Source organism: Ambystoma mexicanum, chromosome 11 (genome assembly GCF_040938575.1).
Source record: "Ambystoma mexicanum isolate Mex_15411 chromosome 11, UKY_AmexF1_1, whole genome shotgun sequence".
Classification (NCBI taxonomy): domain Eukaryota; kingdom Metazoa; phylum Chordata; class Amphibia; order Caudata; family Ambystomatidae; genus Ambystoma; species Ambystoma mexicanum.
The window spans coordinates 874,601,987-875,755,419 of NC_090934.1; the positions used below are offsets into that span (position 1 = coordinate 874,601,987).

At 45.9% G+C, this 1,153,433-nt stretch overlaps 1 protein-coding gene and 1 long non-coding RNA gene across 4 annotated transcripts; one reads left to right on the forward strand and one right to left on the reverse strand.

Annotated features, from left to right (window-relative positions):
- Positions 1-36,284: 36,284 nt before the first annotated feature.
- TSPAN32 (tetraspanin 32) lies at positions 36,285-918,512 on the reverse strand. 3 transcript variants are annotated; one of them, XM_069623936.1, is made up of 9 exons: positions 918,335-918,512; positions 851,239-851,353; positions 758,390-758,487; positions 686,104-686,178; positions 609,728-609,838; positions 278,000-278,101; positions 187,326-187,418; positions 176,522-176,605; positions 36,285-36,725 (listed from the first exon to the last, which is right to left on the reverse strand). In XM_069623936.1, exons 1-9 carry the CDS (start codon positions 918,458-918,460, stop codon positions 36,630-36,632), a joined length of 900 nt encoding a protein of 299 aa, XP_069480037.1. In that variant the 5' UTR covers positions 918,461-918,512; the 3' UTR covers positions 36,285-36,629. The 3 variants fall into 3 exon arrangements, with proteins under 3 accessions (XP_069480037.1, XP_069480038.1, XP_069480039.1); XM_069623937.1 differs by lacking the exon at positions 609,728-609,838 and adding an exon at positions 472,955-473,014 and having other exon boundaries at positions 918,335-918,511; XM_069623938.1 differs by lacking the exon at positions 609,728-609,838 and having other exon boundaries at positions 918,335-918,508.
- A 134,506-nt stretch (positions 918,513-1,053,018) lies between these two features.
- On the forward strand, positions 1,053,019-1,059,427 carry LOC138503874 (uncharacterized). The gene is made up of 2 exons (XR_011279726.1): positions 1,053,019-1,053,466; positions 1,054,463-1,059,427. It is a non-coding gene; the product is annotated as an uncharacterized lncRNA (long non-coding RNA).
- The last annotated feature ends 94,006 nt before the right edge of the window (positions 1,059,428-1,153,433 follow it).

A 1,153,433-nucleotide genomic window follows, 5' to 3' on the forward strand; every position in this document is an offset into this window, starting at 1 on the left:
GTTCGCAGCCATTGCTTTTTGCTCACTGTACCTTCACAGATGGGAAATATCCATTTGCATATCAGTCTTTGTCCCACCCACAAGGGCAGTCCAGCACCGAAATGCTATGGCAATTCCTCTCTGAACAAGAGTACCATCAGCAACCCCATACACGTGTTTCAGCCTTGTTGGGCATCATCAGTGAGGTGAAGCTGAGCCTCTCTAAGCACAGTGAGCAGGGAGTCCACGTCTGGTTGCCCCCAGGTAACCTAGGGTGACCAACCCCAAGTTCCTTTCAAAATTACAAAAAAGGTAGCAGACGCCCCTCTCTCGGAAGAACAAGGCATGATAACCTGTTCAGTGGTTATTAACCACATTGAGAGTTCGCAGCCATTGCTTTTTGCTCACTGTACCTTCACAGATGGGAAATATCCATTTGCATATCAGTCTTTGTCCCACCCACAAGGGCAGTCCAGCACCGAAATGCTATGGCAATTCCTCTCTGAACAAGAGTACCATCAGCAACCCCATACACGTGTTTCAGCAGTATTACTTTTATGCACCTTCTGTGTTATCAGAATAGCAATAGCACAATGCAAGAAGGGAACTAAAAAGGTAATATGGATGAAAATCTTATTAGATGAATAGACAAAGAAGGACGGAGAAACCCAGACTCTTGGCATATTACAATCACACCTGAATCAGTGTACTCTGTTCCAAACAGGCACAAGGTTCTCCTTTCCCCCAGATGCACGCAACTACTGGGGAAAGTGGGTGTGGTGTAAACCTGATGGAGGTTGCAGTTACATGACCTGGAGTTCAGACAAACAAGTAAGGCATGCTGGACACCTAGGAGGAGTAGTGAAGGTATAGATTCTGAAGCCCTACATGATCAGAGAGAGTGATTTGGGGAGTGTGGTTGACCAGTCGACCAGAGGGGGATTGAAGAGAGGCAGCTCAACATCACCCTCATTACACCCATTCCGATCTCAGCCCATCGATATAGAAACAAGAAATGCAAATCGCTCGTAGCCACCTTCTCTCATTCATCATTGATCTATCACAGATGTGAGAGACGTTATTCGCTCAGACAACCATTCAGACCATACCCAAATGATGTTACAGAAGAGACTAGCCTGCAATCAATAGATTGTCGACTGACTATAGCCACAAGAAGCTGATGACGTAATGACTGACTGTTATGACACAAAAGCTCAGTATAGTAGTGGTGGCTTGACACACCGTGATGCAATTTAGGCTTTCTGACAATGTACCCCTCAAGAGTACAAAAGGACAGATTGAGGTGAGTATTTCCCGAAAATAAGGTACACCCTGGTACTCCAACAGCTGGCTGCAAGAAAAATTAATCAGATATTAACATGTGGGTTAAGGCAATGGACTCTCCAAAGCAAGATACTGAACTGATACTCACAAACAAGAAAATCAGACTGGGACTGAATGGTTCCAGGTTAGACTGGTGAGTACCTTGAAAATGAGGAAAATCACTGTTACCAAGAATACAGAAATAACAAGAAAGTAAGAAACGAATAGTCTTGTGCTTACCAAATGAGTGCCCTGGATAGGTGTTGCAGGAGAGTTGGAAATGGAGTGACAGTCCGGGAAACACAATGTTTTGTTTTCCTATACCTGCCGACACGAGGACGCCCAAAGAGTTAATTGATCCGGGCGCCATTGCACTGATGTCCTTTGATCCTTGCGCTGATGTGCCAATGTCCCTTGGTCCTTGTGCCGATGTGCGACAGTCCTGAATGTTCCAAAAGGGACTTTGACAGTTCCAGAAAGAAGATATGACACATGCAAGACTCACGAGATCAGGTGTATGCAGTCCGTGGGTTTTCCGATTGTAACGACGAGCAGGTAAGACTTGTGAAATGAGATAACTGCAGTTCGTGGACGTTCCGGTTCTGGTATGAGCAGGTAAGACTTGAGGGATTAGATGATTGCAGTCCGTGGACGTTCCGGGTCTGGTAAGAGCAGGTAAGACTTGAGGGATTAGACGATTGCAGTCCGTGGACTTTTCGGGTCTGGTATGAGCAGGTAAGACTTGAGGGATTAGACGATTGCAGTCCGTGGACGTTCCAGGTCTGTTATGAGCAGGTAAGACTTGAGGGATTAGACAAATGCAGTCCGTGGACGTTCTGGTTCTGATATGAGCAGGTAAGACGTGAGGGATTAGACGAGAGGAGTCTGTGGATGTTCCGGGTCGGGTTTGAGCAGGTAAGACTTGAGAGCAATGACAAGAAGGAAGCAAGGATGGTCACAAGGCGGGACGGGGATTCAAGGAGCCAAGAAGACAAGGTACAAGGTACGTGGCTTTGAAAATAGACAAATTCAGAAGCGCCGCTGTACGCGGGGGAGCGGCCTAAGTTCAGGTCACCTGACCGTTCCCACAGGACGGTGCCGTAGGCCTGAGTACCTACACGAATACCATGGCCGCCAGCGTTTCCATGGCAACCCATAGCATTTTGTAAAAGTACCCGCCAGAAACGATGCAGCACGGTTCTGAGGCTTAGCAGACCACCTCGGTTTGTAACCAAAAACGTTTGCTCCCCTGGGTTTACTAGGTAGGTTGTTATTGCGCGAGCTCCGTCTATGTTTATCCAATGAGGCATTCAATGGAACCCTGACACTGACCTCACGACATAGATACATTAGACATGAAGTACAACTGCATCCATGCATGTAGCTACAAAGACATTTTAGTTTATTGCAGCTAGACACAAAGGATTTGCTTATGACCCACATAGTTAGAGGACTGACATGCACATATACTCTTCTGCTGAGCACGAAACCGCTAGACACACGAGCATTCATATAAACAGCTTGCTGACGCTTAATGCTTTTAACGTAGACGGCCATGAAAACCAAGATGGAAGCCACAGGTACATTGGAATGAATGGGAAAAGCTTCGAGAGTTTGAGATGCAGGGAGAGCCAACAGGACGATCCAGTCGAGGCTGACAGGACGGACTTCCAGTGCAATCACTGTGCACATATAGCCAAGGATGAAGAGAGAAGGGAAGTTTCCAGTTAAACAGAGGGATGGAGCACCGGCAAGAAACCCATGCTAAAATCCTCAGAATTGCAGACAGTAAGGCTCCATTTCATGCTCCCTACACACATGACTTGCACCTACTAGACAGTGCCTATTCATTTGGCTACATAGAGATGCCTATTCCCATGAAGCTAAAGGCAGTGGGATACGAATGTACACAGGTTCAAAGACAAATGTCCCATTTTACGGCTTAGGAGACCGGAGACGGTAACTTAATGGGAACATTCAGCACCTTTGGAGTCGTTCCCATGAAATAGTTTTGTTGCATTCAACCTGGTATGTGTCCAAGGCTGAGATGACTCTGTCTGTCCAATTACTATTCAACTATTCTGATTAGTTTATACTGTGTTGCAGTAACCAACCACCTTCAACTAACTTGCAACACTACATTTGATACTTTCTGAGCTGGTCTCAGGAGGGGCCATCAGATATGGTTTGTCCAATAAACATACTAACCCATTATATTATCAATATTTATTTTGCCTCACTAACCAGTCCCATCCTCTGTTAGGTTTTTGGGATGCAACTTTGTTTTGAAACATCACTTGCTAACAAAACCGACTGACAACTGCCTAGACACCGAGAGCGTGTGAAGAACGTTACGTTGTTAATGCTGCAATCCCTGTCATTTGGATTTGGTGTCCAGTCATTTGGTCGACTACAAACTGGTCGACTGCAATTTGGTCGACGCAATTTGGTCGAAAACCAAATGGTCGAATGTTTTTTTTATTTATATATTTTTTTTTTGGGTTTTCGTTTTGTAAAAAAAGGGTTTTTTAGAGAAAAAAAGGGGGTGGGGGGACCCCCCCAAAAAAATAAAAAAAAGGGTTAAAATAAAAAAAAAAAATTCGACCATTTGGTTTTCGACCAAATTGGTTCGACCATTTGTCTGGTCGACCAATTTTTTTCGACCAAATGTCTGGTAACCTTTGGATTTATAATAAAACAATTGAACTTTGTCTTATGGCTGGGTCTTCCATTCTTGGTGCAGGGGATTTCCAGGGCCCAGTTCCTTTTGCTTGTAAACCAGAAGGCTGTTATTGAATGCCATTACAGCCATTAAACGTCCAAGACATTATTTAGAATAACATCTGACCTGTGCTATGCTTTTGTGGGGGAGGAGCTGGAATTGATAGCGGCAGCAGAGTTCCTGGAAAAGTCCCTCTCGGGCAACCCACCCTTATTACTGGGGATTTCAGGTAGGGTCTGTATACCTCCCATTCCAAAGTGGAGATTAAACACCAGTATGCTGTTGACTACAGCAATTTAAGTCTTCCCTGGGGGATCAGATTCAGCATTTTTTGGAGATTAACTGGGATCTACTGGGCATAGATTTACTGAATGGGAAGATCTGAAGGTGTTCATTAGAGGGGTATGCATATCTGCAAAGATTGGGGTACGCACAGTCCTGTCGGCCATGTTCCTGATCCTTCCGTGTTCGGTGGCAACTATGGAACAGAGACTGGCTAGAGGGGAGACATAGGGCCTCATTACACGGATGGCGGTGGACCAAGGTGCTATCAGCACCTTGGTCCATGCCGGTAAAATACCGGCACTGCCTTGGTGGAAAGGGGAATTACCGCCCTATTCCAAGGTTGGTGGGGCGGTAATTCCCCCTTCCCCCATTGCCCATCCCCATTCCCATTTTTGCCCCATAGGGCATAATGGGAATGAGGAAGGTGCTAATTACGGCACCGCAAATTGCTGTACCGTAATTAGCTCCCTGGTCCCTTTGCGGTTTGGTTTTTAACGCCTGCAAAAACCAGGTGTTAAATTTCCCAACCCGCAAAGGGACTTCGTAGTAAGGCGGTAAGGGTTTCCTGGTACCGGTAAAATACCGGTACCGGTAAATTCTTACCGCCTACCGTGTAATGAGGCCCAAAGTGCACAGAACTGCCGGTAGCTGTGAATTACCTGCATGGGCGTGGGACAGATTACATACTGATGACTATGCTGGATTTGTAGCAAGACAACATTCAGAGGGGGACAAGGAAGGTAGGCTCTTCACCTGGTTGGTCCGAAAGGAAGGGAGACAACACCTGTGTGGTGGGGTTAGAGATGGGAATGGGTGCCTGGACACAGAGCAGGATGGGAGTAGCGAAGTGTTCCACTGCTTTTATAGTGATTTGTATGCAGTGAAGGAAGTGTTTGACAGAGGAAGGGCAGCATCTTGGCTGGATGAGGCTGCATTGCCTGGAACAGAATGAGTTGTTGGGTGGGATGTTAGGGGTACATGAGGTGGAATGGGCTACAACGAACATATGCCTCGGTAAATCCTCCACAGGGGATGACTTGACCGTGGAAGTGTACAGACAGTACAAGGAGGTACTTGCCCCAAAGTTACTGGAGACCTTCCTGGAAGCACGAAACAGCGTGCACTTCATGGATCTATGTTGGAGGCCTTGGTGGTTGTTCTCCCAAAAGAGGGGAGAGACGGCAGGGGCTTACAAGCCTTTATCTATGATCAATGTCGACATAAAGATCCTGTGTAAGATTTTGGCCTCCCACGTGATGCCGTTGATCCAAGGTCTGGTGCAACCAGATCAGACAGGATTATTCCTGGTGGGAAGGTTATAGGTTATAGTATCGAATCAAAAGGGTCGAATGACAAAAGGGTCAAGTCAATTCAACCGAAAAAAAGGATCGAATTTTTTTTTTCTGGGGGGGGCCCAAAACCCCCGTTTTTGGTGGAAAAACACCTTTTTTAAGCTAAACTAGAGCAACAAAAAAATATATACATTTTAAAAAAAATGTCGATCCTTTTGTTTTCGGTCGAACGCACTCTCACCTTTGGCATTCGATCCTTTTCTTTTCGAAACTTTAACTGGACACCTGGTGGGAATACTACCCATAATTTGAGAAGGTTGTTCTTGATGCTGGACAAATATCGAAAGAATTCCACTGACAAATTCGCAGTGCTCAGCTTAGATTCTTATAAGGCCTGTGGCAGGGCCGCTTATCCAGCCCAGTCAGGGGAGGGAGGAAGCCTGACCCCAACACCCCTGGGTGCCAAAGAATGTGCAGGCAGGCCCCCTCACAGCACCTCCTCACCTGCTAGGACGGCACAATGGCTGGACACCGTAGAGAAGCAGGTGGCCGCACTGCAAAGGAGTGCAGAGGAAAAGAGGCTGCAGAAGCCGGCTCGAACCTGCAGAAAGCAGGCCATGGCAACACACATTGGCCAATTTGATTGAGGAGCATAGACTAGATGTTCTGTTTATTGCTGAAACATGGTTTGTTGATGTCTCACAAGCTATATCCCACAATTTAGTACCAGAGAACTTCTTGACACAACACATTGACTGTGTTGGTAAACGTGGGGGTGGCATTGCAGTTATTCATAAGAACACACTGCACATCTCCCATTTCAATATTCTTGAATGGGATTGTGATTCACAAGTGGGACAATTAACCATTGAATTGTCATAAAACTCAGCTGTTCATACCGTGTTGGGATATACACACCCAGGATCTCACAGAGAGTTCTTAGATAGCCTGGATCTTTTTTTAACTACTTCAGGCAGCAAATATTGAGAAATACTACTGTTGGGAGACTGGAATATCTGGCTAGATGGTTTTATACACCCAGGATCCAAAGAGCTTTGGAATACATTAGAAAGTCATGGCCTATGGCCATTAGGAAATGCACATGCACATATAAAGGCCATTGCTTGGATCTGCTTATGGTGAGAGGTAATCATACCTCTCATAGATCATTTGCTGGTTCATTGGTCAGACCATTATTTGCAGCCATTTTCTTTAGCAGCTACTCTGAGGAGTAACCAAGGGCTCAAAGATGACTCTGGTATAGAAACACAGGAACATAAAGATTTAGGTAATATTTCCGCACTAGAGGTCATGAAACTGCTCGCCTCAGTTGATATCACTTTACCCAGTGAGGACTTTTATATAGCTGGAACCGAGTTTACGGATGCTATATGCACTAGGGTTCACCTAGGAAACCCATGAGAAGGAGGGTTTCAAAACCTTGGTTCACACAGAATTTGACACCTTTACGCAGATTATTTAGCTCTACCAGACGTAAATGGCAAAAACATCAATCTGATGAGAATATTGATAAAGCTAAAATTGCATTAATCAGCTATAAAAAGGCGATTTATGAAGCCATAAGAAAATGTCTTCATATTGAAATCAGGGAGGCAAACAATCAATTGAGGGAACTTTTTTCTATTATATCAAAGTTCCATCAGCCTATGAGTAAGGGCTCTTCTATTATACCATCACTGGCACAAGCTAATGCCTTTAACAGCTTTTTTTAATGAGAAAATTGAATGTATCAAGAGGAACATCATAGCCAAGGGTCAGATTCCAGCTTATATTCCTCGGGAACAGACCACTTATCAATCTCCTGGTGGCCAGGAACCACTCAGAGGTGTCGAGACACTGAAGCAGTTTGATTTTCATCCTGTATCTGAGGACAATATACGTGCATTGGTCAAAGCCCTTAAACCCACCAATGACTCGTTGTTTCCATTGCCTGCACTGGCAGCAAAGCGTATGGCTGAGGAAATGTCACCTTTTATTACCACATTTGTCAATAAATCTCTAGACCAAGGGTCAGTGCCTCAGACACTTAAACATACTATATTAACACCATTACAAAAAAAAAATCTAATTTGGACCCTTTGTTTCTCCAGAACTACCGACCTATTGCCGGCCTCCCTTGGCCTTGGAAGTTTCTTGAAAAATTGGTCACTCAACAACTGCAGGCTTTTGTGGAAGAAGAGTCACTTTTAGATCCCTTTCAATCTGAGTTTCATCCTAAGTTTGGCATGGAGACGGCTTTGTTGGCAGTTTATGACGAACTGCTGAAGGTGGCTGACCAGGGTAAACTCTCACTCGAGGTAATGTTAGACCTGTCAGCCACCTTCGATACGGTCAATCATGCCATTTTGCTGGATCAGCTGAGGTCACTTGGCAGGGTATCAGAGCATGCCATTAGGTGGTTTAGCTCCTTCCTGGAGAATCACCAACAATGTGTCAGACTTGGACTCAGATCCTATTAATATGGGATGTGGCGTGCCACAGGGGTCTTCTCTGTCGCTGCTTCTCTTTAATTTGTATCTTCAGCCCTTGATGGAGATTCTGAGACGTCATCGGATGAGTAATCAATCCTATGCAGATGACACTCAGATTTTCATCACAATCAGCAACATTGAAGAAACCTTTGCTAGGATTAGTAAGTATCTTTAGGAGATTAGTGAGTGGATGTTCTCTAATCAACTTCAACTGAATGCCTCTAAAACAGAGTTTATTCTGCTTGGCCCTGAACACCTACTCACAGCTCTTAAAAAACAGCCAATCCCTAACCTTTTGGGAGTAGAACTGAAATTTGCCTCTAAATTAAAGAGCCTCGGCTGCATCTGGCAGGACCACCTGAGTTGTGAAAGTCACGTTGGAGCCAAGGTGAAAGCAATTTTCTACTCATTGATACTCCTTCATCAGGTCAGGTCTTCCCTTACGTCCCAGAAGATCACTCTCTGGTGGTGGGAGCTCTTATTAACGCCCATCTGGGTTATTGTAATAGTGTTCTGATGGGCATTCCAAATAAACAACTTTATGGACTTTAGAAGGCCCAAAATGCGGCAGTTAGACTGATCTGTGGGCTGCGCAAAACTACCCATGTATCTTTCTCTCGTCGAGCACTCCATTGGCTGGTGGTAGAAGACCGCATTAAGTTTAAGGTGGCATGTCTAGTGTTTAAATGTTTGAACAGCCTAGCAACGGATTATCTGAAGGATAAGATTAGCCATTACCAGCCCTCTAGATGTCTACGCTCACAGGATCAATCTCTTTTGACTATCCCTCCATCTACTTTTGTATCAAGGGGGGGACAGAAGATTTGCTGTTTTTGGCCCAAGGCTTTGGAACAGTATCCCCAGAGAGATTAGGACTCCTGATTCACTTTATCAGTTTCGTAAGGCCCTGAAAACATTTCTGTTTAGATAAAATGTTTATCTTTCTGTCTTTTATGAATACTGCTTAGTTCTGAGGATGAGTTCAATTTAGTCGCGCAATCTATTCCTGTTCTTTTGATGTCATCTGCGCAACTTTACAGTTTGGTCCGTTATGAGCGTGATATCAATTCCTCAAAATCAAATCAAAATCAGACATCCCAACAACAAAGACAGTGGGCCAGCAAAGGAGAGGCGCACGCGCACCAAGAGAAACTCATTAACACGAAAGGCCTGAGTAGAAAAGGGGACGTTGCTTAAAGCCCTTATCAGTCTCTCAATCCCTCCCCTGCCACACACCCCTGAGAGCAAGGTAAGTCGTTGCTAGGGTAAGTAGGCCAATCCAGAGAGGGAGAGTGGCATTTAAGAAGGAGCTTGGGAGTGGTTTAGTGTGGCCCGCAGTTGGGTGAGTACAGGTGGTGGAAAAGGACGTCCGAGAGACCAGAGGAGGTGAGTGTGACAGGAGGGCAGAGACTATTGGAGAGATGGGGTCTGTAGAGTGCTTGTGAGTGAGCAGTAAGCACATTTTTGATAGAACAGCAGTAGAGAGGTGGTAGTAGTAGTTGGGAGTGGAGGTAGTGGTAATAGGAAGTAGAGGTAGTGGCAGTGGGAGTAGCAGAGTAGCAGGGAGAGGTTGTAAGTAGTAGTAACAGTGTGAAGAAAAGATAGGAGTTAGAAGAGGTAGTAGAGTGGTAGTGGTAGTAACAAAGCAGTAGTAACAGTAGACTGGGATCAATGATAGTGAGAGGTAGGAGTGATAGTAGGGAAGGGGAGTATTGAAGTAAAGACATGGGTTAAGAACAGAGAGATAATAGTAGCAGCGGAGGCGAGGAGGAAGGAAGGAGGAAAATATACATCAGAGGTAGCAGACGGTATTAACAGTGGTTAGTGAAGGAATTGGGGAGGATGGGGTGTGGTAACATCAAAGGATGGAGGTAGGAAGGCAAAGTATGAGATCAGTGGGACAGTAGTACGCTGGGAGGAGAACATCTTGGGACGTAGTGTAGGGAAGGGTCAGATGAGATCACATGCACAAGAAGAACAGGTGGAAGTGGGTGGAAGGAGGCACCATCCTATAACACCCCTCGAGTACTAAGCGGGCAAGGTCCGGGACATCTGCAAGACCTCTAGGGAGACAGGTAGCCATCGTCTTAGGGAAAATATCATTAGTCCCAGTAAGAAGACCAGGCAGACAGGTGGTACCATTAAATAGAACTAACATTCCTTTTACAGACGCCTGGGCTAAGGAGGAGGGAGAAGCTGGAGAAGTCGAGCTAGAGAGGGACGGCCCTTGCACCCAAAACCATAAGCCCAGAGAACCCCCAAATTCAGCATCCAGTCTGTCTATTGAAGGTCAATAAACACACTTAGACTTACATCCCGAGTCAGAGTGGTTATTTCTGGTAGGCCACCCATCACAGGTGGTGTCAGCATGGGATACTGTAGACCCTGATACAGAGGTCAACCCACACCAAATATTGTGAATACAGAGAACAACTACTACTGCCCAAGTCCCCACCCAGGCCACTCGAGAAGCAGACGGATGTGATCTGTATGGAAATGAAGATGTTACTATACCCCTGAGGGGTCAAGCCTTGATCCGGACCGGGATAAAGCAGGAACTGCTGGTTCAGACTTATGGCCTTTGACTCACTTCACTGAAAATTCCAAGGGATGGTGCTGGGAGAATGGGATTGGGAGCACAATTCATTGAAAGAGTTAGGCTCCTTTACAAGGGCACAATGTCTCGGGTCCAGGCTAAGAAGGCCATATCCGGTCCTTGGCTGGTACATCGAGGCACACGACAGGGGTGTCCTCTATCGTTGTTGATGTTTACATTGGTTATAGAACCGTTGGCGCAGGTGATCTGCAAGACACACAAAGCGATGGGAGTATCAATGGGCGGGGTGTGGCAGTGTAGTGCATCTCCTTGTATACGAGTGATATTCTTCTGTATGTCCAGGAACCAGTGGCTAATTTGGAAGGGGTTTTGTCGTTGGATGAGGAATTTGGGACACTTTTGGGGCTTGTCGTGAACCACGCCAATTCTGTGATCTACACTATCCTGGCAAGGGTGGGGATGATCTTGTGCATCTACAGATGGATATCCCTGAGGAAGGATTCAAGTATCTCAGTATCTGGGTGAGCGCAGACTTGGAGTTGGTGTATCAGAAGAATATTGAGCATGCTGACCTAGCCCTTGGTAAGGTTGCTGTATTCTGGGCATGGTTCCCGTTATTGGTGATGGGACGGATGGCACTGGTAAAGATGATAGTGTTGCAGTGGTTGTAGTTTGTTTTCCATATGATGCCCATACCCAAACCAGCAAAGTGCTTCCAGGTGCTCTATATGATATTGTCTAAGTTACTGTGGAAGGGGGATGTCTGAGGTTTGCCTTGGCTTCCATGCAGTTGCCTGCTGCTAAAGGTGGAATCAGGGTGCCAGATCTCAGGTCATATGACTGGGCCTCTGTGCTCCAGCACATGTTGGATTGGTTTGTTCACCTGCACGAGGAGTTACTCACCAATTGGGTCGAGATAGAATGCGCTCCACAGCGTTTGTTGGAATTATTTGGCACCTAGATAATAGAACTTAAGTAGCTTTCCCGACCAGTTACTACAATCATGCGAACTTGGTGGCACGCTATGAACCCGTTGGGGTAAAAGCTCCCTTTTTATGCCACAGATGCAACAAACCAGCGGTAGGTTGGGCTGCGTCCTTAAGGGGAAAGGCGTGGATGGGATAGACGTAGTGGGGCGGGGGTGTTGGTAGGTGGCGTCTATAGAGTGCACAGAGCTATTACATTCCAGGAGTTCAGGAGGACACACTCAAGTGTTTGACTTCATTTTTTAGAATTTGCCAAACTGGTGGCAGGAGCTAGAACATTGCAGGATGGGTTTCCTGAGAGACCCGGATACACAGGATCAATGTGACTCCGACCCAATTTGCTGAAGGTGGCAAGCCTGCCTCGCAGATCTACGCTGAAAAGGATGCTGTGGCAATGGTGTTGAAGCAGAAATGGGAGACAGACGTGGGGGAGCAGTTCCCTGACGCGGAATGGTGCAGAGTGCTCCTGCATGCGAAACAGGCCTCCGGAAACGTGCGGTTCCAACTGGATCCAATATAAGCTTGTGATGCGTGCACATGTTGCCCCAGTGACTGCTGCAAAAAAGAAGCTGGGCAGAGATCCCTCTAGCTGGAGGTGTAAGAAGGAAGTCGGGTCATCCCTACACATGTGGTGGGGTTGTGGTTTGGTTAGGTTGCTCTGGGAGAGATTGCTGGAGGAGCTGTTCCAGTTGACAGTGATGCAGTGTCACCTGGGGCACCTTCTTATCAGGAAAGGTAGATGCAATAACATGCGTGGACAGCTCTGAATGGGCCCAGGTTTGCTGATTGGCAGGAGGGACATACTGAAGGGGATCAGGCCGTCACGAACCATGGGGCTGCAGGCTCGCTCTGACTTGAGACCTGCGTAGACCAGGTGTTGAATGATTGGGGAGGCGGGACCTATCAGTATTTGGTTTCAAAATTGTGAAAGACATGTAGTGGGAAAGTATGGGGCTATTCCTAATGTTTGGGGGAGGGGTCGGAGGGAAGTGGTTCACCACATGAACGATGGTGCTCTGTGCTAGCTTTATGTGAAACAGGTCCATGGGTCCGGCCATGAGGGATATCCGACCATGCAGCTGGGATGAGGGGCCGAAGAGGTCGTGCAGGCACTGATTAGCAAATGTGTTTACGGAAAACGGATCGATTTTAACACTGTTGATGTCTAGTTCTCTGAAGGTGGCATGGGAGCCAGTGAAAGTATGTTATTTAATGTGTTGAAAACCTGAATAAAATAAAACGTATAATGAACTAGTACAAATAATGTCGTGTTCTTCATTACGTTTCATTGCAGGTCACTTTTTTGGATACAAGAGGAAGCTTTCAAAGGGCGCACATCTACAAAGAGTTTCAGGGTTTCTCTTTCTCAAACCCAGCAAACAAAACAGACAGGCCCTCATTACGACCCTGGCGGAGAACCATGGTGCAATTAGCACCATGGTCCATGGCGCTAAGTTGCCAACTCCGCCATGGTGGTTGGCGGACTTACCGCCCCATTCCGACCTTGGCGGGCCGGTAAGTCCCCAATCCCCATTTACCCTTCCCCATTCCCATTTTTGCCCCATAGGGCATAATGGGAGTGGGGAAGGCGTTAATTACGCCACCGTAAATTACGGTGGCGTAATTAACAACAAGTCCCTTAGCGCCATGGTTTTTACCGCCTGCAAAAAGCAGGCGTAAAAATCACCATGGCGCTACGGGAACTCGTACTCAGGCGGTAAGGGGCGCCATGGTTTACGCCGGCGTAAACCCCTTACCGCCTGGGTCGTAATGAGGGCCACAGAGAGGGAAGCGGTTTGGAATAGGGCCTTTAAAGGCGCCGCACCACAGAGTGTGCAGGCCATGTGCAAGTTCATGGCACGCTATCATGGCAATTGATCTTTGGAGAGTTATAGTTAATAAATGACTGGGGAAAGCAGCTCATCTGGATGTAAGTCAGTGAATCGGATATCTAAGCCAGGATTCCTGCATTTCACATTGCACAAATTGGAATTTGTAGGATATTTTTACAAATTAAAGTTTCACACTTAAAAATAGGGAACCAAATTGAAATGTAAGGTACTGCTATAGTAAACAATATAGCTAATACAAAATTAAAGTTTTGGAGAACACACATTAAACATTTATCTTTTGGCAAGTAAAAAGAAGGGGCTGTTATTGCACAAATAAAATAGAATACACGTGTTAACCTTGGATTGGCGTAAAGTCTGAGGTTAAACTGAAATCTCTACAGCAGGCACACTAACCACCTGAACCACCAAGCACAAGAGGCAACTATGTATCTCAATAGCCACCGCAGGCATAATGAAACAGTTGGGACAACCCTTGTATCCCTGTACCTTGAATGTTCCAGTCTTCTAAATGAGAGACTCTGTACACCTGAGTCTTCATCCTTAGAAGCAACAAGTGCTGATTCCCCATGCTACTGATATGATAAGATAGGTTATTTATAATGCGCTTAATACCCAGAGGTTTCTAAGCGCAGACCCGGTATCGAACCTGTGTTGCTCTGCATCTTCTTGCTTCCAAGGCGAGCACGTTGCCCCTGAGCTATCCTCCCGAGGCTACTCACCTGAGCAGTGCTGTTGCTAGGTCTGGAAAAGATCCGGGGCTACACTAATGTTGGGACTGTCGGGACTCTGGGCTAGCTAGCCTTTTGGTTGCAGCCCCTGAGCTTCTATTCAGATCTACAACCAAAAGACCTGGGGCTATAGCCCTCCCCCAGTCCCTCTCTAGCAACGCCTCTGCACCTGAGCCAGCCACATGCATCAGTGCTGAATCTGTATCTCCCTGCTTGACCTCTAAACCATCATCCTGCTGTAGAATTAACATATTGTGTATCTCTGTACTGATAATTTAAGCCCAGAACCAGTCCACCCATAAAAGTGGAAGGGTGTTATATCACTATGTCAATACTCAGAATCATTCCGTAATCCAGTTTACTGTCTCTGGGCCTCATTACGGGTTTGGCGGTAACCCTGCCGGTGCTACTGGGGGGTTGCAGCCGGACCCGTAATAATTTACCGGTGCCTGACTTCTTGGTGCCACCGGGCTATTACACGTCCAGCTGCCGGGAAGTCAGGCAGTAGTAAATTTGTTAACCCCCATTCTCTTAGAGTCCTATGGGACTCTATAGGAGTGGGGACACGGGAGCACCGGCACTGTTTAAAATGGTGCCGGTGCACCCGTGACAAGTCTGCCTACCATGGCCGCTGTGCCCTTGGTCATTCACGTGACATTTGCGCCCGGATGGGCACTGGGGTGACTTCAGCACCTTGTAATTCTGCCATGAAGAATCCCCCCCTATATTGATTTTGGGTAAGGTTCCCCTTCTGACAGATTAATTCACTAGTCATCATTTAACTTTGTTTATAGCCTCTGTTTAGGCACCATGACAATTTAGGACAATATATTGAGAATCATACAGAAAGCCCATATGTTAATCATTATTTTTGTTTGGTATTTTTTTGTTTGTCTGCTTCCCTTGCAGGGATTACTACTTCTTACTACTTCTTACTTTCGGCCTGAGGAAGGTGTTGTTTTCTGACATCAACGGCCTAACAGGTGGCCCCGCCGAAACGTAATTCTAGTCTCTCTTCGTTGGAACTTTAACCCTTTCAAACCAGATTTTTATGAGATCATTTTTCTTTTCAACATTAAGTAATGTGAAAAGTTTACGTTGGCAGACCTATTTTAGTGTATTTATACTTTTGCACAAATGTACTTCTTTTCAAAATCTAAATATTCTATTTGTGTCTCATTTAACTATTTAAATTAAGGTGCTCCAACTTTCTTTATGCACCTGGTTGTCACCATTGTAATTGAATGACAAATTGTGACTATGGTTTTATTATGCTCCCTTTTTCTTTGTTAAATAAATCTTTTTTCATAACATTGGCTTTACATTCTGTGAGATTCCCTTAGACTGTCCTTAGCTGTCATTAAGAAAAAATTGAGGATATCTTTGATACCATGACCATGAATCATGCAAATTAAGACTTTAGTCTACTAATTGAATGTTTCACAGCTTTTGTATCTTTTTGTTTGAATACCATGGCCGCTGTGGCCGGCAGGGTCAGACCTGTCGGGTACATCGGCTCTGGCAGGCAGACTTGTAGTTTGCCAATCCGGAAACAAGGGTTCCAGTGAGCTTACCGGCACCCTTGTTTGCCGACCGGCCTCTCTGTCTTATTGAACATCCACCTTTACAAGTGGCATGTCCCATACCAGACAAGCAAATAATTCAAAATGTACACACTATTGCACAATTTATTTAAAACATTTGTTAAATGTTAAATGTTAAAGGTATTTGTACCGCGCACCGTCACCAACAGAATTGGTCCCCAGGCGCTCTGGCGGATCTGTAAATGATAAGGGAGGGATTGGTTAGTAGGGTGAAGAGGGAGTAGGATAGTGAGAGGAGTGGTGTTCTGTTGGCAGCTTCAACTCGGTGTACACCGGGTGCTGAGCTTTGGTGCGGGTATTGGATCGGTGTCGGTCCGCGTGTGCTATTGCTCCGGCTTATGTGTTGTTGCAGTGTTGTGAAGTGCGTGCGGCTTGTTGTGCGAGAGATGGTTGTGTGAGTTTTTTGAGTGAGATAAGTATGCAGAGTTTGAGCTTATATTGGTTAGTGGGTTACATGACCTTTAGCATTCTAACATTCACAGTTTTGTCTAAGTGTGGCACTTGTTGGCCTTCACATGTGGGCATGCCTACATTCACAGTCTTTTCTAGGTACGGCGCAGGCTAGTGTTCAGAAATCTGTCTAGGTGTGGGCATGCTAACATTCCTAACTTAATCTGGATGCGTCGCAGGCTGGTGTTCACGATTCTAAGTGTGGCACCTGCTATCATTCAAGTTTCATCTAGGCGCAGGCATGTTATCCTTCAATTAATCCTATCTAGACGCGACGCAGGCCAATTGTCCACAATTCTAAGTGTGGCCTGTGCTAGTCTTCACGTTTAGCGTAGGTGCGTGCATGCTAATATTCAGAGTTCTATCTAGATGCTACATTTCAGGGCACAACAGCTTCTTGCCCCGATTCCACTTGTGTGGTGTTACTGTGGGCTTTGCCACCAAAAGCGTATATTTCTGGTGTGATGAAGTCAATGGCCTCAACAGAAAAGTGGGACTGGAGAACTCTGGGGGCCATGGAGAGCCATCTGCTCTGTGATATAATACGTGGAGAATCTCTCAGAGCAGAACTCCCAAAGGCACATGTGTATCCTATAGATAGCCCGGTGAAAACTCAGACACACAGACACGAGTAGGTGATAAGAGAAACACAAGCCGCCTAACTTGAATGAGAAATGTGTGTACAGGCGTGGAGCGGAAGACCCAGTGCGGCATTCACCGGAGTGTCCAAACCCGACCTGAGTCACGGACTGGGCTCTGCAAACAAACTGCATAGACAGTATAAACAGGTGCTCTCCAAGGGGGTATGTGATTGCAAGGGGGCATGTGATTGCAAAGCGTGGCATTCTACTAGAGTTCCTCTGCATGATTCTAATATGGCTGACCTGCGCAAAACCGGATCTTAAACGTATTACTACTATGCTCACTTGGAAATAACTAGGAGGAGCGCCTACGTACTAGGGAGGAATTGTGTGCCATGACCCAAGATAAATAACATGTAACGAAATCCAGTCAAGAACAGAATGCTGATCAGAGTCGTTAATGCCCAAATACCTTTATCGCTAAAAGGCAGGAGAGCTCCACTAGTTTTGTGAGGGAGACCATAGCATTCCGGTGTGGAGAGAGTGGTGCGAGGAGAGCAGGATTGGTAGAAGGTGGGGAAGCCAGACTGAGAGCAGGAGGAGTTGGAGGAGCAAGAGGGAGTGGAGAAGCAGGATTAGGTGGTGGACCTGGACTAAGCAAATGAGCAGGAGTAGGTGGAGAATTAAGAGAGGGTGGAAAAGCAACAGGGCTGTAGGTACAGTGGGTGCTGGAGGAGCCTGGCTGTTTAGGACAATGTCCTGAAGGGGCTCAGTATCCTGCTATTTTCAACTCGGCACTATTTGTCTGTCTATTGCTGGGAATACACTCTACTGTTCCACCTATCCTGATGAGGATTATAATGAGGCAATATTAACCTCGGCGGCGGGTCGAGCCTGTCGGTAGCGGGCCGCCCCACAAGTTAAGGGCCTGAAAGTGGCAAAGCGTGGGTCCCTTAACGAGGGCGACTGTGCCATTATCGTCAGGGTCACCCTGCTGCCGAGATCAGAGAGGTCAATGCTATCGTCGCCTCCTCAGCCAACTACTCCAAAATCCTCAACGCCGCCAGACCCTTCCTTGCCCGTCATAATTGCCTCACCATCGCAAGGGCTATTATAGGGTCAAGGCTAGACTACTCCAAATGCCCTTCTCGTGGGGACCTCCAACAAAAACCTGGCCAAATTGCAGCTAGTTCAAAACAATGCATTGAGGGCAGCCACAGGCACTGCAAGAAGAGTCCATATCTCCGAAATCAGAAGGCAAGCACACTGGCTCCTTGTCAAAGAGAGAATTGTCTTCAAAACTCTTGCCCTCACCCACAAATGCCTTCATTAACTCGCACCTCCCTACCTGACTAACAGAATTACCAAGCACACTGCCACCAGACCTTTAAGATCTTGCTATGCCAACATGATTGTCACGCCCATAACCCGAAAGGTGCGCGCTGGTGGCTCCAGCTTCCCCACCCAAGCAGCCATGCACTGGAACGCACTGCCACCTCACCTAAGACTTATCGAGTCACAGCTAGCCTTTCGCAAGGCTATCAAAACCAGACAGTTTGTCTGAACTATGAATCTGTATCAGTAATTTCCTGTATATTTACTTGCTACTGTATAACCATGAAACCACTGGGCACCTGCCTGTCAATCTGAAGTCCGTTCATCTTCTGTAACAGCTCCTCGATGCCTTTTGGGCTGCAAGTGCACTTGACAAATGCAAATAAATAAATAATATAGCCATTAGCACCGTGTAGTGCTATACATGGTTGCTAATCGTGTTTTTTTATTAAAAAGAAAAAATAAACGCACCTTTGTTGTGCGGCTCGGCACTGTGCAGTGCTGCTGGCAATGAAGTCTGTTGTCCATGTTGATTACTTTGACATCATCAGCATTGAAAATTGACTTTGCTGATACTACAATAGCACTGTGTGGTGCCGGGCTGTGGAACAAAGATAAGTTGCTTTTTTTTTCTTTAAAAAAAAGAAGACACCATTAGCATCAGTGCAGAAAACTACACGGGTGCTAATGGGAAAGGGGGAGCTGGGAAGGAAAAGGGAGATGGGACGGAAAAGAAAGGGGATGCTGACTGCCTAGACAGCTCGGAATGCGGGCTTGTACCATACAGTACCACCCACGTTCCAAGCCTCCTGATTGGATGGCGCCCCCTCCCAGGGTGCTAATGTTAGAACATCTCAGATTTTTTCTTCATTTTAAAAACAGCTACAGCTATTATCACTGTACTAAAGGACAGGCAAGCAATAAATCCCAAGCTCTCCATGAAGTGTTTGCCATTGCCGATACCCTCTGTTAGAAGGAAAGGCGTACACTTGAGTTAAATAATCCAGTGATCTCAATGCCATCTTTATTGACAAGATCAAGGAAATAAAAGCTGAAATGCAGATTCATCAAGGGATTCTCTTTATTGTTCCAGATATGCCACATTGAATTTTCCATGTCTGACGCCTCTCTAAACCTACTGATCAGAGTAATTTTGCGTTAGCCATTCAATCATTAAAGGCTATGTCATACATTGACAATATTGTTCCTTCATCTCTTATAAAGGACCTGCAAGATGAGGAATTGTCACCTGTCCTGAGCTTTGTTAATGCCTCTATGAAACAAGGATTGTTTACTTCTTAATTGGAAGTTGGGCGAATATTGCCCTTCCTGAAGAAAGCCAATTTGGAGGCCTCAAATTGAGGTAAGTATAGAACTGTTACCCATTTTCCATTTGTGGGTAAAGTTATTGAAAAGGTTGAAGCACTGCAGGTCGAAAAACACATTGATGATGTAAAATTAGCCTCATCCACCAATTAGGGTTTAACCTAGATGCAGAATTGATACAGTCACTCTCCAGGTGGTGAATGACATATTAAAAGTGCTGGATGGTGGAGACACCTGCCTGCTTGTATTACTGGATCTCTCAGCAGCTTTTGATATGGCTGATAGTGAAACACTGATGCAAACCCTGAAGGGATGGATGGGTCTTGGGAGTAAAGTCCTGGATTGGTTTACAACCTTTTTATCAGATCACTCATAATTTGATCAGTTGGATTATTCCAGATCTACAGCTCCTCTGGTTGTCTGTGGGGTGTCTCAGAGGTCGATCCGGTCTCCATTCTTATTTAATGTTTATATCTAACCCTTGGGAGGTCTGGTAGCACCATGGGGGTTCTCTACGCACCAGTATGCTGACAACACGCAATTATATCTTAGAATGTCATCAGCTGCTGATCTGCTGATGTACTCTGCCTGAAAAGCTGCCTTGCCTGCATCGAATCATGGATGGTCCCGTCAAAAAGACGGAATTAAGATTTTTTCCAACAAGAAAGAATGAATATGTTACCCACGGCTGGTTTGGCGTTATTCACTGTACTCTGTCAGAAGGTAACCATTGTATTGGCTTTCTTTCAGAACCTCCCCTTAATTTTAAGTCTCGTGGAGAGAAGGGGAAAAGCTGTTTTTATCAGCGTCTTATATGACTGGAAAAAAAAAACGTTCCTGCATTGAGAGTATTTTCAGAGTATTTTTTAACAGCGGTCCAGGCACTAGTGCTGGCTCATGTGGATGGGGGGGACCACCCTGTCAATGGGCATCCCAAAAAACACAACGACAGCATCCAAAAATAGTTTACCATTCAGCAGCCAAGCCAGAAAGCTGAGCTTTGATCCAGTAAACCCAATTTTGAAGGTGTTAGCGCTGGAGGCTTCTGTTACTTTTAAGGTTGGCTGCCTCCTCTATAAAGTGTCACACTGGAGTTTACCAATTTATCTGGTAGATTACGTCAAATTAACCTACCAGATTATGTCATAACTGGTGTGACCACCTTTGTCTCAAGCTTTTCCTCGAATATGAGATACTTGTCAATGTCTCGCTGTTTCCTTTAGAGACAGATCATCCAGCCCAGGAATCAAGCAGAAACACCAAGGAGACAAACCAAATCAAGTGCTCCACATTCATGGCGGGAAACTAAAAACCGTCCCAGAGAGAGAGAGAGATGCTGCAACCCTGCAGATGTGCACAACCAGCTTTTCTGTAGAGAGGAGCTGGGAGAAGCCGCACATTTATGCAGTAAAAGGACAACAAACGCTGGGCCGCCCAAGCAACAAGTCATGTGCCTACTAGATCACCTGAGACTAAAGGGTAAGAAATGTCCACCTGTCCCTCGGAAACCTGCCTCAGGGTCGAACAAAACCGAGTCCCATACCATGAACATAAACACTTACCTTGACAGGCAGCCATGGCTGTTCCATGGCACACCCTTGTGAGGAGAGGGGGTGGGGCTAAACCCACAACGTATGAATTTTCACTTCATGTACAGTCCGGGGGTGGGGAAGGCAGGGCCAGATTCACCAGGGAAAGAGGATCAATCAATCTATCAATCCCAATAGGTTAGGGGGAATATATGAGAGGAACAGGAAGCAGGAAGTATGGGTTATTTGGTTGAGGTCAGATGAGGACATCGAGGATGACAAATAGACAAGCAGGAAGGAGGAAGGAGTGGAGGACTGTGGAGGGGATTTTTGGAGCAGGCAAGAGATTGTTTTACTGCAGCGTGAGTGTGAGTCTTTGTGTGGTGAGTGTGCTTAGGGAGATAAGTGTGATCAGTGTTTGTGAAGCGGATGGTACTGAGTGAAAGGTGGGTGTTTCAGTAGTTGTAGTGGAGGGAGGAGAAGTGGTTTGTAGGGAGGAGTAGTGGTTTGGAGGGAGGATTAATGGTTCTAAGGCTGGGTAGTGGTTTGGAGGAAGGAGGAGTGATTTGGATCAAGGAGGAGTGATTTGGAGCAAGGATTAGTGGTTCGTAGCGAGAGGAATTGTGGAGGTGGGATTAGGAACACGAAGAAGGGAGCAGTAGAGTATTGGAAGGAGGAGTAACATCAACGGGTGCATGCAGAAACTTGAAGGAGTGAGAACTTTTGAAAGGAGAGCAGTTTTGAGGACAGAATGAGGCCGAAGAGTAGAAAATGGAGAGAGAAAAAGAGAGTAGGCTTATTAAGTGGAGTCTGAATCAAGCAGGGTATTTGTAAGGCTCAATCCCAAATCCAGGTAGAACAGTAACTACTGGATAGTGTAGAGAAGGTTGGGAAGTCCCACCATGAGTTTAGAGAGGTAAGGCATTCTGCTTTTCGGTCCTCCTACTTAGCTGAAGGCAGAATTGGACAGTAGGGGTCAACCTTCCATAAAAATTAAACTGGGGGTCAGGGATGCTTGGGCTAGGGTGGTGGTATGATGTAAGTTGTGAGGGAGAGGGATGGCCCTTGGGCCCACAAGGATGTTGATAAAACACTTGAACCACCTTTGATGCTTGGAGTGATTCCTGTGCCATCTGTGACACTGGTTAAATGTCAGAGGCACACCCAGAAACAGGTGTGCTTGCATCAGATCTACAAACATCCACTTTCTTAGGGTGTTGGCTGTCCACCTCCCACGAATTGCATAGCATATGCCATCTCCATAGCCTATATCAGTGCAAAATAAGAAATAAAGCCAAAAGAAAAATAGGCAACACAATAGATCATTTTCCCCATAGATACTCTTCTGTGGCCATGTTCCATCGCCACTAAAGTGGGATACAGATTTTGTAAACATTCATTACTAAGGCAAGACTGCATAAATACGTGGTCTCTGATGCCAATAATTACGAGCAGAGTATAAAAGAAGTTGAAAGTTGAAAAGAAGTTTGGATTTTCCATTGGTGGAAAGTGGTATCAACATCAGGAGTCTTGTTTTCTCTGCAGATCAACATTTGATTCTGCCCATGGAGCTGCAGCCTATTAAAATGCAGATATGAAGAGTCCACAAGAAGGAGGCGATTGAGGAGGGTCACAATTTACAAGGAGTGGGGATTAGAGCATCCACACACGTCAAGCATGAAGAATACAAGTGTGTATACCGAATTAAATAAAAGGGAGAGGTTGATAGTTAAAGGGCATGTAAAAGCAAACAGAAGATGCCAAGGGGTATCTCTTAATTACCACGTGGCCTAACTGGTAGAACTAAAGGCCTAGGGTGTGCATGGATCATCTTCCACCTAGAGCCTAAGGTAGACCCGTGCTCTTCCTAGTTCCTATTCTTGGCAAGGCTAGTGTCCCTTGCTTAGGTTTCCCCAAACCTCAGGGTCAATGTAAGGCGAGACTAACTGCTACAGAACCCTGGGAAATAAGAAATCGCTAAAAGTGTTTCATTTATTTATTGGTTTATTAGGACGGAGATGACACAAGAACGTGTCAGGATAGAAGGTTAACTCAAACAACGTGGAGGGTTTATGCCAGAGACCCCAAATGTCCTCGTCCAATGTCCAGGTCCAGTGCCTATTCTAAATTTGGGGTGTCCGCATCAAATAAATCATCCTTCAAACTAATTAAAAATATTCACTCAGAAATACAGGCATGGATGGCTGCACATAGCCTCTGCCTCAATGATGAAAAAACGGAGCTCCTGATTGTCGGCACCCAGGGTCTCCTTAACAAACTGGACCCACGATATATGTCCTTCAACATTGATGGCCACCCAATCAAAGTTGCAAGGGATATAAAAACCCTAGGTGTTTATCTTGATTTCACGCTATCCTTAAATAAACAAGTGAGCTCCATTGCCTCATCGACAGCCTACACCAACAAGTTAATCAATGCCTGTAAATCATACCTGTCCCCCACTAGCTGCATGACGTTAGCTAGAGCGTGAGTGCTCTCTAAATTAGACTACTGTAATACGCTCTGCCTGGGGACCTCTGAACAGAATCTTAACAGACTCCCAAGTCCTACAAAACAACTCCTTAAGAGCAGCACTAAACATTCCCAGATCCAGCCACATTACCAGCATTAGACAGAAAGCCAATTGGCTCCCAGTGCGTGATAGAATCTCTCTTCGCACCCTGGCTACACCCCATACATACCCACAAATGTATGGCCGACTCTGCACCTAAATATCTCTCAGACAAGTTCTCCCTATACCAGCCAGCCCGACCCACCAGATCCTGCCAAACAGACCGACTCTCAATTCCCAGGGTTAATTTGAAAACTGCAGGTGGTGCTAGCTTCCCTGTTCAAGACGCCAACCTCTGGAACTCCTTACCTCCCACCATCAGAACGGAACCTTCCTTCAGTGCCTTCAAAACCAGGGCAAAAACCTGGCTTACTGGCAAGTCCAACATCTGAAGACCCCACTGCAGGTGGCCCTGTTTCTTAACTGCATTTTGCTGTTTGTTTACCCTCAACTGTTTCATAGCTGCATTATTCTGATTGTTATGCCCTGTCTGTATTTATCTGAATACCTGACATCTCTGTAACCTGGTTGACCAATCTATTGCCTATGTATGCATATCGTTGTAAGTTTGTTTCTGCAACATGTTAAGTTTTCCAGCACCCAGTTACCTTTGGGTTACAGCCTTGGGGAGTTTTAAATTCCGGAACAACCTTCTTGACTTGGCGTTCGCAAATGATCGAAGAGACGAGTAGTCCTCCAAGACCCTGTAGCCCTGCTGCCTAGGTGCATTAGCGAGGCAAACCCTTCGTTGTAAGCATTTCCACATTGTGCGCAAATGCTCTCTCTTCTGTCCCTTTCCCTGTAGCTGTTCGATTCTTATCTTAATAGATTCCACTCAGCAATCCATGTCGGGCTTTGTGCACCCAACGCGCATTGGCTGGAGAATCCCGCTCCATCTGTGAATTCCTAATCAGAGTCTGGAGAGAACCCTTAAGTACATCATTCTACAGTAGTGATTGTACACCCTTTCAGTTGCCGATATTCTGGGTTTTATAACTTCTGCATTATTTCCCCCAACTCTTTGATAAAATTGGACACTATATTCTGGCTGTCATAAAGCACATGTCCTGATGGTGCATACTGTGGGTCGGGACTGTTAAGTGGTGATTGTCTGGCATGGAACCGGGCATCACAGGGACGACTCAGGGACTGGTGAGACCACCCCCTAGTATCTTGATATACTGTTGATCTCCCATTCACTCTGCTGGGTCACACTCAGGCAACCAATCATCCAGACGGCATTCAGGCAGTCGGGCAGCCAATCAGGCGCACAGTGCATTCAGGCCATTCTTCTCCATCCAGACACTCACAACACAGAATGTGGATTCCGACAAGTACTCTGCCATTCAACCCTAGACACTGCATTAATACCAATTTCGGGCAGGGCTGTCTCGGTCATTGTGTCAAACACCAGATATTCGACACCCATAACACAGAATGCGTATTCGTCACACACCCCATTTACCCAGGTCACACCCCACGGGCGTACCCACAACATACGGTCGTTGGGAAGGCTCTAGCCAGTCTGGTCGGCACTTCCCCACACTACCATGTATGGAATTTCCACTCAACAGCCAGTCAGGGGGAATGGACAGAGTCAGGGCTTCCTGGGACTTCGGGAATACCAAAGTAACAGGTGATGGATGGCAAGAGGCCACGGGGGCCATCTTGTCTCCATCAGTAATCCACTGATTCCAATGAAAGGGCCTGGGCATCCTAAAATGGAGGGTGCGCAGGGCGCCTGTCAATTCAGCACATGAGTCACACCCGATAGCTGGGGATCCCTCTGGCTCTCAGCGTTGCCTTAGGCCCCTATGGGCATGGCTATGGTGACTTCATCACAGGAGTAATGTCTGATCAGGCATAAAGGAAAGTTGATGGGGAGAGAAGCTTCAGCAAGCAGGAAGTGCAGGCGTCAATTGCCTAGTGCAAAGCAGCGAATATGAAGAAGTTAAGCACAAAGCTACAGGAAAAGTGCATGGCAAGCCTAAAGCCAAGAAAGGGTCAGGAGAAACAAAGCTACCTGGTGGCACTGATGAAGAGCTTATCAACCACCCGAGTGGTAACAGCCTTTCGCCTCCCGTGCCTGTTGCAAATAATCCTGCCACTTGCAGTGTTTCTTTGCATCTCATCTGCAGGTAAAAGAGATGCCTCCAGAGAGTGCAATGTAGTGTAGCTGGCTACTGCTGGTGACAAGTTTCAGCGATTTAAATCATAGCAACAGGGATCTGTGTGCAATCTACAGTCAAAGGTTTGAATACCACGCGGCGTGCCTCTCTTTATCCTCTTCATTTCAATTCCAACCAAACTAAAGTTTGGCCAATGTCACCGAGCCAGAGTGAGACTGTCAAAAATAATTATGTATTCACGGTTCCTTGTGATAATGTCCTTGCAAAAATGTCTGACAAAAATGTCGCCAGAAAATAGCCGTGGTTTGCATGGACATTATCACATTTAGCATGCGGGGGATCCCCCTGCAACCCCTAAAACCTTTTTTTTTTTCCAAGGGGAGCAGGGGACACCCCCTGCGCCCCTGCTCCCCTTGAACTCATATATATGGTCACCATATATAAAGTTGCCACAGCCTTTTCCTGGGGACCATATGTTGGAGACCATATATATGGGAATAATATTACGAGATACCTATTCATTTGCTTCTTAACAAATGCTTCACACATCCCATTTGCAGGACCCAAGCGCCATTGAGAAAGAATGTACCGGCCTGAGATCTTAACTTGGGTCAGATTCATAAATGAAAAAAATCACAAAGATCAGTGGGGTGCAGGAGAAATTCGCTCGGTTTCCTACAGCTTGTTTACAAGCTGAAAGGTCTGACTGTGATTTGGAATATCCCAAGAACATCTCAAAGCGGCATCAGTTCTTCTTGAGGCTTGCTAAGTCAGGAATGAACCTTCAGGCAGTGCTTTGAGTGGGGCAAGAGGGGAGGGGAGACATAGGAAGGATAGTGGGGGACAAGCAAGAGGGGTGGGTCGCTTTGATGTGCCCTCTCCTTTTGTTTAATAATCATTGGCTCAGAGCCCCGCACGCACTCCCTGCGGACCTCTGAGCCGGTGATTAGGAAACAAAGGGAGAGGGCGCACTGCAAGAATTGCGATGCCCGGCCTTTTGTTTCGTTGTAAGAGGTACCAACACCTCAGGCAGCCCTTTAACTCAACATAGCTGGTTAAAGGGCTGCCTGTGAGGTCGTGGCCTCTCAGTTTTTTGTAATCAAAAGCTCTGACCTTTTAACCATGCAGCACTTTTGTGCTAAAGGGCTGTCTGAGGTGTTTGGTGCTCCTAGGGCTAGTCAGGGGAGCCCGGCAGAGCCCCGGGTCAGGAGCACTTTTTAAAAACAGCCAGGGCTAAGCCCGGGCTAGTCCAAGCCCACTTAAAGCCCAGCCTGCAGGGTTTGAGAGTCTAGCATGGCATTTTTGTAGAGAAGCTGCAGGGCTGGTGGCCACACTACTGATAGATGCCAGATGGCTTGGTAGAGTCAGAATTTAGCACGCAAGGGAGAAGATTCCAGTCAGTCAGGAACACCGGAATGGGAGCTGACTCTCATGGTATCACCTGCGTTTGCTTCTGGCAGGCGGCACTTTCCTGGCCGAGCCTCCTACTCTCAGCCATGCACCAGTGTCATGCAAAAGAGGTCTGGGAGTCGCTCTACCGGCATGAACAAAGCCCATTGACCTGTTCTTCGGTGGATGGCCCCAGGAAGAGTCTGAACCACGCTATAGCTCTCTGTGTTTTTCACAGTAACCAGTGTCATGCAGCATTGCCTTCAAACACTCTTCTCCTCAGCCCCCAAATGGTCCTTACCTGCTCGTGTAGCCCCTGCTTCTTGATTGATTTTTGGCATCTTCGCTGGCACCACCACATGCTCTGTTGCATGTCACCCCTCCTGGGAGCATGGTAGCTCCCAGGATTTGTGTAATGGTCACACGGTGCTAACTATGTGATCAACCTCATAAAAGAGATGAGCCAGTTCCGGCTTGTCAGTCAAACAAGACCTGACTACGGTATGCTTCTTGGTAGCACCATGCTGGTGCCACAACACGTGCAGCAGGCCCAATCGTGGGGCCCTGCATCTGGACGGTGCCCCTGCTGGGCAACACCATCCCCACGGAATGGTTGTGCCATGTGACCACAGCTCTTGGTGCAACCCCAGCCTGGGTGCCCCCAGAGCCGGGGCTCCGGTTGGCTGGGTGTCCCCAGCCCATGTGTTCCACTCCTGGTGCTCCGGAGCAAGCAGGGTAATCCCTGCTATGTCCTTCCTGCGTGGCCGCAGCTCCATGGTATATGTCGGGTGATCTCGAATCTGCGGAGGTCCACTCCGGTGAACCGGGAGCAGGCCACAGCACACTCCATGGAAATAGAAGAGGGGTGCCACAACGAGCTCAGTTTCCATTTCCATGACGTGCCGGAGGTGATTTCCTTTTAATTTGTAAACACAATACCACAATAACACCCAATGCCATGCGAGGGGGACTGCATTAATGCTCTCACTTCCCTCAAGTAGCTAACCATCCTTGAAACCCACAGGATACGTATTAATAGTTAAAGAGTAGCTCTCAGGTAGACCTGCAAAGGATCATTCCCCGGCCATGGATTGGCAATAGAGCCTCTTCATCCAGTAACTCTACTCAGAAAAACCACTCTCATTCACGCGCTTTTCCACCACCATGCTCCATAAACTATTCTTATAAAGTTTCTGGCCACTGTTGCTACTATTGCCTTGCTAATGAATTAATCTTTTTGTAACAGGCTTAAATAATAGAGCCGTGTCTCTACGAGCGTTGTTTTGCTTCCAAGACAAATACATTGCCCCTGAGCTATCCTTCCGGCCCAGTTAAGTTAAGTTGCATGTTTGCACCTTGAGCAAAACTGCTTGTCCCAGGTCTCCTGACTTGGGTGATCCCTTTGGTGAGTGTATCGCATCCATTTTGGGTGGTCTTTTTCGTTTGTTGCTGCGCCATCCACGCTCGGAAAACTTTCTAACCCCTTTCTTCCACCTGCCCATCTTCCTGCCCCTCTTCCGCCCTCCCTTTCCCTGATTAGTGCTTCCATCCAGGAAGCTGCAGTGTCCTGAGCGCGCTCGGGAGGCCCTCTCTTTGTGCTTGTATGAACTCGTGAGCAAAGCAGCCTGCCCTAGCTCTCCTGACTTGGGAGATCCCTTTGGCGAGTGTACAGCATCCATTTCGGGTGGCCTTTTTCATTTGTTCATGCGCCGTCCGCGCTCTGTGAGCTTCCTAATTCCTTTCTTCCCCTGGCATATCTCCCCTCCACCCTCCCGCCCCACGTTTCCCCGAGTGTTGCTTCCATCCAGGAAGCCGCCTTAGCGAGTCCCAGGGCAGTCTGAGTTGAATTCAGCTACATTTCAAATATAGTCACTGCGTTGATCTTAGCAGCGCTTTGCATTCGACGCCTCCAACCTAGTTCTATCTGGAGTATATCTAGCCTCTGTGTTAAATTTAACTGCATTTACGTACAGCCACTTCGTGGAATCTAGCTGCACTTTGAATTTTTCAATGTGTTAAATTTAGCTGCATTTTAAGTACAACCGCTGTGTAGAATCTGCTGTGCTTGAATTACGCCACTGCTGCACATTGAAGTTTGCCACTGTGTTAGTTCTAGCCGCTCTTCTGAAGTTTGCCACTGTTTTAAACCCTTCTGCCCTTTGAAGTTTGCCACTGTGCTGAATTTAGCTGGATTGGGAGAGTAGCCACTGTCTGAGGTTTACCACTATGCCAAACCTAGCTGTGCTCTGAAGTTTGCCACTGCTTTATAACCTGCTGCTCTTTGTATTAGGCCACTGTGTTGATTCTAGCCGCACTCCGAAGCTTACTGGTATAAACCCTGCTACCCTTGAAATTGCCCATTGTCTTAAATCCTGCTTCCCTTTACATTTTGACTCTGTGTTGAGCTTAGCTGCGCTCTGAGGTCTGCCACTGTTTAAACCAGGCTGCCCTTCGAATTTAGCCACGCTACAAACGTACTGAGTTGGGCGGCGCTGTTGTTGAATTTAGCCACTCTGGAACTCATATTAGGCTAGATAGCTCTGCTATTGAAGTTTAGCCACTGTGGAATGGAACTGAGTCAGGTGGCGCTGCTGTCGAATTTAGGCACATTGGAATCGTACTGAACCAGGCAACGCTTTGGCAAACTGAATCCATTCTAGAACTGTAATGACCTAGATAATGCTTTTACTGAACCCACAAGAAAGTCACACGAGAACTGTATTACATCAGGTAACTCGACCGCCTGAATTTAGCCACACTAGAACTGTGATGGGTAGATAATGTTGCTACTGAAGTTTGCCAGACTAGAATAGTACAGAATCAGACAACACTGCCTTTGAATTTAGCCACACTAGAATTGTACAGAATTAAGTTAAGCACACTAGAACTGTTATGGTTTTGATAACACTGCCTTGGATCTAGCAACACAAGAATTAGACTGAATCAGCGAGGTAGATGCCACTGCATGTCGCAACACAACTTAACCCAACCACAGTGGAAGCAACCACTCCAGGAGGACACACACCATTGGAATATACCTCACGCCTAAACCTAAGGCCAAGGTGGAAAAGCAAGCCATCACAGCCCCACGACCACAAGGAGGCAGACCCCACTGGGTATCGCAACACACCGATCTATCTCTGAACTCAGGAAAGGAAACAACTGTGTACCACAGCACACCGATCTACGGCTGATCCAAGAAAGTAAGCAACTCAGGAGGGCACCCACCGCTGGAATATATATATCACAAACCCAAAGCCGAGACTGGGACAACTAAGCACGGACAGAAACAAACCACCACAACAACACAGCGAGGCAGACATCACTGTACTACAGCACATCAACCGAACCCAACCCAGGAGGGCACCCACCCCTGATAAAGATCATTAACCGAAACCAGAGGCACAATACAACAACCATAGCATGGCTGACACCATTGTGTGTTGGAACACACAGACCTAACCAGAGGCCAGGAAAGTAACCAACCCAGGAGGGCACTTGCCCCTGGAATTTATTGGAAATTCAAAACAGAGGCACAATAAAACAACAACAGCGAGGCAGACACCTGGGTATACAGGAACACCCTGATTTAACCACAGACTAGGAAAGTGACCTACCTCTGGGCACCCACCCATGGAATATAGAAATATGAATACATCACCAACCCTAATCCAAAACGGAGACACAATATAACAACCACATCGAGGCAATCACCACTACGTGTTGGAGCAAACCGATTTAACCCAAGACCAGGAAAGTAACTAAGCTAGGAAGGCATTCGGCCCTTCGAATATGCATCGAAAGCCTGAATCCAAAACCGAGGCACAAAAAAGCGAGGTAGGCACCGATGTGGGTTGGAGCACAAGGATTTAACCCAAGTCCGGGAAAGTATCCAACCAAGGAGGGCATCCGCTCCTGGAATATACCACAATCCGATCGCAAATCCAAAATGGAGGCCACAACAGACAACCACAACGAGGCAGCCCCAACTACACAATCAGCAAATAACAACCTCATCCAAGCCAAGAGAGAACCTCAAGAAAAGAAAACTTGACAAATACCACCCTAGCCGAGATACATGAAGGGACATGCAACAATAAACAAGGAAAAGCGCACACTCTACAGTGCAGCCTACTCAATATAAGATCCATGGCTAAACACAAAACAGAAATGTACGGTCACCTAAAAGAGGGCGAGACCGATGCACTCTTCTTCACAGAAACATGGCTATTGGACAACTACAAAACAATTGCCCACAAAGCCATAACCGACAACTTCAAACTCATACACTCTAACAGAGAAGGTGGAATCGCATTAGCGTACAAAGACCACATCTGCGCCACACCACCAGGGACATCATTTAGGGGTCGCCAGGCTCTCCCTTGCTACCTCTGTGGTCTGCCTTGCTACTCCTAAAAATAAATAAACCTCTTGTTTTTTAATGCGAGTTCCTGGGCTGTGGCCATCACCATGTGGCTCTTTCCTTCTGGGGTGGCTAGCCTTCTTGTTTAGGCATCTTAAAAACTAAAATAAAAAAATAACAGGGGTTGCACAAGTCTAACACTTTCAGCAGACATAAGAAAGAATAGGAATACCAAATCATTTGTTTTTCTGGAATTCTAAGCAATAATTTCTAAACTCATTAAAGGTTTATTTCAGGCACACTTCAGGGGGTCAGTCACTGATTTAGTCTGTTCTTAAACACCTCAACTCAGCCTTTCATCCTTCTGTCGTCGAAAAATGAGTACCAACACAAGTTGGGTGATATTGTATGTATATTTGCTCTATATAAAGCGCATAAGCGAAAGTGCTATATAATAACACATCACTGTCATTTGTCCATGGATGTCTGCTTGCATTCACAGTAATTTGGTAATATGGGCCTATAAACACTCATCTTAATGATACATATGGCGAGCCATTCTTGTATGAAATGTATATCTTATTATATTGATATCGTAACCATATTTTTTGTAGTGTACTTAGGAACAATGCTATGTGATGCCATTTACTGTTTTATCAAGGAGTGAAAGGTCGTGTCTCATCACTTCTCGTGATATCACTTTGGGGTGGGGTCAAATGACATCACTTTCTGTGATGTCATCAGAGGTCAAGGGTCATGTAATGTCACTTCCTCTGCCCCAGGCATTTTGGTGAAATGACGTCCCTGCACACCATCTCCCCCTAGGACATAGAAAACTGCAAATCACTCCTAATCAACATCAAACTCAATGACCAAGCCAACCTACTGGCCCTCCTGATATACAGACCACCATCCTACAACCCCATCTTTGCAACGAAGTTCACTAACGCCATCGCCAACCTCTCCACTTATCATGAAAACATAATTGTTTTGGGGGACTTCAACATCTGGTTCAAAAAAGAAAACAAAACCATAGCAAATTCTCTCAGTGCACTTCTGGAAACCCTCCACTTCAAAACAAATAGTAAACAGACCCACCAACTGTGCTGGACACACCTGAGATGCAATTTTCTGCAGCGATGGAATGTCGATCACTGCTCCACAGGTACCGATCATATGGAGTGATCACCACTTGATCCCATTCACCATCAAAATCCCAAACTGCATAATGCCTGGAAATGCAATACTCCATACTACCAACAAAAGAAAATGGACACTTGACCAAACCGCAAACTGAATGAACAATGGAGAACCCATTAGAACCCATTGGACAAAAACAAACTTCAACAACTCAGTTTTAAAAGCAAATCAAACATACTACACCACAAGAATCCAATCGGCAACAAACCCACAGTAAGAACTATTGAAAATCCTCAAGGAAATCAACAACCCAACATTGTGTAGCAAATGTATTCTACCATCACAATTCCTGTGACAACATCACAAACCACCTAAAAACTAAAATAGGAGCAAATCAACAGACCATCGGGGCAAGCTGTGAAACAGTAAACACAAATACGGAACAACTAGGAAATAGAGCACCACCAACCACCACAGCACTCGGCCAGTTCAGACCTACAAACAAAGAAACCTTCAACAAACTGATTAAAGACACCAACCTCACCCGATCCCCTAGTGACCCATGCCCACCAGGCATCTTCAAAGAAATTCTCAACCACAGAACACCAGCATTATACTTCCGGCTATTAATGAACCTATCCCTAAACACAGAATAGTACCTAAAACTTTCAAATCAGCATACATCATGCACCTCCTAAAAAACAAAACAGGAAATGTGAAAGACCCCACCAACTACAGACCTATGTTGAACCTACCCTACCTAGCAAAACTACTTGAGCAGCACATCTACAAAATACTATTCGACTATGTAGAAAGCAACAGAACACTCGACCACTCCCAAGTTGGCTTCAGACCCATGAGAGGAACGGAATCAGCACATCTATTGATATGAGGAAAACTAAAAATAAACACAGGCAACAGAACCCCGATTGGCCCTCATACTACTAGACATATCAGCCGCCTTTGACACAATCAGACACACAACACTAATCCAGAGATTGGAGGAAGGTGGCATGAAAGACTCAGTTGTACAATGGCTAAAATCTTTCCCCTCCAACCGAACGGTAACAACATACTTATCACCATTTACATCTAACACCAAAAAGATCACCTGTGGCGAACCACAAGGAGGCAGCCTCTCCTCACTCCTCTTCAACATCTATATTTCCTCCCTAATGAAACTCACTCAAACCCATGGACTGACTGCCTACAACTACGCACACAATACCCAACTTATCTTCAAGATAACCTCAACTCAAGACCCAAACAACACCCTCAACAAATGCCTCACAGACATATACACCTGGACAACAATCAACAATCTCCAACTAAACCCAAACAAAACAGAAATAATGATGTTGCTCCCAGGCGATAATGCAACACACACACATGAGCTGGCCACCATGCAAGGGAACCGAACCGGAGGCATCCGCTGTGATAAAAAACCTGGGAATACATATGGACAACAGACTCTCACTAGACCCACAAATCAATACAATAGCAAAGAAAAGCTTCTACTTCCTGCGACTAATTAAAGGAATACTCCCCTACCTCACCTTCTCACACAGAGCTCTTGTAATCATCTCTGTGGTATTATGGAGACTAGACTATGCTAACAGTCTCTACCCTGGAATGTCAGAACGCCTCACAAAAAAAACTCCAGTGCATCCAAAATACTGCAGCAAGAGACTAAACAGAAGAGACTACTTCACACCAGCTCTGAGAAGCCTACAATGGCTTCCAGTAAAAATATGCATTAACCTCAAAGCCCTCTGCATCGTGCACAAATCACTATACGGACAAGAAGCCGAATTTCTCCAAGCCAAAATGAACCACTACCAACAAGGAAGAAACAACGTCCAAATCAAAACAAAACACTATGAGAAAAGGAAATTCGGAGGAACCGCATTCTCCCGTTTGATAGCCAAATTATGGAACTCGTTAACCAAGGAAATAAGAACGACAGATGATCACCTAACCTTCAAAAAACGCCTGAAAACCTGGCTTTTAAATTCACTGAGACAAACATAAAAACGGGCACATCCCACAACTCATACCCCGGACCGAAGGCAATCATGGGACAGTACAGATCCAGGAACCAACAATAAAACAACTACCAACTATTAACCATCCACTGCTCCTCTCCCGCAAAACTCCCACATACCATGCATGCTAAAACGGCTAGCAATACTACACACAAAACACACAAGCCACACACCCGCCACAAGAAACAACTCAGACACTGAACGTTACGCCTCCGGACACAACAAGCCCAGTGCACACAATCCAAGCATACTCAGAAAAGCCAAAACGCACAGACGCCAATTTCTTTTGGTTCTGTACACATCAACAGAAGGGCACAACCTCTATCCTATCCCTCACTAACCTACCACACTTACTTTCTTGCAGTGTGCGCCCAGAGACCATGCAAATGGTAGCAGTGCACAGTATAAATCAACATAAAATAACAAGACTCAAGTATAATAAAAATCCAGTTTTTATAAACGAAAAACCCTGATGTGTCATCATCTACATTGCATATGACCTAACACTGTAACCTGTTACTTTGCTTGTGTTGTGTACATTTGTTATTTTCCTCCCAGTTCACCTCATTGTTTCTCTATAGGCTGGCTAAGAATAGCAGTCACTGGAAGGTGGAAGAGAGGAAAATGTCAACCACACTTTACAGGTGGTACACTTTGTGGAATTGTGCTACAAGCCTCAATGTGGTTAGACCACAATGGTTGTAGCGAGTGCAGTACAAATAGCCATTTACTTTTATTTCATTTATTGTGCATTTACAGGGTGGGAACATGGGATTGAAAAGCAAATATATGCTGGAGGATAAAAGACGAACCTACTTGGCCTTTTGCATATTCAGAACGTGCAAGTGCAGAGAGAGAAGAGGGGAAGAGGGAGTGGGGCTGGGGTAAGTGCGGGAGTGTCTGTGCTCGTGGATGAGCAGCAGATCTAAGTGCCAAGTATAGCAAGTGCTAGGGAGCACTGAGTTGCAATAAGTGGGTGAGTGCAGGCCTAGAGTGGCGTAGGACAGTTGGTGCCGAGGCAAGTGCTGTGTGTAGGCAGAAGCTGAGGCGATTGGGTGTGGGAGACCAGAGCCCCGAGGACACATAAGGGCCATGGTCACCAATCACTGCGATCAACCACTTACACCATTTTAGAAGCATGGAACCACACTTAGGGTGTACATGGGGAGGCCACATTCCACTTCACAGAACTGAGACCAACCTTTACCCAACCGAAACTGCACAACTTAAATTGGAACCACACTACTCCAAAGAAGAGGTTTGGATTGAGGCATTGGGTGTAGCCAACTCCTCAGAGGGCAACAAAATTGCACCTCACAGAGGTGAGATACAATCAGTTCCACACAGTGGAGCCACAAGCCCCTTACTTGGAGGGGACTCATACTCCACTCTGTATAGGGGAGCTGCTCTCTAGGGCATATGGGGGCACTCACTCCACACAGTCATGAACAGTCCACTGCACAGAAGGGGGCCACATTGCACGGGACAGAGTGGAGCCGCACGCCACTTGCTTAGAGGAGAGCCAGATTCCATTCTCCAGAGGGGAGTTACACTTCACACTATAGAGGCGAGCCACACTCCACTGAAAACAGATGAGCCGGGAGGACTTTAAAGATGTTCTTTTATTCGATGCAAGCACCCGGGCTCAATTACCAAAAGCATGTCTTTGCTGAGTCTTTTAACTGAGTCCATTTACACATGCTACATTTACAGACGTTTGCATTGCACAACTTTATTTTCTAAAAAGAATCAGCCAATAAAAGCCTGGTCCATGCAGCGGAAGCTCTGTGGCGAAGTGGTAAGTCAGAGGAGACTCTCCCGCACCGTGAGGCAGATGGGCACATCCTGCTTCACCCTTCAATCTAAAGTGCGCAACACTCTCACCAGCAGTTGCAGACAGGTGGAAAAAAGCCCCCCACCACCGTACATCACTGGGGATTCGCCCACTTTTACTGCTGTGCTAAAGTGTATTTGCCTTTCCGTTCCCAGGAGATGCCGAGGCGGATGTAGAAGAGGAGGAAGGATGTCAGAGCCATGCCATAGACCTGCAGCGGAGAGAAGAAAGACAGGACAGGGGGATCAGACAAACTCTTTCTGGAAGGGACCATCACAGGGTCTCTGCTGAGGTACTTTTTTAATAGTACTGCTCATCTTGAATATTGCACCCTTTCCAGAGTTTCAAAGCTCCCAATAATGGGCCAGTCTTGATTCCCATATTTCCAGTATTCTGAACAGCAATGCAAAAGTGCATGTATGTGATATACACAGTGGGCCAGATTCTCGAAACTTTTTTGGGCACAAGTAAGGCGATGCTCTAGCGCATCTACTCACTTATACTAAACAAGTAGCAGCCTGATTCATAAAGGGCATCTGAATGAGCACTAGACTTTTTTCCCCATTTGCGCAAATAAGGAAGCGTTTCTGGGCGTATCCCGAATTCACAAATGGGATGTGATTTAAAATGCACAAAAACGAGGATCGTCCGCCTTCCAACCTCCGCGCCTTTTAAAACAGGCGCAGAGGGAGGCGCGAATCATGACAGGGTAATTTCTGACCCTGTCATGATTTTCTTTTGAAGTGGGACATCCCCAGGTGAAACTGCAGCTGTCACTCTAGCATGTCCATCCCCCAAACTAGTCATTTCACCGAGACAGGCCCCTTAACGGCCAATCTTTGTGAAATGCACTCCAAGCAACCACGTGGTTGCTGGGAACCTGTCATACATTAGTGTCGGGAGAGCTCTCGCGACACTAATGCAAAGGGGCAGGACAGCGCATCTTTGTGCTATTGTCCAGACCCTCCAGAAATGCTCAGGTCACCTTTGTGAATAAGGTGGACTGAGCATTTCTCAAAATAGTGCAAATGAAAGAAGCGCATTGCACCGCTCCTTTCATTTGCGTTTTTCTTTTTTTTAGAATCATGCTGCCTCATTACTGTGAGGTATCTGGTCCTAAATTTGTAAACAAAAGTTTAAAAATTTAAGTTGGAAAAACATAATATTGAAATATCAAAATCCGAAAATTAAGCCCCAAGTTTGATGGACCGCCACACAAAAATGGCACCCCGGGCAATATACATTTGTGAAGGAAGAAGTGACGGAAATATTAATCTACACGGAAAACCACAACCAAAAAATCTAAAATAAAAGAGAAGAGCAGAAAATTGAACAGCAGTAAATAAAGGGGAATTGAGGGGGTGACTGAGAGTTGGACTGGCGTAAACCGGGCAAATCAAAGTTTGAAAAAGGGACAAGTAGGGACACAGGTCAGTGGAAATGAATGAAACAGAAATAGATAAGCCAACAAATAATAGTGCAAAACCAATTGAATACAAAATGCGAAATTACAGATTCAACCTGTTGTAGTATTAATACAAAGTTTACTGAAACACTGGATTTTCAAACTTCCATTTTTGATCTTATACCTGCCCCAACCTAACCCACTACTCTGCCAAAAAAAGCGTATTTTCATCCAGGTTCTTATTAGACTGCACTACTGCTCCAGCCTACTCCTTGGTCTCCCCCTCTTCCCTTTCACCCCTGTTAATAAAACACTGAACTTCGAAACCTTTGCGACCTACCCAAATCCTCTCCCACCTTGGGGTATCATTACCATACTAGGTATGGATGACCGTTGGCTAAATGTCCCTTAGTCTATATTAAAAACCAATGAAATTGGTACTCATTCTATGTAATTTGGAAAGATAAAAGGCTGAGTATGCCTTGACTGGGGATCGAACTCTGCTGGGGGTGTCTGCTCGTGCCTCCACCCCTTCTTACTGCTGAACTATACTCATGACCTTCACGGCTTTTCATGCAGAATCAATCCATATTAAGTTTCTGCTCCTTGGATTCAAATCTATCCATGAACTAGCTGGCCACTATCTGATAAAAAATCTTTACTCTTCTACTCGAAAACCCTTAATGTCTCTGTACACTGTCCACCATGTGCTGCCTCCTGTTCACTCCTTTACTCTTCTTGTTCCACCCCTTTACTTTTCTTGTCCCACTCCTTTACTTTTCTTGTCCCGCCCACCATTTGAATTCTCTTCTGCCTGATGAGCAGCCCAGTTTTAATTCCACGTTGACATTCTACATGCTACTAGTCAGTGAAGGTATGTCTTCCACCCTGCTTCCCGCCCCTCGCCCCCTTGGGCCCCGGGACAGCATCAGGGCCTTTCAACATTTTCAAATGTAAGGGGCCCCAAGCCTCAGGTGACCCCCAGCTGCCCCTATGTTGCCAGTCAGCAGTCTTGTAACACAGCAATATATTCACTTCTCTATTTTCGTTCTGGAGCTTAAAATGTGCGCTCTGCAGTGCTCGCATTACAAGCTGCGTGTTTTCTCCCCACGAATATCTAGAAATGTTAGCACCTCATTACTTTTTAACAATGGTTCCTCTACATCAGCCACTTGCTGACGAAGAAAGGTTTAGAACTCTTCAGTGGACATTAGTCTTTACACTCCGTACTGGCTGGCCGCCTCGTGATAATTAACCTCATCTTTGTCGCTGTTGTAATGTATGCACCCCACGGGTGCCTCAGACGGTTTTCCCCTCTAAGCAGGGGGTCCCAAACATCATGTTGAAATGGGCCCTCACACATCTTCAGCCAGGCCTACACCCCACCCCCCACATTTACTCTATCTCCTATAAGAACCTAATATAGACTTGCAATGTCCAAGCTCTGGCATCATTCAGAAATGTAGAAGTATCCATGTATACTAACGAATGTCATCATTTTATCATCCATATATACATTCATTGTTCCTCTATTAAGGCGCCTGGAAATGGAACTGCTTCTGCTGCCTGATGACACTATGTAGGGAATTGTTTTGTTAAACTTTATATCGTTCAAAGACCATAAAAATAATATCACAAACAAATTGCAATCGCAGTGAATGCACCATTAGAACAATTGCAAAACATACCCTTCATAAAATCACAGCAAATACAATTGAAGAATATGAAACATGTTCATAGGAACTCATATCAAACTTTCCAAAACACATACTAGAAAATGTGCATGATATGACTACAAATAATATGCGTGATTAAAATATAGTTCTGCTAAAAATGGCGGGATCATGGGTACAAAAAATAAATAGCCCACAATCCCACCCCCACGTTTGTGCCAAATACGGTATTTAGGTGATGCAATGTAATCTTACTCTCCGTGCCCTCGCCAAAAAATGTACAACTGAGTGCACCGCCAGAACATCTTTTGAATGTACACACAATGCCAGCCAGCGCTTGCTTTGTGATTCTGGCAGCTCTGCACCTCAAAAGTGGCAGGATATATGTTTTCCTGATAACACGATAAAGAGGGCAGAACAAGAGAAAATGCATTTCATTCTCAATTTCATTTTCACATGAAGGCCCTTTATTAAAGACATCACAATTCCATTTGTGCAACAATTCACCATAAGGTAGCATACCAAGGCAAAGCTCAAGATACAATGCCCTGGAGAATTTGGGGATACAATATCCAAGTAGCTTTCCTAACCGAGGCTCTTCTTCAACTCCCAGTATCTCCTGCCACTCCCGTTTTTTGAAATATCTGCGAGGGTGCTGCACACCTCATCATGCAAAAGACCTTTCATGATCCTTTGTTTATGCTCTAGCTAATGAGCTGGGGTTGTAACCAGCACTCACCATGCCACAACAAAGTAAAAGCTTCCTTTTGGAATTTCATCCAGGGTCAGGATCAGCCGCCCTCCTGCGATAAAATGTCTTCCATGGCCAATCTATACATAGCTAGTCCAGGGGCGGAGCAAACCTTAATCCCAATCTAGTAACGGTTCAGACCTACATAGAGTCCCAATGCTCCGGACATCGTCCTCTAGGGAGACCGGGATAGAAGAAGTGCTTCTTGGGAATCCCTATACATTTTTCACAAATGTATTTTTACTGATGGTTAACTGATCGCAATTGGTACTCCCCACAGCTCTGCCCCATAAAGCGCTGCTTGTCTAGCCTGGGCAGAGTACGCTTCTAGGGATACCTTCGACCACCCCATTGCCATAGTCATAGGCAAACTTGGCAATGGCCCCACTGTAGCGATTAAGTGTAATGTGAGCCTTTGAGATTTGGGAGGACCAATTGCAGGTTTCAGTGAACCGGACGCCCAAATAATCATACTCACTGACTTGCTCAACCCCCTCCCTGAGTGGCAGACGTAATTTATCGAGCCCTTTGTTTCTGCTTTTCCTGAAGATCAAGGTTTTATTTTTTTTCAAATTTATGGAAAGCCAATTTGCATCGCAAAACTCTTCAAATGCTTACAATTGTTTTTTTAAGCTAAACAGAGTCAATGATAAAAGCACTGCATCGTCCGCAAACATTAAAATGAGGACATTTTTCTCCAGGAAAATTCAGCGAATCCCATGAAAATTCATTTATTTTAAAATGATGCCATTGATCAAAAGACAGAAGCGTTTGGGAGCCAAAACTCACTCTTGGCGTACTCCTATTTGAATGGGAATTTTCATAGTGACCCTACCATCTGTCCCCCATCTTACTACACCCTCATTTCCTGTGTATAAACTTTGGATTGCCCTATCAGGGCTGTGGGAATGCTCAAGCTTTTTAGGGCACTCCATAGCTTTACCCTCGATACCTTGTCAAAGGTCGTTTTTTTAAATCAGCAAATGTGACATACAACCTAATTTTCCTCAGGCTTACATATTTTTCACACAAAAGTCTCGATCTTAAGCACTGGTGTAAGATATTATTGTCTTCCATCCAGGCCTCCAGGTGAATCAGCAATGCCTTGGTGAAAACCCTCCGACCTGCATCGAGCAGGGACATAGGGTGGTAGTTCCCTGGTTCCTCTCTACTGCCCTATTTCTACAACGGGACAATTTCGGCTTGGGTCCATGTCTAGGGACCGAGGTTTGCTGACAGAACAGCATTAAAACGCTTCATAAGATAAGGGGCCCATATCGTTGGATCTGATTTATAAAAATCAACCAGTACCTTATTTGGGCCATGTGCTTTTTCTGTTTTTTGACTGTTAAGTGATTACTTCACATAGGATTAGGCTAACGGGGACAGTCTTCTTCACTATCAGCCACAGTAGGACTTTTATCCACAACAACTCTAGATTCTGCATACAATAATAACACATGTGAATGCCAGAGTCATTCCGGAATTTTACACTAAATTTGCTTTTAGTTTTCAGTACTTCCCATCCCTGTAAGACTTCTGAATCTCTTTGGGGCTTTCTCTGCGATGGCATTTAGGAGGGCATTTCATATATCTCTATAATGCTCCTCCTTTTTTCTTTTAGAATTATAATTGTTCTTTTATATCGCGCTTAATACCACAGATTGGTTTCTAAGTGCGGGATTAGGATTCAAACCTGTGTTGTGCTGCGTATTCTTGCTTCCAAGACAAAAGCATTGCCCCTGAGCTATCCCACCTCACCAAGCTCTTGTAAAACGATTGTGCTGTTACGACTGCTCCCTCCCCCATCAGTGACATTTTTCACACTCTTGATCAAGGTCTCTTTTGCCTTCCTTCCATCTTGGGATTCATGTTTATTACATTCCTATGATTTGATCTGGCTTTGACAGTAAACAATGGTCTTAAATCATCCACAAGCATTCAGTCTGACGATAATGCACAGAGTGGCGACCCTCCATCGTCCTGCAAAACACTTTCTAGTGCTGGGAGAATGGATTAATAAATGACGGGCAGGATCTTGGTTGCATTAATTTGGACCCACTTGTGACAATCCATCCTCCAAATGAATAGAAAAAAATACAAATTTTTCAAATGTTTCGCCTATAACATTATGTGGCATTCGGAGAAAAAAAAGTCTGCCATTTGTCTGCGAAGCTCTCTGCATTAGTGTGATGAAGTTCGTTGCTTGGAACATCTGGTCACCACAAGCTGGACGATTTAGGGACTCTATGCAAGCTACTCATTTTCCCTAACGCCCCTCAGCAACAGTAACAAAACCCGGACCGGATCTAGGGAGCGGAATTAGGAACTGGGGAGGAGGTGTACCCCGCGAAATATCCAGTCAGCTCACTTAAGCCAGGGAAAGACAACTGGAAACCGTTGTAAGGGCCCAAACACCACAATTACACAAGCAAACCACCCTCAGATGCACTACATCACCCACAATGCCCTTTTTTCCCCAATCAGAAAACCCAGAATGGATCAGGGAAATTAAATTATCCTTTTGTAAACAGGCACTGGAAAGTCCCAGTGCTAGAGGAACAGACTGGCTGGGAAATCCCATGCCCAATACGGAAATAGTCAAGGTAAATGGCAAAGGCCTGTTTAATTAAGAATCCATATAAAACAGGGACAGTAAAAAGCAGGCAATTGTCAAAGCTCTCACACCTCTACAATGCAAAACAGTAGGTCATAAAACATAAATATGTCACAACTGACCTTGCACTGCAATCTTGGTTTCAAATACCTGCCGGTCGGAGGGATTGGTAAGGGGAATTGTTTACGTATAGGATACATAGCGATTAGTATTTTCGTTGATCAGGATTATCTGATGACCACACCTCGGACCACCCCTAAATTGATATAAGTAAGAAAGACATAATTTTAGCAACAGGTAATTGGCCAATGCAACAATGTCTGCACCATTTGGGGTATTTTCATTGGTTGGCATCTTGGACATTTGGCAGGCCCTCCTATCACTATCTTTGCTTATTGCTAATTTGCAATAAGCAAAGATAGTGGTAGGAGGAGTGATATCAAGGAACTGATTATTTTACTTGAATAAGACACCATCCCGGATAGGGTATTCAGCTTTGAACTTGGCTATGTTCTGCGTCTCTCGTTCTGGGAATCCATGGGGAGTCGAGGCAGGAGTCTATCTGTCTGTAGCTTAATAAATGGAAACTGTTCTCCAATCATAGGTCATGTATGAGAAGACCACGTTTTGAATTATTCTGCTTGGCTTTTATTAGGATTTTAGCTCATATTAATATGGGTGCCTTTACCCTCTCTGGCCAATGGAGACTTGTTTGAGCTTTTCTTTCTCCAGTATTAAGCTCCTAATTAATGGGCACCTGGCATTGAAAGGCTGATTATTCTTTTACCTAATCGAAGAGGAGTATGCTTAATGCTTGGGAATTATTATCTTCTGTTCAGTTCAGAGCCACCCAAACCTCCCCTTTTGCAGCAACCTTGGATGGGGCTGTGCAGCTACTGTCTGGCCTGCACAAGTCTGTATTTTAGCTAATTTCAGCAAGTCAAATCTTCTTGCAGCTTCAAGGCTTCTTCGAGGCTTCCCATTCCCTCTAAGGTGGTTTCATCCTCCATTTTCTCCAAAATGGCCACTCATTACCGTTGCATTTCTACGTTTAGCAAACATTATATGTACTTCGTCACAAGCTTCTTATGTACTTTGTTCATCTTGTGTTTCAGCGTATACATTGATTATGTTATGTTGCTAGTGCCTGTATAGTGCAGGTAAAATTCTTCATGTCTAAATGCATGTTTGACCTAGTGTGTCTGTTTCTTCATGGTGAGAGCATATCTACTTCATTGCTAGTGTATCTACATGTGTCATATTAGCAGTGAAGTCACTTACTCTCGTCACCTACAGTTACAACATGCTCATATCTTCTTGAGCTTGCAGATCCATATCTTCTTCTATTGTTCCAAGATATGTTTGGTAGGGTTGTTTTAGTGAATAGCGTCTCTCGCATTTGGGATATAGGGACTGGGAAGGAGCAGTCTTCATAAATTAGGTACTTCTCTCATTTCTATGATATAGAGGCGGGGGAGGGGCTGACATCATGAAAGACACGTTCATGTGCCTCTCGACATTTCCCCCCCTCTCATCAAGTCCTCGACATATCTCTTCTAAGGCCCTCCCCCAAGTAAGGCACTTTAGGGGTCCATATCTTTGTCACTCGACCTCAGGTCACATGAATTCTTTATATGCTCCACACTCCAGGTCATACAGCAGCACACTCCATCTGTTTTGCAGAATAGCCAACGTCCCACGTAATTATGAGCGTTCCTGGGATAACAGAATTTTGATCCGGGAGTGACGATAGGACTTTGTCTCAGGTCCATGTAAGGTAGATCATCTGTCTGTGTGCATTTGTTGATTTTAGTTTCCAGGTTTATGTTAATGTTAAAGGTTTTTATACCGTGCACCGATGCCATTGATGTAGTCTCCAGGCGCTCAGACGGATCTGTAATGCAAGGAGTGAGGGTGGTTAGTAGGATTGAGCGGGAAAAGGGCAAGAGAACTGTGATGTGCTGTTGGCAGCTTCAGTTCGAAAACACTGTTCACTTAGCATAAGTGTGAGTTTCTGAAGTTTGGCCACCATCTGCTGTTGTGCAAGATTGTGTGTGGTTTGTTTTGTTGTTGATGTGTTGTGAAGTACGTACAGACTGTGGTGCTGTGGAGATCTGGTTGCGTTAAGTCCTTAGTTTGAGAGATGTATGCAGAGGAGTGAGTTTATTAGTACAGACTTTTGGTGAAAGTTCTGTAAATCCATCCAAGCGCTCCACACCTCCCATCCCCGAAATCAATCCAAGTGCATCACATCTCCCATCGTAGGAATTCATCCAAGCGCGCCAGACCCCCTCCGCCCCTGAAAATCCACCCAAGTGCACCACTCCCCCCACTCCAGGGATCAGAGTGCATCACACCTCCGCCCCACTGAGAATCTATCCAAGTGCATCATATCTCCCACCCCTCCGAAGTCCACCCAGCTGTGCCACAATTCCCTCCCCGAAATCCATCCAAGCACATCACAACTCCCACCCCAGGAATCAATCTGAGTGTGTCACCCCCCCCAAAATCCATCTAAGTGCATCACATTTCCTACCCTTAAGAGTGTCAGGTTCCCTAACCCTGACATCCATTCAGATGCATCACAATTCCCACCCCTGGAATCTGTCCAAGTGTGACGCGCTTTCTACCATTGAATTTCATCTAATTGCTTCTCCTGTGGCAGGCGTGATATTTGTCTCCCCCCAGTTGACCTTTCTGGGTTTTGCATGAATTGTCACCTCAGCATTCAGGATTCCTAAGCTTTTCCGGAATACGTTCTGCTGTCCGATTTCTTAGTACTAGCCCTATTTCTAGCTTTGTGATCTGTTCACTGGCCTAAGGGGAATCAGCAGGGAACGGTTAGTCTTCTTCCTCGATACCCTACGCGTGTTGTTTTATCTTTTGGGGTGGGTCTGGTGCATTACTCCTCTTAACTTGTTGGTCCTCAGTGAGGGTGCGCCTAGGCTGGGAGTCTCCCTTCCTTGGTATTCCCTCCCCCAGTTTCCCTAGAGCCTTATTCCCTGGCCTAATCGTAATGGGCCTACCAGCTTCTGCGGTTTCTTGGTAGTCCCTCTTTTAGGGGGCAGGGTTGGGGAGGGGAGGTGGGGGGCATCTCTGTTTAAGGTCTCTCTCCCAGTCCTGTCCCTCTTGCTAGTCCTGTCCCTCATTCCTCTATTGATTTTGTGCTATTTTTCCTTTTTCAGTACTTGGCCGGTTACAAGGTGTGCAGGCGCTATTCAGTCGGTTTCATTGTGTTCAAAGCTGAAGAGCCAGGTTTTAAGAATTGTTCTGAATTTTGTATGATCCTCCACAGTTCATATTTCCCTAGGAAGGGAGTTCCATAGTTTCCCAGCTAAGCAGAAGAATGCTGATCCACCCGTATTATTTTTGTGTATTACTATTTTCCTCCCCACTGCCTTTTAGCTGTCTTCTCACATTGGCTATTCTCAGGACGCAGAATCCAAATAGCACTAAAACTAGTATGGCTATCAGTATTTTGAATGCATTAGCCAGCCAGGAGGGGATCCAGGGGAATAAATAAGAGATGATATGATATGGCATTTATAACGCGCCTATACACAAGAGCCAAGCATCAATTTGCACTTCTTCTACTTCCTCTACCATTTTAGTGTGGATGTCTGTGAACAATGTTATGGCCTCTGTGAGAGTCCCATTTTCTTCATCGTGAGCAGGTCCGTATGTATAGCAGGATGGACCTATTTCTGTGCATACGGCACCCTCCGTGGCTTTTATTAAATCAAGGACATACCTATTTAGAAGGGTCATGAGTGTTATTGTTCTCAGCTCCTCCTTTATGGCATTAAAGCCTTTCACTGTTGTGTTAATTGTTTGTAACAGCTTCCAGCGGGTTATTTGCAGCCACTTAGTATTTGTATTGGCTTGCAAACCGGCAATAAAGATCGATGCAGAGAACATGTCTGTCCTTTCGAACAATGTATGTATGTCTGGTATGTCGTCATATGTGTGTTCCATATTGTCTGATAAATAGCTACTTCTCTTTGTTCGTTTGTGGGCAACAACCTTTTTGTTCTCAAATGTGCATCCATTTTGGGGAAATCTGTAATGTGCACATCGCTTTGGGGCACTAAAAGAGTGGGTATGCTTATCAGCACGATGGAACACAGCCCTCCCCAATTTGAGGGCAGTTTCACATATGCTCTGCATTCACAAGCCCAATAGTGGTCCATCAATACAGTGGTACCTATTTTCATACCAGGCACATCAAAAATACGTTTGCACCCTTTGTTTTTGTCATGGGTATCAGGCAGGTAGTTGGGGCAAGCTGGGTGGAGGCTTGGCAGGCCTGGCATAGGCACACAAAGAACCCATAGCAAATCCCTCCTTTAATTCCTTCCTAGTGTTTGTAGTAACTTCCTGGTTACCACTTTCTGTTGCCAAACAGGAAGTGCATGATGATTCATTAGCTCTCTAGTGTTTGGGTGTGGCTCGCTATATAAGCCAGACCCAAGATTCTTCCAGTGCTTCGTGTTGCTTACTGTGAGCTGTATCAGCAACACACTTGCCGTGCTCTGGATCAGCCAGCTTCTGCTTACCTGCTCCAGATCATCCTGCTTCTGCTTACCTGCTCCGGATCATTCTGCTTCAGTTTACCTGCTCCGGAAGAACCTCTGTTCTTACTCCATGCCACAGCTATCTCCAGTCAAGAGGGGACTTCTACACCGGCACCTGTAAGAACAAAGAAGAACTGCGTTAACACGCGCACATCAGTAACGCTGCGCATACTCACTGAATCTTCCCGCGATGCTGCAATACAGGTCAGTTGTACGAGCGCACAAACCCCTGCAAAAGAAAGAAGAGACATTATTGTGCTCGCCCCAATAACGCGGACACTTATTTCACTGTGCTCGCGGTGCATACTCACCAAAAGCCTCCGTGTATACTTACCCAACCACCAAGTCTCCCGTAGCGCTAAATCCTGAACTCGAGGCACTATTACCACATAATTTCTCCTACAAGGGAAATGGAGAGACATTACCAGGCGCGCCAGAATTGAAGGCGCTGCGAAAACCTACCAGCAGCTAGCTTCTACACGCAGCGCTACTCACCCACAAAAATATAGGCAAACAAAGTCTATACGGACAATTTTGGACTCTCAACATTCTCCGTGCAACGTTTACGTGTGGGAATGACTTACTAGCCAGTGAAGAAACTGGCGCCTTGAACACTCGGCCTCGCTGTGAAGGCATAAAACAGCGTTTGGCATCTGAACTCAGTCTACAGACATTGGCACCAATCACATGAGTGAATTTGCACCCCTGCGAATGCAGGCTGAAGTGCACACCCTACTAAAGATCAAGGTAAGCCCATAGGGGGACATCACAGCACACAATAAAGAGAGGGGAAACCCCCAGTGGAATCAGGTGATTTCAGGTCTGAGTGTACGCCTTGTATTTGACAGGTATTCCTCCAGGTGAAACAGGGGAAGTGAAGACTCGCGGTCAAGGGAGGCACGTCCATCGCTCCTGCAGAGACACAGATGAGTGTGACAGAACACAAAGCCATCCTCAATAACTCTGCCCGAGCGATGGAAACCTCCGAGGTAGACCAGCTTTCCCTATTGTTAGGTGAACTACGGGCCGAGGTGCATGCCACCCGCTCTGAGACAAATGCCTTAAGGCGCGAACTGGTAGTCAACAGGGACAAAACAGACGATTTGCCAAGACAGCTCTTACAGACGCAAGCTGGTCTAGCAGCCCTGCCAGGTGGAGTTCCTCAGGGGGAGCCTACTGTGGCACCTGTAGCCACACCCGTTCAGGTATTGCTTCCAGGTAACATCCCTTTAGCACCCCTGGAAGGCTTCTCTGGGGATCCCAAGAAATTTGGAGAGTTCATGAATTAATGCCGGCTACACTTCATATGCAAACCAGACACTTTTCTGACCGACCAAGCTAAAGTAGCTTTCATCCTCTCCTATTTAGGAGGGCACGCGGCGGACTGGTCTGTCCCGTTAGTGCTTAGAGACGACCCTTTACTGAGAAATTACCCAGGTTTTCAGCGTGAACTGGAAAAACTATTTGCCCATCGGACTCGAGGTCAGGCCCTGGATAATGAGCTATGCTCTCTGCGACAGGGTGGTCAGGATCTTATTTCATATGTCGCCACATTCAATCGCTTAATAGCCGAATCAGGTTGGCCAGAGGAGAAACGAATAATGTTATTTTATCGAGGACTGAGAATTAAAAGAGGTCTTGGCGCAAGTAGTTAATCCTCCCGAAGATTGCAGTGAATACATCGACCTAACTATGCAACTAGACCACCGGTTACAGGGTCGCAAGGCCGACCGAACCAGATCAGAACATAGACCAGTGTATGTCCGACCAAAGGAAGCGTCCCATCGACAGGCTTCAGAAACACACTCAGAACCCATGCAATTGGGTGTTCTCAGTGGACCACTCACCAAGGCAGAGAGAGAATGGAGTCGTCAGGAAAAACTTTGCTTATATTGCAGCCAATCTGGTCAGTTCCTCCGGAACTGCATGGTTAAACCCCCACAGAAGACAATGGGGGTACTAGATAACACAGGGGAAGACACAGGTGCGTTAGCAGAAAACTCCAACGCCTGGCAGATGTAGAGGTTGGTCTGTCGAGCCAGGAACGGATCACTCAGATCTCACATTTCAGTATTCCTGTGGTTTTGTTAGACCCTTCACAGCCCACCCGAATGCATGCCCTCAAGGCTTTCATAGACAGTGGGGCTATTGGGAAATACCTGGACATAAACACCGCAAAGACCTTGGGATTGGCATTGCACCGTAAGGGCACCGTAGAAAGCGTGACAGCTGTGGATGGCACACAACTCCTGTAGGGACCAGTAACACAGTGTACTTCCACCATCACCTTAATCTGCCAAGATGGCCACAGGGAAAGTATTAGATTCGACCTTATCGCTGCACCCCAATTCAGCTGATTCTTGGGATACCGTGGCTGGAGACGCACAACCCAAAGATAGATTGGCGAGCTCGAACCTTACTCTTTTCCACGAAATGCGCCTCTTGTTACAACAACAATGGGATCCAAGGAAGCCCATTGTTAGCTTCACAGGAAAATATATCAGGTTTAGGCTTGGTGGGCACTTTACCAGAGGAATACCAGGAGTTCCAGGATGTGTTCGCGAAGGAGCAAGCTAATACACTACCACCACATCCAGTTTACGACTGCCAGATCGACCTGCAACCAGGGACACAAGTACCATGCAGCTGCATTTATGCATTAACCGAGGAAGAAAACGCTCATCTACAGACCTACTTGGATCAATACCTGGCCAATGGCTTCATTAGACCATCTAAGCCACCAGCCGCCTCCCCACTCTTCTTCGTACCGAAGAAAGAGGGGGATTTAAGAACAAGTATTGATTACCGGGTCCTAAATCAAGTCACCATAAAAAAATAAGTACCTGTTACCTCTGATACCAGTACTCATAGACCAGGTGAGACAAGCGAAGATTTTCACCAAGCTAGACTTATGCGACGCATATCAACTGGTACGCATGAAGAAAGGGGACGAGTGGAAGACTGTCTTCCGTACCTGCTATGGGTTGTATGAATACCAGGTCATGCCCTTTGGGCTTTGCAATGCCCCGGCTGCGTTCCGCATTTTATGAATGATGTGTTACGGGAACTCCTCGATGTCTGCGCAGTCGTCTACATCGATTACATTCTGATCTACTCCACCACTCCCCAAGAACACATAACCCACGTGCGACCTGTACTCTGCAAAATGCATGAAAACCAACTGTATGCAAAGCTAGAAAAATGCTCCTTCCACGTCACCGATGTGGAGTTTCTGGGATATGTACTGACACCGCAGGGGATCAAGATGGACAATACAAAAGTGGAGCCAATCCTCACTTGGTCCTCGCCCACGTCTGTAAAGGGAGTACAGAGTTTCCTAGGGTTTCCAAACTTTTATCAACGCTTCATACCAGGATTCTCACATATTGTACATCCAATAACGTCCTTGCTGCGCAAACACCGAAAGTTCGAATGGACACCAGCGGCGGAAGAAGCTTTCCATGCTCTCAAGGAAAAATTCACCTCAGCCCCGATACTGCAACACCCACAGCCCGATTTACTGTACATCGTGGAGACGGACGCTTCAAGCATTGTCATGGGGGCCGTATTGTCTCAACAAAATCCTGAAACCGCATGCCTTCATCCCATTGCCTTTTGGTCAAGGAAATTTTCCCCAGCAGAATTAAACTATGCGATTTCTGAGAAAGAACTCCTAGCAATCAAAAGCACACTGTTTGAATGGTGACATTACTTACTAGGGGCAAAACACACCATCACAATAATAACAGATAATCAGAACTTGCAATATTTACGCTCAGCAAAAGCTCAGTCTTCTAGGCAGCTCCGTTGGGCCTTATCCTTAATGGAATACGACTTTGTAATCACGTACCGCCCCGGAGTTAAAAACGGGAAAGCGGATGCGTTATCCCACATTGGCACAGGAGAGGAAGTCTACAATGCCCCTAACCCGGAGATCATACCCAGTCATAAAATTCTCGGCCTCTGCATCAGCCCATCTCCGTTAAATACACTGCAGGAAGCAATAAAAGAAAATATGTCTGAAGAAGACCTACTGGCTTGGGACACAAAGGGAGATCAGTTCCCCATTCAAGACAAACTACCATACTACCAAAAAAGCCTCTACCTTCAAACAAAGGATCTGCAACAAGCAATCATATCAGACTACCACGACACGCTGTTAGAAGCCCATCCGGGTATAGCCAAAACCATGAAGAAAGTAGGCAAATCTTATTGGTGGCCAACTTGGCGAGAGGATATTGCCACCTACATAGGCACTTGTGAGGTGTGTGCACAATACAAAACATCCAGGCAAAAACCAGCCAGCGTCCTTCAGCCAATCACCATTCCGCCAGCGCCCTGGCACACAGTATCAATGGACTTCGTCACTGACCTACCTCCTAACTCAGGTTATAATACCATCCTTGTAGTAGTGGACCTCGTCTCCAAAATGGCCCATTTCATAGCTCTATAAGGTATTCCCTCAGCTCAGAACCAGGCGCAGGTTTTTCTAGACCGAATCGTCAAGTTACATGGATTCCCTACCATAATCGTTTCTGACAGAGGCAGCCAATTTATATCTCGTTTTTGGAAAATATTTTGTGCCCTGGCAAGAGTAGAAGTCCGTCTGTCTTCTAGTCACCACCCTCAAACGGATGGCCAAACCGAGCGCACGAACCAGATCATGGAACAGTATTTGCACTGTCTATTACACCAAACAAGCCAAAGCTGGACAGAAATTCTATGTATTGCGGAGTATGCCTACAACAACTCAACACATTCATCAAGCCAAGCAACACCCTTCTTTACTATATATGGTTGAAACCCCAGAACGTCGGTCTACGATCCGCCAGAAAACATTGAAATGCCCACAATAAAGAATCTACATGCCAGCATCATGAAAGCAGCCAGAGAAGCCAGCAGGAACTTACAGCAAGCCAAAGAAACACAGAAAAGAAACGCTGATCGCCATTGATGAAAAGCCCCAGATTATCAAGTGGGAGACTCGGTCTGGATGGCAACTAGACACATTGCTTTAAAGGGTCCCAAATAATTTCAGCCTAGATACATCGGCCTGTATACAATTGAAAATGTAATTAATTCAGCAGCCATGAGACTGGCGTTACCTCAACATATGCGTATCCATCCCGTATTTCACGTGTCACTATTAAAAACAGCACACCCAGGAACCCAAACATCCACACCTGCCGCACCCATACAAGTGGGTGAAGAAGCACCAGAATATGAGGTCAAGAACATATTAGATTCCAAACAAGTACGAAAGACCCTGTATTATTTGATTGACTGGAAAGGGTACGGACCCCAGGAAAGATCATGGGAACCCAGCACACACGTGCATGCCCCCCGATTGGTGCGGAAATTCCATCGAGACCATCTTGAGAAACCAAAGCCCTCATACACACCATTGGGAGGGGTCTTGAGGGGGAAGACTGTCATGGGTATCAGGCAGGTACTTGGGGCAAGCTGGGTGGAGCCTTAGCAGGCCTGGCATAGGCACACCAAGAACTCATAGCAAATCCCTCCTTTAATTCCTTCCTAGTGTTTGTAGTAACTTCCTGGTTACCACTTCCTGTTGAAAAACAGGAAGTGCATGATGATTCATGAGCCCTCTAGTGTTTGGGTGTAGCTGGCTATATAAGCCACACCCAAGATTCCTCCAGTGCTTCGAGTTGCATACTGTGAGCTGTATCAGCAACACACTTGCCGTGTTCTGGATCAGCCAGCTTCTGCTTACCTGCTCCGGATCATCCTGCTTCTGCTTACCTGAGCCGGATCATTCTGCTTCAGCTTACCTGCTCCGGAAGAACCTCCGCTCTTACTGCATGCCGCAGCTATCTCCAGTCAAGAGGGGACTTCTACACCGGCACCTGTAAGAACAAAGAAGAACTGTGTTAACACGCGCACATCAGTAACGCTGTGCATACTCACCGAATCTTCCCGCGACACTGCAATCCAGGTCAGTTGTATGAGCGCATAAACCCCTGCAAAAGAAAGAAGAGACATTATTCATTGCGCTCGCCCCAATAACGCGGACACTTATTTCACTGCGCTCGCGGTGCATACTCACCAAAAGCCTCCGTGTATACTTACCCAACCACCAAGTCTCCAGTAGCACTAAACCCGGACTCAAGGCGCTAATACCACATAATTTCTCCTGCAAGGGAAAGGGAGAGACATTACCAGGCACGCCCGAATTGAAGTCGTTGCGCAAACCTACCAGCAGCTAGCTTCTACATGCAGCGTTACTCAGCCACATAAATACTGGCAAATAAAGTCAATACGGACAATTTTGGACACTCAACGTTCTCCGCGCAACATGCACTTGTGGGAAGGACTTTCTAGCCAGTGAAGAAACTGGCGCCTTGAACACTCGGCCTCGCTGTGAAGGCATGAAACAGCGTTTGGCATCTGAACTCAGCCTACAGACATTGGCACCAATCACATGAGTGAATCGTTCCCCTGCGAATGCAGGATGGAGTGCACACCCTACTAAAGATCAAGGTAAGCACATAGGGGGACATCACAGCACACAGTAAAGAGAGGGGTAGGGCCCAGGGGATTCAGGGGAATTCAGGTCTGAGTGTACACCTTGTATTTGACAGGTATTCCTCCGGGTGAAACAGGGGAAGTAAAGACTCGGGGTCAAGGGAGGCACGTCCATCGCTCCTGCAGAGACACAGGTGAGTGTGACAGTTTTCCTCTACTTTCACCGGGCCAGTACTCCTGAAACATAATTTGGCATTTTTCACAGATATCATGGGCACGGGCCTGCTTCATCCTCTACACATGTGAGCAGTTTGGAATGTTTGGTCCCCTCTTTGAGACACCCATCATTTGTACCACCTCCACTGGTACCAACAGGATTGCTTGTGCTTTGCACTCCATCATCCATTCAACCCATCCTGCTGACGTAAATAACTGTCCATATATATGAATAACTTGGGTCTCTCCCAGCACCATAGCACCACAGGTGTCTCTTTTCCCACAACATTTGGACATTGCAATAACTTTTGATCTACTTTTGTAGAGTCTCCTTTCTTTAGGCCTTCTAATACATATTGTATCATCTTATTTTTCATCTTTCAGTCATCCATCATAGTCTTTGTCTTTATATAGCTATCCTCATCGGTGAACATGGTTTTTGACATCCATTGTGAAGTGGTCCATCTTTCTTTAAATTGCCTTCTAGTTGTGCACAGTGGTAGGTGTGTTAGCCAATGTTCATCATGTGGCCACAAATGTCCTAGAAGCACTCCTGGCGTAGGGAATGAGGGAGCACACATAACAGCTCTCATCAGATGTCCCTCTCCCTACCCAGGACATATTATTGGTCAGCTGGGCAGAGTCAGTCATGTATGCATTTATATGTAGGAAGTCATTTTCAGCATTTCTTTTCAGCTTTTCATCTTGTTAGTGCCAATCTAAAACTGTTGGCTGACTTCTTCATCTAGCGTAGGAATGGGGGTCACATTGTTATACACTGACTTGGGTACAATAGATAGGACCAATTCTTGCAAGGCCAAAAGAATAAAGAAATAGAGAGAGCACAATGTGAAAAATGTAACTGCAAGCATTACTGCTAATGAGTCCATGAGTTGCAAAGAGCCACGTCCATTAAGTGGTCTGCATGCCAAAAACATATATCCCAAAAAATTAATAAGGCCCACCTTTTTCTTTTCACCATGTTTTTCACGTTATTTTCAAGATGCTGGGTTCTAAAAGAAAAACTGCACAAAGATAGCTTGAAGAATTATTTCAAGAATAAATTGAGCCTTTGGGTCCACTAAAAGGGAGGCAAGCAGTATGCTGCTTGTTCTAAAAGCAAGATAACTGTCTATTATGTAAGAGAAAATTCCAAATAGTATCACTTTTAATGGCAGAATCGAATGTCTGTATCTTTATCTCCTTGCAAAAAGTGCTGTGCTTTTTATTTATGCAGGTCAATTCCTTGCGGGAAAAAAGTTCATTTAATTCTGTTGTAAAAACTGATAAATGGAGAGGCCTGATTTGTTATCATTGTAGAATCATTAGACTCTTTGGTAGAGAATCATTATCCATCATTCCATCATTGTATTCTGTTTAGTTATCGATCATATATTCTGATTAGTACATGAAGAAGTAGCATCATTATAATATCCACATTACATTATTAAACTGTCATTTTGTATGCATTAGCATTTGCTTTTAGAATGACACACTGTCATATTTGAAAGGCAATGTCGAGCCATTTAAAGACACTGTCATACTTGAAGAGACACATGTTATGTTTTGTAGTTACATGTACACATGTATGCATGTAGAGAGACACACATGTAGAATATGCAAATGAAGTCTGCATATATATATATCGCTTGCCATTGTGAGAGAAAGAGTAAGCACTATTGAAAGCCTGAAGCTATTCCACTGAATGAGACAGAGAAGGGCCACAGTGTGCGAAGATTGTTTTGAATTACACTGAGTACAAGTATTCGTAAACAGTTGCTTGGCAGGCAGAGTGATAATATGACCTTTGCCTTAGTAAAAAGAGGGCCTGGCCTAATCAGCATGGCTTGGTGTTCGCGGAGACAGAAAGGGTGGGGGCCAGGCAGCAGGAGTGCTTTTGGATGGAGAATGGGAGAGGTGGTTTTTGGAGGGAGAGGTCTTGCACACAGGCACGGAGAAAGAGATTTTGTGAAGCCAACAGTGGAGTGAATGGGTATGAATGGAGGAATGGAGGAATAGATGGTGTTTTGCAGGCACCGCACACAGAAGGCCTTGATAGAGATATGATGTCCAATGTCACATTGACACAGAACACGACAAGAACACGAAGTGAAAGAACATGCAAACAAAGACTTTCAGGCATTGTAGAAATGCTGACAGAGAAAGAGCCATCCTTAGCTTAGAGAACGAAGTAACCATAGGGATTTGTATACATCATAGAAAAGTATAACCAGAGGTAAAGAGATTGGAGTTTTTTAGATGTTGATGGAGTTTGTTCGAGCTGGTTCTAGATGGTGCTAGATGTTGATGGAGTTCAATGAGGGAGAGGTGTCTTGGTGCAGCAGAATCCGATGGCTTTGGGGGAGATCGAGAGCTTGGCAAAAGCTTGAGGCAGTTCGAGTGACCAGATCTTGAGACCTGGCCCTGGCAACTGACTGACTGACTGGAAAATAGCGGGAGAGGGGAGACCTGGCCCTGGCACACAGAGCTGGAGACAAAGGGAAGCAAATGGGAAGTATGGTTCATGGCCTAAACTGATTGATTAGAACAGACACTCATACAAAGAGCTTTTGGTTTCGGAAAGGGGAAATCAGACAGGGATTGTCTTAGAGAGTGAGTGTGAAGTATGGTGTGGAATGGAAAGGAATGCTGATGTGACACTTGCCATATGTATATTGCATTAGACACTGATAGCTTGCATTAGAAGCCTTTAAGGCTTATAGTTATCCACTGCATGGTAGATTTACACCATGAGTATAAAAGGTGCAAATTGGATATTGGGTAGAGTTTTAGTATTGTTTGCATCATGCATTGTTATGTATGAATACATGTATTATATTGTTATAATTGAATCGATTCATGTGTTTTCTTTGTGTTTTATGTTATTGTGTCTATAGGGGTATGTTAGGAGTAATCTAGAAGTAACACAGTGCATAAAGGCCCTGAGATACGAAAGCAGGAGGGGGTATAGTGATCCACACCCCCTTAGGGGATTGTCTAAGATTGTCTAAGACAGATGCATGGTCTCCCACACAGGGCTAGACCATGGTAGGATTTGTTTTAGGACTAACACTGTTCATCTGATGATTTGGAGAAGGCCAGTTTATTGTGTTTTTAGTCTGCTGCTTGTTGTCTGCCCCTTGTGGCCAATTGTGTCTGTATCCGGATCACCTCTTCTTCACCTTCAGCTTCTGGGACGGACGGCATCGGGGTCTCTCCTTTGTAGGGCTTGATGTCACCAAGGTGGAGCAATGCTCACCTGTCTTGGACACTTATGGCAGTGGGTGTGAGACCTCCACAATGAGCTAGGGTCCTTCAGAGCATTGCTTGTACCAGCGCCTCACACATTTTTTAATTTAGTTTAGACCCCATCAACAGGATACAGGACAGGGCGCTTGAGAAAAGTCAGGGGATTTATGCCTTTGCTGTCTTCCTCATTCTTCTTTGACCCCCCTTGCCAATCTCGAAGGTGTTGAGACATAAAAGCGACACTCGCGTCATAGCAGCCAGATATTCATGTATTTCAGAACCAAGCACATCAGCAGCATTATGGGCATCAGTTTGCACTCGAGTGGGAGGAGCAAGAGGTATATGCATACAGCGTCCCGTCACCAGCGCGTGAGGGTCAGGTGAACGTCTGAGCTGGGCTGATTGCGTAATGCAAATAGGGTTAAGGGTAGGCAACAGAACCACCCTTTCTTCAGGGTAATTTTCAGTTTAGCAATTTATTCTGTAGACGGCTGTTGAGGCCCTCACAAATTCTGTTTGCCTGCAGGTGATAAGCTGAGGAAATATATGCTTAATACCCAATAGGATTGTGATGTGCTCAAATAATTCATTTACAAAATATGGTTCATTGTCAGACCAAATGTCAGACCAAAGGACTTCGCACACTCCCCATCTTGGGAAGACCTCATATACGAGGAACTTCGCAGCACATGTGGCATCAGGATGTTTGCATGCACTGGCTCCGATTCAGCAGGAAAAGGACATATTATATGATATGTCATTTATAGTGCATCAGTACACGTGTTTCTAGGCACGACAAGACAAGGGAGGGAGGACAAGATATCTCTCTTACTAGGCATTGTGTCATTCTGATCGTGCACATGCAAGTGCAAGAGCGAGAAAGTGAAAGGGGAATGGGGTAGTGCAATGGAGAGGGACAGGGAAACAGGAGAACAATGCTCTGAGTAAGTGCAGCAGAAGACCTAGAGGCAGTGCAGGGGTGACTGATCAAGAGAGCCTGATACCCAGTGAGTGTTAGGTAATAATTGGTGCAGTCACACTGTGTGAGACTACACAACACTTATCTGCTTGGTAGTAGGTAACCCACCTTTTGGTATAGGTCTGTACTACACAGCTTGGTAGTGTGACTGAGCAGCCAGGTCTATCTCAAGAGGGGTAAATGTGAGCTGTAGAGCTGTACAATTCAAACACACTTTAAAATTACTATTCAGAGTCAAATAAAGCCAGAGGATAATCTTTGGATATGCTTCATACACTACTCCTACACCCTGAGGTGACTTCCATCACAAGTATAGTATTTGCATTTATACATCAAACAAATATACTTTTGTAGGCTCTGAGTTGCAGAAAGGAAAGGGTTAGGGAAGTAAAAGGTTAGAACAATTTCTCAGCAATTGTGAGGACAGTTAAATCCTCCAATGAAGTCTAGATAAGCCTTTCCCAGCAGTACCAGTATACAACAAGCTATCACCCATGAGGGACAAACAGTATCAAAGTCAATGGATTTAGAAGAGTGCCTTTAGCGAGCCAGGACAGCCAAAGTCATTTGGACACAGTCTATGGATCTCATGCACTTCTTGGACAAAGGTCTTGCACAAAGTTAGAGAGTTTATAAGAATCACTTGTAGGGTCACGAGTCTTAAACTTGTGAGAAGGGAGTTGAAATCAACTCGAAAAAGGAAAGCCAATGCAATTCCCCAGTGAGAAAGCTTGGCTAAAGGCAATAAGGTAAGTACCCCAAGCCTAAACATTATCTTTGGTTAGAAGAAGAGTGGTTCAGCTGGATTCCGTCTGGTTCCTGAGCCTCAATCGTGGGGACAAGAGGGAGGACGTCTGGAGGGCTTCTGCGGCAGTACTCGAGAAGTAGTCGGCAGCTACAGGCTCTTTTCGTTTCAGTGGCACTTCGTGGTTTCAGCGCTTAGCAAACAGCACTGATGCGGATCTTTCACACCGGTTGAACTTCCTTCACTCACTTGGTCCTGCACTATGGTGAGGGGACTCTGGATCTGGAGGTCCTGCTTCTGGAGGGTCCTTAGCAGACTCCTGGAGCTTACAGCCGGATTCATTCTGCGGCAGACGTTGCACTCGACTACGAACACTCAACCCCTAGCATTGGGCTCTCGCAGCAAGTCGTGGATGGTGGTCCAGTGGAGTTAGTCTTGGGGTTAGTTGGTCCCACTAACTCAAGGGGAGAAGTTGTTCCATCCAGAGCTTCTCTGTCGAGGTGAAAAAGGAGATCAGCACAGCAGCAGTGCTTCACTGGGCAATTCAAGGATCCAAGAGGTTGCAGCAAGCTTCGTTCACAGTTTCTTTGCCAAGTGTTTCTCCCAGTGGTCGACTCTGCCTCTAGTCCCAAAACCCTCGCCTTTTAAGCAGGTTTCTCCTATTCATGCACAGCCTAGGCTGTCAATCATACAGCAGGGTGACTGTCCTAAAACGACAGCCAGCCAGCCAAGCACAATGGTAGGAAAAAGTAAACCACTGCCACCAGCCATTTCAAGTAGTGAGGGTAACAAAAATGTTACGTGCAAATGTAGGGTGAGGGGCTACTAAGTAATCCCTCCAGCAGTCCACATAAGATGGTGTGTGTTGGACCCACAAAGAGAAAAGGTAAGTAAAGTCCATTTCACTTTACTGTTCTTGGGAACTGTAGTTCACCCAAGAAAAGGTATTTAAACCTTAAGAGAAATCTAAAGGATTTTTCAGTGACACTGCACTGACGGTGCTGTGTGTCACTATACAAAAACCAGATGCCTATGGAGTTTGTCAGACTCCAAAAATAGTGAAAACACAAAATCCAAATCAGGTAAAAACACATGAGAGAGTGAGAAAAAAGTCCTAAATCCAGCAAAAGAGCTGGGGGTCTTTAAGGTTGAAGGGAATTAGCCCAGAAATGAACATTCTCCCTAACTGTGAGACTCTAAAGGTAGCCAAGCAACCAGTCGCTGCGGCTGACAGGTAGGTCAGCAGGGGAGGGAGAGAGAGAAAGCAGAGAGGAGGAAAGTTTTGAGCTGCTTCCAGAACTTCAACTGGTCCGGCTCAAGTTTGAGAGGGGAATGGAGGCCATTGCAGAGGGAGGCACCTGCACAGGAGAGCGATCTGCCCCTCACTCTCTGCCTGGAGAAGCATCTGACCCTTAGAGAGTCGGAGGCAGCCGAGCAAAGGGCTCGAGAAGGAAGGTATTTAGAAAGAGAGCGTTGGATGTAGTATGGGCCCGGCCCCAGAAAGCCTTTTGGACAATGCAAAGGGTCTTGAACTTGATTCTAGAAGAGATAGGGAGACAGTGGAGAGATTTCAGGGCTTGAGAATTACATTGTCTTGGCTTGAGGCCAATGATAAGTCTTGCATTCCTGTTCTGCACTAGTTGCAGAGGGCAGAGAGTAGCAGAAGGTAGATTGAGAAAGAGGCTGTTGCAGTTGTCTAGCCTAGAGAGAACCAGGGCTCTGGAGACAGTGAGCTTCTGGGGGACATGCGACTATTGGCATATATCTGTAGCCATTACAAACTTGGAGCATATCTACATAATCGATATGCAAATGCTAAAAGGGTCCAGTATGATGAGGTATCGCTCCTCTCACAGTTCATAGTGTGTGCCCTGCTGTCAACCTCTGACAAACTATACAATCTATATATATTTTTTATAGCTAGCACTACGTGGTGCAGTTACGTTGCTGTGTAGCCCACAGTAAGTGTTGCTATCACAAAAGTATTTATACATGCAAGTTAATCAACCTCAGGCTGAGTCGGCCTTGCTGGAGTTTGGTACTGTGATCTGGCATATGAAAACATATCTCTGTAGCAAATGCTGAACAAACTGAGCTATCTTCTGAGTACTCATGGCACTCAAATTTATCAATATGCATTTCAACTTTCGGTATGGCATGTGATTCATATATTCCCCACACAACGGTGAGAATACTACAGGAGTGTTGCTATACCGAATGGACAAACTGTCTGTACTACAGTAAACATAAAAGGCATTATAGGATTAATCGATCAGAGCAGAATGTGCTTTCCAACAACAACCTCATCAGTGCATCATAAAACATCCTGGTATGTGTTGTTTTAGTTTTGTAAAAAAAACGGGCACTGACATCTTTCAATCAGACAGCCATATGGGTCCCCCGTCTCCCTCAGGGTTGGGGGCCCGGGGTACGTGCCCCTTTTGCACTCCCATAAAGAAGTATCTACCACAGTGTACTACATAATATATAGAATTGTAGAACAGTAGTAACAACAGAAAAAATATTCAACCATGTGGTTCTATGTGACATCAAAGTCTAGTGCAAAGCTTGAGTCGTCTTTGATATTACTCAGAACCTGTGGTTGAATACACTCTTTGCTGATAGGTGGAAGTTACATAACGCGCCCGGCAACATAAAACAAAGTGGCATTAGATAACTTTTGATGTAAAGAATGTCACAGGAAGTTGGGCCTCATTACAAGCCTGGCGGTCCGGAAATAAGGGTGCCAGTAGCAACATACTGGCACCCTTTCCAGACCACCAGACGTCGAGAATGCCTGCAGGGGGCTGGTGCTCCCGGCAGGTCAGGTCCCTGCAGGCATGACTTTCCGTGTCCCCATCCACAGGAATGGGGACTTACACTTTCCGCCGCCTGACATCCCGGGCCGCCGCGACTTGTAATATTCCAGTGGCACAGGGATCTCAGGCGGTGGAACAGTGTTACAAGGTCGGCCACAACACACTGGTAGAACTGGTAGGTTCCCACAGACTTTGTAATGAGGCCTGTTGTTTCATAACCTTGCACCCTGAGAAAAATGACATCACTGATATAATTGAAAAAAACACAATTGAGTGAAACGATTAATTAAATCATTACAGAGGCAATCAAAAGGGCTCTTTAACACAATATTGGGTCATTTATTGCCTTATATGCTGGGTGTAGTTATCAAATGTAAGTTACATCCTCACCTTTTACATTCTGTATTTGTATGAAATAACTTCCTGCTTCAATCAGAGGGACTGTATAGGAGTCGAAAATAGCAGATGGAGCATTTCCATTTCAGGGTGATTTGTAATCAAAGATAAGCATATGTGGATGAACAATAACCAGAAAATGGGTTAGGAAATTTGGTCAAATGAAATGGGAACAAATGCAGACAGCGGTTGTGGTGATGTACCGCCATTAGAACATCTTTAACAGGGGAACAGGGATCGGCAGATTACTGCGCAGCCTATTTGGTCACACGAGAATTAGTCGCAGATTCTTTGACTAATTCTGTTCCATAGATATGTGTGGGTTGGGTTTAAAGAAATAAGTGTTGTGGGGAGGTTAAAGGGGACTTGCGCGTGTTCTCCTCCTGCAAATATATGCAGCAAAATCAACCAGTTAAAAAACAATATACAACCATTTCTCCTACACCAAATAGATTCGATGTAATCACGCTAAACCGGGGAACACAGTCTTTCTACAATGTCTATGACTATCTGACCGGTCCAGCGAAGCTACAGTTACTTTAAATAACAATGGATTTGGGGAGCCATAAAGTTCAGAGAGTGCCGGGAAGGCTGAGTGCAATTTGGGAGTTCTGAATGTCAGGAGACTGGATGTGCCTCAGTTGAGGGTTAAGAACAATGCAGGAACTGACCTTGAGAATGCTAAGCCCATGCAAAGGAGTCGTTCCCAAATTCGGGACTTGCTGCATAAATTACAAACACTGTTTGAGCAAGATTAAAGCAACCCTCAAGTTGCTAACTGACATGGAAATGGTGGAACACCGGAGGGAGAAATGCTGACAGTGAAGAGGTTGCGGAGAGTGTCTGAAAAAAGAGGGCAGAATATAGTTTGCAAAAAGGCACTTAGGGTCTGGCAAACATCGATGAGAGAGGAACCTGCACAGCCAAACCGACAGATCCCAGGCAGAGAATCCAGAGAGCACCCCGGATACCAACATTTTGTCAAGCAGCAGAATCTGACTAGAAAAACCAAGAAGGAAGAGAGAGAAAAACAGGTGGGAGAGGAGGATGTGGCTCAAAAGCCACGAAAGGGTTGAGAAGATGGGCAGGAAGAAAGTATGGTTGAACCCAAGACACTGCCACAAAGCACACAAGGATCACATATAAACTAGTAGTGATATAGGCTTTTCAAAGCCTTTTTATGAGGAGTTTTTACAAGGACAAACTACAGTAATTCCCTCAAGGCCAAGGAAGTGTACAAAAAATAATGCAGGATGGTCATTCACACGGGTGTGATTAAATCCGAGGGTGAACTCAAAGATCAGTGTCTCTCAAAAGTTGTCCATAGGAACCAGTCTTTCAGTTCTCGTTGATTGCAGGTCATGGTCCTTCCCAGCAGTTTACCACAACAAAATAGATGCAAGAGTATGCGCAGAGTGTACCAAATTAAGAAAGAATTTCAATGAAAATGTCTCATGTGGTTCTTTTTGTCTTTTCAGTCCTTAAGCAAGTCTCTTGTATTCATAGCCTCCTTTGTGATGTTCTTGTGCCGCTAGCTTACAGGGGAGTCCTCCTTTTGGGCATCAAATCTACACAAGTACCTGATGGTTAGTTCTGCAGTCAATGGAATCTAGAGGAGGCATTAAACCAAAACATGGAGCCTAAGACAGACTGGAGGCCACTCTAAGGTCTTTATAGGGTAATCTCTAGGCCTCTCGCCACCTTCCTCATGCCTGGCCCTGGTTCTACAGCATCTAAACGAAACTCACACTCCTCCCCAATGCCCTGCCATGAGCTTGTACCTTGGTGACCTACTCTTATTTCTTTCCTCTGTCCTCGTGCTTCTCCTCGGCCTCCTTGACACATTTCATCAGGCTCACTCCACTGCCTGGCCTAGACCTGCCCTTGCATCTAGACTCAGTAACCCCTTACTCTATTATGCTCCTCCTGACCTTCCTTTCTTCCTCAACTCTTCTAGTTCTGGGTTAACCACTTCACCTCTCCACACTGATCAGCCTTTTCTTTCTTTTCTTTAATTGTCGCTTCACTGTTCACCCCCTTCTCTTTAGGCACCGCCTCAGAAATCTCTGTGTTAAGGGATGGTTTGGCAACCCCTCCTCTACGGTCCCTTCCACAAACTCCCACTTAACTTCTCTCATCATCTCCTCAACCTCTCTCTCTGCCTACTCCTCATACATGCCTGTAGCCAGAGCTAACTTCAGTATCTCTCTTTTTTAATAACACATTTTATTGAGTTTTATTCGTACATACAAAACATTCAAAATCCCAACAAACAAAAGAAATATAACTGTGCATACGTGTGAAAGAGCATTATGTATAGTTGGTGTGTGCGTGTATATATACATATACAGAAAGGATTATACATATACAAGGCCTGTTACGGCACATTCTTGATCCTCACGGCTGGGTGTTAACAGGTGGTTGAATTGTGTCCTGGAGTGGTGGCGAGGAGGTGCGCCAAAGCATACTCGCACAATCTTTGCATGCTTATGGTGTCTGTTCCCATTTACCCCATATTTTATCCGCCTTGCCTGGGCAGCCACGTGCTTGGTATATTCGGCGTTCCATTAGGATAATAGCATCTACATCCTTAGTCCATTGGTCATGGTTTGGGGTTGTTTCTGATCCCCACAGTTGTGCGATGTTTCTTTTGGCAATTCCTGTGGACGTTGAGAGTAGCAGCTTTTCGAAACGAGACAGTTCTCCTTCCTCTTCGATCCCCAGGAGGAGGAGTTTGGGGTCAGTTGGTATCGGGTGGCCCATGACCCTCGAGAGCCTTTCACTGCATTGTTGCCAAAAGTGATGTATCTGCGTGCATTGCCATAGGATGTGGTAAAAGGTTCCTTCTTCCTGTTTACAGCGTAAGCAATTGGTTCAGTGGCTTTTCCCCAATTGTACAGTGTTAATCGCGGGTAGTATATTCTGTGAAGGATCTTCAGTTGGATAAGCCTGATTCTGGCCGAGATTGCAATGTCTCTGGGGTACATTAGGGTCGAAATCCATTCTTCGGGTAGTATTGGGCCTACATCTCCTTCCCATTTCAGCTTCAGGCCCAGTTGTTCTGGCGAGGCAAATGAGGAGATGGCGTTATACATGGTGGATGTGACTTTGCTCTCCACACTATCTATGACTATGTTTCTTTCTATTGGTGTGCAATCTGGCATGTCCGCAATTTGGTCTCTTTGTACTGAGAGTGCATGTTGTAGCTGTCCATAGTGGTAGCACTCGGTGGCTGCGAGGCCATATTTGACGGAAATCTCTGCAAATGGTATGAGCTAATTATTCATATGTATTTGTTGTAGAGTTTGTATACTGGCTTCTGCCCAGTTAGGCCATTTGGGGAGTTTACTGAGGCATATGAGATGGGCGTTGTTCCAGATGGGCTGGACTGGGGTCATTCTGTTATCCCAGCCGATATGTTTGTGTGCCTCCTTCCATATTCGGGCTGTCTGCGCCACTATCGAGCACTCGGGAGGGCGATACTTCTTTCCGGAAAGGCTTTCGATTGGGGACATATCGTGTCGTGCAGCTATTTCTGCCTGTATGTGAGGGAGTTTCGGGTTGCCATGAAGAATATCATTAACTGTCGCCATTTGGGCCGCCCAATAGTAGACTTGGATGTTGGGGAGACCTATTCCCCCCTCCCAGACTGAACGTTGGAGGGTTTTGAGAGCTATCCTCGGATGTTTCCCTCCCCACAGCAGTTTACGTGTCGTTTTATCTATTTTACAGAATTCCTCAGTGGGGATGTGGAGAGGGGCATTTTGAAGGATGTACAGGAACTGGGGTAGAGCCAACATCTTGAAGAGCGCTGCTCTGCCTAGTAGTGTCAATGGTAATGCTTCCCAGTGGACCACATCTTGGGCAAATTTCTTGACTAGTGGATGTAGATTTTGGGATATGTAGGTGTCGAGTGTATTGGTGATTATGATGCCTAGATATCGGAACTGTGTGAGTTCGATTTGGTATGGGGAGCCCCGTGATGGTATACAGTCTACACCCTTTACCGGGAAGAGCACAGATTTGTGCCAGTTCACCCTGAGGCTGCTGAAGGCTCTGTATTTTATTAGGATTTCAGTGACTATGGGGTCCGAGATTGCCAGATCACCTAGGTATATTAGGAGGTCATCCGCATATAGGGATATCCTATATTCCCATTCCGAGTGCCAGCGGAAACCTGTCCATGTGGTTACGTCTCGCAGATTGACTGCCATTGGCTCAATTATTAAGGCGAACAGCATTGCCGAGAGAGGACATCCTTGCCTGGTGCCTTTTCCCCAGTTGAAAGATGCACACAGGCCACCCGTTCACTCTCACCTCTACCAGCGGGTTGTTGTAGAGAAGCTGGACCCATTTTATGAATGGTTCACCGAAGTTCATCTTTCTCATAATTGCCCATAAAGCCTCCCAATACATCGAATCAAAGGCTTTTTCAAATTCTATGGTTAACAGCGCTGCTGATTGCTGTAGGGTGGGTGCGCTCTCCAATGCCAGATGCAGTCTGCGGATGTTCATTCTTGTTGATCTTTGGGGCATAAAACCGCATTGGTCCAGCTTGATCAGTGCCGTGATGACCGTTTGAAGTCTATTCGCTAACACTTTGGCCAGTGTTTTCGATTCGCTGTTGATCAATGATATGGGCCTGTAGGAGCTACACTCCTCTGGAGGTTTGCCTTTTTTGGGAATCACTATTATTGCGGCTTTGCGAAGGTCTGGCGGAAGCTTGCCTTTTATTAAGGAATGTTCGAACAGATTGAGTAGGTGGGTGGGTATGTTTAAATGGCTTAATTCTTTCCAAATGTCGATTGGGAAGCCATTGGGGCCTGGGGTCTTGCCTACTTGGAGTTGTGCAATGGCTGTTGAGATCTCTTCTTCTGTTATTTTGCTATCTAGTGCATCGGCTTGTTCCGTGGTAAGGATTGGAAGATTTGTATTATCCAACATGGAGCTGTCTGCCGTGCCAATGGGAGGCGCATAGAGTCCTTCGTAGAAGTCAGCAAAGCTTTCTGCTATTTTTGCATCGGTGGAGACTATTGTTGCATCTCTTGTTTTAATGTTCTTTACTGTACGCTGTCCTTCATCACGTTTTTCTAACCATGCGAGCATCTTGCCTGCTTTTTCCCCTATTTCATATAGTCATGTTTTCGTGCCACTGTGCGCTTTTTTGGCACAATCTAATGACAGATTGTGTAGCTTTTTCTGTGCCAGCATTAAGGCTCTGTGTGTTTGGGGTGTGTCACCGGAGATGTGTTCTGTTTCTTTGATCACAACTTCTTTTTCGGCTTCAGTGATCATTTCACGTTGCTTCTTTTTCTTGGCTGAAGTCCATGATATGATCTCGCCTCGCAGGACTGGTTTGTATGCTTCCCATAGAATAGTGGGGTCATCTGTCGAGTCTGTATTTATCTCGAAATAGTTGGAGGTGGCCTCCGCCAATTTCTCTTGTAGGTCTGGGAATCCCAGGTAGTAGGAGTTAAGACACCAAGTAGGCAGCGGGCGTGGCCTCTCTGTTTCCAGTTCTAGTAAAAGTGGAGAGTGATCGGATATGCCTCGTGGAAGGAAGGATGCGGTACAGGTTTTATGAATGTTCTGAGATGGAAGGAAAAAGTAATCTATTCTAGACATTGAGGCATGCGCTCCTGAGTGGAAGGAGTGCTCGCGGTCCTCTCCATGTAGGTCTCTCCACGTGTCTCGGAGCCCCAGTGCAGACGCAAAGGCAGCAATTCTGATGACAGTTCTGGTCCTCAGATGCGTACGATCTAAGGCGTTGTTCATTACTTAATTGAAGTTCCCTCCTATCACGCATGTGTCTGCCACACTTGTCGCTAGGATGGGGGTAATGTCGGCTAGCAAAATATTGAGGAGGGCTGGTGGAGAGTATATTGCAATAATCGCCAGAGTTTGGTTCCATAGCGTGGCCTGCAGCTGTACGTAACGCCCACCACTGTCTTGTTTTATATGGCTGATCTCAAGTGGTAGTTATCCACAACTAAAGTCACTGGGTTGGCAATCCTGTCTCCACCCATACTCTTGTAACACAAAAAAGACAGAATATCTTTATTCAAAATTATTCCTTAAGCTCAGTTCCCTATAGATAGCTAAATGTCCCTGTAAAGAGCTCTCTCTGTCCCTCCAAGAAGTGTTCTTGCCATAGTGGTGCGCTGCTGCATCGCCTACAAAGGTTAGGGGATAGAGTAGAGCTCGCCCTATCCTCTCTCATTACTTTCCTCTAATGCTAATCCATTTTAATATTGTTGTTTCCATATAGTGTGTCTTATCACAGTGAATTAAAACAAAATGCTCATTAAACTCATATGGAAAATAATGTTTCCATAGATCTCTCAGTGTCCGGTTCTTAATGTTTTAGGCACTGAAAGAATGATAAAATGACTTAGTCGTACTACAGGCCCATTTTATGTTCTATATGGGTTCTGGGGATTGGTGTGTCAGGCCAAGCCTCTTCTTGTCGTCTACCAGTTTCAGCGGATACAGACACGCTCTCTGCTTTCTTCAGGACTTCCCTATAGCTTTTAATAATACAGGGAATGGTTTTTATAAAAAAGACAATCTTGTCAATAGTTGTCTTGTGCTCCTTCAATCACTGTGTGGAGGGCGTCCTAATTCTGACTCTGGGACTGCGAGCTCTTCAGTCTTCTCTTCCCTAGAAGGGAATACATATAAAAGGGGATCTATCAATATACAGTTTGTCTACAAGTTTCATTTCCTCATGGTGTATGTCAATGAAAGGGAGCCGCTTACCTCTTCATATGTCAGGGTATGTGGGTGGCCTATTGCAATATGTTTGTTCTGGTTGCATTCCACCGGTGGGGTCATATCTATGCATAAAAACACATGAATGCTTAGTATCCCATGAGAGATTACTCAAGCAATGCTGTATGATGTCTTAGAAAAGGGACGATTTTTATCTGCTACTCACCCCAGTTGGTGTTCCGGCTGCGTGTTGGCTACCGTGGGTGAACCCAGTTGGATATAGCTCCTGACCACTGCTAGCTCTACAGGTCACTTTTCAACACCTATTTGGGAGAATATATCAGTGAGTGCTCTGGATAAGATGCCGTTTATAAAAGACACCTATATCAAGCACTAATGTGTACATTCACACGTTTTAAAAGTGATCCATTATTCTGCACTTGTAGTGCCTAGTTTCATTATTCATACTAGGATGAGTAATTCCGCCCTCATAGTGCATATCGTTGCTGTGCCGCCCTTTAGCAAAATTAAAGTAAACATTGCATTAGTCGGACGGCAGTCGTAATATTAAACGGGGCTCGGCTTTTCATTTGTGCAGCCATGTTCTAAAGATTAAAGGCTGTTTTCATATATAGCTGCTTGGTAAAGTGCAGGTAATCATTAAATGAGCGAGCGGGCAGCCTCGCCAAATTGCAAAGCGGCCGTGATGTTAGACCGTGCTTGGCTGTTCGTCTGTGCAAACACGCGCTGAACGCTACCAGAACGCATAGTATATCTGTGACTACATCCACGTGTTGGAGATACTCTATCCTAGCATGCCGTAGTATATGAATCCTATCCAACTCACCTCCATGCAAATGGAGTGCATCTTGGTAGCGGGTGTAACCTCTCAATGGCGTATAGGTCGCCATTTTGGTTGTTCTATGTTTTTATAGGGAAGTGCTTGGCGCGTGTGAGCGTCACTTGGTTAGTCCCTTTTTGGTGTTTGTGATTCTTAAAGGTATAGTAATTTTCGGCATCTTATGTACGTGTGTTGGCTCGATACTTGTAATCCAAGCAATCAGCTGCTAATTTACTGTACAGTTGCGCATACCTGCCGAATTCTTAGTGGTCGTGTTTATCATGGTTATTAATGCTATAGGCATTCAGATTTGGTTCAACATAGATAATAAGTCACATTGGTGAACCGCATGCGCTATATTATTACTAATGTCGAAAAAATAGAGGTTGTGTGCTGTACTTTTACTAATGTGACAAAAATGGAAGTAATGCATACATGCTATTTCATGCAAAAACTAAATGGTCTCATTAAAGTTACAAGGATCATTATGTCAGAGATGTATGTCTTTTGCGTTCTCTATCGGATCTAGCCAGATAATCAAGACTTTATTGGACTGCTAAGGTCTGCCAACATATTTCTTCGTTTAATCCGTTTTGGTGACTGTTCAGTCTGAAAATCCATTGTTGTTCACGTCTAAGTAGTATCGCTCCAATATTACCTCCCCGTTTTGGTACTGTTACTATTTCAAGGATGGTCCAGTTTATGTCATTCTCTGAGTGTTTTTTGAGTACATAGTGTTCAACCAGTGGAGCTGTGAGTCTTTTACGTCTAATATTGGATCTGTGTTCACAGATTCTTATTCTTACTGGTCGTGTGGTCATACCTACATATTTTTTGTCACACGGGCATTGGATCAGATATACTACGTGTGTGGTGTTACAATTAGTAAAAGTTGTTTGCTCCCACGGCATCTTCCATCCTATGTCGATGGATGTGGTAGATCTCAAGTGGTAGTCTTTTATGGATCAGTATTAGTACTTCTCTCGCCCCCAGGGAGAAACCTGTATGTATCTGTATGGTAGTTGGATCTTTGGAATAATTTACATGTGGTTCCCGCCAGGTGTGTTTCTGTTAGGAGGGCTATATCTGGGGAGTGCCTGTTTATGTATTGCAGAACGAGTCTTCTTTTGATGCTAGAGCCCAGTCCATTCACATTCCATGTCAGGTCCTTTAGGCGTTTGTTATTTGGAGTCGATGCAGACGCCATCAGGTATTTGTTTGTGAGGTTCCTGGATGCATTCTGCAGGTTGTATTCGTGCCGGAGTCAGCAAGGCCAGTTTTATTGCAGCAATTGTCTCGTACAATATGCTCATGATGTCATTGTATGCTAAACATTGAATAAAAACATTAGTTCCAACTCCCCCCTCCTCATACTTTGCCCACAACTGATGCATATGTCGGCCAAACGTAAATTTATAAACAGTTAAACTTTAGCTCGCATGTGAGAACAAACATAGAGAGGGAAAGGAAGCACTGCATCACGGGCCCAATTCTATGGCTGAGAAACAGAATGTTCCATTACTACACACGGTCCACCAATACAAAGCAGGAAGCACAATGCCCCACTACACAAACTACAACTAAACAACAGTCTCAAGGATGTTCACCCCACGGAAATCTAAGAATCAGTCACGACAGAAGGATACGAACGTCTAATACACACGCTCACCAAGACGGATCCACTAGGACAACACTTCAACATGACCGCAACCCTGAACCACTTAAATACTTAACCGACCAGGGTCACACTAGATCACCTAAGAATAGATATCACCCACCCAGTACCACACCCGAAGATTAGGTTCAGACGCACCCACCGATCCAAACTATACTCAATAGGATACAGTTGGATCAGCGCAACACCACCAAATCGAGTCGGCCACCAGGAACCAGCAACATCCAAACCCACAGGTATACAACTCTAATGGAATCATAAGTACCTGAACCTGGATACAGACCCCACTAACCCAACCCTCAATCTTCTGCATTCTTAAACCCACACAAAACCACACAACCATCTCTCTCCCAGCAATCCGCACGCACTTTACCACACCGCATCAACACAACCTTCACCCACAGCACTCAAGGCCTTCATCCGATCCGATACCAGCACCAAAGCCCAGCACTCGGTGTATACCGAGCTGAAGCTGCCAACAGCACACCACATCTCCCACTCTCCTTCTCCCCTCCTCCCGACTAACCCTACCCCACCCTTCCTGTTTACAGATCCGCCAGAGCACCTGGGGACCAATTCCGTGGGTGACGGTGCGCTATACAAGTACCCATAACATAACATAACATAACATAACATAACATAACATGTGCCCTCTCTGCCGTAGCCAGGCTTCCCAGTCTGGAAACAACTTGAGACTGGGCAGAATAGCGCCTCGTGACGGTGATATGAGTTTGTTCATTGTTTCAACTAAGGGGGTGGTTGCTGGGTGGCCGCCAGCCATTGTGTGCTTCGTGATTGGATTATAGGGCAGAGTGTGGGCTCTTTGGTTTACATTTGCTGCATTCAATTTACTTGGGTGGTATCGGGACTTGTTATTCATTTCTTTGTTGTGGGATCCCAGGCTGTGGGTGCTGCTGGGGTTCCAGCTCTGGTGGTCGCTCAGGGTGTGGTCTATTATGTTCTCTTCTCCTTCTCCCCTCGGCATTCCTGTCATCATCTATGTGTGTCTCAGCCCAGTTCCACGCTTCTTTCGGATCAGTGAAATGTACTGTCGTGCCTTTATAGAAGATTTTAAGCTGGGCAGGGAAGATTAGCCCATATTTGACTCCCAGTGAGTGTAAGCGTCTTTTGAGCGGGTCGAAGGATTTGCGCGCCTTCTGCACCTCTCTGGTGAAGTCAGGGAAGAAAGCGATTTTTGACCCATTGTACGCAATTGACCCCTTTGATCTCGCTAATTGTAGCACAGTGTCCCTATCCCTGTAGTTCAGGAATCTTGCAATTACTGTGCGAGGTGGTTTGCCAGGTGTGACTTTGCCAGTTGGTATGCAGTGTGCCCGCTCGATGGAAAAAAATCTAGAGAAGGATTCTGCGTCATACATGCTCGTCAGCTATTCTTCAAGAAATAATTCCATGCAGTCCCCTTCTGCTTTCTCAGGAAGACCAAGAATGCGAATATTGTTCCACCGGGATCTGCCCTCACTGTCATCTGCTCTCGCTTCCAGGGTTTTGATTCGGGGTAGCATGTTGGACATTTGATGGTTTACCCCTCGCATGTTGTCCTCAGTTTCCAAGATCCGTGCCTCTGCTTCACTTGTGCGTGAAGTTAGCTTTTGTAGATCATGCCTTAGCAGGGACACGTCCACACCAATGCTGTCTATCTTCTTTTCCATCGATGTTCTGGAGATGGCAATGGCACTCATTATGTCTCTGAGGGAAATATCATCTTCCACGCTATCCGCTTCCGTTGACGACAGCCTCTCTGGGGAGAGAGACACGGGCGTTGTTGCATATTGCTCGATCCTACTTTGTGTCGATGTTTTCCTAGGTCTATCCTTCCCCATTTTGCCTATTTGGCAAGGCGATGTTGGAGCTGGAGGCCCTGCCTGGAGGGGGGGGGGGGTAGCGATGGCTCGGATAAGCAGCCACTTCCGTGGCGATGGGGGCAATTACTCCTGGGTCTTACTGCAGTGTACTGTTAAGCTTGTGGATCAAAACCATGCAGAACACCCACGTTCTATCTCCGCTGTGTACGTGGGGTGACCACCAGCCATAGGGCTCCGCCTGGGATTGCAGCGGTTGCAAGTGCGTAGTCACACTTATCTTGCTTATTACAGGTAGGTAGTTAGCTTAGAGGTGTGGTACATTACCCAGTCTGGCTGTGGGGCGCACGTATTGGATCGCCTCTGGTACTGCTGGGCCGCGGTGGACGGAACCGTGTAGAATAGGCTGCAGCGTATTTGGGTTCTTTACTGTCCTCTATTATTAGGGGGAAGGTGGTCTGTGTTGCCAATGTGTATATTTACCGGGAGTTACAACAAAACCAGTAGGCCGAGTCTATACGCTCATAGGTCGATGAGTCTCTGGCATCACATGTGCCTGGTGATGACTGTTTGGGTGGGCTTGTGTGGGTCTGTATGAGCAGTACTGGTGGGCTCTCCTCTTATGTATGGCCCAGATATTACAGCCCTTTCGCCATACTGAGGTAGGTGTCTGCACCTTGGTTGCACACATTCCCCCTCAGATTAGGGCTCAGGGAGTGTTCGCCTCCCGTGGCCCGCCACCAGTGGTCGACTCAATATAAAGGGCTCCTAGGACAACAATGATGAGACCGCCCGCCGATGTCTCGGGCTAATGCATATTTATCAAGTCCACCTCAGCGTGTGGGCCCTTCAGTGGGGGGGCAGGCGGAATCTCAAGACATCGATTCCGGAGCTCAGCGACCCCCCGCTCCTTACCACTGTATTTGGATTCCAATGCAGGCAGGGTCCGTATCTCGAGGTCACAGTGGTTTTTGCAGGCGCTCTACGTGGTGCGGGGTGCCCGCCTCTCGCCGGAGGTCTGGGTGATCTGTATTGGTCCCGGTAGCACAGTTCCTCAATCCTGCGGAAAGCGGGCCGCGGCTTCTTTCACTTTGTATGCGGTATCGCTGCAAGCGCGTCGGGAGGGGCCATTCGTGACCTCCCAGGTCCAAAGGCCCGTCTCCGCAGCGCCTCCCCACAGGGCCGACTCGCGCCCCTCAGCCGGATGACAGCAGCAGGGAGGGAGCGCTGTCACAGTGGCTTGCGCCCGGTCCGGGGACAGGCGGGGGAGTGGATGGTAGTTGTCCCAGGCGGTTACGTGGAATCCTCGGTGGCAGTCAGCCAGGGGCCCCGCAGGCAGAGGTTGGACCTCAATGTAGTAGATGCCATCCGAGTCCGCTCATTCCGCGGCAGGCCCCTCGATGATGAGTTGTGTCCCTGCCTCTCCATCTAAAGCAGGTTCACGGCAGCCATTTTAGGAGCAGCAAGCCGCCTGGGGTCCGTAGCTTTCTAACGCCTTTGCCACGGGGTATCACTCCGATTTTCCTTCGTTTCTACACGGAACAATGCAGCATATATTCATGCGTCCCTGGGGTGAATTAGGACAGATCACAGCAGCTATTTTCGCAGGATGGATGCAGGATCTGGCCGGCGGCTCGGGAGGGATGGAAGTTTACGTCTCCATCGTTCGGCTGCTGGCCACGCCCCCCTTCAGTATCTCTGTTGATCAAATTTCTTGGTACTTCTGCTCCACCAACCCAACTTAGTTTCTCCCCAGCTTCTTGAGTCTCTGTCTACCCAGCTTCTAGGGTCTTCCTCTCCCAATCCTCTTGGGTCTCTCTCCAACTTTCTGCATATCCTTTACTCTCCAACACAGTGGGTTTCTTCCCTCACCTGTCACCCCGACCGCCTATAGGTGGCCGTTATGGCATCATTGGAGGCAGACTCACACAGGGACGTTACATGCTCCTAGAACGTGGCTCAACACTCTAGTGTTTTTCTGCTGTGGCGGATGTCATTTCCTACAGTGCCGCATAAACACATGGATCCTGGGATCGGGCGCTGTGTCGCATACCCTCGTTAGAGGTAAGATGCTGCCTTCCTGTTGTCTCCCTGCTCCTGCCCTTTCCCTTTGCTTATTAATTCCCACGTTCCTCCAGTATCCCTTCTTCCTGTTCCTCTGTTAACTGTGCATTAGTCCCCCTGCCCTTCTGTATCCATTCACTTCTTGTTTCCTGTTGCCTCCTGTGGATCCATCGGGTTGCTGCTCCATCTAGCCTACAAGGAGTTTTTCAGCCTAACGCTTTCCCTTGTCATTGGAGGTGATCTCCCAGGCGCCCCGGGTTGTCCTGTGTCGCTTTAGAGCCTACATGGTGGCATCTGATAGGGATCCTCCCTACTTATTCAACCAGCAACTGCATGACCGCTGCAAGGACACGCTAGTACCAGAGAAGGGCGAATGCTTGAGAAACCGATCCGACAGACAACCAGGAACTCCAGAATCGACTGCAACAACCCCTATAGGTGAGGCCTCCCCACAATCTCCTGTATTTTCCTCTTCCGGACATCCTGGGGTTATTTCTCCCATGAAAAAAGGAGGATGTTCCCAAGATGGGGAAATCCCGTTATTTCTCACCAACCTCTCGCCTCCCGGGTCTTTCTTACCTACTTCCTGTATTTCTCTCTCTCTCTCCTTCTCCCTCTCTTGCTCTTCTGCTATCTACTGGTCCCTTTGTCTCGCTCCCTCTCCAGCCTCCTGGGTGTCTCTGCTACCCCCAGCCTCATGGGGCTCACACCCTCTCCCCCACAGACTCTTTGGTCTTGCTCTGTCTACACCTATCTGGGTCTCTCTCCCCCAGCTTCTGGGGTCTTTCTCTCCCCAGCCTCCTTGGCCTCTCTCTCGCCAGCCCCATGTGTCATTCTTCCTCAGCCAACAAAGGGCATTGGAAAGGAAGTGGATAGCGGATAAAGATGAGGAAAGTAAAAATAATTGGAAAAATAAGGATAGGATATATAGAGAAATGATCAGGATGGCGAAGAAGAATTTCTTCAATGAAGAAATAGAAAAAGCAGCGAACAAAACCAATAAACTCTTCAATATCCTGAAGAGCACTGAAAAACCTGAAAACCTTACACCTCCTCTTCAGCCTACAGAAGATGACTGTAACATGGTACAGAAGGCCTACTCAGCTAAAATAGATAAAGCTAGGCGTAACATAATTAAAGCTAGAGAATCTGCAACGCAGACAACACCTTTAATGGAAGACGCTACTAGACCCGGTGGCGATCTCTTTAAATTTGAGACAGTGTCGGAAGCCGAACTGCTTGAAGCACTGACCCACATGAAACCTACACCATGCGCAGAAAACATTTTGCTATCAATTGTTATTCTGCAGCACAAAGAACTTTTCGCTCCAATTCTTCTAGAATTAGTGAATGCTTCTTTTAGGGAAGCTACACATAGCTACACATAGTACCGAAACAGCGATGCTGGATCTCCAGAACCACATGCTTGGTCTTGTTGATGGAAACAAAATAGGGATGCTGATGCTGCTGGACCTAAGCGCAGCATTTGATCTTGTAGATCATCAGCTCCTCATCAAAGCCCTTAAAGCGAGCGTGGGCTGTTCTGAAGAAGCAATAGAGTAGCTGGTGTCATTTCTTTCAGACCGCCAGGCAAGAGTCCACTGGGGCAATAATTTCTCTGACCCATGCCCCATACTCTTTGGGGTTCCACAGGGTGCAAGTCTGTCCCCTATGCTTTTCAACATATACATGCAGGCCCTGTGCAGCATCCTGGTAAAGGCTGGTGTGTTCTTTACAAATTACGCTGACGACACACAGCTTATTCTTGAGCTAAGTGGAAACCACGATGCTGATAGTGCCACAATAGGGAAAGTATATGGGTTGATTGACGAGTGGATGCAAGCTAATTGGATGTGTCTAAATGACACAAAGACTGAATTGATGACATTTGGTTCAAATCGGCAGCTAGCTAAACTAGGAGGGGAATATAAATCCTTTCAGATTAAGGACGCGAAGATTCTAGTCTCCTAACATGTCAAAACCCTGGGAATGATGGTTAACTCAGAGGTTAACTCTGAGGCGCAGACCAACTACCTCCAAAAGAATACGGCCTACTACCTCAGGCTCATAAAAGCCATAAAGCCCTTCCTGAATGAAAAGAACCTGGCCACAATAGCCAGAGCCATCATTCTGTCAAGGCTGGACTAGGGGAATGCCTTAATGATAGGGGCCACCGCCAAAGACCTGGCTAAATGCCAAGTCATTCAAAACGACGCGGTAAGGCTGGTTAAAAACATGAAAAGAAGGGACCATGTAACAAACCAAAGAAGATCGCATCACTGGCTTAAAGTAGAGGAGCGGATAAAATTTAAAACCCTCACGTTAGTACACAAGTGCCTATATGGCAAAGCCCCCGGTTATTTAAAGAAAAGTATAGTTCCATATGTTCCACAGAGGAGTCTGTGATCAGAAGGTATGGGCCTTCTGGTCATCCCCAAATTTAGACTGAAATCGGGACTGGGCAGATCTTTCGTGGTACTGGCTCCACAACATTGGAATAATCTGCTAGAGGTCCTGAGAACAGAGGAAAATCATCTTGCCTTCAGGAAGCGCCTCAAGATCTTCATCTTTCAGTAAGAAATTTTCCGTTAGGAGTCATATTGACTGTAGCTTAGGATAGGGAGAGACCTTGTCTTCATGTTATGTGTTTTTTGTCCTAAGTGCCCTGATGCCTGCGGGCTTCCGGCGCTATACAAATAAAAATTACAAATACAAATACAATACCTGGCTCTCTCCCTCTCTAGCTACCTGTTTCCTTCTCTCCACAGCCCCCTAGATCATTCTCTCCTTAGGCTCTTTGGTTCTTTCTGTCTCCAGTTCCTTGGGTCTCTCCTCCAGTCTCCTATATCTTCCTTAAACCAATCTCCTGAGTCGTTCTACCCAAACCTCTTGGTTCTCCCCGCTGGTACCCTTTGTCCTGCTGCAGCTCCTTCTACACTCTTCACCTGCCGTCTGAAAATAAGCTTGTTCTTTGGACACCATCCATCATTCATCCAGAGGCCCTTCTTTTTATAGTGCCTTGGCCCTCCCTTCCAGGGCCAAGGCACTATAAACCATACCTTTAAATTCAGGTATGTCTCCCAATGTAGCTGTTATGGAGATTATTTGTTGGACCTTGCCCTTGGGGATGGGGATGCAGTTCTGATGTGAAACGTGGTGAGGCAGTTCCTCCCCACAAGTAGCCCTCACTCTCCTTAGCACCGCCTGGCACCACCTTCAGGGAGCACTCCCTTAACATTACAGGTTTTATGTGAATGTGTGTGGAGACTGTGGCAAAAGAAAAGATTAAACCTTCTTGGGAGCTCAGTTAAGGTTTATTTACTATGACCCAGTGCCCTGCCTACATCTGCCACTCTCACGTCTCCACCAACGCCTTTGCCAACCAGCCACGCTCGCTCTCACTCGCTCTGCTATTCCAAACCCAAACATTCGACACACGTGGATGCAAGGCACAACATGTTAGAACACGGACTGCAAACTCAAGCAGTCCTAATAACATCTAAATATACAACACCACCCCCCATCAAATGACATAAGAAACTGAATGTGGTGATATAACGAAAAACAAGAACAAAAAGAAAACTTGAATGAAACAACCAAATTTGAGAAAACAACAATTTACAGCAACTACAGAATGGAAATTAGTTAATTGCGTAATCTTTTGACCACACTGGAAGCTTCCTGACTCTTCCTCTTTGCAGAGAGGAATCATCATGAAACAGAGTACTAGTGTGTTTCATGATGATTCTTCTCTGGAAAGAGGAAGTGTGAACTGACTGATTCACTTCTTTTGTGTTCAGGCCTGCTCCTTCGCCCTGTGATTTTTTTACATGATTTCTACAAGAAGAAATGAGTCTGCAGTTGCTGCCGACTGTGGGGAGACTGTTCATTATAAACGTATTCCCTTAGAGGGATAGCAACATCCTAGGTGGCAAATTGATGAGTTGATGCCTACCGTGGTGGCATGGTGGGGATAGTTAGGAGATTCCCATTACGCCATACAGCCTAGTATCATTCTGCTTTATTGGTGACGCCACACTTCACCATTAAAATCAGACAAGGGATTTCTTCACAGCATGCAAATGAGTGAAAAAGAAACTAGGAGGAGAGGAGTGAGGTAACATCATGGATACAAGCTGACAGATGAGATGTGCATTGTGCTTACAAATAAGAGTACTGAATAGAGAAATCCTATTAAAGTGCATGTTGGTAGATATTGTCCTGAAGGCCAGCTTTGACATAATGAGAACTGAAAGAAAAAAAAACACTATTTAGGTTACATGCCGATAGGTGTGGTCCTAAGTTGCTAGCTCCATTTTAAAGAGGTGAAACAAGTCATTCATGTCGCATGATGGCTGATGTGGTTCAAGTTACCACGTAGAGTCTTAAAGAGCTGAAGCAAGTCAATCACGTTACGCATTGGTAGATCTGGTTTAGGTTGGCAGCTCAAGTCTAAAAGAACTGAAACAAGTACTTTATGTTACTTGATGGTAGATGTTGTTCAAGGTGCTAACTCAAGTTGATGACAAATGAAACAAGTCTTTTATTATACATACTGGTAGAAGTGAATGAAACACTAGTTTAAGTCATTGCGAAGTGAAACAAGTCACCTTGCGCCACTCCAGGACCGCATCCGACTGGCGCTCCTCAAAGAACTCTGAGCAACCCGCTGACAACTAATCAACACAGCCAATGCCTCCTACTATCAGAATACCATAGCAGAAGCCGACAACAAAAGCAGAGCCCTCTTCAAAGTGTTCAAGTACTGTGCCAACCCACTACCCAACGCTGCCATACCACACTCCATCGAAAAATCCACTGCCATCAACACCTTCTTCATTGACGAAATCAGCAAGATTCTCCAGCACATAGACACCAGCTCTGCATCCACAGACCCACCTCACGTCCCTCCTAAACAAAATACATCTCCACACCCTGAACAACATTCAAGACACTCTCGACAGAGGACATGGTAGAAACCCTGGCCGCCCTCAAAGCCACATTGTATACAGCAAATATCCTCCCAGCATCCATCCTCAAGACCCTTCCTGCAACTCTCCTTCCCTACCCAAAGATCATCAACAGCTCCCTAACTCAAGGCACCTTCTCATCGAGAAAGTGGTAGCTGCACAACTGCAGCAATACATCGATACCAACAATCTCCTCCAAACGTACCAATCTGGATTCAGACCCAGATGCAGCATGGAGATAGAAACCATACAGGTGTTCGACACCCTCAACATCCTTGACGATGGCTAACGCTGCCTCCTGGTTTTACTCAACCTCTTTCTGAATCTGCCTGCCTCTACTCTTCGCCCCCTGGAACTAATCCAGAACAGGAATGCAAGACTTGTCCTTGGCCTCAAGCCTAGGGATCCTATCTCTCCAACTGTTCCCTGTGGTTGCAAGGATCAAGTTCAAGACCCTCTGCATTCCGCACAAGGCTTTCTGGGGCCAGGGACCACACTACATCCAACTCTCTCTTCCCAATCAATTTCCTTCTCGAGCCCTCTGATCATCCATCTCCAAAACTCAGCGGGTCAGATGCTTCTCGATGCAAAGAGCGCGGGGTAGATCTCTCTCCTTAGCTGGCGCCTCCTTCTGGAATAGCCTCCCTGCCTTTCTCAAACTTGAGCAGGACCACCTCTGGTATTCGGAATCAATTCAAGACCTTCCTTTTCGCTTCTGCTTTCTCTCTCTCTCCCCTGCTGATGTTCTTGTCTGCTACACTAAACTGGTTACCTGGCCTCCCTCTGAACCTTATGGGGACCAGGGTCCCCAAATGACCAGGGTTCCCAAATGAATTCATGATGTAGCCTGCATTAAGTACATGCGACCATAACCAATGACATCCCCCTTCTTGTCCCCGACAGGGTCGCATACAGACAGCGAGGGAGCACCCCAGGCACCCCATGTGCAAAAGAAGAAAAGGCCACAGCCCAGCGAGGACGCACCAACAACATCAGGTGGAAAAAGGCCAAGGCCCCTATGCAGCGCCCAAAACAACTCCTGCGCGCCACTGCCAGTGCCACGCAAAACCCTACTGCCCCGCCTCTGGAGGTCCACTCCCCCCCACCAAATCACCGCCACCGAGGGTCCACCCTCAGCTGCTGCCAGTTCGGCAGGGGAGGCAGCAGCCATTGCCCCATTGTCCGACGTGGATGAGCCCACGGAAATCGATCTGCCGATGCACACCCCAAGCCCTGCTGTAACCCCCGAGCAATCACCCCTACACACACCTTGCTCGCACGTCACCGTTCACGAGTCTATGGAGGCCTTCAGTAGCCCTCTGATCATCCATCTCCAACACTCAGCGGGTCAGATGCTTCTCGAGGCAAAGAGCGCAGGGTAGATCTCTCTCCTTAGCTGGCGCCTCCTTCTGGAATAGCCTCCCTGCCTTTCTCAAACTTGAGCAGGACCACCTCTGGTATTCGGAATCAATTCAAGACCTTCCTTTTCGCTTCTGCTTTCTCTCTCTCTCCCCTGCTGATGTTCTTGTCTGCTACACTAAACTGGTTACCTGGCCTCCCTCTGAACCTTATGGGGACCAGGGTCCTTCACGACCAGCAGCCCCATGCACAGCCTCCAGGTCTACCATGCACTACGGACTGTATCTGTAAACCTACAGTCCCCTGCCTCCTTCCGCTTACTTAGAACCGGCCACCCCGGAGGCACTTACTTGAGTTTTGCTTATTGCACTCTCCCTTTCCCTCCCCCTGGCACTTCTCTTCTCCCTCTCTCTTGCACTTGCACAATCTGAATGACACAATGTCTATTAAGATCATTTGTTTTGTTCCCTTTTGTCTTTGCCTTCCTTGCCTTGTCGCTCCTAGAAACACTTTTGTACAGGCACTCTATAAATGATGTATCAAATCATATGTTAATGTTAATGTTAAAGGTATTTATATTGCGCACTATCACCACCGGAATCTAGGCCACTTTCGACACAGTAGACCACCATTCACTTACAGACCACCCTACATCAGCGCATGTGATCAGCAACCTTGTCCTACGCTGTTTCAAGTCCTACCTCGACAACCGCAAGCAGTTTGTTTAGATGGACTCCTCTGGATCGCCAATGCTACCCGCCCCCTGTGGAGTCGCACAGGGTTCCTTCCTCTCCCCAGTGATCTTCAATCTATACCTGGAGCTGCTGGGGGCCCTCCTAGCCACACACAACATCCACATACCAATATGCCGACGACACACAGCTATACCTCGCGATCGACTCTATCAAGGACATCCATAGGCTCAAAACCTGCCTCTCGCTGATCCAGTCTTGGATGTCCAGTGTATATTTGAAGCTGAACCCCTCCAAGACCGAATTCCTAGTCCTCACCAACAACACCGAACACCCAGATATATAGACCTGGCTATCAACCATGAACTCTCAGGGCTTCACACCCGAGCCCACCTCCTGTGCCAAGTCCCTCGGATTCCACATCGACAAACACCTCTCCTTCAAGATACACATAGCTAAGAAAACTCTGACATCTTGGTGTCAGCTCTCCCTAATGCGGAATGTCAAGCCCTTCCTCCCTCCAGACAGCTTCAGATCCACTGTTCAAGCACTGGTCCTATCCCACCTGGATGGGGGCAAAACACTCCTGTCGTCCTCCATTGTGCCCCTGAGAAGTGTTCTACACGCAGCCGCACGGCTCATCAAGGGTCTGCGCAGATATGACCACATCACCCTGGCCCTCATCAACCTTCACTGGCTCCCACTGCATGCACAAATCACCTTCAAGTCTTGTTGCATCATCTATAAGGCAGTCGCCCTCAAGTCGCCCTAATACCTTGTGGAGAATCTCAGCATCTCCTGCAGACAGCGCGCCACCAGAAGCCAGGACACGTGCAGACTTGAAATCCGCTGCTGCAAAAAGGAAAGGACAAGAAAACAAGTCTTCTCTGCCCAAGCCCCAAGACTATGGAACCTCCTCCCCCTTGGCATCTGACTTGCCCCAATGCTCCTACAATTTATAAATGAACTCAAGATCCACCTGTTCAAAGAGTCTCTCCTCAACACCTAGGCCATCACGATGCCCCTCGTGCCACCTGACTCGCTAGAAGCCGCCTGCCCCTTTCCTCCTCCCCGCCACCCGGTACAGCTGTACCCCTCCTCTGTGCCCCTCTGTATCCTACCCTCTGCTGTTTATCTGTTTTGTTGTTACCTCTGAAAAGTGCTACGTTATGAATCTGTAATGTTGTATACCTCTGTAAAGTGCTCCGTTGCTTCTCGAAGCTAGCTCCACGCTCAATAAATACCATAATAACAATGATTTAAAAAAAAGTTGTTTCAAGTCTAATAGAAATTAATGATGTTCAAATCTGACAGAAGCCAAACAAAGCACATACGTTCAATGCTAACAGAAGTGGAAACAATCTTTAATGTTGCACTTTATAAGATGTGAGTTCAATAACAGGCATCAATCATTTATGATGCATGCTCATGGAGGTGACTGAGCCCAAATGAATCAATGATGCCAGTCTGTAAATCAGAACTGAAAGCGATGATAGACATTTAGAATTCATCCTGATAATTGTGGGTTGCATTCCCAAACCCAGGACCTCATTACGACTTTGGTGCTAATTTTGTGGTAAATCTGCCAAATTACTAACAAACCTGTTTGCTGTTACCGCCACTTGGTCCTGTGGGTTTAACAGGGGATTACAAGTGGTGTAGGACAGAGTTAATCCCCATTTTCAGGAGCCCATAGGGCACCATGGGGATTTCAGTCTACTAGAATTTGATCTTGAAGTTGCAGATTTACCGCCTGCAAGATGCTAGGGGAAAATCCATCACCACTAGGTGAAACTTATAGTTTGGCAGTGCAGGAAAAATGGTTGTCCTTCCATTACCATTAAAAACAAAATTGCCACCAGTTTTTTCCCCCAACCAACAAACTTGTTTTGAGGACCTTGTCAGAGAAGGAAATTCTATTGTTGAGAAATCAGCCTTGAATCTAAAGGGATAAATGTTTCAATTAATATTCTGTTAAAACCTGGAGTATTCATTTTTGTTTCAAAGAGGAAATCTCCAAACAAAATAATTTTCGAATGTATTTTAAAAAATATGTACATATGGGAGCAGGGGGCAGGATAAGGGTTCTCATTGGAAATGCGCGTGAGGTAATGTCACTTAAAATCTGTTTGTCCCTTCTAGGGACAGGAGGTGTTTTTCAGCTAAAAAGTAAAACCATGGGCCTCATTATGGGTCCGGCGGTAACCCTGCCAGTGCTACCGGTGGGTTGCCGCCGGATTCGTAATAATTTACTGGTGCCTGACTTCCCGGTGACACTGGGCTATTACAAGTCCGGCAACCGGAAAGTCAGGCGCCGCTACATTTGTTAATCCCCATTCCCATATAGACCTAAAGGACTCTATGGGAGTGGGGACACGGGAGCTCCGGCACTGTTAGGAACAGTGTCAGTGCTCCCGTGACAAGTCTGCCTACCGTGCCCTCTGTGCCCAGCAGGGGTCAGACCTGTCCGGCACAGCGGCTCCGGCAGGCAGACTTGTAGTTTGCCAGACCAGAAACAAGGGTGCTTGTGAGCTTACTACCACCCTTGTTTCCAGACCGGCAAACATGTATTGAAGTCACTTGTGCTGTTATTGTGTTCTTAATTTCAACTGTCAGAGAATTCCAGTGCTAAGGAGTAAGGAGGGTAAGAGAGCGGAATGGGATTCAGCAGAGCGTGGGTTGATGGTGATCACAGAAGTGAGGTAGGGCATAAGATCGCATAGGGCAAGCAAGGGAGTAGCAGGAGATAGAGCTGGCCATGTAGACAGGGTAGTCCATTCATTGTGTTGAAGACTGAGAGTAGTAATTTGAAGAGGGGCTTATGTTTCATGGAAACGGAAAACGATCTCACATGTAAGCAATATGCAGAGATGGGTGAAGAATGTGGAAGCTTGACGAGAGTACTGATGTCATAATTCATATATTTGTAATACATTATTTAACTTCATTTTCTTTTAAAACATTTAACTCTTCTTTCTTGCCAATTTGATTCCATCTCCCCTACTGGAAGCTTTTGCTTAATGCAGCCAGAGCAGAGCTGTACATGGAGGAGGCTGCCTTCACTTCATTTTACGTTTTCGGTGCTCCCCAAGCCCAGGGAAGCACAGAAAACATAAAATGAAAGGCAAAAAGCAAAGGCGCTGCAATTCTAAATACAATGTTGTTGTATTTGTGATTGCTGTGGTTAGAAAACCACAGAAATCATAAATACGGCTTTCACTTTGAGTCTCCTGGGCTCCCCCAGATCGGGGGAGCCCAGGAGACACAAAGCGAAAGTCGCTGCAGTCAGAAATACAACGATGTTGTATTTATAAATACTGTGTTTTTCTTTCCACGTTTCCCAGGCTCCTCCGGCTCGGTGGTGCCAGGAGACTCAAAGCGAAAGCCGTATTTATGATTTCAGTGGTTTTCTAAGGGCATGGCTAACCCCAAACTCTGGTCTGGGTCCAGCAAAAGGTGAGTTACCGGGCCATTCTGACCTTGGTGGGCCCGGTAATTCCCTTTCGCGGGACCCGGACCCGGTACGTCCCCATTCCCATTTGATCCCACATAGGGCTCAATGGGAATGGGGAGGATGGTAACAACGGTCCCGTTAATAACGGGGCAGTTGCTGCCATCCAGTACTGCTCCCGGGTGCCGCTCTGCACGTCTGGTCTGACCAGGCGTTCCAGAGCGGCACCCGCGAGCATAATCGGAATGTTGCGGTGAGGTAACAACGGCGCCGGTAGCACTACCGGTGCCTTTGTTGCCTTACCGCAACACTCCTAATGAGGCCCAATGTCTTTGTGGTACCACACTTAGGCTTTAGATTCCTTTAAAATGCATCAACTGCTGGCAGTTATAATGGAGCATACAAATCATTCAGCAAGGTGTATCAACATAGATAATAAGGAACGAAGGCAGGTTAAGGTTAACCAATGACAGATGTTTTCCTTAGATATAGAGGCACAATTCTGAGTGAGGATTCCCACAACTGGGCAACCTGTAATAAAAGTATTAACAAGCTCAGTCCATAAATGTTTAATGAGTCTTGCTTCCTGGTCAAAAAGTTGCACCACCCAAATGTACCTGCAGTGAAAGAGTTTCTCTGACGGTTCATCGATGGTGCCCCTCGAGGGTAGACTCCCTTTAAAGCAGGAGCCAATGGGCTTTGAGATCCACGAAGAAAAGTGGAACACTTGCGGTGATGCTACAGCTTCGACCTTCGCGCTGTTCTTCGATGATCGGTTGTGGAAGTCCTGGGAAAATGAGGTGTGCGATAAACCTCAATGCAATGTGTTAGGTGCCGCAAATAAGACTCAGTGATGGATGCATGCCCGGCAGCGGGCGTCGGGAGTCGCGTTCGGCGGTCCTCTGGCCTGTCGGTGCTGCAGCCGCAGCACATACCTCGGGATAGCTTTGGCGATCAGGACTGGACCACGGGCTGGACCTCAGATCTTCATTCTGCTGGTAGGGAAATCCCCTGGCAGACTCTCCCCGGTAGCCGGCAACTTCAACTTTCTCCGGCGGGACAAAGTGGTCGACGTTGATGGAGCTTTCTCGGCTACGGGCGTCAAGCAGCATAGCACCAAAGGTGTACCCGCTTCTGGGCAACATGAGATGACTGGCTTCCAGCGGTCGTGGAACTCTTCTGAACCCCGGTCGACGTCAATGGAATTCAATGGCCTCGATGTCCAGACGCTCTCTTCAGGATTCTCGGTGGACAGTTTCTCCGGACGTCAGATTCACAGAGCTGGCTTCCAGGGTGTGTCGATGAAGAACAGCAGTTTTTGCACAAATTTCCCTCTTAGCTCGGGAAGAGGTCTCCCAGCCAGGTGCTCTCTCGGATTGGTCCTCAACGGACTCAACCACTTTTAGATTACTTCAAAGGAATGCAGCAGCAGTCGTCTTCTGTCAGCTGGGCTTCAAGGATGTGCTTCAAGTTTCAACTTCAGCTTCTGAACAAATTGGTGAGAGGTCCCCAGATATACACCTCTGTCCCTCATTCACTCTGGCTGAGCCATGCTCAGTCAGCCAATCACACAGAAGGGCATTCATGCAGGCAGGCAGCCAATCAGGCTCACAGGCATTTTGGCCATTCACTTCCACCCAGACACCCATAACAAGGAATGTAGATTGGGGCAAGCACACAGCCTTTCAGCACGCTACACTGCATTCATGTCAGTTTCAGGCAGGGCTGTCTCATTCGTTTTGTCACACACACAGAAACCAGACACCAATAACATGGAATTCATATTGGTCACACACTCCATTCACTCAGGTCCCTCCCCAAGGGTGTACAAATGACATACAGTCACTGGAAATGCTCCAGCCAGTCTGACCTGGACTTTCCCACAATACCATATTGTCAGAATGTACCAAAGTATTAACTGAAAAGGATACAATACTCAAAAGGATACAGGAGGTAGGGTCTTCCGGATCCCTGTTCACACGATTTGATAGTTGTGAAGTCAATTGAAGACCTTCCAAATGATACAACCCTCTGGCTGATAAAACAGGCAGGGCGATGGATCACTGGAAAGGGCGTGGGTAAGGTATAGAAAGCCAGCCTAGGACAAATTAAAGTATCATGAATAACTGCTCCAACCTGAGTATGATGAATTAGATAATGACAGGAATGTTCACACTGACCTTTAGTTTAGGGTAGAATCCAGAAGTCTCTTGATGGATTTGAATGAAGAACAAACGACAAGGAAGGGAAAATTAGTAAGGGAGACTTATCCCGAACGGAACGAGGCTCACGCTAGATACGGGTTGAATTCACCACAGGATAGCGTCCAAAAGTTCAGTTCAATGTCACCTTCCAATAATCCTTGAAAAGCTTCCTTCCCACTATAGGGATCAATCCTTCTGTTAATTCCACAGATGCAGGAGTTAGAAATAGCGCTCTTTTTAAGGAAAAACAAAGTACACGCGGTTATAAACAGCCGCAAAGAAAATAACGTTTGAAAACAACGTGCGCGTGTGATTTTACACGCGGGCAGGATTTGCGCAGTCTGGTCCAGCCGCGTGTGAAGACAACGTGCGCGTGTGGATTTTACACGCGGGCAGGATTTACGCAGTCTTGGCCAGCCGCACTTGAAGACAGAGAGCGCGTGTGGATATTACACGCGGGCAGGATTCACGCAGTCTGGGCCAGCCGCAAGTGAAGACAACGTGCGCGTGTGGATTTTACACGCGGGCAGGATTTACGCAGCCATGGCCAGCCGCACTTGAAGACAGAGAGCGCGTGTGGATTTTACACGCGGGCAGGATTTACGCAGCCTTGGCCAGCCTTACTTGAAGACAGAGAGCGCGTGTGGATTTTACACGCGGGCAGGATTTACGCAGCCTTGGCCAGGCGCGCTTGAAGACAGAGAGCGCGTGTGGAATTACACGCGTGCGGTGTTCCCGCAGTCCGGAACAGCCGCGTTTAGAGACTACGTGCGCGTGTGGAATTACACGCGGGCAGGATTTACGCAGTCCGGGCCAGCCGCGTATGAAGACAGAGTGTACGTGTGGATGTACACGCGGGCAGGATTCCACCAGTCCGGACCAGCCACGCTTGAAGACAGAGAACGCGTGTGAATATCACGCGAAGGAATAGCTCCAGGAATCAGCGTGTGGCGGAACACACGCTATTGAAGGCCCAAAAGTAGCTGTAGAAATATGCAGGATGCAGATCAGAGGTTCAGCTACACAACGCCAATAGATTCGATCAGAAGCAGCGAGTGAAGTTTCTACGCTGCTTAAATACGTAATACCGTAGTTCACGTGACGAAGCAAAAGTCACGTGAAGTTAGCGACGTGAAAAGTGCAAACGTCGTTTTCCCGGTAACGTATCGAATAACCTCCATTTGGAATGGAACGGTCTAGCTGTTCTACGAGCGTAGCGTCCAGCATGCATGACACATATATGGTTCTTCCACCCACCAGCCGTCAGGGGAAGTGACAGAGTCAGGGCTTCCCAGGACTTTGGGAAAACAACGTAACAGGCAATAGAAACCAACAGGCCCCAGGAGCCATCTTGCCTTCTATCAGGAATCCACTGATTCCTTTGGCAGGGCCTGGGTATCCCAAAATGGAGGATACTCAGAGCACCTCTCATATCAGCAGGAAGCTGCCACTAGCCCATACCCTGCTCTGTGGACAGCACAAAGGTGGCCCAGAACATACACTAGAGGTACAGGGTTGAACCCTTACCCATGGGTGCCATAAGGGTATCCCAAGGGTCTCTGTACACCATGACCAAAAAAGAGGAAGAGCTGCACTGCCAGGGGTCCCAACTGGACTCCTGTGAAGAAAACAACACAGAGCACACATGATAAGGGAGTACAGGACAGGGACATGGAGGCCCTGTCCCCCCGCCCCCCAATGCATTTCCAACATCAGACTGGCGTACTGGATGAGGTATTGGACCCCAATCAGAAGTGGTGGAAGTGGAGGTGGATCCTAAACCAAATTAGTTCCTTTGGGAATAGGGGCATATTTAGATGCTTTAAGATATATGAAAGCCCTTATTGCTTTGGCCTACTGTCATTGCAAAAAGGGACAACTGAATTAAAACAGCAGGTGCAACAGGTCTGACACTAGGATGATAGCTGCTTGCAATAGATACCTGAAAGGATCAAATTTGTAACGGATGGATGGACATGTGACAAAAAATGGGTAGTGTGAGACATGGATGATATCAAGACACAGACTCAAGTGTTATCATTTCAAAACCTTTTTTACTATAATGCTGGAATTGGTGTAATACCTATCTGGCCCTAACTCTTAAGGGATGGTTCCCTCAACTGATGTTTCTAAGCTGTCGATGTCTGAACGTCCAAAACCATAACACGTCTGTGTATGCACCTATGCTTGCCTCACTCTCTGATAAAAGTGGTAGGAAGACTATTTAATCGAAAAAATTGTCATTACAAAATAAATATATATCAAGGCTGTTTTCAGGTGGTCCTCTCACCAGGTGTGGCTGGGTCAGTATCATGAAAGTTCAGCACAAACAAAAGGAGGTTGTTCATTAGCTCTTCTCCACAAAGTTCTTACACTCTGTTCCAACAACTCCCAATGTCTTTAATTCCTTGGGATTCCCATCCCCAAGCTTCAATCCTTCCAAGTTTCAGACAAAACAAAAATATAACACAGTTTCTTCCAGGCTTCTCAGGGTTCCCTTCCCCAATCGTATGCCTCGTTGTTTCATCAAATAAGGGTTAAACTTTGTTAGGCCTCTTAGGGTTCCCTTCCTCAAGCTCAGGCCCCTTCAGTTCCAAACACAAGTTCAGTTCCAAACACAAAATTCAACTTGTCAAGATGTGCCTTTCTCTTATTTACAGTTCCTTTCACACACAACTTTCTCATGGGGTAAAATCAGAGACTTTACAAAAATTCTAGGTTCTTTACTCCTCGTAAGCGCGACCACTCTGATCTTTGGTCCCCTCTCTGTATTTCCTGTACTTGTGTTTCTTCTATCCTTTCCTCTTTCAGTTGCTTCCTGCGACCGTTTGTTATCTTTCACTTTGCTGTGCACACTTGCACCTTCTTTGTCTTTCTCTTCTCTCGCCTTTTCGTGCCTCTGCCCCCTTTCTTTGAGTTCACTTTCTCTCCACTGTGCCTCTTGCACATTCACTTCTTTGCTCTTGTGCCTCTTGCCCATTCACTTCTTTGCTTTCATTCTCTGGTGCTCACTTGCACCTTTTCTTCATTTTCGGGTCACTCGCACCCTTCTTATTTACTTTCAAGCTTTTTGCTTCTTTTCCGCTGTCTTTGGCGCTTCAGTGCCTTCTGCCACCTTTCCTTTACTTTTGGGTAACTCGCACCATTCTTATCTACTTTCACTTCTTTTCTTTCTTTCCGCTCTCTCAGTGCCTTTCTCTTGCTTTCCATTCACTTTCCGTTATCTTTCTTGCTTTCCGCTGTGTTCCGCTTGCAAACTCTGTCTTTCTCCCTTCACGCTCCAGCTAGCGGCACGCTCCTGAGTTTCTCTCACTTTCAGGCTTGAAACTCACCGGGTAATGTTGCGCTGGTGAGCGTTCATCTCCAGGCATATGGGATCGGGGTCAGGGTCTCACCACCTGCCCCTCAAACCCTCCTGGGACCGGCACACATCCCAAAGGAACAAGCACTTTTCCACACGCCGCCAGCAGGACACAGGTTACCGCAATCAGGCTCCATGGAGACACTGCTCCGTAACCACGCTGCAGTTCCTCACAAGCACTGGGCCAGAGTCTCGGCATGCCACTCTCCTCTGGATCCTCCACGTTTCTCTCCCTTCAACCCCCTGCTCCTTGGCTTCTCAGCTTCTTTTCGGATACACGGTTCAATACTTTGTGCAAAACCACAGCTTTTAAACTTAAAGGAAGAGTCAAGTGGAGTCAGGTGTGAGTAGTCAGTGTGAAATGCCTGACCCTGCCTGACCCTATTAATGGGACACCTAATGGTAGTAGGTGGCAGTCTTCCTTTTGTTTCTCAAGGTGTTTCGTGCAGGTAATCCTCACTACCCTTTGTTGCCTCTTCTTCAACCCAGTATTTGTCTGAAATGGGGAGCGGGAGATGAAATGGGATTGCAAATATCCCATGAAAGCTGAGGAAGAGGTTTCTGATGGAAAATAGGAGAGGGGGAATACCATGTCTTGCCCTCAGGTATTCTCTTCCCAATCCCTCGTGACCCTCCACTCAGGTGATTCCCAGCTCACTTGTTCACCCGCAGGGTTGGGATCCAAAAGCGATGGCCATTCCCTGGCCACCTGAATGGAAGATCCTGGGGGAGTAGTTGAGAGAACAGCGTCAGGTTTCTCACAGTAAACATTGGAGAGTTAAGATAGAGGCTCAGGATAGGGAGCAAAACAGATGGGAACATTAAGGATCTCCCTGGCCCCTTGGATTCAAATGATTTAGAAGTGGGGCCAATGGATTGCAAAAGAAAAGGCCAATACTAAACCTGTGACATGGTTGAGAATGAATGTGACATTGAATGTTGGTGGGACCGTTTGATGTCATCTAGAAGAAAGTGGGAAAGTTAACTCATTTAATGTATCTGGGATGTGAGATGTTATTTCAGTGTTTATAAAACCAATGAAAAGACATCTGCAAATCAAAATTACAGAGGTACTAAAATATTCTACGAGTTCATTCCCCTATGCTTGGTACTTTATGTAAGGTACAACATCGCGTGCTGCCATTCTCAATGCCCTCCGTAATTCCACCTTATTCTGGCTAGTGCCTCATTTTCCTGGAATAGTCATCACATGTAAGGTACAGCTACACATGCAGGTGCTGCCAACATATGCCAATTGCAGCCTTAACTACCGCTGTACTGCCATCGTAAGTACTGGGACACCTCTTGGACACCTCTGGATATTTTCTGCCTTTTATGAAAAAATGGAAGATTAAGAGACACTGGGCTATTTCAATATGGATTTGTGAAAAATTATTCAGTAGATGAATTTGAAAGAATAACGTGAATATTTTAACTTGCATTTGGTTGCAACTTTTTAATAGAGCAAAGCGAGAGCCTATGACTAGTTAAGGGGCAATCCTTAACTTTTAGGTGTACAACGTCACTTGCTGCCATTTTATGTCAAGTGCAATCTCATTGGCCTCCGTAATTCCACTTTATTCTGGCTAGTGCCTCATTTGCCTGGAATAGCCATCATATGTAAGCTTCAGCTGCACATGCAGGTGCTGCCAACATATGCCAATTGCAGTCTCAACTACCCCAGTACTGATATCGTATGCCTGTTAATATCCCATATGCTTGATGTAGATATCAGGTGTGATATACAGCCTCACATGTACAGGTAATGCCATCCCATGTCAAGAGCAGACTCAAATGCCCAAGCATTACCATCTCAAGAAAAATCAAGACTCCTATGCCAGGTAGACTCCCCAGATGTGGGGTCAGGCCTTGCATGTCCAGGAGCTGTCAACATATGCCAGTATCAACTTCAAATGTCCAAGCCAGTAATTGCCTTGTGTAACTGGTACAGTAATCACACACAGAAATATAGCCTCAGGTGCTGCACTCCGCCCCCTCTTACCTTTACGATCTCTGTGCCCTTGCTGTACATGGAGGCCAGGATTGCAGAGCCTGCAGCAAGACCTGGTGGTGGCAGGCAAGGGAAAGGGAGAAAGCAGGTTTCCTTCTCCCCTCCAACTTTGCCCCACCCCTCCTGTTTCTCGCTGGGGAGGCAGTAGTTGGGGCGATTCCGGGCAGCAAAGAAAGAAACTTACTGAATGTGGCCCTTATAAATGAAGGCAACGTGATGACACAGCCTTCCCAAGGGCATTGCTAAGTGAGGTTGTGCGAGGTTGCGTGAAATGGCAAGTTAAAGTGTGTTGGGAATCAAATAAAAGTGGATGGAGACTAAGGTCTCTGCTTTTCACCATCTCAATACGTCTATTAGATGGGACAATATAGGATCACTGATCACATTGAATTATTTGTTGCGCAAAATGCAGCTGAGCTGTGCCACTGGAGTGACTTCATAGAAGGGGGATACAGCATTTTGAAAAAAGTATATCTGACAATGGCTTCCTAAGTAATGTATAGGCAACAAACCAATAGCAGGCTACTTGAACCCATAGTGCAGTATGAGGAGTGGGCCCTGTGGTGAGGAAATAGGGTTACTGTTAAAGTGAATTCAAGTTTAGTTTCCCTCATTTAGTGCTTGTGTCTCAGGAAAAAACTAAGTTATTCTGGTCTCACTTTTTACAATCCTCTGTTCTGTACAAATGCATTAGTTGAAATGATTTAGCAATATAGTAAATTCCATTGTCTTGTCTTAAAATCGACCAGACTGCAAAATAATGGTCTGTTGGGCCGCCTTGCTTTTAACTTTTTACATTTTACTTTCAGAACGGACAATATGATGATCTGATGATCTGGGTGCCAACAGTTATTGTGTATCCCCGGCTCGTGTAAGCAGATGGGAAGGAATACGTCGCCTCATCCTTCTGGGGCCATTCTTGGACACTTCCGGTTTCCACCCGTTTGCCTGTCCCTCAGGCTTAGTGTGCTCTTACCATAGAGAGACAAGAGGTGCCGATCAAGCAGGAGGAGGTTGGGCTGAGTGCCCTGGGCATGATAGTGCCATTTTGGTAGACATTAATGATGCACCTAGTTGATGAGGGTTTTATGTGATTTTAACACATGAAATTACAGAGAATAAATTTACAGCGAAACCTTGATAACGAAAAAATATCAAATGCTTTTAAAGCATTTCCCCATGATTTTAATCCCACTCCAACCCCTCCCCACCTGTTTTAACCCGTTACCCACCCCATATATATATTTTTGTATGACTCGATATTTTTTGTTGTAAATGTTTTCGCTGTAAATTCATTCTCTGTTTGCGATTCGTTATAATTACTGGATACCGATGATGAGAAGTATGCCACGAGAACTTCCCATCTGGTTCCACCATTAAAGAGCGAGAAGGAATAAGGGGATAGGACAGAGACCATATGGGGGGAGTCCATAGATCAGGGGAGGGGACAGTGAAGAGGATGTCAGTGATAGTCTGTCTAGAGGAAGCATTGATGTGGGTATCAGAAATGGGGAGGCCTGGGTTGGAGGCTAAGAGTGCTTTCTTAAATCTTTTCCTTCCAGACTTCGTGAGGGAGCTAGGATAGGTGGTGGAGTAACAGTTAGAATACATAGGGGAGGCAGAGATCACCATGCGTACAGGGGGGGGGGTCAGGAGGAGGGACTGCACTGTGCAAAAGGCAATTAGGCACCAGGCGGCCTAGCAGCCAATACAGGGGAGATGAAACAGAAGTACAGTAAGTCAGATGTCAAAGAAAAAGCCTACAGTTACAACAATCAGTAGTATCATCACATGAATGAGATAGGGGTGGGAATAAGGTGAACAAAGGCCTAGATTTTAGCAAAGTCACAGGTACTTTTAACAAGCTTTGACACGGGAGGTTGAATTATAAAAACCCTCATTTGAGTTCAGACCCAGCGTTCGAGGGAAGCAAGTTAAATTCACCCAGGTTAGGAAGCAAGACGCAGGGAAAAGCAGCAATACAGCACTTGCAACAGAAAATTCAGTGCATCCAGATTAGACTTGGAAATCTGTTATCACCAATATGCAAGAGGCAAGATGAATCCTAGCGAGTATGTTATAGAACACTGTTCAGGCAGCAGCACTAGGTAGGGCAGGGGGAGTGGGTTTCCTAACCGGTGAGTAAAACCACACACTTTCTAGATGCAGTGAAGATTCAGGGTGTAAATAGTACATGATGAAAAGTCGAGGGCAGTGTTGCACTAAGGGAGGGGCAAGGCACTGTTAATGAGGTCTAGTTGTAAGACAAAGACCTGCATGGGAGTCACTGTCAAGGGAAAAGTACATCACGCACGGCGGTGCAGGAGGACGATGCAGAGGTGATTGCAGCCCATGTGCATGTATAGGGAGAAGGGGGGAATAGCGAAGGATTCTGAGAGAGCAGTAGAGGAGAACCACCAGGAGTGAAGGGGGAGGAAGTTAAGGAGGTGAGGGCGGCAATTTAGAGTGTTCAGAAATCCAGGCGCGGTCACAACAGGAGAAAGCATCTGCTTGAATGTTGTAGGCATTGCAGGGCCAAGGTGAGGGCTTACATGCGGCACGGAGGGAGATGTGGCTTACTAGCTTAGAGAAGTGCTGTTGGATCCGCAAGTCAGCGTCGTCATGTAGAAAGTTGGGTGTCTCTCCGGGCTCTCCAACCCAGACAGGGAAGGACACTACCCTTAGAGGCGGCCCTTTGAGGGGGCCGGCATTCGCCTGCCGGCTCCCGGGTCTGCTGGGGTATCAATGTGGGCCCAACCAATCAGGTGCTCACTGCGCCAGGAAGGGCAGTTAGGAGGGCTGATGAAGGCGGCCATGATGAAAGGCCTGTTCCGTGGGTGCTTTGTAGGCTGATTCAATGTGGTCTGCAGTCCTCTATATGCAGACACGGCCCCCGATGTGAGGCCCAAGAATCGATGAAAAAGACCCCAACACGGGAAACCAGCCTTTTAAGTGCGACCCCTTGAGGGGGCCGGCATTTGCATTGGGCCAGATTCTCAAAACTTTTTTTGGCGCAAGTAACGAGATGCTCTAGCGCATCTTCTCACTTTCACCAAAAAGGTATCTGCCCAATTCTCAAAGGGCATCTGAATGAGCGCCTCCATGCCAGGGTAATTTCTGACCCTGCCATGATTTGATTTAGAAGTGCGACAGCCTTGTGTTAAACCGTGGCTGTCACATTCGCATTTCTATCCCCCAAACAGGGATTGAAATGCTTGTTTTCCTGATAATTTCACAGAGATGGGCCCTTCTCTGTGAAATGCGCTCCCATTCATACAGTAGAGTCGGGAGCGGGCTCAGGACAATGACGTATGCAATGGGGAAAGACAGCACATCTTTACGGCACTGTCCAGGCCATCCTAAAATGCAGATCACCTTTCAGAATATGGTGACCTGCGCATTTCTTAAAATAGCACAAATGAAACAAGCACATTCTCCGCACTCCTTGCATTTGCGCTACTTTTTCTGAATCTGGCTCAACGAGTTTCACTAACAATACAAATAAAAAGAATGTGGTGCCAAGAAAATGAACAAAGCCCATCCTGTTCATGACAATGTAACTGAGACAAGTGCCAGTGCTGAAAAGTAAGTCCTGGGGTACAGCCCTGGCACACAGCTGCACTGTTTCATTGCTTCTCTCTGTTTTCTTTTTCTCCGGATTCTGCCTTTGCCCACCATCTCTCCCTGTCCTTGCCGACCACTCGTCCCTAGTGCCCTGCCCTTTCTTACATTGTCCTTCCTGATCATGTACTTAGGCTTTCTTCTCGAACGCTCCTTACGGCTCCTCCTGAGATTCGGCCTGCACAATACCAGCAGAGACTGCAGAGTGGCCCCATAATGACTATCTGACACACTGTTCCAGCGGAAAAGAAATCGCCTCATTAAACCTGTGCCAGGAGAAATACGGTCCAACTTAAACACTGTTCCAGGAAATATAACAATCATCACGGTTCCTGTGCCAGTGAATATTCCATCAAAGGTTATATGACTGAAAATAAAATACCAACACAATTGCTGTGCTGCTCTGTCTACCCTTTACTGCATTTGCAATTATTTCACTGCATCAATTCTGTTATTTCTAATTTCCCATTTTCTAACCCTTCCTTTAAGCTCTTCTATCCCTCCTTGCTTTCACTCACTGTCTCAGCATTTAGATTTATGTTCACAGTCTGCCTCTTTTCTCCCCAGCAGTTCCTGCTCCCCTTCCCATTCTCCTGGATGCTTGCCTCTCATTATCTTGACCCTGCAATTATGTTACCTACCTAGCCAATGCTGCTTCGAATGAGTGAATTACACATTTGTGACACTTCAAAACGAAGGGCCTTCGGCAATTTCTTCTAGGACGAATGATGCAAGTAGCTATCAGAAAAGATGTCTTGTGCAGCACCCCTTTGTCGAGATTTAAATAGGGTGTCATAAAAATGGCGCACACCAGTTCTGAAACAAGAGTGTGTATCGTATTCATATGGGAAATGGCCTTTGAGTGCAGCAAATAGATTCGATGGCATGGAACAGAGGCTTCCCATTTTTCGGGTGACCAGATATACCGGTTTGCCCGGGATAGTCCGTGGAAATCTCCCTCCTTCCCGGGATCCCAAGAGTTTGTTAATGTGATAAACCCCGTCCTGGGATTGGATGGGCCGGTGATTGCGGTCCCGGAGTTTTGCCAGGAACCGATTGAAAAAACCCGAAAACAGGAGCCCGGCGCGACTCTTCCTGCGCATGAAGGATTTTCATGCCCCCATTTTCTTCCCCTTCCCCTCCCTGTCCCCTCTCCTCCGATGAGAGGATTGTGCCTGTGAACACACCCCCGCAACAGGCCACAGACATAGATTTAGGAATACAGTGTTATCGTAGTCCTGGTTGTGTTTACTGTAGTCCTACTTCTATCTCTATGACATGTCCCTTTTATTTTAATATGGTCACCCTCCCTATTTTGCATCATTCTCTTTCTTGCATCCACAGCAGTAAGACATTACAAAAGAAACAAAACTACATGCCCCATAAACCTTCAGTAATGTGTAACCCTCCACCAATCTCCATTAGCCCAGTCCCACACATATCCAGCACGTTAGTTGTCCATGATCTTTTCTTACTCTTCCACAGCTACAGCGGCAAAATAAGTTCCATTTAGCTTTTGCCTACCTTAGGGTTTTGGGTTTATTCAATGTGTCTGGGGATTTTCAACCCAGGGGAGTCTGCGTGTATATTAGGTGAAGTATGAGGCTGCACAGTAGGCACAGTTTAAGGATGGAAAATGGCTATGAGAGTTTTCGTTCCGAACATTACTTTTGTTCAAGCACTTGGAAGTCGCGTTGCAGTAAGCACTGTGGTGAGTTAGAGGAAAGGACCCTGCTAAATGGTGCTGCTCATACGCACTGTGAAAACTTGTTAATTACTTGCTTGGCATTCCTGCTGAGCGGCAGGTAGTGAAGGAGGGCAGATTTAGGTTTTGAGATTATGAACCAGAGAGAGGAGTTGGGCGATATCCCCCAGGGGGATTTACTGTCAGAGGATGAAGGAACAGACAAGCTGTGGTAAACTAAGTCACCTCCTTCATAGAACAGGAACCAGCAGAAAGTAAGTTTACATGTAGGTTTATTCTCCAGTTAATAAGTAAAGAAAGCACTGGGATCCATCCAGCCCATTACATTAGGTCCAACTGACACCAATAGAACCCAGCATTCCAAACATCCACCAACAGTCCAAATTCTATGTCAGTGACATCACCACACCATCATACAACACATAGCCCATAATCAGGCCCCAGCACAGATTATGCCACATCTCCCTCCTTACTACTGCCACAACACTAAACCCATAGTAGAGACCCAGCACAAATGTAATATTGCAACAGAAGTTATTAACTACCACTAGCACACCACACTTCGATTGCAAACTGCTCACCAACCACAAAGATGAAGGAACACCCCAATCACCACACAAAAATACATAGCTCATACCAGCTCAGAAACACTTCCCAACTGAGACACTCCGCTACACCACAAAATCTAGCCAAGATCTTAAATGGAAAACACAAGAAAACTAAAACCCAAACTACAGGCCCTCCCCAAAGCCTGAACACCCACTCAGCTATAAACCCGCTGAAGAACAACAACAATGGAAGAAACCAAACAATAAATCCTTCCCCGGTGGAGACCCCGCACACCACAACCAAAACTAACCCACTCGCCTTCTAATCCCCACACAGACATGTGGCCACCAAGTCTATGTCCAACTCAAAAACTCCAACCAAAACTCTGATCCTACCACCAGACCTCACACCAGACCTCACGTCAACACACTATCCCCATAACTTACCTAAGCAGCACCTAACTGCCCCTAACCAAAACATAGACAGCACCTCGCTGCCCCTTATCCACAACATGGAAAGCACCTAACTGCCCCAAAAATCACCAGACAGCACCTCACTGCCCCTTAACCCCCTGGACAGCACCTCACTGCCCCTAACCTCACAGTAGACAGCACCTCACTGCCCTTAAAATCTCCAGACAGCACCTCATTGCCCCAAAAATCACCAAACAGCACCCCACTGCCCCTTAATCAATAGACAGCACCTCACTGTCCCTTAACTGAACCTTAGACAGCACCTCACTGTCCCTTAATCACTAGACAGCACCTCACTGTCCCTTAATCACAACACAGAAAGACAGCATCTCACTGCCCCTTAACCACAACCTAGACAGCACCTCACTGTCACCTAAATCACTAGACAGCACCTCACTTCCCCAAAAATCACCAGACAGCACCTCCCTGCCCCTTAATCACCAGACAGTACCTCACTGCCCTTTATAAATCACTGACTTCACCCAAACATATGACCAGGCGACATGCCCCTACGAACAAACATAAAATACCACAGGACACCATAAAGCCCCACCATAACCAATCCAAAGTGCATGGCGCCAAAATCCCTATGCCAACCCACACCCGCATGTTCATGAAATGCCAGGCAAATAAAATGACATGGCGCTCAAGTCCCTGCGCCAGCCCCGCACCCACACGTCCTAAAAAAAACACTGTAAGAAAAACATTTCAATTGCCCACCGACCCCACACCCACGAGTCCATACTGAAAAACCAGTAGCCATCTAATAAACAGCAGGCCACAGACATACACACAACAGCAGTACACACATGTTAACAGGCCATAAACATTGTAACATTACCCAGGACCCAACCCACAGAGCAAATCCTAACCCCGAGGCCACAACACTAAACAACAAAAGCATTACATAGGCCTCCCCAGACACGTAACATACTTAGTTACATGATAGGTCCTTCAGAGGACCACAAATCCGGATCCAGCGCTCGCCACCTCACTAACCTTCTAGCCAGATCACCTTCTCTTGGCGACTTCCATCTTCTTCCAGCACACACCTGGTATATGGCCTTAATTCCAGTGACAAACCCTGCACCTTCCAATTGTGCCGGAAAATCGCAGTTTCCATGACTGCCTGGTCTAGATTTGGAGCACGCAACCTTAACAGGTGCCCCGATCCTACAGTTGTGCCCCTCCTAAACACAACATCTTCCGCTTCCATTGCCGGCGATGCTCACACAAGGAACGTCACGTTCCAAAAGGATGTGGCGTTCCAGCAAGATACGCTGGGACGCCGGCCCTCCTCCCAGTGACGTCATCATAACTGCTCCCGAGACCAAGAGCAGTGCATCTCGCTCCAGCCCTCTCTGAATGTCCTCTTCGATGCAGCTGGGATACGTCATCAATCTGACTCCAAACTCTGCGGAAGACACATCACCAGCCACCACTACTCTGCTGCCCTCAGCCATGCCCCCCGCGCCTCTGTTACCGTGCCCCCAAGGCAGTCCTATGCTCCGGAGACACGGAAAAGCGCCTCCAACCAGCGCACACACGGAAGTGCAAAAGTCCTTTACTCAGACCAAACCAGGCGAATCCACACCGCTCTTCTGTGCTCTCCTACGTGGCGACCTGGTGAGAGCCAATATACCATCCTCAACCTCTGAGGGAGCCACTGCAGCCCCCTTCAGCACCTCCACAGGACAACCGGACCACTCCGCCAGGGCCCACAACACAGCCCCCCACTCCAAACAGTGGGCCACCGCAGCCCCTGCTCGACGCCCAACCAAACGGTCACAACAGCGCCACTTGGGAGTTCCACCTTATGGACCACCTACCACGTGCTCTGCCGGAAAAGGACCCCACACATGGAACTTCACTTCACCGCCCGGCCTGCAGTTTCCTCCTGCTGGCTGGATGTCTAACTAGAAGGCAGCACTTCTCACCCACTGCCCCTTCCCAGCAGCAGCATCCTCATCGCCAGTGTGGCAAACTAAGTCACCTCCTTCATAGAACAAGAACCAGCAGAAGGTAAGCTTACATCTAGGCTTATTCTCCAGTTAATAAGTAGAGAAAGCCCCGGGACATCCATTCAGCCCTGCACATTAGGTCCAACTGACACCCATTGAACCCAGCACTCCAAACATCCACCAACACTCCAAATTCTATGTCAGTGACATCACCACACCATCATACAAAACATAGCCCATAATCAGGCCCCAGCCCAGATTATGACACAAGGCCTCTCTGGAAAGTAAAGTGTGGCAGAACCAATTTATATCTTGTGTACATTCTTCCCCCTCCCAGGTAGTTGACAAAGCTCTTTATAAGAAACTTGCCTTATTATCCCAGACTATCGGTTCTTGATATCCCAAGCTTTGGGGATTCCCAGCAGTGCACAGGATGGTAAGATTCAAGGGACAGCAGCAGGTGATGGGGGCTAGAGGTTCTGGGTCCAGTGCTAAATCGCCTATGAAGAGGAAACACCCAGAACAGGGGACCAACTGTGGTGGTTTTCCTCTGCCCGGTGACCTCTGGGAGAAGATGACACTGGGATGGTGGGGTAAGTGTTTAAAATGGGTGGGGAGGGGCTGGGGTGGGATTTGTATTGAAGCGAAACAGGGGGCTGTTGGACCCCCAAATTAAAAAAGAAATCGATATTTTTTTCGTTGTAAATGTTTAGACCAAAGTGTTGTTATTTATTTATTGGTTAGTTATAATCACATGTAACCATTACGAGACCCTCGGTCCTGGAGGAAGATCAGATGCAGGCAAAGAGAGACAGGAAATCTGCTTTACACACATCACCTGGGGACCCTGACTTGGGCCCCTCATTTCCCTTTTTAAGAGTTTTACTGGGGTTCCGGTACCACAGGATGGGGACTTTGATCCGCTGGACCTTGCCCATATGGGCTACAGGATAGGTTGGGAAACCCTATTTTCAGTCCAGCCCTCATTTGCCATCCCAGATGGCAGGGGATTATACAGGGACTTTCCTTAGACACGGGATGGAGCCATCAGCCAGAGACAAAATGAAAGCCAAATGCCTTCGACCAATCCTTCCAATTTAAATCGCGTCTACCCCTACAGTTGACCCTAAAATATTCACATTTTTTTAAAGTATAAAAGAGGCATATCTAAAGTGGGAGAGGAGGCATGGATGTCATCCTTAATATGGAAGGCGCACTGGCTAGGAACCTAAACCTAGCGGAGAAGGCTAAAGGTGCAGGAGAGTCACTAGTCCCTATAGAGATCAGCAGTGGAGCTCAGAGGGTGACATGTTATTTGGGGGATGCCAATGCATCCATGTTGCAGGAAAGAAGGAAAAGCATTCTCCTTAATATTAGCACCAAACTTGGAGGCTTAATGGAATCTAAGGGGGCAGAAGATTCAGGATCTTTGATTTTTGGTGATTATTCTGTTAGGGATTAAGAAACAGATGTAAATACTTTTACATCATTAGAAAAACTCAGGTTTCTACTAGAGCCGGCCTTGGCAAGCGTTATTCTGCCAGCAAGGGAATTCATGTCGATGGCTGCCCTGTCTGGATAATAAGAGGCCAACGCTGTCCTGTTTCCCGTAAAGAGCTCAATTGAACAGAGAATGAGGCTTGAGAGGAGGTCATGGAAGAGCAGCCTTCTCCCAAAGTGAGCAAAGTATATATTTTCTTAAGGTCACGTGCAGCTTAACTTTGCATCATTTGAACAAAGTCTAATATTCATTGACAAGATATATTCACTCTCAAGATATATGAAGAAAATAAGTCAATTCTGTTAAGCAAGGGCTTTTAAATCATTCTCATAGAGTATTCAGTTATACTGGTTCAAAATGTGTCCTAACTTAGCCAACATGTGTTTCTACCGGACTGGCCTTTTTCAAGGCTATACAGTAAGCATACATTGTAGGAAAAGAAAACATTAGTCATAATTCCAGCATGAATCAAAACGTGAAATATAAGATAAAGAGTAAGGAGAACAAATAGAGCTATGGGAGGGAGAACAAACAAAAATATGAATGAGTTCTTCAATAGTTGGACAATACATTTTATTAAAAGATTTTTTTTTAAATATCACTCACAAACTCTTACCAAGTTATCAATGAGGTGAGCATTTATAGTTTCTAATGGTGTTGTTTGTTGTTCTTGACTTTAATTAATATATCCTATTAATCTGGAAAGGTAAGGATTATGTCTTATTACTAGACCTTATTGTTACTTGCTATGCTTGATATGATTAAACCAAAGTAGAGTATCAATTGCTTACTTGTAGTTTATGTAACATATGTTGCTTGGTTTAAGATCTTCTTGTTTGTGTCATTCTCATTGGATTTCTCCAATATGTAATCATTAAAAGATCGAGTACAGGCAAAGATTGGTCTCACTATATATATATATATATATATATATATACATGTGATGTGATGTCTAGCTAACAAGATGTATCACATCACAACAATTAAGCGTGCCTGTTTTTAAAGTGAATCGTATAGCATCTGATTTCTGCTCCATTAAGCGTTTTTGGTATCCTGTGTGGCTCTTTCATGGCTGCCATTTTGTTTGTTGATTTATATCTTCTCAGATATCACATGTTTCAAGTGTGACATCATCGGTACCATTTGCTATAGAACAATATCACAGTTGAGTGATTGTTTTAAGAATAATACAAATATCAAATTGTTGTCTCAGCGATGATTAGAAGTTGTATGATTTTGTAAGGCTGGTAAGAATTTTGACATATTGTGATAAAGGTTTGTGTACTTTGTAACTTTTAGGGATAAAATGAGATGTAAAGCGTATTGTTGCTATGCCCCATTCTATATTTCTTATGAAAGAAGTATGCAAAGCCTGAATAAAGGATAAATTGTTATCATGATTTAAATAATATTCCTTGAAACAGGGTAGTCCGTGTGCTACTCTCAGTGATATTTCCCATTACGTGGTGTAATATTGCATACTTTTACAGATAGGATCAAATTAGCAGTACCACTTATGTCTTGATAAGATACCAATTCCACTATGTTGTGACTATTCATATGCCCATTCTAATTAACATATTCTCTGAGTCATATTAAGGAGGATGATCTGTTGTTCAATAGAATCCAAACTGTTGGAAACGTATATATTTAATGCTATCAATTCTTATTGAAGAAAACATGCTAATAATTTCTCCATACCATCAATAGGATTCATGCTATATGAAAAGGTATACATCTTATAGTATCAAAAAATCATATTGTACGAGACAATCTGCTGGAGAATTGAGTCACTTGATTGTGAAACATACATGTGACATGTATATCAAGGTGCATGATTGAGTGACTTGGGTGTGAATTTTACATGTGACATTTATACAGCTGTATAGTATTTGGTGAATAATGTACGAATGACTGTCCAACTCACTCAATAAGAGCCTGTGGTCTATAAAGATACATCCATCTCAAGTTTAATGTTTAAGGCTGCATATGTGGTTCATAGCTTACACATCAACTTGGATTCCATTCGTCTCAACTTAAGTTCTCTGTCTCCTACTCTTGCATAAGGCATTTCTCTGTAGAGTCCAACACATCATATTTTGCTCTGTTTTCATTCTGATGATATTTTTGCCAATCAGATACGAGTGTAACTGCTGGTCCTGGCTTCCAATCATATTTAGGTGCTCCTGGATTCAAGTTCTTTTCTCTCTGTTTGTATTTCTGCATAAATCTTCTCACAGTCACAGACTATTGCCTATACTACAAATTTCGTTTTGCAATTGATGAACTGTTTAATGTCTATTATTTTGTTATTCCTGGTTCGAAATTGCTTGGTATTTGTCCTTGCATAGTCACACATAGAACATTGGCCACATTTATAAAAATCCTTTCAATTTTTCTAGCAACCAAGCTGGCTGTTCATCATAGCCTTCCTGGCTTTTCTTCATGAACGAGGGACACAGTCTTGTGTGTAATGTAGGTGCTCGACTGTATGTCACTAAGGGATTGGAGCTAATAAAGGGCATTAGTTATTGGTCCCACATAAGACTATGCCAGGGCTTGTTTAGTATTCTCAATAGCATGTTATTGTCATTGGAGTATGCAGTAATAAGTCTAACTTCCCTTCCATTGCTGCTATGTTGCTTCAGTTTCGGTGCTAATAGGCCATTTCTGTTTCCAGCATATACCTTATTCTTTGCCATTGCAATAGCATTCATTATGAGTATATCCTGTCTTAAATCTTTGTGTAATCATTTCACACTCTTCAGCAAAATCTGTATTATAACTACAGTTCCTCTTGGCTCTTGGGAATGCAACTGTTGGAATATGTATGTCGGTGGTTTTGCAGTGGCAGCTGGTGTCATGCAACATTGAATAGACTTCAGTTGCTTTCCAATAAATTGTACTCCATAACTTGTTACCAACAACAAAAATGTGAGGGTCAAGGAAATTGATTCCTGTTCTGCGATGTGTGCAACTTAAATTTGATTTGAAAGATATTTTTCTTAAAACATTCTATATGTTCATGCAATTCCAATATGATCAATATTTTAGTGATATGCCACTACATTTTGCGTTCTGTATTTTTGTCTTTTTAGAGTGCTTGACACCTAAGCACTTTACATAGCAAACAACAGTACATAAACATGAGCAAGTAAATAATTAAATAAAAATTAGTTGGAAAGAAGATACACTTTTAGATGAGTTTTGAAAAGAGTGAAAGATGAAATAAAGCGATGGGAGAGGGGTAAAGCATTCCACGTTCTAGGTGCAAGAAGAGAAAAGGAACGGAAGTGAGAGGGGACACAAGGAGGCTGTGGAACAGTTAGAAGAAAAAGAGACTGAGAACGATGAGAGTGTGTAGGAGAATAGAAAGAGATAAGAGAAGAGAGATAAGACGGAGCATGTCCATAAAGGCACTTAAAAACAATACAAAGAACATTAAAAAGTATACAAGATTCAAGGGATAGCCTTTGAAAAGAGTGTAGAGCAGACAAAATAGAGTCACGAGGAGACAGCAAACACAAAGTACGAAAAAAGATGAGTGATAAATAGAATGACAAAGAGGAGCATGATAAGTAGAAGAAAAACCAAAAAGAAGAGAGGAGCAATAAAAAAATGAGAAAAAACAAAGGAAGATATTAGAATCTTAGAAGCAGGAAAATGGAAAAACAAGCAAGCCTTCCGAATGTTGTATAATTGAAATCAACATGAGCATGAAAGAGTAGAAATATGAGCCAGAAAGGAAAGTGAGCAATCAAAGACAACACCTAAGCTACGTGCAGTAATGGAAATAGGCAAAGAAGATGGAGGAAAAGAAAAAGAAAGAGGTGAGAGGGGAGGAGGAATACTATTAACAGGAAAGAAAAGGACCTCAGTCTTAGAATGATTATGGTGAAGAAAACGGGTAGACATCCAAGCTTGTATCGCAAGAAGACAAGCAGATAGAGATAAATGATTAGAATCAGTAAAAGAGGGAAAACGCAGAAAAATCTGAGAATCATCAGCACATAGATGATAAGAAAATCGAAAAGAAGAAATAAGAGACCCAAGGGAGGAAGTGTAAAGAGAAAAAAGGAGAGGTCCAAGGACAGACCCTTAAGGGACACTGTGAGAAAAATGGAAAACTGAAGAGGAGTGACCAGCACAAGAAAGTACGACCGGACAGATAAGAATGAAACAAACTTAGAACCGAACCTTGAAAACCCAGGTTGGAAAGAGAAGAAAGAAAAATAGAATGGTTGACTGTATCACATGCAGCTGACACGTTTAACAGAACAAAAAGAGAGGAATGCTTAGTATAGTGTGACGTGAGGAGCGAATTGGTAACCATGAGAATAGCAGATTCAGTTGAGTGATGGAGGCGTAAATCCAGATTGAACAGGTGGTAGAAGTGGGTGAGAATTAACACAGGAAGAAACTCACAATTCACTCAAGAAGTTTAGTAAGAAAGGGCAGAAGAGAGATTGACCGATAGATAGAAGGCAGATGAGGGTCAAATTATTTATTTTTTTAAATAGGAAGAATAGAAGCATGCTTAAAGGAAGTAAGAATGGTGTCGGAAAAAGAGAATTAAAAAGAGCCATGAGATAAGCAAGAAGAACAGAATAATGTGGCAGAATTATGGAAGACGGAATAGGATCATCCGGAGAGAAGGTAGTGTGCACTTTAGCCAAAGCAGAAGAAACATCTAAGTCAGAAATTGGAGAGAGAGAAGACATAACCACATGGAGTGCAACAGCCTGAGGAGATGAAGAGTGAGTAATAGATGCACGATGAAGAGAAGTAGCAAATTCAGAAGCAGATAGTGAAGATGAAGAAGCAGGGTCAGGAGAAGCAGGTGTAAGAATTAAATTAATATTTGTGAAAAAGCCGACAAGGATGAGAGGCAAGAGAAGAAATAAAAGTTTAAAATAGTGTTGCTTAGCTGACAGAAGCATGAAGTCATGGATGGAGTGAAGAGAGGATAGAGGAGTTAAATCAGTCGCAGCCCTGATTTGCACCATCGTCGTTCAGCCTGGCGTGGAGTGCAGCACATGATATGGAGGCTAAACGACATCGACGGCTGAGAAGGCTTGTGTGACGGAGAAAAGGGAACTGAGGATAAAGAAAGATCAAGACAATCTGTTAAAGTAGTGGAAAAAAGTAGAGAGGTAGAGTCGGAGTAAATAGTGGGAAAAGTAGAAAGAAAAGAAAGAATAGCGGTAATAGCAGAAGATTTTTTTATGTGGAGTAAATGGATTATCCTCTAGTGTGTACATTTTCTCAAACTGGCCCATGAACAGGTTTGCTAGTGATGGGGTACGGTTGGCACCCATCACTACACCCATAATTTGGTTACATAGTATTCCATTAAATAAATGTTATTATTAAGAGTGAAATGTAACAATTCATTGATCATTGCAAATGCATGTAATATGTTGCTGAGGTAACCGTGTATGTATGGTGTATAGTGTTTCCATAGCTAGGTCATGTCTAATCGAGGTATACTATGCTTTAACATCTAAAGATAGCAATATGAACTGCTCTTCCCATGTCACCAGGATTTGCATAATGTGCATGGACTCCCTCAGATAGGATTTGAGTTCATATATGTTGGCTCTACTATCACTGTGTATATATTTTGAAATGTCCTCTGATCATATCTGATTTGTCAAAATACAACCATCCCTACCATCTACTTTTCACGCAAAGTCCAAAAACTCTATGACATACTCCCGGATAGGAGTCCTATGGTTAGTGGGATGGGTTGGATAACAGAGAATATTTCCAAAAATATGGACATATAGACCTTGCTATTGGAGCCAAAGTATATCAACTCAAATCCTATGTGAGGGATTCCATGCACATTTTTCAAATCCTGGAAATGGTGACATGGGAAGAGTAGTACATATTGGTATCTTCATTTGAGAGCATAGAAGCACAAAGGGCCTGGTTCATGGAACGTTTTCCTATGGGATTGCGCCATCATAAAACACTTCCATGTGAATCAGGCCCATACAATCATGATTGGACATGCCTTAGACAATACATTCTTAATACAGCACAACAAGTGAAACTCTCCCTTTTTCTGTTGCAGACCAACTAGAAAAGCTCCCTGACTCGGCTGAAGCCGCTGCCAAATTTCAGAAAATGTGGACTCCAACTTAACGCTCTCATCATCATACACATTAATAAGTCCACTAAAATATATGGGCCTCATTGCGAGTTGGGCAGCATGGTAAAAATGTGGAGGTAATAGCGTTACTGCTGCATGACCGCACCACCCAATTACGAGTTTGGGGGAAAGTTGGAGGAATCACCTCTAGCTCTGAATTTGAGGTAAATCTGCTGACTTTCTGCCCATCTCCGGAGCAATTACTGCAACGCAATTACTGCTGCAATAATTGTGCCGAAAATGCTCATGGGGACGTGCACCGCCACTTGTAATCCGGCGGTAATGCTGCTGATCCAAGTGGCGGTAATGGTTATTGTGTTGGGTGGTATTACCTTGGATTTACCAGTAGGTTACCGCCTAACTGGTTATGAGGCCAATATCCTAAACATCTTACATGTGGATCTAAGATTAGCACATATGCTATTAATGCACTTGCAATTCCACAAACGTAGCATAACAACCGTACAAAGGCAATAACTTTACAGAAGTGACAGCAATATACATGAGTGCAACTAGGAAACTATAGGATTGTTGTACAAAGAATAAGAATGGAAGATTGGAAGAAATAAACGTCCGCAAACGTTAACAGTCTCCTAAAATTAGACTAATTTTATCTGGTCGCATACTCCTATGAACAATTTCTACTACTTCACCAAGTAAACGTCACATATTGTGGGAATCCTGATACAAACCAAAAACAAATCATCTTACAGTGGTCAATTCACAAAAAGATAAGAATGTTTACATGTAAACGCAAGCATGAAAAATTCAATACATCTTCCCCTTAAAAAACAAGGAAATCAGTGGGATTTATTTTGTTAAAGTTAAGGTTACTAGCTATACAAAGTTGAACTCTATAAATGTTGAGTAGGTCACTGGCAAGGTTTAAACTATTATTAAGCATAAAAACAACATTGACACTTAACAGCCCCCGTATATCTTCAGTCACTTGTCACCCCCTATGTACCTAGTAGACCTCTGCACTCAGGAAATCTGGGCCAGATTAATTGTGTTCTCTTTAAAAGATCCAACGGACTGGGCAGATCCTTTCCGCCAGAGCAGCTAAATTGTGGAGCGCCTTGCCGACTGCCCGGAGAATGGAAATAAACAACTTGGCATTGCCTCGAGCTCTGAAAGCTACCCTCTTCACTTAATTTTCCCGCCATCGACTAGCCTGCTCGCTGACTTTGATGTCCTGTTTCAATTATATGTTGTTTCTTATCTTTTTGTTGGCGCTCTGATGGCCGCGGCTGCGCCACCCTATATAAATAAAATAAACAGAATAACCAATAACACCAAACTCAAAGCCAAAATGTTTTAACCTTAACTCTCGCTCACAAATGACAAGTGTGACCAAGTCCCCTGCTAGACCCTAAATGTGGAGAGTGGGGCTGCCAAGGGGTCCAGGTGCGAACACATGACGCTGGGTCGCAGGAAGTGTGGGTTGGAAATCCTGGCTACCCCCACCATGCCACAAGGGAGAGAGACGTGATAGACATATGGAGGGAGCCCTTATGTGGTGAGAAGTGCCTGGCAGGCTCCCATACTAATGAACTCCTCACCCAAACACTCAGGCAGGAGGCAGAGACATAACTGGCTCATTCAGCGTGGACAAGTCAGCAATCAGGAGTAGTCAACCACCTACTTAGATAGAGGGGGACCAATCCGTGGGTGGAAAGAGGGAGATTCAGAGACATTCTGAGACAGCAGCAGGGCAGGCAGTGAGCACTCCGCTCTACACCCAGATGTCGGCAAAGTGGAAAACCAAGTGGACGGCCCAAGGATCTCACTGCCATGTTCCTTTGTCAGAAGTTCCACCCTCATTGCCATCAGATGAGAAATGTGTAGTTCTAAGTACAGTTAACCAATCAAGAATGCTCACAGAAGAACACACACAGGTGAAGCACATACCGCCAATACTGCCCCAATTATCAGCCCTGTCAGAGGATACAAGGGGTTGGCCTAGAATGGGTAGTGTGGGCTTTTGAAGAAGGAACAAGGAGATAGGAGGCTGGAGGAGAAAGTGTGGTGGTGGATAGAGAAGGAGATTGAAGTTGGGAGGAAAGAGCAAAATCAGGAGGAGGTGGTAATGAACAGAGAGAAATAGGTGATACAGAACAGAGAGGAAGAGGTGATAAAGAACAGAGAGAATGAGGTAGGAGAGAATAGAGTACAGGGGATGGAAGAGAATGTAAAGGAAAAGGTTGTAAAGAATGGAGAGGAGGCAGTAGAAGAAGACACATCGAAGTAAAAGCAGAATATTTGAAAGAACATTAATAAGAGAGACAAGGATGCAGAACAGAGGAGTGTAAGGGGGAGGAAGAGGTGACAGGAGAGGAGAAAGTGGAGAAAAAGAGTTTTTGGAAGAACAGAGAGTAAGAAGTGGATTAGAAAGGAGGAGAAGAGGCAAAGCCATGTGGAGGGGAGGAGTGAAAGAAGAGGGCCAAGTAGGAGAGGAGGAACAACCATGATGAGAAAGAGGAGAGTGGTACTAAAGAGGAGGAGATGTGACTTTCAACCCCTAAGGTACTCAAGCTGGAGCAGAGTTAGAAGGGGAGCTCAGGCCAAAAGGGAGATATCAAGGGAACGGCTGAGGAATGAAACCATGGAGGAGGGATGAGGCACAGGTGAAGCCAGAGAGGAGGGTATAGAAGGAGGTCCTGAGGGTATGAAAGTATGGTGAAACGTTAAGGAGGAGAGAGTGAACTGTTGGGCCAGCTACCAGGACCACAGGAAAGAAAGGTGGTAAAAGGCCCGTTAAGGCCCGTTAAAGTTCAGGGTTGGCCTCATGTCGGGCTAATCTTTCCGCACACGTATGAGAGATTGCAGCATGTGACACATGACTCGAGGAACAGAAACGTGTTGGAGAAGAGATAACCCTGGAGAAAGGACTCACCAACGTGCACCAGTCTTCATAAGGAGAGGCCAAGATGGGCCAGAGATTTGAAGAGAGATACCATACCCTTAAGCTGTAGGTGACTGGAGATGCTCTGAGTAATGAGAAGAGACTGGTACACAACTATACAATTAGAGGCCTTTTAAGTCTGTCTACTGTCTAAGCTGATCAAACCCTTCAGGAGGGATCAAAGACTGACACTTGATAAATTCCTGAAAGGCATGTCATTGTTGGTTTTAACTTTTTTGTTTGGATTTCCCAACCTTGAGAGACATTGGTGCTTCCTGAACTACTGAGCGAAAGAGAGGGGAAACTGAATAAGGAGTGGGCAAGGAACATTGCAGAGAATCCTTTGAGAAAGGTAAACAGTATTCTTTTGTTTCTTTCAGTCTCCTGATGAGGCTGTGTAATCTTAAACTCCAAAATAAAAACTAGACAACAGACTGTTGAGTCTGAGCCTTCTTGATCCATGTGCTCTTTAACACAAAAAACATAGCAATATCAGTCAAAAGGTAAATCTTTAAAATGCTCAACAGCAATAAAACAGTAGATTTAGCAAACATACAATAGATACTAAGACAATGCTATATTAACCAGTTAAATAAAAGTGATATACCCCTTATATAACATGACCTCAAACATAAACCCACTCACACCTTATATTAAATTACCTTACCACATACACCCACAATCCCACCTTACAATAAATGGCCTCAACATATATACACACAATTACTAAAGTCACTAGCTCACAAAATATACACTTACTACTATCTTCATCCCACACTTCACACAAACAATAACTACCATTAACATGCCAAGAAAAAACAAGCACACACATAGGGCCTCATTACGACCCTGGCGGTAGCCGTGCCCTTATTAAGGGCACGGCTGCCACCGGTAATCATTTTTTACCGGAGCGCAGAAAAGGGCAATACCCCAGTCATACCAACCTTGGCGGACCCGGTAATTGCCCTTTTCTGGGCACCGGTAAATATTAATCCCCATTCCCATTTGTGCCCTATGGGAATAGGGAGGATGCTAACAGTCGGCCCCGTTAATGCCGGCCCCGTTGTTAGCATCTTGGTCTGCTAGCGGGTCCCGCTAAGGACGCCTGGTCTGACCAGGCGTTCCTTAGGGGGACCCACTGCAGACCTCGTAATGAGGCAGCCCGGAATGAACAGTGCCAGCCCCTTACCGGCACCGGTCATTCCGTGGCCGCCTACCTCCTAATGAGGACCATAATATCATTATGATCTAAAACCATATATACATGGCAGCCTGCAATATCCGTATAAAAGCCTAGAATAGCCTGGAAATAACAGGCTAGTTGAGGCATCACAACTGACAGAAAATGACATCACAACTGCTCCTTAATCAGATGTAACGCTTCAGTTGTAACCTCACAATGCCTGCTGCTTCAGCCAGCACAGAGCAGAACTCCAGCTGTCACTGCACAACATTGCTTTCTGTGACACTTGACAGACCGTAATTGGCAACTGTTTATGATCGATTGTTTCATTTGGGCACGTAGAGCGTTTAACACATGTGAGCAAGAATCAGCATGTTTTTACTGATTTTAAGCCACAAAATGAAAATTCGATTAATTTTATTAAACGGCTCAAACTATTATTCTGCAACACATTGCAAGCTGCATGTTAGCTTTTTTAAATTCAAACACATTTTGCATTAATTATATGGAACAGCAAATGGCAGATTGCTTACATTAGATTATGCAAGAGACCAGGTAGTAAAGCAGATAACAATGTGTGCCCACGTATTATACAGAATAAAATGCCCCTATTGTACGTAAAAATGATTTTTGCAAGTCACCTCAGAGTTCCATGAATTTATAAAGGAGCTTTGCCTTTGCCCACTTTCCTCTATTTGGTCACAGAACTCCTTGGTGACTTGCAATATCCTTATAATGTTATCCCATATTTCACATCAACACAGCGCTACATTAGCAGCAATCCAAAAAAGGGAGTGAGTTAAGATTTCAGAAGCGTTAGTTTCCTTGTATGTATTGTTTATTGTTAATGTTGCTCATCTTTGCCTTATGTTTAAGAATAGGTTAAACCTTAACCTTGACATTCCCATTGGTAATGGACTTCAACTTTGTATGGATACTAACCTTTTTCTAAAAGCTGCAATAGTGTCCTGTAACGCCTAACCCCAGAAGTACTGGGTAGGTGTTCTGTCACAGGGCTGAACGCTGTGCAGTTGGTTCATGCATTTCCAAGGATTCTCAGCTCTTATGATCCAACCTCTTGTCCTGGGCAGAGAGGAATGACTGAACACCAGCTACGTTGCAACACTTTGTGAATGCATACAAGGTAGACATTTCCTAAAATCCGTTCAGATAGTCGCCATTGTCTCTGGCACACATGATTCGAGGGGGACTGTTGAATGCAATCATTCTGACATTTGCCAGAAACGCTGGCAATGTGGATGCAGGCTCACATAGAAAAGGGCCTTCGTTCATCAGTCTCAGTAAGGGTCCTCTGTGGCAAGTGGAACAAAAGGAACACACGTGTAAGAGTGGCCTATAGCAGCAGTCCGTGGACCTTGGAGAGATGAAAAGGGGGGTGTTGATCAGAAATGGATACAACTGTTTCAAAATTCCCTAAGTAAGAGTTGGAACACCTCGATGTGGGTCCCTTGCTTGCTTGCTGTCCCTAGGGGACCAAGCTGCACTTCACTGAGGAGGCCAAAAAAAGTTCAAATATGTCATGGGTTATATGTATTGCAGTCCCGTGCAAAGGCCACATGCCCTAACAATTCGAGATAGACTGCCCCCAATGGGGGCTGGATCAAGCCAGATTTTCATGTTACTGGTCCGCTTCTTTAATGGCACAGATGAGCTAAAGAAACCACAGTTTGGAAGGTTATGATTAAACAAACCCCATCCATCATATTTTCCTTTTACTATCAAAAGTATGAGACATTGATGAGGCCCATACACACGTGGGACTAACAGCTGAGTTCATCTTCCTGATTTGCTGGTCTTCAGGCAGGCAAGCCACACTGCCCTACCTTTGGGCTGCGAGACAGACAGATCTCTGCCTGGATGCACTGGGGAGCACAGGAGAAGGACCGTACTATATTCCACTCCTTTGCTGCAATTCTTTTGTGGGTACGTCAGACCCCAGTGTTGTGTTCCAACTCACAAAGGGGATTCATCTTTCTAATAAAACAGGAACTGTTGTAGTGGGGCACTGAACAGAACCTAGCAAACGATAGCATCTCTTAGTGGGCTATGCCTTTGCATCTCTGGTGACTGATTCGGGCCTCGTATCACCTGCAGTGGCACAAAGGCAGATAACACTTTAGATGCTGGGTTACGACTTCGCGTGTAGGTGCTGGGTCTTCCAGCCAATGGTTTTTGGAAGGTTTGGCATTTTGTGGTTCTTTTTAATTTAGACATTAGGCATAGTGGGCCATGATCTTGCTCAGCCTTGTCCTTGCCTAAAACTAGTGCCAATGCGAATAGTCTGCCAATGGGATAGTAGCCGGGTCTGTGGCTCAGTGGACTAGTGCATGTACTACAGGGGCCTGTGTATGACCTCATGGTCACAGGATGGAAACTTGGCAGGTCCACTCAGCCCTTTCCAAGCTCGAAAGAATACGTACCAATAAGTTGGGTAACAATAAACATCTGCTATCTGCCAATAGCGCCAAGATACCCCTCTGGGGGTGAACGTGTGCTCTATAAATACACCTCTTATGTTATGTCTCTCTTCCACCTTTAGGCCCTCAAATAGGAAGCCAGGAAATTTACAATGACAACTCAAAATGGAATCGCTTAACATGTTTTACTACTGGCTCACATCTACATTCTACCAATGTAGGAGTAGCAGTTTGTAGTTTGTCATATATATATATATAGCACCTTTATCCAATTAGTATGGCCTCAAGGCGCTTGTGGCGGGAGCGCCCTTGGTGGACTGAAGTCTAAGGTATAGGAAAATTGGCTGAATGATTAGAATGCGTGTGTGCATTTGTCCACGGTAGGGAGTTAGGTGGGCTCTATGTGAAGAATGTATTCTTCTTCGGCTGGTGCCACTAAGAAAACATCTGCTCATTTGCTTTGTTCTCTCAGCTGGCACAAGCACATCTGCTCAAAAGATCATTTGCATGAAAAAAAGAGAAATGTTTTTTCTCCTTCACTTCCTCCCTTCCTCCCTCCCTTCCCTCGGATGGTGGGTGTGGACATTACATTGTAGTTGGTTTGTGGGGCGTGGGTCTAGGATTTATACATTGTTATAATTTTAGTGGAGTTTAGTTATATATGTTGAAGTTATTTTGTGTTTACTTGTTTAGTGAACATTTTGAATAAATTGGACAAAAAAATAATTTAAAAAAAAGAGATAGGCAGCCACTTGTGTATTTTCTTGGTTTCATTTTCTTAACGCATTATGTATTTAAACTGTTTTGAGTGTCTCTGTTGAGACTCGCTGTGTATGTTTCTGCATAAATAAAGGCGGACATTGTATTTATAATAATTTTTAAAAAGAGAGAAAGAAACACCATCTGGCAGTGGATAAAAACACTGCATCATGTACACTATTATCAAACCATGGTGCACCTGGGAGAGAAAGCTTAACATTTCAGGTGTATGCCGGAGGCGACCTTCCAAAAAATAACTTTTTCACACCATTAAAATCTATATAGGCTCTAGGATATATTTCCGGTGCTGTGTCAAGACCTCTGTGATATCCCCCCAACCTTTTTCGCACAAACCATTTGGGTATCAGAAATATTCACACCAATGGGCCCTTAAAACAAAGGCCAGTGACACAACCTGCCCTGTGTCCTTGAATCTTTCACACCATTATCAGCAGATAGCTTTTTGGCGGCTGCAATCCTAGCAAAGACCATGGTCAACTGTCCTTTGGCAGAAGGCCTTCCCCTGGTAAAATCAACAAGGTACTATCTGTTAACACACCTTTAAGATTTCAATATACTGAGGAATATGCTGTGACCTCTCCAGGCAGGTTATGGACTGGAGAAAGGAACTGAATCTGATAGCATGTCAAGTTTGAATGATCTGCGGAGAGAGTGGAGACACTCAATCACGACTGTCCTAATGTCATGCACTCCGTCCCTCAGTCTACTTTTGTCCCTGTTGCACGCACACCCACATCTACCTCCAGTTCCCAGTCAGGGCGGCAGCAGTTTGGTGTCCGTTAGCCTCGTTCATGGACTAGAGACAGCTATCATCTGGGGAGAACGATTTCGCATCACACGGGACGTTTCTTTATTGGCAACTTCCCTAGCGTGTAGGTTCAGGCAGGGTCAGGCATCCTCCTGCTAAGCAGCCACGTTCGACTATGAATCACGTGACATGGACGACCCGCTCACGTGACGTAGTCCCCATGGCGAGAGGTTAAAAGCCCTGGCCCCGCGCTTGACAGCTGTTCCTGTTAGCACTGTTTGGCGTACTTTTCGAACCTCGACTACTGACTTCTTCGACCACGGACTACGAACTACGGACTTCCTTTTGCCTTACCCTTTGGATTATTGCCTCTTGAACTGATCTCCTGTTGCCTCGACCTCTGGATTTTGAAACTTGGGTTCCAGTTTATCACCAATGTTGTTTAACATATATATGCGCACACTGTGTAGCTTATTGGTGAAAGCTGGAGTGTCGTTTATAAACTATGCAGACGACACTCAACTCATTTTGGAGTTGGGGGGTAGGAATCACGCCACGGACAGTGAAGTGATCACTAGGGTTTATAAGATAATAGATGACTGGATGAAGGCAAATTGGATGTGCCTGAACGATGCAAAAACCGAACTGATGTTGTTTGACCCCAGTCGTCTGCTGGAAAATCTGGGAGCAGAGTATAATTCGTTCCAAATTAAGAATGCCACTATTCATGTCCCTAAGGTGAAGACTCTGGGTATGATGGTCGACTCTGCAGTCGACTCTCATGCCCAGACCAGTTATCTTCAAAAAAACACGGCATACTATCTCAGGCTTATGAAAGCCATCAAGCCATTGCTTAATGAGGCTAATAGGGCCACGATAGCCAGAGCCATTATCTTATCACGGCTCGACTACGGGAACGTCCTGCTGTTGGGGGCCTCATCTAAGGACCTATCCAGCTGTCAGGTGATCCAGAACAATGCGGTTAGGTTAGTGAAAAATCTGAAGAGGAAAGACCATGTTACCGTAGAGCGGCTTTCTCTGCACTGGCACAGAGTAGAGGAACGTATAAAGTTCAAGTCACGGACTGCGACTGGCTCCTCCCTTTTACCACGACGCTTCAAGGTACTCCTTCCTTCTATCCCGAATGCAACTTCAGGCATCTACAGGTGCTTCCAGTGTTTGGTACGTTCAAATCTGGAGCGGTGACTAGTCATCTACATCCTTCTGCTGTCACCCTTACCATACACTGAGGGTACTACCAATAACGCCTACCACGGTACTTGCCCCAGCAAGTCCTTGGTTTTGTCAAAGCTGCACCCTTCCCACAACTAGGTAAGCTATTTTATATTGGCCTGTATTCAGTTTTCCCTATTGATATTCCCTTACATTGGTGTTCTGTGTTAACTGCTTGTTTGCCTTGCAGCGGCCCGGGGATTTCCGGCGTTCTGGGGTTTCTGGCGTTCCAGTTCCTATCACCTGTGCCCTCAAAGATTGCACAGGGAGTTGTTTGATATGTTCCTGTGTGGTACTTGGGGACGGAGGTCTTTATAATCTTCATGACTATATGGTCTTGACACCTAATTCTCCTAAATTGTCAGCGTCTTTTGATACAGTCGACCGTTGCATTTTGATCAACTGTCATCCGTAACTTGAGATTTGTAACCAGCTCTGAAATTATGTCATTCTTTACGTTCTTCGCCGTTGTCTGTGCCACCTTACTGCTCAGCATTGTCACTAGCCAACTGTGGGTTATGGCAGGGCTCTGGCTGAGCGCTTCAAAGTGTAGAATCGAAAAGATCATAAGCATTAAGAAGTCTCTGCTAACCACTGGATGTAGGAGTGAAAACACTTCATTCATTATAACAAGTTTTTTTGGGTATGAAAAAAATTGGTTCACATGTTTGGGATCTTTGATCTTTCTAGCAGGTTGCACATTTTCAAGGTGAAAGCTTCAAGAGGCAAATCTAAGTCACTTGCCCCATTTGTGAACACAACACACTACCTGGTGTGCATGGAAGCACATTCAACTATTCACCTTTAACAATGTTAGGATTAGCCCACCTCCAGCAAACCATGCTTGCCAAGTACATATTTTAAATCACAAACTCAGTAGAGAAACAGAACAGTAATGAAAGAAATTGTGTAACATCCTGGTCTATTATTAAACAATGAAAGTCATTTTAATGATTTCAACCAACCTGCAATAGACACATTTGGGTGGGAGTGCTGGTATTCAGTTAGTGGGCTCCTGCTTTAGCAATATGTGTTTGTATGAAACTCATTTACAAGAAGGAGATGCATCATTTGCAACAGAAGACAAGGGTTTCAATTTTGGATTCCACAAATCACAAATATCTTGTGAGGATCGCGCCAATCTGGATTCAGACCACAACACGGTACAGAAACGGCTCTAATTGATTTAAAGACACAAATCGACGAGTTGAAGGACAAAGGTAAAACAGCTATTCTACTTCTCCTCAACCTATCAGCAGCCTTTGACCTGGTGGATCATGCAGTGTTATGAAAACACCTAGCGTCAGCTGCCCATTTCTCGAGTGATGCTATAGCCTGGGTACAATCCTTCCTAGCTAACCATACGATGAGAGTGTTTACCCTTCAGCCTCAGCAGACCCAATCCAAATCACCTGTGGTGTTCCACAAGGTTCATGCGTCTCACCGACAATGTATAACATCTTTACTAAGCCACTCTTCGACAAACTTGACAGGCTGGGTGTCACATACACTAACTACGCTGATAACACCCAGATCCTCATGCACATTTCGGGCAACTTCATCGACGACACAGCTCTGCTAAATAGGATATACCTCCTCATTCAGGCATGGATGGCCTCACATGGTCTCTGCTTGAATGACGACAAAACTGAGATTCTTATTCTGGGTTCTGACTCTAACCTAAAAAAACTCAGCCCCAGCTACGCTGCATTCAACATTGATGGCAACGTAATCAAAGTAGTAACTGAGGTAAAAACATTAGGTTTTTACCTTGACTCTACCTTATCACCAAAAAAAACAAGTTAGCTCCATGGCCTCATCAAAAGCTTATACCTGTAAACTGATCAGGGCCTGCAGACCCTTTTTATCCAAAGCTAGCTGCATCACGCTCGCCAATGCACTAATAATGTCTAAGCTAGACTACTGCAATGCCCTATACGTAGGCGCCAACAAAAATATCCTAAACAAAATGCAAATATTACAAAATAATGCCACGAGAGCAGCTCTGAATATACCCCGTAGAGAGCATATATCCAACATCAGAAGAGACCAGCATTGGCTAAAAATAAGCAACAGGATACTCAAAACGGCATCTCTCACTTTCAAATGCCTTAATAATGACACACCTCCCTATCTCTCTGCCAGACTGACCAGAAGAATCTCAACTCACCATACTAGATCATCCAACCATCTCTGTCTAGAAATTCCAAGATTCAGACTCTCCAAAGCTAGTGGAGCTAGTTTCCCAGTCAAAGCTGCTCTTTCTTGGAATGCACTCCCCCCTGCTTTTAGAGTGGAACAGCCATACTCTAGATTTAGACGTAATCTGCTAAATTGGCTTTGAACCAAGGACATCTAACAAGTCGCCCACCCACTCTACCTATCTGTGCTTCTGACCTTTGGACGATTGTCTTGATTGTACATGTATCACACTATCAACCCTATTACTGTATTTATCTTGTACATTGTACCCCCTGTACTCCAAATTGTATGCATTGTAATTACCTTTATGTTGTAACTAAGCTTAAAATATTCTTGTATCTGCTGCGCCCAGCTACCTCTGGGTTTGGTGCGCATTACCAAATAAACAAACAAACAAGTCCTAAGACTGAGGCCTGTGTGCTTAATGGTCGTCGGATCCTTATCTCAGAAAAAGGTTCAGTTAATTACAGTGCCTTCAGGCTGTCCAAGAAAAAGGCTGTAAGTAGAAGTTAAAACATTCCTTGTCAGAAAGAGGAGTCGGTGAATGCATAGATCACTATTTTGTCTATATGGTTGCTAAGGCTTTCATTTTAAAATGTGATGCTTAGTTACAACCTTTAATGCCCCGGGGAAGTGCTCTTGTAGGAACCATGTGTTGGCATACTCTTCATATGGGTTTATTTCTTTTGATAATTGTAGAAGGAAACTGTAATAATTTTGCTTTCTTAGACAGATGTTTGTATTAGGACAGTGTTAAAAATATTGGATTGTAAACCAACTTTTGAAAAATGGATGCTAGAAAGATCAGTCACCAAAAACAATGTGAATTCGCTTTTTTCACAAAAAAGTCTTTGCTTATAATAAAATACACACAATCAACTTAAATATCCAGCAGTAAGTGCAGTTTTCTTAATGCCCATGACTTTGTAGTTTATACATATGTTTGATTGACACAAGGCACAGTGTCCTATCTTGGGCAATTAGGCAGCAACTGTACCAAGGGAAGGCACCCTGAGGGATAACATTTAGGATGCTGGAGTTAGTTGAGGCACGTGGATGGGTATTGGTAGCAGCAGAGGTGGGACTCCAGAGGGGGCCTGCATAGGACTGAGTGGCACTATCAGCCATTGGCAAGATGTTCTTTGAAGAGCAGGGTCCTCCGTTCCTATCAGAAGTGTGGTATGGAGGGGGGCAGTCTTATTTGTGTTGGTAACTTGTTCTAGAGACATGGTGCACAGCAGGAAAAGGCCAGTTTCATGGTTTCCCGCTTGAATATCTTTGTTTACAGCCTGGCGATGTTGTGGCTTCTGGTGGCGTGCTGGCCTCTGGAAATTGTGAGTTTCTCAGTCAAGTAGAGTGGCGTTTTGGTTGTGACTACTTGGTAGGTGATGCAGGCAGTCTATGAGATGATGCATGCTGGAAGGGCTAGCCAGAGTAACCCTTGGAGGATGGGGTGATGTGGCTGAATTTTGTTAGTCCATTGATGATACATGCTTCCACGTGCTGGATGGTTTTCAAGGGGGCCTAAGGTGGCATCTGGAAGTTCTGTGGGAAGGGCACTGTGAGAGTCCAAGTGGGGGCTGTCCAGGGCCTGTTCTGAAGATTGGGGCATGGATGAAAGGCTTGACTTTGCGAAGGATTTCAAGCTCATACCATGATACTTGCTTGGCTCTTCTTGGCTGTGTGTGTTTTAAACGAGGGTCACAGTTATAGGTAATTCTGAGATATTGTGCACTGGGTGAGAGCCTAGACATGAACCTGTCAAGCTTCATGCCAGTCAGCTAATTCTGAAGCTGGGCAACCTTGTTGGCCATTTCATAGCAGAATGAATTTGGTCTTTGTAGGCTTGAGCTTCAAGTAGGCGCTTGACATCCATTATGGATGAGGGACAGACAGTGCTTGAGTCGATGAATGTAATTGATGCAGTTCATCATTTGGTAAAGCTGTGTGTCATCTGTGTATTGGTGAATCTTGATGTTGAATTTGGAGAGGAGTTTCACAAGAGGTCCGAAGAGGTTGAGGAAAACAGGGGACAGGATAGAGCCTTGTGGAACTTCGCAGTTTACCGAATGGTGCAAGGATCTGTTGAGGCCCATCTGGACAAATTCATCTCTGGTGGAGAGGTAGTAGGTATGCCGTCTCAGGACTGTTCCACTGGAGCCCATGTGTGTGGCGAGGATGTTGAGAGGTTGATGGGGATGAGTATTAAGGGGCCTCCTTTTTCCAAGATTTATAGAGCGTCATCGATAACATGGATGGTTGAGGTTTCTGTGCTGCATCATGGTCAGAAACCAGACTTGTAGCAGTTTGTGCTGAGGGATCTTCTTGTGCAATTGGATGGTGATGGTCTTAAGTACTTTTCTGATGAAGGATAGATGCATGATCGGCTGATAGTTGGTCAGGTCAGCTCGGTCAAGTGTGGGTTTCTTTAACAGTGGTAGACTCTGTCTTGTTTTCATTGAATCTCTGGAAGGTGCCTTCCGTGAGAGAGGAATTGATAATGTTGAAAAGTGGTGTGAGTCCTTCACCTTTGATGACCTTCACAATGGAGGAGGGGAGATCCTCTTTGTCATTGGTGGGTGCAAGAGTTGCAAGAGTATTTGTCAGGTTTTCTGAAGTAATTGTCTTGAATTTGGTCCATCTTCTCATATTGCGAGCTGAAATGGATGATCGTGGTATTTTTGGAGATGTCAATGTGTTGTCATATCTGTAAAGAAGATGATGCCATTCCATTAATGAGTGTATTGTGGCATTGCAGCGTCAGGAGGCTGGTTCATGCAGTACTTCACAGCTTGGAATATTGCTCTGCTTTTTTTGATGATTTCATGATGGTCGCTTTTTAGTAGTTTGCTTTGGCTGTGGTGATAGATTTCCTGTTTGGTCATCAGAGGGTTCTCAGGGTGATGAGGTATTCTAGTTGGTGGGATTTTTGCCAGGGCACAAGTCGAGGGAACAGAAGTGGATGGCATGTGCCCACTTTTTTCAGAGGGTGGATCCTGTCCCCCTGTGAGTTTTATAAGGAATTTTAAAAAATAAGTTATTTACTGCATCCACTGGAAGTAAACAATACCACTGCTGGAATTTGAATCCAGGTTCCTTCGCCGTGTGCACAGGCACGTAGCCATAACACCACACAAATCTCTTATTATGAGGCTCTAAAATGTTCTGGATGGACATTCTGCTAAACAGGGCATGTTATGGTACAGATTCTTAGGCATAAAAGATGCACGCCTTTTCTACTTAAACAGCAATTTTATAGGAACATCTGATCTCTGGTAAATGCTTATTTGTCCTGTGCACTTCTTCATTTGGGAAAGACAAACTGAACGAAATGTGCATATTTCACTTTATGATATGTTCATTGCCTGTGATGTCACTTCCCGTTGCATATGTCTGAGTCCTTCCACTTTTTTTAGGACTTGAACCCTGTGCTCTGCAGATGGCATGCTTGCTGTCAATGAGTTCCTTTATTCACCAAGGTGTGAAAGGCTTATGTTTGCTAAGCCTAGGTTGCAATGGTGCATGGTGCTGGTGGTCTCGGTGTGGTTGAGCATGCTGATCTGGGCAGTGATAATTTTTCAAGGGGTCATAAGTAGAGGTCAAGGTGATGAGGTTTGCTTCCAGTGCATCCATTGGGGTGTCTTGGTCAGTTTGGGTTGGCCCCGATTGGGAAGAGGGCTGTGGTGGAGCCAGATGGATATCGTTGCATGGTCTGTCCAGTATGTGGGTAGGGGAGAGGGAAGACAAAAGATGGTTGGGAGACGGTGAATACCAGGTTGAGAGCGTTTGTTGTGGGTTGGTTCTGTGATGACTAGCTTGATGTATATTGTGTCGAGCTGCTTGAGTAGGTGACTTGGGTCCCAGGCAGGTTTATACTTCCCAGGAAGATGTTAATTGTGTTGTTGATGGATGCTGTTGTTATGATATCTGTGATTTCATTAAGAAAGGGAAAGGCCTTGTTGGTATGAGATGGTTGGATGGTATAGATTGTGGATGGTGGCGGTCTGAGTGTGGGTCAGTAGGAAATGGCAAGTGGGGGGGGTTCCATTGATGCAGGGATTTTGTCCTCCTGAAAGGTGCATTTCCATGAAGACTTGTAGATATTAGCGAGCCCTCCACCAGTTTTTCCTTTGCAGATGATGTGGTGGATGCTGCAATCTATAGGGATAAGGACATCCAGGAAGTCTGCAGTGGGGCGGGGTGTGCCATGTGTCTGTGATAAACTACGCATCTAGGTTGTGAGATGTGATGAGGCCAGCAATGCCCCATTATGTTGTACCGTGGAAAAAGAAATGTATGAGCATCGATGAGTATGAGGTTGTGTTTGTGTTTTGGAGGTGGAGTGTGGGTGGTGATTAGAGTAATGTGGATGAGTTTGTATGGTTGGAAGTGTGTAGGAGCACTGTGCAGGCTGGGTGTTTGCATGTGGGGATGAGGGAGAGGAGGAGAAGTGGGGAGTGGGATGTGACGCACATGCAGCTGGGTTACCCGAGTTATTTGGAGCAGGGACAAAGGGGAATCACCCTTTTCGTCATCTGCCCTTTGCTTTCGGAGGCCCGAGTGAAAGACACCCAGAAATCTTAAGAGTTAAGAAGGGAAAGGGGTTGGGCTCAGAAAAAGCACCAAATAGGACAACAAAAGATTACCAACGATTAGAAGGTGAGTGTGGCAGAGGTCATGTGACTTATCTTTATGTATTTATTTTGTTTTATTGGAATTTTTGTTCAGCACTGGCCCTAACAATAGGGTCTTGGAGCACCTTTCAAAGTTCAAAGATTGAAAAGGTGGGAAGTGAAACTGAAGTTACAAAATATTTTTCAGGATAGGATAGGAAGATAAGGATGGACAAGTGGTAGCAGGGGAGATGGAGGGGCAGGGTTATGTGTAGGGAAACAAGTATCTTTTGAGGCTCTTTCTGAAAGTGGTGATGCATGTGCAGTGCGGCTGTCAAGTGTCAATAGGTTGGGTGTTCCAGACTCTGGGTGCCAAGTGAGTAAATGCTTGTGTTTATGTAAATGTTAGTTTGCATAGTTTGCAGAGTGGAATATGTAGGAGGTATTGCCTTGCTTATCTGGTGTTTGTATGGGTAATGGGTCTGTGTTTGTCATGAAGGTAAGATGGAGGTTTGTGGTAGATGGCTTTGAAACAATACAAAAGACTTCATTACGAGTCTGGCGATAGCCATGCCAGTAAACCCGGCAGGCTGCCGCTGGACCAGAAGTGATTTACCGGCACCTGACTTGCCAGAATAACCGGGGCATTACAGCCCCGGCGGTCCGGTAAGTCAGGCATGGGTAAATGTTAAGCCCCATTCCTGTGGAGTCCGATAGAAATGGGGACCATGGAAGCACCGGCACCGTTAATAACAGTGCCAGTGCTTCCTCGAACGTCTGCTGGTGGGTGCCGTTCTGCCCGCCCAGGTCAGACCTGCTGGTCCGGAAACAACGGTGCCTTGTAAGCTTACCAGCACCGTTGTTTCCGGACCAGCAAACTTGTAATGAGGCCCAGAGTCTTTAGAAAGTAATTATCTGGGATACTGGGAGCCAGTGAAGCTGGTTGAGAGTTGAGGTTATGTGTGAGGAGCATTGCAGTATGCCGTACTGGACCAGGTCAGGGTCAGATCGAAAAGGGGGCATGTAGACAAAGTTTTTCCTGTCAGTAAGGAAGGAGGTGAACCAGCCAAGCTCTGTGCCTGTGAGTTTCATCCTGTGGGCTAGGATATCAAGTAGAATGGTGTGGTCAATTGTGTCAAAAGCTGCAGAGAGGTCGAGGAGTGTGAGTAGTATGTATTTTATCAATGATGTTGTGGAGATCATCGAGGAGGTTAAGTGTAGCAGTCTTGGTGCTATGTCCAGGTCGAAAGTCAGATTGTAAGGGGTTGAGTAGGTTGCTTGTGGTGATGTGTTGTTGCAGATGGTTAGTGACAAAGTGTTACATGATTCTGGCGAGTTATAGCAAGATAGTGAGGGGGCAGTCATTTGTGGGTAGCCTGCACTTAAGAGGTGTTTTTTTTAGGGTTAAGATTTGTCCAGTTTTGAGTGGAGGGTGTGAGAAACCTGAAGGCGTCTCCCTAGCTAGTCCCCGGGGATCTGTCATCCATGTGACCAGGACACGGCCATCGGTATTGGATCCAGTTCCTGTGGGTGGACCAGTGAGGGAGGATCACCTAGATGGGGGGTCCTTGGGGAGTGGGAGTGGGAGTGGGACACCAACGGGTGAGACACAGTATCCCCCTTCTTTAAACAACTTTTCCCCATCCTACTATGCAGGATATTCCAAAACACCGGCCTCCGCCCTTTTCCCACACAAACACTTTGGCACAACATGAAAGACAAAAGACTAACACCATAGCCATTTACCTGACATGTCCCAATACAAGGGGCAGGCAAAGTCAGGCAATTGACCAGAATCACACACACCTGACGGCCCTTTCCCTTCGCCAGAGGGACAAAAGGTGGAGCACAAGAGCACTGGACGAGCAAGGCAGACCGCACAAAGTAAGAGCTAACTCAGCACGGCAATTCAAGAGGCGGAGAAAGACAGCGCAGAGCGAGAGGCTAACCAGGAGCGAGTCGACCTTGCCCTTTACGACCAAGGCCTGTGAAGCCTCCGCAGAAGGAAACATAAGACTGCGAACAATAGCCTGCGTGTGTTACAGCAGATGTCAAAAGGTACATGAGACCCTCCTCCGCTGATAACCAAGCCGGGAAGTGACCCTGGTCTCCGTGGGACCAACCTTGACTCCAAGGAGGAAGAAAACACCGCGGTTCATCACAGTCACAGTCGGTGAGTCGAGGGGAGTGTCGATAAGAAACTGAACTGTGTTAAAAGAAAAGTAGCCAACGGCTAATGTGAACTTTGAAAGGCAAAAAGGACACTGTTGAGAAAGAGGGTGGGGGGGTACCAGCTTCAGACAAGTCCGGCACCACATGGGTGCTCACATAGGAAGTGCTGGCGATTACCCAGTTGTTGAAACTATGATAACCAGAAAGCCTTGGAAGAAGGCGAAAAGAGGATCAAAGTGGTCATACAGGGGTCTTGCAAAATCCTCTGTAGTGTTGAAAGTCTTTGACCGACAGATGATTGTGAAGCGAAAGGGAAATGAATCCCGCTTGGTGAAGCGAACACATGAACTGCGTATGGTAAAAGTTGGCAGGAGTGAACACGGAAGAGGGATGCTGACAAGAAGGAGTGAAAGCGTAAGAGCTGTTTTAAAAGACATTAAGATTCTTGAAACAATAAGTATTGCAAGACAAGGAGAAGAGAACTGTCTCGCTTGTCATTTGGGGTCCGCGCCCGGACGAGGGAGGTCCACGGGTGGAAAGTCATCATCCAAAAGTTCATTGAGAAAGGAACTGTTTAGTTGTTTTGTTGAAAGCGACTTGTGGGAGGTCTGCGCCTGGAATAGAGGGACCTAGGGGTGAAGCGATCACCCAAAGCATATGTGCAACAGACCTGTGTGTTTGTTTGTTGAGAATATCAGGCCTCGAAGGCAAGAGACTTTTATTGGAAAAGACTTAACCGTTGAAGAACCTGATAGCTGATATAGAATTGTTGGCTCATGCTGGGAAAGCTCGATAGTGTACTGTGCTCAGGAAGTCCACCTTGTCCCATGCTCAAAACATGGGGAAGGGAGTACCCTGGCAATCACATCCTGACTTATTATTTGTGAACACTTCTTTCTTTATTGGAACCCTATCCATCACTCTTTTTGGTAATTAGCTTTAAAGAATTGGCTATAGGTGTTTTTTTAGTATAGGCCTTTTACTTTCACAAGACACCAGAAGGACTGCCTTATTTTTCATTTGATGGTCGACACCTGCTCCCATCTTAGATTTAGGTTTAGCTTAGGCATTTTTCCACCCTGCATTTACATTTAATAAACACCCTTGAACTGTGATCACTTGTGTCTGTCTTTACTGTTGTCACCATGAGTTTCTTACAAGAGAGGCTAGTGCCATGTGAGAGACAAGAGTTGATGATGTTGAGCCAGTGAGGAGCGAGGGTGGTGTGAGGAATTCGACCATCCGCACAGTGGGTGTGCGCTCGCCTGGGCTTTTTGAAATTTTAAATGAAATTGAATGATGGTAGATCAACCTCTGGAAAATGTGTGGGGCTTATCCACATACATTTTTCTATGCTCACTGCACGACATACACATAGACCCGTGTACTCTGGGTGGACACAGCCTACAGGCACCGTCCCCACTGTCATATTTAGTTGGAATATGACAGCCAAGAGTACATCAAGGCATCTCGAAGGTGGAAGGCAAAACCTTCTGCCTGCCATAGCCAGCCTAATTAACTAACAAAGGCTCCATGGATTCGCCCTGTCCTTTGTTAGCTGCTGGTGGCAGCTTTGCATACTAATCCGAGTTAATTCAAGCAGGCCCACGGGAGGCATGGTTGCATGACTAACAAAAGAGACAAGAAACTCCAACAACCTTTGATATGCGCTGGGTCAACCTGAAGCCTGCTCCTGCCTCTCAGCATCAAGGGCAGTGACCTGTCATGTCTGGGCCTATGTCTTTACAGTAGGCAACCCCCTCACGGGGACCCCATTCAGAAGGTACGAGTATGTGGATTGATGGGAGACAGAATGTCTGTTCCCGCCGCAGCTTCAAGGGAGACCTGCTGCTTTAATCTGGAACCACAGAGAGATAAATTAACCAGAGAGACCCTTTGATCTACAACAGACAGGAAGATGGGTGGAACATAGTATTACATGTTATTCACCCATTTACCTTTTCTGTTGCAAAGCACTCTGGTTATGACCTCAGGCATACAGGAGATTGTTGGTGGGGATTCAGATTGGTTAAGGTAGGCTTAGCCTACACCAATCACTGTGGCCCATTTGGCTTTAAAAGAGGGCTGAGCCCCTCTTTTGGGCAGATCATCTGAAGATTTTGCAAGGAGTAGCAAGAAGAACTCATCATTGGACTCTGGCTGAAGCTACAGTCTGCCTTACATCTTCCGCCAGTGAAGGAAGGCCAGGACATCCAAGATGGAAACCAGATCCCTCCTCCCGCCCCTAAACATCCCAGAGAGAACGGAGGGAGATACTGAATCCACAGGACCCACCAGCAGCACCAGAACCAGTGCCCAGCCAGCACACAGCGTGCCCAGCTATGCTCTGCTGCAAGCTTCCTAGGTGGGAAGTGCCAGAGAGTCTCTGAACCAACCACAGACAAGGCAGTTGCTGCAACACTCTTCGCAGCTTTGGGCCGTCCGCCTTAAAGGACGACACAAGCCCAGTGAAGAAGCTAGGAGTGCATCAACAAGCATCTACAGACGTCTGCCTTAAAGGACATTTTCAAAGCCTAACAAACCCCTCGAGCTGCAACCGACTGCACCGCTGACTGTTGTTACGCTGCAGTCACTAACATTGTCCAAGACGCCTCGACCAGTGCTTCAGACCCACCAACCAGCACTGAGACAACGATTCCTGACCCTGAGCCTTCTGTAGGCCAGCCTGTAGCCGTCCGTCCAGCCTCACTTGCCGAACTGCCTGCCGCCTGATACCCGCAGCTGTCTCCCATCTTGAACTCTTTCGCAGGAGCTTCAAAGCGCCCTCAAACCAACTCGATCCTGTCGAGCACCAAGAAGTTATAGAAGCACAAGGTACATTGTGTTTCTGTCCCCATGGTCCTTCTCCGAAGGCCCCTAGTGAACTTTACAACTCATTGTTCCCTTTGTGCTGAAACCTTGAACTATTGTGATTATTTACTTTATCGATTAGCCTCCTTTCAGTATCCAGAGTGCATCCCTTTTCGTTCTTTGAACTGTCTGTCCTCTGCATTCCTTTACAGGGTGGGTTGTACTTTTTATTGTGCAAGAACTGTCTGTTGAATAATAATAAAGTAGATGTGTTTATAAAACCTTGACTGGACAGTCCCTTTTATCATTGGGTAATAATTGTATTTTCTCTGTGTTGCAACTAACCAACGATCCACGACCATGCAGATATAAGCCTGCTGTTCTGTCCACGTTACCAAAATTGGACAAGGAGGTTTATAATTTGCTTGTGTTTCCAATCTGTTCGGATCCCTTCTGGTGTACTAGAGGTGTGGGGCTGATCGATGGTTTAGAAACCGATATTCATCCCTGGAAGACTGGTGCCTTGGAAGTTGATTCGTCACAGGTGGTGATGCAATTGGATGTGGCTTGAGGTAAGCATGCATCCTCCAGAAAGTGTGCAGGTTTTGCTTTGGCAGAAAGGGTGATGAGGGTGTCTGTGTCAATGGGGTGAAAGGTGTTCCATGTGTTGGAATGTTCAGGAGCAGGGGATGGAGTGGGACAGGCGAGGGGATGGCTTGCTGGATTTTGTGTATTTTGGATTTGATGTAGTGCATAAGGGAGTTGCATACTGCAGTGGATGGGGGTGTGGAAGTTGTGGATGGTGGTTTGGAGAGGGATTTGACAATGTTGAATAGATATCTGTGTACGATTGGTGGCAAAATGGCATTTTATGAGGTAATAGGTGGCATTGGCATTGCGTATGGCTGTTTGGTATTTGTTGTGATAGTGTTTGAGTTGTGTTCTGAGGGCAGGGATGGGTTCCTTTGCCAGACTCTTTCTAGGCATCTGGCTTCTTGCTGGATAAAAAGGAGGGAACTGTTGAACCATGATTGATGGTGGTGGCTGCTGGGTTTTTGTGTTTTGAGAGGGCAATTTTTCACATGCTTGTAGTGTGATGGTGTTGTAATTGTTGAGGAGAGTTAAGGTATATGTGTTTGGGGATGGGATGTGGTATGAGTGCGACTAAGGCTATGTCTGTAATGTGTTTGATATGTCTGGACATGGGTTAGGAGGATGTGTGGCTGGTGGGGGGATCCCGTGTGGTAAAGTGAGTGCAAAGGGGATTGCAAATGGGTCTGACCATGACACCCAGATTCAATTTTCCACAGTGTGACAGTACCCGGGGCTCCGGGGTGCCATCTGTCACTAGCATGCTGTGTGGCAGTGATGCAGCAGGCATACTGCGTGAGGGAAATGCGGCCGGGATGGCCGACGAGGGTCTGAAGCACCACAGGGAAGTCTGGTCGGTTCTGGAGAGCGCAGACGAGGCAGGACATGAGGGGGACAGCCCTGCAGATGGAACGCGGGGAACACACATCCCGATGCCGCGTTCAGCATACAGTGGGTTGTTATACCCGGAATACATATCCTCACCTGCTGGACAGCCTTCACGGGTCCTCTACTCCCTAGTTCCTGACAGGACGGGGCCTGATCCCTTCCATCAGTGGGTGATCAATAGCGGAGCAATGTGGCAAACAGCTGAGAGGGTGAAAGAGGGCAGGGCCTGGAGGGTTTTTTTATGGAAACACAGACGAAAACACTGCTGATTGGCCGATACCGGCTCAACCCCCTATAAAAGTTGAAACTGACTGTGGACTAAGAGAGAATATGTCTGTCTCTTCCAGGATGCATGTAACTTTGAGAGAACAGCACCAAGGGAATACCAGTGGGCATACGAGGACTAGGAAGGAGGACATGAGAGCCCACCCATATTACAGAGGCCAGAGAAAAGACAGACTTTAAGAGACTGAAGCAAGTTCCTTTGATTTCAAGCACATTTATCTTTGTAATTTCTTCAATAAAGCACAGCTTTACGGTTCAGCAACACTGCTTCCCTCATCCTTCCACAAAGTGGTGGCAGGGGTGGGATCGGGAATGCGCCATGCAGAGGGCCAACAACAACTTCAGCAACTTCTCCAAGTGCAGAGACATCAGGCACAAGCCGACTGTCAGGCCCTCCAGCAAGCCATACAGATTCAAGCTGCAACCCAGGAAAAGAACCAAGGAATGCTGCAACAAATCACTGAGGTCATGGTAGCATCAAGAGGGCAGCCCCTGGCACCAACCTCAGTCCTGCAGAAATACCAGCCGGCGAGGACCCCGGATTCTTCTTCACCAACTTTGAAAGTGTTGCTCAAAAAAGTGCAGTGTCCTGTGGATCAGTGGGGTCACTACATAGCCCTACTACTGACAGGTGCCATGCAAGGGGCATACCAAGCCGCTGCTCAATCAGGAGACACCACCTACCCAGAAATTAAAAGAACCATTTTGGAACATCTGGGGATGGAGGACGAGTCCTACCGGTTGCAGCTGAGGGATACACGACTCTGGGCCGGAGAACCTCTGCGCCAACTGTGTAATCGGATACAGGACCTAACGGATAAATGGCTGAAACCGACGAGCAGTACCGTGGCCGAACTTATGAAGAAGATACATCTGGAGCAGTTTGTTGAGGCTTTACCAGGCCCATGCAGCGTTGGGTTAGACTACACCACCGGTCAACCCTGGCAGAAGCCATTGACATTGCGTCTGCCTTTCAGAAGGCTGGCCCCACCAAACAAACCACATGAATCCCCAGTATGGAAATCCCCAAGACAGGGGGTGTATGTAACCCTCCTCTTGAGTCAAAGTCTGCACATGCCGAAGGACGAAGTTCCCTGTGGCCCAGCGCACCAAGGCAACCTCAATGCTTCGACTGGAGAATGGGGTGATATTGCTCGCTTCTATCCCCGAAAACCTATACCAGAACCTATGGAAATTGGACTCTTACAGGGCTGGGAATATCAAAGACTTAAGGCATGGTATCTGGTGAATGTCGTAGTGGACAGAAAACCCAGTTCAGCCCTACTAGATAGCGACAGCCAGCAAACCGCCATCAGATCAGAAGTAAGTGAGGCAAAGAACGATGGGGGTCCACTTATCCCAGTAAAATGTGGGCATGGGGAGGTTAAGAACTATCCCTCTAAGATAGTATATGTGGAAGTGAAAAACACCAGTTGTAATGTAAAGGTTGCCATAATGCCTTTGCTACCATCACCCATGCTTTTGGGGACTGACCTTCCCTCGTTCCAGGAGTGTGTCAAGGGCGTAGACTGGTTTAGTGAAGCCCCCTTTTCTGAGGTCGACCTGACCAATCCCAAGCACAGAGCCCTAAAGAAAAGCTGCCGGGAAGTGAGAACCGCAAAGAAGAAATGGACCGTAGCCAGAACCATCAGGAGTCTCACAGACTGGTTAGATGACCATAAGGAAATGACTTTTAAAAGCGAGACCATCAAGGATCCCACTTAACAGAGAGCCCGCAAACAAGCCCCCCACAATCGGCCCCAGGGGTCCACTGCTCCTTGGTTTAAAATGAAAAGGGGACTTCTTTATCGCTTGATCCTAGACCGGTCAAACAAGGAAACAGAGCAAATTTTGGTCCCAAAGGAGCTCCATAACATAGTTCTTTGGTTAGCCTCAGGGGGGCATTTGGCCAGTGAGACAACCCAAGAGAAACTCCTAAAGAGATTCTTCTGGCCTGGAATATACCGAGATGCAATCAAGTACTGCGAGGGATGCCCTACTTGCCAAAAAGCCAACTCAATTCTCCTGCAGCGAGCTCCTATGCAGCCGGTGCCCCTAATCAAGGAGCCTTTTTTACAGATCGGCATGCACATTGTTGGACCTCTAGAACCCACCAGCCATGGTCATCAATACCTCCTGGTCATAGTCGACTACGCGACTTGGTACCCGGAAGCCTTCCCTATGCGAGGAACCAGTGCAATCTTCTTATACCTTATTTTGCCAGAGTGGGAATCCCTAGTGAGATCGTCACAGACCAAGGGCGGAACTTCGTCTCGACTGTCATGAAAACCGTTTATCAGCAGTTAAAAATCAACCAAATCAGAACTTCAGTGTACCACCCACAGACTGACGGATTGGTGGAATGATACAACAAAACCATAAAGCAAATGCTGAAAAAGGTGACAGCTCCAACTGGAGCGAATTGGGACCGGGTCCTCCCTTGGATCCCATGGTGCTACGGGACACACCACAGTCATCAAAAGGATTCTCCCCGTTTGAGTTGTTGTTTGGCCATAAACCCTGAACCGTACTGGACATCGTCCGTGAAGAGTGGGAAAACCAAGAGGAAGGGATGCCTTTGACCGATTATATTATAGAGTTAAAATGTCATGACCCTTGCCCCTGGCCCTCACTGGCAAGTCAGCCTTCCAGTTAGGGCTAGGTCAAAGGCCTTAAAACCTCATCCAAGACTCTCTTGGAGTCAGTCCTGGCGCCTTTGGTGCCAGGCTCAGAACCATCATGAAGATCAACATTAGAATGGGACTATTTACCTGGGACTATTTAACTTGGGGGGTTCAGCCAACATGGAGGCACACAAAAAGCTCAGTTACAAGGAAATGAGCTATGCGGTCTAGTCTTTTGGGTGTGGCAGGCCTGGGACTACTTTACCTGGACTACTTTGGGTGTGGCAGGCCTGGGACTATTTTACCTGGACTACTTTACCTGAGACTATTTGAACCGCACCCAAACAGCAGAACATGCTTTGCGTTATTCTGCTGTGGGCAGTGTAACGCTCACCGTGTCCAGTTCTTTGATGCCAGTTTACCTGAAACCAAGGACCTCCAGAGAGAGAAAGAACACTACGAAACGTACCTGGAACAGTATCCTGTCTTCAATCCATCGCCGACTTCAGTTCCACTCACCTAAAGGTACGAACTCCATCATCCGGCACTGCATGCATCCTGGAATACAATAACCTGGAAAGGGGAGAAAGAAAGACAGCATTAGTAAGCGTTTGCTCACGTTTCCTCCCGAATGAAGAAAGTCACACAATTCTTACCTGGGTAGTCATCTCCTGGTCAGTATCATTGCTGGAACATTATGGCGCTCGACGAGGAACATCGCAACCTGCAAGGAGAGATAAGACACAGGTTAGCAATATAAAAGGCGAAACAGCGCTGTGCATCGTGCATTACTCACCGGACAGCATTGCGCACACTGCGCTTTCGCCTACTGGCCCATGCTCATCTTCAAACTGCATGACAACACCATAATACCTTTCCATACCTAAAAGGAAAGAAGTAAGACAAATACATTGTTATTCGAACTAAGAGGAACATAAGAACTGCATATAAAGACTGTAAAGCAGCAAACCTACAGAGTCGCAGCAGGTCTGGATTCCCACAGACGGGCTTGCACCAGTGAAGTAACTTGGTCGCTGCTCGCCCCCCACATCTACGCGCCCCTGCCATGAGGAGCAGGACAGAGAATCCACTTTTTACAATATTAAGGTGAGGAGAAGGCCTAAGTGGGAGGAAGGAGTTGAGGCCAAGGGAGGTGGGAAAACATAAAGACAATCTGGTATTGAATCCAGCTCTCCTATATTACAGACCCATCTTTAACCAGAGGCCTTACCAAGGGACCGGGAGAGGGTTCGAGAGTGCAAATCATCCAACCAGGGATGGGTGGCGTCCCAATGGATACCAGGTGAGCGTAACATAAGATCCCAACTGACGAAGCTATGGGAGATGGCGCAAGAAAACCTGGGGTGGCCCCAACGAAGCCAGGAGAAGTATTACAACCGGCGGAGTCAGTTACACACCTTCCACGTTGGGGACAAGGTCTTAGTATTGTTACCGACTAGTCAAAACAAGATGTTAGCCCAATAGAGAGGGCCATATACTATCACTGCTATTCTGGGACCAGTTAACTACCTGGTACATCAACCTGAAAGACGTAACAAGGACAAGAATTATCACGTCAACTTGCTTAAAGAGTGGAAGGAGCCACCCGCTGTTCTTCCTGTTATGTGTATTAACGAGGGGTTTGAAGAACTGTCAGAAGACTAAAAAGTGTCCAGTGGGAAGGGCCATTAAGGACCCAGAAAAAGAAGAACTAATAGCCACACTTAACCCTTGTGCCCATGTCTTCTCCAAATATCCGGGAAGAACTACATTGATTGAACATACGATAGACACCATTCCAAATCGCACCATAGGGGTAAGGCCCTATAGAATACCAGAGGCAAAACGAACAGCATTCCAGAACGAAATCGAAGAAATGCTACGGCTGGGTATCATTGAGCCATCCACCAGCCCTTCGTCTTCCCCGATAGTTCTGGTACCAAAACCTGATGGATCAACCAGATTTTGTATGGACTTCAGACAGCTAAACGCTATTTCCACCTACCCAGCCTATCTTATGCCACGTATAGATGAACTACTGGAGAGGTTAGGTTCTGCTGTGTACTGGAGCACCATCAATCTCACAAAGGGTTACTGCGAATTCCCTCTGCGCAAGGAAGACAAACACAAGACGGCCTTCGCTACTCCCCATGGACTTTACCAGTTTACAGTCCTACCTTTCGAACTACACGACAACATCATCGTTTTCAGCAATAGCTGGACTGAACTTTTAGATCACCTCAGAAGAGTCGTGGGAGCCCTCGACTCTGCTGGACTACGGATCAACCCTAGGAAAACCGCCCTAGCGGCTAGTCAGACCAGATAACTCGGTTATCTGGTGGTGGTGGAATGATCAGGCCTCAGGTCAACAAGGTGGAAGCCATACTGCGGTTACCAATGCCAGACAACAAGAAATGAATCGGAGCATTCCTTGGGTTTGTGGGTTACAACTGATGGTTCATCCCTCTGTTTTCGAGTCTGGCCTCACCTCTTATGGATGCCCTCAAGCTTTGTATTCTGGCAATCTGCTAATGAGCGTCGCAGTTGTCAGCGCTTTTCAGGATCTGAAGACGATTATCTCCGTTCCACCAGCCCTGCAATGTCTGGATTTCACAAAACATGGCTTCCTTTCGAACAATGCCTCCGGAACTGGCCTGGGTGCAGTGTTGTCCTAGGGCACGGAAGACAATCTGTGCCCGGTGGCCTTCATGAGTTGTAAGTTGCTCCTGCACGAGTCGCGCTACTCAACGATCGAAAAGGAATATCTACTGATCAAATGAGCTGTGGAGACCCTGCGGAATTGCCTATTGGGGAGGTCCTTCGCCATTTTCACCGATCATGCACCCCTGCAGTGGTTGGCCATCCAGAAGGACTCTAACCAGCGTGTTTTGAGATGGTTCTTTATGCTCCAACCCTTCCATTTCCGGACTGTTCATAAGCCTACAGCGTTTCAGCCTGTACCGGATTACTTGTCCCGGAGTGTTGATCGGCCCGGACGGCTCGATCCTTCGGGGGAGGAGGGGTGTGGGGGTTTGTGACGGTACCCGTAGCTCCGGGGTGCCATCTGTCACTAGTTTGCCAGTGACGGTGATGCGGCAGGCATAGCTTGTGAGGGAAATGCACCTGGATGGCCGGCGAGGGTCTGAAGCACCACGAGGAAGTCTGGTGGTGTCTGGAGAGCGGATACGAGGTGGGACATGAGGGGGACAACCCTGCAGACGGAACATGGGGAACACACATCCCGCTGCCCCATTCAGCATGCAATGGGTTGTTATACCCGGAATAGATTTCCACACCTGGTGGACTGCCTTCACAGGTCCTCTACTCCCTAGTTCCTGACAGGACGGGCCTGGTCTCTTCTGCCGGTGGATGATCAGTAGCTGGACAATGTGGCAAACAGCTGAGAGGAGGAAAGGGGGCGCGGCCTGGAGGGGTTTTTATGGAAACACAGACGAAAACACTGCTGATTGGCCGATACTGGCTCAACCCCCTATAACAGTGGAAACTTCCAATGGACTAAGAGAGAATATCTCTATCTCTTCCAGGACCGACACAACTTTGAGAGAACCGCACCAAGGGAATATCCGTGGGCATACGAAGACTAGGAAGAAGGACAGGAGAGCCCACCCATATTACAGAGGTCCATAGGAAAAAACGACTTTGAGAGACTGAAGCAAGTTCCTTTGATTTCAAGCACATTTACCTCTGTAATTTCTTCAATAAAGCACAGCTTTTTGGTTCAGGCAACACTGCTTCCCTCATCCTTCCACACGTAGAGACATGATTTTTGCTTGAAATCAGAAGGTCCAGGGTGTTGTCAGCTGTGTGGGTCGGATGTTAGATCCACTTGCACAAGCTGATCAACTGCAAAAGAAAAGAGGCTGGAAGGCAGTTTAAGAAAGGAAAGAAAGCAGTGGGGCTAAGAAAAAGAGCACCAAAATGGGCAGTGAAAGATTAGCAGCGACTAGCATGTGGGTGAGACAGAGGTCAAATGGCCTAGATCCACTTGCACCAGCTGACCACCTACAAAAGAAAAGAGGATAGAAGGCAGCTTAAGAAGTGAAAGAAAAGGGCCCTGTTAGAGTTTGCGCCATTTAGACTTAGTTCAGCCATGTAGGGACTATCTGGGCATTCCGTGCTATTTAGTTTGCCAGCTCCAACATTGTCAAAATTGTGCAGGTCATCCCTTGACACAGCTACAGTGAAACAATAACATCAGGTCAGCCCTATGTTTCCAGTGGACAAGCATTTCAAGTTTAAGACACTCAGCAGAGTGCACAAGACCATGCATGGAAGTGCACACCATGCTTCACTGAGAAAGTGCTACAGTATGCTGCAAGCAGGCCCCTAAGGTCAGCCAGCACCTTTCTTCTGACTGTACCACGCATTAGAAAGGCATGTCTGCATGGAAGATATTTCTGCTTCATTGCTCCTAAGCTCTAGCATACCTTATCAGGGTGCCTTTTCGGTAACCCAGAAATTTGCCTTTTCAAGAAACATTTAAAATGCCTTTATCGCCTGGTTAATATGTGTTCATGATTGCATGGAGCTACATCTAGTACTAAGAAGCCAATTTATGCCATAAATGTGCCTTTAGACTTCGCTAACATAACATTGTGATGGAGTGACATCTGCAAGGGTGGGATTGACCACGGTTTTTCATTTTAATTCAAATAAAATGATGCAGCAATTCTGTTTCTGAAAGAGAGGCCTGCTAATCAGGCCCCCTTTCATGAATTCTGCATCCTGAAATTATAGTGGAAACATTTGCCTTTGAGATAGTATACAAACACCCTTGGCTCCCAGCTCTGCTATGGCACAGGGCAGTTTCAGAGGTCAAATATGCATTCGTAACTGCTGCTGGAACACAAAGTTCCTGCAGATGGAGGTGGCATTTTCATCTTCTGAACCTCTGATAATAATTGTATGTCTGTGTAAGACTGGTGGCGCGTACATCTTTAAATAGAAGAAATGCCTGGTCGTGGTATGGTGAATGAGAAGGGCCCACAATTATACAGCCACAAAAATATGATATCACCCCAGGGTCAGCTCTTTGAGCAGGACTAGCAATTACATGACTAATGTATATTGGTGTCAAGGCTGACTGCCTCCCCACTTGCTACATGGAAGAATAGCCAAGATATGCCGCTTTGATTTGCCTTCAAGAAGGGTAACACCTTCCCCCATGCCATGAAACCCCAGAAGGTCTTATGGGAATGGTGACTTTGAGGCACACTGACATAACAAAGACAGCCTCACACCATTGTTTTGATCACAGGAGTCATTTTCAAGTCAGCAGGCATGGGAAGAATGTGGAGCTAGAGTAGGCAGGAAGAGAATTTAGGCCTACAGATGTGTCCCAAAATCCTGATTCTGTTAGGGCTGTCTTCCTTTTTCCTTTGCCCTCCGTTTCCTGCAGTGCAACGTACTTTGGGTGTAATGTCATAATGTAAAGGACACTTGTTACATCAAGAAGTATTGGACCCCTTACAGCGGACTTGCTTTGGACCAATCCTGTGTGGCATTTTGCATTTACAGCTTAAGGGCACCCCCTCACTCTTTGATTCATCTCTGAACCTCCACATGGACAAGAAGAACTCATGTGGACCTCTGTTGGGCATAAAGTCTATTCCAAAGTCCTCTGCCAGGGAGGTGAATTCAGAAGGCCTCCAAGGCAGAGGAACGCGCTGTCTTCCAACTGTCCCCAGGGAACAGTGGAGGTGACTGCTGTTGCAACAATACCTCTAATCCAAGCTGCACTGGAATAAGGCTCCCGTTCACTGGAGGTGAAGGATTCCTGGTTCGTGCAAGCCAATCTCTGTGGAGTGGGAGTGCAGAAAGGAGTCAGCCTGTCCTGCAGCTCCTGGACTTTGACTCCCAGCAATGGCAGAACCAAGGAATTGGCCACTGGCTCTCCCTGCATGTCAAATCGCATTGATGATGGTTTGGGCTCCCTTAATGTCATCCAAGCTGCAGCATGGGAACCAACGGGGTCCTCTCTGACCTCAATGCCCAGTCTCTTCCCCCTCTCTGAGTTTTGCTCAAGGCCTACCCTGAAGCTCTGCCATCTCCACATCATAGACCTGCTGAGTCTTCTCGCGTCCCTAACTCGACACCGCCGCCAGCTTCTTCGAGCTTCAGCCAAACGCTGCTGCAGTGCCCGGATAACGTGGCGAGCCAGCTTCCCGCTGAAGGCCACTGTCCACTTCTCTGCACCGGAGGCTGACGAGACTTCCAGCACCACCGACCCAACATCACCTGCCATTCACAGTGCTCTCGGCCTGCACTACCAGACAAGGCGAAGGAGGTATACCTTTCGGGATGTGTGTTTTACCTTTATGATTGGGTTCATGCTGGTTTAGGAGTAGTGTGGGGCTGCGTAGGCGGTTTAGCCACTGCTCGCCCTGTACTCTTGCAGAGCAGTAGTCATTTTGTTCCAAACATCTAAAGTGGGTGCTGCCCAGAACCAGATTCAATTGGTTTTAAAGTTGCTACATTTACAGTACTTCCATAGTGTCATTTTTCCAGAATTTTCTGCAGCAATGCCCTTTCTTAGCTTTCACACTCACACTTCAGTAGAAAAGACCCTCAGCGTTCATGCTCTCGTAGAAAATGTGATTTCAGTATTTAAAATTCCTGAAACACATAATTGACACTATTTATGCAATTTAAGAGACTCATAAATAATAATTTAGCATTTATAGAGCGCCACGAACCCTCAGGTGCTTATTATTACCCACGGTGTGTGGTGCTCATCTATCGATTGCCGAAGGATTAAAGACTGAGTTCGGCCCTGCCGGGATTCGAACCTGCATCAGCAGGCTCTGCACAGATGTCAAAGGGAGCGCTCTACTCGCTGTGTTATCGGACGGTTGTTTGGTTTGATTAACTGTGGTTCGGACACAGTAGAATGACGTGTAAGCATTTGTGGGTATGATAGCACTATGAAAGATGTGAGGGGAATCCCACCAGCACTTTAAAGAAACATTTCAGTCTCGATATAGCACTATGACCTGGATACGTACTGTGAAGAGACATAGCTGGACACACCCAACGCTCTGTTATTTGGCAATGGGTGCACATTAAAATTAAGGTCCTGATTTACAAAAGTACTAGGGAAAACCCTATTGAAAAAGCCTTTGCAAATCAATGTGACCTCCTGAGGTGTTCCTGTGGGTTGCACGAGTGATCTTTCCTATAAGGCGAGGCAACTGGTTGTGTTACGTTACTAGTATTTACAACACACACTGCTGACACGCGAATGATCTCAAGGCAACACAGGATGAACGCTCCATAGCCAGGGTCAGTGGTCGAAATGAGCAGGAACGGTCGGAACCGGCTTTCCACTTCTTTTATTTTGTACTGCTAACAGTTCCACTACTTTTTGTAACCATTTTAACTATTCTTTAACTGTTCTTTGTGAAGTTAAATCACACTTCTCTACTTTACCATCCAACAGCAGTTAAGGCTAAACTGAAATCTGTTTCAACATGATTGGCTGTCAAACGGCATGGTCTCAACCAATGAAAAATGTGTTGTATGTTGCTCCCTTCCTACCTACTCTGTCCCCTGACAGGGTCACAGTTCCTCTACTTTTTTGGGTACACCTCTTCCACTGGCCACGGTCTTTGTGCTGCGAAGAGTAATCCTCCTTGTGAGCTGTAGGCTGTTCAGTATCTCTGTAGATGTGTGTTTGACCTTGCTCGCCCCGCCCCCTCCTTCATGGGCCCAGATGTCTGACAAAAAAAAAAAGATGTGCTGCACAGAAGAAAAAAACCCCCACACATTTCCTACACTCCATGTCTGTCTCGTTTCCTCTCAGAAGTTCTTGCTCTCTGTGCCCATCCCGGGCCTTCCCCTCCCCCTCCTCTCAGCCACTCCAGCTCTATAAATAGCTGTTATTGGCCTCTTTGTTCCACTCTCTTCTTCGCCTGTTTTGCAGCTGTTTTTGCTCTCGCTGCTCGTTTCCTTTGCTCCACCCCTTGGTTTTGAACTAATTCCGCTGCTTGCTTGCTTTCGTGCCTGAATGTGTCTTTCCAGATCTGGGAACTGGGCTGCCAACGCTCTCCCCTGCCTCCTTTTCTCCAGTTCTCCCAGTTGTTACTCAATGACGCATTTAGGTGTGTGTTATAAGGAAAGTGTTACTGATCCTGGGAACAGTTAGAGCTAGCACTTCTTCAGTGCACCGGTGCCGCCGCTCTGTCAGTTTACAGGCGATGCTAAACAGTCACTGCAGTACATCTGTCGGGAACTTGAAGGCATTCTTTGCCATTCTCTCTATTTTAAATCCATATCAGTCTTTGGGAATTGTTCAAATGATTGTTTACCATGCATTTCTCGGTACTGTCCATTGATTGTAGAAGGTGCACAATAGTGCAAGTACTTCCGCATCTAGTGGCAGTGCCTGGCGCCTAATACTTATACACCAGCCAAAACGGTTGGCTTTGCTGATGCTTGTTTTTAACAAGACGTCGAAGGACATGCAAAGTGCTTATAAATCGAGTGGCTGCAGGCAGAATTGGGTAAAACATTGTTATTACACTACTAGCAGGTTTACAACTCCAGTTAAAGCATTAATTTTTAGAAGACTCCTTCGAAAAAACACTGGCATGCACTTCGAGCACAACTCGTCCCAACGTGTATTAAGTGAATACTCTGTAACAGTGCCACAATGCCTCGGGCCGCTTGGGCGCTTTAGAAATCCAAATAAATAAATAAATAAATGAACATTTGATGGTAAGGCTCGACTAAAGGGAGTTCAAATAATTCCCATAAGGGGGTGTTTTGGGCGGGGAGGGGCAAGAACTGGTGGGAATGGCCATAGGGATTAGCATGGCCAACAGCAGTCACTCAGTGGGTAAATAGCCAAATAACTCCTACAAGCTCTGTGGCCCTCCTGATATGGCATTTCTCCCTACCTTTAATGCAATCGTTTCGGCTTATAGTTAGAGGTGTTGCAAGCGACACCTAATAGCCCAAACGGAAAAGGGAACAAAACCTGCCCTGTAAAGCAAAGTGTCAATCTGGACTCTTCACTGCTCTACGAGAAGCGATTCATGTGGCGTTGCGACTAAGTGTCTTGCCACCGGACCTGGGTTCGACATCCGGCCGCGGATATCCGGCGGCCGCGCTGCCCACTTCAAGTAAGTACAGCAAATTGGTTGTTTTTGTAATTCCTTAACTCACGGAGGAACGGTGTCTATACGCTCAAAAAAGTGGGCGGACGCCGGGTGGTCCCTCGACTGGTGCCCTGCGGTCGCTCCTCTGCCAGACAGGGAATGACTTTGATGTTTGTATAACCAGGGCTGGATTTATACCACGCAAGACGTGTGGTGCCCCGTAATTTCTATATGTATTGATCTCAATGGACGTGACAACATCACAGAAACTGATATCAAGACTTAAGGGTATCATAAGAAGTTGGCAGAGAAGGGCGAAAGAAAATGGGAAATAGGAAAATGATGAACGTTTAGGGTCTCACTAGTTTGGCACATATGGCACAGTGAGACACAATGGGTTGCCCAGGATTACACGTGTGAGTTAATTAGCCAAGCAAGAGTTTGAACCCTGTCTGCGATTTTGACACGTGACCACATCCCTTTTCAGCCATGGTTGGTGCTCATATGTATTCACGTTTGGCTTAAAAATAATGCTATATAGAATTGAATTGAAAATGAATTAAGTGACATACTATCCAAAACAGACACATCCTTATAGAAGAGGCACGTAACTCAAGACTAGTATTGTAGGTATATTGTTCCAGTCCGGATGGGGAATCCAGTGTGAGCCTTAAACATGCCACACGTTTCAAGACTCTGCTTCTAAGACTTAAGACCCCTCAAGGCAAGCAGTGTGGTATGATTGCCTGCTTGGGCTTGTTACGATGCAAAAGTGAGGATCAATAACACGATATGTGTTTATTCCAACAAGCATACCCCATTGAACTAAAGTATGTGGTCTAAAATGCAGTCCATGGTTTGTGGGGACTCAGTTTAACTATCTCGAGAAATGGAATACTTGAGAGTAGCTAAGTGGGGCTGTGTTGGGCTTTAACACTCAAATTGTACCACTGCTGTGCTTATCACACTTTCGTGGGGTACAACTTGTCTCTATCAGCGAGGCACTTGCCTATCAATTGTCTATGTTTACAGAAGGGCATTTAAATAAAGAGCCAGGGCCTGGCACCGTGGGCTGATAGAGAGTCGGTAGGATCTTGCTGGTTGTCGGGGTAAGAAAGAAAGTTATTGTGGCAGGAAGAAGCCCCCAGCAGCCCGCTCTCAAGACGAGCAGGAGCATCTAAGTGGGGGCCGCTGCTGCTTGTGGGCCCCTCATTAGCACGGTAGCCTTGGCCACGACAAAGACTACCCATGGGTATGGCCAGCAGTGTGTGAAACACTGACCTTACTAGGCACTTTCTACCCGGATTAGCTTCCCAAAGCAGGCAGGCATCCCTGCCCTGTCCCCTCCCGGCAGAGACGCAGGTATTAGCAGAACGTTCTTCACCAGCCAGTAGGGGGAGTACTTGATCCTCCCTGGGAACATTAAACGATTGATGTACCTTTGGCTCCAACACCATTGGCAATGCAATGTAAGTACAACTCAATGCAGTTCATATGCACTGTAGGAAGAACAGGTTAACCATCAATTAATTGAGGTCAATGAAAAATGATCGTTTTTGACTCCAAACAAAGTCATCGTCAAGTTATCTGGCATTCAACAGTGTACAGGTTGTAGAAATCCAGTATTTTCGTGCTTGTGTAGCACACAAGTTGCAGATTTTGATACCTTGGATTAGACTAACTGAAAGATCTATGCAGAGATGTGACAACACATTAGCTTACCAAGTCCCACAGACCTCAATGTTTTGTTCCATTTCTGCACTGATTTGTTCAGTTAGTCCAAAAAAGGTATCAAAATCTGCACCACGTGTGATTTTAAAACTGGACTAACATGGCGTCTAACTTTTCTCCATACTTGGATATAACTATCGCTGAAGCTCTCAAGCTCTAAGCTGAAAACCTCATGTTACATCAGTACTAGAAACGGCGGAGACTTCCGGCAGAAGCATAACCACACAGGTTTGAAAACATAATGGGCCTAAGTCACAGAAGTGTTTTATAATGGCAAAACCCCATTGGGAAACGGTCCAAGAATTAGGCCCAATATAATTTAGCCCCAAGCTGACACTGTTCTCCAGGCCAGGTATTGAAGCCGGAAGGCACATTGTGCAGAGATTTGGGGCCTAGACAAAAATCTCTGCATGCTGGCCATGCGTCATAGAGCCTTTTGGAAGAAGCTCTTGCTTTCGGCCTGAGGGGTTGAGAATGCACAATACAGTGTAAAAAGGCAATCGGGCTCATTATGAGTTTCCAGGTAACCAGTGTTTTAAGTGGGGTAAGAAATTGTGGGGAGGAGGCTCATTTAAAGCCTGGCTTGCACGATGGCCGTGGTCTAGGACTTGATGGGCGTGTTCTAAAGACAAACATGTAAAAATGGTCTGGCCTAAATAACTAAGTGCATATCACAACACAGTCTGCTTGGTACAAACTAAATAAATAAATCAGCATGTGCACCCGGCAGACAATGCATAAATAAATAAACCCAGTCGTGACCCAAGAACTGTTCCCGCTCAGCGCACTCACAGGTTTATTTATTTATGCATTGTTTGTTGGATACACCTGCGAACACCTTCAAAAATTCTCTTGGAAGTAGTTCAGGTAGCCCAGCAAGAGCAACCATGTAGAACCTTGGAAGTGGGCCTCACTTACTGTATAAAAGGGCCACACTGGAGGTAAACAGGAGCCGGTGGCCATGGGGTGGCAGCATGGGCTTCATGACTGAGGATGGCTATGCTGTGTAACACAACTCTCAATGTGTTGCTAGCAATCCCCCTGCCTGGGTGTTGCTCTGTGCCATGAATGCTGTGCGCATCGGAAGAGGAATGACCAGGTGCCACTTTTTGAGGTGATAGACTGTAGAGGAAATGTGTGGCACCAAACACTGCAGCCTATCAAAATACTAACAAGGTTGCAGTGACAATCAAGATTCAAGGAAAACCAAAAAGAAACCGGCATGTAGTTGTTGAGTGCCTTTGCAATGAACTCGGGGGCTGCACACATCTCTTAATTACGCCACAAATGTATTTCAAAGTTTTGGACACTTAGTCATAATAAAAATAAATTTATTGATGGCCCTTATTGATAACACGTGTTTCGGCACACTCCTAGTGCCTTCCTCAGATCAGGGCAATGTCTGTTTACCATCCACTGTTTTGACCGCTACAAATAACGGAATATTCTTAGGAACCCGACGCGTGATGCAGTAATATTGAACTTGTCAGAAAACGTTTGGAGTCTGATGGGACTCAGCCACCAATCACGTTATTTGTAGCGGTCAAAACAGTGGATGGTAAACAGACATTGCCCTGATCCGAGGAAGGCACTAGGAGTGTGCCGAAACACGTGTTATCAATAAGGGCCATCAATAAATTTATTTTTATTATGACTAAGTGTCCAAAACTTTGAAATACATTTGTGGCGCAATTAAGAGATGTGTGCAGCCCCCGAGTTCTTTTTACAATCGGAGTGGGGGAACTCTTTGTCTCCGGTTCTTCTGCACACACCATTGCGACACCACCGAATTTGGTGCATAGATCTTAAGTCGCGGAGGTCCAAGAGTGATTTACCCCAAAAAGTTCCCTACAACAAATTATGCCTTTGCAATGAGTCTATCTATGCCTGTATGAGGTCAGACTGCTGTTAGGTAATTTTACATTATTTCAAGAAGTGTTTTACGATGAGTGTTTTGTCAGTTAACTCTTCTCCAGTTAACTCTTCTCTTCTCACTCTGCTCCCTGTCTTCCCTTTCTTCTTGCCTTTCCTTTTTCCATGCTCTCATTGCATCACTCCTCTGCTCCATTCTCATGTCTTTCCTTTCCTCTCTTTTCAATCCTTCACCCCCTTCACCAGTCTCACCCCTTTATTTCCTCTTCTTCCATCTCTCCTCCTCCTCTTCTCTTCCACTCCTTCACCCCTCTTCAGCATTCTCACCCTTGTCTTTCCTCTCCTTCCGTGGCTCCTCATCCTTCTCTCATTCTTACCCCTGTCTTTCCTCTCCTCTTTTCAATCCTTCGCCCCTCTTCACCAGTCTCACCCCATATTTCCTCTCATTCCATCTCTCCTTTCCACCTTCTCTTCCCCTTCTTTTCTATTCACACTCATCTTTTCTTTCCTCCGCTCCTCTAATATCATTCCTTCTCCCCTCCTCCCCATTCTAACCTTTGACTTTCATCTCCTCCTTTTCTCTCACCTAATTTCTCTCATTCATTTTTTTGTAACATCATCGTTTTCTGTCACTTTCTTATGTTTCTTTCCTCCTTTTCATTCTCTTTCCATAGTTTTCTCCCCAATGTATGCACCCCTTGACTCTGTTCTGTCCCTATCTTTCCTGCCCTTATTTTCTCTCTCACGTTACCCTTTCCCGATTGATTTTATTTGAATATTTCACCACTTTTATTTCTCACTCTCTTGTCCTCTCCTACTTTTCCCTTCAGTTTCACTTGTTACTCTACTTCTTTTCCCACCCGCCCGCTCACCTTAGTTCATCCCTTTGTTCCTTTCTCTGTTCTCATACCTTTTAGTTTCACTCCTTGAACAGACTCGGTTTATTTATTTATTTATTTATGCATTGTTTGTCATGTACACATATCCGACAAATAATGCATAAATAAATAAATGAACCTCGTTTGTGGAGATCGGGAACAGACCACTACCCGGTTTATTTATTTATTTATGAATTGTTTGTCGGATATACATATCCGACAAACAATGTGGGCTCGGTTCTCAAATCTGCCGTGCATAGCCCTAGGGTTCGCAGAGGGTCAAAGATGCCTCAGTGGCCTAGGGAGTGGGCGCAGGCATGATTCTGCCCACATGCAACAAAGGAATTGTAACTTCGTCTCCTGACCCCTCGCGAGGGGTCAGGAGACGAAGTTACAGTTTGGAGATACCGCAGTGTGTTCCCTGTAGGCAGCTGTGACTGACAGAGGTGTCAGCCAGCCACAGCATCAATTAGCGCGACGCTGTGGCTGGCTGGCACTCCTGTCAATCACAGCTGCCTGACTCAATGATAGTGGTGGGCTCATCTCCCGTCGCGGCTGCGGCCGTGGCGGGATAATGATCCGCCATGGCATGGTGGGACCGGGGGGCCCAAGCAGGGCACCGGCTCAGTCTCACTTTTTGGAGACTGCCGGGGGTTTGCCCCGGTAGGCCCCGGCCCACTCAAAGCACTGCCGGTAACCTGCTAGGATATTGGGAGGCAGAGATGCTGGTAATTCCCCTTTCCATTCCATGGAGTTCCATATGACTCCATGGAATGGGTTTACCCGAATCACGTTAGTATAGTAATGGGGCCGGTGATTCAGGTATTTATCTGCCTTTACGGCCAGATCTACCGGCAGGTCAAACCTGCCGGTAGATCAGAGCCCCTACCAGCAGATTTGGAGTTGGTCGGTCCAGAACGGTGCCGGTATATGTTGTTACCAGCACTTTATTTTCGGACCATCCAACTAATAATGAGGGCCATTATCTGTGAAAACAGCCTGTTTTCAAATATGTTGTCTACAAAAAACGAATATTGAAAGGTGGTAAAGTTCATAAACGAATTTAAGACTTGCAAGACATGCACAGTAGCTAGCATAAATACTCCCATGCGGTGAAAAATACACTCAAACACCAAAGGAAAGCCTTGTATACTCGGTATATGCAATGGCTTTAGTTGTGCTCAGTCATTTGTCTCGTCGCACACACAGCTCGGAGCAGAGGCAAAGCAGAACATTATCTAAGCCACAGAAAAAACACTCAATTGACAATTTGCTACGAACTTATAACTCATGTGGCTGGCAAAGAATTCCGACACCATACAATATTTGCAGGGCAGAATATTGGCAACCAAAAAGAGCGTGCCAGAAAACATACCAAAACGAGTTTGAGTACCACTAGATTTAAGTCATCTAGGAGTCAGCGAGGCATGACTCTCATCATTAATGGGCGGGGAGAATAATTGCATCGGAATGGCTGCTCCACAGAGTACTACAATCAGAATTCCAGTGACACCAACCATCAACATTACCTTGCTCTCGGAACACGGTAGTAACACCACTAACTCATAACCAGCCTTATATAGCACAGATGTTCCAGGCACTACTCCGATAAGCAGGGTTGTGGCTAGGTCTGGAAAAGATCCGTGGCTACTGTCGGGACTTGGGCTAGCAAGGGCAAGGGCAAGGGCTGCAATCAAAAGACTCAGGGTTATAACCCCCTCAAACCCACTAGCAACACCTCTGCCATAAGATAGTTCAGAGGGCTGCTTGCTCACTGCTAGGATCTGTGTGTGTGTGTGTGTGTGATGTGCAGGTTCCCGGCCTGAGTATCTATCACCTTTGGTTTGATAAGAATAATTGTATATAAAAATAGTCTACATACAGCACTTTTAAGATTTTTAGGTTGCCAAAATGTTCAGGCCATGGAGAGGGTTCCATGTGTTTTTAGCGTAGACATGTCACCGTATTATTTTTTTACTGCATTTTTATTACCGATTTTTCATTTGATTGCTGGAGCTGTGGGGGGAAGACTACCCTCTCCCACCCGCCCTCCACCCTCTCCCCATCACATATTGCCTCATCCAAACACTGCCCCTTCACTATGTAGCAAAAATATGTTAAAAGAAGCACAGTAAAAAATATCCACTGTGAAATTTCTATGGTAAGGAGACTGGATACCTTGCCGAGTCCCTCCTTGTAGAACAAATGACCCAGATCATGGTTGTGGTGGCTGCCCCTTTAAGTGCGTACACACATGGCGGAGTGACGCAACTCTGCCGCGTGTGCTTTAAATAAAGGGTGTCCAAACTAAGAGTATACATTCCGTGTGTGTTCTGTACAGTGGGGGGCTCACAGGGGTCACGGAGGAGCCCGTGACTACGCAACAGAGGCAACGAGGCAGGGAACTGACCCGGGCAGAGGCGGTGAGGAAAGCAGAGCATATTGTTTTCTCTGTCTTCTGGCTGCCATCTTGCGCACGTGGTGGAGAGGGCGCAGCACCTTCCAGGAGTGCTGGTTCACCCCCCACACGCAATTGTTGGATTCCCTGCATAGGGGACAGCACTGTGGTGTGTATTCTTCATTTTGAAGTGCCTTGGACATTTCTAACACATCAAGTGTGAGGAGAGGAGCTGAGGGCCTACCATCTTATGTTCTTTGTCCCTTGGGCCCACCCCACTCAATGTTTAGAGCCAATATCTATGGAGTAGGAGTTCCTTCTTTGTTATTCCTGGCTGTTTGGACGTTGATGGAAGGGGGCTAATGTGTTTAGTGCCCTAGGGTATTAGAGAGCCAAGTGGCTCTATGCCCACATTTTTGGACAGTTGAAGAAGGTGCCTGGTTGGGCATTGGCTGGCTGTGTGGTGGTGGAGGAAGATCATTAGAAGTATCTACAAGAGGTGTGTCTGACCAACATTATCACATTCCACATCTTTACGCAGTTGTGCCTGGAGCAGCAAGTCAGTGAGTTGCAGCCCCAGTACTCTAGTGGGGTGCCTGTGCGCTCGCTACCATGGATGGCCATGCTGCTACAGCACCTGCTGCTGGCCAAGTACCAGGGCCAGCTGGCCCAGTCGCTGCATATGTGCCGAGACAGCAGGAGGCACTCACACCAATGCCTGAGTTTAATATTTCGGTGGGGGGGGGCATTCAGGTTGGGACCGAGATGGAGACTGTGGATTGACAGGCTTGATATGTACTTCAAGGCCACTGGGGAGACAGATGAAGACAGCAAGGTGGCTATGCTCCTATACTCAGCTGGACCGGTGGAACATGAGGTTTTTCAATCCATGACACCAGCAAATGCGACATATGCTGCAGCTACCGATGCGCGGTGAGAGCATTTCATGCCGCTTGCCAACACAGACTACGAGCGGTTTGTGATGTGCAGCTCCAGGCAAAAGGACGATGAGTCCCTGAACAATTCCTATGGGCGACTGCACCTCATGTCCCTGTCATGTGCCTGGGACAATCCTGATACGATAATTAGGAACCAGCTCATACAGAGATGTTCGTCTGGCAAACTGCATAGGCAGGTGCTGTGAGAGCCGGGACTCACGCTACCTCGCATACTGGAACTCGGACGCTGCCAAGAGGTGTCAGAGGTGCGTGCATCAAGGATGGATGCGGCTGTGCGCCCAGGGAAAGTGGACGATGTGTGTGCTGTGGGCTGCAGTCAAGGTGACAGTGGAGCCAGGCGTCCAAGTGGAGGCCAGCGGGACAGGGGTGCAAGGGCCCTTGATTCGTGTACAAAGTGTGGGTACGACCTACCACACCCCGCTGAATGCCTGGCACAAGGGAAGGCTTGTGGACGTTGCAGAGCGCTTGACCACTATGCCCGCATTTGCAGAGCTCCAGTGCTGGTGGTAATACCTAGGGGGCCTGTGCGCGCAGGGTTCTTCATGTCACAGCACCCGCGCAATGTCTCCCAGATAGACCAGAGGGAGGAGGGTGCCCCTCACAAGGAGGATGACGAAGAGGAGGAAGAAAACATCTTTCTCATCTCGAGCGCCAGTGTGCTGTGGACCACCAACAGGAGACAACCACAGTGTCTGGTGAGAGTAAATTAATCAAAAGTGCCGGTGCTGGTAGACACAGGGGCGTCTGTGAATGTAATGGCGAGGTTGCACTACGACACCATGGTGGTGTCACCCAAATTAAAGAAGCCAAGGGCGTGCATTTTTACATTTGGCGGCAAACAACCGTTCCCGCTGGCTGGAGCATTTGAATCCAATGTAGAGCATGGATGGTCGTCCATCAATGCCTAATTCTATGTTACAACCATCAGCAGCAACACCCTCCTGAGTTGTGCGGCAGCGGAGGCACTCGGCATCGTGAGCTTAACATACTCAGTGTATGTGGAGGATGTGCCGGGGCTGCTGGCAAAATACAGCCAGCTATTAGAAGGAATTGGCCGCATGGCGGGTGACCAGGTGAGGCTCCATATTGATGAGCCGATACAACCCATTGCGCTGAAACACTGCAGTGTCCCATTTCATCTGCGGACTTTGTGGATAAGGAGCTGGGCAGTTTGTGGAGTTGGACATAATCGAGAAAGTGGATGGCAAGACCCCATGGGTGTCTCCGATTGTCATTGCCAGAAAGCCCAAACAACCTGACTCTGTATGGATCTGTGTGGACATGAGGCTTCCAAACAAGGGGATTAAGCGCGAATGACATATCACCCCCAAAATTGATGATATCATTGCAGAACTGCAGGGGTGTACTTCTTCTCAAAACTCAATCTTCGGGGCGGGTACCATCAGGTGGTGTTACACCGGGATTCTCGGTACATAACTTTCACCACGTACTGGGGCCTCTACAGGTTCAAACGCTTGAGTTTTGGTGTCTCATCTGCGGCAGAGGTCTTTCAGAATATCATCCACGGGCCCTCGCTGACTTGGATGGCGTCCTGAATATTAGCAACAACATCCTGATGTTTGCAAGGACAGAGGCGGAGCACCTGGAAGGGCTGGTGAAGACCTTGGAATGGCTGCAAGCACTCAGTCAACTCTGCACAAGGACACGTGCGAGATCCTCAAGAAGACCATTGAATTCTTCGGATTTGTGTTCAAAGAAGGGGGTGTGTCACCAGATCCTCGCGAGGTCAAGGACATTGTGGAGGCACGGTCCTGGAGAATGTATCCGAGGTCCACAGCTTCTTGGGGATGGTCACTTACTGTGGCCGGTTCATCAGAAATCTTGCATCCCAGTCAGAACCTCTGCAGGCCTTAACCAAGAAAGACGCTACGTGGCAGTGGGGACACCTTGAGCAGGCGGCGTTCGAGGACGTCAAGGGAGCGCTGATGGCAGAGGATACAATGGCCTTCTTTGACCCACCTTGTCCTCAGAAATTGTGGTGGATATCAGCCCGTTTTGTCTGCGGGCAGTCCTTACCCAGACGGATGTGAATGTTGACGTCCGCCATTTGCATATGCGAGCAAGGCACTATCGGAAATGGAACAGCAATATTCCCAAATTGAGAGAGAGGCCCTAGCGGTCCTGTGGGGATGTCGCAATCTTTGCCTATATGTGCTGGGATGGCCAGTGACTGTGGGACCACAAGCCCCTGCTGCCGATCATGGCTGGTTCGTCGTACAAGCCTCCAGCCTGCATCTAGAGGTGGATGCTGGCGCTGCTTGAATATGGGGTCTCGTTGGTGTACCGGCCCGGCTGCAACAACATGGCCGACTACTTGCCCAGACACTCCAGGTGCAAACCAGATGGACACGGAAACATCAGTGCCGATGAGGCCGATAAACATGTGAGGCTGGTGGTGGAGGCAGCAACTCCAAACTCTGTGCCCATTCATGAATTGGAACAGGCGGTGGCCGATGATGAGTGTTTCAACATCTTGAAGGTAGCCCTTCAACAGGGTTCATGGAGGTCGGTCGTGGACACGCTGGCACAGAGGACCTAAAAGGCAAGATCGGCATTGGAACAACTGTGGAGGGTCAAGGACAAACTGGTGTTTCTGGAGTCAGGACTGTTACTCTGGGGTGACCGAATAGTAATACCATGGTGCTAGGTCCCCCAGGTCATCGAGTTGGCACACCGGGGACACCAAGGCATTGCCAAAACCAAGGCCCGTCTGCGACAGAAAGTATGGTTCCCAGAACTTGAGAGGCGGGTGGAGGAGTTTGTTGCTGCCTGCGTGTGGTGCCTGGTAGCATCCCCGGCGTAGAAGGAGCCTCTGATCGAGACCATGTCCAGAGGAACGAAGACCTGGGAAAACATCCATGCCGGCTTTGGGTCCACAGGCCGTGACACTCATTTCCTGGTGGTCGTTGACGAATGGTCCCAATATCCGGAGGTTGAGTTTATTGACTTGGTATCATTTGACAAGGAGGCTGTGGCCTTGGGGAGGATCTTTGCTACCCACGGCCTGCCTCAGACCGTGTGTTCTGACAACGGACCACCGTTCCAGGGGGGACAGTTTCACCCAACTGATGGTGGAAAACAGGATACAACATCGCCACATCACCCCTGACTGGCCTTGGGAGAATGGTGAAGTGGAAAGATTCATGAGGAGGTTAAACAAGGACATTGCCTGCAGAGAGCTCTGGATCCGTTTTTAAAGGAGTACAGGGCCACCCGCATGCTTCCACAGGAGTGGCCCTGGCACAAGCCATGTTTTGGTAATGTCGAGAGGTCTGATTCCGGAAGTGAGGGAAAGAGACCCGGCTGCCATTGACAATGCTCAGGTGGAATGGGAGAGGAGTCTCAGGATGCAGGGTGAGAACATCAGGAGAGGACTCCGGCCCCAGCAGCTAGCTCCGAGTTGATGAAGTTCTCAAAAACCAGCACCCTCAAGTCAAGCTGTCGCTCATATACAAGCCTGGTCCAATGGACGTGGTGGCGGTACACGGCTCAATGGTGACTGCTTCTGACGGGACCAGGCTTAAGGCATTTCAAAGAAGGGACTATGGTGATATACCGGACGAGGGCGGTGGCCTGGCCCATCCGCCGAGTTCCCCATGTCGGGGGACACAGGTGAGGAGGGGCTGATCTGGGAGGTGGGCAGGAGGTATCCCCAAAGGGTTGGGAGGGGAAAGCCTGCCCATCTCAATGACTATGTTTTGGACCCCTGAACTGGTGGGCCCAGCCCATGGACTGGGAAGTGACTGATGGGTCTTGGTTGGCATGTGATTAAAGGGGTGTTTATTTTGGGTGCAGTGTATTGTTGTGTGTTGTGTGTAGTTGACCTGTTTTGCTGTTTTCTTATGAAAAAGGTGTGTGGTGGCTGCCCCTTTAAGGGCGTACACCCGCAGCAGAGTGATGCCACTCCGCTGCGTGTGCTTTAAATAAAAGGGGTGTTCCACGGCAGCGCGCAGTGACCGTGGTGCCCGAACTAAGAGCATGCATTCCATGTGTGTTCTGTACAGTGGGGGGTGACGGGGGTGATGGAGGAGTCCGTAACTACGCAACAATGGTCAAGAATGTTAAAAGTGGTATTGGACGGCCATTTTACAAGACCATTGAGAGATGACAGTAACCCCAAACTCAAAGAGAACTTTGAATATAACATACCCTCACCACTCCAGTCCTAATCAATGAGCTGCCCAGAACATGAGATCCTTAAATACAGCAATTGGGACAGGCAATTGTCAGACACAAGGCCCTTCCCTCTCCCGCCACACCCCATTGTACATAGGTGTTGGACATTGCACAGCTTGTCTGCTTTCCAGCTTCTCCTCCCCCACTATCAAACTGATACTACATCATCATTGCCGGTCTTTGCCATGGCTGCATGGTTGTCACGGTGGTCAGCCTTGTCTTCAAACCAGGGAACAGTAACCCGCACTTGTTCAGTCACCTCTTGAGAACAGTGCACGTCTCTGGTGCTCCCTTATCTTGGGTGGGAGGGGGGTAAACAACCTTTAGAAACATAAGGTTGGTTTGGAAAATGACTCCGTGGCATATCAGCTGCCACAGAAACATTTAGTCCTAGAATAACTAACGCCCTGGGCCAATGCTTTCTTACTGAAACTTCACCCTCCTACCGTTCTCGGAAGGCGGCCTTCTTTTCACTTTCGACATTGCCCACAGTCTGCATCTCACTTGACCTCACATCCTGTGAAGCGAAGCATAAACAAATGCAACTCTTGTTCACCCTGCAACCGGAAGCGATCTAGATCCAGTATAAATACCACACATTGTGGATTCTGTCTGTGGTATTGCAGATTGCCTGACACATACCTTTCTTTCTTACCAGAAATGAAAGTAGTTTAAAACCAGTAGTTATCGGATCACAGTGGCAGTGAGCCCTACCAATTTCCTTGTATACACCAACAACAACAGAAGGTGGCTGCATGGTGACAGAAAGACTATGTGGGTCAGCGCAACGTGGTTGATGCTTGACTGGAGAGTATGTTTTGGGGACCCTCCAATCTTCCGAGTCGGATGCCTCAAGGACTCAGGTAAACAATACTGCTGGCTGGTGTGGTAAGCAGGGCATCATTTCGCCAAAATGCCAGGGGTAGCAGAAGTGATGGCACACAGCCTTCAGATGCGTCTAACAACCATGTTTCCAGGTGCTCTGATTTCAGCCAGATATAAGAACCGAGGCACAGAGGGAGGCGAGATTTGTCTACGAACCCATTGGAGCCTGTATGTAAAACATACGTAATGCAGTACTTGTAACAGGGTAACCAAAATCTCTAATACAGGCTACAGCTAGTGTATGAAACAGCTAAAGATCAATGGACACAGAAGTACTCATTATCTGTGGCATTGATGTGTTAAACAAGCCAAAAAAGCACTGAACTCGGGAGGCCTGGATTGTCTGTTTGACCATGAGCAAAATGCTGCATAAGCAAGGCCTGAAAATTAAATCAGTGACCAGGATTTAGGATCAACAAAATTCCCTGATTATAAATGTATCTATGAGTCAGCCACCACTACAATAGAAGAAACCTATTGTGTGGGTGTAAGCTGAGGCCATTTGTCTCTGTGTGAATGTATCTTTAAGTTATGCGACAAACCACATGTTGTCCCCCACAACCCAGGGCCAAATATAACACCTTAAAGTCCTAGGCTTTGATACATGTCTCTTCTGCAGCATTGGATCTTTCATAGATTCTCATGCTGTGAATACTCCCCAGCGTCAAGGTGGGATTCCTTGGTTACCTTTTGGATATTACTTTTAAAAAAAAAGAAAAGTTAGGTCTATTTTGTATGCTGTCACCCTCGTTATGGGTGCTTTAGACCCATTCAATGGGGCATTGAATAGTAAGCTCCTCCTCCCCAGCCCTTCCTCAGATTCTAACTGCGTGTCAAAATGGAAGGAGTCCTTGAGTTCTTCATTATCAAGAGAAATAAAGTTTTGATTCAAGAAAAACCTATTTTCATGTCAAGAAACCAACTTTTAAAACATTTATTTTTCTCCCTTACTAGAAGTCATCTCAGGATTGAAAAGGAATGGATAAGGACATGGCAAAAAAGTGATTGTTCGAGGCCTGCAGCTCCTGCAGCCTCAAGAATGTCTTTGAATGCGACAGGCACAGTGAATGCATTTATTACCTTTATCCCAACCACTCAGCTGAGGTTTGTGAAATATGTATAGGATTTAGCAACAAAAACCCTCAAAGACATACAATAGCGGCTAGTGTGTTGGCTCCAGGAGGGTCATTGCCCATCATCAGAGTCAGAGTCCACTAAAAGCATGGCTGTGCTTAGGGGTAAGAGATCACCATCCAAAGAAAAAGGCATAAGCGTTGTCACAGCCATGAACCGCTGATGACAGGTGCAGGAGATACGAGGGCCTCATCGCCAACGTTTTGGGGATGAGAGGGTCCAGCAAAGAGCATGTCAAGGCCTTTTTCATCATCAGGGAAATACACCCTTCCCACGTCGACCAGGCATTCGTCGACTACGAAAATAGCGACCACAGGTATGGCAACACAATCCTCATCCCCGAGCACATTGACCACACGCCAGTCGACCAAAACACCTGCGGCACGCGCACTCTCGATCATACACAAGTCAACTTGAAGCATATAGTCCATGATCCTGTCGATGACACGCTCAATGACCAAAATCTATTCGGCAGAGAGACGGTCGACTGCACTCTCGTCGACCAGTAACCCCTCGCCCACAAGCTTATCGATGGCACAATCAGCCACAAGCTCAACCAAGCTAAGGGAAAACAACAAACCAACGACTGCGTCCAAGGGTCAGCTGTGAGTAAAAACCTCATGCACGTCATCATCCAGTGCAAGGGAGGAGTCCTCAGCGGTGCCAGCATCGTCGGTGGACACGTCATCGGCCAGGCAATTGGGGAGAAACACGCGCAACAGCGGGAGGGGGGAAATAACCAACCCAGACCAAAGATGCCAGGACAACCCCACAGATGCACAAAACACAGCCAAGCAAGCAGAAGGCCATCCCAAACATCAGCAGGAGGAGGATGATCAGGTACAGGGTACACAAGTAAAAGTATTTACCTCACCAATCTCACCAATCGTCTACTCTGACGTAATGCCAGAAGACATACAGCAGCACTAGATTGATTCAGGTTTCGAGGCCAACAGGCTTCCTATTTGACCAGAGGGTTAAGAAAAGGAAGTGAGTGGTATCCATTCCAATATTGGACCACGTGTGGGAAATAGGATTACACACCCTGAAGCACCCGTTCACAGAACCTGCCTTTAAAGGCAGATGGGAAAAGAAGTTTAAGGCACCAGCCTCCACACCTAAACGCCTTACTTCCCAACCCACGCCGGAATCCATGGTGTCAGCGGCAGCAAGCAGGAAAGCCCATTCGCAGGCACAAAAATGCGCCATGCCACGAGAGAACAAAGGCCACAAATGAGATTCCTTTGGAAAGAAAGGCCTAACAATTGGGGCCACAACAATCAAGGCAGCTAACTCGCTAGCGAAAATGTCACTCTACGACCGGGAAATGTGGCACTGAGTTGCCCTATTGATGGAGCACCTACCAGAAGATATAAAGAAAGAGGCAATGGCAATACTTTATGAGGGGGAAGAAGCGGGCAACCACAACATTGATGTAGCGTTAGATTTGGCCGAAACCGGTTTTAAACAAATCGGAAATGGAGTAGTGATGAGAAGGCAGAGCTGGTTGCGGTGTACGGATTTCACTGACGTGCAGCACAAGGTAATAGACATGCCCTTTGAGGGAGGGATATGTTTGGCTCAAAGATAGATGATGCACTGAAGGCAATAATAGCTGACACTGATACTGCCCGATCGCTCACCAGCCTGAGAAGTAAGAAAACGTTTCGTCCATTTAAAGGAGCTTCAGGAAGGGACAACTCCACCTCCTCATATAGGGGTAGTCAATCTTACTCTAAGGGTACATAATACTCCCAAGGATACAAAAAATAATTCCAAGGATACAACAAATCAAATGATTTTTGACAAGCACAGAGGAGCAAACAAACAACAAACCCTCAAAGAAGAAGACAGGGTAAACAGTTGCAGTGACTATTCCCTCAATACAGGGCAAATGGATATAAATGTGTCCATTTACATTCATCAATGGCATTGCATAACTACAGACTGATGGGTCCTGCCTGCAAGCAATCACCTACAGCCACCTGCTGGAATTCACAAAACTTTCCCCCTAACGGTCTGCCCATTCCATGCACACAAGGACATCTAAAGGTCCTCCTCCAAGGGGTCAAGCAAATGTTACAGAAAAAGGCAATAGAAAAGGTGCCAAAACAAGACAAAGGGCGAGGAGTGCACTCACAGTACTTGGTAGTAAATAAAACGGAAGGCAAGTACTGGACCTGCGTAGTCTCAAGAAATTCATTAAAAGGCAGAGGTTCAAAATGGTAACGCTACAGCAGGTAATCAAGGCCATTCAACAGCACGTCTTCCTAGTGTACTTAGACCAACAAGGTGAGTATTTCCACATATCAATCCACACCACACACAGGAAGTATCTAATATTCGTAGTTCACAGCACGCATTACCAGTTCCGGCAACTGCAGTTCGGCCTAAACTCAGCCCTGTGAACCTTTATCAAATGTCTAGCGCCCATTGCGGCAATCCTTTGCAGAAAAGTTCACCACGTCTAACCGTACATAGACGACTGGCTTGTGAGAGCGCCAACACGCGAAGGCCCATCACACCATGTTGGAAACAGTACGGACACTACAGAATTTAGGATTCTCAATAAACTACAAAAAATCTTCTCTGGAGCCATCCAAGAACTTAGTGTTTCTGGGGGCACACTTTGACACAGAGGAGCAGAGGGTGCGTTCCTCAATTTAGTGGACAAACACGTTAAACTTGTTAATTCCAATGTTCAAACCCAAGCATTATGGCTCGTTGCGCTAATGTGCCTGACAGGCACTATGTTGTTGTGCATTCCGCTCATGCCCAACTGCAGGTTTTACATGCAGACCCTGCAAGAGTTCATAGCCGCGAACTGGTCCCAAGTGGCGGGAACTTGGGAGGACAAAATCCTCATCACCCCAGATATTGTACGCAAACTACAATGGGGGAAGTACAGGAACAACCTTACAAAGGGAAACCCATTCCAGGAACCAATTCACCACAAAACTGTACTCACAGACACTTCAATGGCAGGGTGCGGGGGGGCACATTGATCACTTGCACGTGAGGGGACTCTGGACGATACAAGAGGCCAAGCTGCACATCAATGTACTAGAGCTGAGAGCAGTACGGTGGGCCCTCAAATGCTTTGTACCAGTTCTGAAGGGGCTCACTGCATAAATACTTACAGACAACACAACAACAATGTTTTACATCAGGAAGCAAGGTGGAAAAAGGTCACCAATGTTGTCTAAGGAAGCTCAACTGATTTGGAAATGGGCCCTCTCCAACCAGATTCCAAAACAACATAGCAGACAGCCTCAGCAGGCAGTCCGCTCAATCGCACAAGTGGGAAATCAACCAACAGCAACTAAAGAAAGTGTTCAGGTGGAGGGGTCATCCGTCCATAGACCTGTTTGCCTCAGCCAGCAACAAAAAATGCCAGTGCTTTGCAAACCGAAGTCTGCAGCGGGAGTCCAAAGGGGATGCATTCTCGTTCCCATGGACAAACCTGTTTGCCTACGCCTTTCCCCCCACGCCGGTTGCACATCAGACAATTCAAATTATCATGAGGCACCCTTGCAAAATCATTCTCACTTCACCAAACTGGCCACGGCAAACATGGTACCCAGACGTACTCCAGCTGTCAGCAGATCAGCCGATAAGGCTACCCATTGTGAGAAACCAGGTGGCCAGCACACAGCCATCGCTTTTGGATGCAGTTCCTGGGGGTGGACCAGTGGGGGAGGATCACTTTGGTGAGGGGTCTTTGGGGAGTGGGAGTGGGACACTGAATGGTAAGATGCAGTGTGCCCTTCTCTACAACACATTTTCCCCATCGTACCAAGTAGGATACGTAGGAACTTTAACCCCCCCCCGCTTACAACACAAACACTTTCTCATGGACAGCCCGCTATGAGAGAAAACAGACTAACACTTGAGCCATATACATGGCCTGTACCAATGCAATGGTCAGGGAAGGTCGGGCAATTACTGATAATCACACACACCTGATTTCCATTACACTTCCCCACACGGATAAAAGGCAGAGCATGAGAACACACTGAGCAAGACAAGGCACATGAGGAAACAGTAGTTCCAAGATTGCAGTTTAACGAGAGGAGAAAGATGGCGAAATAGAAAGAGGATGCAAGGAGGGAAGTGCCCTTGACTTTTTCGACAAGGAACCGTTACTTTCACAAAGCCTCGAGAAAAGAAAGTGTAAGACCAGGAAACCAGGCTGAAGAATTCTGCATTGTGTATCGGAGGTACCTGGGGCCCTCCCGCATCAGTAATGAAGGCGGGGAGAATCTCCAGCCACTGTGGTACTGTCCTTGGCTCCAAGAGCAAAGCCGCTTCATTGAAAACAACACAGCCGGTGAGTTGGGGAGACAGATAGACGACCGGTCTGTGTTGAAACCAAGGATGCAAGCAGCAAGATTGTATGGCGAGCGCTGGAACGAACATTGTTAAAACGCCTGTGATAAGAGACACAAATGAAGTTAAACTGTGGATAAAGTGATTGAACTTTAAGGCAAGCTACAATACCTTAGGCGGAGTGGTCCGGTACCACGTGGGTTGCCAATCAAAGGTCTCTGGAAGGTATCCTAATAAGAGTAGATAAAGTTGTTCCGAGCCCAGTGGAGGGAGATCAATTGAATGAGAATGGGTAATTGTGAATGGAAGTGGTCCTGTAACGGGTCAAGTCAAATCCTGCGCAGAGTCGAAAGTCTTCCATTTCGATGAAGTAGAGAAAGTTTACAAAAGTACATGGATTTGGTCCGAGCCAGACAGAGAGAGATCAATTGAAAGCTTTGTGTTAAAGTGGGTCTGAGCCTGGCGGAGGAGAGCGCGGGGTGAATCGAAAATCACCCAAGAATTTGTACATGAGAATCCTGAGTAGAAGGGAGCTTTTGAATGTTTGTTTGTCGCATCAGGCCCTCTGAAGTAAGAGACTTTGAATAGCAAAGAGACTTTGACATAGAAGGCCCTAATACTGAGATTTGAACTCCATCCTCGTGCTAGAGAAACCAGAGACAGTGCTAAGCTTGAGTGTGCAGCCTTGTGCCGTGCTGAAAAAATGGGAAAGGGAGGCCAACGGCTTGAATATCCTGACATATCATTTCTTGAACACTTTTCTTTTGCATAACATTGTTTCCCAATCTATTTTGTATTTAGAGGTAAGGATTGTCAATAGGTTTATTAGTATAGGAACTTTTTAGATTGACAGACTCAACTAGGACAGCGTTATTATTATTTGATGGTCGTAGCTTGCTCCCATCTTTAGATTTAGGTTTAGATAGGCATTTTTAAAACCCAGTTGAAGTTCAATAATCACCCTTGAACTGTGGTCTTACTGTTTGATAAAATGCCTTCCTTACAACAGGCAATCAGACATCATTTCACAAGACCACGGAAAGTGTCCTACACCACAACCCGCAATCCCTGCAGTTAACAGCGTGGCTACTGATTTCATAGAATTTGTCCAGATAGCAATCACACAGGACTGTAAAGACGTCCTAGATGAGGCTAAGGCATCCGCCACAAACCATTTGTATCGCTTTAAGTGGAAGAATTTCTGTAACTGGTGTCAAGGGCAGAAAACAGTAGAACCACTCAACTTGACCCTGGAGCAACATCTCCCTTACCTACTCTTTGTTCAGCGACAGGCTGGTGAAGCATTTCCTAATGGGCTTTTTAGAGTTTTCCCTCCAACTAAAGCCACTTCGCCAGACCGGAGCCTTAATACAGTCCTCACAAAACTGATGAAAAAGCCATTCGAGCCAATGGCCAAGGCCAACATAAAGTACGTCTCCTGGATGGTGGCCTTCCAAGTGGCAATCACGTCAGCCTGAAGCGTGTCGGAACTGCAGGCATTGGCAGTCAACAAATCCTACCTGAACTTCCACAGAGATACAGAGGTGCTACTTATGACCAATTCAAAATTCATTCCAAAGTTCCCACAGAATTTCACAAAAATGAAAACATAGAGTTACCTGTGTTTTTTCCAGAAGCCTCCACGTCTGCGGAAGTGGCCTTTAGATGTAAAAAGAGCCATCAAGTACTAGTTAGACAGAACCAGGTCATTCAGGGCATCCACAAAACTCTTCTTAGTTTTCGGCCTTGCCAATAAAGGTAAAGCTATTTCCAAACAGAGTTTGTTCAGATGGATCACATCGGCTACATGAAAGCAGACAGAACATTCAAAGGCACGCCTCGGGCACATTCCACAGGAGTCACAGCAGTATCGCCGGCTCTATGGGCCGGGGTACCGCTCATTGACATTTGGAAGGCGGCAACCTTGAGAGTGCCCCACACGTTTACCAAGCACTACTGCTTGGATAAACAGCATGCAGTGGATGTTCAGACGGGGAAAGCAGCTATGCAGCATCTGTTCCAATAAAATAGGAGTTCCTTTTACCTGCCTACACCCGCCTAACGGTTCCATGTGTTAATATCCCTGCAGAAATATAGGCATACAAAAATATTGCTATATTTTTGTGGCAATATTAAGGCATGGAAGCTGCAGGGGACACCCCCACAACCCCCATATTATTTTAAAGGGTGCGGGGGTCACCCCTGCAACCCCCGCTCCCAAAAACCCCAAATATTATCCCCACTAAAAATATTGCCTATGGCCGTTCCCAACGACCATATATACAGCGATATTTTTGGTGGGGATAATATTACCTGATACCCGCCTAACACAATACTGCTGTGTAATCTATTCAAAGTGATCTATGTGCTCTATGAAAGATACAGTGCTGGAGAAGGAGTAAGTTGCTTACCTGTAACTCCTGTTCTCCTGCATTTGTATCTTTCATAGATTCAGATTTCCCTCCATCTACCCGGGCCAGGTAAAGGCCCTCAAATGCCAGAAACATGGTCCAGCATGATTGTTCAGAATCTGAGGAAGGGCTGGAGAGGAGGAGCTTACTACTTGATGTCCCACTGAATGGGCCTAAAGCACTCATAACGAGGGTGAGAGCATACAAAATACACCTTACCTTTCCTCTAAAAAAGTAATATCCATAAGGTAACTGAGGATTTCCAGCTTGACATTGGGGAATATTCAGAGCATGTGAATCTATGAAAGATACCAATGCTGGAGAACAGTAGTTACAGGTAAGCAACATACTCCTTCAATCTTTTTTAATGGGGTGAGGTGTGGGGAGCGGGGGGGGGGCTGCACTTCCCTCAAGTGTGGGGCTCAATGCATCTACGATTTTCAGAGCGCTATGTGTGAGGTGTATTATTGAAAGAACCCCCACCCCCTAGGACCGGGCCATGAATGAAGCTTCCACAAAGCCCTTTCCCAGAGGGAGTTTGAGTGGGGAAGTGTGTGTGGGTCACTCCATGGCTCTCTCACTTCTGAGACTCTGTGTCCAACGCTTATTTTCTTAAATAGTGTTGCACCAGAGCAGGGCTCTGGTCGCATTTGTGGCCCCTGTCAACCATTCACATCACACTTGAATGCATTCAAGGTGAGCAGAGCCCAAACAGTGGCATTGCACAACATTTGGGTACCCCTCTGCGAGCCATGCTGAGTACCCCCCACCCAAGCTCCTTACCAAAGCACAGGACATGCCACACTACTCCAAATGAAAGATGTAAATATGTTTTTAATCAAAGCTTAAATGTTTCATCTAGCGCAGAAAGAAGGGGGCGGTGCCTGGTCCCAAAATATACCAGCTACCATTGGTGAGTTGTTTCATTGGAGGGTGTAAAAATGTGCCACAAATATGTGATTGCGACCGAGCATAGAGCGGGGTCCCGAACTAATGAAAACGGGTTTGGGGGGGGAGAGGTTAGGGGGATGAGAAAATGTTTTGAATATTAGGTTAAAATGGTGCATTACACAGCACACTTTCTGTGAAAATTTGGGTAGGAGGACAGTTTGCAATCGGTTTTGTCGGGTACCTCACGGAAAGTCAGCAAAAGTGCACAAGCACATTTCCCAATGCATTGCCATGCCAGTCCCTTCAATATATGCCAGTATAAAACATATTTTCATGCTGGCTGTGACCATACATTTCCATGCTGGCTACACCAACATATGCTAGTATTCCCATTTAAGAACATTCCTCATGTTCGCTTTGAGATGTTTTTTATAGTACCATTACTGGCACTAGGCACACATCTGGCTCTGCCAATATATGCCAGTACTCCTATGTAAGAAAATACTCCTGTTGGTTTGTCCATTAAAAGTGACATGTCACAATAAGAAAACATTTCCAAACTGGTTCCTATGTAAGCCAGTCTAGAGCCATAAGAACACTTATCATCCTTGCTTCATCATAGATGCCAAGTTAATAAAAAGTCAAGGCAGTAAGAAATATATAGGCAGCTGCACCAAAACGGCAGTCTAGGGAGGAATTACTACTTATCATGCCTGCTTTATCAAGGATGTTGAGTAATAAATGTCATGCCACAGTAAGCAATGGCTAGACTGGCTGTACCAAAAGGCCAGTCTAGCCAGGTAATGACACAAATGAACTTGACTTTGCCCAAAAATACCAGTAAAACATGCTAAATCAATAAAGGATGTGTCAAAACTGCTCTAGTGATCCCCAGTTTCGCAGGGCCTTGCACATACACACACATGCAGGCATCCCCTTTCACCCACCCATACATCTCCTCTCATATTAATTCACACTGCATTCACCACACAGGCATGCACACACCCACCCAGAACATTCACACACAGAATCACATTCATACCCATTCACCCACCAATCACTCACTCACCCATAAACCTCTCACGTCCACTTGCACTGCATTCTCTAAACAGAAATGCACCCACCCAGAACATTCTAACACACACTATCACATTCCTACTCATTCACCCATCACTCACTGACTCATACACCTTCTATCGCGTCCACGCACACTGCATTCTCCACACAGACACATACCCCCCAGAACATACAAACACATCACATTTCATCGCATTCACCCACCACTCACTGACCCATATGCACAGCACTAAGGAAATGACATAACACAGCCAATGACTGTCCTGGTAACGTTGGAAATGTTGTACCTTCTAACCCTAACAGTTTCAAATGCTTGGATTATACTCATCCTATAAAACTGATGTTGGCTGTGTACCCTCTTGTAAGCTCTCATCAATCAGTTCCTGTCCACTGTTCTGTTTGATTTGTGTTTTCTTGGCTGCAATAAACACTGCTACTTCTTGCCGGGTGTGTGCTCTTTTTGCTACAATTTTATTTATATGGTGTGGTTAGAGGGCCCCTGTATACAATTACTTCAGCAAGAAGCACTGGTGAGTTGGACTCACTTTGGTGCAGGGAGCCATTTCTACCATCAAAGAAAGTGTTGCTACTGTGGTCCGTTTCCTCTCGGTCAGGCCAGAAGGATAGATCAGAGGGAGTGTGTTTGATTGGAAGCAAGATAACGCATTGCAACACAGGTTTGAATCCCGGTCTCTTGCTTAGAAACTGGTCTCCGATATTAAGCGTGTTATAAAATAACAATTATAATTATAATTCTAATCATTTTACTTCCTCCACTTTTCAGGAGACTATATTACCATAGTTCTTCTCAAGCGTTGCCGCGATATGAGGAGATAGATATTGGTTTACTTAGCAACGTTGTGTTGTCTGCAAATCATACCGCAGTTTTGGAGTTTTAGTGGCTGCGACAAAGGGTGGAAAGGATGCGCAGTAGCCTTGAGCAGATGGATTAGAGCATTTATCTCCCTGGTGCTTTCTTTGGTTTGGATTCCTCTTCCTGCATGCATTCAGGGGAGTTACTTCAGGGCTACGGCGGTAGTAGGGGCTATGATTGCTTGTGCTCCATCAGCTGTATAAATGTATTTGTAGGGGGCCACTCTTGTTTCATCTCACACTTCGGCACATCATGACAGTCTGGGTTTACTGGATCATTTCAACTGCCAATCTGTTTCTGATGTGTTGTGGGCTTGCAGAAAAGAATTATGGTAAGTGATCCAAACAGCACACTTCCGTTCCACACAATGTGAACACAATCTGGACTGTAAATTGCTCAGCTAGGTACTTCGGTTCTAGTGTGGCATACAACACAAGACCCCTCAGCGGCTGTGCATTTTCCCCACCCTACTGGATGTTTCCCTTACCCACTTATTGTACGGGCTATTAGGTTGTCTGTGTAAATTACATTTATAAAGCTCTCACAGATTACTATCTGTTGTTTATTTATGTAATATTATGATAAAATTGCCACATCTTAGCCATGAAAAGCACTTTTGGGCGCCTCCCATAGAAACATATAGTTTTTAATCAAACACTGTCACCTGCTTGAGCTGTTGCCTTCCTGTATCTCTTCACACGGTCCTCAAAGTTCACCTCTTGTTCGTACTGTCAATACACATTTCCCCCACCCACACTTAATTGTGCAATTACACTGTTGAAACCCCACCTGGAATTTTAGGATTTCTTTGTGCCGCTCTTGGTACTTTATACAGATCTTTGGTGAAAGCATGCATCATAAATAAAACAAGCATTGGCAAAGCCAAAATGTTTTTCTGTCACATAGCAAGTGCATCCTCAAATGCACCAATAATAGCATCATATGCCTGCCATAGTCCCCATAGGGTGAGGTATAATACACACCTGAATATGCTGTCACCATATACCATGTACAGACCTTTATGCCCCAATAATGCATCATCAAAAAACGACTTCCAAATAGATAAAATAGATGTCGTCATGCAGGGAATACTTTAGGAAGTTATCAGATACACAAGTTCTCCTTTCTCGGGAAGTCAGCTAGTGCATCTGTGCCTGAAAGGATTTTCTTTATAACCTATGAAGAACCAGACTTTAAAAATATGCCTTTCATTTTTTCTTTTATATAAACATTGTTTACACCAGTAAAGCAGTGGGAAAAAAAACATGTTCTTATCGCCCACTGACCTGCATTTCTGTATTTCATGATTTCACTATTATTGTTTTACATTTCTGTATGTTTACAATGTCATCAAACAGTTTGCATCCACTCAAAAGCTACAGCAGGTTGCCACTATACATAACGAGGAATACGGGAGAGGCAGTCAGTAGGGATGGAAAGAGTGGAGCTTGACGGACACTGCTGATGCTTGGTGTGAGAAACCAAAGGGCGTCTCACTTACTAGTCCCCAGTGATCTCTCTCTCTCAGGTGGCCAGGGCACGGCCATCGCCTTTGGATCCAGACCCTGGGTGTGGACCAGTGCGGGAGGATCATCTGGGTGAGGGGTCTTCAGGGAGTGGGGCTGAGGTGACCGATGGTGAGACGCAGTATTGCCCACTTTCCTGTACCCATGACCCCTCCTATTTTATAGGATTCTCCAATGTCCTAACTCCCCCTCCCTTTTCTACACAAACACTGGGCCGAGGAAGAGGTTGACTGAGAATAACAGGACTAACCCTTACATATCTTATTGGACACGTCCCGCTAATCGGGTCAGGCAAAGTCAGGCACTTGACTTTAATCACATACATCTGATACCCATTAGCTCTCCCCACACAGATAAAAGGCGGAACATAGAGACACAGTCTGAGCAAGGTGGAACACGAGAAGCAGCAGAACTTCTGGGGCGAAGGCAAACCTACTGGAGCAGAGCGACCGACTGAGGGACGAGAACCAAGGGTAAAGGAGCCCAGGAGTTCCCTGCAGGAGGTCGCTGCCTCCAAAGAACTGTAAGAGATACATGGAGAAGGCCAAATCCCAGACAAGAAGACTTCATTGTGTTTCAAAGGCGCCTGCGACCCTCACTGGTGATCAGCAGAGTTGGGGAAGTGAGTCCACGCATGTGGTATTAACCTTGATTTGTGAATTAAAATGACGAAGACAAGAAAGGAATGCACACAGCCGGTGAGTTGGCGAGCAAGATTAAAGACCGGTGTGTGTTAAGGAAAGATTGAAGTGGCAACAATATATCTTACAATTGAAGGCTGCACGCGTGTGGATGAGACGCGAAGAAAGGCAGACCTGTGGTGAACTTTTTACTGAAGTTGAGCGAGTTGAAGGGAAGGTCAAAGTGGTCCAGCGGAGGTCTATAGTAAAAGCCTCGTACATTTGAAAGTCTTCGACAACAAGAGAAGGTCTGAGCCCGAATGAAGGAGACTGGAAGTGTGATAGGTTAGTGGAAGGGAACCGGGGCCAGAGGATAGCTCAGGGGCAATGTACTCACCTTGGAAGCAAGATCACGTGGAGAAACACAATTTCGATACCCAAGTCCACGCTTCGAAACCTCTGAGTATTAAGCGCGTTATAAATAACCAATTACAACCCCTAACGAATGTGAATAACGTTTGGGGAAGGGAACCCTTACAAGTGCTGTGATTGAGAGGTCTGAGCCCGACACAGGGAGAACTACGTGAACTTTTACTTTCATAGGTCCGAGTCTGATCGAGGGAGACCTGCATGAACTTTTGGTTGAACCGTGAACCCTTTTGTTGAACTGTGAAGGAACTTTAGGAACGCTGGAAAAGTGATTTTAACGTGGAAGGCCAGGCAGGCCGCAATCCATGTTTTGAACTGCTTTGTTTTGAGAACCTGAGCCAGATTGTGTCATCCTGTCTGCAGCGACCGCCTTACTTTGTGCTGTCCAACGTGGGGAGGAGAGCTGACTCAGCCACTTTGGTATGATGATATGATATTTATAACGTGCTTAATACCCAGGGGTTTCTAAGCGCGGACCCGGGGATCGAACCTGTGTCGCTCCGTGCCGCCTTGTTTCCAAGGCAAGCACGTTGCTGCTGAGCTATCCTCCTGAGACTTTAGTTCTTTATATTCTAACACTGATTTTCCTTTTCATACATATTCCCCTTTGCACACTTTTTGGATAAGACATAGGGCAGGCATTAGGTTCTTGTTAATATAGTACATTTCGATTTGACAGAGACCGACTAGGACTGTGTTTTCTTTATTATTTGATTTTAGAGATGACTCCCATCTTAGCTATAGGGGAAAGTAGGAGTTTTTCCAAACCCAGAGAATTGAATAAAGGTTTTACAAATTGTACCTTTTGTATCAGTGTCATACTTGTGATACCATGCCTCCCTTACATAGGGCAGGAAGGGGGAGGTGGATACAGAGCACATGGATGGAGAAAAATCACCATGGAAACTGTTGGGGGTGGAGGTCCCAGGCCCCTCAGCGATTTAGGACGATTTGACTGTAGAAGGAGATGTTGTAGGGGAGCTGGAAGAATGGAGCGCGGAGGGGGCTAACCCATAGAAGCTGGATTGTAGTGGAAATGTAGTGAATCCTGGTATTAATATCACATGTGTAGTGAGTTTTCATTTTAGAAGTTAGAAGTTAGACACCATCTTGAAATTGAGGCCTATTGCCATAGCTATGCTAGTACGCCTAATCCCATCCCAAGGCTTAGAAGGGTGTGTGTGTGTGTCTTCTGCTCGCAGTCCTGGCAACGCTGCAGAAGGTTAATTGACTGAAGACACACAGTTCTCCATTGTATATTATCATTAGTGCATGTAACCCAGAAAAGAATGTGCCCTGCAAGACAAAGAGAGGGCCGGAATTGATATTTGGAGAGTCATCCGACGAGAAGGGGGGTGAGGGCTTTAGGCCTTTGCCAGTATAGATCTTTAAGTTATAGCGGCCAGGGACGCCCGAGCCGAGGCCCCAAGCATTTGAGTGCACAGACCAGCCCAATACCCCTGACTATAAACCTGTAAATTGGCCAATCGATCAGGAAGATGGGTGATGGGTTGCCCCCACCATCGGTTCATGTGATTTGTGCTGCAAGGTACCAGGGGAGAAGCTAACAAATTTAGGCTGCGGTTGGGAAAGTGCCGCCATGTCTGGGATGGAGCGGGGGTTCACGTAGAAGTTATCATGACCTAAAAAGTATCTGCCTCGCTCATGTCGTTGGTACCAGGTGCACCGTAGAGCTATGAAATAATGAACCATGGAACTAAATTGCCGATTAGGGTCTTTGTAGCTGATAACGGAAGAAGAAGATCCCCACATGGAAGGAGATGGATAGAAGATGCTGTGACCAATTTCCTGGCATCCTGTATAGAGCAGGCTATATGTGTATAGGGTTGCACCAACCAGCTTCCCGGATTTGTAACCTATGTAATGTATATCGCTTGTGACATGTATCTTTAAAACCCATCGCGTATGTTATTTTTGACTAGACATCTATGATAGATGTCCAGTAAAAAGATATCATCCCTGTCCCCTGGGCCTCACAGCACCAAAAACTCACACACAATCAACATGATTATGTGTGATTGCAAGGTGCTGGGGGACCCAGGACGAAAACATGGTCTTCTTTACTGGACATCTCTGATAGATGTCCAGTAAAAAAATACCAAACATGTCCCCTGGGCTCCACAGCACCTCAGAAGGAGAGCTGATTTTGGCAGGTGGGTGGGGGATTGTGCAACAAAAGCATTTTTAAAATGCCTTTGTTGTACAACCGCCCACCCCCACTCACCAAAATCATCTCCACGGATCAACACAAACGCACATTCACACAGCAAGCACTCTATCATTCACATGAGCACCCATCATCATACACTCACTCATAACAAAAGCATATACGCATAAATAAATAATAAATAAATGAAAATAAACTTACCTTTGAATGGATTGTGTCATCCCACGTATCCCTGATCTTCTGATAATTATCTCTCCAGCTTCAGCTGCTTCAGAATTTCTTTTCGACAGTGGGCACTGTGTGCAGTGTCGTCGAGTCAATGTCCCTCGAGGGCCTTCATTCGACGGTCAATGTCATCATCAGTATAAGTAGCGCACTCAGCGTCCGTGGGTTTCAGTTGCATTTTTCCGAGCTAACGCTTTGAGAAAAGGATGGCACGCTTCAGTGAAATTGTGATTATAATTTGGAAAATGTCTTCTTCGTCAATACCATCAATGGCCAAATTGGGATTTAACGAGTGGCAAGACCGCGGGTCGAAGATGTCGATCACCGCCCCCCACTGCGTATGTCTGTGGTGTCTGGGTTCCGGGCACTGTACCTCCTACTGTGGCTCCTGTCAGGCGATGACCGAGAAGGCTCTCGGGCAGTGTAAACGTAAACAGGCAGTGGGGAGGTTATCTTCGAAGTCACCTTCGAAGAGGTAAAAAAAGACTGGTGAGTCGGGGGATTCTTCCCGACGCAGAAAAATCAAAACGGTCTTGATAGAGAAGTGGATCGCGCCATTCTTTGTCTTCTTCGAAGAAGGCCAGGAATAGGCGTTATAGGTCACCTTCGACCTCCAGTGATTCTTCTACGGAGGTAATTAGGTGTCCTACAAAATCCAGTTGCCCTGCTAAATGGAATGCATTTCGTAGTGAAATGCTTCGAATCTTAGAGTATGCGGCCTGGACCCCCTTGCAGGATAAGCAGAAAAGCCATGCTCCGCACAAGCACGACAAGGGGAAGCCATGGCCGGAGATGACGGTAGTGACAGACGCCTCACTCACGAAGTGGGGAGCGCACACCAGCGATTTGACTATCAGCAGTCGTTGGTCTCCATCGGAGTCCAAACTACATATCAACCTTTTGGCGCTGAGGGCAATCAGACTAGCGCTGTAGGCCTTCCTGCTGTCTGTACGGGAAAAGAATGTCCTGATAATGAAGGACAAGACAGTGGCCATGTGCTACCTCAACAAGAGAGGAGGTGTAGGGTCACTACCGCTGTCCAGAGAGGCAATGCAGCTCTGGTTCTGGGCAATTCAAGAAGGAATCTCTCTATAAGCAGTTCACTTATCCGGAGAGCAGAACACGGTGGGGACGCTCTGAGCAGGCAGAGCACAGTCTCCCACGAGTGGGAAAAAGCTCAGCAAGTCCTTCAAGAGATCTTCACTCTTTGGGGAACCCCTCAAGTGTATCTGTTCGCGACCAGTATCGACCGGAAGTGCAAACTGTTTTGCCCAAGGGAATTTCCTCCAAGAGGAGCTCTGGGGTACCCATTTGTGGTGGACTGGGAGTTTCCACTCCTGTACGTGTTCCCTCCAGTCCCTGCCATTTCTCATGTGATCAGGAGGTTGAGAAAGTTCAGGAAACCCATGATCCTCATTGCCCCGGATTGGGCCAGCAGGGCCTGATACCCAGACATTCTGGACATGTCCATTTGCCCTCCAATACGTCTTCCACAAAGAGAGTATCTTCTCTCACAGGCGGAAGGTCAGGTTCTCCATCCAGAGGTGAAGACACTCAGCCTTGACACATGGTTTCTGAAAGGCTGAGATACAAGGAGTGGGACCTCCCTGATGACGTAACGGAGATCTTGCTTTCAGCCAGAAGGCTGAACAACAAAATCTTTGCATCATTGCCATTGGAACAAGTTCAGCAACTGGCGCAGGGATAAGAATGTGGATCCCTTTCTATGTGACACACCTGCAGCGCTTTCCCTTTTGTTACATTTGGCAAATCTGGGGCTCTAGATTGGAACAATGAAGGGTTACCTAGCGGCGCTTTCCATTTTCAAGCGCTCTTCAGAGGAGGATTCATATTTTAAAATCCCTCTGATTGTTCAATTCTTGGAAGGCCTTACTAATGTATATCCACCAGTCCCATTCAATGTCCCTGTATGGGACCTCAATCTAGTGTTAAAGATGTCTTGTTGTCTCTGTCTTCCCACTGTTCCCCCTCCCTTACCTCGTCTCGCCTTGAAACACTTGTGTATAGGCATGTTATACATTTTATATCATATAATCATATCATTCCTTTTGAGCCTTTACACTCATGCCCTTTAAGGCTCTTGACATTAAAAACCGTTTTGCTTATCGCAATAACGTCAGCCTGCAGGTTAAGCGAGTTGCAGGCCCTTTCCTGCAAACCCCCACATACAGTATTTCATAAAGACATGGTCATTCTCAAGGTCAAAGCTTTCTTTTTTACCGAAGGTAGTCTCTGACTTCCACTTGTCACAAAAAATTACCTTACCAACTTTCTATCCATCCTCCTCATCCAGGTAAGGAGGAGGAAAGTTTACATAGACTGGACCCAACAATGGCTCTCAGTTTTTATATATCCAGAATGGCTAAATTTTGCCAGGATGACCAAATATTAATTGGCTATACTGGTCTCAAATTGGTCCTTGCGGTTACTGAACAAACCATATCCAGATGGATCATCCTGCCTATTGGTGAATGCTACCCGCCGGAAGGCCTAAGGGCACATTCCACAAGGGGCATGGCAACCTCTGCTGCTCTTTAAAGAGGTGTCCCCATCAATGATATTTATTTAGCGGCCACTTGGTCATCTATTCATACCTTTGTAAGACATTACTGCCTGGATTTATCTTCCAGCCAGGGAGGACAGTTTGCAAAAGTGGTCCTTCATTCCGTCCATGATTAGATCTAAATTCAATTGATACTCCCACCTCCAAATTATTACTGCTTTGGGAGTCTATTTTAAGATGAGGAATACGTGCGAGAACACAATCCATTTGAAGAACAAGTTTCTTACCCCTGATAATGTTCTTTCAATTGGATGTTCTTCCCACGTATTCCTCATCACACCTCACCGTCTAACCCACCGTACAATTTACGTGTTATTACACTTTACGCTTTCTGAGATCCTACGGTCTATGGTATGCCTCTTAATTCATCTTCAGGAGGGGGAAAAAAACTGAACTGAAGCCAATAAGCGCTGCGCGCGCTACTTATACTGATGATGACGCCAACCATCGAACGAAGGCCCTCGAGGGACATCGACTCCACGACACTGAACACACCGCCCACTGTCAAAAATTCAAAAAAAATTACGAATCAGCTGAAGCTGGAGAGATAATTATCATAGGATGAGGAATACGTGGGAGGAACATCCAATAGAAAGAACGTTTCCAGGGGTAAGTAACTTGTTCTTCTGCCCTGGTCCTGAGGTTTCCTCCCAGCGCTCCAGCTCCTGCATCATGAAAAGGAATCAGGAAGCAAATGCTTCCTGGTTCCTGCTCATGCGTGCAGGGTCCTGAGTATGGGTGGTAAAACGCCATGCTCCAGCCTGCTTCGCAAGGGCCTGTAACTATGGGCCCTGGGGCATTACCTGAAGTGGTGATGCCCCCCCTTCTCGGGGCCTATTGCTTAAATAAATCTCTTATTGTTTAATGGAAAACCAATGCCTTCAACGCATGAGTGTGGAGAGGATGGGGATATGGCTAATGCACTGGAGTAGCGGCATCCATCCAAAAATGTCATTGCTGCCTCTTCTTACTCAGAATATTCGTTTTTGGACAGACTGTGTGTTGCCACACTAGGGGTTGTATCGGCCACTACCTAAAAGGGTTAAGCTAGAGCAAGATGTAAATTCTACAGTGTGAAATAAGAGAACCAAAGGTATGAGAGAAAAGGTAAAGTGGGAGGCATGAAGTTTACATTTCTTTGAAAATGCACAGCAGAAATGGCAGATGTTACCGTAAATCCCAGGGTCAGGTGCAGCAGGCCGGACACGTACCCAAGGTGCCTGCGCAGGAAGGCTTCTATCGCCCGTAAGCAGTCCTGCAACAGAACACAAAGTGCATTAGACAGATAAGAAAAGAGAGTCAATTTCCTCACCTCAAAGTGCCATTTGTTGCAGTTACGCATGATCTATGCCTGCACAGTTATTGCTGACCAGTGATTGGCCACTTGGGGGTCAAGTGTATGGGCCACATGGATGGAGCCGTAGCACAAGAGCAGGAAGTGTGCACATTTAATTTAGCATCAATCGGAAGCCAAGATGTCTTCTGACCATGTGAGTACCCAATGGTTGTGTTGGATGGCGTACTCCATAATGCCCCGTGATCAAGGCTGCCGAATGTACAAAGTTCAAAAATCGGGATGAAATGAATAGGTTTCAGAAAGGTTGGAGGATGTAAGGGAACAGTAGGTGGTGTGGTCAAGAAAGATAGTGTCCGGAGACAAGGTGTGAGAGGAGGAAGCTATAGGAACAATTGAGAAAGCAGTGGACGGAGGACAAGGAAGAGCTGGATGGGGGAAGCTGCAATGGAGGGGTAGCTAGTGTGGTTATCTGCAGTAATATTGGCTTGGACATCAGAATCCAATGAAGGGAGTGCTGGAAGGAATGAAAAAGAGAAAAAAGGGCGCACAAAGGATAAGGAACGCTGGAATCTAGAGGTGTTGTAGGACAGGTGGGAGTCGGTCCGGCAAGGTGGAAGGGGATACACGTGAGGACGGACTTCTGGACACTAGAAGCGATTGTGGTAAGGCATGTGGCGCTTGATTCACTATGCAGGAAAGGAATGCTAAGAATGCTAGGGTGCCTATTACATCAGCGAAGATGAGAGGTGGAGATGGACATGGGGAGGCTCAGCACAACACTCTTGGCCTAGAGTCCAGAAAGGATACTGGATATAGGGCAGTTCTGCTGCTACATAGGGAAGGGGCTTCCGAGTACGCTCTTAGTGGGCTAAACCTAAGTTGGAGAGGAAGTGAGGGTCGTGACAGGGTGAAAGAGACAGCAAAAGCCCAGCATCCAACAAATAGGACATGGAAGAAGGTGAGATTGACCCGTGTCCGAAAATACTCAGGTCTTTGCAAGGAGGATGAACAAGGATTTTGGAATGAGGTAACAGAGGGGCCGGAGGGGTCACACTGGTTGCCTTGAGTGAGGGGATGAGAGGGGCAGGCTGAGTGGGCATGGTCGGAAGCACCTGAGGCTAAAGGTACACAAATGAACAATGCCAGCAGGAAAGGTCTATGGAGGAGGAAAGTGGGGAAATGGCCAGAGCTGCTGACAGGTCATAACGCATGCCTGGAGAACGAAGGAGCAATGTTGCCACGGAGGCAAGGGCAGCTCGTCCATAAAAGGCAATGGGGCACCTACCTACCACCGTCTCCGCCCATTAAGGACGAGTCCAAACCAGCACAGTGAAATCGCTCCCAAGCGCTCCTCGGCTGGCTTTAACTGTCAAAGGGAAACCGCCTTTCACTCCATTATGGTAATAAAGGGTGGCCCTCACCTTATGGGTTGCTCGGTGCGCATGTTCAGAAGATATTCTGTCTATATCATTAATAAAAGCTAAGGAAGCTCTGTGTCGGACAAGTGAGAGACGTGTGATTCAGAGGGCAGATATGCTCTTTCATGCGAGGAAGGCGGTTAAAACTATAGTTCTTTTTCACTTGCGTGAAAAAAACACTTTGCTATAATGCAAGACCACGACATGTAGGATCCCATGTTGTGAAGATATTCAAGATGACGAGAAACTGCGAATGACAGCGCGTAGGGAGTCTTTAGTGTGCAAAAGTGTGTTATATTAATTGAAAAAAGATCAGGAGCATTACCGAGGGGCTCCCCCTTACTGGTGTGCTAACTGAAGGTGAAGGACTGTTGTCATCTCCCATACTTGTCTTGAGAGGATAGCTCAGGGGCAACGTGCTCGCCTTGGCTACAAAACGACACGAGCTACACAGGTTGGATCCCCGGTCTGCTAAGCGTGTTATAAATAACCTATCATATCATGTCAAAAAGACTTTAGTTTCTAGGCCATTTTTTTTATGTTGGACCTAAAAAAGAATGACAACCGAGGCGCCTACATCTTCCTGAACTTGGGGGTTGGCGTCAAGAGGGCATAATGCTGATCGCTTCCTACTTTCTCTTTCTCGTCCTGCTTGCCCAGATATCTAATCAATAATGGATGGTAGTGATCATCTTCCTATCTGTTAATGAGGTGTTAGTCCTATCTTAATGTCATTAACACTTTTCAGACTTTGTCTACTGAATGTATCGTAGTGAATTAATGCTTACTGCCAGGGCATGTTATGGCTACAAGTCTTTTTTACTGCTTCTAATGACGTTTTTTTAATCCTCTTGTAGGCGCTACGCAGTTCTGAAAAGTGCTATTGCAGTGTAGTGTTTCCTCTACCTCTATTATAGTCCATATTGACTTCCCTCAATGACCTGATATTTTGCGCCACTCTGCAAACTAGTTTTGTTCATAAACATCACTTTTGGCTACAAGAGATGAGGTACTGCCCTCTATTACTCAACAGAGATTTGACTCTTTTATGTGGTTGCTAAGTAATTTTTTGGAGCAGGGACCATTGTATTTCAACCTGATGTGTTCCATGTCCCAAAACGCTTCACCGAGGGCTTCATAATGGTCTTGTTCCAGCTGCAGGTCGGGGCTTCCATGGTTCTGGTGAGCGCCTTTCCGATTTTATTCCCAACATACTGCTACTTGCAGGGATATTTAACAGAACAGAGTACTATTAATCAATCCCAGTGTGTGAATGTTTTTGGAGTCTGTTTGTTTTGCAGGCCTAGGTTGTACACCTTCCGGTGTGAAGGGAATCTGCAGGCACTGCTATTCCCACATGTTTGGTGGCAGGTGACTTCTGGGACACTACACATCTGTGTGGTGGTCTGTTTGCAGTTTGCTCCTGATCACTGAATCCTTGATACTCTTGTTGTCTTTGAACGCATGTAGTGGTTGTTTGAAATTGCTCTTGCTCTGTTCAATATATACCGTTCAATGATGTTTTTATCCTGGAAAAGGAAGTTGTCAAGGTGCTAGGAGAACCCAGCTTGTCTTCCTAGCGTTCACATGTTCTTCCATCGAGGAGAGCCTACCTGATATTACTGGAAACACGTTGATATGCTCTGGTAATCGGTTTCTTGAGGTACCCTTTTTCATCTCATTATTTTGAGAGTTTATTCTGTTGAACGTCATGACGTCTTCTGAAAGTACAGCTTAACTGGATTCACAAGAAGTGACCTAAGGGCGAGTGGTCTGTCACCTGTTTAAGGGGTTGCGAATCACAGCAAAGGAGAGGTACTCTGTCTGTGGGGTTTGCAACGTTTCTAGTGCACAGGTGCCCATCCGCATGAAAGGTAGTGAGATCCAAGGCCCTTATTTCATACTAATCTTAGGTACAGTGCAAATGACTCATCGATGGTGACTGTTCATTGATCCATCATACGAACCCCTCTTCCCCTTCCTTCAGTCACCTCCCATGTGATGATTATATCGTCTCTGTACTTCTACCATCTGGCAATAGGTCATTTGATGGGATCCATGCCTGGGCACACGTTTCTCCTCAATGTATTGAACGTGTGAAGATTGGCCACAATCAGCACCACTATTACACCCAGGACTGTTTCTTCAGTTTCTCTGTCAAATTGTCAGTAGAATTGAAAATAATTCCTGTCGGTGCATCTTAGTGTAACACAATTTTAAATCTCCTGGGTACCTTCAGAGGGGTGTTTTTCTTTTGTTATATTGTTACGCCTTGATTACTATTTGCATAGGGACCCAATGTCCATATTGGTTAGAGCAATCAATGTGTATCGTAAGAGATACCTGCAAAGTGTGTTGCGCGACGGTCTCACATCTTTAAAGATGATTTTATTTTGGCGATCTTAATTTTGAGTAAACAATCTCAAAAAGGACACCAAAACATGAATTTAATGTAGCAGTAAGGGATCAGCCACCCTTTCCAAATCCTTTCCATACGCTCTTTGAACACTAACATTCTCGGTTCCTCTAATTCTTGTGAATCTTCACATCCTCAGTGCACTATGGTCTCTGCATTCACCCCTACCTAAGCTGCGTATGTAAGGAGGTTGAAAGAAAGAATGATTTTAAACCCCCAATCCATCCCTCCCCTTCTAAAGGCACAGCACATGTATCCGCTGGTGCAGTCACACTCTTGCTTGAAACAGAGTTACATTGAGATTTTGCGGAGATATTAGCAGAATAGCCCTAATCAAAACAGACTGAGCGCATCATGGGGTGCTTAAAAGTTGTCACAATCTAAGTATGACAATAGAATTTCTCTACTAAGCTAAAGGGTGGAGAGTAGTGTTTGGCCCCTCCCCCTGTTTTCATCCATCCACATGCTTGACCTCCTTTGGAATGAGCTTCATTCTGAATGAATGGTGTTGGGTTTCTGAGTTCAGATGGGCATTGGTTCAGCAGTGACACCCAGAGTGCAGACAGACAGTATGGCATTACCTGAGGTTCTCAGGGAAGCAAGCAGACACTGATGGGCGCAGCAATGACACCCAGTGGCCAGGCATTGTAAAATATAGGCAGGGTTCGTGGTGGAAGCAGGCCTGGTCAGAAAAGACCTGGTCGATCAGTTAGTTGGTCTCTGGCAGTGCCAATGTTGTTCTGCATTTCTGAAGCTCTGAGTGGTTATACACATGCTGCTGCCCAGCCCAGCGGCCACCGTTCTAAGCACCCCGTCCATAATATCCAAAAGCCTTTACGAATGAATTCCTGCTGAAGTAATATATACCAATTGCTCCCTGGGAGGGTTCTCTTCTGAAGAACGGGTATGGTTAGCCACTACCTCAATCAAATACTTCTTTTCTTCCTGTGAAGCAGACACCAAGTGGCAAGGTAAAGGAACTGCGCTTTCCTTGACTTCTACAATTGCTCAGGCCTGCCTGAAAAATGAATCTACATGTTTGACCAATTGCGCGGGATGAGAAGAGGGAGCTTGCTGGGCCTTCAGCCAAAATGCAAGAGGCAGAAACGTATTTCGCCCATTCAGTCTTGCCAAGGGTATTTTTAAGTTGCTCTTTTGATGACACCCAAGGACTTCAAATGGTAGCTGGCCAAGCTCCTGCCCTGACAGTAGTCACACACTTTAACACTAAAATGAATAGGGCTGTGTCTTAAAATGCTAATATAGTGCAGGTTAGACATACAGGACACAGGTCTTTTGTGGGAAACACCAGCATTGTGCTCTTGCTTAATCGTGGGAAGTTTTCTTTATCTTACACCATGATGTACATGATGTACTATCCTCATTGTCGTTTTTGTTCATGTGTGTGCTGTGCTTGAACTACAGGTTTAGTAGGAGCTCGGGTAATTCTAAATGCTGTGGGGGCTTTGCTTATGTAAAACTAAAAAATGATGTATTGACAACTTTGAATTAATCATAGCTACTGGCAGTTTCTCTGGGCAGCTTTCCATGCCATAGTTTTTTAGACCACTGTGGCATTACAGAAGGGGGAAGCCATGTTCAAATCAGTCTCGGCCCCACCACGGACGGAAGAGTCAGTTCAGTCCGCTCTGCTAGGTCACATCCCTTCTCCATGGGGCAGCAAGCAACCCGAGACATGTTTCAGCTTTGTTGGGCATCATCAGTGATGTGTCGCTAGAGACCCAAGTATGGGAATCAAACTGCACCTCGCTGATGAGGTCCAACAAAGCCAAAACATGCCTGGGGTTGCTCCTGTACTTGTGCTGAGTGGACGAAGGCTAGTATTTTGGGTTGGATTGTTCCAATTGCTGACAGGACCAAATCTGATTTGTGTACGGCTGATTCCCTACTGTAATGGCACAGAGAAGCTGAAAAACAGTGGCATGGAAAGCTGCCTAGAGTGATACCAGTGGTGATGGTCACTTGAAAGTTTTTCATCCATCACTCCTTGATCCCCTGGTTGCTATGCCTCAGCAATAAAGTGTAACCATGCTATTGAGGTTCAGTAAGGCCATGTGTTGCCTTGATGCTTGGAGTTATTGGGGACAAGAGGGAGAGGCACACTGAAAAACCTGAGGTGTTGGTGCATACAGATCAGAATCACAGAATCTCTTTGTGCTTGTCAGATCCTAAATAAGTTGGAATAGGGAATGTGGAGCATGTGTTACCTAAGGAATACCCTGGTGTTGTCATCCTTCTTGATTGCCCTCAAACAAATTCCAGCCAGCAATCATGGTTGGTATACGGTTAACCACTACATCCTCATAAAATGGCTCCACAATATCCTAGGTATCTCAGAGCGGGTACTGGACTGGTTGACTTCCTCCCTCCCAGGTTATCCTGGGCTCGTTCTCCTCCCCCACCTCTATCTCCACCTGCGGCGTCCCCCAGTGCTCCACCCTTTCCCCCTGGCTCTTGAACATCTATCTTGCTCCGCTTGCACACCTAATTTCCACCTTCTCTTACTTCCTTCATCATTCCTGATTGCCTATCTGCCATCCAGTCCTGGTATGCCTCCAATGATCTCTGTCTCAATGCCAGCATGACTGAGATCCTTCCCATTGGGTCTTCGGTTCCCTTTTTCTTCCCTTCACTCTGACCTCCCTCCATGGGCTCTCGGCCGTCTCCTTCATCTGAAGCCAAAAACCTTGGAGTAATCTTCGATTCCTCTCTTTCCTTCCTCCCTCACACCAAGGACCTTGCCAACAAGGCCCACTTTCAACTCCACCTCCTCAAAGAAATCCTTCCTTTACTCACTTTCCCCCAGAAGCTAGAAGCTCAATGTCTCTAGAGCTTTGGTTCGCTTCAGGCTAGACTACTGCAGTAGCCTCTTCCTTAATCTACCCTCTTTCTCTCTACGACCCCTCCAGCTAATCCAAAATAGGGCTGCAAAACGGATCCTTGGCCTCAAGCCCAAGGACCACATCTCTCTAGCCCTAAAATCTCTACAATGGCACCCGGTTCCTGCAAGGATCAAATTTAAATCCCCCTGTATTATCCATAAGGCTGCCTGGGGCCAGGGACCCCACTATCTCCAACTGGCTCTCACTAAATACTCTCCCTCCAGATCTTTACGCACCTCCGGCCCCAACTCTCTGTGTGTCAAGCTCTTCGCTAAACAACGAGCTGGTGGACGATCTCTTTCCTTTACTGGTTCCCTCCTGTGGAACAGCCCCCCCTTCCTCTTGGGCTGGATCTTCTCAAATTCCAGAAGCTCCTCAAGACTTTCTTTTTCACCTCCTCCGTCCCTCCTTTGCTAAACCCCCACAGTCGCTGGGATTGGTGACCGGGGTCCTTATGTGTTCACCTGGATCCTGGCCTCCCAACACAATCGCTTTCATCCTCTGCCCGCTCCGAGCACTTGCCCTGTTGCCCATCGACCTGTGCTAGCACAAGCCTGCGCTTATTATATTGGCAGATGGCCACTCTTACCAAGTGATCTCTGCCAATCACTTAGCTGCGTGCAGCTTGCTCCCTAGCACTTCCCTCCATGGTACTCCTAACACATACTCCCCCGCCCTCATCCCTTCTCTCTCTCTGCACTTGCACTTTCTGAATGCTCACAAGGCCTAGTAGGACTGCATCTCTCTTACATTGTTATATTTGACTTTCATTCCCATGTTGCCTCCCCATTGCCCTGTGGGCGCTTTGAAACACAATTCACTTTATGTATAAGCACCTTACAAATGCACAATAAATAAATAAATAAATACATGTAGGCCTGTGATGTGGTGTTTTGGTGGGCGAGGTGTAGATTTTGTATGCATTTATTATCTGGAGAGATTGAGCAGGTTGTTATCTGGGGTTAGTAACAGGTTTTATTGTCCATGAAAAGGGAGTTATTTCTTGTCTGGTGAAGTGTGCAAATTCGAGTGTCTGTGATAGTGAGCAGAATCTTTGGTCTGGGGAGAGTGAGTGGGTTTTAGTGCCTGGGTAAGTGAGCAGGGTCTAATATCTGGGGATAGTAAGAAGATTTTCGAACCACACGCTAATAACAGGTTCTATTGTCTGAGGATAATGAGTAGGTTCTTGTCTTGGGATAGTGAGCAGGTTCTTGTGTCTGGGATTAGTGAGCAGGTTCCAGTATCTGCGGCTAACGAGGGAGTTCTATTGTCTGAGAATAATGAGTAGATGTGTGTCTTGGAATAATGAACAGCTTGTATTTTCTTGGGAGAGTGGGCATGTTTAGTGCTTGGGGATGGTGAGAAGGTTCTATTGACTGAGGACAGTGCATAGGTTCTAGCGTCTAGGGACAGCATTCAGGATTTAGTGTCTGTGGATAGTGATCAGGCCCCAGTGTCTGGGATTTGCTAGCAGGTTCTTAGGATAGTGAGCACTATAAATATCAGGGAATAGTGAGCAGGTTCTAGTGTCTGGGCAAGGAGACCATGGTTCTAGTATCTGGGGATAGTGAGCAGGTTCTAGTATCTGGGGACAGTAAACAGGTACTTGTATCTGGAATTAGTGAGCAAGTACTACTATCTGGGGATTGTGAGCATGTTCTTGTATCTGGGGCTAGTAAGCTGGTTCTATTATCTGCGGATAGTGAGCAGTTACTTGTGTCTGAGATTAGTGGGTAGGTTCTAGTATCTGAGAATAGTAAGCAGATACTTGTATCTGAGATTAGTGAGCAGGTTTTAGTATCTGGGGATAGCGAGCAGGTTCTAGTATCTGCGGATAGTCAGTAGTTACTTGTGTCTGAGATTAGTGAGCAGGTTCTAGTGTCTGGGTTAGTGTGCAGGTTCTGGTGTGTGGGATAACGAGCAGGTTCTTGTGTCTGAGATTAGTGAGCAGGTTCTAGTATCTGGGGATAGTGAGCAGGTTCTAGTACCTAGGGATGGTGAGCATGTTTAGTGCTTGGGGACAGTGAGCAGCTTCTATTGCCCGAGGACACCCAGTAGGTTCAAGCGTTTAGGAAAGCATGCAGGTTCGAGTGTCTGTGGATTGTGATAAGGCCCCAGTGTCTGAGGATAGTGAGCAGGTTTTAGTGTCTGGGGATAATAAGCAGGTTCTCTTGTCTGGGATTAGTGAGTAGGTCTCAGTATCTGAAGAAAGTGGGCAGGTTCTAGTATCATGGCATAATGAGAGGGTTCTATTGTCTGAGGATAACGAGTAGCCTCTTGTCTTGGGATAGTGAGCAGTACTAGTATCAGTGGATAGTGGGCAGGTTTTAGTGCCTGGGCGTGGTGAGCAGGTTGTATTTTGTGGAGATAAGGGGCATGTTTAGTGCATGGGGATAGTGAGAAGGTTGTATTGTCTCAGGATGGTGTGTGGGTTCTAACCCATAGGGATAACACACGTTCTAGTGTCAGTTGACAGTATTCAGCTCACAGTGTCTGGGGATAGTAAGCAGGTTCTTGAGTCTGGGATAAATGGGCAGATTCTTGGTATAGAGAGCACTATGCGTATTGGAATAGTGGGCAGGTGTTAGTGTCTGGGAAAGGTGAGCAGGATTCTAGTATCTGGGGAAAGGTGAGCAGGTTCTAGCAGGGGTGTTGCTAGGTCTGGAAAAAATCTGGGGCTACACAAATGTAGGGACTGTCGGGACAAAGGGCTAGCTAGCCTTTTGGTCATAGCCCCTGAGCTTCTATCTGGGCCTATAACCAAAAGACTATAACCCCCCCGGCCCCCATACCCCACCCTCCGATCAGGTCCCCTCTAGCAAAGCCTCGTGGTTCTAGTATCTGGGGATAATAAGCAGGCTCTTTTGTCTGAGATTAGTGAGCAGGTTCTAGTGTCTGGGGATAGTAAGCAGGTTATTTTGTCTGAGATTAGTGAGTGGTTCTAGTATCTGAGGTTAGTGAGCAGATTCTAGTATCTTGGGATAGTGAGCAGATTCTAGTGTTTGGAGATAGTAGGCAGGCTATTTTGTCTGAAATTAGTGAGCAGGTCCTAGTATCTAGGGATAGTAAGCAGGTTTTTTTGCCTGAGATTAGTGAGCAGGTTCTAGTATCTGGGGTTAGTGAGCGGGTTCTAGTATCTGGGGATAGTGAGCAGGTTCTAGTATCTAGGGATGGTGAGCAGGTTCTAGTATCTAGGGATGATGAGCAGGTTCTAGTATCTAGGGATGGTGAGAATGTTTAGTGCTTGGGGGCAGTGAACAGCTTCTATTGCCCGAAGACACTAAGTAGGTTCTAGCGTTTATGATAGCACATAGGTTCTAGCGTTTATGATAGCACATAGGCTCTAGTGTTTATGATAGCACATAGGTTCTAGCGTTTATGATAGCACATAGGTTCTAGCGTTTATGATAGCACATAGGTTCTAGCGTTTATGATAGCACATAGGCTCTAGTGTTTATGATAGCACATAGGTTCTAGCGTTTATGATAGCACATAGGTTCTAGCGTTTATGATAGCACATAGGTTCTAGTGTTTGTGGGTAGTGATCAGGTTCTAGTGGCTGTAGATACTGATCATGTGCTGTTGTCCGGCCTGTGACAAAGTCAATTGTTTTGGGCTGTGAGCAGCTTTTATAGCTTTGTGCGCCCCAACAGCTGTCATGAGAGGTAAGTACATCTTCCTAGTTCCTGCGTCATAATCCTTGAGAGCAGTCCGTCAGGCCGGCCAAAAACCACAAAGCTCAAAATGAGCTGTATTTAAACTTCCTCCTGGCCCTTTCCCCATTCCTCACTTACCTACAGGGACCAAACTGAATAACACCGTAAAGACATACATAACAAAGCCGCAGGCATCGATAAATCAAGAACTTAAAATGGGACTAAACCTCAAGTAGGTTTCTTTAGGGCACTGAGAATGACAAATAGTGCATATTGTTCCCTTACCGGGCTGCTGAGCGCTGCATCCTCTGTGGGGCACAGAATCCCATCAAAGCCTTCGCCCCTCTGAAGCGGCGACCTCTTCCCGCAGCAAAGAAACTAGAACAGGAAAAACGTCAAAGCTGTCACAGCCCTCTCTGTCAGCGTGCATGCAACGCGCTTTTCAGCATCCGCCATTCAGCAGAGTAATCAAGCGGGAAGGAGCAGGATCGTTACTTTGTAGTATGGATCTTTCAAAGGAGGCATTCCTGAATCAAAGGGGAACTTCAAACTAAGGGTGGTTCCAGGGGAGTGTGGGGCTGGGGTGGGGGTTTCGAGTAAGGGGGATTCCAGTGGAGTATCCACCATAGCAAGATGAGCCACGCAAAAAGTCCTGCTACTCCCCCCCACCCCCCAAAATGCACCCTGGGAATTAATGCAAAACTGACACACAATCGTTCTTCTGCCCATATGATGACACGTCTCACCCCCCCCCCCCCCCAGACCCCCCTGCAACATTCAGACTACAGTGGGAGATGGAAATGTGTGCTCCTGCTCAGCATCTGGCTCTGCCCCTTATTTGGCCTGCAGTGCCGACACAGAGTGTGCTCCTGCTGTGCCCCCATTATGCATGGAGAGTACAGAGCAGGAACACACACCACTGCTGCCCAGTCCTGCAGGCAGCCAGGGGCATACGGCAATACTGCTGGCCCAGACAGGATGCCCATAAAAAAAGTCATGCCACAGTAAGAAAGGGCTAGACTGGCTGCCCCACAATGCCAGACTAAGCAAGTAATAACACAGACCATGGTTGTTTAATCATGGATGTCCAGCGCTAGACTGGTTGCCCAAAAGCAGGAGAGCTTCCTGGTTTCCTGTCATGCATAGTGGGGCCTGAGTTGGTCAGAAAGTAATGCTCTATTCGCACAGCGGAGCCACGCTGTGATTAGAACGTTACTCACCATGTTCTACCATGAGTCTCATGGGTGCTCATTCTGGAGAAAAGGAGCTGTGCTGCTCTATGCGGAGGGACATCATTTCACCAAAATGCCAGGGGTAGCGGAAGTGACATCACACTACCCTTGACCTCTGACGACATCACAGGAAGTGATGGCATTTGACTCCACCCTGAAATCATATCAAGGGAAGCGATGGAACATGACCTTTCACTCCTTGACAAAACAGGAAGTTGCATCCCATAGCATTGTTCCTAAGTACACTGCGAAAAATATGGTTACGATATCACTGTTATATGATATACATTTATACAAGAATGGATCACCATATGCATCGTTAAGATCCCTGTGTATAGGCCCACATTACCAAATTACTGTCGTTGCAAGCAGACATCCATGGCCAAATGATAATGATGTGTTATTATATAGCACTTACGCTTAAGCACTTTATATAGAACAAATGTACATACAATATCACCCAACCTGTGTTGGTACTCATTTATCGACTTCAGAAGAATGAAAGGCTGAGTTGAGGTGTTCAAGAACAGACTAAATTAGTGACTCACCCCCTGAAGTGTGCCTGAAATAAACCTTTAATGAGTGTAGAAATTATTGTATAGAATTCCAGAAAGAGACATTATTTGGTATTCCTATTCTTTCTTATTTAGGGACAGTGCTGAAAGTGTTAGACTTGTGGAACCCCTGTTTTAAGAGGCCTGAACAATAAAACCAGCCACTCCAGAAGCAAAGAGCCACGTGGTTCTGGCCATAGCCCAGGATCTTGCATTAAACATATTTTTTTTAAAGTTACAATGTTTTTTTTTATGAGTAGCAAGGGAGACCACAGGGGTAGCAAGGGAAACCTCAGGGGTTGCAGCTGTGACCGATGGAGACCCCTAAATGACATCCCAGGCCCTGCACAGAGCTGTGTGAATACCCTTTTACCCACTCCCCAAGCACAGAATGGCCACAAACTGCCTGGTTCTGTAGCAGGAAAGCTGGGTAGAACTACGGACAATCTAAAAAAAAGGTGGGTTTGGTCTGTGGTTGCTCTTGACAGCGCTGCCAGGATATTTTTGAGACCTGTTAGGAGCTTTATGGAGATTTCTATAATGGTGTGCGAGCCGGAGGCTCTTTTTGTCTAAGGCTGGACTCTTAGAGCAAATAGCTGTATAATACAGCCTCTTCCTCCGTTCTCTACCCGGGCTTTAGTTGCCTTTCCTGTTATGGGGGGGTCGGTGGCGGAGTAGCAGGGTAATATTGGGATCCACAGGGGTGCTGAGTCAGCTTACTAAAGGGGAGGGGAAACCGCTTCTATAGTCTGATGAACGACTGAAAAGAAAATGGCACCACTTTTCAAATACAAGACTTGCTGTAGTTTTGGCGATGTTGGCAGTGAGCAAGTCACAATGTTGGTGCAGAGGAATCAAACTGGGACAAGGAATTTAAGGTTCAACATGTCAGGGGTAAAGGGTAACGCGTGGGAGCATGTGTCCAAACAGGGACAAGAGTTTCTATAACGCTATCTCTCACCAATGGTCGAGTGAAGCTCTTTTTTAGAGGACCCAGCACCGAGGCCTTAGTACCTATGTAAAGACAGGTCACAGTTTTGACCTCCCACGTGATTTTTATTTTATTTTTTTTTTTATTTTTATTTTGTTATAGCTGAATAGAATCAACTTTTCAAAATTACATGATAATTCAATAAAAAGATCCCAATACATGGTTAGCATACACTTAAGGACATATAGTAAAAGAAAGCTGAACAGATACCACAGTTTGCAAAATGATACAATTACTTCAGCACAAGAAAAGGAAGAGGATAGAAGACCTTCAAAAGAGAGCCTAACACGCATGGACGTGTCCGTGTGTAGTTGAATGATAATTGACAAGAGAGAAGAAGGGCAACCAAAAGCTTTTAACTTATAAAATAATAAGTTTCTGTTAATGGAATCAAAAGCTGAGCGAAAATCAATGAACGCAAAATATAAAGGTTGCTTCCTGAGTGCATATTTCGACTTCAACATGTTTAATGTGATCATGTTAGGAAGTGTGCCAAGTCCGCTTACAAAACCTGATTGGAAGGGATCTCTCTTAAGGCATTTTTTTGTCCAGTTTTTCAGCTCGCGCAAAATCAGCTGAGAAAAGATCTTACCCGGGACATCCAAAAGAGAGATCGGTCTGTAACTTGTTGGGTTGGCCCGTTCACCTTTCTTATAAATCGGGACGACAATAGATTGCTTCCACGACAGGGGAATTCTCTGTGAGGTATTGACATGATCAAATACGAGACAAAGGATATCCGCCCAGATGTCCGGAAACCGTTTAAGGTGAGCATTGGATAAGCCATCCGGGCCTGGGGCTCTGGAATTGTTGGCTCCCTTGATAAAATACATGATGTCTTCTCTGTCAAAATGTATATAGAAAGGAGGGAGAGTATCAAATGAGAATTTAGAGGAGTGCACCGGAGGTTCAGCAAATAGTTTTGCATAGTGCTGTATCCACCTTGCTTCAGACACATCATTTGCCTGAACCGCCACCTGATGCCCTGCAGTCACTTGATTAATGATGTTCCATGACTGAGCAGTATTTTTTGAAGCCAAGGTTTTTAATATGCTAATTCCATCAGTTTGGTAAAGCTTTGCCCTCCTTCCTCTTGCCCAATTTCTATATTTAGTTTAGATGCGGGACAGAACAGTTTGTCGTATATGCAAGGGGAGCTTAAGGGCTACTCTCCTCTCAGAACGTACCCTAGCTTTCTCAAGTCTAATTTGGTGATCAAATATGTGCAGATGGGGGGTTTGTTTCACTTTCTGTTTGATAGACCCCGGTTGGAAAATCTGCATTAGGTCATAATATGGTGTAACTGGCAGAGAGTTTTGAGATGCTTCATCATTAAGTTGAGCATAGTAATGTGTCCTGAAGGCTCCCAACGAAGACTCGGTCCATATTAATCTATTTCTAGCCGGATTTACAGTATGCGAGCCCATAAGACAGAAAGGTTTTAGTTGGTTAATGCTAACATTTACAGACAGAAGCATACATAGCATATTATGGTCGCTAATGTCTGAATCAATTATTTTGAATGCTGTTACCTTATTAAACATCTGTGCATTAACATACATAAAGTCAATGATGCCCTCACTGTTAGCACGATGCCAATTAGATCTTGGTGGCATGTCTTGCGGGAAGGCACCATTTAACATGAACAAATTTCGAGATTTGACTAAAATTGACCACTTACTCAAGCGATTTTTTTCCAATTTACCTGAAGGGCCTAGGCAATGCAGATTTAAATCACCAGCAAGAATAATAAATTGAGACAAGCCCTCGAGCATCACAATATCGATAGCCTTAACCACAGAATCCAAGAAACACTCATCAGAAATGCGCGACGGGTTCCAGTATACATTGATAGCGGCACCCACAAAGCCCTTGCCACCGATCTTTGTCATCTGTAGGAAAGCGTTTGGAGAAAACCAAGGTTCAATTTTCAGACCCGCAGTCTGTTTCACCCCCATCAATAAGCCAGAAGTAGGACGTCCCCAAAGACCCTTCTCAGCTGGAATCAGAGTGACATCATAATTGCTCCATGTGGGAACACTAGTAAACCATGACTCTTGTATCATGATTACGTCGTGCTCTAATAGCTGTACACTCCCATTATTTAGCAGATGTCTATTCCCTCTCGAATTCCAGCTTACAAATGACAGACAAGATTCTGTAATTTCAGTATGCTAACGTTGATTGATTTTGAACTCACAAGTGCATGCAGGATGAGACAGCGCTTGATTTTTGTTTGGTGTTTGTTTTAAGTTAGCCAATTGTTGTAGATGTACAGAAGAGTCTAATAAATCAGATTTAAGTTGAAGAGAGAAACCCAGATCCAACAATTGTGATTTGACAGACCAAAGTGTATTTACTACAATCCTTGAATTAATCCAAAGAGTTGACGCAGTCCAATTAGAGTTGTTAACAAATTCGACGAGCTCGATGTCAACCGTCCCAATATCATCGAGCTCAGGAATCTCACTAAATATAGCTAGCACCGATGCACGATTCAAGTTATATTGCTTGACAGGTAGAGGCAAACAACTAAGTGTTAAAGCATGGATCGCTGGCCGCTTTGCACAGATGCGCGCACGTTTTGAGGTATCAACCTGAGGCTGCGGATTCAAAATTGGTTGGACTGGTGGACAGACTTTATCTTGGGTCGTGGGAGGAGTCTCAAAGAATTTAATTAACGAAGACTGAATCAACCTTTCGATGTCAGTAGCAGACAAGGGCTCAGGTACCGGGGTGTTTTGTGCGTTAACGGCTGATGCCTGAGACACAACTTGTACTGTGCTCACTTTAATAGGAGCTTGTGAACTTGCTGTTTGAGGGGATTGTATCAACGTCGTAACAGGTTTATGAACAAGAGCCGTTTCACAAGGTGCGAAAGTTAGACTTTTAAGAGCAGGTTTGGCTACCATATAGTCATCGATTGCTTGCCTTAATTCTTTAAGCCGTACATCCCTGACCCCAGTTTCTGACAAAGTAGCAGGTGTAAGAGTAAAGTCACTGGGTGTCCGATTTCTGGAGTTATTTTTAGACATGTCAGTAGCCACACGTATCAGCTCATTTAGGGGACTATGGTCTACAACCGGGGGAACTACCACCGGATTTGATCTCACTTTCTTTGACTGTGCCTGAAGAGCATATTTCTTTGATATTACCTTAGCGGCAGCCAAAGTGGTTGCAGCTAGTATAGACAGGTTCTTCACAAAAGATTTAATTTGTGAAGGACATTTAGTCACAGATTTGATGTTTTTTGTCTTTTTTGGTTGAGAAACAGCTTTATTCAGCCCTGTTTTCACTTGATCAGCTAAACTTGTGTTAACATCAAACAATGGGTATGGTGTTTTTTTTTGCTGTTTAGCTAAAGTTTGGATTATGGGAATAGAAGGGTCAACTATAGGTGCTGGAAAGCTTGGTATGGGTTGATATGTTTGTTGAAAATTCTGGCCATCCAAACTCTGGCATATTGTGTGAGGGTACTTTCCGTGGAGTTGGAGCTAAAAAGGATAGGTTCGCTACAGATTTTGACACACTGATGTTCGTAAACAAGATGGGGGATTTGGAAAGATTTTCAGGTAGAGTGTGATTTAGTAAACCAGAGGCATTTATGTCAAGATCAATTACTGGCACCTCGCCCTCATCCGAAATAAATGTCTTAAAGTTTGATGCATCACTTATAGATATAACAGGACTATAAGCTATCTTATCACACGGCACACTGGCACCAGTCAGTACGTTATTAAGCAAAATGCTATCTGTAAGCGAGACATTTTCTTTGGCAAACTTTACTATAGGTTCAGTTGAAGAGACAGCTTTTGCAACATCTCCCGTCAAAACATCCTCCATTACACTGTTCTTATTTTGTTGTCCATGTGGAGAGTCCTTTTTTATAGCTGCAATAGCTTCAACCAAACAGTCGTTTGCTTTCAAAGTGTTATCCCTGTTATTAGAATCACAGGGGATCTCATAAGTGGATTTAGAACAAAAAGATCGAATGTCCATCCCATCGGATAACACAGCTTTACTTTTGGACATCGCTTTTTCAGTCCTCACACGGGGAGTTGAACTCAATCTCGTTTTGCTCAGAGTTTCCGCAGCCACGTTTGGCACGGCATGAATGCTATTCGTAAAAAGAGCAGCAGTAGCAGGAGGCATTCCTGTTTTTAAAGAGTTGAAGCCTCGTTTCATTTTTACAATGCACAAGCAATCAGGAACAGATGTAATAGCCACAAGTGGCTTCTATGCGATATAGAGCACGGACAACTAGGTACTCACCACACTCTTGCACTACCGACCGAAGCAGAGAAGCGTGATGGTTTTATCTTTACCCATTCACCCTTCAACCGCCCAACAGCCTAACAGAAATGCAGCGCCCTTTTCGCTGCCGGGCTTATCGCCGCGAGGGTAACTCACGGCTCCTGAAATGGTCCTGTGAAGTCACGTGATCCGTCACGTGCTGCGGGCTGGCTCCGCCTCCTCCAGGAAGCGGCAAAGAATGCAAATTTCTCCAGCAAGAGCTATCTATAGCTCGCAATGCTGTGCAGGCAGTAGAACGTTTTGGGAAACAAAACGAAGCTTTTTCCAGCAGCAGTCACCCTGCTCGAGCAACTCACGGCTCCTGAAATGGTCCTGTGAAGTCACGTGATCCGTCACGTGCTGCGGGCTGGCTCCGCCTCCTCCAGGAAGCGGCAAAGAATGCAAATTTCTCCAGCAAGAGCTATCTATAGCTCGCAATGCTGTGCAGGCAGTAGAACGTTTTGGGAAACAAAACGAAGCTTTTTCCAGCAGCAGTCACCCTGCTCGAGCAACTCACGGCTCCTGAAATGGTCCTGTGAAGTCACGTGATCCGTCACGTGCTGCGGGCTGGCTCCGCCTCCTCCAGGAAGCGGCAAAGAATGCTAATTTCTCCAGCAAGAGCTATGTATAGCTCGCAATGCTGTGCAGGCAGTAGAACGTTTTGGGAAACAAAACGAAGCTTTTTCCAGCAGCAGTCACCATACCCCATGCAGTAATTACAACTGTATCCCGAGGTTAAATACATTCTTTTTCAAACTCCAACTCAAAAGCTGGAGGTAGACATTTTAAAAACGTTCCTGAAGTTTTAATGTTTTGTTCCTGACTGAAGGGGAGTGCAGGTGCTTAATTTCAGTGCTGCAAACGACTTACCCATGTGTACATTTAAAACAATCTGATGCACTAGAATGGCGTGCTAATGTATACAGTCCATTTCCAACGGCCAAATGAGGGCCGAAAAGGATTTTTAAAATGCACTATGTCTTGAAGTCGACGTCCACTACTGCCAACCTGGATTACTTGTAATGAGACATATTTGAATAATTACAGCATGTCATAACTGTAATTACTGCATTCAGTAATTCTTTAAACAACTCGCTCTAATTCACATTAGTACCTGGTGGTGACGTGGCTTGACCACCGAGTCAATGAGGAGTCTCAGAACGGGGGCTTTCCACACAGTGAAGTCTCTGCTCGGAGCCACCTCAGTGCTGGGGGCCGCCATTTCCCCCGCCCAATACCAGCTAAGTGAGTGCCCCCCTGCATCCCATTCCCCTTCCACCGGACCCATCCCCCTTTCCACATGTCGTCTCCCACCCCGCTCAACTTACATGGCGCTGCTTGGTCCCTCACCGAGAACAGTAGTGTTCCCAGCATGTCACCGACCCGGAAATGACTGCTGTGGAACGGTAGAAGGGACTACGTGTAGTTCCTTCCCCTCGATCCATGGCGGGGATCTTTTTTCTACCGTTTTTTAAAGTTGAAAAACGGCGAACACTTTGTTTCTCAACTTAAAAAAAAACACTATTAATACCCCGGTACAACATACCAGGGGTATTAATAGCAAGATTACCCTTGCAGTGGGGGCATTACCAGAGTAATGCCTTCTCCCACCCCCGCTAGGGGAATATTGCTTAAATAAAGACATTAGTCTGCCATTTTCTTCTAAGATCTGAAGAACCAAAGGCAGGCCAATTCCTCCTGTCTTCTTATTTAACTATTGACTTCCATCTTGTTGTCACAGAGGTCATTTTCTCCCACAATTTTAAGAATGGAAGTATTTTGACTTCTAAAAGAAACATCGCCGCTTCCAGATTTTTAGGCATGGAATGTTATCAGTTCCTCTCTGCTTAAGTTAACTGAAGCACTGATCCCCATATCTTCCCCTCCACACAGACACCCACAAACTGACCACTTCCTTAAACTATACCTACTCAACTGAGCTACTGAAATGTGGTGGGTTGTGCGGACAGTGCAGCCCTCCTAACACCAACATGAGTGCACTGTCCTGGGCATCCCATCCAAGCGATAATGGGTCCTCACCCCTGGCTTCTCTACCAGACCCTAAAGCGAACCCATGTATTGAATGAAGAGCTGGAGCAAGGCTGCCCTGTCAGCAAGTAAAATAATGAATCCAGCTTTCACTGTTAGATGACATTACAAACAGCATTAACAATACAAAAGGCCCACACTTACAAACAACCGCTCTATTCAAAATGGCAAAGAATGCAAAACAGTGTGTGGGTTCAACCAATTGCCACTTCCAAGTCATGCCATAATCCCATTGCAACTGTTTTTACAAGAGCGACTTCTACGAATTCTGCCAGACAAGACCTATCTTCCATAGGTTGACATTATATTAAGTCTCCCTGCACTGATCTACCGATACTCCACAGTGAAGAAAGACCGGTCTTTCTGATTTCAGCCAAATGAAGAAGGAGAGACAGACAATTATCCAGACCTTCAAACCCCTCAAACTGAAATCTACAATTTGACAATTTGGACAAATGTAACCCTGGCTAGGCAGCTCCAGGTTATTCCACATAGATTAAATTCAATTACACTGTAGGCGTAACCCTACACCAAATGTGAGCACTCTGTACGAAACATGCAATCCCAAGGTAAAGGGGCCATCCTAGACTAAATGCAGAATTATGCACTATAGAGGGAAGCCTACACTAAGTCAGACTCTCTGACACTGTAGGGACTCGTATGTAAAATGATTGTGGGAATGTGTACATTTACTCATGCTTCCCCTAACATAGCTCTGCTTCATTGTCTCTCATTGAAGTCTCATTCTCTTAAAAGTTTCTGGCATAATTTACAAGGCTATTTACTTGTGGAGGCCGATCTATATGGCAAAGAAGTTGCAGTTTGAATGGATTGTGTCCTCTCAGGTATTTCTCTTCTTTAGATAGACATCCCCTGCAGCTTAGCTGCTTCCGAATTTTTGTTTCGGTGGAGGGCGCTGTGTGTCAGTGCGGTCGACTGAATGTGCCTCGAGGGCCTCTGTCTCGAGGTTGATGTCATCACTGGTACATATAGCATGCCCAGTGCCCGTTAGCTTCAGTTCCGTTTTTCTGTGATAGCTGACGCTTTGGGAAATGATGGGACGCTTCGGTTCCAGTGAAAATTGCAACATATTCGAATAAACGAAGGCCTCGTCTTCAACACCATGGGCCCCAAAGACCGAGTTTAAAAAATGCCACGATTGCGGCGCTAAAATGTCTCACAGATTCGCATAGAGTGTGTCTGTGGTGCCTGGACGTGCAACATTGGACGGCAGACTGTGGGTCATGTCAGGCTACGGGGGTCATTACGAGTTTGGAGGTAGCCATGGTGCTAATTGCACCATGGCTGCCTCCAAACCCGTGTCTGGGTCCGTGGTGTCGGGATGGGGACTTACCGGGACAATCCGACCTTTGCGGACCTGGTAAGTCCCCATTCCGAAAACCATTCCCCATTCGAACCCCCATAGGGCTCAATGAGAATGGGGAAGGAGCTAATAACGGGCCTGCAAATAGCGGGCCCGTTATTAGCTCCTTAGTCCCTTAGCGGGTCCCTCTATTGGCGGCTGGTAAAACCAGCCGGCCCTAGTGGGACCTGGGACCCGCTAAGGGACCTCGGAATGCGGTGGTAGGGGGTTAACGGCACCGGCATCCTTACCGGTGCTGTTAACCCCTTACCGCCGCACTCGGAATGAGGCCTTATGTCTGGTAAGGCTTTGAAAGAGCAAAAAGGGAAATTATCTGGGGGTAGGCCCCCTACTAAATCCAGTACAAAAAAGAAGGTGGGTGAGGCGCGCACTCCCGGTCCTGGTCAATTTAACCTGTTGCAAAAAATAAGTAGCTGGGTCACATCCCAAAATGGACAAATATTCACATTATTTGAGATAAGAAAGCGCTAGGAGGAGAACAACTACAGACCACAGAACTGCAGCTGAGGGATCTAACCCTGTTATTACTGAATACCTGATTTGCAGCAAGGGATCTAACCCTGTTAATACTGAGTACCTGATTTGCAGCAGAAGGGATCTAACCCTGTGAATATTTGTCCATTTGAAGGGATCTAACCCTGTGAATATTTGTCCATTTTGGGATGTGACCCAGCTACTTATTTTTTGCAACAGGTTCAATTGACCAGGACCGAGAGTGCGCGCCTCACCCACCTTCTTTTTTGTACTGAATGCTATGGGAGTCCCGGGCTCCAGAGGCAGCGCCACGGGGTGACTGTGCCCCACTTTGGAGAATCATAAAGATGGTTCTCTCCCCTCCCCCAAATTTGGGAAGGACTTGTGCTTTGGAGGGGTGTCGGTTGCTGGTCACCTGAACAGAAAAAAACGTTTTCACTACAGCTACCAGAATCCTTTGAGTCTAATTAGACACACCTGCTCAACAGCCTCCCTGATGATTATTTGAGATAAGAAAGCGCTAGGAGGAGAACAACTACAGACCACAGAACTGCAGCTGAGGGATCTAACCCTGTTATTACTGAATACCTGATTTGCAGCAAGGGATCTAACCCTGTTAATACTGAGTACCTGATTTGCAGCAGAAGGGATCTAACCCTGTGAATATTTGTCCATTTGAAGGGATCTAACCCTGTGAATATTTGTCCATTTTGGGATGTGACCCAGCTACTTATTTTTTGCAACAGGTTCAATTGACCAGGACCGGGAGTGCGCGCCTCACCCACCTTCTTTTTTGTACTTAATGCTATGGGAGTCCCTGGCTCCAGAGGCAGCGCCGTGACTGTGCCCCACTTTGGAGAATCATAAAGATGGTTCTCTCCCCTCCCCCAAATTTGGGAAGGACTTGTGCTTTGGAGGGGTGTTGGTTGCTGGTCACCTGAACAGAAAAAAACGTTTTCACTACAGCTACCAGAATCCTTTGAGTCTAATTAGACACACCTGCTCAACAGCCTCCCTGATGATTATTTGAGATAAGAAAGCGCTAGGAGGAGAACAACTACAGACCACAGAACTGCAGCTGAGGGATCTAACCCTGTTATTACTGAATACCTGATTTGCAGCAAGGGATCTAACCCTGTTAATACTGAGTACCTGATTTGCAGCAGAAGGGATCTAACCCTGTGAATATTTGTCCATTTGAAGGGATCTAACCCTGTGAATATTTGTCCATTTTGGGATGTGACCCAGCTACTTATTTTTTGCAACAGGTTCAATTGACCAGGACCGGGAGTGCGCGCCTCACCCACCTTCTTTTTTGTACTGAATGCTATGGGAGTCCCGGGCTCCAGAGGCATCGCCACGGGGTGACTGTGCCCCACTTTGGAGAATCATAAAGATGGTTCTCTCCCCTCCCCCAAATTTGGGAAGGACTTGTGCTTTGGAGGGGTGTCGGTTGCTGGTCACCTGAACAGAAAAAAACGTTTTCACTACAGCTACCAGAATCCTTTGAGTCTAATTAGACACACCTGCTCAACAGCCTCCCTGATGATTATTTGAGATAAGAAAGCGCTAGGAGGAGAACAACTACAGACCACAGAACTGCAGCTGAGGGATCTAACCCTGTTATTACTGAATACCTGATTTGCAGCAAGGGATCTAACCCTGTTAATACTGAGTACCTGATTTGCAGCAGAAGGGATCTAACCCTGTGAATATTTGTCCATTTGAAGGGATCTAACCCTGTGAATATTTGTCCATTTTGGGATGTGACCCAGCTACTTATTTTTTGCAACAGGTTCAATTGACCAGGACCGGGAGTGTGCGCCTCACCCACCTTCTTTTTTGTACTGAATGCTATGGGAGTCCCGGGCTCCAGAGGCAGCACCACGGGGTGACTGTGCCCCACTTTGGAGAATCATAAAGATGGTTCTCTCCCCTCCCCCAAATTTGGGAAGGACTTGTGCTTTGGAGGGGTGTCGGTTGCTGGTCACCTGAACAGAAAAAAACGTTTTCACTACAGCTACCAGAATCCTTTGAGTCTAATTACACACACCTGCTCAACAGCCTCCCTGATGATTATTTGAGATAAGAAAGCGCTAGGAGGAGAGCAACTACAGACCACTGAACTGCAGCTGAGGGATCTAACCCTGTTATTACTGAATACCTGATTTGCAGCAAGAGATCTAACCCTGTTAATACTGAGTACCTGATTTGCAGCAGAAGGGATCTAACCCTGTGAATATTTGTCCATTTGAAGGGATCTAACCCTGTGAATATTTGTCCATTTTGGGATGTGACCCAGCTACTTATTTTTTGCAACAGGTTCAATTGACCAGGACCGGGAGTGCGCGCCTCACCCACCTTCTTTTTTGTACTGAATGCTATGGGAGTCCCGGGCTCCAGAGGCAGCGCCACGGGGTGACTGTGCCCCACTTTGGAGAATCATAAAGATGGTTCTCTCCCCTCCCCCAAATTTGGGAAGGACTTGTGCTTTGGAGGGGTGTCGGTTGCTGGTCACCTGAACAGAAAAAAACGTTTTCACTACAGCTACCAGAATCCTTTGAGTCTAATTAGACACACCTGCTCAACAGCCTTCCTGATGATTATTTGAGATAAGAAAGCGCTAGGAGGAGAACAACTACAGACCACAGAACTGCAGCTGAGGGATCTAAGCCTGTTATTACTGAATACCTGATTTGCAGCAAGGGATCTAACCCTGTTAATACTGAGTACCTGATTTGCAGCAGAAGGGATCTAACCCTGTGAATATTTGTCCATTTGAAGGGATCTAACCCTGTGAATATTTGTCCATTTTGGGATGTGACCCAGCTACTTATTTTTTGCAACAGGTTCAATTGACCAGGACCGGGAGTGTGCGCCTCACCCACCTTCTTTTTTGTACTGAACCCCTACTAAATCCCCCTCAACGACTCAGTCGAAAAAAGCACTCGTCCGACGAGTCGAGAAGCGACTCTTCTCAAAGGAAAAAATCCCGAAAACGCTCTCGATCCAGGAGTGGATCTCACCACTATTCATCTTTGTCTAAGAAGAAGAAGAAAAGGCGACATGGATCACCTTCCACCCCCTCTTCCGATTCATCTCCTGAGAGGAGTATTACCAAATTATCAACTCCTGCTGAGTGGGAGTCATTCAGACAGGAAATGCTAAAAATCTTCGAGAAGGAGGCGTGGTCCCTCTCGAAAGAGAAAGGTAAAAGCCATGCTCCTGTCGCTCCTGTGACAGCCGACAAGGAAAGTGCTAAGGCAAAATCCCACGCGCCCTCGAGCCCGGGAAGTAAGCCAGAAACCCCACAAGAAACATTGAGGTCTCAACTCGACGAAAAGTCATTGAAGACTCTATTGAGTCAGGGTTCGAGCTCCTCAAGTGCTTCGTCGACACCAAAGTCGTCAAGGACATCAATACCATTTGTGTCAAAACCATTGATGCTATTGGTGTGTCGAAACCATTGACGCCACTGGTGGCAAAACATTCAACATCATCGGGGTCGAAGCCTTCAATGCCTTTTCCCATGAAGTCTTCATTAGCCTCTAAGGAGGTTGAAAATTCATATAAACATTCACGTAGAAAGGATTTTTTCAAATCTTTGTCTTATATTCATGAAGAACACGAGCCTTCGGACCCCGATACTCCTCCTTTTGGTTTACAATTTGGTACACCTAACGTCCCAGAAGCCCTTATCTCTGACAAGTCCAGGTTAAAGCACTTGTACGAAAATCTTCAATCTGCAAGTGGCATTGACATGCCACATACACCTGAATTTGCAAACCGGACCCGGCAGACCACTTAGATGCCACTTATAGGCAGCTTATGATGGTAATAGACTTTTTAGGATGGGGCAGACCCTCACCCCCTTTCAAACAAGATGACTTGAGGGATATATTAGAAGGATCCTGTACTTCCTTTCCATATTGCCCTACAAAAGGGGTAGATGCAAACTGGGAGGCTCCAGAAACGAGCACAGCAGTGAATAGAAACCTCACCAAAAAATACAGACCTTCCAGTGCCGATCCTCAATATTTGTCGAAACATCCTACGTCAAAGAGCCTGGTGGTTCAGACGGCAACATCTACCTCCATACAAGCAGCTTATCCAACCATTCTGTCAGACAGGGATGGGAGCATGGCTCTTAAGTCTACAAATGCCACCAGTGCTTTAGCCAAATTTAAGTTCACCCTCTGGGACTGTATAGCCATGGTGGGGGAGCATTTTCCCGAGAGGAAGAAAGAGACAGCTTCCTGAATATTGTAAGAGACGGAAAGGAGGCTATGTGTGAGTCTCTTCAATCAAGGCTGGACTCCATGGTGGCGAGCACTGTGATGCGCAGATTTGTGTGGTTGAGGAAGTCGGGATTTGTACGGACTTGCAGTCTAGGCTCCTCAAAATGCCCTTTGATGGCACACAGCTGTTTTGCATCAAGGCTGACGAAAGCCTGGAGAAGCTGCAGACCACAAAGGCAGCAGCCAAATCCTTTGCCGCTATCAGACAGCCACAAACCTCTTGCCCCAGTGGAACATCTTGGAGGGGTAGGTCCTTTCGCTTCTACTCCTCAGTTGGAAGAGCAAGAGGACTGGCTAGTCAAAGGGGCCAAAGAGGATTCCCTCGTGGTGGACGAGGGAGGGGTGCTAAATCCGCCCAAGCAACGGCTACCTTACCATCAGCCGCTAATTCAGCAGCCTCAAAACCTATCTGAGGCGTTAACTCACAAGACCCCACTGGGAGGCAGACCCTCACAACATCTGCAAGAAAGGCAGCGTATTACTTCAGATGCCTGGGCATTGGAAACAGTAGCCCAGGGTTACTGCCTTCCCTTTCTAAAAAGGCCTCAGGATCATCCACTGGGGAGCCACTCGTTCACAGTTCCAGATCCGTTCCTTTTGCAGGAAACTTTGAGCTTGCTAGAGAAAGGTGCTATAGAACCAGTACCTGTGTCGGAGGGGAACAAAGGATGGCACTCTTCCTATTTCTTAATCCCCAAGAAGGACAGAGGATTGAGACCCATCTTGGACTTGAGATGCTTGAACAAGTTCCTCTGGAACGACAAGTTGAAGAAGGTTACCCTTCTTAGATCCTTCAGGCCCTCCAGCTTCAGGATTGGTGGTGTCATTGGACCTTCATGAGGCTTTCTTTCATATGCCTATCCATCACAAGCACATAAAAGTACCCGACGTTCACCATTGGTGGTTCTCACTATCAGTTTTGAGTTCTGCCATTCAGGCTGACGTCTGCCCGAGGGTTTTCACCAAGTTAATGGTGGTGGTGGCAGCGAGTCTCAGGAGAGGGGGGTTTCACGCCTACCCCTACCTGGACGATTGGCTGATCAGGGCTCGTTCTCCTGGATAGGCCCTGAATATATCAGCATAACCCGCCACTCCCTCCACAGACCTTGCTTCTCTCTTAATGACAAGAAGTCCCACATGATACCTTTGGAAAGACTCCAATTCATCGGAGCAGTCCTGGATACATCCTTGGGAAAAGCCTTGCCACCAGAGGTGAGGGCTCAGCACATTCTGCAGATGGTCTCTAAATTCCAGAGTGCTCAGCGTCTTCCGGCCTTTGACTTTTTGAGGTTGCTCGGCCTCATTTCGTCCTGCATTATTCTGGTGCCAGCGACTCGCCTGAGAATAAGATCCCTTCAAGGGGCCCTCTGAACACAGTGTTCCCAGTTCTCAGGCAAGATGTCAGATTTAATCCAGGTTCCGAGCAGAGTCGGAAAGGATCTCCTGTGGTGGGCCTTCGAGAACAACATCCTGAAAGGGGAACCCTTTTGGCAACCATAGCCAGAGATAACAGTAGTTACGGATGCCTCAATCATGCGGTGGGGAGCCCATGCCAACGATCAAATGGTAAGCGGTCATTGGTCTTCATTGGAGTCCAAACTACACATCAACAAGGTGGATTCCTCTTCTAAATGTTCCTAAATTGTAGAATCATTAACTAGTGGGGGATGTGATACTAAAGCAGGCAATTAACACTTAGGTTTGCATCATACACTGAAAGGATATATATGCTAATGTATAATCACACACTAAAAGGGAGCATCCTTTACTAAATGGGCCAATCTACACTATAAGGACACCCTACATTAAAAGTGAATCTGTTACTCAAAGGAAGTATCTAGACAAAAGTAGACGCCCTACAAAAATGTAGGATTCTACCTTAAATTGGACATCACAAACTAAGCAGGGCCAGTCTCTATTCAATTCAGATCCATGACCATCTTTTGGCGCAAGGCCCATGATACATAATGACTGCCTGCTCTCTTGCTACCCGATGCCCCACACCACTATGTTTGTAAATTATGTACATTTAGGTTGTCAACTGCGCGGCACAGATACCTTTCACGAGACAACCGGCATCTTGTATATAATATCGTTTATATTGTTTATCGCTGTAACTTATGCCTCTTCGGCGTGTATTGTTTCTTTATGACGCGTCCAGCACTGTAACCACAGCTGGACCTCATACCTCTGTATGTAACCAAGCTTTGCAATCCTCATGATGCTTCTGCGCCTTGCTACCTCTGGGTTAGGTGCGCATTATAAATAAATAAAATACAAATACAAATAAATTGCCATCTTACAATTAAGGGTCCATTCTACTGTAAAAGGCATATCCCACCCACAAGTCAGCACTCTAAGCATTTTACAGTTAAGTGCACTCCAATGAACTAAGTTAGAATCCAACAGCAACTGGATTATCCTAAAATATAAGAGGAAAGCCTAAACTACAAAACTGTTAATATTAAGGGTGCATCTTAAAATAGAGTAAGGCATCTTCAACAAAAGTGGAAATATGCCATGATGATTTTTATATGATAAAAATGTACTTGAACCGCTCTTGCTCCTCTATGAGACTTAAACACTGTTGGTTTTGGGTGATTCAGGTGGGCAAAGGGAGTAGGAGGTTGCTGGTGCACTTCATGAGTACAAAATCACACAATTCATGTTTTGCATAGTTTCCTACATCCTGATTTTCGAATACTGAATAATTCTGTTCCACTAAATTTAATTTGTGGGAATGATATACAGACTGCATTTGTATGATGTCTTTATCTGGTCGAGACAAAACAGCACCCAAAGTGTACCTGGATGCATTAGCTTCAATGGTGTAGGGTACTTCAGGTTTTGCATGTTTTAGGACCATGGCTTTGGTGAACCTGGTTTTCAGGGTGCCAAAGACTTGGCCCTCCTCCCAGACATTACATCTCCCCTTCTTTTGAAGTTACGAGCATGGGGTGATAATAGTGGGGTACACAGATATGAACCACTGATAAAGGTAGTTAAGTCCAAGAACCTGTGAAAGTTCTTTGACTATCCTGAGAATCGACCATTCTAGGGCAGAAATATTTTTTTCAGGGTACAAACTCCTTTAAGAGAATAATGTATATCAGGAAGGTGGCATGGGCCTTAGGGAACTCAGACTTCCAGGAATATGTGAGTTGGGGATGGCAGCAGTCTTTCTAACACTTCCTTGACATGGTGGACATGATGATGGAGGGGATTTGGGAAAACCAGAATGGCATCCAAATATATTATGCTGAACTGATCAATGATGTTGCAAACCACATTAAGGAAGTGTTTAAAAGCTGCTTGAGCCCTGCAGAGCCCATAACATGGTACTCAAAGTGCCCAAAGGAGGTTTTGAAGGCAGTCTTTTGCTCATCTATGGCCTTTATTTGACCAATTTATAGGCTCTCCATAGGTCTAAAGTTTGTTGAGTGAACACTTTTTTAGGTATGAAAAAATGTGGAACACAAACGGAAGATTTGGCGGGTCTGATGAACCCAGGGACTCCAGTGGCCTTCAAAATACTGCTGGCTCATGTTTTCTTGTTCCATTAAAACATCTCCACTTGAGCACTTTCCCAGGCACTTTCCACACTCCTGGCCACAAGCAGGAAACTTGTTGTCATGACTTACCGTCCCAGATCCTTATGACAAGGCTGGAAGTTCCTTTTACGGCTCGCGGGTGCCATTTTTCCTACCAATATGGTCGCCACTGATGTTCCCAGTCAGCACAGAACGTGGTCTAGTGATTCCTCTGACAGCGTTCATAAACGCCCAGACCACAATTGAGCCTCGCGTCTCGAAGCTCGGCTAGTACTTGCCTTGCCCCCATTCAGCTCATACTTTCCCTGCTAAGCACACTCCTCGTCTCCTTTCTTCCCTGTTTCTCCTCCATTCCTGTTCTGCCCCTTGGAATTCTGCTGCTTACGTTCTGTTCTGCACTCTGATGCCCTGCTGTTCCTGTGCTTCCTCTGTGCTTGTTACTTTCCAGTTCCCTTTCTCTGTGCCTGTTGCCTCCTCCTACTTCCTGGTTGCCTTAGCTGTTGCCGCTTGGACTTCTCTTCACTCCGGATCACCTACGGACCATCTACAGTTTTTTTCCCTCATTGAGGGTTTTCCTGGCCTTTGGGCTGTCTCCCCGGGGCCGGGGTCAGTCTGCTTGGTGGTTTACCTCCTAGGCAGGGTGGAATCAGGGGAGGCTTGCCCCTCTCTTCATGAGACTCGAACCAAGAAGAAAAGTCCCAAGGTAAAGGCAGCCAAGAAAGCCACCCAAAAGGCTCCACAGGTGAGCCCTGTTCCAAAACCTAAGCGTTCTATCACCTGTGCTTCAAATGGATTGTGTCCTTCCATGTATTCATCTTATGATAAATATCTTTCCAGCTTCAGCTGCTTCAAAATGTATTTCGACAGGGGGCTCTCTGTACTGTCTCGTCGAGATGATGATGTCCCTGAAGGGCCTCCGTTCGACTGTCGACATCATCTTTAGTATAAGTAGCGCATGCTGCGCACGTTGGCTTCAGTTCTGTTTTTTCAGAGCAATCGCTTCAAAGAATTATGGCACGCTTCGTTCTTTACTGATTTTCATCACCAGTTCTCTGTACCATAATATCTTCATCGTCAAAGGAAATGTCAAGACTGCGGTCAGAAGATGTCAATCACCGACCCCCACTGCATATGCCTGTGGTGTCTCGGGACCACTGTACCTCTGAGTGTAACTCCTGTCAGGCGATGACCCAAAAAGCTCTCAGAGAGCGTAAAGGTAAATTAGTGGAAAAAGAAAATCCAAAGAGTTGAGAGATTCTCTTCAACGGAAAAGGTCTAAAAGATCTTGATCGAGAAGTTGATTGTGCCATTCTTCTTCTTCTTCCGAGAAGGCCAAGAAACGGCATCACAGGTCACCTTCGACCTCTAGTGATTCCTCGGCCAAGGTAATCAAATGTCCAACCAAGTAGGACTCCCCAGCAAAATGGGATGCATTTTGAAAATAATGTTAAAAATCTTCAAGAATGCGGCCCGACCCCTTCAAAGGAGAAGCAGAAAGTCCATGCCCCTAACGATCTGCATCAAGACAGCAAATGGAAGTCGAAGACTAAACCTTATAAATTTTCGAGTCCGAGGCATGAGCTGGAACTACATCGAGAGAAATCTCAATCCGATGAGAGATCGTCGAGGGCTTCGATAAACAAGGAATCCACTCCTTTGAAGGTTCCTTTGAAGAAACGTAGAAAGTCGGCAACTCTGATGGCCTCGTAAATGCCATCAGCGTCGACAAAATCGACACCAACTTTGAAGATGTTATCGACAATTTCTTCAAAGTTGTCAAAGTGCATGGTAACGCAGGAAAAGGTTTTCAAACATTTACCAAAAAAGGATTTTTTAAAATCTTTATCTTCAATTTATGAAGAAATGAACCCTCAGATGACAATACAGCACCATTTGGCCTACAATTTGGTACCCCAAAATGTGCCAGAGGAGTACCTTTCTGAAGAGTCTAGGATAAAAGATGTACAAAAACCTGCAAACAGCCAGTGGAATAGATACCTCTCCAGAATTGTAATTTGGGAAACCAGATCCTTCTGACTACGCTGACTCCTCATGAGCAAGGTGGTTGAATTTTTGAGTTGAATCAGGCTTGCACCTTCTTTCGAGCAGGATGACTTAACCGATATACTGGATCAGGGTGCCCAGAGAGATCCAATTTTTCCCTTTCACATCGCCCGACAAAAAGGGTCTCATCTAATTTGGAAGCCCCAGAAACTGCAGCTGCAGTAAATAAGAACTTTGCAAAAAAGTACAAGCCATCCAGCAGTGACCCAGTATATTTACTCAACACCAGAGAGTTTGGTGGTTCAGGCTATTACGTCTATTAAACAATCGGCATATCCTTCTACCCCTCCTGATAGGGATGAAAAGCAAGTGGATGTCTGGGCTAGACATTTTGTTTACTGCTGCATGTATAGCTTTAAAATCAGCAAACACAACTTGTGCCTTGTCAAAATGTAGTTTTACCCTGTGGGACTGCGTAGCTATGGCAGCTGACCACATCCCCGAAGGAGAAGAAAGGGACGGCTTCCTGGCTATCATCAAGGATGGTAAGGAGGCATTGTGTGAATGCCTCCAGTCAGGTCTGGATACTGCTGATAGCATTCGCAGGTCCATGGCAACTAGCACCATGCTGTGCAGATGTGTGTGATTGAGGAAGTCTGGATTTGCACCGGATGTGCAATCTAGACTGCTCATTATACCCTGTGTCAGCTCAAGGCTGTTTGGAAGCAAGGCTGATGAAAGTCTCGAAAAACTGCAGACCTCAAAAGCAGTGACTAAAGCTTAGTGCCACCATTAGATAGCCCCAACATTCCTACTCGAGTACATCATCTTGGAGGGATAGGTCCTTCCGATTCTACTCCTCAGTTGGAAGAGGGAGAGGACAGACCAGTCATAGAGGTCAGAGAAGATTTCCTTGAGGTGGACGAGAGAGAGGTGCTAAGTCAGCCCAGGCAGCAGCAGTTTTACCCTCAGCCACTGCTTCAACCACCTCAAAACTACTCTGAGGCCTTAACCCATAAGACCCCTCTGGGAGGCAGACTTTCTGACCATCTGAAAGAATGGTAGGGAATTATTTCAGATGCTTGGGCACTGGAAACGGAAGCCCAGGGTTACTGCCTCCCTTTCTAAAAGGCCCCAGGATCATCCACCGGGGAACAGCTCTTTCAAATTTCCAGATCCGCTCCAGATCTGCGCCTTGTGCAGGAAATGTTGACCATGCTCGGGAAAGGTGCTATCGAAGCTGTACCTCTGGCAGGGAGGAACACGGGTTGGTACTCCCTGTACTTTCTAATTCCCACAAAGGATGGAGGATTGAGACCCATCTTGGACTTAAGAAACCTGAACAAATTCCTCAGGAAGGAAAAGTTCAAGATGTTTCCACTTTCTCAGATTCTTCAGTCCCTCCAACTACAGGATTGGATGGTATCATTGGACTTTCAGGATGCTTACTTTCATGTGCCTATCCATCACAAGCACAGAAGGTACCTGAGGTTCGCAGTTGGCGACTCTCATTATCAATATTGAGTTCTGCCATTTGGGCTGACCTGCGCCCCAAAGGTTTTCATCAAGTTGATGGCAGTGGTGGCAACGAGTCTCAGGAGAGGGGGATTCACATCTACCTCTACCTGGATGATTGGCTGATCAAGGCACATTCACCTGAACAAAATCTCAGCGTAATCTGCCACTCTCTCCACAGACTGCACTTCTCCCTCAGTTACAAGAATTCCCATATGATACCAACTCAAAGACGCCAGTTCATTGGAGCAGTCCTGGATGCTTCCTCAGGAAAAGCCTCATCACCCGAAGTGAGGGCTCAATATATTTTACAGATGGACTTTTTGAGGTTGCTCGGCCTTGTGGCATGCTGCATTTTTCTGGTGCCAGGGGCTCACCTGAGAATAAGATGCCTCCAAAGGGCTCTCAGGGCTCAATGGTCCAAATTCTCAGGCATGATGTCAGACCTTCTTCAGGTTCCTATGAGAGTCGTACAGGATCTTCTGTGGTGGGCTTGCGAGGACAACATTGTGAAGGGAATATCCTTTTGGCAGCCATGATTGATCAGAGATAAAAGTAGTGAAGGATGCCTCACTCACGGGGTGGGGAGCCCATGCCAACAATCCGAAAATCAACGGCCTTTGGTCTCCATCGGAGTGCAAACTACACATCAATCATTTGGAGCTGAGGGCAATCATACTAGCGCTGAAGGCCTTTCTGCTCTCTGTCTGGGGAAAGAATGTCCTGATAATGACGGACAACACAGTGGTCATGTACTACCTCAACAAGAGAGGAGGTGTAGGGTCCCTCTCACTGTGCAGAGAGTCAATGCAGTTCTGGTTCTGGGCAATTTTCAAGAAGGAATCTCCTTGTCAGCAGTTCACCTAGCCGGAGAGGAGAACACAGTAGCAGGTGCTCAGAGCAGGCAGAGCACAGTCTCCGACTAGGGAACTAGCTCAGGAAGTCCTTCAAGAGATCTTCGCCCTTTGGGGAACCCCTCAAGTGGATCTGTTTGCGACCAGTGTCAGCAGAAGGTGCAAACTCTACTGCTCCAGGGAATTTCTACCAAGAGGAGCTCTAGGGGACGCATTTGTAGTGGACAGGGAATTTCCACTCCTAAACGCGTTTCCTCCAGTCCCCATCATTTCTCATGTCATCAGAAGGTTCAGAAACTTCAGGAAATCCATGATCCTAATTGCTCCGGATTGGGCCAGGAGGACCTGGTACCCGGACCTTCTGGACATGCCCATCTGCCTTCCAATAGGTCTTACACAAAGAGAGGACCTTCTCTTGTGAGAGGAGGGACAGGTTCTCCACCCAGAGGTCAAGACACTCAACCTTCACACATGGTTTCTGAGAGGTTGAGATGTAAGGATTGGGACCTCCCTGGCGACGTAATGGAGATTTTGCTTTCGGCCAGAAGGCCAGCAACTAAATCCTTGTAGCGCTGCCATTGGAACAAGTTCTGGAGCTGGTGCAGGGACAAGAATGTGGACCCTTTTACATGCAGCACATCTATGATTTTATCTTCTTTGTTAGACCTGGCTAATCTGCGGCCCCAGGTTACCACAATTTCAGGGAATCTGGCAGCGCTGTCTATTATTGGGCGCTCCTCTGAAGAGGTATCTTTCTCCAGAATGCCACTAGTGATACAATTTCTGAAGGGATTGACATATGTGTTCTCTCTGATCCCCTTTCAAGTCCTGGTTAGGATCTGAACTTAGTTTTGGTTGCTCTTACACCTGACGGTATGGTGAGTGAACTATAAGCCTGGTCTTGCAAGCCTCCTTATGCAATTTTCTTCAAGCATAGGTTCTTAAGGTTAAACCCACATTTTTACCAAATGTTGTCTCTGATTTTCATTTTTACTCAGAAAATTATACTACTGTCTTTTTATCCTCCAACTCATCCTGGAAAGGAAGAGGAGAGATTGCACAGGCTTGGCCCAAGGACCGCACTTAGCTCCTACATTTCCAGGATGTCTATGTTAAGTCAGGATGATAAACTTATTTTTGGTTACACATGCCATAAATTGGGCATGGTGGTCACCATACAAACCTTTTCTAGGTGGATTATTTTAGGAATTTCTGAATGCTACTGATTAGCTAGAAAAGATCTTCCTGAGGGTCTAAGGGCTCAATCTACCAGGGACATGGCTACTTCCTCTGCTTTACAGAGAGGAGTCCCAATTACGGATATTTGTTCAGTGGCTATATGGTCCTCCTCTCACACATTTGCAAACCATTACTGCCTGGACTCTTCCAGACCAGAAGATGGATTTGGGAAGGCGGTGTTACATTCTGTACACACAAGCCAATAAGGAACTCCTATATTCGTACTCCCTCCTCCAAAAATGCAACACTGCTTTGGGAGTCTATCAAAAGATGAGGAATACGTGGTAACGTTCTTTGGATTTGAAGTTCCTCCCACGGATTCCTCATCGCCCCTCCCAACCCTCGAGGGACATCGAGTCGACAGGCATCAATGCGCTGCACCCCCTGCTTGAAAAACTTTCTGAAGCAGTTAAAGCTGGATATGGATATATCAAAAGATGAGGAATACATGGGAGGAACATCCAATGAAAGGATGTTACCACGGGTAAGTAACTTGTTCTTTTGCATCAATTATAATAATAACTTACACGAGTTCATTATAAAATGAATTCCTTAAAAGCAGTAAATACTGAGTTTAGATGTCACCACCATTCTCTCCCCGATAATGTTCTACAATTTACAATAAAATTAGCAAAGTTCTCAATGGGGTTAAGCAAAACAAGATCAGATATTTTTTAATGTCTCTTTTTCCAAGGGCAGTTTACAGTGTCTACAGATTGGTGCAATGCCAATCTTAGGTGCTCTAATACATAGCACTTCCAAGGTTGGGAACAAGTTAAAATGCAGACGTAAAAATTGATTTAAAAAAATTAATGAGGGTATTTCTTCAAGTAGGCAGGTAAAGGGTTAAAGGGCTTAATCTCATGGTTCAAATGATAGAATAAAGTATAGACTTTCGAAGCTTCCTGGGTATTAATCCAGAGTTTCAGCTTCACTGACATAGAGTTTTCAACTGGAAGATCTTGAGTCACTTGTTCACAGAGTATTTCTGTGCAATTTACTTTCCACTGTTTTAACTGTAAGTCAGTGTCACTTGTCAAAACTTTTTTCAACATTTTTCGGAGGAATGTCAATCACTTCCAGCGTACCATTGCATAAAGAGAGAACAGGCCCAATTCAAACCGAATAAGTTGAACCAGCGTGTTATTTGGTAACGCTAACACCTTTCCCCAGAAGATGCCTTTTTTTTTTAAAAATTGTTTTTATTAGAGTCTGTTGCATAAAAGATAACAACATTACACAGAAAATTTACTGACATTTGTATTTGTATCGTCGAAAAGGACATTCTTTGATAACCAATCGCACATTTTCAACATTAACCTTATGAACTTTCGGCACAAAATTAACCCCACTGTGACATAGCAGTGTTTTCCGACAATTCTTTCATCTTTTTCCCCCTTCCCCCTTCACTCCCCCCACCCCACAAGACTTTGGGTACTTCCGCTGAGGATGGCATTATACAATGAACAGCGAGTTGTTCGGTAGGTGTTAGAGTCGTTTGAAGCATTTGAGGCGTCTGAGGCCCCCTTGTTGGGGGAACTTTTGTAGTATTTCTCGTTAGTACATTACATGGTTTGCTGGTAAGGGGACCTTCTATGATTCGGGACGTGTGAACTGACCATCTCTTGGCATTAGTGTGTTGTACCTGGCATGTACTTGTTAAGGAAGTCCATCCATAGGATATCGCATTGTGTGGATCTCCCATGTATGGAGGATGTGATCTTTTCCATAATGCACATATTAGAGGCCACATTGACCCACTCTTTTTCGGATGGGACAGTAGGGGATTTCCATTTTGTAGCCATCACAGCCCTGGCAGCTGATAACAAGTTTGCAGCTATATAGGTAACCCTCCTCCATTCATCATCAACTTTCTCAAATCCAAACAGAATAAAATAGGGGTCAGCGGTTCTCTGGATCCTGTCCAGGTCCTTGATCCACCCTAGTACCTAATTCCAATACATTTGAATACGTGGACAGCTCCACCACATGTGCCAATAGTCTGCCACGGACCCACACCCTCGCCAACACAACAGACTAGATGACTGGTACATTTTGGAGAGCCTGTGTGGATCATATTGCCATCTGTTTAACAGCTTGATTGCATGTAACTTATATTGACACGAGATCGAGACTTTGGCTGCTGGTCGACATACCCTGTCCCAGTGTTCTGGGTCGATGTCGTCCCCTATGTCTTTTTCCCATCGCTGCCTGAGGGGTTCCTTGGAGCCCTCACCTGCTTCTATTAGTACCTTATATAGGGCTGCGATTAAACCTTTTGTTTCTGTTCTGGAGTCCAATATAGTTTCAAACGGGGTGAGTTCCCTTCTTAGTTTGTCCTTCCACTCAGGTTTCGTCAAGACACCCTTAATCTGCAGGAAGTGGAACACAGACAGTGTACCCACTCCCAGTGCTTCCTCCAGCTCGGGAAGCGAGATGAATGAATCTTCCTTAAGGAGTTGCCCCACCCTCTCTAGACCTGCTTCGTACCGGGACTGGAATCTCTCCACATTGGGTATCTGATCATTGATGCCGGGGGACCACAGGTGGCTCAGTGGTGACGGCCACGTGGTGATCTTTTCCATGTCTTTGCCTTCCCGCCATATATCCCATATGGTTTCGAACATCGGGTGCGCTTTAGTTCTCTGTAACAGCCTCCTCCTAGGGGACCATAGCCACTCAGAAACTGTTGCCGGGGGCAAGGAGTGGTTGTCCATGGCAATCCACTGGGGCAGTTTTTGGTTGCGGATATGGGGGATGAGCACCCGCAATTGGGTCCCCTCATAATATTTTTGAATGTCAGGGAGGCCTACTCCGCCTTTGACTTTAGGCAGTATCAGGTTAGAGTATGCTATTATAGCCCTCTTCCCCTGCCATAGAAATCTCATAATTGCCCTCTTGACCTCCATGAAAAAATATCGTGGCATCTGGATAGGGCGCATTTGAAAAGGGTATAGGAATCTTGGATGGCAGGTCATTTTTATTGCGGTAAGGCCTCCTAGCCAGGATATGGCCAGTTTGTCCCACCGGGCGAGGTCCGCGTGGAACTTTTCAAGAAGTGCCGGGAAGTTAGCATCATAAAGCTCACGCAATGATCATCTGAGATATATCCCTAGATACTTTAGTTTATGGTGTTCTATCGTGAGGCCTAAGGGCTGATATTTATCATTGTTCGCTTCTACTGACCCCTGGAGAGGGAAAAGTATGGATTTGGATTTATTAACTTTAAACCCCGATATGCGGCCGCATTCATCTAGGAGGTTGAGTGCTCTGGGGATGGATGTGTTAGGGTTAGTCACATGGAGGAGTAAGTCATCGGCGTACAGCGCCACTTTATATTCCACTTGCCCCAGTCGCATGCCTTCTACTTGGGTATCCTCTCTCAACTTTTGGGCCAGGGGTTTGACCGATAGGGCGAAAAGAATGGCCGAGAGTGGGCATCCCTGCCGGGTACCGCGTTTGAGCTTGAACCACCTTGAGTACCCCCCGTTAACGGCTACTGAGGCTTTTGGTGAGGTATATACTGCGTGTATACCCCTTCTGAGTTTTGGTCCTATCCCCACTGTGCGGAGGACTGCGGCTAGGAAGCCCCATTCTACCCTATCAAAGGCTTTTTCAGCATCTATGGAGAGTAAGGCAGGGTCATCGCACCTAGTTTGGGAGGCAGATATTAAATGGAGCGTCTTCCTCATAGTATCCGCTCCTTGTCGCCCAATTATGAATCCGACCTGGTCGGGATGAATAAGGTGGGTCATATGGGTCTCCAATCTGGCGGCTAGTACCCTCGTGTAAATTTTGGCATCCAAGTTAAGTAAGGATATGGGGCGGTATGACCCGCATTGCTTGGGATCTCTGCCTTCCTTGGGGATGACCGTTATAAGTGCGTGGACGAAAGAGTCTGGGACAACCCCCGATTCAAGAATTTCATTGAACAACTCGGCCAGGAATGGAGTGAGGAGGGTGCTGAAGGTTTTATAGAAGCCGGCTGTGTATCCGTCTTGGCCAGGGGATTTACCTAGCGTTAGTCTATTGATCGCTCCTTGTATTTCTTCCTCTGTTATGTGGGACTCGAGGAGGGCCGAGTGCGTGGGCGTAACCCTGGGGAGACAGATGTCGGCCAAGTAATTGTCTATCTCACTTGAGTTAGGATCAATTTCGGAGGTATAAAGGGATTCACAAAAGTCAGCAAATAATTCAGGAATAGAGGGTTTGGGTTGTTCCTGGGTAGGGTCAGCGTGTGTTATCTCTGTTACCCTGTGTTCCGCCCGTTGAAGCCTAAGTCTAGCTGCCAGTAGTGCGTCGGCTTTGTCTCCTTTTTCATAACATATTTGTTTCAGTAGATGCAGTCTGCACACTATCGGTTCATGCTGTAAGTGACGGAGTTCTTCCCGTTTTATTTTGGCCTCCTGAATCTTACTGGGGTCCGAGGTGTCACCTTCTCTGGCCTCTTTATCTAGCTGGCATATTTCATCCCTGAGCCTGTTTTCAATGAGCGCTCTTTCCCGTTTCTTCCTGGCCCCCTCCCGTATGAGGATTCCCCTCCAAGTTGCCTTCGCTGCTTCCCATACCCCCTGTTTAGGGACTTCCCCAGTATTGTTGGTTTTAAAATATTCTCTGATCTCTGTTTCCAATTCATCCTTAAAGACCTGGTCTCTCCACAGGGCCTCGTTACATCTCCATTTCCCCCCCCTAGTTGGCAAATCCTCCCAGTGAATATCAGTTAAAACCATGTCGTGATCGGACCAGGTTATTGGAGCGATTTCTGAGTGCGATGTGGCATTATACAGGTCCTGTGAGAGGTAAATATAATCTATGCGAGTGAAAGTGTTGTGTGGGGCCGAGTAGAAGGTGTATCCCCTTTCCTCGGGGTACAGTTCTCTCCACACACGCATATACTTGCATCATACTAGCATAATCATTGCGATCCCCGCTTGTTTCAGCATCTGCGGTTGGGTTGCCCGCCTTTCGGTCCAAGTCCCGATTCGCCCAGAGGTTAATGTCTCCACCCAGTATAATATGACCAGTAGCCTCCATCATTATTTTCGGGATGGTTCTGGAAAGACACCTGTGCTGACCCAGATTGTGAGAGTAGATTGTGGCCAGCGTTACTTCAACCCCCCCAATAGTCCCAGTCACCAACAGGGCACGACCCTCTTCATCCGACCAGGTTTTAGTGACTTGGAATTCGATTCCCTTTTTGACAAAAATCCCCACACCCCCCTTGTGCAGTACCCCCAACCCCCAGAATTCTATTCCACAATTTCTCCCCAAGACAGGTCTCTCTTCCCCTCTCATATATTTAGTTTCTTGAAGAAACAGAATGTCAATTTATTTTGGCCCTCCGGAATTCCCTGGAAACCAGTGATCTCTTAGTCGGGGAGTTGAGTCCCTTAACGTTAAGTGTCCCCACTTTCAGGGGGCCTCGTGTGTTGCCTTCAGGGTTGGCCATCTATACATAACATGAAGACATTTGCATTAGTAAGCCACCCTACCCGGGCATCACTTCTTCTACCTGCACTAGTGTTTTACCCTTCCCAGCGGTGATTAGGAAATGTGTGTCATATTTTCTCTCCCTTATGTTTTGGAACCCCCCTCCTCCTCCCTTTCTCTCCCCCCCCCATACAACGGCGTCTGTGCGGGTCCAGTTGATCGCACTGAACCGGCCACGAAACACCAGCAGGAACCGTTACCTCATGGTCCCTTTACTTACAATAACTAGCACATGAGTCTGAGCCCTCATTACGCCCCCCCCCCTTCAAACCTTAACTTACAACAGTTGAGCATAAGACTTGCACTGGGTCTAAAGTAGGCCCCTATTGAGGCATTAGCATCATGTAAGGTCTTTTGGTGCATCTCTGGTGTATTTGATTCATATGTGCCCCCCTCTGGGGAAACATTGCCTCTCCGATATTTCCTCGATCCCTTAACTTTCTGCCTCTTGGGGCCTTGGAGCCTCCATTCTCTCCCTTCATTCATCGGTGCGTCTCCATCGTTCCTTTTTTCATTCGCCTCCACTAGTTCAAATATGCATGCCTTTATTTCTCGCTCAGATCGTAGCCTGGTCCTCGCCCCATTGTGTTCAAAGGTGAGGGAGAAGGGGTAACCCCAACTGTACCAAGTGTCTCGTTCCTTTAGCCATTTCGTCAGGGGGCCACACATCCTCCTCAGGGCGAGTGTAATAGCAGACAGGTCCTGATATATCGTTATTTGTGCTCCATTAAGAATGAGGACACCTCCGCGCCTCGCTTTCTCAAGGATCTTGGCCTTGTCCTGGTATCTGTGGAAGCGGGCGAGGACCGACCTCGGACCCCCCGCCGGGCCGCCCGCCCTGTGGATCCGTTCTGTCCTTGGTTTGTCGATCTCGTTGTCAGCAACCAAGATCTTAATAATATCAAGGAGTGTTGACCTTAGGCCTTCCTCTGTCTCCCCGTCTGTTTCCGGGATTCCGAAGAAGCGAAGGTTGTTTCGTCGCTCACGGTTTTCCAAGTCGTCCATCTTCAACCTGTAATCCTCCTCCCTCTGCTCGAGTTCCGTTATCCTATGTTCCAGCTGCGTCTCCATGGTGTCTATCAAGGTTTGGTTGTTTTCCACTCCGTCCAGTCTATCCTCGATCTTGTCCATGTGTTGAGTGATCCTATCGATTTTGCCGCCTATGTTGGCCCCCATGTTCTTTATCTCTGCCAATAAGGCCGCAACATCGTCTTTCGTGGTGGCGGTGTCCCCCTGTGTTGCCGCTTCAGTTGCCATTTCGGGGGTAGCGAGTTTGCCGGAGGGAGGTGCGTAGGCGTATGTAGCTAATTTTTCTCTTGCTTGCATATATTCCGATGTCCCAGCCTTGGGTGTAGTGGGAATGGGGTTTGGACTCACTGGTTATGCCATGTGTGCACCGGTAGCTTGTTCGTGGTGCTCCCTCACAGCGATTCCCGGCCTTAGGGAGCTGGGTGGATGCCGTAGTTCGGTCACGGAAAGTTTTTTACCTGAGGTGGCACACGCCCCTGGTACGGGGGCCCAACCCTCAGTCCTAGTAGCTTTTCCGTGAATTGAGAAGTTTGGTGTGAGATCTCTCGATCTGGCTGAGTAGAGGGACCCTCTGGTCGGAGTTTTTCGGTGGGGGCAGGAGGTCCTCAGTAGTCAGCACCAGCGGCCCCGATGCGACAATGATTGTAGAGCGCGGGAACTGTGTATAAAGTGTCCACCCTACGCCATATGGTGTGCCCTTATTCCAGTAGTATGGGGTTATGCTGGCTGCTCAAAAAGGGGGCCCCACTCCGCGTGGTGTGTCGTGAATCCGTCTGGTTATCATGCACAGGTTCTTCAGGGGCCCTCCTGGGTGCGTGGGCACTCCACTTAACTCGCCGGGGCCTCCCTTCCGGAGGGTGTCGTTTGGGGGCCTCGTGCACAACGCGGCCCTCAGCAGGAGTTGGGGGAGGGGGAGGAGTAGGCCTTGTTGCGCCAGGGATGTGCTGGAGACTTGAAATAATGCTGTCACGGTAGCGCGGAACAGTTTTATGGGGTCCTGTGGACAGAAGGAGAGGGACGGTCGCCTACCTTGTCCAGTTGAAGGGGGCCCATCCGGGTCCAACCCACGCGGCTGTCAGCGCAGAGGCAATTCTCAGCTCGCGGAGCCCGACCAGTCAGACTGGTTGGGGCGGACACGAGTTCTGGAAGGATTATCCTGGGAGCGCAGAGCAGAGGTCCAGGGCAGCCTCTCTCGCCAGGGCCGGTGTTCGCTTCGTCGAGGAGGCCGTGCGGGTCAGCTTACCCCTCGAGCGTAGGATGGCAGGGCTTCACTTCAACCACATAGCTGTGCAGGTCGCAGCCAGGGGCTCCTGACGACTTTGGCTTTTTCTAAGCGAGGGCACCTCCGATTTTAGTCGGGTTTTTTCCTGGGTGGGGGGATCACCTTCACACGCCTTATGCTCTGTCGCTAGCTCCGGGGAGGGGGGGCGCAAAGCGGGGGCTCAGGACCACTTTCAGGACCTCGGGTGCAGAGCTCACACGGAGAGCAGGCTCATCCGTGCGCCCCCTCGTGGCCGATCCCAGAAGATGCCTTTTGATAGTGGCCAGATTCTGTTTGGAAAATACAGTGTAAGCTCAGCACCATACCTCAGAACTGGGACCAGTTTTTGTTTATAAATTGAATAACTGGAAGCAATGAAAAGCGAACGAACCGCTTATTCAAGGCACATGCTTGAGCTGCCAGATTCTTGGCCTTTAGTTTTAGCCTAGCCATGTAAGGTACCTCTCTAAGACTTGAATGTATGCACATGCCTAGGTAATTAAAGGATTCAACCTTGTCCAGGAGTTCCAAACTCAGCTTCCATTTAAAATGTGCTCTTCATTTTCTCTTCAGCAATTGCATCGTCAGCACTGTCGCTTTGGCTACAGTTACTGTAAGGCCATTGCTATACACATATTCTTGGAGCCTGCCAAGCCGGGACGGTGGGCCTATAAGAGTTTGGTCTTTCAGGACCAAACCATTTGCGTACATCATCCAGCTGAAGGGGTTTACTCAAAACCGAGGAGGAAACGATTGTGCATTATTATTAAATGAACGTTTCTCCCAGGTCGGAAATAAACAAATTGAACAATGTCGGCGCCAATGGGCAACCCTGTTTTAATCCTTTATTAGTGCAAATGGAGCGAGAGAGTTTGCCTCCTAAATTCATTCTCGCTCTTAGTGATGTAGCACTGTACAAAGCTTTAGTTATCTCTATCGCATTTGTTAGTTTCTATAATCCAACTGGTCAGGCGATTTTGGACTAGAGAGGCAAAGATTTTTTTCTGGGATCTCTAAGAGTGAGATTGGATGATAGATTTTGGGCTATGTCCTGTTGCCTTTTTTAAAAATAGGGATTATAATTGATGTTTTCCATGAGGGTGGCACATCTTTGGTTTTACTACCTGATGAAAAAGAGCATATAGATATGCGGCCCATCCTTTGGGATTGGCCTTCAGGATCATGTGAGGGCATATGCATCAGGTACCAGAGCAGGTGCAGTATGGGATGAGGTGCTCAATACCCACTAGGAAGCACTGGTTGCAGGGGCCTGTGAAGTGAGGCAAGAGGCAGCCGAGGCGCGACTGGATGTGCTGATGGTCCTTGTATGAGGTCTGATTCCAAGGCTGCCCATGCCAGGCCAGGGCTGATGCAGAGGTGGACCGTGGTGGTACGGAAGCTCAGTGCAGCAAGGCTGGAGCGGCAGGCAAGACAGCCCTGAAACAGGCCTGCAAAACAATTGCGTCCTCTTACAGGCCTCAAGCAGCACTCTGGTTGCTTTGCACATTGTTGCACAGTAACTTCTCCCTCAGATGCTAGATGGTAGGCACCAGTGTCAAACATTCCCAATCACATGCCCCCTTGCCTAGGTTGCTGGTGCACCAGTAGCCGCCCTGCTGTCACATCCTCCTTCACCCACCCCTCTTTCCTCAGCAGTGCAGTGACCCAGAGAAGGATTTACCCACAGTGGTTATGAGCACCTCCCCAGTGCTCCATGGAGAAGTTAGCCTGGAATCGGGATTTACTTTTTCCCCACTGTCACAGTACTCTTTGATTGGTCCCAGCTGCCTCTCACTCAGCATCCTGTGCCTGGGCAATCAATGACTCCCTTAACGTTTGGGAGATCTTCACCTCCTGCTGCACCTGCTCCAGGGCCTGATGTATATGTACAAGTACCTGCCCCACTAAGGTGCGCGTAGCTTCCACATCGCTCCCATTCTGACCCACTTAAACCGGGCCAGAATCCAGGGCTGACAGCCTGCCAAGGATGCACTGCAGCCATAGCCTTGCAGGCCGGCCTGGAGAGCAGAGGTACAGGCAATGCCTGCCTGTGGAAGTGGGACTCTGGCTGCCACCACTTCATATGCCACCTGAAACACTGCGTTTCAGTGCACCTTCTGCAATGGCCTTGGAGAACACTGCTTTAGAGTTGACTTTTCCTTGTTGGCCTTCAGGCACAGCACACACAACATGTCTTATGCCTTAATTGTTCGAGCTCAGATGCACCTTTGATGCAGGTGGACATTTGGGTGGTGATGGCACCATTTATTTATGTATTTATTGTTTATTTGTACAGCGCTTATACACAAGTGAAGTGTTTCAAAGCACTTCAAGGCAGGAAGGGAGCAAGGGAATTCAGTAGTCATTCTTAGGTATTGAAATTTCTAAATTATCTAACAAAAAAGTACTTAGCGTGCTAGGTCTGGCGGCTTTTCTGCTAGTACAAGTGCATGACGTGTTTCAGGTGCAAACAAACAGGCGAGGGGAGACACAGGGGGGACAAGACAGAACTTACTAGTCCTAGTAAATTCGGGTCACGCAAGTGTACAGACGGACGTGGGCCCCTCGCCTTCCCATGATCCCACCACTATGTGCAGCTGTCTCAGGGCTGGGTGTGGGCAGGTAGGGTAGAGGTATGTGTATCTCATGAATGAAATGGGCAGGCTCGCGCATGCTCTACCAATGGTGTCCTCAGCGCACCCTGCCCCGGGGTCCTGAGAAGCACCAGCAGTTGAAAGGATGGTGCCAATATGCATGTTTGCACAGGTGTTCAAATTTCAGACCTTTAGAAACTGACAACTACTTATGGGTACTGTGCACCCCTCGACTTGGAATGTACTTGTTTGTAGGACTCCGGGCACTTCCCATTGTCAGCCACGTCATTGATGATGCAGGACATATTCTCGTTTCACACTGTGCTCCCGGATATGGTTGCCCACTTTCCGATTGAGGCCGATGGAGAGAAACGCACAGAATACATGCTTTGAACTGTGTCTCCTGAATCGGCAGCATTGTGGAATGGATTCACAATGCCCAGCATAGATACCCGTGAGAAATCCATGCTGCGGGGTTTCGGCAGAGAGGAACACCGGGGTGGGTGCCATATGCCTAGTTGTGGGAAAGTCTGGAGGTAATATATTGATGACATATTGATCACTGTAAACAGTCTAATTCATGAATGCATATGTAGTCCAGTGGTGGGAAACCTGTGTCCCAACTGCTGTTTCGGCCTACGACTCCCATGATCACTCGCCAATGACTAAACTGGATCGGGCTGATGGGAGTTATAGGCTTAAACAGTGGTCTACAACCTTTTGCTCGCCAGGTGTTTTGTACAACTCCCATCAGCCCTAGCCAGCATAGTCAGTGGTGAGGGATCATGAAAGTTGTAGTCTAAAACATCTGATGAGCCACAGGTTGCAGGCCCCTGGGCTAAAAGATCTAGAGCCCAGCACCGATAATCTGAAAGAGATCAACCGCTTCATGTCAGTCCCCCCCTTTCCACCCGGAATATGGGAAATGAGTTTCCAGACCTGTCACTACTTTCTGGCGGGATTTAACTTGACTTTCGCTGTAGTGCACGTGGACACCATAAACATGCGTGATGTCATTACTTCTCCTGTCTGTCTTGCCTCTCTCCTGATTCATACAGCTGCAGGCTTCTGATTTTAAAATACAACTTTCTGGATTTTGAGTTATCTACATTTTCCATCTGACGTTCATTCTATTTTTTGAGTCTTTAGCAGTTTTGCTCCTGGACAGCCCCAGTGCCCTCATCCACCCTCATGGGGTTGGCCTTGCTCCACGCAAGCCCCAGATGCCCGATTCACTTTGCTTGATTCTTATATCTTCTGCTTCTTACTGATAGATTTTATCCATCAGTGGTGATTTTTGGATACTGAGGCATGAGCCTCATTACTCCATCTTCTCGGGTTGAGTGTATAGTCATAGATTAGGATTCTTCTTGGTCTGGGTTGACTTGTCACAGTAGGGCTGGTTTCACAGGGTCTTCGCCGTGATGGGCCACGGGTAGCGGTCGATTCTCACCTCCAGCCAAGTTGAAATAGCTCCCATTTGTAACAGACTCCTCACATCTCACACCTGTGGTCCCTTTTGAACCCATGATCTCCACGAACATGGCTGCCACTTGGAGGCTGTCACGTCCCTGTGCGGCCTGCACTGCAGAGTTTAATCTGTGTGTACTGAAGCAACACTTAAGCAGTGACTTCAGAGGACCATGTGCTGCTCGCTCTTCCCTTAGAAAACCAAAAAGTGATGGGTGAAAACGCTTGAGCCAGCCAGAGGCGGCTGGTGAATTCTTAAACGAATGAGGCGTGAATGTTGTCGCTGAGCTGGAGCAAGTAAAGTGAACCCAAACATGTGAGGGGGACGTGGGTAGGCTTTTCGCTCACAGAAATTTATTTTTCAATGTGGCTTAAAAAGTGCATTTTGCAATTGTAGCTCAATTTTGGGTGAAATGTTTTTATTTTGGGGGGGTGAAATGTTTTAAAAGAATCTTTAAGATCCAACAGCAGGGGGACTATAAGAAATATTCCAATACTTCGGATGCCAAAGCAGGTACCACTGCCACCTGGTTTGCCGCATGTCACTCTCACTTCATCCAGATCGGCCCCGATGTGACGACATTCATTGTCCCATGTTCTGCCCCATGTGACTCTCTCTGCCACAATTCAGCTTCAATAGTCCTCTCACTGCCCCAGTTCTTTGTCATGCCATGCTTAATGGCCCATTCATGCCCCATTTCGTTCTCATACTTTCAGTTCTGCCGTAACGTTTCACTGCCCACTTTTTGTGTCATTTTGCTCTTATTGTTCTAGTTGTGTCTCATTGTTAGGAAAGATTTCCAATTATGTGTAATTTTCTCTCCGGTTGTGTACCCCCCCAACTTTGTTGCTGCTGTTCAACACCATAGTCTTAGTTTGCCAGGGGAGCCCAGCCTTATGCTGCACTCCTCTGGGCTTTCGTTCACTTTTTATGAGGAAACGGACATACCCTTAAGACATTCAGTACTGGGAGACTGTTTCCCTTAGTCCTTTTCCAATGTTGCAACTTTTATGCAACATGTAACAAGTGTACAAAGTACCTTCCAGTACAGTGAACTTGGGTCTCTTAGTCATTTCCAATGGCTCTATAGAGCCGACCCGGGTCAGTCCTTATTTGGGCATGCATTTTCCTGAGAAAAACCAAGCTTTTGCGTGCTTCTGCATGCCTTGTGTGTGTGCCTCCAGGATGTGGGTTGGGGTGTCTGCCCCCAATACACATCCTGGTGCCAGAGAGATGCTTCGACCCATTGGAATAGTGGGACCAACTATTATCGGCACCTTCACCAAAACCTGCAAGTAAGCCTTCTCGGAAGTGTCCCTGGGCCAACCAGTGAGCTGACCAGCTTATGCAGGACCTTTGCTGTGTCTCTGCCACCATTTCGAGGAGGCCCTCGAAACTTAGTACACTACTATTTCTGTGTTCACGGCACCCTCACACCGAATCTCGTATACTTGGCGTTCCCAGGTCTGAAGTGCGATGAGTGAGCCAGAACCGGAGCATATGTGGTTACTGTGTTGCCCAGCTGTGGTGATGACCTTTGCAGGTGCGCTGCATTGTGCCACTCTTGCCCCTGAAGCCTGCTGAAGTGAAACTGGCCTGATCCATCTACCAGGAGCGGAGAAATCGCCACTGTCCCGTTTGGGAATCATCGCTGTATCTTAGTTGCTGAAAGCCGCAGAGCTGCCAAATTGCCGCACTTGAACCTGCAATAGAAGTGGACTTGACTGCCGAAGTTTGGTCCGGAGTGGGCCGGGGGTGGAGGAGTAATGGCAACCCTAGCTGGTGGCCCCTAGCGCCTCCATCCATCTTTACGCATAAGTGGCCCCTGGGGGCCCCCTCTCCGTTCCATTGCTAGTGCGAACTAACAAACTATTCCCAACTCTTGGAATCAACTCTGCCCTCAAGTGGAGACCCTCCTTGAATAGTGGGAATCTATTCTTAATTGCTTCACCCACCTTCAAGAGCTGCTAGAGACCCCTGAAGAGACCCATTTTGCCCATTGGAACTACTGTGCGCGCTTGCATTGCCTGTACTTTTGAGCATTAGGCTCCTCTCTTCTTAGTTAGGAGTGTGTTGGATGTAGAAGGGGCTAAAGACTATTTGCACTGCCTGTCCCCACCCCCTTTTAGGTTCTGGACCCATTTGGTGCTTTAACCTTTTGGACCCCGTCTAAATAGTATTACTGTGATTTGATTTATGTGTTTGAAACTCAAAGGCCTTGAAATAAATGTATATGTATTTTAAAAACATCGACACCTGATTGGGAGTAATTTGTAAGTGTCCTTTACTCTGTGTGCTCATTGAGGTCTTTCAGTCACCCTCACCCCCCCTGAGACCTAGTCTTGACCGCCGCCAAGCTACCTTAATTGGTCTGGCTTGTCCAGAAGGTTACCCTGTTCCAAGAAACTAGGCTGGCCTCCTGAACCTCTGCCCACCAGGTCAGAGTTTAGAAATCCATATTACCAAATTGGTGTACAGCGGTGGGATAGGACTGAAAGTATCCAGTGTTGCACAATAGTGAAGGCATTTCGAGTTATTCCTATCCAGGACACATAGTGACTTTGTAGTGATAACTGTAAAAGGCCACAGACCTATCTAATATAATGGAAACAAGTACATTTAAAACCTTAAATGCTTCTAGGTCAGAAACATTGAGAAAGATGTGTACTGAGAGAGGTTTACCTGCTCAAGGTACAAAATTGGAAATGATCCAAAGAGTCATGGAATGGCAAGAGTTGCAACTCAATGCCATAGCCACGGATGGGAGTGCAGAAGGGGGTGGACCTGCTTCCACTGGCAGAACTGACAGTTCTGTGCTCATGATGACAGTGAGGATGCTATGTGTAATGTTTCCTCTGCAAGCTCTGATGCTGAGATCATGCTGGAATTCAAGAAACAAGAACTGCTGTTTAAACAGAAGGAGCTTGAATTTCACATGGATAAACTGAGAATAGAGCAGGCAGTAAACAGAAAGACAGGGATCACCAGTTGTAATTGGCCAAGCTTCAAATGGATCCAAGGGATATGGACATGGGTCTGGGTACTCCGCTCATCCAAGATTTCCTAAAGATTTGCTCAGTGTGTATGATGAGAAGAATGAAATTATGGACTGGTTGAATGCATTTGAGTGTACATCTGAAGTTCAGGAGGTTGTAAATGCTGACAATATTGCATTGTTGCTCAGTGGACTGCTCCATTCTGGCCGCATTGTCATTATGGAAATGTCAAAAGCTGAGAGAGTTGATTTTTCAATGTTGAAGCAAACTCTCATTTTGAAGTTTGGGAAGACTCCTGCCCAATACCTTAAAAGGTTCAGAGAGTATAAAAAGAAAGATGGAAGTACTTGGGTGTCATATGTGACTGATTCTTTAAAAAAAACTTGACTGGCTGGGTTGAAGGCTATAAGGTCTCCACCTTTGAGGGTATGATATGTCTTGTCATGCTTGAACATATTTTTGCATCTTGTTCCCCTGAGCTTAAGCAGCATTTGGCAGATTCAATGGAGTTAGATCCTAAGAAACTGGCATTGCATCAGATTTGTGGGTGTCACATAGAGTGTCCCATAAAGACAAAACTCATTCTGGTAAGCAGGAAGGGGGGAAAAGCCCAAAGATAAGGGGGGGGGCGGGGATCTGATAAAACTTCTTCCCAGAATGGCCAGAAAAAGAAAAATAAGGGTAAGTCACAAGGGAACACACAGCGTAGTGGAGGTTATCCTCCAAAACAGAACTCTGGTTACAGTAGCCTCCCTATATCAACAGACCCAGTGGATGTTGTGTGGCTTGTGGAGCAAGTGACCATGTGAAGGGGGACCCCAGATGTAAGGTCAAAAGCTTGGGGGTCCACTCTGCTAATCTGGCCTTCTCCTCCTATAAGGAAGAAGAGATTACAGGGGCATCCTTCTCCTCAGACAGCGGCATAGATTCTGAGGTAGTTTTAGTTTCCTGGGTTCCTGAGAGCCTAAAGTCTCAGAGGTTTATGCTAGGATCCCAGACAATACCAAGCACTACTTTAAGGACAGTGTGCTGATCAATGGAGTTCATACTTCTGCTCTTAGGGATAGTGGGTACAGTCGAACTGTAGTGGGTTCTACCTTGGTAGACAAAGAGGAAGTTGTCAGAGCTCCTCTGATGTCCACTAAATTGGCTCATGGCCCACCTCTCCAGTTCCCAGTTATACCTGTAAATCTTACTTTAAATGGTACAGTAGACAAGATTTCAGTGAACATGCAGAGACATGTCCCAGGAAAAGTCTTGCTGGGAAATGATCTCAGAGCCTTAGGGCTTGTAGGAGATGCAGCAGAAAGACCCTGCACAAGGTCTCAAATGAGAGCAGCACTGGCTAAGACCACTGCTGTGCCCAAGCCAAAGGGGAAACCCAAGGCTAAAGGAGTCAGAAAAGACAAAAGAGGGAAAGAGAATATTCCCCCTAACTCACCTACCAATGAGGTGGAGGTAGTTGATCAAACACCAGGACCTGACGAGGTAGAGGTGTTGCCTGAAGTATTTGATCCGAATGACCATCCTGAACTAAAAGACTTCTTAGTAGAAGGTGGTCCTGACAGAGAAGAATTAAGTAAAGGCCAACGTGAGTGCCCATCTCTGGAAGGCCTAAGGAGGCAGGCCTGCTCCCAGCTGGAGGGTGAACCTCCTGGGAAGCACAGGATTTATTGGGAACGTGGGGTCCTTTACAGTGAGCCTACAGAGTCTACAGAAGGAGACCATAGGAGGTTGGTGGTTCCCCTTTCTGTAAGACCCTTCCTCCTGCAGCTGGTGCATGAAGTGCCCCTTGCTGGTCACCTTGGTATCAAGAGAACCATGCAAAGGTTATCCATGCTTTTCTACTGTCCCATGGTGGAGGTGCAAGTAGAAAGTCACTGCAGGAGTTGTGCCACCTGCCAGTTGTCTGTTAAGGGTGGCTCAACAATACAAGCTCCACTGGTACCACTCCCAGTTGTGGGAGTACCATTTGACAGGGTAGGGATCGACATTGTTGGTCCCCTTGACCCCGAAACATCCTCAGTCAATAGGTTTATCCTGGTGCTGGTCGACCATGCCACCAGATATCCTGAGGCCATCCCATTGAAGACTGTGACTGCCAAGTCAGTTGCAAAAGGATTAACTGGCATATCTACTAGGGTTGGCTTCCCTAAAGAAGTTGTGTCTGATAGGGGCAGCAACCTTACGTCAAAGTATATGCAGGCCATGTGGAAGGAATGTGGTGTCACCTATAAGTTTTCTTCCGCATATCACCCACAAACAAATGGTCTGCTTAAAAGGTTTAACAGAACCTTAAAAAGAATGATTGGGGCTCTGTAAGAACCCCAAAGAAGAACATTGGATCGTCTGCTACCGTGCTTACTGTTTGCCTGCAGAGAGGTACCACAGGAGGGTGTTGGTTTCAGCCCCTTCGAACTTCTGTTTGGTCACCCTGTTAGAGGACCCTTGGCTATAGTCAATGAGAGATGAGAGATGCCCACTCCCCCCATTACTACCAATGCAGTAGACTTTGTGCTCAGGCTCAGAAAAAGGTTGGTACTCCTGATGGGTCTGGCTAGTGGGAAACCGGAGGCAGGGCAAGCACTGGTGAAACATTGGTATGACCAGAAGGCTTCCCTCAACAATTTTACACCTGGTCAGAAAGTCCTGATCATGAATCGTATAAGGTCTCCAGCTTTACAGGCCAAATGGCCAGGCCCTTACACAGCGGTGGAGTTACTGGGTGAGGTCAACTATTTAGTGGACCTTGGAAGAGCTGGTCAGGCTCCAAAAGTGTTTCATGTGAATAGACTGAAGGCTTTCATCCCAACAGTTGAAATCGCTGCACTGCTGCTGGCTTCAGATATTCAGGAAGAGGAGTCAGAACCTCTCCCTGATCTGTTCCAGAGCAGTCCTTCACACAGCTCCATTGAGGGTGTCCATGTGGCTCCTCATATGACTGCTGATCAGCCAGCAGAGGTGAAAAGTTTGCTGAGCCAATTTTCCCCCTTGTTCTCACAGTCTTCTGGTTTGACAACTTGGTGCAAACATGACATTGACACAGGAGACAGTGTACCTAACAAAAGTAGGGGATACAGGATGTCAGACAAAGTAAGGTCTTACATTAAGATGGAGGTCAACAAAATGTTGGATCGTGAGGTGATTGAACCCTCTATTAGTCCTTGGTCCAGCCCAGTGGTATTGGTTCCAAAGCAGGGACTTCTGAGTTGAGGTTCTGTGTGGATTACAGGGCTCTGAATGCTGTCAACAAGACAGATGCACACCCCTTGCCTAAAACAGATGAGCTGGTGGATACTTTGGGTGCCTCCAAATACCTCAGCACATTTGACCTCACTGCAGGCTATTGGCAAATTGCTCTTGCAGAACATGCAATGAGAAGACCGCTTAATAGGGTAATGCCTTTTAGGTTGAAGAATGCTGCTGCCACTTTCCAGAGGCTTGTGAATCATGTGTTGAATGGGTTGGATGGATTCTGTCTTGCATATCTGGATGATATAGCAGTATTCAGAGCCACCTTGGAAGACCATGTGAAACACCTTAGGATTGTGCTACGGGCTCTTCAGAAGGCCCACTTGACCATAAATGCCAGTAAGTGCCAGATTGGACAAGGATCAGTGGTCTACCTTGGACATGAAGTAGGTGGAGGGAGGATACAGCCTCTACCCAGTCAACTACAAGCAGTACAAGACTGGCCTACCCCCCAATACTCAGACTCAAGTGAGAGCCTTTTTAGAACTCACTAGGTACTATAGAAATTTCATGGCAGACTATGCACCATAGCTCTCTGGCTGCTCTCACCACTCCTAAGAAACCCAAGAAGGTAACTTGGTCTGAAGAGTGTGGGAAGGCCTTCAATTGCTTAAAGGACTCCTGGTCTCAGGGCCCCTGATTACCAAAGGCCTATTGGTGCAGACAGATGCCTCTGACACTGGGATAGGAGCTGTACTATCACAAGTAGATGAGAAGGGTAAGGAACACCCTATTGGCTTCATTAGTCGCCAGCTTAAGGACAGAGAGCTCAGATGGTCCACAGTAGAGATGGTCCACAGTAGAGGAAGAATGTTTCTCTGTTGTGTGGGCCCTAAGGAAGCTGAGGCCCTACCTCTGTGGGACCCACTTCACTGTGCAAACTGACCATAAGTCCTTAAAGTGGATAATGAACATGAAGGGAGAGAATCCAAAGTTGCTCAGGTGGTCCATAAGTCTGCAAGGCTTTGACTTCACTATTGAGCATAGGCCACGTGTCCAACAGAGCAATGCTGATGGGTTGTCCAGAATGTTTAACTGACCTGAACATGAGACTCATCCAGGGGTGGATTAATTCCCCCTGTCCTTGGTCTGGGAGGGCGAGTGTTAGGAAAGATTTCCATTTATGTGTAATTTTCCCTCCAGTTGTTTACGCCCCAACTTTTTTGCTGCTGTTTAACACCATAGTCTGACTTTGCCAGGGGAGCCCAGCCTTATGCTGCACTCCTCTGGGCTTTCGCTCACTTTTTATGGGGAAACTGGGTTATAGGTCATAGTACTGAATCAAAAGGATCGAATGACAAAAGGTTCGAGTCAATTCGACCAAAAAAAAGGATCGCATTTTTTTTATTTTTGGGGTGGTCCCTCCCAAACCCCTGTTTTTGGTGTAAAAACACTCTTTTAATGCTAAACTAGAGCAACAAAAAAAAAAGACATTTACATTTTTTTTTCGATCCTTTGGTTTTCGGTCGAATGCACTCTCACCTTTTGCATTCGATCCTTTTGTTTTCAGAACTTTACCTGGACACCGGGAAACTGACATGCCCTTAAAACAGTCAGCACTGGGAGACTTTGTTTCCCTTAGTCCTTTTCCATTGTTGCAACTTTTCTGCAACATGTAACAAGTGAACAAAGTACCTTCCAGTACAGTGCACTTGGGTCTCTTAGTCATTTCCAAAGGCCCCAGATACTCTTGAATGATTTTTTAGGAGATGTGCAGATGTGTCATGGACAGTGCTGGTGGCAGCTTAACTTTTCATATAATTTTAACCCTTTCCTGCAAGGTAAACCGCGATTACTGCGTTTGGCACAAATAGGTGGCCTGGCTCGAAAATGGCCATGCCACGAGGTTCTTTGTCCTGTTCTTTGGCCATTTTGCCCCTTTGCCTTCTCCAGGTCGAGCCAACCAGGGTCAGTCCTTATTTGGGCATGCATTTTCCCATGAAACGCCAAGCTTTTGTGGGCTTCTACATGCCTTGTGTGTGTGCCTCCAGGATGCAGGCTGGAGTGTCTGTCCCCAATACACATCCTGGGTGCCAGAGAGTCTGTAGTGCTGTGAATGCCTGGGACCACTGTGGTCCGTGATTGGTCCACATATAGTATGCCTGAATGTGAGCAGATCTGCCATTGGGTCCTGTTTGTTTTGGAGCGAAGGAGATTCTGGATAAGAGAAGCCCCCAAACAGCCATATCAGGTCGATCTCTGGAGTTCTCACTGAACGAAGGATAGGATCCAAATATCCTGAAGCTGAGAAGCTGAATCGAGGAACCGCTGGTGACTTGCTGGAAGGTTTGGCACCCTGAGCCCGCTGTCATCCCATTGGACCCATCGGCATGTGGTCGTCCTAGAAGGTCTGCGAAGATGCTTTGACCCATTGGAATAGTGGGACCAACTATTCTTGGCACCTTCACCAAAACCTGCAAGTAAGCCTTCTTGGAAGAGTCCGTAGGCCAACCAGTGATCTGACCAGCTTACGCAGGACATTTGCTCTTCTCCGCCGCCATTTCGAGGAGTCCCTCGAAACCTGGTAGACTGCTAGTCCTGTGTTTAGGGCACCCTCACACCGAATCTCGTACACTTGGTGTTCCCATGTCTGAAGTGAGACAAGTGCACCAGAATCGGAGCATACGCGGTTACTGTGTCGCCCAGCCGTGGTGACAACCTTTGCAGCTGCACTGCATTTGTGTCCCTCTTGCTCCTGAAGCCTGCTGCAGTGAAACTGGCCTGATCATTGCACCAGGAGCTGAGAAATCGCCACTGTCTCATTTGGGAATCATCACGGTATCTTTGTCACTGAGAGCCGCAGAGTCGCCAAATTGCCGTACTTGAACCTGCAGCCAAAGTGGACTTGACTGCCGAAGTTTGGTCTGGAGTGTGCTGGGAATCAGTGAGTAATCGCAACCCTAGCCGGTGGCCCCTAGCGCCTCCATCCATTTTTACACATCCATCTCCTTTCCACTGCTACTGGGAACTAGTGAACTATTCCCAACTATTGGAATCGACTCTGCCCTCAAGTGGAGACCCTCTTCGAATAGTGGGAATCTGTTCTTCATCACCTCACCCACCTTCCTGAGCTGCTAGAGACCCCTGAAGAGACCCCGTTTTGGCCATTGGAACTACAGTGTGCGCTTGCATTGGCTGTACTTTTGAGCATTAGGCTCCTCTCTTCTTACAGATCGGACTGCCACATATTTAGGAGTGTGTTGGATGTAGAAGGGGCTAAAGACTATTTGCACTGCCCATTTACCCCCGCCCCCTTTAAGGTTGTGGACCCATTTGGGGCTTTAACCCTTTTGACCACAATGGTCTTATATATATGTATTTGGATAGTATTGTGTTGGTCTAAATAGTATTACTGTGATTTGATTTATGTGTTTGAAACTCAAAGGCCTTGAAATAAATGTATATACATTTTCAATATATCTACACCTGACTGAGAGTGATTTGTAAGTGTCCTTTACTCTGTGCTCATTGAGGTCTTTCAGTCACCCTCACCCCTCCTGAGACCTAGTGTTGACCGCCGCCAAGCTACCTTGATTGGTCTGGCTTGTCCAGAAGGTTACCCTGTTCCAAGAAACTAGGCTGGCCTCCTGAACCTCTGCCCACAAGGTCAGAGTTCAGAAATCCATCTTAACACTCATGTTGCACTTAGTGTCCGAGTTCTGCTCAAATGTCACTTGCATTGTCCCATTCTTGACCTATCTCTACTCGCACTGCCTCTGTTCTGGCCCATTTCTTTCTCTCTCACATCCATACACGAGTGCACACACACACACACACACACACACATTTTGTGTAATTTGCCTGTTTTACCCATGTAAACAGGAAGTCCTGCCTTCGAGATTATCCAATAGGAGGTCATGCGTGCAGAGGGTGTGAGATTTCGAGCCCCACCATACGATGTTGATGCATGCCAGAGCTCTCAATCAGATGACACCCGTAGCCTAGCATGGACAGGACCCTGCTAGGGCCAACCTTTGCCCCCAGTGGGGCTGGCTGGGGTGTGGCTCACTGTATACTTCAATCTCCTCCCTGCTCAGCCCATAGTCGGGAGGATAGCTCACGGGCAACGTGCTTGTCTTGGAAGCAAGACGACACTGGTTCGATCCTGGTCCGTGTTTAGAAAACTCTGGGTTTTAAGCACCTTATAAATAACCTGTCATATCATAATGGGAGGTGGGTCATTGCCACATTGCCCGTTATGGATCGGGCCAATGCTTGAGTTCTAGGAATTGCAGGTTAAATTTCATCCTCTTTTAGTGCATCTAAACCACTACAAAAGGGAAACTATCTTATGAAATTCAATCTTGACCACACCCCAAAGGGTGAAGTCCACTTTAAACGTCTAGGACACGTTCTGTGTGCAGAGGAACACAAGTAATCCAAGATATGTTTCAACCTGATGGGGTCGGCCTCCTCAGTAAGGCATAGACTGAATCCATAGAGAGAAGGCTGGCATATATATCTGGGCATGCTCGTGCTACAGTGCAGAAGGGATGCAGCCCAGCAGATGGGGCTCGACTGATCTCTCTGGGGCAGGTCGGTTTCCTAATTCCATGGAGTAAGCATATGGCGCATGGAAAGAACCATTTCTACTACTAAAGGGAAAACCGCACCTGAGTGGGTGGCCCACAGACGTACACGATCCAAGTTATATTCATTGAGTACAGTCCGAAAGAAAGGAGCCAAACCACAAAAGGACTTTGCCTGTCATTCCCATACAGACCAACAGTTTAAGGTAGCCCACAGTCAGCCCTATAAATAAGTGTGTATCAGCCACTTTTACTGCCTAAAAATAGGCTAATAATCCCCCCCAAAAAATGCAAAGTAAAAATACTCCCAACAAAAAAAATAGGAAACAGACACATAGGACCATATGTTCCTGTTTTCACATACAAAACTCCATGGATATGTTTGGTCCAGTAGTGCACATAGTACCAAGGGAAAGAACTACTATTATTACTGCCTGATTGGAAGAAGTAAACCTGTATCTTTTTTAATGTGTATGAATAACTAGATGCAAAGGAATAATTATTACAAAAAGATTTCCATTTTCCAGGTAAAACATTTTTACTCATTTATTAAATACTCCCATTGGGAATTGGACTTACATTTTGACTCCCCAAAGAATCATTTTACTCCCAAAACTAAAAAATAGGGAGTAGAATTCTCCCACTTCAAAATCTTTTCTGGAGCACTACCTACAGTATTAAAGCATGCAGTCCTGTAACAGTGCTGTAGTCCGATTCGAGGCAGAAATCATAGAGAGCAGATCAAAGACAGATTGAATTCCTCTCACAGCTTGAAGCTTGTCTGAAAAGGGTCCAACTTGCACAAGAAAGGAGTTGTGAGCAATCTGACCATCTGCATGGTGCGTGGGTGCTCACCTGAGCTTTTACATTTTTTTTAATGAAATTGAATGATGGTAGATCAACCTCCGGAAAATGTGTGGAGCTAATCTGCACACATGTTCTTATGCTGACAGCACAACATATGCATAGACCTGTGTACTCTGGGTGGACACAGCATACAGGCACAGCCCCCCATGCCATATTTAGTTGGGATATGACAGGAGGAGTCCATGATGCATCTCCAGAAGGAGGTGGACCAAATCTTTCCCCTGCCATGGCCAGCTTGATTAACTAACAAAGGCTCCATGGATCTGCCCTGTCCTTCTGTTGGGCCCTGCAGCAGGTGGCAGTGATTCGCATACCATTCATAGGGTAATTCAAACAGGCCCACATGGGGGCAAAGGATAACAAAGGAGACAGGAAACCTCAAAAACCTATCATATGCAACTGTGACAACTTGAAGGCAGCTCCCACCCTCAGTATCGATTGACAGGGAATGGGACTGTGTGTTTACAATAATCCTCCCGCAAGGGCACCTCATTCATAAGGTACGAGAATGTGGTTTGCAGGAGCCAGAGAGTCTGGTCTCGACACAGCTTCAACAGAGACCTGCTGCTTTAGTCAGGAACCACAGAGACCCTTTGATCCACAACAGATAGGAAGATGGGTGGGACTTAGTATTACATGTTTTCACCCAATTACATTTTCTGTTGCAAAGCACTCTGGCTATGACCTCATTCATACAGGAGAATGTTGGTGGGGACCCAGGATTGGTTCATTAAGATAGGCTTAGCCTACACCCATTTTTGTGGTCCATTTGGCTTTAAAAGAGGGCTGAACCCCTCTTTTGGCAGATCATCTGAAGACTTTGCAAGGAGTAGCAAGAATAACTCATAATTGGACCCTGGCTGAAGGTACAGTCTTCATTACATCTTCTGCCAGTGAAGGAAGCCAGGGCCTCCAAAAGGGAAGCCCAATCCCTCCCCTAAACATCTCCCAGGGAACAGAGGGAGATACTGAAATCAGAGGACCCTCCAGTAGCTCCATAACCAGTACCCAGCCTTCACAAAGCATGCCCTGCTAGGCTTTCTAGCAAGCTTCCTAGGTGGGATGTGCCAGAGAGTCTCTGAACCCCAAACCAAGGACAAGGCAGCTGCCTGCAACAAACTCTCTGTCACAGGTTTCCCCCTTTCTCACCTGTCTTCATTGTTTACTGGAATTCTTTGAAGGAGTCTTCTTGCGTACTGTTCGGGTTTTGCACAACCCTGTGCGAGCGTCCTCGGGTTCCAGCGTGCGTTCAGCGTTCCGAATCCTGGGATGCTTAGAATGTCCGGGAAATCCAGGAAGTGAAGGATGGTGTACTCGGAGATGGGTACACTGAAGTCCGGGATACAAGATAGGATATAGAGGAAGGGAATGATTGAGGAAGGAAAATTAGGGTCCAGGAATCAAACGAATTCAGCAAAGGCGAACTACGGAGCACACGTCTAGCCACTGCAAGCGGTAGCGTTGAGATGCGCTGGGCCACGGGGGGGCGTAACTTCTTCTCTGTTAGACGGCCATGTTGGAAATACTACAGAGTGTAAGCCCTGATGTGTCAGGGACCAGGAAGTCCAAAAGGGACGCGTCCTACGGTTCATGACAGCATGCCTCCTCCGAAAACCTGTCCCACTGGGTTTGCCCGGATGTATGAGATGATACCTTCTGAGTAATCTGAGGGTATTTAGGTTTGAGGTTGGTTCCCAAGTGCGTTCACTAGGAGGGTATCCTTCCCACTCAACCAGGTATTGAAGCTGACCACGTTTGTACCTGAAGTCGCAAATTCTGGATACTTCATATTCCAGTTGGTCATTGACAATTACGGGGTTAGGTCTAAGGGTAGTCCGGGAGGACTGGATGTATGGTTTTATTAAAGACGTGTGAAAAACTGGATGGATCCTCTTCCAGGAGTCTGGTAGTTTGAGTCGGAAGGCCACTGGGTTTATGATTTCTTTTATGAAAAAGAGGCCATAATACCGGGGAGCCAATTTATTCGGTCGTAGATGTCGGGGCAGTAGTTTCAAGGATAGCCAAACTTTATCACCTACTGCGCAGGAAGGTCCTGGTCTTCTTTTGGAGTCTGCATAATGCTTGGTGCGATTTTGGGCTCTTTCTAAGTGCTCTTTGGCTTCCTTCTGTACATTGATGAGGGTCTCGATCCAGGAATCAACTGTAGGATCAGGTGTAGGATGTGGGAGAACGGAAGGTAGCACTGAAGGGTGAAATCCTTGATTACAGAAAAAAGGGCTAGTCTTGGCAGCCGAGTGATCCGAATTGTTGTAGGCGAACACAGCCACAGGTATTAAGAGTGACCAATCGTCCTGGACCTTGGTAGTGAAGCAACGAAGATATTGTTCTATGGTTTGATTCACACGTTCAGTAGCCCCATTAGTCTCTGGATGATATCCTGAGGAGAGAGCGCGTTGGATCCCTAGTATTCGGCAAAGGTGTTTCCAAAACTGAGAAATGTATTGAGGCCCTCTGTCTGATATGATCTTGGAAGGAAGTCCATGAAGTCGGAATATGTGTTCCAGGAAGATTCCAGCAAGTTCTGAGGAGAATGGTAGTTTATATAAGGGCGTAAAATGAGCCATATGAGTGAATAAATCAATGGTGACCATGATAGTCGTGTATCCCCTGGAAGGTGGCAATTCCACAATGAAGTCCGCAGCAATAATTTCCCAAGGCCTTGTTGGTAACGTGGGCTGCAGTAAGAGACCCGCCGGTCTTTTGTTATCATGTTTGTTTTGACTGCAGACTGCGCAGGCTTGGATGTACAGTTGTACGTCAGTTTTCATTCTTGGCAACCAAAATTGTCTTTGTATTAGACGGAGGGTGTTGGTGATGCCACAATGTCCGGAATGAAGGGTATTGTCGCAGAGGTTTATTATCTTTTGCTGCAGTTTCTGTGTGGGGATGACTAGACCATTATCCTTGAATAGATATCTGTCCTTTGTTCTCAGCTTCCATCGATTCTTCCCTGAAAATTCCTTCCAGAGCTCAGAGGACTGTGTTTGTATTTGAACTTCTTCCAGGAGGCTGATTGCTTGAGCTATGAAAATCGTATGGGGAAACATCTTAGGGAATGACCGATCTTCAAGAGTTTCATAGTCGGGACGTCAGGATAAGGCGTCAGCAATTATATTCTGTGTCCCAGGGACATGATGGATCTGGAACTGGTACTGGGCAAAGAAGAAGGCCCATCGGGCTTGACGGCTATTTCTACATTCCAGAGCCTGTAAAACTTGAAGATTCTGATGGTCCGTGCGGACCTGGACAGGATGTTTCGCTCCTAGAAGTAGATGATGCCACTCTATGAAGGCTTGGCGGATGGCTAGCAGTTCCTTTTCCAAAACGCAATAATGGGTTTCACTGGGAGTTATTGTCCGTGAAAGATAAGCAATGGGATGTTGCAGATTGTCCTCGAATTCCTGTTTTAGAACTGCTCCAATGGCGTAATTAGAAGCGTCTGTTTCCACTAGAAACGGACGATTGATGTCAGGTTGAGCCAGGATGGGAGCTTGTGTAAACTCTGTCTTTAGCCGTTGGTATGCTTTGTCTTGGGCTGTTGTCCAATGAAAGGGAGTATCTTTTTTCAACAACGCAATGATTGGTTGAACTATCTCCAAAAAGGAAGGTATGAATTTTCGGTAAAGGTTAGCAAGTCCCAGGAAGGATTGGATTTGTTTCACTGTAGTCGGAATGGGCCAGGATAGTATGGCTTTTACCTTTGCCTGGTCCATTCCGATTCCTTCAGGGCTAAGGACAAATCATAGATTGTGAACAGTAGAGACATGGAAGAGGCACTTCTCGGGTTTAGCCTGGAGCTTGTGTTCACGTAGCCGCTGTAACCCTGCCTTAACATGCTCTTCATGCTTAAGATGGTTCTTGGAGAAAATTAAGATATCGTCCAGGTATACTATGACGAAGAGGAACAGCATATCAGAAAACACCCGATCCATGAAGTGTTGGAAGACCGCTGGGGCATTAGCAAATCCGAAGGGCATGACCAGGTATTCAAAGTGACCAAAGGGTGTTCTAAAGGCTGTTTTCCATTTGTCTCCTTCCCTGATACAGATCAGGTGGTAGGCACCTCTGAGATCCGATTTCGTGAAGACTACAGCTCCTCTTACTGCTTCCAGGATATCTGAGATCAAGGGTAATGGATAGCGATCCTTCAGGGTGCATTGATTTAAACCACGATAATCTAGACAAGGTCTAAGCTCATTAGTATCTTTTTTAGGAACAAAAAACAATGAGGCTCCAGCTGGTGATTTGGATGGTCGTATGGTGCCATTTTCAATGTTGGTATCCAAGTATTCACGGAGGTTTTTTTTCTCAGGTTCAGATAAAATGAACATTCTTCCAAAAAGAATCACAGCTGAGGGTTCCGTATCAATAGCACAGTCTTCAGGTCTGTGAGGAGGTAGGGCCTGAACAATGGCAGTTGAGAACACATCGGCGTAGTCCTGATAGGCTCTGGGAACCTGGATGATATTTGAGACTGTGAATGGGCCCTGCTGGTCTGTCGGTGTACCTCCAGAAGATGTCGGCGAGGATTGCAGGAATAGACAATGAGACATACAATGTTCGGAACCCAGGAACAAGGATCCTGCCGCCCAGTCGATGTATGGGTTGTGCCTTTGTAACCAAGGCATACCCAAGACCATTGGGTAATGAGCACACTTTATGATGTCAAATTTGATCATCTCTCGATGGTGGTTTATTGAGAGCTGTATCTCCTTGGTGTGAAGGGTTATGGGTCCTGAAGAGAGGGGTCTTCCGTCAATTGCCTCTACAGGTTGCGTGATGTCTCAGGTTTCATATGGAATGTGTTGGTTAGTGACCCAATCTTGATCTATAAAAATCCCCATGGCTCCACAATCCACCATTGCCAAAATGGGGTAGGTTTCGTTCTTGGATGGCGATAGAAAGGCCTGTAAAATCACTAGATTGTTTTGTCCAGGAGAGTTCAAGGAAGGAATAGATGTGGAGCAAACATCTCTCTTCCGAAGCTGCGCTCCTTCTAGGATCGGGAGCTGGCATTTCCCGAACGCCGTGGGGGAGCTAAAGGACATTCTCTTACTAGATGTTTATCTGAGGCACAATACATACATAACCCCGTGTAGATCCATCGCATTCTTTCTTGCGGGGATATGGGTCCACGGAAGGCCCTAGTTGCATGGGTTCTGGTTCATTGGCAGGGGCAGGAGTGGGCTAGGCCTTTGAGGAAGTCTCTATAGGATTTTTCTGGAAAGGCATTCTAGTCTTCTTCTTCTCTGCCTTCCTTTCCTCGATACGGAAGTCTATCTGTAGAGAGAGATCCATTAGAGCCTGGAATGAACCCAGGCGAGCCACTCTGGCTAGTTCGTCCTTGATATCTTCATTTAGCCCTCTTCGAAAAAAAGTAAAGCGGGCTTCTGAGGACCAATCCGCTTCTTTAGCCAATTGCTTAAAGCATGTTACATACGTAAGCATGTCTTGGGAACCTTGTTGGAAATCAAGTAGGCGTTCCTGGGCACTATAGACCTGTTCTGGGTGGTCAAACATGGTCTTTAGAGCCTGTATGAATCCGTCGTAGTCATCCAGGAGGGCATCTCCAGAATTAACTAAAGGCGTAGCCCAAGTTAATGCATTCTCGGAAAGATGCAAAATCATAAAGCCCACCTTAGCCCTGGGGGTAGAAAAGTAGTAGGGCTTAAAAGTAAAGTGGACTAAACACGAGTCAAGGAATCCGCGAAGGGTTTTTGCAGAGCCATCGTATTTATCAACTACACCGCCCAACAATACGCTTTCCTTGGTAGCGGAATCACGGGACAAGACTAATTGTTTTAATGCAGCATTCTCGGCTTTCAGATTCTGCACTTCAGTTGTTAATTCCTGAATGACACGCATTAGGTCTTGAACAGCCACCTCCATGTCTATATCGACTTCAGTTAGTTGGCGTCTCAATCTGTTACAGGTTTCCCCCTTTCTCACCTGTCTTCGTTGTTTACTGGAATTCTTTGAAGGAGTCTCCTTGCGTACAATTCGGGTTTTGTACAACCCTGTGCGAGCATCTTCGGGTTCCAGCGTGCATTCAGCGTTCCACATCCTGGAATACTTAGAATGTCCGGGAAATCCAGGAAGTGAAGGATGGTGTACTCCGAGACGGGTACACTGAAGTCCGGGATACAAGATAGGATATAGAGGAAGGGAATGATTGAGGAAGGAAAGCAAGGGCCCAGGAACCAGGAATCAAACGAATTCAGCGAAGGCGAACTACGGAGCACACGTCTAGCCACTGCAAGCGGTAGCGTTGAGACACGCGGGGCCACGGGGGCGTGGCTTCTTTATAGAACGTGCTACGTCTGACGTGGAGGCTGGTGGACAGCGTTCTCTGTTAGACGGCCATGTTGGAAGTACTACAGAGTGTAAGTCCAATGTGTCAGGGACCAGGAAGTCCAAAAGGGACGCATCCTACGGTTCATGACACTCTCCAGCTTTGGGCCGTCTGCCTTAAAGGACGGCACAAGCCCAAGCGCTTTGAAGCACTTCACTTGTGTATAAGCGCTTTACAAATAAGCAATTACAATTACAGTTACAGTGAAGAAGCTGGGAGAAGTGCCTCGACAAGCATCTACCGACGTCCGCCTTAAAGGACATTTTGGGCCAGTCAAGTTCTTCGAGCTGCAACCGACAGCAATGCTGATGGTTGTCAAGCCGTAGTCACTTATAGACATCTGACACATCTCGACCAATGCTTCAGAACTGTTGACCAGCACTGAGACAACGATTCCTGACCCTGAGCGGCCATGTAGGCCAGTCTGCAGCCGTCCGCCCGAACTGTTTGCCGCCTGATACACGCAGCTGTCTCCCATCTTGAACTCGCAGATGCAAAGCGCCCTGAAACAGACTCAACCCTGTTGAGCGCCAAGAACACCTAAAAGCACCAGGTACATTGTCAATCAGTCCCCCTGGTCCATCTCTGATGGCCCCTGGAGACGTTTTAAGACCCACTTCTCCTTTTGTGCTGAAACCAAGTATTTTTGAACTGTTGCAAATATTTACTATGCCGACTACCCTCCTGTCAGTATCCAGAGTGTATTCCTTTTCCTTCTTTGAAACTGTCCATCCTCTGCATTCCTTTACAGGGTGTGTTGCATTTCGTAGTGTGCTAGAACTTTCTGTTGTGATAATAGTAAAGTAGATATGTTTAAACAACCATGACTGGACAGTCCCCTTTATCATTGATTAATAATTGTATTTTCGCTGTGTTGCAACTAACCAACGATCCACAACCTTTTGAAGATAAACCTGCCGTTCCGTCCACGTTACCAAAATTGGACAAGGAGGTTTATAATTTGCTTGTGTTTCCAATCTGTTTGGATGCCTTCTGGTGCATTAGAGGTGTGGGGCTGATTGATGGTTTAGAAACTGATATTCATCCATGGACCACTATGAGTAACTGCGAATTCCAGATCTTTGGCAACAGTCATAAGAAGAAAGATTCGTCAGAATTGGCAGGAATCTGAAGGGCAAGGAAAGCCTTCTTTAGTAAGGGAAGCAATGCTGTTGATTTAAGTTCAGCAGGAGCAAGGTCATCATGAAGAGAAGATATGAACAAGACAGTCCGAGTCGGAGCAAGGATTTATGAACGATCCTTGCTTGGATGGGATCTCTAAGTGAGCCTGACTTGAGGAGCAGTAGAAGGAAGCTTAGCTTATTACAGAACAGTACTGGGTAGAAGGACTGAGCCCTGAGTCAGTGATAGGTAGTAGGGCCAGTATCTGTAACTGGACAAAGAATGAAGTGTGCTGGATGTTTAGAGATGCCGTCATGTACATGAAACCTATTGCATTATCAAAAAAAGAAGAGAAAATATTGACTAGTCCCCATGAGAGGGTAGTTTTAGAAGTGGAGGCAATCAGAAAGACATTTCTTTAAGAACAGAAAATAATTGTAATGCATGTTCGGGCTAGATGAATTGTGATTTCTATAGTAGGAGCACTTAACTTTAAAATGGATTGGTGATAAGTGATAATGGCTATGAAATCTGCAATTATTTTCAGAGCAGTAAGATCCATGCCAATGGCGCTCCAAGCGCAGAACCTCAGGCTCGATTTTTTGTAGTCCCACAGTAAGTCAAGTGGTTGAGGCTTTTCACCAGGGACACCTTTTCCCCGGAAAGGGGCTATACACTGGCAGTATCCTTCTGCCAGTGAGATAAAGATAAACAGTGGGTAAGGATTTTGTAGACAAATCAGGAGCGGGTCCGGGAGTCAGAGATAGTGCGGTTGAAACCCTATTCCATATGTTTAGTCCACTTCTTTTATACCACTGTCGGGCTAAAAAAACAGATAATTATAGGCTGGCTATAGCAATGAGCAGTGGGTACTGTGGCTCAAGCCTCATTGTTTGGCATTTCATTCATGTTCTGCCCAACATGTGTTGATCAATGCCCTTGTAATTTCATAATGCACAGTGAGTTCTTGAAACTACAGGCTGAAAGGTGGGTCTGCTTTTGGCCCAGGCAGATCAGAACGTCATGAGGGATATGGGTAGAGACAGTGCAAATCTACCGAAAATGCAGATTTCGTATGGGCACAGACTTTCAAAATCCTCCACAGATTTGAGAAATCACGTGCAGATTTGGAAATGTTTGGGTAGTTCCAGCAGATTTTCCCTGTGTAACTATGGCATTTCTGACTCAGCAGAAGTATGAAAAATATGTCTGCAGATTTTCACCCATTTTTCCATAGATTTGGACTGCCTCTAGATAAGGGTGGGTTACGTGACCAGCCGGTGACTGACGACATGAGGCATGATTGACTCAGACGGATTGATGGCGAGGGAGAGGTGCCAAACTTCCCCAGTGGGCATCACAAGGGCCTTAAGTATGGAAGAAGTGCGAGTGAAGAACGCGATAATAGATACTAAAAGATTCATGGGGCAAATCATCGGAGGGGGCCATGGCGTCTCCGCTCGCTTTACAAGAAGAGCTTTATTTAGGATCAGATCAATGTTGGCCTGAGTTGGACTGCGATGTACTGTAATCCAATTCAATTCTTTATTGTGTGACCTAGCTTCAACAAGTGAAAATTTACACACAGCGAAAAAAAAAACAATTAATGTATACATATATAAAACAGAATAAAAGACGTTACAAAATCAAATATACAGATTCCTAGCAATTTCATTGCGTTAAAATAAACTCATTTACTCAATTACTATCATTCGTTCTGTAACAAGGAGATTTTCTGACAGGCCCGTGGCCCTGAAAGTTCTAAAGGGCCAGGCTGGCCCAACATGCAACTGGCTCTACCCCAGCTCTGGTAGGGTTTCAGAGGAACCAGCAAGATCCCCAATTTCACCATAGATTAGCGCGTCTCCTGTGGCGGGTCCATGCACTGCATGATGAAGAGACTGTTGCAGCAGGACGACTGCTCCAGATGTGAACACGGCCCTGTGTTTGCACGTGGATTGCCAAAACAAAGGTCAGCCATGCAGGAGCCTGAGACCTGCCAAAAAAAGTCACTGAGCATGCTCTGCTGCGTCAGCATTCTGCACACGGTTGCTTTCAAGCTGCGCTGCAGGCGTGGCATAGGATTTTAGTTGCGGCGACAGCATTGCCCTCGAAACCAGCCCTTGAACAATATAGCACAGAACTGCAGTCTCGCTGCAGCATTGCCACGCACATTCCCAGCGCAGGAAACCAAAGACAGAGGGAGCAATTGGCTAGGGACTTTGAACGTGCCCCAAAGAAGGAATGCACCATGTACTGGAGGGGTAAGCTAGGACAAGACCAGCATGCTAGAATGCTACACAGGACTGGGGAGAACATTAAACTAGCCAAGTACTTAACTTTGGGGGGAGGGGGAACAAGGCACAGGGAAACACCAAATAGAGACTGAGTGACCACAAACATGAGGTAGAGAGAGGCTGACAACAGTTCAAACAAGAAGCTCAGCAAGGACAGAACCTGTCCACCTTGTGATTTAGGAGAACTGGGATTGAGAGACACTGCCCGCTGGAGTGGCATGCATGCAAGGCATTCGGGCACTTGTTTCCCCACAACCCCCAAGAATTGAGAAGTCTTGGCAAGTAAAAGAGCACAAGAGCAACTCTGCGTCCTTCTCCCTCGGACAAGCACCCGATTTAGGAGCGAGGACAGTGTATGCCTTAAGTTTCACCAGAGAAGATGCAGTGAATAAAACCATGGGAAAAGATGAGAACCGAAACGATGTAACAATACCACTTTTTCAGTACCCTATGTATTTATTTAGGCAGTGTTCGTCTAACTTGTGCCAATAAAGTATAAGGAGGTACATAACTCTGCAGCTGGGGCGGGGGGAGGGGAGGGAGGAGCAGCAGGACACTCACTTGGCAATGGCATTCTGTTTTCAGTGCGTGTGCCGGAACAGGCTTTATAAATGTCAGTTTCACTTGGCACCTCGGGTGCTCTACAACTCTACTACCGCTGCCAGGGACTGTGGAATAGTGTTCTGCCTATGTTTAGATGCTGCCAGGTGTTTGATGTTTTGTGGTTTGGCCTGCCGCCTGCACGCCAACGGTGTAAAGTTTCATGGGATGTATTCGCCAGCAATGCTCTTTGCAGGATACACACATGTGATCGCACGCAGGCAACATTGCATTGTAGATGTGATGATACCAAGAACAGCGTCCTGAAAATGAAGGGAATGTCGCACTGCGCAGCGCCGTGATTGGGTTCCAGGTGGCACACAGCCTTGGGGAGGTGCAGTCAGTGCCTTAAGTGGCATGGGAAAATGAGCCGGGGCTCGTGAAGGGGGCAGGGCCTAACGGCAGTGGTAGACTGCAGCCCGTTAAGTCACGCCCCTTTCACGAGCCCGGCTTAATGGGCTGCCGGTGACGCCCGCCAAGCAGCCCTTTGCAGTGATCATCACTGAGGGAGCGGGTGCTAATCCTTGCATCTCTTAACTAAAGGGATGCCAGCAGGTGTCAACACCACCCCTTTTCTTCCTTAATGATGGGGCCGACCCCTGCCAGGCATCCCTTTGCAGGGGATTATCACCTCACGCCACACCCCAGGGTGCGAGTGTGATGATACCTTAATTTCTGATATATAGGCATGTCTGGCCGGAGACATCGCCACATGTTTTCAGCCTTGATGGTGGCACTGCCCCTCAGCAGGCATCCCTTTAACGAAGAGATGCAGCGATTATCCTCAGGCGATCGCTACATCTCTTATTTATTTATCAATTTATTTATTTACTGTGCATCTTTTAGGCGCTTATACAGTATGTTGATTCTGTTTCAAAGCGCCAACAGGGAGGGAACATGCAATTGAAAACATTAATTATAAGAGGAACCTACTATGCCTTGTGAGTATTCAGAACGTGCAAGTGCAGCGAGAGGAGGGGAAGTGGGGATGGGGGTAAGTGCTGGAATGTCCGTGCTCATGGGTGAGCTTCAGATGAAGTGCAGAGTATGGTAAGTGCTATGGAGCCGGGAGCCGCATTAGGTAGAAAGTGCAGGCCTACAGGATTGAGGCTGGTGGGTGCTGAGGCAAGTGCTGCAGAGGCTGGGGCGATTGGTTATGGGAGGTCAGGTTCCTGAGGGATACATAAGGGCCCTGGCCACCAATCACAGCGACTGTGGGATTAGCAGAGGAGGGAAGAAGGAAAGGAGGAGGTGAAGAGGAAAGTCTTGAGAAGCTTCCGGAATTTGAGGAGGACCTGCTCAAGACAAAGAGGAAGGGGGAGGCTGTTCGATAAGAGGGAGCCAGATGAAGAAAGTGATCAGCATCCGGCGCTCTGTTTAGAGAAACGCTTTACACACAGAGAGTTGGTGCCAGAGGACCGCAGAGGTCTGGAGGGATGAAAAGGCAAGGCTGCTAGAAGCCGAGGCCTTTTTTCCTAAAGCCTGAAGCTCGTGCGAATGAGCAAGAGCTTGAGGCCTTAGGAAAAAAGTCCTTTGGTTTCCAGCAGCATCAACCTTTCTTCCATAATGGTGGCGCAGGCCCACGGCCATCTCTTGCCAAGCACCGGCATTATGGAGAAGAGCCCTTTTTTTCTAAAGCCTGAAGCTCTCGCACATGAGCGTAAGGTTCAGGCTTTAGAAAAAAAAGCCTTGGCCTCCAGCGCCCTCCTCGGTTGGGGCTGCCAGGGGACATTTGGGAGCTCGGCAGGACCCAGTCTCAGAACCATGTCGCTCCAACTTGCCCTGGCCCACTTAATGCCCTGTGTGCAGTTCTCACCAGGCAGCTGCTGAGCATACAAGTCCTCAACTCAAAGGAGCGAGGTAGTGTGGCTCTCATTGACAGCCCAGTATCGAGTGGCTGCAAGGTGCGACTAGTGGCTCCACGAAGAGTGGTTGCCTGATTACTGGTGCCATTTTGTATGCACCACACCCTCAGGGGCTCTGGGGCCTATGTCAGTCCACTGTGAACACTTTTAACTAATACACTCCCGCCAGGAACCCACCAAATCCTTGGGTGCTTACTGAGCATTTTGCTACCATTAGTGTTCATGTGCACTTTAATTGATTAGGAGAGAGGTGAGGGTGTAGTTGATCCAATGATGCATCAGGGTGCATCTATGGCATCAGGTCTTATGGGACCTGGGTAGCACCTTGCAGAGGATTCTGGAACTGGATTCCTCCCTCAAACTCGCAGAATCAATGCCGACCCAATGGAAAACGCTCTATGAACAATCCAAGTGGAAGACGTGCAGGTGATTAAAGGTGGCCCCAAATTTCGGGCAAAGAGTATCCTGCACCCACTGGCGTAACTAGGGCCCCCGCACCGCCTGCGGTGTGGGGGCCCAGACCATGTCATGGGAGGGGCCCCTCAGACTAAAAAAATATTTCTTTATTAAACAAATGTAAAAACAGAAAAAAATAAAGTTTCTTTTTGAAGTCACTCTGCCTTCATAAAGAATTCTTTTACAGAAATAATTTTTTTATGAAGGCAGAGTGACTAAAAACAGATTCTATTTCTTTATGAAGTCCGAGGGCTCCCCCACCTCATGACATGGAAGCCTAAAGGCTAGTGGCCTCCAAGGCATGGGGCGGGGACCCCTATGACTTCAAAAAGAAATAGGGCCTCATTACGAGGCCGCCGACAGCGTAACAATAGCTTCATGGTGCTACCGGGACATTGCAAGTTCCGGTGGATCGGGAAGCTAGGTGCCAGAAAATCTCCCCATGGTTTCACGGAAGCACCAGCACCGTCACTAATGGTGCCGGTGCTTCCGTGATGAGTCTGCCTGCTGGGTGCGCTGTGTCTGCCAGGGTCAGACCTGTCGGGCGCAGTGGCCCCAGCAGGCAGACTCTGAGTGTGGCGGTCCGGAAACAAGGGTGCCGGTAAGCTTACCGGCACCCTTTTTTTCTGGACCGCCACACTCATAATGAGGCCCATCGTTTCTGTTTGTAGTCACTCTGCCGGTTTGGTCCTTTAGTGAAAATAATTTCTTTATGAAGTCAGAGTGACTTCAAAAAGAAACCATTTCTTTTTGAAGCAATGGGACTCACCTCCACCCCATGACACGTGGTGCACCCAATTCTCTGCATATGACGGGAACAAGCATTCCTGGCTACTGCAGGGAGCTGAAGGTCTCATTCCCTGAACCAATGGATTAAAGGTAAGAAAATGTATTTTCTTTAAATGTGTGCGTGCATGTCAGTGTGTATATATGTATGTACATAATGTAATATGCCTTAATGAGTGAGTGCTTGATGCAGCCTGGATATGCCTGAGTGAGTGTATGGTGATATGGTGATAATGTGCACACTCAAATGTATGGGTGGCTGTGTGTGCGTGTGTCAGTGTATGATGAAAAGGTGCTCACTTAAATGTCTGGGTGGCTGCCTGGGTGTGTCTGTATGGTGAATGGGTACACACTCAAATGTATGGGTGACTGGCTGTGCGTGTATCTGTGTGCATGTGCATGGTGAATGGTGTGTGTGCTTGTGTTCAGGGGCTCAGCAAAATCTAACTTTCGGGAGACTGCTAATCCTTCAAATGTTGGGAGAGGCGCTAACTTCACGAGTGGTGTGGGAGGGGCAAACTTATTTGTGTGGGGGCATCTATCTTCTGTACGCATTCTAATGAGACTATTCTAGTGCCACTTCAATGTTACAAGCAGTTAACTCTCTCCGTTAAGTCTGAAAGCATGCACTTATGGACAGCTGTGAAAATGAGCGGTCTCCTGTCTCCTCTCTACTCTTCCAATCATTCCCCTGGCATGCAAGTACTAAACCCACATCAACTGCCTAAAAAACTGACCAAAGAAAACCTTCTACCTCACCTCCTGGTACTGGCACTCAAGCCCCCGTTCCCTAATGATCCTGTCCTCTTAGCAAGTGCCTTTAATCAGGTCATAACTCTTGCAGTAGACACCATTGTGCCTCTCACCATCAAAAAAGCCAAGAAAGCCAAGCACTCCAATGCCTGGTTTTCGCAAGAACTAATGGACCTTCGTTCCAAAAAAAGGGCTTCACTTGCCAATTGGAAGAAAAAATCCACTGATGCCTACGTAGCAGCCTTTAAGGCCAATGCGAGAGACTATAAAGCAGCCATTACTCAGGCCAAAGCTGCATCATTCAACATGAGGATTAGCAACGCTAACTCTGGGACGAAGGAAATCTTTGCTATCTTCAGAGAACTGGAGACTCCTTCAGCCCCACCGTCCACCCTCGTTAAGGATGAGTCCTGGTGCAACAAAATTCAAGCTGCCATGCTGGACAAACTTGACACCCTGCACTCCAAAATTTTAGCTCACCAAAAGGCTCTATCCTCTCTTCTAGCTACCTGTCACACGGCACCCCCCGCAGCAGCTGCTACCAGACAGACTCCGATGTTTGAATTCTTTGACATGAGCGAAGGTGAAGTCATTACCCTCATCAAGTCTATCAAGCCATCCAAATGTAAAGGGGATGCTTGCCCGGCACATATCATCAAGCATTGTGCCCCAGCCCTCGCCCCATTCCTCACTGCCTTCATTAATTCATCATTCCACTCGGCCCAGGTCCTGACTGCCCTCAAGGAGGCTTGGGTCCGACCGCTCCTAAAAAAAAACTCCCTTGACCCACTGGTCCCAGGGAACTACAGACCCATCACCACTGTCCCCTTCCTCTTTAAGATATTGGACAAAGCAGCCTACCTGCAAGTTAAAAAATTCCTTGAAGATAACCACCTCCTTGGACTACACCAGTCTGGCTTCCGGCCACGGCATGGCACCGAAACGGCACTGCTTGACTTAAAAAATCAAATGAATGACCTAAGAGACGCAGGCAAAACTGCGCTCCTCCTTCTCCTAGACCTCTCAGTGGCCTTTGATCTGGTAGATCATAAAACCCTTTGCCATCATCTCACCTCCACAGCCAACTTCTCCCCTAAGGCCTGTGAGTGGATAACCTCATTCCTTAGGGAAAGAGTGATAAAGGTTTTTTGTGACACCTCTAGTGCCAACCCCAGTCCAATCAAATGCAGAGTCCCACAGGGCTACTGCATTGCCCCCACTCTCTATAACCTCTTCACCAGTCCTCTGTTCAGAATCCTGGATGCCCTGGGCATCTCATATACCAATTATGCAGATGACACCTAGGTGCTCATCCCTTTGTCGGGTGACTATCCAACTGATACGAACACCCTCAACTCAATCTACCCCACAATTCAATCCTGGATGGCAGAAAACTGGTTATGTCTCAATAGTGAGAAAACCGAACTTCTGCTAATTGGCCCCCCTTCCACCTTAAGCAAATTGTATAAGCAGTACTGTTCATTTACTGTTGACAACATTCCCATCACAGTGTCTGGGCGTGTATCTCGAACCTAGCCTTACCATGGATAGGCAGGACAATGCCATCGCATCCTCGGCAGCTTATCACTCTAAATTGATCAATGCAGTTAGGCCCTTCCTCTCCCATCAGAACTGCATCACCATCTAAAGGACCATCATTGGTTCAAGGCTGGACTATTGCAATGCCCTCTTTGTTGGGACTTCCCAGAAGAATCTAGCCAAACTCCAAATAGCTCAGAACAATGCCTTAAGGCCCGCTACAGACATCGCACGCAGGGACTATATCACGCAGGGACTATATTTCTGAGGTCAGGAGGCAGGTACACTGGCTACCTGCCAAGGAAAGGATTGTCTTCAAAACACTGGTCCTCACACATAAATGTCTTCATGGCCTGGCACCCCCCTATTTAGCACACAGGATCTCCAAACAGACCTGCTCCAGACCATCTAGGTCTGCATACGCCAACCGTATCACTGTTCCTCCCACACATAGAGTGCGTGCTGGTGGTTCCAGTTTCCCAGCCATGGCCCCAACATTTTGGAACACCCTCCCTGCCACGACCAGGATGATTGATTCTCATGCAGCCTTCAGGAAGGCCATCAAAACCAGGCTATTTGTCTGAATGGCCCTTTCACATCATGCTATGCATTCCTGTATCTGTGTTCTTCCTGTCACTCACTTACTGTTTGTTCTGTAAAGTAACTTATGAGCCTGCAACCAAGCATTTTGTAACCATTCAAATTGTATTAAGCATTTCTTCATGGGCTGCACTCCTGTAACCCTCAAGCAAGCTATCGTAGATATCCTTGTAGCGCATTGATGCGGTGGGCTGTAGCGCGCTCTACAAATCCAAAATAAATACAATTTAAATTAAAAGGAACAGTGAAATGCTTTATGTTAGTATTTGCTGGGCCTTAATGACGAAACACAGGTGCCGTTTAACATCTGTGTCCTGTTCTGTCCGGCACTGGCTTTGTAGGTCAACCAGGTTGAGTCAGCATAGCCCAAAATTTCAGGGGTTGGGGGAGAGGAGCTAAGCCCAGTCAGATCAATGATGTTGTGCCACTGCTTGTGTTTAATGCCATGATTACCTATTGGTAATCCTCATTACTCGTATCTCCATTCTTCCTCATCCCAGTACTTGTGTATGAGGCATCCGAGTACTTGTGTATGAGGCAGTTTGTCTCATACCAAGTACTGGGATGAGGTAGCGGGACATGGAGGTAATGTCTGGCTTAGTTACCTGTAATCTTCATTACTTCTAGCCCCACTCTTCCTCATCTTTGTACTTACTTATGAGACAAGGTGCCTCACATGTCAGCACTGGGACAAGGAAGAGGGACGTGGAGGTAATTCTGGGCTGATATGCTGATTCTGGGGGTTGGAGCAGGGGGTTGGAGGGAGAGGGGTTGTGTGGGAGGCAGGGATTGTAGGATAAAACGCAATGGCAATTCATCTCCAGGCTAAGCAGGCATGATATGTGGTATTAGTGACTAGAGAGGCATTTTGGTGCAGCCAATCTAATCATTTCTTAGTTTGCCTTGACTTTCTTTAACTGGGCTTCTCTGATAAAGCAGTTCTGCTAAGTGTAATTACCTGGCTTGGCTAGCATTTGGTTACTGCCAGTCTAGACATTTCTTACTGTGGCATTGTATATTTTTCTGGACATCTGTGATAAAACAACAATAATTGCTATTGCTTCGACTGCCATTTTGGTGCAACCAGTCTAGGTATCTCTAAATATGGCCTGGCATGCTTTACTGTAATATGTTATTATGCGGCTAGACTGGTCTACATTGTACAGCCAGTTGGACATGTTTTCATTGTGGCATGGCATTTTTAATAGCAAAGTATTCAATTAATGAAAGCATTAATGCTCCTTTGAACTGTTGGTGCCTTGCAAGTATTGGATTTTTTGGACTGTTGTTACCCTACAAAACAATTGCAAATGCTCTGGCTTTTTAGCCAATTTTTATCAGAAAGTGTGCTGTATAATGCATTAAAACACACACACATATGTATATTATATTATATTATATTATTTATTATATGATATATTCAATTATATATTGAAACATTCTGATTTGTTTCAAGGACCTGTAAGAATGTAACTTTATTTTCCATTGTTCCCTCCCTCCTTGAAGCACTTTGAAACACATTGTGTATAGGCGCTATACAAATAATCAATCTATATATAAATATATATATATATATATATGCTGCTAGTACAGTGTACGGCATACCTTGAAGCAGCACGCTCGTGTGTATTACGCAAGAGTGGTAATTTAGGCCGACACAGAGTGCGGCGCGGCCCGTGATTTGTTACCAAACTGGAAGGGGCTCTCAGCATGGCTCGCAGGGGGCCCCCAAATGTTGTGTTACGCCACTGCTTGCACCCATCCCACCAGAATATTTCCGTGCCTTCTCCTGGAGCCTGTGATGTCTGCAGAGGATCTGTTCTTCACCATGAACGCTGTTATGCCAAGAGGCAAACATGGACCACATATAGCAAATCACAGAGGGTGGCCCAGGTAGAGCATGCAGCGGTGGCAGAAGATGAAGATCGCAGTGACGAAGAGGAGGAAGTGTGTTTCATTTCCACCGCCATGGGATCAGGTTCACACAAGCGACAGCAGCCAAGGTACACTGGCACCATTGGGGGTAAAGAGGTCAAAGTGATGACATAGGCACACTTCATTTAAGTTTATTCTGAGAACGAACTTAATAACACCATCCTTACATTTGGAGGCTCTGTCATTGGAAGTGGCATTTGAGACCATTATAGACTGCTGTACCTCACTGGACAAACACATTTCTTTAGAAAAGGAAGATCCGATTTAAGTCCTGGTGTAGGTAGTTTTGCGTGCTTTTCTCAGTCCCTATATGTTTGGGAACTATGTTGTATAAGTTATCACATTACTTATTGGCACTCTTCATCTTGAAGTTGAAGCACAATTCCCCCAAGAATTCATAAGTGGTGGCCCCAAGCCTATCAAGGCAGTTAGACCTATGTTTTTGGTCAGACTTATTTTTCAGATTAGCATAGACTGTACTCTGGGCCTCATTACGAGGAAAAGTGGAGGCAATTCCGTTGCCTCTATTTGTCCCGCACTGTCAAACTACATGTTTGGCAGTACTTCCGCTGGCGGAATTACCGGGGTGATAATTCTGGCAATTTTTGGAAGTAGATCCTGCAGTTTACCTCCAAAAAACCAGTGGAATTACTACCCAGTAATTCCACCGTAGGTGATATTGCCAAAATTCCCCATTGGGATATACATGGGATATACATGTCCTACCGCCACTAATAATCCTGTGTTAAACCCATGGGACCAAGTGGCGGTAATGGTAATACCGTCTGGTGGTAATTCTGTCTTCCTGCTACACTCGGTGGGTGCGGCGTCTGGTTAGGGAAATAAACCAGTGCAGATCCACAGTCTTTGCCGTTGGACTCCTTTGATTGGAGGGCCTGAGGGCACATTTCTGAAGGCAGAGGAGCCCAATCCCATACCCTAAACCTGATCCACCAGACCTAAACATTTGAGCGTCCCACTTTGCATGAGAGGAGGTACTTTGGTGTATAGAAATTTGGGACTTCCTACTTTTTTTATTCCGGGGGACCAGTTCCAAGTCAATGAGCACAAAATATAATAGGCAACTCGTTACCCCTACCTTTACTTCTCACACAGTTTGTACTTACACCACTTTTATGCTACAATTCCTTTCAACTGTATGTCAACAGAGAGTTTTTCCTTCAAGAAATATAAATGTATTCATTAATATTAAAGGTTTCTGTTATTTATAATAACATTCATGGTTCAAAACCATTGTACAAAATAGACATATTTAATACAAATATTCAGACAAACAACAACATTCTGAAATGTGCCTGCGGATTAGTAAAGTGTGACTTAATCTGTTATAACACACCACATCTGCGATAAAATTTGTCAGGTCCAATCAATGTTCCCACTTTTGAGCATGGGGATCAATTTTGACCACTTCAATATCTGTACTTAAATATTTTCTATAGACCTGAGGTTGTTATGGTGCCAAGACAGAGATATTCATATGTCCTTTATGGAAAAGGAGAATTTTGAAGAAAAAAAACCCTCTAATGACTAAATGCTGAAAGCAATTGAAGCATAAAAGTGGTGTAAGTGCAAACTGTGTGAGAAGTAAAGGGAGGGGTAACCAGCTTCCTATTCTATTTTATGGATGTGCTTTGGGACTTGTGTGAGAAGAACGCTGGTTGTCTCCAGTGGCATAACATATACCCACCTACTAGCAGCCACTACCACAGACAAGATTTGGCTAGACGGCTAAGGCGTCAGCCCTACTTAATATCATATCATAGTCGCTGGAGGGTTCACGTTTCTACTCCCGATTCACTAAAGTTAACTGTTCACCGACCACTTTGTGTATATATTGCTAATAAAGAAAAATAAATAACTACAAATATTTTCAGTGACACCTGAATAACGAAATAAATGTCGACATTTTTAATACACGTACATGTGGAGGGTGGGGTAAGGGATAAAAAGGGTTGGGGTTTGGGGGGTTAGTAAAGTGGGGGAAATGGGAGTCTTGGGGGGACCCCCAAATTAAGAAAATAATAATAATTCGAAATGTTCTCGTTATTTAGGTGTCACTAAAAATGTATGTCGTTATTTATGGTGTCGTTTTAAACACATGGAGCCCATTGCAGCTGCTTTGGCAAGTGTTACATATGAATTACAGCAGTAAACCACTGGCAACTCTCACCTATTCCAATATGAAATCCTTCTACTGATACACTTACTAAATATTCATTTTCTGTGGAATTTCTTTTTGATCATAAATACAGATTTTAAAACGTTTTAAGCTTCATGAAATATTTCTATAATATGCCTGATTGATCATAGTAGAAAGCATGTCAGTGGAAGTAGGCCTGCTCCAAAATCATTGGCATAGAATCACTCATCATCATATGCTTCAGCACCCTAATGCATGAATTCCAGTTCCCGAGATGGCTTCCACTTTCCAAGATGGCAGCTGCCGTGTGAGCCCAACACCAGTGATCTCTTTTCAAACGCCTTAAAGTTTTCCACATATAATGCTTGATTGCTGGTTAAGGAGAAATTGTGTCAAAGATGACAACTTCCATGAAAAAACATTTGGAATGGATTTAGAGGATGGAAACGAGGCTGTAAGGAGGGGGATTTTAAGAGAGGACAGAGATTTTGACTTTGAAAAGAGTTTGCTGGTTTCTTGATAAACCAAAACTGTCACAGGTTTCCTTTTTTCTCACCTGTTTTTGCTGCCTTGCGGGATCCTTCGCCGGGGTTTTCTTCGGTGCTGTTCGGGTCTTGTATAAGCCCGCTCGGCCGTCGTCGGATTCCAGGATTCGTTCAGCTTCTTCGTCCGGGACCACGGAACTCCAGGAAGACCAGGAAGGAAGACGGCACACGAGATCGGTCTGCGCGGAACGCGGATGGCATACAGGTACAAGGGTAAGGAGAAGGAGAAGGAATGGGACCGGGAAATTCGAGTAGCACCTCAGTTCCAGGAGCACGAACTGCGACGCACATCTAGCCTCAGCTAACGATAGCATTGAGATGCGCGGAGCCGCAGGGGCGTGGTTCCTTTATGGAACGTGCAGTATGGACATAAAGGTCGATAGACCGCGTTCTGTGAATTCGGCCATGTTGGGTGTACTACAGCGAGTAACCCCCGACGTGCCAGGGACCAGGAGGACCAAAAGGGTTGTGATCGATGGATCATGACAGCATGCCCCCTTCTAAAACTCGTTCCACCGGGTTTGCCTGGATGTATTAGATGGAACCTTCTGAGTAATCTGGGGGAGTTCAGGTTTGAGACGGGTACCCAGGTATGTTCACTGGGTGGATAGCCCTTCCATTCCACCAGGTATTGAAGTTGTCCTCGCCTATATCTGGAGTCACATATTCGAGAAACTTCATATTCTAACTGGTCATTGACAATCACAGGACTGGGTCTAAGGTTAGTCCCGGTGGTTTGGATGTAAGGCTTCAATAGAGATTTGTGAAAAACTGGATGGATTTTCTTCCAGGAGTCTGGTAATTTAAGTCGAAAGGCCACACAAAGGGTTAATTACTTCTTTTATAGGAAAAGGGCCATAATATCGAGGAGCCAACTTATTCGGTCTGAGATGTCGGGGCAGTAGCTTCGAGGATAACCATACTTTATCCCCTATGGAGTAAGAAGGCCCTGGTCTTCTCCTTGAATCTGCATAGTGCTTAGTTTGGATCTGTGCCCTTTCTAGATGTTCCTTGGCTTATTTCTGTATATTAATGAGTGTTTCAATCCAGGAGTCGACTGTTGGAACTGGAGTAGGATGTGGAAGGACTGAAGGTAATACCGCAGGGTGGAATCCATGGCTGCAAAAAAAGGGCTGGTTATAACAGACGAATGGTTCGAATTGTTGTAGGCGAATTCTGCCACTGGTATTAGAAGCGACCAATCCGCCTGGACCTTAGTAGAGAAACAACAAAGGTATTGTTCAAGGGTTTGATTTACTCGTTCTGTGACTCCATTGGTTTGGGGATGATATCCTGAGGAGAGGGCACGTTGGATTCCTAGAATCCTGCAGAGGTGCTTCCAAAATTGAGAGATATACTGTGGTCCTCTGTCCGATATGATCTTGGAAGGAAGTCCATGCAGTCGGAAGATGTGTTCCAGGAAGATTCCAGCAAGTTCTGACGAGTATGGTAACTTATACAGAGGTGTAAAATGAGCCATATGATTGAACAAGTCAATAGTGACCATGATAGTGGTGTACCCTCTAGATGGTGGTAATTCTACAATAAAGTCTGTAGCGATGACTTCCCAAGGTCTCGTTGGTGGAGTAGGCTGTAATAAGAGTCCTGCTGGTTTCTGGTTGTCATGTTTGTTTTGATTACAGACGGAACAAGATTGAACATACAGTTGAACGTCAGCCTTCTTTCTGGGCCACCAGAATTGTCTTTGTATTAGACGGAGGGTGTTGGAAATGCCACGATGAGCGGATTGAAGGGTATCATGGCAGAGGTTTCTAATCTTTTGTTGTAGTTTCTGTGTGGGAATGACCAGGTTGGTATTCTTAAACAAGTATCCGTCCTTGGTTCTCAGATCCCATTGATTCCTTTTTGAAAGACCATTCCAGAATTCCGAAGTCTGAGTTTGTATGCGAATATCTTCCAGGAGATTGTTTGTTTGAGCTATAAATATTGTGTGAGGAAACATCTTGGGATATGCCCGATCTCCGGAGGTTCGTAGTCTGGACGTCGAGAGAGGGCATCAGCTATTAGATTTTCTGTTTCGGGAACGTGGTGGATCTGGAACTGATATTGGGCAAAGAAGAAGGCCCACCAAGCTTGACGGCTAATCCTACATTCCAAGGCCTGCAGTACTTGTAGGTTTTGATGGTCTGTGCGGACCTGGACAGGATGTTTTGCTCCGAGGAGTAGATGACGCCACTCGGTGAAGACTTGACGAATGGCTAGCAGTTCCTTTTACAAGACTGAGTAATGGGTTTCACTGGGAGTTAATGTCAGTGAAAGGTAAGCAATGGGGTGCTCCATCCTTTCCCCGAATAGCTGTTTGAGAACGGCTCCAATAGCGTAGCTGGAGTCATCTGTCTCCACTATGAATGGTTGGTTGACATCAGGTTGAGTCAGAATGGGGGCTTGTGTAAACTCAGTCTTCAACCGTTCGAAGGCTTCCTCTTGAGCTGTGGGCCAAAGGAAGGGAATAGCTTTCTTTAACAGGGCAATGATTGGTTGGACTATCTATGAAAAGGAAGGTATGAATTTCCTGTAGAAATTAGCCAAGCCCAGGAAAGACTGGATTTGTTTCACAGAGGTGGGACTTGGCCAGCATAATACAGCCTTAACCTTGGATTGATCCATTCCGATGCCTTCTGGACTAAGGACAAATCCTAGGTAGTGTATTGTAGAAGCGTGGAAGATGCATTTCTCGGGCTTTGCCAGGAGTTTGTTTTCGCGTAGTCGTTGTAACACTGCCTTTACACGTTCTTCGTGTTTGGAAATGTCCTTGGAAAATATTAGGATGTCGTCCAAATAGACAATCACAAAAAGAAACAGCATGTCTGAGAACACCCTATCCATGAAGCGTTGGAATACCGCCGGGGCATTAGCAAGTCCAAAGGGCATGACCAAGTATTCATAATGACCGAAGGGTGTTCTAAAGGCTGTTTTCCACTCGTCCCCTGCCCTAATACGAATCAGATGGTAGGCACCCCTGAGATCCAACTTGGTGAAAACAACTGCTCTCCTTACTGCCTCCAGAATGTCCGAGATCAAGGGTAACGGATAGCGATCCTTAAGAGTTCATTGATTTAGACCTCGATAATCCAGACACGGTCTGAGTTCCTTGGTATCTTTCTTGGGGACAAAAAACAGTGAGGCCCCTGCTGGGATTTAGAGGGTCGTATGGTGCCATTTGCAAGATTAATATCCAAGTATTCTCGAAGGGCTTTCTTTTTAGGTTCGGACAAAATGAACATCCTTCCAAAGGGAATCACAGCGGAAGGGTCCGTTTCTATAGGACAGTCTTCTGGTCTATGGGGAGGTAACGCCTGGACAATGGCAGAAGAGAAGACATCAGAATATTCCTGGTATATCTCCGGGACCCGGATAATGTTTGAGACTGAGATTGTACCTTGGTGATTCGTAGGAGGTACTTCTGGTGGTGTCGGAGCGAGGTCTGACATTATGCAGTGGGACATACAAAATTCTGAGCCCAGGAACAAGGAACCCGCTGTCCAATTTATGTACGGATTGTGTTTTTGAAGCCAGGGCATTCCCAATACCATTGGGTAATGGGCCGACTTGATGATGTCAAATTATATCCTTTCTCGATGATGGTTTATGGCAAGTTCGACGTCCTTGGTCTGAAGGGTTATGGGTCCTGAAGAAAGAGGCCTTTCATCAATAGCTTCTACAGGTTGCATAATAGTCCGGGATTCGTAAGGAATATGGTGTTTAAGAACCCATTCTTGGTCTATGAAAATCCCCATAGCTCCACAGTCCACCAGTGCCAGGATGGGATACGTTTCCTTCTTGGATGGTGATAAAAAGGCCTGTAAGATCACCAAAGAATTTTGTCCAGGAGAGTTCAAGGATGGAATTGATGTGGAGCAGGCATCTCTCTCCCAAACCTGTGCTCCATCTAGGATCGGGAGCTGGCGTTTCCCGAGTGCCGTGGGGGTTCTATTGGGCACTCTCTTACTAAATGTTTGTCTGATGCACAATACATACACAACCCGGTATGGATCCTACGCATTCTTTCTTGGAAGGATATGGGTCCATGGAATGACCCTAGCTGCATAGGTTCAGGCTCGTTACTCTAAGTGGAAATACCTTCAGGGCTCGAGGTTATTCCAATGGGGTTCTTCTGGAATGGTAGCTTGCTTTTCTTTTTCTCTGCCTTTCTCTGCTGAATGCGAAAGTCAATCTGTAGAGCAAGATCCATCAGGGCCCGATAAGAACTTGGGCGCGCCACTCTGGCTAGTTCATCCTTGATGTCTTCATTTAGCACCCTTCGAAATAGGGTAAAACAAGCTTCAGAGGACCAATCCGCTTCTTTAGCCAACTGTTTGAAGCGTGTGACATACGTGAGCATATCCTGGGACCCTTGTTGAAAGTTGAGTAGACGTTCCTGGGCACTGTAGACCTGCTCTGGGCGGTCAAACATGGTCTTAAGGGCCTGTATGACGCCATCGTAATCATCCAGGAGAGAATCCCCAGAGTTAACCAGTGGGGTGGCCCAGGTCAAGGCATTGCCGGAAAGATGCAAAATAATAAAGCCCACCTTAGCCCTGGGCGTAGAAAAATAATAAGGCTTGAAAGTAAAGTGGACCAAACATGAGTCAAGGAATCCACAAAGGCTCTTTGCGGAACCATCATATTTATCAACAACGCCGCCCAGGATTACACTCTCTTTCGTAGCAGATTCACGGGACAATACCAATTGCTTTAAGGCGGCGTTCTCTGCCTTTCAATTTTGCACTTCGTTCGTCAGCTCTTGCATGCCACGCATAAGGTCCTGGATGGCCCCTTCCATGTCTGTGTCGAATTCAATCAGGTCACAGTTTTCCTTTTTTCTCACCTGTTTTTGCTGCCTTGCGGGATCCTTCGTCGGGGTTTTCTTCCGTGCTGTTCGGGTCTTGTATAAGCCCGCTTGGCCGTCATCGGATTCCAGGATTCGTTCAGCTTCTTCGTCCGGGACCACGGAACTCCAGGAAGGAAGACCGCACACGAGAGCGGTCTGCACGGAACGCGGATGGAATACAGGTACAAGGGGGAGGAAGGAGAAGGAGAAGGAATGGGTCCGGGAAATTCGAGTAGCAACTCAGTTCCAGGAGCACGAAATGCAATGCACGTCTAGCCTCAGCTAACGATAGCGTTGAGACGCGCAGAGCCGCAGGGGCGTGGTTCCTTTATGGAACGGACAGCATGGACGTAAAGGTCGATAGACCGTGTTCTGTGAATTCGGCCATGTTGGATGTACTACAGCGAGTAACCCCTCACGTGCCAGGGACCAGGAGGACCAAAAGGGGCGTGATCGATGGATCATGACAGAAACATTGCTGAAATTTGTTTCATTAATACTTTTTGGATCCAGTATTGGAAATTCCTACAGAACTTACAGAAGCATCGATACATTGTACATTGATTGGGGATGATTTTAACTTATATAGTGAACAGAAACCACCAGTATGACAATACCCAATTGAAAGGTAGCTAATGTTACAAATATTATTACTATGAATCCAGGACTTTTTATAGTTGGGCAGTTCATCATTTGGAATAGGGTGCTCAACCAAAAAAATGTCAATTTGAGAAATCAAAACTCAAACACATAGGGGGTCATTACGACCCAGGCGGTAAGTACGCCAACTTTACCACCATGGTGTAAACTATGTTTACACCATGGTGGATGGCGGATTTACCGCCCCATTCCAAGGTGAGTGGGGCGGTAAATCCCCATTTCCCATTTACCCTTCCCCATTCCCATTTTTGCCCCATAGGACATAATGGGAGTGGGGAAGGCGCTAATTACGCCACCGTAAATTACGGTGGCGTAATTAGCACCAAGGCGGTTTAGCGCCATGGATTTTAACGGCTGCTAAAAGCAGCCGTTAAAATCGGAATCAGGCGTTAAGGGTTAACGACGGCGTTAACCCTTAACGCCTGAGTTGTAATGAGGCCCATAGAGTTAATGACGCCTTTCATTTGGGGATCTAAGTTTGAAGAATACCATTTTGTATGCACGACTGTTATGTTGGAAAAACAATCAGACCTTTGGTTTACCAAATAGACATTTATTTTGTTCTGAAAAGATAATGGCCATGCTTCTCTGCTTAAATGATATGGTATATATAGGGCGACTTCTGGTGTTAGGTGAGGTGACCGAACTACAACTAAGGAGACTTCCATCAAAATGGCTTTTGAGACTATCAACTAAGGCTCCACTCATGCTCTCCTTGTTGAGGTACTAATAACCTCTTTATGATATGCCATGCTATGTGCCATGCCTTATTGTCATTGTGATGGTTTTGGTGCGTCTTTGGTGGTCTGGGGGCTTGTCAGACCATTACATCGGAAAAACAGTGTATTGCGTTACATGAAAACAATTTACCATGTAAATTGTACTTTAGATTGTAGGAACAGGGCAATAGCTTTGGGGGTGAGGACGAGTTATGCAACATTATCTTTAGCAGGTTTTATGTTTTGGCTTTGGGGTGCTGTGTGTTTCACTACGTCTGTAAATAAGTAACTGCTGGTAGGATAACTGACCTCGGTCCACTATTATGGGGACACAGCACTAAAAGGTGGGGTGACCAATGAGTCAATGAGGCAGCTATTCATCTCTGAGGCAACTGATTGCAGCTGTGGGCTCAGCAATTACATGATAAACTGTGTATTACATTATAAAAAAAAGTCATTGTGCCTCATTACGAATGTGGCGGAAAGGCAACAATGGCGCCGGTAGTGCTACCGGCGCCGTTGTTACCTCTCTGCCACATTACGAGTTCTCCTTGCTGGTGCCGGACTGCACACATGGTCTGACCAGGCGTGCAGACCGGCACCCGCGAGCAGAACTCGTGATTGCACCGGCACCGTTAATTATCAGTGCCGGTGCAACCATGCTCCCGGCCCCCGTTGTGCCCTATGGGGCAGAATGGGGATCAGGAGGCCGGTCATACCGGCACTCGCGAATGGGCAATTACCGGCCCACTCATCTCGTAATGGGCCGGTAATGGCCCATTTGCGGGTGCCGGGGCCGGTAGCGAGTTTGGCGGTACCCATTAACTTTCGTAAGGGCACGGCTACTGCCAAACACGTAATGAGGCCTATTATACTCTATTCTTGACATTACATTGTTAAACAGTGGGCCTCATTACGAGTTTGGAGGTAGCCATGCCGTCATTACCGGCATGGCTACCTCCAAACACGTGTCTGGGTCCCGAAAAAAGGGAATTACCGGGCCATTCCTTTTGCAGGCCCGGTAATTCCTATTTTCAGTGCCCGGACCCGGTACTTCCCATTCCCATTTGAGCCCCCATAGGGCTCAATGGGAATGGGGGGGATGCTAACAACGGACCCGTTAATGACGGGTCTGTTGTTAGCATCCTGGTCTGCTCGCGGGTGGCGGTATGCACGTCTGGCCAGACCAGATGTGCATACCGCCACCCGCGAGCAAACTCTTAATGTAGCGGCCCGGAATGAACGGTGCCTTTACCTTACCAGCACCGTTCATACCGCGACCGCTTGGGTCGTAATGAGGCCCAGTATATTCCATTGTTGGAAAAATACATTGCAGGATTAACTGTCACTACCATCGCATGAAAATGACAATTGCTTTGGTAGCGGGGACCAGCACTGTTCATCTTATCTTTTACAGTTTGTATGTGTGGGTGCAGGATGCTATTTGTTTCGCCAAGTCAGTGAATAATTGAAGATAAAGTATCTAAATAGCTACAGAGTATATTTACACGAGAAGGACAACATAAATAAGGGAGTATGATTTTGCAAATTGAGAATTTACTCTGGACTATAATTTGGGACGCTTGACTTTGGGCTGTTTGATTGAAATCAGCCAATTATTGCGTTTCATGGATGTTCTATGACACTTAATAAGGAAATCAATTTGTTTTGCGAGAAGAATAACATTCCAAAATATTTTAGAGAGCTTTCATTTAGATGATTTATGTAAGATTGGAACTTTTCATGTTGCTTTAAACTTTACTAGGATTTCATGCTTTTCCTAATTAAGATTAAATGTTGCAAAGTATTCAAATTTAGAATGAGAACATTTTTAAAAAGAAAGTACTTTGCTTTTTCACAAGCCCTGGAAGGCTCTCCTATGTATACCTAGAGAAAGATCACTTGAGAAAGAAATGAATGTGTGAACCAGAGTGTCAGGCAAATTATAGCATGACCAGACACCAACAAATAATGGTACCGAAATGCATAAAAGGAACATTCTTATTAGCTGTGACTTTTTTAATGTTTGTTACCAGTGTGCATCATTTCTTGCTTTATGCAACTGAATATATGGTGCTAAACCCAGATGATGGGAAAAAGAGAATAGGAAGTGCCGACGAGGAAACGCCTGGGGATTAAGCCTTGTTTTTACCAGCCTATAAAATGTAAGTACATCCTCAGACAGGTGGACATCCTCTCAAATGGAGTCCTAGAGGTGGAAACTTCTTTGCCACTTCTGTAGATTTGCATGGCTTTAGGAACTGATAAAGGACGAGAGGAGGAGGACGGCAATGCTTTATTAGAACAATATCATGAACATCTGATCAATGGAATTGAAGATTGATGAGCAAAACCGCATTGTGGGTACACCAGAGAACCGTGTGTTGAACTTGCTACTCAATGGGCAACCGGTACGAGGCAAGGAGGCGAAGGTCAATGTAATCAGGGGTGGACTGGGAACCAAAAGAGGCCATGGAAATAATTTGCAAAGTGGCCTCATACTACACATTTTCCGCAAGCCCAAACATTTTCCTATGGGAACCGTTGGAAATACCACACTAAAGAGATCCAGGGTGCAGAGGCCTACCGGGAAATCTCCAGAGTTCCCTATAGGCCAGTCCACCCCTGAATGTAATATGGTTCCTTAGACCCAGATGAAAAAGAAGACTGGCTGCTGGATTCTGAACATGCTGACGATTTTAAAGCATCATCTTCGGTAGACTGATGTATAAGGAATTACAGAACTGCAGTGTAGTTAAAATAAGGCTGTTTACAATATGGGCGTGGGCAAAGAATGGGAAGAAATATGCACTCTATCGGGGGTGTAAGGCTCAGCATATGATCTAGTATTGCCACAAGGTGTTTAAAGTTTTTCCTGTCTTGGAACAGTGTCCCATACAGAGTGACCATATATGAGGTGCCCAGCAGGCGGGATTTATATATGGGACAGGAACTCTGTCTTCTGGGCTTAAGCTTCAGCTGGTTGACAACCTTCTAGTGGTGCTTCTACAGCAAGCAATCCTGAAAGTCATAAGCCACCAAACTGAGATCCCCCGCAATCAGAGGAGGATCTGGGTGTCATCTGCATACATATAGAACGAAAAGCCAAATTATTAAATACAATGTTCATGAAGGGAAGTATGTAAGGAAGGGCTTACAGGGTTGAGCCCGTTGGCACTCTGTGCTCCACTGGGCCAGGTTAGCTCTCAATAGGAGCTAATGGAATAGATTGAGGTTGTTGTGTCAGATAGGACTTCAGCCAATTCCAAGGGTAGCCAACCTCACCCATACCACAGAGGCTTTTCGAGGAGATGCTGATTGTCCAAATTGCCAAAGGCAGCTCATTGATGCAGTAAAGCGTACCAAAAACACCCCCTAACCCCTAGCCATTCCATTCCCCTCAGAGCAACACCACAACAGGACAGCCTTAGTCCCCATTCTGGGTCTTCAAAGCAGCCTGCTGGTAATGCAGTACATAGTTTTCCTCTGCAGATGGCTGGAGCTGTTTTGCTACAAGTCATTTGCAGAGTTTGGCTGGATAGGGATGCAGAGAATAAGACCTAAAGTAACTGGTTGGAGCAGGTTGATGTTATTTTTGTCAAAATATGTGCACATGCGGTGTGTTTCAGCACATAGTGAATCAGCTTAGTTAGAAGAGACTGGTTGACGAGATGAGGCCTAGCTTATGCAATGAGTGGGAGAAGATTTTTCACAAGTTTGGTGGATCTCGAATCGCAGGGAGAGCCTTAATGAACTGTGTTTGTTTCTTTGCCTGATTGGCAGGAAACTGTGGAGAAAGTTGGGACAGATGTAGCCTAAGCAAGGGGAATTGGAGGAGTGGTGAGTAGAGTGATTTCACACAGGGTCATACTAGTTATACGGGTGGAAATTTGGCCAGTAAAGAAAAGACAAGAGATGTTAATGCGGTTCTGGTGATGGCACTGCAGCTGCATACCTCTGCAGGAAACCCTGCCGCCCTTCCTCCCATATGTTGGAGACATGAGACTGTGCCGTGTTTGACACCAGCCGTTGTGCCAATACTGCAACGTGTGTGCGTAAGAAGATACCCATTAAGGCAACCCTACCTAATGTATCCACAAAGTGATGCCAATTTAAGGGAGGAACTCCCTGAAGAAAAATGAGCAGGAGCAAAGAAAAGAAGCTAGTGACGTCACAAAAAGTATGCATGACGTCCCAAGTTACTGACTGAAGAGGGTGTATAGATCCTAAAGAAACTAATGACGAAGTAAAGAATCAATTGAACTTTTAAATATGAAAAAGAAGATTACATGTGCACAAAGTGCTGCAGAAAATCAACCGTTCAATGAATGTACAGATGCTGAAACGCAAGGTAGACCAAGTCATCATAGAAGCTGGCTATGCGTAGTGACTAGAATGCAGGCAAAGCTGCCATTATATAGAAGCTGGACATCGGTATCATGAATTTAGTAAGCTACGACCCATGAAGCAGGAAGGGAAAACTGTGTCACACAAAGAATAAGGAGAATCGTGGAGATGCGAGACGAGACTGTCTGGCCTGAAATCAAAACTAAAGCAGCCGAGGCCAGCTATCTATTCTGGAAATGAGTGAACATTCGGAGGATGAATCATCCATTGTCAAGGTGCAAAGAAAGAACACCAAGAGTGCCAAGTTTAATTCATTTAGAGCATTTCAAACCTGCAAAATTAACCAAATCGTGGTCTCATGTCACGTGAGCCAAGGATGAAAAAAGAGTTTGAACTTGTAGTCCCAGAACACGGTAGTGAGTGTTCTCACTCCCCTGAAAAGGATACTTTGCAAGGCCAAGTTCAAAGACAATCTTCATGGCAGAAGGCATGGGCGATGAGAGATACTAGGCCAATTGGGTGGTGGGGTAACGTTATGCCCCATCTCCTTGCACCTGGGTCTGGGCTTATGTGCCCAGACCCAGTCCTGGACTGGCCTACCGGGACACCGGGACTTTCCCCGGTGGGCCTTGGGGTCATAGGGCCTCTTTTGGGGGAAGGATACATAAATAAATGACTGGGAATGAACATCCAGGCCAGCCAGAATAGTTCGCTATCCACTGGCTGCAGCATTTCTTTTCTGCCCTGTGGCTTGCGCCTGTGGCTTGCGCCTGTTCCTTTGTGAGGGGAATCGACTGCACGTGCCCTCTGCTGCGCTCGTATCACATGAGCAGGTGCAGCGCAGTCCGGGCCGACCTGACCTCAGTGCTGATTCAGTGCCTCTGCTGCTGGTGAGTGTTGCATGCTCCGCCCGCCAGCCCACGAGGGAGGGGAGCAGTAAGCGACATTAGGCGCTGCCATTTCAGGTGCGATTACTATTAGAAAATGTTTTTATTTTTTTATTTTGGGCTAATCTTCAGAACAGTCGATCACTCACGCACGTTAACAATCTTTCCAGAAGTCCATAACGCCGAACGTGCATCACCTAGTCCTCGCTTGCGCAAATTAGGGCCCTCTTTATGTTGCTCAGCCATGTAAATAACGTTTAGCTGTTGTCAAGACTAGGGGGATGTACCGTGTAGGGGTAACTGTCAAAGGTGCGCAACATGTGCTGGCCTGAAATGGATCACAGTGGCTGTGACACTCTGCGTGCTCTCCAGTTCCCCCTTTTCAAAATGACTTGTACAAAGTGGGAGCCACAAGTAACACATGCAGCAGGGCGCGCTGCATCCAGGGGCACAGGGAAATGAAGCGTGTTCCTCAATCTGGATTTCTATCTTCAGAACTATTATTACTTTAGGAGTTGTGCATGTCTGCATACTCTCAGTGAGTGTTCAATTCTGTTTGCTTAAGTGACTTTCTCATGGCTTGTTGGCGATGCATCATGGAATGGGTCATTTTGTGCCATAAAACGGTATTTTTGCAGGATTTTGGTTGCACATCGTTCATGGAGTCGATGATGCGATAGTGAGCCAGGGTGAAAGAGAGAGGGGGGCAGTGTGCGAGAAAAAGAGGGTGCACAAAGGTAGGAGAGAGCCAGGGTGCAACAAAGAGGGTGTGTGTGCAAAGGTGCAAGAGAGCCAAGGTGCAAGAGGGAAAGACAGGGTGTGAGAAAAAGAGTGTGTGCTAAAAAAAAGTGTGTGCATAAAGGTGGTAGAGAGCCAGGGTGCAGCAAAGAGGGTGTGTGCTAAGGTGCAAGAGAGCCGGGGAGCAAGAGAGAAAGACAGGGCGCAAGGAAAAGAGTGTGTCCACGAAGGTGCAAGAGAGCCAGGGGCCAACAAAGAGGGTGTGTGTGCAAAGGTGCAAGAGAGCCAGAGTGCAAGAGAGAAAGACAGGGCACAAGGAAAAGAGTGTGTGCATGAAGGTGGAAGAGAGCCATGGTGCAACAGAGAGGGTGTGTGTGCAAAGGTGCAAGAGAGCCAAGGTGCAAGAGAGGAAGACAGGGCGTGAGGAAAATAGTGTGTGCATGAAGGTGGAAGAGAGCCAGGGTGCAACAAAGAGGGTGTGTGTGCAAAGGTGCAAGAGAGCCAGGGTGCAAGAGAGAAAGACAGGGCACAAGGAAAAAAGGGTGTGCACGAAGGTGGAAGAGAGCCAGGGTGCAACAAAGAGGGTGTGTGTGCAAAGGTGCAAGAGAGCCAGGGTGCAAGAGAGAAAGACAGGGCGCAAGGAAAAGAGGGTGTGCATGAAGGTAGAAGAGAGCCAGGGTGCAACAAAGAGGGTGTGAGACAAATGTGCAAGAGAGCCAGGGAGCAAGAGAGAAAGACAGGGTGCAAGGAAAAGAGTGTGTCCATGAAGGTGCAAGAGAGCCAGGGTGCAACAAAGAGGGTATGTGTGCAAAGGTGCAAGAGAGCCAAGGTTCAAGAGAGAAAGACAGGGCGTGAGAAAAAGAGTGTGTGCATGAAGGTGCAAGAGAGCCAGGGGCCAACAAAGAGGGTGTGTGTGCAAAGGTGCAAGAGAGCCAGAGTGCAAGAGAGAAAGACAGGGCACAAGGAAAAGAGTGTGTGCATGAAGGTGGAAGAGAGCCAGGGTGCAACAGAGAGGGTGTGTGTGCAAAGGTGCAAGAGAGCCAAGGTGCAAGAGAGGAAGACAGGGCGTGAGGAAAATAGTGTGTGCATGAAGGTGGAAGAGAGCCAGGGTGCAACAAAGAGGGTGTGTGTGCAAAGGTGCAAGAGAGCCAGGGTGCAAGAGAGAAAGACAGGGCACAAGGAAAAAAGGGTGTGCACGAAGGTGGAAGAGAGCCAGGGTGCAACAAAGAGGGTGTGTGTGCAAAGGTGCAAGAGAGCCAGGGTGCAAGAGAGAAAGACAGGGCGCAAGGAAAAGAGGGTGTGCATGAAGGTAGAAGAGAGCCAGGGTGCAACAAAGAGGGTGTGAGACAAATGTGCAAGAGAGCCAGGGAGCAAGAGAGAAAGACAGGGTGCAAGGAAAAGAGTGTGTCCATGAAGGTGCAAGAGAGCCAGGGTGCAACAAAGAGGGTATGTGTGCAAAGGTGCAAGAGAGCCAAGGTTCAAGAGAGAAAGACAGGGCGTGAGAAAAAGAGTGTGTGCATGAAGGTGGAAGAGAGCCAGGGTGCAACAAAGAGGGTGTGTGTGCAAAGGTACAAGAGAGCCAGGGTGCAAGATAGAGAAAGACAGCGGGCAAGGAAAAGAGGGTGTGCACGAAGGTGGAAGAGAGCCAGGGTGCAACAAAGAGGGTGTGTGTGCAAAGGTGCAAGAGAGCCAGGATGCAAGAGAGAAAGACAGGGCGCAAGGAAAAGAGGGTGTGCACGAAGGTGGAAGAGGGCCAGGGTGCAACAAAGAGGGTGTGTGTGCAAAGGTGCAATAGAGCCAGAGTGCAAGAGAGAAAGACAGGGCACAAGGAAAAGAGTGTGTGCATGAAGGTGGAAGAGAGCCAGGGTGCAACAGAGAGGGTGTGTGTGCAAAGGTGCAAGAGAGCCAAGGTGCAAGAGAGGAAGACAGGGCGTGCGGAAAATAGTGTGTGCATGAAGGTGGAAGAGAGCCAGGGTGCAACAAAGAGGGTGTGTGTGCAAAGGTGCAAGAGAGCCAGGGTGCAAGAGAGAAAGACAGGGCACAAGGAAAAAAGGGTGTGCACGAAGGTGGAAGAGAGCCAGGGTGCAACAAAGAGGGTGTGTATGCAAAGGTGCAAGAGAGCCAGAGTGCAAGAGAGAAAGACAGGGCGCAAGGAAAAGAGGGTGTGCACGAAGGTGGAAGAGAGCCAGGGTGCAACAAAGAAGGTGTGTGTGCAAAGGTGCAATAGAGCCAGGGTGCAAGAGAGGAAGACGGGGCACAAGTAAAAGAGGGTGTGCACGAAGGTGGAAGAGAGCCAGGGTGCAACATAGATGGTGTGTGCGCAAAGGTGCAAGAGAGCTAGGGTGCAAGAGAGAAAGACAAGGCGTGAGAAAAATAGTGCATCCATGAAGGTTCAAGAGAACCCTTGTGCAAGAAAGAGTGAAAGTGTGCGAGGGTACGACAGAGCCAGGGTGCTATCGAGTGAGAGGCTGTGTCCAAGCAAAGGCACAAACAGGAGAGCAAGGGTGCAGGACGGGGATGGTGCACAAGATGGAGAGGGGGCTGTAGGTGATGAAGATAGGGCTGTCTTGAGAGGGACAGGGGCTGCGTGAGCGGAAGCAAGGGATACGTGAGGAAGAGGGGGCTGGACGCAAAGGGAAGATAGTGCATGAGAAGGAGAGTATGTGCATTAAAGGGGGAGTGCGCAGATGGAAATGAAATACATTGACCCAAGGCCCTGAGCTGCCATCACCCATGTTCTATTTCGCTCACATTGTGCTCCCTCTCCTCCGAGCCTTTGTGTGTTAACTCCCCTTTTTGCTATGCCCTTCAGAGACTCTCTGCAATCTTACACCCATTTTCACATTCATAAAAAGGGTGTTTTTTTTGGTGCTTTTTTAAAAGAAAACATTCGCTTTAACATTTTATGTTGAGAAAAAATAATGATAATCATAATCTGTCAGTGTCCCTTTATCACAAAATGTGCACAGCATTTACCTTTGTGTTGTTTAATGTTCCCTTTTCATACATTGTGTCGGGTGGAGGGAGCTTTTCAAAAATGCTTGCTGCTAACCATTGTTCTTGCTCTAGCTTGAATGCCAGCAAGGCCGACTCAAACTCCCATCCTTCTAATGTTGATAAATGTAGTACTATTATGTTGGAAAACAGTAAGATGGGATTTTACAGTGCTAAGAAGCAGTTGCAAGCACTAGATACAAAACAAGTGAATGAATCAGTCTCCTTTCAACCAACAGTTTTTCTTAATGTTTTATGATGTCGGTTTATTTAGCATGTGAGTTTGTGCTCTGCAAATCAGCCTTATTAAACACACAGCCATGATTTCTAGTCTTGACAGATAACAATGAAGACATTAATATATGTTGATGCACATTTCATGGACGGATGGGAGGTAATGTGCATAGCTGTATAACATTGGAGACTGAGTTACCCACACACCGTGTATACAATTCCAGGTTCCAGACTTGGCTAAATTGTCAGATTAATTTTACCCAAATGGACCAATTTTCCTAACGGCTAAAGATGGATCACTGAGAAGTGATTAATTTCAGTTTTCAATATAAAAAACCCTAAACCCTTTATTGCTAAATTCACCATTGTCACGCCCCAGATCACTGAAATTCTGCACGCCCTAAACACACTCCTATCAACTCCACGCCCTTTACGCCCAGGCCATTTTTACAATGTTTGCCTATGGTGCCCTTTATCTTGCTTATGCTAGTGATGTTGAACCATGGTAGACCCACTAGCACAGCTGCATAGGCAAATATGGCTACACTTGCCATATGATGGCAGCATCAAGGCACGAGAGGGTACCCTGTACCCTGTAAAAGATGACTATAAACTGGCACTCCCCGAGGCTAAACTTGGCATATTATGAAAGCAGCTGGGCAAGTGAAGCTGTATTTAGCATTTTATGACTATAACTGGCATCTGAGGTTTTAACTGACATAACCTGATAGTAACTGGGCACAGCGGCAGGACTAGCATATGGTATGATTGCTCGCCTAGGTGTGCCCTAGGTGTGCCCTTGGCATATCTTGACAGCACTCATGGGATATCGCTATAGCATCTTATTTAACATCTATCTGCCAACTAAAATACCCTTTTTTCTGCTTTAGATACATTTGCTGTTAATTGTGCACACATATTTTAGGCGCTTTTACTTTTGTCACATCACTTCCTGTAGGGTCATCAGGAGTGGGTGGGGTGGTCAAGGGGCACCAGATGGCCCTTCCAGTGAAGTCATCAGGTGTAAGATGTTATTTTCACTCCCCCTTGTATTCTGGTAAATTGACGTCCTTAATTCCACGAACCCGGTGTTCATTTTTTATTTTGCATTTTTAAAGCTCTCACACAGCCCGGGGGCATCGAGGTGAAGTTACAGGAGTTGTTTATCTTAGTTGCGTAGTTGTTTGTCTTAGTTGTGTATTTATAATGCGCCTAAATACCCAGAGGTTTCCAAGCGCGGACCGGGGGATCGAACCTGTGTTGCTCCGTGTCGTCTTGCTTCCAAGGCGAGCACGTTGCCGCTGAGATATTATCCCGGGACGACGGTTCATGTTATAATGGTGAAGCTGGTGGTGGTGACAGGGGGGCGGGGGGCGGGGGCGGGGGAGGGGGTGTTTTGGTATGCCATGCTTCAGTACCTCGTATCCGCTATGTGCACCATGGCGGTTACATTTTCAGCTGAAAGCTGTACTTTTTAATCAACAGTGATGCCCAAAATGCCACAGAAATGTAACACAGTTCCATAAAAGTTTGCTCTTTGTGATACATGGCGCAATTCCCTGGATGTCTGGTATAAATGAGAACCGACTGAATCATCAGTCTCTTTTTTTCCAGCCTAACTTCTTTCATCGCTGACACGCTAATTCCAGCAATTACACAACAGGGTCTGTCAAGCATAATAAACAATGAAGTTAAACAGGAAATAAAAATTGTCTAGAGGTTTAGGTGGAATTAGAAAAACAAAATCTTAGAATTAAAAAAACGTCTTGTCCTTGCTGTAGGTTGAAATGACCATTAACCCCTTTATACCAGGGAAGTGTTTTTATTGTGGGTTAATGCCTAACACCAAGTTATTGCCGCAGGCATAGCAGAGGGCAATATTTTGGGCAAGAGCATTATCCTAGTTGATAAGGGTATTAGCACTTTGTGGTAAACTAAAACAAAACAGTGTATTTAATGTTAGTTGTTAGGCTTCTGCTGAAGTCAACATATGTGCAAGGAGGTCAATAATTAAGCAATATGCCCTGAGCGGCGGGGGCATTACCGAGTCAGGTAATGCCTCGGGGACCATAGTTATAGGCCTGAGCGAAGCAAGGGCGTTATTGAAGGCCTGGGGCATTACCGGACTCGGTAATGACCCCGCCGTGAGGGGTCTATTGATATTAGTAACCCGGCCCACAAGACTGGGGTACTAAAAGCATTTTATTATGTCCTGAAACGCTGCAGTGTTTCCGAACGGAAAAGAAAAAAAATGATGACTAAAATGGCTGCCGGCAAAGGGAAAACGAAGTCCGTTTTCCCCTTCCATGGCGGCCTTCGGGAGCGGATGGGCTGGGAACAGAAGTGTTCCCAGCGCGTTCACTCCTGAAAAAGAGAAATCAGAAGGTAAGTGGGGTTGGTGGGGGGGTTGGGAGGGATGGTACGGGTGGGGAGGGGTGAGGAAAGGGAAAAAAAACATACTTGAGTCCCCGGCGGGGGACGATGGCAGCTTCTCAGCAGTGTAGAGGCTTGGTGCGGGGATAGCCCCGCCTTGAGCCTCCTCATTGGCTGAGGGGCAGCACGGCCCCCCTTTGGGAACAATGGCCATGGAATCCTAGCTGAGGGTTTCCCACCCGGTAATGACCCGGCGAGAGCCAATCAGAATGTGTTTTACCTTCTGGTTGACTCTTGCCGGGTACTAATAGAGATTATTGACAGTCAATAATGTCTTACGGATGCTGACAGGTTCCAAACCTCCAATGAGTGTTATCAGCCAGCTCCCAAATTAAGCGCCTGAGGCAAATCATATGGCCACTTAACGAGGGTCAAAGAGCTGAGAACTGTCCATCCAGCCAAGCCATAGTGGGCTAGAATGTCACTGTGATATTGGGAAATACTAGCCACATGGCCAAAAAATGGAGAGGATGAAAAGAAATCTAAGTTAGCAGCATTAAATGTGTCCAAAGTAAAGCAGCACTAGCCTGTGCTCTGGATGCATGCCACTGATTGCAATGGTGGGAGGCTGGATAGCGGAGAATGAGTCGGACAGGAGACCGGTGGACTACGGAGTTGGGTGAAATAGAAGGCCGTGTCTGGGAGATAGAGAAAAGGTAAGGGGTGCCAGAACACAGAGCAGTCACTGGAGTAAGTGTTTAAAGCCAGGAGGAAAGCACAGGAAAAGAAGAACCAAGGTTATGGTGCGGGTGAGGATGAGGCAGGGAGATGAATTGAGATGAAGACGAAATGGCACAGTGTGAGAGTGGGGAGCAGAGATTTGATCAGGCAGCTATGATAAGTGAAGATAATTGCAGAGGAGAATGCACTGGGATCGAGTATACCAACAGGGACCGAGCAACCGCAGAAAGGCACATGAGGGGAGAGATAAGCAAGGAAACAGGAGCCAGCAAAAGGCACCAGTGTTGTCACACAGGGGGAGAGGAACATTCACTGTGGTGGAGAAGAGAGGCCTATATAAGAGGTTAATCCCTTCTCCTGCCCCATTGTTGCCAGGACTGGACTGGACTATAGGTAACTCTGGAGATTTCCCTGTGGCCCTCTGCCCTATGGGCCTCTTTTGTGTGGTAACCTATTTTATTTCCAAATGTTCGCATTGTAAATGGGTTGGGGTTGCTGAAAATGTGTAATATGGGGCCACTTTGAACATTTTTCCAGGGCCTCTTTTGGTTCCCAGTCCACCCCTGCCCAGACCCAGGTGCAAGGTCTGGAACCAAATGTTCCAGACCTGGCACAAGCGTGCCAACCAATTATATTAGTCCATATAACAAAGGACCTTATAGTTTGAAGACCAATGGGAAACTGCGTATCTAATGTTTCTGAAGATGACATGTTTTAGAGGTAGGCATATGTTGTTCACCTGATAGTGGGCATCCAATCACAATCCTAGTCCTTATAGAAAACTATACTTAGATGTACCCCTTAGCCAAGAAGGGACATCATTTAGGGGTCACCAGGGGTCGCTACCTTGCTACCCCTAAAAAAAACAGAAAAAAACTTAAAAAATAAAAAATATTTACATGCAAGTGGCCAGTGCCATGTGGCTCTTTGCTTCTGGAGTGGCAGGTTTTCTTGTTCATGCCGCTTAAAAAATAAATGACAAAACAGAACTGGGGTTCGACAAGACTAACACTTTCAGCAGTGTCCCTAAATGAGAAAGAATAGGAATACCAAATAACTTGTCTTTCTGGAATTCAATACAATAATTGCTAAACTCATTAAAGGTTTATTTCAGGCACACTTCAGGGGTGAGTAACTGCTTTAGTCTATTCTTAAACACCTCAACTCAGCCTTTCATCCTTCTGAGTTTGATAAATGAGTACCAACACAAGTTGAGTGATATTGTATGTATATTTGTTCTATATAAAGTGTTTAAGCGTAAGTGCTATATAATGACACATTATCATTTGGCCATGGACGCCTGCTTGCATTCACAGTAATTTGGTAATATGGGCCTATACACACTCTTCTTAACGCTACATATGGTGATCCATTCTTGTATGAAATGTATATCACATTATAGTGATTTTGTAACCATATGTTTCGTACTGTACTTAGGAACAATGCTATGTGATACCTCTTCCTGTTTGGTCAAGGGGTGCAATGGGTGAAAGGTCGTGTTACATCACTTACTGTGATATCACTTTGGCGTGGGGTCAAACAACATCACTCCCTGTGATGTCATCAGAGGGCAAGGGTCATATGATGTCACTTCCGCTACCCCTGGCATTTTGGTGAAATGACGTCCCTGTAGCCAATCCCGTCCCTTGATAGGGTTTTCATTATTGCCACATAGTATGACGTCACCTTTGATGTTTTTGTGGTATAAAAGACTATAGGCCTCATTACGACCCTGGCGGTAGCCGTGCCTGTAACACAGGCACGGCTGCCGACGGAGTCGTATTTTTCCCAGCGCCCTAGAATGGGCAATTACCGGGGTATTACAACCCCGGCGGACCCATAGGGCTCAATGTGAATGGGGAAGCCGGATGCACAGGCACCATCAGTGAATGGTGCCGGTGCATACAACGTGTTGTGTTTGCGGGTACCTGCGTGCCCACCAGTTCTGACCTGGCTGGCACACAGGTACCCGCGAGCACAACTCATACTCTGCCGGTCTGGGAACTACAGTACCGGCAAGCTTACCGGTACCGTAGTTCCCGGACCGGCAGACTCGTAATGAGGCCCTATATTTTTTTAAAAGATCTCTGAGGGACTGAGAGTACGTCCGTTGATGTTCATTGTAAACTCCCTATTTTAAATCATTGTTAATAAAACAGTACTTTGCCATCTTCCTGAGTTGGTTTGGTTATTTGGACTCTGAATTATTCTGCATGATCCCATCCATTACATATGCAAGTTCCTAAAGGGCCCTAAGCCCAGCACTATGTTCATTGCAGAAGCCAATGGACTGGCGAAATCCTGAAGAATTGAAAGAAAATTCACTTGGAGATCATGCGGAAGGCTAAGGGCCTCATTACGACCCAGGCAGAGGACCATGGTGTCCACCATGGCGGAATGGGGGGTTACCACCCCATTCCGAGGTTGGTGGGGCGGTAATTCCCCATGCCGCCATGGCCCTTCCCCATTCCCATTTTTGTCCCATAGGGCTCAATGGGAATGGGGAAGGCGCTAATAACGGTACCGCAAATTGCGGTACCGTTATTAGCACCAAAGTCCCTTTGCGGCACCCTACTTTAACGGCTGGTAAAACCAGCCGTTAAGGTCGGGTCCCGCAAAGGGACCTCGTAATCAGGCGTTAAGGGTTTAACGGCGACGACACCTTTTACGGCGCCGTTAAACCCTTAACGCCAGGGTCGTAATGAGGCCCTTTAAAATCTGGCATATAAAAGATGCCATTTCAGTATTTCTATTTAAAGCTGTACATTTTCTTAGGGAGAGAGCGAGAATGTTTATTCTTCTCATTTTGGGATTAAGAATGACGCTATCTGCCGTACGAATTTTCCTGTGGGCCATTTGTTTTTATTTGGTCTCACAGAGGGTGACAGATGTATCATAGGGCTGAGACACAGCTTCCGGCGGCCAGACAGCTTTGAGACCCAGCTGATGTTTTGGAATGGAACTCAGGGTAGCGATTATCAATTTTTTCCAGGCACTTGCCTGAATTTGGGTTATTTTCATCCCGAATTTCTGGTTGGGCAGGAAAAGTATGCCAGTCAGCTGCCATTTTTTCCTGAGTTTCTACCAGGTAGAACTAAAATTAGTTTAAGCTAAAACTAAGTACTTTGCTAAATCTATCTTGTTGGAATAAGAAGCTTATTAATGTGCTTTCTATCCACAGGTCCACGGAAAGGTCAGTGCATTTTTGGATGGGATATTTAAGCAGGCAGTGACTCTGTGAATACCTCAGAGGAGCCAGGTTCAGTTTCCTCTGTGCGCTGGCCACCTACCGTAGTGAAGGTTTGGGTGAGTATGCTGAAGGGATAGGAGCATGCCAACAGAAAACCTCATTACATGGATGATTCCGAGGTTCACCTGGGATCCCCACACATACATTCCCACAGGAAGTCATAACCCTGCAGGTCATCTTCATGATTCTATACAAGGCGACTCACCGTTTTATGAATATCCAGAATCTCCTTCCGCCAGGACCCAGAAGAGTTCCTACGCACCTCCTCGTACACAGAATCATAGATGTCGAGGACTGCACCCTCAACCTGCAAATAGAAGACCTCACATATTAATTTTATTTTCCGCATAAACCCAATAGTTTTTTTTGCACCACTTAGCACTTCCCTCAGGGCAATGAATGGAGCCCTCATCAGCCTCCTTCAATCATCTGCCAGTTTCCCTGATCTTTGTTGCACACAGTGTATAATGTGGCTATAAGAGAGAAAAAGAAGCATAGAGAAAGAGAGAGAGCGACAGAGATAGAGATAACGAGAGAGAAAGAGAGAGAGAGTGAGGGAGGGCGACAGGCAGCGCCCTGGGGTATGTTGATGACAACCTCACTGGCTCGGTGGATCATGAGAGGAGTATTAGGGTGTAAGCCCTGGCATTCATGCATGCTAAATGGAATGGCGGTTCCCCCTGATTATTACGTAATGTACTCTTTAAAATGTTACCAGACCCCCAAGGAGGCTGGTTGGGCTGGTAGCTTGCCCATCTCCTAACACAACAGTACCAAGTGCAAGTTGCTAGCCCTCAGCTACCATGTGTGGGGGAAGGTGACCGAACCAAGGATGGGCCTTTGGGCCATGAAGCATGCATGCACACCCGCACAGTGATGTGACCATGCTACCATGCACAGATCCATCATGACACTTCCATGTCCAGAGCCTTTATCTGGGCTCTCCAAGGTTTCCACATGCGCCACGGCTGTTTTTCACTCCCACCACCCTTAGGTTAAGTTTAGTATTTGCTGTAAATGATCGAATCCAGTAGGAGGGCAGCAGCAATAGGGGACTCCCTTGGTTGCTCCAAATCGCCCAGTAAATCGAATTGCTCGGTAAGCAAGATCAGCAGAATGTCAAAGGTGAAAAGGTCGAGGTAATGGGTCCTCTCACTATCCAGAAGTGAGGTGAGGCTGGTCAATTATGGACTGCAAGTCCGTAGGGGTTTCAGTGAGGACATTGCTAATTAAGTAGAGCAGGCTGGGATTAAAGGGACTCAATCCCTTTGGCAAGTTCAGGCAAATTAGGTATGTCCAGTATAATGGACCTACTCGCCAATTGATTCATTTTCAATGCTTTTTCCAAAAGTTTCAACGTAGCCCTTGCAAAACTTTCTAAAAATCAAGACAATCCTTAGCATCTTTTTGTCTCCACGTCAATTATTTGGTGCATCAGTTTCTTTTGTGTACATGATGTGTACGTTACAATGTTACCAAGCCCAAGGCGGGCAACAGCTTTTGGTCACTGAGGGGAATTGTTGTGTGATGTGAGAGCTAATTAAGCATTTATAATGATGCCTACATTTCTTAGTGTGAGAACCGGATCCAGGCAAGGGACAAAGGTCTCTGACCAAAAGATGGTGATGTGGCGGGCTGCCTTTTTATGTACTATCCACACCACCAACTTATTAGGATTGATTTTGAGTGGGCTATTGTTCATCCAAGTCTCAATTGGTGATGAGCACTCTCTTACTCATGTAACATCTCTGCTCCCCGTCAGCTTTATCAGAGTCTGGATGTCATCCATGTGACGTGATACAGCAACATAAGTCCATCCTTTTTGAAAGAGGTCTCCCAATGAGTGGACACAGAGATTGAAAAATGAGGCGACAATGGAAATCCCTCTGGGACCCTAAAGTCAAGGGTCTGAACTAACTAAATATAATCAGTTAAAAAAGGGTGTGATCCACCTCAACACCATAGCCTGTAACTCCACCCAGTTTAACCTGTTTAAGAAGATTTAGTGCTGTAGAGTGATCTAAAAGGATCAAGGCCCCACCTCCACCGCTTCCTCTCTCAGCTAAGCTAGTATATGCTAGGGGTCTGCTCAGTGCTGCGGCCAGGCTGGAACCTGGCTGGGCAGGGTCAAGTAGGTCATGTTGTTCCCTATTTGCGTCATTTGTTTTTTCAAGAAAAGACAGCTGAGAAACTGGGTGGAAATGATCAGGATCATTAGGATCTAAAGACCAGTTCCTGAGGAATGGGTGAACTACATCCTTTCTTGAAGTATCTGAGACTATTCCAAGATTTGGAGTTGAATTAAATAGATCAATAATCGTGTTGTTAAAAAAGGGGACAATATCTCCATTGGTATTGTTGGAGAAAGATACCCATGCAGGTAACTGGAACACCTAAGCGTGCCAAATATTAGTACTGTTTCTTCTAAACTGCATGGTGCGTTGGCAGAACTCTCCATCCTAATATGTGATGGGAGCGAGCAGCAGGAGAATGGGTTGGCCCGGCTGCTACCCGATGGGCCTCCCAGAGGGTGGATGCAGTGGGATCCAACAGGTTTGCAACCCCCTCCTAGAGGCAGTATTCACCCACCGAGGATAACTAGCATCCCAACTGGTATCTGGGGATCTACCACACAGGCTATCTCAGGCCTAGCGAACTCCATTCTAGACGGGAGACGAATAGTAAAAGGAATACCATTCAAAACAGTGAGTGGGAAACCACCAGGAGAATGAACTTCAGCCCAGAAAACAAGCAGGAAAAAGCCAAGCCAAGCAACCTTTCACCTTCCCGATCCGCAAACTATTATCAGAATTACTGTTATGAACTTCAGATCATGCCCCTTTTGGACCTCCTGGTCCTTGTCTCAACGGGGCTTACATTCCGTACTACTTCCAACATGGCCGTCCAGAGCTAAAGCCCTTGCTTGCTCAATGCGCTGAACGCGGCGTGATCTATTTATAGACCACGCCTTCCGCGGCTGCGCGCGTCTCAATGCTATTGCAAAGTAGCCCTCAGACGTGTGTTCATAGTTCGCTGTATTGTTTCCTTTGTCCTAGTGCTATTACCCACTCCTGACCCTTTCCCCCTTCCTGATTCCGAGCCTTACTAGCATTTCCCAGACTCCCGGATTCCTGGACTCCGCATTCCCAGAACTAAACGCAACCTGGAACCAGACGAGACTCGAGCAGCACTGTTCAAGACCAGGTCCGTTCGCAAGAAGGCAGCGTTCGAAGACACCGGCAAACAACGGACCCAGGTGAGAAGGGGGGAACTCCTTGACAGTTTCAGACACCACCTGATCGAATCTAAAAACGAGATGGAAGACGCCGTGCAGGACCTGATGCGACGCATGCAAGAATTATCAACCGAGGTCCAAAATCTTAAGGCGGAAAACGCCGCGCTGAAACAATTGGTCTTATCCCGGGATTCTGCCACAAAGGAGGGTGTCCTGTTGGGCGGTATTGTTGACAAGTATGATGGTTCGGCAAAAACACTTTGGGGATTCCTGGATTCATGCTTGGTCCACTTTACCTTTACGCCTTATTATTTCTCGACTCCTAGGGCTAAGGTGGGTTTCATCATATCCCACCTTTCCGGCAACGCCTTAACTTGGGCAACACCCTTTGTTAACTCCGGCGATGCCCTCCTAGATGACTATGATGGGTTCATACAGGCCCTTAAAAGCATGTTTGACCGTCCAGAGCAGGTCTATACTGCCCAAGAACGATTGCTGGACTTTCAACAGGGCTCCCAAGATATGCTCACTTATGCGACCAGATTTAAACAATTGGCTAAGGAAGCAGACTGGTGCTCTGAGGCTAGTTTTAGCCTGTTCAGGGGAGGCCTGAACTATGAGATCAAGGATGAACTGGCCAGGGTGGCTCGACCAAATTCATTCCAAGCACTAATGGACCTTGCCATGCAAATAGACTTTCGCATCCAGGAAAGGAAGGCTGAAAAGAAGAAATCCAGGGGTAACCCACCCAAGACGTCCTTTGAGAGCACAGTCAGAACGGTCGCAAACCCAAGCCCAGCCCCAGAACCAGAACCCATGCAAATTGGAGCCTTTCGTGGACCCATATCACCTCAGGAAAGGTTGAGAAGGATTCATACGGGTTTGTGTATATATTGCGCTTCAGACAAACATTTGGTCAGGGAATGTCCTCTGGCACCTCCTCGGCGTTCGGGAAACGCCAGCTCCCGATCTTAAATGGAGCAGAGATTCGGGAGAGAGATGTTTGCTCCACATCAATTCCATCCTTGAACTCTCCTGGACAAAACAAACTGGTCATTCTCCAGGCATTTCTTTCACCCTCGAAGAGTAAGATCTGTCCCATTCTGGCCTTGGTTGACTGCAGAGCTATGGGAATCTTCATAGATCAGGAATGGGTTGTCAGTCATCAAATCCCATATGAGGCACGAAGCACCATGCAGCCTGTGGAAGCCATCGATGGCATACCCCTCAGTTCAGAGCCCATAAGCCTACAGACCAAGGAAATCCAGCTCTCAGTAAACCACCATCAAGAGCTAATCAGATTCGATATCATTAAGTCCGCCCACTACCCCATGGTATTGGGTATGCCCTGGTTACAAAAACACAATCTGTATATAAACTGGACAGCCGGATCACTATTCCTACTCTCGGAGTTTTGTATGTCTCATTGTCTATCCCTGGAACCTCCTTTAACACCCCCTGAGGAACCACCTAAGGAGCAAGAAACTCCACTCATGGTTTCCAATATAATACAGGTTCCAGAGGCCTACCAAGGATTCGCCAATGTATTTTCAACTGCCATAGTCCAGGCCTTACCTCCACACAGACCCGAAGACTGCGCAATTGAAATGGAACCCTCGGCAGTGATCCCTTTCGGTAGGATGTTTATACTTTCCGAACCCGAGAAAAAGGCCCTCAAAGAATATCTGGATACAAACCTTGAAAACGGTACCATAAGACCTTCAAAATCACCAGCAGGCACATTGTTGTTCTTTGTTCCTAAGAAAGATACCCAGGAACTCAGACCTTGCCTCGATTATCGTGGCCTAAATCAATGCACTCTTAAGGACCGATACTCACTACCCTTGATATCGGATATCATGGAAGCCATGAGAGGTGCAGTAATATTCACCAAATTGGATCTCAGGGGTGCCTACCATTTGATCCGTATCCGGGAAGGAGACGAGTGGAAGATCGCCTTTAGAACACCCTTTGGCCATTACGAGTACCTGGTCATGCCCTTTGGACTAGCCAACGCCCCAGCAGTATTCCAATGTTTTATGGATAGGGTGTTCTCTGACATGTTGTTTCTCTTCGTCATTGTCTATCTGGACGACATATTGATTTTTTCCAAGGATCCTCTGAAGCATGAAGGACATGTAAAGGCAGTTCTACAAAGACTCCGGCAACATCACCTCTTAGCCAAGTCTGAAAAATGTTTGTTTCACGTTACCTCTGTGCACTATCTGGGATTTATCCTTAGGCCAGAGGGGATTGGCATGGATCCTTCAAAAGTAAAGGCCATTCTCGCATGGCCTACTCCCATGTCCGTGAAACAAGTCCAATCCTTCCTAGGACTAGCCAATTTCTACCGAAAGTTCATAGCCACCTTTTACGAGATTGTACAACCTATAGTGGCTCTGCTAAAGAAGGATACCCCTTTTGTCTGGTCAACATTACAAGAAACTGCATTCCAGCATTTGAAGACCGAGTTTACACAAGCTCCTATTTTGGCTCAACCCGATACAAGTCGATCCTTTTTAGTGGAAACAGATACCTCTAATTACGCTATAGGAGCAGTGTTGAAGCAGAAAATGGAGGACGACTTGGAACACCCCGTTGCTTATCTTTCAAGAACCTTAACTCCGAGTGAAACACACTACTCCGTCCTGGAAAAGGAACTGTTAGCCATTCGCCAAGCCTTCACTGAGTGGCGACACCTACCTCTGGGAGCTAGATATCCTGTCCAAGTCCGTACTGATCATCGAAACCTTCAGATTCTGCAGTCACTGGAGTGCAGGAACAGTCGTCAGGCACGTTGGGCCTACTTTTTTGCCCAGTATCAGTTCCACATCACTCATGTCCCTGGATCACAGAACCTGATCGCTGACGCCTTGTCTCGCCGTCCTGACTACGTGACCACTAAAGATAAGGCATATCCTACGATCTTCGTAGCCCAAGCAGTTAACCTCCTAGAAGAAGTCCGATCGCAAACCCAATCCTCTGAAATATGGAAGGACATTTCGAGAAGAAACCAGTGGAAATTAAGAGCCAAGGAAGGCTACTTATTCAAGGACAATGCACTGCTCATTCCTACACAGAAGTTACAGCAGAAAATAAAAAAACCTTTGTCATGACACACTCCATTCCGGGCACCGAGGTATCACCAACACCCTCCGTCTTATACAGAGACAGTTCTGGTGGCCTAAAATGAAGTCTGACGTACAGCAATACATCCAGGCTTGTGTGATCTGTGCCCAAAATAAACATGATAACAAAAGACTAGCGGGTCTTCTTCTGCAGCCCACTCTACCCACTAAACCATGGGAAATCATCGCTACAGACTTCATAGTGGAGTTACCACCTTCCCGAGGATATACTACCATCATGGTCACCATAGATTTGTTCACCCATATGGCCCATTTTACGCCACTGATGAAACTACCCTCCTCTTCAGAGCTAGCTGGAATATTTCTGGAACACATATTCCGACTACATGGGCTTCCTTCCAAGATCATATCTGCCCGGGGTCCCCAATACATTGCACAATTCTGGAAACACCTCTGTCGGATTTTAGGAATCCAACGTGCCCTTTCTTCAGGATATCATCCCCAAACCAACAGAGCCACAGAACGTGCAAATCAGACCCTGGAACAATATCTCCGATGTTTCGTCACCAAGGTCCAGGATGACTGGTCTCTTCTGATACACGTTGCGGAATTCGCTTACAACAATTCTGAACACTCAGCGCTACAGACCAGCCCTTTTTATTGTAGTCAGGGGTTCCATCCATCGGTTTTACCCTTGGTTCTTCCTTACCCTACACCAGTACCTACTGTTGACTCCTGGATCAAAACTCTTATCAACATTCACCGGGAGGCTAAAGAACACTTAGAGAAAGCCAGATTACAGACCAAGAGGTATGCGAATTCCAAGAGAAGACCAGGTCCTTCCCATATGGTCGGTGACCGAGTGTGATTGTCATCAAAAATACTCCCCCGACACTTGCGACCAAACAAGCTGGCTCCCCGCTACTATGGTGCATTTCCCATCTAGGAGATTATCAATCTTGTCTCATATCGAATCAAGCTACCTGACCCATGGAAAAGAATTCATCCAGTTTTTCACACATCCGTATTGAAGCCCTACATCCAATCCTCTCGAAAATCCAGTAGACCTCCTCCTCTACTGGTTGACAACCAACTGGAATATGAGGTGTCCCGGATTTGTGACTCCAGGCATAACCGGGGCCATCTTCAATACCTAGTGGAGTGGAAAGGATATCCTTCTAGCGAAAGGACCTGGGAACCTGTTTCAAATATCAAGGCTCCTCGGTTGCTCAGAAGATTTCACCTAATACACCCGGGCAAACCTGGAGGAAAAGGCCTTCGGAGGAGGCATGCTGTCATGAACTTCAGATCATGCCCCTTTTGGACCTCCTGGTCCTTGTCTCAATGGGGATTACATTCCGTACTACTTCCAACATGGCCGTCCAGAGCTGAAGCCCTTGCTTGCTCCATGCGCTGAACGCGGCGTGATCTATTTATAGAGCACGCCTTCCGCGGCTCCACGCGTCTCAATGCTATTTCAAAGTAGCCCTCAGACGTGTGTTCGTAGCTCGCGGTATTGATTCCTTTGTCCCAGTGCTATTACCCACTCCTGACCTTTTCCCCCTTCCTGATTCCAAGCCTTACTAGCATTTCCCAGACTCCCAGATTCCTGGACTCCGCATTCCCAGAACTAAACGCAACCTGGAACCAGACGAGACTCGAGCAGCACTGTTCAAGACCAGGTCCGTTCGCAAGAATTCATCGATCGAAGACACCGGCAAACAATGGACCCAGGTGAGAAGGGGGGAACTCCTTGACACTTACCTTCAAGAGAAAGCCCTGGATTACAGTGAACTGCGCATTTGAGCTAAGGTTTGCAGACTGCTTGCTCCTCAAGCTGCAGAGGATGACGAAAACCTCTGACCAAGTGTGGCTGTAGTGGTGGATAGAATATGGAGGAGATGCTGTGCCGTGCATTTATAGATGTGGATCCGGCAGGTGAAGTTAATTGTGTAATGCAGAGAGGGTCTGTTAGGGAAAACGTTAAGAAATAAACAATCTAAAACCCCTAAACATAACCTGAGTGGCTCTGCATATCACAAGGGCTGGCTCAAGAGCCCATACCTGGCAGGTACTATAGAAGAGGCTGGCAGAGGCCAGTAAAGGAGGAGATGGGGCAGGCTTAGCAGAGGCAGCAGTATATGGGGGAGCAAAAGGCCGTGTTTGCTGTCAGACCCAGTGGAGACAGGGAGACGACCACTTAATGTAAGGTGGTCACACTGATGCAGCAGTTGATTTTTACATGGGGCCTGAGACCAAGCCATGAAGCCCACCAGAGGTCCATGAGGGACATACAGAGTGTTTTGCTAAGAGAAAAAGGGTCCAGAAGAGACCTCGTCTCCCTGGAGTTCTGAGAAGCCAGATGAGTATCAGAGGCTTACAAAGTGGCATGTTGAGAAACCATGAGAAATCTGAGCAGTGAAATAGAGAGACCAGAGGCCTACAAGGCTGAAAGACCAGTCGAGGCCTGCACAGGAAGTTTCCAAGAAATCAGAAACTATGAAAAACGTGTACCTTTGATTGCTGAGAGTACTGAGGTCACTGAGAGGCCTGTCCTATGGAATACTGGGAACAATAGGTATATGTGGGACCTACGCAAGGGAGTAGTAAGAGATCAAAGATCCATGCAAGAGCTACCCACTGGAGTGCTAGAAAAACAGAGGTCTACAAGAGACTAGAACAATGAATGTGGAGAAACCAGAGGTCTAGGAGAGACCTTGAAGGAGAACCTGAGAAACTAAACATTTTGGAGAAAGCGATACAATGGATTGCCTGAACCAAGAGTTCTGTTAGAGACGTGACAAAGTGGATGCCATAACCGCAGATCAGTCAGGGACTTATTCAAGTGAATGTTGTGAACCTGAAGGTTTTGGATTGACCTGAAAGAGTAAATACGGAAAACCCACAAGATGCCAAAAAAGAGAAAAAGAGCTTTCTGAAAAACCGAGATCTAGGAGGGGTCCAGGGAGATGTGTGAAAGCAAGGATACCAGAAGGGGTTCCAGACTCTGACTAAACCTGGAAGGAACCGTCCCAAGAAACCATTCCTTTTCATGCTATAGGTCGGAGCGGCGCAATATAAAACAGGTTGTGAACTTTTCATTGGCCAATAATTGGAACATTTGTGTTTTAGTTTGGGACTAGTCTGGAGGCTAAGGACTCATTAAGAATAGGATTTGGCAATTTCTGCTGGGCATATCGTTGGACATCGTTTTGTAGAGTAGGGAGTACTTGGAGGAGCAAGGACTTGCAAGACTAGGGTTGGAGCTTTATGATTTGACAATCAGTCTGGACACCTGAACTTTGTGTGGTCCGTTCCTGACATACTTTTCTTTAGAAACGTCCTAATTATTTGTAGATATTTCCCCAGTTTCTATACCGTGTTTGGTCCCCTCCATTCCCTGTCTGAATACTAAATAAAGGTTCTTTTTTTAACCACATTTATCTGGCTCAGGCGTGTCAAGTCTTGACCTACTCCAAGCTGACATTACAAAAGATGTTTCTTGAGGCTGGTGAATAGAACAATTAATGTCCTCATCAGACTGCTTACAGCTAAGGCCCATGCAGATACTTTCAATATCAGAAAAATATTTAGAGACATTGCCGCTCAACAGATGTAATGAAATACACTGGTAGCAGGAACAGCAGGAGCATTCAGATACTTAACCACAGTAAATAACTTCTTGGAGGAGTTAGAGGGTAAATGAATCATATTACTGAGAAAGTCCTTTTTTTACTCTCAAGATCACACAGTAATAAGTCTGGCTTTGTCTCCTAAGCTGGAGTCTAAGTGTAGGAACATAGAAACCGTCCATTTCCATTCAAGCGTTCTTAGGGAGTTTCATTGTAAGATCTAGATCAGGTGCAAACCATTTCTGTCTATTTTAATTCCATTTTGTTTTTATTGATTTAAGCAGAGGCAATAGAATCAACAATCCCCACTGTCAGGTTCTTTAGAGAAGCCAGATTATTGCTAGGATCAGACAGTGTATGAGTTAACGGGGGTCCTAGTCCTGAGTTCTCACTTAACTGCTTCCTTTGGGTTTCCATGGTCAGCAGCTAGTAAGGGGCTTATTTATTACACTGCACATACCATTCCACTTGCAAAGGGGAAAAAGGTCAACCAAAGTGATCCAACCAAGGGACTATCATAGGGAATAAAACTGTGGTCTCGGAGATGAAGGTGGCTGAGTTACGAACAGCTTCTGTTTATGTATAATTGCCATACCACTGCAAATTCTATCCTGATGGCAATTGGGCAGTGTTATATATTTGGGACCCGATTCATGGAATTATATGCCAGAAAATAGGGAATTTGGGCGCCAAACTGCGTGCGTAATCCCATTCGTTGACCCATGGAATGGAATGCGTGGGATTTTGCTTGGACTAGTGTGGATTTCGCGTTGGCCCGGCACGACCCTGCGAGCAGCCGAGTACTTTGCGCAAGACACCACGCAGGTGCATGGGCATGGCTTGCACAGTGGGTAGGGCAGGGGGCGAAACACTGAAAATGGGGAACAACATGCAAAAAAGTGGCTGTTATGATGGACGGCCCACAGGCAGTCCATTACACACCCACTAATGCGCGGAACAATACATATTCAGGGATCCTACCGCGCAACCTCCCAGCAGGGAAATGGCCACGCAAAGCCCTCATAGTTTGCCACCCAAAGGCAGGTGTACAGACACTTGCACATAGGAATCACTGCAGTAAGATCGGGTGTCAGATTTATGGGTGAGTGCACGCAGCCAGGGTTCTGATCTAACTTAAGGGTGCTTGTACACAGTGTAGCGGGGCGTGGGAACGGTTTACAGGGGTTCACACACAGATTTTCTGAGTTTTACCTGAGTTACGATAAATTGTACGCATGTTGTTGGGATGCCGGTAAAACATACGGGGGACCACAAAGGTGGCTGTTTCTAGATGTTTTTGATTCACGTGGGGGTGTCTTGAGGGCGTTCCGGCCGTGACTTGCATATACGGTTACTTTGCGTGAAGAATTCCATTAATACGCGGAAAAACTTCTGCACGCAGGCTCGCGTTCTCGGCGTGTGGGCGTTGCAGGATTTCTGCACACTTTTCCATAAATCGGGCCCTTCAGTGGGAGTTTATCCCTCTTGGCAGAAAGAATACACGTTCCTGCAAGACATGTCAGATCAAAATCCTCATCTACTATGAAGTACTGCTTGAAGACACGATTTTTCACTGCTAATTGTACAGTCGTCGGCAGTGAAACCCAGGTGGCATCAAAGTGCTGGAAATAGAAGGTGTTTTATGTGTACTCATTTTCACAGCATTGGGGATATTTGAAACAGGTTTACTTTCTCAGAGCAATAGAATGAAACACATATTCAGCTTTCAAAGTACAGATTCTCTTCAAGATCAATTGATAATCAGTTGAAAGTACTCTGACATTTCCTCTAACAAGGCCTCCCCTAGATGGATGAACAGACAGCGGTTCTCCAGGTTCTGGGCCTGGGCCCTGGTCCGGTGCGGACAGGTGAACTAGCTTGAATTTGGTAGACCAATGGAGGCTTAAGTACACTCTCTAATAAGCTTGCAAATAGAGAGCAACGACAGACTCTAGAAGGCCCTTATGTTCAGAAAGAGCTTGCACCTGAAGGTCTTTGTGCTCGCTGGTTGAGAGTTTTAAATTAAGCGCAAACTGACCCTTGCTCACTAAATTCCGAGAACGCTAATCTTAAAACCCCTTAATATTCAATATTGCACCTGTGGGCGATTTTAAAATAATGTGTGTATTAACATAACTGGCCATCTGCGCCACAGCCACATAGAATTCTTTTGGCTCTAATAATAACAGAGCTGCTACTCCTGATTAAACACTTTATATTGTATTGCACATTCTTTGTACAGCCAGCCAACCCGTGTCTCGACCTTTAAAAGGTCTTCCTCAGGGCTGTTTAATCTACAATCTTGCAACTGCCTCTAATGGTTTTCACCTCAATGTCAATATCAGCCATGGTTATCTTAATCAAAGTGATCTCTCTTGTCTTTTTCTACTTATATTCCCATCAAATTAGTTTATCTCTGACATACATTTAAACTATATCTAGGTGCTGTTCAGATACTGGAACTGAAGTGACTCCATTGTGTCAGCGTTTTCCGACGATCTTGTGCAGTGCAGGAGTCCCCCGACGTCTTCCCTCTTGTCCCCACGACAGAAGCTCGGGAACGGTGAGATCTGCAGGAACTGCCGGGAACCAACGTCTTCAGCTGCATCTTGTTCTTCATATAAAGGTACTGCACCAACCCGATTGAGAGAACTTACCTCTTGCGGTGAAAGTTTGTGGAACTTTCCCAACTTGCAGGCCTAATCAGCTTGTGACCCAACATATGATTCTTTTTCATACAAAATACTTCAGAGAACGTTTGAAAAGACTTTAACGTTTACTCCAAGAACTGCTCTTTCCTTTCCAAGACACTAGTCCATTGACTTTGGCCTAGCCCTATTGAACTGAATGGACTCCTCTAGTGAACTGAAACAATTTGCACTGACTAAAAGTATTTGTGATCTATTTCTATTCACTTGTGCCTTTTACTCCCATTTAAAGTACCTTAATTGCCATCTTGCTCCTATTTCAGGGGAGCCTAATTTACTCAGAAACGTATTGGTTCAGTACTGAAGTGTGTTTGTGTTTAATATTAAGTTGCCTCCTTCTAGTGAATGTTTTCTAAATGATTGTGTAATAAATTAATACGTTTTTTACCAAGAAACCTTGAGTTTAAGTGTCTATTTGAACCACTGTGATTGTAAGACCTCAGTGTAACATCCTTGTACTGCTCACATTCCCTCTTGAGATAAGCCTGGCTGATCAGCTCGCTACCAAAAACTGTGTAGTACAGACCTATACCAAAGGTTGGTTTTTCTTACACCTGTAGTCCTAATTGTATGTGGTGGTCCCAGAGGGTACTGCATGCAATTCTGCCTAACACTGGTGGCAAGCGGTGGCGATAAAGTATAGTTGTTACATTGGGAGTGCTGCTCTTACTTTTGTTCAAATAACCTTCACAAGGCAAAGCACCACTAGAAAAGCAATTGTTTTATAATGCCAAATATGGATAACTTCAAACAGGAAGCCCTGATCATTCTAACAGTAGATCAACTGAAAGATATGTGTAAAGTCAGGTCTCTATCTGTTAAAGGCAAGAAAAATTAATTGATTGAGAAATTGTTGAATCATCAAAGACTGGGAAGTAGAGCTAAAACCCATACCCCCCCAGCAAAAGTGGATAGTGTTGATGAGGATGATAATGATTCAGAGTCTAACTCTAATGTTATTGATGAGCTAGAAGAGTCAGAGGAGTCTCAGGATGTGAGCCCCGCTGCACCTCTACCTGCTTTAGGCCCTCAACCTGTAGCCACAGGGACCCTACCTGGTCCAGTAATGAGTCCAGAATTTGTCTCTCTTGAAAAAATGAGACTTTAGTTAGAGTTCAAAAGAATCCAAATGCAAACTGAAAGTAAACATCAAGAAATCAGACTCAGAGAAATGGAACTGCATCATGCTAGCAATGCCGCACTTAGCTAGAATTGTGAACATTAGCCTGCCCCAGACCCAGATAGGAATGTGATTGTTAGCAATGCCACACTTAGATAGAATTGTGAACATTTGCCGGCGTCACATCCAGATAGGATTGCGATTGTTAGCAGTGCCACACTTAGCTGGAATTGTGAACTAGCCTGCCCAGACCCATACTAGATCGCCGAGTGTTAGCAATGCTGCAAATGGTTAGATTTGTGAACATTGGCCTACGCCAGACCCGGGTAGGATTGTGATTGATAGCAATGCCGCTCATAGCTAGAATTGTAAACAAGTACCCTGCATCACTTATAGATAGGATTGTGAATGTTAGCAGTGTCACACTTCGTTACAATTGTGTACACTTGCCTGCGCCAGACCTGGACGGGAGTGTGAATGTTGGCAATGTATCCTACACCTAGTTGGAATTATGAATATTGGCCTGGCCAGACCCTTACTGGATTGTGAGTGTTAGCAATGCCGCACTTGGTTGAAATTGCAAACATTAGCCTGGCCTAGACCCATACTAGATTGTGAATGTTGGCAACGCACTTGGTTGGATTTGTGAGTATTATCCTGCGTCACTTCTTGATGGGATTAAGATTGCTAGCAATGCCGCACTATTCGATTTGTGAACATTAGCCTGCCCAGACCCATACTAAATTGTGAGTGTTAGCACTACCATGTTAGCAATACCGCACTTGGTCAGAATTGTGAATATTAGCCTGCGTGACCCATACTATAATGAATGTTAGCAATGCAACACCTGGTTGGATTTGTGGACAGTAGCTCGACCCAGAGGGGATTGTGAATGTTTGCAATGCCACACTTCCGCACTTGGTTAGAATTGTGAACACTGGCCTACCCAGACTCATACTGATTGCGAATGTTAGCAATGCCGCACTTGGTTAGTTTTGTGAACAGTATTCTGCGTTGTTTCTGGATGGGATTGTGAATGTTGACAATGCTGCACCCGGTTAGAATTGTGAACATTAGCCTGCGCCTGACCCTGACAAGATTGTGAACGTTAGCCTGAGTCGCTTCTAAATGGAAATGAAAATGTTGGCATGCCCCACACTTGGGTGGAGCTGTGAACATTAGCCTGAACTGCATCTGGATAGAAATGCAAATGTAAATGTTAATATGACCCACAAGTGTATCACTGTGTACCCTGCTTTCCTGTTCCCCTTGCTGTTGCTATATATCTGTATGCGGAATGCGGCAGAATAGAATGAATGGAACCTGTTGAAATTTTCCCCACACGTTGTATCAGTGTGCACCAGTTCCTCATGGTGTTGCCATTTATCTGTATCGCCCTATATATGCTATCTGCATCCCCATATATACCTGTATCGACCCCTGTCGCTATATATGTATGTCGCTATGTATGTCCCCACAATGCTGTTCACATGCCTGGTCTCAGGCGCCTTACAAATAACCACCATATCTCACCACTATGCTTACTCTCCACTATACACCATCATCCAACTAGAACACAGCTATACCCCTGATAATTCGGTCTAGCTGTTCACATACGAAGACACCACCCCACGAACACCTCATCACCCTAATAAAACGCAGCTAGCTGAGCACATTCCGGCCTAGCTGCTCATATAGGCGTTCCTCAGTTCCTCAGGCCTGATATAGCCAGAACCCAGTCTGGGTGTCAACCCACCAGACTGGACACATCCAACTGATATCTTCAGCACCACACCTATCGCTAGGAAGCAGCTATCATCCGACAACTAGACCAGCTGCACACATATCCGGTGCACCCATTCACCATATGGCACTATCTCTCTCTACTGACCTGAACTACGGTTCCCAAGGGCGTTCAACCTACTAGCGCTTTGAGGTCATACTAATTATATATAAATTCTATATATATGCCAAATAACATAACATAACAGATACAGCTGTGGGACCCAGTGAATTGGGTTATTTAGGCCAAGCTCCTCATTAGGATTGTCCGCAGTGTGTAAAAGCGTGTTTAATCAGGAGTAGCAGCTCTGTGATTATTAGAGCAAGAATAATTGTATGTGGTTGTGGCACAGGTGTTCAGTTATCTTAATACACCATTTGTTTTTTGAAGGCGTTGGGTCTGAGCCTTATAGTAACATGGGCCTCTGCTTGCTCGTCGATGTTTAGTAAGTAGATTGTGCAGTTTTTTCAGAACAAATATATGTATACATACATAATCAATGTGTGGCAGATAGCTCAACTAGGTTTCAGCCTCAACATAGTGCGATTTTAAAATAAGACAAAAGAAATATATGTTTTAGAATAATTATACATATTACCTTCAACAACTTAGTTGCGAGATGAAACCAAGCTTACTATTTTAAACCGTATACAAAGCTGTTTTTTTGACAAGAAAAAAAATGCAAAACCACACCCATTTTTCATAACATACATATTAAAACAAGATATGTGTCTGCTTTATACATTGATAAAAGTAGGTGGCGTTTTCTGAATAATACAACCCTGAGGAGACTTTAGGGGCAGCTCAAGTTACCCGATGTCACTTATGAGCAGTCTCTCCAGCCCAGAGTCTCTTGTTTATTTGCCTTTCGGTACCTCTAATGCCATGCTTGAAGTATGGGTCGAAGAATGCAAAGACTCACAGAAGGCAGGATGAACCACCCACAACAGACATGGCTTAAGAGAACATGTATCTGCTTCACAAGGGCCACACAGCTCATGTAGGTAGTGATAGGAAAACAGCGGCCAAGTGGAGAGTCTTTTCTTTTGCGCCAACAACACTTTGCACTTGGTGATTTCTGGGCCCAGTTGTATGGGAAAAGCCAAACAGCCAGTCCAAGGATTTAAAACCTATTGGCCCTCATTACGACCCTGGCGGAGGACCATGGTGCAATTTGCACCATGGTCCATGGCGCAGAGCTGCCAACTCCGCCATGGGGGTTGGTGGACTTACCGCCCCATTCCGACCTTGGCGGAGCGGTAATTCCCCAATCCCCATTTACCCTTCCCCATTCCCATTTTTGCCCCATAGGGTATAATGGGAGCGGGGAAGGCGTTAATTACGCCACCGTAAATTACGGTGGCGTAATTAACAACAGGTCCCGTAGCGCCATGGATTTTTCCGCCCGGAAAAACCAGGCGTAAAAATCGCCATGGCGCCACGGAATCTCGTAGTATGGCGGAGAGGTACGCCATGCACTACGCTGGCGTAATACCCTCTCCGCCAGAGACGTAATGAGGCCCATTGACTGCAAAGCCAGTGCTAAATAGTGATCCGAAATGTCATGCGACAACGTTGCAATAGTTAAAGCCTTATTGGAAATGAATCCCCTCTCAGTAGACCAGGCGTCTGCACTCTGCGGCTTTCCAGATGTATTGGACTATGACTCCATTGATTCTTCACCATTGAAAATGCTGGTTAGGGCTGATGGGAGCTGTAGTCCAAAATATCTGGAGGACCAGCGGCTGCAGACCCTCTCAGTAGATCGTTCAGACCATCTAGCTTCACACTTTTCAATCTCTAAAAGATCAAAGGAAATATGGCTACTTTCACTAATTGTGTCAAACTCACAAATAGTTACGGTAAATCGGCAGAGTTCTCTGATTTCAACATATAATTATGTATTTAGTGATTTGCTACAATAAACCTCATATTTGACATTGGGCCTCATTACAACCCAGGCGGACTTCGCGGTGCTAAATGCACCGCGAAGCATGGCGGAAAGCCGCCGATAGCGCCATGGGGGTTGGCGGATTTACCGCCCCATTCCGACCTCGGCGGAGCGGTAAATCCCCAATCCCCATTCTGCCCTTCCCCATTCCCATTTTTGCCCCATAGGGTATAATGGGAGTGGGGAAGGAGTTAATTACGCCACCGTAAAATACGGTGGCGTAATTAACAACGAGGTCCCGTAGCGCCATGGTTTTCTCCGGCTGGTAAAACCAGGCGGAGAAAACCTCCATGGCGCTACGGGAACTCGTAGTATGGCGGAGAGGTACGCCATGCACTACGCTGGCGTAATACCCTCTCCGCCAGGGTCCTAATGAGGCCCATTGTACTGTAGTAAAAGACAAACGTCCTTTTTTATCCACATACTTTGCTTGATTGCCTTGGAGTAATTTCGCAGATGCGTGCTCTTTTGCACTTTTTGAATGATGAATGAATAATACTACTTATTTCTGACACGTTTTGATACATGTTTGTTGTATATTGTAGAGTTCAATTATCATGTGGTTTGGTGCTTTTCAAGTGAGCTTCATTAAACACAGAGTACTAGCTTATCTTTTGAAAAGATAGCTTTTGTGTACTGGTGTAATTGTGGCATAGGAGGCGATTCAGCCTATTGCCTCTATTGCAAACTGTACAATCAGAAGACAGAATTCTCAACTACTAGCAGCTCCACTTGACCAAGCTTTATGATCTTTACATGACAGTGCCTTATTTCCTTAGCTGTCAAATCGTTTTCTAGCTCACTCTTCACAACATGAATAGTGAGCAACAGTTATCCTACTAAAATGCGTGAAAGAAATGATTCTAGAATGCTTGATTAAAGGGTGGCAGTCAATTGGAGTGCGCCAGGCCTCATTCTGGGTATGAGGCATTAAAGGATGTGATTATGACAATGAGATATATTAGAATGAGACACATCCTGCCAATCTAGTTCAATAAAGTGGACGATATGAAGGCACAATAATCACAGTGAGACATATTCTAGTTGCCTTTAAAATTATAAGTGCTGGTTCCCAAATCGTAGTGCTTTTCTTAATAATGGGGGGATTAAATTGCTTGGTGGGGAGATCATCAGAATCACCCCAATATTACTGACAAAGCTACGCAACTGGATTTCAGTTTCCATTTTGGACAGCGGGATTAAACCCCGTTGGCATGTAATCTCCGTAAATCGCCCCTTCGACAGGAGGTGTGTCAGAGAAGATACCATCCAATCCCATTGGCAGGTTTGAATTTGAACTTATTAGTGCTCATGTAGAGTTTCATCTGCTAGGAGACCCATAAGGGGGCTTTGTGAAGGGACGCTCATGGGATTTTGTGGGTTTGCTAGCTGGCCAGTATGGCCCTACACCTATCTTGCTAGAAGGGGGATGTCTGAGGCAGTTCTTTCCCAGAGGTGTGAGGCAAAGAGGTACATGCTCACCGGAGGACTTCCTCTGCTTGGCCTGTCCCAGCTGAGATGCCACTGTGACTTAACTAGACTTGAACCTGCTCTACAACTGCTCATCTGTTGTAGACCGGTTGAACCCTTTGTGCCTGTAGTTGCTAGGCAGCGGGGCGCTGATATTTCTGTAGTGACTGTGTGTACGGAGACAGTGCCTCAAGATGAACTCTGCCATCAAGCATCAAGGGCAGCTTCACCCATACACTCTATCCTAGTACGTTCACAGCATTAAGGCCAGCTACACCCATACACTCCATCCTAGTAGATCACAGGACCAAACACAGATACACCCATACACTCCATCCTAGTAGATTCACAGCACCGTGCACAGATACACCCACCCGCTCTATCCTAGCAGATTCACAGCACTGGGCACAGATCCACCCATACACTCTATCCTGGTAGATTCGCAGCACCATGTGCAGAAACATCCACACACTCCATCCTAGTAGATTCCCAGCACTGAGCACAGATCCACCCATACACTCTATCCTGGTAGATTCCCAGCACTGTGCACAGATCCACTCATACACTCTATCCTGGTAGATTCCCAGCACTGAGCACAGATCCACCCATACACTCTATCCTGGTAGATTCACAGCACCGTGCACAGATACACCCACCCACTCTATCCTAGCAGATTCACAGCACTGGGCACAGATCCACCCATACACTCTATCCTGGTAGATTCGCAGCACCATGTGCAGAAACATCCACACACTCCATCCTAGTAGATTCACAGCACTGTGCACAAATATAGCCATACAGATACACCCATACACTCCATCCTAGTAGATCACAGGACCAAACAATGATATATTTTTCCTGCTGCCTGTATATAGGGTTCCAAGGGACAGAGCTCCTGCAGTCCCTGTTTTAGAATTGTTTTGTGTGGGGAGTTGTCTGATAATCTGTACACTGAGATGTATGTCACAACGTGATAAATACTACCTAACCAAAAAACGTGCAATTGACCCACTGGCAAAAATAAACACCATGGGCCTCATTACAAGTATGGCGGTAAAGCAACAACGGTGGCACTAGCGCTACAGGCACCATTGCTACCATACCGCCATACTACTAGTTCTGCTTGCGGGTGCCTTTTCAGCCACTAGGTCTGACCTGGAGGCCGTACCGGCACCCGCGAGCAAAACAGGACTCTAGCACCGGTATCATTATTAACAGTACCGGTGCTACCACCTTCCCCATTCCCATTTGAGCCCTATGGGGCTCAATTGGGAATGGGGAAGAATTTTTTCTGGCGCACAGAAAAGGGCAATTACCGGGTCCGGCATGGTTGTATTGACGCGGTAATTGCCCTTTTTTGGGCGCCGGAAAAAAATGAATACCGGCAGCAGCCATGCCTGTACGTCAGGCATGGCTACCGCCAGCCTCGTAATGAGGCCCCATGTGTTTACATACATCAAACTGGTATCAGTGATCATTGAAGAAAGGAACGTAAATGGGTTAATTGAAACAGGTGAATACTGGATCCAGCGCTGCAGTACAATAGAGTTCCAACTCCCCACACAAAATTTAAAAAAAACATGTTAACTAAACAAGGTACTCCCCCTAAGGGGATACATTCACCTTTCTACTTATGTGGGATATGTACATAGTCTGATTATCATAAAGGAAGGTTAATTTCAATTAATTCAACTTCTTTGCCAGGAAAACACACAAACTGTGGTTAGATAGTCCTGAAAAAATAGACCTAACCTCTAGTCAATATATATTCAAAATGTCAATACTCTATTAAGAAATTAATAAAAAAATCTTAAGATGTAATAAAACACAACATCAACACATAATTTACAGAGATATGTGTAAGTAAAACAATACAGTTCTTATTTTAAACTCCAAACACATAACAATAAAAATGTCAGAGCTGACCCTACTCATCAATATTAGCTCTGTACACTTCTTCCAAGCCCTACATGCACATGCTTCTGTCCTAGTGGCCTACAAAATGCCGAACATGCCTCAGGGGCTGCACTAATGATCTTGCATGTAGAAGATGAACTAAAAACAAGTTGTTATTTCTTTCTGTCCTCAAAATCTTCCTGATAATTTCCTAAACAAAAATAGAGAAACATTTCTTAGTTTCTAAATAATTTCTTAACCCTCTTCTTATATAGATATATACAGCGTTGCATATATCTATTACGGGTGTACCTGGATATGATTTCTCTGGTCACCATCTGCTTTTAATGCTATCCGAAAATGACCATCATTACTCTATGTGATTTGATGCTTCACCAAACTGGTACTCTGAAACAATAAAACACACACAATCCAAAAGAAGGCCTTTAGTAAGGCAATATTTATAAAAGGCCAAAATCTATTGGTATATAGATTGTTTTTTCTTACCTCTTGTGCTCATTTAAACATTTGGTAAGGCTGCTCATGTAATTTAGGCATCTTATTTCTGTCCCTTTCGTCCTATAATTTTTAGGGATTATGCCCAGAATGTTCTGCACCCCTAAAATATAATGCACAGTAGATGTAATGACCTTCCCAAACTCTATCTTAATATGATGATCCCTATTCAAGTTAGGGACTTACTTGGAATCACTAGATGATAATCATTCTTTGGAGGAATATTGGTGCCCCATAAAAGGTTGCTTGTCACCTGGCTCTCCTGCAGATCACAAGGTGATTGTGGATTACTCTCACATCAATACCTGTATTTTGAATCTCATACACATTTTGATGTTAATTACATAGACAGGTACTGGAGTAGGTCTACTTACTCATTAAGTGAACAGCAGCAGCATGTGTGGCCGCATCACGCTACTAGCTGCGAGACAAAATGTCTGCCTTTATCTATCCAGCATGCCAATGTGATGACGTCATCACGATGCAGCGCAACGTGACACGAAAAAGATTTTTTAAGTAAACATGTACACAGATGCTGTATGGCATGTGTCCATAAAATACTTCTAAATACATACACTATTATTGCATAATATGGAGACATATTCATGTAGTAACACTTCACTGATACTGGTGTTATTCTTCAAAGTCGCCACATAATATTCTAAATATTCTACATATATATATCACAAAAAAGTGGCTTATATCAATTCCACCATACAGATAGAATATACCACATCCTTCATGAGTATAGTCATTACAAACATGTCTAAAAAGGGCACTAGATTTGCATGATATGGTGTCTGCCTAATCAGTAAAAGGTCATGTAAATAAAGTTAAATGTTTCTACTGTCAGCCTAGACCCCTAGAGTGGAGCCACATTATTATACATTATTATCACGTAATGGAAAATAGGCTTGGGTCAATTGAACAACGCGGAAAGAGGAAAATATCCTTCCTGATTAAAGCCACTGCACATAGGACGCTGGAGGCCTATAGACAAGCAACACAGGGGCTTATAAATGATGTATATCCCATATTAATATGATAGTCAGTAATGTACGGGTGGAATATACTAGGATATTCTGGGTTGTGCCCTATTAGACCTATCCTCAGACTAGGCGAGGGGAGCCATCCTGTGTTATCATGTGCATGCTCCTGTCAATGTAGATCTCACACATTAGTAGTCTAGCTTTTCAAGATGGCTGTATGGCTAGTATTGACACACACAGTAATGTACTCCAACTAATACATATATAGATTTATCAACAAAATTGTGATACAATACTGCATTTCTAAATATTCAATCTCTATGTAGTTGAACTTGACAATTAAATATGATACAACCCATCGATCACTGGAGTTGTATAGGCACATTATTAAGATGGCTGTTTGGCTAGTATTGACACACACAGCAATGTATTCCAACTTATACAAATGTAGATGTTTGAACAAGGTTGCCATTCAGTACTCCATTTCCATGTATGTTATCTCCATATAGTTGCACCTACAGTGGAACATGACAGAACCCATTGATCACTGAAGTTGTATAGACACATTATTATGAAACATTATACCATTCCACATTTTCATTCAAACCTATGATGTAACTTCTGGTTTTGAATGTAAGTTTATGTTCCAAGTTAAGAAGCTTACGGTTAACATCTTCCTGATTTTTCCCTTCTACCTTTTTAAGGGTTAAAGATCTCCAAACTGATGATTTGCTACCATACAATGTTTGACCAGTGGAGCTTGTTCTATCTTATTTTTGATACAACTCCTATGTTTTATAAGTCATGTCTTACTCTTCCAGTTGGTCTTTCCAACATAGTGGTGGTTGCAAGAACAAGTATTCAAAAAAGTTACATTTTCTGTGTGGCAATTTGTTTGTTCATTGATTTTCCATTCTTGTTGTAGACCAATATCCACATTCAATGTTTTACCTGTAAAAGGACACATCACACATTTACAGCACAGGTGGTGGCCGTTCACACGAGGAAGGCCCCATAATGTCATCTGTGATAGGCTTGCTTCTTTTTTCATGGTAATGTCATTTCTCATGATCATATTCCTAATGCTGGTGGTCTTTTTGAAAGCAATCAGAGGTGCTGTCAGTGATTTAGGAAAACACTTTTTCTAATTTTTTGTAACTATGTTTTTAATCTTGTATGACAGGTTACTGAACGATTTCACAACACCAAAGTATCATCCTTACTCTTTATCCCTATTATTGTTAAATACCCTTTTGGCAGAGGTTTTCACCAATTTAGAATGATATCCTCTTGCTTCAAGTTAGTTTGTTGGTGAGACTATTAGCCCCATTTTCATAGGTTTCCCTTGTGGAACTTTTCCTTTTGATACGTAAAAACTGTCCAAAAGGAAGTTTATCTTTGACATGCTTAGCCTGATTGCTACTGTAATGTAGTAGAGTATTCTTATCAATACTCTTTGTATATGGTTTCACCAGCAGCCCGCCTTCTGCATGGTATATGGTGATGTCCAAATAGTTCACTTCTTCTGTACTCATAGTTTCAGTGAATTTTAAATATCTGCGTTGGGTGTTCATCCAGTATATGAAATTGTTACCTTCTTCTTTTGTTCCTTTCCATAAAACAAAGATATTCTCAATATACCTAAGCCCTCGTACAAGATGTTTACTAAATGGATTACACTCTATACACATGTTTTTCATCAAACACGTTCACGTATAAATTGGCAAGATTGGGTGCCATTGCTGCACCGATTGTCATACCCTCCGTCTGTATAAAGAACTGCCCATTAAATTGGAAAGAAATATTAACAAGTGCTAACTCAGCGCACCATTTTATAAAGGCATTGCTAATTGGATGGTGATCATTCCTTTTCAATAGGGTATCTTCCACCACCTCCAAGGTCGCCTGTTGTGGGATTTTTGTATGAAAGGATTAGATATCTAAACACATCAGCTTGTTATTAGCCGGATAAAAGTGAAGACCTTCAATTTGATTGATGGCATGTTTGGTGTCCTGGACATAGCTCCTCATCTGGGGAATAAATGGTCTTAAATAGAAATCTACAAACTTAGAGATTATAGTTCTAAAATTGAGCATACACCGGACACAATAGGCCTCCCTGGAGGTTTTTCTCGATTTTTATGAATTTTTGGTAAGATAAGGGTACTTTGCCATTGTATTTTATCAAGTATTCTGCTTCCTGTTTGCTTATCATGTGTGTTTCTAATTATCTAGTAGGTAAGGTATGTGTTGATGTTGTCTTTTATTGCATTTTAAGATTTTTTAATGATGAACTTCTTAATAAAATATTGACATTTTGAATGTATGTTGACTAGAGATTAGGTCTATTTTTTCAGGACTACCTAACCGCATGTTGTGTGTTTTCCTGGCAAATAAGTTGAATTAATTGAGATTAACCTTCTTTTATGATCATCATAATATAATAAAAACAAGCAAACAGGGAAACAAACAGGGGAATAAAGATGGCTACCGGGTGCAGATCAGCCTGATGCTAGGCACTCATCCACCCGGTTCCAAAAATAGCATGGAAACAATAAATATCCCTTCCCCAGGTGAGGAAACAAGCAATGTTATGGTAAAAACCAATTCGTAGAAGCGAGCAGGTTGGCAGACCTGTGCAGCACCCCTGTGAAGCAGCTTAACATAGGGGCCAGGAGCCATGAGGACAAAGAGCAGGGAGGAAGACGAGCTGGGCTCTGCAGTGGAGGCACTGCAGTCGGCAGCTGGAGGTGAGGCAGTGCGAGGAAGATGCGCAGGAGAGAGGGGAAGATCAGCGAGGACACCCCCGGAGACACGCCCCCTGACATCAGAGTAGCTGACGTGAGCCTTGTGCGATATAGGGCGGCCAAGGCAGAAGAAGCGGCAACTCCGGAGAGGCACGAGGCAGCCCTGGACCTCCCCCCGGCCAGTAGGGAGAAGCTGGGGAGGGCGGCCCGGCCTGCGAAATGAAGAGGAGCAGTCCCTCTTCTTGACCTGCCCCGGAGAACTGCAACAGACGTAAGCAGGGAAGAGAGGTGGCTGGAGCATCAGCACCATTCAGAGAAGTCGCTCAGAGGGCGAGGGGCGGGCAGAAGCGGCACCCCTCCGGGGCTGCTTTAGTAAAGGCCGATCAAATCCAGCCGAAGATCCTCCCTGAAACGCTTAGTGGGAGCTGGTCTGGGCCCCCCAAAAAAACAACACTATGACACCAAGAGGGGGCCCAGCAAGACTGTGGTGAAGGGTCCAGTGGATAGCTGCAAGGATCTGAGGGCCCTCTGGGGCACGGAGGAAGAAGAGGTGGGGGCAGGCAGAAGCTGGCTAAAGCAGGTCTGGTAAGCACCAGGGAAAGCTAAGCCCCAGTTAACAGTCACGCACGGTCCTGGGTAGATGAGACATAGTGGAGACAAAGAATGAAGGCCCTGTGGAAAGAGGCAAGGGAAGGCTAGGCAGCGTGGCAGGGAACCACAAGAGGGGAGGGTTATTAACCCTTGCTTGCAGAAAAAATAAATACCAATGTCCAAAAGGTTTGGCGGAAGAAGTAGCAGACAATGACTTCTGTGAAATGGTGCAACACGTCTTTGCAGATCTGCTGGAAGTAGAGGACTGGGCCAGGATTCAACTGGACTGCATTCACAGAGTGGGCCCGAGGAGTGGAGATTCGTGGGTCAGGCACCAGCAGGTGGTAATTGCCCTGCATTAATACTGCCAAAAGGAGAGGGTACTATCAGCCGCCAGGAAGGCCAGGTCGATCATATACAATGGTTCAGAGCAACAGCATTTTTAGGACCTGGCACAGACAACCCTGGTGAAGCGGCAGCTGATGGGCTCAATGTTGCGGGCACTGACAAGAGCAGAGGTGAGATACAAGTGAACCTTTCCCTTCTGCCTCTTATTCGAATGGGAAGAGAGGCAGCACTGGATCACATCATGTGAGGAAGGACTGAGGGTACTAAAGATCGAAGAGGAGGAGAACGACCAGCAGGAACGACGCTCGGTCAGAGAAGCCATGAAACGGAAGGTATGGGAGTGGACAAAGGTCCTGCCAAAAGGCCTCAAAAAGCAAGCCCCAAGGGGCCTGACCAGAGCCCTGGTCTTGGGGAGTGCTCCTGAGTCTCGCCTTCAGAGGCAAACACATCTCTGGCTACCTGAGGGGGCGGGGGCCTCACTTAATCTAGTGCAATTATCCACCTGGGGAGGGGGGGTGGTTTGGAGGAAGCACTAGGGTGGGGGAGAAGGCTATTACCATTTTGGTTACTCAGGTGGGTATGGGGAGACCCATAAGGGTTGACTTTGGTTTATTAACAGGGCTCAACACCCAGGAATGAAGGATGGGGGACTGGAGACTGGTTGAGCCCGACCAGAGGGGAGGTGGGGATGGTGGTCTAGGGAAGGTGGTGGGTGGGAGGGGCTGGGAGGGTGGAGAGGGGTGGGGGAGGCGTGGGGGGCCAAAGGGGGCATGTTCCGGGGTGATCACCTACAGGGCTTCATCGGGCTGGTGAGGCATTTCCCATTACACAGACTATGGATAGAGAGGTGAAGTTCTGCATCCTCACCCTCAAAGTTAGGGGGCTTAAATCCCCCATTTAGAGGGAGAAGGTAGAGAAGTTCCTGGGGAGAGAGAAACCCGAATTGTGGCCTTCCAGGAAACACACATTCAGAGGAGGGATAGGCACAAAGTAAAAATAAATGGCTATAGCCACTTATACCAAGCTAATGGCCAGGGTAAAACGGAGGGAGTACTAATAGCAGCCCGGGATATCTGGGCTTCAAGGTGATGGCCACGGAGTGGGACAACATAGGTAGATGTCTAGCAGTGGCTTTTCAGTGGGAGGGAGGGTCCCACACTATAGTAACTGTATCGCCACTAACACAGGTCAAGATGGGTTTTTGCGGTCAGCACTGACTAAAATAGAGAGTTCTTACCGGGGGGCAGGTTATCTTACTAGGGGAAATTAACTTGGCATGGTACCCGAGGGTTGACAGGAGCACAAGGGTGTAGCATAACTAGGGAAGGCGGTCAGGAATGTTAAAGAAACGTATGGTCCAAATAGCTGGATTGATGGAGGAAATTAAGAGGGGAGGACAAAGGCTCACATTCTACTTCCATGTCCATCGAACCTTCTCAAGGATCGATTATGTTTGGATGTCTAAATCACTCCAGCGGCAGGTCACGGAAATGGAGCTGGGGGCAACAGCGCTCTCGGATCATGCACCCATTACGCTGCTCCAGCAAATGGGGAAAAGTGAGTCAGGTCTGTTGAGGGGGAAATTCCCAAGTCTTCTGCTGAAGGACAGGGTTATCTGTGAGGAGGAAAAGGGTAAACTCAAGGATTTTTTTTATGTTGAATACTAGAGAGGGGGTCAAGGAGCACATACTCTGGGATGCCTTCAAAGCAGCTATAAGGGGGGAGCTGATTGCTGGAAAATCCCTGACAGACAAATAGATGGGTCAGTTGCAGAAAGATCTGGAAACCAGACTTAAACAAGAAATGGGGAGAATGGTAGACAACACGGGAAGTGAGCTGAGGAAAGAATACAGGCAGTTAAGAGCTGCGCTTGATGTCCTACAGACCAGAGAGGCAGAATGGACATTACTATACCTACAACAGTGGTATTGCGTAAAGGCAAACAAGGCAGACCACCTCCTGGCACGTCAAGTTAGAAAGAAAAAGGAGGTGAGAATTATAATTAAGAAGGCATCAGGGGAATATAGTGCAGCTACACCTGATATACTTTCAGAGTTCTCAGAGTACTATTCCGCCTTTCACTCCTCAGACTCCCTTTCTGAGGAAAGTCTGTCTGCTTACTTGTCCGACTGCCCCATCTTGAAGATCAGGCAGCAAGAAAGGGAAGAACTGCACAGGGACATCTTGTCAGAAGAAATTAGGACGGCAGTAGCCTCCCTACTATTGGGGAAAGCCCAGAGACTGAATGGTTTCCCAGCAAACTTCTATAGGACCTTCCTGGAGGTGCTGATCACACGATTGATCACTTTGTTTAATTCCTTTGGTAGCTCTGGGCGAATTGCTCCATCCACAGAAGAAGCTAAGGTTATTCTCCTTCCAAAGCTGGGTAAGGAGCCTACTCTATGTGGCTCATATCACCCCATAGCACTCATCAACTTAGATGCGAAAATCTACACTTAAGCATTAGCAGCCTGAGGCAGGTAACTGGTCCATCATCCACACGTTCACAAAACATTGTTTAAAAACCTCTAACAATGAGGGGAGATTTGTAAAGGCAGTTCTATGCTCCATTCTTGAAATATTACCTCTTAAATGTCTACTCCCTCCTCCAAAAGAAGTCAGTACTGCTTTGGGAGTCTATCTTAAGATGAGGAATACGTGGGAGGACACAATCCATTTGAAAAACAAGTTACTTACCCCTGGTAACATTCTTTCGACTGGATGCTCCTGGCATGTTTTCCTCATCATCTTCCCAACCTACCCCACTGTCGAATTTCCAAGCTTTGGACTTTACGCTCTTTTAAGGTCTGATAAATGAAAGGCACTTATGATTGCCAGTAATTCTGCATATGGGTGGCGAAAAAACAGAACTGACACCAGCGGGCGCAGTGCGTGGTATATGTACTCGATGATGATGTCAGCTGAGATGGAGACCCTCGAGGGACATCGGGTCAACCGTCTCGACGCACAGTGCCCTCTGTCGAGAAGAAAAAAAGAATCTGAAGCAGCTGAAGCTGGAAAAGAAGATATTATAAGATGAGGAATACATGGGAGGAACATGCAGTCGAAAGAACATTACCATGGGTAAGTAACTTATTTATCTCAATGTTTAAGAATGGTTCTGAGGCTCCAAAACTGGAAGTTATATTTTAAGCACAATGCAATCTATGAACATGCTTTGGCTTTATGGCTCCTATTTTGAGACTTTTTTGCCTTTGTGCTTGGAACACTCAGTAAGGTTTAACTAAAGCACTCAATAGAGGAAAAGGTTTGGTCCTGTCATCAATGCTATATAGCCTTTTTATGCCCTTCCCAAGCCAACATGCTGAAGTGCTACCATGTATTCCGATAATGCTCAGATACACTGTTAGTTGCCAGAAGGCTCCGGGCAAGGTCATGAAATCAGACTGCCTGACCTGTATATAGACATGGATGCATGACTACCGTCTGTTTCATTGCTTGCTAGTAGGGCTGGGTCATTGTCACTCCCATGTAAGGCACACATGATTTGAGATTGCCCCTCAACAGCCTGAATATGTAAAAGAAATGTGCTGTATGTGAATAAGGATTTTCTTTTTTTTTTTAAAGGGCTGCTGCTGTTGTTGGGTCCATAGGGCTGTTCATTGTTAGTCACTAGTCATCCAGGGATTATGGAGAAGTCCAAAGAGGCACTGAATTGATAGTACTATGAGCTTAGGAGTTCCACAGCAATTCATGTATATATTGGTAAACATTACATACACTCAGTTATGAGGAGTGTTTAGACACTGGGCCTCATTATAAGTGTTGCGTTAAGGCAACAACGGCGCCGGTAGTGCTACCAGCGCCTTTGTTACCTCGCCGCAAAATAACGAGTCTGTTCACGGGTGTCGCTCTGGACGCCTGGTCAGACCTAAGGGGGCTCAAATGGGAATGGGGACGTACCGGGTCCCGCGAATGGGAATTACCGTGCTCGCAAAGGTCGGAATGTCCGGTAATTCCCATTTTTCGGGACCCAGACCCGATTTTGGGGGTAGCCATGCCGGTAAAAACGGCATGGCTACCTCCACTCGTAATGAGGCCCTCTGTACCAATTCACTTATTTGGCTCACTGCTGATACTTCTCTAACAAATACAGGTATTGTACCATTAGAACCATAGCACCTTTTCTCAAAAGTGTGGATTGTGTTCTAAGTTTGCATTATGTCTGCCCAGGGACAAAATTGTAAAACGGAATACTGAGTCCTCACTGCCAAAACTAACCCCTAGTGCTTATAGACATATACACCCACTCACACACTGTTTAAAAACAATAGACACAACACAAACTCCTATTCAAAATGCCATTATAAACTATGCCATAGATCACACTGCTTTCAGGGAGGACGCCACACATCGTCCACTCATCGAAAATCTCAAGCCATTAAATAATTTGTATTTGATTCTGAATCACGAACGTAAAATTAAATGCTCTTGCAAATGTACTGCTAAACAAAGTGCCTGAATCAAGAAAGAAACAATGAACAATAATAATAATTTAGCATTTATATAGCACTACAACCCCTCAGGTGTGTGAGGGCTGCTTATTATTACCCATGGTGTGTGGTGCTAATTTTTCGACCTCGGAAGGATGAAAGGCTGAGTTCGGCCCCGCCGGGATTCGAACCAGCGTCAACAGGCTCTGAAGGATGTCAGAGCGAGTGCTCTACTCGCTGTGCTATCAGACCGGCTAAAATTAGAAAAGGAAAACAAAAATCAGCCACAGCCAACACATAATTTAACAAAATACAACTATGGTCTTGAACATGGAGCCCGCTGCTGATAAATGAAAGAAAGTGAGGCTTTAGCAACTCCTGGAGATAAGCCTGTCATCTGAAGTTCCTTCCAGAATGTATGGGGGGTGCTGTAGCACCTTCAGCACCCCTACTTCCAGCACCACTGGATGCACTGGGAGAAACGAAACTTCTAAATACCAACCAAAGGAACTGTATACTAGCATTGTGTTGTCTGCCTCTCCTTTGTGTGTGTTTAAAGTTATTACAACCCAGTGTTTCTTCCCTAGCGGATTGGGGGATCCTCATCTTTGCCTTTTCATCCCACATTAATTTCCCAGAAAGAGGCACCAAGGTGATCTAGAACTCAGGTAAGCAGGGGTTGCTATAACAGGTATGAGGCCGGTGGAGTGTTTAAAATAAAGAGAATAGTGTCAGAAAAGTATTTAGGGGTGCCCGTCTACACCTGTCTCCCATTCAGTACCTTAGGACCATCCCCTGCTGCAGTAAGGTCACCTGTTTCTTTCAGACTCTTGCCCCTTTGCCTCGCTAGCCTCAAGCCCCCAGGATACCATTTAGAATGCTGGGGACATGGGATTCCAGGAAGTCTGGTGTAGCAATTGGTGGTTCAGAGAGAACCTGACCCACGCCTTCTTCTGGGGGTCAGTGTGAACCCTGGATGTTACCTGCTGAACTGGGAAGATAATAGAGAAATTCATGAAACAGTGACCGAGGTGAATGATTATGGTTTATTTGGTGTAATAACAATTCCACCTGCTGTTGGCCAGACATTTACCACCCATTTAGATGCATCATGTCCGGGGCCCGCTCTGAAGGTTTTTGAACATAGGGCAAGTAATTGCACAGGACATCCCCGGGTTTTAGTGACACTATCCACCCCATTTTGAAAAAGCGCCTGTATCACTGCTATGTGCCCAGGCACACGCAACCTTGTTCAGTAATGTTCAGTAATGGCAGTCACTGTGCATAAAACATGATAGCCATCATTAACCGGGATGTTTCTGTGCTCTGCTTGTTTCATGTAAAAGAGTGTGCCTAGGGATCCCAACCTCACCCCCCCTCATACCCCCCACTCACATCCAAATGTAAAGTGGTGGAGACTCAGACAGATTCCCTGCACAAATAATGAAACGCAGAATTAATTTCCCACTCTGTGCAGAGGATTTACATCAAAATATCCGCCAAGGCGCACAAATACATGGGGCCTCATTAGGACCCTGGCGGTATGGGGTTAACGGCGCCGGTAGAGCTGCCGGCGCCGTTAACCCCATACTGCCTCATTACGAGGTCCGCTCGCTGGACCCACTCTGGACGCCTGGTTTTACCAGACGTCCTTAGTGGGTCCCTGGAGCAGCCTAGCATTAACGGGCCCGTTGTTAGCATGCTCCCCATTCCCATTGAGCACTATGGGGGCTCGAATGGGGATGTACCGGGTCCGAGTCCCCTGGATGGGAAAATACTGGGCCTTCTAAGGTCGGAATGGCCCGGTATTTCCCCATTCAGGGAACCCGGACCCGAGTTTGGAGGCAGCCATGCCCACCTCCAAACTCGTAATGAGGCCCATAGAGTAGTTGTCACTGGCTCTTGGCTGTTTAATGTGCCCATCATTTTACCACTGCAAGCACTGGTTACCACGCCTCCTATCCCTTGGCTTGCACCCACTGCACCACTGCCACTATCCAGTGACAGAAATACGTTTGTACAGCGCACACTTAATGATGTCAGAACAATTTACTGTGTTGATCTAGAGCAGAGTAATGGCATAGACAGGAGCACAGTCGGTAAAATAGCACAGGGTGTTAAAAGCTTACCGCTGAAGTGTGTGTGTGTGTGATCTGCAGATTAGGTGTTGCAGTCTTGCGAGGCAAAGACATGTATAGAAATTTCGATTGGGTTATAGCCATTGATGTATATCTAAATGTTCTATGGAAAGCGCTTTGTAAGTAACAGATTAATGTCACGCACTCGACGCATTAGGTGCGGCGAAGTGGTAGCTCTAAAAGAGTTGTGGTCAGGGGTGTTGCTAGGTCTGGAAAAGACCCGGGGCTAAGCTGATGTCGGTACTGTTGGGACTGGGGGCCAGCTAGCCTTTTGGCTGTAGCATCTGAGATTCTATCCGGGGCTACGACCAAAAGATCAGGGGCTACAGCCCCCTTAGCCCCCCCCCTAGCAACGCCCCTGGTTGTGGTATATCTACGCTTTACAGGGTGCACACATTTTCGAGATAGCACGTACAGTTTGCTGCTAGGTAGCACCACCCAACCTGGTGGCGAGGCTTAGAAAGCGGTGGTGCTGGAAAATGCCGCCTAGTGTCTGGGATAGATTATGTGTTTCTTAATCACGGGGAGATCTGTTACTTGAAGGGGGAGGGGAGGCAGAAGTGTGTTCTTTCTGCTCCTTTCAGTCTATCGATTGAGGAAGCTCTTACAGAAAATCAATACGGAGAAGGCAGCAGGCCTGAAAGAAGAGAGAGTAGAGGGGGAAGACGGCACACAGCGGCTGATTGTGTGGAAGTGGGGAAGCTCTCGCCCTTAAAATCTATGGGTAGTTCTTGTCCCTCTCCCTCTGTGCATCAGCCACAATAAATTGCAAGGCAGTTCCATCAGTGAGACCTGAGGACAAGTGACCTGCAGAGGGCTGTCATATCATGGCTGTCATATCATGTGGCAATAAGCCCTGAGACTGCGGGCCATAACTGCCTAAGGTAATGCCCCCGGGGCCCATAGTTACATTACAGGGGCATTGCAGTAGGCGGAAATGGCCCACAATCGAGAGGCTTATTGCCATTAGTACCCAGCCCATTAGACCAGGGTACTAATTATTTTTTTTCTCCTGGCTACGAGTCGCGATGCGTTTCGCAGCTGGAAAAATAAAAGTTAAACATTTCTTTTTAAATGCCCACCGCAGACAGAAAACATAGTCTGTTTTCTCTTTCCGCGGCGGCCATAGTAAACAAAGAAAATGGCCATGATGGAAGGGGAGAAGGGACTACCTGTAGTCCCTTCTCCCTTTCCATGGCCGACATTGAAGTAAGTTGAAAAAAAGTAAACACAAAAAATGGCCACCATGGAACAGGGAGAAGGAAGTACATGTTGTCCCTTCTCCCTTTCCATGACGGCCTGTCGCAGATCGGGAGCAGACGCGAGAGTGGATGTGTTCCCAGCACATCTACTCTCAAAATAGAAAAAAAAATAAGGTAAGTGGGGTTGGGAGGGCAGGAAGGGAATTCGGTGGGGTGAGGTGTGGTGGGGAAGAAGACTTACCTGATTCCCCGGCGAGGGAAGATGGCGGCCACCGGCCATGAGGAGGCTCAGGGCAGCGGGATTACCATGTGGTAATGCCCACATTCATGAGTCTCCCCATTGGCTGGGTGGCCGCCACACCCGCTTACCAGATACTAATCTACAGTAAAACTAGAGGACTTGTGTGTTATGTTATTGGCCTATGTTCAACACTCTGCTGCCATGTCGATGTCTCTTGGACTTGGTACTATGGCAACTGGGTTGTGGATACATGGACAATGCAAGATACCTATGCTGCTGTGTTGATGTGTGCAGTTTAGAAGTACCTGATTACTTTGTGCAGGTCTGTCTCTAGGTGGCTTGAGTCAAAAGCACATTCAACCTGCTTCTGTTAGATTGGTTTCCAGAGCACGGAAGTCCTCCACCGTCTCGGCTTTTCGTCAATTCCTTCATTGGTTGTCCGTGGGGGATAGAATTGATTTCAGGGTTGCTTGCTTGATATGCAAATGCTTGAACGGCCTTGCCCCTTCCTCCCTGGTGGACAAAATCATTAGTTATCAACCCACGAAAACTCTCTGTTCGGGAGATCAACTGCTGTTGACAATCCCACCTTGTTCTTGTGTGTCTAGGGCGCGGCTCGTCCATAATGGGTCAGAGGGCGTCGACCCACTGGGTCTTGGCCCCCCTCTCACCCATTATGGAGGAGCCCGCCTAGTGAAATACGAGCACTCCCTCATTGTTTCCCTTTGACATTTACAGTTGTTTCCCTTATGTAATATAAGTGTGCAATAGAAATGCCATACTTCAGGGTTGAACTGTCAAGGTAGCCCGGAATGTGCTTTCTTTGCGAAACAGTCTCTTTTGTAGCCCATCAGCATGGAATACAATTGAGGCATGGCCTGAACACGTCCATCAAGGTTTAGGTATTCCGGGTGTTGCCTGCCTTCAACCAACAAAATCATCTCGGATCCGTAGCTATTGAATGATGATTGCAATAGGAAGTACGTCATCTGTGTTTGTGGCAATGTGATGAAAAACTCTCCCAGGAAAGATCACCCACTTTTTGCGGGCCTGTCTTGGCTCGTACGCATTCTGACACCTACTCCATGAATAAGGCACTTAACCATAAGAGTGCACATAGGCCTGTCACATGAAGGATTTCATTAATAGGCATCCATTTTTTTTTTAACAAAAGTTAGCACTAGGTTATATTTCTTTACATACATAAACAATAGCCCCAATGTGTTTGAGGCAGAGAAGGACGTTTTAGGGAAGTCATTGGTAGTCCCAGTGCATTATACACTGCACATGAGTACATGTGAGGAGGGGATGCCCCCTCCCTGGGTGTTTGGGGGCGGGCGGGGTATATGGATAGAAATAGTAGCAGATGGGGCAGCTTAATTGAGGCCAGGAAAGCCAACAACGTTATTTGAAGTGCAGTTAAACTCGAGTGAGTGAGTGCATATGTATGAAGATTCAATATTATTCCACATGTAATAAATTGGGACGGGGTCCAATCCAATTGTAATATCAACAACCTACACGTGTTTCGCGCCTGAGAGTAAATCTCTTCTTCAGGAATGGAGGGCGCCAGTGTTTACAGATCCTTGCATGTCCACGTGCATTGTGTCCAGAGGTGAGTGTGAGTCTTTGTGGAGTAGACACTCCCAGGAGGTATAAAGATAATTCCGAAATAATGCAGTTAAATAAGTTTTATGACTTGGCCGTGTGGCCACACCATAAATGGGAAGAGCGTAGCATGCATGTCTTAGAAACACTCAATTTACACCCAGGTAGCATCAAACATCCATGCAAGATTTTTTCAATAGAAATGTGGGGCCAGCCCCTGGCCTGGAACTAGAGACCTACATGGACATCACCTGAAGCTCAGACACTAAAGCTGTCACTCAGAAGGTCACTGTGGAGGCACTCATCTGGACAGAGCAGGTGTCACACTCGCCAGAGTGGAGACACTTTGTTGATCATAGATAATCTGCAAAGACACTACCAGGCTACAGATTGGTACAGTGCCAAGAAACCACCCTACCTGCAAACTCTCCCATCGCACAGGTGCCTTACTTGCTTCCATTGATATGGTATATGGCATTTATAACGCACCTGTGCATAAGTGTTTCTAGGCGCGACAAGACAAGGGGGGACACAGAGGACAAAACAACGATGTTACTAGGCCTTTTGTCATTCAGATCGTGCAAGTGCGGGGAAGTGGATGGGGAGAGGTGCCAAAGGTGGGGCGGGTGGGGGGGCAGAGTGCAGCCAGCTGGTGGCTCAGTGCAGATAAGGAAAGTGCAGCCAACTGGTGGCTCTAAGTGCAGAGATGAGGGACTGTAGGCTTTTGCTTTGGCTGCTATGTCTGGGGAAGGCAAATAACTCAAATGTTGGGATAACTCTTGTGATCCCCCATGTCAGATCCTACCGCTCTTCTGGATTTGAACACTGCTGCTGCTCTGGGGATTGACAGCTTTTAAGATGCAAATGGATGCTCTTTTGTATGCCAAGGCCCTGGGCTGAAAGGCAGAAGGACACCACCCCGCTCACCCTTCCTACATTCTGCCCATGGGCAAATTGATATTTCCTTTCATTAAGAGATGCAATTCCTCCTTTATTAAAGAGGTTTTAACCCTCCTGACCAGACGAAGGAACACATGGAGCCTTTTTAGCAAGTGGGTCATGGCTCATTCTGACACAAATGGTGGCTTCCATAAAGGGGGTTTGGTTTCTTTCGTATTTATTATTTTCTTATTTCTTATTTGAATATGTGTGTGTTCTCAACCTGTCAGTGGGGTAAATTATATATTTGTGTCATGGTTTTTAGTGCTTTAAAAACATGTGTTTGTGGTTTACTGATGGGCACTTGTTTCCTGTCAGCTGTACAGTGGGCCTCATTACGAGGTTGCCGGTTCGGATACAACGGTACCGGTAAGCTTGCCGGTACTGTTGTATGCAGACCGGGAAACTCCGAGTTGTGCTCGCGGGTGTCTTTCATTCCTCCAGGCCTGGCCTGGCGGTATGAAAGGCACCCGCAAGCACAGCAAGCCGTAGCTCCGGCAGCATAATGAACCGTGACGGTGCTACAGGCATCCCAATTCCCATTGCTCAGATGGGAATGGGGATTTACCGGCACCCGCAAAAGGGCAATTACCGGGTCTGGCAGGGCTGGAATACCCCGGTAATTGCCCATTCACGGGTGTCAGATTTTCTTGCCAGTTTGGAGGTAGCCTTGCCGGAATTACCGGCAAGTCTCCCTCCAACCTCGTAATGAGGCCCACAGTGAATACTAAATAAAGATATTGCATTTGGAGAGCCACTGGTATTACCTGGAGGGGGACTTGTTTTGCATGTCATTTGTCTGGTTTTATGTTTGGCAATATGAACATTTCCTGGGTGCTTTTCTCTACCCAAACCAATATCGCTCAGCAGAGATATTTATCCAGCTCGTCTGCGTCATATGTCCCAGCGCTTTGGCGTAAAGCTCTATATACATTTCAGATACATGCACGTATCTCGTTCCTATCCCTTGCAGATATTTATGGACGCATCACTTCTGCTTTCAGGTGGAGTGGGCAGTTCTTTGGAGCACAATACCTTCTTATAAGTGGGTTTTCTGTTTCCCATTAAACTAGCTCGCTTGAAGAAAGTGAGCCTGTTGCATTCTGCAGTTCTATGTGAGCCCGGTGTGGCAATCAAGGGGGGTGGCACTTCCACGCTCGTTTGTCAGTTGTGCATATGCATGCCATCCTATGTGGACGCATGTCTGTCCGTCCAGCAGATCAGGCAGATGGCCTGGTACCTGGCAGGAGTTTTATTTAAAGTGTATATTGTCCATATGTGGCACAAATATACATTCACATATTTGGGCGATGCTTTTAGCCCAAGGGTGTCTGCAGGGTTTCAAACGAAATATAGTTTTATATTTTATATGTGAATGCTTTTATGTAGAATACACTACAGTTAGTCGAGATAGAACTGGTTCGAGCAAACTGTGAATCACCTTTCAGTTGCTCTGAAGTACTATGAATCCTAAAATATTTTGGAATCGTACCATTTCCGCGACTTAACAATGTCACCCGGTTTGAAAACGGCGCATTTGCGCAGTCCCAAAATCCGACCCCCATTACGCCCACTCAGGGGAGCGGTGGGGGTGCTGGGGTGTCCCCCACTCCTTTCAGTCAGTATAATGGGGATCAGGTGTTGCAGAGGTATCCCCTGCTTCCGTTATATGGAGAGGGGTGACAGTTTAAGAAAGAAAGAAAAACAAAAAAAGGACCAACGGCACCAGCTCCGACCCATGTAAGTGGGTGGCAACTGAGGCTGCCGGGGCTCATGGCGAGCCGGTGGCACACTTCTGTGCCGCTGAGATGGTAAGTGCGGTGGGCGGAACTGGTAGTGGGATGCAGGAGACGAGTGATCTATGTGAGCACTGCGCTGCGCCATAATGGAGGTCGACATATACGTGGTCGACGTTACGGGTGGCGCAGTGATCACATAGATCCAACATTTTCAGTCATTTGACTAAATGAATTTTGAGCAGGTGGGTCCTCTAAGGCAAGTTAATCTGCTATCCCCCATAGGGCCCTAAAATATGGCCAATGCCATGTCCATCCCACAGGACAAATGTGCATGGTATTCCAGCAGACCCCTTTCTATGTGCCTGAAACAGAACTGCTATTTTTTTTCTATTTCTGGCACGATGGGGAAAACCCTACCTATCCTTTGGTAGAAATAGAAAAAAATACTATACCCAGTGACATGTGCAACCACGCAAGTATTCTACTGCAGGCAGGACATGTGCTATGCATAGAAAAACACTGTGGTCTCATTACGAGTTTGGAGGTATGGTAAAATTCAGTTGTAATGCATTACCACACCACCGAACTACAGATTTGGAGGACTAACACTGCCTACCACCATTTGTAATCCTGTGGTAATACCTCCAGACTAAGTTGTGGTAACAATAATACCGTGTAGTGGTATCTCAGTGCTATTACCGCTGAGATACCACCAAACTCGTAGTGAGACGGTAGGTTTTCCGTTACTAGTGTGATGCGGCCCAGCATTACAAAGATGTGTATTCCTAATCATGGCACCAGCAGGTAACCAGTTATCCAGTGGCCTGCTCACAAAAAAGATGCTTTTTTAAATTTCTCCTACAGGTGTTTTCCTACATCCTGCATTTAGCTTGGCTGCGCTAGACATGTGTTTCTATTTCTAGGGTGGCTGGCCTCATGGTGGAAATAGAGAAGATATTTTGTTATTTTCCAGAGTGATGCCCAACTCTGCTAGAAACATGTGCTTCTCTATTTCTAGTGCAGCATCACCCTAGAAATAGAACAATTACCGTTTCTACCACAAGCAGTCCAAGCAGATGTTTCTTCAGACAGAACAGCTAAGTGCTCTTCAAGGAGGGATTGCACACACTGCTGCTAATTCCTTTCTCATAACACAGGGGAAAGCAAAGGAGTGGATGTCAATTTTCCACACCCTCAAACAACACATCTGTTGCAATCCCTGATGCCGAAACCAAATACATTTGTTTACGTGGCTTTATATCGAGGTAATTTATAACAAATACCCCTATATCGAATCTTTTATCTTGAAAACCTTTATAGTGAATGCATTTTTTTTGGGAGGGTGCCCCCTGACAAGCCCCCGTTTCCCACACCTAAAAACCCATCCCGCCCGTTTAAAAAAACTATCTAATCCTTTACCCCACCCTAAATACATTCACTATAAAGGTTTTCCATCATGGCGCTGTTTATCAGCGTGGGGACCCTCATGGGCTCCGTGGAAGCAGCGAGGCTTCCTGCTCTCTTGTCCCGCCTCCCGAGCCCTCCCCCAGGCCCTTATTGGCCATTTGAACCAGTCTGCCTTTGCCAGACTCATCTGTCAGCTTGCACGCTCCCTGTGCCATTTCCCACCCAGGCAGGCAGGTGAGCATGTGTGCATGGCCCCCCATCCCCCATTTCCATCATGGCGCTGTTTATCAGCGTGGGGACCCTCATGGGCTCCCTGGAAGCAGCGAGACTTCCTGCTCTCTTGTCCCACCTCTCTGGTCCTTGGGGAAATATTCATTCTTGTTGCTGCAGTATGTCAGGGTCTTAAAGGGGATGACCAGACCACCCAGAGGTAGGCACAGTGGAGGAGGACAACAGCCAGGAACAAAGGAGCAAGGAAGTGTCCCCATGGCCTGACTGATCAACATAGGCTTTTCACATACATGTTGAATATGGCAGCCACACATGTCATCTCGGGGACCATCTAGGACAATCGTAAGTGAAATGCCGCAGTATGCCCCAATATCAGGGCCCTAAACCAGTCACTAGTGGTGCCCTATTTTAGTGCCTGTGACTTTATTCAGAGAACCGTAGCCATAGTCATGTACTCATCCCGGTCCTATTTACAATGATGCATGGGGTAGACACCTGCATCCATGTCTGAACAGGCCAATAATATTTGACACCTCACAAGACCATTTGCTATGGCGGGATTCTTCAACATCGTTGTGGCTCCGTAGCGTCAAAGCCCAGACGGCATGCTTCCACAACAGAAAGATGTGGCATCACATCAGAATCCAGATGGTCTGTGATGCAGATGCCGTTTTTATGCAGGATTTCCTGGCTTGACACATGGCATCATGGTCTTGAGGAACATCTGCCTTCCGAGCATAATAGAGAATCACGGGCCATGCAGGGACTGGCTCCTAGGTAAGGCACTTGCATGCCAAACACAAGCACATTGGCAGACCATGTACACAGCAGACACACAGTCACAGAGCTGTGGGTGATCCAAAAGGGGAGTCAAGCAAGTAGAGAGAGACCAGATTTGCCAGAGAACTGCTCAATCATGGCAGGGAGGAAGAGCATTTCTGAGCTGTGTTAAAACCGTTCAAGGGCTGTGTGTTTGCAGCCAGGAGGGGAAATGCTGTGTGAGTTTTGCAGCAGGTTCCATACATGCACGACTCAATGTGAGATGGAGAGATATCAAGTGTGGAACTGCTACCCAGGTGGAGGATGTGAATGGAACAACTGGCAAGACTGAGGCCAGAAAGAGAGTCATTTTGGCTGAGGAGTTTCAGAGCATAAGTGCTCACAAGACCAAGCCACTGAAAACAAGTCATACCAGTGAGACCCGAGAAGGTACCATGAGGAAAGCATCTGGCAAAGAGATTGTGTCAATCACATCAATCAATGGAGATACGTAGAACGAGGAGGAGTAAGTGGAACACAATCAGGAGGTGTTGGGTCGGAGACAGTACAGAGGGGTGCTGCCTGAGAGGGAAAGAAAACAAAGGGCATTGCAACTTGAAGTGGTTGGGGACAACTGGGATGAGTTTGGCACCCAGACGGAGAATATGGTAATGGGCACATACCTGGGGATGTACATAGGTGAGGCCTTACGTGAGGAGGGGCTCACTGCACTTTAGTGCCCTAATGTGATAATTAAATTTGTACAGGGTTGATGCTACTGTCACCTCTACTTCCAATGAGGTTGTGTCTTTGTTTACTATTTTTCTCTTTTGTAGATAGGATTTCTATTAGTGGAAAGGAAGGCTATTCTCAAATATTGTGTTTCATGTATTCAGAAGTCTTTTTTTCCTTTTGTTTCCCAGGATTTCTGTTAGTGGAAAGGAAGGGTATTTATATTTCACAAATATTTTGTTTCATGTATTCAAAGGTCTGTTTTTCCTTTTGTCTCCCTCATGTCCCTCCCATCCTGCAGGAGGAGCTCAAGGCGTTACACTGGCTGAGTATGGAATGTGAATTGGAATATCTGTTGCTACTTGGAGACGTACTCTCATTCAGGCTGCCTTGCATTGTGGATCTGGTCATTTGAGGCTGTGAATTGTTGCGGTCATTTGGGAGTTTTTTCAGGTTAATGATCCCCTTGTGAATTCGGTTAGGGCCCCTGGCAAGACTGTCAGAGGCTCTCATATTGGGCCTGTTGGACAAGGGGATGGTTAAAGGGATAAAGCTATTTTCCGGGAATGCCAAAGGATTGAATAGTCCAGTGAAGCATACATGGGTTTTAATAGAAAAACTGAGTGCAAGAATGGTCTTTCAGCAGAAACACATTTGCTGTTATAAATGTTATTATGTATAATCTCTCTATATATAAAGAAGAACATCTGTTCGTTTGTTCCTTATACAATTCCAGAGTATTCCACCAATCCACACCAAATTTGGCATAGTTACCTGTTGGTGCTCTCTGGGTATTACTAGCTACCTGACTTTTGGACACCCCACTCCTTTCAGCCCCTTTACAAATGAGACGGTTACTGGAAATTGGTGAAACATCAATGTGGTCGTAGAAAAACTGGATAAATCTCACTTTAAGCGTCTTGACACGAGGAACAACAGATTTTGAAGGGCCTAGCATGCACCGTTTCCGAGATATTTGCACTACAGCACACTGCACCGCACAAGATACATTTTGATGTTGTGTAATTTCTATGCTTTCCTCTTTCCAGGTGCCTCCCAAAAAGCGAAAATCTATTGAACAAATGAATCCATAATCAAAGAAAGTGAGATTATTATGAGCCAGTCTACAGAACCTGTGCAGAGTACGGGTACTTTCTGCTAGTATTATGTATTGCTGGAATATATTCTTAAATAAAAAAATATAATGTCGAGAGATAAGCCTGTACAACATCTACATGTAGAAGGGTGGATATACTATGTGAGAAGTCCATGCGCTATTAAGTGGGTTGGACTTTTGTTGATGAATGGGTTTGTTTTGCACTTGCAGAAATCTTTGTTGAAGGGCCACTCTGGATAGTGGTTCACTCCACAATCTGGCAATGCTTTGGGCTGACTTTAATACTGTCCAAGACCCTACAATTGATAAACTGGGTAGAATATCAGCCTCACACCATCGGGCCGTGAGGAAATGTTAACATTTAAGCTTAGGCATTTCCTGAACTTAGAAGTTCAATGGTGAGTCAGCAATCGGTTAGAGAGGGACTACACCTTCTTTTCCAACCCACACAGCTGCCATTTCAAAGTCGATTATTTCTTAATGTTGTGTCAAGCAATGGATTCTGTTATCGAGGAAGGTGGTGGTGCGAGTGTATTTTCAGAACAAGCTCAGATTTTTCTAGAGTTGATTAATCTTCAGCAGAACAGCTAGGAACATTTTGTCATGCTCAGAGTTGATGCTGAAAAGCTATTTGATCAGGTGGGATGGAAACATCACTTGTATACCTTGTCTGTATTTGGTTTCGGATCCGTCTTCCTCCCATTATTCAGAGCCCCTTATGCAAATCCATCAGCGCAAGTGACTGTCAATGGCTTGTGTGAAGAATCCTATGGATCTCTCACTAAAACCCTGCTTTGGACTCCTCCTATGTGGCCAGGCAAAGGTAGACGCTTCCTGATCCTAACCCTGGGGGTGGTGTACTGCAGGAGGATAACCTGGGAGAAGGCAGGACCAAGGGTGGTGAGGAGATCCCGTGGGATGAGACACAGTATTTGTCCATTGAAAGGAAATACCTTTCTGGGTTGCCAAAACAGGTAATGGCATATTGCCATTATTATGTCCCTGATCCACATGTAAGACCTGTGATCCAGAGTACACACTCTGTTAAATCATAGAAAATCTCTAGAACAGAAGGATCTTTCAAAGTATCCCAAACTAAACACCATCCTTACTCCCAAGGGTATAGTGTAAAGGTATATGGAAATGCAGTTCTAAATAAATCACTTTCCTCTGTAACAACTAGTTCTAACAGTCCACCTTTTAGTGAGTCCAGGGAAAATAAATCTACCCTTTAAATGAACTCAAATTCTAGAAGAAACATATTTGTAGAAAGGTACTACAAGTCCCAGAATCCCTGAAGTACTGGGACGAAGAAGAGGGCTGAAGAGTCATAAAGTTGCACAAGTCAGGTAATTGAGCCTAACAAACCTCCCCTGAAGGAACCCGGGAGGCATAAAAGGCACCACCATCAGGTGCAGGCAATAGGAGGAAGGAGAGGAGGGTGCTAGGGCTGTAACTGGAATGCAAGTCATAGCAGTAGTAGCAGAAGAAAGAATGCATAAGGATGGCAAACCAAGCAGAAGTGGGAGAACCAGAAGGATGTGGATTGTGGAAACAGCAGATTTCACCTGCATGTTCTGAGAGGGTCCTGTTCCCCCAAACTCTGAAGTGCAGAGGCTGCGCAGCGGAAGGCATTCAGGATAGCTGTCGTTTCCCATGTGAGCCTGATTGCCGTGATTGCCGCATTCTGAATGTGCTGGAGACCGAGGCAAGGAGCTGTTACCAAGCAGTGTATATCAGGAGCGAGAGGGGCTCCAGAAACATGTGGCCAGACCAGAGACATCTTCACGGAGGAAGAGTGTAGATCCTTAAGCAGCCAGAAGCAGCAGAAGGCGAGGTTGTAGAAGCAGTGCGATCCTCAGAGCAACCGTTGACGAAGCCGGTGAGTGAAGCTCAGCGTTCTAATACCTTTTCCGGCAATAGTATCCATTTCCCCCTTCACTCTTGTATGAGTAAAACAAGTAGAAATTGTCTATTTGTAATGTGTGTGCCGTTCCACGGCCATTTTGGACATTCACTTTCAAACCTCAATGGAAGTCTATGTTTCTGAGAGCTCACTTAGCAGACATGAGTTCTGCCAATACTGTGATATGTACATTTGGAAGCAGATGAGCTCATTATGGAGGATAGCTGGCATATTGTTCCATCAGGGACAAGCCAAGAAGGGAGTCAGAGTTGTGCAGGTGCAGTGACAAGGGGTGCTGGGAACGAGCGTGCGGGAGACAAACAGGGTTTTTCCACTATTAAACTGATTTTTCCGCTCTGTGCTCCCATGCTTGCTGTCTGTCCTTCGGCAGGGGACGGTTGGCAACCTGAGGTGGGTGGGGATCTTTTCCCCATAAGAGAAGAGGTATTTGGGTAGTAGATCGAGTTGGAACCCCGGGTGATGAAGTCTCACTGAGAGGGAGGACGCTCCGCTCCAGACCCCGTTAGCACGTGCGATCTCTCGGCCCACCTCTCTTGAGACTGGTTAGTGTCGTAGTGGCTGAGATGATGTTGTCTCCTTCAACTGCACTAACGGTGATGTAAACTTTCCATCTTTGTCTATGTGTGTGTCTATGTATAACCAACTCTATTTACTCCCAGAGTCATTTGTATGCCTATATTGTGTATGAATATAGGGCCTGTAAATAGCTGATTATATTCCAACTATTGGTTTAAGTGTGTGTTATTGCCTCCCTGAGTTCAAGAACTTTTAGTCTGTGCAATAAGGTAAGTGGTTCTGGGTCATTACATGTGACAGAAAAACAAAACATTTTGGTGCTGTGAGCAGGATCTTTGTGCTGTTATTGATGCCAAAGAGCCCAGCGAATTTGGAGCTTGGAGTAAGAAAGGCAATTTTCTTTGTGTCTTTGGGAAGAAAGTGGGTGTGCTTTGAGGTATTAGTGATAGGGACGTGAAACATTCATCAACACCATGATTGCCCTATTTAGGAAAAAGGAATCTCCGCAGGCGGAGACTGTCCTGAGGTAACCATCCCAGGGTGGACAAAGAGTCCATATGATAACTGGCACAGACTTGAGCGTGTGGCGCAGGTTTGAGTGAGACCTAGGATACGGGTTTAGGAGAGGCGAGTCCGACAGAGGTGGCGGGTTGCCTGCAACAGGTACCTGTGGAAAAGGGAAAGCAGTGTTCTGCTTTAGGTAGACGAGGGTGGATTTTGTTGCATGCAATCAGAAGGGTGCATCAACAGAATGAGGAGTTGTAAGCGAGTGTCCTCCGACTGGAAAAAGAGCTGGCTGCTGAGAAGCAAATTGCGTTAATGCAGCAGCTTCAAATAAAATTGTATCATGACAAGGCGGATAAATATCAAGTGGTAGCCAAGCGAGCTGCTGTGAGAGTCGCCCGATACAAATATCAGAAGAGAAGGGGAAGGTGAATGCCGAAAGGTAGCAACAGTAATCGCTTCTGCAGGGGTTGATAGGGACCCCGACCAAAGGGACAGAGATGTATTCGACAGTACCAGTTCAGAAAGTGGGTCAAAAAGGGAAGTGCTGTCCAAACCAGACCCTGGTCGGAGGGAGGTGACTGTCAAACCAGTCATGCGTAGGCGAGCTGGGCCAAATCCGAATAATCCAGGAGGTTGCTTAGTGGATTTGACAACATTAGAGGATTACTCTCAACAGGAGGTTGGGGAAATAATTAACCGATTGAGTGGTGAGTCTCTGTTGGCATGGATGGTCTGATTCATTGATAGAGGTGCGCCGGGTCTTCTTGTGGACGTGACAGATGCTGCAAGGTTTCTGCCATTGTCACAGGAAACTCATATTCAGGAGGTGTTACGTGCAGGACTACCTCATCACCAGCTGGCCGCAGTTTTTATTTATTGTTTATTTATTTGACTGTTTATCCTATGTACTGCACTGCCCCCTTCCCTTCCCCCAGCACTTATCCCCCTCCCTCTTCCCCTGCACATTCGCAATCTCAATGTCACCTGGCCTAGTAAGATCGTTGTCTCTGTCTTCCCTCTGTTCCCCCTCCCTTGCCTTGTCGCGCCTTGAAACACTTGTGCATAGGCACATTATAAATGCCATATCGTATCATATCATATCATGATGAGGATGGGAGAGAACCGCAAGTGTTTGCTATTACAGTTAGCTGCACAAGGGTGTAATTGCAAGTATCCGATAACATCGGATTGGCCTAGTGAGATAAGAAGTGGTACACATTGCAAGAGGTAATTCAGAGGCTTAGAGAGCATGCTGTGAAAGAAGCCATCCATGTTGAGACTCCCGAACATATGGGGGTAGTCGCATTATCAGTCTCAGCCCGGAATACAATTATTCAAACTGCTCCTCCGGCATACACAAATGTCATTATGACCCTGCTGGTGTGGATGACCGGTAAAATAACGGAAGAGTTGGTGGATGCTATCAGGCATTTGGCTGACCTAGGAGAATGGGATAAGACAGAAGAGAGACCCTGTGAGTGCGAGAGAGGGGGCACAGTGACCGACAAGCCCCTGGAAGGAGGTTTGACAGCCGAGATTCTCATGTTTCCAGAAAGGATATGTTTTGCCGCTATTAAAAGATGAAGTGCCACGGGAAGACATTGATGGAATCGAGACCTGAGAAATGTATCAGCCATATAAAAAGAGAGGGTTAGAAGGAAAGGAGCGGTACAAACAAGTGAAAAGGCAAGATGTGAATAAATCCAATGGGTGGAAAGGTTCCTTCTGCACCGCCTGAGTAGGAGACGGATGAGAAGTCCATGGGGACGCCTTTACCATATCAACCGACCTATGCTGAGTTACGGAAAGTTGTGAGCTCAATGTTGGGGACGGAGTCCAAATACGTGCATTCAAAATCTGAATAGGATTGTGGTCAAACTCCGGTAGCGGCTGCCCGAATTAAGGTAGACAGATGACCTCATGTGAATGCGAAGTTATTCTGGCAATCAGGAAATACGCAAGAGGTTTGTGCCTTAATTGGTACCGGGGCAGAGGCCCCATTGATTCATTGGGAATCCTTCAAAGTTCAATGGCAAGCATTTCACCATTACGGGATTGGAAAGTAAAGAGACCCTGCAGTCCAAACCAGAGTTGACATGAAAATTGGCAATCTAAAAAGGAACAAATACAAAGTGTTGATTATTCCCATACCAGAGTACATTGTTGGCTTCGATATTCTGGAGGGATTGACACTAGGGTTGGAAGGTAAAACCTATCAATTTGTGGTGAGTATATTGACATGTACTCCCATCCTTGTTGGAACATTGAAAATGTGCCCCCTGCAGGTTCCGTTAGCTACAAAACAGGTATCTGTGAAACAATATCGGTTTCCTGGGGGGCAGAAGTAGATTTCAGACACCATTAAAGGATATGTTGAAGCAGCCAAGTTACGACCTGTCACCACGGCTTGGAACAATCCGGTCTGGCCAGTTAAAAAGCTGGATGGAAGCTATAGGATGACCGTGAATTATCGTGAGTTGAATAAGTACACTCAGCCGATGATCCCCCCAGTACCAGATGCGGTTACTTTGATTGAAAATGTGCAAAGGTTCAAAGGAATTTGGTATGCGGTAATCACAGTACTGATTGCAGAAGAATGCCAAGAGCAGTTTGCATTCTCCTGGAATGGGAGGCAGTATATGTTTCAACGTTGGCCCATAGTTTACATGCACAGTCCGGCATTAGTGGTGTCTATCATTACCGGCATCTCACTGCCTTATTACTAATTCTACCTCAGAATGAATTCTTAAGCAAATTGTCAATTGCATTTATAGTACGAGTACTATTAAAATACAATTGGCTTATTGTTAGTAATCCTATCCTGTCATGTGTGATTTCATGTGTCTAAAACTTAAAAATAAAACTAAATTCCACTCTGCTGCTATATTTTCCTGCTACTTTATAAGTACCTTTGTGAAAATCTGGGGCCACAAAGTGCTTATGCAAAAATCCCTCCAGTTTGCCACATAACATTTTCTGCCTTTTTCCATATACATGACATGACATCAATTCTGGGTCAAGAAAGGATTGGAAAGTTCGACATGGGATGATTTTCTCAGGACATAACACACATCTGATTGTCGCTGTACACTGGACAGTTTTACCATCTTCTTTTGGTTTGCCTTCACATTCATGATCAATCATGCTCAGTGTTTCATCCAACAAGTACACCACTTCCAAGACATGCATCTTCATCAGTGATCATAAAGATGCCTAGTGGCATGGCACAACAATGTTGTAGTATTATACGGCCTGCGGTAGCAGCTGTGTAGTTATGGTTAAGTTGCTAAACCCATAGGAAGAGCACTTTTTGGGCAGCTTATAGCTTTGCCCCGTCTGCACGAATCCTCACCAAACCTTGCAAGAAAAGTATATGGCCCACTCAGAATATCTTTATCTTTGGCAAATTTGGTGAGGTTTCGTCGGGGGGGGGGGCAAAGTTATAGGGGGGTCCCACATTTTCTTTTTCTTCCATAGACTGAACGGAAAAAAAGTTTGCTCACGCCTACAGCCCAACCCGCTCGATGGATTTTAAAACAGGCAAAATGTAGGTAAAAATAAATGTGTGATAACTGGCTCCGCCCCGCAGATCCATTTCACTGTTCTCCCGGTGGACAGGCATACGATTGGCCTAGAGGGTGACGTGATGTCCACGGACATCGGACGCGCCCCCTGATTGGATGGTGAAAAGCATGAAGTGCATCAGATTATTTGAAACGCCCGCCATATTGGATCTGTTTACATTCGCCGGTGTCCATTGCCCTTGTCAAACTTATCAAACAATCTCTGGGGAGGTGAGGGGTGATGATGGGATGGGATATGGCCATAAGAAGCCCACAAACAACAGGCGTTTTTCATCCCCGAAGTCCGCGAACAGTCCGGATGTTCGGGGGCAGTCCTATGATGTTCGCAAACACTTCAGATGTTCAGGGACATCTGTGCCAATTTCTGCATTACAGGATTGGTGAAAAGCAGTTCTTGGATGGCTTATAACTTTGGCGCTACTCAATGAAACTGCATGAAATTTTGGAATGTTATTTTAGACTTGATTCTGAATGGTTTTGGAAAGTGTGGAGCTGTTTTGTCAAGAGGGAACACATTTAGTGGGGGGTCCTAACATATTGTAAAGGCTTATAAATGTGGTGCCATTAGACAAATCTACACAAATGTTTGCAAAAAGATTTTAGATCTAGATATACATGTTTTTGTATAGTTTGGTGGGATTTTGTCAGGAAAGGGCTAAATTAGAGGGGGTCTCAACATTTTTAGATGGCTTACAACTTTGTTTCCGTTTGATGAATGTGGACAAACGTTTTCAGAAAGATTATAGACCTAAGCTCCAATGTTTGTGTATAGTCTGAATGGATTTTGTGAAGTGGGGGCTAATTTATATGACTATTGTGTGTACATACATTTTGACACCTTTTAACAAATGAAACATGGGCTGATTTCAAGCAAACTCGTGTAAGGAGCATTGGCAAGGACCTTAAAGAATGGCTTTGCAAACGTGCCCATGTTTTATTTTTGACAAGTGTCATAATGTAGGTACAATAAATAGTGATATACCTTTGGTAACTGTGGCATGGGCAGTGCCAGATTGTCCGGGTCATGGTATAAGGTAGGGAGAGTGGCGGTAGGGTGGGTGGGTGGGGGTAGAGAGAGTGGCGGTAGGGTGGATGGGTGGGGGTAGAGAGAGTGGCAGTAGGGTGGGTTTGTGGGGGTAGAGAGAGTGGCGGCAGGGTGGACATGACCGCGAGAGACGAAAAATGGGATTAAAGTGGCCATGACCACCTTGGACCGGCTATGTCGTAAAGTTATTCGAACGTGGCGTAGGTTGAAAGGGGAAAAATGTGCTTGTGGTAACATGGTCATAGGGTTCTGTCTTCGCCTTTTGCAGGCTGCCATGGAAAGAGAAGAGGTGCTCTGTACGGAGCCCTGTCTTCCCTTTTCATGGTGGCCATCTTGGAAAAGGATTTTCCTTCCTAAAGCGGGACACCACAGGCATCCCGCTGTAGGAAGAAAAATCTATTTTTTAGCACCCCGGGTTCCCGCTTTGGGGTGCTAATGGCCTTTATCCCCCATGCAAATATAAAATGCTAATGGAAATGTTGGAAAAACGTATTGAGTCTATGCACTTTACTGAGAAATGTAAAGTAGATGGAGTCTATAAGATTTTTCTTTTAGTTCTATTTTTTAACTGTGAAAGGTGGTGAAAGGTGGTTTCTAAAGGAACCTGACTTTTGTTGTTTTAAAAAAATTAATGTGCAGGAGAGGTTTGAAAGTAAAGTCAGGAGGGAAATGAAGGAAGAGGCACCAAGCACTAATATGGAGGCGCAGGTGGACAGGGGAAGTGTTACTTCTAAGGTAGTGGGCAGTGTTTCTCATGCTGCTTGATTACAGCTTCAAACACACTTTGAAATTGATTCCCCCTGCAGAGTGGTGTGTTGCAGTATATACAGAGGACTGTTGTCTTCCAAAGGTATGGATCAACAGACTATTTTATTAATTGCAAGGTAGCTGGTGGGAGTTTGTGTCCCACAGAAGTAGGCTGTGTGGTTACAGTATTGGTTGAGTAAGATGATGTGGAGGAAGACAGCCTACTACTTGCTAAGAGAGGAACAATCTTTCTGAGAGCATTGCAGTAGTTGGATTTGGTGTGGCGGCACATGGAGAAGGTCCCATCAGAGTAATGTGTCGGTATATTCCGTGACTGAGTACAAAGTTGCACACTCAGTGCATTTCACTTTTGTAGCTTTAGCCTTTGGTGCATTCCCTACAGTGGTAAAGAACTTTCACACCCATGATTCTCTCTGGGTTGCTAGAGGTAGGCACTTCCTCTACCTAAACTTCTTGGTCCTCTTCGTTGTCTTTGGAAATACTACACTTTTTTGTTGTGTGGGTCCTCCAGCTGGTGGTGGTGGTGGCTCTTGGGGAAGAGGGATGGAAATAACTGGTGCCATTTTCAAGATAAATAGCAGTTCAGCTATGATCCTTCCAAGAATGTGCTTTGTACTAGATTGTGAATGGATAATGAGTAAGAATAGGAGCTGTGCAAGGGTTCATTTTGAGCTTGAAAGTTCGCAGATCAGTAGAAAATGCAGTTCCGAAATGTCCTCGAAAGCAAGGACCCAAACGCGAAGTGCAAATGCACTCATGGACACGTAATAATGTTACGCGCGTACCAAAGTTACGTGGCACTGTCCGGAAGGTACACAATGACATCAGATGTTCGCAGACGTCAACGGAAGCAAAAACAGTGGAAAAGTATAGAACTGTTAAAAATTATGCTACAAGGTGGGAAATGGCAGAGCTTTACGGTGAAACTTTGTAAATTGGACAATAATGTTGCTATATCGGGGTAAGTATGATATTGGGAAGTTGTAGGAAAATAGCATGCACTGGTAAATATCCATGAAATTCTCTGAAAAAACGTTGTTAGAGGGACGTTATGGTTAAGTTGCACTAATAACGTTATGGTTACAAGTAAAATCAAAAAACCTCTGAAATTCACCAGTTATGGTAAGCTAAACAACCATGACTCATGCCACCACCGTGCACTGCTAAGACTAGCACCCAGGACATCAAAGATGACATCACAAATGTCATTGATGACATCACATGTGAAATAAATTTTGATGAAAAGTCCCTACAAGGGGTTGTGTTTATTATATTGGTAACAAGATGTCAGGGGTGATTGTGAAATGTTGCGTAATAACTAGCTAACAATTCAAGACTTACTACACACTTGTGCTAGTACAAACAATACATTTGAAGACCCACAATGCATACAAATCAGAGGCACATGCAGGGAAACTAAAGTAAGGAAGAAAGAAACAGCATCATCAGAAAATGTTAATAGCATTAGAGTTTATCATCATGTTTACAAATGAATTGTGTGTTTGAGGCCTGCCTATTGCCCCATGTACGTGCACCATGAGCTGGGACCAAACCCTAAGGAAAGTACTTTAAGAACATAGGACAAGGTTAACATCTAGATATACAGCACCTTTTGAACTTAATATTCTGACTGTCAGTGAACAAAACCACCTGGCCTAGATATGTCAATGATCAAAAACAAGTGGCCCAGATATGCAATGTCATCTGTGATGTCATCTTTGATGTCCTTGGTGTTAGTCTTAGCAGTGCATGGTGGTGGTGCGAGTTATGGTTGCTTAGCTCACCATAACTGCTGAATTTCTGAGGTTTTTTGGTTTTACTTGTAACCATAACATACCTTTAACAACGTTTTTTCATGGAATTGCATAGGTTTTTATCAGTGCAACTTAACCATAAAGTTCCGTTAACAAAGTTTTTTCATTGAATTTAATCATGTGCCACTAATCAGACTTTCTGGAAAGAACCTGAAACCCAGCATGAGCATGCTGGGTTTCTAAGAAACTTAGCATGCTCATTCTGCTATGTCACCATGCGAGTGGTGGCAAATTCAATGATAGTTGATGCTGGAGCAGGTCTTTCTGCTTCAGAAATGATTAAGGTGCCTGGAGAGCCTTCTGGGATTGGATCAAATCAAAGCATATGATCTTCGCATTGAGCAGATTCAAGACTCATGTCACGATCCTGCTCACATTCACTTTTTACTTTAATCCCTGCCGAGTCTGTCTGCCTGAGTAGTTTACCTTAAATCAGGGACACAAGTCTCTTCCCAGCTGTTTGGTTTAATGTTGTCGTATGTGTGTCTGAATCTGGCTCTTTTCGGAGTAGTATCCAGTGGTCCCTTGCTCTATGTAGTGTTCATACTCAGAAACAAAATCATTCACTGTAATGGAGCTTTTATTTCATCCAATGACTGAAGTACAGTAGAAGACACATTTCTGTCATACAGTTTATACATTTTTATTTTTTTAGGCAACTCTATGTTATGGGTATTTTGGGGTTTTCTTAGCCAATGATCTCCTCAAATGTAACTGGTGTGCACTTTGTGTATGCAAGCTCAACTGATTGCTATGACGTATTCATACTAAACTCATTTTTTCCCCAGAATAATCAGAGGATAAAAGAGAATTTGCTAATTAAAGTAACTTTGAATTCGGACTAATGATAAAAATCTCAGGTCTCATTAAATTCCCCTTGGGCATTTCACACTGCCTGAATATGTGCTCCAGTTTCAAAGTAGACCCCAGCGCTCCCTGAAAATAGTGTGTCCACATGCTTCTCTTCTGCTCGTATTCCACAGCAATCCTCAAGTATGCAATCAAGCAACTAGTGAAGATCCCGACACATAGTGACATACCATGCTGTTCTTAAGCTTATATCCCCTTTTACACACATCTACAGAATGTGTAATGTAAAGGATAAATACTATACTTTGAAAAAAGAGAGCAACTCTGTACCTTTAGAAAGAATCTTGTGGTACAGGCCTGAATGTGTCTTCAATTAATACCTTTAAAATATCGGGGGAAAGTGCTACATTATCCTTGGATACTGATAATAAAATATGAAGTGATGTACGCCTTGCTATTTGCCTTCCACCAAATCACATATCTTACAAAAAGTGATAAAAGATCATTGATTTTTCTTTAATGGCATGTTGCTGGGGTTGTGACCTGCTCCCATGTAGAATATGTGTATCATGCCAAGATAGTCTTGGTATTCCTTTGTGTTAATATTAATGGTTCACATCAAATCAAACAGACTTTTACAGCTAGCACCCATGAAGCATGGAGAACAATCAGTGAAAATAGGTCAAATTATTTAACTGCACAAAACATCAAATATAGTGTTCCACAGGGATCTGAACTTTACCAAACTTCAATCATGCAGATACATAGCTGTAGGAACAGGTATTTTCATTTTTTATCTGGAGTTTGAGTTTCTACCAGAATTGACTTTAATATTTTACCCCCAAATGGGAAAAAATGAAAATGCGAATAAGAGTGGAATGTTGTTCTAACGGTGGTTTGGTGACTACTAACCTTACCTTATGATGAAAAAATCAACAATGCTCTCAAAGAAAGCAGCGCACCCAGTTCCTACATCCAACTCTTGTGGTGCTCAACAGACCTTGTGGGTAACATGGTGAACTTGGGTGCATTGTTTGACCAGGGGATGCCTGTCAGGTCATAGAGAATGTGGTAGAAACATCTTATCACCATCTGAGACCAACACACAACTACTAGAAGCTCCATTGCTGAATAATGACAAATCTGTATCTAATGCAGGTTCCAGATTGGATTGTTGTAATGAAGTCTTTTTTATGGACTGCCAGTCATGATTGTTAAACTTTTACAGAAAATAAAAAATCAAGCAGCAAAGTTGTTAGTCTGTGCAAAACTTGCAAACCAAATGAGTTCAGTGGACACGTTGCTGTAAAAGCGTCCAATACAGGAAGGAACATGTTTAAATGCCTCTGTTCTTAGGTACCCAATCAGCCGAGTGCTCAGAAGCTGGTGATTCAGAAGTAATCTACGTTGCAGGTAAGTAGCTGATCTTACCTAACACATTTGTACAAATGAACCTGTAACAGCAAACACAATAAATACATTTGTATGAAATAAACATGTATACTGTCTTTTCCCCCCAACCTCAGGAGTTGCCTTGTCGTGGTGGTCGGGCATATCTGCAGTTTCAGCTTTGAAACAGCAGAACCAAAGACTCCTTTTGTAACAAGCAAACGATTTGTGGGAAAAGGGAGTCCTTGAGAAGGCAATGTGGCATTTAGTTGGTGATGGCAAAGCTGAAGCTTTTAGATACATTCAGGCAGAAACGCTTTACTTTATAGAAATTCCCTTTATGCTATCCTGGAGACATGTGAGGACATTCCTCATTTCTTGGGCCTGAATCAGTTGTTCCTTCTGGTAAGGTGAGAATGTCAATCTTTTCTGTTTTGGACTTATGACTTTAGAAGTCAACAACTTTTTACACAGCTGAGTATTTCCTCAGCTGTTTCCGTCGATACTCCCATTTCCTGTATGGGAATTCTTCCCTATTGTCAACTTTTGTTTATTTATTTAAGTATTCTAAAAGCCTTATATTCTAATTTAGTGTTCTCTGGCCATCAGGGACCAATGATTTATACAGATTACAAATTCTATACCTCTGTCCAAGGGGAATCCTTCTGCAAGTTATTATTTGTCTTTCCTGGTAGAACGGGCAATACTGACTGTAGCCATGGCATGGTGGTTAATCATGTGCCCCCCTGAAAGTTCCAAGAAACAAAACTTAAATTCCTCTTTGTAATGTGCCGAAGTACCCTGTCTAACGTTGGGTGTCGATGGTTGGATGGCTATAGGGGAGGCATCTGCTATGCGTAAGCGGATTCTGGAACTGGTGTTGGTATACATGGGATCCCCAGACCACCACATCTTTTTCCCTAAACTAAGAGGTGCAGTGATGGTGCATTCTTACCCTCAAAAACAATAATGACCACCAGGGAAAGAGGGTTGATTCAAAGGCTATTGAGGGTACCCCTCATCAGATTTTTGGTGCTCTTAAAGAGGCCTTTCAGCTCGCTAGCCAGACCAAAACACTGAGCGTAGGAAATAAGGTTCACGGGCCAGGAAGAACCCAACCCAGGAACTTTGTAAGAGATTTTTTCTCTGATCACAATTCCTTATTTTGGGTTTTTAACATTTTAGTTTATTTGCTGGGAATTGTTGGATTGTTTTCTCTACCTCTGTATGAAATTGTGAATGCCCGAAAAAGACATTAACTATGCTGATCTCAAGCAGACTAGTTTCCTATTCCCTCACTTTTCAGTTACAGTTATCCCCTTCACTTACGACAACCACCGGAACCACGTTATTCTTTGTGTTACAAATAAAATAATTAGCTTGTCCTGTGTTGTGTTCATACTGCCACCCCCTGTGACTTTAATAAAACAGAATTTATTTTCACTGCTCAGCCAGACATGGCTGCATGAGTGCATGTGAATTCTATTTTGTTGCAACTTCAATGATCAGTAGAAATTAACATAAAGCATGGAGAGCGCTCAAAGGACAGGTGAACTGAAAGGATATATCAGGTTTGATGTGAAGTGGTGGCTTGCCGTTAGGGGTGCTAGGGCACTTGTCTCCATTTGTTTGTGGCTCGAAAAGTTGCTTGAAGCAAATATTTGTTCTCGCGCCATACTGCAAATGTAGCACTAGACACAATTAGTTATGAATTCAGCCATGTGTGCTGCCAAATTGGCACAGGACCAATACTCTCCGATATGAGCAGCAAGCACCTCCTTTCCTATGTGGGTAGGATGGTGTAATTGTGTCAGTGCAGTGTGCAATAATCAGAATGGCATTACTACCTTTCCTGGGTTGTTTTGCCACCATCAGGTGTCTGTCGCAGACACTGTACAGCCCCTCTTTATGCACAATTCCTTTTCTTACCTGGGTGCATCTCCCTGCAATTCCATAATCTGAGTAGCTGATAATGTGTCATATCCTTCCTTTAGTATCACTGGTCGCACATAATTGCGCGCTAGGGCCCAAGCATCCATTTCTAAAATGTCCCCAAAATAGGCAGTGTGTTTTGCTTCTGCATCGTTACCCCTAGAGATGGGGTCCTCCCCTCTCCCTCCTCGTGTGTTCTTGGCACTTAGACACTGCCATGCGCAGTGGGTAGTGGATTACCTCTATCACTCTGCCCAATAGGAGTGCGTGCTGCACCAGTGATCAGTGACCCATCAGCACGTCTGAAGCCCCTTCTCAGCCAAAGTGACAGCCCAGAATGCACGTAGGCTGAATCTGAATACACTGTTACGTCCTTTCCTTTGCTGTGCTCTAGTGCTAATATTAAAGCTACTCATTCTGCTGCTTGTGCTGATAAATGTGACTGTAGACGTGCGCTTGTCACCAACTTGCTCACCCCATCCTCTCTTAACTTCACTACTGCTGCTGCAGTATGTCTTTCCCCAGTTGTTTGGTCAATTGTTGAAGATTCGTCAATTTAAAAAACATCTCTGCCCTCTTGTGCATTCTCCTGTACCTTTGGAGTGTCACTGAATTTTTCTATGTTGGCTGTTCAGTCGTGCACATAGTCGCCCTCTTTTATGATTCCCGCAATGAAAGCTGGGTTTCATAGTAACACCTCGAATAAGAAAAATTAACTTTGATAGTCTGGGAATCCTAACACTGGAGCTGTGCATATTGCTTCTTTCAGCTCATCAAATACCCCAGTCATTTCTTCTGTCCATTATAATGTACCTCCCCTCTTTGTGCTTCTGTTAGTGCACTCAATGAGGGCTTAGTGTAAGTGCTGTAGTCAAATACCCATCCTCTGCAGTAAGTCGTAGAAACTGCTGCATTTTTCTCATGTTTGTGGGCTTTGCTGTCTTGCGTATCGCCTCTGCTCTTTCTGGTGTCACTTTTGACCTGTCTTGGGATATTAGTTGTCCAATGTATAATACCTCTGCCTGGCAATATTGTTATTTAGCCTTGTCTACCTTGTACCCTTTTTTGCTAGTATAGTCAACATGCGCACAGAGCCATCTCTACACTGTGTCTCTGTCTGGCTGCAAATCAATATATGGTCTACGTACAGGTGTAACAACGCTCTCTAATTTTACATTTCCGAAGTCCATTTGAAGGACCCTGTTGAATATAGAAGGTGATTCTCAGTACCCTTGTGGAAGTTTTGAGTGTTTGCACTTCTTATTTCTATATAGAAACAAAGTTAAATCCTGTGAGTCTGGGTGTAGTGGTATAGAGAAGAAAGCATTCTTCAAATCTATGACTGAGAAGTATACAGCTTCCATGGGAATGCTATCCAAAATTGTTGCTGGGTACGTAACTAAAGGAAATTCTGCTTCTACAATATATATTTCCTGTATAAAACACCATGACCCCCCCGTTGCCTTTTTGACAGGGTACACTGCTGTGTTGCATGGTGATTCTGATGCCATTAGGATGCTGTGCTTCACTAGTGCTGCAATTGTCTCATAGATACCATTGTCTGCCTCCCTTGACAGGGGATATTGCATAGCTCATGGAAAAATGGCTCCTGGCTTTGGATTTATTTTCTGCGCCTATCCCTTTCAGAAGCCCCACATTATAGGGACTTGTGGCCCATAGGATGCTGGGGACCTTTTCCAGGTCGTCCTCGAGAAATGTTGGTGGTGCTTGTAGAATCATTGCCATTCTCTGTGGTACCTCTCTGTAATGTATTTCCACCCAGTATGTGATACTAATTTCAAACACTACCTCGTGATGTGATCGATTGTCCTTGAACAATTCTTCATCTGTAACTGTAGTCAATCTGTACCCTTCTGCCACAGTGATCATTGATCGCCATGGTCACCCTGTATCATCTGCCCCATGTACTGCTATCCAGTCATCCACTTCTATTACTGCCTTTTATTCTAGTTCACCATCGTCCCTTCCTTCTTGTCTAATGGCAATTCGAGCCTGAACAAGTACTCATTTGGAATGTACCACATATTTCCCTGAATCCCTGGGAGCCATGCTATTATTATTTCAGTCCCATATCGAAATAGCTCCTTATCTACTGGCACCACCCTCTGTAACTTGCGTCCACAATAACATTGAATAATCTTCTTCACGTTTAGAAGGTGTATCCCAGGTGTGGAACACACTGTCCCCTTGTCAGTGAATGATATGGTCATGTTAGGTTTGCTCATGATGTCTCTCCCCATCATGTTTACTGGTGTCTGTCTCGAATACAGGAAGGGTAGATAGAGCTAGGTCATGTTCTCCTATAAAAAGTGCAATTTCGTATGTAAATGGAGCCAATTCCGTAACCACAAAGAATCCTTGGGCATTCATGGCATCACCTGACATTCTATACTTCCCTTCCCGGATGCAGGATCTAGTCGCCCCTGTGTCTACAATAAAGAAAGGAGAACGTTTTGTCAACTATCGTCACCCCTTTGCGTGGTTCCTCTGCTGGGTTGGGTGTAATTGATAGGGTGGAACACATCAGGTCCATCTGTGGGCTATCCTATTGAGGGTATAATGACATTTCGTTTCCTGAGAATGGGTTGCCCCCCCATTATAGTATCCCTCCTAGTTTCCTAATGGCAGTCGTTGCCATGGAGTCCATGCGTGCCAGTGTCCCACTGTTTGTCTGTACTGTGTATGATAGATGCATGTTATTCTGCATCTGTGGTTTCTGTGGTGTCTGTGAATACTGTTGTGCTGGCGCCTGCATTTGTGGTGTCTGTGTCATGGGCTGTTGTGTCTGCGGGTATGCGTTTGGTGACTGTCCTTCTTGTTGTGTATGGTCCTGGGCATAGTACCTGTTCTGTTCCCCTGGATATACTGGCTGGTATTGTATTCCACCATTCTGTGGCATCCTCCCTGTCCCCCCTCTGCTTGTACATACCCTAGAAATATGTCCTATCTGCCACACACCCAGCACTGGGGTGGTTCTCTTATTTTCCTCTGATACCCTCAAGAGAACCCTTCTGGACCCTGCTGCATTGGTTGCCTGTACCCAAATTACCTTCCCAAAAATCCCCCTTGGGTTTGTTGCATTTGATGGCCATACTTGCGTCGCCTTGGTGGCCCGCCTCTTCCTCAAAACCCATGCTGCGCATCACCCTGTGCCATAAACCCTGCTCCCGCGGGCGGCAGTGTGTAGTGTCTGTGGTGCCTCTTGTCCTCCCATGCTTGTTAACACTGCCCCTTCCATGGCGTATTTAGACAGTTTCATCAGCACTAATGTCACCCCCTCCTGCTATCTTTCCTCACACTTTCTCCTTGTGCTTTCTTGCATTAACCTGTAATTATGTACTATTATGAGTTGTATTTCAGACCATGGTTCTGCCTCCATCCCCACCAACTTCTTTAGATGCCTTGGCACCTGCTTTGGTAACCCTTGGCATAGTATATGATAGACTAATGCCACTGTTTTGTCCCACAGTTCTCACATTTCAAGGCACCATCATTCTTGAATAATTCTTGAATATATTGTAATATATTTTAAGGGGTCTTCCCCCATTCTGCATGCCCTAATTGCACTAATATCTGACATGTCTGGATACTACATCCGTAGAGCTTGCCATACGGCCACTCAGCAGTTGGCAAACAGTGAACCATTCTGTGCCGTGTTCTGGGTTGTTACTCCTGGGTACCCCACCCTTCTCCAAACATCATCAGCAGCCTCTCTGAGGGTCACCACTAATAAACCTTTTATGTCCCCACTGCTAACTTTTGTTCTGCTGTCATTCTGTCAATTCTGTATATCTGCTTCCATGCACGCGCGGTCAATGAGGGTAACCTACACCTCAAAGTTTCCTTATCGATATGTTTCCAGGGTATGTATTGAGATCACCCCCTCCCTTTTCCAGTAAGGGGAACTGTGCCAGCCCAGTTCCCCCATTCAGTCTCCCGGTGTGTCCCTGGTGGTGGTGCATGCCTTTGCCACTTCTCCCCTCCTTTGTGCTGGGAGGTCTCTAAGTCCCTGTGCATTTGGGGTTATGTTGTCTGTGCTGCGCGGTGTAGCTCTGGACTGTCGTGGTCTCTCGTCCTAGTCACCCCACAATTCCCCTGTATCTTTGTCTCCTCCCCATGTGGAGCTCCGATCAGTGTGTTTCCATGTTGATTGATGACCATGTCGCCCTGCTCCCTCGGCCTCACTTCCTACCAAGTAATTTTCTGACTCGGTGTCCCCCAAGTCGCTGCTGAAATCATCATGGAAGCTCAGCCTCGTTGGTGCCTTTGCTCACTTTGGTTCCCCTTGTAGGTTGATCAAGTTCTTGCAGTTCCCCCTCATGGAGGACCCTGTGTTGGTTTTGTCTGGCAGCGTAGCTGCACTATCAGATTTATTGCTGTGTTCTTGCTCTGCTTTCCTATCCCTTCCCACGTTGTCATCTAAAGTGGTCAGTCTCAATCTTAGTCTTATGTCTCTCACTGCACGCTCCTCCTCCTCCTTTTATTTGCACTCTCTTGCGAGTTGCTCTATTTCCCACTTCCTCCTTTCCCTCTTTACTAAAACCTTTCCTTATCGTCTTTCTCCCTTCTCTTCATTATCTCTTCGAGGTCTCTCCTTCTCCTCATCTCCCGCTGCTCCTGCTCTTTCTCTTCTGCCTTTTGCATTTCCCTTTGCACTTTCTCACGTTCCTCCTGTTCTTCTTTTTCTTTTCTCTCCACCTCTTCTATTATTTCTGCCCAGTCTCGTGCTTCATTGCACTCCTTGCAACCAGCTACTTCCTTACTCGCCCCTACTGTTTCTCCCGCTGTCTTCCAGTCTAATTTCAACTGTATTTGTCCTTCCACCCTCTCGTTCAATACTATATTCTCCAGCCATGTCCCTTGTGCTTGTCTGGGTCTCGCTGTGCACCCATTTTCCACCTCCTGCTGGTGCGAGCCCTTTTTACCCCTCCTCCTTGGTATATGGTGGAGGTGCGAACATTTGATTTGTGTACCCCTCTGCTGCTCTCCATTCTCGTATAGAGTACAGTCCTTGGGCCCCTGCTGCAACCCCTTCGCTCTCCTCATGGTCAGGAGGAGTCAGGGAAGTGGACGACAAGGGTTTTTCACCCAGGGTCTCCTGTTGGCTCAGCATCCATTGACGCTTCGCCACATCCCCTCCGTCGTCCTGAAACATTTTCCAGAGCTTAAATATCGCAATACAATCGCTCAATGTATTACCCTCGTAAACCTCTTGTAAATGTGAGTGTAACAGTTGCTGCACATATTTGGAGAAGCTCCCACCCTTTGGCCATGGCTAAGACAATCTACCTTCTGTGCTTTTCATCCAGTCTGTGCTATATTTACAAATCTTGTCCTTATATCACGGAAAGGCCTTACATAGGTGCTGTAGGGGTGTATCTCCCGCACCTTTACCATAATACATTGCTTTTTAATACTTAATTGACCTCAAGTCGAAAGCCTTTCGACACTTCCATTTTGATTCAGACATAAACATACAGTTAATCTTGTTTTGCTTCACTTTTACAGATACTAGTTCCTTACAAATATCACAAGCCTCTGTGACTCCCAACCAACTTCTCAGGCATGCTCCGTGCACCGCCCTTCTGCAACTTTCTGCCTCCTCAGGCACACCCACCAATCTCGTGCATGCGCCTTCCATGCACTGCCACAGAACAGCTTACTCCGTCAATTTCTTACTGCCACAACTGAATTCTGCACCTCCTCGTGCTCTCCTAGTCCAATACACAGACCTCCCTTGTGATGTCACCTCTTTACTAAGTAAGGGAATTATAGAAATCAAGAACAGGGCTCACAATGATATTGTCTCATTACACAGATATTTTCAAAACCCCAACATATACCGACTGCCGTTGTCCTGACCCCTAACAGGGAATACCAAGATTTCACATGCTCAATCTGTACCTACTGTGTTGCCTTGTAGATAAAACAACTCCCAGAGACTAAACCAGAAGAACACCTTCCGCAATTTAAGCTAGCTCCATTTGCTAAACCCATAAACGGGAATACCATCATCCATGACCCGGCCTAAAATGCCCAATCTACAGGAAATCCCCTATTTACATAACTTCTGTCATCCGTACCCTTAGGTAAAAAGTCTAGGCTAACTAGCTGAACATTTTACCTCAAGTTTGAATGTTCCCTTACCACAAATTAATGACATCTACCTCTGCTCCTTTCTCCACTACACAATACTAAACAATACTTCACTGATACTCAACAATACTCATCACCACCCCGCACCCAACATTTCTTTACCACCCCCTCCTCAATTGCTGTGTGGCTGAGTCAATACTTACACTCCGTGATCCACTGACGCTGCTCAGCCACCGGCTCTCCCCATAACTGCCACACTGCACTTCTGGTCTGCTGGGCTCCTCTTGGACCGCGGGCAGGATATTTGCCAAGAAGGCTTCTGACGGCCTCTGCACGGCGTGCCTTCACGTGTGGTCTCGCACTCTGTGGGGTGCCTCACAGCCCTACAGGCACTGCGACGGAAGAGGCAGATCTATGCCAAATGGGTATAGTGAACATCCCTCTGCTACCAATAGTTTAGGTATACCCGAGAGGACCAGGGTTCACACTACACATTCACCTTTCAGAACACCCAGGGCCCAAAAACCCTCCCCCAGTATACAGACGGAGGACTCGGCCAAGGGCAAGTTAGAACCGTCCTTTATTTTCCATAACAGACAGGGATCATACAGGAAATTGCAAGCTCTCCAGCAATCACAGCTCCTGAGCCTGTGTCAGGGACTGTTGTTGAGGTCTGACGTTACAAGTCGTGGCGCTTCGGCAAAAACCGATGAGCATACATGATTGGGTGGTTGGAGTGGTATTGCCTGTGGACTGCACATAGATGTTAGCTGACTGGCCCTCTCATGCCAGGTGTCTTTGCCTGAGCCTTCCCCCAAAACCTCTACTACATTTTTGCAGGGTTGCAGGGTTACCATTTGCCCTTGCCCTTTGCCATCCACCCCTGGAAGTGTGTTCCCTGATTGGCTGGAGCGGGCCTCCTCAGGCCTGGAACCCAGCTCTGTTCTCAGCGCTCTGTGTACCTTCTCAAGGTGATGAGAAAGAATATGGGCCTCTTTGTAAGTGTGCCGGTCCGCAAACAATGGTGCAAGTAAGCTTACTGGTACCGTTGTTTCTGGACCAGCACACTACAACTCTGCGGGCAGGTGGCATCCCGCCTGGCAGGGCACACCTGCCAGGCAAAACGGCACCCGCCTGCAGAGTCTTCACAGAAGCACCGGCACCAATGGGACTCTATGGGAATGGGGACTTACAATTTACCGGCACCTGACTTTCCTTGCCACCGGGGGTTGTAATATCCCTGGTGTTACCGGGAAGTCAGGCGCTGGTAAATCATTACGGGTCCAGAACGGTTACCGCCGGACCTGTAATGAGGCCCTATGTGTCTCCATTGTTACTACTGGGATAACCACTTTGCCTTAGAGAGCCTGCAGGTTGCAACGTTGTAAAATAACACATGTATCACTTTGTGTCTGCTTCGTGGGGAACTGCTCCTCTTCCCACTGCAGGTGAATGGCCATTGTTCGGCTCGGCCGCACCACATGGGTGAAGACCGCAAAATGGAGCTTTCTGGTCTGCAAAAAGTGAGGATTTATTCTGTTATTTTGAAGGTGGCTTCTTGTCTCTGGAGCTTAGGAATGTTCTGCTTTCTCTGACCTTGGCTGTGAGCATCAGTCCTGGACAGTGTGCTGCAAAATCTGTTTTCCTTCGCCCCATATTCCGAGGCCTGTGGCTTCATGTAATTCTACTATGGTTATGCTATGATTTCTAAATATCTATATTGTGTTAGTTTCCTTATGGGTTAGTGGTACTTTGTCCCTTCAGGTTCCTCATACGATCCTATAGTTCCATATGGTTAGTTGCAATAAGCGGCTACAAGCTTGCTCTGCATCTCTTGCTTTTCTTGCGTTTCTGCGTTTGGCTAATGAGAGAAAATAATTAAAGGCTTTCAACAATATGTATATGTATCTGTCCTTTATCTACAGAACTGTGTAAGCATGTTCTTCATGTGTGAATGTGTGTGTCCATGTAACTTTGTGCAGGGATGCGAGTCTGCTTCATGGCTAACGTTGCTAATGATGTCAGCAGAGCTAGATATTTGTCATTAGTCGATCAGGTCCAGTGAGGCACCTGCCACCATAACCAATGCTGAGGCACCTGTATCCAGGACAAAGTCAGCTGGAAAAGGTTTGAATGGTTGTGTGAGAGAATATCTGTTTGCATGTGTAGTTGTCACTGGCCCTCCTGGGGGCTGGCCAAACAGTGACTGGCATCTTGCATTTCTGGCTCTTCAGGCTGCCATGCTTATGGGGGTCCAGAGGGGCATTGCAGGAACCCTCCCTTCACTTTAATAAGGAATTCCTGTTACAAACTGATGCTTTTAAGTTTGGACTAGGAGCTGTCCTATCGCAAGAATATGAGGGAATTGAACATCCCGTGTTGTACACAAGCCAGAAGCTTTGCCCATAAAATGGGCTGTTACTCACTTACGGTATTATCTAACTGGCAGAAGACTTAGGTTAATTACTGACCACTCTTCCCTGAGCTGGATGAGTTTACAAAAAGATTCCAATGCCATAGTAACGAGATGATTCCTGGACTTACAACCTTTCTGTTTTTCAGTGGAACATCAAAAAGGACAATAACAGGGTAATGTTTTTTTAGATGTTTTCCCATCAGTCAAGAAGGGGAAGTCACAGAGATAAGGGGAGGGGTTTGTGGCCAATTGAGGGAATACGTCCCTTCTCCCCAAAGGAGAGCTCCTCCCACTGTGAGGCTAGGGATGTGAGCCCACTTTGCAGCACCCTCTCTAGGGGTCGAGGCAAGTGGGACCCCACTGAGTGATACTCCCCCTTTGGGGACAAGAACTCCCGTTCCCGTGAGGAACTCCCTAAAACTGTGCACACTATGGCCTACATCGCATGCTTCACAATGCCAGAGACTTTTAGATATCGCAACTAGGACGAATATGCAAATATGTTACAGAAAAGGAATACGTCCCTTTAAATTCAAATTCCCAATCCACTGGGAAAAGAAGGTTAAACAACCTACACCTGACAATGCAGAGTGAGAGGGGCAGAAAAAGCACAAGCCAGAAAGAATGCAAGTTTGAAACTCGGTTGAGACCAGAGGCTGGGATGCCAAAGCCACGGCATAGCCCAAGCATGAGAAACCATAGAGAAGGGACCCGAAGGAGGAGGCTAGGATTCCAGAGCCCCGGCATGAGAAACCCGCAGAGAAAGATCCCAAAGGAGGAGACTGGGATGCCAGAGCCACAGCATAGCTCCAACACGAGAAACCCTCAGAGAAGGAACGCAGAGGGAGAAACAGGGACGTCATAGCCACAATGTGACCCCAGCACAAGAAGTCAGCCGGACAGGAGCCTGGAGGAAGGTGGTGTCGAGACCACGGATGTCTTGTGATGGACAGCCAGGTCCTGAAACCATCCCCAATACCACTGAGCATAGAAGAGCACAGGGTGTCCAACCCTTCGTCGGAGTACACCAGAGAGAGGAGAGAGACCACTGACGAAGTGAGGCAACAACGATATGAGGCCTGGGAGTGGGTCATAAAGTCTCTCTGAGGCGTTCTCCTTCATAATAGAAGGTAATGGGGAGAACGGGAACCATGGGGAATAGAGAAGGGATCAATATATGCTGCAAACAACTTGTCTCAGTAGAAGTCACGAGACAAAGTTACTGTTAAAGCAAATGTACTTAAATTATTGCGAGACCAGAGAAAGAAGCAATATTACAAGAAGAGAACCATGGATAATCTTACCATAAGAAAGGGGGAAAGCCACTAGACATTTTATACAACAAGAAGAGAATAGCAAAAGGTTAGAATATCTGGAGCAAGAGTTCAGAGAAACTAGACAAGTGAACCTAGTAAAGACCCCAGCTGGAAAAAGCAAGTCGAGCTAGAATTGGCCAGGAGAGGAAGACTATTCGAAAATTGAAGTCTTCCCAAGATATGCTGGAGACGGCCACCAGGAATCTATAGCTTGTAAAAGATCCCCAAAAGGGACTACCAAGGAGAAAGGAAAACTTCAGACCGCATTTGAAGAGTTACACTGATTAATCCAGGAAGTCACAAGAGGCTATTTGAGGATTACATATTTGTAAAGAATCCTAAAGACTGGTACTAGAGGTAGCCTCAGGAGAAAGGAGTAATTCTCCATATATAAGTTTGTTTTCATAGTGGTTGGGCCAGTTAGGGTCGTTTTGGGCATCATACGGTTTCCTTTTGGACATTCACGACTGACTGACAAGCACCCTCGTTAGAAAGATAGGTAGGGATCACCCAGAGAGATATGGTAAATTAGGTCTTATATCTTACTTCAATAAAAATCTTTGAACCATGTCCACAATGTGTCTGCGTCCCCCTTCTGACCCGCACGCAGCATATAATCCCAATACATTTCAAATGGTGTCAGCACAGGGGTATTTGATCAACACTGTGAAATGGTGTGAGTTCCTTGGCATAGGATGCCAGTACCTGGACAACCTTCGGAGCAAATACGCGTATGACGGCAGTATGCAGGATGCCGATATGTGGCTAGTGGTGAGAGTGTTGGGTTTAGGATGGCAATATCTGGCATATATCAGTGCCTGGTCTTTTGGTGAAATACCCAGTATAGGGTGTGGGTTTCCGCCATGTGTACTCAGTGCCTCATGATGTAAGTACCTTTACAAATAATCGCAATGGTTATTATATGTTAGCAATACCTGACATGTGATCGTAGTCGCCGGACATATGTGACCAGTACCTTGCAATTCATGTGCACACCAGGGCATTTAATAACAATGCTGCGTATATGATGGCAATGCCTACCACATGATGTGGTTTCCTCTGTATAATGCAACAATACCTGGCAAATAGAAGTACTATCTGTGCATTTGATTGCAATGAATAACAGATAGGGCGAGCAGGTGTGTTTATGATTACAATTGCTAGAAACACATAAAAAACACCATACAGACCGAAACTAACCTTGTTTTACAATTTGTGAAACTTATTTTCAACTTCAATAAGGCCTGGCGTGGGCAAAAAGAGAGCCATACACACCTAGAAGCACCTTCGGCTCAGCTAGGTTCACGAATGTGTGGGATTGAGGGGTTTACATACTTGGGACCAGCCAGCGCTTGACTGTACACTTCTTTCTTCCCGGTCACTTGTTCACAGACACACATGCACACGATTGTAGGTATTTCTCCATCAACGCAACGAAGAACGTGATAGGCAATACAGGAAGGTGTTTGAATTCACCCTTGTACAACCACCCAAACTAGAGGTAAGGCCTACACTCATAGGTTATTCACTTTGCAGATGGATGCACTTAAATATTGTATGTATAATCTTTACTAATCTCCAGAAAGGAAGTCAGCCAAAATGTAGCTTCACGAAAGACATTTAATCACAAATGGCAAATAAAAATGTTAGTCATTCTTTAACAATAGCAAGTCTCTGTCCTGGGCGCAATGAAGCAAACACACAATATTTAGGTAGTGAAAATTTCACTTAATCGGGTGTAAATGTACAAAATAAAGGTTTAAATGACTAAACTACCAAGCTGTTTTCCAGTTATATATTCTGCAACCACACCTCCTGAGCGAAGGCGCTTCAAATGCACTGCTTGTCACATGCGTGGACAATGGGTTTCGTTCTGACATAAAGAACATCTGAAAAGATGTACATATTCACTAACGATCGCAGCTATTACAGCAGTATTAAGAACTGTGATGTGCAAATTAAAATGCAGCTGCAAAACAACTGTCACTAGGGTGATCTCCAAAAGAAGCAAACACAAGAAGAATCCAGCACTTTGCAAAGATGAAGACTTTCAAGTACCACTTGTCCAAAGATAAAACATATATTCATATATTATGCTAACATATATTAGCACCGCATAGAATATGACACCTCTATTAGTGCACCCCCCACCATTTCGACATTGAAGCCCATGACCGCTATATCTTTCTTCGCCCTGAACCATCCCTCGGAGTGCAATCTCCCCCCCCCCCTTTAATCTGAACCCTCATTAACGCTAGGTCACTCACGGCTCATGCGCTGGATTACAATGATTTGATAAACTTGCGGAAACTAGACCTTCTGGCCCTCACCGAAACCTGGCTTCACCAAGCCTCTGGCCCAGCACTCTCTGTAGCCTTTCCAGATGGTTATTCCATCCTGAGGTGCGACAGACTGCTCACACGAGGCGGAGGCGTAGCACTCACCTATAGAGATTCCCTTCAAGTCAGACCCTGAAGCACTTCTACAGAAGTGCACTGTGAGTGTCTCTCTGTGCAACTCACCACTTCCCCCATAGACACTATCACTATACATATCCTCTATCGCCAACCAGGCCCATCAGCCACCTTCGAGGAAGACCTTGTTCACTCTATTGGCAACAACATCAAGCCCACATCCAGAGTTATCCTCATGGGTGACCTCAACCTAGGTCTCCATGATCCCCTAGATAGAGCAGGCTCCACAATCGCCAGTGCCCTTAAAGACATCGTCTTTAAACACCGTGTGGCCTGTGAGGATATTGTTATAGTTAATACATGTCTATAGAGGTATGCCTATAGAGCTGCTGTTTATGATTAGAATCTGAAATGTAACTATGACAACATCTTCGTGTATCGTTCCAGAATGTTGATGGAACCATACACGAAGATGTTGCTGTAAAGACGCTGGCCTCCTGGGGGCTCCTATGATTAAACCCAAATTATACATCCCAAAGTATCAGCGTGATGTATTTTAATGAAAGGGAAACACAACACCCACCCACTGCAAACCCAGAACCCTGGACTCGATCGCCGATCTGAACAGCCAGATGCTTATCACTGCCAACACCCCCTGTCCATGGTCTGACCACCACATAGTGAGCTTCTCCCTGCCTGCACGGAAACCTCCCACCCCCCTCACCACCCACATTACCACCCACATTAGCCTGCAGCTCCCGCAAAATCACTAAAGAGTCGATTACTCCCTCACTTTTACCACTAAGTCGGGATAGCCTTAAGGTTTCAGACCCCCAAAGCCTAGCTGAAATCTATGCCAGCACCATGACCTATGCAGTAAATTTGGTGACTCGCTCCTCCCCAGAAAATCCAAACCAATGGGCCACCTCAACCCTTGGTTCACTGCTTACCTCCAAGCACTATGCACACAGAAGAGACAAGCGGAAGCCTTTTGGGAGAAAAACCCATCCTACCATCATAAAATGAGATTTAACAAGATTGCCTTAGATTACAAACTAACTACCTTGGCAGACAAACCGGACTTTCATAACTCCAGAATCGCCAAAGCCAGTTCCAACATTAAAGAACTATTTAAAATACTTAGGGAATTAGAATCCCCTGTCCCTGGCCCTGACGTCCTCAACAAAGATGAATCCTGGTGCACTAACATCCAGAATGGCATGCACACCAAAATATGCACGCTACAACACAAAATTGCTAACAAACTAACCTTAATCACCCCATCCAGTTCACTGCCCATCTCTAGAACGCACACCACACCCCCATTTCACTTCAGAAACATCTCAGAATCAGAAACAACCAACATCCTCAGAAACCTCAGACCTTCCAACTGCAAAGGAGACATCTGCACAGAAGCCATTATCAAAGATTGCTTAGAAGCCCTTGTCTCTTTCATCAGCAAATTTATCAACTCCTTATTCTCTTATAACTTGGTCTCGGGAAGCCTTAAGGAATCCTGGGTCCTCCCCCTACTGAAAAAACATCTTTGGACCCAGAGCGGCCTAACAACTACCGCCCAATCACCACTGTTCCCTTCCTGCTCAACATCCTGGGTAGAGCTGCATACATTCAGATCCTACACTACTTAGAAGCAAATCAAATCCTAGGGGTTCGACAATCTGGCTTCCGCCCAGGTCACAGGACGGAATCTGCCCTACTTGGCTTAAAAATCCAACTGGATGCCTACAGAGATGAGGGCACCCAAGCCATCCTCCTACTACTGGATCTCTTGGCCGCTTTCGACCGCATAGTCCATGATACCCTTTGTGACCACCTCTGCCAACTTTTCCCATGAGGCCACGGCGTGGATCGCTTCTTTACTAGAGGGTAGGTCCATTAGAGTCTTCTCAGACAGTGAGTGCCCAGCCTATCCCCATACTGTGCGGTGTCCCGCAAGGCTCCCCTTCATTGTACAATATTTTCACTAAACCCCTATTCGATCTACTAGATGACATTGGCGTATCCTACACTAATTATGCCGATGATACCCAAATACTCCTTCCCTTGTCAGGCTCCTACGACGAAGACTCCTTCAGAGCAAACACGGGGGCAAGACTGGATTATTGCAATGTCCTCTTTGCTGGGACCTCCAAATGGAACATCAATAAGCTACATATTATTCAAAATAACTCCGCTCTGCTCTAAATATTCTTAAAAGAGACCATATCTCAGCCCCCAGAAAAAAGGTGCATTGCCTCCCCATCAGGGAAAGGATCATTTTCAAAACGAATTTCCCTACTGTGATTTTTAGAACATACGGTTCATTCTGCCCAGTGTGATTTTAGACCTGCTGAGCAAACATCGAATTTGCCTACTGTGATTTTTAGGACACACTGCTCATTCTGCCCACTGTGATTTTAGGCCTCCTGAGCAAAATCGAATTTGCCTACTGTGATTTTTAGGACACACTGCTCATCCTACCCACTGTTGACTTGCAGACCTTCCACACAAGTCGAATCTGCCTGACTGTTTTTTTTTAGGCCATACTGCATACAATGATGCCCAGTATGCTCTTCACCTCTCTCACCACTTGGCTCACCTCCTTTATCATACTCTCTGCCATCTCACTCATCACTGCTCTCCCCCATCCCAAATGAACACCGCCGAGCCCGGCCACCATTACCTCTGAACTCATTACCATTGCTACATCTCTACTCAATCACCCATCACCAGAAGACAAATCCTCTGCACCACCGTACCACACAACTATGTGTAGACTGGAAAGACTCAGAGCGCGTACGCTGATTGCTGAACACAGCACTCAACCCATTCCTACTGCTCACAGAAACCATAGACTAGGCTCCCGCTCTACACACAGTCTCCCCCCCTCGCCTCAAACCCACGAACAAATGCAAGCAGTCACCCATCAACCTCATCAGGCCCTACACTGCCACTACACATGACCCACCTAACTCCACCACCCCCACCTACACCTCCACTAAAAACCGTCACACACCCCACGTTAAATGTGCTCTCATCAATGTACGCTCCTTCTCAGCGCATACACATGAGATTCACCACCTCATATCCGACAACTACATTGACCTACTAGCCATCACAGAAACCTGGCTGCACAAAGCCTCTGGCCCCGCCATAGCACTCGGCCTTCCACCAGGTTTTACCATCCTCAGGCAAGATAGACTAGCACGAGTAGGAGGCGGAGTGGCCCTCATCTACAAAGAGAGGCACCACCTTCGACTTATCAGTCACCCCTGGACCAGCAACTCTGACCTTCTATCTGCCAAACTTACGCTGTCTCCCAATAGCACCGTCAACATTCATGTCTTGTACCTCCCCCTAGGCCTTCCCAAAGACTCTCAGGAACACCTCCTACAAATACTCTCCAATAACCTCAAAAGCTCCACCAAGACCCTCCTGCTAGGAAACCTCAATTTAGGGTTCAATGATGACAAAGACAAACCTGCCGATTCATTTCACAAGGAACTCAACGATCTAGGATTCACCCAAAAAGTGTTAAGGCCCACACACTCAAAAGGCTGCATCCTACACTGGATCGCAGATCATAACTGCCACTCAACTATTACCTCTAACACCACCATGCCCTGGACCGATCACAACTGTAGAGAATTCCTATTACCCATCGCCAAAACCCACAAAGTTCTCACCCCTGCTACCACAGCGAAAGTGAGAAGCTCCAAGAAGATTAATGAGGACAACCTGTGCCCATACCTCAATATCCCTGAACTAGCACCCCGCTTCACCAATGACCCTAACTCCCTAGCAGACATTTACAAGGATGCTATCACGAAAGCCATTAACGAGATAGCACCACTCGGATGCAAAAAAGAAAATAAATCACTACGCGCCAACTCATGGTTCACTGAAGAACTTCAGTCATTGCGCTCGTGCAAAAGAGCAGCACTGAAAAACTGGCAAACCAACCCAGGTGACAGTGCCAAAAACGAGTTCAACTCAATCTCCCTCAAATACAAAGCAGCCATCTCCACAGCCAAAGCAAACGCTTTTAACACACGCATCGCTAATGCTAACCGCAATCTAAAGAAATCTTCTCCATCTTCAATGAACTCATCTCCCCACCCAATACACCTGATGAAATAGTCAAAGACGAAGCATGGTGTACGAGTATCCAATCTGCCATGCCACAAAAAATTTACCTCCTACAAAAGAAAATTGAGGATCACTGTAAAGCCCTTCCACCGCGATGGGGGCCACACCTACCAAAACCATTCCTGCCTTAACCAACGCCACCAAACCCATTTTCTCATTCAGGGACATCACCGAACAAGAAGTTATAAACCTACTCAAAAACCTCAAACCATCCCCATGTAAAGCGGACATATGCCCACCTAAACTCATCAAGGATTGGGCTGACAAATTTGCACCGCTTTTCACAGCACTCATTAATGCATCTTTCAAATCAGGCATCATCCCTGACAGCCTCAAAGAGGCCTGGGTCTGCCCTCTACTAAAAAAACCATCTCTCGACCCCTTACAACCCAATAACTACAGACCAATAACCACGGTAACATTCCTCCTTAAACTACTGGACAAAGCGGCTCATGGCCAAATCCAACACTTCCTGGAAACCCTCTCCATTTTAGGGGTCAGGCAATCGGGCTTCCGGAAAGGACACAGCACTGAAACAACCCTGGTGGATCTAAAAAATCAGATCACACAAATCATGGACAAAGGCAAGTCAGCCCTGCTGCTTCTCTTAGACCTCTCAGCGGTTGTAGGTGAAAGGATTTAAAATAAAAGGATCGAATACAATAGTTGACCATAAGACTCTAACCTCACACCTCACACACTCTGCTAATTTCTCCAAAGAATCAGCGCTCTGGGTCACCTCCTTCCTTGAAGGAAGAGCCATGAAAGTCTTCTCAGACATAGCAAGCGTTACACCCACCACAATCCACTGTGGAGTGCCTCAGGGCTCTTGCACAGCACTCACACTATACAACTTGTTCACGAAGCCTCTCTTCGACAAGCTTGACTCACTTGGTATCGCATACACGAACTACGCTGACAACACACAAGTACTTCTACCGCTCAATGGGTCCTACTATGAAGATGCTAAGACACTTCACACAATCTACTCCACCATCCAGGCATGGATGGCGGTTAATGGCCTCTGCCTCAATAGGGACAAGACAGAAATCATGATACTAGGCCAAAAGAACACCTTAGCTAAACTCGACAAATTGTAGGCCAACTTCACCATCGACAACTCCACTATCCCCGTATCCACCGCTGTCAAAACGTTGGGAGTTTACCTAGACTCGTCACTTACCATGACAAGACAGGTCAGCGCTATGACGTCCTCCTTTGCGCACACCACCAAGCTTATAAACGCCATAACACCTTAACTATCCATACCCAACTGCCTCTCAATAGCTAGAGCAACCAGTGACACCAAAGTAGACTATTGCAATGCTCTTCTAGCAGACACTACAGCTAAAAACCTAAACATACTACAAGTCACACAGAACAATGCTCTCCATGCAGCACTAAGCATCCCTAGAATAGAGCATATCTCCCTGGCCAGACAATCAGCTCATTGGCTCCCGGTCAAAGAGTGCATCACTTTCAAAATCCTTGCCCTCACACACAAATGCCTCTCACTCTTTGCACCCTCATACTTATTTGAGACTATCTCCAAATCCTCTGATATACGCCCCACCAGGTCACAATACACTAACAAACTTCACATCCCACGCATCAACAGAGCCAAAGCCGGCGGCCTAGGCTTCCTATATATTGCCGCCAAATACTGGAACGCACTACCCACAGACATCAGAGCAGAAAACTCACTCCCTGCTTTTCGGAGAGAAAACTTAAGCTTTCACTCCTTGCAATGTAAAGTGTAACTACTTGCTAATCATAGCAATCACTGTAAATATGTACATTATCATGCCTGTAACCTTTATATATGCTCATGTTATTTGCAACTGAGTTAAGTATGTAACAAGCGCTACGATGCCCCTGGGCTGATGTGCGCTTTACAAATCTGAATAAATAAATAAATAAATAAATAAAATGTTGTCAGTTACTCCCAAATGCCTAAGCAACACCGCCTCACAATATCTGGCCAAGAAAATCGAGCAATCAAAATCCAGCAGACAGGTAAGATACCTCCGTGGTAATCGGCCTGTCCTCCCTAAAGTGAAAAGAGCCAAAGGAGGTGGAGTGAGCTTCCTATCTGTGGCCGCAAACCAATGGAACGCCCTCCCCCAGAACTAAGAGCAGAAGGCTCCTACTGGGCCTTCCGCAAGGCCCTGAAAACCAGGCTGGTGCTCCCACTCGAAGACAACCACTGACTACCGTTCCAATCTGTACTGTTTACCGCATTGGGTGTGTCAGGGCTATATTTTCACTCCTCTGTTGAAGCTTTTTGTACATGTAACTGGTCCGCTACAGCGCCCTGGTGCCTTAGGTTTTAGACACTTGACAAATGCAGAAATAAATAAATAAATAACTAAAGCTGACCATGAAACAATAAACATTTCTTTAGAGATGCAAAAAAAGAATATTGAATCATATCAAAATTGCAAAAAAGTTTCCAAAATTTCAATTGTGTGATACATTCGAGAAAAAAAAGCTTCACTGCATATTCATAGAAATATTGTTACATTTACAAACACTTAGTGGAAATGTATTCATATCCAGGAAAGAATAGAAAAGTTATTATGTAATCAGAACCTACGGGTTAAAATCACTATCCTGTGCAAAGATTTGAAGACCACATTCTGCAAACCCATCGCAGGTGCTTCAGGCCCTCATCATGAGTATGGTGGTAATGGTGCACACATGTGGTACATTAAATATCACTTATTCTTAAATACTGCCTATGTATGTGCTGGGATCACAGATGATATTGATCTAAACGAGTACTAGACAGTATTGCATGGGGCAAGTATGTGTCATTTACACACATTAAATTCCCCTTATCATTTTAGTTTTGACTTGTATGTGGTGATTAAAGCTCCACATGTTAGCCAAAACTATTGGCATCGGAATTAAGGGCAAGAGGGACATGGGTTGAGAAGAGGGACACAAAGCCTCTTGGTGTTGTCTGGCTAACTGCCCATCTAGTGACTGTCTTTGGCCATGAGATTTCGATTGAAATTACTGGCCCCCACCCCCTCCCCCGCCCTCCCGGCTCCAACCATCCATACCCTAACTCCACCCATTGAGATCTCCTTTGCTTAATTGTTCAGTGACAGAAGTACAGGAGGAAGCCACTTTTCCCCTTAAGATGGCGACTGCTTAACGTTTATGCTGTCTTGCTAGATCCCTAAAAGATCTGTTTTCTGCATTGCTTTTTCCATATGCCCATGTACTCGAATTACTGCTATTGACAGACGTGTGCATGTGGGGAAGTCTGTAAACAATGCTTGCTGTGGGGTTGATTGACTATGAGAGCTGCCAGACAGCATGTCACATGTGCCTTACGTTAGTTGCTGGGCTCACATCCGATTATGCTTCAGCTGTTCAGGGAGTATTCTCAAGTGCTGCGCAAGGCAGAGCCGACAATGCTAATTTAGAACCCAAGTGCTCTCTGCAGCAAGCGTAATATATGCCGGGCAGACATAACAAGTGTGGGGGGCGAGGATGGAGAGTGGGGGGCATGGGGATGCGGGGAAATGATTGGCTGGGTTTTTACCAAGAAATACAATTCTATGGCAATCATTATATCAAAAGAGGAGGTCTGCATGCAACCCGTTTCCCGTAAAAAGTACATATAGCATATATTTGACATATTTTTCAACTAGATGGGGAGCCATGTAGAACTGTACACCTATTTTAATGCTGGTTAGACATTCCTGTGCCTGCCCTCACGTCACATGTACAATGGATTAAAATTAGGCTCAGCCATAACCTTTTGAGAGTTTCCATTTCCGGATCATTTAGCTTTTCAGGAAAGGCTGTGCCATCTGTTCTGTCTGTTTGATAATATGATGATTAGAGGAGGTGAAGAGTGCTGGTGATCAAAAAGGGAAGGGAGCATTTGAGGGGCAACATCAGTATTGATTTTTTTGCTAAAGTTTGCAGTCTTTCTGGAATGTGTGACCTTTTCTGGAGCACATGGAAAAGCCAATGCAGAGAAGATACACGTCCTCAAGGAGAAGGTGATTCCTGGCTTGTTTGAGAAAAAGATGTCAATTAATGTGCCCAGGAAAGGGAAGGAGTCTAGATGTAAGGATATTTCTAGACTTTGTAATTGTACACACACTTCCCTCTTTACACAGACACACACGCACGCATGCTGTCATTGCAATTTTTCCTTTGAAGTTACTCTCCTGATTACTATTAGTTTGGGTATCAGATTGCTGAAGTGTGTTTAAATTCCTGTTTGTTGAAGACGGAAGTACTGCCTCTAGTGTATGGGGGCAGAGGTGAGAAAAAAATAAACACACAAAATTAAACACTGGTCCTATCAAGGTACATTTTAAAAAGTTGTGAAAATTGGCAAATATGTTTTTAAGTCATTTGAAATTATTGAGAAGACATTACCTTGTGGAGGCTCAGGTTTAGGTCCCCAAGGATTAGAAGGTAGGGACTGGTATTTAGTTTAATTATTAATCTTTTTATTTATTTCGTGCCAGAGCCCGCAGGGATCAGGGTGCACACCAATACATAAACACACATCACAAAAGACAGGACACAGAGAAAATGGCGGAGGCAGAGGGCGAAAAATCCATTAATCAAATAAACAAGTTTTCAATCGTTTTCGAAAAGGAAGCAAATTCCTTTCCTGGTGTAAGTCAATAAGAGTCACGAGAATGTTGTGCGGATGGAATGGCAGTGAAAGGCAGGCTGACCAGAGAAGATGCTGTAGGATGGGAGTGATAGAATGCAGTAAATGATAGATGGGACCGGCTGAAGGGGGGCAGAGAGAGACATGACGGACCAGGAAACACTGAAGAGAGCCTCCTCAAGGCAAGAATGGCGAGCTATAGAACCCCAAACTAGTGCCCTTTCTGGGAGTTTCCAGTTTGATTGTCCTCCTTCTCTTGTTGTGCAGATCATTTTGCATTGCTCGCTCTTTCCAAACTGAAGCATACTGGGAGGGAGACAGGGATTTGCTGTGTAGTCTCCGAGCCCCTGGATGCCCTGTTGCACAGACAGAAATGTGGAAATGTCGGACACAACAATACATGACTATCCAAGAAATAACAAAAATTACAAGGGTCATACAATGGACGGATCAAGTTCCAGTGCCATCATCAAGTAACTCATCAAGAAAAAAGCTGCAGAACCAAGTCACACAGTGCAAAATAAAGCCTTGTTGAGGGAAAAGGCCTAGACAAACCCCTTGGCTGGGAATATTTTCTGACAAAAGGGGTACCTAAAGGAAATCCTCTTTGGCAGAAGATTATCTGACATAGTTCACAAACTTTTTGAAAGTGTGTACAGTGTCACTGAATGGAGGCCACAGCTTCACAGTAAAGTGCTATTACAGAGAGCCCATCTATCAGGAAGGTTCTGGGGATATGTGGGTGGCAAACGCAGCTTACATCTAGGGGTGGCACCCTCAGCTGTGCTTATGGGTTCAGCTGTGTGTTGCTCACAGATTATGGAGTTGAGACCTAGGATTTCTCAAAATTCTATAGCCAAATTTTAAAACATGTTTTATTAGTAAAGGTTCATACAATGAAGGAGTCATACATTGTATAATGTTTATACAAGGCATGGAGATTGCATGTTCAATAAAGAATTGTCCAATCAAACTAAAGCTACATATACATTACTGGTACAGGTAAAAAAGGTCTGGTCATAGGTCCAATAATACAGTGATAAAACATTTCCAGGTAGGACGTCCAATATGCGAAGTCAATGAGAGGCAAATGTTCAAGAGCAAGTGGAAAACAATTTCCGATTGTGAGAGACAACTCATGTAAACAGCCTCTCACCCCATCTAATAAGAGAACTCCTCTAGCCCCCAACAATCGGGGGCTGGTTGACGAAGGCTCACTAGCCCATGCACATCAAAAAAAGCCCCATGTTTATTTTCATAATGTGTTTTGTGAGTATAGGGCCATTTCTTTCCATGGCAAAAACATGCCACATGTAAACCCACAAATCACTGCTATGTGAAGGTTATGAAACTACCAAAACTGAGCCACAGTCAGTGACAAAGCCACCAAACGATGCCCCTATACGAGTCATCCACCTCATCTTCATCACTCAAACTGTACATGAGGATTTGGAGGAAGTAACACTTATGTCATTTCTTTTAACTTTAACAAGAACCTCTTTCCATAATCTTTGGATCAATGGTCACGGCTGCCAGATATGGAACATAGCTCTCCCTTCTTGACACCCTCTGTCAGGTATCATTTATGGAACGTGTTTAAAGGGTCCTTAACTTCAGTGCCTGTTGGGGAACATTTTGCCCTGACCACAATATTATTGCAAGACTTGTCTGAGATAGGGTTCCCTAGGTCCTATTTCCATCTATGTATGTATGTTTTAAAAAAAAATGCTTTAATTACTTGTGTATAGTCACAAAGAAAATTGACTTTTACAATGTTTACGAACGCTGCCCAAATTGGGAGAGTTGAGAGAGTTCGTCGTTAAGATGACTGGTAGTGATATCACTCATATGAAGCCGCGAGAGTCGTGGTGCTGGCGCTTCCTCAAATTCTGTGTTATGTGCGTACTTGGGCGCTGGTCAGGTCACATCGGATTGTAGGGAGTTAATCTTTTTAAAGGCCACTTCTAGTAGCTTAGCTGTTGCGACTGACCATTTTGAATTTTCTCCGGCAATCAGGCGGAACCACCAGACTTCTTCTTCAGCCACGTCCAAGTCTGCCCATAGTGGTGTAAGGAAAGCTGTACGCTCTTGTCTCAGTTTAGGACAGTTGAGGGGCAAGTGTCACACGGTTTCCGCATGGTCCGGTTTCTCACACAGTCTGCAACTGGTCGTGTTTGTCTGCAATCTTATGGCTAAGATCTCGTATGAGTATGAAGGAGATTTAGGCGAGCTCTTAAAAAGATTTTTTGTAGTTGTTTGTCTGGAAATTTCAAGCAGTAAGGCAGAGGGGATTTTAGTTTGTTGAAAGTCGGCGGGAGATGTTTTAGCAGTTTGTTGACTACTGCTTTGTCCCCAGTTTTGATCCAGTCTCGACATTCCAATTTAAAAATGACTCTTTGTGGATTTCCCTTGAGGTCATCTGGGGTGCACGCTAAGTCGGTCAGTTTGGTTTTCTGGTCCTCCGCCCACTTGTTTAGTGTTTTGCATTTGCTCTTTTTGATTTCTTCATCAATGAACCTGTATATAGGGAGGCAGTCTTGGAGTAGAGTTTTCCCTTAAAGTTGGATGGAAAGAAGCTCTACTTTTGCCTTTAAAGACAGAAGACCAAGTTCTCGTCTGAGAGCTGCTATGGAGACTGAGTTCGGGAGGGCGAGCACTGACCTCCACAGGTTTCCTTCCAGTTTAGACCATATCGATGTCGGCATGGTAATAGTGGCGTCCATTCCATACGTCAGAGTGGGTACCACTTTGCCCCTGTAGAAGTTTATTACCGGCAGTAGGGAGAACTTTCCGTATTTCTTATTGATGATTCTCATTTAGGATGCAAGGTTCTTTGTTTTCTCCCACAGGATCTGCTGCATTTTTTGCTCCTTTAATGATCCATCGATTGTGACTCCAAGGTATTTGAAATGTGACACCACTTCTATTTTGACGTTATTTAGGCACCAACTTCCGCTGTTTTTATGTTTGTGGTTTTGTTTGCCCAGAATCATGATTTTTGTCTTGGTGTTGTTGATCTCAGGTTGTTTGTTGTCATCTATGTTGCCAGATTGTCTAGCTGCCGTTGGAGGCCTAAAGGCGTCTGATGTAACAAGATCAAGTCATCTTCATATAGAATGCAGGAGACCCGGGTGCCCCCTATTTTTGTAGGAAACACTCAAGTGGTTTTCTCTGAATCTTTATAATCCCCCAAGAAGGCCACGAAAAGTGCAGGTGCCAGTGGACATCCCTGCTTGACCCCTCGTTCTGATGATATTTCGTTAGACAGAAGACCTTGTCGGTTTAGGTGGACACGTAGTGATGTTTGCGTATGCAGTGCCATTATGGGGTCCAGTACTTCCTCTGGGCAATTCCAGGCTTTTAGTTTATTCCATAGAATGCCTCTGTCTACTTTATCGAAAGCCTGTGACAGATCGACAAAGGCCAAGAAAACGGTTGGAGCCCCTTGTTTAACCCTTTACTTTATTACGTTTAGCAGGAAAATGTTCACTGCCGTGCAACCGTTATTCTGAAATCCCATCTGAAAGGGGCATTCACATGGCACTGTTTGGCCCATTTTTGGAAATGTTGTAGAAGGAGGGTTGCGAAGATTTTCCCGATAATATCCAGGAGGGCTATAGGGTGGTAATTCGCTGGTTCCTCTCTGCTGCCCCTCTTGAAAATTGGTACCACAACAGCCTTTGTCCACGAAGCAGGAATTTGTCTGTTTTTTCTACACTGATTGAAGATGAAGCTGATGAAGTCTGTCCATTCCTCAATGTGTGTTTTTAAGTTGATATTCATTAGCCTGTCTGGGCTGAAAGCTCTAGATGTTTTGAGTCTTCTTATTGCTTCTCTTATGTCTTCTTTAGGAGACAAGTTGATCCAGGGAGAATATGTATCTCTAGGCACTGTTACCCGGCCATTCTGTGGAGTGGCAAAAGGTTCCGAAAATAACTTAGCCCAAGCTGTTTCTGGGACTGAATTGGCAAGTTGGGTGTCGAGAGTTGAATTCATTTTGTTGATTAGGGACCAGAAGTCTCCAGATCTTTTGGTGCTCAGTGTTCTTAACCTCGATTCTGCATCGTTTTGATAGAGGATGGCTTTGTAGCTCTTTATCCATGCTTTATAGATCTTGGTTTCATTTTGCCAAGTTGCCCATGCTGGTTCTGTGTTCTTTGCAATAGCGGCTCTCTTCAGTTTTCTTAGTGATCTTTTTTTCTCCGCTACTACTTTATTGAAGGCGTGGTTGGTTTTTGTGGTGGGTTTGTTGCCTCTTTTGGTCTCCACCCTGTATTTGACTAGTAATGGAAGGTAATTTGGTCTTACTGATGTTGTGCAGGATTGAGAATTTGGGACTTCTCTGGTGTATTGATCCGTAAATTCTTTAATGTTTGCAGCGGTTAGACGTAGTCGTGTTTGTTGGTTGTTGGCCTCTACCAATGGAGTGTAGAGCTTATTTTGCTTGGTCTTGGACATCCATGACGTGGATAAGAGGTTGTGATCACTTTCGTCTGTTCTTATGACGTTGAAAGATTTGATGTAGGGGAGCAGGGCACAGGATATGAAAATGTAGGCCAGGGTTGCTTTGGAATTACTCCGCTCACATGTTGGTATTTGCGTCTTCAAGTCTTTAACCCACGCAGCGCTGTGGTAGTTCCTTGAGGTCATTAGGTTGAGCCATGCCACTCCCCGCTCTTCGGACGATGCAAATGTGGAGCGTTTGATGTCTTGTGCTGTCGGATTCAGGCCTTTGGCGTTCATATCTCCATATGTGATCGTGCATGTGGTGTTCAGGTCCATGGTAATGTTGTCAATGACGTCCGCCACAGAGCTACAAAACTCTGTTATGGTTGTTTTCTGGGGATTCCAGTAGACGGTCACGATGGCCAAATTGGTAGGTGTCCATGTCTTCGAGGTGTGTGAGAGATGTTTCCAGTGAGTCAGAACTGCTAGTATACCATATGATTCAGCGATCTTCTGAACAATCTCTATCCCTGATCCTAGACGGACCGCCAGTAGTAGACCTGATGACGGGCAGCCCAAAAGCCCTTTTATTGCTGGTGATATCTCGATCGAGAAACCGTTGAGAGACGGTTTCTCCAGCAGCCATGTCTCTTGTAGACATAGGATGTCAAATTCACCCAGGTCTTGACTATCTGGGTTTGTTAAATGTCCATGTCCTCTTGTGTTCCATGAGGCCATGGTTAGCGATTATTGTAGTGATTTTCGCTCGATGGCTGTAGTAGTTGCTATTTGCTAGTACTTGGATTTAGGGCTGCTTTCAGCCATTTCCATTGCCCACTTGGGAGTCTTTTTTCGGTCTGGAGTGCAGATGTATGTGTTGGTGTTCCATTTTTTCCATCTCGTTCGCTTTCTCTTTGTTTGTGGTTTCCATTTCCTTGGAAGTAAATTTCCTTGTCGCTCCATCTACGTTGTCGGCGATGTGGTGTGTCCGATCTGGGGTGGTGTGTTCTGTCTTGTACCTGTTCTTTACCTACTCAGGCATTTTGGGGTATCCATCTTTCTTGGAAATGTTTGGACGGTTTTTGTTGATTGTTGTCCCAAGATGACCGCTTCCTCTCGTACCTCTGGCAGTTGTACAGTTCTTCAGTTTTGGTGACATATTTGTGTCTGTTTGTCTTAGTGGTAGCAGACTTTGTTTTCCTGAGTGGGTCGTAGAGCTCCTTGAATTCTGAGAGTAAGAATCCAGCTAACTTTAGCTCTTTGAATACTTCCTGTGTGACATCTTGTACGGCCGCTGTTTTGATTTGCAGGTAGGCTTTCGCCTTGTTGTCCCTGTGGTATGGCTCGATTAGCGGTAAGTCTTCTGTTTTGAGTCCTTGTAAGGCATCTACTTTATTCAATATTCTCAGGACCGCCTTCCAGTTTACCACCATGTATCTATCATTGGCGAATGCTTGTTCTATTTTCAATACCTGGGTCTTGTTTGTGTGGCACTCGTCCCGTGTTGTTTTTGTCGAGTGTCCTTGATACTTTTGAGTTCCTTTTGGGGACCGGGGATTTCGTTGGTGATGAGTTGTTGGTATCTGTGGATCTTCCTTCTGTTTTTGCTAGGCAAGCAGAAGATAATTGGTCACCTCTACTGTCCCTATTACATTGGCTGTGATTGTCCTTTCGCAAAGTTTCTGACAGAGATTGGTGCGATGTTCTCAAAGCATCTCTTGAGCTGGTACAGCCGGCTGCGGAGGGGATTTTCGAGCCAGTCGGTTCCAAAGGTTTATTTTCTTTTGTCTCTGGATCTAAATGCTGAGTTAAGTCCATTAGAGCTCGAGGCCAGGAAGTCTGCCACAGTTCTTGGAGATTTGATAAGGTCCATGGTCATAGGAGCTTTTGAGGCCGCTGTTTGGTCCCCTGACACTGGTGACCCCAAATGGCCTAATAGTTGGGCTTTGGATGGGGTCAGTTTTAAATTTTCTTGTTGGTCTATAGATGATAATCGTAGAGCTATTTTCTGCTTTGAAGAGTAGTCTAAGTTGTCATTTACCTGGGTTGTTGTCGAGCTGTCATCGGATGAAAGGCATTTTTCTCTTGTAGGTTTCGGAGATTGTTTGGTAAAGATCGGGGCTGCTCCCACATCATGCCTATCTTGGGTAGTCCCTGTAGTTTTTACCAGGCCTACTCGAGCTGCTGGGCCGGTTGGTGAGTTTTCCTTCAGTTGAACTTCGAGAGATGCTAGCTTAGATTCCCATTTCACTTGTAGAGTGTAATTTGTCAGATCAATTGCCGTTATGTAGCCTTCTAAAAATGTCAGTTTTGATTGGATTGATGCTAACATTGATGTATTGTCTTTACTGGATTCATTGATGTTTTCATAGAGTTTACAGAAGGGTGCCATGGCAATTGTTATTGCTGACATTATTGTTGTCCTATCAGGTCTTTTCTTTGGTGAGTCTTTTTGTAATTCAGCAGGTAATTCGCTCAGTCTTCTGCCTTTGAGCGGAGTTGCCGGGAGCTCTGCATGTTGTTGCAGTAGGGTTATGCGCCGCATTTTTTCTGTTGTACTACTATCGTCGCCTGCTGGAATTTACCTCAGCAAGGATGTCAAGGGTCCTGCCTTGTCTTGTTTTAGTGGTATCAGGTCGTTGGTGATTTTGGCTAGGATATTTGGAAGTTTGAGTCTGGAGAGATGTATTTTTGCCCATGATTGCTGGCTCATCTCCCTTCCTGCAGGGCGTTCATTTAGAAATGGTTGACCAGTTGGGCTTGTGAGTTCTTTTTCTGGTTTATCGGCCGCCATGGTGGGGTCCGATATAGTTAGATCTTTGGTGTTTGGCCCGGATGGTGGGCCTTTGTCCCGATGTGTTATCTCTGATGGCCCCTCATTGATTTGCTCTCTTATTGCACTGTCCAGCGGTTCAGATGCCATTACGAGGGCCTGGGACTTGCCTGAAGGGATGGTGGTTTTCTTGAGTTTTGGCACTGATTGAGCAACGTCTAGTGCCTCCAGAATTTCTGCATCGGATAATTCCATTTCTGTGTGCAACTTCCGTTTGCCCAGTTTTTTGAAGAAGTTAATCAGAGCGCTTGATAGTAGAGGGGTCGGTAGCAAGGCTTTCCTGGGGTCTGTTTTTTTGTTCAGTTTGTGTTGATTTGTGTGGGGCGCTTTACATGCGTCATTTTCTTCTTTGTTTCCATTGTTTTTTGTCCCTTTTGTCCCTTTATTATCTGTGTTTTCCTGAATTGAGCCCCCTTGAGCTTTGCCCCTTCCTCTTTTTTTATATGGAATTTGTTTTCTGTTGAAAGGTTGTGGTTTCATGATCGTGGGTAGTTTGAGGGGGGGCCTCAGCGGCTCTAGAAGTGCGTTGACTCTAGGTGTGCTCGTAGCTCGATCAGATACTTTCTGTGTAGCCGAGTCAGAGTCGGGAGCAGGGGCCTGCTGTTGGTCCACATGGGGCTCTTTCGTAAAGCAGGTTGGAAGTGCCAGGGGACGTGCAGATTATGTCACTTTGATCCTGGTCCTTGCCGACACTTGAGTGTATCAAAGTGGTTGTGTTGGAGGCTCCTATTTTGCTCGGTACCGCCTTTGGATCATTTAATCATTTAAGATGAAAGTCTGCTTGGGTATCTGTAGGGCGGCGGGGTTTGGAGATGTCAGGCTCATCGTCTGTCCGGCTCCATTGTGGGGCAGGAGTCTAGAAATCCCACTGGGTTTGTTCGCCACTGGTCTCTCTTTGTTATGAGAGCTGTTCGAGGTGGACATGACTTCCGCCTCCAAACAGCTCTGCACAGCCAGTGCAAGGTCCTGAACGATCGGTCCTCCGACTGGCTCGAGCGGTATACCACTCGCCGAAGTGGTAGGCTGGTGGGCAGAGGGAGCTGGGAGGTCGGATTCCAGCGACTTACTTGGAAGCAAACCCGGATACTGGGGTTGAGGCTGGTTTGCGATGGAAGACGCGGCTACCGAGGATCCAATTTTCGCAGCGTCAGGGGCCGCAACGATTGGAGCGGCAATGCATAGCGGGTCGGGTAAGTCCAGTTTTTCATTCATTGTGTTTAGAGGCCATCGGCCAGGTGTACTTGATGACGGTTCCATACTGTTTTTCGGAGAGGCTTGTATAGTTTCCATTGGGAAGAGTAGGGTTTGGGTTTGAATCGCCGCCACTGAAACGCTGCAAGCTTGAGAGATCTTCCCTCGCTTCTGCTTTGGGAGGGTTTTCTTTCTGAGGCTACGCAAGCAGCGTGAGTCCAGGTCCACTTCAGAGGATGGCTGCTGCTTTGAGTTTACGGTCTGAGAGTACTGAGTAGTTTGCAGAGAGTAATCCGATAAACCAGTCCTCTGGCCCGACATCTCCGACTACCGAGGACTGCAGGACTGCCTCAACTCTGCTTCAACTCTGCGTTGTGCTCCGCGGAAGTCAGCTGGTATAAGTGATTTCCTCCCACGGCATCAGTCACAGAGAACAGACTGCAGGACTGCTACAATTCTGCTTCAACTCCGCGTTCCGCTCTGCGGAAGTCAGCCGGTATAAGTGGTTTCCTCCCACAAGAGCAGTCACAGAGAACAGACTGCAGGACTGTATGTATGTATATTGCAGTGCTCTGCCGGCATATTGAGGGTGCTACAATGGTCCCAGAACGCCAAGTAATGCATGCCTGTAACTTCTATTTAACACTGCTGTATTTTCAACACATGAAGACTAACACTAAAAGAAGTTGTGTAATAAAATGACTTTGGTATAGAGATTCTTTCTTACAAACTTCCAGCTCTTGTTATGCATGATTTTAAGATTATTTGATGATTATGCTGTGCTATTTGATATTTGTATAGCGCTTACTGCCACTGTTTTGTTGTTGAAATTCTCTGGGGTGGAAGGCCCTTCGGAAGACCTTAGTCTTTGCAGATATGAAAATGAAAGAGCATTACATTGCATTATCATCAACCACAACTTTTTCGTGTATGTCAAGCTAGTAGATATCATGTATATAAACAAATATTTAAGAGACTGTTTTCTGTTACTCACTTTACCTGATTTTGAAGTGGACACAGATTTGTGAGGGAACTGGGGGCGTTCATTCTCTTTCTCTAGGAAATGTCATCCTCTAGGTGCATAATTAATGTCTACCAGAATGGCACTGTAATGGCCCAGGGCTCTCAGCCCAAGCTCCTTCTTGATAGGCGTCTTCCGTCTCTCATCAACTTCCTCCCTTCTCCTCCTTCTGCCACCCCTCTTCCCCCTTCGCCACCACCAACTGGTGTACAAAATCCCAGTACCCCTCCTTGGAAGACCTTCAAAGGTGGCAACCAGCTTCACTTAGCTACCCTCAACTCTCTGCCGTTAAACACTCCTCTGACATCTGTCACCTCCTTGAAGAATTTGACTTTGATGTCCTCGCTCTCACTGAGACGTGGCTCACTGACACCTCTGTCACTATTTTTGGCCCACTCTTCCCTGAGGGCTACAAGGTCCTCTGTAAGCCCAGGCCTAACTGGTCTGGAGGTGGAGTGGACCTGATCTTCCCTAAATGGGTCCCTCCTGCTATCATACCCACTCAGTCCTACTCTTCCTTTGAATGCCTTGTCTGCAGGCTTGGTGTCTCTCCGATCCTCTCCCCGACTCCCGCCACCAACTACAGAACCACTGGTCTGGTCTGCCTCTTCCTTTTGCAGTGGACTGACCTCACCTCTTCTCTCTTGACCTGTACCTCCAAGCTTCTTCTCCTCAGAGACTTCAATATTCACCTTGACTCCCCTGGTGTGGCCAGTGGACACTTCTGCAGCCTCTGTGACTCTCTTTCCTTCACCATTCATCCCTCCGGCCCTACCCACTCAGCCGGACACAACTTGGATTCTCTCATCTCAGCAGATATCCCCATCACCACACCTCTCACTACACCTCTCTCCTGGTCTGACCATGCTCTCCTGTCCTCTCATCTGGATCTCTTGGGTCTCCCGATTAAGCCTCTGCGTGATCTGCCAGTATCCTTTGCCGTCATTCGACCGATGAAGTGAGTGTCAGTTTATGCTTGAGCCACCACTTTCATTCCCCCTCCCACTCCAGCCACTGACTCTCACACTGACACAACCCTTGCTAACCTTCACCTCTCCATCTCCAACACCCTGGACATCCTTGCCCCTGTCATGAGGCTCTGTATGAAGCCTGCCACCAAGCACAACACCAGGTGTGACTCCAACCTAGCCTCTCTGAAACGTAAGTGCAGAGATGCTGAACAGAAGTGGCTGGCTTCAAGCACATCCACTGACAGACTGGCCTGCTGCCTGCTCCAAAGGCAAAAAAGACTCTCCATCCACTCGAAGAACAGGGCCCATATGCAAGCCTGCATCTCTGGGGCCACCAACAACATGACTGAACTGTTCAAAATCTGCAAGGAACTTGCCAATCCTACTGCAGTCTCCACTTCTCCTCTGGCATCCCAGACCATCTGCACTGCACTGGCCTCCCACTTCAGGCGCAAAACTCAGGACATCCAGTCATCACTTTCCTCTACTCCCTTCCCTCCTCCCTCACCCACTCTTAGGCTTCCCTTGGATGCTCTCTCCCCTTCCATCCTACTCTCCTCCTTCTCGCCCACAGCACCGGATGAGGTCTCTAAACAAGTCCCCTCTATAAAAGTCTCCTCCAAACAGGTGCTCCCTGCTCCTCCAGAACTATCAAAGACAACTTTGCCTCCCTTGCTCCAGCCTTGGCTGATTTCTGCAATCGCTCCTTTGTCACTGGCTCCTTCCCCCTACTCCTCAAGCACTCCCTTGTGCATCCTCTCTTTAAAAAGCTTTCTGCGCCCACCCTTCCTGTCCGGCTAACTATCACCTTATCTCCATTACCCCCTTCCCGGGCAAACTCTTGGAGAAGTGGGTTATCTCCCAACTGATCCGCCACACTGAATCTGTTGGTTATCTCCACAACCACTAGTCTGGCTCCAGCGCAACCAGAGTCATGGAAACTGCTCTCCTGAACACCTGTAAATCTCGGTTCCAACTCCCTCTCAGTTTTCATTCTTCTCAATCTTTCCTCTGTCTTTGATACGGTCAATCATGCCACCCTTATAAATCGGCTCTGTGATACCCTTGGCATCATGGACCTGGCACTGGATTGGTTGATCTCCTTCCTATCTGACTGACCTTCCCAGGTTCAACTGGGCCCTTTCCTCTCCTCCACCACACTTTCCACCTGCAGCGTCCCTCAGGGCTCTATCCTCTCGCCGTGGCTCTTCAACATCTACCTTGCCCCTCTGGCTCAATAGATCTCCATCTCTCCTCACTTCCAGTGTATGCAGGTGACACGCAGTTCTCCTTCAAGCTTCCCTCCACTTCCTCCTCTCTTATTCCTAACTGTCTGACTGCTATTCAGGCATGGTGCACTGCTAACAATCTTGTCCTTAATGCCGGTAAGACTGAGATCCTTTTTATTGGGACCCCTGCTCCCTCCTTTACTTCTATTCTCTGGCTGCCCTCAGTGGGTGCCCTCCTGTGAGGCTAAAAACCTTGGCATCATCTTTGACTCCTCTCTCTCCTTCTCTACTCACATCGCATCACATCGCAAGTGGGCCCACTTTCAGCTGCCCCTCCTCAGAGGCATTCTCCCTTTCCTTACCTTCCCCAAGAAACTCAGTGTCTCCAGAGCTCTGGTCCTCTCTAAGCTGGACTACTGCAACAGCTTCTTCCTCAATCTACCTTTATCCTCCCTTCGCCCCTTCAACTAATTCTGCATAGGACTGCAAGACTTAGCCTTGGCCCCTCAAACCTAGGAACCACATCTCTCCAGCCCTAAAATCTCTCCACTGGTTCCCGGTTCAAGACCCTCTGCATCATCCACAAGGCTTTCTGGGGACTGGGACCCTGCTACATCTGAATCTCTCTCCCTAAATACCTTCCTGCTAGAGCCCTTTGGTCTTCTAGCTCCAACTCTCTGCAGATCAGATGCTTTTCCAAGCAGAGAGTGGGGAGTGGATCTCTTTCTTCGGCAGGAGCCTCCCTCTGGAATGGCCGCCCTGCCCCTCTCAGGCATGAACTGGATCTCCTTTAGTTCCAGTTCATGCCTGAGAGGCTTCTCAAGACCCTCCTTTTCTCTTCTTCCTTCCCTCTCCCTCTCCCACTCCCCTGCAAATATCCCCGTCTGATGCATTGTTTGGCTGCCTGGTCCCTGCTGAGTCCTAGAGGGCAACAGGCACTCCTCGCCCAGTCTATCCCTGCACCCCGGTCTCCCTGACAGCCCTCTTCCGGGCCCCATTACCCTGACTAGCCTGGTGGGGTGTGCATCCTTTTGAGCCTGTTCCACCCCCGTCCTTGCATTTAGCATGTGGTCCTCACTCCCTGAAATCCCTGCATCCCCTGGCACTTGCACACTTGGCATCCCCTTAGCACTTGCCTAGCACCGGGGGCCCTCTTCTTCCCCATCTCCTACACTCTCCTGCACTTGTATGCATCCACTCTGCCCCACACTTCCCTCCCACCCTAGTAGCATCCCTTCTACCCCGACTGGCACTCTCCCCTACCATTTCTTGTTACATCACTTGCATGAATCGAATGACACAAGGCCTAGTAGGACCATTACTGTTGTTTTCTTCCCTGTCCTCCCCTTTTTTGATTTGTGGCGCCTTGAAAAACCATTTGCTGTATAGGTGCTTTATAAATACCCAATAAATGAATACATAAAATAAATAAATAAATGCCCTATCACGCATAAGTAAAGGTCTGCTGATACCAAAGGAAATGTGCTTGCAAGATTGTTGAGGTGCTGGTGCACAGCCCTGGACTATGCCGTACCTTGGGAAATAGGCAGTGCTTGCTTGTCTGAGCTGAACAGGTTTTTATTAATTTGGCATGAGAGCAAAATAATACATCCAGTAAGCTTTTTGTGAGCCTTTGAACTAACAGTAGGGATGTCATTTCGAGGCTACGAGGGGTCGCACCTGCGGCCCCTGAGGTCTCCTTTGCTACCCTGTGGTCTCCCTGGCTACTGAAGCTCCTGGGCTGTGGCCAGTGCCATGTGGCTATTTGTTTCTAGAGTGGCTGGCATTTTTGTTGAGGCCTCTTAAAAAAACAGGGGGTTACACAAGTGTAACACTTTGAGCAGAGACCCTAAATAAGAAAGGATAGTAATAACAAATAATTTGTCTTTCTGGAATTCTATACAATAATTGCAAACTCGTGAAAAGGGTGAAAGGTTGTGCTCTATTGCTTCCCTTGATGTCACTTCGGGGTGGGGTCAAATGACATCACTTACTCTGATGTCATCAGAGGCCAAGGGTCATGTGATATCACTTCCACTACCCCAGGCATTTTGGTGAAATGGCGTCCCTGACTAACGGTATGCAAAATCGAGCTGGGCGAGCCCGGTGGGGCTCGGGGTGGCCTGGGTCAAGGCTAGGGCTCTTGCCTGACCCTCGCCTTTAGCCAGTGCCTGCCCAAAGCAGGGGCCAGTCACGAGTCCCACCGACTGCCCTCTCACCCCCAAAAAACAATTCAGTAAAAATAAATTTAAAACATGCTTGCGCAGCCGCCTGACGTCCAGTATGGCCGCCTGACTTCTTGTCCCAACACAGCCACTCTTTGATTGGCTGGGACAGGAAAGACAAGGGCACTTCCTGCTGCGAGGACTGCAATGGCTGGTGGCCCAGCGAATTTGAAAATAAGTGAGCACAAATGAGGAAGTAAGCATCTTACCGCCTCTTTTGTACTCCCCTGACCTTCCCACCTCAAATGCCCTCGTCATTCCCCTCCCCATTTAAAAAAAAAAAAAAACAATACTGGTACTGTTCACACCCCCAGACCTCCAAGTGTTATCATCCTCTTGTCCCTGCCCTAGCTCCCTTCCAACACGCCACCCCAAAACATAGAGTAGTCAGTACCCCCGGCTCCCCCACAAGACCACTGGCGCTAGGCTTATCCTTTCACCCAGTACCTTAATCCCCCTTGGCCCCAGTTCTGTTTTGTTGCCCATCACTCCTTTAACCGCTTTTTTACCCCAGTCCTGTTAGCCTATTTTGTTGCCCCAGTCCCATTAGCCTATTTTATTGCCCCCAGTCATTTAGCCCTTTTTGTTGCCCCAGTCCCTTTTGTTGATCCTCAGTCCCTTAGCCCCTTTTCTTGTCCCCAGTCCAATTTAGCTCCTGTTCTTTCCACAGCTCCTGTTCTTGCCCTCTTAGTCCCTTTTCTTGACACAGTTCATTTTCGCCCTTTTTGTTGTCCCTTAAGCCATTTTTGTTGCCCCTCCCCAACTCCTTTAGCGCCTTTTCTTAGCCCCTAACCCAGGCATCTAGGGCCAGGTGGGACCCCCAGGCTCGGCCCTACCCTTACATCTCCTGGCTCTCCCAGGTCTAATGCAAAATGAACTAGTGATACAGCGTTCCAATGATTTCTATGACACTTCTGTGCATAATACCATATCCAGGGAGTCAGCATGCAAAATAAACACTTTATTGCCAGGGAAATTATTTACATACAAGAACTGCAGGCCAAAGACCTCTTGCACCGCCAGACAGCTAGTACTGTAAGGGCTGTGACGTTTGCATGCCCCTCGTCACTTATCTGAGAAACATTAAGCAAACATCTGGGCCGGATTGACAGGACCGTTTTTCAATGTGAGAATCCCATTGAAAAACGCGCTGTAAAATCAGGCCCAACTGTGTTTTGCAGTTCATACATAAGCCCAGGGCAGACCTGACAGGCCTACCTGGAAAAACCAAGAGGAACCCACCAACCTCTCCCCTCAGCTCCATTTGAATGAGCCGAGTGTGCCAGAAGCACGTTAGTATGGGAAATAGGGACATGGGTGCAGTTATATGACATGTACTCGGTTGCTTCCTGGAGCAAGGGCCGTTCTCAATAAATACTCTACCAAAAACAAATGCGTATCTCAGACCACAATGCATTGCCATGGCTTTGTGCTGACCTGGAACACTTGTGTGTGTGTGTCTGTGTGTGTGTGTGTGTGATCAGCTTGCAGCCAAATATGGCACAGTTCCTTTTTGTCTTTGACAATTCAATAGACAGGTTAGGTGATGGGGCAGATGAAGCAACAGGCCTGTTCTTAGCAACACATGCAAATATTTCCTGTAACGGAAGCTCTCCAGAGTTTTTCTGAAGCTCACTTCCTCTGATATCAGATGGCCTTCGTCCAATAGCGATACACTTTTGAGCTATATTCGTTGTTTTTGTGAGTTTGGAGATTTGAGCCCTGCGTTTCAATCGGCTTTGCTTGATCCTAGTGCCTCAAATATGCCCCTTTTGTCAGCTAAAAACTGTAACTAAATAAACCACCCTCAAACCGATCTTTGTTAGGGCTTTGAAAGGTAGCCTGTGTAAACCTCTTTGGTGATCCTGAACACAACAAAGTACGGCAAAGTCTCCAGATTGGCACTTAAGGGGATGGACTGTGTATGATAAGACTCCAGTACCTGATCAACACTGGGCCACGTGCCAGAGAATGGTCCCTGGGCCTGAGATAATGTGCAATGTGGTGGGGTGGCCTGAGAACACTGCTTCTGAGATCTGACCCTCAGAATACGCTGCAGGTTTAGTGGAAGCACAGGCTTGGAGCATCTTAAGTAGGGCTTCCAAGGCCCAGCTGGAGGGTGTCGTACAGTTTGTCACTGGGGACAAGGGGTCTGTGGGGGTAGGCCCCAGGAGACAGCAGCCTCGGATGGGGCCCTCGTGGCGATAGTAGCGTGTAGCCCAACAGCAGGGACAGATGAGGGTAGGGCTAAAGACAAGGGGAAGGGTGCCAGGAAAAGCAGGATGGACATGCCAAGGAGGATGATTAGAGGGGCAGGAGCTGCAGGGACTCCGGGCAGAGAGAGGGGAGTTGGGCATTGTGGGGGAGGGGTGGATGTGGGAGTGAGGGAGAATCTGTAAGGAGAACAGAGAGCGGTAGAGCAGGGGAGCAGGAAGTGGCAGTGGTAAAGAGGGGGCAAAGGAGGAAATGCCTGCATAAAAGTGCATGGGGAGGAAGCGGACGCTGTCCCCGGTAGTTGGCGGAACAGGGGTTAGGTCCAGGATGGTCTCCCCGGACAACGATGAGGAACGTAGATGGTGCAGCACAGCCCCTGCTGCAACAGAAGAAGCGGAGGGTTTCAGGACGGTCCCTAATGCAAGTGGTGCTGAGCAGCCGAGAGGGTGCATTACTGCCCTTAAAACAGAGGAACGGAGGGCAGAGGACAGGACGCCTCACCCAAGAAGAGCAGAGCAGGAGGGGGCTGGTGCTGCCCCTCCAAAAAGATGGCTTAGGGGAACTGGGGTGAACAGTCCGTGCTGGGGAGAGGAGGATCTTCCTGGGCCAAGTGGGCTTATTGACCAAGATTGGTATCTGGCAGTTGAAAAGAATGTGGGGAGAAGGATGGGATGTTGTGGGAGGTCAGGAGGATTAGGGAGAGGAAGTGAACAGGGAAAGGGCTGGTAGGGTGGTGCGTTAGGACAGGGAGGTTGCAGCAGGGATATGGAAGTAGTAAAGGAAAGATGGTTGAGAGGTGGGGTTTGGGGGCAGGCTAAAATGCAGAGGGGATCTGCTGATGTGTTTTGTCTCCGCAGTAGGAACTCCATCAGGAAGGAGAGAAGTGGCAGTGATGCCGCCAGGATGGTGTGATGAGGCAGCATGGACAGACTTCCAAGAGGTGAGCAAGGAAGGGAATGGCCCGCTGCAGGAGTCAGGTTGAGGGCAAGGTGGGAATACAAAGGGGGGGTGGATGGGGAGGTGACTGCAGGGGGCTTGGTGGGATTAGAGGTGAGAAGTGTAAGCACAGTGGAGGTGCAGAAGTATAGATTCCCGAAGGAGGCACAGGTTAGTGCTATGGGCGCCAAGAAGGGTACAGAGAAGTTTAAGAAGTTACCCTATGTGGGCATTACAAAGCCGCTGGGGGTGTACTTGATGGCTTCTAACAATGACAAAATCTGATCGGGAACAGAGACGTCTTTATGGGAGGGCAAGAGGGGCACTTGCCCAGGGCGCCCACCTTGGAGGGGGCCCCACAAGACTAGTTGATCTGAAGAAGTAAGATTCCATTGTTCACCAGTCTTAAATAGCACACGTCAGGATATTTCATGGGGTGCTGCTGATGCTCTAAACCCATTGCCTATTTTGATAAGTACATTCTGCCTTATCAATTCATCATGTATTGCTTTCTATGTTCACTGTGGTATACATAGTTTCTGTGTTCCTGACGGCACAACTCTGTAGCATTCTTTCCTTCCTGTGGGAATTATGTTGATCATGTGCAATAGGCAACGGTAAAATGCATATTGATAGAGTGCCACAATGGTTCAGAAGTTATCTCAGTGCGTGAAGCACCCATTGCAGATATATGTGTTCATATGCAAAATTAGAATATCACATTCCAGCAAGGCTGGCGGAGCCTTTCCTATATCTGAAGTTTATAAACCTGCCTGCACATGTAATTTGTTTTGCAGAACAACATCTGCTATTATCAGCAATGTACTGCACCAGCTAGGGGCTGCTTTAAAAAAGAACAAATCATCCGTATGGTGAATGTCTAGAAATTGGTTTGCACAGATGGGGTGTTGTAAAACAAAGGCAATTGCCTCCAACAATGGGATAAACGGTTAGGCCAAATTCAAGACTATGGAACTAAATCGTTCATGCTTGTATCCTGGATTTTCCAGCAGACGATACAGTGATCCTGGTCAAATCATCTAATATATCTTACATTACTATGCTTTCTTCTGTGAGGTTTGCCTTCTTGCATGCTGCTGGTATCGTTTAGCCCATTACTTGATCTTTCTTCGTATGTAGGCTATTTGGGTGGAAAGTTGGTAGACAGAAGAGAGCGGACCATATGTTGCAGGCCTCAGGCAAGCATATTTTAAGGTCTGCTTGTTTGACAAAAAAATCGGTTTGCTTTTTGGTAAAAGTCAAAGGTTTTTATTCACGTTCATAAATGAAAATGTCGCAAGCCATTATTTTGGAAGTATTTAAGCTTTAAAATACAAAAAACAACCCCAGATTAAATTTGTTAAATCACATTGATTGTTATGCTGGTTCTTATATACTTCCCTTGATGATGGATGGGATGAAACTAGAATCATTCCCATTTTGCATAACATCCTTCTATAATATTTTGTTTAAAAATGGTCATGTTTGGTAATGTAATTTGTGTACTTTCAAAGTCCGTTTTTATAAATGAGATTGTTTTAGTTAATGGTAAAACCTGGAAAATAAAGTGTTAAAATGCAAAAATTGCAGAGTTGGCACAAATCCCATTTTTAGCCCCTTTGCCCCGCAACCAATGTGTGATCCTGGGCATCTCATTTAATCTTGTATTGCCAACCTCTCAATATTGCCAGTCCCTAAACCTTTCAAAATTGTCAGCCCTTCAGAGTGATTTCCTTCTCATGGTATGATCTTCATAAATTCTTATTCATGGTTTCACTGTGTTAATAGTGACCATATTTATATTGCACACTACAGGTATTTGTTCCTTTGATATCTATGGCAACACTATTTGAAAACGATACCCCACTTCTAATCTCAGTCTGTCTGGATAAACACACCTTCCAGGTAGCTTCTAATCTGCCTCCATTATCCATGCTATGGTATGTGTATTGATATTGATATTATATTTCTATCGCGCTCGTACACAAGTGTTTCAGAGCGCGACAAGGCAAGGGGGCGGGGACAGGGGAGAACAAAACAACGATCTTACTACGCTCAGTGACATTGAGAACGAGCAAGTGCATGGGAGAGGGGAAAAGTGCATGGAAGGGGGAGAAGTGGAAAGTGTGGAGCGAAGGAGAAACAGATTAATAATAATAAATAAATAATAAAGGCAACAAACAGTGGTAGTGCAGCCAGCAAGTGGCAAGTGCTGGTTTAAGGCAGCAGACAGGGTAGGTCTGATAAGTGCAGGAAGAAAAAGGGGAAGGGGGAAATTGTGTGGGTACAGATACAGACCCCAGTGCAAGGGGTGGCCCAGTGGCAATGCGGATGGGTGGCAGGGTGAGCAGATACCTAGGCCCAGAGGACAGAAGGTGGCCAGTTGCACAGTGCCAAGAGAGAACAGATCAGCAGGGGAGTGGGGGAGCGAAGGCAGAAGCAAATTGGAAGGTCTTGAGGTGCTTCCGGAACCAGAGATGGTTCTCCTCAAGTTTTAGAGTGGCAGGGAGGCTGTTCTAGAGGGAGGCCCAGCCGAAGGCAGAGATCTACCCCAGCTCGTTTCTTTGAAAAATGACTGACCGTGAGGGAGTTGGTGGTAGAGGAGCGAAGAGATCAAGAGGGGTGGTATTTGCGGAGGGATAGCTGAAGGTATTTTGGACCCAGGCCCCAGAAAGCCTTGTGGACAATGCAGAGTGTTTTGAATTTAATCCTTGCTTCCACTGGGAACAAATGGAAAGATTTCAGAGCTGGAGAGATACGATCCCAGGGCTTGAGGCCAAGGACAAGTCTCACAGTCCAGTTCTGGATTAGTTGCAGAGGGTGGAGAGTAGCGTTCTCCTTCCTTCCAATTGGTGTTCATTAGCCATGCATGGGCACTTTTGCATTCTGTGAGGCAGCTAATGTGAGTTCTCTGTCTATTATGGCTTACATGTACCTTTTACATACGGTCCTGCATTAATACTACAGGCTGCATACCTTCCTGGATGTTATTGATAAAAAGTATCCTGTATGTACTAGAACAGTAACCGCTTCATAGACTGTTAATGTTGGTCTTCAAATGCTACTTGTTTATCATTCTGATAAGAGCAAGAATGAAGAGGGTAAGGGGACTTAAACGGAGTAAACATGCTTATTATGCTGTGAGACAGCATATCAACCTATAGATTATGAGCACAACCTGTGGAGGCGCGGACTGTATTCTTGATCCCTTAATTCCTTTGGTTTGGTGGAGGGGGCCCCCAAAGATGTCCGTGCCCAGGGCCCCAAACGTGCTTAAGATGGCCCTGATCGGGAAAATATGTAGATGTATTTAAGCTCCTACACACGGAAGAGAGGGCAAAAGAGGGATCAAAGGAGGAGGAGTGGGAGCTGGCAGCAAGGCTGAAGGTGCTTGTCATGATTGGCAATTGGACATTGGCATTCTTGATATATGCTACCGTGCACTGTGAAAAGTACCCTGAAAGAAGTGTGGCGTTGTGGATGTGATCAGGAAGGCTTTTGGTAGTTTTGATGGTTTCACATGGGTGAAGCACGATGAGGAGTACAGGGCGTGGATGGCAGAGGACCAGGTGGTGGTGTCGGGGGAGATTGACATGGATCTATGGGTACAGTGGATGGCACCCATGCACCCGGCCCCCACATTACACCCAGCAAGTGGGCTACCTATGCCTTACCGGCCCTTTCATGGTAGCCCTAACTTGGATGGGGTGGGTGAGGAGGCAGAGGACATCTGTCAGAAGCATGCTGGGCTTTCTATTAGATGGGGTCTCTAAGGCGGTCTGCAGGTTTCGGCACAAGTGCAGTAGATACACCGGACAGCACCCGGTCATGCAATGTTTTGCGGCAGGAGACAGAGGGAGGCGTAGGGGTACAGGGAGAGGGGTTGTGGGGAAAAGCCTATACTCCAGTTAAGGTGGAAATTTTGGAGGATTGGCTGTGTTTTTGCCCAGGATTGGAGGCAGGGAAGATTTTGCGGGGCAGTATTCAGGAGGGTTTTAGGTTGGGATACCAGGGTCCTCGGGTGTGGAGGTATGTCGGGAAACTGGAAGTCTGCACAGGAGAGACCAGACATTGTAAGATTGAAGCTGGAGAAAGTGATTGCAGAAGGGAGGGTGGTTTGTCCTTTTGTGGATTTGCCGGGTGACTTGGTGGTGTGCCCTTTGGGGGTGGTGCCAAAGAAGGTGGAGGGGGAGTTCAGATTGATTCATCATTTGTCATGGCCTAAGGGCCTGTCAGTGAACAATGTCATTGCCCCAGTAGATTGTGTGGTGTCCAATGCGAGCTTGGATAATGCGGTGGGGTTCGCGAGAAAGGGCAGGGAGCGTTTATGGCCAAGTGAGACTTCAAGTCTGCTTTCAGATTGCTGCCAGTGCATTGGGAGGACTTTTGGTTGTTGGGGATGCAGTTTGAGGATCAGATTTTTGTGGACTCAGCATTGCCTATGGGATATAGAGTGTCTTGTGCATTGTTGGAGCATTTTAGCTCTTTCTTGCAGTGGGTTTTTAGGTACAGATCAGGTTTTGATGGGGTGCTGCACTACTTGGACAGTTTTTTGTAGAGCAGTGGGGAGGGGGAAAAGGAGGAGTGTCGACAGATGCTAGAGGTTTTTCAAGAATTGATGGCTGAGTTTGTAGTGCCTTTGACGGGGTACAAAACGGAAGGGTCAGCAGTGGTTTTGATGCTGGGATGCACATTCTGTAGAAACATGGTGCGGTCTATGGTGGGGAACAACTTCACCACATAATAAGGGTGTCAGGGGCTCTCAAGGAGGATTGCAGGGTGTGGTTGCAGTTCCTGGAGGATTTCAATGGAGTATCAATGTGGCTGCTAGGGGACCCAGTGGCTTGGGAGGTGCAGGTTTTCACTGATGCCTCAGTGGCAGGAGGTTTTGGGGTGTACTGGCGGGGCAGATGGTATGAAGAGAGGTGGCCAGAGCACTGGAGCAAAGGGGGAGGAGCATTGCTTTCTTGGAGTTCTTTCCATTGCTGGTGGTGTTGGATTTGTGGGGCAGAGTTCTGGAGAACAACACAATGAATTTCAACCTGGACAATTCACTAGTGGTTAATGTTGTGAACAGACTGTCTGCCAAGGATCAGAGGGTGTCCAGGCTTTTGACACAGTTTGTGTTGTACTGACTGAGATGGAATATTGTGTTTAAGGCGAGACACGTGGCGAGAAAGGATAACAGCATCGCTGATGCATTATCTCGTTTTCAGAGATTCCGTGGGTTGGCATCAGAAGCAGAGGTGGAAGGGTACCAGATCCCGGAAGAACTATGTTGCCTGGAAACGTGAGAGCATTGCAGTTAGTACATGGTTTGCAGGCTTCAAGTTCACGCGCAGCATAAAGGAGAGCTTGGTTTGAGTTTGGGAAAGGGGCTGCACAGCGTTGCACAGGGAGAGGTAATGCAGAAGAAAGGAGGAGGCAAACTTCATAATGGATTGCATTGGGAAAGGGTGTTCTAGGGCGACGATAGCAGGGAAGTTGGCCAGTATTGCGTTTTATGGCAAGTGGTTCTGGGGTTTTCAGCCTACTGGTGGGGAGATGGCGAATAGGATGCTGGAAGGCTGGGCAAGGGAGAAGGGGAAGGTAAAGGACAGGAGAAGGCCAGTGACAGCAGAATTGTTGCGTAGATTCTGTGCAGTAGTTGTGGGAATATGTTGGTCCCTGTGGAAGAGGGATATGTTTAAAGAATGCTTTACCTGGCTGTTTCTTGGGGCTTTCCGAGTGCTGGAGTTGGTTTTGAGGGTGGGAGACAGGCAACTGAGATGGGGGGGACGTTTTGCTGTCGGAAGACAGTGTAGACTTAGGATCAGAAAATCAAAGACGGACCATTTGGGCAAAGGTCATTGGGTTAATTTAGATAGGGGAGGTAAGGATTTGTGTCCAGTAAAGGTGGGGCTGGCATGGCAGAGGAGATGTATTGGAAGGGAAGGTTATGTTTTTCAACATGAGAATGGGGAAGGGGTGACGGCGAGGCAGGTTCTGGGGGTGATTAGGAAGGGTTTGGCAGCATTAGGTGAGCAGGCTGAAAGGTTTGGTACTCATTCTTTTAGCATTGGGGCAGTGTTGGAGGGGAGTACGCTGGGTTTGACGGAGAGAGGTCTGAAGAGTTTAGGGCACTGGAAATCGTCAAAGTATAAAGGTGTGCATCAGAGAGCTGGGCGAGGGGAGCGGTTAGGTGAGGGTGGGTGGACGTTTCAGCAGGGAGGCTCATTTTCTTTTCTCTTGCAGATGCAATTGAAAGGAGCAGTTAGGTTCCTCAGATATGGATTTGCGACCACTCCATGGTGAAATGGGCAGGGAGAATTTCTGGTACCCAAATGAGGTGTAGTTATGAAGTGGCTTTGTTGAGATGGTCAGGGGTGGGAGGACTTAGGTGGCACCAGTTGCTTCCCATGTTGGCTGTGTTGAGGGAGCAGTATGCGGTGCCGGCGGTGCTATACTTTCATACGGGGAGAATGATTTTGTCAGGGAGCCGGGGGTGGCTCTAATAAAGAAAGTGAAGAGGGATTTGAGCTGATTGAGGGAGATTTGGCTGGTGGTTTCTTTGTACTGGACGTAGTTGATGCAGAGTATGGAGGGTGAGCTACCAAGGAAGAAGCAGTTGAACGGACAAGGAAATTATGAACAGGGACATGTTAAATTATGCAGGTCCTGAGGTGTCTTGGACGTTGATGCACCAAGACACTAAGTATGAGGAGTTTGATGATGGAGTGCCCTTCTTGGTGCTGGGTAACCAGTATTAATTGCTGGATTTGAGGATAGCGGTGGACGAATTGATAAAAGGGTGGAGTTGAAGGGAGAGTAGGGGGTGGGGCAGAATAATCACCTCAGGGGAAGGGGTTTTATGGTGCCAAGGACATGGCCCTTTGTAGGATGGTTGGGGGAAGCTAAATGGGGTGTTAGCATGGTAAAGGAGGGGTAGCGCTGTTTGCACAGACAGGCTAGCCTGGGGGGTACAAGAAGGGTGAAGAGGTATGGAAGAAGGAGGGGCATGGCCTCGGAAAGATGAGGGACAAAAAGGGAAAGAAGGGTGAGATGAATTGAGTGGCAGGGGAGGGAAAAAGAGACAAGAATTAATGAAGATTTTAATTAATTAATTGTTTTGGTTAATTGTTAATGATTAGTAGTCTGTAAGGCCAAAGAGCCTGGGTAGCAAGCATTTTATTTGTAAGCTTTGGTCTGTTACATTAAAGCAACCTTTTCTACTATATACAAGTCTGGGGGGTTTTGTTCAGTTAAGCCCAAGGCAGGAGAACTGGCGAAGACGGTCAGCCACCAATCGCGGACGTTAACACTGATACCATCACCTGGGAAGCTTTTGTATTTCAGCTAGGATTTCTAGCAGGCTCGTGTCCTCCCCGACCCCGTCCCTTCTCCACTTGAAACACACACAAATCTGCTCACCACAGCAGAGCTAGTCACTGCGTAGCAGATAAATGAATGCGCCCAGTGTCAGCGCCTAGGAGGGGGCTTTGCCAATGTTATTACTATCGCCCACCACCTTCTCTTAATAGACGTGCAAGTGCATTGTGAAAACTGAGAAAGGCGCAGTACCAAAAATCAGTGGAAGAGAATAAGCGATAGACAAAAACATACTTATTTGATCAGTGCACCCCTTTTTTTACCAGACCACCAGTGCACCCCTTTATACAGGGGCCTCAGCCCAATAAACCCAGCCTTTACAAGCTCATATAGCAAAACACGAATCCATTATCAACGCATCACTTTAGCCAAGTCAATGCACAATTTATGCCGGGAAAATAATCAAAGATAACAGCCTTACATAATACCCACCCAAATGGTACTCATTTTATCAACAGGATAAGGATGAAAGGCAGAGACGGCCGTGCCAAATTTCACACAAATGCAAGCAGGCTGCACCCTATCCCTGAAGATCTTCATATAGGTGTATCTGTTTGCGTGGGATAAATCCACTTAATTGGCATAAGTACATTATTATTATTATTATTTTAATATTTGTACCGTGCACACATGTCCGTAGGCCTCAGGGCACACATGTTCTCTTTTCTGTGGTACTAACGCATGAGTCTGAAAATTCTAAATCTCAATAAAGATGGTCATGTGGACAGAATGCTGCCTGCTTATAAATAGTTCATTCAGACTCTGGTTTCTTGAAAAAATGCTGATATGAATTGTTATGCCCGGATAGGCCACAGTAATAAGGACAGACACGCCGAGGTTGCGCGCACGTCTTTCTTTATTCGTTGCACAACGGATACTGAATTCCAAAACGTTCCCTCCCCCTTGTGTGCCTCGTCACGTGACGCTACCCACGTGACACAGTGTCGGTCTCTTAAGGAGACACGGACACTGTAAAATCACCCCCGGACGAAATGTCCTTACAACGTTCAACATTCTTCAACCAGGCATGCTGGTTTCTTCGCGGCTAGTTGGGGCCGGCTGCTGGTGCCTTCTCCTGGATCTTCGTCTGGCCTCTCTGTTCTCTTTGTTCCTGGACGAGGCGAGAATCTTGGAGGCGTCCATAGTGTGTCTGGAGGATCTATTGAAATGGGTTCAGGATCTGGGGGCTGGAGTCTCTCACTTCTCTTGCTTGCTGTGAGCTTGAACTGTGAGCTGTTCCGTGTTATTTCTCGTTCTTCATTTTCAGCAGTCACCCAGGTCCCTTTGATTGCCGTGACTTGTAGTGGCTGTGGGGCGGATCTTGAATCAGTCTTCTTGACTGTTGCCTGTTGTACCAGCACTTCATCTCCGACTTGAAAGTCTTTAGGGCGCGCTCCTCGTCTTTCATCTATCTGGATGCAGGCTCGTTCTTTCCTCTCCGCGTCTCTCTCTAGGATTTCTGGATTTGTTTTTGGTTTGTTTATCGGATGTCGTATGATTCGTACGCAAACTTGGTACTTTACCATGAGTTCGGCAGGGGTCTTGTTTGTGGCCTCATGTGGCGTATTTCGATAATCTTGAAGCATCCTGCATAGGGCTTGGTGTGAGTCAATATTTTCTAGCCTGGCTCTTTGTAGTGTCTTTTTGATCGATGACATGATTCTCTCGGCCATCCCGTTGGCTTGTGGCCATAGGGGTGTTATTTTCTGGTGCTTGAACCCCAAGTGCTTGGCGAATGTTGTAAAATCGTGGCTGCATAAGGGTGGGCAATTGTCTGACTTGATGACGTCGGGCATGCCCCATTCCCTCACGACCTCGTCGAAGACAGCTGCGACTTGGGCAAAAGCTGTGGATGAGGATCTCTTGACGATTGGGAACCTTGAATGTTCATCAATGAATAAGAGTAGGTATTCTCCTGATTCTAGGGGACCATAAAAGTCCACCGCCACTTTTTCCCATGGGTGTTCTGGTATCTGTGTCGGCTGCAGTGGTATTGGTGTTTCGGCTCTGGCCGTGCATTGGCACGCCATGCAGTTCCTTACCCATCGGTCAACTAGAGCGTCAAGGAAAGGGAACCACACGTGGCAGCATAGTTGATGTTTGGTGTTGTCTGCTCCCCGGTGTCCCTCATGGGCCGTCTTTATTATCTCTGACTGTAGGGCTTCTGGGATTAGTATCCTGCATCCCCTGAGGAGTATGGTTTTGTCTTTTACGGCCAGTTCTGTATGGACTTTTGCGAGCCTCCCTAATTCATCTCGGTTTGCTCCAGGTTGTGCTGTCAGTGACCTCCTGTAGTCCTTCCACTTGTTGTGTTCAGTGAGTTCAATCGCCAGGGCCATGGATGGATCTGCTGCTGACGCGAGTGCAACGGCTTCCAGTGATATCGCTGGAGGTAGCGCGCTTGTGGTGATTTAGCTTATGTATTCCACGTCACCCTGTCTTGATGTTGGCTTTCCTGTGGGGTGTCTCGACAAATAGTCAGCTGGGTTGTGCTCCCCCCCGGATGATGTATTATGTGATAGTCGTATTCTTGTAGGCGAATGCCCCACCGTTCAATTCTGGGGGGCATCTTCGTTCGTGGGTTACCAAACAGTGAAAGTAGGGTTTGATGGTCTGTGATGAGGGTGAATCTCTTTCCTATTATGAAATTGTGAAAGAGTTCACACACCCAGACTGCCGCCAGACTCTCTTTTTCTGCTTGGGAGTATTCAGACTCGGGGGCGCCAGTGCCCTGCTGGCATATGCCACTACGTGTCTCGGGTGGGTGTCAACTCCGTTGGTCTGGGCGAGTATGGCTCCCAGCCCCACTGGGCTTGCGTCAACCACTATTGCAGTGTGCCAGTCCGGGTCGAAGTAGGCCAGTTTTCTGGCTTCTGCCAGGGATTGCTTGATGGTGTTGAATGCCCCTTGGCATTCTGCTGTCCAGGCGAAGAGCATGTCCTTCTGGAGAAGTTTCCGGAGTGGTTCGGTGATCGTGGCTTAATGTGGTATATACCTTGCGCAGTATCCTGCCATGCCCAGGAAGGACCATATGTCCGCTGTTTGTCTGGGTTCTTGTAAGTTGAGTATAGTTGCCACTTTGTCAGGGTCTGGGGTCATTCTGTCTGTGGAGAACATGTGACCGAAAAACTTTCATTTGCTTTTACTGAACCGGCACTTGTCAACGTTCAGGGTGAGGCCTGCGTCTTGGATGGCTTTGCATGTGGCACGAAGGGCGACATCATGTTCTTCTTTTGACTGCCCATACACAAGAATGTCATCACTGTAGTTCAGTGCCCCTTTGATTGGCCGAATGATTTGTCTGATGGCTTTGTGGAAAATTTCTGCAGCTGATGATATGCCAAAATGTAGACGCTTGTAGCGAAATAGTCCATCGTGCGTGGCAAAGGTGGTGATTCCTCTCGATTCAGGGTGAAGTTCCATCTGGTGGTACCCTTGGTTCAAATCTAGTTTGGAGAAGAGGGTAGACTTATTCAGTTGGACAATCATGTCCTCGATTCTGGGACCTGGGTGTCGTTCGCGCTGAATAGCGGTGTTGGCTATTCGCATGTCCATGCATAGTCTGAGTCGTCCTCCGTCCTTTGGCACTATCACCAGTGGGGAGACCCACGGGGTCGGGCCCGTGGCTGGGTCGATTATTCCATCTTCCAGGAGTTGCCCGAGTTCGGCTGACACTGCGGCTTGGAGGTGGAAACCAACCCTCCTTGGGTGTTGTGGCATGGGTCGGACCGTGGATCTATATGGAGTTTCACTGGGGGTCCTTTTAGTTTCCCTACGCCCTTGCAGATGAGGGGGAATTCTTTCATGACGGTGTCTTTTGACATTGTGTCTGTATGCGTGGACTCTGGTCGGACATTGAACACGCTCTCTCTTGTCTCCGGTGTTGGTTCTGTCGAGTGGATTTTGTCGCCTTCTTGCACATGAATGTCTATGAGCCCTAGGCATAGGGCTCATGGACATAGACTTATAAAGGAAGCCAATATCACTACACAGGACAAAGATCCGCACAAAAAGATCAAACAGCTGGAATATGCCATCAGGAAAAACATCAATCGTAAATTACACGCAGTCACTTTAGGTCGTTACTACAAAGCACAGAGGATTCCACGCGGACTGAGAATTGGCTTAAAACCCACTTTATGCAAAGAAAGCAAGGAGTTTGTGACAAAATGGGAACAGATTCTCAATAAATGTTCCCTGGATTTAATACTACTGACCATTAAAGAATTATCATCAAACCTATTGGTTTTGGAACAAGAAATCAAGGATCTCACATTAGAAATCACCACACTCACAAGCGAAGACACATTCAATGATATTTTGATTGACATCAACAAGAAATTAGTAGGTTATAAAACAGATTTAGAAGCGAGGAAAATAAGGAAATTTCGAAGGGACACCTTTGACTATCTACGGGACGAAGTCTACACCTGGGCAGACAAATACCAAAGCCAACCACAACGACCAAGGAACCCTAACCCTAACTCTAGCAAACAGTAGTTCCGATACAACTCGAGCAGAGATGGACACATCCCAATAGCAACAACAGCAGAAACAGAAGACGCAACAAGAGGTTCCGCAAGACCAGGCACAAGCGGTACTGTCACTCATCCATCTACTTTTTTAGACGCAAACCTAAGAGGAAACGAACGAGGAAGGGGGAGAGGAAGAGGCCCCGGAGTACAGACACGCCATCAGTCTCGAATAAATTAGTGGTTAATATTTCTCAACGCATGTTGAGCCAACAGGAAGAGACAGTATTACAAAAAGGTCTAAAATTTGTACCAACCTTTGGTACTAATTTATTCAACACGAAGGTTGAACTTCACAAACTAACTAGAAAACTGAAGTTAAAAGTGTTCTTTGCAGAAATGGAGCACGAAGCTAAAGAACGAGATCCCGCAGATTTTATCGAGTTTAAACCAAAAAGCACATTCATTCCACCTATTAGTGTACCTGCAATTGACATATTCGAGAAAATGGTAATCGCAGATCTGAAAAAAATCAAATATGGAACACCACAAAAGAAGAATTTGAGTAGAGGAGAGATGTCAATGATACGCAATCTATATTCTGATGATAGCATCACCATAAGACCAGCAGATAAGGGGGGAGCATTGGTGATACAGGACACACAAGATTATGAAAAGGAATGCAAAAGACAGTTGGATGACCGCACAGTCTATTTAAGAATCGAACATGATCCAACCAAAGATATCAACAATAACTTGTCAATCCTTTTAGACAAGGCGGAATAGAGGGAAATGATTACAAAGAAAACAAGAGCATTTCTACAGACATCCAGTCCAACCATCCCACACTTTTATCTTTTACCAAAGATTCATAAAGGATTGACAAACCCGCCAGGGAGACCAATAGTGGCGGCCACAGGAGGCATATTACAACCGCTAGGAACTTATATCGATTACTTTCTCAATCCCCTAATACAAAAAACACAAATTTATGTCAAGGATAGTACACACTTCCTTAATATTCTGGAAAGGACACAACTATCTGAGCAAGACATCCTATTCACCATCGATGTGGCAAGTCTTTATACGAGCATTCCCCATAACATGGGTCAATAAGCGGTCGAATGGCTCCTTCTACAAGAAGACGACATAGGGGCGGCTAAAGAATTTATTATGTCACTCCTGATTTTCATCTCCACGAATTCTTACTTTAGATACAAGAACGACTACTACATCCAAACTTCTGGCACAGCCATGGGCGCAACCATGGCACCATTGTATGCCAATGCTTTCATGTATCGCTTTGAAATGACAAACATCTTAGAAAAAGCAGAGTGGAAAGACAAGCTCAAAGTGTGGGTACGGTATATCGATGATATCTTCGGTATATGGCAGGACACAAGAGAAACATTAAACTAATTTCTACAATACATTAATAGTATTGACCACCGGATACAATTTACCTCTGAGATAGGGAACCCTGGGATACATTATCTGGTCATTCAAGTCAAAGTACACAACCAGCAGATCACCACCACTCTATTTTCTAAACCTACAGACAGAAACAATTTATTGCACAGGATGAGCTTTCACCCTCAAAAAACATTACGAAATTTACCCCATGGACAAATGCTTCGCCTCAAGAGAATTATCAGCGACCAGAGAGAGTTTGAGCAAGAACTAGTTAAACTAAGTAAGAGGTTGGAAGACCGTTGATATCCGGAGGAGGATATCAAGATGGCAGCAGAGAAGGTAGCAACTAAAACAAGAGAAAGCACCCTGACTCCTAAAGATACCAAGACATCACCATCTTTGGTATACGTGTCCAAATTTTCCAGCCAGAGCATGCAAATCAAAAGGTGTATTAATAAGCATTGGCAAATCCTGACTAAAGATGAAAGAACCAAAGAATTGTTCGCCGATCCACCTACATTTGCTTATCAAAGATCCAATAATCTAAGGGACCTACTCGTCAACACACGCGACGATAAACCAAGAAGAAGTCCAACCAAAAGATTTGGCACGTACCCATGCCTGAATTGCAGTAATTGCAACAATATCATAAAAGGAGCTTTTGTGTTGCATCCGCACACAGGGGAAAAAATTGCAATAAAATGCCACGCCACATGTAACACGGAGAACTGTATATACGGCATACGTTGTCCCTGTGGACAGTACTATGTAGGAGAAACAGGACGAAAAGTACGCATCCGCCTGAATGAACACAAGTCATGCATTCGCAATAAGAACATCAACTCAGCAGTAGCTAAACACTTCAATGAAAAGAAGCACAATATCTCCCAGATCAAATTTCAGGTATTAGAAGTCATTGTAAATACCGGCACGGACACTAAGAAGAAGAGACAACAAAGAGAATCCTTTTGGATTGATAGACTGGAATCATTGTCACCTCGAGGAATGAACAATGAGTTCGATCTTAACTGTTTTCTATAATTGTATCTGTTTTTACAACACATTGAACTTACCTGTGTTTTAGACATGTCACTCTTGAGAATGTAAACACCTGGGAACACAGTATCCACCCATTATTATAAACCACACACAAAAACATAATTTGACCCCTGACTACCTCATGTAACGCACAGCACTATATTTTATTTACTTCACCAATCAGAACAGAGGGCATCGCGGTTCTATTAGGATCATTTGTGCAATCCAGCGTGTTTATGCAATCGAGTTACCATAAACCAGCATTAACACTGCTTTTAATTGCCCACTCTAGTATGGCTACTTCATGCACCCGCCATCCGCCATTTTGAGATTTACATCACCATAACAACATTACACATATACACGCAGACGCAAGCAGAGCCTTCTTGCTACCCGCAGACGGAGGTTACTTCGCTCGAGCGAGCTACACACTCACAAGGTAAGCGCTCTGCTTTCACACAGACAGGCACGTATTAGAAGCAACCACGAGTGATCGTGACTAAATGCAGCATACTATTTCATTTTGCAGCGTTCTGAGAAGGAACGTTTGAACGGCATGTACTAAAGCCACCCGTTTCAGGTCAGTGATAACATGAAAATGTCCTGCCTTATCCCCCAGAATACTTGACAAGAAGACACTTAGTAATAGATCTAATGTAAACCTTGACGGAAGTGCAATTTGAATGTCGGATGATAATAGTCTTTTAAAGAATGCATTAATGCAATGTAATGTTTACAAATCACTGACAATGTTCTCTTCTCTTCTCTCTTCTCTCTGTCTTCATGTACGTGTTTGTCAATTGTGGGTACCCTGTTCTCCTGAATGCATATATATTTGATGTTTTTCAAAATATTCTAACAGAAAGATTTTTTTGTATGCTCGTGTACATTTAACCTGGCTCTGAGGAAGGAATGTTACCATTCCGAAATGCATTAGCACTAGGTTATTTTTCTTTGCCATTGTATCAGCACAAAACAAATTGGTGAAGTTTAACCATTCGTTAACTAAATGAGAAATCGAATTGAATTGCAATTTGCAGAATAAAAGCACTTTGAAGCAACTTTATCAAAGATGGCTTTACTGTCATTTATATTCTAAAAACAAATGTTCTAACCCTATTGGGGGAATTTAGGTGTGCAGCCCACACCGAAGGCTAATAAGCCTAGGTCCTTTCTCTTTCAGCACATAACGAGTGTCCCACACAGTGACACGGTATAATGGGCTGCACCCTTTGAAGTAAAATCTAAAAGCATACTTAACAGATACTAATCTATTCAAAATCAAAAGAAACAAGCTGTGCACCCTCTCCCATTCTTCAAGTCTTTTGACATTGTGTCTGCATGCGTGGACTCTGGTCGGACATTGAACACGCTCTCTCTTGTCTCCGGTGTTGGTTCTGTCGAGTGGATTTTGTCGCCTTCTTGCACATGTACGTCTATGAGCCCTAGGCAGGAGGCAGTCCTATAGCTGAGGAGGCATCTTTCTTTGGTCGGGCTGCAGATGACATGAATGCTTGTCGTGGTGTAGTGGTTGTCGTGGATGAGGCGACGGCCGAAGGAGCCAATTGTTTGTAGAAGAGTTGCAACGCCCCATTGATATATCTTGGAGTCGGATGTTGTCAGGGTCGGTTTGTTAGGAATTTGGTGGAACTCTTTCTCACCCATTATGTTGACGGTGGCTCCCGAGTCAACTAGGAAGCAGATTGTCTCCCTCCTATGTCTACCGGTATCTTGGGTGCTTCTCCTTCGTTCATGATAAGATTGACGTATTCATCCTGCGGATAATGGTCATACTTGTCGATTTCATATTCGACACTTTGTTGGTCCGCTTCATAGTGGGTGTGATGTGTTGGGGGTCTATCATATATCATATTCGTCTCTGATGTGGGATACTTGCTCGTATCCTTCACTTCCCTGGATCTCATCTGTCGGGTAGACCTCTTCGACCACTCTGACGTATCTTCTTGGGTTTTGGTGGTATGTCGTGTTTGGTAGGCTTGGGCTTGTGGGTTTCTGTTGGGTATTTTGAATTGAGGGGCAACAGGTGGTCTTTGCGTCGGAAATGGTCTGCCTTCCCTGCAAACTGATTGGAAGTGTCCCTCTCTGCCGCAGTTTCCACATCTCTGGGATAGTGCGGGGCAAATCCCTGCATGAGGGAAGGCCATCCCACAGCGGTAACATTGACGTTGGGTTCTCGGCATCATGGAATAGTTGGGATTGGTGCCTCTTTCCGTTGGTCTGCTGGTGTTGGACTGCAGTGACGCTATCGTTTCATTCTTGTCTTGTTTCGTCGAAGTGGTGCCTGTTATCTGTGTCACCTGTTTTTTGACCCTTTCTAAGATCCTAGCCATCTGACTTACTTCTTCTATGGTGATCGGCTTTTTGCGGAGTTGCTTCTTTAGGGTCTGGGATATACACCCTTCGATTACTCTCAAACGTATGGCCTCATCAAGCGAGAAGGCATGGATTTGACAGTTCGCTCCTTTTATTGGTAGGCGGGTGATGAATTCATCAGCGGTCTCGTCGATCCTTTGTGTGCACTGATTAAATATGTACCTTTCGTAGTGCCTGTTGGGCTCAATTACCAGTCTTCTGTTTAGTGCTGCGATTAGTGCTGGGAAGTCAGCTTGTTCAGCTGTTGGTATGGTTTTTAACAGGACTTTGATGTCATTGCCTGCTAGGTTTAGAAACATGCTGCATACTCTTTGTGACTTTACTTCCCCCGCAGCATCTATAAAAGTATTAAAGTCTTCTAACCACTCAACCCACCTTGGGACCCTGTCCGCTTGGGGCATCATGGAGAAAGGGGGGGGCATGCGCCATGCCGTGGTCGCCGTGTTCCCTGTAGGAGCTGGTGGGTTTGGAGCTTGCTGATCTTGGGGCAAGCTCATGGTGAAGGGGTGAGTTGGGTGTGCAGCAGGTGGAATGGGCTCGGGCCTGCTGTCCTATGCGGTTGCTGTCGGTGCGGGGTGTCACCCACCTTTCTCAGGAGTCTGATAGGCCTTGGTTGCGACCACTGGCAGATTGCCGTGCAGTCGATGTGTGGGGCACTTTACGCGCACCCTGGGCGAGTAGTCTTCGCCTGCGTGGAGTAGTCGCTGGAGGATTAGCCACGTGGAAATGAGGGGTGCCCTGGATTGGGAAGGGCTTGAGCCGGGGATCATGCGCCTCTTGGTTGAATGGATGGGCCCGGGATCAGGCGTGTTGCTCTGCACGTAGCTTGCATATGTTCATGGAGGAGAAGGAGGAGGGCGGCCTCCGGTTTGGCTGCCTGCCAGTGGCACACGTGTTCGTGTTCGCGTGGCCGTGTGTGCACAGAGGAGGGAGGGCGGGCCTGGGATCAGGTCACAGTAGGGAGGAAGAAGGGCGGGTGTGGGATCACACGCGCCGGTAATGTGGAGCGGGCCGGGATCGGTCCATTGGAGGAGGCGTGCCTGGGACCAGGCGCGGGCGCCGGCCGGCTGGAAGTGCCTGCGGCGTATTGCTGAGCGGGTTCGCTGCTGGAGGATGAAGTAGGAGGAGGAGGACTCAGCTGTCCTGTAGAGAACCTCGTCGCCAGTTGTTGTGCCCGGATGGGCCACAGTAATAAGGACAGACACGCCGAGGTTGTGCGCACGTCTTTCTTTATTCGTTGCACAACGGATACTGAATTCCAAAAGTTCCTTCCCCCTTGCGTGCCTCATCACGTGACGCTATCCACGTGACACGGTGTCGGTCTCCTAAGGAGACACAAACACTGTAACACGGCCCTCAAACCATGTTCTGTAAACAACATTTTTCCCGCATGTCATTCTGGATTCCAATCTTTAATGTAAATGAATGGCTATAAGGTAATTGTGATGTGAGCCGAATTTATGCCCACCTTAGATATTTAAAGAACTTTTCAGAGCATCCCTTGTTGGCCGGTAAATCTGTGAACAGCTCTTTACTATCCAGCATTGTCCCCGCAGCATTCAAGCTGATTTACACTACACATCTACTTGAGATTTCCCGGGTGGACTCATGTTATTTAACCAATGTTTAGACTATGGCCCTCATTACGACCCTTGCGGAAATCGGAAAACGATGGCGGAAATGCAATACCGCCATCGAATAGCGCTCGGTGCGACTATGACCCGTCACCGCAAAGTACGAAGCCATTAGCGACACCGTAGTGAACGCCAACGCTAACTGCACCAAGCACGCGCGCGCGCGCCATGCGAAACCGCAAACACCACCATGGCGCAACGGTACGCCAATTCCGACCCTAGCGGACATGTACCTAACGCCATCAGGCATGGCGTAATGTACCATTCCGCCATGGTGAGAAGTACGGCATCGCGAATCAACCGTAAACGGCCCCACTGAGTGCCTGTACACCGCTCCCTGCCCACAAAGTACAACTCCCCGTCGGTGCAATGAAGTCACAATGCAACCATTGAAATGTACAAGTCACCCATGCATGGCAACGAACAAAAGAAACACAAGAGGGGCCAATGGGAGCTGCAGGGCACAGATGGCACGAATACAGAAGCCATCCCAATGGACATGACCACAGTCCCCCACTAAGAAACGCACGCAAACACAGGCACCTGTGACCAGCAATATTCCGAGAATCACATCATTCCACCAGTCCACCTGGCTGACCGGCATCTGTTACACAAAACCCAATCCCCCGCCCCTGAGCATGACAACATTCAAACTGTCATATTGGCAGCCCCCATCCCTGACCTCACGGGCTTAGTAGGCAAACGCGCCCAGTACAGTACCACGCAACTAAACTCCGAAGCTGGAACCCAATGCAGATCTCCTCACAATCCATCGCCCCCCAAATAGGCATATGCCACATCACTTGCAAAGAAAAACGCTACACGGGCCAAATCAGAATAGAAATTTAATGCACATCAAAGTCACCAAGCCCATACAGCCATCAGGCCATGAACTCCTAAACACTAATCACCATTGTGGGCTGCATCCGCAAGAAATGACCAGCCACTACTTGTGTGTCGCCCTGTTCCCTCATGGTACACAGAGCCACATTCACGTACGAAAAGGCAACATGGAAGCGCACAGAACCGCAGGGCCGTCCCAATGGGGAGGCACTAGTCCAGCTGAAAGGCCGAAATGTTGCTCCGAGCCACCAGTACTGCGTAAGGGCATGTGGGCCATTGGCGATCGTCCCATAAGATCGTAATGCTGCTCCACTGATTAACACGAAGCAGCAGGTGTCGGGAGTAAAACCCATCTGCAGGAGTGGCATACAGATGGCAGTGGCAAAAGGGGAGGAGATACCTGTCAACCAAAAGAAAAGAAAAAGAACAGAATGGCCATCAGAACTACATTCCAACAACTCACTTCAATGATCACACGAAATCCACAGCCATATGCATGCTAGCCCACTCCAAAAGATCATCACCACCCCAAAACCACTTGCGACTCCTAACCATCTATATCGAGGTGCAAACACCATCACAAACGAGTGTACCTGTGCATGCGTCTGTCAAAACAGAATCCATCAGATGGGAATGTTAACGTGCATGGACACAAGTGTCTGAGGGCGTGTCGAGACAGGGAGGGCTCAACAAGGCCAGATAGACGATGGTCCCACCATGGCAGCCCTGCATCACATAGCGTAGGGGAGGCGGATAGATCCCAAGAAGCCCTGTACATGGCAAACTCTGTATCAAATCACCTGCCCATGCATCCATTCATCATTCCCTCATCCCGGAATCAAAACGCCTGAATAATTACTCACATAACATTAGAAACATCCATTGAGTCTGTGCGTTATGCAGCCTGCAAAATCCACAGTGCCCCAGCCCGTAATTCCAGTGTTGTGAAGTAACATGTATTTGGGAACGGCCGGCCTCATCGCCCACGTAGCAATTGCGCATCCCAAACTATTCATATCAATCATTGCTTCCTCGCCATGGGCCCTGTCTCAAGGACATTGAACAATAGAACGTTATATTTGCAGTCAGACCTGTGGGCATCTCCTCGCCGCTAGCTGGAAACCGAAAGCGCCGCCCTTCGAATTCCACATTTGCAACATCACGCCGAAAAGGCATCTGTGGCCGTTTGAAATCACTAATTATTCCATCGAGTGCGGCTGTGTGTGAAAATGGCAACTGCCTTCACCCACAAATGGGACGCCCCGCCCGTCGTTGCAACTCGGTACAGTGATGCATGAGGGCCCACCGTTACTCGAGTACTACGTTCCACTGACCCTTCACAAGTCTGTTCGCGACTGCACAGATAGTATGTGCAACAATGGGACCACAGCAGAATGAACATGTCAACCAATGTTACACGGCCATCGGGTACAAATACATGATTGCAATAGCAAGATGCCATTCCCCGATTTGCAGCGTTGTGCGCGGGACGTGCTCGGCCAAAGGGGAGAGCAGTTTGCACAGGTGGAATTAATCACCACAGGTGGAGGCCATACAGCCTGAAAACACATAAATTGCACAGCCAGTCTCCTCCCACAACCACACCGAAATGCTACCGGCAGGACTCGCGATGTTGGCCCTGGGGGACCTGATAGCACTGCAACTACTCCAACTCCAAGAAGAAGACGAACACCAACTGCAACCGGCCGCACGAAGGAGACGCAGGAGGAGGAGGAGGCCAAGGCAGGGCCAGCAAGGGCCGCCAGCACAGCCACTACCACCACGCAGGCAGCCCGCAATCCCACGCCTCCGAGCACATCCGTTCAACCTCACTGATGAGCAGATCCACACCCTCTACCGTCTGGACCGGGACACCATAGCCGCCATTGTGGACATGACACAGGCTGACCTTGTCAGCATGATAGATAGCCCAACCGCCATCCCACCCCTACTGAAGGTGGTGTCTGTACTCCACTTCCTGGCCACAGGCACCTACCAGCACACAGTCGGACAGTTGCATGGCATTTCTCAGCCACTGTTCTCACGGACACTATTTCAAGTGCTCGATGCCCTCCTGCAGCACGCAGACGACTACATCTCTCTACCACGCTCGGAGCAGGAAATTACCAACACGAAAGTGGGATTCCATGCACTTGCCGGCATACCGGGTTGCATTGGTGCCATCGACTGCACCCATGTGGAATTGGTCGTCCCACATGCCATGGAGGCCCAGTACCGCAACCGAAAACAATTTCATTCCCTGAATGTACAAATGGTGTGTGACTCCAACAGGATCATTACACATTGTTGTGCCAGATTCCCTGGATCAACCCATGATTCTATGGTCTTGAGGAACTCTACAATACCACGCTACATGGAGCGACACGCAGGGAACAGATCCTGGCTACTCGGTGAGTCTCATTACATGCATGATTATATGGGGTATGTGATTTGGCAATGACCTGGCAGGAAGGGGGGGGTGTGCGTACGTAGCAATGGCATTCCACATCATACGTTTCTCGTCCACATACAGGTGATGCTGGATATCCACTGAAGAGATGGCTCCTCACACCAGTCCGGAACCCACGGGACCAGCATGAGGAGGACTACAACCATGCCCACTCACGTACCCGTGTAGTCATTGAACAGGCATTCGGCCTACTGAAGACTCGTTTCCGCTGCCTCAGCAGGTCTGGCGGGGCACTCCTGTACCGCCATGAGAAGGTTGCAAAGATGGTCATGGCATGTGTCATGCTCCACAACATGTGCGTACGTAGAAATGTGCCCATGCCCCCTGACGCAGAACTGCAAGCACCTGATGATGGTCATGATGAGGGTGGGGATGTGGCAGCACCTCATGGAGTCTGCGAGGCACCGGAGGCCCGTGACATTCGTCAGCATCTCATTGATGTATGCTTCTAGCACTCACGCCTGGTGGCTGATACATGGACACGGGACTCGTGGCACTGTGTGTGTCTGGGACATGCACAATATGGACTGTACGCCTATGATGGCCTAGTACACAAAAATCAATGTCCACACATCTCATTGGTTGATCGTGCACTTTTTATGGCATATGTGATGTCATGTTGAACACCCTATCGACCCGCCACCCAAGTGAGCCCAACACACCCCCTCCACCCTCCTACCTCCCCCCCGAACACCAGTGTCCAAAGATGCTCATTGTCAGTGGGCTGTCGCTATTGCAAGCCCCCTCTGCGGGTATCAGGGGCACCCCTGCCTGTGGAGCGCAGGTTCCTTCCAGATCTACGTTGGGGGCTGCCCTGGACGGAACTTGCAACGGATGATGTGTCTGCCTGCTCACGTCCATGCATGTCCCTAAGGGTTTGCGAGAGCTCAGTGAGCACACGGCGCACTGCGGCAAGTTCGGCACATACGTCTTTGGACGTCGCATGCAGTTCCCCCCTCAGGCTCTCGGTGCTTCTCTCCATTTGGACTCTCAGGCTCTCGGTGCTACTCTCCATTTGGACTCTCAGGCTCTCGGTGCTACTCTCCATTTGTGCCCTTAGCGTCTCTGTACCTCTCTCCATTTCTGCCCTAAGTGTCTCAGTTGATGTTTCTATGTCTGCCTTAGTGCCCCCACATTCATCGGCATGGTCCTTGAGGAGCGTGGCCATTTGCTGCTGTTGCACGATTAACTGGTCGAGGGACTGTTGCCTCTGCTGGGCCATGGCCATTTGCGGGGGTGTCACAGAGGGGCTGTTGTCCTCATGTTGCCTTGCCACAGGGCTTGTGGGGGATGGCCAGTCGTCGTCTTGTGGGTGCCCCTGCGTGGTATCCTCATGTTGTACGGGATGGGACAGACAGGGGGATTGGGACAGGTCATGGATGGATCTGACTTCGACATCCCCGTTTTCTGTGTCCGAGCATGCTGCCATCAATGGGGTGTCACCTATGGTGCTGCTGCCACCAGAGGCAGTGCCTTCTGTGGCATCCATTGGGGGGACCTGTGGTGATGGTGTTGTGGGCATGCTGGCTGCTGGGGTGCCTGTTGATGTTCCCTCCTCTGTGCTGCCACCTGATTTGTGCTGCTGCCGTGTCTTGATGCGTGCAGCTGAGGTGGAGGGTCTCTGGCCGTTGGTCTTGGCCCTCTTTGCAGGTGTGCTGGTAGGGGTGTCCTGTAGCTCGTCGTTTGGATCGGACCCTGTGGTGGAGTAAAGGAGGGCGAGGGTTAATGATGGGTCTGTGGGAATTGGAATGGCATTGTATCACATGCTTTGGGGTGGTACCTGAGGGTGATTTGGGTCGGGTCCTTGGAGGTGCTTTGATTTGTGTGTGGAGTGAGGGTGCAGTTGTTTGGCAGCCTGCAGTTAGGGTGTGCCTGCTGCACGTGTAGTGCGTGTATTAGGGGTTTTTAATTATTTATGTATTTATTGTGGGTTTTAACGTGCGCTATCAGGCCGATGTGTGTGGCCGTTCTCCTGGACATGTGTTTCTGTTGCACTATGTGGACGCATGGTACTTCACATGGATGGACTGTGTGGATTTGGCATTGTTTTATCTGGTACACCTACCTGAATCTTCGGATGTCTGCACTCCTTTCTCCATCCCTCCGACTCCCTCTATGCTCTCCATTCCGATGGTGGAGGCACAGATTTCTTCCCAGGGGGTCAACTTGATGGGTGATTCAGGACCTCCCCCGGTGGCTGTGGCAATGTTGCGGTTGGCAGAGAGTATGCTGCGGACGCGTATCCGCAGGTCGTCCCATCGCTTGCGGCATTGCTGTGGGGTGCGGGGTGCGGTCCCCACCGCACTTACCCGCTGTGCCACCAGAGCCCATATGGTCTTCTTGTTTGCAAGTGCCGTTCTGGTCATTTGCGTGGAGAAGACGACGGCAGCATTCTCCTGGAGGGTCTCTGTTAGCACGGTGAGTTCCTCGCGGGAGAAGTGGACCTGCCGCTTGCGGTCGCACGCTTTCTTCGCTACTTTTCCCATTTGTCTTGGTTTCGCTAGGGTGGGTGACGGGTTGGGGTGTGTTTCAGGGTAGTGATTTTAGTGGTTGTGTGGTTTTAGTGGTTTTATAGGTGTACGCCGGGATGTTTCCCGTTCCGGGCCCATGTTTTTACTTCCGTTTCCGTATATTTCCGGTCACCGTACTTTCCGGTAGGCGCACACTGCGGTGACCGCTAAGAGGGGTGGCGGTATTGCACCTAGGGCGCCGTACGGCGGCGGTGTGGGCCGTTTTGGGGTCATTTCCGCCATCGCGGACTTTGCACTTCCGCCGTGGCGTGGTGCTCGTGCCCGATGGGTCGGAATGGGCCGCACTTTGCTCCTTCGTGCAATGGCGGAAACGCTATTTACGCTGTGGCGCTCCGGTCAGTCACTTTCCGCCAGGGTCGTAATGAGGGCCTATTTCTAATTTGCCATTTTTGACTAAAATGATAGTGTGGTCGGAATGGAAAAAGCCTTACTTTTTATTGTTGGCACTAATGTTATGCAGGTAATTCTGCCTTTGCAAGTGAACTTTCCAAATTCAACTCGCTTTCATGAATGTTCAATGTCAAAAAGCATTCTGTACCATGTACCTCCCTGTGGCTGTCTATTGACCTCATTCCAGCAGTAGCAACAGGGCAGCTGCAATGGTCAAATGTTCAATCCTGAGCTCCTGAAGTTAGCTGCTGGAAACCAAATGTGAACACCTCTGATTCAAAATGTAATAATTGTGTGCCCTTAGTTAGCCTGGTGGCAATGGATTAATAATTAAATATAAACCATGTCTGGTTTGACATGGCGGCTACTGGGTCACCCAATTATAAAGCCAAAAGCATTTGAATGTCATATTATTGTCAGCTGAGTGAAGCAACCCAATCATGACAGCGCTGGATCTGTATTAACTGTCTGGCCTGAATGTACCCACACAAACTATGTAGGTCTCCTCCCAGGAAGCTTACCTTTATTGCCGTGAGGAGGGTCGACACCTTGCTCCAGGAGACAGGAACCTGCCCCAGAAGGTCCCCTGGGAACCAGTGCATCAATGACAATTGTGACATAACCAAGACCCGGAAGCCCTTGGAAGTAGGCAGAAATAGGAAGGGGGTGAAATTAGAGTAGCATAGAGGAGAGGTTTAGTCCAGAGTGGGGTTCCACCATCAAACATTTTGCGAGGGCTCCCTAGACTTCCAGCTCTCTCCCCACTTCCTGCAGACAAGGCAATCTGGGTATGACAACAGCAGGCAAAGGACAGTAGTAACAGCTGTCAGGATTGGACTTTTAACAGGCTTGCTGTGGACAAATCCGCTTTAACATTTTGCTTACATCAGAGAAGGAGATACTCCCATTGGTTGATTAACCTTTGGCCTTTAAGACAAGGTGGATTCACCTGGAACTCTATTAGAGATACAATTTATTCCAAAGTCCTCTGTCATAGAGGTGAAGATAGAAGGCTCCAGGAAGGAGGAATGATCTTCTCCCTACCCATCCCAAGGCACAATTGGGATGTAACTGCTGTGTGGATAAGGCCTTCTGCAAATGCGACACTGGTACCCAGTACCCTATGACTGGAAGTGACAGAGCCTCTCCAAGTGATCTCTACAAACCTTCCTGGGTGGGAAGGGTAGAAGAAATTCTCACGTTGCCCCTGAAACCCTGGAGTGGGTCTCCCATCAACCACAGAAGAGACCCCTGACTCTCTCTTCATCTCAAAACCCTCTCAATGCCAGTTCGGGTACTTTCAACGCCGTCAGAGATGTCGCACAGAAGTCACCAGAGTCATCCTTGGCTGCGACTCTCGACCGATTTTGCATCTTTGAGTTTCAGCTGATGCTACAACAAAGCTCTAGCGTCCCTACATCTGAGATCCGTTGAGTCTTCCAGAGTTCTCATTTTCGACAGAGCTGCCTGGCCACCAACTTCTTCAAGCTCCAAGCCGTTGATGTTGCAGTACCCCAAAGCCATGTTGAGCCAACCAAGCCTGCTTGCCACCAGCCAGTCTCTGCTTCTCCAAATCCAAGGATTCGGAGTCCTCAAGCACACCCAGCCTTATATTACCTGCCATCTCCAACATCTTCAACCCCCAAGCCGTTTCTGCTGCTGAACAGCATTGTTTCATTGGTACCGATCGCTACCGCTCCCAGGCTAGGCAGTGAAAGTGGGCAGACTTCCAGTTTGATCCCAAAAAGCCTGACTCTATGCTGTTCACCCCCAAAGACAAGAACATAAGATATTGGAAGTGGCCCTATGATCTGGTTCACCTTAACATAGCTTTACTACTTTTAAGTCCCACTTTCTCACCTTTTGAGAGACATATTCTTAAACGTTGACATTGCTGCTGAAATCTTTGCCTGCGCACCCCAGTATTGTTTTGTATTTTGTATTTATTTGAAGAACAGTGATGTCAGGAAATGACTGACAATAACACATTTACAGAAGGTGGAGGAATTCCCATGCAGGGTGCCTGTACAATAGCACAATGATGAGAACAACTGGTGTGCCAGTTTATGAGGGTGTACAAACTTGGGAAGTATACCAGGGTCACAACAAAGGAAACAGAAAATAATATATATAAGAAAACAGATGCCTTACAACGGCAACATTAACCTAAGGCAGCATGCGCTTTAAACTGAAGAGGACAACTATATAAATATAAAAATGTAAATGCTTAAACATCACTGGAGGGAGTGGTGGGGTCAGATAAGGAGGATGGTGGAGGGGGACCTCGCTCTTCAGCAAGTAAGTTAAGTTTAAGCCAAGCTTTGAAGAGGTCCACAGTTGAGCTGGCTTTGATTGTTGTGGGCAGTGGTTTCCAGTGGATTTGGGCGAGTAGAGAAAAAATTGGAAGCAAGAGGGGGCACAGGAAGGTTACGAGACAGTGAGGTTGAGTGCAAAGGAGGATCAGATGGAACAAGATGGTGAGTAAATTGAGAAACAATTAGACCGGTACTGAGGAGCAAGGCCATTGATAGCTTTGTAGACTAGAAGAAGGAACTTGAAAAGGGAGTGGTTGTGCATGGAGAGCCATTCAGCATGTTGTTGTCAATAGGTAGAAGTGGGGAAGGATCTTGGTAGGTTGTAGAGAGTGCAAGTAGGAACATTGAGGTGTTTGTAGCGGAAGGCCAAAGAGTAGGCTTCAGAAGTAGTCAAGTTTGCCGACCACGAGGGTGGAGGTTAGAGCTTTTGTAGAGTGGTTAGTCAAAAATTGACACATTTTCAGAAAGTTGGGGAGGTTAATATGAGCAGCAGAGGCATTGGTAGTGATGAATTGTTGCAATTGGAGGTCACAATCAAAGAGGATCCCAAGATTGCGTGCGTTGGGTGAGTGAGCGAGAAGGTCAGGCAGAAAGCAGATAGGAGTGGGGAAGGTACGGGTGGCATTAGAAGCTTTCAGAATGATCACTTCTGTTCTTGAAGAGTTCCACGTGAGGCAGCAGAGAGCCACCCAGTGATGAATCCGAGACAGTTCGTAATCCATTCCGAGATGGCTGGAGTGAAGGATGCAAAGGAGAAAAATATTCGAGTGACATCAGGAAAATGGCAATAATGGTGATAGTGAAAGCCAAAGGATGAGATAAGCGGTATACGGCAGAGGTATAGAGGGTGAAGAGCAGCGATCCGAGCATTGATCCTTGAGGGATGCTGATAGGAAGAGGGGTACAGCAGAGGTTTGTGGGTTCCAATACATTTTAAAGGATCGACTTTCCAGGTGGAAGGCAATCAAGGCAAGAGCAGATTTGCAAAACCCAAGTTCCTGGAAAGTGAAGAGAGAGAAGTGGTTAACATTGTAAAAAGCATCTGATAGGCCCAAAAGGATGAGTGTACAAGAGAGTTTGGAGTGGTGAGCATCAGAGAGGAAGTTGGAGACATGCATGATTGCAGTCTCGGTAGAGTAATTACTACCAAAACCAGATTGATGTGGGTCTCTAAGTTCATTATCTTCAAGGACTTAGTGATACGGTTGAAGATCACCCGCTCAAGGACCTTTGAATTATGGGGAAGGAGAGAAACAGGGCAATAGTTTGCTGAGACGTTTGGGTCAGCAGATGGTTTCTTCAAAGGGGATAAGACATTTATAGATTTGAAGGAGGCAGGAAAGAGTCCTGCAGCGAGAGAATGGTTAAATACCTCAGAGAGATATGGGCAAGTGATTGAGATTAAGCCTTTGACCTTTTGGGTAGTAAAAGGGGAGTTAGGAGTGCAAGTAGGGTTTGCAATATTAAGGAGGGTGCAAATTCAAGAGGAGAGGTAGGGGAGAAGTAGTCGAGAGTAGAAGAGGAAGTGGGAAGAGGTGGTGGACAGAATGACAGTAGGGGAGGGAGAGAGCAGCGCTGTGAGAGTGTCATGAATTTTAGAGACAGTGTGTGGGGAATGAGGGAAATGGGGTGGCGGAAGAGTGATGCAGAAGCTAGAAGAAGAGTGAGTAGAAGGAGGAATGCAGTGAAGTCAAGGTGCATGATGGAGAGAGGAAATACCTAAGTGAAGAAAGGGTGCAGCGAGAAAGTGTGAGAGAGAGAGGTTTTGGTGGGTGAGCAGAAAGGGAAGGGCTAGATGGCTGACAGAGAAGAAGCAGGTATACATTCTGAATTGGACTAAATGGGGCTATGGGTAGTCCAAAAACAGCAAATAGGCCCAAAACAGGAATGTTTCTTGGTCATGTGAGGTAACAAAAGAACTACAGTGTACGGATATTCAATGGGTGGAAGGATCCCTATGCATGGAAGCATGAGCTTGATGAAGTCCAGGCTTTAGCGGGGGTTTTGGTGCTAAGCCCTTTCCTTTACAGCCCTAACAGGGAGTTGCCCTTTGCTGCTTTTAGAACCTGGCTGCAGATGAGGGCTATATACCCAGGGGAGACTGAATAAGGGAGGCAGTGTGCTGCATGACCCTCTGGGAGCCAATCACAGTGCTTCAGGTAGCATCCAGATCTGCAGGCAGGGTCTTGGGTGTGGTAAGACCAGGGGTGTTGTTTTGCAGGCAGGACCCTGAGATGGGGCACAGGGTCCTCAGGCAGGATGTGGCCAAGAAAATAAAATGGAAAGGAACCTCCAGATAGTCATACAATCCTTGTCTACAAACCCAGAGTACCCTTTTAATTTAAAGTCTACTTTCTCTGTGTTTTCCCTTACAGGGGTGGGCTAGTACCTTTTATTAGATGTGTGCATGTGTGTTAGTTTAAAGATCCTACTTTTGTAGAACTTTGGTTTCATATGCTTTTATTTTGGTACCACCGTACAATTGTTGTTTGTGTTGTCTCTGTTCCAGCTCACATCCGTCCGGAAGTGTACAACCGGCCCATGGCCCATGTTACCAAAAGTTGCGAAGGAGGTATATTGGGAAGTGCATGTTTCAGCTTTATGATTGGGATCACTGCTGGTTTTGTACTAGTGTGGGGATGAGTAGATGCTCTCACCACTACTCCTCCCCTTACTCATTCACTTTGTCGCAGTTAAAAAGAGTGGTGATGAAGTAACGGCAGTCTTTTGTGAAATACAACCATTTCCTGAGCGCTGTGCAAGCATGGGACAGAGGCAGTGGTGATTTGTCGATCGCAGGCTGGAGAGCCGATGCTGCGGATTTGGGAGCTCTGGTCCTGGTCCTATAGGACCCGCCAGCTGGCTTTGACAACATCAGCCAAAACATCTTGCCTTCCCACTTATGCAATATTAGTATCATAAGTCTACCCGTAGAGTGGATTAAATTCTTCCTGAAAGAGAGAGACGGCAAAAGGTCTTTTAATCACCATTTGAATCACAGACTTGGCAATCTGGATGTAGACTGATACATAACTGTTAACGGTCACCTAAGCTTTTAAACATTTACCAATTTGCGCTATAGTGGTATAATCAATATTAGGACCCCGGCTGTGATTTAAGCACTTCACTGCATATCTTCCTAGGGATAGGTCACATACATAATTTTTATGGTTTGGGTTTCCAAAAACAAAATAATTCGCTTTTCTATCAATGCCTTGGAAAGTACACAAATCACAAGAAACTAACCTGACATTATATACATTGTTATAGAAATTTGCTCAGCAAAAAGACATGTATTGCTTTATTTTCGCCATCCTGAATGCATAAGTAGCAGCCTGTAAAGCCATGTGGACCTACAAACAATATCATTTTGTTTTAAAAATGGTATTCACAGTGAAAGAGAATTCTATATAAGGTAATCTGCCTGAGTCATTATTTTACACAGGATGCAGCGTTATTCTGCCTTCCCATTTATCATCATCCACCAATCACACTTTTTAAGAGACACCAGTGCTTACCCAGGAACCCCTGTGGCTCGGTCATCAACCTCTAATCAGTTTATTGAAATGAGGTTGACACAAACCTGAACCTGGTGGTGCTGGGGGAGCAGTGGGAAAGGCACTGTGCTTCCCTGCACTTTTAACTGTCACACAAAAAGTGTGAGCTTGGAAGACTTTGGATAGCTAATCCTGCCTCAGAGGAGAAAAGTCAGGGCTCATTCCTGTCCCGAGCTGACTGTGTGCGAGACACGGGGCTCGGGTCATGAAATTGAGACAGTTCTGCAAAATGCTGGATAGTTGTCTACCCTACAGACGCACCACGCCATGTTCCCCCGACCCTGGGTTTTATATGGCCTTGAATAGCTGCCAACTTGGTATAATGTGAACACAGAAAACTTGCACAAAGCGGATTTTCGTCAACCATGTGTATCTTTTTGGACCATTTCAAAACAACTGTATCTAAGTGCCATTTTAATTGTTTCCCTGTTCCTTTATCTATTGCAGCTGTGATTGCGTATATGTGGGCAGCTGGGGAAAGCACCGGCCCACCTCACATCACAAATATGCTCCCATTTAACTCCTTTCCCTCCCAATTCCTATTTCTCACATACAGCATTCTTTTTGCCCCCTTTTTTCCTTACTAGCAATTTCCTCTCCACTATTACACTCTTTCCTACTCTTTTTGAACACTAAGCCGTCCCCGGTTCTTACCTCATTCCCTTAATCCTCCTGTCTTCTTCTTTCTCCGTTCTGCACAAGGTTCTTTGTTAAAAAGATCCAGCTCTCTTCTTCATTTTGCTAACATTTGCACACTCACCTGCCTTCCTTCACTCCATTTTTCCCTCCCTTGCTTACGCATGCCACACACCATTTGCCTTTACATTGCTGCTCCTCCACTCCCCATCCCTCATTCACTTGCCTCACTTCTTTCCATTTCTCCTGCCCTCCCTCACCCTTCATTTCGCCAGGACTCTTTAGACCTCGATCATTTCCCATTCTCCTTACACTCCTGAACCTCCTGCTCTCTATTCCGCCTCCCTTTAACACTCTTTACCCTGCATTTCCCCTCACTCTTGTGTCTTATTAACTATTGCCACATTCTCCTGCGCTGGTTCATTCTCTGTACCCATTCACTTTTTTACCCTCACCTGCTGCCTTCAATCACCTTATCTCCTGCCTTTGCTCACTCTCAATCGCTCCCTCACGGTTCTACCCTTCTTCACTCTCCTGTCCCATCACTGTTCATGTTACATGCCCCTTCCCTACTTTTCTCCCTCACTCTCCTGCTCTTATTCCCTATCCATTTCCACTCACTGACCTGCAGCAGAACCCCGTGGATCTGGAGGAGATGCAGAGGTGGTGGGTTGGAGTCAAGGGGTCTTTCAAGTGCCACAAGCAGCACCCACAAAAGAAGGTAACCCCTGGTATGTTTTGAGATTAAAAGGTGAACTTGTTTAAGTCTGTAATGTTCAATGACATGTCAAATGTGTGGGGTAAGAACACTGTTTACATCCACAAAATGGTTCTGCATGCTGTAGGAATTATCCTGTGATATCATCTCCTGTAATGTCCATTCCCATTCCCCATGTTATTGCCCATTGCCTTGAACCCTACCATTTCCAACCTTAGCTTCACGCTTGATCATTCAATATTACGATACACATAAAATATCATATCATACCACCATTGACAGCAAAACCAGACGAGAAGGCCCAGCTGTCTCTAGCTAGAGTCAGGTGGCCCAATACAGAAAACTGTAATGAAAAGCACAACTTTAAATAAAAATGTAGCATTTGTCCCTAAAGTTCATCATCGTGCAACTCCACCCACTCTGGGCTCTACCTCCATGACCCGCCCACCTGGGGCCCTCTGTCATTTTGCCTTAAATCTGCCATTGCATGGACCCAATGCGTCAGGGGCCACAGCCCTCATTGGCCATCAGAAACCTTCTGGCTCCATTGTGAGTGTGAGGAACAATGCTTTTCTGGCATGTTTTGCGCATACATCCCGGAAGTTCGACTGGCAGGCTCCCTTGACTGGAGATTTCAGAACAGGTGCAACAATTAGGCCAGACAGCTTACCCCGTTGGTCGCTCTTCCTTCTTACCGCCCTTACATTGTGAGGTACCGTGCCTCGCAGACAGGCACCCTGTTCATGCCTTTGAAGAGGTCGGGCCTCGGGCTCATCCACTGTCCGAGAGACTAGCCATACAGGCTCTTTCCTCTTTGCAGGGCAAGTCCCCTGTTTGTCCCTTCCTCTCCTCATGAATCACCACGGCTTCAAGTAGCTGAGTCCCCCGCCCCGCTCCCCAAGGTGCTCTGAAGCTTACACGCCACTTCTTACAAGTAACTGGATGATAAACAACTCCTTCTGTTACATAGAATTGGGGTGTATCTTAAAACCTCTTTTTTGTTTGATTAATAACCTTTGAAAATGTGCCAATATATGTGAAATGTGCATTGGTCAGATTAGTTCAACTGTACATTATTTAGAAATAATGAACACAATGGCAAGACTAGAGCCAGGATTGTTAAGAATCAACCACGTGTTACATAATCACTGTTTCCCTTGGCAAACTGTTTGACTTAATTATGAATAAGTGCTAAACCCGAGTATGTCACTGCTTCACAAGGACTCACCAGTTTGAGTCCCAGGCCAGCACGCAGATGGTATAAGTATTGCATTGCACATAGAACCCAATAGTTCAGCTGGGTGTTAGTCTGAGTTTTGTATGATTGCTAACTTGCATGGGTCGTTCCATGGTAAAGTATAGTAATTACATGGGTTCTGTCTAAATCGAGGTGGTGGGGCGGGGGGCATGGGCATACTTTTAGGTGGGGACATAGGTGTTTATCCGCACACTAGGGAGAAGCACCAGTGAAGCACCGCTTTGCACCGGACTCTGATTGCTGAGCTTTGGACTTTGTTGTGCCTGTGATTTTTTCCTGCTGCCACTTTAAACCTGAAGCCCCGCCCCTTTTGAGGCATTGTTACAAATTCAGGAAGTCGCGTGCACCAGCGCACACGCACCAGGGAGAAGCACTGGTGAAGCACTGCTTTGCACTGGACTCTGATCGCTTACCGTTGGACTTTGTTGTGCCTGTGATTCTTTCCTGCTGGTATTTCGTCTTCAACGCTCTTTATGACTGTATAATTATTATCCAACAAATGTAGCGTATACTACGACTTATACTTCCTTTCTATATATCTCCACAGCCACTTTAAACCTGAAGCCCCGCCCCTTTTGAGGCATCGTTACAAATTCAGAAAGTCGTGCGCACCAGCGCGTGCGCACCAGGGAGAAGCACCGGTGAAGCACCGCTTTGCACCAGACTCTGATCGCTGAACGTTGGACTTTGTTGTGCCTGTGATTCTTTCCTGCTGGTATTTCGTCTTCAACGCTCTTTATGACTCTATAATTATTATCCAACAAACGTAGCATATACTACGACTTATACTTCCTTTCTATATATCTCCACAGCCACTTTAAACCTGAAGCCCCGCCCCTTTTGAGGCGTCATTACAAATTCAGGAAGTCACGTGCACCAGCGTGCGCGCATCAGGGAGAAGCACCAGTGAAGCACCGCTTCGCCGCGGCGACGTGCGGTGCGACACTGGTGCTTTTTTGTTTTCTCCATACCTTCTGTTTCTATTTATTGAAGAGACAGGTTTGTTGGGAGGTAGAAGTTGGGAATAGCAGGAGTTTTTAAGTGAGTTTCTTGCCTTTCTTTTCAACATGAATCTGCCCTTTTTTACACTACGGACGGGAATGCCAGTGCCTTCTCCCAACGTGTATGAGAGCCCTAGGATTAACATAAAAAAACGCACAACTTCTCATAAAAGCTTTTTTGATGTAAAGAATTGCTCCACCCCGAAACTTTTTCAGGCGATAGTCTCTAATGTTGCTGTGAAAACCATAAAGGGGTCGGGAGTCACAGACATTTGTGACTTCTTTCCAGCAAATGTGGTAAGGGTGATTGATACTCCCCCCCCCCCACGGTACGCTCTGTAACCCAAGTGCTGACTGTCAGCGTGGGAGTGGGGGCGGACTGGGTAAATGCCGAGCAGCCTATGCATGAAGCCTTAGGCAAAGGTTCCCTTGCAGACAGCATGGTGGCACGGGGGGTGTCGGTGACCTCAGTGGCCAACTCAGTGGGAGCTTTGTTATAGCTTCCTCCGATGTTGCTGTGATTGACCTCGACTCTATGCACACGGATTATTCCTCTCAAATGATGTCTGAAAAACTATCATTTTCTCCAAATATGTGCCCTGTGGTCAGCCCGTCCAGATCTGACATTTCTGCTTCCTTTTTGGTTCCTACGCCCTGGCAAACTAGGCAAGGAGAAGATGGGTCACGCTCTCTTAGAGAAAACAGAGTGGTGAATTTAGCCTTTGAAGCAATGACTACCACCATGAACACTTTAGTCAAACTATTTGAATCATTAAATGACAAAATCTCAGTGCAGAGTGCGCAGATAGCCTCCGTCTTGGCTTGGCAGGCTATGCCTAGAGTTTTGGGGGGAAATGAACGTGGCACTCGGGAAACAGTAGCACTTTCACCAACAGGGGTGCCTTTCATTGACCGAGCCACCTCTCCTATAAAGGAAACCTATCCTAAACAATCTCGTTGGCCATGTTCTATACTGGCAGAGATATCTGTTGTTCCTTTATTCTCAGAAGTCATCACTGATCCTTTTGTGTCCGTCAATGATGAGGTTATCAGCTCTACTCAGTCGCCAAACCACTCAGAAAGACAAATTTATACTATTTTTGCCAAAACATCCGAAGGAGCACCTGGACGGCTCCTTAAAAAAAGGGGGGGTTGACAAAAATTGGTAGTGATGCAGGTGATGACCCGAAGCAAAAACCTAAGTTTGTAAAACCCAAAAACAATAGGACTTCTGGCTCCATCAAACAGTTTATTAAAGCTTTGAATATACCATCTAAAAGCTCCTCAGTGGTCACAGCAGAAGTTGTGAAAAAAAAATACGTGGAACTAAATCATATAAAAAGGATTAAAGTGGGGTTGGCTAATCAAAAATCTTTCAAAGAGCCGTATGCTCCTCAGGATAATCTCGTGGAGGCATTGCAGCTCGATTCTAACCCCATTTTGATTCCAAGCTTGAAGGAAGGGCCCCAAGCTACCCCCCTGGCTTCTAAGATCCGTACTACGACCACAGGAACTGGTGATAGGCGGGAAGAAATCAGAAGGGAAGTGGATGCCTATATGGCTAGGTTTGTGCAGTTGCCCAGTATAGGCGCTCCCAAACTTACACCTAAAAACGTGACCTTTTGTGACCTGCGGTCAAGCGTGGCAGCTCTCAAACCTGAAGGAACTTTGTTCTAATGAGAATGTAAATCAGCCAAAAACAGCGTTGAGGCAGAGCCTCCAAACAGCTGCGCAAAATTAGTTCTGCTCCGACACACACTGAGTAGTGGCCGAGGGTCTATCGGTGTCGGAGAAGCCTAGATCTGACTCCTATGAGGGGAGGGGCGATGAAATTGTTCAACTACTTCAATCCCTTCTTCTTAAACAACAATAAAAAATTCTAGTGCCGAAGTGCCAAAACCACAAGTCTGCAAGCAGCCTCTTAAAAAATCAATGACGGACGCAAAACAAAATACACATGTAAACACAGTAATCCTTGGGTGTCGCCCTGATCCATATCCTCAATATTTGTTAAATAGGCATAGTGTATTGGTAATATTCTCTGATGTCAAACAACTTGAGGACATAGGTGTTGCCAGGCACTCGAGGGTTAACGAGTGCGGCCCCCGCCGTTGGGAAGGCGGAGTTATTGTAGCGGGGAGCGGGAGGAGAATAGGGGAGTTCTGGGTAAGGCGCGAGAGCGCCAGTTCCTGTTAGACATCGGTTGGAATAAAGAGTTGTTTGTTTCCACTCCGTTTGCGCGTCCTCCTTATTGGCCCATCCAAGCGGGTAACACTGGCGACGAGGCCATCCCATGCGCACGACGGAGTCCTCCTCCTCCTTGGCAATCCGCCACCTCCGCGCCTCCGAACTCCTTCCTTGGCAGTCTGCCACACTCGCGCCCAGCGGTCCTACCGGCTATCCGCCGCACGCACGTCCGCCCACGTCCGGGCCTCCTCCTGTCCTGGCGACGGTTGCACGCCGCCGTCACGTGCATTCACGCGCCACCAACCGTCCTCCCGCCGCTCCACCGGGAGAGGGCCGCCTGCCCCAGTGAGAGCAGAAGCACGAGGCAGTGCGCGGTTGGGCCCTGACAGCCCGCCTGATTTTCCTGCATCCGCGTGTTGGGGATTCCGCCCACGCCTCCACGAGCTACCATCACCAGCCATCATGAGCAGAAGGGGTTCCACTTCTGGGTCCGGGCCCAGCTCGCCTCAACAAGTCCACGCGACGCAGCCAATTCAACTACGGCTACCCCCGCCGTTCACCATGACCCCACAATCCACGAAGTGACCGAGATGGACTGACTGGATGGAGGATTTCCAACATTACGTAAGGGGGTCTGGGGATGGTGACTCTCCCAACATCAGGGATATTTTTCTCAACATGGTAGGGGGGGAGATATAAACCATAGTGAAGACGATTCCCGCAGCAGAACAGAACACATTCAAAAACTTGATCACGGCTCTGGATAAACTCCGCATAATAGAAGTCAATCGCGACTATGATCGCTACCTGTTCAATAAGTGCACCCAAATGCCACAAGAAACTGTAGATGAGTTCATAACCCGCCTATGGGTGAAAGGCGCAAACTGCCAATTTGACGCATTTTCACTGGAGGAAGCCATAAGACTGAGAGTTATCGACGGATGTCTGTCCCCCGCCCTCAAGAAACAGCTCTTGAAGAAACCTCTCACCATCCAAGAGGTGAGCGAACTCGCCCGCATACATGAAAGGGTCGACGCCCAAGCCACATCCATGGGCAACCCGGGCAACCCCAAACAAGAGACAGCCGAGCTTGTTGCGGCCATGCAGCCATCTCGCCCAGGGGACAGAGGCTCACATCCATACAGGACGCAACCCACGCAAGTCCCCACCAACAGCGGCAATGCTATCGTTGTGGGATGTCATTTCCCCATGCTGGGTCGTGCCCAGCGCTATCCCAACGGTGCACGAACTGTGGAAGAGAGGGTCATTTTCACTCTGTATGCCGAGAAGGCATACCATTTCCGCCAATGAGGCCTCCAACACAGACCAGGACGCCGTTCCGACCGCCGCCTCCACAATACAATGAACCCAGATACAACCAACAAGGGCTGGGACAAAGGCGATACATCAGAGCCATTGATGAGTACCAACCCCAGGGATACTCGATGCAGCCTGACCAGGCAGATCAACCCAGGCTCCTCACCGACGAATATGACCACCCACCGATGGACTTCAGATACGAGTCTACCTACCACGATGAACAGGAAGGGGCATACGATTTGCCTTATGATACATATGACCAGGACGAATTTGTCAATCTTATACTTGACACTGAAGAGGCCCGAGAGGCCCCCAAAATCCCTGTCAAAATGGGTAACTACCAGTTCCAATTCATGATTGATTCACGCGCAACCGTTAACATTATGGGTGAGCAGGACTACGCCAAAATACCGAACCCACCTGCACTCGAACTCTCCCGCTCGAGGATCTTCCAGTGGGGTGCTGCGAGCCCCCTACAGACAGTGGGGTGTTTCACGCAACGTCTCCTCTTGAATGGCCGGCAGATTGACACGACGATACACATCATCCGGTCACTCGCCAGAAGCCGATGCCTACTCAGCTACCATAAGGCGTCTCGCTTGGGGCTAATTGAAATACATGTGAAATCGGGAGACATCATCGCGGCAACCTCGAAAGGCCCAAATCTGAGAGACTCAGTCGGCACCGTAACGTGCTATCAATCACAAAACGTGAGCACACAAGCTGACATTACAAGAGACTTCCCTAACCTATGCAAAGGCCTGGGCAAGCTCAAGGCCCCCCCCATCCGGCTGCACATCGACCCCTCGGTGACGCCAGTACCACAACACCCTCGGAGAGTTGGATTTCACCAACAAACAGCAGTGTCGGAGGCACTCCAACAATTACTGTCCGATGGCATCATCGAACCTGCCACGGGGCCGACGCCATGGGTATCCCCCCTTGTGGTCGTGCCCAAGGAAGGGGGCAAGATGCGGCTGTGCGTGGATATGAGGGTGGCAAACACCGCTATTCAGCGTGAGAGACATCCGGGACCGTGTATCGAAGACATGATCGTCCAACTAAACAACGCACATATGTTCTCCAAGCTCGACCTCAATCAAGGATACCATCAGTTGGAATTACACCCGGAGTCCAGGCCCAGCACAACGTTCGCCACCCATGATGGACTCTACAGATACCGGCGGCTAAACTTTGGGACCTCATCCGCTGCGGAAATTTTTCAGGAGGCCATACGGCAGGTGATCAGACCTATTAAAGGCACGCTAAACTACAGCGACGATATCCTCGTTTTTGGATCAACAAAGGAGTCCCATGATAGGGCTCTGCGTGCCACGTGCGTGGCACTTCAGGAAGCGGGCCTCACGCTCAACATCACCAAGTGTCGGTTTAGCAAGTCAAAGCTGAAATTTTTCGGACACATCTTCTCCCGCGAAGGGATGCTCCCAAACCCTGACAAGGTCGACACGATTACCAACCTGGGTGAGCCGCAACAGGGAGCCGAGGTCCGCTCATTTCTCGGCATGGCGGGGTACTGTGCTAGATACATACCCCACTATGCGTCCCTTACGGACCCGCTGAGGAAACTTCTACAAAAGGATTCGATCTTCGAGTGGACCCCTGCCTGTCGTCAAGCGTTCGCAGACATCAAGCGAGCCCTTACGGAGGCGCACCGCCTCGCATACTTCAATCCGTCGTGGCACACTGAAATTGTCGTGGATGCGAGCCCGGTGGGCCTTGGCGCCATCCTGGCCCAGACCAGCGGTGCAGATGTCCACCCAAGACACGTGATCGCCTACGCGAGTAGGGCGCTGTCCACTCGCCTACTCACAGGCGGAGAAGGAGAGCTTGGCCGCTGTCTGGGCCTCTGAGCATTTCCATAACTTCATCATCGGGAAAAAGTTTACGTTAATCACGGACCATCAGGCCCTGCTGTCCCTATTTGGGAACCCACACACCAAAATGCCCCCCAGGATCGAGAGGTGCGGCATCCGCCTGCAGGAATACAACTATGATATTGTACACCGCCCTGGGGGTGACCTTAACCCCGCTGACTATCTATCACGACATCCTGTCGGGGTGCCACTGACCCGGAAGGGAGATGTCGCATATGTACAATTCATATCGGCCAACTCACTACCACCTGCGTTATCCCTTGAGAGGGTTGCCGCCGCCTCAGCCGCTGACCCTACAACAGCCCTCGCCATCAGCCTCACATCCACCAACAAGTGGAACGACCATCGCAGAGCAATGCTGGCGCACCCGGGGGTGTGCAAACAGGAGATCGAGAGGCTGTCCAGGATACATAGGGAACTAGCCGTCAAAGACAACAACATCCTCCTCAGAGGGTGCAAAATCGTCATCCCTGCCACACTAAGGATCGAGGTCGTCAACATAGCCCATGAGGGACACAGAGGAGCCGACAACACAAAGAAGCAGCTGCGGTGCCACGTCTGGTTCCCATTTCTAGACGCGGCAGTGGAGGAATGGGTGAGGAACTGTATTGCATGCCAGTGCACAGCCCCTCCAGAGCATCCACCCCCATTGCAACACACACAGATTCCAGAACGTCCGTGGGAGCGCGTGGCAATGGACTTCTATGGGCCGACGGAAGCTGGTGACTACCTCCTGCTTTTCATAGACGAGCACTCAAGATTCCCCATTGTCAAAACAGTCACCAACACCGCATTCCCGCAAGTAGCGGCCGCGATAGAAGAAGTGTTTAGTGAGTGGGGGATCCCTAATTCAGTCAAATCCGACAATGGGCACCGTTCTGCGGGCACGAATTCAGGACACTAGCGGAACACTTGGGGTTTGAACACATGAAGGTGACTCCTCGCCACCCGCAAGCGAATGGCATGGCCGAACGCTTCATGGCGTCAATCAAGAAGACGAGACAAAGAGCCAGAGTAGAGGCAGTCGACCCTTACCAGGCATTGTGCCGACTCCTACGGGACTACAGAAACACCCTCCATGAAGCCACAAACAAGACGCCGCGGAATTAATGCTCCGTTACAACGTGAGAACCCGCATACCTCACAACTCATCATATGAGGAGCCGCCCAACATGGATGTACTCCAAAGGGACGCAGAGGCAAAAGAGAAAGCAAGATGGGACACCGATTCCCGCCGCCACGCGGTGATACCGGATTTTCACATAGGGGATGAAGTGCTCGTTCAGCAACCAACACCCAGGAAGACAGATCCGCGGTTTGCCCTGAGCCCCATGAGGGTAACCGCAGTAAAAGGCACAATGGTGACAGCCGAGGACCAAAACAGAGCTGTCACCAGGAACTGCCAACAATTCAGACACTACAACAGGCGGGAGGGAGTGGAACCGCCCCAGCGGTCGGTCTCTCCGGAGCCGCGAGAGTCGTGGGATGACTTGTGGATTCCCCCAGGAAGAGACCCGGGAAGAATGAGTCAGGAAGAAGGAACTCTGGAATCATCCGGGCCAGGTACCCTTGACGAGAGACCTCGCAGAGTCGTCAAGAAGCCAGTGAGATTAGTTGAAGAATGTTGACTCTGATGTTTGGACATATTTGTTCGGGGGTGGTGTTGCCAGGCACTCGAGGGTTAACGAGTGCGGCCCCCGCCGTTGGGAAGGCGGAGTTATTGTAGCGGGGAGCGGGAGGAGAATAGGGGAGTTCTGGGTAAGGCGCGAGAGCGCCAGTTCCTGTTAGACATCGGTTGGAATAAAGAGTTGTTTGTTTCCACTCCGTGTGCGCGTCCTCCTTATTGGCCCATCCAAGCGGGTAACAATAGGAACATCGGACATTGAACAAATCGAATTCCTGACTGAGAATGTTTTAACTACCATTTGTCTGAAATTGCGATCAAGGTTGGTGCGTAACAGCATTTGGGCAGCCAAGAACCAACTGTTTGAGCTGGGTTTTATTTTATTGTTGGGCCCAGCTGGGGGTGAAGAGTTGGAGAAATGTACTATTGCTAAGTCAGTTACAAGCAATGATATGGTTTGTGCACAATCTCTGCAATCTCAATGTGTTTGTAAGTGTGTGACAAAAAGCTAACTAATGCAACAGAGTGAGAAGGATGTGGTAAAGTTTGCATCGTGGAATACACGTGGGCACTCACATTTGTTTAATAATCATAATTCTAGCTTAAACAATTATGACATTATTCTGTTGCAAGAAACCTGGCTGACTATGTCCCCAATTTGGCATGACCACATTATGCATTTCACCCCTGCCCTGTGAGGGGATAAAGGCCGCCCTATGCCGGTTTTGATTACGTGTATTAAAAATAGCTCTGAGCTTAAAATGATAGTTACTTTTTCACCAAATCCCTTTATGCAATTGACTATAATTTCCATTCGTACCACCTTGTATGCGTTGGTTAACATCTACTGGAATTGGCAGGGGATTGATGATTTGAAATGTTTTAATGATCTTGCTTACCTGCTAGAATATGTTACCATGCTCCCAGATGTGGTCCACATGGTGTTAGCTGGGGATCTTAACTTGCACCTGTTTTCAGCTGGCAAAGCTGGTGAATCTATCCGACAAACACAATGGAAACATACAATGTCTTTACGTGGCTTAATAATGTTAAATGGATCATGTACGGGTGATAGTCCGCCAAATTTTACTTGGCATCGTGGGCAGGCCCGAGCCATCATTGACTATGTGTATGTTGATTCCATATTGATGTCACAAGCACATAGTTTTCAGATAGTTCCAGTTTCAGACAGTGATCATCTTATATTAGCCTGCTCCTTGTATACTCCTTCAAAAGGTCCAGTGAATCTGTTGACTAAGTATCCTGGGACAGTGAGGGCCAACACTCAGGCAAATCGGATAAAGTGGTCCGAAGAAAGTTTAACTCAATTTGCCAACTCGTTCACATCTGCATTTTCCCACTCTTGACTAGCAGGGGAAAGGCCAAATGTGTGTTACTTTGATCTTATGCAGAAACATATAGCAAATAAGCGGAACCCTTATAAACCAGTAGAAGTGAAAAGACATTCATTTGATGTACAGGTCAAAAATGAAAAAAATGAATATCGAGCACTGAGACGGAAAGCTGCTTGGTTGCCTGTTGAGTTCAGAACACCTGCTTTGGTTAAAATAAAGAAAAATTACAGAAATTGGTTGTGGAAACACCGTGCCATACTTTGGCAAAAGGATGGGGAACACATGCTTAAACTAATGTGTAATCAAAATACCGCGCAAATTTGGCCAACTCTCAATGAAGCTGTTAGCACTTCTCAAACGCTAATCCAGGGCCATGACGTATCCGAATTAGCATAGATTGAGCATTTTAGGGCAATGTATGCTTCTCCAGTTCCTGTCCCTATAACACAGGAGGAGGTCCGGGTCTCGGAATTCCATCTTGAGATATTAAGAACGCATATAAGCTATTACATTTCCTCAATAAGCCAATCCAGAGCCCCAGGCCCTGATGGGTTATCTAATAAGACCTTTAAACTTAACATTGATCTGTGGACTGAGATATTGTTCCAAATTTTTCAACACATTAATGTCACGCAGATGATTCCCAATTCTTGGAAGCATTCAATTATTATTCCACTGTTCAAAAAAGGCGACTGTAGTCTACCACAAAGTTATAGACCAATTGCCCTGTTGGATGCTCCGGGCAAACTTTACAGTCGCATTATACTACAACAGCTGAATGAATGGACAAAGGTCACAGGAAAAAGAGATCCCTTTCAGACAGGCTTTGTCTCGGGTTTGGACACTTCCCCTAACATGCTGCTCCTTAATCTAATTAAGAGCAAGTATGCTGTACGCAAACAAAATTTATATATAGCGTTCGTTGATTTTAGTAATGCATTCGACTCTGTAGATCGCCAGTTGCTGTTTAAAAAACTTGAGCAATATGGCTGTCCCGAATCCATACTTGCACTTATTAAACTACTGCAGACAAGCACCTCCCTCCAAGTCAGATTGTCTTTGGATGGCACACTATCTGCTTCAATTCCAATTTATCGGGGACTTAAACAGGGGTGTATCCTGGCATCAACAATATTTAACCTGGTTTTGTTAGATATAGGCACGAACTTCGCAGATGTAATATCTGATGCTCCTAAATTGGGCTCACAGAAAATCATCTGGCTTTTATACGCAGATGGCCTCGTCTTATTCTCCTATTCTCCGTGTGGGTTGCAGAATTTCTTGGATAAACTTCAAACGTATGTGTGTGAGAATCATCTCACCATTAATCTTGCCAAAACACAAATAGTAACTTGCATAGCCAGTGTTAAAAAGAAGACTTCTAATTACAAATGGACTATACAAGATCAGGGGGTAGTCAAAGTCTCTCAATATAAATATTTGGGTCTCCCATTTACAAGGTGGCAAAATGAGCAAATTTACTCGGCACTTCTGGATGCAAAAGTGCGCTCATTAACTTCTCAAGCAAACATTTTGCTGTATAGATATGGGAAATTTACGTTAAATCACATCCTAAGTTTTTATCAACAAAAAGTAGTCCCTATTACCAGCTATGGAGCTGAAACGAGAATACCAAAGGAGAGAGTATTTTGGGATCATTACGAATCCCTCTTTTGGAAAACTGTCTTAAAGCTTCCTAAATGTATCCCATTACCTTTGATTCGTCACGAATTGGGAACTGTGTCTATGCATAGTCAAGTAGTATGGAAGTTTTGCTCGCTGTACAGAAAATGTATCATAAGTGCCAATGTTCCAAACGTGTTGGGTATTCTTGCAAATTATATACTAACTCCTTGTATTGTTTTTGCCAAAAATGTAATAACTATGTGTTAGAAGCCTTATCTAGTGCTGACATCTCTCTTGAACTTTTATTATTGAACCCAAACAAAGCTAGACTGAAACTTTACCAGGCAGATTGGATACACACCCGTAGTCAATGTTTGGTTTATGTAGATGGTGTTTTCTTAATGCGGTTCCACAAAAACCTTTGCACTATGGAACCTTATCCAGTGAAATGCCCGTCTCATTATATTAGATCACAAATGTTGCGCATTCGACTGAATCTGTGTGCCACAAGACAGGTCCTAGGAAGAAGACGGATTATTCCCAAAGACGAAACCTACTGTTGTCATTGCAAGGATGTCCAACAAATTGAAACATTGTGTCATTTGGTTGTTAATTGTCAAGCCCTGAGGGTAAATCGGGAACAACTGTTTAAGATGTGCAGTCCTCTCTATTACCTCGACTCAGCGAGGAAATTTGGGCCTACCTTCTATCTAATGCCAAAACCTCCATTCTAATAGCACTGGTCCAATTTGTTAATGCAGGTACATACTGTTGGGTAAGGAAGAGGGAACTTGGCTGCTAGCAGGAGATCAAAGAATATTGGTGTTTTGTTTTTATGCCGTTGCATACATTTGCTTGTGATTTATTTTTATTGTGAGTAATGATCATGGTGTTGAACACTATAATACGTACTGATGAATTTCTTTGAAATTGTTAAAATATAACATGTTTGTTGTAATGTGAAAAATTTTGTAAGGTTGATATTTTCAGCCAACAAAAATTAAAAATAAATAAAATAAAATAAAAAATTATCCGCCCAACTTTTGTGGCACACCATTTTAGCCCAAACATTTGGCAGGGCCCCTTTCATGTTGATATTAAATGCCCCCCCCCCCCTGGCATTTTCCTCAGAGTTACTCCACTGGGGAGCTGGGGCATGAATTTGCTGTGCTCCTAGATTGGGGAATGCACCCCAGTGACGCATTGTATATGGACCCCAGCCTCCTCCTAATCCCAGGTCTGAAAGTTGAGTCCAGGCAGAGGGCACGGCCAAGCTGCAGCCTTTAAACCTTTATTTGGGTCCTGCTTTTCTTAGGTGCGCCAGGCGCAGGTTGCCATGAGCTCATTACGCACCGGGGCTTTCCAGTGCAGCTTTCACTGGCTACTGGGAGCCCCGGTGACAATGCTCCTCATCACGACCTCTGTACAGAAGTGACAGCTTCTCTCAGGTGGTCATGCCAACAGATCCTTCAGGGTTTGGCTCTGTTGGATCCCTACTTCCAAAGCAGAATTAGTTTTGGCCTCCAGGTGGCCTAAGAAATCGAGGGGGGTCTCTAACGTGCCATGATGCAACACAATCGGATGGGCCTGAAAAGGGTCTGAGGCAGCTTCGAATCCCGACTTGTTAATACATCTTTAAAAGGGTTGAGGCCTATGCAATGAGTGACCCAACAGATCCAAAAAAGTTTTCATTTGTGGAATTACAGGGACTAAATTCTACATTAAAAGATGTAGTCAATTATAATTCATGTGCTGTACAAATATTGAACAAAATAAATATATTCAAATATAAAATAGAACATCAAATCAAAATGGTTCAGTGCACCGTACAATCACGCACCTATTTTGAAAGGGATGCATGAATCTACTAACCAAAATCGTTGTAACGACAATGGGCCTCATTATAAGTTGTGCGGAATGAGTTTAACGGCGCCGGTAATGGTGCCGGCGCTGTTAAACCCACTCTGCACTATTACGAGGTCCCCTCGCGGGACCCGCTCTGGTCGTCTGGTTTTTCCAGACGTCCATAGCGGGTCCCGCGAGGGGACCAGGGAGCTAACAACGGGCCCGTGCGTAATGGGCCCGTTGTTAGCTCCATCCCCATTCCCATTGAGCCCTATGAGGGCTCGAATGGGAATGGGGAAGGACCGGGCTACATCAAAAGTCGTAATGAGGCCCAATGACTTAATCCAATATGTTGCAAAAATCTAGCAACATAGTGGGCCTCATTACACGGTAGGCGGTAAGGGTTAACGGTCACCGGTAAGGGTGCCGGTGACCGTTAACCCTTACCGCCTTATTACGAGGTCCCTTTGCGGGTTGGTAGTTTAATGCCTGCTTTTAGCAGGCGTTAAAAAATTAACCCGCAAAGGGACCAGGGTGCTAATTACGGTACCGCAATTTGCGGTACCGTAATTAGCACCTTCCTCATTCCCATTATGCCCTATGGGGCAAAAATGGGAATGGGGAAGGGCAATGGAGGAAGGGGGAATTACCGCCCTGCCAACCTTGGAATAGGGCGGTAATTCCCCTTTCCTCCATGGCGGTACCAGTAATTTACCGGCATGGTGCTATTAGCACCTTGGTTTACCGCCTTCCGTGTAATGAGGCCCATTCTCTTATAATTTCTCCTCTGTTTTTGATAACAGCCCAATTCCAAATGTCGTTGACCGATGATGTGATTCTAGATATGGCTGTTTGTGACATTTAGAGGTGAAGAGCAGCATTACCACTCATCTTTTTATTTATATTACTTAGGGTAGTGCCCATGTTAAATGCAAAATCGAGGGGGACGTGGCCTAAAGAATGCTGGCATGGCCATAAGCGGAGCAGCCTGCCTCAAGCAACACATCATGAGACCCTGCAGACATGAACTTTGAGTCACTCAGCAAAGTTTCGGGTGGTGTTGATTGCAGCTTGTCTGCATATCTATCTATATATATATATAGATAGATACAACCAGACGAAGCCCGTTTAGGGTGAAACGCGTAGTTGTTTTTGTTCTTTCCTGAGCAACTTGTCCACTGTACTTGACAAATAAAGGACGTTTGATGGAGATCCTTTTTTGACGTATCTGGGTGATTTTTATGATTGAGGAAGAGTGCCGTCCAGGAAGTGGTATTCCGCTTTCATTTTCTTCTTTTTTGTTCATATATATATATATATATATATATATATATATATATATATATATATATATAAATAAAAGTGAAAATGTGTGTGTGGCAGGATTTGTGTTGAAGCTTTGTTCCTTATACAATCCCACATCGTTTCACCAATCTGCACCAAATTTTGCATAGTTGCCTATTAGGACCCTCCAGATATTACTGGCTGCATGACATTTGGACACCCCACCCCTTTCCCTGGATTTCAGCAAAAGTCAAAATGTGTTTGTGGGTTTGTGGCAAAGCATTGTTCCTAATACAATTCCACACCGTTTCACCAATCTGCACCAAATTTTGCATAGTTGCCTATTAGGACCCTCCAGATATTACTGGCTGCATGACATTTGGACACCCCACCCCTTTCCCTGGATTTCAGCAAAAGTCAAAATGTGTTTGTGGGTTTGTGGCAAAGCATTGTTCCTAATACAATTCCACACCGTTTCACCAATATGCTTCAGATTTTACATATTTACCTGTTAGGACTGTCCGGACTTTACTGGCTACATGGCATTCGGACACCTCACCCCTCTCCCCAGATTTCAACACCTTCACACATGAGACGGTTGCCTGAAATCGGCAAAACATCAATGTGGTTGTAGAAGGACTGGTCCCGACACGCGGAACAAAACTCGAGGTCCCAGCCTTAGAATGCACGTTTCCAAGATATCTCAAGGTCCCAGTATGCAGCAGAACACTAACTTTCGCCTACCCCAATGTCTTCTCCTGGGTATGTCAGCCAACCATACAGACACACTCTCAGTGCAGTTTACTTAGGGTGCAAAGCACATCACGCGATAAGGGAATCGGGAACAGTGATCTACAAGATCAGTGTTATCATGTCTGTCTACAGTAGAGAACGGGTACTTCTGCAAGTTGTAAATACAGCTCTCTGGCTCCCTTTGTAAATAACTTGCTGGGCCTCATTACGAGTGAGGCGGAACGGGTTAACGGGCTCCGCTAAAGGAGGCGGCACCGTTAAACCCGTTCCACCTCATTACAAGCTCCCCTCGCGGGACCCGGTACGTAACGCCTGGTCAAACCAGGCATCCTTACCGGATCCCGCGAGGGGAAGAGGGAGCAAACAACAGGCCGCTCGTAATCGACCCGTTGTTTGCACCCTCTCCCATTCCCATTGAGCCCTATGGGGGCTCAGATGGGAATGGGGAAGGTCCTGGAGGGAGGAATTACCGGGCCCTCCAAACTCGGAATGGCCCGGTAATTCTCCATTCTGGGAACCCGGTCCCGGACCCGATTTCGGCCGAAGTCGTAATGAAGCCCGCTGTCTGTAAATATATCATTCTCAGTACATGCTTTGTTATCAGGGACAGCGTCGGGCCCTTTCAATCTTTTCAATCTTTTCAATTGAAAGGTGCCTCAAGCCTCAGGGGGGTTGCCAGCAACTTCGCCCTTGTTGCTAGTCAGCAGTATTAGAACACAGCAATATATTCCTTTATATGTTACTTTCGTTCTGGGGCTTACAATTTGCATTTTGCAGCACTGCCTTACAAGCTGCGTTTGCTGGAGCTCTTCTTTCCCTCAGGGAATACAGAGGTGTTATCACCTCATTGGGCCTCATTACATGGACGGCGGTAACCATGGCGCTATGAGCGCCATGGTTGCCGCCAGTATTTTACTGAGTCCGCCTTGGTGAATGGGGGAATTACCGCCCCATTCCAAGGTTGGCGGGGCGGTAATTCCCCATTCACCAAGGCCCTTCCCCATTCCCATTTGAGCCCCTTAGGGCTCGGTGGGAATGGCGAAGGAGCAAATAATGGTAATGCTATTAGCGATACCATTATTTGCCCTGAGGTCCCTCAGCGGGTCCCTTCCTTAACGTGTGGTCTGGCCACACGTTAAGGACGGGGCCCGCTGAGGGACCTCGTAGTATGGCGCTAAGGGATTACCGGCACCGGTGCCCTTACCGGTGCCGGTAATCCCTTAGCGCCATCCGTGTAATGAGGCCCATTGACTTTTAACACTGGTTCTTCCACATCAGCCACCTGGTGACAAAGAAGGATAACTTTTCAGTGGGCATTTAGTGTTTCAGCTCCCTGATGGCTGTTTATCTCGTGATTATCAGTGACATGAATGCCCTGCTGTGTTTGTCTGCCTTATAAAGTATGCACCCCACGGGTACCTTAGACTGTTTTCCACTCTAAGCAAGCGGGGCCCAACTATCATATTGATATGGGCCCCCACACATCTCCAGCTGAGCCTGTTTGTTATGTTATGTTATTGGTCTTTTATGCTGATCACACCACACCATAGTGGACTTAAAGTGCTATATACAATCAGATAGTAAATCACCCATATTCTGTAAATAAATCACTCAAGGTAAAAGGGATAGGAACAAATAGCACCAACCTGGGGATCGTGTGGCTTTCCACAGAAAGAGCATTTTAGGAACAGCACAATGATCGCTGACTTTTATAATTAACATGTATGTCTGTGACAGTGATTTGAGCGTGTATGCCTTCTGAGCATGGACTGCACACTGGTCTTGCTGTTCATTTAGTTTGTGACACCACGTTCCCTAACAGTAAAATGCCTATAACCACGAGCCATACATACTTATTTCGACAGCATCCATTTTTGATTGTGAAGTTTGGGCTGCTTTGCTTGAATGGAGACCCTACAAGCATGTCGTTTGGGTCATTCAACGTGGTCTCGGGTGCCCTTGCTTGCATTCAGTCTGCATATTGTACATGACTCTCCCTCTTTTTCAGTTTGTAAACAAAACACTGTTTGTAAATAAATCACTCTCAGTAGGTTATTTGCCTCTTACAGTGTGTACATCACATCAATTCAATCAGTGAGTAAATGTCCCTCATTTTGTAATTACATCACCCATGAGAAAGGGAATGGGGATAATTAGCACCAATGTGGATTCCTGGCTGCTTTGCATACAAAGAACATTTTGAGAACATAACAATGAGCACAGCATTTTTTATTTAATAAATATATCTCTGATAGTGATTTAAGGACAAAATCCCTCTGCGCATGCTGCTCGTTTCATTTGTAACAGCCCCCACCTGAACGGTAACAGGCCTTTAACCATGAGCTATATAAACTCATTTGAGCAGCCTCACTCTTCAAGTCTGAGGCTTGGGCTGCTCTGCTTGAGGAGAGCACATGGTCTCGTGTGTGTATATGCATTCCTTTCACAGCTCATGTATTGATCCCAGGTCCATGCAGGGAGCGTCCTGTAGGGCAGGCTTCTGACGTACACAGGGGAAATCGTCTCGGGGTTCTCTCTCTTACTCTCCCACCTTCCTCCTCTCTCTTCTCCCCTTTGGTGGCAGACTACTGCTGCCTGTGCTGCACGTTCCCGCGCCCTTCTCTCTTGGCCTTCCCATCATCACCTTTCCTTGGCGCCGATACATAGCTCACAGATTGCAATCCTGATGGGCCTTGTGCCAGCCACAGCCAGAAACTAAGAGTGCTTTCAGCGGCAAAGAAGATGGATGGCAGAAGAAAATCGCTCCGTTTAAGGCCCCCGTCTCCGCCGCCTGTCCTGACCCCCTCCATTACGAGACGTGCCGTGGAATACCCACAGAGGACATGGGGCGAATGGAAAATCCTTTTAGGAGTCGTGACTATTAGCGTGCGGGTCTTCTGCAGTAAGTCTTTCCAGCGAGCACTAAGGCGCAGAGGTTCATGGGAGATCTTAGCACCAGAGGCTCCACTGCAGAGAAGGAGAGTGATAGAGAGAGAAAGCGCGCACACTGTCTACATGTTGTGGGTGGTGATATATTTCATAGCAGGGGAGTTGCTAGGTCTGGAAAAGACCCGGGGCTAAGCTGATGTCAGAACTGTCGGGACTGGGGGCTAGCTAGTCTTTTGGCTGTAGCTCCTGAGATTCTATCCGGGGCTACAACCAAAAGATCAGGGGCTATAGCCCCCTTAGCCCCCCCCTAGCAACGCCCCTGTTCATAGGTTGGACTGACCCAATACCATTTGAAGGTTGCGTCTCTAGAAATGAGCATATCAATGTTGCCCTCTGAAAAAAGTGACCTCCGTCCACCCCGTGTACCCTCGACTTCTATTTTGGCACCACGGTACTATTGTTGTTTGTGATGCTTCTGAACGAGCTCACACCCCTCTGAAGAGTATAGCCTGACCTCGTCCCACTTTCGTCCCCAAAGGAGGTATACCTGTCCGGTTATGCCTATTTCACCTTTAGGGATGGGATCACTGCTAGTTTATTAATAGTGTGGGACTGGGTATGCCTTGTAGACACTACTTGTTGGGGGTCCCTCTATGACCCATATAGCGATCCCCGTGAGCCCCCAACCCCACAGACCGAGACACACGCGTCTGTTCAGTTTGGGCACCCCAGACGCACTGCCGGCTGCCGGGAACGCCGCCGCATGCGCTTCCCTTAAGGGGGCAGCACCACACTCCTCCTTTTTCATGAGGACAAACAAATGTGCATCAACAGTTCCAATGAAACACCAACAACACATCAAACAGTGCACGTAAACATCAACCAGTACAAATAGCCAAAACATCTCACAGCACCCCTTTATTCACAGCCTCCCTGGATCCCCGTAACAAATACCCACAGCACAGGGCTCGCTCACGATACTTGTCCCAGCACGTAGTCGGTGAGGCAAGGAGGTTTCCCTCGCCCAGTCCTCTGGGGGTACCTCCTGCTGGCCTCCGGAACGGGCGATCCTTCCGGCAGCAATCCCCGGGCTGGGAATGGGGGAGGGAGGACATCGCCTCGACCCTCGTCGGGTACTTCCATACTGTCTTGTTCCTGATGTGGATCAGTTCTTGTGCCCCCTAGCCGCTTAAAGAAGCTCATGTTCCTGGTGACTGCCGACCTCGCGTCCGAGGCCATCACCAAAGACCCCTTGACGGCCACCACGTACAGCGGCTCCGGCTCATATGGGAGTGATAGCTTCCCGTGGGGGTGCCTATTTCGGATGAGCACTTCATCCCCAGGTTCTAGGTGTTCTGGGTGGAGCCCTCTCCTCACATTCTCTTGCTCTGTCCGCAGCCTTCGTTCAAGATCCACCTACTGGTCGTTGATGACCCCAGGCTCCTTCTCGCCCACCACTGGCAACAATCCTCGAGGGCACCGTTTGAAGAGGGCCTCGGCCGGGGCCACCCCCGTCGATGCATGGGGAGTGGTGCAGTAGGCTCTCAGGAATTGAAATAGCGCTCTTTGCAGACAGCGCCCTTGGCCTTGCGCTATCTGAATTGTTTTATTCAGAGTTCTCATCAGCCTTTCCGCCTCAACATTGGCTCTTGACCAGAGCGGGGTGATCTTCCGGTGTTGAACCCCATACCCGTCCATCAGTTCTGAGAAACGCTCACTCTTAAACTGCATCCCATTGTCCGAGCACAGGGTATGAGGAAAACCATGAGAGGCGAATACTTTTTCCAGGGCCACGACTACATGCTCAAAGGCCACTGAGTCCACAAACTCCACCTTCGGGTAGCGGGAGTACTCATCCACCACCACCAGGAAGTGGGTGCCCAATGTGGTGGACCCAAAGTCTGCGCTGCACCACCTCCCACGGTTGCGTCCCTCTAGGCATAGTTTCAATAGCCGGCTCTCGTTGTAAAGGGGATGCTGCCTGACACCAGACACAGGCGGATACCTATTCGTCAACCCTCCGTTCCAACTCCGGGAACGACACCTTGAGGCATAGTCGGGCCTTGGTCTTTGCAGCCCCTTGATGTCCCAGGTGTGCCAAAGTTATTACCGCATGCATCTTGGCTAGGGGCACGACGATACGGTCACCCCACAGCAGGAGGCCCGTGGCCGAGAACGATAGTTCCTCCTTCACCTTCCACAATTGTTCAAGCACCACCTTGGCTTACTGGCTTCCAAATGTGGCCGGCCAGTGATTCGAGTACGGTTTTCCATGATCCGTGCTGCATCGCGGTCACTCATCCTGGGCTGCTGCCGCCACCAGGTCCTCGAGGGGCATGGCATTCGGGGTGGCCGCTTCCACCACCATCTGCACGTGGTCATCCGCCTCCTCAGCACAAGCATCCAGTGATTCATTGTTGCCATCTCTGGGGTGACGGGACAGGTAGTCCGCGGCATTGTTGGCGCCGGGACTGTACACTAAGGAGACGCCGTACTCCAGGAGTGCGAGCATCCACCGCTTAATTCTCGCCTGTGGCTTGGACGAGGACCCCGCTAAAATGGGAAGCAAGGGTTTGTGGTCCGTTACGACCGTTACCAGCCGGCCCAGGATATACAGCCTGAAATGCCTGCACCCCCACAATACAGTGAGAGCCTCCCGCTCGATCTAGGAGTAGCGCTGTTCGGTGTCAGACAGTGCCTTGCTGGCATACGCTACTGGGCACACACTCTCGTCCAGGCCAGTTTGTGTCAGCACAGCCCCCAGTCCAAATGGGCTTGCATCCACAATAATCTCCGACCGGAGGGTTGGGTCGAAGAAGGCCATTGTGTCTTCGTTTCCAGCTATGCACTTCTTATGGGCATCAGTTTAATTACTGGCTGCAGCAGACATGGCAATCAATGTAGGGGATGGGCCTTTCTTTTTAAAAGTTTCAGCTCAGTCTGAGCGCTATGGCTGATTGATGTGCAAATGTGTATATTTATTTTACTTTATCATTTATAGTGCACACCTAGCTTGAGAGCTGCAGCGTGCTTTATAGCGCCAGCATGGAGCATGGTGTTTTTAGACAGTAGTGCAGTACTCTTGGAAGGAGCGAATAACATGGATTTAGTTGTGTGGGGGGGTGTTGATGGAAGAGCCACTTTTTAGGGTTTTGTGGAACTGGAAGATGGTGTACATTATGCATGACAAGAAGACGTGTGTCTTTGTCAACAGATAACTGTAAGCAGATAGGTAGATCACAAAGGCTATTTTGGGGGTGTCTATGGGTTGTGCTTCGTAAGCCGTAAGGGGTCGTTTAAGGAGTTCTCAAGCTTTCTAAAGCAAATCAATGAAGCATTCCTGTCTGCTAGGCTTACGAAAAATAAAAACATGTGTATGCGTGAATGTGTGTGTAGTAGGTATGTGCATGAGTGTGTGTGTCGCTAGTGTGCGTCTGTATAGGTGTGTATGTATGTTGGGGCAAAGGTGCAGATACATTTGCATACAGTGATTCTAAATTAAATTCACATTTCTTTCTCATGAATATTCATGAGGTATATCCTGACAGGTTTCTGTCCCTCAAGGCCTGGAGTTGGACAACCCTGGTTTAGAGTCTCGGGAGGATAGCTCCGGGCAACATGCTCGCCTTGGAAGCAAGACTATACGGAGCAACACAGTTTCGATCCCTGGGTCCGTGCTTAGAAACCTCTGGGTATTAAGTGCGTTATAAATAACCTATCATATCATATCAGCGCGGGCGCAGGGATACCTTCCCCCTTCTTCCCACAGCAACACAAGTAAGCTAAGGTTCAGGCAGCTGTTTCTTGCACCGCCCTCGACTGAAGCTGAGGTTTGCAGAACGTTAGCGGTGTGATGCAGGCAGTGAGCTTCTTTCTGGACTGGGACCTTTGCAATCTAGAAGAGAGCAAGCGCAGGGACACATTCCCCCTTCATTCCACAGCAATACAAGTTAGCTAAGGTTCAGGCCTCTATAAATAGGAGAAGGGGAAGCTCCTGTGTCCACCCCAAGTGGGTAGGTCAAGGGCGCGTTGACCACAAACTACCCTTTCATGTGTTAGTACCCTCTCTTTCTAGAGAGACAGAGGTTACCTTGTGTGGCTGCTGGGTGCCTGGCGTTTGTGGCTGGAGATTAATTTTCTTCCAGCAGAATGATGGCTGCATCTATTCTTGGGCACCTGGGTGAGGCCAACAAACACAGCCAGCCTTTAGTAGTCTGGATTGCTAATCTCACCCCCATGGCGTGTGCCCGACCCGACATAAACTTGTATTCTCTCGTTCCATGTTCCCTTGTTCCACAGCAATTTTCGGGTTGGTCCCGGGGCTTGCCTCTAGATCAAGATTCAGCCCCAAACGTTGGAGGGGTTGCGGTATTCTGATAACTCTCGACAGTTTGAAATTGTCACTGCCAATAGCAAATCTCTTGGACAGATTCGGCAGGCCGCTGGGACTGTTCTTTGTAATGAAGCTGCAGCCCAGGATCGAAGAGGCATCTTGGCAAAGACGGCTGTGCCTTGCAGGCCAGGCTGCCAATGCTATGGTCTCAGGACTGCTTAAACAAAATCGATGAAGGAGTCATAGATAAACATCAAGAAAAGTTATATTAATATTTACCATTTAGATGCCACATACCACAAACTCAATGGATTCTTGGCACTGACGATACAAAAGGTTTCACCCAACTCAACAGTACTCAATCTATCATTCTAAGACAGCTCATGAATGAATTCTACCCCATTGCATGTGTGATGGCAGAATTCACACTGAAGTCAGAGGCGATGGCTTAACTTGTTGAGCTATTTACTGGCTTGATAACCTCTGTCAGCAACTCAGACCCTTTTGAAAAAGGTGGCATAGTGCTTTAGAATTGGAACATGGAGTCCCTTATTCACAAGATGCTGACCTATACAACCTTCTTCCGAACAAGGAGCCTATCACGAAAACAAATGCAATGTGCAACCTTCTCCCAAAGTAGGATCCATTGGCAAAAGTTAATACCCTATGCTAAATTCGCCAAACGAGAATCCATTTGCAAAAATGAATGCTCTATGCAAACATTTACCAAATGAGGATCCATTCCCGAAAACAAATGCACTCTGCAACTTTCTCCCAAAAGAGGATCCATACACGAAAATGAAAAGCAAATGTACTATGCAACCTTGTCCCAAAAGAGCATCCATACACAAAAAATAAAAACAAATGCGCTATGCAGCCTTCTCCCAAAGGAGGATCCATTGGCAAAAAATGACTGCCCTATGCGACATTCTCCCAAAACGAGAATCCAGTTGCCAGAAAATATGCTATATGCTAACTTTTCCCAAAGGAAGATCCATTGGCAAACACAAATGCACTATGCAATCTTCTCCCAAAGGAGATACATTGTCAAAATTGAATGATCTGTGCAACCTCCCAAAGGAGGATTCATTGTCGAAAATGTATGATCTATGCAAACTTCTACCAAAAGAGGACCCATATGCAAAAACTAAAAACAAATGCACTATGCAGCCTTCTCCCAAAGGAGGATGCATTCACGAAAATGAATGACCTATGCAACCTTCTCCTAAAAGAGGATCCATATTCAGAAGCTAAAAACAAATGCTATATGCTAACTTCTCCCAAAGGAGGATCCATTTGCAAAAGCAAATGCACTATGCAGCGTTCTCCCAAACGAGGATCCATTGGCAATAGCGAATGCCCTATGCTAAATTCTCCCAAAACGAGAATCCATTTGCAAAAACGAATGCTCTATGCAAACATTTACCAAACGAGGATCCATTCCCGAAAACAAATGCACTATGCAACCTTCTCCCAAAAGAGGATTTATCAAATGCTCTATGCTAACTTCTCCCACAGGAAGATCTATTGGCAAAAATGAATGCCCTATGCTAAATTCTCACAAAATGAGAATCCATTTGCGAAAACAAATGCTATATGCTAACTTGTTCCAAAGAAGGATTCATTTGTGAAAACAAATGCACTATGCAACGATTTCCCGATGGAGGATCCATTGGCAAACACAAATGCACCATGCAATATTCTCCCAAAGGATAATTAATTGTCGATAATGAATGATTTATGCAACCTTCTCCCAAAAGAGTATCCATATGAAAAAACTAAAAACAAATGCACTCCAAGGGAGGATCCATTCGCGAAAATGAATGACCTATGCAACCTTCTACCAAAAGAGGATCTATATGCAGAAAAAAAACAAATGCAAAAAAAAGGTCGCAGGCGCCCCTCTCTAGAAAGAACATGGGATGATAAACTATTCTGTGTTTTTTCCCACTTTGAGTCTGCAGCCCTCACCTTTAGCTCACTGTACTTTTCACAAAGGAAGAATATCCATTTGCATATCAGTCTTTGTCCCGCCCAGAAGGGCAGTCCAGCACCGAAATGCCAGGCAAACCTCCTTTGAACAAGAATACCAACAGCAACCCCAGACACGTGTTTCAGCCTTGTTGGGCCACATCAGTGAGGTGAGATGTGCCTCTCTGAGCATGGTGAAAAAGGGGTCCACATCTGGGTTCCCCCAGGTAACTTAGGGTGACCAACTCCAAGTTCCTTGTAAATGCAAAAAAGGTAGCAGGCACCGCTCTCTAGAAAGAAAATGGCATGATAACCTGTTCTGTATTTTTTTCCCACTTTAAGAGTCCAGAGGCATCACCTTTAGATCACTGTACTTTTCACAGAGGAGGAATAGCCATTTGCATATCAGTCTTTGTCCTGCCCAGAAGGGCAGTCCAGCACTCAAATGTCAGGCAAACCTTCTTTGAACAAGAGTACTGACAGCAACCCCAGACACGTGTTTCAGGCTTTTTGGGCCTCATCAGTGAGGTGAAGCTGTGCCACTCTGAGCATGGTGAGCAAGGGGTCTATGTCTGGGTTCCCCCTGGTAACCTAGGGTGACCAACCCCAAGTTCCTTTCAAAATACAAAAAAGGTAGCAGGCGCCCCTCTATAGAACAAATGGTATATGCTAACTTCTCCTAAAGGAGGATCCATTCGCGAGCAAATGCACTATGTAGCGTTCTCGATCCATTCTCGAAAAATGAATAACCTATGTAACCTTCTCCCAAAAGAAGAATCGATTTGTGAAAGCAAATGCTTTAGGCTAACTGCTCCCAAAAGTGGATTAATCTGCAAAAATGAAAGCACTGAGCTAAATTCTCCTAAAACGAGAATCTGTTCGCAAAAACGAATGCTTTATGCTAACTTCTTTCAAAGGAGGATCCTTTTGTGAAAACCAATGTACTATGCAACATTCTCCCAATGGGGGATCTAGTGGCAAAAACAAATGCACTACGCAAACGTCACCCAAAAGAGGACCCATTCACGAATATTTAATGACCCATGCAACCTTCTCCCAAAATCGGATGCATATGTGAAAACCAAAAATAAATGCCCTATAAGGAGGATATGTTCATGAAAATGAATGTACTATGCTAACGTTTCCCAAAAGAAGGATTGATTTGTGAAAACAAATGCTTTATGTGAACTTCTCCTAAAGGAGGATCTATTCATGAAAATGAACAACCTATGTAACCTTGTCCCTAAAGAGGATCCATAAAAATAATGCACGATGCAGCCTTCTCCCAAGGGAGGTTCCATTCACAAAAAACGGATGGACTACGCAACCTTCTCCCAAAGGAGAATCCATTCGTGAAAATGAATATACTGTGCAACCTTCTCCCAGAAGGAGAATCCATTCGTGAAAATGAATATACTGTGCAACCTTCTCCCAGAAGGAGAATCCATTCGTGAAAATGAATATACTGTGCAACCTTCTCCCAAAATGAATATACTGTGCAACCTACTCCCGGAAGGAGAATCCATTTGCAAAAAGAAATGCTCTATGCTAACTTCTCCCAACAGAGGAGCCATTCACGAAAGTAAATCACCTATGCAATCTTCTCCCAAAAGAGGATCCGTATGGAAAAACTAATACCAAATGCACTACTCAACCTTCTCCCAAGGGAGGATCCATTAGTGAAAATGAATGACCTATGCAAACTTCTCCCAGAAGGAGAATCCATTTGCAAAAAGAAATGCTCTATGCTAACTTCTCCCAACAGAGGATCCATTCACGAAAGTAAATCACCTATGCAATCTTCTCCCAAAAGAGGATCCGTATGGAAAAACTAATATCAAATGCACTACTCAACCTTCTCCCAAGGGAGGATCCATTCATGAAAACGAACACACTGAACAACCTTCTTCATTACAAGGACCCTTAGAGGAAGCAAATACTCTATAGAACTTTCATCCGAACTAAGACCCCACAAAGAAAACAAATGCACTATACAACGTTCTTCCAAATGAGGACCCTTTTGTAGGAATGAATTCTCTACATTACCCTCTTGGTGACAAGGGCCTTGTTGTTCTAAAAACCAATGTGATGCGGCAGTGTTCACAAGCAAAAGATCACCTGTCCAAAAAGGTAATTACATCATATTTGCAAAGATAAAGGACTTTATGGCCCTAAAATATAATGTTCACCGTCTTTTCCTACGTACAAGAGGCTGGGAAGGCCAGGTCTCCCCTAGAGAGCACCAAGCCCCCACACTGTCCATTCACACCAACGGACAATTATATCTGCCTGTGAAAGCTAAGTAGGGAAACCTAGTAAAAGAGATAGCGTACACGTCCCACTTCTGTTACCCTATGTTCTGCTTTCCTTACATAACCCTTTCTACAGATCATTGCCACGCTGCCTGAAAGTAGATGCCAGGGGTCAGCAGGGAATACATCTAGGCTATCACCCTATTCATCCTCTTCATAGTCTCAGACCACACAGGTCACATAATAGGCCTCAGGACAGCAAAGCCAGCATACATAGTCCACAAAAGTCACTTTAGAGACTCCATGATAGCAAAAAAACACACACACACACACACACACACACACACACACACACTCACTGAACAAGTATTTGGCCGGAGCCGAATACGAAGCCGAATAGTTGCCTTTTCAATAAACAAAGTTATGCAGACAAGAAAAACACTTTTGTAAATTAAAACCCACTTTAAAATATGTATATCCATTCTTAATTGCATGTCTCTGTTGTAAGTGGATGATGTTTGTATAAACCATGAAAGAAATACATTATCAGCAAATAAACTCCTCAATAACGGCACAGTTTTTATGTTCGAGCATTCCTATGTGTCGCCTGTTGAGCAGGGCCTAAGTAAGACTAGCTGAAAAGTAAAGTATGCACATATGCAATCACTGTGAGGCGAGACTGCTATGTGTCTACTTGTACTTTCACATTTTTAACCTTCTGGCTCCAGCAAGGCACTGAAACACAAAAGGAGTCATTACATCACTGAGCACCCTGCGGACTGCTGAAGTGCTACTGAACACAAACTTTTGAGATGCGAAAGTCATGTTTCTACCCGTTGTACTGAGTGCGGATGAGGCATGTGAAAAATGTCTTTTCAATAATAGATATTTTACTTTCTTTTTCAGATGGCGTATGTTTGTGGTGTTATGGGCATGGTGAAAGACACCAGACAAAAATATATATGGAATGCTGAGTCCTCCATGGTTCTCAGCTGACCTTCGGATCTTTAATTGGCATGTGCATGTTTATTTTACTTATTTTTTTCACTGTACATCCATTTGGTCCAATGTTTCTAAATTGTAAACTTGCATCTGCTTATCTCTATTACACAAACGTCCCTCTATTTTTAATTCTCTAATGTTCGGAGGAATATGTCTGCTGCTAGAGGCTAGGGCATTTTTGGTGCACAAATTATAGCCATGTTCTTTAGTAACATCTGTTACTTTTTCTCAATTCAAAGGGACTCATTTTGGCGACATGAGAAAGTTGGAGTGCAGGATTTGTAACCCTTGTTTCGATATAATAAGAAGATCTCTGCCACAGGCTCATGTCCTACTGAGCTATATTACTTGCTTTTTAACCTTGGCCTGCAGGCTGAATACAGTTCTTTGCCACAGACACACTATCCCGTGAGCTATTTTACTAAGGGTTTGAAACTTACTGATATCTGTGCAACAGCTATATTAATCCACTATATTATTAGTATTGAAAACTGGTGGGATTGGAACCTGTGACTTTCAGATTCCTCACGCAGGTCATCAGCAAATAAATAAGTGTCTACAGAAAATATCATTTTCAGTAGCGACTTCATGAACTACTGTCCAGCTCAGTGGTTTTTAACTGTAAAATACAGGGGAGACCAGAGATACATTAAAAATATTAAGAGTTTTGCTTCCGCTCACCCCTCCCCAGCAAACTACCAGATGACAGTCTGTCCAGCACATGAAGAGCAGCGACTTTTTTTGCACTTTCACACCTCTGCTCTGCTTGTACTGAATCAAACAAGGCACAGCAGCATTTGTTTAATGATCTTTTTAAAGGATGATCATGACATGCCGGAATGATCCCAGGCATGCGGTAAAAGCAGCAATTAATGTATCATGTAGGGAAAACTATTCGGCTTCGAGTGATAATAAAGTATTCGGTCGAAACCGAATATTTCATTTTCAACTGGAATTCATCCGAATACTTACTCAAAGCTGAATTCTGGTACACTCCTAGCTGTAAATAACGATTTTATTAAGACACGTATACGTTTTATTAACCAGGCCAGCACTGCTAGTACATAGGACACAACAAAGTGCTGAAATTACTGAGCTATTTAAACATCAAAGCTCACTGGAGCAATGTGCCAGCTGAACAAATCTCTTCAATTTAAACGGCACAAGTTCACATCCCCTTGTGGTATTCCAAGCCTTTCATCCTCCAAAGGTCAAATAGTAGTGTGTGCTATTAAAACTGTGAAAGCAAGTATTATACAAATATTATAATACAGATCGTACCATGTATGCACATAAATAAAGGATGTCTTTTCAAACTCCGCCCCTTACACTTGCAACACAGATATGCGTGCAGGAACCCACACAGTCCCGTACGCACCTTTGTGGCCTTGCGCTCCGGCTCTGCAGCCTCACATGAACCTGGAGCAGATTTCCTGGTGCAAATGCATAGTGAGACAGGAGAGGAAGCCGAAGTGGAGAAGCACAGTGGGCAGGAGTGGCGCCAGGCATGGGCTTGGATGGGCTAAAGCCCCCCCCACTTTGACACAGCAGGCATCACTCTGCTGTTACACACAGCCTGGCTGAGCTGGCATGAACCTGTCACATTCTAACCTCCGAGGTCAGCAGAAAACAGTCATTGAAGTGAACATAGAGGCAGAGGACAAAAGCCTTCCCCGGGGATATCAGTAGACCCCAATACCCCTATGTTGCAGCTAAAGGGTTGACTGCTGGCTCAGCTTTTACATGGCCCATGCTTCAATAATAACCATTATCTTAAAAAAAAGTATATTCGTGTGCATGCAGGGACTGAAACATAAGTGTTGTTATATGGGGGGATTTGGGCAATGATATGCTATGTATATAGCGCTTTCGCCAGAGCGTTGTACAGAGAACATATTTACATAAAATGTATCGCCCAGCCGAAGTTTGCACTCATTTAATGTGCTTTATTTATTTATTGGATTTATTGACAGCACCAAAACCTGTAAGTATCACGGCACTGGTACAACTTGGTGAGCAGGGAAAACACAGTACAGTACAGAGTAAGAGAGAGGTAACAAGGTGCAAAAGCAACATAATAGTACAAGGTCTATAGAGGAGGGAAGAGATCAGGGAGTTCACTTTGAAGTATGAAAGGCAGAGTTGGCCTTGCCAAGATTTGAACCTGCGAATCACACTCGATTTACAACAGCATGCGCTTGGCATGCTGCGCTATCCTACCGGCTAGCCAGCAAGAGCATGTTTTCTTACTGTGGCATAGCAGTTTATTAATGGTGTTAAGGCCAAAGGCAACGTAAGTATTCTTACATTGGGGTGGGGGCATTCGTGCATCCTGCAAGGCAATGTTTTTTTTCCTGTGGCATGACATTTTTTACTGTCGTTAGGGAGCAAATACAACATGAGTGTTTTTATATGGGGAGTGGGGGTTTTGTGTAGCCAGCAAGGATATATTTTCTTACTGTGGTATGGCTTTTTTTCACTGGCATTAAGGTAAAGCCAAAAGGAGTATGTTCTTACATGGGGTACTGGCATGTATTGAGAGAGCTAGCATAAATATGCTTTGTTATAGTATCATTACTGGCATTATGGACAAAGCAAACATGAGTGTTTTCCTGTGTGGGAATAGTGGCACATATAGATGCACCAGATTGGACATGTTTGAGCACAATCAATATGAAAATGTTTTTTGCACTGGCAGAGTACTGGTATATAGTGGGCAAAGGCATTGTGAAAATGTGTTTGAAAATGCTCCTGTGCATTGTTGGGGCTTGGCATCTAAGATACTTTTTATGTCTTACCCTACACAACCCTACATAACCGATTGTAAACTCTGTGGCTTTTTACCTAATTTATCACAGCAAGTGTACTGTAAAATGCACTATTTTAACCAATTTTTTAAAAACCTTTCTCAAGGGGATAACCCCTCCCGCCCCCTTGATTGGTTAGCCCTCCCTCACCACTCTCTGTCACTCCTAAGGATTTGGCTGGGGGAAGAACAAGTGCCCTTGCTTCTGCAGGCTCTTCTTAGTGTGGGCCCTACTACATTAGCTCCAGGCCCCACTTGTTACAGAATTATGGCTATGCCTCTGGTGAGTTGGGGTGAAAGATTGATGTAACGGGCCTAAGGAAGCCATAATATCTACTCAGCCTCCTGGGCTTGGAGAGGGGCAGTAGGACGGGGAGGGCTATCATTAGGCAATAGGTTTAATGTCCCGTCTCATTAACAATTTTCTTAACTGCCATCCAGCCCCCCCCCCACAATTTTGAGGCTGGCTCCGTCCTTGACAGTGGGGCAAAGGGGGGCCATGCTGAGCAGGCGAGGGAGCCGAGCAGGAGATCATATAACATGGCAGGAGTAAGGCATACTTTCTCTCTGAAATTCTTCTCTCTAGTATACAATAGACACCATAATCCATTGCCCTTTATGAATATGCACAGTCTGTGCATTCCCCTGTCTAGCCCATGCTTTCTTAGAAAACCCAGATTGCACATGCACACCATCACCCGAGACAGCCCTTCTACTCCTTTTACTGTTATTTTTGTAACACTCCATCGCTGCCTGCTTTAAACCATTCACACATATATCCACCAATCACTTAGATAACTATAACTATACATATAGCCCATCAACATATTAAACTTCCACCCACCGTCTGCCGCTTAACAATGTTCTACAAATCTTTTGCATCTGCATTTCCTATACTTATACCAAAATATTATACATAGCACTCCTATAAATGCACATATGCAGTGTGCAGTGAGTGAACTCCATAAATAAAAGGGGCGGTGCGTTTGGACAAGTGCTCATGGGTGCCCAGGAGCAAAGTGCCAAGGAATGCCAAGGCTTGAAAAACCCTAGATTGGCTGAAAATGCTGTATGCCCCAATAATTAAATCAGAGTAGACAATCGTCCTTGCTGATGTATAGGCCCATTGTCCTTGCAGAAAACGTATATAACAATTTTTTGTGCTTACATTTGGCCACTTTGGAAAAATAAAACACACAACTGTTTTGCAAAAGCATGCTGTGAGGCTGTGGAAATGAATCCGGCATGCAATCCCAATATCTTGTCCCGGTATGATTGCAAATAAAGGTGGTTAATGATTTGAAGAGGTGGCCTCTGTAATTATCTGCTGATTAGCGTTGTCTCGGAGTGTATGCAGCGGTAGTCACAGCGATCTGTTGATGCAATCCTGTGCAGCACTTCGAGCTGTAGCCAAGTGCAGATTTTTAGCCACAGGCAAAAAACAAACTCACATTCAAACCTATCCCGATTTTGGAAAACTTTATCACATAGCCATTCCCTGGTGGCTATGCTCACTTTAACCCCATTGCCAGTCCCTCGTGGTCATGGTCAGTAGCCAGATTGTCCGATTCATGGCCTCTGGCCTCTGGCCATGACTCGGACAATCTGGCCACTGCCCATGGCCACAGTCCCTGACTCGTACAATCTGGCTACTGCCCATGGCCACAGGCTATACCCCAGTAACAAATGGAATATCCCTATTTTCTGGACCTACATAACAACACTTTTCAAAAAAATAAAACACAGACACATTTGCAAACCATGCTTTCAGATCCTTACCAATGCTCCTCGCATAGGTTTGCTGCAAATCCGCCCATGTTTTATTTTTTTTTAAAGTGTCAACATGTAGGTACAGAAAATGGTGATATAACTTAGCCTCCACTTGACAAACCCATTCAAACTTTGCACAAACATTCAAGGTTGGGTCTATAATCTTTTTGAAAACTTGTGTGCAGATTCGTCAAACGGCACCAATGTTATAAGCCATCTAAAAATGTTGAGAGCCCCCTAATTTTCCACCCTCATGACAAAATCCCATAAAACTTTGCAAAAACATTCAAAGTTGGGTCAAAAATCTTTTTGCAAACTTGTAAACAGATTCATCCAACTGCACCAAATGTCTAAGCGATTCAAGCATAATTTGCCCGCCTCTTGGCAAAACAGCACCAAATCTTGCAAAAGCATTTGATGTTGAGTTTAAAATGATATTGTAAAATTACGTGCAGTTTCATAGAATGGCGCTAAAGTTATAAGCCATCCAAAAACTGCTCTTCACCGACCTTATAATGCAGAAATATTCATGGATGTCCTTGAACTTTTGTCAAGTATGCGAACATTCCAGCAATGTCCCCGAACATCTGAGTTGTTCGCAGACTTCGGAGAAGAAAAATTATTACATTTTGAGCTTTTTCTGGACATCTCCCATCCCATCCTCATCATCCTCACCACCCCAGAAATTGTTTAATTAGTTTAGCAAGTGTAATGTAGTGTTTTTTAATATGTTATTAATGTGATGATCGCAGACTACGGGCGCAGTTCGCAAATACAAAATGGCGTCCATTTCAAAGGTTTTGACGCACCGTACATTTTTAATTGACCAACCAGCACGTGCCTATGATTTCCGCGATAGTTATGCGGCTCTCCGATTAGTCCAGAGGTGTTCGCGGAAACTTAATCAGGAAGTGAGTCTGCGGTACATATGCAGATATTACACATTTTTTCAGAATTACTTTTTGTCAATTTTTATAAGAATGCCTGGACGGATTTACACAAAATCTTCAAAAGCATGCTTCTGGGACCGGCCCACCGCTCCTTGCACAAATTTGGTGCAAATCTATCCATCGGTTTAGACTGAAGGCATGAGCAAAATGTATTTCAATGCATGTCTATCCGGATTTTAAAGATCTTGCGACCTCCCTATAACTTTTCTCCTCCTCCCAGACGAATCCACAGTAAACTTGGCAAAATCATTCAGAGGTGGCCATATACTTTCTTTGCAAAGTTTCATACAAATTAATCGAACAGCGCTGAAGTTGTAAGCCGCCAAAAAACTCTTCTTCCTATGGGTTGAGCAACTTAACTATAAGTACAGGGTCGCTACCGCAGGCCCTGTAATATATATATATTCAGTGAAGAAACTTAAGTGGAGGCAAGGTTAAGGTAAAACAATCTGATGCAACAAAATCCATGAAATTCAGAGAACAATCCTTCGTTGATGTGACATTAGAGTGGATTCAGCTTGGTTGGAGTTTGCATTTTACAATACTGTCTATTTACAACCACGGTATTCCTACACATCCGAGATACTCTGTGTTGATTGAGCATTCACGCTGATGAGATACTCTGTTCTAAAAACAAAAATGACATTTGAGTACTCAAATTATGACTTTGGACCTGTCTGACAGAATACATTATGCATAACAAGTGGCAGTTTCTGAAGTCACTGTATCAACATATGGCAGACAGCCTACTGTCATTATAACAAATCAAATTGCAAAGACTGGAGGGGGATATCTGTTCTTCTACCCACTATATGGTTGGGGTAGAGGCACAGAGGCACCCCAGCCAAGGCCCTCAAATTGGTAAATGTGGACATCAACAAAGGCTGAGACTCAAGGAAGGTGAAGCAGGCTGGTTCTTAGGTAGAGTGAATGCCCGAACCCCCACAAAGGAATGTCCACACACTATGTTAGGTGCTACCCTAGTTCTTTTATTAACTAACATAAACGTTACGTGGATATATACAAATAAAGAAGACTCCCTTTGTACTGTGAAATTCTACTCAAATAGTTAACATAATATATACAGTGCTATGTGGTACCACAGCTATATCTAGTTCAGCAATAATGCACCAACTCGTAACAGTTATCAAAAAACATTGAAGTAACTAAAATCCTGTTTAACCCTATAGTCATGAATGTTGAAATATAGGTAATACTTTAGAACACTGGCAGAATACTTTTCAGGGTAAAAATGCAATTCGAATGGATTGTGTCCTCCCAAGATTCCTCATCTTTGACACTTGCTGTCCAGCCTTAGCTGCTTCAGAATTTTTTTCGGCAGAGGGCGCTGTACGTCGATGACGTCGAGTCGATGTCCCTTGAAGGCCTCCATCGAGGATGATGTCATCAAAGGCATATACAGCACGCGCAGTGCTCATTGGCCTCAGTTCTGTTTTTATGCGACAATGATTGCTTCGACGAAATTCAGCGTGCCTTACATCTGGTGACGTTTTTGTTAAAAATCATCGACTACTATGTATTCATCATCGACACAGATGACTGCAAAGTCCGGTTTTAAAAAGTGTCGGGATTGCAGATCGAAAATGTCCCTCACTGATCCTCACAGTATCTGTTTGTGGTGCCTCAGAGCAGACCATGACACCTCCGACTGATCGAAGTGCCAGTCCATGACTGGAAAGGCCTTGAGAGAACAGAAGGGAAAGATGAAGGTAGGCAAAACCCCTAAAGAAATCCCCTACCCAATCCGTTAAACCTTCGACTGATGAGGAAATCGAAGAGAAGGCACCGTAGATCGCCTAAATCGATTTGGCTGACGTACGCTTCCCCGAAAAGGGTTGCTTGCCTGACCAAAAGATCCACTCCAGCCGAGTGGGAAGCCTTTAGGGCTGAAATGCTTAAGATTTTTGAGAAACAAAAATCTAGCTATGCTCCTACCAAGCCTTTGAAAGAAGCCAGAAAGAAAAGGTTGCATCCTAAATCTCACACGCCCTTGTGCCCGGGAAAAAAGGCCTGATCCACACTGTGAGCCTTCTAGGCCGCAGTCCAATGTTTCATCGAAGGATCATTCGAGACATACAGACAAGTCGAGGTTGTCAACTTCATCGACACCTTCGACACCAGCGGCGCCTTTGATGCCCGCCAAACCCTTGATGTCGACGTCGATGCTGAAGAACTCAATGCCAGCTGCGCCACATTTACCAGCTGCGCCTTCAACGCTGATCACCCCTCCTAAATCACTGGGCCGATAAAGAAAACTTTGACGACCACTACGGCGTCAAAGCCAATTATACCAAAAACAATAATTCCAGACAAAACCTATGCTCCACTGTCTAAGAAATACCCTTTTAAGTAACTTTCTGCAATTTGTGAAGAAGAAGAGCGATCTGATGAGGAAGCCCCATTTGGCTTACAATATGGTACGCCCAATGTACCAGAAAGTTTCATTTCGGAAGAGTGCAGGATGATGGACCTTTATGAAAATTTGCAAACGGCAAGTGGAGTCTCTTCAATCAGGTTTGGATTCTGCGGATGGTATCAGCAGAAACATGGCTACCAGCACCGTTATGCGCAGATTTGCGTGGTTGAGAACCTGATGTGCAATGAAGACTTCTCAACATGCCTTTTTACGGGTCTCACCTTTTTGGCAACAAGGCTGACGACAGCCTTGAGAAGTTGCAGATCTCAAAGGCGGCAGCCAAATCTTTAGGTGCCACTATTAGGCAACCTCAGCCTTTTCGTCCTAGTGCACAACCTTGGAGGGGTAGATATTTTCGCTACTAGTCCTCAGCTGGAAGGGAGAGAGGAATGGCCAGTCAGAAGGGCCAGAGAAGATTTCCTCATATGGGAAGAGGTAGAGGTGTGAAGCCAGGTCAAGCAGCAGCCTCCTTACCATTAGTCACTGCATCAGCCGCATCAAAACCACTCTGAGGTCATAAGTCACAGTTCTCCAGTGGGCGGCAGACTGTCTCAGCATCTAGAAGAATGGCGAGACATTACTTTGGATGCTTGGGCTCTGGAAACAGTGGCCCACGGTTACTACCTTCCTTTCTTAAGGAGACCTCAGAACAATAGACTGGGTTTAACCCTGGTACTATATAACCAGCGCCTGTAGCGGAGAGGAACAAGGGATGTTACTCCCCTTATTTTTTGATACCCAAGAAGTACGGAGGACTGAGACCCATCTTGGACTTAAGATACTTGAACAAGTTCCTCAGGAAGGACGAGTTCAAGATGGTCACACTTTCTCAGATCCTTCAGACCCTCCAACTCCAGATTGGTTGGTGTCATTGGACTTTCAGGATGCTTATTTTCATGTGCCAATCCATCTAAAGCACAGAAAATACTTGAAGATTGCGGTTGGCGATTCTCATCATCGATTTCGAGTTCTGCCATTCCGGCTGACATCCGCCTGAGGATTTTCACCAAACTGATGGCGGTGGTGGCAGCGAGTCTCAAGAGAGGGAGGATTTGCGTCTACCTCTACCTGGATGATTGACTGATCAGGGCATGTTCTCCCGAACAAGCCCGGGATCATCTCAACGTCACCTGCCACTCTCTTCACAGACTGTGCTTCTCCCTCAATTAGAAGAAGTCCCATTTGACACCTTCTCAAAAGCTCTAGTACAACGGAGCTGTACTAGATACCTCATTGGGAAAGAGCTTGCCACCTAAGTTGAGGGTTCAAGACATTCTACAGATGGTTACCAAATTCCAGAGCACCCAGCATCTCCCGGCCTTCAATTTTTTGAGGTTGCTCGTCTTCATGGCATCCTGCATTTTTCTGGTGCCAGAGGCCTGCCTGAGAATGAGGTCCCTTCAATAGGTTCTCAGAACTCAATGGTCCCAGTTCTCAGGAAAGATGTCGGACCTACTTCAGATTCCAACCCGGGTCTCACATGATCTTCTGTGGTGAGCCTGCGAGGATAATATTCTGAAACGAGAACCCTTTTGGCAACAATGGTCGGATATAACAGTAGTGACGGACACCTCACTCACAGGGTGGGGAGCCCATGCCAACAATCTGAAAGTCAGCGGTGGTTGTCTCCATCGGAGTCCAAACTACATATCGATCTTTTGGGGCTGAGGGCAGTCAGACTAGTGCTGAAGGCCTTTCTGCCCTCTCTGCAGGAAAGAATGTCCTGATAATGACGGACAACACTGTGGCCATGTACTACCTCAACAACTCAACAAGAGAGGAGGTGTAGGGTCACTACCACTTTGCAGAGAGGCAATGCAGCTCTGGTACTGGGCAATTCAAGAAGGAATCTCTCCATCTGCAGTTCACCTAGCTGGAGAGCAGAACATGGCGGCGGACACTGTGAGCAGGCAGAGCACAGTCTCCCACGAGTGGGAAATAGCTCAGGAAGTCCTTCAAGAGATCTTCACTCTTTGGGGAACCCCTCAAGTAGACCTGTTCGCGACCAAGGTCAACCAGAAATGCAAATGGTATTGCTCCAGTGAATGTTCCCCAAGCGGAGCTCTAGGAGGCGCATTTGCAGTGGATTGGGAGTTTCCACTTCTGTACGGGTTTCCTCCAGTCTCTGTCATTCCTCATGTGATCAGGAGGTTGAGAAGGTTCGGGAAACACATGATCCTAATTGCCCCGGATTAGGCCAGGGGGACCTGGTACCCGGACCTTCTGGACATGTCCATCTATCCTCTGATGCGTCTTCCACAAAGAGAGGACCTTCTCCTGTGAGAGTAGGGTCAGGTTCTCCATCCAGAGGTCAAGACACTCAACCTTCACGCTTGGTTTCTGAAAGGCTGAGATATAAGGATTGGGACCTCCCGGATAACGTAATGGAGATTTTGCATTCGGCCAGAAGGCCAGCAACAAAGTATTTGTACCGTTGCAGTTTGGATAAATTCTGCAACTGGTGCAGGGAAAAGAATGTAGATCCTTTCCTATGTAAAACACCAGATATTTTATCCTTTCTTCTATCTTTAGCTAATCTGGGGCTCCAGATTGGTACCATTGAAGGCTACTTTGCAGTGCTATCCATCTTTAAGCATTCATCAGAGGAATTTTCCTATTTTAAAATTCCACTGGTGACACAATTTCTAAAGGGGCTCACTAATGTGTTCCCCCCATCTCCTTTCCAGGTTCCAGTTTGGGACCTTAATCTGGTTTAAAAATTCCTAATGTGTGCACCCTTTTAACCTCTGAACTCATGTCCTTTAAGGTTGCTAACCTTTAAAACCATTCTATTGGTAGCTCTAACTTCAGCCCGTAGAGTGAGCGAGTTGCAGGCACTTTTGTGCAAGCGACTCTTTACTATCTTAGGATAGGATAGGATATCCTAGGATAGGGTTGTTTTAAGGGTCAAACATTCATTTTTGCCCAAAATCATTTCGGATTTTCATATACGTCAGAAAATTGTTCTACCTTCTTTCTATCCTCCACCTCATCCTGCAAGGAGGAGGAAAGACTACATAGGTTATACCCCCGGAGAGCGTTAAGTGTTTATATTTCAAGAATGTCTAAGATGCGTATTGATGACCAACTTTTTATTGGATATACAGGACATAAACTGGGTCAGCCTGTTACTAAACAGACCTTATCCAGATGGAAAATTCGGGTAATCTCAGAATGTTCCAGGCTGGCAGGAAAAGACTCTCCTTAAGGTTTAAGGGCTCATTCGACCAGGGGTATTGCTACCTCTACAGCCCTGCAATGCGGCGTTCCAATTAAAAACATTTGCGTAGCAGCAACGTGGTCTTCTATCCACCTATTCACTAAGCATTATTGCCTAGAATCTTCCCTGGGTCAGTATGGTACTTTTGGCAAGGCAGACCTGCACTCTGTCCATCAAAATACATGAATTCAAATTGTACTCCCACCTCCAATCCTAATACTGCTGTGGGAGTCTGTCAAAGATGAGGAATACGTGTGAGGACAAAATCCATTCGAAGAACAAGTTACTTACCCCTGGTAACGTTCTTTCGACAGGATGTTCCTCCCACGTATTCCTCATCGCCCTCCCATCCTATCCCTCAGTAGAATTTCCCATTATATTACAGCTGCCGTTCCATCAAAGCTGAGTATGAAGGGTGCTGCGCATGCTATATATGCCTTTGATCACATCATCCTCGACGGAGGTCTTCGAGGGACATCGTCTCAGCGCCATCGACATACAGCGCCCTCTGCCGAAAAAAAAAATCCAAAGCAGCTGAAGCTGGACAACACGTGTCAAAGATGAGGAATATGTGGGAGGAACATCCAGTCGAAAGAACGTTACCAGGGGTAAGTAATTTGTTCTTCTGTGTGAAGATCCGCCCACCTGGGCTACCTGTAAAAAAAGGTAAGTTATATTTTGCTTTTATGTTAATGCCCAGTCCCTATATGTTCATTGTTTGCTTTTGTTTCTGCAGATCCCACCATCCCAAAGTACCTGGGAAGCAACAGGAGAGCTGGGTCCAAGACAAATCTGGGACCCTTGGCTGGACCCTGAGGGAGGAAGCCCCCTTTCCTCGTCACAGTACCTGGGGTGCCTTGGAAGCTTGGAAGGTGAAGTAGTGCAGTCTCTCAGCTGTACTCAATGATGCCCTTTGAGGATTGACCCCCTATGGAAGAAGTCACTGGGTCGTTGCTGCCGAGCAGGCTAAGGGAACAAAGCAGTGTCAGAAAGGCAGCAGTGAAGGTCTGTCGCAGTGGTCTACTTGGTCGGGTTGCTCCGCCGGCTGTGGATGCTCCACAAAGCTGAAACTCACTATGGACCTCGAGAAGCCTGGGAGGGGATGATGAGTACTTTGGTGTTCATCGATGACCTTCAGTGGTGATGGGTGCAGTGACAGAAGTGGGTGTTGGTTTTTGGTATTTCGTGGTTGCCCGACATTGGGTTTTTGGGTGCTGCTCCACAGCACAGATGACAGATGGCTTCTGGCAACTTGGACTCAAGCACTGGACTTCTCTGCAGGCCACCACCAAATTTGGACCCTCTGCACTCTTTTTCTGATTTGGAATGGCAGGAAACCCACTGGCAGGTACTTCTCTGCAACCTGCAACACTGGATGTCCTCAGATGTGGAAAAAAGCACAGATGTCATGGATGCAGTGCAACTGGAAGATTTGTTTTGTTTGTAGGAACCTGGCAAGCTCTGGGCATTGAACAGCACTATGCCAGGGTACCCCCTCTTCCGGGCGATACACAACAGTCTGGCTTTGTTCTGGTCACAGACAGCCTTCCCCAGCCATTATTTACAATGCTTGATCAATGTTCTTAGATCTTCATAAACGTATGAGTATATTGCATCTGAGCTATATGTTCAGATACAGTCCAAAATGTGCCCATGGCTGGTACCTACCAGTGAGGTCATTGCGGAGGTCTCAGGTGATGTCCTGCCCGATTTCACATATTGTGTCATCACTCATGGCATCTGACATGTCCTAAGTGGCTACTGTGACAAATCCCTTGATGTAACTTCTCCCCCAAAGGGGGATCCTTCTCATGGGGCAAGAGAGGTGAGGCCTCTACCCGACAGCCCCCTGGGGGTGCTACTCAGTGGGAGGATCCCATGGTGGGAACCCCATCCACTGGAGAAGGGAAGACTATCACGGGAGAATGCAGTATGTTAACCACTGTGCTGCCATGCATTGTTCACCCAATAAAGCACAGCCATCTTCTTACTTCTTTTAGTTACTTCATGCATAGTAACCCTGTCTATCAGATAGACAGTACTGTGACGAGGAAGAGTGAGGAAAGAGTGAGAGTATATGGCTCCAGAAGTACTGACACGAAGAAAAGAGGGTAAAGAAAAGCCCCACGCAGTACCAAGACAAACATACTAACTATCCAAGATTCGAAAGATGACTTATCAAAAAACTGAAGGGCTCTCTGCAGAGTCAGTCCTGCCCCAGAGGAGCATCGAGCTGGGGAGTGGAGCCGCGCAGCAGACCCGGATGCCAGGAGAAGGAAGTCAGCGCCTGAGAAGGCTGAATGGAGCGAGGACTCACAGTCTGGGAAACCTGATGTCTAGTGGCAGAAAGCAATCTATCCGTGTCGTCGAGGCAAGACCCAACGTACAGCGAGAAACCAGGCCGAGCAGCTGAAAGCCGAGAGCGGACTGCGAGAGCCCTGGGAAGGCTAGAGAAGCTTGCTGGTGTTGCCGAGGACCGGGACCCTCGTGGACCAAGTCAGAAGATAAACAGAGGGGGACTGGAAAGGCCCTGAGAAACCCTAAGAGTTGTGGTCGGGAAGAAGTGCAGAACCATCTTCCTCATCCCAGTGGGACCAAACAGATAAACAAAACATACTAAGTGAGAGAGCACCCCAAAGAAACCAGAAGAGAGATAAGGGTCTGGACCTGAATGTTGTGAGGTTTGGAGATTTATACATACAAGATAATGCCTGGCAGGATAGTGAACTGGGGCTTAGAGAGCAGGCCTTGCAAATTCATAAAAATCCCACTAGACCTCCAGGGTGAGTTACTTAGTTTACATACTCGACCTCAGAGAAATGCACTTGCCCCAAGGTGACTGCTGACAAAATATTTAACAGTGCTTTATGTAAAATGGTGCATGTCGCCATAAGCAACCTTTGTATTTGCTGCAATGCTGTCAAGCATGCACAGCGAAACCTGTATTTGCCATTTACTGCAAACAAATTTTGTTTGCAGTAATTGAAAAATAAGTTCCTAACATCCCCCTACTTGCCAGCAAGGTGAAGTATCATGCAAATGGTACTAACCCTTCTTAAAAACTACTTGCCAATGCTAGTGGGCTAATAGTTTTTGCGAGCCCTGGGACCCAAACAATAAGAGACTTGAAGAATTGCACATGAAAGATAGTGCCTGGCAGGATAGTGAACCGTGCCGGAGAAAGAGACATTTTAAACATGAGAAAGGGGTCTGGGACCCACATAACCAGAAGAGGAGACAGGAGAAAGAGAGATATCATTTGGCAAAGGTCAGAAAAAGACCAACAGAAAAGAGAAGCATTCTTTAATCAAAGTCAAAAGAAGACATGGGGAAGAGAGAGATATCCTTTGGCAAAGGTCTGAAGAAGACCAACAGAAAAGAGAAGCATTCTTTAGTCAATGTCAAGAGAAGAACAGGGGAAGAAAGACATATCCTTTGGCAAAAGTTGAGAGAAGACCAGAGGAGAGGAAGATATAGCCTCTGGCAAAACGTCCGATATCATTGTGACTGTTGAAAGAGAACCTGGAAGAGGCTTGGTGAAGACAGACATTTTTCCCATCTGTGTGGAACTATACAGAAAGGCCTAGTGACGGCCAGTGGAAGGAGGATATTCCCCCATCATTTACGAACTGCCTAAAGAAATATATAGAAATGCCTTTTGACGGCCAGGGGAAGAATGATATTTCCCCATCATTTATGAACTGCCTAAAGCCATCTAGAAGAAAGGAGCCACCCTTCTGGATTAAGGGCAAAACCTGTTATATCGTTTTCTTTTGAAGTGTAAAAGTCTGTGCCAACAAGCCTGCCACCTTTGTGTGCTGACTCTACTTCTGTACCCTTACACTTGGGAGTACGGTTAAGGAGAAGGGCTGTACATTTCGCAAGTATTGCCGAGTGTGAACACATCTTGGCTTACATTCAGTGCTTGGTTGGAGTCAACATACATGTTAATGTCAGGGGGAGTGTGCATGAAAATGTGGCCTATCAGTGAAAATCACATGATGTCAGGAACAGTGCAATGTCAACGCACATGTGCAACATACAGGGAAATGTACATTTGAGGGCAGATTATTCAGATACTTCACCATTTCACAGAAACTGCATTTTTAAATGCAAACTCCAACCAAGCTGAATACATCCTTATATGCAGAAACACACTTTTTAAATGTTCAATCTCTTTCTTGCATTCGTGATTTGCTGTACCATTGATGTCACTCATGATGCCATAAATGATGCCATATGTGATATCATCAGTAGCATCATTTAGGGGACGCACAATGGTGACATCATTGTAAAGCTGGCACAGCTTCAGCACCTTGTTGAATTTCCAGAGTTTTGTTGCATTAAATCACCACCTTAACGTCACATCAAATTTCAAGGGTTTTCGTTGCATCAGATTGTTTCACCTTAACGTTTCCATGACTTAAGTTTTTTCATTGAATTTCAAGGCTTTTGTTGCAACGAACCTATTCATATTAACTATCCCTTAACTAAGTTTTTCACTGAATGTCAAGGGTTTTGTTATGCTATACCTCCCACCAACCGCAATTCTATCTATTTTGTCTGATAACATACCTGATACCAAATCATTTGTTATCAATATCTGTTCTTGAGCTACACAACAATGTGTTTGTCCTGTATTCTTTTTTTGTATCTACTAGATAAGAAAGGATGACTAATGGTGTACTGTGAGGAGGAAGAGTGAAGTAGAGTTATTGAGAGACTGTAATGACAAAGAGTAAATCGTGTTTTTGGGACTGTAACAAAAAAGAGTGAGGTGGGTAGTTAGGTGCTGTGAGAGTCAAGAGTGAGGTGGGGTAGTTTGGAATTGTGACAAGGAATAGCGAGGCATGGTTAGTGGGCGACTTTGATGAGGAAGACTGAGTTGGTACAGAAATACTCCTTACACATTATAAACACAGAACTCCTTTTAAGGACTACCTATATATATGAACCTTTTTTTCATTGAGATATATGAACGCACTTGGACGAGGACGAGGGACGTGCTGATATAAGATCAAGATTCATGTACAATGATACATGGCATATCAGTATGTGAATCGACAAGTCCTAATGTTATAAATTATTCAGACGATAATGAGACGAGGAAGAGTAGATTGAGCAACAATGCAGATCGAGAACCACGTATACACCTAATGAAATAAAAACTGCATCTTACTCTTCCAATGCCTTTATTTTATGTGAAGGGAGAATGTGCACACTACAAAAAACTCTGATAATTGAAATTTCTTTTAGAAAAGGTTTTTAAAAACAGGCAAAAAAAACTATTTTGATTAACTTCACGATTCAAACAGCAATGTGAGCAGCATTAAAATTCACATTTGATTCTCAAATTGCGATTAGTCAGACTATTCATATAAAGAAAAATATACAAAGAACAAGTATTTGCCACATGTGATCTAATCAACAGCAAAATTGGCACTTAACATATTCGAAAATCCTTCATGCAAAAAGAATAAAGAAAAAAGCAGACTCAATTCTTTTCGACTGGCGATTCGCAGGTACAAAATATCTGCAAACGGATTGGCCTAAGGGCACATGCATAATATGAAATTCGAGAGCTGATTGGTTCACAGAGATACAGCCTGCGAATCACATAAATATGTTGCATCAATCATTACATTTCCTCATTGTTCTGGAGACAAATTCCGGTAGACACAGTGAACACTTTGTCTACCAAATTTGCTGAATTCTCACTATTCCTTAGCCACACCTTTTCCCTTTGTGTTTTTCCTTTGCTATAACCTGTTTTCTGTCTGTTTGTTTTATATTTATTTTTGTTTTTTTATTCCCTTTTTAAGGATTTCACTTTTTTTTCTATACATTTTTCTTTTTGATTATTTTTTGGAGATGGTGACACAACTTCCCCAGGCACATTCCAGCGACAAAGAGATTGACCTTGTCACAGTCTCTAAAGACCCAGAAAACGTTGAATGAGTAGAGTAGGCAGCTACACCAAAGAAGTACAGTTGCAGGAGTTTCACACCTTGCCTGTGCTGGGAGACTGACACCCATGTGCCATGCTGGTTGGCATAAACTTTTATTGATAAAATAAAGAGGAAACCTAACTATCCCTAACTCTAAGATGGATTTCACTGCCTCAACTAAGGAACTAAGGATTTGGTCAGAATGTCCAAGCAAATGAAAAGAGTTAACTGTCGTGTGTCAAATTGCCTACTTCTATCCCTTAAACTTGTAACTACAATAAAGTGGAGCTTCTTGGTCCAGAGGAATGGCTCATAGTTCATAGCTTAACAGATCAAAGTTCCAATTGGCAGGTGGAAACTTCAACTGAAAAATGACTCCCTTCCCCAGGTCTCAGTTACTTTCCAAGATACAAATCAAAGTTCCAGGTTGTGGTGCTGTAAGGGTCTCAGTTCCAACTCAAAAGATATAGTTCCAGCTCAAACATCACCATTCCTCATTGCCCATAGTTTTACTAACTATTGGGTTCTGGGAGAATGTCTCCCTTCTCCAGATAGCCTGTTCTCAGTGTTTCCACTGTGCTAGGGAATGACTCCATTCCCTGGGCCTTCTTTGGCTTTGCTTCGTGGTACACAACACCAGGGGATATGGCTTCCTTCCCCTTATCTCTCTTGGCCTGTAGTTTCACCATAGTAGGAGGAATGTCTTCCTTGCCCAGGACCTTCTCAGGATTTTTTCCTCAGTTCACGAAGGCTGGGGGAATGAATCCCTCCTAGGCCCTTCTCAGTCTCCTGTCACAGTTCACTACAGTTGGGGGTATGACTCCCTTCCCCAGGCCCCTTTCAGGGTCTTTATCATAGTTCACGATGGCTGAGGGAAAGACACCCTTCCCCAGGCCCCTTTCAGGGTCTTTATCATAGTTCACGATGGCTGAGGGAAAGACACCCTTCCCCAGGCCCTTTTCATGCTATTTATAACAGTTGATGAAGGGTGGGAATGACTCTCTTCCCCAGACATACTCAGGCTTGATCATGCAGTTCACAGTACCAGGGGTATATCTCCCTTCCCCTGGCTTGGACCAACTTGGTTCATTAACCTGCCAAGTATAGTCTTGTTCTCAGGCATGTTATGTATTGTTGTTTGTATGGATTTCCACTCCTTCTTTGTTGCTCCCAGATGTCCTCTTGCCAACTGGGACGAGGAAGATGTCCTCTGTCTCCCTCCTTAATTTCCAGTTTCAGGTTGGGGTCCCCCTGCTGACTACTCTTCAAGAAGTCCCTTCTCAGGGTTACCCCGACTGGTCTCACAGTCCCATGGGTTTTCTTGCTGCCCCCTAAAGGGAGGCTTCAACTGTCTGTCCCAATGTTGTGTTGGCCACAGCCCTCTGGGATTCTCAACGTCTTCCCAGTAAACCGCGTACCTTTCTCTTTGGTCCATGAAGGTCTCCTATTCACTCCAGGCTTCCCTTGGATTCCATGGCTCGTTGGGACACTGTGACTTCTCTGCAGCCTCTGGTCCCTCGCTTTTATCGGGTCTCTCCAAGACGCCTACTTTGCGCACTTTGACTTCTGCTTTGCCAGCCTTTAGGTAGGTCTTCCATCTTAAGGCTTGCGCCGGACTCCATGCCCACTTCTCGTGTATCCCGGTCTGCAGCATTTCTGTCTCTCGCTTTCTGCTCCCCTGCTCGTGGCCCGTCCAGGGCTGGATTGACAACATTGGTTATCCATCTTTGCTTTTTTGGGCTGTCTCTGAACCACTAGACTGATCACTTCCATCTATGTTGTTGATCTTCATGACACCACACCTCCTCCTCATCCCAGTTCTTCCTGAGAGCTCTAAGTTAGACCTGACTCTTCTTAGTCCCAGTACCTTTAGCATAGATCTCTCTTGGGTCAACTATGTTCTTCATTGTCCCAGTACTGTTGCTACTATGGACATGACACATGTGCATGGGATGGCAGGGTTAGGTGAGGGGGATTGAGGTGAAGTATATCGCATTCGCCATATATAATCATGTCCCTAGTCCCATTGGGGGAGGGACCCATTGTGGGGGGCCCTCCCCATGAGATCCTCCCTCTGACTACCACCCCAAAGGGGACTATCGGGTAGCAGCCTCACCTCCCTGGCCTCGTGGGAAGGTGCTCCCCCTCCGGGTAAAGTGACGACACCCAAAGATTCGTCACAGTGCCTAAAGACACTCGCCTTTCAGACATTCAGACGTAGAGACAGTGCACATTTTGTGGCAAGGTGCAGGGAGAGGATTATCCACAGTTCCTGCACAAAGCCTGGGCAACACAGTGTTCGTGAACCACCTGACACGTTACCACTATCTGCAAGTAGGGTTGCCTGCAAAATGCAGAGTATGGCTTTAACGCTCTATCCATTAGTCGCTGAAAAGTGTCTTGTGCTCCATGCAGACCAAAAGATAAGAACTTGAATTGGAACAGGTCCTGTGGTGTTAAAAGGTCTGCCTTTTCCCAGTCAGCTGGATTCCATGGGACCTGCCAATAACCCTTGGTTAGATCTAGGGTAGATATATATTTGACCGAGCCAAGCATTTCGACTAGATCGTCCATTCTTGGCATCGGACAGCTGTCAAATACCGAGATCAAATTTATCTTTCTGAAGTCTATGCAGAAACGCCAAGACTGATCAGGTTTCACAACAAAAAGAATGGGTGAAGATCAGGGACTCTCTGAGGGCTCAATTATATCCGCATTGAGCATTTCCTCTATCTCCTTCAAAATGACTTCTTTTGAGGCTTGAGGGATCCTGTATGGTTTTAAATTAATGGTTTTCCGTGCCAGGGTTCGACTATAGTGAAAAAAGTTAGCAATCCTACCGTATTGTTTGGAAAATACCTCAGCAAAATGGGTCAGCAGATCACTAATGTTGTTCTGTTGTGAAGCGGATCGTTTGGGGGAAACTAATGTATTTCCAGTATTAGAGTCAGCAAGGAGAGCAACCATAGTAACTGTGGTATTTTTACTATGGCCCCCTATAAACCTCTTAAGCAGGCTTACATGATAGAGTTGGATTTTCCGTCGTCTATCAGGCTTGGATATGATATAATTCAAAGGGCCTTTCTTTTGAAAAACCTCATAGAGACCATACCATTTGGAAATCATCTGGTTGTCAAGGTGGGAAGGTGAACCAAGACTGACTGTCTAACTGAAAAGGTACAGTGTATCACATGCTTATTATACGTGGCCTGTTGTTCTTGAGCTTGCCCCAGATGTTTTTTTACAATTTCCCTTACTGTTGCCATGTGGGATTTTAGCAGCTTGGAAAATAGGTAACATGGCTTCTTCTCTCTCCTCCCAAGTATCCTTTAGCATGTCTAAGATATCTTGGGGTTCCCTCCCCTATAGTAGTTTTAGGATTGAAACTTTCTACCAAACCATTGGTCTGGGGGTGGTAGATTGATGTTCTCAAGGTGTTAACATTAAGCATTGTGTTGAATCTAGCTGCCCTGTGAAGTTTGTAACTGCTTTAAAACCTGCTGCGCTCTGAAGTTTGCCATTGTGTTGAATTGAGTTGCCCTTTTGAAGTTTGCCACTGCTTTAAATCCTGCTGCGCTCTGAAGTTTGCTATTGTGTTGAATCTAACTGCCCTGTGAAGTTTGCTATTGTGTTGAATCTAGCTGCCCCATGAAGTTTGACATTGTGTTGAATCTATCTGCCCTGTGATGTTTGCCACGTTTTTAAATCCTGCTGCGCTCTGACGTTTGCCATTGTGTTGAATATAGCTGCCCCGTAAAGTTTTCCATTGTGTTGAATCCCGCTGCCTTGTGAAGTTTGCCACTGCTTTAAATCCTGCCGCACTCTGAAATTTGCCATTGCGTGGAATCTAGCTGCCCCATGAGGTTTGCCATTGTGTTGAATCTAGCTGCTCTGTGAAGTTTGCCACTTCATTGAATCTAGCTGCCCTTTGAAGTTTGCCAATGTATTAAATCCTATATGCTCTGAGGTTTGTCATTGTGTTGAACCTAGCTGTCCAAGGAAGTGTGCAACTGTTTGAATCCAGCTGCCTCTTAGAATTTTCCACTGTGCTGAATTTAGCTGCATTCTGAAGTTTGTGACTGTTTTAAGTTCTGCTGTGCTCTGAAGTTTGCTACTGTTTTAGGTACTGCTGCACTATGGGGTTTGCCACTGTTTGAACCCTGCTACCCTTTGAATTTTACCTCTCGTTTGAGTGTAACAGCACCCTGCAATGTGCCAATGTTTAGACCCGCTGCATTCTGAGGTTTGCCACTTTTTAAGTCTGTCTGCGCTGGGAGGCTTGCCACTGTTTTACATCCTGCTGCCCTGTGAAATTTGCCACAGTTTGAATCCTGCTGCCTTTTTGAATTTGCAACTGTGCTGAATTTAGCTGCGTTGGAAGAGTACCCACTGTCTGGAATCTAGCTGGACTCTAGAGTTTGCCACTGTTTGTATCTTGGTACCCTTTTGAATGTTGCCACTGTGTGAGTCTAGCTGTACTCTGAAGTTTGTCACTGTTTGTACCCTTCTATCTTTTGAATTTGCCACTGTTTTGAATGTAGCTGCGCTCTGAAATTTGCCACTGTTTTAACTCCTGCTGCCCTGTGAAGTTTGCCACTGTGTTCAATCCCTCTGCCCTTTGAATTTTCCACTGTGATGAGTCTAGTTGCGCCCTGAAATACGCCACTGTTTTAAGCCCTGCTATGTTCTGATGATCGCCACTGTTTTAAGTCCCGCTAAACTCTGAGGTTCACTGCTGTTTTAAGCCCTGCTAAGCTCTGAGGTTTGCCATTGTGTTGAATATAGCTGCCATGTGAAGTTTGCCATTGTGTTAAATCTAGCTGCCCCATGAAGTTTTCCATTGTGTTGAATCCCACTGCCTTGTGAAGTTTGCCACTGCTTTAAATCCTGCTGCACTCTGAAATTTGCCATTGTGTGGAATCTAGCTGCCCCATGAGGTTTGCCATTGTGTTGAATCTAGCTGCTCTGTGAAGTATGCCACTTCATTGAATCTAGCTGCCCTTTGAAGTTTGCCAATGTTTTAAATCCTGCTACGCTCTGAGGTTTGCCATTGTGTTGAACCTAGCTGCCCAAGGAAGTGTGCAACTGTTTGAATCCAGCTACCTCTTTGAATTTTCCACTGTGCTGAATTTAGCTGCACTCTGAAGTTTGTCCTTGTTTTAAGTTCTGCTGTGCTCTGAAGTTTGCTACCTACTGTTTTAAGTACCGCTGCATTCTGGGGTTTGCCACTGTTTGAACCCTGCTACCCTTTGAATTTTGCCACTGGTTTGAGTGTAACGGCACCCTGAAATGTGCCAATGTTTAGACCTGCTGCGTTCTGAGGTTTGCCACTTTTTAAGTCCGTCTGTGCTGGGAGGCTTGCCACTGTTTTACATCCTGTTGCCCTGTGAAATTTGCCACAGTTTGAATCCTGCTGCCTTTTTGAATTTGCCACTGTGTTGAATTTAGCTGTGTTGGAAGAGTACCCACTGTCTGGAATCTAGCTGGACTCTAGAGTTTGCCACTGTTTGAATCTTGGAACCCTTTTGAATTTTGCCACTGTGTGAGTCTGGCTGCACTCTGAAGTTTGTCACTGTTTGTACCCTTCTATCTTTTTAATTTGCCACTGTTTTGAATGTAGCTGCACTCTAAAATTTGCCACTGTTCTAACTCCTGCTGCCCTGTGAAGTTTGCCACTGTGTTCAATCCCTCTGCCTTTGAATTTGCCACTGTGATGAGTCTAGTTGCGCACTGAAATACGCCACTGTTTTAAGCCCTGCTATGTTTTGATGATCGCCACTGTTTTAAGTCCTGCTACGCTCTGAGGTTCACTGCTGTTTTAAGCCCTGCTAAACTCTGAGGTTCCCGCTATTTTAAGCCCTGCTATGCTCTGAGGTTTGCCACTTTTGGAATCATGCTCCCTTTTAAATTTTGCCACTGTGTCGAATCTGGCTGCACTCAGGAGATTGCCACTGTTTTAAGTCCTGCTGTGCTCTGAGGTAAGCCATTTTTTTACTATACTATACCCAGAAGAAGGAAAGGCGGAAGATATCTGTGAGGATTTGTAGGTCATAATAAATCTGCCTCGCTTCCTCCCATTAAATCTCTCCTGCCCAGATCCAATGACTCCTCCATAAAGAACCAATCCCCTAAGTTCTGAAACCCGCTTGCACCCAAAGATTATCTATCCCAGAATCCCTGTTTTCCTGCATCCTGCCCAAACATTCCTAAACATTCTTTTCCACATCCCTCTGGTTATTCTGTCCAAAACACCCAGTCTACTAAAAACTACCGTTACCATAATCCCACAGTTCCTTTCACAATAATAATCCGGGTCATTCCTATCAATCTTGCCCTTCTAAGTTTATGAAACCCCCTTGTACGAGGGTTGTAATTCCATCTAGCACCTTTTCCCTATCCTACCACGTAGGATATTCAAAAACACTGCCCCCCTTTTCCGATATGCACACTTTTGCACACCATAGACAACAGACTAATACCCGAGCCATTCACCTGCTGATATTGTCCCAATGCAAGGGTCAATCAAAGTCAGGCAATTGACCAGAACCACACACACCTGATGGCCCTTTCCTTTCCCCACAGGGATAAAAGGTGTGGCACAAGAGCACAGAACGTGGAAGTCAGACCGCACGACGAGACAGCTATAAAGGCACAGCAGTTCAAGATGCGGAGAAAGACGGCACAAACCAAGAGGGTGACAAGGAGAGAGACGACCTGGGCCTTTCTGAGCCAGGCCTGTGAGTCCTCTGTAGAAGGAATCGTAAAACCGCGAACAATAGCCCAAGTGTGTTGCAGCAGATGTCAACAGTACACGGAGCGTGCCTACGCTGATAAGCAAGACCGAGGGAGACTTCTGCTACCGTGGTACCGGCCTTGACTCCAGATACAAAGAAAGCCAAGCTGTTCATCACAGCCGGTGAGTCGAGGGAAGAACAATAAAGAAACCAAACTGTGTTGAATGAAAGTTGCAAAGTGGCGAAGTTCAAAGAACTGTAAATTGCTGCAGAGGGTATAGGCACCAGGTGGGTGCTCACTCACAAGACTTTGGTTAATCCCATGTTGATTGAAACTTCAAATACCAGATGGCCGTAGGCGAGCTGCCCAGACAGGCCAAAGTGGTCATACAGGGGTTGCGCCAAACCCCCGTACAGTCGAAAGTCTTTGACCGACAAACCATTGAAAACGCAAGGGAAGTGAATCCCACTTTAAGAAGGAGCAAAAGGAATTGAGAGGTGGCAAGAGTGAAACCAAAGGGCGGATTCCAATAAAGAGGGTCAAAGTCTAAAGTCCCAAGAAACAGTGTGTTGACAAAAGTGAACCCGGCAGAGGGATGTCCATGGAGAACTGTTTAAAAAGACATTAAGATTTGTGAATGTCAAGGAGAAGATATCTTTGCAAAGGCCAGAGTGAACCCGGCGGAGAGAGACCAGCAGTCAAGCGAGGTATCCGCCTGGAAGATGGGAACCCAGGGGCGAAGGCATAACCCAATGTACATTTGAAAGCAGTCGAGAGGGGTCTGCGCCCAGAAGAGGGGGACCCAGGGGTGAAGGCATCACCCAGTGTACATTTGATAAGGCATTATTGAGTATAAGCAAGAGTGAATCCGACAGGAGGGAGGCTGATATTCACGAGGGGTGTGCGCCCGGAAGAGGGAGACCCAGGGGTTAACAATCATCACCTCAAGAGTAAATTGAAAGGAACTTTTTATTTTTCACATCTGAATCTATCAAGCCCTTGGAAGCAAGAAAGTCAAACACAGAAGGTCCTGATAGTGATCAGAACTTGATTAGGATCTGAGTCCCAGAAGAGGGGGATCCAGAGGGTGAAAAGCAATCGACCATTGTCCATTTGGAAGGAACTTTCTGTTTGTTTATTCGTTTTATATCAGGTCCTGGAAGCCAAGAGACTTTTAGGAGTAAAGAGACTTGACCATCGGCAGCCCTGCTCCCTGAATCTGAAATATCATCTTGTGCTGGGAAAGCTCGAGCGTGTGCTGTGCTCAAGACTCCCATCCTGTCCCGTGCTGAAAACGTGGGGAAGGGAGACCCCGGCTACCACATCCTGACTTATCATTTGTAAACACTTATTTCTTTCTTGTGAATACTATCAAACACTCTTTTTGGTAATTAGTTGTACAGTTTGGCAATAGTTTTTTTTAGTATAGGACCTTTTATTTTGACAAGACGCCACTAGGACTGCCTTATTTTCATTTGATGGTCGAAGCTTGCTCCAATCTTAGATTTAGGATTAGATTAGGCGTTTTTCCACCCAACCTATACAGTTTAATAAACACCCTTGAACTGTTATCACTTGTGTCGGTTTATTCTTGATACCATGTCTTACTTACAGCACCCCTTACATAACGAAAGACTGGGAAAAAGACCACACGTACACACAACCCACTACTACGAAGCAGAATAAAGAAACCCATCCCTCAATTTAATTGAACTCCTCAACGAAGAAACTATACAATCAGCAAATTACAGCCTCGTACAAGAGCGAACCTCAAGAATGGAAAACCTGACAAACAGCACCCCAACCGAGATGCAGCAAAGGATATGCAACAATTAACAAGGAAAATCACACACTCTACACTGTAGCGCAATCCACATAAGATCCATGGTCAAACACAAAACAGAAATGTATGACCTCCTAAGCGAGGGTGGCACCGACACACTATTCTTCACAGAAACATGGCTATCAGACAACTACAAAACAATCGCCCATGAAGCCATACCAGCCAACATCAAACAAATGCATTCCACAGAGAAAAACAAAGAGGAGGTGGAATCACAATAGCACACAAAGACCACTTCTGCACCACACCACTCCCCCCAACTGACATAGAAGCCTGCAAATCACTACTAATCAACATCAAGCTCAACAACCAAGCCAACCTACTGCTCCTCCTGATGTACAAGTTTGGGTTGATTATATTGAATCAAATTAGTAGTTGGTTCAATTTTTATTATTTTTTACAGGTACATTTTGCTGCATATTTATGTGGAGGGAGGCCCCACCCCCCAGCCGCTCCCCAACCCTTTTGCATTAATTATATGCCTAAACCCACCCCTCACATATATGCGGCATAATGTGCAAAAAGAATTGCGACCAATTCTCGTGCAACCAATTTGGATGTGCGGTAATCTACCAACACCAATCTACAGTCCACCATCCTACAACCCCAGCTTTGGAACGAAGCTCACTGACGCCATTGACAACCTCTCCACTTATCACGATAACATAATTGTCTGGGGCACTTCACTATCTGGTTTAAAAGTGAAAACGAAACCACAGCCAATTCCCTCAGCGCACTACTGGAAACCGTCTACTTCAAAACAAATAGTAAAACAGACCCACCCACTGTGCTGGACACCCCTTAGATGCAATTTTCTGAGGAGATGGACTTCGGAAAGTACGGCACAGCATGGCACTGCAAGATCATATTTTTTATGTTTTATATTTTTAATTAAACACCCTTAGCACCATACAGGTTTTAAGGATATTTAATTGAAAAATAAAACACACTTACCTTGTGGCACACTTCGGCACCACGCCCTAAATCCTGAAATCCCTTTTCTCTATTGATGACCGTGACATCACCAACAAAGGAACAGACTTCAGAAACTACAGCAACGGCACAACGCCACACTTAAAAACCATTAGCACCTGCATAGGAAACTGCACGGGTGCTAACAGTTGAGGGAGGAGCGGGGAGGGGAAGGAAGCGCAGGGGCTGTGGGTACTGGCCAACAGCACTCAGGCTGCTCATGCTAAGGGTGTTTGATTTAAAATAATAATAATAATATGATCTTCTGGTGTGGAACTGTGCTATGTCAGAAGTTTCTTTCCCTGTTGACCATGTCATGGTCATCAACAAAGAAAATGGATTTCAGGAACTAGGGTGGGCCGTTGAGGTAGTCTTTTTAACTTGCACAGAGGTGGGATCTGATCTACTAGGCAGGGGGATATGGGTATTTTTTAATTATTGGTGCAGCATGTACAGTCAAGACCGAAGGCCATGGGCAATGGACCCTGAGGCCGCCGTCTAAGGCCCTCTGTCTTTTTTAATAATTGTGAAAATGGACAATGGGCATAGTTGATGGCCATGGGCAGTGGACCCTGCGACTGCTGGACATGGACATAGGCCACGGCTGGTGGGATCCGATTAGGTACTAGGGAGGGTGGTAGGGGCCTTGGCTGAAGGCCAAACACGGGGCCCACACCTCATTTTAAATATTTGGTGCAACATGTAGAATGAACCCAGCCAAAAGCCGTGACCAATGAGTCCTAAAGAGAATAGAGAATAGAGCATAGACACAACCTTCAAATTCAGTGACGAAACTTTAGTTAAGACAGAGTTAAGGTTATCTAATTTATCATAATCAAACCCTTTAAATGTAGCTGGTGTGAGAAGTGATGAGCATCTTAACTTGGGGTCCCTCCTTGCAAAGCCCATGAGCACTAACATGATATCACAGAAGGGATCCATAATGAGATACAAAACAACATCTTGAGGGACATCAACAGGGAGGGGTTGCCTTAATTCTCTTTTAACTAAAGTTTATATATATATTCAATGAAAAAACTTTGTTAAAGGGACGTTATGGTTACAAGTAAAACCGAAAACCCCCTGAAATTCGCCAGTTATGGTAAGCTAAGCAACAATAACTTGTCCCACCACCACATCATATTTGTGATGTCATCTTTGATGTTATGGGTGTTATTCTTAGCAGTGCACAGTGGTGGCGTGAATTATGGTTGCTTAGCTTACCATAACTGGCGAATTTCAGGTTTTTTTTAGGTTTAACTTGTAACCATAACGTCCCTTTAACAAAGTTTTTTCACTGAATTTGATAGGTTTTTAGTAGTGCAACTTAACCATAACGTCCCTTTAACAAAGTTTTTTCAGTGAATTTCATAGGTTTTTATTAGTGCAACTTAACCATAACATCCCCTTAACAAAGTTTTTTTCATTGAATTTCATAGGTTTTTATTATTGTAACTTAACCATAATGTCCCCTTAACAAAGTTTTTTCATTGAATTTCATAGGTTTTAGTGCAACTTAACCATAACGTCTACAAACATCTGCCTTCATTGCGGAGCTTCCAGACAGTGCCACATGACCATACACTGGCGTGCGGCATGATGACGTGTCCGAGAACCTGTCCGCACTTCACAATAAGATCCGTGCTTCGCGGCCAGTTCGGAACTGCATTTTCTACTGATCTAGGAAGTTTCAACTTGCATAGCTCCAACACCTATTCCCACTCATCCATTAACAATCTAGTACACAGTACATACTTTTAGCAAAACTGCTATTTATCTTAAAATGGAATCAGTTAATGCCATCCCTCCTCCCCAAGAGACACCATCACTGCTGTAATCAAGGAGCATGAGAAACACTGCCCCCTACCTTAGAAATAACACACTTGCAACATTTTCCCCTGTCCACCTGCCCCTCCATATTAGTGTTTGGTGCCTCTTCCCTCATTTCCCTCCCCACCTTTCGTTCTAAGCTCTCCTGCCAAAAAAATCAAATTCATCCAAAAACAATAAAATAAATGTTCCTTTAGGAACCACCTCTCACAGTTAAAAAATCACACTAAAAAAAAATGTATAGACTCCATCTACTTTATATTTCTCATTAAAGTACATAGACTCAATAAGATTTTCCAACATTTCCATTTGCATTTTGTGTTATGCTAATGGCAATATTGTGGCGTTTATCCCCCGTTCCAGGGATGGAACGGTGGATACCGTCCTGGCAGCCCAAGTTATCAGCCCAAGCGAAGCGAGGGTGGATAACGAGGTCTCGGACCATTATCCCCCCATTCCAGCCCCTGTAATGGGGGATGAAGGCCATTAGCACCCTAGGTTCCCAAAGTGGGGACCCGGGGTGCTAAAAAAAGGATTGTTTGTCCTACACCAGGACGTCTGCGGCGTCCCGGTGTAGGAAGGAAAATCCTTTTCCAATATGGCCACCATGGAAAGGGAAGGCGGGGTTCCGTACAGGGCCCCTCTTCGCTTTCCATGGCAGCCTGCAGAAGGCAAAAAGAGAACGCTATGACCATTTTACCAAGAGCACATTTTTCTTCCCTTTCAAACCTATCCCAATTTCTAATAACTTTATCACAAAGCCAGTCCCAGGTGGACATGGCCACTTTAACCTCATGTGTTGTCCCTCGTTGTCATGGCCAGTAGCCAGATTGTCCGGATCATGGCCTTATTCCATGACACTGACAATCTGGCCACTACCCATGGCCACAGGCTACACCTCAGTCACCAAAGGTATATGACTATTTTTTGGACCTACATTATGACGCTTGTCAAAAAACAAAATCCATTCAGACTTTATGAAAACATGTATATCTAGATCTATAATCTTTTTGCAAACCTTTGTGTAGATTTGTCAAATGGCACCACATTTATAAGCCTTTACAATATTTTGGGACCCCCCTCTAATTGTGCCCGCTCTTGACAGAATCCCACCAAAATTTGCAAACTCATTCAGAATCAGGTCAGGTCATGCAGTTCCATTAAGTGGCGCCAAAGTTATAAGCCATCCATGAACTGCTTTTCACCAACTTTGTAATGCTGTGGTGTCCGTGAACTTCTCAGGACTGTTCGCGGACTTTTGTAGCAAAAAACACCTGTTTTTTTGCTTCTTGCAGCCATATAACGCCTATAACTTTGCCCCCCTTAGACCAAACCTCAGCAAACTTTGCAAAGCATTGCAGACCGGCCATATACTTATTCTGCAAAGTTTGGTGAGGATTCGTCCAGGGGGAGCGAAGTTATAAGCAGCCCAAAAAGTGCTCTTCCTATGGGTTTAGCAACTTAACCATAACTACATGGCCGCTACCGCAGGCAATGTAATATCACACAGCCTGCGGTAGCGGCCGTGCAGTTATGGTTAAGTTGCTCAACCGATAGGAAGAGCACTTTTTAGGCGGTTTATAACTTTGCGCTTGTGTGTTTTTTCCCATAGATGAAATGGAAAAGCAATTTTGCTAATGCCTACAACCCAAAGAACATGACAGATTTTCTCCAAATTGGCAGCAATATTGGCGGCTTGGTCCCGAAAGCATGCTTTTGTAAATTTGGTGTAAATCTGTTCAGTAGTTTCTTTTTTAAAACAGCCAAAAGGTATGTACAAAATAATTAGTGATATCTGGGTTCGGTCAGCAGACTCACTTCCCTGTTCGGTCTGCGATGGGCCTCTGATTGGCCCAGAGGTCGGTGTGAGGTCTGCGGATACCAGACCCGCCCGCTGATTGGATGGTGGAAAGCGTAACGTGCGTCATATTTTCTGAAACGCCCGCCATGTTGTATCTGTGAACATTTGCGATTGATTGCTAACATAGCAGTGGAGAATCAGTCTCCAAACACACATTTTGCATTATTTGGTGATGGAAAGACGGGCTGAGAAGGGTAGGGGAGAGGAAAAAAGATGATATGGGGCTATTTTTGTAGGTGGACAAAGGTCAGGCAGGTGTTGCAGCAGTCCGCGGACCCCGCAGTAGATTGCGGACAGCGCCGTGAACGGATGGCTTGGGAAACACATTTAGAGTTATTTGGTGGATGAAAGAGGGTTTGGAAAGGGCAGGGGAATAGAATAAAGATGATATGCAGCTGTTTCTATAGGTGGAAAAAGGGTTTGCAGATGCTGCCGAGTCCGCAGTCAATTTCAGTGTCTCAGACATCATTTTTATTGCAGGGGGTTCAGGGTCAGTTTTATTAGTTGATGGTGTATGGTACATACTTGTTATATGGTTAATTGTGTAGTTTTGGTTGTGGCCAGTGGCCAGATTCCTAAGGGCATTTATTATGTAGTTAGATACCAGTTGGCATATTTTACCTATATTGACTTTTTAAAGTTTTATTGTAGTATTATGGATGTAATTAGATACCTCTTCGTGTATTCAAACTGTTAATTGTGGTACAATTTAGTGACTACATTTGGGTTGAAGGAATATTAAGTAGGCATTTGTTAGATTTTCTGTTAACCTATGATTTGAAGTAACAGAGTTGTCATTACATTCAAAACAACCACTTCTTTTTTGACATATGCAGTATAGTGTCCTGAAGTGGTTGTGGCACCAGTGTGGTATATTATACCTACAGTTGTGAAGGTTTTCTTCGAAAAGATACTTGGCCATGTGCGATGCCTGTAAGTTTACAGTTATTTTTGGAACCATCTGCTTTGTTCCTTAAAAATATTAGTATGACATATTGCCTATGTGAGTTCATTTGTATGGTGGAACGATTGTCAGAATTGCAAAAAAGGGCATAATATGCCATGATTTGCATTCTTCAAAAGTTGCAGAAATGCAATGGATTCAGAATTTGGTATGGATACATATACAAATCATGTGTTTGGGATATGCTTTTATGAAACATGGTTGCAGAGTGCATGTATGTTTCCACCTGTATGAAATCTGTAAGATTTCATTTATAGGGATGTTTTTGGTTTGCGGTATGTGTAGTAAGTGCATTAGGAATTCTTGTGGCTCTTCCTGTGCGTTTATGGTCAATTTTAAAATTCTTGCACAGTAGTCCAATTCTTGCCGTATACCTGAGACATTGTAAGTGTTGTCAAGATTATTTGTGGCATTTCTTTGAAGGACGAGCATTTGCAAACACAATTTGTCCTAGCTGTTTAATTAAATGTTGTGATCATTGGTGCCAATAGAAAAAGAAGATTGATTGTTACATTAGCATAACAATTTACTCCAGTTGTGTTGCTGAATTTAAATGGACCAGAGAATTCTGTTTGTGGGTTGTTTAATGGGCCTGAAGATGTTTCTGAAGAAGAGATAATTGTGTTTTCTTTGTTTTATGATTGACATGCAGTTGACTTTGTACTAGACAGTTTTGTGGTTTTATTCTTTGATGAAGAAGGAGCTGGTTGTTTTGTCTTTAGTGGTATTGTTGGGAGATCTGTTATAGATTCTGTTTGTATTAGTTCTCTTTTTAAAGGTTTCCTTTTTTGAGGTAGAGGGTACATATCTAGATGGGGTGTGTATAGTGCATGTAACCTGTTATATTCCAGGATGCAAGTAATGTCAGCGTTGACTTTATTTGCATCAAAGTTAATTAGGAATAGAACATTGAGTGTTACCAGGCGTGAAAGTGCTATGTAACTCATACCTTCTTTAAGGAATGTGCTGCCAATGTCAATGGATGCATGATCTAGGGTTAGACCTTGTGATTTGTGAATAGTGACCGTATATGCAAGAGAAAGAGAAAATTGTTCTCGGCGTACGTACATGTCTTTGAAAAGAAGGAAACATGCTATTGTGCTGCCAATTATTTTTACTTCTGCAAGTTTGTCAAAGTGGATGTTGACAGACTGAATGTTGTTGTCATGTGGATATGTTTGGAAGTCAACAACTGTACCAATTGCTCAATTGGCTAAACCTTGTTCTACATCAAGGTTACGTTTTAGAATTACTCTGCAGTTTAGATACAAAGTAAATATTTTCTCCAATCCAGCTGAGTTGGAGATACATTTTTCTAAGCTATTTAGTCATGCTGTTGCTTGTTGACACCTAGGAAGTGTCATGCTGCACACTTTTAGGTTGTCTGTGTAGCTGTTATCCAGTATGGGTTGCATTTCTTTTTTCAACATGTTCTTGTTGAATTGACTACAGCTTGCAAGGGTTGGCATTAAGGAAATGCATTTTAGATTTTGTTGAGTTCATTGTTCCATGACATCAGGAGCAGATGTGTTTCGTCCATATAGCTCATGGATTAGTCTACTATTTAAGATACAGTTTAAATCTTTAGTAAGCAGACCAGTTCTAATGCTTTTTATAATGTTAGCATAGGTGAGGTCTGCAGGCTGACGCATGTTTTGAATTAGTTCTTTGTAGTGAAAATGCTGCCCGAGATTTACATTTCCAATGCTGCCAAGCATATTGGGGCATTGTTTGTGTCCCAATGTTTTGAAAATATGTTGACTTTTTACTGGTGTTAACTGTAGGAGGTCTTTGAAAACAATAACATGTTTTCCTCCAAACAGTTCTTCGTAGTTGGTTTTTAGGACTTCTTGCATTCTGAGATGAATTAAAGACAACATGCGGTTGGAAACCATGCTTCCTTCATCGATTAGGAACACCTTCATGTGTTTCAGAATTCTGCATACATCAGTAGCAGCTTCTGCTGATAATTTGTAGTATTCTTATTTGTTTTGGTGTTCTACAGGAAGGCGCAGTAGTCAGTATAAAAGTACACCTCCAATGTTGTTGTCAGCTAAACCTGTGGGGGCTGTTACTACAGGCAAAATGTTGTTGTTTGTTAAGTTTTGCAGACATTTGCTGATTATTTTAAGTAAGAATGTTTTAACAGAACCAGCTTCATCACTTACATACAGGAGCAGAGGTTGTCCTTTTTTATGCTGCTTTCATTTGCTTTGAATGCAGCTTCAAATGGCTCATAGTCACCTAATAATTCTTCTTCTTTTCTCCAAGGTTTAAAATGTTGGAGTAGGGCCATGTAATACAGTTCTCTATATTGTGTAGGTTTAAATGATAATTTGTTACGATTAATTAGACTGGGTTTTGTGAGTTTCACTAGGCTTCCTTCACAAGCTGAGACTGAATATTTGCCAGTTGTCTCATTTAGTGTGGCATTGTTTTTGTAGGTGCAGTTTTGGGCATTGTCGTACAGACACATGTTTTCCAAAGCACTACTTCTGTTTAGGTAGTATGTGTCAATTAAATTGTTTTTTTAAATGTCCTGGATGTTGGGATCATTTGTGGCTATGGTTTCTACCTCTTGGTAGGAGTTTAGTGCTCTTTTTTGGATGAAGCTGGACCAAGGTTCGGCCAGACAATGGGCCTCATTACGATTCCGGTGGTAACCCTGCCGGTGCTACCGACAGGTTGCTGCCTGACTCGTAATATTGTACCAGCACCTGACTTCCCGGTGCCACCGGGAGATTACAACTCACGGAGTTGGGACTGTTGTTAATGGTGCCGGCGCTTCCGTGGGAGTATGCCTACCATGGCTGCTGCGCTCAGCAGGGTCAGACCTGTCGGGCACATGGTCCATGGCAGGCAGACACGTAGTTTGCTGGTCCTGAAACAAGGATGCCGGTGAGCTCACCAGTGTCCTTTTTTCTGGACCGGCAAATTCATAATGAGGTCCGATGTGTTCAGATTTGCCTTATAAGGCTGTACCTGTTAACCAGTCTGCAGCTTCGTAGCACCTGCATTCTCTATGGGAGAGCATTTGTATACCAAAGCTGTACAATTTCTGTGATAGTGTTTTGTCAGATGATATGTCATCCCAGAGGTCTTTTAGCTCGGTTTTCTCACCTTTGCTGACATAGGCTGTGACATATCTTGCAACTGCAGTGGAATTGTCTGCAATGATTTGTATTTCTATGTTTGCATTCCACAAGAGGGCAATGATTGCACTGTAATCATTGATGTACTTGGATCCTTCGTTCCTTTTAATGTTGTATGTTTTATTAGAGGATGTGCCTTTTACTCTGTGTCTAACAGAAGACATCAAGCTATTTACTTGTCCTTTTGTGCAAACTGATCTAGGGGAGCCAAGCAACATATGGTATAGTATTTGCCTTTATTTTCATATCTATCTCGGCAGTATTTGCCAAACTTATGTTTTTGGAAGGGTAAGATCTGTGAATGTAGGGCACTACCTATGGTTTCTGAAGGGATGTCACATGTCATGTATTTTCCAATAAACTGTAAAACAGTGGTGTCACTGTCATGGCCAAATTTAGGAGCATATTTTTTCCACAAAGGCATGTGGATGTGTGGTGCTCCTCTGGATTGATATTCTTTCCTCCAAAAGAAGTGTTGCACTTCTTGGAGTGGAGGGGTAGTTTTATTGCAGATTAAGTGCAGCATGGCATTGAAGCGATGGTGAAAGTATCTTGATGCATTGACAGGGTCAAGAGAAGAGAGTTCTCCTAGTGTTTTTATATCTATTACATCTTTATTTTGGTTTGCAGTACGTAAGAAGTTGTGCAAATCATTCCATGTGTACTCTGCACAACTTAAAGTAACAAACCATGTGGGTGGGCCTTGGTTCCTTAGCATACAACATACATCAGCATGACGTCAGAACCAGTATTCTTTTGTACCACGCATGTTTGCCAAGAGATTTGTGATACTTGACTGCAAAACTTAATTTATGTCTTTTGTCTTTTGAAGCAGTTGGGTAGCGGACATGTTGAAAAAGGTAGAGCCCATTTTTAATGTGTGTGCAATTCCATAACATAGAGTTGCTAGTTCACTTTCGAAGAGGAGGTGGAAAACATATTCAACATTTTGTCTGAATCTGTGTTCTTCAGAATACATTCTTAAAGAGCGATATTCTGATGCACTAATTTGTGTGGACCTTTCATCATATCTTCCTCCTTTTCCTCCTTTTCCTCTAGGCGAGAGCAGAGAAAGAAAACATGCTTCTATACTTTTATATGCTCATTGGAAATCCTTTGGCTTGATGCATTTGATATGTTTCTAATGCATCATCAATGGTGTCCTTGGAGTGTAGTGGGGGAATTGTATACTGATCTAAAATGTTGGCTGCAGTAACAGGATCTACATGTTCAAATTGGCCAGTTGCTGGTGACTCTTGAATTATTTGGATGGTTTCTCTTAGGTTTTCCTCTATGTTTATATCTTTGTAGTATTCATTGTTTTCTTTTAGATATTGTGGGGCTTGTATGACTTTGTTTAAGTTGACTAGTTGTTGCCAAATTATTTTGTCTTTTGTTGGTACACCATTAACTAGTACAATCAAAGACTGATCTTTTGCTCGCTGCACTCCTCGAGTTTCTACATTTTCTTTGAGATCTAATGGCAAATATACTACTTTGACAAGGATGCCTTTTAGTAACTTGGATGGAGGTAAGTTGGCTGATTTCGGGTGAAAGAGTATTATAGCTAGAAATGGTTGAACTGTTTGGATTATAATGCTCTCATACAAGTTAAGTTGTTGAGCTTTTGGAAGTGGGAATATTTCTAAGTTATTAGTGATATCACATGATGGCATTTGGTTATTGTCAAGCTTTGTGTTGTGGTACGTACTATTGAGGAGTCAGTTATTATGTATTTAATTTCTGTCGTTAGAGTTAAAGCTAATTGCAATCATTGGGATTCCTTATTGCATTGCCCTCTATTTTGTAGGCTATATCTACTATTTTTGTGCTCTTTTCATAAGAAGTTCTGCGACAACAGACACATATTTGGTCTGGTATTTCAGCAGATGTGTTTTGAAACTTAGCTATTTCTTTTTTGTATGTCTCTGTTAGGACGGTGGTGTTTATGAGGTTTCTGGTAATGTTTTCTGAAGTTACAGAATGTTCTAAGTCAACCTCAGTTCCAAAGTATTTACTTTGGATGTGCTCTATTTCTTGAAGCAGTTATTTGGCTGTTCCATGTAGGAGAATGTTATTTCAATGTTTCAGTTTTAGAGCATGACCTTTTGCATAGTATGGTCTATGCACAAGATTCCGTATAGCAGAATGGTGTGTTGCTAACATTTTCATGTGGCAAAGGTGCTTTTGGACGCAGTTCCATAATGCAGGCTAATGAAGGTCCTTGCAGACCAGTGTGGCTGTGCACTGGACAGGAGTCCATGGTTTGTAAAGTTTTCATTCTACTTTTGTCTTTTAGTTTCACACAATGAGTGGAGAATTGTCATAAAGATTTAAAGGATTGTTGGCATATGTTACACATTGAGCTGCATGTTGTGAGAAACCTGAAGGTGTCTCACCTGCTAGTTTCCAGGGATCTGTCATCCAGGTAGCCAGGACACAGCTATCCCTTTTGGATCCATTTCCTTGGAGTGGACCAGTGCGGGAGGATCACCAGGGTGAGGGGTCCTCAGGGAGTGGAAGTGGGACACTGTATGTTGAGACGCGGTATCCCCTTTCTTGAAACACCTTTGCCCCATCCTACCAGGTGGGATACTTAGGAACTCAACCTCCCCTTTGCCAACACAAACACTTTCTCACACACAACTCACTGTGAGAGAAAAAGAACTAACACCTGACCTTGTGCTAAAGAAGCCATCGACTGTGCTGAGCTCAAGTGCACTGCCTTGTCCCGTGCTGAAAACGTGGGGAAGGGAGGCCAACTGCTTGAACATCCTGACATATCATTTTGTGATGTCGATAATCAGGACTGTGAGAATGGTGTGCTGCCATGGTAATAACCTTGGCTCCAACAACAAAGCAGCGCCAGTGAAGTCGGCACAGCCGGTGAGTTGGGAAAACTGATAATAACCCGGTCTGTGTTGAAGCCAAGGTTGCAAGTGGCAACATTGTATAATGAAAACTGAAGAGAACTGTATTTGAAGCATGTATGGCAAGCGACACAAACACAATTAATCAGCGGATGAGTGATTGACCTTTGTAGCCAAGCTACGATACCGTAAACAGAGTGGTTCAGCACCACTTGGGTGCTCATTCGAAAGTCTCTGTTAGGTATCCAGCAGAAAGGTGGCAAATGTGAAGAGTGATAAAGAATTGTGAAATTGAAGTGGTCCTGCAACAGGTCAAGCAAAACCCTGTTCACATTTGAAAGTCTTTGATAGTTGATTAAATCGTATAGAAGGTTGGTCTGAGCCTGATTGAAGGAGATCCGCTAAAAGCTTTTGGTTAAAGCAAGTTTGTGTAAAGTTATGACCATTGTATTAAACGGCATCTGTGTCAGACCGAGGGGGATCTGAGATCTGAGCCTGGCCGAGGGGGATCCAAGATCTGAGCCCAACTGAGGGGGATCCATGGTGAACCGTGAGTCACCTGAGAAAATAATACCCTATGAGGTATTAAATGCATAAATAATGTACACACATTGTGGTGAAAGGATCTGAGTCCAGCTGAGGGGGATCCGAGGTGAATAGAGCGTCGCTTAAGAATTTAAGTACTTGTGATGATCGTAAAAGGAAGAGAATTTATTGTTTGTTTGTCGCACCAGGCCCTCTGAATGAAGAGACTTTGAAAGGGAAAAGAGACTTTTACACGGAAGACCCTGATGCTAATGATTGAACTGTACTCTCGTGCTAAAGAAGCACCGCCTTGTTCCATGCTGAAAACGTGGGGAAGGGAGGCCAACGGCCTGAACATCCTGACATATAATTTTGTGAACACTTCTTTCTTTTTCGTAACATTATTTCCTGCACTATTTGTATTTAGAGGTAGGGATTGGCAATAGGTTTATTGGTATAGGCCCTTTTATTTTGACAAGACACTACGAGGACTGCGTTATTATTATTTGATGGTTGTAGCTTGCTCCCATCTGTAGATTTAGGATAAGTTAGGCATTTTTCAAACCATTTTTGAAGTTCAATAAACACCCTTGAACTGTGGTCACTTATGTCTGTCTTACTCTTGATACCATGCCTTATTTACAATGTCCATTTGTACACTGGATGGCTTGTTTGGGTGAAAGGAGCATTTGGTTGAAGGTTTTTTGAGGATGTTTTTATTATAAGAGTTTCTTTTGCCATAATGATGTCTTCGACCATTTCATACCCTCAACCATTATTGTCTATGGCTACTGTTTTTTGTTCTTGTTTGTAAGCTTCTTCATTGAAATATGGTTATGTGCTGCTTATGTGAACCCATTCACCATCACAGAAGTTTAAAAAGGTCTTTATTTTGATACTGCGCATGTTTAGAAGTCCCTTTAGCAATTTATTGGTTCATTTAGTTAGGGGTTTCTTTCTGTTTAAAATCAATATAAACAATGTTCTCTTTAGTAGAAAAGCACTGTCAATTAGAGCTTTGAGGATTAGTCTCCTGTGGTAGTTTTTAAAGGTAGATCGTGACTTTTCAGCTGTTTTTATAAGAGTATGAAGAACTCTACGGTGGAAAAATGTTTGTAAAATACATTTTCTGGATTGCTTTACTGTGACAACTTTAACACTGGTAGATACAGTGTTAGGTTCATTAGAAGGTCTGCGTTTCTTTGTACATTTTTTTTACTTTTACTTTTTGCGAGAGGGGTCTCACCTTTTTTAGTCGTGGCTGGTTTAGTTTTGTTGAGTGAAGTTACTAGCTCTTTTGTTTTAATGTTTTGTATGAAATCTTTTAAAGGTGGATGACTATATGGTTTGGTTTTATTCTTATCTGCTCTATTTTTCCGCTCTTTTCTATGGATTTGCTTTTTAGTAGGTATTTTGTTGTGTCTGTTTGGAAAAGAGAAAGTTTGGGTTTGAAAGTTGTGCAATGTAGATGCATGTATTGTGAATGGGTGTGTGGGTGTGATTGGAGAGCTTAATAAAGTGCTGTTTGATTGTGAGGTGGCATATGAGGTGTGTTTGAGAAGGTTGTGTGAGTAAGAGTCTGTAGAGTTGTGATGACGTTGGGTTGGTGAGTAAGGGAAGGGTCGTGTGATTGAATCAGTAGGGACATTGTGCTGTTTTCAGGAAAGCCTTAGGTGTTGCAATGGTGGTGTTTAGATGGGAATAGGAAGAGTGTGAATGGTGAAGTGTAATGAGGTAAAGTGAAAGAAATGTTGGTTCAAAAAGAGTAGTCTGGGGTAATATATAGTGCAACTGTGCTGTTGTAATGACATACATATACATGGTACATTAATGTACTTACTTTGTAGGATGTGAAGGGAATTCTTTTTTTGGTTCTTGTCTTCGGCAAAGTGCTTCTTTCCTGTAATTGTAAAAGAATGTTAGTGGGGATATGTGGTAATGGTGAAGTACTTTTAGGAAGCAAGGTTGTTATTTATGAAGATAGGAGGAGTTGTTGTTGGGTAAACAGTTAATGAAATTGCCGGATGTTTAAAAATGTTTGTTTTAGGAGCATTTTCATGAAAGTTAAGATATACGTATGTGTATTTATAGAAACTCTGTGTGTAACATTTTGTAAAAGAGAAGAACAGTTGATGGATAAGATTTGTAGTACAGTTTTAAATGACAGTTGGTGTGTGGAAGTTTAATATGTTAAGAGCATATGCATACTTGCAAACATTATGCATTCTAATCTATAGGTGTTTATGTAGTCGTAGATACCGTTGTTACCGGAGCGGAAAACTTGTAATGAGGCCCTCTGCGTCTATTTCGTTTCCCTTTCACAGTTTTTTTTCCATTTCACCGGCACATACTTTCAGGTTCATAGGCACTTCTCTCGGGCAGTAGGCTCAATTTAAACTTTTCAGCTCCTCTTTCCAAACCTGCCAAGCAGGGCCGGCCAGAGCATGGACAGTCTGTGCGGTTGCCCACAGCCTTGCTGTCAGGGGGACTCCACAGGCACTCGTGCCTGCCTAGACTGTATATACCAAGGAATATTGTTTTAAAGAGGGGCTGTGCGTCTTCCATGTACGAGGCACGCTTTTCTGTTTTTCCGTGTGAGGTCCTCTGATGCTCTAGAGGCAAATGGCCCCCTCCCGTGGGCCCATGTGACACTGCAGGGCCCACTTTCTTTCTCCAAGCAGAGGATTGAGAGTGAGCGTGATTTACATGCGATAGCTCATTTAAGAGACCATTGATTTGGAAAAGACATTCTTAACGTTTCCGTGTTAAGAAATGCAAAGATTTTGTATTTTGCTAACATACACAAAACACCAGTTAGCTGCCTAACTGTATGCCCTCCTCCAGGAAAATTACATATTTCACAAAAAACGGTTTTAAACTATCTGCTCTATTGTCACATGTTCATATTTAACATACAAAAAGCATTCATTTTTTGTAGAATGTATAATTTTCCTAACATTTCACATAAACAATGTCGTTGTCAAACATTGAAACACAAACAGGTCACCTTTTCACACATGACCTTTTGTTATTAGTCTTTACGTCTTGAAAGGATTATTTGCAGTCTTCCATTCAAGGGGGCAGGGGGATAATGCCACAGTTGTACACGTTTTGCCCATTTATTTATTTATTTATGCGTTTATTTACTTGTATGAGTAGTTTCCTATGGTATGCATATTTTTCAAGTCAGCTTCATGAAATAGGGAATTGTTAAAAGCTGAATATGGGGTGATGAAGGGAAAGGACGAGAGAGCAAGTGAGGCATGAATGGTCCAGGAGGTTGGCAAGAGGTGTTCCAGTGCTGGATACTGGAGGCGTTTCTGGCCCTGTACTGACTTTCAGGGCACGTGTCGGTGGACAGCGTCTGCCCACTTTTTGCAGAGGGTGGTTGCAAGCCCCATTGGGTGTTTTTGAGGCCGGCATTCAAAAGAAAGGTTTGCTTGCTCATGTGTTTGGTTACTAGGATTTCATCCAAGGTTGTCATGTTCCCGTGCAGACACTTACCCACAAGACTAGATATAAACGTCATCAAAGTACACGTCTCTTATTCAGATTCTGTTTTCCATGGAATATTTCATCACAAATGGTTGGATTTAAAAGGCAGGCTCCTTTTAAACTTATTATAAAATCTCCTCTATCTGCCGGGTTTTTTCGGTGTCCATTTTTTTGAAAGGCCAATGCTCATTTGTATGTTGCACTTTCTTCTAAAGAGGAAGGTCAAGTGAACTAAATTTGCACATTTGACTTTAAGATATGTTCACTTACTGGCAGTATATTCATGGGTGCCAGCTTTTGATTTTCGCCACGGTGCAGACATTCCCACACTAAGTGAAACGAGGCAGCTGTACCCATTTAAAGTTCGAAACAACACATTTTACAGCACATTTTGGCAGCAGGAATAGGAAAAAACAATATAATTTACAGGAAGGTCTGAACATATAAAATCTCACCAACAGTCACCTAACCTGCTGAGTTGTCTTTGAAGTATGTATTCTACTATAGGATCCCTTGCTTGCCCTTGCTACTCCTGTGCCTGCAAAACAGAGTTGGCCTGCCCACCCCCTCCAATCGAGATTCAGGGGGTCTATTGATAAGTCTTTCTTCCCATTGTGCTGTGCGCAGCAAAACATAAGCAAGCCTGAACCCAGCAGGAGAGGAGACAGAAACCCAGCCACAACCAGTGATTTAGATGATCACAGCAAGGAGAACGGGTGAAAGTGCACCCTCTACCACCATGAACTCAGCACTTACGCGTATATCATTGAGCCGGCTCCCCCACACTTTTTTTTAGGACTCCCGCTCTGTATAATTTTGTTAACATTTCAAGACCTGCAAAAATGCTTACTCTCACTGTCTAAAGACCTCCCAGATAAATAGGCTCTTTGCAGTATCAGGCCATCCTGCAGTAGACACAGCCTGACCTGCAAGCCCCAGGCCCACTCCTGGCCCTGACTAGACCATCTTGGAACCTGCTTGGAGTTCATTTCTTGTGACAGCCAAAATAATCCATGACTGTAGCTTCTGAAATAAAAGCATATTGCGAGTTTGGTCAATAAGGCCAAATACAAACATAATCAAAATAAAAACTATTGGAAAACTGCTGCAAAAATAGCGGTTAACTTACTTAGCAAAACACAACCACCATATTTGTGCAATGCCTTCCACAGTCAGATGGTGTTTTCAATGAAAAGTCCCAAGAAGACCTTTCACAAACAACATTTTTACCAATTACAACTGGGAAGAGGTGAGTTCAAGTGCCTGAATTGCAGAATGGTCTCAAATCCCGGCTCCTCCAGTTAACCAATGCGTGTGCTCCTGGGCAAATTATTTTATCTCACTATACTGGATCTGCCACAATTAAATGTCTATCCAAGGTATTCAACCCGCACTGATACTTCAAAAAAAGCCCCTCTCTTGATATTGGCACATAAAATGTCAATATTAACAGTGACAATTCATATACTATACTTCAGAGTTAGTTTGCCTCCTGCTTTACTCATGGTGTCATGTTTTTAATGTAAATTCCCATGATACCTTAACGTATACAAGATTTGATCTATGATCACATATTCTATAATATCACTGATGTCACTTTGTATGCAAATGAGGGGGGCTCCCATATCTTTTGACACTCAGGGCTCATCTTCCGTGCCGCCCTTTCAGCCCCCTCAGTAATGTACCTTCGTGGCTTCTTGCAATAGAATCCTCGACCCTACCCTGTGGTTGTCACATGTTGCTCCAAGAAGAGACATGTGTGGTATGCAAAACTGATATACCAATTCATCTGTTTAACTTCATATCTGATCCTATTAAATGTTTCACAATCTTCTCAGGCAAGCAAGGCGTCCCATGTAGTTGCTCGTCTGCAGCTCCTGCTCCATACGGGGTTGCGCCACACCCGCGTCTTCCAGTGAAGAGACATTTCCGTGCTGAAGGTCTTTGGAAGAAGTCTCAAAGCCAGGCACAGCTGTGCACTTCCCGCCCCTGCAATGGGTTGGGCGGGGGAAAAAGTGCTGAGCAGGGAAATGCCAGATGTCCCAAGGGAAAAGAGAGGGGGAGGGGCCCGGATGCACGCGAGTCACGGTAGAGACCAGAAAGGGAAGAAACATGGGCGTAATTTTAGGGGGGGACAGGGGTGTTTGTCCCCCCCAACTTTCATGGCACACTATTTTGTCCCCATTCATTTGGCTGGGGCACCTTTTCTTCAGATGACAGGCCCCCTCCAACATTTTGCGCAAAGTTACTCCACTGGGAAGGCAGACAGAGAAAGGGGGCGAGGCAGGAAGGGAAGGGGACAGTGCACAGAAGGGATAGTGGGGAGAAGGGCGGAGAAGCACTGAGAGGCAGGGGAGATTATATGATAGATGCAGAGGGGGTGGAGACATGATGGGAGAGTGGGAAAGATGTACACAGGGTAAAGGAATTCGAGGAAGTCGAAAAGAAGCATCAGAAAAGACTGAGGGAGAGCAAAGGAGACCAAAGGAAGAGAGGGAGGGACTGATAGAGTGCAAGAGATATACAGGTAGAGCTGCCTGCTTCCTGGTATTGGCCTGGAGACTCCTGTTTTTCTAGCTTTTCGCGGGGTCTTCGGAGTACGGCGTAGGGAGGGGGGCCTCCGGTATTTCAGGTGTGCTGCAGCTGTCTGGCAGTGCCTAGGAGAGCAGGCTTGGATCCACCAATGGCATTCTACCCTGTGCCTTGCACAGTGTCGCCAGCAGCATAGCTCACTGAGCTACATAAGTACGTTTTATGTCTGTTGAATTGACACCTTACCCCTCATTGTCACAAAGTAGAGAAGTTCTGGGCATGGTATGCATAGTATGCAATGTCAAGATCAAGATGACATGTTGGTTTATTATGATTTATGTTAGTTTGTTTGTTTATTTAATATAGCGCAGACCAAGACCTTCAGGTAGCTGGGTGCAAGCATTACAAGGATACTTAAGAAGCTTAGTTACAGAACATTGCAGGATACTTAGGAGGCTAAGTTACAGAGGTAGGTACATACAATGTTATGTTATGTTATGTTATTTTGCACTTATATAGCTCCTTATATACCACTGGTATGGTCTGAAGGCGCTGGTAGGTTGAACGCCCTTGGGAACCGAAGTTCAGATCAGTAGAGAGAGTAGAGAGAGTCAAAGGTGCATGTGAGCACCGGGTATGTGTGGAGCTCGTGCGGTATTCGTGTAATAGCTGCTGCTTAGCGGTAGGTGTGGTGGTTGAAAGATCAGGAGAATGTGCTCATTCTGGCAGGTTTTATCCAGAACGGCTGCGGCTGCGTTAGGCCCGAGGAGAACGCCTGGCTGGGGGGGGGGGGGTGAAACCAGCAGTGTTTACTTAGAATGATGTGGAGTGAGCGGCGGATGTTGGTATGAGAACAGTTATACCGAATGGTGTCATAGTATCTCTGTGTTCTAGTTGAGTGGTGATGTAAAGGATAGAGTAAGCGTGGTGGTGTGATATGATGGGTTATATGCTCTTTCAACGTTCTCTGCATTCCAACCATACTATATATGTCACGCAATTCTATGCGCTCCAGTCCGTAGGGTGCACTCCTATCCACTCCATGCACCCCAGTCTGGTCTCATCCCCTCTCCGCACTCATCCGCTTTAAGCACTCGTGCTTTTCACGCATCCAACAGCAATATCCTGTTCTATATATTCATCTCATACACTCATCTGTTCTATACTGTCATCTGCTCTGCGCACTCATCTCTCCATACACTCATCTGCTCCAAACACCCATCCGCTCCATACACCCATCCGCTCCATACACCCATCTTCTCAATACACCCATGCGCTCCATACACCCATGCACTCCATACACCCATCCGCTCCATACACCCATCCTCTCCATACACTCATCCGGTCCATATACACATCCGCTCCATACACACATCCGCTCCATATACACATCCGCTCCATACACACATCCGCTTCATATACACATCCGTTCCATACACACATCCGCTCCATTCACTCCTCCGCCCTATACACTCCTCCGCCCTATACACTCATGTGCTCTATACACCCATCCGTTCTATACATTCGCCAGGTCTGTAGATTCATCTGCTCCGGCTATCTACACACTCTCCGCACTTCCATATTCATCCGCTATCCACACTTGTGCGCTCTACATACTCATCCGCTCCACATACTCATCTGTTCTACACACTCATCCGGTTTACGCTCATCTGTTCTGCACATTCATCAGGTTTACGCATTCCTGCGTTCTACTCGCTTCTCTGTATTTACGCACTCAGCTGCGCTACACGCACGTCCGCTCTACATACTCATCCGTTAAACATGTCTATCCATTCTATACACTCATCCGATCTACATATTCATTTGATTTCCACACTCATTCGAACTATATAGTTATCTATTATTCCATTCATGCATTCTTCCACTCGGCGCATTCATCTGTTCCACCTGCTTCATCCATTCTAACTATTTCATCCACGGCATTCACTTTGTTCACTCCTCATGCATTCCTCATGCATTCTGTCTATTTCAGGAGTTTAAATCTCGTTACTGATTCCGTATGATTTACTCTTATTAACCATTTCACTGTTTTGATCTACTTTATTAGTTTAATTCTGTTTGTCCTTCTAGTTTATATTAGGGGTTATTAGCTGTCAATTCCTTGCATCAGGTAGTTTGTTGGATTGGTGTCATTGATTTGCTGTTAGTCAGTTTGGGTTATTTGGTACACGTTGGTTTTTAGGGGAAGAGCCAGGTTTTCAGCAGTTTGCGTAAATGGGGCGGATGTGGGGTGGAGTGAGTTCCATAGCGTGGGGGCCAAGGCAGAGAATGATGATCCGCCTAACCTGAATGAGTTTGTCTTTGGTATGACTAGGAGGCCGGCTGAACTTGATCTTAGGGTCCGAGGGGGGTGATAGGGTTTTAGCTTTGCTTGAAGATATTGAGGTCTGGTTTTATGCAGTGCTCGATGGGAGATGCATAAGGTTTTGAAAGTCACCCTTCGGGCTACTGGAAGCCAGTGCAGCGTCTTAAGGGCTGGGGAGATGTGGTCTCTCGGGCCGAACGCAAGTAGCAATTTGGCAGCTGCATTTTGTGCTCTTTGGACTTTATTCAGTTGGTACGCGTGGACTCCGAGGGATAGGGGGTTTGCGTAGCCCAGTCTTGATATAACAATTGATTGGACTGCGGAGAGTCTATTGGGAATGGAGAGATATGGAAAGATGTGCCTAAGGGTTTTAAGGTGGTAGTGGCAGGACTTTGAGACGTTGTTGACTTGGCGCGAGAGTGTTAGATCAGAGTCAAGGGTGCATCCAAGATTTTTCACTGAGTTGGAGGGGGTGGTGCCATACACCATGATTTCCGTTTTGGAGGGGTTTAACAAGAGGTGGCTTTGGGAGGACGTTGGTTAAGTCCGGCACGATTATTTGTTTTTTCCAGCATTTGCGTAGATTCGGAGGTTCGGATTCGAGTACGGGAAGGGGGTCAGGTGAGTGAATGGTGAAAGAGAGAATGAAGTGATCGGACGAGATGATAGGAGTGGGTGGGTTTAAATGAATCCGGGTGTTGGAGCTAAAGATGGCATCAAGAGTGTGTCCTTTATAGTGAGTCGGGCCATTTATGTGGGGTTGGAGGTTCATCGTGTCTAAACCGTCAACCAGAGAGTGTGTCATAGGGTTGGTGGGGATGTCGAGCCATATGTTGAAGTCTCAAAGAAGGGTGAGATTGGGATGGTTTAGTTGAAGGGTGGCAATAGAGTCGCAGAGGTTGTTTGCGAATTGTCTATCGTAGCCAGGGGGTCTGTAGATAATTAGGAAGCTACGTGAGAGCGACAGGGAGAGGGATAGTTTAACGAGAAGAGATTCGCAGGAAGGAATGGAAGGTTGGTTTTCGATGATTGAGGCACAGAAGAGAGACTTGAAGACGAATGCTACTCCCCCTCTTCTAGAGGGACGGTTCAGTGGGATGAGGGAGTAGTCAGGGGGGAAGGCTTCATTGGCGATTGGGGCAAAGTCGTCAGAGAACCAAGTTTCATGGTGGTTGGGGGAACTTTGTTTTACTACTAGCGCTTGGGCAATGCACTGGATTTATGTTGAACTCTGCTGGCTCCTTGTCAGGTTAGCCTGTTTTGTTCTGTTGCTGCATTTGTTAATATTTTTCTTTTAGTTGCTGTCAACACGAAAATGCAAATAAAAAGACACTATTGAAGGGAAAAAAAACAAGTGGTTGGTATTAATGACCTTGTGTTCAATGTATTTTCTACCATGGCATGGCACACTCCATTCGGTTCATTTTACATTTGTTAATGGCAGGTAATTTGCATATCTTCAGTAACTGCGAACTGCAGTCGCTTTAATCAAGTCATAATGCCCAGCAGTCTTATCAGTTAATCTGAGGTTTTGTGCTCGAAGTGTCTGAATGTTTTTTTTTAATAGCTGGTGGAATAAAAACATCTTAACCAGGTCTGCCTTCAGCGACTCCATTTGTAAGCACGATGCATGCATTTCATTGAAGTCCTGTTAGAAACAAGCACTGTGAAAGCCAACAGTTGTGGCTTGTGTACAGGTATTAGGCATTTGCAGGCACTGCTATTAGAGGCCTTGCTACTCACACCATGTTTAAGCTGTTACCATTGATGGACAGTTAATACCACCATGGCAGTGCGTGGCAAGTGCCATTCTCGTGCCTAAACAAAAGCCTGAACTGTTGGCATTTCCAAAGCTTGTTAAATGATTGGAGCCCGATTGCAGGGGGGCCTATGTTGATGGTTATGAGGGTCATGACCCCAGCTCGCAGGGAAGCGGATGTTATCATTAAAAAACTTGCAATGTGTCTCTTGAAAAAGATTTTTGAAAGTTTATTTTTGTTTGTTCCTGGACGAGCAGCTAGACGACCAAGAATCTACTATCAACCGCCTACACCCACCAGCATAGCTAAAGATTGCTACCATTCCCCCACCATGAAAGTGAACAATTAAAACAACTTCCGCATCCAAGGAAACCAAGAAAGGACAAAGACAACAAAAACGGTTGCAGAGTTTAATTTGCTCGACTATTTTTCAGTTCCAGAAAAAAAGATTGTGGCATATTCTCCACTCAAACGACCATGCTCCTATGCAAAGAGGTGCCTCCCTACACGCCCTATGAACATAACTTCCCCCCAGGTGTGTGCAAAATTGTAATCACGAGTGAGACAAAGGAACTGAGCTTCAGTACTAGATTCGCTTTACTTTTGGATAACACATAGGCCTGCTGCACATGCAATGTTAAATGAAGAGATCAACCAACACAAGTCGATCCTAATTTGCTACGCTGTGGAACAAATGATCTTAATCACCCCTCCCCTCCATGTGCTGCAAGGGGCTGGATGTTATGCTTAACTATTATTTATTCGTATTTGTAGAGCGCACAACAGCCCGTGGGCATCGTGGCGCTTGTTACAGAGAGTGAGCAAACTTAGTTACATGGAAAGAAGCATTTTACAATTATTGCATTTTTAGTACAGAATACATTATACATTATGAAAGAGGCAGTAGGAGATAAGTGGTATTAAGTGTGGGTAAAAACACAGTGAAGGGGGTAAGTGTTAGTTGAAGAGGAAGGCAAGGAGGGAGTTTTCAGCTCTGGAAAGGCTAGTCATCTAAAACCTGCTCAATAAGCTCCACCTGCCCTGATCTACTTACAGCACCCCCTAAGGCCCGCAACCTCTGTGCCGTCTTTGACAGTGATCTAAAACGTTTAATAACTCCGATTATCTCTGCTAGATTTAACCTGCTCAAGGATAAGGAAACCCCACCCCGTCCAATGGATGGGTTTTGAACACTTGTGGGTTGTGATAGGTGCGTGCCACGAACAACAAAAATCTCGGTTTTTGATTTTCAAATGTAGGCAGGTCTGCACATAGGCGTGCTGGAGGTGGGTGTGTGTGCAGGAACTGTGGGGGAAGAAAGTGAAAGTACTCCTGGGAGAGGAGGCAGAGGCAGTGCTTTAAGTAGGAAACACGGTTTCACTTTGGCAGTTTGTATCCCGGCGCACATGTTCAATGAGCCATGCAACGCCTGCGCGTTTTGCTTCCCCAGCCTTCAAAGGCCCATTGGGTGCAGGCTAGAGTAATGCAGCTCTGAATGTGTGAAGGGAAGCTCCTGCGCTTCCCAGCACATTCAGGGCTGCTGAGGCGTACTCCAGGAGGAGCCCCAGCTCCTACGTGCATGTGCAGGAACCAGGAATCTCTCACTGCTTCCTGCTTCCTGTTCATAACTAGAGCTGGGGGAGCCAGGGAACTCTCGGATAGGGCTGAGCCAGGGCCGAGCCTCGTGGTCTGGCCTGGCTCTAGGGGCCCAATGCAGGGGCGAGCCCTGAAAATGGCTGCACAAAATGAGAAGAGGGCAGTGTCAGGGGCAAAAAAGGGACTGCAGGGATGAAAAGGGATTGGGGAAATAAAAAGCACAATAGAAAGCACGCCCTTATCTCCACGTTGAACTACTGCTCCTCCGCGCGCCAGCCTAATTTTCTTCCCTAGTCTGTTTCTCCAGCTGACAACACTGCCTGGCTGCCTGTCCTGGCGCCTGACTTCCTGGCCTGCCCCAGCCAATCAGTGAGCAGCCAGCCAGCAGCATAGCTCACTGAGCTACATAAGTACGTTTTATGTCTGTTGAATTGACACCTTACCCCTCATTGTCACAAAGTAGAAAAGTTCTGGGCATGGTATGCATAGTATGCAATGTCAAGATCAAGATGACATGTTGGTTTATTATGATTTATGTTAGTTTGTTTGTTTATTTAATATAGCGCAGACCAAGACCTTCAGGTAGCTGGGTGCAAGCATTACAAGGATACTTAAGAAGCTTAGTTACAGAACATTGCAGGATACTTAGGAGGCTAAGTTACAGAGGTAGGTACATACAATGTTATGTTATGTTATGTTATTTTGCACTTATATAGCTCCTTATATACCACTGGTATGGTCTGAAGGCGCTGGTAGGTTGAACGCCCTTGGGAACCGAAGTTCAGATCAGTAGAGAGAGTAGAGAGAGTCAAAGGTGCATGTGAGCACCGGGTATGTGTGGAGCTTGTGCGGTATTCGTGTAATAGCTGCTGCTTAGCGGTAGGTGTGGTGGTTGAAAGATCAGGAGAATGTGTTCATTCTGGCAGGTTTTATCCAGAACGGCTGCGGCTGCGTTAGGCCCGAGGAGAACGCCTGGCTGGGGGGGGGTGAAACCAGCAGTGTTTACTTAGAATGATGTGGAGTGAGCGGCGGATGTTGGTATGAGAACAGTTATACCGAATGGTGTCATAGTATCTCTGTGTTCTAGTTGAGTGGTGATGTAAAGGAGAGAGTAAGCGTGGTGGTGTGATATGATGGGTTATATGCTCTTTCAACGTTCTCTGCATTCCAACCATACTATATATGTCACGCAATTCTATGCGCTCCAGTCCGTAGAGTGCACTCCTATCCACTCCATGCACCCCAGTCTGGTCTCATCCCCTCTCCGCACTCATCCGCTTTAAGCACTCGTGCTTTTCACGCATCCAACAGCAATATCCTGTTCTATATATTCATCTCATACACTCATCTGTTCTATACCGTCATCTGCTCTGCGCACTCATCTCTCCATATACTCATCTGCTCCAAACACCCATCTGCTTCATACACCCATCCGCTCCATACACCATCTTCTCCATACACCCATCCGCTCCATACACCCATCCGCTCCATACACCCATCCGCTCCATACACCCATCTTCTCCATACACCCATGCGCTCCATACACCCATGCGCTCCATACACCCATCCGCTCCATACACCCATCCTCTCCATACACTCATCCGCTCCATATACACATCCGCTCCATACACACATCCGCTCCATATACACATCCGCTCCATACACACATCCGCTTCATATACACATCCGTTCCATACACACATCCGCTCCATTCACTCATCCGCCCTATACACTCCTCCGCCCTATACACTCATGTGCTCTATACACTCATCCGTTCTATACATTCGCCAGGTCTGTAGATTCATCTGCTCCGGCTATCTACACACTCTCCGCACTTCCATATTCATCCGCTATCCACACTTGTGCGCTCTACATACTCATCCGCTCCACATACTCATCTGTTCTACACACTCATCCGGTTTACGCTCATCCGTTCTGCACATTCATCAGGTTTACGCATTCCTGCGTTCTACTCGCTTCTCTGTATTTACGCACTCAGCTGTGCTACACGCACGTCCGCTCTACATACTCATCCGTTAAACATGTCTATCCATTCTATACACTCATCCCATCTACATATTCATTTGATTTCCACACTCATTCGAACTATATTGTTATCTATTATTCCATTCATGCATTCTTCCACTCAGCGCATTCATCTGTTCCACCTGCTTCATCCATTCTAACTATTTCATCCACGGCATTCACTTTGTTCACGCCTCATGCATTCCTCATGCATTCTGTCTATTTCAGGAGTTTAAATCTCGTTACTGATTCCGTATGATTTACTCTTATTAACCATTTCACTGTTTTGATCTACTTTATTAGTTTAATTCTGTTTGTCCTTCTAGTTTATATTAGGGGTTATTAGCTGTCAATTCCTTGCATCAGGTAGTTTGTTGGATTGGTGTCATTGATTTGCTGTTAGTCAGTTTGGGTTATTTGGTACACGTTGGTTTTTAGGGGAAGAGCCAGGTTTTCAGCAGTTTGCGTAAATGGGGCGGATGTGGGGTGGAGTGAGTTCCATAGCGTGGGGGCCAAGGCAGAGAATGATGATCCGCCTAACCTGAATGAGTTTGTCTTTGGTATGACTAGGAGGCCGGCTGAACTTGATCTTAGGGTTCGAGGGGGGTGATAGGGTTTTAGCTTTGCTTGAAGATATTGAGGTCTGGTTTTATGCAGTGCTCGATGGGAGATGCATAAGGTTTTGAAAGTCACCCTTCGGGCTACTGGAAGCCAGTGCAGCGTCTTAAGGGCTGGGGAGATGTGGTCTCTCGGGCCGAACGCAAGTAGCAATTTGGCAGCTGCATTTTGTGCCCTTTGGACTTTATTCAGTTGGTACGCGTGGACTCCGAGGGATAGGGGGTTTGCGTAGCCCAGTCTTGATATAACAATTGATTGGACTGCGGAGAGTCTATTGGGAAAGGAGAGATATGGAAAGATGTGCCTAAGGGTTTTAAGGTGGTAGTGGCAGGACTTTGAGACGTTGTTGACTTGGCGCGAGAGTGTTAGATCAGAGTCAAGGGTGCATCCAAGATTTTTCACTGAGTTGGAGGGGGTGGTGCCATACACCATGATTTCCGTTTTGGAGGGGTTTAACAAGAGGTGGCTTTGGGAGGACGTTGGTTAAGTCCGGCACGATTATTTGTTTTTTCCAGCATTTGCGTAGATTCGGAGGTTCGGATTCGAGTACGGGAAGCGGGTCAGGTGAGTGAATGGTGAAAGAGAGAATGAAGTGATCGGACCAGATGATAGGAGTGGGTGGGTTTAAATGAATCCGGGTGTTGGAGCTAAAGATGGCATCAAGAGTGTGTCCTTTATAGTGAGTCGGGCCATTTATGTGGGGTTGGAGGTTCATCGTGTCTAAACCGTCAACCAGAGAGTGTGTCATAGGGTTGGTGGGGATGTCGAGCTATATGTTGAAGTCTCAAAGAAGGGTGAGATTGGGATGGTTTAGTTGAAGGGTGGCAATAGAGTCGCAGAGGTTGTTTGCGAATTGTCTATCGTAGCCAGGGGGTCTGTAGATAATTAGGAAGCTACGTGAGAGCGACAGGGAGAGGGATAGTTTAACGAGAAGAGATTCGCAGGAAGGAATGGAAGGTTGGTTTTCGATGATTGAGGCACAGAAGAGAGACTTGAAGACGAATGCTACTCCCCCTCTTCTAGAGGGACGGTTCAGTGGGATGAGGGAGTAGTCAGGGGGGAAGGCTTCATTGGCGATTGGGGCAAAGTCGTCAGAGAACCAAGTTTCATGGTGGTTGGGGGAACTTTGTTTTACTACTAGCGCTTGGGCAATGCACTGGATTTATGTTGAACTCTGCTGGCTCCTTGTCAGGTTAGCCTGTTTTGTTCTGTTGCTGCATTTGTTAATATTTTTCTTTTAGTTGCTGTCAACACAAAAATGCAAATAAAAAGACACTATTGAAGGGAAAAAAAACAAGTGGTTGGTATTAATGACCTTGTGTTCAATGTATTTTCTACCATGGCATGGCACACTCCATTCGGTTCATTTTACATTTGTTAATGGCAGGTAATTTGCATATCTTCAGTAACTGCGAACTGCAGTCGCTTTAATCAAGTCATAATGCCCAGCAGTCTTATCAGTTAATCTGAGGTTTTGTGCTCGAAGTGTCTGAATGTTTTTTTTTAATAGCTGGTGGAATAAAAACATCTTAACCAGGTCTGCCTTCAGCGACTCCATTTGTAAGCACGATGCATGCATTTCATTGAAGTCCTGTTAGAAACAAGCACTGTGAAAGCCAACAGTTGTGGCTTGTGTACAGGTATTAGGCATTTGCAGGCACTGCTATTAGAGGCCTTGCTACTCACACCATGTTTAAGCTGTTACCATTGATGGACAGTTAATACCACCATGGCAGTGCGTGGCAAGTGCCATTCTCGTGCCTAAACAAAAGCCTGAACTGTTGGCATTTCCAAAGCTTGTTAAATGATTGGAGCCCGATTGCAGGGGGGCCTATGTTGATGGTTATGAGGGTCATGACCCCAGCTCGCAGGGAAGCGGATGTTATCATTAAAAAACTTGCAATGTGTCTCTTGAAAAAGATTTTTGAAAGTTTATTTTTGTTTGTTCCTGGACGAGCAGCTAGACGACCAAGAATCTACTATCAACCGCCTACACCCACCAGCATAGCTAAAGATTGCTACCATTCCCCCACCATGAAAGTGAACAATTAAAACAACTTCCGCATCCAAGGAAACCAAGAAAGGACAAAGACAACAAAAACGGTTGCAGAGTTTAATTTGCTCGACTATTTTTCAGTTCCAGAAAAAAAAGATTGTGGCATATTCTCCACTCAAACGACCATGCTCCTATGCAAAGAGGTGCCTCCCTACACGCCCTATGAACATAACTTCCCCCCAGGTGTGTGCAAAATTGTAATCACGAGTGAGACAAAGGAACTGAGCTTCAGTACTAATTCCGCTTTACTTCTGGATAACACATAGGCCTGCTGCACATGCAATGTTAAATGAAGAGATCAACCAACACAAGTCGATCCTAATTTGCTACGCTGTGGAACAAATGATCTTAATCACCCCTCCCCTCCATGTGCTGCAAGGGGCTGGATGTTATGCTTAACTATTATTTATTCGTATTTGTAGAGCGCACAACAGCCCGTGGGCATCGTGGCGCTTGTTACAGAGAGTGAGCAAACTTAGTTACATGGAAAGAAGCATTTTACAATTATTGCATTTTTAGTACAGAATACATTATACATTATGAAAGAGGCAGTAGGAGATAAGTGGTATTAAGTGTGGGTAAAAACACAGTGAAGGGGGTAAGTGTTAGTTGAAGAGGAAGGCAAGGAGGGAGTTTTCAGCTCTGGAAAGGCTAGTCATCTAAAACCTGCTCAATAAGCTCCACCTGCCCTGATCTACTTACAGCACCCCCTAAGGCCCGCAACCTCTGTGCCGTCTTTGACAGTGATCTAAAACGTTTAATAACTCCGATTATCTCTGCTAGATTTAACCTGCTCAAGTATAAGGAAACCCCACCCCGTCCAATGGATGGGTTTTGAACACTTGTGGGTTGTGATAGGTGCGTGCCACGAACAACAAAAATCTCGGTTTTTGATTTTCAAATGTAGGCAGGTCTGCACATAGGCGTGCTGGAGGTGGGTGTGTGTGCAGGAACTGTGGGGGAAGAAAGTGAAAGTACTCCTGGGAGAGGAGGCAGAGGCAGTGCTTTAAGTAGGAAACACGGTTTCACTTTGGCAGTTTGTATCCCGGCGCACATGTTCAATGAGCCATGCAACGCCTGCGCGTTTTGCTTCCCCAGCCTTCAAAGGCCCATTGGGTGCAGGCTAGAGTAATGCAGCTCTGAATTTGTGAAGGGAAGCTCCTGCGCTTCCCAGCACATTCAGGGCTGCTGAGGCGTACTCCAGGAGGAGCCCCAGCTCCTACTTGCATGTGCAGGAACCAGGAATCTCTCACTGCTTCCTGCTTCCTGTTCATAACTAGAGCTGGGGGAGCCAGGGAACTCTCGGATAGGGCTGAGCCAGGGCCGAGCCTCGTGGTCTGGCCTGGCTCTAGGGGCCCAATGCAGGGGCGAGCCCTGAAAATGGCTGCACAAAAGGAGAAGAGGGCAGTGTCAGGGGCAAAAAAGGGACTGCAGGGATGAAAAGGGATTGGGGAAATAAAAAGCACAATAGAAAGCACGCCCTTATCTCCACGTTGAACTACTGCTCCTCCGCGCACCAGCCTAATTTTCTTCCCTAGTCTGTTTCTCCAGCTGACAACACTGCCTGGCTGCCTGTCCTGGCGCCTGACTTCCTGGCCTGCCCCAGCCAATCAGTGAGTGGCTGGGGAGGGACCGGCAGTCAGGCGGCCGGGATCGGCAGAGAGGCAGACGCACCCCTGGTAAGAATAAAAAAATGTCAATGCATGTATGATGAATCGGTGTATGTACGTGTGAATAAAAGAGTGAATGTGTATGAATGCATGAGAGAATGTGTTTAAATGTGTGAAAAATTCACCCTCTCCGAACAGCCCCTAAAATCAGAGGCCACCTTACCAGCACATGGAGCAGGCCTCTAATTATGGCGTTTGGGGTGCCCCCAAATCAGAGGCCTGTTCACCAGCAAGATGAGCAGGTCTTTGATTCGAGGGTGAATCAGAGCAGAGGTCCTCTCACCATGCCAGTGAGTGAGGACTCGATTTGTGGTGGTATTAGAGGTCTACTCACCATGGTGAGTGAGCCACTGATTTGGGAATGTGTGAGGAGAGGGTGCATTTTCTACTCGCTATCAAGGTTAAAGCAGGCATGGGCAGTCAAATAAATGGCATGCCAGAGGCATAAGGAGCAACCAGACCGGCCACAGTGATGCAGCCTAGTCTAGCCACATAACAAAACTTGTCATTTTTTTAAGATAAGTGTTGTTACATGGCTAGACTGGACTGCATTGCTGCAGCCAGTCTGGTAACATTTTCTGCCACTGGCATGGCATTCTTTGCTGGGCATTATGGTGAAAAGAAACATGATAAGATGTATGTGGCTAGACTATCCTACACTGCTACTGCCAGTCTGGTTTTGTTTTCTGACTCTAGCATGGCATTATTTACTGGGCATCAACTTTAAAGCAATGATTGCTTATAATGTTTGCTTTAACCTTGATGTCCAGTTAAAAATGCCATTCCAGTCAGAAAACATAACCAGACTGACTTCAGCAATGTAAGTAATTCAAGCCATATAATAACACTTATCACACATAATAAGTGTTATTATGTGGTTATACTGGCATTTTGGTGCTGCCATTCTAGCCTTTTTTTTTACTCTGGCATGACATTTTCAGTAGGCATAAGTCACTTATCGTGATGCTTGCTTTATCACAGATGTTCTGTGTTAATGCAAGCATGATACGTCTTATTACCTGGCTAGACTGGAATTATGCTGCCAGTCTAGCCTCTTCTTACTGTGGCACAACATTTTTACTAGGCATCTGTCGCTTATGATGCTTGCTTTATCACAGGCGACTTGTGATAAAGCAAGCATGATAAGTGTTATTACGTGGCTAGACTGACATTTTGGTATAGAAATTGTAGCAATTTCTTACTGTGGCCTGACAGTTTTTACTGGGCACCTACGTTAAAGCAAGCATGAGAGTTATTACGTGTCTGACATGCTTTCTTATTGTGGCATGGCATTTTTGATGGCAAAGGCAACAGGAGTATGTTCTTATGTGCAAGTCAGCTTAGGCATGATTTCTTATACATACTGGCATGGTGCACAAAGCAAACATCAGTATGTTCTTATGTGGGAATACTTGCTTACCAGCGTGAACATGTTTTTTTTAGTGTTTTTTATACTGGTATATATTGTCGGGCAAGGCATCGTGAAAGTGTGTTGGGAAATGCTCCTGTACACTGTTGTTGACTTGCATCTATTGGATTTTTTAATGCGTTACCCTAAAAAAAAGAAAGTCTGGCTTTTTACCTAATTTGTCACAGAAAGTGGGCTGTACAATGCACCATTTTAAAGCATTGTTCAAAACATGTTCTCGGTGGGAGATCCCCCAAGAATGCATTGGGTTGATTTTGGCTCCCGCCCGCTAATCTTGGTTAGCGTGGTCGTTCTGGCATATTTGGGGCAAATGTCTATGCCCCACCAGTTACAAAAATAAGCACCTGCCACTGCCTGCCACCTGCCATTGTGGGTGTGTGCAGGAATCACAGGCCCTTACTCTTTAGGCTTGGATTTTCGGATCTGGCTGGGGGAAGACTTGGATGCAGACACCGACTGCAGATGTAAATGGAAAGTTCAGACCAGTCAGAGAAGTGCACAGGACAGATGCATCAAGAATATGTTCCGATTAATGGAAATGTGCATTTAGTGCAGGTGAATTATGCATGTCGGTGACAGGGAAACTGTCCCCCTGCCAGCAGTCCAATCTATCCTCAAACACAAGGACCATTGTTGCCCTGGGTTTGCCTCAGAACACAGAGCCCTTTGTTCCGCTGAAAATGGAAGTAGCAAAGAGGTATTCCCTTTGAAGAGCTGCAAGAGACTGACGTCACACGCTTTGGGGACCGAGCCCTTGAGGGCTCATAATGAGCTCACAACAAAGGGACTGTAGTCATACGTGGTGCAGCAGTCACCCCAGTGGAGCTGCAGTGACACCTGAGGAGCCACACTCACATATTTTGGGGACCTGGCCCGTTTGGGAGGAACGTTATTAACATTGCAGTAGCTCTTTCATACCATATCACAACCAAGGGGCCATAATAACACGTGGTGCAGCAGTCACACCGGTTGAGCTGCAGTGACATGCAGGGAATTTCAAATATACATGGAACACACCAACAGAGCTACCATCACACTTCTGAACTGTCTGTAGCTACACCCGAGAAAAAGTCATACAATATGAGTAGTTGCAGAAACTCCCAGGTTGATAGTCACGCCCAGTGGCTGCAGTCCCATCTGTAGAGCAGAAGTCACACATTGGGTAGTCTGAGAATACACCCCGGGCTTTAAGTGGGCCAGGGCTCACCAGGTCTCAACAGAGATCAATGTTGCTCTTGGTCCAGAGATCTGCTTGGCATTCCTGAACTCATTTCTCATGGCTAAAAGTCAATAAAAAGATAAGTGACAAACCTGATTTTCCCCATGAGCTGTAACTATTACATAGGTTTCTGACATACAGAGTTAGATATCTTTTAATTATCTAGGGAAATGTAAGAGAGGATACATTGGTTGGATTTTGCAACAAATATATTGACCACCTGTCATTAGAATGATTTAATACAAATTAAGAATTGTAGATTTTTAAAAAAGAAATGAGGGACTGGAACTTTCATTTATCTTCTTTGATTTCATTTCGTTTTTATTTTTGAATATTGCTATTTTAAAATGATTAATTATATTATACTTAAATCTTTTAAAACTCTCTTTTACTCACTGTCATGCAAGGTGCAAAAACCTGACTTGGACTATTAGGCCACTCATTTGTCTTCTAAAGGTCGCTTAGGTACTTGCGATTCTTAGAACCAGAGGCGTTGCTAGGGGTGCGGGGGGCTGAGGAGGCTATAGGTGCAGGTCTTTTGCTTTTTGCACCGGATAGAAGCTCAGGGGTTACAACCGCGAAGGCTAGCTAGCCCCGAGTCCCAGTCCCAAAATTAGCGTAGCCCCGGGTGTGTTCCAGACCTAGCAACACCTCTGCTTAGCACGCATCATAAGCGTCTCATGTCCAACCCCTACACATGGTTTCTCTCTCTTTAGCCCTCCCCCTCCAATATTTTATCCCACGTAAAGTGCTGCCTCTGCCTCATCTCCTAGGCGTACTTTCATGTTCATCCCCTACAGTTCCTGCACACACACACACACACACGCACGCACGCACGCACACACACACACACACACACCAGCACACCTGTGTGCAGACCTGCCTACATTTGAAAATCAAACCCTGAGATATTTGTTGTTTGCAGCACGCACCGATCACCACCCATAACTGTTCAAAACTCTTCCGTTGCCCCATACACCCCCCAAAGTGTGTTTCCCTTTGGCAGTTCAAGACAGCCCAGGAGCACTCCCTCAGCTATTGGTTGCAGTAGAGGGAGTGCTTATTGTTTCCACTCGGCTGACTTTTCGGCTTGCTCAAAATATGTGGGTCAATGCCCTTTCACCCATTATGGACGAGCCGCTCCTGGTGCCAGGCTCCCCGCTTCCAATCCTCCCTGGTTCCGCTCACCAGTGTCCACCCCCCTCTTTGCCCTCAGGAGTGCGTGCCTTCTCTTTGTACCTTGTCTGCCCTCTTACCTGGCAGCAGAACCAGCTACCTCTGCTTTTCTCCTTTCCTATCTTCGCACTTAAGATGTGATGTTATTCAGCCTCTGTTGGAGGGTCTCCAATCCCCAAACCAACCTCCTTACTTTACTTTCGGTCACTGGACCGTCACTTGGGTATACAACAGGCGTTGGCTTACAATGCCCTTACCAACTAAGACCAGGGTGAGCAGAGTTCACGTTCCTCTGTGCACATGCATATATCATGAAACACATCTGGGTACGCCAATGCACAATCCCTATGCATAACACAACTGGAATGGTCCAGCCCACTGCTGCCAATCGAAGAAACGATGAATCCAGAAAGGAACGCCCACTTCATCTCGAGGATCAGACACATTTATTACAAGGAACTACAGATATAAACACAACATTCAGTTATCACAATGCTCTTTCCTGGACTCGTAACCGGGAAGGCTTGTGGCCCAAACCCTGTGTTCCTGCCAATACCACTAGCTGGCCCTTTACTTTCCATCAACCTCTCCCACCACTGGACTCCATGATGTTACATAAACCATAACACTGGCTTGTTCTGCGCTATAAGGCAACTACGTAATGCCGGCTCGCTAACTGGATTCTGGTAGGCAGAGTGGCTAGCTACCTACCTGAAGAACCTGGCATTGGTAGCAATCCCCAGGCCCTTAATATGCCTGCCTTCGGGCAAGCCTGGGTTCACACGCCATTCCATTGGGAAGAGCTCTTCCCAGTGATCCGGCAGATCAGCACCGCTCCATTGGCACTGCGTGCCGTACAGGCGGTGTCCATTTTGGTGAATAGCTTCCTCAGGACCTCACCCTGAAATCAATCCTCCCAAGGTGTGTGTCCCACTGGGGCTTAGTGTGACACCATCTACAGCCCCCCTCCCTCTACTCCCCTAGCCCTATAAGCGACTCTGTATCAGACATCATTCCTGTGAGGGAGGTGCCTGATTAGACGACCCCCAATAGAATTCTGGCCCAGGAAGTGCCTTTCCCATTCCCTCAAACACAAAGAGGCCCAACAAGTACAACCGCCTCCATTCCTTACCCACCCGAGACTGGTTTATACCAAACTCAAACCCCCTGCGCCACTCCCCTCTCAACTATGAGGCGATCACTCTCACCCACAGCAGACTACAAACAATAATGCTTGCTCTCAGTCCTGCTGCTGTGCACAGCTCAGCTGAAATCCAACCCATACCAGCTGTCCAAGTCCTCCCACCAGACCCGTCTCCGCTTACATGGCATCCTCTGGAAGGCAGTGGGGAGTTTCCAATCATCCCTTTCGGCATCCATCTTGTCTCACACTTCGTATTGAGTTTTTCTTTTAAATAAACCTTCCACCAAATATTGTTTTCAACAATACATTACAAGAATAAAACAATATTTACAATTATAAAACGTCAAAACCTCTTGTTAGAAGAACAACGCCATTGATAAAATCCCCCTTAGAGCACCTGTTCGAATATCTGATTTAAAAATCGACATAATCTTAAAATCAATGACAGTGACACTTCCATCCCTGCAGTCGTCACTCAAAAATGTATCCATGCACACGATTCACATGTAAACAAAAACACTGTCGTTCATCAAAGAAGCTACACATCTTCCAATTATACCACATGGGTCGCTTAAAGACAGACACAGGAGGTGGCAGACTTCTTCTTTACACTGCTGGATTGGGGCTGCACTCACCATGCAGTCCTATGCTAGAAAGAGGCACTGATGTCCTCACTTCATGGGCCGCCACAAGAGTTCTGTCTACCATGTAAGAGAATCCCCTCTGAAGTGCATTGCAACTTGCAGACAGGCATTGCTATACATATATAAGTCAACTACATGAGTAGGGTGCCAAAACAAACAAAAAAAACTTTCAAAGGAAGTTAATCAAAAATATATTTTCTATTGCAATTGAATGTTTTTGTAAAAAACGACATCTACTCTATGCTATGATCCCACAACAATAAACACTATGAACCTATTGTCACACTATATTAGACCCAAAAACATCACAAGTCTTAGAAACATACAAAAATAAACATACAACAATAAACATACATAAATAAATCACCCAAAATGTGTATACGTATAATTTTCATATTAAAAAAGGTAGACAACAAACAATTCACTTTGTTTGATCAAAAAACGTTTTCATCTGAATCAATTGCTACGTGTGCCAGAGTTCACATGTATATTCATTTTTCCAACATGTTTCTGTCATATAATGATAAATATTGACATTCATCAGGGAAACCAATGAATAAATGGATGTCCTCTCAACTCTATTTTACTGAATAAGAAATGAGTTCAATAAATAATTTATATAAGTTTTTACACTTCTATTGTCATCTGTTTCCATGAGGTTGACAACATGGCACAACCGCAATTTCATGTAGATGTAGATTACTGTGGAAAAAAAAACAGAACACTTACTAATTAGTGGCATGACCACAAACATGCTCTTGCTGCGATAAATACAGACCAACATGGAAATTATTGAATACCTTTAAAACTTGGCAAATGGAACAAGCTCCAGAAGGGAGCAGAGTACTCTATTAGGATGAAAAGTTCCAGACAACAACCAATACAGGAACAGGAATTCCCATTGTCAATATGCCTCTCACAAAAAAAAAAAATATTCTAATGGATTAAAGAAGGGCACCAAACTGACCTTCTAAATAGCAGTGCACTGGAGTGTCTGCTGCAAATATGGTTCTTCATGGATAATTCGGCAAAAATTCACGGAAAGGCCTGCTGAGATAAAGCAAGTGTTTAGATCTCTGCTCTATAATTGATAATGATATTGAAGATAATTTAAATGCATTGCACCACGTACTGTCCATTTGTTAGGCGTTACATTTGATTACATTCCACCAGGGGCTCCTGCACCAACTGTATTTTTAAATTGGATAATAAGTGACACACTGCATCTGGAACAAGTTCCAGATAGTGAGCTTGTATAAACAGGGAACGTGAAGCTCAGGTCCCTACTGTTGGAAAGAGTCGAATTCGCTCAGGTGTTCTACACGTGGTGCGGTGATAACACCGAATTCTTTCTTACCTGCAGTAAATATTGTGAGGCCGCTAGTAGCAGTGCCGCTGGGCCCGGTGGCAGCCCAGGCTCACCCCCGCACATCGAAAACAATGCATCGGGAAACGTCCGTGTTGGTCTGTGTTTATCACAGCAGGAGCCTTTTCTCGGGCCATGCTGCTAATTAGTACCGTTTCTTTTTTCTTTTCGCAGTAATCTACATCTACATGAAACTTCGCTTGTGCCATGTTGTCAACCTCATGGAAACAGAGCACAATAGAAGTCTAAAACCGTGTATTAATTATTTATTGAACTCGTGTCTTATTGGGTAGGTTAGAGTTGGGAGAGCATACATATGTTGACTGGCTTCCCTGATGAATGTCAATATTTATCATTATATGACAGAAATATGTTGGAAAAATGAATGTGCCTGTGAACTCTGACACACATATCAATAGATTAATATGAACACATTTTTGATCAAATACATTGAATAGTTGCTCCCTCTTTTTTAACATGAAATGTGTACATTTTTGGTGACTTATTTATGTATGTTTACTGTTGCATATTTCAAAGTCTTGTGATGTACAACGTATTTATGTCTAATATAATTTGACGATTGGTTCTCAGTATTTATTGTTGTGGGATCATGATATAGAGTAGATGTCGTTTTTTTAAACAAAATAATTGAATTATAATAACAATTAGTACCCAGCGAGAGACAATCAGATTGTTACACGCAATCTGATTGGCCCTCGCTGGGGATTTACCCGACGCAGAATCCCTCGAAGCTTAAACTTCCTTCATATCACCGGCGTGGGGTGTGGCAGCTGCTCCGTCAATGAGGAGGCTCGGAACGGGATAATCGCCGCTCCGAGCCACCACACGGCTGGAGGTTGCCATCCTCCCCCACCGGGGATTCAGGTAAGTGTTTTCTCCACCCCCAAACAATCCCCTCTCTGCCCTCCCAACCCCACTTACCTTCTTTTTGGTCCTTTTTCGAGAGCAAGTGCGCTGGGAACACTTCTGTCCCCAGTGTGTCCGCTACCGATGGCTGCCATGGAAAGGGAAAACAGACTCAGTTTTCCCTTCCTCAGTGGGCATTTTTTTTTTACATTGAACAGAAAAACAATGCTATTAGTACACCGGTTTTGCATGTCGGGATACTAATAGCAATAAGCCCCTCACCGTAAGGGCTTTGCCGAGTCAGGTAATGCCCCCGCGGCTCGAGGCTTATTGCTTAAATATATTTTTGATTAACTTCTGTTGAAAGGTTTTTGTTTAGAACCCCTACTCATGTAGTTGACTTATTATCATTGCAGGAAGTGTAGGTAGCTCAGAATCCTGGTGTCTTCAGAGTTGATATATACATATGTGGCACCATATTAGTAGCACACCCTTTTAGGGTGGCCTTGAACTCCACTCCCGTCATGCATCAGTTGATCACTTGATTAACCTCTTGTTTTATGTATTGCCTAATGTTCTCTTCAATAGATGCTCCTCTTCCTGTTTCCTATTCTGTGCTCTCTCCCTTCCTCTTACGCCGTTACCTTTCTTCCATGTTTACCCTCTTCCTGCTCTCACAGCTTGGTCTACTCTCCCCGTTTGTCCTGGTTAGGCTGCAGAGAACCAAATCACAGAAAATCCCTAAGCATGGTGGAAGGCCCAAGGTGGGACAAATCCACTTGGTGCAGCAGGGTTTTCTAATGATAGGGGCCACGGCTGTGTCTATGGCTAGATGTTGCATTAGGAAGCAATGGCGTAGGATAGTGTCTAGAACTTTGCACTGACTGGGTGGGTGTGATGCACAGGTAAGTGCGCTTGCCCAAAGCCCCACAGAAATGGGGACCCTGTAGGCAGCAACTGTTGCTGGAATAGTAACTGGCCTTTGGGGTGTCTTGAGGGCCTGCTTCCTGTTCAGAGCCCTCATGTGAAGAAACGATTAGTGCCCTGCAGGAGTACAGGGATGAGTAGTGGATAAAGCTTCTACTCAGACCCAGACTACTACTAAACCAGCAGTATTCCCGTTCACAAAGGTGAGACAGGCCCAACCTGACAGGTATACCTCCTACGCCTGCTTAAGGTAGCATGGGCTGAGGGCAGGTTATACTATTCTGGAGGCATGTGAGCTAGCACAAAAGTAGACCAAACAACAATAGCACTCTGCTACCAAAATAAAAGAATTTACACCCAAGGTTCGATAAAAGTAGGATCCTGTAAATAAACTAAAAATGCACACACACTAATTGAAAACACTGAAACCCAGACTATGCAGACAAAATGAAAGGGGCCCCCTTCTTTGTTGTAAGAAAGGGATGCACAGCCAATAATATCAGCAGCAATGTCGAGTTAACTGAAGATATCTTTAAAAAAAGGTAGCATGGTGCCTTACTGGTCTCTAGGGCACTTTATGTATGTATGTATTTATTTATTTATTTATTGGGTATTTATCATGCACCTATACACAATGTGTTTCGAGGCGCAACAAGATAAGAGGGTGGGGGAACAGGGAGGACAAAACAAAACGATCCTACTAGGCCTTGTGGCACTCGAATCGTGCAAGTGCAGTAAAAAGAAGTGCTGGGGAGAGCGGATGAGGGGGGCGGGTGCGAGTCTGGGTGGAAGGGCCCATGAAAAAAAGCAAGTGCCAGTGGAGGCAAGCCGGACAGAGCCAGAGGAAAGCAGAGCATGCAAGGGAAGGAAACTCCACAAGCTAAGTGCGATGTAAGCGCTTTGGTGTAAGGCGCTATATAAAACCAAATAAAATACAAAATAAAATACAAAAGGGGCAGGAACGGCTGCAAAGGTGCAGGCCCATCCAGGCTAGTGTGGGGGTAGGGGCCCAGAAGGCCAAGTGCAGGATGTGGGTGTGGGTCAAGGAAGACCAAGTGCATAGGTAGAGTGGTCTAGGGGGGGTCTGGTGCCCTGTAAAACCTTGAAGGAACCAGACATCCAGTCAAGAGGCAGACACAGACATTAGCAGGGGAGGGAGAGAGGGAAGGAAGAAGAGAAAAGGATGGTCTTGAGAAGCTTCCGGAACGTAAGGAAATCCGTCTGAAGTCTGAGAGGGCCAGGTAGGCCATTCTAAAGGGAGGGGAGCACCTTCGGAGGAGAGCGATCTACCCCCCACTCTCTGCTTGGAAAAGTGTCTGTTCCGCAGAGAGTTAGAGCTAGACAACCGAAGAGCTCTAGCAGGGAGGTATTTCAGGGGCCTCGTTGCAACATTAGCGCAACAAGCACACCTGTATTTACAAGCATGTTTTTTCCATTACGGATAGTATGGGTTGATAGTAATATATTTCATGGAATTTGTACCCGATTACTTCATTTTCAGAGACACGATTGAATGATTGGGGAATATTCAGGGAAACTCTGCTACCAATGGTTTGCACAGATGAATGCTAGAATTATCTTTAAGAGCAAGCAGCGCCACACTGTTGCTTCTTGGTTGTCTCCACATGAGGTTTGGGCGCTACACTTTTGCCAGCGACGGAGCACTGCTCATACAACATTTGTACTCCATTACTCTGGTATCATTGAATCAGTCTTTTCAGTCATCCCAGAAGTCACATATGGGAGTAGGTGTTCTACCGAGAAGTATGGTGAACACGCGTGTGATCAAAAATGAGTAGGGGTACAGAGGCAGATAAGGGGTTGGGGGAGTAGGGAATAGCTAAAAATAGTTGGGGCAGGCGTATTTGAGGGGGTAACCCCCCCAAAAAAAATCGATGACCATTTTCATAATTCTGTACACGTTTAAAAGCCAGGCGTTGCAATTACTGCTGATGAAAGAACATAGAACCAGTACAGACCAGCTGGGCTGGAAGGCACAGCAGCCCCTCATCCCATCTACTGCCCATTCTGTTTTCAACTTATGAAGAGTTTTTGACAAGAAATTGGACATATTCTTTTTCGTTAACTCCAATGCCTCACAGTTCATAATAAATTATCTGAACTATGAAAACGCAGACAACTGTTTTGTTCATCTGTGTGGATGGTTCCTTTGTATTTGCTATCCATCCACGTCATAAAGGAAAATTATGGGGCACCTACCACTCTCCCCTAAATCATATGGCGGCAGATGAACAATGTTTCAGCTCGTTAATAATTTCACTGCACCACTGTCCAGCTGCAGGTCATGTTCATGACGTTTCTTCTGCCGAATGTTGATCTCAGTTTTACATAGTGTGCTCCTCTCCTGCTCCCAGCAGATGAGAATTTCATCTTATGTCATTCAAATCCAAAAGGGGCATCACCACGCAGGGGCAGAGGTGTGCTGAGAACGTTTATCCTAAGCTTTAAGACCCCTATCCTCTAGTCAACATTTGAGTGGGTTTATTCCATGAAAGGCTTCAGGAGACAGTTTTCTGCCTATATTTGCCCTGGAACCGGATGTGCTGCCACAATAATTTCACAGCTGGAAACTGAGTGGGGGATTCAACTCAAACAATCATTGGCAGTGCCAACAGTTTTGTATTTTGTGTAGGCATGACATAGTAACATTTCCCGAGTGCCTGGCAAATGTCTAACTGACCATTAATGGTACTAGCTGCAAAATGGTAGGAGTACCTCGACTCATAACAGCAGTGCCTGGCAAAGCCCATCTATTACCTATTGACATGCAAAGACAATTTATTTTGCCAATGCTTGTTTTAGCAGGACTTCAGTGAAGGACAAGCACACTGCTTATAAATCAAGTAGCTTAAGGCACACTAAGTTAAAGACACTTTTGTTACACCAGCAGCACATGCGCATCTCCAATCAAACCATTATCTCTAAGATAACTTGTTTGAAATAAAACTGGCAGGAACTTTGAGCACCACTGCTTGATAAAGCTATCTCAAACAGACCCCAAGAAGATTTGTTTGGATGGTTGCGGGGAGAGTAGAGGCAAGAAGTGGGTGGGAATGGCCATAGGCATTAGCATGGCCAAGTGGAGTGAATGGGTGGGTAAATAAACACCTACTGGCTTTGTGTCCCTCCCCATCTACCACCTAGCTGTGTTAAAAGTCAATAATTTTGGCTTATAGATGTCCCTTTAGCACCACCCAATAGTGAAAAATCATAATGGAGGCTCGCGTTTGCATTGCTTATTGCTGCCGTACACATTGGATCTTTGCAAAGGGAATTAGCCAGCTTGTGTAAATGTAGGGAGGTCATTTATTTTATAATGTCCCACAAAACAAAAAAAGGCTATCCTTTACATTTGCAAAACAAGGTGTATTGGCTTTACCATCTTGCATATTTTCACTAAATCAACGCACTGTCACATTGCTTAGCCTGATGAGACCATTATGTTCTTTATCCTGCTCAATTGCCTTTTTTGTTTCCCCTTGATGTTACTTTGCTGTAGAGTGGCATGAACACAATTATTTTTTCTGTATTATACATGAATATACACATGTCATTAACAATGCTTTCTTTTTAGAAATCTGTGCAATTCCATATAATCTTATCACTTCTTCATGTATATTTGCTTAGTTTGTATGTGCCATAGGATAAAATAAGTATCGCATTTATATTCAGACTTTGCTATATATTAGATACAAAACATTTGACATGAATTGGTAGCAATGGTTACAATATAAAAAATGAGAAGAGCATAAATGTATGAGTGGAGCAAAATTGTATGGGCGGGGCATATGTTCAAAGGCATGGTCTAATTTGTTGGGCAGAGTATAACTATGTTGGGTGGAGTTTAGGGGGGCCCCCATCTGGAGATCTTGCAGGGGGCCCCCACATTTTGTGTTACATCACTGGATAGGGCGGTAGTTCTCCAGACAGGAAAGGTCAGCAGAAGTCTTTTTAAAGAGGGGCTGCACACAAGGGAGTGCTTGAGGAGTGAAGGGAAGGATCCAGTGGCAAAGGAGTGATTGCAGAAATCGCCAAGTCTCAAACAAGGGAGACAATGTTTTCCATTCATGTTCTGGAGGAGCAGGGTAGCACCTGTTTGGATAAGACTTTCATAGAGCGGACTTGTCTAGAAACCTCATCAGGTGGTATGGGAGAAATAGAGGAGAGTAGGAAGGGAGTAGGGAGGGGGCCCAAGGGAGGCCTGAGAGCGGGTGAGGGAAAAGGGTGAGGAGTAGAGGAAAGTGTCAACAGATGCCCTGAGTTTTAGAAATTGAGAGGCCAGAGAAGTACAGAGGGCCAGGGAAGGCAGAGGAGAAGCAGAGACTACAGTAGGGTTGGCGAGTTCCCTGCTGATTTTGAAAAGTTCTGCTGATTTATTAGTGGCTGGAGAGATGCGGGCTTGGATATAAGCCCTTTTTTTCACATAGATCGAGAGCCTATACTGCCTTTGGAGCAGGCGGCAGGCCAGTTTGTCAGAGGATGTGCTTGAAGCCTGCCACTTCGGCTCAGCTGCTCTGCACTTGCGTTTCAGAGCGACCAGGTCGGAGTCATAACAGGAGTTGCACTTGGAGGCAGGTTTAATGCGAATCCTCATGATAAGGGCAAGGATGCCCAGAGAGTTGGAGATGGAGAGTTGGAGGTTAGTAAGGGCTGTGTCAGAGTGAAAGTCAGTGGCAAGAGTAGGAGGGGGAGTGAATGTGGCAGAAAAAGCAGCAACTGACACTTCATAGGTTGAATGACAGAAAAGGAGGCTGGCAGTGTGTGTGGGTGCTTAGCCAGGGGACCAAGGGGGTCCAGGTTAGAGGACAGGAGAGAATGATCAGACCAGGAGAGAGAAGTAATGAGAGGGTTGGAGATGGGGATGTTTGAAGACATGAGAGCATCCAAGGTATGTCCACCTGAGTTCGTCAGACAGGAGGGAAGAATTGAGAGGGAAAGAGAGTCACATAGGTTGCAGAAGAGCCCAGAGGTGATTATTGAGGTCTCTGAAGAGGAGGAGCTTGGAGGTGGAGGCCAGGAAAAGAGGAGAGGTCAGCCCTTCTGAGAGGAAGTGGGAGGCCTGGCCAGGGGGCCTGTAGATGGTAGCCAGAGTCAGAGAGAGGCTAGTAGAGACACCAACCCTGCAGACAAGGCATTCGAAAGAAGAGTAAGCTTGAGTGGATACGATAGGCAGGCCAGGGTAACAGAACCACTTTAAATACATGCAATGCTTGTTCCTGGGACTCAACAGCATCAAGACAGATTTCAAACTGCTTTAAATCGATCAATTTGGCATCAAAAAGATTCGAGTTGATGGTTTCCAGTGGATTGCGGGCATTGAGACAGTCGAGTAAGATGGAGATGGTCCAGGCATGCAGTGAGATCCTGTAGCATTGAACGGCTTGTATCAGGTGATGAACAGGCAGGCAGAAAGTTGAGTCAGAGTTTCGAATCAGCTCAAAGAGGTCAAATGAAGTGATGCAGTTCAGCACTGCCAAATGGCTCGAAAAATGTCTGGAGCGCAAACAGGTAAAGGGTCAAGTCAGTGATGCAGTGACTGGACAGTGGATCCAAAGAAGTGAGTGTCAAAGACTGCTCTGGCTGGCTGCAGAAGCTTGGAAAGCATCTCAAAATAACTGAGTCGTCTCGAATATGGATCACAGATGGAAAATAGGGTTTGTGAAAATGTGTGGACCCCTAACAGCCTCTATCTGTGTTTCAGTTATATGTCACTTGTTTCGTGTGAGTTTTCAGCATTTTCCATTTTCCCAATCTATTGCATGATTTTCATATTTCCCAAATGTGTTTTCTGTCTTGCACTTCATGTGACTGCATCTTAATTTTCCCTGCCTATAAATCTATCCACTCACCCTGACTACAGTTTCGGTGCTTTTTATGCTCATGGTTTATTTCTGCCAAGTGCTTGCGTGTTTCCCTGTGTGTTTATTTTGTCCTGTATTCAACTATTGCATTAACACTTCAGTGTACTTGCTTCCAACATTGCCTGATCACTGCATTTTGTACTTTTACGTTATGATCTCTATAGTCGCTTGTTTTCTGGTACACTGGAAATTGCCCACCATTGACATTGTGTCTTTGATGTGGGAGTGGCCCTGCCTTAATGTGTGGACCAGTGTTGAATTCCTGCTATTAGGTTTAGTCCACTCTTTGTCTTCTGCAAGTGGTATGTGTGTGTGGGGGAGGGATTGGAGGGGGGTTGTGGAATCCCAGTCATGATCCCGCCCTGGGAATGGACTCCATCCCCTTCAAAAGGATGTCACTTCATGTTGATGTCGCCCCCATGGCCAATCACTGTACTATGTTGCCTAATGCTATGCCTATGCCTACTGCCCACGATGTTGCCGCCCCCATTGCCAATCATTGTACTATGTTGCCTAATGCTATGCCTATGCCTACTGCCCATGTTGATGCCGCCCCCATGGCCAATCACTGTACTATGCTGCCTAATGCTATGCCTACTGCCCATGTTGATGCCACCCCCATGGCCAATCACTGTACAATGTTGCCTAATGCTATGCCTACTGCCCATGTTGATGCTGCCCCCATGGCCAATCACTGTACTATGTTGCCTAATGCTATGCCTATGACTACTGCCCATGTTGATGCCGCCCCCATGGCCAATCACTATACTATGTTGCGTAATACTATGCCTATGCCTACTGCCCATGTTGATGCCGCCCCCATGGCCAATCACTGTTCTATGTTGCCTAATGTTATGCCTATGCCTACTGCCCATGTTGATGCTGCCCCCATGGCCAATCACTGTACTATGTTGCCTAATGCTATGCCTATGCCTATGCCCATGTTGATGCCGCCCCCATGGCCACCCTTGACTCCACCCCACTCACTATTTCCGGGCCACTCTCCACTCCGGCTAGCCCGCCCACCTCCTCACCCCTCTCTGCCTACACACTCAGGTGGGCACTGATCAATGCCCGATCTATACCCGTACACGCCCTTGACATCAACGACCTGCTCATCAAGGACCACCTCGACCTCCTCATCCTCACTGAAACTTGGCTCAATGAAACGTCAGGCCCAGCCTTATCCCTTGCCAACCCACCTGGGTATTCCATCCTCAGGAAAGACCGCACCTCGTAGAAAGGTGGAGGCATTGCCCTCATCGCCAGGGAAGCCATTGCCATTAGAGAAGTTGAAGGCCTGCTTGACAGCACCAGCGACTACCTCCCTCTAAAAATTGACATTTCCCCCAACTGCACCATAACCATGCACATTGTATATAGACCCCCAGGCTCATCCTCTGACTTCCATGACACCCTTATCCACGCACTGTCCAACAACATCAAAAAAACATCACGGGTCTTACTTCTGGGTGACCTCAATCTAGGGCTGAACGACCCCAAGGACCCCCCTGCGAAATCCCTCAAGAAAGCCCTGTCCAACCTCGGCTTCACACACTCCATATCCAAGCCCACTCATATAAAAGGGCGCACCCTCGACTGGATCAGTCATCACAACTGCTCCCTTCTCATCACTGCTAACACCCCCACCCCTTGGTCGGACCACCACTACATCCAATTCACCCTCGGAACCAAGAAAGTGGCCCTCGCCCCCCCCACCGTGCCCAGCAACCTACGCCAGGAGCTCCCGTCTTCTCACAGCTGAGAATCTAGCACCCTACCTCCTCAACCCTGCCCTCCAGGCCCCCCCCCTCTAACAACCCCGAAACCTTAGCTGGCACCTTTAAGGATATCATCACGTCAGCCGTTGACGCCATTGCTCCTTTGACCCTAAAAAACGCAAAAAAAGCCAAACAGGCCAACTCATGGTTCTCCAAAGAACTTCTTGAACAACGCGCGCAAAAAATGACGGCCCTCTCCGCCTGGAAAGTCAGCCCCTCTGAGGCGACCAAACTGAAGTTCAAAACAATCTCCAAATCCTACAAGGCTAACATTACCTTAGCAAAGGCCGCCTCCATTAACACTAGGATCGCTGAAGCCAAGTCAGGGTCCAAGGAACTATTTACCATCTTTAGGGAACTGGAAAAACCATCTGCCCCCCCCCCCCCATTAATCATCAAAGATGACAAGTGGTGTAATAGCATTCAGGCGGCCATGCTCGACAAGCTCAACACCCTCCAAACCAAAATCCGCGGCCACCAAAAAGCCCTCTCCAACATCATAGCTAAATTGCACGCTGAGCCACCCATCAAGACCAGCGCCTCCCCTTTATTTGAATTCAAAGATGTCACTAAGCGAGAGGTCATCACCCTGCTCAACTCCATCAAACCCTCCAATTGCAAGGGCGACGCCTGCCCAGCTAGCCTCATCAAAGACTCAGCACCTATCCTAGCCCTCTTCCTCACAGCTTTTATCAACTCCTCCTTCCAGTCAAGCCATGTCTCGTCCGGACTCAAGGAAGCTTGGGTGCGCCCACTCCTTAAAAAACCCTCACTTGACCCCACAGTCCCTGGTAATTACAGACCTATTACCACTGTACCCTTCCTGCTCAAAATCTTGGACAAAGCAGCTTACCTGCAAGTCCAGAAGTTCTTAGAGGATAACCGGCTCCTAGGCCTGCGGCAATCTGGATTCAGCCCACGGCACGGCACCGAGACGGCCCTCCCAGAATTTAAGAATCAAATGGACGATCTTAGAGATGCAGGCAAACCTGCACACCTACTGCTCCTTGATCTATCTGCGGCCTTTGATCTCGTGGACCACAACACCTTGTGCCCCATCTAGCCACCCAAGCCAATTTCTCCCCGAAAGCTTGTCAATAGATCACCTCCTTCCTCCAAGAAAGGGCCATGAAAGTCTTTTCGGAGTCTGCATTCGGATTTGCAATGAGGTCCTCTTCTGAGCAGCACAAGGCACAAAGTCTATTAATTACCACCGTGATGTAATTTCCCTTTACCTGCCAGAGCCTGACCCTTGAAGTACTGTCCCTTTCCCTGCCCCTTGCGTGTGGTTCCTGTCTTCCTGGAAGGTGACAAGTTGTTCCCAGGGAGGACAGAGGCTTTTCCTGTGGCTGAGCCCAAATGGTCTGTTTTGGGTGAAACTCAGTCTGGGCAGTGAATGCACAGGAGGCCTTCACAGGAAGGGCACTAGCTACCAAGCTGACAATATAATGACACCAAATGTTTTTGGCCAGTATAATTGTGGATTTCCAGAGACCACCATGTCATAAGCACAGATGGCTTATATCTAGAGTTCTATTATCAAAACGGTTCAGAGTCACAGGTAGGGATAGACTTCTTGCTCTGTGAGCATACACTTTTTTTATACAAAAAGAAAGTCCAGTATTTCGAATGGTGTCACTAAACACTCTTACCCCATCAAAAGTGGAGTCAATTATCACAAACACTTTATTTAAATCTAATAAATTTCATAAAAACAATCATAAAAATGATCATAATGCATAAAACATATATAATATGTTAAAACCACACAAATAAGAACACCATAAGTGAATAATGTTATAGTTGTTTCTTTAGGATCATACACTCTGATTCCTATGCCACACTACTAATGGCCTATTTCCTATTGGTGTAATATAAACAACCCGACTTGTACAAGTTTCTGTCCTTCAGATACAATAATGTGGGACATTCTTCAGGGGAAATTGTCTTGTGCCGGAATTAAATATTCTTCTTTAGGGGAGAATCCTGTTAATCAAAAACAATGGACACCCTATTAGTATCTAGTAAACCAGTATTAGTCTTACTTTACATAAATAAAACCCTCATCCCTAAGAGGGTGAACAGTAGGTATGAATCTGACTACATACCTCTCATCCCATTGATAAATCTTAGGCCTGTTCTGAAATTCGCTGATTCCCAATTTCTTAAGGAATTCTTGCGTTTCCTTATTCTCTCCTTTCTAGGGTAATGAGTGATACGGGCAAAATTAGAATACGGGCAAAATTAGTCTGGGGGGACTTTACACATATCCATTTCTATTCACTAACATTCAACATTATTATAGTCAATCTTACCTATCTCCATACTGGTCTGTAATGTAGTAAGGTAAGCACTATCAGTCCTGTGTCAAATATTCCACCAAGGACTCTCCCATATCAGTGGTAAGTGGAAACTTTCCACCACCCTTTATGAGTTAGTAATCTGCAAAGAGACAGAATCCCTATTTAGTGACCTCTCATCTTCCCACATGTCATGGCATAATCACCCCCCAACATCAAAATGATGAAGGCCCTTTTCCTTACTTACTTCCAAATGTGCCTTATTCCTGCCTCACTATTCCTGTGTCATCATCCTCATCTGGAGATTCGCGTATGGATTCGCGGGTCAGAAAGCCTCTCTTTAAATACCCGCTAGCAATATTGAAATAGCGCGAAATTCGCGGGTCACAAAGTGACGTAGTGACGTCATTGCGCACCACGTGACGCTGTGACGTCATCGCGCACACACGGCACGCGATGATGTCACGGCGCCGCGAGCGTGCACATCCCGGCATGGAAACCCATACACATTGGCACCACGTGCGAATTCCCAGACACAACGCCAAAAATATTATTACCAATCATCACGGCGTGTCCATTGCTCTCAGAAAATCAAGGGCAAAACCTTCAGTGCGAGTTTTTCCTTTTGGTTGGTATACATCCATTCAAGTATTGATGTCAGTAATACATATATCGGACTCACATATCTTCTTTCGAAAAGATACAATGGACACCACCTAAAAATTGGTGGCCACCGTCTCCCCATAAAGATCTCTGACATTACTCACATTGACTTATTATAGATTTACAACAGCTGTGTTTTTACACAATCTAAACACAGGACAAAGCATCGATAAAGACAAATGTTTGGACAAGGATAAATGAACATAATCTTAACAAATGTCACATTACTCAAATGGGCATTACATCATTTTACACACCCTTTAGTATTACATTATTCAGAACGCAAAGGGTAACGCCAGGAAACATCTAGAGTTACATCGGCCAGGTTCTGAAAGCACATCATTATAGGATTTTGCTTTAGGGCTTCCCATGATTAAAGGTAGAGCCTGCCTGCTGGAGATGTGGGCTCCATCAGTCTGTTGACAGGAATCCATGTGCCGCTTTGCTCTGCCATGCTGCCAACCTATAAGGCAGCTACATAGAGGAGAGAATAGACAGGATCAGCAGAGTTACATGTTTGCATTCTGCTTTTCAGCATGGAGCAATATGAAAGGGGATGAATGGAAAGCAGACCTCACTGTTAGCGACAGATCTACCTGCGTCATTTTATTATTTAAAATAAAAGTGAGCTCATGCTCTTTCACCCTCAAATGGCATTCTGTCACACCTTCCTCTCTCGCGAGATACCCTGCCGACTAGCCCTCCAACCCCATGGGAGACCCTAGAGCAGTGGTATTCAAACTGTGGGTCGCGACCCCCTAGGTGTCCGCGGGTGCATCCCAGGGGGGGCCTGAGAGCTCAGCATGAAAAAAGGTTTTTTTTTTTTTTTTTTTTTTTTTTTTTAGATTGGAAGAAATGGGCAGGGGTGGCCCACATAGGCGGGCTGAAGCATGAAACTGTCTCAGGCAACAATGAAAAAGTGGCCCACAGTTGTAAATGGATATTCATTCCTTTAGTCACAGACTGGGCCTCATTACTACTATGGCGGACCAGTAACAACGGTGCTGGTAAGCTACCGGCACCGTTGCTACCGTTCCGCCATAGTAAGAGTTGTGCTCGTGGGTGCTTGACAGCCCCCGCCAGGTCTGACCTCAGCTCGTCGGATGCACCGGCACCGTTATTAACGGTGCCGGTGCATCCGAGCTCCCCCTTCCCATTTGAGCCATATGGGGCTCAAATGGGAATGGGGATCTACCGGCACCTTCGAAAGGGCAATTATCATGTCCGCCTAACTCGGCATGACCTAGTAATTGCCCATTCGCGGGTGCCAGACCCGGATGCAACTCCAGTGGCAGCCGTGCCGGTTTTACCGGCACAGCTACCGCCAGAGTAGTTATGAAGCCCACTGTTTCAATAGTACCCAAAGGGGTGCTTTGTGTTAAAATGTAAGTAAATTGTGATATATTCAGCAACAATGGTCAACATTACTAACTGCATAGTGGCCCCTCACCCATTATGGAGGAGCTAAGGAGCCAGCCCAGTGAAACAGTGAGCACTCCCTCAGCTGCTTTATCCAGCTAATGGAGTGCTCCTGGGCTGGCTGAACTGTCAAAGGGAAACACTGTTTCCCTTTGACAGTTCAGTTTAGTTCTCCAGCCGCACATGCTCACTGAGCCATGCAAGTGCTGGGGCGTTTTGCTTCGCCAGCATTGCATAGCTCATTGGAAATGCTGGCTGGGGCACTGCATGTCTGTATGTCCGAGGGGGAGCTCCTGCGCCTCCTCGCACATACGGACAGAGCAGCTGGAGCAGCACCCACACACAGGCCAATGCAGAAGGTACGTTTATGTTCATTGTTTTTATTTAAACATGTGTATGGATGCGTTATGAGTGAGTGTATGGTGATGGATGCTCATGTGAATGATAGAGTGATTGCTGTATGAATGTGCAGCGCCTTGCATATACACATAATCATGTTCATTGTGTTAGGACCAGTGGGGCCCAGGGGACAGGGATGGTATCTTTTTACCGGACATCTATCATTCAAAACCCTCTGCCTTGTCCACAAGGCTTTCTGGGGCCTCGGTCCAAAATACCTTCAGCTATTCCTCCGCAAATACCTCCCCTCTCGAGCTCTTCACTCCTCTACCTCCAACTCCCTCAGGGTCAGCCGTTTATCAAAGAAACGAGCTGGGGGTAGATCTCCGTCTTCGGCTGGGGCCTCCCTCTGGAACAGCGCCCTGCCACTCTAAAACTTGAGGAGAACCATCTTTCTTCCTGCACTTATCAGACCTACCCTGTCTGCTGCCTTAAACGTAGCACTTGCAAATTGCTGGCTGCACTACCACTGTTTGTTGCCTTTATTATTTATTTATTGTTATTTATCTGTTTCTCCTCTGCTTCGCACTTTCCACTTCTCCCCCCTTCCATGCACTTTTCCCCTCACACTTGCGCGTTCTCAATGTCACTGGGCCTAGATCGCTGTTTTATTCTCCTCTGTTCCCCTCCCTTGCCTTGTCACGCTCTGAAACACTTGTGTACGAGCGCGATAGAAATAAAATATCAATGCCTGCCCCCTGGACTCCCAGCAACAATTGCAAACTGTTTGGCTATTTACCCATTTTTTGTTAAAAGTATGCTCTACAATGCAACATTTTAACCTATTATTTAAAAAAAAATTCACAGGGGGAAACCCCCCCGAACCTCCCCTTAATGCCCCTCCACTTAAAAAAGATTCACCAGCCGCCACTGGCCCTCAGACTGTGTTGGGAACGGGATGGGGGAACCGAGGGACTATGGTGGGAGCACAATGGGCGGGAACCATGGGATAGTGATGGGAGCAGAGTGGGGAGAGCCCTGGGTGTGTGATGGGGTGGGGAGAGACCAGCGACTGGGTAGGAGTGGGATGAGGGAGCCCAGCGACTTTGATGGGAGCAGGTGACGGCGCGCAATATATACTGTCCATTTGGCATTTCTGGGGGGTCCCGACCTGCCCAAATTTTGCTCAGGGGGGCCCTGGCCAAAAAAGTTTGAAGACCACTGCCCTAGAGGCACCTCTTCTCACACTAACTTCCCCGTGGCCTGGCAGACTCAGCCCAGTAGGTCTCACTGGGGCCACCAAATATTGGAATACCCTATACTTTATTTGTTATGGCCATTTAAATGGTAAGCTCTTCATTGCTGATAGTTCATTGGAGCAAGCACTGTTTCTGACAAATACCCAATAGGTTTTAACGTGTGTGTGATAAGATCTGTGATTGTTGCATTTTTCTACGGAAACCCACGCAATGCTCCAGTTTGCTATCCCGATTTCCGTCCCTTCTTGAAGACTACTAAAATGTGTCACACACAGTCAAACACCTTTTTAAAACGGTCTACCTTACTATCGCATGTGCTTAATTGTGCCTATTTGTCCATCAAAAACGTGTTAGCTATTTGTGGAATTTCACATTTTCTACTCATCATATTTGTAGTATACTTGTGTCAAAGACATGACTACAACCAGGTGTTGTTATCACACATCACACAATGGGCCTCATTACGAGGACGGCGGTAATCTGCTGGTTCTACCGGTGGGTTGCTGCGTCCTCGTAACACTGAATCTGCTGCCTGATAATGTCCCACTGCCACTGGGACATTACAAGTCCTGGCGGCCCGGGATATCAGGCTGTGGATTTGTGAAGTCCCCATTTCCGTGGAGCCCCATAGGACTCCATGGGAATGGGTTCATGGAAGCACAGGCACCGTTCTTAACAGTGCCAGTGCTTCAGTGAAAACTCTGCTGCCCGAGGCCGTTGCGCCTGGCAAGTCAGACCTGCCGGGCGCAACGGCCCTGGAAGGCATAGTTGGAGTGTGGCGGGCCGGTGCGACCAGAACCCTTATTTGCAGACCACCACACTTAGAATAAGGCCCAATATCTTTTGTTGTGTGTATTTAAGTCATGAAAGGATATTTACAAAATTGAGAGGCAATTTTGTAGCTTGGAGTCTTCCATTTATGATGGTAAAAATAGACCTATAGTCATACTTATTTTGTTGGACGTGGGACTACAAAGATTCATATATTTGTCAGAGTGGCCTATTTAGCAATGAAGCCATCTCCATAAAACAAGGAATTCATGAAGTCAAATAACACTTATTTCTAACAAATATAGCTGTGAAAATATGTGGACAAATGGCTAAGTTGCAGACTGGTGTCAAATTCTGGCTTTATCGCTTAACTGAAGGGCGTGCTCCTGGATAATCATTTTATCTCACAGTGCTTTATATGCCTAAGTGGAAGTCTCTGGAGGTGACTCAGTTCACACTTTATGCTAGTAAATAAATGCCCACTGATGGTAGTATTCAATTTCTAATAACAAACCATGGGATGAAGTACGCCTACAAACATTGAAAAGATTGCGCAGAGTGTTTCTTGACCCAATAGACGAATGAGGTTCAATGGTCGAATTCCAATATAAGGTCACAGAACTTCAAGGGGATACCTTATTCCTTACGGTAGATGGCTGTCATCCCCTTTAATGCATGGTCTTTTGCTTAGTCTAATGCAAGAAATATCCCATTTGCTGTTATATTATAATGTTGTAAAAGCTGTATGAAACAGAAATAATTTGACGCTTGTAATGTTTTGCAAGAACTCGTTTTATTCAGTTTTATATGATGCATTGAAAAGCTGTGGTTTAAAATAACTGATAACTCGCAGACCCTTTCAAACTCGAGCCGTACACAAATAAGCATACTACCGCTGGAAAGTGTCACCGAAAGCTATTTCAGGAGAAAGGATTCCTTATTTTGTTAAGTGCTCCACTGGCAGCTGAAATTCTGCTCTGTGCTGGCTCAAGCAGCTGGCATAGTGACGTACAGCTCAACTGTAACACGCTATTACAGGCACAGCAGTATTGTGATATTGTTATTACAGGTGCGTTATGATGCCTCTACTATACTGTAAGGAGGACATTGCAGACTGACATGTATCATATTACTACCCGCCGAGGGTCAATGAGCTTGTAAAAAGCAAGTTCATTGGCCCTTGCCTGGGTCTTACCTGCCCAACAAGGCTCCTAGCACTACCGCATCACAGAGTTCATTCCGCGAGTGGCCGCCATGGAAAGGGAGAAGGGATTAGGTGTAGTCTCTTCGGCCCTTCCATGGTGGCCATTTTGTTTGTTTACTTTTTTTTTACATTCATTTTAATGCCCGCCATTGAAAGGGAGAAGGGACTACGTGTAGCCTCTCCTCCCCGATCCCTGGTGGCCATTTTTTTTCCTCAAGTCAAGAAACAGTTGCAGCGCCATTTCTCAACTCTTGAAAAACTGCCATTAGTAGCCTGGTACGACGTGACTGGGTACTAATAGCAATATAACCGTCGGGGGGGGGCGGGGATTACCGTCAGGGTAATGCCCCTGAGGCTACGTCAAATCCCTCGCTTTGCTCAGGCTTCTAGATATGGCCCTAGGGACATTACCCTCTCGGTAATGCCCCCCCTCTTCGGGATATATTGCTTACATAATAAGAGCAGTGACTTTTCATATATAATTCTGCACAAAGTTTATTTGTATCTTGGCTTTCTCACTGCAACTTCGTGAAATGTAATTTCCCATGAGCTCCTCAAGTATCAAATACTCACACCACTCCCTGTGATGCCACTTTCGGTAACATCACTGTGATTTAAATACATTTTCAAATTTGATGGCCCATATCTTTTGCCACAGCAGGCCTCGCAAATCCTAGAGCAGCCCAGTGCAACCGCAGCCGGGAAGATAGCGCCAACAAAAACAAGGGGCTTAATTCTTCACTTTTTGGTGCCCTGCTTTTTGATTGCTTGACAGTCTCTGCCTATCAGCGACTCACCCCAGCCCCACCCCACTTTTTCTGGTGAATTTTGCATGTGCCTTCTCTGAAGGCCTTTTTTCGGTACATTAACGCCAGATATATATGTCTATGGCCCTCATTACAACCCCGGCGCTAAACCATGGCGCTATTAGCACCATGGTTGGTGCCGGTGTTGTAACGAGTCCGCCATGGTGGAATGGGGAAATACCGCCCCATTCCAAGGTTGGCGGGGCGGTATTTCCCCATTTCACCATGGCCCTTCCCCATTCCCATTTTCGCCCCATAGGGCTCAATGGGACTGGGGAAGGCGCTAAGTACGGCACCACGGCACCGTAAATGACGGTGCCGTAATTAGCTCCTAGGTCCCTTTGCGGGTTGGTGTTTTAACGCCTGCTAAAAGCAGGCGTTAAAGTGCAACCCGCAAAGGGACCTCGTAATCAGGCATTAAGGGTTTAACGGCGCCGACACCTTTTACGGCACCGTTAACCCCTTAACGCCTGGGTTGTAATGAGGCCCAATGACTCATGTCTGCACGGTTCATCTTCCGAAATAACGAAGTATTCTTGGTTGGCCTGGTGGCAGAATTGCAGTCTTATGAGCTACAATAGCATATTATGAACAAACAGCCTAGGGCAGTCTTTTGTGGCGGATCTGTTTCAAAGCCAAGCCCAAGGGGTACTCTACTGGGCTAACTCGGAGAGACAGGGAATTCGTGTGTTGGAATTCTCGAATGTTTAAAAGGAGATATAGTAATCTCCTGCACAGAGCAAAGAGAAGTGATTTTTACGTTTTGAGCTTCAGAGCCAAGAGGTGTGGAAAATACTTTTAGGGAGAGCACCTTGACAGGCTTGAACAGTAGTTATTCCATTTTATGTTAAAATTTAATTTAATTTTTTATTTATATCACGCTAGGACACATTTGTTTCAGTGCGGGTCAAGGCAAGGGAGGGGTACACGGAAGAAACAAAACAACGATTTTACTAGGCCCAGTGACATTGAGAAAGTGAAAGTGCATGGGAGAGGGGAAAAGGGGAGAAGAGCAGGGAAGGGGGGGCAGTGGAAAGTGGTGCAGAGCAAAGGAAAACAGATAAATAGTAAATACATAAATAAATAAATAAATAAATAAATAAATAAATAATAAATAACAACAAGCAACAAACAGTCGAAGTGCAGCCAAAAGGTGGCAAGTGCTGCTGTTTTAAGGAAAACAGACAGTGTGAGTCTGGTAAGTGCAGAAAGAAAAAGGGGGGGTGTGTGGTTACAGATACAGGTCCCAGTGCAAGGGATTGCCAGGAGGAAGTGCGGGTGGGTAGCACGGTGAGCAGGTACCTGGGCTCAGAAACCAAGAGAGCAAAAAGGCTTTTGTAATGTGCCAACTCACCACTGCAGTGGCTAAGGCTTGTCTGGAGTTGGGTATTGTCAGCCTGTCCGTGGTAACCACGCCATGATGTGGGTAGGGGAGGGCAAAATGGAGAGTGTGGCGGTGAACACGTGGGTATAGATTTAGATGAACAATAGGGGTTAGGAGAGAGAAAACAGGATAAGGGAGAGCAACCGTGAGAGCGGGGAGTACCGAGTCAGGAGGTGACTGTGCGGAAGGTGAATGTAGTCAACGTTAGGGAACATAAGGGGGAAAGAAGTAGGAGGGGGCACAAGGGGGGGGGCGTCAATCCGTGTGCCACACCTGCTTCACCGCATATAGAGTTGCAAGCCGAAGCGTCTGTGTTTGAAGACTGCAAGGAGTGGAAGTCAACCTGGTATGCATTACCCTGCAGAAGCCCAATGTGCAGAATCCAGGTCAAGCAAAAATGCCATAAACATAGAACTGCTTAATTAGAGGAGGGGGAGGGCTAGCCAATCAATGCAGAAGTGCTTAAATGGCCGACAGTTTAATTATAGTGTGAACTCAAATGTGGAAGAACATATGCTTTACCTGTCGCTATGCCTAAAGAGGAGCGTATACACACACAATAGGTATGAGGGCGAGATTGGTACAAGTGGAAACATGAAGAGCAAGAGGGGGATTTGAGTCTTTCACTCTGGGATTCCCTCCGGGTATGTCTCGCTCTCGGTACTACAGTTGCCTCCTTGCGATACATGTGGGACCATGGTGAAGAATGAGTCCCTGAGAGGCAAAGGTAGAAAGGTAGGTCCACATCTCTAGTTACTTGCTGTTACTATCAATACATGCCAGTCAGTGCCACTGCGCTCCTAGGGTAGTGGTCTTCAAAGGTTTTGTGCATAAGCTGCCCCTTCAGGAAGGAAAATGGGCTGCGTTTCCCCAAGCGCCGTAACTTCTAATATGTTCACTTTGCAATGCCTAATCCCTTTCTAACGTGAAGTCCCATCACTCCAAACTCTTCGTGATGGCTATCACTGAAACCACTAGCCAGCCTACATAAACCTCCTACCTGTATCCATCTCCTAGAATTTCATATTCCAGTCGTCCACTCTAGTCCCATCTTCTCTCCCTCTGACCACTCACCCATTCATTTCATCCTCACTGTTCCTCCTTCCCTCTGGCTCCCCCAGCCTCATCTATCACCAAATTAAAATCCAAGTCCAACTCCAGGGTCCCCTACCTCAATCAAGTCAAAGCCTTGCTTCAAGCTCTCTCTTTCCTCCACTTGCTCATGCCACTGAATCTGCCTTCATGAAATTCAATTCTACACTGAACACCCTCGTTAAGGGTAATTATCTTGCCTGTCTCCCTCGCCCACCACTGAACACAACCATGGATCTCCACAGCCATCCAACTGCTGACATCAACCATGCACCACTGTCTATGTCAGTGTTGGGAATAAATGATTACCCATTCTCTTTTCAGTCTACAAAAACTCTTTTATTACCCTTACCGCCACTCTCATCTGAGCTAAATCCTAGTGCTAAAGTAACCTGAGTTCCTATCCGTGACACACTGGGTTATGCTTTAACACCCACAGTACTGTTCTATGTCGTCCTCTCTCTCCGCTGATGACTCTGCCTCGTCCTAGGCCTTCACAATCACCATAATACATGACATCTTGTCATCCCGCTATCTCTCTCACCCCCACCAACCTTCTCTCCAACACTGCCACACTGTCTTCACTTTCTCACTTCTCCAAAATCCCCTACCGAAACTCTACCCATCTATCACTCTGCCAACCCATCATGCACACCAATTGACCCCTATGCATCTCAAGCCATTGAAGAACCTACATCTATCACGTCCGTCCAACTCTCTGCCCTATTTAACCACTATTTATTGGTGTCTTTATGGCTTGCTACAAAACAGCCAAACTTAGGAACTCTAGATGGACATCTGTGAGGATGTGAAAGCACCAGCTTTCTTTATTTTTATTAACATACACTAATTTAGGTAATTCTATTTCTGAAAGGGAGGTCTGCTAATGCTCCATATCAAAATGATAGTGCAAACATGTGACTTTGCTGTGATACTCTTTACACCACCTCCACCCTGCAGTGACACTGGGCAGGTTCAAAGGTCACATGTACATTCCTGATAGCTGCTGGAATATAAAGTGGCAAGAGGCAGAGGTGGCTTTTAATCTTCTCCACCTCTCTGACAAGTAATTCTGTAAATATAAACCGTGCCTGGTTGTTGCATGGTGACTATGAATCTAACACAATTATACAGCCACAGCCTTTTGATATCACACAATTGTCAGCTCAGTGGGACTTTTCAAAAGGAGACTGAAGCAGAACCTGCTATAGTCCGAAGGGGACTCCATTTCCCCCATTCTTTGCACCTTGATAGGCCCACTAGTCCACTTCTCTTGCCCTTGTCTCTTAGAACCAGTCATATTGTAAATTGCTATTATGTGATAACTGGCTGTAGGCACTTATATTTTGGAATATTCAGGTTGTGTACTCCTTAATACCCCTTAATCTCGGGTTCTTAATCCTTCAGTCTAACACAGTCAATTGTACACACTGCCCAGGAAATGCATCTGCCCTTTGTTACTGTTTAATATGTACATAATTTTTGGTTGAACTCATATGCTGCTGCTCAAATAAATACAAATATGATTAATGACACATATTAAACATCATCCAGCATAAGGGGGGAATATCCACTACACAAACATAGGAGTTCTACAGGAGGATCGCATTAACATCAAAAAGTGATGTTTCACACGGCACAGGTAACAGTACTCGAATCCTACGCCTCACAGACAGCAGTGATGTCCAGTACAACATAGCAGCAGGAAGCACAGCAAGCACCTCCATAAAGACAAGGTAGTGAACAGGCAACCACATGCAAGCTTCACTCACGCTTGACTGGTACAAAGGAGGCTGCAGGAGGGCAAGTTTGCGCAGAGACCACAGGCACACTCACACACACACACACTCGCACTTACACACACTCACACACACACACACTCTCTCTCTCTCTCTCTCTCTCTCTCACACACACACACTCACACACCTACCTTCCTTCACAGAGGACAGGCGTATCTAAAAAAAGCAACAGTGCAACCTTCACTCACAGAAAGCAGATATGTCCCAAGGCAGTAGCAGCACAAGAGATACATAGAAGAGGCAGAAACAGAGGTAGCCCTGGCATACACAGGCATTTGTATTTGTATTTTATTTATTTGTAAAGCGCACCAGGCCCAAGGGCGTCCGGGCGCATGATTTAGGTTACAGGCATGTTATAGGGTGCACACAAAAGAGAACAAGGGAAGGGAATAAAGGAAATTTAAAATAAAAATGCAATTTTAGAAAATATACAAGTACTATACATATTAACAATCATGCAAACTATCTAGCAGGTTTACGCAAGTGTAGCGGAGTGCCAGTGAGTGCTAGTAATCAGGCTGGTCTTGGGCTGCCAGCCAGGCTTTGGCTTTGCTCTTGAAGGCCTGGAAAGATGGTTCTGCTCTGAGTGGGTTGGGTAGGGAGTTCCATAGTTTCGCAGCCATGACTGGGAAACTGCTCCCGCCTGATCTCTGGAGGTTGAAGCAGGGGATGGAGAGGCAGTTGGTTTGAGCACTTCTAAGTGGTCTTGAGGAGGTGTGTAGAGAAAATCTACTAACCAGGTAGCTTGGTGCTTGATGTGAGAGGCTTTTGTGTGTTAGTGATAGTGCTTTGATAGAAACTCTTTGGGAAAATGATAGCCAATGGAGATTCCGTCTGGTGTCTGAGATGTGGAGGTTCCTAGGGATGTTAAGTGCCGCTCTAATGGCATTATTTTGAATGATCTGTAGTTTGCTGATTTTAGATTGGTTAGTGCCGAGGTAGAGGGCGTTACAATAGTCGACCTTAGACAGGACCAGGGTCCTGGCTAATGTAGTGCAGTTGGCTGGTGATAGGAGTGGACGACAAGCCGTGATGAGCTTGCATGTACAAGATGCAGTAGAGGAGACAGCGTTAACTTGTCTCGAAAGTGATAAGATGGCGTCGCGATAGATACCAAGTGTTTTAGTATCTTTGGCCACTTTGATGGTATTGCCATCAATAGTGAAGGATTTGAAGGACGAGTCTAACTTGCTAAGTCTTTGGTGAGATCCTAGGATGAGAATCTCCGTCTTTTCATCGTTCAAGCACAGGCCATGCTGCGCCATCCAAGCCTGGATGATTTGATAGATGGAATTGATGGCTAGAGTGTCAGTTTTGTGGTCACCTGTGATAGGCATGAGTATCTGGGTGTCATCGGCGTAATTGGTATATGTGACACCCAGATAGTCCAAAATATCAAAGATTGGTTTTGTGAATACATTGTAAAGTGTCGGGGAAACACACAAATCTTGAGGAACCCTGCAGGTGACTGGCGCGGGATAAGCAGTGGCAGAAGGGGAAAAGACTCTCATGGATCTATTTTCCAAAAAGGAGGTGATCCAGGCCGTGGCTTTGTCCGAGAAGTTGGCGGCGGTTTTGAGGTGACGGCAGAGGATTTGGTGATTTACTAAATCGAAGGCTGCAGAGAGATCTAAAAGGAGTAAGAGGGCAAGCTTGCCCTTGTCTTTCAGGTCTTCGATCTGAGTTTTTAGATCTAAGAGGGCAGTTTCTGTACCATAGCGAGGGAGGAAGCCTGATTGTCTTAGTCCCAGGAGATTATTAGTTTCCATGTAGGCTTAGATCTGCAAGTATGCTGCACGATCAAGAATTTTTTAAGAGGAAGGGGACTGTGGTAATGGGTCTGAAGTTAGTGGGTATGTTAGCATCCAAGGTGGGTTTTTTGAGGAGGGGAATAACCCAGGCATCCTTTAGGTTGTCGGGGACAATCCCAGAACCGAATGATGAATTTATGAGTGTGGTAATGAAGGGAGCTAGACTGTGTGAGGCTTCCTTAATAATGGCGGGGGGACATAGGTCACCCTGACAGTTGGCCGGTTTGAGGTTATTAATGATGTGCTCAACTTCAGTAATGGATAAGGGAGAGAAGGAAAATGGTTTTTAGAGTATCACGGTTAGTGCTAGCACTGGTCAGATGGATATTGTGCTGCACGGTAGTCTGCAGGCTGTTTTTTTTGTCATTGATTTTGTTTTGGAGAGTGGTGATTTTGCCAAGGAGGGCCTTATGAATGTTAGTACACCAGGTACTGTCTTTGGAACAGGTGTCAGGAGGACTAGCAGGAGACTCCAGTTCCTTTAAGATTCTAAATAACTCCTTGGTGTTAGACTGAGCTTGTTCGATGCGTTTGTTATATTCATCTCTTTTGGCCTGAAGTATGGCCTCTTTCTAGTTTAGAGTGGCTAGAATAACACTAGCTTTGTTAGTTTCAGTTGGGTTACTTTTCCAGCGTGATTCGAGGCTCCTTTTTTCTTTGCAAATGTTTCTTAGCTGTGGCGTGAACCAGGAGTTGAGGTGGGCTCGAGGTTTAGGTTTACAAAGTTTAGTGGGAGCAATGAGGTCAAGGGCTTTCAGCATGGTCTGATTGTAAGTGTCTACAAGGACGGTAGGGTCAGAGCATGAGCGGGAAAGATCATTGAGAGCAGGGAGGATAAGTGGAAGTAATTTGGCGCAGGTTATGTTGCGCTTGTTTCTTGTGGCGGTGGCAGGTGCGACCTCAGTGGTGGTGTGGATCATTCTGGTAGGGATACTGAAGGTGATGAGGTGGTGGTCAGTCCATGCACATGGTTGGTTGGATGCAATGGTGGTGTCACAGTTTAATGTAGCAATCCACTCGAGGATCCTCCCCTTGGAGTGTGTTGGTGTATTGATATGTTGTGTAGGGCCTAGGTTAAGTAACAGGTTGTTGATGTCGTGCGCGGGGGCATCATGAAGGTCTTGGTAGCCTAGGTTGAAGTCGCCAAGTATAATGATTTGGGTCTTAGACTTAGTGTTATCGGCAAGGATGCAGGAGAGATCTTCAGCAAATGTCGATAGAGGACCAGGTGGTCTGTAGATGAGGTGGAGTGTGATAGTCTGATTGGGGGTGATCGCTAGCTTCACTGTGAGCAATTCAGCAGAGTTGATTTGGAGAGCGGAGGAAGGGCAAAGACTAATGGTATTTTTGTGTATAAAGGCAATACCGCCTCCTTTGGATTGGCAAGAGTTGCGGTCACCTCTTATAATGTTATGTTATGTTAATGTTAAAGGATATTTGTACCGCGCATTATCACCACCGGAGTGGTCCCCTGGTGCTCTGGCGGCTCTGAAAGAGGGAGGGGGGGGTGAGTTAGTGGGAATAAGCTGGAAAAGTGCAAGAGAGCAGTGATGTGCAGATGGCAGCCTCAGCCCGGTGGGTCTGTCGGCTGGGCTTGGGGTGTTTTACGGTCGGTAGTCGTCGTGTGCTGTTATGCAAATCTATGTGGGGTTTGTTTTGTTGTTGCAGTGTAGTGAAGTTAGTGCGGATTGCTGCGTTTTAGGCTTGTGGTTGTGTTTGGTTAGAGTTTGAGAAGTGTATGCAGAGGGATGAAATTGTTAGTGGATTGGTTAGTTGGCATTGCTGTCCTTGCAGTTATGTCTTTGTCTGATGTTTGCTATCATTCACTATTCCATCGTTGCTAATTTTCAATATTCTGTCTAGATGTGAGGCAGGCTAGTGATGACGATTCCAATCAAGTGTTGCACTTACCATCATTCACAGTTTCATCCAAGTGTGGCACATGCTAACATTCACATTTCTATCTAGATGGGACGCAGGCTAAAGTTAAGAATTCCATTTAAGTGTGGTACATGCTAATATTCATAATCCCGTCTAGATGTGACGCAGGCTAAAGTTAAGAATTCCATCTAAGTGTGGTACATGCTAATATTCATAATCCCGTCTAGATGTGACGCAAGCTAACATTAAGAATTCCATCTAAGTGTGGCGCAAGCTAACATTCACATTTCTATCTAGATGCGACACATAAGAATTCCATGTAAGTGTGGCGCATGCTAACATTCACATTTCTATCCAGATGTGACACAAGCTAAAGTTAAGAATTCCATCTAAGTGTGGCACATGCCAACATTCATAATCCCGTCTAGATGTGACGCAAGCTAACGTTAAGAATTCCATCCAGGTGTGGCACATGTTAACATTGTTACACCTGTCTGAAGATGACGCAGGCTAATCTTAACATTTCTGTATAGGTGTGGCACTAGTTAACATTGGCTAGTGTGTTAGTGCGTAATGCAATGCAACATTTACAGTCAGGCCAAGAATGGAATTAGGCTTGTGGTCACAAATCTCTCTATGAATGCATGGCGTAATTCTATGGCAGTCTACGTTATGGAGAGGTGAGGTAGAGTGGGGAGGGCTTTCTGGAGTAGAGTAATTCCTCTACACCTCACCCATGCCACACTTACAGTTTTGTTGGTGTCTGTTGGCTGCTGGCTTCCTTTGCTTCCCCTGCAGACACCTGTAGACATGCCTTGGAGCAGCTACTGTAGGAGCCGCCCTTTGCCTCAGGGGCCCTTAGCCGAGGGGGCTGCTGGGCAGAGGGCTGCCCTGGGAAGGTCAGTTGTGACCAGGTGGACGCACCAATCAGGGGAGGTGGGCGGGTTGGAGGGGGAGGGTGGGACTGTGAAAAGGCCAGACACAAACAAAGGACTACACCCCACAGACTGCACCCTTTGAATGCAGCCCAGAACAGAGAAAACAGGCTAAGAAGCCAAAAGAAACCTAGACAGCCACCAGATTAGCACACAGTGCTCACCCAAAAATATAAATACATAAATGATTAAATAAATACATTATTTTTAAAAAGATATATATATATTAAAAAAACACTCACACCACCCCAAAAGAGTGCTAAAGCATGCCAAAAATGGATTACAATTATTGTGAAACTACTCACTCAGAATCAACCAGCCCCTAAAGGTGCTTCCACACTGGTTTCTCCTGCCACATCCTTCCACATGGCAGTCCTCAAAGCATAATGGTATAACCATCAGGGATCGCTATGGATAGGAGAGGGCCTGTGGCTGCATGGAGCCAGGTTTCGGTGACAGCTAAGAAATCAAGGTTGTGCGTGGTGATAAGGTCAGCCACATCAAGTGCATGTGCTGTAAGTGACCTGGTGTTGATCAAGGGGGTAGTAGACATGATGGTTAGGTGTTGTGGCGCGCAGGAGAGAGGGTGAGTGTGTAGGTGGGTCAGTGTCAGGGCTGAAAGTAGAGTGTCACTACTGATGAGGATAGGTCCTAACAGTGCTAATAGGAGGAGGGTGCAGCACAGGGCGCAGTAGATGCAGATGATATACGCCTGCTGGTCGACCATAGTAACAATGTGCAAGTAGGCAGGTTATCAAAGGCGGTAGATAGCACGGTCAGAGAGAGAACAGGCACACATTAGGTGGATAGTGATGTGCTAAGGTGGGGAGGATAGTAGGTAATTGGCCTTAGACCTCAGGCGGTTGTGCAGGGTGTGTCAATAGTCACCGACACAAGGGCATCACGTTGGTAGCGTGTGCAGAGGTGCAGCAATAGTGGGGAGGTAATATATAGGGCAATAGCTAGACACAAATGCAATATGGTGGCGAGGCAATATAGGGCAATAGCTAGAGACAAATGCAATATGGTGGCGAGGCAGTATAGGGCAATAGCTAGAAACAAATGCAATATGGTGGCGAGGCAGTATAGGGCAATAGCTAGACACAAATGCAATATGGTGGCGAGGCAGTATAGGGCAATAGCTAGACACAAATGCAATATGGTGGCGAGGCAGTATAGGGCAATAGCTAGACACAAATGTAATATGGTGGCGAGGCAGTATAGGGCAATAGCTGTTTACAAGTACAATGGCAACACATTAGCTAGGTGCATGCGTGTGAAGTACAGGCAGCAGAAGTGCCATCTCCCCTCACAGAAACAACAAAAGTACAATAGAAGCACCAACAGTTCAAGAATTCCTCAAGCAGACACCATCAACAGCATGGGCAGGAAATGCCATACACACAGTACCAGTGCCGCACAGGCAGCATCAGTAATGCATGCTGCATTGACATACAGAACCGATGCCGCACACACTTCAGGGTGGGTGGTGGGGCTAAGGAGGTAAGTGGAAGAGGAATCCCTGGCCCAGTTTCGTTCTATAGGTGCATGGGGGGGCAAATGTCTGCACATAGGGGGGCCTCCTTACCACGTTTGACCCTATGGGGTGGCGTGGACAGGGGACTAACTCAGGGAGGCTCCTGCTCCCTTTTTCGCAATATGGGTGGATGTTAGATGAAGGGGCCTCAAGCCCGTGTATGGGTGGATTGGCAGGTGGTGGGAGCTGGGGTCCTGCATCCGGGGCTGTGTGAAGGGGATTTTGGCTCCATCTGGCTTCATTAGCAGGGGGTGTGGGAATCCGGCTAATGAGGTGAGCCATCACTACTACTAGCTTCCCATCTCCTTTTGTCTTTTATGCCACCACCTAACACCCATCAGCACTACCTGCATCCCTTGTCATTGTGTCTATAATGCCACCACCTAACACCCATCAGCACTACCTGCATCCCTTGTCATTGTGTCTATAATGCCACCACCTAACACCCATCAGCACTACCTGCATCCCTTGTCCATGTGTCTATTATTCCACCACCTAACACCCATCACCTCTACCTGCAGCCCTCTCCTTGCATGTCTCTTTTGCCACCTCCTAACACACATCAGCACTACATGCAGCCCTCTCCTTGCCTGTCTCTTTTGCCACCTCATAACACCCAACACCTCTAACGTCATCTCTGCTACCCTCTTCCACTACCGACATCCTCGCTCCTGGTGGCTATAATACCCCTTACTATCTTTACCACCCCCATCACTGTCTGCATACCTGTGTGACCTTTCACTTGTGTTTCATCCCTTACAAGAATATGCACCCCTCTCTCTCTCGCTCGCGCTCTCTCCCGCTCTCTCTCTGCTTACCTGCACTTCTCTCTAGCTAGGATTCACTTTCCTTTGGCGTCTTCTTCCACACTCTTCCGTCTTGCCGTCAAGCTTTCTCTCTCTTCCTTTGTCTGCTTACCTGCACTTCTCTCTAGCTAGGATTCACTTTCCTTTGGCGTCTTCTTCCACACTCTTCCGTCTTGCCGTCAAGCTTTCTCTCTCTTCCTTTGTCTGCTTACCTGCACTTCTCTCTAGCTAGGATTCACTTTCCTTTGGCGTCTTTTTCCACACTCTTCCGTCTTGCCGTCAAGCTTTCTCTCTCCCCTTTTGTCTGCTTACCTGCACTTCTAGGATTCACTTTCCTTTGGCGTCTTTTTCCACACTCTTCCGTCTTGCCGTCAAGCTTTCTCTCTCCCCTTTTGTCTGCTTACCTGCACTTCTAGGATTCACTTTCCTTTGGCGTCTTTTTCCACACTCTTCCGTCTTGCCGTCAAGCTTTCTCTCTCCCCTTTTGTCTGCTTACCTGCACTTCTAGGATTCACTTTGCTTTGGCGTCTTCTTCCACACTCTTCCGTCTTGCCGTCAAGCTTTCCCTCTCCCCTTTTGTCTGCTTACCTGCACTTCTAGGATTCACTTTGCTTTGGCATCTTTTTCCACACTCTTCCGTCTTGCCATCAAGCTTTCTCTCTCTCCCTTTGTCTGCTTACCTGCGCTACTCTCTAGCTGTGATTCACTTTCCTTGGGCATCTTTTTTAAAAAATTATTTATTTGGCCACTTGGTGGAAATTAAACATTACAAGCATCGCAGCCAGTGATAAAGTACATTGTATATCACTACTTCTGTAAACTGTATGCAAAGACTCTCTGTAACAGCGCCACGATGCCTTTGGGCTGCTGTGCGCTTTATAAATGAAATAAATAAATAACGACATTTCTCTACATAAGGCATACATACATACATGTGGTTACTCATGCTATATTTGCCATAAGCCTCAGTCCTCTACCCTATGGTTGGGATTGCCGCCCCACCCCCTTCGCAGGTACACATGGACATCCTCCCAGATATCTTTTGGGCAGCAATTAGTGGGTAATAGGTTGACAAATACCTCCTCCATGTCATTAACCCAAAGCGCGTCACAGTGACACATCTCCACTGTGGGAGGCATCCTCTGAGTCCATCTCATCAATATACATAGTTTGGCCAAAAGTAGTCCCTAGTTTAAAAAAACTTCGTTTTACCCGTATATCCTAATATGCAATCTCGGGGTGTCAGTTTGAGCGTTTGTTTCGCAAGCGCAGACAGCACCCGCTGTATATCTACCCAGTATGGGGACAGAGCAGGATATGACCATAACATATGTATCAAGGTAACATTTCTGGAACGACATCTGGGCAAATGCCCTCACAATCTGCGCAGAACAATGTGATAAGTGATGGGGTGTAATGTAGCCTGTTCAGGATTTATAAGGCAACATTTGGAGTTAAACGAAATCTCCTTAGTCAGTCCGCATATTAGTTTCGACCGGAAGGTCTTGACTCCACTTTAACCGGACCACAGAGACCTCCACTACCTTTTGGTTTTGTAGAATGCCGTATAACATGGATGCACTTTTCCTGCTATTGGGACTGTTTACTATGTACGACATGAAAATGTGCCAGGCCGGTTCCTCAGGAAAGGATGGTCAGTGCCTCCTAATTGCCGTCCTCATGCAATAACAGTATAGCCGCTGTAGCGGGGTCTCCCCGATAGTGTACTTAATATCTTCCCATTCAATAAATTGGCTTGTGGGAACATATCTCCCAGTACCTTCATATTGGTCGATCGCCTTGCCTTTTTAATCGCGCCATCCATTGTGGGGGCCAGAGCACTCGCATGCCACACAGGGACATTCCTGTCATATGGGTTGCCCTCCCCCTGCCACCAAGAAGTCGATTCCACGCACTCGCAGTGGCTCCCAATGGGTCCAGCGGTCCATCTGGGCTACAGCCACCCCCAAGTAAGATGGTTTTCAGCGAGGTTGCGCCCATCGATAGTTACTTCAGCTTTACATGTGGCGGGCGGCCGGTCAGCTCTATGCACTGTACCTGTGACACCAAATAATATAACTCAAAGTCCGGAGCTGCAATGCCACCTGCCACGTGGGGGAGGGGGGTAGACAGAGACGTCCACTTCGTCCTGATCTGACCCCCCGCCCAAGTATACCCAGCACACCATATTGAGTTCCGTAAAATAAGCACTCCCCGGCATCATCGGGATGAAATGAAACATGTATAATCATTTCTGCAATACCACCATCTTGTCTAGCGAGCACTTGCCTGCCATGGACATTGGAATCCAACCCCACTGCCGTAGTATAGCCTGTACATCTACCACCTACGCTGCATAGTTCATTTCAAACGTGGGGATTTGGGAGCGAGATTGCCATATTCCGAGGAATTTGAGCGTTGCTGGTGCCCAACGGAGCCCCTCCTCGCCCCCCACGGTATTATCCAGCTCCTGTGTACCGTCCTACAATGGGAATATATGAGATGTATTCCTATTCTGGTGGAGACTGGAATATTTGCCAAAGCTAGCCATTCCCTGGAGCAACCGTTCCATATTTAGAGGCGGGTCTCATACATACAATTACATGTCATCTGCATAAAGCGGGATCTTCCCTGGGCATTGTGTCCCACAGTCTTCATCTTTCAGTCCCGTTTTCTGTATCCCTCTGTCTCTCTGCACAAGTCCTCTATATTTGTACCCCTTTCTACTTTTTTCTCTCCTTTCCTCTTCACCCCATTGTCTCTCCTATCATTTCTTTTTATTATTTACCTTCACACCACTGTCTTGTTTTACCTGTTTCTCAACGTATTTGTGTTCCCTTTCAGGCACTCTGTTTCTGTTACAGTTCCTATCTACCCTTACTTCTCTTCTTTCCTTGTTTTTGATTGTTACTCGTTCTACTTGTCTCATTTTCTTTATACTTGCCTCCGCCTTCCCTCTTTTTTCTTCCTGCCGTGACTCTTCTTCTGTTTCCCTCCTTTCATAGTCTCTCGTTATGCCTGCTGTCTTCCTTCTCTACGTCTTATCCTCTGTAATCTCTCTCTCTCTGCAGATCTCCTTCACCTATTGGTATCTTTCTGCCTTTCTGACCGTTGCCCCTGTATTTCGCTATTTACCCTGCACCGGCACAGTTCTGCGGAGGCACTTAGAGGATTCCTTGATGGTGCGGGATGCCCAGTTTGGAACCCTCAACTGGAGAATCCTCAAGCTGGTAGTCAAGGATCAGAATTCTAATCACCACACCATGGATTTCAGTAGAGTAGGTTCTGATTATAAAAGTTAGCACAATATTTTGAACTCAACGGTGCAACTCTACCTTCGCTTCACAGTTGGAGCCCCTCCCGTCCGGAGGCTGCAGGAGCAGCCTACCCACCTCCTCAGCCCAGCTGATTCATCGAGGTAAGCCACGAGGCTGAAGCGTCCCCTGCATCATCAGCGTCGCTTTTCTCCAGCAACAAGGTTTAATTAACGTATTTGTAGCCCACGCACTACTTATGCATTTAGTGCTTCATGGACTTGCTGACGATCCCTGATATTGAATCCTGCAAAACGCAATCAATATTGCAATTTTGAAGGTAAAACCCTTCTAAAATGGCCGCCTTGTTTTGATAATTAAGTCTGCCTCCCCCGGAGACCAGCACCGACGCCCAATTGGCCAGACGTAACATTTAGCCTATCAGGAGGCACCGGCAGGCATGAGCCGGCCTCCAAGGAAAGGCACACAAGAAAGGTTCCTGACCTGAGCCTGACCAGAGGTTGCCTTGCCAGAGCCCAGGGCCATAAACGCTGCCCGCTTCCATCTGTGAGTACAAGAGACTTTAGCACCTCTATTTGCCCCCACCTTGATCTTACCACGATGGTGTGCATATAGACAAGGTGCAAACCTACTCTGCTTAAGACTCTCACCCTCTGCACGTACTGTACATTCTGACGGTAAGCGAGTCCTACGTCCGCTACTGGTGCCGCATCACGAACGGCGAGTAACATTCATTCCTTCTCCCATGCTACAAGCCGCGCCCTATACGAATGTACGGCAGTCTGCCGAACTGTCTCCGAACTTATGTAAAAGCATAGCCTCACAATGCTTTACTGTAACTACCTACTTTATTTGACCATTACTGTGTTCGCCTCCTTAGCAAGCGCCACACACATTCAGCCCTAGTCAACGGCATACTCAAGCTGTTGCCTCTCTGCAACACCTATTAAGTTTTTGTTCACTCACCCCGATATATTCCTGCTACTTGTCCCGATTCCCACTGCATGCAAATGGTATAATATTTTGCTTGGTCCATACCGCCTGCCTATCACTTGCCATGCCGACCTAGTCCTGCTTCTCAACCTACAGCCTATATTGCCGACTCTTGACGATCTTACTCTACTGCATTTAACTATAACATGTAATGTGGACATTAACATGACTAGCAATAGTTCAGCCTCTTGTACATATCTGTTAGTATAGCGTTGTTTTGCCCTTCTCGCCTTAGTGTTTTTACTATTATAAGCTCTGAGGGTTTTCAGTATGTTAGCCATACCTTAGTTTTAACAGGCATTTTTGCTGTTTCATTGTAATTTTTTGGTGAATATAGAAAGTGAAATCTAGTAGGCCTAAACTGCATAGTAGCCTGGCGTGCATTTACGAGATTTACCTTGCGCCTAGCTGATTCAAATTGTACTGTCATTTACTGTAGATACAGATTTCCAATCGGCCTAGATACATGTTAATTTACTGTGCACAGTTCTAAGTCTAGCCCTCGCATATTCCTTGCTGTTGTAGCATACCGTAGGCAATAGTTGAATTCAGTTGGCATACATCTCAATTCAGTGCTCATCTGATTAGCATATATTCAAGTTGCCTATAGTTACGTGTCTGGAGATATCCATTTCACCTGAACTTGCCTATGCCACACACCTCTGACGCAGATACACACTCCTTAGTTCATAGAGCCTGCATACCTTTGTAAACAATCACTGTGCGACTCACTCTCCCTCCACTTTCACAACACGGCTATCGAAAGAACAATAACTCTAAATACCAAGATGGCTCAACTACAGCCATCGGGCAATCCTCCGCCCATACCGCCCAGCCCTGCAACCGCAGCCTCCACGCAACCAACGTTTGAATCCTTTAGTCCAATATCGCCGGAACAGTTTCTCAAACTGCTATCTGCCCGCAAACCTTCTGGTTCACCACTGGACCCCTGCCCAGCCACAACCCTTAAAGAAATTTTTGCCTCAACCTGCGCAGGAGAATACGCAAGATCTATCATAAATTCCTCCCTCTCCTCCGGTATCTTTCCTGACGCATTCAAAACGGTGCACGTCAAACCTCTAATTAAAAAACCATTGCTCGATCCACTCGAGCCCAAAAACTACCGCCCAATCTCACACACTAGGTTCCTTGCCAAACTCATTGACCGAACTGCCTACTCCCAACTAAACTCCTTTGTCGAAACCAACAACCTCCTAGACCCAGCCCAATCAGGCTTCAGATCACGTCACGGAACTGAAACCACCCTAACCTCGATCTGGGATGACCTTAAAATGACAGCAGACTCCGCCGGATGCGCCGCACTAATCCTCCTCGACCTATCGGCCGCCTTTGACACGATCAATCACTCAATCCTCCTAGACCGACTCCACTCCATAGGAATCCGCGGAACCGCCCTTAAATGGATAGCTTCATTCCTCAAAGACAGGCACCAAATAACGACACTCTCCAGCTTTACCTCACAACCCCGACCTGTCGACACAGGAGTCCCTCAAGGAGCATGTCTATCCGCCCTCCTGTTCAATCTTTACCTGATCACCCTCCCACCAATAATTAGTTCACACAACATCCTGTGTTACAACTACGCCGACGACACTCAACTAATTCTAAAAATCCCGAACTCGAAACCCGACTCCCGACCCGACCTGGCATCCTGCCTCCTTAACATAGAACTCTGGATGACCCAAAGCCACCTCGTGTTAAACCCCTCCAAAACAGAAATCATGATTTGCGGCAAGCTCGATCTTCTTCCGCACCCACTACCCTGGCCACCCGCCATGGGCAACTCACCGACACCCTCCAACACAGTGAAAAATCTTGGATGCACCCTAGACTCCGACCTAACACTCTCGCGCCAAGTCAACAATGTCTCAAAATCCTGCCACTACCACCTCAAAAATCTTAGGCGCATCCTTCCGTATCTCTCATTTCCCAACAGAGTCTCCGCGGTCCAATCAATTGTCATATCAAGACTGGACTACGGAAACTCCCTATACCTCGGAATTCATGCCTACCAACTAAACAAACTCCAAAGAGCACAAAACGCGGCAGCCAAAATGCTACTCGCGCTCGGTCCAAGAGACCACGTATCCCCAGCCCTTAAGACACTGCACTGGCTTCCAGTAGCCCGTAGGGTAGCTTTCAAAACCTTATGCCTCTCCCATCGAGCACTACATAAAACCGGACCGCAATATCTTCAAGACAAGCTAATACCTTATCACCCCACTCGCACCCTAAGATCAAGCTCAGCCGGCCTCCTAGTAATCCCTAACACAAACTCAACCAGGTTAGGCGGATCATCATTCTCAACGCTAGCCCCAACCCTATGGAACTCGCTCCCACCCCACATCCGCCAAAATGAAGACTTAACGGCCTTCTGCAAACTACTGAAAACCTGGCTCTTCCCCTAAAACTAACCAGCAATTTGACCGGAAGCAAGAAATGTACAACTAAATAAAATAAATAAATAAATAAATAAAATCGAATGTAAACCATAAGACAAACAATACCAAACGAATAGTGTAGATAAAAACAGTGAAGTGGATAATATTAATAAATCATCAGGAAACTAGGAGATCTAGATGGACGCTTTGACCAGACGAAAGTGTTAGAGTGAATGAGGATCTAGAGGGGACGAGCGAAGAGGGCGGATGAACGTCGAGAACGGACGAACATGGAGAGCTGACGAACGTGGAAATCGGATGAGTATGGAGAGCAGATGAGTGTGGAGCGTGGAGAGCGAATGAGCGTGGAGAGCGGATGAGTGTGGAGTGCAGATGAGTGTGGAGTGCAGATGAGTGTGGAGAGCGGATGAGTGTGGAGAGCGGATGAGTGTGGAGAACAAATGAGTGTGGAGAGCGGATGAGTGTGGAGAGCGGATGAATATGAAGAGCGGAGGAGCATGAAGAGTGGAGGAGCGTGGAGAACGACTGAATGTGGAAAAGCACAGAGCGAATGTGGAAAACGACTGAGTGGAGAGCGCAGAAGCGTAAGATACAGTTGAGCCGCGAGAGCGGATGAGTGTGAGAGCGGATGAGTATGAGAGCGGATGAGTGTAGAAAGCGAATGAGTGAGGAGAGCGGATGAGTGTGGAGAGCGGATGAGTGTGAGGAGCACAGTAGCGTGGAGAACGACTGAATGTAGAAAGCACAGAGCGAGTGAGGAGAACGACTGAGTGAAGAGCGCAGAAGCGTAGGATGCAGTTGAGCCTGGAGAGCGGATGGCGGTGGAGAGCGGATGAGTGTGAGAGCGGGTGAGTGTAGAGAGCAGATGAGTGTGGAAAGCACAGAGCGAGTGTGGAGAACGACTGAGTGAAGAGCGCAGAAGCGTAGGATGCAGTGAGCCTGGAGAGCAGATGACGGTGGAGAGCGGATGAGTGAGAGAGCGGATGAATGTAGAGAGCGGATGAGTGTGGAGAGCGGATGAGTGTAGAGAGCGGATGAGTGTGGAGAGCGGATGAGTGTGGAGAGCGGATGAGTGTGGAAAGCGGATGAGTGCGGAGAGCGGATGAGTATTCCGAAATAAACGAATACGTGGAGCGGACGTAGGAGCGGCGCAGATGAACTGATAGAGCGGACGACTGTGCGAAAAGATGAATGTGTGGTGTCGGGTGAGTGTGTGGAACGGATGTTGTGTGTGGAATGGATGAGCGTTGTGGTGCGGACGAATAGTGTGGAGCGGACGAGTGTGCAGAACGGACGAACGTGTGGAGCGGACGAGTGTGTGGAGCGGACGAGTATGTGAAGTGGATGAATGTGTGGCGCGGATGAAAGTTGTGAAACAGATGAATGTGTAGAGCGAACAAATACACAGTGCGGATGAGTGTCTGGAACGGATAGTCACGCAGAACAGACAAGTAATATTATCAGGCCAACGAGTAGTATGTTTTGCCGATGTGTGGGTGGTCCGGGTGATCGAGTATCAAGACTGTACGAGTGTCTAGATGGGACGAGTGTGTACACGGGATGACTGTGTAAACGGGAGGAATGTATAGACGGGACGAGTGTGTAGACGGGACGAATGTGCGGAGCGGACGAATGTGCGGAGCGGACGACGTTTGACCAGACGAAAGTGTAAGAGTGAACGAGCATGTTGAAAAGACGAGCAAGGAGGGCGGATGAACGCAGAGAACGGATGAGCATGGAGAGCCGATGAGCGTGAAAAACGGATGAGTATGGAGAACGTATGGGTGGGAAGCGTGAAAAGCAGATAAACGTGGAGAGCGGATGAGTGTGGAGAGCGGATGAGTGTGGAGAGCGGATGAGGGTGGAGAGCGGATGAGGGTGGAGAGCGGATGAGGGTGGAGAGCGGATGAGGGTGGAGAGCGGATGTGGGTGGAGAGCAGATGAGTGTGGAGAGCGGAGGAGCATGGAGAACGGAGGAGCGTGGAGAGCGACTGAATGTGGAAAGCACAGAGCAAGTGTGGAGAGCAGATGAGTGTGGAGAGCGGATGAGTGTGGAGAGCGGATGAGTGTGGAGAGCGGATGAGTGTTGGGGAGCGGATGAGTGTGGGGAGCGGATGAGTGTGGGAGCGGAGAAATTGGAGGACCGATGAGTGCGGGGAGCGGATGAGTGTGGAGTGCGGATGAATGTGGAGGGCGGATGAGTGTATAGAAAGCGTTTGAGTATACAAAGCGGATGAGTGCGTAGGCAGTCAGGAGTTCATGCGCTGGGTAGACTGGAATGCATGCACAAGTAAGAGAGGAGTGCACACTTATGGAACACATGAGAGCATGCGTGAGGCACACTGGAGAAGAATAGGTCAAGCAAGCATGAATGTGTAGTACAATCCCGAACGCCTGAAATGAACAAAATGAATAGAACGGACCTGCCCGCTCGGAACTGCGTGACATACATAATATGGTTTGGAATGCAGTGAACATTTGAAAGAGTACTTATCATAACACACCTCACGCCTACTCTCTCCCTTACATCACCACTCAACTAGAACACAGAGATACTATGACACCATTTGGTATAACTGTTCTCATATCTACATCTCCTGCTCACTCCACAACACTCTAAGTAAACACTGCTGGTTTCACACCCCCCAGCCAGGCGTTCTCCTCAGGCCTAACGCAGCCACACTCGTCCTGGATAAAGCCAGCCAGAGCGAACACATACTCCTGATCTCTCAACCACCACACCTACCGCTAAAAAGCAGCTACCACCTGAATTCCGCACCAGCTGCACACATACCTGGTGCACACACGCACTTTTGACTCTCTCCCCTCTCTCTACTGACCCGAACGGTTCCCGAGGGCGTTCAACCTACCAGCGCCTTCAGACCATACCAATGGTATATAAGGCGCTATATACATGCAAAATAACATAACATAACATAAACATGCCCGGCCAGGAACCTAACTTACCTGCTTAGACTGACCTAGCCTATTATATAAGGTAAAAGGGTAGCCCCCCCTTTTGATTTAGCCCAGACTACTTCTTGCTGGAATTCAGACTTAACCGTCCTCACTCATATTAATGAATCTACTGCCCCTGTTCAATTTACTAACAAATACATCCAATATATTTACTACTCCTTTAGTGTACCACGCCTATTCCATCCCTGACGGCAGCACTACCCAATATACTACCCACTTAAAAAATCTAAATTATACCATACAATTAGCCAAACCGAATATGGAGCCCCAACCACCACTTAAGCTAAATTCTTACCCATGCAACACGCATCACAGAAATAACAGACTCCGCTCGAGGCGCGCAAAAATATTTGAACCTTTAACCAGAACCCTTAGTTGCCCCAACAAAAGATCGAACCCCCACCCAGAAGCCTCTAATTCTACAAAAATAGATCACAGGAAGACATGCTCTGCATATGACTCTCTCAACCATACCACACCGAAGACCCAAAAGTCTAAATCTCCATTAGCTCCAAAACTTACCAACCATTGCCTTAAAGGTGCACTGTTAAATGCCAGGTCTCTGGTAGCTCATGCCTCTGAGATAGCGGACATCATCCAATCTGAAAACCTTGACATTTTGGCAATCACTGAATCTTGGCTTCATGCGGCGGCAGGCCCAGCTCTCTCTTCAGCTATACCTAATGGTTACACTATCCTTAGATCCGACAGAAATGACTCACGAGGAGGAGGCATTACCCTCATTACAAAAGTGAATCTACCTATCAGATTAATAATTCTGACTGACATTAAATCATGTGAACTCCTTACTGCCAAACTCACTATTAACAAAACCCTGACTCTCACGATTCATCTGGTTTACAGACCTCCAGGCCATATCAGTACCTTCGAGGAAGACATTTCTAACATTGTGTCCAACAACCTTAAAAATACCTCTCAAGTACTGATACTACGAGATATGAATCTGGGACTTAATGACCCTAAAGACTCACAGGCAGCTAGTGTGACAAATACCCTAACTGAACTAGGATTTACTCAAAGAGTGTTTGACCCTACCCATATCAATGGCCGAACACTAGACTGGGTGGCAGACCACAATTGTAATACTAGAGTATCTTCCATATCTCCCCAGATCTGGACGGACCACTACATGATCTCCTTCTCCCTAGGCACTGAAAGACCTATTCCTATGCCTGCTCTTGCTAACTAGGAGTAAAAAGAATATTACAGTTGACAACCTACTCCCTCTGATTCTTCCCACACTCAATGCTCTCCCAGACCATATGGCTCTGTCTGACTTAGTTAAAGAATTCAATCAAATTATGTCTGCCTCCTTAGACTCAATAGCACCTTTAAAAACAAAGCAAAGTAAACCCAAGGCACACCTTAATTGTTGTTACGCCCCACACTTGAAAACTCTGTGGAAAAATAAAAGGCAATGTGAGGTATCCTGGAGACTACTTCCATCTGAGGAAAATAAAACTAACCTCCATACCATATCGGCTCTCTATAAAAAGGGAATACTCCAAGCAAAGCGCGAAACTTACAATACTAGAATAGCCCAGACTAAATCAAGCACGAAGGAACTCTTTGCTATACTTAAAGAGCTTGAAACCCCAATCCCTTATTTTGCATTTTTTTTCCCCTATGCTGGATAACTGCACAAAAGATAAACTTTGGTGTTCGGACATTCAGCACGCACTAGTTAATAAAATTATGACCTTACAAATGAAAATTGCCAAGAAAAAAGAGTCACTAATCAGGACATCCCCCAACTCCCCTCACGGCTGATACCACACCCAATAGCCTTGACCACCCCCCACGCTTCAAGTTCACTAAAGTTACTATACTTGGTACGGAAAAAATTATCCTATCACTCAAACCCTCCAACTGTAAGGGAGATCATTGCCCGGCACAACTCATAAATGATGCCTCTAGAGTCTTGGCCCTGTTCATCACTAAACTGATTAACGCCTCATTCTCATCTGGCAAAATTCAACTAACCTCAAGGAATCGTGGGTGCTCCCACTACTAAAAAAACAGACATTGGACCCAACTATCCCTACTAACTACCGACCTATCACCACTGTGCCATTCCTGTTGAAAATGTTAGATAAAATGGCTTACTCACAAATTCACAAACACTTGGAATCTAACTCCTTATTGGGCTCACGTCAGTCTGGCTTTTGGACACAGCATGGAACCGAAACAGCCTTACTAGACTTAAAGGCACAGATTGACGAACTCAGAGACAAGGGGATTCCCGCCCTCCTTCTCATATTGGATCTATCCGCGGCATTTGACTTAGTTGACCATGGAGTCCTAGTAGTCACCTTGACACAGCTGCCCACATCTCAGTGGAAGCTAGTCTGGATACAATCCTTTCTCAGTAACCGGACTATGAGAGTTTTCTCCCCAACTGCAGCCGCTGACCCCATACCTATCACCTGTGGTGTGTCTCAGGGGTCATGTGTCTCACCCACCCTCTGCAACATCTTCACTAAGCCCCTTTTTAATGTCACCTACACTAACTATGCATATGACACCCAGATCCTCCTACCTCTTTCTGGTGATTACGACAAGGATTTGGCCTTGGTGAATAAGATTTACCTCGTCATCCAGGCATGGATGGCTACCCACGGTCTATGCCTAAATGACGACAAGACTGGGATCATCGTCCTGGGCACTACTGCATCCCTCAATAAATTAAGTTCTAATTACTCTGCCTTCAATATTGATAATAACACTATCTCTGTGGCCAAAGAGGTGAAGACTTTAGGATTTAACTAGATTCTACCTTATCTCTCAACAAGCAAGTCAACATGGTGGCCTCTTCCACAGTCTATACGTGCAAATTGATTAGAGCTAGCAAACCTTTTCTATCAAATAGCAGTTGCATCACCTTGGCCCAAGCTCTTATTTTATCAAAATTGGATGATTGCAACCCATTATTCATCGGTGCTAATAAACAAATCATCAAGAAGATTCAGATCTTGCAAAATAATGCTCTTAGAGCCGCATTAGGAATTGCTAAGCGAGAACACATCTCCATGACTAGAAGAGCCAATAACTGGCTTTCTGCACACGACAAAATTAAGTTGAAGGTTGTGACTTTGACCTACAAATGTTTGAACAATGCTGCACCCAGCTACCTGTCAGAAAGATTCAACAAGGTGTCTCCAACTAGGATCACTAGACTATCTAACACTAATTACCTTGCAGTTCCTAGATTTAAGCTATCAAGAATTGAGGGGCTGTAGCTACCCAGTCAAGGCAGCTAAATTGTGGAATTCACTACCAACTACACTAAGAGTCCTTCCACAACTTCTGCAAGAGTACCATCAAATGGCTTAAAGACTCAGAGCTATAGCTTGTACTAGCCACTGTACTGCACCATGACAGTAAATATTGACTGTAAATACTTGCCTTCAAACTGCAAGGTTTTCTCTTCATGTTACTCATGTTACTATGCTATACTCCCATGTTTCTGTATATTGCGCCTCCCTATGCTATTTTCACTCTTGTACCATATTCCTCTTTTGTGTTTAACTGGTTATTCCTGTAATTCTTCGGTGTAACTAAGCTTTGAATTATCTTATGCTCTGTGCCCTGATACCTGTGGGTCTAGTGCGCAATACAAATAATAAACAAATACAAATAATAAACAAATACAAAAAATGAAGGCTGCCATATCTGTAATGCGTGCATGACAAACACGTTTCCATGCTTTTCAGCACCATCCCGTGCTTTTCACCACCCGGTTCCAGGGACTCTAGTCCTTCACCACCATGTGTGTGAAAACGGTCAGAATCTGGTTTAAAGGCTACCTTACCTAAGGCAGGGCTGCCCTCCTCCAGGCCTCAACGGGTGGAATCCTGATAGATTTTCAGGATAGCCCTCATTAATATCCATGAGAATAAATGTCCATATATTTAGAATCATTGTATTAATGAGGGGTATACTGAAAATGTGACATGTATCCTGACCTCGAAGGCTGGAGTTGGACAACCCTGGTGTAAGGGGTCCTCCCTCTAATCTGGATTCACTGGGCTCTACAGAATCGAATAACTGAACATTTTCTTTCATTTCTGCCGCTTTGGCCCATTTACTTAATTCCAGTGTAAAAGGAAAAACAAGCATTGGCAATGCCAACAGTTTGGACTTTTGTGTAGTTATGGGAAAGGGATTTGCCAGGCACTTCTGAGGTGGTATTGACTGGCCATTGAAGGTAGCCAGTAGCAGGTGCAAAAGGGTGCATGTACCTGGGCATCTAATGCCAGTGCCTGGCAAATGCCTAATGCTTATACACAAGCCAAAACTGTTGGCTTTGCCAATGCTTTTTTTAACAGGACTTCCGCCACGGATATGCAGAGTGCTTATAAATCGAGTGGCTGAATGCAGACCTGGTTAGGACATTTTTATTACAGCAGTAGTGCGTTTACAGCTCCAATTAAGTCATTGGCCCTCATTACAACCCAGGCGTTAAGGGGTTAACGGCGCCGTAAAAGGTGGCGGCGCCGTTAAACCCTTAACGCCTGCTTACGAGGTCCCTTTGCGGGTGGCACTTTAACGCCTGCTTTTAGCGCCTTCCCATTCCCATTGCGCCCTATGGGGCAAAAATGGGAATGGGGAAGGGCCATGGCGGCATGGGGAATTACCGCCCCGCCAACCTCGGAATGGGGCGGTAATTCCCCATTCCGCCATGGCAGAGTCAGTAAGTTACCGGCATAGACCATGGTGCTATTAGCACCATGGTCCAACGCCTGCGTCGTAATGAGGGCCATTAACTCTCAGGAGTCTGCTTTGAAAAAACACTGGCAGGCACTTCGAGTGCAAAGTTTGATGGTAAGGCTTGATGAAAGCAAGCTCAAAGAGTTCCCATGAGGGGGGATTTGGGGAGGGGAGGGTCAGTAAGTGGGTGGGAATGTCAACTGGGATTAGCATGGCCATGGGCAGTCAATGGGTGGGCAAATAACCAAACAAGACCTACTTTATTGTCCCTTTTGTTGGCAGTCTCCAGCTGTCAAAACAAAGATGTTTAGAGGGCTCGTTGTATGCGTCTGGACATTTCTCAAAGATAGCCAACAATCACAGGCAATGTTACCCATGATTAGGCCTTTTCACGGGGCGTACAATATGCAAATCTGTCACCCTTAGACAGCGTATGTAGGTCTCAGATTTTTCCAAGAAGGAATACCATCTTGTTTCCCTTTTAGTTCTATGACTCACAACTGCTATATCCTCAGCAGTTTTAAAACATGCACACAAATGTCATCATAGCTCACAAAAGTGGGATAAATGATAAGATTCTGAATCTGTTCTTATCGTCCGGAGACTTCTCTGCTCACACTTCATACACTGATCAACCAAAGTGGCGCCCTAATTGACAATTTACTAATTCAGATGAAAGGTTTCATGTTTCCTTTACATTTTTAAATAATAATTCACATTCTTATTTAACACATATGGTCCATTCGTTTGTAATACCTAAATTGTGGTTATGCTTTGCAGTGACGTACATTTAATCATAAGCAATCATACTTTAAATTCATCTACACAGAAGATGAATACTATTTTAAAAGCACTGCACACAACATGATGAACCATACAGCAAATACACGCTTATTCTGTACATATTATTCAAGGCAGTGATTAAAAAATCTTTAAAGGTTAATTTATTTTGATCAATTCAGGCATTTCAGTATTTCCTTCAGACATCTGTGAAAAATGAAATTCTGTGCACTCTTCCACATATGTAATGAAAAAGAAGACCTGATAACATTCAAAAGTACAGAAAGCTGTGCCTGCAAGGCACTCAGGCGGCTTAGCTGGGGCACCATTCGTTTTAGTGTTCGGGAAGTTGTCTGGTGTGTGTCAAAAAAAATCTTTAAAAAGATAAAAGCGATTTTTTGGGGAAATAAAGGACTTCCTGGTACGATGTCGCAATGCGTTTCATTGCACTTTGACCTCTGCTTGAGACCATTTGAATCTGGGATTTAAGACCGTGCATAATGGTGTCAGTAGTGAATTGAGTAAGGATAGTGCTTATTTGGTTAGAGGCCCATTGGCAGGTATCGGGGTAAATTGATCAGAGACTTGGTACGACCTGACTCCCACTGGTCTGGGACTCAAGACCGCTGCCTGATTGGTTGCCCTCTTCTCAACTGTTCTTCCTTCCATTTCCTCCAGCTCTGCTTTCTTTGCTGTTACCGCCTGCACCTCAGACACAACGCCACCTCCTTCTTAGAGGCTGCCTCACACAGCTCCTCATTGCTCCTCCCATTGCACTACAACACTGTCCAGCCACTCTCCACAACCTTCTCCAATACCCCACACTGAGCAACTGGGGCTGGGTGTTTTTATACTGTTCTCTCGCCTCTCCAGGGGTGAGCTTTTTAGTGAGAGTCTGAACCTGTGTGTTGTAATTTGGTGAGAGCTGTGATTGGCTGTTCTCCATGAGTGGACCTGGGGCTGCATTGGGCTTAATGGCCTAGACCAAGTCTACAATAGTCCTGTGTTTATTGTTTTTAACCTTCCTTCTGTGCCCTCCCTCATGCTGTTGGGCTGAGCTTTTCTTTTCCATTTTCCTAGCATGTGATTTCGAGGCGGGAAACACATTGGGTACATTTTCAAAAACCTTTTGATTCATTGAGTATATCTGTGGAAATAGACAGAGTGAGACATCTTTGTCTGGGAGGGGAGGCTGGGGGGAATACTTTGAACCTTTCCTTCATGCACTAAACTCTGTGATCGGGAAGTCACAAACTGGAAACATTGTATCCACAAAGCCACTGAGTTTATCGCTGGTCCTGTGTGCTTTGGGAAGCTCAAGAAGTTATTTTAAAACCTCGCTACCAGCATTAAGTGAGAAGAAATCATTACCCTTAAAGGGAACCCGTTTATTTTTCTGTACAGGAGTTTTGGGTTTGCTCAGGGAGGGTTTCATGCTGTCTCAGTTGGGGAGGAGGGGGTTCATCGGTATTGCCCTGCAAGGTCCCAAAAACGGTTTGTGTGGGGCCAGCTTTTTAGGGCTGTCCGACCCCACTAAGCTAGTGGAGATAGGGTAATTTAGTCCTCCAAGCACGGCACATGGTGCGGCACTGTGATTGTCCCCTGCCATGTGTGGGGGACCAAGGTTTGGTGACTTGAGGACCCTATGCACAGCGCCCCTGGGTGCAACACCCACTGGTTCCAAGTGACACTCGCCTCCTAAGAACCCACTTTGAGGGTCCTCAAAACCAGGCAATGTACTTCATCACAGTCCGTTCGCCATCTTGCCTTCAGCTCATGGACCAGAGTGATCACTATCGTCTGATAGTGCTATCTTCTTCCCTAATTTGTGGCTAAGTAAAACATTGGGTTTCTCGCTATAATGGATGAAAATGGTGCATTTTACAACAAACTTTCTGTAAAAAATTGAATAAAAAGCCACACTGTTGCCACACAGTTTGCAATCCATTTTGTAGGGAAACACATGAAAAAATCCAATGGATGTAAGCCACCCACACTGCAGAGGAGCATTTTACAACACATTCATGATGTCTTTGTCAAAAATATGTGCCAGTATAAAAACCATTTCATGCTGTATGTCCTCATGCATGTGCATACTGGCTGAAGCAATATATGGCGCTGTGAACAAACTCATGTCGGCTTTGGTCGTAATGATGCTATAAGAAAACATTTCCATGCTGCTTCTACAAATTTATAGCCCCATATAAGGACAACCTCTTGTTGGCTTTGCCAGTCAAAATGCAGTGCCATGGTAAGAAAGCATGTCCAGACTGGCTGCACCAATGTGGGCCATTACTCTTTACTCTTGATGCCAATAAAAACTTCCATACCAGAGGAAGAAAACATGTCCAGACTGGCTCTGCCCATGTAGGCCAGTATGGCACAGAAGAACAGTCAGGTCGGCTTTACGCTTGATGCAGGTAAAAAATACTGTACCACAGTAAGAAAATATGTCCAGACTCGCTGCAATGGATAAATGGGACCCCCCAAACCAGAGACCGTCAGTCCAGCTGCCCCGCCCTGCACACACGCATTCATACAGCATTCAAATCATACATTCTCTTATTCATCTGCACACCCATACAGTAATCACACAATCTCACTCACATTTACCCGCACCTTTGAATGTGTGGGGAGTTGCAGGAATGCCTCCGTGCACATTCGGCTCAGCAGTACACCAGCGTGCATCCCCAATGAGACATGCAAGGCTGAGAAAGCAAAATGCCCCAGGCCTTGCATGGCTCACTGGGCATGCGGCTGGGGTACTGAAAACGGCCAAAGGGAAACCATTTGGAAGCCTGCCTATGAGCACCCCTCCAGCTGCGTCCTGAAACTGAAGGAGCACTTGGTGTTTTCACTGTGGTGGCTTGGGTCGTCCATAATGGGCGGTAGGTAGTCACCCGTCACCCACTAAGACGGCCCACTCTTCCCAGTGAGGAACGACCAAGACCCTGACCTGAGCCAGGCACAGGAAGTCGCATTCACGGAAAAGTCAGAGAAGAGTAAGACTGAGACCATGCTCATCGAGAGGCCGGGGAAAGCAAGGTCGCAGTTCCTGATGAAGGAAATGGCAGAGAAAGGAAAGACGGATGCCCTCACCAAGCAAAAGGAGAAAGCAAGAGGACGAGTCACATGAGAATAACCCAGGAAAAAGGAAAAGAGGAAGTGTCACCTGGGTAATAGCCCAGAAAGAAGATCTTTACCTGTAGAGAATGTTGTCCAGTGTTTCAGATGTTTGAGACGGTTTTATTTCATAATTTCGCTTCTTGTAGGTCGCCCAACCAAAAGACCGATTTCTTTTGGCCAATTTTCAGAGGTCTACAAAAAGAAAAAACAACGGCATTCCCTCGCTCCGCCCCCGCGCCCCCACCACTCTAACCCCCCCAAGCCCTTCCCAGGTGCAATTAATGCCTCTCACTCAGCGCCCCCGCCTCCCTCCCCACCCAAGGCTCCGCCAACCCAAACATACACAAACATACAACACACGTACAAACACACACACAAACACACACTTACCCGGTCTTCCGCAACAGCGAAACCGGGTTCTGGCGTGGCTGTTAGCTCTTGTGCACACTCGTGTGTGGCAGGGGTGTCACAGTTCGATTTCGAAAGACCGCTCTGTACAGTCACGGTGCAGTCTTTCTAAATGGTTTTTCTTAAATCGTTTTTTGTACTAAAGTTCTCTTGACCTAATACCGCTTCAGACACTGCACCATTATGACAAAGACAAAAACTATGTTCAAGATAAATTACTTGATGCGTCATTTGGAACGTCTTGTTTCGGCTCCTTACTTGATAATTTTCACCAAAATGAAACAACATAGCACCCAGGTGCTAAAAGCGACATTGGCTGCTGCCATGGGTCAGAGTGGATTGAGGCTGGCTGTTACTGACCTCTACAGGGGGCCAGTTGAGTCATTACTGCCTTATTAGCATTCTGCTTCCTTTGTTATTGAGTCTCCTCTCGGCATCTAGCCCAGACGTTCACAGCTAAAGGCCAAAATCAGAAAGGGGCAACTCCCTGTTTGGGCCTGTAATGGCTGGAAAGTGTGTAGGGCCTGAGCTCCTGCTCATGCCAGGACTTTGTCAAGCTCACCCTTCATGGGACTCCTGTTTCCACACAGAGGCATCCTTCAACCAAGTGGCTCTCCATTCACCCTGAAGTGGTTCTTACCTAGAAGAACCCAGGGACATCCCTGTTTTTGGGTCTGTAACTGCCCTTTGGTTGGCCATAGTCACATTTTAGCCCATCGTAGAATGTTCATTCCCAGCCAGCTTTTTCCTGCTTCCCTGGACACTGACCAAGCTACCCTCTCCCACTCAGGTTACAACCTTCCTTCACTGTCTCCACTTGTCTAATTCTTTTACCCTGTATCATGCACCTTGACTTTGCTCCCTTCTCCCTCGTATCCTTCAGCCACAACCCGATTTAACTTCTACCATACTCTCCACCCCATCTTCCTCTTTTCTGCCTGCATCTGCATCCCTCATACCTGACACTCTCCCAGGGTTTCCAACCTCATTTATCCCCCTTGCCTATTGCACAACACCTGCTCCTCATCCACACCTCCTATCACTCTTTCACTTTGCCTCTGGAGTGCACAATCCCTTTGCAACAAATCTACTTACATAACTGAACACTTCAACTCTCGTCACTTTCAACTTTCCATTCTTGCTATCACAGAAACCTGGATCTTCCTTCATGGCTCTGCTACACTAGCAGCTCTTCACACTGACTCTGCTTCCGTCTCCCACTTTCCCCTAGCTGTTGATAAGGGTAGTGGAGTGGGGTTCCTTATGAATAGGAGCCTCACCACTGCCCTCTCTGAACACTCTGCCACCATACACTATGGAACTCCTGCTTCCTAATACTCCTGCTCTCACTGTTCTGGTTCTCTAACGACTCCCTGTCCCTCTCAACTCCTTCTTCAATGACCCGAGCCTTCTCCTTGAGTTACTTCCTATGACATCCCTGTTGTCATGCTAGAGGACTTTCACCTTCACGAGCCCTCTGCAGTCACCAGCTTTGAAGTTAATTCTCTCTTACCTGACCACTCCATCTATGACCAGCCTTCTTGCTTTGGTGGGAACTCTGTTAACATTGTATTTCCCTCTAATTTGCTCTCCTCCTCTGACCCCCGCAACACTCTACTTCTCCTTTTCCCTATTCATCAGGGTTGGAATGGGTCATACAAATGGCTCGAGCACCAACGAAAAAGGGGCCCAATGGTAATGCATTCCTTTTGCAGCAGACTTTCTGAGCCACAGCTTTGGGGTAATAGCAGTGTTGCAAATTGTTCTTTTTAAAGAATATGTTCCGGTAATACGGGTAAAACGAGTAGCTGCACAATGAAGTAACTCATCAAACTGGCCAACTTTGGCCAAAAAGCTGGCACACAACAGTATGTTGGGGCAGCACTTTGCCGTTGCCTTAGTGCCCCAAAGGCCAGTCCCAGGCTGCTCTTTATTTTCCAAAAGAAAATGTAAGCAGCCCTCTCTTTCCCCTTAGCCAGACCCTCAAATTAAACATGCACATTGACTTATAACTCTGGATCAAAGCCCTGACCCCACCCTACTCCTAGCCTGAAATAAATCCCTGCTGCTCTCTCCTCTGTACTGGGTTATGCCAAATCCATCTACTTCACAAACCAGATCTCCTCTCTTTGCAATAGCCCTCTGAAAAGGTCATCTACCCGCCAAGCTTTGCTGAACCCCCTCAAGCCTATATTCATAGCATTTTCCCTCTCTATCAATGGCTTTGCTCACTACATTTCCTCTTAAATCTCACACATTCATGACACACTCTCAGCCCCCTCTCGTTCCCTTGCCCACCCTCCTTCTGTTCCCATCTCTTCCCTCAACCCCTTCCTTATCTCCCTTACAACTCCTGCTGCATTAGCACCCACTATTCACAGTACCAACACATCTTGCACCCCGATCAACCGGGATGATCCTCAAATGTCAAACACACAGTCCCAATCACCTGCCCTCCTCCTTCTGAGCTCATTTATCTCTCTCGTCATATGACTGTTCACTGCCTCCTCCAAATCTGAAACTGCACTACCCCTTTTGAGGAAACCCTAGGCTAACCAGTATGTCCCAGAAAGCTGTCACCCGGTTTCCCTCCTACCCCAATATTCAAAGGTTCTTGAGTGGGTGTCTTCAAAATAATCACTAAGTACCTTGTGGATAATGAACTTGGAGACCCACTTCAAACTGGCTTCTGTAGTAAACACTCCACCAAGACTGCACTCATGCAAATCAGCAACTTTCTCTGTGATGCACACCACTCAAACTCTCTACTCTACTCATCCTTTTGAACCTCTCTGCCTCTTTCAATACTATTTGCTAAGCCTTGCTAATGACCTTGAGTTTTGCAAATCGTCTCTAGCCTGGATTGTGTCCTATCTGAAATACCACTCCCTTAAAATCCCCTTGAACTCTCAAACTTTTAACCCCACCACTCTCCCTATCAGTGTCCCCCAGTCCTTGGACCTCTGCATTTCACCCTCTATATCTCACCCTAGGTGTATCTTTCTCATCTTTTGATTTTCAGTACCACCTCTTTACCCAAGACAATCAAATCTTTGTTTGCTTTCCCGCCTTTAACCCAGCCATCTCAAAAGGGATTTCCAACTGTGTCACTAAAATCCTTCTTTCAATGGCTCCATGCTCCCTCATGCTGAACTCTTCAAAGACCAAAGTCATCCTTCAGAATTCTGCTATACGTCCCTTGCCCTCTCCTATCTCCTTCCTGCCTGACCTTGCTCCCTTAGCCAAGGCTCACAACATTGGTGTCTTCTTTGAGAGTGACCTCCAAATGCAAAAATTGATCAGTAACACTGACTCAGCTGATCATTTTAACCATCTCAACATACTGAAAATGTGTGCGTTTATTATTCACCACTCTACAAAATCTTTAATCTCCACCCTCATGCTCAGAAAACTCAACTATTGCTTGTGCCTACTCCTTGGCCTTCCGCTCTACTCTTTCCTCCCTCTAGACAAAGTTCTCAACTTCGATACCTACACTCTCTGTAAGCTAGCCAGTTTCTCCCCAACACCGCGCTGGTTGGCTCTGCATGCACAACCACTCGCTTTTCAAGTTCTTTCTCCTAGTCTACAAAGCTTTCACTGGTCTTGCTCTTCACCCCTGACTGTCTGTATCTCTAACTATTCACCATCTTGTTCCCTCCGCTCTTCTTCGGCACTCAGCATCACTGTCCCATGTCCCCACCACCCTGGTGCCCATCACTATAAAAAAACAGCCAGACTGAAGATGTCTTCAAGGTTTGGCTTAAAGTTGACCTACTTGACAAAGAGTGAGCTCCCCGCATACATTCTCTCATGCTCCCTACCTGGCCTCACCACTCACTCCAGTGTCACGTAATAATGTAATTGACTACATTTGTACAACACTCCACTAAAAATGTGTTTTTGTTTTGTGTTTTCCTTGGACTGTGTCCCACTTTATTCACATCCTCATAAATTGGCTCACCATGGGTTCTCATCTTTGTGCTATTGTCTGCGCACCCTTCCGGGGAATGCCTCCACCATCTATAGATGTGTTATTTTAAGTAATTTCTATTTGAAATGTACATCCTTGTTCTTCAAATAAATACCATGGCACACACCTGTCATATTGGAGACAGCCAATGAATTTCTAGGAATGCTGGGCGGAATCCCACAGGGAAGACCCATGTTCTCTTGTAAGCCCCATGCTGCTCCTCCCATACCATGCTTTGGTGGCCTGTGCCCTTTACTTCTGTTACTCCCCACTACCAGCTATCTCGCCCCTCCCCAGCAGCCTGGTCCGCATTTACCTGAGGGGCCGCAGATCTGAGTCACAGCTTGCCACCTCAGCTATGCCGCTCCCTACTGCCACCATGGAAAGGAAGAAGGGGCACCCTCTTGGTCCCTTCTTGCTAACCTGTAGCACCCATCTTCCAGCCCTGGGCTGGTGGGTTTTTACCGACTGTGTATGTTCCCCTGCCCCCTGACTGTGTCTTAATGCTAAATGATTGCACTGGAATGTCTGCAGTTCCATTACAAACACTAGGGCAGACGAGGGTGTCATGGCCCTATGCCATGAACAGTAGGCAGAGCCCTTTGTGAACTGGCTGAGGGTAAGAATACACAATCAAAATCCATTCCAAATTATCCTCATGTCACTTTTCAAATGTCTGAGAGCGAGGAGGAAGGTAATAATGAATTGTGGAGCTCCAGGCGGAGCCAGTGAGCTTGATTCAGCCAACAGTATTGCAGTATTTACACATCTGGCTGTGGGATGTCCTTGTTCACGCATTCGGTGAGTTTGCACTTTCTCTTTCTTTGAACTGTGGTTTCCTGCTGATGCATGTTGCGGCTGTCTGCTGTTTCCAGTGCCCTTCGCTCTCTCCCTGCAGTGCATGTGTACTCTTCCTGGAGGATGGGTGGACTGGCCTATAGGGAACTCTAGAGATTCCCTGGTAGGCCTCTGCACCCTTGGCCTCTTCTGTATGGTAACCTGTTTTATTTCAACATTTTCTCATAGGAAAAGGGTTGGGCTTGCCGAAAGTGTGTAATATGGGGCCACTTTGAACATTATTTCCATGGCCTCTTGCGATTCCCAGTCCAGCCCTGTCCTGGAGTCCCTTTGATCTCTGCCTGCAGTCTCTTTGCTCCCTGCTCACAGGTCCTTGCTCTCTGTACTCTAGTTTCCTTAATTCCAGTAGATTCTATTAACAGTTCCTTAAAGGATAGTTCCGGGACTTTTTTTTTATTGTTCCTACGGTTCGGCCATGTGTTTTTAAGCATAAATCGGTAGATCGTAGAAAACTTTCCTATGGACCTTACCCGACTTTTCGTCCATTAACGCACTCGAAATCAGCCGCCATTTTCTGATAATCCTATCATTTCCCCCCATCGCCCTGGCTCACCTGCTTTTGCGGCACTAAATCAAATCCCCCGCCCCTGAGCCTGACATCAGCAGACGCGTACCGCCCATTTCCCAACGCCAAAGCACGTTTCGTGTCAACAATCGCTGCGCCTCAGCTAATGAAGTGTCGCCATGGAAATGGCAGGACGCCTCTTTCCTCAATAAGTATAAACACACCGTTTCACAACACACAGCAGCAGATTTTCGATTCCATTCCTCTCTCTGTGTTACTTTGAGTATTCTGTGACTCGTTTCTGTGCTCTGGTCAGCTACCTTCGCCGCTTCTAGGCCTTGTGAACACCTGTACCATCTCTGTAAATTATTTTACTTTCTTTACCACACAATGGCTACAATAATGCCGTATATGTACGAGCCCGAGTACACCGAGGAGGAACTACTGGAAAGGCAAGCACGCGGAAACGATGGGGATTCGGACGGCAGTTGGGAGGACCAGTCAACGGATGAAGAGCCTGGACCATGTCGCATGGACGGCGTCTCCACCTGGTGCATTTCGGAAGGCGAGCCAAGTCCGCAATGCATCACCGAGCTGCCAGAGTTCAGGGAAGCCTGCCTCTCACGGACCGTGTTGAGGATGATGATGGTGCTTATGCACGAACTTCGCGGCACTGTTCGTCCGCGTAATCCGAGTAACGAGTAAGTATACTCTGGTTGTGATGTCAGTGATGCCACTACTATGTCATGGTCGTCTCCCACATATAAAATTACATCTACATATCATTCGAATGCATGTAAATTGGTTCCATATTGTGCATTTTCTAGATAGAATTTTTTTCAAAGCAGAATGACATTTTTTACCTGAATCGACAGTGATACGAAAGTTTTGTCATTTTAATACAGTTTGCATCTTTCATTTTCACAGGTGGTACAGGCTGGTGGCCTATCGTTGCTTGACTTGGTGGCTTCACGGGAGGCTCGGACACCGCGTTCGGAGAGTAATACCTGCCTGTGCGGTACTTGCCATTAGACAACATTTCCCCAGCGACAGTGGACAATACCGCGGATTTTCCCTGGATGTGCTGCAACCGGAACTTTACAATGTGTAATGTTTATTATTTATGTTCAATTGAAATTAAGATCTAAAATAAAACCCAACATATATTTTAACAATGGTTGTTTTGATTTTTTAAATGAATCTAGTGTGTCTCCATTGAATAGTCTTCCTGTGCCTTGTCTTGTCACACCACATGTCTCCGGCCAGCATCCTCCCTCACGCAGGCCGCCCACCTTCAATCCACATAACCGTTGAACCCATATGCAGCAGACATACATATGTTATTTTGCGGGTTGGCATCAAGCCTCCCGGCCTTGCCTCCTCCCCCAAAAATACTTACCACACCACTTTGTTCAAGCGTTGGCAATAAAAGGAAGGCCGTTGGATTTTATTGACACAAAACATGGTTATAGGTAAATAATCAATATGGTTGATCATAATAAATCATCCTTTTGGGCACCGGGTACAGAGATGACCCCCTCTGGCCCGTGCCGCCTTGCCACCACAATTGCACAACTCACCCCCGTGCCTTCCATGTACTAGATCCTTCAGCCTGCCTCTTACATGCAGTTAGATGGCCTCTCCTTGGTGAGGCCCTGCGGCAAACGAGTCTTGTCTGCACGACCAGCGCCCCAATCCACACCCCCCCCGCCCTATCAAAGGCAGTTCGCACTGGGGTACTTGCGCTGCCAAGTGGAGCTGTCGGGGAGCGATAAAGGCCAAGAGGTGCCAAAGACCATGTACACTTCAAAGTGGTCTATGGAGCATGGGTTGTTGTTCCCATGTCTACCTCCAGACCCCGTGTCTCCTGCCAAGCATCCCCCCTCACGCTGGACGCCCCCCTGCAATCCACATAAGTGTGTCTCCATTCACGAGTCTTCCTGTGTCTTGTCTGCACGACCACCGCCCCAATCCACCCCCCGCCCTATCAAAGGCAGTTCGCACCGGGGTACTTGCGCTGCCAAGTGGAGCTGTCGGGGAGCGATAAAGGCCAAGAGGTGCCAAAGACCATGTACACTTCAAAGTGGTCTATAGAGCATGGGTTGTTGTTCCCATGTCTACCTCCAGACCCCGTGTCTCCTGCCAAGCATCCCCCCTCACGCTGGACGCCCCCCTGCAATCCACTTAAGTGTGTCTCCATTCACGAGTCTTCCTGTGTCTTGTCTGCACGACCACCGCCCCAATCCACCCCCCGCCCTATCAAAGGCAGTTCGCACCGGGGTACTTGCGCTGCCAAGTGGAGCTGTCGGGGAGCGATAAAGGCCAAGAGGTGCCAAAGACCATGTACACTTCAAAGTGGTCTATAGAGCATGGGTTGTTGTTCCCATGTCTACCTCCAGACCCCGTGTCTCCTGCCAAGCATCCCCCCTCACGCTGGACGCCCCCCTGCAAACCGCATAATGCCACGACATATACACGTCATTCATTCACAAACACACCCCTGTTTCGAATCCTTTATAACCCACTTCATATTTCTAATGAGCACTTCTTTGCGCTTTGCTAGTCAACCCGTGAAGGAGCTGGTTATCTGCTCTTCGTCTCTGTGAACTTCCGTGACCACTTCGAGGAAACTCCTCAGTTTGCAACCTGTGAACTGCTCCCTGTTCTACGACAAGAAACTACTCTGATCCCTGCATCTAACTGTTTGTTCGTCAAGGTAAGGCCATGTACCATAATCATTTTGCGTCCAATTTCTTTTCGTTCAAGACAGTACATGCAAGGAACTAGTCACATGTTCTGAGTTTAGTCAAATTATTTTTCTATTTTTTTAAAGTTATTCAAATACTTATCCGCATGTGAATAACGTGTATAGTTACAAGAACCAAAACGAACCTTGCATTGAACCTTTTATGTGTCATTTAATTTTTTAACACATTGGTATTCATAGAGAATTGTTGATCTTTACTTTTCAGAGCTTTCCACAATGCCTGCCTGTTCCATTGGCGGTTGCCCTTCGAAGACCCATAATAAATCTGAAGGTACTATAATGCATGTTTTCCCTAAGACAATAGATCAGATAAGAGAATGGGTCCGATATTGCGGATATCCACCGTCTGAGCTTGAAAGTAGAGTCCTAGAAGTCTTTGCGGACAAGAGGGGTGATCGATACCGCATCTGCAGCAGGCACTTTACCTCTGACATGTACTCCACATCATTGCTAATAAAGAAGAACACACCGCGAGCAAGGCGAAAATTGCTCTCAACCGCTATTCCCACTCTATTCGTCCACATCCCTCCACTGGTGAGTCAAGTTTACGTATTTATCTCTCGGCCTTGCGGTAGTGTGTAGCATTAGCTAACAATAATTTCCCCATTTATGTATCCACTCAATATGAAGGCGGAAGATTCTCCATCCGTGTCGTTATTGCAGTCATCAGCCACTTCAAGCGCCTATCGGGTAATCTTACTTGGCTATTCTGCCACTGACTTGTTTTATGCATGTAAATCAATAGTTTTAATTTATCGTGTAATTATTTTACCTAATGGTACACCCTTGTACTCGTCCTCTAGTCTTTGTTTTCAGTTATAATTATTGTTATCCAAAATAATGCAAGTACTGTCTTTCAGGGAGATGCTGAGGAGTCCAACGTATTGACGACTACCGTTGATGTCACTCAGATGCTCGAGGTACGTTTCCGGACAGTTCCATCGATGGAGATCATCAGATCTTGCATTCTTGTAGCGTGATTGTTACACACAATGTTTCTTTCGTTTTTAGCCATTGATATGTCCTTCTGTCGTCGCCCTCCTATGTCTCTTCTTTTTTCAATATTGTGTTCATTACTAACGAAAGTCCTATGTTTCAGGGAGTCGATGGAGCATTAGTCCAAGAAGAAGCGGGAGCATGCAGTTACGGGTCGGCGCAACAGCTTGCAGAAGTGTGCACCGCAGTTACATCGTCCCTTGATGTTCTTATGCATTTCGAGGTATGGATACTGACAGTTCGATCAAGCGAAATCATATGACGTGATTACATCCGCTATACTTCCTTCTTTATTAACGCAAGTACTATGTTTCAGGGAGATGACGGAGCTTCTTCTACAAGAACATCACCCCTAGTAGTTGATGCAGATCTCTGGGTGGTGACACTTCCAACGATCGAGCAAATCGAATCATATTTACATATCCATTATTTATTTTAGACAACTGATCATTTGTGCAGGTCTATTTAGATGAGCCGTTGACGCCTGCACAAAGTTTCTGTTCTTTTTATCAAAATAGATAACCATATTAATGCAATTACTGTGTTTCAGGGAGTTACTGAAGCATCATCTTCAATAATATCATCAATGGAAGTCTATGAGGAGCCCGAGGTATGGATCGAGACAGTTCCATCTAACTAGATCAACTATGCGTGAATAATTGTCGTTTGAATGTTCTACACAAAGCGTTCATTCGTGTTTTGCTATTGAGATGTACGTGGGTATTGGTCCCCAAGTACATTTTGTGTTTTCGATATTATTATACATACTAATGAAAGTTCTATGTTTCAGGGAGTCGATGGAGCGTCAGTGCGTGATGGATGTGCTTATCATGAAAATATAGTCGTTGCAGCGCAAGAGGAAGTGGAGACATGCACACACGAGTCGGAGCAACAGCGTCCTGATGTTGAAGTTCGAGGCAAGAAAGTTTCAAAGAAAAGAAAGCAAAAGAAGGTTAGTGTCCTGGTCACTATATTATGTTGTTTTTCACTGTTAATAGTTCAATACTGTAAGTTGTGTTTAAACTGAACATCCCTTTTCCAATCTGTCCTCTAGTTGCGAGTGGGTGTACGAACTAGATCTACACAGTGAAGCGAACGAGAGATGTTGCTTGTCAAACCTTTTGGCAGGGACTTGAGACTGGAGATGCATCGTGCCAATGGGAAGAATATGAAGTGATTGACAACGGAGCTATACCACCACCAGCCATTGATAGTGAATGTCCTCCTGGTAGTTTGGATGCAGTCGGAGATCAATTCACAGAATCCACACCCGCAAAAACTAAGACCGCGAGAAAGTTGAAGAAATTGTCTTATTCACCCATCGCCGGAGAAGGAACAGATGTTGCAATGGAAGAGAATGAAGTGCACTACAATGAAACACCATCAATATCACTGAACATAGCGGAAGACGATATCAGAGATTCTACCTTTCATGTGAGTGACATGTCCTCAACGTTACAGGCCGAACCAGCTGGGATGCAGAGTGACAGTATAAGGAAAGAGGCCAAATTCATTGTATTCGATAGTTGTTTGATTGATATTATTATTCGGTTGAAATGTGGGCATTCGGTAGGTGGGGAAGTATGTGGGGAGCCATTGATTAATGTGACTCGTGCAATTCGAGGCACTAACCTTAAAATACATGCCACCTGTACAAAATATCATCCTTTCTCATGGTCTGCACAACCCATGCTGGGACAACTGCCAGCAGGCAATCTACTTTGTGCAGCGGCTGCACTTTTTAGTGGTTCAAGTTTTAAAAAATTAGAGTCTTTCTTTCAGTTTGTGGGAATCCATTTCATTGCGAAAACTCAGTTCTACAAATACCAAACCGATTATCTATTTCCAGCCATTAGCGAAGCTTGGAGAATGGAAAAAATGTCTATTGATAGTACATTCGCGGGCAAACGGTTCAGGCTAGCCGGTGATGGACAGTGCGACAGCCCAGGATTTTCAGCCAAGTACTGCACCTACCACTTTCAGGACATGGAAAGTAAGAAAATTGTGAGTTCGGTGGTCGTGCAGGTGTCACAAAGTACATCCTCAGTGGCCATGGAGAAAGTTGGCTTTGTAGCATCATTGCAAGAACTACAATCGCGGGGAATGGTGATCGACCTGATAGCCACGGACAGACACATTTCAATTGCCAAGACAATGAGAGAAGAGTACAAAAATATAAATCACCAATTTGACGTTTGGTATCTTGCAAAAACAATCAATAAAAAAATGTCTGCTGCAGGTAAAAAAAAAGAAATGCAAGGTATTTCACAGTGGTCCAAGTCAATCAGCAACCATCTTTGGTGGAGCTCAAAAACATGTGGAGGGTCGTTGGAAATTCTACTGGAAAAATGGCGGTCAGTAATGCTACACTGTACCAACGTTCACCGTTGGAACACAAACCAACATTTCCACAATTGTGAACATGGCCATTTGTCCACAGAGGAGGCACGGAAGAAGAAGTGGTTGATTCCTTCATCACCCACTCACAAAGCCATTGAAAAGATTGTATTTGATAAAACTATAACAAGAGATTTGAGGGGACTCACGGAATTCTGCCACACAGGAGATTTGGAGGTGTTCCACAATATGTGCCTAAAGTACAGGCCAAAACGATTGCATTTTGGCATGGAGGGCATGATAAATCGGACTCTTCTAGCGGTCTTGGCACATAACCATAATGTTGGCCGTCAACAAAGTAGGACGACCGGAACTTTAGGGACGCTTCGCTACAATAAGGCCTTCACTAAAAGAAGTAAACAATGGGTGATCAAACCAGTGTTTGAGGATATGCAATATGAGTTTATTGAGAGACTTATTGTTGACGTCCTAGATAGGCACATAAATGGAGTTGTGAACGAACCTGTGCAGGGGACAACTGCATTGCCACCCAACATTGCCTCTGTTCCATGTCCACCTAAAGAAGAGCTCATTGAGAAATACACATCACGGTTTAAATGATTGTAATTTGATTGTCTGTTCTCTCGAGTCTCCTCATGTCGCAGGCCCATTGAATATGTGTATCTATGTAATGTGTAAATAAAAGTGATTGCTCAGTGTACATGCAATGTGTCTATCCAACCAAACAGTAATATAAATCATTTTTCAAAAAATATAGAATGTCTCCGTATTTATGGTTCTCTGGGGCTGCAAAGATGGAAATGCAAAGATGGAGTGTAAATTTCAAGTCCTGTGAGATGGCCTTACACTGAATGTAGCTAACTAGGAATGTGTGCTCGTTCAAAGTGAAGGTCAGCTGCTTTGATTTTTTGCTCGGGTGCCGGAATGGCCCACGACTCAGTATAAGGTTCTATTGTTATTTGACCTTGACAGGCCGGGACCATCCCGAAAGACTTCTTTTTGGGGGTGTGGGGCAATAACGTAAGAAACGATAATGAATATAATTTCAGAAACGAAAGCCATTTCATGTTCGTTCATTAGAAGAAATAACGTCGGCATAGAAGGAGTGGTATTTCGGGGCTGCCCTACGCACAGACACAATGGAAAATGCAAATATAATGTAAGTAACTCTTTAGATGAGTTTATACCGCAATTTAATTACTATACAGTAGCTTTAAAGACGGGTTAAGTTGTACTTGTTCGTTCTATGTGGCATATTGTTTTGTACCGCGCACTATCTTGAGGAGAACCATCTCCTTTTACGGAAGCACCTCAAAACCTTCCTCTTTGCTTCTGCTTTCTCTCTCCCTCTCCCCTGCTACAACTGGTCCACTGTCTGCGACCTCGGTCCTGGGCCCTTCCACTCTCCACCTGCACTGCCTCCCCGTCAACCCCTGCACTGGGGGACTGTCTCAGTATCCTACAGCCCCCCCTTGACGTATAATACCCAGTTGCACTGTCCTAGCTATGAAATAATTTCCTGACCTAATATATAAAATGAATAATTTTAATAAAGATCTGATGGTGAGACTAATTTCATTTTTTATGTTTGTCAAACAGGTACATCATCCATTATTGTCTGTGTCACGAGTACCAGACACCGGCGGATGGGTTTTTCAACCGCCAGTTGCTTCTCCGCGTGAACAACGTTACCACCCTGACCATTTTATGGGACGATCGCCAAGTACAAGTATGCCCTTACGCGGTACTAACGGCTAGATGCAACATACAGACCGTTGTGTTGGCCTAGTGCCTCGTTGTTGGAACAGCCATGCGATTATCAGTGCGACCGCTGAATATTCAAATCGCTGAATATTCTCAAAACATTTGATGTCAAATAAATGTACTTTGCCAAATGTACAATCTTGCCGTTTGCTTCTAAACCACAGTTTCATATTCCGAATTGTGGCGCTGTATTGTGAGATGATCTAAGACCCTGTGTACAGCAAAGGAACATCGTGTACCTCAAAACGAACTTTTTGGAACGTGAGCAAATAAAAATGCAAATCGCTGAATATTCTCAAAACATTTGATGTCAAATAAATGTACTTTACCAAATTTACAATCTTGCGGTTTAATTTAAAAGTACAGTTTCATATTCCCAATTGTGGCGCGCTGTGTTGTGTGAGCTCATCTGTGTTGATTTCCTGGTTCTGTGTGGAGTCGCGTAGAAGACGCCTGGGCGCGTTTGCCTACGCAGCTCAGTCACGTCACGGATAGAGGCGGGGAATATGAATGTTTTGATCAAGTCTGTTTCAGGGGCGGGGGATTTGATTTAGTGCCGCAAAAGCAGGTGAGCCAGGGCGATGGCGGGAAATGATAGGATTATCAGAAAATGGCGGCTGATTTCGAGTGCGTTAATGGACGAAAAGTCGGGTAAGGTCCATAGGAAAGTTTTCTACGATCTACCGATTTATGCTTAAAAACACATGGCCGAACCATAGGAACAATAAAAAAAAAGTCCCGGAACTATCCTTTAATTCCAGACCAGTTTCCTTGTTTGTAGTCAGTGGTTTAAGTGCAGAGTTTCCTTGATTCTAGCTCCAGTGTTTTTCTTTAGTCCCAGTCCATAGTTTCCGTCTGTAGCTTGCTAGATTCCAGTCCATAGTTTCCGTCTGTAGCTTGCTAGATTCCAGTCCATAGTTTCCGTCTTTAGCTTGCTAGATTCCAGTTCATAGATCCCATCGGCTGTTCTATTCCTCAGTAACCTAGTTCTTGGTCTGCAGTACTCTTGCTAATACTTATCTATTTATTTATATCACATATAACCCGCAACTCACCCTCAGTGCACACATGTAATATATTTGCTCCCTCTTTTCTCTCTGTTCCCCGATTCCTCTAGCCAGGTCCCCGATTGCTGCGCCCTCCATCTCCTCTTGTTTTGTAGTCTGTTCTTAGCCTTTAGTTCTACTCTCTGTCTTGAACCATTCGTTGTTTAGCCTTCCTGTCCTTTTCATGAGTATATCTGTGAAGGTTTGGGATACTATTCTCATTCTCATTTGGGCCTGGCCTTTCTCCAGAGTTTGACTACAGGGTTTCCAGCAGGAAATTGCTGTCCCTCTCCTGTTACTCGGCTCTGGATTATCCCTCGTGCCATATTTCTTCTCAATGTGCTCATTCCTGGTTCAGGAGGTAGTCACTGTTCTGTTCCACCTGGACAATGAAGTCTATTGTCTTGTGATAATTGTTTCCTACTTTGTGCCTTAGCGAACAGAAACCCACTCCTGCTTCTCTTATCCATGTGAATTCAGAATCAGGGCCTGAAATAGGACCTTGCTATGAAGGATAGTTTGCCCTGACATCATAGAAAACTCTGAGAGCAATCTGAGCACACCCCAAGTGTGAAACAAAGGTGTTTGTCTTAGTTGTATTCCCTGCCCTTTTGTGTTCACTGACGTCTTGTTGCTCTATGCATATTACTTATCAGTTTCTTTCTGCAAGTCTCTCTTTTTTACTCTCTCTTGTATATTAGAATGCATGCGATTTGTTTGTGTCAATTTGCATGTGGTTGATTTGGCTGTTTTTCTTTTGACCGTTTTGAATGCAAATATATGTGGGGGGAACCCCCTGCAGCCTCCCCAAACCCCCTATATTATTTATTACCCCAAACCCGCCCCCCACATATGTTTGCAGTCAAAGCGGCGGCAAAATAAATTGGCCAAATTGGTTGCGGACAAATCGGCCGGGTCACCTTGGGTAATACCGTATGCCACCCTCTCTTTGGCTCTAGGATGCCAGTCCCTCCTCCAGCCTCTGACTGAGGGTCTTAACCACTTTTACAACGATTGCTTCTTCTCCCATTGGAACATTCCACAACTGTGCCCGCTGTCTACCTTACCCCTCTTCCACTTTGGGATTGCCATCCCCAATGTTTCAAGCAACTTCTCCATCTGTCTTCCCTCCATGGATGGTTATCAGGGCCGACACTCTGTGTCACACCTACCTAGTCCTTTGAGCAGGGGCCCCAATTCTTGCACCATGAATGGGGCTTTGCAGGCAGTGCGAAGTGAGCATTTATTTTTTATTTTATATGGAAGGAGGTGGATGTACCGAATCTGACAGGACGCCTGGAGATGCTCGTACTTTCTCTGTGCTGCCTTCCATTCATCTGTTGATTTCTTTCACCTGCCGCCCATATGCCGGACTCCCCTGCAGGTCCATTCTCACCTTCTGATCATCCGACTGGTGGGCACAATCCCATAGAGGGAAGTTGCATGGGCCAAAAGTTGTCTATTTTTCTCACCAGTGGCCTCCTTTTGGCAAGTCATTTTTATTTTTAAATGTTTTTATTGGCATTTACTTTTAAACATAGAATCATTGCATTCATGATGTAGGTCAGAACTTGTATTACAAATCTCTTATGCCATATAGGGCATGGATAACTTTAAACAATAAAACAAGTAAACAAATACTTCAGCCATATACCCAGAGGGCAGGTTTTCTCACGAGTGGTCTCCTTTTTAAACTTCTCATATTTTAATTAACAACATTTGTTGTTCCTTGAATTTGACACAGGTGATTTCTAATGTTTTAATCCACATATTTCACCGCATTAACTTTTGGAAATGTGCATTCCTTGCCATGGTCATTTATCCTGTAAACCGTGTTGGTTTTGTCCAACATGTTTCTATAATCTTATGAATTGTCAGGTTCACTTAAGAGTGCTGGTTGCATGGACACCACATAAGGTATGTGCCCTTGCTGCTACCCCTGACAATCTCCTTGGTATCTCTGGAACTCACTCTGAGACCCCTGGCCTCCTGTTCCACACATTTAAATGTCAGTGAATAATTCCGCAATAAAAAAGTAAACATCTGCTTTATAAGTGCAAACAGCTACCTGATCATAAAGAGCACAATATAAACATCTTAGTAGGTTGATGTAAAATGAAAGATGGGATGTAGAAGATGTGAGCAAGTCCCCTCAAGTCCCGCTTTACCGCGGGAGACCTTTGCTGCTGTTTTGCTGTGTTTGGTCGCGTTTTCAGGAGCCTTTTGAAGTTATCCATCGAAAAGAACTCCATCTACCAGAAGGCTTGGCTGCCTACAGAGAGGGGACTATAAAATCTGCTGTGCGCGCGCACCAGCAAGTCCCCTCAAGTCCTGCTTTGCCGCGGGAGACCTTTCCTGCTATTTTGCTGTGTTTGGTCGCATTTTCAGGAGCCTTTTGGACGTATACATCGAAAAGAACTCCATCTACCGGAAGGTGAACCTTCTAGCATCTATATTGACTTTTACATTAGCACTTATAGTGCTAAAAGGACTTCCTAAAAACGCTGTGTGTTTCTTTATTTTTTAGGCTTGGCTGCCTACAGAGGCGGGACTATAAAATCTGCTGTGCGCGCGCACCACGCGTGCGCACCCAAGCAAGTCCCCTCAAGTCCCGCTTTGCCGCTTAGCCGCAGAGTTGCAGCGTTGGGGCCAGGGGATTTGGAACTTTAAAAAAAAAAAAAATTATGCAGAGTTAAATGCCATTTTTGATTTTATTATTTTTTTTCTATATTATGACATCTTGTTAACATTATTGTTTGGTGTAGCTATACTACCTCTGTAGTAAACCAGTTCTATTAGTGGCATTAATTCCACCAGTCTCACCTTTGTCATGAGTAAGTTACCATAAACTCTTAAATCTAATATGCCGAAGTCAGTAACATAAATAGGCTCGCCTTTGCGTGCAGACTCGAGTAAATCCAAAAGTAATTTAAAAAAGAGTATCATCATGCACCTCAATTACACTAACGCCGCAAGCTAAATCTCGCTTAAAAACTCTGACTGCGAGTAAGGATATTAGACAATTTTGCCCTTCCTTGAAGAACACGCCACAAGACACTGCCATTCCAACGCCACAGAACGGTCTTCTGACTGAAGCAGGCATGTCTCTTCTTCCAGTTCCAAATGGTTCTTCTGAGAATATTCCACAGAATCATGAAGAAATAAAAATGTTGCCAAAACTCAAGATACAGGAGCCCATTCATTCGTCACCACAGCCCGAACTTCCCGAGACTCCAATAAAGAATGATGAGGAACCTCAAATTCGGGAGAAGCTTCTGGTATCTGATAATACCATGTTACATACGCTGAAGCTCTCTGAACAAGACAAGCAACCACAACCTCAATTAGATCAGATAGAGGAAATTTCAGATGTCGAAGACAATGAAGACGTGTTCTCAGAAGTGTCGATTCATAACGTAACTCGAGGAAAGAGTTTGTCTCCACAATCTATTGCTATGGATCACCGTCAGCGTTGCTCAATGGCAGCTTCATATATTTTGCCAACGCCGAGACACCAAGCGTCCTCGAGAGAAAAAGCTGCAACTCCAGCAAATTCAGGGCTACTGGAAATCACGCTAGTGGCAGTAAACTCCACAATTCAAAGTTTATTTAAGCTTTTTGAATCCCTTGAATTAAAAATTAATTTACAAATGGAAAAGATCGATCAAATTACCACTTGGATAAAAACACATCCATATCAGAGAGAGCAGTCCCACCAGGAGAATACATCTGCAAATGATGTGTCTAGGAGTGTGGAAATCTTGACAATACCGGCAACGGTTCCATCAAGTCTTCCTGCCTTTGAACACATCATCTGTCCGATTGAATCGGATGCTCCGATATCAGTAGACCTGAACTCCTCATGGATAAGTGTTGACAACAATTCCACAAAAACTAATCAACAGTCTAACAAAGCAACTTACGACGTTTTTACTAAACGTCCGCGTCTTAAAGGTAAAGTAAGACATCTTATTACTAAACCCTTTCAACCAAGTAAGAGAATAATTAGAGTTACCAATCCTCCATCTTGTGCTCCTATGGTTGATTTAACAAAACCTACAAAGAGTCCTGTCGAACAATCGAGCAGAGTCAAACCACTGTTTGAAAAACAAGTTCTCCCAAATCAAATGCAAATTCAGCCTCAATTAACAACAAGTCACTCTCCTTTAAATCAACTTATTACTGCATTGGAGACAGACATTCCGGATCATCATATCGGACCAAATCTACAAAGTTCTTGTGAGGAATCTATACAAATACTGACCTCTGCTCCATCGCTGGCAGTATCACAGCAAGCAGCTACCATAAAAAACAATCACAACCAGATTAATGAAATTAAAACTGCTGTGGACGCATATCTTCTTCAATGTCCGAATGAACATAAGGCGATAGTTTCGACAAAAGAAAAAGAACCCCATGCCTTGATATTAAATTCTGAAGCATCAAATGCCAGCAATGATCAGCTTCAATTGAATCAGCAGGGACACAGAGAACAGGCAAGTCAACTTAACTCTATGAAGTCCGTTCCACTGTCACTAAGAGAAAGGATCCCTGTCCATATGATCAATGAACAGAATGATACAATCAAGGCTGCGATTGAAACCTACTTCGCACAACATTTTCAGGCGTTGAATCCCCCTGCTCAGCCAAAATAAATACAACAAAGAGTTACATTCTCTAATGACAGTGTTCCTTTCAGAAATTCTGTAGCACGACAAAAGACAATCAATTTCGTGAAAAACCCTTCACATAAAGACCAATCCATAACTGAAGATCCTTCAAACAAACAGCAGAAGATCGATCTTATAAACAATGCTTTGGCCAAGTACCACACATTGATATTGAAATGTCATGCAGCCCCCCACCAACAATATGACTTATCTAGATCAGGTGATCTTAACATCTTTAATGACATTCACGAATTAGAAGACCTAACGTCGGTGGATATTGATCAAGTGGAATTTATATGTGATGTGAACCTATCCATAGTGCGGTTATGGATGAAATCTGGTCTAGTGTTAAATACATTATGGCAAGCAAGGATGGAACTCTTCAGAATGGGCTTTTTCTTGGCCCAAGATCCTGAAAGGAAGAAGTGTGAAACATCGAGTGAAATACAAGTAAGCACAAAACCCTGCATTAACGAGTGCCAGTGTGCGTTTTGCACCCTTGGACAACAAACTCCGACAGGACACCCTCGCATAGCTCAAGCATAACCCTCATTGCAGCAAGATGTGCCCAAAGAAAAACCAAGTTCTCTCACACTAGTAAACTGGAATACAAGGGGATACAGCTATTTACTATCGGAACAGAATAACAATCTCATCGAGGCAGATATAGTAACCCTCCAGGAAACCTGGATATCTATCCGGCCGACATGGGACAATCATGAGATTTCTATTATCCCAGGTTATCAGCGCAAAAGGGCCGCCTTACGACAGGCCTCTTAGTAGCGGTAAAATCCAGCTCAGGATTAAAATTACACCCTTGGGCATTCCCGAATAATTATACTCAACTTGTCAAAATCGCAGTTGACTCTCAGGATCTGGCATTAATCAATTTATATAGAAACTCAGCAGCAATATCCAATGGCCTCTTCTATAAAGATCTGTCAGAGTTATTCGAACTGATCGCAAAATCGAAAGGAATAACATCAATCATACTAGCTGGAGATCTTAATCTCGATTCCATTAAAACCACCAAGGGCAAAAAAAAACAAGAGATTAATAAATGGAACGGCTTTATGACGCATCTAGGAATGAGAATGGCCAATGGATCACTTCCTGGTGATATCCCATCACATGTGACATGGCAGATAGGAGCCTCGTCGAGTACCCTCGACTATATATATCTATCAGAGGCACAATTCATGCTGTCAACAAGTTTTAAGATAATAACACAATCGATGAGTGATCATCATATGTGAATGTTAATCTGGCCCAGGAATAATCATGACGATCAGCGAGAACAAAAATGGATGCCTCAAGCTCTTAGCATTAATAACGCCAGATCTCGCTTTAAGTGGACGCCGAAGAACCTCACTTCACTAAATGAGGCACTGAAGGTGCAAGATAATTCAACTCAAACACACTCTTATGTGGATGTTTTGTCACTTTATAAAAATCTGTACCTTTCTTCAAGAAGAACTCATAATCATGCATTTGACCCTCATATGCAACAGGCAAAAAAAGAATATCGAAAATCTCTGAGAATAACCAAGAACCGCCCATGGAGTGAGAGGATTGAAGCCGGCAAAGCGATTAAATCACGCTACAGAAATTGGGCCAGATCCCATAAAGGCAAATTGTATCAGCAAGATGGTGAAGCATTCTTGGTAGCTACATCGAATAAAAATGTGTCGCAAATCTGGCAATTACTAAATGCAAACGCAAACAACAAACAATTTCAGTCTCAATTAAATGGAGTCTCTGAAAGCCAATGGATAACACACTTCACGGCGTTGTATGCCAACAAGTTCTTTGAATCATTCAAATATAAAAGTCAATCCATAACATCTTGGACCCTGGAATGTTCAGAGGCCATAGTAGAAGACCTAATATTGAAGTCATCATCATCACGAGCTACTGGACCGGATGGCATTACCAACTATATGCTAAAACAGCACTCTAAACACTGGGCCATCATTTTAAACAACATCTTTCAGCGCATTCTTAGAGCTCAGAAAATCCCAGACTCATGGCGCACTTCTCTAATAGTTCCGATCTTTAAAAAGGGCGATCGTGGAACACCGTCAAACTATCGCCCGATAGCTTTATTGGACTGCCCAGGTAAAATCTTTAATCGCCTAATCCTAAGGGACTTTAATAGATGGACACAGTCAAGTAACTGTCGTGATCAAAATCAGACAGGCTTTGTTGCTGGCCTTGGGACTGCAGTCAATTTAATGATACTCAAAGCTTCAAAAGAACAAGCGCAAAATACAAAAACATTCCTGTTCTTTGCATTTATTGATTTAAATGCAGCGTTTGACTCAGTGTCCAGAGTGAAACTTATTGAAAAACTCATCAAAGCACAATGCCCTCAAAACCTGATTGACATCATTTTCACCCTACACTTTTCAACTTCTATGCAGGTCCGTCTGACTATTATGGGTATGCTGTCTGCGGTAATAGGAACATCAAGAGGGCTGAAGCAGGGCTGTATCCTAGCTTCAGCCTTCTTTAATTTCTTCATCCATGATGTTAGAGATATATTCTTGACCATAGCATCAGATTCACCTAAAATGAATGCAATTGCTATACAAGCATGCTGATGATTCTTGTCTCAAAAACCCCGACAGGTTTACAAAAACTAATATCTGCACTCGTTATTTACTTTGATGAGAATGAGTTGTCGATGAATGTAAACAAATCGCAGATAGTAGCATATACCCCTAAACTAAATCATAGAAACAAATTTGTTTGGAGGGTTAAGGATCTCACATTGTATATAGTGATATAGTACCCAATTACAAATACCTGGGCTCATAATTTGAAGGTAATTCTTCGGCCATATTACATCTACAGAGATTGCAAAATATATTAACTTCACCCATATCTCAAACTAAATTAATTCTCATAGCAAATTTACTATCAACCCAGCACTAACCTTTTGGCAACAAAATGTAACACCGGTGCTATTGTATGGGTTGGAGGCAAGAGCAATCACCACCACTAACTATTTGAATAAATTAGAAGCCAAATTCTGGAGACAAATATTAATTGCACCACAATCCACTCCTGGTCCATGTTTGAGGTATGAGCTAGGTCTAATTTCTTCATCCATGATGTTAGAGATATATTCTTGACCATAGCATCAGATTCACCTAAAATGAATGCAATTGCTATACAAGCATGCTGATGATTCTTGTCTCAAAAACCCCGACAGGTTTACAAAAACTAATATCTGCACTCGTTATTTACTTTGATGAGAATGAGTTGTCGATGAATGTAAACAAATCGCAGATAGTAGCATATACCCCTAAACTAAATCATAGAAACAAATTTGTTTGGAGGGTTAAGGATCTCACATTGTATATAGTGATATAGTACCCAATTACAAATACCTGGGCTCATAATTTGAAGGTAATTCTTCGGCCATATTACATCTACAGAGATTGCAAAATATATTAACTTCACCCATATCTCAAACTAAATTAATTCTCATAGCAAATTTACTATCAACCCAGCACTAACCTTTTGGCAACAAAATGTAACACCGGTGCTATTGTATGGGTTGGAGGCAAGAGCAATCACCACCACTAACTATTTGAATAAATTAGAAGCCAAATTCTGGAGACAAATATTAATTGCACCACAATCCACTCCTGGTCCATGTTTGAGGTATGAGCTAGGTCTTACTTCCCTAAGTGCAAAATATCACTGGGAATTATGTGCTTTACTTCTCAAATGTCTTGTTAATACTAATGAAGAGTCAATTCTTGCTACACTCTCTTCATATTTGTTTACATCAAATCATTTGTTTATCCAGAAATGAACCAAATATGTTTACCAAATTATGGTTGTGGCTAATGTCACTCTTGAAACACTCATAATGAATCCTGTTAGAGCAAAAAGAAAATCTTTCTCAATGATTGGATTGAGACTCGTTCACTAATATAATCATTTTAACAGCAAATGCTATGTTGACAAGAAAATGGGGACTGTAGGAACCTATTTGTCGAAATCTCCATCTCCACAAGTTCGTATGGCAATTGTAAGAATGCAACTCAATTTATGGCCCACTCGTGATATCTTGGCCCAACGTAGACAAATCTGTATGTCAGAGAACATTTGTAGATTTTGCAATGATTTAACACAAAAAGAAACATTGGAACATATAATTATAGAATGTGTAGCCTTGATTCCTGTGAGAAATAAATGATATGAGAAGCACATGAATGCAGTTGCGAATGTGCAGCCGGACCTGAGATGGGCTTTTCTACTTAACTCTGCTAATATGAGCATAAATATCGCATCAGTGAATTTGCTTAATGCGCTTCATTTGAATGATTAATGGAGCCAGCAAAAACTGCTAATGAATTATACCAGAATGCCATAGATGTCAGATTTCTTTTTACAAATGCCTTTTTCAAGAAGAGACTTGATGCATATCAGTCAAACATCTACTATTCAAGGGTTAATTCTAGAAAAACACCTTTAAATCTTTACTAGCCTTGTATAGAGTGGATGTTGGCGATAGTGCCTCAATTATTTTTTTTATAACCCAAGATGAATTATGTAACTAAACGTAGAATGTTTCTTTTCTGTAACTTAGCTCTGTTCGTTTGTTTGTTTCAAAAATATGCTTTCGATAAGGCTTGTTTTCTTTATTATGTAAATACTGTTTTATGTAAATAATGTAAAATGTTTTCTTTTGTAATTAATTATGGTGAAAATGTCCTATGATAAATTGAAAAAAGTTGATTGATTTCAGCTAAATTTAAAAAAAAAAAAAAAGAAGATGTGATCTACTCGGTAAATTATAGACTGTGAAAAAGGCACAAGGCTCTGCTTCTCCACTTGGCCAACAGGTGTGATCCTGTGCAAAACACTTGGGGGCTGATTCATGGAATTATTTGCACCGAAAAACGGGGATTTGTGCGCCATTCTGCCCGCAAATCCCCATTTGTTAAACAGGGATTTGCAGGCAGAATGGCACACAAATCCCCGTTTTTCAGCACAAATAATTCCATGAATCAGCCCTCACACAGCATACTGTTCCCTACATTCTCAAAGTGAGATCACCAAAAGCAATTCAGTAAGTTTTCACTATATAAAACAACAAACAAGCAGAATCATGCATCTGGAATTGAAGGCTTTCCCTGGCATAAGATGGCAGTACTTGGGTGATTGAGTCTGCACTTGGTAATGATCAAAGCACATGGACCTGGTAGGCTGTGGCCTTCATATTAGGGCAGTAACATGGCATATGAGGCTAAACCTGGTGTAAACCAGGTTATATGAGGTTGCACTGAGCTATGTGCAGCAGTGCCCGGCACGTGATACAGTATTTAGCATACTTGCGCTAGAACTATAAAGTGAGTCTTTAACATACATGCCAGAGACTGACCATATGAGGCAGTATTGGCATAAGAAAGCAGTGCTACTTGCATTTATACAGTGTGCTGCCAGCATATACAAAGTAAAACCAGTACACCTTGGCACAGTACATTAGTTCATAGATGATTGAAAATTAAACCAGCCTTTTGTCAGCTTTACCACCATATGTTATTTTATTAATTGAAGAATTATTGAAGTTTTTTTTTATTTTTGCAATGACACTTCCTGTGATCTAGTCAAGACAAATGGTCATAGGGTATCACTTCTGGTAATGTTGCTGGGGTCAAATGTAATGTGATGGCATTTGGCACATGCTGTCCCTTGCGCTACCACAGGCGTTTTGATGAACTGACGTCCCTAGCCAGGCGTTTCACAGCTAAGTCTTACACATGATGGGCTGCAGCGTATTGTGCATCAGTGATTGCCTATAACTGCTGAACCCATATGCATGCAAATTGTGTGGGCCGAACCCTTACCCTCACCAGTAATAAGTTAGAGCACACGTTTGTCAAGTGTTGGAAATAAAAGGCCGTAGGATTTTATTGTGCAGATATGGTTATGGAATAACAATAATCACATATCATAATAATATCATACTTTTGGGCACCGGGTCCTGAGGTTACCCCCTCAGGCCGGTGCCGCCTTCTTGTCCCACGACTTGTAGTGGTCACCGTACAGTGTCCTTCATTTTTTTTGTTCTTCTCCCTTCTTTTGTAGGGTGGGTGGGTTTTGTGGTAAAGAAACAAAGATTGGAGGACGCTGAGTACACAGTGAACCTCCTGTTTGTTTGGGTCCCCGTTCAGGGTCCACAAACAAGTAGTGTTTTCTTAGAGCGTGCTGCTCTTATTTATAAGACCCAGGGGAGCCCTGAGTCTTTGATGTGTATAGTGGGGGAGCTGAAGTCCAGCCCACAGGCAGGTGTATCCGACTGTCTAGGCCCCCCAGGAAAGGGGGGCAGGTATTTGACCCTGTGCCTGGCCGGATTGTTACCTTCCTGGTGCTTAGCACCTTGTTGCTTCTTGGAAGGGTGAGCTGCACACCTCACCCTTCCCTGCTTTTGTGTGTCGGAGACTGCGTGTCTCCGTGGGGGGAGAGGAGCAGGCTTGGGGGTGGGGGCTGCCCCTCTCCCTGGCCTGCCAAATGGTAATAGCCGTTACCCTGCCTCGCCTTGGGCGGCCCTGCGGCATTGCCCATAACTGCTGAACCCATATGCATGCAAATTGTGTGGGCCGAACCCTTACCCTCACCAGTAATAAGTTAGAGCACACGTTTGTCAAGTGTTGGCAATAAAAGGCCGTAGGATTTTATTGTGCAGATATAGTTATGGAATAAAAATAATCACATATCATAATAATATCATACTTTTGGGCACCAGGTCCTGAGGTTACCCCCTCAGGCCTATTCCGCCACACACGGGCAGGTTGCCGGCTGACCGTGTTTCCCCCGAAAGTATCTCTACTGGCACCCCCTGGAGGCTAGTGTGGCTGTGATTTCTCGGAAGAAATGTTCCATGCCCTGGTTTGATAGGTGGGTGCCGTCTTTAAGAAAAAGATCTGTGTCACCCAAGGTGATGGCCGGGTGTTTTATGAAACCCAGACCTCTTGTTATACAGAATTTCTCCAGCCCCCTGTTCAGCTTCCTTCTAGAAATGTCTATTGATTTGTAACAGTTGGCCCCCTGCCATTTCTTTCTGGGCAGGATGGCCGAGAAATACATTTCTGTGTCCCTCCAGTTGTGAGAAATGCCCGCTAAGGAGGAGCACATTTCTTCAAGTAGTTTTCTCCTTCCTGCAGTCACCAGGTCGTTGCCACCAAGGTGTACTATCAGGAATTCTGGTGGGTCTCTGTATGCGACCATCTCTGCTAGTGTGTCGTGGATGTCGGCCCAGAGAAGACCTCTGTATCCCCACCAGGAAGCTATGGTGTTCCTAAAGGGTGGGCCCTCTTTGGTTTCTTCTGCCCATCGGCCTGTCCTAAAGACGAATGAGTGACCGACTATCCATGCTGAACGGAGTGGTGTCCTCTCCCAGTCTGTTGTTTCTAGAGGTGTGGAGAGAAAAAGGAAGAGAAGGGGGGTGCTATATTAGTTGTGGTCTGATGTATCTTTTGTAGCAATCTGACTTCCATCCCCCTATGTTTTTTAATTGTTCTGGTGCCAGGCCTCCTTGCCATGCTGAGGTGACGGCCCTGATTCTAAAGGAATGGGTGCCAAACTCTTTAGGATCCCATCCTGCTTTGCTGATTGCTTTCATCAGCACCCCTTTGAATTGGTAGCGGCTTAGTGCCGAGGAATCCTTGTGAATTAAGAACCTCCCCCTGACTCTAAGCCTTTGGGCATTGTAAAAGTTGGTGATGCACACCGGACAGTTTGCTGCATCATCAATGCAGCAAATGTTGATGGCTCTTTTGGCCCCAGTTTTGGACTGTTGGATGTCTATACTGACGCTGTCTTGTCTGACCCTGGCCTCCATGATACCTAACCCATTGTTGGCTTTGGTGCTGGAAGCAATGAGTTCCCCTACCCGGAAAGCCCCGAAGTATGCTAGACAAAATGCTGTTTTAAATAGCATGGTCTCGTAGGGGTGCCAGCATATGGCCTCCAGTTGCTCCGCTATTTTTTCTAGCTTTTTGAAATCTAGGGGGCGGCGGGTGTCTACCTGGGGTCCCTCTGTTCTGCCCCAGCCTTTCATGGTGTAGGAGATCAGAACGTTCTGGGTGGGGTCTGAGTCTCCCCGTAGTTTTGAAAAATATGAAATTGCTACCAGGTGTCTTTCTGCCCAGTCTCTCTTGAAACCCTGATTATGTGCCCATTTTAAAAATATTTCTGTCTTTATTATTTCTATGTGGTCTAAACCTGTAGCTTTGAATACTGTTTGTAGGCACTTACTGTACTGAGCTGCGGTAGTGCTTGCCAGCGCCTTCTCTGCCATCTCTGTTAGGAACCCCGTGCCAGGGTTCGTGTTATCTGTGGAAAGCGTGATGTTGGCACCTATTTTTGAGGTGCCTGGTTCTTTTTGGGCATCCCGGCCTGGGCTCTCTGGCGCTGGCTTTGATGCCATTTTTGTTAATTTTCCATTATTGACCAGCATTCTGCTGGTATTGTCGTCATCTGTTTTCGGGCGTGTGGTGGCAGCTCCCGGAAACCTTGGCCACTGAAAGCAAGATAAAGCATCTGCAATGTTATTGTCTGCTCCAGCGATGTGTTTTGCCTTGACCACAATGTTTTCCTGTAGTGTGACTGCTGTAATGGCTCGTAGTAATTTCAGCAATAAATGGCATTTGGTAGGTCTTCTGTTTATGGAGTTTACCGCAGCCATGTTGTCACACCAGACCAAGAGTTCTGTTAGCTAGCTGCCTGCCCCAGATGCGTACGGTTAGCCAAATGGGAAATATTTCTAAGAGGGTGATGTTTTTTGTCCACCCTGACGTTTGCCATGATTTGGGCCAGAGTCCTGCCACCCATTCTGAGTCAAGTATGGCTCAAAACCCCCTGCTCCCGGCTTCATCAGTGAAGAGGACCCTTTTTGTCCACGTATTCAATGGCGTGCGCCAAAGTGAGGTCCCGTTGAAGTTTCTGAGGAAATTCCCCAAACTTCCAAATCTTGTTTTACTTCTTTGCCTAGCCGGATGTGTAAATGGGATTTGGTGTATGATTTGATTTTTAGTTCTAGACTTCTGGAGAATATATTCCCCTGGGGAATGATTCTGGCTGCAAAGTTGAGACTTCCCGCCAGTGACTGAATTTCTTTTATTGTGGCCTTGTCTTTTGTTGTTAGGCCTTGAATTTTTTTCAATAGTTCTGTTATCTTAGTTTTTGGGATTCTGCATAAGCCCTGTGCAGAATCTATTTCAATACCCAGAAAGATTATGTTGGTGGCTGGTTTGGTCGTTTTCTCTGTTGCCAGGGGGATGCCCCACTGTGCAGCCATTTTTATTTTTCTAAGTTAGCCAGTGCTCTGCTGCATTCTTCAGAATTTGCTGGTCCCATTACCATGAAGTCATCCAGACAGTGAACTATATTGGCACCTGTTCTCTGTTTTTGGAATGCCCATTGGAAAAAAGAGCTGAACTGCACAAATAGGGCGCAGGATACTGTGCATCCCATGGGGAGGCATCTGTCTATATAGAATTTGTTTTTGAAAGTAAACCCTAGCCATTGCTGAGAGTCCGGGTGGACTGGCACTAATCTGAAGACAGAGTCAATGTCTAATTTGGCCATAAGGGCGTTCGTACCACACTCCTGTATAAGTCTCGCTGCTTCTTGGAAGTGTGTGTATGATACCGCAGATTCTCTGTGCGGGGTGCCATCATTCAGGGATTGTCCTTTTGGGTAGGAAAGGTGGTGGATTAGCCTTATTTTTCCGGGTTCTTTTTTGGGGACCAAACCTAGTGGGGAGACTATGTACTCCGTGAAAGGCATGGCGTCCCAGGGGCCTGCAATCCTGCCTAGTGGTATTTCCTTCTCAATTTTGGTCTCTAACATTTCTGGGTTGTCCATGGCTGATTTCAGGTTTTTATGTGTCCCTGTCCCCTTGAAAGGAATGATGAAACCCTTGGTAAAACCTTGCAGGATAGCCCTGCTAGCTTCTTTGTCTGGGTAGTTCCTCAACGCATCTCTAAAGTTGTTAGGGTTGATGGGGGTTCTACCAGGTACCAAAAGTGGGGTTGGTGTGGGGGGGGCATTGCTGCTAGGCTTTTGCATTTTTGGCTGGGAGTTTGGTGCAATTGCTTGCTGCACGGTCACCATTGCAGTTGGTGCACTTGTGTTTGTACCAGTATTCCTTTCCCCAGTTGCACTGGATTTTTCCAAAGTTCATACATGGGATATTGGCTTTGGCAGAGGAGTTTTTGTTCTGCTTGTGGGCATTAGGCTTAGCTGCCCATGGCTGGTTCTTCCGAAAGGGCTGCTCTCCCTTCTTGTATTTTTCATTTTCACAATTTCTGGTGCCCTGAGAATTTCTGTTGTTTTTGGGTATTGCTTGGGTGGCCTCTTCCTCCGCTGGAGGCTCAGCGTTTAGCATGTATAAATCATTTTGTACTTCGTCCCATTCTATGCATTCTATGGCTGGTCTCTCTTACATACTCCGCCTGAATCTAATATCATATGCTAGCCAGGTTTTACCCCTTTGTGCTATTTTTATTTCTCTGATCTTGTCCATGTATGCCCATAGTTTTTTACCATCCTCTGGGAATTTTTCCTCATAGATAGTTGCCAGGATGGCGAATGATTGTAACCAATTGTCCCAGTTCTGTTCTGTTGATATCATTGTGGGTGGTGGGGGGTCTATAATGATGTCTGGTTCAAGTGGTATGGTGCGGCTTGGGGAACCCGTCCCACCTTAGGGAGTTAGCTGTTTACCCCTGATTTCAAGCAATAATTGTTGCATTTCACTCATGTTTTCGCATAATTGTGACAGTTTTTTGTTTTGTTACCTTTTCCCATGCCCTCTGTCCTTTCGACTTTCTTTTCTTTGTTGGTGGTGAGTTGTCCTCCTGGCCTTGTGGCCAGCTTACCCCTTCTTTTGGTAGGCCGTATATGTTTTATCTGACCCAGGCCCAGCCATAATGTTCGACTGCCTCAATTGCTGCCAACAAATGGGGAGATTTGGGCTTCTGTGGTGGAGTTACGGGTTCCTGTGGTTTTCGCTTGGGAGCCATTATTCTTTGCCTGTTTTAAGTAAAAGGATTGCAAATACTTTATTCCCTTTTGAAATTTGTGAGATTACCTAACTGTCCTTGTGAAACCGTGACTAAATGTTCACCATTTGGCTTGCTTGCTTGCTTGTGCAATAAAAGTTCTATATGCACAGGGTTATTCTATGCTGGTGCATGCCTTGGGTAAATGGCTGTTGTTGTGCCTGTATCGTCCATTGTATGCACTTTGTCCGCTCTACTGTTTTAGTGTAATGAAAAACCCTACTACAAGTATCAAATGGATTCTGAACATACATTGATGTGTGGATAATTATTGCCCACGGTGTGAGGAGTTTATTTATCGAACTTAGAGGCTGAAAAGGCTGAGTTTGACCCTGCTGGGATTCGAACCTGCCCTGCAGGCTCTGCATGAGTGTCGGAGCGAGCGCTCTACTTGCCGTGCCACTTGAACGGCTGCAGAACATGTGGGGTTTGCAGATGCTTTAGCTTTCTGCACCTTTGCAGGTTTACCCACACAACCCTTACAGAGTAACAACTTTCAAGTGTTCCTGCACCCTAACTTGTTGGCTTGCTGTTTCTACTCCGGCCACACCCCGTATTCCTGTTAACCTTATAATTCGTTATAATTTTGTAACTCAAGATGAGAAATATTGAATGTCGTCTGTGAAATTGTGCGTTAACGCCGACCACGTGGCTTGAACCACAGTCGTTGGGTTTGAGGGCGGGACACTTCACCACTACTGCACCATATAACCTGATGGGAACAAATGTTGTTTCTAGGCTTTTAAAAAATTGGCCACATTATCGCGGACCATGTTGCTATGTGTTGCCTTGCTTCCAGATGGAAGTGAAATTACTGGGGTTCCCTCCTGCGGCATACGCGCCCCCACCTGTCTAGTTGGGTCGGCCGCGTGAGAGCCGGCCTGTTTGTTTTGCGGCAGAAGCTTTAGTCAATTTCCTTCGGCCGCGCTGTTAATGAGTCATGGCTGACTTACTTGAAATAATGTTGCAATGTCGCCGCAGCGCTGGGTTCCTTCCTTTGCGCTTTACTCCAACCGCTCCTGCTGCAGCTTCGCGATTCCCGGAAGAGCACTGCTGGTACAATGTTCAAGGAAAGAAAGTGACGCGGCGTATATGGCGAACACCAGAAATAAAGAGGTACACGATGCTGAGTGCACAGCAAGCGTGCTAAGTAAAGAAACAAAGATTGGAGGACGCTGAGTACACAGTGAACCGCCTGTTTGTTTGGGTCCCCGTTCAGGGTCCACAAACAAGTAGTGTTTTCTTAGAGCGTGCTGCTCTTATTTATAAGACACAGGGGAGCCCTGGGTCATTGATGTGCATAGTGGGGGAGCTGTAGACCAGCCTCCAGGCCAGTGTATCTGACTGTCTAGGCCCCCCCAGGAAGGGGGGCAGGTCCTTGACCCTGCACCCTGCCTGATTGTTACCTTCCTGGTGCTTAGCACCTTGTTGCTTCTTGGAAGGGTGAGGTGATTGTTCACACCTCACACTTCCCTGCTTTTGTGTGTCGGAGACTGCGTGTCTCTGTGTCCGTGGGGGGAAAGGAGCAGGCTTGGGGGTGGGGGCTGACAAATGGTAACAGCAGTTACCCTGCCTCGCCTTGGGCGGCCCTGCAGCATTGCCCAGAACAAGGGTCTCTGAAAGCAACACAAATCGATGAAAGGTTTGTTGCATCCTGTCCCCGGGTGAAACAATGAAAGTTATGCCAATCATTTCTACCTAAGGCACCATGAGTATTTGGGTGGGAGCCTTTTTAGGTTTGCTTGATATGACAATTCACATTTGGGTGGGTGCATGGGATATTTGTGGCAAACTGCCATGGGTGCAGGTGTATGTTATTTGGACAGGATAGCTGGATTCCACACATTACCAACACTGAGTGACCCTCGGCAAATCATCTCCACTCTCTGTCCTTTAGTCCACTTAAGCGTCAATACTTGGAGTGCAAAAAGCATAGGCCATGTGCCAAATAAAGACTAAACAAGCATCATAAAGCCACTAGTTCTGGCCTTGTAAAGAGGTGTATGAAGAGTGAGCTATAGAACGAGCAGAAGGAAAGAAGGTTGAATAGGAGTTAGGTAAAGAGAAGTACTGATTAAAGAGGGAAACAGTGGAGCTTTCTTGGCACAAGCTGCATATTAATGGTCAGGAAGAGGAACGGCGGTGCAGCACACTGAGATGGAAACATAGCACCACTAAAAACCTCCTTAAAAGTGGCTAAGGAGATCTACAGACATGTCAGCAGCTGGATCCTTCAGAAGGTTCCTAGTGATTGCATCGACAAACCATACCATTGACAACAAATTATCGAGAGAAAAAAACATCAAATGCATTTTTGAAAATAATTTTATGTGGGGATTCCCCCGACCCCCACTTTTTAATGGTTTAAAACACATTTTTACTAAACTAAACCCTTTACTATTCAAAAAATGCATTCAATGTTTATTTTCGATGCTTTTTTTTTCAATGGTATGGTTTGTCGATGCTTTGTTTTAGATGCAATCACCGGATACCCTTCAGAAGCTACTTGGACATAGTAAAGCCACATTTCCTACAGGACACTCTGCCTTCAACTAAAATACCTGAGACAACAGAAGATGATGTTACAGATGGCTTTGAGAATCCACAAAGAGGGTATGTAGCTTTATTAAAATTGTAAACAAATGATTTGGGAAGACTGATATGGTTCAAACTAAGGGGGTCCCTACGGCTCTCTCGACCTCCACGGGGCTCCCTCCACTGTGCATCCCTATCCCCAACGCATTCTAAGGCATCGTAATCCCTATTGTTTAGGTCTCCTCTAATCTGAGAGGGAAACCACAAGGCTGTGGCCTTCTCTAGCTCCATCTGGAAATGTCCTACTTCTATCCCTTTTGGCAGCAGACTGGTTATACCGGGATTTCTCCACTTGTCGCTCCGCTCTCGCTCTCATTCTCTCAGCCTTCATCTCCTCACTCCTCCCTTCATGATGTAATTCTCATCTCCCTCACTCTCAACCTGTACCCCTCTCCTTCTCCTCGCACATCTCTCCTCCCATCTACTCCCTGCCCAATCTGAATCTCCCGCTTCTTTCACTTCTCTCCCTCCCCATTCCCCTTGCTACACCCTCCTACTTCTCCCTCCCACCTCTGGTATACCAGTCTCTCACTTCATGTACCCCATTCCTCTCCCTGCTCTCCCTCAATGACCCCAGTCCACTTGTCTGTGCCCTGATCTTGTCACACTCTCTCCGGCTTCCTCCACCTTCTCTGCACCCTTCCCATTACTTCTCCAACTACCACTTCCCACTTTCTTACCACACTTGTGCCCCGCACTCTCCATCACACGTTCCCTAAATCCTCCTGAACTCTCACTGACTCTCTCTCTCTCTCTCTCTCTCTCTTTTTTTTCTTTCTCTCTCTTACTAAATCATTGTTACAGCCCCTCCGCGTACTACACTGAACTGGTTCCACTCTCTCCCACACACAATACCTTAGCTGCACTCTCAAAACACCACCACAGTCTCTTCTCCACTGTTTGTCCTCCACCTGGACTCTTGGTTCACCACTGCTCTACCTGACATCACAGCCGAACAACTTTTAATCTCCTCTGCGCTGGCTGGGCTTTTATAGCCCTTCCTGCACTCTTGGTCCCCATTGGTCCCCCTGATCACATGCTCCCCTTTATTTTATTTATTGTGCATTTGTCTGGCACTTATACATCAAGTAAATTATGTTTCAAAGTGCCTTGGCCATTGTCTGGCTAAGCTGTCCCCCTGGGGGTGGGTCCTGTTGGAAGGCCTTAAAAATGGTTTCAGCCCCACCCCCTTTTCTGTCTCCATCTGCAGGATGGAAACCATGAGTTCGGGCTGCTGCTTTTCCTTGTTGCTTTCTCTATGCGTGGGGTGACTTTTGTTTCCTCCTGGGTTTGGGGAGGACTTCTGTGTCTCCCCTGCAGTCCCTTGTCACTCTCGGTTTGTTTCCTGTTGCTCCACCATTACACTGGGGCCTGTTTGTGTTTGGTGGTTTGGGTGCTGGGTGTCCCATTCCTGTTGGGCATACACACTCCCAGTCTATTCCATGTTGGGTCTCCATTCCAGTCCTCTGATTCCAGTCCATGTTTTTGTTGTTGCACCCATGGGCATTTTGGGTGTTTTGGTTCTGAAAAAGACAAAAGAGAACTCTGACCAGAAGAAAGGCTAAAAGGCATTGTGGAAGGGACAGTGACACCAGCAGTCATATAGAAACCAACATCAGGTGGGTTAAGGATTGGGGCCCTCACAACTCCCCCACCCCACCTCTGGGACAGGACTCACTCTGGCATACACCCGGGTAGGTCTCCTGCCCCCAGGTTCGGATGGACCTATGCCCATTGACAAGGTCAAGACCCTGACCCTGTCACACTGGTTACAGCAGGGGCAGAATATCAGGAGAGGGTCCATGTCAGCTGTGAGTATCTGATGATAATAGAAACCTCCTATTGACATTTATAAAATATACCAAGTTGCAGCATATGTGTTTTAATAATGGAATATATCTGATCAAATAAAGTCATCCCCATAACATTACTTAATAGCAATTTAGGAGGACATGTCCAGAAGCTCGTCTCTGAGCAACTGGATTCATTAGAAACCAAGAGAAAATAGTTTGCTGGAATTTATATCAGGATATCCTGCTGTTAGGCGACAAGTATGAAAAAGCAGAGTCTGTTTACAGCAAGGCTGGGATATGCCGGTCGACCTATACTGGATCCAGTTGCTGAATTATCATTTATTTGACAATGAGATTTCTTATACAAAATGAGAGAAATTAATAGGCACCTTTTTAAAGCAACTTCAAAAATGATGTTCTTTGAAATACTAAGATTCACACTTGTTTAACTAAAAACGTAGCACAGTTGTGGTTATATCCTTAAACACACGTCCACAATGAAAGGCTTTGCAGATCCAATGCTTAATCTGAGCACGCTTTCAAATTCCGCACACCTTCAATATGCAGTTAATGGAAGACATCGCATTGGATCTATGTGCAGTTTTGGAACTTCGTTGTCGTTTTGTTCCCGATTTAATACATGTTTCTTGTTTGTGGTCTCAATGAAGTTGAGTCTTCCAGGTTGTTTATATAAAATGAAGCATAGGAAGGCAAAGGTGAACACATGCTGGTTTGTCACGTTGCTATTAAGCGTTGCATATAAATGTAGATGGTGGTTTAGTTTCTATTATTTAGCGTGTAAAGTTCCACTTGGTTCTTGTCTTGGCTCAATGTCAAAACAGGATATGCTGGAACAGGATCCAGTAGCAATAGACTAACTGAAATGTCCACCAAGGTTGTTTCAAATTCAGCGAGATGTCTTTATGGATCAGCTTCAGAGGGACTGGGGGTCAATTGGCAACATTTCAGGGGAACTTGGCTGCACTGCTAGGATCCCTCACATTGTGGGTGATTTAAGCAACATGTACTTAGCAAGGTGTTTGTTCTATGCCATGCGTGTGTTTTCAGGTCATAAACATTAATCTGTTCTTCCATCTGCGCCCGACCGCCACGTTAATGCAAGTGCCTCGGCCCTCTCTGGTGCCATTTGTCAGGCTTGGTCTGATCTGATATGATAAGTCATTTATAACGCTGCTGCTTCTCCCGTGAACTGGTGCATCGAGGGCATGCCATCCAGATTGATTTCTACGGGATGCTGTTTGAGATGCCTTTCCCCCCTGGTTTTATCTTTGAATGGCGCACACGCATGCACACAATAAACAAAGCCATTTTTTTTTACAATGATTGTTTTTGCATGAGGTCATTATTTTCATTTAGAAATACGACCCTACACACCATATCCGAGAATGCCAACCATGTCCGCTATTTCGTCAGGAATAACGATGCCAAAGGACCCTCCTTGGCTACATGTGTCCATTTTCGAGGCATCCCCCTTCACCTTGGGCATGCCAATCACCCGGTCCGAAATAGCCTGTGTCCTGCCTCCTCCCACCTCTGCTGCAGCCCCAGAGGCCTAGTCAATTTCCACGCTTCACCTCGCAGCAGCGCAGCTGTGTAGAACAATCTGCTAAGTGCCACAACGAAAGAGGCACAGGAGAGAGCAGCACCGTGCAGCTCATGACAGAGGGCATTCCTTCGCAATGTTGGACTGGGGCATAAAATTGTCTCGGGCACCAATGAAAAAGTGTCTCACGTTTGCAAATGCAATTCATTCCTTTTGTGCCAGACTATTTTGAGTAGTATTCAGCGGGGAAGTGTTTGGTAAAATGTGTTGCATTCAAAACTACTAGAAAAGTTGAAGTAACTCATTAGACTGTCCCACTTTGGCCCAAAAAACGTTGAACAAAAAAAACGCCCATGCAAGCATGTTGGGCCTTCAATACGGTCATTGGCCCTCATTCCGAGATCGGAGGTAAGCACCGGTATTTTCCGGCATGGCGTAAAGTACAACACCGCCCTGGCGTGAGACCGCTAATTGCGGCCCATTCCGACCTCGCGGACACGTGCTTTTCGCCATGCCGGAAAAGAACCGAGCGGCCTGCCGCTAAACGACCCGCAAACCCCCTACCGGCATGCTGCGACACGTAAATAACAACACCGCCTTGGAAGCAGTAGCGTCAGTACATAACGGTGACCGTAATTTACGGATACCGTAAATTACGGTCACTGCAAAAAAAGGAACTGGAAATTACGTCATCGCACAGGAACGGGAAGGAGAGCGGCGGCCATCTTTAAAAACACAATCCATTGCCATACTCATCCGCCAGCACCCTTGGGAGCAAACTAAAGTTCGGAAAAGGACCAGACAACTACCAACATGCCGAAAGCTCCAAAGAAGGCTGCGGACCGCATCCGCAAGAGGAGATTCAGCCCAGAGGAACTCCAGGCCATGGTGGACTTCCTGGATGAGCATGCAGATGTCGTTTTCAGCAACGACATGCAGAGGGAGTCTATCCTCCGCAAAAAGAACATCTGGGCTGAACTTGGCCAGAGGGTGAGCGCTGTAGGCAACACCCCCCGCCCCCCCAGGGACTGCCGCAAGCGGTGGGATGACCTGCGGGTGCGGGGCCTCCTCTCCAGCAACCGGAGTAAGGCCATGCAGACGGGAGGCAGTCCAAGTACCCCTGTGCAACTAGAGCCGTGGGAGGAGACATGTGCGGCTCTGATTGGCACAGAATCGATCGAGGGCGTGGGGAACATGGAGTGCGGGGCAATGACTTCTGCTGAAGGAGGTGAGTGTCCATTGCATGATTCAAACTGCCCCAAGGGCCATCGAAGGCACCTTCTCGTGTTGCCCTCCCCCATCCAACTCATCCCCCCATCCAACTAATGCAGAGGCAAGTCCCACGCAATCAAGGGCCAAGTGCGAGTACATAACGCACATCAACCATAGTGCATTAACTTGCACATCCCATCATGCACGCTGTGCAGCCGGCTCGGCATTGTGCCAGCCAAACTGCACATAACCAGGCCACAATGAGTCACTCCCAAACATGCGTACATGACATACTCATGCACATGTACCACTGCCGTAGCTACACCCACAAGGCCACAAACTGCAATTGACTGAAATGTGAATGCAGCAATGTATGCAAATAGGACATCTTACAATCACTCATGTTGTCCCTTTCTTCTACCCGCACAGGCACTGACCATGACAGCGCTGAGCCACAATCAAGCGGGCCAAGCACCTCCATGGGTATTGGCAGGGTCAGGCGAATCCCTGCACCAAAAAGAACAGCCCCCCGGGCTCCGGAAAGGCCACTGGATGCTGCCCCACCACAATCCATCAGAGCTTTGGCGCCAGCCACAATGCCAACCACAACATCGGCACACTCGAGCATCACTGGGGAGGCTGCTGCTACCGGCCCTGATGAGTGTGTGGACAGCCCGTCACCCATCTGTGGGGCGTCCGAGGAGGAGGCCCAACACACAGTCCACACCCCGGAGCCCTGCATTGTACCCCTGGCCTCATGTAGTGACTGTGGAGATGCACCAATACCTGTCCGTAGTCCTCAAATAGACCCGCAGGGGTATGATAATGATGTCCCAAGTCCACCGGTACAGCCCTCGCCCGAGCATGCAGGGGCAAGTGGTTTCAGCGATGGTTTTCCATCATTCCGCACACGTCGAGTGAATCAGCTAGCAGACCTCATAACAGAGTTCATGGAGGACAACCGCCAGGCCAGGGTTCAATGGCATGATGGAGTAAGGGAAATGCGGCAGGCACTCACCAACTGCACAAACCGGTTGTGTGACACTGTCACTGACAGCACAACTCGTCTGTGTCACATCCTTGGCCGCATAGCCAATGCCCTTGAGGCAGGCCATTCTAATGCCCAGCCAGAGCAGGCGGTCACGCCCGCATCCAGTGAGGCCACACAAGGCAGCCCAGCAAGACGCACTCGGCGTTCCATGCGGCGCAGGGATATGCCTCCCCCGGGCCAGGGGAGCAAGAAACAATAGTCATTGCTGCCACATGTGGCCTTCACGTCCTACATGGGACCACTGCTGTGGAGTTGGGGGGAGGGGGGTGAGGGTTGGGGGTTTGTTGTGGTGTTGGGGTTTAGGGGGGTGATGGTTTGTTGTGGAGTTGGGGGGGAGGGAGGGGCTGCAGATAATGTTCTCACTAATACCTTTTTCACAATACACTTTTGGTGTTGCAAAGTTCAACCGGTGTGGACATTCATCATTGAGCATGTGTATAATGACTTCTGACAGTGCATGGTGTACAAGTATACACACATCCAGTGCCCTGTGTGCCCATGTTATGCCACCCTCTGCTGACTTGTGTTTTGGACATCTTGTCCACTCTTTTTTTGGTGCATTACATGTCCCTCAAGTGCACTGCCTCCATGATGCTTTCTTGCCACTTCCTCCTCCACCTTCACCACATCGTCATGTGGTAGTAGCAGTACCATGTCAGGGGAGAGAGACGCAATTGTAGGGATGCACATTTTGTTCAGCTACACATATGACATGGGGTTTTTGGACACCAGATAGCAGTGGATGGGTCACCCACCAGCCCTGCTTCGCCAACTCATATGTGCCTTACGCAAGCCAGGTGACTGCTTCATCTACACGCATGCACGGGTATGGCCAGTGTTTTAGTGCTCCCTGGGCCTGTTCTGTGGGTTACTGACAGGGGTCATGTACCATGGTGTCAAGGGACAGCCACCAACAGCTGCATGTCTAGCCAAATAAGGTGAGTGTCTGAACTGTCATGGTGGAGAACTGACCTTGGCTGACATGGCAGGGTTTCACTGATGGCCATATGCACATGTCCATGGATGCATTCCGCACATTCATGGACACAATATTGTCCAATACAATGGAATGCTGTGGGGGGTTGCGTCTTCAAGATGGTCCGTGAATGATGGCATGGACATCTCGTGGTACATGTTCCGTTGATGCATGCTGCTGTCCTGATGTTAGATCCATGTGGTGCTGTGTACTGTGTAGAATCGTATTTGGGTGTGATGGCTGTAGTCAGTGGCTCATGGTCATCATCCTGCTCTGATACATACTATGGTGAATCCCAACACTCCTATGGGTGTGTCATGCCAGTGACGAGGTGTGGTATCCCTGCTGCCCTCAGTTCAATCCACTCCCAGGGATGGGTCTCTGATGTGGTGCCATGCTGGGGGCAGCCACATTGTTCATATGCAGTGTGTCTTCCTATATGCGCTTATGGTTGTGGTGGCCGCCAATGAGTGGTGCAAGTGTAGTGGGATTTGCCCTTGTCAGATGGTGGAGATGTAGTGTATTGTGAGTGCCTTATTCCATCGATGTGGTAATCTGTTCTCATGTGTCGTTGCACTGGTTCTGTGGCAGGTTGGTTGTTGGGGTGAACATCGTATGATGGCTTCATCATTTCAACCCAGTTGGTCCATGCAGGCACCCACCTCATGGCACCAATGCACTTGCATGACACAGTCAGACGACTCAACAGGCAGCCAGGCACGTCATCCTGCATGTTGGACCATGTGGCACGGTAGCGTGTTGAACTGCTGGCCCTTTGACTCATGTGTAGTTCTTTGATGTCGGGCCCACCCATGTGTGCGGTTCTTGGTTGCGTTGCATTCCATCTGCACGTAGGGGGAGTGGTATTGTTTGCAGTTGCTGTCCGCCACCTGCATGCCATGCTGGTCCACATACGACACGTGGGTGCTGTCAGGGGCACCAATGTCATTTGGCATGCCTCTATATGCATGAGGTCCAGCTTTACTGTTGTGTATCTCCTGGGTGGTCCATGTTGGGGATTGGTAGGCCCTTGTGTGCTTGGGGAGGTGAAACAGCACTTGTTTATGTGTCTGTGTAATGGGCGGTTGTGACATGCCATGCATGGGCACCACTGTGTGCTGGTAGGTGCCTGTGGCATGGGTGTGGGGCACAGGCAACACCGTCACTTGTGCCAGGTTAGCAGTGTATATTTGTATGCTGCTCGCTTATCTCGTTATGTCTCAGGCCAAATAAGGTGGTGACGGTGTCACAGTCAATGTGGTCAGGGGTGTCTATCTGCTAAGGGTTTTCCTTGAGTGGCCGGACATGCTGCATGTGCATGGGGGCTGCTGGGGTGGTGACGGAGGCTGCACTGGTGCTGCATGCAGGGCCTATCTCCCCCTCCTTCTCCCCCTGTGTCTCCTCAAAGAGGGGGCCTGGTGTTGTTGCTGAAGTTTTTGTGGTTGTGCCCTTGCTGGTTCTATTGGTGTTATCTTGGTGTGGGGGGGTGTGGTATGTGGGTGTGTTCCTTTTCTGCTGTGGCAGACTCCATTGCCTCCACCTGTGCTGATTGTGTGCACCTGTGGCTCTGGGAACCACTGCTCAGGGTTCTTTACTCCTTCTCTGAGATGCCTGTATGTACTCCATGCCGGTAAGGTACTTTACGGGCTTGAGGAGGCCGTTATTTACGTGTGCTCCTTACTTGCGATCAGCTCCGGTTTACGCCATGCCGCTAATTTCGCCATGGTGGGGCGCGCGCAAGACCCAAGACCAATAATTACGGCATTGTAGTTTACAATGCCGTAATTAGCGGTCTGAGGGGTCAGAATAGCATGTAGCGGTAAACAATGCTGGTAAATCATTACCGGCATGGTTTTTAGCTTACCTCCATGCTCGGAATGACCCCCATTGCCCTGTAGCCCCATAGACCAGTCCGAGCCTATTGTAGTATAAATAAAGGGGATCAGCCTGTTCCATTTAACAACTTTATTGCTGTAGTAACATTCAGCAGTAGTGGAATGGCTCTTTAAATGTCCAGGAACTGAAGGAAGTAAAGAATGAAGGACAGGGCAAGTGATAAGTTCCAATAATAGTCTTTTAATTTCTCTCATATGAGGAGCGCCGGGAAGGCGACGTGCTCTGTGTCATTTGCGCCTTCAAATCCGTTCTTCGCACGCTTTGCCGGCTCTCGCTGGGTCGCACAGGAAGTCTCACGAGACTACACCGTAGCATGTCTTGCGAGGTCCCTACACCTATTCCTTCGATGTGTCGTGTCGTCCATGCACACGCATACACGTATGCACTCACCCATTTCCCCATGACATAGAATCAGACTTCTACCTCCCTCAACAAAATTAAATTGAGCAGCAAACAACGAATTGCCACTTCAGTCATTCATCTTATTTACGTGGGAAGTTTAGAAGGCCATGCTGACCAGCATTTATGCCAGCATTCTTTGACCAAAAAGAGGTAGGATATTTCAAGTTTCAAAAATAGCAATTGTCATAATGATAACATGACAAGGAATGACATTGCGTTACTTTTGACCCAATGACCTTATGTGACATTTTGCTCAAGAGAAGATGCTTCTGACCCTGACAGTCCTTGCAGGGGAATTTCTGGCCAGAAGTGAACCACTTTTTAGGAGAAACCGCACCTCTTACCTCCATCTATTTGCCCTGTCACCCAGGAAGTTTACTTTTGAAAACCCAATTTGAAAAACAAGGAAACTGCTGTTAGAGGGGTGTGGGCGGTGCGGGGGTGTGGGAGGTGTGGGGTTGAATGGTATAAAGAATTGCCCAGTTGATGCTTAACTCCCTTGAGCAGCTGGATGTGTATCAACTTTCTTTGTCTGTATATAACTCAGTTTTAGAAACACACCCTCCACAGACATGCAAAGAAGAACAGGAATCAGGGTCGGACTGGGGCATAAAATTGTCTCCAGCCCCAATGAAAAAGTGGCCCACAATTGCAAATGACTATTCGTTCTTTTTGTGGCAGACTGTTCGAGTAGTACCGAAAGGGGAGGTTTTGATAAAATGTGATGCAAATTGCGCATTTTAAAGAATATTTATACAGTAACACTGGTCAAAACTACTAGCAGCATGGTGAAGTAACTTATCAAACTGGCCCACATGGGCCAAAAAATTGGGCCACTTTGACAAAATAAAGTGGCCCCCACTAACATTTTGTGTTTTTGGTGTGGGCATTGCTAAATTGCCCCATAGGACAGTCCGAGCCTGCATGGAGTACTAATGTAACCACTTCTTTATTATCCTTGTATATATTGTTAACGCAGTAGGAACTACTACTAAAATGTGGAGGCAGTAGTACTTCTTACAATCAAAGGTGGATTTAACACTCACAAGGCAGACAAATGGTAACCGGGCCCCTGTGCCCTGTCCCACCCCTTCCCAGCCTCTCAGAGAAACCCAGACCCGGCTCCAGCTCCAAAGTTGGTGCTGATTTATCGACCTTGGAAGAATGAAAGGCTGAGTTGGCCTTGCCAGTATTAGAGTCTTCGACCTGCAGAAGGGACTACGCGTAGTCCCTTCTCCCTTACCATGGCGGCCATTCCAGAAGGAAAAGGTTGTGTCGGGACCGGAGCACGCTGCACGCTGCTACATGCTTGGGATTACCTTACAGTAAGGCTCAGAATGTAACCAATCAAAGGTAAGATATTCACAGGTTTTTGCTGTGCCGGGTACTAATTGTTTTTAAAACTTGCCCTACCACATACCCATGTGCATCAGTCATCAAACATTGGATCCAACTAGCTTTCTTACAGCCATTTATTGAGGACATTGTGTGGTCTTCATATGCTGCAAGTAATTCTCTATTGCCCCAAGCCTTGTAACAAGTTCATTTCGAAACACTGGTTTCAGGCTTTGATCATCTAATATTACCATTTATAGCAAAGCCTGCTGAAGAGGCCCAGCTGTTTCCAGTTAGGCAGACCCCTAAACACAGGTAACTGTAATAAATATACATTTAAAAAAAAAATAGCTTAGTCCCTAAAGTTCGCAATTGTGCAATCAACTCCGCTCACCCTATGCTCTGCCTCCATGACCCGCCCACTTGAGGTCCTGTGTCAGGTGCTGCACACTGGGCCCTTTGCCTTCAATCCGCCACTGAGGTCAGTGATGATAAGTGTAACCCCTGGCTCAGGAACTAGATTGAGGTATGCCATATGTAGGAGGCGCTGGGACTACAAGGTGGTTGAAAAGGAAATGCAATTTTACAATCAATTGGTAAGATGATCAAAGAGAACCTCGGGTTGCTGCACGTACGAGGGACTAGCAGTTACCTCAAAACTGCTAATTTGAAACAATAACGAAACCAAGGGTGTCACCTCTATTTCGTTGCGCAGCCCAAGCAAAAGTTAATGGGTACAAAGATAAACCAGATCAATGCCGATACTAGAAAACAATGAGGCAAATCATGCTGTACAAGAAAATCATCAGCCTAGAGGCTTTGTGAAAAGGTTTATGATCAAATATGAAACAGAACTGCCGACACGTGTTTCGACCCTGAACAACGGGTCCTTTTCAAGACAAAACTGTTGATAATATGGAACAAAAATCACATGGCAACATAAGCACATAATACATACAAACCAAATAATAAGAGTCAAAATAAAGAATGATTTTCCCAAAGTATGGACAAAAAAGGAAGGGATGGGGCCAGAGCCCATCAGAAAAAAGCAAAAAAAATCCATATAAATGGTGCACATTAGACACAAGTGATATGATTCCATATTGACAAAGTAAAATAAAAATAAGATGTTACCATTGGAAATCGGACATTCGACAGCCAAGGTCCAAAGATATGGTATCCAATATTGCAAACATAAAGAAGGAACAAAACATATAAAACAAGCAATGAGCTGGATGTCGTGGTGCCACTCATAGTGCAAACTTATCACATGGTGAGCTGAATGTCGAGATGCCACTCATTGTGCAAACTTATCACATGGCCTTAGTGCCTACTTGGTGATGTCACCCAGACCCGTTACTTGAGGGTTTGGCCTGCAAGAACACACCGAGTGCTTGAGGGTGCAAAGGTGTTGGGAAAACCTGCGAGCAGGGCAGACTGAGAAAAAAGGTTCTCACGCCGCACCAAAGTGATGCACCTTTTAGATGCAAGACGAGCCCTGCATCTATGAACAATGGCTTTGCTGGGCGTCTGCTTCTGCCAGTCACAGAGATTTGGCCTTCCTGTGACCTCTTAAATATTACAGTTTTTTCACAGTCCAGAAATGTATAGCCTTGTGTGATGATGGAAATGCATCGGAGGGACAGGGCCTCCGTATCCTTGTCCTTTACTGCTTTTTATCGTGTGTTCTGTCGTGTTTTCCGCGCAGGAGTTCATGTGGGACTCCTGGAGGTGCAGCTCTCTCTTCTGGTTTGGTGTACAGACCCATGGGATACCCTTATGGCACCCATGGGTGGGGGTACAACCCTGTGCCCCTAGTGTATGTTTTTGGTTACCTGTGTGTCACCCACAGAGCAGGGTATGGGCTGGTGGCAGCTCCTTGCTGAAATGACTGGTGCCCTGAGCGTCCTCCATTTTGGGATACCCAGGCCCTGACATTGGAATCGGTAGATTCCTGATGGAGACAAGATGGCCCCCATGGCCTCTTGCCTTCCATCGCCTGTTACCTTGATCTTCCCGAAGTCCCGGGAAGCCCTGACTCTGTCCCTTCCCCCTGACTGGCTGTTGGGTGGAAGTTCCATAAATGGTAGTGTGGGGAAGTGCCGACCATACTGGCTGGAGCCTTCTCAACGACCATATGTTGTGGGTACGCCTGTGGGTGGGACCTGGGTGAATGGAGTGTGTGACGAATACGCATTCTGTAGTGTGGGTGTCTAGTATCTAGTGGTTGACACAATGACTGATTCAGCCCTGCCTGAAACCGATATGAATGCAGTGTGGAGTGTTGAATGCCTGGGTACTTGTCCCAATACACATAACTTGTTGTCAGTGTCTGGATAGAAGTGAATGGCCTGAATGCACCGTGTGCCTGATTGGCTGCCTGCCTGCATGAATGCCCTTAGTCGTGAATGGATGCTTGAGTGTGACCCAGCGGAATGAATGGGAGATCAACAGTATATCTGGGGACCTCTCACTGCTAGGAAGCATGTTCAGAAGCTGAAGTCCACTACGACGAGTAACTGGAGTAACTGAAGCTTGACCTTGAAGCCCTGCTGGACGAGAAGAATTGCTGTTGCTCTCCTTCACAATCTGAAAGCTGCTGTGCCTCCAAGGACTGACCCAGAGAGGACCTGGTAAGGCGCCCTCTTCCCAAGCTACGAGGGACCATCATGCACTAGCTGATCTTTGCCAAAGCTCCCTGGTAGACAGACCTACGACAGGCTGCCGACCGGAGACGGGGACTGCCGCGGAATCCCAAAGAGAAGCGCCTGGACTGTTGTCCGCCACTGTCGACGACCGCCGTCACCGACTAGAGCCGCCGTGCTCCCGTTTGCCTAAGAACTTCATTTGATCCAAGGACGCTCCCGTCTGCATCGCCGCCCGCTTTATCCCGCTTTAGAAGGCCCCACAGTCGATGCGCCGAGGAGCAACCGCCGGTGGGTTTCCCGCCACCCAAAGACCACAGAGACGCTGCCGTCTCGAGGCCCTTGCTGGGCCACAGTTCTTCATCATCTCTTTGCGGTCCAGAACTATCATCACTGAGGTGCCCCGCACGCCTCTTCCTAGCAGGATACCAACGCTCTGTCATCGATGAGCACCGCTAGGAACGAAGCTGCCACTTCACCGCCGTAGTTCAACCTGTTCTCCGTCGGACGTTCGACGACCCGTGACTCCTGCCTTAAACCTTAAAGGGAGGGCACTCAAGAAGGGCCGTCGATTCCCCGATGACGAACGCTACAATTCCAGGTACATTGGGGCTGTAGAACTATTGTAGAAGGAAATAGGACTCATAGAACAATATATGGACTGGCCTTGTGATACCTCTTTGCTTTACAGGTTGCCCAGGTGGGGGGATCTCCATACAGAGCTGTGTTTAACGGTAGCGACCAGTATTCTGCCAATTGTTCAACCGTCTTGCTTTCCTTCCTCTCTCTACTCCTGGTTTCCTCTTTATTGATCTGTGTGACATTTTGACAATATAGGTGATGCACTTTAATGAGATCTGATAATATTTGTGGTACCACTGTAGAACTGTATATATTTACCATTGTTGATTTTCCGAGCACAAAGTGTGTTATTGTGATGGTGTACATAACCTTGAATTTTAATTATATAAAGACTGTGTTTTAACCGATACAGTGTGTGCACGTCCTTTGTACAGGGCTTGGGGAGTACACTGTACTTAGGAACCACCCTGCATCACCTCCTGAGAAGCTAGGCCTTGATTGCTCGACTACGTTACCAATAATAGAGAATCTTGGCTGGGGTCCTCTGTGCCTCTCCTCTACCATACAGAGAGCAGAAGTACAGACACCCCCCTCCAGTCTTTCCACCTTGCTGTATAATCTCCTAAAAAAAACACTTAGCTATTTCGGGCACAAATGTTATTGGTGGTGCTGGGTTGAAAAGAATTCACTCAGGAGGCTGAAATACAAATGTTTTAACTTAGGTTCATTGTAAATCTAGATTATTGTGCTTGCTCCATATATTAATATATGATGTTGCAATTTTTCAAGAAAGTCTCTGATAGTGAACGTACATTCATAGAACAGTTTTGCCCAAGATCACAAGACGCTCCAGTGCAATCCCACCACTTCTGAATACCTACTTATGGGTAACCCAAAAGTACAATGCAATACACACTTTTGCATCTACACTATTAAAACCTTTTACAAAAACGTAAATATAAGTGAGCTGTGCTTGCTTTTAATTCTAATGCAACTGTCCACAATATGGTGGGTTCACAACACATTTTTTCATTTTAGTGTGGTGGGTAGAACTATGCAAATTATGCAAATTTTTGGAGTGCCACCCTACCTGTACTGCCCTGGGTGTGTCCACTATAAAATGTCGATGCTTGCCAGCTAGGATTGTGCTTTATAAATCCCATACATACATGCAAGTACTTGGGAAAATGATAACAATTCAAACATTGTATCTCCATCTTTAACACACATCACTGCATGCAGAGGGATGAGCTCACCGAGCTATTGACAGGTTTGGAGCTCGCAGGTGAAACATTGATCTGTGTGTCAGGTTTATCAACTCACTGAACTAAGTTTCCTGATGGGCTTAGTCGGGGAACTAACTTGTCTGAAAGGTTTGTAGGGTTGGAACATCGGCAGTCCCATGCCTGGCTTACCTGACATAACTGGCTTGTCACAAGCTTCATGCCTCTTTCAATGAACTATCCTACACATGAAGCAGGCGATTTATAGAGGTACTAGAGATGTGGCAGTGTCACACAGTAGTCAGACATGGGAGAATCAGAAGTTCGGAAAAGCGCAGCAACGAGAGCAGAATGCTTGAACCTTACCAAAGTAATACCATTTTTACTCACACTGTCCGCCAGTGTGCATACTACCATCTCAGGAAAATGTAGGGGAAAGCTAGAGTCTGTTTCTCTTCAGTGCTTTAGCGACATACTGAAACTGCAAACATGAGTTGGTACTGCGTCATTTCAATGCCACTGTTGAAAAATTCTACACTGTTCCAAAACATAGTCCTGCTAAGGAATCTGGTCACGATGCCACTAAATGTGCTTTGGCCCTGTTTTGAATAGTTCACTGTCCCATATGGTAGCTCAGCTGAGCAGCTAGGCTACTGTGCTCAAATATATAGAAGAGCTGTTGAGAAGTACTAGTACAGTCAACCCTACTAAAAATATATAAAGCAATGTTGGGAATTATTGACATGTGCTCATTTAAAAAAATAAAAGCTAGTCCTGATGGGGAAGGACTGCTAATGTCCCATTAAAATTATATAGAAGTCCATCAAAGAATTGCTGGTAGATTTTCACCCTCCCTTTCTGTATGAATTATACCTACTTAGGGGGGTAGTAAAAGTAACCGTCAGACCACACGACCAGCCGTTCTTTGCCTGCTATGCTGTGACTAACAAGTGAATGTGCCCTTTCATGCATCCACTCTCACACAGACGCACACATGCAAACACTTGCCATATTTTAAAACTATACCAAACATATCTACTAATTCAACATCAAGCCATTTGTAATGGGAAATGCCAAACAGCTGCTTGCTCAAAGGCTCTCCTACCACCAAAACGCATAGAAAAACTCAAGCCATTAAATGCCATTGATGTCCTTGTGAGATCAAGAGAAAACCTAGTATGAAATGCCTTTGCAATCACTACTAAACTTGGAAAAATTATACTCCAGCACAGCGGCCTCTAGTGAAACCAATGGAAATAGTGGCCGATAAACAACACAAAAAGGCAGCCCTTGCTAGAGCACACTTTTACACTACTACACCAATCTTCAAAATCAGGCTCAATAAGAATACCAATTCTAATGGAACTTCCTAAAGTGTCCAAGCAATTTGCAACTAATGATGCAAAATTCTTAAATAACATTGTAACACAGAAAATCAAAGCATTTGAACAAAGTGAAAACACCCACTAATTTATTTCCAAGTGTTACACTTTACAGACTCTGTATTCGCTAGATGAAATAACCAACACAGGAAAGTGTTAAATGAGCAGATCGTGACTCAAACCTGTTTGATGTCAGCAGTGAACTTCATGATTTATGGGGTGTGCTGCCAAAAATAGCCCCCGTATTCACATGAATTAAGTGCGTAGAAGGGCCAGATACGCACCTTATCTGGAGAACTGGGGCTAGGTAACAATCATTTACCTTTTTTTTGTTACTACTCTGTTGGGCACTTATTGCACGTGCCCAGAACTCCATTCGGGCTGTTTGAATAATCTCTCTCATGCTGGAGGATCGTGGTTGGATTTACACTAGAATTCATTCTAGGGTAGAAGCCTTTTTCAGCCTGGTAAAATTATAATGTTGGGGCAAGAAGTTGGAATGGTAATTCCCTTCCTTCAATATTTTCCACATAGATATCGGGACATTGAAAAGAACACATCAAATTGATAATAATGTGTACGGTAAAACTTTATCTTGAAAATATAGCAAATTATATTATAAACAAATACTACAGCAGGTAATTTTGATGTTCACAGACAGAAAGGTACACCGACTTGAGATTCATGGCACAAGACCTTTCAATCATCATGGATCACAGCATGCAATAATACTCTGCAAACATGAGCAAGGTGATAGTAGCAGAAGACCTTCCAGTCATCATGGATCACAGCATGCATGGATCACAGCATGCAATAATACTCTGCAAACATGAGCAGGGTGATAGTAGCACAAGACCTTGCAGTCATCATGGATCACAGCATGCAATAATACTCTGCAAACATGAGCAAGGTGATAGCAATACAAGACCTTCCAGTCATCATGGATCACAGCATGCAATAATACTCTGCAAACATGAGCAAGGTGATAGTAGCACAAGACCTTCCAGTCATCATGGATCACAGCATGCAATAATACTCTGCAAACATGAGCAAGGTGATAGTAATACAAGACCTTCCAGTCATCATGGATCACAGCAGGCAATAATACTCTGCAAACATGAGCAAGGTGATAGTAGCACAACCTTCCAGTCACCATGGATCACAGCATGTATGGATCACAGCATGCAATAATACTCTGCAAACATGAGCAAGGTGATAGTAGCACAAGACCTTCCAGTCATCATGGATCACAGCATGCAATAATACTCTGCAAACATGAGCAAGGTGATAGTAGCACAAGACCTTCCAGTCATCATGGATCACAGCATGAATGGATCACAGCATGCAATAATACTCTGCAAACATGAGCAAGGTGATAGCAATACAAGACCTTCCAGTCATCATGGATCACAGCATGCAATAATACTCTGCAAACATGAGCAAGGTGATAGTAGCACAAGACCTTCCAGTCATCATGGATCACAGCATGCAATAATACTCTGCAAACATGAGCAAGGTGATAGTAATACAAGACCTTCCAGTCATCATGGATCACAGCAGGCAATAATACTCTGCAAACATGAGCAAGGTGATAGTAGCACAACCTTCCAGTCACCATGGATCACAGCATGTATGGATCACAGCATGCAATAATACTCTGCAAACACGAGCAAGGTGATAGTAGCACAAGACCTTCCAGTCATCATGGATCACAGCATGCAATAATACTCTGCAAACATGAGCAAGGTGATAGTAGCACAAGACCTTCCAGTCATCATGGATCACAGCATGAATGGATCACAGCATGCAATAATACTCTGCAAACATGAGCAAGGTGATAGTAGCACAAGACCTTTCAGTCATCATGGATCACAGCATGCATGGATCACAGCATGCAATAATACTCTGCAAACATGAGCAAGGTGATAGTAGACAAGACCTTCCAGTCATCATGGATCACAGCATGCAATAATACTCTGCAAACATGAGCAAGGTGATAGTAGCACAAGACCTTCCAGTCATCATGGATCACAGCAGGCAATAATACTCTGCAAACATGAGCAAGGTGATAGTAGCACAACCTTCCATTCACCATGGATCACAGCATGTATGGATCACAGCATGCAATAATACTCTGCAAACATGAGCAAGGTGATAGTAGCACAAGACCTTCCAGTCATCATGGATCACAGCATGCAATAATACTCTGCAAACATGAGCAAGGTGATAGTAGCACAAGACCTTCCAGTCATCATGGATCACAGCATGAATGGATCACAGCATGCAATAATACTCTGCAAACATGAGCAAGGTGATAGTAGCACAAGACTTTTCAGTCATCATGGGTCACAGCATGCATGGATCACAGCATGCAATAATACTCTGCAAACATGAACAAGGTGAATTGATTGTTCTTTTTCTGCATAACATGTTAAAAGAGGCACTATCTTCTCAATATACGAACTGTAACGAGTGCAACAACATAGCAAACCAAAGGGTCTGACATGTTGGGTCTTTTTACAGAAATTATTTTATAAAGCAGGTGTAGGATTCTTACAAGGCCAATATAACCATAACTATTGTTTTCCTTTCCCTTGTTTCTCCCACCCCATTATTTGTCTTGTGGCGCCTGGAAACACTTGTGTATAGGCACCTTACAAATGCCCAATAAGTACAAAAAATATATAATAATTCATGCAGGGTTTAAAGATTAAAGCAGCATGTTAAAACGTAAATGCTTTAGAAGGCCATCCCTGAGTTTGTAACGCAAACTGATGGTGAACCTCACTATAAAACAAAACGGTGCCCACAGTACAAAAACCCCTAAAGTAAACTCGCCCATCACAACTAATCCTTTAGCTTAAAATAAACATTCCCTGACTGAAATGTTCCTTGAAAGTGAGTTGTCAGAACAGCTAAATCAAGTGGAGCACTGAAGAATATAAACTTAATGTCCTTCCCTTGGGTGAAAAGTATGGAGCGTAGAATATCTAACTTAGAGTCCTGCCCTAAATAACCAAAGTCCAACAGTTCAAAAGGTCTTTTACGCTTAACTCAGATAGGCTTACAGAGACGTTTACGTGAAGCACTCAAACTGGGACCTGCAGTTGCTGTCAGGTGTAGGGCCTCTTAGGCGAGGGATCAGCTGGGTCCTGCACTTTGGTTCTCCATCTACATCCCTCTCTCTCTGTGTGACTGCCCTTTCTTCTCTTCAGGGGATCTTTGTTTTTGCCCTTCTTCTCTTCAGGGGTCCTGCTTCTGTCCTGGTCTCTCTCTACCAGGATCTTAGCAAGGTTTGGCTTTAGCCTCTTCCAATGCGGATCAGCTCTTTCAGCTTTCTGGCTCTAGGGGTACGCTCCTTACCCCTGGGTTAGTCAGTTGCGTTAGTCTCGTCTTATGCTTCTTAAACAGGTCAGCTCTTTTACCCCTTGGCTTAGGTGAGCTGCAGGGGTACTCTCCTTCTACCCCTTTGGACAATTAGCTTCCTCAGCCTTTTCTTAGGCTCTTCGGGTAGTTCAGCTCTTCCCCCCTTTTGGCTTAGGTGGGCTGCAGGGGTAGTTTCCTTCTTCCCCCTCAGTCAGCTAGACTCCTTAGCCTCTTCTTAGGCTTCTCATGCAGGTCAGGTCCTGCACTCTTTCTAGTTTAGCAGAGGATGTAGGGGTACACTTCTTCTCCCCCTGGGTCAATCAGTTTCCTCCATGCTCTTCAGGCCGCTTCCAGGCTGGCAGTGCACCAGGGTAGTCCAGGCTCCTTCACCCAGGCAGAAACTCATCCTTCGGGATACAGGTACTCTTCATGCAACAGCATCTAGAGAGAAGTACAGGGTACCTGTCCACGACTGAGACAAGTTCAGATTGAGCTGGCTCTGCTTTTATAGCCAGACTCCTCCTCATCCTGATAGCTGCTGATTGGTAGGAAGTCCTGCTCACAGGATTGGATAGCAGGGTGTTTCCACTGTGGTCCTTTTGTGTTTAGGCTCTCTTTCTCGGCCAGATGGGCTTCTATTATTGCAATTGAAAATTGTAAATTAACTTTATTTGTTTTTTGTATTCTTGTTTTAGCCTCAGCTCCCTTTGTCTTGGGAGGATAGCTCAGGGGCAACATGCTCACCTTGGAAGCAATACGACATGGAGCACCACAGGTTCCGATCCCTGGGTCCGCAATTATTTGTCTGATCATTGGGCCTCAGGTTTTTATTTGACTAATTTGAGTACCTCTTACATTTCCCCAGGTTAGTCTATGGGGATTTTAGCCCGGGCCCTCCCATAGGCTCTATGGTGTTTCAAACATCCGGGACATGTCCTGACTCTGTCGAAGGGGAAGTCTACGATGTTTCCTCTGAGGTCCTGCAGTGTCTCTCCGCCATCTTCTCTCATCGACTTCAATCCTTCAGAGCGGAGCACGCTGCCATCCTGACTCCCGGTGTTCCAGCACAGGCACGCCAAGGGGTGGATGCCCATCTGTTCCTACATGCGGAGTGAGTTGTGCCACTGCTGTCACCTTCCTGCTCTTGTGGGTAGCATCACTACCGCCTCGAGGCAGCCCTGGGTAGGGCTATTGTGTGCATTGCGGCACTACGATTCACCACAGAACACATGAGCACATTCGCAACATTTTTGGAAGGCATACCTAAGAAATTACCTATTTTTAACTTTAAAATGTTTATGGATACATAAAAGTAATACAGGTATTTTACTTGCACCATTAAATGAAGTCTAGATAAACAGTTACATGTTTGATTTGCACATTCTCAAAGATTCACTGCGTTTTTTACTAATTTATTCTGTAGGGAACCAATTTACAGGGAACCAACTTGCTGACTCCATTTTCAATTGATCCCCCTGAAGAAAGTTCACAATGACTGAGAACTGAAACATGTCATGGTTGCGTTTTTGTCCAGATATCCGAAAGAACATCCTTTTACATATGTCACAATATGTGGTGTTGAATTATTGTTTGTGGGTTGTTTTCAATGTGTCCAATAATTGATCTTTTTGTGTTAAGTCTTCAATGTACATTATGTGTTGAGGTTCAAGGTATGTTCATTTTGCCATTTAGGTGTTTTTACACACTGGGGCGTTGGATTTGTAATTTGATTGCATGTGTTCTCTTGTCTACATAGATGTGAACTTTTTTAAACAATATATAATAAAATGTATAACAGCAATAAGGGAACTGTAAGTGACAATTCATTAGAATATGTAAACGTGTAATGCAATACATGGGTAGAAATGTCAGGTGGTCGTGTGCACTGGTAAAATATTTGGAAATTGTTTTTAAAAAAATGTCAGAAATATAGGACACAGAGGAAAGAGGATCTTTGCGGTGGGACTGGAAACAAGTTTGTAATTAACTGTACGTCGAAAAAAAAAAGTTATGCAATGTGACTCCCCTCCATGTTTTTGGGTCCCTTCCGGTTGTTCTTCAACTGTAAATATCACCACAAGGTTATTCAACGAACCACCTGATTGTCTTCATCTATTGCCTGCACCACCTTTGCACGCACTGGCAATATTTCACTGATTGCCCCCACACTATTGGCCAGCACATTGCAGAAAACCTGCTAACCTGGCACGCAGGCAGCTAATGTGTGTCTACGCAGCTGCAGAATTACCGGGCTCGAGACAGGCCTTGCAGAAGGAGGCATAGAAACCTTTGGGTTGCGGTCACATCCGATAAACTCTTTCTGGGCCTGCTTCCCGCACTGCCCGCAAGTGTGGGGCCACAACCACCGGACCAGCATCCAGCGTCAGGGCAGGTCACTGTGTCTTCACTCCTAACCTGTGTCGCGGGCTCCCTCCACATCCGAGCCCAAGGCAAGGCTGCGGCACTGCGACTGTCTGGAGCACTTAGCAGCAAGCAGCCTCAGAGGCCTAATAAATCAGCACACCTCACTTCCCAGCGCAGCTGCGTAGACCAATCTGCTAATGGACTAAGAGAAGAAATCAGAAGAGCGCAGCTCACCACAGAGGGCGTTCCCTCGGCGTGCCGAGGTCCAAGTGCAGGCAGGCATACATGTATGAAATCGCACTCCCATACCTTCCCCCACGACCTTCAACAACATTAATATCCGCATCAACAAAATTACATTGACCAGTTTTAGCTCACTGCAAAACAAATTGACGCTGAAATAATCCGTGCTATTTTCGTCTGGCGGTAAAAGGCTACGCTGACCATAATAGGTTTTGGTCTGAAATTTCCTTACTGCGATCCAAACCTTTGGCATCCATTTTGCACACACATGGGAGCACTGGACGCTCAATGCACTGAGCTGTTTCACCAACTGTTCTTTGACACTACCCAGAGGAACGACTTGGCTGGCGGTAGCGCGGTACGCGATTTCGTGGGGGTACGCAAGGCCCTTTTCACGTGATTTGACTGGCGCGAGCCGGGTACGCGATTTCGCAGGCGTACTCGAGGCACTTTTCCCACGATTTGACTGACGATTTGACTGGCGCGAGCGGGGTATGGGATTTCGCAGGGGTACATGCGGCACTTTTCACGTGATTTGATTGGCGCGAGCGGGGTATGGGATTTTGCGGGTTTACGCAAGGCCATTTTCATGGGATTTCACTGCCGCGAGACGGGTACGCTCTGTTTTTCACATGATTACGATGGAGGGGGGCTGTGTGTTGGGGCAAGGATAGTGCAGGGCCTTTGCGCCGTATTGGACATTTCACTTTTTTTTTCCTGCGCAAGGGGCGGTGTTGGGGGCGTAACTGGTGTTGTTGGATGTTCACTGCGCCACGGCTGGTAATGGCTCGGGAAATCCATGAATACGCGGTGCGCGAAAATGGTGTTTTGCGCTGCGCCTGGTGCACATATGGCGCACGCTCCCTCTCTGCGCGAGGCGCTTTTTCTGTGCTGGATTCCATGAATTGTGCCCTTTGTGATTCTAAGACTGTTGCTGAAAGGGCAGTATGAACAATTCGATACCCAAGGAACACTTATTTTCAAATTCTTAGGTTGCAGAATGGCCTAGACCTTATCGTTCTTCAAGTAGGTCTCCATGCAACGTCAAGGAGCATAATGGCCTCATATGCACTTTCACAGCAGCAAGATGGCCAACCAAAGAAAAGAGCAGCCAACAAAAAATAAAGAGGACGTTTACAGCAACCACCTACATCACCACCTTCCTATAAAATGCAATGTTTACCAGAGATTGGAAACAGCGTAACGATTTGCTAAACAGTTTTAACATTTATATTTTCTGAAGGCTGAACACCAAAATATCCTGAGCATTAACACGCCCCCCTCAGCTTGCCCTTGCTTCATTACACGAGGCAAATGAGTGCAGAGATCAGTCGAAAGTCCCGCTACACAGCACCTGCTTTTGGTGTTGATGCTCTACTTAACTGGATCAATTTATACCATAAAGTAATTTCGTTTTTTGTAGAAATCCAATTATTTTTTTACTTTCCTTTGGCTTAACTATGACAAGAAATCACGGCCATGAATATTTTATCTAAATGACTTCCAGTGATTCCTTTAGTTCTAATATTTTTCACAACAACAGCAACGTGGCTCTTTTACTCAATCATGTCATATCTTTTCTGGTGAAGGTATTCCATTATCGGGCAATACTAGTTATAGAAAAGTGGGTGTGTTGCACCTTCAAACTCTTCATTTGTATTTGTGATATACTGATGCAACTGAGAGTAGATGTCAGAGAGCCTAGCGAGCCAAAAACATGCAATCAATCAATCAAGCAATCAATCAAACAAGTTTATTCGATTATAAGGTAACAATCATAAAACACCAAATAAATAAATGGTTCTGCATAACATTCATACAAAACGATCAAGTCACATTAAAAGATAAAACTATGTATTTCGTTGGACAAAAAATTATCTGCTTAGGTCATAGACGACATTTCATAAACTTGGGAAACCATCACAACCTAGATTAAGCAGTAATTGTTTGAAGCCGGTTAAGAGCAATGCGCAAGTAAGATAATAGGCAGGGCCGGCCTTAGGGCAGGGCCACCTGGGTAACTGCCCAGGGCACCATTAGCCCCCCACCACACCAGCTTGGGGGAGTCTTTCAAGGGCTCCCCATAGCTGGCGTGGTGGGCGAAGGCGTGGCAGGCACCTTATTGAAATTAAATTTCCCCCGCTCTCTTGAGTGGATAGCATTTAATAACGGTAGGGTGCTGAGGCTCCTATTGAAAAATGTCGCGCCCTCCCCCCATATGACCTGGGGCACGTGAGGGGAGAGGGGGCGGCACATTTTTGTTTTGCTGCCCGGGGCGCTGCAGCCTCTAACGGCGGCCCTAATAATATGGCCCATACAGTGTGAGCAGATTCCACGATTAACAGCCTCTCTCCTTCGAAACTATTTTCAAAGTGCTTCGCTGGATTGACTGATAAGCCAGGAAAAAAAGTTACTGGACCAGTAACTGCACGTGCTATGGACCAATTTAAATCTGAACTATGGGTATGGTAATAAGGGGGCAGGAACACAGGAAGTAAGGAGCAGAGGGTATAGAATTTCAAGTAATGGTTTAGAGGAAGAAGGCTGCTGGGATATCAGGTCTCCATGTCTCTGAAAAGCAAGCTTAGCACCAATGAGCAGTTTAGTGCCCAATCTCACCCCGTGCCCAGTTTAAACCCGGGCCACCAATAACATCAAACATGATCAGAGCTAGTGACACCAATGATGAAAAAGTAGACCAGATTAGATGTGAGGGGGCTTAGGCATGATACCATGCATCCACCTCTCAGGCAGTATTCAGTGCTGGTATGGCCCTTCCGATCCCTCTTCACTGTGATATTGCCTGGCATTCATTTGGGCAGAACAGGACAACTTATTTGGCAGAAGTTAACAGTGGCAGGTAGGAAGAAATGTAGAAAGTAACATGCCTGTATGCCTGTGTTTTGCGTGCCTATAACATAACTGTTTGGTTCTTCAAACCAGTAAAGTTCTTCTCATGAAAATGTCACTGTTAAGACTGATTTCTGAACTCTGACCTGGTGGGCAGAGGTTCAGAAGGCCAGCCTAGTTGCGTGGAACACAGTAACCTTCTGCACAAGCCAGACCAATCAAGGTAGCATTGACGGTGGTCAAGAAACGGTCTCAGGAGGGGTGAGGGTGACTGAAAGACCTCAATGAGCCCACACTTACAAATCACTCCCAGTCAGGTGTAGATATATTAAAAATATCAACACAATAGGTATTAACAGTAACACTTCTAAACCAACACAATCCTACTAAAATACATATATACAAGGCCAAAGGGACCTAAAGGGTTAAATGCACGAAATGGATCCACAACCTAGAAACGAGAAGGAAGCAGATAGTGCAAAGATTCTTTAGGCAGTTCTGCAGTTCTGCAGCAAAACACAATCCTAACTGAAAGGCAGTTCAGTCCCTCAGACAAGGGGAGCCTATTGCTCAAATGTACTTGCAGTGCTGGCTCACACAGTAATGCAAATGGGCAAAACGTGGCCTCTTGAAGGGCTGTATCAGCTCAGGAAGGTGGATGAGGTGATGCAGAATAAGTTCCCACTATTCGTGGAGAGTCTCCCCAAACGGGCAGAGCAGGCTCCAAGACTTGAGAATAATTTGCTAGTTCCCACTAGCAGTGGAAAGGAGAATGGCCGTCAGGCGCCACTCGTGCATAAAAATGGATGGATGCTCTAGGGGTCACCGGTTATGGTTGCAATTACTCATCGACACCCGGCGTACACCGGACCAAACTTCAGGAGTTGAGTCCACTTCGGTTGCAGGTTCAAGTGCTGCAGTATCGCGGCTCTGCGGCTTTCAGCGACGAAGATACAGCGTTGATTCCCAAACGGGACAGTGGCGATTTCTCTGCTCCTGGTGGAAAGATCATGCCAGTTCCGCTGTAGCAGGCTTCAGGGAACAGAGGATCACAGCTGCAATGAGTTAGCAAAGTAGAATCCACTACAATTCTGCTGCACCCACTATCTCTAAGGGCAGGAGTATCTACTCCATTAATCAGCACGCTGCCCTTGAAGTAGTGCTTGGTATTATCAGGAATCCTAGCAAAAGCCTCTGAGACTTTAGGCTCCCAGGAACCCAGGGAAACTAAAACTACTTCAGAATCTATCCCACTGGGGAAGGAGTCTGCAGAGAAGGATACCCCTGTAATATCTTCTTCGTCATAGGAGGAGAAGGCCAGATTAGCAGAGTAGACCCTCAAGGTTTTGACCTTACATTTGGGGTCCCCCTTCCCATGGTGTTAGGGAGAATTCTCTGTTTAGGCTGAATTTCCTAACCTAGTGAGTCCCCCAGCAGCTTTGCTGGATTTCTGGAGTTTGTTTTTTTCATCCTGCCAAGAGTGAGACTCTTTTTCCTCCCACTCTTGGACATGAATGTGGTTGATTTCTTTGAATGTCAATGTGTTCTATGGGCTATGGGGTCTTTTACTCCATAGGGCCTCATGTGTTTTGCTATGTGTGTTACACCGCACCCTCCGTGCCGTAACACTGGGGTGTCCTAGAGGATCCCCACCATAGACAACATACCATGGGACTGACTACTGTCTCCCAGGGCATGTAAAGTCACCATTGGCTTTACTAGACCTAAATTTACTAACAGAACTAGTACAAACCATCCTATTGTGGACGTACTGGTAGGGGTAATTCGATTACCCCTGGGTCTGTTGTTCGAGGGGGCACTGTCCCGTCCCCCTCGTCGAGTTTTGCCTGGTGGCAGTGGATACTACTTTTTATATTCGACCGCGAATATATTCCTATGGGATTCTTCCCATTGTTGGAGGCTAATACTTTTTCGCATTAGTCTCTAACATACCGCCGGTTTATTTGTCTTTAATAAATCCACTGGTTGGTATTTTCTGCCAGAACTCGGTTTTTAAAATGGCGTATGTGTTCGCCTCTGTAACTCCGAATCAAAGGTTGAGCCCTTTGTTCCACTTTTGGCGGGCTTCTGCACAGAAGCCCTCCAGAGTGGTGCCATTCTGTCTGGGTACCACAGAGGGTGTTGGAGGGGGTTTAGGCACCCTGGACTGAGTTGCCTTGCCAACTCAAGTCGCACTCTGGTGTAATTGGCCCGAGTGGTGAGCCGCCCCGCTCACCACTTAGCATGTTTGATCGAGAGCTAGGCTGAATGAATGGGGGTTTTCTGCATAAAAGCAGGGCTTTTGGGACTGGAACTTCAGAAGTCGCCAAAGGACCTAAGAATCCGACGAGGGTAAAGCTGAGCCGACCTGCAATGACGACACCTCCGGTGGAGCCCTGCTGAACCGACTCACCACTTTCCAACGACAGAGGAGATCTCCCTGCTGGAGAGTCTTCTTCCCCTGACTGGTGGGAACAACCAGTCCCTTGTTTTTCTTCGCTTCCAGGACGTCTAGTGGTCGAATTGCCCGTGCTGAGCACCCCGGCAACCGGATAGCCACTAACCACTGTACCGCGACCAAAAGGTGGTGCCTTGTGATTGAGCACTCTGCGGCTGGTCTCTTCCCTGGTGGTGCAACGATCCTCAACTTTCCTCGACGACGAGATCATCTCATCTTCTGGCAAAGCCCTGACTTGCATCCACCACCAGGAACAACTGCCCCCGCCGGAGCTGCCTCTTCACTCTCAAGGTACTGTGTCCGCCTGGCTTCCCTTGAAACAGTTAGCGTGAGGTGTCTTAAATCCTTACCTTCCAATTGGGTCGCCTCCAGACCTTCTTAAACTTTTGTTCTAAACTGGTCCAACCTTTCTGTGACATTTTTCTACAAAGACTTGAAGTGAATTTCCACTGTGATACTTTTGGGACATACAGCCTTGCCTCTCGCCGAGTGGGCCTGGCCTCTGAACTTTGTGATTTACAGTAGACCCTGCCTTACTCGCCTTGCATTTGTTTCGTAAAAGTGTTGGTACTGAGTTGGTTTCATACCCTGCCTTTTTCTCTCCCTTTCTAACGAATACTAGAGTGCCATCTAGGTTAAAGCATTCACCTCTGTCTGCAAATAAGTGGTGCCGTTGAACCTAGACTTGTCGAAATATTGTTATGGGATTGATATATACTTATAGTGACTGTGATTGAAGTTGTTTGCCATATTAGTGCCAGTGTGTGTTCCATAGATCTGTTTTTAAATAAATAATTAAATATCTTTACACCCAAGCTCTGATCAGTGTCTGCTTGTTCTACTGTGTAAATTGCCCTATCCTGTATACTCCAAATACGGCCTAACTAGTCTTGAGAGAAGTCTGACTGCTCAGCCACAGCTACCAGGTAAATTTGGGTGGGGCAGACTGCTACCAATTGGGATTACTGCTAACTCCTGTGGACTTAAACGTTTTGCAGTGGTCCCAGAGGGAACTGCACAGGTTTCTGCCTAACACATGGTCACTTGCTCCACCAGCCACACAAGATCCACTGGGTCTTGGGACATAGGGATGCTTATTATAACCAGAGTTCTGCTTTGGAGGATAACCTCCACTACCCTGTGTGTTCAATTGTGACTTACCCTTACATTTCTTTTTGTGGCTCTCTTGGGAGGAAGTTTTATCAGATCCCCCACCCTCCTTTTCTTTGGACTTTTACTGTTTACCAGGATGAATCTTGTTCTTATGGGACACTCTATGTCACACCCACACATCTGCGGCTATGGCCAGTTTCTTAGGATCTAACTCCTTTGAATCTGCCAAAGGCTGCTTAGGCTCAGGGCAACAAGATGCAAAAATATGTTCAAGCATGACAAGACATATTATACCCTTGACGGTGGAGACCTTATAGCCTTCAACCCAGCCAATCAAGTTGTTTAAAGAATCAGTCACTTATGACACCCAAGTACTTCCTTCATTCTTCTTGTACTCTCTAAAGCTCTTCAAGTATTGGGCAGGAGTCCTCCCAAACTTTAATATGAGAGTTTGCTTCGACATTGCAAAATCTACTATTTCAGCTTTTGACGATTCCATAATAGCACTGCAGACAGAATGGGGCAGTCTGCTGGCAACCATGCAATTTCATCAGCATTTACAACCTCTTGAACTTCACATGCATACTCAAATGCATTCAACCAGTCCATGATTTAATTCTGCTCATCATACACACTGAGAAGATCTTTAGGAAATCTTGGATGAGTGGAGGACCCAGACCCATGTCCAGATCCCTTGCATCCATTTGAAACTTGAAGCTTGGCCAGTTCCAACTGGTGGTACCTGCCCTTCTATTTGTCTGCCTTTCAGCTTAGCCATGTGAAATTCAAACTCCTTCTGCCTTAACAGCAGCTCTTGTTTCTTGAATTCCAGTATGGCCTTAGCATCAGAGCTTGCAGAGGAAACATTGGACATTACATCATCCCTGTCCTCATGGGCACCATGGATGGTGGCAGCGACACAACTATGAGTTCTGTCAGTGGAAGCAGCTCCACCTCCTTCTGCACTCTCATCAGAGGCTATGGCACTGTCTTGCAACTCTTGCCATTCCATGATTCTCTGGATCATTTACACTTTTGTACCTTGAGCAAGTAAACCTCTCTCAGTACACATCTTTCTCAATGTTTCTGACGTAGAAGCATTTAAGGTTATAAAGGTACTTCGTTTCCATTATATTAGATAGGTCTGTGGCCTTTATAGTTATTACTACTAGGTCACTATGTTTCCTGGGTAGGGGTAATCCGAAATGCCTTCACTAGTGTGCAACACTGGATACCTTCAGTCCTATCCCACCTCTGTACACCAATTTGTTAAGACAGATTTCTGAACTCTAACCTGGTGGGCAGAGGTTCAGAAGGCCAGCCTATTTTTTTGGAACAGGGTAATCTTCTGGACAAGCCAGACCATTCAAGGTAGCATTGGCGGCGGTCAAGACTAGGTCTCAGCAGGGGTGAGGGTGACTGAAAGACCTCAATGAGCACGCAGAGTAAAGGACACTTACAAATAACTCCCAGTGAGGTGTAGATATATTAAAAATACAAATACATTTATTTCAAGGCCTTTGAGTTTCACCACAATAGTTATTGACAGTAACACTTCTAAACCAACACAATCCTACTAAAATACATATATACAAGACCAAAGGGGCCTAAAGGGTTCAATGCACAAAATGGGTCCACAACCTCCCCTGTAAGTAACGGTTACGCCCCAGCCAATATGTGCAGGCACCATTTGAGCAATGGCTGCACCCCTGCGAACCTGTGCAAGCCTCTCCATAGTTAACAACTGCACCCGAGCCAATCTGTGCAAGGCCCCACGTAAATAACGGCTGAAAACCTGCACCAGCTCCCTTGTAAGTAACGACTGCACCCCGGCGATCCTGCTAACCCTCCACCCTACTCCCAATGCACTGAAAATGCTGCCAAATATCCCTACTGTACTGCAGCACCCTCAACCTCAAACACCACCCATTAGCCCTCCTCACCCCGACACCACCCCAAGGCATTCCCACAGGTTTTCATATCACCCACCACCCAACCTCACCTCCGGGAACACCCCCAGGCAGCCCACAGCCCCTCACACCACCCACCAGTCCCCCTGACCTCTGACACCACCCCGGGCAGCCCCACAGGTACACACACCACCCACCAGCCCCCCTCACCACAACAACACCCCCAGGCAGCCCCAAAGGACCTTACACCACCCACCACCCACCAGCCCCCTGAACTCCAACACCACCCCTAGGAAGCCCCAAAAGTCCCACACCATCCACTAGCCCCCCTGACCTCCAACACCATCCCAGGCATCCCCACAAGGTCTCACACCACCCACCAACCCCCCTCACCTCTGACACCACCCCCAGGCAGCCCTACAGGTCCTCACACCACCCACCAGCCCCTCTCACCTCCGACACAATCCCCAAGCATCCCCATAGGTCCCCACACCTCACACCACCCACCAGCCCCCCTCAACTGTGATGACACCCCCAGACAGCCCAACAGGTCCTCACACCACCCACCAGCCCCCCTGTCCTACGAAACCACACCCAGGCATCCCCACAGGCCCTCACACCACCCACCAGCCCCCCTGACCTCTGACACCACCCCCAGGCAGCCCCACAGGTCCTCACACACCCAACACCCCCCCCTTACCTCCAACACCACCTCCAGGCAGCCCCACAGGTCCTCACACCCCACACAAGCTCTCCTGACCTCCAACACCAACCCATGCAGCCCCACAGGCCCTCGCACCACCCACCATACCCCTTGACCTCTTACCCCAACCCCAGGCAGCCCTACAGGTCCTCACACCACCCACCAGCCCCTCTCACCTCCGACACAATCCCCAAGCATCCCCATAGGTCCCCACACCTCACACCACCCACCAGCCCCCCTCACCTGTGATGACAATCCAGACAGCCCAACAGGTCCTCCCACCACCCACCAGCCCCCCTGACCTACGAAACCACACCCAGGCATCCCCACAGGCCCTCACACCACCTACCAGCCCCCTCACCTCTGACACCACCCCCAGGCAGCCCCACAGGTCCTCACACACCCAACATCCCCCCTTACCTCCAACACCACCTCCAGGCAGCCCCACAGGTCCTCACACCTCCCACAAGCTCCCCTGACCTCTAACACCAACCCATGCAGCCCCACAAGCCCTCGCACCACCCACCAGACGCCTTGACCTCTGACCCCAACCCCAGGCAGCCCCACAGGCTCTCGCACCACCCATCAGACGCCTTGACCTCTGACACCACCCCCAGGCAGCCCCACAGGTCCTCACACACCCAACATCCCCCCTTACCTCCAACACCACCTCCAGGCAGCCCCACAGGTCGTCACACCTCCCACAAGCTCCCCTGACCTCCAACACCAACCCATGCAGCCCCACAGGCCCTCGCACCACCCACCAGACGCCTTGACCTCTGACCCCAACCCCAGGCAGGCCCACAGGTCCTCACAACACCCACCAGCACCCCTGACCTCTGAAAACACCCCCAGGCTGCCCTACAGATCCTCACACCACCCACCAGCCCCACTGCCCTCTGATCCCACCCCTAGGCAGCCCCACAGGCCGTCACCCCACCCACCAGCCCCCCTCACATACAATGACATCCCCAGGCAACCACACAGGTCCTCACACCACCCAGCAGCCCCCTCACCCCCAACACTACCTCCAGGCAGCCCCACAGGTCCCCACACCACCCACAAGCTCCCCTGACCTCCAACACCACCCAGGCAGCCCCACAGGCCCTCACACCACCCACCAGCCCCCTTGATCTCTGACACCACCCCCAGACAGCCCCACAGGTTCCACCAACACCCACCAGTACCCCTGACCTCTGACAATACCCCCAGGCTGCCCTACAGATCCTCATACCACCCACCATCCCCACTACCCTCTGACCACACCTAGGCAGCCCCACAGGTCCTCACACCACCCGCCAGCCCCCTTACCCCTCACAATGTCAAGTCTTCTTGGTTTCTTTTAATTATCCCTCATTGAGAGGAGATGTGCAGGGAGAATGCAGCCACACACATACACACGGGCAGGTCCAGGCCTACAATAATGGCAGTAGACTCTGGCAGCTTAAACTTCCTTTGTTCTTCCCTGCGGCGAACTGAGCCACTTCGCAGGATCCCTACTGCGCATGCACATGCCTCGGGCATTCCATTTGTTTCATGAGCTTCATGTGACAGAGCTCTGAGGCTCTGTTAACTGTGTCCTTGCCAGGACAGGACATCTCCCCCATCGAGCAAAACAAAGTCACTTACAGTTCTATCTTCACATCCATTCGATTAAGCGCACATTTCTTCTAATGCATCTGTCTGCCTTACCCGACGTACTTCCTGCTCCTCTTCAGTTTCTTCTCTCACCAGCTCATCACGTGAGGCCTCAGAGTTGTCTCTCTCATATTGTTCTTGATCCTCTTCCTTGCACAGCTTAAACTGGGAGACATTTTGAGTGAATACACAAAAAAGACCTGTTCTCCGCAACCGGTAACCCCTACATGTACTCTCAAGGGATATATCATCCCAGGTCACTTTAAATCCCCAGGCAGGAGCTTCTCTCATACTTAAAAAATGTTATGTGTTTAGACAATCTCAATGTTACCACATCCCTGCTGTTACTATCATACAACTTTAGTCTTCAAGGAATTCGACTCTCCACAGCAGAGAGATCTCACAGTATTCATATATATGTGGTGGGTGAGAGAATGTCGCTCTCAGAGTAATCACATCAGACTTAATCTGGTTTTTAGAGTATAATATTAGAAACAAACATCATAAAGGAAAATGATCTTCAAACTCCAAAGTAAGAACATAATATGTACCAAGACACGCTTGATCTATAAGGTAAAGTGGTTGTGTTACAAAATTCACACAATGTCCTTTCCAAGCATCAAATAATAAATACAAAAATAATTGTAATCATCCTAATAAACTACATTGTGGATAACAACTGCCAACGCGTTTCAAATCCTTCAAAAATCCATCTTCAGGGATTTGGAGTCTACAGTTCCTTATTCATTAAACACTAAATTCGATACTTGATTTGCCATCTACAAAATAATGCAGAGAACTAATGTCAGTGAAACGGTAACTGCATGTAATATAACCAGTAGCACTGGTTATGTGAGATAAGGCACTAACCTCAATTCCTTTTGTTCGTAGTTCAAAGTGTTGAGATCACACCCTGTGTATTTAAGGATAATAGTGTCAATTTCCTTATAATCTCTTACTCACACTGTATGTGATATAATCGGTAAAGGCACTGAGGGTTGTCCCCACTTACACGACTCTTTCCTGGGCGGTGTTCACCAGGGCAGAGAAGAGTCGATCGTCACGAACAGTGCAGTGATGACCGCTGTGTGTTACAGGAAAAATAATAAATAAATTGTCGGATTTTGTACTGTGTAATGTACAGTCCAAACAATCTGAACTCTAAATATAACTGGAGAGGTAGCCATAAATTGCCCCCTTTCATGTTTGTGCAGCCCTTGTAAAGACTAGAGGATCTTAACAAGTGGATCTATACGTTATTGTAGTTACAAAATCACTGATATTAGTCACCCCATTTGACGGTTGTGTGCAAGAGCCTCTGGCAGGTTAAACTTCCTTTATTCTTCCCTGTGACAAACTGAGCCACTTCGCAGGATCCCTACTGCGCATGCGCATGCCTTGCGCATTCCATTTGGTTCACAAGCTTCATGTGACGGAGCACTGATGCTCCATTAACTGTGTCCTTGCCAGGACACAACATCTCCCCCATCGAGCAAAACAAAGTCACTTACAGTTCTATCTTGACATCCCTTCCATTAGGTGCACAGGTCTTCTAATGCATCTGGTTGGCCTTACCCAATGTTCTTCCTGCTCCTCTTCAGTTTCTTCTCTCACCAGCTCATCACGTGAGGCCACAGACTTGTCTCACTCATATTGTTCTTGATCCTCTTCCTTTTACAGCTTGAACTGGGAGACATTTTGGTGACCACCTTGGTAGGGGAGCGAGCAGTTACCATCGTTCCATTTACATGAGATACCGTCACATAGTCTGGATCAAATCTCGAGTCTGGTTTCCTGTCCTGCTGTCTGCATACAAGCACCTTGTCTCCTATTTGCAGGCCAGAGCTCTTGGCTCGCGTCCTGCTATCAGCATATGTCTTCATGTCCTGTTTCTTGCATGCATCCGTCACTCTGGCCTGTTCTGCGTCCTTGCTCGGGTCACTTGCCAGGTGAGGAAGTCTGGTCTTTATTTGTCTGCCAAATAGCAACTCTGAGAGACACTTTCCAGTCATGTCATGTTCCTGTAGTCCTGCAACATGTTACACAGGGCCTGATTGAGTGACAGGGACCGTAGCTCATTCTTTTGGAGGACCCTCTTTAAGCTGCCCATGAATCGCTCCACCATGCCATTCACTTGTGGCCATAGGGGAGTTATCTTTCTGTCGTGGACGCTCATGTATTGCATGAATTTCATGATTTCCAGGCTGCTGAATGGCGGACCGTTGTCTAACTTGAGGACTTCTGGAATGCCCCATTGAGAGAAGATGCTATCTAGCACTGGTATGACGGTGCTGTCAGACGTGGATGGTATCATGTGCAATGGAGGAAGTCGCTAATATTCATCCATGATGACTAACCAGTACTTGCTTTCTGCAAACCGGCCAAAGAAGTCAATGGCCAGGTGGGTCCAAGGGAGCTCTGGCATATCAGACATCTTTAAGGTTTCGGGGTTATTAGGCCTGGATGTGCACTGACACAGGTGACAAGCACTAATCATGCATTCCACCATCTGATCTAGCCCTGGTAACCAAATGGTGTCTCTCACTTGTCTTTTCATGGCCACCACCCCGCAGTGTCCTTCATGGGCTAGATCTAGGACCTGTTGCCATAGATCGGTGGGAATCACTATTCTGTGTCCTCGCTTTATGAGCCCTTCTGCTGATATTGACAACTCTTCTCTTATGTTCCTGAAGGCCTGAAGTTCTATCATGAGATGGTCTCCATCTTGCTTGTTTGTGAAGTCTGTGTCTCTCCACCTTCCAGACTTAATCAGATCCTGCACAGTATGACATCCTGTTCTGTGTGTTCCGAGATCATTGTTGGCGTGATGGCCCTTGGGGGCCCCTGATTGGTGAGGAAATTCACATACTCCTCTGCCATTGAGTTATTGGTGGACATGTCCAGTAGTGGGTTCCGAGACTTGAAATCCACTGGATTGTGTTCCTTTCCCAGTTTGTGAACAATCGTGAAGTTCCTGCAATCGCAGGCCCCATCTCTCTATCCGTGGTGGCATCTTGCATTGAGAGCTGCCATAGATGGCCACTAGGGCTTGGTGATCCGTCACTATTGTGAATGGCTTGCTAAGGAGAAACCTCTGAAATTGCTTGCAGGCCCATAGAGCAGCCAGTCTCTCTTTTTCAGGTTGCAAATATCTTGTCTCTACTTCTGACAGGCTCTTGCTGGTGTAGGCAATTACTGTTCTGGGAAATTCTCTCCCTGGTCGATATTGTGCCATAATGGACCCCAGGCCAACCGGACTAGCGTCAACAGTTACTCCTGTGCTCATATTTGAGTCGAAGTAAGCTATGCATTCAGCCAAGGCGATTTCTCTCTTTATCTGTGCGAATGCCTCTTCACATTGCTGTGACCATCGGAATACCCTACCATGCTTGGTGAGTTCGATGAGAGGGGCACTGGTAGTCACAAAATCCCAGCAATGTCAGCTGCAATAGCTGGCCATCCCTACGAAGGACCTGACCTTGCTGACACGCTGGGGAGCTGAAATCATAGAAATTAAAGCCACTTTGCTTGGGTGACGGCTCATGCCTTCATGTGAGATGTGTCCATAGAATGTAATGCAAGATGTGTGAAAGGCACACTTGTCCCTATTCAGTGTCAGGCCGGCCTCCATGAGTGCCGTGCAGACCTGTTGAAGAGCTTGATCATGCTGAGTGGTGGTGGCTCTGAACACCAGGATATTATCACTGTAGTTGAAACAGTTACTCATATGACGAATGAATCGCTGCATGCTCTCCTGGAATATTTGAGCTGCCGAGCAGATGCCATAGCTGAGTCTCTTGTATCTGAAGAGCCCAATTGGTGTGGCAAAAGTAATGATGTATAGGGACTGTTGGTCTATCACGGTCTAATGATAGCCTTTGTTCAAATCAAGCCGCGAGAACACTTTTGCCCCGTGTATCAGGCTGATCATGTCATCCAGGTGCATTCCAGGAAGTCTTTCTCACCCAATGGCCTTATTTGCTTGCCGCATGTCCACACTTATGGGTATCTTGTCTGGGGATCCCCTCTTGGGTACAGCCACTATGGGGGTCAGCCGGTTCTTTTATGACTCCTTCAGCAAGCACTGTATCTCTTTTTCCATGAGCGGGTGCAGATGAATCGCTATTCCCCTCAGGTGCAGAGCCACAGGCGTTATGGATTAATCAATATGAAGTGTCACAGGGTCTCCTTTAAGGCATCCGATGCCCCTGAACAGAGTTGGGAAGGCTTGTGTGACTGACAGTCCATGCTGCATGATATAGGTCACAGGCAGCAATCTCCATCTCAAGGGTAGTGGGGTGGCCTAGTAGGTTATTCTCTGGTGCTTCCCCTTGCAGTATGTGGAATTTGGCTCATGCCCATTTTTCCTTGTAGCGATTGTTGTGAAAAGATTCCTGTGATTCCGCACCGGCCCTCTTGAAGCCAACTGAAAGACTTTCGGTCAGACAGCCTTAACTGTGGTGGAGATGTCATCCTGCAATATTCTGATATACACACAATGTTTAGGGTGGCGCCCATGTCAGTGAGGAACTTGGCCTAGTGATCACCCACCAGTAGGGTGATATCGCCCTCCGATGTTGTAGTCACTCCATTCATCATGTAGACGTAATCATGTTGGGTGACCTCTGTAGGTGAGGGTGATGTAGATCCTCCTGTCACTTGCCTGACATGTCTTAAGAGGTACCTCCTTGCGCCTGCATCTCTCCTTGGGCCAGTGCTGTGCATGATGGCTCCGGTTTATAGGGCGTGGAGTTGTACCCTTAGGATTGTGATGGTCCAGGTGGAAAGTTGCAGATGAACTTCAAATGGTTCTCTCTGCCATACTTGGCACAGGCTTGTCCAAAGGCAGGACATTTCACGCCTTGCTGATTAGGGAATGGGTGGACACATCTATTGCATCTCCCTGATGAAGAAGAACCTCTGGATACATTCCTGCTTGTAGGCCTACCATCAAGTTGCTGATGAGACCTGATATACTTGTTCTCTTCCGGAGTCTTGGTGGTTTCAATTTGGGAGGCTTGCGTATCTGCTCGAGACTCCTAGCCATTTGTAGGATGGTGGCCAGAGGAAGTGGTTCGCAGAGTTGTTTTTTTCTGAATGATGACGACAGGCATCCGCCTATAATTGTCACTCTAGTGACCTTAGTGACCTCCTCATTTATGAATTTGTGGAATTCACAGTGTGCCACCAGTTTACCAAAGTGGGTGGCAAAGGCGTCGTGGATTCGCCTGCATTTGGCGTGCCACGTTGAATGTGTGCCTCTCGTGATCAATGTTGCACTGCGGGTCAAAGTATTTGCTCAGCGCTTCTTTGAGGCCTTCATATATCTTGACGTCTTCCGGTGGAAAAGTAGGTATGAGATCCTCTACTTCATCTCCCACTAGATTCACCAGCAGCCACCTAGCAAAATTGTCAGACGTGGTTTCATTGTGGGCATGCAAATAGTTTTCCAACCTCTGGACCCATCTCTCCCATCTTGGTCGTAGGACTTGTTGGTTGCCAATGTTGAACGGTCTAGGCCGGGGAAAGGCTGCTGAGCTACATGCATCTTCACCTTCTGACATTTCAGCGATCAGATAACTTTGGGGGCACTTCATAACCTTGTTTGCAGCGTGTGTCACTATGAGGGCCTTCTTTTTTAGAGAGAAAATCTCATCCTCGTCACCATTGTCAAGGCATCCTTGGTTCCTTTGCAATTATCCCTCATTGAGAGGAGATGTGTAGGGAGAATGCAGCCACACACATACACACGGGCAGGCCCAGGCCTACAATAATGACAGGAGCCTCTGGTAGTTTAAACTTACTTTATTCTTCGCGGGATCCCTACTGCACATGCGCATGCTTTACGCATTCTAATTGGTTCATGAGCTCCATGTGACGTAGCTCAGAGGATCTGTTTACTGTGTCCTTGCCAGGACATGACAGACGACACCCCAGCCTGGCCCTGCCACATAAACCCACAAACTAACATAAGTTGAACAGGCATGTGTCAAGGTGATGCGAAGGAAGTCTGAGAGTGTGTGAGCAAAGCAGATGGATGATGTGTAAAGCCACGTATAAACAAACTCACATGTGATGATGGAGCATTACAGTGGCAGATGTGCTGCATGACATCAGAGCACCCACTGGCTGGTAGGTGATATGTGTAGGTGGGTGGCCATGCATTGTGAGGCACAACCCCCTCCCCTGACTGCACAATTGATGAGCATATGCCACACATCCACAGTTAGGCCCCCAACCCACGTGGCAGTCAAATAACACATGCATACCAAACGCAGCACATGAACAAAGAGAACATAACAACTGTGTGATGAATGAAGAGAAACTGTATTAACAATATTTACACTACGCGAAACTACTATGTGGAAGGGGGAAATGTCCAAGGGAAAAAAGAACACAAGTCCCAAAATAAAATCCACACAATGAACTATATACATAGGCAGCAGGCTCAATAGTCGCTCATGACGTCCTCCAGGGCAGAGGCGCATTCCTCATCCTCCACTTGGAGGCGGGCCACCGTTTGGTCCTGGGTGGCTTTCAGGCTCTCCCTCATCCTCCTCCGCCTCCCTGCAAGCCTCCTTCAGTATGGCAACCCGCCTCAGTGTCCATCACTCCACCACCTCTGCCCTGGCTCTAGCAACCCATGCCATCCTAGCCTGCTGCCTCTACGCCATCAGCTGCATCCTAAAGTTCAATCCAGACGCACACCAACTGCCTAAAGCAATGGTGTTCCTCCTGCCAGGTGTCGAAACGTTGCTGCCTCTCTTGCCTCCCCCATGTTGTAGGGCCCTACGACAATTGCCTCTGGCCACTCCTATACTGCTTCTGCCTGTCCAAGCATACCCTGCACATGCACCCCCTCCATCTGGATCTTGCACAATGGAGGATACAGTATCAGTACTGTCCTGATGTGCCAGCTGCCCCACTGATGCCTGTTCCTTTGTAGGTTCTTGGGCAGGCACAGCGACCACCTCTTCTGTACTTTGCTGGTACTTCCACCAGAGGCAGGGACAGATGTAGATTGGAGTAGATGTGATCGAAACAGGCAAGGAAGGCCCCCGCAGAGGACTACTTGGGCACAGAAGAGGCAGTGGAGGAGGGGGCAGATTAATGTGCCAGCGCAGAGAGAACAGCGCACATGCCAGATGAGCCATGTAGAGGGTCATCCATTTGTGATGCTGTGGGAGCACTGCACAAATTTCTCTCACATCATCACGAAAATGATCCCGTCCACCTTGCAATCCGTGCTTCATCTCAGGGGTGATCTCGCTGGCCCCAAGGTGGGGCATGGTCTGGGTAAAGACATCGACGACGGTGGTCATAGCTGCATCAGATGGAACATGGACAGGAGGTTGGCAAGCTCCCACCACGGTGCACTGCACATCCTCCAGTCCCTGGCCCAGGGGGGCAGCCTGAACACCCTCCTGGATGCCCTCACCAGACCCTGTGCGCTGGCCTTCATCTGCCTCTTCCTCCACCACCTCCCCCATCTCCCTGGATGACTCCAGAAAACCTTCCTCCCTGGATCGCTGCTAAGTTTCAGCACCCTAGCCCACATCCACTGAGGAGTCATCCACCACAACCTCCTGGTGTGAGCTCAAGTCTGGCTGGCCGGGGTGTGTGCTTTAGTCTGGTGATTACTGTCCCTTATGCTTCACAGCGATGCCTCCGCCCTCTTCACAAGCTGCAGCAACTGCAGAAAATCGGGACAAAAATCATTGACATCAGTAATTAGCATCAATGGATGTGTGGAAAACACAAGATAAACATAACAAATCATGCAACATGTTTCAACCATGGACTGACATACACACAATGCACACACACATGAACGTGCCCAGGCAAACTGCATCACAATTGCTGCATGAGTGTAGTGTGAATGCTGAATCACAGTCATGACACATGCACATCTCAACAAAGCACATTGTACAGTGGCCAACAACACATTACCAAAAACAGGCAACACCACCATACCAATGACCAACCAACACAAAAATGACATGCAGCCATGGGCATGGGTTCATCACCAGGGTACCTGGCCACACAAACACAGTCATCTATCTCCACATGCGACAGCATCACGTACTGGCACACATATCTGGTAACACATTGCACATGTCAGGTGGCCAAGCATACACATATTGCATGTACACACACTTGTGTCACAAATGCAGAGGGATGCGAGGTCACACCCCTGTCCCGGAGACGTCAACGCATCAACTTGACATACGCAGGCATCAATGCACATGTGTCACTCTCAGCAGATGGGTCTGCATGGATGCACTGTGAAGTGTGCCACACATGGAGTTGTGCATCGCACACATCGCTCACATGCCCACAGCATAGCATGTCCGCATGTGTCATGTTCCAGCACTTGGTCCATGATCACACACAGCACATGTCCAAGTACAACAAGTAATTGAAGTGCAATCTGCCAATACTCATGCAAATGCCAGTATACAATGTCTGACGCCACAAATGCCCTGCATTGGCATGAGGCAGCAAGCTGCTGCGTCTCACACCACACACAAGCTGCAAACAGGATGTGGCATCTGCAAACATGCATGCTGCACATATGCTGTAGACAAATGGCCCACATGGGTACTCACCAGCAGCTTCCAGATGACTTACCAGGCAAGAACTGGGAGTGGAGGTCTGGATAGAACCTCTCAAGTACCCATAGCTCTACCTCAGTGAACTGGTGGCAGCCAGCACAGATCATCTCCACAGTGGGCTCCCTGTCGAGGGCTGCCACCACCTTGGAATGGCTATGGGCCTTGAGGTCGTCCCAACGTTTCTGCTCCATGTTCTTGGTGCAAACTGCCACCCTCTACGTGTTGATGGCATCCGTGATCTCATCCCAGATTCTCAGCCTTGCATTGTTGCCAAGCTGCATAGCCAGGTTGAAGAGGGCATCATAGGCACCCAGGACCTGATCACCAGGATGCCAACTTCGGTGGAGGTGAGGAAGTTGGCAGCCCTCGGCCTCGACGTGGTTTGGCTTTCCTGGGTGCTGTGGAGCTGTACTGGAGTTGGCAGAGGTGGAAGTCCCAAGGACAGAGAGATGGTTGCAGGCCCAACACAGGTGTCTAAGCAAATGTGGGACAGCTGGCAGACGAAGACAGAGCTGGTTGCAGGCAGGCTCTCACTCTCGATCAGGCAGCAGCAGTATAGGAGTGAGTGTGGCAAAGCAGGACTGGAGGAGGCAAAACATCATTTCGTAGGCAGGAGGAATTGTGGTGTGCATGTTGCATCCACAGCATCCGATAACAGAGTAAAGGCCCTAAATGCGCAAGTTACGTCCTGTGCACGGTGACGCCGTGAAACTACGCGGCACGCCTATGTGCTGCACAACAATGACGGTGTGATATAAGGCACGCAACGCGCATCACTGGTTGTGCACCTGAAGGTACGATCTGGACAGGTTTTGCAGACGTATTTGGGGGTGCTATGCAATCCGTTTCCTTCAAGTAATGCGTACTGCTTTTTTTCTCACTTTTTAGAAGCTTTCCGGCTATCGCATATGCAATTTTTGAGTGGGTGCCTCTGCATATCGCGTACCACTTTTATTTACTTTTCAGAAGCTTTCTGGGTATCGCGCATGCAATTTCTGAGTCTCTGGGTGCCTCTGCATATCACCTACCATAGTTATTTGCTTTTGGGGAACATTGGAGCCGTGCTGGATGACACATCTACGTCGCACATCACGTAGACTGTTCCCTTCCTCATATTGCCCAGGACAATAATTTTGTGACATGAGTGGAAAGGCCCCAAGAGGGAAATGGAGCAGACAGGGTCAGGAACGTGGTGAGGAGACATCTGCCCAGCCACAGGGGGTTGGGGACGTGCTGTGGAGACATCTGCCCCAGCCCCAAGAAGACATGGCAGCCTCCAGTCCACAGATCACCTGGCAACTGTACGCCAACGTGGTCCCAACCAGACAGGTGCGCCACCAACACCAAGGCCAGTTAGGCCAAGAAGGGACGCCCTGTACAGCAGGAGGAGACTCCACCCCAAGACACGGCACAAGACACTGGCCCGCAGAGGAAGAGGCGCTTCATTGACGAGGAGATCCAGATCCTCATTGACTACATGACCGATCACTATCCTGAGATGTGCCAGTATGCGGGGAGCAACCATAAACCCGCACAATGAATGGTGCATTGGCAGCCGGTCATGAACAAGATCAATGCCTTAGGTGTGGAGATGCACAATGCTGCACAAGTTGTGAAGCGGTGGCATGATCTCACACGTAGGGCCAAGCACAAGCTCAGTATCCACCTGGCCTCTGCACTAACCACTGAAGGGGGGGCACCAGAGGAGGAGCAGTTGACACTGCATGAACAGGACACTAGCCAATTCATCACCCTTGAGCAGGTGCAAGGCGTGGGAGGCCTGAAGAACTATGCAGGCACATTCAGTGAGTGGCTTTTATTGTGCATCGTATGTTTTTGACAGTCATGCACGATACACCAAATATGTGTAGTGGTATATCTGGCTGCAGTTCCATAACATCCCTGGGGAATGCATGTTTGCTGACGTTTAGGCTCATGTCACATGACCTTCATTCTGAGAGTATCCTTTGTGGTGGACATGTGCAGCACATGTCAGTGTGGCAGTACACATCACCCACAGGGTACTCCCCTGGTTCATGGCCAAGAAATGACACACCTTCATATACTGTTGTCTGCTACATTCTTGTGGCGTATCACTTTGCACTGCTCGACAGGTAGATGCGATACATGTTGAACATTCACATAATTACATGCTGAGTTGGATGTTCAGTGTGTCACCTGCTCCTATGGGATGCCTTGTCATGATACATATGTAAGCGGTCTGTCATCACACACTGTGGTGTGTCCAGAATGAAGGTGCATCAGTGCCCAGAGACCATATCATGAGTTGCAGCCATGATGTTGGTTCTATAACACTTGTATGTTGTAAGGGGTTACGCCATTCACAGAAAGGTGAACAGTAGCGGATGGTGGGTCGTCATGCAGATGTTGCCATCCTTGCAATCAGAAAATGACATGCTCCTGGATGGACCATGTCAAAGGTTATGGGCATCATGAATGGCAATGAGTGTGCCTGCCTGCATACCATTCAATATATGTGATATGATATGATAGGTTATTTATAACACACTCAATACCCAGAGGTTTCTAAGCATGGACCCGGGGATTGAACCCGTGTTGCTCCATGTCGTCTTGCTTCCAAGGCGAGCACGGTGCCCCTGAGCTATCCTCAAACATATCAACCAACTTCAAATTGGAAGCAAAGGGCCTGACGTTAAAGGCCTGTATGTGTCCGCCAGTTGATACTTGACAGGCACATGCCTTGTCACTACCATCATTGTGCTGTACATGTACAGTTGCACGGATATTAACTTGTCTGTGAACTGGATACATGCATACTCCACCATACTCGTGTCAAATGTCTGATAAGGTAAGACATGCCAGCTACATCGCCCACTCAGATATGGCATGATGGCTCTGTTGCTCCATGTGTAATGTGATAGATATTTGTGGTGGTGCTGGTTCACAGTCTGAACATGCATGGTCGTAAACTTCTGACCCTTCATCATGGGATCATAGGCAGGGAGTGCTTTGCAAACTAGAACACCTATACCAGGGGCATTGCTGTAGAGATTGTCACACATACATGCTACTCATGGACCATGTAGGACCTTCATCACTATGTCCACCAACTGTGTCTCAGGATATGTTGTATGGGTTCCACATTTGCACATACACAGCCTCCCCACCAGCATGGGTGGAGTGGGAGCAAAAGGGCAGGACCATGCCACTGTAATGCGGATGACACGCAGATCTCATCCAAGCCTCACTCCTCTGCATCCCCCTCATCCTCTCTCATTTATGACTGTCCGTCTGCTATTCAGGTATGGTGTCCTGCTAACAATCTCTGCCTCAATGCCAGTGAGACAGAGAGCCTACTCATTGGGACCCCTGCTCTTTCTTTCCCTCCCACACTCTGACCACACTTCATGGACCCACTCCCTCACCCTCTTGGGAGTCAATGAACCTTGTTGTAATCTTTGAATCCTCTCTCCTTCTCTCTTCACATCACAGACCTTGCCTAGAAGTCCCACTTTTAGCCTGCCCTCTTTAGAGGCATTTTACCTTTCCTCACCTTCCCCCAGAACCTCAATGTCTCCAGTGCTCTGGTCCTCTCTAAGCTGGATTGCTGCAACAGCCTGCTCCTGCTGAATCTGCCGAATCCCCCCCTCACCCCATTCAACTAATCCAGAACTGAACTGCAAGATCTTTCCATGGTCTCAAGTACAGGGACCGCATCTCCTCATCCCTGACATCTCTCCACTGGCTCCCGACTGCTGCGAGGATCCAATTCAATACCTTTTCTGGGGCTTGGGACACAACTCTCTCTCTCCCTAAATACCTCCCTGCGCCAGCCCTTTGTCCATCTAGCTGTGACTCTCTGCAGATCAGACGCTTTGCTAATCAGAGAGTGGGAGGTAGATATCCCTCCTCTGCATGCTCCTCCCTCTTGTACAGCATCCATGTACCTCTCAGACTTCTGCAATATCACATTAAGCTCCAGAAGCTTCCCATGATCTTACTATCCTCTTCTTACTTTGATCTCCCCCTCCCTTGCCAATTTCCCTTTCTGCATCTTGACTGGCTGCCTGGTTCTTTCACAGTCTTACAGGGCACTAGGCACCCCCCACTCCAGTCTACCCTTGCACTTGGTCCCCCTTGGCCACCCCCCTTACCTTGCACTTGCCCTTCTGGGACCTTCCCCACCTTTGGCTTGGCTGGCCTGCACACGTGTAGCCCTTACATCCCCCTACCTCGCACTTGGCTTGTGGAACTTCCCTGTCTCTGTCCACCTGGCCTCCCCTGCTACTCACATTTTCACACTGCCATTTTACCCTGACTAGCACCCCCTGCCCCGTGCAATTCTTTTGCTGCACTTGCACAATCCAAATGTCCCAAGGCCCAGTATGACCGGTTTCTTTGTTGTCCTCCCTGTTCCCCCACCCTCATGTCTTGTGGCTCAGAACACATCGTATTCAGGCACATTGTGAATACCCAATGACAATCATGGAATGAATGCTTCTACTGACAGTGCTGGCATCTGCATGTCTACTCAGTGCTGGCCTCGCCTGCAGCCAGTGAATGGGATGTTTTGCAGACATGCCAACATTCTGAAGCCCCCGAGAGGGAGATTTCAGCACTGAAATCGGGAGAATGCATTTTCCCCATAGCAATGCATTGGGGATATTGTTACTTTAGGCGGGAGACAGTAATAAATAGCACTGTTTTTAATGATAAAATCGGGAGTCTCCCGCCTAAATCGGGAGGGTTGGCATGTATGGTTTTGGTGGGGTATCTAGGGTATTAGTTACAGTGGAGTACTGCATTTGAGGAGGAATCCATGATTGATGTATGCAATGGATAGTTGTATCCAGAATGCCACACCCATTGTAGATGCATATGTGATAGTTCCCAGTCCACTATTCGTATCACTATTGGCATAGTGCTGGTGCAAGGGGATAAAAATATGTGGGGCCACACAGGACATGAACATAAATGGTGCACAACATACACCCATAATGTGCAGTAGCATTTGGCATTGTTTGAGATGACAGTGGCCATTGCATGCCAGTGTCTTACCTAACAACAGTCAATGGGCCTCATTATGAGTCAGGCGTTAAGGGGTTAACGGCGCCGTAAACGGCGCCGACCCTTAACGCCTGATTACAAGGTCCCTTAGCGCCATGGTGATTTTAGCGCCTGCTTTTTGCAGGCGTTAAAATCCATGGCGCTAAGGGACCATGGTGCTAATTACGCCACCGTAATTTACGGTGGCGTAATTAGCGCCTTCCCCAGTCCCATTATGCCCTATGGGGCAAAAATGGGAATGGGGAAGGGAAAAATGGGAAATGGGGATTTACCGCCCCACTCACCTTGGAATGGGGCGGTAAATCCGCCATCCACCATGGTGTAAACGTAGTTTACACCATGGTGGTAAGGGTACGACCCAGGCGGTAATTTACCGCCTGGGTCGTAATGAGGCCCAATTACTCTTGTGCACTCAGTCATGGCATGGCCAGTCAACAACTGACACATCATCTGACTATGTCATGTACATGTCACTGTCATCACACACAATGTCAATTTGCAATGCACATTTCTGACGTCTGCTAGGCATACAGCAGGGGACTCACAGCCATGTGGAGACCCACACAGGGTGCAGGGAGACCATGTGTCATTATTGATGTGACATGGCAGATTGTAACAGTGATGTGTGTGATCAATTGTATGACAGACACAGGGAGACCAACACTGAGAGGCTGTTATTCAGACAGTGCACACATCTTTGCTGAACACGTTGCACACCGTTCAGTACGGCGTACACTCTGCACAGCGGCGCAATGGTCTGTGCTGTCCTGGTCATGGTGCTTGATTGCATTAAGGTACCATGTGGCAGTGTATGTCATGTTGGGTGGATGGAGTAGATGTCAATGTTGTTCTGTACCAATGCATCCACGGTAGCACTTATCCAAGGATGTCACTGTTTGCCATCTCAGGCATGCAGCATCAGCAATGATGATGGTAAATGGTAGAACAGAGTCTACATCTGCGTATTCCCTGGACATGGTTCTCCAGTTCTCTGTTCCAATCATGAATTGTGTTTTATGTGTTGACCGTGGTAGTGTCTGTGGGTATGGGTGGCTAAGCTATGCCATGTGATGTCCTTCTCCATTACAATGACACATGTGCAGTACTTTTCCCTGGCATGTGTACTGACATGACAGTTGCATGGCCCACCAGTGAATGTTTACGCCACTTTTGTATGTCAATGTGTGCACTGATAGCATGGACAGGACCGGGAATGGGTGGGAGCCCTTGTCAGAAAATACCATACATCCGTGGCTTACAGCTCATAGTGTGAGAATGCACAACGTCCGATACTTGCGTGCCCTGCCATTTAGTATTTTAGTGCACTTTAATGCACATGTGCATTATTGTCTTGAGGCACATGACTCAAAATGTCTTTCTCTGTCCATGTTCAGGTGAGGATGCACTAGATGCAGAGGAGGAAGAGGAGGAAGAAGAGTTTGTGGTACGTCAGACCACCAGTGGAGGATATGGTGTTGTATGCCATGAGGACCCACTGCTGCTTCAGACCATCATCAGTCATGCTGCCACCTTTTCAGACTCATCAGACTATGCTGATTAGGATGCTGAACCACATGTTTATGCCTCAAAGAGGGATAAGGGGAGTGCCCCAATGGGCAGATCAGATGGGGACATTTAGTCTGTTGTGGTGCAACTGGCTTCACAAGGCAAGTCAGTGGTGGGCTCCCCATCTGCAGTGGTTACGGCTGCAAGTCCACCTCCCATGAATTGGCATCAGATTCAGGGGCTGATGTCCAAGGGAGGGTTGCAGAACTGCAGCCAACGACAGGGGCACGACAGCAACGGGCATGGCCCTTGCATCAGGTTGCTGTTGGCCCCACACACGTGGTGGATGTTTAGGCTGGAGAGACAGTTTGGGAACAGCAAATGCTGCGTGCCGCCATTCGACGTGGCAATGTGTCAGACACAATTTCAGAGGGCATCGATAAGATGGCCAAGACCATGACCCAAACAGCGGTCCTCATGCCGCTTCCACAGACTACGCATGAAGGCCAACATTAAGGACCGACGGGCTGATCTGAGGTGTCTGCAGCAGTCCCTGCATGCAGATGCTAAGGCACACAGAGAGGCCCTGAGGTGTGAGATGCAGGCCTTCAGGACTGCAATGCACAAAGAACACTCAGCCACAAGGACAGTGCTACACTAGGAGATGGATGCCTTCAGGCAGACACTGCCCGAGCAACTCAATGCATCATGAGTGAGTGTGCATACAGACTCTGCGGCTATTCGTGAGGAGTTGCATGGAGACCTCACGCCCTTACTGTGCTGGTGCATTCAACCATGTCACGGCTGGCCCTGGCCATTGAAGACCAGGGCTTGGCACTGCATGGCATGGATCCTCGACTACAATCACCTGCATATCAACCGTTTTCTTTACCACTCATGTGGATATTGACATGCACCTTCCTCCTGCCCCCTCCAGGTTAGACTCACCCCCACCCCAGTCCAGGGTAGACATTTTTTAATTGTGGACCTGTCCCCCCAACCTCTGTCCAGAATGGAGGCATGTGTTGTTTTTTAGCCCATTCCGAGATGGACTCTTTTTCTTTTATTTCTTTATTTCCTTGAGAAGTGATGTTGCCCTCTCAAAGGCATGATGAGTGCAGTAGTGGACATGCAGCCATTCACAGTGGTGTCAACTGCCATGGTTGCCTTGATTCCGACAGGATGGAATGTGCAGGTAACAATAGGTTAAGGGAATCTTGACACATATGGGCTGTATGTATGATTATCGGCTATGGCTGGTGAAATGCAATGTCCCATGTTGTTGCAGTGATCCTGATTCATCCTGTGACTGCACTCCATGGGAGGTCCACCCTGCAACCTTTCACGTCCCTAGTCCCCATGCCCTCTGCCAGGCACTGGCCCTCCTTTCACGAATTTAGAGGTATGGTTCTCGGTGGAGGTGATGAGGGAATCACGTCATGCCAGCTCTGTCAGCGGGAAAGCATGTGCACTGTCTCTCGTGTTGTGTCTGTATCATTGGTCACCATGGTCTTTGCATGTATGCCACATTTTTGCTACCTGGGGGTGTAATCCTTGAGTCACAGTAAATGTCTGTGCAGATGTGTGTCTGTCCACATGCATGTGTGTGTATGTGCAGTTCCACTTCTATGCGGGTGCATTCCTTTGGTGGATGCACTTTCACAATTGATGCAATTAATGGAAGTGATTGAGCAGCACTTGTCACACTTTAGCCATTAGCAGTATTTCCAACATTCAGGATGTTCATACTAATTGATAGCATGCATTCTCTGTGCATCTGCACTCTGTGTATGTTAGTTCTCCAACACTTGCCTCAATGACCGTGACGATATCTCCTTACTTCCCCCCTTCAACTCCCCTGCCCCATGTTTCCTATGGAGCCTTGCAGGTCTAATCCCTGTCCACACTACTCCTTGACCTGTGCCACTGCCAACTCCACTCAGTTATCCACTCACATGACCTGCCCTGCCACTATTCTGCATGTAACATATATGTCCATTGTCAGGTCTACTCATCCTCAGTTGCACCGCTTCATGATGTCGTCTCTGGTGACACAGTTCTGGACATTTCTGTACGTTGACTTCACAGGACAGGGTTGTCACACTTGATGCATGTAGGGTTTTACAGATATGCACATGTGTACATCTAACAGACTGCTCCAGTGTTACACAATCAGGTCACTTGTGGTTGATTGTTTCTGTATGTTCTCTACAACAGGATGTATTGCACAATTTTTGATTTGCATTACTTGTTCATCTCATCCAGGACTGTGAGTGACTGCATGGTGTGTGTGTGTGCACAGTGTGGGCCCATGCATGCATTACTTTGTCCCCTCCCCACAGCTTGTCTTCATCTGTTGTCCCTGTGGGATTTGGCAGTATGCCCTGGGATCCATGCACACTTACTTGGACGGTGGCACACGGGGTGTGTGGTCTGTTGGAGGGTGAGTGAACAGCTGCATGGTGTCCTGAGGCCCAGTTACAGTGGTGTCCAACAGTGGGTTGGGGTTGTTGGTTGGTACAGGGTATGGGTATGTGGTTGTAGGCACCTATTTGCGAGTATGTTGCATACATGGGTCTCTTTCTGCCATGATAGGTGATGCACGTTGTTTGTTTGATGTAGAGCTGCTGATTGACCTTTCACAGGTGGCCATTCTTTGGCAGTCTGCGCTTCTCCACACCCGCTTTTGTCTTTCATCGCCCATACATTTGTTACTTTAGACCCATGTATGCAACATTTTCTTATGCTTGTATTGAGGTACGCAGGTCCAGCTTCACTGGTGTGTCTATGCATGCTGTTTTCTCATGACAATCAGGGTGGCACTGGTTGTGGGGTGATAGTTGTGAGGGAAGCTTTCACTGTAGGGCCTTTGTTGGTGAGTAGTAATGAGAGTGGCAGGTCTGTATGTGTGCTGGGACACATGGTGATGAGAGTGATGGGGTGTGTTTCCTTGCAGTTTCCGCATGTGTCTTGCCTGCCACGTGGCATCCCGTTCAATTTGTTTTCTAGTCATGTCTACCCACACGGGCAGTCCAATCTTGGTCCTTCATCCCCTTCTGGGGGTGCTGTCCTGAGGCAAGTCCTCACACAGCATGGCATTGCTGGCCATTTGGGGGATGCCATGTTCACAACAGACACCAGGCACACACCTTTGGTCAGGTGTTGTTGTTTCCCATGGTGAGATGTGCATCTTTATCTGCAGTGCACTTACATTTTTCAGAATCTGCATGTTTGTTTTGATGTGACTGTGTATTGTGAACATAGTTATTGTCAGAGAATGGGTTTGCCACTCGACCTGTATATTGTTTGTGGAACACACATAGGGGGTCCCGGGCGGTCCTCACATGTGTTTGTTGCTCATTGCAATTTTGTACTTTGGCTTCCTACTTCTGGTCTCATGTGTGTGGTTTGGGGTCTAAGTTCAGAATAGTTGTTGTCCATGTGACGGTTGTCGGGGACTTTGTTGCTTGTGTTGTGTGCTTTTGGGTGTTCGACAAGGACACTATTGGTTGAATTTGCTTTGACTTTGTTGGTGATTTTACACAGCCATACAAATTAGGCCACTTTTGCTCCCTTAGAAATTGACAAATACTCACTGGAAATTAAAATATGGAGTAGAAATACTCCCTATTCACAGTATGAAAAAAGACATGTGTAATCTTGTGCCCCTGCTTTCACACTCACAGCGACATGGATAGGTTTGGGCCAGTAGTGCACATACTTCCAGAGGAAGACAATAGTATTTTGATTGCCTGATTGGAAGAAGTAAACATGTAGCTTTTTATGGGCATGAATAACTAGGTGCTAAGAAATTAATGTTAACAAGTTAATGCATTTTTTCATTCACAACACATTTTTACTTGCTTATGAATTTATCTCATTTGTGAATTGGACTTACATTTTCAATGACTCCAAAATCATGTACTCCAACCTTGAAAAATAGGAGTACAATACTCCCACTTACAAATCGTATCTGGGGTACTGTTTGTGCATGTTGTTTTTTGTCTAATGGACACACAGGGCCTCATTACACGGTAGGTGGTAAGGGTTTACCGGTACAGGTAAGGGCACCGGTACCGGTAAACCCTTACCACCTTACTACGAGGTCCCTTTGCGGGACCCGACCTTAACAGCTGGTGTAGACCAGCCGTTAAAGTTGGGACCCGCAAAGGGACCTTGGTGCTAATTACGGTACCACAATTTGCGGTACTGTAATTAGCCCCTTCCCCATTCCCATCCAGCCCTATGGGGCAAAAATGGAAATGGGGAAGAGCCGTGGAGAAAGGGGGAATTACCGCCCCGCCAACCTTGGAATAGGGTGGTAATTCCCCTTTCCTCCATGGTGGTACCGGTATGGTACCGGCGGCAACCATGGTACTAATAGCACCATGGTTTACCGCCTACCGTGTAATGAGGCCCACACAATTTGCCTCTCCCAGAGACACATTCTTAGGGTGTTGTTATGGGCACGAAAGAAAGGCCCCAACTAATCGTTAAATGGTACCAGGGATGTGTCCTCACTGTCTGTGCTCCACAGGGGCAGGTTTTTATGTGAGGTATAATTGCACCAGCTTGGTGTGCGCAGCCTCGCCACGTGCCCTTTGGCCAACCAAGGACAAGGGCAGTGCCTGTGGGTGCAGGTGGTGTGTCCCACCTTCATTTAATAATGATAACAATGTATTTCTTAAATAGCGATTTTCCACTGGTTTCTACTAGTACGCCATGCCGTGTGACAACATTGTGTAGTACACATGCTGCCACTTTGATTTTACATGCTACTGGTGGTGCATATAACAACACCCCACCAGAATGGTCAAGGGAGCAGCACCGTGACTCCGAATGTGTTCTCCACTATGGCCCTAGTGGTTCCATGTGGTGTATTGTATCTCACCTCAGCTGGTGTTGTGGGATTCTGGAATGGTGTCATCAAGAATGTTGACAGCGTGTAGGCACTGTCCCCAGAAAATGTATACATGGTTGTTATTGGCATTTATTGTAAGGGTCTGTTGTTCAGTGTGTCACGTGTATGCAAGTGCATGACAGTTCATACTCACTGATGAGCCATGCATTGCCATTTTTTCCAGATGCCAGGACCCGCTGCAGTGGTGACTGGCAGAAGATGTAGCTATCATGAGTGCTGCCTGCAAAATTGGCATAGACTACCATGATAATTCCATTAACATCACACACTACCTGCACCTTGATAGAGTGCCAGTGCTTTCAATTCCGGTAGATGCGCTCCGTCAATCGGGGGGCCATAGTGCAACATGCATACAGTCAGTTGCATCTACTACACTGGGGAAGTGTGTTACTAAGTAGAATCCTGGGATCACTGTCTGTCTTTCCGCCAGTGTTCGGGATATATATATGTACCTGCACACACAGACACGTGCTGTTATGCAAGACAGTAGCTGGTGCATACAGCGGGATTGTGTGGCCTGCGATATCCCACCAACTATTGCTGTGTTTTGCTGGAAATGGAGTGCAGTCGGCACTTTTTCTAGAGAGTTAAGGGCCTGCGGGCAGATGGTGGGTGATGCTAAGTCATCTTCCCACTATCTGACACAGTCTAGGATTCCCCGGTCTTCCGGCATCCCAAACAGCGTGGTGCGTTGTGTGAAGATCCGGGCCCTGGGCATCCTCCTCCTACTGCGTTTTTGTGCAGAATAGCTCCTGCTGTTGCTGGGTTTATCATGGCTGTAGACGTTATTTTGGTGTGCATTACATGCTTTATACGCATTGGTTCCAATGCGTGTTGAAGTTTACGCCTGCTATCACGTGGTAGATGGATCACATGGTTTGTGTGTACCTTTTTTGCGACACAAGGTTGCGTGTTGTAGTCCATGAATATGTTTGGGTTTGCCTGGGAATGGGCGTGTGTTTGCTTAGCCGTGGACCTTCCCTCAACATGCCCACATTTTGACGAGTTCTTCCTCATCCTGCATGTTCCGCCCCCTATTTTAAACTCTCTGTAGACCCAATCCAAACTCGGCAAAGAGTCTTGCGCAAGGCGCTCGACTGCTCGCAGAAGCATGCTAGACCTGCGCAAAGTTCATGCAAGTTATGGAAAAGTCCTGCGCGGTCGATTCAATGAATCGACAAACGGGTTTTGCATGCAGAATGGCACGCAAAGTCCTAATTTTATGCACAGATAATTCCATGAAGCAAGGCCAATATGTTCTTGTGGAGTTTTATGGATGTTAGCCACTGGTGTACAAGTCAAACACATTGTTTGCGTTTTAGACAATAAAATCAAATTAAAATAAAATTGTGTTGTACATTTGCAGAATTGGAGACACAGTGGTGTCTGCAATGTTGCAGTTGGCAGGGAAAGAAAGAAGTAGGATTGACAGCCCTTATTGGTAATCCATTTGTATTTATTTATTTTCTGTATTTGGATTGTATTAGAGAACTTACGTCTAAGCACTGCACAGAATTTCAAAAAGGGCTGAAACAATACAATATTCATGAGGAATAAGAAGGGGAGCAAACAGCATGATGTTACATTTTTAACATTGGAGAGAATCACAATGATGAGTTTAAAGAAAAGTTCAGAAAATGGCACATTTGCAGGCTGACCATAGAGAGGAGGGGAATTGCAAGGTTTTGGGGAAAGTAGGGTAAATGTAGAAAAAGGTGATTGTGCGCAAGGAGGACAAAACAGAGCGAGAGATGAGGAGGAGAATGGGCAAAGACCAGGGTGGGGAGATAAGAGAAAGCAACATCATTATCACATTTAAAGACAATACAGAGGTAAGAAACCTAAAGACGGCAAAATAAAAATTCCAGTAAAGAGCTGCTAGAGAGGGAGAAGTGTGTGCAGGGAGTAAAAATAAAAGACAAATAGCAGCCATAAAAATACAGTGCATGGGAGAGAGGGCATACCCCAGACGGCCAAGAAAAAGTGAGAAGCAATAGTCAGGAATGGATGTAATCAGTGTAAGAACAAGAGATATGGGAGCAGAACATGACAAACTGTGGTTGTTACAAAGTAAGAAATCACAGGAACAAAAGGAGAGGGAGAGTCATGAGGGGAAGGTGTCAGAGAGAACATAATGTCAGTCTTGGGTGAATGAAGGTGGAGAGATTGAGCGAGCAGCCAGAGCAGGGTAGCAGGGAGGCAGTCAGAAACTGACTCGTGAAAGTGATCAGTGAAAGAAGGAGGACGTGGAATAAAGACCTGAGAATCATCGGAAGTGACCGTTACTGGTGATGAAATGATAGCATTGCGAGGAATGGCACAAGGAGAGGACAATAAGGGGACAAGGACTCAGCCTCTAGGATCATCGAAATAGAAAAGAAGGGGACAGGAAAAGTTTCCTGCCCAGAACAGAGTAGGCACGACTGGGAAGACAAGAAAAAAACGGATCTATGTGATCACTGCGACCACCATATAGATATGGGGGGGAGACCCCCGCACCACCCCCATATTACTATAATATCCCATACCCGCCTACATATATATGTTGTTTAAAGGTATTTTTTTTTAAGTCGGGCATTTCGGCCGTCGCAATTGTGAGGGCGACATTTTGGGCCATTTCCGAAAAAAGCGACATTTTGGGCCATTTCCGAAAAAAACAAGAGTGACCAGAGAAAGAAATGCCAAGAAGAGAAGAACAAAGAATGATCCACCAAATCTAAAGCTTCTGTGCGCGTAAAGCGCTCCAAAATATGGACCTGAATATTAAAGGCACAGTTGACTGTATATAACTCTATATAATGCTAGGGGTGCTTTACAATTCCGCATGCACCTGATTTTAATATTTAGTGCTCGAAAGCAGGCGCAGTGCTTTATCATGCAATAAATAAGGGCAGACTGCGGCACAGCAGCCCCGGAGCAGTGCAGGGATGGGGGTGGGGGGCAGCCGTGCTCTCCGAAGATCCCAGAGGTCCCCGGGGCCCGGGAGCTGCAGAGAGCATGCTTCTCGCTGATTGCAATATTGCAGATGAGAAGCAGGATCTGCGGTCGTCCATCTTGTAATTGCGGTGAGCGATGGCTCTCTTGATGGGTTATGAGGCAGTGCTGCTGCGTCTCTGGGGATTACCATTAGAAGAAGAGCGCATTACACCCGGGTTCAGGGAGGGGAGGCTGAATAGCAAGCATCCGAATATGCCACAAGTGCCTGCCTCCACATGCATCTGGAAAGAATCAGACTGCAGACCACAAGGTACATGTGATCGATGGAATCACAGACAAACGTTGTTAGTTGATGTAAAGGGAGAGACGTTTGGTCCTCGTGTTTTTCCCCCTGAGCCGTGTGCATTGCTCCCATTCAGAATTATTTCTTCTTTTCTTCTGCACCAGGTAGAGCGCTCATACCGCTGCTCGCTGACTGGTTCAGACTCCTCTCTTCCCTAACAGTGAATCTACCAGTTTCCATCCTCCACTTCCACAACCCATCCGGTGCCATTCCAGCCGCTTCGCCTCATTTCACAGTCCAGCACCGACTCATCATTCAGTATCACGGCTTTCTCACATCCCGTAAGTTTGCTTCAAAATTTTCTGTGTGTCTTGTTTTTTTTAATCATTACTTTATCCTAGACCCTATCCTTACAATTCGCACTCCATGCTTCGCAAAGGCCTCCCTACACCTTCCTCACAGTCAACATGGATTGGGCCTGCAGCACCTTACCACTCTGGCATCAGCTTGCTGGATGGCACCTCCCCTCTTAGAGCCACAAATGGCGGTGCTCCTGTCAGTCAGTGCGGTGTTGACCTTTACTTTAACACCGTCTTCCTCAAAACATCCTGCAATCTATAAGAGGCACCCTTACCATGGAATGCTGTCTTTGCTTATCCTGTTAAACGCTTGAACAAGAAGTCCATTCTGCAGTGCACAATGCAGTGCAGTGGTGGCAGGAATCAAGTTATTGTCACAGATGCGGGCTGCACACCATTATTAGTGACAGGTTTAGCTAGTATCCCTTCGTTATGAAACCCTTCAGCCAATACATCGACAGCCACTTGGACGTGACAACTCCCACACTTTGACTGCCCACTAATATCAGAAGAAACCCTTTGACTTGTACTTCAATGGGCCGCAGTTCACAGACCGCTCACCTTTTTCCCACAGGCCTTCTGGTACTGGCCTTCATGGTGGAAAGTGTGTCACATGGGACTGGTCACACTGGGCACATGGAATGCATTTTGCACCAATTTTTAAATGACCTGCTCCATCCCAGGCCACCAAAAGCACTACCTCGCCTTCATCATCCCCCTTCCCCTCATGTCCTGTTTCCATTATTGAAGCTCCTATGCCTTTTGGAGAACGACTTTCTCACCAGTTATTTATTTATTTATTTCATTTATAAAGCGCACAAACAAATCGAACGCTTCAAGGCCATGTTGCATGCAACAGGCCATTCTACCATAAATAATACCTGTTAACCACACACAATCAGAATAACCAAGATTTTCTTGTCAATTTCTTATACTGCCGGCCATCCTCCTGCCCAACATTTCTTTGCTTCTTGACACTCCTTATTTGCCATCCACCCCTCATTTCAAACCTATTGAGATACAACGACATTAAATGCAATGTGTGCCCACCATTTGTGCCCGGTGACCCTATTCAATCTCTACATTTTCAGGTACTTGGAAAAGCCACCGTGACACTCTGTCTGTCACTACATATTGAGGCTGGAATATATCTAAGACAATTTTCTTGATCAAAAATGCCTGCAACTGAGCTTATTTGCAAACCGCCAATGAATTGCTCTTGAGGCTCTGAACACGAAGAGAACTTGTAGTTATGGCCACTGGATGGCCCAGTGCTGTTTGGCTGAAAATACTTCATTTACTTGCACATTTCAGGTGGGAAGTGTTTTGTTCAATCCTTAATAATCTCACCATAACTTTGCTGGTGTATGCTATTTATTTATATTCGCAAATTCAATGTGTGCAACTTCAGTGCCCATCTACTAATTCTGTTTGGGGCAGTCTGTAGCCACTGTAGCGATAGAGGATGGATGAGGGATCTGTGATCAGTTTTTATCGTAATAACAGTATGCCTGACAAAAGACACGTGAAGTGTACACTGGTCCTCTTACAAGCCAGTTCCTCCCTTTGTGTTATTTACTTTTCCATTCCTCTCAATGAACTTGCGGCAAAAGCAATCACCACTTCATTTCCATCCTTAATCTGACTCAATGCAGCATCCAACCCAATTCCACATCGATCAGTGGTCAATATCGAGCAATCTTTAAGGTTAATCATTCCAAATGGAGGAGCCCTGGCATTGTCTTTCTTGATCCATCTAAACCGTACACCTTTGTTTAACAACTTTCTCAACACCTCACATTTTGAAACAAACGTTTTCAGCATCTGAAAAAGCACTAACAGAAATGGAAATGCTGACAATTGCCCTGTATCTCTTGTTTTCAGCACATCCTCTAACCTTGGGTCTTATTCTTCTAAGACTGATGACCTTTGGGATATTTTGCCCTGCATACTGTGAAGCTGCACGTTTCCCTCTTGATTGTTACTCCCTCCTTATAAAATCCCCACAATACATGCTGTTACACCTCATCATATTCCTTCACAGTCCTGGCAAAAATCAGTACAAGATTCCAAAACCCCTAGACCTTCTCCATCCTCCCAAGTCATTTTTATATTATTGAACCAGAGCCCAGAAGCTTGGACCTGAGCTGAAGAAGATCCCTGCATTTAGGCCACCATTTTGCCTGGCCCTTGCCCTTGAGTGGCCATTTTGGAAGCAGGCAGGGCTCTGATTGATTCTTCCAACCCATGTGATTACAGGACTGCAAACCAGGATTTTATTAACCTTCCCCCAGCAAGGAGATAGCTCCCCATTGTTCCCTTGAAGCCAGCAACACCAACCCCTCTTACTCCCTCGCCCAGGAGCATTGAGCCAGGCTAAAGAAGACCCCAGCATTTATTTTGGACTTTGATCCTACTTGGCCATTTTGGAAGCAGGCAGCACCCTAGTTGGACCTTCCAACCCATATGATTGCAGGACGTAGGATATGTTTTTTAGCAGCCTTGCACTGGGAAGAAGAGAGCAGCTCCTCATTGTTCAAATGAAGCCAACAGTACCAGCCCCTGCTGGATCTGGAGCTTGGAGCCGATCTGAAGAAGACACCAGCATTCAAACCACCAATTTGCATGGCCTTTGTCCCTGAGCGGCCATTTTACTATTATAGAACTTCCTGGTTCGTCCTTCCAGCCCATGTGATGTCCAGTAAATCCCTGTGCACCATCTGGCGCCCATAGCAAAGAGCTGCGCAGCCAAGGGTAGCCTCTGGCCTTGAAAAGACTTGGTAAGTCCAGAGACCCTCCCTTCCCCTCCTTCATCACGTCTAACACAGCTATGCTGAACTGCATAGTGAATTATTATCTTCAACAGCTGCAAATTGGCTATTTCTACCCATTTAGACTGATTTGCTTCCTTCTGATGACCAGAAGTAGGTATACGGCTGCGCAATGTCTGGTGAACCAACATAACATATTCTAACCTGTTTCTTTTCCATTTAAAAGTAGCACCTGGCACCAAGACCTTGATTCTTCTTGTCCATTTCAAGGATATTTCTGTATTTTCATGTACATTTAACATTTACATCATGTTTGTGGCTCCTTTGTTATTGATGGTAAATTTGATAAGCCTCTAAACTGCATTAAAAAACGGAATCTGGCCCCTAAGACCATATATTATTGATGGTATTCATTGTTTGCATTGATCTGCATTAAAAAAACGAATCCTGCTCCAGCCTTGTATTATTGCTAGCAGATGTAATCTGCATCTGACCAGTATTTATAAAAAATGAATCTGGCCCCTATAGCCTGTATTTGTTCATGTACAATTAAATTTCATCTGACCTCCATTTAAAATAATAATAATAATCTGACCCCTAAAGCCCTGTATTACTATGGGTGTATCTAATCTGACACTGATCTGCTTTTGAAAACTTAATCTGACATGTAAGGCCCTCTATTATCACTGAAATACCCCACCCGTCCCCCACTTCACACAGACCATTTCAGACAGAGGCACGGAAACTGCTCTACTGAACACCGGTGATGACTTGCTCCCAAATACTGATTCAAAATCTCCTTCCGTTCTTATCCTTCTGGATCTTTCCTCTGCCTTCAACACGGTCAATCATGCCACCATGACTAATCGGCTCTGTGACACCCATGGCATCACAGGCCTGGCACTGGACTGGTTGACCTCCTTCTTCTCTAACCATCCTTCTCAGGTTCAGCTGGGCCCTTTTCTTTCCCTATCACACTCTCCACCTGTGGCTTCCCTCAAGGCTCTAATCTCTCGCTGTGGCTTTTCAACATCTATTTTGCCCCTTTGGCCCACCTGATCTCCTCCTTCTCTCCCCACTTTCTGGGTTATGATATGATATGATATGTTATTTATAACGTGTTTAATACCCAGAGGTTTCTAAGCGCGGACCCGGGAATCAAACCTGTGTTGCTCCATGTCGTCTTGTTTCCAAGGCAAGCACGTTGCTGTTGAGATATCCTCCCGAGACAATATGCAGTTCTGCAGACAGCATGCAGCTTTCCTTCAGGCTTCCCTCTTCTGCCTCCTCTTCCTCCTCTCTCATCCCTGACTGTCTGACTGCTATTCAGTCTTGGTGTTCTTCCAATGATCTCTGTCTTGATGGAAGTAAGACTGAGATCCTTCTCATCGGGACCCCAGCTCTCACCTTCCTTCTCACCCTCTGGCCAACCTCTTTGGGTCCCCTCCCCTCAACCCCCTGTAGGAAAAAAAACCTTGGTGTCATCTTTGACTCCTTTCTCTCCAACTGCACCTCCTCAGAGGCATTCTCCCTTTCTTCACCTCCCCCTAGAAACTCAATGTCTCCAGAGCTCTAGTCCTCTCTGGGCTTGACTACTGCAACAGCCTCTTCCACACCCTTCCTTTATCCTCTATTCACTCCTTTCAACTAATAGGACTGCAAGACTTATGCTTGACCTCAATTCACAGGGACAGCATCTCTCCAGCCCTAATATCTCTCCACTGTCACCCGGTTGCTGCTAGGATCAAATTCAAGACCCTTTGCGCCATCCACAAGGCTTTCTGGGGCCTGGGACCTTGCTACAACCAACTCTCTCTCCCTAAATGCCTCTCTGATAGACCCCTTCGGTCTACAAGCTCCAAGTCTCTGCAGATTCAATGCTTCTCTAAGCAGAGAGTAGGGGGTAGATCTCTCTCCTCCACATGAACCTCCCTTTGGAACGGTCTCTGCCGTTCTCAGGCTTGAGACGGACCTCCTTAAGTTCCAGAAGCTCCTTAAGACCCTCCTTTTCTCCTCTTCCGTCCCGCTCCCCTCCCCTGCTAACTCCTGCCTGTGCTGCAGTGACTGCCTGCCTGGTTCGCTTTGAGTTCTACAGGGCCTCCAGGCCTAGTCTACCCCACTCCCTCGCACTTAGCATGTGGACCCGCACTATCGAAATCCCTAGCACTTGTCTTCCTGGCCTCCCCATGAGCACTTGCTCCTGCTCCTTTATACCCTGCCTTCCCTTCCCACTCTTGCCCTTCGCTTATTGAGTAGACCGGCACCCCCCCTTGTCCATCGCACTTTTTGTTCTGCACTTGCATGATCCGAATGTCACAAGGCCTAGTAGGACCATTAATGTATTTTTCTCCCTTGTTTCCTCTTACCCTTTTTGTCTTGTGGTGCCTTGAAGCACCATCTGTTCTATTGGTGACTTACAAATATCCAATAAATAAATAAAATAAATAAGGAAGAACCATTTGTTGAAAATGATACTAATCCCCACAATGTCCCTAAGGACTGTAATCACAAACACTTTGCACCTGAAATGAACCTTAGGAATGGATGTAAAAACTTGAAAAGAACTGCTTCCATAATATATACTATAGAGCCATAATAACCCAACACCCCTCATGTTGACTTCTAGGGGGACCATAATAACAAAGAATGGAGCACTGACATTCTCATTTTGACTAATAACCTACATCTCTGGTAATATTAATGATTAATATCACTAAGAATCTGAATGCCTCAGCTGAACAATCTGAGCCATGCCTACCCACCCTGATCAAGGAAAGAATTGCTAACTTGGTGGAACCACTGACCACATTTTATAAGACATCAGTAATATCAGGCAGTATCCTGACAACGCTGAAAGTTATTACCATAAAACGCCTCCTAAAAAGTTGAGTGCAAACCCAGAGATACCCAAAGACTATAGAGCCATATCTAACATTCCTTTCATTGCTAAAATCCTGGAAAAGGGAACTGGTCCTCCACAGCGAAGAGACCCTCCTACTTCATGGTTTTCGCTCAAACAGGAATACAGAAACAAGTCTCAATTTTCATGAAAGAGGAAATTCCGAAAGTACTAGACAATACACCATCAACCCTAGTATTCCATGATCTATAGGCTACCTATGATACAGTCAACCATCAGAGACTACTACAACGATTAAAGGTTAAGATATAAATAGACGGCACTGCCTTGAAGTGTATCACCAACTACCTTGACAATTGTACCTGAAGATAAAAATAGGGGGCTTCAACATGACAAATTCCCCCTTAAAGTGTGGTGTCCTCCAGGGCTCCATTGTATCCCAATGGCTGATTAATGCTTTCATTAAAACCTTAGTTGTCACTGTGGAACTCTTCTCAAAATCTTTCCAATTATATGTGTATATTTCGCAGGTACTAGTGACACTGCAACCTGATAACAACAGTCAGCACATAATTGAACTCCTCCAGAGAGTCCGGATTGGACTGTGCATAAAACAATCTCTGTTTAACACCTAAACTCTGTTTAACATCTTTAAAACAGAGATTATTATTTTAATTTTTCATTTTAATGGCATAGGTTTACTATTTGAAACCTTTTACCATTTATAACATAATACATACAAGTTACTACAATGTCCAAACATTAAAATAAGTAACAACACCCAGGTAAATAAGAAAAAGAAAAACTATTTAATTTGAGAACATTCTACATTCCTAACTTAAAGATTTAATTCAAATTCATAACATATTCCTAATGTATTGTGACTTTAGTCTTTAGCTTTAATTGATTAGATGAAAACAGTATATAATTCATGAAACGTCTTTAGTGAGAACAAAAATGCCATTGCCCAACGACCTGCACCCCGTAAACATCTGCAGGCAATGCCCCTATTTTAACAAATATCTCTTTTAAATATTTAAGCAACGCTAAAATCAGTGTTAGTCATTCACCATGGACTAATGCTCCCACAACTGATCAGCGCATCTTGTGTGTCGGTCATTGATGAATTTGCCCAGTATCTTAGTTCAAATATCAGTTAGTGTTGTGCAAAACAGTACAGGGTGTTTCAGAGTCTCTTTTTCATTCTCCCGTTTGCACAGCCTATGTGATTGATCAGCCATTTTATCGCTACTGTGTTTGGCCAAAATGTATCCTGTAGGAAAGAGTTTTAGTCTAAACCTCATATATTGCACTTGGTAGAAGCTGTTAGGACATTTGAATAGATATTTAGGCAAAGAGTTAAGACGCTGGGGTAAAGGTATCAACTGTGCGCACATTTGTCAGTCTGCCTTTGCTCCTGTGTCTCTATCCAATCTTTTGCCCATAACCTTTTTTTAACCAAGGTTGGATTTGACGCCAAGATTTCTTCCGAGACACTCAAGTCCACCAAAATTGCCCCGCAAATACTCTTCCATTCTGTTAAAGTAGGCTTAGAATTATTTAGTAATGCCTCGTTACATATGCAAAAATCATGCACTGGCTCCGTTGCTATACACTTCCTGTATAGCATTAAGCTTTTCCAGACAACCATTGCATACATCAATGTGAGACGCAGTTCTGTCATTATCACCTGGATTGGGACACACCCTGGAAGTGCCAGCACTTCTTTCCAAAATAAACTCTCCAGCTTTGCCCACGTATCGACTATCAGTGACAAAAAAGCCTCAGCTCCATAGGTCAAAATTGGGATCACTTTCAGACGTTAAAAGGACACTACAGGAGAAAGGGAGAATCTTCTGTATCTTTTAATGATAACTCTCGCTTGGGATGCCAGGTTTTTCTTTTTTATCCATAGAGCCAATTCTCTCGGGCATCTTTTATGCTAATGTTCAGGTGCATCCCCAGATACACAAAGGAGTTCACCCTTCACAAACTCTCCCCTCCCCATAACCACTGTTTACACCTTGCACTCCTCGTCGGTGGCTGTAAAATAAATATATTAGATTTAGAAATATTGATCTTCAAGCCATTTTTATCAACGTATGCCTGCAACACATATAGCTGCCTTTGCAGCCCTACTTGGGTTGGGTACATTCCTGCTTAACACGGAACACTTTCATGAAGACATATGTACCTACTAGACCGCAAAGATAATCACAGGTTAATAAACTAACTACACTGAGGTTCAAAATACTGAAACACAGAGGGAGATCCCTTGTAATAGTAGGTCTGAAATTCTGCAACAACCTCCTCACAATCCTGAAAACAGAATATACCTTCAAGATGTTCAAAGGAATGTGAAAATCTGGCTCCATGAACAGAAGATATAACTGAGATATGCGTACATTAACAAAATAGCACCCCATTGATTCTACCGCACATGTACCATAACACTAGCACTTCTGTCCCACGGCCACATTTAGCCATTACCTAATAAACATAGATTTGCCTGTCTTGACCCTGTGAAAAGTGATCTGATTTGTTCTTACAGCCACTTATTTTATGTTTCCAGTAATAGGAATAGCCTGAAAGCACTAGAATTTCTGTAACCAATGAAGCCTCAGCAAAAGCCTCAACCACACGATATAAACCAACTGTCAACTCAGATCTCTGACATTGATTGTAAATAAACTGACCACTTGTGTGTGTAACTTCATCCCATACTTCCTATTCCTTGTATATGTTGCGGCTTTGCATTGTACTCAATGCCCAGTTTTGATTTTTCCATGCACTTTGAAGTGACAATCCCGTGAGTTGGCACATTATAAAACTGATGAATAAATAAACATTATACTCTGGAATACAGCCAATGCAGCAGTCAAACCAAAAGGCACTCACGTGTAACAGAACACATTTACAGATGTAATGAACCACGTTAACTCATGGGACACTCTGCACAATTACACTTGATGATCAGCATGGGGCAAGTCAGAGGTAGAAAAAATGTTTTCATCATCTAACACTGTATCATCTCATACAGTGTACATTGGTAAGAGGTGGCTGTCCACTTATACCCTTTAGTTAAAGGAACGCATGTCCACACATAACCTTATTAACCCCACTTCCTTGCATGCCATTACTATGGAAGATAACCACTCTACAGCCTTTATATTTTCAGATATGTCATATTCACAAAACCCATGCTTCCATCTCTTCCTATAGAGGGGCTCTGAGCACTTATGGAATTGGGAGGACCTTGTTAAACATGTTCATCACTGTCGCTGCAGCATTTGGGTCCAACCTAATCTTCAGAACTTTTTGATGTTTACACCCTAATATAGCAGACACCTTCCATGCCACATTTAGCTTTCCTTTCACATTTCTGCCCTTACATGCCAGATCCACAACTGCATAACCCAGAATATCAGTTGTACCTAAGAATAACTCAGCAATGAATACTTGCTTTCTGATGAGACTTCTCTCATATGTGTGGTGTGTTACCACCTTATTTTCAAATGAATCTTCTTTTTTTCAAATAAATGCTCAGTATGTATTCAGAAAGACATTTTCTATTTAATTTAATGAAATTCAAAATATGGGGCAAATATAATGTATTAGCAGCCCCGAAATGTACATGTTTTGATCTCTTCTGGATTGTCCTTAGGTGGCCCATGTTCGTATCTCCATAATATTGTTTGTGTCAGCCTGCTTGTAAAGCACAGTTCCCTAAATGTGTTGTGTGTATTATCAGTCTTATCTCAACCAAATGCACACAGGTAAATTTCTGGCATAGAGAACTCATAAACATCCCTTCTTGGGAGACCCCACTCATACTTGACAACAATTGAAAAAGGTGATGCAGAATCACCCTCCTCACTTTCATGTTATCAGTTGTCATGGTACAACCTTGTGCCTCTTTATACCCACCATTTAGCTGAAACATTAAGCCATTAATCAGCATAAAATACATCAATTCTCACACATCTAACCCCCCAGCTACCCTAATTTTCTTGTACACCCTCACAAGGAGACCTTTACTGACGTATTTTCAACATGTGACATCTGCAATGGATTTTGAACTTTATACCAAGGACTTCAGCTCACCACACCCGAAAAATGCCAATATTTTCCATTCTTTAGTCTTTCCATAGATGTTCTTCCCACATGATGGTTTGGCCTCTTAGTATACGCATTTCCCTTTCGTTTTGTCCATGTTGTTCACCTCAACATTTAGTAGTCTGCCTAACAGCTTTGTGTTTTTGACTGATTCTTCAATGATATGTGCCATATTCACAGCTCCATCTAGCATTAAGTACTTCATGGACAACAAACATCTGTATTAATTTTTTGTTGTAGCAACATCTCACCACTTGATGTCTATTAATCCACCTGTCAGCATACCAAATACACAATCTTCCACAAACCTTCTCTGTGTTTCCACATATCCTATAGTTTTCATTCACACCATTTGGCTTGCTAAAAAACAAGTGTGCTTAAAGTTCCAATTTCCAATTCCAATTTCTGATTTCCAATTCCATATCAAATGTGTTTCCTATATTTCCACTGATACTACAAATATTTCCCCTACTTTCGCCATAGGGAGATTTTTGAATTTCTATCTTCTTTCCACCTCCAGACAATTTACTAAAATGACTACATTTCCTTTCTGCATCATAGTTCTTCCTCCCATTTGCTGTTGTATACATTTTTAGTTTTGGTATAAGCCACAACTATTGCATTGGAATACAAGAGGGGGAAGTAGCATATGAGGAGGGACACAAAGATTGTAGGTGTTGTTCGGTTATTTACCCACCCATTGACTGCCCATGGCAATAATCCCTATGGCCATTCCCACCCACTTCCTGCCCCTCACCTCCCAAAACACCCCCCCATGGGATCTCTTTGAGCTTGCTTTATCAAGCCTTATGATCACACCTTGGCTCAGAGTGCCTGCCAGTGTTTTTAAAGCAGTCTTCTTAGAGTTCATGGCACAATTGGAGCTGTAAACGCACTGCGGGTGTATTTAAGAAACAATATTAACCAGGTCTGCCTTCAGCTTCTCAATTTATAAGCACTTTGCATGTCTTTCACTAAAGTTATTTTAAAAACAAACTTTGGCAAAGCCAATAGTTTTTACTTGGGTACTTGTGTATAGGTATTAGGCATTTGCCACGCAATGTTATTATATGCCCAGGTAGTCAAACAATTTTGCAGATGTACCATACATTTTATTTTTTTATTTTATTGTATTGTTTAAAGCGCAGCCCTAGATCGAGAGCAGAGGAGCACTGTACACAGTGTGGGTAGCCGGCATTTGGGCTGGCATCTTTAAACAGTAGTGCAGTACTGTGAGCTCTGTGCGTCAGTATGTGCTTCTATTTTTTTTATCGTTGGTCAGTTAGTACCACTATGGCAGTGCCTGGCAAATGCCCTTTCCATGCGTTTACAAAAAACAAAATTGTTGCCATTGCCAATGCTTGTTAAAGGTTTCTGCTCCCTTGGCAGGAAGTGATGGCATTTGACCCCGTCCTGAAGTGACATAACAGGAAGCGATGGAGCACGACCTTTCACCCCTAGACAAAACAAGAAGTGGCATCACATAGCATGCTCCTAATTACAATACAAAAAAAAATGGTTACGATATCATTGTAATGTCATATACATTTCATACAAGAATGGATCACCATACGCATCGTTAATATCAGTGTGTATAGGCCCATATTACTGTGAATGCAAGCAGATGTCCAAAAACAAATGATATGTTATTATATAGCACTTACGCTTAAGCGCTTTACATATAACAAATATACATACAATATCACCCAACCTGTGTTGGTACTTATTTATCGACCTCAGAAGATGAAAGGCTGAGTTGGACATGTCGAGATTCAAACCTACAACCTGCAGATCACACACACTTTGCAGCTAGTGCTCAACCCACTGAGCTATCTTACTGGCTATAGCTAGCTTACTGACTATAGTAAAATGAGCAATTGCATATCTGATTGTTCTCAAAGTCAGAAAGCATATTATACACTGTAGTGGATACCATTTAACTGGTAACTGAGATTTAACAGCAGGCCAGTTCATCTGCATGTCTGGCGCAAAGATGGCCACATGTCAAGTCTGCGTGGATCTACTTTTCAGGATTCAGCAGTTGGCAAAATACATTCCATTGGGAGGATTCATAACTGTGCATTAAAAAATGTAGAGTAGCGCAGGTATAAATAAGAGATAGACACATTAGAACAAAGCTTTAATTGTGGCACAATGAAATCAAGGGCCACTTTATGTGCTATGGTCAAACATTTCTACACAATACAGAAGTTTTTAGGCACAAGCAGTGCTTAATTTGTAAAATAATAAGTGGCAGTGGCCAAAAAATATTGGCCCCATAATTCTGCGTGCGGCGCCGCCCATAGTGCGGGCGCACGGCCCGGGCCAGTTCAGTGCTAGACCTAGTTCGGCCCATCACACTGCTGCTGCTCCCTGTCACATGTTTGGTGCTGCAGCAACTGCTGGCACAGGCTAGTAGTGGGATGGATGGGGAAGGGCACACATGGGTTCAGAAAGTATAATGCTTTAAAGTTGGAAAACACTTCTTGGTTGTCGGAGAATGAGGCTGTTTCCCTCACCTCCCGTGTCTTTAAGCCTGAGATAGGGGATGGTCTAGGCTGCTCCCCCAAAGCCCCTTTTGCACCTCCTTGCTCCCTCCCTTCTCCTGTCTCCTTGTGCCATCCAGTCTGAGGAGGTTCCCTCACTCCTGATCCTCCCATCCTGTTGTTGGAGGGGCATGGGGTACATGGGCCCAAGTGTGTCCGGCTGAGTGTAGCAGCTATGATGGTGTCTGCTACATACCTCCTTGCACTCAGCGCATCCCCCTGCTTAGCCGCAACACCCCCACACCGGCCTTCCACGGGCCCTGCATTTGATTTACCTGGTTTATAAATTCACTTTGGTTTAACCTGCGGCCCTCCACACATGTCCCTTTTCCCATAACCTCCCCCAACACCCCACCAGAAATAATACACTGACTCGGGTTGTGGATGTACAGGCCGCAGTTGCTTTATTAGCAGGAGGTAGCTTACAGGTGCTCCGTTACTTGGTAATAGAGCATCAGGTTATTCTGCTCTGAGCTGCACACCCATACACTCCCCACTCGGTGGCGAGCAGCATCCGCTGATCGGAAGTGACACTGTTACTTTTCCACTTTAATTTGTATAAACTCAAACTTGAGGGTAGGAAAAAGAAAGCCTAGGACACAGTGGGCCAAATCTGTAGGTATTGCAAGTGAGAGATTTTACTAACAGGGCAAAGCTTCTATGGCATGGTGGACTTAAAATGACAAGACATTACACACTGCACAATATTTTACTGACCTCCATCACAGCACCCGCAGACATATGTTTGACTTGCACTTGCCTTCAAAAATGCAGAGGGGAAGAAGGGGGTATAGTGACACCCTTTGCAGTTGAAGTCAGGGTGAGATTACACAATTTGCCCGGGATCACACACTTATGCTGAACAGCGAAGCAGGGATTTTAACCCAATTTGGGAACAGAACAGCCACCTTCTTCGATGCTTTACATGGAACAAATATTTCAGTTTTGGTTGTCCACAAGACCTATAATACTGTCCTACAGTTTACTTGCAAAATGCACAAATTGCATAAAAGCTTCATGACATCATGTAAATCCTTGTAGTAGCATGTTGGGCCTAAATAATATCAGTGTACCTTTGATATTCCACATCCTGGATGGAAAACTATAAGATGCAAAAGGCAAAATATTTATTTACCCACTTTATTTTCATCGCTTTAAGACACACAATGAAATAAGTTGTGTCATAAACTCACTTAGGTTTGATCTATACTGATTGCTCTAGCTCTCTGGCTATGTGTGCCAAAGAAGACACTGGCGCATACAAGAGCATTCTTTTTTCAGATCTTGTTCTTGCCATCTTTTCCAGGGTTGGAGGTAGGTATCAATTGTGTATTCCCATCAAGGAAAGAACCCTTTTCACTGCTGTGTTGCAATCATTGTCCCAGGACTCAGGATAGCTCATCGGCAATGTGCTCCACTTGGAAGCAAGACGACACGAAGCAGCACAGGTTCGATCCCCGACTCCTCAGGGTATTAAGCGCGTTATAAATATGCAACTAAGACATGCTCCTCCTGTAACTGCGCCTCGATGCCCCTGGGCTGTGTGAGCGCTTTAAAAATGCAAATAAATAAAAAAGCATTCTGTTTCAGTCACTGTTGCACTGTATTTGTCTCTACCCATTCTGACAGTCTGTTAAAGTACACCAAGTATTGTTAATCGGTTACCTCCAGGAAGAGCACCCTTGACTCCCTCGTCCTTCAGTCACCTCATCCAGGTGTTTTGTGTAATCAATTTACTCTCAAGCCCTTATCAGTCATCACATCCCATAAATGCACCCCCCCCACCCTTCCTTTAAGCATGAGCATAGTGTTGTTGGGGGCATACAATTGTCTCGAGTCGGGCACCAATGAAAAAGTGGCCAAAGTTGCAAACGCCAATTCATTCCTTTTGTGACAGACTTAGTAGTACCCACGGGGGAGGCTTTTTGATAAAATGTGAGGCAAATTGTGCATTTTAAAGAGTATTTTTTCAGTGACACTGGCCCAAACTACTAGCCAAATGGTGAAGTAACTCATCAAACTGGCGGATATGGGACAAAAAAGTGGCCCACATGGACCAAAAAAGCTTGCCCACAGTAGCACTTTGTGTTTTTGGTTCGTGCATTGCCCTATAGGCCAGTACAAGCCGGATGCTATCTTTGCCCTATAGGGCAGTCCGAGCCGTTTTCAATGCAAACGAAACACTCAGCCCCTGCATCACCCGAATCGTTTCCGGTACTCTGCCGGGTGTGCATTTTGGGGGGAAGGAAGAAGTGCAGTGGAGAGAGGCACAGGTGACAAGACAATGGCTGCTCCTGCCTGCAATCAAAATGGTGTGAAACGGGCGTAGGGGGTCCGAAGGATCGAAATTATGGAAAAGGAAATATGCAAGTGTAAAAACCTGCACATGGCCTCGTGGTGTAACCTGTACCGCGTTGTGAAGGGGGGCTAAACGCACTTCATTTGGGCCAAGGATTTCAAGACACCCTACCGCCCCCCCCCAGGATTTTGCGGCTCTGCTCAGGTGAAGTGGGGCATGGGGCTGGATTGCTAACTGACACAAACGAAGCTGCACGCGCTGTGCAGTCCTGAGGGGCTGTGCTGTGCACAGTGTCCTGAAGGGCTGTCTGTGCACATGCTATCCTGACGGGCTGTGCATGCGTTGTCCTGGAGGCTGAGCGCACCTGATGTCCTGAGGGGCTGTGCACGCTGTGTCCGGGGGCAGGGGCTGTGCACGTGGCGACCTGGGGGGCTGTGCATGCGGTGTCCTGGGGGGCTGTGCATTAGTGATCCCCTTGGCTGCCTGTGCATGTGGTTTTCTGGTGGGCTGTGCTCACATTGTTTCAGGGGTCTGTGGCTGTGCTCATGGAGTTCAGAGGGGGTGGGAGGGCTGAGCTCACAGTGTCCCGGGGCTGTGCTCATGGTGACCTGGGGGCTGTGCACGTAGTGTCCTGGGGGGCTTTACACGCGGTGTCCTGGGGCGACCCATCCCATGTTCAATACTCGCAACTTCCCCGAGATACGAGGGCCACCCGGCCACGGCTCCCCCAGTCGTCCTCTAATACAAAGGGGTCACAGACCCAGCAGGACTCCACCAGGGACGAGGACCACGCTGCCGCCCGTGTTCCGCCCAGTCCTGGGCCTTGCTGCCTGAGCTGCCTCAATCACTTTAGGCTTCCTTCCGTGGGGCTGCCTGCCACCGCCACCGCGGCCAGGCTGATGACAAAAATAGGTGCGCAGTGGCCCCACGGAAGGTAAGATTTTAAAAGAAAAAACGTATATTTGGGCGTCTGGGGCCCAATCACTTTCAAAGTGATGGGCCCCAGCTGCCACACAAAAATACGTCTTTCTTTTAAAACCTACCTTCCGTGGGGCGGGGCCCCGGCCACCGGTCCCACGGAAGGTCAGGTTTTAAAAGAAAGAAGTAAAAAACGTACTAATCTGGGCACAATCCACAGGCCCGCGCCGTGGCAGAGTCATCCGACTCAGTCTGCGCTGTGGCAGCCCTGCCTGGTGATCACAGAAATTGGCCTGGGCCTGGCACTGCAGTCAGCAGCACACAGGTCACACAGACAGAAGCCCGCGTGCGGACGGGCCCCTGCTGGGGTCCTGACTCCTGGGCAGTCAGGAAAACCAGGGGACCGCGCCGCCGCCCGGACCCCGGCCTGGGCCTTCCTTGCCTGATCACTGTGACAGGCTCAGGGCAGGCTGCTGTTTTACGGTCCAGACTTACCTGCTTTGCCGACTGGGACTTGGTCTTCTCTCTCCTGTCTGTGCCTCAGGGTGGCGGGGCGCACACTCGCACAAATGAAAAAGCAGGCAGAGGGGGGGGGCCCAGGAAGCAACTAGGCCGCACCACGCAGTGCAGCAGGGCAGGCTCTCTCTCTCACACGCCACGCCTAGACACCTTCACTTCACAGTAACTCGTGAAATGAAGGTGGCACTGCGCTGCCTCCTGTAACAACAACACGTCACCATGTAATTTCACTGGCCCAGAAGAACAGCCAATGAAAACTGCACATTCTGTGTTACTATACAGAATGTATCAAATACTGCATAGTAACAACAGAATGGCAGTTTTCATTGGCTGTTGTTTGTAACTTGTTCTTTGCTATTGCTAGCCTCTCCCAGGCCCAGCCAGACATGGCCTGCACCTGCAAGCACGAGAGATCACAATGACAAAAAAACCCAATGATTTATAATGAAACAAAGGAAAGTGGAAGAACCATTAAAGCAATTGCACAAATTAAGCACTAGGCACAAGGATTTTGTCAAGTGACCGAGGACAACGGGATCAAATGTCTTGTGATGCTCGTAAAAGAGACAAAGGCAGAACAATCATGCTATAACTGCAACAAGAAAAATACATAGTCCAAAATGGATGCTTAGTCTACTATAAATGCTTTTTGAATGTTTGTGTCTACATTGTGAATTTGAGGTGTTTATGAACAGACTAAATCAGCCACTCACCCCAGAAGTGTGCCTGAAATAAACTTTTAATGAGTTTAGCAATAATTGTATAGAATTACAGAAAGACAAAATATGTGTTATTCCAATTCTTTCTTATTTCAGGTCACTGCTCAAAGTCTTACACTTGTGGAACCCCCTGTTTGTTTTAAGAGGCCTGAACAAGCAAGCCAGCCAGTCTAGAAACAAGGAGCCATATGGCACAGACACAGCCTACGAGCTTCTGTATAAAAAAAAAGTGTTTAACTTGTGTTTAGGGGTAGCAAGGGAGAGCACAGGGGTCACAGCTGCGGCCCATGGTGACCCCCTGACATCCCTGCCGCACTGATCGTTTTCAGGCTTGTGATCGTCAGTATTTTATGAATTCCAAGAATACAGGCATGCCAGTGAGCAGAATATGGTGCTACTGTGTGAACGATGCATCCCACTGGAAAAGCTCTCCACATAAAGTGGGAACTTAATCCGCTTCTGTTTTTACTGAATGTCCATGTGTGAGGCTGCAAATACAAATAAAAATGCAAAAATAACAAGCTGAATTAAGAAACTAACATAACAACATTACAGGTTCCGGTTCCCTGATCTGCTCATCTTTAAATCCTCTGTCTAATGAAGTGTGATGCAATCCGGATTTATTTCCTGCCACGTTACAATTAAAGACTTTTTCGCAGCATAGGAAATCGATGACAATGTCAGACTCGAACGTGGCGCCTCGCAAGTGTTGCAACGTGTTATCTGTGTTGTTTTCCTTCCTTCTCAGCACTCTACACTCACCAAGCGGAACAATGGTAGATTGTTCACCGGGATGTTGTAACCAGTTACACAAACAGCAAATCTCCTGTTGTCCCATCAGGTCCAGAACACTTCTCGTAGCTCACGGTAGAATGCACTGCAAAATCTGGGTGCCGGCACCTTTCCATGGGGATGTAATCCAGGCCCTCTTAGCCTCATGTTGGACAGCTCAATGCTACAAAGGCTAGCAACAAGGAAGAGTGGTATGCAGCCATGGGTTCTCAGTTTTCCCACCACCAAATGGCGAGAATGAAGGTGACGACGGAGGAGAAAATGGAGGAGGCACCCTGAAAACCTAGGCAGGGTCCTCCTGCTCCCTCCCCCTGGCTAAGGGGGTGGGTCACAGCAAAGCACGCCAAAGGCTACCAAAGCAGACGAAGGGCAACAAAGGAAAGGGGCGTGGTGAGCACAACATATACCGGCGGGCGTCCTGCTGCAGGAAGCATCCAGCCCCCAGCAGTAGGACGACTGCCACAGCTAAGGAAAGGATTACACAGATCAGACACAGCCTGATCAACTTTTAATCCCCAGAGTATTACTTGAAGGATGGAGTGCATTTGTCGGCATCATGGATGGATCTGTTTTATTGGAATGTTTGCACGAAGCTCCTGGAATTATGAAGTGGGAAAGGGGGGAGCCACAGTGGGCGCTAACCCGCGTTTGGCGTGGCAGTGTTTGGGCGACCAATGACAAGAGACAGTCTCCAAATGAGCCATGGGAAAGCCAGAAGGGGCTTCGCTCTTCTCGGGACCAGCGCCTCTTGGGAGCCTAAGCGGCGGGGGCATCTGGTGGGAGCAATAAGGGCCCAGCTTCCCCCGAATAAATGGCACTCTCCCAGCCCAGGGACACCTGCAAGGGCAGGCAGGGCTCAAACACGAAGGTTTGGGGGAGTTATGCCTACTGTGGACTTTTTTGGGAAAAGGGGGAAGCAGGTTTTTGGACATGGAGCAGTCGCCGCACCTTCGGAACTATTTTCACTAATTTGCGTGCATTGTTTGGAATCTATGATGTTGTGAAAATAAATCTGCTGCCTTTTTTACACCAAAAAGAAGACATGTCTCATTCTGCACCTTACTGGGGGGAGAGGAAATGGGCAAAAAGAATGAGCAAGTATAATGTATGTTAGTACAAAGATGGACAAATGCCCAGGTTATTATATGCTGACCTTCAGTAGTCAGGCATCATTGGGCTCCTGTAAAGACAGACAAGCCCCATCAGGTACAGAGCTAGCTTGCTTCCACTGTCTGCCCACAACCTTGTGGTGAGCTGCTTGTGGGAAGAGGGTGCGTGTGTATAAGTGGGAATGGTAGTGTAAGTGGCCACGTCAGTGTAAGGGTTCGGTAGCATGTCTCTGAGGGTAGGCGACCAACCTGGAGCAATCCCCAGGTCAGAGCGGTAGTAGACCCTCACTCACCGAGTTGGGTTGCCAGCCCTGAACTTGCCCCAACCTAAGCCAGCATATCCCCAATGTACCAGCTCCTGCACAATCTTGAACAGGGCACAAGGCGGCGATGCTGCAACACCAAGCAGTCCACAAGATTACAGACTAATCCATCTCCTCAGCACCAACATTTCTAGGCCCACCCAAGGAAGCAACACACTGCAGTCAAATCGAAGATACATCCCAGGGAGAGGCCATAAAAGAGACCTGTGGTCCTCGCACCCACTGAAACACTTTCCCGCTTAACTAACAAGCAAGGAAGAGGCACTACACACTGCAGACAATTCCTGCTAGACTATACAGGCGGCAAAGAAAGTAGTTTGCAGTAAATACCATGGCTATTACAACTGACAAGGCACATTATAGGGCCACAAGAGTATATCACAGCTTGAGGACTCCGGTGGACAGGAGGAAGCCCATTTGTTGACACTGTGGCCTCAGTTTTTTGATGCTTATACTGAAGCTGTGAAGAAAAAATGGAGACGCATTATGAAGAGCTGCCCGGTATTGCTGAGTTTCTATACCAGAGTCCAGCAACCAGATGAAAGCTTTGAGATGTACCTAGCCGTGTTGGGGATCTCAACAGCATCATGTGGATTGGACGCATCTGTGGAACAAATTATCAGTGACCAGATCATTATTTACTGCTACAATAAAAAAAGGGATGGAGTGACTACTCACCCACTGAAACCCATATATAGAGCAAACCATCGACATCAGCAATGGCTTTGAGCATTCCAGAAAGTGTTTAACAAGCCTTTGTGTGTACAGCAGAGGAAGTCTACACCCCAGTTAGAGGAATGATAAAGAAAAGGACACACAGAAGCCAGATGACAAAAACCGGAGGTCTCACCAACCGGACTCAAGAAACAATTCATAATGCCTGCAGCCAATCCTGCCACAATTGCAAGAAGTGCTGCAATTCTCCAGTTTGTGTAGGAAAGGTAGAGTGTCCAGGCAGTATGCAACAACTTGGAGCAAGAAGGAACCCCAGAAGAGAGTGTCCCAACTTTTAGTGGTGGTGTGCAGTGGTCCAAACAGATCCAGACTACAAGACCACAAGCAAGATCACAGGCAACAGCGTAAGGTGCCAGAATAGCCGCAGAGACATATGGAAGACTACAAGGTGGGGAAGAGTTGCATTTTACACAAATACTTTATGATGACTTTAATAAGGAAAAATGTATTTGATTGGCTATTTTAGAGCCACGCTTAGGTTTACGGGAAGGAACATATGTGACCGAGTATCTGTCACCAGGTGGCATAAGGACATACTTGGGTGGCAAAAACAAGGGTATCTTGGAATCAAGATGGACCTGTGTTCAGTACAACAATTTCTGGCAATATATAAAGAAAACATAAAATATCAAGACGGAAGATAGAAATCTTCGCCCAGAAGCTGGGAAGATTGAGAGTTTTGTCCATAATATAAAGTTTAAAGAAGGTGCCACGCTGATTAAGCAAATGTGCGTTCTGTTCCTCTGACCACATGGGAGGAGTTATCTGGCATTTTGCATAACCTACAACAGAAAGGTGCAAATAACTCTTGGAATCCTTTCTTTGGCTGAACCTGATAATCATGGTAGGAAAGAAAACGGCTGATCTCAGTTTGTGCATGGATCTACGTTCTCTTAACTTGAGCATATGGATTGACCGTTGTCACTTCCTCTAATACCACAGCTCATGTCCTTGCTGGGTTCTAAAAGGCATTTCTTAACAATAGACTTTTGTTCTGCTTGCCATCATGTTGAACTTAAGCCTAATGATTTACACTGACTCACTGCTTTCATTTGACGCCATAGCTGATTTCACTATAAGAGAATGCCATTTGGCTTGGAATCAGCAGCAGCCAACTTTCAAAATGTCCTCCACCACCTTTTTAAAGGAATGAGAAATGTTATGGCCTTTCAGGATCACATCTTTTTCTTTGGAGGCATCCAGGCGGAACTCAACATTATGTTAGATAAAGTCCTAAGTAGACTTAGGGGCTAATTCATGGAAGAATTTTATAATGACAAAACCACATTGGAAAATGCTCTGTGAATAAGGGCCTTAATCAGCAAGGCATTAGAATACGGGTGGATAATTGCTACTTAATGTACCTAGAAGTGGACGTCTTGGAACTTGTGCTATCTGATGATCAATTTCAGGGAAGGCCTGCTCATGGAGGCTATCAAGCCCCGATGCCAGAGAACAAAGAGCAAGTGTAATCCTTTCTGGGCTTAGGTGAATTTTGCTGAAGCTTTAGAGCCAACTTGAGGATGTAAAGTTGGATACAAATGGAGAACACTGAAGAAGAGCAACAGTTTTTTTTCCGAGATAAGTTGAAAAAAAGCATTGAAGAAGTCAATTGTTTGCTTTCTGTCGCTCCTCGGTTGCCATAATTCAAAGCTGACAAGATATGCGCAATAGCTGTGGATGCAACTGCTTCTCGGTTGGGCATTGTTCTGACTCAAGTTGTCAAAGCAGTGGTCAGAACCATTACTGTCACTTCTAGAACTATTTTGCCTGAGGAAAGGAACCACTCCATAACTAAAAAGTAGGCGACAGAGTTTTGCATAAGCTGCAGATCATTTCTCCACATGCATTTGTGGAAGACACTTTCTGCTGGAAAAAGTCCACAAGCCACTTGTCAACATCTTGTCTGCATGCGCCTATTAAAAGTCTCAACACGCTTGACCAAGAAGACTGGTCAACCTCTACAGATGCAATGCCGTAATTCAACACATTCCTGGTGGAAGAAACCGGAGAGCAGACTGCTTGTCACATCTGCATTGCAAGAGGCTTCTACCACTGACAGGGCCCAAAAGGATGTTTGCCTGGTCATTAGCAGGACCTTTGGCAGGGAAGTGAGAATGATGTGTGTCATGACGAATTGGTAAATGGCATGGGGATCAGGAGATGATGAATGTGGTGTGCTATGTGAGGGATGGATGGCTGTATGAGAGGCAACTGCCAACCCAACTGCACGCTTATGCCAAAGCAGCACCAGAGTTGCCACCAGAAGGCTGTGTGCTGAGAGGTTTGTACCGTCCCATAGATTACGTCAAGATTGGTAATTAAGGCCACTTAGACTGTACATTGACTAAGTGCTAGGCACGAGACACATATTGATGGCCTTATACGTGGGTTGGTGTGAGGTTTGCTAGTCCCTTGATGGAGCATAACTGATTCGCAGCGTCCCACTGCATCCCACAGGGGCTTCAGGAGTAACATGGGAGCACTTTTGTATAGATGTTATCAGGCCCTTTCATAGTTTGGAGGATGACATGCAATATGCCATAGTTCTGGCTAATTGTTTCTTGACATGAGCGATGTGGGATTGGCTACACAGTCTACCCCACTACCAAATCAGCCATCAAATTCTTGACAAAGTTGTTTATGTGTGATGGGTTTCCCTACATAATAATTTGTGACAGTGGAGTCCAGTTTGTGCCTGGTGACATGCATAGATTCATGCACTCCTTTGATACAGAGCACTGCAATGGTGCACTAGTGCAGTAGTGCCATCTACCATCCCTAATCCAGCAGCAAGGTGGAAAGATACAACAAGTTATTGCAGCAATTTGTGCAGGGGGCTGTGGCAGAAAACAAGAATGTTCTATGTTGCAGTAAAGGGTGTGCGCTCAATGACTCACCTCTCATGTAACTACTGTTATCACCACTCTCAAGCAATGGCGCAGACGGGTGAAAAAACAGAGGTTTGGAAGGTTGCCCAGAGCAGTGCCATTGGTTTAGATTTATTCAAAACCTTCCACTCATCACATTTTTGGTAATAGTGTTTCTCCCTGTGTGAGAGAGGGTATGCCCAGACATGGGTCCCTTGCTTGCTGCGCCCTAGGGAACCAAGCTGCACCTCACTCATGGGGGTAATGGCGCAGACGGACTAAAAAACAGTGGCATAGAAGGTTGTCCAGAGAAATGCCAGTGGTTCAGACTTATTCAAAACCTTCCACTCATCACTTATTTGGTTATAGTATGTGTGAGATGCCCAGGAGTAAGATGCACCCAGTGTATTTGTTGGAAATCGTCCAGGAGGCCTTAGACAGTATTCAAAAACGAGAAATTTGGAAGAGGTGAGGAGAAAAAAATGGTTTCATGTCATTTCATCGTGGGATGTTTTTCACAGGGTGTTTTACTGCAGATTTGTTTTTCAAATACATTTTATTGTTGTATTGTCATGGGTGGTACTTAAACAACACATGTTTACATATCCGTTTTACACAATACACTGTGCCAAAGGTTTTTGTATTTTCCTCCTCCTCAACAGTGAGAATAATTTTACCCCAAGCTCCCCCCCTTACACTCTCCCCTTTCAAACAAACTTGGCTCTCGGTTGAACCCAGTAGCTGACTCATCAGGACCTGCTTTAGTCAGGTTTCTTCCATCATTTGCCCCAATTTTGATTCAGAGTCTGTCCTCCGCATTCATTGGTTTTCACTATAATCCCTCTCTGGGGCATGGGGCGAGATCCACCGATATCAGCTCCTTCCCTTTTCCCCTTTCTCTGGCCTCTGACACCTCCCCCCAGCATTTGCCTTCCCACGCCTGTCTCCTGCCTCAATTCACTCTCTCCCTGCGGGTTCAGGAGTCCCATTCTCCCCTCCTAGTTAGGGTCTTTCCGGGTCATATGTCTCCAGGAAGGCTGCCCATTCCACTGTCCTTGAAGGGGTTTGCCATGCAATTGTCTAGTGAGTTGCTCCATCCTATATATGTCTAGGGCTTTAGAGGCCCATTGTTTTTCACTGGGGAGCTCCTCTCGTTTCCAACCTCCTGCTATGCAGGCCCTAGCCGCTAACAGCAGAAAGTGTGGCATATACGGGAGCTTAACCCAGTCCCAGGGGTGCTGCTAGGTCTGGAAAAGATCAGGGGCTAAGATAATGTCGGGACTGTTGGGACTTGTGGCCTGCTAGCTTTTTGGTTGTAGTCCTTGAGCTTTATTCAGGGCTACAACCAAAGGACCCGGGGCTATAGCCCCCTCAGCCACCCCTAGCACCGTCTCTGCACAGTCCCCTTCCGTTACCTTCACCCCAAACAGCACCAGGAGGGGGTTAAATTGCCTATCTACCCCGTCCAAGCTCCTTATCCATCCCAGGATTTCCTTCCAGCATTTCTGTACCTTTTTGACACTTCCACCACAAATGCCAGTAGGCCGCTCTCAACCCTCATTTCCTCCAGAAGTGGGGGTCTGTTCCCGGATACATCTGTGATAGCCTTGCTGGGTCCCAATGCCACCTATATAGGAGTTTGAGCCCATGCAGTTTATATTGGCAGGCTACCGATGTGCGGTGTGAATTTCTTCCAGCTCACTCAGCTCTATAAACACATCTTTCCTTAAGACTTGCCCCACTCTTTCCACCCCTGCCTCAAACCAATCCTGAAACCTCTTGTGGCCCGGAATACGGTCTCTGATTGGTGGATTCCAGATGTGAAGCAAAGGAGAGGGCCACGTCGTGACCCCAGCCATTTCCCTCTTACCCCTCCAAAGGGTCAAAAGTGAGCCCAGGATTCTATGCACCTTTACCCTTCTCGGGGCTGCCTCCTGCGGCACCCACAGCCACTCCCCGAGCATAACTGGTCTGAAAAGGTAGTTCTCGATGCCCACCCATTGCTTCTGCTTATCTACCCGCAAGTGGGGAACTATAGCTCTGAATTGGGCTGCTCTGTAGTATGTGCACATTTCAGGTGGACCCACCCCTCCCTTTTCCTTGGGCTGTGCTAGTAGTCTGTAGGCCACTCTTTGTTTCTTCCCCTGCCATAGGAACCTCACTATCCTTTTTTTAAGTTCTGCAAAATGTACGTCTGGCAATTCTATTGGCAGTGCTTGGTATAAATTTAGCACTCTAGGGAAGAGAAACATTTTGAGCACATTCAGCTGCCCTAGCCATAAAATGGTGAGTTTCGACCAAGTGTCCAGTTCCCCAAAGAGCTGGTGCAGCAGGGGGTTGGGGGGGGGACTTTATCGCATATATATTGTCCAGTTCCCTGGGGATTCTCGCCCCAAGGTACTTTATACTGTCCTCCACCACCTGTACACCCAACTCTCCCCATTCTGCTCTGTGCTCCTCGGTTGTCTCTCTCTGGGGGAGGAGGATCGACTTATTTACATTTACCTTAATACCTGATAGGTGTCCATACTCTTCCACTACCTGGAGCACCCTCAGGACCGTCTCCCTTACCTCCGAGAGGCACACCATTATGTCATCTGCATACATGCTTAATTTATGAGTATTGTTCCCCACCCCAATGCCTCTTATCTCAGCATCTCTGCGTATCTCCTCACTCAGTGGTTCCACCCCTGTCTAGTCCCCCTACTAAGCCCAAATTCCTTGGATTTTGTCCCATTCACTACAACCCTCGCTGTTGGTCCCGAGTAAATTGCCCTGATGGCTCTGCACATTTTATCCCCCACTCCTATTTTTCTTAGCACTGCAAATAGAAACCCCCATTCGACACAGTTGAAGGCTTTTCCCGTTTCCAGGATGTGATTATACAGTTTTACCATGTGACGAGATAGGACTTCTGCATACCTCTTGTAGAACCCAATAGTGTATCCATCCTCCAGTGGTCGAAGTGGGCGGGAGCGTTTGGGAGCGGTGCTCCTCTACTTCTTTTAATTACGTTTTACCGTTCCTATACTTTTATTTTTAATAGAAACCGTTCCGGAACGGTTTCGTTTTAAAATAAAAGTGTAGGAAGAAGTTGAAACTTGCACTTTCAGTGCACTGCACTGGACGTTCCCTTAAGCAGAAGACACATGTGTTTTGGGGTTTGTATTGTGCATGGGAGTGGGCGTGGCGATGGTGTTTGTGGGGAGCCGTGCATACCAGTAGGGAACATAGTTCCACTACTTCTTTTTGTTCACTTCGACCACTGCCATCCTCCCCTGGGACCTTGCCATTCGGAAGGCACTTTACCGCCTCCCGCACTTCCTCTGATGTTATTGGTCCCTCTAAGTGTTCCACCCATGGGCCGTGAGTTTAATCATATCTACCTTGCTTAGATATTCTCCCACCGCTGTGTCCCCACTAGGAGCTTCAGATTTGTAAAGCTTCTCATAGTATTGGGCTAAGCCTTCTGCTTTCTCCTTCGGTGCAACCTGTGTGTCCCCTATGGAGTTTTCTAGATCGCAAACCCATCTCTCCGCCCTCTGCGCCCGGAGTCTCGCTGTCAGAAGTGCATCTGTCTTGTCCCCTTTTTCACAGTATTTCTGTTTGAGATACCTCAATTTCCACATGGTTTCCCCCATCCCTATTGCTTTCAGCTCTGCTCTCTTGGTGAGCTCCAAGATGAAGCTACCGCAAACATAAATACAACGTTTTAAAAGCTGTGGTTTACTTTCTAAGTTTTCCAGGATCCTTCAGCCTGGAAAACCTAGGGAAAAAAACACAGCTAGTGCTTAAGAAATTAAGAAATAAGCACTTACCCAGCTTTCCTGCCTGCAGTCTCTGGTCTCCGGCCTCCGGCAGTAATGAAGCAAATGCCACCCAGTGGTAGCTTTTGTTTATTACAGCTGGCTGGCTTTTGCTTCATTAGTGCCGCAAGTGCAAGCACAGGAGGCATCCATATCACAAAATGGATGCCTCCTAGTGCTTCACATTTTTCAGTTTGAGCTTCATTTGCTCAATACTTTACATAGGGACTTTGTTTAAAAATATTTTTTAGATATATTTTTGATTATGGGCCATCTGTTTAGCCAATAATATTTTAGAGTGCACTATTCCTTTAATTGAAAGTATTCAGTGATTGCCTCTGCCAGTTGGTCTGCAAAAAGGGGATCCTTCCAAAGCGTTTCATTACAGCGCCAGCTACTGTCTGGCCTGTAAAGCCCTCTAATATCTAAGGTAATAAGCACCATGTCATGGTCGGTCCAACCCACCTGTTTAATTTCGCTACCCATCACCCTTGCCCCTTGGTCCCTGTTCATAAGTAAGTAATCGATCCTGGTGTATATCTTGTGTGGGGCTGAGAAAATGTGTATCCCTCCTCCCCCGGGTGCTGCTGTCTCCACACATCTACTAGGCTGCGTGTCGCAATCGCTCGTCCCATGTGCCCCGGCCGATTCTCTGCCCCCCCAGTGTGCCACGCCCCTCGGTTCTTCTGCACCTTGTTTCATCCGCCCAGGAGTTAAAGTCCCCCCAATTATGTACAGATCAGCCTCCAACTCATACACCACTGCCAGAAGCACGTTTGCCCCTTCCAAAGTCCCTTGTAATATCAGTAATCTTCCTTCCAAAAGATTGGTGGCTACACATTCCCGTAGTTTGCATTGCTTGTGTAGTACAATTCCAACCCCCCCTCTTGGAGTTCCCTGACGCCCAGGGAACCTGCTCTATCCCCGCCCCTCTTAATGCCCACTCTTCCCCTTGTATTAAGCGCATCTAGTGCAGGAAGAGCACATCAAGGAATGCTTTGCGAAATTCTCTAGCGACTAGAGATCTTGACATGGAGTTTAAACCTTTCACATTCAGTGTCCCCACCACCAGACCCCTGTCAGCTTCACCTCTCTCCATTGCGAATGCTCCACATTTCCCACCTCTTCCTCATTAACCTAGCCTGTGACACTTTCCTTTCCTCCCCCCCTTTGTCGTGGAGGCTGCTTCCCTTGTAGCCGCTGTCCACTACCCCAGTGCCATACCCTTTATGAAAACCCTGCAACAACTTTATAACTGTTTGCAACTGTAACTTGAGTTCATTACAAGTCTTAGAGATGCCCGCTCTCCCACCTCTTCCACTGCCGGCCGGGTGCTGTGCTTGGTCTATCCCTGCTTGTACTAAGTCCGTTGGGGCTGCCCAAGTCCATTTTAGCTCCCGCCGTGAGATGACCAAGGGCTTGTTCTGCCTCTTCTGCTGAGTTTATGCGATAGTCCACTGAATCCATCTCAAACTGAAGTAAGAACAGATATCCCCACCTGTATCTGATACCTTTCTCTTGGAGCCACTTTATGAGGGGCCACAGTCTCTGCGTCTGGAGAGAGTGAGGTAGATCGGCACCTTGGAGCCTTCAAAGTAAAGTTCCCTTTGCTGCTTCACCTTGTTTAGCACTTCCGTCTTGTCTTTATAGCTCAGGGTCTTTGCTACAATGGAGCAGAGACCGCTCCCATAATGTCTACCACCTCTGTGCACCCTTTCAAGTTGCACCTGTTTCCCTCCATCCACCTCAAATTTACCAGGGCCTGCACCTTCTCTTCCACTTGTCTCAGGGTTTCCCTCGCCGTTTCCTTCAGGCCCAGTATTCTTATGCTGTTCCATCTTTCTCTGTTTTCTAATTCATCCATTTCCAACATTACCTCCTCTTCGCGGAGCTCCAGTTCTGTCATTCTGGTGTCAAGCCTCATTTCAACTAGGTCTGCGTTCAGTTGGTTATGTCCAGGCCCTCCACTTTGCTTTCAACTGTTGTCATTCTGCTAGTTAGGTTGGTGAGTGAGGCCTGTATATCACCCCTGAGGGCCTTGATTTCTGCAAGTATATGTCCGGAGTCCTCCTTTGTCGAAAATTGAACATGTCTACCTCGGTCATCATTCTCATTTCCAGTGTCCTTCCCGCTGCTCCAGTTATCTTGCTTGGTTGAGGGGTCGCACTGTCCATCTCAATTTCTCTTTTGCTCAATTCTGGGGATCCTCCCCAATTCGTCCTGTTGCTACTTCTCCCCTTCTGACCTCTTTTCCGAACCTCTTCCTCTCCCCCTCTCTTGTACTGCTTCCGTCGTGGCTCCACATGCCTTCAGTTCTCCCCCTTTCTCCATATTCCAACTATCTGCCCCTCCTTTGTTCTTCATCCCTTCTCACCTAGGCAGCTTCGTCCTCCTTAGCTGTTTCTGTAGGGTTACACTTTCCTTCCAGCCAAATCCATGTGAGTGACTACCTCGCTGTAGTCCAGTCTATGTGGTAGTCGTTTACTGTGCCGTTGATTCTTTTTTCACCACCTTTGCATACTGGACTCTTGTCCCCTTGTTTGGTCGGTGTCACTATGGAGTGGACTCTGCCGTTAAGTGCGCCTCCTCTACTCTCCTTGGGCACATAGCTTATTTGGTCTGCGGGACCCAGTTTCCCCGGTATTGGCACCGCTTCCCCTCCACTCACTACTTCCGTGCTCCAGGCTCCTGGGTTGACAGTGTTCCTACTGGAGTATGGGCTCTTGTCTGGTTTGATTGTCAGATTCCTGCTTCACACCACTGCCCCTAAACGCTTCTCTGGGCGCTCCTAGCCTGCTGCTGCAATCGGTGTAGGTAGCGGATGGTTCTGGCACCGTTAGGCACTGATGGTGGCCCCTTTCCACACGCTTTGTTCCCATTCTGTCTTTTGCCGCCTTGGGTGCTCTGAAGCACACCTCAGCCCTTCCGATCCTCCTCTTGATCTGTCCGCCTTGCTTCTGTCAAATTTGACCCGCGCAGAGTTTTTACCCCTCACTCTTTTCTGGGTGTTACAGTGTCCCCGGAGGAGCCTCCACCCTCCTTCCAGTCCGTACCAAGCTCCCGGGATAGAGGGGGTTTATTAGCCTTGTTGTGTGCCAGCATCTCCGCTACGGCCCGCGGGCTCCACCCCAATCCCCAACCACACACTCCACTACTTCGCTGACGGCCTGGCAGGAGGGTCAGCAGTGGTGGAATTGGGCTTGCTGCGGGCCGCTCTCACCGGATAACTCTCGTGCCAGTTGGCCTCTCCCCCCACCTGCGCTGGTCCTCTCCTGTCTGCCTGGCTCGCCACATTATGACAGGGAGGGGGGCACTTCCCATCGGCCGGGGCCACTCTTATCTCCTCCTCCTTTTTTCTGCCTCGCTTCACATGCGGTTGCGGTCCCGGTCCCTCACCTGTTCGGGCCTGCGCACCTTGCAGCTCTTCCCTCTGCCCCTGCACAGTGGCGCTTGCGTTCAGGTCTCTTCTCCTGCTCCCCGCATGCATACCAGCTTCTGGAGACCCGTCTCTGGTCCTGCAGGTCTTCATCTGGGCCTTTTGTCCCTCCTCTCACTGCGGAACGAGTCGCCTGGCTTCTAGGACGACACGTGGCACCATTATCCTGCACCGTTTTTTCCAGGGTTTCAGGCCACAACACCACTGCGTCCGCCCATCAGCCCTGCCGACACTGCGCAGCAATGTTTGAGTCGTGTAGCTCGCTGGTCTTCTCTCGCTTGACGCCATTTACGTTCATATGCCTGATGTTTGTGTTTCTCCGGTCGAAATGCACCATCTCATCTCATTATTGCCAGGGGAAGCGGGAGCTACACGTTCATGCAGCCATCTTCTCCGTGCCCCCTAACGGTCTCCCTATTACACATTTTTTAACAAACTATTTTTTTTTTTAGGGTGCTACCCACCAAACCCTCATCCCCTTTAATTTTTTATATGTTTCCGAACACACACACACCCCAAATATATATTTTTCTAACCCCCTAAACATTTAGATGAGTTTTTTTTTGTACAAAAAATCCACAGTAAAAAACCTTACAGAAAAACATCCTGGGATGAAAGGATGTCGTACCAAAAAAAAAAAAAGGTAATACGGGACAAAACAAAATCTGACTACAATACTCCTTTTTTTTCCAAAGGAACCTTAGTTTAAGATAGGCAATTGTTTTAAAATAAGATTATCTGGCTATATCGTTAAAGGCATGTCCACATTTAGTCACCGCCATGGAAGTGGTTGAGGTAGAATCAATTGTGTTACTTTACAGGATACACGTTGCTGGAATGTGGAGTGCATAAGTAAGCTGGCTGTGTTTGGGGGTCGAGGTTAACAGGGAGATGGTGCAGGGTGGAGGTTTGGTGGTGTGGCTCAAAATTCGGATTCCCTCTTGGCACCTGATTTGGCTGAACTGCTCTCTAGGCCTCCTCCTCAATCTGGTTCACCAACAGACACTGCTGTTTGTGGAGGTGTCCAAGATCCTTCTACTGACAGTGTGGGAAAGGTGGCAGATAGGATTCCCTCATCATCCGAGGGGGGCTTCACAATGTGCCACAAGCAAACTTTAAAGGCTGCGGGCCTCATTAGGAGGCTGGCGGTAGCCTTGCCTGTAATACAGGCATGGCTGCCGCCGGTATTTTATTTTTTCCGGCGCCCAGAAATTGCCAATTACTGGGTCATTACCGCCTTGCCGGACCCGGTATTTGGCCATTCCTGGGTGCCGGGAAAAAAACACCATGCATCAAGGGTAAAGCAAACATGATAATTGTTATTATGTGGCTAGACTGGCCTACATTAGTGGTGCCCCTTTCCATATGCTTTCTTTCTTTGGCATGGCATTTTTAACTTTACATCATGGATAAAGCAAACATGATAAGTGTTATTACATGGGTACACAGACTGACATTCAAATGGAGCAAAACAAAAGAGGTGATGGCTGGCAGGTTTAGAATTCATCTTAATCTCTGACATTGCTCTGGTCAACCCTCCAGATCATTGTTCTTCGTCTCACAAGCCATTACAAAAGGGCAAATACCATATGCAAATCAGGCTTGGTACCACCCCAAAAGGAGCAGTCCAGCCCAAACTGCTTGGTCACATACCTTCTGCACAAGACCACAAGCATCCCCAGACATGTGTCAGCCTCATCAGTGAGGAGTAGACTGGGTCTCCAGGCTCAGCAGGCACGGAACACACGTCTGGGCATAGCCGTCACACTTTGGGTGACAAAGCAAAACAAAGAGGTGATGGCTGAAATGTTTAGAATAAATCTTAAACCTTTGGAAATGGCTCTGGGCAACCCTCAAGACCATTGTTCTTCACCTGCCGAACCATTACAGAAAGGGGAAAGACCATTTGAAAATCAGGCTTGTTCCCAACACCAAAGGGACAGTCAAGCCCAAACTGCTAAGTCAAATCCATACTTCATGAAACCACAAGCATCCCCAGACATGTTTCAGCCTCAATGGGTGTCATCAGTGAGGAGTAGCTTAGCCATCACTCGGGGTGACCAAGAAAAACAAAAGAGGTGCCTCCCTTCCCTCTGCCATACAAATGCTCCAGCGTTTTCACCGGCATGGATTTTCAGGTCGATGCAAATACTAAAGATCCCTATTGGGTCCGCCAGCTTTATGCACCGACATTAAGCAGGCGGACCCCGTAGGGATCCATTGTAATGCTGCAGGTGGCATTTACAATTCCAATTAAACTCTGTCCGGCATGCTCGCATATTGGACAGCGTTTATTTGTAAATGTGAACACTTCTTAGAATGCTTGAATGGTAAGCAGTGTTTACAATGAAAATTACACATTGCTCGACATGTGAGCATGTCGGGCAACATTTAATTGCAATTGTGAGTGCTGCTTGCCATACCTGAGCGTTGCTTTACATGCAGGTAAGCGGCACTTCACAATTAAAAGTAATCATTTACTCACTTTGCACGGCGGAGTGAAAAAGTGCAGGACAAAATGCGGTTGTTAGGGAGAATTCTCAAAATGTGATAATTCCTCTCTACCTTAGAGACCCCCAGCTCTTTTGCTGAACTTTAGGACTCTATACCTTTTAATTCTGTTTGTTTTCTGTGTTTATTTCTTTTGGTTATGGTGTTTCAAGATAACTCGATAGGCATCTTTTCATGTGTGTTACACAGCACCCTCAGTGCATTGACACAGGGATGTCTTTTTAGACTTCCCACAGGAATAAATACCTTCTCTGGGATAAACTACTGTTTCCCAGAGAATGTAAGGTTAAATTGACTTCACTAGTCTTTTTAAATCCCTAGGCCCAGCACACACTATCTTCCTATAGAGTGCTGGAGGGGATACCTAGTATCCCCTGTGTCTAGAAATTCATGTAGCAGTCAAATGCTACCCTTTTCTATTGAAATGGCTGGTGGCAGTGGTTTTACAATGAACCACCATGATTTTTCCCGACCGCGAACACCAGTAGCAAAAAATCGTGGGAGCCATATTTTTCAAGATGGTGCTTTAAGCCCCTTTGTTTAAACAGGTCCCGGTATTCGTTATTTGCCATTTTTTGTAAATTCTTTGTCTGTGGGTCTGTAGATCACTTGAAAGGAGATCCCAGATGCCAGGGTAAACCTGCAGGGGTCAGCACTGATTCCTTAGCCTTCATCCGTGAGGAAGAAGTAAAATGGCTAGTGTTCACTTTCACCTATTGGCTGAAGAACCCTATGCCAATGTATCCTTAGAGCCCTTGGGTCTGGGTAAGAAACAGAATATGGATGTGTACAACTCCATTCCAGAGAACTCTAGAGGGTATTATATGGACAGTGTTCTTGTAAATGGCCACTACACTCCTGCCATGAGAGACACTGGGGCCAGCAGAACAGTTGAGGATGAAAGCTTTTCCAAGCCTGAGGATGTTGCATAGGCACCCCAAGGTCCCACTATACTTGATGGAGGCCCTATCCAATTTGTTCCAATTCTACCAGCTCACATTCAGTGTAACAATATGACAGTGAGGATTCCTGTCAGTATTCAGAATTAGGTACCTGGGAGAGTCCTGTTGGGGAATGAATTAAAAACTCTAGGAGTAATGTCAAGTACCCCCAGGCCTCCCAGTGAGAGGAAACGGAACTAAACCAAATTGGCTAGAGAGGCAACCTTAAGAGACCACTCTGAGGCTATAGGAACCTCTACAGGCTCCTCCACTGTAAGTCAGTGTGTTAGTAAGTTGACCTCTAACCAAGCCAAATCTGAGGCTAGAAAAGTAGGGAAATGGGAGAACCAACCAAGCGCCATCATTGCCCATCCAATTGTAAAGTCTTTGTCCCTCCCCTGCTTCTGAGGAAGAGGTGGATAGACAAACTGGACCCCTCTCTAGGCCTGTGAGAACTGGTTATTCTCAAAGCTGGTGGAAAACCAGGAAAAATAGGTCTAAGGCTAAACACCTTAAGACTGTTGGAACTTCTACTGAAGACTCCTCGTGTTAGGAGGAAAACTTCTAAGACAGGTAAAACCAGATCTCAGATGAAGTGGCAGCATGTACCTTGCTTGACCACAGCCCCTCCACCCAAGATACCTGAGACCCAAACTGCTCTTGTGAGAGAGGTGTTGAGGAACCATGGAGGCCCCTCTAGGTATAAGGGATTCCTTTCTAAGGATCCCTTGAAAAAGCCTATTGAAGGTTCAGATGGTGTTACAACTTCTGAGGGACTGTTAGATCAGATCCCCTATACCTTAAATAAGAAAGATGTACCAAACAAAGTTTGTAGGTCATATAGCTTGCAAATGAAAACACCTGATAAAAAGTGTCATAGCAAGGGTTACAAAAGGTTTCTGGTGTACTCAGCAGGCCATTTAACTGACTTTCAACAGGAGATCCAGCCTGGCGGGGTTTAGATCCTCCTGTCCCTTAGTCTGGGGGGGGGACGAGTGTTAGGGAGACTTCTCAAAATGTGCTAATTCCTCTCTACCTTAGAGACACCCAGCTCTTTTGCTGAACTTTGGGACTCTGTAGTTTTTAATTCTGTTTATTTTCTGTGTTTATTTCTTGGTTGTGGTGTTTTAAGATAACTCCATATGCATCTTTTCACGTGTGTTACACGGCACCCCCAGTGCAGTGACACAGGCATGTCTTTTTAGACTTCCCAAAGGTTTAAATAGTGTCGCTGGGATGAACTACTCTTTCCCGGAGAATGTAAGGTTAAATTGACTTTAATAGTCTTTTTAAATTCCTAGACCTAGCACACACTATCTTCTTATAGAGTGCTGGAGGGGTTACCTAGTATCCCCTGTGTCTAGAACCTCATATAACAGTCAAATGCTACCCTTTTCTATCGAAATGGCTAGTGGCAGTGGTTTTACAATGAACTACCATGATTTTTCCTGACCGCGAACACCGGTAGCTAAAAATCGCGGGAGCCATGTTTTTCAAGATGGCGCCTTAAACCCCTTTGTATAAACAGGTCCGGTCTTCTTTTTTGCCATTTCTTTTTGGAAAGGTCCTTCTAGTGTTTGTCTCTGCGTGCCAAACCAGGCTTGGTCCCTTTGTTTCTATGCCTTTGGCGGGCTTCAGGAATGAAGACCGACTCTGGCGTCTGAGTGTCTGGGGTGGGCAGGAAGTGAGGGAGGTGCCTGAAACTCCCTGTGCTAACTCTCCTAGGAGACCCTAATGCACTCTTGCGTGATTGGCTGGTTGACTGTCTGCCAAGGACAGCCACCTTGCTGGGTGAGTGGCAGCTAGGCTGGAATTAATGGGAGAAAACTGTTTGAAAGGTGAGTCTCTTGGACTGGAAAGCAGAGTCGACCGTTGGAACGAAAGAACCGAAGACGAGCTGGAAGAAGACAGCTGATGCAACTCCTGGACCGTTGGTTTGCCCGGTGAAGCCCTGCTGCAGGTCCGAATTGCCTAGTTCATCTCGACAGAGAAGCCCTTCAAGGACAACTTCTTCCTTTGAGTTGGTGGGGCCAATCAACTCATAAGCCACCTGGATATCATTCTCAGAGCTGGTTAGGATTAAACGGGGGGAAGGACACCAGCTTGTGTGCTTGAATTACAGCTACTGGAACTGAAGTGACTCCATTTTGTCTGCGTTTTTCGACGATCTTGTGAAGAGCAGGAGTCCCCCGACATCCTCCCTCTTGTCCCTACGACTGAGGCTCAGGAACAGTGAGACCTGCAGAAACTTCCAGTAACCAACGTCGTCTGCTGCATCTTTTTCTTCATATTAAGGTGCTGTGCCTACCCGATTGAGAGAACTTACCTCTCGCGGTGAAAGTTCACGGAACTTTCCAAACTTGCAGGCCTAATCAGCTGTGACCCAACATATGATTCTTTTTTTCGTGCAAACTACTTCTGAGAACTTTGGCAAAGACTTTACCGTTTACTTAAAGAACTGTTCTTTCCTATCCAAGACACTAGTCCATTGACTTTGAATCGAGTCCTCTAGTGAACTAAAACTATTTGCACTGCCTAAGAAGGTATTTTTGATCTATTCTGCTAACTTGTGCCTTTTTGCTCCCATTGAAAGTAACTGAAATGCCATTTTGCTCCTATTTCAGAGGAGCCTAATTTGTTCAGAAACATATTGGTTTAGTATTGAAGCGTGTTTGTTTATAATATTAAGTTACCTCCTGCTAGTGAATGTTTTCGAAATGATTGTGTAATAAATGAGTAAGTGTTTTACCAAGAAACCTTGAGTGTAAGTGTCTACTTGAACCACTATGATTGTAAGACCTCTGTGTAACCTTTTGTACTGCTCACATTCCCTCTTGAGCTAAGCCTGGCTGCTCAGCTTGCTACCACAAACTGTGTAGTACAGACTTATACCAAAGGTTGGTTTTGCTTACACCTGTAGTCCTAATTGTATGTGGTGGTGCCAAGAAGATACTGCTTGCAATTCTGCCTAACAGTGACACCAACACCTGGTGCCGTCTTTTTCCTTGTACTTTTGTACTCCGCTGTGCAAATGACGAAAATTGGTGCCGTGGACCTGCATACGTGAATGTTAACATGTAACGGCGCCTCGCTCCAAATCACTCATTTGACGAGCATGAGCTCTGGAGGGTTTACACAGTTCTCGCACGTGAACTGTTCACCTAAACCTGGGTTTAGGCTCAAATCTCTTTGCAGTCTAGTACTTGTTATGCTGCGTTTATAATGTAGCTTGCCGTTTCGGCTGGTTCGACTTTTAAAGGATCGAAGCCGTGGTAAAGCTAGATCCGTCAGTCAATGAGATGTTATGGCATTTAATAGCCAGTATGGAACACAACAGCAGGCTGGAAAGCCATTAACATGCTGGCTGACCAAGCAGGACTCTGAGACCGGGAATCAAGCCAGCCTGCTGAACACACTGCCTTCTGAACTCAAACACTTTCCCGGACCCAGGGCATGGTGAAATTAACACAGTACGATTGTCACATATGAAAGAAATTGAAAAGCAAGAGAAAAAGCCCTCTTTGCAATGCCATTGTGGAGGACAAAATGGACCCATTATCAGGGGTGGACTGGGAACCAAAAGAGGCCCTGGAAATAATGTTAAAAGGGGACCCATATTACACATTTTCAGCAAGCCCAACCGTTTTTCTATGGGAACATTTGGAAATACCACAGAAAAGAGTTCCCTATGGGCCAGTCCAGCCCGGCGTACTTCGAGTGCAATACAGGTGTATGAAGCGAGCCATGTTGTCGTCCTGTCCACTATGTGACCTTCTCGGGTACTCCGGTAGAGTCCTTATTGGGCAGACGGAGGATTCCGCTCGTGATGGCCGTTCATGACCTGGCCTCTGTAGCGGTCACCTCTAGTGGCAGTGTGCAGGCCTTCTGTAAACCCTCTTTGACAATGTCTTCTTTGGCCTCTGGTTTGCCTTTACCTTATATTCCCCATGCAGTGCTTCTTACGTACTCAATGATGTGAAAGAGATCACAACTCACAATTCGGAGGTGGTTCAGTAATATCACGTGTTTTCAATCAAAGCAGGACCCAGGGGCTGCACCAGGTTCAGGATGACGTAGTGGCAGTTTGAATGTGTGCATGAGAAAATGGGATTTTAATGCTATACTGTCACCTGCGATATCTGCCTTGTAGCCTGAAGAAAATAAGTTACGATTTTGGCAGCGCTAATAACTTGATCCTTCAAGGTTGACAAAATGAGTACCAAGGAACTGGATCATGTTAACATCTATTATTCCAGTGATCACAAGTGGCAACACTCCAGGAAGAAGAGCTAAATACAATAATATGTGTATTCTTAATTAAGGACAGAAACACACTTAACCATTGTGGTCAATTGCACACAGTTGATGTAGGCACCCTCCTTCGCTTGGGGTTGGTGAATCTACCGGTGGCCATCAGCAAGTGGCTCAGAAGCAGAAGTAACCGTATGAGTGATTCAGGAGATCCAGTGGGGTGCCAGTGCAGGGTAAGTGGGCATGGGCCGCATTAGATCTCCTGAGGCTAGGTCATCTATGCAGGGCACCAGCTTGAGCGTGAAAGTGCCAGCAGGGGATGCATGGCCTCCCTGGCAGACAGAGGGTAAGTGCTGTTCAGGTACCGGTTATCAGTGACTAGGCTTGGTGCCCCTAAGCATATTAAAAGGTCGCTGATAGAACTACTGCAGTTAAGGTTAGGTTGGAAACCCCGGGAAGGCCACTTCTTGAGATGCTTATAACTTGGAACATTCAATGAATCTTCACAAACCTTTCCCATTAAAATGTATAGCCACCGTGTTTTGAGGGATCATAAAGCAGGGAGTGGGCAACGTTACATGGGCATCACAAACCTTGTTTTTCAGATGCATTAGCGCCTCGATGCCCCTCGGCTGTGTGAGCGCTTTAAAAATCAAAATAAATACATTTTCTCCGTGGCAGGTTTTTTGCTCTCACCCGCCGCCCAAACGTCTGGATGAATCTGCGAGACAACTTTGCAAGGCCACCATGTCTGGTTCTTTTTGAATTGGCGGAACACTCTTGTGCGGTTAGCTTTGAATCTAGCCAAAAGTGGGCAAAGCACTGTTAATGATAGCTGGGTTTCAAAGACTATTTGTTGGCCCACATTTCTATTTTCAGGAAGTTAACTGGACTATATGTATCCATGGAAACAGACCAGGTCCGCTGATACAGCTCCATTCTACCAGATTGACTAATGTCACTAATCCAAGAAACGACCTATCTGGTTTGTTATGGGGTGGAAAAAATGTTTTGAAATGGCAGCCACTGGGGCCTGCAGACTTTGAGGGTGCCTGTGAATATGCGTGCTGTGGGAAATGCAATAAGGGGGATATTGTAGCGCCCTAGACAGCTCAGAAGGCTAGGTAAGATCAGGAAGCCCCCAAAAAGTAAACAAAGAGCTTTTTCTTGGGGGTGGGAGGCATGTGGCACTCATCGTCCACAGGACACACGCTGGAGCATACTGCATCCCTCCTGGGATGCCCCCGCCTTAAGGAGGGTGACTGGAGTGGTAGAGGGATGCAATTCGCCACCAGTAAATAAGAAAGGGCTGTTTTGGTAACAGGCCACTAGTTGGGTTCATGGTTTCAGCTGGGTCGGAGACCCAGCTTGAAGCCTGCTGACCCAGATGGTGGTTTGCAGGCCAACAATGGCTTGAAAACCCCCAACAGGGATAAAGTGACCACTAGATTTGGCTGCAGGTCAGGACGAGTGGCCACTTTGGGAAGCCTGCCGAAGCCTGGGGCAAGGCCAAAGACCATGCCCTGGGCGCTGAGCCGAATGCCATGCACCAGGTACATCTGCCACTGAGGCCATGGCCGATGCCTAGGTAGGGGGGATTGTGGAATTCTGGACAATGTTCTCATGCTCTCTCTCGTCTTCCTTGGAGTCTTGTCCCTCACCCAGGCGTCCGTATCCCCAGTTAGCGCTACTGAAAATGAACTCCTACTGTCTAAGAGCTTGTCTTATTCTAGAGATGTATCCCTAATACATCGGCTGCCTAAACTCCCTCAAGGACTTACTTGCTGTTCCTACTCTATGGGGTTTGTGATTGTGCCTTGCACTTATTGGGATGGATTCAGGTGAGATCACTCACACCCACACTCACCTCATCCTTTATACGCTCGCTATTAGACATAGTCTCATGCTCCTCTCACCACTCCACTATCCCTCCATTGTTTTACTCCTCCTGCCTCTCACCCCCAGCATTGTTGTTGCCACTCCTCCCATTCCACTTCACCACTCCCCTCTCTCCTACTACTCTCCTCCTCCCAGACCTAGTCTCCTCTTCCCCCTGCTACTCTCCTCTTCTCAACTACTATTCTCCTCTTCCCCACTACACTATCCTCATCCCCACTACAACTCCCTGGCTCCCACTACTACTCCACCCTCCAAACTATACAAACACCCTTCTTCCTCTCTGTACCAGGATATTCACATTCACTGCTTGGACTAACATTTTGTACTCGATGGCCACACAAATACGCACACTCAAACTGCAGAACCGTGTTCACCAGTCTCCTCCACAAGCTGCCACTTCCTCGTTCCTCCTGCTGGTCTCTTGGTGCACAGCCACCTCCACTGCTGACCTCACCCGAACAAACAACAGAGCCTTCCACTTTCCTGTTCCCTGCTCAAATACTTTACTTTAGATTATTTATTAGGTGCAGCCAAAGTGGCCCGGAGGCATATGGGCACTGAAAACTGTCAGTAGCGAACAAACAGACCATCAGCATCTAAGCAATCCCTTTATTTAAATAGATGTGTCTTGAGTTTATTCTTCAATGCCTCAAGTGTCGGGCAGTTTCTTAGGATTGATGGTAAGGCGTTCCATTTCGCCGGGGCAGCCGCCCAGAAAGCGCCCCTTCTAGCCAACTCCAAGGAGGTTTTTGGAATTTGCAGATTTTTATCACAATTTGACCGTGTTTGTATTTCAGTCTATTGGAGAGATAGGCAGGAAATGAACCATTGAGGTTACTTATACATAATGGTAAGCAACCTAAATTCTATCCTTTCTGCAATGGATAGCCAGTGGAGCTTTCTTCTCATCTCCGACGCATGCGCAAACTTTCATAAACTGATAATAGTTCTAATTGTGCTATTCTGCACCACTTGGAGTTTTGCACCTTCTGTTTTTCCCACTCCTATGAGCAGAGAACCACAATAATCTATTTTAGAAGAGATGATGGCTCGGGCAATCGTTTAGCAGCCATTTTGGGATAGAAATGGGCGAATGTGCAATAGAAGCCTAATATAATACGTCGATGCTGACACCAGGCCATTAACATGGTCGGACATACTCAATGTCTGATCAAATGTTACCCCTAAGTTTTTAATTTTTTCCTTCGTCAGAATGTCTTGGTCCGCAATGCAGAAAGATTCATATACTATGGTGCAAGTTTCGCGAGTCTAGGTCTAGATCCAGCAATCATAAGCTCGGTCTTGCCATTCCACTCATATCCATCCACTCGTGGGTGGATGAGGTCAGATACCTCTGCCACTGCTATCGCGTCCTTCTCATTGTTGCCTGTTAAGGAAATGAGGCACTGCGAGTCATTCGCATAGTTTGAAAAGCATTTTTTTTTCTCTTCTTGCATGTTAAGGAAAGGGGCTGTAAAGTTGTTATATAAAACTTGAGAAAGCGAGGCCCCTTGTGGGACTCCATAACTGACTTGAGACAGGGTCCGCTTATGCTTCCTTGTTACAGACCCGCATAGTCCTCAACCCTAAAAAGGACTGCATCCAGTCCCTTGCTTGTTCACTAAAATTAGCAACCTTCTGCAGTCTATCCAGGAGTACACTAAATCAAATGCAGCTGATAAATCCAAAGACATCAACAACATAGTTGTGCCCTTATTAATGTTAATCATCATATGGGACTTTAGTTCCAACAGCGCTGATCCCATGCTAAAGCCTGGCCGAAAACCCGACTGATCTTCATTCAGAATCGGGTAATCTTTTATGAAACAAAGCAGTTGTTCATACGCAACTCTATCCATTATCTTAAGGATAAAGGGTGAGTTGGAAATAGGCTGATAGTAGCATTTCTGTGTTTGAGATTAGATTTCTTCAATAAAGGGGTGATCCAGAAACCTTTCAATCTGGTGGGAACCCTGCCCTTTTTGAAGGAGGCATTTACAATCCTAGTGATGGAACTAATCAATTAATCAATAATTCAGAACAGGCTTTGATAGCCATGGCTGGAAACTGATCCAGTTACTTTTTCAATAGTCTCACTGTATTTAGTTTATATCGACCGTGACTCTTTCTGCTCTGTTCAGCTATCTTCCTAGATGCCCTGCGAGCAGGTACTTACACTAGCAGAACTGATTTAACTTGGTTATTGTGTTTTATTTACAGATTTGTCATATAATGTATCAATGTCTCCACCAAACCTTATACCATTTAGAAATGTCATAGTTTGTGCTGATTGTGCATTTATTTGCTCTATGGGTATTTTTAACATTGCAAGGTATTTCTTCTCCTTCTTTAACAGTAGTTGCAACATACAAACAAAAACTTTTTATTTTCCTGACTGTGGATTTTGTACTTATTCCTTTTTCTGGAACAATGGCAACAATACAGCCCTACTAGTACGAGCTGGAATATTCGGAAGAGGAACTAATTGAAAGAGAAAGAAGCAGAAACAATGGGGAAATTGGACGATAGCTGGGAAGATGAATCACTGGAGCCTGAGCCTAGTCGCATGGAAGACGTTTCCACCTGGTGTACCTGCAATCATTGTGGTATCATGCCAACCGAGGTGGAGAACTGTTGCTGCCAAGAAAACTATGGATGCTAGGCCTACATAGCCGAAGAAGGCACAACACCGCTATGCGTTACCAAGCTGCATGACTTCAGGGCAGCCTGCCTCACAAGGTCTGTGTTGAGGATTATGATGGTGCTTATGCACGAACCTCACGCAAAGGTTTGCCCTCACAATCCAAGTAACGAGTAAGTATACTCCAGATGTGATGTAATTTTGACCACTGAAACGACTAACATTTCATGTTGTTCTCCTACATTGTCGTAACTTTGATTGATCACTGACTAATGAATTTAGTCTGTAAATTGAATACATTTCTCACACTTATTGCAAATCAGAGTGTTCATTTTTTACGTGTCTTTCATTTTTGACTAAAAAACTATATTTCTCTATGGCCCAAACCTTTCTGGCTCGAATGGGTGTTCACTTTTGTAATGTGTCAATACTTCAAAGCCCAAGTCCATTTTTCCAGAAAGTCAATTTTCTAAGGGCACCAAATTCAGGATGCATTTTCAAGTAAGGTGGTACACTTATCTGGTTCCTTCAATTAAAATATTTATTTTTCTCTTTCACAAGTGGTACAGGCTGGTGGCCTATCTTTCGTTTACATGGTGGCTTCATGGGAGGCTTGGATTCCGCGTTCGACAAGTAATATCCGCCTGTGTCGTTCGAGTAATTCGTGCCAAATTCCCCAGTGACAGCGGCAGTGCAGGGGATTTTCACAATCTGTGCTGCAACCTTAAGTATACAATTTGTAATTTGTTTGTACCATCAACATCACCAAACTAAATAAAATACAAATGAGCATATACAAATATGTATTTGCCTTTTTCAGTCAGTCAAGAACACGCCCCATCATCTATGATGGTTATGAAAGTGTGGTTGGTGCCCTTTTGCACTCACCTCGTCCCCATCGATGCCCCCCTCCAGTATCCCCCCTCCAGTAGTGGGTTGGAGGGAAATCTGAAGGTGCCAAACACCATTTACAACTCAAAGGGATCCTCCAGACTCCCCTCTTCAAGACCCCGTCCATGGAATCAACATAAGTTTGTGTCCTTTCAGCAGTGTTCCCGGAATTTTGCGCTTGCCTCATTCCCATCCATCCCCCCTCCAGTATCAATGGCAGTTTGCACCTGTGGTCGTCTGCTCCCAAGGGGCCTGGGTGGGTGGGAACACTCAGGTTGCCAAACACCATGTACACTTCAAAGGGATCTTCCGCACGGTGACCATTGTCCACATGGCCTCCCCAGACCCAGAGTCTCCAGACTCCCCTCTTCAAGGGGAGTCCCCCTGCAATCAACGTAAGTTTGTGTGCTTACAGCAGTGTTTTGCGCTTGCCTCATGCCCATCCACCCCACCTCCAGTATCAATGGCAGTTTGCACCTGTGGGCATGCGCTCGCAAGGGGGCTGGGAGGATGGGAACGCTCAAGGTGCCAAACACCATGTACACCATGTACACTTCAAAGTGATGTTCGGCACCCCAGACCCAGTATGTCCAGACTCCCCTCTTCAAGTCCATCCATCCCACCTCCCCCTGCCCAGCATCAATGGCAGTTCGCACCTAAGACCATGCTCTCGCAAGGCAGCTGGGTGGGTGTGGACGCACTAGGTGCTACAAACTGTTGTATAGCTAGCCTCTGAATAGCATTGGGAATATACATTACGCATCAAACAAAATCATGCAGACTCTTTGTTTTTGTTCATAACACAATTCATGATATTCTTCATCCATATGTTTATTCTCTGCAAATCCTAGTTGAACAGCCAACACATGTTTCGACAGAATTGTCTTTTTCAAGGATGTTTACAGATAAATAAGTCGGTCAATTCGTTGTCATTCCCTGCATAAGTATTTGTCAGGCTCACCAGGTGAGTACCCTCCTTTCCCAACCTCCTCCTCACCTGAACCTTCCGAGGTGTTGTCCTTGGTTTCTGTGGTGGGTCTTCTCTTAGCTTTCTTGTCTTCGACAGGCGACTGCCTTTGGGATGTCTTCTTTTTCTTATCGCGTAAATAAGGCCTGGCTCCCTCAGAGGCCACCTTGACAGGGAAGGAACACCTCAGAAGATGATAGGCTCCCCTGAGGTCCAATTTGGTATAGAACTGTGCTCCTTGAACTGCTTCCAGAACGTCCTTATCAAGGGCATGGGGTAGCGGTCTCTAACCGTTACCTGATTAAGCCCCCGGTAATCTATGCAGGGTCTGAGTTCTGCTGAGTCCTTTTTAGGTATAAAGAACAGTGAAGCTCCGCAAGATGACCTGGATTCTTGGATCAGTCCGTTCTGGAGGTGAGCGTCTAGGTAGTCTCTTAAAGCCTTCTTTTCAGGCAAAGACAAAGGGTACATCCGACCAAACGGAACTTGAGAGGAAGGCTCGATGTTGATGGCGCAATCTTCTGACCTGTGGGGAGGAAGAACTCTTGGCAATATATCCTTGAAGACCTCAGCGTATTCCTGGTACTGGAGTGGGATAGAAGATACTGTCTTCTTTATTGGATTACTCTTCTCTTCTACTCCAATCTGGAGGTTAGGGACCTCCATGCAATGTACTTGACAATAATCCGAATCAAAACACACCTTGTTTGTGTACCAGTCAATTGAAGGGTTGTGCCTTCGAAGCCAGGGAATTCTGATCACCAACGGAAAATGTGCCGCCTTAATCATATCAAATACCATGTCTTCTGTATGCTGTTCCATCTTCATCCGTAAGGGAACGGACTCCTTGACTATGGGCCCTGAGGACAGAGGAGTACCGTCCACTCCTTCCACTGGAATGGGTTTATTCTTGAGGCGCCTGGGCACCTTGTTCTTCCTGGCCCAGTCTATGTCAAGAAAATTCCCTGCGGCCCCGCAGTCCAGCATGGCCAACACCTCGATGGGCTCAGGACTCGTTATCCAGAGTTGGACCTTGAATACCATGAGTCTATTGTCTTCGCCCCCTGTTATTGGTCTTGTAATGAAGCAAGGGCTGTAGCTGGTTCCCCGACACCTCCCTTGCATAGGTTCGGGGGCTGGAGTTTTCCTTTCGCCGAGGTGGTACTTCTGGACAGTTGCGAAGTAGATGCTTGGAAGAGCCACAGTACATACACAGACCTGCTTCGCGACGTCTTCTTCGTTCTTCTGGAGTTAGAGGCCCCCTGGTTGTTCCGATCTGCATGGGTTCATCCCCTCCGGTGTTTTCTCGGGAAGGTTGGGAAAGAGGTGTGGTAGTCAGTGGACGAGGGCTTCTCCTTTCTTGTCGTCGTTCGTTAAGACGGAATTCAATCTGTAAGGCTATAGTAGTGAGTTCCTGAAAGGACGACGGGCGAGCAATCTGAGCCAGCTCGTCCTTGATATCCTCATGAAGGCCTCTCCGGAATGTAGTCTGTTTGGCAGAGTCCGGCCAGTCTGCCTTTGTGGCAAGCCAGATAAAACGGGATAAGTAGGTTTGGATATCTGTAGTGCCCTGTCTCACATCCAAAATGGCCTCAAAAGAAGTGTACAGGACCTCCGGCCGATCGAATCTCTCCTTGAACAATTGTGTGAAGCGGTCGTAATCTTGTAGCGCAAGGTCATTGTTTGTGACCAACGGAGTGGCCCAAGCCAAAGCGTTACCAATCAGGTTAGCTATGATGAATCCCACTCTGGACCGGGCTGTCTGGTAGGCGTAGGGACGGAATGCGAAATACACCTGGCAGGCATCCAAGAACTCCTTGAGACCTCCAGGATGCCCATCATATTTCCCAAACGACAGGGCCATAGGGGGTAGATCTTCCCGGTCAGTGCTTTAAGTGGGCCGGGGCCTGCCGGGGCCGGGCCCCGGCAGTCTCCAAAAAGTGAGGCTGAGCTGGGGCCCTGCCAGGGCCCCCCAGCCCCACCACGCCATGGCAGGACGCATTATCCCGCCGCGGCCGCAGCCGCAACGAGAGATGCGCCCGCCAGTTTAACGTCAGGCAAGCTGACAGAAGTGCCAGCCAGCCACAGCGTCGCTGTGACTGGCTGGCACTTCCGTCAGTCTTTGTAACTTTCTCTGATGACCCCTCATCTGAGGGGCCATCAGAGGAAGCTACAGTCCCTTAGTTCCCCTCGCCAGGTCACTGACCCTCAGCGAACCTGCGGGCTCCGTGATCTAATATGTAGATTAGATCACGGAGCCCGCAGGTTCGCAGAGAGTGAAAGACGCCTCGGGGTCAGTGCTCTGAGCAGAGATCACTGAGCCCGAGGCGCCTTTCTCCTTTGGCAAGGCTTTATAAAAGATGCCTTCAACTGTGTGCGTTTAAGCCATCTTTTATACACGTAGAAATAGTTCTATGTTTATAACAGATGGCTTGAATCGTACACAATTCAAAGCAACTTTTATAAAGCTTTGTCGACGGACAAAGCCACCTTGGGTTTTGTCCGTCCTCAACGCTTTATAAAAGATGCCTACGTTTCAAGCCGTCTTTTATAAACATAGACATATGTTACAAATGTCTATGTTTATAAAAGGCAGCTTGAATAGTACACAAACCATAGTAAGGTAAGCACACAAGTGTGCGTAACTTACTATGGTGTGTGCACTTTCAAGCCACCTTTTATAAACATAGAAATATGTAACATTGCTATGAATATAAAAGAAGGCTTGAAAAATACACAAACCATAGTAGTACGCAAACAAATATATAAATGCTCAAATACATTTATATATTTGTTTGCGCACCTTACTATGATTTGTGCACTTTTAGGCCATGACCACAATGGAGGCCACGCCTCCAAACGAGGGACCCCCCTCAATTTCTTACCCCACTTAAAGCACTGTCCCCGGTCATCTCTTTGCAGGACTACCTGCTGTCTTAGAACTACATTCTCTGCTTTCAATGCCTGTACTTCAACCGTAAGGTTCTGCATCGCCGCCACCAACTCCTGATACTGCTCCAAGGACGCCATGGGGGTCTTTTGGCGTTGTATACTGTCAGGCTCACCAGGTGAGTACCCTCCTTTCCCAACCTCCTCCTCACCAGAACCTTCCGAGGTGTTGTCCTTGGTTTATGTGGTGGGTCTTCTCGTAGCTGTCTTGTCTTCGACAGGCGACTGCCTTTGGGATGTCTTCTTTTTCTTATCGCGTAAATAAGGCCTGGCTCCCTCAGAGGCCACCTTGACAGGGAAGGAACACCTGCCCAAGGGGAACCCCGAAGAGCCAAACCTCCAGTGGCAGGGAAAAAGCCGAAAAGGCACAAAAAACCCTGGTAGGATGTATTTCTTCTTTGAGATGGATAGTCAAAGACTGTAGATAAATTGGAGTCTTTTCTGAGCAACTTCCGGTTATGATGCGGAAAACGGTATAAGGAAGCTTGGACTTCAATAGGAGTCTGAAGAGGGGAATCCTAGGATCTTGGAAGAAAGAAAGGGAATAAATACAGAAACAGTTCCCACTTACCGAGAGCTCTGGCAGAACCCAGAGAGTGAAGGCACCCAAGTCGTGATCGGGGATGCCTAAAATAAACAGCTACGCGACCGCGAACAAGACGGGAGTGCCGCGGCGCTGTGAAATGAAAGGAAAAACAGTGCCGCGGTCAGGGAAAGAAACCGGAACCAATACCGCTGCAACAACACCGAGTAAGTGCGAAATACAGAACGAGCGGACAGGACAGAAAGAAAGTAACGAGGAAGGCAGAAACCAGAACACAGGCGAGAAGGGTAAGAAAAGAAGATATGAAGGGCAGACTGAACGGAGGCAAGGAAACACACAAGGGCAGAACAAATGAAGCAAGGAAAGCCAAAGGCTAAGCGGGAAACTCTGGGAAGAACTGTGGAAGGACGATCCGTAGCTCGCAGCGTTGAAGAGTCTGAAGGAAACACAGATACAACGTGCCAGAAAGGGGGCGTGGTTGTGTCTTATAGTCCAGGGACGCCATGTTGGGTGAGGACTAGAGCGACAGTATACTATTATCAGAGACGCCATGAGCTCCACAGTTTCCATGGGCGAATCCTGACAGTATTAAAGAAACCATAAGAGAATAACATTGTAAATGTATGGTATTGATTATCATGTCAATACAAATGAAAATAAAAGTGCATACAATTGATGGGAGTTGGGGGGGTTTGTAAAGGAAACAAAGTAAATATATGAACATATTAGTTGAATTACTCATTGTCATGCACATTTGAAACCACACTGTTGTCCTACATTGGTGTGTGACCACTCATGCAATATCGTATCCATGAATAATCTTACATTCCTCAAAGTGCTACGTGATTGTCACATGTATTTAACACGAAGAAATGTGTTATCTTGTTTGCTTTGAAATGCTGTGGGCATGGTGATTGTGCACACACAATTGTTAGATTATAGTGCTTCAATGGTCACCATGATCGAGTGCAAGGGGAACACACATTAGTGAATGATAGCTCACCACCCTTTTTTGTGTAAACACATATGAGTAAGTAACCTGGTGCAGTTGTGCACCTAGGCTCTTCATTCAACGCAATCTGTAATAATCAGGTTATAGTCCGTAAATCCTGTGCATAACGGAATTGTAATCCGTTGATCAAACCAGTGAGTGAGTTAAGTATAGAGGGCACACCTTATAATTGAGGGATGGCACAAATCCTCCTGAAATATTTGTGTAGCTTCTGGTCAGTTGCCCCAAAATTACAGATTTTCTGAACCCAAATTGTCTCCGGTAGCAAAGCTATCTTGATTGGTCTGGCTTGTCCAGAAAGTTCCCCTGTTTCACTAAACCGAGGGTGGCCTCCTAAAGCTCTGCCCATCAGCTCAGAGTTTAGAAATCCATCTTAACACCCTCCTACAGCACCTGTACACCAATTGGCTCCTCCTTCCATTCCCTATGCACTAGCACGGACAAGTGGCACAAGGTCTAATCAGAGCATGAATGTAATTTACAGTTTTGGAATTATTTTTCAAATTGTCTCCGGCTCCTACAGTATTGAAAGCCCCTCATAAGATAAAGTTGTGTGTTGGAGGGATTGTTAATTAAACTATTGATAAGGTCCAAATACCTAAAGCATAGCCCCTCCAATGTATGTACTTACTGTTGCCCGTGTGATGTCCTGTATGGGAAGCGAGTGGCGTCATCACGCACTACGCGTGCGTCATCTCGCTATATAATGGCAACAAAGATGGCGGCTGCAATGCGAAAAGCATGTGCACCGCTTAGGTGATTCCATACAGGACACCACATGGGCAACAGTAAGTACACAACCTGGAGGGGCTATGCTTAGGTATTCCATACATAAATATATATTTAGTCTTGACCGCCGGCCAAGCTACCTAGATTGGTCTGGCTTGTCCCGAAAGTTCCCCTGTTCCACTAAACCGAGGGTGGCCTCCTAAACCTCTGCCCATCAGCTCAGAGTTTAGAAATCCATCTTAACACCCTCCTCCAGCACTTGTACACCCATTGGCTCCTCCTTCCATTTCCTATGCACTAGCACGGACAATTGGTACAAGGTCTAGTCAGAGCATGAATGTAACTTAGAGTTTTGGAATTATTTTCACAAACCTGTGTTCCCAATTCGTCTTGTGGCACTTTGAAATAGAATTTTGTTGTAGAATGCGTGGTACAAATGTTCACCTTGTGCGTCATGTGTCAACTTGACATGTGAATGAATGCACTGGAGACCTATTTAGTATGAGCACGCAATGTCACCCTGTCTCAGATGATGATAGAGAGGGCTGCTTCAGGTGCGCAAAGGAACATTACCGGACATGCATGAATTATAGTAAGAGCCGTGCAACATATGACAGAAGTGTAAGTAGCAAACAAAGAATTCAAGAGCTGAACAGGGACATAATAATGATGGGCAGTTGGTATACAGCACACTAGGAGTAGGGGTATGCTTTGTCCCATGAAACAGTGCTGAACGAGGGAGAGGTGGGTTTGGATTACATTTTCTTACAGAGATGATATAACCCCAGAGGTAACAGCAACACATAATTTTCTGGATTGTTCTTACATTCCTGTTGCGAAACATATTTTACATAGCTGTTTGTAACTGTCCTTGTTTTTCTGAACCACTTACCCGAAGCAGCGTCTTGTCCAGTTTTTTTTTGTTATGTTGTATTCTTTCACAAATTCAAAACCTACTCTGGCTTCAATCACTGAAAACAGGCTGCTATTGTTATATTGTTATTTGGCCTTGAGCGAAAGTCAGCAAGAGTTCTGCAAGCAGGTGCCTTTCAGCCCTCCAGGTCTGACCTGGCAGGCGGAAAGGCACCCGCTCGCAGACCTTGATGGTAGCACCGGCACCATTCATCAATGGTGCCGGTGCTACCGTCCACCCCATTCCCATTGAGTCCAATGGGACTCGAATGGGAATAGGGAGTAATTTTTACCAGCGCCTGACAATGTGGAATTACCAGGACCGCCGGGGCTGTAATGCCCCAGTAGGTCCATGTTGCCGGGTGCTGGAAAAAAATGACTCTGGCGGCAGCCATGCCGTTTTTACTGGCACGGCTACCGCCAGAGTCATAATGAGGCTCAATGTGTTGAATGGCCACAAAAAATGATCATATTTACTATATTGAATGTGGACATACGAAAATTTAGTTTGCATTTCTGCGATCTGTTGTTCGGAGCGGTTACTCAGCGTTACAATGAGAGAATGGAACTTCCAGAAATTATGTAAGCTCAACTATACATAAAATTTGTGCGATTAAAAACGGCATGTGTGTTTTATGCATAATGACTAATTCAGTGACATGTGAATGTGTGCTTTGGCCAAAGAAATTGACACAGTACATTATGTTATGTTGAATGGTATTTATACTGCGCACTATAAAAAAGCGAGTGCGTAACTCGTGGTCTGTTTATCTGTCTAGTAATGATTGTTATTTGTCTATAGTTAAAAGAGGCGCGAATAGAGGTATGATTTTTTGGGATGTATTGCTTACTGGCCATGCACACCAATATATTCTGTGCAGAGTTATGGGTTGTTAGATGGACCATATTGTGATGATTATTCCTCAAAGACCCACAACCACATCCTGTATGCAGTCTAATGATATCTACACCGCTTTGTCCCATTGGATATCCTGGTGTGCTGTCACTGTTGCATCCTTGTGCACCATAAAGTGGGGGTTAGGAGGGATGAATCTTTTCCGTGGGCACTTGGTGCTCTTTTCGGACACTTCTCTTACCACTTCCACCACTATAATGCCATCTGTCTGTGGTTCAACATAAAATGTTACTATCTCTGTCATTATTTTATGGTAGGGCCCGCTATTTGAAGCGTGTGCATCTGGTTCTTATTCACATTGGGAGCCATATCTACTTCACAGCGCTAACCTTTCATGCATGTCGTGGTCTCAACTACCCCCCCCCCCCATGTTGTCATGTCTGTGTTTATTCTGTGTGGTTTGTGTTTATAATTAGGTTTCATCCGGTTCTGATAAGTTGTTATATTCGATTACAGAACAGATACCAAAATATATTCTTTTATTCTGTTATCCACAGCTATGTTTTACCGTTCTGCGCATGCCACAGTTTCCAGCTACTGTTGGATGGATTCTTCAATCAACATTGGCGGATCATCATAAACAGTGCTTATTTGATTACCGTTATGTGGGACGACCGACAGGGACCAATCTGCCTTTTGGCTGTACCAACAATAATGAGCAACCTGTGAGCGTTATTATGATGTGAAAACATGCTGAAGCGAAAGCGTTTCACTTGAAAGTGCTAAGTATCCATATCTCCTCTCAAACGGAACACCATGTGTGTCATTAGAAAGATATGCCGCTGTAACATAAGGACACACACGAATTGGATTACAGGCATTGATCAATGACTGATCGCAATCAGCGTATCATGAGTACGTTATAAAGAATATTCAAAGCATGCAATGTTCGCTAGCTATAACTTGTATTGTAAAAACATATTGTTCATTTCAAGGACTTAATCTTCTCTTGTGAGCGTTCTTTGAAAAATAAAAGCACTTGTTACATTGCAGACTATTGATGTTTTCTTAAAAATAAATGTTTTGCTCTCCTATTTGGGACAAGAAAGAAAAGTTATGCACTGTGAGAGGATGTGTGTGTTTATCTTCATGGTTCTGCGTTAAGTAACTTCATGGCGTGGGTGATGAAGGGGCACGTTTGGCTACTCTGGCTACGAACGTGATGAAAATAGGTGTATAATATTGTCTGGACTAGTGATGTCATTTTAAGGGCGGGCGATCTGTATTCTTGCCGCAAGGGCACTTGAGCTTAGGGCGATACCTCAACGGATAAGATTAGCACAAGATGGCTGCGCCCAACCCGTTGTTTTCGCATGTGTAAAAGTGAGGAAAACTAAGGTAAGATGCATAGGAACAAATTATAAGATCGATTACAGTATGCTTAAAAATACATGCCCTATCGATCGGGACAATACCATTATTGAGCAAACTTTCCCTTTAACGTTGGCATTTCCAATTTTTGTAGAATATGCATATCTATGAGCTGAGCGTTTATAACATAATGTTTATTTTTAAAGTTAGCAACCTTAACTTTGTATTAAGAGAATATTTTTTATGTGGAGCAACATTTGACTCCTGAAAAACACTGGAAATACAGGTATTCGGTCATGCCTTGCCCCACTAATCCTAACCTCCCTCCCTCCCTCACACTTTGGGTCATTAGTACTCTTACCTAAATAATCGCCATGAACTTTCATGAAGCTTGTCTCCACACATTTTATAATGGGGTGCCTAGTGCTCACCTTAGATCCCCACTAAGGCTCATGCGCAGTGCTCACCTCATTGCTGTGCTCCTGCTTCCAAAGTGCTGCTTGTACCAAAGTGCAAAATGCCAAAGCAAAGCACAGGAACCCCTGCAGAGGGAGAAAACAAAAAGCAGTCATTTTGGGAAACTGGGGCAGCAGGTGATCAGATTTCTTATGCAGTGCTGCAGGGTTTGGGAAAAGGCAGCTATTACTGGGACAAAGCCTGATACTGGCCAGAAGAAGCGCAAGAGAGAGTAAAGCCTGCTATGCACTTGGTAAACATCTGTACCACAACTCGTCTCGGTAGTGTCTCAGTCATAAAGGTAAAACAGGTGGAAAGTTCATTGTATTCCTCTTGTGCCTCTACTTGGTAATGTGGACCGTGGGCAGACTATACTCTTCAGCGATGTGAGTCAGCAACTGAAGCATTCCGACAAAAAGGGTACAGTAAGTTCCAAATATAGGAATTGACCAAACAATATGCAGTTTACTCAAACATAGGGAACTAATAGAAACACTGAATACCCACCCCTGAAAGGCAAGTACACAGTTAACGCAGGATAGTGATATATACAGACATTATGCCTCATTATATCCCTGCCGGTCCAGTAATAAAGTGCCAGTATTTACATATACCGGCACCTCACCGGAATGGCACAGTACACGTATGCCAGTGGGATTAACCAGACTTACCTGGAGCCAAGAGCTGGAGGTATCTCATGCCTCCACCAGCATAAAACAGACGATATTTTCGGAACCGGTGTTGCTGGTGCCAGAAATATGGCCAAATCCCCCCATGGAGTCCAATCAGACTCCATGGAATGTGGATTTGACGCCCTTTCCACCACCTGTGATATCCCGGTAAAACCGGGATATCAGGCGACGGAAACGGTAGGTACGTTTGCCAGTATCCTGGTGTATTTTCCGCTGGATACCGGCAAACTTATAATGAGACCCAATACTCTGGGCAGTGGAATACAGCAGGGGTTAAACAATGCAGGCAAAAACGAAATAAACAGCAAAAATACCAAACGAAATTGGTTCCTTCAATGTGTCTTTTTGGAAGGTAGGAAAGTGGGATCTAACCATTGTCTAGGACCCGAGGTAAAGGCAAGTGTGTCAAGATACCTAAGAATGTCCGCAGATTCCCTGCTTTAGTCCTTTAAGCAGGCTCAATAATGTTAAGGAGGCTTCTTGCTGCTGCACTTTGCCAGTAGAAGCAGATGATTTTGTCCTGGCGTCTCAGTGTTGCAGATGGCTCAGTCTCAAAAAAATCCTATTGTGCGAAGCATCAGGGTTGTCAATCTGGGGTCCCAATGTCGCTTGCAGTCCATTGACAAGCTCAAACTCTTAATGTAGGAAAAGTTAATATGCTTAGCAATGGCGTGCACCAGAGATACGGCCTTTGGATTTAGAAAGCATTGTGAGTCCTTTTATCAGGCCCCTTGAAACATTGAGGCCCTCTTCTTCTATTCCTAAAACAGGGGAGAATGCCAACGTTACTCGAAGGAGGCTTGCCACAGATGATGCATTGGGCTGCATCGGTGCCAGTCCTTATAAACAGGCAGTCTTTTGTTTCCTCCAGCAGGTCCACGCTATATCCTTCAGAGGGGGCTGAGGAAAGGGTTTTCCACTCTTCTAAAATTCTTCTATCCAACTCTAGGAAAGGGTCTTTGGATTGACTAACAGTTGCAAAAATATTCCCCATAACAAAGGCTTCCCATTCCTTACCTAGTGAAATCCTAACAAGGAAATTGACTACTTACAAGCTTCCTTACATGATGTGTCTCTTTCTTTTCATTGTCAGAGTGCTCAGTCTGCACGATGCCAGATGGGGAATGGATGCACGATGCACGATGGGGAAAAGGGAAGTGATAGCAATGTATTCCAAGGCTGTAGAATTCGTCTTATTTGGCCCATTTGCCTTCACACTACTCAGCTCTCCATCCTTTGTCTGCTACACGTCAGAGTCTCATTTAGAATTGTCTGTCCTAAGCCCATGCACCGCTTCATAGCAGATTCCTTTGAAATCGACCTGGCAGTGCATTGCTCCAGGGAAGCCGAGGATCCACGCGTGGCTGCAGTGTCAGGGACACAAAGCATTTCCTTGCTGAAGCCACTTGCAGTTCAGACAGGTACGTCATTTCACCCAAATGCCAGGGGTAGCGGAATTGACATCACATGACCCTTGACTTCTGATGACATCACAGGACGTGATGACATTTGACCCCACCCCGAAGTGATATCACGGGAAGCGATGGAACATGACCTTTCACCCCTTGAAAAAACAGGAAGTGGCATCACATAGCATTGTTCTTAAGAACACTATGAAAAATATGGTTACAATATCACTATGTGATATATATTTCATACAAGAATGGATTGCCATATGTATCGTTAATATCAGTGTGTATAGGCCCATATTACCAAATTACTGTGAATGTAAGCAGAGGCCCATGGCCAAATGATAATGATGTGCTATTAGATAGCACTTACGCTTAAGCGCTTTATGTAGAACAAATATAAATACAATATCACCCAACCTGTGTTGGAACTCATTTATCGCTACCTCAGAAGGATGAAAGGCTGAGTTGAGGTGTTTAAGAACAGACTAAATCAGTGACTCACCCCCTGAAGTGTGCCTGAAATAAACATTTAATTAGTCTAGCAATTAATGTATAGAATTCTAGAAAGACAAATTATTTGGTATTCCCTTTCTTTCTTATTTAAGTTCACTGCTGAAAATGTTAGACTTGTGGAACCCCTGTTCTTTAAAAAAAAATGTTTTAAGAAGCTTCAAAAAGAAAGCCAGCCACTCCAGAAGCAAAGAGCCACAACTTCAACTCACCGTATACCACCATACACATGTTTTGGAAGACTATATTTAATCCTAATTTAGCACAACTTCCAATTTATAAGAGGCTGAGGTTCTGCCACCAAGTATAGAGTTAATTGAATCGACTGTAAGTTAACCATTAAATCCAGCTTTCCATTTTTCATCTCCATATTTCCCATAAATGGTAAATCCAAAATTGGTCATTACTTTGTTTGTGTGCATAACATTGACATTCTTTAGAGGCAAACTTCCTTGGGTTGGCATGTCGGTATCCTCCAATTTGGAGGGCCCTGAAGACCCTACTTACAGGTATGAAAAACAAACACAGCGTGCCAAGTTAACAGCATAAATAATGGCTTGTACAAAACCCATACCATACTCTGTCTCATATACAATACCAAATTAAGAGAGTGAAGAGTGTCATATATGGCATGATAATAAACTGTCCCGTTATTGCCAGTTGAGCTTTCATGACTGGACCTGCATGTGGAACCGCTGCACCGTTTCTGCATGCACACATTCCCGTGCGGTGTGTACTTTGATGTTGGATAGCTGTGTGGCTTAACAGCTGCTGGCATGCCAAATACCAGATGCACAGCAGAAACAATACATGCAGTGACTTACATGTGTAGTCTAGTGAATCTAGTACATACCCCATGGGTTGGCAGGCCCAACTGAGTCCAAACCCCCAAGACCACTTGTGAAGGCAGAGGGTGCTTTGTGGAAGTAAGGCCGTTCAACGGCCCTGATTTACATGCAAGGACATTGTGGGCGTCCCTGCAGCTGGAAATCTGTCACAGTGACATTTATCTTCATGCTTGCACTGCAAGGATTCTATTTGAAACACTATATTGTAGTTTTGCAGAAAACAATGGTGGTGGTAAGTTTCTACATAACCACATTGAACCTTGAATACCTCAGTGAAGTAATTAGCGTATAAATAGAAACATAATGCCAAAAATAAACTTGACACTAACCATAGTGCCTTCAACAGCCTATACATGTAAACTTATTAGAGCACGTAAACAATTCTTATCCCCGAACAGTTGCATGACCTTAGCCAGAGCTTTGATTATTTCAAAACTAGACTATTGCAATGCCCTTTACATTGGAGCGACCAAATCCACTATCAACAAAATACAGATTCAGAAAAACAATGCTCTTCGAGCTGCACTGAATATCCCTAAGAGAGAACATATCTCTGAAACAAGAAGGAAGCACAAATGGCCTTCCACCTACGAGAAAATTAGACTTAAAACTGCTTCCCTCACATACAAAAGTCTAAATAACAAAGCCCCACAATACTTAGCAGACAGATTCTCTAGAACAGCATCTTCCAGACTAACAAGACTAGCAAACACTAATCACCGACAGGTACCTCGATTCAAACTCTCCACTATTGGAGGCTCCAGTTTCCCTGCCAAAGCAGCCCAACTGTGGAACGGGCTACCCACGTCACTGAGAATGGAACAATCCTTCTCCAAATGCAGGCATAACGTGATCAGTTGGTTAATAGAGACAAATGATAAATGAATGCACAAATATATTTTGGATGTACATACTGCTGATCTTGCTCACAACTGTTATTCCTATATCGCTAATTTATATTGTTATACTATTTAATCTTTGCTCACCATTAACACTCTGTAAGTTGTAACCTTGCACCAAGCTGCACGTTTTCTTATGCCCTTGCGCCCTTGTACCCTCGGGTCTGGTGCGCATAATAAATACTAAACAAACAAACAAACAAACAGTATTGTAATTAATCATTTGTAACACAATTACAGTTGCCACAGACGTGAAGACACTTGGCTTCTATCTGGACTCCACCCTAACTCTAAAAAAACAGGTAAACTCCCTGGCCTCATCCATGGCTTACACTGGCAAACTCATTAGAGCATGCAGACCTTTCCTCTCACTAGCAAGCTGCATTATTTTAGCTAATGCCCTTATCTTATATAAATTGGACTATTGCAATGCACTGTAATTAGGAGCCAATAAATACATCATTAACAAATTACAAATATTGCAAAATAATGTGCTTAGAATGGCCCTGAACCTCCCCAATAGAGAGCACATATCTAATGCTAGGAGAAACCATCACTGGTTGAAAAGTAGCGATAGGGTCCTTTTTAAAACTGTGTCATTAACTTTCAAATGTCTCAACAAATACCTAGATTCAGACTTAAATAAACAGGAGGCAACAGCTTCCCAGTAAAAGCAGCGCAGCAATGGAATGCACTAACAGTTGAGCTCAGAAGGGATCAGTCTTATTACAGTTTCAGACGCAACACCCACACCTGGTTACGCCTTAACGACCACTAGACTAATGACTGCAGTTGTATGTTTACGTGTATGCTTCCTACCTGTACCTGTCGACATTTGTAACTAACCCTACAAGTATTCTCTGTACCTGTCTATACCTGTAACTAAGCTTTAAGTATTCTTGTGATGTTGTGCGCCCAGCTACCTAAGGGTTTGGTGCGCCCTACAAATAAATAAGCAAACAAACAAACATAATCGACTATCTATTGAACAAAATATAATTTCCCTCGTTTTGCCAATGTGAAGCTGCCACACACATAACCAGAATATTTTATAATTCTGAAAGCGATAAAAAATTAAGAGAAAATCTGAGTTTTAGTGTGAGAGATGGGCATGCAATGCTATTAAGCTAGAAATGGATGCTGTAACTGACAGCAAAACTAAGTGACTACCAAGGTATTTCATACTGAGCCTCACTGTGCATGGCAGCATCAGCAGCTGACTTGCCCAACTGAGCTATGTCAATTGGCACGTACAGTTGGGCAGGACAACGTGGGAGTTAGGAGCCTCCCTTTATCAGGCTGATTCCCCTGACCAGTAAGGAGAGCTGGAGAAAAGCCAATCATATGTTAGGTGAGATTCTGAGAGATCACTATGGCTGGAGTAGATTCAGCCACGTTCATTTGTTTTTTCGCAGTCACACTAGGTTACTCAGTTACTACTACTAGAATTTTTGATGATGGATGAAGAGATGCATTGATATGCTTAAGGATGGTCACCGTGTCCACAACTCACTTAATGTCTTAGAAGTTACACATTCATATGATTTAATTTCCTCTGGTGCCATTCAGTCAGAGGACATGTGAAGTTAATTCTGTGAAGTCATTTTTATGCGAATTACCACTTTTGTTTTTTTTTAAAGATTTTTTTATTGAATTTTTAGTAAATCACATCAACTTCACATATATCCAACATAATTTTGCAATAAACATGTAAATCCATAATTCTTGAACATCTACAATACAGATTTCATGAATTGAACCCTCCTATGCGAAATATAAAAAACATCACCACTAAATGAACTTACTACTACTCACAAACAAAACTACAGACAACATAAACAACAAGAGAAAAGAAGAGGATGAAGATGAAGATGAAAGAGAGAGAAAAAAATACTTTCACTATCACCATACATGTTCTTTCCAATATCTCCATTAATTCATCCATAAAGGTCGTCAAACGGTCCCCATAACGACAAGTATACCTCTTTATCTTTATTTTTCAATGAGACTTGTTCATACTGTGACAGTATCTGTAATTCCGTCAACCAATCCTCAACATTAGGTTTTTTCTTGTTTTCCAAATTCTGAGAATCAGCTTAATTGCAATCATCACAGCCCTGTCAATCCATAAGTTGTATTTCCTAGTTCTCATACATCTATCTTCATGTGAGAGCAAAATTATGTTTGCTGCAGATCTTGGTAGGCTTATACCAAAAACCAAATCAATCCTATCTATTACATCCTTCCAAAACTTTGTACCCTTGTACATTCCCATAGCAGATGCAAAAGGGTACCTTTGCCAGTACCACAGCTCCAACACAAGTTATCCAATCTCAGTTTCAACTTAAACATTTTAACCGGAGTCCAATAAACCCTCCCAATAATTTTCTGTCCAATTAATTGCAATTTCATATCTCCCTTCAAATTTACGCCTACCCTTAAAATATCCCTCCAATCTTTTTCAGATATGATTTTACTCACATCATTTGCCCAAGTCTCCTTCACATCATCCCAAGCTAAAACATGGCCAACTTCCAAGGGCATGAAGTGCATGTAAATCCGTACACAATAGTCCTGCACCCTCTAACAATTTACTAATCTCTGGTTTCACTCCACGTGAACCACTAGCCATATTCTTCCTTTGATTAATTAGGGCAACCAGATCCAAATATCTATTTATTTATCTTTGACCTAGATCAAATTTACCTTTTAGTTCATCAAAATTCAACAATCTGTTTCCATCCAAAATATCTCCCAGCTTCAGAATTCCTCTCTTAACCCAACTCTTCCAGTACAGACATCTATTACTGCTTTTAAACATGAACAACTCTACCAGTGTTTGGTCACAGAATGTTTGCACGTATGCAACCATATGGTGGTGAGGAAGTGGACTCACTGCTGCAGGTGGTTAGGAATCTTACACGTACACGTAAGGGATATGGCAGAGTACTGCAAGAGGTCGGGAATCGCACAGTACGTCAGGAACTAGGATTCACACAGTGCGGCAGGTAGCTAAGATTCACATAGTGCTGCCGGAGGCCAGGGATCACACAGTGCTGCAGGACACTAGGGATCATACAGTGTTGCAGGAGACCAGGGATCAAACAGTTGGTTGAATCACCTTTCACTTTAATTGCATCTTAATGGCAAGGTATTACAACGTCCTCACATCAGGGCTTCTTTTGTATTCCTTTCCTTCAAAAGTTAGAATTAAGACTAATCTTACAAAATAATTTCCCTGCCACATATTACGCCTTGGCTGCTCTTGCAGTTTTAGGAATGGCATTCAAGGGGATAGATCCTATTCACTTTAATAAATACACTTGTGTTCATTGTCTTGCTGCCACTTACTCGTCCAAGGTCACATGGTACATAAACTGTCTCTTGGGGTACATGTTGGGGTGACCATGGGGGCAGGGTGCTACTCCCTCATAAGCGATGTTAGACCTGTGTGCCGTGTGGGGAGCATCGCATGGGCCACCCCACCATGCCTAACCCATTGGCTTGTCACACGGAAGCACCACTTGCCCAACTCCTTTCAAGGGGTGCCGAACATGGTAAAGGTCACCCACCCACCTGCAACCCAGCAACCAAATTGTCATCCGAATCTGCCCCATACAAGTATCCCTGCTCTTCCACCTTCCATAAAACATGGTGACAATGTTGTGGAAGTGCCCTTGCCCTTTTCAACCCAAACCCACAAAGCCTCCGTGAAAGGAATCATAAGACCAGGAACTACAACTGATGTATACTGTAAAAGATGTCAACGGTGCACAGAACCCTCCTGCACTGATAACTGAGGCTTGCTACCATGGTACCATCCTTGAGTGCAGAGACAAGAAATGACAAGGAGGTCAGCACAGCCGGTGAGTCAGAGGAAGAACCGATAGTAAACCTGACGGTGTTGAGCAAAGGTTGCAAACAGCAATATGTTATGAACAAAGAACGTGTGTGATAGTAAACCTTTAAAGCCCATGGAAAGACCTGCTGCAGAGTGGTCCGGCACCAAGACTCTGGCTGGTCCCCTTTTTTTTTAACATTATAGAAACAAGAGGCTGTAGGAAAGGCCAGCACAAAGTGTTAAGGTGGTCATCCAAGGGCCGAGCCAAGATCCCTTGTACAATCAAAAGTCCTTAACCCATTACCAACATTTTGACATTGTGAAACAGACGTGTACTTCCGGCTGAGGGAAACACCATACGAACGATAAATGTGGAAAGCCTGACTGGGGGCTAGAAAAAGCTAAGGGAAGTGAATCCCTCAAGGTGTTACAACAAAGTGAACTGTGTTAAACTGGCAAATGTGAACCCGGCTGAGGGATGCCCGCAAATGAGAGCAAAACGTAACACCCCGTAGCTGAGGGATGTCCACAGTGAATGGTTATTTAAAAAGACATTCAGATTCTTGAATGTTACAAGTTTCTAATATTTTGAATGAAAGGCCGTAGTGAACCCAACTGAGGGAGGCTAACATTGCAAAAAGGATCAAAGCCCAGTTGAAGGGGATCCACGGGTGAAGGGAAATCACCCAACGGGAAGTTTACTGAAAGGAAGTTTTGTTTTGTTGTTTGTAGCACATCAGGTCCTCTGAGGCAAGAGACTTTGTGAAAAAGAGACTTGGCCACAGAAGGCCCTGATATTTTGGAAAAAAAAACTGTAAGCTTGTACTGGAGAAGCCCAGGAGTATGCTGTGCCTTGTCCTGTGCTAAAAACATGGGGAAGGGAGACCACAGTTATACCATCCTGACTTATCATTTTGTGAACACTTCTTTCTTTTATGGTTAACATTATCCCACACTATTTTGTAACTCAGCTGTAAGGATTCACAATAGGTTTTTTTTGTATAGGCCCTTTTTATTTGATAACACGCCACTAGGACTGCCTTATTATTATTTGATGGTCCTAGTTTGCTCCCACATTAGATTTAGGTTTAGATCCTTGCATCTCTTCTGGTTTCTTCAATATCTCAGTGGAAAGCTGCATAGCTTGCAGTGGCTTACCTCGGATGGTCTTGGTGTCGTTGCGCGGTCCTGCCACACATCATGGTGCACTTTGGGTCACACCACCACCAGTTCTTCTCTTCTCAGATGCTCTAGTACGCTAATTGGTCTCTTGCTTCCCAGCAAGTCTAAAATTCACAGGTGGCCCGATCTTCTTGGAGACACACTGCTATCTCTCTCTCCTCATCCTCATTCTCTCATTCTAAATAACAAGTGTAGGTCAAAGCAGAACAATGAATGGGCCAACTGAAAAGGTGGGGACAAAATGGAGCACACAAGACAGACAATGACATTGGCCATGTCCTGACTCTTGTCTGTACAGAAGGAAAGTCTGTGTGTTGCAACATGTGAGAAACATAATGCAAAGCAGACATGATCTAGTGCTTATATGTATGTGTGGAATAAGGTGGGGTCCTAGGTGCCATTAACATCTGCTAAGTAGTGGTGGTGAGAACACACCACCTATAGCAGTGGTATTCCACCCTTTTCATACAGATCTCCCCCCTACACCATCCCCGTGAGTAAAAATATTGTTTCTGGCCCCCCTCACCTAGGGGTTAGACCCCCTAAATGGCCCAAAGGATGTCGAGGGGGACCCCAGTATCTTAAAAATATAATCAGAATTTCCACTGCTTATATTTTTTTATTAAAAGCAGTCACCTTAATACTTTTTATATTGCAAACAGACATCTTAAACTATTGTTAAAGAGCCTGCCCTCCCAGACATCCTTTATGCCCCCCCCTAGGGGGCAAGGCCCCAGTTTGAAGACCACTGATCTATAGCAACAGAGTCCAGAATGCAATGCATTACAGATGCCTGTCACAAGGGTCTGTGGGCCACCAATCTCCCACCCTTCACAAGCACACCTGCCGTCAACGCCTATCACATGATGTACAGAACCTGATGCTTCAGGCACTTCTCACTTTACAGGACCAGGTGAGCTAGTATCACACGGCACAAACATATCAGTGGAAGGGGGTAATACCCGAAAATGTGAATACAAAATGAAGAATGCACATTTTATGGTCATTCGGCACAGACAAAAAAGTCGAATCCCATTATACCGAACAGGGATGGCAGGGGTATCCCCGCTCCCCATGTTCGGTATAATGGGATCGGGGGCTGCAGGGGTGTCCCCCGTTTAGACGGGAGAAGTGCGGTGCGGGGAATAATAAAGTAAAAAGAAGAAGAAAAAAAAGGGACCCTGCGACGTACGTCCCTACCCACTTTAGAGGTAGGAGATTTACATTGCAAGGGGACAGGCGGGGTGAGTGGAGAATTACTCTGGAGTGAAGGCAAGTACAGGGAAGATAAGGTAAGTAGGGAGCGGGGGTCGCGGGTAGGGAATGGAAAAAGCAAATCTCGACATTTTGGGTCATTAGAACTTGTTGACTTCAAGCTATTCCGCGCGATCTTTCTCGTCTCCATTTTGTCACGGAGATCCTCATATGCTGGTCCTGCTCAGAGGCTTCGGACTCCACTGGTACCTAGCTAACTATATGAGCGCAGACCCGGGTGTTGAGCAGGTGGCCACTGCATGTGGAGGACATAGTCTGGTACATGTAGGTTTCGCAAGCCAGGGAACTAGCCAGGGCTCCCACTATTCTCTGCTGCCACATTAAAGGAAGTTGCTGCAGTTGGGAGACTCTGTTGAACGGTGTGCATTGGTTGTGCATTATGTTCTGTCATCTCATCCCCTGGGCTATCACTATTCTACCCAGTACCCCAGTTGAACCTGAATGATGAGTTGATAGCAGTCTGTGTATGGGTCTGCACTGTTGGTCCAGAAGCGCATGCCATATTGGCAATCCGCCAAGGTCTGGCCTTGACAGGGAGGCATCTGTGGATATGTTTTGTAGCATCTACCAGAGTGACATGGCTTCAGCAAATACTTACCTCCAGACACATAAAGAGTGGCTTCAAAAGGCCATGGAGTCTTGCTACAGCATCTGGGGTGTACATGTGCCCTGTTCTAGCAGGTCATCTCTCTCTTGTTGGGGGGGGGGGGGTTGCTGTCTAGTGCCATTGGAAATGTCTTCAGTGGATATTTTGTGTCACTTAGAAGTCGAAGAGAATGTTTGCATTACTTCACAGTACATCTTCTATCTTGGAGGCTGGCACCATTGAATCAAGAATACTGTTGTGTTGTGAAGGGTTGTGAAGGGAATGTAGTTGCCTACACACATCTTCCTATACTGACTTAGTACCAGGATGCAGTTCTTATTGTATCAATCTTTGTGCATGCATCTTGATACCTGACTGTCCTCTAAGATACCAGCATCATGAAATTATCCAAGGAAATGTTGGAATATGCTTTGAGCAATAGGAGTGCATTGCACACCAACTGTATGTTGAGAATGGTGTACTCTTCCTGATTGTAGAACACGAGAACACAAATGACAGGTTTTTTAATGCCTATCTGTGTGCAGTAAACAGCACAGATGGCCATGGGGAACTTGGCTATGCCATGCAAGGTGGTTATGGTGGCCTCGGAGAACACATTGCACCTCTGTGACATTCCATACTACTATGCTGACTGAGGGTTGCAATATACTTGTTGCGACTCCTGTGACTCATTGCAGTACATATGTGGTCCAATGCATAATAGAGTGAAAAATATCAGCTCTGCTGACATAACATCTGGGATTCTTAGTATCTTTGCAGGTGCTGGCAGGCAGTGTAACCAACCATTGTTGTGGTTGTGACACGGCCAGTAACATTATCAAGAGGGGAAAGGAAACCCTCTCAGCCGATGTTGGGTGGCCTACCAGGTAGAAATACAGAGCCAGTCCTACCCCTGAGGTGGATGGGGTGATTGAGAGGACCCCAATTCCTATTCCCGTCCGTGTTCCAGCATAGCACATTGCACTCAAGCCATACCTCAGTTGCAAAATATTTGTCAGTTTTTCTCTGATTTTCATGGCAAATCAACACAAGAATCCAGTATGGTGCACAGTGAAGGGAACACCAGATGAGTACCTGCCAGCAACAACACCGAAGCCTCAAACTGACCACGAAGCAGCACAACCACAGTTCCAAGCAAGAGTTGGTCTGCGGAGTGGAAGAGTAGAGAGAGAGAGAGACCTGCAACAGCTGCATGCCGCAGCAGGGAAAGCCGCACAGTGCAGCCGGGTGACTATGGTGTGCTCAGATGCAGTTACCACGGCTTCTCTAAACCACCAGGTATTGTTGGGGAATAAAATCCCTTTACATACTTGGGACTTCCCGGGCTGACATGCTGCACAAGGAAATTGGGGGTGGGTGGGCGGTTGTACTCTATTTATGAACTCACATGAATCCTCACCACTCGGGTGGGGAAGACAGGGACAGATTGTACAGGGGAAGGGACCAGTCTCAACAGAGGAGATGGGATATAAGCAAGGTACAGGAAGTGTGGGTAACCAGGTTGAGGTCAGAGTTGGAGATGGAGGATGACCAAGAGACCAGCCTGAGGGAGGAAAGGAGGGGCAGACTGACTGTGGAGGCAGATGAAGGAGCCGGTGAGGTATTGGTTAGAGTGGAAGTGGCATTGCTGTGCGTGTGTTAGTGTGCAGAAAGATTAGTGCAAGCAGTGGTTGTGAAGCGAACAATACTGAGTGAAATCAAGATGTTTGAGCAGTGTGAGGGAAGCAGTAGTAGTAGGAGGGAGGAGGAGTGGGAGGGAGGAGTAGAGGAAGAGTGGAGTAGTACTGGGAGCGAGGAGAAGAATGCAAGCACAAGTAGTAGGAGGAGAAGTATTGTGGAGAAGGGTGTAGTAGTCTGGAAGGAGTAACATCAAAAAGTGGAGGCAAGAGTTAGGAGGAGTGAGAACATCGAAGGGACAGGAGACTGGAGAGAGGAGAACGGTGAAATCGAAGAGGACAGAATAGGAGGGGAGAGGTGAGAGGGAGCATGCTGGAAGGGCATCTAAATCCAACATGGTACCTGTAAGGCACTATTCCCCAATATCCCTTTTAGACCACTAACTACTGGCTAGAGTAGGGAAAACCTAGAAGGTCCCTGAGGGAGCTTACAGAGAAAAGGTCCATCACCTTTAGGTGGGCATTGCAGCTCAAATAGAATTTAGTATACTGAGGGGAAAGCAATTTCTAGCACTAACCTGCGGTAAGTACCCCAAGACTTGGGAGGAAGATGAAACAGACGAGAGTGACAGGGCCAACCCTAAGGCCCAACAAATCTTCATTGAGCCCTTGAACCACAGCTGAGACTGGGAGTAATGTATGTGCCATCTGTGACTGCTTGTGGAACATTTGCACTTGTGTGCGCATTTACATGCAACAAAATGTCACAAGTGCATCGGCATGCTGGATAATCAGATCTAGCTGATCAGGTTTGTGGCACTGCCTGAGTGTTTGTATAAGTAGCATAGTGGTGTTAGCAGGGTATTGGTTGGGGTGGTGTTCTGTAGGTTATACTTCTACTGTTTTTGGTAAGCATGGTAAAATCATGGGTGGGGCAGATGACAATGTGACCTACTGGTCACTAACACATGGTCCTGGGATTACAATTCCGACCTCTCTGATGCCGACCCCAGAAAGCTATGTTTCCACGACACTTCATACCACCCTCTTTGGGAAATCCATTATTTAGGTACCATACCCCACAGAATTCCCTTCAGTGTGAGGGAGAACACTTGGAAAGCATCCGGGAGAGTCAAGCACAGATTCGGTGCAAGGATGACTATGGAAAAACACTAGTCATGTGCCAAAGGCCAAGATGGAGGTTGGAGAACATGTCTCGCGTCCAAGTTATTCAGGCCTGGCTAAAAACCACTCAGAAGAACTACATTTCACTTAATCTTACTCTTCTACAATCGGACAACATGGACCGGGACAAGAGAAAAACACCTGTGGATGAAGTGGCAGGAGAAATGTGGGGAGGGCCTAAGCTCCCAAAAGATGTGCCTTGGGAGAGGACAGTCATGTGGAACTCGAACCTCTCTGTCATTTAACAACTGGTGAGACAGAGAAAGTCTCTGTGTTCTCTTCTGCAGCAACCAATCTCCTAGAAGAGACTTTGATTCCTCTAAACACCAAAGAGAGACCTGGAGAAAGAAAATCGCATGTTTCCCTCACAGCTAAACCATGGGACAAAGACGGAGAGGAAGAGAGTTCCCTGCAGACATGGCAGAGATGCTGACTTACTATACAGTACAGGATAAACAGTGTCTCAGCCTCTCTACCACTCAAAAGGAGGGCACAGATAACACACTAACCTGCTGATCACAGAGAACAACCAAATCGATTTATGGGGGAGTTTTCCCGCAGGCATGAGCGAGAAAGAGCAACAGCTGCAGCCTAATCAGCATCAACCAAAGACAGGAGATGCAAGATGGTAGATGGCCTAGCTGAAGACTTGTTTTAGGGAGTTCGAAGAACAAAGCAGCCCTCTTACGGCACATGCACAGACAGGCCACGTGACACCTCTAGCCACTCAGAGAAGAGTTCTTCAGCACCAGATGTACATAATGGCCAGATCCCAGATCAATAATGAAAGGGAGTTTTAAAGTGTAGAGCCGGCGAGTTACAATATTTGAGAGATGGAGGATTTTTGAAGAAGAAGGCAAGGAGAAGGAGGAGCTAGCCATAACAGGAGTAAGGGTGAGGGGGGGCAGCTTGGAAGACCTAGGGAAGGAAGCAAGGACTGGTGAGATGAGGAGCTGGATACCAAAGGAGTGACAAGACAAATTGTAAGATCTGGGCAGTAGAGATGCAGGTGGCCAAAGCTATGGTCAAGGAAAGGGCAGAGAAAGCAAGGGCAGAGGCCCTTGCCTAGGAAAATGCAGACAAGGTGAAGATTGAGACCTCGACCAAGGGGAGGGCAATGAGCAGGAGATCAGAGGCCGGTAATACCAGCAGTTTTTGATGGTGCTGCTCCAGAATTACCTCCAGCTTTGAGCTGGAGGTAATTCCGGCCATCCCACTATCAAACTCGGAGTATGCCGGTCCGGAAACATGCCAGTAAACGGAATTGCCTGCAAGTTCATTCCATACCGGCATACTTATAATGATGCCTATTGACTCTAAGACGACTGCTTTGAACAAACACTGGCAGGCACTTTGACTGCAAAGTCTAATGGTAAGGTTTGATTAAAGCGAGCTCAAAGAGTTCTCATGAGAGGTGTTTTGGGTGGGTAGAGGCAGGAAGGGGTGAGAATGGCCATAGGGATTGGCATGGCCATGGGCAAGGAATGGGCAGGCACATAACCAAAGAACACCTACAGACTCTGTGTCCTTCCTCCCGATCTGTACTCTAATGCAATAGTTTTGGCATAATAGCCCAAAAAAAAAAAAATTTGAGATATTTGTACTGCCTTGGCATAGCTTGCAGTAGGTAACTGGTGATTTGGTGAATACAAAAGTGCCGAAAGCAGTTCTTATCAGCTACAAAATGATGGCTTTGTCAAGAACAATGATTACTCAAATGATCCATCACTCAAAGAGAAAATTAAGCTGCAAAGGTTTTTGGCCTCAGTGGGAAATGCTGTGCCATGTCCGCTGGGCCGCTGGGGAGGTGGAGGCTTTGTCTCCAGAACCTAGCAGGGGTGGGAGGTGACTGCATGGTCTCTCTGGGGACAGGCAAGAAAAGGACCTGCAAAGCCTCTCAAAGATACAATCTGAACCATATTCAGAATGCGTTTTACATCAGGATTTAATTACTGAAAACGGGTTGGGAATCAGGCCCTCTGTATTAGTCGGCATACACAGGACAGCGGGTGCCTAAGGAGCCCCCTCAGATGACGGCACAGACCGCTCATGCCTGGTGCCAACCCTGCACGCCTGAGTATGTCATCCAGTCCTGCTTTCATTTATTCTGTGCGTGTGCTCCTTAGGGGACTAGACTCACTGATGACCTAAAAACCAAGAGGGGAAAAGCTAATGAGAGAGGACAAGTTCAGCTGCTTCAAAAGGACCTCATACTAAAGCTGAGATTTGATAGTCACTGAACAATGACGTCGTGAGAAAAAATGTCTCCCTCCACGGGAGTCTAACACGAGAAGGGCAGCAACAATGCGGTTCTCTTTTCAATTGCTTGTTTCGAAGAGTGCGGACTAGCGGCACATGACATTTAACAAACTTCCTTGACAGCTCCAACAAAGCTTTCATGGGTGCTGGCTGGTTTCAATCATTTTAAGTAGACTATTTATATTGCCATAACGCCACTCTTCAGACAAGCCTCTCCGCGGTGTTAAACCACCACTTTGTAGGTAGAATAAACCTCTTAACATAACTACGGTGCCTGTCACTTCTTGTACCCCTGCCTCTACCTACTTAACCCGTTTCCCTGCTTCCTTCTCTCACTTCCTGTGTTCGCTCCTGGACCTGGCATGTGGTGTCCCGTAGAAGACTCCAAATTCCAGGCGGCCTCTGCAGGGCGGGCCCTAAAGTGAATAATCTATAGTACACAACGTGACGTCATATTTCCGGTTTCCGGTAACTTCACGTTTACTTTCTATTAAATGCACCAGGGACAATTATTGTCACATGACTTATTTCATCCCGGGGGACATCAGGCTGCAGTACAAAATACATCTATAAAATCGTTCGTCTGCTCTTCCTGTTTCCATTCACATATTTAAATTGTGTTAAGAAGGCAAACAATATTTTTCATTGTATTAAAACTGGGCCATTGTACATTCCCTAACTCTCAAGGCGGGGGAGGACAGAAAGACGAATTGTGTGAGTAGCGTTTTACCTCTGGACCCAGCCCACCCTTTCCTCTCTAGTCCCCTAATGCTGTAGTTTTCACAGAATAACTGGTTCTCTTTGGGTCCCTCTGAAACTGACTCGAGTTAAGGGTGTTGCAGAGGGCTAAGTGCCTACATAAAACCGCCCACACTTTCTTTTCTCACGAACCTCTGAATCCCTGAGTAGAGTCCAATCAGATTGGTGTAGTATGCTTAAAGATGCCATGAGAGGTAAAGAAATGGGAGAGCCAGACCTTTGGTTTTCCCAGTGTTTTGGATTTCAATTCCCATCAGGCCTAGCTAGCATAGCCAAAGGTGAGGAGGAGTCATGGATGGCATAGTCTAAAACAGGGGTGCACAACTGATTTTGACAGAGGGCCGAAAGTACCTTACATGATGGCCATAGTGGGCCGAAAAGTAAATGTGGGCTGGGCGGTAGGCGTGGCGTGGCAGGAGGCTTTTTCAACCCCCAATTTGTATTAAACACATGGAAAAAGAATATGTTTTTGAGGGGTAACGATTTTATTCCACACTTAGACGGAATTCTTAATCTAGCCTGCGTCGGATCTAGATAGAAATTTGTATGTTAGCATGTGCCACACTTAGATGTCATCCTCAACTTTAGCCTGCACCGCACCTCCATAGAAATGTGAGTGTTAGCATGTGCCACACTTAGATGGAATTCTTAACCTGGCCTGCATCGGATCTAGATAGAAATGTGTACGTTAGCATGTGCCACACTTAGATGTCATCCTCAACTTTAGCCTGCACCACACCTCCATAGAAATGTGAATGTTAGCATGTGCCACACTTAGATGGAATTCTTAACCTGGCCTGCATCGGATCTAGATAGAAATGTGTACGTTAGCATGTGCCACACTTAGATGTCATCCTCAACTTTAGCCTGCACCACACCTTCATAGAAATGTGTACGTTAGCATGTGCCACACTTAGATGTCATCCTCAACTTTAGCCTGCACCGCACCTCCATAGAAATGTGAGTGTTAGCATGTGCCACACTTAGATGGAATTCTTAACCTGGCCTGCATCGGATCTAGATAGAAATGTGTACGTTAGCATGTGCCACACTTAGATGTCATCCTCACCTTTAGCCTGCACCACACCTTCATAGAAATGTGAGTGTTAGCATGTGCCACACTTAGATGTCATCCTCAACTTTAGCCTGCACCACACCTTCATAGAAATGTGAATGTTAGCATGTGCCACACTTAGATGGAATTCTTAACCTGGCCTGCATCGGATCTAGATAGAAATGTGTACGTTAGCATGTGCCACACTTAGATGTCATCCTCAACTTTAGCCTGCACCACACCTTCATAGAAATGTGAGTGTTAGCATGTGCCACACTTAGATGGAATTCTTAACCTAGCCTAGGTCGGATCTAGATAGAAATGTGAATATTAGCATGTGTCACACTTAGACGGAATTCTTAATCTAGCCTGCGTCGGAATCTAGATAGAAATGTGCATGTTAGCTTGTGCCAAGACAGCAATGCCAATCAACCAATCCACTAACAATTTCATCCCTCTGCATACACCTCTCAAACTCTAAACAAACACAACCACAAAACTCAAACGCAGCAAACCGCACAAACTTCACTACACTGCAACAACAAAACAAACCACACATAGACTTGCACAACAGCACACAACGACTACCGGCCGTATAACACCACAAGACCAGCCAACGGACCTAACGGGCTGAGGTTGCCATCAGCACATCACTGCTCTCTTGCACTTTTTTCAGCTTTTTCCCACTAACTCACCCCTTCTCCCTTTTCAGAGCCACCAGAGTGCCAGGGGACCACTCCGGTGGTGATAGTGCACGGTACAAATATCCTTTAACATTAACATTAACATTTGTATTTCAAACTTACATTTTCCATTGTTATAATTTATTTCTATTTAGTTATTGTATATTGTCTGTTTAATTAAATTATATATATTTTATTGACCCTTGATTGGACATTCCGTTAGTTTGGACTTCTATAGTTTGCTGTTTGGGTTGCCCAAGAGGAGTGTGGCCTTCGTTGAGTCAGGTTTCCTCAAAAAGCAAAGGATGTACATCTCCTAACTGTGCCTGTTTTAGCTTTATTATTGGGTTCACTCTTGGAGTGCAACAATATGCCCCATGTCCCTCACCCCCAACCAAACACTATGCCCCATGGATCCCACCCCAACCAAACACTATGCCCCATGGCCCCCTCACCCCCAACCAAACACTATGCCCCATGTCCCCCTTACCCCCAACCAAACACTATGCCCCATGGCTCCCACCCCCAACCAAACACTATTTCCCATGGCTCCCAACCCCAACCAAACACTATGCCCCATGGCCCCACCCCTCAAGCAAACACTATGGGCCTCATTACACGGATGGCGGTGGACCAAGGTGCTATTAGCACCTTGGTCCATGCCGGTAAAATACCGGCTCTGCCTTGGTGGAAAGGGGAATTACCGCCCTATTCCAAGGTTGGTGGGGCGGTAATTCCCCCTTCCCCCATTGCCCTTCCCCATTCCCATTTTTGCCCCATAGGGCATAATGGGAATGGGGAAGGTGCTAATTAAGGCACCGCAAATTGCGGTACCGTAATTAGCTCCCTGGTCCCTCTGCGGGTTGGTTTTTAACGCCTACAAAAAGCAGGCGTTAAATTCCCCATCCCGCAAACGGACTTCCTAGTAAGGCGGTAAGGGTGTACCCGTACCGGTAAAATACCGGTACCGATAAACCCTTACCGCCTACCGTGTAATGAGGCCCTATGCCCCATGTCCCTCACCCCCAACCAAATACTATGTCCCATGGCTCCCACCCCCAACCAAACACTATGTCCCATGGCTTCCACCCCCAACCAAACACTATGCCCCATGGCCCCCACCCCTCAAGCAAACACTATGCCCCATGTCCCTCACCCCCAACCAAACACTATGTCCCATGGCTCCCACCCTTCAAGCAAACACTATGCCCCATGTCCCTCACCCCCAACTAAACACAATGTCCCATGGCTCCCACCCCCAACCAAACACTATGCCCCATGGCCTCCACCCCTCAAGCAAACACTATGCCCCCTGTCCCTCACCCCCAACCAAACACTATGACCCATGGCTCCCACCCCTCAACCAAACACTATGCCCCATGTCCCTCACCCCCAACCAAACACTACGCCCCATGGCCCCCTCACCCCCAACCAAACACTATGCCCCATGGCCCCCTCACCCAAAAACCAAACACTATGCCCCATGTCCCTCACCCCCAACCAAACACTATGCCCCATGGCCCCTTCACCCCCAACCAAACACTATGCCCCATGCCGCTCACCCCCAACCAAACACTATGCCCCATGGCTCCCACCCCCAACCAAACACTATGCCCCATGGCCCCCTCACCCCCAACCAAACACTATGCCCCATGTCCCCCTCACCCCCAACCAAACACTATTCCCCATGGCCCCCCACCCCTCAAACAAACACTATGCCCCATGTTCCTCACCCCCAACCAAACACTATGTCCCATGGCTCCCACCCCCAACCAAACACTATGCCCCATGGCCCCCACCTCCAACCAAACACTATGCCCCATGGCCCCCTCACCCCCAACCAAACACTATGCCCCATGGCCCCCCACCCCCAACCAATCACTATGTCCCATGGCTCCCACCCCCAAACAAACACTATGCCCCATGGCCCCCACCCCTCAAGCAAACATTATGCCCCATAGCTCCCACCCCACAATCAAACACTATGCCCCATGTCCCTCACCCCCAACCAAACACTATGTCCCATAGCTCCCACCCCTCAAACAAACACTATGCCCCATGTTCCTCACCCCCAACCAAACACTATGTCCCATGGCTCCCACCCCCAACCAAACACTATGCCCCATGGCCCCCACCTCCAACCAAACACTATGCCCCATGGCCCCCTCACCCCCAACCAAACACTATGCCCCATGGCCCCCACCCCCAACCAATCACTATGTCCCATGGCTCCCACCCCCAAACAAACACTATGCCCCATGGCCCCCACCCCTCAAGCAAACATTATGCCCCATAGCTCCCACCCCTCAATCAAACACTATGCCCCATGTCCCTCACCCCCAACCAAACACTATGTCCCATAGCTCCCACCCCTCAATCAAACACTATGCCCCATGTCCCTCATCCCCAACCAAACACTATGCCCCATGGCTCCCACCCCCAACCAATACCCATACAGACCTGAACCCCCCACCCCCAACTCAGCACACACACTCTCAAGCATGCACCCATACAGACCCAAACCCCCCAACCCCCAACATAGCATATAAACCATTAAGCATGCACCAATACAGACCCTGCATCTCAACATACACTGCACTTACACTCCAAAACAAACATTCATGCACACCCGAACCCCCCCATCCCCGCATCTCAACAAACACTGCACAAACATACAAAAACAAACATTCATGCACACCCGACACCCACCCGCCCCCGCATCACAAACACTGCACAAACATACAAAAACAAACATTCATGCATACCCGACACCCCTCACCCCCGCATCTCAACATACACAACACAAACATACAAAAACAAACATTCATGCATACCCGCCACCCCCCACCCCTGCATCTCAACAAACACTGCACAATTATACAAAAACAAACATTCATGCATACCCGACACTCCCCCACCCCCGCATCTCAACATACACAACAGAAACATACAAAATCAAACATTAATGCCCACCCCCGCATCTCAACATACACAACACAAACATACAAAAACAAACATTCATGCACACCCGACACCCCCCCACCCCCGCATTTCAACATACAAACAGAAACATACAAAAACAAACATTAATGCCCACCCGACACCCCCCCCACCCCCGCATCTCAACATACACAACACAAACATACAAAAACAAACATTCATGCACACCCGACACCCCCCACCCCCGCATTTCAACATACAAACAGAAACATACAAAATCAAACATTAAAGCCCACCCGACACCCCCCGACCCCCGCATCTCAACATACACAACACAAACATACAAAAACAAACATTCGTGCACACCCGACATCCCCCCACCCCCGCATCTCAACACAACACAAACATACACACAAACATATACCAGAACAGACCCGAGACACAAAAACAAACACAAACAAACAGACCACTTACCGGACGAGCTGGAAGGCAGGCTAGCTGGAACGCTGGCGGGGTCTCTGGCACTACGGCTGGCGTGGGCGTGGCAAGGCTGAAATGCCTTCCGGCATCAAGCCTTACGGGCCACGCCAGCAGTAATGCTGGCCCTCCATTGTTGCAGCACACACGAACTACGTGGCTCGTAGGAGCTACGTGGTGCGCGTGCCCTGAGCCAATGAGGGCCAGTGTTTTGTCCGGCCCGGAAGAGAAGAGTTTCAAAGACTTTCCTAATGGAGGGCGGCCGATGCGGCTTGCGGGCCGCACTCCATTAGGAAAGTCTTTGTGCATCGCGGGCTGGACAAAATGCCATGGCGGGCCGCAACTGGCCCGCGGGCCTTATGTTGTGCACCCATGGTCTAAAACAACCGTGGGGCCAAAGGATGCAGTCACCCAATCTAATATTGCTATTCCCAGAATGTAAAGAAAACACAGACTGCAATAGAATCTCTCGAATGGAATGGGGCATGGTGGGATGTATGTATACCTGGCTCTGCCTCCCACCTCACTCACTTCAAGACCCATACCTGACATCCTTGCTCCCCACCACAGAAAACCCATACCTGGATTCCTGCCTTCAGCACAAAACTCATATCTGGTGTCCTGTGTATCTATCCCTAGCACCCCATCTATACCTGCCATCCTCTCTCTTTCAATCCAATATATAACCTGGCATCTCACCTTTGTCATAAGGGCAGAGTGAGATAAAACGATCTACCCAGAATCACATACTTGGTGAAACCAGGATTTGAGCCCAGTCTGACTGCTGAAACTTGACCACATATCATCTTGAATGAACTGTTTCTCGTCACCAATCATCAAGCATCTAGTGGAAAAGGAATGTTTTAACCCGATTCCTGAAGCAGGAAAGAGACCCCAGCGTTGAAACTGGACAGGTAGCACATTTCAATTCTTAGCTGCTTGGTATGCAATGTGACAGCCATCAATAGACAACAGGAAAAAACAAGCAGTGGCAATGACAACAGTTTGGGATTTTGTGTAGGCACTTGCCTGGCCCGGCCGTAGTGGTATTAACTGCCCATTGATGGTTGTGAGAAACCAGAAGGTGTCTCACCCACTAGCCCCCGGGGATCTCTCTCTCAGGTGGCCAGGGCATGGCCATCGCCTTTGGATCCAAACCCTGGGGGTGGACCAGTGCGGGAGGATCACCTGGTTGAGGGGTCTTCGGGGAGTGGGACACCTGATGGCGAGACGTGGTATCCCTCCCCCTGTAACACCTTTTCCTGTCACAAACACTTTCACACAGACAGCCTGCTCTGGGAGAAAACAGACTCACACCCGAGCAGTGTACCTGGCATGTCCCACTACTATGGTCAGGCGAAGTAATGTAATTACTGACAATCACTCACACCTGATATCCATTAAACTGCCCAACACGGATAAAAGGCAGAGCACGAGAGAACACTCTGAGTGATGCAAAGCACACGAAGGAACAGCAGTTTCGAGTCGGCAGTTGAACGAGGGGAGAAAGGCAGGAAATCAAGAAGGGTTTTCAAGGAAGAAAATACCCTTGACCTTTTTCGGCAAAAAACTGTTCCTTTCCAGAAACCTTCCAAGCAGAAAGCATAAGGCAGGGAAACCAGACTGAAAACTCCTGCATTGTTTTATTTTGACAGAGACTTGACTAGGACTGCGTTATTATTATTTGATTGTGGTAGCTTGATCTCATTCTTAGATTTAGGTCAGCTAGGCATTCAACCAACCCATTAAAGTTCAATAAACACCCTTGAACTGAGATCACTTGTGTCTGTCTTCACTGTTTGATACCATGCCTTCCTTACGTGGTAGCAGGTGCAAAAAGTTGTGAGTACCTGGTTATCGAACGGCAGTACATGGCAAATGCCTAATACTTATACGCAAGCCAAAACTGTCGGCTTTGCCAATGCCTGTTTTTACCAAGACTTCAGTGATGGACACGCCTAGTACTTATAAATCGAGTGGCTGAAGGCAGATCTGGTTAAGACATTTCTATTATACCCGTAGAAGATTTACAGCTCCAATTAAGTCATTAAATCTCTGAAAACTGCTTTGGAAAAACACTGGCAGGCGCTTTAAGTGGAAGGTTTGATGTAAATGCTTGATTAAAGCAAGCTGAAAGAGTTCCCATGAAGAGGTGTTTTGGGCAGGCAGGGTCAGGAACTTGGTGGGAATGGCTACAGATATTACCATGGCCATGGGCAGCCAATGGGTGGGCGAATAACCAAATTACACTTACAATCTGTGTGTCCCTCATATGCCATTTTTGCTTATCTGGACTCTAATGTAAGAGTTTCAGTTGCAAGTGGTGCAAGCGCCACCTAGTAGCCCAAACTAATGAGCAGGCCAGAGTGGGAATCATGAAGATCTTCTTAGGGGACGAGAGGGAACGCACAAAACCAGCAGACGGCTCATGGTGAGAGGATTCAACTCACACAACACTTACATTGTAGGCAGGTCAATTTAAATCCTTTTTCTCATGAACCATGACACAATTAAGTGATTGGTGAACCACAGACGAGCCTGACGACAGAATTCTGGACTGGTTGAAGTTTGTTAATGGAATACGCATGGAGACATACATAGAGTGCATTTGTGCAATCTAGGCGAGAATTCACAAAAGCCCATACGACAATAAATGGGTGATGTAAAGAGAGGAAGGACATGATAATGATAATGGTGTGTTATTTATATAGCGCCTTAATGCAAAGCGCTTTACAGAGCACATATTTACATACAATATCACCCAACCGAAATTGGTACTCATTTATCGACCTCAGAAGGATGAAAGGCTGAGTTGGCCTTGCCAGGATTCGAAACTGCGACCTGCAGATCACGCTCAGATTGCAGCAGCGAGCGCTCAACCCACTGAGCTATCTTACCAGCTGTCTTGATTGTCTTGTGTAGCCCAAGTTGGAAAAAGCTACTGCTAACAACTGTATTACTCTCTGACCTAAACGAAGTGATGAGTTGAACAGGACGCCAACATATCTCACCTTAAGGTTCAACAAAACAACATGGCCAACCACTCGGCGTGTCTGGATTCTCAGCAAGAGTTTCTGTTTTCCGGTATCAAACAGGATAGCCTCTATTTTGGATCCATTTAGTTGCATTTGATTTGACTTGGCCCAAGAAGACCATGAAGGCACTCCAGTAGGAGTTGAAAGCCCCGCCTCCCTCTCAGAAATCTCTGTATGTACACGTGTATCAACTGCATACGATTGTAACATTACAAGAAAAGATTTTAAATAGCTAAAAAAGGGAATCACATAGAAATTGAAGAAAATTGGTGAGGGGAAACCCAGGGGCTCCCCACGGGACACCTCTGAAAGAGTGGACCTATTTGAACTTTTTGAGGCCTTTCTTATAGAAATGACTTAAACCAGTGGTAGGCAGCATTGGAGCGGGGTACAATGGTGGTTAAAGTGTGAAGGACGTCAGCGTGGCTCACAGCATCAAATGCGACAGGGAGCTGCAGCATTACCAGTGGTGATAGTGCACGGTACAAATGTCCTTTAACATTGACATTACTAGAAGAATTACTCACCCCAAGTCCACAACCTCCAAGGTGCCGTCAGAAAACCCCAAAAGGGCAGACTCAGTAACATGCACAGACCGAAAACCAGATTGAACGTGGAAAGACATTGGGCCTCGTTATGAGACCGGCGGTAGCCGGCTGCCATCGGTACTTTTTTTTCCCAGCGCCTGCGAATGGGCAATTACCGGGTCATTACAGGCCCTGCCGAACCCGGTAATTGCCCATTCGCGGGCGCTGGAATGAAATGCTCCCCATTCCCATTCGAGCCCAGTAGGGCTCAATGGGAATGGGGAGGTTGGATGTACTGGCACCATTCAGAATGGTGATGGTGTATCCGGCATGGTATGCTCGCGGGGGCCGGTATGCCCGCCAGGTCAGACCTGGCGGGCGAGAAGGCACCCGGCAGCAGAACTTGTAGTTTGCCGGTCCGGTAACAATGTTACCGGCAAGCTTACCGGTACCGCTGTTACCGGACAGGCAAGCATATAATGAAGCCCAATGATGTTGATCTAGGTAACATTGCAATTGATCGATCACAACCTTCGCCATTAGTTTATAAACCAATGGAAGGTTAGTGATATGTAGAAAACTAAACCAGAATTTTCAGATACATCAAAGTTTTCTTCAACATGGGTGTTATATTTGGGGTGGGCGAAATTACCACCGGTGAAACGGAATTGGCGAAATTCGCCAACAATTGCCTACTGCTGGCTGGGCATACTTTTGGCATTTTTTTGGGTATGGGGGTTCAGCTGAATTTCTTTTTTTTTTTGGTGTGGTCTAAAACACACAAACAACTACATTTTTTTTAAAAAAAAACGAAATCTTAAGAGGTGAAACACCCAGATCCCACCCAAAACTTTGTTTTAAAAAATCATTAAATTATGCTAAAGCGAAATTTGTCCTGGAAAATGCCCCAAACTGCCAATTCTGTTTTGTGGTCGAAATTGCGGATTTGGTGAATTTTGCCAGGATTCTGCTATAATATTCCCACGGACTGGAATTAGCCATTTTGGCCCACCCCTAATGCGGTAATCCAGGGAACAGTGAATGAAACCAGCTGAAAAACCGGCCTTAATCAGACGTCCAATAGGTTGGAAATAGAGAGACACATCTTGAAGCCTCACCCATCCCATAGGACGGGTCATTTAAGCCTTGATTGGTCTCAGGATAGGGGCTCTCATATTTTTGTAAATTTCGCTCTAGTCCAGACATAGAACCCTTGCTCACTGTGCCTTAGAGAGGCTCAGCTTGACCTCATTGTGAGGCACAACCAGGCTGAAACACGTGTCTGAGGTTGCTCTTGGAACTCTTGTTCAGAGGAGAATTGCCTACCATTTTGGTGCTGGATAGCCCTTGTGGGAGAGGTGGGGCAGGCTGAAAAGCAAATAGATATTTCCCCACAGTGAAAGGTGCAGTGAGCTAAACGCGTGTTTGTAGACCATCGTGAGTGGGACACATCCCATGAAACAGGTTATTAGTTCTCAATAGAGGGGCTCACATATGTATGGTTATCACTTCCAAAAAGGGCCCTATCTTGCAGCAGCAGCCAGCCTGGCACACACTCAGCCTCCGTATCAGTAGGTTTAGTCTGAGCTATGAAGCACACACTGGCAGTAGCTAATAAACCCATACATAGAGGAGGAAATAGGAGACATTGCAGATGGGAAGAGATCCCGTCTGGTCGCTTATCAGTCACGCCCAGAGTGAGCTTCATTTTTTAATTGTCTTTTAGAAAACAGGAATTGAAAGCTTCTCAGAGAGCTACTGAAGAGGCTATGGAGGGAAAGCAAGTAGCGGGATTAATGAGTGTGTTCATCAGAGTAAAGCGGATAAATGGCTCTTGTGGCAGTGTTTATCTTGCTCTGCCAGAAGGCTTTTTTAAGCATCCAGAATTGTTTTTCCCAGCAGTTTGTCAATGAGCATAAATACGTTGCGTTCAGGTGTTTCATAGTTTTGCTAACGATGTTCAGCCCTCCCATCAGCCTGTTGCATTATTTTAGAGTGGAATTAAATGACGGACTGGCATGATTGTTTGCACAGTGATCCTTTTGGAGCTACAGAGTCCCCAGAATTAGTAAAGCCTTCCCGATGCCGTTGAAATATCACTGGGCGAATACTAGTTTCCCTGACCAGCACTTGACATCTATTCAATGAGCCTGTGTTTGTTCTATAGCTGAGCGTGACAGAGAAAATAAAAGAGGACTATTCAAAAAGGCCGGACCAAATCACTGGTACTCAAGTGGATACAGTAATCGAATTAAAGAAGAATAGATAGCATCTACTGTGTGACCTCCTAGATAAGGGGTCTGCAACTTTTGGCTTCCTAGATGTTTTGGACTACAACTCCCATCGTCCCTAGTCAGCATAGTCAACGCTGAGGGATCATGGGAGTTGCAGTTCTGGAGAGCGGTAGGTTGCAGGCCCTTGTCCTAGATGGTTAGGGTCAGAGATAAAAGAGGAACGATTTATGAAACATAAGGAGATCAAAATGTCGTTCACCAGGAAGTCATTAGAATCATCTAAAAACGGATATCTCCCAGCTAGGTAGTGAATGAGATACAATTTTCCTCAATTACATCTGGGAGGACTGTAACAGAGTGAACCCAACTCCTAGCCTCCTCCTGGCCTCCTTCCATTTACATGGAAGTGAGCATATATTTCCAACCATTTATGGGTCCCAACGGCATCGGGGAGTGCTGAAGAGTATTATGAAAAATGCCCGCCACTCCACCCCCAAAATGCACAAGACATGTAACACATAGTAGGAGGCCATATTGGGGACCAGGCTGAGCAAAATCGGATTGAAGGACCCAGAAAGCCATCTTTCTGTTATCCTAAGTGTGCCGAAATGATTATCTATCAATCCAGCATGCAGTTCCTGGTAGGGGTTGCTAGCAGGTTTAATGTTATTTAAAGAAGCCAATCCTGTTAGACTGTTGCATCGTAATCAGAAATTCAAGGAGGCCAGGCGATGGGTTAGATTGGGTAGGGTGCTGAGTGTGCTGAGCGTGGATTACACGGCCGGCCACCTGGAATGTAGCTACCAAAGACATCATGATCCATTGCCATTAAGAGGACAGGGACAGATATTATTCAATTCTATCAAATACAAATGTGTGTTAAAGTATCATTTAAAAAAGTTAAACCAGTTGGTTTTGTAATGATGACTTGAAAAGTACACAAATCACACAATAAATGATTCTGACACATATATAATGAAAATAAGTGTGAGTGTAGCTTTGTTTTCTCCATCCCGAAGGGAAGGCTGTAACTATCTAAATGCATAGCAATGACAAACACAAATTCTTCTCTGGGTTTTGCTGCCATACACAAAAATTGTTTGACAAAGTCACTAACTCGTACTTATTGTTTGATGGGGAAAACGTACTATTATTCACCTACGAAGATAATATGTAGCATGTAAAACCGACAGACATCAAGGGGAACACGACAGTTTAAAAAGGGGTTGGTTCTTATGTCAATCAGTTTAATTCTGATAGAAGAAAACAGGGCGGTAACTCGAGCTATAGATGGAAAGTGAACCACTTTTCAGATGCAAAGACACCCATCCAGTTCTTGCCACTCAACTTTCACACAAACTAGGAACACTTCTCATGGACAAGGACCGGCTGCCCACTGACTGCTGCAGCGATGCATCTAAATAGCTTCCCATTTAAATATGTCATCTGATAACAATGAGATGTGTGCAAAAGTGCACGGCTCTGCCAAGCCCTCACACTACACCACAGACATTCCTTCTCAGGACCTGGCCGGCGGACATTTTAGTGACCTCAAGGAGTGAGGCTGTGCGTTAGGGGTGGTACAGCAGGACATCCGCTAAAGGCTGTATGCCCCAAGCTAGACAAGACTTTTTTGTAACTTTTATTTTCAGGGGCGAGCAGTGGAGCTCAGCCTGTGTTTTCTGGGGCCAGTACTTTGGGACTTGGGTGGGGCTTGTAGCGGCCACTTAGCCCTGGCCGACCCAGGCCTCCCCTGACTCACCCTTCTCTAGCTAACAATCTTTTAACAACAATGGGAGCTTTCCGGAAGAATGGGGAGGGGGATGCTGCATGTTTATGAGCTTCTCTAAAACTAAAATGTTTTGATCTATTATTCCTTGGCATCTCTCGGGTGAATACTGGTAAATAACTATCGCCTTCAAATTGAAAGGGCGCCCAAGCTATCCCAGCTCACTGTCTGCGCTCCCTTGAGACGCTTCTCCCCTGCCAACATCGAAAATATACTGACAAACCCCTGTAAATATTCCCTGCCTGCAGGGACGGCATCATGGCTTTTCAACCATTTCAATTGAAAGGGGCCTTGAGCCTGAAGTGAACCCTCCAGCAATTGCCCCCATGCTGCCAGTCAGCAATCCTATAACACAACAATATATTACTTTCGTTCTGGGATTTACAATGTGTGCTTTGCAGCGCTAACCTTACAAGCTGCGTTTGCTGGAGCCCTTCCAGTCGTCACTTCCCTCAGAGAACACAGAATGTATCACCTCATTGAATTTTAACACCTGCCACTTCACATCAGCCACTTGCTAACAAAGACAGGTTTATAGATTTTCAGGGAGCATGTGATGTGTCAATTCCCTGCTGGCTGGGCGTCTTGCAGTAACCAGCGGCTATGAACCCCTTGCTGTATTTGTCTCCATTATAATGTATGCGCCACACGGGTGCCTCAAACTATTTTCGGTCTAATGAAGGGGGTGCCCCAACCATCATGTTGAAATGGGCCCCCACACATCTTCAGCTGGGCCCGCCTGCCTTCCTTTTGGCTGGCTCTATTGTGACAAGATCATGTTCTGGCTTACCCCTAGCATCACCTGTTTAATTTTCAACTGCTCAAGTTCTATTGTAAGTCACCCACTTGCAGAGATCGCCACAACTACTTTTTGTACTTATGCATGCTTTTCTTGCTGAAACAACAGGGCCCCAATAAATGCAAGTCAAATATATAAAGCTCAGGAAAGGGGCGAGGAAGGCGAGGCATGAGTAATGTGTGGGTTACTTAGCAATACTCTTCATCACTCCTCGTTTAGTTGGCTCATCCCATTACTTACTCCTTACCTACCTTCCTGGTAAGGACTATGCATCGAGGAGCTTGTGTAGTTGTGACAAGAGAAATGGAAGAGGGGGCTTTATGGCTCCTCTGAGTCCCTGTGAGTGAGGATGGGCCTAGGGTTTAAAGAATACAATAGGACAGATGGGTGTTTGTCAGGAGAGGTGGCAGACCACTGCACCCTGTGGCTCTCCGTGTGTTTTGGACTATGACTTCATGATCCCTTATAAGTGACTATGCTGACTAGGGTTGATGGGAGTTGTAGTCTCCATCATCTGGTGAGCACCTCTGACGTAAGTAATGGGAAAATGAAGATTTTTGGTATGAAATCTAGGCATAATTGGTTCTGCTGTCAAAAGGCCCCTTCAAACCCTGGCTTCTCTTTGGGAGATCGCTTCAAGTCTGGGTTAAGGGAGGCTTTAAGCACCACCAGGGCCAGGACTTGCCCGAGGCATAGGCAATATGTGCCGTCACCCCGGGCCCCCAACTCTTCGGGGCCCCGCAGCCACCAGCTGCTGTGAGAATACAAAATAACAGGGGCGGCTCGGATTTCTGCCACAGGCCACTTTTTTGTGCTCACGCCCAACCCCCTGTGACTCTCTTCTAGAGACAAATACCCCCCCCCCCCCCTGCACCTTCCCAGCAGCCCATCAGACCCTGCAGGGCCTCACACCTAGGACCTATCACGCACTTTGTTTTAGCAGAGTGTTTAAAGTGAAAGCTCTTTACACATAATGGTGCATTTAAGAGCCATTGTTTTGGGCAAGGCATTCAAAAGCTGGTTTGTATTCTGAAAGCGCATACAAAAAACCTAGTTTGCAGACCAAATCTGACTTCTTTGATCACAATTAAAATGTGTGAACAAAAAAGAGTAGTGAACTATTTCGCTAGTTTTCATGTGTTCGCTTTTGTGTGTCAAATACATTTTTTTTTTGTTTAGAATGTCACATTTAACTCGAATCTTATAAAGCATGCCTTTGTCCAATGATGACTAAACACCAAGTTACCTTTTCACATTATCTTTAGTTCTAAGTTTACAAATAATGAAAGACAGCCTACAAGCCATTTTTTTTTATCATGTTGTTGAATTTCACCATGTTATTTGTAGTCTTCAAGATGGGGTGGAAATAATGCAACAATTGTACTCTGTTGAATATATTTCTATGGATGTCTATATTTCTGGAGTTCTTTAATGATGATGTGAGTACATTTCAAGTCCTCTTTATAAAACAGAGTATTGTTGAAAGCCAAAAGTGGTGGCAAAGAGGGGAAAGGATCAGAGGGCAAATTGGTTTTAATGATTTACCAGGCCCATGGATGTGGGAAGAGAGTTTTCTCTACTGAAGATGTTGTTCGCCCTGGTGCTGTGCTGATGTTCAGGGTACAAGTTGAGGGTGCATTTGGGTTGACAGCGTCTGCCCACTTTTTAAACAGTGCGGACACCATCACGCTTGGGTGTTTTTGAGGCCGTCATACAAAAAAGCCTGTTTGTTCAAGTGTTCGTCCACCAGGATTTGGACCATGATCCGCAAGCTCTCGGGGCACTCATTTACCCACAAAACCACATCCAAGTGTCTTCAAAGCACTTGTATTTGTATTTTGTGTCCTGTGGAATATTTCAATAAAGATCTTTGGGTTTAACAGGTGTGCACCTTTTATACGTTGTCAGCAGTGTTATAGGAAAATCTCCTCCATCTGGTTGTTTTCCAGGTATTGTTGATTAGAAAGACAATGCTAATTTTGTTTTCTGCATTTTCCTCTGTTAGGAAAGGCCAGTTGAATTAAATGTGTGTATTTCACTTTAAGATATGTTCAGTCCGTATGTGTATGTTAATGAGCCACCCCACTTTTTTTTGGTTTGGGCCGTGAGCCCCATTATTAACATTCGAAGGCATGCAGGATTGCTTACTCTGACTACCTCAGTACCTTTCCCGATAAATACCCTTTGCTGCAGGAAAGCCTTATAGTGCAATCGAAAAAAAAGGCACTTTGCCCACTCTGGTCCAGGGCAAATTGCTGCCCTTGCATCCTTGCAACATGCAGTCACATTAGGTATGCTTGGATTACTTACTGGTGATCTTTACTACTCTTTGGCCTGCTCTTCCTCGTCACAGTGCTTTCTTTAGAGGTACCCTCTCTACAAATGATTCAACTCACTCTGTCGGCTACTGCAGAATAAGCCTCACTCCCGATATTGCCACATGTGTAATATTTACCCTTACAATTTAAATACTGAAGGTCAGCTTATTTGATGCCACGGATATTAATGACACATTTGGTGACATCAGTTTCTGCACATCTTTTGCCGACCAGGAGCCCACAAATCCTAGGGCCGGCTCAGGGCAACACTATTCATCGTCACTTTCCATGAGGAAGACAGAGTCAACAAGGCTGAGGCCCTGTGCATTGCCCTGTGCTGCACCTCTAGAGCCGACTCTGTGCGTAGTGTCCTGTTTCCTCTAAGCTATAGTGCCAGACGTCCGTACACGCCCTGATCTACAGCACATTTCCGGGAATCACGGGGAAGGCCGGCATTCATAACAAGGCGCAGACGTCATAGGACGTGGCCCTGCATTACAAAGAGAACGAGCCAGACTAGCTGTGCGTGTTCTGTAAAATAATGAGAACGGGGTCGATGTATTGGAAAACAGAGAAACGGTAGTAAAAGAATTTCCGTTCTGCGGGCTTGCTGACACCTGCTGGCCACATCAGGATTAGCAGCTAATTTCTGAGTACACCACTTTGCTGCTTGACACATTAGACGTCAACAAATACGTTATTCTGAGACTAGACGAAACACTGGGATCACACTGGCACTGCCCAGTAACAGAAGCCTCAAACGCCCCCAATTCGTCCAAACCTAAAAGGGGGACAGCTTCACCTCAGTAGCTCAAATGTGAAAATATTGTGAAAGGGTTACTTAGGATTCTCAGACAGTTCTATGACCTGGCATCATTCTCCCCTCTAACTCCCAACAAAAAACAAGGCAGAGCTGACAGTTTTCAACACAATTTGTGTTGCAGTGCGAAAATGTTTAAACAAGCAGTTTTGGAAAATTCTTTTGCCCAGTAACCATGAAAACCGTTGGTAACGGAGTAATGTTATACGCATTTGCACTGCACACGCTTCCTTGCAGTGTTCACGTGGCGCAGAGGCCCTTCCAGAGGAAAGCACCTATTGCCATATTAGGAAAAGAGACGATTTCCCGGATGATTCAAGTGTTCTATGTGGGGATGCCTGTTCACAAACGTTGAGGCATCTGTTTGCCGATTGCACGGGTACAAGGGACATGAGACTACATCATCTGTGCCCATTCGTTTCACACGATTGATGGTCGGCCACAGAATGTTTCTTTATTGACAACTGCAATTGTAAAATTGTTGAACGAGCTGAAATTGGTCCGACTGTATACCTGATATGAGCCATCAACCACTTAAAAAACATCCCTTTTTCTTCTATTTTGGTTGTATAATATATCCAGAATTGCGCTTGTAATCAATGAGGAGGCATTTTGAATTTCTATTGGAAACATTTTGTTTGCTTTTCTCTTCCCCCCCCCCTCTGCTTCGTTTTATGCCATTTGTCCTATTCCTCATTCCTTTCTTAATGCTTTAATGTTTTAATGGCTGCATATGATGATAAGCCTCTAACTGTAAAGGGGGTGTCTGTCCAGCTCAGGTCATTAAAGACTGTGCATCAACCCTTACCCCATTCATCATTGCTTTTATCAACTCCTCCTTCCGGTCAGGCCATGTCCCAACAACACTCAAAGAAGCTTGGGTCCGTCCGCTCTTGAAAAAACCGTCCCTCGACCCACGTGTCCCAGGGAACTACAGACCTATCACCACTGTGCTGTTCCTACTAAAGATTCTGGACAAAGCAGCCGATCTGCAAGTCCAAGAATTCATTGAGGACAACCACCTCCTCGGTCTGCGGCAATCCGGCTTCCGACCTAGGCATGGCACGGAAACTGCCCTGCTCGACTTAAAAAACTCAAATGGACGATCTCAGAGACGTCGGTAAACCCGCGCTCCTTCTCCTACTGGACCTATCCGCTGCCTTCGATCTGGTGGATCATCAGACCTTATGTCACCACCTCTCCACCGCAGCCAACTTCTCCCCGAGCGCCTGTACTTGGATAACCTCTTTCCTACAGGACAAAGTCATGAAGGTTTCCTCTGAATCTTCTTGAGTCTCATCAAACGAAAAGTCCCAGAGGGCTCTTGCATTGCTCCCACACTCTACAACCTTTTCACAAGACCACTATTCAAAATCTTGGACTCACTGGGCATCTCATACACTAACTATGCGGATGATATCCAGGTGTTTATCCCCCTCTCAGGTGACTACGTGGCCAACCATGACACCCTCAATTCCATCTACTCTACAATCCAATCCTGGATGGCAGAGAACTGGCTATGTCTCAATAGTGAGAAGACCGAACTTCTGTTAATCGCATCCTCATGTACCCTGGGGAAACTGGGCAAGCAATACTCTTCCTTTACTGTTGACAACATCCCTATTGCTTTCTCCCAAGTAATCAAGACTTGGGGGTGTACATCGAACCTGACCTAACCATGAATAGGCAGGTCAATGGTGTTGCCTCTGCCTCAGCGTACCACTCCAAACTTCTTAATGCAGCCAGACCCTTCCACACCCAAGAGAACTGCCTCACCATTGCTAGGGCGATCATTGGCTCTAGGATTGACTACTGCAATGCTCTCTTTGTGGGGACCTCTCGCAAAAACTTGACCAAACTCCAACTAGCTCAAAACAACACCCTGAGAGCCACTACGGGAATATCAAGAAATGACCACATCTCGGAAATCAGGAGAAAGGTCCATTGGCTTCCCGTCAAGGAAAGGATTGTTTTCAAAACACTGGCTTTGACGCACAAATGCCTTCACAGGTTGGCACCACCTTACCTAGCCCACAGTATTATCCCCGACACCACATCCAGACCGTCAAGAGCGACCTACGCCAACAGAATAACGGCGCCCATCACACACAAAGTGCGGGCGGGTGGCACAAGCTTCCCTAACATGGCTGCCACCTTCTGGAACTCTCTCCCAACGGAGCTCCGTCAGATTGACTGTCACGCAGCCTTCAAGAAAGCTATCAAGACTAGGCTCTTTGTATGATATGTCTTCCTGGGCACAGCCATAAGTGGCTGCACACACTGTATGCTTCCTTGTAATTTTAACTGTAACTGATCACTATTTAATTGATCACTATGCACTAAGTACTTTTGTTGGGCTGCATTCTTGTAACCCTGAATCAAGCCTTCATCCATGTCCTTTCACAGCACCTCGATGCCCGAGGGCTGTAGTGCGCTTTATAAATATAAATAAATGAACATTTATAAATGAATTGTATTTTCTTGTTTATTTTTGTGGAAAGTACATTTTTGTTTTGACTAAAACTCAATAAAAAAAAGAAAGTTCCTATTGTACCCAGGGCAGGCCCTAGGATTTGAGGGGACCTGGCTGGCCAAAAGATGTGTAGGCCCCCCTAATTTGCATAAATAGTGACATCAGTGATATCACAGAATGAGTCTTTAATATGCAGAGTTATCATGGGAAGTTAAATTAGAAACATTTTGCCATGCGTAAGGTAGTAGACAAATACACTGTGACGTCCAGTATATGAATTGTCAATATTAATATTGACCTATGTGGCAATATCAGAAGTGAGGCATTTTTTTTAATTATCAGACCGCCGAATACCTTGTACAGACTTCTAATTTTGGCAGATAATTCATAGTTTGATAAAATGATTTGGCCGGGAGCACACATTTTGCTTAAGTGGAGAAGCCGGGATTTGAGACCAGTCTGCAATTCAGGAACTTGAACACATCTCTTCCATGATGTAATTGGTAGAAATACTGTTTGCAGAAGGTCTTTTTGAAATTGGGTCGAAAATTCTATCTGTAAAAGGCATTGCAAAAATATGGTGATTGTGTTATGCTAACTGAAACTAACTGCTTTTTTTGCAGAAGTTTCACAATAGTTTTTATTTTGATTGCGTGTGCATTTAGGGAATACTAGTGCATAGATGCCTTTGGGCTTATTGCGCTTTACAAATGTGAAAATGAATAAATACAAAATAAATACATATTCTTCATGCTATCAATATGGTTTTATTTCGGAAGCTACAGATAAGGATTATTTTGACTGTCAATTTTTTTTTTACATCAAATAATAACTACCTTTTTCAAGAGCTGCTCACTACGAAATGAAAAGGGAGTCTCATTGATGTAACCCCTGAGCCTTGATTAGAGGGGGTGAGCTGGCCAAAAATGTTCGCTGTTGTAGAATAGCAGGGGATCCTATAGCATAAAGTTGCAAAGGCAACTGAATGGGTTAGGAGACAGTTGCTGAGATGTTATATGTTTAGACCTTCCTGTAAATCATGTCTTCTTCCTATTCCTGCGGCAACATGTGCTGAAAAATGTAGTGTTTTGACCTGGGAATGAGTACAGTTCTCTCGCTTCACTCAGTGTGGTAACTTTTGCCCGATAGCAAAAATCAAAAGCTGGCACCCAAGAATATATACGCACAGTAAGTGAACATATCTTATATTGAAAGTTACACATTTAGTTAAATTGACATTTCCCCTTAAAAAAGTGCACAAGACAAAAGAGCATTGGCCTTTCAAAAAAAGTAATCATCAACAGAAAAATAACCTGAGCGAGGACATTTTCCAATAAATATGCTGGCAAAGTATAAAAGGTGCTCACCTTTTAAACCCAGCAATATGTAGCAAAATATTCCCTGGAAACAAAATCCCAATGCAAGCATGTGCTTTAATGAAAATTGTATGTGTCTGCAATGGAAACATGACAACCTAGGTGAACTCCTGGTAGCCAAATGCTTGAGCAAGCTTGCCGACCTCAAAAACACCTGAGGGGTTTGCGTCCACCCTCCGAAAAATGTTACTCCATCCACCAACATGTATCCTTTACTTGTGCCCTGAATAGCAGCACATGACCACAATCAGGGAAACATAACTTCACAGTCTCCAGGATTGCAAACTCTCTTGCCACATCCTGAGCAAATATCCAGTACTCACTTGCCCTCTCATCATTTCCCCTCCTCAACCCCCTGTCTGGCTTAAAAAAATACTCTGCTTTTTGAGGATAACTTGAAAAGTACACAGACCAGAATAAGGTACCCACTCAAATATATAAGTCCTGACAGAAATATGTTAGCAAAAACCGTCCAATTGTGGAATTTGCCCCCCATCCTGACTGGGAGACTACAAATACCAGAATGCAATTCAGCAAAAGGCAAAACATAGCCTTTTTATTTTCAAGACGAATAACAACATGTAATGTGTGAAACAGTTACCTGATTGTGTTTAAGTGTTTGACAAATGCAGGGTTCAGATATGATGAAAAAAATCACAATCTACCAAAAATCAGCTCTTTTTGGTGCATTAAATATGATTTCAAAATAACTTAAACAAGTTTTGTGCACTATATTGTAATTGACCTGGAGGAGAGCGTAGATCTAGGTAGCTAACTGTTGCTTTATGTGTGCTTTCTGTGACGAATCAACTTTGGGGGCATCAGTGGTCCAGGGATGAATAACGGTTTCAAAATCAATCAGCCCCACACCTCTAGTACACCATAAGGGATCCAAACAGATTGGGAACACAAGCAAATTATAAACCTTTTTGTCCAGTATTGGTAATGTGGATGGAACGGCAGTCTTATCTTTGCAAGGTCGTGGTTCGTTAGTTAGTTGCAACACAGCGAAAATACAATTATTACCCAATGATAAAAGGGACTGTCCAGTCATGGTTGTATAAAAATATCTACTTTATTGTTATTCAACAGACAGTTCTAGCACACTACAAAATACAATCCACCCTGTAAAGGAATGCAGAGGACAGACAGTTTCAAGAAGGAAAAGGGATGCACTCTGGATACTGACAGGAGGGTAGTCAGCAAAGTAATTAATCTCAATAGTGCAAGTATACTTGGTTTCAACACACGGGGAGCAATGGGTCATAGAATGTAACTAGGGGCCTTTGGAGAAGGACCAGGGTGACAGAACCACAATATACTTTTTGCTTGTGGAAGTTCTTGGTGCTTGACAGCGTTGAGTCTGTTTCAGGATGCTTAGCAACTTCTGTGACAGAGTTCAAGATGGGAGGCAGCTGCAGGTATCAGGCAACAGGCAGTTCAGTCAGTGATGCTGGACGGACGACTGCAGGCTGGCCTACACTCGGGTAAGGAATCGCTGTCACAGTCCTGGTTGGCGGGTCTGAAGCACTGGTCAAGGCGTCTCAGACTGTGTGAGCGACTGTGGTGTGACAACAGTCAGCGGTGTAGTCAGTTGCAGCTTGAGGGACTCGACTGCCGTGAAAATGTCCTTTAATGTTTACGCTATTTGATGCTTGTCGGTACACTCCTGCAAGTTTCTTCGCTGGGCTCTTGTTCTTTAAGGCAGACGGCCCAAAGCTGAGGAGAGCGTTGCAGGCAACGGCCTTGTCCTTGGTTTGGTTCAGGGACTCTTTGGTACTTCACACCTTGGAAGTCTTGCTTGCAGAGACTAGCAGGGCATGCTGTGTGCTGGTTGTGTACCGGTTCTGAAACTGCTGGAGGGTCCTCTGGATTCGGTACCTCCCTCTGTTCATGGGAGATGTTTTGGAGAGGTATCTTACTTCCCTCTTTGAAATCCTGGCCTTCCTTCACTGGCGGAAGCTGTAAGGCAGACTGTACCTTCAGCCAGGATCCAAAAGAGTTCTTCTTGTTACTCCTTGCAAAGTCTTCAGATGATCTGCCAAAAGAGGGGCTCAGCCCTCTTTTTAAATGGAATGGGCCCCAGTGATTGGTGTAGGCTATCCCTACCTTAATGAACCAATCATGGGTCTCCATCATCAATCTTCTGTTATGCATGAGGTCATAACCAGAGTGCTTTGCAACAGGAAAGGTAGAGGGGTGAAAACTTGTACTACTAAGTCCCACCCATCTTCCTGCCTGTTGTGGCTCAAATGGTCTCTCTGGTTAATTGAGCTCTCTGTGGTTCCTGATTAAAGGCAGGTTTCCCTTGAAGTTGTGGTGGCAACAGACTTTTTCTCCACCAAATCACATACTCCTAACCTCTGAATGGGGTCCCCCTGTGGGGGTGCCACATGTACCAGACATGACATTTCACAGCATTGATAATGAGATGCAGGAGCTGGCTTCAGGTTGACACAGTGCATAACAAAGGTTGTTGGGAGTGTTCCTGTATTTTCTTAGCCTCTGCAGGCAGGCCCCATGTAGGCCTGTTTGAAGTATACTCTATTAGTATGCTAATTATGTTTAATTGCTGCCACCATTCTAACAGTCCAACAAAGGATAGGGCGGAGCCATGGAGCCTTTGTTATTTAATTAGGCTGGCCATGGCAGGGGGAGGATTTTGTCCTCCCCCTTTTGAGATGCCTTGATGTACTCCTGGGTGTCACATTCCAACTAAATGTGACAGAGAGGACTGCACCTGTAGGCTGTGTCCACCCAGAGTACACAGGTCTGTGTGTATGTCGTGCAGTGAGCATAAGAAAATGTGTGCAGATTAGCCCCACACATTTTCCAGAGGTTGACCTACCCTCATTCAATGTCATATACAATTAAAAAAAAAGGCCCAGGTGGGTGCAAACCCACCATGCAGATGGTCGAATTCCTCACACTTTCAGAATGAAAATGCCTATTTACATTTTTTTAACACAGAAACGTTATAAACATCTCCTCAAAAACAATGGCCTCTTTAATGCGTTTATATTTATTTATTTATTTGTATGGCACCGAAAACCTGCAGCCATCAGGGCGCACACCAACACAAAATGTACAAACAAAAATGATAGGACACAGAAAGCTCAAGACATCCAGAGGGCCAGTCTAAGGTAAATTCCCTTAAATTATAAGGTTTTTAACAATTGGTAAAACCTTCTTGTGGTTCCTTCTTGTCTCAGGTCTTAGGGGAGCGAGTTCCAGATCTTTGCCGAACAGCCAGGCAAGGACCTTCCTAGGCTATTGGCCAATTTAAAGCTTCGGCAGTTAACCTGTTCCAGTTTTGACAGGCAGACGGTTCTTGTTGGCTCGTAAGGCATCACCAGGTTTTTCAGATATGCTGGAATTGTTCCTTGAAGACATATGCAGACAAGCACAGCTGCCTTGAATTCTACACGGGCAAGGACGGGAAGCCAATGCAGAACTTGTCTGTTGGTGGAGATATGTTCTCTCCTTGAGATCCCTTTTATGATACATACATCATTCTGGGTGGTTTGTAGTTTATGCAAGCATTTCTTATTTGCACCAATCAGGAGGGCATTGCCGTAGTCGAGCCTTGATAGTATAATGGCACGTGCTACAGATGCACAGTTAGCTCTGAGAGAAAAGGGCACGTGTTTTTCTGCAGGCGGAGATAGTGTCTACAATTTCTGGAGCCCTGATTGACATGGGCTTCAGCACTCAGTGAGGATTCAAGGTAAGTGCCTAGTGTTTTGACCTTTACCAATACCGGGATACCGCAATCATGAATTGAGAAAGACTGGTAATCAGGATTCAATTTGGCCCTAGCCTGGGATGACCCAAATATCAGTAGTTCTGTTTTACTTCCGTTTAAGCATATCCAGTTGTGGGTCATCCAGGATTCAATCATGCTATAAGTGTGCTCCAGATTTGCTGTGTCAAGGTCATAGTCTCAGGTGATCTCCAGGACTAGCTGAGTGTCTTCAGCCTAGTTAATGAAAAAGACCCCCATCTCATCCAAGAGGCTACAGAGGGGCCTCATACATAGGCTGATGAGTATTGGGGAAATACAAGCCCCTTGGGGTACATCGCACACAATGGGGGCTGGAGCACAGGAGGCATCCCACCAGCAGATTCTGGACACCCAATATGTCAGAAAGGACTGAACCCAATCAATTGTTTCCTGTGCACATTGACCTACATCTCTCAGGATTTGGAGGAGGTGCTCATGTTCAAGGAAGTCGAACACCGCGGACAGGTCTACTAGGACCAGTAGTGCTGTATTTCCTCTATCCAAGGTTTCCAGAAAATGGGTCTGGAGGTCGATAAGGGCTGTTTCCCTGTTATGGGATGGCTTAAAACTAGATTTCCTGTGATGTAGGATACCAGCGGATTCCACAAATGTTTGGAATTGAAACGTTGTCACTTTATCTATGATTTTCAGCAGAACTTTACAATTAGTAATATGTCTTAGGTTGTTTGTATCTTTCGAGTACAACCCTGATTTCTTTACCAGGGGGGTGACCTTGGCCGTCTTGATAGACTCAGGGATCTGATTGACTCGGAATGAGGAATTGACGAACCTGGCAAAGAATGGAGCAAATACTTCTTTATCATCCAGGATTATTTTGGGAGGTATTGTATTTCCTGGGCTAGATGAGGGGTGCATTGGAGCCAGGATTTTGATCATGTCCAGAGTGGTGATGGACGAAAATGTTAATTTCAATTGATCTTCAATTGCTTATAGTTCGGATATAGGGAGTTTGTCAAGCCTATCTTTAGTCAGGTCACTTTTGATATTGTCCTGGGCTTTGGATAACTTCGCTTTGAACGCTAGCTGTACTTTAGCAACGTCCTGGTTTTTTGGGACAAGAGATACTAATTGGGCTTTGGGTTTTTCTAAAAGCTTAAGAATCTCAAACAGCTTTTTAGAATTATTGTTAGCATTATTGATCTGTTTAATGTAAACATTATTTTTGGTTTCCATAATGGCAGATTTGAAGGGTTTTGTTGACATCAGTGGGGCATTTTAGCCACCTAGTTTCCGCTTTTCTTTTGTCTTTTTGCAGTAGGCTAAGCTCTTGAATAAACCATTTTTGGTGTCCAACACTGTCCATGAATTATTTGTTCCTGAGTGGGTCCAATCTAACCAGCATGTAACCCAGGGTGGAGTTAAAGGTGGTAACTAGGATATCTGGGGTGTCAAGTTCACAGGTAGTGGACATGATCTGAGCCATACATTTATGAAGGTCGACAGTCTGTACTTTGTTGAAGTTACGGCTAGTCATTTTTTTCAAGGGGTTATTAACTTTCGTGAGGGGATCTTGTAGTTGAATATGAAAGTCTATTGCATAGTGGTCTGACCATATGTCTGGTGTGGTATTGTTGATGTGCACAGCTAGGCTTCTTGCAGCGACCCAGTTCAGTATGTTACCTTTTGCTGTTTTGGGATCACTGCTAAGAATGTGATAATCAATGTTATTGAGGGCCATTTCTAATGCAATTGTCTCTTTGTCTGTAGTATTATTGCGCCATTGATTTAAATCCCCTAAGAATAGGGTGGAACTCTTTGGGCCACTTAGGCCACCTAGACGATGGGTGATTTACTCATTGAAGCTGGGCATCTCAGCAGGGGGGCAATAAACCAGTATGATATTGACACAGCTGCAATGTGTTGGTGTCATTTTTAGATTAAGGATTTCCCAATCGTGACATTGACTGAGAGTTTGAAAGAATTTGAGGTTGTTTTTTGCAATGATTGCTAACACCCCACCGCCCCCATGTCCCTGATCCCGATTAACTTACAAGAGAAATATCCACATATAAAACAATTTTCGTTTGATTGTTAGTTTGTCAATACATTTAGCAAAGGAACTTGTTCTGTGCTCAAATAATCACTCTAGGAACAACACACGAGGGTTAATTACATTTGAATCTGTATTTATTATTAATACAAACAAAAAGAGAACCAGAAAGCAAATTCATACATCAGAAGTGATCTGGTTCGGAACACAAAAGAAAACGTTTTTGGGTAAGCATATACGTTGAAACATATATAGTAGACCAATTCTGGATAAGCAAATAAACAATAAATCTAAACCAGTGAAAGAAAACACATTAAAAAACAGGATTACAGAACAGATAATTCACAGAAAAGAAGACAAGGTAAAGCAATCTTAACAATCATCAGACAAAGTTGTATGATTTACATAGTGGAGATATTCCTACTACTAGGAGAAAATCAGGGTACTATTTTGTATTAACCTGATAGTGTATACAAATTTATTTGAAGCGACCGCCATGTCCAATGTATAATCATGCTTATTGATCTGCCAAACTGCTTTGGCAGGTGGTGGTATATCCTTCGGAAGTGGCCAGGGCGATCATTGGGCCGCTAGCCTCAGTAATCCAGGTTTCAGTCAAGCACAATACATCTAGAGCCACGTTAGTGATATAATCATGTATATCTAGAGCATGCTTGTTAGGGGTTCTGGTGATCAGTAGAGGTAGCTTATGAGTCCCTGTTGTGGAAGAGCCAGAAAATGTCACCATATTCAATTTATTTTGAACTTTTTGGTCTGGAGTAGATGTTCCCTAATTTAGGGCGCTGGTCTCCACAATCTTTCCCAGGTATGGAGTCTGGGGGCCCCAAGGCTTGATCATCAATCCATGTGCTATTAACGTTTTCCGATTTACAAAAGCCAGGGGTCGGGAATGTTAGTGTTTGATCATTACGATTTAGGATGTTATGAGCTTCGGATAGGGCACAGCCCTTATCTTGTGCCGGGGGACCGTAAAGGGCAAGGTTCTGGCATGCAGGTCTAGGTTTTGATGGTCTTTGACTATAACAACAGGATCGTTCACACTACCCTCTTTAAATATAGAGCAGGGAGCGGACTGTTCAGGTTATGTGGGCAGAGCCTGCTCAGGGAAAGATCCAGGTGGAACATTAGGTTTTAGTTGCAAGTATTTGTTTATTATCACCAGACTGTTGGCCTTCTAGGCAGATCGTAAAAGGTTCCAATTATCGGGGTGACTCATAGTGCTAGCAACGGGAATCGGGGGCTAGGTGGAGACTGTATGTCATAGTGCAACTATGCTGCTCGGTTTAGATGAGCTACGGGTGGTGAGAAGGGGTGGGGCAAAGATTTCCCTGTAGTGGTGAGACCCTGACTATAGCAATACGTTTGAGGAGTATGGGGTAGGGAGTGCACTGGAAACCTCTCAAAAGGGCAGACAAGAGTGATACAGAGGTGCGCACATTCTTACCTGCAACCGTGTTACAGGGCATACTCTTATGCTGTGACGCCGAGTTCTGGTGTGGACCGGCAAATACCGGCTTGTCTCTGAAGTGCCTGACGTTTCGGTATAAAAGCTAGGGGAGCTGGGAAATGCAGTCTCTGGCAGTAAATGGGTTATCACTTGTAAATCACCCCCACTTGAAATGCTCTGCTGAAGAAAGAAAGTGATAAGTAGTCTTAAGGAGCCTGCAGCTTCTGATGGGCCACTGGAAATGGGTTTCTCTCTCTAGAGAGCCACAGGAGGTTGGCAGGCGACACTGTGGCCTCACACAGGCTTATTACATGGAACAAGCACAGCCCCACTTTTAACAATGTTCTTGGTATAGCTGAGGCAGGCACTGGTGCCCATGGGGCCCCCTCTGGCAGCTTCTAACAGCAGTACCCTGGGCCACTGCACAGACTGCCCATGCCTCAGGCTGGGTCTGATTGTACCGAAGCTTGGGGGTTTCCAGATTTGGGTCTGTGGTAGGAAGATGAGGGGGTGTGAACAGAGATGTTAGGCAAAGAGGGAATAGATAGCAGTAGGTGGGCTGTAAAATGCTCAGGAGATTAGGGAAGTGAGGTAGTGTTTATCATCTGTGGTTGTGTGATGGGCTTGAGATGTGTTAGAGCATTCCCATATAGTGAAGTTTGGTTGGTTTATATACACTTATAACACTCAAGATCAACCACCGGAGGTGAGATCCTGGGCTTGCCAAGACGAGTCAGAGCTACTGACCTGCTTAGTCATGCTCCAGTACTAATCGATCAGTGTACTGAAGTCCACATACGTCCTCTGCTAGATCACTGAAGTTGCTAAGCGATGGATAATCAAGGATTGTAGGTGTTGCTGTGCCTGTCCAGGGGACCACAGCAGTTCCCCACATAGACTGGAAGGAGTCCTCTGTTTCCCCACCACGTATGGTTTCTGCTAGGGGTCAAGTTCTAAAATAAATAGGTGGGGGGACTCATTAACATACACGATGGGATGTGATGTCACCAGAGATTAGCATATCAAGGTGAAATATGCACATTTCATTCAATTGGCTTTGCATAGCCATACAAATTGTACAGGTCAACTGGGCACTTGCCTTTTTATAAAATCAGCATACACAAAAATCCAAGAGAGGATATTTTTTTCTTATACGATTTGAAAATGTTAGAAAGTGTGCACGTTTTAAACCCCAAGAATCGATGCCAATGTTTTCACTGGAGAGTGAAGTCACAAAATATGACATTTCACCTTTTTTAGTTCATGTTTTTTTTACCAGGTTATATGGAGTAGCGATAAAGTGCCTGACCTCTAAATCTAGCGACCACAGCTAGGATCCCCAGGTTGTGCTTAAAATTGTAATTTCAAAAAAGACAAAGGGGGTCATTACGAGTGCGGCGGTAAGGGGTTAACAGCACTGTTAAGGATGCCGGTGCCGTTAACCCCTTACCGCCGCATTCCGAGGTACCTTAGTGGGTCCCAGTAAGGCCGGCTGGTAAAACCAGCCGTCCTTAGCGGGAGCCGCTAAGGAACCAAGGAGCTAATAACGGGCCCTCAATTTGCAGGCCCGTTATTAGCTCCTTCCCCATTCCCATTGAGCCCTATGGGGGCTCGAATGGGAATGGTGAATGGTTTTCGGAATGGGGACTTACCGGGTCTGCAAGGGTCGGAATGTCGCGGTAAGTCCCCATTCCGACACCACGGACCCAGACATGGGGGGTCATTCCAAGGTGGGCGTTAAGGGGTTACAGGCACTGGTAAGGATGCTGGTGCCAGTAACCCCTTACCGCCCTATTCCGAGGTTCCCTAGCAGGATCCGCTGAAAACATCTGGTCAGACCAGACGTCCTTAGCGGGTCCCGTTAGGGGACCAGGGAGCAAATAACAGGCCCGCTATTTGTGGGCCCGTTATTAGCACCTTCCCCATTCCCATTGAGCCCTATGGGGGCTCGAATGGGAATGGGGAATGGTATTCGGCTTGGGGACTTACCGGGTTCGCATAGGTCGGAATGTCCCAATAAATCCCTACCCGGACCCGGACCCAAGTTTGGAGGAAGCAATGGTGCTAATAGCACCATGGCTGCCTCCAAACTTGGAATGACCCCCACGGGTTTGGAGGCAGCCATGGTGCTGTTAGCACCATGGCTGCCTCCAAACTCGTAATGACCCCCTGGGCCTCATTCCGAGTATGAAGGTAGCCATGCAGCAATTAGCTCCATGGTTGCCTCCCATACCGGTACCAACTCCGGTTTGGTTCAATGGGGACTTACCGGTCCATTCTGACCCTGGAGGGACCGGTAAGTCCCCATTGAAAAAAAACAATCCCCATTCCCATTTCAGCCCCCATAGGGCTCAATGGGAATGGGGAAGTAGCTAATAACGGCACCGCAACTTGCGGTACCATTATTAGCTCTCTGGACCCTTAGCGGCTCCCACTAAGGGCGCCTGGTAAAAGCAGGTGCCCATAGCGGGACCCGCTAAGGGACCTCGTTTTAGGGCGCAACCGGTGCCGTTAATCCCTTTGCGCCCAACTCAGAATGAGGCCCACTTTGTGGCCGCACAATGTCAGCCTCCTCCCTGCGATGCGGAATCTCGCAGATGAGCAGCTCCTTGCCTCTGCTGGTCGCTGCATCCTGCACTGCCCTCAGGAGTCAGCAGCTCCATGGAGCAGAGGGCCTTGTGTGTGCCTTTGCTCCCCGCCTTATGGCCTGCCCTGAACAGCTCCTTCATTTGGTCATAGGGCAGGCTTTGCAGCTACCCCACTCCATTGGAAACCACAGCCTGCAGGTCCACTTGCTGTCGTCACAGTTTTTAAATGTTTAATATGCAGAGCATATTCAGGGCAGCAAAACGAATAGGGGACTGTGTCACGGCCACGTTTTCTATTTGTAGATGAGCATTTCAAAGCCACTACGGTGCACATGTTTCCTGCTCGTCATCACTCGGGCTTCTGTGGAGTGTGGCTTTACGTGTTTAAAGTCATGGAAGAGTTTGTAAAGACTTGTCTTGTGCTAACTGTTCTGCCAGTTCGAGCGTTTAAGCACAGCATGTTGCATTCTGGTCTTTGTAGGTCAGTCTTTATGAAGGTCTTCTAACATTACAGACAAAACAGAAATCAGATTTTGGAGATTTAAACACGTTCACAATAATATCAGAGGTGGAAACTGGGCGCGGAGATTATGGGACGAGGAAGCAAAATGTAGATAAACTAAGAACAACCATCCTGGGATTAAATGTAGAGCATGACATATTTTATACGATTTTTCACGATTAATATCATCTGATGTCTTGGCCCACTTCGGCTTCCCGCTAACATTTTGCAGATGTTTCCTTCACTAACAATTCTAATATGGAATTTGAACTAATTTTACAGGTCAAATGCTGTCAGATTGGCAGAGAGTGTTTCACTAGCCTCACCTGAAATACACACCCCATTCACATTCATGTAGACATTCACTCATTAGGTAATTACAAGAATGAGAAGAGAGGTTCAAATATATCCAGAATTCTGGTATTTTTTAATATCAAATATATAGTATTCTTGCTGAGATCAGCACTTATCTTCACTCAGCGGAAGGGATGTTTAATGGCCTTTTCATGGGGTTTGCCATAATTATCCATTGTTTAGGATGTTTAAAGACAAATACGAAGATATAATCATGCTTATTTTGAATTCATCTATTTTATGTATCCACATATGGGGGGTCATTACAAGTACGGCGGTCCGGAAATAAGGGTGCCGGTAGCAATGTACCGGCACCCTTTCCGGACCGTCGTACTACAACTGGGCCTGCCGGCGTCCTTGTGCGCGGCACCTCTGACCTGCCGGGTACATCAGCCCTGGTAGGCACAGTTGTCATGGAAGCACCGGCACCGTTAAGAACAGTGCCGGTGCTTCCGAGTCCCCATTCCCATGAAGTCCTATGGGACTCCATGGGAATGGGGACTTACATTTTCCGACACCTGATAGACTAGGCCATCGGGACTGGTAATGTCCCGGTGGCACCGGGATCTCAGGCGGCGGAATAGGTGTTACAGTCTGGCGGCAACCCACCTGTAGCACTGGCGGGTTACTGCTGACCTTGTAATGACCCCCATGGTCTTTACATATAGAGACCATACTTCATAGCAATGAAGGAATAATAGTAGAGAGAACATCAGTGTCAGCGCTGATTATACTCTTGTATAATCATATTTGGTAAGAACATATAAAGGATACCCATTTACCTATTCTATAGTAATTTCCCCAAATGACTAATGTGGAAGGACTATGCGTAGGGTTAAATTGCACTTTGAGCATACGTGATATCATACGCGGGAGTGATGACACCACATGCGAACCTGCTTCCATAATACTAATGATATATATACAGAATATGGCGGCCATTACACACGTGGCATGCCACAGGAAACAGTGAATGCAGCGGGGTAACAATTCACCCCACCCTGTTCAGTACTAAGTTCTTATAGTCTCGTTTGGCAACTTGCAGAACGGCAGCCCATCTTTCGTCCCTTTAGAGCTCTGTCATACTGGTGAAAAAGTCAGTTTACTCAGGGCAGAAGTTCACCAAAATGCCAGGGGTAGCGGAAGTGCCATTACACGACCCCTGACCCCAAAAGACCTCACAGGACATGATTTCACATTACTTTTGACTCACATTTCATCCCAGGATAGGAAGTGACATTGCATAGGTAAAACAATTAAGTGTTAGATTAATAATATCTAGTTTTATATGGTACAACAAACCCACAGGTACCTAAGCTCTGAAATAATAGTTAATATTATTATCCCACTGCATGGTACTCAATTTATTAACCTCAGAAAGATGAGGTGGCCCTGCCGAGATTCGAACCTGCATCGGCAGGGTGCTGCACAGATATCAGAACCCATGCTCAGCTCACTGTGCTAGCTGACCCGACACAATCTTTCCTCATCCCTCCAGCACCATTCAATTAACCCATTAATTTGTCCTCAACCATTCATTTACAAATCCTTCCCTGCTCTCATGCATGCATCAATTCTCACATCCATAATTATGCATCCATCCCTCCGTCACCCTCTGGCGTATGCCCCATCTGCGTAAGAGTGTCTGTGCCAACGCTGGTCTTCTTTTCGTGCGTTTCTTCCATACTTTTATTGTGCCTTTCGTTGTCTTTTTAGCTCCTTCTTTCCCTGTCCTTGTCTGAAAAAATATTTTTTTCTCACCAGACCCCTGCGTTTTGTGTGCCTACACACAGGGTCGGAATGGGGCATACAATTGTCTTGGGCACCAATGAAAAATAGGCCCACAGTTGCAAATGGCAATCCATGCCTTTTGTGACACTGTTTGAATAATACCCAAGGGGGAGGTTTTTGGTGGAATGTGATGCAAATTGTGCATTTTAAGGAATATGTATTCAGTAACACTCGTCAAAACTACTAGCCGCATAGTGAAGTAACTTATTAAACTGGCCCACATTGGCTGAAAAAGGGTCCCACTTTGACCAAAAAAACGGTCCCACACTAGCATTTTGCGTTTCTGGTTGGGGCATTGCCCTATAGGCCAGTATAGGCCAGTCTGAGCCTGCCTACACACCCAGTAGCCGCTGCATTGTGAGTGGGTTTGCTAGTAGAAGGTTTATTGGCATTATATCGACCCAACTTGTAGGTTCATTGGAGACACACGTGGATAATGGCCTTCTAAAAACCCTAAGCCACAGGGAAAACACAGAGGGGGCATATTGCCCTTCTGTCAATTAAAGTGTTCCACAAAAGCACTTGCTGAGTCAAGGATGGGCTTCTGTCGCATCATGCAACAGCTAATAGGCACCTGTGCATTGTAAAGAATATGTATTCGGTAACACTGGTCAAACCTACTAGCCGCAAGGTGAAGTAATTTATCAAATTGGCCAACATTGGCCAAAAAAGCTGGCCACTTTGACCCAAAAAACGGCCCCACACTAGCCTTTTGCGTTTCGGGTTGGGGCATTGTCCTGTAGGCCAGTCTGAGCCTGCCTACACACCCAGTAGCCACTGCAGCGTGATGTTCAACCAAGCTGCAGTAGTTTTAAAGTTATGTTTCCTTTCAACCTGGCAGTATCGAATGTGGCAGCACCATGAGGTGCACATCATATCGGGCCCACTCTGCACGTGCGGCTGTGAAGCCTGTAGCTATCGCGCTCTACCGAGCTAATTGCGTCTGAGATAGCAGAGCAGTTTAAGTGCTCGCCTCAGAGATGTGTGTTTCAGCCTGCAGTCCACAAGTTCAAATCCCACCAGTGCAGATTCATCTCTTCATCCTCCTGAGCAGGGCTCACAGCGAGGGTAAACCCATTTTTTTCAGTCCTCTCCCCCCACCATATCATAAACAAATAATCAGGATGAGGAGATCCAATACAGAGACACAAAAGTGCTGTGTGTGTGTGTTTATTATGTAATCACACAGGAAGTAGTTAGTGGCTCAACAATTTACTTTACATTTCTTCCGATAAGCACGAAAGATGGTTGAAACAAACGAACGGACAAAGTTAGTTATACAGTAGTAACACAAATAGGTGTCGGCCTCTGGAGTGTAGAGGTCAAAACTACATCGGGATACACGTTTCCTTACAGATTGAGGGGGTACAAGAACCCGCTGGTACAGGAAAAACACGAGCCTGAGACTCGGGTTGGTCTGAGGCGTGGTAAACAAAAAGTGCACACAACAATCTTTGAATATGACAAATACAAGGTAGTGATACAGTTGTGTCACGTAGTTCGACACAGGGTGTGACACAGGGTGTGTTTCGGCCAAAGAAAGTGGCTTAGTTGGAGCCTGTCTTTATGCTGGCCTTCGTCAGGAAAAGGCACCGGTGGCGGTGCTGTCCGTGATGTCTGTGGGTGAAACAGAACTGTTAGGATCTCGAGTGGTTGTTCATTAAGTACTAAAGGTATTTAATACAGGCCAATTGGTGCCCAGGTGATACATCACATGGTGTATCCAAAGGACAGCTTACCTACTGCTGAGGTAGCAGAGGGATGCTGTCGGGAAATCCAAAATGAATGCAGGATAACCGGTGCAATACTGGCACTGGGTGGGTCGGCTGTAGTTTCCTAGAGGCCGACTACTCTCCCCCCACCATACACCCTAACCCTTTAGCACTGAAGGACCCTTTTCTGGAACCCAGTATCAGTCGTGAATGCCAGTTGCTGAGTAGAAGGAACATTTGGCAAGTATAATGCTACAGTCTATATTTTGCACTAAGTTGCGGTTCTAAGTGATTTTCTTCCAAAATGAATTTTATTGGCATTTCAAAAATTGTGTTACAAACTATCGTTACATCTCCTCCTCAAAACCAATCCCCCCCACAGGCCCGTCTTGTCCCCCCTCCACCCTTTCCACCCCCTCATTTCCCACTCCCCCTCATGCAGCAGGTCCTTATCGAGTCCACAAAGATCAAACTGGGTCAGCCCCCTTTTTCGAGAAAGGCAGCTCCAGAGCCTACAGGCCAGCATCACTTCTGCAATTGTTAATCTACCAAATAAATCTGATTTGTGTAGGTTTCGTTCCCTCAAGACATCCCCAGCATCAAAGAGGACAAGGCACATTTCTCTCACGGCCGTTCCAACTCTAAATCCTCAGTGTCCATATTTCTCACTGTTAAGACGGGACTCGTCCAATACATGCGTGAGGTATTCCATATCATAGATCACCCTGATCTTTGCCACCCATTCCTTCTCCACCGGCATACGCAGGTTTTTCCACAGTTGGGCCAAACAACATCTGGCGGAGACCAACATAATCTGCAGCATATGCCCACACTCAACCGCCTCTTCCTCCTGTAACTACACCCCAAAGAGGAGGATCCATGGTGAGAGCTCCCCGTGGATCCCGTCAACCCTCTTAATCCATGCTAGGTCCTCTCTCCAGAATGATTGCACTCTGGGGAAACCCCACCACATGTCTATATTTGTCACCCCTCACCTGTTGGCACTTCCAGCAGCGTGGGTCATATCCTTTACGCATCTTCGCTATCCTAGCCGACGGGTAATGCCATCTATGTATCATTTTAATGCTGGGTGCCTATACTGCAGGAAGATCGTTGACCGCCCAAACCTTCTACAGATCTGTGTCCATAATGCATCCTCAGTGTCTCTCCCCAGGTCCACCCCCCCCCACCTGGTCCTGGCCGGGAGTAGGCCACTAGCCTCCGCCAACAAGATTGACTTGTATAATCCTGCAATGAGCCCCTTAGCACCCCTCTCAAAGTCTGTCAATTCCCTCCTCCGGTTTTCATCCCACCGGGCATCCGTTAGGACTCCTTTCAGCTGCAGGTATCAGAAAGCTGACAGTTGACCCATGTTCAGAACCTCCTCCAGCCTACTCAATGGGAGAAAAGTGCCTCGTTCCCAGATTTGTCCAGCACTAGTGGGCCCCCCTCGTACCAGAGTTGGAATGCTAGTGGCTCCCTTATCTCAACCCTCAGGGGCGGAGACCATGTTCAGTTCAAGGGCGATGGCCATGAGGAGAGCCACCTGTTCCCCCCTCCTCTTTTTTTCCATGTAACCCAAAGGACTTCCAGCACTGGGTGGAGCAAACCCCCTTGCGGGATACAGGTCTGGGCACCCACAGCCATTGTCCCAGTGAAACCGGGCCTAGTATTGCATTATCCATTGGCACCCACTGTTTATTGGAGAGCAGATTCAAGTGGTCCATCATGACCCAGAGCTGAGCTGCTTTATTGTACGTCTCTAGGTCTGGGAATCCCACACCCCTCGTCCTTTGGCAAGACCAAGATCCTATATGCTTTGCACCCACCCAAAGAAGTTTTAGCATAGCCATCTTCACCTCAACGAAAAAGTACAGCGGGATCATTACTGGGAGCATCTGGAATACAAATTAAAATGTGTGCAGCACCACCAGCTTGATGGCATTTAGGCGCGCCATCCAAGAGAGCCCTAATCTTGCCCATCTCTCCATGTCGTTTCTCAAGGCTGCCCACAACGGCAGGAATTTCTTGCGGAAGAGATCACCATAGTTAAGCGTAATTCCCAGGTACCACAAAGAGTCCTCCTGAACACAAAACAGCAACTTTTCAATGTATCCCACATCTGCCTCGGACAGCCCCCCACCCTGAAGGCCATCGATTTCTCTAAGTTAATTTTGAAGCCGGACAACTTCCCATATTGCACCAAGCTTTCCAACAGGGGAGTCACCGATTGCTCCGGCTCAGCAATATAAAGCACGGCATCGTCGGCTAATAGACTGATCTTGCACTCTATCGCTTTTATCCGGACCCACTTTATTCTTCCATCCTCCCTAACCGCTGCTGCCCAGGGCTCTATGACCAGTGCGTAAAGCAACAGGGAAAGAGGGCAAGCCTGTTGCGTACCTTGCTGTAGTGGAATGGCCTGCAATACACTCCTATTGACCACTACCCTAGCCGTAGGGCTGGGGTATAGGGCCGCCATCCACCCCGTCCACCTCAGACCCATCCCCATGGTCACGAGGACCTCCCCCATGAAGGACCAACTCACCCGGTCGAAGGCCTTTTTGGCATCTTGGGCCAGCAGCAAACCCCCACCCCCTTCACCACCTCGGGATTAAGAATGTGAAGCGTCTTGCGCATATTGTCAGCCCACTGTCTGCGCATCACAAAACCCGCCTGTTCTGGGTGAATCAGTCGTGGGAGGCAGGACTCCAAATGCGACACAATGATTCGACATTCAGCAGAGATATCAGTCTATACGAGGCACAGCTGGTCAGATCCTTCCCCGGCTTCGGGATGACAGTTATCAAAGCTCAAAGGAACGCCAGTGGCATTGTACCTGCCCCTACAACTGAGTTAAACAGCTTTGCCATCAGTGTAGCAAGTAAGGATTGACACTGCTTGTAAAAGTCCGCTTTGAACCCGTCCTCTCCTGTGGTCTTCCCAGCCTTTAGTCTCTGGATCACCTGAAGCACCTCTTCCCGCGTCACATCCCCCTCCAGGACCTCCCTCTCCGCACCCGTCAGCTTGGGTAGCCGGCGGTCAGAGAGATACCCCTTGAACTCATCCCGCGGAGGCTCCACCAGTCTGGCATAGAGCTTTTGATAGTACTTTGTGAACCGAGAAGAAATGTCATCCCCTCTAGTCCCCATACTCCCATCTGCACCCTTTATTCTGTCTATTCTCCTTTCCACCCAACACCCCCTCACTCTGTTTGGCAGAAGCGTTCCCACCTTGTACCCCCTTTCACAGTACCTTTGCTTCATGAAACTCATCTTCTCTACCACCTCCCCTATCAATGCTGTGTGGAGTTCCTGTCTCTTATCCCTCATTTCACCCAGGAATGCTCCCTTGTTGGCCCCCTTATGGAGGAGTTGCAAGGTCAGCACTTTCAGTCCCCCCCCCCCCGGAGCTGGCCTCAATCAGCCCTCTCTCCCTTTTCTTTCATGCACCTTCAGCTACGAGGAGGCCCTGGAACATGGCCTTAACGGCTTCCCAGACCATGTTCATATATATCTCCCCATTGTCGTTAACTTCAAAATACGCCTGCACCTCCTTACCAAGAAAGTCCTGGAAGACCCCGTCCCTCCGCAAGGTGTTGTTACACCTCCAGCGGAATTGCCGCCTGGGGCTTCTTATCTTCTATTCTGCCACCATCAACTTGTGATCGGACCAGGAAATTGCCTCGACCGTAGGTGCCCCTTCCTCAGCCTTCCTGTCAAGCGGAACCAGCAGCAAGTCTATCCTTGCATAGGTCTGGTGTGTGGGCGAAAAAAAACATATAGCCCCCGGTCTCAGGAAGTGTCCCTACCACACGTCAACACAGTAATGGTCCTGCAGGAGGTACTTGAAGGCAGTGTTCTCTGGGCCCGCCCTTTTGGGACCTCTGCCCTTAGCCGACGATCAGTCTAGCACCGGATACAACACCAGATTGAAATTCCACCCCCCAGTACCATGGCCCCCTCTGCCCAGTCCTCCAACAACTGAAATACCTGGCGCAGGAACCCCAACTGTCCCACGTTAGGAGCACATAAGGTAGCCAGGGTAACTTTCGTTTCCCCATAGAATCCCTTTATCCCTAGAAATCCCCACTTGACCTTTATCTCTGTCATCATGAAAGTCGTTCCCAGTATGATACCCACTCCTTCCTTCTTGCAATCCCTGTGTGAAGGCCAAAAATTCCTATTGATTTCCTTCCCTCGTTTAGCCGATTCGGCTCCCTGTTTATGGTGAGTCTCTTGCCAAAAGAGGATCACCAAGCGCTGTTTACAAAACATATTGCTTGTGAGAGACCTCTTGTTTTGGGAGTTTAGTCCTTTCACGATTAACGTGGCTATGCGCACCTCAGCCATAACCTTTCCTTACCATTCGCTGGTCACTCTTAACATCACTCAAGAGGTACCCCCTCATTGCCCTCCCTAAGACCCACTTGCATTCTCCTATGGCCTTGCTCCATCTGTGGGCCATAAATCCCTCGCCTCTACTGTGTCCCTTCCTCTCCTTCCAAAGTGGCACCATTCCTTTGGGATTCCACAAGACTCTCTGTGGCTCCCATAATATCTTCTTCCGACACCAGGTGAAATCTTTCGCCTTCCCATTCAAATATTAGTGCAAAGGGGTATCCCCACCTATATCGAACTCCTTTCTCCTGTAGCCACTTCATGAGAGGGGCAACCATTTTCCGTCTTAGGAGGGTCTGGGTCGATAGGTCCTGAATTCTGGAGTCCTCATATTTGATAGTTCCCATGCACCTGGCCTTCTCAAGGATGTCCGCTTTGTCACGGTAGTGATGTAGTTTTGCCGGCACCGACCGGGGTCCTCTGCTCCCTCCTCCCGCCTGATGCACTCTATCCAAGGTCACATGCATTCCCTCTTTCAACCCCAGGACCATCCCAATGATTTCCTGGATTTTCTTTTCAAGTCCAGGCGGGGACTCTCCCTCCCTTTCTTTGAGGCCAAAGAACCGGAGATTATTTCGCCTCTCTCTATTTTTGATGTCGTCCATTTTGAGGCCCAACTCCATCTCTCTTCTCTCAATGTACAGAATCCGGACCTCGATCGGTGCTTTGAGTACACCCGCGGAAGCCTGATTCTCCTCCACCCTGTCGAGCCTTTACTCGAGTGTGACCACTTTCAAAGAAAGGTCTGCCACTTTGGCTCCGATATCAGTTCTCATCCCGCAGATCTCTTCCAGGATCATCTGGATATCACTCTTGATAGTCCCTATCTCTGCAGAGCTGGGGTGGGGCCCAGCAGCCTCCTTCTCCCTCTCCATTTCTCCTCCGACATGGCTGTTGTGCTGGTACTGGGAAATCTTCTCTCTCCAACTCATTTACCAAGCATACCCCTGTATCCTGACATCCCCTCACTGTCACACAGTCCGCTCTCCCAAGGATGTCCTTGCAGTTCACAACTTGTCCATTTGACGGGGGCTCACCACTGTCTCATTCCAGTTTCTGCTGCTCTTCAGCACCCCAACCTTCCTTGTCCATCTCCACCAGTTTGCCAGTCTTGGTCCCTGCACACACCACATTCTCACGAGGCCTTTCTGTGGCCTCTGCGGCCTCTCCCTCCCTGCTGCAGGGTTTCTTCCACTTTTCTTGCCCCCCGGTCCTCCTCACCTTTAGTTCTTCATAGTAGGGCACGAGGCACGGGATACCACACCCCTAGGGCCTCCGCTGGTGTGCTGGCCCACTTGGGTGTGCTTTGATCGGCGCGATGCGGCAGGGGCGCACTCCGGGGAGCCTTCGGGTCCAGACTCTGCCGGGTATCCTGCAATGTGCTCTTCACTTCCTCCTGCTGTTGTAGAACCGAGGAACAACTGTAGAGTGCCTTCACTGCCCTCACCCGCTCTGTGGCTCCTTTCCTCTACTCTGCCCCAGAGCATTTCTTGCCTCACCTCCTCTGCAGGTCAGGTCCGCCAGTGCCAGATCGCCGGCTGGTCCTGTTGTGTGCTCCGGGTGAGGTGGTGACCCGATTGGCCCAGCCGCTTCTCCTCTGCAGGGTCCCGGTGGGGTCCATCCCCTATGCACTCCCAGCTGGGAGCAGCCTCCCCCTCTTTCATAGCCCACACTGGGCCACATATATGGTGTCTGTGGGGGTGCTATCAACTGCTCTGTACTCCTCTGACGTGGCAGCATCGTTGTTCTACAACGTGATGGTTCGGCGTGCCAACACGGGTTGTGCCTTTTTACCTCCCAGTTATCCCTTGCCATAGTGGGCTCCCAGACTCTCCAATAATGCTCTGAAGTATCACAACTTGACCAAACATTGCTACAGCAACTTTTGCTCACTTCCCTGTTTCGCCATTGGTCTTCCCTCACCTCCACTGTCAACAGAACACAACGACGTGCACGTGCAACATCACGCCATACTCTTCCTCCTCCTCATTGCCTTGGAAAGGCTGGCGAGCATTTGTCCCATATTCACCCTTCTGTTCGATCAGCACACTCAAATGGAAAGGGATGATTGCAGTTAAATTACATGGGGGGTCTGAAACAGTTGATATGGGAGTGAGTTTGTAGTTGAAGGTTTATTGGCATTATATCGACCCAACTTAGGTACGTTCATTGGCGACCCTTTTGAACAATGGCCTTCTAAAAACCCTAAGTGACGGGGAAAACAAAGAGGGAGCATTTTGCCCTTGTGTCAATTAAAGTGTTCCAAAAGGCACTTTCTGAGTCAAGGAAGGGCTTGTGTCGCATTATGCCACAGCTAATGGGCACCTGTCTGGGTTTTAGGTACCATCCCAGCAGAATGAACCTGTATCGCAGGGGAAGAAGTTCATTGGAAGTTGCCAACAGGAAACTAGACTGAGCAGGTCAAAAGAACCATAAACAAACCAACCACATTGCTCCATCTCACCACGTACTATGAATGCTCTTGTTTCAGTCTAAAACTACAAAGCGCTAGAACTCTCTTACATAATGGATCCACAAACTCCCCTAGAGGAATACTTTACTTTCCAGAACCCCCCATATTTATTTATTTTTTGCATTTGTAGAGCACAACATTCACCGACGAGGTGACATCTTTGCACTGGTGATCCAGATGACCAGGACAGTGTGTAGTGGAGCCATTTTTGCTATTAGAGACACGTTGATAGGGCTCCAAAGGAAGAGAGGTCATGATCAAAAGTGTTATTGATCCATAGGGGAAGGAAGTTCCTGTGTCTTGCAGCAAGTGCAAAGAGCAAGAGATGGCCTGTGTGGGATCTCTTCAAAGCATGCGTGTTGAGAAGGGATCAGGATGCGGATCGAACGTTACAGGGGGGAGCATATTGAAATTTAGATGAGGATTGGAGCCGGGGCAGGGATCCAATCTTGTACAAAGCATGATGAGCAATGGAAACGAATTTGAAGATAATAGGCTTTGGGACAGGCAGCCAACAAGCTGGAATCTAGAGCAGGAGTCATTTGATCTTCTCTCTTGAGGGGAAGTAGGAGACAAGCAGTGGCGTTCTGGACTCTTTGAAGTTTGCAGAGTAGAGTGGCGGGAAGAGCGATGCAAGCACTGTTTCCATAATTCAGCCCGGATGAGATCAGGTAATTGGCCCCCTCGCTGTGTGGGGACAAATCATTTATGAAAAGTCATTCTTGAAGGAACAGAGAGGAAATAAATAGCAGCTAATGTGTTTGGAGGGACAGTGAGTGATCAGTATCAAGACAGAACATAGATTTCTGATAGCTTTGAAGGTCGAGGGAACAGGCCAAGTGCCAGATGGAGGAGGCTAGAGTGGAGCGACATGGATTGCAATAATGACCTCAGTTGTGTCACCATTTGCTTTTAATGAGTTGTCATGCCGTGTGTGATGTTTGTCAGCCCTGCATCAGCGGGTGCTGTTGGCTATGGCAACAGGGGATGTGTCGAGTCTCAAAAGAGTCTTAGGGCCTCATTACACGGACGGCGGTGGACCAAGGTGCTGTTAGCACCTTGGTCCATGCCGGTAAAATACTGGCACCGCCTTGGAGGAAAGGGGAATTACCGCCCTATTCCAAGGTTGGTGGGGTGGTAATTCCCCCTTCCCCCATTGCCCTTCCCCATTCCCATTTTTGCCCCATAGGGCATAATGGGAATGGGGAAGGTGCTAATTACGGCACCGCAAATTGCGGTACCGTAATTAGCTCCCTGGTCCCTTGGCGGGTTGGTTTTTAACGCCTGCAAAAAGCAGGCGTTAAAGTCTCCAACCCGCAAAGGGACCTCGTAGTAAGGCGATAAGGGTTAATGGTCACCGGTACCATTAACGGTGACCGTTAACCCTTACCGTCGTCCATGTAATGAGGCCCTAAGTGTTATCAGCATAGAAATAAAATGTAAGGGCAAAGTTGAGCAAGGGGAGATCAGTGAACTTTGTGGAAGGAAGAGGACCAATCCTGGGGGACCTGATGTCTGAGGTTTTAAGGTTCACGTTGATGGAACTGCGGAGAGATGACTTGGCTTCTGTCAAAGAGAAAGGAAGTTGTCCTGGATAGAACAGATGCTTGATTAAAAGTGTTTGGAGAGCTTTCTCACTTTAAGACCACTATGGTGGTGATGTGCGGAGTGTAAAAGACTCTTAACATTACATGAAACAAGCCGGGATGGCAGATAAAGTGTTCTGCAGACTGATGAGATCACTGAGAAATGTCAAGACTTAGGGGCGTTACATATACTTGAGAAGTGGGCTTCGCTTTTCCCTTCCTACTATTTTTGGCATTTTGAGGTGTGAGAGTTTTGTAGTTTTGGGAGCAGGGCTGTAGGATTGAGGCCAATTTTGTGTAGGGGACGAAAGGTCCGAGACACTTACAGGAAACATCAGCCAACCCACCCAGTGACACTCAGTTACCACAGGCAATTTCTCACAGCATGGATGCCAGGGGAACACACACACTAACCAGCAGGTACATTTGATCAGCTACCTTACTCTTACCAAGTCTACACCGGCACACATTAGATAAAGCGATAAGGATGGCACACACCAGTCCGAGCATACCTCTGGCACTCACACACATATGATGCCACCCAGGTTACACTACAGCCACATAGTCTAGCACCCTCTCTTTTAGTACCTGGCTCGCAATACTCGTGGATAAGCTTATAGCGTTACAAAGGCTGCCTCAGAGGCAGATGTGCCGTACACACCTTACAATAATACAGAAGGTTTAAATGCAAGGTGTGCCACACTCAATCCATGCCTTCTTTGGCACGTCACTGCCAGACTGAGCCGAGTTGCATCACCCCTTGCAGTCTGAAGATTGTGTGCATTTGCGTAGGAAAACACCCTCCTGCTACACCTTCAGGCCCACTAAGGAGGGGGGGGGCTTCATTCGATAGGAGGTCAGCAGCAACTGTGAACATTGGATTCCTAGTGCCATGAAGCTCCGAGACCGAACATGGGAGCTGCGAGTCCACCCTGTAGTTCCCGAGGACAGAGGAAGCCAACCGGATCCATGGAGAGGATCTTCCTGGGAGACAGAGGCGGAGGAAGTGGCTTAAAGTCTAAGATCCCCATCCTCTAGCTCACTTCCCTATGGCAGAAGGTGGTTTCTGTTGATGTAATACTTCTGGGTAAGGTCACTGATGTCCTAGGTGAGTGCATGAAACGTGTAGATACAATGCTTTAACCCTTCCTCTCACTGCCAATGTCTGAACCACTCAGATTTGCTCCAGGACACCTAAAACCCATGACTGCAAACTCTAAAAGAGCTGCACTGAATTCAAGTTATGCTGGGCTATGATGGCATTTCTTAGAGATGTGAGCTTTGTGAATCCCCACACTAGATATGGTGTACCTCTTGGTCCCAGAGAGGAGTGTGTTTTTCCACCTGTCGCAATGAAAGTACTCACAATAAGTAACCCCAGAAGGTCGGGTGACTGATGAACCCACCCTGTCCACTGACCAGAAGAACCTTCTGAGCACGGACCAGGCTTCCTAGTATCATGACTCAGCCTACAGGGACAAGGGGTGGAGAGGGCTTGCTCTTTCTCCTGCAGCCCCTTTGTGCCCCAGTCATCTGGTCACCCCCACCTCCTACTGAGACTCTATAAAGGCGTGAACTCGCATCAGTCCGCAAAGGTGCTCAGTACTACACAATTGCTTGACTCCAGACTGTACATCTTTTTATTTTTTTTTTATTTTATTTTATTTAGTTCGTTACGAACTTTTAAAAATAAATACATTTTTTAGAATATGTTTCAAATTCATACCTTCAACTTAGATTGACAATAGTAAAAGAAAAAGGAGGAAGAAAATACGAGAAAAGGAGAAAGAAAGGAAACGAAAAGAAAGATAAAACTACAGAGCAGAGCAGAGGAGAACCATAACAACGTTAAAACCATAACAGAGGATGAGCAGAAACAACTTATTAAAAACAACACACATGTGGGGTAAGTCTATTGACCATATTATGTCCTGTACGTCTAATATTAATATTAAGTTGGTGACTCAATTATTCAAGTGTCTCTAGAGAGATAGATAGACTGTATTCTTTCTAGTTGTTTTAGTATCTATATGTGCTACGTGACAGGTGACTGTAGCATCTGCAGTTCCAATATCTCTAGAAATAATGTTAGAGGAATGACAAGTTTAAAGTCCGAGCCTATGGAGAGCACATTCCACCAATCTTCACCATCTAAGGTCGGCCTCTTGTGAATTTCAGAACCCAGAAAAGCCGTTCTTAGACCTCTTAGATCTTCACAAAAGAGGACTAGATGTTTCAGCGTTTCTTTCTTTTTTTTACAGAATCTGCAATCCTCGGCAGCGTCTTTAATTTCACTTTGTATCTTTAAAATTGGTTTAGTTTTGTACAAGTTCATCCGAAATTTAAGGTAGTAAGATCTTCTTTTACGGCATGGAAATAGTTGGAGGTATTTTGGCAAGGTGTTATAAGCCCTTTCTTCCGTTGCATTTTCATTCATGCATCTGTGTGTTGCTCTTTTATCCTGATTTTCACACCAATCTTGCTCCCACAGTTTTTTTTTAACGACATCCGGGTTCTTTAGAAGTGTATCTTGGTCGGTTTGTAGCTTAGAAAGGATGTTCTTTCCAGATTGTTTCCACATTTGGAGAACGGATGCTTTAGATGACCCATCGTCACTTCGGAGGATTCTATATTGTGGTAGGTCATCTGCTCCCAGGACCTTCCTATAGATTGACAGCATGTTCCACGTTACCTTTGCATTGATTGAGGTTAATCCAAGTTCGTAACGAATGCAAGCTGTTGGAGTCCCCCTTGGCAATGATAGTACCTTTCCCCAGAAGAAATTCTCACACCAGGACCAAGTCTCAGCTGGACATCCAAACATAGCTTCAACACCAAAGATCAAGGCCGGAATGACCTTTAGGTTGTAGAATGCGATGACCGGCTTCAAGGTGAATTTCCCGTACTTTTTATTAAGTACGACTCCTTGAGCTGTTAATGAGTTACATTTCCGCCGAATTTTCTTGATCATATTTGTATCTTGTATGCTGGAATTTATGGTTACACCGAGATATTGGATTTCCTTTACAAGTAATATCGGTTGAGTCTCCAATTTCCAGTTGAAAATTCTTTTGTTGGTTGCTCCAAGTAAATTTTGCAATATCAGTACCTCGGATTTAGTTGGATTTATCACGAGACCATTTGCATCAGTATATTCTTTAAGAGCTAGTAATTTCCTCTGTAATCCAATCGGAGTAAGGTCCATAAGCACAATGTCATCAGCGTATAGAATGTAATCAATTTTTATATTATTCAATTTTGGTGCAAAGGATCTAGTTGTTTCAAACGCCTTTCCAATATCTGAGATGAAGGCGTTGAACAGGGTTGCACCAAGAGGACATCCCTGTTTTACTCCTCGCGATGTTTTAATTTGATCAGTTAGTGATCCTTGTGCATCTAGCCTAACTGTAATAGTAGTGTCAGTATATAGTTGTTTGATCGCCGCAAGCAAGCTCCAGGGACAACCCCATTTGCTAAGTTTGGACCATGATAGCTCTCGATCAATTCCGTCAAAGGCATGTGCTAGGTCCACAAAGGCCATATAAACTTTTGATTTTGTTTGAATCGCCTCCATTTTTAATAAATTGATGATCATAATATTCAACCCGCAGCCAACTCCTTTAGAGAAGCCAGTTTGGCGAGGGTCGGCTAGATCTGCAACCTTTATCCACTGGGTCAATTTTGCTAGTAGTTGGGTTGCAAAGATCTTTCCAACAACGTCCATAAGGGCGATAGGTCTGTAATTTTTTGGATCTGTTCGCGATCCCTTCTTAAAAATGGGAACAATAATGGCTCGTTTCCACGATGTAGGAATTCTTTTTTCTTCAATAATGTTTTTAAATAATATAAAACAGAACTCAGCCCATGCATCAGGATATAATTTCAACGAATAATTTGTGAGGCCATCTGGGCCAGGGGCTCTGGATGAACTTAGCCGTTTGATGTTATCGAGAATGTCTTCCTTCTCAATTGTGAGCGTCCATGCTTCCGATTGCTTTGGATCTGCATAGTGGCTATCCATATTCTTGGTGAATAGGTTTGTAAAGTGTTCAAACCATGTCGCTTCGTCACCATATTGGTCTGAATAGCTTGTTGAGGAGTGGCCAGATTGTTTATCACATCCCAGGACGTCCGTCCATTTTTACTACCGAGTATTAGGAGCATTTTTTCTGCGCCATTCTGTAGCATCGTGTTCTTATGTGTTCGTAGCCAATTTTTATATGTTTTATGCAACTCTTTTTTATCGTGGAGATAGTTCACGTCACAATATATTTGCAGCCTCCTAATTTTTTGCCTCAATTCACGTTTTTTTGCCACTACCTCTTGATCATAAACATGTAGCCTCTTAAAGTTATTTATTCTACCGTTACCAGGAGTTTCAATGAAGGCCTGTAGTAAGGTTAGATATTCAATTTGATCCAGATTTGTTGTTGGATCCCTTGTTAATGTTCTTGTCATTGAGGTAATCTGATGTTCTTTTATTTTTAGCCGATTTCTGCCTGGAGTACTAGTGACATCTTGACACCATGTTTCTTGTGCATTCTTTTTGATGCATCGAAGTGTAATTCTTACCAGGTCGTGATCACTATTTTGCATATTGATTACCTTCAATGATTCAGTGTCAGTGATTAGATTTTTTGAGACATAGAAGTAATCGAGGATTGATTCCGAATTGGCATTTCTCCATGTCGCCTTAGGAGGTATGTCGTCTTTCGTGCAGCCGTTTAGCATTATCATACCTCTTACTTCCATCTCCTCTTCCCATGCTTGGATTAGACTGATTTTTTTTTGTTGAGGTCTCATCAATGGCATAGTTGTTTGTCTTTGCGATTTCGGAATTTTGAGGAGTTCTATGTTGAGATCACCACAGAGTATAATTCTAGCATTAACTTCCTTTGACATAATAGAATCTACCAGGTCCCCTATTGCATCAAGATACTCCCATTCATCAGAGGCTTCGTGTTGCCAATATAGGTTTATTATGTGGAAAGATTTGTTGGTCGTAGGGTTCCAGTTTGTAGTAACGTTCACATGTTGAATATAAGGGGTCACATTTAAGCTCGTCAGTATACGGAGACCTAAATTCTGTTTTACAAGTGTTAAGAGCCCTGCCATAGGTCTTCCTTTTGGCTGTCTAATTGCTGGATTCCAGGCGATTTCATAACCTCCCACAGCTGGTTCATTCAGAAGCCATGTTTCTTGCAGGCAGATAATATGTAGGGGTTTGAGACACCCCAAACTATTGTTAAACAGGTGCGTGAAACCTCTTGTGTTCCATACGCCAACCTGTAAGGACGAAGGTGTGATTTCTTGCTGGCGTTATTGGTGCTCTTTGGAATTTAAGGACTTGGCTACCCAGTTCCAACAGGTTTCATCCACGTTACGCTCGGGTTTGTTGACATTCGAACTTTGTAAGTAATTTTCATTCTCAGAACAGTCAAATGTGATTTTAATTTTTTTAGATTGATTAGGGATCCCGTCCTCTCGGGACACGTTTGGTTTTTCTTCGAGTTCCCTTGCGTTTAAGTATTTTTTCAAGATTTGAGGAGATTTGGTGAGTCTTTGGTCTTTCAGTTCTACAGATTTTTTAATAGTTTCCGATTTGGTGATTTTTGTTTCAGAAGAAGGAAACTCCCCCCACGGCTCTAGTATCGCAAAGCCCAGATCATCAAGGTCCAATGAGTGTTCAACGATTGCATCTCTAATTGCACGAGAATAAATGTGCAGTAGTACACGGTCAGTAATGTCTTCGTGAATGAATTCGACCGTTTTGATGTCATTAGATGTTACTACTCAAAGTCGAGGAAGATGATTCAAGAGTTGAAGCACATTATGTCTGTTTAGAATCAGGCCATCATTCGATGAGAACTTTCTCTCCAAGAGTATGCAGAAGTTAGATGTTATATCTTGCTTTTTTTTCATCAACGGTTTTTGTTTATTGAACGATACTCTTTTATCATGTCTCCAGGAGTCATGTGGCTCTTCGTGACGGGTATGATCCCGTTCCTTCCTTGATAGTATCGATTTTATACTCACTTCTTTTTCAGGGCATAATTCTCTCGTAATTGTTTTTATGTTTTGTTGTTTGTTCTGAACATGGACCAAATTCTCAATGAGATCTAGGTTTCCTGGGGCCCATCTTTCGTCTAAGGTCATACGCCTTTTTGTTATGTATGTTATGTCATCGGAAGTCTGAAACTGAAATGCGCATTTTTCTTTTTTTTCTGGTGACTCTTCTATTATGCATATTCGTGCTGATTTTATTTTATCCGGAGGACTACTTTGATCTTTATCACTGATAGGTGACCCTATCAACAGATTCTCATCACTTGCACTTTCTTGATTAAGTATCAGGTCATCATCAGTTGATTCATAGGTTGAAAGGTTGACAAGTTCTTCTGTCATTCGTTTGACCTCCTCATCGTCACATTCGAGTGCCAAAACTTGTCTTTCCTCGATCTTCTCTGCTCCTCTTGGTTGAGTTGGCTGAGTTCTCTGCTCCAGGATTTGTATTTGTATTTATTTTATTTATAAAGCGCAGCCAGGCCCAGGGGCATACGGGCGCATAGGTTAGATCTGGTTACAGTTGCAATTGAAAGCAGTCAATAAGGGTTACATTACATTGCAGTTACAGGTGGGTACAAACTTAGTCATGCAAATGCATATATACATAGTCTAGTATAAGAACATTAATTACAAAAGTGTGCCAGTGACAGTCGATCATGCTGGGATCAGGCGGTTAGGGTGTCATAGAGTCCATGTTGTGAAGCCAACACTTCGTGTTATGTTTAAATAGGTTAAATGAAGGTTCTGCACGCAAAAGCGCAGGTATTGTGTTCCATAATTTGGAGGCTTGTACAGGGAAGCTAGCACCACCCGAGTTATGAAGTTTAAATCTCGGTATGGACATAGTGTTAGCTTGTGCTGCTCTAAGTGGTCTTGAAGAAGTGTGAGGTGTAAGTTGGTTGGTGAGGTAGGCTGGTGCAAGGTTGGCCCTGGCTTTATGTGTAAGGGCCAGAGTTTTAAGGGATATTCTGTGCTTGACTGGAAGCCAACGTAGTTTGCGTCTGGTCTCCGAGATGTGCATCTTTTTGGGGATGTTGAGGGCAGCTCTGATGGCATTATTTTGAATTACTTGCAGTTTGTTGATATTTTTGTGGCTAGTGCCTAAGTAAAGGGCATTACAATAGTCTATGTTGGATAGGACTAATGCTCTAGCAAGAGTAATGCAATTGGGTGAGGAGATGAACGGCCTACATGCAGTGATCAGCTTGCAGGTGTAAGCGGCTGATGATGCTACTGCATTAGTTTGTTTGGAGAAGCATAAGGTGGCATCGATGTAAACCCCAAGGGTTTTGGTGTTATTTGACACGGGGATGAGATTGCCATCTATGGTGAAGGATTTAAATGCGGGATTGAGATTTTTGAGTTTGGCGTGAGTGCCAAGGATGATCAACTCGGTTTTTTCGGATCTTATTCATTGATGGTAATTTATTTGAATCAGTTTGAATTGTCACATTCAAAGATTTAATATTTCTTAGGAAATTGTTTACATTTTTATTATTTGCTTTCCTTTTATTTGGCATGTTTTTTGATTTCTTGGTCTGCTTTATAGTAGTTGTTTTGGGTGCACCTTCGTTAAGTGAGCTTACTCTTCTAGTTTTATCAAAAATGGCAAAAGTTTCATTTTTCTCGGTGTGTTCTTGTGTTTGTTGTTGATTACTGTTAACATCAGGGGCAGTCGTTCCTATTTGAGGCTCGGGACCTACGACGGCGCCAAACCCAATCGTGTCCATCGGTTCCTCGATCACTTCAAGATCAATAGCGTTCAGCTCTGATGTCACCGCTATTGGGTTTACGAGAATATTATCCGTGTTGTTTGCAGCCTTGACACATAAAGACTCAGTGTTAACTGTTGTTGCTAGGATTGAATCAATTTCGTGGGCTTTTTCCACTCTTGAATTCATTTGTGTTTCATGATTTCGTGGGCACTGGATAGTATTTCTTTTTTCCACGTTACATAAAGTGACTCCATCCACAACACGCAGCACACAATTTTCTTTATTTGTCGTTTGTTGATTTTTTAAAATCAATATTGCTTCCCTTGCCAGTTCAGCTAAGAGGCGTTTGTCATCAGCACTATTTTTTAATTGCTCTTTTATTTGCTCAACAAAGGCAACGTTGTTACTGGTGTTATTTAGTATTTGGTTTTTCATTAGTTTCTGCTCCAAATCCATGTTTATTAATTTTACATTTACAGATCCCAGGAGCGAGATTTGATCTTTCAGACTTTCACTCAGATGCTCATAGAGTTTTATTAATGGAGCAACTGTGATTGTTAGTGCAGAGATGATATTAGGTCTCAACTGATTTATTACTTGTTCGACCAAATCAAAGCAATCAGTTTGAAGATTACTTCTTACGTTTGAGCTCTTTGGTCTATTTTTATTATAATTTGGAAAGCGCCGTTTGTAAGGGCCTTTTGTTGGGCTTTTATACTCTAAGTCGGAAGAGGAATCATCACTTGAGTCAATTGAGTCAGATGGTGTGGAAATCGATTTCAAGTTTCCTTGGGTTCTGTGCTGCATGACTCTACTGTGTGTGGAGCATTGTTTCCTTTGTGTGCAATCATCTACTTTTAATCGCTTCTGAGAGCAGGGAATGGGTGCTGCGCTTGACGTTACTCTTCGCCTTTTATTGGGGCGATAGATATTTTGTTGCAAGCTTCGGGGCACTGCGCTTATGTCTTCTAGATTATCACAGCTTACAATGCCACTGTCTTTCTGACATACAGAGTTTTTTATTTTTTCGGTGTGATCGTTTATTTGTTTTTCAATCATCATAGATGGTGAAGAAGTCATCTTCGCGTTTAGAGTTTTGAGGTCTTTGAGTAGCTTGTCTGCCAGGAATAGTGAATTTCGCCTTTCTTGTCGAATTTCTCCTTGGGGGTTTTGATCTGGATCCACAAACTCTTGGGACGGATGATCGGGTTCCGCTGTAAGGAAATCAAGCGCAGGATTCCAGCTATTGGGTGTAGGGTTCTCAGTTTGAGAGATCCTCGGTGAGCCCATTAAGCCATCGTTTTTGGAACAAGGATCAGAAACACCAGTAGCTTGATTTGGGTTCGCTGGACTTGGGCTATTATCTCGCAGTGATAGGTTAGCCTTTTTGTTTATTTCTGGATTATTTATTTTCTGGGCTTCGTTGCCTTTCTGAATGACTCTCCAGGCTAGCACTCTGAGTGAAGGAGGGGGAGCTGTGAGTGGCTTGGATAGCAGCTTGTATAAGTCATTAATATCATTACTGGCAATCACCCGGTCCAGTTCGACAGATGGAGCGAGATATGTACACAAAGTCGTTTGCGCAGTGATTGCAGTATTTACGTTCCATACGTGCTCGTAGTGGGTGTCGTCTAAATTGTCGGTCAGGGAGTTCAGGGCCTTACCAGGGTGTTGCGTTAGGCTCTCTGCACCCTCAGCTTTCCCGACAGACGACAGCGTCAAGCTGTTTCGTAGCTCCTCAGGTGCACACGCACATCGGCACTTGCCGGAATCAACAAGTTTTCCCCAGGACTGCCCACGACAGCTCGCAGACAATGGTACTAAAGCCGTAGCAGCGGGCAGAGCAAGCGCAGGACCGGCTGGCTCGGAGACTACAACTCGTACAGGGGACACGGACAAGGGTACGGTAAGAAAAGGGGGGGAAGGTCGGGGTGCTTTATTATTCGCAATAGGAGAGTGCAAAACGGACAAGTGACATCCTCTGCCAGATCCAAACTTAATGTCATCTTGCCACTTCGAGGAGCCAGCTTGTCGTTGGGATATCGGATCGCTATCACATCCGCGGGCAATTTGAATGTTAGTGTTAATCAAGTTTTCAAAAATAGGAGCTTCCCCATCCCCTCCTTCAGCATATTCACGTACCGTTTGGTCGATGGAGTCTCTGGAATCTATCGCTTCGTCGAGCAGATCCGTTGCTGCAGATAATGTTGCATGACTGAATATGTGGCAGTCTGATTGAGCGGGGGCAGAATGAAGCCTCCGTAGCCGTGCTCTGGAAACGGGTGTCCGCAGATTAATGCAGGGTGTGTGTTTCAGGTCCATTTCTGCGAAGATCCGGGGGTACACCGGACTCTCACCGAACTCTCCCGAACACTCCCAAACACTCCGCGACGCTCCGCGTAAAAGTGATGTTTTTATCACAGAGCTCCTCCTTCCACAGATAGAGGTAGTAGAGTTACTGCAGCACAATCCAGCAGAGGGTCAGCCACATAGAACACTCCCAAACACTCCGCTGTAACCATTCTGACCAGCCTTACCTGTCTAGTGGCCTGGCCTTAGAGGGATACTTAAAGAGACACTCTCTTCCCAAAGGTATTAGTGACTTTAATGAAGAGCTCAGAATTCTGTTGATTGAATTGTTCTGGAAATATACGCCTGTTAAAATCCTCATTTCTTTAAAGCTATCAGACCGCCTCGTCGGAGCATTTTCATGTGTGAATTCTGCATCTTTACTCATAAAGGAGGAGATCGCAAGTCCTTTTGTTGTATTCGCCCTGCACAGTGGATCGACTACAGTAATGCAATGTGGGCGAGCCTAACTCCCCACGACATTCTTTAAGCAGGCTAGAATAAATGTAGCTGCTCCTTCACAGCCTGCCCAACAGCCATCATTGTCACTTATAAGTGTATTTCGTGTCAATCCTTCATTCCCCGCTCCCTGGAAGCATCCATCTACTTAGCACAGCCCTGAAGAAGAGTGGTTGCTCGAAACACGCGTCGGCTAGGCACACATGTTTGACTAGTTAATCTAGCTTAAAATGTGCCATTTCTCTTTTTAATTATTAGGACAAATCATTCATTAATTGATACCTTGGACAGCATTTGTCAATTTGTGTATCATCCACTCCCATTATTTATTGAAATTGTTTCTTAGTGCATTTGACTATTGTGTTCTCTAGACACATATAAAAACAATTCGTACTACTTCAGAATCTAAGTCATTATTGCGATATATGTGTGAGGTGCTAGGTGTGACAGTCTTCTTGCACCACCTTTTCCACTTTAAATCTTTGCCTATACTGAGGTTATAAGCTGTTGAGCTCGGCCCCTGCTACCATGGTAAGGCATTGGATAGCTCAAAGAGAATATTGCCTGTCCATTCTTGACCTGTTTATCCATTCTTTAAACTGTTATTTAATATGATCATCAACCTGCTACCCTTTACTTGGTATTCGCTTTTTGATTGCATAAATGGCTAACCTTTTTCAATATTTGATTCATTGTTCATTCATTCATGTCTTGACCCATCTATCTTTTATCCTATTTATTCACACATCCTTATATACATCTATCCTGTAATATTTTTGGACATACCCAAAAAAAAAACAGTTCATCCTTCATACTGTGCATCCACACTTACATAAACTGACCACCCTTTAACCTATTCACCCAAAGAACAATCCATGTAACCATACATTACAATGTTAAGCTATGTATCCTCCAACGCATGCTTTATTTGACCTGTTCTCCCATCCATCCATCCATTTGTCCATTATTTAATCACTGCACACATCTATTCATCCACCCATCCATTGTTCAGCCATCTAGCTATTACAATATCTATCATTTAACCTGAATATCCTGCCATCCTTCAATCTGTATCACAAGTGATCAGTCTTTCTAGACATTATTCATTTCATTGTGAGATCCCTGCCTCAAACGCCCCCAAATTCTACAGGTAGCCGTCTGTTCACCTAAACTATTGCAGTTTTACATCAAACCTCCTTCACAATCTCTTCGACCACGTTTTATTCTTACACCCAAATCTCTGTGTCCCTTTACCTCACGACTTCAAGCCCCCACAATTAGTCTAATAATTTTAAAAAATAGTTTTCTGTCCATTTTACATTATAAATGTGGCCCGATTCCGCCTTTTGTTTTGCAAATAACAATCTAAACAATCACAGTTGTAGTACCAGTCACCTTTGGATACATACATCTGGAAACACAAACCTACCATCATCATGAGGACTTGGGATTCCCTCATCACAGCAAATGTGCTCAACACTGCAGAGAGCACCAGGATGGTACTTAGACATATCCCACTGGGAAGCACTGTAGGGAAATGGAGAAACAAGTGATTAGCATGTTATAGCAGCACTGATTACAAAGCAGGCCTGTAAGAAGAACTTGGAGCATTTTAATAGTGCTGAGCTTGCCCCGATTTGAACTCGTCAAAGCTCTGCAGAGGCTAACATTCACATTAGCACCAAATGAGGGTTGTGGGGGCCAACCAATCAGGTTGCTTGGATCACAGGCTGAATCCCATGATCCAAGCCTGTGTTCCGAACAGTTGCTTCGCTGCCCCGCCATCGTCCCCCCACACTCCCCTCCCTCTAGTCAAAGTTTCTTCCCCTTCCCGTTTCCCCTACGCTACTCACCTTATTCTTTGTTCCGCCGCTGCTCCAAAACAAAAGGTTGCTATGGAAATGGAAGAGGGGCTCCGCATGGGTGTCCAGTCAAATGGTCGAAAATAAAAGATAGAATGACCATTTGATTAACAGTCAAATGGTCGGAAAAAAAAAGGTCGAATTTTTTATTTATTTATTTATTTATAGATATATTTTTTAGTTTTGGTTGGTTAAAAAATATTTTTAATAAAGAAAACAGGGATTTGGGGGGGAAAATCGACCATTTTTTTCGACCATTTGACTGTCGATCAAATGGCATTCGATCCTTTGGTTTTCGACCAAATGACTGGTAACCCTCCACATGGAGGCCTGCCTTTTGTCTCCATAGCGGCCATCTTAAGTCAGTATTTTGCCTCGCGGCGTCCCATTCATTCATACAAAATACATTGCTACCAGCACCCGAGATTTCCGGTTTGGAAACCCAGAGCGCTAATAGCAATAACGCCCGATCCAGCCCCCCAGATCGGGTGTTATTGCTTAAGTAAGTACCTCACAGACATAGAGGTTCTATTGGGAGTGCCTATACAATACTTGTAGCACATCATCTGATTCCTTCTACATCGGGGGGCTGTTAAACCTTCTCCAATGGCCTATCCATCATTTCCCCTCTAGTTGTTGCACCCATGTTAAGATAGCAGGAATTAAAGTCATGTTTTTTCCAATGAACACACTCTAGTTGAGCTTCAGCAACACAGTATTAAACCATTTGCAAGAAAGAGACAGGCCAAAAGTCTCCTTCAAGATAGTTTAGCTCGTCCATAGGTAACTAAGGATGAGCAGAAGGCTTAACCCGGCCATGGGTGCTGGGGGATGCAAGGTGGATTCACAATTGAAACAAAGTTTATAAATCAGGAGTATACGATTCAAGCAAGAGAATATCAAATCTCTTAGTACATAAAAATCAACAAATAGAGTTGGATTGAAAACTAGAGAAAATACATAAAAATATTCATCAATATGTGTAAATAAAGTAAATCATAGGGGACTGTAATATAAGAAGTAGTAGCAGTAGTAACAATAAAACAGCTGATTGGAAAACATACCAAAAAAAATCATGACGCAAGATGAAATAAGTGAATCAAATATGAAAAAATAAAAACCTGAAAAGCACAAACAATAAAATGGAACAAATAAATTCAACATAAATAGTTAACAAAATAATCCCAACAGTCAGAGACAAAAGTACATCTATTGATCTACAGCCTAGAACATTCTTTTCAATCTGTCTACATGCAAGTCCATAGGAAACTAGAAAACTCTAAGAAATCTTCTAGGTTTTCTACTCAATCTTATGAATGGAATCATGATCACAAGTCAGATTGATGCACAGGGGATCTTGCACATGTATGGGATGGGGACCTTAATAGGGTAAACATGGGTTATTTATCCCATGCTTTAGATCCAAAATCATAATTTGGTGCCATTTTAAAAACAAGTAGGCCCTCATTACGACCCTGGCGGAAATCGAAAAACGATGGCGGAAATGCAATACCGCCATCGAATAGCGCTCGGTGTGACTATGACCCGTCACCGTAAAGTACGATGCCATTAGCGACACCGTAGTGAACGCCAACGCTAACTGCACCAAGTACGCGCGCGCGCGCCATGCCAAACCGTAATTAGCACCATGGCGCAAGGGTACGCGAATTCCGACCCTAGCGGACATGTACTTAACGCCATCAAGCACGGCGGAAAGTACCATACCGCCATGGTGAGAAGTACGGCATCGCGAATCAACCGTAAACGGCCCCACTGAGTGCCTGTACACCGCTCCCTGGCCACATAGTACAACTCCCCGTAGGTGCAACGAAGTCACAATGCAACCAGTGAAGTGTACAAGTCACCCATGCATGCCAACGAACAAAAGAATCACAAGAGGGGCCAATGGGAGCTGCAGGGCACAGATGGCACGAATACAGAAGCTATACCAATGGACATGACCCCAGTCTCCCACCAAGAAACGCACGCAAACACAGGCACCTGTGACCAGCAATATTCCGATAATCACATCATTCCACCAATCCACCTGGCTGACCGGCATCTGTTACACAAAACCTAATCCCCCGCCCCTGAGCATGACATCATCCAAACAGTCATATTGGCAGCCCTCACCCCTGACCTCACTGGGCTTCGTAGGCAAACGCGCCCAGCACAGTACCACGCAACTATACTCCGAAGCTGGAACCCAATGCAGATCTCCTCACAATACATCGCTCCCCAAATAGGAATATGCCACATCACTTGCAAAGAAGAACGCTACACGGCCCATATCAGAATAGAAATTTAATGCACAACAAATTCACCAAGCCCATACAGCCATTAGGCCATGAACTCCAAAACACATTTCACCATTGTGGGCTGCATCCGCAAGAAATGACCAGCTACTTCTTGTGTGACGCCCTGTTCCTTCATGGTACACAGGGGCTACATTCTCGTACGAAAAGGCAACATGGAAGCGCCTAGAACCGCAGGGCCGTCCCAATAGGGAGGCACTAGTCCAGCTGAAAGGCCGAAATGTTGCTCCGAGCCACTAGTACTGCGTAAGGGCATGTGGCCCATTGGCGATCGTCCCATAAAATCGTAATGCTGCTCCACTGATTAACACGAAGCAGCAGGTGTCGGGAGTAAAACCCATCTGCAGGAGTGGCATACAGATGGCAGTGGCAAAAGGGGAGGAGATACCTGTCAACCAAAAGAAAAGAAAAAGAAAAGAATGGCCATCAGAACTACATTCGAACAACTCACTTCAATGATCACACTAGATCCACAGCCATATGCATGCTAGCCCACTCCAAAGGATCATCACCCCCCCAAAACCACTTGCGACTCATAACTATCCATATCGAGGTGAAAACACCATCACAAACGAGTGTACCTGTGCATGCGTCTGTGAAAACAGAATCCATCAGATGGGATTGGTAACGTGCATGGACACAAGTGTCTGAAGGCGCGTCGAGACAGGGAGGGCTCAACAAGGCCAGATAGACGATGGTCCCACTATGGCAGCCCTGCATCACATAGCGCAGGGGAGGCGGACAGATTCCAAGAAGCCCTGTACATGGCAAACACCGTATCAAATCATCTGCCCATGCATCCATTCATCATTCCCTCATCCCGTAATGATAACGCCTGTTTCCATACTCACATAACATGTGAGAATTCCATTGAGTCTGTGCGTTATGCAGCCTGCAAAATCCACTGTGCCCCAGCCCGTAATTCCAGTGTTGTGAAGTAACATGTATTTGGGAACGTCCGGCCTCATCATCCACTTCGCTATTGCGCATCCCAAACTATTCATATCAAACATTGCATCCTCGCCATGGCCCCTGTCCCAAGGACACTGAACAATAGAACGTTATATTTGCAGTCAGACCTGTGGGCATCTCCTCGCCGCTAGCTGAAGACCGAAAGCGCCGCCCTTCGAATTCCTCATTTGCAACATGACGTCGAAAAGGCATCTGTGGCCGCTTGAAATCACAAATTAATCCATCTAGTGCGGCTGTGTGTGAAAATGGCAACTGCCTTCACTCACAAATGGGAGGCCCCGCCCGTCGGTGAACCTCGGTACAGTGATGCATGAGGGTCCACCGTTACTCGAGTACTACGTTCCACTGACCCTTCACAAGTCTGTTCGCGACTGCAAAGAATGCATGTGAAACAATGGGACCATAGCCGAATGAACATATCAACCAATGTTACACGGCCATCGGGTACTAATACATGACTGTAATAGCAAGATGCCATTCCTCGAATTGCAGCGTTGTGTGCGGGACGTGCTCGCCCAAAGGGGAGAGCAGCTTGCACAGGTGGAATGAATCACCACAGGTGGAGGCCATACAGCCTGAAAACACATAAATTGCACGCCCAGTCTCCTCCCACAACCACTCCGAAATGCTACCGGCAGGACTCGCGATGTTGGCCCTGGGGGACCTGATAGCACTGCAAGTACTCCAACTCCAAGAAGAAGACGAACACCAACTACAACCGGCCGCACGGAGGAGACGCAGGAGGAGGAGGAGGGCAAGGCAGGGCCAGCAAGGGCTGCCAGCACAGCCACTACCACCACGCAGGCAGCCCGCAATCCCACGCCTCCGAGCACATCCGTTCAACCTCACTGATGAGCAGATCCACACCCTCTACCGTTTGGACCGGGACACCATAGCCGCCATTGTGGACATGACACAGGCTGACCTTGTCAGCATGATAGATAGCCCAACCGCCATCCCACCCCTACTGAAGGTGGTGTCTGTACTCCACTTCCTGGCCACAGGCACCTACCAGCACACAGTCGGACAGTTGCATGGCATTTCTCAGCCACTGTTCTCACGGACACTATTGCAAGTGCTCGATGCCCTCCTGCAGCACGCAGACGACTACATCTCTCTACCACGCTCGGAGCAGGAAATTACCAACACAAAAGTGGGATTCCATGCACTTGGCGGCATACCGGGTTGCATTGGTGCCATCGACTGCACCCATGTGGAATTGGTCGTCCCACATGCCATGGAGGCCCAGTACCGCAACCGAAAACAATTTCATTCACTGAATGTACAAATGGTGTGTGACTCCAACAGGATCATTACACATTGTTGTGCCCGATTCCCTGGATCAACCCATGATTCTATGGTCTTGAGGAACTCTACAATACCACGCTACATGGAGCGACACGCAGGGAACAGATCCTGGCTACTCGGTGAGTCTCATTTCATGCATGATGATGTGGGGTATGTGATGCGGCAATGACCTGGCAGGAAGGGGGGGGGGTGCGTACGTAGCAATGGCATTCCACATAATTCGTTTATCGTCCACATACAGGTGATGCCGGATATCCACTGAAGAGATGGCTCCTCACACCAGTCCGGAACCCACGGGACCAGCATGAGGAGGACTACAACCATGCCCACTCACGTACCCGTGTAGTCATTGAACAGGCATTCGGCCTACTGAAGACTCGTTTCCGGTGCCTCAGCAGGTCTGGCGGGGCACTCCTGTACCGCCATGAGAAGGTTGCAAAGATGGTGATGGCATGTGTCATGCTCCACAACATGTGCGTACGTAGAAATGTGGCCATGCCCCCTGACGCAGAACTGCAAGCACCTGAAGATGGTCATGATGAGGGTGGGGATGTGGCAGCACCTCAAGGAGTCTGCGAGGCACAGGAGGGCCGTGAAATTCGTCAGCATCTCATAGATGCATGGCTTCTAGCACTCACGCCTGGTGGCTGATACATGGACACGGGACTCGTGGCACTGTGTGTGTCTGGTACATGCACAATATGGACTGTACGCCTATGATGGCCTAGTACACAAAGATCATTGTCCACACATCTCATTGTTTGATCGTGCATTGTTTATGGCATATGTGATATCATGTTGAACACCCTATCGACCCGCCACCCAAGTGAGCCCAACACACCCCCTCCACCCTCCTACCTCCCCCCCGAACACCAGTGTCCAAAGATGCTCATTGTCAGTGGGCAGTCGCTATTGCAAGCCCCCTCTGCGGGTATCAGGGGCACCCCTGCCTGTGGAGCGCAGGTTCCTCCCAGATCTACGTTGGGGGCTGCCCTGGACGGAACTTGCAACGGATGATGTCTCTGCCTGCTCACGTCCATGCATGTCCCTAAGGGTTTGTGAGAGCTCAGTGAGCACACGGCGCACTGCGGCAAGTTCGGCACATACGTCTTTGGACGTCGCATGCAGTTCCCCCCTCAGGCTCTCGGTGCTTCTCTCCATTTGGACTCTCAGGCTCTCGGTGCTACTCTCCATTTGGACTCTCAGGCTCTCGGTGCTACTCTCCATTTGGACTCTCAGGCTCTCGGTGCTACTCTCCATTTGTGCCCTAAGTGTCTCAGTTGATGTTTCTATGTCTGCCTTAGTGCCCCCACATCCATCGGCATGGTCCTTGAGGAGCGTGGCCAGTTGCTGCTGTTGCACGATTAACTGGTCGAGGGACTGTTGCCTCTGCTGGGCCATGGCCATTTGCGGTGGTGTCACAGAGGGGCTGTTCGCCTCATGTTGCCCTGCCACAGGGCTTGTGGGGGATGGCCAGTCGTCGTCTTGTGGGTGCCCCTGCGTGGTATCCTCATGGTGTACGGGATGGAATAGACAGGGGGATTGGGACAGGTCATGGATGGATCTGACTTCGACATCCCCGTCTTCTGTGTCGGAGCATGCTGCCATTAATGGGGTGTCACCTATGGTGCTGCTGCCACCAGAGGCAGTACCTTCTGTGGCATCCATTGGGGGGACCTGTGGTGGTGCTGTTGTGGGCATGCTGGCTGCTGGGGTGCCTGTTGATGTTCCCTCCTGTGTGCTGCCACTTGATATGTGCTGCTGCCGTGTCTTGATGCGTGCAGCTGAGGTGGAGGGTCTTTGGCCGTCGGTCTTGGCCCTCTTTGCAGGTGTGCTGGTAGGGGTGTCCTGGAGCTCGTCGTTTGGATCGGACCCTGTGGTGGAGTAAAGGAGGGCGAGCGTTATTAATGGGTCTGTGGGAATTGGAATGGCAATGTATCACATGCATTGGGGTGGTACCTGAGGGTGATTTGGGTCGGGGCCTTGGAGGTGCTTTCATTTGTGTGTGGAGTGAGGGTGCAGTTGTTTGGCAGCCTGCAGTTAGGGTGTGCCTGCTGCACGTGTAGTGGGTGTTTTTGGGGTTTTTAATTATTTATGTATTTATTGTGGTTTTAAAGTGCGCTATCAGGCCAATGTGTGTGGACGTTCTCCTGGCCATGTGTTGCTGTTGCGCTATGTGGACACATGTGAGTCACATGATTGGACATTGTGGATTTGGCATGGTTTTATTTGGGCCACCTACCTGATTCTCCGGATGTCTGCACTCCTTTCTCCATCCCTCCGACTCCCTCTATGCTCTCCATTCCAATGGTGGAGGCACAGATTTCTTCCCAGGGGGTCAACTTGATGGGTGATTCCGATCCTCCCCCGGTGGCTGTGGCAATGTTGCGGTTGGCAGAAAGTATGCTACGGACGCGTAGCCGCAGGTCGTCCCACCGCTTCCTGCATTGCTGTGGGTTGCGGGGTGCGGTCCCCACCGCACTTACCCGCTGTGCCACCAGGGCCCATATGGCCTTCTTGTTCGCAAGTGCCGTCCTGGTCATTTGCGTGGAGAAGACGGCGGCGGCATTATCCTGGAGGGTCTCTGTGAGTACGGTGAGTTCCTCACGGGAGAAGTGGACCTGCCGCTTGCGGTCGCACGCTTTCTTCGCTGCTTTTCCCATTTTTCTTGGTTTCACTAGGGTGGATGACGGGTTGGGATGTGTCTCAGGGTGGTGTTTTTAGTGGTTGTGTGTATTTTGTGGTTTTATAGGTGTACGGGGTGTTGTTTCCCGTTCCGGGCCCATGTTTTTACTTCCGTTTCCGTATATTTACGGTCGCCGTACTTTCCGGTTGGCGCTCACTGCGGTGTCCGCTATGATGGGTGGCGGTATTGCACCTAGGGCGCCGTACGGCGGTGGTGTGGGCCGTTTTGGGGTCATTTCCGCCATCGCGGACTTTGCACTTCCGCCATGGCGTGGTGCTCGTGCCCGATGGGTCGGAATGGGCCGCACTTTGCTCCATCGTGCAATGGCGGAAACGCTATTTACGCTGTGGCGGTCCGGTCAGTCACTTTCCGCAAGGGTCGTAATGAGGGCCGTAGTCTTTAAAAGAACCAATTTTTACTATTACTACCATATACATGATGAGACCCTATGTGCTTTGAAATGGACTTGGCATAACTTAATACTAATTAGCTCTCAGGGCAATGGCGCAAGTCAATGGAGGCTAGGAAGGCGGGCTTCCACTAATGGTATAAGCCGTGTTCCATTCCTCCCTGGCTGGTTACCATGCTCCACAGCCTCCAATGTTTTGTAACCGTTGCTGGCCCCTGACCCCTCCCACTCGCCCTGCTGTGCCCCCAAAGCAGAATGCCTCTACCTTCCTCTTACCCCCTCTCATTACCCCTCCTTACTGTACCAGCTCTCTACCACTCCTACACCTCGCTCCGTCCATTCCCTTGCTGAGTCAATAATGTTTTTCTGTTTTCCCGACAGCAAATTAATGTTGGTAGGGTTTTTTAGGGTCAGTCAGCACGTGTGTGATGCGGGAAGCTGATCTCCTACATACATATTTAAAAAATGAATGCGTACACACCAGACGTGGGCTGGCGTGCTATTAACATTGACCACCTCGCCCACAAATGCTGGAGTTACCACTGTGGTCCGCCCCAGTCCCTTGTGGTTAGTGCTACCTTAGAAGCATGCATTGATGTGATGGTGGTATAGGCGGCTTTTGGTGTCAGGAAAACAGGTGGTTCTTGTCGGGCCGGTTTTCTCATTGATTCAAGGTTAGTGGGAACTGGTGAACATCTTCAGTGCAGGGGCAATAATATATCCAACAAATTAACATGACCAACTAAGCGCATAGAGGCAACCCTAGGTAACGTATGGAGTGCCAGGTGGGTGGGTTTTCCCCAATGCATTTCTTACAATAATAATGAGAAAGAAGAAGAAGAAGAAGGAGAAGAAGAAGAAGAAGAAGAAGAAGAAGAAGAAGAAGAAGATGAAGAAGAAGAAGAATGAATAGTTCATTTTGCAGAGCAATTGTGAACAATGAGGTAAGAAGCTATACATTTTACAAGTGATTCTGTAGGATAAAACATGAAAATATAAAAAATACACCAGATTCTAATCTACCAACTGTACACAGGAGCATTTTACAACATGCCGATGATGCATGCAGTCACAAAATATGTCAGCATAGTCACTGTAAAATGTTCACGATAGTGCATCGACAACGTATGCCAGTATTTCCACTGAAAACTAATTTTATGATGCTTTGCCCACAATTTATACCAGCATTGCCGCTTTAGAGCTTTTTCCTAATGATTGTGCTTACAATATATTCCAGCACCCTACTGCAAAACTCTTTCCTGAAGCCTGTGCTCAGAATATATGCCAACATTCACACTTTAAAACACTTTCATGAAGTTGATGACCACAGTAGACATCATTGCCAATGCAAAACTATGATAATGCTGCTCTACAATGTCTCAACATTCCTACCATAAAACATGCATGTTGCTGTGCCCTCAATATATGCTAGCAGGCTCACTATCAAATACTTTATTGATTCTGTGCCCAAAGTATATACTAGAATTGCCAACGTAAAGCACTGTCATAATGTCTGTTCTGAAAATACATGTCAGCATTCCCAATGCAAAACACTATCCTTTGGCTGGAGCCTAGAGTTTACTTCAACATACTCACTGTAAAACATGTGTGATTTTGCAGGTGCACTCACAGTATATGTTAGAATTTCCACTGTAAAACCCTTCATAATGCTACACTCAAAACATATGTCACCATCCTCACTTCCATGATGCAGTTCCCACAATATTTGCTAGTATTCCAACTGTAAACCTCTTTCGTGCTGCTGTGTTCACAATGTATTTCTCTCCCTCTCCTCCACCTCTGGCTGACCCTCTTCCCGACACTGTCCTTTCAAAACTCCACTTTGCTATCTCTACTTCTCCTGTCCCCCTCCCTAACCTGGGTATCACTGATCAGGCCCTGGCCTAGCTGGCCTCCTTTCTCTCCAACTGACCCTCCCAGGTCCAACTTGGGTCCTTCCTTTCCTCTATATCACTCTCGACGTGTGGTGTTGCCCAGGGGTCTAACCTCTCTCCCTGGCTTTTCAAACAATACCTGGAATCCCTCGCCCACCGCATTGCTGCTCTCTGGTCAAATTTTCAGTGATATGCAGATGACACTCAGCCATTTTCAGCCTCCCCTCGGCCACCTCTTCTTCCTCTCTCAGAACTCTCTAAGAACCTCGGGTCATCTTCGACTGCACGGTTTCTTATTCTCCACACATCTCTGACATCTCTAAGAAGTCGAACTACAAACTGCACCTCCTCAGAGGTATTCTACCTTTCCTCTCCTTCCCCCAGAAGCTCACTGTCTCTAGAGCTCTGGTTCTCTATAGGCTGGACTACTGCAACAGCCTCTTTCTAAATCTGCCTGCTTCTACTGTCTGCCCTCTGCAACTCATCCAGAACAGGACTGCAAGACTTGTCCTTGGCCTCAAGCCCAGGGATCGTACCTCTCCAGACCTGAAATCTCTTCATTGGCTCCCAGTGGCTGCAAGGATTAAGTTTAAGACCCTTTGCATTGTCTAAAAGGCCTTCTGGGGCGTGGGTCTGCAATACCTCCAACTCTCTCTATGTAAATACCTTCCTACTCAAGCTCTTTGCTCCTCCACCTACAACTCCCTCAGGGTCAGTCACTTCTCCAAGCAATGAGTTGGGGGTAGATCTCTTTCTTCGGCTGGGGCCTCCCAGTGGAACAGCCTACCTGCCTTTCTGAAGCTTGAGGAGAACCATCTTTGGTTCCAGAAGCACCTCAAGACCTTCCTCTTCGCTTCTACTCTTGCTCTTCCTCTCCCCTGCTGATCTCTCTCTGCTTTGGCACTGGGTACCTGCCTACCCTCTGCTTTTGGGCCCTGATCCCTGCCCACCGAGCTACATATCTGCACTGCCTCCTGGCAACCCTTGCACTTGGGTCTGTATCTGCAACCCTACAGTCCCCTTCCTGCACTTATTAGACACCCGTTGTCTGCGCCTTATTCTTGCACTTGCCACCTGCTGATCGCACTACCTGTTGTTTTGATCAGCACTTTCCACTCCTCCCCTGCCCCTTGCCCCGTCCCCCTTCCCTCTCCCATGCACTTCCGCGTTCTCAATGTCACTGGGCCTAGTAAGATCGCTGTTTTGTCCTCCCTTGTACCCCTCCCTTGCCTCGTCATGCCCTGAAACACTTGTGCATGGACGCAATATAAATAAAATATCATTTCATATCATATCATGCCAGCTTTCCCACTTTAAATCTGTTGATGATGCAGCGCCCGCAACATACGCTAGCATTCCCATTGAAAATCACGTCTTGATGTGGTCTGCCTCCATCCCAGCCAAACAAATACCTGCATGCATTCTACTATTCACCCTCAATCATTTAAACACATGCACACTCATTCAAATTCTTGCGCAACCACATACACACTACATAACATTCAAAGCATTCATTCATGCACACATTCAATTTCTTTATAGAAAAGGAACTTTCCATGCAGTGATCTGCGTCTGCCTCCTCTCCTGTCCCAGGGGGTAGGTTTCCGGAATCCTGGTACAGGCTGCCTTGAGGCATAACTAGTAACAAGCAAAGTACTGACAAGTACTGTTTGCTGTGGATTGTACTCCTTGTTGGACTCGCGCTCAAAGGGCTCTTGGAACTATTCGTCTGCATAGCGGCTGCGGTGCTCTGTGACTGTTTGAGCCTCGGGAGGACGTCTAATCCCGCAACACCCAGCCTGCCTGACTTTGTCCCCCCGGCAAGAAGAGGCCGCATATGCGAGGGAGGCCCCGCCTACCCTTCACGTGAGACGCCCCCTTCAGCCTGCATTTAAACTTCCTTCCCGGCGCACCATCGCCGCGCACCAAGCAAAGTACTGACAAGTACTGTTTGCTGTTTGCGGGTCGCCGGGTGCCTCGTTATAATTTCTTGAGTGGCTGCTCCCTGTGAGCAAAGGGGGCCATTGTTGATTATTGTTGATTATTTATTTTTATTATTTTGAACTTCTTGGTACATGGTGGCATTTCTTGTTATTTTTTTTATTTTTTTATTATTTTTTTCTTCTTTTTCCTTATTATTTTTCTAATCAGAACTGTGCTGTTCTCAGCGCGTAAGATGTCATCTGCCTCCTCCTGCTATTTAAGTTCATACTACAGGGGTAGTAACAATAAGTGATATCCGTGTGAAGTGAGTAATTGTTATATTTATTTATTTGTTTATTATCTCATTTGTTTATTTAATATATATATATTTTTTATTGCACTAAGCCCCGGCTGAATGACACATTATACTTTGACTACTAGAATGCCATCTATTTCAGAGATACGGGCAAAGCTGGATGCTCAAGGTTGTGATCACACAGCAAAAAAAGCACCCCTGCAGAGTCGCTTGACGACATTATTACCAAGTGCTGGTCGCATAACTTCTAAACGTTCAGCTTCAGTATCTGATGACATTAGACTCTGCACAAGTGAGAGTGTAGTTCTTGAGAGAGAGGGAAATGTTGACCATGTGTTGCATACAAACCAGTCTGTCCCTTTGGTGGCAAGCATACTTGTTCAGCCGCCTTGTAGCATGAGCTCTGACTCCCTACAATCAATGGCCCCTGTTCTTACTCATGTTGAAAGCAGCTCGAATGGTGCCCTAACAGATACCACGATGATGGCCGCGTGTCTTTCCGAAGACACGCGTCCCTTATCGTATGGTCTACCGGGTGATAAGATGCCACAACCTGTATTATGGTCTGTTCTGGCCCAACAAAAATTGAGGCAAGCTCATGCGCACTTTACAATGATAGGGGAAATTGAAGAGGAGGATATTGAGCTCCTGAACCTCACCGAGGAAGAATCTAACGAAGTGTTATATATTTGCTCGAACTCCGGTGATTTAATTCATCTGGAAGCAGGCAACAAAAGTTGCTCTAGTGCAAATATTGAAGCCTTATCACCGGTGATGTCCGAAGGTGAAAAACAAGTAGTGTTGCCATCAATTTCACCCTCAAATAATGCAAACCCACCATTGAATCTACTGACGAATCCGTCTCATTTATAGCCCCCACGCCGAGACAACCACGTTTTGATCAGGGTCCCCAGGGCTCTGACTTCTTTTTTAACCCCATTTATAAAGATAGGAGTTCTTTTCCGGAGGCTCCAGCTTTGAATAATACCCTAGCGGCCATGAATACAGCTCTATTGGCCGTTGTGCAATTATATGAGGTTCTAGACCTGAAAGTCATCAAACAGACCGCCTATATTGAACAATTACTTTTAATAAACTCAAAGATTGAGTCGCAATTTAAGGTGGTCTCACAAGTCCCTAAGCTGAATAGTGACAAACTTGCACAATTTGCTTCCACGCAAACATCTGAGATTGACTATAATTCTGTCTTGTCCTTGCAGGCGTCTATCGTGCCGAATAAGCACGGTCTATTGGCTGGAGAGGGAAGCTTAAACATCGCGGGGGAGGCCAACTTAATGGTTACTTCCCCTAACGTGCCAGAGTCTTTAGCCCCTGCCTTAACAGTGGCCCCATCTGGTCCTATAATTGTCGCTATTCCAGCGGCTCCGGTACAATCAAAGAAAGATCAGCCTACTCAAGTTCCAGCTCCTTCCAATATATTTGAAGTATTTAGCACAGTAACTTCTAAATCCAGTAATTTACGTGCAAGCAAAAAATGAAAAGTGCTAGTGGCTAAATCTCAGACAACCAGCACAAAGCTGCCCATTGGAACTAAATGGATAATTTTAATGGATTCTCAAATAGATCAATCATGTGCTATTGCTTCTAATTCGAGCCCCCACGCTCAGGTTGTATAACAGGGGGTTGTTCCAGCACTGCAACACAAACCATTAGATGATTTGGTGCAGCTAGCGACAAGCATTGAAAACCAGCAAGCATCCCAGATAAACTTGCCAGAGGCAACACAACCTATGTCCTCTGCTGTGACTGCGACAGCCATAATCGAGCCTCAGGAACAAGAATCCATTGCTCAGAGCATGCCGGCGTTGGCAGTGATTCAGAAACAAATTCAAAGCTCTATTGAACATTATTTAAATTTTCAGCCAAGTCAGTCATCACAGACGGCAATGGTTGAGCAATGCAGCCTACGCCAACCAATGATCGCAGTTTATCATACCACAGCCCAGAACTCCATATCCAACACAGTGCAAAACACAAAAATGAATAATTTCACAGAACAATCTGCATTAAATACTGAAGCCCTTCAGGAAATCGACTGCCCTACAAACAATTTACAAGAAGAGATTAGGGCCTCGGTCGAGGCGTATATGGCCCTGAATTTCAGAGCTAATCCGGCTGAAAACCAGAATCAAAACTCATCACAAATGCTTCCGGCCCCAATTCTAAATCCGGTGCCAGTCTCACGACAAGAGATTCGGGATGAAATCAAAGCGTCTATTGAAGCCTATGTCCAGCAGTCAGAGGCCTCTAACCAAACTGTCACGACGGAAAAAGGGTTTCCTTCATTGAGGCCCTTACTAAAGGGTCCCCAAACAGCATCTTCTAGTCATCAAGAGAGGTGGCCCCGGTCTCCAGCAAGATTGTCAACCCAGATAAGAGATCGATCTGTCCAGAATAAGGACAAGCCAGACCAGATTTACCATCGTTTTATCATCAAGTGCCGAGACATGCCATTTAAAACATATGATTTGAACCGATCCAGTGTACTTAATATCTGCGTGGAAATTCCGGCATTATCTGCTATATCATCGGTGGATATTGAACAGATTGAATTTACAAATCACAATGACTTGTCCTCGGCCTGGTTATACATCCGGTCATTCTTGGTGGCAGAGACCTTTTGGCAGTCTAGAATGTCCTTGTTTGATTTGGGGTTCAGTTTAACACAAGTAATCTTGGCTGATCCTCCTATGTTACAAGGTCATATGTCCAGGATTTTCACATCGACTTGTCATAGTCTACCCCAACAAGGATTATCAGATCAAGTAAGGCCTGCTTAACTATGCATAGATACGAATGCCTTAAGTGTGATCGCCTGGAACACTAGAGGGCACCGTCACCTTAATTCCATTTCCACCGGAGAACTGATTGACATTGATATTATTGCCCTCCAGGAAACCTGGCTTTTATTACCTCCTATCTGGGACTCACATATGATTTTGTTTACACCGGCAGAAAAAGGTTGTTTGGGCAGACCCAAAGGAGGCTTACTATTAGCGGTCAAAAAAACTAGTGGTTTCCATCTGAACCTTTGTCAGTCTCCTTCACCATCCTTTCAAGTGGTTAAATTATCTAACAGTTATCAAATATTAGCAGTAGTAAATATTTACTGGTGCTCTAACACGTTAAAGTCTGTGGATTTCTTTGATCAGTTTGTGAAAATATTAGATTTCTTGATCCTAGAGGTCGGATTGATGTATATTATCATATTAGGTGATCTTAATCTTCACCTCATTCCAGATAGGGATGGGGAATTAACAGAGGATGAGATTACCTGGTCTACAATTATGGCAGAGCGTAATTTTCTTATGATAAATGGCAATGTGGGGGGTGATACCCCCGCTCAAGCATCTTGGCAAAGAGGCACCCAGCATGCCATAATAGACTATGCATACATCAATGCAAATGCATTCAATTGCGTGCAAAAGTTGGAGGTGATACAAACTGACCTAAGTGACCATAACAAACTGAAATTATCGTTGCAGATCAGAAACCCACAATCAATGTTGATGATGAATGCAAATATATCAGATGTGGTTGTTAATAACGGGGGCAATAGATTGAAATGGAATCAAGAAAAACTACAAAGTTTGGACCAAAATCTTGGAAAAATGTATCAAAGCCTGGGCGGGGTGGAAAAAAATTATACACTTGCCATGCAGATGTTTAAACGAATTGATAGTGGTAACGGATTAATCAAGCAACAACATATTCATTTCTTTGATTCAGATATCAAGTGTAAAAAAGCTGGGCTAAGACGAGTAATTTGGCAATGAATGAAGTCGAATAATACAGACTATGCAAGTACAATTAGATCATTAAAGCAGCAATATAAAAAATGGTTGAAAATGAGAAGAGCCCAGCAATATGAATTGGATGGTGCAGCCATGCTGAAGCAACTTGTAACTAAATCTACAGCTGGCATTTGGGCATTGCTTAACCACACCTCTGTTAACCTCCAAAGCATTACCCAGACGAATTCGATATTGACTGACACATGGCAGTTGTATTTTCAAAATGTGTATCTGTCACCTTTTCATGACATCCAACTAAGGCTCCACTTGGATACAGTAGCTGGCAGGTTTCCATTTGACATTGATGACATAAAAGTATGCATCGCAAAACTTAGCACTTCCCGAGCAGTAGGTCCTGATGGCCTCCATAATGCTATGCTTAAAATGTATGTCGACCAGTGGACAAGCATTTTATATTGTATTTTTGCTCAAGTCTTTAAATCTGGCTTAATTCCCGAGACTTGGAAAAAGTCCATCATCCTCCCAATTTTTAAAAAGGGTGATCGGGAGGATCCCAGGTCTTATAGACCAATAGCATTATTGGACTGCCCGGGTAAACTGTTTGCCAGGTTGCTACTAAATGTCTTCAACAATTGGCTAAATGATAAGAATCTCCGAGATCCATTCCAGACAGGGTTCCTGCAGGGTATAGGCACTACAATTAATATCATTACTCTGTCAAGCATTATTCAGAATGCCTATCAACGCAAACAGACCCTCTACTTTGTATTCATTGATTTTAAAATGGCTTTTGATGCTGTCCCCAGAGAGCTTCTATATAAAAAACTGTCTGAGGTTAACTGCCCATGGGGAATTCTGAAATGGATCGTTCAATTGCATACAGACACTACGATCCAGGTGAGATTGACAAAAGGTGGACTATTAACTGACCCTGTTGTGACCGCCAGAGGCCTAAAACAGGGTTGTTTGCTGGCTTCGGCTTTGTTTAATTTCTTTATTTCAGACGATTATCAATCCTTTGCTAAATTGATCACTGACTCTCCTAAAATCATGGGGGTGCAAATCCAGTGGCTATTATATGCTGATGATATGGTATTAATGTCACACACCCCCAAAGGTTTACGGAATTTACTGGGTGCCTTGGATCAATATACTAAAGCAAATGGTATAACTATTAACATTGCCAAGACAAATATAATTCAATTTGGCACAAGGAAACAAAGTCTAGCTCGGCTTTTATGGCCATTGCAAAATTCTCAAGTTTCTGTTACCAATACTTATGTATACGTTGGCATGATTATATCCAATCAACGTGCGCATGACCAATATAATAAACAAGGGCTGCATAAATTGCAAATGTGTATCTCCCAAGCCCACATTATCAAGGCCAGATACTGCAAATTTTCTATCTTACCGATAATTACTTATTTTAAACTAAAGGTTGTTCCTGTTATTCTGTATGGTGCAGAGACCCAGAAAACAATGTCCTATCCTTATTGGGCCTCGAGAGAAGGCCGCTTCTGGAGGCAAATGTTAAATTTGCCCATTTCCCAACCTCTCCCACTTTTGAGGTATGAACTGGGCCTAATTTCAGTATATGGGATTTACAAATGGAAATTATGTGTACTTTATCGTAAATGCCTATTGAATCAATTGACAAAAGGAATTACTAACATAATTTCCACTTATTTACTGAGCTCGCTGGATAACTTTCCAAAAGTTTGGCGTTCAAAAATTCAGTCCATCTTAGAAAAGGCCCAAGTAGATGAAATCTTGTTAATCGAGAATCCAAATAGAGCCAAAACAAAAATCTGTGAAGCCGACTGGATACTCACTCGTATGGCTTGTGCCAATTATAAAAACTTTCGGCATACCCGTTTGAACTGAAACGTTACAATAAGGTGGCAAATTATATGGTGAGGTCACCCAGTTCGAGTCAGCGTGATGGTTTTATGAGATTTAGGCTGAACCTATGGATGACAAATGATGTGCTGAATAGACGTAGCAATGATGGTATTGTTTTGAATTGTCGATTCTGTAAGCAGTATGCAGAAACTCTTAAACATTTATGTTCTGAATGTGAAGAATTGCTATTAGTCCGTTGTGTTCACTTTAAGCATCTATTTACGGAATTTCATGTCTTGACATCAGAGAAATTATGGGATTTGTTATTTCACACTAAAAGAAAGGCAATGAGATATGCCATTGTAAATTACCTTTGTCAATTGAAATTAGCAAGGTATGTAATGTTAAAATGAATGTATAGAGCCTAGCTCAATTATTGAGGAGGTTACCTGAACAAAACAAAAACATGTCTTGATGATTGTAATTTTGATCTTAATTTTTGTAATATTAATGAGTTTCTTATCCTCTCTTCATTTTAAAATTGCCATTTTATTTTGTATGTACTTTTAAAGTTGAAAGGTCTCGGGTTTTCGTGACCAAAACAACTAATAATAAAAAAAAATAAAAAAAGAATAACTAGTAACACATGTGTGGGGGCTAGCTGGGATCTGAACCTGGTTGTCAAGCAATCTGTGACCTGCAGAGAGCAGAGCCTCTGTAACACCATTCAACTTGCTCTCCAGCCCTAATTTAATTGTATAGTTTTTGATTAAATCAAGCTCAGAATTAGAGGACAGGAATAAACACAGGGACGTTGAGTCCAAGGAGTGAAGCCAGCCTCCACCCTCCGTTGCCTCCAGCAGTGGGATGCTACTGACATTGTTTGCTGAATCAGTGAGTGTCATCTCTTAAATACATCTAATTTGCATTGACGAGTTGCGAGTGGTCGACTGGAGGTGCCCAGTGTGAGGAAGAAATAACATTTTGAGTTCATTAACTTATCAAAAACTCTAGAAGAGGCTCTTGCTCTTATACAAAAAAGCCCCTCACAGCTCTCCAATGAGGTAGCACTCACAAGTGAGCTTGCAAACCTCTCCCTACCTCTGCCTGCACTCAGACGTTTCACACTGATGACCAATTCCCCCTCAACACAGCTCTCGACTGTTGAGATTACATGGCTTTCCTCAGCTTAGGTTTTACAGTACAGTACTCCCAAAAGAGAGCTTTCAAAGCTCTCCAGGAGTTGAGCTCCTACAAATCTGTCAAAGTTGAGCTTTTGGAGCTCTTGCCAAGATCAATTTCGATAGATCACAAATTAGTGAGTTCTCACTGCTCTCTTCTAGACTAGGCTCTCACGGTTCCCCCGCCAGAACTTTCACACTACTCCACAGTTTAACTCTCAAAGACCTTCTGAAGACAATAGCCTATAGCTATTGCCCACATCTGGTGACCCCACTCAGCACACACACCTTCCCAGTGATGGAGCCAGCCTCATAATTGTGTGGAGGCTTGGGGATAGTTTTAAAAAGTCCATCATGATTTGGGCCATGAGTGATCACCCAATACCTTCCTTATTCCCCTCCAGGTGCCTTTGCTTTGTGCACTGTAACCTCAGTAACCCTCAGTAACATAAACTCGCAAAATGACCGGAGACAAATTGAAGACAAAAAGGAAGCATGGAGATCAGTGCTGCTACTTGTGCTGGGAATCAAACAGAGCTTCTTTGAGACAATATAAGGTGGATACAGGTTCATGCATAGCAAACAAATGTGTTAGTATCGCACCATGAACTTGATCTATGGCCTTCATGTTACACATAAATCACTACAGTATGTTCATTAACCTATTGGCAGGTCTTATCGGGTTTACACGCACAGACACAAACACACACACACACATACACACACACACACACACACACACATGCACACTGCACATATAAACACACTTTCCTCTGTGACCAGCAGGCTGAATGCTGTTTTCTTCGAGAGTGCTTTCCTATGCCACTAGCCCGTTACTTCCATCTTCCAACCCAGTTTTGAGGATATCTACCTTCACAAACAGATACCAATCATTGGGAGGTGTGAGACATCTAAAAGCCGAGCAGAGTTAAATATTTTGTTTTATCATCAGGGTTATATTGATATGGCAAGCCTGCCTATCTGCGCTGTGGAGTGAGCTCATTGAACAGCGCTGCCTCTGCTTGCAATTCCTCAATTTCAGAAGGCTTATATATATATATATAAACCAGACAGGTGTGCAAATGTACAAGGAACTCTGCTCCATATATTGAACTGCAGCCCTCTGGTGGCTTTGAGAGTGAGTTTTGCAAGATCATTCTGTCTCCAATCCCTCGTCCAGTTGTGTTCATGCTCAAGGCTCCCCTGTAAAGTTTACACCCATTTCTTTAAAAAAGGCTAGTCTGACCTGGCCCCTTCTCCTGAGCGCTGCCGGTATCCCTCTTGCCCCTGCATTCAAATGTTGCTAGAAGTGATTAAACAGCAATTATGACCTTCACCCATTTATGAGTAAACAATGATCCGCAATCACTTGTGCTAATGGAAAGGTGTTGTGTCTCAGCCTGGTCTGTTCCTTTGTCACCTTGGAAGTACCTAGACCAGCTGTTAATATGCTTGTCAAAAGAGCAAAATGCTCATATTGAGAAACAAGCGTGTGAAGGGGCTTAACATTTAGAAGAGCCAAAGCACATATCCAAATCCCTTTGATATATTAACTAGATAGAAAGGCCCTAAATGCGCATTCTCATTAGAGAATTGCTTTATGTCACTGCCACTAGCCAAACCAAATTGAAAATGCTTTAAAAGGAAACATTTCATAGGACTAGTCCTATGTTTTGCAGAAAAAAAGGCAATTTAATCACTACTACCTGATAGTTTATTTTTGTATTCCTTGTTAAAGCGGACTCATTTTCTGGCTCTGGTTGCTTTCATTGTCTGATTGCTCCGAATAGGTGTAGGGTGTTGTCTCTCTGCGTGGTCTGGGGAGGTGGGAGGCCATGCAGGGATTTATGTTTAGTAGGGATGGGCAAGCAGAATTTCAGGTAGGGAATTTGTGTTGTTTGGGTGGGAGGTGGAATGCAATGCATGGTATTTATGTTAGGGGTTGGCAGGCCCCAAAGAGGAAGTTTGTGGGGCTGTTGGGGAGGCAGGATGCCAGTAATGGAGGCTTGCACTGTATGCTGCCAGAGTGTCAGCAATGATGTCTTTGGTTTCAAGACCTACATGCTCATTTTGCCCATTCAGCCCATGTTTGCCACTTGGAGCCAAGCCCCACTCTAAGGCTCGGCCCTGACTTGGCCCATCCCAGTAATTCTCGGGCTCTCCCAACTCTACATCCTACAAATTCCACCAACAGAGCATAGCACACACTGTCCCACTTTGGAACTGGAGAGATTACCCAACATAAATTCCTTTAGAGACCTGTTAGGTGGGGGCATATTACTCTGCCTGACATAACCGAGCCCTGCTAGTCTCCACTACCTATTGTGAATTCTTAATGTTTCTCCATGGGCATCGCCCATAGGAACAAATGCTACTCACTTTCCACTTATCCTCATCACTCCTTCTCGCCAATACACAAACATATGCACCTTATCATTCTTAATAAAATATCAGATCATTCTAAACTCAGGACCCAAGTCCTTAAAAAAGAAAAGGTGGGACTATGACATAGGCAATGGGAAGTGACATGACAGGAACTGAATATATCCTAAAGTGAAATATCCACATTTCTTTCAGTTTGTCTTTTCCAGCTGAAGAAAGTGCACATTGCATGTAAACATTCGCCAAACGAAAAGATGTTCCTGTATTGTTGTTGGCTAGGTATAAAAGGTGAGCACCTTTGATGTCTAAGAATCTGTAACAGAACATGTCCTAAAGAGCAGATTACAATATAAGAAATTTTACAGCTGTGTGATAGCAATTTGTCTGGTTTTATGGCTAAGTGTCTGGTATTCAAATGAGAATGACAAAGTATTCGGCAAGAGCTTAAAAGCAAGAAACTATTCTGCCAGAGCCGCATGGCTTTTTTTCAGCCCGGAATTCGGCCAAATACTTACTCGAAGGCGAAGTTCGGTACACCCCTACTACATATACGCACACTCACACACACACACAGACCAACATACACTTGCCATACACTCCCGCAATGACTCTTCCGGGTCTCACTGTACCTGTCAGCTCCTGCGTGCCCTCGTTTGCATCAAAGGGCTGACAGTTCAATTTAGAAAGACCTATCTGTGAGGTTTATCTTTTTATTTTTTTCGGTATACTGCAAACTCCATTTTCACTTAATATTATTCATTTTGTAGCTATCCTATCTGACGATCTTGGGCTTTTGCCACATTTTACTGTTGCGTTTTTCAGAGGGGCCAACCACTCATACTTCCTGTGTTCACCCCCCTTATGCCTTCCAAGCCTCTACTTAAGGACTCAACGGCAGTTCCAGGCATACAGCATTGAGTAGGTTGCTGGTCATGGGACCAGGCCCTGCTACTCAGTTGCTTTGCCCACCTTCAGTTTTCACACCTTCCAAGCCTCTACTTAGGGACTCTAGGCCAGCTCCAGGCAGGCAGCATTGAGTAGGCTGTCGGTCACATGACCAGGCCCTGCCAATGAGTTGCCTCGCCCTCCTCCAGTTTTTGTGCATTCCAAGCCTTTACCTAAGGACTCTAGGCAAGCTTCAGGCAGACAGATTTGAGTAGGCTGCTGGTCACGTGACCGACCCTACTACTCAATTTCTCCACCCAACTACTTTTCTCGTGCCTTCCAAGCCTCTACTCAAGGACTCTAGGCCAGCTACAGGCAGACAGATTTGAGTAGGCTGTCGGTCACGCAACTAGGCCCTGTCACTCAGTTGCTCTGCCCATTTCCAGTTTTCCACTACTTAAGGACTCTAGGCCAGCTCCAGGCAGACAGCATGAGTAGGCTGCTGGTCACGTGACCAGGCCCAGGCACTCAGTTGCTCCGCCCACTACCTATTTAATCAGTCCTCCTTAGGCGTCCTCATTGCTGGTGTCCTCAGCAGAGGACCTCACCTGTTTGTGCCTGTCCACCTCATCTACAGACCACCTGACAGGAGTGACTCTTTCATTGCAGAGATCTCCAACGTACTCTCCTCTGCCAAATTAGCACATTATAGTAATGTCTTTCTTGGTGATTTTAATGTCCCAGAGTCACAGGCTGATAACCATACTCGAAGCAAGCTTTTCGCACTGACCACTTCCATGGACCTTAAGCAAATTGTCCTCTCCCCCACGCACAACAAAGGAACACCCTAATCTTCACATCATCCCCCTGCATCACCCGTGCAGACCCAATCACACTTGACTGGTCTGACCACATCGCCATTCCATTATCAGTCACCCACTCAACTATGGCTCACAAAGGTCAGGCTAAACACCCCCTCGCGCAACGCCGCTCATTCAAACCCTTTCCGGTCAATGAGCTGGAAGCAAACTTTTTTTTTTTTTCTTTTTATTAACATAGTTTAATATAAACTTTTTGTTCTAACACAGATCCTTACACATATCCTTATGCAATCCTTATGCCTAACCCTCGGCCCACATATCTTATCAAACATTTTTTCAAACATTTAGGGCATCAATAAAGTTGATCACTGCACAGGTCAAGATAATAGAACTTCCACTCAGTATTCGAAACCACCACTCATCCATGTTCTCGTTTAGTGGTGCGCACTTCATAAGGTGTATAGATCTTAAGGAATGGAGTTTAGGGCAGGCAGTTATCAAATGTTTTACTGTCTCCATTTCATTTTGGCAGAATCTACACAAATTATCACTTGTCTCTGCGTCTTTTCTTATAAATAATACTTCTCTTGTTCTTAGAGCATTCAACCGAAGTCTGAGAAATCGATCACGATGGTGCCTTGATGGGAATTGAGTGAGATATCCTGGCAGTTCATTCAGTTTGTTTGCTGTTGGTCCTAGTTTCGGGGCAGTTGTTAATCCTTCTAGTTTATCCATGTTACATGCCCAGGACCATTCTTTTAGTTTCTTTTTTGCTAGTTGTGGCCACTTTATTAGCATTTCATTGCTTATATTGGCAGCCGACATGATGTTGTTTGCCTTTTTTAGCCATTTCGCAAAAACACCCCCTGCATGTTTTGACTCTGTCACCTCCAAAATTTTGTACGGTGGTTCTTTCTTTGTAATTAGCATCTTACGCATTAATGCCAGTGCTTTCCAGATGATAGTTGTATATAAGTCGTCAAGTGCTAACTCGTGCCTTATAACCTTTATGGAGACGCATTTTGGTAGTCTTAAGACACGTTTCCAGAAATGGCCTTCTAATTTTGCCCAAAGTGAATGGTCTAGGTTCCAGCCAGCCTCTGCTCCATAAGTGATTGACGGAATCACTTTTTGGAGATAGAATAGCCGGAGCGGAGCGAGGGAGAACTTACCGAAGAGATAATGGAACGGAGCTCCTTGGACTGCCAAAGTGGTCATCCGGAACTCAACATCTTGGACCCAGTTCCGCTCACAAATTGATGGACTGAACATGATTCCTAGATATCTCATTTCAGTAACTTCTTCTAAGATCATGTTTCCAAGTCTCCACTTAAAGGAACTTGACCTTGTGCCACTTTTTGATCCTATCTTCATGATTTTTGTTTTTGATGTATTTATTTTTAAGTGATTTTGATTCATGTAGGCTTGTAGCTTTTGCAAGAGACGCTGGAGGCCAATCTGCGTGTTATCAACTAGCACGATATCGTCCGCATATATCATGCAGTTTATGTGAGAACCATTTATCTTTGGGGGGAAACAGCGGACATTACACAAAGCAGCCGGAATATCAGCGATGAACAGCTTAAATAGACATGCAGCTATCGGGCACCCTTGCTTCACACCTCTTTGTGTCCTCATTTTGTTCGACAAGAGTCCTGCTTCATTTAGCCTTATTTGTATTGTGGTTGAAGTGTGTAATGCAATTATTGGCTCCAATAAATCCTGAGGACAATTCCATTTTTTTAGTTTGTCCCATAGCAATTTCCGATCTATGCAATCAAAAGCTTGATGAAGATCAATGAAAGCTATAAACAACTTCGTTTTACTCGCCAGAGCTGTCAGTTTCAGGATGTTAAGGAGCGTCAGGTTGTTCTCAGTACCAACACCCTTGGTAAACCCAGTTTGTCTGCAGTCCACAATTTTAGCTGAAATAGCCCACTTTGTTATTTTTTTTTGTAGGAAGTTAGCGAACACTTTACCAATGGTGTCCAACAGGTCGATAGGGCGGCAGTTTGCTGGATTTGCCCGATCACCCTTCTTGAATATCGGTACGATGATGGCAGATGTCCAAGTTATGGGGATTTTCTTCGATGTTGCTATCTTTGTAAATAATTTTGCAATAAAGTCCGCCCATTCAGATTTATTTTGTTTATGCATCACATTCGAGATGCCATCGGGACCTGCTGCGCGTGAATTATTCAGGGAATTGATTGCAAGGAGTATATCATCGACAGAGTCAATACAGTCCCAGTTTCCTGTCGATGCTTTGTCTTTTTTTGCTTCGCATTCAACCTCACCTGCAAATACTTTTGTGAAATGCTGGTTCCACTCAGCTTCCGATACCACATTGGGCATCTTGGTTGCTTGATTATTTGAGCAGCTATTTAGTATGTGCCATATTTCTCTACATTTGTTGGATTTCATCAGGCCTAGCATTTGTTCACCACGTTCCTGATCACGCTGATACCTGTATGCTTTAACCCAGTTGCGGTAAACCTGCCTCTTTTTTTTTATCATATCGATATTCTTTGTGCCTCCTTGTGATTTCAGTTTACGTATCTCACTTTGAAGCGTCTTTTTTTTTTCATTTACCCTCATACTCCAGCCATGCAGATGCTGCTTCTTGGTGTTTTTCTTCCATAATGGGGCGCCAGTTTGCTGGGGCAAAAACGACACATAATCCACTTTATTGTAAGTGGAGATCATGTCATTATCCATGACCTTTGATAGCTTAATTATTTGTTGAGGAGATAGTCGCAGCCTGCTTTTTCCATTATTTACTTCGAGGGCTTGTCCGCTGGTCTGCAATTCTGGATTGTTGCTTATGTTCAAGCCCATCACCAATATTTCGTGGTCACTTTTTATTGTCCTGATTACATTCATTTTTCTAATTGTATTCCAGGAATGTTTGGACACCCAAATGTAATCTAGTACCTTTGCGTGTCCCATATTATGCCAAGTAGTATTTGGTGGTATGTCTCCATCAATTTGCCCATTTACCATGACACAATCGTAGGTCTTCATGATGTTGTCCCAGTGCTTACGTCTATCATGATGTAGGGATTCCATCTCTCCCTTACTAAGCAATTTGTTACCTTTTATGTCGAACCAAGTTAGGTTCATGTCGCCAACTATAATGATCATGATGTTGCTTCTGGCCTGCAAATTTTTATCTAGGATTGTGGTTACCGCAGTTATGAAATTCTTCAATGTTATCATCACTGGGTTCCAATATACATTTAATAATAAGATATATTGGTGTAGTCCAGGGCTGCTTGGTTTACACTGGAGTAGGGTACTTTGTATGAAGATGTTAGGATTTACACTTTTAATTACTGTCCATCCAAGCCCAATTTTAATCATGGTTAATAGGCCCGAGAAAGGACGTCCATGCACATTTTTGCCTGCAGAGTTTAACAAGGTGACATATCCATCTTTAACAGGCACGGTCCTTAACCACGTCTCTTGTAGGCAGATTACGAAGTTGTTCTCTAGATCCATTGGAAATTCCTCAAATAGATGGGAGACCCCCTCGTGTTCCACGAGACCAGGGAAACCACATCTTTGTCCTTCACATCCCCCAGCTAGTGTATCCGGGCACCGTGCATGTTTCTCTTCGTAATTGATTTTGCATATGATCCTGTTCACAGTTGGTTTCTTATGTTATTTTTTCTCTGTTCATGAGGTGCTAATCTGTTTTCCGATTCACACAAAGGTTTGCAAGCTGTGTGCGGAACAGATTTATGCTCACTAATGTCGAATCCGAGTTGCAATAATTCGACTTTGGATGCCAAAATGACCTTTCTTACTGCATGAGATTTTATATGGAGATACACCTGGTCTGCGTAGTCCTCCAACATATATTCGATGATTGCAATATCATCGGAGGTTATCGTTCTTAAGGCAGGAACTGAGTGTAGTAAGCACAGTACATTTCTCCTGTTCATGTTCACGTCACGATCCTCTTTCAAAATGTTCACAATTGCGATTCGGATATCAGTCTGTTTGCCTGGATCTTGCATTTCGTGATTATGTTTCAAGGACTCCTTTAGTCGCTGGGCGGTTGTTAACTTTGGATTTAGCCCCATCGTTGTTTTACTGCTATCATGATCAGTCAAGGGAGCCCCACCAGAAGTTGCCACTTTAGTGGATGGCCCAGCATTACACTTCGATGTAGATGGCGCTGGTTTTGGAGATCGACTAATTTTACTCAGTGGTACTATTTGTTTGAGACATGCCTTTTTACTTATTGCCCAAGGATTTATCAGCCGTCTTTCCTCGGGCTCATTTGACTCAGCTGAGTCAAGCGTACTCATTGAACTATTCGAGGTATCGATCTTAGGGGCTCCAAACTCATCATCGTGAGAGTATGTAGATAAATTACATAAGTCAATAGATGTATTCTCAACCACGCTTATCAGATCATCTGAATCAAGTCTTTGTCGTTTTTTTGGGTTATCCATTTCGCCTGTAATTGCCGACCCCTTCACAACAGCCCTTTTTGACCCTTTAGTATGCTGTATCAAATTTTCTTTTGAAAGTCTAAAGAAGGGGGTCACTTTAGCTGGTGTCGTTAGATTACGTATAAATTTCTTTGCGTTGCCAGCCCCTTTTCGGGAGTCGCAATTCTTTAACTTTTCAGTCCTTTTTTTTGGCTTGTCCTTTGTCAGTTGTTTGGCTTTTTCTTTCGTGGTGTTTTCCTTTGCCATATTTAGGTTTTTTGCCGGGCCACTGAAAATGCCAAAAGATGCTACTGAGATTGTACAAGGCAAAGACGTTAAAGTTTCCTTTTCTTGTTCAGTCGTCAATTTTTCTTTCTCCGGTTCTGTAGAGGAATTTGGACACATTTCAGCAATCTCAGCCAGTTGAGCATCAATAAATTTCAATGGCGACGCCAAACCTTTTGACGACTTTTCAACTACCGGTAGATTGGGTTCACTATTCTCATTCGCATTTACATTTCCTGCGGTGACTATTAAAGTTGGCCTCGACTGGTCACTTATAATATCAGCCACTGGACCAACCGGCCCCTGCGGTGGAACATCTAGGCTGTTTGCTCTTTGGGCTATCTGGTTCATCATCAGGGTTATTTGCTTTAAGCAAGACGAAAAAGCTGTCATCAATTCTTTTTTTTCGTTGATCTCATTTGTTGTCATATCATTCACTAATTTTCGCAGGGAAAGAGATGAAGATCTTTCACATTCCAGGTTTTGTTGGAGCAGTGAGATGATGTGGTCTTGCTTTACTAGCCGTTCCATGATGTGATCCAAACGACCACCATTTGATTGCACTGAGTCATGTATGCTCTCGTATAATTTGGTGAAAGGAATGAGAGCAACTGATGTCGCAGCCATCACATTGTTATGTATTTGTAGGGCCGCAGCCGCAGACAGATTTGATTTAAGGGCTGCCGCGGCCTCTTTCGTCGATTCATTCATCAAGTTATGTTTACTTGTATCCTTGTTTGCACATATGCCGGCAACATCACAATCTACCAACTTTTTAGGCAAGACGAGCGGGGCCGCCATCACCTTTGGGGTAGAACAGTGCATAACCATACTCGGAGTGGGCTTTTGCGGTTTGTTCAGCGTGAGGGACCCGCCTCTGCCCCCGGTCCGTAATGGACCACACATCGGGAGGTAAGGGCAGCAAGAAGAGCTGTCCAATATTTCATGTGCTCCAGGTCCGGCTATTGTATGTACATAGGCAACGCCGGACTTTTCTTGATTTACAGGCATGGAGTTAGATGTACACGTAACACTAGACACTGGCACCGGTCTGGGGTTACTCGACAGCCGAACCTTAATTTGCTCGAAGTCATCCTCCAGACGTTGAGTTAAACGCGCCTCTCTCCCAGCCAGATCGAACAAATGCAGTGCATTATTGGAGCAAGGCTGTGGTGAACTGTTGTTTACATCAATACCACACACTGCTGTCAAAGGTGGTATTGTCCCTCCGCCCGACGCCATCAGGGGAGTCGGTGGCATATTTATTAAACTCACTTTGTCAGTCTCAACTTCAGAGCTTGCATGCATTAGGTTCTGACCTAGAGCAACATTTTTTTGTTGTACATGAACGCTCACTTGCCCACGGTTGTTTGCGACTTCAGTTGCCCCATTTTGTGGATCCGCGGCCGCTTGTATAACATCGTGCTTTGGGCCTTGGGACTTCGATTTAGATGTTTCATGTCCGCTCTGCGAGGACCGAGTCTCAAACTCCAGCAGTTCGGTATCGGTGACGTCGAAAGAGAAGATTCCCGCAGCGCTTGTTAAGTCTATTTTTGGCGGTTGATCGCCATTTGTAGCACGAATATTATCGTTCCCAATCTCTCTTGATGCACTATAGGCCAGAGGAAATCTTTCCAACTCCAACAAGCTCCTCACTGGCCTTCCCCTACACGCATGCCTTGCTGCGCTCGTTAGAGGTGGTAGCAATGATTCAGGCACAGGGCTCTGCGCGATCGTTGCGGTGGCTTCACATATAGGCGAGTTTGAGTCCAAAGCCTGCGCGCACCTCACCCCTGTCTGGGAGAGACCGTCCATGCCATGTCCCACTGATGATGGTGATTGGGACGGGTTTATGTTCAGGGAATTGCTCAAGAGTTGCTCTGCTAGATCTTTCACTACAGAAGGACCTGGTAGTGTGACCATTTCAGCTATTGCAGCAGGCAAAAGGGGGACATTCGTACAGGGCTCGCTCTGTTTTCCCCAATCATATCCCCTCAGGGAGGCCATCGTCGGGAGCGAGCACCCTTGTGTAAGAGTTTCATTATCTACATTATCTACAGGAGCTGGCCCACCCCCGTGAGGGGTGAGTATGCCAGCTCCAGACTTTCCAGGCAGCTCGGCGAGAATCATGTTTACCGAATTGTCTCTATGATGTAGCGTTTGCTTTGCCATAGCTCGGGTCAAAGGCCCATTTTCGGCCATCCAAAACAGGGTAGAGTATACTTTTCTTACCTTCACTGGTCGAGGGCCTGGGTCGACAGTCAGCTGAAGCAAAGTTAACGATGGGCAGCAGGCAGCCACCGTTCAGCCGCGGACTGCCGCAGACTGAACTCTGCCCAAACTCCGCGCGCGCTCCGCGCTCGAGGCAGGTTTTTAAAGTCGGTAGGGCTTGATTTTGTTAAAGGTGTAAGATAACCGCCAGCCACACACTTGAAAGAGGCAATCAGTTGAAGACACGTCGCTGCAGCTCCTCACTCCACACTCCACCAGAGTCTGCCGCAGACTGCACTCTGCCCGAACTCAGACTTCCCCACCACAGGGAATGTCTCAGGCCTCCTGGAATTATTCAGCAACTTTACTATGAAACTGGTGGACACTCATGCCCCCCTAAAATCCAGCCGGCCAAAGACCAAACTATCTGCCCCATAGTACACCCCCGAGCTAGCCTCCAACAAATGCTCAATCAGAGCCGTAGAGAAATGGTGGCACAAAACCCATAACTTGGGGGACCCACTAACTTCAACACCCCCTCAACGCAAACCGTAGGATTTTGATTTCCGAGGCCAAAGCTGCTTACTACTCCACCATCATTGCGGCAGCCTCCAACAGGAACAAAGCCCTCTTTGAAGTAGTAAAGCATTGTACCAAACCCTCACCTGACCCTGAGGTGCCAGCAACTGAGGAAAAACTGAGATGGAATCAACACATTGCTTATTGAAAAAATAGACAAAATCCAAGAGATCATCGAATCATCCTCCAACAGCATTAGCATCCTCAGCACCCCGGCATGCACACTGTCCCTCTGGCTGGAATTCTCTCCTCTCTTTCATCCGGATCACCTAAAAATGATTGACTCCCTCAAACCTACTTCTTACTCTGACGATAGAATTCTGGCATCCGTTATTAAGCAATTGACAGGCCCGGCGCTCAATGCATTCCTCAGCATCATCAATGCCTCCCTCACAGAAGGATCATCCCAGACACCATCAAAACTGTTCTCGTGCGACCACTTTTGAAAAATCAACCCTAGATCCAGACAACCTAGCCAACTCCCAGCCCATTAGGAACCTCTCATTAATTGGCAAAATCTTGGAACAAGTAGTTGCTACACTACTACTCGCCAGAATCGAACAACTCCACCTCTTAAATGACGATCAGTCAGCATTCTGCCACAAGTGTAGCATCAAGACAGCCACCATTCAGGTGGTGGATGATGCCCTTCAAAATCATGGGTAAGGACAACTCATGCCTCCTCCTCCTTCTTGACCTCTTGGCTGCATTCAAAACTGTTGACCACCACATCCTTCTCTCCTTCCTTGCTGACAGGATGGGATTCTCTGGCACTTTCTGAATTGGTTTACCCCCAACCAGTCAGGCAGACACCAGGCTGTTCAAATTAACTTGTTGCATTATAACCATCTCCAGGTTTCTGGCAGAATCCCCAAAGGCTCTACCCTCTCACCAATCCTTGTTAACCTTTACATGGAGCCTTTGGGCACTCTCCTCAAAGATTCCAATATAGCCATCCACCAATACGTGTACTTCAGAGTAAAGAGCTGGCAGGACATCATTCGCCTCTGCGATTACCTAGCCATCATCCAGTCCTGGATGTTGACTAACTCAAACTAAACCCATTGAAGAGTGAATTCATCCTCATCGGTCCACCCTCTAAAAAACATTTGTCCAACCATGGATCAATGATATGCACCTAGAAAGATTTGATACACAACTCTCAGTCCCAGCAAAATCCTTAGGCTTCACCATTGACAGCACCCTGTCCTTCCAGAAGCACACAGCCAAGAAGGGCCAAATAGATTGACTCATAATCTCTACCCTTTGAAAAATCAAACCATTCATCCCGCCGCATGACTTCCTGACTATAGTGAAGGGCCTTGTGGTCTCATACAATGATAGGGGAAATGCTGTCCTAACAGGGCTCCCAGTTGCTCACTTGGCTCTCCTAAAGCAGTCCACCATGCTGCAGCATATCTTATTACAGGAGCACAGAAAATTTACCAAATTCCCCCCATCCTATGCGAACTACATTGGCTTCCACTCCAAGCCAGGATACTGTTCAAGACTGCATGTATCATTTGCAAAGCAGTCACAAGTAGCACTCCAGTGTACCTGATGGCTAAGTTCCACATATCTGGTGGCACACGCTCCTTGTGCAGCAAACTGACCAATCAGCTTGAATCACAACTCGTCCGTGAAGAGAGAACCTGCAAACAATCCTTCTCTTGTCATGAACCCATCCTCTGGAACTCGGTCCCGGTGTCGGCTCGGAATGCCCCCACAATTCTCCATTTTTGCAAAAATCTCTCAAAACATGGGTATTTCAACAACACCAGACCAAGGAGTAATTCCAATGGACGCATACTGACGCATAGACCTCACAGTACTGCGCTACTGTTAAAAGATGCCAGCCCAACAGCCTGCTACGCATACTCTGTACAGCACTCCACTGTTCCCGAGCTAGGTCCATGCTTCGAACAATAAAAATAAAATAACAAAATAGAAATGCCTCCCCCTGCCTATCCCCTATTTTACCACCGAGCTACCCACCCGTAACTTCCCACAATAATTTGTGACAAAATGTCCCTCCATAAAATGTGGTCAGTGGGCTGCAGCCAGATGGGAGGGATACAGTACAATTATCCCATGCAGCTACTGCACAGCGTTCTGCCTTTGGTTTAGACCTGATCCTTTAGGTGCTGTACGGTACTGTTTACTTGTTCATTCCTCCACCCTCTTTACTCACACAGCTGAAACTCTCAAAATGTTTACCTTCCTGGCTTTTATATCTTTCTCACTGCATCCCATATCTCATGTGTCTGTCAGCCATCTTTCACCGGTGCTTCAGCATGTGGTAGTGTCCCTATGATGCCACATAAGGTAAATACTGGCTGAGGCGATGACATGCTAAGAGGCATGGTAAGAGTTGCCCCCTCAACAGTTTTAATCTTGCTTTCCCCTTTGTGGGGGTGGAGCGCAAGCGCTTCCCTGCATATAATGAGTACAGTTATGTTTTGGGGACCCCTTGAGGTTGTGAAAAGGTGGGAAACTATAATGCCCACCTTCTCAACACTTGCAGACGGATGCATGAGGAATTTCAGAAATCACCCTACATTACCGCCTACGGTAGACTTGCTATAAACAAGCGGATTCCAAGAATTGCAGTCATTCAATGATTATTTGTCTTTTTCCCTAAGGATAGCCTACACGTGGCTAAAGGAATTAGCATGGCATGGGCGGTCGATGGGCAGGTGCCCCTCCTCTCATCCCATCTCTCCCAAATCATTGCTCTCCGCCTCCAAGCCAATCGTTTTAGCTTCTGGGAAGCGCTTACAGCGTCACCTAATGGGCTGGGCACCAATACCAAAGTGGCCAACAATCGCGAATAGCAATTGTTACTTTTCATGGCAAACTGTTAGGTGACAAAAAGGTTGTAAAAAGTGTATTTTAAAGCACATTTGGTGAGTAAAATTCGTCAAAGGTATCAGCTGCACCTGGCAGTAGCGCAAAAACTGGCCCTCTTTGGCCCAAAAATAGGCCCACACTAGCAAGCGGGGCCGGCCCTTCTGGGGGTGTCATAGGCCAGTGCAAACCTGCCTGCGCACATCCATTGTGGGGACTCGCCCTATTCTAGGTTTCATGAACTTACATCTATACTTGGGTGGGGCAGACAGCAAAGTGAAAATACCCTATAATTTACCTCCAATGTTTTCCAACACAGGAGAGGTGGGAGTAAAACTTGTTAACATTTCCCAGAAGTTTTAAAACTTAATTTTTCTGTTTTGATGGGAATACAGTTTATACTCATAATAAAGGCTATGCGCAAACTGCAGTGGCCTGGGTCGGTTTCCAGCACAATCATAATTAGCTCCCATTCCATCTTGTGTTTCTCGCCATTAATGTTGCATTTAGGTCCTCCCGGTATGCTACTTTAGCAATACAGCCAATAATGTCTTTGATGCCCCTCGGTCACACCACGTGGCTTTTCTTACCTAGCTGAAGTTCCTTTCATTTGGAGATTCATATTTTCCCTCTTTTTTGTATGGACCCTCTGTCTTTCTCCGTCTCTCTCTGTCTCTGTGTGTCTCCCTCTCTTCCTTTTTGTAGAATAATGCTCTGCCCCTGGCCCCCCTTCCTGCTTTTCCCTTTTTCTGGGCATCTTCTCTACCTCGGCTGCAGCCATGTGTGTGCCTGTTTGACCCTTGCCAGGCCATCATATGTTCGCAGGTGCTGTAATGGGTTTCGGTCGTTTTGACCGAAAAAAAATGGTCGAAAGGACCAAATGTTCAAAAATGATACCATCAAAGGATCGAACACCAAAAGTTCGATCCTTTGGTGGTAGCATTGGAGAAAAAAACGGGGGCTGCGGGGGTGTCCCCCGCATTCCCCCGCTCACTATACTTTGTGGTATAGTGAGCGGGGGCTGCGGGACACCTCCGCAGCCTTCTGTTAAAAAAAAAACGAGAAGAAAAGGACCCTGCAGCGCCGTTTCCCTTTCACAGAAGTGAATGGGAACCGGCGCTGCAGGAACCAGCATGAAGATGAAGGTAAGTGGGGTTTGTGTATGTTGGGGGTGTGGGTGGGGGTGTGCTGGGGATGTGGGTGGGGGGGTGTTGTGTGTGTGTGTGTGTGTGTTTTTGCAAATTATCGCGGTTGTAATGTTCGAAAACAAAGTGTTCGAACTTTTGGTTATTCGAACACTTTGGTTTCGGTCATTTCAGCCTCGATGATTTTGGCTTCGGCCAAATCACTGGGATTCCTGTAATGATGCTGCCTACACATACAGCTTGGTTTAATGTTAAAATTCCTAGGCATACGCAGCTGTTCCCAAGCCTATGGAGCCAAACAGTGTACAGTACCACTCGCAGCCGACTAAAATCATATCTCGTTTCATGGGAGTCCATTTCCACATGATGCTTGGGGGCTCCACTTGCTTACAGCGGAGAACAGCAGCTTGAGGCATCCGTGGGTTGCATACATTATAATGGAGACAAAGAAATACAGTCGGAGGTTAATAGATGCCGATTATCACTAGACGGCAGCCACCAGGGAGCTGAAATACTAATTGTTCTCTGAAAAGCTACTAATCCTTATTTGTCAGGAAGGGGCTAAAGTGGAGAAAAAAGAGTAAAAAGGTACAATAGAAGCCTGAGAGAGGCAACACCCTGAAGAGCTGCAGTAAATACAGCTCGTAATGCGTACTACAAAGCCCATATTTAAAGTCCCAATTGAAAGGTGTATATTGCTAAAGTTGACTATCAACATGCGGGCAGATGCTGGGCCCCCCCCCCTGATGCCTGGAGCCCCTTTCAACAGAAGGGGTCAAAAGACCCTGAGAGCATCTCTGGTGCCACCTGCTTTATCACAATATGGGGATATTGCTGTGGGCAAGTATAAGGTCACAGGTGCTTTCACATTGCCAGAGTGGCAATGTTGTCTCCAATGCTGCACTTAGTTGCCACCTGAATTCCAGACATTGCGTGATGGTACAGTTGCCTGTGTTGTTATAACTCTAATCTGTTGGCGCAACATCGTATCTGAGAAGTACTGTAGAGCGCATGACGTCTCTCGGCTGAATCTCCCATGTTTCTATGTAGATCTCAAACACATGATTCTGAAATAGAAAGTATGCTGTATGAGCAGAGGCAAAAGGAAATTGTGAATTATGAGTAGAGGTGTATCGCACTTCGGCTTAGAGTAAGTATTCGGACGAAACTGCGGCTGAAATTAAGCTATTCGGCTTCAGCCGAATAATACCTACTGGAATCCTAATTTAAAGCCGAAGTTACACCCCTAATCAGTACAGGCACAGAACAACCCACACTCACTAATGGCAGGAACAAATGCAGAGAGCATCCGAAATTGAACAAAACCTACAGCAAAATCCCACAGACGAGAATACAGTGCTTGCAGAGGTAGACACACTCAAATTCTGCAGGAGCTCCGTTGTTGCAAAGGCTTAACACTGTCCGCCAGCAGGAAAAGCCCTAGGGCAGAGGGCACTCCTGGAGATGTTGAGATATGCAGTGTTACAAGCGCAGTTTAAGAGGGTGGGGGGAGGGGGTCAGAAATGAGGACGCTTGGCAGCTGCTGGCATACTGAGAACGCTGGGTGTGTACCTAGCACACCTGGCAGAAAATATCGTCTACCTCGAGGTCCTGCGTTTGATGTCTGTGTCAATGTGTGCTGCTATGGGACACCAAATTCTTCTGGCAGAGTGAGCTGCCGAGTGTGCGTGTTTGTAGAATGGTGAATGTATGCAGCACGGTGTGTACTGCTGTGTGAGCCGCAGCGTGCGTGCGCATGGCCTATTCCTTCAGTGCACAGCAAGTGGGAAGTTCAGCGAGTGCAATGAGAGAGATTGTGTGAGCAGTGTCTGGATAGGCCGTGTGTGAGACCCTGCTAGTCGAGTGATCTATAGTGCAAGGAAAATATTTGTGCTAGGTATGCGTAAAGTGCATGTGTGTGAGTCAGGCCCCCGGCAGCAGGCCTGCGAGTGCACGGGTTCGGAGTCGGCATGTGTGAGCAGTCAGCTAGAATCTTTTTTGACGATCAGAGAGACACCCTTTGTCAGCACATTCCAGTCGCCATCAAACACACATGACTCGTTCGGTAAGTGATTATCTGTGCCACAGTATTGCGCCATCATACATCTGAGAAGTCATGGACACTCCACACTCCTTTATCTTTAGGCTGTTTATTCAGGTCCCAGAAGTATATAAGGGCACGAGAAACAGAGAGAATCACGTGGTTGGGGAGGAAAGCGGGCCTGGGGAGACAAGACAATGGGCCTCATTACGAGGTGGGCGGTAAGGGATTACCGGCACCGCTGAGGGCACCAGTGCCGGTAATCCCTTACCGCCCTACTGCGAGTTCCCTTTGCGGGTCCTCCCTTAACGCCTGGTTTTTCCAGGCGTTAAGGACAGGACCCGCAAAGGGACTTTAGAGCTAATAACGGTACCGCAATTTGCAGTACCATTATTAGCGCCTTCCCCATTCCCATTGAGCCCTATGGGGGCTCAAATGGGAATGGGGAAGGGGCCTGGTGAATGGGGAATTTACTGGTCCCGCCAACCTTGGAATGGACCGGTAATTGCTCCATTCGCCAGGGCGGAGTCGGTAAGGTTTTGGAGGCAGCCATGGTGCTAGCGCCATGGTTACCTCCAACCTCGTAATGAGGCCCAATGTTTATTTATTAATTATCAGTATTTGCAACTTAGCAACGTGTCGCACCTGCCAACATTTGCTATGAAGTGGGTTTCCTAGTGTGACTGCTTCCTTATACCATTAATCGTGTATTTATCAAGTGCATTTACATAGCGCTCATTATATATTTAGAAGCACCATGCACGCCCTTCATTAAATTCCTGTTACAGCTCGTATTGGCAAAAACAACAGTTTTGGCTTGTGAATCACTGCCTTTATATGCTGAGGTACTCACACCAATTTGTACCTGCAAACATGGTAGTTAATCCTACTATAGCAGTGCCCGGCAAGTGCCTTTCCCATGGCTATACAAACGCCAAAACTGTTGGCCTTGCCAATGCTTGTTGTTGCTTCTATGGACTTAGGCCAACTATTCGGTATTCGGCCAGATAGGAAATTTACTATTTGGTACACCCCTAATTATGTGTCAGCTTCTGGGAAACTACTTTTTTGCACAAAATGTTGTCAAAGTCAAGAAAATTTAGTTCCGGCATTCAAAATGGCCGACGCGCAGTACGCGAGTACGCGATGACATCATCGCGCACGCATTCCCGCGTGCGTGATGACGTCACATACTTATATAAATGCGCGCAATATATACAAAAAAGCACGCCGAAACAAGGAGCCAGGGGGAGACAACCGGGTCTCTACTGAGCAGAAGGTAAGAATTTTGAACCCTTGATTCCCCCAAGGTTTAAAAGTACCTTGACCGCTATCTAAAGGAACCCTGACTAGATTAAACCTTTAACTAAAAATATGTGCTTTCTTGTTCTAATAGGTTAACTACCTAACGGAATATTAGAGTTGTGCCCAAAGAGAGTGCATAGAAACAAAGTTGAATGATTGAAATTAGGCAAAAAAGGCCCAAAGAATACACTATTGGTGAGTGTCATCTTTATGGAATCTTCTACTTGTAATGTTACAATGCTGACACAAGAAAAATGAAAGCAATTATGAAGGCTGTAGAATACTAACATGATGGAAAAATTATAAAAGACAAAAAAGGATGTCAAAAAGAATATATTATTGAAATAACATTTTCTGTCAAAAAATGATTTTCCTTTTCACTATCTCTTTTTTCTTTTTGAGTAACTAAAACAAATGTATTTTGTTTTCTTCCAAAAAACAGCTATAAATCTCTCCTGATGATCCCTTGTGACAAAAACAGGGGTGAAACACGTGTAGAGAGGAAGAATTTATGTGAGAGAAAGAATTCATGTATGAAAGAGAGAAAAAGTTCATATAGTGAATAAAAGGACAAACTCTTAATAAGAAATCTGACAAGTGTGAAGAACTTTTTTTGGCACTCGAAACCTAGAATTTTGCATGGTATGTCACAAGTGGAAATGTATACAATTGAAAAATATGTAGTCTGTGTACTAGGATTGAGCGATGACCCCTGTGAACTGAGCAGTGGATTGCTTATTATTTGGGATGAGCAGAGCAGCCTAGCTATTGAGAGCCAAATGCCACAATGCTCTACTGTAGAACCCCCCCTTGGGTAGCTGTGGACCGTAGCCCTTAAGCTATGTAACTGGAGTCATCTGACTCTTGGGACCCTCTGAGGAGAGATTATCAGGACAGTATTTCAACTTCAAAACCGACATTCTCTGACTCTGCCTGTGGCACGAGCATCATCCTGGCATCTGTGGGTCATGGGAATTATAATATACAAGGGTGAACCTGGCATTTGATGGTGGTACATTAGTGTATATTGTTGAGATGGAACATGAGGATGAACATGCAATTTCATGGTGGTACATAGGTATATATGTCTGAGCTTGAATCTGGCATGTGATGGTGATCCGTGGCAATTATGGCTTGCCATGGGCATGTAAGGCTGACTCTGGTATCTCCTTGTGGGTATATGCCTGGAAATACGTGGCTGAACCTAAAGGTTGCGGGTGGTAGATGGGCATTTCTGGCTGAACCCAGATATGCGAGAATGACAGTAGCACTTGGTGTTGGCATGTTGGTGTATGTGAGGGTGAACCGAGAATTCAATACTGATCCATGGATATATATGCATGGAGGCATCTGGGCGGTTTTACCCATATTTGGCAAAGAGGGATTCCTCTAATTCATCTTTGCTGAATACAGGTTACTGAATATCCCGGCCACCTACCGGTCTGTGTGGTGAACATATCAATGAAAGCATTGCCCGCTTTCTGTATCCAGTGTTCGCTGCATGGAGCCAGGAAATAAAGTGCAGCGTGGTGAGGGACTGCAGGTAAGCAACTCATGGGTGTTGGGGGTGGTGGGAAAGTGGAGTTAGTGTGCATATGGTGGGGTGCAGGAGTGTTGCAGGGGGCAAGTAGGGTTGGTGGAGGAGTGGGGTTAGGTGACATTGGGTGTGCTGGTCTTGGGGCAGGAGAATGGGGGTTGGAGCCCCTCATTCAGTGCACAAAACGGATGGGAATGTGTATTTGGATGAAACCCCCCCCCAGACCCATTAGCGAGTAAAGTGAGCAAGGGCTTTGACCAAAACTCAGGTGGGACCAAGGGACAGGGATCTGGTGGGCAGGATCCAGGGACGTGATTTCACCAAAATGCTAGAGGTAGCGGAAGTGACATCACACAACCCTTGACCTCCAATGACATCACAGGAAGTGATGTCATTTGACCCCACCCTGAAGTGACATCACGGGAAATTACGTAACACAGCCTTTCACCTCTTGGCAAAACAGGAAGTGGCATCACATAGCATTGTTTCTAAGTACACTTTGAAGCAAGGAAGACCACAGGGGTAGCAAGGGAGAACTCAGGGGTCACAGGTGCAACCCCTGGCAACCCCTAAATGACGTCCCTGGCAGGATCTGGTGGTGGGGGTAGGGGGTTAGGGAACCATTCATAAAGCCATTTGGACATGTGAGGCTGAACCTGACATTTGCTGGTAGTTCATGGGCATATATGGATGTATCTGGCCTTTGAGGTTCAACTAGAATTTGTCTTGATACAGAGGCATATAGGGTTGAACATGAAGGAACATGGCTGAACCTGCCATTTGATTTTGAACATGGGCATATGGGACAGCATTTCGACATGTATGACTGAATGTGGTATTTGATGGAAGCACTTCCAGGCAAACAATGATACTACAATGGCATAGATGTCTATCCCTGGACATGTGAGGATGAACGTGGCATTTGATGGAAGCACTTCCAGGCAAACAATGATAGTACAATGGCATAGATGTCTATCCCTGAACATGTGAGGGTGAACGTGGCATTTGATGGAAGCACTTCCAGGCAAACAATGATACTACAATGGCATAGATGTCTATCCCTGGACATGTGAGGGTGAACGTGGCATTTGATGGAAGCACTTCCAGGCAAACAATGATAGTACAATGGCATAGATGTCTATCCCTGGACATGTGAGGGTGAACGTGGCATTTGATGGAAGCACTTCCAGGCAAACAATGATAGTACAATGGCATAGATGTCTATCCCTGGACATGTGAGGGTGAACGTGGCATTTGATGACAGACATTGCACATTATATGGCAGAATAAAAGTTTAAATGTGGGAATAGAATGAGTGTATTTCTGAACAATTATAAGACTGTGAAAGAAAGTCCATCTCCTTTTCACTGAACCCCCTGGTTTTCCAGTGACGAGGCCTACACTTCAGGTGTTTGTATAATGTAATTACAGCCTTTAGCTTGCACTTGCAACATTGCCCTATAAGTAAATAGGATCATAATGGTAGACAAAGCTGCACAAATGCTTTTTTTTCTGTTAAAAGCATGTGCCCTTTTAAGCAACTCTTAATGCCGCTGGTTTACTTCACACATGGCGTTGTACAGCACTAGGAAAATACACCTCCACAGTAGACATGTCTTTTTGAATATAAATCCCAATTACATAACACATACCCTGAAGAAAAAAAGGCCTACACGCATTTTTTTATAATGAAACGCTAACTTTCAATATGATAAAACTCAGGAAATTGAAAATCTGGGTTTGGTGCAAATTAAAATATTGGGTTCCCACCAGAACCATATTTTGTCAAAAGACCCAAAATAAAATCGTTTTTCCATGATGTCCATACACCTTAGATTAGGCGTGGAGCCCTGCAGTACATTGGGGCAATTATAGTTTAGTTGATGCTACTGGAGGAGAATAAAGTATCTGGAGTCGGGTGCAGGGTCAGGGGAAGACATCATGCACAGGAAATGAAATGCCATCCATTTTTTAATTCAGGGAAAGTGGGCAAAGGATTTCACTTACTAGAAATCAACCTCTATGTGATTGAAACCAGGCCACTCGGACAACCTAGCTAAGAGATGGGATGATCAGATGGGCTAGACCAGGGTTGTTCAACTTCTGGCAACGAGGGTTGCAATCCTGGCAGATTTTGAGGATATCCCTCATTAATACTCATAAAAATAAATGTGCAAACGTTTTGAATCATTGGAGGAAAAAGTATTTTATGAATATTAATTAGAGGTATCCTGAAAATCTGACATGTTTCCAGACCTCGAGAACTCCAGAAATCCAAGCCAATCAATTTTCACTTCAAGGAACCACAGTGCAGTTATGACAAAAAGGACAGGTCCTCAATTGAAGAAGATCCCAAAGGCTCACGTAAAATCGTTACTAACGGCCCTTCATCCCAAACGGTTGCGTAGTCGACTGGACACATTTGGAGCGAGGTGCCTAAATGGATCATGAATCAAAGGAAAAAGGGATACTCGGACCCAGAACTAGCCAAAATGTCTGTTGAACTGTGTTAATATTTGTTGGGGAGAATTAAATTAAGTGGCTCTTCTCAGACCATTGTGGAGTCATCATTAACTCTAAAACGAGTTAGTGATTGCTTCTAACATAACGGCCAAGCAGCCCAAAGGTCTCAAAATCAAAAGTCCAACTCCTACATCTATCACACCTCCAAACGCCACTATTCCACCTAATGTTCATGCCCCAGGAAAACAAATCTCTGTACGGCCTTGGGAGGATAGCTGAGGGGCAACGTGCTCGCCTTGTGAGCAAAACGACATGGAGCAACACAGATTTGATCCCCGGGTCCGTGCTTAGAATCCTCTGGGTATTAAGCGCGTTATGTGATTGCCACAATGGAGCATTAAAGTGAACAACACCCCCTGGATGACACCAAAGTCCCAAACTAGCTTAGAGAGTCGGTATGACAGCTAGAGAGAACGGGGACATTTCAGAAGTTTTGGACAAGTAAATAATGTCCCACATAAAAAAGAAAAAGGTGTCATCGGCCCTCATTACAAGTCAGGCGGTGGACCATGGTGCTATTAGCACCATGGTCCATGCCGGATTCCGCCATGGTGGATGGCGGAATTACCGCCCCATTCCAAGGTGAGTGGGGCGGTAATTCCCCATTCACCATTTGCCCTTCCCATTCCCATTTTTGCCCCATAGGGCATAATGGGGATGGGGAAGGCGCTAATTACGGCACCGTAAATTACGGTGCCGTAATTAGCACCAAGGTCGCTTAGCGCCTTGGACTTTAAAGCCTGCAAAAAGCAGGCGTTAAAGTGTGAATCAGGCGTTAAGGGTTAACGGCGCCGACGGCGCCGTTAAACCCTTAACGCCTGACTTGTAATGAGGGCCATCATCTTTAATGTCCCTAAAATATCAAAACACACAAGTCATCAGAAGCCCTTTAAAACAAAACTTTAGCCTGGCTGAAATGGCTGAAATGAAATGTCGGTCCTGCAGTCATACAACTTCATGACCTGAAAAGACTTGCGACAGTCCATATTCCTGAATGTGGCCAATTAACGGACTGTCTCATCATCATATGTTGTGGGCAGAGCTATTTACTTGAATATTTCCAGTGGAACGACAAATTGAAAAAGGCTTTATCCCATAAGATCATCCTGTACTCCCCTAATGGTGGCACAGAAGGTAGTTACTATGGCTACCCAACTGCCCCAGTGGATTCTATCATGACTTGTATGTCTATCTGAATTTCAAGTTATTTATTTATTATTGTAACATCTATTTTATCGTTCATTGATCCTATTGATAATGATATATGTTGTTTGTACTTCTAGACTTGCACCAAAAATCGTTGTGCTTATTCTGTTTTAGTAAACTTCAAACTTCACTTTAGAAGTTAACCGAGAACGACCACTCAGAAAAGAAGAGTTTGCATATTTTTGCACCAGACACCTTGACATAGGTAGGGACAACCAGTACGTGGCTGTTCGTAAATACCATTTCTACACTAGAGAGCCTGCTCTAGTGTTGAAGCAGAAATTCTGTTTTGGTGGGGATTAAAGAGGCCTGGAGAGGGACAGTCTGTGCTCTTGCTATTCCAAAACGTTTGATTCCAATTAAGCCTTGCCAAGATGGCAACTCAGCATGCCTGTCTCCGAATCTGGCAAAGGGCAGAGGCGTTGCTAGGGGGGGCCCCCGGGTCTTTTGGTTGTAGCCCCGGATATAAGTTCAGGAGTTACCACCAAAAGGCTAGCTAGCCCCGAGTCCCAACACTACCAACATTAGCTTAGCCCCGGATCTGTTGCACCCCTAGCAACACCCCTGGCAAAGGGCATTGTTGGGGGCCAACTTGAGATGTTTGGCCACTCCTCCCGGTCTCTACCCTCTCAGATCTTTTTCACATATGTTTCGGATGAATTATTTGTTTCTTTTTCTGTCTCTTTCCCTGCCTCTCCATTCCATCCTCTCAACAAATTCTCTCTCGCAAGTATCTGGATATGCTTCTCCCCCACTCCAAAAAAATTCGCCATTCGAGATCCCCCTTCCTACACGCCCCTCTCCTGCCATGTCCCACTTCAACTGGGAGACATGGGGCCTATTTACAAAAGCGTTTTTGAATGGGAAATCCCCATTGGAACACGCTTTGTAAACAAGCCCATGACGTTCAGAGCAGGGCACACTGTGGGCTGTAGGCGAATGCCTCCCTCTCTGCCGTTTGGAGTCAGCAGCAGAGGCTCTAATCTTTGTATGCACGCGCCGCATCATTTCCTGACTCACCCACAGCGCCAACTGAAACCGGAAGGACTGTGAGACTGGCCTCTCCGGGTAGCCTCCATTTCCCACGCTGCTCTCGGCTGCCACACCAGGGGCTCGCCAGGCCCACACGGATCCACTTACATTCCTCGCAGCGCATGTATCGAACGATGACGTCGATTATGTTTTAATAAACAATGGTGAAATAGTACATGAACACGAGCGCGATAGTGAATGTGCACTAGTGACCTCTATGCACAGCGTGTAACCTCTAGGTAGGAGTTGTGCGTGCTGCTGCGCAGTGCCGGCCTTAGTGGCAGCAGCGCCCTGTGCAGAAAAATAACAATTTGCCCCCCCCCATGAGTGGAGGCGCCAAATGTCTTTTTGTGGTGGGAGAATTGTCTTTTTTTAATTTAAATGCGCTCGTTTAACAACAATAGTGTGCTGTGGCACCCTATTAAGATGATTATCGGCCCACTCCACTCCTTATTGTTGTTAAATGTGCCCGCTCCCGCGAACACATTTAGGGGCCGATTCATGGAACAAACGTGCGCCGAAAATCTACGCGCAAGCAGGCGCAAGCGGAAAAAAACAGGCGCACGCGCACGCGTGCGATTCATGGAAGTCCCTGCGCGTGTCTTCTTCGGGATGTGCGCCAAACCCGTGCATGGCGCACACGTCACTGCAACATCCCGAAAGACGTGCGCGACGCGCACAGTGAAAGCGCACAACCTCTGCGCATACACTAGAAAGTGGGCGGAACACGGGGCGTAACGCGCGGAATGGGGAACTCGCGAAAACAAGGGCGTAACTGGGGATGTACTGCAGGGAAGCAGACGGAACGCCCACACGCACCCGAACCACACGTATTCATGGAATCGAATAGGGCAAAGGCACGCACAGCGAAAGACACGCACAAGCCCAAACACGTCCGCCACACGAAGGCAGGCGGTAGCGTCCGTGCGCATTACAAAAGTGGCAACATACAGCAATAGTGCCTGTGCGAGCAGGGTACACGATCTCAGGGGTGCGCGTGAAGTTCCACACGCAATTCCATCAGGGTACGTGTATTTCGGGGTCCGCGTGAAGTTCCACAGGCGATTCCATCAGGGTACGTGTATTTCGGGGTGCGCGTGAAGTTCCACACGCGATATCAGCAGGGTACGTGTATTTCAGGGTGCAGGGGAAGTCACACACGCGATTCCAGCAGGGTACGTGTATTTCATGAGTGCGCAGGAATTTCCACACGCGATTGGGCCCGTGCGAGCAGGGTACGCGTATCTCAGGGGTGCGCGGGAAGTTCCACACGCGATTCCATCAGGGTACGTGTATTTCGGGGTGCGCGTGAAGTTCCACACGCGATTCCATCAGGGTACGTGTATTTCGGGGTGCACGTGAAGTTCCACACGCGATATCAGCAGGGTACGTGTATTTCAGGGTGCAGGGGAAGTTACACACGCGAAATCAGCAGGGTACGTGTATTCCAGGGGTGCGCGGGAAGTTCCACACGCGATTCCATCAGGGTACGTGTATTTCAGGGTGCGGGGGAAGTTCGACACGTGATTCCATCAGGGTACGTGTATTACAGGGGTGCGCGGGGAGCACCACACGTGAATTGCACGTGTGGGCCCTCCCAGGTGTTCCCTCTACACCCTCCACGGCACCTGCAGGTGGCTCACACCACAGGGGCCTGCCCTGCACATGTCCTGCAGGCACCCCATCCACCATGGCCATGCCCCCCAGCCAACCCACATGTCAACTTGCACTACTGCCCACCAACGCATGTCCCCCTGCACCCCCAGCCACCAGGGGCACAAACCACCAGGCCCCCACCCATGTCTTCCACCACCTCCACCCCCCAGCCACCAGGGGCACCAACCACCAGGCCCCCACCCATGTCTCCCACCACCCCCACCCCCCCAGTCACCAGGGGCAGCCTCCACCAGGCCCCCACCCATGTCTCCCACCACCCCCACCGCCCAGCCACCAGGGGCAGCCTCCACCAGGCCCCCACCCATGTCTCCCAGCACCCCCACCCCCTAGCAGTGCAGGGGCAGCCTCCACCAGGCCCCCACCCATGTCTCCCAACACCCCCACCCCCCAGCAGTGCAGGGGCACCCACCACCAGGCCCCCACCCATGTCTCCCAGCACCCCCACCCCCCAGCCACCAGGGGCACCAACCACCAGGCCCCCACCCATGTCTCCCATCACCCCCACCCCCCCAGTCACCAGGGGCAGCCTCCACCAGGCCCCCACCCATGTCTCCCACCACCCCCAACCCCCAGCAGTGCAGGGGCACCCACCACCAGGCCCCCACCCATGTCTCCCACCACCCCCACCCCCCAGCCACCAGGGGCACCAACCACCAGGCCCCCACCCATGTCTCCCACCACCCCCACCTCCCCAGTCACCAGGGGCAGCCTCCACCAGGCCCCCACCCATGTCTCCCACCACCCCCACCCCCCAGCACTGTGGGGCACCTGCCAGCAGGCCCCCACCCATGTGCAACTCATGTACCCCTGTGGGGCACCTGTCAGCAGGCCCCCACCCATGTCCAACTCATGTTCCCCACCACCCCCACCCACCAGCACTGTGGGGCACCTGCCAGCAGGCCCCCACCCATGTGCAACTCATGTACCCCTGCACCCCCACCCCCCAGCACTGTGGGGCACCTGCCAGCAGGCCCCCACCCATGTCCAACTCATGTTCCCCACCACCCCCACCCCCCAGCACTGTGGGGCACCTGCCAGCAGGCCCCCACCCATGTGCAACTCATGTACCCCTGCACCCCCACCCCCCAGCACTGTGGGGCACCTGCCAGCAGGCCCCCACCCATGTCCAACTCATGTTCCCCACCACCCACACCCCCCAGCACTGTGGGGCACCTGCCAGCAGGCCCCCACCCATGTCCAACTCATGTTCCCCACCACCCCCGCCCCCCAGCACTGTGGGGCACCTGCCAGCATGCCCCCACCCATGTCCAACTCATGTTCCCCACCACCCCCACCCCCCAGCACTGTGGGGCACCTGCCAGCAGGCCCCCACCCATGTCCAACTCATGTTCCCCACCACCCCCACCCCCCAGCACTGTGGGGCACCTGCCAGCAGGCCCCCACCCATGTCCAACTCATGTTCCCCACCAACCCCACCCCCAGCACTGTGGGGCACCTGCCAGCAGGCCCCCACCCATGTCCAACTCATGTTCCCCACCACCCCCACCCCCCAGCCACCAGGGGCAGCCTCCACCAGGCACCCACCCATGTCTCACACCACCCCCACCCCCCCAGCAGTGCAGGGGCACCCACCACCAGGCCCCCACTCATGTCCCCTATCACCCCCACCCCCCCAGTCACCAGGGGCAGCCTCCACCAGGCCCCCACCCATGTCTCCCACCACCCCACCCCCAGCAGTGCAGGGGCACCCACCACCAGGCCCCCACCCATGTCTCCCACCACCCCCACCCCCCAGCCACCAGGGGCACCAACCACCAGGCCCCCACCCATGTCTCCCACCACCCCCACCCCCCCAGTCACCAGGGGCAGCCTCCAACAGGCCCCCACCCATGTCTCCCACCACCCCCACCCCCCAGCACTGTGGGGCACCTGCCAGCAGGCCCCCCCCCATGTGCAACTCATGTACCCCTGCACCCCCATCCCCCAGCACTGTGGGGCACCTGCCAGCAGGCCCCCACCCATGTCCAACTAATGTTCCCCACCACCCCCACCCCCAGCACTGTGGGGCACCAGCCAGCAGGCCCCCACCCATGTGCAACTCATGTACCCCTGCACCCCCACCCCCCAGCACTGTGGGGCACCTGCCAGCAGGCCCCCACCCATGTCCAACTCATGTTCCCCACCCCCCCACCCCCCAGCACTGTGGGGCACCTGCCAGCAGGCCCCCACCCATGTGCAACTCATGTACCCCTGCACCCCCACCCCCCAGCACTGTGGGGCACCTGCCAGCAGGCCCCCACCCATGTCCAACTCATGTTCCCCACCACCCCCACACCCCAGCACTGTGGGGCACCTGCCAGCAGGCCCCCACCCATGTCCAACTCATGTTCCCCACCACCCCCACCCCCAGCACTGTGGGGCACCTGCCAGCATGCCCCCACCCATGTCCAACTCATGTTCCCCACCACCCCCACCCCCCAGCACTGTGGGGCACCTGCCAGCAGGCCCCCACCCATGTCCAACTCATCTTCCCCACCACCCCCACCCCCAGCCACCAGGGGCAGCCTCCACCAGGCACCCACCCATGTCTCACACCACCTCCACCCCCCCAGCAGTGCAGGGGCACCCACCACCAGGCCCCCACTCATGTCCCCTATCACCCCCACCCCCCAGTCACCATGGGCAGCCTCCACCAGGTCCTCACAATCCCCAATCATGTGCTTTATGGTCAGCCTCCACAGCCAAAAAGCCCTACCAAGTAACCCATTCACCCACATGGAAATGGAAATTACATGTTACACCCCCAATGTTCATAAAGCAAATGAACCCATGTCCGTCCCAAACAATGGTTGCAATTGAATGGGAAAACACCCAACATGACATGCATGAAACCAATGAGATGATACCACACAGTGAAGTATGAAAACAAAATTGTATTAAAAAAAAAAGAATGCAAAAGAAATGAAACAAACTACAATGGCAATGAAAAAAAGATAAGCTGCATGTCTGTTTAAAAAAATAAAAACACCAAATCCTAATCCAAAAAAATGTTGTGCAAAGTCAAATGAAAAATAAAATCAATCCAATGAAGAACTATGTACAAAACATCCAAGGATCCATGAGCCCAACTGAACAAAGGAAACCTACAAAAAACCCTAACTAAAATGCAACTATATACAAAAAGTGGAGCAGTGTCCGTCGACTCCAAATCATAAGAACAAACAAAGGAAACCTAAAACTAAAGAACTATATACAAAGGCGGTGGGCAAGTCCAGCGGCTCACTCCGTGGTGTTCCGGGCCAGGGCATCATCGAACTCCTGTTCGATGTCCCGGAGGCGGTCCTGTTCCATGGCCCCGAGGGTCCGCAGGGACGACGCCGTGTCCTCCTCCAACCCCCTGCGGATTGCCTCGAGGCACTCGGCCCGCCTCAGGGCCCTCCGCATGGAGTTCTCCGCCCTGACCATTGTGAGCCGCGCCTCTTCCGCCCGCCGCCGCTCCGCACCTATCTGCTGGCCCAACCGCTGCCACACAGAAGACACACCCCGTCCTGGGTCAACCTGCCCTCCGGCCGATGCCTGCCCCTCCGATGTTGAAGGCCCCGAGCCTTCATGGCTCCCACCACATTGCTGCTGCTGCTGTGCCTCTGCCCGTGCACTGCCTCCTGCTGCCTGCACATCCTCCGCCGGCTGGGGTGCAGTTGTTGATGTGGCCACCCCTGCTGGACGTCCGACTCCCGACTGTGGCAGGGATGCCTCCTCCACCAGCCTGGCCGCACCGTCAGAGGCAGCTCCACAGGGCACCCAGGTGACTGATGGGTGGGAAGATGGCACAGAGGACGACTGGCGCGTAGGGGGTCCAGTTGAGGAGGGGGTCGGAGCAAGCCCCATCAGACGGAGGAATCCGGCCTGGGTGACCTGTCCCAGCAGGCTGACGTGGTCAACGAGCCATTTGACATGACGTGCAGTCTCTCCATGAAAAGACTGCAGGTCACCTCGCATGGCCCGTTGACGCAACGCCACACCAGCCAGGACAGGCTCAACCCGGACCTGGATAGCCACGTCCGCAGGCAGAGGAAGGCCAGTTGACGTCAGCTCATCCCCTGCCTAAAAACGGGTCTGGACGTAGGCATCCCTGCTGGTGCAAGATGATGCAGGGACAGGATCGGGGACAGGATTGCACACAGGCACCTCCACGGCGGCCTGTGCTGCCTCCTGTCCCTGGTCCTGCACTGCACCACTAGCACCAGTGGGATCCCCACCTCCAGACCCCGTCTCTGGTGCTTGCACGGCCTCCTCCTCCACCAAACCCCCCACCAACCTGGATGACTCCGTGCCATCTTCCCCTGTTGGGCCCTGTGGGGTCCCAGCTGCCCCTTCTGCTGCCGAGGAGTCCAACTCCAACCTCCGCCTCTTGGACCTCCCCTCGGCAGCTGCGGCCTGGGACGCGGCACCGACTCCTCACTCCCCGACGAGATGACAACACGGGAGGGGAGCCGGGCCTTGCGTCTCCGGCTGGCGGTGGGATCCCCGCCGTGTGCTCCACAGCAGCTTCTCTGCCCTCTTCATCAGTTGACGCTGCAGACAGGGAGAAACAAAACACAGGCATCAGGGCACTGTACAATGGACACATACACACATGACAGTTGCACATGAGTGGCATTGGCAAACCTCAGACATGTCATCACAATCCCCAACACACATGTCATTACAACTCGCACACATGAGCCATACCACAGCCATATCGCAACTGCCACCACCATCCATACACATACAACAGCATGAGCAGGCAAAGGTGAGCCAGACATCACATGCAACACAGGAAGTGCACCACACATGTACACACACCACCACACTTGCATGCATGTGTACACCTCTGCCAAGTATCGCACTGTTCAGACGGGCATCCATGTCACATCTGCCAATCAGGCTTCCACATACCGCTGTCACATGCATCCATGTTGCATCACTGTTGCACCCTTGTCAAATACACACACATGCACATGTACACAGTGCTGATACATGCAGCCAAAAACAACATACATGCGTGACATCACGGACATGTCTACTTACATACACATTCATCCAAACATGTGTGCCCACACAACTGCATTTGGCATGCAAGCCTACACACACAAGCACCATCCATGTCTCACACATTACAGCCCTCGCATGTGTCAGCCCCACGGCCCTGTACACCCCCACCCATACTCGACCCCATACAAACAGATGTGCAACCTGCACACTACTGAATAATCACCAAACGCACTGCTCACAATCAGGATGCATGTACACTCACCGCTCGACTCCAGACGGGTCTGCTTCTCTAGGACCTGGACGTGGAGCGCTGGGGATATGCGTTCCAGGACCCTCATCTGTTCTTCCGACAAGTGGCCCCGGCGCCCCTTGGCATCCGCTGCCTTCAAGAGGCGCCGGGCCTTGTTCAGGGTCCTGGACCTGAAGTCCTCCCAGCGCTTCCTGACATGTTGTAAGTCGCGGACTGCCACCCCCTCCGCGTTGATGGCAGTCACGATGTCAGTCCAGATCAGAGTCCGTCCTTCCTTGTCGGCGCGGGAACTTCCGAAGAGGGCATCATACTGCCCCAGGACTTGCTCCACCAGGACACCAACTTCGGTGGCACTGAAGCTGGTGCCCCTCTGCCTCTCTGGCCGGGGGTTGTCAGTGGTCACAGTTGGTGTTTGCCCCGACATGACAACCCCAGAGGCAGGAGTGGGTGGGCAACTGGGTCCTGGGGCTGGGCTGTGGAGCGATGGAATCCCAGTCGGGAGTCTTCGGTTCCAGCAGGGGTGGTCACAGCAACAGCACCCCTGGCTGATGTGCAGGCAGCAAATGGCAGTGCACGTGGGCAGCAGGCAGTCAGGCAGCAGCAGATGGCAGGTGGGAGCGTGCTCGGGGCTCTGGGGGGCAGTAGTTCGGCCTTCTGGGCAGGAGCGTGGTCTTCCGTGTGCTTACGCGTGGCCAGCTTGATACGGAGTGATTTGGCACGTGAAAAATCTGCATGTCAGCGTGTAATTCGAGGAAAGGCCCTTAGCGCGTAAGCGCGTCTGCACGCATACGCATTTTCATTGGACAGAAGGCCCCTCAAGCGCAAGCGCCCCTGTGACGTGACACGTACAGACGTGCATGGGCATTTCAGCGCGCGTGAAAAACTGCACGTCCGCGTGTAATACGAGGAAAGGGCCCATGCGCGTAAGCACGTGTGGAAACTGCACGTCCGCGTGTAACACGTGAAAAGGGCCCATGCGCGTAAGCGTGTGTGGAAACTGCACGTCCGCGTGTAATACGTGGAAAGGGCCATGCGCGTAAGCGCGCGTGGAAACTGCACGTCCGCGTGTGATACAGGAAAGGGCCTATGCGCGCAAGTGACGTGACGCGCGTGTATTTCCCTCAGCACGGGTTAAAGGTGAGCGGGCCCAGCAGTTCGCTGTACGTGCCTTTCGTGGAGACCGACGTGTGTTGCTGCTTCCTGTTGTTTCGCGCGCCATCACAACTTCACAGCTATCAAGGACGTATCTCTTCTTTTGGCGGGGGTATTAGCTACGCGTGTTTTTCTGCATCGCGCTAGTCAGACGGTGAGTCACACATGCTCTTTTTCCCACTGCGGGAGCCCCTGTGTATCGCACCCATTTTCGATGTCATAGTAGCCTGCGTGTCCCACGCGTACGCGTTATTCGTGTTACTGGGTGCCACCGCGTACTGCGGGAGGTTGAATCCACGCACGTAGGCTGCAGGGTTGCGTGCACGGTTTTACTGCAGTTTTGGGGTGCCTGAGCATTGCGTGACCCGTCACCACATCACCGGGGTCACATACAGCCTTGCAGGTGCAGGGGGGCTGTTAACATCTTGCTTCCCACCCCCTGCACCCCAATTGCCCAGGTCAATTGTGGTGTACACCTCCCATTGGCACCACTCCATCTGTGCCAGCACTACTACATCTGTGCCATGGTTGGGAGGCCACCAAAGGTGAGGGGCGCCTCAGCTGGGCGTACTCCTCGTGGCGGGCGTGGTCGGGGACGTGGCCGTGGTGACCAGGGAGTAGGGGGACTCCAGGGTGTCCAGGGCAGCCACAGAGGGGGAAGAGGCAGGGGTGCGCCACTTGAGCACAATGTTGTGCCATGTGTCGGTGCAGTCATGCCACCACCCCCTGTGGTTCCGGGGGATGCAGCTCCTGCATCTGGCACTGGCACCCATATGACCCGGCAGTCCGTTCCATCGACTGCCACGGGCCCAAGGGTGGTGGTAGCTGCAGGTGCAGCTGTGGACACCGCCACCCAGGCTCAGGGTCTGCCAGCGCAGGCTGCGTTGGCACTTGAAGAGCCCTTGGTAGATCTCCAACAGGCCAGGGGGGAAACCATAGGGGCAGGCCGGGCTGCTCAGACCAAGACACGTGTCCCTGGGGCAGTCATGTCATCTGCTGCCCCGAACAGCCGGGTGTTGGCAAGTGCAGGGGCAGATGCACCCAACAGCACCCTGGTTGTGAGTCTGCCAACCAGGACCGTTGCGGCCAACCACCCTGCCACAGCTGATGTTGCTGCGCAGGGTCCATTAGTGGGCACCCAGCTGCCACTGACACAAGTCAGGCCTCTGGTCATCCCTCCACCTGCCACTCCCTTGGCTCAATCCACCGAACCCACTGGCCATGCTGGTCAGGGCGGCATTAGCCAGCCAGGGTCTGCGCCACAGTCCAAGAGGAGGAAGGTTGCACCTGCAGCACAGGCTGGGACCCCACACACAGCCACAACCTCCTGCATGTCGAGGAAGAAGCCTTTCTGTAAGCAGGAACTGGACTTCCTCGTGGACTACGTGCGGGGCCACAGCCGTGACATGCTAGTGGGTGCCAATAGTCAGACCACGGCTGCCCAACGTGACACCCACTGGAAGCATGTTACGGAACATGTCAGTTCATTCGGCCATGAGGTGCGCACGGCGCAGGAGTGCAAAAAGCGTTGGAATGACATCAAGCGCAGCACTAAGGCCAAGCGTGCCTCAAATTACAACTTGACTCTGGTGACTGGCGGTGGGCCTGCACCAGAGGAGGAAGAACTCACTCCGCATGAGGCTCTCGTTGCGGAGTTCATACCACCTGAATTGGTCGAAGGAGTGGGAGAGAAGCTTGACTTTGATGCCCAGTCCAGTGAGTGTTGATGCGTGTTTGTTGAGGACGTGTGTGTTTCACTTGTGGGATGTGTTGTGCATGATTGCTGCTACATGTGACGTGTACATGGTTCTGATGTGTAAGTAATGCAATGCTACCGTCATGCATGTCGCCTCTGCCTGCATGCGGGACTCCATGTAGGCATGCTCCCTTGCCCCTCCTCCGCCACTCTGCACCCCAGTTCCACCTTTGCACTGGTCTGCTCCAATCTTGTCAATGTGTAGTTTCTTGTTCATGTGTCCTGTGTAGATGCTAACTTCCAGCGTAGAATCTGCCAGACATATGCCATGTGGTACAGCCTTAGTACTCGATGCAGGGTATCTCACTTGTACTGTGCATGGGTCAGATGTCCTGCAGGGACATGAGTGCCCATTCATGCTCCATGTGCATTGCACGCATGCCCCTATGCGTCCTTGACTGGATGATCACTGTAATATAAGTCCTTGGTTACATACATTGCCTGCCATCTCATCAGCCTTCCCATGTCAACTGTGCCTCAGTCCTGCGTTGCACACATGTTTAGGCTCTGACAATCTGTGTGGCTCACAGGCCTCAGCCTGTTCAATGGCCAATGACTCTGTCCAACTCTTGTTGTGTCTTCTTCACACGTGGGCCGCCTCCGGAGTTTACATCATGTGTCCTGCCCACTGTCCCAGCATCATTTGCAGTGTTGTAATTTGAATCACATGAAGCTGTCGATGCCAGTCAACACTGCCTGTCAATACACAGGTGTATGGTCAGCCTTTTGATACAATGCTAGGCATCCCTGCTTTGGTACTGGGGTGGAGGGGTGCTTGGCTTCTAGACATGGTACACATTGAATGCGCAATGCACGTGATGTCTGATTTTGACATTGCACTGCCTTCACATTTCCTGGCACACACCATGTAGTGCTTGTACATGTAGGTAGTGAGTGGCATACACATTTTCTGCACTGCATAGACCCACTTCCATGGAAACTGCCACCTTTCAACAGGTCTGATCACAGAAGCTATTCAAAGTAGACCCAGCATGCATGCCAGGTCATATGTTGTGTGTCACATGTCTGCCTGATGCCTTTGCTGTCGGTGTGTGTGTGTATGTCGTGTGCTTCTGACATGTGTATTGACCTTTTCCTCTCTATTTTTCAGGTGATGACGCAATGGAGGCAGAGGATGGTGTTGTCATGCCAGACACAGGGTTGGTAACGCCACATCAACCCGGCACTAGTGGGGGTCGTGGGGTGGTAGGCCACGAAAACCCCCAAGTGCTGCAGTCCATCTTGTCTCTGGCTGCCTATGAGTCCAGCCTTGATGACGACTCTGACGTCCATGTTGAGTTGGATGACCATCAAGTCCATGTGTCAGGGGTGAGTGATTCTGATGTGGACACTCCTCTGTCTGCGACCCCTGCACTGAGGGATCAGACAGTCTTGGTTCCTCCGCCCGTGGTGGATCGGGACGCAGGGTCACCCTCCACACCAGTCACTGATGTGCCTGGGACATCACGTCGACGGGGGCATGTAGTCGTGCAGCCGCAGGCGGTGCCAACACAGCGAGGACCCCCGGTCCTTGGGTCCCGCAGGGGTCAAGCCCGGCCACGCGGTCGCTGCGCGCAACCGCTGTATACTGAGTGGGAGCAAGACATGACTGCCAATTCCGAACGGCAGGGGGCAGCAATGGAGAACATCGCTGAGAGCATGGAGCGTGTGGCCTGATCTGTGCTCCCCACTGCTAGGCAGGTGCTTCTCCAGCAGCAGGCGACACGGTCCACGGCCCGCTCGCTCAGGCTGGGCATGGCGGCCTCAGACAGGGCACGCCAGGCTGAAATGTCGTCTCTGCATCAAGCAATTGCTGCTCACGCAGAGGCGCACATGGATGCCTTGAGGGAGGAGTATGCTTCCCTCAGATCCACTCTGGGTGTCCTTATGATGTCCCAGAGGCAGCGGGCAGAGGAGAGGTTTGCACAGCTTGAGTGTACCATCTCGGCTGAGCTACAGGCTTGCCGGGAGGTGCAGCGGTTGTCCAGCCAGGCCTTGCAGGAGGAACTCCGTGTTACATGTGCTACCTTGCAAGAGGAAGCACGTGTATCACGGGAGGTTCTGCATGCAGACCTACGTCACATCGCCACACAGAACCAGGCTCACCCGTCCGGCAGACTTGCTGCCGACGAGGGGCAAGCTGCGGCTAGGCGTGGCCAGGCTACTGTGCCACGTCCTCCTTTCCAGGATGAGCCAGACTCGGACGACCATCTATCTCCCACATAGGTCGTGCTGTGCAGGCGTTGAGCCCATGGAGGTTTTTTTTTTGGCTCAGCATCATCGCATGTGGATGTTGAGCAGCACCCAGTACCTCCCCCCTCCTGGGTGCCTCCCCTCCCCCCCCGGGTCGTATGTGGCCATTTTTGATTTTTCTTTTAGTTTAGTTAGTTAAGTTTCAGTTTGATAGTTAGTTTAAATAGGTAATGTAGGTTTTCCATAGTTAGTGTAATTAGTTAATAGTTGATTTAGTTTAAAATTGCTAGTCTATTGTGCTTTCATGTGACGGTGCGGTGCTTTGTGGCTTTTGAAGGCATCCACTGTCTGTTCCAGCTGGGCCCTTCATGGTTGTCTTGTGTATGTGTTTGCTGCTTGGGTTCCTTGACTCACATATGCCACTCCTGCCTCCCTTATCCATGGGCTCGCAAGGATGGTTCGGTGTTACAGCATTTTACACAAGGGCATTGGACTGTCATATCTGTGGCATGTCTGGTGCTGTGTGACTTGTGTTGACACCCCTAGTGGGGATGATTTAGGTGTCATTGTCCACTGTTCAGCTTTTGCTAGATGGGGTGTGTCATGATTAATGTGGACATTGATTGCTATGCATTGTGTAGTATGTTTCATTTCTTTCCTGTACATGTGCTTGTTGCAATTCATGCTGTAGATAGTGTTCCACACTTTGTAGGTGAAAGACGGACTGATGGTTTGATTTGTGATGTGACTCTCTGACATGGTCAAGTAATGAGATGCCTGATGAGACACACACAGATGACTTTGAAGCATTAATCATGTGTTTAATGCCCTTTCTGCAGGGAGATGAGCCTCCAGAGCACCTTTGCCAGCAGACATGTCCCATTGGATGACGGAATTCTGGACCCGTTTGTTGGTGCCCACATGCACATGTGTGCAGAAGCAGAGGCACAGTGATTGCAGACCCACATCCTAGAACTGCTGACATATTCCAAGGAACTCCAGGCAAGGTGAGCATCACAGGGGGGCCACGACACAGCAAAGCTTGCACCAGGCGAGTTGCACATGCAGGTTTAGTCACAGCACTGAGGGTGAGCTTAGACGAATATTGGTGTTGAAGCACACAATGCAGCTCAGATGTGTTTGTGGACTGATGGCTGCTGATAGTAGGGTTGTCTGGGACACATGCAGGGGCAGTGGCACATACCCTCCGGTACACCAAGGTCCATTGAGGCACTTGTATCAACCATGTAGCCTTCCGAGACATGGAAAGGGGCAGCTCACAGGGACATGCAGCAAGGGACATACTCGGGTGCAGTGCATGTCTTTTCCACGTACTTCATGATAAATGCACTGCCAACTTTGTTTCGGTCATGGTGGTACGCAACTTGCTCTGTAGTCATGGCTTGCTATATGGGTCTGTCTGCTTACCCAGGGAACATTGCATGTTGTGTGAATTGTGACACATTGGTGTTCCATTTGCCACGCACCCAGCAGCGGCTGCCTTACTGCATTGACTGTGTATGACCCATCACAGGGGTGATGTTATATATGGGTACGAAGCATCAACCACAGATTGTCTGTTTGTAGAGTAGTCTGTTGCTATGGGGCATGTTTGGTGTTGTGTTTTCGTGCAATTGGCACGTACAGATTGTTGACTGTGTCTCTCTTTGCAGCATTGCAGTGCTCCTGTAACCGGACCTGAGAGTGCGCAGGCAGGAGGCCAGCACTCAAAACCAGAGCTAAGTGTCTTGTTGTTTTTCTTACAAACTGCTCTGCATAGGCTTGCTGGGGAGTGTACTGATGCATGGATGTATGTGTGGTTCAATTTGGTATGTTATTTTCTCCCTAATCACCCGTGATCCTATGCAATTTCGAAACCTGTACCCTCTACTCGGTGTTCCTGCTTCCCGTGCCTATCCAAGCAACGTTCCCTGACCCTCTTTCCCCACTGGGGTTGCGGATGCCTGTGTAAGCCCCGAACTTGCAGGCACCAAAACCCTAGAGGGGGTGGTTGGTTCGTACCACTTATGAGCCTGGACTACAGAAGGCCATGACAATGATGTCCAAGTCTGTTTGGATTGTGTATGTGTTCATGCAGGTTGTACATTTTCGTGCATTCCCTAGTTTCATGTGTCATTCCTCCTCCCCTCTCCTGCCGCTCATTCCAGTCATCCAGTGTGTCAAACCTGTCCCGACTGCATATCCCTGAACCTCCTTCCCCACCAGGGTCTCAGGGGCCTGTGTGAGTTTGACCTTGCAGGCACCCGGGACATGGTGGGGGTGGTTGTTTCGTGACACTCCCGCGCCTGTACAGGGGACCTCTGACAGTACACATCCATTCATGGTGCAACATCCTATGTCATGTACCACACATGTCTCACATCCTGTCGTGACATTGTTTTGCTGTGCTACCTTGGTTGTTGCATCATTGTGGTAGTACTTGGCCTTTGTGAGGTACTGCTACGTCAAGTCATCTACTGGAGGGTGTTCGGGTTCGTTTTTATGCCTTGGATTTTGGGATTTTTGAAATGAGTGTGGATTCTGAGGGTTCAGGCATCTTTTTACACACAAGGTGGGAGATGGTGACGAAGGGTAAAGGTGATCCTGTGGCCAGGTGGAATTGAGGTTTGGAGGCTCCATGACCCAGGTGCAGTTGTTCAGTGGGTCATGGTCATTTGTGAGGGAGGGGGGGGTTGTTGTTGATAGTTGCCTTGCCCTGCAGTGTGATGGGAACTCTGACATAGTAATGGTGGTATCCCATGTACATGTTGTGTTCTGCTGATCAATGCCTGTTCATGTGTTGTGTTTTCCTTTCAGGTGCGAGGGGATAGTTGTGGTTTGACATGCTGGGGTGTACACATGGTGGATGTTCACATGTGATGTGTAGGGAACACTGATGGTCACTTGAGTGCACATGCATATGTGGAGTGCATGTCCTTGCAGAACCACACACTTGCACTCTGATGCACTACATGTACTCCCACCCTTGCATATCCACGTGTACACTGTTTGCCTTCTGGTGCCCACTGTGTCCCGGCAGCACATGTTCTGTGACCGATCATGGATCCAGTACATGCCTAATTTGATGTTTGACGTGGTCTGTCACTTAGATGTGATGCTCAGGGTGTGCATCACACACAATGGCTGTTCACTGTGCTGTGCGCTGAGCAGTGTGATGCAGGAGTAGGACACTGCACACATGAGCTGCAGTGTAGATTTTGCAATGCATAATGTGCATGTAGACAGGCATTCATTGTGATGTTACGTCTACGACTGTTGTAATGCATTTGGAAATGACTTATTTTGGGTGGGAGGTTGTTGGTCTGTCATTTCATCTGATTCCGGGTCAGGCAGCAGTGTCCGATGCCACTGTGCATTTAGGACATGGCAATGTGCACCTTATCGTTACTGCATTGGTGTATGGGTATTGCGTGCCATGTCATGTTGATGTTTGGGAGGGTTTGAGTGACATGACAGTGATGGCCATGGCCTGGTTTGCAGGTGTGTGTGATGCACACCTTGCATGTCCGTGTCATCCGCTTCTCAGAGCAACTAGCTGGGGGTAGATTTCTCTCCGCAGCAGGGCCCTCCCCCTGGAACAGACTTCCGGCCTGACTTGAACTTGAGGGGAATCATCTCCAGTTCTGGAAGCACCTCAAGACCTTCCTCTTTGCTTCTGCTTACTGTCTGCCTCTCCCTTGCAGGATTCTCCACTGGAACTGCACAGGAGCTGCAACTGGGCCACTCTCACCGACCTCGGTCCCTGGCCCAGCCACTCTACACTTGCACTGCCTCCCTGGCAACCCCTGCACTGCAGTACTGTCTCTCTATCCCTACAGCCCTCCCTTCCCAGCACTTGTCTGCAATTACCTTTGTAGTTGCCACCAGGCGACCTATGTATTATTTTTTTGGGCTACTTCCCCTGTACTGGACTCCCCCCCCACCCTTCCCCTTGCACTTTTCCCATTCCCCCTACCCCTGCACTTGCACGATCCCAATGACACCTGGCCTAGTAGTACCATTCTCTGTGTTCCCTTGTTCCCCCCTCCCTGCCTTATTGCGCCTTGGAATACTTGTGTATGGCCCATATCATGTCATATGTGTGCCTTTTGGTCACACAGGATTGCTTGTGTTTAAGTAGCTAGGGATGCAGACGATGTGGCACTTCCATGGCAACAATCTCAGGGTGGTAAGGTTGTGACAGTTGACTGTCCCTTTGTCATCATCGATTGTCACCTGGTATGTGCCAGGCCTGTATGCACTCCGCAGGGGTGGGAGTTTAGGTGAAAAATGTGGCCACAAGCTGGGTCCGGGCTTCCTCGCCACGTGCCCTGTCCCCTCCCATGGGCAGCGCCTGTGGTTGGGGATGTGGGGGCACCACCATGTCCACCGGGACGCCCTGCCGTGTTGCAACATTGTGCAGGACACATGCTGCCACAATGATCCTGCACACTACTGGTGGTGCATAGAGTAGTTGCCCACCAGAGCGGTCAAGGGAGCGGAAACGTGACTTGAGCACTCCGAATGTGCGCTCCACTATGCCCCTGGTTGCAATATGGGCGGCGTTGTATCTTACCTGGGGTGGTGTGGTGGGGTTCCGGATTGGCGTCATCATGTGGTTGCTCAGAGGGTAGGCACTGTCCCCTGGGGAGATGATAATAGTTGAGATTGTTAGGGTTTGGGTATTTGTCTGTGTGTGACTTGCATGCATGTGCAAGGGCATTTGTACTGACCTAGGAGCCATGTGTCGCCATGCTGCCCAGCTTCCAGGGCCCGGCTCAGGGCGGACATTCTGTATATGAAACTGTCATGGGTGGAGCCAGGGTAGTTTGCATAGACAGAGGTGATGATTCCCTTTGCATCACATACGACCTGTAAATTGATGGAATGCCAGTGCTTGCGGTTTCGGTAGATGTGCTCAATGGCCCTAGGTGGACAGAGGGCCACATGGGTGCAATCTATGGCACCGAGCACTTTGGGGAAGTGTGCCACCCTGAAAAAATCCAGGACAACGGCCTGCCTTTCTGCGGGTGTTCTGGGCATGTATATGTGCCTGCGGACTGAGGGGCGCGCTGTCATGATTGCCAGTACCAGGTGTAGGCAGCGTGACTGCGTGGCCTGTGAGACCCCCCCCACTATGGCAGTGGTCCGCTGAAATGACCCAGTGGCCAAAAAATGCAGGACATTGAGCAGCTTCTCCAAGGGGCTCAATGCTTGGGAGCAAAGGGTGGGGGATGTGAGGTCATCTTCCCACTCCCTGACCAGGTCTAGGATGATATGGGGTGGAAACCTATACCTGCCATAGACCTGGTCGTCAGGCATCCCAAAAAGGCTTGTCCGTGGTGCGAAAATGCGTGCCCTGGCTATTCTCCTCCTCCTGCGGTGTCCCACGATCAGTGCAGCGACAAATGGGGCATTCATCGTAGCTGTATATACACGTTTGTTGTTTGCGCGCACTTTTATGCTGTGCGCGGGGACGATTCCGCCTTGTTTCGTGTGGCAGACGCGTTGACGCCTGTGCACGTCTTTTGCCGTGCGCGGGTTTCCCGTATTCGGATACGGTCCGAGTGTCATCGCGTGTGATCGGAGGGGAGTGTGCGTACACGCAACTGGCGTGGGTACGTGTGTTTCGGGGTGCGCGGGAAGTTCCACACACGATTAGCCTGGGTACGTGTGTTCCGGGGTGCCGGGAACTTTCACACGCGATTGGTGGTAATCCACGTGTGTTCTGTCATCACGTGCAATGAGGGAAACACCTGCGCGCATCACGTCACAGACGCGCTCACGCGCTAAGGGCCTTTGGTCCAATGAAATCGCATATGCGTGCTGCCGTGCATACGCGATAAGGCCCTTTCCTCGTATTACACGCGGACGTGCAGTTTTTCACGCGCGCTGAAATGCGCATGCACGTCTGTACGCGTCACGTCACAGGGGCGCTTGTGCTTGAGGGGCCTTCTGTCCAATGAAAATGCATATGCGTGCAGACGCGCTTACGTGCTAAGGGCCTTTCCTCGAATTACACGCTGACGTGCAGATTTTTCACGTGCCAAATCACTCCGTATCAAGCTGGCCACGCGTATGCACACGGAAGACCACGCTCCTGCCCAGATGGCCGAACTACTGCCCCCCAGAGCCCCGAGCACGCCCCCACCTGCCATCTGCTGCTGCCTGACTGCCTGCTGCCCACGTGCACTGCCATTTGCTGCCTGCACATCAGCCAGGGGTGCTGTTGCTGTGACCACCCCTGCTGGTACCGAAGACTCCCGACTGGGATTCCATCGCTCCACAGCCCAGCCCCAGGACCCAGTTGCCCACCCACTCCTTCCTCTGGGGTTGTCATGTCGGGGCAAACACCATCTGTGACCACTGACAACCCCCGGCCAGAGAGGCAGAGGGGCACCAGCTTCAGTGCCACCGAAGTTGGTGTCCTGGTGGAGCAAGTCCTGGGGCAGTATGATGCCCTCTTCGGAAGTTCCCGCGCCGACAAGGAAGGACAGACTCTGATCTGGACTGACATCGTGACTGCCATCAACGCGGAGGGGGTGGCAGTCCGCGACTTACAACATGTCAGGAAGCGCTGGGAGGACTTCAGGTCCAGGACCCTGAACAAGGCCCGGCGCCTCTTGAAGGCAGCGGATGCCAAGGGGCGCCGGGGCCACTTGTCGGAAGAACAGATGAGGGTCCTGGAACGCATATCCCCAGCGCTCCACGTCCAGGTCCTAGAGAAGCAGACCCGTCTGGAGTCGAGCGGTGGGTGTACATGCATCCTGATTGTGAGCAGTGCGTGTGGTGATTATTCAGTATTGTGCAGGTTGCACATCTGTTTGTATGGGGTCGAGTATGGGTGGGGGTGTACAGGGCCGTGGGGCTGACACATGCGAGGGCTGTGATGTGTGAGACATGGATGGTGCTTGTGTGTGTAGGCTTGCATGCCAAATGCAGTTGTGTGGGCACACATGTTTGGATGAATGTGTATGTAAGTAGACATGTCCGTGATGTCACGCATGTATGTTGTTTTCGGCTGCATGTATCAGCACTGTGTACATGTGCATGTGTGTGTATTTGACAAGGGTGCAACAGTGATGCAACATGGATGCATGTGACAGCGGTATGTGGAAGCCTGATTGGCAGATGTGACATGGATGCCCGTCTGAACAGTGCGACACTTGGCAGAGGTGTACACATGCATGCAAGTGTGGTGGTGTGTGTACATGTGTGGTGCACTTCCTGTGTTGCATGTGATGTCTGGCTCACCTTTGCCTGCTCATGCTGTTGTATGTGTATGGATGGTGGTGGCAGTTGCGATATGGCTGTGGTATGGCTCATGTGTGCGAGTTGCAATGACATGTGTGTTGGGGATTGTGATGACATGTCTGAGGTTTGCCAATGCCACTCATGTACAACTGTCATGTGTGTATGTGTCCATTGTACAGTGCCCTGATGCCTGTGTTTTGTTTCTCCCTGTCTGCAGCGTCAACTGATGAAGAGGGCGGAGAAGGTGCTGTGGAGCACAGGGGCGGGGATCCCACCGCCAGCCGGAGACGCAAGGCCCGGCTCCCCTCCCAGGTTGTCATCTCGTCGGGGAGTGAGGAGTCCGGTGCCGCGTCTCAGGCCGCAGCTGCCGGGGGGAGGTCCAAGAGGCGGAGGTTGGAGTTGGACTCCTCGGCAGCAGAAGGGGCAGCTGGGACCCCACAGGGCCCAACAGGGGAAGATGGCACAGAGTCATCCAGGTTGGTGGGGGGTTTGGTGGAGGAGGAGGCCGTGCAAGCACCAGAAACGGGGTCTGGAGGTGGGGATCCCACTGGTGCTAGTGGTGCAGTGCAGCACCAGGGACAAGAGGCAGCACAGGCTGCCGCGGAGGTGCCTGTGTGCAATCCTGTCCCCGATCCTGTCCCTGCATCATCTTGCACCAGCAGGGATGCCTACTTCCAGACCCGTTTTCAGGCAGGGGATGAGCTGACGTCAACTGGCCTTCCTCTGCCTGCGGACGTGGCTATCCAGGTCCGGGTTGAGCCTGTCCTGGCTGGTGTGGCGTTGCGTCAACGGGCCATGCGAGGTGACCTGCAGTCTTTTCATGGAGAGACTGCACGTCATCTCGAATGGCTCGTTGACCACGTCAGCCTGCTGGGACAGGTCATCCAGGCCGGATTCCTCCGTCTGATGGGGCTTGCTCCGACCCCCTCCTCAACTGGACCCCCTACGCGCCAGTCGTCCTCTGTGCCATCTTCCCACCCATCAGTCACCTGGGTGCCCTGTGGTGCTGCCTCTGACGGTGCGGCCAGGCTGGTGGAGGAGGCATCCCTGCCACAGTCGGGAGTCGGACGTCCAGCAGGGGTGGCCACATCTACGACTGCACCCTAGCCGGCGGAGGATGTGCAGGCAGCAGGAGGCAGTGCACGGGCAGAGGCAGAGCAGCAGCAGCAACATGGTGGGAGCCATGAAGGCTCGGGGCCTTCGACATCGGAGGGGCAGGCATCGGCCGGAGGGCAGGAGGACCCAGGACAGAGAGTGTCTTCCGTGTGGCAGCGGTTGGGCCACACCATAGATGCGGAGCGGCAGCGGGCGGAAGAGGCACGGCTCACAATGGCCAGGGCGGAGAACTCCATGCGGAGGGCCCTGAGGCGGGCCGAGTGCCTCGAGGCAATCCGCAGGGGTTTGGAGGTGGACACGGCGACGGCCCTGCGGACCCTCGGGGCCATGAAGGAGGACCGCCTCCGGGACATTGAGGAGGAGTTTGATGATGCCCTGGCCCGTAACATCCACAAGTGAGCCGTGAAACTAGCCCGCTGCCCTTGTACATAGTTTCTAGGTAGTGTTAGGTTTCATTTTTGTTTTTATTTTATTTGGACCTTTCGGACATTGGCCACATTTTTGTATATAGTTTTTTTTATTAGTTAGTGTAGTTAGATAGGTTTCCTTTATTTTGTTGGGATAATGGACCCTGGATTGTTCCCATGTACATAGTTGACAGTTGGTTTGTATTTTATTTTTCTATTTTTGACCATGGAGCAATGGCTTTCTTTTTCATTTCCCATTGGATTTTGTTTTGTGGACATCGACTTTGGACATTACTTTGGATTTTTATTTTTGGTTTTGGTTTTTTTGACGGACATGCTTCTTTTCATTTTTGTACATTCACGTTTCTGTTTCTTCTTTTTTTATTCTACTGAGGTTTCCTTTAATACATATTATTTTTGGTGAACTTCAATGTGTGGTATCTCATTGGTTTCATGCTTTTCATGATATGTGTTTTGAGATTCACTGACACCCATTGGGTGTATGTGAGGGAAATGTGTTTGTTTCGGAACTTGCAATCGGTGTTCTGTGATGTAATTGCAAATTATGAGTGGGTGGATGCAATACTCGGGTGGGTGTTTTGCATTTGGAGGCTGACCATAGGGACCAGGGATCTAGATTGTGATGACATGTTGGCTGGGGAACATGAGTTGCACATGGGTGGGGGCCTGCTGGCAGGTGCCCCACAGTGCTGGGGGGTGGGGGTGGTGGTGGGGAACATGAGTTGGACATGGGTGGGGGCCTGCTGGCAGGTGCCCCACAGTGCTGGGGGGTGGGGGTGGTGGGGAACATGAGTTGGACATGGGTGGGGGCCTGCTGGCAGGTGCCCCACAGTGCTGGGGGTGGGGGTGGTGGGGAACATGAGTTGGACATGGGTGGGTGCCTGGTGGAGGCTGCCCCTGGTGGCTGGGGGGTGGGGGTGGTGGGAGACATGGGTGGGGGCCTGGTGGTGGGTGCCCCTGCACTGCTGGGGGGTGGGGGTGGTGGGGAACATGAGTTGGACATGGGTGGGGGCCTGCTGGCAGGTGCCCCACAGTGCTGGGGGGTGGGGGTGGTGGGGAACATGAGTTGGACATGGGTGGGGGCCTGCTGGCAGGTGCCCCTGGTGACTGGGGGGTGGGGGTGGTGGGAGACATGGGTGGGGGCCTGGTGGTGGGTGCCCCTGCACTGCTGGGAAGTGGGGGTGGTGGGGAACATGAGTTGGACATGGGTGGGGGCCTGCTGGCAGGTGCCCCACAGTGCTGGGGGGTGGGGTGGTGGGGAACATGAGTTGGACATGGGTGGGGGCCTGCTGGCAGGTGCCCCACAGTGCTGGGGGGTGGGGGTGGTGGGGAACATGAGTTGGACATGGGTGGGGGCCTGCTGGCAGGTGCCCCACAGTGCTGGGGGGTGGGGGTGGTGGGGAACATGAGTTGGACATGGGTGGGGGCCTGCTGGCAGGTGCCCCACAGTGCTGGGGGGTGGGGGTGGTGGGGAACATGAGTTGGACATGGGTGGGGGCCTGCTGGCAGGTGCCCCACAGTGCTGGGGGGTGGGGGTGGTGGGGAACATGAGTTGGACATGGGTGGGGGCCTGCTGGCAGGTGCCCCACAGTGCTGGGGGGTGGGGGTAGTGGGGAACATGAGTTGGACATGGGTGGGTGCCTGCTGGAGGCTGCCCCTGGTGGCTGGGGGGTGGGGGTGGTGGGAGACATGGGTGGGGGCCTGGTGGTGGGTGCCCCTGCACTGCTGGGGGGTGGGGGTGGTGGGGAACATGAGTTGGACATGGGTGGGGGCCTGCTGGCAGGTGCCCCACAGTGCTGGGGGGTGGGGGTGGTGGGGAACATGAGTTGGACATGGGTGGGGGCCTGCTGGCAGGTGCCCCTGGTGACTGAGGGGTGGGGGTGGTGGGAGACATGGGTGGGGTCCTGGTGGAGGCTGCCCCTGGTGTCTGGGGGGTGGGGGTGGTGGGAGACATGGGTGGGGGCCTGGTGGTGGGTGCCCCTGCACTGCTGGGGGGTGGGGGTGGTGGGGAACATGAGTTGGACATGGGTGGGGGCCTGCTGGCAGGTGCCCCACAGTGCTGGGGGGTGGGGGTGGTGGGGAACATGAGTTGGACATGGGTGGGGGCCTGCTGGCAGGTGCCCCACAGTGCTGGGGGGTGGGGGTGGTGGGGAACATGAGTTGGACATGGGTGGGGGCCTGCTGGCAGGTGCCCCACAGTGCTGGGGGGTGGGGGTGGTGGGGAACATGAGTTGGACATGGGTGGGGGCCTGATGGAGGCTGCCCCTGGTGGCTGTGGATGCAGGGGGACATGCGTTGGTGGGCAGTAGTGCAAGTTGACATGTGGGTAGGCTGGGGGGCATGGCCATGGTGGGTGGGGTGCCTGTAGGACATGTGCAGGGTAGGCCCCTGTGGTGTGAGCCACCTGCAGGGGCCGTGGAGGGTGTAGAGCGAACACCTGGGAGGGCCCACACGTGCAATTCACGTGTGGTGCTCCCCGCGCACCCCTGTAATACACGTACCCTGCTGGAATCGCGTGTGTAACTTCCCATGCACCCTGAAATACACGTACCCTGCTGATATCGCGTGTGGAACTTCATGCGCACCCCTGAAATACACGTTCCCTGCGGAAATCGCGTGTGTAACTTCCCCTGCACCCTGAAATACACGTACCCTGCTGATATCGCGTGTGGAACTTCACGCGCACCCCTGAAATACACGTTCCCTGCGGAAATCTCGTGTGTAACTTCCCCTGCACCCTGAAATACACGTACCCTGCTGATATCGAGTGTGGAACTTCACGCGCACCCCGAAATACGCGTACCCTGATGGAATCGCGTGTGGAACTTCCCGTGCACCCCTGAGATACGCGTACCCTGCTCGCACGGGCCCAATCGCGTGCGGAACTTCACACGCACCCCTGGAATACACGTTCCCTGCGGAAATCGCGTGTGTAACTTCCCCTGCACCCTGAAATACATGTGCCCTGCTGATATCGCGTGTGGAACTTCCCGCGCACCCCTGAGATACGCGTACCCTGCTCGCACGGGCCCAATCGCATGTGGAAATTCCCGCGCACCCCTGAAATACACGTACCCTGCGGAAATCGCGTGTGTAACTTCCCCTGCACCCTGAAATACACGTACCCTGCTGATATCGCGTGTGGAACTTCCAGCGCACCCCTGAAATACGCGTACCCTGCTCGCACGGGGCCAATCGCGTGAGGTACTTCCCGCGCACCCCAGTGATACACGTAGCCCGCTTGCTGTGCTGGTACAGGGTTAGCGCAGCCCTTTGCGCTGGATTGGGTATATTGATGCCTTTTCCCTGCGCGGGAGGCGTTCTTGGGGGCGTAACTGGCGCTGCTGCAGGGTCGCTGCGCCACTGTGCGCCACGGCTGGTTTTGGTGGCTGGAATCCATGAATACGCTGTGCGCGGAAATGGATTTCCGCGCACGCGGCTGGCGCAGGGATTCGCACGCGCACACTGTGCGCCAGCCGCGTGCGCCACTTGTGTGCTGAATTCTATGAATTACCCCCCTAATCTTAAAATGACACTTCTCCAACCATGCCATCTCAGGGTAGCCCTTGAAAGGCGCCCCCGAGCTGGCGACGTGGGGGTTAATGATAATGATGCGTTATTTATGTAGCGCCTTTATCCAAAGCGCTTTACAGAGCACATATTTACATCCAATATCACCCAACCGAAATTGATACTCATCTATCGACCTCGGAGGGATGAATGGCTGAGTTGGCCTTTGCCGGGATTCAAACCTGCGACCTGCAGATCACGCTCAGCGAGCGCTCAACTCGCTGAGCTATCTCACTTGGCCGGGTGCCAGGGGCGGTCGCCCTGCCCACCCTGCCTACAGGCCGGCTCTGCCACTGCGCGTCTTGTGCACATCTGTGCTTATAACAACTAGCTTGTACAATGACAAGTGTACACTGTTTGCAGTTCACAGAATATGGCGTGTACAGTCCCATGCAATAATGCTATGGTGTACCATAGAGATTGCAGTAGAGCATGCACATTTCACCAGCGCCGTCCCTGTGAGGGCCTCACTAAATACATATTGTGAACACCTAATCCAATGCAAATGCCTCTCAAAATGCCCCATTGTGAACCCCCAAATAATCCTCATTTAGGCATCAAACTTCCAAATATGTACACAGAATGGGCCTCTTTCCGAAGTTGGTGCTAGTCATGGCGCTATTAGCGCTATGACTAGCACCATTACCGGTACTGTGTCCGCCCTGGTTAAATGGGGATTTACCAGTCTAGTCCGACCTTTGCGGGACCGGTAAATCCCCATTAAAAATACCATTCCCCATTCCCATTTGAGCCCCCATAGGGCTCAATGGGAATGGGGAGCGTGCTAATAACAGTACTGTAAATTACGGTACCGTTAGTAGCTCTGAAGTCCCTTTGCGGGTCCCGTCCTTAACGCCTGCTAAAACCACGAGTTAAGGAAGGCCCCGCAAAGGGACCTCGGAATAGGGCGCAAAGGGATTACCGGCACCGGTGTCATTACCGGTGCCCGGTATCCCTTTGCGCCCGGGTCGTAATGACCCCCAATGTTGTGCATTTACTTCCCACAATGCCGGACCATTATCCCACAAAATGCCATGTGCATGCGTTTACCTCGGCAGAGCTTGTGCAGTGATGTAGTGCCCTTTACAGTGTCATGTAAAGGGCCTCGCCAGCTCACACAATGTAAAGTGGAATGAGATGGTGGCGCTCTTTTATTTCCGGTGGCCCTGTGTGACTCCACCACTTCATCGCCTCTTGAGCCAGCTCTGCATGTACCTCCTTCATTGAGTGCAGCAAGAGGGACCGGCTGTTCTCCAGCTTGTCGGGTCCTTGCACTTTGTGGCGCCTCATGTGGGCCAGCAGCTTCAATATTCCTAATTTACCTACAATCCTGGGTAATCCCACAGCCTGGGTGTGACTAGAATCAGGAAGTGAAGCTCTTGTCCCTGCGGACCACACACCTACCAACTGCACTGAGTGCTGTGTAGGGGACCCACTGTTCTCCAGCGTGCAGGGTGCCAACACTCTGAGGCACCTTCTGTACTAAAGTGGCTTGACTTTCTGGGACCCACCTGCCCTCTTGGGTATCCCCCAACCCAGGGTCACTACCTTGCCCCCATCAGCTCTAATGAGCAATACGAAAAGAATGATTTTATACAAATAAGATTGCCTGCACGCAAAGGTTTGGCTCTTGGCTTCTGTGATTTTCTCAAACTTTTGAGTCATCGCATTTTAATAAGGATAGACCAACAATAAGGATGGTTAATTTCGGGGAGTGTGCGATGTGTACAAATTCCAATATTAACAAGATAAGCTTGTTAGTAAGATGTTAAGCCTGTGATATGACATAATAGATGTTTTCAGAAGGAGGCAGTGAAAAATGAACATATGACGATCTCTCAAGGTTCAAGTGAGGTCTAAAACATGAATATTAATATTCCTGCTGTGTAAAATCCCCTGCTGCTAGCCAATGGGCAGTTTGTTCCCTCCCAGGCCCGCTGCACAACCTTGGCTTCTCATTTCACCACTAAAACTCAGGACATCATGCCCACCCTCTCTTCCTCTACCTCTACTTCCTCCTCCTTTGCCACTCCTGACCCATCTGTGGCTGTTTCTCTTCCTACTTTCTCCTCCTTTCCCTTGTTCACCCCTGACGATGCTTCTAGACAAGTCCGATCTATGAAAGTCTCGTCAAAGCAGGTTCTCCCCTGCTCATACAGAACCATCAAGGACCTCATCGACACCCTTGCTCCAGCATTGGCCGACTTCTGCAATCACTCCTTTGTCACTGAAACCATCACCTCTCCCTTAAGCACTCACTTGCGCACGCCCTTCTTAAGAATCCTTCTGCCGATCTTTCCTCTCCGGCTTACTATCGCTTATCTCCATCACTCATTTCCTGGGCAAACCCTGGGAAAAACTGGCTATCTCCCAGCTTAATCTTCACACTGAATCTGTTGGTTGTCTCCACGACCACCAGTCTGGCTTCAGATCTGCCAGAAGCATGGAAACTGCTCTCCTGAACACCTGTGAAGACATGCTATCTAACCTTAGCTCTAATCTTCCTTCTGTCCTCATTTTCCTCGATCTATCCTCTGCTTCAGATATGGTCAACAATGCCATCCTGCTCAATCACCTCTGTGAAAACCTGGGTATCATTGATCAGGCCCTGGCCTGGTTGACCTCCTTTCTCACCAACTGACCCTGTCAGGTCCAACTGGGTTCTTTCTTCTCTTCTAACTCTCTCTCTACTTGTGGTGTTTCAAAGGGGTCTAACCTTTCTCTCTGTCTTTTCAACCACTACCGTGCACCTCTTGGCCACCGCATCGCTACTTTCTGCTCCAATTTTCAGTCTTATGCGGATGACATCCAGCTCTCTTCCAGGCTCCCCTCAGCCACCTCTGCTCCTTCTCTCATACCAGACTGCATGGCAACCATTCAGGAATGGGGTGCCACCAATGATCTCTGCCTTAATGCCAGTAAGACTGAAATCCTCCTCATTAGGACACATGCTCCTTCCTTTCCTCTCTCTCTCTCTGGCCACCCTCTCTGGGCCCTCTTCCTGCTCCTTCCTGTGAAGCTAAGAACCTTGGTGTCATCTTCGAATCCACCCTCTCCTTCTCTCCTCACATCACTGACATCTCTCAGAAGTCAAACTAAAAGCTGCGCCTCCTCCTAACAAGGTATTCTTCCTTTTGTCACTTTCCCCCAGAAGCTCGCTCTCGCCAGAGCCATGGTCCTGTCTAGGCTGGACTACTGCAACAGCCTATTTCTAAACCTGCCTGCCTCTCCTCTTCAACCTTTAAAACTTATCCAGAACAGGACTGCAAGAGTTGTCATTGGCCTCAAGCCCAGGGATTGTAGTCTGTACCTGCAACCTTACAGTCCCTTCTCTCTGCACTTATGAGCCACCCGCTGGCTGCACTTATTGAGTTACCTGCACTTCTCCCTTCCCCTGCCCCCCTGGCATTTCTCCCCTCCCTCTTCCCTGCACTTGTGTGATCTGAATGACACAAGGGGCCTCATTTCGAGTGTGCTGAACCAGAAAAAATGGTACCGGTAAGCTTGCCGGTACTGTTGTTTCCGGACCCTCATACTCTAAGTTCTGCTTGCGGGTGCTTTATCGTCCACCAGGTCTGACCTGGCGGGCAGACCGGCCCCCGCGAGCATACCATGCCGATGCACCAGCACCATTCTGAATGGTGCCAGTGCATCCTGCCTCCCCATTCCCATTGAGCCCCATAGGGCTCAATGGGAATGGGGAGCATTTTCTACCGTTGCCCGGGAATGAACAATTAGCGGGTCTGGCAAGGCTGTAATGACCCGGTAATTGCCCATTCCCGGGAGCCGGTAAAAAAACGACTCTGGCAGGAGCCGTGCCGATTTTACTGGCACGGCTACAGCCGTAGTCGTAATGAGGCCCAAGGTCTAGTAACATGGTTGTTTTGTCCTCCCTTTGCTTCTCCCTCCTTGTTTGGTCACGCATAGAAACACTTGTGTACAGGTTCATTATAGTTGTCATATCATATCATAACACAGTAACGTTCATCATAAAATAAAACAATTTATATTCAATTTCCTTAATATTCCTCCATTAAAACCTAGTATACATATTATACAGGAATATTAGATTACCAAGCATAAAAAATGACCAATTCCTTCAATTTCATAATTATACTATTGAAACCTAAATCAAGATTAGGCCCTAGGGTCTAACTCAAACATACAATTTAATCTCTTTAAAAAAATCTTATCGAGGCTAAGATCGAAAGGCGATCCCCAGCATGCTTGAATGGGGTGAATACTTCTGACCAATAGAATTGTACCAATCAAATAACCCCTTAGTTGGTAGGGGTTATAATGCTATCCAAGTCCTGACCCAAGGGGAATAAAAAGAAAGAAAAAGGACAGAATAGAAAAAGAGAAAGCTGAGGAAGTCATGGATTTGGAGAAGAAGAAATACATCAGTTAAGATGTAATCACTAGACTGGAAACAAGAGTGCCCAGAGGCTAATCCAGGGCACAGGACAGGAAAACGAGCTAGTTCTTCCATATCTGAGCTGAATCTAGGCCATGCAGAGACCAGGCTTATCATCTGCGGGCAAAGAGTCCAGTGTGAGACCAGGAAGAGGGAAACAGGCCTATACAAATAGATCACCCAAAACTCACAGGCAGAAGCAGGGCCCAGCTCCTGTTGTCAACTGCAACACTTTTCAAGGTGAGTAAAATAATAGAATCCCATGTGAGCAAAATGTTGTACCCATTTAGAACCAACATTAATGCAGAAATAATTGGCTTTGTGGTATATTATTCATAACTGAATTGCCCTGACTATTGCTGGAGCAAAGTTCTATTGGCATTTGTGATCTCTGTGGGCTACCTGATAATAGAGATTACTCAGCGGCTTACAAGAGCTAAAACCACTGTAGAAACCTTAGCCAGGTAAATAAGCTGGTCCCAGGGGAAAGTGAGGACACAGTGTCGCTCCCCCTGTATTGTTAGGCGCAGTAGGTGTGGGGTATGATGTTCCTACTGTCACTCTGTGTGCCGTATGTTGCCTTACCACACAAGAATTTGTGGAGGCACTACATTTTGAACACTGAACACCCGATTGCGTCATTCAATATGTGTACTTAAACATAGCATTATTTTCAGCATCATCACAAGCAATTGAAAAGTGCCACAATTAAAACTTGATTGTGGCATATTAAGCCAGAGGCCTAGGAAACTGGCTAGGAATCATCAGCCTATTGGAGGACCAGAATGGGGATTAAGCACACAGGGCTTTAAGTGATCCGTGGGGTTTAATGGCAGCCCCAGGATCACATGAACAGAGAAAGGCCATGTTAAGGCCCTAATGTGTTGAAATACATTCTTCTCATGGAAAGTGTGAGAAACCAGAAGGGGTCTCACCCAGTAGTTTCTAGGGATCTGTCATCCAGGTGTCCAGGACACAGCCATCGCTCTTGGATCCAGTTCCTGGGGGTGGACCAGTGCGGGAGGATGACCTGGGTGAGGGGTCTTCAGGGTGTGGGAGTGGGACACCGGATGGTGAGATGTGGTATCCCCTTCCCTGTAGCACCTTTATCCCATCCTACCAGGTAGGATATATAGGGATTCTAACCCCCCCCTTCCTTTACTACATGAACACTTTCACACAGACAGCCCATCCTGGGAGAAAACAGACTAACGAGAAGAAAGAGGAACCAAATACGGATCCCTCCTGTCCCATGCACACAGTCCAGAAGCCACAAGAAATGTGGTAGAAAAAACCTTAATTTATAGGTCAAATGATAGTTCACTGAAATATATTTAAACAGAGATTTTCTATTAAATATTAGAGAGAATATTTCATACACAGAGTTTAAAAGCAAAAAAGCATTAGTTTTATTTGGAGATAACACTCAATGCGATAAATAAAGACAAAGTGCTTATTCAATAAGTACAGTATTGACGGCTTAATGCGTTTTGAGGTGGAATCCTCTTCATCAGAAGCCTGAAGTGCTTTAGGTATTTGAAGACATTGCAGTTGAAGTGCATGTAGATACAAGAACAGGGAAAAGAAAAACAGAAGGGTACTTTTAATTGAGCATATTAGTCTTAACCCACATTAGCAGAAGAAAAATGCTCTAACATAGGGACTACTGTGTACTGAATTTATGAAGCATATCACAAGGTTTAACAGGTTGATCTATCTCTATGAAGAGATTCAGGATCTACTGGTTAATTGCCTAGAATCAGGTAGAGTATTCTATCTATATGTCAGAAAAACTTTTTTAGGAAACCAGCTATCTTATCGGGTAAATAGAGTGGGAACCAAATAACTCCAACCGGTGCATATAAATACATTGCATCTAAACATCCCCATCAGTCACAATTGGAATTAACTCGCCCTATAATTGTTCATTAAATCACAAAGCTGTTCACTCACCCAAGTGTACAATCTACTCTGTCTGATGTGTCACTCAAACAGAGAAACTGACCCAGAGTCAGTGAGGAAACTTTTGCTGGTGATTCGAAAATTCGAGGTATACCTAGGATGTATGGACCTAGAGTATATATAAATTGCATGTATATGCGGTTAATGCCATGGTCCTACATAGTAGAGCAAGTGGTATCAGGTATTTATAAAAAGCAAGTCACATACCAAAAAGGTGGTATGTTCTTGGTGCTTTAGTAACTCTTCTGTGGCGCCAAATTCTGATGCGCGCGAAAGGGATTCAATAAATAGTGCCTCATTACGACCCAGGCGGTAAGTTACCGCCTGGGTCGTACCTTTACCGCCATGGCGTAAACTACGTTTACGCCATGGTGGTTGGCGGATTTACCGCCCCATTCCAAGGAGAGTGGGGCGGTAAATCCCCATTTCCCATTTACCCTTCCCCATTCCCATTTTTGCCCCATAGGGCATAATGGGAGTGGGGAAGGAGATAATTACGCCACCGTAAATTACGGTGCCGTAATTATCTCCAAGGTCCCTTAGCGCCATGGATTTTAACGCCTGCAAAAAGCAGGCGTTAAACTCACCATGGCGCTAAGGGACCTTGTAATCAGGCGTTAAGGGTCGGCGCCGTTTACGGCGCCGTAAACCCCTTAACACCTGACTCGTAATGAGGCCATAGTCTCATATAACTCCTGTCCATAGGCACCCTAAAGAAACGAAAATATATATGCATATAGTAAGTTATAGTAGATAAGATCGGGTCTCAACCTAGCTATAGCAGGATTACTCTCTTAAAATAGACAAAAGGGCTACATACCTTATAGATACATATCTAAAGAGAGCCATTAATGGCGGCACTGCCAGAGATGGGTGCTCAGTTTCCTGAGGTGCTCTGTCTTTCAATGAGTCGTCATGGACGCTTCGCGTTGCAATGATGGCGGTGGATAGAATATGGTTGCCAAGCAGGATGATCACTCGAGTCACCTACAGATAGCAATGATTAAGTCTGAATTTATTTGTTCAAATTATATAGATATAGTACCTCATAGCTCCGTGTGATCGGACGAGATCGCTCGGCTCAAATTTCATAAATCCCTAAAGCTATTTCAATTACCGTGCTCGGTGTCCGTGCTTCCCAAGCGAGATGCCGGAGAGAGTCCAGGCGGGAATAAAGCCGTGCAGGTGTCCGTGACAACTGTTGTCAGGGTAACCCAATCCACATGTAGGGAGAGGGAACAAGAAATAAAGAATGGACTAAAAAATAGGTTTCAGAAAAGGGAGCGGTCATCTTGGAGAAAGAATCCCCAATGTCGGTGTATGTTTATTTAAAGTGATTGGTACACCAGGACAAATCCGTGTGTACCTATTCATTTCCTCATGACTTAAAAAATAAAAAGTAAAGAATAAAAAATAAAAAATAAAATGGATGTAATGTTCTTAATAGGTGAAAATTACATACACCTCTGAGATGCCATGAATACATCTACATATACTTTATTTACTGTTCAACGTGAGTATACATTACGTGATGATGAGTCAGTTGACTATCTATTTCACAGTTTTAAATCATTGTCAACAGAAACCATTGCGTGTAGATTTACAGTATGTATGACAATATATTATATATGCGCACAAGACTAACAAAGCATGCCAAAGGCAAAGGAACATGTAGAGAGCATATTCGAGTTGAATACAGAGGATATGTTAACATCCAGTTATGTATTGGTGAAATAAGAGATGGCTCAAATGTATGTACTACATGAACATCAAATTGCAATTCAGCTACCTATTTACAATCTACTAGTATTGGTACAGAACCACATTTCACAGATGAATGGATATTTACAACAATGGATGGAATCAGAGAAAAATACATACTTCAAAGAAGAGTCAAGCAAACCATAGAATCGACATTGTTCAATTGCCAGAAAATTCATAGGCCCATTGCTGGTCATCCTATATACCATAGGATATTGTTATAGCCCAAGGGGTAAGATCAATAAAAATGAAAAAGACCCTTAGTAAGGAAAAGAAAAAGAGAACCTAGATAAAACAACTTAATGAGAACTCATCATTGAGACCTCTTGGTTGCAGAGTGTCCAATTGATTAATCAAAATGTTTTTCCTGCTTGAAAGTAGGGATAGGTAATCACCGCCTGTTTGTGGCCTTTTCACCACTTCAATCACCTGAAACTTCATTTGTGCTATGGTGTGCTGATGTTCTATGAAATGACGTGCTACTGGGGATCTCAAGTTTTTACATCTCACCGTGGACTTGTGTTCCGTCCATCTTTTCTTAACTGCCCTTGTTGTTTGTCCAATGTAAAGTTTACCGCAAGGGCATTTAATGGAATAGATCACACCTAATGACAGGCAGGTGGCAAAGTCATGGATCTTCATCTGTTTCCCTGTTTGGGGATGGGAAATAGTGACCCCCTTTGTGATGTTGTTACAGTGCTTGCAGTTAAGGCAAGGGAAGGTTCCTTTTCTCCTCCAGACTAACCCCTGAGCAGTATACCTGAAGTGTCCCAATTCAATGGTCAGGCGAGGTCAGACAATTACTGAACATCACACACACCTGACTTCCATTAAACTTCCCCACACAGATAAAAGGCAGAGCACAAGAGCACACTCTGAGTGAGGCAAAACACATGAGGAAATAGCAGCTTCAAGATGGCAGCTGAACGAGGGACAAAAGACGATGAAGTACGAGGGGTTTGCAAGGAGAGAAATTCCCTTGACCTTTAAGACAAGAAACCGTTAGTTTTACGAGACCTTGAGGTTGTACAACTTAAGGCCACAAAACTAGTGCGAAGAATAGTGCATTGTGTGTCAGAGGTACTCGTACTCCTCCTACTTGACTAATCGAGTCAGGGAGAAGCAGCAGCTGATGTGGTACCGTCCTTTACTCCAAGAAAAAAGTAGTGACAAAGAAATAAACACAGCCGGTGAGTTGGAGAGACCGATACCAGACCGTTCTGCGTTGAAGCTGAGGTTGCAAGCAGCAACATTGTATAACGTGCTCTGGAACAAACAATGTTAAAAATGTGTGTGATGAAAGACACGAGTAAAGTTAAACTGCTGATGAATGCTTGAACTTTGATACGATTGACAGAGTGGTCTGGCATCGAGTGCGTGTGCAATCGAAGGTCTCTGTATGGTATGCAACCGAGAAGTGGCAGGAGTGAAAGTTAAAGAGTTGTAAGGAGGAAGAATTTGTGAATAGAAGTGGTCCTGCGATGAGTGAAGCAAAACCCTGTTCACAGTCAAAAGTCTTTGTTTTTTTATACAGAAAGGAAAGATTGGAAAATTAAATAAAGTGGCCTGAGCCGATTAAGGGAGGCCAATTAAGAAGAAAGCAACTGTTAAAGTGGGTCTGAGCCCGATGGAAGGAGACCGGGGGGGGGGCAGTGAATTACCTGAGAAATTGTACATGTGGACATCCTGGGAAGAAAGGGAAGTTTATGTTTGTTTGTCACGTCAGGCCCTCTGTAATAAGAGACTTTGAATGGCAAAGAGACTTTGGCACAGAAGGTCCTAGTACTGAGGCTTTGAACTGTATCCTCGGGCTAGAGAAGCCAGAGTGTGTGCTAAGCTCGAGTGTGCTGCCTTGTCCCATGCTGAAAACATGGGGACTATCCTGACATATCATTTCTTGAACACTTTTCTTTTGCATAACATTGTTTCCCACACCATTTGTATTTAGAAGTAAGGATTGTAAATTGTTTTATTTGTATAGGCCCTTTTATTGCTTTGTAAGGAATTTGAAGTTCTGTTAACTGGAAAAAATTATATTCAGAAATCATGGAAAGGAATATATTGTTTTTATGTATGTTTGTGTAAGTATTGTAGAGGATTTTAGAATATGGAAATCGCGCTGAATCAGTATGAGAAGATTACATTTGCTATTTATATAGAAAGTATTTGTAATGTGGCTTTGTTTTGAATGATATTGATTTCTGTGAAGCTTTTTATAAACAATATAGAACAAAAGGAGACAAAAACAGGTGCTTTTATTTTGACAAGACTCTACTAGGACTGTGTTATTATTATTTGATGGTCGAAGCTTATTCCCATCTTTAGATTTAGGATTAGGCAGGCTTTTTTTCCAACCCATTTTGAAAGTTCAATAAGCACCCTTGAACTGTTTGATACCATGCCTTCCTTACAAAAGGCACACTGGCAGATGGAAAAGCCAGCCTCAAAACTTCAACACAGCGAAAGTGCCCAGTGGACTCAAAAATGCACATACAAAATGGGCATTTCAGGTGAAATTCAAGGCCAAGAAAACTTAAAGGCTTATTCTACATGGAAATTGGCATATCATGAAAAGGTCCTTGAACAGTGATAGCGAGATCTAATTTATTAAAAATAAATAGAAGGTCTCATTTGTAAAAATAAATGTAACATTTAAAGTGCAGGTTTTCTGTGCATGTAAAAGGAAGGGTCAGCCCATGGGACATTGTCACCTTCCCCCCATCAGAGACTAACAGATCCGTTCAGACTCTCCATCTGAAAGACAGTTGCTTTGAAGTTCCAGGGCCTGAGAGGAGCTGTGTTCATGCATGACAGAGCCATTTATTGGTGTAGCTGACAGCCAGCCTTAATTGGGGTGGACTCAGAACAAATCTTAACAATACAGCATTTTAAATTAATTCCATGGTGTGGTAAGAAATTGAATGACAAAGACAAAGACATAGGCCCTCATTACGACCCAGGTGTTGGACCATGGTGCTAATAGCACCATGGTCCATGCCGGTAACTTACCGACTCCGCCATGGCGGAATGGGGAATTACCGCCCCATTCCGAGCTTGGCGGGGCGGTAATTCCCCATGCCGCCATTGCCCTTCCCCATTCCCATTTTTGCCCCATAGGACTCAATGGGAATGGGGAAGGTGCTAAGTACGGTGCCGCAAATTGCGGCACCGTACTTAGCACCAAGGTCCCTTTGCGGGTTGGTTTTTAAACACCTGCTAAAAGCAGGCGTTAAAGTGCCACCCACAAAGGGACCTCGTAATCAGGCGTTAAGGGTTTAATGGCACCGCCACCTTTTACGGCGCCGTTAACCCCTTAACGCCTGGGTTGTAATGAGGGCCATAATGTTGAACGAGCAGAGGTGAGCCATGTGGCCTGAAAGATAAGAATCCCTCCTACAGACTCTTACTTGCAGGACTGATTAATGATTACAAATGCAAGCTAAAATAGACAGCTATAGCTAATGTCAGAAACAAGACTAGCTTTGAAATTAATGGAGGAATATATGATGTCTTAGTTGCCATTGAGTTACTTATAGAACCACCTTTTATTGACTTTCTCAGCAACGATAAGTCACACCAAGGCCATTCGGGTCTTATTTTAAAGCTTATTAGGAGCATGTGGTGTTGATTATATTTCAGCAAAATCAGACTTTTGGAAATCCTACTACAACTTAAAATGTTTTTCCAGCTCCTCAGAAAACGTTATGAAGCTGGAAGTTGGGGAGTTGGTGGCTTATTAAATTAGAAATTTGTAAAACCAATGTTGTGGCCAATTGAGACTTTTTGAGTGCAAAAACTAACATGTAAAAAAATGTTAATGCAAGTAGGTGTGTAACTCTGTCCCATCAATTCAACCTCAGAACTCCAAGAGCCTATCGCCAGGAGAGGGGTTGGACCTTGGGGGGGGGGAGAAGGGGATAAAACTCCAATGAAAAGTCAGAACCAACAAACTTGCACTTGCTCATTTTATTTAAATATTTCATAGGTGTGGATAAGTGGGTCAAAAGCACTCACACTATGGGGAAGGGAGGAGCTGCCTAAAAATCTTCAAGGAGACTTTCCCAAAAACCACGTGGGTAAATCCTGAGATAACTGCCTGATACTACCTGGGTTGGAAAGGACTACGAATTCCAGCAGGATTAACTTTGCCTGTTTTATCCGTAACATCTTCAGCCCAATAACAAAGAATTTTCAGTTCCTAACCCGCGAAGACTGGTGGAGAGCCCTGTTTGACGGGTCAAACAAAGGGGTGCTTTATGCCCTGGTTTCTTTCCTTCGCATTATAAAAGACTATCTACACGATGCCTCGGTGGATCCAACTGCCGGGCCGTTTTCGACGTCTGTAACATAAGCCATGACATAGGGAACCGATGTAGAGACGAGGCCTGGCATTGATTGGAGATGAATGTAGAAACTTTGGCTTGTTTTTTGTTTCCTCTCTGTTTTTAAAGGGTTGTAATATAACCTAACAAAAATAAACAAAAAAAAAAAAAATAAAATAAAATTAACTTTGCCTAGTAAGACAGCTACTGAAAAATACTGAAGCTGGATGGGACTCACACCAGGAGAGCGGATAGAGGCTAAATAGAGCGATTGAGCCTGGAGAATAACCCTAACTGATGGTGGATTCTGAAGTCCATGTCCTGTCCCTGTAAGAGGAGTCTTGCTGTCTTTCCTAAGGCCCAAAAACAGAGATTTCCAATGTAAGTAGCTTGTTCAAAAGAAACCAGTGTGTGGGGATCTGCCTGACCAAATATTTTCTCCTTAAGAGTGAGTGGGGGAAAACTGAGTAGGCCCTTAGCCCATTTTACTGAATAGTAATTTAGTGAACTCCCATATAGACTGACGCTGGGGGAGTTTAGGGGCTTAGGGGAATTCAAAACCCCCACCCTCTTTCCTAGCGCTAATTCAAGTTATGGTAATTTAAAGTAATTGGGTACACATTAATGTATGGAAAGAGGTATCCTTGCCAAAAACAAAATTCCTAACTGTCCCCACTTCTCAGATCTGGCCTTTAAGCAGAGATAGGTAGGTAGATAGATAGATACTTTATTTTGGTTCTCACCGTTTACAGACACAGTACAATACAATACAAAATTAATTATTAACAACAATCATGTTAAAATGTACAGTGCAACTGTTGAGAACAAGACTTAATGAAAGGGAAAAAGATATAAACTTAAAATGTCCCTGCCATGCTCTTAAAAGAGGCGATAATATATTTGCATAAGTCGTTAACAAAGCAAGCATCAACACAGGGCAGTACGGACAAAATTAATTGCATCTGAAACAAGCCCAATATTGTTAACACTATAAAGTCTTCTCAGTCAATGCTGCCTCAAATCTAAAGGTTTTTTGCAAATATATAAAAGTGGATTAAATACTCTACAGCTCCACTACCACAAATACAAAGCTTAGTATTGAACTGCCACAATAACCGGGCCCTTAATGGTAAAACATTCAGTCGCACCATAGCCATAATACATCTCTGCACCGTTGAACAGATATAATTCAATGAGAAATGTGCGTGGAAAGTGCGACGTGTCACCATTAGGTGTGCCAGTGAGCGTATATTTTTCATGCTATTTATAGCACAATCAAATTCTGTTCTTTTTGCTTTCATTTTCAGCTGTTGTTTGGTCATCAACCGCACCCCTCTGAGTTCATCAAAATCTATCCCCCAGTTTATGCACAAAATAGAAATATTCTTATACCAGGGGTATGTGTTGTAGGTCTAGGCTTTTGCTAGCTCTTCCTTCACGTTCGTGATGTTAGGGTTTGTTAAAGGGCATGCACGCAGTTTACGGAAATACTCGAGGAACATAAATTCGACCCGGACACCAATACTTAAAATCCCAGCTTCAAAGGCAAGAGGTAGCCCAAGGGTGCTAGTAATGAAACCCAGCAGCTTTCTCAGATAAATGTGCAAAACGCGATCCAGGGAAGTACAACTCGTGCTGCCTCAGATTTCGCTACCATGCAAGATGGTAGAATAGACCTTTGCTTCCAGCACCTGAATGCATTTATCAAAATGGAAGCCCCGATATTTTTTATAAAATCTTTTAAAGGCACCCAGTCTGGTCCGCAAACGATTTTCTAATAATGCTAATTGAGCAGACCACAAACAGCTGCTCGAAAACATAACACCCAGATAACAATATGATTTAACTACATTTATATTCACATTATCTATGGACCAATTGTACTTGCTTTTATTAATGCCAAACATCATCTTTGTTTTTTTTCAAATTTAGTTTTAGGCAATTAGCTTTACAATATGTAAGCTATTGGCAAGTCCCTTTAGTCCAAGTCCAATAAAATGGCGTTGTCTGTGATAGATAACCCCATTCAGACACGGAGGTATTGTACCTTTCTGGAGTGGAGCAGACATACAATATGATAATCTGATTAAAAAATGATAAACAGCAGCGGAGTCAGAGGGCAGCCCTGGTGCACGCCCTTGTTAGTTGAAACATAGTGGAAGGCCTGGAGCTCGAGTGGCCGCTAACAGAAGCCCTAGTGTGAGAGTATAGGCAGACAGTAAGTTGCAGAAGTGGGATTGAGATGCCATTTCTCTGGAGTTTATTCCAGAGAAGGGGACGATCAATAGAGTCAAAGGCCTTTGCCAAGTCCAAAAACCCTGCATTTACTGCACCCGCCTCTTAACCTCACATATTTGTCTATGATGGTCGAGAGCAGAAGGATAATGAATGTTATTGAATTTGGGTTTTGTGGTGCCAGGTAGAGAAGTGCTGTGTTAAATGAAACCGAGTATAATTCCTGATTGAGAAATACACACTCTTTCCTGAGAGGGAGCAGCTGACCCTGATAGAAGAAAGATTCATTGCTACGTGGTGAAGAAGGAAGAAGGGCTGTATCAATCCAAAATAGTATCAAAAGTCTGTGGTGATTACAAAACTGCTAGCATTTTTGAGTATGCAGGGAAATTATACCTCCAAAGCGCGGCATGTGTGAATTTGCTTTTGAACACAGAAACTGTTGCAGTTGTTTTGAATCTAATCCTTATCCAGGAGCGTTGATGCTCATGATCTGGTAATGATCCAAGGTATTTTTAAGTTTTGATTTAAAAGGGTTCTTGGGACAAGAGGATTGAACTGTCCATTTGGCCTGTGTCCCAGAAAAGTAAGCTTTGTTTTGTGCCACAGAGAAGGTGGTGTGTGCATCATATAGCGCACATATTAATTGATCCTATTATTTAATAAATATCTATTCTTTCTGTACCCAAGCCTGGTTCTTGGCGCGTGGCGGCCGGGGGCGGTTGGAGGTCTACTGGCTCTATATGAGTCATAGACAGAGCTAGCTTGATCACATTAAATGATCTAATATGTGACACCTTAATTAGGGGGGACTCCCCATGTTAAGGGTGGTTTCTCAAAATATCGTTACAGGACAACAAAGCCACAATCTGGAAATCACAAGCCTGATGGCATTACAGTACAGAACCCAAGTACGCAGGCGGCGCTGCCTCCGAGACGGCAGTGTGTACCCACATCCCCAACGCTGTGCACAGATGCAGTACTGGCTGGCAGCACATAGTCACCCATCTAGAAATATGGCATTTTAACCTCATATGCATTAAAATCAAAGGGCACATCCATCACTCACCATTAGGAACAAATCACGCACCTGCGAAATAAAAGCCATCCACGACAGGCAGCGCCAGCGTGCACGAGTAGACGAGAAATAACACAGCACGAAGCGCCAACGCTATGACCAAGCAGGGTTCCTAGTCTTGGCACTGCCCAAACAAACTAGGCAAATGCTGAGCAAGGCTGAGAAGCATGCAAATGAAAGTAATAAAACCCAGTGTCCAAAGTACATCCTGAAAAATACAGTCATTCCAAACATAGTTTTGCATGCACATAGTTTAAGTCACAGCTTCCGCAAATCAGAAAGATGCCGGACAGGTGTCTGTGATTGCCAAATCTTCTTTTTCACAATAGAAAGGTCCAGGTCACTCAGAGTCTTGTGTTACCCACTAGAGGTAAACCCCTAGCATGCCCTGTTGCAGCAAAAGGACCTTCTAAGTAAATACATCCTTACATCCTCAAATCACACCTAAATGAACTATGACATGGACGTCACTGTGCACAGCATGTGCCACAAACCTGCAGCATACAAAACACTATGAAGTGGGTATGTGTCATGATTTTTTTTTTAAAACAACCCTTTATGTCAGCAAACAGCAAACAAAAGAAGTGCATTATGGGCCTTCGGGTCCCATGCCGTACCGAGTGAAGACGACTGCTGTAGTCCAAGTTGCAGAAGATGTTTACTACCTACACGAAACCCAACCAGAGATTCTCCCACAAAGTTGCACCAACATGCTTCAAATGGGACTATTCTATTCACGTGTAATAGCACCCACAGACATTCCTCTTAGGACCTGCCGAACCATCAAATCGACACGCAGGTGCATATGCCAGCTCATATACACCTTTACCACATACATCCTTCATAATAAACACATGCCACATGATGGAGACATGGGCTCTGGCTAACCTCTAAGAGCCAAAAGAATTGCAGAGCTCCCCAAAGACCCATAGCAGGCGTTTAGCCTTCCCAGCCCACAGCACAAGGCACCCTGCCTTCCCAGACCCCGCTACTCAAAACCCCTACCTGGCACCCTTCCTCCTCAACCCCCATTCCCCTAAAACCCAAACATGGTGTTCTGCTATCACACCCCCACATTGCAAAACGTATTCCTGGTATCCCAGTTTTGGCATACGTGGCACAGTGATGTCAAAAATAATGCTGGGATTAGAAACCCATTATACACTTTAGAAATGTCAGCGGATGTCTTTGGAGCTATATGTTTATGTATGTTTTTAAAGAACAAAATAATACTCCATTTCATATAGGTGACGTTTGCGTAAAAATAACACAAATCACATTATAAACCAATATGACAAATGTATATAGCTTTACATAAAGAAAAACACAGTATGACTTAAGCTTTGTTTTGCTCACCCTCAATGGGAGAAAAAAGTACCAGAATGTACAGTAATGGCAGCCTAAAAATGTCTCCTATGTGTTTTGCAACTGTACTTTCAAGAATTAAAGACGTGTGGACCTCATTACAAGTTTGGTGGTAATTTGCCAATAAATCTGTCGAATTGCCACCAAACTCCATTTATTTTACTACACTTGGTCCCGTGAATGTACTGCAGTCTTAGAAGTGGTGGCATTTTCAGAGTCCATAGGACCCCATGGCGATTTTGGCAGAATTACAGCCGGCGATAATCCCAGCAGAAGTAATTCCGCTGATTTTGCAGATTTTGACTTCTTGCTGGAGGTAAATCCGCTACGTTACCAGCAAATTTGTAGTACAGTGGTGCAGTAATGCGGCAATAACAGAATTGCAGCCACATTACTGCTGTTTTTACCTGCACCACTACACTTGTAATGAGGCCCACAGAATGAAAAAAAGAGTGACAAGTTCACCTGCATGTGGTCATTCCTTCAAACAGGCAGCCAGCTCGTAGTTATGAATGATAGGAAGAATATATTAATCCCAGCAACAAGCAACCCCTTTCATTATGCGTCTCAAGCAAGCATGGACATACAGTAGGACGTTTAAAAAGGTGGGGTTAGTGAAGGGGCTTTCAGTTATAAATGTGCTCAGTTACATGTGATTTCATTGAATTAAAAAACCACGAATGACATTTTTTACGAATGCAAAACAAAATAACACATTTCTTTTTCGTTGTTTTTAGGCCCCCCCTGCCCAAAGCCTCCTCCTTTTTTTTAGTAACACTTTTCCCCACCCCCAAAACCACTATCCCCATTTTTGTTTTCATTGTTTTTGTATTCGTTGTAATTTCATTAGTTATGTTCTATTCAATATAATCACTGCGTAGCATGTGCTCACCCAGTTTGTATTACCTAACATTCACAGGTGGGGTGCATGCCATAGAGAACGATCAGTCCAACCCACTGCTCTATCTGTTGCCAGAGCTCCACATTTAAATGCATTACTCACAATGAAACATGGCAAAAAGGGATTTGGAATGCAGTACCATGCCATGCTCTGCACTGCTGGATGGCATCTATCTAATGAGGCAAGCAAAGGCTTAAAAGATTTGGTGGTCCCCATGAGAAATGCTCTGTGGTTGAGGGTGGGACAAGACATCAGGCGCAGAGTGACATGCGGCGGGCATGGTCCATTTTCTTGAGGGCTAATGGCTTAAAGCTCCGGTCGAGTTCAAGCCAACCATTTGGCCCAAGTCCCACCAGGCTCCCCAGATGCACAATGTGGATGTGTAGGGGGGATATCACGCTAAATGCGAACAACCCAACCTGGGACCAGATTACAGAAATGTTGCACTGGTGGAAGTGCAAAGTTTGCACGGTATTAGCACTAGGGCAAAGTTTGCCCTATTTTTAAAAACACTGGGACACATTAAAAAACCATTGCACCTCCACAAGTGCAGTTTGGCACATTAAAAGCACCAGGGCTAAAATTGCCCTAGTGCAATGAAGATACATTTTCGCTGCATTTGGGCACCAGGGCAAAGTTTGCCCTAGTGCTAATACGGAATGGTATTAGCAATAGGGCAATCTTTGCCCTGATGCAAAAATGCATAAAAATGTATCTTTATTGCACTAGGGCAATTTTAGCCCTGGTGCTTTTAATGTGCCAAACTGCACTTGTGGAGGTGCAATGGTTTTTTAATGTGTCCCAGTGTTTTTAAAAATAGGGCAAACTTTGCCCTAGTGCTAATACCGTGCAAACTTTGCACTTGCACCGGTGCAAAGTTTCTGTAATCTGACCCCTGGCCTCTCAAATGGTTGTCCTTGGTGACTGCAGCAGGTATGAAGCGATGCAAAATGCTCTGTGTATAATGGAGATTCAGTTTGATCAGAAATGCCCAGGCTGTGGAGTTCCCGCGGCAAGGCGGGCGTGCCACGGCTGGACTCTTGCGCCACAGAGAACATGTGGTTGTGGTGAAAATACAAAAAGACTTTTTCTGTGTTCTTCCTTTGCCTAGGGGAAATGGCGCTGAAAATGGGAAAGGCTTCCCCATCACCATATCTTTGCACGCCAGCCCAGACACAATACAAGAGGTCCCAGGGATCAAGTGTGAGTATGAAATTGACATGCATTTAAAACTGGTGCTAGCTCAGACCAGGGAAGGGCATGACGAGGGATGATTTTGTGTTCTGGTGGGTCGGAAGGGTCACAAGCACAACATGACTGGGAACACTAACTACTTTAGGAAGTAGAAACATACTTGCATGTTGGCGGCGTTGGAGGGGAGGAGTGAATGTCCCAAAGCAAAACTCACTGCCTGTGCCCGGCAAAGGGATTAACAGCTGCATGGGGTTTCAGTGAGACTGTGCAGGCCTGCTACCAACATCCTATGCTGGGGAGTTGGATCTCGGGCACACTCCGTGAAGGAACTGTGCATTCCACCTGGTCACAACCAATTGCTGCTGGTTGCCATTTACGTTGTTGATTCCATCCCGGCTCTGCGCCATCTTCTGCAGGTCTGTGAGGCAAACCAACGATGGCCACCCCGCCTGCCATCACACTCCCTCCAGGCCTACGCCAGTCCCTGCTGCTTGAAGCCGCTCTATCAGATCCCCTGTGTGTTTGGGCTACTCCTTGGGTACGATGGTTGCACACAGACCCAGCATTCGTTTAAGGTGGCAATGCCGGGGCTGGGTATACCAGGCACTGAGCAATGGAGATACTTCATACCCAACCACACCTTCACATGCCTTCAGCAGCAGGGCTCCCTTTCAGACACTCCTCTTCGCATGGACCATCTTCTGCAGCAGGCTCCTCTGCAGCCGTGCTCACCTGTTCTATGTTTGCTGTACCCTCCTCCCCATCTGTCCTCTGGCGTTGGCCACCGGCTTCTTGGTGGTGCAAGGACCATTGAGTGGGATGAATGATGTATGATTGGTTATTTTTTAACGTGCTTAATACCGAAGAGGCTTCTAAGCACGGACCCGGGGTTTGAACCCGTGCTGCACTGCGTTGTCTTACTTCCAAGACGAGCGCGTTGCCACTGAGCTGTACAACCCGATGGCGCAACCTATCTCCAACATCACTATTGTGTGGAAAATGTTATTTGAGAAGGAAATGATCAATTCAATGTATACAGCTCATTGGCTCCTCCTGGCAGAGTAACAACACACATCTACTCTAATTATCAACTAAACCATAGAACATTCAAATCTTCTCCCTCAAGGCACCATCTCAGATCTAAGCTCCCCTCACTCCAGCCCATTCGATGCTCATCAGCTCTTCTTGTAAGTCCTGGACTCCCCTCTGTGTGCTGAACTTTCTGCACCAGAACATTGCTAAAACCCTATAACCCAACCCATAACCTTCGGACATTGCAACTAGCATGGCCACTCTCAAAACTCTTACCCCCAACACCTTGCCAACAATGCTTTCATTCAGGAAACCATTCCCCACACCACAAAATGTTCTGAACAACTTCTTGCAACCCATTAAAGTATATGTAATATATTCCATTACCCACATACAGCAAATGCACCACATCCTCCTAAATGCGTCATACGTTTTGCCCTCATTCACCAAACTGCACTCCCATACTGCCATAACATCCTCCACTGCTCTATTTACTCCCCCCGCCACCCACAGGCTTTGCTAATTGTGAGTGGCTCTCATGTTCCCCTCCAAGCCTTCCTCTTTTCCCCCAATAATAATAATAAAATTGTGAATAAATCATACACATAGTGTTTTTTCGTAGCCCAGGACCCCACTCCGAGCCGTCTAAGCTGACACTCGAAATTCCCCAAAAACATCAGAGGGAAATACCACTCAAAAAGCCGGGCCCATCAAAAGGAACTGAAGGCTTCAGGAATATCCACATCTTTTACCGGCAACTTCTACCCACAACAGACCCACAGCTACTGCTCTTCCTGTATTTCTTTTCATAGACTTTCTATGACCCGTTCTTCCAAACTTCTCAGTCCCATGTCTTCCTTTTGAGCTTGAACCCCCATAACCAAGAAAAATCCTACTCCTCTCTAGATAGACGAGGACCACCCTGTGGACATCCAGCTTACTTCATCTGAATTCTTCGGGGGACGAGGGGTCAGGAAAAAAGGATGCAAAGACAATTTCCTGGGATCTATGGAAAGTGGAAACCACCTTTGGAAAGAAGGATGGATGACATCTAAGAAACAGGGTATCGGGATGAACAACCAGTTGTGGGGGCCACACAAGATAAAGTGCAGATTTCCCTCAAACGTCTCGCTGAAGTAATGGCCACCAGTAAAAATGGTGTTGAGAAATGTCTTCCATAGGTTCAAAGGGGCCAGCCTCTAAGGCTATGAGGACAGAAGTAAAATCCTAGGGGGCAAACCTGAAACAGGAATGGGTCTAGACCAGAGGGGAAAACGTCTCAGTAGCCTATTGACTAACTCCTCAACCCCCGCGTCTTTCCCTCCTACCTCTTTCAGGGCACAAATGGCAGCCAACTGAGCCCTCAAAGGAGACACTAAAAAACCCAAATTAAAACCCAGCTGGACACATTGAAGGATGCTTGTTTCAGGACATAAGGTAGTGGACACATCTGTTTTTCTACAACAAGGTACAAAATGCCCCCAATGCCTCTCCCATGCATTCAGGGATTAAGGCTTGTTCTCTTTTTGATTGGAACAGGCTACTTCATAGACAGCCCTCTGAATTGTAGCCTTTCCCTTTCAATTTTCAAGCGCCGCACACTAACCGATTTGGATAATCTAGCCCTTGAAAGCTGCATAAGGAATACAGATGCCTGGGAAGGAGAAACACCAGGGCTATTTCTAGGTCCATTAAGAGAGGCAACCAACCATTGTGTGGCCAAAACATAAGCACTATCATGACCTCTTCTGAGAAGGAACTGATCAATTCTATGTATACAGCTCATACTGAGTCCCCACTCCTTACCAACACCTTTGGGCTCAATGGGAGAGAAGGGAAGGCATACAGAAGATCCTTTGACCAGATGATAGATATTGCATGAACCCTGTGGGGACACAAATAGATCCACACTGGAGAATCCATATTTCCTGCACATGTCCTGGAATACTGCTTCCACCAGGTACCATAATGCTGAGGGAAAGCCCTGCTCAGCTTGTCTGCTACTGAGTTGACCATCCCTCTGATGTGCACGGCCGTTAAGGACAAGAGGTTCAACTCCATTCAATTCTCAAGTTCTTGCGCTAGAAGGTCCAGGGATTCTGAGAGCAGACCCTCTGCTGGTTCACATAAGCCACTAATGTGTTGTAGGTCTGAAGTAAAACAGACTTCCCATTAATGAATGCAGTGAACGCCCTAAAGGCTCTTGGGGCTGCTGCCAATTCAGTCTTATCAGAGGAGTGAGAAGCCTCCTGTTCTATTCACAACTCTAGGTAAGACTGGTCCTGAACCAATCCTGCTTGCATCTGTGGCAACAATGGGATTGAGTGACTGCTTCAGTGGTAAATCGTTAAGGACGTTAGGTAGCTTTAGTCACTATTTTAACTCCTGTCACAGCGATGGTAGGACTGTGATCAAGATGTTGAGGTCATGGGAGCCTTCTTACCTAAACTGGTGAAGGGCAACCAAAAATTGTCTCACACCAAGGCAAGACCAGGGATCCAGGAAAACACACAAGGACAGATGCCCCTTTTCTGCAGGAAGTCCCTTGCTGAGCCCCGAGGTTCCAAGAACACATCCCTCAGAATTTTCTGCAGTCTGTGCGCCCTGTCAACTGGTAGCATCACCTTCCATGCCTCCGTTCCAAACCTTGCTCTAATGGATTGGAGATCCTGAGATGGCAGGAGCTGGGACGTGGTCCTGTTGATCATGAACCCCATGGTCTCTAACATACTGCAAGTTAGTTCCACATGCTGAACCAGCAGGTCCAAGGATGAGGCCTTGTTCAGCCAATCATCTAAATATGGGAACACCTGCAACCCATTGAGATGGAGAGAGCCAACAATCGATCCTATGACCTTGTAAAAACCTGAGGTGCCGACTTCAACCCAACAGGAGGACTCTTAACTGGTAATTCTCCTTCCCTATAGTAAACCTCAGGAACGGTTGGTGCGGATTCCAGATTGGTACATGGAAGTAGGCGCCCTGCAGATCCAGTGATGCCAACAAATTACCCTCATACACTAGGGGAATAATTCGCTGCAGACACTCCAGTGTTGAGACACTACTTTGAGATTTAGCCTTTACAGATCGAAAATGAGTCTGAATGTTACTGATAGCTTGGGGACTAGGAATACAATTGAGTACACCCGTTTCCTCTTCTCCGGCAGGTATTCGTCTGGTGGTCTTCTTCAGTAACAGTTCCTGGATGGCATGTAGCATTGGTGCCCTCTTGACTTGTCCCCTGGGGAAAGGAGTGTGGAGAGTGGATGAACGCAGTGTTGTGGATAATACTATTTTGTATGCCCACCGTACCAGTCTGTTGATCCAGGCATCTCCATACTGTCGGGATAACTTGTCCCAGAACCATCTCAGGCGACCTTCTATTGGTCTGGTGCCAGGACCTCTGCTTCTTTGCAGGGGAGGAGGGACGCAGATGCCTGTGTGAACCTGGACCAGAGACTTGCAGTCTAGTGGTCTTTTGGAGGAGAAGGAGGGTCTGGACATCAACTCTGTGTTCTTATTGAGTTTTCCTTGTGAATTCATGAGATTATGCCCAGCAGTACCTGGCAAAGGCATCAAGAATGGCTCTACTGACTTTCTGTCTGCAAATTCAGTATGGAAAACAATATCCTTTTATGAAACTGGTGAGCTAATTGGGGGTACACCACTTCATTTACCATGACACACACACACACACGTGCCTGCATGCATGCATACCTTAAGCCGGACTCTGTGGCAAGCAATGCATACTTCCCATGTTGAGCGCCCAGTCGGTTAACAAATGGATCATTCTGTACAGAGAAATAAATCCCCATTTGCTGACAGAGAATGGCACACATTGCTTCAAGACCTGACTTTTGTAAGAAAACAAGTGTGCAGCACACCACTGACCTGCACCATAGACGGCTTGATAGGGATTCTCTCCGCGGACAACATCGCTGATGACTGTGAACTGACCACCGCTGTGGGTAATAAGGGCCAGTATGCCGACAGCCAGTGCCAGGAGCTGTAAGGAAAAAGAAGATAGTTGGACCATGGACAAGGAGGCAACTGCTCAAAACACAGGAAGGTCCACCCTACATTAGGTGAGTCATCACAGTACTCCGCTGAAAAGTAAGGTTGGATTCAGGAAAAGTGAAAGGGAACGGGTACTCTAATGAGTTTATGGCCTGAAGTATGATGAATGGTTAAACACACACTGTTGAATCTAATGTTATGTATGTTATTCAGATTTGTCTCGTGCGCCGCTGCCATATGCATGGTCTCCAGGCGCTCTGGCAGATCAGGAAGAGAATGGGGGCGTTTGGTTAGTTGAGAGGAGAGGGAAAGGCCAGATTGCAGTGCATATTATGTTGAGGATGAAGATGGGAAGTACCCTAAGCTCTGGGTGCTTGTAGACTTTCCAGATTTAAATGATTTACATCTAAAGAGTGAGCTGGTAAGCCTCCATGGAGAAGGGTCTGTTGTAGAGGAGTCAAAGGACATGCTTCATTGAGGAATATCTACTTTGGGTTAAGTGAGAGTGTTCATCCTTTAAAAGAGAAAGATCTCCCATGGTGCGAGTTAGAGGACAGGACCCACAAGCTCTGCTATGAAAAAGTGAAAGGACAAGCCTCAAACGTGGAAGCTCTGCTAAGGAAGAGTGAGTGGACACACATTCTAATTTGAAGGTCTGACATGGGATGAGTGCAAAGATATGATCCCCAGTAAGAGGAAGGTCTGCAGCATAGTGAAGGGACAGCATCCTTTAGGGAAAGGTCTACTATGGAGGAGTGAGAGGAGGACCAGAGTCCAGGAGGGCAGGTCTGATATTGGGTGAGTGTGAGCACGTGATACAGTAAGGGGAGAATATCGCCTATAGAAAAGGAAAAGGACCAATCATGTGAGAGGAATGTTTGTTATATCGCAATGCCATTTAATGCAGCCGTAGGCTCTCCAAAAAAGTGGAGTAAGGGCATCACTAGAGCAGTGGCGCCTCATTTATAATGAGTCGACAAGTTAGTGCTCCGCCACCCCTTAAGTTAAGCAGGAGCCAGAAGAGCAGGCACAGTAAAGCCTGAGTGTTGCCTCAGCTGCAATAAGAAGCTGAGCACTGCTCTCCGGGGCCTGGGTATCAGGTAATATTATCCCCATATATATGGTCACCGTAAATAATATTGCCGGGAAAAGGTCGTCGCGATATTATATGGGTGGCGATATATATGGGGACAGGGGCAAAAAAAAATAATAATAATAATTTAAAAAAAAACAAAAAACAAAAAAATAATTGAGGGTTGCGGGGGTGTCCCCCGCATGTTCCATGCAATAATGTCGCCACAAAAAACGGCCATTTTTCAGCGATATTTTTGCATGGCAAGATTTTTGTGGCAACATTATTACATGGAACCGGGGCCTGCCAGTTTTGCAGGATAACTGGTAGGCCATTTGTGTGCAGTGTGCCCCAGCCACGAATGCCTAACGGTGCAGGCAAGGGTAGGGGACTTCTGCTCCCCCAGCTTCAAGGTTGCAGCTCAAGGTCTCATGGGCCCTGGCTTCAAGGCCCATGAGCACGTACAGGACTCTGGAAGAGGCGTTGATTGACACCTCTCTCTGCTTCTTGTCTCCTGCCTGGAAATACACATGAAGAGTTGGTAGGTGGTAATCTGGAGAGGTGCAGACTGGCAGAGTCTAGCTAAACTTAGCTAAGTAACATAATATTTTTTTAAAATGTGTTTGTGTTGCATGCATGCATGTGTGTTTATATGTGTGTGTGTGTGTGTGAATTTATCTATGCATGAGTTTGGAGGAGTGGTGGGGAGACAATAGTTACTCTCATTGAAAAATGCTTATCTTGGCAATGCTACCATATATTGGGCACAGACAGCACGAACGTTCTTATTGTGGTAAAAATTGTATATTGTGCAATGCCAGCATGACAATGTTCTTATGGTGGGAAGACTAGCATTTATTTGGAACAAATTGTGTGAAAAAAACACGCACACACACACACACATATATATATATATTGGGCATACATTTGTGTTCTTATAGTGGCATGCTAGTATTTATTTGGCAGACGAAGCATGAAAAGGTTCTTCAGTGGCAACACCAGCATGTATTGTTGGGCATAGGCAGCATGAACATGTGTTTTACAGGGCAATGCTGGTATATATTGAGACAGGCCACATGTTTTTTTCTTGGGCATAGTCAGCATCCTCCGTATTATGTGTATCTGTATTCTTTTGAGTATAGCCACTGTGTTATATTTAGCTGCATTTTTTAGTATAGCCACTGTGCTATAGTTAGCTACTCTGAATGGAGCCACTGTGTATAATTTAGCCGCACACTTTGAATTTGCTTCTTCTAATTTCAGCTGCCTCTACGAAACCAAGAAACTGGCTAAGACACACGGGTACATATCACATTCCCTGCTTATGGAAGATAGCCGAAAGGCACCACCATCCACCCACACACATCTGCTAGCCTATACTACTCTAAGAAACATTACACAACACCGCTGCCATAAGAATGCAGCTATCCCCCATGAAAGAAATTCAGTCTAGCTGCACACATAATGAGTCTTCTGCTCTCACATACTCTCCAGGCTACGGCACAGCACCCATCCACATGCCAGCTTGACATGGGTTGCTAGCAGGGACTTGCCCACTCCTGTCTACCTTCGAATTGGCTAAAATGCAATCATGCATTCTAAACTCCTCTGACAAATGTCCCATACCTGGACTTCGGTCCCCCGAGGGCGTTCACCTACAGTGCTTTGAGACCATACTAATGGGAAAGGGTGCTCTACAAATGACAATTACATACATTACATTCACTTTATTGTTGCCACTGTGGGTGATATCATAGGTTAGGGATAATGTGCCCTGAGCTTTATGAGTTTTGTGAATAGTGGCAGGGCTAACAGGGGGAGATAAAACAGGTATTTCAAATTCATAGCCTCGTCTTCCTTTCTCTGCCCCCAAAATCCTCCAGTGCGCTCTGTTTCTGCATCCACCATGGGCCACTTCCTAAAACCCGATCATAAACACTTTCTCCTAAAATGCTATGCTTACTGCAATGCAACGTAACAAACAGTTAAGACAATATTTTTTCAGGTTTGCTGGTAATCATATTTTTTGCAGATGTCTGAAGATAATGTGGCAAGCTTTGTTTGAAATTTGCCAGTATAGAACAGTCCTTCATTTATTAGCAATTGTATTTCATTATTGTTTTGTTGCAACAAAAGCAAAAGGGAAAGTATATTGGCCAACTGATCATTGGGGAGCATATTTAGATCAGGCAAGTGCAGTCCAGATGAGAGCATGCATAGAAGAAGATGGGAGCAGTAAGTCAGTAAGTGCTGCACATAGAAATAAAACAGGTACAATCTAGTGCAATATTAAGTGCAGCAGGATGAATGCAGTAAGTGCTGAAAGGCCCGAAGGCAACACAGGTACAAAGGGGAACAGTGTGATTTTAGGAGGAAAAGGGTAAAGACATGATAAGTGCATGAGTGCAGAGGGGGCAAGGGGTAGAGTTCCATTTGTATGTCTACTTGATGGAGAGAGTACAGCATCAGGAAGTGGGAGTGAAAGATGTTGTAACTTGTTTCAGATTATAAACTATAAATGGTGACATTAGGCTGGCTACAGCTATAGTGCAAAAGCCCCCCTCCTATGTAAGATATGATATTCTAGGTTATTTATAACGCTCTTAACACCCAGAGGTTTCTAAGCAGGGACCCGGGGATCAAACCTGTGGTGCCCCATGTCGTCTTGCTTCCAAGGCGAACACGTTGCCCCTGAGCTATCCTCCCGATGCTCCAGAACTTCAGAACAATATACCGCATGGCGTGAAATACGCTGACGCCATTCAACCCTGGTGATATTTGTGTGGCATATTAATTTGAAGAAATATAACAATGATATGGAGTTTATAGAGAAAGTATTTGGATAACGTTATTTCATTAATTTCAATGTCATTGTCAACAGCTCTTCGGAGGTATTTATGTTTTACCCTGAGCATAACCAACAAAACAGTGTTTCACTGAGCCTTTTTGTGATGAGGAGAATATGAATGTATACCCAAAATGTTATGTTATGTTCCTCAGAGTTGTTACATGCACCGCTACCATTTGAGGGGGCTGCAGGGGGTAGCTTAAGTTATGGAGGACAGAGGGAAAATGCAAAAGAACGTTGGTGCTATGGTGGGGGGTACAGACTTAAAGTACCCTAAGCTCTGCGTGGCGGTCTGTTTCAAGGTGGTCTATTTTTGTCTTTTAAATAAGCAACTTGCGCAATAATGCATGGCAATTTTATGCGTGTTATGTGTACGTGTTTGCATTTCAGAATTCTCGACAAGAATTCAGAGCCGGAAGCATGTTTCGGCTTTGCCGTATTATCACATGTTATGTTGAGGGAATAAAAAATGACTACGATGAAAACTTTATGTTGAGACAACTAACGAATAGAAATATGGAGTAAATTACTTTAGAGTCACATATGAGCTTATTTTCATGCAGTACTACATGGATGGCAAATGTATCAGTTGCGAATATCGTGTTGAAATGAGTGATGATCAAAACTTGGGGTGATCCACTAGTGGGGTTTGGCCGGCGTTAGACATTCCGCCCCAGGGCAATACAGAATTGTCACTCTTTTCTGTAACCGGTTGACGATATCAGAGCTTCATATAGGGTATATTATTTTGCTTTGAAATGTGCTTTAATTGTCTGGGATGTAAAACCTCAATAGAAACTAAATTACACAAAACAACTTGGAATGATTAAGTGATTTATAGAGGAGTATCACAGAGTTAACATAGTTATTGAATTTGATTGGGTACCTCAGCAATGGTGCAAGGTGATTAACCATGCCATCTTCTCAACAACCTGTAGAAATCCTATATATAGGGCTCACGGGTGGGCTAGGAGCAACTGCTGCTTGACCTTAACATTATAGTGGAAAATTGCCAAACATTATTTTGACCATTTGACATACGTGTTGTGGTCCTGGTAGAAAATAAATAAACCACTACAACTTTAAGGTAAATGACCCAAAAAAAGAAAGCACCTGAATAATTCATCCAGTGTAAGGTCTTAATGAAATGGTTCCATAAAGGCTGCAAAAGGAGTGGTGACAGGTGTCACATGAAATACTCAAAATTAGTGTGATGAATCACAGTCAATAATGTTTGCACTTGTGTTCCTACAAAAGCATTTCAACAGCATCATGATTTGGTTTCCAAAGAGAGAAAATCCCATTCCGCCGGGTCAAACCCTTTTCGAGCCTCAAGACTGACCAGCGTGAGTTCCTCCTGTTGTGAGATAGCCATATTTTCTGTTCAGACCTTAGTGGTCCTACATCACAATGGCTTGTGTAGAGAATGGCATATTGTTGCCATGTCTATGGTATCCAGACCTCGGTTTGCAAGAGATTAGAATAGGAAAAAAGGGAGGGAAAGGTCAAATGCTTATGAAAAATGTGGAAAGTTAAGAGGGTGAATGAGGGTTAGAGAGTTTGCATGGCTGCATATTCTGAAAAGAATGATCAAAGCATTGCACTGATTTTAAAAGGGCAAAGGCTAAATAATCCTACTAAAATGCATGTACCCCAGGGAGCAGTTTCTTGTCCTTACAGGAAAGTACAGAAAGTAGTCTTTGAGGGGTTGCATGATGTGCCTGAGGTGTGCTGCAGTGTCACTCTGAAGAGCATGTGTCCATTATGTGTTACCGTGACCTGAGCAGACAGTGGGGAGGTACATCCGGGATTGGCCAGGCCAGCCTTCTGTCAGGCGTGGCAGAGCCCAGGGTGGACTTTGTTCAAGGCGAATACGGTGGACACACAGTGGAAGGTAAATCAGGCGGGTGCACTGTCCCTCAAGTGCCATATTTGCATGGCCACATATTGAAGGGCAGGTGCAGTATATGAAAAGATCATACACAACCAAAATCATGTTATTTCATCAATAAAGCCATACAAGCATTAAAATATATATGCAATTATTAACAGCGACACATTTATCAAAAACATTAATTAAAAACATAAATAAAAAATCCATGGATACTTGGTTACAAAATCTGTTCATAAATACCAATTCAGCAAAAATAAATATAAAGAAATACATAGATTGTCAGTACAAAAAACACTAACCGCTTAAATATGCTAAGATCCTTTCCATCTCATCCAGTTTCTTTGACTTTCACGCAGTCATATGTGGCTGCCCTATTTGTTATTATGAGCCAAACAGGCGTGGGACATCCGTCAAACAGAAATAATAGATAACACAGATGCCCTTCTAGTGACAGCTTTTCTTAGAAATGACAACAGCCACCAGCTCTCATACAGGCTCTCTGCACAAAGGAGATATAGCAAAGAAGGTCGACATTGCACAAAGTGTCTTTCCTTAAGAGCTGGGACCAGCGTTCTTGCTCTAATGTCTTTAAAAACTGGACAGAAGAGCACACAATGCAGAGAATCCTCCTCTGCCTCACAACCCAAAGGGCACTCTTTGCCTTCTCTTCCCCCTGACCAGCGGGACAGTGTGGATCTTATAAGAGGCAAGTATATCTTGCTTTAGTCAAGAGGTTTCTCTCTGCAGGATTATGTGCCCATAATAGGTAATTTTGTATTGCGAAAATGGCCACATTTCTGTTAGTGCCCTTCTGTATTTCCATATGTTCTCTCTCGGCTCTAGAGATGAAAAACGGTTGCTGCTTGAACTGTATTGCAGCAGCTTTAGTGATGAGCATAGGGTCAGTCCAATAGTGGCCAGCATTCAATTTTACCAACCACTTCCTCACATGTAACAGCCATGAAACTTCCTTACTTCCCCCTCTGGCCAACAAATATTTAATTAGTGAATGTGTTACACCAGCCTTTGTATTCACCCATAATCTGAGCCAGTGCAAAATTGGTTCTGACCCCAATTCATCACCTAAGAACAACATGTCTAGCTCATGTCAGTCAGATACAAAAATGTCTCTTTTACGCTTGTTTAATCATCAGTTGTGCTGGCATCTACAGTAGGGTGGGTTTAATGTTAGTTAGGATTTGGTAGTCACAGTTTAATAGATTGGCCCGTGACAACTGCGTAACATGGGATTTTTCTTTCTTTCCTTCAAACACACATAGAGTTGCTTCGTCGCTACCTGCTGGAAAGGCAGATTCTTCCCAGCCACAACTGAACAATAGTCAAAATGGAAGAGGGTTATTTTCAGAACATTTTGGAAAACACGTTTGACAGGCCATCGTATTCTGCAACCAAGACAATTGGCCTCATTACACAGATGGCGGTAAGAGATTACTGGTAATCCCTTACTGCCTTACTACGAGGTCCCTTCGCGGGTCCCTACCTTAACGGCTGGTTTTACAAGTCGTTAAGGACGGGACCCGCCAAGGGACCTTGGAGGTGATTACGGTACCGCAATTTGCGGTACCGTAATTACCGCCTTGCCCATTCCCATTGAGTCCTATGGGGGCAAAAATGCGAATGGGGAAGGGCCATGGTGAATGGGGAATTACCACCCCGCACACCTTGGAATGCGGCGGTAATTCCACCATTCAACATGGCGGACTCGGTAAAATACCGGCGGCAACCATGGCGCTAATATCGCCATGGTTACCGCCTTCCGTGTAATGAGGCCCAATGTTTAGTGATTGCATTGACGTTATGCTGATTTATAGTGACTATTTCGAATTACATAATTTCGAATGCCAACATGTCGAAAAAATGTTACCAAAAAAAAAAATTTGAATGTCTTTTTATTGTTCTTTTTTGTTTGAAATGGGGGGGGGGTTCCCCCAACCGGCCTTTTTTTTTACCCTTTCTTTTTACTCGCGAAACAAACAAAAAAACATGTAAATGAAAAAATAATACATTAAAAAAACTTTTTTTAGGTAAAATGTTTTTGACATTTTTGTCATTCGAATTTTTTTTTCGACATATTAACTGGATACCCGTTAGGCTATGTTATGGTAATTTGCTTTTTTAATGCACCAAATCACCATGCTAGTAGGACCACAGCACCAAGGTAGCTTAATTGGGTTATTAAATCAAAGGTCTTAGTTGAGTATTCACATAGAATTGTTATTCTAGATGATCCAAGAATACCTTAAGATGTTAACAGTGGTCAGATGTATTTCAGATGACTATCCGTGGAGTCTGAGATTTGATGTATTTTATTAGATTAAATGAAACATTGTTATTTCTCCTCAATGTCAGCTATCTGGCATCTTGGTTACTGAGCTCAACAAGCCATTCTTTCATTGTCACATGTTTATGTTGAGCTCTTATTTCGAGAGTGGTACTTTAAGTTTGGCTATGGTCCAATTTTTTAAAATAAATGTGATCTTTGTCATCCAGTGTCTCCTCTCCTCTCTCTCCATTTACAAAGTTGTTTTGTAATAGACATACTACATCTTCAGCCATTCCTACTTCTATTCTCCATTCTACTTCTATTCTCCATTCTACTTCTATTCTCCATTCTACTTCTATTCTCCATTGTTTCTATTTAGCAAATACTAGCTTGTTTCCCAGCCTCTAATAAAGGTTCTAAAGACATCCCAGAAGAAAGGTGTGTCTAGGTTGGGTAAGGATTAATGAAAATGGATCATTGTAATTCTGACAGATTGATCCTTTAAGGGCAAGGTGCAGGAAGCTGAATGGAAGCAGGAGCCATTGGCAGTTGTGGCCAGGTTGGAATCATTGGTAAGCATGGACCAGAGCTACCTTTTAATGAAGGCTGGCCTTGTAATTCAGAAGTGGTTGGAGGACAAGAACCATAAGACAAATCTGTAGTAAAAATTGTATGAGAATGCAAGGCCTTCGAGAGGAGGTTCTGCTGGCGGGGCGGGTGAAAGGAAAATCTTCCTGAGTTAAGACTGTCATGGATGGAGTAAGTTCCTGACCTTTTAAAAGAAGGTCTATTATTGAGGCAATAAAGGCCTGATGTGAGCTGCACAGGTTAATAATGGCCCAACAGCCCAAGTAAATCAAGAGCAGTTAACTAGGTAAATAGTGGTGTTAGCAACCAGGTAAGGCTTCTTTTTGGGTAATCAGGTTAGCCTTGGCAGCGCAACCCAGTTTACCAGAAAAAGAAAATCTACCAAAAGGTTGTTATGAATAAGCCAAAGGACACTCAAGAAAGATCCCTTTTTCTATGGCCATGATTGCCACGGGAGGGGTGTGGCTGGGGAGCAAAGGACATGACAGAAGTCTACCAAGGTAGGTTTTTCATTTAGATGGAATGTGAGGACAGTGGTAGCTACAGTTGAGCAGGAGGGGAGAGGCTCCCTGTTGCCTCTCCACAATTAATATGGCGCAACCCAGGAAAGGGCCTCAGGTGGCTTCAAAAAGCAGGCAGCACAAAGTGTGTTTTCGCCTGCGTTTACAGGAACCCGATTGGCTGAGCTCCTTTCCCCAGGTGTGAATGTGTCAAAGGATTGCTATGCAGTGAGACCTCACTGAAAAGCTATGCAGAAAGACTATTTAACTAGCAGGCTGAAATTTCACCAGGTAGAACAAATCGGGCTGATCCAAGATGGGAGGTAAGGGAAAATATTTAACTTCAACTAGAAGGTGTCACGGAAACCCATGGGCATTAATCAAATGTACAGATGAGTCTAAGTTCAGCTTCCCAAATATCACTATTAAATGAAGACAATAAAAATCTAACTAAAATCATGCCCTTTTTCCCTGTGATCACACAAGTGATGAAAGATGATCAACATTGATGTTTGACAGAAAACATTTGGATGTTGCTGATATCGATGTGGCTGCCCAGCGGAACTCTCCACTTTGTTGTTCACACCTGGAAGATAAATAGCAGCCAAATGTTAGGGTGTTAGTAGGAAGTACGATCTAAACTCCCTACAGGGACCACCCCATATGGAAATCTGCAACCCAGAAAAAAAGTGTACTCACGTGCCAAGACAATGGTCAGTAACATGAGCCCATGAAAATAGCAGAAACCACACTTTGTACATGCTACTTAATAGAGCATTCTAGGTAGAACATGAATTCATATTTATTTAGCAAAGTCAGCTTGGATTATCATGTCTTACCTAAAATCAAGCACATCTCTGTCCTTCCATGCCCCATTCTCTACTATACAGTTGTGTTTTTGGCAATTTGATCTTGGCCCCTCAAATAACGCTCAGCCCTCTAGAGCCAGCGCTTTGTTTAGCCTGTCTCTTAACCCTATGGCTACTTCGGTGAACTTGAGGGATGGAGTGATCATGTGCCTCAAGACTTTGAAACCGCTTTTCTGACGGATTTAGCAACAGAGGCCTTTGTGTTAGCTTGCTCAAGAACGCCTTTAATTTCGAACTGTTTGTATAGCACCACATTTCGCCACGTGTGGCTGCTTCAAAGGACTTCTCACTGGCTCCCTTCTTAACAAGGATTCCATTGTAAGCTTGCTCCACAAAGCCTATTATTCAGCTGGCAAGACAGCTCAATGGGTTCATTTGACGGCTGCAGAATCTGTGTGAAAGCTGGTTGTCGTTTGTTGCTTCCGGCCAAGTCTACCCAGGCGTTCGACCTTCTGAGGTCTCTCAAGTAAGGACTGTTGCATTGGGGCAGTAATTAAAGCTTTATTTTCAGTGCTTTGCAACAAAACACACTTGAACAATGAGTGTACACCGCTTTATATATGCCAAGCGGTTGCCCCTCGTATGGTCGCTGTCTTTCTTCTACAGTCAGGTATTTCTACACCATTATTAATATAGTATTCATCATCAGGTTTGTTCATTGCAGAATACAATCTTCCATAAAACATTACACATCATAAAACTCATTATGCACTTATTATCATGATAAAAATGGAAATTACTTACATTGGATTATGAAAACAAAATCCTAAATATAGAGTGCCATTGTGATTCTTTATAATCTTGGTCGCCTGTCTAAGGTATTGCAAAAAAAGCCCTCACAGTACAGGGTGAATCTACTTTACTTTACTTTAATTTATCACATTTGTATAGCGCTGCCACTGACCCAGAGGCTTAAGGTCAAGACAGTACAAACACATAGGGCCTCATTACACAGATGGCGGAGAACCATGGCGCTATTAGCGCCATGGTTCATGCCGGTAAAATACCGGCACCGTCTTGGCGGAAAGGGGAATTACCGCCCCATTCCAAGGGTGGCGGGGCGGTAATTCCCCCTTCCACCATTGCCCTTCCCCATTCCCATTTTTGCCCCATAGGGCATAATGGGAATGGGGAAGGCGCTAATTACGGTACCGCAAAATAGCTCCCTGGGTCCCTTTGCGGGTTGGTTTTTAACGCCTGCAAAAAGCAGGCGTTAAATTCCCCAACCGGCAAAGGGACCTCGTAGTAAGGCGGTAAGGATTTACCGGTACCGGTAAAAAACCGGTACCGGTAAATCCTTACCGCCATCCGTGTAATGAGGCCCATAGGCAGAGGGGGCAACTAGCGGGGAAAGAGAACATCACAGCTTAAGAGAACCAAGACTTGAATTGACATAGGAAACAATGGGCCTCATTCCGAGTATGGCGGTAAGGGATAGCGGCCACCGGTAACGAGACCGGTGGCGGTATTCCCTTACCGCCATACTCTGAGTTCCCTCTGCGCCCTCGCCCTTAACGCCTGCTTTGAGCAGGTGTTAAAGTCGAGGGCGCAAAGCGGCCTCCAAGCCAATAACGGTGACGTAATGAACGGTCACCGTTATTTGCATTACCCATTCCCATTGAGCCCTATGGGGGCTCATTTGGGAATGGGGAAGAGCCTTGGTGAATGGGGAATTACCGCCCCGCCAACCTTGGAATGGGGCGGTGATTCCGCCATCCACCAAGGCGCTGCCGTTCCGGGTACGGCGTCAACCAAGGCGTAAATAGCGCCATTGGTTAGCGCCGTACTCGGAATGAGGCCCAATCTGTCTTAAAATCAATAAAGTGGTTCTCTTTCTGACGTGCAACTATGTGGGACAAACCATAAGTGTAGCAGATCTTCTGTAGGCTCATTGCATAATGGGCAACTAGTACCCCTAGACTGGTCTTGCCATATTCCAGTTTTGGCTTTGTGCAGTAAACAACATACTTCGGTAATGAAGCATCTGTCATGGATCTTGTGACTCCAGGTAAAATAATCTTGCAGAGTATCAGGAGCAGAATAAACAACATATCTACGATTAAAATTAGTTGAGAGCGCAATTCCAGTATTCCTGTATATATGCATGAATATTGAGTTGTTTCTATAGAGCTGTTCCGAGGGGGCTACAAAGGAAGAAAGAAAGGTACATTTGAGAAAGGAAATTGTACAGGAGCAGGTGGACGCATTATCTCTAACTCTCGCCCCCTCACCGCCGTTATACTGGAACAGCAGTAGAAGGTCCCTATATTGGACTCTATGTGTTATGCCTATGCCGCATTGAGTGTACGAGAGATGATCTGCACTCAGACAACCGCATCAAATGTATCTGCGCACTGCAGGAATGCAAAGATGTTGTGTGGAGGGATGTCAGCACGCACCACTGGATATCATGTAGTGCTTAGTGAAATCTAACGTGGGCAGAGTGATGTATTAAAGAAGCTATACAAGGACATACTGAAAAGATATAAAAATAAGGCAGAAGTACGAGGCAACTGAAGTGATAAGAGAAACATGTATGAAACAATAAAGTAATCATATATACAAAGAAGAATGAAGTAACTCGTTGACCAATAAGTGTAAATATGCAGCAATGCAAGGTAGATGAGACACATAGAAGCTACAAATGGGAAACTCAGACTTATGGCCAGACTGATGAGTGATGGGGAACTAATTGGGAAACTGTGTAGTAATATGATGTGACTCAAGCACCTGAGTTTCGTTTCGCTTACATGCTGCTAGCCGAGCCGAAAGTCCAAGGTCGGGTGGGAATGCCAACCAATCAGTGGGTCTATGGGGCAACCTGCTATACAATGTTGCATAGAACAATCTGCTGCCATTGTGTCTGCTATAATCAGTATTATATGAATTTAGAAGTAGTTTAATGCGTGCCCCAAAGATAAGAGTCAGCCAATGAAGTACTAAGCCATATGTATTCTATAAGTATATATGTTCCCCTAACCAATCCCTCCCGTCAATAGGTTTTACAGTTTTCCACATAGGATGATGTCATAGATGACACATATTGGGGTATAAAACCTCTGTGTAATCAAGTTTGTGTGTGAGTGTGCATGCATCAGTCTGATGTCTGCCAGTTGAGCCTACTTTATTTAATTGAGAATAAAGTAGTACTTTGCCATATTCTTTGAGTATATCTTGTTATTTGGTCTGAGATCTTTATTGGTAATCCCATCTAGCATAGCAGACGCTTCAAGGTGCTAGAGCACATTTTTAGTAGCAGAGGATGGTTCAGGTCTAATCGACCTATGCCCAGATCCAGACTCCTGGACCCCCGACTGCTCCTGCCATTGCCAGAAGACCGCAGAGCTTCATGTGGAGAATGACACACAACAAAACCTGTGTAAGAAGAAACAGTTGGCAGGTCCCCTTTTGACAAAATTCCTGTATGGTCCCTGCAGGCACCCCATGGATGGAGGGCCGGCTGGTCAGTTGAAGGAGAGTTGATGCCGAGGGACTTGAGCCGAGCCACGGATGTAAGTAGAACATTAAAGGTGGCAAAAATAGGGGAGGGACTGTGTTGTAAATAATATATATAAAAGTAACTGGATTTTTGGGGATTATAAAGAAGAAAAGTAGATACCTCAATTCCCAGTTCTGGGGGGATGGAAGAATAAGCACTAAAAAGACTCCAAGGATTCCTGAGGCAAGGCCAACAAGAAGAGTGCATATCAAGCTCCAAGGTGGAGCAAAAATGAGATGAGATACATTTGCTAAAGATAGTAAAGGAAGGCGTACACAGAAAACATAATTGAAGTGCACATGTGTGTGGGGTTATAATATGTCAGTGTTAAGCTTTTGTTGTATTTAAACTAATAGATATAAAATGACAGTAAAAAATGTATGTGATTATTAGATTTTTTAATCAACAGATTGACATAAACCAGGAAGATAAAAATCAAAGGAAACAAATGCATAAATAAAGAAGATACTTACAATACCAACGATAAAACAACAAGATACTAAAAATGAATAGAACGTGCAAATAAAGGAACAAAAAGAACATTGTTGCACAGATATTAAAAGTGGTAAAAAAAACATATATACATAGTTGATGTTTTCTGATAAATAAGCAGTTACTGATGGCGCCTGCCCAAATTGATCAGGGTCGCATATTTGATATAATAAAGAAAAGAATAAAAGGTCAGGTAAGTATAGACAGCTGAGATCGACTCGTCATCATGGGAGACACTCCTCTTTTACACTTATGCAGAACATTGCTAAAATACACAGCTAAGATAATGAAGTATCATTCAGAGTGGGTTCGAGGGACAACTAATAAGACACTTATGCTATAGTATTGCGACATATGGCAACATATTTGTATGCCACATATAAGCGAAAGAAGTTACAGAAAAAGTTGGCTATTTTAGAGTTATGGAAAATGTATCAGAGCGAGAAAGAAGATCCAGCTGAGAAGGAGTATATGCTAAATCTCCATAAAGGGGAGGATGTAATGCCTTCAGCTCCCCTTTCACCACCAGGAAAGCAGCAGCAGGGTACATTAATCTGATCTGACACATGAGCCCCCCACTTATAAGAGTGAGGACAATGCAGAAGAGAGTAAAAGCAGAGAACGCAAATATATCTCAACACGCGATGAAAGTAAAAAGCATGATGAAAGGAAGGACAGGCAAGATAGAGAGATGGCGATAGAGGAGGAAGCAAGGAAACAGAAAGAAATAAAGAACAAAGCTAAGGAAATGACAATAGTAAAGAATGAATGGATGGGGACAATATTACTCAAACTGGATGATAAGGGTATATATGGGGTTCAAGAATGGGAAGAGAGAGAAGAGAGGGGAAAGAAAGAAAACAAAGAAGAGAGAGCATATAGCGAAGATGAAGAAAGAGAATACAACTGAAGGGAAGAACGAAGAAGGTACGAGGCAAGGAAAGAAAAGGAGCGGTTAAAAGAGAAGAGACAGGAGGAGATAGAAGTGCAAAGAATGAAAGAACAAAGGTTTCAAAGGAGGCGAGAGGAACATGAATTAGGAAAGATACAGAGAAGGGAAGAAATGAACAGAAGTACGGGACTAAAAGATGACGAAATAGAGTATCTTTGTCAAAGAAGCATAGTGCCGATAGAAGCACAAGAACGACTTGAGGAAGAAAGAGGGTCACAACAGCGCCATAGGGAGCTGTAAGGGGTACCAAGAATACCAACATGGGCTGATGTGTGAGATACAGAAGGCATAGAGAAATGACTTGGGGATTGATATAGGAAAGTGAGGGATAAAGAAGGGCAAAGATCCCAAGAGAATATAGAAGGATCTCTATTGAGGGAAACTGGAGGAGGGCTAGATGATGTCATGACAGATGACCAAAGAACGCTGTCTTTAAGTAGACTAAATCTTGATGAAGTGGAAAAAGATAATAGTCATACAAGCTGAGGCATAACATTGACAGACGAAGAAAGGGAAGAAAACGAGAGTGCGCGAAGGGAGGGCGCATGTGGATTTTCAAAACAATTGAGTGTAGAAAAAGGGGTATAATTGTCAGAATTAGAGAACCCTGAAGAGAAAACACCAGAACCGGCACTATACACTGAACAACCACAAGCATGATAGCACAGTACAGGGGATGCATTCCTGCCTTATGTTAGCGGATTAAGGGTACTACCAAGATGGAGACAAACCAGCAAGACTAGCCCTGCCTGGAAAATAAGAAGTGTAGGCAGGTATTATTATGGACCAGGATTTTCAAAATTCCCATAATACAGAAAGTGAGAGGATAACTACAATATATACCACGGCACAAATGGATAAAGACAATTTACGATGTAAATTACTGAGTTTAACTTCTGGTGCAGGAAAATGGATTCATGAGCTAGAGAGAATGACATCAGGAATGTCGTTAGCCATAGGTGACATAAAAGACTTGCTGGCAGCCATTATAGGTGAGAGAGCTGACGACATTTGGAAACAAGCAGGATATGCAGGTGTGAATGCACACAACATAGCACACAATGGAACACCATTTAATCATTGCAGAAAAGATGTATGGTGGGTGCTCAGAGGTAAATACCCTGATACATCAAATATGGGTGCAATTATGACTCGGAAAATGGGGAGGATGAAGACCCTGTCGCTTATGTTCAAGACATTCAAAAGAGAGGGCACCTTGAGATGCGTGGACCAGGGGAAAAAATAGTGGCATTATTTTACCACTTTTTGTGTCAGGGACTGCCTGGGTCAGTGCAACAGCAGATGAAGAAACAGGTGGGAATGGAAGTAAAGCCATGGCCAGCAATACAATTGACAATCATGCACTATTGCTGATTGATGCAGGAGAAGAATAAGAAGAAAGCCAAAAGTAGAAAGCAGGAGGAAGTGAAGTTAGTCCAGAAAAATGTGTCAAAAATAGCTATAGAGGGAGCAGTATTGACGAGTAATGAAGGTGGGGTGACAAAGGAGATGCAATCAGTGCAGCAAAACAACTTAGTGTATTCCACAGATCAGAGAGGGTACAATGTTTGGCCAAGGGTAAGAGGAAATGGTCCTAGAGGAGGAGGACAAGGGGGATTTCAAAACACTCAGGGAAGAGGAGGATTTAATGGTGGACAGCTGCAATAATGTTGGAATTGCGGAACAATAGGACATATAGTGAGAACATGTAGAAGCAGAGGAGGCATGCAGCAAAATTGGGAAGCTCCAAGAGGGGGGATGGGCTATGTTCCACAATATAATGTAGAACTGAATGAGTATTATGCCCAAGATCACATGCAGGCTCAGACATATGTGCTGCAACCACCGCAAATGCTATCTGTGACACCAGACCACCAAGAGGAACTAACAATCAAGCTGACGATAGGAGGCAATACATTTTCATTTCTTGTGGACACTGGCGCAAATCGTTCCTGTGTCCATGAGGGGAAATATTCAATGTCAGGTATTTCAATTAATGCAGAGGGATTCTCTGGGGGTGATGAGTTTAGTTCCTTCACAGATAAGTTACCAATCCCTTTAGGAGAACATGACATTGTAAGAATACCCAATGAGTTTTTGTTCTGGCCAGAAATCCATATGGATGATGAAGAAGAGCAGATTATCCTTGGAGTTAGAAGCAGCAGTGGTCAGAGAGTAAAGGGTGGTTATTCATGGGACAGATAATGAGAGAAGAGGATTCAGAACAGTGATAGTCCTCAGTGAAGGATAAAGGCTGACAGATATTATAGATGAGGAGATGTTTAAGTATGAGTACTCAGATGATGAATTAGTATTTTTCATAAGTCTCACTTATTGGATTAAAGTAGAGAATAGTAAAATACTGCAGAGAATGGTGTTGGTAGAAAAGAAACCATTATTTTTTCAGGAAGATTTAGAGAACTTGGCGGACATTTTATGGACCACAAGTCCATATGTCGTGGACCTATTAAAAGGAGTAGGAGCAGTTAAAATCAAACTTAAACCAGGAGTCCTTTTGCTACGTGCAAAGCAATAACCCATATCCAATGTCCAGACAGGCTGATGAAGGTATATTTGAGACCATCTCTGCTCTAATGAAGCAAGGAAAGTTAGCAACATCCGATTCTCCATGTAACATGGCTGTGTACCCAGTGCGAAAATTAATGAGGGATTGTGGAGATTTATACAGGAACTTTGCCCCCTAAACAATATAGGCAAAGCAGAGTTTCCTTTAGTCCCAAATCCTTTGACAATATTGTGCAACATCACATCTAAGGTCAAGTATTTCACAGTCATAGATTTAAAGAACATGTTCTTTTCAATTCCCCTTCATGAAGGCACATAGGATCTGACTTCCTGTTTGTATAGAAATATTCGCCTCAAATATACTCATTTGCCCCAGGGGTACTTTGAGTCCCCTTCAATCTTTAATAGAGATCTTCAGATGGACCTAGGTAATGTTCAGCTCGAAAGTCCAATAGTCCAATACGTGGATAACGTTTTGGTGTGTAGTGAGACAGAAAAAAGAAGCGGAGAAGAATCAGTTAAGCTCATGACTATACTCTCAGGCAAAGGATATAAATTGGACAAAGAGAAGCTACAATACTGTCAGGAAGAGATCTTGTATATAGGATAGTTGATTTCTCATGAGGGGAGGAAAGTGACACCAGAGAGAACAGAAGCAATTATGAAGACCTTAGAACCTAAAACAGTGAGGGAAATGCAATGATTTGTGGGCCTATGTAACTATAGCACGGCCTGGCTTTTCGATTACTGTACATACATTCAACCACTTTTAAAGTGCTTAAAGAAGCACAGGTGGGCAAGAGCAAAATAATATGGACAGATTAAATGACTGAAGGATTTGAAGAATTAAAAACGGCGATCAGTATGGCCCCTGAAGAATTTTACTTATTACCCATTCAAATGGGGAAGTCATGACAGCAGTCCTTACACAGAAAACAACATTAGGATATGGACTAAAAACCGTTGGCCCATTATAATGGGATTTTAAATCCAGTTATGAAAGGGCAATACCCCTGTGAGCAGTTTTTAGCTGCTGCTGCATTCGCGATAAAAAGCTTCAAGTATAACAATGGGGTGTTCAGTAACATTATTTGTAGTGCATGAATTATTTGCGATTTTAAAGAAACCTAAAAGTACATTTTAACACACAAAGAGCATCAGGAAATGAGGTAATTATATTGAATCCTGCAATTAAAATTGTCAGATGTAAGACAGTAAATCCAGCAATGTTCATAGCTGAACCAGTAGGGGAGGATGATTATGTAAATGATTGCACATTGTATACTGAAAACTATAATGAAATTCCCCAATCTAAGGAAAATGCCCTCGGGAGGGGGGATGTTGTTTTCATTGATGGGTCTTCAAAAATTTACCAAACCACTGGCGAAAGGCACACTGGATCAGCAGTAGTAAAGCTGAACCGAGAGGGTGAATTTGAGGTAGTGACAAGCGTGGGATTGCCTTCGCATTCCTCAGCACAGGCTGCAGAATTAGTGGTGCTTATTGCGTGCTTCAGAGATTCAAGGATGAGGAAGTGACGTGTACTCTGACTCTGCTTATGTGATGTCAACCGCACACGCAGGTTTGTCACGTTAGAAAAGGCGGTGCTTCCTCTGCTCAGACAACACTCCAGTGTAACATGCGGCCCTATTGGATAAACATATTGAAGTGCTAGCACTCCCATTAACTCTATCAGTCATAAAATGTGCAGCGCATGCGAAAAGAGAAAACACAATTTCCCCTCGGAAATGAAGCTGCAGGCTTAGAAGCCAAAACGGCAGCCTATTTCCCAACTATTTCTAATTTTGAAATAGAAAGTGTTAAACAGATGACAGGATGATGCATGTTGGTAAAGGAGGGCTTTAACATGCTGTCTATTGCCCAGTTAATTGAGATACAAGGTCGAGCACCACAAGAAGAGAAGGGATTCTGGAAAACGCGGGGGTGTTCTTTATCCACCACTGAAGCAATTTGGAGACACGATAGCACTGGAAAGCCAGTAATGCCTCTAGAATTATTGAGGGTAGTATTGGAGCAGCTCCTCTACACTGCACATGTGACTCAAGGGAGTCTAGCTGCTACAATAGCAGAAGAGTTGTTCTCAGCAACCTGTGAGAACATGTGGCACTGTTTATTGTAAATTGCATTGTGTGCCAGAAATTACTGTAGGGCAAACTTTGCAAACATTGAGGGGAACAATTCCTAGATCCAACTGCCCATTTTAACATCTATATATATGTGGATATGCTGCAGCCATGCAATGGCTACAGATATATGCTGCTGGTGGTATGTCATTCCTAGATGGATCAAGGCAGGCACATGCACACACCCACATGCTCTGCCAAGTTTCTTGTGTGTGAAGTGTTCCCAAGATGGGGTGTTTGTGAGGTTTTGCCGTCTGACAATGGACCGCATTTTGTAAATGAGTTCTTTGAACAAATAGTTCTTCTATTAGGCATAGAGGATTGCGACAGTAAAGATGACTTTAAAGAAGGGATGGCTATATTGCCTACCCCTTGCCTTATATGTCCTAAGAAACCAGACTGGCTACGATAACCATCTAACTCCTCATGAGTTGGTGACTGGACGCCACATGATAACCCCCCCTGTTCCTCCAACTAGGTTAGGAACTGATGCACATAGTGCAGCAAAGACATTAGGTGACGTGATGCATGATTACCTAACAATAATGACGGCAAGTGTTTCTTTCATGTCTCAACAGGTCAAAAAACGAAGGAAGGGGTCAAAGCAAAGCGACAAAGGTGATCAACCTATTGAAGAAGAAGGTTTGTTTAAACAACCTAGCCTATACCCAGGGGACCAGGTGCTGGTACGAAAGTTTGTATGCACTTGGAGTACGCCCCATTTTGAATGTCCATATAAGGTGGAGGAAGTTACCCCTACAGCTGCCAAGTTAAAAGGAAGAAGAGGTTGGCTGCATGTGTACGAAATCAAACCATATAAAGGAGAAACCCAGACCCCTCCTACAACTACTGACTGTGAAGCAAGAGAATGTGTTCTGTGCATGCAGACTCGTTCTATGAGTAAAGACAAGGAAAATGAAGCAGCAGCATTTTTGACTAAAGGCCAATATCTTTTAACATTTTACAAGGAATAAACAGATTTGGAGTTATCCCGGAACTTTTTTAGAAAGGCTAAAGGAACAATGCATTGAATTACCGGAGCTGAAAGAAGAGAAGCACATTTCATTGTGATGTCACCCATTATAATAACAATTCATACCTTCCTGTATGCTGTTTTTAAATACATATTACTGTCTTATTCTGCTTTAGTAAGACTATATGTAAATATAGTGAGGTTTCTTGCTAATCCTAAAAACAATATTATTTTCAGAATACTCATAGCAATAATCTTGCAGTTCTTTATCTAAAAGTGTGACCCATAAAGAAAACAGTCATGTATACATTCAGATTTAAAACAAAATGGGGAGGTTTCAGAATATAAGAGGCTCATTGGCATCAAGAAAGTGGATGAGCTTTCATGGAGTAATAATTTTGATATCATTCTGTGTTATGATTTGTGTTTTCCTCCTGATCGTTATGGCATTTAGACATGCTATAAGAAACGATACTGACATGGTGGGGAACAATGAAACAGTTACTATTGCCCCTGATGAAAGCATGCACAGTATACTTTATAATTTTACAAGGCATCTATTTTGATTTAAAATGGATATTTGAAAGCTGCTATGTCTGTTCCTTAATACTGTATGCCATGAATGCAGAAAGGACATGTATTGACAAAGAGATACCTGCACATGATGCAATATGTTCCAGCCATCTAGCAGAGGACAATTTGAAGGAAAAAGGGCAACTTTACAAGGGCGATCAAGAGGAACATTTCCGTTTCCATATGACGATACTTGGTAACGACAAAAAAGATAGAAGATGGGATTAGGTGGACGAGCAAAAAACATATGTATCCATCCCAGACTAAAGAACGAATACAAATTGTCAAAATGAAGAGGATGGATTGCTCAGACATGACTGAAAGGTCAGGAGAGCCAGGATGCTGGGTAAGACCTCAAATATTGCTATATAGGCATGTTGCCACCAGTAATGGATGGGAAGATGGATTATTTGCTTGCGCCTGCACATCTTTTGAGGAAAGAACCAGTAGCCATAGTGCAAATAGTGAATGACAGTGACCTAGAATCATGGGCTAAGTATTCCAAGTTACTTACATGGGTCGACGACAAAGCAAGACCAGTTCTATAATACCATTGAAGAATGCAACATGCTTCAAGAATGGAGGCTCGGTTCTAGTCGGAGAGAACAAAGGATGTGGAAAGACCCTCAAGGTCCCAGGGATGAATGGAGAAACTGTTGTACTGATGGACCGATTTTGGGCCTGTGTATCCAGAGCCTACATGCAGTTCACCAAAAATTGGGGAGGAATTTGTTCCATTGTATTAATGCATGTTCCAGCATTAGTGATCCCTAGAAGTGATCTCAATATTGTTGAATTTCCAAAGATGAAGGAACACCAGAGAAGGAAGAGATTGCTTTTTCTTCGCCGGCTGACAAAGGAGAACTACTTTTCATCAAAATCAATAAAGGCGTATGAAGACATTCCAGATGAACACAAACTGTTCAGCAAGACAGCAATGATAATGACATCTATATTTATGCCAGAACGCCATATTGCAGTGTTTACCAAGTATCTACAAATCACTAGACGGGAGCTGCTGCAGATGATTAATGCAACAATAAAAGGATCAATGCAATCAGAGAAGAATTGAAAGCCATCAGGCTGATGACTCTCCAGAACAGGTATGTCCTGGACTTAATTGCAGAAATGGAAGGAGGTGTGTGTGCCAAGGTCCGGCCGTCATGCTGTACAAAAATGGAGCCCTGACAGAAGCAATAAATATGCTGATAGCCCTGAATACAAAGATGGAAGATGAAGCTGATGATACTGCAGGAGATGACTGGTTCTCATTCCTATTGTCATGGTTTCCAACCGTGCTGGCTAATGCTTTCAAAATACTAGGAGCAATACTTGTGTTGGTATTGCTGGGATTCTGTTTTATAAGGATCATCTTGGAACAGTGCCAGAAGACAGCCAAGAAAGCTATTGGGATGAACATCATGATTGATATAGACGGTGTAACTGGTTGAGCAGATGCAAAATGAGGCAAGTACCCGTGAAAATTTAAAGAAAAGTACCCTTGCACCTCCAGGAACGAAGTTCTACTATCCCAAATATCATAAAAAATAATATATAGACATAATAAGACACTGGATATTTTGGCAACCATCAGGAGACTGCTGCCACATGACCTGGAGTGTGGATGAACATATAAAGAATGCAGGTCACCTAAGGGGGGGGTGACAAAGATATGGGCCCCAAAGAATCAACAGTATGAAGAGATGAAAAAGAAGAATTAAGAGAAGAATGTGGTTGAGGACTCGACAAGATGCAGGAATGTAGAGGAGCAGGTGGACACACTATCCCTAACTCCCATCCCCTCACTGCTGTTATACTAAACCGGCAGGAGAAGGGCCCTATATGGGACTCCATGTGTTATGCCTATACCGCATCGAGTGTACAAGAGAAAATATGCACTCAGACAACCATATTGAATGTATCCTCACACTCAAGGAGTGGAAAGATGTTGTGAGGAGGGATGTCAGCATGCACACTGGATATCATGTAGTGCTGAGTTAAATCTGACGTAGGCAGAGTGATGTCATAAAGGAGCTATATGAGGAAATACTGAAATGATATGAAAAAACGGAAGAAGTAATGATGTAACTGAAGTGTAGAAATGGGCCAAGTACCCACACCCAAAACACTCCTCCCCCATGCTGCCTATATGTTGGGAGCCAGAATGTGAAACACATGCATTGCAAGTGAGAATACCTATACTGAAGATAATCCTGGAATTAAGATTCCCATTGAGAAAGCCGTACATGCATTCATGACAATATGATGGCCATTTGAATGAAATCCCGGAGGAAGTGGGAAAAGTAATTGAGAAAGCAGACTAGTGACGCCGTGAAGAGCAGAATTAACGCACAACATTTTGAGCTCGAAATTAAGATGTTCATGCTACAGAAATAATAAAGAAGTTATCAAGTCATTTTTCAAGTGTACAGTCGCAGCAACACAAGTAGACAAAGTATTCTCTAAGGCTGGCTATGTAGTGATTAGATTGCGGTGATGCGCCAACGTATATACATAGGAAATGTAAGGACTATGGATGATTCCACAACGTACTTTAGCAGAGCTGGATTCCAAAAGCAGAAAGACGTTTTCAGTGTGTCGCAGTTAGAAATCGAAAACCCAACTATGGAGGTGGATCAAAGAAAGGCTTGGTTGAATCAACACCAAGAAGTCAAGGCTACTTTCGGCCTGGATGTGTGTACAAACAATTACAGAACGTGTGAAAAGAACAAGCCTTCTGTATTAAGTGATGGGCAAGAACATTGAAGAGGTCAAAGGTTCATCAAATAATAGTATTTTAAATGCAGTAAGATTCGAAAACATGGCCAACAGTCACGCGGTCAGATGAAAATAGACACCATGATGAACTGTATCAAAACCAAGAAGACAGAGCATGCTGTACTCCCTCATATTCTCCTCCAGCACAGAGAACATTTCCAAGGCCGAGTTCAAAGCCTTAGTTGACTAGTAGGCTGTAAGTGTGATGATGGATGCCTGGGGTAATTGGTGGGAAGCTATGGTTATGACCACCAGCACCTGTGTGCCAGCCTGCGTGCTGCTTGCATAGGTGGAATATTACAGAGGGGTACAAGGGTGCCAACCAATTACAGAGGAACATGTAATAGAGAGCCCTACAGTTTGTATAAACCAATGGGACGTTGTGTATTTGATGGCGTCCGTAGTGACCTGCACTAGAGGAGGACTTAGTTGCCCCACCTGATGTTAGAGACCCAATCACCTTCCCTGACCCGTATGGAGCGTATACCTAGATGATCCTTGAAAGCCTATCACCATTCCAAATAGGTTTTTGTAGTTTGCAGGGTAAGTAGACGTCAATATATACAGTTTTTAGTATATAGCCTGCTTTTTTATGTGTTGCATTGAGTGTGAAGATTGAGCGAGCGTGTTGATGTTCGTTGTAACTTCCTATTTTAGATAATTGATATTAAAACAGTCGCACTTTGCCAACTTCCTGAGTCAGTTTTGGATATTGATGTTTGAGTAATATTCTGCATCTCCATCTGTCTCTAAGTATTGTTATCTCCCCTGAAAGGGCTGGATTAGATGCCCGAGTTCACGTGGTAGCAGAGCTGATGGTTAAACATCCATGTAGATAGCAGTCGTACAGGTGGGACGGGCCCCTCGTTTTCAAGCGGAGTCCCTTCCGAACATCTCCAGGAAGCTGAGCGGACTGAAGGCTGAAGCGGCTCATTTGAGGAGGAGACAATCACGTGGGTCGGAAGTCAAAAACGCGATTGGACTAGGCTGAGTGAGGTGGCAAACTGAATAATCACTGAGTGGGAAAGAGTGATAACAGGGATATAGTAACAGAGGGTTGGTTGCAGGATTTTATTATTTATTTAAAGACAAAGAGCGTCATAGTGTGAGACGATGAGCATCACAGTGTAAGGTGTATAGACGAGGAGCGATCTATATAGTAAGCCTGTTAACCTAATGTCAAGGATGTTTAGAAGGAGCTTGTCCTAAAATCCAAGTGGGTACATAGGCTACAAACGACCAAGGTGTCGTTAAAGAGGACAGCTCATACTCCATCATAGTCATTTTTAGGGGCAGAAATAGTCACGATGAGTGTGGACTAAAGTATATGTGGGCCGGCCAGTTTGTCAAAAATGTTTCTGTATGTCTATATGTTGCATGAGATATATGTGGTAAGGAAATGAAATATTGAGAAAGAAGGAAGAAATAGACTGTGGTGGAAACAATGAGATTTGAAGAAATGATTTATTTATTAGTTAACTGTTAATGTTCAGTGAATAGGTAGATTAAAGTAAACGTGATACAGAGGCTTGGAGCTGTGATGATTGGTGCATGCTAATATTGTATTATTTTTCTGGAAAGCATTTATTTGTGTGAAATAACAGTAAGTGGTGATAGTCATGATGGAGGATATTATCCGCTCATACACCTGTGCAGGCAGCTGCCAAAACACGCACCCAAGCATAAGCAATACAGTGCAGAATGGGTTAAGGGTACTGCAGATAAAATGTTCATGCCATGTCCACAAGGGGGATCACTGTCCAAAGCGGTCCTGCGACATATGACAACATACTTGCGAGAGATGACTCTGTGGTTTCTCTATGACCGTAGGACATGATCGGGTCAGGGGTTTTTCCCGCTGTAAGAGTGACTAATATCAGTCAGATGGTGGACTTATAGTTTTTCTGTGATGGTCTTTGGATAAAAACTCCGGTAAATTACCCTGTTTTCTATTGGGTGGTACTAGTTTTGAGCCCTATATATATCTGTGATGCTGTTGTGGCAGGGACACTGTGGGTCGTGTGAGATCCCCGTTTGTTTTGGTTTTGTTTTGTTTTTTTCCCGTAGTAATGGTTGCGGGGCAACTTCGCCATCACTAGGGATTTGTTGAGCCCGGCCCCATTTTTTACATGAAGGGTGCGTGATGACGTTTTGCGTCACCGCGCGATGACTAACGTGGTGACGTCAGCACGGTACGCCACTTACTTGTTATGAGGATTAGTGGTCGGTTGGTGGTAGAACTGATGGTGGACGTGGCCGCCGGCCCCTGTTCTCGAACTTCTATACGTTGTTGCCTATTAGGAGCGGATCCACCTAATTGTGGGTAAGAACTAGGAGTGATGTTGAATTACTCAAGTCTTACATGGGGATATTCCTTGATATTTTGCTGATTCAGCGTTGTATTATTACAGAGCGAGAGGTTCACATCCGTTAAGAGGAAGAGGCCGTATCCAGACAGTACCCGATCAAAACATATATTTGTTGGCTCTCAAAAGCCTTAGATAGGTAAGAGTACTTTGTTGAGTTGGAGGTGAGGAATAATGGATATTTGGTGGGTTAATGTAACCGGTCTTCCTCCATCTGTTTTTCAGGCACTTGGAGGTCTAGAGAAATTGGAAAGGGTACATGGGTGGTTACCACTACTGAGATTTGGTGGGATCTAGGAATATTTCAGCTTCCACATCCCATGGTGAGCAAACTATATATTGGTACATCAAATTTTGGGTTGTATCTATATCCAACCGATTATTGAGATGCTAAGATTGTTTTCCACTCAGGGGAAAAGAACAGCTATTATGAGTAAGAGAACTCTACATTTTAGCGTTGGGGTAGGTATTTCGTGGGACTTGATGCTGAATCCCTTTCGCTTCTGCAGTGAAGAGCCAAAAATGGTTGGCTTTTGAGGTCCAAGTTATATATTTCTTGAGATCTTAGACCAGGTATATGATTTACTATATACTTGGCACCCTATTGGTGATTAGGGCGTGGCTTTGGTGAGTAATTAAACCTATTATGCCAGTGTCAGTGATATATGTTTCTCTCTTTTTTCCTTAGAAATAGCAAGTTGTTGGTTGAATAGGAAGAATCTACCTGAAGCACAGGATTACCTTTGCCCCTGATGAATGTCCGGTTATTGAGAACACAGAGGACAGAAACTTATATAAGTTGGGCTGTGACACACAATGGGAAATGAGATTAATTAAGTTGCCATTCTGATGTTATGCTGATCTAATTGTCGGCATAAATGTTTCTAGACTGTGAGGTGGAAAGTTTTTAACATGTATATGACTAAGTTATGTGTATATGTTTTTGAAACTATTTTTGTATTATCTGTGCTAAATTAGAGATGAATATATTAAAAATGATATTTTGTGATAATACTGTTTTATGTTTTTTGAGAATACATAATGCAGCCCATATTGATTTAGCGGCTGGTATGTATTTCTGATTTCTGAGGGGATAAGTTCACTGTTTTATATAGTTTGTTGTATATTCCTTCCTTTTGTTGAAATATATGTTATATATCCTCACTTAGTAGGAGGGATCATCACCAGAGTGTAGGGTTATCCCTGTAGAAGAGTATCTGTTTATGAGGCAACGTTTGTCTCGTAGGGTCCCACTGCACCAGCAGGTGAGGGAAACCACGGTTTCAAGTACTGTACGAAATATCTGAGGCTACAGCTAGCATCATGACGACAACCTCAGACAAAAGCCTTGCTTATACCGAAGATTACATTCTTCAACTCTTGAATTCCATACCATAGTTGGGGCTAGACAATGAGTTGGGAGACATAGGAAAAGATGATAAATGGGATGAACTTACCCAAACTCGAAAAAGACTGGTACGAACAGAGTTGCATGCCATAATCATGCTGGAGTATTTGAAAAATCAGGCTTTACCTCAGGGTCTCATAGTACGCAATGAGCCTAGGCTCTTCCTAGATAACGCAGAATTCAAACTTAAATGGAGCTATATAGCTAATAAATGTGGGAGGGATTGGCTGGTTCTAATTATTGAGACAGCCCAAGAAACCACCAAGAAGATCCTGGTGGATTTGAAAACGTTGGAAGACGAAATGAAAAAGAATTTTGATATTGAAGCATTCAAAACTAAGTTAGAAGCCCACATGAAAGAAATGCAAACATTCAAAGCGGAATCTAGCTCAGAAAGAGTAAAAAGATTGAAAAAAGATCTAACGAACTTCACACATGAGAAGGCCTTCCAATATGTTACTAAAGATTATAACTTTGGAGCATCTACAGGAGGTCAGAGACCAAACCGTCGGGTGAGGTTCAGAAATACATCGTACAGCTCGAGTGAAGAAGAAGGCACACCAGGTGAAGATGAAGAAACCAACAACACTGGACAAAGAGGAAGAAAGAAGAATACCTCTATGCAAAGAGGTCGGAATACAGGAGCAAGGAATGGGTCAAGACGCCCACCTTTTTTAGGCAGAGGGAACAGTCGGCAGGAATGGCAAACAGACCGTATGCAGACACGCAGCCACCGGGGTTGGTAGTGAATTTGTCCAGCGTAACCTTAACCAAGGATGAAGAACGATGTCTCAACAAAGGCCTGAATTTTGTGATATCTAAATATCACAATCCTTTTGAATTTAGGATGGAATTCAGTACATTCATGCGCAAAGTACATCTAAGAGAATTCTTTGAAAATCAACCAGCGAGTCCACAGATTAATTATAGCGGGTTAAGAAATCCCTCGACTTGGTGTCCACCACATCATACACATTCCCCAGAATCAGTGGTTTTTGAAAAGAAGGTCTTACATGACCTAAATAAACTTGAAAATAAAGGCATTCCCAAGAACTCCAATTTAAGTCAACAAGAAATCGCTATATTACGAAGTCTGGGAAAGAATGAGAAAATCGTTATTCGCCAGGCCGACAAAGGAGGGGCAATAGTCCTTTTGAATAAGAAAGACTATATTGAAGAATGTCATAGACTATTGGCAGATAACATCAGCTATTGCAAAATTGACCAAGATCCTAGCCCTATTATTAGTAAAATGATAAAGGAGAAAGTGGATAAAGCAGTCGAATTGAAACAGATTAGCAAACAGGAAGGAGAATACTTAACAAAAGAGACAGCAAGAACTCTTGTTTTTTACATCTTGCCCAAAATCCACAAAGATCTGGTGAGACCCCCTGGCAGACTCATTGTGTCAGGGGTCAATTCGATTTTGGAACCCTTATCGAAATTTGTAGATTTTTATTTACGTCCTTTCGTAATGAAAATGAAAAGCTACGTTCAAGATACCAGAGATGCCATTGGGAAAATTGAAGGACTGCCATTTGACCAGACCAAAGACATACTTATCTGCCTGGATATTCAATCTCTCTACACGAACATCCCACAACGAGCCACTCTTGAAGTGGTAGAAGAGACTTTGCTCCAACGTGAGGACAATCATCCTGTGAGTAATGCCTTCATCTTATGGTGTGCGGAAACAGCTCTGACTAATAACTTTTTTCAATTCATGGGTCAATTCTACCTGCAGGTAGAGGGCACAGCCATGGGTGCTGCCATGGCTCCGAATTTGGCAAATTTGTATGTAGACATGGTAGAACAAACAGTGATTTATTCGGAAATTAATCCTTTCAAGCAACAAATAACTGAATGGTTAAGATACATCGATGATGTGTTCATGTTATGGCATGGCTCAATAGATGAAGCTAATAATTTCCTTATCTGGCTGAATAACCAGAATAGATACTTGAAATTTACAGCTACCATGAACTCCACAGAGGTAAATTATCTAGATTTAACAATTTACCAACAGAATAACCGACTATGGGTGAAACCGTTTGTCAAGAGCACCGACAAAAATGCGTTACTGCATTACAGGAGTCATCACGCGAAACATGTCCGGGACAATCTGCCCTTTGGGCAGTTTCTACGGCTTAAACGTAATAGTAGCACCAATCATGATTATGAAACAGGCGCTAATATACTAATGGACAAACTGATTGAAAGGGGTTACCCGACCAAGGTCGTGAGACAATCTGCCAAACGAGCTTTTAACAACAATCGGGAAGCCCTTCTTGAAAGGAAAAAGGAAAACACTGCTAACCGTGACACCCCATTGGTGTTCGTTAATACCTTTAGCAACATGTCCTATAAAGTTAAGAACATTATATGCAAAAATTGGAAAAAGACTATGAATAGCCCAGTACCTTTGATAGCCTTTAAAAAGAGCACTAACATCCGTAATCTTGTCATGAAAAACGACATACACAAGGCGGTCAATCATGAGAGCGCCCAAAGTACTTTGTGGGGTTTGCCCCGTGTGATGGGACATCATCCGTGTGGAGAATGTGTTATGTGCCCTTTTACTAAGAAAATAACTTCTGTTGATTTGGGTTTAACCACAGAATGGTCTTTGAAAGAACATACTAATTGTAACACGGAGAATGTAATTTATTTGATTAAATGCCCATGTGACCTAATTTATATAGGCAAAACCAACAGAAAGTGCAAGACTCGTATGATCGAACACAGGAGCTGTTTGAAAAATCATATTGAGAAAGCTCCTCTAGTAAAACATTTCGATGAGAAAAGACACACATTCTCGGACTTCGAATGGTGTATCCTTAAAAAGATTAAAGGCAGAACCCAAGACGAAATCAATAGAAAATTGATCAATCTGGAACAGAAGCTGATTTTTCTCACCAATAGTCACATTATAGGATTAAATGAAAATATAGAGTGGCATAACATTAGATAAGAGAGTGTGATGGGACTCACGAAATCATTGGAGTGTTGCACTTTCTGGGGGTTTTCAATTGTGGGAGAATACCAACCTCCTTATGCAGTAACAAATAAATATACATCTGTTGGTGAACTAATAACTGCATAAAACGCTTGATGGTGTAATTCATTGGTGATTGTTTCTATTGTGGTAAATCCTCTTTGAGAGAGATGACTCTGTGGTTTCTCTATGACCGTAGGACATGATCGGGTCAGGGGTTTTTCCCGCTGTAAGAGTGACTAATATCAGTCAGATGGTGGACTTATAGTTTTTCTGTGATGGTCTTTGGATAAAAACTCCGGTAAATTACCCTGTTTTCTTTTGGGTGGTACTAGTTTTGAGCCCTATATATATCTGTGATGCTGTTGTGGCAGGGACACTGTGGGTCGTGTGAGATCCCCGTTTGTTTTGGTTTTGTTTTGTTTTTTTCCCGTAGCAATGGTTGCGGGGCAACTTCGCCATCACTAGGGATTTGTTGAGCCCGGCCCCATTTTTTACATGAAGGGTGCGTGATGATGTTTTGCGTCACCGCGCGATGACTAACGTGGTGACGTCAGCACGGTACGCCACTTACTTGTTATGAGGATTAGTGGTCGGTTGGTGGTAGAACTGATGGTGGACGTGGCCGCCGGCCCCTGTTCTCGAACTTCTATACGTTGTTGCCTATTAGGAGCGGATCCACCTAATTGTGGGTAAGAACTAGGAGTGATGTTGAATTACTCAAGTCTTACATGGGGATATTCCTTGATATTTTGCTGATTCAGCGTTGTATTATTACAGAGCGAGAGGTTCACATCCGTTAAGAGGAAGAGGCCGTATCCAGACAGTACTCCGATCAAAACATATATTTGTTGGCTCTCAAAAGCCTTAGATCGGTAAGAGTACTTTGTTGAGTTGGAGGTGAGGAATAATGGATATTTGGTGGGTTAATGTAACCGGTCTTCCTCCATCTGTTTTTCAGGCACTTGGAGGTCTAGAGAAATTGGAAAGGGTCCATGGGTGGTTACTACTACTGAGATTTGGTGGGATCTAGGAATATTTCAGCTTCCACATCCCATGGTGAGCAAACTATATATTGGTACATCAAATTTTGGGTTGTATCAATATCCAACCGATTATTGAGATGCTAAGATTGTTTTCCACTCAGGGGAAAAGAACAGCTATTATGAGTAAGAGAACTCTACATTTTAGCGTTGGGGTAGGTATTTCGTGGGACTTGATGCTGAATCCCTTTCGCTTCTGCAGTGAAGAGCCAAAAATGGTTGGCTTTTGAGGTCCAAGTTATATATTTCTTGAGATCTTAGACCAGGTATATGATTTACTATATACTTGGCACCCTATTGGTGATTAGGGCGTGGCTTTGGTGAGTAATTAAACCTATTATGCCAGTGTCAGTGATATATGTTTCTCTCTTTTTTCCTTAGAAATAGCAAGTTGTTGGTTGAATAGGAAGAATCTACCTGAAGCACAGGATTACCTTTGCCCCTGATGAATGTCCGGTTATTGAGAACACAAAGGACAGAAACTTATATAAGTTGGGCTGTGACACACAATGGGAAATGAGATTAATTAAGTTGCCATTCTGATGTTATGCTGATCTAATTGTCGGCATAAATGTTTCTAGACTGTGAGGTGGAAAGTTTTTAACATGTATATGACTAAGTTATGTGTATATGTTTTTGAAACTATTTTTGTATTATCTGTGCTAAATTAGAGATGAATATATTAAAAATGATATTTTGTGATAATACTGTTTTATGTTTTTTGAGAATACATAATGCAGCCCATATTGATTTAGCGGCTGGTATGTATTTCTGATTTCTGAGGGGATAAGTTCACTGTTTTATATAGTTTGTTGTATATTCCTTCCTTTTGTTGAAATATATATAAACATACTTATAGTTAGTTAGAAGTTATAAAAAAGGTTAGCAAGCTTAGAGCTCTGGAAGATGCACCAGAAGGAAGGGGAAGACCCACCTCCTGAGGAATGGATGCTTAACCAGTGTAAAGAGGGGGGTGAAGAGCCTTCTGGTCTCCCTACCGCGCCTGAAGTAAATGGCGAGAGTATGAAAGATGAAGGAATCTATCCTTTAAGAGAGCTTAAGGCAGCGGCGGGGTACAGTAACCCGACGTATAAATCGCCTGCATGTAGCAGCGATGTGAGTCCCGAGAAAAAAAAAAAACCAGAAAGAGATGTGATTCCTAAAGTCCCAGGGGACAAGGAGATAAGTGATAGACCAGGAATGTCTCTAGATATAGAGAGAGAAATAAAAAGATGGAGAGGCGAGAAAGACAAAGCTGACGAGGTAGTGCTCATACAGAACGAATGGATGGGCGGTCAGCTATTGCTCAAACTTGATGGCAAGAGCATTGAGGAAGTAAGGCAAGAGGAAGATCAGAATGAACAGTATAAAAAGACAGGTAATGAGAGAAACTATTGAAAGAGTATGATGCTAAAAGAAAGGACAAATAAAGAAGGGAACAGCTGTATCAAGATGAGCAGTTGAAAAAACAAGAAAGAGCAAAAGAGCAAAGAAAGTATGATAATAGACAAAGAGCAATCGAAGAACGAGATAAGTTAGAAACGTAAAAGGAGGACGAAGAAGAAGAGAAGTCAAGGGATAGAAGGATACAAAGATGAAGAGATGAAGAAGTGTGTAGAGCATTCGAGAGAAGAGAGTTGAAAAGACAGGAAGATGAAAGGGTCACAGAAGAATCTAAGAAGTGAAGGGAAGTCAATGAAGAAATGGAACAAAAGAGAAGGCAAAGGGCACGTGACATTGATTGCATAGAGGAAGAGTTAATGGAACCTAATCCAGTAGCAGCAAGGGAAGACATAAAATAATTCTTCCCGACACATGAACCAATGCCAAGTCCATTTAGAGCAAATCTAGAAGATGGTTTTGATATCAGAAGCATTGGGGATGAAATTGATAAGGTTTATCATGACATGAGGACCAAGAAAGAATCAAAAGGCAAGGGATAAAATTATCGATTTGAAAGTACGCAGTCGCAAGACAAAGAGGGAAGTTTGTTCAGCCTCGAGCATAGAGCTTTGTGTTTCGTGACTAAGTCATGATGGAGGATATTACTCTGCTCATACACCTGTGCAGGCAGCTGCCAAAACACGCACCCAAGCTTAAGCAATACAGTGCAGAATGGGTTAAGGGTACGGCAGATAAAATGTTCATGCCATGGCCACAAGGGGGATCGCTGTCCAAAGCGGTCCTGCAACATATGACAACATACATGCATGCAACATATATGGGAAAGAAGTTATAATAAAGGTTAGTGAGCTTAGAGCTCTGGAAGATGTACCAGGAGGAAGGGAAAGACCCAACTCCTGAGGACTGGATGCTTAACCAGTGTAAAGAGGGGGGTGAAGAGCCTTCTGGTCCCCCTAGCGTGCCTGAAGTAAATGGCGAGAGTATGAAAGATGAAGGATTATACCCTTTAAGAGAGCTTAAGGCAGCGGCGGGGTACAGTAACCTGACATATAAATCGCCTGCATGTAGCAGCAACGGGAGTCCCGAAAAAAAAAACTCCAGAAAGAGATGTGATTCCTAAAGTCCCAGGGGACAAGGAGATAAGTGATAGACCAGGAATGTCTCTAGATATAGAGAGAGAAATAAAAAGATGGAAAGGAGAGAAAGACAAAGCTGACAAGGTAGTGCTCATACAGAACGAATGGATGGGTGGTCAGCTATTGCTCAAACTTGATGGGAAGAGCATTGAGGAAGTAAGGCAAGAGGAAGATCAGGATGAACAGGATAAAAAAGACAGGTAATGAGAAAAACGATTGAAAGAGTATGATGCTAAAAGAAAGGACAAACAAAGAATGGAACAGCTGTATCAAGATGAGCAGTTGAAAAAACAAGAAAGAGCAGAAGAGCAAAGTAAGTATGATAATAGACAAAGAACAATCGAAGAACGAGATAAGTTAGAAACGTAAAAGGAGGAAGAAGAAGAAGAGAAGTTAAGGGATAGAAGGATACAAAGACCAAGAGATGAAGAAGTACGTAGAGCATACGAGAGAAGAGAGTTGAAAAGACAGGAAGTTGAAAGGGTCACAGAAGAATCTAAGAAGCGAAGGGAAGTCAATGAAGAAATGGAACGAAAGAGAAGGCAAAGGGCACGTGACATTGATCGCATAGAGGAAGAGTTAATGGAACCTAATCCAGTAGCAGCATGGGAAGACATAGAATAATTCTTCCCGACACAGGAACCAAATGCAAGTCCATTTAGAGCACATCTAGAAGATTGTTTTGATATCAGAAGCATTGGGGATGAAATTGATAAGGTTTATCATGACATGATGACCAAGAAAGAATCAAAAGGCAAGGAAAGAAATTATCGATTTGAAAGTACACAGTCGCAAGGCAAAGAGGGAAGTTTGTTCAGCCTCGAGCTTAGAGCTTTGGGTTTGGAAAGGCTGACTCTGAATAGAGACGAGAAAGAGGGAAGTCACACGAGTTGGGGACAGGATATGTCATACAAAGACAGAGAAACCTTCCATAGGGAAGAAGGCACTAGTGCATGTGGTCATGAAGAGTGTTCTCCTCTGGACAGAGAAGTAAGATGGTCAGATCTAGACCTACCTAAATCGAGGACACCAGAGCCCCTGGCACGGCCAGATTGACCTAAAGGGTGACCCCATAGCATGATGGGGGACTCGCTATCTTATGTGAGTAGACTAAGGTCATTACCGGGAAGAAGGCGGTGTGGAACCATTGTTCCTGCTCTGGATAGACAGACGATGGGGGATGAATGCAAATTTGGGATCTCGCAATTCCCATTGTTAGAGAAAGGAGGGGTCAGACCACAGTATATACCGTGGATAATTTAAGGTGTAAACTCCTGAGTTTAACGTCGGGTGCAGAAAAATGGAGCTATGAATTAGAGAAAATGACAGGAGGAAATGCATTAGCTATAGTGGACATTAAGGGTCTTCTAAAAGCTATACTTGGGGGGAGAGCTGATGACATTTGGGCAATAGCAGGATATGCAGGTGTCACTGCTCAGAATACTGCTCATGACGGAGCACCATTTAATAATTGTAGAGCGGCAGTCTGGAAAGCGCTTCGAGTACAGTATCCAGACACGTAGGATATGGGAGCTATAATGGCATGTATGATGCAGGAAGGAGAGGATCCTGTTATTTACAATCAGAATTTCCAGGACTAATGGAGCTTGGAAACACATGAGCCGTGGGGGAAATCTATACCTGTAGTCTATCATATATTATGTCAAGGGCTGCCAGACAAGGTGCAGAGACAGCTCAAGAAATTGGCGGGTATGGAGGCAAACCTTTACAGTTGACAATAGCGCATCACTGCCATCTGTTACAAGAGAAAAATTAGAAGAAAGAGGAAGGCAGGAAGCTTGAAGAGGCTAAATTGGTACAGAAAAAGCTATCAAAGTATGCAATAGGAGGGGCAATGTTAACTAGTGGGGAAGGGCAGGGAACACAGTAAACAATGAGTATGCCACAGGTGAATAACCAATGGCAGTTTGATCAAGGAGGGAATGGATTTGTACCACGAGGTAGAGGAAACTTCAGCAGAAGCTGAGGTTTTCAGAACAATCAAGGGAACTTTCAGAGCAACCAAGGTGGGTTTCAGTCTATACAGAATGATAATCAAGGCATGCAGGGGGGACAAATTAGAAGGCTTGCTCCTGTATGTTGGACATGTGGAATGACAAAGCATATAGCACGAACATGTGGGAACCAAGGGTATGTACAGAATGGGCAGTTCTCAAGAGGGCGGACCACTTATCTGCCTTTATATGGCACACAAAATAGGGATGGGTTTGCCCAAGATCAAACAGTGTATCAAGCACAAGCACCGAAAATACAACAGGCTTTGCAACCACAGCAAGCACCATTGAGTCTGCCACAAGGGCAGTCACAGCATGCACCCATGCAGATACAGCAGAGTGCAGACACACAGGACAGTTACTGACTCCTAGGACAGGGGGTGTCACCATGGAGGGAGGGGATCCTTTCTTGGGCACATGGATAGGCATGTACCCGTAATTGCACAGCTCACTGGGTGACTTGATGTGTTCAGTACTATCAGTAATGCCAAATCCTCAAGAGGAACCAAGGGTTGATGTCACGGTAGGAGGCAGATCCTTTTCTTTTTTAGTAGACACGGGTGCGATTCGTTCATGTATACGGGAGGGAAAATGTTTACTCTCGGGTAATGCCATGAATGTTCAAAATTTCACAGGCACTACAAGTAGAGTTGCTTTCACTGAAGAATTGACAGTCTCTATAGGAGAATGTGATATGTCTGTGCCATTGTTGTATTCAAGGCAGACACCAGTTAAGACAAATTCGAACAAGACATCAAAATTCGTAAACAACAAACTTTCCATTGTGATGAGATGGACTATAAGTTTAAAATAGTATACACATTTCAAAAACAAACCAACAGGAAATCCAAAGGATTCACCCCCTCCGCCAAAAAAAACAATCCTGGAAAATCCAAAAATACCCAATCATCACAATCATCAGATACAGAACACAGTAGTGAAGGAGAACAGGACCTCCCTAATGCATCCAATGAATCAGAACCATCAGATATGACACTGTATTGTTTTTTAGAAGAACATCGAAAGCACAAACAATGGAAAACATATTATCCTACAAGCAAAACAAACACTTCCACAAATGGAGGCCCATCCAAAGAGGTGGAAGAGGCAGAGGCAGTGTCAGAAGAAGAAGAATCATCAAACAGGGTCAAAACAAGATCGAAAGAACAAAGGAAAATGAAAAATTGATCCTTAATTTATCCAACAAATTATGCTCACCAGCATTGTGCTCTGTCCTTAAGAAAGGTTTATTCGTTTGTCCTGCACATAAAATGGACTATTTCCAAACCAGAGTGGACTTATTTAAATTCAGCAGAAATCTAAAACTCAAGAAATATTTTGCTACAAGCTTTAAACCATCAAAAAGCAGAACAGAAGAGGAACCTGTCCCTTCAGACTTATCCATTGCTCATTCAATACAAACAGTAAATCTGTTAGACCTTCCGGAACAAGACAATATACATACTCTAGAAACGTTTACAGATGATCTGGGCATCACCATGGATCTTAGTGAAACAACCAACCTGAAACCCAAATCAACATTTTATCCACATGTATACAGTGAAAATAGACCTTTTTGAAAAGGCTGTAACAGAGGATCTAAGATCATTGTACCCCAAATCATCTAAATGCACCAACCTCCATTACAATCTAACAATTAAGGAAAGAGAATCCCTTCTTGATCTACAAAAGGATGAATCAGTGGTTATAAAACAAGCAGATAAAGGAGGATTTTTTTTTTGCTAAATACAACGGATTATATCAAGATGGCTGTCAAGCACTTGAACGACAAACAAACCTATGAGAAACTCACCAACAATCCTCTTCCCAGCCTTATCATTGAATGGCAGCAACTTAACAAACACTACTTTGAAGAACAACTCCTAACGGAAGAAGAATACAATTACATGAATAACCAACATCCGATATTAGCAAGAATCTACTTCTTACCTATAATTCATAAAGAATATCATCTACTTCCCCCTACCAGACCAATAATAAACAGCATTGGCTCTCTAACAGAACCGATCTCTTCATATATTGACAAACACTTACAACCTTTGGCAGCCAACCTCGCCTCCTTTATCAAAGAAACAACTGATGTCATCATCCAGTTGGAACTTATAGAATGGGAACAAAAGTTCAGATTAGTAACCTTTGATGTGACCAGTCTTTACACCAGCATTCTCCACCAAAAAGGAATGGAAACAACCAAAGAGTTTTTTAGATACAAGATCTATATCATACAAAAACCAAAATGAAATGATTCTAGAAATGTTAAACTTCACCCTCATCAACAATATCTTTATATTTAATGGGGATATTTATAAACAAAAAAGAGGAACAGCAATGGGGGCCACATTTGCCCCTCTCTAAGCAAACTTATACATGGGTGCATTTGAATTACATCACACATGGCAGCATCAATCTTACTGTGAATTAAATCAGATTGTCCATTGGAGCAGATTCATAGATGACATTTTAGTTATATGGAATGGTGACAAACAATCACTGAGTGAATACCACCACTTCTTAAACAACAATCAGTACAATTTAGAACTAACGATGGAAGAAAGTGTCACCAAAATCCACTTCTTGGATTTAGAATTATATATCTGCAATAACAAGATCAACACAACTCTATACACAAAACCAACTGCAGGAAATAGTATCCTGCACGCAGCAAGTCATCATCCACCTCATGTCAAAAACAGTATCCCCTATGGGGAGCTCCTAAGAGTCAAACGAAACTGTACAGAAAATCATGAAATGTTTAAACACCAAAAAGCTACCCAAAATAAATTTTTGAAAAGAGGCTACAAAAAGGATCTGTTAATGATGGCAACCAATAAAAGTCAAGCCCGCAACAGAATGGATCTTTTGAACTACAAATCTCGACAACTTAATACAACAGATAATGCAAGCAAATCAACTTTAAGATTCATCACAACCTACAATACAGAGGCAACCTCTCTAAGGAAAATTATCAACAAACATTGGAACATTCTGACCACTGATCTAGACTTGAGACCATATCTAACCATATCTCCATGTCTCACCTACAGAAAGGCACTGAATCTGAAAAACATTTTATGTCCATCCCATTTTGTAGAGCATCAGAAAATTAAAGGGCAACACCAACTATGGACAACAGCAAGCTTACAAGGCTTTTACAAATGAGGAACATGCAACATGTGCAACTATGCCATAAATGGACTAAAGGAATGTTCAAAAGCACATGGCTGCACCTACAAGATTAAAGATTTCCTCAACTGTAACTCGAAATTCATAGTGTATGCCATCAAGTTTACATGTGCCAAAACTTATATTGGAAGTACCATCAGACCTCTTAAGACAAGAATTTATGAACATATTCGGACAATAAAATCAAGTGACATAAGGTATCCCTTGAGCAAACATTTCCTTGAGAAACACAGACCTGAAGACATCTCCATGATCAGATTTTTTGGCATACAACAAGTAACCCTCTCAAACAGAGGAGGTGACAGGGAAAAACAATTACGCAAAAGGGAAGCACACTGGATGTTTTGTATGGACAGCACCATAACTGGTCTGAACGCAGACCATGAACTTTGCCATTTTTTATAATTTATGTTGTTTAATCATTTTTTTCTTTCAGATATCCATACATATCCAATGATGTATATCCTGCCTGTACAATGAATGTTTAATCATAACTTTTGAGATTACAAAAATGTGCTTTATTATTTATTTTCAATATAAAGGTGTTATCCTTTATAGGCTCTTCCTAATGCAAGGTATGACACTCTCTTCCTCACTTTGGGGATAATGATCATCTCATAACTTAATGAATTACACTTATAGGCAGACGCTACAGTGATATGGCATTTAACATATAGAATTAGCCGGCTGTTTTAATTTAAAGTCCAGCGTCTTTAGGCAATAAGGAATTAATAACTTGTACCTGTCCCGTTTTTTGGTTCACTTGTTAAGACAGCTATTCAACCGTAGTTCTTACCCATTACAAGCGGCACATGTCATGGCAATGACTCCATTCCAACATGGAGGGGTAAACAAGATCGCGCAAACTCATGCGATCACGAGACATTGGTCAATGAAATATTTTACCTAAATGGTGGTCATTAACAGCTCTTTAAAATATATTTGTTTTATGGAGTGCCAAACGCGATCACAGGACATGTTTTCACTATAAAACATCACCGCCAAACAATTAGCATCTGCTAACTCATATACGGCCCGAAAAACCATTCCAACATGGAGTGGTTAACGAGATCATGTCCATCACGCAATCACGTGACCGCACGCATGACTTAATGACGTCATTCACCGCATATAAATAGCGGCCATATTAGATTACCAAAAACGAGCAGTTCCCGTTCCAGCATAGAATCCAGTGTAATCGAGCTCAAGGAGAAATCCAGGTAGGAACTTTTTTGGCGCGGCTTGCTTTCAGAAACTCTAGCTTTTTCACAATGAGAATATTTTTGTGAAACTAATGATGGTTAATTCCCAATCATTCTAAATCAGTCTTTTTCTTTTAAAATAACTTTAAGGGACTGCCAATGACCTAAAATTAAGGAACATTCCAGGTTACTATAAAATACACCTATAAAAACATCACAGGAAATTTTCATTCCATTGACAACCAATCCATTGCTGACAAAGTAAGAATTATTCCCTTTAAATTATCAGTGTCTAAACAATTTGAGTTTGCATTTCTTAATTACTCTTAATTATTTTTTGATAGAGGAACTTTACAATTTCAATTTTAAGAACAGCATACATTGTTGACAAAAATGCAATGTGGGATTTATTTAAACTGTTTTAATGCTCACAGGGTGAAAGTTACCTTAATGATCATTATCCTAAAATACCTTTGTAACTGCTAAGACATCAACTGAGAAGATGTAGCACATCTTCTTTTTCTTAATATTGAATCCTCTCTCTCTCTTCTTTTCTTTTTCTTCCTTTTCCTGTTCACAACAGCTTAACATTTATAATCACCTCCTGATGAACCACTGAATACAAGTGGGGAAACACGTGTAGAGGACAACAACTATTGTTTTTTTCTCTTTGGATAAGCACAAGAGCTATTTTTTTTTTTAAATACAACATATAAAAGACTTATCGTGGAGCGCCTATCAAACAGTGTTTGGAATTTTTCTTTGTGTTCAGACACCAGTTAATATACTGGGTCGGGACTTAATGACGAAGTTGAATATGACGATTTCTTTTTCTGATGAAGGCATAGTGTGTTCAACACCAGGAATACATTATTTAAGTGTGAGTGAATTCATTATGGCATTTACAGGGCAAATAGCCATACGAGGAGTACCATTAGAATCCGAGTTGTTTCATTATGGGGTACGTATTTTGTTAACATGGCTGCCTGGTTTAGTAAGTAAGACTATAAGAATACCTGATGAGTTTCTCTTTAGGCCAGAGATTCCCATGGATGAAAAGGGGGGACAGATTTTTCCCTCAGAGCTGCAAGCAGCTGTGGTACGAGGGGTTTTGGCTATGCTCATAGGATTTGATGATAATGGTAGATCATAGAGCACAGTAATGTCTGTCGGAGAAGGTTACAGATTAACTGACGTCATTGATGAGGACATGTTTAAAGACGACCCATCTGGTGATGAAGTGATGTTCGAAGTACGTTGCATTACATATTGGGTTAGATCAGAAAAACGCGAGATTCCACAAAGAATTATGATAGTTGGACGGCGTCCTGCATTTTTCGATGAGGACATGGCGAAAGGGCCAGTTTCTTTATGGACTACAGGCCCCTATTAAAGGAGGTTGGAGAAGTTAAGATTACACTGAAGCCAGGAGCAATTTTACCTCGAGCACAACAGTATCCTATGTCTTGAGAGGCAGACAACTGTATTTTTAAGATGATATCTGCCATTGTGGATCAATGCATTTTAGTGACATCAGAGAAACCATGCAGTATGGCCATGTATCATGTGAACAAATCGAAAGGGGTTTGGGGTGTTTAATTCAGGGCATGCGCCCGATTAACCAGATCGTAGAAGCCGAGTTTTCTCTAGTTCCTAACCCGGCAATGATCTTATGTAGTATCCCTGTTGAGGTGCGATATTTCACTGTGATTGCCTTGAAAAATTCATTTTTCTCAATCCCATTGCATAAAGAGTCTCAAGATCTGATATCATTCACGTTCAGACAGACTAAGTTAAAAAGCAGAAGATTACCCCAGGGGTACTCTGAGTTTCCATCGATTTTCAATAGAGTCCTGCAGATGGACTTAAGCAATATTGATTTGCCAAGTGTTGTGCTGCAATACGTAGATGATTTTTTGATCTGCAGCACATCAGATGAAGAGTGCAGAGGTGACCCAGTTCAGCTGATGAATATTTCAGCTGAAAAGAGATATAAGGTGGATAAAGAAAAATTGCAGTATTGTCAAGAAGAGGTATTATATATAGGCCAGTACATTTCGCATGAAGGAAAGAAAGTTACACTTGAAAGGGCTGAGGCCATTTTGAAAACAGCGAAACCGCATACAATAAAGCAGATGCAGCCATTTTAGGGAACACGCAATTATGTAAGGGCATGGGTATTTGATTATAGTTCATAGAGAAGGACATTGTTGCAATCCCTGAAAAAGGTTCAAGCGAATCAAGAAAAGATTGTATGGACTGAGGAAATGAAGGTAGGTTTGATGAGTTGAAAAAGGCAATTTGCACAGCTCCAGTTTTAGGGATTCCGAATTATTCTGAGGAATTCTTTTTATTCTCGCACATGAATGGAACAGTTATGACGGCAGTACTCATGCAGAGAACTATGTTGTGATACAAGCATTTAGCATATCACAGTGGAATTTTGGACCCAGTAATGAGGGGTCACTTCCCCTGCAAACAATCTTTGGGAGCCGCCACATTCGCTCTTGAGAAGTCTGCCAGCATAGTAATGGGGTGTTCTATGATAATGTTTGTTGAGCATGCATCATTTGCTGTTTTGGAAAAACCTAAGGGTACACTGATGTCTCAAAGAGCTTCTGCTTATGAGGTGGTCATAACGAACCCAGCGATTAAAATAGATGTAAAACAGTGACTCCTACCACGTTTTGTAGCTGAACCACTGCCAGACGACAAGCAGGCACATGATTGCTCCAACTATGAGGAGTTCTATGACGAGATTCCGAGGGTGAAAGAAAATGCTCTAGCAGCTGGGGAGATTCTCTTTAAGGTGTGGTTCTTCAAAAATTGATCAAGCTGATGGGAAAAGATATACAGGTGCCACTGTGGTAAGGCACATGGCTAATGGGGTATTGATAAATGCACGACTACCATCCCACTTTTCAGCACAGGCTGCAGAATTAGTGGCGCTGATTGTCGCGCTTGAGAAAAACACAGACCAGGAAGTAACTGCGTACAGTGACTCTGCCTATGTTACATCAACAGTGCACACAGGGCTAGCACATTGGAAAAGCAGGGGCTACCACCAAGCGGACGAAACTCCAGTGCAAAATGCCACCTTATTGGACAGACTTATTAAAGCACTACAGCTCCCAGTAGCCATCACGATCGTTAAGTGCGCAGAGCACACTAAGAGAGCAGACTTTATTTCATGCGGAAACCAATCCGCAGACGAAGAAGCAAACCAGTTGCATATTCAGAGGATATTATGAGCTTTGATACACCTGATGGGAATGAAAGAATGGTGGTGATGATGATTATAAATGAAAGTTTTAACAACTTGTCGAAGATCCAGTTAATGGAAGTTAAAGGTGAAGCACAGGATGAGAAAGATCTGTGGACGCGGAGGGGTTTTCTTGATCCCCTTCCAAGGCATTGTGGCGACAGGAAAGCACTGGTAAACTGTTGATGCCTGTAGCCTTGTTAAGGGTGGCATTGGAACAGCTACACTACCCTGCGCATGTCACTAAGGAAAGCCTTGCAGCAACTATTGCAGAGGAATGGTTTGTACCAAATGTGTTAGAATACATTGCATTTTAAGTCGTAAATTGCATTGTATGTCAAAGGTTTACTGCTGTGCACACGCTGCGAACAGTCAGAGGTATTATCCCTCGACCGAATGGTCCTTTTCAGTATTTACATATCGACTATGTTGACATGCTGCAGGTCTGTCATAGTTACAGATATATGATAGTGGTAGTGTGCCCTTTCACAAGGTGGGTCAAAGCTGGCCCATGTACACATCCAGATGCCACTTGTGCTGCGAAGTTCCTAGTCTGAGAAGTTTTCAATAGATGGGGAATATGTGAGGTATTAAGATCAGATAATGGCCCCCATTTTGTGAATGAAGTGTTTGAGCAGATTAGCTTATTGCTCAGTATAAAGCATACATTTTCTTCGGCTTATCACCCGCAAGGCAACGGACTATGTGAGAGACTCAATGGCCTGCTTAAAGAAAGGATAGCTAAGCATAAGTTAACATTGAAAAAAGGATGGCTGCATTGCCTGCCTCTTGCATTATATGCGTTGAGGAATCAGCCAGGCTCTGACCATCAACTTTCAACCCATGACTAGTAACGGGGAGGTGAATGAGAACTCCTCTCACTCCTACATTGAGGAATAGAAGTGATGCCCAGACAACAGCAGAATTGTTAGGAGATGAGCTACATGCCGACTTAACATGTGTGACTACAAGTATCTCTGTCATTTCAGATCAAGTCAAGCGAACGGGGTGTCGGTCTCAGAACACAGATAAAGACCATACAGCAACCGGATGAAATGAACTTCTATTGCCAAAACTTTTTCCCAGAGATCAGGTACTGATCCGTAATTTCGTCTCCAAATGGCATCAACCCGGGTTTAATGGCCCTTTCATCGTGGAGGATGTTTCACCATCAGCAGTGAAGGTGCAAGGAAGGCGCCCTTCGATATTCCTGGGAGACGTGGAGATCTACAGCGGCGAGACCACCACACCCCTACCCCATTCGGAAGCAAGTCAAGGAGAAGTAGTTTAGCACATGCAGACTAGATTGATGATGAGGAAGAAGGACACAGAGACTGCCCAGTCGACAGATAATGAGTTCATTGGACTGTGGTTCGTTCGAGACACTCTTTGTAGCTGCTAAACATGGAGTGAAAGAAAAAGTTATTGTTCTTGAACCACAGGCGTTTTGCTGACATTGGACTGAGACACATTGAAGTCTTGAAAAGAAATGCCAGATCTAGAGTACATTTTTGACAATTGGAAGTGGGAACAGTTCCCCGATTCCTTTCTCACCAAGTTTCTCTTTGGAGGTACCCATGGTGGTGCCTAATGGCAACCTTCATCGGGTCATTCTTACTGTTTTCCTCTTTATTCTTCGTGCGTATCCTAATCCGGTTGGGAGAACATCAATGTTGATGTATTTTTGCAAGATCCCAAAAATGGTCCAGTCGTGAGGACATTGCTCGCAGCCATAATAGAGCAAATACTCCAACTGCCCGAGTACTGTATGGAAAACACACATGCCTCTGTCTGATGAAGATGCTAATAGACTCGTTGGAATGGTCTTTTATTTCTTGATTGAAGAATGCCCGCATCTTGTTGGATGACAAACTAACAATGGTACATTTCTGAGGGAACCTAGGTATCAACTGGCAATCAATCAATTGCTATGTGATATAATTGACCAAGTTTGTCTATTGTCTGAGACAACGCAATGAGAATCCTGATGGGCTTATCGAGTGAGGACATCCATAATCTGTTAGCCTTGGTCTGTTATTATCTACTGGAAGTACATCCTCATTTGGTTTGGCGTGAAGACCATTCTTTTGTATTCATCAGGAACCCTATCAACCATCCTGCCATCAGCCCGTTACTTGTGGTGCTCGTGGAGCAGATCCAGCTATTGGCAGAATATTTTATGATATTGCCCGATTAAAGTTTTGTGCTTCCTTTCTTAAATGTAAAAGTAGAAAATGGGTAACATTGATAGCAACAATAATGTGGCAAACAATAAGAGACCACCATGACGCGCAATAGGCTATTATTATATCCGTTGGACTTATTGGTACATAATTTACACATGCATTATGTTAATTATCATTCTACTTTCTCTCACAGTACATACTGTCTATTATGTAGATCCAAATAAGGCAGTAGTTCCTGTGTATCTTCCTATGCAGCAGGAGGGTACAGAAGTGGCAAATGTTAGACCACCGAGACCTTTTGTGATTGTTCCTACTCCAGTGTTGCATATGAAAGCCCCAGTCCTGTAACAGATACATCTCGGCTTCCTTCTGGGGGGAGCTTGGTCTTGCACGTTTTTGAGGATATTTGGTTACCCTTGTATTATGCCAAAAGGAAGACACATTGTGTGACTAACCCTATGCCAGTAGCACATGTAATGACACCGATTGCACTGACAACTGTCTCTATGATTCCCCAAGTAAGAACGAACAATGCAGACATACTTCATGAGATGATCATAGCAGCTCATGAGGCAAGCAGAAGACCTAAGAGAAGTACAAGGGAAGATGATCATGACTTGAATGATTATCTAGACAGCACAGCACATTTGGAAAAAAGATGTGTGGTATCAGCACATGAAAGAGGTAGGCAAAAGAACCTCAAAGGAGCAATGCTATGTATGTGCACTACTGCCTTATAGTATGGGGAAGTCTAAGATATTCATAGCCATTGAAATAGATGTTCAGACAGCACACTGCCTATCTCACATTGCACTCTGCCGAACACAAGCGCAATTCATGGCCGAACAGCTTATTTAAAATGGGTGTACTGAATGGGCAGACCCGCATGAAGATGACTATGTGCAAGACACAAAGACAAGAGTAAGAGCCCACACTAAGAATCATGTGATAAGATATGAACAGCCTGGAGTGAAAGGGTCTAGAATTAGATGGGAAGTAAACAGAATACTGGAGAGTCCAGGAAAATCAGTGGAAGACATTCAAAGATGGAAAAACACAGGCCAGATGCAGATTTGGGGATCAGTGCTTTCTCCCGACAGATGGGTAGAAGGAGTGGTTATCTGCAGAGCGTGGGTAGTGATGGGCCACTACAAGCCAACCATTGACATTGTGGAAAACTGATGCAAACCGTTATGGCTGAGACTTGGTAAACTACTGACATGGGTCGAAGATAAAGGAGGGCCCTTGCAGATTGTGCCTTTGGAAAGTGCAAAGCTGTGCTTCAGAAATAATGGCTCAAGGAAGCTTGGCGAGAATCAGAACTGTGGTCGAGTCTTTGATGTGCCAGGAATGAACATTCGAACAGCAGTGATAATGGGTCACTACTGGGGTTGTGGATCCAGAGCTTACATGAAGCTGCCCCAGGATTCGAGAGGACTGTGTTCTATAGTGAATGTTCATGTTCAAGCATTGGTGATTCCTAAAAGTGACCTGAACATTGGCGAGTTTCCAAAAGCAGACGCCCACCTGAGGACGAATAGATCTGCTGTAATCCTGAATCAAATGAAGAGAGAGAACTATTTCTCAGCCAAGTCAATAGAAGCCTTTGATTCTATTCCATATGAACACAGACTGTTCAGTAGGACTTCATCGATATTCACGATAATCTTTATGCCCAGGATCCAGACAGATGCAAATACTAAGTGGTTGCAAATAACAAGATGGGAATTGTTGCAGACCATCAACACGACTATCAAGGGATTCAATGCTATCAAGGAGTAGCTGAGAACCATACGACTGATGACTCTTCAGAATACGTATGTCTTGGACATGATTACAGCCATGGATGGAGGTGTTTGCACCAAAATTGGAGAATCATGTTGCACGTTCATACCTGCTCATGACAACGAGAATGGCACCTTGAGAGAGGCCATAGAAAAGCTGACGAGGTTACACGTCCAATTGATAGACGAAGTCGAAGACATCACTGATGACGGTTGGTTTGGATCACTTTTTTCGTGGGTTCCACAATGAATGGCAGATATATTCAAATTCCTTGGAGCCCTGATAGTGATGATAATGCTTGGATTTTGTGTGATCATGATAATAATCTCACAATGCAAGAAGACTGCCAAGAAAGCTATGGAAATGAAGATCATGATTGATGTCGAAACAGGATGGAAGACTAAAGAGCTGACAGACGAAGAGATCAGAGACTACTTGATGGCCAGCATCCATGCACCTTAGGGAACAAAGATCCTGTACCCGAAGAACCACAAGAAGAATGTGGGGAAATGGATTTACTGCAGTCCCAGTGGACAATGCATGCTTATGTCTTGGAGTAAGGATGAGCATGTGAAATCAGCAGGATGCTTGAAAGGAGTCATAAAGATATGGGTCCCAAAGATGTTTTTCTTCAGACGAGGATGTCTAGATGTGAAGGCTGGTGAGAGAGTGGTCAATGAATCGCCCAGAGGGGGAAGTGTAGAGATGGGGCCAAAGCTCCTCCCCCATGCTGCCTGTATGTTGGGAGCCAGAATGTCAAACACATGCATTGCCAGTGGGAATACCTATACCGAAGAGAATCCTGGAAGTAAGATTCCCATTGAGAAAGCTGTACGCGCATGCACGACAATATGATGGCCATTTGAATGAAATCCCGGAGGAAGTGGAAAAAGTATGCGAGAAAGCAGACTGGTGACTCATGAAGAGCAGAACTGACGGACTCAGAAGAGATGACGAGTGAACGTAAGCACTCCATAGAAGCAAAGGAGGAGGTGTTAAAGATGAGCAACATTTCAGGCTCGAAAGGAAGATGTTCATGCTACAGAAATAATAAAGAAGTTATCAAGTAATTTTACAAGTGTACAGTCGCAGTAATACAAGTAGACAAAGTATTCTTTAAGGCTGGCAATGTAGTGTATAGATTGCGGCGATGCGCCAACGTACATACATAGGAAATGTAAGGACTATGGATGATTCCACAACGCACTTTAGCAGAACTGGACTTGGAAAGCAGAAAGACGTTTTCAGTGTGTCGCAGTTAGAAATGGAAAACTCAACCATAGAGGTGGATCAAAGAAAGGCTTTGTTGGATCAACACCAGGAAGTCAAGACCACTTTGGGCCTGGATGTGTGTGCAAACAATTACAGAACATGTGTAAAGAACAAGCCTTCTGTCTTAAGTGAGGGGCAAGAATATTGAAGACGTCATAGGTTCATCAAATAGTAGTCTTTTAAATGGAGTAAGACTCGAAAATATTGTCTGCAGTCATGTGGTCAGATGAAAATAGACACTATGATGAATTGTATCAAAACCAAGAAGACAGAGTATGCTATACTCCCCCATATTCTATTCTCCAGCACAGAGATCATTTCCAAGGCCGAGTTCAAAGCCTTAATTGACTAGTAGGCTGCAAGTGTGATGATGGATGCCAGGGCTAATTGGTGGGAAGCTATGGATATGATGAGCCCACCAGCACCTGTGTGCCAGCCTCTGTGCTGCTTGCGTAGGTCGAATATTACAGAGGGGTACAAGGGAGCCAACCAATTATAGAGGGACACGTAATTGAGAGCCCTATAGTTGGTATAACCAATGGGACGTCGTGTATTTGATGACATCTGTAGTGACCTGCCCTAGAGGAGGGCTTAGTTGCCCCAGATAATGTTAGAGACCCAATCACCTTCCGTGACCAGTATGGAACGTATACCTAGTTGTTCCTTATAACCTATCACCATTTCAAATAGGTTTTTGTAGTTTGCAATGTAGGTAGATATCAATGATGATGAGTTCTTAGTATATGACCTGCTTTTTGATGTGTTGCATTGAGTGTGGAGATCGAGTGAATGTGTTGATGTTCGTTGTAACTGCCTGTTTTAGATAATTGATATTGAAACAATCGCACTTTGCCAACTTCCTGAGTCAGTTTTGATTATTGATGTTTGAGTAATATTCTGCATCTCCATCTGTCTCTAAGTATTGCTACCTTGCCTTAAAGGACTGGGTCGGATGCCTCAGTTCAGAAGTGATAAGAGAATCATGTACAAAATGATGAAGTAACCATATATACAAAGAAGAATGTAACTTGTTGACAACTAAGTGTAAATATACAGGAACGCAAGGTAGATGAGACACATAGAAGCTTGCTATAGAGGAAAATATAACGTGGCAAAGACGGCCATGATAGGAAAATGGACGCCGGCTTGTGCAACGATTCAATTCAGCTACCTCAGAAACAGACCATGGCTGCAGAGTCAGGAGACACTGGAAAACAGCTTTGTGTGCAAACGAAGAGGAGTCTATGTTTACCTGGGATCAAGGATGCCATTTCAAGGAATAGCTGCAAAGCACAAAGCGAGGCAGATGGATAAGTCATGGATATAAGACATATTTCTCTTAGATTAAAGAAGAATAAAACATTTGCAAGAGCCAAAGTATTAGACAATTAACAATGGATAAGGCTCCTACAAGATGGAGTGAGCAGGTCTCTAGTGGCCAAGAGAAGCAATGACACCAGCATAATTAAATCAAATAGCAGTAAATAGGAGGTCGAAATGTCAAAATATGCGGTCTCCTCACACGTAATCCAGAAGTCAAGAAAAAGGACAATTCATTAGACTGTGGATGAAGAGAGTGATGTGCTTACACTCCCTTTAATTTCCCAGAACCGAGAGCAGGCTACAAGATCAACTAAAAAATGGAAACTCTGGCTTATGGCCGGAATGATGAGAAATGATGGACCAATTGGGAAAGTGGGGAGTAATCCGACATGACTCAAGAACCTGGGTTTTGTTTTGCTTACGTGCTGCTATCCAAGCTGAAAGTCCAAGGTTGGGTGGCAATGCCAACCAATAAGTGGGTCTATGGGGCAACCTGCTATACAATGTTGCATAGAAGAATCTGCCGCCCTTTTGTCCACTATAATCAGTTTTATAGGTATTTAGAGGTGGTTCGAGGCATGCCTCACAGATAAGAGACAGCCAATGAAGTACTAACCCATATGTATTCTACAAGTAGATATGTTCCCCTAGCCAATCCCACCTTTCAATCACCCTGATTCATGGAATTATTTGAGCAGAAAACGCACATTTGCGCGCCATTCTTCCCGAAAATCCCCATACCTCAAACAGGGATTTTCAGGCAGAAAGGCACGCAAATTTGCATTTTACATGCAAATAATTCCATGAATCAGGCTAAATAGGTTTTACAGTTTGCCACGTAGGTAGATGTCATAGATGACACATATTGGGGTATAAAACCTATGTGTGATCAAGTTTGTGTATGAGTGTGCATGCATCAGTCCGATGTCTGCCAGTTGACTCTCCCTTATTAAATTGAGAATGAAGTAGTCCTTTACCATATTCCTTGAGTCTGTCTGGTTATTTGGTCTGAGATCTTTATCACACAAGAGACGCAGAGGGCAAAACAGCCAGTTGCCCCCAAAAGAGGAGCAAGTTGAGCACACTTGCTCGAAGTTTGGGGGAGATCTGCCCCTGGACAGCAGAGATAGCTGCCGCTGCAGTGGAGCCAGGAGAGACAGTGGAACCCAGGCTGCAGTGGTGACAGGTAGAGCGGCAATTTAAGGCACGCTACCTGCATACAGGAAGCAAAAAGGGCCTAAGGTGCCCCCAAAAACTGCAACGCCCACCCACCAGGACCCACCGACATTGCGGGCATGAGCAGGCAAAGCCAGGAGGCAGGCTGGGCTCCACAATGGGGAACTAAACAAGAGGTGAGCCAGGAGCAGAGACACAAGCCCTGACCCTTCACCCAGCCCCCAGAGCAGGCCCAAGACCCCAGTCCCCAAAGCGGGCTTGGGGGCCCCAGACGCGGAGGCACAACCGGAGGAGTGGAGTGGAACCCCAGATGGGCGGTGAGTGCTGGTGTGGGAACCTTATTGTGCCACCAGCCACGGAGGATAGGGGGGCCCAAAAGAAGGGTGTACCAGAGCGTGACGACAGGGCCCTGCCATGTGGGTTCAAGGAAGAGGCTTTGAAGTGCGACTCCACTCCACAGAGTGGTCACCCAGCCCTTGAGGTACAGCGGCCGGCTCTACTCCAAAAAGGGGCCACAGAAGAGAAGGGGAGATCACCACTTTCCTGCAGCGGAGAGCCGGGGGGGCCTGGTTCACTACCCCCCCCCCCCAAATCATTAGCTTAAGTCCTGCCTGGGGGTCACACAGCCCCCATCCACAATGGAGGAGGATATCAGAGACAAACAGTAGCATAGCTGGGAAGACTTGTGGTCCTCCTGAGTCCCAGGGGCACCAGGTGGTTCTGATCATCAGGAGCCTAGGCACACAGTGACCTTAGTTTTAATTTAACTGTAAGCCACCTGCCTCACTTATAGCGTGGAAGCTATTGCGAATATAACTCCAAGTGCTTCCATATCTGAAATGCTAGGGAAGATCTGTGCAGAAAGAGGCTTTGCATACTCTGGCACAAAGCTGAAAAAATCCAGAAGATCATGGAATGGCAGGAAAGCCAAATCGCACCTTTTCCCTCTTATGACAGTGCAGAAGGTGCTGGGGCTGCTCCCAGTAGCAGTGCTGAAAGGACTGTTGCTGCCTTCTTTTTTTTTTTATAAAAATGTTTTTTGGTTTATATAATTAAACCTTTACATTTGTATTTATCAAAGAAAGAGCTAGACACATCGGTAAATCAGGAAAGACGAAAAGAAAGAAAAACTCAGTTTAAGACATTGAAGTTTCTAAAACAGAGGACAATATTAAACTAAATTTGGGATATAATGTCAATCCAACAGCGAATCACAGCAGTGATCGTTCTTCGATTGTTTCCAGATAGTATAAGTGACCATCATTCATCTGGATCCAAAGGTCTTGTCGAAGTTAAGTATAGCTGCGCAATTGCCATGCGTTTTCCTGCAAGTGCAGTACATTCCATCAAGAGATGGTATATTGTTTCAATCGAGGCCTCTTGCATACAGAATCTGCACGACAGATTGTGATTCGTGGAGCGGTTTCGGATCCCATTAATTTACTGTAGGTAAAATATTCAGTCTTAGACGAAGGAATAGGTCTCTGATTAACCGATCTGGAAATAGGTTGAGATAAGGTGGAAGATTGTTTGTCACTCTGATGTCATTTGAACAATTCAGCGTTAGTTTGTATTGATTTTTAATGGTTTGGGTTCGCTTTTTGCGTCCTATGGAGCCGGGTGTCCATCGTGATGTCATTGTCGATCGTTTGTGCTTGAACAAAATTTTTCCATTTGGTCAGAGCTACAGCATTGATATTCGTTAAATTGGCACGTAATATATCCCGTGCAGGAATGCGGTCGTCATTCAAATGTTTTCTTAGAAAATCCATTTGTTTCCATTTTATTAAAGAACTCAGGGATTGCAGGCCCAGTTCAAATCTAATATGGGCAGCAGGGACAGCATTTGGCAATGAGAGGACTTTTGACCAGAATATACGTTGCAATTTATTCCATAAATCATCCTGAAGATTGATCATGGTCTCTCTGCCATATGTAAGGATTGGGGCTGCCTTCTGCTTTAAAAAAGGATGATCGGTTTAAATGAGTATTTTCCAAAGTTTTTATGGATAATTGAGCCTTGACGTGCTAACATTCTTACTTTGGCTATTAAATTAACTGCCCAAGGTTGTTCAGTTTTAGACTGGTTAATCCACATCCCCAAGTATTTGAATGTTTTGACTTGGGTGATTTGTTCACTATTCAGAAAGAAAGGGGTAGTCTTAATTGCGGAGCCACATTCCGAAACGAGAGCCATCGCTTTAGTTTTTTTAATGTTTATTTCAAGCTCATTAGTAATCATGTAGTTGTGCATGTTGTTCAATACAAGTTGCAGTCCTCTTGGAGTCTTTGAAAAGAGCACAATGTCGTCTGCGTATAATATCGTTGGAATCAGTGTAGAATTCAGGTTCGGGGGGTTGATTAAAGGAGAGGCTAGTGAATCTTCAAAAGCCTTGCTTCAATCCATGCCATACCATGCCATACTTGGATGGATTTAGATACAAGGATTTAGATAATCTGATCCCAAATTTCAGTGTTTGAGTACAGAAGCTTTATTGGTTCTATGATGTTATGTGGACATTCCCATTTCGTTAACTTAGTCCATAGGATGTTTCTATTGATTTTGTCGAAGGCCAAGTGGAGGTCAATGAAAGCAGAGTACGTCTGGGTTTTAGTTCTGTACGATTCATGTTTTATTAGATTCAAGATAAACAGTTTAGTCGTCGTACCCACGAATTTCGTGAATCCTGTCTGTCTTCTCGCCAGTCTTTTCACTCCCACTGCCCATTTATTAAGCTGCTGTAGTAATAGGTTTGCGAAGAGTTTGCCCAGTGGATCTAAAAGGGCAATAGGTCTGTAATTTGAGGGCTCTTCAGACAGGCCTTGTTTGTAAATTGGTATCAGAACGGCTCTTTGCCATGAGCCATGAGCACGGTATGATGTTTGTTTTATTGATTAAATTGAGAATTTGGATAAATAATGTGGCCCATATGTCGGGGTCTTTTTTGATGATAGAATTAGTGAGGCCATCTTGCCCTGGGGCTCTTGACACATTGAGCTTACTGATCGCTTCAGTGATGTCGACAAGGGACCAGGTGAGAGTCCATTTAGCATCATAGGGGGCCAGGTCTTCTCCATGTCTGGTCGGACGTTGTTGGTATAAGTGTTGGAATTGTAGTTTCCAGTTCTCTTTGGAAACTTCAGAAATCTGATTATCACCTTTTGATCATTGGTGCTTGCAGCATGGTCTCTGCATCATGTTGTTCCACTATCATCTCAGTATTTTTCATCCACTTTTTAAATTTTTGCTTGGCTTTTTTGATTTGAGCGTTCTGAGTAATGGAAGGGCCTTTTTTTAGTTGTTTTATCCATTGCCTTAGCTCTTTCTTCCTTGCAGCTATAGTTGGATAATAGGCATGCTTGTGTTCATGTACTGACGTCGTTTTCTTGTTGTTATTTTTCTGTAAGTAAGTTATGAAGTAACCATTCATAATTTAATTTCTTATTGTCTTTCATTTTAGTGGAGCGGAAGATAGGTTCAGGTCCCCACAAATTATGAAGTTAATACCTGGGTAGCTAGCTTCATCCATTGTGGAGAAGAAGATATCTATAAAAAGTTCATCCGTGATACTTTGGGGAGACATTGATGCTCGTTGGATGGATGCCTAAGGGGATCGGAGTTGGTAGAATCAGATTCCTGAAGGAGAATTATGATCTGAATCCAGGGGTTGACAATTTCATGTTTAACTTCTTGCAACCGGGTGTCCATCCTGATTAGGGTCAAAGGTCCTGCGGAAGGACGTCCTTTTGGATTTAAAATCGCTGGATTCATGAATAGATTAAAGCCATCACACACCGGCTTTTGATGGAGCCATGTTTCCTGAAGGCATATCACATCGGCTGTTATGAATTCTGTTCTATTTTGTCCGAAAAGATGCCGATGGCATCTTGTGTTCCATGAACAGACAGTGAGCAAGGTGGGAGCGTGGTCGGTTGGTTGGTAATGCTGAGACGTTGTGCCAAAATGTCTGAAGGAATCATTCATCATTGATCGGATGATGATTTGCTGCCTTCATAGAGTAGAATGATGATGATAGGGATGATTTAGAGTCCCATGTTTCGTTTGCTGGGTCTGAGGCTGAGGCCATGCTAGAATTCAAAAGACAAGAGCTGCTGTTTAAGCAAAAGGAGATTGAATTCTTCATGGCTAAACTAGGGCAGGAGAAAGCAGAGAAAGAGAAGGACAGGGATCACCATTTGGAGCTTGCCAAGTTACAAGCTGCCAATGGCTCCTCTAGAGGATTTGAAATGGGTCTGGCTCCTCTTCTCATCCAAGGTTTCCAAAAGATCTGCTTAGTATGTATGATGGCAAGATGGGGGTACTGATACATTTCCCTCCCATAAGGGCCACAAAAAGCATAGTAGGGGTAAGTCACATGAGACTGTTCAGAATAGTGGGAGTCATCCTCCCAAGCATAGGTCTGGTTACTGCAAGCCTCCCTATGTCCCAAGACCCAGTGGATCTTGTGTGGCCTGTGGAGCAAATGACCATGTGAAGGGGGACCCCAGATGTAAGGTCAAACCCTTGGGGGTCCACTCTGTGAGTCTGCCCTTCGACTCTAATGGGGAAGAAGAAATTGTCACAGGGGCATCCTTCTGTAATGCTTACCTCTGGGGCCCTGCAGGAGTGCCTGGTCCGGTCTGTAGGTGCTCGATGTAGACAGTTGGTCTGCAGGCGTATGATGTTGATGGTTAGTTCAAAACAGTCCCTCCCCTCTGTGCACTGCAGGAGCCAACACCCAGTGGACAGAAAGCAGAGAGTGGTTTGGGTTTGATGAGTGTTGGTTTTCAAGTCCCTCCAGTAAGTACGGTGGGTCTCTCTGAGAACCTAGGAACAGGGGATAGTGGTATGTGTTGGTTGTGTGCAATCACAGCTCCAGCCCCCTCACCACCCCGCAGATATTCTTAGGAATGCTGGTTGTCACCATGGAATTCTGCTCACCTTTTGTCTGTAGTTGTAGTTCACTACAGTCTCCTTCAGTCTACTCCAGTTTCCTCACTGGATAGGTGGCCAGGCCAGCTGCGACACACCTGTTGCTCTGGAGAGTGTATCTTTAAGGTTCTGTGGGATCCGTGCTGTAGACAGTCTCTATTCACAAAGCGTGCCTTTATTCTGGATAAAGCTGTTCATCCAAGCACATTTTGTGAAAAGGGGTGTGCTGTCCTGTGCTGGTGAGTTAGAAGTCTCTGTGTCTTTGTTAATTTGTTAGTGTGCGCGATGGCAACTCACGTCTTTGTACCTTTCTTTCAGGTTCAGATCTCGGGTCTGGTGTGCTACGGAGCGTTGTGATGGCAAGATGAATCCGGCGTCCTGAAACTCCCTGATGAGGACGCAACAATCAGGTAAGTGACAGCCGTTACGACGGCTTCTGTGTCCCTTCCGCTGCAGGAGCTGTGGGCATGCCTTTCCCTGTTCCGCGGAGGGTCAGGTGACAAGCTGGATCCTCGCGGTGAAGACTGGAAGCGGCGAGGCTACGCGGGATCCCAGGAAGCTGAAGGTAGGGATTGGGGAACTCCTCGAGAAGTGGGGCGCGCAAGGATGCTGCAGAAAACGGGTCTTTAGTACGTGGATCCGGGAGGGCAAGCGTTATGCTGCCTCCCAACAGCCGAAGAAAATGCTAAGCGCTCGGGGTGGCCCAGGGCAGGGCTTATATAGCCCTGGGCCCCACCCAGCACCACTAGACCACCAGGGATTCTATGCAGTAGGTCTGCTGGGGGCCATCATGGTTTCTGCCAGGTGTCCTGTCCCAGGTGCCATCTTGGGAGAGGCAATCAACAGAATGAATAGGTAAAAGCCTGTTCTTACGCAAGTTGGCCATTTTCTTGGTCCAAAGGCTACCTGTGTTAACTGCCCGAGTCTTGGGAATCATGACACCTTCTCTTCAGAGTCCTTCCCCAGTTGAATAGAGTCTGCGGTAGTCTTAGTATCTCTGAGTTCTGGGGAGCCTAGAGTTTCAGAGGCCTATGCTAGTATTCCTGATAATACCAATCACTACTTTAAAGACAGTGTGCTAATCAATGGAGTTGACACTCCTGCCCTTAAAGATAGTGGGGCCAGCAGAATTGTGATGGATTCCACTTTGGCAAACCAAGAAGAGCTTGACATAGCACCCTCAATGCCCACCAAGTTAGCTGATGGCCCCCCTCTCAAGTTCTCAGTAATGCCTGTAAATCTAACCATTAATGGTACGGTAGTAAGGATACCTGTGAGTGTACAGAGGCAAGTCCCTGAAAAGGTTCTGCTGGGAAATGACCTCAGTGACTTAGGTCTCATGGGGGACACAGCAAAATAAACATGCACAAGGTCACAAACAAAGGCTGCCCTAACCAATTCCAAGGCTAAGCCAAAGACAAAGGGGAAACCCAAGGCTAAGGGAGTCAACAAACTCAGAAGAGGGAAAGAGAATATTCCCCCTAACTCACCTACCACAGAGGTGGAGGTAGTTGGCCAAACACCTGAACCTGACGAGGAAGGGGCGCTACCTGAAATTCAGAACCCACATGACCATCCTGACCTCCAAATTGTATTGGGTGAAGGTGGTCCTGATAGGGAAGAGTTTAGTAAGGGCCAATGTGAGTGCCTACCTTTAGAAGGCCTAAGGAGATAGGCCTATTCCCAGCTTGAAGGTGAACTGCCTGGGAAACATAGGATGTATTGGGAAGGTGGGCTCCTGTACAGTGAGTACACAGGGTCTACTGAAGGTGACAATAGGAGGTTGGTGGTCCCCTTCAAGTAAGATCCTTCCTCCTACAACTGGCTCATGAGGTTCCTCTAGCTAGTCACCTTGGAATCAAGAGAACCAAGCAGAGGCTATCTGTGCATTTCTACTAGCCCAAGGTGGGGGCCCAGGTAGAAGGTCATTGTAGGGGTTGTGCCACTTGTCAGATTTCTGGTAAGAGTGGCTCAACAATCCAGGCTCCATTGGTGCGACTCCCTGTGGTGGGGTGCTATTTGAAAGGGTAGGAATTGAAATTGTTGGCCCCCTTGACCCTCAGACATTCTCTGGCAATCGGTTCATCTTGGTGCTGGTTGACCATGCCACCAGATATCCTAAAGCCATTCCATTGAAGAATGTGACTGCCATGTCAGTTGCAAAAGCATTACTTGGAATTTGTACTAGGGTTGGCTTCCCTAATGAGTTGAGTCTGACAGAGGTAACAACACATTTCTAAGTACAAGCAAACCACATGGAAAGATTGTGGGGTCACTTATAAGTTGTCATCGGCTTATCATCTAAAAACAAATGGCTTAGTTGAGAGGTTTAATCAAACTCTCAAAAGCATTATTGGGGCTCTGTAAGAACCCCAAAGGAGAAAGTGGGATGTCCTGTTACCATGCTTACTCTTTGTCTACAGAGAGCTATCTCAAGAGGGTGTTGGTTTCAGCCCCTTTGATATTCTTTTTGGTCACCCTGTAAGGGGACCACTGGGTATAGTTAAGGAAGGGTGGGAGCTCCCTACTCCTTCTATCACTACCAATGTAGTAGACTATGTGCTAGGATTAAGGAAGAGAATGGTCCTCCTGATGGCTCAGGCCAGTGATAAGTTGAAGGCTGGTCAAACTCTGGTAAAACATTGGTATGACCAGAAGGCTTCACATATTCACTTTACTCCAGGCCGGGCAGTCCTGATTATGAACCCTACAAGACCTAGAGCCCTACACGATACGTGGCCAGACCCTTATACAGTTTTGGAGCAGCTGTTTAAGGTAAACTATTTAGTGGACCTTAGGAGGCCTACACTGATGCCCAGTTAGCAGAGGCTTCGGTTATCTTGGGCGATATTATAGATCATTGGCTTTCTTTGAACTTAGGTGGCCACATAACTTAGGTGGCTACATAATACTAGCAAGAGATCTTAATGTAGATTGCAATTTAGTAACCCCTGAAGATAAAGTACTTCTGGCCTCTGTATGAGATTCAACAAACAAGAGTGGTAAAAGAAAAATATGTGGTGCTCAATGGTTGGCTTTTAGTAAAAGGTGGGTCCTGATAAAGGTCCCGAATATTCAATTTACTTGGACAGCCAGAGGTGTGTCTTCTATAATTGATTATATTTTCATTTCTTGTCAATGAAATGATTGTTTGAGGAATTTTGATCTAAAACCATCTTCTTATAGTGATCACTGAATGTTTACTATCAAAATTGAATGCCACACGAAAGATCCTCGATTGACCTATTTTTAGGAAGGAATTGAGGTTTGTGCAGAGGGAAACAAAATAAAATGGACTCAAAAGAAAGCTATTAAATTTATGGCAACTATGGTGCTTGATTATGACTCCTCGAGCCTGGAAACGAAGATATCAACTGATACAGTTGATAGCTTCCCCGAATATTTTCATGCTTAATTGATCAATTATACGATCACTACTAAGGGCTAAACAACATCATAAACATACTTTTGATAAGGATACGCAAGAACAAAAAACCCTAATGAGGAAAAGATTAAGAACAATTTAAAAAACGGAAGCGGACTTAGAAAATATCAAAAGTAAGATCAAGGTTGCAAGACAAACATACCAAAATTGGGCTATCTCCCATCGAGCTATGTTATCCCAACAAGATGGGGAAGTGATGTTAAAGGCTTTGAGGGGTCCCAATCAGGCCAGCTTTTGGAAATTGATAAATAACTTGGAGGTCACAGAGGAACATCAATTGATTAACCCTATTGCTGAAAGAATTTGAGTGGAGCACTTTCCACATATGTATGATGGCAAAGAAGGAGGAAATATAGATCAAGTGAATGAGTTAACTTGTAACTTGGATATTTCTGTTGAGAATATTAGAATCCTCATAGTGAAATCTAAAAACTCAGGGACTCCGGGTCCCAACAATCTTTCAAATAAAATATTAAAACTGAATGCAGTGTTATGGTCTAGGATATTATAGCTATTGTTGTTGGATATTATTAGAACAAAAACATGCCCAATTCATGGAAACAATCTTTTGTCATTCCTACCTATAAGAAAGGTAATAGACTTTGTCCCAGGAGCTATTGGCCAATTGCAATTGTGAACGTAGAGTCCAAAATTGTTGCTTCTCTAATTCTTAATCACATTCAGGAATGGATAGAATAGAACAACATTTTGCATTTCAAACAGATTGGCTTTAAATAAAACATATGGGCAGGCTGTGGAGGTCTAATTCTTAGGAGTATTCAAAAGAAGGCAATTGGCAAAGCCCCCAAACTGGTAGTTATAGCATCAATGGACCTCTCGATGGCCTTCGACATGGTGGATTGTCCGACACTATAGAGAAGGCTTGTTGAGTTGGGTATACCAGCGGGCTTGCTTGATCTGATTATTTTTATGTATTCAGAAACCAAAATAAGAGTAAGACTGAATTCAATGGGACTACTGACAAGGAAAATAGATACTACAAAGGGTCTAAAACAGGGTTGTATGTTAGCCCCTACCCTTGTCAATCTATATACCTCTGGAGCAGGTATAAAACTGGATGGGAGAGTCATGGTTCCACCCAAGATTGGAGGGGCAGCCTTAAGTTGGATATCGTATGCAGATGACTTCCTCCTATTGGACGGTACCCAAGTTGGCTTGCAACGTTTGATGAAGGCTTTTTGGCTTTTTGTGAATGAGCTAAAACTCCAGATTAATCCATCAAATACTGTAATAATAAGGATGGGCAGAAGAAATAAGGCCCACTTAAATTTTACCTGGGCATGTGAAGGGAAACGTCTAAAAAGTATTACAGCCTTGAAATATCTAGTCTATACTTTCACCTCCGCAGGATCTGTACCTATATCTAAAAGTAGTCTCAAGGAGAAGGCATTGGTAGCACTATGACAGATGCGTCTGATTGAAAGAAAGTATGGCAAATTTTCTATGGCACCCTGTAGACAATTTTATAGACTGAAGGTGACACCCAGACTCCTGTATGGTATGGAATTTTATACAAATGAATTCTGGGAATATTTGTGCACCGTTGAAGGAATAGTATGGATAGGAGTATTGTTCTTTTTTGGCTAAAAGCATTTTGATAGAACTAATAAGATATGAATTTGGCCTTCAATCTTTAAAATCGTCTGTTTAGTGGAAGAGGAAATGCCTGATAGAAAAGAAGGAAGACTTCTATGGTAGGTTTAGTGCAGACATATCTGATGTTTTTATGATGGAAATGAAGGAGGAGGTCGAAAACATCCTAACCAAGCTTGGGTTATCAATTAGAACTCTTATTGATAATCCCTTCAAGGTAAAAACAATATTGAAATGCAACGACTGGAATGAGACCATTTCATCTATTGCGCAATCCAAGATTTACTCTGAAGTAGCTTCAGTTTGGACATTTCATGCGGACCACGAAGGCTATTCAACCTCGTGGGTCAATCGAGATTTATTATGGTCGACAAGGCTTCATGGAAATGCAATTGCCTTGCAAGTTAGCCTTATTGCTTTTTAAAAAAATGCGTGTGGTCTGACTTGGAAATTAGCCTTAACAGTTGATATGAAGGGCTATAAATGAACTGGTATGATGAAAGAGTTATTTTACCCTTGATTATCTTAATTCATTTTACGTATATCTTTTGGAGTTGGATATGAAAGTTATCAAACTTATTGCTATCCAAGTTTTAGGAAATATGTCTGTAAATACCATATGTTAATATTCTTTAAATGGAGTTGGAAAAAATTGCTAATGATCATAAAATTGTATTTGAATTTGTTTTGATCTTTTTGTAAATGTTTATATGAACCATAAACAAATAAATAAACAAACAATAGGTTGAAGTCTGTCATCCCTATGGTTGAAATAGCTGTACTATGTTTGGCATCTGACATAGAAGAGGAGGAATCAGAACCTCTTCCTGACTTATTCCAAGGTAACCCTTCAGATGGCTCCATTGACGATGTCAAAGTGGCCCCTCACTTGACTCATACCCAAAAAGATCAAGTGAGAACTTTTCTGAGGCAATTCTCCCCCTTGTTCTCACTGACTCATGGTTTGACACTTTGGTGCAAACATGAAATTGACACAAGGGACAGTGTACCTACCAAAAGTAGGAGGTACAAGATGTCAGACAAGGTGAGATCCTACATTAAAACAGAGGTCAACAAGATGTTGGCTTTTGGGGTTATTGAACCCTCCAATAGTCCATTGTCCAGCCCTGTTGTTCTGGTGCCAAAGGCAGGTAACTCTGGACTGAGGTTCTGTGTGGACTGCAGGCCTCTGAATGCTGTCACCAGTACAGATGCTCACCCTTTGCCTAGAACAGATGAGCTAGTGGATACCTTGGGGGCCTCCAAGTACCTCAGCACATTTGACCTCATTGCAGGATATTGGTGTATACCTCTAGCAGAGCATGCCAAGGAAAAGACAGCATTTTCAACCCCACATGCCCTTTACCAGTTTAGGGTAATGCCCTTTGGATAAAAAAATGCAACTGCCACTTTTCAAAGGCTTGTGAATCATGTCCTAAATGGGTTTGATGAATTCTGCTTTGCATATCTGGATCATAATGCAGTTTTCAGGCTCTTCAGAAGCCCCACTTGACCATAACGGCCAGTGAATGCCAGATTGGACAAGGATCCGTTGTTTACCTTGGAAATGAAGGGAGAGAATCTGAAGTTGCTCAGGTGGTTCTTAAGCCTGCAAGGGTTTGACTTCACCATTGAGCATAGGCCAGGTGCCCAGCATAGCAACAAAGATGGGTTGTACAGAATGTTTAGTCGACCTAAACTTGAGAAACATGAGAAACATCCAGGGGTGGATTCATTCCCCTGTCCTTGGTCTGGGAGGGGTGAGTGTTAGGAAAGAGTTCCCTTACGTGCAATTTTCCCTACATTTATGGACACCCCCAAACTGTTTGCTTTTCTTTCGCTTTCCTAACCTGACTTTTTCCAGTGGAGAGCAGCCTTCAGCTGCACTCCTCTGAGCTTTTGCTCATCTGTTATGGGGAAATGGACACGTCCTTCAGGCTATCGTTTCTGGGAAACTATTTTTCCCTTATTATTTGACCATGTAACTTTTTATCTATGTGCCAAGTATCTTACAGTACTGCACATAGGGGTCCTTTGGTTTTATGGCCCTAGCTACCCTCTAAGGATTTGTTGGTGATTATACAAGTGTGCCTATGAGGAAATGGTGGCAGAAGTTTACTTTTAAAGTATTTTTACTTCTTTTTGATGAAGCAAAATGCGTTTACTACGTTTGGGGCAAGACTCTGGCCAGTGCCGAAAATGGCCATGCCACAAAGTCTTTTGTTATGCCTTTGGCCATTTTGTCCCTTTGCCTTCCCCCAGGTCGAGTGACCCAGGTGTTCTTTTTTTGGGCTTGCAGCCTTCCATGAAAACCACATCTTTCGTTGGCTCCTGCATGTCACATGTGCTAGTGCTCAGGAAGAGGGTTGGGACTGTCTCGTCCCAATCCACACTAATGGTGCCAGTATGTCTGGTATGCCTGAATGAGTGGAACCACAGTGGGCCATGATTGGCCCACGCCAGCCGTGAATGCAAGAGAGCAGATATTCCAATGGCTATCCCAGATTTGAGCGTGAAACGAATCTTGGATAAGTGCAGGGGCTCTGCATCCATTCCCGGGCGATCAACTGACATTCACACCGAACTACAGAAGAAGCCAAGTCTTTCTGTATATAAATAAATAGATAGAGGACTCATATTAGTAGAATGTAAAAGTGCTCAAGCTTGGAGTCAGATCGTAAGTAATGGGGAAGGTACACATACCATTGCATAGAAGAGATAGTGGATATAAGTTAGAAGGTACCAGAAAAGTGCATATACGGTATCATAGACTGTGATTAGAAGAGAGCTGTGGTTTTTAAGCTGTATTGATATTAGTCAACAAAGCAACAAATGGCTTTGTGGTGTGCAATATATGAAGTCCACTATTATTATATATTAAGTAACACTTTAGCTAGTTTAAACAAGAATGAGAATTTATGGAGCACATACCCTGAGAACTAAATCACTATTGGGGATTGATAACTTGACATTTTTAGAGAATGGCAATTTCAAAAGGTTAGGCACCAAATGAGTTTCCCAGGATCACATACGTTGGCTATGAGGTGTAGCTGGGGGTTGAGCCAATCCACAACTTCTGCACATTTTTTCCTGGTTCTTATCATAGAGCAAGGTACTATAATTTGTGTTTGACTTTGCTGAGCTAAATATACTGTTTTCTAGAACTGACTTAGAACACACAGAAATCACACAATAACCCAACTTGACAATATTTAAAAATACAACTTTGAAGAAGCATGATATGCAAAGTGAGACAGATTCTGGCTTCAGGTTTGCCATCCTCCAAGCAAGTATACAGGTACAAGAATATCAAATAGTGTGACTTCAAAAGAGTTCATCTGTTTTTTTCAATTGTATTATAAAGCTTCCAATACACCCACCACAGACTTGTTGACATGTATCTATGATGCGCAGAAGTACATTTAAAATTGTATAAAAAAGCAACCCATTTCATGTGCTAAAAAAGCACACCTGAAAATATTCTCGCTAGGTGCCGTTGACATTTGGTCAGCTCTCTTCTGACTATGACTCAAATGGTCTACATAAAAAGAAAGATCAGGCAATGGGCTAAACAATGGCTCCAGTATGTGAGAAGGCAAACCTCCTCATGGAAGGCAGCGGAGTACTGTACATTAGATAAGATGTTTTCTCCAGGATCACTGAATCATCCTCTGGCAAAGAAAGGATATGAGCCTAAACACTTTGGTTCCAAACTGTTGAATTTGATTACCTAATCACCTCTCTGCTTGAATAAAAATGCATTTTTATCCTTGTACAAGGATAGAAATTCAAGTGGGAGACACTGCTGCTCTGCCACTTGAAAGAAAAGGCATGCAAAGTGTCAGAAATTAACCTTTTCTGCATTAGACCTTCCCATGCGCCTCATCCAAACAGGCTCAATGGACAATCTTATTTTATTTTTTGCGCATTTGAAAGCTCATCACATTTGTGGATTTGGGACAAACATTGAAATGCTCAAAAATGCGCAAAAATGCCCCCTTATTTGCGTAAACGAGCAAAGGTAGTGAAAGGGGCCTCTGCGCGTGTGCATTCAAGGCCCTTTGTGGATATGTGTGCCCCTTTATTTGGCGCAAGTTATAAGATGCGTTCACACAATTCTTTACTTGCACCCAAACAAGGCTTGATAATGTGACTCACTGCGTGTTCTACAGTGAAGGCAGAAAGCTTTATAGGGTGAAATGATCAGAACAGAATGTAGTTGTGAGTCGCATTCAGGCAGCAGGCTTAGTGCTTTCGCATTGCACCATAAAACATCCTGGCATGTTTTGTAAATAATGGGTAATGATTTCTTCAAATCAGGCAGCCACGTGGTCGCCCCAACCCAAGGAGTGGGCGCCGGAGCACTAGCCTTTGGCCTTCTATAAAGACGTTTCTGGGGGCAACAACAGAAACTGGTCCACAACCCGTATCACAAATTGTGAGTTTTCACCACAAAAAAACTAAAAAAAAACTTTGATCAGCGCTGCACATTTTGGGGCCGCATTTTCGTGAGATACCGCTTCATAAATAATTCAGTGAGCCTGAAGTTGGTTGAAACAACCAGCTGCCCGTACACACAGTCATTAAGGTTGCCCAGATTAGCTCTGAAAGCTGGCCCACCATGCTGCAGTGGGTTGGACATTTGGGGACTGCCCTCTAGGCTAGCGTGAGCCTGTGTCTCCCCGAAACTCTGCTGGCTGTTTACAGATTACGAGGATGACATCTTACCTGCGCTGCCCTGATCTAACTGGCCTTTCGGTGTCTCTCTAGGCATGTGTGTATGTCTGTATGTATGGTTCTTGTTTAGTGCTTGTTTGCGATCTACTTCCACAGCGGCTTCGCTTCAGCCTTTCAGAGGTGAGCTGCGTCATACTCTGGCCTTTTTAGTGGCAGCAGTTTCGCATGTGACTTTTTTAGTTGCTGCCGGCTTTGGCAGGTGATTCTGACTTGGCACTGACTCTACCCCAGGCCTAAGCGGCCCTTCTGCAATGCCTCCACTGTAAATAATACATGCCACCTCCCAAAAGACCACACTGACGCCGAGGCAAGGCCTCCTCCACACGAATCCTCGCTCTGCGTCACAAGGCGCTCCCTGCTGCCCACGACTCCGCGGGGACCAACCACAAACGGCGTTTCACACCCACGTGTTCACACAGCACAAGCCGCTGGCCCCGTGCCGCGGCGAGGGGCCTAGCCAGGGCGCACTTACCAGGATGAAGGCGCTGGTGACCAGCATCTGACACTTGGCGGCTCGCACCCACTGCTTCTCCGCCATGTCCTCGCTACCTCGCCCTGTGACAGTGTCCCTGCATGACCACACAGCCTGCTTACACATACGAGGGAGGCCCACCCTTCCTTCTGTGGTTTGCGGTGCGGCACGGGCAACTGCCTTCCTCCTATCTGAAGCGCACACACACACACACACGCAGATAAGTGGGGAAGTGTGAGTGAAAGCCCGAAGACGTGTATTACAAGCTCGTATTTACATATATCCATCAGTCGCAGATCACACAAGTCTATGCCCCGCAGCAGACCTATGCCTCGCTCGCTGCACCGAGATCCTATATGCTTCGAGTGCAGGCAGCAGGCATATCCCTCACCATACACAGGCATGACATGTTGATACTGTAGACGGGAGAGCTGACCATACGCAGGTCATGCAGGCGGATGTTTTAGAAAAGTGACACTTCCTACAGGCAGCTATCTCACATCTTATATCGTAGCAAGACGAACACGCCCATGGCCAGGGGTTGACTGGGAACCAATCGTGGCCCTGGAAATGATTATCAAGGTGGCCCATATGTGGCCTCTGGGAAATGCAAGAGGTGCGGGTATGACGTAGCATGGGAGTGTGGTGTAATCAGACAGTTCTGGGAACAGGTATTTGAGGTGCTGGGAGGTGTTACCTGTCTGGAGATGACGTCCGATCCGGTCCTTGGCTTACTGGGCTATACCAAGTTGATACCTAGAGGTGCCAGGAAACTGATGGGGCTGCTGTTAATACTAGCAAAGCCAAGAGTTGCAATGGAGCGGGGAGGCGGGCAGCAACCCACGGTTGAACAAATTAAGGACTGTGTGTTGTGGACAGCTGAAAGATGCTCATGATATATAACCAATGTGTTTAACTGTATCAAGGGGAGGAGGGGGGAAGGAGGGATGTTGTGCAGCTAATGCCGTTTAATATGTTAAATACCAATAAAAAGAGTTAAAAAAAATAACATTTCCAGCAATCCCAGCTCTTTTCCTATGGAAATTCTGGAAATACCACAAATAACAGGCCCAGGGTGCAGAGGCCTAGCGCGATCGCTCCAGAGTTCCATATGAGCCAGTCCACCCCTGCCCCATAACATGCGCAAAACTCGAATCTCAAAATGTAGACTGCAGAATAATGTCTTGTCACACACGCAGGGGCAAAGCCAGCGTCTAGATTTTGGGGGCGCTGGATGAGAGTTTTGCATGCTGGTAGTGAGTGGGGGGCATTGACCCTAGTGCCCTTTTAATCCCTCCCCCTTCCTATGAGCCCAGGAGGCTGGGCAGCGATTTAAGCTTCCTTCTGCCCATTAGATACGTCTTTCACCCCAATCCAGAGGCCCTTTAGTTCAACAAAGATGCGAATCATAGGAGGTGGCGGGGGGCCATCTAAAAGCTGAGCCCCACAGTTAAGTCCTTAGCTTCATCATATGGCAATGGTCTTCACACTTTGCTATGCCAACTCTGAATGAAGACAAATGTTTGGAGTTGCCCCCGCCCCACCTATCATGGGGTTACCTGGCACCTTACCAAGGTGTTGGCTGTCGGTGACGGCATGCCAAGAGGCCACTTTCACCCCCACTAATGCATACCACAAAATCTGCATAACTTCCAAGGGGTGGACGAGCTTGGATGTTTTTGAGGGGTATCTTTCTGAGGTCAACATTGCATTTGGTTTGCTAAGAGTGTGAACATGCATACCCCTGAGGACGCCACGAGACCTGACCAGCGTGCTGCGGCGGCAGGAGGGTTGAGCGGGGGTTGAGGCCAGCTCGTCTCAGATTGCGTCATTGCAGGTGCACAGGTTTCCAGTTTGAAAGATTCAAGGCCTGATCACTAAGGATGTCATGTGCACAGCATGGAACTGGCCCGCTCAGAGCATATGTCTTCTTCGTTTTGGATTCTTCATTTGCAATGCCTTCTATTCTCCCTCATCACTCGCCTTCCCCTGCTCACTCTTTCCACTATCTCTAAATTCTTCACACTGCCTCCTCTGTTCTTTCTGTCCATCCCATGTTCTGTCGCCCTTCTCTCTCTCCCTCCTGTCTGGTCTATACTTGTATCTTTCACATGCCTCCTCTGTTCTTTCTGTCCATCCCATGTTCTGTCGCCCTTCTCTCTCCCTCCTGTCTGGTCTATAGTTGTGCTCTTTCACATGCCTGCTCTGTTCTTTCTGTCCATCCCATGTTCTGTCGCCCTTCTCTCTCCCTCCTGTCTGGTCTATAGTTGTGCTCTTTCACATGCCTCCTCTGTTCTTTCTGTCCATCCCATGTTCTGTCGCCCTTCTCTCTCTCCCTCCTGTCTGGTCTATACTTGTACTCTTTCACATGCCTCCTCTGTTCTTTCTGTCCATCCCATGTTCTGTCGCCCTTCTCTCTCTCCCTCCTGTCTGGTCTATAGTTGTACTCTTTCACATGCCTCCTCTGTTCTTTCTGTCCATCCCATGTTCTGTCGCCCTTCTCTCTCTCCCTCCTGTCTGGTCTATAGTTGTACTCTTTCACACGGCCTCCTCTGTTCTTTCTGTCCATCCCATGTTCTGTCGCCCTTCTCTCTCTCCCCCCTGTCTGGTCTATACTTGTACTCTTTCACATGCCTCCTCTGTTCTTTCTGTCCATCCCATGTTCTGTCGCCCTTCTCTCTCTCCCTCCTGTCTGGTCTATAGTTGTACTCTTTCACATGCCTCCTCTGTTCTTTCTGTCCATCCCATGTTCTGTCGCCCTTCTCTCTCTCCCTCCTGTCTGGTCTATAGTTGTACCCTTTCACATGCCTGCTCTGTTCTTTCTGTCCATCCCATGTTCTGTCGCCCTTCTCTCTCTCCCTCCTGTCTGGTCTATACTTGTACCCTTTCACATGCCTGCTCTGTTCTTTCTGTCCATCCCATGTTCTGTCGCCCTTCTCTCTCTCCCTCCTGTCTGGTCTATACTTGTACTCTTTCACATGCCTCCTCTGTTCTTTCTGTCCATCCCATGTTCTGTCACCCTTCTCTCTCTCCCTCCTGTCTTAACTCTTTTACATTCCCTTTCATGCCTTTGATCATTTTTCACTTTCATTCCCTTACTATTTAGTGTTCTATGTCTTTGTCGCTCCTTCTTGTTCCTTTTCTATCACTCCTTTTGCTGCAATATTGACTGTACATTTTGTGTAGTTTCCTCCCTGTACACTCTCTCTGCTCTCCCTCTCATGCAGCACCACTTCGATTCTATCTCTTCACTTACTCTTTTATTCATTCGCTTGGATCACCCCCCCCCCCCATATTCTCTTTCTTATCATCTCTCATGTCCTTTCTCTTTCACTCCATTTTGATCTTTCTCTTCTCGCCCACCAATTTTGTCTCCCCCTTCTCCTCCTTTTGGTCTGCTAAATGTTAACCCCCTATTTTGCATTTTGTCTCTCTTACTCCCCTTCTCTAGAGCACGGAAGATGCCACGTGCCACCAAAGTAGGTCGTCCAGTCCTGGTGTTTCCTTCTCAGCAAGATTAAAAGTCCCAGCACGCAAAAAAGAAAGCCTTCTGCCCAGCCCCTTTCCAATTTGTTTTCTCTCCTTTCAGTTTTTTTCCTCTGCTTAACAGCCACAGTTTCGCAGCATGCACCTCTCTCAGGACTCTGCTGCCGACTTCAGTAACCGAGAAATAAACACACCCTTAGACTTTCTTTCTGGCTGACCTTGTTTCCAGTAAGGTGCACTCTAGCTGGAGGGAGTCTCAGGCTCCCTTGAAGTGCAGATAAGGCTACATAGTTCTGTTGGTGCTACAGGCTGTGGGATTTGCACCCTCTTCAGGTGAGCGAGCATCACAGATTCAAGACACGGGGTTTATTGATGTTGCCTCACCAGGCCTTTATCCCCTGCCACTGTTTGCTGTGGTGCCTTCACGGGGTATAAGCGCATGGGAATGAGACATGTGCTCTTGCTTTCGGAGCCAGGAGCTGGGCGTCACATCAGAGTGATGCCTTCTGCCTCAAAGTGGGAGGGCTTCATCGCTCCCATGCCCATGGCTGGTGCCGCCCATGCATACTCAGGGATTGCACGCTCACACTGAAGATAGCAGGGTTATCCTTCTTAATTCGTAGATCCTACTGCCCAGACATAACTGGCCCTCGTCATACACAGACCTTACTTGTTCATGCTGTACAAGGCAGAGCTATCCACTCCCTCCCCATACGCAGCAGCGCAGGAAATGGGCTGGAATAAGATAGAGTGCCGATCCGGCAAGTTAAGTCTTGCAGGAGCGCTGCCCTGTTCCCAGACCCAGGGGCTTGCCCACGACTCTGAAGCCGCGTTATCGCATGGACGTGCAACCCACACTTCAACGAGCAGGTGGCTTTCAGAAGGCTCTGCAGTGCTGCTACCAAGTCTTCCGAAAGCAGTTTGCGCATTGAAGCACGGGTTGCACGCCCATGCGATAACGCGCCTTTGGAACAGGATACGCCCAGTGAGGTCTGCCTTGAAGCCCAGTTATCACAGGATCAAGCAACCATCGTTTCAGTCGATTCGGCAAGGGAAACTTACTACAGAAACAGACAAAGCCTCATATACTTGTTAAAGCTGTGCCAACTGGTATATATGTCCTGCAATGTATACAAATATTTTATTAGGGTGAATAGTGCGACCAATCAAAATTGCAGAGCCCAACTTCCATTATTTGCTAAAAAAATGGTTTCTTACTGAATCACTATAAGACATGTTTCAAATTTAAAATTGTGGACATTCCAAAATGCTCTTTGCTTTTATGCCAATTGCCGGAATGAGTTCTATGACGAGATACTGTATTGCTCAACCGGGCCTGGAGCCACACCCCTCGGTACTGCCCAATCCTCCCCATGACTCCGCCCCTCCAAGGTGCTATCGCTCATCAAACAGAACCATTGCAGGCTGGCATTTTACACATCACAATTATCCATCATATCACCCAGATCCAACAGGCACATAGATCAAACATTTAATATATCACTTTGGGAGTGGCAACCTAACAAGATCGGCTGTTAAGTGGCAGATTTTGGCCTGCTTCTGGAAGGCATCCTGGAGCAGGCCACACGCAAGAAGAACGTCTGAAATATGGGGCTTTTCCTTAGTGTCCCAGAGCCAAATTAAGGAAAACCAATGATTTAGGCTATGGCATGGATGTCCAACTCGAAACCTCAAGGGCTGGAATCCTGACAGGTTTTCAGCATGTCCCTCAATATTCATTAGGCAGAATGTGCATACATTTAGAATCATTGTGTGCAAATTAATCTCATGAATATTAATGAGGGGGTATCCTGAAAACCCGGCATGGATCCGGCCCTCTAGGCCTGGAGTTAGACAACCCTGGGCTATGGCCAAACAAGAACCTGCACCTCACTCGCTTATTCATGCGGGATCTGTTATCTGCTGATATTGACATTAAACGCCCTTGGCTAAGCTATAAAAGCAGAGGTTACCCTGATGGGAATTCCCGAACTCTTTATGACGTTTCCTAATGTAGCAAGAAGCAACACTAAATTACTGAATTTTCACTTTCTCCAACAGCGCAGACCACCGCGTTATTGCACCAAGATACGTAAATCCTCGGTTGCACATTATTTCTCACATGACCTGCCTCTTGTAAAAGTGAACTGCTTGTGCCGGTTCGAGAATTGATTACTGTTCAATCTTAGGGCTAGCTACCTCCCTATTCCCCTTACGAGGAGTAAACGCACAAGCACAAAGGGGCATTGCGCGACTGCTTTTTGGTCCTGTGACAGGCGGTCCCAGGGCGATCCTTCCCATTATTTCAATGCTTTGTCCCATGATGCGTGCTTCCCGGAAGGAGTATCTAATTCCATTATTAAAAGAAATGGTGTCATTTTATTGCAAACAAAACAGAGTGGTACATAACAGAGCAGACAAAAACACTGAAAAACACCAAAATGATTAAATAAATACATAAAGGGTTTTGGGGTAAGGGTTTAAAATGGGTCGGGATGGGGTTGGGGTAGCTTGAAAAGGGTGCAAAAAAGGGGTAGATCTTTCTGCGTTTTGTCTGCGATTAAATTTACCACTCTGTAATTGATGGTCGGTAAGAACACATATAGCCAAAGAAATGAATTGCCAAACTGCTGCAGATGGGAAAAAGTAGCTGTAGTCCACACCAGACAAACGAGTGGCTTATGCTGTGCACTTCTACTCTGAAGATCACTATTGATGTATGACAATTGTGTTGCAAAAGAATTTGGGGGGTTTTACTTCTTGCCTATTTCATGCTCAATCGAATGTTATTTTCATGTTCTATGCATAGCACTTGTCGTTCATGATGGGTGTTAACTTTCGAAATAAATAAATAAAAAAATAAAAAATCGGCTCTCCTGGAGTGACCCGAGTACTTAAGCAGCGCCTGGAGCGTTGCTAGGAGGGACGGAGGGGGCAATAGCCCCGGGTCTTTTGGTTGTAGCCCTGCTAGAAGCTCAGGGGCTACAACCAAAAGGCTAGCTAGCCCCGAGTCCCGACAGTACCGACATTAGCATAGCCCCAGATTTTTTCCAGACCTAGCAACACCCCAGAGCAGCGCATTGATAGATGGCCATAGAGACGTGCCTCCGCCCTGATATCTAGAAATAACAGGACCGGCAAACATACAATAAATGCCTCTCGGGGGAGTGGCGCCTGAGTGCAAAATGCAGCGCTTCTTCTCTCAGAGAACAGCATAGCGCTGGGAGGCGGTCTCTGAGAGCTTTCTAGAAGGTCAAGTCAGGGGTAGAGAACATTGGAGGAGAGACACCACTAATAAGTGACAGAAGAAATCATGGAGTGTGCAGAAGTTACATCGCGTGACCTTTGATCTGTCGATATCACAGGAAGTGACATCACAGATGGGTGAAATAACCACATTCTGGGGACAACTACTGAAATCATGTTTCACAGACTAATAGTGGCATATGAAAAATACTCCATAAGTATATCAGTCTAATTCCCAGTGAAATTGCCCCCACATGCAGTGCCAGGATAAATATGCACCCCATGATCACCACATTATTCCTAGGTTGGCAGGGCACCTCGCCTTGGCGCTAGATTGGTCGCTGGGGTAATGTATACAGGAGATGGTGAGGAGTGGGCGAAACCACCCTTTGCCCCTACTCTTACCTGGGGCATCAATGACCATGTGAGACCCTACATGACAAGTGTGTGGAAATGAGGCTATCCCCAGGGCAGCTCACCCCAAAATGGAATCCACGGCATCAACGATGCGTTTCTTTTAGTTATTGAACACCTTAAATAACCGTCCACACGTGTTGAGCCCCAAAGTAGTGATTTAGTAAATGTTACAAGTACGTGCATATGGGGGAGACGTAACCAATTGTAGCCCCTGTTTCCTGGCCCTGCTCCATGGAAGGGGCACTTCTCTAGTCCTGGAGCAGGGTCAGTTCCCACCACCCCAAACCCCAGCCCACTGGGTAGATAGGGGTGCTGCTCCTGCTAAAATAAAATGCTGTTAATTGAGGAGATGGGCCACAATACTGAGTTCCTGATTTTCAATAAGGCACAGTACACTGGGGGATGTTTGGTGCTCTGTCAGGCTTTTATATAAAAAGGATTACATTATTAAACATAAAATCCCTAATACTTTCTAAGACATCCATGCTCCACCCCAGGTTCCTATTCTGTGTTTAATAATGTCATAATATGGGTAAGGGATCTCTTTTCTATAGGCCCCTCTGCATGTTAACCTTTAGCAGGTTTCCCATCTCTTTCTCTGAGCATTGCTCCCTGAACATCCCAACTCCCCACTTCCGTCACATACCAATTCGATTATCATCAGTTAAATGAGCTGGCCAGCTGCAGCTGCCCCTATCAATACAGTCCCTACATATCAGTTCAAGAAAGTCATTGAATTAACTTGTTCAGGAACAGTACCTTTTCCCAGCTGTGGCCTGCTTGCTGTGATGCCCAAACCACCACAAACTAAAACCCCACTGCTCTGCTTCAGGTGGCTGTTTGGGATTTGAGAGGCCTGTGTCCTCATAGGGCTTTAGGAACCCAGATTTCCTCTATGGTTGTGTTTCTTCTGCCTTAGTAGGGCTTTGGGAGCCCTTTGTCCACATGGGGCTTTAGGAGCCCTACCTGCCTCCGCGGCAGGGTAGGGGCTTTGGTTTCCTCCGTGGTGGTGGTTTGGTAAGCCTTTCATTTTTCCTCTGTGGTGATGAGGTGTTGGGGCTCTGGAAGACCTTCATAACACTTTTCCTCTGTGGTGGTGTCTCTGAAGACGGGAGCAGTCCCCATTGGACTCCGGCCAGGCCCGCCCACTTGGGCGGAATCAGTATCCAGCCTATACACATTACGTTGAGCCCTGACCGCATATGACATCGCGGCTGGGGCTCCAGGTAAGTTCCATGCTCTCCCTGCTCTCCCCGTCTGGCACTGGGGAGAGCGGACGCCGGCCAGACACCCTGGTTGGTGCTGCCCATTTCGCTAATGCAGTTAGTGCCACCAGGGCTTCTCTGAACTTCACCACCTTCCCTGTGTGCCCCATGGCGGGTAGACATCTACCGTGAGTATGCCTTCACCGAGGGCTACCACACGCAATGTGGCCCAGGACTTCTGTGACCTCCGGAACAGCCCTCGGGCAGCCTGTAGTCTTCAGGCCATGGCCCAGTTCAGGTTGCCTTGCCACGCGGCCCGAACACGGGCGTTTACTTCACCCGATCCACACCACGCATGCGGCCCGGGTCTTTCAACTCTCCTGGTCCACCCGGACTGGCCCCCCCAGCCACGTTCTCACTTGGGGTCCACCGCTCACACACGGTTCGGGCGTTGGCGTTTGTCTTCACCCAAGCCGCACCACGCATCCGGCCAGGGGCTTAGCTTCACACCAGGCTGCAGCTAACATATGCAGCCTGGCCCTTTCAGGAGACGCTGGGGGCTGCTCCAGGCTGTGGCCCCCCAGGCAGCACTGATCTTCTTTTCCTCTTCATTCTTTCTGTTCTCCTTCTGTGTTTTACCTGTCTCTCTTCGTCCCTCAACTATCTCTTTTCAATTGCCACTTTTCAACCGTCCTTGCCTCCCTCCTTGGAATGTTCATCCGGGTGAGTCCATTGTTCCGGTCAGGGGTGACCTGGCCTTCGTCCACAGTCCCAGTATTCCATGTGCGTCTCTCATGGTGGGGAACCTGGTGCTGTCTGGTAAGTTCACAGTTAATCACAGATACGCTTTACCATAAACATTCTTTTAAAACCCTCCTTGTGTCTTGTATTTTATTGAATATTTATTTATATATTTAATTTTCTATAACTGCCTTTCTTTAAAGGCCCCATTTGGCCTGGGGATTAAACAATAACACTACTTCCAAGTACAAGAAATCTGAGAAGCTTTGCAGCACAATATTACTGTACCCCTCTTTATCCACCCAGCCGTAGCCCTAGGGTTATCATACCGGAGGTGGAAAAGTGTGCTGAAACACTAAGGCCCCACTCACACATCCACCTGTGATGGGAAGTAACCTGCTTGTTGGGTTGACTAAGAGCTCTCTCCTACCCAAGCCCCAATGTTACCTTAAAGATCTCTTAGCCAGGGCACTCGTCATTACCAGATACCACCCTGGGACCCCTCGCCTATTCAATGTGAATCTGATGTTATCAATCCTGCTCGCAGATGACATCCCACTGTGGACACTGCAAAGCCATGGTGAAGTGTCTGCATCCCTCCTTGGGAACTAGGCGCTGTAGCCTGGACATATCCATAGTTATCTGCCAGGATGTGGGAAGAACAACATACTTCTGTTTCTATAACCAGGCCTCTGTGGGCATTTGCCCAAGGGTGGGACACTCCCCTATGGTTCATCAGTGCAGCTCACCTGATGTCCTTCCCTTAATGGCCATGCTGGAGACTCACAGGGGGACAGATCTTACCATACTTGCTCTAGGGCTGAAAGCAAGCCTACATCAACCCACTGCCTTTCTGGCAGACAACACTGCCCAGGCATGGGTTCCTCATTGATCGATGCAAGCCCAAGTTTCGCCGAGAGAAAGTGAACATTTTCTGGGAGTTCTTTTCTGAGCTTCCTAACTGTTCTGACTAAAATGATCAACTGATGGAAAATGAAAACTTTTACCATTGAGATCTCATTTCCATAGCACCCGGCTCGCCATAAGCACCACCGCCTCGTACCTGCTCTACGCCTGTTCCCAGGGCACGAAAGGACTACACATCTGCATGAGTACAGGGATGAGTAGTGAATACAATTCTTACTAAATCCCACACTACTACCAAACCAGCAGTGATCGCACTTGTAATGGGGAATCCAGCGCAGACTGACAAGCACAGACCTCCTTTGCCTCTATCTCTATGGGTAGCGCAGGCCGAGGAAGGGCAGACTATTGTTGTGGAGTTTTTCAACTATGCACTTCAGGACTGACATTAAGTAGTCTAAATGGAGACCGTTCTAAAATAATGTCCGACCAAGGTTCTATAAAAAAAGGATCCGTAAATTAAACATCTAAAAATGCAAAACGCTAATAAAAAATGCTATACCCCATGATTGTAACGGAAAACACACATAACACAGACTTCCGAATAAAAGAGGCACTTTGGGGTGAAGACAGGGGTGCACAGACAATATTTTCAGCAGCAATGTCAATGTCACTTAAGATTTCATTAAATAAAGTACTGAGTGGAGCCTTACAGTAAGTTACTAGTCACAGGGGTCCCTTTAAAACAGGCCATGGGACAGAGCCATTATCAGTACCTTTATTCTTGCTTTGCAGGCTTTACAGTGTCAAATCGGGACTCTGGGCACTTTTCAGCGTTCATGGGATCCGACAAAGTAATGCGGTTCTGCAGTGGCGACAGCTTGTGTGTTGAAGATGCTGGGAAAGGCAGGCAATGTCGGGTCATTGTTTTTGGAAAACTCAGCAGACTGAAATGTGGAGCAGTGAAGACTTGCCTTCAACAGCGAACAGGCTTGAGAGGCTCAACACAGTGTTGTGGTACTGCAGTGCGATGTCCTGGGGCCCGAAAAGCTTGTAACCAGGCAGTGTTGAGTTCGGGATGCTAGAAGACTCAGCGGGTATCTGAAGTGGAGACAGTAGAGCTTCAGTCTGTGTGATGAAAACCTAGGAGATGGGTGAGGTGGTCAAATGTCGAGGTGAAAATTACTCTGGCTGTTCCCTTGCAGCAGCCTGGTCAGCATCAAAGGTGCCCAAACCACCATCAAAGCAGATCCGAGATGCAGGGAGAGAAATGGGTCTCTTCCTAAGTTCCTTGTTTGCTTGAGGACCCTGTCCAGGGAATCCAGAGGAAACTTAAGACATTTTTGTATTTGTATTTTATTTATATGGTGCCTGATGCCTAATCGATGTACAAAGAATAATAACATTACTATAAATGTGGTAAGTGAAGGTACATGAAAATTAAGGAGAGGAAAGAAGGTGAGTCTTGAGCCAGGCCTTAAAAGAAGGGAAGGTTGAAATAGAGCAAAGTGAGAGAGGTAGAGAGTTCCAAGATTTAGGAGCTAGAAGAGTGAACAAACTGAACCAGGAGGAGGACGAGGGAGCGATAAGAGAAAAAGAGATTGGGAGTGGAGAGACAGAGACCGGGTATAAAAAGAGATAAGCAAGGAGAGATAGGGAGGAGCAAGACCATGTAGAGATGTCAAGACAGTGAAAGAAAGTTGAATAGAAGACACGCCTCAAAGGAAAGCCAGCAAAGCTGTTGTAGAGAAACAGAGATAGAGTCACAGGGAGAAAGAAGAAGCAGAAAATGCATAGAGCAGAGAGGAGCAAGGTGCGATGCAGGAAGACCATTGAGAAGACTAGAACAATATAAAGGTTGGGAGAGTAATAAAAAAGAAATTAGGAGCTTGGTAGCGTCAAAAAGTAAGGAAACGACAGGCCTTGCTGATATTAAAAAGCTGAACATTACAGGACTTTGAGATAGAGGCAAAGTAGGAAGTGAACGAGAGGGCAGTGTCAAAAATAACACCCAGTTTACTGGCAGAGGCCGAGATAAGAAGAAGGGATGCAGGAAAGGAGAAAGAAAGGGGAGAAAGGCGAGGGAGAATTGTAGTGGCAGGGAAAAAGAGGACTTTGGTTTTGGAAGGATTCAGATGAAGATATTGAGAAGAAAAGCATGGACATGGATGGGTTATGATGAGCCAAGATAGTAATGAGTGAGAACAGCCTCCAGGGAAATGTGTTGGCAATAGGTGCAGAGGGTGGTGGAAGTCTTGGCCAGAAGAAAGAATAATAGAATAAAGATAGACTAATGGAAATAGGGAAAATAATGAACTAGTGAAGCGTGGCATGCTGAGAGACAGTATAGGACAGCTGCAGCCAGCAACAGACAGCTGAGACTTGGCCAGGCCTTCACATCAAGGCAGGATTTTGTAAGTTCTGGCAGGTGGTGGGTGGGTCATTGGGGGACGTGTCCCACATCCAAGGAGGCGGACGTGATGTCAATCGGTCCTTGAGGGGGTCGGCTGCACTTCAGCAGAGCTGGCGGCAGGTGTTTACGCTGTTCTGCTGGAATTTCCTGCACTTCCCAGTCATGAAGATTTTAGAGAGAACTTTCAGTGTTCAGTCACCCCTGTGAGCAGGCTCGTGGGTGCAAGTTGTCTAAACTGCAGTAGACCTTGTCTAGACAACAGGTCACCCCTTATATTCATGTGGAAGCATTAGTAGGAAGTGCCTTAGAAATTGTGGTCTTCCTCTCTATGGTAGAGGACTTTTGAGCAGACTCTTCTCCCAGCCAGGATCCAGATGATGTCCAAAGATGAATCAACTAAGGGGAGGGTCTCCCCCTCATATACCCAAAAGTCCACAGCAGATTGGTTCTCTTCTAGTCTTCAGTAAGGGGCCAAATCCTGACTGCTGTTTCAGAATCGTCTTGCCTGCTAATGTCAAAAGTAGATCTTTTAATTAGAAATCTAGTGTGACTTCCTTTGGCATGGGAGAGTCTATCCTTTGAAGGACTGGGGCGGGAGGTCCCAGCCCTGAGCAGACCAGATAGGCCGGGAAATCCTGCACCCAAAAATGGAAAAGTCAGAGTAAATGACAAAGGCCTGTTTTATTAAAAATCCAGATAAAGCAGGGTGAGAAGCTAACACACATTGTCTCTACTCACTCAGTTCTTCTCATGCTTGACAACAGTTTAAAAGTAAAAAAAAAACATCACGACTGACCTCATATATCACTCTTTATTACAAAACCTATGGTGTTTAGGGATTGGTTAGAAGAATCATCTGTATATGTATTATATATGTGTTAGTTTCATCATTGACTGTTACTTTATTTACTGGCCACACATCGGACCACCTCTAAAAAGATTACAGGGAACATACATCATCAAAATAGTGAACTGTGGGGATCCAAGATGGCCGCCGGGGAGAGGAGTCGCACCTAAACAGCGCCCCGCCCGGGCCGCCAAAATTAGGCACAATTCACAGCAGTAACGGCCCGTTTCTTGCCCCCCCACCGACAGCTGAAGGACCACCCCCCTTCTCCCCCCCACCTGGAGGAAAGCGGCGCCGCTGCAAAGCGAGCACAAGAAGAGAAACGAAGAGAGGGGAGGACGGGCCCCTCCCCCACCGGGGCCGAGTAGGACTCTCCCGCGCAGAAGAACCGAACGCAGGGCGGAAGCCGCAGCGGCGAGGCGGCGGCCCGCGAGAAAACAGGACCGGGGGCAGCGCGAGCCCCGGTGGGGAGGGACCGCCCCCCACTGCAAAGCCTTGTCGGCAGGGCTCTGTGAGAAGAGCGGAGGCGCCGCGACCGCAGCTGCGGCAAGGAGAGGAACGGCGTGGGGGTGATCAGGGCGGACCGCTGGAGAGGGGAAGTGGGGGCCGCCCTGGAACAGTGCGCCTGGAAGAATAGAGGTGAGCCAACCCGGGGGGGGCAAATAAACCTCCCATCCACCCATACAAGGACAGAGCTTTACCCCGGGTGCCCAAAAAGAAGGGGACATCCATAACAAAGTCCCAGCAAGGCCCATACTCAGGCAGTAGGCCGGCAGAGGGGCTCACCCTATAAGGGAACTTACGCCGGACCACCCACACAGCCCGACCCAGGATTGAGGAAGGTGTAACACAGGACCCCCCCCCCTTCCCCAGCAAGCCAGAGGGGGAAAACGCGGAAGGGGTAATTCGGAAAAGAAGCTACAAGCAGCCACAAGAATATTATACGGCGGGACGACGGGGGAAGGAGCGGCAGTGGCAGACACCACACAAAGCTAGGGATAACCCCCACTCACAACAGCACAACAGGGGAACTGAATCGGAGGGGTGCACGAAGGCGCAATAGCCCCATAGACACTCCAACGAAGCACAATACCATGTCAAGAGCAAAAGGAAAGGGTAACCCCACCCAACAGACACCCCAATCGACAAAACAAGGCGCAGATATATTACAACTGTGGTCAACAGAAGGGTCATCGCAATCAAGAGGGAGAACACAGGGAGAACCGATGGGAGATGCAGAGACTATCTCCCAGAATCAACAACCATTGACTAGGGGAGACATGCAAACATGGTTCATGGACCTGCAAGAAAAATTCATGTCTACAGTCCAAGAGCAATTTGCGACCATGAAGGATGAAATGAAACAAGTGGTGCAAGACATGAGAATCGACATAAATAACCTTGAAGAGAGAACAGACATGGTGGAGAAATCAGTGCAAAGTCTTGAAGAAGATACGAGACAGATAAGCGAGACACAGGAACAATTGGTGACACTCACTCATAACATGGAATTACAATGTGAGGATTTGGAGAACCGCTCCAGACGCTCTAACATTCGAATCAAGAACATGGCGGAATCAGTGCTAGACAAAGATCTGAAAGAGGCAGTAAAGGAAGTGTTTAGAGACATATTGGGGGTGCAAGAAACCGAAGATATCGGAGTCGACAGAGTCCACAGGGTAGGACCAAAAAGATCTGGGGCCCCAGGGGAAAGACCACGCGATGTCTTAGTGGCCCTCTCTTCTTACCCGCAGAAAGAACAGATTCTCAGAAGGGCCAGGGAAATGGAGCATATCAAAATGAATGGGCAAGACATCCAACTGTATCAGGACTTGGCTCTGGTAACCCTCCAAAAAAGAAGAGCAATGGCCCCATTGGTGAAAGTGCTAATAGAAAAACAAATCCGCTACAAATGGACGTTCCCATTTGGACTCTTATTCACTTGGGAAGGAAAACAGAGGAGAGTGACCACACTAGAAGAAGGCCTCAGCACCATGGGTCTACAAGATGAAGAGATGGAGCGGGGGGAAGCCACAAACAGGAGAGAGCGAACGAGAAGACCTATGGGCTGGGAAACAAGCAAGCAGAAGAAGGCAAACTCAGGGAGGGAGACCAGGAGAAAAATCCCATGAGGAACTCAAGAAAAGTATAAACTAGGGTGACGGACATGGGAATGTTGAAACCGGAAGCCGGTGGGGGGGGGCGCGGGAGCGGCGCCGAACGGAAAATACATAGAAGGCGGTCTGGTCGAGACCCGATGGTTTGGAACTCGGTAAAGACTAATGGATCAATGGGGTTTAGGAATCCCCATAACATACCCCCCGAGGGTTAGGAGGGCAGGGAGCGAAGGGTGCAAAGCCCTAGCGTCAATAGGAACCCTCGCCCTACTCGGGGGACAGTTTGTTTGGTTTAAAGTTAAATGTTGGGGGGGTGGGGAGTTCAAGGGAGGGGAAAAGATTGGAGAACTCAAAGAAATGAATCAAACATAGCAGGTGAACCAATGCAACGGCACACGAGCATTACAGTATGGGGATGATACGCTTTTTATCCTACAATATTAGGGGTATGAATCACCCAACAAAAAGAGCGAAACTGGAGAAACAGTTCAAAAGGGGGAAGGCAGACATTCTGCTTCTCCAAGAAACCCATATCAGAACAAGGGATAAGCAGAAAACAAGGATAAAAGGATACAAAATATGGGCACAGGCGACTGCAACGGAAAAAAAAGCAGGCGTACTGATTGTGGTGAAAGAAGGGAAAGACTCTAAACTGCTGGACATAACCGTAGATAAAGAAGGCAGATACGCCTTCGCCAATGTGGAAATCGAGGGATGTCTCATCACACTTGCCTCAATATATGCACCCAATCAGGGACAGGATGGTTTTCTCAGAGACACCCTGTCAAAACTGGAAGTCTTTGCAAAAGGGGAAGTGATCCTGGGGGGGGCCTTAATATGGCGTGGAACCCACACTTAGATAGGAGTACGGGTAACACACAGGGCCAGGGGGCGCCAACAAAGCGTCTGAGACAACAAATGGACCACATGGCCCTGAATGATATATGGAGGGAGAGGAAGGGCGAACAGAGGGGTTAGACATATTTCTCACATGTCCATAACACCATGTCTAGGATAGACTATTTCTGGGTGTCGGTGGGACTATTGGGAAAAATACAAGAGTTAGATAAGGGAGCAATAGCCCTCTCGGACCATCCCCCACTTTGGCTAGATGTGACTTTCCCAGGGAGGAAGAATGGGCTGTGGAGATGGAAGCTACCGCAGGATCTGATCCAGGACCCTGTAACTGGGGAGTCAATAAGGGAAATGATAGAGGAATACTTTATACAAAATGACACAGTGGAGGTCGCAATGAGCGCAGTCTGGGACGCGTTCAAAGCAGTACTGCGGGGAAAGATGATAGCGCTAAAAATCACGAGAGACAAACAAAGGTTCCAGTGGGAAAGGGAATTGGAAAAAGCGATTGAGGACATCCAAGAGAAAATGCTAACACACCCCACGAGGATACAAAAAAAATCACTGAAACACACACAGGGCCAACTAGAGATGCTACGGACGAGGGGTGCAGAAAAGAACCTACTCTATCTGAAACAGAGATATTACATTAAAGCAAACAAAGCAGATAGACTCCTGGCGAGACAGCTCAGGGCAAAACAGAAAGAAACAACGATTAAGGCCATATGCGATGCGAAGGGGGATATCCAAACACGCACACATGATATGGGGGAAGCACTGAGGCAATACTATCAAACTCTCTACTCCACCGAACGCACTGACACATGCGTCCAAGACTCATATTTAGAGGCCCTACAGATACCGAAAATTTCAGAAGAGGAAAAACAGTCATTAGAGTCCCCTATTCGGGAAGAGGAAGTCAGGAAAGCAATAAAGGGACTCCCAGGTAACAAAGCCCCAGGCCCAGACGGGTTCATGGCCCCATTCTATAAAAAATATTCAGACATACTGACCCCGATCCTAACCAGGCTCTTGAACTCGTTTAAAGAGAGCGGCAATGTGACCCCCACAATGAATGAAGCGAAAGTATTGGTATTCCACAAGCCAGGTAAAGATCCAATAAATCCGGCATCATATAGACCAATCTCCCTGATTAATTTAGATGCAAAAATCTATACGAAGATTCTGGCAACAAGGTTGTCCCCGCTACTCCCTAATCTAATCGGCGAAGATCAATCAGGTTTCATTCCCGGCAGGCAAACACATGACAATACAAGGAGGCTCGCCCACCTAGTGGAAAAAATAGGTATATCCCACACCCCAGCGATACTACTGTCGGTAGACGCCGAGAAGGCCTTTGACCGAGTGGAATGGTCTCTCCTATTCAAAATCTTGAAGTGAATGGGGTTCGGGGAGCAGTACATTGCGAGCATCAGAGCGAACTATAACTCCCCATCCAGTAGAATAGTCATTAACGGTGAGGTTACGGATAAGGTAATTATATCAAGAGGAACGAAACAGGGATGCCCCCTTTCACCTTTACTGTACGCTCTGTTCTTAGAACCCCTCCTAATAAAAATACGGAAGTCAACTCACATTAAAGGGATAGATATGGCTGGACAGCAACATAAAGTGATCGCCTACGCGGATGACATGCTAATAACCCTAGAGGACCCCGAATCCACTTTATCAGCAGCGGTGAGGGAATTAGAAAACTATAGGGCCATCTCAGGTCTAAAAATTAATAGAAAAAAATCAGAGATCCTAATCTTGGCAGGCGACAGAGCAAACATAGAAAGGGAAGCGAAGATACAGGACCTTAAGATCGTAGAAAAAGGTATAAAATATCTGGGAATAATAGTACCACAAAAAATTGAGCAATTCTACGGGGAAAACTACCCGCCGCTAATCACAAACATTCGAAGGGAACTAGGCAGATGGAACCCACTACAGATTTCGTGGTGGGGCAGAATACAATCAATCAAGATGACGGTCCTCCCAAGGGTCCTCTACTATTTCCAGGCTATCCTGGTGGGGGTCCCCGACACCTTTTTCAAGACCCTAACCAAATTGGTATCATCCTTTGTATGGAAAGGGAAAACGCCCAGGATACCAAAGATGGTCCTCACGGCCCCAACCAGAGATGGGGGGATGGCGCTCCCACATTTTAAAATTTTTTATCAGGCGGCACAGCTTAAAGTCTTGAGGGAATGGGTAAGGGAGAACCTGCAGCAGATATGGGCCAAAGAAGATAGAGCGGTAGCAAGGACCCCACTGGTAGAACTTCTTTGGAAACAAAGGCAGCACAGACATGAAAACTTAAGAATTAGCGAAATAATGAGGACCACGCTGAAAGCATGGGACTGCCAAACACGAATAGGTATTATGACCACGGAGCTGGGACCCTTTACACCCATCTGTAGAAATCCACAATTTCCCCCGGGGATGGAACAAGGGGCGTATGACCGCTGGGAAGAGGAGGGCATAACTAAAATTGGCGAAATGTTCGCAGGCAAGGAAATTATTTCACTAGAATCCTGCTTTACAGGCTCAAATCTCCCCAAAGGTGATAGATATAGATATGAGCAGCTGAAACACTGGCTAAACTCCCCGAACATCACTGAGGCAGCAACCAGAGATCTCACTGCTTTCGAGACATACATCATCTCCAACACGGGGGAGAAAAAGTGGGTGTCAACTCTGTATAAATACATAAACACACAAGGGGAGGATATTAAATGGTCATATAGAATAAAGTGGGGCAGAACGCTGGGGAGGGACCAATGGATAGACAGTGGGAGGACCTATGGCAGCTGATCCCCAAGATGACCCGCTCGGCACAAACCAGGGAGATGTGGGTCAAAATTATGACACAGTGGCACTATACTCCAGAGAGGCTCCACTCCATGTACCCAAACACGTCAAATCAATGCTGGAGAGGATGTGACGAAGTGGGATCATGGAGACATATTTGGTGGGACTGTGAGGGTATTAAACCTTTTTGGGAAGAAATTAGAAACGATATGGGCAAAGTTTTTCCGGATGTGGGGTTGCTTGGGGAGGAAGTCTGGCTCTGTGGAATCAGAGATGATACAGCAAGGCTATACAGTAAATCACAATGGAGAGCCTTCATGGGACTTCTCATTGCGGCATGGACCACTATAGCACAGATGTGGAAGAACAAGGATACCCCACTGAAATACACATGGCTGCAAAAAGTATGGGCCCACATAACAATGGAGAAAATCACCCACAAAATCCAAGGGACCGGAGACAAATTCGGAAAGGAATGGGAAGGGACCTTGCAATACCACCAGTCAGACTTTATGGAACAGTGGTGCCCCCATAATATCAAAGTTTCGGACATCTTCAACGCATAATTAAAACTAGGGACAATTTGAGATCATCCGACCAAAGGGGAGGGAGGGGGTAGGTCGAAGGGAATGTTAATAATGTTCAATGTTATTTCTTTGATTGTATTTATGTAAAACTAATAAATACAAGTTTAAAAAAAAAATAGTGAACTGTTGGCTGCTGCAACAGTTGGAAGGTGGCAGTATTTGACAGCAGGGATTGGTTGGCATTAGCTTCATCACCTTGGTAATTTGGCAGGTCATCAGCACCTGAGCAACAATAGTGTCTAGGGAGATCAGCACCAAGGTGCTGCTTTTCCCAATTAGGAGAACTTTTCTGATTCTCTAGGCAACAGGCCAGGACTTTTAGCTTCGAACTTGGCATTGGGCCTCATTCCGACCCTGGCGTTAACCAAGGTGCTATTAGCGCCTTGGTTGACGCCGTTATTTTTCCGAATCCGCCATGGTGAATGGCGGAATTACCGCCCCATTCCAAGGTTGGCGGGGGCTGTAATTCCCCATTCACCATGGGTCCTTCCCCATTCCCATTTTTGCCCCATAGGGCTCAATGGGAATGGGGAAGGCGCTAATTACGGCACCGTAAATTACGGTGCCGTAATTAGCTCCTAGGTCCCTTTGCGGGTTGGTTTTTTAACGCCTGCAAAAAGCAGGCGTTAAGTACCAGCCCGCAAAGGGAACTCGGAATAGGGCGGTATGGGTTTAACGGCACAGGTCTCGTTACCAGTGACCGTTAACCCTTACCGCCCTGCTCGGAATGACCCCCATTGTCTTTTATCTTTGTCCTGAGAACTGGAGGGGCATGAACTCTTAAACTTATTAGTCCTTGAAGCTAATGAATAGTTATCATTTTCCAACTATAAGTCATGTGTATGGCGACCACGCTTGGATCGTCCTGCTTGGCATTTACTGGGATTTTAGCCCTTATTAATTCATGTGTCTTTACCCTTACTGACTACTGGAGACTTGTTTGAGCTACTTTCTTCTCAATATTGAACCTTAATTATTGAGCACCTGGTCTTCAAGGGCTGTTTGTTTCTTTACTTAATCTAAGAGAAATGTGTCATATGCTTAAGAACCATTATCTTCAGTTCTCTTCGGTGTCAATCCAAACCTCCATTTACACAGTAACCTTGGGAAGGATTGTACAGCTATTGTCTGTTCTATTCGGGCTTGAATTTTCAGATAATTCAGCGAGTCAGGTCCCCCTACAGCTTTGAGGTTTCTTTAATGCTTACCATTCACTCAAACGAGGCTGTATCGCCCATCTTTGCGAAAATGGCCACTCATCACTGCTGCGTTTCTACATTAAGCAGACTTTTCATCTGTTTCTTTTGCATTGCATTTCAGCATCCATTTTGATTATGAAATGTATTCTAGTGTCTATTGGTGCAGGTAACATATGTGTCTAAATGCAAGTTTGACCTAGTGTTTGTTTATCTTCATGGCGGGCGCATATCTGCTTCGAGTCTAGTGTGCCTACGTGTGTCATGATGTCACTTGCTCTCATCACATTGATTACAGCATGCCCATTTCTGCTAGCGCTTGCAAGTCCATTTCTTCTTCGACTAATTCAGGATAAGGTTGCTAGGGTTGCCTTAGTGAATATTGTCTCTCGTATCTGCGGTATGGCAGTGGAGAGGGAGCGGGCACCAAAAACGATTCACTCCTTTTGTTTCTATGATATTGAGGCCGGAGGGGCCGACGGAAGGAATGACGCATTAATTTGCCTCTAGACAGAACCTGACCACTCTCTGACCTCTGAGGGATGTTCATGCTTTCCTTGCGAGGTGACAACCCTTTCCCAGGAAGGACAAAGCTTTTGCTGGGAAAAAAACCTGAATGGTTTGTTTTGGGTGAAACTCAGTCACAGACTGTGAATACACAGTCAGCCTTGACCAGGAGGGTCACTAGAAACCAAGATGACAATAAAAGGACCTCAATAGGTTTTGGCCAATATAATTGTGGAGTTCCAGAGATCAACATTTCCTAACCAGATGTGGATAATTTATAGATGTGTCATCTGTCACCAGTTTCTGGGCCCACAATTATATAATTTGATTTAGGCTCAGGATTGTCCATAGTTAAAGGCAGATCCAGACTGTCATACATTTGGTTCCAACAGTTGCTAATAGGAATGCACATGTCACTTCTTGGGTGACTGTCATGTTGAAGGACCACAAGGCAGCTGCTGAGATGTGTCAGTAGACAAGTACAGCAAAGGCATGTGTGTGGACTGTTGTTTTCTAGTGTGGAGCATTATGAAAGAGGGGTCTGTTAAGATGAGTTCACTTTCAAAGCTGGAGCAATCTGCATCATTTATTACTAAAAATAGAAAACACTTAAAAAAATACTTTAGGGTATTCCACCAATGCATACATTTAGCATTCCTGTAACTAACTCCCACATAGATTATGTCATAATTAGAACGGACAAGATTGATAATTATCATACTATCATACTGGAAAGAAACTATGTAAGCAAACACAAAGTCTTATTCTGGCAGTTGGATTTCTCCCTGCTAAACTGATCTAGCTCTCTTGAGGGGTCTTATCAAATGAATTTTCACGGAAATCGAATGAGATGGACAGCAGCTTAAGTTAAAAAAATCAATGGCCGTCTGTCCATGAACTATGGAAAAGTGTCCATGATAGGGGGGGTAGAGGAAAAAGGAAATTGGATAAGATACTGCAAGGAATTAGTGTTCATACAGGGTTAAGGAAAAATAAACCATTGGGGAGCAACATTAACCCCTTTAAAAGACCTTTTGATATATTTATCTATCAAAGGGACTTTTAAAGGGGTTAATGTAATATCTCTATATATATCCATAAGGAAAAGATTGCCTGGAGAAGAGATAGAACTTGCGTGCGAGGAGATGCCTTCTTGACTGAGTCAGAAAAGAAAGCAGAACTAAAGAAAATAAATACTGGATAATAGAGTTGCTGAACAATCTATAGAGCTAAATCTGATCAGTGTTACCGAGTGAAGAAGTTACATTCGGGAAATGTATTATGATGAAAATATTCCAAAATTAGATGAAACATGGAAGACACACTGTAACAACATAAATTTGGCATATGACGAAGAGGATATTAGGAATATCCTTATTAATCTTAAACCCACAACTGCCTCGTGCCCGGACTGAGTTCCAAACACCCTGTTTAAAGGATATCCCAAGCTATGGTCCGAAATCCTTGTTAGAGTATATAGAAAAATCGAAGCAACATGAAGAATACCTAAGACCTGGCAAGAGTCAATAATTCTACCGATTCATAAAAAGGGATCCAAACTAAATCCAGCCAATTCTCGGTTATTGTCTATGCAGGACGCCAGTCAGAAGATATTTACTGCCATATTTCAAAAAGAAATAATGAAATGGGCCTGTGAGAAAGAATAACTTAAAAGTTTCCAAACAGGATTTCAAGAAGAATTACAGTACTAAGAGTAATATATTGGCACTGAAATGTCTTATGGCTGAGTCCAGATTGACTAGTACTGGCAAAAACCTCTATTGCTGCTATATAGATTTTAGTCGTGCTTTCAACAGTGTCTCTCGTCCCTTGTTGTGGAGTAAACTAACTAGATGGGGTATGGAACCCCAACTGTTATACTACATTAAGAAGCTTTATACTAATACATTGGTCTCCATTCACTTACATCAGAATGGGGAAATAGAAAGCCTCTGTGATACCAATGTAGGCCTGAAACAGGGATGTTGGCTACCCCTTTTCTTACTAACATATATGTTGCCGATCTTCCAAATGCCCTTGTACAATCCGTAGCTTCCCCCTGAATATAAACAACGTTCCCATGGGATGGCTAGCATATGCAGACGATACTGCATTGTTTGACCTAATTCAAGTAGGACTATAGAGATCCATTGAAGCTCTACTCTATCTCTTTGAGTGAAGGATAACAACATGACAATTAACATAAATTAGATCAAAATGTTGGTCTTGAGAGGCAGTAACTCAAGAAAACATAAATATTCCTAGAAACTCGAAGGGAAAACCATTGAGGTGGTCGAGCAATATTGTTATTTACAGAAAAACCCTAGTTTGAATTACTATGCTGAGATGGGTACCCCTCGCATAAGGAGGAGATGGGGCGTTGCTAAACAATTTGTGGCTAAGAATGGAGGCTCTAATATAAATGATCTTCTGGAGGTATATAGGGTGAGCATTGTGCCCAGTTTATTGTACGGATTACCATCCTTGCCTTCTACCCGCATTCAGTGGCTTAAACAAATAGAAGGCAAAATCCTGAGGAGCATAATAAATATGCCTAAAGCAACGCCAGTAGAGGCTCTTAGATTAGAATATGGAGCCCCGTCTCTCTATGCTAGCTGGGCCATTCAAAGGGTGATACTCTGTATGAAAATATCAGCTAGCAAACTGAATACAAATTAATTAAACAGTAGGTTGGGTTTGAGAATAAGACTACCCTTAACAATGCTTATCTGGCTGAACCCAGAGCCTTCCCAATATCATACCTGACATGCTTGAAAATAATGATGGAAGTAGCCCTCGAATGTCCAAATATTGATGTGATATTGAAAAAGAAAGTAAAGATATTTGATTAAATCCAAAACATCGAAAGGCTGTCTAAACTAACCTGATATATAGAATTCTCTAATCAAAGCGTTATAGCAGACTCTTCTTTTACATATCTAACAAAGCATTTCTCTATTGCAGTGAAGAGATTAATAATATCATTAAGAATTAATTGATTCCAGACTAATGAGCTTATGGGTGTCTGGCGAGGGCATTCATGTGAAAATTGCATATGTCGATTATGCGGAGAGGCAAAAGAAACAAGTAGGCATGTCTTAACAAAATGTCCTAAAATGAAAACCTTTCATGAAAAAGGTTGCAAAAACTACTGCATGAATTTAAGATTGATTCATTCCCCTCAATTTTGGAATACATTGTTTAAAGCAAATTCAGTTTTCATACCAGGAGCTGCATTCCATGGATGGGAAGAATTTTTAAAATTAGTTGAAGGTTCTTAAAAGGGTGATTGAATTAAAGATAATAAGTACGTTTTAATCATGAATTTTTATTGAAATGTTAGGAAAAAGGTAGAATATGTAGGAAAGACTGAAAAAATGAACTATAATAGGTCAATTTATAATTACAAATTATGAGTCTCAAATTTGTACTTCATTTTTATTTTTACTCTGTGTAACATGTGAACTCAAATTTAATGTGTATAGGTAATGTACAAGAATATATCTATTATAGGGCTAATTCATGGATTATTTGCGCCGGAAAAAACAGAATTTGTGCGCCATTCTGCCCGCATATCCCTGTTTAACAAATGGGGATTTGCTGGCAGAATGGCACACAAATACCGTTTTTTCAGTGTAAATAATCCATGAATTACCCCCTATGTGTTTAAGGCTTGTTTAATAGCCACATTGACACAATAAAGAATACAAAACTAAATAATAATAATTTAGCATTCTCAAAAACCCTACGCTCAAAGGTCAGCCCAATCGGCCAGTTGCTCACTCGGTGGAGAAAGATCCGATCTCCTCGCACCCAGGTTCAGCTCATTCTGTGGGAGACAGGGTAGTGTCACGATCCCTGATACCCATCTTACCACTTGGAACAACCATTGTGCATAAACAGCCAGCCACACAAACTTCACGCTGATACTTCATACAGGAGCCTTAAAGCTCACAACCAGCAGCAAAAGACAATGTTAATCTCCTGCGCTACTGGGCAGGACCAACTCAGAAGCGGCCATCTCTGGCTAGAGGAAGACAATCTGTGCCACCTCCCTTGAAAGGGCAGCTCCTGACTAGAAGATCCTCTACTAAGCTGCTCTCACAAACACAATCCTTCTTGCGGCACGGTAGGCGTTGCTAGAGGGGGGACTCAGGGGGCTTTAACCCCGGGTCTTTTGGTTGTAGCCCCGGCTAGAATCTCAGAGTCTACAACCAGAAGGCTAGCTAGCCCCGAGTCCCGACAGTCCCGACATTAGTGTAGCCCCAGATCTTTTCCAGATCTAGCAGCACCCCTGCCGGGCGCGCTGTGCTTCTCTAACTAACCATCAAGATGCAAGCCAGGGTGTCAATTCTGAAAGTCCCCAAGGATTGGGCTGGCATGCACCATAATAAACATGCCGGCTAAGTGGGCCGTGGCAAATAATGCTCATTCACTGTGCCATGTTATTGTAAGTTCAAGGAGGCATATAAAGTGCAGGTTAACAGCATCATGTGAAGTTCATTATTATTATCATCTCTATTTAGAGTGCTACATCCTCTTACTTTTTAAAAAGGCATTTATTTATTTATTTGTCACACACCAAAGCCCACAGGCATCAGGGCGCACATCATCACAAGGATGTTTCAGAGGGCAGGACACAGCATACGGATCAATTCAAGTGGGAACGAAACACTGTGCAAGAAAAACATGGAAACATAAAAACAATCCTGAAAGAATATTCCATAGGGAAAGACCAATGTATTCCAGACCTCTGGAGCTAGAGGCAGCTCCTCTAAGGGCCTTAGGTTGTGTGCAGACACCCTGAGGCGCAACCTGGAAGACTTGAAAATGGCATCTTTCTCTGCACAGCATTAACAGCCAAGATGGGCAGCTTGCACCCCGCGAAGGAAAACATCAGCACCCAATGCAAGTCATGGAAGATGGGCGAAATATGCCAGAAAAGCACATCATATTCAAGCATTCTGGGGCAGCTGTCCTGTATGAGTTCGGCGCATGAACATCTCTGCGTAAAGTGCAGAAAACTCACATCTTAAGGTTGCAATGGTCACACTGAAACCACAGAGCCTCCATACAGCGCTCACCTTCCTGTGGCATCTTCTCTTCCCTCCCTCCACTTATTTAGACTCTCCCGCTGTGCCTGCGGTCGATGGTGCCGTGTGTTTGGACGGTGGAAAAGTGCCTGTGGGAGTACGAATGGTAGGAAGCGCTGTAGCCAGCCAGAGCGGGGATAGACGGATGGGAAAGTGCATCTCCACGGTCCAAAGGAGTTAACAAATAGTCATAGTTCATAGGCCAAGGATTCTACGTCAGCCGAGAACAACAGGAGGCGCAGGCCTCTGACTGCCCTGAAATAAAAGAACGTGGCCGCATGACTTGCTGTAGCTTCTTATTAGTGGCTGTAGCTCGGGCGGTCATGCTAAGGTTGGAATGCAACATGATGCCCCCGTTTGATACTCCAGCAACAGGGAGGAACTGCATGCCACGAGCCACCTGCAGGCTGCAACCTCCCCGACCTTATTGCAGTCGCCTTTATGAATCCAGAGCCATTGTTTTCGTCTCCTCTGGGAACAATGTTAGAAAAACATATCTGCATCCACCTGGCAGCTTCAGGCAGTCATCCCAGGATTCAATGGGTGCCTCAAGACTCCCTTGGAAAGGAGCATACACAGGTCTGAGTGTCACTCGCAGAGACATGGCAATTCAGGCTGCCCCCCTGGGATGTTATTGCACAAGGGAAAGGTCCAATCACTAAGAGGTGCCATAAGGGACATGACCCACCAATTAGTCACGCAGGTGTGCAAAATGCGCTCCAACCAAAGAAACAGGCAACCAAGAAATGCTTTTTGAACAATAGTTATTCAGAGCCTGAGCCTGCAGCATGCTGATGTATAACAGATACGAACACCTAGATTAGGCATTCTGACTTTTAACGTTTCAGTAATCAGATGGTTAAATCAAGGGGATTGAAAAGTAGCCGTATGCACTGCAAGCAGAAGCCAGGGTAGCGATTTCTGAACTGATATGGTTCATAACTTCTGGTTCCATTAGACCCAAACTCTCCTCTTTATTAGTTTTGCTGTGCTATTGCGCTTTATAGTGGGGTTCAGTGAGTTGCTATTGTCAAACAGTTTTGTTAAACGTGTTGCGTGGTATAGAACCTTTATTTTTCAGGACTAAAGTCAACAAGTTCGCTGATAGGCTTCATCTGACGATTTTCCTCTCCTGCCCACTCATTTTAATTTAATCAATTTATGTCCAATAAACGTTCCTCTATTTTGCAGATTTGGAAACTCCAATTGTAGGAAGGGATGCGCCCAAGATCAAAAACATTCACACTCGATGGGCCAAATTGTGTATTTTAGCCACAACACCACACCCCTCACTTGTCGAGTATTGTTGATTAAACAAAAAAAACATGTCATACCAGTGTTGATCTTATTACTACCAACTCTCACATTTAGCAGACAAGCAAATAGTTGGAAAGGAAAAAAAAGGTGATTTGCCCGATATTAGGTGGCTAGAATGGAATTTTGGTGCAGCCACTCTAGCCATTTCATATTGTGGCATGACATTTTTTACTGGGCATCTGCAATAAAGTAAGCATGATAAGTGTTGTTACGTGGCTAGAATGGCATTTTGGTGTATTTGGTGCAGTTAGTCCAGCTATTTCTTACAGAGGCATTACATTTTTACTGGCCATATATGATATAGCAAAAATAAGTGTTATTACGTGTCAGACAGGTTTTCTTATTGTGCCATGACATTTTTAATGGCAAAGCCAACAGGAGTATGTTCTTATGTGCAGGTACTGACATGTATTGACAGAGCCAGTTTGGATATGCTTTGTTATAGTATCATTACTGGCATTATGCACAAAGCAAACATGGGTATCTTCTTATGTGGGAATATTGGCATATAATGGTACTGCGAGCATGGAATTGTATGGGCACAGCCAATGTGAAAATGTTTTTATACTGGCATATATTGTGGGCTAAGGCATCATGAAAATATGTTGGGAACTGCTCCTGTGCACGGTTGATGACTTGTTTATATTGGATTTTTTCATGCGTTAGCCTACAAAACCGATTGCAAACTGTCTGATATTTTACAAATTTTTTCACAGAAAGTCTGCTCAATAATACACAATTTTAACGGATTATTCAAAGAATTCTCTTGGGGAGAATCCCCTCAGCGCACCTTGGTTGGCTTGGACTCCCTTGCTTTGCTCTGTCACTCATGGATATTTGTGGCACGTATTTACAGCCGTTCAATTAAATAATTCACCAGCCGCCACTGGAAACCTTCAAGGCACCCAATGGGCCACAACAGAAAACTATGTTCCTGGCAACTTCCAAGACACCAAATGTGTCCACTATTCATTTCCTGTGGCTCTTTTCCTGGAGCATGGCCTTCGTCCTGTCTCATGCACTTCCTGGACTCCCAATGTAATCAGTGGAAAACTCCCATGGAATCTAATTGGCCAACTGCATTGCCTGGGCACTACGTAGTCTTGTATAAGCACCTCTCCCATTTATTTCAGGAGCATCATGGCAGGGCCTTCGTCAGTGCACACTGTGCCCCAAGCACTTATAAGATCAAATGTGCCAACTGAGCATGCCCACTTTGTCCAGGCCATGGCTTGTGTCTATAGTATGGTCTTATAAAATCAATTTGGCATGGCTAGAAGCCATACCCCTTTTGCCTGCCAAACACCCAATGTGCCCACTGGGGATGGCATTAGTTCATGCCTTGTGCTCACTTTGCCTAATGCATGGTCGTGGGTCATGGTCCAGTCAACTCCAAGATATTCATTTTGTCCACTGAGCATGGCCTAACACCTTGCCTAGTGGTAATGTTGCATGGAGCATGTCATTCAGCAATGAACCATGGACTGTCTAGGCACACATTCTGCCAATAGGTTTGCCATTGGCCATGCAAAGTGACCACTTTATCCTGGGCTGAACCTCCTAAACACCCAATGTACCTCAAGGCATGGGATGTGGCCATGCTCAGTGGGCACTTTGGTAATGCCGTTGGCGCATCAAAGACACTCATTCCTCCCACTAGGCATAGCTATGGACACTTTCCCAGGACCTGTTCTTAGGTCTTGCCCCAGAACGCTCAAAGAGAGCTAATGGGCTCAATGGAATTGGCCCCAGGTCATGCCCAGTGGTAAGTGTTCCCGAGGCATAGCATTTGGCCATGCCCAATGACTGGCTGGAGGCAATGCCCCAGGCACCATCAAGACATCACATGTGCTCACTGGGCATTGCCTACAGCCATTCCCATAAGCGTTTTGCCCCAGGCACCTCAGAGGCACCCATTGTACCCATTCACCATAGCCTCTAGACGTGCCCAGTGAACACTGGGCCTGAGTGCCTCAAAGACACCATATGTGCCTGCTTTTCTTGGACCACGGCCGTGTCATGGACACTATGCTCGGAGCATGACCTTTGGCTTTCAGTGCAGAGGTTAAATGCTTACTCTAATTAAAGATTTATTTAGCATGTTTGGTCCATTAAAAATAATATATGCTAACATATCCACATGGCACAGTGAGCCCTCTGCACAGTGCATGACCTTTAGTCATGAAGCAGAAACATCACACACCAAAAATACCCAGTGGACATGACTGTGGACTCTGTGCATAGAGTATGGGTTGTGGATGCGTCCCAGGCACCTTTCAGAGTCCCAAAGAGCCTAGTTGACATCACCTGTGGCTAGGCAGGTCAGAGTCAGGTCTGTGCTATGTCTGAGGATCTGTGGTGGGACCTGCAGACCTGACTCTAACCTCGATCTGAGGTCCCTGAGCTGAAGTCTGAAGACATGGGTCTGTGGACCTAGAGTTTGTTCTGAGACAGGTCTGTGGACCCCGAGATGGACCTGACCAGAGTCTGTGTATCTGGGTCAGAGCCATGCTTGATATTGTGTGTGTATTTGTGTGTTTGTTGGGCCTGGGACATGGTTGAAAGCCTTGCATTGGACACAGTGCCAACTGGGTATGGCTGCTGGCTATGCCCAGTGGACATTTCGTGTGTTCTTGTGGGGACTGGGGAACTTTAAATATGTCCTGGCAAAGAGATCAAAAGGCATGGCCCCAGATAGGGGCTCTTGGAAGAGACTCAGGCATGGCTGAATGCACAGCATTCAGTAGTAGGCACATTGGCTCTATGTGATGTGACCAAAGCAATGCCTTAGACTCACTGTATTTGTATTTTATTGAATTTGTATAGTGCTTTGATGGGGTATTTTATCAGACCCAAAGCCACAGGGCTACCTGATGTTATTCTTATGTTGGGATCATGAGCGGCAAGCTGAAAACCAGAGCTGGTGCGCACTGGGACCCAATTTTCCACTTTAGTGGTATTTCATTGGTGTTATGGTATAGAAACTGTGCATACACTTACCAGATCACCTGAAGACTGTAATATGCAGAATCGGCACTTAATGAGTTTAACATGACCTTCTATGTAATTCAAGAATGAAAACACACATCTAAAACTCTTGGTTTCCTTTTGCAATGATGACAGATTCTGTTTTTCAGGCTAAAACATAACTACAAGCACATTTTATAGTAATGCTTCCCCCGTGAAAATGAACTTTAATTACACTTTTAGTTTTGCAGTTCAAAACACTGTTATCTAATGGCCTTGAAACATAGCATTGGTTTTGTCAGCTTAAAGCCTTCAGTTATATTTGAGATCTGCATCTTGGATGGTAAAGAAAAACCCCTGAAAAAATAGCTTAGCTATCTACGTTTGTAAGTGCAAATGTTCGCCAGCATGCAGCTGCCCACGATTTACAATGTCACTATGTGCAATCATACAACATTCACCTCACTTGTACTTTTTTTCTCACCTAAAGAATGCTGGAAATATTCACACCATGTTACGCTCACCTGGTCTCTGCGGGTGCGTTGGGGCAAGGTTGGAGCCCTCCCTCGACTTGACTCCCCTGTGTTGGCTATCTTCCCCAGCTGCTGCGGTGTAGGCTGTTCTGGATGCTGGTCTTGCCCCTGGGAGAAGATGAGAGACAATGAGAATGGCGTGGGTGTGTCGCAAATTCCCTCGACCCTTTTGTGCCAAAATGTAGTGCGCAAGAGTTTTCCCATGCAAGCTCACCTGTTGTTTTGTAATGCTGAGCTCTCCGTCCTGCTTCCTTCAGCAGGGGCGCGTAGAGTGGACCTAGTTGCTTCACTGGCCCGAGGAAGTGGTGATCCAGACCAGCTGCGACCAATCCACTTGGAAGTTAAGTCTTTTGATATGATTATTGTTCATTTATTATAATGCCTTTGGCAGTGAGTCTTTTGCCTTGATTGTAAAATAATAAAATAATTCTTGCAATGTCTCTTCTCTTCCCAATAGGTGTGAAGATGGTAGATCGGAATTGTGGAGTGGTTCCGGGGATTCCCTAGGATGACGGAGCTCTCAAATCAGCAGGTAAATTGGCCGTTATAATGGAGATCTAAACTCAGGTATGGAGCGGCCAAGTGTTCGTTATTTATAAGGTTTCTAACCTGTTGTGTTCTTTTTCCCTTGCAGGAGCAGTCTGGCAGCGTGGAGCAGAGTCTGGATGCTCGAAGGCCTTTCTGTGGCCCTGGATGGAGATACCGCAAAGATGAAGAAAAGAAGAGGAGCTCCCGCGTCGCTGGACGTCCGGATCGGGTGAGGAAAGGCTCCGATTCCGATGGCGATGGAAAGCAGGTAGGGTGCACGCACAGCGATGGAGCGGCTGGAATCAGGTAAGGTGCACCTTCAGCGATGGAGAGGCTGGGATAAGGTAAGATGCGCCTTCAGCGATGGAGCAGCTGAAATCAGGTAAGGTGCGCCTTCAGCGATGGAGAGGCTGATATCTGGTAAATTGTGCCTTCCGCGATGGAGTTGCAGGCTTCAGGTAAAATGGTCTTCAGAGGTGGAGTAACAGGAACCGAGCTGAGGAACAGCGGTAAGCGTCATGCTGCAAAGCAGAATAACGCGAAGCGGGGGCCTGTGGTTGGGCTGGCCTTAAATAGGCTGGCACTGGCCCCTCCCTTGGCCCACCTTGTGGCTCCACCTTGCCCCTCCCCGGGATTCTTGCACATGCCTCCCAATGATGTTCTATGGCCACGCCCGGCCCTGATGCACGTGCCTTAGGCACAGAGTGTGCAAAGCACACTTTTCTATGAGCCTGGTGCCAGAGGTGCCAGGACTGGGTCTATTTGGACCCTGAGGGTGAGGTAGGCCTGAACCCTTGCCCAATGGCCATGACAGCACTCCCTTGAAAGGACCCTCTCACGGGTTTCTCTCTCCCTGGTCCAGGTTTGGTGGGATTGTTATGGTGAAACCGCCTGATTGGTCAAGGTGCATGGACAAATTCCACAGGTTCCCAAGTATGATCTTGAGGTCCATAACCCTCCCACTCGAATAAGTAGTACAGATTTGATAGTACTATCTTCGAATCCAGGATGTCTTTCACCTCGTACTCAAGTTCTCCTTCGATAAGTTCTGGTGGCTTTTTGATCCTAGTCTCGGGCTTCACAAGCTTCAGAAGGGAACCGTGAAACACTGGATGAATTTGCATGTTGACGGATAAATCTAGTTTTACCGCGGCCGGGTTGATGATGGCCTTGATAGGATAAGGTCCAAGATATCTGGGACGGAAGACTTGAGGTCCTTTTAATGGCATATTTCTGGCAGCAGCCAACCATACTCTATCCCCAATTTGTAATGTGGGGCTTCCCTTCTATGCCTGTCAGCAAACTTCTTTAGTTGTTCCTTGGCTTTAGTTAAATTATTGGTTGCTTCTTTAAGAGTTTGCGTAGTAGTTTTATGTAGAGAAGTGATTGCCGGCATTTCTATTTCATCAAGCAGGTCAAAGGAGGATGTCCGGGGATGCTGACCATTCATGACATAGAATGGGGTTTGTCCAGTACTAGTGTGGACTGAGTTATTGTATGCAAATTCAGTTAACCAGAGAATGTCCTTCCAGGATCCTTCGGTCTGCTGCAGAATGCATCTCAGGTATTGCTCTAGTGTCTGATTAGTCCTCTCAGTTTGATCATCGGTTTGGGTATGGTGACAGGTGGAGTGGCGAAGATCGATCTGCGATATCTTGCAACAACTCCTCCAGAATGCTGAGACAAATTGCGATCCTCTATCAGAAATCAATACCGAAGGGAAACCATGTAGTTTGATTATTTGTTCTAGGAATACAGTAGTCAGAGTTCCAGCAGTAGGAAGTCCCCTGAGGGGAATGAAGTGTGCCATCTTGGAGAATAAATCTACCACCACTAAGATTGTGTTAAAGCCGTCGCAGGGAGGTAAATCTGTAATAAAGTCCATGGATAATGTGTGGCAAGGGACTGGTGGTATAGCCAGTGGACGTAAAAATCCTGCGGGACTTGACTTTTGGGATTTTTGTTTTGCACAAACTCTGCAAGTTGTAATAAACTGGACCACATCCTTTCTCCAGGTTGGCCACCAATAATTCTTCCTGATTTTGGCTCATGTTTTAGTAATCCCAGGATGTCCTTCCACTAGTGACTCGTGGTAACTTGCAATAATCTTGTTTTGAGTTTCTTTGTCTTTGATGTATAGTCTCCCCTGGAAATAGGGTAAGTTGTCCTTGATGGAGTACTGGTTCCCCTTGTTTAACCATTCTTGTTGGCTGGTTTGGTCCATTTGAGACTGGGGTCGATCTTCAAGTCATTCACAGCAGGTGGTTACTGTGATCTGATTTTGAATTCACTCTTCTGGAATGATGGGTACTGGTTCTGATGATATAAATTCGTCTTTATCCTCTCCCATTCGTTACAGAGCGTCTGCCTTTTCGTTATGCACTCCAGGTCGGTATGTGTTCACAAAATCGTACTCCGCGAAGAAGAGAGCCCATGAAGCTGACGAGAAGATTGGGCCTTGGCTGTTTTCAAATATTGCAGATTACGGTGACCCGTGATAACGGTGACAGTATGTCTAGCTCCTAGAAGGTAGTGTCTCCAAGTTTTAAAAGCTCCTTTGATCGCCAGTAATTCTTTGCCGGTTATGGCATAGTTCTTTTCTGGTGCTGTAAACTTACGGGACCAAAATGCTATGGGATGTAACTGCGCCGTGTCCGGATCCTTTTGCAATAACACCACCGCCATTGCTAATTGGAGGCATCGGTCTCTACTACATAGGGTAGATCGAGTCGGGGATGGCGAAGGACGGGTGCGGAGGTGAAAGCCGATTTCAATTCCAGGAAGGCTTTTTCGGCGTCGGGAGACCAATAAAACTTCTTATTCTTTTTTAATAAAGAAGTGATAGGATGAACGATTTGGGAAAATCCTGGGATGAATCGATGATAGAAATGGGCAAATCCGAGTACGCTCTGCACTCCCTTGATCGATGTCAGGGATGGCCACTGAAAAATAGCTTCCACCTTACGAGTGTCCATGTGCACCCCTCGTGGGGTAAGCATAAAGCCCAAGAACTCGACTTTGGTGACATGGAAGCAGCATTTTTCCAATTTGGCAAACAACTGATGTTTGCGGAGGTACTCCAGCACCGCTCTTACATGGCCCACATGATCTTCCTTGGATGCTGAATAGATGAGGATGTCGTCAATGTAAACTAGGACACAGACGTCCAATAATTTGTGGAGTACATTGTTCATGAAGAAATGGAACACTGCAGTGCATTGCATAACCTGGTAATCGAAAAGTCTGTATTTGGTTCGGAATGCCGTCTTCCATTCATTGCCTTTTTTCACTCTTACCAAATGGTAAGCTCCCCGTAGGTCCAATTTTGTATAGATTCGAGCATTCATTACTTGGTAACGTAGTTCGGGAATGAGCAACAGAGGGTACCTATTCTTCACGGTAATCTGGTTTAATGCCCTATAATCTATACAAGTTATGAGGTCCCCTTCCTTCTTTGGCACGACGAAGAGCGCTGAAGAGGCTGTGGACTTGGACGGACGGATGAACCCATTAGCTAAGTACTGATCTAGGTATGTTCTTAGGTGCTAATTTTCTTGCTCAGTCAGGGCGTAGATTCTGCTGCAGGGAATTTGTGCTCTTGGGACCAGATCTATTTGGCATTCATAAATTCTGTGGGGGAGACAGGGTATTAGCTTGTTTCTTTTGGAACACGTCCAGAAAATCTTGATATTCGGAAAGCAATGAACCAACAATTCCTAGGATGGGTTTCCCCTCGAGTTGTAGTTTCCTCCCGTCCCTGGGGGACGGGAGGAAACATTCTTGAGGGAAGGTCAGCTTCCTTGTGCACCAGTCAATCCTTGGGTTATGGGTTTCGAGCCACGGCATTCCGAGGATTATTTGGAACTCGGGGGCCCCTATAAGATTAAACAAAATGCTTTCCTGATTACCATCCTGACATGTCAGCATTACCTTATCAGTGTGTTGAGTTACTGGCCCAGAGGACAGCTGCGAGCCATCTACAGCAGTGACATTTTCCGAGCGTGGTTTTTGCTGAAGTGGAAGGCCTATACGTGCGGCCAAATCCTGATCGATGTAGTTTTCCACTGCACCACTATCTATGTAGGCTTCTAGAGCATGGACTCTTGACGGTTGTTGGTGGTGGGTTATTAGTACCGGGATGACCAGGTGGGAGGGCTCTACAACTTGCTTAATTCAGCTCCACAAGTGGACCCCTAACTTGCCGGGCATCCGAGTTTTCCGACTTCTGTTCCTTTTCTTCGTTACCATTGTCCGTAGCACCTACCATTTTCTAAGGGGGTTTAATAGGGCAATCTCGCAAAAAATGTCCAGCTTTTCCACAATATAAACAAAGCTGTTGTTGTCTCCTTTTTCCCTCTCAGACTTGGAAATGGGAGCTCGCAATCCCCCAATTTGCATAGGTTCGGTAGCTTCTTGAGTCTTGGTTTTATTGTCCCGAGGTCGCATGTAAACCGACCTCCCTTCCGCCCTTATGTGGTCCATTTTTCAGTCTTGTAAGCGATGGTCCAATTGCACCGTCAGGTTGATATATTCCACACAATACTCGGGCGGATTGACCACTTGAGCTAGTACATCTTTTAACTCACCCCGTAGCCCCCAGTAAAAAAGTGTGGTCCTTTTCTCCTCCAGCCAATTAGTCTGTGCTATGAGGCGGTTGAAGGTGGCAATGTAAGTCAATAAGTCAAGGCTCCCTTGTCTAAGAGATAGTAATTCGTTGTCTAATGCTTGTTCTTGGGGGTGTCGGGCAAAAAGTTTTTCCAGTTCCCGTTGAAATTCCCCAAAGTTCTGAAGTATTGGATCATCCTGGGTTACTAATGGGATGGACCAGTCAGCTGCACAGCCTCCCAAATAGGAAAGTACAAAAGCCACCCTTGCGCTGTCATTAGGGAAGGCTCCTGGTCGGCACAAGAAGTGGAGACGGACCTGGTTCATGAACACAGTGTATTTGTTCGGGTCGCCGAAGAAGCACTCTGGAGGAGCCAGTGGGACTGCCCCCGGAAGTACCACTTGCACTGGAGGTGAAGGTGGTGGCAAAGGAGTTGGTGTAACCCCGGGTAACGGAACCTGTCCTGCGTGTGCCTGGAGAATTTGCCTTGCCAACTCATCCGTCCGATCTCGGGCTACTATTAGGTCTCTTCTCAAGGAATTAGTCTCTTGTCTTGAGGCATGCACTTCAGCCCGCAGCTCCCCCAGTAATTGGGCTAACTGGTCAGTTTAAGAGGTTTCCATTACGCCCAGGCAGAGATTCGGAAAGGCTTTGCGTTCTGTTACGCTCACCTGGTCTCTGCAGGGGCGTTGGGGCGCGGTTGGAGCCCTCCCTCGACTTGGCTCCCCTGAGTCAGCTATCTTCCCCAGCTGCTGTGCTGTAGGCTGTTCTGGATACTGGTCTTGCCCCTGGGAGAAGATGAGAGGCAATGAGAATGGCGTGGGCGTGTTGCGAATTCCCTCCACCCTTTCATGCCAAAATGTAGTGCGCAAGAATTTTCCCATGCAAGCTCACCTGTTGTTTTGTAATGCTGAGCTCTCCATCCTGCTTCCTTCAGCAGGGGCGCGTAGAGTGGACCTAGTTGCTTCACTGGCCCGAGGAAGTGGTGATCCAGACCAGTTGCGACCAATCCACTTGGAAGGTAAGTCTTTTGATATGATTATTGTTTGTTTATTATGTCTTTGGCAGTGAGTCTTTTGCCTTGATTGTAAAATAATAAAAGAATTCTTGCAATGTCTCTTCTCTTCCCAGTAGGTGTGAAGATGGTAGATCGGAATTGTGGAGTGATTCCCTAAGATGATGGAGCTCTGAAATCAGCAGGTAAATTGGCCATTAAAATGGAGTTCTAAACTCAGGTATGGAGCGGCCAAGTGTTCGTTATTTATAAGATTTCTAACCTGTTGTGTTCTTTTTCCCTTGCGGGAGTGGTCTGGTGGCGTGGAGCAGAGTCTGGATGCTCGAAGGCTGTTCTGCGGCCCCGGATGAAGATACCGCAAAGATGAAGAAAAGAAGAGGAGCTCCCGCGTCGCTGGACGTCCGGATCGGGTGAGGAAAGGCTCCGACTCCGATGGCGATGGAAAGCAGGTAGGGTGCGCACACAGCGATGGAGCGGCTGGAATCAGGTAAGGTGCGCCTTCAGCGATGGAGGGGGATAAGGTAAGATGCGCCTTCAGCGATGGAGCAGCTGAAATCAGGTAAGGTGCGCCTTCAGCGATGGAGAGGCTGGAATAAGGTAAGATGCGCCTTCAGCGATGGAGCGGCTGATATCTGGTAAGTTGCGCCTTCCGTGATGGAGTTGCAGGCTTCAGGTAAGATGGTCTTCTGAGGTGGAGTAACAGGAAGCGAGCTGAGGAACAGCGATAAGCGTCACGCTGCAAAGCAGAATAATGAAAGCGGGGGCATGTGGTTGGGCTGGCATTAAATAGGCTGGCTCTGGCCCCTCCCTTTGGCCCCACCTTGTGGCTCCACCTTCCCCTCCCAGGGATTCTTGCACGTTCCTCCCGATGATGCTCTATGGCCACGCCTGGTCCTGATGCACGTGCCTTAGGCACAGAGTATGAGCCTGGCACCAGAGGCGGCAGGACTGGGGAAAGCTGGGCCGTTGCCCAATGGCCATGACACATCATCAAAGTCAGCGAAGCATCAGATCATTGTTCCCTTGGTCCCAGCTCAGCTGTCTCCCCCTCAGTACACCCTCCTCTGCAGCAAGCTTTTCTTACCCCCGGCTCGCACATGGAAGGCAGAAATCCCAGCAAACAATCACAGTCAGCACAGACGGCCAGGTCCTCTGAGAGATAGTTTTTTTTCTCTCTGATCTTCTCTTTTTAAGAGCTCTCTCCTCCACCTGCCCCTTGAAACGTGTAAGAATTGCCTGCCCTTGACTCTGATGTCACATGTCAATTAGACTCCACCTCCTCTGACCAAACCTCTACAATCTTCCAGAGAGCACATTTCTAGCCTGTCACCTTTGCACAGAGATTCAAAGCAGCAAACGGATTCCAATAAGTTACACTGGCTTCCTGCGCTGAACGTTTTGACCAATAAGCTTGCTTTGAGCAACATGAACTCCATGCCATTTAACTTGCCACATCTTCACCGCACAACAGCTTTAATTCTGCACGTTTATTTCTTGCAATTTCCAAGCAACATTGCAGAGTCTGTGCTTGCCATCTCATAAAATGAGGCGATTGTAACAATTATATGCACCAATATTTTGCACCAAAGAGCTATGGACTGAGCTGTGAATATTAGCAAGGGATTAACGATTAGTAATTTAGGGGTTAGGGTCAAAATGTATTAGTCTTCATTGCAACTCAGTGCATGCTATACCATGGTGTGGTGCACTATGCTACGGTATGGCTACCATGTAAAGCTAGGTTCACATTTTTCTTCTTACACTCACACCAGATTAACATCCGAGTCTCACACCAGAGTCTCACACCTCTTGCTATCAGAGTCTGATGTTTTGATGAAATTGTGTCGAGGCTGAAATTCAGAACCCCATTTTCCCTACAGCTTTCACCAAAGCACTTCACAGTCATAAAAATGGTACTAAAATAAGGATTTATTTTTATTTTTATGAAAAGTGAACAGAGAGGAGATGTTTTTTTAAATGAGAATGAAAGAGTGGAAGAGAGGAAAGTTATCTAATAGGAAGTGGAAGTTGATTCCAATATTTAAGTGCAGGAAGAAAGAAAGAGTGAAAGCAGGATTGGACACCAGGGGGACAAGGGACAGAAAATGAGATTTAGATCTCAATGAGCGATAAGGAGAGTAAACAAAGATCCGTTCTGAAAGATAAGGTGGAGCAAATCCATGTAAGCATTTAAATACAATTCATAAGAAAAAGTAAATGAGAGTGAAAGGCCAGACAATTAAGAGAAGATATAGGGCCTCATCACACGTTGGGTGGTAACCGTTAAAAGTGGCAGTAACGGAATTAGAGCCGGAAATACCGTTCCACCGAGTCACGAGCCGCCGCAAATACTGCTGACTGCAATAGCAGCCGGTGCTATTACAGCCAGCGCTATCACAGCTGTTGCAATTAAAACCGGACACACAAGGTGCCACCGCATCACAAGTCCATCACAAGTCCGGCACTATTAGCACCGAAAACTGGTGCTAATAGTGCCAAAAACACAGCGCAGTTAGCTCCAGCTTCCAGCTGGAGGTAAATGGACACAAGCGACACAAATCAAGGTACAGGTACAGGTGCAGCCAATATACTCCAAATGAAAACATAACGCACACCCCTAACCCAAACACTGTTTCCCAAACCATGCTGCCATTACCCACTGTGAGCTGGGACAGGCAGTTGCTCATGCTGCATCTGGAAGCAGAGAGTCAGGAGTAGCAGGCCAGGGCACAGGGTGGTGAGAAGGAGGAGGAGGAGTACGTGGTGGAGGAGGAGGAGGAGGAGGAGAGCACAAGCAAGGCGTGCACCTTTTCCCAGGGACAGGCCCTCACTCTGGACCGTCACTGACACCCAGTTGGTAACACTGCACCACCTGAACAGGGAGACCATCACAGAGCTTCTCAGCACAATCCAGGATGACATAGGGAGCAGGATTAACATCGGTACAGCTGTGCCCCCAGTGCTGAGGCTAGTGTCAGTACTACAATTCCTAGGAACAGGCACCTTCCAGCATTCCGTGGCCATGATGCACAGCATGCCACAGCCCACATTCTGTGCAGTGTTGGGCCAGGTGATGGATGCCCTCCTGCGCCATGTGCAACACCACATCACACTGCCCACCACCCCAGCCCAGTTCAATGGAATGAAGGCACGGTTCTATGTCATAGTAGACATGCCAAGTGTGAGAGCAGCCCTGGACTGCACCCATGTGGCATTGGTAGCACCCTGGCCTACGTAGCAATGTACAGAAACCTCAAACACCACCACTCACTCAAAGTGCAGGTGACATGTAACCCCGACCTCACCAACACCCACTTCTCTGCTCGCTACCCAGGTTCAACCGACAATTCAATGGTGCTATGGAACAACACACTCTCAGGATACATGGAGAGGCACCATGGACAACGGACGTGGATTGTGGGTGAGTACAACTGGCCGGATGCATGTGCTGCAGAGCACCTGACCAAATGGGTGGGTGGTTGTGGACGTGAACACTGACACAAAGCATTGCATGAGAAATAACTGCAGGAGTCTGACCTGCCAATTCCCATACCAGCGTCACAGCGCAGCCCAGGGAGCTTTCACATGTAGCATCCAACATGAGGAATGAGCCCATGTTCACATATAGTAGGATTATTAAACCCCAACATGCCTACAATTACTACAATGCAACATGCAAAAACAGCAACAACTATTAAATGAGTGCCACATAGAACCTCGCAACAGCAACACTGCCAGTACCACTGACATGCACCCATGTATGCTTCCCCCCAATGGTGAACCACTGTACTCAGAAGCGTACAAATTGACGATAGTCAATCCAGCATGCGCCATGCACCAGAGCAACACACCCACACTGGACTACCACTATGTCAGCATCAAATGTCACAAACAGGCACATCATGTAACACCAGCTTGTAGGGGACATGGCGCATGTGATTTGAAACCATGCATCATATGAGTGACACAGCATGCACGGACATAGGCCAGACACATGGAATGATGCTGCACATACCTGAGAATGATGTCCATTTCCATGATACTGTAAAAGACCCCCCAACCCCCATGTTACACAGTGCCTAATGGCTGTGTCTCTCCCCATTCAGGTGACTCTGGATATCCGCAGTTGCCTTGGCTAATGACCCAGGTGCAGGATCCCTTAACACTGCAAGAGAAAGCATGCAACCACTCACACAGCAGGACCCTCATATGCATTGAGTGCACCTTTTATCAACAAATAGTGACCCCACAGGGTGTAAAATACAGATGATGTAGTTTACCTATTACTGATACTCACCTCACTTTTTCTAACCTCAAAAAGCAAACAACTAGTGTACAACACTGTAGCATACAAGAAAAATGCCACAGACTAGTAAACAGGTCTAGCATAAGGTTCCCTTGCAGGATCACTCTCAATTGGGCATATTACTTTCTAGTTCCAAAGAGTGTCCTAATTGACTCTGGCTCTTTGTATTTTACCTCTGCTTAGCATGTGGTCATGTCATAGCTGTTTTCAGAGGGTCATTGCTAGGAATTTAACGCTTAAATATTGACCAAAGACTTGGCTATAATTCTCATTATTTTAATAAAAAACATAAAACAACTTTTGGTGCAAGAGCCTCAGTGACATTTTACACAAAAATATAATTTTTCGATCAAAATGACAGCATTTGAAATAATCATGCACCATGGAGAGCAATAAAAGTTAAGTACAAGTGAAACAAAAAGAACATACAAACATTTTTTGCAAAAAAAAAAAAAAAAAAAACCAATAAAAAATGTTTTCATTTGGACAAGAACTATAAATAACACAGAAAATACATTCTATTCCTATGACAGAGGGATATTATAACATTACTTAGTTTTCACCCTATTTTGGTTTGACAATGCTTCGTTTTCACCCTATTTTGGTTCTGGAAATCCACATATGTGTTTGCCAAGGAATCCCAGACAAAGGAAAACAAGAGCCAATTTTTGTTCCTTGTGGGGTTTTTTTGGGAGTAGATGACTGGTTTTAACTTGACTTGTGTATTCACATTGGACTACTGTTTCTTACAGTACTGCTCAGGTCTACGTATATGCAAACTGGCATAGCTGATGTAAGTCCAGTGGTCAACTCAAACAGCCAAAGAAGGTCAGGCAGATGTAGTTGAAATACGTTTCGGCGTAATGATCTGGACAGAAAACGCCTTCCTCAGGACCAAAAGTCAGATGTGTAAGAATTATAGCCCCTATAAAAACAAGCAAAAACAGAAAGGGCAAGAAAGTGGAACAAAAAATAATGTTAAAGAGAGTTTTGGGAAGATTAAAAAGTCCAACCAAAAGCAACTGTTAAAGAACTAGAGGCGTGCCAATTTCTATTCAAATAATACATGTAAAGGGAAAAAGCCGAACATGAAAAGAAAAGGCAGAAGAAAAGACAGAAAAGAAGAGGGAAACACCCAAACCCATCACAGGGTGAAGAGCCAAATTATAAGGAATATTGTTCATAACGAGATACAATATGTGTGCATAGTCCAGCACCGTGAAGAAATATTCCAATGTGTGAATAATGAATCAAGCAAAAAACAATTGTGTGTCAGAGTAGGCCGAGATAATAAATAAATATGAATATTGAGGCCAAATGATCTAAGTAGAGTCAGATATGGGAACATTTTTGTGACACCCTCAAGTGAGAAATCACCCCTAAGTTAGAATCTTGTGTTCAGTATCGAGGGGGTGTCTTTACCTCAAATTGGGCGATCGAACAAAGGTCTGGAGCCACATGCAGTGTTACCGGATTGGATAGTATCTGTATACTGGAAGGTATTGATGACCAGAGGACCCAGTAACGTGTGTACACACTTCACTTATCTAGAGGGAAACACAAATGTATACCACATAAAATAGGTGTCTCTCTGAAATCCGCATGCAGAATTCCAAATAGTGACAAATGTACTTGGAATACATGGCAGAAGTACGAAAATAGAGGTCTGTGCCTGAAATCATGGTCTTATCTGGGCACTAAAATCAGCACATGTCAAAGTCAGCGTGCCACAGTTAGATTGCTGGTTACTCGTCGGAGCTATGTGTCTCTGCAATAGGAGTAACACAAAGGCCAAAAGAGGCGTATTAAAGCGCCATGCTAGCTGTGTGGGACCAGCGGTATTGATATCAAGCTAATCCAGCACTCAGCGATGGAAATAAAAGTAGACATGTACTCACCCGATGCCCTTGAGCAGGTAAGACGAGGGAACTCAGGTCTTCTCTGTAAGGCGGGCATACGGGTCAAATAGAAACAAGAAACGGCAAATGCCGTCTTCGTGGCCGCTAGCGGTCTGCTAGATTCATTTGTGACCGGCAAGTAACTCTCTCAATAGTGTTCGTCACACATAAAGGGCGCAGCCTCTATAGGGCAGAATATATCCTAGTTGTAATCAAGTGGCTATGGAGCCAGCGAGTGTAAAGACGTACAGCTAGAGCGGCTGCTGTAATTACGTAACTTGGAACTTGGAATGCAGTCCGAGTTGCCGGAGGTGCGCCATTGTTATGATGGTGGCCAGAAAAGGGAATGACACTCAGCTTGATTCTGGTAGACAAAAACTGCCCATAAGCGGCAAGTATAGTCTAATCTCATGCTGATAGTAACTCAGGGGAAAGGAAAAAAAGAGCAAAAAACTATCGGATGTCTCAACAGAAAGATGGAAAGGGAATCAATGCCAATATTCAAATCCTATGGGTTAAAGCAAAAATTAGAGAGGACTGGGGTATATTTAAGCATGCGATACCTATGGGGCCAAATTGGCAGTGACTTGTCCAGTTTGTGCAGCTTAAAAAACTCCAGCTATTGATACATCTGAGTGCAGAAGGTGGAGAAGGGGAGGGGGGGAGGGGGGGGGCCGGGGGGACTCCTGGGGCCACAGGAGGGCAAATGGAAAGCCGAAGTCTGTCTGAACAGCAGTGTCCCCAAATGGAGATGGCTAAAGACAAGAGAGAAGGAGAAGAGAAAGTAAAGCTGTGCTCCAGAATGGTCTGCAGCAAAAACCATGTTTGACTCTGAGGGACCCCAAGGTCAGTGTAGAAATTGACATTGCGGAGTTTCCTCATTTAGACCTCTCCGTTTATCCAAGGTTTGTAAACGATGGATCCATCTGGATTCCTTGTCATTCAATGCTCTCTTTGGATTGGAACTGTTTTTGACAGTGTCCAGAACCCACCAGTGTAAGTCCTCAGAGCTATGGGCAAAAGCCACATAGTGTGACACCATTGGTGCTTGATGATTCTTGCACTTAATCCTGGATCGATGTTCATTGATCCTTATGTGAACTGGTCTTGTGGTTTGGCCCACATATCTCAGTCCACATGGACATTGGATGCAATAAATTGCATTCGTAGTTTTGCAGTTAGACAAGAAACGTATGTCCCATACTCTCTCCTCAATTTTAAAGTTGGACATTTTCTTTGTGTATTTACATGCCCGGCAGTTTCCACACGGGAAGTGTCCCAACAGGGGTCTAAGAATTCTATGACTTATGTTGGGTTTGCCATGGCTAGTAGAATGCACCAATTTATCTCTCAGGTTTCTCGATCTTTTAAATGCAAACAGAGGTTTGCCTTTGTCTTGAAGACAGTTTCTGACCATTGGCCAATACTTCAAAAGGGTTTTCTTAATGGCAAATGATTGTGTGCTGTAGGTCGTAACGCATGTTATGCGGTCCTGATTTTGTATTTTCGGGTTGCATTCCAATAGATTTTCACGGGGCGTAAATCTTGCTCTTTTTAATGCATGGGATACCAATTTCTTGGGGTATCCTCGTTCCTTCAACTCACCGGCCAATTTATTAGCATGTATATAGTAGTCAGCAACCTCAGTACAATTTCTTCGGAGTCTAAGGAATTGACTGAAGGGCAAATTCTCTTTGAGAGATCTGGGGTGGAAACTCTTAAAGTGTAGAAAAGTGTTTCTGTCTGTGGTCTTTTTATGTAAGTTACAGGCCAAATGTCCAACTTTCACATTAATGCATAGGTCCAAAAAGTTGATAGTCAATTTGGAATATTGCATCGTGAATTTGATAGTATCATGTTGGCAATTCAAGTAGGCAAAGAATTCCTGTAGGGACTCGATATTTCCTCTCCAGAGAAAAATAACGTCATCAATGTATCTGTACCACTTTCTGATATGTGGATTATAGATGTTATTTTCGGAGAGAACATGTTTCATCTCAAAAGCAGCCATGAATAGAATCGCGAGGCTCGGGGCAAAGGCTGCCCCCATGGCAGTTCCTCGTTTTTGTAGATAGAACTGTCCTGAGTAGACAAAAAAGTTTCTTTGTAGCGCAATGGTCATTAGTTCGACTATGAATGCCGCTGGGACCCTATGTTGGGTTGCCTGGTGGATAAGAAAGAGATGAACTATCTCTATTGCCTCCTCCTGTGGGATATTCGTATAGAGGGCAGTAATGTCCATCGTGACTAAAAAGTCCTGGTCTATATCAAATGGTTCTCCCTCAAAGATTTTTATAGTTGCTGTAGTATCTTTTAGATATGTGTCAGTTTGTTTACTGATTGGTTGCAAGAATAGATCTATAAACTTGCACAAAGGTTCCAAAATGGAGCCACAGCCAGACACAATCGGCCTACCTGGTGGCTGAGTTTGATCTTTATGTATCTTAGGTAGACTGTAAAAGGAGGGAGTCCTTTTCTCTGAATGATTCAGATATTCGAATTCATCCTTAGTTATCCATGATCGATCTACTGCATATTGGGTGGCGTCCCTGATCTCTTTTTCGATGTCTAATGAGGGCTCCTTCCTCAACGGCCAATAGCTTTGGGTATCCTCCAAGAGGTCCAGCGTCATGCGATTGTAGCGAGCCCAAGAAAAAAGGACAATCCCTCCCCCCTTGTCTGCAGGTTTAATAATCAGATTGGGATTAGATGTTAATTGTTCCAGGGCTTTCTGCTCTTTATTAGAAAGGTTATTTCTAACCTGATAATTTGTGCTTTGAAGTCTTTTAAGGTCATTTAGGACACATTTCTCAAATAGGACAATTTCCTCAGCCACCTGATTGTCTGATGGAGTAAAGGTAGATGGCACCCTCAATCCTGTGTCTGTTGTAGTTTCACTCTCCCCCTGTTCGCAGAAAAAATTACTTAATCTAATTTTTCTGAAGAATTGTTTCATTTCAATTTCCGTGGAGTACCAATCCGTCCTATGGGTGGGGACGAAAGAAAGACCTTTTGTAAGGAGCAAAAGTTGTTCGTCAGATAGTATTACATCTGATAAATTAAAAACTGGAATAGTTTGATCTTCCGAGATAGTGGCCAGAGGAGTGACAGGGGCTACTGTTGGTTGTAGCCTCTCCTGCGTGATCGTTGCCATCTCCGACCTCCCCGTGTATCCCATGGCTGACTGTAGGGGTCCCCTTGGTAGCCTTGAAAGGGGCCTCTCCCTAAAAAAGGTCTTTGGCCCCTAGATCTAAAATGTTGTTGGACTCCCGATTGATATTGGTCTTCCCCTGCAGAGTCGCTGCTAGTGTCAGAAAAAGTGACCCACCTTCTAGGGCCTCTCCTATTTTGTCCTGTCTGTTGCGTTCTTTCCTGGTTTTTTAGCTGTAGATATTCTGCACTCAGATATGGATATATTTTCTCCAATCTAAATTCCTGAATATCTTTATTGAGTTTTTTAGTTTTTTTTGATAGTGTAGATGTTTTGAATTCTTCAAAACGTTTTCCAATTTCTCTTAATTTATCCTCCGGGTTAACAATTAAAGTATTGGATTTAAATTTCAGTTCATCTATCTCAATTTCTTTTTGTACTTTTACTGCTAGTCTCTGTGCTGTTGAGATCGTTAGGGCCATGAGGTCTCTGCTGCATTTTGTGGCAATTTTACTAAAGCCAGTTTTATATTCCTCATCCTCCAAAAATAGGCCTGGCTCATTGCGTATCACCAGTCCTGCTGGTATGATGCTTGCTCTCAAGTACTCTCTCAAGAAATGCTCATGTAATTCTGTTCTAAATCCCTTCTTCTTTAATCTTAACAGTTCCTCTGAGTTACTTTGTGTTAGTATAGGGACAGTATTATCACCTTGGTCAAAGAACGACGGGCCTCCAATTATATTCAATATTTGTTCCTCACTGAAACTCAGTGTGGCATTCTCGGCCATATCCTGACCACAAAGTGTGTAAAGAAAAGACAAAGTGGGTGAAAAAGAACTATTTAAGAAGAGTATTAGAAAAAGTTTGAAAAAACGACCAATGACAAAACATGGGGGACATAGAGTGTGGAACAGAGGATGAAAAGGAGCGTGAACTCAAAAAAACCTATAAAAGAAAATAAACTGTTCCAAGAAAACACTATAAGTTGTAAGGCTAGGGGACCCTAAATGTGCTATGGTGCCCTAGACCTATATACAACCCTACAGTCAGCCGAGGCTGACAGGAATATATAAACTGAAGGGTAAATCCCCTACTCTATGGGGGTCTGGGGTAAAGATTCAACAAGTATCAACAAATAGTGACCCCACAGGGTGTAAAATACAGGTGATGTAGTATACCTATTACTGATACTCACCTCACTTTTTCTAACCTCAAAAAGCAAACAACTAGTGTACAACACTGTAGCATACAAGAAAAATGCCACAGACTAGTGAACAGGTCTAGCATAAGGTTCCCTTGCAGGATCACTCTCAATTGGGCATATTACTTTCTAGTTCCAAAGAGTGTCCTAATTGACTCTGGCTCTTTGTATTTTACCTCTGCTTAGCATGTGGTCATGTCATAGCTGTTTTCAGAGGGTCATTGCTAGGAATTTAACGCTTAAATATTGACCAAAGACTTGGCTATAATTCTCATTATTTTAATAAAAAACATAAAACAACTTTTGGTGCAAGCGCCTCAGTGACATTTTACACAAAAATATAATCTTTCGATCAAAATGACAGCATTTGAAATAATCATGCACCATGGAGAGCAATAAAAGTTAAGTACAAGTGAAACAAAAAGAACATACAAACATTTTTTGCAAAAAAAAAAAAAAAACAATAAAAAATGTTTTCATTTGGACAAGAACTATAAATAACACAGAAAATAAAATCTATTCCTATGACAGAGGGATATTATAACATTACTTAGTTTTCACCCTATTTTGGTTTGACAATGCTTCGTTTTCACCCTATTTTGGTTCTGGAAATCCACATATGTGTTTGCCAAGGAATCCCAGACAAAGGAAAACAAGAGCCAATTTTTGTTCCTTGTGGGTTTTTTTTGGGAGTAGATGACTGGTTTCAACTTGACTTGTGTATTCACATTGGACTACTGTTTCTTACAGTACTGCTCAGGTCTACGTATATGCAAACTGGCATAGCTGATGTAAGTCCAGTGGTCAACTCAAACAGCCAAAGAAGGTCAGGCAGATGTAGTTGAAATACGTTTCGGCGTAATGATCTGGACAGAAAACGCCTTCCTCAGGACCAAAAGTCAGATGTGTAAGAATTATAGCCCCTATAAAAACAAGCAAAAACAGAAAGGGCAAGAAAGTGGAACAAAAAATAATGTTAAAGAGAGTTTTGGGAAGATTAAAAAGTCCAACCAAAAGCGACTGTTAAAGAACTAGAGGCGTGCCAATTTCTATTCAAATAATACATGTAAAGGGAAAAAGCCGAACATGAAAAGAAAAGGCAGAAGAAAAGACAGAAAAGAAGAGGGAAACACCCAAACCCATCACAGGGTGAAGAGCCAAATTATAAGGAATATTGTTCATAACGAGATACAATATGTGTGCATAGTCCAGCACCGTGAAGAAATATTACAATGTGTGAATAATGAATCAAGCAAAAAACAATCGTGTGTCAGAGTAGGCCGAGATAATAAATAAATATGAATATTGAGGCCAAATGATCTAAGTAGAGTCAGATATGGGAACATTTTTGTGACACCCTCAAGTGAGAAATCACCCCTAAGTTAGAATCTTGTGTTCAGTATCGAGGGGGTGTCTTTACCTCAAATTGGGCGATCGAACAAAGGTCTGGTGCCACATGCAGTGTTACCGGATTGGATAGTATCTGTATACTGGAAGGTATTGATGACCAGAGGACCCAGTAACGTGTGTACACACTTCACTTATCTAGAGGGAAACACAAATGTATACCACATAAAATAGGTGTCTCTCTGAAATCCGCATGCAGAATTCCAAATAGTGACAAATGTACTTGGAATACATGGCAGAAGTACGAAAATAGAGGTCTGTGCCTGAAATCATGGGCTTATCTGGGCACTAAAATCAGCACATGTCAAAGTCAGCGTGCCACAGTTAGATTGCTGGTTACTCGTCGGAGCTATGTGTCTCTGCAATAGGAGTAACACAAAGGCCAAAAGAGGCGTATTAAAGCGCCATGCTAGCTGTGTGGGACCAGCGGTATTGATATCAAGCTAATCCAGCACTCAGCGATGGAAATAAAAGTAGACATGTACTCACCCGATGCCCTTGAGCAGGTAAGACGAGGGAACTCAGGTCTTCTCTGTAAGGCGGGCATACGGGTCAAATAGAAACAAGAAACGGCAAATGCTGTCTTCGTGGCCGCTAGCGGTCTGCTAGATTCATTTGTGACCGGCAAGTAACTCTCTCAATAGTGTTCGTCACACATAAAGGGCGCAGCCTCTATAGGGCAGAATATATCCTAGTTGTAATCAAGTGGCTATGGAGCCAGCGAGTGTAAAGACGTACAGCTAGAGCGGCTGCTGTAATTACGTAACGTGGAACTTGGAATGCAGTCCGAGTTGCCGGAGGTGCGCCATTGTTATGATGGTGGCCAGAAAAGGGAATGACACTCAGCTTGATTCTGGTAGACAAAAACTGCCCATAAGCGGCAAGTATAGTCTAATCTCATGCTGATAGTAACTCAGGGGAAACCCCCCTCCCACCACCAACTCCCCGGCACACTATCCACTCTCCCCCCTCCCACCACCAACACCCCAGTGCACCTTTGGCCTGCTGAAGGCATGTTTCTGCTGCCTTGATCGCACTGAGGTTTGTAGGGGGCCACTGATGTACACCCCAGAAAATTTGGCCGAATTGTACTACTGTGTTGCATGTTGCACAAAATCTGCATGTGGCAAAATGTACCGCTACCCCCTGATGTGGACATGCAACCCCCAAGAGGATGAAGATGCTGATCATGATGCAGGGACTGCAGTACGCATAAAAACAGATGATGTCAGGGATGGCAGAATTACACGCCGTGCCCTGATAGACAATTTATTCTGACACAGGTACATGGCACAAGACATATACCACTGAGCGACACCCACCATTGTGAATAAACACGGCTTTCACACAATCAACAATTTCCTCGCATAGATGCAGTTCAACAGTTTAATTGCTACCAACTCCCCAGCACACAATACCCCCTCCCACCACCAACACCCCAGCAAACTATCCGCCTCCCACCACCAACACATCAGCACACTATTCCCCCTCCCACCACCAGCTCCCCAGGACACTATGCCCCTCCCACTCCCACCACCAACACACCAGCACACTATCCCCTCATCCCCTCCCACCACCAACACCAGAGCACGTTGTCCCCCACCCCTCCCACCACCAACACCGCAGCACACTACCCCCCTCCCACCACCAACTCCCCGGCACACTATCCACTCTCCCCCCTCCCACCACCAACACCCCAGCACGGCTAGTCAGGGCAAAATATGTCACAATGTCATTTCCATGGCCTCTTTCCACAATCAGGCTACCGACTGCGACATGGTACAGAAACCACTCTGATCTCAATCTGGGATGATCTCAAGGTCACCGCAGCCTCTGAAGGCTGCGCAGCACTGATTTGCCTCGATCTCTCTGCAGCCTTTGACACAGTTAACCACTCAATCCTCCTTGACCGCCTTCACTCCCTAGGAATCCGTGGCACTGCTCTCAAATGGATTGCCTCATTCCTCAGCAACAGGAAACAAATAACCCTCCTCTCCCTTTTTGTCTCAACTGCTCACTCGGTGGACACTGGAGTACCCCAAAGCACATGCCTATCTGCTCTCCTGTTCAACCTCTATATGACCATTCTACCAGGAATCATTCGCACGTACAACATCTCCTGTTACAACTACGCTGACGGTACCCAAATTATCCTAAGAATCCCCAAGTCAGGGGCAAACCCCCATCCCGACCGTGAAACCTGTCTCTACGATATTGACCGTTGGATGACAATAAACCACCTCCTTTTGAACCATGATAAAACTGAATCCATGGTGTGCGGCAATACTGCCCTTCTGCCACATCCGCCCATGGCCCACAGCCCTCAGCCCCCGCACCCCTCAATGTAGAGTGAAAAACCTAGACTGCACTATGGACTGAGGCCTAACCCTCTGGCATCAGATCAACAACGTGTCTAAATGATGTCACTACCACCTCAAATTTCTCAGACGCATTTTTCCCTACCTCTCCTACCTGAACAGACTTTCCGCAGTTATGTCTATTGTGATATCGAGGTTGAACTATACCAACTCCCTATGCCTAGGAGCTCCTTCATACCAACTCAACAAAGTCCAAAGAGCCCAAAACGCTTCCGCAAAACTGCTCCTCGCCCTGGGTCATAGAGACCACATCTCACCAGCCCTCCGAACCCTGCACTGGCTCCCGGTCAGACGAATAGCCACCTTCAAGACCCTATGCATCACCCACCGTGCAGTGCACAAGACCGGATCAATGTACCTACAAGAAAAGATAAAACCCTACCTCCCATCTCGCATCCTAAGATCAAGCACTGCCCTCCTGCTAGTGATTCCAACCTCTAACTCTGTCAGGATCGGAGGAGCTGCCTTTTCAACCTTGGCCCCAACTCTGTGCAACTCACTCCCCGCACATATTGACACACCCAAGACTATGGGCGTCATTCCGAGGTTGGTGCTAAGGGAACAATGATGCTGGTAAAGGAATACCGGCATCGATTACCGCTACAGGCTATTCTGACCAGCCTGACCGCTATTAGCGGCATCGTAAAGTACGGTGCTGTTAATAGCGGTTTGGGCGCGGGCACGCGCCCCATCATGCCGGCAATAGCAGCATGTCGTAAACTGGAGTATATCACAAGTGAAGCGGACATGCAAATAACGGCTTCATGAAGGCGGAAGCGTAAAATGCCTTGAGAAGTGTTCCCAACTGCCACAGGTGCACAAAATCAGCACAGGTGGAGGCAATGGAGTCTGGCCAAGTACAAAAGCAGCACATGCACACACCACACCCCCTCTCACACCAAGATGATTCCAATAGTAGTAGCATTACTGGAGCTGGAGGACATGCTTGCATTGCCACAACATCAACAACAACAACAACAACAACAGCCGGCACCACAGAGAAGACGCAGGAGGAGAAGGAGGGTAAGACAGGCCCAGCATGCCCCACCAGTACAGCCACCGTTACCATGCCGGCAGCCCCCAATCCCTCGCATCAAAGCCAGTCCTTTAAACCTAACCCCTGAGCAGATCCACACCCTGTACCATCTGAACCAGGACACCATCGCCACCATAGTGGACCTGATACACAACGACATAGTGAGCCTCATTGAAATACGCACCGCCATCACCCCTCTACTGAAGGTAGTGTCTGTGCTCCACTTCCTTGCCACAGGCACCTACCAGCACACAGTGGGGCACATGCATGGCATATCACAACCCTTATTTTCTCGGATTGTGAACCAAGTGCTGGTTCCCCTCTTCAAGCACACAAGGGACTACATATCCCTACCCCGGACTCCCCAGGAGATATTTGATACAAAGGTTGCCTTCCATGCGCTGGCAGGCATGCCAAATTGTGTAGGTGCCCTCGACTGCACACACGTGGAGTTAGTGGTCCCGCATGCCATGGAGGTGGTGTACCACAACCGCAAGCAATACCACTCCATCAATGTGCAGATGGTATGCGACGCCAGCAAGATCATCACACATTGTTGTGCCCGATATCCCGGATCAACTCATGACTCTATGGTCCTGCGGAACTCCACGCTACCACGCTTCATGGAGCGACATGCTGGACGACGTGCCTGGCTGCTTGGTAAGTTGCAGGACTGACACATGGCATTGAAACGGGTGGAGAGATGCACACACCACCATGCTGTCAATGTTGATGTGACTGCACGATATGCACATCACCGAACACGTTGCCCCAAAACATCACAAATGGTACATGACACCCAAATCCCATATGAATGAAGTAAGGTTGACACCTATCACTACATGACTAAAAGGAAACCACCCCACATCCCACAACATGTGCACCACTCATCAGCGGCCGTCACCCTCCGTAACGCCATCCAGCACCTTGCAGTGCATATGCACTACGTTGCTGTCTCCAGCATATCACCACACAGGACAAGCATCCCTGTGAGTGCATCAAACTGAACCAACTAGGGAATCCACTGGCTGTCACAGGGCCGGCACACCCACAGGAGTGCTGCATGTCACCATGGGAATTATCAGCACTGATTGCCAAATATTCCACAGACTAATGCCAACGCTCCCTCTAAGTAAATCTCGCAGAACACAACACCTCACTAATTTGACACTAACACAGCTGTATGCATACACGATGCATGTGCAACAAGACGTGAGTGCACACCATGTATCATCTTGAAGATGCAACCCACACCATTAGACCATGGCACAGGAGACATTGGGCCTCATTACACGGATGGCGGAGAACCATGGCGATATTAGCGCCATGGTTCATGCCGGTAAAATACCGGCACCGCCTTGGCGGAAAGGGGAATTACCGCCCCATTCCAAGGTTGGCGGGGCAGTAATTCCCCCTTCCACCATTGCCCTTCCCCATTCCCATTTTTGTCCCATAGGGCATAATGGGAATGGGGAAGGTGCTAATTACGGTACCACAAATTGCGGTACCGTAATTAGCTCCCTGGGTCCCTTTGCGGGTTGGTTTTTAACACCTGCAAAAAGCAGGTGTTAAATCCCCCAACCCGCAAAGGGACCTCGTAGTAAGGCGGTAAGGATTTACCGGTACCGGTATTTTACCGGTACCGGTAAATCCTTACCGCCATCCGTGTAATGAGGCCCATTGAGGGACTGAAAATGGCGTCAATACATCCAGGGACATGTGCATGTGGGCAACAATAACCTGCAGGCATGTGTGACTAGTACAGCTGTCCATCATGAATCGACTAACATTTACCTTTTATTGCCTCTCATGCAGGTGATAGTGGCTATCCCTTGAAGCCGTGGCTCCTAACCCCTGTCCGAAATCCACAGAACAGGCACGAAGAGGACTACAATCATTCCCATACCCGTACCCGTGTGGTCATCGAGCAGACCTTTGGCTTGTTGAAGGCCGAGACCTCCTCGCAGAGGCGGCTGGTGTTGTCTGCAAACAATTTGGCCATGGAGGCAGTGTTGTCCGTGATGGACTGGCCTAGAGAGGCGAAGTTCTCATGCCACTCCTGTCTGGCCAGTCTGTTGTCCTCGACAATCTGCCGCACAAGGGCAGTAAGCTAATCCGACCGCTGCGGCCCTGCGGGTGCACCTGTGGATGTTGTTGGTCCCTGGCTGTCCTGCACAGCCTGCTCAGCCTCCCTACTCGCCAAAATGTGACTGAAGTGCCCTTCCAACTGCTCCTGACCAGAGTGCTCCGGGGTGGTGGCATGCTCTGTGCCGAGGGACGATATTTGTGGGGATGCCGGTGGACTTGGCGTATGGACCACTTCCGATACATCGTCCTCAACGGGCACCCATATGTCGTCCTGTGTGTCCTCCACAGCCAGGGGTGCTGTACCTGCCACATCCCCAGCCAAACCAGACTCCTCTGATTGTGGTGCCTCGCCTGATTCCTCAGGGTGGCCAATGGGTGGTGGTGGTGGTGCTTCGCCCTCTACGGGCCTTGGCGGCACCGGTGTTATGGCTACCTGGGGTGTCTTGCCAGTTGTTGCACGGTAGCCCCTGGGTTGTCCCCTCGAGGTCGAAGGGCAGTTGGCATCATCCCGGGACTTCTTCCGCGGTGTGGTCTGTGCAGGGGTTGCGTCCTGCCCATCGCTGTCATGGTCGGAGCCTGTGGGGGTCAAAGAGAGGGACGGCATGAGGGATGTTTTGATAGGCATCATACATACTTTTTGGACAATTGATCATCCACAAAATTGGGGGGAATAGGCAATTGTGTTTGGATGAGCACATTGTTCGATACATGGATGGGTTATGCAGGCATATGTCGGCATCACTCATGTTGGCCAAGAGCAATGCTATCTGACATGCATGGTATTTTGGGCCTGCACGCTGTGTGATTCATGGCATTTGCAACTTTGTGTGGTATGTGTCAGGTACGGCATTGCCTTGCAGCAGGCATCTGCATGTGTCTGTGATGCATCCGCCTACTTTGCTGGGAGTGTGTGTGTGTTGGACCATGGCTTGACTCTTTGGACTGACATATTGGTTGACTTTCATCAGACTTGGCATTACAATGTTTTCTTAGGACACTCACCTCCATCGCCCGATGTTGTGGCGCCACACTCCATCTCGCCAACACCTTCAATCCCCTCCATCCTTATCATGCTGGCGCAGATGTCCTCCCATGGGGTGAGCTTGAGAGAATGTTTTGAACTCTCAGTCGCAGGTCGTCCCAGCGCTTGCGACAGTCTTTGATGGTGCGTGGGGTGTTCCCAACAGCACTGACCTTCTGAGCAACAAGTGCCCAGATCTCCTTTTTCTTCAGTATTGCCTCCCTCTTCATGTTATTGGAGAATACTATGCCAGCATGCTCCTGCAGTGTGTCAACCAGCATCTGCAGCTCATCCTCATTAAATCTTTCTTTCCGCTAGTGGGCAGCTCCCTTCTTCAGGGCCTTGGGCATAGTGGTTTAATAGGTGGATCTTTTCACGACAACAGCAGAGTCCAAAGGGTCCTGTGTGGTGAGGATGGCAATGGATTGTGTTTTTAAAGATGGCCGCCTTGCTCCTTCCCGTTCCTGTGCGATGACGCTACTTCTGGTTCCGCTTATTAGCGGTGACCCTTATTTGCGGTGACTGTTATTAGCGGTCACCGCTACTAACGGTCACCGATATTGCCGCATTGGACCTTGTCGGTAGTGCTACCTGCGCTATGCTTGATGCCGCTAAGGGCATTTGAGGTGCCTTTAACGGCATGGCGGTAATGACCTTCCCGGCATGGCGTAAAGTTCATGCCCGCAAAGTCGTAATAGTCCTCTATTAGCGGACTGATGACTGCCCGGACACGCTATTTATGCCATGCCGGTAAGGACAGTTACCTTCAAACTCGGAATGAGGGCCTATATGACCTTCTGCAAAGCTCTAAAAACATGGCTTTTTCCGTAATGCCGACCACGACCATCTGAGACGACTGAGCCTTGCAATCTGATGACAAATACTCAATGAGATCCTGAGCAATCACGCCACTGATTACACTCATTAAGTCACTATTAAACAAACGCACGCTTGAAATCCGGAATTATCGAATTCCTTAGATCAGAACTCCACCCAAACACTCATCGCCAATATCACTATGCCTACTCTATACTCTACACCAACACACAATTAGAATGCAGCTACACGCCTCAATCAATTTCGGCCTAGCTGCTCTCATACGAACATTACCCCATGAATACCTCATCATTTTAATAAAACGCAGCTACACCCCATGACAAACCAGCCTAGCTACACACATAACTGTCTTTCACAGGCCTAACTCAGCCAGAACTCAGTCTTGGTGCCCACCCGCTAACTGTTAACAATATCACCACACCTAATGCTAGGATGCAGCTACCTTCAGGTAATTGCATCAGCTGCACACATAACTAGTGCACCCAAGCACCCTATGACACTCTCTCAACTGACGTAGACTACGTTCCCGAGGGCGTTCAACCAACCAGCGCTTTGAAGTCATACCAATGATATATAGAGATCACTATTTAAATGCCAAATAACAATAACAAATAACAACAATAACATACCAGACACTGGCAATCTGGTACCCAATTGGTGCTGAGAGCGGCGCCTAGGTGTGCCCTACTGTGAGCCCTCTTTGGGTGTAGTTGAACTGGAGGGTATTGACACTAGCTCACGGATGTGCTGCAGTGTGACCTCCGTGCTATGACGGATGCCCTCTGCAAGGGCCGTGACCCCTTCCCTCAGCTCCCTGATTCTATGCCCATAAACAGTCGGGGCGCCAGTACTGTCAGCTGCCTCTTCTTGGTTTCTTCTCATGGCTCTCCCAATCCCGTGGGTGGACCCTTACAGGCAATCACAGATTGCCTGGAGGTACTCCAAATGGTTGTGCCCAATGGCCTCCATTTCCCTTTGTCGCCTCTCCATCTCATCCAGCCACTGGAGTATGGTGTTGCTGGATGGTGTGTGCTAGATGGGAGTGGGGCTGTGTAGCAGCTCTGGCCTGAAGTCCGGTGAGCCACAGGATAGTGTGTCAACATCCTGCTCCGGTGTCGTGGCACGCCGGTGGTGGTGAAGGCTCTTGGAGTTTGTGCCCCTTCTCAGAGCTGTGACACTGGGATGATATCCACCTGTGACTGGACTGTGACCCTGTAGGCAGGTGTGGCCTCTGTGTGGGACACTGCAGCTGCAGGAGTGGGTACAGTGGGCCTGGAGGTACTCCTGGTGGCCTGTTGTGTTGCCGTGGGGCATGCAGTGGTACCTGCGGGCGTGTCCTTGCTGGGTGTTGGTGTTTCGCAGAGGTCCATGCTCCTAGGCGAAGCCTGTGTGCGCCTCTGTCGATGATTGTGGTGGCTGCCCTTGAGGGCAGGAGGCACCACTTCCAGATGGGCCTGCCCTCTCGACCTCTTCTGATGCCCCTGGTGATGCGGGAGTGCCTGTAGGAGGCATGGAAAATTCCATCAGGTATAGTTCAACCACGTGCGTTGGCATGCAAGACACATTTGCTATGGAACATAGTGAGACCCCACACATGTTGACTGATGTGCATAGTTGGTCTGGAGACATTGCATGTGTGTACAACAGTGTGGGGATGGTTGCAGCAATGTTAGTGTGACACAATAATGGAAGTTGACCTATTGCATGTATTGTTTTTTTTTCAAACTTTCTTTATTATTTTATAATAAACAAGTACCCAACTGGGTGCATGACTTCCCCAAATAGACCAGTGTGTGAGAATGGCAGGGTGCCCATGTTGGGCTGATGCTATGTGCCATGCATGCATGCATGTGGTCATTCATCCCCTTCCCGGGTGTCACACACCTTGTGGGTATGGGTGTGGTGGCTTCATCAATAGCACTGCCATGGCACTATGGGGCGCTGCTGTCCAGCCAGTAGTGTTGTGCTGTTGGGTACTGTGATTGGCTAGCTGCACCCATGTCGGTGTAGGGAGACATGTACTTACATGTGGGTCATCTGCCATATCAACATGGGGCAGGCCAACTGGCCCCGCAACATGTGGGTGTGACTGCGGAATGGTGTTGTGGTTACTCACCCACCACATTCTCTCTGGCAAAGGGTGCACCAGTAGGGGTGTGGTGTGCATGGCACTTTAATTGGTCACTTGCCAACCCTTCACACTGCTGTGACACTCAGGGGTACACTTGTTGCCCTGCCCCATGGCTGCTGTGGAGGTGGGTTCATGTGGCACCCCATCACTTTCTCCCTGATTGGCATGACTAGCTGCTGGGCCTGCAGACATGTGTTCTGACATGTGTTCCTGTCCATGGGGATGTCTTGTGCTAGGCCGACATTTGTGCATGGACTTCTGCTGGGGGGTGGGGTTGACTCACTTCCTACCTCCTGGCTGCTGGCACCCGCCTCTGCACGTCTGACTCCCTCAATGGCCTCCATGTCCAGGACGGTGCAGCACTTCTCCTCCCATAGCCAGGGCAAGTGGCACCACAGTCCCACCTCCAGTGTCAGGGACTCCTGGCTGTGTTGGGACAGGAGTCCTTGCACCCTGACCCTGAAATCATTCCAGCACTTCCTGCATTCCTCGCTGTCATGGGTAACGTTGGACACCGCTGTCACCTTCTGGCTGATGGTGTGCCAGATGGCTGCTCTGCGCTTGGCTGGTGTCTTCCTCTGCCTGCTGCAGTACAGTTCGTCACTGTGTGCCACAACTTCCTCGGTGAGGCAAAACAATTCTCCCTCACTGAACTTCGGTTTACGGAGACAATTTCTGGCCACCTTGCCTCGGGTTCTCTCCTGAGACATTTTGGATAACTTGCAGGTTCAGATGGCTGCAGGAATTGGAGATATTTAATGGATTGTGGTTTTCAAAATGGCTGCTGCGATGCTTCCTGTTCCGGTGATGACGCAATTTCTGCCAGCGCTAATAGTACCAGGGTCGCTGGCGTTAGCGCTATCAGTGGCAGTTTTCAGGCGGTAGCCCTTATTTGGGTACAATTTCTGTCAGGCGCTAATAGCGTTACTGCCAGAGTCTGGGGAGCGTTCATATTGTGACGCAGGTGCAGATACCACCGTACATCCCGGTGGCAACGCTATTTCCGCTCGGCTGTAATTGTGACAGATTACCACCCAACTTGTGATGAGGCCAAGAGTGGGTAGAATGGAGTCACCAGAAGGGATAGCAAATGGAAGACAAATCAAAGAATTATAGAATGCAGAGGGGCTAGATGATTAGCAGGAAGACCAAGAAAAAGATCCAAGCAACAGTCAAAATGATAGACTACTAGGGTAGTAATCAGTAATCAGTAGTATAGTAGCTTGGAAGGAGAGAAATGGATGTGCTTTGCAGATATTACATAGTTGAAAATGGCAAGTGTGGGAAAGAGCAGAGATATGAGGTGAAAAGGCAAGTGATGAATCAAAGATTACTGCAAGGTTTTGTACAACTAGAGAGAGAGAGAGAAAGAGAGAGAGAGGTGAGGAATAAGAATAGAAGGGAATATAGAAAGTGAATAAAAGAATGAAAATGACCCCTGTTTTGGTTGGGTTAAGATGAAGATACTTTGAGGACATCCACGATTGGATGGCCTGTAAGCAGTCAGAGAGAGAGGAAAAAAGAGAGGCACAAAATGAAGATTAGGACAGAAAGATTTTAGAATCATCTGTGTAATGATAGGAGAAACCAAATGATGCAATGAAAGGGGACAGTGGGATAGTATGAAGTGAAGAAAGTAGGGGTCCAAGGACAGAGCCTTGAGGTACACTGAACTTGAGAGGGATGGGGGGGGGGAGTAGTGCCAGCCCAGTTAACTGAGTAAGAATGATTTGGAAGATACCAAACAGAACCAGTTAAGTATGGCCTTGTGGGGCGAAGGTGAGACAGAGTGGCAAGAGGAACAGAGTGGTCAAAAGTGCCAAATGCTCCTGACAAATCAATGGGACAAATGGGGAGGATTACTTAGTAAAGCAAGCAGATAGAAGGGACTTAGTGACATATAGAAGTGCAGTCTCAGTTGAGTGTTGTGGCCGGAAGTCAGATTGATGGGGGATTATTAGGGAATTCTGATTAGATGCGCAGAGATCCTGCATTCCTCGCTGTCATGGGTAACGTTGGACACCGCTGACAGAACATAGGCGATTCGTTCTAAGAGTTTAGAAAATGGGAGAAGATAGATAGGGTGGTAATTAGATGAAAGGGAAGAATTGAGTGTAGGTTTCGTAAGGTTTGGCAGAATCGTGACATGCTTGAATTCAGTGAAAAGGTTACAAAGGGCAAAGAGATATAGCAGAGAATAGTCCATTAAGAAAGAAGAGAAGGATACACTTTGGAAATGAGTACTGATGAGGTGGGATCAGAAGGATCAACAGTGGGGTGAGCTCGAGATAGGTATATGGCAAGGACTCCCTCAGTAAGAGGGGAGAACAAAGTCATGGAGGAAGAAGAAGCAGAAGCTTGAATTATAGTGGTATTAGAGGGTAGATTGTTTGGACATGAAGCTCAAAGAAGAGAGACTTACGTGTTGAAGTAGTTAGCAAGATCAAAGGCAGTAAGAGACGATGAAAGAGAGGGATTGTGAGAAGGGAACGTGAACATATGAGAGTCTGAAAATGATGAAGATGGGGAACAAGAGTGAAAAAGACATTAGCATAGCATTGTCTTTTAGTGGAAAGCAGAGGTGAATCATTAGACACGTGAGCAGAAGGCAGTTTGTCAAGATGCTGAGGAGATTGAGACTTCTTTCAATGTCATTCTGCCTGATTGAGAGACCTAGGAGGTGCAGAGGGCTGGATAATCTAGGGTTCAGTGTTTTATGAGTAGGCGCAAAGGTTGAAAGAGGGTAGAGGAGATTGAGAGTAGATCATAGAGATGAAGTGAACGTAGATGAAGCTAAATCAGCTGAGAGATTTGAAAATTGATCAGGTGAGGAAAGAGAATAGGATACCCTAGAGACGAAGGAAGAGGGGTTAAAGAAATTACGTCTTGGTGCGAAAAGGTAAATGTATAAGAATTTACAACAGGGGCAGAAGGAGGGTGAAGAGAGAAAGAATGCATAAAGTGATCGGAAGAGTAGATGAGGTAGCCAGGACAGAAGAAGAAAAGGGGATGGTAAAAAAAAATACAAGTCAAGAAAAGAACCAGAAGAGTGAGGAAGAGGAGTGGAAATAGTAGTAAGGTAATAAGAATCCAGTGTACGACCACTGAAAACCATGACCATGGAGTACAACAGGTGTCTAGAGAAGACTGGGGTATGGCCACGGTACAGTGACCTGTGTACATGGCCACAGGACATGCTGAGTGGGCACATCAGGTGCCCTTGAAATGGCAGGGCCATAGTTGAAGGTCGTGCCCCAGCCACAGTGCTCACTGGGTACAAAAGGTTTCTGTGAGGTGATCCGGGCATGGTCAAAGAGCATGGACTAGGCACAGAGTTCATTGGATATGCCCAGTGGGCATGGAAGTGGCTTTGAGGTGACTGAGACATGGTGGCAGGCCACATGCAGTGGGCTCATCTGGGCTCTTTCAAGTGCCAAACTGATGCCTTTTAGCAGTGCAGGCAATGTCGACAGGTCATGTGCAGTTGGTACCGCTAGGCTCTTTGAGGTGCTTTGGGCATAGCCTTTGCTGGTCCACTGGCATGGCTGAGGCCATGCTCAGTGGGCACATCAAGGCACTTTGATATACCTGGACATGGCCAAATGCTCTGACTTGTGCCTACATTTGCCTGGGATCAGCTATAGGCCATGTCCATTGAGCACATTGAGGCCCTTTCAAGCATCTGAGCATTGCTGAAATCCATACACAGGCAAGGCGTCTGATGTGCATGCTGGCAGCCATGACCAGTGGGCACTCTGGGGTACTTTGAGGAGCAGATGGCCCAACATGCCATATAAGCTAGGTATGCCACGAGTAACCATGTAGGTGCCAGATGGGTCTTGGCCTGGCGTGCCAGGCAGTCCTCATATTTTTCACACACACATTAGTGGAACTCATAGAAATACACAGGGTTGGTGTTCCCCCAAGATGGTGGCATTACGAGCCGCTTGCTGAATTGCATGTAAGTCCAGTAGTTGGGCATACAGCCTATTTAAGCCTGCCCACGCGTTCGATAGTGCTTCGTGTTGTTTCCGCTGACAGCAGCTCAACGCTTACCAACGCTCCTGTTCACAGACCTGTAACAAGAAATAGAAGATACGTTTAAAGACTTCAGAATTCACTAGAAAATCCACAGACTACAGAACTACACTTACCGCATACCATTCCGCGATAGTTGCTTCTAGACCGTCAAATTCTTCCCTGAGTTCCGCGCCTGGTTTCGGTGACATTTCCTCTGTGCCCGTGTCAAAATGCGTGTGCAAACTCTGAATCGTGTGAAAACCTGAAAAGATAAGGTACAGACACTAATTTACAAGCAACTAACAATACGCTTATACATACCTTTGCATTCCTCAAACTATTCCAGCTTCTTAAATGTTTTCGTTGCGCGTTGCCACCTTGGCGAAGAAGACACAAGACTCCAGGTGAGTTGTGGGGACAAAGCTGCGCCATTTTCAGTAACCCACTCAGACTTACCTCAGTTTCCCTCAGACTCTGCTGGTGTTTCGAAACACTTGCTTCGCTCCAAAAAGTCTTGTTTTCGCCACCTGCAAGTAAAGAAGATACAAGACATCCAATTAACCGTTACAGAGACTAGTAGTTTTCCACAGTTCGCATTCCAGATACAACAAGACTCAAGATTTCTCAACGAATCCAACAACGAACCAAGATACTCACCCAGACGAGGTCGCTCCTCACACTGCAGTTAAGGCAGTCCAATTCCTCAGCTCCAAGAACTGCAGCTGCCACACCAACGACTTGCGTCCCCTGTTAAGAAGCAGGACAGAGATCCTACTAATTATCACCCACAGGTGAAAGTAATGTTTAATCTGAGTACAGGGGAAGAAACACTATAGAGTGGGAAGGGGTAGAAGGTTTTGGCCCACAGATATTTATTCCTTGCTCTTTTCTCTCCACTACCACAGGGGTCCAGCAAGACAATAGCAGTACCCATAGAATCAGTGAAGCCCAACATTCCCTCAGAGATAAGGGAAGCGTTACAGCAGGTAAACCCAGTGAGCCTGTTGCTTGGCAACCTTACACAGTTTGTCTTGGGACAAACCAGAATCAATTTCATTGAGCCCTAATTTCTGAAAACGTGGCTCCTTAAAAATGTGTTTATGTCTGCCCTGCTGCTCGCAGTTGTTGCCACACTCCAACTGCCCCCATGCGTATACAGACTATTTCACGCTCTGAAACACTTGTTCGCGCTCTGAAACACTTGTGTAGGAGCGCGATATAAATAAAATATCATTTCATTTCATTTAACAAATTAATTTACATTGAGTGCTTTTTCACAGAAAAATATTAATTGAATGACTTTTACATCGAAAAAATCTTATATTGAATTTTTTAATATCTAAATAATGTTTTAACATGAAATGTAATAATATTACTGAAAATGTTTACATTTTAATAATATAACAATTTTTTAGCACCTTCCTACTGTTTAATGACATGTCTATGTAGATATCTTTTTTGACCACCTGGGGTCGCTGTTTTGCCAATTTTTTATATAGATTTGTATTGAAGTTACATAGACTTGTATTGAAGTTTATACGTTTAGGCCATTTTGGATTTCTTTCTTTGCCGGTTGGGCCTATTCCTTTCGAGTTCCTGTCATGGATTTTTCGTTTGATTTGCTTTGTTATGGATTTTTCTGTGGATTTCTGCTTTTGCTCTATGGTCATATGGATTTCTTGCCGGAATTTTTCTCCAGTTCTGCTGGAATGTTTTGGGGATTTTTGTATGGTTTTTTCATTGGATTTCTTGTATTCTGTTTTCATGGATGTGGATTTCATGTTGTATTCCTTCTTTTGGTGGATTTTTTATGGCTTTTTCTTTGGATTTGTTGTGGAATTTTCTCCAGTTCTCCTGGTCTATTTTTGTTTTTATGGTGTTTTCCTCGGATGTTTGGATTTATTGGCATTAGGATTCCCATGGATGTGGCTTTGTTATTGGCTTCCTCTAGTTTCCACTTTTTCAGATTGCTGTGGAAAGTCTATTTTCCAATTTTTAACACTTTGCGCCTCATTCCGAGATTGGAGGTAGTCATGGTGGGTCCGGCACCAGTATGGTTCAATGGGGACTTACCGGTGTAGTGTGACCTTTGCGGGACCGGTAAGTTCCCATTGAGCCCCCATAGGGCTCAATGGGAATGGGGAAGGAGCTAAGAACGGTACCGTAAATTGCGGTACCGTTATTGGCTCTGAATTCCCTTAACGGGTCCCGTCCATAACGCCTGGTCAGACCAGGCGTTAAAGGAGGGACCCGCTAAGGGAACTCATAGTAGGTAGGTAAGGGATTACCAGCACCGGTATCCTTACCAGTGCCCGGTATCCCTTACCGCCCTACTCGGAGTGAGGCCCTTTATGTTGAAGGCTATATATGTTCTATTATGTCATTTTCTCTTGGTTTTCGCATGATGAAATGCATTCTTTTTAACATTTTATGTTGAAGTCTATATATGTTCAGCAATGTCATTTTTGCCTGGTTTTCACATGATGAAACATATTATTTTTAACACTTCATGTTGAAGGCTATATATGTTCAACTATATCATTTTCTTTTGGTTTTCGCATGATGAAACACATTCTTTTAGTCTCTGTTGGGTATCCTGATAATTTTTCCATTGTGTTTGTGTTTTTTCACGTGCGTTTACTTGCGCAATTAGCATTTTTTGGTGACTTTGTTCCCTTTTTAATTGTCTAATAAAGCTCCATAAGCTTGGATTGTACGTTTTAAAAGATTGCCTCAACCCATTGTGCCACCATATCATTTATTGTTTGTTTTCGCAATTACATTTAGTACAGCATTGTAACAATTCAAAATATAACGGTTCTTTTCTTAGACCGCTCAATGTATCTTCGAATCCGTGATCTTTTCGGTAAAAGAAATTTGGTATATAAGCACTTTTCTTTTCATGAATATAAATTTGGTTAATCATTTTTTGGTGAAACAATTTCAGTGGAACATGCATTCGGTATATCATTTTCATTGTAAAGACATGTAAACACCCTCGTGGGCTCAACCGAGCTACTTCCAGGCTTACTTTTTCATCTCTGTCATGGCCGCTGCCACCTACACTCTTCCAGGCATCTGAGGGCCCCTTTCTTCATCAGCACTGCGGATGACCTACGGGCCTATTGGTGAACCTGCAGGTGAGCCATCTGGCCCACCACCCCAATGCCCTCACCTAAGGCCCCCTATCTGGCCTTCACTTTCCCTTCATTCTGCTTCTCCACTGCCTGCCTGCACTTGCTGGTGCACTTCATCCCACAATACCACACAGTGGCTCTTCTAATCTCCTGGACATCAGCATGTAACCCCAGTGGGGCTGTTACTTGGCAACATTACACAGTTTGTCTTGGGATAAACCATGATCAATTTCGTTGAGCCCTAATTTCTGAAAACAGTGCTCCTTACAAATGTGTTTATGTCTTCCTGCTGCTTGCAGTTGTTGCCACACTCCAACTGCCCTTGTGGGCTCAACAGAACTACTTCTAGGCTTACTTTTTCATCTCCATCGTGGTCGACGGCACCTATGTTCCCCCAGGCCTCTGAGTGCCTCTTTCTTCAGCAGAACTGCTGCTGCCCTGATTGGGTCTCTAATCCACCCCAGGGCCAATGTGTGAGCCGGCAGGTGAGAGAGTTGGCCCACCACCTGTCTGGCCCTGTCCGGCACTGGAGGGAGCCCCCATCCATACCATCCCCACTGCAACTGTCCCCCAACCCACGCTGCACACAGATTAATCTTAATGTATCCCTGCATTTTGGGACAGTGAAAATTGGGCCACTACATTGCTGCAGTAAGCTACCGGATCTCCTGCCCATGGGCCACAACCATCTATCTGGCGGTCTGCTGTTTCCTGCCTCCCTTGTCTCACAGCCTGACTGCAATCTGTATTCTGCTCCCACTTGACATGTTTAGCTCCTGTACATCTCATTTATAGCTTGCTTTCTAGTGCCTTCTAGTGTCACACCCATATGTCCTCCTTAAGTGCACCTTAAACATCTGTACCCTCCATGTTGTGCTGCATCTGTACCCTCTAGAGTGCTCTTTGGCAAAATCAAATCTATTTTTTAACATTGTTGCACCCTCCATTTTGTGATGTATTAGTGCTCTTTGGGAAAATCAAATCTAGGTGTGCTTTTTTTACATTGTTGCATCTTCCATTTTGTGCCGTATTTGTGCTTTTTGGCCAAATGAAATCCAGGTGTGCTTTTTAAATGTTTGCATTTTCCATTGTGTACTGTATTAGTGCTTTTTGGCAAAATCAAATCTAGGTGTGCTTTTTTTACATTGTTGCATCCTCCATGTTGTGCTGTATTCGTGCTTTTTGGCATAATCAAATCATCTAGGTGTGCTTTTAAAATTGTTGCATCTTCCATTTTGTGCTGTATTCGTGCTCTTTGGAAAAATCAAATCCAGATGTGCTTTTCAATTTGTTTCATCTTTCATTGTATGCTGTATTAGTGCTCTTTGGTAAAATCAAATCTAGGTGTGCTTTTTGCATTGTTGCATACTCCATTTTGTGTTGTATGTGTGCTCTTTGGAAAAATCTAATTTAGGTGTGGTTGTTACATTGTTGCATCCTTCAAGTTGTGCTGTATTAGTGCTCTATGGCAAAATCAAATCTAGATGTGCTTTTTAAATGTTTGCATCCTCCATTTTGTGCTGTATTTGAACCGACTGTCTTCCATTGCACATCTCGTCCACTGTGCCTGCCTGGATGCTAGGCCATTTGGTGAACTCTTGTGAACTGTGCACCTCCTTTGCCTATCTCTCTCTCTCTCTCCCCTGGTTTTCCCAAGGCACTCTCCATCTCCCCTATCTATTCCAACTGCTATTCTATCACTTATCTTTCCTATCTCATGAAGTCTGGAAGAAGAAAACAGAAATAATCTCTCCTGGTCTCTAACTCAGGCCTTCCCATCTCTGGCACTTACGTCAATGCCACTTCCAGATAGACTTTCACAGACATCCTCTTCACTGTCCCCACTCCTCACCTTTGGCCCACCCCACCATCTGGTCTCAAGTATCTCTCCTTTCTGCTCCTCACACATTAATGGTGGGACTAGAAAGAAAGTTCTTGCAAACTACTCATCCTCTAGGTGCATCATTAATGTCTATCACAATGGCACTATTATTGCCCAGGATTCTCAACCTGCTTTTCTTCTCGACCGGCGCCTGCCTTTTCTCATAAACTTCCTCCCTTCTCCCACGACCCCTTTTCCCCCTCGCCTCACTCCTCCACCGCCACCAATGGGAGTACCATGCCCCTGTAGAACCCCTTGGAAAACCTTCAAAGGTGGTAACCAGATCCATTTAGCTACTCTGAATGCTCGCTCTGTTGTCAAACACTCCTCTGACATCTGTCTCCTACTCAAAGACGGTTTATAGTCATAATGTCGAAAAAAAAATGTCGACAAACAAAAATGTCGGAAAAAAAAATTCGAAAACAAAAATGTCGACATCCTATACTTATAATGTAAAAAGTCATTTTTTAGAAAAAAAAATGTCACTTTGAACTATCAACACCTCACCCAACACCCCCCTGCCACCCCCCTCCACACCCCCCACCACCACCCTCCCACCCCTCATACTCAACACATTCTAATTATATATTTATTTATTTATTTATTTTTTCAATAAATAAATAACCAAAAAGAGTATCATTTACTATTGGGGGGGTCCCCAACCCCCCCCTCACCCAACACCCCCCTGACACCCCCCACACCCCCCCAACCACCCTCTCACCCTCATTCTCAACACATAGTAATTATATATTTATTTATTTATTCAATAATTAAATAAATAAAAAGAGTATCATTTACTATGGGGATGTCCCCCCAACCCCTCTCACCCAAGACCCCCTGCCACCCCCCCACACCCTCTACCCCTCATACTCAACATATCTTAGTTATATATATTTATTTATTTATTCATACAATAAATACAAAATTTCGAAAAAATATCGAAATAATGTCGACATTATTGTTTGTCGACATTATTTTTTTCGACATTTATTTTTCGAAATTTTGACTGTCGACATTTTGACTGTCGACATTATGACTGCCCACCCTCAAAGACGTTGACCTGGACATCCTTGCACTTACCAAGACGTGGTTCAATGCCAGCTCTGTCACTGCTCTCAACACTCTCCTTCCTGAGGGCTACAAAATCCTCTCCAAACCCATACCCAACAGGACTGGAGGAGGAGTGGCCCTGATCTTCCCAGAATGGGTCTCTGCTTCCATCATTCCTACTCAATCCTACTCCTCTTTTGAATGCTTCGTCTGCAGGCTGTGGGTCTCCCCCACTTTCTCTCTCACCCTCACCACTATCTAGAGACCCCCTGGCCTTATTTCCCTCTTCCTCTCTGAATGGGCCAACCTTCATCTCTTTCAACCTCTTCTTCCAAACTCCTCCTCCTTAGTGACTGCAACATCGGTCTTGACTCTCATGAATCATCCTCTTGTCAGTTCCGGGTCCTCTGTTTCTACCTCTCCCTCACTGTTATTTCTTCTGGCCTGACCCACTCTGCTGGCCACACTCTTGATGCTCTCATCTCTGGTGACATCCCTATCTCTAATCCGGTCACCACCCCCTCTCCTGGTCTGACCACTCTCTCCTTTCCTCCTTTCTTGGGCCACTTGACCCACTTTCCGAACCACCCCCTGCAATGCCATCCTCCTTCATTGCCATTTGACCAATGAAACAAGTGTCAGTTGCTGCTTTTGCCTCCACCATCACCCCCTTTTACCCCCACTCCCGACTCTCCCTCTGACTCTGTCTTTGCTGATCTGCATCTTGCCATCTCCAACACTCTCAAAATCCTTACCCCTGCCATGAGGATACATCTTAAATCTGCTACCAAGAACAACAGCTGGTATGACTCCGATTTAGCGTCTCTGAAATGCAAGTGCAGAGTTGCTGAACCGAAGTGGCAGCCCTTGGGCTCATCCTCTGACAAACTGGCCTGCTGCCTGCTCCAAAGGCAATACTGCTTCTCTATCCGCCCCAAAAAGTGGGTACACATTCAAGCCTGCCTCACTGGAGCCTCCAACTACATGGACAAACATTTCAAAATCGACAAGGAAGTGGCCTATCCACTTGCAGTCTCCACCTCTCGTCTTCCTTCCCAGGCCCTCGTCTCTGCCTTGGCCTCACACTTCACATCTAAAAATCAGGATATCCTGTCTTCACTCTCCTCCCCACCATCTCCTCTCCCACTCCGACTCCCCTGCCTACCATGGCCCCCCTTGTGACATCTCCCTCACTTTCCTCCCTCCTCCTCCAAACAGTTGCTCCCCTACTCCTTCAGAAAAATTAAATACAACATCTCTTGTCTTGCCCCAGACCTTGCAGACTTCTGTAACTACTCCTTCGCATCTGGCTCCTTCCCTCTTTCCCTCAAGCACTCCCTTGGGTGCCCTCTCTTAAAGAAGCCGTCTGCTGACCCCCTCCTGCCTGGCTAACTATCACCCTATTTCTATTACCCCCTTCATGGGTAAACTCTTGGTAAGGTTGGTCTTCCCCCTACTAATCACCCACACTGATATTGTTGGCTGCCTTCATGAGCACCAATCTGGATTCTGGGCATCCAGAAGCATGGAAACTGCTCTCCTGAACACCCGTGAGACCATGCTCACAAATGTCAACTCCAAATCTCCTTCTGTTCTCTTTCTCCTCTGCCATTGACACGGTCAACCACTCCATCCTCATAAAGCAACTCTCTGACACCCTCAGCATCACTGGCCAGGCACTGGACTGACTGACCTCTTTCCTCACTAACCGCCCTTCCCAGCTGCAATTGAGCCCTTTCTCCTCCTCGACCACCCTCTCTGGGTGGCCATAGTATATTGTACAATCCCATAAAATGTTCACCAGACAAAATAAACTTTGCTAAAAGTCAATAGTCTTAGGTTTTGTATGGTGAAATGTTTCTCTGTAGGTGCCCAGAAAGAAAGGGAGTCAAGAGAAGGAACACGCCTAGGAGGGGAGGAGAAGGGGAGAAGGGGTGGGCGGGGGGTCTTCAGAGTAGGAATGCAGTGATGGGAGGACAGTGGGGATAGGAACACAAGGGAAGGGGCACATAAGAGAAAGGGGACAAGATAGGCGAGGTATCAGAGAGGGCAATGGCAGAGGGAAAAGTGGCACACAGGGAGCGGATCATAGAGGAAGGAGCAAAGGAAAAGAGAGAACAGCCACGGGCGGTAAAGGCATAAGGCGAAATGGGGCACAAGTGCCATCAACATATACTATGGTGAAACCCTGCATCCAGACATAACTAGCGTAGGCCTATGTGCAGGGCTTTAAGTGAGCTAGGGGCCAGCTGCGGTGGCATCCAGGCAGTCTCCAAAAAACAGTTCCCAAGCTAGGGCTCCCTCACTCTCCTTCTAATAAGCACAAGACGCAGCACATCTGGAGTCTGAAAGCACACTCCAGGACACCTGCACTAGTTGAGAACTTTGAGCCCGATGCATTTGGGGAAGTAAGACGTCCTCCTCTGCTAAAACAGGCCAACCAATGCATCGCAGCCCGAGAGATAAGGCTGTCCAAACGATTGCATATGGTTTGTGGTTTGCATTGTACTGTTAGGGTGAGTGTTGTGACAAATTAAATGACCACCACGCACAATGTGGAGTACGTGCTCAGAAGCACTGCATTCTTGAATCACTAGCACAGGTTTTTTTTTAAATATACAAATCTGTGGTCGTTCCTACGTTGCAGAAATAGCATTTTATTTGATAAAAAGCAGCCAGTGACTCGCGTTGGTGCTGTTTGTCCACCTCCCCTTTCCATGGATGATTTATTTACAGAATGAGTTGAATTGTTTAAATATTGAGGGTGACAGTGATTTACAGACCGCTGTTTATTTACATCTTGAGCCAGCCAGATATGTATTTACATTATGCAGATTGCATGTAAATAATACCGCTTGAAACCATGCTGAGTGACCTAAAAATATATTTTTGCCGGGTCTTGTGATGTATTGTTTGGTGAAGGTTGTCCTCAACTTTGCTCCCTGCCCGGATAGGCCCAACTCAGTACTTTTTAGGTAATGCCCATAACTTTTTTAACACCCTCATGTTAGAGCCCGCCCATATATTTCTGAACTCATTGAAGCTCTAGCCTGAAATACGACCTTGTAAAGATGTGTGCCTTAGAGGAAAAAGAAGAGAACTTCAGAGGAGCTACAATCAAGGAAGGAGGGGTGTGATAGAGGATTGGTGAGGCTATTGGCTCGACAGTGAAGAAGAACATGTGAGATAAAGGTTTGCCGAGGGCCTGGAGAGAGTGCGGGAGACGATGTGCAGTAGAGGATTGCGGTAGGAGTAGGGTTGCCCCCTATCTGGGTTTAGGCCGGTCTGGCATTTCTTTAGTGCTATTTCCAGACTGCCAGATTTCTTCTCTGTGGTCCGTTTTTTCATCTGCTCCTGCAGACTGTAGGCAAAGGCTTATGATCCCAGACAGAGGCGTCGCTAGAGGGGCCTAGGGGGCTGTAGCTCCGGGTCTTTCGGTTGTAGCCCCGGATAGAAGCTCAGGGGCTACAACTAAAATGCTAGCTAGCCCCGAGTCCCAACAGTGGTGAGATTAGCATAGCCCTGGATCTTTTCCAGACCTAGCACCACCCATGATCCCAAAGTAAAATATCTCTGCTTTCTGACAGTGCTTCTAAGACACACAAGCCTGTTACGAGGCCTCATTGACATCTGCTGTTTACTGCCCAGACACTTGTTTTATCTTTAAATTCCACCACAGCCTCCACTCTTGAAGCACTTGGGGCAAGGCCTTAGGGGACATTTGGGCAGGAGTTTTGCTAGGTCTAGAAAAGATCTGGGGCTATGCTGATGTCTGGACTGTTGGGACTCGGGGCTAGCTATAGCCATTTGCTTGTAGCTCCTGAGCTTATATCTGGGGCTACAACCAAAATACCCAGGGTCATAGCCCCCTCGGCCCCCAAACCCCCTTAGTAATGCCTCTGCATTTGGGGGGTTCACAGAGGTTCTTGTTGAAGGGCTGAAAGTAAACGTATTTAAAAGGAATGAAAAATACAATGGCCCTCATTAGGACCCTGGCGGATTTTTTCCGCCGTCGGCGGACTTTTCCGCCATGGCGCAAAGTCCCTTTACGCCATGGCGGATGGCGGACTTACCGCCCCATTCCGAGGTCGGCGGGGCGGTAAGTCCCCATTGACCCATTTACCCTTCCCCATTCCCATTTCGGCCCCATAGGGCTCAATGGGAGTGGGGAAGGAGTTAATTACGCCACCGTAAATTACGGTGGCGTAATTAACACCAAGGTCCCATAGCGCCATGGATTTTTACGCCCGCAAAAAGCGGGTGGAAAAATGACCATGGCGCTATGGGAACTCGTAGTTGGCGGTAAGGGGTCGGCGCAGCTAACGCTGGCGCAAACCCCTTACCGCCAGGGTCCTAATGAGGGCCAATATGTTTTTTATATCATTAAATGTGATTGTGTAAATACATACTAGTGCTGTTTTGAACAGTTAATATATATTTTTGAATGGGGAGTTGGTCCTGTTTCATTGCCAAGAAAATGTGTTTTGTGCTTAAAAACACTTTTCGTGCCCAGTAGCATTCACACAACTCTTTTCAAAAGCACTGACTGCACCTAATACCACCTGTTACTTAAGTGTTAAGCTGCCATTGCTTGTGTTGGGAATGTTCATTATATGGTAACATCTTTCTTAGTTATAATGTCCTAGTTCAGTTTGGACTGGCACATTCCTAGCCACTTTATCCGATACCATAACAGGTGTATTTGGAGAGTGCACATTCACCCACAGCGGGGCATCTGGGCACTATTGACAGATAACAGATGTTTATTAATACCCAACTTAATTATACTTATTTTATCGAGCTCAGAAGGATGAAAGGCTGAGTGGACCTGCTGGGAATTGAACCTGCGATCATGAGTTCAAACACAGGTCCCTGTAGTGGATGCATTAGTCCACTGTACCGGCTATATGGTGATGCCAAACCTGATGCCAAACTTGACTGCATTTGCTTGCATGTTTGTTTTTATGTATCTGTAACCGGTCCTTCAACTCTCACATATGGGAGCGAAGGTACCACGACTAATGGAGTAGAGTCTTTTAATAAACAACGAGAGCATTACCAAACCTCTGGACGGGCACAGTGTGAAGAACCCAATCCTTAAAAGAATCACCCCTCCATCTCCATTGTAATAAGTAGAGTTCACACTGTTACACAAGGATGACTCTGAATAAAGTGTGCCACACAGGTATCGCAGTGGTGCTTTGATATAATAATATGTCCCCTCCAGGGAGGGATAACACTCTGAAAAGCACAATCATGGCAGCATTAGTCCAAAATACATTCACGCATTCACATCTGAATTATAAGTAACAGAACAAAGCTGGGCCTATATAATATAATGGATTAAACAATCCAAGTAGTTAAAAACAAGTAATAATGCCTCAGTTCATGTGATATCGACAGTTCTGGGTAAGAAATCATATGCCTTACAGTTAGTTGCTGAAAGCGAAGGATGAAATCCTCACTGCCCACTCTCCTGGGTGAAGCGCAGATTGAGGTACATGGAGCAGCAAACCACCGACACAAACCCTGATTCTTGGAACTGTGCAAAGTGTATTTTTGTAGTGCAAAGTCCGTGCAAAGTCAGTGTACTCTATTTTTGCTGTACAAAGTGACTTTGCACGGTCTTTGCACTGCAGAACCACACTTTGCACAGTTTCACGAATCAGGGTTTGTGTCGGTGGTTTGTGTCGGCAATGCAAAGTCACTTTTTAGCAGTGCAAAGTCACTTTGAACAGTGCGAATAATTCCATGAATTGGGCCCAACGCATTTAAGTTTCAGTCTCTGTAAGATTCAGGAATCAGCAGAGCAACGTGCTACTTTGCAGTGTATTATTCCCTATAAAAGTGTCCATTCTTCAGGCTGTTTTAAAAAAAAATGGAATTGCAGTTACAGTGTGCATAGTTCAGAAAGCAGTCATCATATCACATAGACCCTGGTGCCAAAGGGAGTCAGGAGGTCAATTTAAAAAGATTATGGGAGACAGTGAAGGCAGCCCCATGAAAATAGTACCTTTTAAGGCTGACTCTGTGGGGGTGGTGTGTGAGCCCAAAAGAAAACATAGAAATTCAAACCCAATATTCATCAATGTGGTGATGTTAGCTGTGCAATTGCCTTGCAAACAAGGGTATTCCTTGAAACTTCCACAAGCATAATCAAAAGTCCATGGCAAGACTTCATTTATAAGAATTCACAGTGGGTTCCTGTATTCACCAAGAAGTGTTCATGCCTTATACAAACTGGGTTTGTCTTGAACTCTGTATTCCAGGCACAGTCTGTAGGTAATGGTAACGCAACACTATAAATAACTTGGTTGGCACTGTTCACTGCAGCCTACTTGTTTTAATTTCTTATCTCCTGAGAGAGAGAATGGGAGAGAGGGTCGCCTTAAGCTCTGAGAGCAGCCTTTCTCTCTCTAATAACGTGACTTGAAGGCACGTTAAACAGTGCTTTCCTCAACAGGAAGTCCAGTCAGGCTGTCAGTGGGAACACTCTGCACATTTGTTCATTCTAAAAATAACCCTTATCTCTTCAGAAAATGAATGTCCATGGATCGGATGACAGAGGCAGGGGAGCCACACACACATCTTACTTCAAAATTGTCCTCTGAAACTGGTGAGTGACCACAATATAAAACCCTCACTTATGAGGTTTTAGTAATAATAAAGGCATTCATGAGGCTTCAAGCAGCCCTGATTGTTTTTAATGGGGGTTCCTTCTATGTAAATATATTAATATATTTAAAGGAGTTGGGGAGAACTGCAGTCCAAGACGGGCTGTCACAGGCGCTCCTTTTCTTCAACTGCCCTTCAACTGCCCAACTTCACCAACATTGCATGAGCCCTCATAGGTTCTAACAAAGGTCAAATGGAGGACATTTTGTAGAAAAGGTCATTGTAATGGCCAAAGAGCTCAACAGGGGAGCTAAAATGGATGCCCCTATTGCTAATAACAATACATAGGTTTATGTAATACATACTGCATCAAACCTAAATCCATAACACTTACATTTCACATTTCACAGCTCTAGTGAGCTTTGACATATGCTCTTTTTGATGTACACCAGGAAGGGGCATCCTGACAACCCAGCCTATGGTTATTGGGAACCTCACACCCATCAGCGGGTTAAATATGCAGTGGAGGCATGGCAGGAGTTTTAAGGGTCAGTGCAGTTCCAGTTCTACTGGCAAAAGAGGTAGTGCTGGACTTAAAACATGTAGAGTTTTTTGGGGCGTGATTGGCTAATAAGTTGTTGGCAGATCACTTTGTAGAGGAGGAGCCAAGTACCCCTACCTCAACCACCTCACCCATATTGCCTATATGTTGGGAGTCCGGATGTGAAAACCATGCGGTACCAGTGAAAATACAGATACCTAGGAGAATCCTGGAGGCAAGGTTCCCATTGAGAAAACCGTACCTGCATACAAGGAAATATGATGACCGTTTGAATGAAATCCCGGAAGAAGCAGAGCAAATGAATGGTCAAGACAAATGGTGATGTCACACAGAGCTGAGCTGACGTGCCTAGAAAAGATGCAGAGACTGGAGAATGCAGGTATTCTATAAGGCATCAAGAAAGTATCAAGGGTAAGTGATATCTTGGGATCAAGGTGAAGAAGCTTGTGCCACAGAACTGGTAGAGATATCAAGTCATTTTACACGTATACAGATGCAAAAGAAACGCAAGTAGATGAAGTAATCCTGAGGCTAGCTTTATAGTGAATAGATTGCAGCATGCGCCAATATATATACATATATGCCTAAAGAGTAAAGGATGACTACGTGTTATAGCAGTGCTGGACTTTAGAAAGAAGGCCTCATTTCTAGTGTGTCGCAGTAAGAAAACAAATGAATTACCAAGTGAATCTCAGAAAGGCGAGGTTGGATGAGCCATGAAACCAAGCCAAGAAGCCAAGGTCTTAGCAGGCTGGAGTGAACTAACATTGGATACTAAATCGTGTGAAAGAACAGCTCCTGTTCAGAAGACATGAACAAAACAAGGAAGACATCAGAGGCCTATTAAAAAGTAGTATTTTAAAGACAGTAAAAGCTCAATTTCATGGTCTCCAGTCAAGTGGAAGGATGAAGTCGGATGAGCAAGATGCTCACACCTACACATGAGGGCACAGTGTGCCTTCACTCCCCTTGAAAAACTAATTGACTAAGCAGACCACTGAGGTGATGATGGATTGATATGCTAATTGGTGGGAAGCTATGGTTAAGACGAGCTCACCAGCACCTGAAAGGCCTGCCTGTGTGCTGCTAGACGTAGGTGGAAAAGTACTGACGGAGGTTAGAGTGACAACCAATTGTAAGGGACCGCGTAATTAAGGGTCTATAGTTTGTCTAGCCATTGAGACATTGTGGGCCTCATTCCGAGTATGGCGGTAAGGGATAGCGGCCACCGGTAACGAGACCGGTGGCGGTGATCCCTTACCACCATACTGCGAGTTCCCTCTGCGCCCTCGCCCTTAACGCCTGCTTTGAGCAGGTGTTAAAGTCGAGGGCGCAAAGGGGCCTCCAAGCCAATAACGGTGACCGTAATGAACGGTCACCGTTATTTGCATCTTCCCCATTCCCATTGAGCCCTATGGGGGCTCATTTGGGAATGGGGAAGAGCCTAGGTGAATGGGGAATTACCGCCCCGCCAACCTTGGAATGGGGCGGTAATTCCGCCATCCACCAAGGCGCTGCCGGTCCGGGTACGGCGTCAACCAAGGCGTTAATAGCGCCATTGGTTATCGCCGCACTCGGAATGAGGCCCTGTGTATTTAGTGGCGTTCATCGTGATCATTTTGAAGGGAGGGCTTAGTTGCCTCACCTGATGTTAAGAAACCAATTACTTTCACTCACTATCCCATACTAGTATAGAACATATACTTAAATGTTCACTAAGAGCCTATCACAGTTGCCATTAGGTTTTTGAAGTTTGCCAAGTAGGATAACTTTGGTGGTGACGTAGGTCAACGTCAATAATGACGAGTTTTGGATATAAAAGCTCCGTTTTTTATTAAACTAGTTGAGTAAGAAGATCAAGCGAATTCGCTGATGCTCTTTGTACTCCGTTTTAGATAATTGATAGTAAAACAGTTCTCCTTTTTGCCAACTACCTGAGTTCTTTCAATTATTGATGTATGAATAAAATCTGCATCCCCATTCATCTCCAGGGTAATTGCTACTCATCTTAAAGGACTGAGGTTATTCAGTTCAACATAAGGACTCTTACTTGCATCTTTAAGGGCATAAAATGGGCATTTACGTTTAGTGCTCAAGTCTCCCCAGCCCATGCATGATTATGTCATATAGTCCTGGTTTTAGTCTTTATAAATGTGCAAAGGGAAAACTACAAGTCCCAGAATGCAAACTCTATGATCTATTCTCACCTGGCACAGTGAAGCTGGAGAGCTCTGCATATAGAGGACTGGATGTGTTTTTACGGTCTATTGTTAGCAAGACCGCGGTAAAGCAGCAACTGTACAGTCTGTGAACACATTTCATTTCGCTTCAGCTGCGTGGTTTTCATTCCTGATTGAAGTAGTGACTCTGTCCCAGCGGTAAGCGACAGCATTCTCAGTGTTCTGGGCGTTCACAGCCATCTCCAGCAAATCTAGCTCACCCACTTCTGTTTTCTCCATTTGCACATTATAGTCCTTCATTTACAAGAAAAATAAATACTACAAGTTTCACAATGTAAAGAAAAACAGTAGATTGGCTAGTCTGGCCTGCAGTGGGTGCATTCAAGTGCCGCGGGCGGTGGCTTACAGCTATTACAGCGCGGTAAACCCAAATGACCAGAAATTACTACACATTGCCTATTCTTATGTAGAATAAGGGGTCTGGCAGTGGGCGCAGCCATTTAGTTTGGGGGCGGGGCTTCTAGTCCAATTTTTCCATTAAAGAAAGGTGGTAACCCTTAGCAGGAGGGGTATGTGTAGAGTGACCAGAGAGCTTGGTTTTGGTTAGGACTTCTCCTGTCGGACGCTCTGTTCCAGCATCCCAACATTTTTTTAACTACAATCCCGCCCCTGCCCGTGCCCTCTCCTCCCCCCTCTCACCACATGCCCACGTTTTGACGAATGGGAGCGGTAAGCATGAACATGTGGACTAAAAACGGCGATACCCTGTAATAAAGGTAGACCGCGCTGAAAAAAAAAGTGGCGGCTTTAGATGCTGTGTTTTAATGTCCCAGCACATTCTTTTTAAATCTGCTGCACCCCTCTCCCCTCTGCTCGGATTTTGGGAAGGTGTATGGTGAGCATGGACATTTGTACAAAAACGGTTATGCCTTATAATAACGGAAGACCACAAAGAAGGACTCTTGGGCGCAAGCAATTCGGCGCTAGCCGTTTTGGCTCAGGTGCTTTGCCGTCGGTCCCTTATTGGCGCGCCCTGTTGGCCTCGGCTAGCAGAGCGCAGAGACGGGACCTATAGGCGCCGATATGTTTCGCATTTCCACTAAAGCGTTAAAATGGCCCAACATTGCCACCTAGTGGAAACAGAACAGTTTCTTACTTGAGTATTGTGCGATATGTAGAAAATAATAGAGAAGAAGGAAAGACGAAGAAGAAATACGTGGAGAAGGGAGATGTTGAAATACAGCTTGAAAAAAGAGACAGTGGGGCGAAGAAGGAAGTGAATGAAAAAAGAAATATTACTTCAGCAAAAGAAATGTAAAACGAAACAGGATGCAGAAAAAGGGGACAATGTAGGTAAAGAGGAACAGAAAAGGAGAACGCTTTATATAAGGGAAGGAAAAAGCGATGGAAGAAAAAAGTATTTAAGTAACCTTCAGGAAAGACATAATGGCAAAATGGGTTTCGGAAAGAAATCTGCACGAAAGAATAAATGCAGGGCTAAAAGACATCTGGAATTGTGTGCTCGAATCTGACATCAATGCATTATATGGAATACAATAGTTCCAACTTTTTGCAAACATGCCATTATATTTCGGAGGAGTAGGGTGACTTTCAAAAGGGAGGTCACAGAACTCCTGGGTGGCTTACAATGAGTTATTATTTGATAGTGTGTATTTCGTCCACTGCTGTGGTTTAGTACAGGAGGACTGACAACTATCTTCATGTCATCACTTATTTTAAACTAGTCATGAATTGTACGTTTAGTTGGAGATGTATTTTCTGGTGAGCACGAGACCAAGCATCGAAGGTGATGACTGTGTCACCATGCATTTTAAGAGATGCAATGCCCCCTACCATACATACAACTATTAGTGTATGCCACCTCAACAACGAGTGACCTTTTAAATGAACACATGCTTTTTACCATCGATACTTGATTTTATATATAACGCACGTGTGAATACTTTGTCTGGTATATTAGAGGACAAAGTAGACCTTTTTACATTACATTCTTGCCCTTTCCTCAAGGATTTCAGTGGGCACACTAATACACCAAAACTACAAATCCACCCTATTGTGACGTCACAGGCATGTGTACCCTAGAAACCGCATCTATTTGACACAATAAGTTGTGACACCTATTTGTGACATATATATTACATGTGTTTTCTTTATCATTTAAAAAGATACATGCATAGCGAGCCTTAATGGGCATTGAAAAGGTGGATATCTAACGTGAAAAGTGTTCGCTTGGATATCGGGCTAGTCTGCCTTTCCCAAGTTTGAATCCTGCTGCAGTATAACAATGTGGGATAACAACACTTTGATGATAACAGGGCCCAATTCATGGAATTATTTGTCTGGAAAATAGGGAACCTGCGCACCAAACTGAATGCATAATTCCGTTTGTCGATCCATGGACTCGAACGCGTGGGATTTTCCTTGGACTTGCGTGGATTTCACAGCGGTCCGGCATGCCTGGGTAAGCAGCCGAGTGCCTTTCACAAGACACCATGCAGAGTGAGGACGTGGCTTGCGCAGAGGGCAGGGAAGGAAGCGGAACACCAAAAATGGGGAAGAACATGTAAAAAAGTGGGCATTACAAGAGGCGGCCCACAGGCAGTGCATCGCATACCCACTACTGCGCGGAACAATATGAATTCAGCGATCTGACTGCGCAACCTCCCGGCAGGGAAATGGCCATGCCAAGCCTTCATGCTATTCACCACCCGAAGGCAGACGTAAAGACACTTGCACATAGGAATCACAGCGCAGAGGTAAGATTGGGTGTTGGATTTAGGGGTGCGTGCATGCAGCTGGGGTTCTGAGCTAACTTAGGAGTGCTTTTACGCAGTGTAGCAGGGTGCAGGAACGGGTAACAGGGGTTCCCATGCAGATTTTCCGACTCTTACCGGATTTACGATAAAATGTATGCATGTTGTCGGGGTGTCAGTAACAGTTACGGCGGACCCCACGCAGGGACCTATAGATGCTGGTGTGATTGTGGGGGGACCCCAAGCACTGTTCTTAGGGTGTATGTATTCACACCGGGGAGCACGCAAAGGTGGCTGTTTCTGGCGGTTTCTGATTTGCATAGGGGCGTGTCGGGGCGTTCCGGCCACAACTTGCGTATACGGTTACTTTGTAAAAACAATTCCATGAATACGCAGACAGCGCAGAAAAACCTCTGCGCACAGGATCACGCAGAGACGTTCTCGCGAGCAGGAATTGCAGGATTTCTGTGCCCTGTGTTTAGACACGTGATGGAGCTAGGCTGCATAATCACGCAAATATTAATTATTCTGTGTGTTTTTCCAAGTTGTTGTCATGCAACCATCTTTTATTCAGTGACGTTCCTCCATTAGCAGACATTTCAAAATGACACTTAAAGTGATGGAACAATGTTTGGCGCGTGTGGTGGGCTCTAGAAAAAACGTGCATACTTTCTTCTGTGGGCATCTGTGTCAAGCTGGAACTCAAGCATCGATCATGAGGGAAGGAGGGGCTTAGACTCAAAGGAGAAGGGTCAGCTTGCTACAAGCAAAGGAAATATGGGGGATTTTTAACATTTTGTCGAAAAAACATCAGCTTTTTGTTTTAAAAACAATAACTATTTATGAATGCATTATGTAGACATTTTGAATATATTGGCTTACGCTTGATAGCTGACAAGGGCATTTAATTGGAGATCGGTAATTAGGTACGCTTTATTTTTAATTTGACTTTTTAGAAGTCTTTATGATCTAGAAATTGTGACATGGAAATCAACTCTTAAACAGGCACACTATTTACAGTGTTCCCCAAGGTAATACAGAAACACAGCTGTACATAATGTGTACGAGTGGTTGTTCCGTTTTATAATTGAAAACTGGCTTCTCAGACAGCCTGGCAGGTGAAGCAGGACACCTAGTGCTTTAATTATGGCAATGATGATACCAGACAATCGTAGACCACGCAGGAAACAGTTTTTGTAGAGCCCTTCCTCCTTTGAGTGTTGTATGTGTTACTATTACCAAATTAAACTCTTGATAAAAATCTTTGGTGACATCAACAAAACCAAACATTCTGTTAGGTGACATTGACGAAATCAAAGAATTTTCTATGTGACGAACGTGAGAAGGAATGGGGTCTCTGAACGTCGACCAAATGATCGCTGCTGCTACTTTTAGTGAATCGAAGATAAATCGATATGTGTGTTTTGTTATGTTTAACAAACTTTCTTAATTAATGAATTTTAAAACAGCTAAAAGGTTATCTATGGTGTGTAACTAATAAAGCGGAAACAAATAATACAAAATTACCAAATTAGTGGTACTACACTCAACAAAAATCTTCTATATCTGTAATCCACTCTTTTCTGCTAATGGGCAGATCGGAAGTATAGTCCCGCCATTGCGCCAGCAGCCACTGTTGAATTGTAGTCCTATGTCAGTGGCCCACCCCTGCCTTTGATTTTGAAAATCTCGTAGTCCTAGCTATAGAGAGTGTTCAGTACTTAATTTGTGCAGGAGCTTATGAAGGCTGAGTCCTCGGACATACTTTCAGGCACCACTACTTCATAGAAATAGTGGAACACTATAGAGAGGAGGATACACAGAGTTGCCTGCATTATTTCTGTACTTGGCCGCATGAGAAGACCGCTGCCAATGACCAGATTTGAATCACGTGGTATATACAGGGAGGAGCTGGAAAGATGACAGGGCAAGGCAGAAGGCTCAGTACATTGACTGATGACTGTTGGACTCCATTCTAGCTTTGGAGGCTGAGAAAGAGCGGCCTCAACAAGAAAGGTGGTAGCCGTTCAGGCTGAGGAGGTACCACCTTTCTTCTTAATTGTCACAACTCATTCTTGAGTTGGGGTCTGCCACCCACTGTACAGTGCCAGTCTCCTTTAGCTAGCCTGACCTGGCTATTAGCCAAAAACTACCACTAGACTGTCTGCAAACAGGGCTTTATGTGGGCTGGGGCTAGCCAGTTCTGAGCCCTGGCAGTCTCCCAAAGGTTCCATCGAACTGGGGTCCTGCCCTCAGCTCCGAACACTCCAACGGCAACAAAGTCCAGTACTTATTTCCTGCTCTAGGGAGCTCACTCAGCCCTAGCTATTAGAAGTGGATGCGTTATGCCACTGAGTCACAGACCCAGCTTGTCAGGCATGCTAGGTCAATCCATGTATTATTATGTGGATGTGCTAAGCTACCCAACACTATGCTTGTTATTCTCTGCCCTGTTTTAAATGATGTGCATTCTTAGGTTGGTTTGTAGATATAAGAATAGTTATGCCATGTCATGTCATGTTAAGCTGCTGTGGGAGATTATGCAATGTTGGTCTTTTAGGCTCTACGTGTTTTGTTCGCACAAGCATCTTGGACGAGAATTTAAAAATAAAGTGTTCTTTTTAATGGACACCTTCTCTTTGCGTTTATGGGGTTGTTACCCTCTACACAACTATGTCGGACGTCCACTCCCCCTCACTGCATCTGTACATAAGGCCGTTCTTTCTTCGTGTTTTCCGTTAAATATTTCGATTTGTTAACCAAATTGCATTTTTCCTTTGTATGGGAGTTTTGGTAATTTACTAATTTCTCAGTTTTTTTGACATACTGCCAGCTTTTTCTACTACCTTTATATGTTTTGTTATTTCATGTTATATTGTATCGCTATGTCACTTCACGTGGTGCCATGTGGCTTTGTCACTAAGCCCCCCTAGGGTTGCAGGCAAGGGGACCCGTTCATCCCCTCTGCTGAGGCACTGGGCCCCAGAATTCTGAGAACATCCCTCAGTCATTCATCCTCTACCGCAGGTAACAAAGGAATTGTGCCTTACAGCGAACGGGTTGGGAGGATAGCTCAGGGGCAAGGCGCTTGCTTGGAAGCAGGACAACGCTGAGCAGCACAGGTTCAAAACCTGACTCAGTAACATTCTCCTGATTCCACGTATGCCCACAGTTACCTCTCCCTTCCATTCTACCAGTACCTTCCTTGTCTCCTCCACCACCAACTTTCTATCGCTCAGATGTTTCACTCCTCTCTTCGGCATCCATCATTTGATGTGAACTGTTTCTCTGTCCTGCTACACCTACTCCCCCAATTGCTACTCTTACTCCTCCCACTCTACTACTACTGTTTGTCTTCCTCCTACTACCACTCCTAGTCTACTATTCAGTTACTCTCCTTTCACTTTATACCAGTGTTCAGGCATCTGCGGGTAAGTCTGAGGACATTTCCCCTTTCAAGTCCTTGGTGGTCTAGTGGATCGGGATGACCGACGACCTCAGCTGGTCTGCTTTGCTTTACAGCTGCTCTGTGTCTCTCCACGGTGGGAGCTGGCATCTCTCTTTCTATCTTGCCACTCCGCCATGGTGATCGGGTTTCTGTGGTACTGGAGCCTCGGTCTTGTATGTAACACTTCTGACCTTCCTGGCTTTTCTCTTCGTGTTCCTATATTCACTGGCTGCTCTTCTCTTTCTGTGGACTCTGCTTCTGAAATGGAAAGAACAAAATGGTGAGCATATGCTTTCAGAGGCAAGGCTCGAGTCCTATTTTGGCACAGAACACGTGATCAAAGGGGGGCGGGAGGCAGGAATTGGTCCCTCCCCGATGACACCTCAGGGGTAGGACAGGCTCTGGCAACAACCCTGGTAGGCCTCCAACACCCAGCTGCGAGGGGTTCTGGAGCCCTTTTGACAAGACCCACTTATTGGACTTGCCATAGGAGTCATCCCCCTAAATGAAGAACTCAGACCACACAAGAACAAGAAATTAGAAAATGAGCAGGTAACTAAGGGGAACCCACATGGACAAAACACATGCATTTCCCAGCTTTTGGAACAAGTTCAAAACTGCACGAAAACAATTCTCTGACATTTTTCCTCCGGCATCATCCCAATCTGTGTAAAAGATAAAATATAGCAAGAGCACAATTCAGTCATTGGACCACTCACTGAGGAAAGGCAGCCTATCTGCCCTTTTCCCTAATTTAAGTGTAAATAGCTGTTAATCGGTGTGATGGTACCGTCCTGGCTCCAGGACACCCCCTGTGCATGGCCTAATCCCTGACAGCCCCTCCCTGCCCTTTAAATGTGGATGAATTAAGCATGGCATGTTTGCCCTGGTTTCATCGTGGAGTTGTGGCACAAAGCTTTGGAGGGGTTCAGCCAGAGACATGTATCTGGCAGGGTTCCAGAGAGACTGCAAAATCTAGATTGAAGTGTTAATGGAAGGTCAATCCGATCCTCCCATCCACCCACACCCCCTCTCTGTCACTGCTAGAATGCTGCTCCAAACGTTCCTGTAGCTGCTGCATCCCCTTCAGGCAAAGCTGTGGCACTTTTAAGGACTCCATACTCCACCTTCTGTTTGTTTTTTCTGCTCCTTGTTTCATTGTGAAGAACCACTCTGCAGGGTTGTAGCATCAATCTAATATCGAAGTCCTTGTGCCGCCTCAAATCTGGGTGAGTTATGGCCGTAGGGGAGTGGGGAAATGACATTTTGGCTTGCGAGATAACAGTTTTTCAGCTTATGGCTTACTCCTGCCTTCCCCTGACTAACAGACTCCCCTCTAAGGTCTGCTATCACCTTACACTACACACACAAACCACACACACACGTAACTTGAAGTATCAATTAACACATGTTTGTTTTTAGTGTCATCAATGCATTCTCCCTCCAAGCTCCAATTCCCTGCCAGGCGACATAGGCGACACAGAATATGTTTGCACTGTGGGTAGAAGCAGCTAGGGTGGCACCAAACACGATCGGGCTCTAGCACCTGATCCTTTTAAAAATCAAGCATTTGGAGGGAGTGGTGGAGGGTGGTGACAGAGAAGATTGGAAAAGAGGTGGGATTGCAGATGAACTAGAGAGAGCAAATGAAAGAGAGCCAAGGGATTGCAGAGGGGTTACAGAGCAAAGCAAGAGGCAGCAGAGGCTCCAAATTGGCTGCAGAGCAAAGAAGTGGAAGCTTGGGGTTGTAGAGGGGTTTGTGAGAGTGGTGAATGTGATGAGCTAGAGAGTTACAGATTGGCTGTAGAAGGAAGGAAGGAAGGAAGGAAGGAAAGAAAAAAAGAAAGAAAGAAAGAAAGAAAGAAAGAAAGAAAGAAAGAAAGAAGGAAAGAAATAAAGAAAGAAAGAAAGAAAGAAGGGTGAGGTAGAGGGTGATAAATGGGGTGACAGGTGTGATGGAGAAGGATGTGAGATAGGGGATTGCAGAGAAATTGAACAAATGTGAAAGTGGGGCGGACATAAAACAAATAGTAGGGACCCAAAGCGGACAAAGGAGGGAGGGTGGATGAGGAAGAGCATTGAAGGCAGTATTGAGTAGGCTGCTGGTCATGTGACCAGGCCCTGCTACTCACTTGCTCCGTCAACCTCCAGTTTTCCCACCTTCAAAGTGAAGGCAAGTCCCTGTTACGCTTACACCAGAAAGAATACAACCCTCTAGGGAAAGCGGCCGAGAGATTTCTTGCAAAGATAATAAGATTTAATTGTACAAAAAGACAGGGTGCCCACAGAGGACTCTGCTGCTCGAGAATGTTCTAGCCAAAAACATCATAAACAATACATTATAACAGTTCACAGTGTCACTAAGGATGTCATCCACATGGTTAATCCTAGAACAGCTGATTGGTGAAACCATATACAGTGTCCAGCTCCATAGGGGATGCCAGCCTACGATTGGTTGCCATTTCTGCGGTCTGTCTGTTTCCACGTGGGTCAGCTGGGCTTGTCTCTCCAGGGAGCAAAGGTCAAGCTCTTCACATGTTTCTGTTCCAAGACCACTATTGTAAGCTAATGCTACTACTTCATCATTGTGGCATGTACCTGGGCAGCTCAGGGATTGGCACCATATTCTGTGCTCCGTCTATATCACACTTCTCGCACCCAAGGCTTCCACCCTCCTTTTGATCCGTAATTTATCCCTCCCTGTACCTCGTACTACAAAGGGTGTATTTATGGGAATAGGTGAAATGGTTGTGCATGTTCAAATCTTTTATGGCTATTGGTTCTATTGCCAGTGGGCCAGGGTAACTCACTATCATGGAATACAGATGGTCTGGGACTGGGTCAGTGGTGGGTGCCATTACTCCTGGTGGGCTGGGTGGGGGTTAGAGGCTTGCAGTTGGCCTGGCTGTGATGAATGGGTAAGCAAAAGAAAGAGGACTGTTTCAGGGGTATCGAACTGTGTGTTGCCCAAACTCGTAGTCACACTAAAGAAACACAGTTCTTTCGACTGGGACGGATTTCAAAGAGTCAATTGCTCTCACTGCGCTTGCAAATCGTCTCTGGTGGACTGTGTAGTGCTAAAAAACACGTCCTAGACCATCTTGGTCGGTGCATGTGTTGGCTGCCGTGCAGATGAAGGGTATCTCTAGTTTTAATTGGTCTTCTCTGTATTGGCAGGTGCAGGTTTAAAAACAAGAAAGAGCTTTCTTCAATGGGTTTCTCTCTGGAGAAAGTTCACCTAAAAGATGAAAGGGACCCCTAGGTATGTGGTCTGGGGGTCCTTTATCGGAACGAGTTGGACCTGTGCAGCTGGTGCTGTGCACTAGTTCTAGTCGTTCTGTAGCCGACCGGTTTCTGTGGAGCACTGCGGGTGTGCCACATTCATCAGGGCTAGGTAGGGGGCAGCTACATGTGTGCCCACTGTGATTCGTCTACAGCAGCGTGGTCTGCAATACTTGTAGTTCTCTCCCTGTAGGGATGACAGGAGGGAGGGGAGAGAGATAAAGCATGGATAAATATCCAATTCTACACCTCAACTGTAGCTAGTTACCAGAACACTGCATAGTACAAGTAATAAACAATGAACCAGAGGCTTACCCTCTCCGTGTGGTGTAAATGCTCTCCACGGGGGGGTTGAGGCAGCCCGGAACCTGGGGGCCAAATAACAGTAATTACTGTCATTTATCGATGCCAGCGTGCATCTTTGAAAGCGACAATGCTCTTAATGCAATTATGACTATTGATAACCAACTTGTGTTAATAACACTGTTAAGGTGCACGCATAACGCGTTGCAGCTTAGTTCTAGAAAGTACATTTACAACACAGAAAAATCCCCTCAGAGGTGCGAGGGTCCGCGTGCCTGCCTCTCGACCCACATGTGGGGGAGCCCGGCGGGGCCGCTTACCTGGAGCAAGAGTCTCGGGTGGTCCTGCGGGCCGCGCGCGTTGTGTTGTTTCGCCGCGGCCCGCGCCATCCTACTGTTCTTGTAACCATGGCGCCCTGGGTGGCGTGGTCACGTGCACCTGACCCCAAAATGGCCGCCCCCATAAAGGAGGAGGCGGCCATCACAGGGCCAGGCGCCGCGGGCCGCGAGCCAGGCGCCATGGTGTGAGGGCCCCCCATGTGTGTATGGGTGGAAGTCCACACCTTTGAATAATGTGTCGAAGCAAAACATGCCGGTTGGTGCACTTGGTGCAGAAACGGGTGCGCACTGAGGGCTGAGTACACCAGTGTTCCCCCTAACACCCTGTGTGCGCAGGGTGTACCAGCAAATGTCAACAAGTGTACCCAGTGTGCCAGTTGGAACATAGGTACTGTTAGTCCGGTATGGGGAGCAAAGGAATTCAAGCATTCTCCCCATCTTTCCACATACAATAGGTGGATTCATAGTTCTGTGGGACAACACATGGGCTCAATATGTCTGGAGTTACAGCATGGCCAGCGTTTGCCAGCTGGTGGCTTCATTAAGTCCAGACTTGTCGGTTTGGAGGCAAAAAATCCAAAGTTGTTCTCGTCTGAAGAGCAGGTTGTGTATATTCCCTCCTCTTGTTGGAGTGGCCATTTTCTCGATTATTGTCCATGTGAAATCTGTAGGGGTGTGTTTTAATGCCACAAAATGTTCCACCATGGGTGCTGTGATCTTCTTGGTTCGTATGCAGGATCTGTGCTCTGGAAGACGTGTTTTTATCGGGCGTGTAGTCATGCCTACATATCGCTTGTTGCATGGGCATGTGATAATGTATATCACATTGCAACTGTTGCAATTCGTTAGTGTCTTTTGGATCCACGGAAAATGCCACCCTATGTCGATGGAGGTGGAACGTTGGTGCTGGAGCATGCACTGCATGTGCCACAGGGAGTGTGGCCAGTGGCTTGATTTAGTCCCCACAGTGTATTTTGTTTAGAATCGCTCTCTTTGTATGAGTGTACGAGGGAGTCTCGTAGGTTCTTCCTTCTTTTCAAGGCGAACCTAGGAGTTTCCAAATTATGAGAGCCAAACTATGAGAGCCAAACTATGAGAGCCTTGGCGAAACAACATAACGCGCGCGGCCCGCAGGACCACCCGAGACTCTTGCTCCAGGTAAGCGGCCCCACCGGGCTCCCCCACACGTGGGGTCAAGAGGCAGGCATTCGGACCCTCGCACCTCTGAGGGGATTTTTCCATGTTGTAAATGTACTTTCTAGAACTAAGCTGCAACGCGTTATGCGTGCACCTTAACAGTGTTATTAACACAAGTTGGTTATCAATAGTCATAATTTCATTAAGAGCATTGTCGCTTTCAAAGATGCACGCTGGCATCGATACATGACAGTAATTACTGTTATTTGGCCCCCAGGTTCCGGCCTCAACCCCCCCGTGGAGAGCATTTACAGCACACGGAGAGGGTAAGCCTCTGGTTCATTGTTTATTACTTGTACTATGCAGTGTTCTGGTAACTAGCTACAGTTGAGATGTAGAATTGGATATTTATCTGTGCTTTATCTCTCTCCCCTCCCTCCTGTCATCCCTACAGCGAGAGATCGACAAGTATTGCAGACCACGCTGCTGTAGACGAATCACAGTGGGCACACATGTAGCTGCCCCCTACCTAGCCCTGATGAATGTGGCACACCCGCAGTGCTCCACAGAAACCGGTCGGCTACAGAACGACTAGACCTAGTGCACAGCACCAGCTGCACAGGTCCAACTCGTTCCGATAAAGGACTCCCAGACCACATACCTAGGGGTCCCTTTCATCTTTTAGGTGAACATTCTCCAGAGAGAAACCCATTGAAGAAAGCTCTTTCTTGTTTTTAAACCTGCACCTGCCAATACAGAGAAGACCAATTAAAACTAGAGATACCCTTCATCTGCACAGCAGCCAACACATGCACCGACCAAGATGGTCTAGCACGTGTTTTTTAGCACTACACATTGCACCAAAGATGATTTGCAAGCGCAGTGAGAGCAACTGACTCTTTGAAACCCATCCCAGTCGAAAGAACTGTGTTTCGTTAGTGTGACTGTGATGAACGGGTGCCATGAGGAGCCTGGCGCTGTCTCATTGCTTTGCAGGGTGCATTCATTTCTGCGATACTATGTAATTGTAACAGTTAAGGGAAGGGACAAGGGGAAGTTTCTGTGGGAATTGAAAGCGCTTTGAAACACATTGCGTATAGGTGCTATATATACGCTATATAAATAAACAATCATATCAATTATCAGTGCAGGCTCATCTGTCCTCAGCGGTTTGGTCCTGTTCGGGTTTCTCCATCGAGCTTACGTTTAACCGCGCGGCCATGCAGGGATGAGTGTGTCTACCATAACTACAACATGACGTCTTTTTATATGCATGCCCTAAATCTATGCATCTATAATTCCCACGATATTGTATCTGTGCTGGGTTTCTTAACAAAGTCCTTTTCCCCCTAGCACATTGCACGGCTACCTATGGGATGTGCCTCACTCTAAAGCGCTTGGGGGGGTCGGATAGACCAATTTTCATCCTAACAAAAGCCTCAATTTAAGGACTCTATTGTAGGCCAGCACCAGGCAGACAGCATTAAGTAGGCTGCTAGTCATGTGACCAGACCCTGCCACTCAGTTGCTCTGCCCACCTCCAGTTATTGCCTGTTCCAAGTCTCTACTTAAGGACTGTAGGCCAGCTCCAGGCCGACAGCTTTGAGTAGGCTTCTGGTCACGTGACCAAGCCCTGCCACTCAGTTGGTCCGACCACCACCTATTTGACCAGTTCTCCTTAAGTGTCCACATTGCTGGCGTCTTCAGCAAAGGATCGTGAAGACAAGGACCTCACCTGTTTGTGCCGGTTTGGGCCTGATAGGGCCAATTGCCTGGCCCACAAAACTGCATTTCACCTACAAACTAATTGCGACTACTGCTACTCACTAAACACCATCAGAATGTGTCTCCTCCCTCGACAGCCAATCCCCACTCTCACTAGGGTTCGAATGGCCCAGTGCCCTGGGCGGCCCTGGCAAGCTACGCTAGAGAACCTCATCAAGATTTCTCTTGCCCCATCCAACCCCCATGGACTAATGCTCGTTCAGCAGTCGATCACACTGCATAGATCACTGACTTCATCTCGTACAACAACCTTGATGCCCTGTTCATCACTGAAACATGGTTTACCCCATCCTACCAACATGTATTCGGCATTCTCCTACCCCAAGGCTATTGCATACAAAATGCAGACCGGCCAGAAAGGAAAGGAGGAAGAGTGACAATCATCCACAGGAGCGACTGGGTATGCTCCATCATCCCCTCTCACAGAACAAGCTCATTTGAATCACTTGCATGCCGGTTCCCTCTACAGCACAAGGAATCCATCACCTTCCACTTCATCTACAGGCCACCTCACAGGAGTGACTCTATCATTGCAAACATCTTCAGCTTACTCACTCTGCCATATTAGCACATTCTAATAATGTCTTTCTTGGTGATTTTCACATCCCTGAGCCACAGTCTGACAACCACGCTCGAAGCACGCTTTTCACACTGACTGCTTCCATGAACCTTAAGAAAATTGTGTTCTCCCCCACGTACAACAAATGTAACACCTTAGACTTAGTCTTCACATCATCCCGTGCATCACCAGTGCAGACCCAATCCCACTTGACAGGTCTGACCATGCTGCCATCCCATTATCAGTCATCCAAATGACTATGGCTCACAAGGGTCAGGCTAAATGCCCCCTCCCTCAACGCTGCTCATTCAAAACCTTCATACTCAATGAGCTCAAAGCAAACTTTGCAGACGTCCCCACCACAGGGAATGCCTCAGGCCTCCTGGAATTATTCAGCAACTCTGTGAAACTGGTGGACACTCATGCTCCCCTAAAATCCTGCCTGCCGAAGACCAAACCATCCGCCCCATGGTACTCCGCTGAGCCAGCCTCCAACAAATGCTCAATCCCAGCCCTAGAGAAACAGTGGATCAAAAACTAGAACTGTGGGACCTCACCAACTTCTAATATCTCCACACAAACTGTAGGGTTTTGATTACAGAGGCCAAAGCTGTTTACTACTACACTACCATTGTGGCAATCTCCAATAGTAGCAAAACCCTCTTTGAAGTAGTAAAGCATTGTTCCAAACCCTCACTCGATCCCGAGGTAGCAGCAACTCACGAAAAATGCAATGAAATCATCACATCTTTTATTGAAAAAATAGACATTATCCAAGAGACCAACAAATAAACCTCTCACAGCATTTGCATCCCCTGCACCCTAGCATGCACACTACCCCTGTGGAAAAAATTCTCTCCACTCTTTCCCCCATATCTCCTAAAAATGATTGCTTCCCTCAAACCTACCTCTTACTCTGACAATATAACTCTGGCCTCCATAATTAAACAATTGACAGGCCCAGCACTCAATGCTCTCTTCAGCATCATCAATGCCTCTCTCGCAGAAGGATCATTCTCGGTCACCCTCAAAACTGTTCTCATACGACCTCTTTTGAAAAAAACAAACCTCGATCCAGACGACCTAGCCAACTACCGGCCCATTATAATGGCAAAATCTTTGAAAAAGTAGTGCTACACAACTACTCACCAGAATCAAACAACTCCACCTCTTAAATGACTATCAGTTAGGGTTCCACCTCAAGTGTAGCATTGAGACAGCCACCATCCAGGTGGTGGATGATGCCCTCCAAATCGTAGAAAAGGGCGACTCATGCTTCCTTGTCTTCCTTGACCTTTCAACTGCATTCGATACCGCAGCCCACTGCATCCTTCTCTCCCTCCTTGCTGACAGGATGGGATTTTCTGGCACTGTCCTGAATTGGTTTACCTCCTACCTTTCAGACAGACACCAGGCTGTTCAAATGAACGTGTTGCATTCTAACTGACTCCAGGTCTCCTGCGGAGTTCGCCAAGGCTACATCCTCTCACCAATCCTTTTTTACTTTTGCATGGAGCCTTTGGGAACTCCCCTCAAAGATCCCGATATAGCCATCCACCAATATGCGGATGGTGCTCAGTTGTACATGAGATTAAATAGTGTTCAGGACATCATTCCTCTCTGTGATTAAATAGCCATCATCCAGTCCTGGATGTCGACTGTCTACCTCCAACTAAACCCATCAAAGACTGAATTAGTCCTCTTTGGGCTGCCTGCTAAAAAACAGTTTGTCCAACAATAGCTCAATTATATGCACCTTGAAAGATTTGATCCACAACTCTCAGACTCAGCAAAAGCCTTAGGCTTCACCATTGACAGCAGCCTGTCCTTCCAGAAGTACATAGCCAAGAAGACCCAAATAGCCTGGCTCAGAATGTCTACCCTTTGAAAAAATTCAAACCCTTCATCCCACCGCAGGACTTCCACACTGTAATGTAGGCCCTTTTGGTCTTTCACATCGATGGGCGCAATACTCTCATGACGGGGCTCCAAGCTGCTCACTTGGCTGCCCTAAAAGCAGTCCACCACGCTGAAGGACGTCTTATTACATGAGCACAGAAATGTGACTGAATTACCCTCATCCTACGCGCACTACATTGGCTTCCACTCCAAGCCAGGATACTATTCAAGACTGTCGGCTAAGCTCCACATATCTGCTGGCACACGCTCTTCGCACAGCAAATCGATCAACCGGCTTGAATCACAACTCGTCCACAAAGAGAAGACCCGCAAACAATCCTTCTCTTATCATGCCCCCACCCTCTGGAACTCGATCCTGGGGTTGGCTCGGAATGCCTCCACACTTCTCCAATTTCGCAAATCTCTCAAAACATGGCTCTTTCAACAACACCTGACCAATAACTGATTCCAATGGACGCATATACCAACGCACAGACCTCACAGTACTGCGCTACTGTTAAAAGATGGCAGCCCCACTACTGGCTACCCCCACGTTAGGTCTGCGATTTAGAAAATAAAAATAAAGATAATGGAGATAATAAAGGCGAGAGTGTGTGAGGATAAAATATGACAAGGGTGGCAGAGGTTGAGCGAGAGCCATGACGTGTGTGGTGGTAAGGAAGCTGGGGAGGATAAAATAAGGACAGGGTGGTAGGCATCGAATTGGTCTGCATGCCCAAGATAGATATTGGTCATTTCAAAGGTGCTCCTCCTTAAGCTCTCAGATGTCGCAGCATAGGCATCTCTTAATGTAAAGAGAAGAGGAAAAGGATCCACAGTGGGAATCCTCCCGTCTCCTGCATACTATCTGGGTCCGCCCACTAGGCGGTTAGTCATTGGTTTAGAATATTCACTAATTATTTTTCAACAATACATTGTTTCAAAGTATCCATTCAATGAAAAGTATGTATACACAGTTTTTCTAAAATGAAGGCACTTTAATCATGGAAGAATATATACATAAGTAAAACCCATCCCAAAGTCCGACGTCAAAGGCTGACGCGTTTCGAGGCACTCCCTCTTCTTCAAAAGACTAATAGGACTGTTGATAGATGACAAACATAAAAAAAAAACACACACACAAAGCTTTTTGTTACAATCCGACTATGAGAATTTGGTCATTTACATTAGGAATACAGCTTATACATTAGGCTGGTATAGTACAATCCAGGAGATATCAATATGTTCACAGTAGCTCAAACTAACTGCCTTCATGCATAGGGTCACGTTCTAATAATAGAACCTTTTTTAATGACACAAGCACATAATGTCAATAATATACATGTGAATCAAGCAAGTATAATCCAGTCCATAAGCTATCAGCATGTTAAAAATGCCTATGGAGTGGAATACTCCATGAATGGAGGTATGTTGTAGTAGCCATCCTATTTAGATGCCACTAGTACACAGAAAGACGTGACTGGTATCTCATGTGGTTTCTAAATCACCACCGATCATGGTGTCTAGGAAAATGTCCATACACTTATCTGGAGAGCTAATCAGGTAAATGAAGCCAGTTAAAGTAGGTGGGGACAGCTGAACCATAGTATTTAGGGTTCCGGAAGACACTAGCAGTGAGTCGAGTATGCGTGAAAAGTTATGGTTGTGGTACATCAGAGGACGAGTCTCAGAGTCTGTTAGTACAAATACATACCCTGCTCCTAGGACGTATAAAAACGAGTGGATCTTGAGGGGGGCCAACCCTAACGTTATATTAATGAATTACACAAGGCACTTATTTTTCAATGAGAGGGTAAAGGACTTAAGGCTCAGGCATATGTCTCATGTTATAAATAAGGAGAGCACTCACCGATGGGAGCCAAATCTTCATCTAAAAGCGTGCATGGGACGCCATGGCACGCACAAAGTATCGGAGGTCTGCGGAACTGGAATATGTTCACTTTAAAGGACTCGTTCTGTTCACTGTTCGACACAAGATTTTTTAAAAAATATAACAGAGGATAGTATCCAAGGAGGTCTATTGGTAGAGACAACTAATCAATAAAAAAGAAAATAGTGAGGATGCTTGTTAGACACTCACCCTCATTCATTCATAGTTTCGGGTGCTGACGCTAATGAGCAGTGAAGAAAAAGAGTGGCTGCTGCTGCACCCGCAGACACTAGAGTGGCGAACACCGCAGTCTGTGATCCATATAGTTACAAAATGTGAGATGAGCCGATGAGTCGGCTAGATCGAGGGATACCCTAGCAGTATACACGGACGAAGTTAAAGCAAAATAATTGTACCTCAGAGACTGGAGTCTTTACAGATATAGATATCCGAGTCTTGATGCCGTAAAGGTAACCTAGGGGACTGCCGTCAGTGACATTCAGGTCTCGGCTATAACTTGAGACGGAAAGAAAATAGAGTGTGTGTTGTTAAATGACGTCTCTGCTCTAATTTCAGAAGCGGGCAACAGTGTACCTTCTCTTGCTAGAACTAGCAGTTAGCAGTTAGACCGTGACCAAAGTGTTGCGCATCTGTAACTAAGGCAGCACATGTTCAGATGGAAGAACCCAGCCATCTTATGTAAGTTCAAAGACTTTACTTTTAACTAAAAGAAAAAAAGGACTCTACAGGTGGATCGGAAGTGAGGTTGTCCATCTTGGAGTGGACTGTGTCAATGGTGGATAGCGTGAACAAGGTACTTGGGGATTTAGTAAACCACTCGCGCTATCATTATAGAGCACAGTGTGGATAGAAATATAAGCAGGCCGACAAGTGCCTAATTACTTGATGTGAGAGAGAGGAAGCGAGTGAGGTGAAGCTAACTACTGAGAGAAGTCACATGGGCAGGAGAGGGGTGTGCTGAGTTGGAGGCTCCCAAGAAGCACACATGCTGTGAACTCATGCAGTACTCGCTGCTCCTGTTGCTTTTTCTGCCTCATCTGCACACTGGGCCTGGGCACCTAATAGGAGTAGGTACGACCAAGGGCATTTCTAACTGTGTAACAAAGGGGGGAAAGGGATTATGAGATGTCCGAGTTCCCAACTAGAAAGGAAGCATAACCAATTGAAAAGAATAGCGCAAATAGTTGGGGCATGGGACATTTTTATATAATTAAAATTGAATAATTACTATAGCCTAATACAATTGCTGTGTCTTCATATCTTCCATTATTTTGTCCTCCATTTTCAGGATGTTTCTCTTTCATAATTATTCCTGCTTGAACCAGCTTGAGGGGAAAATCAAACCACTTGAATTCCAGCTGTTTTACGATTCCTGGAACCTTCAAACCTTTTCAGCAATTTATGGCCGAAAAACTGCAAGGCTTCAAAGCAAACAAGGGCCCTGCAAAGGAGAGCACGGTGCCATGTCTCCCCTCCGCCCCCCGCCGTGACTTGTTTTGATTCTATTTCTAATCCGAGTACCTGCATGAGATGGAACTAGAACAAACACATTTTCTATCTCTAGCGAGAACAGACCTTCTTGCACTGGAAAAAAGAATACAGCGTTGTTCTGCTTCTAGTGCAAACACCCCCTTTTGCTATAATCTGTAGCAGACCTGTGTTGCTAGAGCTCGAAATTGTAAAACATGTTTTACCCATTTCCAGCACCCGCCAATGAATGGAAATAAGGAATGTATTTTTTTAATATTTCTAGCTCTTACTTTTCCTACATTGAGTGAGGATGCCCGCAAGAGCAAGAAGTGCTACTTCTCTGTTTCTAACTGGCAATCAGCACTGGCACCACTACAGCAGGGCAAAACAGTCAGTATGGGAAGATAAGGGTGTTTAGAAGAAGGGCATTTTGGAATGGTTAGGTACATCTGTGAGTGGCCCACAACTGTGTGTAGGCTACAGGACGTTTAAAGGGGTGGATTGTGAATATTTACGGGTCACTTTTGGGGAAGCCACAGTCGCATCCTTTCATGCTCCGACCCAGAATTCGGAATGAGACTCTCCAAGCCCCTCCAACCTAGCAAACACTGCAGTATCATGAAACTCACATATCTGCGCGAGGAGAGAGGCATGGCTAGTGATGCTCCATAATTGAGGTAAGTGACACGCCAGCCTGTTCCATGCATCACAGAAAGGATCAATACTATTATATGTGGAGCGACTCTGTGGAGTATTACACTAGTAAAAGTGAGTATTGTTCCATAATGAACATTTGGGTTACACCAATTGTGTTAGCTAAAAGAAGCAAGATAAAGCAATGCAAAGTCATTTGTCCAGAATCACATAGTTGGGTCAACTAGGTAAACTTGAATTTGACCACAGGTTTCTTGGTTCCACATATTGCAAGCTAAGCAGTACCTTATGCCTCTTTCCATCCCATGCTGCATACGTTTCTTTAAAAAGCTATCCCATGTTTGATAAAGCTACATTAGAAGCTTTAAACCACCTGATAAATCAATCTAACGATATATAAGAATTCCTTATAGCAATGTGTCAGGCAAAGCAAACACAACTGAGAGTATCTGTGTATGTAAAATAATTACAAGGCACATATGTTATTTACAAATTAAAATGTTACAATTTCAAATGCATGGAAGTGTGTGTGTGTGTGCGTGTGTAAAACACACTTCTAAATAAGATTTAGTGATTTGTATGGTGTGTTCAAAGTATGCATATATAAGTATATACTCTAACGTGCAGGGCAATGATGGTAACATAGCTCAGTGGTTTAAAAACCTAATGCAGAGATGTGTGTGATCTCTATGTCACATGTTTGAACCTTGGTATGAGCAACATAACAAGATTCCCCAGTGAATACAATGATTACCATTATGTCAGGTAATAATTCTGCCTTTTAATGACATGTGGAAAGACTTGAGGCCTTCTTACAAGGGTTAAACATTTCGGCACTGTGTACCTGAAAAAAAACTCCCTTTCCATACTATACCATCTAATAAATCCAATCAATCAAGCTAATGCAAAGAATAAAAGCCAGATTCTGATGGACTGGGCAATTAACTACTGCCAGGCCCATAGTCTCGGGAGGATAGCTCAGGGGCAACAGGCTTGTTTTGGAAGCAAGACAACGCAGAGCAACGCATGTTTGATCTCCGGGTTCAAGCTTAGAAACCTCTGGGTATTAACACGTTATAAGTTTAAATAACCAATTATAAATGATCATTATATCCTAGCCAAGGGTGTATATGTGATGTTTTCCAAATAGTGGGGCAGCAATAAACCTTATGGTTCTTAGCCACAGACTAATAATCTGCATGCAAAGTAATAGAGTGCAAACTCACTAAAACTGCCCACTTGTGCCATGTAACAAAACGTCTTCATTAAAACTCATATCTCAAACATATGCAGAAACAGAAACTTCTGTGTTGTGCACTATAGGATCTGAGCGGGTCTGCCTTGGTTTCTGTTCTGGCTCAAGTCGTTTCCCCATTATAAATGCAGGACTACAAGGAGCAGATTTGCTGAATGATATGGGCATGGCTGCAAAGACGTCCAGAATTTTCACAAAATTAAAATATCCTGAGACAGCGTGATGATCTAAAGAGGGGACTAAAATCCAACAAGTATTTTGGTATCACTAAGTGGTCCTGTGAAAGCTCCATACAGTTCTGGCTATTCAGTCAATAGGACTTTGCATTCTGGGCCTTGTAGTTTTGCTTTACTCATAAGGCTGGACGCACAAGTCTCCAAAAGCCAAGGGTTTTGGCAAAAAAACAAAAAAGGGCCACTTAGCAGTTACTTTCCTACTATTTAGAGCAGTGGAGTAACTTTGCTGAAAATGTTGGGGGGGACACGACATCGGAAGAAAAGGTGCCCCAGCCAAATGAATGGGGACAAAATAGTGTGACATGAATGTTGTGGGGGGACAAACACCAACGACCCCCCCACCAAAAATTACGCCCATGATTAAGAGGCCAGAATGCATGGAAAAGAGGCAGGGCTGGAGGTTCTACCCACACATATCTTGGGGCAACTTGAGATGTGGGAAACAGTAAAATTTTATACTAACAAAACAAATCACTTGCTTTTCCATTGCATGAAACAGGCATTTCGCTTTTTGTAAATTTCGTGAATAAATTGTACTGTTCCACAAAATGTTCTCTCAATATTATTTTAAAACAGCAGAAAGTCATGTGAAGTTTTGTAGGCATTTACTTTCATTTGCTGAACAAACAAGGTAATAATCACCTGCAGAGTGTGATAGGACTATTGCTTTGAAATGCAGACGGCCCATCCCACAGTGAAAATGAGCTCTTTCCAGGAAGATTTTGAATTGAACATATAAAAGCATCACTGACGATGACTTTACCTTCACATGCATTTCACATTAATTGCTTCCTCATGGGTAGCACTTGACAGCAGCAAGAATGGGTAATGTTGACTCCCCAAAGACATGCCTGCTCCCAGGTGAGTCATTGATCAGCTTACATGCAGCCGGAGAAAGACTCCCAAACCTGACAGAGCCTTAGAATCCTGACTGGGCTCCACACTGGAAGGGGTGTGACACTCCAAACACCACTTTGCAAGTTAAACCCTTGAGTAAGGCACCATTTCTGAAACGGGCCAAATATGTAGCTGGTAAGCAATTAGCCAGCAGCTTAAATACATAGCAGAATTTCACAAAATCTTGGCTATGTTGGTCTGGTCCAACATGGCGACATCTTCCTTGTATTGTTGAAATTCTGTTTGCTCACAAAGATTTGGCAAAGGTCGCTTCTCACTGGGTTAGTGGTTTAGCCAAGAGAAGACCACATATAAATGTTTAGAACAAGAAGGAAAACCCAGGATGAGACTGCGCCCAGTTTTTCAAAACATGTTTTAATATGTAAGTGCCCCTTCAGATGACACGTGTTTCAGTCCCCTTTAGGACCTTCTTCAAATCAGGGCTGATTAAGTATATTACTGAAAATCTTTTAAATATATTCCAACATTAACAAAATATGGTATGTTCATTCACATATTAACAAAAGAAATACCAGTGATATAATGATGTATGTTTTGTTGACAGAAAATGATAATTATTAAATCAAAAAACCAAAGTGCCAGACAAAAATGGGTTTACGGATAGGGAAGGATAAAGAGGGTTAAGAGATAGACAGAGACACCTTAGTTAGTCAGTGCCGAATATATTGTCACATTCTTATTCTAAATACAAGAGTAAATGTTTCTGTTTTACCTTGATTTCCCCTAATACCCCTTATTGGGTTAAGCAGACAGTATCCGCTCTTCAAATCTTGGGTTAGATCCCTTTAAGAAAATAAATCAATCATGGTATCATCTTTAGCATTTTTACGGAGTCACTTAAAAGTCTCATATTATTTGGTGGTAAATCGCATTTCATCCTTATCCAAAGGTCCATCAGTTCGATTGAAATGGTACCGTTATCTTTGATGCGTATACTCTAACATTAGATCCTAAAACATGGTGCTCAGTATCCATTAAAGTTTGAAAAATGTTCTTTACTCTACAAAAATAAGCCATCCTTTTTGGCAGGCATGCAGTTTTCACTATGAACCGGCAAAATGAATGCATGTAATTCTATTAGCATATTGTAAAGAGCTTTTCATCATTATTTTTCCTTTCTTAAATGCATTCAAAAATAAGTGCTCATTCCTGTTTACAATACTATGGGTTGTGGAAGAGCGTCTAATCTGTAATGTTTTATAAGGGTATTGTGTTCGTGCGTGCGGGAAAGCCATGCTGGGCAAGATAGTGGTAATGGCCAAAGTGTTCTTAAACGCGCACACGGATATTAAAACATGTTTTGAAAAACTGGGCGCAGTCTCATCCTGAGTTTTCCTTCTTGTTCTAAACATTTATATGTGGTCTTCTCTTGGCTAAACCACTAACACAGTGAGACGCAACATTTGCCAAATCTTTGTGAGCAAACAGAATTTCAACAATACAAGTAAGATGTCGCCATGTTAGACCAGACCAACATAACCAAGATTTTGTGAAATTCTGTGATTTCAGGTTTCTGCGATGAGTTGACAAATTGCCTAAGGAATGTGGCAAAGATTTTGATGTTCCCTAGGATACGTTTTGATGAAAGGAAATCACCGGGACATGAGGTGGGCCGCATGTTTTTTAGTGTCATCTCCATGTCTAAGATAGATGGCTTAAAATGAAAGCACCCCATCTTTCCCCTTGCTCGTCATATGTTTCCTTAGCCTTCTTAATATGGGCCTCCTCATTGTTTGGGCTCTTCTTTAATAATATTTTGTACTAGCAAAATTCTGTCCTTGAAGCCTTGGTTCACCCTTGCGCAATCCTCGTTATTTGGTAAAAACAGCCTCTCCAGGGCCTTGGGTTTCTCTAGCCGTTTAAAAATATCAATAAGTTTCCTTGAATTGTTCTTGCCCTTCTCTATTTGATTATCATAAAACCCTTTTTTGTTTCATGAATATCTGTTTTGTATTCTTTCTCCAGTCGTTTCCATGCCTGTTTGTTTATGCTAGTCTTGTTTTTTGTCCATACTCTTTCAGCTTTTGTTTTAGCTTTTTTGAAGGCGGTCCGATCTGTCATAAACCCGTTTTGGTGTTCTGGTTTATCCCAAACAGTTTTAGTTTTAATAGGGGCAACTCTATTCAGAAGTGATTTTATGTGCCTACCAAAACGTGCCCCTGCAGGTCACCTGGCCACACAAGTTTGTAAGCAATACCATACTGCAGGCATCTTCACCTCTCAATATTATATAAAGACGCCTCTCTGTAGAATCCAGCACTAACGAGCACCGTTGAGTCACTTTTTTCTCTGGGAAATGCAAGCTGTCAGTTTTCTGCACCCATTCTGGACAATCCCAGATCGTCACTATACCATGGTTTTGTCCGTATGCCGTGTTTTCGCAGTGGCCTCTTTACATATTTGCATTTTAAAGGTGCAGTTTTCACCACGGCCGTTTATGCAGATTTTAAAACATTGAATATATATCTGTTGTGTGTTTGGGATGCGGGATTGGGGGGGGGTGGTGGGCTTCAGGGTGAAGTGGTGTGGTGGGTTAAATGGGGGTTGAGGGGAACACCACACATACAAAAAAAAAGAAATTATAGAATTGTGAATATTAGCCTGCGTCGCATCTAGATAGGACTTTGAATGTTAGCATGCCCGCACCTAGACAGATTTCTAAACACTAGCCTGCGCCGCATCTAGATAAGATTGTGAAGGTCAACAAGTGCCACACTTAGACAAAACTGTGAATGTTAGCATGCTAAAGGTCAGATAACCCACTAACCAATATAAGCTCAAACTGTGCATACTCATCTCACTCAAAAAACTCACACAACCATCTCTCGCACAACAACCCGCACGCACTTCACAACACTGCAACAACACATAAACCGGAGCAACAGCACACGCGGACTGACACCGATCCAATACCCGCACTAAAGCTCATCACCCGGTATATACCAAGTTGAAGCTGCCAACAGAACACCACTCCTTTCACTATCCTACTCCCTCTTCACCTTACTAACCCATCCCACCTTCTCGTTTACAGATCCGCCAGAGCGCCTGGGGACCAATTCCGTTGGTGACGGTGCGCGGTACAAATACCTTTAACATTTAACAACTCATTGAAAACGACTGCAGTGACAACTGAACGTTGAAAATGCTGATGTGTAAAGTGGCAGCAGCGAAAAACATGTGGAACCGGTTTTGCCAGCAAGTGTACTCCATTTCAACATTGAAATGCAGCCATGTATGACCGTTGGTTTCCTATTCGTTTTGCCAAGGAACCTCTGATGGCACTCTGCCTTACTCTCAATAAGCATGTTCCCACTAATCTCTTTATTCCATCTACTTTTGATTACTGCAAGAGGGAAACGCAGAACCGTGTTTAGCTGATGGCTAAGTGGCTAACTGGCTTAACACCATTTGCCAGGGGCGTAGGAGACCCAAAAATCTGGGGGGACACCTTGGTACTCTGCTTTATTTATTTATTTATTTATTGCATTTTAGTGAAAGAACTCGACTTTTCACAAAATTAAAATAGCAGTAGGTATTAAATCACATACATCAATCATCACTGTATAAAACAAGAGAAAAGAAGAAAGAAAACAGAAGAAAATTAAGAAAAAGCAAAGCAGTTCAGAGTACAAAATCCTTCAATTCTGTTGTCCCTCTTAACACTACGTTTACGTTTTTCAATGTTGTAGTCGTATTCACCATTTTTTTAACAACACAAACGCAATAGTTTCAGGGTATTTAAACAGCATGTGTTATTATAACACAACACAATGGCTTTTATTTGGGCAACCTCAAGAATGAAGTACCAGTTCTATCCCACTCACAATCAAACCTGTGAACCACATGATTGATAGATCTTTTATGTCTACCCTGAAAACACCTGCTCTTAGGCTCCCTTCACTGGGGCGCAAGCTAACGGGAAACCAGCCAATTTTGCTCCATGTGGGGGGCAGGCTTTGTCTGCTGCGCTCCTGTGAGCAGTCTCTGCAGCCACAGGACTGGAGTGACTGTCTCAGCTACCACATCTGCCACGGCAGAAGTAGCCACCCAGACAAATGTGACTTGCACGGATCCCCTTACGTTACCAAGAACAGTAAGTTACTTACATCTGCTGACGACAGTAACACGACTTGAATTCTTGTATGAAAAACTGTAAGAGACGTTTGAAAAGGACAGGTTGCTTTCAACATGTATTAGTGGTCGTGGGAACAAATCTGCCTCCAATGGGTCTAAACTGATTTACAACTAAAGGTAATGCACACACCTCCCCTCAGCCACAGCTACTGTCTTTTCCTGTTATCATGATTCATGAAATTAAACGAGAGTACGCCCCTCAAGTTTCTCAATTCATGAAACAGTTTAAGAGGCCAGGATTCCTTCACTGAAGGGCCCATCTTCCTGTAAATACCAGAACAAGCAACTTGTTTATTGGTCTCAGTCGCATCTCACAATAACTCTGCACTCACCTACTACTCCATGCTCACACACTAGGGTGGGGACCTCTCTACAAGCTCCACTGGAGGCACCAATGTTTAAGCTTTAAATTACATATTTAAGGTCTCCAAATCCTTATTGCAATCATCAACCATGGGAGTGCAGCAAACAAGGTCTCCTGTTGATACTTAAAAAGCTGCACTCACGCAGCAGCATTCTCAGTGACTGTTCACCTGACATTACTGCAATTAGATAAAAGAGCCAGAACCTGTGTACATTCTGAATGGAATATAGATCTGTGCGCTTGGCTTCTGTTGAGTTGAGATTGGCCGGATGTACTAAGGACTGGGAGTATCTAAGATTTCTTAATGGTAGGTGATCCCCAATCGGGAAACACTCCTGCTTTCAATACCTAAAAAGTTTTGAAAGCGTCAAAGTAGTATCTAAGAGACGCATATTACTATTTAACATATCGCACAATAAGAGGCAACCACTTCTGGCGAGGATACCATACACAAACTCCTTACTCTGAGGCATGACTCAGCGTTTCCGATTATGGCCATTAACTGAGCTGACCTATTAACAAACTTTAGAAACATGATACACCGATGGAATGACAGAGCACAATGTTAGGCCTTGTATAGATTTTACTGTATGTGCCAGTTGTATGTACTGTAAATAGCCAGTTAAAACAGTAAACAGCAAAATCGAGGGGAGAATGCTTAATGTAAAACTCTGGCTGATGCTGGTCTTTCATTGTGGTGTGCGCTGCTCCATCTAGTCCTAAACCTGCCAGGAGAATGGCCCCTTTTAGCAGAGTTACATCTTGAAAAGATTTGAAAACACACAGCATTGTGTTGATGTTTGTTGTGGTAGCCCATGTTTGTTGGTTCCCCGGCGCGACGTCTGCTTAATGGGTTTGAACTGTGCAACTTGAACAGAAAGCTTTTCGATGAAAGTTCACGATGTATTTCTCGCTTACACAGATTTGAGTATAAATAGTGCACTACACGCTGTCGTGAGTGGACACACGGGGTGCAATGCTGTGGGCCTGCAGTGCATACACGCTCAATGAATTTCCTTCAATTTAGTTGCCATCAACTTATAAGCGCACGATGCATCTCGATGACTTGTGCAAGTCTTGTGAAAAAAAGTTTGATCACATCTTTGTATGTGACAGCCAGGTGAGGGGGCCTCTGCCAGGTTGGTGGGGGCACTGCCAGGTGAGGGGCCTCTGCAAGGTTGGAACATCTCTGTGTATTCAGTCCAATAGATTTATGGCTTGCACGAGTTCAGTGTCCTGAATGAAGAGGAGTGGGTCACAATGGGAACACTCCTTTTGTAGTCAGCTATCACCCTACTTCCTCCCCATAAGGTGCGTGCTGGAAAACACACATGTGCAAGGGAGCACACGTATGTGACTGCAGTCAGAGCAGTAGGAAGGTATCTACCGCCGCGTGCAAGGCCCCTGTGCTCTTCGAGGCTTGCAGCAGTTTGCCGTCCGGCACCCACCTCATGACGGCCCTGTACATGATCAGTCATGCCATGACGTATGCATGTGTCAGAATGTAAGCAATCACATTTTGCTTCGTTGCTAGCCAGTAGCAGATTGAAAAACTATGACTACACTGTGCGCAGTGCCCTAAGTAAAGTGGGGTGGGTGGACTTTCTAGTATATAGAACAGAACATCAGGACTCATGCAATGGGAGATTGGTTTGCCAAGGGTTGCTCCTAAGCAGAGGACATTGCATTGTTGGTGGGTAAATGTCTTCCTCCCATAAACTCTCCTCTCCCAGCCATAGTGCGAGGCCTGCAGTGGCTCACAGCCAAGCTTGGGCGACAGTCTTGCCAGCCTTCAGCATTCAGTGTTCTGGGGGTCCCAGGGCCTGTCCTGCGGGGGGGGGGGCAAGCACAGGCGGGACAGGGTTCATCCAAACCCTGGCCCCGGGCAGAACCCACCGGGGCATGGGACTGTTCCAACGCCCAGTTTGGAGTTCGAGACTCATCCCGTCCACAGCTGTGCCAGAGAAGATATTCAGGGTTCTACTTGCCAACCACTGCCATCTTCTCTAAAGGAGGGGAGGCCTGAGGACCCCTCAACGAGGGGCATCAGGGCACCCAATGCCCAAGAGGAGAGTGGTGAAAAATGAAGGGGATGTTGGTCATCACCTTTCTGGCACTGTCGAGTTTCTCTTTGGGTATGAATGATGCAAATACCACTCTCATCACCATCATTAGCAGCCGATATGGGCTTGGCATGGTGAACAAAAAGAAGTCCCAATGGCTGTTTAACGTATGCCTTATTCTTTTAATGTGCAACTGACATGAGGAATGAAGGAAGGAAAAGGAAGGAAAAGGAAGGAATAAAGAAATGAAAAGGAAGGAAGGAAAACGTGGAGAAAGGAGTTAGGTAGGAAAAGGAAAGAAGGAAGTAAGGAAAAGGGAACAAATGAAGAAAGGAAGGAAGGAAGGAAAAGGGAACAAATGAAGAAAGGAAGGAAGGAAAGGGGAAGGGAACGAATGAAGGAAGGAAGGAAAGGGAAGGCATGAAGGAAGGAAAGGTAAGGAAGGAAGGAAAAGGAGGTAAGAAAAGGGAAGGATTGAAGGACGGAAGGAAAAGGAAGGAAGAAAAAGGAAGGAAGGCATGAAGGAAAAGGAAGGAAGACAATGCAAAGGAAAACAAAGGAAAATGAAAGAAGGAAGGAAGGGAAATGGAAGGAAGGAAAGAAGGAAAGAAGGAAAGAAGGAAGGCCAGAAGGAGACAGGGAAGGAAGGAAGGAAGGGAAGGAAGGAAGGAAAAGGAAGGAAGGAAAATGGAAGTAAGGAATGAAGGAAGGAAAAGGAATAAATGAAGGAAGGGAACGGAAGGAAGTAAAGGGAAGGAAAAGGAAGGAAGAAAAAGGAAGGAAGGCAAATGAAAGAAGGAAGGAAAAGGAAAGGGAAGGAAAAGGAAGGAAGGAGAAGGAAGGAAAAGCAATGAAGGAAGGAAGGAAAGGAGGGAGGAATGGAGGAGGGGTGGAGGAAGGAAGGAAGGACCCTGTTTATCCGCTGAAGCTGTCTGAAGTTTGTTGCACGCATCACTGCACAGGCTGCAGAGCGACACAAACTGGGGAAACTGGGGGGGGATAAGTGCCATTGTATCCCCCACTTAAAATGGTGGGGGGATTTGTCCCCCTTGCCCTCATGTCCTACGCCCATGCCATTTGCGGTCATGTCCATGCATTCTGACTCTGTGACAGGGTTGCGCATCAGCACTGTGTCTGCACCCTGACCAGTTAACACTAATAATGCATGCATGTTTACATGTTTTGTGAGTTGGGGGGTAGGTAGCACAACATGGAGTGGAGTGGAGGCTGTTCCTCAAGTACAGTCGTGTAGGGGAAACTGGTGTGGCTTCCCTCTGTCCACACTCTTTATATTTCCCTCTATCCATGAAGTTTCCATGGGTCGCCTGAAGGGGCATTTCCCATTCCTCACTCCAGGTCCCTGCAGGGGACACACCAGTCTGGTCTCTATGATTTCTATGACAGTAAAGTGCAAAACAGTTTTTTATGCAAGATAATGTTCAGACAGCTCAGCACCATTTGTAGCATTTTCCATCAATTCAGATATGGGTAAGTATGTTCCTGAAAGGGAGGTGTGGTAATCAGACCCCCTTTCATCATGCTCAATGTCAAATGTATAATGCACTCATGTGACTTTGCTGAGATAAGGCTTCTGACACCACCCAGCCCCAGCCATGTAGTGGCAGCAGGGCAAATTCAAAGGTCACACATTCATTCCTGACAGCTACTTGAACACAAAGGTCAAACAGACAGAGGTGGATTTTTAACTGTCTGCACCTCTGATTCAAAACATACTCATTGTGTATCCTAGTAAGAGTGGTGGCATGTTAAACTATAAGCCATGCCTGGTTATAGAATGGTGCCAACTGGGTTCACAAAACTATATAGCCACAGAATATTGATATCATATCAGTGTTACCTTGGAGATCAGTGTAGCCCTGTTTCCCGGCCCTAACCTAAGCCAGGGAGCATCCATTACTAGCCCAGGTCAGGGACAGTTTCCATGAATACCACCCCCCACACCGTAGGCCTACTGGGTGGGGAGGGGTGCTGCACTTCCCAAATAAATTCACTGTTAATAGGAGACTTCAACAGGCACACCTCTTTATTTATAATAAACACTTTTATACTTTTAACCTTTTTCCCTCGGATTCCCCTGCATGAGCACCAACTAAATGGGGACCTGCTATGGCAGCTCACCCTTCCATGGAGGGGTCTTGGGGGCCCTTAGGGTGAGTTTGAGACAACAGACACCATGCCTACACTCAGGTACCACCCACATGGAGTGTGAGGCCAGAGGATGGCCTCTGCCGGTGGAATCACCTCGCTAGTCAGCCTCAAGCAGGCCACCATGCTATCCTGCAACTTTACGCAAGGATACCTCCACTCCACCCTCTTTTTCCAATTCAAACATTCTTATCGTCCTACCCCTACTTAACTTTTAAACCTACATAAAAGTCCAATTAAAACCCCTTTTCCCTACATAACATCCTAATTAACAGTTTTAGGGATTGCCAATTGAACAGCTGCACTACCCTGCACATGTAAATAAGGAGAGTCACCCTGTAACTATTGCAGAAGACTGGTTCGTACTGAACCTGTTAGTCCATGTTGCATTTTATGTAGTAAATTACATTGTATGTCAAATGTTTCCTGCTGGGCACGCACTGCGAACAATCAGAGGAATGATTCCTCGACTGAGCGGTCCTTTTTACCATTTACATACTGACTATGTTGATATACTGCAAGTATGTAGTGGATATAGGTATATGATAGTGGTGGTGTGTCCCTTTTTGAGATGGATTGAAGCAGGTCCATGTACACACCCTGATGCCACTTGCAGAGCAAAGTTTTTAGTCAGAAGTATTTCCCAGATGAGGAGTATGTGAGGTGCTGAGATCCGATAATGGGCCCCATTTTGTTAATGAAGTGTTTGAATAGATTAGCCTATTGTTAGATATAAAGCATACATTCTCTTCTGCTTATCACCCGCAAGTGAATGGGATATATGTGAGAGACTCAACGGTCTCCTTAAAGAGAGAATTGCAAAATTAAAGTTGACACTGAAGAAGGGATGGCTGTACTGCCTACCCCTTGCTTTATGTGCATTAAGGAATCAGCCCGGGTTGGACCACCACCTCACGCCCCACGAACTAGTACAGGGAGGTGAATGAGAACCCCATTATCTCCTCCATGGAGCGGAATTGATGCCTAGAAGACTGCAGAACTGTTAGGCAATGAGTTATGTGTCTATTTTACATGTATGACCGTTAGTATATCTGTCATTTCAGATCAACTCAAGAGCAAGGGGTGTCGGTCTCAGGACACAGATGAAGACCATTCAGCAACCGGACTATACAAATGACTACCTGTGCCTAGACTTTTTATTGGAGACGCAGCCCTAGTGCTCAACTTCACAAGGAAGTAGCCCCATTTTAGTGGACCTTACATGGTTGAGAATGTCACTCCCTCAGCAGTAAAAGTCTAAGAAAGGCGGGCCTGGATACACTTAGGAGACGTGAAGCCATATGCTGGTGAGACCGATGTACCCCCACCCATTGATTCAGAAGCAAGACAAGAAGAAGAAGTTCAGCACGTGCAGACTCGATCGATGACGAGAAAGAAGGACGCTAAGATTGCTGATTAAATAAATGCAAGTGTGCATTTGGACTGTGGCTCACATCAGACACTCTTTATAGATATTTTAGCAGGAGTGCAAAAGTAAAAGTTGTTGAGCCGCAGGAATCTTTGAATTGGACCATATAAAGTGCTGATGTGCTAAAAATGCTAAATCTGTAATATGGGTTTGACGACTGGAAGCGCAAGCAATTTCCAGACTCCTTACTCACTGAGTTTCTCTTTGGCTAAACGTCATGGTTCTGTCAAACGTTGATGCCCATAGACTACCCATCGCTTTCTTTTTTATACATACTTCGAGGATACCCTGCTCTTGTTTGGTGTAACACTAATATACCTATGTTTACGAGATCCTAAATATCGCCCTGCAATTAGGAGGTTACCTATGCAGATAATTGAGCTGATTCGGCAGCTACCTGAGCATTTAACGAATTTTCCCGATTAAAAAGGGTTTTTCCTTCCTTAAAGTAGTATGCAGGCATAATGTGGACTGTTGAGAACAATGCCGTTCCGGTAAATGAGCAAACTCAGCAACGTGTGGAAAATCAAAAATGGTGGGGATTAATGTATTATTGCATAATATATGCGTGTTCAGCATTTATTATTGTTTTTCTGATTCTGTTGGTTCATACTGTCTTTTTTGTAGGACCAAAGAAGATAGAAGCACCTTTAATTCTTCCAACTCCAGTGACACTTACAAATCTATCCATTATTGAAAGGCCAAGGCCATATGTGATTATTCCAACACCAGTGACACAAGTGAAGTCACACATTTCCATGACTAGTGTCCCTATGATTCCCCCTGTAGGAACGATGATGACTGATGTGTTACATGAGATTTTTGCAAGAGCTCACTTTGCAAGAGAGAGACCCAAGAGAAGCACATGGGAAGATGATTATGAGTTGAATAATTACCTAGGCAGTAAATCGCACCTGGGGAATAACATGTGGTATCACCACATGAAAGAGTTGGGAAAAAGATCCTCTGAGGAGAGCTGCTATGTTTGTGCTCTCCAACCTTATGCTATGGGGAATTACAAGATATTCATAGCTATAAAAATAGATGCCAAGAAAGCTCATTGCCTGACTCACCTTGCTCTCTGCCATGTAAGAGGTCAATTCCACGGTCAAACGGCATCCTTGGTATGGGTGACGGAATGGACAGCTTCTGAGGAAGATGATTGTGTGCAAGATTTGAAGACAAGAGAGAGACCACACACCAGAGATCATGTGATAAGATACGAACAGCCTGGAATGAAGGGAGCAGGAATCAGATGGTAAATTAACAAGAAGCTCAATTGTCAAGGAAAGAACAATGAAGAAATACGAAGGTGCAAAGAGAGAGGCCAGATGCAAATCTGGGGAACAGTGCTTTCTCCAGATGGTTGGGAGGAAGTCATAGTTGTATGCAGAACAGTGGCAGTAACAGGGCATTACAAGCAAGTTATAGATCATGTGGAGAAGGGATGTAAACCTCTCTGGCCGAAGCTTGCAAAGTTGTTGACATGGGTTGATGACAAAGGAGGCCCGTTGCAGATAGTGCCTCTAGCTAGTGCAGAACTATGCTTCAGAAAAAATGGCACTAGAAGAATCGGAGAAAATCAGCAGTGCGGTCGAATTTTAGATGTACCAGGTATCAAGGATGGGACAGTAGTGATAATGGACCACTTTTGGGCCTGCGGATCCAGAGCATACATGAAGCTGCCCAGGGACTGGGGAGGGCTGTGTTCTATAGTAATTGTCCATGTTCCAGTGTTGGTGATTCGGAAGAGTGACTTGACGTTGGAGGGTTTCCAAAAGTAGATGCTCACTTGAGAAAGAAAAGAGCAATTGAATTTCTCAATCGAACTAAGAGGGAGAATTACTTCTCAGCAAAATTGATAGAAGCTTTTAATGACATTCCGTATGAACACAGATTGTTCAGCCAGACCTCAGTGATATTCACAACAATCTTCATGCCAGGAATCTAGATGATAGCGAATGCTAAATGGTTATAAATAACCAGAACAGACAATCAACACTACCATATAGGGATTCAACACGATAAAGGAATAGCTGCAAGCATTAAGGCTGATTACTGTGCAGAACAGATATGTCTGATATGATCCCAGCGATGGATGGAGGTGTTTGTGCCAAAATCAGAGAATCATGTTGCACATTCATACCTTCTCATGATGACGAGAATGGGACCTTGACAGAGACCATATCGTTACTAACAAACTTGCATATCAAGATGGAAGATGAGACAGAAGACATTGCAGAAGATAGCTGGTTTGCATCTATCTTCTCATGGGTTCCACAGTGGATGGAGAATATATTCAAGTTCGTTGGATCACTACTGGTGATAATCATGTTTGGATTCTGTGTGGTCAGAATAATAATCACAGAGTGCAAGAAGAAAGCAAAGAAAGCAACAGGAATGAAGATCTTGATCGATGTTGAGTCAGGGTCAGGACCCAAAAAGCTGACAAATGAAGAAATCACAGACGACGTGAAGGCAAGTATCCAAGCACCTGAAGGAACAATGTTCCTGTATCTGAGACACCACAAGAAGTATGTGGGATGATGGATATACTGCAGTCCGAGTGGACAATGTAGTCTTATGACCTGGAGTGTGGGTTGATGAGCATGTAAAATCAGCAGGATCTTTGAAAGGGGTAGTGAAGGTATGGACTCCAAAGAAGCACTTTTTCAGAAGAGGATGTCTAGATGTGAAGACTGATGAGAGCGTGTTCGATGAATCGGCCAGAGGGGGGAGTTTAGAGGAGGAGCTAAGTGCCTCTTCCAGAAGTCCCGCCCCTATTCTGCCTATATGTTGGGAATGAGAAATTGTGACCAGAGCAATTCCAGTAATGATGCCCATAACACAAAAGGCTTTGAGAAGAGTTATCCATTGACAAAACTGTTCATTATGTATCCACGAAGAGCTGATGATCTCTTAGAAGAAATCCCGGAAGAGGTGTGAAATAGCGGGGCAAGGGTCTGGTGATGTCATTTGAAGTAGAAATGATGCACCAAGAAGAGATGCTGAAGAAGCAGGAATATAGACCTTATAGATTCTGATGATGAAGTAAAGCATTGAGTGACATTTTTATGTGCGGAATGATGATTACAAGGAAGAAGAACACTGAAGAAAATGTCACTTTATAACTGTACAGATGCTGAAACGCAAGTAGACTAAGAAATCATGAAGCTGGCTATACGTAGTGAATAGGCTGCAGGCGGTGCCACCATTATATGTGTATAGAATCTGGATGTTCCACGTCGTGTTTTAGCAAACTAGGACCCCATGAATAGAAGGGCTGAAAGTGTGGCGCAGTACGATAAAAAATGGCCGATGCCGAACGAAGATTCGAGAAGGGTTGTCTGGCCTGGTGTCAAGAGTTAGGGCCATCAAGAACCTGGCTTCTATTCGAGAAGATACAATGAATGCAGAAGCAAGGCAGGCTCCTGTTGCAGTGTAATGCAAAAACACTAGAGGTGCCAGGTTATATTCATTTATGGTATTAAATGTGAAGAAGGAGCTCAGAATACAGTCTCCTGTCACATGGTCAAGATGAGAATAGACTTTGGGGTGAGCTGCACTGAGACCAGAAGATAAGGCCATGCTTACACTCCCTTATATTCTCACGCACAGTGATACTTGCAAGGCCAGGTTCAAAAGACTAATTGAATGGCAGACAGCAGGAGTGATGATAGATGATGGGCTAATTAGATCGGGAGGCATGATCGGGCCAACCTTCCAGCACCTGTTGGACCAGCTTGCGCGCTGCTAGCGAGTGGAATATTCCAGAAGGGTTCAAGTGTGCCAACCAATTGAAGAGGGCCACATAGCAAGAAGGCCTATAGACTTGCACTAGGGGTCGGTATAGCTGTCCACCTGACCTTAGAGATCCAATCACAATCCTATCCCCCATAGAAAGTATATGTAGATGTTCCCCTTGAGCCAATCCCGACCTGTAGTAGGTTTTCTTACTTTGCCACATAGCATGACATCACTTATGAGTTTTCAGTATAAAGTTTGTGTTTTTTATAATATGCAGAGAGAATGCTTGTACAGCGTCTGTTGATGCCCGTTGTACTCCCTGTTTTAGACAATTGATATTAAAACAGCTAAGTTTTGTCAAACTTCCTGAGTCAGTCTTTTGGTGTCAGAGTAAAATCTGTACCCCCATCCATCCCAGAGATCGCTACCTCATCTTGAAGGGCCTAAGGGTTCAACTCTCTTCAAGAAAAATGTTTAAATAATAGGCTAAAATGGGGCATTTTATAGCACAGTTTCTGTAAAGAAATGTGTAAAAGGTCACACAGTTTAAAATCAGTTTTGCAGGGTAAAGTTTGAAAAAAATCAATAGTGGTCATCGTTAGTGCACAGGAGCATTTTACAACACACTTCCATGATGCCTATGCCCGCAATAGATGCCAGTAGGCCATGATAGTGAAAAATAAAATGCTGGCTTCAGCAATATATACCTGTTTTACCACATAACAACATAATCATATTTTCTTTGACCATAATGTCAGTAATTATAGTTTAAGAAAACATGGGCCTTGTTACAAGTTTGGTGGTATTTTGTAGTAAATCCACTGAAATACCACTAAACGGATTTACTGTTACCGCTACTTAGTCAGGCAGAATTACCACTGGATTACAAGTGGTGGTAGGGTGTGTTAGTCTCTATTTATTAGAGTCCATAGGACTCCATGGGTATTTTGGCAGTAATTCTGCTGATTTGGCCCTTTTTTGGTGGTAAGGCAGGGGAATTTCCTCCACAGTATGTCCAAACCCATAGTTCGGTGGGGCAGACGTTCCATGGGCCTCTCTCCCCCTACTCTATGTCTGGCTCATATCTTGATGACTTGTCAAGTGTCCAAGGCTGGTTAGCAATGCACCAACCTATCAAAAACCTTAGTGTCATACCGCCAATCAAGTAGTATGCTAACCATCCCTTGTCGTAGAGATTATGTCAGGGTTTGAATCTGAGGGGAGCTGGGAGCTTTTTAGCGTAGTAGAGCCGGGTTAACTTGAAACCCACAGATACTAGGAGCTACTGTTGGCTCCTAGGGCCAACTGGTGCCTTCCAAACATGTAAATGTGACATTAACTTTTAGTATTTGAGAATGTTAATGAAAAATAATTAAAATGGTATCACACAATGGCCGCTTCTAATTGGTCCAGTTTAACATCCTTCACAGGACATATGTGACCCCAGTCAGGCTGCGGGCAATGACTAAAGAACTGTCGGATGAATGTCCCAGGTGCGGCAGAGGCCTGGTGGGATTCTGGCACATGATGTGGGAGTGCGGAGTAATAACAGAGTATTGGGATATGGTTGTTAAAGGGGTGAGCGATCTGATGGGGACCAAGTTGGAATGAACCCAGGGAATGTGTGCAAAAACATAAAACACTAAATAGGATGGTCTGATTTTTGTTGGCACTTGCCAAACACTGGGTGGCCATAGCGCAGAAATGCCAGCAGGGTCCGGTGAATTGCTATGTGGAGGGCGGATGTCCATAGGTGGGGTATGGTGGAACTGGCAATACTGCCGGGTGCAGAAACCGAAACGAAAGGGGAAAGGGTGACGATAGACTAGACACACTGGACCCAACTGTTGAATGACCTATCGACGGCCAATGATCTAAAACCGCCATGAGGGAATCTCTGCCAGACTAGAGTGATGGGAATGAAGGAGGGTGGTGGGAGGGCTAAGGAGCAGGGGAGTCGGCGGGGATTCGTCCCTCCCTCAAGTGGCCACTGAACATAAACGACTGTCAACGCTTCACCATGGAACAGGAGAAGGTTCCTGGAAAGGAATACCTACTAGACGCATATGTTGTGGGATATCTCTGGGTGTTGTGGTTACTGTTTTGGTAAAAATGCTAATAAAAATGTGTTACATAAACACAATGGTTCATACAAAATGGAAAAAAGGTTAAAGGAGCATCTCCGGTAGCTCCTTCCTGCCGGGTAATGCTCGACACCCAGGAGCTGGTTTTAGCTCCTGCTCATCAAATCTCAATTTCAAACCCTGTGATGTGGTTTAACCTTTATCAATACAGGGGTGGTTCCATGTGGAGCCATCAGATACATGTAACCCAATGAATTGCTTAACCCATATGCAATCTATATGTAGCCACACCCACTAACCAATCCCCAGTCCCCATAAGTTTGTATTCTGACATCATTGATGACATATCATTTGTAGTACTTACCAATTTATTTTGATAGGCATGTCGAGAGCGATGAGATTTTAATGCTTGTATGCTTTCCCGGCTTTGTCTTGATGTGAATAAAGCTGGATTTTGCTGTGCACTTTGTCTACGCCATCATTGAGTCTGGTTTGGACTGATACCGATTCCTCTGGGCCTATTTGGGATTTTGTGGTCACCTCAACACTTGGAAAACATGTATGTGAGAGCAGCAAGGAGATGCGTGAAAATATGCACGTACATAGGTACACCATCTTGAACCACAAAACAGAAACACCAGTGGGTTGACATTTTCTAATTATGTTTTTAAAGATTGAACTTCAATACACCTTTTAGGTAACATGCTCATTTTAGTAAAGTACAAGGCCCATTTTAAGACCACCTGGACCTACCTTAACAGTCACATGTGAATATTATTTTGTATTGTTTGTTTTCTAAATGCAACTATCAGCTATAAATGTGTACAGCAATGAAACCCTAAGCTACATTGAAATCACTCCAATGTCCTGACACTGCATAGAAAATGCAACACAAATTTTTGACTATGCATAAGGACAATTCAATATTGAATCTGTCTTCCAAGTATGTGCTTTTAAAACCTTCACTTCAATGCGCCTTTTAAAATAACACCTGTCATTTTAGGAAACTACAGCGGCTCATTTTAGGTCTGCCTGGGCCTAATATAACAGTTACATGTGAAAAGATTTTTACACTGTTATGTGATCCCTGCTTCTAGGGGTTTTTATGGTACTTTAGACAAGACAGTAATTCCAAACCCACATTCTATGCATACAGTTCTGTAGAGGGGCAGCTGAATGCCTCTGAAGTAAGTCTCACCCCCCTGCTTCTGGTATGTTGGGAGCCTGAGATTGCGCCATGCTTGACTCCAGCAGGTGTGACCGTATTACGGGGAATATTCGAGAAAGGTTATCCACTGAGAAAACCATACCAGATGTATGTTCGGAGAGATGACAATCTGATGGAGGAACTCCCCGAAGGAATATGAGAAAGAGGAGCTAGTGATGTCACAAGAGGCGAGAAGTGACGCACTGAAGAAGACCGGTTGAAGAGAATGTATGAACCTTATCGAAACTGATGACGAAGTTAAGAATTGAGTAAACTTTCATATGAGAAAAGAAGATTGTGGCGTGTGTGACGGACACACTGAAGGGAATGCAAACTATTCAATAACTGTACAGATGCTGCAACGCAGGTAGACTAATTGATCTTAGAAGCTGGCTATACATAGTGAATAGACTGCAGGCGAAGCAGCCATTATATAGAAACTGGACATCAGTGTCATGAATTTAGGAAGCTCAGACCCACGGAAAAAGAAGGACTGAGAGCTGTGTTGCAGCAAGTTAGCTGAGATCACGGATTTGAATGGTGAAGCTGTTTGGCCTGGTATCAAAGTTGAAGCAAGCCAAATCCGGTTATCTATTCTTATGGCAGTAAAATGTGAGAAGCTGAATCATTCCTTGTTAAGGTGCAAAGAAAGAATACCATGTGTGCCATGTTTTATTCCTTTAAGACATTTAATTACTGCAAAATGGACCAAATTGTAGTCTTGTGTCACTTGAGCCAAGGATGAAAATAGAGTTTGGCATGCAGTATAGAACTATGATAGTGCATGCTCACAGTCCCTTAGATTCCCAGAGATGAGAATAAATTACAAGGCCAAGTTCAAAGACAATCTTCATGGCAGAATGCATGGGTGATGAGAGACATTGGGCTAATTGGGTGGGAGGCAAAGTTATGTCCACCTCCTAGCACCTGGGTATGAGCTTACATGCTGCTAAGTAAACTGAATGTTCCAGACAGGCACGAGCGTGCCAACCAATTGTAGAGGGCCATATAACGAAGTGCCTTATAGTTTGAGAGCCAATGGAATACTGTGTACTTAATAGTGTTGAATATGACTTGCACTAGAGGAGGGCACAAGTTGTCCACCTGATAGTAGAGACCCTATCACAACCCAACCCCTTATAGAAAGTATATTTAGATGTTCCCTTTGAATGCATTACAGACTCTCTTAGGTTTTTCTCATTTGCCACGTAGTATGATGTCACATATGATGAATTTTTAGTATAAAGGTGTGATTTTTTATGAAATGTATGAAAAAGCTACTGCGACGTCCATAGATGTCCGTTGTAACTCCCTGTTTTAGATAATTGATATTAAAACAGAAATACTTTGCCATCTTCCTAAGTTGGTTCGATTATATGGTGTCAGAGTTATTCTGCTTCCCATCCACTGCATGCGTGTTACGCAAAGGGCTCTAAAGCTCACGTGGTAGCACTGCGGATGGTTAAATGATCAAAACTAGTTTAGCTCCAGACAGGGGAGCCAACTTATGAATTTCCGGGGGGGTGCCCAGATAGAAGGAAGGGACATCACTGCCAGAGATATCACCACATTTGTACTTAGTCACCAACTTGGTAAAAGAGAGGGGCGCTGAACAGTGGAAACATTGGCTAGCATGTTCTGCAGATGCTAAAGTCAAGATGGGAGACAGCTGCGGGTGTCTGGCGGCAGGCTGTTCAGCGAGCAAGGTTGGATGGACAGCTGCAGGGTCGCCTACACAGCGGCTCAGGGTCAGGGATAATTGTCTCATTGCTGGTTGGCAGGTCTGAATCACTGCTCAAGGCATCTCGGACGGCGCTTGCAACTGTAGCGTAACAACAGTCAGCTGTGCAGTCAGTTGCAGCTCGAGAGACTCGACTGGCTATAAAATGTCCTTTAAGGCGGACGTCGGTAGATGCTTGTCGATGCACTCCTCCTAACTTCTTCACTGGGCTTGTGTCGTCCTTTAAGGTGAACGGACCAAATCTGAGGAGAGTGTTGCAGGCAGCTGCCTTGTCTTTAGTTTGGTTCAGTGACTCTCTGGCACTTCCCACCTAGGACGCTTGCTGCAGAGCCTAGCAGGGCAAGCTGTGTGCTGGCTGGGTACTGGTTCTGGAGCTTCTGTAGGGTCCTCTGGATTCAGTATCTCCCTCTGTTCCCTGAGAGATGTTTAGGGGAAGGATCTTAATTTACTTTTGGAGGTCCTGGCCTGTCTTCAATGGTGGAAGCTATAAGGCAGACTGTACCTTCAGCCAGGGTCCAATTCTGAGTTCTACTAGCTACTCCTTGCAAAGTCGTCAGATGATCTGCCCAAAAGAGGGGCATGTAATACTAAGTCCCACCCATCTTCCTGTCTGTTGTGGATCAAAGGGTCTCTCTGGTTAATTGGTCTCTCTGTGGTTCCTGTTTAAAGCGGCAGGTCTCCCTTGAAGCTGTGGCAAGAACAGACTTTCGGTCTCCATCAATCCACATACTCGTACCATTTGAATGTGGTGCCCCTGTGGGGATGACTACTGTAAATACATAGAACCAGACATGACAGGTCACTGCCCTTGATACCGAGAGGCAGGAGCTGGCTTCAGGATGACACAATGCATATCAAAGGTTGTTGTTGTTTTCCTGTCCTTTGTTAGTGCTGCGACCAGGCCTCCCATGGGCTTGTTTGAATTAACTCTGATTAGTATGTGAAGTTGCCAGCAGCAGCTAACAAAGGAAAGGGCAGATCCATGGAGCCTTTGTTACTTAATTAGGCTGACCATGGCAGGAGGAAGGTTTTGCCTTCCCCTTTCTGAGATGCCTTTATGTACTTTGGCTGTCATATTCCATCAAAATATGACAGAGGGATGACGCATTTAGGCTGTGTCCACCCAGAGTGCACAGGTCTATGTGTATGTCATGCGGTGAGCAAAGGAAAATGTATGCAGATTAGCCCCACACATATTCCGGAGGTTGATCTACCACCAGTCCATGTCATGTAAAATGTTAAAAAAGCACAGGTGAGCACACACCCACTGTGTAGATGGTCTAATTCCTCACACTCAATGTCTTCAGAGCTCTGGTCCTCTGCAGGCTGGGCTACTGCAACAGCCTGTTCCTCAATCTTCCTTTATCCTCCCTTCGCCCCCTTCAACTAATCCAGAATAGGATTGCGAGACTTATCCTTGCCCTCAAGCCCAGGGACCGCATCTCTCCAGACCCAAAATCTCACCACTGGGTCCCGGTTGCTCCTAGGATAAAGTTTAAGACCCTCTGCATCATCCACAAGGCTTTTGGGGGCCTGGGATCCCGCAACATCCAACTCTCTCTCCCTCTCTACTAGAGCCCTCCTGTCTTCTAGCTTTAACTCTCTGCAGATAAGACATTTCTCTAAGCAGTGAGTGGGGGTAGATCTCTCCTCTCCACAGGAGCCTTCCTCTGGAATGGTCTCCTAGCCCTCCTCAGGCTTCAGCTGAATCACCTTAAGTTCCAGAAGCTCCTCAAGACCCTCCTTTTCACTTCTTTCCCTCTCACTCTCCCTTGCTAATGCCCCATCTGCTGCAGTGACTGGCATCCTGCTTTCCGTCCGAGTTCTACAGGGCACAAGCCCCACCAACCCCTGGCCAGTCCACCCCCTTCCTCGAACTTTGTATGGGGTGAAGGGGGTGAGGGTCCAAATGCAATCACTGGCACTTGTCCACCTGTCCTCCCCTTAGCACGCACCAAGCCCCTGTGGCCCTCCTTTTTTCACTTGTACTCTCTCTCCTCTTTGCCCTGCACTCCCCTTCCCACCCTAGCACTTTGCAGTTGGTGCATACCAGCACTGTCCCCCGCCCCCTCTCCCTTCTTGTTACTGCACTTGCACAATCCGAATGTCACAAGGCCTAGCAGGACCGTTATTGTTATCTTTCTCCCTTACCCCCCTTTTGTGTCTTGTGGCGCATTGAAACACCATTTGTTGTATAGGCGCCTTACAAATATCCAATAAATGGATACACTCAAAAATATGTATTGTTACTACCACCTTGTGTTAATAGCTTTAGAAACACCTAGGGAGAGCCATTATTGATTGAGGTGATGGTCCAAGGCGAAACACCCCCTACCTCAGTCCATTTAAGGCTAATATTAACCATATAATAACATCTGTGCATCTTAAAAGCCCTTTCCAGGTCAATAGTAGAGTTCCTTCCTTAGGGTGGCACGCGCTGCGAACGAGCACATCGACACATCTGTGCAAGGGGTAGACACCTGCTAATCTGTTACTCCTCATTCTTTTTTTATTCAGAGTATTTGCGTAAATTCTAGGAAATAAAACCCACAGGTACACCACTTCTCTGGCGGGATGCAAGATACAAAAGCATGCACTTGCTAGCACCATGGAAACCTTCTAACACGCACACTCCTCACTGAACAACAATGGACATTTTTACACGGTTTGGGAAGTAACAGATAAGGAAGCAGAGACAGCTACAGAATGCCTGTGCTATGCGCAGAAGCAGAAGTGTACAGAAAATGCAACAACGTCCCTAAAACTCTGCAGAAACCAGGGACATACTTCTATCATCATCTCTCTGTGCCGGGGGTGGCTGAGCACCAAATGTATTCTCCCGGTGGGTGCCCCGGACGCGAAGCACCCGTGTAGTCAGCGCCCCTGGCTTCAGAGCTTCGGACGATTGGACATCCTCCACCATTTAGCTGGAATATCGCAGGGTTTCCTGTGGAGAGCGGCCAAACAGAAAACTTGCAAGTACAGTAGAGACGGTGGGCAGGTCCCCCTTTGACGAAATCCCTGCTCGGTTTCCACGGGCGTTCTGCGGACGGAAGGCAAAGTGGTTGGTTCTAGGAGGAGATTATACAAAAGGCCTTGAGTCGATTGACAAACGAATGGTGAGTAGACTAAGGAGAATGGCAAATTAAGGGGATGGGTTTGTGATCATTTTTGAGTCACAGGAAATATTGTGTAAAGATAGAGATAGCGTCTAGAGAGACATGGCTCAAGGGAGCTATGGAAGAAGGTGCCTCAAACTCCAGTGGGAGTAGAGAGAAATATAAAACGCATGAACAGGTTCATGTAAGGTGACGTCTTAAACCATATACAGGGTATTGAAATAGAGGAGAGGGAAAAAAACAAGAGTGATCACAGTATTTATTTAAATGTGTAAAGTCGACTACTCTGTCTGTTTGTTTGATGAGTAGAAATATTGAAGAAGCGGTAAAAGTTGTGAAGTTATTGAAAAAAGAATTGAGAAGTAATAAGTAAATCCCTTTTTTGAAGAGGTTGGTACCAATCCAGAGGTAGAGATAGATAATTGAGAAACTAGAGGCTTGAGCGGCGATTGATGGTGCGTGCTCATATTTGTTATTTTGAGGTGTTGGGAAGAAAGTGATTTAAAGGTTGTTTAACAAATCTGGTAAGTATTGACAGTTAATTGAGACTTGTCACCATGGGAGACACTCCTCTTATGCAGTTATGCAAGACACTGCCAAAGCACATGCCCAAGCTCAAACAGTATAGTGCGGAATGGGTGAAAGGCACGGCAGATAAAATGTCCATGCTGTGGCCACAAGGTGGATCCCTGTCAAAAGCAGTATTGCAACATGTGACCACATACTTGCACGCTGCGTACACAGGGAAGAAATTAGATAGCTATTTTAGAGCTCTGGAAAATGTACCAGGAAGAGAGAGAGGATCCGCCACCTGAGGAATCGAAGCTTATTCAATGAAAGGAGGAAGGTGTTGAGCCTTAAACTCCCCTTGCCTTGCCTGAAGAGAAAGGCATTAGAACGGAAGGAATAGGGTTGTACCCTTTAAAGGAACTGAAAGCGGCTGCAGAGTATAGTAATCCAATATGCGAGCCTCCCGCTTATAGCAGCCATGATAGTCCAGAGGAGAATAAGAGAAGAGAGGAGATCTCTAAGATCATACAAGGCAAAGAAGAAAAGAGTGAGCAGTCGAATGTGTCGACAGAAATAGAAAGATAGATCAAGAGATGGAAAGGAGAGAAGGATAAGGCTGACGAGGAAACACCCCTGCAGAACAAATGGATGGGAGCACAGATATTACTTAAACAAGATGGTAAAAGCCTCGAGGAAGTTAGGCAAAGGGAAGACAAGCACGAACAAGATAGAAGGGATAAAGAACGGGAGAAGAGATTGAAAGAAGATGAACGTAAAAGAAAGAGCAGGGAGTGATGAGAGCAGAAGGAGCAAGAGAAAAAGGAAGAAAGGGCAGAAGAGCAAAGACAGTATGACAATAAGCAGAGAGCGATAGATGACAGGGATAGAAGAGAAAGGAAGAGAGAAGAGGGGGAAGTGCAGAAATTAAGGTATAAAAGAATACAGAGGAGAAGAGAGGACGAGGAAAGAGGGCAGGAGTAAGGAGAGAAGAACGACAGAATTAGAAGGGAGGTGAGAAAATGAAGGGAATTAGATGAAGAGCTAGAACGAAGAAGGAGGCAGCAGGATTTTGAGTCTAGCCTTATTCAAAAGGAGCCAGCAGGGCCAAGTCCAGCAATATGATGGGATAGAACAGAAGAGTTCCTTCCGATAAAGAAGCAAAGCAATGTCAGGAGCTTCTAGAGTAGTATCGGAAGAAGAACATTTTGATATAGGAAGAATCAGATATAGAATTGATGATGCTTATCCAGAATAAAAGGAATGTAGTAACTATGGAAGTCGAGGGAGGAGGGATCAATCCCTAGCATTTCAGCTATGAAGTGAAGAAGAAAATCTGTTACGTCTTGAGCATAGAACATTATCCTTAAGCAGACTGAACTTAGAACAGGGTGAAGGGGAGGATAGTCATGCTTCTTGGGGACAAGAAATGTCAGCTGAGGACAAAGAGTCGAACCTCGAAGCAGGAGGGGGGAGTGTGTGCACCTCCGAAGAAAGCCTGCAGTTAGACAAAGTAGTGAGATGGTCGGATTTGGAACACCCTGAGGATAGAACACCAGATTCCATAGCGTACCCATAGCGTCCTTGAGGACGTTCGTATAGTGAGAAGGGAGAATTGCCGCCATATGTGAGCAGATTAAGATCGTTATCATCTTGGAGGTGGTCAAGGACAATCGTCCCTGCTATGGATAGGTTGTCAATGGGAGCCAACTGCGGGTTGGGCATTACACAGTTTCCCTTATTGGAAAAAGGAGGAGCACTACAACAGTATATTCCATGGCCGGAGATGGACAAGGATAATTTAAGGTTCAAGCTCCCAAGCTTGACTTCCGGTACTGGGAAATGGATATACGAAAATGACAGGAGGAAATACATTGGCCATAGGGGACATTAAGGGTCTCCTGGCAGCTATTCTTGGGGAGAGAGCTGATGACATATGGAGGAGAGCAGGATACTAGGGTGTGACAGAGCAGAATACAGTGCATGACGGAGCACTGTTTAATAACTGCAGAGCAGATGTTTGGAGGGTTCCCAGGGTACAATATCCTGACACATCAGATATGGGTGCAATTATGACATGTAAGATGAAGGAAGATGAAGACCCTATTACTTACATTTAGGATATTCAAGAGTGGTGCCAACTTGAAACGAGGGAGCCGTGGGAAAAAAACGGTGGCATTATTCCATATTTTATGTCAGGAGTTGCCTGAGCTAGTACAGAGAAAAATGAAGAAACATGTGGGGATGGAAGTAAAACCATGGCCTTAGATACAGTTGATGATAGTACATCACTGTCGGCTGTTACAAGAGAAAAAATAAGAAGAAAGATGAGGCTAGGAAAATCGAGGAAGTCAAGTTAGTTCTGAAGAAATTGTTGAAGTATGCCATAGAAGGGGCGGTATTGACGAGTGGAGAAGGATTGGGAATGCAGTAAACAGTAGGTTCATCACAGGAATTTAATCAGCACCTGATGGATGAAGGTGGATATGGGTTCGTACCACCGGGCAGAGGTATGGGCTATAGAGGAGGATGAGATGGATTCCAAAATAATCCAGGTGGGTTTCAGAATGCACAGAATAAGAATCAGAATACACTGAGAGAGAAACTTTCATGATGTCCCCAAATAGGAGAGCTGCTTTAGAACTAACCCACAGACCGAGGACGCATCAGCGCCCACTAGACCGTTAAACAGGGCCCATCAAGAGCCCAGCTGTGACACACAGGACCCACCCAAATCAGAGAAAGGAACCCAGATGGAACAGAAACAACCACGAACAACCTTGATTAAGACCCACGAGGTCAAAACACGTGTCGTATGACCACAAATGGGCCCATGAGCCCACAATAGAATTGATTAATAAAACCCACATTTTTAACTAAATGCAAACAGCGTGGAAAATCTACTTTTTCAAAAAAAACAAAATTGCGAGGTATACAGGAAATCCCCCCTATCAATAAGGAATTGTGATCTTCACCTCTAAAACCATCCTATGACCTTGCACCAACCATAAGGGCATCAAGAAAATAGACAGAGTTTAGCAAGGATGGTTCCAATCCTAGGGCCCACCTTCCTTTCTGCTTTAGAACTGTTTCCATATGTTGCAACCCTTATGTTTGGGAGACGAAAGAGAAGTACAGAGGAGGATAATGAGGGGATAAATACTTACATAGACAATGCAGCACATTTGGGTCACAACATGTGGTATCAGCACATGCCATGTGTAGGAGAGAGAATGCCTAAGGAGTGTTGTTACGTCTGCACACTCATACCCTATGCCATGAATGCCGCACAAACTTTAATTTATAGAGAAGTTCCAGAACACATTGCCAGATGCCTTGTTCACCTTGCAGCATGCAGGACAATTCCAAGGAAGTCGGGCCACTTTGCGATGGAGATCGAAATGGTTGTTTCCATTCCAGGATGATTATATCAAGACTACACAGATGGAAAAGGAACCTGCATGGAAGAGCAAAATGCTCATGTATCCCAGGACAGGACAGGATGCGGTTGTCATAGAAGAGATGAAGAAAATGAACTTCCCTGATCTGACAGAAATATCTGGATCTCCTGGATGCTGGGAACTTACTCAAGTCTTAGTCTATGGACGAGTGAAGTCCAAGAAAGGATGGAAGGAAGGGTTGATGTCCTGTGCAGCTCATCTACTGGAGCCAGAATATGTGCAAGAAGTACAAAGAGTAAACAATGCATGCTTGAAGTCATGGGCCTAGCATGCCAAACTTTTGACATAGGTAGAAGATGAATCAGGTCCAATGATTGTGATTCCACTGGCGAATGCAACACTGCGCTTCTGAAGAGAAAGAAAGAAGCGTGTGGGAGATAACATAGGCTGCAAAAACTACAGTTGACATTTCCAGAATGGGAGCGGGCATCAATATTGGGCTTGTGGGCATAGGGCCTACATGAAGCTGCCCAAGGATTGGTGAGGAACGTTTTCCTTGGCGCTTATCCATGTTCCAGCATTAGTGATTCCTCAGAGTGACCTGAACAATGGAGAATGTCCAAAGGTAGATTCCCATTTGAGAAAGAAAAGATTGCTTGAGTTTCTAAATCAGACCAAAAGGGAAAAGTACTTCTCAGCCAAATCAATAGATGCATATGAGGCTATTCCTTATAAGCATAGATTGTTCAGCAAGACTGCTTCGAGATTTACAACTATCTTCATGCCTGTGATCCAGATGATGGCCAATGTTAATGATTGCAGATTACCAGATGGGAGCTTCTGCAGACGATCAACACCACCATAAAGGGATTTAATGCTATCAAAGAAGAGCTGAGTGCCATAGGATTGAAGACCCTCCAGAACAGATATGTCCTTGACATGATCACAGTAATGGAAGGAAGAGTTTGCATCAAAATCGGGCCATCATGTTGCACATTCACACCTTCTCACGATGACGAGAATGGGACCTTGACAGAGGCCATAACGTTGCTGACGAACCTGCATACCAAGATGGAAGACGAGACAGAAGACATTGCAGATGACAGTTGTTTTGCCTTTATATTCTCATGGATTCCGCAATGGATGGCAAACATCTTCACGTTCCTTGGAGCATTATTGATCATGGTGATGTTCGGATTTTGAACAATCAAGATAATAATTGCCCAGTGTAAAAATACAGCAAAGAAAGCAGTAGGAATGAAGATCATGATCAATATCGAATCAGGGTTGAGACCAAAGGAGTTGACTGATGAAGAAGTCAGAAAATACATAGAGGCCAGCATTGTAGCACCTGAGGGAACAAAGGGAACCTGAGATTGTGTCATGCTGGACACCAGTAGTTGTGACCATACCACAACAAATATTCGAGAAAAGGTATCCACTGAGAAAACCATACCAGATGTATGCTCGGAGAGATGACAATCTGATGGAGGAACTCCCCGAAGGAATAGGAGAAAGCATGAAAGAGGAGCTAGTGACGTCATAAGAGACGAGAGGTGATGCACTGAAGAAGACCGGTTAAAGCGAATGTATAGACTTTATCGAAATAGATGACGAAGTTAAGAATTGAGTAAACTTTCATATGAGAATAGAAGATTGTGCCTGTGTGACGCACTGAAGAGAATGCAAACTATTAAATAACTACAGATTCAGAAAGGCACATAGACGAAATGACCTTAGAAGCTGGCTATACGTAGTGAATAGACTGCAGGCAAAGCCGCCTTTGTATAGAAACTGGACATTGGTGTCACGAATTTAGTAAGCTCAGACCCACAAAGAAAGAAGGATTGAGAGCTGTGTCACAGCAAGAAATTAGCTGAGATCGCGGATTTGAATGGTGAAGCTGTTTGGCCTGGTAGCAAATTTGAAGCAAGCCATGGCGGTTATCTATTCTCAAGACAGTAAAATGTGAGAAGCTGAATCATTCCTTGTTAAGGTGCAAAGAAAGAACACCATGCATATCAAGTTTTATTCATTTAAGACATTTAATTACTGCAAAATGGACCAAATTGTGGTCTTGTGTCATGTGAGTCAAGGATGAAAATAGAGTTTGGCATGTAGTACTAGAACTATGATAGCGCGTGCTATGATAGCGAGTGTAACTGTCTGTCACACTCCCATATGTTCCCAGAGATGAGAATACATTACAAGGCCAAGTTCAAAGACAATGGTCATGGCAGAAGGCATGGGTGATGAGTGTAGTATAATTTATTGTGTTTTGAAGTACAGCGCCACTGCATGGGATCACATTTTTGCTATAATGTGGCACACATATAGCCAGCCATATGTCGCCAGTGTAACATATGGGTATGCAAATGGAGACAGGTTACAGATTTAAAAGCATAATACAATTTTTTTTTTCTCTTTCTTATTTGAATAGCCTCATTCACAGGAGACCACATTAGCTATCTAATTGACTAACTTAATTAACAAATACTAACCCCAGGGCTAACTAAATAACATTATAATGTGCTCTCCATGTAGAAAAAGGAGGCAGGAAAGACATGTTCTGAGATTCAGTTTAAACGTGCATTTTTCTCTAATTTTCTCTGGCTGCGCTGAAATGTGAAGGACGGAAAGGCAACAGGAAATCAAACAGAAACAGTTATTACAGTATGAAGATCCCATTGTTAGTGAAACAGGGTTGCAACCTAATACACTTTCTGTTAATATGATTGGAGGGAAGTATATCTGAAGACAGGCTACGGAAGCCTGGGGGATGTAACAGAGGTTTGCTGGATGAGCTCTGACAGAATTAAGTTGAGATGACATTTGCTGAGCTGCGGTGAAGAGATCGCCTTTACAAATGCTGTGAGGAATCGGGCTGCTGACCTTCAGAGACTGGGTACTTCTGGTCTCACTTGGCGCAGGCTTCAAAACTGTGTGTTTTCGCCGTGCCCTTCAAATTGCAAGCTTGCGAGGGCAACCCTGGGTCATTCCACGGAGGCAACCAGCAAAGGGAGTTTGCGTGTGGGAGAGCTACAAATGGCTGGTAATTATCAAAAGAAAATTGAGGGTGTGCCGCGTGGATGAAGTGTTTCTCAGGCAGGAAAGATAGCAATAGGGAATTCCTGTGTTTAACTGCCACGTTATAATGTTGCAATGCAAATGCTGTCCTATTGATGTAACTTTTCTTTTTCTTGTTGCAAATGTAAAGTGAAATTCGTTGTATTATTGCATTTGTTTCTCTTCTGTTTATTTCAGAAAGGACTGTTTCACCAAAATGGTAATGTATTATTTTGAAATGAAATTGTTATAACACTCAGTCTGTGTAAGGGTGTTTTTGCTTCTATTTTTCTTTGGTGCATCTAAAATAATATCCTGCAAAAAAGGGAAAGATGTTCAAATAATACATGTGCCATGTTTCCTATACAGATGAAGCAATGTCATTAGCAATTATAAATAGCTGTATGCGTGATTCCACTCAGTGTATGTGTGTGTGTTTTCTGAGTGGAATATTATACAATAGTTCTTGCTGAGCGTACATGAATCAGCAAAAAGAGGCCTATGGAAACATAATCTCACTAATGTAAATAAATTAGTGATAATACCACAGGGGTTTGAGAATCCTATATGTGAAAATTGTGGTATCTATGAATGCAGGACCAAGGCCTCTAGTGATCACACGAACAGTCTAAGCAAAAAGAAGGGGTTTTGTATATTGGGGCTACAAATAAAACAGAAAATTATGCTCACCAAAATACCACCAACAAAATGTATACCATCAATTCATTCTGTATACTGAAATAAGGAATGTCCCCTGAAAGGAAATAAGGCCAAACCCAATCTAAATGCAAGGAGTAGTCATTGCCAAATTAACATTATTTTTGTTGGTAAGGAAATACCACCAGGTCCCAAATCTACACAAAATACCCTACATGAGAGTTGTTGGGATAATTGGGTGGGGTGGTGAAGTCATGTCCACCTCCTAGCACCTGGGTATGAGCTTACGTGCTGCTAAGTGAACCGAATGTTCAAGACTGGCACGAGCTTGCCAACCAATTGTAGAGGGCCGTATAATGAAGGGTCTTATAGGCTGAGAGCCAATGGTATACCGTGTACTTAATAGTGTTGAAGATGACTTGCACTAGTGGAGGGCACAAGTTGTCTGCCTGATAGTAGAGACCATATCACAACCCAACCCCTTATAGAAAGTACATTTAGATGTTCCCTTTGAACGTATTACAGACTCTCTTAGGTTTTTCTTATTTGCCACGTAGTATGACGTCACATATGATGATTTTTTAGTATAAAGTATTGATTTTTTTATGAAATGTACGAGAAAGCTTGTGCGACGTCCGTAGATGTCCTTTGTAACTCCCTGTTTTAGATAATTGATATTAAAACTGAAATATTTTGCCATCTTCCTGAGTTGGTTCGATTATTTGGTGTCAGAGGTATTCTGCATCCCATCCACTGCATGCTTGTTGGCCAAATGGCTCCAAAGCTCAGTTCCTTCAGCTAATTAAGTTTAAACTGCTCCTTTTTTTCTTTGTTTTGAAAATGTACTGCACTATGGCATTTTTCTGTTTTACTTAAAATTTCACTTTGCCCCATCTGATGAAGAAGTCTGTGGGACTTGTAAAGCTAATCTGTTGTTCCATCTCTGCATAGTATCTTCAGTTAGTCCAATAAAAAGGTTTCAAAACTTTAATTGTGAGTAACATCAAAGATAAAACTAAGTTACTCCAATTCACATAGGATATGTGGGAGCTCTTGTGCTGCAAGTGTTTGGTGGTGAAAGAGGGGTCCCAATCATTAATCATCACTGACAGACAAATTGGGATGCTCTTTAGAAAAGATTGATGTAATGATATTTCTTTGAAAATAAGTAAATCCACCAATCTAGTCTGACTTGCATTTAAAGGTGCAAATTAAGCTAAATATAAAGTACAAGACACTAGCTCACATCACACAAGAAAAAAAACATCCTGTTCTACAAGTGAATTTCTAATGCAAAACTGGAAACTACTGGCCCTAGAATGTAAAGTAATGGAAGATCAAAATATTGGTGGTCTATAAGCCCACAATGCTTCAGACACAGACCTTGTAGGTATTCGTTTCCATCCCCTGAAGCAGGGCCGGCATGGGGCGTGTGCAGCACGTGTGGCTGCACTTGGCCCTGCGCTGCTCATTGGCTCCCCGCGCAGAGGGTGCCGTTGAATCCCTCTGTTGCAGCAACTTGCAGGCTGCCGCATGAGCCGTGTTTGTGTGCTCATTGAACTCTGAGCACTTGCACAGACGCCCATGCTCCAGAAAGAGAAAAACAATAAAAATAAGTTATCAGCCACGTCCCCAGGTCGTTTACCACCCACTCATTGTAGCCGAGGGTGCATCTGATTTGCCCAGCTTGGCTGTCTGTCACAGGCTTTGAATCTCAACCATCATCTCGGAAACAGATTGGCCGACTTGTTAAAATCGAACCTCTCAACACCCTCTTGATTTTCAAATGGAACTCTGCTTGTTTGGAGAGCAGACCAGGTCAATGCAACAGCTTTCAACTGCAAGTCTTCCAATCACTGGATTTTAGGACTCCCCCGAAATCTGCATATTGAAATGCCAGTTATCTATTCGGCAAACCTTGTTTCCTATGTGTTGTAATAAATGGTGCGCACATTTTATTCTATAACACCCCAGCATACAGAAAGCTCCCTATCAGAGGCCACATCTGATTTCTGTTCAGGCTTCAATCGTTTGGATGGCCCTGTATGCTGTAAACATAGGTTTCTTTTCTTTCTGGGCTTCATGCTCTTTGCTGTACCTAGAATTGAAGAGGCAGTAGGGGTTTCAGTAGGGACTGCATTGGGCCAGCCTTTAGGGGCCGATTCTGCTTGGATTTACCTGATATATTAGAGGCCCCTTTGAAATGACTGTGGGTAGGGTCACTGTGACAAATGTTGCACTGATGTAAATGCGGGTGTGAAATTGCACTGCAATGTGAACATTTTGTGCAATGCAGGCCTCTACTGCTGTTTTGTTATGTTATGTTGATTTATACCACGCACCGCTACCACCAGGGCCGTCTCCAGGCACTTGTGTGGCTCTGTAAGAGAGGGGGATGGAGAGGTTAGTGAGGATAGGGTGAGCGGATAAGTTCAGAACCAGGAGGAACTGGAGTCTGAGTGTTGTTTTGCATGTGGGAGTTTGTGCAGGAAGCCACGTGTGTTATAACCGTATGGGTAAGATTCAGTGCCTCTGGTGTGTGTTAGTGTTTTGTGTGCGATTGTGGTCGGTTTGGTTGAGTGCACTGGTTAGACAGTGTACATAAAGGATCCAGAGCCATGGGTGGCCGTAGCTGTAAGATTATCCTGTGTCTTGGTGTGTAGTTGCGTTGTTGATGGTTTTATAGACTATGAACATGGAACATGTTTATGGAACATAAAATTGATTCTTGGTTTGTTTATGAGTAGTGTGGCTAGCCCAATGCAAGGTATGGCATCAGTTATGTTGGAGAAGCAGGATGGGGAGAATAGGTTAGTAAGTCGGATGGTTTTTTGGAGCCTCTGGCACGGCTCTTTGCCGCTTGATGGTATCCATCCCTGTTCTTGGTTGTGGTTCTTTGGCCCATCTTGTCTCCACTCTAGTGGTTTGTCTGTGGTGTTATTGTTGTCATTGTCTGTTGAATAGCCAGGTTTTGAGCTGTTTCCTGAAGGTGGTATTGTCTTCTGTGGTTTAATTTCTTTGGGTGTGGTGTTCCAGATGTTGACAATTAAACATGAGAACGCTTTTATGGCGAATTTTCTTTTTTCGTAGTGTTTTGTCTCTATTTGTAGGTCTTTGCTGGATCTTCGTTCTCTTCTTGGGGCGATACTGGCTAATCTTGTCTTGGAGGAATTCATCCCCTTGTCTGTTCAAGGCTTTGTGGCTGATACGGAGTGCTTTTAATTTGATGTGCTTTTTTACTGGTAACCACTGTAGGCTTTTCAGTGCTGCAGTGATGTGATCTCTTCTGTTTAGTATTAATAGGATCCTGGCTGCAGTATTTTGAACCCTTTTGAGTTTCTTGGTGAGTCTTTCTGGCATTCCTAGGTAAAGGCTGTTTGCGTAATCAAGTCTTGTGAGGGTTCTGTGAGGGAAGGAAAGGTAGGGGAGTAGTCCTCTGAGCAGTCACTGCTACAACAAAGTCATTTGGCTGTGATATGCGCATGTTGAGAATCTGCTTGCAGTTAATTTTCTGTTCTACTTTACCATGGTAATGCATTCAGCACCAGCTTGCCAATGCTGAGACGACGACAGGTGCCTATCTGCCAGGCCATGGTAAAATAACCCGGGTTACAATTAGTAAACCTAAAAAGAATTGTGTTTCTTTAAAAAAAAAAAGGAAAGTATGTCTTGTGTGTAAGCATCTGCACTGGGAAAATGACAACCTGGGTAAATTCCTGGTTTCCAAGTCTGGGGCAGTATTCAAATTATGAAGAACTATGTTTGCCGGCAAGTAACCCTCACTTCCTGTTTTGTCATTCCATGCAAATTGACTTGCTGCACTTGGCCCCGCAAATCCTACAACCGCCCCAGCCCTGAAGAGCACATCAGTCCTGGAGCTTGATGCGTGCACCTGCATTCCCCTGCCATCTAAATGCCCATTATGCCAGGGCACTATGCAAGTATTTTAGAGGTCGGCATAAACACCAAAGAGTGTTGATGTAGTTATAAGGCTTGTCATAGAAAAAGTGCATTTGATGATAGCGTGTAGGACTTTAAATAATATTGCGTAGAAGTATTAAGATCAGTATACCTGCTGACCCTCCCGATTTATGTGGGAGACTCCAGATTTTTCATTCAAAAAGGTTATTTTCTAAAAAAAAATAATAACCCCAATGCACTCCAATGGGAAAATTGACTTCTCCCTCTTTTCGAGACAAAATCTCCCACCTGGGGGCTCCAAATGTTGGCATGTATGGCTCAGCTATCAATAAAGTGCCAAGTTTATAAACGATGGGAAAATATGACACATAAGCACATTAAAGTTTTTGGTAAATTGCCCTAAATTAGATGGTGACAAGCGGTGATAATGTGCCTTAAAATTATAATTTCTGCTGTAAAAAATCTTGAAAAGTGGGGAGATGAAGGCAACGTAGCGCATGCGGGTGCTAGCTTTAGGAAAGAATGTTCGCAGTCTTTAACAATAACAAGTGGTAAACAGCAATTTAAAAAAATAAAAAAAGAGGAAAGGCTGGATTTTAACCACATGCTTCCCCCGCCCCCTGCTTTCCCCCCGCACACGCACGCCTGGGACACGTGACGCGGAAGAGATAAACACACGCCAGGGGGAGCTCTCCAGCCGTCATGGAAGTGGGTGTAAAGAGGTTGGCGCGTGCCCTCGCTATAGGCGGTGCCACGCGAGGGGCTCTGCCATTGGAAGACGGTCGCGTGGCACAGAATAGGCCCGCCTGTGATTGGCCGGCGGCGCGTGGCTGGCTGTGGGTGGGCTACAACAGGTGGAATTATTTAAACGGGCCGTGGTTACTTTTGTTCATTCCTCGCGTTAGAATTTGGGTCCCGGATATCCCTGGCTGAAACCATGCAGCATTCCTCGCCGCTTCGCTGCAGCCGCCCCGGCCTACCCGGCGCCCCCGCCTGTTCCAGGCGCAATGAGCGAGAGCGGCAACGCGTGCGGCAGGTGAACCTGGGCTTCCAGGCGCTGCGGCAGCACGTGCCGCCGCGGGGCGAAGAGGGCGCTCCCCGCCGACTTAGCAAAGTGCAGACCCTGCGCGCCGCCCTAAACTACATTCGGGGCCTCCAGGAGCTACTGCGGGGGGCCGAGGACAGTTTCGGGTCCGAGATGGAGGAGGGCGAGAGCAGTTCTGAATCCGGGCGAGAAGAGCGGGAGGCGGAGGAGCCCCAGGGCACCTTCAGGGACTGGTTTTACAACTACTGAGGGAATAGGTAAGCGCGCCCTTGGGTGGATGCCCACTTTCCCGTCCACTGCTCTGTGCACGCATTCTCTGTCTTCTAGGAACCCTCTCTTCGGGTGTGCAGCGAATCGCCGGAGGTCCCTAACATCGCCTCCTACAAACTCGCAGGTTAGGGCAGTGTGCCGTCTAGCACCACGCCGCCGGTCCACGCGTGCCTAATAACTCCTCACGTGTGTGCAATGCATTCTCTCTAGAAACGGAACATATGTGCATGCGTGTGCGCGACCCGATCCCCTTCTCATTGCAGCGTCGTCACCCCATTAAACACCCCCTCCCGCCCCCACTCACACTGACATACATACTTAGTGCAAGCAGTGTAGAATTACTGCCCCAGGCGAGATAGTTTAGTGCGCATGCACATAGCTCTCAACTCACGCTTTTGGCGGCTGTCACCCGCCCAGAAAGCATCTCTCTCACCCGCCAAGATCCCTTTCATGTAAATTAATGGGCTTTCACCCGCCAAAAGCAAAATCGGTGTGTTCACCCGCAGTGGGGTGACAAAACGTTAAGAGCTATGCATGCATTTAATATGCCTCTATGTTCATAGAACCTGCTTGTACATTGTAAGCGGGCCTCCGTCCCATAAGAATATTTCACCACTTCCTTCGCCCGCCCAACCGACCATCACGGCCATCATATCACAGGCTCGGGCTGCAGAGTTCACATTTGCATTGCAAATGACCCCACCAGAAGTGCGCCGCCCTGCCTTCGAATCCGGGGCGCTGGGTGGCAAACCTTCACGAGAAATCGATCAGGTCATTTGCATTGCAAATGAAGCCGCTCGGCTCGCAAACAGCCAAGTGCAGAAGTGGTCACACATTGGCTATGAACGTTTTGCATTGTCCTTCTGGGATGGGCCGCACGTGTATAACTCTGAAGCCCCCTCAGTGCTGCAAAATACTGTTGATGATTTGCCTGCGTGGCGTGCCTTGCAATATCTTAACCGTATGCGTGTTTACTTTTACAGCCGCAGTGGGAACAACCAGACTCCCGCAGACCCACAATTCATCAAATGTCAGGCTCTCGTGAAGATAGGAGGACAGTGCAGAAGAACAGTACATCATGCTACGGGCCACCTACACGTACCCAAAAGTCTAGAAGAACAGAGTACCGCTCACACGTTCTCTCATCCACACACAGGTGGCACTGCCGTCGGTGCCAACCTGGAATGTACACGACCTTTCCAAGCATCCCATGGCATGCTATGTGTGACAATGCTCCGAGACGCCTGCGGTCCAAGAAATGCCTGCATATTGCCTCCTTTACATGCTGTGACCCATTGGAGTAACTTTGCTGAAAATGTTGGGGGGGGACATCACATCTAAAGGAAAGTTGCCCCAGCCAAATGAATGGGGGCAAAATGGTGTGCCCCGAAAGTTGGGGGGGACAAACACTCTTGCCCCCCCTAAAATTAAACCCATGCTGTGACCTACTGCATGTGACACTGCTACCAGTTGCCCGACCACTGGAAAACAAAGAATACCGAAGCCTTCATGCAACCTGTTATGTTGGCAGTACTGTCGCATGCCTCTTCCTCGTCTTGTGAGTTGCTGTAGTTGGCGCTTCTGCCTGGTGGCCTAGACTGCGTTCTTTGTGATTGCAAGCAGAGTTGGACGGGGTACCAAAAGTAGCCTGGACCGGAAATGTGTTTAGGTGACGCCATTTTACACCATATAAGCTAACCCAATCACTCCACTTGAGGCAGCAATGACTAGCTGGAGTTGGAGAAACCCTCTCAGGGATCACCGGTTTCTCTGAACAAGTGTCACTGTGGACAGTGTATTCTGCTTGACTAGATTTGGACCCTTGGTTAATCACGACCTGTGGGACTGAATTGGCTAACAATAACCATCACTACAGTTCTCAAGAGCAGATGCTTGAAGTTTTTTAAAACGTGATACACTGTATTGCCATTTTATTTAAATGACTCTAACGGTCAAAGAAGAGGCAGGGCCTACAGCTTCTGCCAGAAGTGTTGTGCAGACTGCTACTGTTTCGTTTGTTTGCTATAATTAGACCAGCTGACATGTTGTAATTACCTCTAGGGAAGGAGAAATACAGAAAAGGTGCATGAAGGCTGTAGATTTTGGGAGGAGGGTGGGGGTGGCATGTAAAGGGGTATGTTGAATGAAAAATATGTCTCAAGCCACTAAGTGCACTGGCTATTCAGTTGCTTGTCCAGCTGAATTTATTTGAAAGTTAAGGTTCCTGTCAAAAACGAGGGGTGCCTTAATGAAGGAAGTTAGTGGGACTCTGGGCAGACAAAGAGGATGTTATTACTGTACTGGTTTATTGCACTACTCCAAGGTTGCTCTTGTTGCCACATAAAGGACACATTATTGCTATGATGTGGTGCTGCCCCTTTCTCGCATGAGCAAAGCATGCTATAACAATTGTCCCAAGTCCTCCTGAGCGATGTTTTACAGATACACAACAATAGGGAAGCATGATAGACTTGTGGGCCCTAATTGCGAAGAGTTCAAATGGTATGTGCTTGTATAGCTTTGAGCACGGGTGACATCTCCAACACTCGGATTCCTGATGGTGCATTTAAATTCCCTGAAACATTGATCTTCTCAAAGGTACAAGCTCAGTCTAAGGCTTACTATGTACTGTGCAGTAATAGTGTGACCCATACATTGCACAACGCCAGTATCCGTATTTACGCCATAACCTAGTCCAGCAGCCCAGACCCCATCTTTCCTATGCATGCTCTGCCAGAAAGGGGGATCAAAGTAAAGATTTGATGAGCACGAACTAAAAGCAGCTCCATCGCCCAGTAAGCAGGACCTATCTCTGTGGAGTTGGTACATACTGAACCAGATATAACTCTTGACATTAGATTCATAGTGTCTGTTATATATGATCCATGATGCTTTACATGTCTTCTAAATGTCTCCTCAGGCTCCTTTATGCACATTTCAAAATGGATACAGTTAATATCATACATGTGTTCAAATGGCACCGATTGGCTTGGGAGTCAAAAGTATCTCCTGGTAGCGGCTCTACTAGGCTATATCCAGCAGCTAAATGGCTCCCAGCAATTTCAAACCTTGCAGAAACGCCTGAACCCTCACATGCTTACCCTACAGCAAACTCCATTCTCTAGACGCTCTGAAGGTGTACACACATATATATGTGATTTACGAGTACCTTTGGAAAGCATGTACACCATATATATCTGAACAAAACTGGGCATTTTGCTAAGCTTGCCTTAAAAGGGCAGGGTGCGCCACCCCTCACACAAGTTCTTGGAAGATCACTGCCAATATATTCTTTGGAGAAAAACTGTTCCAACAAATCTCACAGGGGTGATCAGATTTGACAAATTATTGGTCTCGCCATTTTCACTGAATGGTAATAATATTTTTGATATAGAACAATCGGATCACAGACTATTTGGATGCATCAAGCTAGCAGAACCATAGAGAAAGAGGATGAATGTATGCAGCGAGAAGATTCTCATTGTCCAAAAGGGAAGGCATCATTGACTGGGTCACCAGTTGGATAGACCATGTGCCTTATTTACAAAACCTTTTTCTCTGCACAAAGTGACTGTGCACTGAAAAAGTGCACTTTGCGTGGCGCAAAAAGTCTGAATGCTAGTCACAGAATGTACATTATGCCCTAGCTAAGGATATTGTGCTCCACACCGCTAGTGCAAGGGTAGGGCCAATGCAAGGACTGGGGGGTGGAATATGCATCAAGCTCTATACAATTGTGGAAAATGGGAGTGACGGGAGCGACATGAGCGTGGGTGGGGATGCACTGGGCAAACTCCCAAACAAGCCCATCAAAGTGCAAAACAAACCTAATTTACACAAAACATATAGCGCTGTCTCGCAGAAGCCAAAGTCCTTCAAACTTACTGCCAACTGGAGAAGGTGCAAAGTATTAAGCGCCACTCCAACACAGGCATTGGTCGCACTTACGCGTGAACTAAACACTATGAGGAGAAGGCCCAGGATATTCCACACCCTCACCACCATTTTTGGGATGCCAGATGAGGTGGTCTATGCCACATAACGATTTCTACCATTTTTTTCCTTCTGCTCACTAACATAATAGTCACAAAAGGCCTATATCCTGAGTTATGGACCAAGGACACATGCAAGCGCCTTCACCGAGTGTATACGACGGTACAGCTCTTGCTGACATACCAGCGGTATAATATAAATCAATGCCTCTGTCCATTATGGAGACCAATTATCTTTTGGGGAGTGCTCTGTCCACTCTCTTAAGATATTTCCATCGGGGCTTGTAGTGTTTAGCCTTGTACACTGTAAACGGATTTTCAGCAAGTTCAGAATCATCGTTTTCAGCCCGTGCAGGTTCATTATTCTGCTTGGCTCACCAGGGATTTGGAGATTTATACATTACCATATTATGGGTCTGTGAACCCTGCGTTAATCTGTGTGCCTGATGGCCATGGTTCTGATTCCTACTGAGTGCCTTTTCATAATCGCTTCATGACTTTTAAGTGGATGTCTAGAATTGCTGATCTCAGTTTGTTCTCTTCTGTATGGCTAAATGTGGAGGGGATTCGTAAGTAGCTCATGTTCGTTCTGCACCTTGCCCTCTGCGTATTTGCCTGGCTGGGATGTGTAGTTTCTGTGGGATTGTGTTCGAGCATTGGCTGAATTGTACCTGTTCTGGCTTCAAGTGGTATTTCCAGCCCGAGCATAGTAAGAGCAAGGTGCAGCAGCAGATACGTGTCTGCGCCTGCCGGATTCACTGGACATGCTCTGTGCTAACAAAGACCAGAGTCTTATGTGGATAAAGGAACTGTACAGATTGCTCACCGGTTTCAATTTCAAAAGGGTGAACCCTGTTATGGTGACTCATGCACCCACCCACAAAAGGATTGCTCTGCAATACGCCACTCCTCCCCCTCCCCATCCCAATTGCACAGTGAAGTTAAGTGTGGCGGTGCTGCTCCATCAGGCAGTATCATGTGCTTGGCTTACAGTCTTGGTGTGAGCTTGAGTGTTTGCGTGGAATTCCCCCTTCTCGAATGTTCGTCATCTCTGTGTTCTCACCGGTTTGAATTTGGCCTGAGGCCAGATCATTCAGGCAGATAATATTTATGTGTTCTAGCCTGGCCACCCTGATCAGGCTTTGAGGACATTTCCAGATGAGTAGGAGGAGTGGGAGTGGCAATCAGTATCTGTAGCTCAGTGGGCTGAGCGCCGGCTCCATGCACGCATAACATTAACATTGCAGGTTTGCATGCTTGCCTGGCCCGCTGAGCTGTTCATCCTGGTGAGGCTGATCCAACTGACAACGTGAACATTCATTAAGTGCTATTATATCCCGCTGCTCCTGCCTTGTTCATGTGTTTGAGTCTCTGCAACGCTTGTGTCAAGAATTGAGATTCTCACAGTGCTATTTGCAACTTAAAACAAATGCATATTTTTGTAGGAACACTTTAAGCAACCAATGTCCTATTATATAGCAACCCTGTTGCACCCATTCCAGTAACTTATTTTTTGCAATTGGCGCAAGACAAACAAGGAAGTGCACGCTTATTAGTCTAACTCAGGTATGCTTTTTGACACTCTTCTACAAGTGGAATCACTGTTTCTCTATTGTTCCCGCAGGGAGCTGGCTGGCTTGGGGGCCATGTTGGATCCCCACTATAGCTCCATGGACACTGCATGCAAATGGCTCCTTCTGTTTCGTTTATGTCTGGATATCAGGAATGGTGATTGTTTAGTTAAGGGTTTATTGTAGGGATTCCTCAGCTAATGCCTATAGGCTGTACAAACCTTTGGGGTTGTTTTCCCATCGCTTTTCCACATCTATATGGATGTGTTCTCCCTGCCTGACAGTGCACTTGTTCATGTTTCTGTATATATGCAGCTTTTGATAAGAAGATTTAACTATTTTATGCAACATAGATTTTTATAAATAAAGGATTTTTTTGTATTTACGAGTGTGTTTTGTGTCTGGTTTTATGCTGTCTTTTTCATCTGGGAGAGGGAGGAGGATGCTGTGAGCCTCCCTGTGCAATACTGATTCCCACCGGAAACCCCCTTCTATTAAATGTCAAACAGTTCCCTCAACTCTGAGGTGGATTACACTGATGGTTGAGGGAGGGACGTAGGTAACACAACGTGCTGCAGGGCAGTGGTGGGGAGTGAATGTTACTCTTGATTTGAAACAAGAAACTTGAACCCACGTGGTGAGTATTGAGTATCACCCATGCCCCTACTCCAAAAAAATAAAAACAGTCAATTTTGCAGCTCGATAATTGGGTGAAATTACATTTTACTAAAAGGCCATAGAAGTTACACACATTTCTGTAAGGGAACACATGACATTTTGCATTTAAAGGCCGAACCCTATTGCCCCATGTTTTGGCCCTATGTCTCTTATTGCCCACAGTTGTTCTCCATGTTACACTCTGCCCAATGTCACAGTCATTTCCACAGTTCTGCCTCATGTGAAGAGAACTGCCACAGTTATGCCTTAGACTAGAGTTGCACCCACTGCCCCATGTCTCTTAAACCAGCGATGCACCATTTTTCTCAAATCCAACCCGAATGTCACGCTCCCAATTCCTTGATCTGCTCCATGTTCCTCTCATTGCAGCAAAACGTCGCTCGTCCCCCACACCCACCTATCTTCACACAAAAACGCATTGCACGCTCACACATGTGGGTGCACAAACAAGCACGATTTAAACAATATTTGATTTACTTGTGTATTTAGGTGCGAGTTTTTACTCTGCAACACAGTACCTCTTAGCTCCTCACTATGGTTCAAGTGCAGGCTCTTGATACGGGCAGAGGATGTCCGACCTCCAATCTACATTCTTAAGAGGGCATCAAGACCATCTTTAAGGAACGATATGCACTCTTGTGCGCATGCTGGCCTTCAAATCAGATGTCCCGTGCCTTCATAAGGGCTCACTGCTTACCAGTGCCATTACCCTGTTTTCGCAAATGATATGATGTCTTCCTCTTCAAATTTGTGAGGGGCTGCTGTGATTCGACCCAGTGAGGTGCTGCCTCAGCCTGCCAAGCGCCACCTGTCACATACTGTCAGTTGGAGCACCCTGCCTTTTAGTCGTCCTTTACGTATACAGCCTTAGAATGCAATGTGAGAGGAGGAGGGCAGGCACGTCGCACACAGTGCCGCAAAACAGTAAGAGAGCATTGGATTTTTGGGGCCAAGTGGTTGGGGGGGCTGGCTGGAGGTGGTAGGGGAAGGTGGGGAAACCTGGGAGCGAGGGTGAGGTATGTACACATGTTTGAGTCAGGGTGAGCAGAGACTGAGGTTGGGCTGGGGCAAAGGTGTTGGGCAAATAAGTTAGGCTGTTGGACCCTCTCTGCCCCCCTAATGGTGGCCAAATCCATCTGTTTTTTTTAGCTGTCTTTTTTTTGGAGCAGCCACCCTAAAGACATAGAATATTCTTTCTTGAGGCTTTCTAGGTAAGCAAGATAAACATGCAGGAGCAGAGTTATTGCTTAGATGGTGGGACTTTCCTCCAATGCGTCCACGGGAAAATGCATGGACGCATGGTCTGTAACGGTCTGGGACCAATATAAATAAATGTAATACCATCTTAAGCAACAATTTAGCAGTTAACCCTGATCTTTCAGCAACATGATTGGGAATTGAAAATATGCTGGCTAGAATGGGCACACTGGCCCAAATGTTGACCTTAAGGACTAGGAGGACAGCAGGAAACAGAACTCTCTTTGATCCAGCTATAGCATAGCGTAAAAATCTCTTTAATCAGGAAGTTCATAAAATAAGTAGAAATATAGTACTACTGCCTGCAGACAAATAAAGGATCAAGGCTGCCAGAAGAGTAAATTATAAGGGTTGGCTCTGGAACCACAAATTTAATCGATGCTCGATGAATTGGCGCTTTATAGTAAGACTTTTTAGGACCAAAGACACCAAGAAGTTCTGGTTCCTGCTGCGTACGTACCATTAGAAGTTTGCAAACAAAACAAGCTGACTGAAATATTGGAGGCCACATGGGCTGCCCATATTTCAAACATGTTCTGGGGGGTTTGTGATGTGAAACGCCACTCTGCTCATGGTTGAACCATGATAGACATAATGGTCTGGCATCATATATTCGAGGCCAATATTGAGTCAATGATTATGAAATCAAATGAATCTAGAGCCATTGCATCGGATGTACTCAGTAACAAAGTCCTTAAGAATGATTCCACAAATTGAGCCAGACTATTGAGGAAATTATTCTTACATGTATGCAAGACTGGTGCCTGCCCGTCCACGTGGCTGGAGTCTTTTCTTATCCCGAAGAAAGGATTGCAGAGGGATCCTGGGAATTACAGACTCTTGCCATGTTGGGCTGCAGTGCTAAATTCTTCTCGCAACTTTTTTTGCAGTTGCTTACAGTTTGGCCTTATACTCATCACATCCTAGATATCACACAGACAGGTTTCAGAAAGGCCCACTCTACTTCGCATCCAATATTGATAATAAACACACTCTTCGCAAGCCAGATGCTAAACACTACATTTGCTATGGTGGCTATAGTTTTGTAGTCTACACTGTTGATAGAAGACGCTTATGGTCCAAATTGAGTGATTGGGGTTTAGATACATTCATCCTCTGTTTTATCGAGATGCTATATGGCAATACCGTCGTAAGGGTCAGGATGGTACAGGATGGTACCCTTACGGAAGCCTTCCCAACGAACTTGGGTTTGAAACAGGGATGTGTTCTCGCCACAACACTGTATAATCTATATGTGTCCGATTTAGTTCAAGCCCTGCGAAACACACACAACTTCCCTCCTAGATATGGTGACATGCCACTCCATTGCATAATATACGCTGATGATACAGTCTTGTTTGATCAGACCCGTCTGGGTCTCCAACGTTCCCTCGATACTTTTTTGGGAGATGCCAAACGGCTTTCAAGTAAACATCTCCGAAACTAAGGTAATGGCCGTAGGAAGGAGGGCAAAACAGGGAAGAAGGTTTACTTGAAGACTGGATGACCAAAGTTTGGAGCAGGTGGAGGTGTATAAATACCTGGGTATGTACATTACATCTAATCTAAGGAGTCAATGCCATGCCATGCCAAGATGGTCGTCGATGATCGTTGCCTCAGCCTGGACCAAATGGCCATTGTTGAAAAACATTATTGATAGGCAAGGGGGAAGGTCTATTAAAAGCTAATATCATGGCCTACAGGGTAACAGTGGTTCTGAGCATATTGTATGCATTGGAAACAATGCCTGAGGATGCAGTCACATGGCTCAAGAAATTTGAGGGTAAAATAATAAGATCATTGTTAGGTCTACCCACATCTGTCCCATTGGAAGCCTTCCAACTGAGTTGGGCTTAGTGTCTTTGGTATGCAGTGGGGGTTAGCTGTGTGTAAATTATGGGCTAATATTCTTTTCATGAATATGGCAAAAGAAAGCCTACTGAGTCTAACACTCCTACTTCGTCAGCGTATGAAGTCCAGTATAAGATTTAAGGAGATACAGGAATTGGTACAAAAGCATTGTGACAATATTGGTATGGCTAGACTGCCGGACATATTGGGTGAAGTATACGCATCTGAGTTTTATAGAAGATCTAAGGACCATGATCGTATACAGTCAATTGATTACCTAGCAAGTGAAAACAAATATGCACTTTATTCCACTCAGGGAATGACTATAAAAAGTCCTTTCAATTATTTCCTAAAACTCCATATGCCATCTTTGATTCGCTTTATCATGTATTTACGCTTTGAAATATTGTGTGTATGAAAATACAATGGCATGGCATGGCCTTCTGAGGGACAAACGTCTCTGTCGGTTCTGCCATGATACAGTGGAATCATCTAGAGATCTGTTGACCCAGTGTAGGATTTTCATGAATCAATATGAGAAGAGTTACCATGACTTCACCTCATACTTGATGGACCAATTTTGGAGCACTTTGTATGGTGCAAAATCATTGGTTATGACTGCTGCCGTTTTCCATGGTTGAATGGTTGTTAAAAACAGGTTGCACAGGATTGAAGGGGATTCCACGCCTAAGTGGAAGTAACATGGAGAAATTGCAAGTACCTATTGGCCCAAAGAGCAACATAAGAAATCGCTAGGTAGATGATGGTGGCCCCTCTATAGCAATGATACAGGGATTCCACTGTTCTTGATTGAAAGTCTTATGAAAAATATGTATGTGTCAAAATTTAATTGTGGCAGGGGTCCATGTAAAAGTTGTTTAGACGTATTTTAATATCATGGTGTTTTTACGATTTTCATACGTTGTGTTATATTATGGATGTCTTTTATGACATTTATTATGAAATACTTTTATGAAATCTGTTTATGAATTATTTGTATTGTGAAATAGGAATCTTGTTTTATTTGTAGTTTAAAGGTCAAATCTGACCAAGATATTTAATACAAAAATTTAAAGTCCAAGCAAAAGAAGAGGTTACTCTCCCAGGAGTGGTGCAACAATTTACAGTACCAATCAAAATAAATAGATGACAAACCTTTAAAAATCAGGAAGAGTTCATACATTTTAGTCATACACTCCAACAACAAGGATTGTCCCTATATCCAACACCATTAGTTGATTTAAAAAACGACACACTTTGAATATTGGTGGTTAACAGGGATACTCAAAGTGTTGCTTTGAGCACAGACACCTCTTTTGGAATGGCAGTAGATTTCCATTACTATTCGATTGATTTAGAAGATGAAATCCTAGGCCAAATTCTGGAATATTGCTACAACAAAGCAGACTGTATTCCTCCAGAAAAGATCAACTTCAGACAGGGGAGAGATTTCTTGTATTTTTCATACAATTATGAGATAGACAATGTTACCTCTGATATCTTGGAAAATGAGGTAGTATTTAGAGCTCATAATGATCTCGAATCCATGTAAACCCCTGTCCAGGTGAACACCATTAAAACAGACCTCTACACCTAACTGGAGGATACTTCTGAAATATCAAAACCATAGGTATTTCTGGGTTTCCGGCAGATGGTTTAGAAACAGATTAGTCTGCTCAATGCCTGTGAGACCGATGAACAGTGACAACAACTGAGATGGGTATTCCCGGATTTCCAGAGTATCTTTTCAGTTTACTCCTATGATAGCGTGCATAGAACGAACTAGTCATTCCACAACAATACCAATGGACATGAAATGGCTCCTGTGTTTGTAACACAATACCGGTTGCCTCTCGTGTCCATGGAATTACTCAGAGAGATCATCAGAAATCTGGAATCCTATGGCATAATTTGTCCTATCCAATGCACAATGGCGACTTTGTCTGACCTGAGGAAGTTGAATAAATGGATCCACATGTCAAGGTGGCTGCTTCTACATATTGATTATGGACTGGCTCATATCAATGGATCAAAAGTGTACTCAGCCCTTGATAAACGGTTACTGGCAATTACCCGCGAATAGTGCACATCAGTATACACTTGCATTTACCTTCAGTGAGAAACAATATACTTGGACCTGTAAGCCTTTCGGATGCATCAGTTCAGGAATTGAGTTCAACATTTTCCTGCACAAGGCCAAGCCTGATCTGAGTGAAAGAGGAAACGTGCCCATGTGGATAATCTGTTTACAAAGAGTTCAACTGTGGAAGAACATTTGAAAAAGTAAGATATGTTATTACTGAGTTGCAAAGAATTGGTGCAGAATTATCCTTCTAGAGAGCACATAGGTGCAAAAGCAGAGTGAACTTTCTACGGCATGAAATTAGAGCTGAGGGTCTCAATCCCCAGAAAAACAAGATTGATGCCTTAATTAAATTAAAGAACTACACAACTCTGCATGAGTTGCGAAGCCGCCTAGGACTTACTCATTATAGTAGAAAATGCATTGAGGATTATGCAGAGATCACTCAACCTTTGGTCCATTTATAGAAGGCTGGGGTAAAGTGGAAGTGGAGGGAAGCACAATCTGAGGCAGTGAAGCAATTGAAAAGAAGCCTGTCACAAGCTCCTTCTTTGGTTTACCCCATCAAAAATAGGGAGATTTTCCTGGATTCTGGTTTCTCAGATACCTTCTTGAAGGGAGTGTTATGCCAAAAACATGCCAAAGTCAACAAGGTCATCCCTTAAATGAGCGGAACATTATCCCCTGTAGAAGAAAAATGCAATGATTATTAAAAAAATCACACTTCTGGCAATGGTGTGGGCTTTGAGAAAATACTGCCAATTTATTCAGGGGGACCACATAATAGTAGAGACCTCCCACCAACCATTACAATATTTACAAAGTGATAGAATATGTCCTAGGAATGTCCCTTATTCAAGAATTACGTTTTGGATTCTGTCAGTGGAGGGGTTTCCTGGGGAGGTTGGGTACAGCCAAAACAAGAAGAGCCCTCTAGCTCAAGGATTGGCAGACATGCATGAGTTTGCTGAAGAACATTGTCTCAAGGACAAAAGTTGAATAGTAGTCAGGTGGCCGAGCTGATGGCAATTTACCAGGACGTCTTTACTGTGGTAAACCACCAACTCTAATTATGTGCAAAATGGGTTAGTGGAACACTTGATTAATTGGCGAAACAGAGGCTTGTTTTGTGCAAATAATAAACTGTTAAAGCATGGTAGATTGATCCATGCACTTGATGATCTGGTGGCATCTAATGAAATGACCTGCTATTGGAGGAAGAACAAAGGTAATTCCAAGATAGAGGGTCCTGATAAATCTGGAAATGACTTGGGTGGACAATTTGCCAAAACAGGAGCTCTACATGTGTACCTCATAGAAATTGAACACTTACAGGGAGAACTCCAGGTCAATGCAGTGATCAGATCACAAACTCTCACTGACAGTGAACTTATGGCTGCTCAGTGGAGTAAAGATGTTCCTGATGCAGACTTGATGCAGACTTGATCACTGCTCAAAAAGAGGATCCAATTATAGGGAAATTCTATAAATGCAAAGAGGATCCAGTCAGATCAAGGAAAGGAAGCCCTTCACATTCTGATGAAATTTCAAAATATGTTAACAGTTCAAGATGGGCAGTTGGTGAGGAAATCCCAATCTGGGTATGACCATTGGGCGGTATCCCCCTCCTTCCGTAGTCTGATTCTAAACCAGACCCATGAAGGGGCTACTACTTTTCATAGATGATTTCAAAAGACTCTTGAGATACTGCGAGAAGTCACTTACTGGCCACACATGGGCCAGGATCTCAACACATATTTAAAGGTTTGTATTGTGTGTGCTCAATTACAACCAAGCACTCTCACACAAAGTGCTTCTTTACAGAAAAGAGGAATGACATTACCATGGCCGGATTTGCTTGTCAGCTTCATTGGACCAACCCGTTCTTCCAGAGTAAACTAATACATGTTGATGGCGACATGCCTCTTCACAAAGTGTATTGAGTACCTTCCTGCCCCAAATTGTAAGCTAGAAACAGTTGCCACTTTGATGATCAAGCACATATTTTTTTGATTCACTCTACCACCAAGGATTGAGTTTGATAGAGATAGTAATTTTACCAGTATGGTGATGACAAAGATGTGAGAAATTTTAGGAGTGAAAAGAAAACTTCACATCGCCAACCGCTCATCACTGATTGGAGGTATGGAGAGATACAACAAAACAATTGTGAGTATCTTGAAGAAGTTTGTGGTTGATTCTTGACGAAGCTGGGACATCCAAATGCCACTTGTACCGATGGCCATTCAAACTACTATTTCTTTTGCCCCCATTATGTGTCCTTTTGAAGTAAATACAGGGCTTACAATGTTACTACCACAAAATCTGATTCACTGAACTCAGAATCAGACATTGATAAATGCCTCTGCTACTCACAAAGACATTGAGAATTTGATTAAGCATCTACAGCATGTTTTTGCATATGCCCAAGTCTGGAGAAGTCTGCTGAAGGGATGAGAAAATATTATGACCTAAAAAACAACAAAACAGGAGTACGAGGTCAGTGACAGGGTTAATCTATATAATTTTGGAGAAACCAAGCCAAGGAGAAGCAGTTTTACCTTCTTAGCAAGGTCATTTTGTGATCATCAATAACATTTCTCATTTTACCTATAAGATCTGAATGCCAAAAGGAGATCTGGTTGAGGAAAAATGGGTCCACATTAGTCAATTGAAAAGTTATCACCCCATCGGTCATCCTTGAGAATGATTGATGAGCCATCTGAAGTAAGCCCTGGAGAAAATGATGAAGAGTGAAAAGTAAAATTAACTGGTAAGTAATCAAGTTAGAGTGCAAGAGACTGATTGGATGAAAATAGTAGTATGAAGAAGGATTGTATAAATTCCATGATAGGAGGTACTGGTTTTGTAAAAATATGTGTCACTAACCCAGCCTTTTTACCCCTCTCTGTAGTTAATTAATGGAATAATTCTTTCCAGGACTTGTAGACAGGGAAGCAGTGCCCAATAAGGAAACAAAACAATGCGGAAAGGATGATATCCAGCTGCAAAAGAATATGTCCATTATTCCGTGGAGAAAAAGACTCATTCAAGATTACCTGAAAAAGAAAAAAAAAGTTCTATTGATGCCCTTGTCCTTCCCCTTTTGCTGCCGTGACGAGTAAGAGCATGAGGGGGCTTGTAGGGAAATCTAATTTTTAAAAAAAGAAGCAGTGCAAGGCACCACGTTAAAAAAAAAACATGAAAGCTGCTGCCTTCGCACAGCATTTGGGGAAAAAATACTCACAAAAAATGTGCAATATGTTCAAGTCCCCTAAAACCACAATAGAGCGACAAGGATGGAGGCAAAGATTTCCAAGTACCAGAAAGCCATCTCCAACTTTTGTTAAGAAAGGGGGACTGATTAATCTGAGGAGAAAATAGAACAGCAATTTAAAGGCATAGAGAAAAATCAATTTGCACTTTCTACTGCTGTTGGTTCTATTTTCCTTTACAGAAATGAGGAGTTAGTATTAAGAAACCTACAGATGTTAAAAATGTGGATCTTATTTTAATTTATTTTTTATGGAATATAGTTGAAATAAATCAACTTTTTCAATTATTACAATTTTATCCATCAATTAATTCTAATAACAATGAATATAAAAAAAGAAGAACATTTTTTTACATAAAAGAAATGCACAATTACAATTTACAATTTCAATTACAACAACAAATCACCATTAAAACAAGCGTATCACAAAGTTTGAGTGTACAAAAACTCTTCAAGGACCTTAAGAACACCTTCAGAAGACAATTTAAAAGTGCATCCACACAGGAAATTGATTACCAATCATTCCATTTTCAGGGCTGCCAGAAAGTTGATAGTAGGTAATCTAATGCTCATACATTCGGTAGGTGCCAATGCTACCCATCGATGTTTAGGGTCTTCGAGTTTGATAAGCCAATAAAGGGATAAACTGCTGTGTTCAAGGAAAATGTCAAATGAAGGAGAACAGGAAAATGTATATTTAAATGTTGCAATTTTGAATGAGATCAAATTCAAATGAAGCCAGAACTGAACTCTGACAATTGGTATTCTGCTGCTTCCACCAAGCCCCCCAGCAAAACAACAGAATATGTCTGCCTTGACCTCTCAAGGAACTGGATTTCATTGCAAGAGGTTGAGCCATGAAGATAATGATGGCGCTGCATCTAGGTCACAGGGAGGCTGCATTTGTAATATATTCTAAGGGGGTGTTATTATGAGATGCATCTGGGTAGTGGGCTTAACCTCTTAGAATAAATAGTAGGGGTTCAGCTTGACCATGTATCTGTTTTGCCCAATCCACTATTTCAATCTGCCAGGCTTTTCCTGAAGGACAAAAAAGATACACGTAAAATCAAAGTGTTTGTCTACAATCTGCAAGACCCGGGAAATGTTTCAAGAGGGGTAGGAATGAGAGTCTTACATCTGCCAGAAACATAAATTATAAGGGACTTGACCACTGCCAGGCATCTGGCTCATACATACTATACTTCTAGCCCTAAATTAACAGCTAAATAACTAAAGACACCAGATGCTCTGTAATTGACAGACCCACTTGTATATGTCCTATAATATTTTGCATAAAGAAAAAAAGCTGTATTGGATTCTTTTTTCTGGCGATATCTCCCAAGCAGCATGTTGTAGCCAGCACATATTTTTGTAAAGTGTTCAGTTAGAACATGTGTATTAGATGTACCAAAACCAATTTTTCTAATGTGATTTTTAAGTATGAAAATTAGGCAAATTTGCATTTTGTCGCACAGAAATGTTGCACACCAGAGAACCTTATATTCTAGTGTGCACGGTGATGAGGCTGTTACTGTGAGATGGAAAAATTATTTGTGTAAACAAGTATATATAAGTTCTAAGCCAAAATCTGTAAATCAGAAACCATTTGTGCTATTACGGTGAAAATTGCATTTTTTGGTGCTTTCCAGAAAGAGAAATCTGGTGAGCCGATTAGTAAAGTGGTCCTCTGTGTGGAGCTTACTTTCTCAGAATGTTAGAATGTTAAATTTTTTATTTTTTAAATTTTTTTTATTTGTTACAGTTGGTAAACCAACTTTTCAAATATTAAATCTTAAACAATACAGTGTATCAACAGGTTACAAAAATTAATACATGCCTCACAAGATGCAGTCAATCGCAGTACAACTTGCAATACTCATCATATTCATGATAAAGAAAACATTTCATTTTTCATTGATCTCACTTGGCCTCTTACGTTCCTGGGTAATATTATTTCTAAAAATTGCACAATGGCAATCTGAACAGTTGTTCTTGAGCTAGAAAACAGCATATTCCAAATTTGATCATAATCTACATGATTCTGTACAAAGAGTTTCTTTCCAAAACATTTAGCTCTTGTAACTTCTAATGCAGTGCACTCGATTACAAGGTGCTGTAACGTTTCCCTCTGCTCCCTGACCAAACAGAATCGGCAATAATTTTGCTCTCTTGGTATTAGTCGCCTTCTATGCAGGATATCTCTTGTTTCGTGCTGATTCAATCTAAATTTTAGACGTTTTAGACGATATGAGTGTGATGGAAATTTTACCAAATAATCAGCTATCACTCCATACCTTTTAAGGCCGAAAGCGCTAGAATTAAAATCCCTCAGTTTTGAAAACAGTGCCAAGTTACCAACCCGGTCGTATTCATAGATCTTTCTTTTTGCATGGTCTGGGCAGGTTAACAGCAGCTCAATTGTTACCGCGGCATCAGCTGCTGCATTTAGGGTGTGGTGCGCCACTTTCTCGATAAACCATTGTTCGATGAAAGTATGTTTTGAGCTAAGATATTCAAGAGGGATGGTTTCACCAACCCTTCTAATAGTTTTCGCAACAGGGCACACTGTTTCCATAATACTTGAGAATGCAGAGAGGCTAAACCTAATTTGAATCGCAGTAATGCCAAGGGTGTCCCGGGCGACAATGTTAAAAGTGCTTTGCAGTATTTTGCCTCCCAAGCATCCCAAAAACAACAGTCTCACAGGGCAAAAGCCTCGACCCCATACAATAAGATCGGAACTACCTTTGACCTATAAAAGGCTATGACATGTTTTAACATGAACTTCCCAAATGTTCCTAGAAGTATCTTTGACTGCGAGATCAACGGTTCTAACTTAGCTTTGATCTCACAGGTTTGGATTTTTAAAGTTTTTTGATGTTCAATGTGGACTCCCAGATACTTGTATCTTGAAACCACTGAGAGTTCACATTGATGCAACGACCACCTCAAATTATGTATCTTTGAATTTTTTTGCAAATTAAAATTTGCGATTTGGCGGTGTTCACAATTAAATTGTTGGCAATTGTATACATTTCTAATTGTTTCAGCATATTCTGTAACCCACTAGGTGTCTGAGAGAGCAAGACTATATCGTCTGCATATAATAAATATGCTATCTTTTGGTGACCAATGCGAGGGGCATCAGTAATACAATTCGTCAATGCCGGACCCAAATTGAGAATAAAGAAATTGAATAGAAATGACGCAGGGGCACAGCCCTGCTTCACACCTCTGTGTGTTGCAATCGGGGGTGACAATTTGCCTTCCAAATTTAATTTGACTCGCATAGAGGTATTCTTATGTAATTTCATCACCAAATTCATTAAAGATGGAGGACAATGATGTTGCTTAAGTTTGTTCACGAGTATTGATCTATCTATTGAGTCAAACGCTGACTTAAAGTCAATGAAGCCTAAGTACAATGGACAACCACCATCCACTTGTTTTGATTGTATTATTGAAAGGGCCATGATGTTGGGGATAGTTCCGATAACTTTTACAAATCCAGACTGGAGCGGATCTTTGAGTTGACTATCAGTCACCCACTTATTGAGCTCCTTCAGAATCAGTCTGCAGAATATTTTGCTTGGAGCATCTAACAAGGAAATCGGACGATAGCTCTCTGGTAATTTGCAATCGCCTTTTTTATAAATTGGTATTGTGATCTCTTAAGTCCAAGACTTTGGTAGTGTTTGCTGTTGATTAATGGCTGAGAATATTTTGAAGGGAATTGAGCCCCAGATTTCCAAATGTTTTTTCATTATGAAGTTAGATATCCCATTAGGGCCCACCGCTCGTGAATTGCTAGAGGACATGATTAATTGTTTAATCTCGACCAGATCTAATTGCAGGTAAAACCTTGGATCTCCGCGGGGTGAAGCCAAAGGTTGAGAATTATGGGGTAGTGCATATAGCTGCTCAAAATGGTTCACCCACTGATGTACATCCACCACTGAAGATTGCATGTCCATTTGTAGATTATTGGTGGCCTGATTGAGTGAAGCCCACATTTTCGATATATTTTTCTGCACTAACATGATTAACATCTGCTCCCCATCTCTTTGGTATAAGGTTGCTTGGTATTCCAAGCGCCAGTTGTTGTATGTTAAACTAGCTCTTTTGGTGAGGACCGTTCGGACGGGCAGAGGAAGCCTTGCTAACCTTCTTAATTCCGCACGATGTGCAGTTTTCCTAATGTATAAGGATCTATCAAAAGTTTGCAAGTGAACCCTACCTTTCGAATCACGAGGTTTTGATTAACTAAAATCTTGCATCACATTACTATAAATGAGACCCACATACGTTGTGTGTAGAGTATCATTTTTGTTAGAATCAAGAAGGATTTGATTGAAGTGGATCAAGGCATTCACCGTCCAACGTAAACGATTCCCACCTCAATTAGCAACCAAACAACCATTCTTCAATGCCTTTGGCTGATCAACCTCAGATCTTATACCAGATTGCCAATTGGCACAGAGCAGATCATGGTCACTCATCCTTGACGGTGTCACCTGAAACGCTTGCATCTTGGACCATAGTACAAAGTTCACATATACATAATCAATTGTGGATGAAGAGCTACCTCTATGCCAAGTCGGTATCGAAGGAACATCAGGACTAATGGCTCCATTCAATATATATAGATTTCTAAATGAGACCAGAAAGTTCGATCGCACCAATCTCTCACATTGTTGTCCATCATTTTTTGCAAGACAATTCAAGTTCAAATCCCCAGCCAATATTAGGTGGGTGATGCTTTTATCTTCGTTCACCATGTCAAACAAAGCATTCAAGTCCCTAAAAAACAGGTCTGTGGTGATGGTACAGGATTCCAATATATATTGAAAATCACATATACATCACCATGAATAACCGCCCTGACTAGTAACATATAGGGGTTTGGAGTTGCCCAGACATCTGACAAATACCCCAGACCGTCTTTCAAAGCTACTATGAGGCCCGCAGATGGTCTGCCTGCTGAAAACTTTAAGGCAGGAGTATAATGGACCTGATGCTCAGCCCAAATTAGAGGTGAAATTAACCGTGCTTCTTGGAGAAGGGTTATGTCAAACCTGCTTAGCCCACTCTCATCATTATTCAGGAGGTGCTTGAAGCCTCGAGAAGTCCAACTAACCAATGAGAGGGACTGATGAAATTTGGGGTTACTTGGTTAATTTCAATTAGAATTGCAGTTGCAAACACAAGATCCCCCTCCTAGCACTGATTGTTTGTTATTCGTATTAGTGGTGGGCAAAGATTTGGTATTAGGTGCCCATTCCGTGCTACTTGACACTAATGGGCTGGGCATAGTGTCTGTTTCAACACTGACTACAAACCCCAGGTCAAACAGATACCTCTAGAATGTTTAATGCAAGACATCCCTGAGATGACATCACATTAAATGGGTGGGGCACTATGTATAGAAGTTACTCCCATTAGATTTCCCCCTCAGCCATGTACTAAATGAGTGCAGAGGGTTATGTCTACAGTGATGTCACTTTCGGAACACTGTGTCATGTTCTGTTTTCGCCAGCTGTCATTTTTGTATTGATGGAAGAGAGTATGCTCCTTTTTTCCTGGTTCTCCCAACTAGGCCGCTGCTGTGCCATGAAACGGTCTAGTGTTTCAGGAGCAGGCGGGCCGCCAGAAGACGTTGCTTCTGCGGCATTTGACAGTGATGGGAGAAACACTCAAGTACAGGGAAAACCAGAGCCATGGTGCATTGCTTTCTTTCATCTGTACGCTCATAAATTAATTCCTTCCTTCCTACTATTCTCCAGTGCTACCTTACATGCATGTTCCTTTGTGCTGTTCTGTTTATGCTAAATGTGCATCCCTTGTTTGTAGAACTCATACCTGTTCTTTCTCGTCTGCTCCGCCTTGCTTCTGGTTGCCAAGCCTCCAGCTCCATGAATGAGGTAAACTTACTTCGACTTCAAGAAAACAGGGTCAGCTTGCACTTGCAGCCTTAGCCCTTACTGCTGCTCTTGTTTTGCCTGCAGCGTTTAGTCTAGTCCTCTGCCCCCAAAGACTACACCTTGCAGAGGACCCCGTGACACTGTCTGCATTGCTTCTTTGACCCTGTAAAAAACACTTGGGGTGGACAGAGATGGTTGGGGGTTGTTACAAGCATCGCGGCTGATTGCATCTGAACAGGTTAGTCCATTGTACATTCAAGGATTTGGTTACCATATCTGCTAAAGTTAACACACTGTCTAATCACACACATTGACCAATTACATTGGAGAAATTATACATACCTCAAAAGGGAGTGGATTTTGTTCTAATAAAAAGGTCCAACACGCATTCAATAGGGAGTCATTCACTCACTCACTGTCTGATGGAGGAGGAAGAAGAAGAACTGATAACAACAGAAAGGAGAAGGAATAGAATGCTCTCCTTTTATACCCATTTTGGACTATTGCCATAGCTGTGTAAGTGAGGCCTAGTAGGAGTTAAAGTTGTGGGCCTTCTGCAGAGTGAGAGATAGCAGACAGACTGTGGAGGAAAGCTGATCCGATCTTGCTGACTGATGCCCACCTGTTCCTAGATGGTGAGAATTGAACCAGTTCATAAGTGGTTGCCCACCTGTCTGTGAGACAACCAAAAGAAAGTAATATATGTGAGTATAATATGAAGGGGAACTAATCCCGAGGGGAGCAATACTATAAAGGGAATTAGTTAAAATCCTGGCCCTGTTATTTGTAAGTACAAAGGGGCGGGGGTATATACACTGACTGTACATCCTGGGAAATAAGTCAACATTTTGTTAGCGTATGTGCTTCTGGAATTATGGATCTGATGAAGTAGATCTTATGGTGCGTATATGGGAGATACCTTTGAATCCTATTCTGTGAAATGTACAAGCACAGAAAAGCATAGGACATCTCACTTTGTGCATACATAGACAAATAGAGTAATTAAAGTCACTTCCTGGTTATTCCATCAATCAGACCACTGTTATTAATGCTAAGTAGCTCAAGATAGAATGGAGAGGGTGATTCCTTGCTACCCATTTTCATATTTTAAGTTGCCCATTGAAAGTGAGAAAGGTGCGCTTTTACACAGTAATTAAATAGAAACATCTGTTGGGATGCATGTTCAGATCACCGCCCCCCCCCCAACAATTTAGAGCGTGGAAAATTATTAACACGTGGAGAATGGTGTAGGGGAGGAGGAAACCTTATGGGTGGAAGCAACTGGCAGGAGACACATGTAGTTTGGAAGTTTATATAGGGGAAAACTAACCATTTGCTTTGTGATAGTGTCATGTAGAATGCATTGCATGTGCGCCACACTTATAACATGAACTAACACTGCATTTAAGAGTAGGCCTGAATCCTCGCAGGTCGTGTTGGAGACACAGAACAACGAGGCCCCATCTCTTGCTGATTATCACATTCCAATTCCCAGGCACGGTAGGGTACCTGCATGTACACCCACAAATAAATGTATCCAGCCAGATATTTGAACAATTAGGTGAGTAAGTGCGAGTAGCTAAATGGGAGAAGTGCTGCGGCCCAGTATGAAGGCCATACTCATGGGAGCCAGGGCAGAGGTCTTTAGCTGCCAAGACATTAATTGAGATTTAGGACACTAGTGCCCCCCAGAATAATGGTCATTCTATTTGAACTACCAGACCTGCAGGAATAAGAGCCTTAAATCTTTCATGAATTTGATTGATTAGTGGGACATCGGGCCTACCGCTTGGGAGGGTAACTGATGCAGGGGGAAGCAGAGAAAAACAAAGTCTGTGCCAGGCAGAGTCAAGGGAGATTCCAATACTTATAAGATTGCGTCGGGGAGTCATGATGGGGGCGCCTGAGTATCTGAGATGAGAAAAGAGTTGCTTTGTTTGCAAGGACCAGACGGACCTCAAAGTTATCTGCCAACTTCATGCTGATGACCAGGTGCACATCATGTGGTGAGGAGTAAGATAGGGTGGTGCCTTTTTAAGTTTAACCAATTACTTTGCAGCGCTTGGAGGTGGAGAGACTGTTATCCATGTGTGGAGACGATGGAGGAGAAGAAGACACAACCAATTGGAGAAGGGCCCATATGTGACTATAAGTTTGTAAATAGGCGGTAGCCAGTTAGGGTTGGGGATAAATACTGTATATCGAATGCATCATGAATAACAATTTTCATGTTTAGAAGATGAAATCTACTTTGATGACAAGAGGGCGCTGCAGCAATGGACCTATAATACCCTGTTGCCGTTTTCCTTTTTGTGTACAAAATAAAGTTCCCGTTCTTCTCGAAAAAGTGTGCACCTTGCCATTTTCCCTAGTAGGTTGTTTTTTCTAAGTGTGATTGCTGTGGCGTTACCCTACACATCGCTGCAGGTAATTTAGCCTACATACATGATGATCATACAAGAAAGTTACATACATGAAGGTCCAATAGTTTGTTGCAATTACGTTTTTAAAATGCTGTTGAAATTCTGACATGCCTAAGGGAGTGGTATCTTTTTGCAATAAAGGGGAAGCAGAGAAAATTTGATAGGTAGGGATGTTTTAACTATTTTCTTTAACAAATGAGTCCTATCCTGGCTCCTCATGCATTTGTAATAAATGCTGCATGCACACCCACAGTAAACCAAACATATAAGTGGTTTTGTGTGTGTTACCAAAGTCTCTATTCCTATTAGGGGTGTCACAGTATTAGTTTCATGGCGGTACGATAACCTTCTTGCCAAATGACGGTATATCATGGTTATCGCTGTATAGCAGGTGGAGTTAACCAATCTTAACAAATATTTTCTAAAAGGTCATACATTGTCAGATTTATCATCACAAACAAAACCAGGCACCCAGGGCCAGAAGTGGGCTTTTCAACATACTTTCCACTGAAATGCCACCTTTTGCTTCCACCAAACACAAACACACGTGTGGAGAGGAGGAGGGGGGGGTGTTAGGCAGAATCCTGTGCAGTGCCCTTAGGGACCACTACACACAATTAAGACCACAGGTGGCAATACAAGTTTTACCTTTGGTACAAGCCTTTACTACTATGTTAAAGTGGTAGCAGTAGCAGAGAAGCCAGGCTTAGCTCAAGAGTATATGAGCAGTAGCAGAGATTACACAAAGGGACCACAATGACTGTGACTCAAGCAAACACTGACTCAAGGTTTTAGGTAAAAAAATATAAGTACATTTATTTTTAAACCATTCGTTATAAACACAACACTTCTATTAATTCAAAATCAAACGTAAGATACACTACAACCAACCAATTCACTTTGGTACACTCTAACTCCAGGTAAGTACCCTATGTTTTAACAGACCGGTGTTGTGAAACAAAAGACGTTACCGCGAATACACTTGCGATCACTTTTTGACAGTAATGACAGTTCGGTCTTACTAAAGAAACGTGTATTCGCGTCAAGAAATGTTACCGGGGCAAAAACACACTTAGCACCCAAGTTAACCAGAGAGAGTTGGGGGCAGAAATCACAGGCAATACTTTTGTCAAGGCAGACAGAATCAGAGAACACTCAGACAGAAATTCGAGAGTCAATAGCCCGGAGCCAGTGTCAAGTGGAACCAGGATCCTGTTGTCGAGGATCACACAGTCGGATAGTTTGAGATTCAACGTTGCCAAGAGTACTTAGATATTGTCAACAGAGGAAGCAAAAGTTATAAGAAGGAGGGAAAACAAGGGCAAGCCTTGGAGGGGAAGAAAAGGGGTTCACCCTACTTCTTCAAGCAGAACGCAGTACCTTATTCAATGAAGAAGCTGGTGCCATGGCAGTTGTTCCTGGTAGTTTCCTGCAGACCCACGGTTCCTGGAGCTTTGGTGTGAAGGAGGACGTCTGGAGGGGTCTGCACCTGTGACTTGAACGGTACCCTTGGCTGAGTCCCCCCTGGGCACACGCTCTCCTCACCTGAGCTTTCTGAGTCGATGGTATCTTGCAGGCCTCGACGTGCCAGGTAGTCTCTCTCCTTCTTCTGGTGCGTGGGCTTGTCATGGAGAGAAGCCACTGTGGCCGCTGGGTGAGAACAGCGGCACAGTGACCTCCTTTCCGGAATCAAGCCAGAAAATACAGGGAAAAAACCCGCAAGGGGAAAAAAACCCTGATAAGAGGTGTCAAGACTTGTCTCAGAAGGCCAGTTGTTCACAGATGAAGAAGGAAGCGAAGGATCTCCAACACTGAGGGTAGTGGCCCTCAAAACGTCCAAGTCCAATGGTAGCACTAGGCCCGAAGAGCAGGCGGAGAAGGCAGCAGCTGACGGCTGAGGTGGAGGTAGTAACTCTTCCAAGAAAGCACTGCGGGGAAGCACGGGAAAAACCCCACGCTGTCTGGACTCAAAGAGCAAGGGAAAGAAAAAGGGTGAGAGAGAGAGACAGAGAGAAAGAGAGAGAGAGAGAGAGAGAGAGAGAGAGAGAGAGAGAGAGAGAGAGAGAGAGAGCCCGACCGCCGGAGAAAAAGGCACAGCTAGCGCTGCCCAGGGAAGGCGGCGGAGAGAAACGGAAAACAAAAGTGCAGTGTTCCGGGGACAGGAACACCGGAGAAAGTAACCACTTGAAAACACTCCTCAGTAATTCCAATGCGAGGTGCAGAGGAAGAGCGAAGGACCCAGAGTCGAAAGGTAAACAACAAAGGGGGGTTGCAACGCAACGACCTGCCGGGAGGCGGGGATTTAAATACTCCCGGCAGCGTTGCGTCCCGCGTTTGGAGCGGCAGCTGCGAACACAGAAAAGGGACTAAAGTAACCTTCCTCTGCGTCTCCTCAAACTCCAATGCGGAAGAAATCGCCAGTCACGGCGATGGCCGCGACTGCGAGTGACAGTATGCCCCCCCTAGAGTGCAACCACCCAGGCTTACTCGGGTGCAAACGATGGAACCTGGCCAACAGCTGAGGGGCATGTACTTGGGAAGCTGGCTCCCAGGAATCCTCCGATACCGGGTAACCCTTCCATGACAGGAGGTATTCCAACCGACCACGAAGGAGTCTAGAATCACGAATGGCAGAAACTTCGTATTCTTCCTGGTCGGCTGCAGTGACAGGAAGATTCCGGTTGAGAGGCCGGCGATATGGATCTGAATAGTAGGGTTTAAGAAGAGAGGCGTGAAAAACAGGGTGTATGCGTCTGAGAGATGGAGAGAGTTGTAGACGATAGGCAACAGGATTGACCTTGGAGAGAATGGGAAAAGGTCCCAAGAAACGTGGAGACAGTTTAGAAGGTCTTGTCCATCTGGGAAGGAATCTGGTGGACAACCACACCTTGTCCCCAGGTTTCCATGAAGGTGCTTCCCTGCGATGTTTGTCGGCTTCAATCTTAGTCCGCTGTCTACTATTCACCAAACTTAGCAATGCATTGTCCCTGGCCTCCTTGATATTTCTTAGCACCTCTTCAGCAGTTGGAGAGTTGGAGAAACCGGGCACCTCGGGCATTAAATAACGCGGGTGAACACCGTAGGTACAAAAAAAGGGGAAAGGCCTGTGGCAGTGTGCCTGGAATTGTTGTAAACAAATTCCGCAGTAGGGAGTAGAGAAACCCAATTATCTTGATGCTGGGAAATAAAGCATCGCAAGTACTGCTCCAGGGTTGCGTTGAGTCGTTCCGTTTGGCCGTTTGTCCGTGGGTGAAAACCAGAGGAAAGGGCCCTTTCCACTCCCAATCGAGTACATAAAGCCGTCCAGAATTTGGAAATGTACTGGCTTCCTCGATCGGATATTATCTTGTCGGGGAGGCCATGAAGCTTGAAAATATCTCGGGCAAATGTTTCTGCCATCTTGGTGGCAGAAGGGAGTCCCGGAAGAGGAGAGAAATGGGCTAACTTGGATAAAGCGTCCACCGTAACCATGATACATGTGAATGACTCAGAATCAGGAAGCTCCACTATGAAGTCCGTGGAGATGAGTCCCCACGGGCGAGTCGGCATCTCCACTTGGGTGAGAAGTCCTAGGGGCTTACCCGAGGCATATTTGAATCTGGCACAAGTCGGGCAGGTCTTTACGTAGTTGAACACGTCTCTCCTGATGTTGGGCCAAAGAAACGACCTCGAGATAAGTTCCAATGTACCATTTCCACTTCTGTGTCCGCCTAGACGTGAGTCGTGACACCATTTTAGGACTTTCCGGCGCAGCGACCCTTCAGGGATATACCACCTCTTCTTGTAGAAGACCCAACCGTCCCTGATTTGGAAAGGGGAATCAGCAGAAAAAGAGATATGAGGAGCCTCTTGTGCGACAGCAGCCTTGACTTCCTGAAGGAAAGAACCCACCGTGGCTAGGATCCGATTTCTGTGGAACAATGGCTCAGACTTGACAGCTACCGTTTCCAAGTGAGAATCCTTGCGAGACAAAGCGTCAGCTAGACGATTGAGAGACCCTGGGATGTACGTGATCTGGAAATCGTACTGCGAAAATAGGTAGGCCCATCTAGCCTGCCTGGAGTTCGAACATTCCATGTCCTGTAAGGCCTTTAGGTTCTTATGGTCGGTGCGAATGAGGAACCGATGACGGGCACCCATGAGAAGGTGCCTCCATTCCTCACAAGCTAACTTCATTGCCAACAATTCCTTCTCCAGAACCGAATAGTTGAGTTGGCTGGGAGAAAGAGTCTTAGAGAGATAGGCGACAGGATGCTCCACCATGTTGATGGACTGAAGCAACACAGCTCCGACAGCTATAGCGGAGGCGTCCGTCTCCAGAATAAATGGAAGAGTTTGGTTGGGATGCTGCAGAATCGGGGCAGAGCAGAAGAGGGTTTTCAGGTGACAGAAACTTCCTTCCGCCTCAGTGGACCAGGAAAAAGGATAGGCCGTCTTCTTGAGTAGACGGGTCATGGGAAACACCACCTCCGAAAAGTTTGGAATGAATCTCCTGTAGTAATTCGAAAGACCCAAGAACCTCTGGACCTCCCGGACGGAGGTCGGGGCCGGCCAGTCAAGAATAACGTGCACCTTGTCAGGATCCATGGCGATCCCTCCTTCTGACAGAACATATCCCAGATAATGTACTGAAGGTACAGCGAATCTGCACTTCTCCTCCTTGACCAGTAGATTGTTCTCCTTAAGACGCTCCAAAACTCGTCGTACTTGTTCAATGTGTTCTCTCATGTTAGGGGAAAAAACCAAGATATCATCTAAATAGATGATGACAGAGATGGAAAGCATGTCAGAGAACATTCGGTCCATGAACCTCTGGAATACAGCTGGGGCGTTCACCAAACCGAACGGCATAACCTTATACTCAAATAAGCCCAGAGGAGTACGAAATGCGGTTTTCCATTCGTCATCCTTGGCAATCCGCAACAGATGGTATGCGTTGCGAAGATCCAGTTTGGTAAAGACTCGAGCACCTTGCACCGCCTCAATAATGTCCGTGATAAGGGGCATAGGATACCGGTCACGGACTGTCACTGTATTTAGGCCCCTGTAGTCAATGCAGGGTCTAAGGTCGGCGGAATCTTTTTTCTTGATGAAAAACAAAGGGGCTCCTGCTGGAGACTTTGAAGGTTGGATGAGACCATTCTCCATGTTGGTATCCAAGTATCTCCGAAGAACTTGTCTCTCGGTTTGGGTGAGAGCGAACATCCATCCGAATGGAACCAAGGCATTGGGCTCCAGATCGATGGTGCAGTCCTCTGGCCGATGGGGTGGAAGTCTGGCATGGAGGCACTCCTGAAAAACCTCTGAAAACCCAGAGCAGAAATTGGGTAAAGCATGGACACCCACATGGTTGTTGGGAAACACTTTGACTGGCTGAAGATCAGCTCGACCTTCCAGTGAAAAACAGTTGGTTGCGCAATACGAGGAACTGCAACGTATCTGATTCTCGGTCCAGTTAATCAGAGGATTATGTCGACGGAGCCATGTAATGCCCAAGATGATGGGGAAATGGGCAGCCCTGATAATATCAAAACACAAAACTTCCTTATGTTGGTTGATCGTCAAGGAGAGATCCTCAGTGGTATGGGTGATGGGACCTGAAGACAAAGGCGAACCGTCCACACCTTCCACCTTCTGACCTTCTGCCCGGGGGATCCGACGGTGACCCACCCTGTATGCCCACAGGGTGTCAACGAAGTTCCCTGCCGCGCCACAGTCCAATAGAGCCAGTGTTTCCACCTGATGGTTTCCAAGGTTGAGTTGTACTGGAATGACCATCAGCCTGGAGTCCTCCTTAGATTCAGAAGAGGTCACTGACAGAGAGACATAGGGACGATGAAGATTGCTCGAAGACCCTCGGTCGCTTGTCCCTACTGACGTCGAGGGTAGTCGTTTCCCGACCTCTTGCTTGGCAGTTCTGTACAGTCTCTGAGAAGATGTTGCTCTGATCCGCAGTAGGCACACAGCCCTTTCTCTCTTCTGCAACGTCTTTCAGCTGCGGACAAGGGCGCCCTGGTGGCACCAATCTGCATTGGTTCTTTGGTAATAATGTTAGTAGAGTGACCAGGGAGAACGGGTACAGAGGGGTCGGAGGTATAGCCAGGAGTCCTTTGCTTACGACGTTCAACTCGTCTCTCTTGAAGGCGATACTCAATATGAAGGGCAGCAGAAAGCAGATCTGAGAAAGTAGGAGAACGAGGGGATCTGGCCAGCTCGTCTTTAATTTCCTCCTTCAGTCCTCTTCTGAAAATGGCATACTGCGCTGTCTCGGGCCATCCTGCTCCGGCTGCTAATGTTTTGAAAGAGGAGATGTATGACAAAACGTCTAGCGAGCCTTGTCTGACATCCAACATGTCTTCGCAGGCTGTAAAGGAGAGCTCTGGTCGTTCGAAGGTCTGCTTGAGAAGATTTTGAAACCCCGAATAGTCCTGCAGAATGGCGTTTCCACTAGTCACCAATGGGGTGGCCCAGGACAGAGCGTTTCCAGTCATGTTGGATATTAGGAAACCCACCCGAGCCTGATCTGTAGCAAAGGTACGGGGTCTGAATGTGAAATGAACCAAGCATGCTTCAAGAAACTCCTTCACCTTCTTGGGGGAGCCATCAAATTTCCCAGAGGACAGCGCCATGGGTGGCAATTCCGAGGGAGTCGGTTCCCTAGCCACAACCATTTGTTTAAGCAAAGCGTTCTCAGTTTTGACACCTTGTAGCTCCTGGGAGATGGCCTGGAAAGCCTTCCACAGCTCTTGGACCTGTTCCTCAGCTGACATCGTGATACTCTTTGGCGTTGCAATCTGTGACTTGAACGGTACCCTTGGCTGAGTCCCCCCTGGGCACACGCTCTCCTCACCTGAGCTTTCCGAGTCGATGGTATCTTGCAGGCCTCGACGTGCCAGGTAGTCTCTCTCCTTCTTCTGGTGCGTGGGCTTGTCACGGAGAGAAGCCACTGTGGCTGCTGGGTGAGAACAGCGGCACAGTGACCTCCTTTCTGGAATCAAGCCAGAAAATACAGGGAAAAAACCCGCAAGGGGAAAAAAAACCTGATAAGAGGTGTCAAGACTTGTCTCAGAAGGCCAGTTGTTCACAGATGAAGAAGGAAGCGAAGGATCTCCAACACTGAGGGTAGTGGCCCTCAAAACGTCCAAGTCCAATGGTAGCACTAGGCCCGAAGAGCAGGCGGAGAAGGCAGCAGCTGACGGCTGAGGTGGAGGTAGTAACTCTTCCAAGAAAGCACTGCGGGGAAGCACGGGAAAAACCCCACGCTGTCTGGACTCAAAGAGCAAGGGAAAGAAAAAGGGTGAGAGAGAGAGACAGAGAGAAGAGAGAGAGAGAGAGAGAGAGAGAGAGAGAGAGAGAGAGAGAGAGAGAGAGAGAGCCCGACCGCCGGAGAAAAAGGCACAGCTAGCGCTGCCCAGGGAAGGCGGCGGAGAGAAACGGAAAACAAAAGTGCAGTGTTCCGGGGACAGGAACACCGGAGAAAGTAACCACGGGAAAACACTCCTCAGTAATTCCAATGCGAGGTGCAGAGGAAGAGCGAAGGACCCAGAGTCGAAAGGTAAACAACAAAGGGGGGTTGCAACGCAGCGACCTGCCGGGAGGCGGGGATTTGAATACTCCCGGCAGCGTTGCGTCCCGCGTTTGGAGCGGCGGCTGCGAACACAGAAAAGGGACTAAAGTAACCTTCCTCTGCGTCTCCTCAAACTCCAACGCGGAAGAAATCGCCAGTCACGGCGATGGCCGCGACTGCGAGTGACAGCACCACACAGGGATGAGGCCGGCAGCAGAGACGGTGAGTAAAAGGTGCTCTGCTTAAAGACAGGAGAGGCTCTTCAGATGGCTATCCGGACCACTACAGCAGTGTGCAGCGATTTCGACCAAGAAGAGGATCCTCTGGCTGTGGAAGATGAGCTGGTTATCCCCACCAGGCTCAAGGGAAGAAGACTCCGGACTGGATCTTCTCTGGTCGTCGAAGGGTAGATAGCTCAGGACTGCAGCAGGGCTTCACCGGGACGGGATAGTTGCAGCAGTCGTCTTCTTCTCTGCTTTTCTTCAGTTCCTTGTAGTTCCAGTGGCGACTCTGACTTCTAGCCCAAGAGACCTGCCTTTTATGCGAAAATCCCCCATTCACACAGCCTGGCTGTCAATCACGCAGCAGGGGGGTTGTCCAGCCCGGACAACCACCTCAGCCAATCATGGCAAAGTGCGACTTGGGTTTCCTAGGATACCCTGTGCAGGGGGTGACTACACCCCTCCCTCACGTTCCGCCCACCTAGATACCCAGGCGCCTAAAGGAGGGCTTCTTGGCAGAAGCCTGCCAAAAGACAGTGAACAAAGGAGGCAAACCCGGTTTGCCGCGCAAAGTAAAACACAAGAAGGACTTTAACAAAAAGAAATGGTGACTTAACTTGACCGGAGCCAAAAGAAAAAGTATTTGGTCCAGCGGGTTTAAGTTCGAGGCTAATATAATAGCCTAAAACAATACCACGTTTATATAGTATAATCGCGGTAGAAAAGTTAGGGTAGATACCACTGCCACCAGCCAAGTCTAAATGTTAAAAGAGCGAAACAATGCTCTAGGAGGTACAGTTAAAAAGGGATACAGAGTAACCCTTTCCAGTACTCCATGTAAGATGGGATGCACTGGATCGGTGGTAAAATGACTAAGTAAAGTTAATGGCAACTTTCCCCTTTTCTGGGGGACAGTAGTCAGCCTCAGCAATGGAGTCGGTGGGAAGTCTAAAAGACAACCCTGTGTCACTACACTGAAGGTGCTGGGTACCACACAAAAGAAGGGGGCTACTGAAGTGGTGTACTCCAGAGTCCACAATCACAAAAACAGATGAAATACACATGACAAAACATGGGTAAGAGTGGGGGAAAAGCTCACACTCTTACCAAGTGAAAAAAAATTACTCCAAAAGTCCAGCAAAGCTGCTGGGGGACTCACTAGGTGAGGGAAATTAGCCATAAATTGAGAATTCTCCCTAACAGGGGGTGCCTGCTGCAACTGGCAAAGCAAACTGAATAGCTTTTCTTAAGTGGTCATTTAGGCTTTTAGCTCCCCACTGGCTACTGGTGAAGATGAACATGTTGCCATCTTTATAACCTGCATGCCACAGATCAATGGGGGCTGATGGTAGTATACGCTTGTGCGCATACACACGCACACTCTCTTTACTTTACAGACTTTAGTTTACTTGCTGGCCAAAAGGTGTTCAGTAATCACAGACATCTTACCCTTTGGTATGGCAGCAAAGAATAACCATAGAGATGAGTGAATTTCGCAGTGTGACTTATTATATGTAAATTCAATGATAGAACCAGGGAAATTCCCCATTGTCATATGTTTAGCAAACATTATCCATTATAAATATATAAACCCCAAAGCCGCCAACCCAAAGTAAACCCTTTTTCCTTCTTGGCACTGTATTTATTCTTCCTATTGCTAACATACTGATTTTGTGTCTGGTGAGACACGTGTGGTTTATGGAATGGCATTAAAAACTGCTCCAACTGAAATTACTTGGCAGATGGCACATCCAACAGTGCAAGACCAAGACTGCGCAGCAATTGCTTACTGCAGCTTTTCCAAATCAAATTTAAAAGCACAGTTAACAGTATAAACGGTATACCGGTATAAACAATGTGACGGTTATTATTGTTCAATTAAGTGGTTCACGGTATCTTTAACGGTATACCGTTAAACCGTTACATCCCTAATTCCTATGACTGTAGCAATGAAAAATGAGGTGAATACTGTGTTGATTATTTTTCATCATTGGCATTTCAGGGATATATTATTTCAGTTTGGTTAATAAATATAAGTTTTGTGCAATCTTGTGTGTTTCTTGTCACAAAAGAGGAGTGAGATTTTCAGGAATTCATTATGGTAAACTGGGGGTTCCAAATTCATAAAAAGAACTTTATTAAATAAAGGAAAATTGTGCATGCCATTTTAGGGGTGGGTGATATGTTCACCTGAATTAGATGTCGCCCGATATAAACATCCTACAATAGTGATGACTAGCCCAAGCAACTTTGAACTACTATATTCCATCGGGCAATGTCACTGTCTAGTGTATAGGTATTTTCCTGCCAAGGTATCACTTGACACTTTGTTCTGAGGGCCTGGATGGTTCCTTTCCACCCAGCAGGCCAATGGTCAGATTCATAGATACTAGGTCTATTTTCCACATCTTTAATGCACTAAATTCCCCCAGTCACTCAAGGGATGGTAATACACTCCACGGTGCCTGTGTGACAAAGGGTGGGCTCTCACTGGCCTAGTGAATTGCTTCAATTTCAGCAGGTAAAATGGCAGTTTGTCAACAGTCTTCATCCAATAATTGTACCATGCTGATGGTGGCACAGATGGCCATTGTTAAAACTGAGCTAGGTGATTGTTGCATTTTTAATCCACTCCATTCAGGCTAAATAACATCTGGAAGGAGTGTGAACCCTCTTTTGTTACAGGGCTGACTCATAAAGAAAGTCCAAGGGTGTTTATTGAAAATAAGTGGTCAGAATGGCTTTTAATTCTCAAAGTTCTTCAGGCCTACTGAGGCTTTTGTGGGATTGGCGTTGTGCTGCCCCGGTCTTGATTCCCACCTCTGCAACCCAGATGTCCCTAACGGGGTGTTAGCAATATTAGGATCAGTCAGCCCTATCTGTATTTTCTCTCTGCACTTCACATGTTTTCCCTAAGTCACCGGATGGCTGGCTCTCTAGGGATCTTCTATCTCTCCCTTGCCTATTCCCATTTAGTATTCTCAAGGATTAATGAATGGTACCTTCAATCGCCCAGTGTCACGCTCACTCTGTGCATGCACTCTCGTATCTGTACCTGATCCCTTTTAAATTGGCCTCCTCCCCCTTCCCTACTGACCCTCCAGTCTCCATCTCCGCCTTTCCACCTCCGCCCTTCAATCTTACTTCCTTCACCACTACTTACTGTTCCTGATTCCAAGCCCTGCTTTACTCTATACAAATAGCAACTCTGCACACCCACTCAATGTCACTCTGCCAGTCTCTTTCAATTGTTATTCCCTCTCTGCCACTACCCCTACTTGTATCTACCTTCCTCTCTTTAGACTCTCAGGGATATTGTGCCCTACTCACCCCTTTCTCGCAAGCCTCTGGTCAGATCCTTGGAGAGACTCGTGCATATGGTGCCCTGCACACCCATCTACTACCAACTACCACTCTACTACTTCATTCCTTCACTTGCTACCCCCCTTGCCTACTATCCTTACTCTCGACTACTACTACCACCTCCACCCACTACTACTATGCCCCTCCGTTACTCCTACTCTACCTCTTTAACTCGCAGTCTCCCCTCTCTGACAAAAACACTGCACAGACCCCCTCCTTAACAATAGCCTCCGCATTCCAATCGCTCTCACCTCCTCTGGTCTCTCGGACGTCTTCCACTGCCTCCTGCCATCAACCAACTAACCCACACCTACGCACTCACACACACATCTCCTTAAATACCCCACTCCCTCCCTGGAATGGATGCTCACCCTGTCCAATCACTTGCGTGGCGTCAGGGGGTGTGAAAGAGGATGGCCATGGAAGGGCTTAAAGGGCTTGCAAGCCCTGTCCCTTTCCAACATGGCCCCTGCTGCATTTCTCACATGGAGCCTATACTGGCTCTCTGAGGCCAACTAGTTTCCCAAGACTTGCTGGAGGCTTTTTCCCCCTCTATGGTGAATTAGTGGGGCCCTGATTTATATGGCCTTTCTCTCTTGGAAACCATCACTAGTGGGCTAGTGGGTTAATTTCCCTCTGCTCTTGCAGCAACCAATGTTGTCCTGGTTGCTTCTCCACTGCTGCAGGTCTGCTGGGCTGTGTCCTTAGCTGACAGGTGTTGTGGTGTTCACGGCATCCCTTGTTAGGGATGCTCACTCGATCTCCGACATTAGAGAGCACATCTCTCCTGGCTTCTACTCTGCTACGGTTGCCTGTAGGCTGCCGTCACTACAGGTAAGGAGAGGGTGCGGAGGGGGCCTACCTCCACTCTGTCGCCCGTGTTGGTTTGGGGTGGGCTCGAGCTCCCTTCACCACTTGACAGGACCACAACGCTGGCCCAGTGACATCCCTTAGTAGATGATTTCAGAACTGCTAAGTCCCCGGAGCACTGTTCCTGTAACCAAGATGGCAGTCCAGATCTTTCCCAAACAATAGCGATAGCTGTTGTGTGAAGTCACTTCTATTGAATGTTTGATTCACCGGTGTTGTGAAACAAAAGACGTTACCGCGAATACACTTGCGATCACTTTTTGACAGTAATGACAGTTCGGTCTTACTAAAGAAACGCGTATCCGCGGCAAGAAATGTTATGCTAATACAAACATACGCATTTAAAACCATTACAAAAGTTTTAAAAGGCAATTAATCACATTCCTCTACACCCAGGGTCCAAATGAATGCTGTCTCCATATCATGGCAGTATGCAACGTCCCGCAGCCACAGTTGCTTGCAGGATGGGTTGCCCTTCCACCGAGACATAGTGACCCTCGGAATCTAGCCCCTCTACATAAGCACCTTGTGCGCACCAGGAGCACCACCATATGATCAGGATCAAGCTGTTCCCCAATAATTATGACATTTTGACCAACATCCCCACCCAGTACTGATTAACCTGCAAAAACTCCCAGGCCAGATGAAGAAACCCCGGCGGGACCAAGGCCACACCTGGAGCACGAATTCCGGAGTGGAAGTGTCTGTGAAGCCTGGCTGGGGTGTGGTACACCTGGTGTACGAAATTAAAATGGATCAGCTTAAGTTTAGAGTTCAAGGACACTTTTTGGGTTTGTTACAGCACACACTGCCAATCCTCATCCGAGATGTCCTTGTCAAGATCCCTCTCCCAGCGCCGTGTCTGTGTGTCCCCATCCCACGGGATGTCTGCCATAAAGCTTCTGCATAATCATAAGACCAGGCGGCCCTCACCCTGCGAATGAATCACCCCACACAATAACGTCCATGTTGGGGGCTGCCGAGGAATTGCGGGCAAAGTTGTCTAAAAGACATTCCACACCCTGAAGTATAAAAAGATGTCCAAGCAAGAAGAACATGTCTTCAACCAAACAATCCCCCAAGGTGGTGATACCCAGTTTTTCCACCCACTTTTAAAACAAACCTGCTCCCCGTGATGGCCATCACTGCCGCATACCAGCGGGATGCAGAGGCAAGTACAAAGTATCAATGCCCAGCTTGTCCGCCACATTCCTCCAGATCGCACATGTGATCCTCACAATGTCCGGAAATCCAGACACCAAACCCGAAGCCCCAAGGGCCACTGAGCGCAACAGGTCAGCGGCAGCCAGCACCCTCTCCACCTGAGCATCAGGACGGACAAAGTGTGTGGAATACCAATGCGCCAAATAGTGTGCCTGTGCCGCCCCGTAATATCATTCCATGTCCGAAGGGCCAAGCCCCCATTCTCATAGGGCTGCGTCAGTGTGACATAAACTGCTCTAGCCGGTTTCCCCACTCAGATTAAGTCAAGAATAAGCCCCCAAAACCTAAGAATAAAGCCAGCGGAAAGAAAAAGTGGGATATTGAAGAAAAGATAGAGGAATTTAGGAAGAATAATCATGTACATAATAGAGATTCGTCCCAACAGCGTAAGAGAGAGAGCCCACCACCTTGCTATCCTGTCCTGCAGGGACCCAATAGTTCTTCCAAAACAGATCTCCACCACAAAGTACCGAGCCCCGGCTGACTCCCACTAAAGCCAGAAATCATCTCCAAATGCCACTGTCCCATCCATAATGGTAAAACCCACAATTTACTATGGTCAATCCTCAACCCTGAGAGCTCCCAAACGTTACCTCCTGATGCATCACTGGGGACAAATTATGTGCGGGGTCCCAAAGGAAAAGAGGCACATCGTCTGCATATAAGGAGATGATCAACCTGTGCGGACCCAGCTGTAACCCCAGCTGAATATGCCTGCACCTTCAAGGTAGCCGCCAAGCGCTCCATCGCTAGAGCAAAATGAAGCGGGGATAATGGACAACCCTGTGTCGTCCCACGTCCCATCTCGATAATCCCAGACCGCTGATGCCCAACAACGATCCTTGCCGCCATGTCAGCATAGAGAAGGGACACCAAAGAGACAAAGCGGGTTCCAAGTCAGAGTTTCAGGGGAACTGCAAATAAATAAGGCCATTTGACCGAGTCTAATGCCTTCTGAGTGTCTAAAAGCACCACAACCACCTGTGACTCCGGTGCTAGCACCGACATGCCCCAAAAAAAAGGCATTGTCCATGCGTAGTGTTCCTGCCGGGTACTAACGCAACTTGGTCCGCCAGTACCAACCCAGGCATTAGAGGAAGAAGTCAGTTACCCTACACTTTAGCAAACATCTTATTATCCACGTTGATTGAGGTTTCGGTCAAATATGGAGTCTGGGTGAAATTCATTCTGGGTGCAGCAGTGGACATTTGACTCCAAGTCACATTGAAAGATTCAGATCTGAACATTGTCTGCATTTTCTGAAACAGTAGAAAAACATCTTGTTTTTGTTCAGGTCAGTCAAGATTTGTTTTGCATTCCACAACATGCCGAAAGCAGTCCTTTCAGCTCCCATGAGAAACAGGGGGTGTTTACTTGTCCTTGCGTTCTGCAGCATACACCAGGTATCTGTGAAATGCTATTGGCAGTTGACCACTCTGGAAAATGATGGTCCTGCATTAGACTGGTGGACATTGAATGAGATTGGCAGAGAAAGACACACTCACTTCTGGGCTGCGAGAAAGTAGACGTATCTTGTTCGGTGAGTTGCCGTTGTGCGGGTTTTCTCTTTGCCAACCTGGGTTTGGGAAGCTTTCCAGTGAAGTTCATGGCAGGGATGAAGTGGAGCGCATATTTGCCAATGGTGATGTAACCTTTTCTATAATCTTTCTTTGTATTTTGTAAAATGTATCTTAGTTAATAAACGGCCAAATAAGCGTCAGTTTAATAACCTAATTGAGAGAGTGAATGAGTTCTTGCGTTTCAAAATCACACTGCCTTCCTTGTGTGTGTATTGGGGAAACATGAGACTTTCAGGCACTTATTTTGGGAGAGCAGAGTAGCTGGCTACCCTTTCTGATTCAATACGATGATATAAGCCTCACGTAGCAAAGGGGGAAGAGTCCCCAAGGCGAGGGATTCTTTTTATACCTGCAACAATATAGGGGCCATAATGGAGACATAGGACTTATAGAACTCCCCCAGAAGGCCGTCCGCTTAATCGCTGCTAGGACCTCTTGCATATATAGCTCATGACTGAGAGCCTGCAGGAGCCGAGGGCTTGCCCAGTACAACTCTATATCCTGTAGTGCTGCAGGTTCCAATCGTCCTGCGAGTAGCGTGAGGCATAGATATTCCCATAGAAAGCATGGAACGCTGCAGTAATATCTTGCTTAGCACACAGAGGTCTCCCCTGGGAATCCCTGATACACTCCACCTGCGGGGGCCAGCAACTGGGCCAGGAAGGCCCCTGGTTTTTCCCCCAACCATATTGCAGAATGGAGTGGCCCCGACCAGGGGACTTGATCTCCTGGTCAGTATGCAGCCTGAACCCGTCAAGTTCCCGCCGCAACTCAACCAGAACCTTAGGGTCCATTGTGGATGGTAATCGCCTTCTCGATGCTTCAAGCGAACCTCGCCAGCCTCCAGAACACTCCTGATCAGCCAGAGAATTCCATTTTCCTTGGCCATACAGGCCCCCCAAATGTAGAACTTAAAGCACCCTTACAGTACCCTCTGCGAGGAGATGGAGCCATCATTATGCATGAAATATGCCCCAATTCCATCATGCAGTTCTTGATTAAAAGGAGCATCAGTCAGAGCAACAGGCTTAAAGTGCCATGCGTAGGGCCCCATACTCTCCCACCAATTAGGCATTCCAGAACCTCTGGTGAATGGTCTGAAAGGGTCTGGGGGAGAATCCTACAGTTGCCCAAAGAGATCCCACCATCTCGGGACACCAGCAGTTAGTCGAACCTACAACTAGACTCATGAACCCAGGACTGGAAGGTGTAATCGCGGACATCCTTGTGCTCTATCCCTCAGACATCCACCAGATTATAAATCGCACATATCTCCTTCACCTATTTACTCGTCATGGGTTGAGGACCCAGACCATTCCCAGATCTATATAAAATCAGATCCAACACCCTGTTCAGGTCCCAACCCCTCACAGTGATGGTGTCTTGACACCCTGCCAGATGAACAAACACCTAGTCAAAGGAAATAGCACTGTCTTTATTCAGCCCATAGGTTTTGACCAATGCTACTTTCATCCCTTCCAAGAAGCCACAGACCAACAGGGCCCTCCCTTAATCATCCCTCACCACTGAGCCTAGCCTAAACTTAGTGCCTTTATTAATCAATACAGCCACCTCCCCCTGCATAGGAAGAATATGAGGAATAGTAACTGTGGCACCTCCAAGGAGAGCCCAGGTGAGATTCTGAGGATGAGTTCAGGTGACTCTCCTGGATGAAGGCCACATCCACCCGTTCTCTGCACAGGTATTGAGCCACCCTCCTAACCTTAGAGAGCTGATCCCCCCGATGTTCCAAGTGGCTACCTTAAAGGCTATCCCCTCACACCATGGTTGTCCGTAGGCCATGCTTCACCCTCCCAGGCAGACATTGGTGCGATCGCCTAGGACAATGGGCCAGTGTACCACCACATAATGACTTTGTCTCCAGGCAACACCAATCCATCTGAAATGCCCCCAACTCCCAAAGACAAATATTAACAATGCTGCAGTGGGGGTGATAGTGCCCATCCAGGCACATGTCGACTCTATCACCCCAGGATAGACAAGAATCCCCCGACGGCCTAGACCACCAGATAACTTGCACCTGCCTCATGTAGTTAGCAATCAGTCCTCCAGAGAGACTCCTGCCCCTCAGCGACCTTGTTTGGTCCTCATGGATCCTCTTGGCAATCCCTGCCCGACTTCTAGTGGCATTCTGGGGTCGCTGATGGTTTGGCCGGTGCACTCTAACGATCCAAGCCAGGAAGGAGCTTGCCGATTCTGGGAACATGAAGAATTGAGCCTTCCCCCTCAAATTCAATCCACAGCTTCGCAGGGAACAACATTGAGTACTGAATGTTACTGTCACGGAACCTGCGCTTGACCCTCGCCAAAGGACCTCTTTGATGCCTGCACAGCAGCAGAGAAATCCTGATAATCCTGAAATGCATTGCCATCGTACTGAAGCTCCACCTTCAGCCTGGCCAAGCAATTGTGTCAAGATCCCTGTGGTTCAACAGGCATGCTATAATGGGATGCGTGAGGGGCTCCAGGGTACAGGACATGCCGCTGGTATATGGTGTGCCCTCTCTACCACAAACAAGGAGGAGAGATCAGTATCGCTAAAAACAGCTCTGCATAGGGACTCAACATACTCTTCCATCTTGGCCTGCCCTTGACGCTCCGGGTTCCCAACCAGCCTGATGTTATTTCTGTAGGCCCAGCCCTCCAGGTGCTCATTCTTGGTGGAAACCCAACTTGAGCTGTACCTCCATAGCTGATACCTTGGCTGTGAGCGATGCAGAGCCATCCTCAGGCCCTGACACCCTGTGCTCGACCTCGTCCAAATGATCCCCATTCTTATCCAACGTGCGCTGTAACATGTCCACCTTCAAGGAAAGCGAGTCCAGGTTGGAGTCTAGTCCACCAACGCCAGCCTTGAGGTCTAGAAGAATCGCCCTGATGTCTGCCTCTGGCTCCTGGTCCACTGATCCCGGTTTGCCGCTCTGGGAACCGGCTGCATTGTCTCCAGCTCCCCTGCTCGCACTGGGACCAGTGTGTCCTGGAAGAAGGACCCCCTCAAAAGTGAGCTTCTTCTGCAGCTAATCTGTTTTTGAAATTATGGACCCCAGAGAACACAGCCAACAGCACCCGCAGGAGAGCCAGAAGGGGGGGTCGAACCAAGCGGCCCCCAGGTGTGCAGAACACAACAATCAAGAATGGCCCAAATGAAGCCCACAGGCTCAGCCCACTCTCCACCTCCCCCACAGCTGTCACAAGTGGCTGTGGAAAGAGCCCAAGAAATCACTAGACAAAACAGGACTTGCTCTGCAGGATCAGAAAGCCACGGCCGCTGCCAATCCCTACAGGCAGCTGGCACCACACTGCCTGGGATCTTGGTGGTGAGCATAAAGGGTCAGAGCACCACATGTAGGCAGTGCACAACCATTGCACACTGAAATGAGGGTACCAATCCTCCAAGTCCAGGCTCTGCGATGTTAACTGTCCCAGCACTGGCAGCCTCCAAGACACCGCCTCCTACAACAGCCGGGGCCCCACCACACTGACACAGGTCCCGGACGATCACATATAAGGTCCAATGATGGCTGCCTCACCCAAGGATGGCAAAGGTGCTGCCGGGCTGCACTCACCCATGGAGGGCCTCCGGCAGGACGTCCAGCCCCCTCACAACCCAGGGGGTCAAGCTGCCGGGAGGTTCCAAGACTGCCTCCGGACTCTGCCTTCAGCCTGCTGTTGCACCATCCACAAAATGGGTGGACCCTTCTGGGCCCTCCCGACAGCTGATCCGCCACCTGCCAAATGGCAGAAAGCCCATTCACCTGGACCCTAGCCACATGCCCCGCACAGTAAGGCCTGTTTTGCCAGGGGTCAGCTTCCTGTTGTACACTGTGAGCCAGCGTTGCCTGCCGGCTGCCACACTTCCCAGCTGGCCTACCTGTGCTCTGGCCTCCAAATGTCTTCTCCAGCGAGACACCTCTCTGTTAACAATTATGTACGCTACTATCATTGACATCAGTGTTAGATTTCTAATTATCAGCTTAAATGTTACTATAGCCTCACCAGTTGATGTCACTTTGCAATTAAAGACCCAGTTCTCACTTACCAAGACACATACCCAAATAAATCTAGGACTATCCACCATGACAATTTAGGCTAACAGCACAGGCTTGATTAAGCCTACCAAATTCCTGCTACCCTTGAACATACCAGTCAGGATTAAGCCCACCCAATTCCTGCCCCCCTTGAAGCCCATGACCATACCAACACCTTCCTGAGCCACCAAACCTCTGCAAGTATTAAACGCCTTACTTAACCACATTAACCTTGATGCCAACCTACCAGGGAAAACGCTCGGCAGACTAGCCACTATCCCAGTGACCCAGAGTGACACCCCTAAACCGGTTTTTAACCTCCCATATCCTACATCAGTCAGAAACGTCAGACTTGGCTCAAGATTAGGTAAAACACACACACTACCTGCTAGCCATCTTCCCATAAATAGCCAACCTCAGGGTCTGAAGAAAGCCGCCCCTAAAATCCACAAAGTTTATAATAGAGCAAGTAAGAAGTCTAATATACCTGACTCTTAACTCCTCAAATAACACCCCTATGCTAATCAAAGGGCTATTGATCAATGCCAGATCTTTGGTAGCACATGCAGCAGACATTGCTGACCTGATTATTGATAAACAATGGGGCTTCCTAGCAATAACAGAAACCTGGCTACATGCAGCTGCAGGCCCTTCCCTATTAATTGCTACCCGGGATAACTATACGATCCTTAGATCTGACAAATAATCTTCTAGAGGTGGCAGGATTGCCTTTATCGCCAAATCACTTTGTTACTTAGAATTTCCACACACTCCACTGTCACGTCACGCAAACTACTGACAGTAAAACCTCCTCTCACCAACTTTCGTACTATAACGGCACACTTGATATACAGACCTCCTGAACCTATCGGTTCTTTTGAGGAAGAAATCATCACGTTACTATCTACTAATAATAAGACTTCTTCACAAATCCTAATATTAGGAGATTTCAATCTTGGCTTCAACAACCCTAATGATCAACATGCCTTGGCTCTGTCGAACTCCCTGGCTGAACTAGGCCTAAAGCAAAGACTTCTTCACTCTACGCACAAAAAAGGAAGAACCCTAGTCTGGGTAGCCAACCTTAATAGTGAGACAACTATAACCTCTATTGAACCGTACCCTTGGACTGACCATCTTCTACTGATCTTTACTATCCAAGGTTGTGCACTGCCCAACAAAAATAACCTTATAGCTCCACCAATTCTTACCAGAACCAAACGGAACATCACAGTGGACAAACTCAGGCCCCTTCTCCGACCAATACTAAATTCCCTGCCTGCCTCTTCCGACACGGCAGTGTTAGTCGAACTATACAACACTACTATCATCTAAGCCTTAGACAAAATCACACCTCTAAAATTGTGCAAAGATAAACCTAGAGCCCACCTGAACACCTGGTATACACCCAAACTTAAAGCCTTGCGGATTGAAAAAAGGAAATGGCAAGCCACTTGGAAAAATAACCCTAGTACAGCCAACAAAGATAACTTACTTAAAATCACGATTAGTTTTTTCCACACATAAACAATGCGCCACAAAAAGATTATTGAAACCAATAGACCAATTGAGTATTCTTGAATTCTGTATTTGTACATTTTTATTTTTTATTGTTGGCCCTTTTTGATGACACGTGTTTCGGCACGTTCTTGTGCCTTTTTCAAATCAGGGCATAGCTTTATAGTTAGAACATAATAAATTGACGTGATTTGATGTAAAATTAAATGCATGTCGCCAGAAAATCATCAATTGTTACAAAGATGGTCATAGTATTACATAATTTTACAAAGGTAGCGGGCGCCCCTCTCTCGCAAGAACAGACATGATAACCTGTTCAGTGGTTATTAACCACTTGAGAGTTCGCAGCCACTGCTTTTACTCACTGTGCCTTTCACAGATGGGAAATATCCATTTGCATATCAGTCTTTGTCCTGCCCAGGGGCAGTCCAGCACCGAAATACAATGGCAACTCCAATCTGAACGAGAGTACCACCAGCAACCCCATACACGTGTTTCACCCTTGTTGGGGATCATCAGTGAGGTGAAGCTGATGCCTCTCTAAGCACAGTGAGAGGGAGACCACGTCTGGTTGCCCCCAGGAGACCTAGGGTTACCAATCCCAGGTTCCTTAAAAAATAGTTTTACAAAGGTAGCGGGCGCCCCTCTCTCGCAAGAACAGACATGATAACCTGTTCAGTGGTTATTAACCACTTGAGAGTTCGCAGCCACTGCTTTTACTCACTGTGCCTTTCACAGATGGGAAATATCCATTTGCATATCAGTCTTTGTCCTGCCCAGGGGCAGTCCAGCACCGAAATACAATGGCAACTCCAATCTGAACGAGAGTACCACCAGCAACCCCATACACGTGTTTCACCCTTGTTGGGGATCATCAGTGAGGTGAAGCTGATGCCTCTCTAAGCACAGTGAGAGGGAGACCACGTCTGGTTGCCCCCAGGAGACCTAGGGTTACCAATCCCAGGTTCCTTAAAAAATAGTTTTACAAAGGTAGCGGGCGCCCCTCTCTCGCAAGAACAGACATGATAACCTGTTCAGTGGTTATTAACCACTTGAGAGTTCGCAGCCACTGCTTTTACTCACTGTGCCTTTCACAGATGGGAAATATCCATTTGCATATCAGTCTTTGTCCTGCCCAGGGGCAGTCCAGCACCGAAATACAATGGCAACTCCAATCTGAACGAGAGTACCACCAGCAACCCCATACACGTGTTTCACCCTTGTTGGGGATCATCAGTGAGGTGAAGCTGATGCCTCTCTAAGTATTACATAATGTACAATAGAAACAATGCAAAAAATATACGGAAAAAGAAAATGTGAAATAAAAATAAAGTGAAAAAGTGAAAGAGTAAAAACACACAGATGCGGGATGGGGCCCAGGTAGGGTAGTTAGTGTTTTTGTAAAAGAGAGCCACCATCATGGAAGAGAAAATGATCAAGATAATGTAAGTACATTACCACATACAGTTTACACATGTATAATTGTAGATTAAGTCAACTGTGAGTTTAGATTGTTGTAGATCAAACCGATTGCACATTCTTATCAAATTATTTAATTACTTCTTATTTGAATAGAAAATTGTTCGCATCGTGCCTATTTCTAAACCAGAATTTATAATTTTTGGTATTCTGACAATAGAAGATTATTAGCATACGTTAAAATAAAATATACGCAATGTAATTTGTCTAATATCCCTTATTTCCCAAAATAAAGTTTCCGGTGGTTACCCACCTCTTACCCTTATCTTCCGTTAATATTATTCTCTGTCCGTGTTTGTGAGAGAATTACATGTCATGGGTTAAATCCTGCTAGGGTATAACAAAAGTCAACATAATATAATTTTGGTGTTGTTGTAGTGCTATTGTTCTGATCCAAAGTGCCAAACACCATATACATTTCAAAGGTATCTTCCACACAGGGGCCATTGTTCACATGGCATCCCCAGACACAGTGTCTCCAGGCTCCCTTGAAGCAGACCGTGCCCCTGCAATCCACATAAATGTGTCTATCTTCAGCAGTGTTCCGGCCCTTTTCTGCATGCCTCTTGCCCATTCATCCCCCCATCCACTATCAATGCTAGTTCGCACCTGTTGCTGTGCGCTCCTAAAGGGGGCTGGCAGGGTGGGAACGGCCAAGGTGCCAAACACCATGTACACTTCAAAGATATCTTCCGCACTGGCGCCATTGTATACATGGCCTCCACAGACCCAGTGTCTCCAGGCTCCCCTCTTGCAGACCCCGCTCCTGCAATCCACATAAGTGTGTCTCCCTTAAGCAGTGTTCTGGCCCTTTTCTGCATGCCTCTTGCCCATCCACCCCCCCTCCACTATCAATGGCAGTTTGCACCTTTCGCTGTGCCCTCCCAAGGGGGCTGGTAGGGTGGGAATGGCCATGGTGCCAAACACCATGTACACTTCAAAGGTATCTTCCGCACAGGGGCCATTGTACACATGGCGTCCCCATATCCAGTGTCTCCAGGCTCCCCTGAAGCAGTCCACGCCAGAAACATGTCACACATTCACATACACACCCACTTTTCTAATCCTTTATAAACCCCTTGATATTTATCCAGAAAACATCTCTGAGCACTGCAAGTCAACTCTTGATCGTGCTACCTGTGAACATCAGGGAGCACTGGAAGTCAACTGTTGATCATGCTACCTGTTCTCCTGCTAATAACTCCCCTGCTTGCTGAATCTAATTGTTTGTTAGTCAAGGTAAGGGCAGGTCACCTTTGAATTTCACTATATTCATCTCTTTCTGATCTCAACATTTCTATCTATTTCGACCGAATGTAGCCAGTAATGTAATGTTCATTCATCTCAATGACTTTACCACTGTCTAATGTTTCAAGTGTTCTGATCTTGATATATAATACAATTTATCATTGTCAATTGTAACAGAATCGCATCTTTCTCGGACCATGTCTATAAGCATGTTTCCTTTTGATGCATGAAAGTACATTCAACGGACGAGTAACACGTTATGATTAGCCTCATAGCAATCAATTCTGTATGTATGTCAATTCTGTATGGATGTAGTATTTGACTGTGCTACACAGGTTTTGTTTCTTTGAACAAAACAAACGTGGAATAGAAAACTGTGATATAATTCCATCAATCTCATGCATTCAGTACAATTTATTTGTAATTGTTTATACTTTTTGTTATACAGATCTTATCGTTTTTTTCAAGAATGCTTGCTTGTATGGTTTTGTGTTGCAATTCTAGGAGCCATATCAAAAGTCAGGGCACAATCCTGCATCCATTCCCGAAGGATATTCATTTAATAAGGACATGGGTACGACATTGTGGTTTTGCGGTGGACGAGATTGAAAGTAGAGCCCGGGCTGTCTTTTGAGACTTGAGGGCCAATTGATTCTGCATCTGCAGCCTGCACTTTAGCCAGGATATGTACGACCAATCGACAAACACAAAAAAGGGTCGACCCAGAATATTTCGTAAATTGCTTCCAAATGCAATTCCAACTCTATTGATGTACACGCTGCCTCTGGTGAGTCCCGGATGAAGAATTAGCTGTAGGCGGTGGGGTACTGAAAGTTTGCATATTTACCAGATTGTATTAAATTATAACTATACCACATTTTATGAAACAGCTGTCTCTGGTTTATGGAGCCTCAAATTAAGTAATTATGACCATGTAAAACAATGCCACAGTGCCTTTCACAAGAAGCATAATGTTTTCGTAATCAGTTGCTTGAAATGTCAATTTCTTTAGGAAAGCATACTGATGGAAGCACAGACCATCGAAAGTGACGAAACCACCAACAGGTCCAGTATACCAATGGTAAGTCCTACAGATTGGCAGAAGTTTATATTCTCGACAGTTGCATTTTACCTAAATATCTATTGCAAATCTAATTTTCCCTTTTTCCACTTCATGACAATGCACTGAAATGAAGGAGCAAGATTCTGCATCCATTTATTTTCACGAGTCAACTACAACTTCACGCGCCTATCAGGTAAATTTATTTAACTTTTCCTTTACGAGAATGTATTATACATGGAATTTCCAACAATATGAAAATGTTTATGTATCCTGTCAGTTGTTTACACTAGGCGTCATTTAAGGGTTTCTCTTTATATGTACCATTGTCTGCATCCCATTGTCTCTGTTCCATTTCGCTGTTTTCATCCATACTAAAACAAGTACTGTTTACAGGGGGATGCTGGTACTTCGACTACAATTACATCATCCTTTGCAGCTGGTCCAGAGTATGAGGTATGCATACTAACAGTTACATTGAATGAAAGAAATTAAATCCTACGTAGGATACTATAAGAAAGTGACACGCATATAAATGTGCAGTGTATCAAACTTTTCTCATTTCAGTTCTAATGTTACACTTCCTCCCTAATGCAGAATACATTGCAAAATGTTTGCGGGCAACATTACAATACAGCCCTTGACCACATAGCTCAGCTCAAACTACGGAATAGTAAACCGAAAAAACATCTTAACTCATGGTTCACTCCTCATCTAAAAAATCTTAGGCTAACTAAAAGAAAACTTGAAATTATTTGGAGACTCTCTCCTTCAGCCGAAAATAAACTTAACCTCTCCAAGGCATCATCTCAATACAAGAAAGACATCCTACTAGCCAAACAGGAAACATATAATACTAGAATATCTCAATCTAAATCTAGTGTCAGAGAATTGTTCAGCATTCTGAAAGAACTGGAAACACATATTGTTCCACAAGAAAACTGCACCAAGGATAAAAAATGGTGCTCCAGCATACAGTCTGCCCTAACCAACAAAGTAGCCAACCTAGAAACTAAAATTGCCCTCAAAAAAGCATCACTAACGCCTCATATCCTGCAGACTATAGCACCACCTCCAAAACCCAAACAAGAATCGCGATTCTGCTTCTCTAAGGTATCGACCATTGAGGTAGAAAAGGTTATTCTGGGACTTAAACTGTCCAACTGTAAAGGCGATCAATGCCCGGCCCAACTGATTAAAGATGCTGCGAGAGAATTATCGCCATTCATAACTAAACTCATCAACTCATCCTTTACCACAGGCACTGTACCGAATAACTTAAAAGAGTCTTGGGTACTGCCCCTCTAAAGAAGCAAACCCTTGACCTGGCCATTCCCACTAACTTCAGGCCCATCACGACCGTGCCCTTTCTTCTAAGAATTCTAGACAAAGTGGCATACATGCAAATACAAAACTTCCTTGAATCCTGCCATCTACTCGGAACCCGCCAATCCGGATTCCGCCCGCAACATGGGACTGAGACTGCCTTAATCGATCTTAAGGCCCAAATAGATCAGTGCAGAGACAATGGCCAAGCAGCCCTACTCCTCCTGCTAGACCTCTCAGATGCATTTCATTTAGTTGACCACACAGTCTTATGCAGCCACTTAGACTCTGCAGCCCACTTCTCTAAAGAGACCATAATATGGATCAAGTCATTCCTGAGTAACCAAACTATGAGAGTCTTCTCTTCATCAGCCTAGGCAGACCCGATCCCCATAACATGTGGTGTACCACAAGGATCTTGTGTGTCACCTACCCTTTACAATGTATTTACAAAGCCCCTCTTTGACGAAATGGATCATCTGGGTATCGCCTACACGAATTACGCAGACGATACCCAGATCCTCCTTCCGCTATCAGGAGACTACATCAAGGATCTGGCCCTAGTGAATAGAATCTACAGCATCATTCAGGCATGGATGGCCACACACGGCTTATGCCTGAACGATGACAAAACAGAGCTCATTATCCTAGGCACCCCGACATACATATCCAAACTCAGCCCTGACTATGCAAATTTCATTATCGATGGGAATAACATAAAAGTAGCTAAGGAAGTGAAGACCCTAGGCTTTTACCTAGATGCCACCATGAACTTTGCTAAACAAGTTAACTCTCTAGCCTCAGCTACTGCATACACATGCAAACTTATCAGAGCTAGCAAACAATTCCTCTCTACAGACAGCTGCATCACGCTTGCCAGAGCCCTTATACTTTCCAAATTGGATTATTGTAATGGACTGTACATTGGGACTAATAAACAGACCATCCATAAAATCCAGGTCCTCCAGAATAATGCCTTAAGAGCAGCTCTCAAGATTAACAGAAATTAGCTATATCTGCGGTAAGAAGAGAATTCAAATGGCTATCCACTTCTGATAAAATTCAACTCAAAATCGCTTCCCTTACCCACAAGTGCCTCAACAACAAAGCACCACCCTACCTCAAGGATAGTCTACGTATAAGAACCTCGACCAGACCCACAAGAACAGCGAATGCAAACTGCCTACAAGTCCCGCGATTTAAACTCGCTACTATAGGAGGACACAGCTTCCCAGTCAAGGTTGCACAGCTGTGGAACTCCCTACCCCATAACATTAGAGAACCCCAGCCCTTTGTGAAATTCAGACAGAACTTGACCAATTGGTTGAGAGGAAATGACACCTAACTACCCTGACATGCTTGTAGCCATTGACACACTAACCTGAAGCTCTACTTGCACCCATTACCAGGCTATTTGAATCTGCTTCTTTCTCCTTGCAATATAATGTTCCTGGTGCCTGTATATTATTACTGTGTATATTATTATCGTATATCCTCTCAAGAATACCTGCACCTGTAAAACTTTGTTTCTGGACCTAGAGCCTGCCTTGTATATATCTGCCTACTGTAACTTGTCTGATGTCCCTGTACTGTCCTACTTACCATGTACCTGTAACTAAGTTGAGCATATTCCTGTCATTTGCGCCCTGATGCCCCAGGGTCTGCCGCGCTCTACAAATAATAAACTAAACTAAACGAAACTTTTGCACAGTAATCTCTGATCAAGTACACTTGCCATCAATCAGGTGAAATTCGAAATGTATATTTTGACTGAATGACATGCACTGGTTGCAAGGTTATCTGTGTAAGCGATGTGTGCGATGAAAGATTTTAATTCCCAATACGATTGAATTTTGTTTTTTTTTAAATTAATATTCTATTCAAGGAATGTACACAAGGTGTGGAATTAGAAGAGGAGGCATATGGATCAGAGGTGGTGGATCAGCTTGCTGGTGCGGTTGTTACAAAGAAGACCACTGTTTCACAGAAAATCAAGAAAACAAGAGTAACTAGCAAACAATTTTGTTTTCTAGAAGTGTTTTGGGCTGGTGTTTTATTTATAACATGTTTTTGTATTTAAAGTGCTATCTATTGTATGTGTGCTATACATTGAACATGTTTTTACAACCCATCTCCTAGAGGCCCAGAAGGAAAAAAAAGTATAAAGACACAAACAACAAATGAAACCAAAGATGTCGCTTGCCAAACAGATTTCACCATGGAGCAACTGCTATTTGAGGCGCAGCGTTGTCCCTTCAATAAGCAGACTTGTGATGCTTATGGCCAATGGCCTGAAACTGAATACAATGTGACCAGCGAAGCCAGCAAAGTGTTCTTGGACCATTGCTACAATGTGTGAACTCTACAAGATGAAACTGAATATAACGAAGATGCTTTGGAATTCCACTTGACACAATCTACAGCCGCAAAAAAAAAGGTCCACCCAATAAACAATTGACGTCAATGGTTTCTCCAATTCGTGTGCAAATAACACAAGCTGAACTAACAGAGACTGAAGCTTCTATGCAATTGACAGAGGAACTTGCCAAAGATCTCGACTACAGTTTGTCTAGTTTGGCCGATTTGTCCATCAGAGTTGAGTCACAAACCACAATCATGTAGGATGATTGGCTAATAAAGGAGCAGAAATACATTGTATTCGACAGCTGCCTGGTAGAGATTATACTGATGCTGAAATGTGTCCATACATTGAGGGGGAAAATATGTGGGCAGCCATTGGTGCATGTGTCTCGTGTAATACAAGGCACTAACCTGAAAATTCGAGCCAGCTGTGTCCACCTCCATGATACATTTTTGTGGTCCGCTCAATCGATGCTGGGCAAAGTGCCAGCTAAAAATCTACTGTGATCAGCTGCTTTACTTTTTAGTGGCTAGACTTTTAGTAAGTTGTCCAGTTTCTGTCAATTTGTGGGCGTGCAGTACCTTGCTAAAACACAGTAGTACAAATATCAAAGAAAATTCTTATTCCCCGCTATTAGTCAAGCCTGGAAAATTGAACAAATGTCAATTGAAAGCACATTCTCAGACCAATGGTTCAGGCTAGCTGGCTACGGACAGTGTGACAGCACCGAATTTTCAGCAAAGTACTGCACATACCACTTTCAATACATGGAAACAAAAAAATGGTGAGTTTAGAGATTGTGAAAGTGTCCCAATGTAAATCCTCTGTAGCCATGGATAGAACATCTTCAATCGAGGGGAATGCAAATAGACCTCATAGCCACTGACAGACATGTTTCAATAGCCAGGGCCATGCAAGAGCAGTTTCCAAATATTCGTCATCAATTTGATTTATGGCATGTTGCCAAATCAGTCAATAAAAAAAATTACAGCTGCTGGTAAAAAGAAGAGTTCGTAAGATATTTTACAGTCTTTCAGCAACCATCTTTGGTGGAGCTCCAAAACTTGTGATGGGTCTGTGGAAATTCTACTTGAAAAATGGTGTTCATTCATGCACCACTGTTCAAACGTTGACTCCTGGACAGAAAACCAACATTTTCACAAATGAGCACATGGACCTTTATCATAGGAGCAGCAATGCAAGAAGAACTGGTTGGTCCCATCTTCACCTCCACACAAAGCTCTTGAGAAGATCGTATTCGATAAAATGCTTTCAAGCGACCTAAAGGGACTCACAGAATTCTGTCACACTGGAGATTTGGAGGTGTTCCGCAATATGTGCCTAAAGTACAGACCCAAAAGGTTGCATTTCGTCATAGACGGTATGAAAGCTCAGACATTACTAGCAGTATTAGCGCATAATGAGAACATAGAAGAGAACAATCGAGAACTGCAGGAAACTTTGGGATGCTTTGTTACACAATGGCCTTTGCAAAAAGAAGTAAACAAATGGGTGGCCAAGCCAATATACCAGGAAATGGAATTCGATTTTGTGAAAGATCTCACTTTGACTGTGTTGCACATGCATACTAATGGAATCGATCCGGATTTTGTTCCTAGGGCACATACATAACCACAAAACATTGCAAACGTGCCCTGTCCACCTAAAGCGGATCTCGTTGAACAGTTGACTTCCCGGTATAAATGATTTGCAGCAATGTTTGTACATGTACAATGGAATGCTGTTAAACTCGAATTTCAAAGATATTAAAAGTATTAACAAGTATTTGATTATGCATATTTAATCCGCTTTATGATTCATTCATTTATTTCTTGAACGATAACATGCATGTCTCTGGTTGCTTGGTGTCTGTAAAGCTCGACATAGGTGGCCAAAGCGTCTAAATTGTCTTTTCAAATGTACCCTCTTTGTCAACTTTTTTTTGCAAGAAGTGCCTGTTGTAGGATGCCATACAGTGTAACTCTGTGTTTTGCCCCTTGACGCTTTCGGCCCGCTCTTGTGGGTCCTTGACTGATCAGGGCACAGGAGGGTCAGATGGTTATCAGCATGAAAGGAACTGCAGGGTCTGAGCTGGTGGGCTCGGGTCTGGCAGGGTGCAGGTTGTTAGTGCACAGGAAGTTCAGTTGAGAGGAATGGACACTTGGACTTATGACTCGTTGTGTCTCATGTTACCTGCAGAGCACATTCCTCCATGAGAACAGGGTGCACGCAGATGTGGCGAGGACATGGGGTGGGCTGGCTGAGCTAAGTGCTGGGGATGGGAGAGTTGCATTTGTACAAAAAGAGATGGATTTTTGGGCATAGTAGAAAGATGTCATTGGGCCTATATGAAAATGGTTTCCACGTTATCTGTTTTACTTACCCTAAGTGTGACTGTTTTCCAAAAAAACTAAAATCACTAGCACTATTGATGGGTAAATAAAATATTCACGAAAGCGCATCATTGGTGGATGCCTGCAAACAATTTGTTTATTTTTTTAACATATTTCAAATGCCTCGTTGGTCTTCCGGCAGGCTAATCGCTCCAATGGAGTGAAGGTCACTTTGTTTGATGTAGCTTGTGGGGAGTTCACACCGACGCATCTTGTACAGTATGTTTTTGATTTGTGGCTTTCCTTTACAAAAACGAAAGTTACCAGGCATACACGCTCAAAACAAGGTTCAATTGTTGTTCGACCTTGGAAGAAAGGGAGGATTCGCTATCGATTAAAGGACAGGAGTTGTGGAATACCCAAAGAAATGATAAGAAAGTACATGGCATGATAACCTGTTATGTGTTTATTTGACACTTTGACTGTCCGCAGCCATCGCCTTTAGCTCAATGTACCTTTCACAGATGGGAAATATCGATTTGCATATTTATCTTTATCCCCGGCACATGAGCAGTCCAGCACCGACCGGCTACTGAAATATATTTTTATTCTGTTTTCTACAGAGCTACATTCTTCCTTTCTGTGAAAGTCATTGTTTCCAGATGCAGAGTCACGGTTTCTTCAACCAGCAATGGCAGATATGCCTAAATGGATGGATGTCGATTACGCTGATGTCGGACGATCGCCCAGGACTGATATGCCCTTTGGCGGGATCAGCTATACGGAGCAACCTGTTATTGTTTACACTGGTCTAGCAAGAAGCTGATGCCGAAGCCTTGCGAATCAAGGTGCGTTGAATGGGCATCTCCTCCCGAAAAGGAACACTGTGTGCCTCATGATAAAGTTTTGATGCTGTAACCCAAGGACATTCAATAATTGGTGTTAAATGGAAATCTGCAGATGTTCTCAGAGCATTTTTTGTGAAATAAAAGAACATTATACATTTCTTTTGAAAATAGTGTTTTCTATTCCAATTTGGGACGCAATGTGCTGTGAGAGGATGTGATTGTTGAATTTCCGGATTCTGCGTCAACTGACGTTAAAGGCGTAGGTGATGACTGGGCGCGTTTAGCTACACTGCCAGATAACGTCATGAAAGTAGGTGGAGAATATCGCTAGAACAGTGATGTCAGCTTCAGGGTCGGGTGATATGATTTAATGCCGCAGGGGCACTTAAGCTTAGGGCGATCAATCCATTGATAAGATTAGCACAAGATGGCCACGCCCCGCTCATTGATTTTGCATGTGTAAAAGTGCGGAAATCTAAGGTAAGGTTTATAGGAAATGTTTTTATGATCGATCACAGTTTGCTTAAAACCACATGCCCGAACGCTCAGGACAATAACATTTTTGAGCGCACTGTTCCTTTAAGAGCAGACCAATCCTTTTACAACTTCAGAAAAAATACCAAACAGTGGTTTACCTCTAAAGACTTACTACAAGCCTAGCATTCCAAACCTAGGACCCTGTAGACAGCACCTTGTTGTATCTTTATCTTTGCATATATTCTATGTCTTATTATGTAACCTTGTTTTTTAATGTAACCTTGAAATGTATGCAATGTAACTGAGAAACTGAATATTCATTTTAATACACCCAGATACCTCTGGGTTTCGAGCGCTTTATAAATAAACAAACAAACAAACACAACCCGCTCCAACCTACAGTCAGGCCGGGCTCGGACACAACCGGCAGATCAGCCCAGGTGGAAGCCACACCCAGGAGCTGAACGCTCCCTGAAGGCCACGCTCCCTGACAGTACACTGGAGCGGTTACTTCCACAACCCCTCTCCACAGGGATCCTCCTCATAAACTGATCCAGCACCTCCTGGCCAACAAGCTTAACACTGCATGGATGGGTGTAACTTCAAACCCCTACGGGTGCTTGCATACCTCAAAGGGCCTCCTCTGAGCCGCAGTATATCAGGATTTTAGTGAGCCGGCACAAGGCGCTCATAGAGAATCCACCATTCCCCGGCTCTATAGCTCCACCTACAAGTGCCATGTTTGCATCCAGCAAACCACTGTAGGTTATCACCTAACCAATGTCAAGTAATACAGCTGCCTCCTTGGGGCAGCTGTTCATCACCATGTGCACCCCCAAGAAATCCCTCACTCCCACATTCCCCTGTGGGTTTAAGGGCGGGTTTTTGCCACTGATATGGAGTAGTTTGGCTGAGCACTGGTGGCAACATGTATGAAAGGTGAGCAACAAGAATCAACACGCTGGAGATCACACACATTTTCCTTTACCATTAAGATGTTTTGGGGATATTGATTCAATGTGCAAGGCAAGGAGAAAGCAAGGACATTTTATATGACTGTGCAATGCCTGATGAGTGTGCCTATATATCCACTAGATTGTGGATGTCTGGTGTTTAGAGTAGTGCAATTAGAGTTGTCTAAGTAGTTGTCACTGGTGGGGGAAGGGTGCTTAACCAAGGGATTAATGGCTTTACTGGTAGAGGCACCTCACGGCATCTTCTCTGGAGTTGGGTAAGCTCTTATATGGATATCTACCAGTGGAAGCATGCCGAGCTACCAGAACTGAGAGGTCAACACTGATAGCCATGGTCTATAAGCTTATATTTGTCCGACTACTATGATTTGACCCATTGAGTACACCAGAGATAGTTTGGCAGGCTCCTATTTGATCTCCTACTACGGTTTGACCCACGGAGCAAATCTATTTTTAAGTATTGAATACAGAACTAGGGCTATTCGCAGGTCCAGTGGGGTTAGCTGATTAATTTATAACAAGGAATGGGTGATTGGCCCCAGGAATGTTAAGGCCCTCAGACTTCGTTTGGGGTAGCAACAATCTAATGGCATGTGAAAGCAGATTGTTTCTTTAAGAAGGGGGGGTTGTTCTCCTAGTATTTATTTAATCCTCTAACGTTAGAAATAACAGGCTTGCTGTGGCCTATTTTAAACCTAATCCAAGTTATAGGGCCTCATTTGTCTACGAGAGTGTACATCTCTGTGCGTGAGCACGTGTGTGAGTGTGTTAGTGTGTGTTTGAGTTACTTGGGTTCTGGTGCTGGGGGTGGATGGACAACTTGTGTTTAGCCTCCCCATTCACAATGACTCCTGGATGCAGGCCTCCAAATGGAGAAGCACCACTTTCTCCCCTTGCAGAGCCATGTCGAGTGTCCATCCCCGAGCTGGCACGATGTCATCAACATGCACCAGGTTGAGTATTTCAAAGACTTTCACGTGCCACCAAGATCCTGCAAGCGTCATATCAGCACATACAAGATGCTTTTCACACCCAACTTCAAAAGAAGATCTAGGGCTCACTGGTGTGTTCCATAGTCAAGTAGGGGCTGGGACAGTACCAGTCGAAGCACCTGGTGAAACCAACTTCTGTGGAGTCAATTAAGCTTTTATTTGGTCACCAACCCAGCAGAAACATGCTGAGCTTCCACAACCAAGAGGTCAAGTAATAAGGACTGCAAGCTGCTACTTTGCCACTTACTATGGTTTAACCAATCAAGAAAATCTGACATCAGACAGTTTGCTAAGCTGATATTTAGCCACCAAGTATGGCGGTGATGATGCGGGAGGTGGAAACGATCATGGGCGAGGCACAAGTTTAACCTGGACTGTGGCCCTGGAAGCAGATCAAAGGAAGGGGCGGAAGACTGCAAAAGAAAGAAAGCCCACAAAACTGAAGCCGGGGTCAGCAACGGGAAGAACCCAAGGAAAGGTGACCCATTGGCTCCAAGTGGGGGTTAGGGGTCCCCAGCCATTTGGAGGGGCTGTTCGCCAAAGTCTCTGGCACAGGCAGTAAAGGGAGGCAGATTCCCTTTTCTTGCCTGCCATTGAGGAGTCTCCGGGCTACGTGCTGGTTACAGGCCCGCCCCACCATGTGCTACCGGATATGTCTCAATGCCCCCAGCAGGTTTTATTTCTCTCTCTCCTCTCTCGTTCTTTCTGCTATCTTATTTTATATTGAACAAAACTGGCTAAGCATTTCAATACCAAACATTATCCAAGTCCCAAACCAGTCACATTGTCTTTATGGAAGTTGCCAAGCATTTCAGTGAATATCTAGAACTTTCAATCACAGTTTTATTGATACTCTACCCTGAGCAAGATACCTGTTATTGTACCATAACAAACCCACTCTTGGCGTTGAGTTTGTTCTTTACATTTAATGATAATAACCGTTGCCAAGCATTGCCTTTCAACCTTTGTTGGACTATTTTGATATTTTACTTGTTTGTGTTTCTCATGCTAATAGTCAAATTAAAACCCTGTCAGATGTCACTCCAGGCAGCAGGCTTTGCGATCCCCACCACCCAGACCTGCTTTGGAATAGGTCCAACTTGCACACCTGCATGACACGCCAAGAGATAGTAAAGGGAGGTGGACAGTACATGGAAGGGTGGTGGTTCAAGCCCACCCTCTTAGTGAAAAATGCTGACAACATTATGATGTATATTAAGTTTATGATTGGTGGTGACACCCTCCTCTTTCTCAAGTAATATTGTAATGAAGGTGTGAATTTGCCCCGTCTTTATTTACTTATTTGACTTATTATTAATGTTATTAGTTCATTAAAAAGCTTTTCACATGTTAAATTCACAATTCACAAAACACTTTCATTGCAAATAAATAGCCAATGAAATGTTACACTAGAACCTTAAAGTTAACATTATTCACTAAAAGATATATTCTGCAACAACCAAGATTCTTATTTTCTTCGTTTTCCAAGACTCACAGAGAGCAGCTGCCACATCCGATAAGTGCCAGGTGCAGAGCATTATTTTTGGTATTCAGACAATATTGCCAGCATTAAACCCCTTTTTAAACTATCGTATTGATTAACAAATCTGCATAAACTACACAGGTACATGGACCCCGGGGTCATACACTCTGTCATGACAGGTTTAGAGCTGTCCCTTGTTGTAACGAGTTGACACAATAGGCAGAATATAGTTTACACAGGATTCCCAAGAGCAAAGCCACCATCAGCTAATAGAGGCATACAATTTATATGCACTGCCCGGAGGATAGGGCAGGAGCTGTTAAACTGTATTCGTATAATACCGCCTTGTTATGACTATTGGCCTAAGGCCATTCGCTTTGCACCGAAAACCGCATCCGAAATGTTCCGATTTCTGCTCAACTTCGCCGCCATTTTAAGAACTATCCGCCATTTTCATTTTAACTCTTGCTTGTGTCCTAAAATGGTGGACTGTGTTTTCAACTACAGCCGAGCCGAATGACCTTTGAATTGTGTCAACATTTAGGCTGACTGAGAGCAGACTGTTTGTTCTATGCAAAGAAACATTGTGACTCGAATGAACTGCAATCCAAGTGTTGTATGCGCTCACAAGCCTCATCCTCATCTAAACAGCGGAACAATGTACAGCAAACTCAAATCGTGTGCTTTGGTTGTAATATATTGTGTTCTTTCTTGAAACTGGGCTTACTATGAGCCAGGAACCCAAGACTGTCATCGTAACTTCATGGACATGCAAACGTGTTAAATCTGTTGTACAATATTGCAATATTTGTTACGTGACCTGGGCACAAACCATAGCATGTAAATTATTTGTTTGGAGAGGGGCTGGACAATGTTTGGAAAATTGTATAAAAGCGTCTCCATTAAGATGTCCAGCACTCTCACCTCTCACTGTGTCTGCTGGTACACACTGCGAGGTGTTGGGAGCCAGATAGCTATCTGTTTGCTTTGAATTCTGTACAGAAAATAAAGATACTTGTATCTTTTCGACCCGTGATTGGCGTATTTCATTTTGTGGTACTAAGCCTCGATATTTCTTTGGTCTTTCAGAGCGACACATTGGCATACGATTAATAAGCACTGTCTGGAGGATAGCGCAGGAGCGACACATTGGCATATGATTAATAAGCACTGTCCGGAGGATAGAGCAGGAGCAACACATTGGCATATGATTAACAAGCACTGTCCGGAGGATAGCGCAGGAGCGACACATTGGCATACGATTAATAAGCACTGTCCGGAGGCTAGAGCAGTAGCGACACATTGGCATATGATTAATAAGCACTGTCCAGAGGATAGCGCAGGAGCGGCAGGTTGGCATGCGATTAATAAGCACTGTTGGGAGGATAGCAGAGGAGCAACACATTGGCATACAATTAATAAGCACTGTCGGGAGAATAGCACAGCAGTGACACATTGGCATACGATTAATTAAGCAGTGTCGGGAGGATAGCACAGCAGCGACACGTTGGCTTGAGCTTCTGCCTGCTGCACTTGGTGCAGCAATAGCGTAGCAGCTCCTGTAATACACGGATGAACTTCTCTTGGAGCTAGCATTTCGTATGGGAACATGTCGGGCTAGCCCGTCATAATGTTCGTGTAGCGTTGCATTTTTGCTTCTCAATATGCACACAATTTCAAGTACTGTCAGGAAGATAGCACAGGAGCAACACGGGTGTCTTCGAAGAGAGACAACACTGAGCTTCACGGTGTTTGAATGCTGGTCCCGTGCTTGGAAGATTGGTCCCTTCACGTGCGATATAAGAGATCAATTTCATCGGTTAAACATTTTTAGGTAAGCAATTGCATGGCACTCCCAAACTGTGACGTGACAACGAACGGAAGTATCGCTACTATGTACTACTTGTGAAATGCCATGGCAAGTGACAGGGCATTTGGATACAGTGATGCCAATACGAACGGAAGTCCGCCCATTGGCCATGCCATCTGTAATAGTGGCAATAGTGTAACTTGAACAGGTTTTGCCCTGGGGGGGCAACACATCTGTAGCACAACTGTAACGTTACAGGAGCAAATGCTACCATAATATGGCTATTCCGGTACAGTACTGCGTCGTCTTTGCTGTCAGGTTTTACTTCACTTGAGAAAAAGGCCTTCTGAATCTAGGAGTTTTCCTTCTCGATGGAATGCAGTTTCATAGTGAGGATGAACGGATCGACTCGCAGCCTGGCTGCTGGGATGGATTGGGATGGGAGACACCTATGAGTGACTGCGGCAGAAGCTTTGCCGCCCTTATTGGCAATGGCTTTGTTTTCTGCCATATTGAAGGTTCACAAGGGAAAGATTTGAAATTAGGTGGAAGGTTAGAGGCGAAATCCATTTCAGATGATCTGAGACCCTTATTAAACATAGGGGGAATACGGTTTGGGCGCCGCCGGAGTGACCATGACAATGGTGATGCCAAACTAGCCCAGTGCCGAGAGCAGAACCGTACACAAGGTGCAGAGGGGGTGGAATTTGGGACTGTGCAGTGCTGTCGTAACCCACGATAGGGGCACGTTGGGTAAGAGTGGGCGTGGAGTCAAAGGTGCTGAGAATAAAGCCCTTGCCTTAACCGGCGGTGGAATTGAGGAACGAAATTACATTCAGTGCTAGTTGTGAGTGTCGGGGACTTAAGGGTGGTAATACCGGGGGTTGCGTGTCATTGCCTGGAAGAGTTGCGCTTCACAGACATGCAGCCAGTTAGGATGGGAGGGTCTGATGAAAGATTTTACGAAAATGCAGCATGGATCACAGTGCAGCGCTACCATTGGTTGCTTAAGAACGGCGACTTCTGATTAATCCTTTTACCATGCGCGTTAGTAAGTGGGGGCCTCTCGTCTAATGGTTGACGGAGAGCACCGCCTCAGTCTTTAATCAACCCCTTTCCTGCACAGGCTGAGGGAGAGTCTTGAAATCAATCCATTCATGTATAGATGGTGTCATGGTCTTGAATAATGGTTTAGCAGGGACCTTCATGCTTGAAGGATGTTTGGCAGGGACCTTCATGCTTGAAGGATGTTTGGCAGGGACCTCCATGCTTGAAGGATGTTTGGCAGGGACCTCCATGCTTGAAGGATGTTTGGCAGGGACCTCCATGCTTGAAGGATGTTTGGCAGGGACCTTCATGCTTGAAGGATGTTTGGCAGGGACCTTCATGCTTGAAGGATGTTTGGCAGGGACCTTCATGCCTGAAGGATGTTTGGCAGGGACCGTCATGCCTGAAGGATGTTTGGCAGGGACCGTCATGCCTGAAGGATGTTTGGCAGGGACCGTCATGCCTGAAGGATGTTTGGCAGGGACCGTCATGAAGGTTGTTTGGCAGGGACCTTCATGCTTGAAGGATGTTTGGCAGGGACCTCCATGCTTGAAGGATGTTTGGCAGGGACCTCCATGCTTGAAGGATGTTTGGCAGGGACCTCCATGCTTGAAGGATGTTTGGCAGGGACCTTCATGCTTGAAGGATGTTTGGCAGGGACCTCCATGCTTGAAGGATGTTTGGCAGGGACCTTCATGCCTGAAGGATGTTTGGCAGGGACCTTCATGCTTGAAGGATGTTTGGCAGGGACCTCCATGCTTGAAGGATGTTTGGCAGGGACCTTCATGCTTGAAGGATGTTTGGCAGGGACCTTCATGCTTGAAGGATGTTTGGCAGGGACCTCCATGCTTGAAGGATGTTTGGCAGGGACCTTCATGCCTGAAGGATGTTTGGCAGGGACCGTCATGCCTGAAGGATGTTTGGCAGGGACCGTCATGCCTGAAGGATGTTTGGCAGGGACCGTCATGCTTGAAGGATGTTTGGCAGGCAGATCCTTCAAGGATGTTTGGCAGGGACCTTCATGCTTGAAGGATGTTTGGCAGGGACCTTCATGCCTGAAGGCTGTTTGGCAGGGACCTCCATGCTTGAAGGATGTTTGGCAGGGACCTTCATGCCTGAAGGATGTTTGGCAGGGACCTTCATGCCTGAAGGATGTTTGGCAGGGACCTTCATGCTTGAAGGATGTTTGGCAGGGACCTTCATGCTTGAAGGATGTTTGGCGGGACCTTCATGCTTGAAGGCTGTTTGGCGGGACCTTCATGTTCAGGCTTAAAGTGCACTGCTCATTAGGAGAAAAGGAAAACATTCTTGCAAATCAAGGGGACAGCAAGCGCGTGGTTGGGCAGCCGTTTGCGAATGGAGTGCTATTGGAACGGCTTTTGTTTGTATGGACCTTTAGCCTAATAAAATATGGAGATGATTTGAGGGGGAAGAAAGAAAATTTGAGTTAGTCACCATATGTAATATGAACGAGGAAAGCAAGGTTAGCAAGATATGCGCTGAGGGTAGGATTGAGGCACGCTTACAGAGGTGTCACAAACCTGGTAAGTCACTGGGGTGGCAACAGCCTAACAGGTTTAGGAAGGGGGAAGTTGCCAAGAGACATTATGGGAATGTTGAAGAAAATGGCAGCCCTGGGGGTGGATAATACCTAGATTTGATTGGAGAGAGGTCGAATGGCAGCATGCAGTCGAAAAGGGCAGGAAAAGGCGTAACAAAGCGGTGGCGAAATGTTGCAAGGGAATGGGTTTTACGTAGATACGCCATGGGTCAGCTAACTCGGAGGGACCTAATTGCTAGACTGATAGAGATGTAATTGAGGGGCATCAGGGGGGAGCCAAAGACGGATGTGAATCCTTCCGTGGCGTGGCTGCATGCAAGCGACCAGTTGGACTAGAATGACTTAAGAAGCGAGCCAGCTGATAATCGGGAGGGGTTTTCGCCCCTCTCTCGGTAAGCCTCCCTCTGTGGCCAGTTGGTGAGGGAGGATTTACATAAAAGGAGAAAAAGCTCAGCTTCCCCCTGCCAGAAACAGCGCTCCTTCAGCCCAGGATCTCCTGCAAGGGCAGGCAGTCCGCTGAGACTTATGGCTGCCGAGTTTTGGCCTAAATAAAGATTAAAGATAGATGTGGTTCCAAAGGGGAAGTAAAATTGGACTTAGCATAAGTTGAAATTGTTTCATCAAAGCACAATGTTTTGACTCAAAGTAAAAATGTCATCAAGGTGTGATTTTGCAGTGATGACAATCATAACTAGAACTAAATCTGGAGTTCAAGTGTGTTTGTAATTAATAAACCTGCGGCCTTTCAAGCCAAAAAGAATAGGTGCTGCTGGTATGGTCATTTGATTTGTTTAAAGTGCTTTGCTGCAGGAATTGATACTTCTTTGTAACCAGGGCAATTGGGGGATGATCTAGAGGCCTAAAGTGGCCCATTGCCCAGGTTATGCTTTCACCAGTTGAGTATAATCCAAACTGATTTAATAAAAAAAGCGTACAGAACGGGCAGGTTAGGGGTGGAAAATGGACACCAGACTCATTCATGTCCAGGAATGGGGGATTGGTCCCGGAAATTATAAAGCCCCCAGATGTCTCTTTAGGAAGCCACCATCTTGGCGGCAAGTACAAGGTAAGGTGATCTCTTCAATGGGGCTTTTTGTCCAAGCTACTAACTACCCATATTAATAACAGACTGGTTGCAGCTTATTTAAACAGCAGCCCAGTTTTAGAGGCTTCCTTTGCCCTCTGCTTGCGGATGATTTGTGGGATTGGTCTGCCGGGTGGAGGGGTAGCCTGGTCGTGGTCCGCCTTGACCCCTCATCCCCCACAAGAGTGCCACCAGGAGCGTGCAGGCTCATTGCTCTCTGCAAAGCCCCATTGTCGCCTTCTGTCCACAGGTCCCCTCCCCTGCAGGTCTCCGCCCAATGCGAGATGGCTTATTATCTGCTTGCAGGACTTCAAAGCGAGGCCCGGGGAGCACACGTCCAAGCCAGTGTGGTTTCCCCGCCCCTCCTATTTTACCCACTGGGCATTGTGGCTGCTGGCAGGGGTGGCAGAAGGGGAAGGGGCAAAGGGTCAAACACTAGCTGCTCCCCCCTTTAAATGCTGTTCTGTCTGATGGATCACATCAGATCACGTACATTCGGATGCGGTGACCGGAAACAAACAGACACAAGAGGTGGGGAGAAAGAAGCGGGAGAGGGGTCACTTCGGTCGGCAGCTCCTCGCTCCCCATGTCCAGCAATCGGTCTTGCGGCTTGTTTCCCCCTGAATGGAGCGCGCCCTTTTGCGGTCTGACTCCCGGCTGAGGAGCAAGCACCGGGGCAGCAGCTGTAACGTCTGGGGCACTGTATTCTTCTTATGCCTTTATCTGTTTGCAACAAGCATAGAGCACGGGCAATGCCGATATCCCCGTGGGATATCCGCCCTTTCATAGAACTAGATTAGGAGAGTAAAGAGTTCATACTCCTCATGTGGAAACGGGCACACATGTGAACATGTTATGCGTGAGTCGAAAATGAACAGGTCGCGGTTACCAAAATGAAGAGGAAGACAGAGGAGTGGGATGGGGCGTAGCACTGAAGGCAGTGGTCGAAGTGAATAGGAACGGTTGGGATCGGTGTTCCACTACTTTTATTTTTTTACTGTTACTCTGCAACTATTTCCACCATTCCAGAACTGTTCTTTGCGCAATTAAAGCACTGTTCTCCATTTTAGCACCGGATATCAGTTACACCTAAATTGAAATCTGGTTCAACTCAATTGGCTGTCAACCAGCATGACCGCAAACCTTTAAAAATGTGATGCACGTTGTCCCCCGCCAAGTCACAGTTGCACTACTATTTTGCTACACTTCTATCACTGACTGAAGGGAAAGGGGAGGGAAGGGGGAAGATGGTAGGATTATAAGGCTATATAGCAGAGGAAGGGATCAGGGAAGAGAGAGAGAGAGGAAAGCACAGCCTTTCGATGGAGTAATTAGTTTAGTAGTAAACTAGCACTGCAACTTAATCACGTGTTGTACAAGCTATCTCTTTGCTGCCAGCAAGGCTCGGGCATGACTCAGACAGGCCTCCATTTGAAAACCAAAAACCCTGAGATTTCTGCTAATCGCGGCGCGTACCTCGGCATATACAATTCATTATCATCTGGGCGAACATAAATGTTGGTGATGTGTGCATACATAAAAACTGTTAAACGCAGCCATTCCGTTGAATGAATATAGCATCCTCTGTGTGGTGCAACAGTTCATATTAGAACACCCACAGGTAAAGCACAGAAGGCTAAACGGATTGGCCAAATATCACAAACTTTAGTTCAGTGGTGAAGGTAGGATTTGCGACCAGCTCATCACCTTTCTGCGGTCGGAAAATTGAGCCTGGCAGATGCTTCCTGCCTCACACAGCTTAGTTGGATGTCTTGAGATATCTCGGCTGATGCGAGTTTTAGATTCAAAGCCCAACAATAGACCCTTTGAATACTCTCCAAAAACTAAAAGCACCCGACTGGGGTGCTGTTTAAACAGTCCCAAAATGAACGCGTTGTTTAGATTCTCTAAATGCATCGTTTTATCAATCATACAGTGTGCTGCTTTTGGACTGAGGCAAAACGCACTCCTTTCATTGTTCACAAGCGCTGCTTTCTATTTGACTACAGTGTGAAGCTTCCCAAAACAGCTGCTTTCAGTTCATCTAAACGCTCTGCCGTCTATTGCCCAAAAGCCAGTGCCTTAAGTGGCACTACAAATCGAGCCGGGGCCCATCGAGGGGGCGTGGCCTAACAACAGGGTCTTGATGGGCCGTTAGGCCACGCCCCCTTGACGAGCCCCGGCTCAATGGGCTACTGGCACCCCTGCCAGGCAGCCTTTTGTAGAGATTAGCACCCTCTCCCCTATGGGGGAGAGGGTGCTGATCTGCATTTATTTTGCATAGGCTTGCCTGGCAGGGGACAGCGCCTCGCCTATTCAGCCTTAATGGTGGTGCTGCCCCTCGCCAGCTGGGAAAGGCTTGAGAAAGGCTTATTACCTTATCGGGTTCAGCGAGGCCAATGAATGGAAGTCAGTGTTTTGCACACTCTTAGCCCACTACCAAAATCGGGCGATGCCGTTTGGTTGGGCTAACACGCCCAACTTCTTCCAAAAGGTTCATCAGCCAAGGCTTTTCTGACCTTCTCCTACATCTATCTATCTTGATGCATTTGCAAGGACGAAACATTATCCAATACTAGTAATGTTTCCAATAAATGTGTCAGCCATATGTAATTATTAGTCAATGGCGATTTTGTCATTCATCACTAGGAATCTTTCCAACAAATGTGTTCAGTGGAAAAAAACTACAATTCGGAAAGGGATGTGTAGATTCCGCAATACCTTGTTATCTTTTATTTTCTATTCTGCTAGAACATTGGTTCTTGTCCTAGAAAAAACCTATATAGCAGTGAACGGCCGTTGTTCATACAAGAGACTGTGGGGTGCCAGACTAAAGGCCGATGGCACTCAGCCCAGAGTATTGAAAAGAAATCCTAAATACTGTACATCTACATTGCAAAAACAAATCTCGCAGCTTGCATTTTACTAAATATGAAACTGTTTGTATCGCACTGTGCGTCTGGGACTCATACCACATGCTGTTTTAAGCATGGCTAACATGGGCGGACACGGGAGCTACTAAGTAACCCACGTTGATCCTACCCAATCATCATAATCTTCAGTTATTACAGGATTTAGACTGCTGCAAAAGTGAGCAAGACTGTTGAGCTCATTATTCTGATATCTATTTGTCCAATTACTTTACTATGGTACACACGGGCTGGTTCCCAGACTACATTTCCCAGAGTAAATATGAATCTGCTGTCCGCGCATGTGTGTGGGCGTGATGACGTCATCATCCAAAGACACAATGACGTTTTTCTCGTGGCGTGCTGATGTTGTGACGTTCCCCTGTGTTAGCGGCGTTTTTGGGATACTATTCTTCCAAACGGGACGAAATGAGAGGCACCCCTGAGACTGATTGATTTGGGCTTTTTGGAAGAGACTCAGTAAGTACCGGGCAAAATGAGAATTACATATTTTGTACTGCGCCTGGCAAGATGATTTGCTTCATGGGGGTTTTGTTATTTTACAGCCATAGAGGGAAGAGGAAAACTCCATTTGGGAGTAACCGAAATTGGAAATTCGCCCTGTGAGCTTGGGGGTTTTGGGACTCACTCCCCAATACTTATATACATGTAAGTGGATGGCCAAGTTTCATCAGTTTACTCATTTATGAGCGTATTCCTTAGGTGAGCTGTCTCTATACTTTGTATTTTTTCACAGGGCTCAGACAAGCCTCCTATAGAAGTTGAAATATATCATAATAGGATGGAGTGACATTTTGGGCTAAATCCGTTTGTACATTCACACTGACACGATAGCCAGAGAGGATATGGTAAGATCCAAGATTTTTTTTTATATTAAAGTTAAAGCATGTTATAACAACATACTATGCCAACAATATTATAATGCCAATATGTGTTGTACATTAGGTGAGAAGATAGAGGAAATAAGGCAATATTTCCGTCAGTAACTGGAATTTGCCGATAAGATAACCAATTAAGGTTAGAGAAGTCTCCAGGATATTGAACCCTCGAGTTAGAGATGTATGTAAATAACAGCATGCTTCTTACCCTTATGGGGATAAGGGAAACGCAGCTAGTTGAAGTAATTATACTGTGATTTGAGGAAGTAATATAGTGCCTCCTTTTTACTGACAGGGTACATTGTGTTTATCAGAAGACTGAGGCATGGTAATACAGTTTCATCTTGAATGAGAATCGACACAAGATACTTCACACCCCTGAAGAATGTCCTAAATTGTTGTGCTAATAGGACAGAAACTTGTACAAGTTGGGAATCTACTAATTTAACAGACGAAATAGCCAAATACACCTTAGGCTAAGGGATCTCAGTGTCATTAGGTTACACGTGTTTGTCCCTAGATTAAATTTATGATTAGAACCCACTTTGGTTGATTCACTTGTGTTGTTTTTAGGTTGGTTTATTGTTTTATGAGATGTGATCAATTTTTATGATGATTTTTTAATAATTGATTTTGTATAATTAATAAAATTTGTATTTTTTGTGAGTACTATAGTATTACTTTATTGCCAGTTAGGATACCCGTGTGTGTTTGGCACACTTTTAGGAACTGAACTTCTTTTTGTAGATATCAGATATTGCTCCATGGAGTAAGAAGTTTGTTAATCCCCACCTGTGGCTTTATGCTGTTTTGAGAACAGGGCTCATTATTCTCACATTTGAATTTATTCTCACACACATATCCTGAAATCAAAATGTGATAGCAAATACTTTGTCCAGTAGTAAATGGAGACTGCCGGATCGTTGCTTTTAGAAAAAGAAGAGGTTCCCTCAGTCTACTTTCATACTAGTGATGGACACTGTACATAGATAGATGAAACAAGTCTTGTGAAAAAACTGCCTGGAAGCTCTTCTCCAAGAGACTGGAACCATGTTGAGAAGGCAGACCTGCTATTCAGAGGACATCATCTGTTTCTACCTACAAGAAACTACAGTACGTGGCCCTGAAATTATGTCCTGCGTTCAACATCACTGGACAATAAGGAATTTTGCCCACTAAGGAACTTATAAAATGTCATCTTTGGTGGTCCACATTGGAACAAGACGTTAGGCCCTACATGACCACCTGCAAAACAGAAACTTTGGAAACAAACCAATGGCATCAATAAAGTGAGTTGAAAAAGGTGATTCTAAAAGAGCAAGAGAGGAACGAGTCACCAAATATATAATTTGTTGGAACCCTAAGCCTCTTGCTCACTGTTCTGACAAAAATATGTCCCAGAAACATACAAGATCAAAATGGGTGTGCACGTGCGTGCAATATTATTTCCAAGGTTTTGTGTATTGTTCCACAATAAATGAAAGACTGACTTGTAGTGCTGAAGAAATGCTGGGAACTATGTTAAGACAAAATTAAAAACACCATAGTACCAAAACATTTCTCAATTACTGCCCTATTGAAACTGATAACATTTCAGGAATAAAGCTTATTTAAACAGGACCTTTTTTTTATATATCTTTATATAAAAATTCTAAGGCCCTTATTGGAAGTTTGCCGGTCTGGAAATAAGGTGCTGGTAACAACATTACCGGCACCTTTTCCGGACTGGCAAACTACAAGTCTGCAGGTAGGGGCAGTGAACTACTGGCAGGCCTGACGTGCCGGTATCTCAAGGCCCCACTGGCAGATTTTTCACTGAAGCACTGGCACAGTTACTAATGTGCCAGTGCTTCGGTGTTCCCATTCCTGTTGAGTCCTATGGGACTCCAAAGGAATGGGAAACTTACAGCTCCTTTGCTGCCCGTACTGTCCTGGTATTACTGGGATATTGGGAGGCAGAAGTGGTAAGGCTAGATTGCCGGTAGGCCGCAGGTAGCACCGGCGGCCTACCGGCAACCTCGTAATGAGGGCCTAAGACAAGGCCTAAACAACCTGGAATGTTATCCACATAAGAACCCGGCCTGACTCTCCAGAACACTCATTCTCACAACTCTGCAGTTTGAAAAAGACTGGATTTCTTCACATGTCCTTATAATGTGGATATCATGTGTAGAAGAAAGTGCATCTGCAGTTTAAATGCATTTTGAATTTAAGGACTGTCTTTGGTATGCATCTTTGAGTACAAAAGGAACATCACAATATATAATTTCAAGGGAGTAGATTTGCATGGGTGTTAAATATCCAAATGGTTTTGAAATGTAGGGTAGCACTGAAACCTCATTTAAAGTTTCATTTGTGCTCTGCCATGCATGTGGGGAAGCGGGAAATTAAACCTTCAAAGATTCCCATTCTCATGCTTAACACATAGCAGAGGTGTAGACAGGGTAGGGCCTGAGTGGGCAGGGCCCACCCAAAATCTGTAAATGCCCACTCAGCAGCACTGTGGGAGATTACAGATGTTAATGTCACTGCTGTGGGCCCAACTACATTACGTTCAGGCCCCACTTGTTAGACAATCCTGGCTACGCCTCTGCTTACAAATGCCTTTGATCAAGTTTAAGCGAGTTCTGAAGATCATATCAACACTGGCTATGCCAGATGTTATACAAATGGACTTGGCTTCAAAGACCTTGTCATTATTACTCAATCCTGGGGGCAAGACAGGTTATCTACCTGCCCTTTGTGTGGTTTAGGAGCTGAGACAGTTATTCATTTTTTGTTTATCTGTGGGAAACCCAGGGCACTCAGAACTCGTCATTTGCACCCTTTGTTGAAGGAATTGGGTGTTCGAACAACTCTCAGTGGTCTAGAAATGTGTAAAGGAAGCCTAAACCCTAGTATTGTGAATTGTGCAGCTTGTCACATTTTCTGATCCTGGCTATATTAAATCAAATAGTTATTAGTGGAATAACTGCTAACATGGAACCACTATATGAATAATCGCAATTAGCATTGTTCCATGTTTATTCTCCCTATTTGATATTTTTAAACAAGAAAATTGCGTACTAATGGATTTTACTATCAGATAAAGTCCCACATATTGACCAACAGATTAATGGCTTAAGAGGAATTTGTACGTGTAAAGTCTTAGTAGGGTTAAAAGTTTACTCTCCCTACTTGATTTCTCCTAACGCCATGCACTTGTTTGTGATCTCGGTTGTTATTTTTAACATGTACATTTTAAATGTTTTGTATTTATTGATTTTTATACTAAATTGTTTTGTTTTTCGCTGTATAAAATCATATGTTTATTTGTATTTTTAAAGATTCTAAACTTTGATGGCCCTACGTGCCGAATAAGTTTTTGTTGACTGCCTGATTATTTGTCAAAGTCCAGCCATCTCATAAAAAATCCACTAGCCCAGGCTAAAGAGACGGTCACTGGACTATGCATAGCAAACAGACATCTGATTTGAAGACATTCCTAGTATTCATAAGGGAATTTGTAGGAAATGCATTGCCACTGCCACTTGCAGGAAAATGCCTGCAACTTCACACAAGAAAACCTGATTTATATAACCATGAGGAAACACTTGGATTACATTTTCAATCACTAAATTGATCACTGCTTTGCAATGTAAGCTCCAATTGATAGGACATTTTGACAGTTTGTAGATAGAAGAAATATTTATCAGAATATGTAAAATAGTATACAGCATACCACATTTTTAACAGTTGAAAAATGGCAAAAATGCTTAATTATGCCAAAGTTTATCGCACCACAGTCTTTGAAGTGCCTAAATGTGTGCATTGATGCACAGAATATGAAAATATTTGTTTTATTAATTTAGCCAAAATTAGAGTATAGAAACAAAATTGCTCTCTCTTCAATAGGAGCGGCCTTCACTCCCATGTCACTGATGATGGGAATGGAAAGCCGTGCCTCGATCACAAGGCAGAGGTGGAGCCATAAAGATATATAATTGAATACAATGGAATATTGGGAGATGAACATTAATAATTGGAACACACTAAAGATGAGAGAATGGAGCTTGAAAGAGAGACGTTAGTCAAATTGGAGTTCAGTCCAATGAGAGTGTGACCAGTCCATAGTAGGAGAGTGATTTTCAAATAGGCCCCTGAAGAGAGGGTTTGCTGAAGTAATGATCCCAGACTAATTTAGTCTCTAGCTAACTATTCAAAAATCAGAAGTCACATCTCAAGCCCCTATCAAACCCAAACTGTCCATTTAGATTGATTAAGATAAAATCTGGGAAGACAAAGGAAAGGGAACTGCGAGGAAAGCAATTCAAAAATAGGAACACAGGTGCCCTGTGTTTCCCCATCTATACTGAATACAAAGTAAGATGTTGTTTCAAACTCCCAATTGACTTTGTATTGAGAATTTAAATGTAAAACTCAATGCATTTTGGTGCCACTATAATGTGGAATTGCCCTTGTAAAGTTAAGTACTATTTCAAATCTAATTAGTGGCTTAAGCCAGTCCAGAGGCATTTCGGGTCATGGTATTGTCACAAAAATGGTAATGCAGCCAGGAGAAGCCATAGTCACCACAGTAGATGTTGGCACAACCAATATGTATATAAAGAATTAATTCTATTTATTAAAAAATGCGCAAAATGCAAACCCCTTCATTCCCTTATCATTCAAAGCACTGGCAGACTTATGTGTAATGTGGAAGAGAAGGTTTTTCTGGGGGAAAGCATATTTTCAGCACACAAAAACATGTAGATCAAAAACAAAATGCAGAAATTAAAACTGTGCAGGCATATATAGATTGAAAATCGCACATGCAAATAGACTGAAAATAGTGCACAGTGATGAATCAAAGAAATGTGTCTCTTCTCCCCAAGGAGGCGCCCCCACCCTGTGAGGATAAGGAGGTGAGCCTGCTTTGCAACACCCTCCCTCAGGGTCGAGGCAAGTGTGACCTCTAGGGGAGAGACTCCCCCTTTGGAACTCCCTTTACCTGTAAGCATGATGGCATACAGGAGACTATGAAGTCTTGTCAAACACAACAACTGCAATGAAGAGGCTGAAGGATGCTATTTTTCATGAGAAAGAAGAAATATCTCTTTAATAGAAACTGACCAATCCACCGAGACGAGTGGATTGAAAGGAGAACATTCATCATATATGGAAGGGGAATGAGTAAGAAGAGAGATATAGATTCAGAGAGAGAGTGGTACATCTCCACACAGGGGAGTACCCTAATGATGTAAACCTAGCAAGAGGTGGAGCCAATGTAGGATGCAGAGCCTGCAAAATCCAAACTTGCCAGCAGGCAGGTAAACGAACGCTGAACTGTCAGTGTAACCGAGAGCTTGAGAGAAGAAGAATTGTGGTGGCGTGACCCTAAGAGATTCTGGGTGGGCAGAGGACCTATGCAACAGCTCTGAGACCATCAGAGGGAGGCTGTTGCAGAAAGCACAGCACCAAGGTGAGATATTGAAGAAGTGCGTGGACCAAAGAGAAGGGACACTGAGAAAACCATGTTGCAAGTGCAGTGAAGAACGGAAACCAATGCCAGACCCGTAAACACAGGAAGAATAACAAAGAGTATTACACATCACTCATCCAAGTATAAATAAAAAGAGTAACTAAATGTTAACTGGGATGAAATAATTGCAAAATCCATAACGCTCAGTGAAGAAGAAGTGGATACACACGAAAATTACCATTGTTAAAGGTGAACTGTGATAGTTCATGGAAAAAAAAAGATTATTCCCTGGAGGGGATGAAAGTAGAAATGTAAAATGTTTACCCAATGTGTATGCTGATAAGATAAAGAATGAAAGAGTAACGTTCCCAGAGAGGGAGCTACCTGGAAGTGAGAGAAACTCTATAAAAGTGAATACAAGAGAAAGAGACAAAGTGGCCCTCAAATAAGGGAATGATCAATGGGGCATATTCCTATGACATAAAGAAAGTGATGACTTTTCCAAAGTGGGATACAAACTGTCTACAATAAGAAAAGAACTGTGTAATCTTATAAAGAGAGTTGCCAAAGAAAAAACATATTTCAAAAGAACCAGTGCTAGGAGCACGATGCTGGAGAAGGGAGTCAGTCGTATGCCTTTATTTTGTTAAAGTTAAGTGATAGGGTCAGCTAGTAATAGTTTGGATGGTAGAAAGATTGTTTTTGGACACTGAGAAATAGATGACTGACACGCACCTTAGTTATTCTTTAGGTAGGGAACACCCCGCAGCATATGGATTACTGACTAATATTTAATAAACCTGACATAAACACGTCCTCTAAGAGTCTGTGTCCTTCTTTTGACCCATCACAGCCCACAAAAGGGAATTTAAAGCTGCATAAACCGCTTTATTCAAAGTCTCACACACATATATACCTGTATATGTTACAAGCAGCACTCTCATGTTAAGTGAAAGTCACCCTTGCATGTTTAGAGAAAGCTGAACCCACATTTTTTGAGAACTGCTCAGAAGTCAAATGTAAAATGGACATTGTCTGCAGTCAAGTGGACTCTCCTGGCCTCTCCTGGCTTAAATATATCTTCTACCTCACACCCATATAGGGCAGCAAACCTATTTTATATGTACTCGAGATATCAATTAATAAAAAACATTCTCCAAAACCATACTTCTCGTGACACTGGAGAAAAGTGAATATTTTAAACACATTTGCTTCATCTTGAGTTGTCATCATGAAGTTAAAATAAGTTGTTTCTAGAAGCCAACGTGGAGGAGAAATATTTAGAACGTTTAGTATATTTTAGAATACAATATATTTATATGAGAACTGTTTCAATTAAGAGTGAATGCTTGTATTGACTGACAATAGTGAGATTCACATAGACTGGTAATTCGGTTTTAAAAAAGATTTTTGGATTTGCGATACATAGCCTTATAGTGAACACCATGGTGTAAAGCTGGTGACCAAGTTGGTTGAAGTTACTTTGTTCTTTTAACTATATTTCATTTTTTGACTGCCTCACTGTCTGATCTTTGCTCAACAGTTGTAGGTGGGATTATATGAATGGGGATGTGAGATTGGCATGCCACACCTGCTTGAGCCAATAATTAAGTCCATCAAATATTCTACAATTCCAATCAACACACCTCTCATGTAAGCCTTACAAGTATCCCAAAGTAGCTCTGTTAATTGCACCACACCCTGATTTAGCCCACGGAAGAAATATAGGGCCTCTCTGGGTTTGGTTTCTTTACTTATTTCTTGTATTTCCCCATATTCATTCTCTGTCTTCTTCATGTAGAGCAGGCTCCACACATTTTTGTCTGCATTGATTTGGGCATAACCTGAAACATTTGTACCAAAATATTGAAGAGTGTCGTTTGATACATTTAAGCAGACTTTAAATAACCTGAAATAATTAATTATTCTGTGTTCACTGTGTAAAATGGAATTAAAGGGTAATCTTATGCCACTGCGTGTTGTATTCTCTGCTTCCATTTATGAGTGTTGTCCACCATAACATCCATTAGAAGAATACCTCTTGGCTTGACGACTCCCATATCTGGTTGCTCTGACTGTTCCAGTATTGCTTCCATTATCATTATTCAAGTCTCTTTCCAAGATTGTTTGTATCCTCCCAATGTCTGGAGGCATCTTCAAAATGTTAAAAAAAGTTACATATTTGTTTGGGTAGGGCATCTATATCGACCCAGTCACTTATTGATTTTATTGTGCCCCAGATTTGGCGATCATCATCCTCTCTTTCCCACTTTGTTGCCCTCTATGTTAGAAATGTGCAGAACAGGTTTATTACATTGGTGGAAATCTTTACTTCATTTTTTTTTTTGGGGCCCATGAAGATGACTTTTCCAACCCAGTCTCTGTCCCTTTAGATAAGCCGAAAAAAGAGGCAAGACAGACTGACTGCCCCTCTCTCTAAGGTCTTTCGACACTACAGATGCAGGTGCTAAGGTGCTGTTACATAAATCTACAGCGGTTACCCTTTAAGAGAGCAAATTATTTAACAGAAACCGTTGAATTATAAAGATATAAATCATTTTAATAGTTGGTTAAAAACCACATTTTTTTAAAAAAACTGTACATTAATAGGCTTTTTCATACATCACTCATATCTTTCATACCAATTCGTTCGTTCTATAACATAAGTGTTCGGCAATTTACATTTTCTTTGAGCATATTGGTTGTTGGTAGTATGCATGACATTAGAAAAAACAGTTGGTTTTCCTATTGGTCGACATATATTTTGGACCCTTTCACTAGTCCCATCGTTGTCTACGGTGGTCTAAATAATCGTTATTGGGCCATCTTCAGGACAGTGATAAATTTGTGAAAGCTTACAGTCTTATAGTCAGTCTGTCTTGTCTCTTTTTTCTCCTTTAAATCTCCCTGTTCACAGACCTGACCCCCCGAAAACAAAAAACTTTGGGAGAACCCACTGTTATATTTACCTTTAGATAAGCCTCCTGCAGGTGTATTGGAACCGACTATGTCAGCACTTTCTTGCTTACCTGAGAGTTCCACCACCAGAGGACAAGCCCTTCCAGGTCACTTGAATTTCACCTTCTGGGGAGCAAAGGCATAGTATTTGTACCACTGAGGCCAAACAGGGAGACCATGCTTGCCCTACCATTGAACACTGATCAAGTTAAAAACAGTGCAACCTTTGGATTTTGGGACCTGAAGTTGAGTAGCTTGTGCAAGAACCACTCAAACCCCGTCGAGAACAGGCGCATCCAGTGATTATTCTAGGGCCTGTTGCCTCAACATAAGATTCAAGCCTATCATTCCCATGGTCAGGCCTCCAATGGCCTCCAATATCACATGCTAGCACATTCACCACCGACGCCAGAGATTCCTTAAACTGGGATAAAGGACCTTACTTCCGCTGCTGTGTTTTTTCAGAGCAGCCACTTCCTGAATTCATAGTCACTGCAAAATGGCTGACGCAGTTGGCTAAAGTCCAGCTTGGGAATCTGTAACTGTGCACACTAAAGAATCACAATTTTGGGCTTGCACCAAGTTTGGTCCTACCTCACCTGAAAGGTCAAATTAAACACTGGCTGTATCATTATCCTTTACCTGAAAAACATCCGGGAATTTAATCTAAACCGACAAGGGATCATGTGGGCCAGAGATGAATAGACCGGAAGATGGATCCCCGAAGGAGAGATCATCACTGCCCCTATAGAAGTGTGATACTAAGCTAGCCTCAGAATTCCCCCAAAACTGCCTCTGTTAATTGGCCCAGCAGATAGGTGCAGCAGCACAGAAACTTATCTGTATCATTCAAAAGTACCAAAGATGTCCATGACTGTGTTCAGAGCTGACTTAGCGTAAAGGCGGATCACAATGCACTCCTTTCTCACACAAATTACACCAACTGGCTTGGGTCCTTGTTTCCTTAGTGGGCCATTTTCGTAATTCATCCACATGTGAAGGGGACCGTCCACATGCATGGATGGACCGAAAACACTTTGGCCTGGACAGCTCGGAGTGGTTAAGACATGCAACGGTCATTGCAGTGAGAGTGATTTGTTTTCTAGGAGATAGGGCATGGGCAGACACATGGCTGCATGAGCTCTCAGGCATTCTGAGACTTGCTGCAAAAGAGAAAAAACACTACCCTGGGGAAATGTCCCCATTGGGTCTTTGCTGTAACCTTGGTAACCACTCATCTCGTGATAGGGTTCACCTACAATTTTAGTGTGTTCAGTTCTGTTGGACCACTGTTGAAGCCAGTGGTGGCTCATCCATAATGGGCAAAGGGGCATTGACCTGCCAGCACCCTCGCTCGTCATGGAGGAGCCGAGCAAACCCAATGTAAACTTTAAGCAGTCCCTCAGCTGCTTTCTGTAGTTGAGTGGGCGCTCCTGGGCTGGCTTAAAGCTGTTAACCGGGTTTCGCATTGACTGAATTTTTCTTCCCCAGCTTTGCATGACTCATTGTGGATGCAGGCTGGGGAACTGCTGCTCTGAATGTGCGTAGGGGTGCTCCTGGGCCTCCGCGCACATTCAAACAGAATCTAGCAGTGACCTCAGAGCACTTCGGCTCCTGCCTGAAGTAATCAGGAAATGCTCTTTGCTTCCTGGTTCTGGTTTGCGCAGCGTGGGAGCTCTAGCACCGCCATGTTCCCTGGGAGGATGGCACGTGGTGAGGAGCAGTGTCCAAACTGGGGACGAAGGCAAGGAGAATCAATGCATTATGTATGCATGTGTGTGTCACTGAATGAATGAGTGAGTGCATAATGCATGTGTGGGTGCTGGGTACATGTATGCATGAGCAAGTATTTGGTGTATGTATGCACGCGTGAATGCTGTGTGAATGAGCAGGTGAATATGTGTGGTGTGCGCTTGTGTGTTTGTGAAGGCCGCTGATTTTGGGGGAAGTTGGGAAACAGTGGCATCATTTTTTACTCGGCATCTTTGATAAAGCAAGCATGATAAGTCTTATTGCATGGCTAGACTAGCATTTTGATGCAGCAAGTCTAGCTATTTCTTACTGTGGCATGGCATTTATTAATGGGCATCTATGATGAAGCAAGCGCGATATGTGTTATTACATGGCTAGTCTGCCATTTTCGTACAGTCAGTCTAACTGTTTTTTACTTTGACATGGCATTATTTACAGGGCATTTACGCTAAATCAAGGATGATATGTTATGTGGCTAGAATGGCATTTTGGCGTACTCAATTTGGACATGTTTTCATATTGTGGAATTGCATTTTTAATGACAACGCCCACTGCAGTATGTTCTTACGTGGGGATACTGCCATATTTTGAAAGAACTAGCATGGACATGTTTTCTTATAATATTATTACTGGCAATATGTGCAAAGCAAATACGGTCATATATTGGTAAAGCTATTATGGAAATGTATGGGCACAGCCAACATGAAATTGTTTTTATACTGGCATATACTGTGGACAAAGGCCTCATGAAAATGCGATGGGGAAATGCTCATGTGAACTGTTGGTTACTTGCATCTATTGAATTTTTTCATTTCTTCACCTACAAAACTAATTGCAAACTGCCTGGCTTTTTACCCAATTTTTCACAGAAAGTGTGCTGTATAATACACAGATTTGTGAGAAATATTTAGCCCCTCCAATTAAAATATTCACCAGCCACCAACACTGGCAGGTGCTATGTTTAATAGTGATCCTCCAAAGCCTCCTTTTATAAGAGTGAAGCAAGAGGAGGAAATGGGAGCCTTCCCACAACATCCCATGGGAACAGAAGGGGCACTCTCTGGGAGAACCTCATGCTTACCTGCAGCTGAAGGCCAGAGACTAGGACACCTTGACCCCCAGAAGGGAATGGTGTACCTGGAGGTGCCTCAGTTCACTTATACCTGAGGGGTCGGGGGTGGGAAGGGCGTCTGAAGGGGATCAATAGCACCCTGCAGTCAAAAAGTATTAATGTTGGCAGTATTACTTTCTGCTCAGCAGAAAAAAGGAGACTTACAGATGACTTTGAGCTGCGCTAAGTCTGATTCAAAACAGCACCTTTTCATGCAGCGATTCTCTGACGGAGCACTTTGCCCCGTTGTACAGAGCAATTGAACTGTGTAACTTCAACTGCTTTAAAGATCTCACCACTGTGACGGCCTTATTCAGCTGTGTTGCCACCCTGAAGAGACACACTTCGGGACATAAACAGAACCATTGCAGTGTCCTAGCAAATTGAGTTGTCCTCTCCGAGGACACATAGGGCCTCATTACGGCAATGCAGGTCTGGAAAAAAGTGCTGGTAAGAAAGGTTACCGGCACTTTTTCCAGGGGCAGTTAACTATCGGCAGGCCTGACCTGGCAGTAGTTCAGGTCCCTACCGGTAGATAATTCACAGAAATACCGGCACTGTTAACAGCAGTGCTCGTGCTTCAGTGTTCCCATTCCCATGGAGTCCATGGTAATGGGAACTTACCGTACCTTCACTGCCCATAATATCCCGAATTACCGGGATATAGGGTGGCAAAAATGGTAAGCTGAGATTGCCGGTAGGCCGCAGGTAATACCGACAGCCTACCGGCAACCTGGTGTCGTTATTGAGTACTGACATGCAGTGCTATCAACAAGAGACTAAGTTAGATAACTTATAGACTAGGTGTAATTCCCAAGCACCCTAAGCACACTCACCTCCTGGTGCAACAGTGGGCCCCAAAGACTCATTAGGTCTCCATTCCCTACATTGTTCAAAAACACTTAAAAAACTTGTTTTGTGTTTTCCTTTTATTCAACCATTTGCCTGTTTTTGATAGCCCACCGCTGTGCAATTCCAGGTTTACTAGTCAGCCTATAAGTATATATTCAGCCTGCATTGTGGTAGTTTTTCCCTCAGAGGGATGCATGGTGAATATTTTATATTACTCTGTGTTTTAGTGAAGAATGTTATTTTTATAGAGCCTTGCTTTGACACTGGTTATATTTTGGTACTTACCATGTTTTTGTTGTTTGGAAGCTCCGTTGCTGACACTCATCTTTGAAAACAGATCCTGCCCTCTGTCCACGTTACAAAAGTAAGGGGAACTAGGTCGGCGCTTCACCGAATGGTGTTCCAGCAAGATCATTTTTGCCAGCGCACATCCCTGTCATGTTCCGGCCCAATTCCTCCCCTGTTCGTGACACTGGGCCCCAAAACGCAAAATGAATAAAGCAAGCTGGCACTCATTCTCAAGACCACTCGGAATGGTCTACTGAGCTCTGCCGCTTCTGTTTTCTATTTGCTTCTACTCTAAAAGCACTCAGATTCTCGAGTACATATTCACAAGTGACTGGTGAAAGAGGTTTGTATTGCTCACACCGTGCAGATAATCCCATCTTGGCACTTATCAGTTGGCAAATGATACTCATGAGGGGACAAGAGCTATAAAGCTAGCTGACAGGTTCAAAGGAGGGGTTTCACTTTTTTCGTTTTTTAAACAATATTTTGGCTTGCCATCTCTTGCTTCCAGGACATACATATGTATATATATGCTATCAAGACTCTCTGCACCTCTACTGCGTCCCGAAAATCAGAATCACCACAGAACATGAAGAAGCAGGGGAACGCTGCCCTCAATGAATGCACAACACTCCCTGCCAACCTGGCCACCCGAGGCACAACGGGCATCTACTACGATACACCTGGATCCATGAAGCATGATGATTGGCCAGCAGGACTTAAGAGGAGCATCCCCGACCTCAGCCGGTTGGCGCAGATGGCCGTTATTAAAGGCTGTGGTTTAAGCTCATCGAGACTCTCTGCAGCTCTCCGCTGCTTATCACAGCAGTTGCCGGTCAGCAAGACCGGAGAAGCCAACCTCGAAAACAGCAGACCTGCTCTGCAACACCCACCTGGAGAAATCCACTGGATGTTGCTGCCTTCTTCACACGCAAATAAGTGCCACCCCAACTCAACACCACAAGGTAAGCGTGCATTTGGCCTATCATGCAATGCCACCTTGCTGAATTGTGTTGATAGCCCTACTACATGTATAACCGCTGCCGCTCCTATCACCAAGACTTTGTCGCCAGCATCATTGAACAGAAATTCAACATCGACGTACATGACCACATTGTCTACTCCACCTATTATTACACTGCTGCCTGGGGCAAATGCCCCCAATTGCTGAAAAAAACCAGCACCTAGCAACAGCAAACCTGCCACAAGGCCCTCTCCGATCGTCAGAACATACCGAGTGCCACCATTCACAGCCTCTGGCAAATACACAGCTGAGCGGGTCCATAAGGACAACCCTAGGTATCGTAGTAACACCCATACCGCTGAGAACATGTTAAGGTCCCAGCACATGCCTCGTCCGAATACCCTACCTCCCCTAGGGCCGCTAATCTTGGCCACTCAGCCTCCCCTACTGACTCCATAAACAAGAGGCTTCTACACAGAGCTGCCTTACTACACATATATCCAATCTATCCTTTTGAGAAACCTCAGGTTGTCTAGTCGCACCCCCCACACACAAGAGCCCACCGTGTAAGCCATCCACCCACCTCTACCCAATGCCCGCTTCTGGCATCTCCAGAGCCTCCCACCCACAACACATTATCCCTCGAGGCCTCACCCAAGACACCACTGATGCCACAGACCTCCACTAAGGTGCTTGACACACAACCTGCCTTCCTTAAAGGAGCCTTGATCAATGCAAGGTCAGTACCCACCCATGCCCTAGACATCCACAACCTCATTGTCTCACACAATTTGGGTCACCATGTCATCACAAAATTGTGGCTGTATCCAGCCTCTGGCCCGGCACTATCCCTCGCCATCCCACCTGGGTTCACCATACTAAGAACAGACATGCAGAATGCTTGGGAGGCGGGGTTGCACTAATCTACAAAAATAGCTTGAATATCAGAGAATTACCAGCCAAACTAGAAGGGAAACATGACCTACTCTCCCTCAAACATACAATGCCACATACCTGCTGTATACTCCTTAACCTTCTTTACAGGCCACCTGGACCTATGGGAACCTTAGAGGATGACCTCACTTACCTCCTTAATGCTAATCTCAAACCTGCTTCTGAAATCATTTTCATGGGAGATATGAAGTTGGGGTTGAACAACCCTGCAGACTATAATGCCTCCTCACTAGCGAGTGCTCAACAAGCTCTAGGTTTCATTCTCATCATTAACTCTCCCATGCATGCCAAGGGCCACACCCTGGACTGGTTGGGAGACTTAAACTGCATGGTCAACATCACAGATATTTCTCCATGCCCCTGGTCCAATCATCTTGTCATCCCACTTCTCAGGGACACCCGTCCAGTTGGTACCCCAATGCCCCCCACTAGGGCTAGAAGTTCTCACAAAATTATGGGAAACAACATCGCGCCACTCCTTGACAACCTCCACCCTGACCACCTTGATCACTGGGCTGATTACCCAGCAGCACTGGCCGATCTTTTTCAGAAGACTCTAGAAAATGCAGTGGACACAGTCGCCCCTTTGGCACCACATAAGGCCAAAGCCCTAACCCACGTCAATTCCTGGTTACACAGGGAACATCCAAACCCGAAGAGCTAATAAACGCCAGGCAGAAGCATCCTGGAAAAAACAACAAACAGACCCCCACAAGGCTCTGTTTATGTCCGCAGCCAGGTCATACAAACTAGCCCGTACCCAGGCTAAAGTGGCCTCATTTAATGACAGCATCACAAGAGCCAATTCAAACACAAACAAGACGTTCATTATCCTTAAAGAGTTGGAAGCCACTGAACTGACCCCCCGCCCACCCCACAGGAATCATTAAAGACGAAAACCTGGTGAACAAATATTCAAGTGGCCCTCTTAAAGAAAGTGGTCTCGCTTCAGGATAAAATGGTCACTAAACAAACTGCGTTTAAAGTACAACTACCCACAATACCACAATCCGTCCATCCCCACCAAGATACTTTCCATTTCTGCCAGGTCTCAGAAATAGAAGTGGGCTCAATTCTCAAAAGTTTCAAACCCTCCAGATGTAAAGGGGGCACATGCCCTGGCCCTGCCATCAAAGAATGCGCAGAAATACTCGACCCATTCATCACCCACATCATCAACACTTCCTTCTCCTCAAGTTCAGTTATGAGTTCACTGAAGGTAGCTTACGCCCTCCCCATGCTAAAAAAAAGGTTTGCTTGACCCGGCCACGCTGAACAACTATCAACCTATCACGACAATCCCCTTATTGCTTAAAATTCTAGATAGGGCAGCTTATCTACAAATCCAGCAGTATCTAGAATCTAACCAAATATTGGGTCTTCACCAATCAGGCATCAGACCAGGTCAAGGGACAGAATCAGCCCTACTGGACCTAAAAAACCAACTAGATGCCATCAGAGACAAAGGCAATTCTGCCCTCCTTCTCCTATTAGACCTCTTTGCTGCATTCGACCTGGTAGACCATAATATTCTTTGCCACCACCTGACATCGGTAGCCAACTTCTCTGATGAAGCAACATCTTGGGTAGCCTCATTTCTAGCCAATAGAACTATGTGAGTCTTTTGAGACATCACCTCTGCCCCCCATCTCCTGCGGAGTCCCCCAAGGCTCATGTGTCTCCCCCACACTTTACAATATATTTACAAGACCCCTTTTTGACCTCCTGGACTCCGTCACCATCACCTACACCAACTGTGCCGATGATACGCAAATTTTCCTACCCCTCAGTGGGAACTACGCAGATGACTCCCTTGCCTTAAACTCAATCTACTCCGTTGTCCAAGCTTGGATGGCCACCAACAGCCTTTGTCTAAACAATGAAAAAACAGAGATGCTGATGCTAGGCTCACCAACTGTCCTAAACCCCACACCCCCCTCAATTTGAAAATGTCAACATTGACAATCTGCAAGTTCCAGTCTACACCTCAGTGTTGACCCTAGGAGTCTACCTGGACTCCTCATTTCCCCTAACACGACAAGCCCATTGGCTTTCCATTACGACATCTGCGGCCTACACTACGAAGCTCATCAATGCTGCCAGACCTTCCGTAGACACTGCCAATTACCTTACCATCACCAGAGCCATTATCAGAGCCAGACTGAATTATTGCAATGCCTTCTTTGCAGGAACTTTCTCACATAACATTCCCAAATTACAAGTGATCCAAAACAATGTCATCCAGGGTGCCTTCAACATCCCTAAAAGAGAGCACATTTCGTAAGCAAGAAGGAATGGCCACTGGCTGCCAGTCAAGGAGAGGATCGTCTTCAAAGCTCTTTCTATCTCACCTAGAAGCCTATCCAATACAGCTCTACGAACCTCTCCCAAAACTTCGTTAAAGTCCAGTCTTCCAGACCCAGCAGGACAGCTTACGTCCATAGACTGGTCCGGCTGAACTCTAAACGAGCCAAAAGTGGAGGTGCCAGCTTTCCTTCTACAATGGAACTCTATACCCCCACGCTTAAAGGGTGAACAATCGTACTGGGCCTTCAGCAAACCCTGAAAACCTCGCTCTTTACCTAGTGCTTGGTCACTTCACTTTCTGTTATACGCGTTATTTCCTGCCTGTCTGTCCACAATGTAAGAGTACCTGGTTGTAACAAGCGCCTTGATGCCCATGAGATTTGCGCACTTAATAAATGTAAAAAATAAATAAATATAGGAGCGACAAGTGACTCTAAACGTCACAAATACTCTGAGTTTAAGAAACTGCTTGAAATTTTCATTTTCATTTTAAATACATTTGATTTTGGAGTGTGAAAGACGACATGTTTTTTTAATTCAAGGTGAGGGTTGAGTCCTCTCAATGAGGGTCACTTGTTAGCTGTGCGAAAGCACTGGCTGACTCCTGACTTTACCCCCTCACAGCAGGCCCACCATGTCAGCCAGGCCCACGGCCCCCTCTTCACCGGACGTGATTATGATAGCTTCGCCTCCAACGCGGGTTGGGGCCCAGGCGCGTGACCACCAGGGCTGTATGCACTTCGATGCACGCCCCTCGTCGTGTTTTCTTTTTCTCGGCTCGTGTGCATTTAGGGCGAAGCAGCCAATGGGATTTCTCCCTGCCGCTGCCTTTCCATGGGGCTTGTTAAACCAGTTTATAATAAATGAGAGCCCCCACCCCGGCTCACGTTTGTATACCCTGGGGTCAATTGAACCAAAGCTCTCTCTTTCAATTCTATTCTATTCCTAAATACAAAGTGCCCCTCAACCGCCGCAGTCCACACCCAGCTCACTTATCTGGGAGCACGTCCTAACAAGCACGGGCAGCCTCTTCCGAACAGAGGAATGAAGCTCGCGACTCCCCTGCAGACCCACGCTTCAGATCCATAGGCATTTTATGTTCCTTTGTAACTCGCCAACATGAACATTAAGTAGCTTTCTGGCGCCACCGATCCTCTCCTACCTACACCCTGCCCTGCTGCTGGCAGCACTGACTGCTCATCAGCAAACGGGTACTTTGAGGGCAGTGGGTCTATGAACAAAACTGAAATTCCAGCACACAAGAGGCTTGCTGGGCCGAGTGGTAAAACAATTAAAAAAAAGCATTGGCAATGCCAACAGTATGGGATTTTGTGTAGGCATGGGAAAGACACTTGCCAGGCACTGCCGTAGTGGTAGTACCTGGTCGTTTCTGGTAGTATATGCAGAATGGTGCAAGAAATGGGCATCTAATACAAGTGCCTGGCAAAGGCCAAATACTTATACACAAGTTAAAACTGTTGGCTTTGACAATGCTTATTTTTAACATGGCTTCAGAGAAGGACAGGCATTGCGTTTATATGGTCATGTGGTCGAAGGCAGACCTGGTGAAGATATTTTGATTACACGAGTAGTCCCTTTACAGCTCCAATTAAGACAGAAAACTTCTTTAAAAAAAAAATAAACACACTGGCAGGCACTTTAAGCGCAACGTTTGATGTGATGGCCTGAATAAAGCGAGTTTAAAGAGTTTCCATGAGGAGGTGTTTTGGGCGGGGAGGGGGAAGAACTGGGTGGGAATGGACATAGGCAAATAAGCAAACACCTACAAGCTGTGTGTCCCTCCTCATATGCCATTTCTCCCTGTCATAACTCTAATGCAATAGTTTCAGTTTAGGTGGCACAAGCCCCATACTAAACAGGACAGTCTTGAAAAATATATAATGGTCAGTGGCAGACTGACTCCAAAAATGACCCAGAGAAAAGGTTTGGTCAATAGTCGCGGGTTTAAAATTGTGTGATGTGTATACGTATTACAGTTGAATCTACAATGAGTTGAAGGTTTGCAGTCAGTGTAAAAACATATATTCTTTGATATCATGGGAACACATCATGTAAAATAGTATATGCATTCGAAAAAGCAACCTTTATGGGTTTTACATAAGGACATTCGTTGTCTATGCCCAGACACACCATATGTCAAGCATTGCCATCAAATGCCAAGTACTCACACTAGACATTACCTCTAAATATCATGTACTCATGACACATGGCAGGTATTGCCAGCAAAAGCCCAGGTACTTGTATAACATTGCGTTTGTAGTGCCCACAAATAACATGCGCTCTGGCCACATGCCAAGTATTGCCCGCTAAGTCTGCATGCACTCATCATTAGGAAAAAAATCACATCACATGCTCAGGTACTGGAACCACAAGCCACGCATTGCCAAGAACCACCAGGCACTTCTATTGTATGTCAAGTATTCCCGCCAAATTCTCAGCTGTATTACTCCTACCATGCCAGCCATTCCCATCAAACGCCAGATACTCCTCATATGTCCGGTATTGCTTTCAAATGCCATGCACTCAAATCAGATGGCAGCTACTGCTATTAAATGCCATGGACCTGTGTCATTAACAGCATATTGCCATTAAGTGTGTTTTACCTTTAATGTGACTTTTTATACGTGTAGGAGGCGTATAAGATTTGTACAGTACAGTTTGTACTTAGATGAAATGTAAGACTCATAGACGTATGGAAACTCACATCAAAATCATGCTGACTACTGATCCACAGGAGTACTGTTACGCCTCGGCAGGCACGGAGGAGGATTATTGCCCTTCGGAAGGGCATGCGTCACATTGCAAATCCATTCTACGCCCACTGGCAACTGCCCTGGAAAATAGTGGCTTCGGCTCACTCCGCGGCGCCCTGCGGCAAGTTGAACTACGATTCCCAGCCTTCCGCCTCCCGCTCTCAGCAGAGGGGCGATGATGCGTGAGCCTCGGTTTCGTCCGGTTCCGCCTTTCCCCTTCCTGATTTAAACCGCACAACCGGGAAAGACGCTGCTTCTGATTAAAGTTGCATCCCGGTGTTTAGAAGTTCCGTCTTCGATCCTACTATTCTTACCTGTGTACCAGACCTGCTTTCTCCCTCACGGACTGCCTCTGCCTGCCGCTTTTGGAAATCTACTTACCTGTGTACCAGACCTGTTTTCTCCCTCACGGACTGCCTCTGCCTGCCGATTTTGGAAATCTACTTACCTGTGTACCAGACCTGTTTTCTCCCTCACGGACTGCCTCTGCCTGTCGCTTTTGGAAAACTACTTACCTGTGTACCAGACCTAATTTCTCCATCACGGACTGCCTTTGCCTGCCACCGAAACCATCACCTACAATTCTCCACTTCCATTGTGTCTCTTATGGTTGTCGTTCCCATCATCTCCACAATCAGACTTCTGTTGGACATTCTTCAGTAGTGCACAGGGACGCCTTGCAGATAGTGCACCCACTCGACTCTAGCGCGGCCCTCGTTCCGCCCGGGTTTAGTTCCCTAACTAACCTACCCATTTCTTATTTTGCACTACCGTTTTTGAACTCCTTGGGACAACTCAGACTCAACAGCACAGCAGTGGTAAGGGTTCTCTAATTTATGATTCCATACCTCGTAGCTAAGCGACCACTATCATTAGTATAGGTTACATTCTCCTTTCTTACTTATAGGTGGTTCCGGTTGCCTTAAACAAGGGGAGGGCATAGCTCAGGTACTACTAGAAAGAAGTATCAAGGGAAAGTATTCTTCTTACAGTTCCAATTGCTCACCTCTTGTTTTTTCCTTTACAGCTGGGTTATTGGCGGCGTGTCCTCCCCGCCCTTTTGAGCGATCAGTCCATCTGCCTGGTCCTACCCAGCAGAGGGTCATATCGTTAAAAAGGTCTTGTGCCCTCACAGAGAGGAGGCTAGGTTGGAGGCCCCGACCTAGCTCTTCAATCAATAGTGGAGTCCTGTGTCTTCCGGCCACCGATTGGTTTACTTCCCGTCCGGTGAGTAACAAGTACAGGGAAGAGTAGTGGCTAAACTGCCTACTCAGCCCCACACTACCACTAAACCTTTAGTGATCCCAATCACAAAGAAGGATCAGGCGCAGCCCAAAAGCTATACATCCTTCACCTATTTTGGTAGCGCAGAATCAGGACAGGTAATATCTTCAGGAGGGGTCGGAGCTGATAATGGTAGCAAGCAAAACAACGTAAGTGTCTCCAAAATAAAAGAATGTTTAATCAAGTTTCTATGAATTTATAGACTTTTAATCAATCAATAAAGTGCAATCAAGGGCCGACCTACTTAAGGTGCCAGATTTCGTGCACTTTCTCTCCTTTCAACCCAGGTGCTGGGAGCACCTCCATCACCCCGGCTGCACTTCCCCACAGAAATTCCTACTCAACAGGCCTGGCGAGGCCTTTCCATGATGGCCGCCCAATCGACCAACAGCCACAGCTGATCTGAGGCAGCCCTGGTGATCACCTCCTGGTGCCCTGATTGGTCGGGCACTTCATTGTGCTCCAGAGCTCCGCCAGAGCCGGCAGGCGAATGTCAGCCCCCTCAAAGGGCCTCATCTAAGGGCAAGGTCCCTCCCTGTCTGGCCATGTCCGGATCAGTTGGACGAGAGGTCCCCCGCCGCTTACAACATATATGGTTGCCGTCTTGCTGCAGCGGTACTCTACATCCACTGGTAAGCACTTCATCCTTCACTGCCATCTGCTCTTTCCCTTCTGCCTTCTTGGTCTCCTCTCTCCTGCCTACCGCACATGTGTAATTTGTCGTCTTGCTCCCCTGTCTTCTGACGCTGCCCATAATTGCCAGCACTCCCGTGTGCATCACTGATTCTCCTCCCCCATGCGCTTTCATAGTGTCTAGCCTTGCTCAGCCCTTTTGCTATTCTCTGATTGAAGTCATGTTCTTCATCTGGGCATCTCCATTCTGTGCTGTTTTTGTGCCCTCTGTTAAAGTCAATCTTAAGTGTGCTTTTACATCTGCGCTGTTTTTGTGCTCTCTGGGAAATTTGAACATAGATGTGCTTTTACATCTGTGCTGCCTTTGTGTTCTCTGGAAAATAAATTTGAACTTAGGTGTGCTAGCTACTGCTGGTTACTTGTCCCCTTGTAGTGTGTCACCTGCCTTACTTCTTGTTGCGTCCCCTACTGTGTGATTGACCCCTCCCTCCCCGCCTTATTTGCATCGAGCATAACAGCACTGGCCTGTGCTCCTCTCCTTCTCTCTTCTCAAATCCCACTTCCTCCAACTTTCCTCCTTGCACCCTGTATGGTGCTCTAGATTTCTCCTATCTACTCCAACTTCTACTCTATCTCCTATCCTATCCCTCTCACTAGGTCTGGAAAGAAAAAGTTCAAGAGGGATATCCTAGTCTCCAACCCATGCCTTCCTATCACTGATACCTACATAAGTGCTTCCTCCAGACTTACTCTAACAGACATTCTCTTTGTCGTTCCCTCTCCAGAACTATGGAAACCTCATATGGTCTCTCTTCTCTCTCCCTTTTCATCCTCTTCCATTAATGGTGGCACTTGGTGGGAGGTCCTCTTGGCCCCCTTTCCAGTCCTCCAAGACCATCATTAATGTCTATCTAAATGGCATCATTTTGGTCCAGGGCCCTCAGTCCAATATCGTCCTTTTTGATAGGTGTCTCTTGCGTCTTATCAACTTCCTTCCTTCTCCTGCTACTCTTACCAGCACCTCTCTGTCTCCTCCATGACATCCTTCATCTGCCGCCTCACTGGAACACTCCCCCTCTTCTCTGGCTACTCTGTCACCTCCCTCTACCACCTCTGCCCACTCTCGGGGCCCTCTACCACTTACGCAGGGTGTGCCTCAAGCCTGTACCCCTCCACGAAAGTCTTTCAAAGGTGTCAGCCTGCACCACGTCGCTACTTTCAAAGCTCGCTCTGCTGTCAAACACTCCTCTGACATCTGCCACCTCCTCGATGAACTGGACCTGGATGTCCTCACACTCACAGAGACATGGTTCATGGCCTGCTCTGCCACGAGTATTGACACTCTCCTCCCTGATGGCTACACGATCCTTTCCAAACCCAGAATCAACCGTCTTGGAGGTGGAGTAGCCCTGAACCTTCTGGAGTGGGCCCCTGCTGCTGTCATCCTATGCAGGCTTACTCCTCATTTGAATGCCTGGTCTGCAGGTTCTCTAGTTTTCCTGGGCTCTCTCTGACTGTGGCCACCATATACAGGCCACCTGGCCAGGTCGACATTTTCCTCTCAGAGTGGGTTGACCTCTCCCCTTCTCTCCTTGCTTCTATCCCTCAACTTCTCCTCGTTAGAGACCTCAACATCCACCTGGATGGCTCTAATGCCTCCCCTTGACTCTTGCACAATCTCTCGTCTCTCTCTTTCCGTTCTACCCTCTGGGCCGACCCACTCTGCTGGGCATACCCTTGATGTCCTCATCTCTACAGACATCTCCCCCTCTCTAACCCTCTCACCACTCCTCTCTCTTGGACTGAACACTTTCTCCTCTCCTCTCACCTGACACTCTCTGTCTTGCAGGCTAAATCCACCCCACCACTGCCTCCTACCTTCTAGGTAATTTGGCCCATGAAGCGTGTGTCAGTGGTTGCCTTTGCCGCTACTTTCTCCTCTCATCTCATGCCTGCCGCTGACTCACACTCTAACACAGCCCCCTCTAACCTGCATCTTTCTATTTCCAACACTGTGGACATCCTTACCCCTGTCATGAGAATCCATCTGAAGCTTACCTCAAAGCGTAACTCTTGCTATGACTCTGACCTCGCCACACTGAAACGCAAGTGCAGGGTTACCGAGAGGAAATGGAGGGCTTCAGGTGAACCCTCTGACAAACCGGCTTTCCGCCTTCTCCAAAGGCAATACAGACTCTCTGTCCTGTCCCAGAAGAGAGCCACATCCAAGCCTGCATCTGCGCGGCCTCTAAAAACACGGCCAAACTCTTTAGAATCTGCAAGGATCTGGCCAATCCTGCTGCAGTCTCCACCTCTTCTGTTCCCTCCCAGGCCCTATGCACAACTCTGACTTCTCATTTCACCACTAAAACTTAGGACATCCTGTCCTATCTCTCCTCTCCCTGTACACCTCTCGGCCCCCTCTGGCTGCCTCACCCTCTCCTCCTCCCTTCTCCTCTTTCTCTCTGATTACACCTGACAAGGTTTCTAGACAAGTCAAACTATGAAAGCGTCGTCCAAACAGGTGCTCCCCTGCTCCGCCAGAACCATCAAGGACCACACTGACAACGTTGCTCTAGCTTTGGCCGATTTTTGCAATCACTGCCTTGCCACTGGACCTTTCCCCTCTCTCCTTAAGCACTCCCTTGTGCACCCTCTGCTTAAAAAGCCTTCTGCCCATCCTACCTGCTCAGCAAACTATTGGCCTATCTCTATCACTCCTTTCCTGGGCAAACACCTAGAAAAGCTGGCCATCACCCATCTTACTCTTCACACTGAATCTGTTGGTTGTGTCCATGACCATTAATCTGGCTTCAGAGCAGCCAGAGGCATGGAAACTGCTCCCCTGAACACCTGTGAAAATCTGCTCACTAATCTCGATTCAAGCCTTCCTTCTGTCCTCATCCTCCTTGACCTTTCCCCTGCTTTTGACATGGTCAATCACGCCATCCTGACCAATCGAATCTGTGAGAACCGGGGCATCACGGATCAGGCCCTGGAGTAGTTGTCTTCCTTCCCCCTGGCCCGACCCTCCCAGGTCCAACCCAGGTTCTTTCTCTCCATCACCTCTCTCTCCACATGTGGTGTTCCCCATGGTGCTAACCTCTCACCCTGGCTCTTCAATGTCTACTTGGCCCCTTTGACCCATCTTATCGCTGCCTTCCTATCCAACTTTCAATCTTATGCGGATGACACTCAGCTCTCCTTCAGACTCCCCTTAGCCTCCTCTCCTCTATTGCTCATTCCTGACTGTCTATCTGTGATTCAGGATTGGTGTGCCTCCAATGATCTCTGCCTCAGTGCTAGTAAGACAGAGATCCTTCTCATTGGGGCACTGCTCCCGCTTTCTCTCTCTCCCTCTGGCCGCCCTCCTTGGACCCTCTTCCTTCGCAGTCCTGTGAGGTGAAACACCTTGTTGTCAGCTTCGACTCTACTCTCTCTTCCCCTCACATCATGGACCTTGCCAAGAAGGCCCACTACCAGCTGCACCTCTTCAGAGGTATTCTTCCTTTTCCCACTTTCCCCCGGAAGCTCACTGTCTCCAGAGCCCTGGTTCTCTCTAGGCTGGCCTACTTCAACAGCTTCTTTCTCAATCGGCCTTCCTCTTCTCTGCAACCTCTGCAACTAGCTTGCACAGGCCAAGGCAAAGGTGTTGAGCACGGCAGGTGTTAGGCGCCGCTCAATGGCACCCCTGAACTCATTGGCTATGCAACTCATTTCACTTTCTCAGCTGAACCCCATCACCGTGAACTAGTAGCTACCCCAACTAGACCTGAGGCCTCAGCTGGCAAACCAAGAACCACCACAACACCCTCCAGGCCAGCTCATTCAGCCTCAAGGACGCCCGCTCCACATGGACCGCAGTTAAGGGCCCTCACCCTTCAGCACCTGCCGCTCCTCCAACACACCCCAAGGCCACCCCACCTACTCCCTATCAGATAGACAGTCTTGGCTCTGTCATCACTATGTCCCCCTTGATCCTTTTGAGTAACAGCCTCCTAAGGCTGCGCACTCAGCTCATTGCGTGTATCCCACACCATGCTTCTCAATCACTTCACCCACCACAGACCCACAGACCAGGCCCCAAGCAACCGAAACCCTCAACCCTGCCATTGCTACTCCCCCGCCGATCCTTGAGGAACAGCCTCCTCAGGCTGTGCACTTGGCTCACTGCGTGCCTCCCACACCACACTCCTCAATCACTCAGCCCACCGCAGACTCACAGACCAGACCCCACTCAACCAGAAATCCCCAATTCGGTCATTGACTTGCCCCTTCTGATACTCACGAGGAATAGGTTCTTGAGATTTCCACCCAGTTCATCCCACACCTCCCTCTCTACGCTCACCAGCCATTGCGAATTCTGCAAACACGCAAGCCCACCAGACTCATCCACAAAGCCATCAACTGTGCGTGAATCAATGCAAGATCAGTCTCAGCACACGCAGCTGAAATCCTTGATCTTGTAACCTCCAATGACCTCAACCTGCTTGCCATCACTGAAACCTGGCTCCATCCTGCGGCAGGCCCTGCCCTCTCCATTGCCATCCCCCCTGGATTTGCCATCTTAAAATGTGCCAGATCCTCTAAAACAGGAGGCGGCACCACCCTCATCTTTAAAAACGCCCTCACTATTAGAGTCACGCAAACCAATGTCACCCCCAACTGCAAATTCCTACTCGCCAAGATCTCTGTATCTCAGACTGATTCTATCACCGTCCTCCTTATCTACCAACCACCTGGCCCCAGCCTTAGCTTGGAAGATAGCTTAATGCAAAGCATCTTCAAGTCCATCAAACTCAACTTAAAAGTTGTAATCCTTGGGGATCTCAACCTAGGCCTCAACGACGGGGCAGACTCATTGGCCACCACTGTAACCACAGCACTCAACCATGCTGGCTTTACACAATGCTCTCTTGAGCCCACCCATGACCAAGCCTGCACACTAGATTGGTTAAGCGACTTCAATTGTAACATTCCCACCCCTGTCACCTCCCCTGCACATGGTCGGACATCACACCATTGCCATTAAAATCCCCCACTCAGAATGCCTCAGACCAGCTCATCCTACCAAACCTGAATGTATAGCCCGGTGTACAAAATACCTCAACCCTATCATAATCGCACTGCAATTGCCACACTAGCACACCCACCACCCTCGGTAACGACCCATCAACACTGAGCAACCTCTACAAGCAATCTATTGCACAAGCAGAAAAATAAAGACAGAGATTGGCAGAATAAGTCAAGAGTATCCACAGCACCTGTACAATTAATATTCAAATAGCAACAGGCAGCGGGTGTTTAAGAGGTGTGTGTACACTGCCAATGTACTACCACAGTACATAAACAAAGAACAGAAGGTCCCCAAACACACTGCACCAAAAAGAGTGCCAGAATTGAAATGCGGTTTGATGTTTATTCAGGGTGGTCAAAACAGCCTGACACGTGTTTCGACCCTAACTGGCTCTTCATCTGAGGCTGATAGATTACATTAATTTATCGAACACAATATTTCCACATGTGTGATCAAAATATGAAATAAAAATGACATTTACAACAGACAAGGTACCATATTAGGTAACAACAAGGGGCAGCGGGTCAAGGTAAGACAATTAAAGTAAACAAAGTATAAATTGCATTTTGCACATATCAAAAAGAAATTTTAGATAATCATATTTATGCATATGAGAAAACCAAGGAATACAATAGAAAAGGGTGGGATGGAGAAAAAATGGAAGAGGAAGCAAGACAAATAGAGAAAACAAAGCGTTAGTTTCAATGGCAGTAGTCCAGTACAATCAAAGACATTTATGTCAAATAGTGGTGAAGGTAAAATAGCACCTTGTATTTGAAGTTAAGGGTTCAATTGCAAAGAGGCATGGAGAGGTATGGCGTGTTATATATTTCTTTTATTACGCATCAATGGGTGGTTCTAATTTTTGGTCCATACTACTTGCCTATCTCTTTACTTTAGCTGACCTAATTACAGGCATCTTCATGCCTCTCACGCTGCGTGGAGAACTACGCCCCTGCCCAACCTCTTAGATCGTTGAACTCTCACTTCCTGAAGACCCCCAACTTCAACTGCCTCTCAGTAAGGGGGCAAGCGCTTCCCGGTCATGGCTGCCAAACTCTGGAATAATCTACCACCATTACTCGGAAAAGAACAGCCCTACTGGACCTTCCACAGAAACTTAAAGACTTGATTGTTCAACTAACTTTGTTCCTCCTAAGACCCTTCCATCCCACTACTGTATCTCCCTACCCCCTACCTTCCTCTCTTTTTACCGTAATGTAACTTGTAGCTTTGTACCTTAATGAAACTGGCGCCTAGATGCCCAAGGGTTTTGAGCACTGTAACAAACGCAAAAATAAATAAATACATAAATGAACTAATCGAGAACAGGACTGCAAGATTTGTCCTTGGTCTCCAGCCAAAGGATCGTATCTCTCCAGCCCTGAAATCTCTCCACTGTTCCCGGTGGCTACAAGGATCAAGTTCAACACCTTCTGTATAATCCATAAGGCTTTCTGGGGATAGGTCCCGCACTACATCCAACTCTCTCTTCTGAAACACCTTCCTTCTTGAGCCCTTTGCTCAACAACCTCTAACTCTCTGAGGGTCAGACGCTTCTCCAGGCAGAGAGTGGGGGGTCGATCTCTCCCCTCTGTAGGGGCCTCCCTCTGGAATGACCTCCCTGGCCCTCTCAAACTTGAGCCGGACCATCCGAAGTTCCGTAAGCAGCTCAAGACCTTCCTATTCGCCTCGGTTTTCTCTCTCGCTCTCCCCTGCTGACCTACCTGTCTGCTGCACTGACTGGTGGTCTGGCTTCCCTCAGAGGCTCATTTTGGTACCAGGCCCCCACATGACCAGTTGCCCTTGCACTGCCCCCTGGCCTTCCATGCATTTAGGGGCTGTAACTGTCACCCTACAGTCCCTTGCCTCTGTGCACTTACCCTGAGCTGTGCTGCCCTGGCTGCACTTACTCAGAGCAATGGTGCCCTGTTTGCACTTCCCACCTTCCACTCCCCGGCACTCTCCTTCTCCCCCCGCCTCTCCGGCTCTTTGCGTTTCCCACTTGAATAATATGTATGACACAAGGCCTAGTAAGATCATTTGTTTTGTCCTCCCTCTGTATTCCCTCCCTTGTCTTGTCACGCCGAGAAACACTTGTACAGGCACGTTATAAATGACTCATCGTATCATATCATCATAACTAAATAGAAAATACTAGAAAAACCCATCCCTGAAAAAGAAACACAGCCTGCAGACTTTTGTGAACGGGCACTCTGGTTAGATGAGCACAGGTGTTGAGGCAATACATTTGCAACAATGTCTCTCTCCAACGGTGTGTCTTTGACGTAAAAGCTAGGGAACCGCCATAAAAGTCTCTGGGCCTCATTACGACCCAGGCGTTAAGGGTTAACGCCGTCGTTAACCCTTAACGCCTATTCTGATTTTAACGGCTGCTCTTAGCAGCCGTTAAAATCCATGGCTCTAACCTGCCATGATGCTAATTACGCCACCGTAATTTACGGTGGCGTAATTAGCGCCTTCCCCACTCCCATTATGCCCTATGGGGCAAAAATGGGAATGGGGAAGAGAAAATGGGAAATGGGGATTTACCGCCCCACTCACCTTGGAATGGGGCGGTAAATCCGCCATCCACCATGGTGTAAACGTAGTTTACACCATGGTGGTAAAGTTGGCTCAATTAGCGCCTGGGTCGTAATGACCCCCTCTATCTCTATGGTCCCAAAAAGGGTAGCAATTGGACAGGGTCTCTCCACAGAACCTTTAAATCATGTCTCCGGTGCTCAACAGCATTTAGTCAGGCTTCTTGGTGGTGAACCTGGAGTCTGGGCACTTTTGGCACTGGGTCATGGTTGAATTCTGGAGAGGCAGCGACAGGGCCCAGCAATACAGTGCTGTTCAGCAGTGCTGTCGGCTTGAGGGTTGAAGATGCTCTGTATGGCAGACATGTTGAGACAGCAGTGCTGGAAGACTTGTGACTTTAGGGTGGATAAGGAGAGGCTTGCTGCCAGCATGCTCAGCTGGCTTCAACACAGGGTCGGGGCACTGCAGCGACATTGGCTGGTAGCTCGAAGGAGCTGGTGACCAGATGGCAGTGTTCAGTTGGGGATTCTAGAAGACTTGGTGGGTCACAGATGCGGAGGTGCTGGCTCTTCGTCATCGATCAATCACAAAGATGCAGAGGCAGTCGAGAGACAAGGTCAAGGATGACTCTGAAGATTTCTTTACAGTAGCTTCAATGGCGTTGAAGACGCCCACACCAGAGGCAGGTCCAAAATGGAAAGTGAGCCAGGGGTCGTGTAGTGATCTGCCTTTCATGTTTTCACTCTGACAGTGTTGTTGATGTTAGTGACATCACAGGTGGAATATGGTGGAGGTTGGAGTGTTCGGGGGTTGTAAGTGGACAGTTAGTCTGGCAGTTGGTGTGGAGTTTGGTAGCTATCTGCTGGGTTTTAGGTATGGTGGTTACCAGTGTTCCTGTTCCCCATTACATGTCTTCTATGTGGTGTGGGTGTCATCTTAGTGCCGGTGCTGCGTGTGCCGGTGCTGCGACTAAGATAACAATAAAGCTACACCTTTGAAGGTACCTTATTTGGCAGCTGTCACCTGTACGACCGCACCACATTTATTACAACGAGTTTTGTTGGTCTTTTTGTCATGGACTGCAGGCTGCTGGAGGGGGTAGCAGCAGGGAGCAACAGTCACTGCCCCCGAGGTGTTCCCCACACCCAGAATGTTGAAACCAGCGAGGGAGGCCCAGGCCCACCAGTAGGGAGGCGGTGTCCTGAGGGAGTCCTTTTTTCTCTGTGTCGAAGAGACAGGTGGTGCGTGAGTGTTCCGGAAGGGGTCTGGGGTCTGAGGAAGTGTCACGGGTTCAACAGTGGTGGCTGGCAAGTTGGTCCCAGTCATCTCGAGGAAGGGGGAGGATATATCCAGCATTTATTGGTGGTGATGGCCGGAGGCGGGCCAAGCCAGCACATTATGGGTGCCGGGGTGTGACATCCCTGGAGCCTGATTTGGCGTGCTGAAGACAGGAAGGACTTGTGCACAGGAAGCGAGGACAGGGGAGTTTTATGTGAAGGAGGTCGTTCTCCCTGCAATGTTCAGGCAGAAATACGTCACTGCCTGATGGCAACGTGTAACCATTCCGTTGATGAAGACATCGACGGTTAGCGTGCGTGTTTTCTATAGCACCAGATAGTCTGATGCATGACAGTGTCGCAGTTGCGGAGTGTGTGTTTTGCGCAAATGATGATCCTTGTGGGATGCCAATTTGCTGCTGCAGCTGTTGCCCGCCCACCCCCCCCTCCCCACATCCCTGGCAGGGTGGTTCCCAGCATCTCGGGAATGAGACTGGGGTGGTGTGAAAGCGGAGTTCCAAGAGTTGTCGAAGGAACAAGAACATCGCTTCTCAAAATGTGTTGTGTGTTTACAGAGAGATTGGCTGGCGCCTCTGCCAGGATGAAACAACTGCATTTCGACCCTGACAGGTTTGACTGCGGCTAGGATTAAGTGGTAGGGTTGTTGTCATGGGCTTTTTTGTTGTGTCCTTGTTTTTGTTTGAGGTAACAGGAGGGATGGCCCAAGACGGGGTCAGGACAATGGGCTATCAATGGATGCGAACGGGGGGAGGTTTTGTCCTGCCTGTAAAAATTATTTTCTGTTGCAATTCATTTTAATGCAAATTTGATCAAATAGAAGACATCCATGCAAAATACTATTTTTTGCCATGTAATGCGCTGCTGTGCAAGGTACAAATAAACACTCAGTATTGAAGGTTTAGGTCAGTTTTATATATTGCTGACACTATTTTTAATATTTTTGTGAATTTTCTTTAAAGCAAAAAAGTCTGTCTGTGGTCAATAATTGACCTGCATAAATTCAACAAGAGGTTGGCTCAGCTCATTCCCTCTGTATGAGTATCCAAATTACTCCATAGAACATAAACACAAACACTGTGAACAACATAAGCAAAGAAAAAGGTTCACAGGTAACAATGCAAGCTGTAACATAGTTAAATTAGTGCAAACAATTACAATGTTACAGAAACAATGTGGACTACCTAAACAAGAAAGGAGGTTCACAAAAAGCATTAATACATTCAGTTAGGCATTTTAGTGCAAAACATTCTAAATACGTACAAAGCAGTTTAACATGTATCAGAGGAAAAGAGGTGCGCACATATCTACAACTGACATGGGGCAACAGATACTGTATATTAGTGTCTTAGACAAACACTAAAGCTTTGTATAGTTTTTGTCTTCCTAGTGAAAGTATAGCTAATATAGTTTGTCTAGGAGACATGACCTTGGAAAGGTCTACCAGAGCCAGGCTAAAGGGTGACCTTGTTGTGGGTCGACCTCAGGAGGGTGAATCATAGTCCCAAAATGGGGTGGAGCAAAAGGGCATCAAATGGTGCCGGGGTTCTCAGACGTTTCGGCATACACAGTTAAACAGCCTTCTTCTGGAGCCACGGCGTGGAATCCCTTTAATAGTGGTGGCATCAGGCACAGGTGCCTTCTGGCTTAGGAAGTGAAAATAAAGTAGAAAACATTGTAGAGAAACTGCTACAGCATTTTATTTTTCCGTTCAGGGGGTTCAAGTTTAGTGTTCCCAGAGGTGGTGCAGGCTGTGTTTTTAAATACATGTCTGGATTGACAGGTTTTGCTAAGTTTCTATTTCAATTACAAATGTAACTTTCATTTGTTTGTTTTTGAACAGCACTTGCACTCTCTGGAGTCTTGAAGATTTGAGAGGCTTCAACACCTGTGATTGGTGATATGACAATCACTCTCCCTTGAGCAAAGACTCTGCTGCCAATGACCATTTATAGTAATGTACCCCATCGATGCAGATACAAATGAAAAGAAGCGTTCTGGTTTCTGTCAAGTAACCTGACATTTGTACTGCAAGGCCTGGTAAGACCCTTATCTGAGGCCTGTATATAACCCTCGAAATTCAGAGGATGTGGGTGTTAAGACGGATTTCTGAACTCTGTCCTGGTGGCGCAGAAGTTCAGAAGGCCAACCTAATTACTTGGAACAGGGTAACCTCTGGACAAGCCAGACCAATCAAGGTAGCGATCGCGGCGGTCAAGACTAGGTCTCAAGAGGGGTGAGGGTGACTGAAGGCCCGCAATGAGCACACAAAGCAAGAGCGCTAACAAACTACTCCAAACAGTTGTTATATCAAAAATAGATACACATTTATTTTAAGGCCTTTAAAATAATGACCGTAGCGA

Bases quoted from the DNA above. Each gene is read 5' to 3' on its own strand.
- TSPAN32 (XM_069623936.1), bottom strand. From the start codon at position 918,460: ATGTGTAAGCAGGCTGTGTGGTCATGCAGGGACACTGTCACAGGGCGA. The intron at 176,606-187,325 runs GTAAGGGAACAA...GTTCTGTTGCAG, and splicing joins ATGCAGCGCTCAGCAGCCCG to GACTGCTTACGGGCGATAGA. The intron at 36,726-176,521 runs GTAACATCTGCC...TCTCCGCTGCAG, and splicing joins ACCTGACCCTGGGATTTACG to GTCTATGGCATGGCTCTGAC.